Below are 1,063,930 nucleotides of genomic sequence, written 5' to 3' on the forward strand. Positions count from 1 at the left end.
TCTCTTCTTTTTCTGAAGCCTGAAATGGATGACTTTCAGAAGCTCAGGTGTGTCCTCTCCAAGCACGTGCAGGTAATTTTCTCATATCTAGCTGGCCTCATCTCTTGATGTGCTGCAGCCCTACCAGGGTTAAATGTACTGCTGGGAGGTCTCAAGGACGCTGCTGCATGTTCTGCCTAGCAACAACACTGAATGTGATGCAACCAGAGCTCTACCCAGAATTCTGCACGCTGCAGTGGGGTGCAGGGGAGGGCATGGTTGGGTGGCCTGCTGCCAAGAGGAGAACGTGGCTCTGGAGGCACAGGTAGACTCAGTTACATAGAGATGAGAACCTGTCCAGACATGGGAAGGACATAGTGCAATGGGGTCAGTGGGTTTATCCTGCTATTGCTATGCCCTTCTCTTCTCCCTGCACGACTCCAGTCCTTATCTGGACAGTCCCATGTCATACAGCCCTCCCCATCACCTTCTGCCCACAAAGCCTCCCAGGAACAAAGCATGAGCACACAGCTCAGCACTTCAAGTTTTCCAAATACAGTGATGCCAATCCACATATAATGTAGCAAAAGAGGTGTCCATACTCTGCAGTACATGTTTCTGCAGTAAGGCAGCTAGCTGGTGGTACTCTGTACTCCACCAGCCCTCACACACCATCTATTTCTCTTCCTTAGCATTTCCTCCTTATGGGTTTCTTGTTTTGTCCCTTTTCAGCTCCCTTTTTCTTTTGTAGCATCAGCAATGAAGAAGAAACTGATGATGCTTTGATGGTTCCTTGGCGCTGCCTTGCTCTTGTACAACAACTGCTCCGAATACAGTTTCTGTGAACAGAGGTCAAACCTACAAAACCAAGCAGTTCCCTCTTCCAAGACGAGCCACAGTTATAAAGGAGGACTGACAAATGGCTGCTTGAGTGGAGCACGAATGCAACCATTGCTACACTGGCAAATCTATGCCTTCAGTTAGGCTGCAGGCAGGACATGCTCCAATAGAGTTTTGCACATATGCTCTGCACTACCATTCAGGATATGCTGATCCAGGGACAAACACTCAGCTGCTCTGCACAAAAATCTAGTAGGATCAATTACAGGTCAGGTCACCTCAGTAATTACCTCCCTGCGTTCTGCTTATCTTTCCAGCAGTTTCTGTCTGCTTCTTTCTGACACTGGCACAGTGTCAGAAACAACAAGGTCAGGAGTGCTCCACTAAATGTCTGTTGCCTAATTGATGTTTAGACCTTTCTAGCAGTATCAGTCTTTAATAACTAAGCATTTAATTTTTCCCTTTATTTTTTATTTTTAATCAATTTCTTATCAATCTTTCCTATAGATGAACAAATGGCTGTGAAGACGCCTTGGCTCCAGTGAATTTTGTGACTAATTACTGGCTCTCAGGACATTTCTAACTGAGCAAACCAGCAAGTATCCCAGGCTCATGGAGTCAGCAGCACTGGTGACTACAGGCCCAGCAGCCACAGTGAAGGATTAACAGGCCCTCCTAGAGCTGCAGCAAAGAATGCTCCACACTAGCGGCCACGTGAGTGGCTCCTGGGTGCAAGCACCGGGAAGACAAGTACTTTGCCAAGCCTTGTTCTTTGCTTACATCCAGACAAGTGTTGCGTAAGTGCATTCCCATGTTTGAGGTATGACTTCAGATACTTGTGCTGTTGCATTGTTTATTGAGGCAACTGCCCCATGGATGGCCTTGAAGCCATGCGGGCAAAGACCAGCCAATGGGAATGAGATGGAAAGGAACACAATGGCTCTGTAGGACAAGGGGACAACATGAGCTGGTGGTGAGTGGCGTAGGCACACTGAGGCACTTTTCTTTCAGAGCACAGAGAGGTCAGCCACTCCCCTGACTGAATATGAGCTCCAGTGATAGAGACCTACAACATGCCCTGCTTAACTGCTCCAGCAACTCCCCTCCAACTTAGGAGTTGCTGGAAGTCGGGCATGTGTCTTTTTTTCTTCTTTTTTTTTTTTTTTTTTTTGAGGATGCCTAAATCACATCTCTTTTGCTTCAAATTAAGATCACTGCTTCCTGATCATGCCAATGACAGACAGGGAGAACAACATCTTACCCTTCTCTTGACAGTGTTTTTTTTTTTACAAGTTTGCAGGTTGTTAAAATCCCTCCTTTTTGACCAGCTTGCGAGTTGTTAGCAGGCACTTTACAGGCAAATGAGAGGACCGGGCTATGTCTTGTTTTGTAGGTTGTATTTCTAGAGCTTTCTTTTGCTGTAGAGAAGAGCAAAAGGGGGAGGAGAGAGCAGAATTTCTTCACATGTCCTACATGTGACATTTATGTTTATACACCCTAGTGATGTTAGCTTTTTTCGCAACAGAATGACACTGTGGACTTGAGTTCAGTTTGTGATTCACAAAAACCTCCCGTTCTTTCCCGCAGCATAGATGCTTTGTCATTGTGCTGCATTCACTGTTTCCATGACTATTTGTGTGAGATGGTAAATCTGTTTGTGGTGTTCAGCAGGGATTGTGCTGCAGCTCCCGGATGCCTCATGCTGGAGAAGTATGAAGCAGTCGGTGACTCGTTGTTCCTACTTCACCCTGCAAGGTCTCAGGGGGAGCACTGAACCAGGTCAGAGCTCCTGGCCCATGGTAGCCAGGCCTGGCCCTTCCCTCCCCATCACGAGGCAGTAACATCAGGAGCAGCCAGAAACAGAAGAGGAAAAAAAAAAGAAGAAAAAAAAAAAGAGAAGCCAAAGCAAAGGTAAACAGAGCTTATTGCTCTCTTCTCTTGAGTGCCACTTCCTGCTTCTTGTTGCTGAGGATAGTAACCCAAAAGGTGTCATTGACCACGTTCAGCTGGTTTACCAGCTGTGATAATTGAGTACAAGTGATATAAAACATTTTGATAACAGTCAGAGAAACTGAATACGATTGAATCAGATTAGCAATGACCTGAAGTTTGTACCCAGCAGCAAACATTCTAGTAGAACATTGATGTGTCACCAAATCAACAGCACTTCCCAGCTCTGTCTTTTTTTTAAAATAACTAATTTCAGCACATCACAAAATCCAAAGACAGTTTTGGCTCAGGTTGCTGAAGGACCACCAGCAACACTGCATTAGAAACAACTATTAGTACTCACAGTTATTCAGTTTGGTTGTTCTCATACCTTTCACAGCGATTAACAGCTCTACTAGGCAAAATGGTATTGCCCATGATCCTAAAATTAAATGAGGAGTTGCTGACAACTTTTACCCGCATCCTCTTCCCAGCAGCAAGGTCTTAGTTCTAACATATGAACATGAGCCTGTCTTTGTAGGGCAGGTGCTCCAGTCCCCTGATCATCTTTGTGGCCTCCTCTGGACCCTCTCCAACAGCTCTCTGTCTTTCTCATACTGGGGGCTCCAGACCTGGACACAGTACTGCAGATGGGGCCTCACAAGAGCAGAGTAGAGGGGGACAATCACCTCCCTGTCCCTGCTGGCCACCTCTGCTGATGGAGCCCAGGACACCATTTGCTTTCCGAGCTGCAGGAGCACACTGCTGGCTCATATTAAGCTTTTCATCCATCAGGACCCCCAGGTCCTTCTCCGCAGGGCTGCTCTCAAGGGCTGCTCCTTGCAGTCTGTATGGATGCCTGGGATTCCTCCAGCCCAGGTGCAAAACTGCACTTTGCCGTGCTGAACCTCATCAGGTTCACCTGGGCCCACCTTGCAAGACTGTTGAGGACCCCCTGAATGGCATCCCTTCCTTCCACCGTGTCAACCGCACCGCTCAGCTTGGTGTCATTAGCAAACTTTTCTAACATCACATTGTCCTACAGCTCCTACCCCCTCTACCTGAACTGGAGAAAAACAAGAATTCATTTTGTTTTGCTTCTGTCTTATCTGCAAACAAGACAGATTTTAAGGCAAGTTTGCAGAGCCCCACTTCATGCAGCAGTGTGAAGTGGGCTGGAGGCTGTTGGCCTGCAGTGCTGAGGCTGCAGCACAGCCCTCTCAGTGTGAGCCTCTCAGTGCTCCAAGCTGCAGATCTGTTGCTGTTTTTCCTGCAAGGACAGAAGTGTAGTTATCTCACTTCTTACAGATGGAGGAAATGCATTTCTGCACCTTTGTGCTGAAACTGGACTTCTCATCATGCATTCAGATACTGAGACCTCCTGGAGTACTGTTTCCTTGAAATTTTCCTAAATACAACAAAAGCACTTCTTTGCAATGCAAACGCTTTTCCAGGCAGCAGCTGGGCGAACCCTGGGAGAAGAGCATTCTCCCTGGCTGTGTTCTGTTCCCCTCTGTGTTTCCCTGTTGCGCCACGTTTATTTTTTTCCCACATACACTCACTTGCCTTCATTCCAGCAACTACCAGCAGACAATGGATCAGTCAGTTTCCTCCCGGCTGCACGGTGTCAGCTGCTCTCAGCAGACTCCGGGACAGAGGCAGTCAGTCCCGCTGGGCAGCCAGACATTGTTCTGCATGGAAATCGGGCAGCTTGTGAAAATGTCACATTGCACCGCCTGGGGTGGCCTCCAGCAAATAGACACTAATGAGGCCTCTGTGGTTCTGTGTTCATAGATACAAGGTAATGGGTCTGAAGAAAATTGCGGGAACACCTCCTGTGGAGTGATGAACCGGAATCCGACAGCAGCACTTAAGGACACATCGCAAGTGCCGAAGACAGGCCCCGTAAAAAAGTGCTTTTGTACGACAGGTGGAGAACTTCAGGACCACGCGGAGTTTCGGCGGAACGTAGCGGGTAAAATCCTGGGCCTCGCGCACCGAAGAACAGCGCTCAAGGGAAGGCGGCGCTGCGCGCGGCCCTCGCAGAGGAGCAGGACGACCCCAGGCGGAGGAGCGGAGACGTCCAGCCGCGGCACCGGGAACCGCCCCGCGGTCCTCCGCTCCTCCCCCAGCGCTCGGCGCCGCGCGGGGCCATGGCGGACGGGAGTTGCTCTCGAGCCCCGCGGGCGGGCGGGCGGTGAGCGGCCGCAAGGGGATGGGGACGGCCGGGGCTGGGCTCGGCACGGTAGTGCGGGCGGCGGACGTGAGGGACGCAGGAGGGAGAGGAGGGGTTGTGCGGAGGGGTTGCGCGGCTCCCGCCGCTGCCGCTCACGCCGTTGTCTGCCGGCAGCGCCGTGCCCGGAGCGGAGCCGCCACGGGGCCGCGTCGACACGTCGGGGCTGCTGGAGTGCCGCCGCTGCCGCTACCTGCGCACGGGCCGGGGTGAGCGGGGCCGGGGGGAGGCGGGAACCTCTCCTTCTGTCGTAGTGCGGCAGGCGGCCCAACCCGGCCCTGCCTCTGTGCCGGCGCATGGCGGCAGCAGCCCGGCACGCCTCTCCTTGCAGCCTGCTGCCAGCTGGTGGGAGCGCTGCTCGCTGCGCTGATCCTCGTCTGCAGCTCCGTATCCTACGGCTCGGCAGGCGGCTACACGGGCGTCCCCGGCCAGGGCGGCATCTACTACTACATGTACGGCGGGGCGTACAGCGGCTTCAGCGGAGCGGACGGGGAGAAAGCCCAGCAGCTGGACCGGCGTTTCACCCAGCTCAAGATGCCAATAGCCAGGGCGGCGATGGCCGTGGGAGGAGCCCTCCTGGTCTTCTCTTCTGCGCTGATTTTGGTTGGAGTTGTACGGCTACCGTGGCGTTTTCCTGCATGGCTCCTACTGGAAGGCATCCTGGACACAGTGGTTGCAGTGGGTTTGCTGTTTGCTCTGTACTGTTTCTTCCATCATCTGCTGGAGGTTTATGATTCATCAGTGTGCAAAGACAGAGCACACCTTTACCAAAGCAAAGGCTATCAGGGCTTTAGCTGCAGCGTGCATGGGGCAGAGATTGCTGCTGGCCTCCTGGGCTGTGCGGCTGTCGTGACATTCCTGCTTGGTGCAGGCCTGGCCGTCAGAGGGTACAGAATAGTTCACAAACTGAAACAGAAGCCAGAACACACGTATGAACAGTAGAATTACTCCTCTGCTCCAGTAGTAGTCCTGATTTTTGCCAGCCTTGTGGCATGCTTTTACTTGCTTGGGGACAGTGCCTTCTTATTACTATAACAAAGCATTCACCAAAAGCCTAGCTCCAAATACAGTGAAACCAAGCTGTTCAAACTTAAATTTGCACTGTTGAATTATTAGCGGACACATACAGATTGTCTTCACCTGGTGGCTGTTCTGCCTCTCCAGCACATATCTGAGAGAGAATGCATTGCTAACTGCTGTTCTTATAAACACAGTAATGCACAGGCTTTGCCTAAACAGCAAAACTAGTTTTGAATGCTTGCAGCCTGGGAAGATAATTCAGCTTTGGAGAAGCCCTTGTTTCTGAATGTCAGTGACTGAAAAGAGAGATCACATACCTGAGCTCTGGGTTTCCAACATCATACCCACATACCCTCCTAGCAGTAGGGTAATTAATGTCAGTAGTCACTCACAGCACATCAAGTAGCACGGCTAGGACGTGTTGCAGACACATGCTGGTGAACAGCTTCCTAGAGCTGAATCTTTTACAAAGGGCCTGTGACTGTCCACTGAGAATGGAACTCTTAAAAGTGAGCAATGAAGCTGATGGTTGCCAATTCCTTCTTTGTAAAGGTCTCTTGGTGCTAAAGGGGCAGCTTTAACATGGCATTTATATTGCCATCAGAGACTCCTGAAATAAACTTGTAGGGTGGTCAGCTTAATTTGTGCCTTCTTTTTGCTCCCCTCTGGTGAGGGCACCTTTCTGGATGGAGCACTCTGTTGTGTATACCTGTATACAACCATTTTGCCTAAGAAGAGCCCAGAGTTTGACTCATCAGATGTAAGTTTTAAGAGCTCACAGAGGTGATTTAAGAAGAAGGTGTGTTGTTTGCAAAACATTTTTAGTGTACAAGGTAGGGAAACGAGACTGATTCTGTGTTGTTTATGAACAAATAAAGGTGAATTTTCTCTTCAGAACTTTGTTGGTTTTGTCTTTGTAGACTCATCAAAGAAGAGAGGACTAGCACCAGATTCAGGTATCATGCTCAGAATGAAAAGCCATTTCAGAGCAGTGCCCACAGAGTGCATTAACCTCCTGAGAATTAATCTCCACTGGTTTAACAGGCCAACTCCATCTCTAGAGGAGAAAAAAAAAATAAAAATCCCCAAAGCAGCATATTAAAAGCATGCTTTGTCATAGATTTACCTCCAGTTTCACCAGTGACTAAATCTTCACAATTTCTGAAGTCATAGAACACTACTGCAACCAAAAACACAAAAGTAAATTCTACACTGTAACACCTCAGGTGACTGCTGCTTCCTTGTAGCAGCCATATGCACTCAGCATCTGAATGCATGGATTTATGTGGACAGGCAGCTGTGGCCCTATTTCTTCTACTGATTCCATACTGCTTGCTTGCTGCACTTACTTCTAAAGCGCTGTGTTATTCACAAGTTCGCAGGGACTCCTCTGGTAGGGTACAGAGAGCTGCCCAATATTTGGTACTGCTAACTCTACTCTCAGTGATCTGCATATACGTTTTGTATGGAAGGCTGACTGAGTAGAAGTAGCACAGAGCTCAAGGAGAGGGACCTTACAGCACAACTATGGCTACCTCTATGTGTGATTGGGATATTGCACACACTCCCTCCAGTGCAGTAACAGACTCAGAATATATAGTTAGACAAAAGTAAAAATCTTTATTGCTACGTCATCTGAAAAGTTGATGCAAAAATATTCTTCCTTCCTGAACTACTCTATACAACTGAGTAAAGAATCATCAAAATAGTGTTTTCCAGCAATGGTATTTGCCTCTCCAATGCAGTATACACAAAGGCTACATTGCCGAAGGTGCATTCATGGAACGGTCTGTTCCTGTATACTGTAAAAGAGGAATTATTACCACTGCATGCTAGAGTGGGATACATGAAGTGTTTTCCTTTTTAAAACAGAAAGCGTGAAAAAATGTTGTAAGTGGAGTGCTGCAATAATTCTTTAACATGCACTGGGTCATGAGTCAGAACAGTAACTGTTTTAAAATGAAAAGAAAAAAAAAGAGGAGAAAAATATACCGAAGTCTTCAGACTGCAATGGAACAGCAGACAATGACTGCCAAAATGCAAGAGGTGAACCCACTGTCCAGGAATGCCCTCTGGCCAGTGACACGAAAGACATCGGCATCCAGCAGGAGCGCAGAAACGTCTGGAAGTCCCAGGGCTTTAACTGTGTCTTCAAATCCCAGGCACTAGAAATACTTCAGGTCTCACAGCAGACCTTCCCACAGAGAGGGAAATACCCACTTCATGGAACTGGATTTTTCCGTCCTGTCTGGTTGAGGACTCTAATCAGATTTCAGCAGTCTGCAGCACCTCCCCCAGGTCTGTTCCAGGCACTGGGCACAACTTTGATGGTACGCTTTATCCTCAATACTCAAGCCCAAACCAGGCACCAACTGCTTTACTGGCTCTTTTTGGTAGCTTCTGGTCAGACCAGGGCACGCAGGTCAGTGCCTCCGGCAAGCCTGTTCTCAATGAGCTTGCTTAGCAATAGGGCCAGAACTGCTAAAGGGATGGAAAGACAAGTTCCACAGCCTAACCTTATTGTGGCCACCTGGAGCACAACAGCTCTGGCAACACTCAGACAATGACCCCACACTGAGAACCTCCAACAGTAAAAAAGAATGGAACATGCTTAGTGGGGTGGCTCTATGGAAATGATGTCATCTGCAAGAGCCACAGAGAATTCAGGGAAGACAGCAGAAGAGAACAGGAGAACTGTGAGGTAACACACCTTCTATCCTCTGTTATGAGCCCCCCTGCTAAACTTTCCCATCCACATGTGTTCCCACATATAGCAGTGCCAATCAGAAGCCTGAGATGTATGTCCAGTGTTAATAAGGAAGACAAAGGAAGTTTGCTGCCTTCAGAGAGGCCAAAAAACAAAAGGAGGTGCTACCCAGAATAAGAGCAGCAGTTCACAGTATCAATCTAATTGGAAGCAGTGATGGACTCCACAATTTTACAGAACAAGCCATATTCTGCCACAAATGTTCACACCTGTATAAAAAGAGATCCCTTTCTGCTGCAAAATCAGAAACAGAGCTGGAGAAAAGGCTGAGTAGTGGTTCTATGCATTCCATTTGGAGAAGCAGATCAAAAACTTGCACGCTGTCCTGTGGAGCTTCACTTAATCCTTCCTACTGAACTAGGAGTGACATGTCATGTCACGTCACTCAGGACAAGCTCCCCACGAGACATACCTGTCTCACACAATGCTAACGGTTCAGGCTGGCAAGGACACACTGGATTTTACACATCAGTGCAAGGAGTCCTGATTTGCACTGACATTTACCATTCTCCTACTGCCAGGTTCACCACAATCTTATTCAGAAAGCAGCTTACATTCCTGTATCAATCCCACACTGAGCAGAGCAGGTAGCAGACACTATTGGCCTCGACACAGATACTTGGTGACACTGTCGCCAGCAAATGAACTGAAAGTTACTGTCAAATACACTGAGGTGAGCCATTTCTGCATACTTAACATGAGGAGAACCTTAAGAAGAACTGAGTTTTATTCTCTGAAACTTTTCTTTCCTCTGCCTGAGGAATTTAAAATGCTGCTTCTGTGATCCTAAGAGCGAGCATTTCTCTCCAAGTAAAACAGACAATTAAACATGGCCAGAACTCACGAGTTTGGAAAAAAGATGGGTTGTTTCATGATTACACCATAACCAGTACAAGGTACATCCCAAAAGGTTGCTCTCAAGTATGGTAAAAATACACACCGAGTGAGAAATTCAAGCAGCTCTGAAGTTTAAGCATAACTCCTGTAGATTTTGTCAAAAGATCTATATTATTGGAATCCCACAGGTTGTCTGCACAGCATCCTTTCAATTCAAAGCTTGAACTTGATCCAAAAATACACAACTCAAGCTCCTCAGAGACCTTGAGAAGAAACTTTCACATTTTCTTCATAAATATAATTAATAAAGAAGAAAAGGCACTAGCCCACATTATAGTCCGAATTATTGCACCAACGCTGTGATGGGGCAGCTGCTGTTCAGCCCTCTGCCAAACAGGGAAGACATCTGCATGCTTTGGAGGCCATAGACTTTTCACAAGATTATTACATAGAGAATCCATTTACCCCTTGCACCAAAAACCTTAGTGGAACCGTGTGGCAGCTGCAGGCTGGGCATTTCATCATTAGTGGGACTGTTTTAAAAACCTCTTCCCCAGTGCTGATAAAGATGTTTTTCAGGTGAAAAGTTGTTTTGTTTTTTTCTCTTTTTTTTCCCCTCCTTTTCCATTGAAGATGAAGTAGAAACAGAGATATACTAACAAAGATACACCTCGTTGGTGGCCAAATTTGGCACACATCACAAAATACAGGTTGCTCTGGATTTGGACCATGACTCCTATTTACAGATGCAAGCAAAGACTGTCATGGCTGACAATGCAGTTAATGTTGGTGGAAAAGAGTACTGAAAGCTTCCTCAGCATACAAAGAGCAGCCCAACTGCTTGCTAGCCTTAGGGCAACGTACCACTTACACCTCAATTTCCTCTTAGACTGAAACCAGCAGCAACTCATGGTCTCATGTCACGTCTTATGGATACAGGAAGCCTCTACTATGAGGCACACGTGACAAAGGTTGACAAGGTGCTGAGCTGGGTCTGTGATCTGCAGCTAGAAGCAGTAGCTCTATATGTTTCTCAGCCACTAAGTCCAGAGCTGATCCTTCCCATGTTCCATGTAAAATGCAGCAGTAAACACCCACTTATAATCCAGCTGAGTTTTCTCATCCTGCATAGGCTGATCCCATTATAATTCTCACTCTACCCTGCACCAGTGCTCATCAGAACATCTGTACCCTGAATCCTCAAAAGCCCTAACAATACTTACTGGGAAAATCAGCTTCCCCACTCCCTCCCACCTGCTTTGTGGACAGGGTACTGGAGTGCTCTCTCCCCTGGCCCTAATAATAAAGTGCTGTGCTGAAGGGGAAGAGAACAGCTTAAGTGCAATCAATAAAAGTGCTTGCAATTCATGTAGGAAACCATTCTTGGGTCAGCTTCATTCCAACTGGCTGTATTCTTTCAAGAAACAATGAAATCAGGAATTGCCAGGAGGGCCTGTGTCAGAAATATTCAGACTCCAAACACTGCATATTGGCCCCTCAACAGCCTTCCCTTTCCCCCTCCCGCAATACACCAGCCCCTTTCCTGCAGAGCTGGCAGAACCTCAGGCTTTAAGGAGTAAGAGGGAGGCACTGGAATACCTGCCTTCTTTCTAGTGCTTGCATAATTTCCAGACAGTTCTGAACAGAACACAGCTCATCTGGGCACTCATAGAACAGACTACAGCAAAAAGTAGACAGCCCAGACCGTAGCACTCCCAGTTTTTTCTCCGCTTGATTAAGGAAGCAACAGATGCCTGTATGCCTTGCAGAGCCCAGGTCCCCTTAGGGGCATGACAGCCCTTGCATGATAGAGCTTCCTGGGACAGACAAAGTGGGAGTAGTACTTGTAGGATTACAAAGCTGTGTCAAACTCCTCTGTCAGAGCCACTGCAGGCTCTTCTTTCTGCTCCTCATCTGCTTCATTCTCCTGGTGCTGCTTCATTTGTTCTTTCACTTCCTCCTCCAGATCAGGTGGCACCACAAATTGATCCTCTGGCTCCATCTGAGATGGAGCAGCAAAATAACCTGTCTTCTTCTTGGGTGCCTCTGTAGCTACTTCAATGAGGTTAAGGCTCTCCTCCAAGGGCACTATGGAGCCATTGGAAAGCTTCTTTCCATAGAGACAGCACGTGGAAGGAGATTTCTGCAGTTCACTCTTTTCCTTGACCCCTCCATGTGCAGCTATGCTGTTTATGCTGTTCTGTCTCTGAATGATGAGGACAAGTCCAGAGTCATCCTCTACCCCTGCAGCAGAGGAGCTGTACTCTAAAGCAAGAGGTTCAAACTCCAGACCCTTGCCTTTACAGCAGTGGATGTCCACCTCTACCTCCACTTTACTGCCATTTGACATCACACCTTCCACAGGCTGCTCATCGTCACTATCCAGGCCATTGTCAGACTGGTTACTGGAGAAGGTGGCACTGGAAGGTTGGCGCTGAAAGATGCTTGAGGGGAGCAGAGGATGTAGGCTGCAACGTCGCTCTTGTCGTGGTAGCAAACTGCCATCAAGACCAACAGCATTGTGTTCATCTGAAGCAGTAGAGCCCACCTCACTGCTAACCTCAGAAGCAGACAGTTCACTACCGAACTCTGAAGCGATTCCGCTGCTAGAGGAAGGCGTTGCTGTCTTGGCAGTGGTGGAACTAAATCCCCCAGGGCCTGGTAAAGAGAGACCATGCATCTCACAGGTGCAGTTGTCCTCACTGATGTTCAGATACACCACCATTGCACCTACATTGTCCTGGCAACCGTAGCTTTGGGCTAACGTGCAAAGTTTCTTTGCAGCAGCTAGAGGGTCATGTAGATGGCGCACAGCTGAGACAGCCTCCGTGTAAGAAAGGTGTTCCCACAGTGCCTTGTTCCCTAGAAGCAGCAGCTCATCTTGTACAGTCAGTGGAATGGAACTGACATGTGGCTTGGGCAGGATCCAAGGGTGCAAGTATGTGCAGCCTAGCATCCGAGTACAGCAAGTCACACCGTTTACCTTATTGTCCTGCAGACAAGAGAAACAAAGCAGTACAATTAGATCTGGTATTAAATCATTTGGAAGGCACTCTCAACCTGCCCGGGAACTACTTTGGAGCCTTGAGAAATGCCAGTACACAGGTAACATCAGCTACAGTACAGGAGAAAGGGATCCAGGTCCAGGATTCAGTCTAAGTGCTACAGAGTGTAACAGAACACATGGACAGGTTATCCCTGTCAGAATCCCTTCCAGCAGAGAGCCTCTAACCTTTTTAAAGACCTGCAGTGCATAAAGCCAATACGAATGGCACTGATTTCTCAGTTCTTTACCGACTACGTATTTTCCAGTTCTTCTGAACTTCCCTCTTCCTAGTTTTTAGAAAGTTAACCTTTAAAATGGTTCCCGGAGAACTCTCCAACGTTTTTGCATAAAAAACACTGAACATCTCAGCTTTTTTGTTGTGCAAAACTTCCACCTGTGGCTACCTGATATCCACTTTCATATGGCTCAACAGGCACTAAGCCCATAGATGGTCCACCAAGAACAACAAAGTATGAACAACAGATCACAGATACGTAAAAAACTAATGAAAAGAGAAACAATTTGACCACAGATACGTTAAATGTGACCATGAGCTGGTGTCAACAGAAGAGGAAGGGAAAGTGCCCTATAAGTAACCTTTAGGCTCAGTAAGGACTATCAATATATAATTAACAAGATAGTAATGAGATTGCAGCTACTCCTTCTCAAACCTAGAATCTTCTAGCTCCATCATACACATGTTCAGCAAAGATGAAATAGAGTAACTAATTAGAAACTATAATGATAAATAGTTTTGTAAACAGCTATGCATAAATAACAATGCTTCTACTTTATGCTTGCTTTACAGAAGACTGTCAAACACTTAATTCTGTGCAGAATTAAAACAGAGACGTTCACGTGAATTTTGACTGTGTGCTTACTGTCTATGCACACCAGGCACAAAATCACTCTCTAATGGGAATAACACCTTCAGTGAGTAAAACACGGAAGACATCCACAGAAAGATACGTGAGTCATGGTTTTCCTGACATAGGATAGATCAGATACTTTGAGTTTTGAGAGAAGATGATTTCTCAGGCCCCGTTCTGTTCCTCAGTGGATCTTCTCCACACTTACCTACGTCATGAACAGTATTACGTACCAACCTCCACATCCCCATTTATGTTTTCTTTTTTCTCCCCCCTCATCCATGGCATTCTGTACCTGTAATTTTCAGGCTATGATGGGTATTTAAGGAACATGCAATTCTGAACAGCTAATGCGCAAGAGAAACAGAGCATGAAGCAAAGGATAAGTCGTCTGAAGACCTTCACACCACCCTTTCCTGCAGTGTTATGCAGACAGTGAAGCTCAGAATGGCAAGTACTTGAAACAAGCTTTTCATAGAGGGTGGAAATTGAAGTGAGGGGGCTCCAAACCAACCTCTGTTATAATTGCTTTTTGCTCCTTGATTCTCTTGGCCTCTTCAGTACACTGCTCAAGACTGAAGACTTTGGAGAGGAGCAGCGGTTTTCCACTTCGGCACAGAACAGCTTGGCATGTTCCCACATTGGCCACAGTCAGAGAAAAGGTGCTCGCTGGATCAGCCGTATCATGATGAATATAGCAAAGGACAGCAGAGGAACCCAGCTTCTGCCCAGCCATGCCCAGCTTCCTGTTGAAGGAGAAGACATAGGAAGGCTCCAGACTTCACTACAGGTATTTGGGAGGGCTGCCTCACCCCACCTAGCACATTATCTGATGCACCTATACAGGTCCAAACCAGGACCAGCTTGCTCACAGTCATACCTGTGAGAGACCAAGAAGGTGTTGGACATGAACAGTGTGTCTGACTGCTGAACCTCCTCCAGGAGCACATCAGCCATAGTGCACTGCAGCAGGCGTGGCAGCTCCTCGTTCTTGTCACCATCAAACATGCCATACACAGCCTCCATCCCTTCTGCAAAGCTCCCCAGTGCCAGGGACGACACACACAGCCTGTTAGAAAAGCATACAGGCAAAATTAGTCTGCCTCAGAGGACTGTATGGTCTCCAAAACCACAGCCATCAGTATCTTGCCACGAGTACTGTTCTCACAAAGCAACAAAGCCACTGCCTTGACATCCACCGCCCCACAACGTGTTCAGCTGTTGTTTACTACCGGAACACCTGAATTCTCTTTGATCACACTAAGAGAAAAACGGATGTAGTATGCATGCAATAGCAAAAGCATCTGCTAGAGTGGAAAGCCTTGCCCAAGGGTCCTAAGACAGGCATGACAAACGAGGGTAAGCAATGTTGACACTAAGCAAGAGATACAGAGAGATTAGAATGGATGAGCTACTCAGCAAAACATGTCTGCTTGGATGCTTAGCAATGCACTTCACCTAGCACCTCAGAGACAAAGTGTCAGGGTTCAGCAGACCATGATACTCACTTATTTCTTTGCCCTGCCATCTCAGCTACTCCATGACTCCAAAAAGTAGAAGTGAGAGCTGAGTCTGCTGTGAGGGAGGGCTTAGCATCAATCTTCAGTGTGGTAATGTGACTATGGAGAGAGAAGAAAAAAAAATTAATTCTTCTCTCCTAGACGCCATGGTGAACAGCTTGTTCCAAAGGGCCATGTCCCCTCCAGAATTTTGGACAGCAGCAAAGAGAGGAATTTAAAGTCTTGGCATTCTGAAGATGTCAGAATAAACATGCCAGACACAGCTGGGAGAACTTCCATTTGAGAAGTTTTTTGCCCTGATGATTTGAACCCGGCCCTTTCCCTTACTACAGGATAGAAAGCTTCAGCTGCCTGAGGCAGGGCACACTAAAATTACACAATGTTGTGTAATATACATTGCTATCCCTTTTCCTCTCCTGGAAGACTTCCCCTTTCCCATACCTGTCTCTACTGGCTTTGCAACTCCATGACTCTCACCTGAAGATATCCAGTGTCTTGTGCTCTAGCACCAGGTTTGCATTTCCAGTCAGGTCTAGCTCTTGCAAAGTAGCTGGCAGTGCCTCAGGGATTAGGATTTCATTTAATTCATTGCAACTCAAGTCCACAATCTGAAGTAGAAAAAAAAAAAAAATGCATGATGGCAAAGAACATATTCTCTGTTTTTTCATGTGATCAGTTACCAGGTATTCCAGTGCTCTGTGCTAACATCAGATGATCCCACTAGCAATTGTATCCCACAAACAGCTCATGAAAATGATGACGACCTATGAGCCAAGGTCACAGCAGTGACGATGAACGAGAATTGAGTAATCTTCAGTCAGTTAAAAAAGGCAACAGATCTTGTATGTGTTTTTTGTGCCCTCTTCATGAGTGCGCAAAACATTGAGATCTTCAGTTGCTCTTTTAGCAGTTACTTTTAATTCTCCTACCCAAGCTTCCTCCTGATATCTCATTACCTTTTAGGTAAGAATACCTGTATATGAGGTAAATGCAGGATCTCTGGAAAGATGCTGATGTCATTAGAGTGTGCAATAAGTGTATGAAGTAGCTTGCAGTTTGCCACAGTTGTGGGAATTGTTTTCAGTTTGTTGCCACTCAGATTCAGCTCTTCCAAGCGTTCTAGCTTACTGAGTTTGCTGAAAGGGAACAATAGAATATTGTGTCTTAGAGGCCAGAATTTATCACTTTCTGGACCTGCAGATACAGCATCCACAGAGACATTTCTAATTCATTGGTATGAGACCAAAAGTCATGTGTTTACCTCGCAGGGAAAGCCTGAAGGTTGTTGTTTGCCAGATGCAAGATCCGTAGGTTCGGGTGTCCCACCAAGACAGGGATGCATTGATCTGTGAGGTTGTTATTGGTCAAGTAAAGCAGCTGCAGCATGCTCAGACTCTCCTCCCCTGTACATGCAGAGGGCAAGGACTCCAGGCTATTTGCAGATGCATTCAGGCACCTGAGACTAACCACAGCAAATGCAAAACAAAACAAAACAAAAAAAACCACTTCATCTAAACCACTCCACTAACAGCAGGAAAAGTAGCTATACAGCTATAAAATTGCTTATGCAGATGGAGAAAGAGCAGTAGGCAGGCAGGTCAGACAACAGCGTAACATCCCTAATCACATTAAGATTTATGAGTCCACAAATGACCATTAGCTACATGTCACTGCAGATGCAGTTTTACAGTAAACAGTGGGTACTGTAAAATAGATGGAGGAAGTGGGTAATAGAGGTGGAAGAAGACTACACAAACTTTTACTCTGAGTCCTTTAAGAAGGGTTGACTCAAGTCTGAATAGACCAACAGCACGGGTCTCTGTTGCTGTTTTTCTGAGACCTGTTGTATTTCTGCAGTAACATCTGAAAATCTGTACAGCTTTTCTTTGCTAAAGACAAAACTTGCCAAGCAGTAATGTGACCTTAGAAGCAGTTGCAACTGAAGTTAATACCATGGCTGGCTGTTAGGTTAGGCACATATCTATTTTCCTGTAATTAAATATTAACATGGACTGATTCTCTCACACCAACTGGGTGATTTCTCATAGGACCTGAGTTACCTCATCATAATCTTTCATGCAAATGCCAATAAAGCCCACAGCACCTCACAAGGAAAGTCACGCAAATCTCTCTACTAGCCTTCACAGCTTCAAAGGCTAACACAGAATACCCATGATACTGCCACTCACTTCAGAGCCTTTGTAAAGAGCATCTCGGGGAGTTTAGTCAACAGGTTGTGTTGAAGGTCCAGCACCTCCATTGGAATGTGCTCTAGAAGAGGTGGAAGGCTCTGAAGATTATTGTGCCCCACTGTCAGTTTCCGAAGGCTCAAGCTGCTGAGGATCCTAGAAAGAGAGGGTATGCTAGTTCAGCTTGGTTCAGTCCTCTTCCCCATCCGCAGAATGGGAAAAGGGAATATTTAGTCACATATTTGACTGTACGGCAGAGAAAAATTGAAGTACGCCAATCCATAAAATACAAACAATGACAAAGCAGAAAAATGTGGTAGGATGCTTCAGTCACTCTATGCTCAGAAGTGTATCTGCACTTCCCTTTGTGCTACTGCAGATAGACTCGAGTCTGTGTGCACATACCCAGCATTCTTTCAGACAGACAAAGAAGAGATGAAAGCCACAAAGTATAGGTTTAAATGCCTCTTTAAACTTGTAGGCAGAAAGAAGTGCTTCCCCTGTGCCAGCTTAGATTCAGAACTTTAATGTACTACTTAGCACTTCTGTAATATTTCTGATGCTGTTACATTTTTCAGAATTATAGTGCTTATTGAAAAGGCCTCAATCCCCATTAACTAATAACTGATGTTTTCAGAAAGGGCACCTGAACACAATTGGATGCAGCCTAGAACTACCCTGCCTTTTTCAGGGAGGTGATAACTTGGAATTACAACCTGATAGTCCTGTATAGAACAGCTCTGAATCATGCAGCCAAAGCTGCATTAGTGCACTGCTCCACATAGGTCAATGAATTCAGCTGCTTTCTGATTTCATAGAATGGTTTGGGTTGGAAGAGACCTCTGAAGCTCACCTAGTCAAATTTCAACGCAGCTAACTACATTGGGCAAAAAGCTATTCAAATGTAAATACACCAATTCCCACACTCAAGCTGACTCATCCAGATCTGGCTTCTCCGTTCACACTGATTGACACCACTTTGGTACAGTTCTATTTTCAGATGATTAAAAGACATCTTTATGGTGATCTATAATCTGTTGTGCAAGGCTTTTTTTATGCTTTAATCTGCTGGATAACCCTGATAGCTCAAAGTCCATGTTAGTGAAGTTGTAACTTGAAACAAGATATACCTACAGTGTTGATGGCAGACACACAAGGAAGAAATCCCCACTGGACACAGTAAATTCCAGCACTTAAAAATCTCTAAAAATATTTGAATTTTTAAAAATATGTATTTTGAGTCTGATTTCCACATATTCGTTATGTGTACCACACTTCAAATGTGATCTTTTTTATACAACACGGGAAGGAGCAGCACCTATTAGCGCAGGTCCAAAGGAGGGCCATAGAATCATAGAATCACTCAGGTTGGAAAAGACCTTAAAGATTATAGAGTCCAAACAGAACTAACCAGACCACCCTAACTTGAACAACCCTCCTCTAAATCATGTCACTGAGCACCACATCCAAATGGTTTTTGAACACATTCATGGATGGTGACTCAACCACCTTCCTGGGCAGCCTATTCTAGTGCCTTCAACCAATTCCAACCCTTTATGTACAGAAGTGTTTCCTAATATCTGACTTAAACTTACCCTGGTGCAACTTAAGGCCATTTCCCCCATCCTGTTACCTGTCACCAGTGAGAAGAGACCCTCACTGTAAGCACCTTTCAGGTATTGGAAGAGAGCAGCAAGGTCGCCCCTCAGCCTCCTTTTCCACAGATTATACAGCCCCAGTTCCTTCAGTCTCTCCTCATAGAGCATATTCTTCAAGCCCTTCACAAACCTTGCTGCCCTTCTTTGGACCTGCTCCAGCACCTCAATGTCCTTTTTGTACTGAGGTGCCCAGAACTGAACACCGTACTCAAGGTGAGGCCTCATCCATGCTGAGTACAGGTCAGGATTACTTCCCTAGTCCTGCTCACCACACCATTCCTGACACAAGCCAGGATGCCTTTGGCCTTGGCCACCTGGGCACACGGCTGGCTCATATTCAGCCAACTGTCCATCAGTACACCAAGGTCCCTTTCCATCAGGCAGCCTTCCAGCCGCTTCTCCCCAAGCCTGTAGGGCTGCCTGAGGGGTTGTTGTGAGGACCCAACACTTGATCCTATCAAAATCACCAGGGACTGGTGCATTCTCCTATGAAGGCAGGCTGAGAGAGTTGGGGTTGTTCAGTATGCAGAAGAGAAGGCTCCAGGGAGACCTTACACAGGTCTTCCAGTATTTACAGGAGCCAACAGAAAAGATGGGGAAAGACTCCATCAGGGATTGTAGTGACAGGACAAGTGGTAACTGTTAAACTAAAAGAGGGCAGTTTTAGGTTACATACTAGGAAGAAATTCTTCACTACAAGAGTGGTGAGACTGGAACAGGCTGTCCAGATATGTGAATTCAGTATTCCTGGAAGTGCTCAAGGTGAGACTGGATAGAGCTTTGGCCAACCTGATCTAGTGGGCGATGTCTCCTACCATGTCACGGAAGTGTGGTAGCACTGGATTATCTCTAAGGTTCCATCTAATCCAAACCATTCTACGGTTCTATCATCCATCAGTAAGGGTAAATTTATACGTTCTCTTACCTTTGATGCACATAGTCTTGTCTCTTACAACCACTACAGCGTCACTGCTAAGAACATTTCCTATGCCTGCTGCTTTAACTACTTCAACCGTCTGCATTTCTTCGCTGTAATCTAGCATCGCGTTCACATTTCAACATAGCTGACAAAGACACTCTCATTCATTACAACCACACTCTCTACTAAACACGTGTTCAGCCAAGAACATCTGGGCTTTGGTTCTCCCCACAATATCCCTTGTACCTCGAAGAAGTCACTATAAACACAAAACAATAAAATAAACAAAATACTACAAAATCATATTCGTTCTTGGCTCCCAGTTACTACTTTGCTGCAGAAGCTGAAATGGGAGCAGGCAGAAAGGAGTTGGCTTATGATGTTTGTGAAAGCTGCCTTTGCTATAAACTACATAGTATCTCTGGGATATCTTCTTATTTAACTAGTGAAAACTCTGGAGTGATATAAGGTATGTTAGGGCTTCATCTGTAAGTTGAGCTTCACAGATGCTACTGTAACACAAAGTTAATTCATAGCAGTGTGTTTTACTTCAGGTGCAAACTTCTGGCAAAGGATAGAACTATTTGGTCTTTGCTAATCAAAATTTGCAAGTCAGTTCTTTCAGCACATGAATGCAAAGTACTTTGGAAACTTCACAGAAAAGTTAAGTAGATTCTCTATCTGCACAACAAGGAATAAAGAGGAATAGCACTGCTTCTCTTTTTCCACTCAGCTCCCCATAAAAGGATGTTCAGATATGTACAATAAAATAGTCTGCTGACCTTGATGGGAGCTCCACAAGGAGGTTGTAGCTCATATCCAAAATTTCCAGTTTCTTTGCTTCACAGGCCCAATCTGGAACACACTGCAGCTGATTGCTGAGAAGAACAAAGGGAAAAAGCTAGATACCAACACCTGATAAGGCATATGCCCTGTCTGAACAGTGCACTGCACTGTTGACAGCTAAATGAAAAATAATAGGCAAAAAATGCACCACAGTATCTGAGCTACTCACAAGGCATTTATCTCTTAGCCAGCTGCATAATGCAATATGATTGGTAGGAATTACTGTTGCAAGGCTCTGATGATCATACTTTTGTTTTCTTTCAAGCACCAATATAGCAGAATCAGCCACCTTATGCTACCCAGCTAACATGCTTCAAATCCAAACTGAGGTGGCAGGTGATCAGATTCCCTATTTTACAGGTCTGACAATCCTGTTACTATAGGGCAGACATAGGAAATGAAGACAGCAGTCATGATCACCAGCACAGTCTAAATATTTGCCCTGCACATTCTCACCATTCAGCCTAGTAAGTTCTTGCAGGTTCAGTGGTCTTTATTTGGTCTGTCTTGCTGATTATAGCCTACAGCTGACGGACAGCCAATCACCTAGATAGGTGAAAACAATTCAGAGGAGCTTCTGATCTGCAACAATTTCATCATTGTTCAGTACTGGGCTTTCCAATTCTACTGTGAAGATGAAATGCCTTTTCTCAATTGCTCTCAACTCTTTCAAAAGCATAACAGTTCCAGGAAATGTCTGCAGAAAATACCAAAATTGTTCAGATATTTGCTTTATATTCTGTGGTGTATAGTCACTTACTGAGCAAGTTCTAGACATGTCAGTTGACCAGGAACCGGATAAACACTGACAGATGTGAGACCTGATGAAATAAAGCAAATAAATATTACTGCAGAGCTCAGAAGGAAAACAGCAAAGCAGCACACAGATTAGCTAGTAAGTGACACTGATAGTCTTTACTCTGCAGACACAATGTTTCTACTCATCTTTTCTAAGAGTTCAAACTTCATACATCCATCATATATCAGCACAGCTTCTCGCTGTCCAGCTCTGTCTGCCACACGAACACCAGAATAAAGGAGAACAGTACTTCTACGTGTGGACTCCCAAACAATTCTCACTGGAAGGCAAATACCTTGGTGGGCAACTCAGCACTATACTCTCTTGCTGTTACACAGCCTGTGTGCATATATCCATAATACGATCCCTATGAGTAGACCTCAGAAGCCCCATCACCTATGCTCTCAGTAATATCAGTAAACATTAGCGTTTTTTGTGAGAGGAGATGTTGTTTCCTTTGTTCCCAGGGCTTGAAGGAAGAAGGCATATGTGGAACATAAGGACACGTACAGTTGTTGCTGGCATACAGAGCCCGAAGGGAGAAGCCACTCAGTGTCAACTCTTTCAGCTTATTCCGCTCGCAGTGCAGCTGCTCCAGGCTACCCAATGAGCTCACATCCAGATATGTCAGTTGATTGTCTCGCAAATCCATGTAAATCACAGAATTGTTCCCCTCCAGAGTGTCAGCTGCTGCTCTCTTCAGGTTGTTCAGCCTAAACACTCAGAAATGAGAGGTAGAGTCAGAAATCAGAACACTGAACACCGTACATGAGTAAGAAAAGAGAAAGGAAGAGCTCCAGCACAGGCTTTCTTCCAAGTGCAGCGAGGTGTATGAGTAGCAACAGTGGATTTCAGTCTCTAAGCGTGAAAACAACCAGTTCCTGTCCGCATGGCGAGGTGAAGCAGTTCTACTCACTTCCCAGTGTTCAAGAAATTCTGAAGACCACAGTCTATAAAGTTCGAGTCAGATCAACGGATGCTTTCTTAACACTGAGAACATGCAAATGCAGAGACTAGATAATACACTGCCTTGTTACAGACAAAAAATTCTTTGTCCCTTTCTGAGAACTCTGCAACTGGCAACCTGGAGGATCTGGAACATACCTCTAGAGAGGAAAAAAAGCAACAGAAGGCTAAGAGAGATCAAAGAGCTACTGAGCTCACAATAACAATATTAAAAGAGGAACTTAGAGTACTAAGTGACATTCTCAAATTCCCACAACAGGGAATTGGAAACTAGGTGATCTTCATGGTCTCTTCCAACCAAAACAATTCTATCATTCAGTAGTTTCGTGCACTGCTCAGCTGACCTTGTTTCTCTAAACAAATCCTGCACATCCTCAGAAATAGAACTCCCTTGAAGTAAAAAGAATCACTAAGTGGGAAAAAAACCAACATGGGAAAATGTACTACAATACACACAGTTCTGTACAGTAAATAGAAAGTGCTGTTCCGTTTCTTTTGTGTACGTGTACCTACACACACTCACTCCTAAATAGATACACATGTACACACACACCCCTACATGGATACAGATGCACACACACACGTTTACTCTTACCTCAGGTCCACGCTTTTGATGTGATTCATGCGGTTCAGCACTGTAAGGTCCAGGTTCTCTAGCAAGTTCCCTGCCATGGCTATTTTGTCTAAAACTGTGAGTTTCTCACAAATCGCTGGCAGCTCACAGAAGTTATTGAAGGAAAGTCCAAGACAGCTGAGCTGCTGTAGACTTCCAAGCTCTTCTGGTAAGGACGTGAGGAAATTCCCATCAAGCCAGAAGCTTTGGAGACTACAGAAGTGAAAGCCAAAACAAAAACCAACCAATCAACAAAAAACAACAACAAATAAGAAAAAATACATTAAGTAACTCAGTGAAGAATAGTGACTGTCACATTTCATGTTTTCAGTGAGTGGTGTGTGGTTATTTTTTAATGGTACCTAACAGTTAACTTTATTATTGTATACATAAAGTTACTGGAGTGCTTTTATCACTGATATTTCATAGTCATGGAACTGTGTGTATACAATGGCAAATAATTCCTAAATTATAAAAGAGGCAAACTTCTGATTGTGCCAAAATTCAAAAGTTATTTTAAGCAAAATACAAATCTCCACTTGCTTTGTAAACAAAGGATATTTACATAATCATTTGTTTTCTACAAATTAAGAAGAACCCATTTAGCATGCTGTAACAGAACAGGCCTACATGATTGCCCATCCCACAGTAACAACAGAAACATTAAGTCATGGACATCTTCATCACACCACCACTGCAGTTTAATATCACTATTACAGCACGCATTTACAGCAACTGCACCTACAGCACAGCTAAATCACAACTCCTACCACCCTAAAGCTATGCTAACACATTTCTTATACACATTTCCAGCCATTTAGAGAGGAGTATTTTCCAGGGTAGCAAAATAAATTGTTTTGAAATTTGCATAGCTTTTGAGACTCCAATCTCTAAAGTGCAATCCTTTTCTTATGACCATGTTCTAACAAAGAACTTTCTCAAGAGTGATAGAAAAGCACTCTGAGAATATGATGCATCCCTATAAAGGATGAGGACTCAAGAGATGTGATGCACATCAAGAAATCATAAGTCACCCCACAACAAAGACAAACCCACAAAGAACTAACGCCACAGAGAGCAGAAAAAGCTTCAACGGAAATATATTCATAGGCTTAGAAGCCTTCAAGTCTATTCTAGTTTGGCAAAGTAGCACCTATGATTCAAGACACAGTAACTAATCTAAGTGTCTTCCTAGGCCACTCCACACAGGCAAAATCCATCAGTCATTGTTACAAATCTGGCTTACCCCAGCTATTTTAAAATACTAATAGAATAGACAGGAAGTCACAAGTGATGACTTGCTATATACCAGTGACTTTTCAAATGACAATCATGTAAACATCTTAACTTTGAAAGAAAAACTTTTCTGTACCTCTTGGGTCTCAGCCTTCCACCCAAGTCAAAACTAGCACTCAGTCTCTGGAACTAACAGGTTGATGAGCACTTAAACTTCTGTAATTGGCCCCTTTACATCAGCTGTGCTACACCAAAACACCAAGGTTTATAACCACAGGAAAAAAAAGGAAAGAAAAAAACACTCACTTCAGCAGCTTGCCAATCTGGGTTGGCAAGTGATGAAGTCCATTACAGGACATGTTGAGTTCGGTCAGAGTAGAGATCTCACACAGCGATACAGGAAATTCCCCCAGTCTGTTATGAGACAGATTCAAGCTCTTCAACTGAGAAAACCTAGAGGCAAGAATTTCAGTTGATTATCAAATATCCATAGTCTCAAAGCAAACAATCACAAAGGCTTTTGAAGCCTTTGTACACAACAATATGGTCAGCTGAATCGTTACGGCAGTTTTTACACAAATACTATTTTAAGCCACTGATATTTCATATCTCAGTGGTAATGCTGAGAGTGATCAAATACCATGCTTTTACTGCAGAAACAGACAAGAACCTTTAAACCTGATCCCTGACAGACTCTCTCTGTGTGACTCTGATTAACTAAAAGGAAGCTCTCAGTTCAATAAATTTACCTTCCAATAATTATTTGGAGTAACACTCTAAATTTTGAAGTTGCATAATAATACATTAACTGGAATGACTCTAAGAATGGATTAAAAGAGAGGAACACCCATTTAAGGGAAGTACAGCAGAAGGCCTGGCAGACCTGTGAAATCGAATGGCAAAGAAGTGCCGACTCCACACTGAGCAGCCTCAGGATCAGCACCCAGAGGTCCTTGAAAGGATTTCCACACTGAAGTGCCATGTGCTTGGCAGACAAACCATGAGCACAGCTGTGTGCAAGTACTGGGGTGGCTCTCACAATCACTACAGTCCCACACTTGTGCTTAACAAGGTGTTGCCCTCCTATAACTGCCAGGTCCAAATTCGTGAAAGAAACTGAGCACAGGCTGGGGCAATATGGAAGAAATTCCCCTCAAAGAGATCCTCCCTCTTTCTAAGAAACACAAAAGCAGTTTTCCTTGAGTAACAACCTTGCCATCCCAAACATAATCCATCAAAAAAGAATTCATTTAGGAAATTTATAATGTACTCTTCCAAGACAACTGCAAATCTACCACATTGTTGACAGAGAAACACATACCTCGTTCATAATGTACTTTTTGATGAGGCAAGGTTGGAGCTAAATGACCTTTAAGGATCCTTCCATTTTCACTTATTATTTTTAAGTGTTTTTATATAATTAAATAAAACAAGTTTAATTCACCTTCCTTCTTGGGTTGGGGGCTCCAGAACTGGACGCAGTGCTCCAGGTGGGGTCTCATGAGAGCTGAGCAGAGGGGTGGAATCACCTCCCTCAACCTGCTGGTCACACTTCTCTTGATGCAACCCAGGATATGGTTGGCCTTCTGGGCTGCAGGCACACACTGCCAGCTCACGTTGAGTCTCTCATCAAACAACACTCTCAAATCCTTCTCCTCAGAGCCGCCCTCCAGCCATTCTCCACCCAACCTGTATCTGTGCTTGAAAGTGCCCCAGCCCAGATGCAGGACCTTGCACTTGGCCTTGTTGGACTCCACGAGGTCGGCGTGGGCCCACCTCTCAAGCCCATCCGGGTCCCTCTGGATGGCATCCCTTCCCTCTGGCAGGTCAGCTGCATCATTCAGCTTGGTATCATCTGCAAACTTGCTGAGGGTGCACTTGATCCATTTCGGCTACAAAGATATTAACACCAGGCCCAGCACTGATCCCTGAGGAATGCCGCTCATCACCGTCTGCTCTTGGACATTGAGCCACTGACCACAGTGTGATCATCCAGATAATAAACACACTCAATACGTTCTCGTTAAATCACAGTTTCCTTAGATGATTTCGAACCTGATCTTCAATTACAGCAGGCAGATATTCCTTCTCCCAGTTCTTACCTTTGCTACCTTTCATACAAATTGGTTCCATTTTAAGAGATCTAGAGCAGTTCTCAGGTTTTGGAATCAGCAAATACTGGAACTGCTTTCTCAGGAATTCAACGATAGCTTTTTACATGGTACCTATTCCTAAAATTAAGCAGCTCTTTTTTCCGAGATAAGCAGACTGGTGAGAAATTGCCCTTAAGAGGTAAGGCATTAAATGCAACATCTTAACCAGGTTTTAGAATTCATCCTCCCGCAGTGATATCAAAGCAAACGCAAAGGGGGGCATAAAATTTTCAAAGCTTCCTACCTCTCCTTTTCACCAACATTCTTCACCAGTAAGAGACAGAGGAATGGACTGCTAACCTCTCATTCAAGCTGTATACGTGAGTTATTTAGGTGGTAAGAATCCTGAAATCGTGTTCACTGGTTCCTTTCCCCCCCCCCTACAGCAGCATAAGAATCAATAATTTCATTTACTGCAGTCATGTTTTCCTTTTATTATGGCTCCTCAGTTCTGGTTTGCGCTCTCGCAGAGCATACTGAGATAACAACAAAGAGATACTGAAACACAGCAACCAAGTCACAATGGGATCTAGCCTCTTTTACAACAGCCCAAACAGGAGCCAGTCTGGGGACAGAAATAGTCCATATATTGCTTTTGCTTGTTTGTAGATTTCAGCTCTATCACCTGACAGAGTCAATGCCAGGGAGAACTGGGTTTCTAACATACCAAATCTATTGTTGACTTACATGCAAGGTCAAGCCCCTTTGCTGATCCTGTGAACTAACAATGCTACATTTTATAAAAAAAGTTCTAGCTCTGTTTTTAACATCATCCAATGTACTTGGAGAAATAGAAAACAAAAGCTAGAATTATTTTCAACAGCTTTTCCAGTAACAATGCATTACAATATATTGAGTATACTTAAGCAAGCTCAGAATTAAAACAAAATTGGACTCTTCTTGGTTCTCAAAGAAATTGCAAAGAATTCCCATAAACAAGCAACTTTTTTCTTACTCATGGATACTTCTTCCTACTCTGTAGGAAGAAAAATGAAATATCCTAGTAACAGGCATTTAGAGATTCAAAATAATATTTTAAAAATTAAAAAAAAAAAAAATAAATCAGACCTGCAGCTCTGCCAAGCTTCTCCAAATATATTTTCCCTAAAGCACAATAGGATCCAAAGCAGCACCATTTGACAGTATTACTACAGGCTTCCTAATGGTTTTAGAAATTCATTCAGTGACTCTCTTAAATCTTTTTTAAAATGGGCAGTATATAGACATCAAACTAATCTTCCTCTGAATTGAGTTTCTCCAGAATTCATTTAAAGCCATTTTAGTAATACTTTTTCACTTACACAATTACAATACACTTCCATACCATTACATGTTGCCCACTCTCTTAAGAGTCTATTTCAAGTTGCCAAACTAAAACTGGAGCATCGCAGACCCTCTGCCAATTCCAAACGCACTTTAACAATCAGAACTGAAGTTGGATCTTACAGATCTTCCACAAACTCTTACCAGCAACAGCAGCATTATGCTTTTCCTCACCTTTATTTTGTATCCCTAAATGCTCTCTATTTATCAAGCAGTTTATCAGTTTTTCACCTTACCAGCAGAAATAGAATACCACTCCACAAGGCTCACCTCAGGCAAAACTTAGCATAAATAATTTGTAAAAAGAAATTCACAAATACTGTAAATTGCTGGAAGCTTATACCTGCCTGCACTGCTCAGTCTTGCTTCCTAGTTCCCTCATTTGTTAGAGTTCGCTTCAGATCAATCTTTTACGGTCCCACAACAACAGGCAGTACATTCCCTTCTCTTCAGCCCTGGATGCTCGCATCCAGAACTCGAGATGTAAATAAATAAATAAAAATTCTTTACATACCTGCAAAGAGAGCCAAGACTGCCTGCTCCGCTTGATCTCATAAAATTGTGTCGTAGGTTGAGGTAGGTGATGTCTTGACTGTAGAAGAGATGCTCAGGTACTTCCTCCAGACTGTAGCATGAAAGATCAACCATGTTAAGTCGCATAGACACAACCTGAAAGGAAGGAGCAAGAGTTGCAGCTGTGCAACAATTCTTATATGGAAGTTCAATGGAAAACCAAAGACTGCAAGCAGTAAATAATCCACGAAATGGAAGAATCCCCATATACCCTCCAAACATAGCAGGAAACCAAGTCCAGGGAGTTTGAGTTTATGGCACTTGCTACTCCATGACAAGATGACTAAAAAACTGTATCTCTGGATAAGGAAACTGCTGAGAAAGCAGTCTGACTGCCTTCCAAAGATGTAAACAGCAAAATGAAGCAGCTTTGCAGTTGTGCTCTTTATGGTCTACAGAACCTTTCTTTGGCCTACCTATTACTCTGACTTTCTTTTGTTTGCTTGTTCAGAGTATAATATCAGAAATATTAAAAATGAAAAAAGCTTCACATGGTTTTGCAACATTTCACAGTCTCTGCAAACATCAGGTCTCCTTTAATTAAATACACTGTCTCAAGGTCTTACTTGTTTCATTTAAGAGTTTACGACCAACTTCAACTTGTACCATATTTCATGGTATATCTTTGAGGTCAAAGAGTAGTTCAGCGTTGAGCTATCACCAGCTAATTGTACTTTAATCTGGAATAAGGAAGCAGCTCTGAACAAACTACACTTACCTTGCTGACCTACGATCTCTTGCTTTACTTAACTCAACCCTATGAAGGTAGCCCCAAGTAAGTCTAGGCCACAGGTAACACGGGTATGGTAGTAGAAGCAATTAACAGATCTCTATGGCTGCAGAGCCAGCCAGTCCCTGGGGATTGTTCTAATGAGCTGTGATTAACTACCCTCACTAGGTGCAGCGGGGGTGAAAAGAACGCAGAACTGCTACTCAACACTGCTGTACAGCCAGAGCCCCAGGAGAAAGCTCAAAGAAAGCTTCTGTAATCTCAAGCATATGAGAACTGAAGAAAGCTGGAAAGCATCCCAGGTACTTTCTCCAGCATCACAGTTTAAACCTCTGCCTGCAGACTCAGCCCGTACAACAAATCCCTTCATTCCCTTGGCACCCACCACCCCAACTGCTGCAGTCCCCAGTGCCTCACCGTGGATGCCTGTCGGTGCCACCGCTGGCACTCTGCCAGTGTTTCGAAGGAGACGTGGTATGTTTGGGCTTGTGCTCCAGCAGATGTGAAAGCAAGTGTGCACTGCCGACGTTTCATTTCTTCAACCTGCAACGGGAGGAATGAAAACAAAAGAGTCTACCTAAATTCCAGCAATTACAATGGATCCGAAATCTAGCCTGAAATATTACAACCAGTAACGCTATATTTCAAACAAAACTCTGATATAAGGTTATTTGAGACAAATGCAATGTAGTAAAACCTTCTTAACATCTTTCTGCTGAAGTAGATCCTTTAAGTAATCATCTCCAGGATGCCTGGTCACGCTGGCTAACACTGTGAAAACAGAAGCAAGTGCCTCTGCAAGCATTTTATTAGCCTTAAGACTACCTAGTAGTAGGAAAGGATCATGCAATTCTCCCTGCGCCTGCTGATACAGCCTGGATGAACCCCGTGTGGATAAAACCCATCACTGTAACCCCCTTCTTCCTTTCTACGTTACAGGAAGCTTTAATAAAAAGTCTTACCTTCCCTCCAACAAGAGGCAAGATATGCATCTTCCCTGCATGGCTATCTTTAACAGAGGACACAATGAGACAGGTACCACAGAGAATTACTAAGCGTTCTGCCCATTTGTGCAACTGAGTCTTCCCTTTGCGTACATTATAGATTCCAGAGAGCAGGATGCGATCTAACTGTTCCATCTGGCAAGGCTTTTCTGAAGAAAAAAGGAACATGAGTGCTTACTCTCCATTTATTCTTTATTTTCAGGTACAAGCACAAACAGCAGCACAGCTGTAACATGCAACAGCAGTTACTGCAAGCAATACATTAAGACAAAACGTATAGTAGCACATAAAACAAAAATCTCATGCAGAAAACAAGAGATGTACCTGGGGCAGAAGTGTCTGACAAGCAACCACTGTATGACTTTCACTAAAGTGTTACCACAGTTGCCATGTAGAGCATTTTTAATTTTCAAGTAATTACAGACTGTGGCAAACCTACGCACTCGCTGAGCGTCTGTCCTTTGGATGCGGTAGAAAAGCAATTACAAACTTACTGTTATCTTCAGGGAGGCTGTGTGAAATGCTTTATCTAGACTGTACTGCAGTATGTTTCTCATCTCGTTTGGACTTATAAGACATTTGCCATAACATTAAGCAGAGCAATTGCATGTTCTCCATCGAGCTGTCTTCTCTCTAAACCACAAAAAGGGTCAAGAGAACTACAAAACTGCTTTTCCTATGATTCTGAAAACTCTTTATTTCAAGGAATGCTTTCTGATATTGTGTGTATGATTTAGCCATCTATGAAGCCAATGACTTGCGCTTCACCTGAGCTCCATCAGATATTTAAAACTATGGGTACAGCAACAGCATATGTGCACACAAATTCTTACCGCTGTAAAAGCGAATCATACAGCTGAGGTCAGAGTTTGCTGCCTCCTCCTGCATTCTGACAGGGTCATCAAAACCCAACCCAGCCAAGTAGTCATACACCATCTGAAGGGGCTTTTCGGTGGGTTCCAGCCTCCTAGCAAAACACACAAGAAAACAGCTTTACAACTTGAAAAAGATTAAACATGGCTCATTGCAACTGAAGTGCAAGGGATACTGACACACTGCTCTCAAAAAGGCCTGGCAAACACACACCCCTGGGTCTGCGCTTCATGCTTGTTAGGCATCAGTTAAAAACTGCAACATCTGAAGAACTTTATTGCAGAAGGGAAATGGAGAGGAAAAAACTTAAGCCATGAAATCCATGGTTTCCTTTTTGTGACTTGAAAAATATCAAGAGGAAACAATGACAAGAAACAGTATCAGAAATAATGCACAAAAATCAGACTCCCAATAATTTAAAAGAAACCCCTATTTTTAGTGACCTAAATATCTAGGAAAACTCTACTTAAATTTCTAAACAAACAAACAAACAAACGTTTCCTGATGTTCAAACAAAAATTTCTGCTTTTGAGTTTGTGCCCACTGCCTCTTTTTCTGTCAGCCCAAACACAAGTTGCTCTCAGTCTTTTTCAGGACCTCTCTTGGGGATCCAGAGGCGTACTTAGAGAGCCAAGCAGTTCTGTAAATATTTAACTGAGGTCTAAGTTATCACAACTTTTTTTTTTTTTTCTCCCCAGAAACAGCAGTGAACACAACATAAAACATTAAAAAGAGCTTTCCAGTGTGTTACTGTAAATGAAAAATCTGTGTATCTGTTACCTACAACAGCCAAGCCATTAGAAACTGGAATAAACAACAGATTGCACCAAACAGTGCAGACTTCCAATACAGCAAACCCTGATGTATTCTATAGCCTTCCAAACAGAATTCAAGAGGAATATGAGAGACATGCCTGGATCTTCAAACACCTGGCCTGAGTCTCCTGTGACTACACGCAAACTTTAGTACTTCTGCTACTGAAGCCTCGTGCTTGACAGAAAATGGCTTTTCCAGCATGTGACCTGCGGCCAAGCAGCCACAAATCCTTGAGTATCACTAACAAAAAAAAACAAACAAACAAATAACCAAAACCACTTGAAGCTAGCTTTACACTAAAACAAAACAAAAAAACATCACTAAAAAAAATATATTCAGACACTACATTTTGGTTGCCGAATGAATTGATGTGTTTAGAAGCGTGCACTGAATAATGTAATTCTTGCACATCAAAATTCAGAAGGAACCTTAACTCGTTAAAGGGTAAGTGCTTTTCAATAAGCACAGTAATACCATACAGTCACAGAATGGTGTGGTTTGGAAGAGACTTTTAAAGATCATTTAGTCTCAACCCCCTGCTGTTGGCAGGGACACCTCCCGCCAGATCAGGCTGCTCACAGCCCCATCCAGGCTGCCTTTGAGTGCTTCCAAGGAGAGGGCAACCGCAACCTCTCTGTGCAACCTGTTCCTCTGTCTCACCACCCTCATGGTCAAGAATTTCTTTCCAGCATCTAGTCTAAATCTATCCTCTTCCAGTTTAAAACTATCTCCCCTCATCCTGTTGCAACCTGTCCTGATAAAAAGTTCCTCCTCAGCTTTCCTGTAGGCCCTTCAGGTACTGGAAGGCTGCTATAAGGTCACCTCAAAGCCTTCTCTTCTCCTGTGGTTGGCCTTTGGCCTTCTGGGCTGCAGGCACACACTGCCAGCTCACGTTGAGTCTCTCATCAAACAACACTCTCAAATCCTTCTCCTCAGAGCTGCCCTCCAGCCATTCTCCACCCAACCTGTATCTGTGCTTGAAAGTGCCCCAGCCCAGATGCAGGACCTTGCACTTGGCCTTGTTGGACTCCACGAGGTCGGCGTGGGCCCACCTCTCAAGCCCATCCGGGTCCCTCTGGATGGCATCCCTTCCCTCTGGCAGGTCAGCTGCATCATTCAGCTTGGTATCATCTGCAAACTTGCTGAGGGTGCACTTGATCCATTTCGGCTACAAAGATATTAACACCAGGCCCAGCACAGATCCCTGAGGAATGCCGCTCATCACCGTCTGCTCTTGGACATTGAGCCACTGACCACAGTGTGATCATCCAGATAATAAACACACTCAATACGTTCTCGTTAAATCACAGTTTTGCAGTACTGAAAACTGTATAGTACAGTAGTATGGTTTACCTTCTTGAAGCAGTAGAATACTCTATCGTGACACACTTATCCCTTTCTCAAGATAAGATTTAACTCTATTTTTATCCTTTGCATCTTTAAGACCAGGAAGAATTAGTGCTGCAGTGCTGCTGCAGAACTTTAAATGTTAATTTGAAAAAACTAGTATTTTCATTCTTGTCCACTCAAATCAAACTGCAGTGCTCCCTGAAACACCCTTATTTTTGTTACTCAGTTTACATGAAAAAATAACGACCAGGTACAAAAAGATCATTTGTAGTAGTATCTATTCAAGCCTAATCCCTGGACCAACATGTCTCTTTCCATTAAAACCTAACTACCTGAAAACAAATCACAAGAGTGTGCTGCATTCCTGCACCACCTAGCTTTGGTTGCTGGTGGCTGGAAGGCAAGAGCCTCCCAAAAAATTACGCCTTCAGAATTCTTCAAGTTGACTGCAGAAATGCAGACGCTGTTCCAGTTTTGTTACCTGGCAGAAGTATGTGAGGTCACAGCAGAACCTACAGTTCAGCAGCAAGTCCCTGGGCTGCAACACCTCGCTCCTCAGGAGACAAAGTGCAGCTCAGTGACATATCCAAGCAAAGGCCTGGTGGGAAGGCTGACGCCTCCCTGCCCACCACAGCAGCTCTCCAGTACCAGGCACAGGAGGAGTGTGCCCAAGGAAACAGAGCTGCACAGCCCAGATCTCTCCTGATCACACTCACATGTCCAAAGGGCTTTGACAATAAAGCAATGAGCAGAAGGGCTTGTTGCCTTCTGATAGTATTCACATCAGGATACAGAGCACTTGATCGTGTGCCTCTGGGGACACTCTGGAGTTGTCACTGGAAAGACTGCCTGTCCTGTCCTATCAAGGGCAGTGTGATTTACCAATAAAATCTAAAAGTAGTCTGAAAGCAGGAAAAGGAAAACCAAAACCTGTGTATGGAACAAAGGGCCACAATGGCAATTTCTATAACAAATTTCTCTGCTAGCATAATCAGAGCTGACAGGTGTGGATGGAGTTTGATGTAGAGAATTACACTTCCACTGTGGAAACCTCAGCTGGCATGTGATCACATTAGAAATGTACAAAATTTACCTTGTACGAAGTGCAATAAATGCTGAGTACTACCACACACAGAGAAAACCACAGCAGGCAAAGCAGCTGCTACCTGGCACAAACAGCCCATGGCATCCACACCAGTATCACACAGTAGGTACTGCCACCTCCACTAAATCAGAGAAGCTGCTCCACTAAGTGAAGGGTGCAAGGATTAACAGAAAGAGAAGCAAACAAAAAATCAGCAAGTTTCACAGACTGCTGCAGCTCTTCTTCCTGAGCAACAATCACATTTCCATATCTTCTTAGTTCAAAGTTTTGTTGTCAGGTGTGAGCATCCTAAAGAAAGTAATGAAATTATTTTTATTTAATCTTCTCTTCTGCAATAAGGTATAGTTTCTAAAAAGAAAAAGGTGTTCAGAAAGAAAAGCTCTAGCTGGATTACTTAAAGATTCTTAAGGCAATGCTGCACAGGGAAAAGAATGTTCTGACAGAAACTGATTCCCAGTATACATACCTCAAAGAGAAATGCAGAAATATCACAGGAATCCAACAGTATTGAAAGTTAAAAGGTTTTCTATTATTCTTCTACCTACCGACCAGTTCGTCCAGTCTTCTGAGTCAGGTACCACATCAACTTTTGCCACGTTCAGGTTTAGAAAGAAAATCACCCACTAGTATTTAGAAGTGAATTCAGTCTTTTGAGAGACAAACATATCAAGTGTAAGATACAATCAGATGCTTCGCTGAGTAATTTGTAGTCACAGACTCACTATTAAAGCAGTCAGTAAACTTTTTTTCAAGGAAATTATTGTCTCAAGAGGGCGTAGGGATATCTTGAGCGTTCTGTCACCTTCCTGGGGAAATGGAAGCAGATACTACTTGCGATTGCCTCCTACTCCTAACAGAGATGGATACCAAAGCAATACCAACAGGAATTTTTTTCATGGACAGACATCAGAACAGGCTGCGCGGGGAGGTGGAGGAGATGCCATCCCAGCAGGTATCTAAGAAACTTGCAGATACTGTGCTTAGGAATGTGGTATAACAGCAGATTTGCAGTGTTAGGTGGATGATTGGACCTGATGATCTTAAAGGCCTTTTCTAACCTAGATGATTCTATTGAGAACACCCTCACTGGTGATTCATGAATTTGTTACGTGGCAAAGACATCCCAAGAATTACAAAGGCAACAGATGCACAGCAATCAAGAGCTCTCCATAAAATTCAACAGAAGACTTGATTAAGAGTCTAATATAGCAGGAGACAACGAGTTTAAGGAGCAAATCACAGAATTGCAAAGACTGGAAGAGACCTCAAGATATCATGGAGTCCAAACCCCCATTAAAGCAGGTAAAGTAAATGTTCGCAACACAATATTCACTTCCAGGACCTGGGCTGCAGGACAAATCTGCTATCTTTGCAAAGACTGCCACAAATGAAAGACAGGCTCTTCTCATAGTGTGAGAAGAGAAATTCAGAATTCAAACATAGAAGTCACTTCAAAAACTCAAAAAAAAACCTCACAAAAAAAAAAATAAAAAGAAAAAATCAAAGCTTCCCGAACACACCTACAAGACTTACCTGGTCTTTTTTTTTTTTTTTTTTTTTTTTTTGATGCCTGCAGTAAACGTAAAGACTTGTTCTTTTCTCTAAACATTAGAAAATCTGTTCTCTGTTATAGTAGCAACAAGCCAGTTGTCTTATAAATACTTCAAGCAACAAATGGAGATATTAGGCTGCCTTCATAAACAAGTGTTAACCTATTCTCCTTTTTTTTAATAATAAATCTATCGTAGTTCCTATAATCCAGGTCAGGGAAAGCAAAAAGTTCTGGATAACTTCTTGAAACTGTCATTTTTAACCACGTCACAGAATCACAAAATGGTTGGATTAGGGTAAGGAAACTACCTTAAAGATCACCCAGTTCCAACCCCCCCCTGCTATGGCTGAGACACCTTCCCAGACCAGGTTGCCCAGGGCCCCATCCATGGCCTCAAGCACCTCCAGGGATGTGATAGCATCCACAGCTTCACTGGGTAGCATAGGCCAAGGCTTCACCAACCTCTGAGTAAAGAATTCCTTCCTGATATCTAAAGCTACCTCCTAACAGTTTGAAGCCATTACCCTGTGTCCTACCAGTACTCTCCCTGTCCCTTCCCAGTTCTCTTGTAGGCCCCCTTTCCCGATCCTATTCTTCATATCTCTTGCCCGTTAGTGCTCCTGTCTTCAACCCCATTAAACCTACACTATGTCCTTCTAAACTTGAGATGCATACAATTTAATATTTGCATTTCACTAACAAGAAACTATTGCTGCTGTTCAGCTCATAATGTTTCAGTTGCTTAGGCTTCTGAAGAAAGACCACAGTGATGCCCTTTTCCCTAGCAACTGGAGCCACAACTTCATAATCAAATGTGAAATCCAGAAGCATCGCTACACAGACTTAATGGGAGCTTGTAAAGCTAGAGGAGTCCATAATATATCAGCATAAAATCCATGCACCTTAAACTCTGATCTGAGGTCTGTTTTCAGCCTTAATCGACTGCAGACATAACGCATGCGATACAACACCCACACCCTATGCTTATCTTTATTTACCTCAGAAACTCACACAAAAAAAAAAAATTACTAATACAAAAGTACTGTGAAATAACTGTTGAACTACTTCTGACTCAGAGAAAACTGCTTACAGCTCCACAATTGTTTAGATTTTCTTAAGATTATAACATCCCTAAAACAGAATACAATGAAGAAGTATATGAAGAATAACCCTTACTTACAAAACAAGGCTGTATTTCTGGTTGGAGCAGCCACAAAACCCTCCCAGCTATGCCTTGACTAAGTACAAAAGGCTCAGAACTACTTCATTTTCATGCATTAGGTGACTGGAAGCTGCATCCAGCTGGCACCTCCTGCCTCTATCTGCTCTGCACACCAATGCGAGTAGGTATGAGAAGAGCGCTACACGACTAAAGCGAACCCAGCTCCACGCAAACCTCAGCCCTCACCTGATCAGGTCTCCATGAAGCTGCACGAAGAGGTTTTTCCTCTCTTCCCCATCACAGATCTCAGACGCTGGGGTATCCACCGTACAGAGGACCAAGCGCAGGTCAGACAAAGCAGCAGCAGAATCTCCTCCATAAACGTACACGCAGCCTCGTCCAACATCCTCTCTCAGCCAGTCCCTCTCACGGGAACCGAACCGGCTCCTGTTCGGACAGCTCCTGCTTCCGTTGCGCTTCGCGTTTCTCTGCAAAACGGCCAAAACCGGAGCGTCAGCGGCAGTCTCGTCAACGGCGCCCGCAGTCGGGCTGTGCGAAGGCCCCAGGAGCGGCGGGGCACGGGGGAGCGGAGCGGGGCACGGCGAGACCGCCGCTCCGCGCCACCGGGCGCCTCCTCGAGGCCATTCGCGACGAACGAGTCGGAGCTACCGCGCCCGGGGGGCACGGAGCCGGCACGGAAGGGTCCCAGCCAAGGTCGAGGCGGGCACTGCCCAGACGCGGCGCGCAGTTACTGCCGCGGCCGCCCCCCGCGCCGAGCTGCCGGGAAGGGCCGGCGCGGAGACGCGGCGCAGAACGGCCCCGCTCGGCCCAGGCGCCCTCCTCACCTTCAGCACCCGGACGACGCCGCGAGGCCCGGCCCGCCCGCCCCGCGCTCCGACCGCCGCCGCCTCATCCTCCTCGGCTTCCGGCGCCTCCTTGGGCCCCGGACCGGCTTCCCCCATGGCCGGCCGGACCGCGAAACCGCCGGCAGCGGCGGCTGCCGCCCCAGCTCCGCACGCGCCCCGCCCCGGAAGCGCGGGAACTTCCGTCGGCAGCGGCGCCGCAGCGGCAGCGCGAAGTCGCGGCGTGAAACCGAGGAGCTCCGCGAGCGGTTCGGCGAGTCGGTCCTGACGGCAGCACGGCCTGCGGGCACGAGGCCGCCAGAGCTTTTACCGACCTGCTGTCATCCGTGCAGCGCTTACGAGGAAGGCGGCTGTGTAAATTGGGATCACTTACCCTTCGAAGAAGGAAAACAGCTCTGTACTCCGAAGCCGCCCGTCCCAGAACTGCTTTCTCTTGCTTCTGCAGCGTCTCACCAGGAGCCGCCCGAGGCTGCAGCTGCACACGGCGGCTCTGAGCAGCGCTTCGTCCCGCTGGGCGTAGCGCCACCGCGCCGCTTCGCGAGCGCCTGAGACAGCAACCATCAACGGCAGCCTCGGTCACCTTCATGACCAAAGCCTCGCGCCCGCCCTCAGTCAGCAACGATTCTGGACTTCACACACACCGGCCTGCGGCCCCAGCACAGTTCTCACGCGCTAATTCCTGGCCTTGCTGCTTCCAAACTCTCACCGCCAGCATTCTTTCGTAGCTTAATCCTATTTCACGTTACCTTCAGAAGTCTCCCACCTTCCTCCTGGTTTATCTCAGACTGCAGCGCTCTCCATAGTCAGGACCCGTTCCAAGAAGGGACAAGGGGCTCAGCACCGCCCAGCACAGCAACGCGAGGTGCCTCCGTGCTCTGTCCTGCTCCACGACTTCTGCCTGCAGCCACACACCATCCGCTGACACACAGACAGACACGTTTCTGAATTGCCAAGGAGAGGACCTGGAGAGCTCTCCTATCTAATGAGGAGCTGACTGACGATCAGGCTTACTGTGAAGGTTCCGTGTGTTCCCAGCACGCACCTTCACTGTGCATGGAATTGTATTGGAAAACATACAGTATCTAAAGTTCCTGTGACTACCTTATAGCAGGCAACTATACTGCTTTAACAGATGAGATTGTAACAGTCCTTGTCTCAGTGGCACACAGCATACAAAAGAGACTTCTGAAGATCAGCAAGGGAACCATAACCAACTGCACCTGCAGCCAGCAGGGAAAAACATCTGTTCAGATCTCATCCTATCTGTGTAGCACCTGGACATGTACTGCTGGCAGCAGCCGACAAGCTGTCCCTCAGGGTGGTGTTTGACCTGACCTTTTTTAGGGTTTTTAAACTGCCTGCTCATTTTACTCTCCAAAATTTCCCAAAAGCTTTTCAAACTCTGCCCTTGATAATTTCATATCACTTCCTTTAGCACTGCCAACAAGAACTGATAAAGGCTGTTCCACTCTACTTGCAAAAAGCAACAAGGCGCAGTTTTAAATCATGGAATATTGACTCATTTTATTAGTCACTTCATAATTTGTTTCAACCAAAAGACAGTACACACAGAAGTCTAATGCATTCCATGTAAGTGTTTACATCGGTTATGTAGCTCCTCACTCACCTAAGACTTAGCATTTAAGTTTTTCACATCTCAAAAATAGATTTGCAGAAGTTAGAATGCCACCAGGCTCCCTGCTCAATGGGCATATTTTTATGTTTAATTTGGTCAGGAGTTGCTGCTCATTTGATCTTGTGGGTTTTTTTGTTTCTTTTCTGTTCACATTGTCAAGGAGGTGGGACGGTACTCTACCTAAGGGCAGTATTACAACGTAGGAAAAGGAACAAATAGGATCAGAGTAAAAGTCCAGAAGAAAGAAGCGCAGCAGGTCCTTCCACTACAGTCCCCAAACAGAAAACAAACATAGAAAGTACACAACCAGATCCACCCCCCAAAACCCACCCTAAAGGAAGGCCATCTTTGCTGCCCCATCTTGCAGCCAGTATCAGCGCTGTGGAAGGATGAAGGAAGTCACCTTTCCCAGCTGCTTCAGAGCCTATCCAACATACTGTATGGGTGGCAGTTCCCTCACTGCTATTGCTTCAAAATGCTGCTCAAGGCCACCTATCAAAAAAAGTGGACTAAATTTAAACCTTAGGATCTTCCCATGCCTCCTCTCCCTTCTGGATCACTACAGCCCACTTTGTCCTTTCCTCAAAATTTGCTTGGAAAATAAACAAACCAAAGGAGACAATTTCTCCAAGCTCCAGCCTGCAGAGCCCACATTATGAAGGTTAGCCACAAATTCTGTATCTTGCTCCTCTTATATCCTCTTTACACTGAAAGAAGAAAGCCATTGACCAGACCTAAATTGTTGCATTCCAATGGAATAAAGGCTCACCTCGTCCCCAGAGTGCTTTCTGAGGCATTAAGTGAGTATTCTCCAGCATGACAAAGCAGCAGCATGAAGGTTGAAAGTACCTAGGGAAAGAAGCAATAGTATCTAGCATCGCAAATAAGGAAAAATGTAACCTGGCCTTCTTTCTAGAGATAATGTTAGTACTCAATCTCTTAAGAAAGGAAGGTAGAGAGCTCCAAGGACAACAGGAACATTCAGCTGCAAAGTACTTTATGGCCAAGAGACGGTTTCAAGCTGAATGCCTTTCAGGTACACACACCATCTCCCTGAGCTTGACCCAGAAATACGACAGAGTATACTTTCCAAAACACAAAACACATATGTGTACAGGTGGCTGAAGGATCCAAGCATAGAGAAGGAATCTACCCTGAAAGCTTTCCAGAGACCAACAACAAAATCCACCTGCTCTATAGTACAAAAAACAAATGTAAGAGGGACAAGGTCAGTTGTTTCCAGCCACACTGCAATGAACTGGCCAGGTGAGGGACCATGTACTTCTTTCTCCCCATCTAATCCTCTGGCAACAGTGCTCTTCTCAGCAAAAAGGAATGGAAAGCTGGAGGTGCACCACCTTTCAATACCACACACAGTTCTGAGAAGAATGACACCTTAAGGGTTTTAAGGAACTAAGGCAAAAAACTTCCTGTTAGCTTGATACCTGGGACACCCTCAGAGCCCACTGGGGACTACATTCAAACACACTCACCACTATGGAGTTTGAGCCAGTTGTGTCAAGTAGTCACAGCTGCAGTAAAAAGCAACAAAAGTAAATGCTCAGCATCCAGAAAAGGGCTTTGATTCAGCTGTTTACTCCAAGACTGCCTGTATCATTATGGTTCCATCTGAGGCACTGCTAGCCCAACCAAGACACTGCAGTAACTCAGAATCAGCTTCAAAGAAGTCACACATCACTCTTGCTCGTTTTTAATAACTCTATAATGATGCCAGTCCCAACAGAATAATGAAACTCTTTGGTGAAGGCTCAACCCGGTCCTCTCAATAACGCAGCAAAAAAGCCTTCCAAGAGAAACTAAACTTATTCCACTGGACATATCAAAAATTAAAGTCAGTCCTACTTTATATCATCTACCATGGTTAAAACCAAAGCAGACAGAACAACCTCTAGTGACCTTCCTTGCTATGGAAAATACACTGTACACCATGCCTGCAATATTGCCAGCAATGATTGGAACTTAGTGTTAGTACTTTTGCAGACACAAAGGGCTGCCAGAGCACAAAATGATCACCACGTATTTACAGTCCTGCAACAGAAACAGAGCAGATGTGCCATTTGTTTCTTTTGAGAAAGCTTTGCAGCTGGGAGCTGGGGTACCTTCAATTCACCAGCACGCTAACGAATGAAGACTTAAGGCCTTTCCCTCTTTCTCTCTGAAGGGTGCTGAACACCTGAACAGTTTTGTCACTGTGCTTTATATATCCTATACATCACCTCCATGAAAATTCATGGAACTCTACTACCTCAACAACAGTTGACACTAGCAAGCACAACTGGATACAACTTTAAGCTCAGAAGAGTACCAAACCTAACATCTTTGGATTCAAATACTCCAATAATTGGCTTTTGTTCAAAAAACAGTTTAGTTCCACTCTCAGTCTGCACCTTAACGAACAGATTTTTCTACAAGGATGAATTAAGTAACAAAATGGGAGAAGGTCTCTTTAAACCGCATGGTCTTTATTTCAGTGCCAATGTTACAGATACAACACAAATATCCCAGTCAGAAGTAAATCAAATGGAACCCAGGGAGTCTACAACAGGCTCTGGAAATTAAACCGGGGAGAAAGTCTGGAATAACTAAGAACAACTCTGCAGCATAGTCTCCGGTGCATCTCCCAGCAGGCAACAGAGCTTTTGCTCAAAGACTCATCTACAAAATTGAATGTGTCTTTTCTTGCCATAAACCACAACTAAAGGCTTTGAAATCAACTGTGGTAGAAAACCAGCTGCTTCTTAGATCGCTACATCTCATACATCACCATACCTTCTGGGGAAGCTACAGAAGACTGAATCTCTATGGCTGCAGCCACTGATGGAAAGAAAGAAAATTCAAGTGTAAGGTCTTCATTTCCAAGTACAGCACCAACGCAATTTTAATCAGCCTCACCAGCACCTCTTTCCTGCACTGTCCCAGGTCTGCAGATGAAGTCCCAAGGCCTGACTTGCTCTTGGTAAGTATCACATAACTAAGAGGTGTGTGTATACAGTAATGCACTGAACAGGCCAAAAAAAGCCTCCAGTCCCTTTAGACATGGGGGATACAGTAAGAAAGAGGCAAGGTGACCTAAAATTCTCCAAGTTCCCATTCTGAGCCCCAGATGAAAGTGCCTGAAAATAATCCAGCTAGTAACAATTGAAAACACAACTTGACCATCCCAGGGGAAAAAAAAAAAAAAGACAGCAGAAAGAAGGGGCAGTTGTTCACTTGCTGCAGAGACAAAGTTTCCCTGCAAGAAATTCCAGACTTCTCTTCCAACACCAGGCTGTTTTTTCTTTGGGGGTAGAGAGGCAGGGAAGGGAGGGAATGTTGCTTCTGGCTGTGAATGCATGTGTGAGGGAGTGCAGAGTAGCCTCCACAAGCCACCAGCCTCATCAGCAGAGGAGAGGAGATTAGTCTCAACAGATATGCTTCAAAGTCAGCAATCACTTCAGGAAAATTCCTCCTCATCAGCAGGTCTCATCTGTTCCCCATGCCCATGGTGCAGTTTAGGGGACTGCCAAGGATCACAACCTTCTTCCCAGAGTTCTTTTGATTGGGTGGGGTGAGAATAAGAATAGTGCCAGAGCCTCACTGCCAAGACTGAGGGGGGAAGTTGTTGACTTCTGCTAGATCCTGCATTGCTGAGCCCTTGTGATTATATGTCAACTTGATCCGCATACGTAGTTGTTGCTACAAGAGAAAAGGAAACAAACACAAATTCAGGTCTTCAACAAAGGTCAGCATATTTTCCAGCTTCCTGTCCCACATCCCCTGAGAAAACACAACACAGACCCTTCCTCACCACAAAAGCTTGCAGGAATTATGTGCAGAGCAAGCTATGACAACGCAGATAAATGCTTAATCTAGTAGGATGCTGCTTGCCCACTGTACTTCTCAGGTCAAGTAAAAATTTTCTCAGAAAAACTATAGCACAGCTTCTATTCATCTTTCTCTGGGCACTGGCCCTGCTCTCATCAACACCGAGGTCCTTAGATATAACAGTAACTGTCTTGCAATCACAGTTAACCACGGAAGAAAGCAGGAGGCAGATCTGACTTTGCTACGCGGCACTTAGGCTTACAGAGAAAGGTATTATTTCCTGTGCAGCTGACTCAGAAAAGCAGCAGTCTGGAAACTTGCATATATCAGTAGCACTGGACAAAATAGCCCAAGAAAGACTAGAGATATCATCTCTAACAGTACTTCCTCCTTCTGTGGCTAAATGGCAGAACAGCTCAGACTGCCTTGCACTGTTGCTTGGCTGCCACCCAGACACTAGGATGATCTTAATAATAGCCAGAGCACAGCATGCTTCACATTTTCTGTTCTCTTCACTGCTGCCCCCTTTTCGCCCCCTCCAAAGTCTACAGCAAAATGTGTAGAAAGGGTAATGAAAGAGAGGAAAGGAGGACAGACAGCTCCAACCAGCCTCTCACTAAAGAAGTTGTATTTGGTACTGTTCTGGGTAACCAGCCATTGTACAGAGTGCACTGGCCACTGTCAGAGTATAACCTTGTTCACCTACTCTGAAGAGTTACACTCTAAGATCTCTCAGTCTGCTCACCATAACTCTCCCCATTTAGTTTCAATCCAGCGAGACAACAGACCTCAACCACATGAACAGTTTTTACAACACTGAAAAAACACAGAGCTACCTCCTAAACAATAAAGTTGAGGTTGTTTCCTTCAGAATATTTGAGGTAACTTCAACTACCTCATGCATGGGACCCTCGCAAAGCTGAATCTGAGGTCAACAGCAATCTAAAGGACACTAAGCACTAAACACATGAAGAGACATAAAACAGTGGGAAACAGCAGAGGGCAGCAAAATACTAAGAGCTTGCAGCTCTTAATTCTCAAGGATTCACAGGAGATGGAAGTCCCAACAAGGATGCACATTTCAGCTTATGAGGCCCATATGAGAAGGATACATTCCAACTTCCTGCACTCCACAGGAAAGCTTCTAAATCCCTTATGTTTATAACTTTTAGAACCCACATGGAAATTTATATCAGATTTGTATGAGACAGAGTAATTACCCGCATGTCTTATAGAGCCTGAGAGGAGTACATTGTATAGAGACAAGGGGAGATCAGGGCAACTGTGCACAGGAAGACAGTTATTTTGATGAAATCTTTGGCTAAGACTTAAGAATTTCATTTTTTAAACTTGCACACCAGTCTACTTAATGTCCAGAACAGTGAGTGATAAAGAAATAAACACATCAGAAAAATGTCAATACTGTCCCAAAAATTGATAAAATTATTTGCACTTTTCTATCTGATTCCACCTCACTGTTAAACCTCTTAAGGAGGACATGTGGGCCATATCCCTCTCTCCTCTCAAGTTTATTTTTATCCTCAGTCTCAGAAACTTACCTATGAAAGCTATAAAACAAACAGAATTATGATAAATAACAGCAAAATACTCTTCCCCTCAACTATTTGTAAATACACTCACAACATATTAAACAACATCACTTAAGAAAATGGACAATCTGGTTAAGATTATGGATTAAGCTATTTTTTATCAACTTTCAAGAAATGCCCCCTGCAGACAGCAAGAAGTAACTTCAAATATATTGAAATCCAAAAAGCAAGCATCTTTCCATTTCACTCCTACACCAAAAAACACCAGGTTCTGCTCCTCTAGAAAGATCTAGAAACTTGTTTAACAACTATACTGATGCAACAAATATCCACAAAGTCAAGGCTTTTTTAGAGTCTGCTTAGGAAGTACAAACAAACAGAAAGCCAAATCTTTGCCCAGAACCTCCTGTCTTTTACAAATTTTTCTTCAGAATATTTTCATAGCCCTAAACAAAAACCTTCTCACTACAACACATAATTTCCCAATGCACAACTTCCAGGCAGTTCTCAGGATCACTCACCTTTTGTGGATTCAGGACTTTAATGACCTGTGTAATGGTCCCCGAGTTAAATGCAGGGATGACACTGCTGCTAGGAGACAGAAGCTGCAGCTGGAATGTCTGAAGAACAAAACGAAAGCGAGTAGGTGCTTAATCAAGTACAAATATAAACTAATTGATTTGTTTGCACTAAAAAAAAGTCCTGCCAGTACACAGACACAAGGAGGCAACAAGTTTTTCAGTTCATGATCTGCAAAGAACAAAATATTTGCTGGCCCACCATCTTTCCACACAGAGAACCAGAAGGCACAAGTATGAGAGATGAGGGCTTACTGCGGTCTATCAAAATTAGCAGTGATGCACTGTTTCAATTTTGACTCTCAGGTGGAACAGCCAACACTGCTCAGCACATCTCTAACTTCAGGAGGCCCATTCTCTCCCTCATTCCTTCCTGTGGCAGGTAGGAAAATTCCAAACTAAAGGAAGAGCATTAGTAAATTCCAGAAGTGAAACTCTGGAAAGTGAATATTTCCCAAATTTCAACGCTTCAATCAAGTCCTGCTCCACTACAAACTAGTAGTCCCCACCTTCATGTTTCGAGCTGCAGCTAACTCCAACAGGAGACAACTAAATGCTTTAAGGAGAATAGTTAATGATCGCTGTGTGGGAGCTCACTTAAGTTTTACAAGCAGCTAATAGTTCCAAAGGGTTTTCTTTTTTCCATGTATTTATAGCTACAAAGAGTACAGTACATTTCTTAGAAACTAAGAACAAAGAGAAAGGTTTGTTGTGCTTGTTGGTGTGGTGGTGGTTTTTTTTTTTTAACCAACATTTTCCTGGGCATAGTTTAGCAACCTTCTAAAATGGTGATTTTAAAATAAGATTTGATCAGCGCAGATCATTTTAGCCTATCCTCCATTCCATTTATGACTAAACTGAGCATGATGAGAACCTGTTAACAGCTCACCCATGCTGCATGTGTCTGTCTACATTAAAGCACCAATCAGGAAGTACTTGCAGCTGGCCCTCTACCTGTCACTGTAGTTGCCCTAAGTTGTTCTACCTTTGGTACCGCAGCTTGGAAAACAAAATCTGTCATATCCAGCTCTGTGCTGTTGGAGGCTTGTATTGTGATTACAGTGACACTGGGGTTGGTGTTTGACCTCTCAAAACTGAAGTCAATCTTCAGCCCGTTCTTGTTGTAAGCAGTAATTGAAGGGATTCCTGTAGAAAGCAAAAAAGTAGCAGACTTGAGAATCTAGACATCGTTCTCAGCATCACAGAACTCATTTCCTTTACCCCAGAACACAAATTCTTCTGTAGATTAAACAACCTCCCCTCCTGCTCCAATGTGTGTGTCACACTTCACAATGAAATCTCCTTTCCGTTACTACCCCTTGTTTCCTCTTCTGCTGTGGCACCTTCAGCTAAGGTTTCAGATGTCCCTAACCTGCAGCAATATCATTGAAGAGAGGCTGTGATGACAGTCCATCAAGCAGGAATGGAGGCTGTGATATCTGGGGTGCAGGGGCAGATACTGGGGAACCTACAAGAAACGTTGGATAATTATTAGATTTTGCTGTCACAGAATGAAGGGTAATTACTCCTCCAACTCAACTGCTCAAATATCAATACATACTATTTCTATATATGAAGCTCTACACATAGCTATTTATGTTACGCCTCTTCTCAGCTTTTATTCAACAAGGTCTGGCTCCTCTTGAGCTAGCAGGCATTCAAACACAGTAATTTCTTGTATCTTATTCTCTCCGGAAATGCTGTGTTCCCAGCATGGAATGGGAAAATACTTAAGTCCCACTGTCTAAACATTGTCAATCTCTGATGCCATCCCCTGATGTCCACCTGTGTGCTAATACAGAGCCTGACAAGAACAGTCATGAAGACAGGGACTTAATAGTGATGAACAAGCCAGCCCTCTCATCTTCAGCGCTCAACCTGACCCATCCCAGGAATGAGGTTACGTAGACTTTCAAGAGATGAAGCCTACTCACCTGTTAGGTTGAGGTCTCCCAGTAGGTCAAGGAGCTCCCCACCAGCAGAGGCTGGCTTGCTTGTAGGTGCAGTGGGGATTACAGGTGTTATATCATTCCCCCCCAGCAAGTCCAACAAATCATTTGCCTAATGAGAAAATAAAAGTTACATATTCATATTTCTGCTGATTCCCCCTTATATACAGGATGAATTTCACTTGCCCTCAGATTAAAGGCCAGAGCTGCTGACTAATTAGAAAGGTTCTTAGTTTGGCTATGGTTCCAAGAGATCAAGCCACCGCTTTCTTGGAACCACAGTGATAAGAGTGGGATGGAGCCTGAAGATACAAACAGGCTGGGGAACACATGGATTTATCCCATCATGCTCTTACATTCCCTACAATAACCTCTTCCACACATCTGTCCTTGGCACTAGAACCATCAGAGCAGAAATGTGACACAATTGATCACCAGGCCACAACTTACAACAAGGCAGGGACAGGAAGGAAGGCTGCCTCAGTTTACTGTTGAAAAGTCAGTGGCTAGCACTCTGAGCTGACAGGCAATGGAAACTTATGCTAGATTAGTTTCCATTACCTGGCTACCAGGCTGCAATCCAGAGTGTGGAGGTTTGGTTTCCAGTACCGCTGTTTCTGTCTCTCCATTGGTCTGTACAATCTCTGTAGGGCCATTGGTGGTGACTTTCTCCATTACAGGCATTCTCTCAAGCAGGGCTGGCCTGAAAGAAGCTGACATAGTTATACTGTGCCATCTTCTTGGATCCCAATCCAAGCATTCAAAACATTCAAGAGAAGATATACACAGCGCAACCTGCCTCTTCCTTTCAGCTCCATTGCAGGGGCACTGTAAGACTATATGACAGCTGCAGGTGGTCAAAAATGATCCCTGACATATTGTGCCAGTGTATATATATTAAATATCAGCTGACAGTCAAACAATACACCCTTATTTTCTTCTAGTACTGGACAGTTTTCACAGTGAAGCTAGGATAACAAAGCAGATTAAATGACCGAGCAAACGTGGATTAACTGCAGATGCAGGACATCTGACTGCTCTGCTCCATACTCAGTTGGATCAGAAGGTCAGCTGATTGGCTGAAACAGGTAACAAAGTTGGAAAAACAAACCACCATGCTCTCATAAGTCAAATTTAAGTTTCCAGAAAGCGTAAGCTTGGTCCTCAAGAGCACCCTCCTGAAAGCATCCAGAAACTGAAGGAGAAGAGGCACAGGACACAGAATCCTGACTTCAACACAACAAAGAAAAAGTCATACAGAGAACACCAGTGTATAATGCAAGAAAAGCCATTACCCGCAAGGACCAGGCCTCAAAGCACTGCATGTAATGTGAATAAGTTACACTGTCAACATCTTTCAGGCTGAATGAGATTTGCAGTGACAATAACCCCAACAATGGGCTTTCGGACTCTGTGATAGAATTACCTCAAGTTCAGAGCATAGCTTTGGAAAAAAAAGGTCAGTGGATCTCTGCACATTTATTCCAAAAGTGTTATAAGATCAGCTTGAACCTAACAACTGGTAAGGTTAGCACGGCAAAAGCTACCTGCAGGCACTTGCTCAGCTAGCACATTTAAGATTCAACACACCTAAATCACAGAATTGCTCATGTTGGGAAAGATCATCAAGTCCTACCACAAAGTGAAACAGCCAACTTCAAGCTCAAAATGCGAAAAGCGTTTTGTAAGGGCAAGCCTGTGATCTCAGAACACTTCTCACAGGATATACTAAGTTCTTAAAACACTTCATAATAGATCAGGAAGGGATTGCAGTTCTTGTGTAATTTTACCAGAATATCCAGATTAAGCTCTCTGTATGTACTACGTAGGAGATCAGGGTAGGTTATCAGCCTTTTCGAACACCAAAACTCATCAGTACTTACCTCATGTGATCGTATTTCTTGAATAGTGCATTATATTCCACTGCCCTCTGTTGTAGCTCCACATCAATGCTACTGCCGTAAATGGAAACTACCTTCTTAATGCGACTGGGGGGAAAATGAAAGGACAAAAAGAGAAAGAGCACATTGGGATTAGGAGCAAAGAGCAAGAAATTAGCACGCGTCATCCAGAAGACACTGACCTACGATGAAGAGGCACGCTGTGTAACTGATTTGAAATGGTAGTCACTGCTGCTTTCCTCGATTATCTGTGCAACATCACTTTTTCAACTGCTCCTGTTTCTCCTCAGCAGTCAGCAGGTGATCAATATATCACCACAAGTTATACCACACCAAAGCTCAATGACCCACAATCAAGCCATAAAACAAAATAAGGCTATTTTTCTTCCCAACAAAACAAATAAAAACGGAAGGAATCCACTGAAAGTAAGGGTTTTCCCTCCCATTAATAAGTTTTCAAGCAAGGACATCATGACATAAATTGCCCACACAGCAGAGGACATCCAAAAACAGTATGAACTGGTGGAAGTCTTTCAGCCTGCAAGCAACGAACTGTAAAAGCCAATAAGATGACTTGACAACAGAAACAAAATATGTCCACAGAGTAGTTCTACTGAGGCAAACTGATGCCAGCATATTTGTAACAAAATCCTACGCAGAACATCAAGGAGAACTCACTTGACAGTGCAGGTGAACCTTGTGGAAAGCTTCATGATGGCAGTAAGAGCGTAGCCCCGTGTAACAGATGCAGACATATTAGATATCAGAACGCTTTCTAAAATATCAAGAACTTCATCCTCTGTTACCTGAAAAGGTACAGAAAGGTTAGGCTTAGAGAGAAGCTCTGCAGCAAGCCTTCCATGGTATACTGTAAAAAAACCTATCTTGCTTAATGGGCGCTTCCTACCTCCCCAGTAACTGTGAACATGCAGCACATATGCAGTATATGAAACAGATACAGATGGGTGTCTTGCGATATTTTACTTTAAAATAAAGCTCCTGCTCCACATATTTAAAAAAAAAGGTTATCAAAATATAGAGTTAAAACCCCAGTTGACACTGTGCAAGCTGGCTTAGAACCAAAAATCACATTACTCTGACTAGCATAGCTGCATTCTTCAGAGACAAAGCTGGATATATTTATGTAGTCCATGCCAGTAGCATGGACTCACATAGGAGCTCACATTCCCAGGTCCACCTCTATCACAGAGGCCACTAACTGTTGCAAGCAATCTGCTCACATAGCCATCAAACAGATCCAGCCTCAGCCAAGTATACACTTGCACCTTCTCAGGCTGTACCTGTATTGGCTCCTCTTCTTCACACTGACCAGACACCAGAAGATCTCCATACTCCCCTATGCACCAGGAGGCCACTTGAACCAGTGGCTGCTGTTGGAAGAATCAATAAACAAAAATCAGACACCTCAGAGATAAATGCATTCCTGTACAAAAGCCATAAACCACTATTTTCCAGAGCCAGCGTACTCAAATTCTCTATAGCAAAAGAAACAGAGGTATTTCATTTGATCAAGAATTCCTTAAGAGAAAATTAAAAGAACAAGTCCATAAAGAATACATGTTCACACTGCAATCTGTCACTGGAACTAGATAGCATGATACTGACTTACCTTGATATGTTTAGCAAATATGTTTATTACAGTGTAGTAAGGAAACTTATATTAGGTATTACCTGAGAGTAATCACCAAGGATGGCTTTGTAGAGTCTCTGCACAGTGTAGGCATGCATCTCTACACTGTTAGTTATCAGCTGGATCAGGTTGGGAACAGCATCATCACGAACATAACTTCCTGCCTGCAAGAACATTTATGTATTTGAGAAAAAACCCAAACTGTTAGGTTTCATTATACAACTTCTCAGTAACACCTGACAACTGCTGACATCCTTCAAAGCCACATGATTCATACAGGTTTAAAAGGATAAAAAAAAAAAAAAAAAAAAACAAAAAAAATCAACCTTATCATCCTCAAGTACTTTGTGACTGACTGAGCAAACTCAGATTTGCTGAAGTACAAAACAGCACATTCTCCCAAAGCACTCAGCTATATCCACAGAAAGTCACACTGTAGATAAAAAGAGGATAGGATATACACATAAAAACAGTTTTCTATTTCTATGCCACGTAAGAATGAGAACACTATAGGAAAAGTGATCTGTTAAATGGAAGACTAAGACAAACTCTGAGGGTACAGAGCAGCTTTTTCATCACTTCTTCAAAACTAGGCTCTATGCCACATCCGCACAGAAATTAGCACTAGCACTAAAGGAAAGATGTACGCTGCTCAACATTTTGTTTTGTTTGGATGCTCCCTCCAGCACTGAAAACATAACCACTCAAAAGAGAAATTAAATGAGCCCAACTAAGTCAATTAAGTGAAAATTCAGCAAGCCAAAACCAGGAGCTGACGCCATATAATTCTCCTAAGTCTGGTAAACTGGATCGGCTACTTACCTGTAAGAGTCTGCAACAGGCAGCCTTGTGAATGTAACTTTATAAATGGTTCTCCCTAGCAGTCGAAGGAATGAAGTTAACTTTAATAAAAGTGAGTCATATGAGAGCAACTCTCAAGGCTTACCAACTTCATATAGAAATCAATTCTATGTTCAGAGGAATGCAGGTTTCTCAGTTTCAAGTGCCACGACAGCACAGAAAACAAGACTCACTTTTTAACTTTGCAAATGTAAACACTCATCCAAATAATGTACATCTCCTCCCATTGCCCTGCATCAGAGAACACACTGCCTACCCAAGTAACTAAGCCTTCTCTCATTTGCTGAAACGCTACTCCAGTTCCAACCTCAACTGTGATGTCTGCAAAGAAATTCAGGTAGTAAAAAAGTAACAGTCAGGTAGTAAAAAAAAAACAATCAGAAAGCTGCTGTACAGCTGTTACAACGTCACACACAAAAGAGCCAATTTTACTTACCGTTGTTAAGACTCTCATGATCGTGTCTATGTGCCAGCGTTTGGAAGGAGCGTATCTGACAAAAATAAGAAAAGATTTAGAACAAGAACTACTAGCCTCAACACCAGCAAAAAACCCAACAAAGCCAACAGAACCTCCTCCTGGCCCACCTTTTCCTAGAATAAAAAAAAACTTAATCTTTGACCTTTTGTTATTAACATTGACAGTGAAATGCTGAATGAATATACAAGCACAGCCATACACCTTACACGTACTTAAAAATCAGGCTGTTAATTGTAATGACTCAACTTTAATGAGATCATCTCATTTGCATGCGTAATCAGGGAGAACACAAGCGGGCATGTGGAATGGGCAAGGGACCAAGGTATCAACACAAAACCTGTTCCAAAGAACAGCAAAAATCAATAAACTAGATGGGCTTAACGATATGAGGACTGCCTACAAGGGAACATTAGTGCGCCACAACGCACTGGTGTTTCCTGTCCCTCAGCAGGGGTAAAACAATAACCTCAAAATTAACCCATTCTCCCTTAGGTGTTCAGGAAGGGAGGGGGGCAGACAAGGCAGAAATGCTCACAATTTTGATAACTGAAAAAAAGTAAATCGGCAAATTGATTCCATACTTCTCTGCTGCAAGAAATATTCCTGATGCACAGTCTGCCTTGAACTCCGGCTCACACGAATCTAGGAAATACAGCAACTCCTTCATCATTCCACGAACATTGTTCCCATTAACAAGAGCAAAGCTCAGTTCCATCGCACGCCTAGAGTAATGGACAGAAAACAAAGTATATTCTCCTGGTGAAGTAAAATAAATTTGAAGTAAAATAAACAAGTCCAGTTACACTCAAATACACTTACCTTCGGGTTAAAAGAGCGATTTTATTATGGAAGGCTCTTCCCACAGGATTAATGGCATTTTCTTGTTCAGGACAAGAAGCAGCCACCCCAGAAACCATAAACTAGAGTGCAGCTGGGCGAAAGTCCTTAGATACCCTAAGGCTAGAAATATCTTTCAACAACCAGAGTCCGTCAGTGTTAAGGTCCCAGTATTTACAGTTACACGTTGGTCATGTCTGACACAACTACTCTAAGAAACTTGTACCAGCTACAAGAAGATTTCTTCAGTTTCAGAATTCTTTAAATCCATTTTGTTCTCCATGCATTAAAGTTCTGAACACATCAGAGTTGATAAGCTTTATTATGTCCTGGCAGATGGGCTATGTATCGTTTCCGGAACTCAGGATGGTAATGCCCTTTCCAGATTTCAATTCCTTCCCTGTCACAAGTTGACATCACAATTAGACAAAGTCTTAGCTATCTGACATTACTTTTTGTATATAAACAAAGATCAGAGGCCAGTCCTTGTTCCTCCTATTTGAAGCTTCTGCAGTTGATTGTAGCACAACTCTCCCATCCATTCCACGTTTCCTGAATGAAAACTACTGTCTACAAATACTACACTACAAAAACTACAAATATTATTTATTCCTGGGCAACCATAACAATTTGCTATGTTAAAATGCATTAAAGCAGCCTCACTAAACAACCTGACTATTGTTTACAATTGAGTAGTCGGTGTAATCCAGAATACAAACTCATCAAATATGGAAGGGAGGGAACAACTTTATCAGGAACTTCATTCTCTGCCCATCACTGAGATAGGCTAATAGAATAAGATCCCTGAAGAGCATCAAAAACTTCCAGCCATATATTGCTCACATTCAATCATATTACAGGCCTCACTTCTGTTACAAAGTTCCTAATAATGCAATTTGATCATATTAAGCTGACAGGTAGCCTTGAAGTAAATGGCAAAGCTATTCTGAATTACACTATGCTGACCAAAGTTGCACTTCAATGTTTAAGATGACAAAAACAGGCCATACTTCACATGTCAACCATAACCAGGTATGTCTATCTCTCAAGTTCCAGACTGCAAAACTTGCTGTTTGGGGACTCCGATATCCAGTCAGTACATCGCTTCAATGAGAACAGTGCATTGTCAGCAGCACGAGTGTCAGCACAGCAACATCGAGCTCTGCCGATGGATCACTCAAAGGCTTCATCCTCCAACAGCACTCAGACATGAAGCTCTGTTGTTTGCAGCAAGTTTTTCTCAACAGGCATCAGCAAAATGCTTTTGCGGCCTTCCATCCAAAGCCCAGATATGCCTTTGCTGTTCCATAGCCTAACCTCACACTGACTCTGGCACTGAACTATGACAGCCTGACTTGAACATGTAAGATAAAAATTTACCTTTTAGGATAGCATAACATTGTAAAATGGAATTACATTACACCCATTTCATAGCTGTTAGAACTAACCTTCAGAAGAAAGACAGTTTCAAATTGTTTCCTACTCTACATGTTAGAGTATGTAGTACTGTTGAAAAACCTAGATCTGATTCAGAGACAAATCTGAAGAATGCCTTCTAGCACAAATACTTGCAGCATATCTGATTGATTAGACAAGGTCAGTATAAGAGGATAAGCAATTCTAAAATAAATAAAATGTGTTCATGATGTAACAAGTTGAATGAAATCCCGGCATGCAGTGGTTCCACGTAGTGCAAAAGGGACGCAGCAGCCCCTATCACTGACACGCTTGTTTTCTGTTGCACTGGGGTCACCCAGTTACAGAATGAATACTGATAAGGAAGAGGGTATTGAATCAAACATGAGTCTGAAAGACTTGATTTAGACAGTTAAGTGTAGTACTTCACACAGGCCACTAGAATTGTGATCAACTGATTCAATACTATGAGTAACTGATGGAAACAAGATGCTATGATGAGTGAAAAGAACACAACTGAAGTGATTAAAAGTAATCAGAGGAAGAACTTTATACTGAGGTTTTTTGTTTGTTTGTTTGTGGTTTTTTTTTTTGTTTGTTATTTTGTTTTGTTTTTTTTTTAAAGAAAGTCTTCCTATAGAAAGATGAATAATGCTGCAAGCTCTCCTATTGTCCAGAGAAGGAATGCAAAACAGGACACAGTTTATAAGCAAATCATCCGAACAATCTAATAAAATTAAATTCTACCACTGTCTAAATGTAATCTAGAATCATTTATTGGAGATTTTAACATTGCTTCAGGATAACGTGACAATACCTGTTTGTCTGGGAAAGAAAAGTAAGACCAAGCATGTTGGAGTAGTTTTGATTAGGACCTTAATTTATGAAGGCTGATACTTCTGAGCACACCAGCTCATTTCTGGGTGACTCCGTTTTGGAAATGTTCAGGCAAACGGAAAAATTCTTTCCCCATCAATCCAAGAGGCAGAAAATGTAAAAGCAGCTTCTCAAAGAAAGTGGCTGCATGCTTTCATTACCTTTATTACCTTACATGAAGTAGAAATCAAATGCTGCATTAATGCTAGTCTCATTTTCAGCTCTCCAGTACTCCTGTCATTTTCCCATATGTTCTTGTCCTGCTCACTCTTCATAGGCTGTCTCTTTCACTGATATTTCAGTTACCTTTTAATGGAGACATCCAAATCTTTCAGGCAGTCCACAATTGTGCTTCTATGTCTCTGTACTGCATTATGGTCTGTCTGCACAGTTTTCAACAGTGATGTCAAAGCCACATATCTGGGATAAGAATATATAAGAAAATACTTAAAGGTAAGCACTCGACTTCTTTGCACAAATACACCTACCCACATTTAATCTTCTTTTGCAACAAAATAGAGCTCTCTTGTACTCCTCAGCAACAAGTGAGGATCTTCCACGAGGCTACCTGGCCTAGCTCCAGTAGGGTTACCATACAAAAGAGTAACACATTTAATGATATCCTGCTGCTCAGACAAGCACCCACCTGAGTTCCTGGGCTCATGCCAGGTGTCTGCAGAATCACAGGAGTTGGAAGGGCCTCGTGGAGACCGAGTCCAACATCCCCTCCCCCCCCACTAGAGAAGTTTTGTTACAGTAGGTTGTACAAGAAAGCATCCAGGTAGATTTGAATATCTGCAGAGAAGGAGATTCCACCACTTCTCCAGGCAGCTTGCCCCAGTGCCCTGTCATCCAAAAGGAAAGTTTTTTCTCCTGTCCTGTCTTCATTTTGAAAAATCAAGGCAAAGTTTAGGCCTCCATATATCACACACAAACTACTAAGCGAGTTAAAACTCCCAAAGTTAGAGCCTTCCACCCATATGATGATCTGTAATACTAATGCCTACAGATGTGACTTAATTCTGGCAGTTGCAGCAATTCTACGTTCAGATTAAAGAAGTAATGGTTGTGCATTAATTTCTTTGATGACAGCAATACGCAGACAGAAAAAAAACAAAACAACTCCTTGTCTAATTTGTAAAGTCACCACTGTGCACTCTGATTTGAATGTCATCACTGACCAGATGAAACAAGACAGAATATACACAGAAAACTGAAAAAAGAAAAAAAAAAAAACAAAACCAACCACTCACCCAGATTAAGAAATCACATTAAGAATTAACTTTGCACTCCTAGATTTGACTACCATGAAGGGCAGAGCCATAGTTAAGGTTTTGACAGAGAGAGCGCCAAGAAAAGAAGAAAGCCTGTCACGTTCACCCCACTAACAACAATTCCCAGAACACTCTCCTGGAAAGTTCTACTTAGTACAGTCTTAGTGTCATTGCTGCTTAGACATTTTAAGCTGGGCGTAGATGGAGCACAGTTCATGCAACTTACCTAATATTTTTGTCATTGTTTAATAAGAAACGGCCTAGGATGTTAATGGCTAACACCTGCAGAAAAAGTTACAAAAGGTCAGTGACCAAGAAGTCCTCCATCATTGCTTTAAGGTGACTTTAAAGGCAATGTTACTACTGTGCTTTTTGGCCAAAAGCATAACAAAGAACTCTGGAGCCTGACTAAGCAAAGGAAAAACTAAGACAAACATGGTACAGGCTCTCTCCTGTACTCAAGAACAAACAGTCTTCAGGAAGGTTTTGCCCCTCCCCCAGCCTCTCCTTCCCCTTTTTCTCTCTCATTTTCTTTTTTCTCTTTTTTACCCTTTTCTCCCCCACCTCCACCCCGTAACACTATAATGCGATGGAAAGCACAGCAGTAACACCAGGGTAGCAAAGTTCTAGGCTGCAGCAAGTGAGGACAAGCCTAAATTAAATAGTCAGACACAGAAACAATGGAAGAAAAAGCTGCTTACTCTTGGAAGGCCTCAGGTAGGCAGGAACCTTCAGTGAGACACCCTCACCACCACTGCTGACCCTTTAATGAGGACTGGGAAGGGGCTCCAGCCCTTCTGACCATTCAGGTACACTGCATGCACCTGAGCTCCCCTGGGCTGGCCCTGCCTTCCCACCAGGTGCTCAATCACTGCTTCAGGCCAGGACACAGCATTTCTGCTACACCCCTTACGTACACCTTCCAAAGAGGCTACAAGTCTTATCTAGAAGCAACCACAGAGCTTTTTTGCCTCACGTGTCTTCTACAGAAACTGCTCTCACACAAAAAAAGTCACAGCAAAGACAACTTACTCTCAGTCCACTCTCAGATTTTATGTCCATAATAGTCAGCACAGTTTCATAGAGAATGGCATTTCCCACATTTTTACTTGTTTCTGTATTAGTAGCGACCTAGAGGAAAGAAACAAAGTGACTCCATTACCTCTAAAGTGGATCCCCTTTGTGCTGTTCTGCAGAAGAAGCAATGAAACTCAGCAATCCTTAGTGTACCACATCTATAAATACACGCCCCAAGCAACAAAACTCACCCCAGCGTGGCAAGCAGCCACACTGCATATCTTCATCAGTGCTGAATCCAAATAATTAACAAATGAAAAGAGAAAATGTAAGCTGATTAACTTTGCAGGTCTCACCTGTGCAAGTATGTCATTCATTGCTTCACTAGAATCATCATCATTTCGCCCTAGAATCCTTAGTAACCGCAGGATTCGCACCTATCACAGAAATAGAAAAACCTCACTCAATGGAAATCTTTTACAGAAGGGCCATGAAATTCACTGCTTGAGCAGCAACAAAGAAGAAAACAAAAGACTAATTTTCTATTTCAAAGCATAATGCAGATTTGGTTCTATTCTCAGGCGAACACTGTGCTCTTCCTCTCTTCATAGGCCAAACTTGTTACCAGTACATCGAGTGTCAAACCAGGCACATTCCTGCAAGACCAACATTCACCGTTTCTTCTCGTTTTGCCACAACTCAGCACAGTACCATAGGGCACGGCAACTTCTTTTTAAACCAGGTGGCTTTCACTAAGGTAGATGAATAGCATTTACCCAGCCTACTCTAACACAATCTTCAAATCAACACTGCTGCCTTATGGTAACTATCTTGTCATACTTATGTCTCATAACACAGTGCACAAATTAAAACTATCAACGACGACTAGCATCATTTCTTACCTGCAAAAAGGGGTCACTGATCCCAGACACATCATGCTCTGGTGAATATCCAGACATGATAAGGTTCTTCAGAATACGAACTAGTTGGGGAACAAGCTGTGAAGAAGAGAGTTATCAGAAAATGTACCTATTAGCTTGTTGTTCCTTCTGCCCAAGTACAGGTCCAAAAGCAAATCTCGCATTTGAAAGCAAGTTGTCCTACAGATTCCTCCTTGAAGTTCAGCCTGATCATCTAGAGACTATTATACAAATATCTACAGCTTACATGTTTCTAGTCAGTTCCTATCTAAGCTGGAGTCTGAGCACCATATTCCATCTTCAAAGTACTAAATACACCACAACTTGATAAGCAATACCTAAAAGGAAATATCAATTTAAAAAAAAACCTCCCATCTTCATGAAAAAGGAGGCTAGGACTGTTGAAGTAGCATTCTTCCAAAACTTTGTTTGGGAGCTTTACCAGGTTAGCTCCAAGTTGATTTTCAGCATACATTCCCATGTAGTATATATCACCTGCTTTCACAGAGCATCAGGCATAAGAGATTTAATCTTTTCAGGTACTTATAGGATTACAACAAGTTATTAAAGGTTCCTTTAAGATTGATACTCCATTCACATCAGCCTCTCAAGAGAAAAGCTTTGTAATCTGCAACACATTCCCCCACAAGAGAGTAACATGCAAGTGTACTGATCTGCAAAAATGTTCCTGGAGCCCTGATTAACATTTGCTTTGCCTTCTAACATGCAAGAATATTATCAGGACTCAGGACAAGGCAAACAAAGGAAAACATTACAGCCATGGAGATTGGTTGAGGGCCCCTTACCAATCTTCTGTACTCAAATTTCACTGACAAAAAACACCAGCAATGGAATTGCACCCAGTAGTTCTTTGGCAGTGTCGTAAGAACACATACAGGTGGCCATACAATTCTCCTGCTTCCTTCCATGTAAAGGAATTACTCACAGCTGCCCTACATTTAAGGCAAGGCACAAAGCCACCAGTGGTAAAGAGCAGTCATAGCTACAGTGTGCATATACAGAAAAAAAATCCTTCAAAATCCCAAGATGAGGGCTTGAGCAAAGAAAGTTTGTGTTTTGAGAAGGCCACAACAGAGATCCAGGGCTGATATGGGTAAAGCAGCTTATTGATAAGACCAGCACACAAAAAGCACTGAACAAGACAAGTGATCTAAGCACACGGCATTAATCACAAACATGGCATTATCTGGTACTGCATCACGAGAGGCAAAAATCACAGACTCAGTGTAAGCATGCACCATGTACAAGAATTAAACCTTACCTTTTCGTTCTAACACAGAGCAGGATTCCAAACAGACAAAAGAGACAAAACAGATGAAGCAGGCATTAGGGACAGATCAATGTTATATCATTCATAGCATAAACAACCAAAGACACTGCTAGAAAAGCAAGTACCTAGTACTTACATTTTGCAGAGGCAGTTTTTGTTTTTTAAACCAGTAAGACTATCACCTATAAGAGAGCAATGGCTCACTCCCACGTGTCCCTAGTCTTTCTTTCATTTTCATTCCTGCTTTGCTGTACACAACCAGGGCAAGAGATGTATGTTGAAGTGGTAAAATGCATCAAGAGGACAAACTGTTTGAAATCCCTAGTGATATACACAAGTCAGTGAAGAACAGTAAACTGGGCATGAAAATAGACAAACCTCTTTGAAACACATGAGAGGAGCAAATGGCCAGTTCTGTTGATCAGCTTTGATCAATTTCTCCCTTGACCAAAAAATCAGATTAATTAAAAAAATAAACAACGATGTTTTCACAGTCTGGTAGTCTTTAATATGGCAATAACACTGCACAGCAAATTACAGCAATAAATGTTAGGAAATGTGTGTTAAGGTGGAAAATAAGCAAACACTCCTACGAGAGGGGGAATGATGTTGCCACTGAAACCTCTAAGTTAGAAAGGAAAATCATGTACTATAGCATCCATCATGACAAGCTTCCATTGAACATGATAAGGTTCAGAGAACAGAGAACATTCCACATATTTCTTATATGAGCTTATACAGTTGTGACAGTGGTTACAGAATTCAAGTGCATGTGCAAGCTTTTTCTGCTTCTTTACAATTAATATACATGCACTTCCTGATGACACTGTGTCATTAGCTATAAAAAGCAAAAAAGCCGAAAGGGAACACCAGCCAAAGGGGGCGCTTATTCTTAACTGTAAAGAAAGATTCATACAAACTACACAGTCTTCAAGAGTAATTTTTGTAACTTACCCCTTCTTTGAGAGGGCTAGGCACTCAGCACTCCCTTTTTTTTTTTTCTTTGTTTTGATAACAAGCAGGTAGCACAATTACATTCTTCAGTTGTAAGGATTTTATTTTAAGAAGGTGCACACTGCTTTCACTTCAGAAATCAAGAAGCAGCAAAACCAAAACAAGACCACGAAAATTAATTCTGCAGTGTTACCAAATTCACACTTACCTTTCTAAAGTGTGCAAGCATGTCTGGGCTTCTCTCACACATCTCCGTGAGGAGAACTACTGATGTGTGTAGAACACCTAAAAGCCACAGGAAAAAGCCTCTTAATTTCATTAGCTCTAGGCAAATAACAAAAATTACAATTAAATGAAAACAAATTATACAAAACAATCTCCCCTTCAATCTAACACATGCTTCAAAAAAGATGCTTTCAGCTGTGCCCAAGGTAAAGTTGATGACAAAGTGCATGTGCCTTAGATCAACAACTAAAAGTCAAAAATGGAGACAAACTGGACTTGTATATTGCTTAAAGAAACTTGCATACTAAATACACTGTTAGACAGAAACAAACATGTAAATAAGATTTGAGAAGGACAAACTGCTAAATGTTTTGTACGCATTGAGTTTCTTATGCTCCCCAATTTTCTCTTCTGATTTGGATACCCTACCAGCCTTACGTGGTCTGCACTACGCCTTCCTTAGGAGGTCTCAAACCTCAAGTTTGGAGAAAGACTACAGCAGACAGCTTGCTAAAGCCAAACTGTCTATTTGGCAGTCAATTGCCGTGTTCTGACTTAGTTAAGTTAAAACACCTCTGAAAAGCAGTTAGAAAAGCCACGTCAGTTACAAAGCATTTAATTAGATTACAACAGTTGAAAATTAACCACTGGATGCACCTTCAGCAAATCTGCAGACAACACCATGCTGCGTGGTGGGGTCAAGATGCTGGAAGGGATACCACCTAGAGGCACCCAAGACAGGCTCAGGAGGTGGGCCTGTGCAAACCTCATGAAGTTCAATGTGGCCAAGTGTAAGGTCCTACCACTGGGGTTAGAGCAATCCCAAACCTGAATACAGGCTGGGTGATGAGTGGGACCTGCAGTGGTGGACCTGGAGGCATTGGCAAAGGAAAAAATATATATATATCACACATGGCCTGCTAGTAACGTTTCACTTAACTACTCTGCGTGGAGACAAACTTGCTGTAACATCTACTGTAGGACTCCTAGCACAACCAACTCTTAAGGCACATAATCACTGAAGATAAGCAAAAGGACTAAGCCTGTAAGAGTGAGCACTGCTTGATACAAAATTAACCAAGTATTTTTTGTATTTCTCTTTAAACAATCTTCTGAAGTACTTGAAAAAAAAAAAAAGCATTAAAACAATAACCTAGCAAAAAAGGCAAAATTAACATGAGAATCTATATAATGATCTAAAACAGCACTGAAGACAGACTCTTTCCTGACAGAGAACATCTCCACTCTGGTAATGCCCGCTAAGCAAGTGTCAGATAATCCTATAGCACTGTGTTAACTGAAATCACCCAAAAAGCTGAGAAGCACACTGAACTTCATTTAGGCAGCGTACTGGACAGAAGTGACAAAACTTTCCCATTGCACCCACTCTGAAATAGGTAAACATTGAGAGTTCCTTTTATCACCTATGCCATATAGGTGCTGCTAATCTGTAGCCATACACGCCTGCCTTCTCAATTACATTTGTTCTCACTGCATAGCAATGGGAAGAAACAAATAATAAAAATATAACTCAGTAAATCCCTCCAAATAAAAGGCTTGTGTGCCATACGCAAAAAACAGTACAGTCTTGCTAAGCACGCTCACACATTACCATGGTTCTTTTCATTCAGCAAGTTTTTGGTGGCTGGCAGGAACATCTCCATGAGTTCAGGCACCTTTCTAATAACGTGAACAGCACACAGTGCTGCCTATACAGGAAAAACATTTGATTAGTATGTAGTGCAATGACAAGACATTGAACACCTAGCACAGCAGGAACTACCACAAATTTCATGATATACAGAGGCTTGAAATGTTTGTAGCACATTTTTCCACTCTCTGCTACAAGTAATACTAAATAGCACCACAGAAGAGTTTAACAAAACTTCCACAGTTGAAAAGTAAAAAAGGCATTGAGTTGCAAAGTAACATTTGCACTAAGGGCAGTTCATTTGAAAGTTATTCACTTCAGAGCCATGTTAATTGCTACGTGGCTCTGCATTTAATAGGGCTACTTCAACCTGTCTCATTGTTAGGAAGGGTGGGGAATGATAATGCACTGGAAGTGAAAAGTAAAATTTATGTCAAATGCATGGCTTGTTTTCCTTCCTTTGAATATGATCACATTCCCACAAAACAGTTCCCCTTCAGGTGACAGGTCCTATGAAAAACAGAAGTACACTTCAAAAAGTTTGCCCATCTTCTCCAGAGAACAGAAGCAGGAGAAGACCCTACTCATTGTAGCTGCCTGAGAATCAAGTGCGCTGCCTCTTCCCAGAACACAGCAATAAGTCTCAGCACTGCTGTCTTGCCTAAAATCCCATTATTTCCCCCAACCTTTTCAAGACATAACAACAAAATATATTTAAAAAGAACAAAAGTATTTATACTTGACTGATGCTCTTTCATACTGGCTAACAATTAGAAGCTTGGAGCTAGAGCCTGTGAACAGGCAGGTGCTGGTAATACAATCAGTAGCCTTAAGGTACAAAGTACCTTAGAAATTACATACAGATCATCTGTAGAAGGCTGGCCTTTTAGAGGATTACACACGCATCCTTGCTCTGCAGACATGGGCTTTGGCCTCAACTTGTCTTGCACGCTTGCAAATATTCAGTCAGCATTCCAAACTGTCTAGCATTCCAGTTATTAGCAAGATATCCCAACCTCAAGTTTTAACACTTAGCAAAACATTAAGAAGTACCTTCTTCCTAAGATAGGAGTTGGATGTTTTGAGGAGCTTTTCAACCTCTCCTGCAAGGTCTCTGCACATTTCTGAAGAGCCCATGCAGCCAAGAGTGCAGAGTGCCAGCCCCTGCACATATTGCGTGCTGTGGTTAAGGTCACTGCAAAGAAGAGGGGAAAAAAAAAAAGGACAGTCAGTATGTGAACAAATCCCAAATATGGAAAAAAAAGTGCATCTGTGTATGGCCATCCAGCCATCTGTACACATAGCCAGAAGAAATCTCCAAATTCTAAGCTATTTGGGAATAAACAATATCAGCTTTGAGTTTTCTATTACTTTTATATAGAATCCTCAAAGAAAAAGATTTCAGCAAAACCACCAGGTGAATATCCAGTGCTTGAGCTGATAGGAGGGAAGACCACAGAGAACTCCATTAAAGCTTACTGTAGTAAATACTAAACTCTGTATTTTGGAATTTGCAAGCAGGAAAGAAATTAACATCAAGTACAGCCTTGCAGAGACTCTGCAAGTTGTCCCAGCATAAACAAGTTGTAGAATAGGCTTTAGCTTCTGGTTTATATGAACTCTGATTTGCAGTTTCTGAATCTTAAGATTTTCACATAGTTTGACTTGCATATTTTTACAATGGCTTTTAATTCTAGTTACCTCCCCTTCCTTCCATTTGACTATTAGGATTAATGAGTGGTGAATTGTAAAACTTCATCTGGACTTGATCGTGAAATAAAACCTTAAAAGGGTAACAGACAATACACATGCTTAATACATTAACCTTAGTATAATGGAAAAGAAGAATTTTTGCTAAGACTTACAGACTGAACAAAAATATTGAATCGGAAGTGGGATTCATACTTACAAACTGAACAGCATTAAAAACAAAATCTATGCAAGATATTTTGGCTCAAGATGGAGAATAACAAAATCAACGTACAAAATAAACAAAACTCACTACTCACAGAGCTTGCAAGTAATCCATACGGAAATGCTGTCAGCCTCTGGAAATTGCAAAGTGCAATACCCATAAGCAGACACTACTTCTGAGGCCACCCACCAACCATCAGCCACTAAGTATGAGACAATACAGCTTCCATACAGCAATTACAACAGCTTTTAAAAACTGACTTCAACCAATTTTCCATCAGAACACCTGGTACTCCTGTCACCACAGCATCCAGGATTCATTCACAAATGTGAAGAACATAAAAATACGGCTCCTGTTTGGGGGGTGAGTTGGTGACTGCATGACGGGAGGACAGGGGAAGCAAGCAGTATGCAACCAGATTCATACAACATGCAGAAAAGAGAGCATTCTGATGTAATATATAGAAGTTATGGCAACATGCAAATAAAATAACAGAGTACACCTGCCATTAAAATGGGTTGATTTTTGTTTCCTTATTTCAGCAAGTTTTGGGCAGCAATACGTAACAGTGAATATAGCAAGTACATGCTGCTCCACAAGGGTGTCCACTTGTTTTTATGGAAGATCTAGGTTGTGGTGATAAGACACTGATGAAAGCAGACAAAGTGGCAGGCAAGGAAGCAATAAGCTTCCCACCACCTAAGTGGGTTGCTATCTCCCAGTTTTGTTTAGCTTCAGCCCAGCTCATGTCAAATTCATCCCACCCTTATCACACAAATTTGTTTTAGCATAAGCAATCAAAAAAAGATGTTAATATAGCAGCCTAGTTCTAATGGAAGAGTCTCACAGGTATGACAACTCAATAAAAGAATACTTGACCAAACACTTGTAGATCCCAAGGCCCACAGTCTTGTCAAGACTTCCCAAGCACTTTGAGGACACAGTCCAAGCAATCAATCTTACTAATACTTCATTTGCTATTACTCAAGAGGCTTATGTTCAAAAATAAATAAAACCAGACATACCACATACAAGCAGGAACAAGGATAAAACAACCAGACCCCAGTTGTTTCACTCCTTCTCCCACCCATGTTGAAAAAAGACTGCCCATCATTAGAAACAGACCAATCATCCTTCACTTAACTATAATATGAAACAGTGCTGGTTTAGCAGCACTTCACTAGAAAGATTTTAAAAGTAAAGAAACTGAGGAAAAAAACAATCCTTATTTCTCATCCTTTCTTGACCAATTTCAGGAAGGTACCAAGCAGACAGCACATTCCAAGTTGCTGCCTTGCTTCTGAGGAAAATCATACATCAGTACTGTTTGGTCAACCTTAAAAAGAAGGCAGCATACAGTCTTGACTCCCAAGGTCAAAAACTTCAGAGCTCATCAGCACAAGTAAACAAATAGAACCAGAGATACAGTACAGAGATACAGTATTGTAACAGAGGATAATCTGACCTACAGTGTTTTAGCAGTGTTATGAAAATATCCTCATTTATTACTATTTAAAAGGTATGTGGACCTTCAGCAATGCTGCATTACTAACTGCATGCCTGTCTCTTTCCTACTTTGTAAGCAGGGAGATCATTTAGTTCTTGAATGTGGAATTATACTTGGCACTGGTGAGGTCACACCTCAAGCACTGTGTTCAGTTTTGGGACCCTCACTACAAGAAGGACATTGATGCCCTGCAGCACGTCCAGAGAGAGGCAAGGAAGCCACAAAGGGCCTTACTGAAGAGCAGCTGAGAGAACTGGGATTCTTTAGTCTGGAGAAGAGGAGGTGAGGGAGGAATGGAGGTGGATCTCATTAGTCTCTGCAACTACCTGGAAGGAGTTGTAGAGAGCTGGGGGTTGGCCTCTTTCCAGATAACAGCAATAGGAAAAAAGGTAATGGCTTTAAGTTGCACCAAGGGAGATTCATATTGGATATCAGGAAAAATTTACTCTCAGAGTGGTCAGGCATTGGATCTGACTGCCCACAGACATGGTGGACTCACCATCCCTGAAGGTTCTCAAGAAAAGAGTAGATGTTGCCCTGAGTGACATGGTCTACCGGGCATAGTGATGATCACAGAATGGCCTGGGTTGGAAGGGACCTCAAGTTCCAACCCCCATCAATGCAGGCAGGGCTGCCAGCCAGTAGATTGAACACTACATCAGGCTGCCCAGGGCCTGATCCAATCTGGTCTTGAACACCTCCGTGGACAACCTGCTCCAGCATCTCATCACCCTCCCAGTGAAAAACTTCCCCCAACATCTAATCTCAACTTTCACTCCTTTAATTCACAAGCATTCCCCCTTGTCTTGTCACTATCTACCCATGTAATAAGCTAAGGGTTGGACTAGATGATCTTACTAGTATTTTCCAACCTGAATGATTCAATGAATGGAAGTTGTTTTTTGGTTTTTTGATTTTTTTTTTTTTGTTTTGTTTTTTAAACACAAATGTTTTCTGGTACCCTTACTTCTTGATGCAATTGGTCATAAGAAGATGGACATCCTGTCTCTCATCCAGCAGCAACATGGCACCTAAATACCCAATGCGCTTGTCTGTGAATTTCTGAGAGGCAATGAGCTTGAGGCACTCCAACTGGGGAAAAAAAAAAAGAAAGAAGAATTAGCTTAAACTGCTTCTCAACTAGAAGAGAAAGAGTTTGAACTCTGATATTAACTAATTTAGGTCTCTCTCATAATATATTTTTAAAAGTATATTCTATTTCCATTTTGATGATACGGAAAACAAAGGCTGAATGACCAGCCTAAAGATTCCAGCAAGGAAGCAGCAAAATCAATAGTAAGTCTGCTGCCCTGAAATAACAATCCTCTGCTGATCTTCCATTACCTCATACATACCAGATAAGCAGGAGCAGAGCACGAAAGAGAAAAATAACACAGATAAGAATTATCAGTTAAAAAAGAAAAAAAAAATCCAGAAATCCAGAAAAAAAATCCAAAGATATGCCATGTTTGATAGACCTTGGAATTTTATTATTTTTATTTATTTATTTTGCACTGTAATGGATACATCTACCCACCAGGGAGAGAATCAGTGCTCTGTTAAGATGTCAACAACAATTTTGATGATTACGATCTGTAACTAAGTAACTTGCTAGGTAAATCTTATACAGTCATATATGTCAGTTCCCGCTGTCCTGCAATCCTGTAACTTCTGTATGAACTTCAGAATCTAAAATCACATGCACTGCAGCCACTACAAACATCACATCCCTTCTATCATGTAAAAACGTACCAGCTGTATTCAAAAATGTAAAGGAAATTCCTTGATAACATGCCTAGCTACCACTTACACTCAGATAACTTCAGAGTTTAGCTGCTAGCTAATTCTTAAACATGTTCTTAGTTCAAAAATACAAACAGTAACATTACTATGCACTGAAGTATCTCACTCTAACTGATAATCAATTACATATAAGCATATCTCTACTTTCCAGCATGTAACACTATAACACGATGGAAAGTATAATGCTTATAGCAGGGTGGCAAAGTCTCTGACTGCTGCAAATGAGGACAGGCCCAAATGCAGCAGCCTAGACACAGAAACAAAGGAAGAAGATTTACTTACCTTTGAAAGGCCTCAGGTGCACAGGGATCTGCAGAAAGATACCCTCACCTCCACTGCCAACCCTTAAATGAGGTCTGGGAAGGGGTGGATCCCGGCCCCAGCCCTTCTCATCACCTGGGTGCATCACCGCATGCACTTGAACTCCCCTGGGCTGGCCCTGCCTTCCCACCTGTTGCTCCATCACTGTTTCAAGCTGTGACTTCATTTCCGCTACACAGACAAAGCAGCAAAAATGGCTTCTCAAAACAGGTAAAAGATTCATCTTCTCACAAGCACATGCCTTAAGTTCGTTCTGCAAGTTAGCTAGGGCAGCAAGTAAGCACACAGTGGATGTATGGAGGGGATGAGACAAAGCTTCCAATAGATCTACTTTAAAGGACACAAAAAAGGCCCGCATAGGCAAAAATAAAGGGTAGCATGAAAAGGTTTTCAGTCCTTCACTATAAGGAAGTTTGAACATAATTGTTTTTGAACAGGGAGATGCGAGAAGTGCACGCGCATCAAGAGAGCAAAGCTATACTGGCTGCTGAAAAACTTGTAAGAAAATTAAATTTAATGTGACAGAGAAAATAAATGCTATGGCCCAGCTACTAACAAGTTCTCACAACTGCACAGAATCAGAATATATAACACTGCCGTGCAAGAAGTTGCCACATAATCATCTAGCTTGAGCTGAGTGACCAACTGACAAGGAAAAGATTGAATGAAAGCAAATTCAGTTATCTAAGATTAACCTGGATGAAGAAATACCTCTAAGCAGTCAGATCAGTCATCCAAAGAGATAACTGAACACGCACGAGTGGGCAAGATCAACCAAGAGATAAGGTACATAACACTGCGTATTTACCTCTTATCTTTACAATGACTGACCCATTTTTTCCCCAGAAAAGTTTAAAAGGTGCTTTCTTATATAATGCTCTGCAGAAGTGCAGTGTGGAACCAATGGCCTCACAGCTACAGCATAAGAGCTAAAGAGGGCAAGACAAACAACTAAAAGAAAAACCAGAAGGAAACTAATGACTGATATTTCCAGCACTTTTAAATTTGTATGATATTACTGAAATTTACCCCGCAAAAAGCTGAGCAGTTTGCTTCACATGTATACAAATACATGCAAAGTAGCTTAGTGCACAGCACTGCTGAGCAACACAACGAAGTGAAGCTCTGCTTAATTAGTAGAAGAATTCTTGATGTCACTATATCCATTTCATTCAAAGGAACAGCAATTAAGATCTGCTGCCTCAGTGCTGTAACAGATGCATCAACAAAGCCTGATAATACAGGTGTATCGCCAGATTACAACTCAAAGTTTTTACTGACACAGACACCTTTCTGACTGGCATTCTTTTGCAGGGGAAATAAAACTTAAAAGTGGATGCCCAATACCTTCTAATCATAACCCGATTTTAACACGTGCTCAAGACAGCTTGCCATGCACTGCATCTCAGCATGCACTGGCTAAATGTAACACAAGATTTCCTGACTCAAAGTGTAGGAATTCTGTCTTGGAAAGAAGCAGATCAGCCATTTGCTTCTTCTGACACCTTCTCTGAACACTTATTAATGGTTACCCCATTCATAACACTAGCTGAAGTCAAATGTCTGTCTTAAGGATAAAACCAGACATGGGATCTAACAGCCTGTGGCTCTCCAGTTTTTCATCAAAATGAATTTCCTACTCATTCATGCTGCCACTCTCTGAAACTTCTTGTTTATCATGCTGCCTATCTTAAAAATTCTACTACTGCTGGAATGGCATCTGCCTTCAACAGTCTCCCAGCACATTGTTTTGGAGAAAGAACGAGGATCATATAAAATCACCTATATAACACCAGTATCTTGAAAGATTCCTTCCAGTCACAAAAGATTTCAACTTAAATAATAATTGCTAAAATCTCTTCTTAGCCTTGGCCAGAAATAAAACTGACAAATTATATGAGAACCAAGGCCAGAGGATGGTATGCTACAGTCAGCATAGTTGTTTTCCTGTTAAATCAGAATTGCTACATCTCGAACAAGTCTTTTCTCTGGGAGAAGAACCCAACGACGTAGAAAGAAGTTGATCCCCCCTAAATTGAAAGTACAGTCCAAACTCAAAGACAATTTGAGGCCCTGGTTACATTATGACTGCAGCAATTGGACAAATCGGCACAATGGAAAAGGCATTACAACAGAGGTGTGATGATGACAGGACTGGCACAATAGAGAGGTGCTATGAAGGGAAGAAGATTGCTCACCATTATCAGAAGATTCCAGGTTTGCAGAGGAGAGCTTCACCAAGGAGGCATCTCCAGCCAGAGCCCCTTCCCCAGTGGCAGTCAGCCCTTCAATGAGGTCTAAGAGCTGCAGCCAGGCTCCGTCCCTTCTGGCCCCACAGCTGAACTGCTTCACCTGTGCTCCCAGGGCTGACCGGGTCCTTTCCCCAGCTGCTCAATCCGTGCTTCAGGCTGTGACTCAGTTACCGTACAATGACTAATGGGATGTTTACTAACAAAAAAATGAACTGTGCCTCAAACGCTAAGCAAAGCTCAACCTGAAGAACATTTTGTAGATCAAGACCCCATCATCTTATCTCTCTTTTCCACAATTTGACTGAGGAACACTACATGGAAAATAAGTCAAAACTCACATCAGCATTCTCCAAATCTCTTCACTAAAATGGGGACAAGAAACACCAATCCTTTATTGTTGGGAACAGGCCAACTATTACCTGCCTAGAATAAATTACTTCAGAATAAGGAAACTCTTAAATAAGAAACACCTTTAAAACATCTGGCAGTTTCTATCAGGTACACAACTTCAAGATGCCATCCAGAAATACTCATACTTACCAGATTGTAGTTTAACTACTGCTCTGCAAGACACACCTGCAGCAAGGAGCAGACAGCCTGGGTAAAGCAGACTAACTGCAAGTTTCATAACAAAATACATAAGAACAGGTTTCAGACAGGAAGTGTCTTTGTCATAACCAAAACTAACTAATGCAGGTTCTGAACATGCGCGAGGACAAAACCTCAAAACATCTCAAAGCAAAACTGCTCTAGTTCTGCTCCAAAGCAGCCCACGCACTCAAAACACATGAAGCATACTGGTATACACACACACACACACATACACACACATACACACACACACTGTAGCAGCAATGAAGACCAACCTACCTGTCCAAAATGTGCAGGGTATCCCAGCATGTGCATGTACAGCAGCTTTGCCACATTTCTGCATCTGTATGTGTTATCTTCCTCTCGGAAGGATGACCGGATAGCAGCACATTCCTTCTGAATCATCTCACGCTCTTCTGCCTGGGTTCTTGCTGTCCGGATGGTCCGGATCAGCTCCCGCAGTCTGATGGGGGCTGGCATCCTCTGGGAGAAGAAAGAGATCCATAAGCCTTCTACTGTACCTGAGAACTTCATAATTGTCTCAGTTCAACATATTCTTCTTTTTTCCCTTATAATTATATAAATGGAAGAATTTTAAAAAGGCAAACAGCTAGCATGGTTAAAAGCATACCCAAAGGCCACAGGAATTCATTGTACCTTCCAGGAACAGAAGTTCTCACAACTGCTTTTCTAGAAGCAGAAACTGCTATGCTTTGAACAAGCTGCCAAGTGAACGTAACGTGATTCCCAGTCCGAAATAGATAAGAGCCATACATTCTGCCTCTCACCGAAGAGGTTTGATCCTTGAAATCTCAACAATGTGGGACACAAATCTCCTTTACAAAAAACAATGCTGTTAAATAACTAGCAGAAGTTTTCAGACAGGTATTTCAGAGAGCCACGCTTCATAAATCTCACATACTTGTGCCGTGCATCCTTCTTCCTTTGAGGGGGGAAAGACATCTTCCATCAGCATTTTCTGATAGTATGAACGGCGTGGTTGCACTTCAGAATCAAGGAGACACCGTATGTTTATTAAATACCAGCCAGAACAATCATTTCTTCAGAGGCAATGTGACAAAGCTTCTCACAGAACTGCATGAAGATGACTTTTTTTATTTAAAAAAAGCACATGCTACTTGAACTTCAGGTAGTTTCATTTTGCCAGGCGATGGGTACTACCTGACCTAGAGAGCATTGCATTCTCCTGAATGTATTTCAAGAGAAAAATGGCTCCCGTCCAAAAAAAGTTTAGGAAGTTCAACTGCAAAACCTAACTGTAGTTTATGCTCAGCAAAGCAGACTTTTGACCTTCATGAGGATAAATCTATGCAAACTTATCTACAGAATTCTTCCATCCACGTTAAACTGCAAGATTAGCTAAGTCATTTTTAAATCACAAAATCACACCAATGAGTAAAGTTACTCAACACAGCAGCCGGTCACAGATCATCTGTGTGTCACCATCCTCCTAAATCAGTGCCATAAATTTTAAGTGCTACCATATCACAGAGACACATTCAGACATGGTGCTGACTGGCTGGCATGGCACAACGGGTTTGACTGCACACTGAATGGGCAGCTGGGAAGCTCACATTCAGCAGGGCAACCCGCGTGCTGCACCAGAAAAACAGACAGACATGTTACAATGAGCAAAGGTGGCCTCGCAGACAAGCAGCTGAACGTTGCTCTATGGATCTGAATTATAAACTCAGACTGTTACAGAACTCAATCTCAACACTGCATCTCCTTGGTCAGTCCAACCAAACAGCCCCTCACATTCCAATTGCCCATCTTCATGTCTCAAGAGCTCAAATTCGCAGAGACACAAAGTATCACATTTTGAAAAGTATATGGAGAGATATTTTATCTTCCTCAAAGTACTGTGAAGGATCAAGATAACTGGACTCCCCAATCCTCAGCCTTGCCTCTCCACAAGCTGTAAGATTTCCTCATGTTACTGTGATACAAAACAAATCTATGCTGCCCAAACATTCAGATGCCACACTAATAAGGGTAGGAATGGTGAAAGGGAAGTAGGAAAGCTGCCTCCAGAACAGCATTTGAACATGAGACACAAAAGGCCTTTGAATACTGTAATAACATTCTTTTAATAAGGGCTGTGATGTCTCAAAGGTTTTGAAAATCCTCTGAAAGGATCTTCCTCACACAGCATCACATCCATACAACACAGAGAAATCTTTAATTAGATGGGAACGTTTAAACCCTTAGAACAGAGCGCTGCACTGAACTAACAGAGCTCTGATAGTGGTAGAGCCACGATCTTTCAACAGTAAAGTAAGGCTGTAGGAACATGACAAACAGAATACGAAAACCCTGCTAAGCACCAAGAGCTGCACCTTGGTGCACACCTACTGTAACGCCACCTCTGGAGACTGCGGATGCTAAGCGTCATCTTCAAGGAACAGCCACAAATAATTATCCTTGAAAATTGGGAAAAATTGGCAAGAGATTTTCAATACTGCAACAAAATATATATCCTCGAAACAAACAAACTGCCAGCACTCACAAGCCCCAAAGCTTCTCAAACTAAAGGAAACTTGGTTCTATGCATTTGCCACATCATTTCCTCCTGTTTACACCCACAATAAAATACTTGTTCTATCCGAGTTAAATATTTTTTAACTACTGTGCAAAAAACCTCTGCCCAGTAACTTGCATGGAAAATTTCAGAATGAGAAACTAAGATTGAACAATTAAAAAAAGGAAAATACTAAGAAAAGAAACAGTTTTAAAGGTCTTGTAAAATTAGGTAACTATGCAAGAGTTACTGCAAAGTAAGCTGACGTTCCTACTTAGCATGCGCTACATTGCTGGCAGCTGTTGTCAGGATGCACTGCTTTACTCTGGTGTAATTTAGCAAAAAGCAGTAAACATAAGTGCACGATGGCACTGCAGACTGGGCAACTGACAGCCACAGCCCACTATACAGCCCACCACCTGTCTTTAGGAGCTTATCTTTGGAGGTGAACGTAAATAAAAGCTATGGGATGAGATCTGTCTACCTCAGAACTATTTTGAAGTCAGGTAGGATACCACCTCTCAAGATTCTATTAAATCTTATAACAACATCTGTTTAGGTTTAGTTTTTTATTTGATGTGTTGTGTTGGTAGAGATCTCTGAGGCTCCTAAAAAGTTCCCCTAATTAAAGTTGGCCCCTCACTTCTATAGCAGTCTTTAACTCAGATTGCTCTTTGACAAGAACACCATCTACCAACTCTTCAGCGCCCTAAAAGGGCACAGACAGAAAGCAGATCAGAAAAGCAGTAGCCCCACCAAGTCTGATCAAAGCTCACTCCATTTGATATCCTGTTTCTCACAGCAGCAGGAGCCCGTGGAAGACTGGAAGAGCCAGGTCAGCACACATACATACAAATCTGTTCTACTGCAGACTTCAGCAACTTGCAGTATAAGAATTTCTAAAGCAAAAAAATGTCAAGGCCTACAAAGATAAAAATAAAAAGGTAGATCTATTTCTATTTTGAATCCAGGTGAACTTCTAGAACTTCTAGAATCAACAGTATTCTGCAAGTCACTACTTAAGTTCCAAGCATAACACACGGAAAGACAGTTCATTCATTTGTTCTGCAGATTCAAGTCCTTATTGCAGTCGATGCTCCCAATAATCCTATGGAGATGATAACAAATTACCTAGTTAGCAATACTAAGGAGCTCATCATCTTACACACTTCACACTCCTACCTCATCTTTTCAGTCTGAGACCTGCAGCCCAAAACCGGAGTCATTCCATGACTGGTTATGTTTACTGCTTGTCTGCATGCTCCACGATTCTCCTGGGTGCAAAGAAAGCGCCGCGCCCAGCATTTGAACCATGGCTGCACCACAGCGCGTCCTTGTGAAAAAAGGGAAGTCCCTCCTCTCATTTCCCCAGGGACTTTTAACAGCCTCTCTGGGTAGGCGGTCACTGCAAAGTGCTTTGTTTATGTAACAGTCTGACAAACCCCAAAACAGCCCACTTGAAGCCCCACCACATCCCATACCCCTTCCCCTTCAAACACCCTTTCAAACTGCTTTTGATAAGCCATGCTTTTGTTGGAAAACAGGGAAGGAACTGAAAATAAAAACAGCACTGCAGGCTGTTACAATGGGAAAAATTAACACAGTGGAAGGGCAACACAGGACCGTAACAAAGGGACGAGCACAGATAGGATGGTATTTCAAAGGGAAAGCAGAAGTGCTCATCCACCTCCAAAGATCGAGGCTCACAGGAAGGACTCCACCAAGGAGGGATCCCCAGCCAGAGCCCCTTCCCCAGTGGCAGTCAGCCCTTCAATGAGGTCTAAGAGCTGCAGCCAGGCTCCGTCCCTTCTGGCCCCACAGCTGAACTGCTTCACCTGTGCTCCCAGTGCTGACCGGGTCCTTTCCCCAGCTGCTCCATCAGTGCTTCAGGACGTGACTCAACAGTTCCCATAAACAGGTATACATCTCTGCAGCCTTTGGCAATAACTTAATCATCATTAATAACGTCTCATTAATAATAATCACAGGCTCACTCTGACAGAGGAGACTGATTCCACTCCTTCCACTGCTCTACAGACAGCATGCCTGGGACCCAGCATGCCACATGAGGCCATCTGTACATCTGAAAACCAGTGGCGTTACTTTCCTCTACAAATGAGAAGCCTTCAAACAGAATAGTTGAGCTTACGTGACACAAGGCAGTGTGAGCAGACAGCTCTGGGAGAACCAAGATGGAGCTGGAAAGACGTGGAGCAGGTATCAAGAGTTAACAAACCCAAGATTCACATTTCCCACTCCAGACCCCAAGAACTCCTGCAGCATGCTGAGGATGGCACACTTCAGTACTCAGAAAGGTGACCCACGACGCCATCAACAAAATCCTGTACAATCTCATCCAGTTCCTCTGGATGCCCCCATCCATTAATTTACTATCAAACCCACAATGCGTTGCTTTGCAGGTAGTAAGACACGAGACTGCATACAATTAGCCTTGGTAGAAAAAATCCATAACAGTAAAGCAATCAGAAGAGCTTGAATGGAGGCAATAAGGTTGCATGGATATTCCTCCAGGATGTGAGACATCCAATTCACACAAGATAGCAACTACCTCACCAGATACACACCTGACCGGCACGCATTTGCAGATGCACAGCTAAGAAAAAAAAACCAAACAACTTCTACTAAATGAAAAAGACTCCAGTGATTCCTTTTCTCGCTTCTTTCAAGAAACACACCTAAGCATCCTCCCCCCTGTAACCAAATCAACACAGAACAACAGGAAACAAACATTTTCCCACATTCACACTGCCAAGCACTCCATACCTCGAACCTATACCCACTGAGAACAACGACAAGCAACAACAGCAAGACAGGCACAAGGTCTCATGGACTCCATGGATATGCAGTCGGCACTTTTATTAAGCTGCAGCATGACAAAAGGCACAAAGAGAATGAAAGACGACCCCAACAAGCTCCAGAAGATGATTTACTGACAAATACTTTGGATTCCCCCGATAGCGTGAATGAAGGATGGACAACTTGCAGCACAAATGTGCCACGGCCCGTCAAGGCAGCAAAACCTTACGGTGCCAGAACTGTACTGGGATTCGACATGCAAGCATTCAGACTTTGCTGAAGGAAGGAACTGAGGCCATGGATGAGTTGTGTTTACTGACAAGCGCTAGTGAAGAACCATACAATCAAAATACGAATAGGATTAAGAATTCAGAACTGTAAGACATAGTAAGCAATGTGCTATAAAATCTGTCTCAATATCAGGAAGGATCTTGAAATTAACACTATGAACCATTTAAAATATTTAGAAAATCAGTCTCAGGTAATCATGAAACTATTGCAAAGTGCCACTAACAGTAAAGTTGGACAGAACTCTGCATTTCAGAGGTGCTTCATTGCACAAGACGACGAACACAGAGGACATCCATACCATCTAGGAATAGCACACCTGAAATTTAACTTTATCTGGCTTAGAACCTCTTTCAAAGTAGCAAGCCTTGTTTTCCAGGGTTAATTAACGCTTTTCCTTCCATACAGAACATACATATGTTCTTGCTCCTTCCACGCCAACACAAATAGCAATGCAAATTATAAAAGCAATCGCCTCCGTAGCAATCGCACAGGTCAACATGACAGCAAAAGGTGTTTCACCAGAGGTGTAATGACAGTAGGATCGGCACAATAGAGAGGTGCTATGAAGGGAAGAAGATTGCTCACCATTATCAGAAGATTCCAGGTTTGCAGAGGAGAGCTTCACCAAGGAGGCATCTCCAGCCAGAGCCCCTTCCCCAGTGGCAGTCAGCCCTTCAATGAGGTCTAAGAGCTGCAGCCAGGCTCCGTCCCTTCTGGCCCCACAGCTGAACTGCTTCACCTGTGCTCCCAGGGCTGACCGGGTCCTTTCCACAGCTGCTCAATCCGTGCTTCAGGCTGTGACTCAGTTACCGTACAATGACTAATGGGATGTTTACTAACAAAAAAATGAACTGTGCCTCAAACGCTAAGCAAAGCTCAACCTGAAGAACATTTTGTAGATCAAGACCCCACCATCTTATCTCTCTTTTCCACAATTTGACTGAGGAACACAGCTGAACTGCCTTCACCTGCGCCTCCAGGTGCTCAATCAGCAGTGCAGGCCCTGACTTCACAGCTCCCATTCAACCTCTTTCCTCATTTTGTTTACAGCAGAAGCACTCCATGCCATTTGTTTGCTACCCACACAGTCCAGAAATCAGGGATTATCCCTGAATACCTGACAAGAACCTAACAGTAGGAACAACAGATTTTTTTTCATACTTTATCAGTTTGAAGGCCTTATTCTTTAAGGCCTTCTCTACCTGATAGCCAGTTATATAAGAAAAGAGTTAGATATCTAACTCAGATTAGCTCCTGTGGCTGGACAATTGGTGCCTAAATTCCTCCCTCTCCAACTCAGTTAATTCTTCACCAAACCAACCAGGAAGGTATTCCTCCTTCATGCAACTCATTCTTGGTAAACTACCCAAACAAAACAAAACAAAACAAACACATCAACCAGCAAAACAAAAATCATAACACATTAAAATCATTTTATTATACATTATGTTTCCAAACAGGTACTTTCTCCTCCCTTGCAGCCCTTTATTAGGTATGTTTGTACTGTCTTAAGTTTGAAGAGTTTACTATCCCCAAAGTATTTAAGTATAGAACCTTACTACAAACCTACTTGAGAATACCACAGTATTCAAAGGCAGCTGTTCAGCAATTAACATCTTATGTCTGCAAGCAGCACAAGACCCATGCAAAATACTCAAGTGCTTCAGTCAACCTACATTCAGCTATCAGGAAATTAAGTCTCAAGACCCACGAGCCTTGAACATGCAGCCAACTTGAGCTCTACCCCTCTGGAATCTCTTCAGACATGTTAGCCTATGCCTTACTACTAATAGAACCAAGGATTTTTTTTTAATTACTCTTTCACTACATTAATGAACACTCAAAAACAAGCGGTCAGAAAGTCACTGCTTAAGAACTTCTTCAGGACAGAACATCAGTTTTCAATTCCTTAAGGTCTGGCAATGGACAAAGCCCACTGAGGCTCACAGAACTGCCCAGAGCACAGCGTGGCTGTCCAGGGGACACAGCCTACGCCTTCTCTTCCAATAGGATACAATCCTGCTTACAGATTCTCCTGTAGGTTGCATTTCCGAACCCAGCTCGTCCTACAAAGCAGCCAATGAATGTACAAGCATACATTTTCAAACAGATCTACAGTACACAGATTAAGCTGCCCTACCCCCAACTCATGCAATCACACTCCTTAAAAAACAAAATGCCCCATACCCCAGCTTTTGGGAAGTTACATAATTCAAACCTGACCCAACTCCAACTGCAATCAGTAACAGAATTACCCTACTTGCTTCATTAGAACTGATCGATCCTAACACAAAAAGACAGCAGAAGAAATGTCTGGATAGACTGTGTGAAAGGAAAATCAGCAGTGGTTGACCAGAACAGATCGCAGGCCTCATCTCTGCAATGCTGCCAGGGGTCTCCACACTACCATCAGACAACTGAAAAGAAATAGAAAGTGGCAAATTGGCAGTAAAAAGAGAAATAAAACACTACAAATAGAGATCAGACTGGCACACTGTTTAGCACTATCAATATTTATACAGAAAACAGCACACTCCTAACCAAGCAGCACCACCATCATCACTAAGGGCAAAGGCAACACACAACAGTTCCTAAAAAGCAACCAACCATACAACATTCAAAGGAGAACGTAATTTCCCTTAAGAAAGAACTATTTCCTACAACACAGGGAACTATAAGTGGAAAATACGGAACATTGGGATAGCAGAAAGAAATTAAAGGGGGGGGGGAAGGGAGGGTGCCAAGACAGAATGATAATACAAGGCATTAGAATTACTTTGCATTATACAAAGACCAGCAGGGCCTGGGAGAGAAGTATGGATAAACATGCCTAAAAACAGGAGCTGAAAAACAACCCAGAGGTTGTGATGGTCCCACGTCCAGCTACACTGAGAAAAACAAGAAAGGCAGCACAAGCACCGTGCAGGCAAGGCAGCATGCGTGCCACTGCTTTGTGACTAAACCACACACCTTCCCCCACACTGCATCAAAACAAAGGGCTGTACCGACAGGTAACTGCCACCTAGCAATGCAGACTTTATCTACAGCACCTCCAAAGTGTCAGATGAAAGCAAATGCTACCAACAGCAGTAATATTAGCAGATATTCACTTGCACTACTCTTTTCAGAGTAACGCTATCATATGTTTGTTTATTAACACCAAAACAACCGATAAAGGAACACAGCTATGTGAGACTGTTTTCCCCAAAGAACATCTCAGTATGATCTAGGACAAATTAACATCACTTTCAGTCAGAAGAGTTTGCCCTCTTATTAAACAAAACAGCTTATCTCTGGAACAGTCTAAAGATGCACAACTCCGATTCAAAAACAAGAGCAAACATTCACGTAAAAGAGGCACGAGGTGTATAAGGAGCCCTTATACTTTGAAAGTCCACTTTCCAAATCTTAACCCATGCAGTCTGTCTGCGTGTCAAAGAACGGACAAATTCAGCTCCTTTCTGCTGCTCACAGCCTTTTTATTCCATAAATGAACTTACTGATCTCATCAGGTTACAACGATGCTAATTCAAAACTCCTGTCTGCAAAGAGGCTATCAGGATTGGGAAGGTTTACCTTTCACCCTCACTCATCGGCCAGGACACTGCCAACAAAAGTATGGAAGAACTCCGCTTCAATTACAGCACCTTTTGGAAAAAAAAAGGTCAGATCAAAAGTCACAGGGACTTGAGAAAAGAAAGGGAAGAGAACATCCTTCTATTAAAAAAAAAAAAAAAAAAAATAGGGAACCTGAAGGTTATCCCGTGCACCAGGGCCAGGAAAGCTGAATGCCCTCACAACCAGACTTTCCTTCCTGTTGTCAGGTCACAGGAATTTAAGTATGTTCCTCTCCTCTTCTCAGGCAGAAGTGAGGGCTCACTGCAAGCTGCCTGCGAGGAACAAAGCCTTCTGCCTCCATTCAGCTCTCGGGTATCCACTGAAATGCACTGTTTGAACACCGAGTATGAGCAGGAAAAAAGAAAAGTTTGGTGGTAGAAAGGGAGTGTGCAAATAAACAGAGGAAAAACAGTTTACAGAAAGGGGAGGAAGAGCATATAAAAGACCGAGATTTAAGCTACTGCACAGAATCAGAGCAGAAAAAAAAAATCTTCAATCTGTCATTTTAAACGCTAGGTGAAAGGAGCACTACACAGTGAGAAGCACGTTCTGTTTTGCTTAAGCTGCCGAGTCCCAAATGCCCCTTCGGGTCCTGCACGTGAAACGCCCTTCCGAAGCACTTTCACTTCACTCCGTATTTTTCCGCTCAGACTTCAAGCCTTCAAAACCGAACGCACCACGAAGCACCCGAAAGCGCCGCGGAACAAGCAGCCGTCCCACCATCCCAGCTTCCAAACCAACGCCTACCGGTAAAACAACCACGGTTTGCCTCGGGGCTTCTGAGGAGGAACACAGAAGGCTCCAAGAAGGATCCGAGCACCGCGCCGCCTTCCAGCCGCCGAGCTGAGGCCGTTCCTCGCTAGCGGAACTACCGCAGCGCCGCCGCGTCCTCCGCGAAGCGCCGCGCGGCGTCACCGAGCCCAGCAACGGGGCCGCACGACACGGCGGCCCGCGCCCGCCACTGAAACCCGAAGGCCGCAAAAAGCGCTGCCCCCGGCCTCCTGAAGTCCCGAGACCGCGCGGGCCGACGGCCCGGAGCACCGAGCGGAGGCCGCAGGACCGGCCGCGAGCGAGCGAGGGCGGAGCACGAGGAGCCGCGGGAGGCGGCCGGCGGGAGGCTGGGGGGTTCGGCGGGCAGCGCCCCGAGAGCGGCGCGGCGGCACTCGTGGTCCCGGGCCGCGAGATCCTGCGGGCCGCGAGCGACGCCGACTGAGAGCCCGGCCGGCCGCCCCCGGAAGGAGAGAAGGAACCGGGGAGAGGAGGGGAGCGGAGCGGCAGCGGGAGGACGGGCGGGGGAACGGGCGCAGCGGCCCCACTCACCGGGCCGGTCCCTGGAGCGGAGGCGGCAGCAGGAGCCAGGCATTCAAAATGGCGGCGGATCGGCCTCAGCACCGATACCGCAGGCGGAGGGATCCGCGCGCCGGACCGCTCCTCTCGACCTCCCGGCCTTTGCCGGCGTCGGTTCCGAAAAACGGTCAGGCAGCCCCAGCCGCGGGGGCGCCAAGCGAGCGCGAGACTAGCGGCGGCGAGGCAGAAAAGGCCCCGCGCACTATTTTTCCCGGCGGAAGCACACACGGCGTCGGCTCTCGAAGAGAAGCGCGAGCCCCGTGGCAGTCGCTGATGACGTCAGGCGCGGGGCGGTCCCGCGGAGCGCTGCCCCGTGGCGCGGCCCTGTGGGCGGTGCGGCGGAAAGGAGGCGGCGGCCCAGGGGCGGGGCTTCGGGCGGGCGCTGCCGCAGAGTGGAATGCTTGGAAGGTGCGAACTTTACGTACGGGCGGATCGTTCCGAGAGGACGGGACGCGGCGGGACCCGCGTCGGCCCTCCTTATGGTGGCGGTCACGTTAAGAGCACGCTCCGGCATTGCCGATGTACCGCGGGCAAATCGCTGTGCCGCCCGTTCTGCCAACAGGAGGGGCCGCGCGACAGCCGAACGTCCCGGGTCGTTTTTGTTTAACGGTTTCGGGGAGAAGGAAATAAAACGCAACGACTGCACAGCGCGCACCGGGGGCCGCCGGGAGCGGAGCGCTGCGGAGCCGGAGGGGCTCAGCGCACGGCAACGAGAGGGGGATGTCGGGGGACGCTGCGCTCGGCCCGGCTCTCCCCCACGCAGCCTCGGACCTTTTGTCGCCACAAAGATCAATGAACGCCACGAAACGAAGAACGGGAGCCGAGGCAGCACCGGAAGCGGCGCCCGCCGGAGCGCGGGGCGAGAAAGGGCCGGGGGGACAGCGACGAATCCCGGAACGGCGATCGGGGCGCGAACCACCCGGGGCCGCGCTCCCGGGACGGTGTTTCTCCTCCGAACCGGCGCCTCACCCGCCCCCGGGCCGCTCGGAGCCGGCCGCGCTCTCTCCCGGCGGCGGTCCGCCCCCGTTCTCTCGGTCGGCACCCTGTGCTCGCCTCCTGTCGCCGCGGCAACCGGCGCTACGGGCGCCCCTCGGCGTCACCGCCACTCCCTCCGGCAGCCCATGAAGCGCTTCCGGCGCGCGGGGCCGTGACGTCATCACTGCGCGCGGCGGCGCGGGGAGGGGCCGGGCCGGAGGCGGCCGCGGGCGGCGGTGGGGCCGATGGGGGTCGCGGAGGAGGAGCCGGGCGATGGCGGGTGAGCCGCGGGCCGCGGCGGGCGCCGGGCGGGCCTGCGGAGGTGGGGCGTGGCTGCGGCGCCTCGAGCGCGGCCGGGCGGGGCGGGGCGGGGCGCGGCTGGGCTCGGGCGCCCTCTGTTCCCGGGGCCGGAGCTCCGGAGCGGGGCGGGGTTCGGCCCGACCCGGCCGGGCCCGGCGGTTCTCGCTGTCTCGGCGCGAGGCTCGTTCCGTGCTGGCGGCTCGGTTCAGGATTCGGCGTCGGGTCCGGGGCTTACGGCTCCCTCTGTTCCCGGTGCAGGTGAGGCGGCGGCCGGCGGCGGGGATCCGGGAGCCGGCGTGCGGCAGCCCCTTCGGGTGCCCCCATGAACGAGCGTCGTGGCCGGGGCTGCCGGGACACCGTGGGGCACCATGAGAGCGGGCCACGAGCGGAGCCAGGAGTGCCTCCCGCCAAAGAAGCGGGACCTTCCCGCCGCCAGCGCCGGCCCGGAGGCGGGACGGGCGGGGGGTGCCCAGGCTTCGACTGAGGGCCCCGAGTGGGCTCGGACAGTCGGGTCGAGCGCTGTGGCCCTACGCTATGGCCCCGGGGAGGCGGCGGAGGCGGTAGCAGGGCTGACGGTGGACCAGTACGGGATGCTCTATAAAGTGGCAATGCCGCCTGCCACCTTCTCCCCCACGGGCCTGCATCCCGTGGTGAATGTGAGCCCCCTGACCCCCACCTTCAATGTGACCTCGCCAATAATCCAGCACGCGGGGGTGCCATACCCTCCCATCCATTATGCGCAGATCCCTCCGACGTCCTTGCAGTTCATCGGCTCGCACTACACGGTGCCCTATGCTGTCCCTCCTGGCTTCCTGCCTAGTCCTCTCCTGTCTCCTTCTAGCAACCTCACCGCCTCTCACGTCCCCCACTTTGTGCCATATGCCTCTCTCTTCACCGAAGAAGCTGCTCCTTCCCCCCAGACTACCTCTCCTACCCACAGCTTCAACAAATCTGCTTCTGCAGTCTCTCCTGGCCAGATGCAGCACCATGCTGGGACCCAGCCACTAGATACTGCACCAGGTAGGATTCCTGTTTATTATCAGATGTCTCGCCTCCCACCTGGGTATTCAGGATATGAGACACCTGCAGCAGGTGGAAACCCAGATTCTTCTCAGCAAGACAGTCAGCTGAGTTCAGAGGTAGCTGCCGCCAATGGTGAACAGAGACATCTGGAGCACAATGTGGTGAGGAGGACCAGCGAGGCTGTGGACTCTGCCAGCAGTAAAGCTGAAGACTGTCTGCCAGGGTCTGCAGCGAGATGTGTGGTTGATGGACAGTTTCTTTCAGGTTACCAGACGTTCAGAACAGAGGTTTCTGTGCCAGCACATAGAAGCACGCCAGACGCTGATCTGGAGGTTCAGAGGGTGGTGGGAGTGTTGACCTCTCAGGATTATCATGTTCTGGCAGCCCAGAGGAAAGATGACCTGAGCCCTTTAAACCTTTGCCATAATATCCCTGATCAGCAGGGGGAGTCGAAGGACATTTTGAGGAACACAGTGGAAAGGGGTGCTGCTGAGAAGAGCCAGTGCAGGAGTCCATACGTTGTGTCCCCTGAAGAGACGGTTAGACAAAGACAGTTAACCAAAGGAATGGTGATAGCTAACGGCAAGCCACTCCTGGTTCCAGCTGGCTCTGAGCCCATCAGGTCTTCCATTTCAGAAGCCCTGGTGAGGCAGAGCCCAATTGTACAGGCTCAAGGAGGCATGCTTGAAAAGGACCTGGCCCAGTTGCAGCCATCTGGCTCCTCTCGCTTGCCTTCTCACTTCATGAAAGGAGCCATCATCCAGCTGGCTACTGGAGAGCTGAAGCGGGTGGAGGACTTGCAGACTCAAGACTTTGTTCGCAGCGCAGAGGTGAGCGGAGGCCTGAAGATTGACTCGAGCACTGTGGTGGATATTCAGGACAGCCAGTGGCCTGGGCTTGTCACATTGCATTTTGTGGTTGGGGAGCAACAAAGTAAAGTAAGCATTGATGTGCCCCCAGAGCATCCCTTCTTTGTGTATGGCCAAGGCTGGTCCTCCTGTAGCCCGGGGCGGACTGCTCAGCTCTTTGCTTTGACCTGTCACAGACTGCAGGTGGGTGATGTCTGCATATCGATCAGTTTACAGAGCATAAATGGCAACTCTGCTTCTCAGGCTAACTACCCTTTCACAGATCAGTTGATATCTACTAGTGAGAGATCTGAAATAACTGCTCAGGGGTCCAGAGAACCATCTGACAGAGCTGCTGAAAGGAAGACGCAGGCAGAAAGGGAAAATGCAGCTCAGAGCTCTAGCGAAGAACCTTCTCAGCCTGAGACTGGCAGTCAGCACAGCTGGACAGCCCCTGGCTTCCAAAGATACAGCGTGCAGGCAGAGGAGCCGCGTCACTCTCTGCTCCGTCCCTCTTTCATTCCCCAGGAGGTCAAGCTGTCTATCGAAGGGCGTTCTAATGCAGGGAAATGATCCCTTTATGGTTGTGAGCTAGAGCATCCCCTGTGGGTGAGCCTTGCCTACATCGGGTGGAGAAATTGCACAGACTTTGTGACAGGTTCACCAGCAAGACTGCTTTCTGCCCCGCAGGACTGGATTTATTCCGGTTCAGTGGCTGACCAGTTCCTCTTGGAGAGTACGGGGGGGCTCCAGTGCCTCAGGAAGCAGCAACAGGCCAGCTGGGGTAGAGAACAGGGATGTGCTCATGAGCTTGCAATGAGAGCATCCAGAGGCTGGGCTTTCTTGCACCTCTCTGAATAACTGATTCCCTGCAGGGCAGGGTCTAAGCATTCAGGGAAGGTAGAGAGATGGGAAAGGCAGACATGGCTTAAGGTAGCAGATAAAATTGCTGAAGATTTTATTCCTCCTTTCTCTTGATGGGGAGAGATGGGTCTCCTTTGGAGTTTAGGGGGCTCTACTCCCACTATCCCCTTTCTTCACACATGCACTTTAAAAGGACCGTTCACCAATGGAGCTCTTGAGGGCAGGACACAGATGCTTCTCTGATGGTTCTGTTTAACGTCTCTTCCACTGAATCCAACTGCTCTTTTTGCAAAGAATGTACAGAGATTTTCCACGAATCACAGAAATCAAGAGGAAGGACCAAAAGGATAGATTTGGGTGCAGGTGGATAGAGAACATGAGCACTTGAGATGGGACACAGAATGGGAGACTTCAGTTTCCTGATATGGAATATTTTTATTGTCACCAAAATTATTTAAGTATTTCTCACCAAATCTAATCTTCCTTCCTGTGTTAATAACCTTAAAAACAAAAACCTCTTGGGTGTAAGGCTTTTGTGCTTAGTCTACAGGTGAATGGGGTTAGGTTTTTTTTATGTTGTTCTTGTTTTTGGAAAGCTAGAGTAAAACATTTAGCATTCTCTAATGAAAATGAAAATGCATCCTTCTACTGTAAGAAGACCGAGACCATTGTGTGATTAAATCAGAAGCAGAACTTTACAGATGGCTAGTTCTTCCCTGCAGGCAGTCTTCTGAATAAACTGTAGACAACGGACAAGTGTTTCTGCATGTGCAGGCAAAGTACAGATCTGTTAGGGACTCTAAAAATACCACCGCGTCGTAAGGCGTATTTGGGTGTTTTTCTGTTTGTTGTTCTGATGCTGTGGAACTCAGAACAGTCTTTTTCACAGTGAGATTTAACGGAAGTGTTTATTAATACTTTGTCACGGTAATGACACTCCGTTCAGGTGAAGGCTCCTGTAATTACACTAATTTAACCTCTCTGGTGCTGTGATATGACACCGGCTGTAACTGCTTACATAGAATTAGAAAGTCACTATTTTGTTGAGAATAAGTCTTCACCGGCTTAGCTTGGGTTTAAGTATTCCTTGTAATACGGTGCCCACGGCTGTGTTAGGTCCAGCTTTTGAGGGTTTCTTTCAGCATGTGGATCCCTGGAGAGCTGCTCCGGATGTCAGAGTACCATTTTCTGTCTCCCTGTTCTCATCGTGCTGAAGGTTCCTGCCGATGGCAGCGCGCTGCTCCTCTCACCATCTTTCCGCTCAGCTCGCTTGCAGTGTTGGTCCAAATTCCGTCCAGAAAGGTGTCCTCTAAACATCTGGCTTCGGTTGGCTGCATGATGAGGATGCTCTGCACAGGTGCTAGGCAAGCTAGAGAGTCTCCTGAATGGTTCTTCCACCAGTGTGTTTTCCTAGTACATTGCTAGCTGTTTCTATTGCCTTTGAAATGCCTGCATGAGGAAAACAATTTATTTTCAGGCCTTAGTTGAGATATGCTCTGTTCACGCCTTCAGTGTTTGTGCCTCACAGGGTTTCTCCAGAGTGAGGACGCTGCCTGTGTCACGCGTAGCTTTCCCCCAATGACACACAGCTCGTGATCTCGTCAGCTGCATTTGAAAATGTACAAAGTCATAGTGATGCTGTCACATGGAGGTTCTGATTCCTTTGCCTGTGGGAAGGATGTTGTCTTCATGGCACTGTTTATAAGTGAAATGTCTTGTCTGGGCCCTGATGCCTGGCTGCCACTTTGTGTGATTCACCATTGCTATTCCTTGAAGTCTTAGACGATGGCCTTGGTTAATGCTGGTTAGTATCTCATACTCAGGAAATCCAGGGTGTCTGTGCCAAGACCAGGAGGCAGAGCAGCCCGAGTTCTCTTGCCCTTCTTTGCATGGTGTGTGCAGAGCAACTCAGAACTGTGGTAGGCAGCTGAGGAAGGGATCTTGCATCAAGTACAGCCAATGAATGTACAAGGGATGTTGCATACTCAGAGTGTTTGCACAGCGGAATGGTGCAGAACCTCTCGTTCAAAGGTTTGGTGAGCCTGCCTTGTTTTTTGTATGTCACTGTACCTACTGCTTGTAGACCTCTAGCTCTGGGCAGCGGTCTGAAAGAGCTGGTGTATGAGGCAAGATGCTGCCGAGCAAGAACAGCTCTGTACTTCGGGCAACTGGAGGGTGGTGCCTGTGTTCACCCTGGTGTTTTCCTGCCACCAGTCTGTTTCTGAGAACCAGTATGGTTCTGAGCTCTTCAGAGAGGACTGAGGTGCGTTAGACCTTGGAGTTTCTATCCAAATTCCCTGCAAGTCCCACTGAATCACACTGCTGTGTGTTTCAGCTGCCAGGTCTTCTATTCTCTGGGAGCAACAGCTGGGGGTGTCTCATGGATGGATGTTAAGATGAGGGATTCTGTCATCTCGGCTGCTTGCCTCAGGGGCTGTTGTCAGGATGGGAATACTAGAGGCCCTCTAGCCCTTCTAAACAGTAGTTGCAATCACTGGAATCTTTCCTTACTGGATTGGGCTGCAACGCTCACCTCCTGCAGTGGTGGTTGTGTCATGTTCAGGCTCTCCCAGGACAGGGAGTGTGAGACAGGCTCTGCTGTGGGCAGAAAGACTGTGAACGAACCCATGGAGGAAGCTTCAGGTTTTTTTAGGTTTACAGGGGTAGTAGAGAGAAAGCCAGGAAGAGATTGTGGAATCAGCTGGTTTTCCAGGCCTTTCTGCAGGCAAAGATGTGACAGGCTTATTAGAGAAATAAACCGTTTTCCTGCTGCTGTTGTGAAGGGAGGGAGAGCTGTGGTCTGTCCTACCTGGAGGAGGAGATGCCCTGGCCTTGGTCTTACCCAGCTTGCACGGAGGTTGTGGGAAGAGTCTGAAGGATGCAATAATGGATGTCTGTAGCCATCTGTTCCATCTCATGAAACATTCCTTGGGCCGGCTGCCCAGCAGAGGCCGGGGCTGCTTCCAGGCCACGCTTACGTTGTTCCTCCAGGAACGCGAGATTTGCTCCAGGTGACGAGCGCTCATCACTACCAGACTATGCAGAGGAAGCTCTGTCTGGAAAGGAGGAAGGCTGCAGAGGTCCCTCTGCCTCTCCTTTCCAGCAGGTGCACAAGTATAATGCACTTTTCACATTGTGTCCCTGACCCTCCTGTCCCCACCCCACACTTGAAGTCACTTTCCCCAGTAGAAAACTAACAAACAAACTTAGAAAATATTTTAAATGGAAACCACAGCAGCTTGAGTAGCCGAAATGCTAGTTCCTGCCCATAGCAGTCCACGTGCCTTTCCCTAGCATCACTCACAACTGCTCTTTGCCTTTCAGGCTGTCTTGGGCCTGAAACTTTGCAGAAGCTGCTCAGATGGCTACGAATGCATATTCTGTACAGAGTTTGGCCCAGGGTGTATTCCATGTAGGGCTTAACATGCTGGTGGTCGAGACTCCTCCGTGATCTTCACGTGTCCACACAGGACAGGACTTTCCCAACATCCCAGGCTGCTGCTGCTCCACTCTGCCAACGCGCCACGCGCATTTGGGTTGCTTTCTGCCTTTGTGGCACCTCGGAGCCAGGGAAGGGTCTGCCCACACAGATGTGTGGCACTGGGGGACCAGCTGGGCTGCCCTGACAAAGGAGGTCTTTGTAGATAAGTGCTGATCCCTCAACTATAATCCCAGTTATGTAATGGCTGTATTAACATGTAACCAACCGCATTGTATCTAAAGCCTTAGAACTAGTCAGGTGCTCCTCTCCAAACTTGCTCCCACCCCTTTTCTCCTACCTGGTCTTTAACAAAGCATTAATAATTCTAAGGATAATCTCTATTTTGTTGTGCTTTTTTTGTAACTGTTTTAAATAAATCAATTTGTACTGTATATTTGTACTTTTGGTGAGATCCTTTTTCCTGTTTTACCATTTTAAGTCTGTACTTGGCTACACACAGATTGTATTTTTATTGTTAACGCTCTTATGAATATTCCATTTAACTTGTTGACTCTGTAAACACAGTATATATCTATCTATCTATATATATCTATATATAAACCAATAGCTTTTTCTTTGGTGTTTGAGACTTTTTGCTTGTCTGTGGCATCAGCAATCACTTGGATGTGGGTTCTGTGTTCTTACGTAGTGATCTGGGATCTATAGCTTCAGCTATGGTTTGCACAGCATAACAACACTTCTGCTGGCCAAGCAGAACACACATCACAGAGCAATAGCAACTGCTGCAAAGAGCAGATGGTCAGCTTGGTATAAAAATGGAGGCAAGAAAAAAAGTGAGAGATCAGCTCAAAAAACAAGAGGATAGGAAGAGGGTAAGATGGAGCCAAACAGATTCTTGCCAGATCTGGTGGCTTTTTCCAAAGAGTGAGGCCAGACTGGCCTGCAGAAGTCATTTCTTTGTGGAGAATGAGAAGTCAAAACAACTTCTGCACGTAGATAAAAATGTAAGCTTCAATAAAATTAAAAGCTTTTTGTAGCAATCGCCCACAAGACTGCCTATAAGGTTAGTTTTGTGTCAAGAGAAAAGGAGCACTGTGTACTCCAAATGCAGTTACTGTAAGCACTTAAGTGTGGCCTTCAAAGCGTTCCATCAAAAGTTTTTGAAAAACCAAGTTGTTTCTGACTAGTCTGCCTGAAAGTTTTTGTTCCTTGTTTTACCTTGGATCCCAGGTGAGATTCTTGGGGCCATTTCTGACTTAATGCAGAGACAGCAACTCCCCACTACACATATGTACAGTAGGCTGTGGCTGGAAATGTCGTCTCCAGGGCACCACATGCAGCTGTGTATCACACCAGTGGTGGGCTGAAGTTTGAAAAGCTACAGCATAAAATTTTAGATGCTCACTCTTAAACCACCATTGTCTTAAATGGAGAATGTATGACCTCTCTGCTCCTTCACTTCCGGTTCTGCGCTACTGTTTTGCCTTTTACAGTTTAAACATACTTAAGTTTAATTTCCATAGTTGCATAGTTTTATAGTTGTAGTAGAAAGGGGAACATTTCCATAGAGGTACAAACCACTATTATGCTCTGCACTGGCTGCTTCTGGGCTTAAATTCACTGCTCTCCAGCAGATTTTCCCAGCTCCTCCCCAGTTCAGGACTTCTCTGCATTACTCTCATGGGTTCTGTTACAGCGTAAAAGCAAAAGCAGCTTTCTGTTTACTAACATTTTCCCCAACTGTTCCCATGTGTTACTTGCGGTGATGGCTGAAAGTCATTGTTGGTCACACAAGAATTTTCAACAGGAATGAATTGCTCCATGTGTGACCCATGATCCCAGATGAGCAGCATTACATTTGGCTGTATTAAAACGGAATAAGCTCGTTTAATTTTGAAGTCCCAGAATGGCTGAGGTGGGAAGGGACCTCTGGGTCCATCTGGTCCAACCTCTGCTCCAGCAGGGACACCCAGAGCAGCCTAGCCAGGCGGTTTTTGAACACCTCCATGGATGGAGCGTCCACAGCCTCTCTGGGCAATCTCTGCCAGCGTTCTGGCACCTGAAGTACAGAAGTGCTTTCTGATGTTGAGGCAGAGCTTCTTGTGCTTCAGCTTGTGCCCACTGCCTCTTTTCACTGTCACTGGGCAGCACTGACAAGAGCCTGCTCTGACCTCACTGCATCCTCCTTTCAGGTATTCATATTCATCGAATTCCCAAACCTTCTTCAGGTTAAACAGTCCCAGCTCGCTCAGCCTTTCATCACAGGAGAGATGTTCCAGTCTCTTAACCACCTTTCTGGCCCTTCGCTGGACTTGCTCCAGTATGTCCATGTCTCTCGCTTGCAAATCTGAAATGCTGTTTGAATGAAAATTGCCTTGTTTGTAAACTATTAAACTGTTCCCTGCTCACTTTGTCAGCCCTTCCATTACTGAGGTTTCTTAGAATGGGAACTCAGTTTCCTGTTAGCTTTTCCATGCGTGTTACTACAAGGAAGCACATAACAAAGAAAAGGGTGTGCGCAGCTACTTCCAGGGAGATTACTTTTTTTTTTCCCCTTGCTTGTTATGGACACAGAATAGTATTTATTCCTGGAAGAATGGTGGACCATCTAAGTCCTTATCTCCATAACTTATGCTGCAGTAAACAAGTCTGAGGCAGACTTCTTACCTACAGCAGAACTGCAACAGCCTCAACCCATTTAACGGTGCGAGGGTCCAAGAATAATACAAAGCACAGGAGGTAAAGAAGGGGGCTAAATAAGCATGAAACATTAATTTATTTTCCCACTGTCCGAATGCGGTGGCTGACCCTCAGACCGTAGCCCCAGACAGACATCAATCAGCTCCATTCTCCTCCTGTTTCAGGAGGAAGCCAGAACTACCCATGCAGGAGTGACGTCTGGGGAGCTACAGCAGCCCCCTGAACACAGAAGCCTGTTGGTTTGCCTGTGACAGACACAGCAGAGATGGCAGTCTCTGCCTGCAGCTCAATGCAGAGTACTGTTGCTCTGCTCCTCAAAAGTCATTTTGCTCAGCAGTTGGCTCTCCAGCTCCACATTGCCCACTGGCAGCTGGAAGAAGTTCATTTCAGCTGCCAAAGCTGCCATTGCAGAGGGGTCCTGGCCAAACTGCGCCCGCAGCATCATGTCCATTTTCTCCAGGCGCCGCTTCAACCTCTTGGCCTCACGCTCCCGGATGAGCCGGGCCTGTCGCTTCTCTGGAGTTTCGTTGGCACGTTTCAGTCGCATGGCCTCTCGGTCTCGCTGCAGCCGCCGCGCCCGCTGTTCATCCGTCTCCTGCATGCGCTGCAGGCGCTTTGCCTCTCGATCCCGCATACGTCGCACCTCCCGCTCCTCGGGGGTCTCATTGTCCCGCCGGCTCTTCTTGGCGGTGCGCTCCCGCTCCAGGCGCTGCAGACGCACTTCCAAGGGCTCGTTCTGCCGACGAAGCGCCCACTTTCGCATGCCAGGTGTCTGTGCCTCCAGCAGCTTACGATAAGCAGCACAGTTGTTGCACACTAGGAGGATGCCTGCAGGATACACAGGGCTGTGAAAGGTAATGTCCTTCCCTCTGACACTGGAGGGGCCCTCGCTCTGTGGCACAGGCAGGCGATCTGCACTGAGCACCTCTGTCAGCTTCTCGCTGGAAAGCAGAAAGAGCGGTGTCAGACTCGGTACTGACAGAAGAGTCCTCATCTCAGACTACAGGGTGGCTCCTACCAGAGCTTATGACAGAGGCCTTTGCCCCAGAATGTGTCTGAATATCTAAAAATCAAGCAACATTGTATACAGAGGTAGGAATGGGATTTGCCCAGAGCAGAATTTGGATTAGAAGAATGCAAATGCAGGGATTAACCAGCAAGCTGTTCCCCACTTTCATTTCTGTATTTCTTCTTCCAGCTCTATTTGCCTAGTCAGCGTCCTTCCACCAGGCAGGACGTAAATGAAGAACATTTTTGTTTCTGTATGTAGTCCTGCTTTGGAAAAGAGAAGCTGTCTGGGCAGCACAGACCCAGTGTGATGGATTGCTGGGCAAGGGAAATAATGACTGTTCTCTCCTGTGACTAGTGACCCCAGTGCTCTCTGAACAGTGTTACATTTCACACAGCTAAGAAACACCCTTCAAGCAGCAATGATCACAGAGGTTTTAGCAGGTGATGTGGAGCTGCAGGGATGAAGAGATCAAAGGAATCTCAGCCACTGGGGGTGATCACAAATGGTCGCAAGTCGGGCCGAGATATGATTCCTCTGTCATTTAAGGCAATGCACCTAAGCTTTTCTGTGGGTACCCTCACTCACTCACTCACCAGCCAGGATGACCCTGACCTGTTGAATGTGGCGTGGCTGGTGAAGCGTGCTCCACACACTGCACAGTTTGACAGCTGGTCCTCTGAGTGGATCAGGAGGTGTCGCCCAAGGGAACCTGGTGAGCTGAGGGCTCTTCCACACACAGGACACATATAGCTCTTGGCGCTCACCACAGCTGCGGTATGCTGCAAAACAACCAGAGTTGTTAGTTACAAATTGCCCAGCTTCCTGCCCAGTCTGAGGTGTGCTCAACGAATATGGGAAACTAGCTAACTCAACCTCCTGGAACAGGATCACTTATCCAGTAAATCCTCCTGCTGATGGCTCCTAGACTAGCTCAAGACATTCGGGATGTCACAGATCAATCAGCAAGACCTTTCTACACCTCCACTGCAGTGCAACAGAAACAAGTAGGGCCAAAAGAGATCATAAGATCTGACTCTTGTTTTCAGAAATGCATCTGAGGAGCTGCTGCTTTTAGACAAAGCATGACTGCACTAACACTACGCAGCCTCCTGGTGAGGAAAAGTTCACTATGATGGTAGCTAGAAACGATCAGCTTGTACAGTTAAGTTGCCAATTCAGCTCTGCTTCATTCCTTCTTTCGCAGACACAGACGTGCTGTGAAGACTACTAACAACAAAACCTGAGTTCCCACCACAGACTTACTGCAATACTGGAATCATTTCAGAGGAAGAACAGCTGTTCCCACAGGTAGGAACTATGATAAAGGGACATAATAAGGAGCTGAATGATCAGCTGATCACACTGAATGGTGTAAGAATTGCTTCCATGTTTAATCTGAAGGAACTGCCTGGTCTCAGTTTGCAATTGCTTGCGTAGATTGCCTTGGGATGGAGCTGTATTCTCCAGATCTGCAGACTGCTGCTTTGCTTATTTTTTCCCCAGAACTTTTTCTGGACTATCTGCTATAAACTTCAATCACATCCTAGATAGAAGCTCAATTCTGTGACTGCAAAGATCAGAACAAAGTCAAGCCATGCTCCTTGCCCAGGGTTGTTTCTGACTTTGGGACGGCTGAGGTGCTTAAGGCACAGACATCGCACTACTCAGAACCACCCCCTACCTGGTATACATGAGCAATGAGCTGCTCTCTGCTTTCATACTCCAGCTGGCAGAGGGGACACTTTGACAGTCCCAGAATGGAGTCAGCATTCAAGCTCTCAGGAACCTACAGGAAAGGAAAGCCATTTTGGTGTAAGGCACACTGATCTCCACACAGCCACCCACCCTCCCTTAGCATCTAGCGAGGGACTGCACAATGGCCCAGCCCAGATCGAGTGCAGTGCTCAGTCTTGTTGGGGCTGGTTTGCAGTTCTCACAGTCCAAAACTTCCTTTATTCAGCCTCTTAGCAAAGCTCTTGCTGCCTCAGGAGGAAGAAGCAGAAGTTTCATGCCCTCCACTTGAACCCATTATCTTGCCAGCATGGTGGCTCTAGTGGGCAAGGCCTGCTCTGTAGCAGAAAGGAAAGGTACAAGAACTGAAGTCCAGGCAGGGGAATAGCAGTTTATCCTGCTATCTCCTGTTCCTGGCAGCTCATGAACATCAAAACCATCTCCCTTCAACAGGAGATGCTGTTTGGAGGAGATGATTATGGGAACAAGGTATGAAATTAAGGTTACAGAGAGATGTCTAGACAGTGCCCACCCCTTCTCCCTTGGACACTGATGAGACTGCAGTGCCAGTACACACTTGCCTCATTTTCTCTCATCAGCAGGGTTCCAGCTGCAGGTTGGTCTCCATTCTCCAGTTCTTTCTTCACCTTTAGCATTGAGCCATCCTCCTCTGAAGTATGGGAAGAAACTTCATCATGGGTGGTTTCCTCATCATCACTGCCACCTTGAACATAGAAAGCAGTTACTCCAAGTGTCAGGACCCTGACAGCACTAACAGACCTTAATTGCCCTGACCAGCCTCACCTAGGGCCTCCACTCACACTCAAGATCGGGGCCCCATTTAAACTCAGGAGGTACTTCAATCCCCAAAGAACCACGTTAAGTCCCTGGATCTGGCCTGTTACCTGGCTTTGCTCCATGATCACTAGATTGTCAACAGAGCCTGGTGCCGTCACCATTCTGCTCCAGTGCTGTGGGACTGCACTCTAGTGGTGAGGTTACTGTTCAACCTGCATTGTGGCCATTGGCTCTGGGCTTGTCTTCTCTTAGTGAGCAGTTCTGCTCTTACTGTTGGCTGATAAAGAGCCGTCAGCACAAGAATCAAGGGCTAACTCAGAAGAGAAGATGGGTAAAATGGTCCTCAGAGAATTCCCACCAGCTCCGTAGCAACTAGCCTCACCCTATCAGTTTCTCCAATCCACTACCTTGCAATTACTGGAAGGGGCAGAACTCACTGCTGCTGAAATCACGGTCTTGCAGTGGATGAATAGCTGGCCTTTGGTCCCCAAGAGCTCCAGGAAAGCTGTTTTTCATCATGGCTTGGCGGGCTTGCTCCTCCAGCCCTGCAAAGACTTGCTCCCCTGGCAGCCACAAGGACAAAAAGTCAGATTGGTGCTGTTCCATTATTTCACAAAAGCTTGCCAGAAATGCAACAAGTGTGGGGTTGCTCACCTGCAATGCGCAGACCCTCTGAAGTCACCTCTCTGAAAGCATTTAAATAACCTCTGTGCTTCCCTGCCCTGTAACTCCAGCCTCCTGTATCTGCTAACACAAGTCCAGTCCCCACGTCTCGCTAGTGGATGTGTATGGTGTCAGGCTGCTCTCTGCACACCCTTTATACACCACTCCAGTTGCATGTAAAAAACCTGCAAGGCTCCACATCTGCCATGCGTGCTCACATGGCTTCCACTTTTACCAGAGGACCACCAATCTGCCAACAGCGATAGCACAGCTGTAGGTGAGGAAAAGCCACGCAGGGGTGATGACTGTATCCCAAATTGGACGTGTTGCTACATGGCTCTTGTAAATCATTCAGAAGCTATTACAAGCAGCACAACAGTACTGCGACAGGACATTCATACTAATTGCATCAGGGTCAACCAATCACATTAGGGTCTGGAAAGGCACAGACGTCAGTGCTTGCACGATTCCCACATTAGGTTAAACTAAATTCTACATACAGTCTGTTTTTCTCTTTGTAACGATTTGTATCTCGACTCAACATGAGAACAGACAACAAAAAACCTATTAGAAGGCAATTATTTGAGTTCCTCTGAAAGAAAAATTCCTACAACAGTCTCTGCAAGGCTTCCAGTTCCAGGGAATAACTACAGAAGTCAACCACCAATTTTCACATTAAAACAAACAAACGACTTTGTTCTACAGGTAGCGAAGACTTGCTTTTAGCAGTAGATGAGTTACGAGCACCTGGGGCAAGGAGCTAGTTCCCAAACAGCTATAGCTTGTGGATCAACATTTCTAAGTTCACAGGAACTACTCAAAGCGTAAATGCAGAAATACAATTTAAGATGCAGTGCAAAGAAGGTCAGAGTGCAGCTTTCAAAGAAGCATTGCCCCTTCTAGGATAGGGCCACAACTGCATCAATACAGGGAACTGCACTCATAACCCATGGAGACAGCACCAGTCCTGCTACAGGGACAGGTGCATCTCACATGCTGAACTGCTTCAGCCAGCTTTGCCCCATATTTATACACATACTGCCTTTCTTGTGCTCAGCTCAAAATTCCCAACATTGCTTTAATTTTTGGAAGACTGTAAAGCCCTTCAGAGGCTTCCAAAGTTGTCCAGAGGGGCTTTGGATGCCCCGTCCTTGGAGGAGCTCAAGGCCAGGCTGGATGGGGCCCTGGGCAACCTGACCTCATGCTTATCTAACAGCTGGCAGCCCAGCCTGCAGCAGGGGTTGGAACTTGATCATCACTGAGGTCCTTTCCAACCCAAATCATTCTGAGATTGAGTGATTCTACTTCTAACACCAATCACAACAACCAGCAGAGCAATCACGTCTGCCAGAAGCCTTTCATTATAACATACACACAACCACATGAGCACTGATTTAGAGCAGTGTGGAGAACCATCCATCAGCTTACAGCCAGAAATGCAAACCGTTAACCAAACCACTAGCTTGTATCCAAAAGGAATCACGGGAGTGGAAAAAACTTTCAAAAGCTCTGTATTTTGCTTATACCAAATTTCTTATTCTACTAATAGCATTTCTGAAAGAACTTGGAAAAGAGTGCTCAGTTCATCTACTGACAGACCAGGTCCTACATCACTAAAGCTTTGGAATTTTAATGTTTGATAGGTACAGGGTTATGTTCTTATTGTCTACACACATGCTCACGTACAAACACACCCCCACCTCCACCCCATTTTGAATACATTTGCATTTCTGTGGAAAGGGAGTAAGACAGGCAACAGCTTTAGGATCACCACTGTCAGAAAGGACATTATGCTCAATATTGAATTCGCAGACTCTTCTCCAGAAGTTTCTTCATTAAATACAGAAAGGGCTGTAGGCTGACCACAACACCAAAACAAGTCACTGTATTTGTTTCACAAGCAGCTAGAGATGTAGAACAGCGAGAGTCAAACAACTGCCTCTGTTTTGCTTTCCAGTTCTCCTCTCCATAATCTTGCAAATGAGTGGGATGCCAGGAGAGCAGCTGTGGAGGTAGGGGCCAGCCCTGTGGTACTGTGCAACAGGGGCAGTTATGAGTGCTACGATCTGATGGTGTATCAGCTTGGCAGCCAGAAATGATTATTTTCCTTAGCCCTTCCCTTCTTGAACTGTATGAATGCAGGATAACTCTCAGGTGTTCTGGAAAATAAACACATAAACAAACAACCTCACTCCAAAATCCACAAAACAAAAATCAGAATAAACTGCATAATTCCCCTGTCTTCCTTCCTAAACAGAAAAGCCTCTCAGAGATGAGCCACTTTACTCCCTCCTTGCACATCAATTTAACATCCCTGTTCATGTAGGTCTTCTCTGTGTTCCTTTCCTGGACCTGAAATTTGCAAGTCTGTCCACCACTGTGGATCTAATCCACCTGCCCCATCGCTATTCTGGGTTGTCCACACTGCTGTAGCGGTTACTGAAATGAAAAACAACAATTGAAAGCGTTAATAACCGCAGCCCACGGAGCCCTTTAAGAATCGAGGATTTTGATGCAAATAACAATTGTTGCTCAGTTTGATTGCTGGCTGCTATTCTTGAAAGATACTTTCTTTTCAAACTGGGAGTATTACAAGCAGCAGAATTCAAGAAATGCTGAAGAGCACAAAGAGAGAGAGAGAGAAAGTGTGTGTGTGTGTGTGTGTGTGTGTACATATATATATCAGAGGGAAAAGGAGGGAAACCAAGGATTAATGGGATACCGGGACAACACAGAATAGAGCTAGGAAGTGGTTATTAATTTGATTAACAAATACTGTTCTCAAGAGGTCTAAGCATCACTTGCAAAAGGTAGAAGCCGTAGAAAGAAAAGCAGCTCATGGGATAGCGGAGAGAGGAAACAAAAGCAAACTCTAATACCTGCAGCAGAATTCCTGGCAAGCTCAAGAACAGTGGAATGACCTATAGCTGATGAGTGACATTGCAGCAAAGGACAGGCTTGAAGCAAGATCAGAAGATTAACTGCTTAGAGAGAAGACACTTTTATACTTTAGAGTCTGGAAGACAATAAAATAAATGAAGATACTTCCACAGGAACAATACAACTGCGTGGCATTTTTCAATTCAGTGAGGAATGAGCAATGCAATAAGTATACTTCAGTATTACAAATATGTTTCTTACCATACTGTCAGATGAAAGCATTTTTTATGCAGCACATGACAATACAAAAATCAGTTATTAAAAGCCAATTATGTGCTGCACTCTGCCACATGGAAATGACTACAGTGGAAACTATAAGTGGACTGGCAATCACACACAATGACATGCTTATGATAACAGTATTTTTTACTGCTGTTTCAGTAGAATTATGAGTTTCCTTACACATCAAATTGTTTGAAGTGGTCTGACTTGTAACAGCACAATTCTGCATGCCAAAGTACTACTGTGCTAAGTGGAGACAGCAACTGCTGCTGTGAGAGCAAGGTTAAACGGGGGCCATGCTGAGCCTGGAAAGTAACTCTGGAAAGAGGCAGCATTGAACAAGCCAGGGACAGGAGAATGCAGCTGTTGCTTGCAAAAGTGAATCTGAGAAGGAAGATAACATAGAGCAGCAAGAAAGGAAGAAGTAGGCATCATCCTCTCATGAATTCGTCCTGTTAGATAATCACAGTGGCATTTATGCAAATCCACAAAGCACTTCCCAAGCCCCACAGCCTGCAGATCTGATCCCAATTGCAGACGTACCTGCTGTCCCTTTTATTCCTCTCCTCCCAACAATTTCAGTCCCAAGAAGTTTCAGTAACGTGCCTGCTATGTCTCAGCCTGATTCCTCATTCTGCTGGCTCACCCAGATCTTGGAGATGATGCTCTCTCCGATTTTCCTCGTCATTCACCAGTGCACTGCATGGCAATTCTGGGCCCTCCAGATACACAGCAGGCTAGGTAGACAGAGAAGTCCCAACGATTTGGTGGTGTTCATCATAAGACAGACAAGATTTCCATCCCAAGGAGGAGACATCACCATTGCAATTTTTCATGTATCTGTCAGTCCCCCATTTTCTTCCAATCCTATTTTGCTGCTCTTCATGCCTCCTATCAAATAGTTTATCTGCAGCTAAATATTGTGTGTAAGGTGGTGAACAAGTCCCATGCTTCCTTTCTCTATGGCATACCAGATGCCATACCTCAGCCTTGTGCCAGCTGGTAGCATCTTTGTCGGGTACCTTCTCCAAGACCCAAACTGGTGATACAATCACTTGCATTGCAGATAAAAAAGCAATGATGTGAAAATACCTTGACGACCAAACTCCAAAGCATGTATAGTTCATGTATATAACAATACAAGCTTCTATAGAACACAACTGTTTGCAGTGGAGTGGAGAAGAGAAATTAGCCCACCTAAACACCACGAAAACTCGACATGAACTTTTAAAGCTGTTGTACTCTTTGGTGTCCATAGATGAGAGCCCGTAACCCTACACCAGGGCTGACAGAGTAAGTACATGCTTTATATACATCTATTCTAAACAGCAGAAGCAGTATCTGGGTGCTCTCAAAAGCAAATGTGTGTGGAAAGAAGACGTGTTACTGGCATTGCAGGAGAAAACACAGGATGCATCAAGTTTATCTAATAAAGACAATTCCAAGCAGACAAATCTGTACAAAGCTGTATTCCACCAACTGCTGAACTCAGCACACAGGAAGCAGGAGTGGGAAAGCACAAGTCAGAGCAGCTGCCAAAGTCAGCCCTCAATACTCTGACACTGGCCATCAAGGAAAGCTTTGTCTGCTCTCCCATGCCTAGCATTTGCAGGCTATAAGGCTTTCAAATCAGAAAGAGGTAATTCTCACCAGTACACTCACAAAGGGTGCAGAGCATTAGGTTATGTCAGGATGTATTTTCCCCTAACACAGAGAACAGCATGCATAGATTTCTGTTGCCGTATCCATACAAAAAGGCAGCACAGGGAAACACATAGAGACAGGCAAGCCAGCAGCATCAGCAAAGTGAGGCAGTTGCTACGGCCGCAGCAGTCAGCTCTCCATTCCACAGACCTGAAAGTTACCATAGCGGAGCATTTCTTAGGCCTCTCATCTCAATCAGCCTTGATTTCACATGTCTACAGAAGTGGAGATTTGGTTTTTTTGTTCAAGCCCAGATTTCAAGCATCTATCCATCCACAAAGCTGAATATACATACAAGGGCGTAGCTTCGGACTCCCAACTCCCCTCTGTAACCAGCCAAACAAAACCCATGCAGATGCCCCTCTGTAGCTGAACATCCACACAGCTGTCTCCCAGCTACACTAATACCTCACTACAGCCTACCCACAAGAAGCACTGATGTACAGCACCTTCAGTCCTTTTGCTATCCAACAAATGTTAGGGTCTTGACAATGCTGGAGAAAGACACCTGTCTTCTCAGCTCAGCTCAGAAATGGCCTGACAAATCATATCTGTGCATTATTTGACATAGCCATTGTCCATTCCCTGCCAGGAAAAGGCAAATGGCTTTATTACATTATCTGGTGGAAAACTGAGGTGCAGTGAGCTTAAGTGACGCATCCAAGCCAGTCTCTTGAGTCTGCTGCAAAGCAAAGATCAGAAGCCAGGGCTCCCAGACTTCAGTTGTACACTCAGACCACCCTACCTCGAACTTTCTTTGCTATCCAAGAACTGGCCAGAACCTAACTTATGCTTGTGACAGTGTGAACACATAGCAGAGCTGCAGGCCCTGTGCACACAAACCTACCTTTACAGAGTTTGTTCAAGCCTATCCCTGTCCTACCTTGTCAGGACACTGCCAGCTCCCCTGGCATACAGAGTTCTTATTACAAGCCCTAGGACAAAACATAGGTAACCATTCCCCCACAAATGGTACCTTTTCATCACTGCCCTCCTCCCCTTCCTCTCCACAACTATCCATCTATGACAAGGATCCCATGGTGCTATGTAACATAATACTCACAGTGAACTTTGTTAGGAGTGGTCTGTTTCCGACGGGACATGTTTCCCTGACCTGGGAGCACAGTGTGTTCGTTCCCTCAGCAGAGGGCTCACCTGAGAAGAGAAGAGCCTGTCACACACACCACTGGGACCTTCTCAGCCACCAGACAAACGCAGCTGAGCATCTCAGGGTCGCTCCCCATCCTCTTGGTTACAGGGCTAAAGCCAGAGCCACATTCAGAGCCAGCATCCAACGCAATCCGCAATCATTTTACCACGCACGGGCAGCCCCACCCAATTCAAACTAAGTAATAAGCAATTCTGCACCCGTAATACAAAAAGCTCAGAATGCCCCGCTTCACGAGCGTCTGGGCTCAGCCCAAGTACCCTCCTCCCTCCCATTTGCTTCTACGGCGAACAAGGCACCAGCCTAATGACCTCCACCACCGAGCCGACCCACAGAGGGGCAGAGGAGACGCCGGCCCGGGAGGCCGAGCACCGGGAACCGTCAGCCCCACGATGGGCACACGAGGGAACCACCGCCCCGGTGTGAGCGGGCCCGAGCAGCACAGGGACGGGGTACGGCCCTGCAGGCAGCGCGTGCACGCCAGCGAGGCCGCCCGGACCCCCGCCAGCATCGTCCCTCCGGTGCAGCGCCCGTGCGCCGGGGCACACGCCGACACGCCGCCCGGACCCCCCTCGAGCACCACAAAGGGGAATCGTCGGCCCTCACCCTCTGACCGACAGAGGAGAGAATCGATCCCCACCGCTCCGTCGGACGCGGACAAAAAGAGGAACGGAGCACATCGCCTGCGGCCGTACAAACGAACGCCGGACACCGCCGGCCTCCCTCGACAATCGGACGCCGGCCCGCTGGCACCCCGGCCGGACAGGGCGCAGGCCCAGCCCCAGGCGCACGGACCCCGCTCCCCGACGGAGAGACGAACGGCGGCACGCGCCCGCCCGCCCCGCCTCACCCGGTGCCGCCGCCCGCGCCGGGAGCCGCGGACAGACAAAGGGCCGCCGGACAGACAGACGGCAAAATGGCGGCGCCGCCAGAGCGCGCGGCGCGGGCACGGCCCGGCTGAGCCCCCCTCGCCGCCGCCCGGAGCCGCTCACCTGCGTGCCATGGACGCGCGGCAGGTGCGGCCGGCAGAGCCTCGCTCCGCTCCCCGCGCCTCGGGCGGCGGCCGTCCGAGCCCGCCGGGCCTCGCTCCCCTGCAAGGGCAGGAACCGATGTCACGCCGGTCGGAGCGGCGCCGCCCGCGTTCCGAGCTCACGGCCCGCCCGGGGGCGAAGCGCTCCGCAGCGGGGGATCTCAGCCCGCGTCCATTCGCGAAGGCCCCGGGGAGCCCCGATCGGCGCGCGGCGGGGCGCGGCCGCGCCGCCCCGGGACGGAGGGATCCGCGGCTGCCAGGGCCTCCCCGATGGCAGCGCGCTGCGCTCCGCCGGGGCCGATGTCGGCGGTGCTTCTCCCGAGGGCTCTCCTCTCTCGCGGACGCCCCGCGAGTACGGCCGCTTAGCGCGGTGCAGTCGGCGTGCGGGGCTCGCGGGGCGGGGCGAGGAGGCGGAACGCGACGCTGCCGGAACCTCCGCGCCGGGGCCGGGCGGCGGCGGGAGTTCAGCGAGACGTGCGGCGGAGGGGTACGAAGTGTTCCTCCGCCGAGTAACGTAGTCCCTCTGCGCCGCTCTCTCGCGGCCGTCGCCACGTCGCTTTTCCCGGACGCTGCCGCGTCGGTGCGTCGTTCAGCTCCGTTCGGTCTCGGTGGCGGCTGCTGCAGGCCGGCCGTGCCCGCAGCGGGTAGCCGTCGGCCCGGCAGATCCCTCCGCGCGCAGTGAGACGGTGCTGCGCGCGCCGCCATTTTAGGAGTCTGCAGCCGGCGGGGCAGCGGTGAGTTGGGATGGGGGCGGCGGAGGGGATGGTTGGCGGGTCTGGCTGTGCTGTTCCCACCGCCTCACAGCCGGGGGGAGCCGAGCGGGGCCTCCTGCACTGCTCTGTGTTCCTTCAGGCGGAGCACCTCTCATGGGGCCGCCCCGGCGGTGCTCAGCCCTGCCCAAGGAAGGTTCACGTCGGCGGGGCGAGGTGTTCCCTTAGACGGGGCAGGCGGTGGTGGGAACGGTGTACTCGGGAGCGAGGACTGGTAGGGCAGCGTGCGGCTCGCGCTGAGGCTTTCTTGCAGCTCTGTAAAGTTATATATAGTATTATATATATATATACTTTATACTATATATATAGTATGTACTTTATATTATATATAAAGTTATATAATATAAGCTGTATATTCAGGTTATGGAAGGGCAGAACTTTTCATGGTGTCAGGTGAATATAAAGCAAATTTTTATGTACTGGTGTTTATTTGACTTTAGTGGGCACTGTACGTTGTTGATAATTGCACTGATGTTTGGACAGATTGGCTCAAAGATCTGTATGTACTCTAAATAGCAGTAAATTTATGCAAACTGCTGTCTGTGTGCTTAAAATTACCATGATCCAACAGTCTGTTCCCAGTCCATTGGTACAAGCCAGATCTTTCAGTGTTAGTGCTGGGGAAGATTTTTCTTACAAATGTTTCTTGTCGTTGTGAAGTACTGTAATTCTGCTTTTTTTTCCTAAGTAAAACAGGGACCAGTGTCTTTCTGGTTACTGGTGCCAATGATCTTCCTCTCTCTTCCCCTAGAAACTTCATCATGTTGGGCTCTGGATTCAAGGCTGAGCGCCTGCGTGTCAACCTACGCCTTGTCATCAATCGCCTCAAACTGCTGGAAAAAAAGAAGAGTGAGTATTTGAGGGGGTAGGTGTGACCCCGGATACTTTTGGGGCCCAGGAAACTTGAGGAGAAGATTTATTTTTTTATTTTTTTCCTCCTGGAGTCAGGGAAGTTTTTTTTGCTGGCCAAGTATGAAATAGCCTTTGCTATTTGTTGCTGGATCCCAGCCTTGCACTGTGCCTGGGTATGTTGACCCCAGAGGCGTAGGCTGGCCCTAGTGTGGTCTCCATACAGCTTTCTGGCAGGTGTCAGAATATGGCTGACAAGGTGATGTCACAGCTATGTGCTATATGTGGAAGGACATCTAAGTTTGCCCAGAAGGTTGTTTCCTGGGCCTTCTGTGCCTACACAGCGAGGAAATTGTGCTGTGGGTGACTCACCTCGCTTGGCTGTTCTGCCCTGATTAGACACGGGTAAGATTTACCCCGTGGTTCTGGTTGACTCTACAAGGAAATTGAAGGTGTGGGAGACTTTCTAGCAGCTAAAAACCTGTTCTCCTTTCTCCTATGAGTTTCCGTGATAGGACTAAGACACAGTTGCTCCACTAAGGTGCTACTCAGCTTGATGGGGAGAGAGAAGTTGGTGATGGGTGTATGTGTGGTAGGGGCAGTAGCTCTTGCCAGCACAGTAACTGGCCTTGGGGATATGTGCTGCAGCTGAATTGGCCCAGAAGGCAAGGAAGGAGATTGCAGATTATCTGGCAGCTGGAAAAGATGAGCGTGCTAGGATTCGTGTGGAGCACATCATCCGTGAAGATTACCTTGTGGAGGCCATGGAGATCCTGGAGCTGTACTGCGATCTACTGCTAGCCCGCTTTGGCTTGATTCAGTCCATGAAGTAAGCGCTGTCCTCAGGGGTATTATGTGGGAGAGGGTCCAGGCCCCCCTGGGTTGAGGGAGGGAGACTGCTGAGATCAGGCTGGGAATACAGAAGGGCACCTGTTTTTATTTTGGTGTCCTAGGACCTCCAGAGACCTCTCCTTTCCTGGCAGGGAGTAATCTGAAGCCTAACATGAAGGACTGGGGACATTAGGGCTAAATAGCTGGAGGGCTACAAAAGTGAAGTATGTGGTGTGGAGATAGGACTTCCTTCTATTATCCTTAGGGAGCTGGACTCTGGCCTGGCAGAAGCAGTGTCTACACTGATTTGGGCTGCACCACGACTCCAGTCTGAAGTGGCCGAGTTGAAGATTGTGAGTAGGGTTGTTTGAGGGTTGTTGTGTGTGGAGGGTGGGGGTAGCACTGCCAGCAACCATTGGAAGATTTAGCATTGGACTCTGTCACTGAGGCAGAGGACATTTTTAGGGGCTCTGCAGATGGAGACCTCATACCAGGTTTCACTAGTGCAAGCAATCCTGAAGCCTTGGGAGTGGCTAAGGCTGCTCAGCTGAGTGCACTTGGTGGCAGAAATTTGGGCAAATGGAGGTGAAGAGGGCTGTGGGAACTGCAGATAATGTGGGATATGTGGTCGGGGGAAAGCAAGGATGTATATGATCACAGAGTTTTTCTCCTGCTGCAGGTTGCTGACCAGCTGTGCGCCAAATACAGCAAGGAGTATGGGAAGCTGTGTCGCACAAACCAGATTGGAACAGTTAATGACAGGGTAATGAACTGGTAGAATGGCTAAAGCTGGAAGAACAGATAATCTGCCGTGGATTTCTGCCCCTTGTTCATGTGGCCGGTGGCTGATGTTTGTGGCTGACTGTGGAGTTGGGTGGGACAGTTGTGGGGACTGGCTTGCCTCTAAATACAGAAATATGGTGTTGATGTCCCTGTCAGGTGGGAACAAGCTGTCTTGCCTGTGGGTGTAGAGGAGCAGAGCGCTTAGAACCCTGCCTTGTGGCTGCCAAAAGCCTCTACCGTTGCAGTGCTGTGCTGGGTGGAAAGGGCTCCTGAAGACTGTGCTGTGCTCCCCACAGCAGGTGACCCTGGCTGTGACTGAGCCCTGCCATTCTGCACTATTCTTGATGAGCACCTCTGCACCCTTGTATTTCAGCTGATGCACAAGCTGAGTGTGGAGGCACCTCCCAAGATTCTGGTAGAGAGATACCTCATTGAAATTGCCAAGAACTACAATGTTCCCTATGAACCTGACTCGGTGGTGATGGTGAGTGAGATGAAATTGCCAAGAACTACAATGTTCCCTATGAACCTGACTCGGTGGTGATGGTGAGTGAGATGAAATTGCCAAGAACTACAATGTTCCCTATGAACCTGACTCGGTGGTGATGGTGAGTGAGATGAAATTGCCAAGAACTACAATGTTCCCTATGAACCTGACTCGGTGGTGATGGTGAGTGAGATGAAATTGCCAAGAACTACAATGTTCCCTATGAACCTGACTCGGTGGTGATGGTGAGTGAGATGCATGCAAGTCTGTGGTCCCCTTCTGTGTTACAGTGAAATTTCCTGTTAGTGCTGTGGAGCACAAGATGATGGTGTAGCACCAGAGTTTATGGTAATTTCACTTGGATGTCTTCTAGACAGCCTTAGCATAGCAGGATCCCTTCTGCTTCCCAAAGTCCTACAGTTGCTATTGTCTGGTCTCCTTTCTGACTCTCGTTAATAAGGTTATTATCTGTTCTGTCCTTCTGTTCCTGTCCCATCTTTTCCAGTGACAAATGTTGCAGCTAATGCTGTTCAGAAGGTTGTGATCTGAAAAGTTTCCTCTTTCCTTTCCAGGCTGAAGCCCCTGCAGGCATTGAGGCAGATCTGATTGATGTGGGGTTCACAGATGATGTGAAGAAAGGTGGCCATGGAGGGGGAGGAGGTGGTGGATTTACAGCCCCGCTGGTTGGTCTTGATGGTTTACTGCCTGTGCCGATGCCTATGCCCATGCCGTCAACAAATCCTCCTTTCTCCTATCCACCTCCAAAGGGACTGGTAAGAGCCTTTGTTTTCAGCAGGCCCTTTTTCTCTGGACAGCTTTGACTGCGATGCCCCACACCTGCTGATAGGAAAGCGTCTGTGCCTTGTAGCTTTATGTGACAGAAGGCCATCTTGTTACTGTGAGACTAAATGGGATAGAAGTTCTTGGCAGCTGAATTTTAAGCTTCTGGCCTGTCGCTTATAATGCTGTGAGACGTGAAGTGTTAGTTTTGCTGTTCTTTAGAATAACTAATAGTCCTGTTAGCTGGTTGCAAGTGACTGTGTCTGACTAATGCCTGAGAATCTTCTCTTAGCGAGCATAAACCATACCAAGTTGGATACTTGTCTGCATGTATATCTGACTCCTAGCAGCTGTAGGTGTATTGTGTCCTGTGGAGCCTCTCCCAGACAAATTGGCTGGTATTTGACTGTTTAATTTTTCTGTGTACAGGAGAACTTCAACGGCCTGCCAGTGGGAACCTACCAGCCTTTTACTAACATTCATCCACCACCAATTCCAGCAAACCCACCAACATATGAATCTGTAAGTGCCTGAGGTGAATCACTGCTGTAGGCAGCAGAGGGAAACTCTAGAACAGGGCAGTGGTAGCTACAGAAAATACAAGGGTTAAGCACACTGTTCAACTTCTTTGGAGCTTTTGGGGTGGTGCTTGGTATTGATTTTGGCTGAATAGCTGAGTACATGTGATGAGAGGAACTTGTGAAAAGTTCTTTCCTCTGCAACTAAAATTTGTGAAAGCCAAGACTGTTTTTTTTAACGGCATTATTAATATGATAAGCATTTGACAAGCAGAGTCCACACATCCCATTTTTTGTAACGTGATGGGATTACCACCTTCAGTCTTTTTAGGCAGACTTTTCTCAGTCCTTGGGGATAAGAATGGAGATTCTGGAGTGTTGATTATTTTCTGTATTTTTGTTTCCTGGAGTTTGTGATCATGCCTCTCATTTTGCTGTTGGTGATGCACTTGTTTCTGCAAACCTTGAATAGGAATGAGCATAGCTCAGTATCTGTGTGCACTAGCTGCACAGAAGCCTTTGAGTCCAGGGGATGCAGGCACAGGAGCTGTTAGCTTGGTAGAGATAGGTGGCACTGACAGCCCACCAGGAAGGGAGAGTTCTCCCAGCAAAACCGACCGTGCTTTGGGCCTTTTTCCCACCAATCCAAGACCCAAGATGCCTTTATTTCATCACTGCTGGTCACAAGGGCTTATCTATTGCTTGTGAAAGTAAGCAGTAGCTGTATTATTGTGGGGGAAGAGAACAGTCTTCTCTTGCTCTTGTCCTTGAGAAATATTTTTAAATCTGCTATTGGATATAGTCCATTCATCTGGTTCCGGAATGTTGCCAGTGAAGCTGCTTTGATTGACAAAGAGGGAGGGAAATGGAAGCACTGCCTCCTTGGAAGGAGAGTCAGATTCTTCTGAGTGTCCTGGAAATCAGGGTTTGGTTTTTTTTTTTTTTCCTTTGGGGCGGGGGGGAATATCATGTGCATGACTGTAGCTGCTGTTGCCTATGAGCTTTGCCTGTATGACTCTGGCATTCTGTGCCTCTGGATGGGAGAGCTATAGTAACAGAGAGCCTTTTTCAGATTGATGAGCCTGATGCTGACAAGGATGCTGCTTCTGCATCGGTGGCAGGTGAGTATGGCGAGGTGTGGGAAACTGGAGGTGGTTTGGAGCTGTGGTTAGCTTGGGGTCTTAGTGTCCTTGTGAGTAGGCTTTCCCTACTCGTGGAACAATGTGTACAACTTGACATATCTTGAGAGCAGGATTTGAGTTTGGAGAGGGTGCTGGTCGCAATGAAGAGTATTTTCTCACACAGGGAGGATCTGAGGAACTTAAGAATTAGTTCAGCTTTGAAGTTAAACTAGGTTTCTAGCTTAAGCTAACTTGTCAGACCAAATTCAGAAGTTTGCAGAAGAAAATGGGAAAGCAATGGATTTAAATAATACATTTTTGTAGAACATAAGCAATATATTCTTCAGGAGCAGAAAGAAAAAAGCAGGCACTAAGAGGTAGATAAGTTCATATTAATGCAGCCGAGCATAGCTGGTGAGAGAGTTATTCTCTCTCTATCCATCTACTTGAATGTTTGTGATGTGCTTCAGGCACTGTAATTGGATCACAGTTAATCTCTCCAGTCTTGCACAGTGTACTTCTTCTCTGTAAGTTTTGAAAGCATCTGTTACCTCTAGCATTTGATCAGGTCAGAGCAGGTTTTGAACTCAGTTGCCACTTGCTATCTCCAGCAAGGATTCCTGACAATCCTTTGGGAAGTGGTGCTGGTATGTGATGGAGATATGGTTGCAGTGGAATTGCTACATCTCTGTTTAACATCTGGGTGATAGGAGCATAAGATACCTTGGTACCTATGGGTCTGTAGGAGGTGGAATTGGAATGGAGTAAATTGGGATGTGCAGTGCAGCTGATAAAGGTGTGCAGGAGCTGCAGCTGCGCTGCCCCGCAGCTCACCTGGGGCAGCAGAGTGGAAGTCTGCAGTACGTTGTAGGATGGGGTGACCTTGCAGCTCCTTGCAGCCATGTGAACTTTTTCCCCCCACTGAGTCTTTAACAGAGATGAAGCTGTGTTAATGCTGATCACTGGTACTGCCTTATTGTAGAGCAGTGTTCTGTGTGCCTCTGTCTTTTGGCCTGATTAATGTGATGGTGAGTGGGGTAAAATTGGTTTTTTGTTTTTTGTTTTTTTTCTTTCTTATTCTAAACAGGGCCTGGACCTAAGCCTGAAGCTTCTCCAAAACCAAGAGTTGGACCTCCTAATACCATTGATAATTTTGTGTTGCCTGAATTACCTTCTGTGCCAGATACACTACCAACAGCATCTGCTGGTGCCAATTCTTCTGCCTCTGAAGACATTGACTTTGATGATCTTTCTCGGAGATTTGAGGAGCTAAAGAAGAAAACATAAGACTGATTGGGCTATAGCTCCAGTGAAAAGGGCAGGAGCTGTGACTTCTCTCTGAAACACTCTCCCTTCAAATGGTTTCCTGTATTAACCTCAAATGAACACTTCTTTTTGAGCTCTCTTCCTGCTGTACTTAAACCAAATGCTGATGCTTTCCCAGTCCTTTTGCTCCAGGAGTTGAACTGTGGAGACTCTTAAGAGATGAAAGCAGGGAACAGCTCCAACCAATCTAGGTAGCTATAGAGAAAGGCCTTGCTTGATTGACATTCCTGGCTGTTTCTGTGGCAGCTCTGTGCTCTCTTCCACAGAGAAGGGTGATAAAGGTTGAAAGGGCTTTCTCTCATGTTTCTCGTCTCAAAAGGAGTGTTATGTACCAGCTGCCCTGCTCTGCTTTATGGTATGTATGGTCAGGGTGATATATATATATATATTTCTCTCTGTGGTAAGATTTTTTTTTAACTAATTGGGGCAGAGGCAGGAATTACTGTTGTGAGTGGACACGGGTTTTGTGCTACCCTAGCGCCATCCTTCGGCTGGCACTGGTTGCAGTTTGTGTTGGAAACCCCTCCTTCAGACTGGGTGAACACTCAGGGAGCCCACTGCGGCTGTTGCTGCGTTGTGTGCGGGGGGCTGCTCCCCTTTGACACGGGAGCAGCACGGTACTGTTTGCTGCTCCAGCAGTGCGTTCACACAACCTGCTGGAAGTATGTGTGGAGAGAGCAGAGGGTGGACCTGCGGGGCGCTGCAGCGTGGGCTGTATCTGCTCCATTGTTGCAGGGTCTCCCAAAGCTGTGGAGAGCTGGTCTTTGGGCATCCGGCAGTGGCACAGGAGGGTGGCAGGAAGCCTCTGGCGGGATGCAGGCAGAGCTGTTTGTAGAGCGGTGGTTGGTTTCTGTCAGGCGGTGCTGTTCAGGGGCAGGTGCTGCTGAATGCGGTGTACGCTCTTCTGTACGTATCTGTACATAACACACTATTTTTCTTTGAAGTTTTTTTGGTTGATTTGTATCTTAAGATTAGTTCCTAATAAAGATGGGCTGTGAGCAGCTGTAGCTGCGGGCTCCGGCTGCCTTTGGTTGCTGCGGTGCGGCCCTTCTGAGCATGTGCGCGTCGGAGGGCCCCGGGGGGGAGGCGGGGGCAGGGTTGAGTACGTGCGTGTGCGGGAGAGAAGGGTCGGTACCGGCGCGTTACGTCCCGTGGCCGAAGATCCGCCGCCGGATTCGTGCCTTCCCGTTCTTTCACCTGCCCGGTCTCACCGCCGCTGACCCACGCGAGCCGTTCCCGCGGGCCCCGCCCCTTGCTGGCGCCGCTTCCGTTCGCTTTCCGGCCGCCCGCCCGGCGTCCTGCTGTGTTTCCATTGGCCGCACGGGCCGTCCTCCGCCAACCGCGCGCTCTGACTGCAGGAAGCGGCTCTGCCGGGGCGGGGTGGCGCCGCGCGCGAGGGGACGCGTGGCAGAGGGCGCGGGTCGGGTGCGGGGCCGCCGAGCTCATGCGGCGGCGCCTGCGGCTGTTGACGGCGGCGCTGGGAGGCTGCGGGCTGCTGCTGCTGGGCTCGGCGCTGGCGGCGGGCGACGAGCGGCTCTACGCCGCGGCGGTGATGCCCGCGCTCCGTGCCGTCCCCCCGGAGGCCGCCCACGGCTTGGCCCTGCGCGCCGCCGCTCTCGGGCTTCTGCCGCCCGCCCGTCCCGACAGCCCCATGCTGGTACGGCTCCGCGGCCGGGAGGGCGAGGCGTGGGGGGGAGCGGGCGGCCGGGGGAGGCGGCCGAGTCGTGCCCGACGGCGGAGGGTCCTGGCGGGGCTCGTGGGGTGGCCCCGGGTGGCAGGCAGTGAGGGTATCGCGGGGCCGCTACGTGCGGGAGAAACATCCGGGGCTGCTGCCGCTGCCGTACTGGCGCTTCCCCGCAGGAGGTGCGCGTCCTCGGGCTCCGGTTCCGCAACCCGCTGGGACTGGCGGCTGGCTTTGACAAACACGGCGAGGCTGTGGACGGGCTGTACAGGATGGGCTTCGGCTTTGTGGAGGTGGGAACGGTCACGCCCGAGCCTCAGGAGGGCAACCCCAAGCCCAGAGTCTTTCGGCTGGTGGAAGATGAGGCAGTCATTAACAGGTGGGGTTTTTACAAATCGCTGGGAGGGGCTGCTGGTGGTGCGGGAGGCTGAGGGTACCATGGGTGCTCCCGACTGTCACCTGAATGCTGGACTGAGTGTGCTGAGCTCCCCTTGTTGCTCTCTTTTCCTGCCTAGGCCTGCTAAGCACTGGCCTGGCCCTGAGCCTCATTTTTTCTGGTGCAGATATGGATTCAACAGCCATGGCCATGCTGTGGTGGAGCGCAGGCTGCGGGCCCGCCAGGAGGCACAGCTCAAGCTCACAACTGGTGAGACAAGTTTGTAAGGGTTTGCTCTAGGGATTGGCGGAATGGATTTGGGGGACATCAAGCTAGCTGCAGGCCAAAGGAGGTATGCAAAGCCAATAGGGCTCCAGCTGGGCGGTTTCCAAGGGCACTCTCTCTGAGTGGTCTGTATGGAGACAGTGGTGCTGGGAAATGCTGACTGGGCCAGCTGCTGCAGCAACGCTCCTGTGGCTGGAGGATGGTCTGAGCTCCAGCTCTAGGAAACTCATCCTCACACCTCGGTTTTTAGCTGGTCTAGGACCTTTCTTTGTCCAGTGCTCTGGCCTCTTGGGTGGTGGTTGGTCCCTCTGTACTGGCTGAGGCATGTCTGCATTCCAGTGGGAATGCCTCTTGGAGTCAACCTGGGCAAGAACAAGAGTTCTACAGATGCTGCAGCTGACTACGTGGCTGGAGTCCAGAAGCTGGGCCCCTTGGCTGACTACTTGGTTGTGAATGTGTCAAGCCCAAATACTCCGGGGCTGCGGGACCTTCAGGGCAAGGCTGAGCTGCGGGACCTGCTGACCAAGGTGGGTGAGGAGCACCTGCAGTGCAGGGAGGAGAGAGGCTTCCTGGGTTGGTGTGCAAAGCCACCAAGATGTCCTCTGGCCAACTACTGAATCTGTGAGCCAGTGTTGTGTGCTGGATTGCTCTTCTCCAGGAAGAGGCAGGTGAACAGTGACGCACTGCTCTGTGTTCTGCTCCTGCAAGCCACCTACATCATGGCATCACAAGTAACCACAGTTCTGCCTGGGCCCTCAACTCGTGTGTGTTGTACACCCCAGGCCCTGTGCTTTTGGGACAAAAGGGCCTGACACTGTGCTGCCTGTGGCTGTGGGTACAGGTGGTGCCCAAAAAACACTGTTCCTTTGTGTCCTGCTGCAGGTGCTGGCAGAGAGGGACATGCTGCCATGTGAGCGTAAGCCAGCCGTGCTGGTGAAGATTGCCCCGGATCTCACAGAGCAGGACAAGCAGGACATAGCTGGTGTTGTGTGTGAGGTGAGGGGATGGGGGCCCAGCACAGTGGTGGTAAGAAGGGGAGGCTGCTGAGAAGCTGAGTCTTCTCTGCTCCTGTTGCTCTGCGTGAGCATGGTGCCAGACAGCAGTGGTCCTGGTCCCTCTGAAGGGACAGCAGACCTGCAGTTCTGGCTGGCTGGAGGGACAACATTCAGTTTAGCTGTAAGGCTGAGGGTCTGTGTGCATCCCACCAGACTTCTGGGACTGCAGGTAGTGCGAGACAACTGCTGGGTATGTTGCTGGGGAACATCCAGCCTGGCTTGTTTGTTGACCCAGCTGTTCACAGCAGCTGGGGCCTTACATTACTGCCTCCTCCAGGTTGGTGTGGATGGACTGATTGTCAGCAATACCACCATCAGTCGCCCCAGTGGCCTCCAGAGCACACAGCGCCTGGAGTCTGGGGGTCTCAGTGGGAAGCCCCTGCGGGAGCTCTCCACACAGACAGTGCGGGAGATGTATGCCCTCACCCACGGTAGGGGCAGGGCAGGGCTCGGGGTGCATCCTGTCCTCACCCCTACTGTCCTGATTCTGTACTTGCCCACAGGCCGGGTGCCCATCATTGGGGTGGGTGGGGTGAGCAGTGGCCGTGATGCTTTGGAGAAGATCCGTGCTGGAGCTTCGCTTGTACAGATGTACACAGCATTAGTGTACCTTGGGCCCTCAGTGGTGGGGGCCGTGAAACGGGAGCTGGAGGAGCTGCTGAGGTGAGCAAGGGGCCCAGGAAAGGCTGTGGCAGCTGGATGCCTGCACATGAGCACTGGCACTTTGGGGCTGAGCAGCAGTGCTGGGGCTGCTAGGCTGTCATGCACTGTTTCTGACTAGGGAACAAGGGTTCAAGAGCGTCATGGAAGCAGTTGGAGCAGATCACCGGCGCTGACAGATTGCAGGATCGAGACCTAGCTAAGAGGAGCCATGGCAAACCAGGAATGGCTGTGATGTTTCCAGAGTAGTTAGGTTGGGACCGAGCCAATGCCCTGGTCCTGGCTCTTGAGAAGGGTCAGTAAGAGGAACTGGGGCTGTACTGGTGGGGAGCTGGGGAAGGGGTCTCTGTACTAATGCGACTGCCCAGGGCTATGCTTTTGGCTTTCCTGTGGGCTGTGTTCCCCAGCAGAAGCAAGTGGTGGTCAGGTTCCCCTGGGGCCAAAAAAGGCCCTTGAGGAAGGCCGGTTGTGGAGTGATAGAACAGTCTTGTGCCTGCCTTCCCTACAGTACTGACCAGAGCCCAAGCACTGTGTTGGGTATCCCTTCTGCCCTTCAGTTCTGGAACCTCTTCAGCTCACTCTGGCTAGTGCTGGGTCACGCACTACAGCCTTTGGAGTGGCATCTCTCCTCACTTGTCCTCATCTGCTGTCTGTACAGTGCTTTAATAACCTGTGGGTCCTGATCCTGACCTAGAGTTAATAAACATTTCTCTTACCTTGTCTTGTGTGTTGCTCTGCTGCCCCCCCTTCAGCTGCCCAGACTTGAGGGACATGGTTAGCTGTCAGCCAAGGGATCTGTGTGCTGTATTGTATTGTATCCTGGTCCGTGTCTGGCTTCATTGTGATGTTCCCAGCTGTACCTGGAGCCCTCACCTCCAGGAGATGTCAGGAGCTGTTTTTCCCCCTTGCTCAGACAGCTGTGGTTTTGCTCTATCATTTGTTACGGAAAGGCCCCATTTTCTCACTCCTTTGGAAGCTGACAGTTATGTCTCTGGGGCTTTTTGGCAGCAACTGCTGATTCACCCTGGACCTCCAGCAGTCTCTTGCCTGTCCTTTAGTGAGGATGTAGTGTTCCCTCTGCAGCAGTACCCCACCATCCTGTGCCGTGGGATTGTATGACAGTGCTGAGCTCCACCAAACCTGTTCATGGTCCTGAGGAGCAGCCTTTCACAAGAGTGGGTATGAGTGCTGACCCATGGCTGTCTATAACCTTTGCTCTCTTTGGTGCTGTGTACCCTGAACCATTCCCTTTATTTCTCAGATGCCTTGGTTCTGACACAGTGCTGTCTGCAGTTCTAACAGGGATATCTTACCATTGGCTTTCATATGCTGGATCTGGACACAATCCTGGGATGCACTTGTTCGCCTGGACTGAAGTTGGTTCTTCTGACCGTGGGGAAGTTGTGTGTCCTACAGTGCTTTTGCCTGTGCTCTGCTGCTGATCTGTGAGAAATGTTCTATGGCTGTGGAGATGTTCTATGCCTTCCAGCTGTGCATTTACCCTGAGGATGGTGGTGCTTGACTATACCAGGGTGTGGGCTGTGATCTGTGCACCCGCAAGCAGACCAGGGCTGCAGCCCATCCTCCGGCCTGTGCTTTCGGCCAAGCCAGCCTCGAAGCAGCCAGACTGGCTCCAGGGCACAGTCAGAAGTCGCTTTGCACCCAGCCGGGATGGCTGCAGAGGGAAGGTGGGACAGCGCTGTCTATTGCTATAATGAAGTTGCACGGCACCTCTCGAAGTACTGTTGAGGCTCACGGCTCCGAGCCATTAGGCCGCGCCGTGCCCCGCACTGCGTTTGGGCCCAGTCAGAAGGTTCTCCTGGTTCCTGGTTCACCTGCCCCGGAAGGACACCTGCGAGCCGGGGACAGCTGGGCGGCGTCCTGGGCTGGGGCCGCGGCGCCGCCTTTACCTCTCCGAGACGCCGAGGGACAAAGCGCTGCCGGTGGCACAACGAACGGTCGCCGCCCTGGGCCCTTTCCGCCCCTTCCGCTCCGGCCCCGCGTTCTTCCGGTCGCGCCCTCGTGGTGTCGTAGGATTACCGTGCCGGAAGTCCGCCGAGGGAGCCGCGGGCCGCCCGTGTAGTGGCGGTTGGACTCTATGGTCTCTGGGACGCCTGCAAGTTCCGCCCGTTCTGTCTATGGTGCACGAGGCCTAGAGCGGTTCTCGCGGAGCGCTGTGGGGCGGCCGTGGCGGCGCTCTCGGGGTTGGGTTGCGGTCGCTGAGGCGACTGCTGGCAGGAGGGGGTCGGGTCGGCCCTGCGTGGCGCGCAGCGGCTCCCCGTAGGCCTCATGCGTCCCCGCCGCGGCCCGGCAGCCCGTTCTTCCGCAGCGTGGTAGCGACCGGCACCGATGGCCGAGGCCGGCGAGGCGTCGCTGCACCGGCTGGCCGGGACCGGCCCCGAAGCCGAGGCGGGCGGGCTGGTCCCGCGGGCGCGCAGCGCCGCCGCCGAGCAGCACATCTTCAAGGCGCCGGCGCCGCGGGCCTCGCTGCTGGGCCTGGACGTGCTGGCAGCCCAGAAGCGGCGCGAGCGTGAGGAGGAAGGGACGAGCGGAAAACGGTCCCGGGTGTCCTCCTACAGGGACTGGGAGGAGGGCCGCGACGAGGCGGGCAGCCCCGATGAGGAGGAGGACGAGGAGGATGATCGGAGACGTCGCGGCGCCCGCAAGGACAGGTGGGCTCTCTGCGGGCCGCCGCGCGCTGCTGGTGCCTGGCGTGAGCGTGGCGGCAGCTGCGTGCCGTGTGCTGTGGGAATCTCTACCCCCGGCCCCGGAGAGGGGCTGTGGGATTCAAGTCTCTGGATTTGAGGACGTCTGGGAACTATCTGATTGGTGCCCACCCTGAGTTGTTACGCTAGGAATGTTCTGAGATGCTACCGGGCCTGCAAACGCCTGTCGCCCTGTGCACGTCACCTCTGCCTCCAGATCTTTGGAAACAGCAGTTTGCTTAGAAGTGCTTATGTCTGAAAGCCGGGATATTGTGCGAGAGAGAGCAGTCTCAACCACATGCTTCTACTGTAGCAGAGATCAGGACTAGAACTGCAGGAGACGAGTTAGAAACCAGCTATTCCTCAGCATTATGGAATGTTTTTAACTTCTGTTCTACCTCTCTAGGCATTACCGTTCTGTCCATGTGGAAACACCGTCCTACACAGGTGGTGTCAGTGAGGAGTTTTGGGAACGCAGCCGACAGCGGGAAAGGGAGCGTCGTGAACACGGTGTCTTTGCCTCCTCAAAGGAGAAGGAACGGAAGAAGGAGCACAGTAGGGATCGAGACCACGATCGTAAACGGGACCGTGGTAACTTCTTGAGGCTTTTGTTACTTTCTGCTTAGGTTTCAGTCTTTATTCTCTTTGTTGCCCTTGACTAATGTTCAGTATATTTTTTAGGGCAGATTTGGGAAGTTTGTTTGTACACAGGGCGCCTGAGCTTGTTTTCTGTCCACAGAGGACTGGGACAAAAGTCGTCACAGTAGCAGATCAGAAAGAGATGGCTCATTGGAGCGGAACAGCAGGAGGAGTGAACCAGAGAGTCCCAAGCATCGTCCCAAAGGTAGGAGCAGGACTTGATAGAGACCTCAGAAGAGATCTAACAAGAAAAGGTTTTTAATTTGAGGGGGGGGTTCTGCTGTTTTTGTTTGTATGAGTGCAAGTGAAGAAGTCCATGTTTTTTAAGACTTGTGGTTAGAACACACATAAAACTCCATGCTCTTCTAAGATTTTGGGACTGGGAGTGATCTGCCAGGTCTGTGTGAAAATCTGGCCAGTCTTTGCCCAGCGGGGTCTGTTCCGAGTCTGTGTGATAAGAGATGTGGTCCTCTGGCAATTTTCCTTGGAGTTGATGTGTGCAAACACCTTTAGAAGGAGAGCCGATGGGTACCCTCTCTGTGCTCCCTGTTAGGAGGTGTAAAGTGGCCTTAGGTTCTTAGGATCACTGTGTGAACACTGTGTCAAACTCAATCTCCTCTGCTAGATGCAGCCACGCCATCTCGCTCCAGCTGGGAGGAGGATGATAGCAGTTACAGCAGTTCTCGCCGCTCACAGTGGGAATCTCCTTCACCCACACCTTCCTGTCGAGACTCAGAGCGCAGCCACCGGGCATCGCGGGACACAGATCGGAGAGACCGGGACAGGTATCATAGCCGGGTGTGCAATCTGTGATCTGGTGATCTGCAAGAAAGGGAAGGGTACATGTAAGATGAATATCTGTCTTCGTGCACTGATTTCTGTCTTCTGCTGTTTTCTCAGGTCTGTAAGGAGCAGGTATTCAGATAAGACACCATTGCCCACCCCATCCTACAAATATAATGAGTGGGCCGACGACCGGAAACACCTGGGGTCCACACCACGACTGTCCAGAGGTAGAGGTGAGGAGCCTAGAGTGGGCTGCTGAGGCTGGACAGTGACAGAATCCCTGTGTAGCAGAAGGACAGGTTTTGTGAGATTTGCTCCACATGCAACAGCCTGGTGGGGCTGGTGGCCTGTTCTCACCATCTCACCTTCTTTAGGGCGGCGTGAGGATGGAGAGGAGGGCATTGCCTTTGAGACGGAGGAAGAACGCCAGCAGTGGGAGGATGACCAACGGGTAAGAAGCCCGAACAGGGAGCAGGGTGTTCAGTAGATAGCAGGCTCTTGGCTGCTGCCACTTAGATCAAAGCATCGGCAGGGCCTGGGTCTGCCGCTGGTGTTGCACCTGGTCACTGGTGCTAGTCAGCTTTCTCCCAGTGGCTGGGTGAGGACCAGAGTCTACCCAGCTGGGCAAGCAACGCAGCTCAGTGCTGCATCTCTCTCCTCCTAGCAAGCGGACCGGGACTGGTATATGATGGATGAAGGTTATGATGAGTTTCACAACCCCTTGGCCTACTCCTCTGATGAGTATGTGAAGAAGCGGGAGCAGCACTTACACAAGCAGAAGCAGAAGCGTATCTCTGCACAGCGGCGGCAGATCAATGAGGTAGGGGCAAGATGTGGAGCTGGCTGCTCTGAAAGTGTGGAGGTTGCTTGTTTTGCTGCCTCGAGTGACCCATTTGTTGGTGGGTTTGGCTAAGAGATAGAAGAAGGTTGTTTTTGTCCTGGTCTGTGCCAAATGATAGGCTCATTAAAAAAAACATTGTTATTATGTTCCTTTGGAAAGTGCAGTCCTGCATCTCCTGCACGAGTCAGAATTTATAGTTAGAGAGACTGCAGTAGATGGGTGTTCAGGGCTGCAGGAATTTGGAGGGCTATGCTATATAGGGTGCAGATGCTACGTTATTAGGACTGTCTGCTGTTCCTCCGGTGGACTCTGAGAGCTGCTTCCCTCAGCATAAGAGTAGGTTTGTCTCCAGGCTTTCTAGCATATTCAGCGTATGGTAGGGATGTAGATTGTTTGCCTTCCATTTCCTTTGAGACAGTTGTGTTGACTGTGTTGACAGTTCTGTGGCCAGTCTCCATTTCCCATACTTGTCTTCAGTTATTTTGTTATTTTAGTTATGTTTCTTTCCTAATGCTTATTTGTGGGCTCTGTAGCCTAAAACCTTCAATGTTCTCCACATTCCTGGCTTGCTTATTTTTCTCTTTGGGTGTCCCAGCTCTTTCCCTTTTGGGGAAGGAAGACAGCAGATGCGGCATTGGATCGTTTCAGTGCTTAAAGCTATGTGCCGTAACTGCGGAGTGTATTGTAGTCAGTTACAGATTTGCCTTCAGTAGCTAGGCACTTTTAACTTTCTCTTCTAAGAGTAAGTTAAGCCATCCTCAGTTGGTCACGGTCCTGTAGAGCTTTGCAGCTAGCTGTGTTGCTTGATTTATTGCCTCGGAATTGGTCTGGGTAATGTGTGGTTCCTGGGTTTTGGATAACGGAGGTAATAGTTAAAATCTTCTGATACGTTCTTTCCTGCAGGATAACGAGCGCTGGGAGACAAACCGCATGCTGACCAGTGGAGTGGTTCATCGGATTGAAGTGGACGAAGATTTCGAAGAGGATAACTCAGCCAAAGTGCATCTGCTGGTGCATAATCTGGTGCCTCCTTTCCTAGATGGGAGGATAGTCTTCACAAAACAGGTAGAAGCTGTGGCTAATGGTGCCGACGATGGGGAGCCTTGCAGATGTGAGCTCTGTGCTGAAGCACTGCCTCTTTCCTCTAGCCAGAGCCAGTCATCCCGGTAAAGGATGCCACTTCTGACTTGGCCATCATAGCCCGAAAGGGCAGCCAATTGGTGCGCAAGCACAGGGAGCAAAAGGAGCGTAAAAGGGTATGCTGAGACCTCACTATCTGTGTTATATAATGCCTCACTGCTTTTGTTTGGGCTTTGTAGAATACAAGCTTTGGTGGTAGTAGTAAGGTGTTCCCCATATTTGTGTGATCTGATATATGCTGTTAGTCCAGTTCATTCCATTGTCTCACAAGTAGCTGTTGTGACTTCCTTACTCACTGCCTGGGATGTTAATCACTGTGCATTTGCACAGGGGAGTTTGATCCGAAGGGCATTTGGACTGGGGAGAGAAGAGCAAGTGGGAGAATACAGTGTAGCTCAGGCACGGTCATCATTCAGTGTGGTAGCAGGACAGATCTTATCGTGTCTCAGCAAAAGAGTTCTGAGGAAGAATATACAGGAAAGTAGTATATTAGTCTTTGTGGGTGTTTCCCTAGTAGAGGGATTTTCTCTAAAGCTTACATGGTAGTGGTTAGGAAAGCATAGATATGTTCATAGTAAACTGAATGTGAAACTGTGAGTGGAAAGGAGGAAGTCCTGATATCAAATGTGAGAGAAAACAGAATGGTGAGAGTACCTGTCAAGAGCAGGAAGATTAGCTCTGGTTCAGATTTTTGTGTATTTAAGTGTAAATTTAATGGAAGGGTCAGCAGCTGAAACAATTGTCTTAGAGGGCTGTTGATCATCCTGTGCATGTTGTGTCTTTATCCAGACCAATGCCTAAAAAAAGTTCTGCCCCAGTTTGCTTGGAAGAAGGAGACTTGACATAGGGAATGGAGTGTGTGTTCTCTCCTTTAGCACTAGGGGATTGAGGCAAACATGCTTATCTAGCCTTAGAAGTAGGACAGGAGGAGAATGATTTTTCAGTCCCCACTGTGGTACTTACACTGCTCTTTGCGCTTTCAGGCTCAGCATAAACACTGGGAGCTGGCAGGCACAAAATTGGGAGACATTATGGGGATCAAGAAGGAGGAGGAGAAGGATGAAATGGTGACAGAAGATGGCAAAGTGGATTACAGGTAGGAGCTTTTGGTCTGCCTAGCTAGTGGCGTTGTGCCTATGCTGTAGGCAAGGTGTGTGAGGAGACAGCTTCAAGACTTCTCACGTTTCCTTAGGACTGAGCAGAAGTTTGCTGAACACATGAAAGAAAAAAGTGAAGCGAGGAGCGAGTTTGCCAAGAAGAAGTCAATTCTGGAGCAAAGACAATATCTGCCCATCTTTGCTGTGCAGCAGGAACTGCTTTCCATCCTCAGGTATGACTGATAGGAGACTGGTCACAGTGCAACCCTGGGGCTTTGGCTTACGTCTCTGGATCCCAAGTGAGAAATTCACTTAGGTATGTGTTCTGTTTGGAAGCTGTACCCTCAGAAAACGGCCTATTGCTTTATATGATTGATAGCAGCTTTCCTGCCAAAGTAGGACAGCTTTTGGGTGGCCATCCAGAGCTATGAACGCAGAAGCCTGTCTCTGTGGTATATGAATACATATTGTTTCCCATTCTTCAGGGACAACAGCATTGTGATTGTGGTAGGGGAAACGGGGAGTGGTAAGACAACTCAGCTGACGCAGTACCTCCATGAGGATGGCTACACAGACTATGGCATGATTGGCTGCACGCAGCCCCGCAGAGTGGCAGCCATGTCAGTTGCCAAGCGGGTCAGTGAGGAGATGGGAGTGCGCCTGGGAGAGGAGGTGAGAGTGGCAGCATGTGGAGGCGTGCAGCCTCTCGGCAGTGCGTGTGCAGGGCTGTTGAAGACTTGCTGATATCTCTGCCCCCCCAGGTGGGTTATGCCATCCGCTTTGAAGACTGCACGTCAGAGAACACAATAATCAAATACATGACAGATGGGATCCTCCTTCGTGAGTCGCTACGAGAGGCTGACTTGGACAACTACAGTGCTATCATCATGGATGAGGCACACGAGCGCTCGCTCAATACTGATGTGCTCTTTGGCCTGCTTCGGGAGGTGTGTGTGAGCCCGGACAACAGGAAGACAGCAACATAGGGCATTTGAGCTGGTATTAGGGCAGAATATTGGCAGGGACAGTGCTTTTCTCCCAGGTCAGAGCAGAGATGATGAACAGAGACTGCCACATCTCTGACTGCGCTTGCTGCTTAGACATCTTGTCCGTTTCTTAAATCTCCCCCTTAGTGTGCTGCCAAAGGTTTGCTGGTATAAAGTAGCTCTAGATACAGAGGTGTTTGCCAGTGTAAGACTTTCTCAGCTGGGGACAGCCTGTCTTTTTAACTGAACAGTGTGTGTTGGTGTACCATGGCATTAGTGGTTAGTGTTTCTAGAGTACAGTGGAAGCTCAGCCCTTTGCTGTTTTTTTTTCAGAAGTGATGGAAGAAGCCTAGACCCATGTACAAATACCACTTGCTTATTGTCCTTTTCATCTGTTTTCTAGGTGGTAGCACGACGCTCAGATCTGAAGCTTGTTGTCACCTCTGCCACCATGGATGCTGATAAATTTGCCTCTTTTTTTGGGAATGTTCCCATTTTCCACATTCCTGGGCGCACCTTTCCTGTTGATATTCTTTTCAGCAAGGTATGGTCAATACAGTAGGGTTTGTGTTGTGAAGGGGTTGTAAGGGTTGTAACTTAGGTATGTCCCGCTCTACAGTGATCAGAGAGGAAAGACAAGGGATAGCTATGTTATGATGCAGTCCTATACACAAAGTGGGGCAGGTGAGATTACTGGTGTCTAATGTGAACTGTGTCTTTCAGACACCTCAAGAGGATTATGTGGAGGCTGCGGTGAAACAAGCTCTGCAGGTCCATTTGTCTGGTGCACCTGGAGATATCCTTGTCTTCATGCCTGGTCAGGAGGATATTGAGGTGAGTTGTTTGGCCATGAGCAAGCAGTGTGCCCTTGTTGCCAATAAAGCTGATGTTATCCTGGGGCACCTTTAAAAAACGATGGCCAGCAGGTCATGGGAGGTGATCCTCCCTCTCTACTCTGACCTGGTGAGGCCACATTTAGATTACTGTGTCCAGTTCTGGGCTCTCCAGGTCAAAAAAGACAGGGATCTCCTAGAAGTCCAGCAGGGGGCCACAAGGATGATAAAGGGCCTTTGGGGCATCTCATGGATGAGGAAAGGCTGAGTAACCTGGGTCTTTTCAGCCTGTGGAAAAGGGTTGGACTTGATCTCTTGAGGTCCATCCCAACCCCTGCAATTCTGCGATTCTGAGTCCTATTTTCTTAATTGTATGTTAACACTCCTCTTTGTGTCTAGGTGACTTCAGAACAAATTGTGGAGCACCTTGAGGAGCTGGAGAAGGCACCTGCACTTGCTGTACTGCCCATCTATTCTCAGCTGCCATCGGACTTACAAGCCAAGATATTCCAGAAGGTGCTGATGTGTACTCTGATGGGACTGGGCAGAGGTGAAACTAGCACAGGGAAGGCTACTGGGCATGAGGGAGAGGTGCAGAGATGTCTTTTGTGTGGTACTTATAGAGCAAGGGAAAGCATGTGCCCACTTTAACTTCCTAAGAAGTCACCCATGTTGTTCTAAGTTCTTTATGGCTGCTCTGCAGTCTTCCTCAGTGGTGCAGAGGCTGTTGCCCAAGGAATTTGACTGATGTGTGGTATGTTTGCAGGCTCCAGATGGGGTCAGGAAGTGCATTGTTGCCACTAACATTGCAGAGACCTCACTGACAGTGGATGGTATCATGTTTGTTATTGACTCTGGATACTGCAAGCTGAAGGTAAGCAAAGGTTTCCTATACTGTCCATGGATCTCTGGCATTGGGTTGATTGAGCTCTGTGACAGTGACCCAGCCTTTCTCTTTCTTCAGTCTGCTCTCCTTGCGCCCTCCAGGTTTTCAATCCCCGTATAGGCATGGATGCACTGCAGATCTACCCCATCAGTCAAGCCAATGCCAATCAGAGAGCTGGCCGAGCTGGCCGAACAGGCCCAGGTCACTGCTTCAGGTAGGCTCATACTGGTGTTTCTATTCTTATCATAATTCATGTCTGGACATCTGGCTACGTATTTTTTTCCTCACTGAAGAGCTAGCTGTTCACTGTCTTGAGCCTACTGTGGGTATGAGGTTTCTGGACAGGCCTTGAGGCTTTGGTTTGGACCCAGCGTCTCTGCAGAGTATGCTCTCATTTCTTCCCTTGCCAGTTTTCACTTGTGACTCTTTCCATCTTTGCTGAACCAGATGCTTTAATGCTCTCAGGTTAATAGCCAAGCCAAAGGCAGCTTTCTCAAGGCTTTTCTTTGAGGCTGGTTTGTACCCAGGGAAAGACTGTGTTTGAGAGAGGTGTACCTTTGCACTGCAGCCCAGGTGCTCTTATGTGCTGGGGAGGCTGCATGGTGGCCTGAGGAAGAACTTCCTTAGGGTCCTGCTTGTCGGCATGGGTGAGTGCAGAGCTGCTGCTTTGTGCTGTGCCTGCTGGAGTTGGGAATGGATGGTCATTCAGTGAGGAACACAGTGGCCTGAAGGGGAGGGGAAGGCTCTTGGCATCTTTCCCCCAGGCTCTACACCCAGAGCGCCTACAAGAATGAGCTGCTGACAACCACGGTGCCTGAGATCCAGCGCACCAACCTCGCCAATGTAGTGCTTCTGCTCAAATCCCTGGGGGTACAAGACCTGCTGCAGTTCCACTTCATGGATCCGCCCCCTGAGGACAACATGCTCAACTCCATGTACCAGTTGTGGATTCTGGGGGCCCTGGATAACACAGGTACTGGCTACAGGGGTGGGCTGTCAGCTCACACACAACTGCTAGGACCTGCCCACCTGCTGATTATTACAGTATTCCTCCAGGTGGTCTGACCTCTACAGGACGTCTGATGGTGGAGTTCCCACTGGATCCTGCACTCTCCAAAATGCTCATTGTGTCATGTGACATGGGTTGCAGCTCTGAGATATTGCTCATTGTTTCCATGTTGTCTGTGCCTGCCATCTTTTATCGGCCTAAGGTACTTGTTTGATCTTTCAGCAGCTTGGCGCCTTCATCTGCACTCTTGACTGACGTGTTCTTTGCTTATTCTTCAGGGCCGAGAAGAAGAGAGCGACCAAGTGCGGGAGAAATTTGCTGTCCCAGAGAGTGATCACTTAACTTACCTGAACGTTTACCTGCAGTGGAAGAACAACAACTACTCTACTCTGTGGTGCAACCAGCACTTCATTCATGCCAAGGCCATGCGGAAAGTGAGGCTGTGGCAATGAGGTTTGGAGAAGGAGCCTTACATGGGAGAGGGACCTGACTGTTGTGTTTCTGTGCAGGTGCGAGAGGTGCGTGCCCAGCTCAAGGACATTATGGTGCAGCAGCGCATGAGCCTTGCATCCTGTGGTACTGACTGGGATGTTGTCAGGAAGTGTATCTGTGCTGCGTACTTCCATCAAGCTGCAAAGCTGAAAGTGAGAGGGGTCTCTGCTCATCTGGGTGATAAGAGACCCTCTCCACTGGGAATGGGTGTGCTAACCTCACTTCTCCTGTGCAGGGCATTGGGGAGTACGTCAATATCCGTACAGGCATGCCTTGCCACCTGCACCCCACCAGCTCCCTCTTTGGAATGGGCTACACGCCAGACTACATTGTATATCATGAGCTGGTCATGACCACCAAGGTAAACTTGAGCTGAGGGCTAGCATGAAGGGTGAGCTGTGCTCCAAGGGACCTGAGAAGCTTTGCCTTGATAGTAGAATCTAGGAAGGTCCCGTTTTCAGCCTTTCTCATCTCTAGCAACTGGATGTATCTGTGTAGTCTGCAGTGTCTTGTCCCTTTTGTGATATCTTCCTGGCTTATGTGGGATGTCTTTTAGTCTCACTAACTTCAGGTTGTAGCTTTTGAAGTCAGGAGGAATTGTCCGGAAAGGACAACTGCCATCAAGAAGTGGAGGAGGGAGGGAGCTGCCATGGCTCTGTCAGTGATGCCCAGGCCCTTGTCATCTTGCTAACTGGATCTTCTGTTACCGCAGGAATACATGCAGTGTGTCACTGCTGTGGATGGAGAGTGGCTGGCAGAGTTGGGCCCCATGTTCTACAGTATCAAACATGCTGGCAAGTCACGTCAGGTGAATTCTCCTTTCCAGGAGCTAATGGGAGACAAACAGCGGGCTACTACACTGGAAGGGAGAGTGTGTGCCTGGGTGGAGTTCCTGCTGCATACAGCCCCGCTGCACACCTGTTACGGTGGAGGAAGTTCGAGCTAGTTTTTTGTTTTGTTTTTACATAGAGAGATCAGGGTTGTGGGCCTGTGGAAAGTCTGCTGCTGTGCGGGTCTCTACCTGTTCCTGATTTGCTGCTCCTTTACTGCAGGAAAACCGCCGACGTGCAAAGGAGGAAGCATCTGCCATGGAGGAGGAGATGGCTCTGGCTGAGGAGCAGCTGCGTGCCCGCCGGGAGGAGCAGGAGCGCCGTAACCCATTAGGCAGCGCAAGGTGAGTGCTGACACTGTGGGTTTCCTGCTTAAGAGCTGCACGGAGGATCCCAACTTTCCCACAGGTGTTCCTAGCGCAAGAGTTGTTTTCATCTTACACTGATCACCATTGTCCTTTCCTGGCAGATGTACTAAAATCTATACGCCTGGACGGAAGGAGCAGGGGGAGCCCCTGACGCCACGACGCACCCCGGCCCGCTTTGGCCTCTGAGAAGGGAGTGCTCACTGCTTCGAGGCATAAAGACTTCCCAGGAGCTGCTGAGTTTTAGGGCTCAGTTCCTCTGACTGCTATGAGGCTCTCTACAGCCCGTGGCCCAAGAAGGCTTTGATGCTGCGTATTATTTTTGCTACAGAAGAGAAATAATTTTATTTGTTTAAAGGTTGTCAGTCTTTAACCCTTCTGTTGTTTTGTGTCACTTCTTGTCCTGGAGGTGAGTTCCAGGCAGAGACAGCCCTGCCAAGTTCTGCAGGGCTCGTGCAGTCAGGTCGTTGCCCTGTAGAGCCCGGGACAAGGCAAAGAATTACATTGACATGAAGGACAAAAACAACCTGTGCCTGACCCAGCTCTGGCCTGGACTACTGCAAAGGCAAGTCTTCTATGACCTGTATCCTGGGCAGGCAGCTAGTGCCTAGCTGTCCCTGTACACAAATGAGCATCAGCTTAGCACTGTTTTGGGCCAGGTTGACTGTTACTCTCCTCACCTTCATCTGCTCATGATTGTGGTACTGTACGTGTGTTCTAGCTCTGAAGTATGTGTTTTCCACATGCAAGCTGTCCGGTGTGTCTTGAAGATGTCTGGAGGACAAACAGAGGAAATGAGATAAGGTGAGGTGAGGTACTGGTGCAGAGAGACAGCCTTGCTCTGCTGGCCTTGCAGGAACTTGGGTAATCCAGCAGTTCATCTGTCCCATGCACCCCTGTGGGTGGCAGTAAGTGCTCAGACCCGCTCCCCGTGTTCATTACTTACTGGTTTTCGCCTGTGAACTCTGCAGTCTGTTTGACTTGCTGCTGGATCTTGTGGTGGTGTTTCTCATTTGACTGCCTGAAAATGAGATGTAGGCTGAATTAGTTGTGAGAAGGCAGCCATCGGCTCCCCTCTACTTGTGTAAGGCTTCTTACATCTGCTCTTTCACACTCTGGCTGTTATTGATCAGCATCAGATTCCTGTCCTGGTGCAGCCTACTGCTATTAGAACAGGCTGGGGTGTGGGAAGCATGCAGGGCTTTTACCTAAAAAAAACAATACTCTGTGCTGTGTGTGAACTCGTGTGCTCTACTCAGCCTCTACATGCCCAGGGCAGAAGGAAGGTGCATGAACAGAGCTGTGTGGAGGCAGCAGCCTTTGGGGCTGAGCTGTGTCTGCAGTTGCCTATGTCTTGGTATAGCTGTTCTGGAATGAAGGAACCATTACCTCAGCAGTCTGGACAGAAACTTAGTGTCATACTGAGGGCACCTTTCTAGCAACAGAGGAAAGTGGACTACTTAAAGAAGAACAAGATGTTGGCATGCTGCTGCTTACAGACCCACTGCCACCGCCTCCTCCCTTGGTGTTGGCTCTGCAGTCAGCCCACTTGTGGCTTGGCCTTTCCACCTCTGCCCTGCCTGTAGGCCAGCATCTGTCCTTCAGCGGTGCCTGGGGCTCAGGTTGCAATCCTCCTGCCCTTAGGCCGTGGTTCCGTCTGTTCTTGGCCTGAGCCTGTCTCATGGCCTTGATGAATTCTTCCTTGAAATCCATCTCTGCGTTGCAGACAGACAATTCATCTTCCCGTCTAGCCAGAGCTTGCTGAGTGTCCTGGTGTAACTCCTGCCAGTACTGAACTTGGCTCCTCAGCTTTTGCAGTTGCTCCTGGAAGGAGCGGGCCTGCAGTGGCACAGAGGGGTGACGAGACATGCAGGCTTAGCACAGGTGCCTAGTGGGAAGGCTCAGGTCATGCTTACCTCCTGCTGGCTCTGCGCCTGGGCCCTCTGTTGCTTCTTGAGTTCCCTGTGGAGCTGTTGCCTCTCTTCCTCATAACGACCAAGGAGTGGAAGATTGTGGCCTATCTTTCTCTGGGCTTGGGCCAGCTCTGCCTTCAGGGATGCCACTTCCTCCACCTGCATGAAAAAGGGTGGGTCTGGGAGTGGCCAGACAGGAAGATGGAGCTGCACCCCGGGCCAGCGCTCAGGGCTCTGTCCTGCTGCTGAGGCAGAGGGAGCTGCATGGCAGCCAGCTGCATCGTGTGGTTGCCCTGTTCCTGCCATCACCTGCTCTAGCAGCTCTGACATCTTCTTTCTGCTCGAGGCTGCTTTCTGCTGTAGGTCGTGGATTGTCTGCTTCTGTCTACTGAGCTGCTGCAAGCTTTGCATCTCCCTGGCCTTGGTGGCTGTCAGCACCTCTTGCTGCTTTTCCAGGCTTTCCTGCAGGGTCCGGTTCTGCTCCTTCTGAGCCTTCAGCTGCAGAAAGGTTCCACATGGGTGGAAGCCACAGTGCTGTGTCACTGCTGCTTCCTGTGCCCTCTCCCTGTGGATTCCAGCTCTGTGCTGCATGGGCTTTGTTGCAGATGCTGGGGTGCCTGGTGCACCAGGCTGAGCCCCCTAGTGCCTGAAACTTGGCTTGCTGCCCTACCTGCTTCTTCAGGGCTTGGAGTTGTTCTTGGCTCTTCTGTAGTTCCTGTTTGGCATGGGCAGCAGCATGCATGTGTTGCAGTGACTGCTCCAGAGTCACCTGCTGCTTCTGCTGCCACCGGCTCAGCTCCATCTGGAGCCACACTGCCATCTCCCTGCAAGCATGGCCACAACTGGAGCAGCCCTGGGTCCCCTCCCTCTACAGCGAGGACGCAGGGCAGGGCTCTGCCTGTGCTGGGGCATGGGATCAGGGCCCACATACCTGCTTTCTCCTACCTCCTGCGGCGCTCGCAGCTCCACTATGCTGCTGTCAGCTGTGTGCTGCATGCTACTCCTTGCACAAGAGCATGGCTGTTCCTCTGTGCACTGCATGGTGCTCCCTGCACTCGCCTGCAGCTGTTCCTCCTCGTGCTGTAGGTGGCTTTGGTCTGCCAGTGACTGTGCTGGGACCTGGGCTGCTTGAGACAGGGCTGCTCGCTGGCACTGCCTCCTTCTGCCCTGAGCTTCTGAGAGAAGAGGAGCAGGACTCAACCCAGCAGTGCAGATCAGGGACACTGAATATCCTCAGAACTCCTGGGCTGCTTCCTGCAGTGCTCAGGGCACTGTGTGCCATGGGCCATGTGCTACCTGCTCACCACTCCAGAACTGCCTGGGGTAACACTGCCCTGTAAGTGCAACCAGTGATGCCCCAAATGCACATAGACCCTTCTTACCCTTTCCCTTACATTGCACCAGGATATGCAGAGTGCTGCTATAGTATATGAGCATGGCAGCCCTGGGCTCCGTGCTGAAGCTGCCAGAGCAGCAGGCTGCAGGCTTCACTTGTCCTGGCCTCATTAGCATAGATGTCTCTCTCCATGCCCTCCTACCTTCCTTAGCAGTACTGTGCCCTGTTGATGTTGTGTCCCGTGCCCAGCACTGATGCTCCTGGGCTTCCCACCTCTGTCTGCAGTGCTCTGTGCCTGCTTGCACGGCCACCTGTGGGAGCAGCACAGTGTTGGGGCATTGCCTGCCAGCTCCTGGCAGTCCGCACGCTGGCACTGTGCCCGAGGCACAGACCTGCTCGAGTTGCTCTGTGTACTTCTCCAGGAGATCATCACTTGCACTGGAACTACTACAGGAATCTGCAGAAGTTGCCTCTATCTGAGCTGTGTCCTTCTGGTCCTGTGGAGAGGTGCAGAGCTGTTTGTGGGCCCCCAGCAGAGTGCACTGCGCCATGCTCTGCCCATGGAGGGGCCGGGACTCGAGATGGAGAAAGGTAAGCTGGGACAGCCTGATGGTAGTGGGCTTTAGAACGGGTTTTTGGTAAAGGGACACGGCCAGCCCCATGGGGCTGCAGCTCCTGGCCCCTGGTCCCTGCCACAGTGCCCTTCCCATGGTGGCAGTATCTCCTGTCTCCCCGCAGCCCTGTGCAGCAGCCCCTAACCCATGTTGGGGTGCAGAGGAGAGCTGCGAGCCCAGCTCCATGGATCCCAGGCTGCAGATGCCACATAGGGGCTGCAATCACCCAGCTCTGCTCTGTTGAGCAGACAGGCCTACTACAATTGTGCCTGCTTGGAGTGGGAGTGTGGTGCTGTGTTCTCACCCTGTGCATGGCAGCTAGAATGTGCCCTGTGCTCTGTGGGCTGGTCACTGCTCTCTGCAGTGCTGTTGGGCAGCAGTGGTGCCTCACTAGGTCTGAGATGGCTGCAGGGGACCCGTGGCTGAGGGTGGGGAATTTATACAGCCCAGCCTGTGGCCTTTGCGCTGGGCAGCGGTACCTGCTCCATTACTGCCCGGTAATGATGCTTCTGAGAGATCAAGTCCTGGTGCTTCTGCTCCACCATATGCTGCTGCAGATGCAGCTGGGCCAACCGTATGTTGTTCAGGTCCCTGCAGATGTCCAAGTCCACCTGCAGCATCTGTAGGAAGGCTCGTGTGTCCTGCTGCTGTGATTCCTGGTGTGTCTGTGCCCCTCCATACTGTGGCTCCAGCACTACTGCTTCTCTCTGGCCCTAGGACACAGCGTGAGCAGCAGCTTGTCTGTCTCATGTCTGTGAGTGGTACTCAGTGTCAGCCCACTCTGTAGCCCCTGACAGACACTGGGGGCTGGACAGATGTGCTGCGGGGCCAGGTTTTGGTCAGCAAGCAGCACCAGACTGCTGGGTGCAGACCTCTCCCCAAGTGTGTGTTCAGCCATCTCCTAGAGGTCTCAGGCACTATTGCTGCCCAGCTCTGCAGCATGCTGGTGTAACCTGTGGCAACTGTGAAAAATGGTGGCAGTTGCACCAGTGCAGCTGCTGCAGAGCCGGATGCTCCTCCCCAAGCCCTCGCACTGTTCCCAAGCCCCAGGGGTGGGCTCTCTGTTGGCACAGGTGATGGCTGCCAGGGCCTCCCCACTGCCTGCCCACCAACCTGCAAATGCACACCCACTGCCTGACACTGCTTACCTGAGACTGAGAGGACTCCATCTCCTGCTGCTGCTGCTGGATGTGGCTGCTCTGCTCTGCCATGGTCACCTCTGCCCCTCGCAGTACTCCCTGGGTCTCCTTAGACTGGCATCTCACTTCAGGAACCTCCCTGCATGTGCCATATTCTGGTCACATTCTCTCTGCTGCAGAGACCAGAGCATGGAATAAGACAACACAGACAGCCCTGGGTCCCGTGGAAGGGGGCAGCCAGGGACATCACCCAGGCCTGCTCACACCATTGGTGCTGCAGCTTCCAGGAGCACCTGCTGCCTGTGAAGGGAAGGCACACGGGGCTCACCCAACCCCAGCAGGATCAGTCCCTCCTCTCCAGGGTGCAGGGCCCCAGCGGTGCCTGCAGTTCTCACCTCCCCGCACCACTCTCCTTCCCCTTGCCCATGCTGCATCCCAGGCATGGCATGGCACTCTTCCCACTACAGCCCAGCCCTGGTCTTGTTCTGAGGACAATGCCTAGAACCAGAACCCGGTGACACTGCGCCTGGCCCAGGTTGTTGCACAGCAAACCATCACTGTGCCCAGTGCTGGCAGGGGCTGAATCTTCTGGCAGCCTTGTACCAATCTCAGGTATTCACACCCTCACGTCTCTGTGCCATCCTTGTGCCGCACTCCAGCCACGCTGCCGAGGTGCAGAGTGGAGCTGTGCTTGGTGCCATAGGTGCTGTACCCTGGGCTGCATCCCGGCGGGGCTCACAGAGCTGCACAGTGCTGCCAGAGGAGGGATTGACTGCATCGACGGCGGCTGCTGCTCCGTGCTTCTGTCCAAAAAGGTAAAAGTAACAGGAACAAGTTGTCGGAAATTAAATTTCAATTTCTCCACGCCCTTCCCTGTCTGTGCGGCTTCCCAGCACGGATCAATAGTGTTTAGACAGCCAGGAAGATTTTTTTCCCCTTTTAAAGCACCAGATCAATAGTGGGAAAAAACACAGCACTGATCCCTCTGCTGCATGAGCTGTGGTACCCAAACAGCTTGGCCCTGGCAGCCCCGGCAGCACAATGCCCACAGCACGGGGGTCTGGCACAGCTGCTGGAGAAAATGAGGTCCAAGGGTGCTGAGTGCAGCCCTAACACTACTTGGAGGCTCAGGGGTAGGTGTTGTAGCCATGGGTGTGGGAAGGCCTGGAGGAGCTGACCTGATACAGATGAGCTCCCAGCTCCATCTGCCATGCCCTCACCACACTCCGCAGTTCCATGAGTGCTGTTTTAGCTAGGAATTGGCACTGCTGTGCAGAACTGCTGTGCTGAATTTAGCCTTAGTTTCTGCCAGTGCAAGAGAACAGCATTTCCCAGCAGCACCGTACTGTGCCGAGCCATGCCAAACTGTGCCAGGCTGCTTGCCCTCCCTGCCTGCTGCTGGGAGAACGTGGGGTTGAAGCAGTTGCTCTGTTGGGTGAGCCGGCACCACATGCCGAGCAGCACTGGGGTTGGAGCCGTCTCTCTTTAATTACTGCCGCAATGTTATTCTTTTCAGTGCCACGTTAATTGAAATTAAACAGCTGCCACATTCTGGCTGGGACAAAAGTGAATCCATTTTCATTCCTCTCTGGTGTAATGAAGACTGACATGCTGTGAGGAAACAAAGGCGATCCAGCTGCTGCCTCCAGCCACACACACACGACAATTACCAGGGTGCCGTGCAGCCCAGCCTGCGCCACTGATGGGCACAGCAGGGAATGCAGTGCCCATGTTCTGGGGGAACCACAGGAACACCGCAGTGAGCCCAGATGCTGAGCCCAGGCCCTGGTTCCGTTTGTTGAGATGAGTTCCAGCCACAGGGCTGGCACTGCCCTTCTGCTTGCCCTTGCTGTCGGGTTCACCATCTCTGCAGGGTTACCCGTCTCGGTGGGTTCACTGCTGGCAGCCCCACATGGCCCCAAAGCCTGAACAAGGTAGGAGCTGAGCAAGATGTCTCCACCCTGTCCTATTCCTTCTTCTTTTTTAGGACCAAGTGTGTGTTCGTGATGCCATTCAGTACTTTAAGATATGCAAAATGAGGCACTGGTGCAAACCTCATTAACACTCGCCTCCAACATCATTAAGATGTTTCCAAGAAAATTAATTGAGAGACTCATTAAAAATAAATTAAGAAAAATGCGTTGCAGAGCGCCTGCTCCGAGCTCGTAAATCACGGCCCAAAGCTCCCGGCTGCAGCGCAGGCAATTAACGGCGGCCGATTTGTTTTATCCTGACTGCGAAAATTAGAAAGCAGACGTGGAGATTAGATTAGGGACGTCTGTCAAGCGGAACTCGGAGTGAATATTTTAGGATACTAAATAGAAATCGGTAAAACAAAGCCAAGACTCCATTCATAGCAGGCAGGCAGAGGTGCAGAAGGAGGAAGGAGTGCAGCACAGCATCCCAGGAGTGGCACTGCGGTGCTTCAGTGTGCACACACTGCTGTGTGTAGCCACAGCCTGGAGAGCAGCACCCACTGCTCCTCTGTGCCAGCATGCACAGCCTGCTCTGGAGCTGCTGCACTGCACAGCCGGAGCCAACGCGGCACCTCTGTGCACACAGCCGTCCCCAAAGCCTGGACCTGCGGGTCCCACAGCACTGCTGGACGGTGTGGGGCTGAACGTGGTTCCTCACAGCCATCCTGAGAGAGCGATGTTTAGAACAGTGTCCCTGTTTTTGCTGCACTCTGAAAATCAGGAAAAATCTCTGGATATAGAGGGCATTAAATCATTACATCCTTTGTTGTCTGGTCCCCTTTGTTCAGCCAGGCACAGCGCCCGTGTCCTGAGGTGCAGGTCCAGCTCCCTGCGCACCCTGCGGCTCCGGGCAGTGCTTTAGAAGGATGTCTGTCCATGTATGCAGGACATTTCAGAGCTTAGAAGTCCCCTGCACTTTAACTGCCTTTCTGTGGCAGCTCCTTCCTTGCTGCACCTGCCCCAGCATGGAGGGAATCCTGCCTCTGAGCCATCGCTACTTGTGATTTCAGTTCAATTTCAGTATTTATTGCCTATGCTAATAATGCAATGTCCTGAGAACCCTGTCTGGTTGGGTAACCAACTTACTGGCACCAGCGCAGCACACGCACACTGCTGGAAGCACCTTTCCCAGCTGCTGCCTTCCCACCCCTGATCATTGGTACACGGTGCCTTTCCCAGCCCATCCCAGTGCTGCTGCTGGCTCTGCTGGCTCCATTCTCTCCAGAACGTCTGTTTTGCAGCTAAAATTTTCCATGCTGAGCCTTTGCCTGAAGATGCACTTAATTCAAATGTTTGATTAACCTCCTTTCAACTATTTCTGAGTTATGGAATGAGTGGAAAAATACTCGCATGTAAGAACTTACTGGTGTTAAAAATAACTCTGACCGCAAGAAAAATTGCTGCATTTTTTTCAGCTTAACCAGGCTTCGTCCCCACAGGGCTTCACGCTTCCCCCGGAAACAAACAGCAGCAACGCCTTTGGGTGTGCTCAGATGGCAAAGCCTCGGCCTGGAAGGGGATGGAGAGAAAAAGGGAAATGGGAAGGGGAAGAGGAAGGCTTACGAGAAAGGGAAAGGAGAAAGGAAGGGGAAAAGGGAGGGAAGGACTCCCACTTTTTCTCATCCTCCATCCCATTTTTTTGGCTCCACTTCATTGCTTGCCTTTCCACCTGTTTTACACCTTCCCATCCTTTTTCGGTCTCCACTTTCAAGCTGGTGAAAAAGGGTGGGGCCAAACTAAAAAGTGGAGGCCAAAATGGGTGGAAGTCCACAGAAGCGCAGACACCGTAAAAGGGTGAGCAGGTGGCAAGAGGCTGGAAGTCAGGAAAAGGAGGGAGGATGAACGCGTGGGAGGCCCGAGGCCAGGAGAGGTCTGGGTGAGAGGCGAATGCCGAACAGGACCGGGAGGCCGGAGGGCTTAAGGGCAACCAAAGGAGCCGACGGGGCGCGGTCAGATCCCCCCGCCCGTCTGTCTGTTCGGCAGCGCCCGGCAGGGGTCGCCCTCGCCCCGCGCTCCCCGCGTTGGCCGCGGTGTTGGAGGCGGCTCCTCCCGCCGGGGCGCGGCGCTGCGGAGGGGAGCGCGGAACCTTTGTTCTCCGGAGCCCTCCGGCAGCCCCGCCCCGCGCTCCGCCCGCGCCGCAGCGCCCCCTCCTGGGCCCGGCGGGAGTTGCCGTCTCGATTCGCCGCTCGCGGAGACGGGGCGCTGCCTCGGTCACGGAAAATGCCCGGCGGGAGCGCGGCGCGGCTCAGAGGCGGCTCGCGGCGGGGCTGCACGCTGCGGTAGAGCGCGACGGCGCAGATTCCCTCAACGTTCCCCGACCGTATGCGGCTCCGAGCCGGACTCCGTCCTTCGGATCCACGGGGCGCCCGGTGGGGCCCCGGCCCCTTCACCGGCACACGGCCCGGGCGGGAGCGGCGGTCGCGCGATGTCACATCACATCCCGGGCCGAAGCCGACGGGTGGATGGGAAGGGAATCGCGTTCCACCCGCAGTGCCCGTTGGGTTCGGAAGGGAAAAGAGAGCAGAGTCTCTGGAATCTTAATGAACTGTAAAGGTTATTCCTCTGCCGCTGTAGTGATAATTTGCAATTCTCTGTTAGCAGAAGAGGGTATCGGCTCCAATCACATCTGGGTACCGTCTGGAGCACACTGTGTGTTCGGCTGCTGAGGAATATCAACAAATACAAATTATCAGCAGCGTGGCCAGAGTCTGCAGGGGAGAAATAACAAACGGGGAAGGCTTGCATGGATTTGCATTCTGCAATGAAAATGATCTCATTATTCTTTCCAGAGACTCAGCCAGCTACTTGAAAAATAGGAAAAAAACACCGCAACTCTGGGGAATGAGCCCCTCCAGAGCAGGGAGAGAAAACTGAGCAGGAGGAAACAGCATCAGTGGCAGAAATAGGTGGGAGGCTGGCCTGCAGCATGCCCAGCACCTGCTGGCAGCCAGCACCACTGTGGGAGCAGGCAGAAGCACTGAGAGGCATAGGAGTGTGAGAGCAGGTCCTGGTCAGCCCCAGCCCTGCACAACTGGAGGTGCTCGGCAGCCCAGCCTGGAGCTCCTTGGCAGTGCCCATGTCCCAGCAGTGCCTCTCACAGCTGTATGCCATCACAGCGACCACCCCCACCGCTGTTACTGCACTGTGCTGCCGTCTGCCTGTAGGCAGAGAACATAGATAGCTGCACAGGAGCTGCCATGTGTTTCTGTAAGATCCGCATGCTGGAAATAAGCAGAAAGCAGAAATACTGTAGGAAGGGAAAGGAGCAAAGAAAAAGCAGCACTGCTTAGGTCTGGTCACAGAATGCGATGCTTCCTGCAGCTGTAGCCCACAGAGAGAGGAATGATGCTCCTGGACAGCTACTTCAGTGTCAGCTTTGGGGATTTCCTCCTGCATCAGCAGCAACGAAACAAAAGAGGAACAGGGGTTGAGGGGGACTGCATAAATGGAAAAGACTCCTGTGACGGGGACCAGAGGGAGAGCTCAAACATGAAAGGGGGAGGCAGGTACAGGACTGTAAAAAGAGCCGGAGAGGGATCCTCATGCCTTTCCTTTCTGTAAGGTTAAGTTTCACTCTGACCCTATAGCAGAAATGCTGAGTCACAGCCTGTGATTGAGCACCTGGTGGGAAGGCAGAGCCAGCCCAGGGGAGCTCAGGTGCATGCAATGTACCTGAGTGATGGAAGAGGTGGGGCCAGGATCCTCCCTTGCCCAGACCTCATTTAAGGGTTGGCAGTGGGAGTAAGGTTATTCCTCTGCTGATTTCTGGCTACTGATGGCTTTTCAAAGGTAAGCTGTCTGTGGTTGCTGTGTTTGGGCTTGTTCTTGTTTGCTGTAGCATAAGACTGTGCTACTCTGCTATTAATGTTGTACTTTCCATTGTATTATAGCACTGCACTTGCTGGCCCAGGCAGATGATTATTCACAGTGGGTTACCTTAAAAAAAGAATTATGTATTGGATAGTCACTGAGACCCTGAGTACACTGAAAGAGGAACTTCTGGGGAAAACCCTGGGGTTCCCTGGTTTCTCCTGGCTCAGTACTGCTTGGGTTATTAAAGAATGGGGACCTATAAGAGACAATGGTTCTGTTATAACTGGTAACTGCTCAGCTACTTGTGTGGCAGGGGATGCTGGCCCCTCTGTAGTAAGGGCCTCCAGACAGGACCCGGGGCCCTGTGTTAGACTGTTTTTTTGGTCCTGAAAGAATATACAGTGAGTTATGGCAGTAGTTGAGAGGGGTGCAGAAGCATCAATTATTTGTGGTGATCCAATCACATTCTGGGGAGACAGGGTGGTGATTGGTGGGTTTGGGTGACAGACCATAGAATCATAGAATCACCAAGGTTGGAAAAGATCACCCAGTCCAACCGTTCACCTATTCCCAACAGCTCCCACTAAACCACGTCCCTCAACACAACATCCAGCCTTCCTTGCCTCAATGCAACATCCAGCCTTTCCTTGAACACCCCCAGGGTCGGTGACCCCCCACCACCTCCCTGGGCATCCATTGCAGTGCCTGACCACCCTTTCTGAAAAGTAATACTTCCTCATGTCCAGCCTGAATCTCCCCTGCCGTAGCTTGAAGCCATTCCCCCTGGTCCTATCACTGATGACACGAGAGCAGAGGCCGACCCCCAGCTCACTACAGCCTCCCTTCAGGAAGTTATAGAGAGCAATGAGGTCTCCCCTGAGCCTCCTCTTCTCCAGGCTGAACATTCCCAGCTCCTTCAGCCTCTCCTCATCAGCCCTGTGTTCCAGACCCCTCACCAGCTTTGTTGCCCTCCTTTGAACACGTTCCAGGGCCTCAATATCTTTCTTGCAGTGAGGGGCCCAAAACTGGACACAGTACTCAAGGTGCGGCCTCAAGTACCATCCTTCTAACCCAGATATGGTTGAGGTTGGGTGTCCCCCCAGCCTGGGAGTATAAGGTGTCTATTGCCCCAGTCCTGGAGTACTGGGCATAGACATCCTTTAGGGTCTGACTCTCCAGATGACTGTAGGAGAGCTCAGAAAGAGAGATGTGTTAGTATCCTGGCACTGCAGGTGATATTAAGAGGCTGTGCAAAACATGAGCCTATTTGCTTGCCCACTCTGTGCTGGGTTACTAAACCAGTATAGACTTCCAGGGAACCAAGGGGAAATCTCTAGAACAGTGCAGGAACTAGGAAAAGTAGGAATCACAGGATCTGCACGTAGCCTGTATAATTTCCCTGTATGGCCAGTATGGAAGTCAGATGGCACATGGGGAATGATAGTGAATTACAGAGAATTAAATGAGGTCACACCACCCATTTGTATGCTATACTCAATATTGCCTTCCTGATGGACACAATGAGTAGGGAGATAGAAATCTACCATTCTGTCCTAGACTTGATCAATGCATTCTTCAGCGTTCCCATTCAGGAAGAATCACAAGTTTGCATTTATGTGAGGAAGCAGGCAGTGGACCTTTCAGGTCCGGCTGCAGGGGTATGTGCATTCACCACCCTACTGTCATAACTTAGTGGCACGTGACCTAGCAGAGTGTAATAATCCTACTAACATCAAACTGTACCATTAGACTGATGATCTCATGTTAATGTCTGACTCTGTAGTTTGGTCATGGGAAATTATGAAGCTGACACAGTGGCCCGAGTCCGATGGATTGAGAATTCACCACCTGGAAACGCTGCCTGTGGGTTTCATCAGAAGCTGCAGCATGGAGGACAAAAGGCAATGTGGGCAGCTGCTAAAGCATGGGGACTGCCCTGCCCGTACAGCTGCCTGGCATCGTCCAGGTATGCTGAGAATGCAGTGCTTGCTCCAGGAGGAGACCAAGACCGTTGCCTGGAACAACAGCCCATCTTGCTAGAGGACACAGTCCCCTTACACTGGGCCCTTCCCTCAGTCTGAGGGAGTGAGATATGCTCTGACTTCACTGACACCTGAAGTGGGCTAGTGCAATCCTATCCAGTGCTGAGAGTGAGCCAGGCATATACCATCAAGGCCAAACTTACCAAATTGATGGCTGCCTATGGAACACCTCAAGTCATCGAGAGCGATCAAGGCACTTGTTGCACGAGCACAATGGTACAGTGCTGGGCAAAGGGAAACAACATTGATTGGAGATTCTACCTGCCGTATAATCTGACAGGGGCAGGCCTTACTGAATGCTGTAATGGTATTCTTAAGGCTGCCCTGAGGACACTACAGACAATGTAGGCATCCCTGCTTAGGATCCGAATTATGGGCACTGATAATTAGGTAAGACCCCAGATTGGTGATGAAAATAATCTGCTCCCTGCTCCTGAAGACCTAGAAACTGTTACCCATAGAATAAAGTGGCACAAAGGAAGGACTGCAAGAACATGTCATGATTGTGTTCACCAACAGTGACTTAACTGCAGCATTCATCTGCATTCACTGTTGGGTGTGCTTGTGCTGAATGCTAAAAGGTGGGTAAGAGCCACCAGGCTGAGGTCTGCAGGGATGAATCAGCCTCTCAGCACTTTGGTCATCTGAAGCACAGATGCTGGGTTTCAGTATTCCACATCAAAACATAATACCCCGACACTACATGATGTTTTGATGTGGAATACTGAAACCCAAAATAATAACAAACAAAAAACATAGAACCATGACAAAGGGTGACTACAGGAGATGCAGGCGGAGCTGTTTTAGGAGGCTCACTGCCCAAATGCAGGACTGATGTGGGCAGCTCCCCTGCCTGACCTGCACCTGAGCTTTGCTTCAGCAAGGAGAAGGCTCCTGTGCTCCCCTGCAGTGCTGTGTGGCCTCCAGGGTACAGTGGGTACCAGAGAGCAGATATGCCTGGCAGGGGATGGGGCTGCAGCATTGTGAGGCTGATCTTAATTCATAATGCCTTGTTTTTCAGATATTTAGTAGTTGTCCTTGATTTTGAAGACATGCGATGCTGCCAGGTGGTCTTAACCCTGCAAAAGTTCTGGGACATTTGCACTTTCTTTCTTGTGAGGTTTTGCTTGCAGCTCCAGGTACTGTAGCTGTTCCCTCTTCAGGACGAAGTGATTGGGGAGAAAGGAAATAAAACCAGATAGAACTGTCCCTGTCAGTCTGTATGGAAATATTTTCTCAGTGTCCAGGAGCATTCCAAAAGGCAAACTGACTGTTCAAAATTATTAGGAAAATAACGGAGAGCAGATCAGATACATGCCACTGAACAGAGCCATAGTGGAGACTGCATTGTGATTACCATATGGAACTCTGGTTGGCTTCTCTCAAGAAAAACAGAGTTGGAAGGGTTTCAGAGAAGAGTAACAAGGCAGATCAAATACAAAGAATATCTTCCATATGAGGAAAAGTAGAAAGTCTCTTTAGCCCAGAGAAGAGATGGCTGAAGTGTGACAGGATTATAAAATCAAGTTTGGCATACAGAGTTTGACTGCAGTATGATTTCTCATTGTCCCTTTGATATAAGAACCATCAGTGCCTCCATAAATAAGCAGGTAGTGACTACAAAACAAAAAGCAGATTTTTTTTTTAATAAATATGCCCTATGCTGTGTCAAACTGCTTAGCAGAGGATGCGGTGGGTCATCGAGGTTTATGTGCATTCAAAAAGAGGTTAAGTATCATCATGGGAGAAAAAAATCCCCCTGCAGTACTTCTATGTAGAAGACCTTGTTTTTGCTTCTGAGGCCTCGGAGCTGCACGTCGCAGCGTTCTGGGCGGTGTGCAGTAGCTGTGTCTTCTCGCGCCGTCCGAGATGACAGCTCTTGGCCGCTGTCAGAGATGAGGTGGGGAGCAATGCATGCTTGCAGCTAATTGCAAACACTTGTTCATACTTCAGTACTCCAGGGTCATGTGCAAGGACTCATCCTGACACATCCTGCACTGTCTCTGTATCAGTTTGCTCTCTGCTTCCAAGCGTCTCTATCCAGAAAGTCAGGATTAGGGACTTGCAGTGTTGTGCTACTGACCCCTCTGCGCCGCCACATCAGGATTCAGTTCAGCCATAGTGCTAGTCCTTTTTCAGAGGGCACAATCAGCAGTGGCTGAACTGTCTGCAGTGACAACAGTGTGCGGGGCGGACATAAAGCAGGAGAAACCATGCTGGACTGCGTGGTTCCCTGGGGAGAAGGCGGGGACCAGAGGCACCATGTTCTGTACAGCTAAGGGGGTTGTGCAGCACTGAGCGAGGGCCATCTGAGCCAGCACGCTCCTGAGTTCTGCCCATTGGAGCAGCTCAGAGCAAGGCACAATGCTTAAGCAAGGGTGAGGAAGGCTGAAGTGTAAAGAAACATACAGCAATGGGAAAGCTGCAGTGGCTCTCCATAGCCATTCCCACTCCTGGGCTGGTGGCTTCAATGGACTCTTACGCCCAGTCCTATTCTGACAGCATCATTTGTCAAGTCCTATTATGACACTAGAAACTGCTCTGTTTTTTTCCGCAGCACTCTGATTTCTGTCACGTTTCCCATCTTCATGGAGAATTTGTCTGGGCAGCTACCATTCCCACAAGGGAAGTTCAAATGAATGACTGCTTTTCATATTCCATAATCTGATTCCAAATACTCCAGTGCATACTCCAGGAATGAATTACCAAATTGCTCTGTCTCATTCTGGAGCAATCCACCATAGGAGAAACTGAAAACAAGATTTTTTTTGTAGTTGTACTGAAGCTTCACAGTCAATTTTAAGCCTCTTAGACAGTATAATACTGAATGCAAGTTCCTGCTGAGGGCTATCAACTGCAGTATGTGCCAGGCAGCAGGGACCACCCTGTGCCATGCCTGCATGTGTCAGAGACTTCCCTCTGCCAGCAGCATGACTTAGATCAGAGAGCAGCTTCCTGGGATTTCCCATCAGCATCCTCTAAGATTGCCATCCAGCAGAAGGGATCTGTGCAGTCCCAAGGTGAAAGGCAATAGGAAACACATCATCTTCAAAACACGATGGGATTAGCACAGTCTGAAAACAGCACCATGCTGTCTTCCGCTCAGGTGTGCAGACATGCCACCTGCTGGGACCACGGGGAGGGAGCAGGCTGGGCCTTCAGATGTCACTGTTCCATGTCAGGTGTGCTTGTAAGTGCGCCCTGGGTAAATCTAAGCGCACATCCTTGCAGCTTCAGTCATTACGTGCCTTCTCACACAGCACCTTCTCTGATGCTGCCGTGGTGCTTCAGAACATCTGCATGACAGAATGGAAGGATATACCTTAAATACTTGTAGTTAAAGAAAAGCAGTGGTGTTTTTGTACTCCAAGACCGCAACAAGCCAGGAGTTATTCACAGTCTGTTTGGTGCTGTGGCCGTGTTGTGGCAACATGCCTGATGCATGCCATGCAATGTCTGAATAAAAAGAATGATTTCCATCCTCATCCTGACCTGTGCTTTTGTCTCATCTCCTACTTGTCTTCCACAACTGCTTGCCTCGTGTCAGAGTTGTGGGAAACCTCGCAGTGTATGAATGGATGGTTGCACCATAGGTCTTAAGGCATCCAGATGAGTACCCCTTCCATCAGTACAGCTCTTTCTTAAGCTTACCCATCTGCCAACACAAGGCATAGGAGAGCCCAAGCTGATTTGCCCTGGCACCATGCAGAAGAGCTGATCAGCTGGGAGTACAGTGGGGTAAGCTTTTGGTGCTGTCCCTTTTGTCAACTAGAGCAGTACCTCTGCTTGGCCACACACTTCCTACTCTGCTGCATACAGTTCTCTACAGGGGTCTTACACTCACAAATCCTCCATTTTCTTTGCGTGCAGTGATACCCTGACACATTTTTCTATCTTGTGCTGGAAAAAAAATGGCCAATAATGAGCTTCAATGAACATTTATCCAGCATTTTCTGCTTCTTCCTCTGTTAGACTGTCTTGTTTAATGGCAGAGCCTGGTGATCATTCAAATGTCATATTAGGAGCATGATTTTAACAAGGGCAGCTCTGTCCAGGCCTCTTGCACGTGGTAACCTCAGGCTCAGCAAGTGGAAAGTGGGGGGAGCATCTCCACTCTAGCTTGGAAATGCTCCCTTATTTCCAGTTTGTCAGTGCAACATCAGAATCATGGACTATAACACTTCCTATTTCTTTCCCTCTGATTTGAAGACCATCTACTGAAAACTCTCACTTAAAAAAACAAACAAACAAACAAGGAACTTTAATATCAAGCAAAAGGCCCAAAGAATGAATTGCTTGTATCAGAAATAAAGCATGTTAGTTCTGTCACAAGCAGGATGTCTCTCCAAAGGCAGCTCTGCGACTCCATCATTTCTGCTTTCCTCTCATTTTCTTTTAATACACAAAGACTGCATGCTGCAGTGATGTGATTGGATTCCACTTTGGAGCAGTGTAATTGTAAATATTCATTGGAATCCAAGCTAGTTTCCCCAAGTCTCTCTTAAAGGCTCTGCAGCTATACAAACAGCCGTGGCTCTGTATTAACCTCATAGCCTGGGGGTTGCCCATTTCTCCACAGCCCCAAAGACTTCTCCTTCTCCTGGAGAGAAACCAGCCTTGTAGACCAGTTGATCCTCTGTCATTTCCTTTATTCCCTCTAACATCTGTGTTGTGGAGCCAGCTCTCAAGCCCAGGTGCCTGGTGGGGTTCCTCCTCAGTGTCTGCACACATCATACATTTCATCTTGCCCTGTCACTTTCAGATCCCACTGGCTGTTGTGACTGTGTTTCTAGCCCCCTTGAAGCTACTGGCAGTGCTGGGGTGTCTGTGTGGGAGCTGCTTTGTGTCCTGGTGTATGGTATGCATGCACCAATTCCTCCCTCCTGCTGAGGACCTATGATCCAAGTGGCTGCTGCCCCACAGACAGGTGTAGGGCTCCGTGAGCGAGCAGCATCTGAGAAAACTGCACCACTTTTGGTTACTGAGACCAGGTAGGTCAACTGTTGATAGCCAGGCAATTCTACTTCCCCAGCACCACAATTACACTCAAACACCAAGCAGGCAAAGAGCAATAGGTTCATACAGCCATCAGGGAGCATAGATGAGACCTTTCCACGGGTCCGACCCACACCTTCACCTGGCCTGGATTCACCACTGCGCAGCAGAACTAAGTGGCATCAAGCTGACCTTGTTTCTAGGTGGTCTTTGATAGCTATTGTGCAACTCATTTGCAAAGCAGCACATATAGGAAATTGCACACAGCTAAGAATGGAAATTAAATCCAAAGTTTCTGATAGCAAATCTATACTCCCATCTCTGCTTCATCTACTCATATGTTTATTACCAAGGGTGGAACTGCAATGCTCAGACCAAAGCCCGAGGCACAGCAGCACATGTCTTACAGATGTATGTATCAGAGATTTTGTCATCCATCAACATCCTCCAGGCTCTGCTTGCTCTCTTCAGCATGTGTTAAGGCATGCATTCTGACTACTGGGTAACCTATGGCCAGATAAGGAGGTAGTAAAAAGGAGAAAATCCAGCTTTCTTCCCACGTGCAAGTTCCTGAGAGCGACTCGAGGAACAAGGCACCCACCAGCCCCAGCTAAAGTGTCTCAGATAGCTAGATGTATTGCTGACGAGCAGCTCAGAGACTGTCAGCTGTGCAGTTTTGTTGAGCAGCACAATTGCCTGATCCTTGCTTAGTTCAGTTAAGGCCCTGGCACCAAGTCTCAAGCCCACTGCACTGAGACCCCTGCTCATCCTATGAAACATATGTCTACCTTGGACCATCCCAGGCAGCGGCATGTTGTGGAACAGAGGAAGGAGCACCAAGTCATCAACCCAGTATACGTAGGTGAGCGCTAAGGCTTCTGGACAAGGAATCAGGCAGCCCTGTTTGTCCTTCCAGAGAGCCAGAAGAGGACAGACTCTGTGCATTCCTCCAATCCATAGCATCAGTACAAAGAGAACCCTGTACCCTGAGGAGAGAGCTGAAGGAACACCAGTAGTGAGGAAGACAAGCAAGGCTGAATTTACCTGGGAAAACAGCAGTGAGCGTGCTCCTCAGCCAGTCTCCTATGAACAAGCCTGCAGAAGCATAAGAATGAGGTTCCAAGGAAGAGGGAAGAATACTCCCACAGATCAATGTTACTATCCAGCACAGGAAGTGGGCAATGCATCTCAAGATGGGACACCATTTACAACACAAAGCAGGCATTGAGTCTCATGGAGGTCAGGTGAACCACAGTAGAAAGCAAGCATCCATCCAAGACTCAAGCGCAGTCACTTTCCTAGGAAGAACAATCACCCTGGCAAGTTGATAGCACATAAGTGCTAAAGGAGACTATGGTGGGGCTTTGAAGAAGACAGATGAGTATCAGGGTATGAACAAAGCTGGGTTTAGAAACTGAGCAAGGCTGGCACGAATCTCAAGAGCTTGATGGCCCATCTTGCAGTTCTATGACAAGGGAACCTATAGGTGCCTTTTCTTCTGTTTGTCTCTCCTTGAAGATCCCCTGTGATGCAGAATCCTTGGGCCCCTGGCAGTCTGTTTGCCTGCTTTGTTCTCCTCTCCATTAGAAGCTGTTCCTAACCTGAATCTTTCTCGATGTAGGATACACCCATTAGTTCTTGGGCATGCCTTCGTGGACATGGAGAACAGTTGGCTTTGTTCTTCTTTCCAGGAATTTCTTATGTGCAGCTGGTGTTGTGATTTTTCACAGTCACGCTGGAGAGAAAAAGAAAATTCAGCCAGATTAGAAACAAGAGAAAACCTGTCTGGTGGAACTCACTGCCACACAATGAAACAGCAGCTATGAGTGCCCTCTGAGATAAAGTAATGAGGCCTCTGCACAGATAACAGCTCCCAGAGTCAAAACAGCTCTTTGCAGAGAGAAGTGCCTTGTGCTGAGAATGAGCCAATCTCCAAATCAGCCTTTGGAGCGAGCTGCTCTGAACCACCTGCTGTAAATTTCCTGCACCTTTCTCTACAGCTGCTGATGTTGGCTCTGATAAAGACACACTGGCCTAGACAGACACTGTAGCAGATCTTCTTAACCCTTCACAAGAACCTGGCATTGCTTTGGCAAGGAGAAACTTGGACCACAGTTTAAGCAGTCAGTGTGACACATGAAAGCAGGGTGTTCTTCTGAGAGCAGCATGTGATGTGGTGCTCCTGCTGCACAAAACTACCCCAGAGCATGTGATGGCCCAGAACAGCACTGTCTCCTCTTGGAGAAACTGTCCTTTCTGTATCCTTCTCCACCACAAAGAAGGACAGCTCAGAGGTAGAGACTGCTTTGGAGAAAGCCCAGCCTTCAACTAAAAAGAATGTACCTGGAAGCCTGGTGCTGCACCAGCGCCCACATGGTCATAAGCTGGGGCTAGATGATGAGACATCCCAGCAGCTTCTTGGAAACTCACCCACTCCCAGGTACAGCAAATTGCCTCTCTACAAGCCACAGTACAATCCATAACGCCTTTAATGGCTCTCAGGGAAGGGAATGGACCTCTCTAAGACCTGATGCCCAGCCTGGAGCACCAGCAGGGCTCTTGGCATGCTCTAATGCAATGGAAAGCACAGCAGCAACACCAGGGTAGCAAAATCCTAGACTGCAACAAATGAGGAAAAGCCCAAACATAGCAGCCATGGACACACAAAGGAAGAAAAAGCTGCTTACCTGTGGAAGACCTCAGATAGACAGGAATCTTCAGTAAGACACCCTCACTGCCAACCCTTAAATGAGGTCTGGGAAGGGGTGGAGGCTGGCTCCAGCCCTTCCTTCAATCAGGTACATTGCATGCACCTGAGCTCCCCTGGGCTGCCCTGCTCCCCACCAGGTGCTCAATCACTGCTTCAAGCCATGGCTTAGCACTTCTGCTACATATGGCAATACACCAGTCTTTTGCTGTACAATCCTGGGAAGGAAGGCAGGGAACCCTTCCTTGCACCTATAAACTGAAATCACAGTCCTTTCCCTGCAGCTCCATTTTCCAGAGCAATGAGAGCCATGTTCTTTGGAGCTCTGCTATGATGATTTATCCAGGTCACGGTGAGGACAACTGGCTAACTGAGGTTAACAGCCCTCTCAGTTTCACTTCAAAAAGACATTAGCATGGAGGCTGTTTTAAACAATGACATGCCAAATCCTGATTCATTCACCAGGAGAGCTCATGACCAGGTGGGTGTCTCAGCTGACAGGCAGAGCTGCACTGCCAGCCTTTCCTTAAAGAGCAGGGCTATAATTCACGTTCCTAGTGCTGAATGACAGGTTGCAAACTCCTGGTATGTTTGCCCTGCTACAGGCATCCTGGGACTGCCAGCCCTGGAGCACAAAGTCCCCCATGTGAACAGATCAATCAGCAGCCGTGTTTGGCTCAAACCAGCACATGCAGAAGGGCAGCCCTTCCTGTACAGCCAGATGGAGACAGAGATGGGACAAGAGCTTTAAGCAGAACTGGATAGAGGCAGAGCAAGATGTAAGCTGGTGTGGTGGGAAGGACTGCCCTGTTTCTAGTCAAAATCTAGCACTCACTGAAACTACATAAATAATAGAACTGAAAGCAACAGGACAAATGAAAGTATGGTAAAGGCTGACAGAGATGATTTAATGATGGGATTGTTTCCCTAATTAAAAAAAAAAAAAAAAAGACAAAAAAGACTGGAGCCCTTCTGTGCAGAAGGAGGACAATGGAAAGAAAGCATAAAATTGCAGGTGTCACATAAAAGGTGATTAAAGAATGATTGGTCACAGTCTTTCAATAAAATAACAGTAAACAAAAAGAAATGACTCTGCATCCCGTGTATGGCTAAACAGTGGAACTTGCTGCTGTGAGACACTGCAGAAGCCACATAATGTCTGGGTTACAAAAATAGTTTGACAAATTATTGATGAGAATTCCTCGAGGGTTGTTAAACACAAAGATTCCAGCTTGGAATCAAGAATCCCTGTAACCACGGAGATAGGAGAGCATCTTTGGGCAACAGTACAGCTTCTCCTTTTTTTCCTCTTTCCAAGGCATGGGCATAAGCTGCTGTCACAGAGCACTGCAGAGCACTGTTCTGACCCAGAAGAATGTTAGACTTTTATGTAACAGAGCTGGATGTGCTTTGATTAGGAATTTTGTAGGAGAAAGGTTAGAACTGTGTTGTTGTATCTGTCACTTTCACACCAAAAGCAAGCAGTTAGACTCACCTGACATCAGCATCAACGCATGGAAGGGATAGGATGGGAAGGGAGTAAGACAGAGTAACTGTAAGAAGAAACAGAAGCATGATTCCTCCCTGCTGTGCTCTCACTGCACAAATCAGTGTATGGATACCCATATACATATGGAGAAAAAATGTAGGCACACAATGACACACTCACAGATTCATTCATCCTTCACCATTCATGCACACAAGCAGACAAAAGCATGCAAACTGCCAGCAGCAGCCTTCTCCAGCGGACAGTCTGAAAACAGGCTTGCAACATGCAGTTCTGCCCACACGCTGTGCTGTCTCTTCACACACACATACACACAGTGAGAACAAAGGATGACATGGCAGTAAAAGGAACAATATCTAGCTACGTTCCTTCCCATGAAGTGAACGTACCTCACTATCACCAAATCAAGTGAAACAAGCCATTTCCACTTTGAGTAACAAGGAGAAAAGTACCACTCAGATTCTACAATGCTGCTCTCCCTCTGGACAAGCCAGCTGTGCGGAGCTCATTCTGCTGCCCAGCACACAGACCTGATACTCCAGCACCAGTAGCACGTGGCTGATTTAGTCTTCCAGTACACCGAGAATATTGTGCTATCAAGTTTTAAAAATAGACATAATTCTTCTGGTTTAAGGGGTGCTGAAAGAGATTAGAAGCAGGTGTTGTGGAGGAACAATGCAGACTAAGCAAGTAATCCTGCACAGATTTTTAGGATCCACTCTCTCCATGTCCCAGAATCTGTTTGCCATCTGGATCTGATCACAGACTGTGGTCAAAATCCATTAACGACTAAAGGTGCCTGAATGGACATCAGGCAGACACACGGCTGAGCCGACATGTGAGTAGCATGCTCTCCCAAGCCAGATTTGCATGCAGAAGGAATGTGCAGTCCGAGCAGTGTGACTCCTGGCAGCTCTGAAATACAGGGGTTGGAGGAGAGGAGCTGTATGAGGGCAGGGGACCAAGCAGACAATGGCACAGAGATGACAGACACAAACACTGCCCTGCAGGCCTTCTGTCAGGTCTGCAGAGCAGCTCCCATTGCAAATGTCTGCTTGTCCTGGAGCAAACTCAGGATTTCAGCTACCCAAGCCTCTGTCCTGGCTCACACACATCACTGTTACATAGCTGGGCAGCATGTCCTGCGAGGTGTGGTCTTCCTCCAGCTTCCTACCAGCTGCCCTCTCCCCTTCTCTCTCAGGAGGTGAGCAGCAGGATTAGCATGCAGGACATCTGTGCATTACAGCAGTCACATCTCCAGTCAAGTGCAGCCCAAGCACCTATTCACAGACAGCAGAGCTGCAGCCGTCTCCCCAGTTCCCAGGACTTTCCCTCCTCACTGTGAGTTGACAGACTCCACTTTTGCATCTTTAGCCCTTTGTTATGCTGTCATTTAGACAGGAGCAGCAGATTATTACCACTGCTGTGAATGTATTAAATAGAGTTCCAATACTGGCCTGCCGAGCCAGACCATGCTGGCATCTTCTCCTACCTGCATCCAAGCTTCCTCCTGCAGCTGGTGGTGGCCTCCAGCTCCTGGCTGAGCTGCTGGATCTGGCTGCATTACTGCTCCGGTTCTGCCTGCCTCTGCCTCTGCCTCTGCTTGGTCTGCAGTTGATAGATCCTCTGCTCTTGAGCATCCAGCTATTGACCCGCCCAGGGAAAGAAAGAAAAAATGGAAAAAAAAATCAATTAATACTAAACGGCTTAACAAAACCCTGAACAGCACAGGCCTGATGCTGCTGGGGGTGGGGATTGTCGGGAGGAGACACCCCCCCCCCCCGCACACCAGCTGCAAAAACCTGATGTTCTGGGGACAGGAAGCCAATATGGTAGTTATGATCCGGGTGCACGCCTGTGGCAGCAGGGATATGGCCCAGGAAGGCTGGGAGACAGCTACACAGGGTGCCTCCTCCTTGGACATGGGGGGTTGTGTCCGGTGCTCCGGGCCAGGAAGGCACAGAGCAACTGAGCACACCCAAAGTTATAACTGATGGCTTAATAACCAGTGCCTGGTCCAGCCCTGTGCTTCGACTCCAGGCTCTGCCCTGTGCTGAAGGCCCCTCCAGGCATTTCCTGTGTGATCAAAGAAGAAGGGAGTGCAGTGCCTGTGGCTGGCCTGGCCCTCCTGTCCTGCTGCAATAGCAGTGGGCTCAGAGGGCTTGGTGTTCTCATTTCTTGGCATTCCCAATTCTCGGCATTCTAGCTGCAGAGAGTTCACACCAGGAGGGAGAGGGAAAGAATCAGGAGTGTCAAGCAAAATGCAATTAGCATGACAAGATGCAGATATTGATCCTCCAGAGCTGGCGGTGCTGCTGTGGCCCTGTGGCAGAGCAGCTCCCCGGACACTGACCGCTGCCTCCGAGGCACTGCTCCTCTCCACACATGGTGGTGCACGGAGCACAGCAAGGGCACCGCATGGCTCCTGCCCTGCTCACAGCAGGGAGGCAAGAGAAAACAGTGCCCACGTGGCCTGAGAACTGGTTTGCTTGGTGCTGCTGGTGGAGGCTATGCCACGCCTGGCCATGAAAAAGGGCCCCAACATGCTGCAGAGCTGTTGCTGCAGGTGAAAAGCACGCTGCTTTCACTTCTCATGGGCTGCAGGAAGCAGCTGAGCTTTCTGGGGAAAAAGACACTGCATCTACAGGATCATGAGGATGAGGTAATGTGCGAGGCACAGCACCACATCTTCTTGCCAAGCCTGGTCTGCAAGCAGCCTGGGCAGGAGGAGCACCCCGAGCTCTGCGGGCCCATTGTACTGCACTGAGCCGCGCTGCCTCAGCTCTCCGTGCCTTCTGCTGGCCCTGCTGCCTGTGCCCTCATTGCTGCCGGGCAAGGGGGGCTCTGCCAGCACCGAGGGTACCCCACAACAGACACAGCCACTGAGGGCCCTAATTATTGTTCACTAAACCTAGAAAGAATTTCAATATTAATTAAATGCTAACTGATCAGTAAAATATATTTATTGAAGACTGTCACGTAGCTGTCAGCATTCAGTAAATATATTAGTAATCAGTTTGCATTTAATTAACATTAAATGATTTTAATGTCTACATTAAAGTCATATTGGAGACTGTTATCAGCGCAGTCGCCCGCATTCCTCCAAGCCATACTTTGTATGCGTGTAAACCACTCAGCCCCACAGTGAGAAAGGTTACAGCTGTCCAGCATGATGCGCACCAACAAAACAAAGGAAGCATTTAAATTCTGAGTGGATTTAAGTGTGTGCACATGTGTTTCTGTGCCTGTACTCTGCAACAGTAAAGGACACCTTTGTGTTGAACATGGGATGCTTTCCATAGCTGCTCACAGTCCTAAAGCTTTACCCACACAGCCAATGTTAGATGGGCTGGAGACGGAGAGGAGCTGACAAGTACTGGGGCCTGACCTGAGGAGTCCTTGACTCCTCATTCTGTTCTCACTTTTGTTTTTCGCATGCACTTCTGCATGAGCACCAGCAAAGCCAGGGGACATTTTAATGTACAGCATAGCATGCAGGAGAAACAGCCCCTGCCAGCTGCAAGGCAGGTGAGCGTGTTCAGGAGGCAGAATAATTCCTGGATGCTCAATGTCATGAGGCTCTCTATCAGCCTTCAAGGAGCAGAAATGACTGCAACAACAGATGTCACACAACTACATGAAGCAGCATCCACCTATGGGTCTGAGGTAACTGAAGGGATGCATCCAGCTCAAAGCAATGCTGCCTGTGTGAGCTCACCTCCCTCACCCACTCCCCTTGGAGCCAAGCTCACCCTTCCTTCGGCCCCACACAGACCCACAGAGGGCTGTGCTTGCAGCAGGCAGGAGGTGGCATGGGTAGGGAGAACGTCTCCCGCCCCCACTCCTTCTCCTCTCATTTAAGTGGAATCAGTTGTGCCATTTCTGCTTTGCTTTTCAAAAGCAATTACTTTCATGTCATTTCTACAGACATTCACAGAGAGCAAGAGAGTGAGGGCTTGATTATCCCCCCTCCCATCCCCATCCTGTGGCTTCCGCAGTGGCGGTGAAGTATTAAATTAAATGAGGTGTCTATGGAGCAGCGATGGTTTCAGGTCAGAGGCACTATGGAAAGCTGTATGCTGCACTGCTCCTGTATATGTAAATGGATATATTAAAACCACTGATGTCAACTTGCAGCACTCATCTCCCCTGCTCTCGGGTGATCAAAGCTGATTGCAGAGGCAATTACTGCAAAGGAAAAGAAAATCACGGCCTCCTGCTCATCCCTGAGCTACCGGAGTTTAATTGCTTAGCGTAGCTGAAGCTGCCTCTCCATCTCCCTGGTGTGCACACACACACATGTGGGAGCAGCGCGTGCCTTGAAACACAGACAGGAATGGACGTTTTTGGGGATGGGCGATGAGAGGCACCCCAAGCAAGGGGAGACCACAACATGAAAAATAATGATGCTTAAAAATGAATTAAACCACTACAGCAGGCAAGGCTGTATCTTAGCAAGAAGCTCGATCGATAACACCAAAAGAAAGTCAGAGCAGCATAATACATGCCCATAAGCCAGCCTCCCATTTTCTCTGCTCTTTGGTCCTAGATTCATGGTAAGACTTCTTCAGCCTTTTACAAATGGTAGCTAATCAGGCTCCCAAAGCCTTGGGACACTGACCAGCATCAAGTCCCCTGTATTATGGATAGGATGACCCAAACAACCAGGTATTGGGGCCTGACCTGAGGAGTCCTTGACCCCTCATTCTGTTCTCACTTTTGTTTTTTGCATGCACTTCTGCATGAACAGCAGCAAAGCCAGAGGACATTTTAATGTATGGCACAGCGCTGGACCAACTCACAGCCCACACGGTTTTGGGAGCCAGCACAAGCAATCCAGGTGTACCTCAGGTGTCAGTGCTGGTCAGATGTCAGCTCTGGGGGCTGATCTCCTCTGCATTCATCTAAAGGGCTTTTGCAGTGTGGAGAGCGGGGCCAGCTGGCTGTCTCCTTCCATGTGCCCTCCCTGCTGCTGCATACCAGCACCCATCTGTATGCTGGTCCACCACTGAGCAGTGTGCGCAGCTGCCCCAGCACCAGCAGACCTATTGCTACCTCCCGTTATTGCCACAGACCAGTTCCTGACATTGTGCTGTATTCCTGTGGGACTCCCAGGCAGGTATTCGTGCACCCCACGCAGCAGAGGCTCGCAGTGGGTGAGGTGAAGCTAACAAAGGCTGCATCGCGCTGACCTGCAGCGAGTTGTGGCTCACGAGCACCTGAGGCCATTCAGGACTGTCATCTTGCTCACATGCCGTGTCCATAGCTGGTAACAGGAGAGCTTAGGACACGTTAGTAAGAACATACTAGTAAACACATGTTAAAGCTCTGCCTTGTGCCTGAATAGGTACTGACAGCTGTGCTGCTGCTGCGTAAGCATTTATAAAACCGCCGTGCTGGCCTGGCCAGATGGAGGTTTTCTGTATATTGGATTAAATCACTGCAGCACCTGATGAAACAAAAAGGCAGCACCCTCACAGAAGCCTTGCTCCCCATATAGCTAACATGACGCTTACTGGAGGATGGGAGTGACAGCCAGAGCTGGCTGCTTTGGAGTGCCTGGCTTGTACCTGCAGAGCCTAGCAGGCTGTCTGGGTGGAGCAGGATGCCTGAGCAGGGAAAAAAAACCACCAAAGAGACCTTGCTGAGAAGGAGCACAAACTGAAACAAAGCCTGGGCAGTGCGGAGAAGCACGGCTGGTCCTCCCCTGCTGTGGAGCAGCCCTTCCCTCCCAGCTGGGCAGCTGGAGGCATGCAGCTGGTGCAAGGGCTGTGTCTGGCAGCAAAACCACATCTCTGCCTGAGGGGCACGCATCCCTGCAGCTGGGAGACATCTGGAAAGCTGCAGCAAAGAGGGGTGCAGCCAGCAGTGGGCTGTGCTGCCAGCAGAGCATCACAGTTCAATGCCACTGATATTGAGAGGCAAGTTTACAGAGCAGCCCGGAGACACTGCTGCTTCCTTGTGAATTAAGAAATTGGAATCAGCACCATCAAAGCAGCGTAATCATACTCTCACAAGGCAGACCCCCCAGCAGCTGATTTTTTGCTGTATTTTTATTCTTCCAAATACATGCACACTGCTCCCAGCCTCACTGGGTTCAGTGGCTGTGTGAAATAGCCCTCAACTGAGCCTGGGGAAGGACAGGCAGAACCAGAGAAACAAATGCTGCAATGCATGCCCAGAAATGAAAGCCAGCCACAGCTCCCTTTGCAAAGGCAATGAACTGGAATAGCTAACGCTGAGGGCAGAGCAGTCATCCAATGGCATCATTTGGGAACTCTCAGTAGCTCCTAAAACATCAGTGTAAGTGCTATGTTACTTTGTCTTTTGAATTTTAATCCTTTTTCAGGTTTTCACTTTCACAATTTTCTCCTGCAGCACTACAAGGTGAATTAGATTTTATTTACCTTTTGAACAACAAATGAACCCTCTTCTTCCTGCTCGATTCCATGGCTGGAGCTTCCAGACGCTCTCAGAAAATCCCCAAATCCAGGAGTAAACCCCTCGAGCTGCTCAGGATCAGTGGGAGTTGCCCGCAGTGCCAGCCCAGGGCCTTCCCTGTCTGCCCAGTGGGTTCTGCCACGTGTCTTCCTCCCTTCCTTCCTTCCTTGTGGACCTGTGTTTTCAGCCCAAGGATGCAATTCTGTTTTTGTTTTGTTTTGTTTTGTTTTTTACGAGCTGTCTCTTTTTGTTTAGCTGGGAGTGCTCAGAGCCCTTCCCCCACCTCCTCTTCCACTGCTGTTGCTGGTTTTATTCAATTCAACACTTGAGGGAACTGCAGATGAAATGTCTCTGAATCTAAATTGCCCGCAATAGATCTAACAGCCTTTTTCCCACTCCCCCCACCCAAACTCTCCTCAGACAGAACGCCTGAGCTCATTGTCTCTGCCTTACAGCTCTTACTGCTGCAAAACACCAGCACCAGCAGAGGAACTATATGACAGGAGCTCAGCACCCACAATCCTTCCTCGTCCAAGCAAAAACCAGTGTGCACCAAGAGCACTGCCCTACCAGGAAAAGCACAGTAACAAATGGGGCAGAGGTGAACAGTTTCCAAAAAAGCAGCTCGAGTCCAGAAGATCCCTGCGTGTGCCTGTTCTATCCTGCTCACTGCCATGTGTGCACAGCACTGTTGACAGTGCATTTTGCTGAGCACAGGAACTTGAAACGGCCTCTGGGGTCTTCTGCATGTAGACAACTGACACTCCAAGTTAAGCACAGGCTACTACCGGCTGTCTCAACGCTGCACACAGACATCCAAAATAAACCTGTGCCCACTGTGCCTGGGGGCCGCAGGCAGGTAGCACACATTTCTGTAGAAGGCACCACCCAAAGCGTGGAGCAGCAAATCCTGGTTGTACCTCTGCAGTCACAGGCAAGGGAGTGCTGTGGCAGCGGCCGAAGGGCGAGGAGGTCATCTAGGCTTAGCAGATAATAGCTCTGGTATCTGGCTGATGAGACAGAAAACATGCTTCTTTAAAATAGAGAACTCTCTTGCTATTGGTTGTACCTTTATGCCAAGCATTGATGTGCTTTGAGCGGGGCAAATGATGCCATGCAGCCAAATGGCATGTGAAAGGACAGGAAGCACACACACTCTTTGTTATGGAGGAATTTAGTACAGTTCTTGCAAAAGAACTATACTGCCTCTGCAGTAAACAGAGCACATCTGCCCCAGCCTTCCCTGAGCTCCTGCAACCTCTGGACATGTCACAAACTGTGCTGGTATTGAAAAGCAACTGCTGCTTGCTTCTACTGTTGCCCCACTGCTGTCCACCTCCCAGGCTTCACCCTCAACCTCTGCAGTAATGAGTGTGGCACGTGGGATGGTGGAAATGGCACCAGATCCTTTGTTAAGGGAGTTCTGTGGGCCCCTTCCATTCCCATCTGAATGGCCTTTCATTTTCTCCAGTTCGATGTTTGCTGATTGTTCATGCTGTCTGGAGAAGCTTTGATTAAACCTCTTAATTTTCAGCTAAGCTTTTTCTTTCCAAAGGGCAAACCCTTGACCTAAGAGCATAGAAAAGTGGTCAAAAGGAAAAATAACAAGGCAAAGAGGAAGGAGGAGTAAAAGCTGAGAAACGCAGAGGCATTACAAGCTTGTCACTACACATAGAGAGATTCCTGCAGCGGTTCTGGCAAGCAGCAGCCTCTGCAGAGCTCTGGCCACCGCAGGACCAAACAGTGCAGCTGCCCACACTGCTGGCGCTGCTCTGCTTGGTTTCCAGGTGCCCCTAAGTCTGCCCCATAGCAGAGAGCTGGTGGATAGCAGTTTCCTTGAAAGGGTGCAGAGGCACTGAGTTCTTCCACCACTGTGTGCTATCAGTGGACACTTTAGGGCTTGCTTCTGACACACTCGGCAGTAAAGTGCACACAGGATGCTTTGTCGTTTCAAACCATGCCAAGAGGTCAGGCAGTGCAAAGCAAAGACCAGAGAGAGTAACAGCCCTTCAGTCAAGGGCAGATCTGGGTAACTGTGACAGCCACGCTTTGACAAGTTCCTTTCTTGTTTCCTTGACATCCACAAAGCTCTGCCTGGTGATACCTAATCCATTCCCTGAGACTTGGACATAGACTGAATGCAGAACTGCAGTTACAGTCACACGCACAAATGCCATCACCTTCAGTGCTGGGAAAATTAGACGTTTTTTGCCCTTTGGCTGCAGAGAGAAAAGTTGAGATATAGGCAGAATATTACTGAACAATAAATATTTTCTGCGTGTAAAAACAGAAAATGCAATGATAACTAAACAAGTATAACTAAACTAATCTCAAAAGCCTGTTAATCCTGAAACCTAAAGACAACAGTTAAAAAGTGTCAACTTTGCAATTTCAGTGTTATTTGAAAAAAAAGTTTAGACTCTGTTCATTCCACATCTGTGGAAGACACCCATTTGCATGCAGATATTAAAAAACACAACCGACCTCTGTCCTGCTCCCCACATCCTCCAGTTTTAACTGAAATTCATTCATAATGCACAGATGGTCAGTATAAAAGTCTCCCTCATGATGAAAGCATATGTTGAGAACAAAAGCAAATAAATGGGGTATAAAAATAAACAAGAGGCACCATGCTGACTGCATTATAGATTTTCATATTTAATTAAAAGAAAATCTGCCTTTGGGTATCTGTCATAAGAACAGAGTCCTGCTTTGGAAGCCACAGCCTATCTCAGATCTGCAGCAGAGCTTGTCGCTGCGGCATCTGCACCCCCAGATGGGCCTGGGTCACTCGGCCAGTCAAGATGTCACTGCTGTTTGGCCTCTGTGGAGACCTGTGCCTCTCCCCCATGGCAAAGGGGCTGTGGCAGTGTGCAGTCAGTCCACGCGTTGGGGACTCTGAAGCATGACTTCCTACACAAAGTCATGTCATGTAGGAAGACACAACATGAGGTTCAACCAACAGAGGAAATGAAAAGTAGCGTGGATGTTTTCACCGGAAAAACTAAGAAAAGCGTTGGCTTTCCCCTCAACAGAAGGGTACAGCTATTGAAATGTGATGCCAAGAAGACAGGTCCTTCATAGCGTTTTGTTCCTGTTGATCTTTTAAGGTTAACAGCATGCAGAGGGCTATCATAGTTGCTACCAAGTACAGAGATGCAGGATTTCAGACTCAAACAGGAGCAGAATACAGTTTGATACTTTCGAAGTATCTGGATCTAAGGAGTCCCAGTATAGAGTATGTAAAGAATTGCCTAAAGCAGTTTCAATGCATTTAAGACCTCATGAGCTATTGGAAGACTGACAAACAGCAAACAGTGCCTGGCTATGATGAAGAAGTAGAGGAAAACAAGTCAGAAAATTATAGATCAGCCAGCTAAGTTCCAACTTTTGGAAAACCAGTAACTAAACAATTTCTAAGTACCTGAAAACAACAAGGAGACAGTTAACAACTAACATACTCTCCTGGCTTTCTACAGGCTGCAAGCACAAATAGCTATGGTCTTAAATTACATTAGGTAGGAGGTTAAGAAAAACTTTTTAGTGGAAAGGATAGTTAGAACTAGAATTCATCGTCTCAGGCTGCAGATTTGTGAGGCCTCCATCCTTGGATGCCCCCACTATGACCGCACCTGTCAGGAATGGCATACCTGAGGACAGCAGGATCGACAGCTAACAGGTTCTCATGTGCCTCTTCTAGCCATGCTTTTCTGTCACCCAATAGCCATTTAAAAATGCTCAGAACAGTTCTGCTGAGGATGCTGAGGGTTATTCTTCCATGAGAGCTTTCAGACTGGAAAGAGGAGCTGCAAGATAAGAAATACAATTGCAGCTCTCTATAAGGAGCCTGCTATGGGACAGTTACATCACAGGTAATATTTGCAATATTACACTGTCTATCTACACTGTCTGCTGCAAGCTCAAGAAATGCATGCAAACTTAACCAATAATGCAAAAGCAAAGCTAGCGTGCTGCAGTGGAAACTATAGCACAGGGATGGACAAAGAGCTGGGCTTCATACCTGGACAGCAAGTTTGAGTGCAAAACACAGAATAGTAGAGAGCTCACTAGCTTCTAGGGCTTCCTTCTGCATTTCAAAAGGATGCCCTGGGCTGTTTCAAACCTGGATGATGCAATTATAGAATTTGTCTTGCTCAAAGATTTGCAGAAATTTAGATGTCTCATTTTGCCTGTCTTTAGGATCTTGCAGCTTGGTGTTTGTTACTCAGGAAGGCTAGGAAATGTGTCCAGCAGTAAGCTCTCAGTTTGAAACAGAAGCTTTAGATTTTGAAGACAGAAAACTTCTTGGCCTTTTTTTCTTCTCCTCCAACAACAACAACAAAAACAACAACAAACTAGTACTTATTTCATCTTTCAGATAAAGGTTTGGAAAAAGCAGTCAACAGGAAACTGATGCAAATCGAAAAGGAATGCATGATTTTAGTGGGCTGAGATGCCTATCACACATCAGTCAGTCTAGCTTTGGCAAAGAACTTAGGAAATTTGGGTTTATGAAGTCTATGTATTTTGCACTGAAATGCTGTATCATTTCCCTTTCACTTCAAGCAAAGACCTGAGGAAAAGTACTGCCATTGTCCTGGCAGCTATGGCCATGTCACTATTGAGCTCTAAGCCAGCATGATTTCTGCTGGAAAACAAAAAGATTGACTAAAATCAACTCATTTGGCTAAGTGTCTTGGTTAAGAACACCAGTGAAAAAGATCTCCATAAAAGATCTCCATAAACCAGCTGCTTTTCATATCATTACCAGTGCCATAAGACAATCCTGATTATACAACTGTGTCTCCACGGAAGCAGCTGTGAACTCGTCTGCTGCACTGAGTGGCTGTGACTGCAGGCAAGTCGTTCTGTAACCCTGTGCTGAGAGAATGAATAACAAGCAGAAACATCACTGGAAAACCTTCAAGAAAATTGTTATCAGTCTATCTTGAGATTTCCTGAGGAAACAAATTCCCATCTCTTCTCCAAGGAAGCATTTGAGACACAAACATGAGGGAAGGGGAAGATTTGATACACATGGCTGTATCATCCACACAGTTCCTGGAGAGGCCTGTGAAGGCTGATTTACGCTCACTGGAGACCGTGAGTATGCAGGAAAAAAATGAAGGTGGGGTCCGTGGCTTTTGAAATTAGTGACAGTGTATTGATGGCTCGCTCTAGGGACAACTGGGGCGTACCTGTCCACACTGAAGACTTCAGGGTACCTGGATGAAAAGGTGCAAAGTGTTGCTGACCACAAACACGGTTTCAGACCCCACTTCTCCATTTCCATGGCTATTGCTTTAGCAAGAGAACAAAGCTCGGCTCAGTCTCGGGCCAGGCCTAGAGCTGCTCTCAGACACTGCCCACAGAGCCCAGCGCTCGGTCGTGCCGCTGGCCCTGCAGCTCAGCCCTCGTGATGACAGTGCTTCTGAGCAGACAGCACCCCAGCACAAACTGCCACTTATTAAATGCTGCTCTGAGTCTTGCTTGTGCACCTGAGAGAAATCACTTGTCTGGAGAATGACTTGCTGCTGAGATAACATGACTCGAGTGAAAGGAAACAGAGGGGACCCGGAGAACATGAAGACAGATCACAGGAAAAAAAGCTGCAGGGAAACACATTGCAGCAACAAAAGATGCCAGTCTTACCAACACGTTATCAGACCCCCGGGCCAAGCTGAGTGCCCAGGATGAGGAGCTGGGTCCTGCTGCGGCAGCGCCCCCGGCAGCCCTGCATCGTGAGGGAGCAGCTGTGGGCAGCAGCAGCTCTGCAGGCTGCAGGCAGCACCCCGTGCCCAAATGCCCACCCCACTCCTGGGAAGGGCCCAGTAAGGCCCAGCGCTGCGCAGCTGCTCCAGCGCAAGTGGCTGAAGGAGCGGGAGATGGCGGCAAGGCCACGAGTCCCAGCCCACTCCCAGAGCGCCAACGGCGGGGGGGGGGGGGGGGGGGGGTGGTTTAGAGGTGAGATGAGAAAATATCGCACCGACAAAATGAGAAGATCGGAGGAAAACCTTAACCTCACTCTGCAAGTCATAACGGCTTTGTCAAAATAAAAGTCAGAGCAAATCCTCCTCCCGCACACCTTCCCACTCTCAGAGCTGTTCAAGCACAGACATTTTCTATTAGCTGCAGACTCTGCATGCATAAGGGAGAGACTCCAGCATAATATCTGCACAATAGCACCTCCATACAAACACTGTGCCAGTAATGGGAAATTTTAATGATGTAAAGCAGCAAGGTCACACGATGTGTCCAGGCAGCCCTTGGAAAGGCGCAGTCTCTCCAGATACTGTGGAGGAAAGCTCAGAATTGCTCTTGGTTCATTAGGCTTTGCCTGAGGGGTTTTCTTCCACTATTAACTACAAACAAGGTTCAGGTTCTTGTTACTCAGTTTCGTGCATGCAATGCAAAAAGGTGAAGGGGAAGGTTTACCAAGAGCCATTTGTAAATATGCTAAAGCAATTCAGAGGCATTGTTTAAATCCATCAGACATCTGCGTAGTAAGTCACCTTAAACAAGAACACGGAGAAAGCTCTGTCAATACAGCAACATCTTTTTCAGCACGGAACTTTCACATAACGTTGCCAAAGAGTCTGTGCATAAATTACGCACAGCAGAACATTTCTTTCCCTCCAGGCGCTGACACTGTGTTCCCCTGCAGCCTGCCTATCCCTCCCAGCTTTATGACCCCAATGAGATGAGCTCTCACTGTTTTTTTTCCTCGTTAGATTTTGATATTTCAAAGCATGGCCTGCTTCTCACTCCCATCTCCCTGCTCCACATTATTAATGAATTGGAAAGCAGACATCATTAGTTTTTGGAGACCATTTCTTTTAAAATTTACAGAACCCTTCATCTGAATCCCTAGAGCCAGTCTGCTGTTCTCATCTTAGAATCTTATTAGCATCATATCTCCTGGATCCTGCCATGCAAACTGCATTGCTATGCACTTTCTAGCACTTGACCCTTTTGCGGACGGAATTAATTTCCTCTTTGAAGATAGAGCAGCATGCTGTTGTGCTTGTTAAAGAATGAAAACTCAAACTGGAAGATGAGAAACAAGCAGATATTCTCAGTTAAATTGTAAGATTTTCTATAGGGGGTTGAGAAAGACTGGTCAAGAGAAATCATAGACTGATGATGCTTTATTACCAGAAACATCTCCTAAAAGATCATGCAAATAAACTGACAATACTCACTGGGAATTTTTTTTTATGGTGTGCTCTTTTTTTTTTCCAGCATCATTGTTTTTCTCTGCAACCTTTCACATCCTCCACCTATTTCTGTGTGCAAAATACTGAGATCTTGTTGTTAATGTGAATATTACAAAGAACCAGAATTCACTTCCTGCTTGGGGCAACGAAAAGGTGCTCAAGCTGTATTAAAATGCACAAACAAAAAGAGCCCTTGCAAAAACAGGTCATTCTTTACAAGAATAAAATACCTAGCACCACGAATACACTGATACAATGCAGCTAACCCCTCAAAATACCCAACATTCCTACATGTGGAATAAATTAGAAAATTTAAATTGCTTCTTGCTCAGTTTGCTATTTTTAGTTCTGTAGCTTTCTGTCTATTCAACAATTTTCCCTTCACAATTTTGTTTCTGATGTGCAGTTTTCAGCAGCGATGTTTACTATGACAGCTGTAGAGGAAATTCTTTAGGTTGAAGGCTTAATCCCTTCCATAAGTTCATTAGGAATATGCTAATAAAGAATTGTAAGTTTATTTTTAAATAATAAGCAAAAGCACAAAACAAAAGAGCACAGAATGTCATAGTAAGGCCTAAGCCTTTACCACCAAAGCTACCAGACTGGACTCAGGAAGCAGAAAGAGTCCTGGATAGCACAAACACGTGCAAGCAGGCTGGGTCACCAGACCACGCTGGGGGCTGAGTGGATTTCTATTTCCCATGGCTGTGCTGTGGTCCAAGTGAAAGGAGCTGGGAGGGATCCACCTTGACTCAGCCGCAGCTCCTGGGCAGTAAACCAGGAGTCCCATCAGTATGGTGAAGTAGAAAGAAGAAAACTTTCAAAGTGTGGTGGGAACTGCAGGAAGGTCAACTTATTCATAAGACTTCTGCACGTATCTGCTCTGTCCACCAAAGCCAGACCAGAAGCCAGCCCAAGAGATGCTCTTCGCTCTGAAGCTGGGACCTCATTTAGCTCACACAACTGTGAAGCCTTGATAACTACATCTAGGCACAACAGTGCAAAAACCCTACGTGTTTTTTCATGTGCCACAGTCTGAGTAATGCTGAGTGAATGAGTATCATGTTCATCACCTTACCCACCTCCTCCAAAGGAGCATGAGAACTTCTGGAGAAATGTCACTCTGTGCTTTTGTTTACTACTCGTGTTCTGAAAATGCAGGGGATGTTCATGCAGAGTTCATCAGGCGAATGGCATTAGCAGCAGTAGCACAAGGACCAGACACAGACTGGCAGAGCTTATGAATGCTACGATGAATGATCTGTAGCAAAAGCCATGGGCAAGAGCTAGCCATTAGTCTAGGGCTTAGTAATGCACACTTCAAGTACATTACTCACCAATCCATCAGGCAACCTGCTAAAGAGCTGAGAGATTCCAGCACTTTTAAATTTGTAACACAGTGGCTGGCAGCCTGCACTACATGCCCTAGGTTACAAGGGCATGGAGAAAGACAATTCATTTTGTGTCATAGCCAGTATTTCTTCTTCTCCTTTTCTGTGTGTACTTAAGAAATGGGCCTTCTATTACCTGCAGATTAATAGCAGAATAATCCTTTGGTATCTCTGTTAACATCAACTACTGAGGAAGGCTTTCAAAGAACTATCAGCCCTTACGGTTTTCATTAGCAGGACTAAGTGTGGAGATGTGTGTGAGAATGGATTTGATTTCTTAATTCAAAAATAGTGCCTTAAAGTAGAACAATTACAAAGTACTTTTAGAAAATTGGATGTGACAGAGTTTAGGTTGCCAGCATAATTTGGGTCTTACTATATAAGCATGTAAGATGGACTCCAGTTAATGATCATACAGTGCCCTGGATTCAGACAGTCATAAGGTGGATAACGTACACAGAAGAAATAATCAGTCAGTATTTCTTTTTCCCTCACACAAAGTGTGTGGCTGAGCTTGTGTTTACTGCACCCTTTTAAAACCTCATACAGAATACTGTTAGCAATTTCCTTGGGGGAATGTCTATGATATTCATCACAACCTAAATAGGACCATTACCAAATCTCAGCACATTCATGAGGAAAGAGTTTTATCACCGACACTTTAAAAATGCAAAATGAATGCGGAAATTCAAGTATTAGATGTGTCCTCTAATTTTAGCTGCTTGAATTCAGGTGTCTACTTCTGATCTGTGAAACGCTTAACAACATTACAACACTACAGCATGGACATATTTTGGTTTGTTTTCCTTCGCTGGAGTTAGTCTGGCAGGAAGGAGGAGAGGGGAGAGGACCTGACAGCATGTGCTGCTGACAACCAGCAAATGGAAATCAGGAGATGAAGAGCAAGTTGCCAGTGACAGTGCAGAAAAAGGGAGAAGCTATGAAGAGAAAAAGGGATCCGCAACACTGGGGGATGAGAGCAGAGAGTGGGAGACAGAAAAATGGAAGAATGAATGAGAAATGAGAAAAGGACACAAGGAAAAGCACGTAGGCAAGGCAGAACTGAAATCAAAGCCCTGTCCAAAGTAAAAACAGCGTCATTTGCAAATCAGTTTAAAATTATTTAACCCAGCTGTTGCAACATCTAGAGCAAAATCTTAATTTGGGTTCAGAGTAACTTAATTTGGTAATTAATCAATGTGTGCCTCTTTTAAATGACAATAAGAATCTTTAGACAGGATTTCTCACCAGTTAAATATTTCAGTTTTAAAGACAATTCAAGTTTTAAATGGAAGGGTGCTTCAAAAAGAAACAACAGCAAAGACAAAGAACAAAGCACAGAGAAAACAGAAAATTCTTAGTTATAGTAATACAATCAGAAAATCAAAGCTAAAACACTGCAAAAATCCATAAGATTTCTTTCCATCTATTCTAAAGGGTCTGTTGGCCTACAGAGTGGGAGGTCTGGGCAGCCCCTCTGCCTGTGACTTGGTTCCTTGCACCCGCAGAACATGCTGATATTGGCACCTTCTGGGTGTTCGCATGCATGGCAGAGCAGCATACGCATTCACACCCTGTGCTTCAATGTATAGTTAGCAGCCTACGGCCTTCTTTGCAAGGCCTTAAAATATTCTTATTTAGGACAATTCCAGTAGGTACGTCCACATTTTGTGGGGGCAAATCCCACAGACGTGTCTGTGTTTGTTCTGCAGCTCCGTGCTGCGCTTGGCTGGCTGTGTGCAGGCAGAGCTGCCAAGTAAACCTGAGCAGTGCCTGAGTGCCTGCCAAGCTGTGCCAGACACCTCGCCCTGCCCACGCTGCTCTCTCTTGTCTGAGTTCAGCGCATTTCCTGGTCACTTCCTGTATTTAAAACACCCATCAGTATTTCACCAATTGCTTCTGCATGTTCTCAGTGAAAGAGAAACTGAGGGTGCAAATGGCCACGATCCATCTAATACAATAATCTGCATAGACCTGCATGCTATAGAAAGAAACACCTCAGTCTCGCTTGCAGGACAGATGTGCTTCTGTTGGCTACTGCCAAAGTATAAATTCCTCCAGCCACTTCAAACGAAGGTACCACATTCCTACCTGTAGAGGCACAGCACTCTGCTTCCTCCTGGTCCCAGGCTCTCACTGCCAGAGCTCCTGCATCCCCCACACCACCTTGTTACAGCCAAGGCTGCCCACAGCTGGGCTCCTATCAGAGCAGCTCACCTGCAGCTCCACCACCACCATTTCAGCCATGTCACTGCTGGGGGGCTGCAGTGTGCACCGTGTGTCATCACCTGGGTTCATCCAGGACTGGGCTTCCGTGCACCAATCAAGCAGCTGAGCACAGGAACAGCTATGCTAAGCTCAGTTCACCTGGGGCAGAGACTTGGCACTTCTTTTGCCTTTTTCTGATTGTGATCTGCTTACCTGAATTGAGTATTTGACCAACAAGTAAGTTGCTCTTTAAGAAACAACCTGAAACCTCATTTCTTCTTGCTCGATCATTTGCCCTTGTGAGGCTGAAGTAAAAAATAAACCAACCTACTGTTGAAAAAGTACAATGGTAACCTGAATGTGGCCTTGGTGACTGAGCCAGGTCTTGAGCAGCTACAGAGAAAGTATGTGAGAGTCAGGTTCTGCAGTAGAGCCTTTCTCTGCCCTCTGGCTTATGCACACAACAGAACACAGACTTGAGTCTTTGGTCACAGACCATCCTGGGATCTGCAGAGAACAGCCTACTATCATCAGACACAAGACTCTCCTGACTGAACCTGTTTGAAATATTCACCACACTACCATCTTGAGGAAAACTTCAGTCCTGCTTCGCCATACTGATCTGGCAGAGAGCTGAATCCAGGCTGCAAGACACGCGCTAAGGAGATACTCACGTGTTCTGGAGCACCAATACCAGGGCTGCAGCTGTCCCTACAAAAGTTAGATCACTGCAGCTTGCTTTGATCTGAGCTATGGTCTTCAAAGCACCAAAGATGCCATTGGCTTTTTTGTCTCTCTTCAATGAGACACTCAGCTGCCTGCAGCTTGTGCCCCAGATTCTGAGACCAGAGAATAAGAAATGAATTTAACACATGGGCTGCACGCTGGAAATACGAGTCAAAGCAATAGTCCTATCTCCATGTTATAATATATTAATGTTTGCAGTGTGCAAATCGGACCTAGAGATGTAATTTCCACCTTTAAAATTTATTCTGTTTCTCTGTTGTCCCTTGCACTTTCTACTTGCTCTCAAACAAGGGAGTCAAAACTGTAAAGAATGACTCAAGATATCAGTAAAGATAGAATTAACAGAAAAAGCAGACCTGGTTTTGTAGAGGACCATTCCCTAATCAGCCACAGGGTTATGCAGGTTTCCTCCGCTGTGGCAGAAATGAGAAGGGAAGGGCACACAACAAGGAAGCAGGAGCGGTAGGGATTCACCTTGAAGGCTTTCATGCGCATGAACTCACACACACACAGAACAAAAGCAACTCTGCTGTGCCTATGGGGAACTCTCACCCTCAGGCTAACCCTAAAGCGAGCATTAACCTACTTATTGCACCTCTAGGCAATTTGCTGGGTGAGGAAGCTGACAATTTGGGGAGGAAGGCGAGCAGATCTCAGATACTCTCAGCACAATATTCCCATCTACTGCTGAAGTACAGCACAGTGAAGGCCTGGTCTGGATCACCTGTATCAGGTCTGTTCTGCCCACCTCACATGTGAGGCAGAGAACAGGGATGTGACCACCTGCCCCGTACAGGAAGCATCCTCAGACTGAAAGAGCAGCACGCCGCCTGTTATGTGGGAGAAGTGCCAAGGGTTCTGCTGTGGAGCTCAGACTCACTCAGGCTTTGCTGGTCAAGCAGCATTTGTCCTTTCTTAAGATTTACGCTCTGCCTCTGTACTCAGAAAACCTGCCATTGGCCTGATTGTCACTTTGCATCTTCAGAAACTGCCATTAGTGCTTCCAAGCAGACAAACAACTCCAGATTCAGTAGGTATTGCTGTCAGTTTTAGCACCAGTCATCGTGCTGTTGCCCTTGAAACACACATACGTGGATACTGGAGCAGACCATCCCTGTCGTTGTCGCTCCGGGGACAGCACCAGGACTAGTCAAAGGCAATGACAACACCAAACCACTGAGCTGGCAAGGCAAGTAAGTGCACTGAAACAGGGCACCAGGGCAGACGAAATGTGCGAAAGAGCGACAGATGGCATGTGGCCCTGGGCAAGCAGGAGCCAGGGCGCAATGCGAGCAGGAAATAGAGTGGGCAGGCAGGTGAGAAGGGAGAGGGCACCAGCTGAGAGCAAGTCCCCAAGCTACAGCAGGAATGCACAACTAAGCTAAGGCTGGCCTTCCCTGGGAGCTTTCTTTCAGCAGTGCTTGTGGCACTGATAGCCAGCACTGTTTATGTACTTTGCACTTGGGATTCCGTGTTTAGAAAAGGAATACTAGGTTCCAAGGAAGACAAACCACAAATAATTCCAGCTAAGAGTGTAATCCTAGTCAATCTGCTCCTTCGGTTACTGAAACATAATGTAAATACTCAGTTGAATTTTATTCCTCTAAGATATTTAACCATTTCATTGCCAACCAGAGTAATGTCTAAACATACAGACCAGTTCCAGTGAACATTGCCTGACAAAGTTTGTAAACAGCACCTTCTGATGTTCAGCACCCATCAGGTTGAACACTGAGAAAGATCCTGATGTTGTTGTCAGACTTCAGCACCTTGCCTTGTTTCTCTCATGACGCCATTCATATAAAACTGCTCAATTTCCTGTCTGCAGTGCATAGACAGTAACTGCCTGTAGCATCTTTGATATTTTTAATCGTGCTGTACAGTGTCATCTCGCCGAAAATTGGTCTCCATTTGAACCCAAGCCCAGTGCCCTGGCTGCCATCCTCACTTCATCTAGGCCACGAACAAAGGAACTGCATGCTGCAGCCTGTCTCTCTGATCATGTTTTGTTGTACATATTTTCTCTGTCCTAGAAGTGATCAGCTTGCTACCATTTAAAGCCCACAGTCAGCTTTAATCTACTTAGCTGGGATTAATGAGAGATTTGTTAAAGATTTAAAGATTTTACACATTTTGCTTACAACTGTTGCTATCTACAAACATTAGGCAATAAGCCCCATGCAGACAAACTGTTCTTAAAGTCAGGCACATCCATCAGGTGTGTCCAGGCTGGCAAAGCAATGCTGATGGCTTACCTGCTGTTGGCAGACAGGTGCCATTGTGGGACTGTTCAGAAAGCAGTGTTCACACCTCTGCCTGCACCTCATCCTTCCTGTGAAAAAGTGGACAAAGCTGGGATGAAGCTGGCGACTCAGAACATGGGTTACTCCGTTGGCTCAAGTTGTCATGGAACTAAAGAAGTGCAGCTGCGGAAAATGAGAAGCGTGTCCAGTGCAGAAAGGTGGAGAATTGTCACTGAAGTCCCTTCCCATTAACAAACATGCAGTAAAGAACGTTAAAGCTTTGCTTAGACTTGGCCTTCTGCAGACAAGACGAGTATAGCAGTCTCTTCCCTTATGATGAGTCTTAAGTATACAAGTCAAGAGGAAAATGATAAGATGGGCTGTTAAGTGGAGAACTGCGTACCACTCATCCAACTGTTACTTTCAGTGCAGATGTAAGAGCAGATAATTTAGAAACCCACGGTTAGGGATACATGTTCACCATATCCTTCATCTTTCGCACTGGAAACGCGTTCCTCCATGACTAGCTGAGTTTTGCATCGACGCCAACAATAACCATTAATTGTAAAGTAAAAGTATGGTTTTAATTATCATGATGCAGATGAGGTTGTATAAATAAATTCCTCTTAATGAAGAATAGATGCCTTTGATGCACACTCCAGAAGCATTGCACTCATATTTATGTGCTAAAAACCAAATTGCCTAAATGATGCCATGTCAGGAACACATTTCAATAGCAAAATAGATGCCATTTCACCGCCAGCTTGGATCGGTGTGTCAGATGGCATAACTCTATCAAGGTACAGAAAGTAGAACCTGCAGAGAAAGGCCAGTGAAATTCAGTGAAAGCTGCAGTGAGAGGGAGTCCTTCAAATGCAGCAGGTGGAGAACCAGAGATAAGTACTGGAAGGCATGGGAAGAAAACAAGAGTTTGCCAGGTGCACTCTGTTCAGCTGGCAAAAGTCACCACCTCTCCTCACTATGCACCCCTACCCCTGCTGCCCCCACAAACACTCCAGGTATTCCTGGTGGCCCTGAGCCAGCGCTTTGCACAAGCTCCATGCCAGTCTCAGCTGCCCAGCTAATTGCAGCAGTGTGAACCAATGCTTCTTCAGTGCAAGAGAAAGGAACCAAAGTGCAGCTGCCATAAGCAGAACAGGCTTTGAAGTCTAGATGTGCTGCTGCCTCTCACTTTGCATGTCAGGATAGAAGACGTGCCAGTTTTGCCCTCTCTGTACCTGGTGCTGAGACTCCTTTTGTATCCCCACTCCAGGAATCCCACAGTCGCAGATAAGCACACAGTTTATGAAATCATTTCATTATACTGGAGAAGTTCATTATGACACCCACTGTTGGAGTCAAGACCTGTACTCTCCAGGCATACATATCTATTATATAAACCACACAGAAACACATCTTGTGTTGAAACAGATTGCAAATCAGACAAGCATCAGTTTAGATGGTAACTAAGACACACAAGCACTTTGAAACCAGGGAGATAAACGTGTTGTTTTTACGACTGAAATGCATATTCTCAGGAAAATCAAATCACACTTCTTTGCCCACAAGTCGTTTCAGGGGCCTCCCAGAGCTGGGATTCACAACTGAGGACACCTGCCACGGAGTTGCCCCAGCCCCACAGCTCACCCTCTGCACCACGTCCCCACAGAGACTGCCCCTGACTTGCCGCAGCTGCAGTCACAGTGGGGCTTTCCACGTGCAAGTGTTATTATTGACCCTCTCCCTGTGCAGATGGCTCAGAGCTGCAGCATCCCTGTATGAAGCGACAGCTTACCTGTGTTCTCCTGATGCTCCTGAGATCTCCAAATATGCAGAACGAACGTAAGCCAGACCGGTCTTGGCACCTGTCCTGCATTTCCAGCGTGTTCCAGGGACCCTTTCAGCGCTGAAATAGCCTGCTCAGTGCACGAAGCTCGAGGTCGCTCTCCAGGGCACTGCCAGCCCTGCGCAGACCTTGCTGCTCTTTGCAGGGTCAAGATGGGTTTCTCATCACAGGTTGCCGTGCATTATGGACGAGCAGCAGTTCCACCGCACTGTGGGAAGCAAACACCTACAACCACTCCCTGCACACACTGCGCCCGTGCAGCCGTGCCTGAAAGGCACAGCCTCCCTGCCGGAAAGTGCCAGAGCGCCCAGACAGAGGCAGGGATGGAGCAGACTGCTCAGAGCTGCGTGGCCTTAGAGTCCTGGTAAGCGAGCGGGTCCATCGCCTCCTGGAGAAGTTCAGGGCGAGCGGGTCCAGGCTTGGCAGAGGGAGAAACAGAAAAGAAAACGAGGGGGACGGTGTGGAAGGGTGGGCTGGCTTCTCAGTAAGGAGCATTTCAGCTGCAGGTCTTAAGGAAGACTTTGAAAAGAAAGCGCAGAGCCCTCCTGGCAGGGCAGCTAGCCCAGCTGCCCTCCCCACGTCTCACTTTTTATAAATTCTGGGAAACACTTTTAGACAGACACTGGCACTCATAAATTATACAACTCATTTGCATATTCCAGTCATGAGACATTATGCAAATGTGACCTGATTTGCATAATGGATTCCTCTTGTCGCTTCACTTGCTTCATGCTTTTAAAAAACAAAATGAAATAAAATGAAAGCACAAGAAGGTGGAAGCGATGAGTTCCCAGCCCCGCCGCGTCTCCTCCCAACCGCACCGTCATTCACCGGCAGAGATCGGGGCAAGGGAGAGAGAAAGTGAATAAACAAAGCCCTCACATGGTGCATTTCGCCTGTAATTACGACCATCCAACTTTCCCCCGGTTGAGATTCTTCCCCCCAAGTGACATATCGGAGCCAATTGAGGAAACAAAAACTGCCCTGGAAAACAGCATGAGTAGAAAAGGGAAGCGTTCCCCAGGCTCCCCGCCCCAGCACCTCCAGCTCACGCAAATGGGAGCCCCGCCATGCGGCCGAGCTGCCCTCCTGCTGCCCCTCCAGCAGAGCCTGCATCGAGCGCAGAGGGGAGGGAGCGCCGGGACTGTTTGTCGCAAAACACGATGGTGACATCTTGGGAAGGATGAGACGGGCGCACATCGGCTTCCCTCCGCCGCGCTCCAAAGACAGAACCTCTGCAGCCACCCAGCTCTGCTGCGGGCGCATCCCTGCCCCCCTGCACCGCACGAGCAGCAGCGCCGTGCCAGGCGGCAGTACCCTGTGGGAAAAGTTAACTGTAATTCTTCAGCTTTTAAAATCAATTAACCCGTGTGTTAATTAACGTCAAGTCGACGGGAGGAGGAGGAGGAGGGGAGAGAGGGAGGGAGGAGGGAAGAAAAAAAAGCTGCAAGGGCGGATGGCAGAAGAGTTGGCACAGTGCCATCCATTCAGTGGCAACGCCACAGTTCCGTGCGATAACGGCAGCGGGTATATGTTACGGGGGCCCTGTGCGCGGGCCAGACAGTGCGGTAACGCTAAGGGAGATTATCCAGACCCCCAGGAGCAAGCGGCGCGCAGCGAGCGGAGGCGCGAGTGCCAGGATTACAGACGAGGCTCTCCGCCGCCAGCCCTGCCTCGGACACGCTCGGCTATGGGCACAGCGCGCCGACTTCCAGCACGTTTCCCCCTCGAACGTCATTCTGCCGCAGTGGAGCCAGCACAACGGATGCTTTCACACCCCGCGAGACAAAGGCCGTCGTCTCCGCCATGACACCGCGCCGCTCCATGCCGAGGCCGGCATCTTGGAGGCTTCAAAAATAAAGGGAAAACGGCAACGCGGACAATAAGAACAGCAAAAGAAAAAAGCTCGGCAGCAACCCCCTCGTGCCCGTTCTCCGTGCCAGGGGCAACATGGGCATCTGTCACAGCAGAAGGCGTTTGTGAGGGGCTTTTTTTTTTTTTTTTTTTTTCCTCTCTTTTTTTCGCAAGCTGTTGATGTGTTTGCCATTCAGGTTCATTTACAATTAACTCCAAAAAAAGCCCCACCACACCCAGCCCGGGCAACAACAAACAAAAGGGAGCAGCCGACATCCAGAGAGAAGTGCCATCTGAGGCTGCACCAACGCGGGCGACGGACGGTGCCATTCGCCATTCGGACAAGCTGAGGGAGCGGTGCCAGCCCTGCGACTTGGGAGGGACCCGAGAGTGGAGCACGAAGGTTTCCAAACAACACACCGAGGGAAGGAAGGAATACCGCTCTCATAGGGCAGGATCACAGCTGCACACAGCCTCTGCTGGGAGGAGAGGGAATGTTTGTAGATAGCGAGATGCCTGTGTATGCACACACACACACACACACACACACACAGAGCAGTGTGCGTATGGACACACATACACATACACACACAGTGCCTCAGATAATTGCAGATAGACGTGTGAGTGTGTGTGTGTGTGTGTGTGCAGAGATGTGTGTGTGCTGCATGCACACATACATGTGCGGGGATATATATTTGTGTGCATGCGTGTAATATACCTACACACATGTGAGGAGATGTACGTTTGTGTGCTTGGGAGAGACATTCTCACACACACACACACACACACACAATGTGAGCATACATCCCACTTTTTGACCTAGGTATACACGGAAGACAAAATAAAAATCATACTCCAGCAGCAAGCAGGCAGTCAGAGATTTATCTACATTCACTGCTATCACCAGGGAGATGAATGGGGCCGATCTGAAGCCCTTTGCAAGATCCACTATAGGAGTGAAGGAGGAGGAGGGATGCCACACAGACATGCACAAACTTGAAGACAGAGAGATTTGGAAGGTGCTACTTGTGAAACCCAGGTGGCACTCCGGAGGGTGAGCGAGGGAAAGAGCTGCACACACTCCGCAGGGGCCGGAGGGCTTTTGGAAAAGGGCGTCAAGGGACAGCTGGCTACTTACGTTGTGTTGTCTGCGCTGCTGAGGATCCTGCAAGGTGTTCTGTTGGCACCGGGCGCTGAGCCAGGGAAGGGCACTGGAAACAAAAGGGAGAGACAAAAAATAAAGTCACACAGCGGGAATATTAATTGCCTCTCTTGCGGATTTTACAAAACACACAAAATGTTTTCTTTTTGCTGTTGTTTTTTTTTTTTTGGTGGATTGGCGCGGTTCCCCTCTGCATGGAAAATACTAGCATGGGATTTACAGCCCAGCTACAGGGCTCAGGATTAACAGTGCTGGCATCTTTTGGGCATATTTTTTCTGTTAATGAATGAGCTTTCGCTGTTAATGAGGAATAATCGTTTGGCTAATGAGCTTTGAAACATTAAGAGAAAAGAGGTTTTTTTTCCCCGTTAATCGCCCTGGTGCGACCGCATGGATGGATTACAAAAGACAGCAGTAGGAATGCAGTACAAAGGGGGGGAAACGTCTCTTGGAGTGGGATAAATGCAGAGATGGGTGATGCGTCCCCGCATCCCTCCTTCCTTCCCTTCCCTCTCTCTGCCAACTGCTATGGGTTTCCATAACTCCGCAATCAAAGTGGATGTTCGGGAAAGATTATTATAGTCAAACAGCGGAGTGTCGGCTGTTAATGTCTCCAGTGTTTAATCATCATACAGTAGAATGGTTTTATGCATATTTCATTTGCATATCATTAAACTGCGTTAGCACGGGACGTTCAGAGCTGGAGAGGTACAAAGTTGGGGGGAGAGAGAGAGAGCGAGAAAGAGACAGAGGGAGGAAGGTCCCTGTGATGCCTATCTTCAAAAGCAGGGACTTTTTCCATGGTCTGTCTTCTGCTTTTCCTAAAATCATGGTGACTCGGAAACCTTTGAAGTTGGATATAACCTTGGATTCTTCTAATTTCAGCAGAGTGATGTATTAGAAAGGGGTAAACGATGCTGCGTTAGACATTTAAAGGAATACAAGCTCCAGTGGAATGGAAATAGGAGCTCTTTGGGGAACGGACTGGCAGAGCCAGCTGCGGCTTCGACAAACACCACACTTCTTGGTTAATACTAGTGAAGGATACCAGAGTAAAACAAAAGAAATGAAGACAACATATACATTAAGATGGGAATTATATTTCTCTTTCTCTTGCTTTTCTGTTTCTTTTAGAAGACGAAAAGAAGGATGGAACCAGCGGTAATTTACACATTAATTAGCAAGCAGTTGCTTCTTGTGTTTGTTTTCCTTCTCTCTTTATTTTGGAGAGGAGTGTTGTCACCGCCGAAGAGATTAATCAATTATTTGGTAGCTCAGATCCTTCTCCACTGGCACCAATTGGGACGAGGTGGTGGTGGTTGCGGGGGGAGGAACACAGTGGGCTCTTTGTAGATCTTATACATGCACAACATATTAATTGGGGTCTTTATAAAGCTCCCTCAATAGACTGTTTCTTTCGTGGTAAAACAGCAGCTGGTTCGCCACCGTTGGCGACTCTTCAAATATCATTTTTGCTGGGGGCATTTCTATCGCTGTTTGTTGTTTTGCTTTATTTTCTTTCCCAATGGAGGGGGGCTGCACACACGATGCTTCTGCTGCCCGCTGGTCTTGAATGGCAGACAGACAGACAGTATCGATATCAAGACGATCTCTTGAGCTGAACGCGGAACTTTGCTTCAAAACGAAATGCTGTTTTATATTTAAATTTTCCTCCTCCCTCCCCCATGTTTCTTCTCTTCCAAGTCTTTGTCTCGGTTATGAATATTCAGATGAGCCGTGATGTGATTACACTGTACAATTACTTTCGTCCATGGTAGTAGCTAAGGCACCGAGGAAAGACAGAGCCAGACAAGCTCAGAGCTCATTCGGGGTTTGTTTTCTCTATTTTTGCCCATCTCTGTAGCGCTGTGGCACATGCAGATGTCGCTGTTGTTCTTTATAATTCTTTATAATGATATGCGAAAGCATAACGACCCCATTTGGGTGCACAGCATCAACGATATATTTCTGGGGGGGGCAATCCTGACTGAAGGAATGTCCACATAAATTATTTTTATTTAAATCAGTTGAAGGAGGTGGTGGTGAAGCAGAGGAAGTCACATGAATACATGCATAATGTTAATACGCAGAAAGGTTATTGCCAAGGAGAAGAGTGTTTTCTGCACAGCGCTTGGGACAAACAGGCTCATTAGGGAATAGCGCAGCCCACTGCGTGATTTACTTATTTATCATTACTCATACTTAAGCTGGGGCACCAGGCACGCTCGCTGCCTGGAGACTCTTGAGGACCAGTAGCTCTCTGCCTACACCCTTTCCAGCTTCCATTCAGAAATTTCAGCGACATACACGATGGGAGGGGGGCAGGAAAAGAGAAATCAGAGGGAGAATGCGTTAAGTGCCATGCTTCAGTAACAAAGGAGGAGCCCAATGACAGCCTTGCGGGTGGAGTGACAACACGGCAGCGCGTGTTGGTGTTCAGATGCTGCTGCTGGCTCGTGGCAGGCTGCTGTGCATTGCTCCAGGGACAGCAGCAGTGATGCAGCGCCCATGCCCTGCCACTCTGTGTTCTCAGAGGAGCCATCCTCTCCCCCCATCCCGCAGGCACACACCGATGTTGCCAGTATCTAGAAACACTGCTGAGCAGATCCCCAACTGCCAGACTGAGGTTTCTCTGTCTCTTAATAGTACCTGACAAGGATACGGTAGGAGTATCTGTTCAAAGCAGGCTGCAGAGTCCTGAACAAACAGCTACCAGGTCTTCAGGCAGACTCTATCACTAACGGAGCACCGAGAGCCTCGAACAGAAGGGGAAGGCTCTCATCTAAGGACTTAACAGGCAGAGGATGCAGCGACCCATAGCAAAGGGGGACTGCTGCCCAATACCGCTTGGAGATTCGTAACTGTGATCTCATCTATTAGTTCTCTGAATCAAGTTCCTTCCTGCATCTCCACAGATGTGTTTGTAAAGCACACGCAAAAAAACACCCTTCTGTAAAGCCACCTGGGAATCTGAGCACAAGGCAAGTCTGCCAGCTCTGATTAAAAATATGACACCAGTACCACCTCTAGGCAAGAATCCTAAATCCAGCCTCTCTGTGCTCACAGTTGAAAACGTGCAAAAATTCAAGGCACAAGGGAAAGTCTGACCATCAGCCTGACTTCGGGTTAGATATGAATATCCTGTCTGTAACCACACAATACTCTTGAAGGCCCTGCTGAGACACGTTACCATCCTGACAAAATGAAACTGGTATGGCAGCCAGTCAGACCTCAGAGAGCAGCCCAGCACCTGTGTGCTGCAAGGCACTGAGCTGCTGCCATGAGCCACAGTGACCTGAGCAGGAGCTCCACCCCATCCACCCGTACCAACGGCTTCCTGACCCCAGCGCAGCGGATCTCATCAGACACTCTTTCTATAGATTCTCTCATTATGTAGCAGGAAGGAGACTACCGATGAGAAAAGCATAGCTTGTACCATATAAGCAACATGTGTGAAGCACAGTGGTGATGCAGCAAGAGGCATTGATACTCCGAGATGCCCACACTGCTCTGCATACACTACCAAGGATGCTCTCACACAGCTTCTGCAGGGCTGTTCTGGCCGTGCAGGCTGCTGCTGCTCTTTAACATGCACAGCTGTGAAACAGGACTACTGCTGTCCCAATCTACTCCTGATTGCAAATCTGCGACCACTGTGAAGTGAATGTCCCCATGGAGACTTCAGAAAGGGGCAGCTGTTATAATACCACAGGAACCATTGCTCTGCTTGTCACTGTACCGAGCACCCTGAAGAAACTGCTGTTTAGAAAAGGAAATTCAAGAATTTATGAAAGATATTGATATTCAAAAAGAAAGAAAAAAAGATTGTTTTGCAAATAGTAGCACTGCTGAAGAGAGGAAAGAAGTGCATCATTCATTTGATATTACACATAAGCAGTTTATTAAAGAATTAAATATTTATAGACTATAAAGCAAGCAGGGCGATGAGTCGCAAACAGCTGCTGAGAAGTATGTTATAAACAATGAGTCTGTCAGTGACTAATAAAGTATGGAGAACACAAATGTTTCATGAGGCCAGCTATCAATCCCCAAAGCTGAGAGGCTGCAAGAGGCACCGAGGTTCCTGCTGCAGTGCAAGCCTGGAGCCAGCACAGGAGGGACAATGACTGACGAGAGATGTGGAACAGACACATGCTGAGCACTCGTGGGAACACACGTGATTCAATGCCTCAGAGAGATTTAATTTTTCACATTACTTTAAACACTGTTCTATTAATAGGAAATGCAGGAATTTGGGAGTTCAAGGCACTTCCCTCTTCAGTTTTTCCTCTGCATCTACTCTTGCATTTCCAACAAAACTCCAGGCTGTGATTCAGACTGAAATTCCTCTCTGCACAAAGCTCTTTCCTTCCCTCGCAGACATAAAAGGTGCAGATACTTCAGGCACCAGCTTGCCTGTTCTGAGTGATGGCGGACAACTCACATTTATAAAGGCTTTTTAAAGGAAGAAATAGTTTATAGCCTGGAAAGCCTTTTTCATTATTATTATCACTTATTTATTTTTTTTTTAGAAGAAGCTGACAAAGTGTGCACTTCATACAATTTGAGGACATCCCTCATTTCTCAATAGCACACGGACATCAGTCATATTAATTTGGGGGAAAATGCTGCTTTATTACAAGTGGAGACGTAATTGAAGTCTCTTCAGATTATTTTTATTTTTCTGGGCCCAGTCCAAGAAATTATTTCTAATGTAGGACAAGCTGACACCTTTGGTCTCTTCAAGGCTGATTCCTATAGCTGTTCTCACAGTTGCAAGTCTGGTAAGATGGCTGAAGCTCCCAAGTGGCCTCAGCATTTGTGACCCTTTAGAATTTACTCTCTTTGCAAGCCAGCAGGATTTAGACCTGCTTCAAGAATCTCAGTCACCACAAATCCCACTCCTCTGACAATCACTGTGCTGAATATCATCCTTCAAGGCTGCAAGCCAAAGTGCTGTGTGCCGAGACAGCGAGGGGAGAATCCATACAGAGAAAGGAGACAGAATGTAACTGCTGCCTCCTTGCTCTCAAATGCAGTCCCACTGAAGAACCATATTAAATTAACACAGGAGTACGCAGGCTGAGAACCAACTGGGCTTGGAGAGGACAGATTCTGTTTACATTATTGAAAGAAACTTCATTTTGCCAGCTGTTCTTTCTGTTTTTAGATAAGGTTGTAGATTTTAATCCTCTGAATCATAAGTTACATCTTTTTACTGTTAAAAACCAGTAATTATTCAAGTGTATTTGGTACATCAGACAAAATTTTAGTTTAAAGAGCAACCTTTGCTTTTGTGTGTGAAAATAACTACAGCATGGTTTGGATCTCAGCAGACATTTAGGCTGACAAAGGAGGTATACAGAAAAGCACAGTCCAGTCAAAGGCACAAAACCCATTAGTTCCAGATGACTCGTTCGCAACGAGTCCCTCTCTGGAGAGCACAGAGCGAGAGCACCGTCACCAGTCTGATGGAGGACTCAGCCTGCTCCACCTGCCCCAGCACCGTCCTGTGCTGGTGGGGCCCTTCCTATCTTCCCCATCTTCACCAGTTACAGAGCACGGCAAGAATCCGTAAGCGTGTGCTCAAACTACAGCAACACCTGAGCTGGTAAAGGAAAACTCCATTCTACGTTCTCCTTTCTCGCAATCCAGCTCTCATACCTCTCCATACCAGCCTACCGTGACACCATTTACCCCTCAGAGTTTTCTTAACCTCAGTGATCTTAGCTACTGTCTATCGCTCTTCTTACCCACAATTCTAAAACCATGGAACACACTTGGCTTACACGTACCAAGGAGCTTGCCTCCTTTCCATAGACAAGTCTGTTAGTAGGATACAGAGGTCTGTTCCTGTTCCGTCCTCACCTCTTTTGCTGAAGAGTACAGTGCAGGGCTCATCTCCAACTAGCTCAACTCCACCGTGTCACCAAAACGCACCACATAACTCGCTGACCCAGGCTTCGATGCACTTTTCTATTCCATATTCCCTCTGCATTTCTTTGCTCCTCCAGCTGTGTTTAACCCCTGCCTCCAGGCGCCCGTCAGCACTCATAACTCCAGATCTTTTCCTTTCCCAACTCTTCTCCTTCCACCCAGGCATTTTGGTGGATTTTGAGTTGATTGCAAAACAAGCACTGTTGAAAGCTCCTTACTTCCACTTATTTGCTGTGGCCATGTAACTCCCAAAGGCTGTGGAGTCGCAGGTGGGATGATGGTCAGAGAACAGACAACCTCTGAAATGCGAAGCTTTCTCAAATGTCTTTGGGATTAAAAGCACTGTCTAGTCTCAAGTAGCATGAAGTGCATTACCAAAGGCTCAGCGGCCAGCTGGGCCACATCTCCATGAAAACACGTGCTTTGCTGTCCAGTATCTGACATACATCGCTCAGAATAAGAACATATTTCAGTGGACAACAAATTGTCTCAAAACACATCATCTCCCATTCTACAGCTCGGAAAGTACCTTATCCCCTGTTCTCATGGATTTGGGTATCAAATGCAGAACATACACAGACGCTTCATATATTTTGTTATATACGTTCCCTATGTACATCAAGAGGGCTTTATTTTACTTTAACGGACTCCTTTAAGGAATATTCATCATTCCAGAAGTCTTTGAGTGAGGCTACTGCTGAGCACGTTCCTTCTGTCTGCCCTGCCAGATATATGGCTACAGGATGCTCTTGAAGCACTTGGCACGTGTACCACGCAATCATTGCCTCCCAGCAGAGCACACGGAAGTAAGAGTTCCTTTGCTAACGTGAAGTATGGCTGCCACGTCGCCTGTTGGTTTTAACACTGCAATCTTTGATCACTGAGAACAGTTTGAGTCCACCCTGCAGCCCCTGCATCCCAAAGCAGTGCATCCTGAACATCCTGCCCTCTTCACCAAACGCCAGGCTGAGGTTTTACAGTGGCTTTAATCTAATCTGTCTGGATAACAACCGAGGATGGGAAGAGGGATGTCCTGCCTTCCTCCAGCACTGGCATTCCTGCCATCTCCCACATGACATTGCCACATGTCAGTTCTCACCCAGATACATCATTGATGTAGCTGGTGTGTGCAGCACTGGTACCAGGATGAAGGAGGTGAAAGATCACAAGTTAAAGGCTAGGAAGGGAAGATGACAGGGTTGGAACTTCTCTTTAAACATGGGAGGTCATCTATTTTAAAACAATAGATATTTATTTTAATTTTAACAAGAACATTAGAAAGATCGTTTAGCAGTGGAGAGGCTGCTAATAACTGCCCACGGAGGAACTTTTCTGTATCTGGTTGAAAAGATAACAATTAAGTCTAGTTCATTCCAACCCATCATTTCCCTGTATTCCTATCGTCTGAGACATTTTTGCCTTGCTGGGGTCTTTGAGAAACTCTGAGCAGAGCTTCAGATGTCACATTTGGAAAGAGAACCCCAACGGGTTTGGGGGAGCAGAGGGGTTCATGTGCAGTGGGACAGGCTCTGTGCTCCTGTTACCACGGAGAACATCTGAGACCCTATTCTGGCAGATGGTGACTCAATAAACATCCCTGAGCTTGTCTTCAGTGACAGAGTGTTATTATATAAAAGCTTCCAAATAGAAAATGATCAACGTGCTCTGAGGAGACACTGGAGATGTATCACCTGTACTTGCTAGAAAGAAGAAAGCCAATTTCAGAAGCTGCTGTTAAAGCCCGTTGTCCCCTCCACCCTTTTAAACCAAAGAAAAGAACACAAAGGACCGACAGGAGAAAAAAGGTAGCTCAGTTAATCAATGGCTTCAGTCCCTTATAAAATCGTTTCAAACTTATGCTGTAGTTTGGTATGCTATGGTTTCACCTTGCCATTGAAGTGCTCATGAGATACAAAGCAAAGGAACATCAAGGATAAACCAAAGTAAGGTGGGGGGAAATGCTTAATGCTTCAGCTGCTCCTGGTTCTGACAGTGGCTTCCTCTTCCTTGTGGGTACAGAGAAAGGGAATGGTGATGCAACAGGAGATGTGGGGTTCCAGTCAAGGACTACAGATGGCTGTGTAATAAATAACTCTTCCTCCTCTTCCTCACCAAGCTGCCAGAGAATAAATTCCTAGAAAACAGTGCAAATATCTTCCCGCAACACTCACATTCAAGCCTTTTCTTTGGAGCTGGAATTGTATCTGTGCCTGGTATAAAAGTATTCCAGGTCCTCAACTGCCCTTTCTTGGCTCAGATAATTCTTTCAACTTTAAGACACTCACATTTCACTGGTTTGTCTTCAGCCTTCATTTCTTTCATATGCATTCCTATTACAAGGTCAAGCTGGGCTTGTGGTACTGTGCCCCATCACAGAACAAAGGAAGAGATGAGCCCAATTAACGTGCCTCAGCTTACGGAGATCCAAGCAGTCACTAGAAGTCAGCGCAACTTGTGTAGGACTGCACAGACTCACACCAGGAGCCACACAATCCCAGCATCACTGGGGAAATCGTACAAAGAAGGCCTAAAATTGGTTTCTCCCCTCTTACAAAATGACACCTCTGAGCTCTCAGAAAACACATAATACAAAATCACTGATAATTTAGGGTGGAAGGGACCTCCAGAGGTCATCAAGTTCAGCCTTCCCCTCAAAGCAAGCCTACTCAGATCAGGTTACTCAGGAACTTGTCTGCATACATTCAGCTTTTCCATGGAGATAACAACAAAAATCTACGTATAAAAATATCACAAAATGAACGATTACTCTGGACTGGTTAAAAGCCCCTGTCTGCTAACACTTAGAGCCAGATGGACCAGAGAGCCTTCGAAAGATCCCCAAGGCTTTACAAACTCCAGGCTCAGGGCAACTGATCTAACCTAGCTGCAATTTAAGCCATAACTTCTTAAACAGAGAAAAGAGATTATTCCCTTCCCCTTGGCAGCAGCTTCTTCATATTTGAAAACTGTTGTCACATCAGCCTTCTCTACTGCTATTATGAAACTTGCACATAAGAGCCAACAGAAGACAGGAAACATTTTGGCATGCTGCCTTTTGTGCTTCTGCTGATTCATCTTGTTAGAAGTATCACACAAGTAACCATTCTAGAAACAATGCTGCATTAGCACCAAAAGCTTTCCCAGGTTGATTCCTAGCCTCCATTTACTTTCATAAGTAAATGCAGAAAATCAGGTTGCTATATTATTACAAAACTCCAGGAAAGACCGGTCCAAAATAGCACTTGCCATCTAGCAAAGGGCTCCCGCAGTTTCATTCACGCCTGAGAAATAATCAGTTCTGTTTGCAGAAGGACGCTGAAATGACTTGCTCTCAAGAGGTGAGGTGGATTCCTAAAGAGTTCGACCCTTTGTGATTCATAGTCAACAGATGCTCCTGAACAAGAGCGGGTCAGGTGGTAATCCCCTGTATTTTGTCTGCAGCAGAAAAGCAGCATAAGGTACATCAAGAGTTTGTGTTGAATTCCTGTAGCAAGTGTTTAATTACATCCAGTCAGATGGCAGCTTGTGAAGTTGAGCATAGGTTTATAGCTGCGAATGGTGAAAGCAGACACACGCAGACACAGTACAGTTATGTCTGGCCTGGTTTTAACGGCATGCAATAAAGTATTTTCCTCCAGTACCTCGTAAGTAAGCAAGCAGCACATTGCCTTCAAAAAGTCTTGTATGTCCACTGAAGGTCAAAAGGCTTTTGGCTCCTACTGACAGCTCTGTCATATGCTTCCTCTATGACCTGGAACTATCATGGGAGGGTTAAAGGAAGAGCCAGGAAAGTCAGTAACATTGGGGCATTTCTCAGTCGCTTACTAGAAATACTTAGAGGACCTGACTATATGCTACATTAAAAATACATACATCAAAGGAAAGGCAGAAAAGTTACGAATTAGTGAAAAAACACATAATCAAAATCTCAGAACAGGTGGCTAGCCAGTAGAGCACAAGTGTCAGGGACTCAGCAAGTACAAGGCAACACCAAAGATACACCTTCCAACGTCCAGAACCTTCTGGCTGTGACCCCCACAGGGGCAGCTGCTGCCCACAGCTGCAGTGCCTGCAGGCTCCCCCTGGGCAGCATCTCAGCTGCCATGGCTGGAGGTGGAGCCCTGCACTTCACAGGGCATTCATGGCACTGTTTGACCCCGTGTGTCTCCTATATTTACTGTCAGCATCTTTAGTTGGCAAATTATAAATGTTAACATTATTTTTTGTTGTTCCCAATTCTTTATTTTATAAAATACGTGCATATTCTTTGCAGCTTTTTCTGCTCCTTTTTCATAATAGCTTTAGTATCGCAGTAGGTGGACGTGTCCTGAAAATCAGCAGGTAGAGAAGGAATTGACATTCAGGTGCAATCTCTCAGGGTTCAGCCAGGGCAGAAGGATAAACTGCAATTTCAGTTTGTGCAGATAGAGAGAAGGGTGCCTTTAAACAGATACACTTCTTTCATATTCTAATAGGAAGCAGATCGCATAGAACGTCCCAACTGGGTGTAAAGACCTTGTCTGCTGCGTGTGTCACAAACCTCCATAGGAAGCTGGGACACTAAACGGGGGAGAGCTGCAAAATAGTATTTAAAACACTGAGCGCTTTAAAAACATGCAGCTCCATGAAGATCTGCCGCCTGGTCTCTGTGCTCCCCACAGCTGCACGTTTGGTGTACGTGCTCTCACTGATGGCCACTCTCTTCCAGACCAGGGTAGAATGCAGAAAGCAATTCCTCTTCTTAAGATCCACCAATAAAAACAGCCAACCACAGAAATACCAACAGAATTAATATTAAAGCAGGGAAGACAGATACTCAAAGCTCAGAAATGAAGACAAGCTGTTTGCATGCACTGCTGTCCCTGCAGGTAAGTCTCAGCTGTTTCCTCAGGTCTCAGCCTTATTCCCTGCGCATGCTGGATGGCTGACAAGGAACAAGCCCACACGCCCAGGCTGAGTGCCAGTTCTGCCCACAACGAGGCGAGGCAGCTGTAGGACAGGACAACAGAAGAGGCAAGGAGCGCAGTGCCGCACCCCAGGTGTCAACGAGATTTTTGCCAGGAAAAATAATAGGGAGCACAACTGGTCCTAGATGGGACCTGCAAGCATGTAATCAGATTCTCACTGGTTGAGAATTTCTCCATATTTAGGCGCTTCTTTAACTTCAGACAGTTAACAGCAACCCCGATATTTTTTAGCATGTCTTCCACTATACCTCAACAAAACAAAGGTAACTGAAAGGTCGATGCGCTGGCCTAACTCTCCATGCCTTTTCAGCTGCTTCCTCTGCACTTTGACCAACAGTTACTGCAATATGCCAATACTTCAGGAACATAAAGAAAGCCATGATTATGTTTTTCACGTTCATGAAACGACGAGGAAAATGTTATGATCTTTTTCAGTAGCTGGCCTACATATACCAAAAAATGGATGTCTTCATGTAATAAAAATAGAAGTAATCTGGACTGGAATCTGAAGGTTTGAGGATTAAATCTTGATGATAGTGTAAGGGTGAAAGACTTAACAGGTTTACACTGGAAATCCAGTGTCCATTTCTGGATCAGAAACAAGCAAGTGAAGACATATTTTCTACAAGCAATTTTTACAGTGAAACCTTCATCAAAGCTAGCAGGTGTGGCCAATGGGCAAAAAGTAATGCCAGGCTTCAGACAGCTGCTGACAATCCCAGCTTGTGCTGCACAGGTGTGAATTTGATTGCTGAGAGCTCTGTCAAAAAGATGAACACCTTTTGGCATCGGCTTCACTGCAGTCAATGGCAAACTGCAAATCTCGTTACATGGAGGCATGGTAACTCCAAGTAGACTGAAACCACCTCACTGAAGACACAAACTGGTTTGAATGCCCTAGTTCACAAGAGCTTTGAGGGGTCCTATCAGAAAGAATAGCCATTTCAAACTTAAAGAAAGAAGAATCTGTTAGGAAAGATGAAGAATTAATTATTAATAGCTTTCTTTGATTACAAGTCTTTAATGTATATTTCAAAACACTAGCAGATATGTTCCTGCTGTACGGAAAGTTAGAAGCATAAATAACAATCTAACAATGTACAAGCAGAAACAGGGGAACCACCCTTACCTTTTCCGCAAGCCAGACATCGGAAATGTCATAATCATATCCTACTCTCATCTTGCTAAATTATTGTAAAATAATCTCCAGGGGATATAAGCATCTCCCTGTAGGCTTCATTCTGTAAGTGCAGTTCTCTGCAAGTCCAGTCATTAACTTAATACATATATTACAAATGTGATTCATCTTTGCCTCTTCTCACTTCCAGAAGTCTTCTTGCCATCCAGATTGTAAATTGGGTGTCATACTCAAAGAGCTGCACAGTTTTCCCAAATCCGTACAATTGCTGGATTTTTTTTGTTCTTTCTCTTTACTATCTCCAAAAGGCATTTGTTCTGTAGGTTTACTTTGCAGTCTTAGATCTCAAACATTGGTTGAATGACCTCCACACCTGTAGCTTTCCCAGGAATCACCCTATTTCTTGGGGTCTGCAGTGGAACTCCCCCACCTGCCAAATGTGCCATCCATGCTGTGACCGTGACCGTCGGTCCCTCTCTGAAGCAGTGCTGAGCTCTGCTGGCCGCATCTCCCCTTCCCCAGGACCACAGGCCATGTGTCAGAGGGAGCAGCATCCCTATGCTGCGTATCCCACTGTGCTGGGGGTGCTGGACACCTGCTGAGGGCATTTGCCAGCCCCAAAGTGAAGCTCTGGGGCTTCGTTCTGCAGTGTCCTGAAGTCAGCCCGTCCGGGCAGTGCCACCAGCAGTGCTGCTATTGGGGCAGGCTGCATGCCGTGCTGGGCCATGCTTGGGTGCCACGCAGCTCCAGGCCTGCGTCCTACACAGCTCCTCTGTCCACCCAGAGCCAGCGCTGGGCCTAGTTCATCTGTGCCCATCTCAGTCGCAGACTGTGAGGAGCCCAGCCACGGCCCCGGGTCAGGACAGTTTCATGCTGCTGACCATCAGATGCTGTGGCCACAGTCTCCACCCGCTGCTGTGCTCTGTGCCTCAGCTCCCCCCTCCTCTCCATTAAGCAGCACCACCTGCCCCATCTGCCAGCAGTCTGCCTTGGCTTCCCCCATTCAGGTGTCTCCAGCTGCCCACGGCGCCTTCTTGCGGTCCATTAGACAACAGACTTCCACAGAACACAAGCACCTCATACACCCACAGAGCCCAGTACAGCCAGTGGGCAGCATAGTGAACACTGTATTTCATCTGCACACCGCTTCAGCTTGTCCTCTCTCACAAAATTCCCTCTGCTTACCATTTTCCTCAGTCCTACTGATCACTGTTTTAATTTAAAAGGTTTTTTAAAGGATGTGATTTTAATGAGCGCAAGGCTTAGACCAGAAATACTGTATTTCTTTTTCCTGAATGATGAAGTAGGCACTTGGTCTCTCTGCATTGATTTCTAATCTGCCATTTCATACTCTGCCAGTGAGCCCTGTAAACCAGGCTCATTCAGCTGTCCCATGAAGGCTTCCATAAATAAGAATGGCTGAGGCTGGTTGAGGTGAAAGGAAGGAACTGATGATCAGAGTCACAACCCTTAATCACCTACGGCTCTTCGCCACAGCAGAGCAGTAATGATGATAACAGCAGTAATAATGAGAGAAGATGTGCGTGGACTTAGGGAAAAAAAACAAAGCGGAGTTCTGTTCCTCAGAAGCACACACCTCCCCCTTCCCAGGGAGGGCAGAGTGATGGAGAGGCAGGAAATTAAAATGGCAAGGATCTTCTGATAAGAAATGCAAATCCATGGAGCCTTTGCAAGTAGGTTCATACACGACTCATACACAGAAGCACTCCGAAGTGCACATGGATTTTGTCTCATTCACCACGTGCTCCAGACCCAGGGCTGCAGCACAGCCCATTCCTGCTTCCCGAGAACCCGCACTGTCCAAACAGCACGGCAATTGTGCTCCCTTCAATGGAAGCTTCAGATTTCTGGTGAGAAATGTCTATTATTAAAGTGACAAACAGCCTTCCTTCCCCAGATGTAAACGAGACATTTATTCCTTGCTACTCTGAAGCAAAATCTGGGTTTTTCATTCCAGGTACCTTTGGTTCAGAGACCATTGTTTAGAATTGTTATCATTATGTTACTAGAATTCCAAGAATTGTTATTTTCCTTTTCCTCAATGCAGACATGTCAGAGATTTAATTTGCCTGTATTCTGATGAGCCACGTCACACGCACACACCACCCATCTGGGTCTGGCTGTCTGCAGTGCCATCAGAGCAGATCCCCCTGCTCGGCTCTCAGCCACCCTCGCGCCCAACGCGATCATTTTTGCGGAGCCAGAAATGTTCTTTAGATTCATCCACTGCTGTAAAGTCAGAGCTGTAAAGTCAGATCTTTCCCTCCTTTAAATGTGACTAGCTATTTACTCCCTAACAATTCTGCTTCAGAGCTGATTTAGCATTTTTATTGGAATGTGAAAGCTCTTAAAAGAAGAAAAAAATCTAATCAGGCAGAAGAGATAGAAAACTTGCTGAATTTTTTCTCCCCCCTTCGCACCCCTTCAATCCTATCAAAAGCACATCTTCCATTCATTGCTTCCCGATGTCATTATGACAAGCGGCTACAAATCAATAGCAGAAGCAAAGGCAGGCCTCGCCCGCACTCACCAAGTGATAAAGATTCACTCTCAACCCCGATTTGCTAATAGCACATAATAGCAGCCATTGGCGCCCCGCATTAAATCATACATTTCACTCTGCGTTTATTATGGGATTTTTAAAACTCCTCACCAAATTGGATTTTCTCGACGGTCTCTAATTTCCACATTTATCATTTAAAATTAAACTCCTCAGTGGGGAGGGGGTTGGGAAAAGGGGAAGGAAAAGAGAAGCTGTGCAGTTCTGTATTTTCCTCTTTCTTTTTATGAAAGCCCATAAATAATCCCAGGTATCATTGCCACCAGCCCTGAAGTGTTACATATATAAAATACCAGAAGTTAGGGCTGAACAGCTTTAGGACTCTGCTTACCTTTGAGCGGCTCTGCAAAAGAAGAGGAAATTAAAGAGAAGCCAATAAGGAAACAGATTTTAAGTAAGAAATCCAATAAACAAAATAGTCAGCAAAGCAAGCTGGTATGAAAAGCATTATGGAAAATTACTGCGGGCTTCCTCTGCTGACAGAGCTGAGTAGCAGGGACAGGACGGACCAAAAGATTTAATAACAAACCAACAAAGAGACCAACAGAACCTCAAGTCTCTCTTCCAGTTCACAGAAAATTAATCCAGCAAACGAAGCAAAAACTTCAGAAAGTTTCAGCTCAGCGTAGGAAAGGAGCACAGGCTCCACGAACAGCGTGCAGCCCCAGAGAACTTCCTGCTGCACGAGGGGTGTGGATGGCACACCCTGGGTTTCAGTGATCACACACACGTCGGTAGCACAACACAAGCGGCCAGGGAACTTTCTCTGTTCCCCCTGCCGTGCTCAGTGGATGTGTGGGACATCCGCTGCTCCCACAGCACGCAGAGCAGCGACGCCTGCGTTCCTCTGTTGGGGCTGCCCTGAAAGACACGTTTGGACCGCAAGGGAATTGAAGCACTGCACGCCGAGACATGAATTTGAATCTAACGTGAACAAAGGAAAGTGACATCTGAAACAGAAGGCAGCCTGACGATGGCATGCTGAATTAAGCTATCGCTGCTTGCGACACCCAGCCCTGAGACACGAACTCAGTGGCCCTGCTGTTAGATGTCCAGTTAGCATCACCACCACAATTCACACTGCAGTTTTACCAGGACTCTGCTTAAAAGGAGCTGAAGAGTTTTATTTTGGTAAGTTTGGGTTTCCACTGAAGAGCTCCAGAAATAAAATTCCTGATAAGACATTACCAGTTCAACCATTACAAACCACATCACACAACAACCAACACTCCCAACAACCTCTGGCCAGTTTGTGACTGCACCGCTGCTGTTCTGAATCCCAGCTGAATGTGGGAACAGCTTCTATCTACTCTGAAATTATTCTGCCTTAAAAATATCCCTAATAGTCACAAAATACCAGAGCCTCTCCTTTGAACTGTTACCTGAGAGCCTCACCACCAGCTGTTGTAGCCAAGGCTGGCAGTGCAAGCGCTCCCAAGCACAGTTCACCTCTTACAACACAAAGGAACATCCTTGCATGAATTTTCTCTCCTCAAAAATGTTGAAAGCTTTCAACGGATGCAGCGGTTACAGATTTAGAACCTGAGTATTGGCCACCACTCAGCGCAATGTGTCATAGATTGGATCTTCTGCACCTCTATAGAAAGCAATGTCAGAACATGAGCCCCCCCAATGCAAAAATCAAATCACAACTTTCTGTCTCAAAAGACATCTGTTTAAAATAAGAACACCTGTGAGAGTTAACGTAGGCACAGAGCAGAGGGAAAGAATGGACTATTTCAGGTTAAAAGTTTCTTTAACTTCAGCTGTCCCATAGAGTACACAGCAAAGACAGGCACTTCCAGTAATTTTAAGGATGTGCTGGGGCCTCATCTCTTTTTTTCCCCGTCTGCTTTTTCTATGGCCTTGCCCAATTCGGTTTGAGGTTTTCCATCACCATTTCATTACTTTTCAGTTGTGTCTACATTCTGGTGTACAAACACCCCAGGTGTTGGGCTCTCTGAACACTCACCCTTCCCATGCCACCCACATATAGCCATACTGTTTCTTACTGCTCCAGAATCTGAAGTATCCCGTGCTTTATTGATTCATCTAACCATGCTTTGTCACTGATCTTTATCTTTTGCATTCTTCCCGACTAGTGCATCAAAACTGGAAGCGTGCAACACGTTACTCTCCAACAAATCTGCAAGGTTTTAAGACCACACAAATTTCTCTCCCAGCCATCATCCCTCTTTCAGTTGCAGTGGATGAAATAGCATCCTGAATTCTGTGTTCTGAATTATTACAGTAATGCTGCAGCTCTCGAATACCCTGCGCATGGTGACTTCAGAAAATGGTTGCTTCATTCCTAAGCAAAAAAGAGATCAGCTTCTTGTGTGGGAAACTGCTCAACGAGGAACAGTGAACCAACAGTTACTCTGCATAGTCTGACCTCCATCACTGTAGGAACACAGATCAGCCATCACCTGTGAACACTTTGTGTGAGGAGGAGTTCTTTGAAATGGAAGCAAAGTCCAGGGTACCGGGGGCCAAACGGTTCAGAAAAAGAATGCCACAGAAACACGTTTTCCACAGCTCTGATAGGAAATCGCATCCTGGGTTTGCACTTCTGTGATAAAAATATGACAAAAGAAAGGTGGAACTCACCATGTTATTATAATCAGCAAGAGTTGGAAATTCATCTACAGAAAGGCTAAGCGGATCCATCTCTGCACGTGTAAAGAAAAGCACGGACACAGCTTTTGGCCCAAAGAGCACTGCTGTCAGCCGGGGCCAACCATTACCTGGCCCACCTCAGCACAGAGCTGCACTTCCAGCTGGAATGAGCTTTGAGCACTAAAACCTTTTCTCTTCAGGAATCATTCTCCCCAGGAAACTTCCCACTTACAGTCCGTGCTTGTTTGAACTCCGTTCTCAGACACCTCTCACTTAGAAAAGATGATACACACTACAGTATTTCGTACATGTTTTGTGGCAATGAAACCAAACAGATCTGGCTATACAAATATGAACATTAAAAACAAACAAACCCAACCAAAGGTGATAACATTAACTGGTATTTCAGAACCTCCAGTATTATTAAACCAGTCACAGCTACCATGGGATAGCAAGTGATCTACGCCCAAGCACTGCACTGCCATGCTCAGACATCCCAGATGAGCACTCTGAACATCAGGCCGCACAGGGATGCTTGTGCTCTTTCCTGTTGGCACTCAGGCACTTCATAAAAGAAACTGAATAATCACTGGGCTGATATTATAGCCCAAGGGTCAAAGTAGTACTTGGAACATAAAGCAGCCAAGTTCAAGCCATTACTGCAATGAACACTGAATGACTTACAGAAACGACACGGCTGCCACCAAGCAGACTGCAGGAGGGCATTGAGGGCAGCAGCTCCCCGACAGCCACGTGCAGGATGTGAGGGGCAGCAGCACCGGCCCCGGCCTCAATCAGTCACGTGTGGGTTCTGGCATCTCAGAGAGACTGGGGCAGCCCTCTAGTTCTTTCACATCTCTGCACTGTGTTTCCACCAGCTGGAACATCTTCTCCATCCACCACTGCCCAAAATCAGTTCCCTCCCTTCACTCCTCATGTGTTCATCTGTCACTCCATAGGTTGCTCCAAAGCCCACATACTGTGTGCAGCACAGCATTCCAGCTGCCCACTGTCAGCAGGTCTTGCTCAGGATTTGGGTCCTGGAAAAGCACATGAAAGGCAATCGTGCCACGTAGACACATGTTTTGAGGTGTACAACAGAAAGAACACAGAACTGAACATATCAGAACCTTAGAGCTTTCAAATTCAAAAGGCAAACAGCCTTTCCAAAACACTTAATGACTGCAAAACTTAGGGTCAGCAAACACATAAAATGGTGAAATCTCCCCAAAGTTTGCTTTTATACCTATTTTAAAGTAGCAAGTAAAGGGTTAGAACAGATAAAGCCGAATTCCCATCAGTCACCTTCTTACACTGCTGTTTACGGTATCAGTGGGACAAGGCACGGCAGTCAGCTCTGCCCGTCTCCTTTGGAAGAAACAGAAAAGATAGCAGAAAGTGGAAATTGTAAAACGTTTTTCCTTTTCCTACCTCAGGCACCTGAGGCAGTGCCAACAAAGAATTTGCTTGTAACTTACAAAGAGACAAATTTTAAAGCAACCCAGCAACAGCCACGTGTCTTGAGTCCTGATGTCTCAGAACATGACGGTTCTGCACCAGGCCTGCGAGGCCAGCAAGCAGACCACCAACAAACGCAACATCAGCGACACGGAGCACTGAGTTTAATGGGGCACAGCCCGTGATATTCATTAGTGTTTAACATTTCCATGCGTGACCTCAAGGACTGAAGTTTAACACACAAGTAATCAGCTAGCCAGAGGCTGAGATGCTGAGATCCTGCTTGCACTTCCATGGATCTGAGACAGCCCAGAGACCTGAGCCAGCACACCTTGGCTCCAGCTCAGCCAAGAATTAGACACAGGGCATTTCAGCAACATGTCCTCGCTGCTATAATTTGTTTCTTTCATTCTGTCAGTGCTCAAACTTGTTGACCTTCCAATCATACTTGCCCTTTCTATCCTCATCTTCGCTTTCAGGGAGGATAGCGGTTTTATTGCAGGGCAATTGGGAGTGTTCTCAGTATAGTCATTTGTCTGAGGCAGTTACTGCATTACTGTTACTGATCAAACAGTAACAGGGAGCCAGGACTCAGGTTAAGTGGCATTCCTACTTTTGGAATGCTGAAGGCCAAACAGAAGCACATTATCAGAGCAATGAAAAAACGTCTGCAAATTGAAAGCAACACTGTGCGCCGACTGCCTGCAGGTTCTGGGCAGGGCAAACCTCAATATTAAACACATTTATTGTAAAATGCAAAGAAACCAAAGCAACGGTTGTGCTTTCTGAGAAAGATGAGAAGGCAATCAGGGTAAGGAACGGGGATAATGTTTATGACTATCTGCCAAAGCAATAGCTTCTGCCATGCCTAAATTTAAACGGATCCACCGCTGTCTTCTCAATACAAAACTATATACAGACCTCCCAGAAAGCTACAAGATCATCTTCAAAACATTAATCCAGATGAGCTGGTACGAAACTTAGATTCTGGCTAATTGAGAGCATTTTGACGCTTTTAATGGTATGAAAGTTTCCTAGGCAATAAGGATTACTTGCATTTTCACATCGTGTATTGCAAACAAAAAGGTACGGAAGAGCTCATCCAAAAGCGGCATCGCTGCGCTGATGCTGTGCCCCAGGAGAGGCAGCGGAGCAGAGCAGGGTGGGCGCTGCCGCTGCTGAGCGGCTCCCACCCGGCAGAGCGCCGCTGCCGGCACGGCTCCTCCTGCAGCGCCCCTGGGGGCACGAGAGCTGCTCCCACGGCGAAACAGTAACAGAAATGAAGACCTGTGCCTTTAAAGTTCTAGCGTTAAATCTCTGATGCAGAACTGCAATTATATCAACTTATTCTGCCAACACGGATCCTGGAGATGCATATCCAAACCAGCAAAGCTGATTAGTAGTGCGGGAGCTCCCTGCACGCCGCTTCAGAACACAATTAAACAGAGTTTTATTCAGAGTAACACAGGGGTTACAGGGTCAGAAGAGTTTCCATTTCAGAAGGCAGCAGGATACAAACTAGCAGGAAGGGGAAAGTAAATTACCCAGATTTCGTGCTAGAAATATCACGGGTATTTAAGCAGCTGGGCTTCAATTTCTTACCAAAATTTTATCCTACTGTTTCTAAGGGAAGTAGAATCCAGTGAATCAGTGCAAAGACAAACCTCTCTATGCCTGAGATGGTGAATAACTACTGCTCCACCTGCAAGTGCAGATTTTTGCCATCTCACTTCATACTTTGGGCTTCCTGGCTGCTTCTCACAAAGAAGAGATAACAATCCTTTTGATTTTCTAAATTTTCAAACTTGGCAAGATTAACACAGACAGAATACATTAAAAATTTGTAGAAGAAGCTTCAGCAAATTGATTTCTTGTTTGGCACGGCCTTAAGATACACAGAATGCAGCCTCCTAAACCTACAACCAAGAGCTCATCCCGTTCAGCACCTGGCGTTACTCCACCCCACATCCCGGTCCAGGCTGCCCTTCTGTGGGCTGCAGAGAAGAGCAACGCTCTGTTAGATTTTATATGCATACGAAATGCAGCAACGTGCAAAGTTTCTGTGAAAAGCGGTTCTGCAAGGATTACCAAAATCATTTAAAATCTCCTTGGATAAACTTAGGAGATCAGAGCTGCTGGATCCCACAGAAGCTGTCCAACACCAAAACAACAAACAAAGAACTGCTGCTCTCAAAGAAGAGCCACATTCTTCTCAAAGCAGTTTGCAACAATTCTGACACCTCAGACTAGGTTTCACCACCCACGAAATTACATTCAAAAGGAACATCCCACACCCAGAGTGACTCAGTAGATGCTAAGAGAGAAACTTATATTTTGCAGGAAGTAATCACGTAGTGAAAGTGTTCCCCGGCAAATTCCCTGCACATATTAATTACTGCATGATATGCAGAATGCATAAATCTCCGCAGTAGTTTTTAAAGAACGGGCCTCATAACGAATGGTTTCCTTTCAGCAGCATCGGCCAGAGCACAGAAAGCAGGATTCCCTCAGGTAGGGCTGCAGAACAGCGCTGCTTTCCTCTGCCCCACATTGCCTCGCACCAGAGCCGTGCTCCGACGCCCTGCTGGCCAGGCTGCAGCACAGAAGCTGCCTGAGCTGAAGGGACGCCCTTTGTTCTTTGGTCCTTGAAATTTGTCAGCTGCATGGAGACAAACTGGATTTTGCCTTTAATTTCACAGACTCTTCCCTCCCACCTCCTCTCCACAGACCACAACTGCTTTTCCCACGCTTCCTTCCTGAGCTCCAGCCCTTGGGAAAGAGGACAAGAGGCAAAATGTTTACAAGCTGCAGACCATCTCAAGCTGCGCCTTCCCTGAGGTTGGGTACCGACATTCCTGCTCTTTGTTGTACCAACACTGAAGGTCTTCTAAAGTTTGTGGTTTCGAGCGTATTAGCTCAGTTCATGTCCATCCGACTGACCGAGACACCCACACCAGAGGCACATCAGTAGGGCTGACGCTGCTTTCCACCCCAAGAGCAGAGCCCATTATAAATAACACTACAACCTTTGTGAAGATGACCGTCCTCTCCACAGCTTGCAGCCTGGAGGCTTCATTATTGCATTGACCATAATTCAATTCATCCCTCGCTAAAAGGTCTATTTCTGCAGCCAACCCCCACCCTGGAAAATACGTCCAACTAATAATTTCCGATTAATGCAGTCAATTACTAACTCTCCCCCAGCCCCTCACTACCACCTGATTGGGCCGTAACGGAAAAGACGCAGCGACTAACCAGGGAGGAATGGAAACAGGGGTAAAATAGCAATAAAAAGTAATTACATAAAAATGCTAAACATATTACATCTGTTAGTTTGCTTAGCCCGGTGGACTCGACAATTCCAGGTTTTGCTATTGTCCGCCCTCAGACAGACAAGAATAAGAGAAACGGGGAAAGGATCTTTCAATAAGATTATTAAATCAGTGCATGAAAAATAAGTCGTCATTACATTGCAAAAAAGGCAGAGAGAAACTCGCTGAAATTTCTTTCTGCAGATTTGCCTTTGTGATCTGCAAGGTGCTGTTCTCCTGCTTACACTCTGTTACCCTGGCAACGTACTCCTGTAAAATAAAGATTATTAAAGCGCATATGATTATTTGGCTGCACAGTGAATGAGGCAGCCGCTTCTGAAATTCCTTATCAGAGAAATTCAATTTTAGGCCAAATTGTGTTTTCACTGCCTCTCAGCTTCTCCCTCCCCCTGCAATACCAATAAAACCATCATCTCCCCAGCCGTACATGATATTTTGTCACTAACTCTTTCATGCCTTTCCTCTCCCGTTCCAGGTTTTATTTTTATTCTGTCGAAGCAGAATGCTTTCCCTAATTTCTAGACTTTTTTTTTTCCCCACACTGTTTTTTTCCTGGCAGCTTCAGCCCTCCTCGCACGCAGCCAGCATCGCTCCCACCCGCCCGCACAGCAGCAGGAAGGCGTCGCGTCCTTCCCGTCCGCGTGGGCGCGCGGTGTCGGAGCCGAGGGCAGGGATGGGTGGACGGGTCTCGGAGGGGCTGCCGGCCCTCCGTGATTTGTGTTTGATCGCGTTCGATCTCGTCTGACCGTTTCCTCACGGCCCGCTCTGGAGGTCCCGGAGGCCTCCGCTCGCGGCTCATCCCAAGAGCGCCTTTGGAGAGCCGGGCTCAGCCGGCGGGAACCCCTCCTAGCTACTAACTCCTAACTGCGCCGTCCCACCGGCAGCCGGCACGGAGCTCCGTTCCGGGCTGAAGGAACCCCCAGCCCCACGCGCGACGCCTCCGAAAGCGCCGCGCCGGCAAGGCGGCGCCCAGCGACCCGCGCAGCGCAGGGTCAAACGAGACGGAAGGACGAAGGGCGCTGCGAGACAGCGGCGGGGCGCGGGCACTGCGGGGTCTCACTGCTACCATTGCACAAACAGGCTGCAAAGCGCGACGAAGGTCTGAAACGCGCTCTCCCCTCCAATCTCCCACTACCGTTTTCTCCAGCATCGGCCGGGGCCCCGCGCGGTCCGCTCCGCACGCAAACGTCTGAGCGGCCCTCCCCCCCCCGCGGCTGCGGGGCTCAGCGGGCGCTCACGAACGGACGCCCGGGGCACGCGGCCGCCCCTTTCCCCGCCGCCGCCAACGGCCGCCGCCCGCCCGCAGTGCCGCGCGGCGCAGCAGGGGGCGCTGCCGGCCCGCCGGGTGAGCGCAGGGCGGGCCCGGCCGAGCGCCCCGAGCAGCGCCCCGAGCACCGCGCGCCGAGGCCGGGCCCAAAGAGGGGCGGCGGGGCGGCGCGAGGAGCCGAGCGCGATCTGCCAAGTGCGGCCAGAGGCGAGAAAGGAGCGGTGCGGGAAGGCGCGGGACTCGGCGCCTTGCTCCTCTCGCTCTGGTGCGGCGCCTCTCCCGGAGCGCCTCTCGAAAGCCGGCTGCTTGCACGGCATCGCAGCTCGCAGGATCTTTTATTTCCCTTCTGCCGTTTAATTCAAAAACAACAACGAAAAACAACGAACCGTTAGGGCAGATGAATGGAAAATGGGAGAGCGCGCTCCTCCCGCAGAGCCCCGCTCTGCACAGAACGGCCCGGGTCCTCCGAGGATTCCAGGTGGTGCTACAAAATCACAGCGACTTCAGAAAGGAAATGAAATCGCTTCTTTTAGTACCGAAGTTGTAATTGTTCCTATTTCTCCCCTCAGTCTTTAATAACTGATCCAACCAATAGCCTCTGTGCAGTGATTGCTGGGCAGCTGCAGCGCAGCCAGAAGGACGGAAGGCTTCTGAAGGAAGCACAGGGAAGATAAAAGCGATTCTCAGAGCTAACGCGCTTTACTTTTTAAAAAAAAAAAACAACACAGAACGGAGGAGGAACGACGACCCCGGATTCAGAAGATCTGCTGAAGCCCCGGCCTACTGAAGCTTCCCACACCTCCGCTTCTCCTCCCCACCTTAAGATGAGGGCAATAGCCAGCGCCTACCTTGCTAACAATTGTAAGGATGGATACCTCGGGCTGAGAGTTAGTTGATATAACAGAAAAATGCCCAATATTGTCAACACTACGTACCCCGCATCAAGTCTCCAGTTTTGGCACACTCTGCAGAAGATAACTACGGCTAATCAATTAATAACGAGGATGGAATAGGAAAGGAGATCAAAAGGCAACAAGTAGAATTCAACAGATAGAGAACACAAAGTTCCCAGCTTTATAAAGCCAGCGGTTTAGAATAAGTAGCACCGATGGGGAGAGGGAGCTTAAGAAGGGCTATGAGGCAGAGCAGAGTCCCACATCTAATCTATATTAAAATAAATGACAGTGAAATTCAGCACCCAAATCTAATATCCCTGTGAGGAGCTGACAAGGGTATTCTAGACAGGTGCAATGGACAAAGGGTGCACAGAGCACCAGCAGGACCCCCAGTCTCTCTGAAAGACAGCAGTCTGAAAACTGAACACCCTGCACGTGCAAGGTTGCCGAGTTGCACTTCTTTTGGCCTTCTCAGGTTGTTTTCTGCTGTCAGTGACACACAACACTATTTCCTTGGTTAGCATTGTTCCAAAGAGCCAATAAAAGACCCTCCCTGACACAGGTTTCCCAATACACCACACTCCAGAATGAGTGACAGTTAAACAGCTTGCAGTCTAGAAAACCAGTCATGACAGGAGATTCAGAACACAAACTGTACACTTGTATTTCTCAGATGAAATAAAATGAGCTTGTAGTTAAAACTAAATCAGGACTGATACAGTGATACAGAGCACATGTTTTGGTGCTACACTACCTGTCTTGGGCCACCTCTTATTCACCTGGATTCAGTGACAGTCATGGTCATAGTTTCAAGGAGCCAGTATTACAAAACAAACCCCACAGCTCTACAGGTGATGAACATACCACAGGAGTAAGACAATCCATACAGGATTTAGGGAAAAGGGACAAACAGGTGACTGTAAATCCCCCAGCTGCCCATGTTTCTGGGCCTGAACTTTTAAAAGGACACTGGAAAATTGGAGATGGTGCAGAGAAGAGTCATAAAAATTATTTCAGAACTGGAATAACTGCCTCAGAATGAGAGACTTAAGGAGCTCAATCTGTTTAGTTTATTAAAAAGATCAAGAGATGGCTTGATTACGATGTATAAGTACCTTCAAAGGGAGAAAATACCAGGTCCTAAAGGGCTCTTTAATCTAGCTGAGAAAGGCATAACAAGAACCAATTGCTAGAAGCTCAAGCCAGACCAGTTTAAATTAGACATAAGGCACAGAGTTTTATAGTGAGAATGATTAGATATTAAAAAAGCTACCCTATCAAAGGAAGGAGGATTCTTCATCTTTTAATATCTTCAAATCAAGACAGGATGCCTTTCAGTAAAGTAAGCTTGAGTTAAAAAAAAAAAAAAAATACAACGGGGGGGAGGGGCTTAAAATGAGAGTAATTGAACGATTTTTAATGACTTATCACAGGTAAGGAAAGCCTTAACATCTTAATTTGGAATGAAAGCTTGAAATTTGACAGCATACAGCTTTGGCAACAGGTATGCTCCGTTTGCTCTGTGCAAAAACAGCTGCCTACATCTGGCTATGTTATTAGCCTCAGAGAAATATCAGATTATGTATGCCAATCAGAGATCTGATGGTTTAAAAACTGGTATAACTCCTTATTATTCAGTACATTCCATCTCCTATTAGGCCACGTGCTGACCAGACCCATGGCAATGTCACTCCAAACAAACCTGCTGGAGCCCAGAGCCACAAGCATGAAGCCACACTTCGGGCTTGTAAATTAACATTCTGCACAATCAAACAGAATATGGCTGCAGCTGCCATCTATGGCCAAAAACACAGCACCAGCCGTGGGATGAAGTGCTGCCTGCATTTTGTCCCCTCTGCTGGAGCTGGATGTTGCAGTTGCCCAAACACTCAGACCAGTTCTAAGACCGAGCTGCTCGCGAGCAGCATTCCCTTCTTTGCAGAAACAGAGCACAGTGAAATGGTTTTTGGACTTAGAGCTTTCAACAACTCATCTTCCCAAGAATGCTTATCGTTACCCTTGACGGGGCACTCGCATTGCTGCGGCAGCCCAAAGCGTTTAACCCATCCTAGTGTGAGCTGGCAAGGTAAGCAGATACTCTGTGCCACCCCTGGAGGACAACAAGGCATTTGCCCAGACCTGCCTCGTGCAGCTCGCTCTGGAGGGCAGTCAGGAACATCCTCAAGTCTCCGATGTGGTTTGGGAAACCTTAAAAAAGTAACCTGTCATCTCATCCCAGGCCTTGCTGAGAAAACCAATCGAAAGTGGGATCTGTCACAACAGATTGTGTCCCCGAACACCTGAGCCAAGATGGGACTTCTATAGGTAGCAGTGCTAAAGGTAAGGGGGCTGCTTGAGAACGGCCCATGGAGATCTTCTAAGGATCCAAGTTATGGAGAGAAAATACTGATGATTACATCCACATTTTGTGATAGAAATAGTGTGAGATTATCAAAATCTTTTGCTCCCCAGTACTTAGTCACAGGATCTTTGGTGGAAGCTCTAGATTGCCTCAACCGTATGTATAATTGCACTGCAAAAGTCAACTGGAATTTAAAGTCCTTGTCAACTAGCTGTTGTACTTCACCTATTCCCAGTATTCTCATAGAAGGATGCTGGCCTGGGCACTGCCAGAAAGTTTTAATGAGACTCACAACTTTCTGCTCACTTTGGCTGCATTTGGAAGCGCTGTTTGGTCTGAGATACCTAAGATAAAACAACTGCATCTTCTCCAGAAGAGCATGCAGAGAGAGACCACTGAAAAAATAAGCACCATTACAGACAACGGAAGGTACGTTACGACCACTGCAGCACAAAGCAGCAGCACCAATGTTCCTACTGAGGTCTGTATCAGGGCATGTACTGTTCCAGGCTCATTTCCTTGTGGAGATGAAACTCCTTCGAGAATCACGGAGGAGTTGCCTCCAGGAATGGTAAAAAGAAATTCTTTGCTGGTACTAGTGAGCACAGGGATCCAGGGAAATGCATCTGTAGCCACGTTCTCTGATAAAATCTAAATAAAACCTGCTGTCATGACAATACTACTGACCCAAGAGCTGCGGTGAAGCCAGCTGTGGAGAGAGAGGCTCAATAAATACTCAGTTCTTTTGTGCTGAGCATGATATAAGATATGGAATCGAGCCAAAGAAACACTTGGTGCTAGATGCCAAACCATCAGTCTGTTTCAGCTCTGGCAGCAACCGACTCCTGAAAGCAAGTTGCTGAAGGTGAAAAAGAATGGGACCGATTCCAAGTCTACCACTTAGGCTTTATCACTAGACAATCAGAGCCAGAGTTTTCTGAAGCTGTGCCAGGCACCCAGACTCAACACTTGGGCTTCTGAAGAAAGACTCAGAATCTGGGAGGTCTCTGAGAAAGTAACTGGGAACTACAAGGTGAAATAGCATCGAGATCGTCCTGCCCCAATTTCTCCTCAGGTTGGTTCTGGGGACGGTAACTGGAAGGACAAGCAGATGGGCGTAGAATTTGTGCCACGGGATTCACACACGACCTCATCTGAGAGCTCTGGTGGTTCTCAGCTGGTCAGTGCAACAAAGGACACTCACTGAGGGACTCAGGGACCGCAATCTGAATTCTCACACCAAGACAGAACCTGGGCATTAATGAAGTCAAGATAAAACTACAACAAATTCTCATTGTGCTGTGGTTTCACCATAGTGTGAAACATCAGGCATATTACAGCCTCTTTTTCAGGGCTGATCTGTTCTACATGCTGTAATGCAATTTCAGTTGACTCAGTGAATGGACTTTTCACCATTTACTTCGTACTCCTGTCATGGTGTGCCTAATAAATCTCAATAATGGAGGACATTACCTGATACCTGAGACACATTTTCCTTCTTGTATCATGATCACAATACATTTTATTGGCATTATTTAGGCCTTGTCCCAAGCAACTCTTCTCCATGGTTTCTGTTTATGCTCCTCAAACGCTTGTGGACAAGTGTAACACTCTTCATTTATTTTGCCAAGATAAACTTATCTAATTATTTCCACATTTCTTCATAAATCATTACTTCCAGCCCTTAAAAGCATCTTTACTCAGAAAAAAATGATTCTAGAAATGATATTGCAGGGTTCCATTTTTACTAATCTCACACCAAGTACTCCATCATTTTTTCCTTTGTATTGGCTTTTTTTTTCTTAACCTGCAGATTTTCCCCACATGGCTACTTATACTGGTAGTTATCAACCTTACACATTTTCTGTCTTCACATTGCTCAGCGCTACCTGAATTCACTTTTGTCATCTCGAATGCAAGAACTAATACCACTTACACTTTGTAGGTACGTATACAAAATCATTTAATAGCTCACCCAATTTAGCTTACCAGTTGACTCTTTCCTGGTTTGTTACTCTGTCTCTTTTCCCCACTCAAATATATAAGCCATTTCTTCTTTCTTTTTGGCTTTCTGAAGAACTTTTTTATTTATTTACTTATTATTACTGCCCCTCTCCTCTACACTATAAACCTGAATATTCTGGTTTTTGCCCTAATTCCTGGCATGGTTGCAAGTAAATGTCCCTTTGCACCATCAAATCTTGGAGCTACATCAATCACTTCTCCTGTCCTACATCTCCCTCACTACAATAAGGATTACTGAGATGCTCAATCAAACGCAGAGAAGAGAAACAAAATCAGTAAAGAAGCTATAAAACAAGACCTATGAAGGGTGACTAAGGGAACTGGGCTTAGTCTGGAAGAGAAGGCTGAGGGCCAGAGCCCGCCACTGTTTAACTACCTGAAATGAGGCTGTAGGGAGGTGGATGTCAGCCTCTTTTCTCACCTGGTAAGCAAAAGGAAACAATAGAACCACCTCACATTCTGCCAGGGTGCAGCTGTTTAGGAAGCATTGGAACAGGCTGCCCAGGAAAGTGGAGTCCCCATCCCAGGACAGACTGAAGAGATTGGCTGTAGCACTAGGGGATGTGGTTTAGTAATGGGACTCAGTAGGTCAGGTTGAAGGTCTGTTCCAACCTAAGTTCCTCTACCTCCTTGCATCAAACAAAACAGCTGTAACGTGCTTACGACATTTCCTGCCTGTTGCAATGCTGTAAGGTTACAATGTGATGGAAAGCACAGCAGTAACAGCAGAGTGGCACAATCCTACACTACAGCAAACCAGAACAAGGCCAAACACAGCAGCCACCACCACAAAGGAAGAAAAACTGCCTACCTTGGGAAGGCTTCAAGCACACAGGGATCTCCAGGGAAATACCCACGCCTCCACTGCCAGCCCTTAAATGAGGTCTGGGAAGAGGTGGATCCTGGCTCCAGCCCTTCCATCACTTTGGGTACATTGCACGCACCTGAGCTTCCCCGCCTCCACACCAGGTGCTCCATCACTGCTTCAGGCTGTGGCTCAGCATTTCTGCCACACCTGTTTTCTTTATATGAGCATTTGTTTCCTTCTAAAATATTTCTTGCACCTAATTCTGTTTCAGTAGTTGCTGCATTCCTAAAAATGTATTGCAACATTCAGCACAGTGAATTCAAGAATTGTTCATATTCAGAACAAATCCAGAGGCGCTTTTCCTCTGCTCAAACCCCACATTACTTGCGAAGAGCTGCAGTTTCCTCCCTTTTCACTCATCCTTTGCAAATATTCCAAAGTAGATTAATTGTAATGTTCTACCTTCATTTTATTCTTCTGAGAAATTACCCAAAGGATCCTACCAATACAAACTTGGAAGAGAAAAAAAAATCATTTTAATTACCAAGGACAAGATGAATACCAGCACTTAACCTTAAACTTGGATAAAAAGTTACTGTCACATCTTCCATCTCAAATTCCTTATCAGACATTTAAGTGTTCACTAAATTCCAATGAAATCAGGGCTGGGAAGGGTCTGCACTGCTTAAGATCATCTTAAGCGTGGTTTGTCCATTTCTATACAATGAAATGTGTGCAGTGTGCTTTCAGGGATTCTTCAAGAATGTGCTATCATGTTTTATCAACACACAGTACTTACCAAGTGTTGATGCAAAAAGCCCAAAGGAACATGTGTAAACTGACTTCTTCAGAGGAAATCACAAAGGAGACCGGAGGGAGTTCGATATGGACACCGGGAGAAAAATTTGGTCATCAGAAACACTTCCAGTGCTGAACACAGCCAAGTGACTGACATGAATCCGATATGCGCTTGAAAAAGAACGAAAGAACACGAAAGAAATGCAGTGCAGATTCAGCAATTCAGATGAATATCAAGTTGTGCATCTCCATTGCAGCTGAGCAAGGATCAGGGATGGTTTGGAGGCTTCACCAGGCTTCAAACCGGCAGTGCTGATGTGCAAGAAGGCACTGAGAATTAGTTAAGGGCTCCTCCTGAGAGATACATCTTTTTATGTTTTTATTTTAGAGAAGTTTAGTCAAAGACGAATGTAAATAAAACCAAAAAAATCAGCAAGCAAAGCTGAGAGATGTGTGCCAAAAATAGAGAATGGAGTCCTCCAAGAAGCGCCTGTGTTATTTCCCCTCAATAAGATTTGTACATTGAAATCAATGCTGCAATGAAAAACATCACAGCTGTGGTTCATTTTGCCTCAAGGATCTCCAGAGTAAATTTGCTTCACCTACAAACAGAAAGAGGATTTTCTCGCCTTCTACCTATGAAATTCTGAAACAAATCCAGTGTTTTCTGGCCACTTGTAATGCAGTCTCTGCAATCAAAATGCAATTAACAACATTGCTGCTGCTAATGAATAAGCTATGAAAGAATCTACCTCACTCTTACCTAATGTTAATTTTGCAAGGAGAAAAGTGAGAGAGAAAGGCAAGAACAAAAGTTACTGTTTTGAGGTCAAAGCAAGCAGTTGCAATACCAACCAGTACGGTAGTTGCTTTCTAAGTGTAATTAGCTGTGGTTAGAAAGAAAATCTCACTAAAGAGAAACTGAGGTCTGCCCAACTTTCAAACTTTCCCTGATTTTAAATTTGACAAACAGATGTCCGTTCTCACTTGCCATTACCACAGTCTTGTTCTGAAAGGCAAGCATTACAATTGTGACAAGGAGCAGAGCTTCTGCAGCATTAATGGCACAGAAAACACTTCAAACACGGGGTGGAGGCAGAGGGGCCTGACAGTGCTGTTACCAACACCTGTGGGTCGACTACAGACCTTACACAGCTGTGTCTGTGAGGAAACAAGCAACAAAGGCAGGCCAACATGAAGAAACAGCTTAGGAAATATTTTCTATTTGCACTCAGACATTTTTGTTTGTTTGTTAGTAGCAGCTACAGAATTACAGAATCTTTCCCCATTTTATTCCCAGTATTTTTCCTCAGTTTTGTCTATTAATGCAATCTCTTCCGTCCTCCCAAAATTTGGAAAACAAAGCACAAACATCCAAAGCAAAATACATCATCTTCTCCTCTCCTCTAGAATAGCACAGGCTGTTCTCAGCATCAGGTCAATAACAACAAAACTAAAAGAGCTTTTCAATATTAATTTTTTAAGTTAGTCCAATTAATGATAACACCTTCAATCTCCATTAAGCTGTATTTTCCAAACATTTTAAAACATTGGATGCAAAATGCTGATGATGAAAGAAGCTGAAAGCTTGCTGCTAAGCCCTGCCAGGAGTGAAAACTTTGTCCCCAGGGAATTGGCTCGCAATTGGCCACGTGATCCAATGTTACATCAACCTTTGTCCTCTTCCAAGGGCTTCCTTTAATCCAATTGTTTAGATACAGCTTGACATTATTATCCCAGATCTCATTACCACATTGCAAAAGAACAGACTGTAAGTCCTGAATCAAGAAAGAAGTGCAGACTGCAAAACATAGAGTCAGTTCTGATATTGGCCAAACTGAAAAAACGGTCTGCTAGCAAAAGCACATCGTTGCTTGGAGCCAAGGGTGGGCAAGAGCAGTGGGAAGAAAGCACCAATATGCTGTCAAGAAATCATAAAGGAAACAAAGTTCGAAGCACATCTCTGGCTCCAATGTTTTAGATACAATTTGCACTTACTAAAAGTGAAGAAACCAATTCTAGAAGAAAGAAGAGAGCTTCTGGCTGTGAATGTTCCAGGACTGCAAATGATGCGTTTGGAAAGTGACCTAGGAGACATTCCAGTATGGGAATTTCAAGCTGAAGGCCCTTGGAAAGCAAGGAGCAGTGTCCGTGCTGTCTCCCAGCACACTCAAAATCTGCGGCCCGATAGCCAGCGTAAGTGGGACGACGTGCAGAACAACAGCGTGCTCTTCCATGGCTGCTAAGCAGAAGAGTCGTTGCACAACGTTGGTCATTGTCCCTGAAAAGAAGCCTGGGTCCAAATTTTCAGGTCTTCCCAGCAGTGCAGAGAAGGAAAGGAGGCAGACTGACAAAATCTTTGTAAGATCAAAGATAAGGATGCCCAATGAATCACAGAACAGCTAAGAATAGAAGGGGCCTCTCAAGCTCAGTCCTATCTGCTCTCACTCCCGAGGATCTCAGGACACAAATGATTTCTGGGAAAGATGTGAAGCCAGAGTGAAGATTTTTAGATCTTGCTGGCCTGAAGCCAAGGAGAAAAACACCTAACCTTAAATTTTCCACGCACACATTGTTCTGTTTTCACTGTGTTGGTGCCTAAGTGGTAACTTCAAAAGGCAGCAGTACCTGTCAGTAGCCATCACAGCAGTGCAACCAAACCATTGCTGTGCTACAACTCCTACAGCCCTTTGGAAGTCAAAACACCAGGTCTTCCAAATCATACCCCTGTTTTGACCATGCTCAAATAGCGCAGTATGGATTTTCACAGATGCTCAGAAAAGCTATGGATCAGAAGTGCTACAAACCTGGAACTTTCCACACCAGCAGTGTCATGCAAGGCTAGATGGAAGATTTACATTAGCAAAGATCAAATGGGGATGCCTCCCTCACAGCTGAAATTGTGCTGTGGACCAGATTATCCCATTAGCCCTCCCATGCGAGAAAAACGTACAATTCCCCACCCCTCCTCCAATGAAAAGAACAAAGACCATTGATTTTTCTGTTTATAGAGAAGGAAAAAAACAACCCAGGCAAAGCCCTCAGTCTCTAGCACTTGTTTTAAATAAGGTGTTGGGTTTTTTTTTTTATTACTGAAACAATTGCATCTCAAACTCTGAAGGCTGAGTGTTCTCTAACTCATACCTGTGTCAGCAGTGACTCCAGGGGACATCTCAGAGTTACAGAAACTTTTCTGGAGGAGGAGGATGTCTGGCATCTGACACAACAGCCTTCTTGAAAGAAAGAGAGGCTGCAAAACTTCACTGCATTAACTGATTTATACTACTGTTCTTGTCTACTCAACTATTTGCAGTAAGGGAAAAGTATCAGTTTCTAGGATGCACACAGAGCCGCTGTAGCACCCTGACAACGACTGTATTTTACCATCTTTGAAGCAGTTCTCAGTGCAAATTCTTTACATGAACTGCTGAACAGTTCTTGGTCACTGTGTGAGAGACCTGGCAAAGTACCAGATGGTTTTGTGGAGGTAGAGAGCCTGCAGAAAAGTACAGTTTCAGCTGAACAACTTTCCTTTCAGCAGCACGCACAGCGCTATGAGATGCACCGTCAGAAGTCCCTGCAGTCCCGTTAGAGACTGTAGGATCATCCCTGGAGGTGGACAGCATCAGGTGACCACGAGGCAGCATTCTATACCTCTGCAAAAGAAAAAACTCACCAATGTTTCCCAACAGTTGTTTCAAGATGAGGAGAACCATATTGCAAAACACTTCTCTGCTGAAGCAGTTGGGTAAGCAGCGTATTTAAAGCTACACTCAGTTTATGCTTAGTTTTACACTTACGCTTAGCCTTGATTTATGCTAATCTAATTTCTCACTGATTTGCAGAACTTGCTCCATTTGTAAATGGAGGCACGAACACTTCACAGGCGTTTCCTCCAGGTTGAGTTTTGTTTCAGTGTTGCAGACCTTCTGGATATTTTCATATTCAGTCTGATGCATCTCAGCATTGTGCCACCACAAAGGAGCAAGGTTTGGCCCATCAAGCAAAACTGCCTTCAGCCCATAACAAAGGACCTGAGGTGTTGGGGTTGGGTGTTTTTCTTTTTTTTTGGAACTAAGTCAAAACAAATAGAAAAAATTATTGGCAAGTGATTTTCTTGTGGACATCTGAAGTACAGGACAGCAGTTGTGCAACCAGTATTTTGCAATTGCAGAAGTAAATTTGAGCTGTTATTTGTATTTGGCTAAAATTAAACTCTATACTTAAAACAAACAGCTGAAGGACCAACACGAGCGTTGATCTACATTGCAACACAATAAAGACCAGAGTTACCTCAATAAATAACTCAGTGAAATTCAAAAGTAAGTGAAGTTCAACAAAAAGACCACAGGAAATAAAGGAGTAGTGAGTCAGAACTGCTTTTCTGCAGGAGATACAGGAGAAAACTTCATCTGTTCCACAAATCTGCTGGTATTGAAATCAAGAAAAAGAAAAGTTTTGGTCAGTTTTAAGAAATTGGCTGCCTCTTTCACGCCCTCCAGTAAATTAGGAACCAAAGCCCAAGGCAGAAGCTAAACAAGTTTGTGTCTGTCTCCATCAACACTTTAAACACAAGATGTGAGAAACCTGCAGGTGGTCGAGGCAGTGGGCAAGGCCTCGTGCACAGATACGGGCTTCTCCTTGGAGCCATCAGCAGCACCAGCCATGGGAGGTTCTGTTCTGCAAACAGAGCACACCACAACTCAACATGCCGTCACACGCTGGGTGCAATCGGTGTGGCATGGCTGATCAAGTCTCATCTCCCTCATTTCTGTTGCCATATCACCCAATGGGAACTTACAAACATGTGGAGGGGGGGGGGCATAGGCGTCCCTGCCCATGATCCCAGAGATTTCACTTCATATAGATATCCATGATGAAAACGAGTGGCCTTGAGATTCAGCCCTGAGCTGCTTCTGCACGTTAATGCCTTTCTGCACACCACACCCCATACTTACAGTTACTGACTGTAACAGCTATAAGAGCACCAAAAATATCTGTCCAGGTTAGGAGCCTCGTGGAAATCATTCATGGTTTCACCACCAAGAACTGGAGGCAGCAATGATGCCCCAGTGCACGTGGACAAAGTTACAGGCAGGAAAGCCCAAGAGGTAAACGAACAAACGCAGCCCTCTGGGTACCTGGGATAAGCGCTGACCGTCGCATTTAAGGCTCCGTACTCAGCACTATTGCATGCAGTCCTCTGCAGTTCAACGGATATTCCTAGATTTGCTTCAGTATTAACTGAATTGCCTGAATTTTAAATTATGGGATACCACTCGTTTCCCATTATTTTGGTGGAGAATTTGGGAATGCAGAGCTGTGCTGTTTGATTCCATCTGCTGGTGTTTCTTTTCTTGCCACTTTACCAAACCAAGCGCGCTCAGCACAAGTGCACACATCACAAGCCTCTCCGCCATCCCACACGTCCCCAGTGAAGAAGGAAGAAATGGGTTGTTGTTTATCTGAGCAAGAGAGACTCTTCTGTTTCTGGATGCAACCAAGACTGAATAGCAGTCTCTTTATATTTTTGTGCACAAACAATATTTCAAAAAAGCTGCAACTGTTTCTAGCAGATTGCACACACCATTCATCCATGTGCAATACTCTCCCATTAGGTGGGACATAAATAGGTTCTACTGTGAATTCCTTCCAAGGAATTGCAGATTAAGCATTCGTGCCATACTCACAATGGCAGATAAGTATCTGATCTGAAATTTCAGCACTGTGGTGGTTAAAACAGTGAGAGAAAAACAACATTGTTTTGCACTTAGAAACCTGTTTCTAATCAGCTGAGCTACTCCTATGGGGTCAAATAAAAATGATTAGCTTATTAAAAGCATAGCTTTACTATTTAATAAGCAAAAATGATTGAAAATTCTGTTCCAGATCCTGATAATTTTAGTGTTTCTAGTTAAGCCTGCAAAATTGCATTCATTATTAGTGTCTAGATTCATTAACAATTCAATTTATAGATATTAATGCTTATAATGCATGCTTCGCTTGCCAAAACTTGAAGAGAAATTGTTTCAATTAGCTTTCATGGATCATGAATCCTACCGGCTGGGTATTTTTAGACAAAAGATACAAACACATCCCCAAGCAATGCTAATGCACAGCTGGGATTCGTATGTAAGGTCAGCTAGCAGTTTAAAAGGAAAAACAGTAAATGAGTTTTACACAGAAGAGTTGGACAAGAAGAGAACCAATCAAATATTTGCAAGTTGCACTGCTCCTCTAATAAGAGCCAGGATTCCCTGTATTTTCTGCTGTATTTTTAAAAAGTCAGACCAGCAATATATAAACTGACGAGTAGGTTTAAGGATGTTTTCAGCATGTGACTAAGACATAATGGAGACATGTACAGGCCCAAGGCAAATTGTTCCATTCTCATTTTCATTCAGACCAAATAATTAAAATCAGTAAAGATGCACAGAAATAACAGAGAACATGATTTTGCTCACTCCTTTTTTCTTTCCTTAGGTCAGTTATAGTCAGGCAGAGGAAACTCAAATCTACACATTTTTGCACTGTGCATGCAACACAAAGGAGCCACAGGGTGACAATAAGGCACTGGGTTGAGCTGACCAGGTTGCTGGTTCAAGCATATTATGGCCGGTGCTGTGACCTGCACACGACCAGAAGGACTGGAAGAAGCCCAAACTGCTCCCAGTTACACTGCACAAGGAAGAGCTGAACTCTGCCAAACACTGAGCACTTGCTCAATTCACTGAAGCACTGTGCATGAACCAAGGAAAGTATGCAGCCCCAGGACAGAGATCAGCGATTTTATCTGAGCACTTAAAGGAAAAGCACCCAGAATGCTTACATCCACATGCTGACCTTATTAATTTAAAAATAAGTTACTATAAGAAGTTTGCTTTTACCATTGCCATAATCCATTAACCTTCATTCTCTTACAACTCTGTAAACACCTACAGAAAAAGAGTGAGATTTTAAATGCAGGTACTCCTAGAAGGTATAACAGGGCACACCGAATGTCTCTGAACTCAGAGCAAACCCCTGGAGATGAGAGCAGACCTGCTGTTCCTTCCCCCTAGATACTTGGGGATGTGTTGCAAGGACCTCTGCCAAGCAAAAGGCGACAGTCTGTGCCTGCTGCACAGCGCCGAGCTTCTGAAATGGACCATCTGCCAATCCTCAAATGTTGAGCCCTCCGTGATCGCTCATATTGCTGAACACCTGAACACGATGCAAAGATGCTGGCTTTGCTTTGATTTTTCCATTTTGGTGGTCCATATCCATTTCCATGGGCGTTGTCTCTAAAAATGGTGTTGGAATTTCCAGTTAACTCCTTTAGTAATGGAAGCAAAAAAGAGCATAAACCCACAAACCTTAACTTGTACTACCTGTGACCCCAAGTTCATTATTTGACAGCTCTAGCTTGAACAGTATGTAAAAAGAAGTCAACTAATTTAATAAGCAAAGCGCTTCAAAAATATATCAGAAATGAAATGATAGAGCCAGCCTTACTGCCAACAGCTGTGGTCAGCAATGAAATCATTAGCAATACCGCATTACTATTCGAGACCATAACTCATTTGGTTTAGAAAGTCCACAGAGGGCCGACTTGCTTTGCCATAAAAAACAGAGCAGATTCCGACTGCGTGAAGATCAGTTCTTTACGTCCCCTGCTTCCTACACACAGACTTCTGTTTGTTCTTCACCAGCCTCGGAGCAGCCTGACTGTTCCTTTGACCATGTGCCCAATCTGAAACCCACAGACCTCTCTCCTGTGTTCATCCTAATCTTGGCGATCTCTTTGAAGGTATTTTCAGATTACCAGATTTGCCATAGCTAAGAACCTAAAGTAATCCCAGATAGTAAACATTTTCACTGCAGGCCCAAATTCTGCTATTTTTGAAAATAATTTGTTTCCAATTTATTTCCCAGGTTCATTTCCGATCTCCATTCCTAAGCGCACCCATATCTGAATTGTGATGTTCAGCAAATTCTGTCTGAAACCGAACATCTGATATTGATGTCTCCTATTTAGAGTTTCGTATAACACCACTCTGCAGCCCACCTGGAAACTAATGGATAAAGATACTCCGAAAGGAAAAGAAGTCTGTATTGTTAGGATTATGGAAAGGCATTGACCAAAAAAAATCAAAACATTTTTGTTGCTGTTTTGTGTTTCAAAACCATCTCTTTCCCTGCGCAAGCCAAGGTGAGATGGTTAAACACAAGGGGGCATGCAAATGATCTCAAATGCTCTAAAGAGGAGTACGGAGTTTTCCCTTCAGCCCTGGTTGAGGAAAAGCAGGGCACGTCAAATTCTGCTCTTATGTAATTGGGCCATCGTGTTCTGACTTCACCTGCGTTTCCAGATGGTCTCAAGATGTTGGTCAATCTACAGCTCCATTCCAGCTGCCTAGCCCTGAAGTGACTAACTGAACTGAGGTCTACATACGAAAGCAACATATGCAATACAATTGCATTTCTTTTATTCCGTGCAGATGGGAAAGCAGCACACATGCCATAGCTGTTAAGTACCCAGAAGCAGAATAAAAACTAACAAAACTAAATTAGAAAGTTATGTTACAAGCAACTTGTCCCGCTCCCTTAGAAATCTTTGCATAAACAACTTCCAATCTATCAGCATTATCCCAGGCTTGTCTATTTCCCATACAATCTCACTGTCGTCAGGTGAGCAATTCCTTTTCAGCAGCCAGCTTGCAGCAATGAGGAGGTACAGCTAAGAGCTACTGGCACGTAAAACACAGTGACTGATGCAGGAAAGAAAAAAAGAAGATTCAGCCCCAACGGGCCAGTGCTCCCAACTGTTCTGTCCTACCGAGTACTCACTGGGGAACGGCTCCATCTACTGCAAGCACTTCAATGCAACTAAGCTGTCCATCCACCCACAGAAGACCTGAGAAGTGATACATGTGCTGTCCGATTTATCTTCCCCCATGGCAGGGAGTTGGTCACTTAGCAGAACAGCCATCCTACATAGCTGAGACAGCCAGAATCTTCACATGAAAACAAAACAAGTCATGCACACTGACTGGAGGACATAGAACTTGTGAACCGTGGCCTGGAAATGGTCCAGTGTCTGCAAGACATCAACAAACTGAAGTATCGTGACACACGAGGGGAGTGGATTGGATCCGGAAGGTGTTTCTCTGAAGCCTGCCTCACACAGAAAGGGGGCCAATCTGTGTCCTGCAATACCAGCCTCAGCAGCATCAGAGTTCGGATGGATTTCTGCATGTCTCAAGTGATGCATCCCCAGTATTGCAGGATGCAAGTTTCTGCTTGGGGTGTCTACAAATTTACTTGGATTTATTATCCCCAGAATAACAAATGACCATTTCAGACCACAAGTGTTTAAAGCTGGCTTGAAGGAGCAACAAACCCTGCCCTCTCAATCCCAGCAAATTGTTTTCTCATGCTCATTTTAAATATAGTTTCCCTGTTTCCTTTCTTAATCCAGCAAGAATGCAGCTTCCATGATTTACTTCTCTTTATACCACAATTGTTTTTCTGTTATTTTTTCAACTAAAACAAATAGTAAGTGTGACATTCAAGACACAGATGCAATTCCTTACCTTTGGTGAGAACATTCCTTGGTGCTGACTTCCTCCTCCCAGCTCACTTTCTAAAGGAAGGCTGCTGTATGCAGCTTTAATCTTTTCTTCCTCATGCACGATAGGACAGTTTGAAATACATATTAGACTTAAATTTTTCACATGAATTTAATATTTTTCCTGTTTTGCCTTCTTTGGAAAGCAGGAACAAGTTTTAGGCAGAACAATAACACAGATGGAGTTATTAATGAGAAATTATGCTCATAGCTTTTCCGTTTCCAAAGCTACCTCTGTCAACTTCAGATGCTTCTGAAATCAAACACCATGTTTCGTTGTGCTCACAGTCCTCCCTTGCAGCTGCTGTATCAACCTACTGCTGCTCACTGCGGGGAACACAGAGGGGTCACTTCCACACATTCCCAAGATCTGTAACCATAACTATTTAAAAAGTATTAAAGTCTTTTACATTCCCTTCCTTGGCTTTATCTCACTGTGACTGGTTTGCAGCGAAGATAAGCTGTGCAGAAATTAGAGTGGAATAAACCAAATCTCTCTGCAGAAATGCTCCAAATATCTCTCAAAGTGTTGATTTTAGAATTACAAAGCAACTCAAAATTAAGCCTATTTTTAATACTTTGTTGTTGTTTTTTTTTTTTATTATTATTTTAAATCAAAGAAAAACGTACTTTGAAAGATTCCCATCACACAAAATCATTGATTTTAACATGATCAGAAATTCCATTTTTACCTTGTCTCAAAGATAGGAAATGGACATCTTGCAGGAAAAAATAATGATAAAAGTTACTTGTGTTCAGGAATTGCTGCTTAGTTTAAAACAATGACAAACACAACAGAACAGCCACCTTCTGCCCTTCTGCTCCCCCCAGCCCAAACCCATGCTGGGGATGCAGGCTCCTTGCTGGTATCTGAGCTCCGGAAAAGGAAGCCACTTCCTCATTAAGACATACCCAACTATGGTCATAACACGGAGAGCCAAAAGTAGTAACAGATTTATTATTACCACAGTTTGGGAATAAAATGGCTTTTTTTTTTTTTTTTTTTTTTTTCCTGTTACTCAATCCAGTTAATTATCCATGCAAAGTAAAGTTATTCCTGGCAGCTACAGAGACAAAACCAACTTCAATACTGCCGTGGGTGGAGTGGTTGTTATGCAGGAGAAGAAACAAACTAGTTCAGTAAATTAGCCCAAACAAGATACGCACTGGGATTGGTCTCTAGAGATTCAAAATACTGAATTCAATGCTTTTAGGCTTATGGTACCTTTTATTTAAGAGAGAAATGCCTGATCTGGGACTGCTGCACATCCCAGAGATGGTACAAAGAGGTGATTTTCTTCAGAGAGTGCCCTGAGGGTAACAGGAAGAATTACAGAAAGCTTCAAACCATTCCGCTTCCCCAAATGTCCCCGTGCTGTGGATTCTCACTTCGGCAACAAAGCTCAACCAGTGAGGAATTTGTGGTGGCTGCTGTCACAAAGCACGGCGCCAGCTCCACACCAGCCCTGCGTTTGCTGGGAGAGCACGGTCCGGCTTTGGTGAGAGGAGGTCCACGCTCAGACCATGCAGCACCTTTGGGCTCAGCACAGCTCAGTGCTGTGTACCCAATCCACAGCCGGGGCCCTCCGGACAGCCCTGCGACCGCAGTGGAAAATTATCTGTCCTAGCAAGTGTCCCCACGGTCAGCTTTCACCTCAAAGAGACGTACTGACAACAACCGGAGGATGGAGAGGTGACACCAAAATCCCACACCTCCAAAAGGCGCACACCGAGCAGGGACTGAAAGCACAGGAAACCACAGAACCCAATGGAAGCACCCGGTCCAGCGGTCCGTGGGCACTGTGATCCCATAAACAACGAACAACGGGAACACAGATGAATACTATGGGAAAAGAAACCTCTCGCATTTTTTTTACTGCAGTAAAGTACAGACCACCAAGAACAGCTTGACTCAAATACCCAGCATTAGTTCCCACACGAGAGTTGTTATTGTTGGCTTCGACACCACGTCCAACAAGAACAGTAAGAACATGCATTCTGCTAATGTTTGAATAACCCCTGCCAACAAATTGATCCCACAGCAGCAAGGAAGTAGGAGATGGTTGCAAAAGATTAAGTGAGAGGTGGAGAGGGGAGACACACGTAGCACTATTCTTTTAGTATAACTGTTCAGTTATAGGAGCTCTTTTATTTGCTTATTTTAAGTGGTTTGTTTCTTCTCCCTTCTTAAAAACAAAACAAAACAAAAACAACAAAAACAGGGCATTGGTGAGCATCTGTAATTTTACATCCAAGGGAGATGCAACTGCCAGGGAAACAGAGATTCCACAGATGTTAACCCATAGCACAGCCCACATTAAGTAAATCTCTAAATAAGGGCTGGAAGGCACTTTCCAAAGAAAAACAACATTTTTCCAAAGTAGGCAATGACAGCTGTCAGCTTAGCCCCAGTCCAGCAGACAGGCTTCTATATTCAAACGGTTACCCTACAATAAATCCATCCCTTCCATAGGTAAAAAAGATAAGCAGGTCACTGAAATAGAGGAAAATCCAGAGTGTCCTCTGTGTGTTACTTCAGTTTTCTTTTCTGAGAGAATGTTTTGACGTATCTGAGTGGTCTTGTAAATGGACCAGTAAACCCAGCTCCTCAGTAGCCCACAGAACCAAGTCGTTGTGGCACTTGAGCATTCGGGGCTCTGATCCTCAGCAGGGTGTGAGGCTGAGCTGACAGCACCCAGCTACCCAAGGGCTCGAGTCTGTGCTCCTGCACAGCACCACACGTAACTGCTGTCCCAGCGCCACTGAACGGAGCTGGAGCCTACGCATCCAAACCTGGTCTGCTGTCTCTTTTCAGTCTGACAAGGAAGCAGATGTGCTAAAAACATAAATTGAACTGTAATTTTATTCTTACACGAACGTTTCTTCCCTAGGAAATAGATAAGCTTCCTTCTCCAGGAACAGGTCACAGCACCGAGGATACTACTGGCTTTTGATTGCTCTCTTCAGGTACCTCCATTCTGCTCCACCCCTCGAGCACATTCATCAGGTTGGCATATGAGCTCCTGAGATGTGTGTGAGTATATACTGTGCCATGAATGTGAAGAAAACAGAGCAGAGTGAATGATTACAATTACAGTAAGTTTGTAATCATTGTTTTAAACTGGTATGTCCCGATGGCAGCCTGTCGCTAAAGAGATTTCACCTTCTCAGTCTTTTACAAACTCTTAACATTAAATGGAGCTCTGTATCTTTAATCGTTGGAGTGATTTTCCAACTCACACAAGTAAACCTTTTCCATAGTACAGTCTCTTTTTAAGTTAAAAATAAAACGCCCAACTATTTTCTTTTTCCCACAGACGAGAACATTAAAACATTGACATTTTAATCTGTTCTATACAAGAGTGAGTTGTGTCAGCACACTGCTTCCAGCTACAACAACAGAAAAACCCAAGTTTAATTAAAGACAGAGTGGAGAAGCTGCCTTATGGTGTCTGAACCACAAAGCTGCAATGCACATTCTTTGTGCACTCACCATCTTCGGGCTGAGCTTCCCTGCGGATAACTGCCTGGCAGAGAAGAAATGATGGCAAAGAAAGGGGAGATGAGAAAAAAGCATCTTTCTCTGAGGAAATCAGAAAGGTGAGAACCATAACTTTCACAAATTTTACCCAGAAAATAGCAATAGCAGAGCACAAACACCCTTATCACCAAAACACACTGAAGTTAATCATGCTTCTGTCAGCCCCACCACTTCAGTGCTAGGACTCCTACTGACCCGCGCCTTGACACTGAACGAACGCACATCTCTGCTGACAAGTTCATTTCCCCAGCATGTTCCACTGACGTTCTGTTTCTAAGACTGGAACCACAAAATCCTGGGTTTCTACTTCCAGGTAAGCAGCAGAACTCCAGGAGACACTGCAAGCAGAACCTGACCCTTCTGCAGGGATCCTCTGGCAGCTCCTGCAGGCTGGAGGCCCTGGGGCTGCAGCAGGAGTTCAGTGGGGCAGCAATGGAGGAGGAAGCCTGAGGAGAGAAGTAATTCCCTTCCCATCTCCTGCCCGTGAGCGGAAAGACAAAATGTTGGCAAATCTCCAGTTATGTCTACCAGTGCTTCCTCACTACAAACAGGAACACCAAGAGTAAGTTTGCAACATCATCCTTCACTTGCTGGAGAGGATGCAGGGCCCAGCACCATGCTCAAGAAGATGCTTCTTGATGCTGCTCCCAGAACTTAGGCTCTGAAGCAGGACAGTGGCTCCCTGAAGTAGGAGACAAATCAAAATGAGAAGGAGTTGTGTGAACAGCAACAAAACGGAAAGTGGAGACGGAAAACAAGCAAAACCAGGAGAAAAAAGCATAGGAACGCTCTTCTTTACTGAGAGGGTCCACATCTAATATTGTTGGCAAAACTCTGTAAGAGACTAATTTCAATTAAAGGAAGATATATCCTGAAAGTGAACCTGGAGGGGCACATATATAAATAAATTGTACAACTTGGCTGTGGCGTGTAGTATGTTATCCTCCAAACTTTGGTTTTTCAGCTGAATAAACAAAATTATAGATGGAAGAGGACAAAAATATATACCAAATTACCTCAAAATTTTATAGATTGCTTTGTGAAATTGTTTCCTGCCCTATCTGTCACAAAGAATAGGAAAGATACGTATATCAAGGAAAATATATTCACATTCTCAGCCAGTTCCTTGAAAACCAAGCCAAACCACACCGCCCAAAATCCAAGCAGTCAAACCCCATTATCACCCAGCTCTCACTCAGACACCTTCAGCATTGCCCAATTTCCAAATGGTGATGGGTACATGCAGGCTGCCAGGCCTAGCTTCGCTCCCGGGCCGGTGAGGACATCCCTCTGAACAACGTGGAGCCTCTTCTGCCCACGCACACCTTGGCGGACAGAACAGCTCCTGCTGGAATCCCTCCCTGAGGAAAAGATGTTTGCAGTCTCTGCTGGTGGCAGATCTGATGAGTGTGGAAGCTGGCTTACACACATACTTTCCACAGCTGGGCATGCTCCTCTGTGTTTACATTTCCAAGCGTGTCTATACTGCATGTCAGTCCTGCAATTTTTACTGTGCAGCATCACCATTACCTTAAATCGAGATCTGTGAATGTTGGATTACAAAGAAGAATGTTTTCCCTGTCCTCTTCTTAAGAAAAACAAAATCCTAAGAAAGTCAATGAATCCAAGCAGAGACTTCAGAAGTCTCCTTTCAGGCAATCAAAGGCAGGATTTTCCAACCAGGCAGCTGTAGTTCATTAGATCCGCCATGGACCGTGAAAGCCACTTGCCAATAGTGTCGAAAGACTATTACTCATTTCAATCTCTCTGAAGAGGACAGCTCTCTGACAAAGCATTAGTGAAAAACAGAGTTTGGGGCTCTGACTGAACAGCTAAGCACACAGAAGGAAGCTCTACACTGAACACGATGCCGAATTTCAAAGGCAGATTGACGTCCCAGCTTTTCGCTGGCAGAGATCAGATCTTCCACGTAGATTATAGAGGGAATAAAAATAAGCATGCCATGCGATAATCATCCTATACAACCTGACAGAAGCATATTCCTGAACAGTTTTCTGTACCCCTTGCTAATACCTGCAAGTGGCAGGAGGAGAAAAAAGTCAAATCTGCTAAGAACTTCTCATAATCCATAGAAATATGGATTTTATATATACATATAAAATAAAAAATAATTAAGAAATCTCTGCAAAATTAATAAAAAATTACAGCAAAAAATAATGAGGAAGACTGGAAGACACCCATTTTTTCACTTCCCCAAATTAAATTTCTGCAGAAACAATCAGAAGAATAAGATCTCAAAATGGCATGAATCTGTAGCACATGGCTTTGCCCCCCCTCACACTTGGCAACGTCTTCCCCTTTGGTTCTTGCAACGATCTCAGCCCTTACAACTTCCGCTCTTCTGCCTGCAGCTTCCCATTGCTCCTGCAGTGCCGGCAGCAGCACTACTGACATTTTCAGAACGGCCTCCCCGGTTCCAGGCAGTCTTTCGCTGTGGCCGCCACGTGCAAGTGATAGATCTTGCACAGAAGACAAGTGCATTTGGTGTCCGGCTGTTACCACAGACACCACTCCTGTGAATGTTCCAATTGCCACGGCTGAGCACATGAACTCCCATACCTTGTGTGTGATAGCGGCCAGGAAGGGGTGTCAGAAATCCAGCATCTGAACTAGAGGTAAGATGATCTCTCCGTGTTTGTTAATCAAGACAGCAAACGCCCCACCCAAAGCCTCTCCATGTCAGTACAAAATCTGAAGCATTGGGAAGGGCTGAACAAAAATGCTCTCTCCTCATCCCCGAGGAATCAATAACCCACTTTGTGCAGTTCCCTCAGATTCAGTTTTTACAACTCTCTTTTTACAGACCACCAGAGAGAACTCAAATCCCTCTCATTCCTAACATACACCTTACTTCAAAGAAGAAAGTTTACCAAAAAGTGTAATCAGCCATTATGCATACTCAGCAAATAGCAAAATCTAATCAAATTACGTGGGGGAATGTTTTGTTAGGATTCCAGAGAAGTGCGGGTTACACCTCACAGGAGAGATGTGCTGCGACACAAGCGATATCGCACACAGAATGAAGTTGGCCTTTTCATAATGTTTTTCCCCAACTTAAATACGTTCTCTGAGGAGGACTGGCAGTGTGGCCAGCAAGCCAGTAACTGCCCTGCCCAGATAAGCATTGGTGTCCTCTCTGCCTTGGAAAATATTTTAGGAAAAGCCTGTAAGAATCTGATGTCACAACAGCTACCTTACATGACCTCGTATACACTTTAATAAAGTCGAAATGTATTGTACAGCAGCAAGTAGCAAACAATGATTGCTATTATTGTATGACTGGGCATCAGAGAGAATCCTTTCCAAGAGAGTGCCAGGAAAACTGCATTCGTGGTAAATTTTATGAGAGAAGGATAAAAAACAGGTAGTTCAACAGATTCCTGAAATCCCAGAAGTGGTCAATAAATTGACTTCTGCTTCGCATTATATGAAGAGGCTGTACTTAGCAAATCACTGTGTAAGCTGCCTCAATAACAGCACTCCTGCTATCAAGTTTACTTGCGATGATTCCAACAAAGAAATTAATTTCTTAGATGACAAGAAAAGGTTATCTAGAATGGGGAAGACACACGAGGCAAAAATTTCCACTAATAAAACAAATATCAGACTCTGAACTGAATGTAAAGCTACCTTTTCTTTCTGCTGAAAGCTGTGAAATCCCTATAGCCTCAACACCAGAGCTACAAAGAAAACATCCCTCAAACTGCATTTCTAAAAATAGAAGGGAAGCAGAATGAACCGTCTCTTTCTCAATATGTGGTTCACTGGAGCATCCCCTACCCTCAGGAAAGGCCCATAACAAGAAAATATACACCCACCTGCAATCAAAGCTCTAGACTTAAAAGCAAACGTAACTCAGAGCTACTGTTTAATTTACTCCTTCTCAGTAACATTAGTGCCAGGTAAGGAAAACTCTACACTAAGAACCTTACAGATTTCAGAATACGCCTCTACCACAAGTTATGGCATAAAGGTGTTTCCTAAGACTACAGCCAGTAATAAAGCAGACCCCTTCCCAGTCTCACGTTACTGATTTTGCTCATCTGCTTATTCCCTGGAGATACTCAACAGGTATCCATCACACATCTGATTTTCCATCTGAGTTACTGCATTTATTTTTCATAAATCTTTTCACAAAGGGACACCATTTTACACCAGGGTCCTCTGTGTTCCTCTTACTGAAACAGTTCACCTTCAGTTGCTGCTCTCTTCAGGTTTGTCTTATGCGTAAGAACTCAGCAAAATTTTGATCAATGAGCAAAGTCGTGTGTGTTTCTAATGCATCTCACCAGGAAGTCAGCTATCAGCACATGAAAACAGGTGTTGACACAGATTTGTAAGGTCCTGCAAAGAAGAGCTCTGCCCTCCTGCGCTGCCCAGAAGCGTACTCGCACCACTTCCCTAACGCTATTCAATCAATCTGAAGGCTAAGAACTGTGAGATCTGGATATCGGTATCTAACAACTAGCCTCAGTGCTAGATGGGTTGCATTACATTTTACTGGAATGATCAACTTCTACAGAGTTGGTTTTAGTGGTAAAATTTGTATTTCTGTATTTCACAGCTGTAAAAACTTACATCAAAATATTAATCAAATATAAACCAGTAACATTTTTTTTAATTTAAAGGAGATACGGTGACTCCATTAACTATACTTAATATATAGTTAATCTGGTCGGTCTGACAATGTTCTCAGAGCCACAGAACGGCCAACACAGGGCTCCAGATAAGAAAAAACTGAAGAGAGTAATGTAATGCTAATTACATAAATTTTCGGGAGATATGTTCCTAGATTAGCTTAATTTTTAATCATAACTTTATTGCTAATTAATAGCACAGATATAGTAGATTTTCATAAGGCAGTTGACTTGATGAAAAATGACATTTGATTAGGAAACTCAAAATCAACATGACACATCAAGTGGGTTAGGGACAGATAGGCCTCAAAACTTATTTGTAGATGAGGCTAAACACTAAGTAAATGTTTCCAGCTTATACCAATTAAATATCAAAACAAAAGAGAATGGGTTATTTTATCCCACCTCTGAGAGCCTGACCATCTCTGTCTGTGCATCAGGGAAAAAGGATCTTGCCTGAAGATGATTACTGAACAAATTTACAGACTACGGAATGATGAAAACAAGGATGATGGATAGAAAGGCATTTAGTTTGCCTGGTAAAGAAGAGTCAAGCAAAGATCATAGTTTTTAATATGGCAAAATGTAAGCAAGCATGTCTAAGCTACACTTAGAGCCTGTCGGCTGTCCTGAAAACAGGGATTCTAAAAGGTCATTGTAGAAGAACATTCAAAAGGAGCTTCAGGGAGATATTGTCAGCGAACAGGACTATGGTGATAACTTCACTTTCAAATTTGCTCCAAAGCTAAAATTACACAAGCAAGGCTTAGTCAGAAAAATAGCACACAACAGATGGCAGCAGATAGGGCCTGATGCAGCACAGAAGACAACAGAGGGCTGGGGGTGGCACAGGGAATAATCCAGAATGTGAGCCACAGAGGTCTCTGCCCTCACTCCCTCTTGGCTTTAAAACAAACATTGGAGGTTCCAGTTCCCTGCACTTTTCCCTACAGTACACATATACAAATGGAAACAGAAAGCGTTTAAAAACAAAAACAAAACCCACAACAACAACAAAGTCCATATCAGCTCTTCACAGGAGATGCGCAGCTGAAGAACATGCTGTTCTGTGTGGGCTGGGACCTAAACCAAAGGAGAATGAGGCAGCACGGATGGGATGACTGGGCTGAAGTCGTGGACACACAGCACATCTGAGCAAAGGCAAGTCTTCAGAAATAACCAAGACAGTGCTCTAATGAGGTACTACCAATAGCATAAGCAGCACATTTCCCTTTAAAATACAAAAGCTTCTAAAATGCCAGTTGCTGCAGTGTCCGCCCAGTCTGGGAAAAGAAGTGGAACTGGCATGGGAAGGAAACATCACAAGACACAATAGCCAAAGAAGAACAACCTTTGTGTGCTTTGATACATTGCAAGTTACTGTCACCCAGCCACTGCCACTGGCAAGTTCCCTGCCACACACAGCCTTTGATCCCCACTCTGTTAAAGCAACAACCCTCTGCCCCAGAGCTACCAAGACGTTCATTGGTACAGAAGGAAGGAAGCAGTTGTGCTCCTCCACACAAGCAGGCTGTTCCATGGGGTGAAATTCAGACACCCGAGAGACAGGGAGGAAGCAGCACGACGGTATGCCTCTTCGGTCTCATCACACATACACACCCAAGCTCTCCTGCTTCTTCCCTTTGTACAATGCTTTGCAGATAATGCACACTATTAACATTTCCTTTTTCTGAAAGAAATCTTAAAAAGCCCTATTTAAGAGGAGCAGCTCACATATGGTACAACAAGATGTTCTGCTGTCATCAAAGGAACAAAATTCCACCATAAGTTACACAGCTTTTTTCATCTGATTTATTGAAGTATCATTCAGCACTCCACTGTTCTTCACTGTTACAAACCCACCCGGCTGCTGACAGCCCCACGGCAGGACATGAGACACACCAGAGCGTGTATTGCTTTGGTGTGGCCATAAATGTATGAAAAGGGAAAGAATAACGAAGCCTTAGACGACTTGTCTGAAATCTCGTTATATCAACAGCACAGCTCCACGGCGCTCTTTCACCCAAACCATCCACCTTTATCCATTACAGAAAGCATTTAATACACCTCGCATCAGCTAAACAATGGAAGGCCCGAAGCGGTGACCGAGGGAACGCTTGAGATGCACACAGACGTGACAAAGCTGAGAGCTGTACGTGAGCCTGCAGGTGCCGGGACTGTAACCCTTCTGTTTGAGCCAGGGGAGCTACACAGCCCTGGGATGGATGGAGCTGCAGAGTGCTGGGCCAGGAGGGGATTCCTCGGGTCCCACCCTGCGACCATTCTCAGCAGCGGCTACAGCCAAACCACATCCAACAGTTCATTGCAATTTCAGCCATTTTCAAACAAACATTATGTCTGCAGCTGTGCTTAACCAGCAGTTCCAACACTTTCCGTATCAGAAATCACCCTTCTGTTAGGAAGAATTGTACACCATGACCGAGCCACCTAGAACCTCCAACCCAGGTTTGTCTTAATGCAGCCAACCCGCCCATGAGCAGGGCTCCAGATGCAGCGATGTTGTGGTTTTCCTGTTACCACCTGCCTCCCTCCAACATCAATATGCTTCAGAGTCCGAAGGGACACTCAAACAAAGCCAGAGGGACAGGCAGGAATCAATGGCAAAACAAAAACAAACAGCTTTCAAATGGTTTCAGACTCTTTAAAAGCATGGAGTTCTTATTTTTAGACTGCATACAAGTCTAGCTCAAGGTGCTTTTTCCTTCATCCCCATGACAGTAGTTAAGTGAATACACCTGCCTCGCCTCCCTCCGTTCTGATGGTAAACAGAAGGTCTTGCATTTAGGGCACAACGTGGAATACTTCAGAGCAGCCCTGTGCCAAAATGGCACATTTCTGAGAGATGCAAAGGTATTCAATAAAAAGCTTTTAAAGGCATATTTTTAAACTTGCAGCAGGAAAGCTTTTCTGTGTCAAGACAGTAATTCTTTTAACAGCATTGATCAAAATGTCATTCTTTTATGAGTGTACAATACCTTTTAATGGCATACAACAAGCCATTAGGGTTATACACCTCCGCATGGCAGACAGCTTACTGGAAAAATGGGAACACCAGCCAAGAGACAGCCACCGGCCTTCATGCTTCTAAGAAGGCAGCTTCCTTCATTTACCCCAGCTCTATTTCACTCCACAAATGAAACGATCCCCAAATTAAGTCGAACTTCTCATTCCTTCCACCAAACAGTTATTTTCACTGTAACCTACTTACTTTCTCCTAAGAAATACCTTCTAAAAATACAATGAATATTCTGGCTTTCTGAAATGGAATTTTATCACCAAGGTCACATCCACTTCTTTCTTCTCTCTGGCAATCGTACTTATCCCCAGATCAGCACTGACTGAGGAATCAAAGGTGGTTGAATTGCACATAATGGCTTTGATTCTCAGCAACAGGAAAAAGAAACCACACGCCCTTTCCTTACACTGAGACTTGGGACAGAATCTGTCTACAAATCATCCAATTCTTTTCAAGTGCACCAACCCTTCAGAAAGGGTAAGAGTGCTGGTGATTGCATTTGCTCTGCTTCAATGGAAGGCAAGCGTGGGCTCACCAGATGCATTCAGCAGTGCTTTACAGCCTTATTTTAGTTACCAGGAAGAAAGGGAATGATTTTTTATCAATCCACCTTCAAGGGTTTTTACTGTAAGGTGGGAAAATACGTATGGGATTTAATCATCTATGCTAATTGGGCTGTGGCCACACCAAAGAAACTTTATTTCACTCTTGGAAATATGTATGGATGGTAGCACTACTCAGCTGTTCTTGAGAGCGCACACCTGAGGCACTGGTATAGGCAAATGAAGAACAGTTTCTGACTAAAACTTGGAGAAAGCTGATGAGAAACAGAAAACAGAAGAAATATGAGGCTATGTAAAGCAAAAGCTGGAGCGAATTTAATTTAACCTCAATTAAGAAAAGTTTACCTGGCTGCTGGTTTCTCTTTCATCTCTTCGGTTCAGAAATACGAAGTGCTGCTGTGCCCTGCTGCCACCACACAGCCCTCACCGCCATCGCGTGTAGAGTTTAATACGAGAGTTGGATTTTTCACACCATCTTCAAACATACATAAAGTCAGCTGAAAACAATTTACGCTTCGTAAGATGCCGTCATCTCAAAAGTACCACAAAGCTGACTGCGCTTATATCGGCTCCGCATCCATTAATAAGCAGAGCCGAATACAAAGAGGCGTCTCCAGGGGGCTCCCGGGTCACCTAGAAAGAGCGTGACTGTGCAATGGTAACCGGGACCAAAACCCGACCAGAACCACACGAGAGCTGCACGCACACAGCACGCGTGTAACAACGCTGCGATCAGACAGCAGACGGGTCGCGTTCTGGTGAAGCCGAGCTGCAAAACCGCCATCACAGCGTGTGGATGAGGACGGCAGAAGATGGCTGGGATGGGGGGCTGTGCTGCCCATAAGCAGCGCTGAGCACCGCGTGCTCTTACCGCTCTATTTATTGCCTCTGTCCAACCCTTCCCCGCCAGATTCCTCACGTAGTCAGCGACGTGACTTGTAAAAGTGAAATAAAGCTTAGAATGTTTTCTGGAAGGCAATATCACCAGGAATATACAGGACGTCTCAAGCAAGCTGCACGCGCTTTGTGCTTAGCAGGGAATCGGTTTCTCGCTACCACGTGCCGTTAATTAGAGCTGCTCTTTCAGCTGCGGTCCAGACAGCGAACGCGTGTCCTGAGCGCGTTTAAAACAAAGCGCGCTGGGTCATTAGATGGGCATGAACTCCTGCACGGCACCTTGGGGTGAAAATTAATTCCTTGTGGAATTACACAAAATTCTATGCAATAAGCACTGCGGCGGGGTAAAGTAACCGCCATCCCGGTCACCAACACGAGGGACCTGTCCCTCCTCTCGCTCCCGACGCCGCGAGCGCGGCCCCAGCAGCTGAAGGAGCCGCTACCGTTTGGCGGCGCCCGCCCAATCCCGAAGAGGGCGACGCGAAGCCCCGCCCCGCGGCACCAGGAAACCAATCAGCACTCAACAAGGGCAGGGGCTTCCCGCCCGCAAATCCTCACGAACCTACTGGTTCCGAACGTGTTGATTGACGTGAGTGTCGCCCAACAGAAGCGCGGCCGCTGGCTCTCGTGCGTCGACGATTGGGCATCGAAGCGAAGGGCTGGCGGCGAAGCTCTCGGGACGCGGACGGAGCGCCGGTTGTCATGGCGACGGGCTGCTCGCGCTTGGCGTCCCGCTGCCGTTGGCCGCAGCTCCCGGCTCGGTGGGCGCGGGGCCTTTGGGAGCTTTTGTAAATGCTGACCTTCTAAACGGCGCGTTGTCGCGATGGCGGAGAGCAACACAACCGCGGCCCTCGGGGCGGCTCCTCCCACGGCCGGCAGCGCAGCGCCGCGCGGCCGGGCTCGTGGCGGGCGGGGCGACCCGGGGCCGCGAGGGCGGCTGAGGCCAAACGCAGGTCTGACCTCAGCCGGGGGCACGCGGCTGTAGGAGGGCCAGGCTGGCTCTGTAGCGCCTGGTTTCAGTGATGGGAAGGCGGAGGAGATGGCACGAACGTAGCTGAGGTTCGGGGCTGGGAAACCTGCATGGCTCTATTTATGAGGCCACGTAGAAAACCCAATTACCAGAGGGGAACAAAAATGTAACTTACAGACAAATGCTAAATCGTAGGAAACGAATGAGCTCCCTACAAGGCTGCCCCAGCACTCCTGGTAGAGAAGCAGGTATGAATTGAGCTTAGTGGAATCCTAAAGGTGTGAATAATGATGCTGCAGCTGCAGTTCCTTCTGGCCGTAGCTCCTCGTTAGCTGGAAGCTCGACTGGGCTGGGGTGTGCTTGTAGTGATGGAGCTAGGAAACAAAGAGAGAGAAAAGCACTGCGGTCTGAAGAAGAAAAGTGATGGAAATTCACTTTCTTTTCCTTCTTCAGAACTGAAGCATGACAGCAAACCATGAGAATGCCTGGAACTTTGTATTTTCTTTGTAGAGAAATGAAGAACAATTTTGTAATAAAAACGTAATATCCTTTTTGGGGTTTCATAATCAAAGCAGCTTTATAAACTATTTGTGCATGCATACTAACCCCGTGCTAAGCCCACTGGCCTCAAGCACATGAGATGCTTATGAAATAACAGGACAGTTCCTACTGCATGATATATCTGTTTATTTAGCTCATCAGAAGGCCAAGCAAAAGAATCGTACTTGGTGGATCATCACCAGCACTGCAAGAAAAGAATCCAACAAAAACATTAATAAAGAAAAGAAAAAAAAACTCACCTGAAAAATATTGCTATAAAATGAGTACATCAGTGAAATACAAGATACTGTATGCATAGGATAATATCGTGGTTCAGTACTGGGAATAAGTTCCTGATTATTTTTCCATCTAGGATATCACTTTAATGCGTGAAGTCCAGCAATACAGGAAGAAAATAGGAGTACAGTGGGGATTAGAGTACAGTTATGGCCACTGCTGAGCATTAGTCATTACAATAAAACTGCAGAATAATTGCTACTGCACGCAATTGTTTTCCTATTGCTCATAACTTTTCAAAAACTTTCCTACCAGAAACTTTCATATCTTGAAAATGTATTTAGAAAGTTTTGATATTCTTTCAGCTGAATTGTTCAAGGGTCAAAAACTTGAAATGAGGCACAGCAGTGATCCACCCCAAAAAGCAAAACCTTCCTCTGTATAGTTTGGCTTTAATTTGCCATTCATGAGCGCATGAAGTTCAGGCTGTCTTTAATAAGCTGACTAAGTCAGGGACATCTGCTGCTATTTGTAGTTGATGTAACTAATGCCTCAGTCAGGAAAAATTCTTTTCTTTCTCTTTCAAGGACACATTGATTTGACCAAGTCTGCAGAAATGCACCATGGGCACATCCTGCTCTGGTCACCCACTGCCTGATGTCAAACCTTTGGTGGCCAACCGGTGTAAGGAAGTTTGCTAGAGAGCAGCTCCCAGTTTATTTGATTGTGACTAATAGACTAAGTCCCATCACAGTTTGGAATTGAGCCAAGGCCTGAAACTGAAATTGCTGCCTAGCAAGTGATTTGCTCTAGTCAGTGAATCCACAGACTTCCTCCATTCTCCTCCTAGACCTACAGTCTTGACGATGTTAATAAAATAGACCCTTACCAAGGAGAAGTGGCAGGAGGCCAGGACGATACATCAAGCTATCTTTCCTGGAGAGAGTCATCCAGCAGCTTCCCACAGGCACTGCTCCTCTGCCTTTTTGCCAGTCCCTCCTCAGCAGAACCTCAGTGGTTCTGCAGTAACCACAGCAACCTGCCATATGAGCTGGTGATACAGACCCACCTGCCAGCAATCATCAGGTGATGCACAATGCTGGCTTTTTACCACGTGCACATGACTCCACTGCCACTCACTGAGGCATAACGAGCTCGCAGGTGTGGGAAGACCAGCTAGCCTGACTTCAAGCAAAGTGCTGACAGGTGGCAAAAAGCACACTGAAGCAGGTCTGCCCCCCTTCTGCTCCCCCACGTTGGGAGCAGACAGTGCAGAGCCGTACCTGAGGTGTATGCTAGGAATTGCTGCTTGCCAAGAGCAGCTCAAGCAGCAAAACTCCTCCTGGTCTTGGTGCCAAAGGAGCTTCATCCATTATGATGCGTTTGAACCCTGTGGTCAGACTATAGGTGGAGGGCTCCCTGCTGTGACAGCTTCACACACACGGGCCATAATAATGTGGGCCCACAGCAGGAAAGGTGCAGGACTGCACAGTGTGCAAGGCTCGACTCACATGGCGGCCAGGAGAGCACTGAATCTGCAGGCTGGCAGCATGCATGAAGGGGGGCGAGGGACTGGGTTGTGCAGGATAAGCAGGTCTGACAGAGCTTAGATCAGGAGGGGCCATATTTGGAACACTTCTCCCCCACACCATCTATCTTTAGCGTTCCAGAATCTTGATGGTTTCCATTTTGAACAAAATCCCCTCAAACTCCATTAGAAAAATACTCCATTACATGAGTAACAGAGTTGCATGGTTAAACACTCACAATGAGAAATGCTATGAAGTCAAGACTGTACACATAGCCCTTAACTCTACCCCTTGCATGTCTGCATAGTTACAAGAGGAGTGATTCCTCACACACAATAGTTTGTAGTCTTTTCAATCTTTTCTGTAACCTTGCTCACGTGACGCCTTGTAGCACACTCTGTCACGGCAATGCAGCCCAGACAAAGAGTCCATTACAGTAATTTATATGAGAAATATGCAGTAAATCACAATTAGACAACATGCAACTTGTGAAGTAAAATAACAGAATAATAGTGAGGGTAGGCTTATACAGCCATGATTTTAGAATTAGACTACCACATTAACTACTTCAATGCCAATAACACCAGCACTTACATTTCAAGACGTTTTGAAAGCACTGGCCCTAGAGAAGAAGGGAAGTGCTCCTCTTGCTTGGGGTGAGCCCTTGGGCACTGCAGATGGGCAATGGCTGCTGGAGCAGCCTGGGGGGAGCAGTGAGGTGCCACACTTCACACTTCACAACAGAGTGAAGAGCACCTGGATCACAGGATGCACCCGTGTGGAGAGAGAACCAGGTCTAAGCACGGCTGAGCCCTGTGAATTGTACACGAGACCTGTGCAACATCCCCTGTCAGGCTTTCTCAAAGGTCTACTTCCACCCTGCTATCTACAGTGAACTAGCTCTTTTTTGTTTGAAAGATTCCACATATTTTCTCTCCTAGCCTGCCACCTGTTTGTTCTCAGGCTGAAATCTGCTTTCCAGAGCACCCAAAAAGCTGCTGAAGCACTACAAATGCCTTCACGGGGGACAGAGAAATGCTTCTGCAGCACTGGGGCTCCTCAAGGCTCAGTCTGAGCTCTCATGACAGCGTGACCTTGGGGCAGCTTTCTACAGAGGTAGCCAGAAGCAACTCCATCACCTTCTGTGCTCTAGTGTTTGGAGTAAGATAGAAAGTTGTAATTTCAAGCATTGAAATGATTTTTTTATTTCCCTTCCGCTTCCCGGGGAGCAGTGGCACGAGGAAGAGCATTTGCTGTGATTCCTATGAGGTGTGAGACAGTAACTAATTACTGGAGAAGATGAGATACAGCTCTGTGATTCTCTGGAATATCTGCTAAGCCTCAGGACAGTTTGTATATGTTTGAGCCCCTCCTTGCAAAGAAAAGATAAACACAACGAAAGGCAGCAAGCAAGCAAGCAGCGGCTCTGAGTAGTAACCGCTCTCAGAGTTAATCCAGAACCTGGTAAATAAAGCTGCAGACAGTTAATAAATTGGTCAAATAAAGCCTAGAAATAATATTTTACAGTAGGATTGGTTCATCTAGAGGGTACCTGGTGAACTCATAGGAAACGTGTGGAGAGAGGTAAAAAAGACACTAAATTACCTTCCGCTCTTTAAATTATTTCTACAGATCCTATTGCAGGAGAGAAAGGAGAAATGGCTGCAGAACAAATCATATGAATTCCTGTATCTAACAGTCTGACAGCCCCTTTAAAAAAAAAAAAAAGAAAGGGAGAGAGAAAATGTTAGCATGTGGGGGAAGCAATAAAAGACACATTTCTGTCCCATCCATCAGCATGTCATCTTCAGATGCACACAAATATTGCTCAGCAGTGGTGCAGAGGACAGGTGAGGATTACCACAGCCCTGCACCAAGGCACCCCAGCAGAGTCGGCAGCAGCCTCGGCTGGCTGGGGCCAGCTGGGTGTGCAGGTGGTGCTCCTGTATGCTGATTGATTTTTGTTTGAGCACAAAGATTTCTAAGTCCTGAGCTGCAATGTCTCCTCGTCTCCTCAGTGTCTCATCTGCTTGATCTGCCATTGCAGAGAATGGCTTAGTAAGAACCCTTGCTGCAGACATGCTGTGTGCAGGCAAACACTGGTAACCAACAGCAGGACCTAGGTGTGTACATAATGTCCTCAGCACTAATTGCTTTGGCAAATGAAGCAGAGCTTGGAGACCCTCCTCCTGCTTTTCATCACCGCTGAGTTGAGTGGCAGCACCTGGCACTGCTCTGCACACCTGGACCTGTGATGAGTGGCCAGCAAGACCCCCTGCAGTGTGAGTGGGCACTGCATGCAATTAACGTAACCTACAGACCTAAATGAGGGTGCTTGAAAATGAACACATTCTTAGGAGTCAGTAGCCGTTACCTGGGCTCAGCCAAGGAATGAGAGCAGCTTGAGCAGTAGCTGGTCTGATGTGATGGTTCTGGGTACTGAGACTGGGCTGCATATGGTTACGGTCAGCACACTAGCCTCAAAGTGTACAAGAGGACAGTGCATGTGCCTAAACTGTTGGCTAACATATAGCTACTCTGACCCAGAAGCATCCAATTACTGTATTTTAATCCCAAAATACCAGACATGAATATTCAGCCACTGTGGGTTCAAAGCTGCCTGCAGGACATCTCTGTCCCCTGGAAAGCCATGGCCATGGGTGAGAAGTGCAAAGGCACAGCGATAGCAGCCAGAAGAAGGATCCTCTCTGTCGCACCAGCTCTTCCAGCGCCTGCGTTTCCAGTCAGGAGCTGTGCATATCTCCAGGTTGTACTGGTGCCTCTGTAAATTTTTTATGAGAGTGATTTACAGCTCCTTGGAATTATATTGCTTCTCAATGTCATGTCCTGCTTCACGGGACACTGATGCTCCTACCTTGTTCCTACGGTGATCTCTCAGGTCTTCAGCAGTTTAACTGTATGTCCAGTGCAATACACAAAGTGATCCACCTTCACCTGCATCTCTCACACTCACATGCTCGTGCAATTGCCTTTGGAAAATAATTACAGCGCAGAAGCGGATCCTGTTAGATTAAGACAAATTAAGAATCTAATATATAGGTTTGCTGTCAGGTTGCCAGGGTCAGGGGTCGATACAGTATATTGCAATGAGGCTATAGGTTACCTCTGCCCCAATATTTTATCATAATAAACCAAATGGGGATGAAACACCCAGCAGTAGCCCATAAATCTATTAGCTGTGAACTGTCAATGTCCCATATACCAGGGTAATTTGTTAATTCAGAGCTGGGTCTCTTTTTTCACTAGACCTTGTAAACTCCTTTCTGAAACATCAATAAACCATCTGCTTTGACTTGTTAATCAAACGACTTTATTCAGTCCAAAGCAATTTTTTCCTAATAAAAACAGAGTATTTATCTCCATGGCTATAAAAGAGGATTGTTTTCAACTGTTCACTTATAGTTAAGAAGCACATTTAGTTTGGATTGATTTCCAATGCTTCGGTCATATCTTGTCACTTCCCATCTCTTACACACAGCATCTCAGTTTAGCTCCTCAGCAGGGAAAGCACAGCCTGACCCAGTGCTGCAAGTGGCACTAGAGGAACATGAGCAAGCAGCAAAAAAGGTCATGGAAATCAAACTTTAAAAAGCGAAACGCGCGCGGCAGCCCATAGCGATGCTATCCACAGTGTTCCTTGTCCCCTCTGGCTTTTGGGTTGCCCCCAGCTTTCTCCTAGTCTCCAAGCAGACTTTCCTGTGACTGTACCCCTCTGGGCAGTGATGTTTTCATCTCCCCAGTTAGCCCAGACCCTTTTGGTGCCATTCTTGCCAACAAAAATGGGGCGAGAGCCCCTTTGGCCACATCTCTGCCTGGGCTGATGGGGAGCAGTGCTGCACAAGGGCTGAGGTTGGTGCTGGTCTCTTACCATACTGACAGCAGATCGAGGAGCACTGACTGCTCAACTGCGGACCGCACTCATATATGAATCCACCCCTTCATTCTCCTCTCAGAAGAGTGGGAATAGATGGAGTCCATTAGGACACTGTTAGTGAAGCATGCAATTCCCCCATGCAGCTCAGAGGGGGAGATAATGGGCAGAAGACCTGGGAATGGGGAGTGGATGCATCAGGGAAGGAGGCTCATGTGAGGTTGTTCTCTCCTCCAGCAGTGTCACAGCTGCAGCACTTACTGAGGTGTTCACAGACCTCCGGCACGATGCTGCAGTCAGAGCCATTCACACAGCCCTGAGCCCCCTGCTATCACTTCTTTGAGCCCTTGCTCATGGCTCTGGAAGCCTTTGCAAAGCTTTTAGAGGCCACCACAACTCAAAAAGAAGGTGTTTTGCTTCTCTTTGTGCTCAGCACAAGCGAGATGTCTCTGTCCTCATCCCCCTCTCTGTGCCACCTGCTCACCTGTCTGCCAGTCGTGCTCCATCCCACACCGGGTCAGTGCCAGGAGCAGAGGAGGCCGGGGAGCACCCAGAGGCTCCTTGTGGCCACAATAGAGCCCTTCCCCACCACCAGCCCCATCCTGTCTGCTTGGCACCAGCAGCATCCTGCACTTCTCGTAAGGGCTGCTGCACACAAGAGCAGCATGCAGCTCAGGGAAGCAAGGGCTGAGATTTCTCCTGGGCAGAAAACACGCATGTTTGCAGATGATTTTCAGAGTTTTTATAGTTTCTGGTGTTCTACCTCCAGCAAGTCCCACAGAAGGGCCTCATGGTGCTCTGCCGCCCTTGCTGAGGAGCTCTGCGCTCCCTGCAGCTGTCCTCCTCTCCCAGCAACGTTGAGGAACCGATGGAAGCCCCTGCCCAATCCATCCTGAGCCTAACCAGAGCCTCCTGTCAAGTGCCTTCCGCTGCAGACTGAGAAGTCCCAGATCCTCCTAATGCTCCCCACGAGCATCTCGCACTGAGCGCAGAGGCGGTTTCTGTGAGTGAAGCTCTGAGCAGCAGCCCTGCTCTGGGTGCAGGCCCTCCATCAGTGTTGTGCAGCTTCCTCCCCTTGCCCAGCCAGGCAGCGCCGTCGAGGCCTCAGGTCTGATCCTGGGGCGGTAAGCAGCCCTGAATGCACGCTGCAAGAACCACAGCCGCCTCAGCACAGCTCCGCTCCTTCGTGTGCCACCAAACGTGTGAGGAATGTCCCCTTGAGGCGCCTGGGCCGCCGTGCTCTGCTGCGGGCTCAGCCACCGCCTTGGCCCCCATGCTATGCAATGAGCCCCCGTGCCACAGCCCTCAGAGCCCTGTGTGGCCCCACATGTGGCTGCGGGTCAACACCGGCAGGGGCACAGCCGGCGGCCTGCAGGCATCACCCGGTGCTGCTGGGAGCACGCAGGCTGCAGCCAACTTGCCCAGGGTGGGGGTGGCTGCAGTGCTGGGTCCCTGTGGTGCTGGGGGGTTTGCAGCAGCCACGTGCCCTCCTCAGAATGTACAAATCAGGAGCCCCCCAGCCCGGATCGGAGCACCCCGTAGGGGGGAAGGGGCAGAGAAACAAAGTTATTTATATAATGTGTCTCCCTGCTGAGCCCCTAATGGCTGGCGCTTTTGTTCTGCAGTGGCTGGCTGGCTGTGATGGGCAGGAAGCCGCAGACTCCCTTTGTTCCACGGCCTTATTCAGCAATTTAGATCCATCATAAAAATCAAATATGCATGTTGCAATCGCCTTGCATACAACAGCTTCAATTTTCGCCTTTCTTTAATTTGAACTCCACGGGAGAAAGAGGCAGGGCCAGGAAGCAAGGGGTAGCAGGAGCAGCACTTTGTGTTTTTGTTCAGCAGACTGTGAAAACAGGGAGTAATGAAAATGCAGAATTTTTATCTTTTCCTCGTTACTTAAAAAACGGTGCAGAAATTTTTAATAAAGCTCCTCATGAGGAGGACAGCCTGAGTGGGGAGCTACCTGGATGGCCAGGTAATCCCAGTGCAATGCACAGCCCGGAGGCTGCGTCACCATGGCCAGGCTGGCCATGAGCTGCCAGGGCATGCGCCATGGTTCCTATTTGCGGGGCTGCTTTCTCCTTCCAGAATGCTGATAATTTTCTGTCCATTCTGATTTGGCTTTGGTCTCCCTGTGACCCAAAGTACCCGCTCTGCAGCCAGGAGGGCGCAGCGGTGCAGACGCTGTGGCTGCAGCAGGTTTGTTTTTCTCCTTGCACATCCAGCACCACAGGGAAAGAAAGGTGGTGACACACTCACCCTGTTGCATGTGTGCTACAGTGAAAATGAGAGATGAAGACCGAACCAGCTGAAGGTCAGTAAACACTAACATCTCCCCAACCTCTGAATCAAAATGCTGTCCAGTGGTGGTGTGGGGCCTGGGTTGGCCCTGGTGGCTCAGGGACCAGGTGCAGGAGGGGCTGAGCTCTGTGTACATGCCCATGTCTGCTTGAGCACGTGTGCGCCCGGCTGGGCCGGCAGCGGCTGGCAGAGAACCTCCTCCTTCATGCTGAGAAAAGGCCCTTTTTTGCTGTGACAATTCAATATAATTGAAAGTTTGCTTAGGAAAGAGAGTCTTTTTAACTGAACATGCTCACAGCTGAATCGATATGAATTATACGGCACAGAAGATGCCTAGGGTATTAAAACATTAATTAAGTAACATCATGCTACCATCTAACCAACAGCACAATACCATTTATAGGTACCGCTCTCTTTTCTCTGGGGCACAGTGTGAAGCCTCTTCCATCACCACTGAGGCTGCGGGAGACCCACAGCTCCACCGGTTGCAGCCCCTCCGCCGCCTCCCGGGGGCACGGCTGCGCACAGCACGGCGCTGGCTGCTGCGGGTAGGTGAGGACAGCCTTGGGTTGTGCAGCCCGGAGCTCAGCCGTGTGCTGGGGCCAGGATGGTGGCAGCGCCCGGCTCTGAGCTGCCCCTGCGGAGCGCAGCCGTCTCTGGATTAACTCACCGCATCAGCCCAGGGAACTAATGCACCGATTCTGCAATATACCAAAATAGAAAGTCATTGGAGTGAAATCAGTGTCTTCACCACATCCCCTCTGGCAGAGCGTTAATTAAAATGACTCTCTAGTGCTTTAGATCATCAGGTGTACATTGTTAACGAGCTTGGAGGAGAGAATGGGATCCATATTTGTAGTTTAAGTACTGATGGAGTTAACCCTTCACCACTGCTGGCACAGCCCGCGCCTGGTGGCAGTTTCTCAGAGCATCCATCTGCGTTAGACGAGGCAGCTTTCTTAGAGGACTTCAGATGCCATTTAGCAAAGCTGTTAACACAGGGCCCTACTCAGTTCAGCGGCTGCATCTGCTGCTCTCAGGAGAGGGCCGCTGTCCCTCCAGGCCCAGTGGGCTCTTGCTGCACTCCTGGGCACACGGCAGCCCACGGTGCACAGCAGAACTTCTGCACAGCCTCACTGGCAGCTGGTGGCGGGCAAGATTTGTGGGACCTTTTGGCTTTGCCTTAGTCCCTGGGATCAACCTATCTGTGGCCAAGTCTCCTTCACAAAGATCCTCTTTGGTTCCTGCACCCAGGGCCAGCCCTGTGCCCTTGCTGCTGGGGGTTCGCGCATGAGATTCAGCTCCGTGGCAGAGCCCGCGTGGGATCCCGTGGGGAAAACCAGAGGTGAAAGCAGGGACACCCGAGGCGTCACTGTGAACCAGATGGCCCTGTGCTGGGCTGTGATGTGGGGACTGCCTGGGCCACCTCTGCAGCACAGTGAGCCCTGCACAGAGCCGCTCTCCTGCATGAACAACAGCAAAGCACCAGTTCTGGGAGGGCGAAGAGGCGTCTTCCGGGTGGCAGCTGCTGAAAGCCTGTCTGTGACATTGGTGTCTTCAGTGGCCCAGCGATCCTTGCTTCGTTCCTTCTCTGAATCTCCTCCTTGCCTTTTAGGCGATGGCAGTGAAAGGTTATTTGAAAAATCACTCTCGCTCTCCTCTTAACAGAATCGCTGCATGGAAAAACCTTTTTGTTTGTGTCAGAGGTTTGCACGATTCCAGCTGATGCACTGCTCTAAGTTGATCGGCACTCACAGCGGTTTTAGTTTGCAGCTACCAGAAGCCATTTACACCTTTCTGAGCATTAGAGAGGTGCTTCCTCAAGCGTAGCTGTTTTAAACTGGAATTCAACCCAGGAATAAATATCAGTTTTACATAATAAACTTACAAAGCTGCAGGTCTGCGAACAACACTGAAGTCATTAACATGGCACAGTGCAAACACCCACACTGGTGACCCCATTCCTGCTGCAGTCCCATCCTTCTGTAGAAGCTGCAGAATGGATTTTTCCGATTAATGAAAAGGCACGGATCAGCTGAGGCAAGCCAGATCCCCACCTGCACAGGCTCAGGGCAGAGAGGAAACACAACGCCTATGCCTGGGATGGGAGGAGGGGGCTGGAGGGTCCTGCAGATGGAGGGTGAGGAGGAACTGCTCACCAACCTCTGCACTGTTCTGTTGGCAGCCGCAGTGCTCCAAAAGCCTGGGCTCAGCACCATCAGCAGAGAGGTGCTCTGTGCCTGGTGACAGACAGCAGTGAGCACAGCCTTTGGTGTTTCTTTATCAAGAGCCAAATCCGTTCTTCTCTAAATGTATTTAGTTTTGTCCAGATTTGTGCACCCATGAGCTTTTCTGCCTCTTGTCCCAGCCCCCAGCACGTGCCTGTGTCCACCCGAGGCAGCACTCAGCCTCAGCCACGCTGCTCCCACGAACTCACCGATGCGCAGAAGCCCCTTCCTGCTGTCTGCACCGCTGCATGCCGTGCCAGTCCCTAACGGCGCAGAAGGCAGATGTCCATCTTCTGACGTGGGGAAAAAATCTGGATTTGGTGTGATCTGGGAAGAACAGTGCAGGGCAGAAGGTGCTGAGCACGGTCCCTCCGTGGGCATGGGCAGTGTACTGCTGGGAGCTGCCCATCTTGGAGGAGACGTGTCTCATGTGTGGTTTGCAACTAAAGCTGCAGTGCAGTATTTCTGGCATGTGCTGGAACATTTAAAATGGTGTCTGACCTACGTCAGCCATTAAAGTTATTGATAACAATTTCCAGTTGTCCTGGAAAAATCTGTCATGTTTCAACATGAAAATGACATTAAAAAACACCCTCCTCCTGGCAACCCCCCCCCAACTGATTTTTTTTAGCACGTATAAAGCTGACAAATACGCACCCTCTGTAACTGAACTGACTCATGGAGGGGATGTGTGGTGGGTAGGCTGCACCTCCTGAAATGTCACTGCTCCATGTACCGGAAAAATGGGCCATCCTCAAAAAGCCCCATGCACCCAGCGGTGGAAAAGAGAGCCAAGCTCTTTTGGAAATCTCTGGAAAGGAAATTATTCAACAAGGAAAAACACACCATCAATGCTGAGCCATTACAGCGCTGCTTGAGCCCACCAAGCTGCCCTTTGCACAGCTGGGGCCTTTGTCGATGTGTTTGGGTGCGTCTTTCGCTGCCTCGATGGCTGCAGGAGGATCCCCTCCTCGGCCCAGTCCAGGGCCGGGTTTGGGTGACTTCATTGTGTTGGCACCAGGAGTCATCGGGAGTCAATTTCAACTTGCTTTACTCCGTAATTCATGCACTGTTGGAGCCTGAATCCATACAAGTGTTAGTCTCTCTTTTTTTGGCATGAAGGTGCTTCAGCAAGCCTATAATAGGCCTCACTGGCTGGCAAGGCGACGTTCTGCCACACGCACTGCAGTGCCCTCGTGTCCCTGTGGGCTGAGTGAGCCCTGATCTGCGTGCTGGGCTCTGTTTCCCCATGGACCAAGGAAGCCCCATGCAGCCCATCCAAGGACACCTGCGTGAAACGAAGTTCCCATCCCACTTGCATTTTTCTTATGTTATTCATTGCTGTAGTTATAAATTAGAGATGAATGGTAGCCCCCAGGGCTCTCTGTTGGATGTGGTCCTTATTAACAAATTTCAAATGTTGTCTGCTGCAAGGGGCAATTTTTGGCAAGGAAACTGCAGATTTAACACTCACAGTTTGATGAGTTCCTCCCTGACAGCAAAAGGATGAGCAGGGAATCAGCTACTCACCTGCCTTACCTTTGCCACCTTTTGCTTTCATAGCGGAAGGAAACAGCTGGCGACTCTAGTTCACTTCTAGCTTACAGGTTTCAAGATGACCCCTACTCATGAAGGCATCGTGCTTTCCCTGTAACTGTTAATTACAGCAGTGCACCCAGAGTTCTTACACAACCATCCAGTAAAATTAAACGCACTTCCACAACGTCTTTTTCATACACAAAGCATCCCGTCGTAGGAACCGCCCTGTTTGGCTCATCACTCCCACTTCCAATTAGCGCAGCCCAGCCGTGCCGCCGACCCGCAGTCTGGGTGCTGGCAGGGGAGCGGCTGCACCATCGCGCCCGCCCTGCGCACACCGCCTGCCCCCGACACAGACCCTGCACCGCACCAGCGGGACATTGACACGAGAGCTTTTGCCCATTTTTTTTTTTTTTTTAATGTATCACAATGAGCAGGAAACATACGTGATGAAATATTTCCAAAGGAGTATATTCAATTACCATCTACAGTCAACTCAACTATGACAACAAAGTCTTTTGTGACAAATTTTTTCCAAGTTTTGAAAGTTCCATGTGGTTTCTGTTTCTGTTCGTCTCCATGAATTTTGGTACAGTTCGAGATCAGCATTGTTACAGTAACAAAAAAAGCTAACAAGACTACATTATAGAAAAACATCAAGAACATCATTTTTGGTTTCACTTGCTCTATTTTTTGTACATTGCAAAGGCTGTTCATACCCCTTTTCACCTCATTTACGCTTTCCGTTCTACCCAAACTCACCCCCCAAAATAAAACCAAAATAAAATATTCAAAGCTTTGTGTTTCACAGTGGGCAGTATCTCAGTGCCAACCAACCAACCGATCAACCAACCAGCCAGCCAACCAACCGCCAACCAACCAGTCAAGCATCCACCAAGTAACCGACTGACCAACCAGCCGACAGCCAACCGACCGACCGACCCCATTTCTGCTTCTATTTAAAGGTTTTTTGTTTTCTAAAGCAAAATATATTTCCACGAATGCCGGGTGCGCTGGCGGTGCCGGCGCCTCCTCGCCTGCTCCCGCCCCACCTGCCCCGTGGGCGCGGGCGGCCCCAGCGCGCGCCTTTCACCTTACTGTATTCTCAGTTGCATGAAACTTTGGCCATCTTCACCACTTAAAAAAAAGCTTTTTATTAAAAATAAAACAGAAACCCGCTCAATGCTATGTTTAAAACCGTCTCCTCGCTCCTCGCCCTCCCCGCTCCCGGGCAGATGCAGGGTGTGCTCGGGGCAGAAGGACGCGGCCCTGCCACACGGCTGCCCAAGCGTCCCGTGGGCAGCGGCCGCGGTGCGTGGGGCCGCAGTCCGATCCCCCGCCGCGCCGTGTGAGGGGAGGAGGCAGCCTCGCACCGAAAGTCTCTGGAAACATTTACAGAAAATACAAGGAAATGAATTTATAAAACCTTTTAGTGGGTGGGAAGGAGGAGGGGGAAGGAGGAAAGGGAAATTGCACTATGACCAAGCAATATAATTAATAAAAAACAACAACGAAAACCAACAAAAAAACCAACAGAAACCAAAGGGTTTCAAAGAGACCTCGCAGAACTTGACAGATAAACCTAGTGTTCAACTGTTATCTCGTATCACAGAATCAAAACAAACGAAAAATTTCTATATGGTACAGACAGAGTAACATACAACAGTTAAATGGCAAAAAATATATATATATATATTTCATAGAATTACAAACAAGATAAAATAATGGAAAACCAAAACTGTACAACTTTAGAATTTAAAAAATGTTCATCTCAAACACAGGGAGAAATACAAGAACTTCTGTTAAAAGAAAACAGTTTGTTAAAACAGCGATCGCGTTTCGTGTTCTTGCTTCCGTTTTGACACCTTATGCTACAGCTGATCCTGGCGGGAACGTCGATGTACTCTCTTTAGTATCGTCTACTTAAAAAACAATTAAAAAAAGAATTTGCACTGTGCATTAGCCTAGTTAGAAATATGTACAGCAGTTCGGGATCTGGTCTTTCGTCAAACTAAAACCAAAACTCCGTAAAAACAAAAGAGTCCCGCTAAGAAATGAAAGCCACGTTCGTCTCTCGGGCGCTCCGGGCTCTCGTGGCGGCGATGCACGGCCTGAGCCCGGGGGCGGCGGAGGAGCCCACGTTCACAGTTATCCAAGTTCCCTTTGAAGCAGGAGGAGGAGGAGGATGGCAGGGAGAAGGCTCTCACGCTGTCGGGGCAGAAGACACGGGGGGAAGGACGTCGTTCCTGTTGACGTTTGGCTACACAAGTGGAGCAGTGAGCATCTCTTTACCTCCAGGCTCTGCGTGGTAGCAGCACCGAGTTTAAGTTTCCAAGTCCGGACCGCAGGAGGTGGGAGCGCAGGCGGCCCAGCACAGCGCCCGCACGCGGCCCCCTGCCGCCCCGGGGCCAACAGCACGGCCGGGGCTGCTGGCGTGCGCTGCGAGTTGTCTCTCTGCTTGCAGAAGAAGCACAGATAACAACCTGGGTACTTTTTTTTATTCTTTATTTAAACTTAGACTTGTTTGTTTAATCAGAAACAAATTCTCAAGTAAAAAGAATCCTTTTTGCTCATTCTGCACCAGTGGTGAAAGGGTATGTCTTTGGATTTTATTTAAAGCATGAATCTTCTTTAGAGAAAAGAATGTAACAAAACCTTGGTTTTTTTTGTGTTTTTTTTTTTTTCTTTTTAAAGGAGGAACAGAGTGCAGCCTAATTACACAAACGGAAACAAATGCGTATAGTTCAGGAACAGAGTCTTTGAAGCATTTACAAATGAGGAAAAGAAGAGGAAAAAAAAAACAACAACAAAAACCCAACAAGAAGAATGGAAAATAAGAAAGAGATAAGTGCACAAGGGTAACAGACATAGGTAAATCGTATGTTTTCGCCTTAAAAAGTTTCAAACCCCCAACAAAAAATATTCTGCAAGGGATCCTACTGACCCCCAAAACCCTTTGAACTTCTTTCTTTAGTTTTTATAAAATAATTATGCAACCACCCTCTAAGAAATGAAGGTAGCAACCATAAGTGGAAGATTACAGGATGGGGGAAGTGGGGATAAAGGTACAAAGGGAGAAAAGCTTGGGCGAGTCAATGGATTGCAATCTATCTGGCTAGGAATGAACAAGACAACATCAAATGAGAAGCCGTCAGCTGGACCATACAAAAGCTAAATGTACACAAAAGGGTTTTTTCTTTTAAATCTACCATACTGCTTCAGTTCATTTCCAATGCAACAATCTACTCAACACCAAAAATGGTCATATCTATCATAAATACAGAAAGTCAGTTGTTTTAAAACTTATTTTTTAAGCTCCGAGTCCTCAACACTCTTTGTGGTTTTTTTTCTGAAAAGTGGGAGTGCTTAACTTTTCCCCTTGAAATTGGCTTCAGCAGAAAAGCTACCCTTAGAATCCCCGAAAAGCTAAAGCAGTTCACATTGTTTTTCTCTTGAATACTTTCTGCCCATTTTAAATTAACAAAAAAAAAAAAAGAAGAAGAAAGAAAAAAAAAAGAAGAAAGAAAGGAAAAAAATCCTTTTCTGGAACAAAAACAAAACAAAACAAAAAACCCCCAAACAAACAAAAAGAAATTATATATATATATATATATATATATAAAAACAATGATTCTGAAAACAGAACAAAGTGTGAGCGATTGACCTGAGAATAAAAAGACATTACATTTCTTTTTTCTTTTAGCAAGCCATTGGTATCTGAATGCTAAGATAGCAAGAAATTTAAAACTGTAACAAGGTGGGCTGCTTTCCCATACAGTGCATGCCGGCCTCTGCTGTGCTATTGACGTGGGGCGTACTCAGAAGGGGCAATGTACAAGGGGCTTCCGCTCCGAGGACACGACGGAGGCAGCGCGGGCTCTCATCTCCCAGACCAACAGTACCTTCGAAAGGACAAATGTAACAGGTTTGTCTTTTTTTTTTTTCTTTTTTTTTTTTTTTTTCAGTTTTATTTTATTAAAAGGAAAGGAAAAAAGAAATGTAAAACCCACCGGCATCGTTATATGGGAAAACAACCCACACTTTTTCTTTTTTTCTTTTTTCTTTTTTTGGTTAGAAGCTTTGGAATTGCAGTTAGTCTATTTTTGAAATTGGTTTGTTATTAACTTTTTTTTTTATTTAAATTCATTTTCATTGTTCATCTTCAAAGCTTACAATCTGAAGGTGTCCATTCCTACACTAGCTAGACCACTGTCCTTAGGGCAGCCGGGCTCCCGGGGCCCCTCCGCCGGGCTCACCGGTCCATCTGACTTTTGGCTAAGATCCGTGTCAGACTCCTCCGAATAGTCGTCTGTTGGCATCGAGGGCTGAACCCCTGAGGTGCTGCATGAACTTGAGGTAACCGTTGAAGATGAGGAGAGAGGAGGGAAGGGCGGCGGCGGCGGCTTCCCCGGCGGGGCGCGGGGGGCGGCCGGGGGCCAGGGCTTTCTGGAGGCGTGGGGGGAAGCCGGGGGGGGCCGGGGGGGCGGGGGGCTGTCGTTTGAGTGAGCGGCCGACTGCGAGGTAGATGCGGTGCTGGGGTCGGGGGGGCAGGCAGAGTGAGGTAATAGACTGGGGTGCTCTTTGGCGTTTCTTGCTGCTCTTGTGATTGTTCGGTGTTTGTGCGGGGCTGACTCGAGATGCTGACTGAGGGCTTCGTCCCCACACACCGTGCTCTCGCACGCCACGCACTGGTACGAGCCGCTGCCCTGGCCGCTGCCGGTGGGCACGTGAAGCACCATCTCCTGCAGGTTCGCCACAGACTGGCCGAAGAAGCAGAGGGACTTCAGGTGGTCGCTGGCCGCCTCCTGGTCGCCGAAGCCCGCCTGGCACTTGCGGCAGACCAGTTTGTACTGCACCTTCGGGACGATGAAGGGGTCGCAGAGGGAGTCCGCACCCTTGCCTTCTGCTTCGGGCTCCTCAGGGGGGTTGGGCAGGAGGGGGGACACCTCGCGGGGTGCGTTCTTCTGCTCTTCTTGCTTGGGGGGTTCTTTGGCAGGGTCTTTGTCCGGGGTGGCGGCCCCCGCGGGGACGGGGGTTTGGCTTCCTTTGGGCTGCTGCGCTTTCTGCTGCTGCTGCTGCTGCTGCTGCTGCTGCTGCTGCTGCTGCTGCGCCTGCCGCTGCTGCTGCTGCAATGCCTCCTGCAGACTCTGCTGGTATTGCTGGTACTGCTGCAGCAGGGAGCCGGGGGACAGCCCCAGCAGTGCCTGCGACAGCGCGGGGCTGTAGGGAAAGAGCCCCTCCATCCCGTACATGGGCTGCAGGTACCCGCTCTGCAGGGCACCGGGGATCTGCGGGGCGTAGTAGGGGGAGAACCCAGGGACGAAGTAGGGCAGGAACTGGCTGGTCAGCAGCGTGGCAGGGTCGGAGCTCAGGGCGGCCTGCAGTGCCTGGAGCTGCGCCGGTTCTACCGCGTACTCCATGGCAGGCAGCGGGGCTGCAAGGGCACCCGCCGGTGCCTCCCCCTTCTCCTTCTTGGGCCCTGGCAGGGGGTCCCCCTTCCCCTTGGGCACCTTCTCCTTCTCTTTCGCCTTCTCGCCCTCCTTCTCCTTGCGTGGTGGCGGGGGCTGCTGCTGCGGCTGCGGCTGCGGTGTTGTCGCCGGAGGCTGCTGCGGGGCGATGGCCGTGCCCTGTGCCGGGGTGGGTGAGGTGAGCGCTGCCGGGGGCTGCTTATTTGGTAATCCAGAGGTGGGAAGGCCGGGCGAAGGGACGCTTGTGCTGGGCAGGCCCATCAGGTTGGGTTTGGGAGAAGTTAAAGCTGCAAGAGGGAGGAGAGAGAGGTGAGGAGCCAATGAGCACAGGCGGGCAGCAAGCAGCAAGCCGATGGTCCTGGGCCACAGGCACAGCCCCTTCCCCACATGGGGCAGTGATAGCTGGGCCCTGCAGTGAGCTCGTAATGCCGTGTGTCCCCACTGCCCCACATGCTCTTGGCCTCGCACCTGCCACCATGTTATGCACTGCCATGGACACCCGACAGCTGCCCGGCATTGGGCCCAGCAAAGGGTCACTAGCGCTGGAGTAAGAAAGTACTTAAAATGTAGGCTGCCCACTCCTCTGTTGCGCTCCATGGTGCTTCTCACTCTGCTGCTGGACAAAATGGAGTGCTCTGCAACTGGAAATGGTGTTAAGGAGCCCTTGTCCCAGGAAGGGCAGTCACACTCAGCACTCTGACCCCCAGACCGCCTCTCGGGAGAGAATGGAAGGATAGACGGACGGACAGACATCTGCCACCACCCATCAGAGTGGAGTGCCCATGCTCAGATTCATCCTTCAGGAGCTGACTATGCACCCCTCCTGACCTGCAGCTCACCCCACTTCCACAATCCTGCTTTCCCGAAGGGACAAAAGGCAGAGGCACATCCCAGTGGGTTCAGTCTGGGGCAGCTGAGCACATCTGATGAGGGAACAATGCAGACGCATAGGAGGGCTGAAGAGAAGCATGGGGCAGCAAAGAGCTTTGGAGAAGGGCTGTGGGATGAGAGCTGGTGCTGAGCCCTGGGCAGCCAGGGCAAGGCACTGGGAGCAGACTGCGGATGCAGCTGGGATGTCCCCAGGATGCCTCTCGCTGCTCCCTGAGTGCTCAACTTTCCCTTCCTGGAAGGTGGCCAGGTGGAGGGCAGCCCATCGTGTCACAACAGGAGCAGCCATACAGAGAATGCCACCTTTGCAAACACGGGTCAGTCATTCACAGCCTGTTCTAGGTGGCCCTGCCTGAGCACAGTGTCTGGACCAGATGACCGCCAGAAGTCCCTTCCAACCCAAACTGTTCTGTGGTTCTGTAAACACAGGGAAGAAAATCTCCTTATTCCCTACTTCTGAGCAGAGGCACAAGCCCTGCAGAAAGAACTCAGCACACACAATGCACCTGGCCTTCTTGTGTAAACTTCTTCAGCCAAACTTTCTGAGCTGTTGTCTCCTATACAATGGAGCTGTTCCAGTTCCCTGGGTTCATTCTCTTCAGATGAAAACTTTGTTCCTTTTGTGGAATGTAGCTTGCAACTATGGGTGCCACAGAAGGAATTAAACAACTTTGCAAGGATCATTTTCCAAAGCAAATTAGAAGCTGCTTGACTTTAGCTTAGGGGTTTTATTTTCTTTTTTTTTTTTCTAAACGATGCAGACATAGGAAGGTCTTGATTAGAGAGGATCCAGTGAGGATGGACTTCTTAGTAAACTGAACCAAGTTCTTGTTCTCCTCCACACTTTTCCTTTCAGCTTCCAGCAAAAGCAACTCTAAGTGCTGTCACACCAGCAAAATGCAGACACAGAAGAAGGTGCATCATTACCATGAAAGAACAGACACACAGGCTGATAGCAGCAGATAAACGTCACAAGGTAAGGATGGCTTCAAAGGAAACCTATATCTCTAGATTTTCTCTTACTTGAACACTTCCCTGTTCACTCAGACCAGCATTAGCTGGTCTGGCAGAAAAAGCCAGAGACAGCAGAAGGAAACAGAACTGGACCATTTACTGTAAGTGAGACTACAGTTTCCAATTCCTCAAAAATATCTGAAAAACAGTTATTTTGGTACTGATCCCTCTGAAACTCCACAAGGATTAACAGCAGATGTCATGGACAGGTCCTTTTCTCACACCTGCCCTAAATGGGTGTTCCTCTGGCCACGCGTGCAAACAGATGCTGTATTGAGACAACAGTGATTTGTAAAGGTATAAGTGGGCCTCCACGCAGCAGCCTCACCGATTTCAGATAAGGGTGCATTATGGAGAGGTGCCATTGAAACGGACGTTCCCTAACTGAACAGCCCCGCGAGCCTCGAGCACAGGAGCAGCGGCTAATTCGTAACATTCCTGGATGCACAGCCTTATCTGCTGCGACAGGCTTTGAGCGGACATGGCCTGACCTTTGGAGCTTTATCTAAAGGCCACAAATAGTCTGTTTGACTTTCTAAATAGCTCAGTCCTGTCTAGGCAGTCACTGATTGCTTTTAACATTCATAGTATGTAGCCCCATCTCCCCAGGACGCATCCTGGTCTTTGGAGAAAAATAAAGGCAACAATACATATTGAAGCGCAAAAAAGTAATTTTAGATCTTGTTACAAATTTGGGGTACTAAGTAAACAGTGCAGAGATGATGTGAGATAGCCTGATAATATAATCTGCCCAAGAGATTGTCTTGGCCTATTTCTGGCCACTGAACCAAAACCCTCTGTAAGAACAACAGCACAGAAATATCCTGGCACACCACGATCCCTTCAGGCACACACCTAAGACTAGGACTGAGGAGCAGTAATGGGCAGCAGCCCCAGACAGAACAGCTCACACAAACTCTTTTCAACACGGCTCAATTACAGTGGACAGTCCTACACCCACAGTGAAGAACTATTTTATCTCTTCATGGGGATGGAGGGAGTTCTTTAACTGTGCAAAAAGCCTGTGGAGAACCTAGCTCCTAACAAAGCCCTTCCAGCTAAATTCACTCTGATCTCTTCTGTTTCTGACATGAACATCAGGAACCATTCTACAATGTAATGCCCCCTACTGCTGAAGTAGAGGGAAGGATCATGGCTCCAGGAGAGTGGATCATCTTTGGAAAAGCCAGAAGCTGACAAATGCAGTGACTGGACATTTTCCATTTGCCTACAGAAGATATTTTGGAGATAAACTGCGGTGGAGGTAAAAGTGAACACAACCACTTCCAAGGGGAGAGAAGGATGCCTATTTTACACCATGGGTCACTGGTGCTCTCTTTAGGATATTACACCCAATGTCAGTGTAACAACACAGTAACTGCAGGCTCTGGTGATGTTACTTACAGTGAGCAGCTCTGCAGCATAACTAGTCATATCAGCTATTATCCTTTAGTCCAAGGCTTTGATTTGCCTATCCAAAGATTTACCTCCTGGATGACAAAGAAGACTATTTCATTAAAGTGACACCGTTGTTTTATTCAGCAGCATCAGCATTCGGTTCCTCAATCTGTTGAAAGAGGAACTTAAGAGATGGCCTGCTGACAAAAAGCATCAGAAAGTCTTCTTGGAGAATGATATCACTCCAGTTTCCAATTAAGAAGCCAGGAAGATGCTTAGATCGTATTCAGACTTTACAGCATGAACTATAACCCATCATTAGCCTCATCATTAGTACAGTAAGAGAAAGTTATTGTTTCTGGATGCTGTCTAATGGCATTCGATCTGTACCACTACAATACAGAAAACTAAGGTACATGCTGGTATATGTGGTGTAACAGCCCTTCCAGCCTGAGACAGATCAGCCTGTTGCTGAGACAAGACACGGGAATCACTTCCTTGGACATCTCTGCAAACTGAGCAGACCTGGTGAAAGACAACTTGAATAGGGATCATCAGAAGTATGCAGAGAAGTCTGCCATGGGAAAGCAGGTCTGCTAGAGAACATCAACCACTCTGTCACGAGTTGCAGTTCAGATGCGGGCACATCCTTGGGATGACACCGATGAAGCAGGGGTAGAAGGCAGCCCCTGGATCAAGTTTTCAAAGTCTACTGTACTGAACATTACTTCCCACTTCCGATATTTGCTACGTATCACATACTTTCCACCCCTCCACCAGGTACAAGGGAAAACTGCATCCTGAAAAAAATGAAGAAACAAAGTCCAACAACTGCAATTAGGCCATCTGAACAATTAGGCCACATTTCATTGCTATGCACTCCTGTTAAGAGAAATCTTATTGAAATACAAAGCAGATTTATCATATGACTACATCATGTTTGGCTGAGAGAGTATTTGCAGGCAGTGCTCAGCTCGTAGCTCAGAAAACAAGCCACCACCCATTAGGATTTGTCCTGGAGATCACTACGAGGACACTACATCAAGACACTCCAGATTCTGTTGCCACTACTGCCAGGTACATAACATTTTCCCAATAAACAGTTCAGAATTACTGAAAGCTTGGGATAGCATTACATAAACTGAATTTAATATCAAAAGGAAAGATGTAATGAACAATGCATTCAGCGCTTTTGTCCTTTTCACGTTCTATTTGGTAAATCAGCTATTTTCAATTTCCTTGAAGACGCATCAGAATTTTTAGTCTTTGCTAATGAAACAGATATGCAGCATGTCTGGATTTTGCTCTACTTCAGATTTTGCTAACAAAACTGAATTCAGGAATTAAAGATGAAATACCCGTTGCTTATTTGCTGTCATGTAAACATGCCTGACTAAGGGGCCACGCACCCTATTATCAGTCATTCTGAAAGGAACATCCGACTGTGCTAAAGATGCATCAAGTTCATGTGCATCTCTGAGCAGTGTGACAATATCCATACCCACCTGTGTTGGATGGAGTGAAGCCTGGTAAGGATGGGCTGTTGAGGCCTGGGAGCAAGACTGGAGGGATGCCCTGTAGTGCTGGATATGCAGCAGGAAGGTTAAGAGCTTGCAGAGGGGTGTTATCGAACATGCCCTGCTGTTGAGCTGCCAGACCAAGAACCTCATTGGCTTTTTTGATCCGGTCCAGCTCCTGCTGAGCCATCAACTGACGTACAGTAGCTGGGTCAAAATACTCCTTTTCCTTATCCAACTGGCTTCCAATGGTTTCTTTAACTTTGGAGATATGCTGTTGAGAGAAGATATGGTCACGTACAGACAGTCGAGCGCTGTACTTGATGCCACACAAAGTGCACTCTGTTTTGGGTCCCTCATAACTTGTTTGGTTTATACCAAAATGCTTGGCCATGCTGAGTTTGGACTTCTTCTCCTTTGCCCTAGCATTCTGGAACCAGACCTGAACAACTCTCTTTGGCAGTCCAATGTCATTGCCCAGGACCTCACACTCCAGCATGGTAGGTGTCCTGTAGTCATTAAAGCACGACTTCAGAACTTTTAGCTGGAGATTAGTCATCTGAGTGCGAAAGCGTTTCTGCCCGGGCCGATCCCCGCTCTCCCCAGATTTGCTGGCCGAACCACTTGCACCAGGGCTGGGTGAGCAGGGATCCGCAAGGCTGGATGTTTCACTATAGTCCACAGTACCTTCATTATCATACTCTTTGCTGTAAAAGCTGGGAGCTGGGCTGACCAGGCCAGAAGACAGCCGATCTTCATATTCAGACATTGCTATCATGGCAGCTTTTGTCAGACCTTCGCTGGGTCCTGATGTCGATTTGGTTTCAGTTGCGATCCCTGTTGCGCTGTCGTTGTCTGCGTTCCCTTCGTCTCCTGTTGTAGTGTCTGTGATAGCAGTGTTGACAGAAGAGCAGTCGTCATTGTCCAGTTTTGTTTGGTCAAAGCTCAGGTTGACCGAGGACATGGAGGGACTCTCAAAGTCCTCTATCCCTTCCACCTTGATGGAGGACGGGCTCAGCAGAGTTCGAGGTGACAGTTCCATGCTCTTGTTCACGGGGGAGAGAGGAACGCTCTGACCATCACTGCTAGTTGGTGGCACGTGGGAAAAACTCGTTCCATCGAAGATGTCTCCCTTCATCTGGAGTCCCCCGTCGCAATCTAAGAGCATAGCAGACAACGTCAAGTTGTACCCAGCTCTCTTGGCCTCGTGCCAGTGGCGAGATCGGATGTGAGCTTCAAGAGCCGTCTTTGCTTTAAAGAGAGCTCGGCAGAACGGACACCGCCTGTGGGCTTGGGCAGGCCCCACAGCTCTGAACTGCCCCTTCCTTTCCCGCGCACGGGTGTTCTGAAACCAAACTTGCACCACACGTTTCTTCAAGCCCACTTCATGTGCAATGTGATCCAACATTTTCCGTGTTGGGTTGGAGTCGAGCAAGTATTTCTGATAAAGAATTTCCAGCTGCTCTGGGGTAATCGTTGTTCTTAGACGCTTATCCCTTTGTGGCTCTTCTCCTCCAGTCCCACTGTCATTTTCTCCGGGGCTCGCACTGGCCTTCTCCTCCAGCTTTCTCTTCAGCGTGTTCATTGTGGATGTTGGTGTTGATGGTGAAGTAGCTGAAGTTGCTGAAATCTGTGGTAACGTTCCAGACAGCAGCTGGCTCGCAAGTAGTGGATTACTGGGATCAAAAAGCATGAAAGGCATATCCAGCGTTCTGTCCAGGAATGGAGGATGGATAAACTGGTTTTGTGCACTCAGAAAATGAAGCTGCTGATGCTCCTGCCAGTGCTCAAAGGAAGGAAATGCCAGCTTACACTGGTCGCACTGGTACGGGATTAGCTGCGGAGGTAGGTTTGCCAGCTGTTGAGGGGTGGATGTGTGAATGGGTTTGAGGGAGAGATGTGACAACTGAGATGGACTTGGGCTTGACTGTGACAAGGAACACTGAGGGGGCTGAGGAGGTGGAGGTGGCTGCTGCAGTGAAGAGGGGGAGGATAACTGTGAAATCTTTTGGTGTGCCGAACTTGTCTTCTGTTCTCCTTGGTCCTGTTGCTGCTGAGACTCTTGCTTTGGTTGTACTTGCTTCTCTTGAGTTTGGTTTTGCTGTGTACTTGGAGGTTCAGACTGCTTTGGTTTCTCATCTGTAGCTTCTACTTTAGAACTATAGGTGGAGGAATCATCTGCCTCTGCTGTGAGCTGCAGAAAAGCTGAGGAGGTTGCATTAGCTGAAGATGTAGGCGTGCTGTAAGCTTGTGAGGGCATTGGTGTGCTGCAGGAGGAACTGGCTGGAGTCAAAAGCTCCATTGCATCCATAGAGTCTTCATTCTGGCTATCATCCTGTCCATCCTCATCCTCATCTTTGTAACAAAGCTTTTTCTGGTGTTTAATGAGATCGAAAATGCGCTGAAAGACTAGGCTGCACTTTTTGCACTGGTAATTCAAGTTGCTTGTTCTAATGTATCTGTCATTTGTAAGCTCGCGCCGTTCCCCATCTTTGCCTTCTCCCTGATTCTCATAGTTTTTCCTAGCTTTCTGACGGGCATTCTGAAACCACACCACTATGACGCGTGTTGGGAGGTTCAGCAAGTTAGACAGCTGCTCAAATTCATCATCCTTTGGATAAGCATTGGCATCAAAGAAGTCTTGCAGGACTCTGAGCTGGTAGTCAGTAAAGCGTGTCCGGGAGGACCGTTTGCTTCCCCAGTACTCCTGCTTTTGAGGTTCTGGAGAAGGAGGCCGTGAGTCTATCTTCAGTTCTTCCAGGCTGGTAATGGGGGGATTACTGAAGTTGTATGGGGAATCCTTGTTGCGCTGGCGTTCTTTGAAAAGAGTATTTCTGAACCAGTGCTTGATCACCTTCTGGGGCAATCCAGACTTGTCTGCCATCTCTTTGATCTGTTCCTCACTTGGGGAATTGTTAATATCAAAATACTGCCGAAGGACTCTGAGTTGGTCATCGGTGATTCGTGTCCGTGGCCTCTTGTTCTGCTGCTGCTGGAGAAGGCTTGGGTTGAGCTGATGCTGGTATAATTGGGCCAAGTCGGTAGGCAGAGGGTCTACAGGACCAAGCTGGGGTGGCAGCTGAGCAGGTAATGTTTGTAGTGGCATGGTTTGCATCATCAGTGGTGAAAAGATGGGGAGCTCCATCGGCATAGAGAGCTGGGTGAGTGGCACAGATGGCTGGGCTGGTGCAATTGTAGGAGAGGTAATTGGTGGGGCAGAAGTAGGAATGGTAGGAGTAGAAGCTGGCTGAGGAGGTGCTGGAGGCAGTGGAGGTGGGGGTGGTGGAGGCGGTGGCGGCGGCTCTGGGGTCTGAGGCCGTAGTGGGTACATTTTGTCATAGTGTTCTCGGTACTGTTTGGCAAATTTCTCCAACTGCTTAAAAGGAAAGTAATGTTGGTGAACATGCTCTTGGTGGCTCTTCAGGATGAGGATGTTTGAAAAGAATTTTCCACATGTATCACACTCCAGCTTTTCCAAGTTCTCACCTTGCTCTGTCTTGCCGTTTTTCTTCTGCACTTTCTGCTTGTTCTCGTTATACTGAATGACAAGCTCAAAGCCAAAGTTTTCCAGCAAGGCTTTTGTGGCATTCCCCCTTGCATCAGATGCAATACGTGGGGGCAGTAAGGAGGGCTCTGAACTGCTGCCTGGTACAAAGTCCTTCTTGTCTTTGGGCTTTAAGTTATCAGGCAGAGACTCCTTAGATGCTGCATTAGCGTCTCCCCTCTCTGCACTTTCCCGTGGGGTTTCTTTTTCCTTCTCCTTCACTATGGGTTTATTCTTCTTCTCTGAGTGCTGACTCTGCTGTATAAGGACAGAGTGAGGTTGTGACAAGGATAGCTGACCTTGCTGCTGCTGAAGGAGCTGTGGATGGCTCTGTTGAGGGAGCTGAACCTGGGCCTTCAGGTCCTCCAGCAAAGTTGGACCTGTACCAGTCAGTGTCAGTGCACCACTGGTGACAGGCAAACTAACTTCTGGGTTGAGCTGGAACTCAGCGCTGGGAATGTAGAAAGGAAACAAAAGATGCTGCTGTTGTTGAAGCTGCAGAAGGGTCTCAGTGGTCATTGGAAAGTGTGGCAAAAGCGCTGGATTGAAGAGCTGAGACTGCAGGAGAGCAGCTTGTTGCTGCAGTTCCTGCTGCAGGTGGGCCTGGACTTGGGCCTGTGCCTGTGCTAAGGTCTGAGCTTGCTGTTGCTGCTGCTGCTGCTGCTGCTGCTGCTGCTGCTGCTGCTGCCTGGATGCAATCATGTCTGCCAGCTTCTTCCGGTTTACCTCTTTGGGCTCAGAAGGGGAGGAGATATTAGTGCTAACAGGATTACCTATGGGAGGAATTCCCACGGTGTCACTGGGCACCTGACTGAGCAGGCTGGGAATAGGAGCGGTGCCCGAATTGCTTGTGTTGGTGGTTGTAAAAGCATTACTGTTGCTAGTGCTCACTGGGCTTGGTGTAGATGAACCCAAGGAGAGACTGCTGTTGCTGCTATTGCCAGCTCCATTACTACTGCTGCTGCCCCCCGCTGCCTCTAGCTTGGCCGCGCGAGCCTTTGTTTGATGTAGGACAGACCTCATATGGATCTCCAAGGTAGAGCTCTGGCTGTAGGCAACGTTGCATGTGTTACACTTAAAGGGTTTGTTGTCGGGGCTACTGGTAGGTTCAGGTTGCCCAGTAGCAGATTCTTGGAGGGCTCGTTTCAGTTTATGCAGATGAGAAACTGAATTGTAATGAACCAGGAGAATGTTCTTTTGCGTGAAAGACTCCTTGCAGACTGTGCATTTGTAAGGGCGAGATGGATCTAGGAATTTCTCCATAGTGAAGTTAGGGCCCTTCCTGAAGGGTAAGGCCCTTTTTGGTTCAGAGCCAGAATCCTCTTGTACCGACCCCGAATCACTCCCTGTCGGGCTCTGCTTATCTTCCAAGTCGCTCTCTTCCTCCTTATCTTCCTCAACTATGATAGTGTGGTCTTCTGCAAGTGAAGGATCACCCATAGCAAGGAGGTCTCCATTGACCAAAAGGCCACCGTACAGCTGCTGAATGTCGGCCTCACTCAGCTCCAGATGGCTGGTTTCCAGGTGCTTCTTCAAGGCCTGAAAGGTTCGGAAGCTGCGCTGGCAGAGGCAGCACATGGTGGCTGCTCGGATCACGTGGTATTGGGAATGGAGCTGCAGCTTCTCGATGGTTTTGAATGCCAAGCTGCACTGGTTACAGCGGTACTTGTAGACATGGCGATCAGACACTGGGAGCTGGGGCCGCTTGGCGTGAACTTCATTGAAATGCGTCTGCAGGGCTGCTGAGCTTTTGAACATCTGGTTGCATCCCTTCTTCCAGCAGAGGAAACCGGAGTCCTCCCTGGCAGAGCTCTGATCAGCTGGAGCGGGCTTGGGTTCACCGCTGTGCTCCGTACCTTCCGATGGTAAAAGACTCTTTCCTGAGTCCTCAGAGAGCTCTGTGAAAACAAAATCACAACAAAACTGGAAATTACACTAACGCACAAGGACTGTTTTTTCCCCCCTCTGCAAGACAGGAAGGTATTTCCAACTCTTCACCTCTACCTTCATTCCTTTTAACACCAGCCCATTATCCTCATCACGGCCCAATGCATAAGTTTACAAAATTTACTTTCTTCCCACTTTGAATATCTGAAAATATTCACACATATACGTCTCCTTAGTGCATTTATCACCTTTAATTCTCCCTTTTAAGTGAAGGCCATCCAGCCACCAATCTGTTTTTGCTTTTATTTCTTTGATGTCCTGTCTAACTTCTAGTAAGAAGGTTTCCCCAGCTGAGCATGGTATTTGAATCCTGGTCCCATCAAAGCTAAAATAGGAATGAAATTCATGTACCACTGGTAGCATCTCAAAAGGTGTTGTTTGATGGAGGGAGAAGAAAGAACAAGCACTCGGTTCTCTCTCCAGAGAGAAAATGCACCGAGTGCTTTTCTCCTAGTACATTTCTGCCAGAAAAGGCAGTGAGATATTGGCAGAAGCTGAAGAGGGGATCCTACTGCCCAGCGTAGCGTTAGCTGTCCTGCCCACATGAGCGCTTCTCCAAGTGGTGCCAACTTCCTGAAAGGGAGCAGTGGCTGTCTTAGTTCCCAGATTCCTCATGACTTGCCAGGAGGGCACAGAAAGTAGACTGACACTGCTTTCCTGCCAACTTCAAGATGAGACGCTTCTGCCCATGCAAAATGTTGTTCTTGGGATGCTCTAATGTCACACTGCAAAGCCACGACTAAACTGCCATTGATTTACAGCCACGTCTTCAAAACACAGCATGGCAATGAGGCAGGTGGGAGAGATCTGAGCTGGACAAGCACTGCAGCAGCTCAGAGCTCCCTGAGAGCAGATGCACTCGAGCTACGGCAGCAGCAGAGGTGTTAGTACAGTCTGCGCCAGCTGCAACACTTGTGGTTTCCCAACCAGCTCTTTAAGCCCTCTTACCACCTCCTTCCCACTGCTCCCATCTGGTCTCCTTCACAAGGATTTAATACAATTTCCAAGTGAATCGCCACGGTGTGTGAGCTGTGCAGCTCTGAGCTGCCCTGCCTGTCCTGCGCAGGGGCACCCGGGTGCTGGCACAGAAAGGAGACAGCCCCACTGTGCACCAGCCAACTGCAGTCCCTGCGAGACGTCCAGGTACTGGAGATCACCGAGAGGAGATGACCCCAGCCACAGTCCCCAGCGGGTGACAGGAGCCCAGGGACTGGGGGACACGTGGGCCTCAGCGGCCGCACTCACCAGGCTGCTTCCCTGGCTCCTCGGCGGTGGAGCTCCCGTCCTTCTCCGGAGCGGCTGCTGGCAGAAACATGCTGCTGGGCATCATCACCTCCGGTGTTGTCACCTGCAGACAGGGAGGTGGGGACAAAGGGAGAAGAAAAGCACAGGAAAATATTTTTAACATTTTCAGCGGCAAAATTAGATACCAGCATTGTACAGTCAGAGCATCACTTTGCATAGCTCACTGAAGACTCATGTTTATTAGACAAAGCTCACATCAGTCAAAAGTGTTTCTACAGTTACATTCTGGACATAATTAGCAGTGCACACTTGAAGAATAATCTTATTATTAATATTTTTCCTTTATGTAGAATTCAGACTTTGATCACTGACAATGTTTTGTCATGGGCTGTGAAACTTCTTGTGCAACCAATTAGGTAGATAAGTTGAAAGGCCCACCTTAAGCTGCTGAAAACATAATAAGGCCCCTAATTAAATCATACCTCGTAAAGTACACTGTAATCTTGAACTAGGGAGCATTGCAGCACTGTTTTCAAAGTGTATCGATGCAGGAAAGGGAGGGGCATGAGAAAGAAAAGTACAAATAAGGAGAGAGGTGACAAAGGAAAGGATGAATAAGGAAAGACTAAAAAGACAGCAAATTGTCTGTGGAATAAGAAGCTGCTGGTAACCCTTTCCTTGCTCTGACTGATGTGCTCCCTTTGCTTCTCTCCAAGCGCTGGCCCAGAACGTGCATCATCATTGCTGAACCCTAACCTGAGCACCAACATTTGTGCAGAGCTGGAGACATTGTGGATCTTTGGAAGTCCCAAATGCTTACACTCGTTTTTTTCTGGAAAACCCCCTTTCTTCAGGTCTTCTATCTGGTCACACACGCACAGCACAAGGCACCCAGCTGGTGGGGCTGTACCTGCACAGGTGGGGATCAGGAGGCCCTGATTCAACTGCACTGGGTACTGACAAACCATGGTGAAACTGCACCTGAAACACTTTACCCCTCTATGCAGGATAGGAAGCCTCCTTTATTGATGTCAGCAACCACCAGCCTACGCCAGACCTTGGTTCCATTGAGTGAATAGAAGCAAAAGTGGTCTGTGAAAGCCCTCAGAAGGTTCATGAGTGTCTGCAGCCATCCAAACTGTGCAATGAGGGATGTGGAGCCACTGCCGCTGCTCACAGGGCAGCATCCCATGCCTATAGCAGCATTATGCCTATAGCAGCACTACGGCTACAGCACTGCACCAATGGCAACAAAGTGTCTGCAAATGTCTGCAGGGGGGATGGCACTGAGAAATGGCACCAAGGGATACTGGGCACACCAAATCCATTCCATTTTACTGTAACCATGAGCATTGATGGCTGCAGGTGGTGGGTCAGGAGATGCCTGAGGTCCCTGTCCATTTGTGGGGCTCTGAGGATGGGGAGAGCCAAGATGCCGAGGAATAAAGGCCCTGACCCTCTCAGCTTTGTCAGCAGGGAGAGTGCTTTCCTCGGATCTTCAGGAATTACAAAAAATAGATGATGAGAAATTAAAAAAAAAAAAACAACCAAAAAACCAACAGAGTAGAAAAAGAATAAAATTATCTAACACCTCAGCTGCACATCATTATAGAGAACTGCGGGCTTTTTACACACATTACAGTAAGGCAGCCATCCCCACCACCAGACTCAGTACGACGGATCAGTAATTGTTTTCATACACTTTAATTAGAAAAACTCAGATGGCTATGAATAATAATGGAAAAGAGAGACTTTTGCACTTGAAAGGTTGAAGTCAATCAAGTGTGAATGACGGCAAAAAAGAAAAAAAAAAAGACACCAATTCATCAGGCCTCTGTTGTCTCGCCGCGTCTTTAATCATAATTCCTGATTGGGATTCAAGAAGGCAGTAAGCAGCGGTTCTTTGTCTGCCTTCACCTTCCGTCAATTAACTCTCCCCGAAATATAATCATCAACCTCACATGCTCCTCTGCATCTTAATCTGGGTCTCCAAACCAATAAGTCCTGCCCTATATGTGTTTAAGTAATTACCTTTATCTACCTGCATCTCTGCAGCCACAGTTCTCACCCTGCTCCCGCCCCTCCCTCCGCACGCACACAAAAAGGCAGAAATAAAAAGGCTGCGGTACATTAAGTGCGCTGCAGGCACAAAAGCCAAAAAGGCGTAGAGGAAAAAGCTCGGAGAGCAGCACAGGGCCCAGAGATGCTGGGTGTGGATGTGGGCACAGTGGTGCGGACAGCGGCGGAGGGCTGCCCTGGGAAGCATCAGCACTGCTTGTTCTTCTGCGGCTGACCCGACTCGACCTGCTGCCATCCTCGGCCCACAGAGCAGCACCAGCCTTGGCAGCCACACAGCTGCACACCTCCAGCACTTCTGCACTGACAACGAGCTCCAGCCTCCCAGGTTTGAACCATCTGTCTGTCCGGACTGCAAATATCATGTCCTGTTTGTGCACGTTGTTGCTGCTTTCAATATAAACAAATAACAAGGGTAGGCAGGGGGCAGGAAGGCACAGTGGGCCACGGTCACCTGGCAGGTAAGAGGGGGAGAGGTGTTCCAAAACACTGCTGTGGCTCAGGGGTACTGAAATCACACCGATGGTTCTGGTGACAGCAAAAGGAGCTCCGTGCTGGGGGCCCTCCTGCCCCTTCCCCCGAGAGGCACTGCCAGGGCTGCTCTGAGTGCCCACCCATGGCTGCACTCCGCACCTGCATCCCCAGGCTGAGATTTCCCTCAGCACCAACTGCTCCACCACAGCAGCACATCAGTCCATTTGGACTGCTGTTAAAAGAACAGCCCTGCAGATCTAAGTCAGGCAAACGTGATTTGTCTCCTTCCTTTCCTTCCATACATACGCCTTCTGCTCTGCTCAGCATTAAGCTGTGCTGCTCCTACACAGCTGCAGCCATGCACTGTAGCCCCTGAGCCACCAGCAAAGCCCTCAGTGCTGACACCACTCTCACACCGCCTTTTCTTTTCAAATGAATCTGAAGGATGGGGAAGGATCTGTGGCTCACTCTTATCTGCTCCTTCCGATGGCCCAATGGCTGGGTGTGAATATAACCGTCAGGTTCTGTCCATCAGCGCTCCAGTGATACGCGTCAGCAGCTTCAGAAATGCATACGAGCTGAGGCCCTGCTGCCCCATTCTGCTCCTGCTGCCCTGCAGCCCATGCCAGGCATGGAGCGCTGCTGAAGAACGGTGCTGCCTCTGGTGGGACAAATCTCCACCTCCAAGAACGCCATCAGAAATTCAATCTCCTCAAGGAAAAAAGTTCCCTTATGACCACCTACGCACTTGGGTACCCCTGTGGTCACTTCTTTGACCAACACAACCCAATGACTTTTTGCCACAAACACCTGGACACACGCACTGTGTTTCCCTCCCTGTTCTACAAGCACCTCCAGCACACAGTGCTCTGACACACAGCAGACCTGCCAGGCCATGGCTTTGGGAACTACCTGTGAGCCTGCAGATGACACTGTGGCAGTGATGCCCCATCAGCACAGGGCTGCTGAGCAGCGCCACGTCAGCCCCAGGGGCACACAGGCATATTTGTGCCACGTCCAGAAATTTATCTTTGGGTACATGAACAACCAGCTCCATTCACACACCGCATCAGCCTTCTGCTTTCCTCAGTGCGAGCAACCACACAAGTGGCCCAGGAACACCAAAATGGTGCAGCTTTGAAAAGAAAACCTCCAGAAGGGGTCTGAGGAGATACATTACGATCCCCATGTCCGCACAACCTAGGGGGAAACGCGCCATGCAAGGTTCCCAAACCAGACAAAGGAGGTAATTTCCATTACAAAGAGAGAGAGAGGGTGCTGGAGTGAAAAGCTTCATTAGACTCAGAGAGGCAAAGCGATGGCAGTATACCAAGGTCACTTCTAATTTAGACCATCTAATTGGCAAACATGGCTCCAAATGGCTATCATCTCACAGGGCTCAGAATTAATGAAGCCCGATTATTTTCATTACCTTCATCCGAGATGGAGAATGAGACACAGAGTGAGAGGGAAAGGGGGGAGCGCAAGGGGGCGAGAAGGAGGGAGAGAGAAAAATTGAATGACAACGAAGGGAGAGAGTAATGAGAAAAGACAATAGGAAAAGGGAAAAAATGTGAAGAGGGAGAAGTGCGGACGGCAAGGATGGGAAAGAATCACTGGTGGAGCACGAGAGAAAAGAAAACGATGAAAAGGAAACGCTGGAAACACCGGGAGAGGACTGAGAACAGCAAGGAGAGGAGCGTGCCACAGGCCGAGCCGGGGGGAGGGAGCTCTGGGAAGCCGTCCCTTCTCCCGCTTCAAGCCCATCAGTCTTGTCAATCGACTGAGCCGACGAACTGCACTTCACCCTCATTAAGGGGCTCTCTGCTGGAGCGGTGTGGGCCTGAGCCTGGCGGCGCGGCTGCTGGGTGGGAAGATGGCGATCAGAGCCCAGCGCGGCCGAGACGCCACGCGCTGTAAACCCAGCCACGTCTGTGTGCAGCTGGAGGGGATGAGGGCTCCCGGCCCCCTCTGCACCGCTACGCTGCCCCTGGAGCCCTGCCCGGAGCTGCCGGCCGCAGGACAGCCCCCGGGCTGCGCGCCGCTATGAAAGGACAGGGCACGAGCCACAGATATGAGATGCTGAGCATAAGCAAGTAGCTGTTTCCATGGCAACAGACATATTAGACACTGCAGGTTCCTGAAAGGCGTCTGATAAGGTATTATTAACTGGAGCCTCCTCCAAATGCCAAATGCAAAGACACTGTGTCGAAAGGGACCTTGCTGCCATAGACTGGGCTGCAGTTCACTTGGCAGCACCGAGGCCTGATCCGCACATCAGAGTATGACAGGAACCCACAAGGCAACGCTACGAATGTCACATGCTGCCAGGTTCTGCACAAGACATACGCATCTCACCAACTATTTGCCGTATGAACCCAGAAAGAGACACACACAAGTTGGATGAGAAGGAGAATTAGTCCTTCTACCCAGACATATCTCTGGGTACAAAGTGAACGGCCAACCAGGGCCACCATGGCAGAACAAAGAAGGAAGACGATGATCTTCACATTTCTCAGCAGAAGTGCTGCACAATGCAGCAGAAGAATGATGTCCTACCGTAGCACAGAAGATGTGATGACCTAAAAGAGCTGTCACAGCACAGCAGTTGCTCTGGCCGTGTCCCCTGGGCACTGCCCTGAGCTCCCAAACAAGAGGCTTCTGTCAGTCTTTGTGTACCTTGGAGGGCAAACACCTGTGCAAGCACTAATGCACCAAATCAATGGGTTTGTAGACTGCGTGCTCTGCAGACAGCCCAGCCCAAACAAACCACACTCACAATAGCAGAGAAGACACCCTTAGCAAACCAGTTAGGTTTACTGGCCTAAGAAAGAGGCTCAGCTTCTGTTTACTTATCTCGCTGGGTCAAAACATCTTCCTTAAATTTAGTTAGAGGCTAACCAGACTTGTTTACATCCTCAGAAGGTATTTGCACAATTGAGCATGAACAATTAAAATGGATGTAGGTCCCAGATGTCTTTGTGATGGGGCAGTTCCTTTATTTAGATGTATGCAGTGTCCACCAGGGCAGAGCAACCCTTGCTTGAGCCTGTGGGTACTTAGCTTAGTGAACTGCTCTTGGTCTGTCTTCCTAAGTCTCTTTACATTTTGCTACTCAGAGGATGCTGGGTGGGACCTGTCACCTTGGCTGGGTTTTTAATGGGTTTTCAGACATGGTGCCTGCTTGGGTATGTGGGTTTTTCCAGGCAGTTGCAAGCACCTGGTCCCAAGAATGGTCACTGTGAGCCTTCACTGCACCATGACTCCCACAGAGCCTGGCAGGCAGAGGGCAGAAAAATGAGAGGATGGGTGGCTCACAGAGCAAAGAGGGAAGATGAGCAGCACAACAGCCTGTGAGGAGACACATGAGGATCGGAATAGTGCTAGAAAGGGAAGACCAAAGAATGGCAAGAGAAAAGCTGGGTAGCGCTGCATTTGCTTGCTTAGTTGATGCCACAGGAAGTGAATTGATAAAAGAATATGAGTATTATGACAAACGTTGTTATTGCCCTTCGTTATCAGCAATCAGCAAAGAAGTGAGAAACAGAGCTGGAGTGCGGGAAAGAAATCACTAAACTGTCAGGAATTGAAGCAAACGCTTGTGTACTTGGTAACAAGTTCTTAAGTGCAGCTACAACCTTGCCTTGAAGACTGCATAAAAAAAATGCAGAAATCTGATTTGTAAGTTCAGAGCGGGTTTTGAAAATGTGCGTTATTAATTCTACCTGTATCTTAACCTGACTAAACACACTAACAAGTGGAAAGGCAAACTCGTGTGCAACCCAAGAAAAGAGAACTCACAGAAGAACACACTGGGCGCCCAAGTGACATTTATAGGAGCAAGCAGACGAGTGCTGTGAATGCAGCCAGGCTCTGCTCAGTGTGTCTGCATTGAGGCGGCGCAGCCACTCGAGGTCAGGCACACAGTGCCCACGGGAGAGACCTGCAGCCAACAGCGTTGCTAGGGCAGAGCACAACACCACCCCTCACAGACGGCAACTTGATCGCCGCTGCTGATTTGCTATTCCTCACCGAGCGCTGGCTCTTGGGATATTCAAACCTCGGCCCCAAGGCAGCACCTGGAGAAGGGTTCCCACCCACGATGCTGAACCACAATCTGCTGTCTGAAGTTTCTGTTGCCATTAGAAGTAGCACGAGCAGTAACAACTACAGCACAGACACGGGCACAACACTGACAATGTGCTCCAGAAGTGCAGCCCGGGTTCCACCTCCCTTGGGCTAATGACAATGTATCCCTTCCTTGTTACTCTGAAAAAAGTGAACTGTTACACACAAAAGAAAACACACGTTGCCACTTTGCATGGAGTGATTTCTGACTAAAGTAACAGGTCCATCCTACTTCACAAAATCTTGACAATGATCTTCATTGAGTGAATGAAGTGCAGACCATGGGCTGCTCAACTGGACAGGTTCTCCTCCTGCAGGCGAGGCTGCCAAGCAAAGCCACTCTACTGGTTCTTAAAATCACATTCTAAGTAGGAACTCGATACCTAATTTCCGTAACGTTACTTTAATCGCCCTGGCTGTTCTTCCCAGGAATCGCTAACCAACTCCTGAGTATCTTCCCTCTGCAACACAACCAGCACAGCACATCAGCTGCTGCATCTCCCAGAAGGATCTGTGCAAAATGTGGTCCCATGCAATGACTTCAGCAGTTAAAGGAAATCTGATTTGTTCCAATCTCTTCACAATGAGATTACTCACTCAGCACTGAAATATTGCCATTTGCCGCAACGCCCAAGCATGGACAAGCTGGTCTCTGCAAAGGAAACATGCAAGGATGGGAGAAACCTCAGTGACAGAGCGCAGGGATGCCAGGCAGCTGCCCCTGAGCCTACACTGCAGTGAGCACAGCCCACGCAGGTCAGGTCACCCCTTCACTCCTCGCAGTCCCTACGCAGACAGCAGACACACCTGGCTATGCTGTGACTCACCGTCATGATGAGCTTCTCAACGCAGTCAGGGGACACACTGTGCAGGTGAGTGAGGTGCAGCTGCAGGTGGATCTTGTTGTTGAGCATGTCCTGGCAGAGCGGGCAGCGGAGCATGGGCTGCACCGAGTGCTGGGTCATGGCGTGCACCCGCAGCCGATTCACGTCTGTGTTACTGTACTTGCAGTATGGACACTGGTACATCTGCAGAGCAGAAAACGAATTGTGCAATTGTTACAGCTTTCTTTTTTCCTTACAGCTAGACTTTAGTAATTTGATGTCTTCTGTAGTCAGTTACCACCTTTCACCCTCTTTCATTTATTTTACTCTTTACTTTTGTCACAGATGAAACAGTTACCCACAGATGTGCAAAATGCCGAGTGCTTGTCCTTACCTGCTCCGATTTGGTCTCTTCTGAAGTTTTTGACCATTTAAAGGAGAGAGGCGACTCAGAGCTGCCGGGAAACGGTACTCGTTTAGAGGATGCTGGAGGCTCCATCAGCTCCTTCTCTGCCTGGCTGGCCGGCGCTGCAACAAGAACAGATTCACATCAGGACATTCCCAAAGAGGCTGACGTTGGATGAAGATGGTGTTACCCTCTACCTTGCTGTTTTTTCTTGAAACATGCACTGCCTAGTTGCGTGAGGATGAGCACACGGACTAACTCACAACCTACAAAGCCTACCTAGACACAGGAAGTTTGTTCTTAATTATCTTCCATAGAAGGGGAATTGTGTCACTTACAGCCAGAAGAGGAGAAAACGCAGCTGCTTATGCGTGCTGCCTACAGGAATCCTGTTAGGTGCAGGATTCCTTCCCCGTGCTTGCCTCTGACTCACAAACACTGGGTCAGATGTGAAGGCCAACGCACCATTCCTGCGAGCAGCTGGGCAGGTGCGGCAGAGCAGGATGCAAACCCCTGGCTCTGAGCACCCAAAGCTCTGCATGCGAACAGCCTGGAGAGCGTCTGCCCCAGGGATGGCTGGAAGCTGTGCAGACTGGGTGCAGGGTGCCACGAGGCCCCAGGAGGATGGCACTGAACTGCTGGGCCCACCCCTGGGAACAGTGCACACTGCAGATGCTTCCCAGCAGCGGTCCCACAGAGCCCCAGCAGTGGGACCCAACCTGCAGGGCGCAGGATGAGCACATCCTGCTGTTTCAGCAATGCAGGAGAGGAACCCAGAAGCCACAGCGAGGCTCTGTGCAAGTTAAGGCTCTCAGAGAAGGCGCATACCCTGACCTTTCCCCCTCCCCCGAACCCTGGCAGCCTGGAGTACATAAATTTGTGGGACATCTATTATTTAAAAACTGTAAGGACAAGTATATTATACACAACCCCCGTCTCCTCCTCCCTGAACACACATTCATAACAGTACTTTAATCTGTCTCGAATCGACTTCAAACCCATTTCGCCCTTAATGGGAGTTATTCATTTTCACTTGAAAGGTAATGTATGACAGCTGGATATTTAATATGATGGATCGGCTGCCGATTAACAAGGCACGGCAGCATTCTCAGACCGGTCCCCCCATACTCTTCCCCCTTCCTCTTCTTCTCTGGGTGAGCTCACTGGTGTCTGTGCCTTGTTCAGAGGATGCAGTCAGAGCAAAACCCAGGTAAACCGCTTCCTTCTCACAGACCCTTCACTTACAGACACGAGACGTGTTTCAGAGGCACCACATCACAGTAAGGACAGTGATCTGTGTTTCTGTCTTTCCCTGCCAGGCCTCAGCCCCGAGCTCCAGTCATGAAGGAACAAACTAACTTTGTGGAATCATAGAGTCACTCAGGTTGGAAAAGACCCATGGAGCCGCCGAGTTCAGTGACCCAACTGCAGACACATTGTCCCATGGTGCTGAACGCTTCGTACAACCTCTGAAATCCCAACTATGTTTCCAATTTCTTTCCTATGGGAAGCAGCCAACGCACAATTCGGGAGAAGTGAAAAGCAGTTAAAATTTAATTCTACTTAACATTTTCCAAACTGCCCATTTTTCTAAATGCATTTGATCCATCCCTAACTTTTATCCTTCGGAATCAGAACTATTAATGACTGTCCAGCTCCCAGAGAAACTGCTTTGTTGCAGTGAACTGAAAAACACACACTGAATATTTCTTCTAAGTGTCATTTTTTTGTGCTGACAGCTCAGATGGGAATTTTAACTCAAGACCCAAGTTTATTGTTGATCAACAGCCAAATTCACTAAGTGACACATTCAGTCCACATCACAGATCAGAAGAATTAAAAGCTCTTTTCTGCCTGGGGAAATGAGGACGCGCTGCTCCTGCAGCTGCAATTCAGCACCAGGCTTGGGGCAAAGGCATGGCAGGACAGAAGGATATGGGCTTACAGTACGATGTATGACAAGTTACCTATTAGCACTTGCATTATTTTGACCCTCTAAGCGGATTATTACAGATTACCTGGCCTCAGAGATCTGTGTTAACTCCACAAATGCACCTGGAAGCCCCATGCACCAGGACGGTGCTGCCCTACTGGGGCCTTGAGGAGACTTCTCGCACATCCTTGGCACCTCCTGCATTTCAGAGGATGAAAGGAAATCTCCCCGGGTGGAATGGGACACTTTCTCGAGTGCAGGTCCTTCCTTCTGCCAGCTCTGTCCCAAGAAACAGATGACTCCTGGTCTGGGTGGGCAGGAGCTGCCTCCTCTACTGCCATCAGCTCTTCTAGCTAACGCACCGCTGACAGCCCCTTCATCTAAACTTCTATCTCCCGACCCAGCAACATAATGGAGAAGCCAATTAAATGATTATTAATTCATGCTGTTTTCCGTAAGCCAGAGGTTCTCATCTCCCTGCATTCCGTAAACCAGCTTGCCACTTGCCCTAGAAATTTACAGTGGGGTTTCTGCTATCTCCATTGATTTAGAGAACGGAACGACCCCTCCCCCACACCCAGTCTCTTCCCACCAAGTTCAGCCGTCAGCCTGGGAAAAAGTTTTCCAGCGGGTTGCGGAGCTGTTTTCATCGCACGATGGAAAATAAAATTCCTTATTTGGCGGTGCCTCCCTCTGCTCAGCTCTCCCTGACGTTTCCTTGAAGCTCCCCCCAGCACCACGAGCCCACAGCTGGACGGGGCCGCCCGCCCGCGACAGCCCTGCGCCGAATGCCCGCCAACGCAGCAGCATCCTTCAGCAGCCCTTGCTTTCCTCTGGAAATGCTGAGGAGTGGGAGGACGGTTCTGCTGCCCCACGCTCACACAGCCCCCGCCCCCTGTGTGCGCAGGGCCAGGCCACCCCGCACCACCACGCGTGGGGCTGCAGCGAGCCGCTCACTCAGTGCCGGCCAACAGCACGGCATGAATGGACGTGGGAGAGGAACTTCACCAAGAGACCCCGGCCACGCAGCAGCTGTGTGAGCATGGCCTGGGCCTTCCAGAAATGGCACCTGGGTGTAGAGCTCCATTACAGTGCTGCTGGTTGTTACTTCTCGTGTTAATAATATATGGTTGGATGTTTCTTCCTGAAATGCTGTCTGTTTACATTCCCTATTCCCTGAAGGTACCATTCGTTCTAATAAGATCTTGTAGCCACACTAACAGGACTCTACACCGCCTGTTGCTCTGCGGTACTTTTTCAAATCTGTATTTGATAAGTAACGCGACTGTATGATAGACAGATGTGAATACATGAGGATCTGCAAGCACACCTTTGTACCCAGACCGTTATCACTATCTTTCAAAAATACGGCTCTGAAGACGGTCAGACAATTCGTTTTTCTAATGCTGTGTCACACCTGCAGCCCGCAGTGTGTTCCAACCACTGAATTATCACTAAACGTCCACACGACAGCACCCAAAAGGCCCAACCAAGTGCCACGAGGCTGCTCTGCACCACCACAAGCGCTGGGACACTGCACAGGGCACAGCAGCAGCGCCTGCACCAACACACAGACCTCCCACTGCCCCCCAGCATTGGCACCGTGCCGGGGCTCCACAGGGTGCTGCCTGCGGACAGAGCTGTGCAATGGGGAGAGAAATGGTCCAAGCCAGCTGGGCAAGGCAGGGCCACACAGAGACATGAGGAAAACGATTCTGACCAGGCCCAGGGAAGACCTGGTTGGCACAATCTCACCCCACCTCGAGCACAGCAACGCCCCATGCCTGCAAAGTGGTGCACTGAAACCTTTCCTCCCAGCAATGATACCTAAGATTATGGGTTTAGAACCATGGGATATCATTTGTTTGTTTTACATTACAGAGGAAACAAGACGTAATCTTTTATATTTACCTATTCCATATGGTTCTTGAACCAGTCATCAATCTGGGTGAATATTACTGTCCAATTCAATTGAATAAATATTTCAACTAACCTACATGAGAGTCTATATCATCTCATTTACTGAAATCAATGTGCAGAGCTTGGGAATGGTATCAACAACAGTACTCCTACCAACTCCTTGAGAAGAGCACAGGGGGGATGGGCAGTGCCAGGCAGCGCTGCAGATGGGGGAGCTCCCGGCCAGAAAGGGCACGAGCTCAGCAGAGATGCAGGCAACATGGACTCCATGTGCTGGGGGCATACAGCACAGAAGTGCCAGAGAACAGCAGGGCTGACACAGCCACCAGCCTGCAGAGCACCGCACACCCCGTGCAGCAGCTGGGCCTTGGGGTGCTCCTGGCTCCAGCACGGCCAGCGGCCAGCTGGGAACACGGAGCCCTGCTGGAGCCGGGGAGAGGGCCGTCGCCTCCCTTCACTTCCTGGAAACATCAGAACGCATCTGCTGGCACTGTGCGAGCTGAGGGCAGCCCAGCTCTGAACATCAGGCAGCTTCCAGGCAGTCCCAGCACCCCGAGTCCTGCCCCAGCGCTCCTCCTTGGCTGGAGCTGGTGCCCAGAAACCTTTGGTGCTTTGTAAATCCTCTGGAAAGCCACAATGGCACCAAAGCTCCCGCCTCATCCCCATCCCATTGCAAGTCTCCTGCACACACACTCCAGGGTCAAGAGATGCTCCATCACGGCCCCCTGCTCTGCTCCCTGCCAGCTCTCTCCTTTTCTTTGCTCTGGCACCACTGAGCATTCTGGCCATTAAGTGCTCAACAAATGCCATATATTAAAAAAACAGAAAAAAAAGCAGCAGGGGGTGGGGGGACAGTAATAGATTTCCGTCAGGATGTGCCTGACCTGTTTTTTTCAATTTCAGTAATTAGAAAGGCAGTGGGCCTGTAGGAATTATTCATAAACTGCAGGAGCTGTGCAGTATACATTTATGTTAAACATGTCAAATCCGATTGAAATCATGCCTGCCAGCACCATACTCCATAAACACACTTTTCTGCAACAATTTCCCAGCTCTCGGCAGCCCATTAATACCTCCTTTAATAGCAATCTACCACGGATTCGAATCAGGGACGCTCCATTGCACTAATTGCTCTGTGTTAGGTGAGCATCATGGATTTAAAAAAAAAAAAATCATTAAAAAAAATAAAAGCCCTTCAGGCTACTCCTCCAGAAATATTTCATTTCAATCCATATTTTAAATAGAGTTTGTTTCTTGTTTTTTGGGGAAAAAAATCTGATATTCTACATCTACACGACTGACAGTGCATTAAGAAAGTCTCTTTCACAGCTGGGTCACCGCATACCGAAGTGCTTCTCTCCAGCTAAAAAACACACGCAAACATACTCCAAATCTTGCAAGCTTCACACAGAGCTACACGGCTGGGGTCCAGGCTCCAGCTGGAAATCAGTGTGTGGATGTAATCATTTACATCCTGACTTAAAAATGGAGTCAAGAAATGGCCACATTTCTTCTCTCTCTGCTTGTAAGAAGTCGTGTGTTAATCACAGTGACCTCATCTCTAATGCTCAGACACTGGGCAGAGCATCCCTTTGCAGCACTGCAGAAGGCAGGATGGCGGGCAGGATGGAGGGCAGGATGGAGGGCAGGATGGCGGGCAGGATGGAGGGCAGGACCCCTGCACAGAAGGGATGGCAGCTCTGGCAGCTCTGGCCGCACTGCACTATGCTCAGCAGCTGCCACATCCCACTGCTGTGAGAGACAGCAAGCAGGTCTGCACAGACATGGGCCCTGCAGCCATCCCTCTGCATGGAATGCTCTCGGAGACACACAACAGCTTTGCCTTCCACGCAGCACTGCTGCCTGTGACAAATGCACAGAGGCAGCGTGTGCCCTGCAGAGAGCAAACCACGCTGCACTTGTACACACCTCGCAGGAGGGATGAAGAGATGTATGAGAACTTAACTGAGGTAACAGGAATTCTTGCTTGGAATGGAGCTCTCCTCTTGTGTACTTTAATGGAAAACGTTACTTTAAAAATTTTTTTGGTTAGGAATATTCTCTTCTAAAATAAGTACAAAAACGAATCGATAAATTTATTCTGCAGCTGAAAACATTTTGGCAAACTTTCAGTGAAAGCAGCGAAGTTTCTCCTTTCAGCAAATAGCTGACCCAGCACTGCCTGCCACAGCTGTGCCATAAAGAAGACTCACAAACCTGACTCACTCCGGGCAGCCACACGAGGCCTTTTTTTTTAGAAATGTGACAAAAATGATCGCGCCGTCTGCAGTTAAGGAAGCGAGGTACAGACGGTGAGTAAATCGCTAAGGAACGTGATGAGCAAACTGCAGCACAGCACACAGAGGACAGGTCCCGCAGCCTGCAGCACAGCACTCTGCTGCACTCCTGCACCTATCTCCTGCCTTCACAGACCTGCAGCATTCGCAGCCGCTCCGCAGGGCTCCCAGCATAGGGCAGACTGTGCCGCTCTGCTTGCGGCCGCAGCTCTTCTGACCTCCAGGCAACACTTCTGAGGTACCTTCCCAGAAATTCTGCTCCAGTGTTTCACCAACTGTATCAGGAGACCTCTTTTTTTTTACTATTATCTAACCCCAACCTTCCTCCTTTCCATTTAGGGCCATTATTTCTTGTTGTCTATATCCTGAATAGAGAGATCAAATTATTTTCTTCCATTCAGAAGCACTTTATGCACAAGAAGACTTATTTTGTCCTCCCCTCTTTTTGGGTCAGGTAAGCTCCTTTATTCCACTTTCTCCTTAGAGCTGACATTATACTGACCACGGTCCTTATTTGTGCTGTTCAGCTTTTCTGAAATTGCTCTACTTTCCTGACACCCAGAGCTCTGAAGCAGACACGATCCTCCAGGGGAGGCTTTCCAGAGCTGAAGAAATGCATCTCTATCTTATAGTATTTTTATCTACATCACGATTAGTCGAGCTTCATTTTGAGAACGTCCTGAACAGCACCACCAGAAGCCTTTCTAAGGAGAAGACACAAGATGCTGCCTGCAATGAGGCCTTCCTCACACGGAAGGAAATTGGGTCGTGTTGACATGATTTGTTCTTGACAAATCCATGTCGACTGTTCCTCATCTCATTATCTTCCAGTCAGTACTTACAAACAGTTGTTTGGTCAATTCCCAGGAAAATCTGGGGCAAACGAAGCTGGCAGGTGTGCGGTTCCCCAGCCACTCCTCTGCTTACAGATAAATACCAAGTCTGTCCCCCCGCAGCTCCATCTCTCATTTTCTGGGACTCACAAGAGAGCAGCTGACAGGTTGGACAGCTGAGGTGGTCGCCTCCTCAAAATGCCCAAGGATGAAGCAGTGGACACAGACCTGAACACAGGTGGCTGAACTGAGCCCTTGGCAACCTGTTCCTGCGGCTGGACCACGAGCCTTCGTGCAGTGCAGCCAGCAGGGCTGCTGCTCTCTCATGCTGTCGGCACATTTAGTCAAGATAAAAGCAGAGAACGTGACCACTCTTCAGTTTTGCTGACATCAGGGTTGAGCTGCAGACCAGCTCATGCCCTCCAGTCTTCTTACACCAAGGCACTGTTTGAGTGCCTCTTGGTGCTCCCTATATCCTGAGATATCCCCATATCCTTCCCTGGCTGCATCTCAACTTCCACTGCTGCATTTTGATAACCTGCATAGGTGGACAATGCAGCTCTATTTTGTCAAGACTAACATAACCCAGTTTCTATTCCCTTCCATGTCTGGGGTCCACAAGGACACAGTGACACAGCCACGCTCTTCAAGGGAGCTTGAAAGCAGAAACAACGCAAGACTGAGGGTGGTACGTGTCGAGCAAATCCACTGTACATAAATGAATTCAGAACTTCTTTTGCTTTCAAGTTCAAGGCTAGTGTTGCTACGCATTTGAAAGCAGGCCTCAAATTCAACAGCACACATGCAGAAACCTTGCTGGGGCTTTATGCTTCAGGCTGGCAGTGGCCCTGGGTGCTGTATGTCCAGATACACACACACAGCAGCCTAGCTGCATTTTCCACTGTGTGTTTTCCTGTGAAGACTTAATGAAGCTGTGAAATCTACCCATGGATTTTGCAAAGAGAAACCTGAGATTCTTACTCAGCAACGTAAAGATTGTTACACACCTACAGTTTGTTTCAGGATGTCACAGATCCAGCAGAAAGCAAGCAGTTAACAGAGCACGAGCACAGGGTCTGCCTCTCTGCTCTTCTGTGTAAAAACCAGAGTAATGGTAAAAACCAGACCATAATGGAAAAGTAGGTTAGCAATCTCTCTAGTCTTAACTACAGGGTGGGGTTTCATGATATGCTTAATCCAGCCTAAGCGCTGTCAGCTGCCAACAAGGGCAGTCCCTTTCCTCTCCTCCAATCCCAGCTGCACATTTCCACTGCCCGTGTCAGGCCCAGCACCACGTGAGAACAGACGAGCTCTGACCTGCGGCCATGCGGCTGGCAGGGAATGCATGAGTGACCACAGCTTGTACTACGTGAGCCTGTTGCAAAGCTACACCCGGAGACTTCACAGCGCCTACATCACACCAACAGCACTGTGCAGCATGGTTCTTTAAGGAAAGAATTTTGCAGAGTAGTGTTCTGCAACTCCCCGCTTTCCTTTCTCAGATTGAAAGATAAAGAGGGACCAAAACCCACCTGTCCATTTGCTCTGGTCCTTGTCCCCTGCACTCTCTTGCTCCTTGGCAGGCTCTTCAGCATCAACAGCTGTTTCATTGGGCCCTTCTGCATCTTCAGTGGCTTCGTCTGAAAAACAAGAAGCAGAAAGAATAACATAAAAATGAAAGTCAAGTCAGAAGATCAAATAACTGCCACTGAGGAACAGAGCGCAACCGCTGGGTGTTGATGCCACCCAGCATTATCCGGTGACCACCTACTAGCTGGTAAAGAAAGGCTTTGGAAGATACTGAGGGGAGGAAGTGAATCTGGCCTATGACTGCCACTTACAGCCCCTGCAGTGTAACAAGCAGAAAAACGATTGCCTGGAACGAGAAGGGTCTATTCAACCATGCCATAGATCAGAGAAGTGCTGGGGCCTGATCAGAGCCCTCAGCACCGTCAGCCTCTACTCTTCCCTCATCCCCAGCTCAAGCTCCTAGGAATGGACGGCACTGCACAGCGTGGCCCTGACCACTGAGACCCCCAGACCACCTCAGAGCAACACAACTCACTGCTCAAAGCAGGGGGCAGAGGGCACGGCCCTGACACAGGACATGGGAGGAGGCTGCTGAGGGGCCTTATTTTCATCCCGGCCACGGGAAAAGCTCGAGCACACAGGCAGCAGCAGTGCAAAAGCACGAAGGAAGAACATGAAATGGCACTGCCCAAGCATGAACAAAAGCAGCGGAGTGCGGTGGCCGCGGCTGCACGGGGCACATCGACACGGCTGAGCGCCGCTCCATGTGCAGGCACCCTCGTTAGGAGGGACACAGGGAGAGAGACAGCTGTAGCTGCCAGGCCTCCAACACCAGGATGTAACAGCCACATTATCATCTAGCATCGCGGGTATGTATGTGTAGTGCAGGCAGCTCAGCAGCCACCACGTAATTGACGGGGGCTACATCAACGGTGGGAGGAAAGGGTACTTTTAAGCCATTATATCCTCTTTCAGGCAGGAGAGTTCATAATTTTAACTTGCATTATGGTCATGGAAAATCCAAGGCTATCCTGAGGCTTTATCTGAACTACCTAACTAGTTAAATCATCTCCCTTCACACATCCTCCTCCTAACAATGACAGGGCAAGAAATTGGGATTAAAAATATATATATATTAGGAGACTGCAGATACTCAGCACTGCCCTTTGAGAACGTGGCAACTTAAATCAAGGAGGAACTTGCAGAAGCATCCAGAGATCCGCAGTGATATTCAGAGGAAGCGTTGCGATTTATACTCCACCACTCTTTCACTTTTTTTTTACAAGCTAAAGATGCTTGAGAACTGCAGGGATCCCAGGAGTCTTATCCCGAGAGAACAGATCCCAGAGCAAGAGGCACCTCTGGGGAAAGCGCCTACTGCACAAAGCCACGTGCTACTGACGCAGAGGTGAGACGAGCGGTCTGCTTTGTGAGATGCGTGGTCAAGTTTGCTGGAGAAAAGGCTGTGGCATCAGCAGTCGGGTTCCCATTTCAGAAAATACTCCATTTTTTCCCCCCCACTTCTCCCCCTCCCCCCCCAAACCCACTCCCTCGCTGCCTTCCAAAGGCTGTGGTGCAGGGTGAGAGAGCGTCTATTTAACAGAGGCAGCTGGCGTGAAGAGCAGATTTATGCCGGCCTGATCAAACCCCTTCATTAAGAGTTGTCTATTGCCGCGTTAAACCCTCGCTAAGGACACCCAGGGGCTCCCAGCTCCCCGCCCCGGCTGCCCGCGGGCGCTGCGGGCACAACAAAGGTGCCCGGCGCGGCGGCACTCCCGGCTACGACCCGGAGGTGTCAGCATCGGCATGGCAGCAGGACGGCTGCTGGCTGCCCGCTCAGACGCTGTCTGGGCTCTAACCTGAGCATGTGGAAATAATAGACGTCTTCAAGTGCACTGTCTGGTTTGAGGGAAATAAAATAGGACATTCATAAGCAGTTACACCATCTGTCTTTATACCATCATCATCATCAACAAGGGGAAAAAATAGCTCCTTAAAATGGATGAAAGCCCAGGCTGACAGTAACCGGAAAAATGTGAGCTATGAATACCAATAAAGGTAGAAAATGATTAAAAAACAAGGCTACAAATGGCAACTCCTTCTGCCCTGCTCAGCGTGCAGCCCCTCATTCAAGGCACAGCCTGTCTCACTGGGCAGCCCTTAACAAAGCCACCAGACAGACTCTCGTACCAAGCGCTTGCTGAGCCCTGTTCCTGGAAGCAGCTCCTCTCTGAGGATAAAATCTGCTTCCTTGGCTCAAACACCCCTGTGCTGGACAGGCAGGCAGCAGAAAAGCACACCCATGCTCCAAAACCTCCTCCTCCTCTCTCAACTCTGTGCAATTTTTTTTCTGAAAAGCAATTTCTAAAGCAGGATGAGAAGGGAAGAGAGCACAAGATGCATGTGCCCCGGGAGGCCCAGCTGGGCTGCAGGTCAGCAGCAGAAGCTCCGCGCACTGCTGCTGCTTGGCTATGAGTTCAGGCTGTCCGTGGCCGCCCCAGTGCTGCTCTGGGGCTGTGCTGCAGCCGCGCCGCTGCTCCTGGGGGGCTCTTGCAGCTGAGGGTTCTTGTGCTACTGCAGCCTGCACGAGGATGTGGGGCAGGGAAGCGTTAACTCCAGCTGCCTCGTGACGCTCTTCCAACAGATTTTTGGATGGCTGGATTCAACTTTGCTTGCTGTGCTCAACCCAACTTGTCCTGCAGCCATTGGTGCGTAAAACTGACTCCAGGGATGGCTGGGGGCACATCCTCTGCCACGCCAGCCCTCAGTTGGCCAATGGCACCCAACCACCTGTGCTCTTGCATTTCTTTGGGGCTTCTTTCAGACAGAACAATGCCAGTAGCACATCTGGTGAGGAAAGGTCCAATTTTCTACTTGATCCGTTGCACATGCATCATGGAGTTGTTAAGCTCCAGTTTTCTTCCATCTTAATTGTCTACAAATCCCAATGGCACGCTGCTCCCATGCTGTACTCTCAGAGCGACTTTTGCCTTTACCTAAAGCCTGACAGCCAAGACAGGAGTAGGAAGAACACCTCATGGTCAGCTCCTGAAGGCCAAATGGTCAGTAAGATATGGGAAATTTATTTCCAAATAACGATTCTTTGAGGCTGCAAACACTGCCTGTTAGGATTGTTTCACCTTACAGCTGGAGTGTATTTTCATTATGGCGATTGATAAAAACTCTCCCAGTTAGGTGCTCAACTCAAAGTTGTTCATCTTAAGAAGTGCCCCAGTCAGGACTGACATCCAGGGGGTGTGATGACCCCGCAGTATCTCAGCTGTATACTGGAGTGTCTGCAGGTCAAGGGCAGACACTGAACACAGAGGCATGGAAGTCCTTCACAAAAGATGTTTCATAGGAGGCACTGGGGGCTCCGGACAGGCAGAGATGCTGCTTTGCCTCACACACAGAGGATGTAGGAGCCAGACTGGTACCCTCAGCTTCCCAGCTAAGCATGGTTTATGGGTCTGTGAAGGGTAAGCGGACTTCATCTGCGAGAAGCTCACCAGAGCAAGTCAAAAGCTGTTGCTACAGGATCTGCATGAGGGGGATCACGTCCCATTGAAACAAATGTTACAGCCTGCCCACGGGTCCCCATGCCAGAGTGTCGCCCACGAGGCACGAGACGTTGCGTTAATAAATTCTTAAAGGAATTTTCCAGCCCTAGGGCATCAGGTCAACAATAAGAGTGCGCAGCTGTAACTGTGGGCAGGCAGAGGGCTGAGGAGTCTGCTCCTCCATCACACAGAACCGCCCCATGCAAATTCCTAGGAAAAGTCTTTTCTTCCTTCGTGAATAAATCATTTTAGACAGTGGCATTTCCTTTTAATTTAAAATTAAAGCAGTCACTATGGGAGGGAGGGAGGGTGAAGAAGAGGGGGAGAGGAGTCTGGAAAATCATGGGCATCTCCTGACATCTGCAGATGTCGGAGTCTCTGAGCTCAGTTACGCACTGAAAATGCGCCCGAGTCCCCGCACACAGCACTTCCACCCCCCTCCGAGCCGATGAAGTTCGTGGGTGTGGAGAACTCAGCAAATGACGACTGGATTCAGACCAGGCTGAGCAGCCAAGACCTCCCCCCTCCTCCCTGCTGTATTTTCCTTAACAAACCCAGATCCCATATCTGAGGGGGTAAGGGGCATTTCAGGGGTGGTGGAATTGTAGCGACGGGAGAGAAAGGGCACGCATTTGCCTCCCCACCCTCCGGCAGGCTCAAGAGCTGAGAAACATTAGCTGTCATGAACCACAATCAAATCAGGTTTGAAATATTTAGCAGTGGCTTGGAAAATGCGGCGGTGCAGCTCTGACAGGCGAGATGTGCAGACACCCATTTTCCATTATAATGGAAATATCAAGCCTGTTCTGAATATGTATAACCTAGAAAAATGTATTGATTTTTCATTCGGCATTAAAAAAATGAAATACCCTGCAGCTGTCAAAAGCCTTTTGTTAAAAGCTCATCTTTCCTGGAATGAGGTTTACCAGAAACAAGTTTTAATTGTACACAGGGTCTTTCCTTTGAAACAAAAAGAATCACTGATGCTCCCCCATTTCAGGGTAAGTAGCCAAAAAACCCCGCAGACAGGCAGCACAGAGACCCGGCTGACTTTTAAGCCAGTGCTGCAGGGAGCGCTGACAGCAGGGCCACGCACAGCCGGCTGCACGGGGAGGGGAGAACACCCCAGCAGGGCTTCACCTGAACCCACCTAACACACGCCTGTGCGCCGGGGGCAGAGAGCACACACAGAGCGTGGCAGGAAGCTGAGCCGAGCCAGCAGGACACGCTGCCCAGAGCCTGGCCAACTGGCCGTCCCGGCACCATGCGAGACAGGCAGCAGCTCCCTGCTTACAGGGAAATCGGTGCCAGCTATCGGCCGTGCTGCACGCTGCTCCACGCCACGTGAGACCCACCGCAGCCACAGCACACGCGGCCACCTCCGCTCCCACTGGGTGACCCAAAAGGCAGTGAGCTTCTGAACTTGGGTACTGCTGCAATCCCACGGCCTTGGCACTGCTCCTGCATGGGGGACGCCCATGCATACAGGGGAATGGAGCATCCTGCCTTCTGTTTCTCTCCCATTGTTTCTGCAAACCCACTGTGCTGGGACTTGTTAGGCGCGCACCGCTGCAGGTGGGTGGGTGTGGAAGCTGCTGGTGGCCTGAGGTGGCAACTTGGAGATGGTGAGCCCCTCTGCCTCTGAATGCCTACTGCCTCAGAGTGGTTTTGTGAAAGAAAGATGAAACGGCGCAGGTTAGGTCACAGAGCATCACCCCGAGAACAATTAGGCCATTTCTTTGTAACCAAGTAACCTGCCCCCCCCCAAAAAGCTCTCCTCTTCCTAACTTGCAGACTGTTTCATGTGAGGATGAGACAATCCATTCACATGGAATTATTTTTCTGCTCTCCCATATTTCTCACTGTGATCAACTTGTCTGGGGCTCATCTGCAAGGTGCATACGTATATATTCTAATACATTCTATACTATCTCCTAACTGCATCGTTCTACAGAAACTTGTTTACTTCCTGAAACAGACAGCAGAACGCCAAGCAGTGAAAGCACAAGGTACAGATCAAGAGAAGAACACCACGGAGATCTGGCCCTGATGTAAGAAGCTGGTAGGTGAGTCCCAGCACCTGACATCGGGCAGCAGGAAAACAGTAATAATCCTACATGCACACCCTGGATTAACAGCGCTTCCCTGTTTGAGAGCACGGTCAGAGTGCACCTATGCTGCTTTCATGGCGAAAAGGAAAAGGCCACCTATGAACGTGTCCCAGACTGGCAGAGTCATCCCCATATCCCGTATTTTCAAGGAGGAAAGCTCAGCTGGCTCCTGTGCAGTTACTGAGAAGGATAAATGTTCAGGTGAGCAAAACAAGAAGTTCGGCAGCAAAAAACAAAACAACAAGTTCGCAACAACGTAAGTTCGCAAACTTATGGCTTCTGTTCCTTCATTTCCTGCTCCAATTGAAAAGTTCAGAATTTTCGGCCAATACAATAGCATCTGTATCACTGAGTATCTCCAGAACAAGCTCCTCGCTCAAAAGAAATAGAAGATCTTCAGCCAGATGCTGACATCTCCTTAAGTACAAATGCTTTTACTAATATGGTTACTATTTTGCATTCAGGCTCTTTATCTGATTTACCAGCTCCGCCAGAGGCCTCGCTTCCGAGCACTCCGTGGGCTTGCGGTGCCCACAGTCAGCATGCAGCGGGGAGGGCTGAAAAAGCCCCACAACCCTTTGCTTTGTAATTTTGGCAACAAGATGTAGCAGCGGTAAGGAAGAGAATAATCCACTCCTGCAGTGCCATTACTGTGGTCAGTGTGTGCGTGTGGGAGCGCCAGGGAACCTGGATCTGACAGGCAGGGGATGAGCTCAGGAAAGGCCCCGACTGCTCTGGAACTCTTCATCTGCCGGGCAAAGCGGGTAAGCACGGTCCTGCAGTAAACATCGCCTGGGAAAACAGCTCTGCACAAACAAGGTCAGCTTCCTGATGGGAGCAGAGCACGAGTTGCTCCCAACCCCTGCAGCCCAGGGGCTGTGTTTATCCAGCAAGGAACGGCTGACCTGGGGCTGGGGCACGGTGCTGTGCTGCCAGGTGCGCTCCCAGCTCTCCCCACAGGTCTGGCAGCACAGTGACCAGCACAGAGCACCTCTGGAAGACGTGCGCTCAGCTCCACGTGCACAGCCTGAAAGCACGAACCCGCTGCTCAGCCAGCACCGACTTCACTCTGTGCATTTGGGTTGTCTGGGTGTTTCTGTAAACCAGGCTGGATTTTAAGTCAGTGGAGCCCAACAGGGATTTGCCCCCTTTAATTTCAGCAAAACTAGAAAGGTTGCTGCTATTTTCACACATGAAATGTAAAAAAATGGCAAATTCCTTGAGCATGTTTGTAGTGGAGCGTGATGTGATTGTGTTGTCATTTATGGGAAATAATCGCAAGCCCATCTCTCCCTTTCCCCCCATTTTCCAGTCCAAATAACCATGAAAAATTACACTTCAATGTCAGGAGGACAACAAAGGAGGGGCTTTCTCCTGCCGCTTGACGGCTTTCCAGCACCCCCCACTCCTTTGGACAAAAACTACCTTGAATTCTATTTCATTTTAAATGTGATCTAACAAATTCATCTTGACAAGTTCCTCTCTTTTTTTCTTTTAAACAGCATTCTGCAGTTTAACCTAGCTCCAAATCGGAATCAGCTGGAAAGGAGACTCATGCAAATACACAAACACAGATCAAACAGCAAAACAAAAGAAAACACATCTCCAGCTCCAGGTCTGCAGGAAGGGCAGCTCGGCCTCTGAGATGGAGGCAGGCGGGAGGAGGGCCAGGGAACAAAGGGAAGGGACAGTGGGGAGGGCGAGCTGGGAGCAGGTGGGGCAGCGGTGGGGTGACGAGGCAGGACGGCAGCAGAAGGGGTTTGAGGACAGGGGGGTGCAGAGCCCAGAGCATCTTTGGAAACGAAGGGACCACATCCCTGGCTGGCACTGCCCACTGCCAACCCCCCATCAGCACAGGGCCACCAGCACTGGGCTGCTCCCATCAGCCGGCCAGACGCCTGCAGCCGCCCTGCCTCCCCACAGCATTGCTCCTCAGCACCCGTGTGCCGGCAAGGCGCCGTGCTGCACAGACACAACGACATGATGCTGACGCTTCACAACTGCTGCAGGCTTGCTGGGCTCTCAGATTTTTAATAATAAAAAAGCCATCCTTGCTACCACATACAACATCCACGTTGTTCTTCCTCACGCTCGAGACGAGGCCGTATGCTCAGAGAAATTCATCTCACACCCATGGGCTCACTGCGGTCGCCCTGGAGATGGCCTGCAGAACCAGCGACGTGGAACGCAGTGGAGACAGCCTGCGTCAAAGGCGTGAAACTCCGGCGGTGCCGCCCTCATTCACAGCAGTTGTGGCTGTGTCATGGAACCCAGCTTCAGGAGCTAATTTCCAGGGACTAACGCTACTGGACACAGACAGTCGCAAATGCCATGAATTGTGTGTATATGGGGTCCTTCTGGATCAAAAGAGGATCAGTCTCTATGATTCTATGATTCAGTCTTGCATTTTTCTTCATGAACTGCCTGCAGGAAAGGCTCATGGATAGGATTTGCAGGTGGAGTGCGATGAAGCAAGGTGAGACGTTCAGCTGGGTTCTGCTTCATCTCAGCCAAGAGATCGACATCAGAGTGTGACACCATCCAGGGATGGACCCTGGCCCCAGGAAACAAGTAAAGCCCAGCTCCTCAGCTCTAAAATGGAAACAGCATTTGTCTGTCCCTCAGAGGTGCCAAAAAGACAAACAGTGGCAGTGTTTGAGGACCCGACACTTCAGTAAAGGCGGCACAGCACATGCAAATACAACCACGGAACATCCATGCTTTCATCTGGGAGAAAATAATCCCCACACAGAGCTGTTGGGGCAGGAGAAGGCCAGAAAGGGCAGCAGGCAGGGAAGGGGCAGAGCAGTGCTCTGGGAGCGGGGCTGTGGCCAAAGCAAGGGCACTGCGGGCCTCGGGTCAGGCCTGGCCCTCCTCAGCCACTCCTGGCTGTGCCAGTGACTGCAGACAGCCAACAGGAACCGCAGCCAAGAGAGCGTGCTGGCAGAGGGAAGTATCTGTGTCCTGATATGTGTGTGTCCACGTGGGTCCGGCAGGCCGCCCCCCCACAAGAAGCCCAGAACAGAGAGCTGCTCTTGTGACCCGTACCATAATTCACTGTATTCTTCTCTCTTGCATGCACTGGCTACGCTCAGCACAATCCCAGTGTATTTCTGGTGACTCCTGACCTTGCTGTCATGTTGACAGCTTCCCATGAAGCCGGACCAAATCATTTGGATTGGTGCAAAAAAGAGAGAAAACTAGGCACACTACACACCTTGTGACACAGAAGATGGCAGAGATGCTCACGGCATGCAGTTACGCAGCCCTGGAGCTGCCTGTGAGGACACACTTGAGGAACACCACATCACACTGCAGCAGAGATGACCACGTCCGAAGGCTGAGCTGCCCCTTCCCCAGGTCTGGGTTACTAACACAAACAGAATGTCATTGATTGCTTTTCCACTCTTACTAATAAGCTTTCAGCAGAAGAAGATTTCAGCTTCCTGCAGCCAGCAGACCCTTTTTCTCCACCTCTCCTGGCTCTGAGTAATTGAAAGCGACTGCAATCTCGGCCCAGGCTCTCCAGTATTCAGCTGTACGGGGAGGTCACGGGGTGTCAAGTGAAGCCTTTCCATTCACCTCCATACCACCAGTACTGCATTAACAGCAGCAGCCTGATCCACAGCCCAGAGGAATGTGCAAAATTACAGGGGCTGCTAACAGCCTCGGAAATCCTAACACAGCTTATCTGCAGCAGGGAGGGAGGGGTGCCAGCTGTGTCTCTGCAGAGAGGCCAGCAAGCTGCATCCAAGCAGAGCCCCAGCAAACCCCTGAATTTTTTCAATTTATGCACGTATATACAAGAAACTACATATTCACCCTTAATATTTTTGTGGCAAGTGAAACACATTCTCTATTCCCATATCCTCTTTCATACAGCAGGGAAGGATTTCAACTCACCATCAAATCTAAGACAAGATGGGCTGTTATGTGGCTGTTTTACCTTGGAAGTGAAAGGGAAGAGCTTGGGAATGCCCCCACGGAGGCCCTGAAGGTGCTTGCAGCTCACAAGCAGCCCAGCCTGCGGAGCAGTGCCCACTGCGGCCGGGAGGAAGGAGTGCTTCCGCCACCCCGGGACGCTCCTCACCCCTGCCATCCCTGAGCTCGGCTCTCTGGGAACAGTAATGAGGGAGCACCAGGTGCTCCAGGGATTCAAAATGTTCCTGGAACCTGGACGAAGACGCACGTACAGGTGGTGGCTCCAGCAGAGGCCTGTGATAAGAATTTATTTCTTTCAATTATGAGCTCTTGTCCCCAGTCTCAGTTCATCAGCACAGCGCAGCCGAGTCAATGAAAGCTCTGTAATGCAGTAATCAGATGCACAGCGACTTCCTGGAACCGCCGGCTGTGCAAAGCGGCCGGCAGAGCTCTGGAAACAAGCAGCAACTTTGGAGGCAGGTTCCCAACCCAACCCATCTTTCTGCTCCCAGGCCACATGGAGCTCCTGTTTCTATGGCCAAGGCAAATGCAGCTTTATCATGAGATCTGCGACTGTCCTGCTTCATCGGGAGTGGTCGAATGAAGCAATGAATCCTTACGCTTTGCTTCTACTGCCCACGCACATCCTTCTTTAAAGGAAGGCTTCCAGGGGCACTTGATGAATTTCCAGATGAAGCTTTTGGTTTTGTTTTTTAATGGAATTTGATGTGAAAGATTTGATCCCATCAACCCAACAGTGTTCAGAAATACCCTATTTCAGTCAGAGCGGGAATCAATCCATTGCCATCAAAAAGCAAACATAGGAGAAAAAAGCCAGAACAATCACTGATGAGATCATTTCTGTCCCTAGAAAAAACAAAGCGCTGCTTTGGAGGCCTCTATTTAGGGTAAATGCAGCAGGCAGTACGTCGCAGGAGGAGTGATGAAGCTGAGCATGGGCTGTGACGTCTCCCAGGTCCAGGTGCCAGGAGGCACAGCAGCTTCGCCATTACTGCGTGATGCTGCTGTGCCTCGGGGCTTCACTTGGTCGGTTTAAAATCAACAAACAAAAACATTTCCTCTAATTCTCCTTTCAAAGTGAACTCCAGAAACAGGTCCTGACTTCAAACACCACTCCGACTCCAGCCTGCCACGAGCTCCCCATCCCCAGTGTCGCAGCCGCTGCACAGACCCATTCCCAACCTCCCCAGGCATTCACCTCTCCCACAGAGCAGCGCGGGAATGCTCACCTACTGCAGCCTGCTCAAGAGCTCTATTGATCCAACATACACTTGGTGCCTTCAAAGTTGTTTATGATCAATATGCAAATTGCCCATGGCATTGATCTGATATTAATTTTCAATTAGGGAATCCACAAGGGGTCTCCCAGGGTCAATATCTAACAACGCAAAGTAACTCCATGGTGGAATAGTGGGAATGACGTTGCCAAGAGCCAGAGCTGCTCCTGCACCGTCAACCCCAGACCTCCCAGATGCTCCTCACACTGCAACTGCCTGGCTGGGGATGGCAGCCCGGAGGCCTCCTGGCAGCTCCACTCTAACTGCACTGGAGGACAGTCGTGGTCGTACACAGGGAGGCACCGTGCAGCACACAGCCTGCATGCAAGTGTTTTGTCACCCCGAAGCCAAACCACAACCTCCGGGCTGTCAAAGACAGTGCCACAGGCAGAGGGCAGCCCTCAAAACCCCACACAGGGGGCTCTGTTCGACAGCAATTCATGCCCTTTCACAGATAAGCCCTGGCCATGTGCGCTCCCAGTGCACTGCTGTCCCTCACAGTGGAGGAAGGGGGGACCCAAGCAACACACAGCAGTCCTGCTCACACCCACTGCAGTTCTGCAGGGACCCTCCCACAAATCGGGTCACTTCCACATGTGCTGGTGACACGAGCAGCAATGCAGATTAACAGCTGGTGGTTACCAAGTTAAGGCAGCCCCACTGCAAGTGTTTTTAGACAACAGCCGTCAATATACACGTTGTGCTTTCTGCACGAATGCAATTATTCATATGGAATGTGCAGAGAAAGTATAACACAACAGTGCTCAGAACAGCTCCCACAAAGCTAGACAGAAGGGGTCAGGGTCCAGGCAGAGCACACACGCAGCTTTCCCATGAAACAGAGGAGGTACACAAACACTGTGCTCTGCCATCAGGACAAGCTAAGTGATCCTGCGCTCCTCCAGAGAACACGCTCGAAATAGAAAAGATCCGCATGTGCACCACACAGAGGTTAAAGAAAGGGACGGCAAAAATCACTGAAATTGCCTTGTAAATGCGGAGAGGTGTGGCCCTTCCCAGCAGACAGACCCATCTCACCAGCCATGCTCCCAACTCTTCCTCTCAAGGGGAAGCCATCTGTTTCGCTAAATCCCGCCAGCGGCATCGAGGAGGTGATGCCCCCCTCGCACCGGACGGCCGGTCTGCACACACCCACTGCTCTGCCACTCACTGTGCTAACCGGCACATTAGCTACCCAGGCTAATTGGTTTATGGATAACATTAATTACCATGTTGCTCATTAATGGATGAAATCTTTATTGGTTCCATTGATCAGCGGGACTTGTTAGCCGGCCTCCTAACCAATGGCGGATGTAACAAGCTCTCTTATTGGCATATCAATTAATGCAATCAATTTCTGGCCAGCGGCTGCCATTCGCTTCCCTGCTTGTTAGACTGTGGAAGACAGAGTCATGTCAAGTAAGCATTTATTTAAAGGGTTTCTAATTCTTCTTGAGCTGACTTCCCAGCAGGCTTTCTGCCACACTAGGGTTTTCTGCCTCCAGAGACCTTCCCCTTTCCTCTCACTGCAGAACCAGATCTATAACAGTCACTGCAAACTAAATCATTTCTGTAAAAGTATTTATCCAGTTATGCAAGTAGGACAGCAAAAGGTGTCAGATTAAGAAATCAGACCTGTGCAACTGACCTAATTTATCACATTGGAGAGATGGGTAGGAGCATGAGCCCATTCCCAGAAGACACGCAGGGGTTCAAGAGCCATGCCAGAAAGCGTCCCTGCACACAGCCCAGTTTTAATTACAGGGTCAGTTCCTCAAATTACCACGGTTTGCCGAAGAACAATAAGCTCTCAATGTTTCTGCCCCATTCCACCTTCCAGAGCGAAGATGGGGTCTTAGTATCCTCACAAAGCCTTGTCACATGGATCTACAGACCCCAGCACCTGAACTGGTGCCTGCCACAGTGCTGTTTGGCAGCCTCAGCTCCAGTGTACAAGCCCTACAAGACTGCGGAGCACAAACGGAGTTCTGACAAAGAGCATTAACCAAGGTCAAACTCTAGGGAATCCTCTTGGCTACAGCTAATCCCGAACAACTGGCTACAAGAGACTCACTCAGTCGTCTTGTATTTTCCGTACTGAACGTGAATCTGAACGGAATGATCCAAAACAGCTGAAGTACATCAGGAATTCAGAGCAGTGAATGTTCACCCATTTACCAAAGACCTGAAAAGGCTCTGATAACAAAGACTGTCCATAAGCCGCTCTGCTTAGGCTCAAGAGTCCTTAAATCCTCTAAGACTTTAGAAGCAGCTCTACTCTACTGAAGTCCAAAAATTAGCGGCATCCGATGCTAGTGAACAGACGGAGAACATGATGACATTGGCAGTGCTGGTGCACTACCTGCAACACAGGATCATACAGCACCTCCCCACATCATCTCTAGGGCAACAAAAGCAGATGAAGAACACTAGACCGAAACCTTCCCCAGCCAGAAACTGAAGAGATTGGTTCTGCTCCCCTGAGAAAGGTGACAAAGGGACAATTTGGTAAAAGAACATAAAATGGGTAGCAGTCTGAAGAACACCAAGTGAGATTTTCAGACCCATTTCTCCCAGAGCAAGAAGGGACTTCAGTTAATTTGACATGAACCAAATGATGTTCCCGTAAGAGCCTCTGCTCTCACTTACAGAGACTTTGTGCTCTCCATCTTCCCAGGCCTCTTGGCCTACCAGATTTCAAGAGCGGAACAAATTCACAAAGATCTCACATACCATCCTGCTCGGGTTTATTTCCCTCTGCCTGTGGGTGGCCATGCTTTGTAATGATCTTAGCTACTTTCAGCATCTGGCTGCTGAATTTCTAGCTGACATGACGAGACAGCCAGGGGTCATCTTGTATGCCCCAGCACGTGATGAGATCCTGCAGCCCAGGAGGCTGATGCTGCTCTCAGACGTGGGCTCGCTGCCAAAGGAGATAACAGCGGGCTCGAAGATGTGCCACATCAACTGTCTCAATGCAGGAGGCTCTGTTTTCCTTTGGAGTAGGCGTTTGCACTACAGCAGTACGTCTGGTAAACGTTCCAGCAGCCAGATCATGCTGGAAATGTCAGCAGGCTGCCCAGCACTCCTGGCCTTCATCCCCCTCTTCACTGCTGACCTTGGGTCTGCCTATGCAGCTCCATACATGCAGGAAACCCAGCAGTTAGAGCATCTCAAGGACCTCACAGGTGAAACGAGCACATTTTCCCTGTAGAGTTAGACTTGGTAATTAGGCTGTGGAAATCAGTGTCCCAGAATGCTGCTGTGGCCAGGATTTCAGCAGTACTCACAAACAAGACCAGATAATTAAAGTTAGTATCAAAAGATATAACTGCTAAATCTAACAGAAGAGCTTGAAAAAAACATAAGCATACAAGCTTTAGTATGAACTGCCTTCTCACCACCAGAGTTTACACTCTCGTGGCAGCAGGTGAACTTGCAGCTCTTTCCTCACCCTGTGGTTCTCCAGCACTCTGTCACTTCCCAGCCCGTTCCAGGCATGCTCTGAGCACCGCTGGGTGACAGCTCATGACTGAGGGGCTCTGCATCCAGCCATGCTCAGGCGGCACCCTGGGGATCGCGACAGGGGGCTGATGAGCAGCGAGATGAGACATCTTTGTCCATGCTGCACCTCCAGGACTGAGATGTGGGGCAGTGTCTGCGAGCCCAGCCCAGAAGACCACCTCTCGCCCCAGTTGCTTTTATAGCAAGTTAATTCAGACTTCAAAATCATCTCTTATATGCAACAACTGCACACAGGTGTTGAAATGAAAAAACAATTGTCACCATGGAAAGACGAACCTAAGCAGAGAACTGTATGTATGCAGGTGTTCTGGAGCTGCTCACCACAGCCCATGGTGAATGTCATTCTGCCACCAGCCTCCTGCTATCCCACCACCATCCCCCTGCCATCCCACCGCCATCTCGCCACGCTGTCCTGGAGCAGCACAGCAGGTCAGAGTGCGACACGTGGGCCCACGGCAGCTGCCAGAGCAGAGCCAAGTTGGCCCTGCAGCCCCAGTGAGCAACAGCCCTCCCCGGCCACGCTGCTCCCTCCTCACCCAGGTGGCTCTGCAGGATCTTCCATGCCAAACACGGTAATAAATCAAACCTTATCAGAGCTGAACTATAAATCTGTGAAGACTCCGATAATTTCCAGCCCTGGGAATAACACCACAAAAGTACTTTTTAAACTAATTACTCAGATTCCGAAGTGCTGCCCTAATGAGCCTTCCTTCTGCCCAGAACTTACTAAGAGAAAAAAAAAACCTACCTTCAGCACAGTAATTACTGCTTTCCCCTTCAAACTTCTAACTGGAGATCAATGCTGCATTTTAAGACTCATTGATTTACAATTAGCCTGGCTTTCCTGCTAAAGTGTTTTTAAAGCAGAGTTTACTTTTATTTTATTTTGAAATCTCAAAGATCTGGTTCTTGGATTTTACATCCTCATGAGAGGTGTGCTGGAAGCTAAAAGAGGAAGGCACACATCTGAGCAGAGGAAGGAAAACAGGATTTTAGTTAGGCTGGGACAGAAGGAAAGAAAAGAGACATTTAGATAGCTAAGGGATAAACACGAAAAGAAACTGAGAGGGAGAGAACCAAAGCTAAAAGGAAGGAAGGGAAAGTGGAAAAAGAAATGCAAATGCAAGGAGGAGAAATGAACTGTGGGCTGGGATAGCCAAGTCACCGTCAGGCAGATGGAGGCACTCACTGCCTCTGCTGTTTATTAGCATCCTTGAGAGAAAAAAAAGCAGCAGCTTTGTGCATCTCTGCAAAACAAAGCGCCAGTTAAAAATAGTGTGTGCAGCAGGGACAGAGCGCCAACGCGAGGGTCCTGGCAGCCCTTGCATTTGTACAATCTGTCCCACGAGGAGAGCAGAAGAAAGTGAAGCAATTAAGAATTTCATGCTGATTGCTTCAAACATGCTTCTCTACGCCACAAAGATAATAGCATCACGGATACATTCGCCTCCTCTCTCCCTGCCTCTTCTTATCCCAGCAGCAACTACTCCTCACCCCCCTGCTGCTCTCCTGGTGGAGAGCAGAGGCTGCACGGAGCACACTGCACGGCAGCCAGCCCAGCTCCGAGCAGAGCTCAGCCTGCCAACCACCTGCCAACCTCGCCACGCTTGGTGCAGGGCTGCTCCGTGCCTTCTTGGCAGGAAATGAGCTACGCTGGACACACTGCTTCAGCACTCCCCGTCCTTCCTTCACCTCCTGGTTCTTCTTCCAAGACAAACATTTGGAAGGTCTGCTAGGATTAGCAGAAGAAGCAACACGACAGGAGCCAAACTGGGAAGCGGAGAAGCAAGGAAAATTGCCTACGACCGTTTATAAATTTTGGAGCTGCCTCAGCCTGCCATTTCATCCACTGCTCTCATAACTTTTGTTCTTTACTACTGTCGGGTCCCAGGAGTCAGTGGCAGACGATGATCCCAGAGTGATGAAAGTGAAAAAAAGAAAACAGAAAAGCCAGTAACATCTCTCCTTTTTTTATATCATTTTACAGAAAGCTGCTTAGCCCCATTTCAAAGACTAATATGAAAAAAGTGCAATTAAATCCTCGAAAAACTGACAGATCAGCAAAACAAAACCACCCGGAGGAGAGCACGATTGAGCCTCATTAAGAAAGAGTTCAGTCTGTTTTTAAAACCTTTCTTAACACTTAGCTGGGTACCTCTCAGCAGCAACCGCTCCCAATGCGCCCGGCATAATTAGTGTCAGAACGGAAAGGAAAAAATCAACCTAGGAAACAGAAATTAAAACACCAGATTTAAGTGAGAGAAAAGGGTTCAGCTGCAGCAAAACCATCTAAATTCTAACAATAACCTCTCCTTTCTGTCTGCAGCAAAGAGCTACAGCCCCACTGTATGCATAGACAAATACGTGCCAATTAAAAAGAAAAGTGGCCGGAGCAAATCTGCGCTGTAAAATTTCTATCACTAACCACTCCCAGTCCCCAAACAATATCTGCATGGCAGTCACATCCACCCATGAGGTCAGGTTAATGACAGATGGACAGTAAATTACACTGACCTCGACAGCAATTATAACTATCACAGTTGACAATAAGGAAATTAAGATACAGGGACAAATTCTGTGCGCTCTCAGCAGCTGGATCCTGTGCAGGCTGTGCATGCAGACACACTGCCATATCCCACCGCTACATCGCAGCCTATAACAAGAGCTATACAGCTGAGATCTATTATTTCACAGTGGGGGTGGGGAAGAAACGCATGGGAGATAGAAAAGATGGCAGAGAGATGAAGCCATTTTATTAAATCAGGCAAATTCTAATTTATTCTGGGGAGATGGAGGAGAGAAAATGGATTCACTCTCAGCATGCTCCCTCTGTACCGTCTGATCCAATCCCCACCGCCTTGCCAGAGGGGGAGGGGGTGGTGGAGTTCTGCAATTCTCCCACAACTGGGGAAAAAGACTACAAAATAAGGTGATTTTCTGTTTGGGGTTTGAAGCTGCCGTGGGGACAAAGCCTGACTGGGGAGCGTGGGGCTTGAGGGCTTTGCTGCTCAGCTCCTGCGGGGCACAAGCGCTGCCAGGGAAGCACGCCCTGCAGTCCTGCACTCTGCCATGCTTGGCGCACACCAAAGCATGCACCTCAACAAGTTCCAGAACTGTCACCATCGCTTTCCTTTGCCGGGTAAGGGATGCTGGGGTCAAAGCACCACGTGGGCAATGCTGCTAAGGTCAGCAGAGCTCCACAGTGCTCCACATTGTGCTACGGCACTGGCAGCGCTCCTCCACAGCTCTCAGCAGCAACTGCTCAAGAATGGCACCAGGAGCCGGGCCCTCCTGCTGCAGCCGGCACCTCAGGACGCTCACGGGCAAGGCTGTGTGGCTCTGGCTGTGAGCCATGGGCATCTGCTCTCCTCACCACCCGTGGCTGAGGTTATCTGAAGTGACACCGGGACCTGGAGGCCATCAAGGAGCTCCCACGCCAGGAGATCATGGTGACAGCCAGGTGCAAACGCGGCTCATTGCAGGCGGAGCAGCCAGCTGAGCTCCCTGCCTTATGGACAGGGTGACACGCACAGCTGCCCATGAAAGCAGAATAAGACCAGCAATCTCCTCCCTGAAACCACCATTGTTCGTCTAGCTCAGAACAGAGTAAATACTGCATGAGCACATGGTCCCAATGTCCAACAGAACAGGCAAGACAGCCATGAGAACACTGCAAGTGCCTGAGAAGACACCCACTGTCCTCCCGAGTTCCCTAGGCCGGTCAGACAAACGTCAGGGTTTGTCTGCTTAGGAATGACAGGCGACTGCACAGCTGCCAGTTCCTCCCAGCTGCGAGCAGCCCTTTCCTCCTCTGCCACTGCCCCTGCCCAGCCCCAGTGCTGCAGCTTCCCAGCCCGGCGCAACAAAGCGTCCCCAGCCCCGCTCCCCAGCGCCGGGCAGTGTGAAAGCAGAGGCACTGGGGCAGAACTAAGCCCTGCGCTGGGAGCAAATCCCCCTCCCTGTGCTCCCAGAGAGGCCCTGTCAGCGCCGTGGGGCAGCCCCGGCTCCCTGCGAGGGGGCAGCGCAGAGGGGACGGAGCGCAGGGCGGGAGGTCAGGGACGGCGGCCTGGCAGGAGGCCGAGTGGGTTTGTTGGGTGCAAATTCCTAACTGAAGAAATTCCTGTTTTGCATCCAACTCTGGTGTGGGCGATGAAGCTGATTTTATGACTTATTTATTTATTTCATCTTTGATGAACAGAAGGTTAATATAAGAACAACTCCTTGGCAAACCTTTAAGGGTAACTCAAGCGACACTGATGTGAATCAATGTTCCCTTTGTGAACGCATTACTTGGCAGAAACTGGCTTTTTGTAACCCCCTTAAACCTAGCTGGCAAAACAAAAAGAGAAAAAAAAAACGTCCTTCAAACAAAAGGATGAGGTGAAAATAAAGAGAGAGTCGACTGCACTTTATTCTCTTTCATAGAAGCAAATGGATTTGGTGCTTTTTATACATTAATCAATCAATATCACTGACTGTACATCAGCAGCACAGCCAAGTTATGAATGACCTTTCTGGCAAAGAGGACACTTTTAATGCTCATAAGACTGCTCATAGCTTAGCAACTTTCCGAATTTATGCCTGCATGATTACCCCTTGGAGGCAGGCGCCCGTTAGCACTGCACTACATATGACAAGGTTAGTCCTTTCCAATTTGTGCAGAAGAAAGGAAACTGTTGACTGTGTGCGCTCCACTTATGCAGTTGGCTGCTGCCTTCTGGAAGGCAAGGACGAGCGCTGGGTGCCAGGTCGCACCTGGCCTGCCACATTCCTTCAGAGCTGAAGAAACCTCAAGGGCTCCAGACCTGGTGCCAGACTCACAGGCGAGAGTCCCCTTGTGCAAAAACCTCAGGGAATAGAGGGAGAGAGCCGAGCCCTGAACCAGCTCTTCCAAAGGCAGCCAAGGGACCTGCAGAGCATTCCTGTCGCTGCACTAACGTGAGCACAGCGTGTGCCGGGGCCGGGCTGTGCACAAAGTCCCCCTGTTCTCACTGGAGCTGGTACCGCTGCCCCATGGAGCCAGGAGCACAGCTGCAAGTCATCCTAACAACAGACTCTGGGCAACTTCCAACCCCTGTATTCCCTCTTACATTATTTAACAGAAAACAAAAAGGGATTCAGACCTCATTGCCAAGGGGTCACCATGTGCCTGTAAGCTACGGCCCAGCCCCAGCAGGAGCCCAGGAGTTGGGGTACTGCCACGCATGAGGTCCCTGTTCCACAGTGCTGACTTTGAGGCATTCTCAGAAGCGAGCGCAGCCCCACAGGCCCAGTGCTCTGCAGCTGCTCCAGCCCCTCTGCCCAGCACCAGATTCCTCCTCCCAGCACGGGGCCCTGGCAAGCCCACTGCGAGGAGCCCATCAGCTTGGTCCTTCCAGGACCATCCTTTTTTTTTTTTTTTTTTTTAAATCACTGTATTCTTCCACTCAATTTCTAACACTGCTTTTCCTTTCATGCAATATTACAGAGGGGAAAAAAAAACAAACAATGGCACGTGGCACCATTAAGAGTAACATTCCCTCTGACAGTGCCCAACACGCGTCTTACTGGCTATGAGTTCCCTGCAGGGGCTACAAGTGGATGTCCTCAGCCCTGGCTCTCAGTGTTTCTCCCCAGCAGCACCCAGCTCTGCAGGACATGAAGCACTGTGTCCAATGAGGGACGCTACAAAGCCTCACAGTGCCATTCAGAAAGCACCTATGAGATGTGCAGGTGCTTCCTGCCTCTTCAGCATTTTCCTGCTCCTGGTGCTCTGCAGAGACCCTGGCCATCCTGGTGAAATTTCCTCCGTCCTCTTTCAGCACCGCGGCCCATTGGCGCAGGATGGCCTCAGCCCGGCACGCAGCTCCCTCAGCTGCAACCTCCAACCCCACCAGGACTGGAGCAGAATAAACCCTGAGCGATCCTCCGCACCACACACACAAAAGGGGAGGGAGGAAAAGAAAGGAGAAAAGTGAGTAGGTGATGTGGAAAGGAGAGGTGGCTGCACAAGTGAAGTGGAACGGACAGGCACTGTGCGCTGCCAGATTGCCCGCCTGCTGCAAAAGCCAAAATTAATGCCATTGTTTTGCCACAAAGGAGGCAGCAAAGTAGCAGCGGAGGCCAGAGAACAATCCTAAACACCAAGCCCTAATTCACCCTTCCTAACAATAAAAAGGAGGATGGAAAAGGCCAAAATGCTCCAGCTTAATTGGTAACCAAATGAGAGAGAGTAGTTCCCAGAAAAGGAGCGGCAGCTCCCACTCCGCATGAATGCCGGCAATCAGAAAAGCAAAGAAAGACGCTCTGAAGTCACGTTGAGTCCATCCCCACTTTCTGTCCAGGGCCACTCTGTCATCTGTGCCCAGCACTGCACAACAGCAGGGCCCCACACACTGTGGCAGGCAAAATTTGGTGGCTCAGAGCTTTAAGGCAAGGAGTCCCACCGCGGGCCTGGCTCAGGCATTTGGGGGGTCTCAGCAGCACACTATGCACAGGAAGGGGCCAGGGAACCCTGCAAGCAGAGTGAAGGAGCCCACACCTGAAACAGCATGTGTGTAAGAAACACGTTAGGACACATGGAATGGGACAGAAACACTGAATGTTTACTTCATGAAGTGGCTTCTGATGAATGAAAGGAGGAGAGGGTATGAAGCGCTGTCTACACAGAAAAGAAGATTAGAGCTGCTTGGTCTGCAAAGAAAATCAGACAGCCTTGACAACAGCGACCAAGGTTCAAAGGAACGGAACCAATACTGTTCTTCTCATCCTCCAGCCTCTGGAGAACTGACAATGAACAGAAAAAAAAATTCAAATTTGGAGCAAATACAGATAATGCTTTCTCATACAACTTCCAATTAACCTTTGAAACGCATAGCCTAAGCAATCATGGAGATCAAAACCAAGAATGCATGGCAGCAGCATCAAGATGGTGCCGACAGGAATAAGTAAGAGACCCTTCTCTGAGGGAGCTTCTTACTTGTTTACAGGTCCCCAGACTCCCTTCTGAATCAGCTGCAGCTTGACACTGGTGTTGCCACACATGTTATTAAGCAATTTCAAGCTCTTGGTGGAAAAAAAACAATCACAGTAGCTCCAGTTTGGGGGACTTTTTAACCAGAGGTTCAACAGGCCTTACAGAAGGATAAGAAAGCAAATGAAAGGCTGCTAGCAAGTGCATAGGAGACTGTGCCTCTGACATGCAAGTCAAAGTATGTGTAACAGCGCTGGGTACGTTGGAGCAGTTTGGGCCAGTCATTACTTCCAGACGTGTGCTGGCTGCTGTGAAACCTCCATTCACAAATCACCCCGCTGATAAGGTACACAATCTCATTTTGCCTATGGCTCTTAAAGAAGAACAAAATCAATTTCAGAAAGCAAACTCCGTATCTCTTGCAATTAAATCTATACTCCTAATAAATGAGCTGCAGCATGAGAGTATCTTCCATGTTCACGATGCTTCATACGAACAAAGATCTCAAAGCACTTCTTCATTTTTATCAGGCACTCTCTGGCGTCTTGTCAGCTAGATAAAGACCACCAGACCTGTTGCTTTCAGAAGGCAGAAGGGAGAGGAATTGATGCTCTGCAGGAATACTCCTTGTTAGGAGGGAAAAAGCGGAGGATGTTCTCTTCCAGTGCTCACCATGACACAGTGGACTTGTGTTGGCCTTCATAGATGATTCTTTTGTATAGAAAAATGAAACCTATGCCGCAATCCACAGCCTCATGTGTAATAGCAACAAGTTTAAAGTTCACCTTCCAAACAGGGTGGCACATGAGCGTGTCGATGCCATGGGTCTAGGACTGCAAGGACTGGAAAAGCTCCTTACCACCTCTTTCTGCCTGGGAAAGGCTTTGCCTGACCAGCTGCGACAGAAGCCTGCTGGTTAAAAGTAGAAACGGTTGGACTGGGAGGACTTTCCTCGCATATTGGGCACTTAAAGGACACTTGTGTGTCCCTGAAGATCTAAAGGACAGTCCAGTAAAAAAGACTCAACCTCTCTCTTCTAACAACCAAGTTGAAGGAATTCACTTTCTCAACCACATCAAAGAGTATGCAGATACTCTTCTTGTTCCATCAGTGAAAGTCTGAATGTGGAAGCGATGTACTTCTACCAGTTCATGTCAGCACTGTGCTGCTGTGCAGCTTTCTGGAGTCTCAGTTCCAGCTTTTTAGAACTGAGAACTGCTAAAACAAATCAGCAATATCTTTTTAGTTTCTTAGCAAAAAATCTTTAAAACATCACAATACTAATGCAGTGCTAATGGCTGCTTAGTACCCTTGCCAATCCAAGGCCCAGAGGTCACTGGTGACCTGTCTGTCACTGTTTGCATTGAACATCTGGACACGAGTTCCCTCTGCAGCAAGAAGCCAATGCAACTCTGTCTTGTGAAAAACCCATAGGAAGGTTCTGTTCCAAGCAGTGGTGTAAATGCACTACAGGAAGAGGAATGAAGGGATCCTGCCCTGTAGTTTCCACTGTGATGAAAAGATGGAGCTGGAGACCAGAAATCCAGTGCAGCTCTACTGTGTGATGAACAGAAACAATGCCATGAAAGCACCCTGTGCACCCATCCTAATCACACAGTTTTATCTTCTGCAGGAAGCATAGATTTGCTTTCTCCAACACGCGCTGTCATGGGCCAGCAAAACCTGGTAGTGCCCCAGTCAGACTCAGAGACAGCTCTGTTTACATTGGTTCAGGTGATCTTTTCTATATAAAAGACGTCAGTTTATTTTAAAAGTGCACATTTTTTTCAAGAAAAAGGACTTATGAAAAGATACAGAATTACAGCTATACTGAGGGAGATTGCAGCCAGCCTTGTGTACACAGCTCTGAAGAAACACCAACCATCACATCCTCTTTCCCTGTTCTTCCTACATCTCAATGAAAATGGAGAAGGAACACAACTTGGCGTTTCTGCCTAGCAGCATCCTGCCAAACCGGTCCCTATGAGCTACCAGTTACTGAGGGAGACTTCCAGAATCAGGTCCAGCCCCCCTGAGCTGGCAAGCTCCTGCCCATCGCTTCCCAGCGCCCTGTGAATGCTTCCTCCAACAAGGAAACTGCAGTATGTTGCTGGCACTGGCAATGTTTTTGGGTGCCATCACAAAAGTTCCAGTCCTGTTCCTGATCCTGAAGAGCAAAGAACAGCAGCAGTCTCAGAACACGGTTACAAGTCTGGACACAGTGTCTGGCTTCAAGAACAACTTCCATTTTTATGGCCCATCGCAGCGCTCAGCCAGAAAGGCTCACTGCTGACAGTGCGTGCAGATGGGCAGGAAACAGCTGAGCGGTGGAAAGTGCCACCTTCACGGGGTGCTGCTGTGACACAAACCGTGAGCATGCAGCCAAGGCAAACCTCATCCAGGGGAAACAGCCTCTGACTCTCCTTTGGTGAGAGCCTGTACGACTGAGAGCAGATGAGACAGCACAGCACCGTGCTCCCACGCCTGCCAGCAGTCATTCAGCGAGACTCCATGCTGTCAGCTGCAGCAAACCCTGGGGCACCACCTGCCACGTGGGGGTCCTGCTCCCATTTCCCACCTTCCTTGGTGCAGCCCAGCACACCCCTGCATGGCACTGCATGGCTGTGAGGCAGCAGGGAGCCTGGCCCAGCCACTGCCGTGGGCACAGCTGTGCCATCAGGGGAGCGGAGCACTGCCTCTCCTCACTCCCATCCACCGTTTGCTTGTGGGCGAGTTCCTTGTTCTCCTGAGCACGAAGCCTCTGTCCAGCTGAACATGACTAAGATTTTTTCTTTCTGCCACCATCCCCACCTAACGTGTCACCAGGCAAATTAGCAGCAAAGAAGGAATCAAGGAATCAGCACTTTTCTGGTCTGGATCTCCGGCCCCCGCGGCTCAGGTCAACAGCAGAACAGGAGGAAAGGCTCAGAGTTAATGCACCAACAAAAGCATCCAAGTGAGGTAACCCCGAACTCATTAATCTGTTAACACAGAAGAAGGCTTGTTCACCTCAGGTGTATTTAATTTGGAGCCTGGTGATGTAGGCAGACAACAGCAAGTGCAACAACGGCTACAAGCAGCCAAACCTCTAGGAAAGGCACTGGAGAAGAATTGCTCCCATGCAATATTGTGGAAAGGATAGTCGTGAATTAGGGTTGACAGGAGAACACAGTCTGCTGGAACAGTTCCTATCTGTATCCAAACTTTTGCAACTTTTCTCCTTGCAATGAGAACATAGTAGCAGCAGCTCAGGCGCCCTGCTGGGTGAAGTGAGGGGCAGAACAGAACCAGCACGGATGTGTGGAGCAGACTTCAAACATGAGCTGAATACGCTGCTAAGATGAACCTTGTGCTGCCCATGCTGACATCTAACCCTTCTCCAATACATCCAGAGACTCAGCAGCATATCTACCACCATTCAGCATTCAGCAGTGCTTCCATGGCCTCACAGAGGTCCTTCGGTCTTGAATTCAAGACTGCACCACTGCAAGAACCACCTGAAGTCCTCTGGAAGTTCCCTATTCTGAAAGTGAGAGTAAGAAGAGAGAAAAAGGGGACAGGAGCAGAAAGTGCAGCTGGCACCAGCAGCAGAGATTTTGATGACCAAAATCAGTACCAAGAGTGAGGGATAGGTACAGCACACAACTTTCCTGTCCCAAAGGAAAGAGCAGTGGGTCTGAATGCAGCGGGGAGGCTGCTGACAACTCGGTTCAGTCTGACTCCAGACTTTGTTTTGATGGGGATAAAAACATAGAGTAGGAGAGGGACCAAGATCTTCCCAGTGCTTTGCTATGGCATCTGGTGTTTTTCCCTGTACTTTTTTGAAGTGGAAAGAGCTTTAAGATGCAACCGAACAAGAAAAACATTCTGGAACAAGTCGGCCATCAGAGCTTCCTCTCTTTCTGCTTAATGAAAGCCATGAGCTCCCAATGACAAGTGTCTGCTGGAGCTAGATGGGGAGTTTATGAGATTCCTGCCACGTTTCAGTGATATTACAGCATGCCTTTGGTCTGCCTTCCCCAGCCCTGCTATCTAACCACTTCCTTCCCACCAGGCGCCTCCCATTAGAGTTTCATTAAGCGAATGCTCGGGGCTTTGTGTGGATCTCTGTCACCCCCCCGCCACGCATTACCAGGGGCACATGAAAAAGTCACGATAAACTTTAATAAAAACAAAATTAAAATGATTAAACCTTTCATATCCTTTAGAGATTATCTATACGCTGCTGGTTGGCCAAAACAGAGCTAGGACACAACCACTTTCTACTGCAAACTCAAAACCAACCCAAAAAATAAGTAACAAAGGAAATATGTTTCAGCCAGATATTAAAGGGGAACAAACTTTATCCCTGAGTTCTTTGAAGCCAGACCAGAGCTCGACTGTCCCATGGTGTCCTATAAGCACAAAGACAGAAAGATGCCACTGAGACAGGGATAGTGTTCTGCAAAGTTTGGACAAGGGAACACACGCAAGGAAGAATAGCTGCAAACAACGCTAGGGAATGACTCCAAGACAGAGAAGTCCCTCCAGCTTCCGAAGAGACGGACCTTCTTAAATTATGTGGCTTTATCTTCTCATCAGCAGCCTTCCAAAAGAACCATCAACGGCAACCCCAACCTCTTGATGCAAGTGGTTTATCTTTTTAATCTTGAGAACCGTGAAAAAAACGTGAAACTAAAACAGAAGTTTCCACCTGCCTCTGCATCCGTCTGTAAAGAAGAGAGCTTGCTACCTACTCAGGCTCTGAACACATCCTCCAGAGGAGAGACCTAGGGCAGAAACACTGCAGCTCCCATTAGGAACTTGCTGGAAAGGTAGAAGTTCCTTAAGGCATTCAATCCACACGAAAAATGAAAAAATTCCAGGGTTCAGCAGAACAACAGAGGAAAGCAACAAGCTGCCCTCCTGTTTTAAATGAGCACACATGACATGAAATCTTGGAAAACAAGATGATAATCCTGCATGTGGGGGCATTTGGTGGGGTTGGCGCAGAGATCAGAAATGCTTCAGCAAAAGGGACCTGCAAGTTTAATCAGCTTAACCCACATATCGCCATGAGCTGTTTTCCCTCTTTGTTGCTATTTCACGTATGTTATTGCACGGCGGGTGAATGTTTTCTCAAAACAGGACAACAGCTCATCTCACTCCCTACGTCTGAGGACCAGACGACAGGCACGGATTTCCTCTTCAGACAACAAAGCTGCTGCACACCCTGCGCCGCAGGACAGAGCCCGCAGAGCTGCGCGCACAACGCTGGGCCCGCGGCCCTTCTGGCCCACTCCCAAGGACCTGCTGAGAGCGGGCTGCTGCACCGCGCCTCTCTGACAATTTACACACCGATGATTTGGTTGCATTTACATGCAACACTTCAGAAACAACTAAGCAGGCTGCTGCCTTCAGGGGTTTGCAGATAACATATTGGAAAAACACAATATTGGGTTGCAGGAAGAGAGGGAGAGGCAAAAAGCCCTGGAGAAGCTAATGAAGCTGGGCAGCATTTGATGTTTGCACACGGGAGCTCAGATTGTCATTCTGGTTGGTAGATTATTAAATGTGTCAATCAAGGACACGCCTGGAAATGGCAAGGGGAAGCCTGTGAAACGAGGTTAGCTGTTCAACACCAGAGGAAGGAATCCAGTTTGGAGGAGGAGGGGACAACCAGCAGCAGCATGAGGCAGAGGACCATCTGATTATCAGAGACAAAAGTAGTGGGAAGAGGTGGCATGCAAAGATTCTTTTGGGGATCTTCTTGTAGCAGGTGGGAAATCTTCTGCTTATTCCTCAAAATACACCTTGTATCTTCCCTCGGCGAGGGCTGCTTCCCTGTCTTGAAGAGCTGCACCACGCAGGTGTTCCAACCTGACAGGAGCTGCTCCTCTCTGTGCGGGCTCTGCAGTACAAATCCTGCACACTGTACTTTGGCACTGTACAAGTAATCTGCTTTGGGAAGTTTTTAATTGCTGTGTGCAATTATGTCCCATGAAAAAGTAGAGAGAGCCTTATAAAAATCTTATTGCTTTGTGAAACCCTCCATTACCTCAATCAGAAGGAGCAGTAACATGCATTTCTCCAGCATTAGCAATGACTGAGTAGAGGGCATCACATATTAATAAACTTGAGTTATTTCAAGCAGAGAGGAATATTATTTGGCATTACCAATCTTAATTTTAAAAGTTTTTAAGTTCACTGGAAGTATGGAGACTGCAATCATGTAACATACACTCCAAAGGAGCTTCTGGCATCCCTGTTGAAACAACACATTAATAATTACTTCGTGCTTGATGACTGTGAATGAGAAGTGCCTTCATGGCTGCCACTCTGCAAGGCTGAAAAGTAACAGGACAGCTCCTCTCCCTGAAAGTTTCCTTCCCCTTTCTACACCATTTGCGTCACTTAATTTTACAGATGTCCTGATCACCATTCCTAAGTCCAGAGCACAGCCACCACAGGAAGGGACGAACTGGAGAGGTTGGATTGGAGAGAAGGAAACTGAGAGTGCAGCACCTCTGGCCTCAAGGGAAGGGTAACCCACTGTGAGACTTGCAAAGTCACAGATTTATATTGACAAATGTGTCCAACGTCAAGATTCCCTTCTACTAAATAGATCTAAGAGAAGCCTCTTCATACTGCAAACTGCATCCTGAGTATTTCACAAACAGATCTGCTCCAGATCCCATGGGAATTTGCTTGCATTCTCATTTACCATCACTTTTCCCTAGCAGTGATGCCTCCATTGCCCTGGTGCAGCTACGGAAACTGCTTTTAGGAAAGAGGAACAATAGCAAAGTGTTTCATATGACTCAGAGTGAAAACAGAGGTGCAAGCAACATAAGCACGCAGCTGTCTGCAGCCACCACAGATGAAACCAAGCTGAGTTTGGTAACCACTATTTTAAACCACAAGGGATTTTCTCATCTGGCAACAGTTTTAGCTATATTTGTTTACATACTTGGTTTCATTAGAAACTCACATCCTGATTTCAGGCTCGCAGTCCTTCAGAAGGCTGAACATGTGAGCAACACGTGGAGGGACAGCGCGCTCACCTCTGCTCACAGGGCAAAAGGGGGAGAGCTGCTGCAATGGAGTACTCCGTTCTTCCAGGAGCTCTGGGAACAGAGCAGATTTCTACCAGAACAGTTTTACAGTAAAGGTATTCATGCAGATAGCTTATTCAATCTGATCAGAGCAGCCAGTCCTCACTGTGCGCTGCACAGTGCTGGATGCTCCGCTGAGGCCAGGATGGGCAAGGGAGGACGCAAAGGCAGCGATCCTCCTGCTGACACTGAGCTCCGGCTCCTTCCCTGCCCAAACAAAGCGTTCTTTGACTGCACTTGGCTGAGTTCAGCAACTGCTTCCAGAGAGCCTGCCCTCAGACTTCACATGCAAGGACCCCTAACAATGACCTTGTGTGTTGGAAGAGGATGGCTGCTCAGGATTTGGCAGAGATTAGGAGAACTGCTGAAATAGTACATCAAGCACAGGGGGCTGGTTCTCAGCAGAGCATCCCTTTGCTCTACAAAACACATAAAAATTTTTTCAGAACAAGAAGTGGTATTACTGGCTGGCTTAGTTTGGTCATAGGGGAACACTCCTGTGTCCGGCAGGACAAAGGGGCTCTCCAGAAGTACACAGAGCTAGGAAAAAGCAACTAAAGCCCCACTGAAGAGAAGTTATTCTTTCGTTTGCTAGCTATGCAAGATAGTCTATAGGATGACTCACATTGCTGAGCTGAGATGGCAGCTTTTCCACTGGAATATAACATGACTTCAGAAGCTCTGCACTGGCCTCAAGCACAACCCTAAGATCACCACGCTTGACTTTTTTTTTCCTAAGTATTCTCAGCAATCACATAGATTATGTCCATATTACGGTACTCAGACTTCCTCGGAAAAGAAGAAAGGAGCGCACCTGAAGGTCAGGAGCAATAGGTAAAGGAGGAAACATTAATTACAATCGCCACTCACCCTAAGAGAAACAGGCTCAGCTACTGTGTCCGTAACAAACGCACATCCCACAGCAAAGAGCAATGCTACAGGCAAGCAGTGGGCTGCGTCCCACGGCATCCCGCTCCCACAGCCTGCGTTACAGAACGGGCTGCCTGCACTCACTGCCTTCTAGAAGGAAACTCCTGCATAGCCTCATTGAAAATTTGGTGTGGGTTCCCTTCATTCTTTCATTTCTATCATTATCTAATGAGTCCTAAGTGCATCCATCCCAACATCTTGAGAAGCTTTCGGTTTTTATTACTGTTTTTTCCTAACCCCCCATCATTAAAAATCAATTAGCTTATGGGTAACATTATACAGATGCCTCTGCAGCAAGAGGCTGACATCTGCAGTGGCAGCATCCTGGATACTACAGCAACAGTCCAAAAATACCCCACAGAAGAAAATAAACTCCCTCCTCCTAAAGCTGTGCTCTCTGATCAACAAAAGCACTGAACGTCCAGGCTGGGCCCACCTCCCTCCTCCTGTGCAATTAGCACACTTCTCAGAGCAAGCAGAAAAGTTTAATTGTCTTTAATTATCCAGCTCAAGGAGGACTGAATTTCTTGCTTGATGTCCATATAATTTCCCCGACAATGACTTCACCATCCCTTTACTGGAAGTTGAGTGTAGCTTCTTTGCCATAAAAGACACAAAAGTTTCAGTGAGGGCTGTGCTGCTGGCACAAGCAGACACAAAGGTCCTTGTATCTGCAGGCTGCTCTTAGGCTGCTGCATGTGTTTTCTGAGGGGTGGGAGGGAATGAGTTGCAACTAATGTGCAATCAAGAATCATCACAATTACAAATGTAAATGAACAGGCAATTGGCACTGACCTTTGTAGATTGTTAGAGGACTAATTAAGGTATGATCAGACATTCTCTTCCAACAGATTGAGATGCTTCTACACAAGCAAATATCTACATACCACCCCAGAGACAGCAATGCTTTTTCCCACATGCTTGCACACAGCAGCGAGTTAAGTACACACGGACACACACTGAACCCTGGCACCTTCTCCCTGCTACAAAGCACTGGAGGACAGAGGGGAACAACGTGACTCCATGTACATGGTGCACACATCCTGTTTAACAAAGGTACAGCAAAAGGGCTGAGCTATCTTTTATTGCTCTAACCAACAGATTTATGCAAAGTTAAGAGATGAAAACACTAGCAAAAGCTGGAAGAGTTTAGGGAACAAAAAAAAAAAAAAAAAAAAAAGAGGTAAAGAACCTTGAAGCAATTCTAGCAAAGTCACAGAAGTCTCCAGATCAGAAAGTGCAACTGTGGCTGCAGCAGGAGGGCAGCTCCTCACCTTGACACACACTGTGCCAGGGCTGTACCTCATTAGCAGCACTGGACCCCCACCACCCACACACCCCCACTCCTCCAGGCACAGTGGGGCAGTGTGGTTGCAGGAGTGGGGTGAGGAGTGGTGCCGGCACTGAGATGGAGCTGCTCCTGCCTGAGCACGCAGCTCTGCAGGAAGGGACGCTGCAGAGCCTCGGTGGCATGGGCTGGGACTGGGCTCCCTCCTGAATTTTTGCCGAAGGTGGAAGAGGGTGAGGATTAAAAAAGGTTTTAAGAGTCTGCAGAAAGAGCAGTGGTAACAAAAGGGGACTCACTCTGGAGAAAATGAAAGCCAATATTGTATTTGTAAGGAAACCGAATTCTAAACAAATATAATTAACCAGAAGAGGAGAGAGAATCACAGCAATGATTACCAGGGAGTAATAGCAGGCATCAAAACAAACCAGTGCACTTGTAATGCAGCACATCAGCAAAAAGTCACTGTCCCTGTGGGCCCCGCTGCCAGAGAAGTGTCACAGATCAGAAAAGCACTTTCTACTCAAGGCGTCTGAAACACAGGAAAGATTTTCTCGTGTTATCAGTTATCACAAGAGACTTCTCATCACAGAGCAGCAAGGAAGGTCTGCCTAGCTCACAGAAAGGAGGACAAACAACATGAGAGGGATACAGCAGAGACAGCACCACGCCGTACAACAGGCAGAACCGTAAAGTGCGCGGTAAGCAGAACCACGGCACTGGGCCCAGGGCTGCACAGAACCCATGCATGGAACCCATGCGGGAGCACGGCGGATGAGGGCAGGTGGATCTCGGACCCGAGACAAAGCAGAGGCCTCAGTGGGCCCTGGGACACACCTGGCCCTGCCACACAGCACTGTAGCACAGAGCTGCAGCAGAGCAGCAGGCAGCGAAATGTGCAACAGCAGCACCTCACAGCACCGAGAGTCTGAAAGTTTGGAGAACAAAGGAGAGGTTGTCCTGCTCAGAGCAGAGCCTTTGTGCACAAAGAGGGAGCATGGGACGAGGCAGCTCTGGGAAGCCAGGTGCTGCACCGCACGGGGCCGGCCTCACCCGTGAGATTTCCCCTCAGCGATTAATTAAGATTTTTAGTTTTAAGGAATTACCTTTTTTTAAGTGGTTGACAAAACCTTTTCCTTTGTAGCTGGTGAGTTTCTGTACTTGCTACCTGCAATACCATAATCCTGGCAGATGCGCAAAGAGATACTTCTGAAGTAAAAAGCAAACAAAGTTTCAAGACTGTTCTGTGTGTCACAGATGTTGCTCTTTTTGCTTTTAAGAAAACTCACAAACCGTACAACTGTGGTCAACACGTCCTTTCAGAATCGGAATGTTATTTCAGAGCGGAGCATCATGGAGAGGAGAGGCAGAATTGCTCTCAGAGCTCCTGTCCCCTCCAGGACAGCACGCTGTCCCTGTCACTGTGACCTTTGGGAAGGCACAGTGCACGCCTGCGACTCTGCTGGGCCTCCACAGTCACTGATGGGGCACTTTTTTCCAGACAATGTGGTTTAATTCCTAATAAAAAATTTCCTGGTTTACTTTGTGTCTGTTTTGCAATTGTTTCAGATCATTCCTACCAACAGGCTTACCAGCAAAGCAACCCAAGTGTTAATTCAAGGGGCATTTCTAAGACCCGCAGGTGTTCTCCTCCAGCTGCTTTCCTTTCTCAGCAGCTTTAAGCTCCAATCACTCTTCCCTGCCTCTCCCTATGGCTGTTCATTGCAGAAAATCAGCTCCGCAGAGCATTGCTCTGGGAGACTCAGCTACTTCCACAGCAGCCGTGGATGAAAGCTCTGGCTGCAGCTCAGAGGTTGGCATGATGACCTCCACCCATGTGCGTGCCTGCAGCTCAGGCATCACACCTGGCAGCACACACAGCAGCCTTCTTGGGTGAGCTCTCCTCCTCCCTTCAAACAGGCCTTCACGAGATTTCATTTTTTTCCTAACATAAAAAAAGCTTTCAAAACTTTTAAATGATTAAATAAAGTACAATTTTTGTTTTGGTCACACTTGCTGGCTCCTTTAGGGAATTTCTGTTGCAAGATTCATGGTTGCAATCCCTTCCCTTCACCTTTTGCACAAGGAAATGCTTGCCCCGTGCCATTCGCTTTGCTCACTTGTCAAGAGGAGATGTGGATAACTGGCAAGCACATCTTTCCATTCTCCTGCCTAATCCTCAGCCACATCTTTCTCCAGGTCTGAAGTGACTGCCATGCTAAAATCAACAAACCAGTCAGACAAGAAGAAGGCAGTGGTGCTCAAGACATCATTTGACACGAGAAACATCTACAGAAAGTAGAGTAGGCTGATCTGCTACAGTTGCCCAAACGTTTAGACAATCAAAACTTCACCGCTTAAGACTCTAACCCGAACATACACAGCTCTCTACATCAAAGCTGCATTTAGTCCTACTGGAACTGAGAGAATCACTTATGAGTATGAAAGGAAGCACATGCATAACTTTAGGGCCACAACCATAAGCCCTGTGAGGCAGAGCTATCTGTGACACCACGAGTACAACAGCGGTCCTGTCACATTCCATACTTATTATTCACAAACAACAGGCATCATCCCCACAGCAGGAAAGAAAAAGAAGGGAATCACCGCACTTGCCAAGAAACACCGCAGTTGGCCCTAATGCTGCAAGTCAAACCGCGCTGCACACAAGCAACAGCCTGAGGCTGCTCATGCAAGAGAAGCAGCACTCACCCACATCGGCAGCCGGACACTTGCGGATGGTGAAGATCTGTCCCAGGTCTTCCTCTTCTTCAGGGAGACCCTTCTGCAGACGCTGCAGCTTGCGGAGGCTCTCACTCCGCTGGTGCTTCATGGAGCGCACGTGCTGGATGAGGTTCAGCTTGGCCTTGGTGGAGTAGTTACAGAGGACACAGTGGTAATAGCAGCTTTCACCCTCAACCCCGCTCTCGTGATGCTGAAGGTGCTGTGAAGAACAAAGCAGAGAGATGTGAATTCTGTGCACCATCTCCATTCTCTTCACTGCAAACTGCTAAAAGAGCCACATGGGAATTAGGTAAGAATCCACTTTTTCAGAAAGAAACACAACGACCAGGACTGTTCACTCTCAAGATACCACATGCTCTTCAGATTAAAAAGTGAGGAAAACATAGCACGATGAAATGAAAAAGATGGGTAGGATCAACTTCAGTGAAAGAAAATACCAGATCCAACATTAAGAACTATTTACAACACAAACATAACTAACTCCTTCACATTTAAAGCTGGGGGGCACCCAATTTCACGTCAAACAGATACACCCTCATGAGAACACCGTCCCCCCAGCACACCGTGCTCTGCTCAGGTGCCACCCCAGGGCCCTGGAAGCAGTGCTGGCAGAGGGGCAGCACGCCGCTGGCTGTCAGCAGCAGGGCTGGCAAAGGAGAACACCTGTCAGCCCCTGATGCTGTGCTGTCACACAATGCAGCCAATCTGAAAGTATACTTTGATTGCTTGGCAAAAATCCATCAATTGCTTAGCAGAGACGTCCGCACTGGGACCGTACTAGAGGAGGGAATGCCTATTCCACGTTGCAGACCCCGGGGAGGCAGCAATTGTCTCTTACAACCATAGAGGAGCTCCCTGCCTGCAGGCATGCCGGTGTGCAGCGCGGCCTCCCTCACTCGGTTGGGGCAGCGGCCATCCCCAGAGATTCTGTAATATTCCCCGCTCCTGCAGCAAGGGCTCGTCACAAGCATAGGAAAAACAGCTACCGAAGGCACGGGAGGCTCTGGCTGAAGGCTGCTTGGTGCTTCCAGCACAGACCTACGTTACAGCTAAGCGGCAATCCACGCCAGCTCTGACCGTCCAGCCCCAAGAGCCCATGTTTGGCTTCTGTGTCACCTCATGGAACCTTTCCTCACCACATGCCCATAAGCTGGTCAACCTGGATATGATCAATCAAAATTTTTTTTGTCAATCAAAAATATTGTCTACGTGCAGCCAGGACCTTCTGGTAAAAATTCTGACTGGCATTATCTCAGTTACAGCTCAGATAAGATTAAAGACATATTACCCAGCTCTGTGTGCTTAGCTAACACGGAGGAAGGAGAGCCCTCTGAGTCTAGGAATGATTAAAAATAGGATAGGAGCTGATGCTGAGGCTTCTTATTGGGAGTGCAAGAGAAGAGAATAAATGTATTCTAGATCTGGCTAATTAGACTAGCCTCTTTTGGGATCACGATGTATTTAATTAAATTCACTGTAATATTTGAAGAATCCACCAGGGCACTAATCCCACTGGTGCCCTCAGAAGATTTTTTTGCTGTTTTCCCTCATAAGAACTTATTCCTCCCCTTATTCCTATTGTTTGCATGCATTACCCTCTTCCTGAGCCAGAAAAAGAGCAACGGCTTAAGACATGAAAAACGAAGGTTAGTGAAGCAGCCACCAAAGCCGTGCACAGCCCTGCTCAACCAGCCCCGCTCTGCTCTGCTTCCATCCCATTTCTGCAGTAAAACCTCCTCCTGCCCTCCTGCACTGAGCTGAAGGAGGAAGCTGAGGCAGAAATGCATCAGGGACACAACCTGTCCTACAAACACCTCATTTGGGGCCAGCAGGTGTCAAAGAGCTCAGAAATGGATCTTCGGCAAGATGGCACAGAAATCCCAAGTAAGCAATCACAGAACCATCTGGTCATGGGTTCAAGGACGCATCAAGGATGTGGCTCTGTGGGAACCAGGAGCGCAGCCTGAACTGCCAAAATCCCTGCAGTGTGAAGATGCCCCAACCACCACCACCACCACCTTGTGATATCTTCCTCTGTGGTTCGCATCTGTCTTGCAGCAGAGGCCAGAATGAGACAAGGCACAAAAGGAAGGAGCTGAGTTACTGGAAATGATGGGACACCAGATGTTAAGTGCAGTTACTGCCCATCATAACGTGAATCTTTCTCATCTATTCGTATCACAGAAAACACTGAAAATATTAAACTAGAACTCTGTAAGAAGACAAATCAACTTGAAAATCAAAGAAATACATCGTTCCTAGGAAAACCAACTGACTTCTGTCAGAGAACATTGATTTCTGCAAGTCTGAGCAGGGTGTTCACCTCCCTCCCTTTCAACGATAGGAAACTTCCAACATCTGGTTCTTCATGCATGGCATGCAAAATATTGATCAGCTTTAGTCAAAGCTCCACTTTAAATCAGAGACAGACAGAGGAACGCTCTGATGGAAACCATACGACTCACAAGTAACGTTTCCCCAGGGGACAGGAGCTGTTTCTGTACGTACACAAACCACTGCACACCACCATACAGCTCATAACACCTTTCCCTGCACACAGATCACACCAAACCTGGCCCATCTTCCATATGAGGAACGCTTGTTCTCTCACGGCAAAGGATGTTGTTCAAATATCCCATCAATCTCACCGGCCATCACAGCTTCCCCCTGAGCTTTACCACAGATCTTGCTCTCTGGAGTACCCACTCCCCACCAGTTATGGAAAGAAAGATCGGTAATTTCCTGCCAACATCAACTACCTCCTCGGACACACTGCTGTGAAGGCCTGCGTGCAGTGAGAGCCAGGACGATCCCTGCCTGGCAGAGCTGCATCGCACAGCCTAAGCTGAGCTCCCAGCACACGGTGGGAATGCTGGCACCCAGCAGCGCCCAGAACATCTCATTCTGTTTCTCACCTGGGTAGCAGTATTTGGGTTAATTCCATGGCAGAGCCACTCACCAGCTGCCATGCCTATGCCAGCCAGGATGGCTCCAGCCCTGCCCCAAAAAAGCACCAGGTCAGTGTTTCAGACCAGGTAAGGAAATACCATAGAACCACTCCACCCTTGTTACGTTCTGCGTTTAGCTTGAAAGAATCAGCACAATTAGGAGGATCTGAGTGTAGAAACAGTTTGAATTGGCAGCAGAGAAAGGCAGCGTGCCCACGGGCCAACACAGCCATCCCTGCAGGGCTCCGCAGGGCACACAGCCCCCAGCAGTGCTCCTCACACAGGGGAGCATGCGGTGGGATGGCACAGACAGGGATCAGAGCACGGCCACGAGCTGGGCACCGAGCAGTGCTGTGTGGGACTGCCGCGCCTCCCCTGACCCAGCCTGGCTGGGAGATGGTTTCTGCTAATAAGTAACAGCACAGTACACCATATGACTGTGGAAATGTAACTTTTAAACAAACTAAGGAATGACGTTATACCCATTTTTCTCTCTCTCCACCCCCATCCCACACGTCTCCAAACTGTTTATTTTATCATCCGTCTTTTCCCCATCCAGCACTGCCGCACCCACCATATTTTTCAATAATCGTGGAACTTAATTAAACAGCTGTATTAATCTGTCTGGCTGCAGGCAGTGCTGCTCATCCCCATGCCATGTATGTGGCCTAATTTTTCAGAGATTAGACTGTTTTAATAAAAACAGAGAATTCATGCGGCCACCGCAACACCAGCGATACACTCTCTGCCCAGCAACTTCACTGGTGTTTTGGTAGGCAATGTTTAACATTTCATGCAATCTCTAAAAACTTTCATATTTTAAACAGAAATCAAACCTCGGTCTGCTCGAGACCTCTTGGTGTTAGGTTCCATACAGCACGAGCTCAATCCCCGCAGTAATGTCGCTTGTTACAGTGCTCTGTTGGTGGAAGGGATGAAAGGTGTTTCCCAAAATCTATTTGCTATGTTCAGTGGGTCAGACATATATCTGAACTGCACCCCTAGTTCACTGAGGATGTGCAATAACCACTTTGAACCATCTTATGCTTGAAAGGAGCACCACCCTGACCTCCTCCTGTGCACAGCGCAGTCCCTGGCCAGCACGGCCCTGCTGACCCACAGCAGCCTCGAGGCATACAGACTCATGGCAGCACAGCAGGGATGGCGCCCAGCATCAAACCACATCTGGTTCTCTGAAAGCCAATGCCAGAACACAGCCATGCCCAGGAGGAGCTGCTGGAGGCACATCAGCACATCCTCAGAAGAGGAGGATGCCAAGGGGCAGACTTCCTCAGTGTGAAGACAGACACAGGTAATTAGCAGGGCTCGGAATGAAGTGCCTCATGCCAGCAAGAGCTGTGCCCAGGATGACATGGTCCCAGAGAGCTGGAGGTGAGGCTGCAAGTTCTCATGGAGAGGAACCAGACCCGCAGCAGACCTCAGCAGTGTCTGCTGCCTCCCCACGCCTCCAATCTGCCACATGAGATAAATCACGCATTCCTAGAAGAGAGGAATTTGAATATTTAATGAAAGTCAGGTGGAAGCAGCTGCCTGATCCTGATCCGTTCCAAGTACTCCGTAAAAGTCAGGGCTACCCATCCATCTTGCTCTCCTTTCACACCTGTGGGCCTGGTTGGAATTTCCTGCAGCCGCTGGGAGGACGCGCGGGTGCTGGAAGGGCTGCAGTACCGCAACCGCCCCAGCCCAGATGTTGTGAAAGGAGGAGAAAATCGATTGTCCATACGGCAGGTTCAAAAGACGAACTTCTGCTCCTCTGTATTCCAATGTCCTGCAGTTGTTTACTGCTTCTGAAGAAGTAATGTTACAAAACCTTTGGCTCCTTGCAGCCTCCTCAGCTCCTTACGTAACAGCCCCCCCCAGCAGCCTGCCGATGGCCACATGCCTCTGCACTGCAGCTGAGGCAACCTGGATGGCCTCACAGCGAGCATCGCCACCCACCACAAAGGCTCCTTGGTATCATCCAAGCCCCTATAAACACCACTACCAGATGAAAACAAGGAGATTCTGCGCAACAAATCTGGATGTTGATTTGATTTTTGGTTTCTTTCTTTGTTTTTCTTCTCAGAAGGCTGGAAATGCAGAACTCTCTCCTGCCAAAGAAGCTGACATACTTGACGCAAGGCCCTGAATCACACAGCAAGGCTCTAGGGGCACTGCTATGAGCCCCGGGTAAGAGCCAGTCCCTACACTCCACCCTCTGAATACGTATTTTCACATTCAGAAACATCAAGCCCCTTTCCTCGCAGAGGATCCCAGCAGCAGTGCGCAGGGCAGCTCAGCAGAGACCTGGCACACTTAGGGCAAAGTCAGACGTATTGTGCAAGGCAGAACAACTGTCAGTATCCCCCAGAGACAGCTGAGCACCCCCGAAGGACAGGAGCTACGCCCTGGGTCTGGGCAGGGACACAGGCACGAGGCTGGCACCAGCTACCTCACAACACTGTGGGGTTCCCCCAGCAGCCCCAAGGCCAGCCAGCAGCACCCTGCGTTTGCTCCGCCAGCCCTTGAAGCCTCATTAAAAGCCAAATATTGCTCAGCCTAAAGATGGAGAGCTCAGCATGGATTTTACTGAACGTTAAATCAACCAGCAAGCGTAGCCAGCAAACTCTGTGGCACTTTAACTTTAAATAATGCAATAATTATTGAATTTCCTTTTTATAACCGAAGTGCTGGAATGTAAACAATGGGGCTGTAATTGCAGGAAGGGGGGATCAATAGAGGCAATCGTTTTCAGCCATGTTAATTGTAAATACAATTGCTCCAAGATGTCAGCCTCGTTCTTCTCGCTCCCAGAATCATCCTAACGGATGACAGAGTCCAACTTCCCCATTACAGCTGTTCGTTCCTTTAAGAGGTTCTCAATCAGGTCTGATCAATCTGTCAAGATAATGCATGGAGTAAGTAAGACTCTTCCAAACACAAGCTCCCAATCAATAGGCCGGACTTGCTTAATGAGGAGGGGCTAAAGCCCAGAGGGAGGCACAGCCCCCGCTTCGCTCTGCTCCGGCAGCCAACTTCTGCACAGGGCCCTGCTGAGCCCACCAGCTCTTAACAAGGACATTGTTAATGCGGGCTGTGATGAGCAGGTCTCCTCATATTCACAGTCCCCCAGGGTCGGTAGACAAAAAATGACACAGATTAGCAGAAAACAAGCGCCAGAAAAGGTTGAAAGTAAGCTCTCTGCCACACACACACACCTTTTTAATTGTGCAACAGACTTGAAAGCGCTAATTAATCATTCCTTCGCAGATCCCAGAAGATGAAAATCTGCGAAGGACCGGTGGAAGCCCAACAGCTTTGCTAAGAAATTCCCTGCACGCCTGAAGAACAGGTCTGCAGGTTGAGCTGTGCTCACAGCACTGCATGTCAGCCATAAAGCTGCTGGGAGGAGAGGAGACTGGAGGGCAGCGGGGTCACAAAGACGCCATTCTGCATCTGTGTTACTTTGTTCTGGTAGCACATGTATCCATCCCTGTACAGCTGGACAGCACACCACACACCCACTGGGCTCAAAAGGGAGAATAGAGAGCAGCCCATCGGCTGCTCACTGCCATGGAACTTCCTTTCCTCCGCTGTTGCACTGCTGGAGCAGCAACCACCACATCTCTCGGACAGCTGCAACTTTTGAGAATTTTCCAGACCCCTGAAATCTTCACAGCTCTCCCCAGGGAGGCACCAGCAAAAGCACTGCTATATGTGGAGATGAGCAGAGGAGTGCACGTATCGATCTCACTAATTATAGTGATAAAAAACAAAGCACAGCTGAGAGTACATTTCCTATCAGCTGTTCTGGAAAGTGCTGCCCTCAACCTGCGCTCCTGCTCTGGCCCAGCCCTGCTGCTCCCAGGGGGCTGCACAGGGATTTGCTGCTGCTCACTGCGTCCCTCTGACAAACAAGAACCCCAAAACCTTCCCATGAAGTCTACTCTGCTACAAATGAGGGAAATGACATCAGCTACACATCACTTGGCTCTTCCTGCATAGCAGTGCAGTGGTTTGGAGATAGTAGGATAGAAACAGCAACAAAATGTTCGGCGCGACAGAATCCTATCACTAAAGGCAGGCCAGTCTTCTCGTCAGAGCTTTTCTAACTCTGAGCTCTTGGACAGCCAAGAGCAGAGGAACTCCGGAAGCTGCTCCTCTCCAGGCCTCAGGAAAAGCAGCAGCAGAACAGCTGAACACGAAGACAAGGCGCTAACCAAACACAGCCTCAAAGATCCCACTACCAACAGCTTTTCTGTAACATACTTTGTATGCGTACTTTAAAATAATGACTTCAGGGCAAGTTGTTAAGCTGTGAACACACAGGTGAACTAGAGCAGCCTGTGAATATGGAAAAGCACTGAAAATGGCAAATTACATAATAAAAAGGGCTGGGAGGAAATTGAATAGTCAGCAGGATAAAAATCTGTTGCCCACATTGCAATTACGTGGCTGCTGAGCGAATGAAGAAGGCTTTCCTTAACACAGAACAAGTGGGACAATCCACACAGGTGATGCATTACTTCCTCCTGCAGCACCAGGCCCGGCCACGCGTTACCCTCAGCGGGATGGCAGAGGAGGTCCTGCAGCACAGCAAACACAGCACTGGGCTGGGAGAGCTGCCACAGAGACGGAACTACTGAATGAATCCCCTTCTGTGTGTGCGGAGACTGCTTTGAGATAAGAAATAAACTAATGCCTGTGAAAATGCCATTTTACACCTTTTGGAAGTGAAGCCATCACTTAAATTGAAATAACATTAATTGAATGTGGAACTTACGCTTTAACTTCACTTGGCACTTCAGATTTCTCTCTAAGCCAAAAACCACATCACTCCTGCATCAGCTCTTGCTCTGATGCTGCTTGCTCCAGTTGTGTACCTGATTTTTCAACGAAAACTCTGAAGTCAATACATTTTCATAATTCATTACTTCTTTACTTTGAGGTATAATTAGTTATTAAAAGGAATTCCAGAACAAATCAGAGCCCACACGTTATTCTTAAGAACAAGCTGCAGCTTACACGTCCCCTTTCAGTCCCAGCCCCTCCTGCAGCAGGTGCACTCTTCTTCCTCCTTACTTTCTGCACTCAATACTCCTTTAGTAGCAGGAACACTCCTCGCTCCCCCGCAGGGCTCAGACCCCACCTTCACCACGGATAGCACAGCTCCAGGTATTCCTCCCTCAGGGCTGCGATCCACCACCTCAACTCCTCTGACAACTCCATACAGTTCTGCCATCTCAGCTGTGTTTCTCTGAAGGAAGAGGCCACAGAGCATTCAGTGCCCTGCACCGCTGCCCACAGCCGAGGCACAGCGCGCCAGGCAGCTGTGAGGGACTCGTGCCGAGGACAAAGCCATGCTGACAACTTGCTCCCTTCACTGAGCAGCCGGGCATCAGCATGCAGGAGGGTGGAGGTGGGACAGTCCCCAGGCAGTCCTCCACGGCCCTTTCAAGTTGTGGTTCAGCTCCTGTTGCCCACAGTGCATCACGACCACCGTGTGCTCACACTGCTGCAGGGCTGCCCCACAGGGAAGGCGATGCTGGCAGCATGCAGTGCTCCTGTGGACCTAAACACAGCAAAGGGACCATTGTAATAATGCTCCAAAAACCATGTGGGAAATTGAACCAGCCACAGAAAACCACACTAACTTAACGTTATTTAATAAAATACTACAGACATAGATCAGCTCCCCTCGCCCTGTATTTATTGTTTCATTTATCTCTAGAGAAGTTAGAAGCGTTATGATAGACTGAAGATTTCCTTGTTTTCATATAGTTTCTTTATAACTTCCTACAGCAACATACCACACTGAATCCCAACAGATAACCATACAATAACAACAACAACACACTAGACAATTTTTTAATCCTCTCCATAAATCAAAGAATATCAATACCAAAGATGGGTGACACGAGCTCCCTTAACACAGGCCAGCCAGGATGCACGTAGGAACAGACCAAGCTCACCCTTTACTGCCAGCGCTCCCAGAGAAACACTTCCCACTTTTTTCCAACTAACCGGAGCTCTAAGTGCAACCCGGGCCGGCGAACGCCCATCCTTCTGCCTCGTCACAGCATCCCCAGCACAGCAACACATAAGCCTGGGACACAGAGCCATCAGCCCTTCCCAAACACCATCTGCTCAAAGTCGTGAGGATCATTACCACCTCCTGCTTAATTCTCTCCTCCAGCATCCCACACAGCGTACACCTCCTTTCTCAGCGCCCCAGTCACAATGGCCACACAGATCAGCTCAGGACAGTCCTGGACAACGCACTGCCTGCACTCTGGGGCACACTGGAAGTTAGTATGGTGAAAGGAAAGCTGGTGGCAATGCAGGTGTGTAACTGCGATGGTGTAAAGGCACGTGCCCAAAGGAAAGCGCACCAAATGAGTCCAACAAAATGGAAGCAGGAAGAGGAAACGTATTGTAATTCCAAGAGATTGGAGCTGGGCCTTGGATGGGAAGTGAAAACTGGTAGGGAGAGATTAAAAATAAAAAAATCAGTGAAGACACCCCAGTAGAGCAGCCCTTCTTCTGAGGTACAGCCTGCATGGCTGGGCACCAAGCTGGGCATCTAAAATCACAGCCTTTGATGCAGATCCAGCGCTTCTGTATATCCAACACAAGGATAGGAGCATCATTTGATTTCAGACAAGCACTGTGAAGGTAAGTTCATTAAGTGGCTGTGAAACACACAAACAGAACACAGAACACCACAGAAATGCCCATGAGAAAATAAATAATTCTTCATTCAGCGAAAGCTTTGGATTGTATTAGACAAAGCCTGGGGCAATGCAATGAAAGACGAAGATAAAAAGAAATGGAATAATTACTCATTCACAGAATAAGGCAAGAATCCTACTGGAAAAATATGTATGGAAGTACTTATAATTAAGAACTAGCATAATGCCTGCACACAAAGGAAGGGCTGAACTAAGGCAACCTGATGTATGATACATTCTATGTTAAAGATGGTTGTGAGAACTTCCATGAACTGAATGGACACTAAATGTGCCTTAAGAATTGTGTAAATAAATTGAGGCAATTGCTCCATACCCCACACCACCAAGCAATCACTCTGCAAGGAAGGCCCCCAGGGGCTGCTGGCGCCCAGCCTCCCAGCTGCAGCCTCTCCCACATTTAACTGGAAGAGCTCTTCAGCCTTGAACAGGCAATGGTTCCTGACACACATTCTCAGGCCCAGATTCCACAGAAAGGACATGTCAGTGGCCCACAATTCACAGCAGCAGATCTGCTTAGCTTGTGTTATACACACATCCCCAAAGCAGCCTGGATCTATGCATGGGTTGATTTTGCCATATCAGGCTGTCAGCCTGTAGGATTGCCAAGAACAGAGGTAATTTCTTTCCATAACCCACAGATGCTGGTACAGTAAGTGCAAATGTGGCCTCAGACATCCTGGGAAGCTGGGGCTGGCCCAGCCTCACTTCCTTGCTGCAGACTTTTTCAAGCCCCTCAGTGGAAAACATCAGCAAAGATTGTCTGGTTTTTGATCCCTCCATCTGACACCCATGCAAGACATCATCCTTAATAGAACGGCAGAAACTAAATTTGTACAGCAAGGGCAGTGAGGCTCTGGAACAGGTTCCCTAGTATTGAGATTGACACCTCATCCCTGAAGACTTTCGAGGCGAGGCTGGATCAGACCCTGGGCAACCTGAGGTGGCTGTGGTGTCCCTGTTCATAGCACACGAGTTGGAATAGATGGCCTTCAGAGGTCCCTTCCAACTCCAAGGATTCTAAGTGACCTGCACTTCACTATCAGAAAAATCACAGTGAGTGTGATTGTACAGAGCTTGAGAGCTGCCTGTGGATGCTGATGGACTCAGCTGCACTGCCAGCACAACCCTCTGAGCACCACGCAAATGGGAAACTGCACCTGAAATAGAAGAGACAGCCTGAAATACTTCCTGCCCCCCCCTTCCTGTCACCCTCCATTGAGAATCACTTTGAGGCCAAGGAGAGCACAGAAAAAAAAAAAAAAAAAGAAATCTCTATGCTAGAGCATATTTACAGTTGAGCTGTAAGCTTCCTGAGTTTGTATACAGTGCTTTCTTTCAGTGCAACAATAACGCTGATTCGTGTATTAAAGTCCTATGTGTATCTAAAGATTAATTCAATTGTCATATACTTCTACAGGGGGACCTAGAGGAGACCAGAATTGCTCTATTAGTTCCCAACTATTCCCTACAGGAGAGACTACACGGAAAAAAAAGGAAAATACAGATTTCGTGGAAGGCCACTGAAGAATAACAACCATGATGACAAATGCCTCTGCTGTTTGGTGCCTCTTTGAGAGCATCCACACCCACTTGGATTTGCTGTATACAGGTAAAGAAGCTCCTGGGGAAAGCCTGGTGCACTATTTACTGGTTTTAACAATTCTGGATCTGCAATCCACAATGTCAAGTCTCTGCAGACATACACGGGGTAAATGACAAATACTGTGAAGCAGCATTAAGAGTACTTGCTGACTACTGCAATTCAGAAATAAAATGGAAGCAGCAAAACCTTTTGGGGAACAGTGCCCACTCACTGCATAGAAGTGTAAAGAGATGGTAGATGTCTAAATTCTTTTTATTAAATTGCAAGTGTAACTGCATCTTCTTTAGTGACCTTAAGATTCTCATTTCTGGTAGCACGTGTGACGAGCTTTTTTGCAAAAACACATGCTCAGAGCTGGTGCCTGTTACTGAAGAGGATTTCTTGTCCTAATAATTCACTTGCCCAGCCCAAAGACAGACATTTTAACAGGTCCTCCTGGGCAATACAGTGAATATACCAGAAAATCCAGGTAAGTCAAAAACAAACAATAAAAATAGTTTCGTGAGAACGTATGCCAACAATAAAAGCAGGTGTGCTCCTCTGGGGGACCGCAGGAAACATGCGCAGCAGACAGCCTGTAACCTGGACCTCGTAACCTGAAATACACCATCTGCAAGACTCCAAAATCTCTGTTCTCCCTCCACCTATGTCAAATACACACTCAAGAACTAGCTCCGACACCCCTGTCTCCCCAAAATGACTTCCAGCAGTACACAAGCATCATCATCAGCTCAACTGCTAAGAATCCAGCTGGTGGATTCTTAGTGGTCAAGGGCCAAAACCACTCGGAGTGCTGACTCTCTTCGTGCCTCCTCTGGCACCGCTCTCTGGTTGCTTAACACGCAGCACAAGAGGCATACCTGCAGCCACCCATGGAAGTAAAGTGACCCCAGCGGTGGGCACTGAGAAGCCAACTGCCCTCGCAGGGCTAGGGAGGCCCTGGTCCAGGGCTGGCAGCATGCAGTAGAGCCCAGCTCCAGCAAAGGGGCTGCCTGTGCCCACAGTGCCCCCCAGCCCCAGGGCAGCTGCTGCCGCGCGTGCCCCGAGCAGAGCACGGCTGTGGAGCCGCAGAGCCAGCACCCAGCTGTGAGACAAACGCTGCGCTCCTTCCCCACCAAAAAGCCCGAGGCCTCCTGCATGTACGCTAACCACAAGCCTTTGAGAGGCTCGTGTATTTACAAACCAAGGCATGTTGAAATCAAAGGGGATACCAGATGACATAATTCACATTAAAATGTCAACGGGCTGACAATTTATAGAGCCGATCCACCAAAGGTGGGGGAACTAAGACGCGGTAATTGTTTAATTCCCGCTTAAACCAGCAGCAGCTCTACCTTCAAAGGCTGCGAGGCGCTGGCCCCAGTCATGATGCCAGCAGCTGGTGCCTGGCCAGGCATCGGGGAACAGCGTTAACTACTGATAGGCACTCCTGCAGCAGGGCACCAGGCTGGATGTGGCCCTGAGAAACACTGCCCACAGCACAGCAAGCATCTGCCTCTGTGGCAAGGACAACCTGCTGTCAAGGGCAGAGACTGGTGTGACAGCAGCTGGCAGCGCCTGGCCACGCTGCCCCTACCCAGCACGCAGCACAGGGCAGCCCTGACCTGGCCCGTGCTACGGCACATGCAGTGCTCCAGTCACATTGCTGCAAGGCAATCATTGACTTTCTAACCCACGTAGATCTCACAGCTTTGCCTCATCCCATTGTGAGATGCAGCACCTGAGCCATCCTGTGTGGCTCAGCCCATCCTACAGGGCTGCTGGTGACACGGCTGGCAGCCTGCAACGGCATGGAAGGAAGGCACGAGAGAAATATGCACTTGTGGGAAGAATGTTACCTGAACAAACCACAGCCAATAAATTTTCTATAAATGCTGGCTAATGCTGTCCCTTTGAGAGCAATGGGAAGGGACTGCGCGGGCTCCAGAGCCCTCTGCACAGACTTGCTGTCTGTACATAAACAGTAACACCTCATTCTCTCTTCTACCTCATTAACTGAAACGCATTAAAACAAGTGTGCACTGGGAGCAGAAAATGAGACTGTTAAACCAAGCTGATATAATCCTCATCAGCTGTGGGAAATGAGAACACATCCATTACACTGAATCAAGTACGCCAACTGTGATTTACCGATAATGTTAAGACCCCGAGAAAGATGCTCTTTCCCTGGACTGCACCTTTGCTGCTTCTTTCACACACACCGTTCTATCGGGCATCTTTGGGACCACATCACCTGTGGTACCCAAAGCAGTGTCAGCGTGTTCTGATTCCACGCTTTGAGAGCAATGCTGTGGGCCTTTGACCCACACCGCAGACAGCTCTGCATGGCTTCTGTTCCCAGAAGAGATTTTCACTAAGCTGTATAAAAGCAGAATAAAATGCTGAACTAGAAGGGCATACACCCAGAAAACATCCCAGAAATCGGGGTATTTAAGGATCAGAGTCTCAAATTGGGATGTTCAGATGCAGCATGACAGTATTTGACAACAGCATCAGTTACCTAGGGTCAGATACACAGCTTAAGCCTTCACTCCGAGCCTCAGTGATACCAGCCTTCACAATAGCGTTCAGGGAGACAAAACACTGCATCACACAAAGTCACCATCAGCATTGGGTTTTCCGAAAGCCCCAGATTCTCCAGTTTCGTACCAAACACAGCAGATCAAATCGCAGACTGAGCCTCAGAGCGGTGACAGGAGATGTCACAAAGACCACTGACTTTCAGCTCCACATGAGGATAACAAACATGACCTCCTGGACGAGATGCGACTTGCTCAAGATGAGAGAAACCTTCATGCATTCATTTTTTCTTACCCTGGGGAGACACAGTAAGGGAACCTGCCTGATGGCACAGGAGCTGCTGGCTGGAACCAGACGGACCACATTTCACAGACAGCAGCTTCAGGCACCGCAGGAGTGCACTGGATTTGAACTGCTGACCTTAAAGGAGAGGCTCAGGTTTCCAAATTGTGCTCTCCTCGAGCCAGAGTGCGCTCCTGGGGAAGCAGGCAGCAGCCTCCTCTCCCCGACACCTCCACCTCTCTTCAGTGCTTCCACAGCAAGAATGTAAACAATCCCTCTAATACTTGCCACTGCTGTATCAGATGTTTCAAACCAACGGTACACACGAAGCAGTGTTTCTCTGCACGCAGCTTGTTTTGAGCCAAGTCTAGACTGAACTCCAAGGCTTTGCTTCCTGATACAATCCTTGAGAAACTAACAACACAAGCCAGGGTCTCAAACAGCAATTTCCAACAGCCTGTGCAGGCATTCTGAACAGCGTCCACAAAGTCTGTTTAACCAGCGTGATGTGTGCAACAGAATCACAAAGAAACAGGCATTTAAAGTGACATCTGTTGGATTAATTAGCTGTGTAATTAGCCTCCCCTCTGTGGAAATAGGCTTTGTTACTGCTGCCTGAAACTTCCCCAGGTGATTTTCTTTGTAACTATCGTTCTCCAAGCATGAGAAAGAAGTGGGTGGGACAGGGCTGTAATGCATATTCAGGAAAAGAGGCAGAAATAGTCTGGAGGCCATTATGCATCTGAAGAGAAGGGACAGCAGGTCAGAGGACCAAACAGACCATGTGCATCAATCTTCGCAGGTTCTGTAGCCTCAGGATGAAAGGAATGGATAAAAATGCAAGTGTGTTTTTTTTTTTTTTTTTTTAATACATTCTCTCAAATTAGATCAGAGCATCCTGGCCTCCATCTCCTGCCTCAGCTTTCTGCTCTTCCCACTTCCCCTGCCTGAGATCTGACTTCCAGCCAGCTGCACAACAACAGCAGCCATGCTTCTGCCCAAGCCACAGCACCCTGCTCCACAGGGCACATTCTGTTTGAGGCAGCAAAGCAATCAGGATCCTGGGATTAACTGCACTTCACAGGTGATTCAAATGGCCAAGTAAAGGGACTCCTTAGAAATCCATGCCTCTATTTCAACCACAGAGCAAAAGAGGGTCAGAAGGGATCAAGACACGCATTTTTAGTGTCAAGACAAAAGCAGTGTAACAGCTGAGATGTAAGACAACTCCTACATAAATCAAGCCAGTACCGAAGCAAATATTTTTACTGCAAATTGATCCCAGCAGCCTTACCATATTGTGCCACAACATTGACTGTTAATTCCTTGCAGCTTGCGGCAAGGGGAAGAATTCAAAGTGCAGTTGAGGGAAGGAGTGCTGGAGAATTTTGATACAAGTGCAAAAAAAAAAATAAATAAATCAACCTACTCCAATGCCTGCTAATTACCTGTGCACAGACACGCTAAGTGCCCCCCAGAGCCACACAGGACAGAGTCCACTCCTCACCAGGAATCACCAACACACTGCCTTGCCACATCTTGGCAGAGAGACCTGCAAACACGCTAAAGACAGCAAGGCACAAAATAAGCATTCACTTATGAGATGGCAGCAGCGTTCTGGGTGCTGCTGTCCCTCCCCAGCCCACACAGCCACACATCAGCACCACGCTTGCCCTCTGCAGTGCAGCTGCTGCCTTGGCAGAGAGGCAAGGTAACCTGGAGACAGGTATCTTCAAACAGCTGCAGCACTGCTTAGCGAGCTCATCCAACTGCACCTGAAGGCACAGCTTTCGGAGAACCTGTTGCACAAGTGTAACTTATTGCCTAATTCAAATTGCAGAACTTGACTGCACACAATGCAGCCCAAGACCAGAAGTTTTAAGGACCGGCAGGTATAAGAACACAAAGCACTACAGTAATGAGTTATGTATCACACACACATTGCTTATTTCATCGATTTCTTAGGAGACTGAAAAACTAGAACTTCCCATGCTACTTTCACAGTAATTTTTAGAAGTTCAGCTGTTAGGAAATTTTACTCAGAAACAGCTTAGTTATCTAGGAGGAGAGAAGATAACAGCTCTTGTAATCTGGCAGCACTAGCACAGCCCAACAGAAAGCAGGAGTCCTTTCCTTGTCACACTGTACAGGTTGGGAAAGCACCCAATGGCATCCTTCCCAGCTTACCCATCAACCCACCGTGAGAAATGAACGTTTCCAGACAGCCATTATTTAATGCAGCATGCCATCAGAGCCTGCAGCTGCACTCAGTCACCTAGCAAGGGCTGCTGCCCAGCACTCTGAAAGCCTGGTGCCCACAGCAGAAACCTGCTGTCCAGGCAGGACCATGGCACTGAAGACACTCTGCATTGAATGCAGATTTGCAGCAGACACCACCAAGCGTGAGCATACAGCCTGAAGTGCCACTCTGCTGCCAACTGCAGCCTGGAACAAAGATCTCCTCCACCTGCTTGCTCCAGCCCTCCCACCCAGGCCGCTCCAGTCCCAGCTGCTGGTCCACACGAACAACAGGCTCCTGTCCTACCACCTTTTTGTGGCCTTGTTACCTGCCACAAAACCTCCAATCAGCTCTTCTGGCTGGAGCTCCTCTTTACAGTGCTATGTCTGCAGGCAGGAGGGTATGTGGGCACACATTTCTGCATCAGCCTTCACTCACAGAGGCTGACTGTCTGAAAAACAAAATGCAGGTCTTTGGGATCCCAACTGGAATCTCTGGCACAGGTTCACCCTCCACACTCTCCTCTGCAGAGCAACAACTTCCCCCAGCAGTACAGGAGGGACCCACGCCCCTGACTTCATTATGGCCTTCAAATATTTAAAGGAAGACTATAAACAGGAAGAAAATCAACTTTTTACATAGGTAGATAGTGGTAGGACAAGGGGAAAGGTTTTGAAACTAAAAGAGGGGAGCTTTAGATTAGATGCCAGGGGGAACACTGGGAGGGCAGGTAGCACAGCTGCCCAGAGGGGCTGTGGATGCCCAGTCCCTGGAGGTGCTCAAGGCCAGGCTGGATGGGGCCCCGGGCAACGTGGCCGTGCTTTGATCTGGCAGCTGGCAGCCCTGCCCACAGCAGGGGTTGAAACTCGATGATCCCTGAATGCCAAACAATTCTGTTATTCTGTGAAGGTCTGCTAGAGATTCTGTCACCAGCCCTAAATCAGAGCAATGACCACAGCCAACTTGTCCTCATTTCCACCACCATCGGAGGCTCCACACTGTCAAGCCCCTGCTTAAACTACTTGGCTTTTATTTTTCTTCTCTGTTTGAGCAATTCTAAATCTCAATTTTAAACCTTGCTTTACAGCAAGCTGTGGCTATGTGTTGGGCTAACTGCTGACACCTGATGCCGGACACTGGCTGCTGCTCCAGCTGCAGTCTCTGATTTGTTGCTCAGGTTGCTTTTACACCAGGCTGCTGGCTGCTCGTGGCACAGTACTTACCAGAGAACTGTTGACAGAACAGTCTAAGTGCCTAAAGGCCATAAATAAAACATTCAGCAGGCAGTACTGAGTATTCTCCATAGTTTTGATTTCAAAATGAAGTATATAGAGAAAGTATGAATTTTTTGAATTCTGTACTACTTCACTATTAAACACCTGAAGGAAGGTCAAAAAACCCCAAAACACACACACCACCACCACCTCCTTCAGTGGCAGAATAACGTGAAGGAGCAGCCTGGCAATCAAAAATTGCAGTCCTACGAGGGAGGCTTCTGAAAGGGTTAAATGGACAGCGAGTGGCTTTTGTCTTAAAATACTCTGCTGTCCCAGCAGGGCATTAAGGCAGAACCTGACAACAGGGATTCAGTCCTCCTGTAAGTTGCTTTATGGTAAACAGCAGCTTTGCTCTCTGTGCTGCTGAGCCTGCAGTGCTCTGGGAGCAGCGCTGGCCAAGGAAGGGCGCCTGGCCCCAGCAAAGCCCCACGGCCCTCTCAGCCCCGGGACCACAGTGCGCAGCTCAGAGAACTTCTGGGGCTGCGAGTCCAGCAGCGCCTCGTGCCCAGCCCACATTTACACACTGTGGTCCTCAGAGTGCTTTTAGTTCATAAGCTCATCCTCCATTATGAGTTCATCCAAGGCCAGAGGATGGCAGAATGAAAGGTTTTAAAACAATTTGGAGGGGAGACTTTTAATGGATCTTTGCTTGTGAAGATGCCATAGGAATGTTAAGTGTAGGCCTTGTAGGAAAGCAGTTATAAGCCCCCTTAATCTGCAATTTAAATGGGCTTCCAGCAAAATCCACGTTCTCAATTCAGAGCTCAGATGCTGCATCTGCAGTTTAAAATATAAACTTACAAAAAGAAACAGTCTGTAAATTAAAGGTTAATACGGCTCTAAATCCTCTGGAATATGCATGACAGACTCTGTGGGCACCCTGACCCTACAAGCCCTAAAACACAAACACCGAGGGAAATTTTTGTTGCAAATCAAACCTCAACCACACTTCCCTCTGCCTCTGTCACACCATACAGGCACTTCAGAGCGGGGTGACACCGACTGCACGGCCCTGGCAGTCCCCAATGCTCCCAGAGGGTCCCCGTCTGGTCCCAGCACCTGGGGGCACAGCAGCACCAAACAGACCCCCCTGCAGCATTCTGTGTGTTCAGCAGATGGAGAGATGTGGAGCATCTCCTACACTTCTGGTAGGCTGATTAAATTTAAAAATAAAAAGAAACAAAAAAGTTTCCACTTCAGTTTCCTGTATCATTAAAAGACAAGAACTTTTTTTTTGCATCTCAGTGATGCCAATAATTCTCCGATTTTCTTTTCCTCTCTCTGAAACTTGAAAACCCAAGATATCTTCTTCAATGTCCTTGCCTGGAAAAATGTTGCGCTTTCATACACTGATGCCCCACAGAAACACCAACTGCCAGCCAAGCAGAGGGGTGAGATCTCAGCTTTGCCATATTACAGAATTCTGGCCCTGTTATCTCACATTAATGCAAAAATAGTGGCCAGATGTTAATGAAGTGGCAATTTGTCATGCTTATCTCAAAGCATCTTATGCATATTAAAGCCAACCAACCCCTGAAGATGACAAACAATACCACAACAGAGTCAGGGACAAGCAGCGTGCTGTCCAGTGTGGATGCCAGCAGATGGGAGTACTGGTAAGGCAGCAGCCATAATGGGTGCTATCAAGGATTGATCCCCTTCAAATTCATGCAGAAAGCAGCCACTTCCAGTGGAGTTTGTAAGAGGAAAAAGGGCAGATGCATAACAAATCTTCCCCAGTTCATAATCAAAGCTTCCAGCTACCAGCTATTTGAGAACCTATGGAGCCAGAGTTTGCATCTCAATTACCATTTAATGAGCACCGATGTACCAGCTCCTCACGTATCTGTCCCGCTCCTTTTTCAATCCATCTGCATGTCTGCTCTCTATAACAACCCACACCTGCAATGAGTTCACAGACAAACGATGTGCCACACAAAAGTGTATTTTGCTAATCATACCAGGTGCTCCTTATTTTTCTTTCAGAGTAAGGTGAACAACTGCTGCCCATTCCTCTGCCCTGCAGCAGCTTGGACCTGTGCATTAAGCTAATTCCAAAGTGTTTTTACTGCCTTCACATAAGTCACTCTATTCAGCTATCTGCCACTTCCCTGGACTTTTGCTAGATGTTCCATTTTTAATCTTACCCAAGATTAATCTCTCTTGTTCAGCCTCGGCTCTCAAAGGACACAAGTGCATTCCCACAGGGTGGGCTGTAGGAGGCAAGAGCTGCCTGGTGGTGGAAAGGGACTGCCACCACCTCCAGCTGGGTTTGCAGCTGCCCTTCCATTCTGGTCATCTTTGCTCCTTTCCACAACAGCACAAACCCAGGAAGTTTCATTGTTGCTAGTTCCTCCAGTACAGACATTAAGGAGCCTTCTTCCCTTTTGCTCCACTTGCTAAGAACCCCTCTGCATCCTGCAGCCCAAATCCCATCCCACCCCACCTTCTCCAGATCTCATTCTCTGAGTTAACTTAGCACTCGGAAAGGCAGAAAAGAAAGACACCAAATGAACTTGAATGCATGCACTCGGCAGTCTGGCCAGCAATGTCTTTCTTCAGTTGTTCTTTGTTTACACCTCTTCTGATGGAGCTGCAGGTTCTGAACTAGAGGTTTGAACGTCTTCTACAGCTTCCTGAAAACTTGGCTCTTGCTCTCGCATTGATCCCTTCTGGAAATTCCACCTGTGCAATAGCTGTTGGGAACTCACGCCTGACCTCTTGCTGCAAGTCTGCATCAGACTTTTGTGCTCAGGAGGACACAAGACTCGCTTCTGCTGCACTACGCCTGCATTGGTGAGGAGTCCGCACAATCCCCACCAGTCTGCTCAAACCACTGGCACAACTCAACCCCAGTGGTGTGCCGCACTCTCAGGCTGTCCTAACTGGGACAAGAGGAGCCCTCCCTGCTGCCATCTATCCCAAATCCTCACAGCCACCTCCTGCCACCACGCGTTTGCAGCGGCACTCCTGCTTCCCAGGAAATTCCTCCGAGAAAATAAATATCACCAGTCTCACAAAAGAGATGAAACAACATGGCCAGAGGTACAGGTGTAGCATTCTCCCAGCAAAAGACAGATAAATAACAGAATTTCCAATTTAGCCCCAGGACTTTAGCGGGACAGTGGGGACTCCGGGGAACAAGAGGACAAAGGATCACCAGACCCCGCTGGTTCCTCAGGCCTCACAGCTGTGCTACTGACATGGGAAGAGGGCGGATGAGAACCATTATGACGTGCAGGACAAAGATGGCAGCAGAATACCAAACCTCCTCCAACACAGGAAGCAGTGCAGGAGATGCCCGAAAGATTCACTGGACCACGGGTAACAGCATCTCCACATTTCTGGCAATAGGTAGCAGCAACAGAAGAGGCTCATGGGCAACGCAAGCAGCCAAAACCAGGTAATTTAAGATGAAAATGGCAAAAAAGCAGAATAAGGAGGATTGTGTGTGATAAGCCTAGCATGTACTCTCACCCAGCAGCATCTGGAGAGGATTTTCTCCAGCAGGCAGGGAAGAACTCGATTACATCCAGTTAACTGTGCTCTAAACTGATTATGCATGTGCCAGGCTAATGGATTACATTAGCAAGAGGAAAAATAACATCCAATCAATCTCAATTTACTGCAGACCACACCAAGGCCTGAGAGAAGAGAAACCATTCTGTGAACTACCCCCACTACCACTGCACCTTTTCAGCTATCAAAAGAGACACAGCATTACAACCACTCTGATGATGGCAAGCACTGCATGGAGGACTCAGAAAACAGCCTGCTTTATCCACAGAGGTCAAGCACCGACTCCCCTAAAAATCCCAAGCAGTGAATCCTGCCTTCTGCTGTCCTCTACCATTGCAGGCAGGTGAGCTGTTGGGCAGAGCAACACGAGCTACGTTTTATCATAATCTGAGGTTTATCAAAACAAAGAAAATCCCATACTGTGCATTTCAAGACTTTATACAGACACACGAGTAAGCACACTGTAATGCAATGGAAAGAACAGCACTGGCAGCACAGTAGCTAAATCCTAGGGTGCAGCAGGTGAGGATATGCTTGAATGCTACAGCTATGGGCACAGAAACAAATGAAAGAGTCTGCTTACCCTCAGAAGGCCTCAGGTAGGCAGGGATCTCCAGCAACATGCACCCTCACCTCCTCTGCTAACCCTTAAACAAGCTCTGGGAGGGGTGGATCCTGGCTCCAGCCCTTCTCATCACTTGGGTACACTGCATGCACCTGAGCTCTCCAAGGCTGGCTCTGCTTTCTCCCCAGGTGCTCCATTACTGCTTCAAGCTGTGATTCAAAATTTTTATTACACTCGTGTATGGACCACACAACAGGTTTCACTATTCTGTGTGTGTTATTCTTTGGTGTTCCACTGCTTTCACATCAGAAACAAAGCAGGACTGTAGCAACTCTGAGCACTGCCAGGCCTCTTAAGATCTTCAAAAAACAACGTTTCCTCTTCACCCAGCAGAGCATTACAGGAACCTTAGTGCATGAGGTACAGGAGTTTGCGCACGCCCTCCAATCTTTTCCTTTCTCCAGCTGCAGTGTGTCTACAGCCCTAGTGCTCCAGTTGGTTCTTCTCCAGCAAAAACCACTACCAATGAAGAGTCTGGACATTTCAGTAATTTAAGAGAACAACGTTAAGTGTCAAAACTCAGAGCTTTCAAATATATCTTTTGGTTTGAATTCCACACTGTTACAATGGGAAAGATTAACGCAGTGGAAGGGCGACACAGGAGTGTAACAACAAAGGGACGAGCACAGATAGGATGGTATTTCAAAGGGAAAGCAGAAGTGCTCATCCACCTCCAAAGATCGAGGCTCACAGGAAGGACTCCACCAAGGAGGGATCCCCAGCCAGAGCCCCTTCCCCAGTGGCAGTCAGCCCTTCAATGAGGTCTAAGAGCTGCAGCCAGGCTCCGTCCCTTCTGGCCCCACAGCTGAACTGCTTCACCTGTGCTCCCAGGGCTGACCAGGTCCTTTCCCCAGCTGCTCAATCCGTGCTTCAGGACGTGACTCAACACTTAGACACACACACAAGATTTGATTCCTCAGCTGGTGTTAGAAAGTGTCGGTGCAACACTTACAACCCCAGCTTCCAAGGTGATTTTATTGTCTCAGTCCCTTGCATATCTGAGCAGAGGCACGAGGGAAGACCCAATTGCTTCAGAGCTAGACTCCTGTGTTATGCTGGTTCCCATCACAGACACTTTGGTCTTGCTGGCAAGCTCAGCAGAATTGTATTCTGCTCTTCAACTGACCACTTCCCTGTCAATTTCAGAGAAGTCCAACAATCACATTTCTAGGCAAGCCTTCTGAAATGGTCCTGCTGACATTCTTCCTCCCTGAACAATGCTGGAGCTGCTCACTCCTAGGAAAATCCCGGGAGTTTTGGAAGATAATGTATCTGCACCATGACGTGGGTGGGATACTGTAGCGCTCAATGCCAGGTTTTAAAGTGCATAAATAAAAATAACTGAGAAACAGTCAAAAAGCAAAAAATATCATCTGCTTAGACATGTCTTTCGATATAAAAAAATCTCACTGCATTTGAAGAAAAGTGGGGAAAAGGACAGATGAAAAACAAAAAAAGTGAAAGAAAGAAGGCAATCAGCAGCATAGCATGTGTGAATGGAAGGTATGCAGCTGCTTAGATTTATGGCAATTCGTACCTGATTGATCATACTAAAGCCATTATGGGATGATTAGAGAAAAAGGTGAAGCTTTAAGTCCAGTGAAAATCAATAGAAACGTCTGGAGCAATTCTGCTGCACAAGTGAAAGGACTATTTACTGTATCCGGAGCTCCTCTTGGGTTACAGCCCACAGGGTTCAGGCCAGCAAGGGGAGGGGGTTGTGAGCCAGAGAAATAAGTCAGGGAGAGGAAGATGGCTATAAAGACACAAAATGAGGCCAAAACAAACAAACACACAAAGGGAGAAAGGAAAACAAGATGGCAGTCCCAGGCCAAGTATTACCAGGGATGAAATCCTGCAGTGCCTCCAAACTGTCTGCTCATACGCACAATCATATGTGCACGCACACAAGGTTTCTCTTCCCAGCTTCTCCCTTTTCCAGCGTCAAGCAACACTTTCCTTACAGATTAACATATACAGAGCATAAATACACAGTGATGGCAGCCCTCTTCCACCCTTTCTTCCCTCCTTGCTCACTCCACTCAGCACTCTCCATGCCAGAATAACCCATTTCTTTCAGAAGAGCAAAAGCCTTCAGGTTCTCCTGAAGCATCTCAAATGGGTTAACAATCTACCTTACAGAAGGGAGTAAACCATGGCTAATAACATCTTGCACATTTTCAAAAATGAATGTCATTTGTTGCACATAAAAGTGTCATCTGACACACGTGCAATACTAAGACACTGGAGACCCCAATAAAGCATTCTGAAATCAATGCTTGCTGGCCAAAGGCTTTAAAGTCTGCAGGTGCTGCGATAACAAAAGCCAAAAGCCTGCATTGCACAAGTGAGACTGGGTCCTGCTGGAGAGAGCTGAGCAGCTTGTCTCCAAAGGATCACAATCCACTGAGGTTCAAAGGAGATCTTCCTTTGTTCCAGCACTCGGGCAGTGAAGGAAGACAAAGCAAAGCCACCCCTTACCTTATAGAGCTTCAAGCTGGCCTCATGCCTCGAGTTTACTGTGTGAAGACGCAGCTTCTCTAGACTGTTGGTGTAGTAGTCACAAGCATTGCATTTCAGATGTACCGGATTCCCAATGGCCACACACTTCAGCCTCCACTCGTTGGCCTTCCCACCCTCCTTGATGTGTGCTACCAGCTGGTATTTCTGTACATGCTTGTCCGTCTTACAGTGGAGCTGGAAGTTTGCCTTGAGCTGCGTGTTGTAGCGGCACAGCTTGCACTGGTATGAGTCTCCCATCACTGCCTTCCACTCATCTTCAGGGAGGCTGCGCTCCACGTTCATGTGAAGGCCCAGCATGTCCAAATTATCTGTAGTGAACTTGTTGCACACAGCACACTGGAAGAGCTTCAGTGATGGGTCATTTGTCTGCGTGAAACTTTCACCCAAGTTCATTAGCTCCTCAGACACCAGCTGTCCACCGCCTAACCGCATGTCCAGGGGGATCTCTCCACCCACTGCACGAAGGAAAAAGGGGAGAAAGAGGTCAGAAAAGCTCAATCCTTCACTTGCCAGAAGAACAGCACAGAGCGGAACATATGCTCCCAGTGCAACTCTTGCACTCACCAAAATCATAGCAAAAGCAAAGCACTGCTGTCCCTTCATTTATCCCTCAGTTCTGTACTACATCTGCGGGGAAAAAAAAGAGCAGCCAGCATGTAAGGCTGGGACAGGACTGCAGCAGCTCTTGCTACCTACCTTGTAGACACCAAGCTCCGAATTTTGTCCTACCCTCTGCTCATGAAAGGTGACAAGAAAAGCTCTACTTCTTACAGTGCTTCTGAGAAGGAAAAGTTCCTTGGTGCTGCACTGAAATTCTGTGTTCGTATCAGGAACAGGACAATACTTTATCCTATTTTTAATTGCTTACCTGAAGAAGCAAGAAACGTTGCCTTGTGCAGTACCTGAGCACGGTCTCAAAAAGGAAAAACAAGCAAAGAACAGACCTTGGCCACAAGTATGAGTATTACACACTTACAGCCACGTGAGCACTGCAGTTAGGTCACCACACTGCAGTCAGAAGCACGCAACATGCAGAACATGGCACGTACAAAACCCAGTCTGAACAGAGCCACTCAGATCCGCTCTCTCGTCCAACAGTTTAAAATGGCAGCCTTCTAAAAACAGTGTTTATAGATGCTTTGTACATACAACCATTATTACTAATGGGAGTGCATTAACACGTCAAGGAAAACCAGCAAGATGCTTGCTGTCTTTAAGTATCATAGATCTACCCTTCAAACTGAGAGATGAACTCTGTTCACTTACAGTAAGTGAATACAGCAAGCTCTTATTTACATCAGAGTTATCTGAAGTTAGGAACAGAGACTTTTTTCTAACATTAACTTTTTATGTGAAAGCACAGGGACCCACCACAAGCCTCTTCTTAGGACCTTTGCTCCACCTTGCTCTCTTTTTCCATTTTGAAGACACTTATGCAGCTTTTCGGTATTCTACTTTGATCTTATGTCACAGCTTGGCTTAAAAATCTGATTTTATCAAAGAAACCTTTAGGCCAGCAGTTACCCGGCCCACCAAAACGTTTCTTATGCTGAGAAACAGCCACCACTGCGAGGCTGCTCTGCACTGGGGCGGGTACCAGAACTGCATGCCAACCTTCCTGAAGGCACGCAGCCACAGCTGGCGCAGGCACTGCATGGGACGAGCCGAGTGCCAGCACTCTGCCCTTCTGCCAGCGCAGCCGCGCTCCTCTTTCTCAAATCATTTCATCTTGCCGTGCCACAGCACAATTCCACAGCTACTCCTGCACAGCTGCTCACCGCACACAGAGAGCCATCACTTGCCTTCCACAGCCCGCAGCTCCTAATCACAGTAATTTTTCTAAGCATTCCTCTTAGGACACATCTTGAAATCCTCTCTTCGAATCCATCTATCCTTAAAGCGTCGTGCAGTAAAAACCTGTAAGCAATATCTTCTGATTTATTAATATTCCTCTCAAGCTCAGTTTTGGACTGAAGAGTAAAAATGGGAAAAATGTGCTTGATTTCTAACAAAGTTCACAGCGTGCGTATGAGTTTAATGAGCTAAACTTGTGTCAAGTGCTTATTGACATGGGAAGGGCCTCCCTCCGTGATCCTCAGCTTGAGATTTATAACCATCAAGTGTACTGCTCACAAATCACTTTCCAGGCAAGCTCACAGATGCTCAAGGCCTCGTAATGCACCTCAAGAGGTTTCAGCTAAAGTACTCCCAACTTCTCTCATGCCAGCCTCCCTTACTTCAGCAAGGAGGCTCCAAGTCCCAAAAGGGGTGCATCTCAAGAAACCACCCACAGATGACTGCATAAGATTACATGCTGCTGTCAGCTATCTTACAAGCAATCGTCAGTTACAGCGGGTGGCAACTTGGAGCTACTGAAAATGTACCAGACAAGCTCATGTCCTTGACCTCCCAAAGATGCAAGCTGGGAAATGCAATAAAAAAAAAAAAGAAAAAAAAAAAAAAAGAAGATAATCACTTTAAGTTATAATCACTTGAGTTCCTCCATTTTCTTTTTCATTTTTTTTAGTATCTTGTGTTGTTGTTCTCTCATATGACTTTCACGTCCTTCTGGACTAATAATAAACTGTACTATGAATAGCTGAAGGAAAGGAGAACATGCATGAGACCAATGAACCAGCAATGTAGTGCATCAGTAATAATAGCATCAATGGATGGACAAGGGCAGAGAGGGCAGAGAGCAGCACAAATAAATTAGTTCAAAGGAAGGCAGGTAAGTGGCACATCTCTTTTCACATACTTTCTCAAGGCGCTGTGAAAAACCCTCAGCAACACCAAAAACAATGCAGAAATAAGTCACTTCCATCTGGCATGCCCTAAGTGCTGTGTGGGACTCCAGCATGAAAGCAGAGCTATTACAGAGCGCTGCAGTGGCTGCTGTCAGTCTCAGGGGACATAAAAGCAGCTTGGTGGAGGAACCTTGACAGAAACTTATTCCTTACCCTATTCTAATTCTTGGGCTAAACTTTGTGGGGATAACAGTGTGCCCCCCAGAGTGCCAACACAAACATGATGAATGCTTGCTGTCAGGAAAAATGCATTTGGTAATTTATTTCAAAGTGCTTTTGTCAGTTGATGAGAGAAATAATCTTCCCTCCCTATAGCCATTCTTCTTCGGTTTAATGACTCCCCTTCCTCTGTTCAGGCCTCAAATCTTATCTATTGTGCTGGTGTCACAGGGGTGGTTTCAGCTGAGTTTCTTCAGCAGAGGAACATCTACCGAACTCATCGCAGCTCTCAGAACACACTTACCTTTTCTCCTCAAGGCAACACAATATGCAGTGCACCACCTCAGCCTCCAGCTCTGGGAGCACTAGCAGCTCACAGAGCCACCTGGACAGTGCCTACGTCCCTTACCAAAGCAAGCCCAATCCATCAGGAAATGCAGGGAAGCATCCTGACTGCAGTAATAAGGAACACTCAGTGCATGTCAGCTACAACTACTGTTCTATTACTTTCCTTCTGGAACTTTTAGAAAATGAACCAAAAAAAGTGACATACTTTCTTAGGATGACAAAATGTTGTGGAAGAATGCAGAAGAGAATTCTCTGCTCCATCCCTACAGCACAGGCTCCATCCTTGGTCAACACACACGGGCAGTCCACTGCACTGCAGCTGCACTTCACCGTGAGTTGCAGGGACAGAACAAAGCCCGCGACACAAACACAACTCTCCCCTTACACACAGGAACAGTGGAAAACCCTTCAATCTCACCTAGAGATGGAGCCATTGCTGCCATGGGATTGGCAGGATCAAGCTGGAATCCACTCATCATGAACTGTGCATCTGAGGAAGTGCTATCCATCTTCAGGTTGGGAAGGTTCATGTTCTGTGCCAGGTAGTACTGGTAGAGCTCGGCCTCGGCAGGGGACGGCAGGCTCCCGAGGCCCAGGTGCCGGTTGTGTTGGATCTGGGACATGTTTTGCTGAAGCAGCATCATGTTGTGCATGTGCTTCTCACTGGTCATGTGAATACGAAGGTTTCTGGCTACATTGGTCTCATAGTCGCACACCTCACACCGCCACGTGGGTTTGGTTTTTGGTTTGGTGGGGGAGGGGGCCCCACAGGTGCTGCCAATGTTTGCTGCTGCAGCGGCTGCGGCTGCTGCAGCCGCTGCTGCCGCCCCGGCGGTGTGGCTGAAGACTTGCTCTCCCCCTCCGTTCTGCAGGTTTTGCATGTTGTTGAGATGCTTGTCAGACTGCATATGAATACTGAGGTTGCCTTTGGTAGTAGTGGAGTAGTTACAGACCTCGCAGCGGAAGGGCTTGTAACCACAGGTGTAACTTTCACCCCGTGCCAGCCGTGGGTGCGGCTGCCCACTTTTGCAGTAGACACAGGAGCCCCCTGGCTCAGGATGTTTCTCCTTCATGTGCGCCTCAAGCGTCTGCTGGTACTTGTAGTGCCAATTGCACTTGGGACACTTGAGTGTCTTACATGAGTTGCGAGAATGCATCATAGTCATGTGGCCACCCAGCGACCGTGAGGAGCCCAGGACCGTGTCACACTTTGGGCACTCCACGCCACTCCCCGAGGGGCACTCCCCACCCCCAAGTTCACAGAGGGGGCCAGCATGCTGGTGATGGGAGATGTAGCTCCCGTCCTCGCCCTCTGTGCTCTCATTTGGTTCTGGTGCTGTGGCATTGTCTTTATTGGCACTTTCATCGATAAAGTCCAGCCTCCTGCTGCCCTCTGCCACATTGGCTCCGCCGCCCTCATTGTTAAAGCTTAAGTGATTCCTCCTGTTTGCACCATCAAAGACAAAGGAAGAAGCAGAATTAGAACTAGTAGAAGCTGTGCCCCGTGACAGGGTCTGGAGCACGTTAGGCATTAAGGGAGAGTTAGAAATGCTTTGGTTTGAGAGAGCAAGGTCCTTTTTGCTGCTGCTGCTGCTGCTGCCGCCTGCCACGGCCCCAGGGTCCTCCTGGGGCCTGTCCTCCAGTTCATCCTCCAACTCACTTGGAAACAGTCCTTTGCAACCCTCATCATCCTCATCTTCTTCCTCTTCCTCCTCCTCCTCTTCCTCCTCCTCCTCCTCCACCTCCTCTTCTTCCTCTTCCTCCACCTCTTCCACAGGCTCTGCCTTCTCTGAGAGGCTGTCCTGGTCGCCCCCCTCTTGCTTTTCCCCCTCTGCCACCCCAGGGTCCTTCCCCTCGGAGGATTTGGTGGGACTGGAAGCCAGCGGGCCCAGGGGGACTGAGGTAATTGGAGTCTTCAGAGCCGAGCTGGTCAGCCCACCCAGGTTGAGGAGCGCACCGGGGGCCAGGACGCCTGAAGGTGGCGGCTCCGCTCCGCCAGCTGGCCCAGCCTGCAGGGCCTGCTCGCCTTCCATGCGAATGCCACTGAATTTGCCATAAAAACTGTGTCCAGGGCCTATGAGGTTAGCTGTGGAAACAAGAGGGTGCTGAAAGGTTTTGTTTTTTGGTTCCAGAAAGCTGACGAGAGGTTCCTTGTCTTTGCCTATCCCTTGGATGATAGCGGAGATGTTCTTATTGCTAAGAATTTTCCGCTCCTCCTCACTCAGAGTCATTCGGTGGTCGTGCACCGCGTGGGTCACGAACGAGCGGACATACCCAAAGGAAAGCTTGCACAAGAAACACATCAGGATGGGCTTCCTCTTCCCGTAGAGCACAAAGCCATCGAATTTGGACAGGTCCACATTGTTGGGAACATCTTTGGATACGCAGGAGCTTTTGGCAGAACCATCGCTGTTCAGGTAATCCTTGTTGCTTTTGTGTCGCACATCGAAGACGCGGAAGCTGTGCAGGACGGGGCTGATGCCCGCCAGGGCTGAGGTATTCGGGAAGGTCTGGTCTGAGCCCTCAAACCACTTCCCGAAGGATGAGGCTATGTGGAAGGTGTTGATGATCTGCGGGTAGACAGGGGCGGTGCCGGAAGGCTCCCCCTGCTTGGAGAGAGAGTTCGGGAGCAGTGAGGGGAGAGCCCCGCTGCCACAGGCGGCCCCGCTCTGCACCAGCTGGCTGAGGCTCTCCACGATGTAGGCCGAGCCGTCCGGCTGGTAGACGATCTCGCCGGCCAGGTTCTCCACATCGCTCTCCTCGTCCCCATCCTCGCTGCTCTCGCTCCCGCTCTCCCCCCTCAGTGGTGGGGGTGGGCGGGCGCTGGCGCAGCGGTGTTCCATGTAGCTCTGCAGGCCGGCAAAGGAGGCCGCGCACTGCCCGCAGCTCACCTCCTTGCTGGCGGGCTCGGCGCCAGGGCCGGCCGCGGTGCTGCTCTCGGAGACGCGCTCGGGGAAAGGGACCCTCAGGCTGTCCAGGGGGCCGCGGCTCTCCACCGCAGGCTGCTCCATGCTGCCGGCCGTGTCGGGGAGGTGGGCGCTGTTGAGATCAGTCCATTGCTGGTGCTGAGAGATGCCGCACCCATTGTCCTTCCCGGGGATGACGGGCGAGTCACAGCCTTCCATGGCAGGGCCGGCACGGAGCGCTCATTGCACCCGGTACGGCTGGGACCTGCAGGCGGGGAGAGAGGAAGAGAGGCGGGTGAGTCAGAGAGCAGGCAGTTCCCTAAAGACCATGCACCACAAACGCCATGGGCATCCTGCTCTTCGGGATCGCGGGTGATGGCACGAGAACCGGTGCCCCAGGTGAGCTCTGGGGACAGAAGGCCTGGTGTAAGACGCTAATGCAGCACTGGGTGTGCAGCCACAGGAAACGAGCGATAGAAACTAACAGGTGCTTGCCCCTGCCACGCTTCCGTAATCTCGGATGGGAGCAGGAAAGGCAAGAGGCTGGTCAAAGCGACCTGGAGGTGTGGAGAAACCCTCGGTCCTTCTCTGGGGGGGATGGGTAGACTGCAGGAGCTGCACTGCCATCCCCAACACTTTCAACCTCAGAGAGATCTTCAAAACAATTTACAGAAAAGTGTCTGAGAAAAATTGAGTTAGGATGCTACAAAAGAACAGTGTTGAAGCTTTAAAGCTTTGCAAAAATTGTTCTCCCTTATCCATGGCTTCCTAACTCGGACACTACAGTTTTGGGGCTATTCCCCTCTGTTAGCAGCTCTGGGAGCACAGCTAACATCTTCAGCTCAGCTGCACACACGGAGCTCTGAGGCAGATCATGAGACCCAGAGAAACTCTCAAGAATTTCAGAGTCACAGCATTTAGTATGCACAGGAGATTTAATTGCTATGCTCTGGACAGAGTTTAAAAGGAGAGACGTCAGGAGAGAAACCAAACAGGAAATTCCAGATCTGACAAGGGTCCATCCTGAGGACTGGAAAGTGGTCAGCCCCACACGCTCCAGGAAGCTCCCAGAGATCCTGCAGGACACAGTGGGTGCACAGACCGCCTCTCCCAGCCCCCAGACACAAAGAGATGATGTGAGTCCTTGAGAAGGACGGCCACCTTCCCGCTATTGCTCCTCCACCAAATATGTGACCTGCAGAACTACCTGCAGCCAGGAGCTGCTGAGCACAGGCTGCACTCCAATGTCACAGCTTCACTTGCTGCATCCCAACATGACCTCCTGCACTGCAATCCTAACTGAGCCTGGGCAGAATGGCTTCCTAGAGATAACAGACCTGTGAGAATAGCTCCCCAAAAATGCTACTGATGTGAGCTGGAGCATGGTAATGCAGACCACAGATCAGCATGAGGTTGCACTGAATTGGGAAGAGGAACACTGTAATTCTGTTGCCAAAAAGCTCAGTTGTCTCAGATGCTGTTTTGCTTACCTTAGCTAACACAACGCTCTGACACTGCCTTGTGACAGCTTTTGCCCTCCCACTGAAAATTTGTCCTTCACTGCATGCTTGCCTTAAATCGATCCCAGATTCTTCTGCACTGAGGCTGCGTATTAATGTTCCTACGACATGACACATTCTCTCCACCTCACTGCTACCTTCTGCCTTGAGGACAGTGATCCAAATCAAACAAAAACAAATTCATATTGGGTGAAAAACCGTGTAAAGCCAAACTCCATAAGCCTCATGTTTCTGCTGAGAACACTGATGGGAGTATCTATGCAGACTTCAAAACAATGTAGAAAAAGAGTGCCTCACTTTCAAAACACCCAGACAAAACAACATGCAGTTTACCAGCCTGGACAAACAAGTCTCTTAGGAAAGTAGAAATTAAAAAAGATAAAATAGAAATCATCATTAAGCAGACAGTAGAACTGCAAAGCACAGCAAGCTCCCTGGGAACACGTGCAGATGTGACACAACATGAACCTGAGCATCTGCAGTACCAAGAACTCCCGATTGGCAGAAGACGCCTGACTGACAGCGGGGCCAAAAGGGCCAGCAGGGCTGGTGGGGCGGGAGGGTTAACAGCCTGATTGCAAAATCAATGTCATAAATGCTTGGTAAGTTACAGGAACATGCGGGAAGAGGAGGCCGCGATTGATAAAGGACTGCGGCTTTGATGCTGCACTGGGGACTTGTTTATTGACAAGAAAGCCGATCTCTTCTCCCAGCCAGGCCAGGCCAGGCAAACCTGCAAGCATTTACCAATTAATTGGTGGGCTTTGCTGCCGCGGGTGGCTTTAACGTGTCTCCCCCACTGCAAGCTAACCAGCACTGGAGGTGCGGCTGTGGGGGATCGGCACACAGACCTCAGCAGGTGCAGCATGGCCCCGCACACGGCCCCGCACCTTCTGCCCATCACTGCATCTCCAGTGCTACTTCCAGAAAGCGGTGCCGTAGGAGAAGGCACAGATTCATTTCCATTCACTCATGAACCCTAGCTATTTGTTTCTGTGAACTAAAAAGAACAACTCAGCTTGTAAGCAAACCCAGCTTTGAGCAGCAGTACAGTGCCTGCAGCTCGCTGTCATGGGCTCTGCCTCCCGCCCGTCCCCAGGCCATCCCCAGGTGACCCGGACAGAGTGCTGAGGACAGCCCCGACCCACACACTGCGCGCCCCCCACCCGCTCACGCTGTTTATCAGCCAGTCAATAAGAAAAGGTAGTTCTTACTTAAGGAGGCAGAAGTCAACTCGTCAGGTCGATCAGCACTCTGTCTGTAAACACGGCTTCCCGTAAAATCAATGAACTCCAGTTACGGAGAGAGCAGCCTGAGCGCCACAGACTCCCCGTGCTCCCGCGCCGGGCAGTGGGGAGGGCTCTCCCTCGGTCCCTGCTCAGCCCCACACCCCATGGCTGCCCCTGGTCCCACACCACTCCACGGGCCGCAGGCAGCACACCGGGCCGCTCCGTCCCTGCAGCTCCCCCGGCAGGCCGGAGTCTGGCAGATGGCTCTCCCAAGGCAGGCCGCTGCGGGCCACGGCCGCAGGGCAGGGCAGCAGACGCGGCGCTGCAGTGTCCCGCGGCCGGCCGGCCCTGTGTCCCGACGCCCCGTGCTGTCACCAGGTGCTGCTTTCAACCACGGCCGCTTCGCTGGCAGCCGCGCTCTGACGGGAGGCAGGCAGAGTGACCCCGCGCTGTCCTCGGCCCCCCCAGCCCCATCTCCCTGCACACAACCACAAATGCCATCTTTCAGCCACGCTGCTCCCAGCAGCGGCCGCAGCTCGGGGTGGCCCTGCGCTCCCCCCGGGCGGTGGCGGAGGGAGACGGCGGGAGGAGGGGTTCCTGCTGTTGCCCAGGCTTCCCGAGAATTAAATATGAACAGCCGTGCTGTGTAATTTTAAATTGTTAATTAGCACAGGGTTAATTAGGCGGCCCTTTCACAAGAGGCTGTTTGGCAGTAAACCAAGACTGGAAGCAATGAGGAAGGAGGAAAACAAAAGGAGAAAGAGACAGTGAGAAACTGTTCCCTCTGCTAATGACCCACATGGCACCATGAAAAAAGGGTGCTGAGGACAGGGAAAAGATACAAGCAGATGCATTACATCCACGGCCATTACCCTGGAAGACACCCAGGCGGCCCCCCCTGCTCTTCCCGCAGCACACAGCGCTGCCACGAGCGGGGTCTGCTCCTCGCGACCCGTCTGCAGCACACAGCTGGCTCTCTGATCCCAGGCTTTGTGCCGGGGCTGCACAGAAGACGTGGCTCACACGAGCACAGCCAGTGACTGGGCCTGAGCACCGCCTGCTCTACAAAGCTGCACAGTGGCCTCTAAACTTTGTAAATACACGCCTACCTGTTGTGCCAACAGCCACCCCATAAATCAATACCATACACACAGGCTGAGACTGCCCTTGATTAGCTCTAGCGCAGGTGCTGCTAGTTTGCAGGAGAAGAGGAAAAAGGCAGAGAGGACAAAGAAAGCACAAGGGTGAACGTGGGCTTGGAAGCCCTGCACACCCCTCCTTGGCACACTGCTCTCGGCCGGTGGAAATGTCCTCAGAGGGACACAGTACAGCGAGGTGCTCATGTCACAGCATCATTAAGGTTGGAAAAGACCTGTACAATCACCAGGTCCAACCGTCAGCTCATCACCACCATGCCCACTGACTCAACCACGTCTCGCTGAGATGCACCAGGCTCAGGAATGGAGAACAGAACCTTGGGTTGCCCCTTGGGCAGGAGCAAGGCAGTCATCCAATACATCTGGAGTGGCGACATGAACCCGGAGCACCAAAGCCTCCCGTGTCACTTCCCAGCACCTGGCATGCCACAAAGCACTCTTGGAACACGCAGAAAACTGTATATGGAAAAGCACAACAAAAATCATTACTTAGGATCAAGAATTCAGAAGTTAAGGAAGAACAGAATGTATGTTGCTGCCAAAGCAACTTTAATTTTGCTCCACTATGCATATGGATTATGATACTGTCTTTAATTACACGATCACACATTGCCTCACTTAGCAAGCAGTATGGTCACATATGAGGGTAAGACAAAGTTGCACGAGCATGTTGTCACTGTATGAGATTCATACAGTAGCTGTTATCACATAAATATGTGGAAAGTCACTTCCTAGAATAGAAAGATCTTCTGAAATTTCCCAAGCAACACGAGCTGGATACTCAAGCTTTGCAGAACACAGAGATTGCTTCAATTCCTAGTTTCACAAAATGCTTTATCTTCTAACAAACACAAGATATGCGTTTCAGCTCTTTCCCATTCATTAAGGTGCCAGAAAGATTGGCAGATGTTATTACTACAGCAAGAAATGCTGAGGATTCTGTAACAGGACATGAATTATTAGGATAAAATGGTACATATGAGCCAGAATTTATACATAATAGTGAATGTAGATGCACAGCACGAGTGGTCTCTAGTTACAGCTTTCCACCCACCATATCTGCATTCTGAGATTCTTCTTATGCAACTTCTAACAAGAAGACTGAAAATAACGATATTTATTTGCAGAGTTCAATAATTTAAAAATAACTTCTACAGTAATTTTCTTTTTTCACATAGTAGGTTGCATCTTGCACCTTTCCAAGCAAGGCAGAGTTGTGTTTTGGCACACACCTGATCACAGGGGAGCTGCCTCATCAACAAATGTGGTTTGCTGAGTATCCACAACCAGGTGCCCATGCTGCCAAGTCCTGAACAAGCTCTTTATCCGGCCTTCTTCCTCTTCTGAGCTTTAGCTCTACCTACTCAAATGCTTTAAGCCCAGCTTCAAAACTCCTGAAGTTTCTCTGCAGACACTGCTCAGTGCCAGACTGTTGTGTGCAGGGGAGATGTGCCAACTCCATTGCAGCAGGAGGGGAACGAGGAAGCCAGGCATGCCTGCTGCAGGACAAAGGATCCAACCAGCAGTGACCCACAGGCTGCATCACACACTGACAAGAGTCCAGGGGCTGCAAGTCCTCACCAATCAGTTCGCTACTGCACTGATGCCAAGAATTCAGTGGCTTCTGAGGGATTCAGGCAGGCCTGGATGGGACAAGGGTCCTGAAGAGGCTGAGGTAGGACACAGCGGTCACCAGGAAGGGAAACTGCATCAGGCACCTCTGACGGTCAGGATGGCCCTCGGCCTGCAGGATGGTCGCACGGAGGGCTCGTGGCCAGCAGCCAGCGGCTCTGAGGCCGGAGCTGACAGCACGACCAGCGCTGCACTGCGCACGCTCATTAAGAGGGCACAAAGCACAAGCAGTCTTACACCACGCTCACACGCATAGGCACAGCAAGTTCCTCAGATCCTCACAGGATCATTAGCATAAACAGCTTTTCAAGCAGCGGGAAGCAAAGGAAGCGTTGAACAAAACAGGGCTGAAAGCTGTAGGGCTCAAGCACTTGGCATGAAACTAAGAGAAAGGGTCTCCTTGAGAAGGTGAACCTTCCACATTATCCGCATTTTTTTCTGTCCTTCACACCAGCTGAAGTTGAGCCAACGAGTGCACTGCAAGATGGAGGCTGCTTTTCAGAAGGCATTTTGTTATGAACTATTATTCCGAGTTTGCTGATCCCTTTGAGCCAGCTACTGTACTACACACAAAAATATTTATGTAATTGTCAACCCACTGCTATTGAGAACAGAGTAAATCCAGAGAAGTGCCAGAGTGCTTCAAGCAAACAGCTGGGGAAAAGCTCGCTCATTCCTCCAGAGATGCTCTTTGGAGTGAAAGTATTTCATAGCAGAGGTGAACTAGCTGAGGTCGCAGTACTCTCTACAAAACAAAGCAAACCACTGCTATCAGTGGCATGTCATTCACATGCTCCTAGGACAGGCAGCTTGTTTTCACATCCTGCAGAAACCTCCCTCCTCTGTGTCAGACAGCAGAAGCTTCAGATTTTGTTTCAAAACATTGCATATTCCTTGATTCTTCAGTTTGCGCAATTCACTCCTTTGCTCTAAAACCCCGATGTTTCTTGTCAAACCTGGCTTCCAGCCTCTGCTGCAGCATAAAGAACTACACTCGCATCTGGTACCCATTTTCAGTGCAGTGTTACTGACCAAACTTCAAAAGCAAGCAAACAGCACTTGGGCCAAGCCGCTCCGCTCAGCTGTTCTCTCCACAGTTACTCTGGTCCCACACCTTGGGGAAATGGTCCCACTCTTTCTCTCCCTTGTGCCAGTCTGAAGCCTGCCATTCCTCCCCCTCCATTTTTTACCATCGTAGCATGTTCAATGAGAGCTACCACAGCTCCATGGAGCCACTTCTGCCTAACCACGAATGGCAGCAACATCCAACAGGGTCATGTGCTAGGCGACATCTAACCCACAGAGATGCCCTGAATTGTTTGTAGTTTCAAACACCACGACGACACCATCTTTGATACATTTGTCTGTACTTACACCACCAGATCACTGTTCCCTGTTCCAAGAAAGTGTAGCATTTGTAGCGAGACTACAGGATGCAAACCACAGCAATGAGTCCTGAAAGTGAGAAATTCCAGCTGGCTTTTGCGGCTTTGCTGATGGTTCATCCATTCCTTCTTCCAGTTACTGGACGTGCTGAGCAGTCCCACCCAATGAGAAACACATGGCACATTTGCACTGCTACAGAGAGCTAGCTCCTACAAACCACAGCAGCCAAGCCTCAACCAGCCCTGCAACAAGACTCCAAAAGCAGACGCAGCCAACCTTAGATGGCCCCACTCGGAAGCGAACGCGGTGCCGTCAGGCAGCGCTCCCCAAGCGGTGCTCCTCAGCACAGTCTGCAGACTCGCATGCCTAGGGAAGAAGTCTTGCCAACGCTCCTTCCTTTCTGCTGATTTACCCAAACAACACGTGTTCCAGAGCAGTGTCAAGGGCCAAAGAGAGGGTAAGAGTTTGATTCATATGTCATGCAGACCTCCTCTGCCAGGGCTCAGATCCAGTCCTTGTTAGGAAACAGACACCGCCTGGTCCCAGGCACAGCCACTCCTTCCCACCCTCTGGGAAAGCCTGTGGTGCTGCACAAGCAGAGCACGCTCAGAGACAGGATCTCATCAGCATGAGGTCATTTGGTAACCATTCTGCTCACTACTGAGACAAACACCACGATCTGCTAGTTCAGAATTACACACCGGTGGTGCAAAGCCACGCTGCAGAAGTCACAAGCACATGTGCTCCAATTCACTACCAGTGAATTCACCACCAGTGTCTGGCACGGAGTTACATTGCTGGAAGGGAATCTTCAAAAATAAATAAACGAAGAGAACCCTGAAACAGGTAGAAAAATTTGCCAGATGCTTGGGAAACCTTCCCAAGAAGGCTACACAACTGAGTAGAACTGAGAGGATTTCCACAAACAGAGCACCTGCAAACTCATCCACTTACAAAACACAGCCCTGCTATAAACTCCAGACACCTTACTTTGTTATTTATGTATTTTCTTTACCTGGGCAAAATAAACCCTTCTGATTGCAGCAACCAGGAGCCAATAACTACACGCCACTCAACAGGCTCAAAGTCTCAAGTTCATGCTCTCTGGGTTCACAGCAGGCAGCTGCTGCATCCCTGTAGCACTTCAGAGCAAACAGATCTCTCGTGGAAGTTTAACCATCTCACAAAGGAGAACTGACACCAATTCAGATAAATACAGGTTTCAAAGCACATGCCCAGTGGGCCTGTACAGACTCCCATACCCAGATACAACTGCATCCCAGCACACCTGCATGCAGCATCAGGCATCGTCAGAGCTGTCACTTCAGAGGTGGGGAAGGGACTTCCTACTCGTGCTTCTTGGGACCTCTAGGACTGCAAGCTGCTTGCCCTCTTGCTAATTATGGGGTTTTCTTTTTATTTCCTATTACCCTCCTGCTCTCCTGATGAGATTATCTTACCGGAACTGACACAGTTGTAGACTGTAGCCATACATGGAGCCTCTCAGGAGGCAATGCAATTTTATTTTCATTGATCAGAAATCAGCAGGGCAGTAAATGATGGGAAATTCCATTAGGAGAAATAGTGGGCCACGAGACTGAAAAATCTAGGTATGCCCAAATCCCACAAAGTCCTATCTCAGAGTCCCATCTGGATCCAGTCATCTTTTTTCCTCCCAAACGGATAAGCTACTACTGACTTGCTGTTCTGAATCGCCAACCGCTCTGCTGGAAGTTGAGGCAATGCTGTCAAAACAGCCCCAAGGGTTCACTTAGTTGAAACGAAAGACTTTGGTACACACAACAATGTTTAGCTCTCCCAGCTCAGCCTCACTGGCTGCTGTGGGATCAATGGGGTTTTATGAGCAAATGTCCTATTCCACAGCCAGCAGGCAGCACCCCTCGCTCAGGTCAGGCAGGTGTGAGACGTGCCCACTCTCCAGTGTTACTCAGCTCTCAGGTGGTCCCAGAGGAGCCAGGGAAAGCCAAGGAGAAGGCCTGGCCTCCAGCAAAGCATTACACCTGCACTACAGAAAGAACATTTCCTTTTCTTTAGGGGCAGAAACCTCGGGGCGTGCACTACTCCAGTGAAACCCCTTCTGACGAAGCACTACCAGATACTGTCACGAGCCCACATGGACTGGACCCAAACTGAGAACCACATCGCAATCCTACCTGAAAATACAATGCACACAGAGTTTTCGCACTCAATTCACATTCCTGGATTAAAATCCTGCCATTACGCATCTCCCAGCAAAAACCCTCTCTGACCTCGCCAGCTGTTTCCTTCCTGCTGACGGCCGCGTGGTGCCTGCGCCGCTCCCTCCTGCAGCACAATGGCCCCACCAGCACAGCACGGGTTAACAGGAGCTGACCGCAGCACAGTTGTTAAAGTAATCAATACCAGTGAGATACTAAAGCAGCATAAGCCACATTATTGATTGCCAAGCAGATGATAAAACTGTTTATTATGATAATTGCACGGTGCCTGCAAGATGCTTCTAGTGCTGTCTTGAGCTTTTTACAAAAATAAGCATTGCCAGGGGATAGGCTGCTGTCTGAAGACCTCCTGAACCCTGCTTAAAGTCCTCTACTCTGCTGTGCCACAGCAGAAATGCTGAGATACCTGCAGCTCCAAGCTTGGATGCAGGTCTCATTTCTAGAGACAGCCCCTGAGCATGGTGCATGCACTCAAAGCCTGCTCGTGCTCCTACACGCACAGACCTGCTCTTGCTGCTCTCTCGGGCAATGTCTTCCACGGAAGGAGAGCGGGACCAAAACTGTAAGTTCAGTTTTCAGGTCTCCTGATCAGATAAAAATCAAAACTCTTCTATTTCCCACTCCAAAACATTTTCTTCAGTACTTCAATTGCTTTTTCTCTCTACTCTACACTTTCTCCAGTTTGTTTACATCCTTGCTAAGAAGTTAAACAGAATTCCTCTCTCTGAGGCCAAAATTATTGTGCAACACATTGAAAACTACTTTTCAGATGACTGAAATCCAGATATACCTGGCTTAGGAGATTCACCTCTGCAAAGCTGGGCCTATGCATGCTGGCTGCACCTCAAGGAGGATGACACAGCAGCTCGTCACCGTGCCTCCAGGTGTCCGCATGATGAGCAGCTGATCTGCCAGGATAAAGTGAGACAACATTCTGACTATGAAGCTACCACGAATACCGAAAGTTCCTCCTGAGCTAAACACAGCAGCAGGCATTAACTGGCCTTCAGCAGACAAGCAAAATGCAAACTGCCAGATGGCATCCGCTCTAGCAAAAGCAACTCTTGCTTCAGGAACAGGAATGGAAACTAGAACATAAACTGGGCTCCACATTAACACTACTGTCAAATCACAGCTGAAAATGACTTCTAACAAGGCCGGAAGCTCCAGGGTTCTGTCAGCAGCTCTACGGGAACTAATTATGAAGTACAGGTCCCATTATCTCCCAGTACAGACAAGGCTGTGACAGCTATGTTGTAGTATGAACCCGAAGGACCATATGCTGTGGACTGCACACAGTCCTTGGTGCAGAACTCTACTATTCTGGCTGGGTGCTTTCAGGCCACTTGGGTCATGTTGTCCAGGTAATTATGGCCTACATTTACAAAATAAACTTTACGCCAGTCAAGGCAGTCCTATTGGCCTCAACCTGCATCATGCCAAGAACGGTGCTTCTGGCTGATGCTCTAGCCCCTCTTCCTCTTACCTTCTCCCAAGGGCACTGGGATGACCTCCCTGTTCCCCACCACCCCCCTCATTCCCTGTGCCCCCACACCAGCCCTCTTCCTGCATTCCCTCCTTTTTAAAGACTGATGAAAGATTTTACTTCTCCACCTTGCTCGCAGAGTAGATAAAAGGTTAATGGCAGAATTGGCAGTGTGATCAAAACTGCCACTTGGAGAGCAAGCAGCTCAAAAGCATGCAGCTGCTGCTCCAGAGATAGGAGATGTGGCCAAGAGCTGCTGAAAACTGTCCCACATCACCCCAAAATACCACTGACAGGCCATAAAGCTCACACCAAGGGCTAGGAGGACCAGGGCTACTCCCTCAGACTCCTGTCAGTAATTCTGAAGTTAAAGCAAGACCAAAACAAACCTTTGTATTTAGAATCTAAAGATAGGGAGGAGATATTCCTCCCCACCACTCTTTGAAGGACCAGCCACCGCCATTCCCTTCCTTTCAGGCCCAGGAGGAGCAGAACAGCTGATGAGCAGCCAGCACCCAGCATGGGTGTCAGGTTCTCCAAGACAATGCACTCTTTGTTCTGCTTAGGAAATCTACCACTATTTACAGCCAACTCCTGCTTCACACCTGCCCACGGTTACAAGCCCTTTGAAAGCCACTTCTCCATCCTAAGCACAACATGCAGCTTGCAGCTCAACTCCCTGTGTCACACATCTTGGTCTATGGCCACTCCTCAGCCACAGAGTGAACACAACTCCAGCTGCATGCAACAGCTGGCCGATTCGAGGCCCTGCAGGCCCTTCCCAGGCAGGGAGCCACGCAGCAGCAACTGTACTCATCAGGACAAGGGGTGGATTTCTGTTCAACAGCAGCATCTTTCCAGTTCTTCATAAACCACAGCTGACAAGAAACAAAGCAGCTCCAAGCAACGGGGCTTTTATCAGTGCAAAGCACGCTGCTCCCAGCACGGCTGCAGCACCGATACAGGAACCCACTGAGATCAGGGCTGCGGAGCATTCAGCTCAGCTCTGCTGTGCACCAACCACTGCTTGCCCTTCTCTGCAGGCCCTGGCAAAGCAGCCCCCTCCCAGCTTCCCCCCACCCACACTGTTCCCCAGGAGTGACCCCTGTGTGGCACAGCAGCAGCCGCCGTGTGAGCGCCGTGCTGCACGCCCTCCCAGACCCAGCACGTGGGCTGCGCTCTGCCTGCAGAGGAGCCAGGGACAGCAGCAGAGCGGTGTCCCAGCACCACTCACTTTTCTTGAAAACATCTGTTTTCATTATCAGTATTGCTTTTAATTAGCACTTAATTAATTAGCCTTAAGCCCTCACACAGCTGGAGGAAAATTCTGCTCCTAAACGAACAATTAATAGGTGCACTACGGGAATTTTTTCTCATCTTCAGCAGTGCGTTCCTCAGCAGAGCTGCAGGGTGAACTGCCCAGTGCGTGGCTCATCCCTGGGGCACCTCCAGCCTGCACAGCACGTACAGCCTGCACGGCACACACAGCCTGCACGGCACACACAGCCTGCACAACCCATGCAGCCCGCTGTCACCCAGTGCCTGCTCAGCACAAACGGCTCTGCGGCCCGAGCCTGAAGGGCAGAACTGTGGCAGGTCCATGCATTGCACTGAGCCGCCCCTATTCCTCCCCCGGTCACTGAGGAGGTCAGACAGCCTAATGCCCACCTCACATGTGGAAGACCCCCGATAATTTAGTTTGTTCAAGAGTTTGGGCAAAGCACAGTCCAAAAAGATAGAGCCCTAGGAGATACATAAGCAAACAGGTCTGTCTGTGGCGCAAGGACCAGAAATAGGGTCTCTGGATCAGGTGTTTGTTCACACAACCAGAACCAAGAGTGCTCATAGGAGCAGCTCCAGCACACCGCCTCAGCCACTTCTGAGAAAGCAAAGAAAAGGGGAAGGTGAAGGAAGCGAACACTTGCAGTGTCCAATGAGCTCAGATACCAATCAGACCACAAAGCACCTAGGGGGAAAAAAGGAAACACACAGCAATTAATTCTTGGCTTCCTGTTCTAGCTGTAGGCAAGGGAAGGTGCACGGTGGAGGAGCCTGCAACACGCGGAGCTGGGACCTGCTCCAACAGCCCAGGGCGACAGCGCTGGCTCCCAACATGGGAAACCCAGGGCGGCTCTCCAGCAGGTGAGGGCTGGGGCGGCTCCCTGGGGGAGGGAGCAATGTCAGCATCGTTTCTTCTGGCTGTCCTGAGGCAGGCCACAGGGCAACAAGTCCCTTAAAGAGAGAATGGGGGCAGGCTATAAAATACACCCAACTCCTGCTACTGATCTTCAGCTGGAAACTGAAATAGAAGCAAAGCGTCAACAAAGTACAAATAATTTCTCACTCTTTAAAGAATTTCTCAAAGAATAAAAGTAAAAGAAAGCAGGTGGAGAGGAAATAAACCCGTTCAACAACTGAACTAATGTATACACTGGTATAAACAAAGGAAGGAGCTGGAAGAGAAGGACGTGAGAAATCTCTCACTTCTATGTAGGCATTCAACAGGAGGCTTAAAATCCAGTTTCTCTTTCCAAAGATAGCTTGTTTCTCTCTCTTTGCAAGGTTCAAACAGAGAAGATACACGAAGAGTAAATCATACTCAACTGCTAGCTGTGCTGCAGGGAGAATGTCAGATTGTTGTGTATATACAATCACCACGATCAACATTTGCAAAGATGGCAGAAGTCAAACAAGTCACCTTTACGAAACAGAAAGTTAAAACAACACAACAAACCTCTGTCACAAAATAGTCGGGAACAATGCACACCTTCAAGACTTGTAACTTCATTATTACACCTCAACAAACTTCCAGTTTCTTTCCAACGGCTCCTCATAAAACATTTGTAACGGCAGGAACTCACTCAGCCTAGAGAAGCCCTGCCCCAAGCTGAAGCCTGCCAGCTGCCCCTTGGGAGCCAGCCAAGCAAGGGAAGAATAAATTTGCCACATCTTTTCCCTTCTTTCAGTTTTCTTCCCCTAGCAGGAAGGCAGTCACAGCATTTATTGGGAGCCAAAGCAGCCCTGTAACACCACAACCGAGAGGACAAGACTTTGGTGAGAGCCTTCAGAGATGGGCAGAAGTGCAAAAGCATCCAGCAATATGCCACTGACCTTGCAGGCAAGAAGTTCCAGACCCCAAACCTAGAGACTGCTAAGAACCCTCAGCCCATTGCACAGGGCATCTCCTTCCAGCTTCCTCCTGCTTGCTCTGCCCAGCCACAAGGCAGAAGCACCAGCTTCACAAGTTAGACAAAGAATGAACTGATTTACAAAACAACTCTCTAATTTACAAACTCTCCTTCTCACCCCACGCATCCCTTCCCTGCCAGGCAGGGAGAACCAGCAGGCAACCTGCCACGTTCTTGCAGGCCAGGTTTTAACTACTTGGATAAGTAAGGATAGAGAGAGAGCCTTCAGGAAGCTGAGCGAGAGAAAGCAAGGCCTGAAGGAACCATCAGATCATTCTGTCTGGCGCCCTGCATGTCAAGAGCTAAAAGGCTGCGGCTCCTCGTCAGCTATCCGCCGAGATGATCAGTTTGGGAGGCTGGAAAGTAGTTTGCACACCTGTTCATACACTTGTGGGGTCCATTTATCAATGAAAATAGGAAATATACACTTTTCAAAAGTCACATAATTACGCATAATTTTAAAATGCTGAGGACTTTATTGATTAGTTTCTCATTACAAAGAAGGATTAAAATAATACTACTTGAGGAGGTGTGTTTACATCATTTATATGAATGAAAGTGACGAGTCTGCACAAGCCAATCCCAGGCCCAGAAGCCGTGGTCTGAACACCCATCTCTAACTCTGTAAAGTCAACTCCACGGGAATTGAGTCACGACAGCAGTAACAAAGGTTCCTTGAGATTTCAGCCAAGAAGAACGTGCAGGTACAACCAAGCTGGGACCTCCATGAACTCTCCCCTCATACTTCTGTGCATGTCCATGCCAGGAGTTGCACACAAAGAAAGTGCTCAGAGATGACAAAAGAAATAGCAGCACTCATCTTTCACCTTCGCAGCATTATTCCTGCTTTGCAGAAAGCACCACTCGCAGGGAAAACGACATCCTCTGCCTGGTTAGAAAACAATTTATTTCTTGAATATTTCTGATAAAGATAACTTCATGGGTCACTTCCCGAGTTCCAGCATTTCTTCAGGCTGTATATTTCTGCCGGAGGCCATTTTCCACTACAGGAGGTAAATAGCTGAGCAGATCACAGGTCTAAGAGCAGGGAAATGGGCGCTCACCCCACCTGCAGCACAGTCCACATGTGTCACCGAACGACTTGGACAGCCCTGAACACGGCACTGTTCAGAGGAACACGTCACCGAGCTCTGCTGGAGCAGGAGCTCTCCGCTCCGGAGAAACGCAGTAAGCAAAGGCCAATGGCTTACAAAGTCAGTAGGAACACAAACATCAGTGAAACTGAACACAAGCCTCCAGCACCAAAACTACACAACAGTTTCCCTCTCCACTGAGCTTCTTTCCTCAAGGATACATGCTCTGGTAACAGCAATACGCTGGCTGCTTGGAAACAATGTCTCCAGGAAAGCTGAACCCTGCGTGTTCTCTGCATAGTGGTAACCTTTTGCTCACATAAAGACCAGCAGAACCATCCCGATCACCCTGCCTCAATGTCCTTCTGTCTATCCTCAGCTTGATTCAGGTCCTTCCTTTTCAGTGAAGCCGAGAGCCAAATCATAGCAAGAGTCATCTGGAGCCCAGCCAGCCTTGTATTTGATCTTTCAGCTCCAAGGGGACATAAAAACAGCATTCAAGTCTTTGGAACCAGTCCAACCCGTGACAGCAGCATCTGGTGGAACTGCTCCGCCCATCCTTTGCCTCGGATGACGCAAAACCCTTTCCTGGGTCTCTGCAATCTGGGTCTCCGCACCACCCAATACACCATCTTCTCCGACCTCGACTGAATCTCTTCCTTACCCATAACTCTTACAGGGATGTGATTGAGTTTAAGATATTTTACCAACAACATTTCCTAAAGTCCATTACTTAATTCCTCTCCTGGACCATATCTTGCAACAGGTAATTCTATGGATGATTCTCCAACCTACTTTAAAATATCTCTTGTAGAAATAGCATAGGATAGCATTGAAAAATACAGCTGGGAACAAGAAATTCAATTAAAATTGAATTTTAACAGACCACAAAGTGGGAATGAGAAGGAAGACGAAAACTAACAATGCATGACTACCTTTTCCTCCCCAAGGACTACAATTCTTGAAAAAAATGAATCAGTGTTTCAGTATTTTGCATTCTGAGATGCACAGAACCTGTAAAATGCACGCACATCGGAGGCTGTTGGGCATCTCTGGCCAGCTAGGCATTGGGATGCAGGAGCAGACGCTTCTCCTCCTGCTGCTCGCATCATGCGCAGCTCACGCCAGCAGTGCCTCCAGGGCTGGAGGAGGCTCTGTGAGTTTGCACAACAGGAAGCCGTGAGCATCACCAGAGGACCTCTACAAACAGTGGAACTGCTTCTCTTCAAAGCAGCCACAGTAAATGCGAAGCTGGATGCTCTGAAAGCTGAGCTGCAAACAGTTTCCCTTTTCTAAGCAGGGGAGATGATCTTGCTGGCAGCTGCTACCCTCAAGTTGAACTGTGAGATCCACAAGGCCTCTGAGCACTGCCCAAAAGCTGATGTGATGGCTCCGAATTCCCCACAGGACCAAAGACAGAAGGGAATTTCCTGGGTGTGATCATAAAGCAACAGTAATTGCAATTCTTACCCTCTGGTCTTCTTTAGAAGCTACACGCTGACGCACTGGAAGAACAATGAAAAACTGGAATCCAAGGATCTCCTGGGTCTCACCTTCATGTCTTCAGGCAGTGAAGTCTCGTGGCTGGATGAATGTACCAGCCATGAAACAAGACAAGCTTTCTGGCAGCAGCCTGAGTCAGAGTCATCCTTGTGCTCATCCTGAACGAGATCCTCTGATGAGTAAGAAGCTGATGTATTGTGGACTGTGGTACAAGGCGACAGTGATTGATTTTCTTTTTAATCACAAACTGCAACTGCCACAGCACAGCACAGCTTGGGCTACTGATCGAGCGCTGCTGGTGCTCAGAACTTCTTGCAGAATTCAGATACGGTACAAGTCAGAGGCTGGCACACACTCACTGCAGGTAAACCCTGGCACAACAGCCCGGATTAAAGGAGCAAGGTCTGGACACGAGGCAGCTGCTCTGATGAAAGCTCTGAAAGGCATGGGGGAGCAGACACCAGGCGACACATTGGGACCAGCACCCGATGCTGCTGTGAATCAGAGCACGTGGACTGCTGCCCAACCACCGTGAAACCCACTGCATTTGTGGGCACACAAGTCATGAGTCATGTACCTGCACTTACCTCTGGTCACCTGGTGGCTGCACGGAGCTGGAACATCACCCAGAGACCTGAGCTCCCTCCACACACACTGCCCCTTCCAGGGGACAGAACCGGGCGACGGGAGCCACTGCCACCCGCAGGAAGTGTTCCATTGCAGAACAGCCTTGGCCAGCCAGGCTCGGCGCCTGGCTCTGGGTCGGAGCCCTTCTCCCACAGCAGGCGGCCAGAGCTGTCCCCAGGCTTTGCTCCATGGGCCAGGCCTGCTGACCAACTCCTGGAGACAGCTGTGACTATCCTCTCTGTCACCCTCACTCTGGGGTAGAGACTGCTCACTCTGTTTCAGCGTACTTTCCCCCCTTGTTCTTTCTTTAAATGCAGTATAAGAATACTATTTCTTTAAAAACGGTAATAGAGCTGGTATAACTAAGACGTAAAACTTGAAATGTATTGCACAAATAGAAAAAACAGCAATTCATTCACAGACAGGAATGGCCAAGTACACCTGAGGCAGGTTCAACATCAAGTGCTCCTACCTACCCATCAGCTCACGGGCTGTGCTGCTGCGTGAGTGCAGAATAACAAATGCAGCACCTGCATGGAAAGGGCTGCGAGGAGCGGGACAGACTGCTGCGGTCTCATTAGCTTTATCTCAGTAACAAAGCTATGAGTGTTAAGAAAGGAAGAATAACTGAAGAGGCAGCAATGAGAGGAACCCAAGTTTACCCAAGATGCGCTGTGCACACAGACTCTGTATCTTTCCTTACTAACATAACCATCCCTTCCTCAACACCGCGTACACAGGGAATTCAGGAAGAGATGGGAGCCAGCCAAGATTTAAGAAAGACATGAAAACAGATCTAGAGAAGATGATTCAAAGAAAATGCTGCGCTGGACGGAAGTTATCTGAATGGTGTTACAGACCGTGGTGCTCACTAACCTCACTGGCAGAGTGGGATCTGCTGACAGCATCACATGGGAACACAACCAATGCAGCAGAAGTCCAAAACATTGCACAAGACAGCTGTGACTCGAGGACCGGAACATTGAAAAAGGATCTAAACTCAGGAGCGTAACATGAAAAATAGGAATTTCTGCACAAAATTCAGGATTTACCAATAAGGAATTACAAAGGAGGAGACAGACTGTCGTGCTTGGCAGGACTGCAGAACCAGCAACACAGCTCTGAAAAAGACACAAAGTGATCCTATGATACCGCTCTGGGTGTTCCTAAAGATAATGGCTAAGGCCACTGCAGGACCTCCATTGGAATTGCCTGGACAGCTGCGACCACATCACACAACTTCAGCTGGAGCAGGTGCAGAGGGCAGTCTGCAGAATGGCACAGGGACGGCTTCAGCACTGGAGCACAAAGCTGTATGATGCGACTGAGCCAGGCACTGGCTGAGAGCAGCTGTGTGCAGATGTGCACACGTGTGCATGAGATTGTGCACAGCGAGGTGGCAGAAGTCAGGAACTCCACCGGTGGAAGCAGCATGGCTGCAAGCCACGTCCGAGCAAGGAAGCCACGACATCAATATTTAGAGACAAACGCCTGCTCCAGCAGTGGCAGGAGGGAGTCTTAATGACCCAGCATTAGTGTTTCCAAGAAGAGGTAACTGAGGCAACCCTGAATACACAGAAGATCTGTTCTGGCAGATCTATATTTCCACTCTAGGTAGTTCTCACTGACAGAGCAGCCTTCAGACCGGAACGCTTCTGCTCCAGCAAACCGCTCGGCTCCCATGGACACAGCAGCCCAGGTTTAAAATTGCTCCAAAAGAGTGTTCTGAGGAAACCACGCAGTGAGGAGATGCAGAAGATGCATAGCGCTGGACGTGCAGCGTGAGCCCTGGTACAGCAACCACAGTGTCCCATGGAATTAACAGTCAGTACTTCCCTGCTTTCTCTAAGTTGGGTCTCCGGGTGACATAAGTGCTGCAGCCATGGTGCAGGCCTTGGGCCACACTACTGCAATTGCAATAACAGTTTATTGGTTTATAAGTTAACTTTCCTACTTTTCTTTGTTTATTTCTTTTGCTGGGAGATAAGTCAACAGGCCAAAGCGATTGTGTTGTTTATTATGCAATTGTTTGTCAGTTAATATTTGTGTTCCAGCGAGGCAAGGACCAGATAACAGCCCGCGTGGTTCTGCTCTCCATTGCAGACCTAGGGCTGTGCCCCACTCGCTGCCATACGCCCCTGGCTGCTGTCCCGCACGACACACAAACGACCACAAACGACCACAGGCCTTCAGGTTGAGCTCTGCTTCTTCTGGCTCCAACTTCTCCCACTGCAACATGAGAATAATGGTGGCAATTTCTTCTGGCAGCAGCCAGAACTAAAAGGATTAATCTGTTACATCTCTGTAAAAGTACTTCAATAATTAAGAGGAGCAACTGCTGAACAAGATTAGCAACAGACTAGAACAAAATATAACAAGCAACAGGGGCCTCTGCAGAAGCACTGCAGTGCCACACCTCCCGTGGCTGCGCAGCATCCCGCAGCGCTCCTGCCCCTTCACCCCACTGCTGACATGCAGAGGGCATCCGATGCTGATGTCTCCTTTACATTCTGCTCTGCCCTCCACCATTACCACTGCAGCTCTTCTCCATTTGACACCGAGGCCAGTTTGGCGCTGCTTTTTGCTGGACTGATTCAAGCTGAAGGAAGGAAGCACTGCTGGAGTGCTTTACTGGTGCTCAGGTCCCAAAGGCTCCCCAACTGGGCTCCCGGCCCCCTGGATGGGCACTTGCTGCAGGACACTGGGATGTGGTAAGGCCGTGCAGGCATGAGGGGCGGCAGGGGCAGCGTGCACAGATCAGGCGGCAGGTCAATGCCTGAGCAGCAGCTGGCAGAATGATGTGATTCACCAAGGGCAGTACGGATGCAGGGCAATGCACAGAGCCCATCCTACCAGCACTGCCCACCTGGGCCCTGTCCTTAACACGTTGGCGCTGCATCCTGCACACTGCCCCTATCTGCCCCCCCACAGAGGGCCCTGTGCTTTGCAGACAGTTCCAAGCCCTCAGGAGCAGCCCCAGCAGCAGCACTGCCCTCCCGCAGGGCTGGGCACAGCCTGCAGCCCTGAGCAGCCACGCATACTCACTGCATGCTGCTGAGTATATTTAAAACATGACCTGCAATATGACCTAAATTTTGCTTCTGCAAAATGGAAATCGTAGCTCTGAGCGTCCTCCTCAGGCATCACAGTTGCTTTGTTGCCTGCTCTATGTAGGACACTCCTACTTCTACTCCTACTTTCTACTCCTCCCAGGTTTGGGCAAACAAATGGAATACTAAGGGAATGGTGCCCCAAAGGGCAACGCCATGGCTGAACAGGAAGAAACTTGTTTGGCAGCAAACAATTGTAGGAGCTCCTTGCAAGGTCTGTATGGATGCAAGAAGGGCCAACACATCCCACCTGTGCCAGTCCCATAAAAAGAGAAAAGCAGAACAGGAAGGATCCATCCTAAAGGCCTTACGTGCTTCAAGTTTTCAGGATATGGAACAGAAGGACCACAATCCCCATGTTCTCTCCTCTTCACTGACTATGTGCAAGAAAATGAAGTGCTTTTGCACAGAGTTAATTCCATCAGCTTCCCAGAGGAATAGTCTGCAGGACTGCTCTGCAGGAAGGCCTGTACCTGATGGTACAGCACAGCAAGGCACGATCAGGTTCTCCTCTCCCCACCGCTGAGTGCGCTGGGAGAACCAGCACCGCTCATTCCCTCACACCTGCATCTCTGCAGCCCGGGGAAGGAGCAGGTGTTAAGGAGAGCCCAACAGTGGTTTAGCAGGAGCTGCACCTCTGGGAATGGATTCGATGTCAAGTGTCAGCAAGTAAATTGCTATTGGCTTCTCAATAAGCAGCAGTAGTGAGCTAAGTGTTTCCCTGTGTTGTGCAGGCTCTCTCCGACTCAATACAGTGGTATTGACAGCACAATCACAGAGTAATCCAGGCTCCACTAATATCTCAGCACTTCCTCATTGAAAATACACTTTCCACTTGGACATCAGCCCATTAGCACAGGCTGAGCCACAAGCGTCTCCCCCGGCCCGTGAGGATGTGCAGCACATGGCCCCAGCTGCTGCCCGGAGCGCAGCCGAGATCACAGAGAAGGGCCTCTTGTTCCAATGAGAAGTCACCAATGGAAACAGGATGAAAGGTAATCAGAAAGTCTTTACAACTCAAATCTCTGTAGATTCTGAAAAATTGGTATTTCCTTGCTAGACAACAGAAGTTCATTCAGGGAATTAACTCTCCTCTTGCCCCTTACCCTCCACCTGTCATCCTTCCTCACTATCTTATCTCTAAACTCAGACCATAGATTCCTCCAGGCAGAAGCCTCTCCTTTCATCCACTGAAAGCCAGAGACCTGCTCCCACACCACGGAAATCCCGACATTCAGCTCCCACCTGCAGGGCACAGTAATGCTCCTCTGCTGGCAGAGACACCACGTGCGGGATGTGATGCTGTAAGTCCTTTGGATGCCGTCACCTGGAGAAAGACCCTTGTGCTCTCCCACAGCTGCTGTCACACCACAGAGCATGCATTATCCCTATAACAGCTGCACTAGAGATCTAAGTAACGCCCAGGAAGGTTCCCCAGGAAGCTCTCAGCACATTCTGCACTAGCAGCCACTGCCCTGCATGGGGACGTCCCAGTGCCTTTGCTGGGGAACAAGAACCTTCACATCGCTTTGAGCCACGGTACTAAAAATCACCTAAGTTATTTGGGTATAGAGAAGAGAGAGAGAGAGGAAAATATGTGAAGAACATCAGGCCAAGTTAAACACGTGTATGTCACGAACATGCAAGAGATCTTAACTGTCTGAGCTGCATGCTTCTCGGTTAACTTATTACTAACTTCCCAGCAATGCAGACCACCTTTAACTAAATAGCAGAAACGACAGTGCCCACTTCCAAAAACCAACAACACAAAGATGAGAGCAGGAAACGAAAAGCAGGAGAACTGCCTGCAGAGGGGCCCTCTCCGGCTGTGCCGATGGCCCCAGGAGCTGTGGGCAGCATCAGCACGCAGAGCCCGATGGCACGCAGAGCCCAGGGCAGCAGCACACGCAGCGCTCACCGCTCGCAGTGCGGCTGGCGCAGGCACGCGGCCCCGCGTTCTCCACATTCAGAAGTTGCATTCATGTGGAAAGCTGGTGCCCCACAGCAAACAGCAAAGAGAGCGGCCTGCAGAATGGGCTGATACATTCGCTTCTGCTTTAATCTATTTTGGTAACAATAACAGTGAACCCAGTAGGACGGGCCGTGGGGAAGGCCAGCACACAGCACAGCCGCTGCCTCCCACTGCCCCACATAGCCTCCCCTGGGGACTCCCCAGGGACTTCACAACCACCACTGCTGTAAAAACCAGGTTAATGCAAGTGTGCCTTCCTGTTCTGCAGCGCATTCTGAGGTGCTCGGCACGGTGCCAGACCTTTAACCCAAACGATTCCCTGCTCCCCTGTGAGGAGCATCTTCCATCTCACCAAGCCTGCCGAGCATCAGCACTGCAGGCGAGCTCCAAATCACAGCACTCTGCACTTGGAGCTTCCGCTGCTGGCAGGAAGGCTGTGCTGTTTGCAACCCGACGGGGAGCAGATTTCTGGCGAGGAAACGGTTAATGCTGCTCCAGACAGCGATCTGATAAATGGCTCTGCAGAAAGCAGGTTCTCTCACTTTGAGATATGATGTCACTAACCTTTATTGATCCACAATCAGAGAACTTTGCTTATCTCTCTCCTGTGATATGCTGCCCTCCTGTACTCAACTAGTGTTTAATACACTGCTGGGCATCTTGCACTCTTTACAGCTCACACCACCCCTCCACCAGGGACAGGATTTTACGGCTGTGCCAGCATGGCCAACCTGTGGGATGCGGCACCACGTGCACAGTGAGCCCCAACCTACTGCAGCCAGGGCCAGGAGCACAGTCCTCAGCCAGCACCCAAGGGAGCACCATGCCTTCAGAAGGTGCTGCTCCTGCCTTTTGCCCTGCATGGCAGCACAGCATTTACCACAGGCCTGCATGCACCAGGCCCAGTGTTTTGCTGCATACACACGAGCAGCTCCTGGAGAACGGCTGAACAGTCAGGTGGCAAAACCTGTAAGTGGAACAATTACATCAGCCATGTGCAGTGATGGGTGGAGAGGAGCCTCGGAGATCCCCGCAGCGTGGGGGCATGTACAGCATGTTCCTGCAAGGTAACACACAAATGTCTATGAGCTACTGATGCGTGCTTTTGGTTTTTATTCTTCCAGGAGAAAAGTCTGCGCCTCAGTGGGGACGAACCAATGAAAACCCCACACAACCAGAGCTGTGCAGGACAGCAAAGAGACACTGAGCCACCACCGCAAGCGGTGGGAGACTGGGAACCCTGAGAGGGTGAGCAGAAAGCAAAGAGACGGACCAGACGATGACAGAGGTATTTAAATGCAGCAAGGGATACAAAGTGCATCGGCTGCTCCTACCCACAGCACCCAAAGCAAAGCAACGCCGCCCACGTTCGTGATGCGGTGCCACCAGCCGTCGCCGAATGCAAGAGATGGCACAGGCAGATGTGAGATGCAGTGAAACGCTCCAAGGTTTGCTTTGAAGGTTACATGAACCTTTTGTTTCGGTGGATAATTGCTTGAGTAAAGCTTTAGAAAAGAAGTGACAGATTAATATGTTTTCCAATAAGCTATGGCTTATTTTACTCTTTACTCATCACCGCCCCCCCGAAGAACCCAACCATTTTGTATTGATGCCGTGCAGGTTTCAGGTCAGGAGTCGGGGCATGTGATGAAGCAGTGCACTGGCACAGGACAGGCAGCTGTGCTCTGAGCAAAAGCATTCCTTTGGTACTGCCAGAGTTCTGCTCTAGGCCTTTATTTTGGGGACTATAAATAAACTGCTACACAGACAGGTCAGAAAAGAAGAAAATTAGGAAGAAATATCTACTTTGCAGTCAAATTACCACAAATTACTGTTCTGATCCAGTCTGGTGATTCTTATAGATTCAGACACACACTGAACTTTCTTTTTTTAATTAAAGGTCTCTTTTGAACTACATGCTTCTTAAAATAGTAAATTACACCCTTCTTCAATTCATGAAAATAAATTAGGAATGCTGTCCGAATTACCAACCTGGACAGAAAGCACAGAAATCCCAAACTTAGATTTCCTGCAAGTCAAGAGACATTTGGATTAGGAGTTTTGGGCTGTGACCTGTTAATATTCCTGCTCAGTCGTTAAGCTCTCACACAGAACTCCAAGCATTTCAGGATTCAAAGCAGCAGCAGCAGCTGCTGAATCACACTCTGTTACTTCAACAGCTGAAATCAACACAGACCAACCAGAAAAATGCTTTGGCAGACAGTGATCCTAAAAGCAAACCCCAATAAACACGGAGACGCTATTAATCAATGCTCTTCATCCCTGTGCCACCTCTCCCTGTCAGCCACGCAATATTTACGACAAAAGTCACCCTGGGTAACTCCTCTGCTTCACAGAGAGGTGCAGGAAGCAGCTACCAGCCTTCATGAACAGAAACACAGAAAAACGTGCTGAATTCCCAGCCAGTTACTGGCTTACAAAGAGCCAGGACTGATCTGCCACCCACAGGTGCTCACGAAGCGCCTTCCCCAGCAGCACAGCATGGCATGCAGGCAGAAGCTCCTGCAGACCAGACGCTGTGCCATGGGGCACGGGTAGCCTGGGCTCCAGTCACAACCACCCCAGGGCCAGGCCAGCCTTGGCACCCTGCACAGCATTGGCTCCTACATGGCCTTCCCTGCACCTCCAGGATCAGTACCTGCTGAGACAGCAGTCTGATGCCCTAAACAGCAGAGAAACCCAGTACCAATATGCCCCAACTCAGGACACTGCCATCATCAGGGTGAGCAGGATTCAAGTATGACAAATAACAAGGAACAGTCAGCTGCAACCCTCGAGCATCTTTTAGCTGAGGTTGTTCTCCTCAGTACCAAAGATTTTCTTCAGCTTTCCCATTGTGACTACTCCAGTAATTCACACATCTCTTCAAACAGGGGAGACAACCTCAGGCCTAAAAGCCTGGGACTTGTTCTTCACAGCCGCTGCTCATCTTCTGGTGTTAAGTCACCAGAAGTTTAAAGAAAGAATTCAGCCGGTCCAATTGCTCAGATGTTTCCTCCACAGGAGGGAAAAAAAAAAAAAAAAAAAAAAAAGCCTATGGTGTAAATATATCCCACTGCAGCTCAGCATCTCCCCTCCATTAGGGATAGATCATGAGTCGCAGCAGATCCCTGCCAAAACAGCAGTATTTGGAATAGTTACAATTGTTAATGTACATCCTCTGCAATAACTTCACAACATCAGGAAAACACAATTCAGCACAGCTGGCACAGAGGGGGCCAGCAAAGGAACTTCATTCCTGGAGGACACGACTTTTAAACAGAAGCTGTTCCAAGAGGCCGCCATCCCAGCCTCACCTACTGTTCCCCATCTCCACACCGCTGGAAAGTGAGAACACGAAGCAGCAGCGCGGGGTGTGCTGAAGGCAAAGCACGGAGCAAAGCGCCCCGCACAAAGCGAACAGCACTCACAGCACCGCGCCTCCGCGCTGCAGCCCCACAGCGGTGAGCACCTCCCTGTCCTACGGGGATGCTGCGGCAGGAGCAAGGCTCTGCCCCAAAAGGCAGAGCTTTTTCTTTTCTTTATTTAAAAGGTGCTGCTGGAGGTAGAAACACATGAAAGTCTGTGTAGGACAAGGGAAGGAATTATCCCTCCCATTGATTTTCGCTCTGGGGTATTAGAAAGAACACAGCATTTATCTGGAGATTTCTTCCCAAAGCTAACTACGGACTTTCAAACGTAAATGAGACTTGAAAGGGGCTTATCGGGCGAGCGATCTGCCGCAACCATCATCGGCGAAAGTGGGAGCCCCGGCGGGGAGCTCTGTGATGCCATTGTTCCTCTCCGGACATCTGAAAGCTGCCATTATTGTCCCCGACTTCAAACAGCAGCCAAGAGGGCACGGCCGAGGGACGACGACCGGGCAGGAGCTGCAGGACAGGGCGCTTTCCCGCACACCTTCTTCCCCTCCCGAAACCGTCGCTCCCGTCTCCCCGCCCTCGGCGGATCCCCTCGGCTCGCCCCGCGCCGGGCCGCCACGGGAGCGGGAGGAGACGGGCGGGGAACCCGGAGGTGGCGACGCCCGGCGCGGGCTGGCCGTGACCCCACAGCACCTCCGTGGCTCCGCCCCGGGCACAAAGCGCAGCGCCCCGTGCCGCGCAGCGCGAGGCCCCGGAGCCGGGCTGCCCCCGGCGGCAGGTAGGTGGGAGCCTGTAATTGGTGAGGCAGCAGATTAGAAATATCGGCAGCCTCTAAGTAAGACTTTAATTTACTGGCAGATCAATAGCGCTAGGGTTATATTGGCAAAGTGTCTACAACTCTATTGACTCACGCAATTCCTCTTATCAATTTATCAGAAATCTGGAAGCCAGAAGATATTGTTCGAAGAAAAAAGGCAGCAGGAGTTTGAACGCTTAGCATGGGCTGCCCAATCAGACTCTCAGCGCTAAGCATTTTACAGCAGATGTATCTGCTGCAAAGGAGGCTAATATATGATATGATTAAGAGCTAACTTGCCTCCCCACATGCCACGCAGCCTTTTCAAGCTGCTCCTCACCTCAGACCTTTGCACTGCACACATCACTACAACACAAGCAGTGCCAGCAGCCCCGATGGAATGTGGAAAACGGCACTCTGCATCACAAGGTCCTAAATTCGGACCAGCCGTCCAACCGCAGCCAGTCTGAACTCTGTTTCCCATAAAAGGAGCCTTACGGGACTTTCTCCAGCACTGAGCATCTGCTCACAGGGATTCCAGAAAAATCACTCCTTCCACACTTACGCAGAAAATGAGGAGAGGGCAGGTATACCCTCAAACCTTACTTCCCACCCTCAGACGAAGAACCTCGACGCACAGGGCCCATTCTTTTACCCCACAGGCTGCCTCAGCAGGAGTGTGGCTGAGTCAAGGATGCGGGCCAGGCTGCTCTGCTGGGGAGCAGAGAAGGAGCCGGGGGAAAGACCACACACCTCCTCTAGCTGCTGTGCCCCTCTGCATCCCCCAAACATCCTGTGCAGTCACCAGAGTGAGGCAGGGTACTCTGCTGCATCACATTTAGAAACCAACCCAAACGAACCCCCAAGCTCTGTCACCAGGAGAGCAGCACGCCCCAGCCCATCCCCGTGCTGAGAGCACGCAGGGGCACTCCCTGGAGCAGGGTCACACAGCCACCCCTGCAGGGCAGCCCCGTTCCTGGCAAGTTACAGACCGGGTGTTTAGCATCAGAACGAGCCCCTGGTGGCCTCCTTCATCCTATTCACAGCCACACTTGGTCTTTAACCGGGGCAACCCGATGCCAGAAAGAGAGCAGCAGAACTGTTTGCATTTGCTCAGTGTCACCACGAGCAAACTCAGGCACCAGGCACTGCTCCGGGCCCTGTGCACAGCTCACTGCTGCCCTGTGCCCTAACAACGGTGCCTGCCGCTGGGGCAGGAAACACGAATCTTCCCTTGGCCACATCCAGCCATGCCACAGCACATCTGTGAACATGGAGGAAGGATGGGGGCTGTCCTCGCAACCTCACAGGCCACAGCACTGCAGAGCATCCATTCTCCAGGGGGATGCCCAGGTCCTGCTGCCAGGGCCCACGCGGAGGGCAGGGAGCCCCCGGCACGACAGTGCTGCGTCCGCACGGCACCCGCGCAGGACAGTGCCTCGGCCACATCTCCATCATCACGGAGAGAGGAAACAGGTTGAGCTGCCCTGGAAAGCGGCTCACATAGCAGGTCCTGGGGCGTGGCCCGCAGCTCCTGCCTGCGCACTGCCCGGATGCATCCCGCAAGAGACCGGTTCAGCTGTAAATAAAGCTTCAACTTGATTGGAGACCGTCCCAATTGCTTAATGGCCCTCCTCTATTTAAATGCAGATTTGAACTTTTCACCCAGGGTCAGGCAGATGGGAGCCCGCCCGGCCCCAGCAGGGTCCAGGCGCCAGGCCCGCTCTGCCGCAGCGGGCAGCCCGACTCCCACCGCAAGGTGCAGCGGGGCCTGGGCGGCCGCCGCCTCTATGGGGAACCGCATCCGGAGGGCAACGGCGACTGCCCCAATGGAGTGCGGTCAGCGCTCAGCAGAAAGCAGAGCTGAGGCAAACCCCTCCGGAGCAGAAATAGGACCGTCGACGCAGGCCCCACAGCCACAGTTCAGCCAGGATATCGCAACCCACGGCATCGCCCGGACCTTTCTCCTCCAGCTCTGTGACAGGTGAGGCTGCCCGGCACGACACCGGCACAGGCTGCTGCCAGCCCCGTCTCGCTGTGCTGCTGCGTGCCAGCACACCCATCCTCACACCGACCAGGATGCAAAGAAATGAAACCCATGGAAATGCCAACCAGGGGGAGAAGAGCAGGGTAAAGTCAGCGCGTTCCGGAAGTACACACATGTACCATTCATTACAGATGCTGAGTAACAACATTCCGATCTGTACTTTCCAGGGAAAACACCTCTGAGCTGGACTGCAGGATGAGCTCCGGTGCCGTGGAGCCCTTCCCAAGAAGGCCTCCACTAAGTTGCTGCTTTCCTTACTCCTGACACAAAGCTCTTCCATGCAGGTCCTCTGAGCACCAAAGCTGGCAGATGGGTGGGACACAGATGTGGCCCTGCAGCCCAGGGTGGGCACAGTGAGCACCAGGATTGCTCAACTCCTCTTGTTAAGCTCACAACTCATGGGTGCTGTCTTAGCTATCACCCAGTGCACGCCTCTGCTGTCCTCTGCTCTCACCCAGCCAACCAGAGGCAGGCAGCCACCAGACCTGCCCAAGGACACAGCAAAGCCACCAGCACAGCACAAAACCAAGCACTGCCCTGCATTCCCTTAGCCATGTCAGCAGGGTTTACCCCATTCTGGAGTGAACGCCAGAGCTACCTGTGCTCCTGTAGGAAGAGAGCATACTGCACAGAAAAAGCAAGAGGAGTAGGGAGAAGGCCTCCACAAGTGCTGCTATGAAAAGAAGCAGTGACTTGCACAGTGGATGAGCTTTAAAAAACCACCCATGACAAGTGTGGTAAGAGAGCTTCATACACCAGGAATAACTGCCTCTCCTAGAGCTGTAATCATCGAGGTTGCTATGAGAAACTGACTTTCTCCCCCTGGACTAATCAAGACCATGTTATTCAGCATGGCATCAGGACAGGTCTACAATTCCACATCCCTTTGTCTTGCAGGATATGAAATGGAAAAGTGGAAGTCAGGGCAGGGGAAAAACATCTTCAGGGTCTAGAATCCAACCGATGGTAAACCACTGGGTATAAGAGATGCTTCAATGCAGAAGGGCATTAGAATCAAAAGCAAAGGTAAAATACAGTACCTCTTTATTTGGTAGTCATAACGTGATAGTGCAAATAGTAATAAGGGCTTTAGTCTCTACTAAAAGTCCCTTGAGCAGCAACCCACTGCTTTCAGCAGCTTTCCTGTAAGGCTTGGAGCGCCATGCCCACTTAAGTACATTTTTCTCTTGTTGCTGGATCCAGTGCTGCACCACTCACTTCACTGCACCATGAATTCACTCTTCCACAATCCCACTGACTCAGTTCGGAGTGAAGGCGGCTTGGCCTCAAGGCAGGAAGGAGGAAGGGGAAGCCCCATGCTCCTCAGTGGGAGCTCTGAGATGCAGCTCAATCCCCACCTCTGGCCCCAAGCACGGCAAGCAGCTCACCTGCACGCGACTCAACCCCAGAAGAAGCAAACACCTGCACAGACTGCAAGAAGTGGGAGGGAACACAAGATTAAAAGGAGCAAAATCCTCAAGTACAAGCTACACAGACACACGGTTCCCAGGAAGAGGAAATGCCTGCCTTCCCCTCCCCAAAAGCAAAATTCAAACTCCAAGCTGACGTCAAAGGCCAACAAATTCCACTCCATCCTTGTCATGCCCAGGTCACCAGAGAGTCTCTGGAGCCTCCTGTCTGGGGAGAGCCATTCATCCCCTTGCAGCTAACACTCCCCACTTCAACATTAGAAAGCAAACATCACCTGTTTGGTGAGCTTCGGTTGGTTTTCCTCATCTGCCAAAATGCAAGAGCCTGAGCCTGGTAGCAAAGCACTCACAGCACACTGCCAGCACATCGCAGCCAACCATGGGGAGCAGCCCGTGGGGCCAGGCCTCGCCTGCACGGCAGGGACAGCCCAGCGCCTGCATGCAGGCAGTGCTGCTGCGGGGGGGTGGGCAGGTCAGATGCCTGAATTGGGGAGAATAGAGACCTTTTGCTGAAGCTCCAGGAAGCAATGGGAAAAAACGCTAATTAACTCAGCAGCAAGTTGTTAGTATTTGCATATAAATGCCGCCACAAATCATTATAAACAAGCTAGGACAAGCTGGGTCCATTAGCATACACAAATCCAGCCCGGCCCGGGTGGGTCGAATGGAGGCCCGCTGCCAACTTCCAGGAGGGCAGCGGACAGCAGCCTTCTCTCTGCCAGCACTCCCCTTACCAGCATCAACAGAAGCCGCAGGGATAAGTTCTCTGCCCTTGTTAAAAAAACAAAACACAACCACATGCACAAAAACAGAGCAGAACAATAAAGGAGTAGGATAAATTCCTAGGCCTCACTTAACAGCAACGCAACAGCTGGAAGGTGGCGATGTCCCTGCAGCAGCTGCGCTCCCCACAGGGCAGCTGTGCTCCATGCAGTATCAGGGCAGTGCTGTAGGGATGGAGCTGCCCGCAGTCCAGCTGTGCACCGGGCCCAGGCAGGCTGACACCAAGCAGCGAGGAAACCTGGTGGTTTGGCAGTCTGAGACCGAGAGACACTGTGCACTGCGAAGTTCTTCCTCCAGTGGGATGAAGAAGGAGGCACAAGCTGTAGGGAATACCTCCCACAACTGGCACACCAAAAGAAGGTGCCCCAATGCCAAAAAAGTAACAGCCCAAGCAGGACAAGCCCCAGGAATGTTATTACAGCTTAACAAGTTCACTCTTCCAAACTTCCAAACGTCAGAGTAGTTTGCTTTATCACACTGCGTTTCATCGGAGCTGGCCTCCCTGCTCTCCATGCCCAATGGGCTGCTACGCAGAGAAAAGGGATAGGTGTTACAAGGAATGGACTACTTTTCCTCCCACAAAAAGCCAAAATTTGCAGTTTCACTGCTGTAGGGTTCTGCTGTTTTTTCCCCTCTCCAACTGGCATCTTAGGATTTAAAAGAAGACTCAAGCAATTACCAGTTTACATTTAGACTTAAGTAAAAAAAAAATCCACCGTCTAATTTTAAACAGGAAACTCTTCCTGGCACGATCCCAAGATCCCTTCCACAGTGACTTTTATGAAACACAAGTTTCTCATCCCCAGCTCCAAGCGCTGCTGGCTCCAGCAGAGCTCAGGCACAGCCCTGGCTGCCGGCTGTCCTGGGACTGCCCCCACCAGAAGCACGGAGCCCCTTCACAAATGGAAAGCATCCATTAAACCATGCCCAGGCAGGCGTTTTCAAAACAGTGTTTAGAAATTCATTACCTCTTATCTGCAGTCAATGAGCATGCCTGGCTTCTTAGAGAGGCTGCAGCATGACACATCTAAATGGGAGCCAAGTTTGAACGATCAAGTAAGATAGAAAGGACGGGCTGCTCCACCACAACAGATAATGCATACCTAAATGGTTTTACAAGAGTATTAAAGTTGAAATATTATAAACTAGATTTCTCTTTCACCTAAGCACAAAGAAATCACAAAAGCTGCTAAGAGCGTCTCCTAGTCTCATGTCCTTCACCACCTTTTTTAGAAGCTATCCTCCTTGTTGAGGCTCTTGAGTGTGTTTGCAGGTGTAATGAGTTTTATTTGTCCGGGCTGGGAAGTCAGTTGTTAAGCTCACATTTTCACTCTGGGTATGAAGTTTTTCTTCACTAATGACTTAGTACAGAACAAACCACTAAGAAATCTTCAATCTGTAGTAACAATCAGAATCTGATGGCTTTATACAGGAATTGCTCTTTAACGACCAGGAAAATGGGCAGCTATACAAAGACATCCATTACTGTTGGAGGACAAAGCTGAAGTGATGCGAAACTGAGCTGAACGTTGTACAGATGTAGCTAAATCACTATAGCAACTGATGGAGGCAAATTAGTGTAACACCCTACACGGACAATCAAGTCTCAGCCCAGGGAGGACGCGACAAAGCACTGCACACAACAAGCAGGGCCACAAGATGGGGATGCACCGTTTTATTCCCACTTGAAATATTTCAACAAATCCAGTAAAATTTTCTCACTTGGTGAGTCTTGAGTCAGTAAGAGTAGCTCTTAGCTACTATGGGCAGCAGGATCCCGCACAGGCAGCATCCAATGCAGTCGTGCAGGTCAGAACCCAGCGCAGCCACACAGCACTACAGTCAGAACGCGACGCAGCCGCGTGGCACCACTGCTGCGGCGGGCGGCTCCAGCGAGCTCCCTGCCAGCCTCTGGCACTCAGATGTGTGTGCAGACTGAGCCAGCATCTTCCTGCACATCCTCAACATGCCTGACTTACAAAGACAATAAGAATAGTATGCCAGCACAGCTGACATCCAGGAGCAACATCCAGCCCCAACACAACCTGCCAGGGAGAAGAACACGACACGCGCACAGGCAGCCCTCAGCCTTCACGGCAGCTGTGCATCTCCCCGTTACCCCTCCACTACAGACAATGAAACTCCAGAGCACTACAGCATTAGTAGGAATGTGAAGGACTGCTTCTAAATACTATCTTAAATTGCTTAAATACTAACAAAATTGGTTTTGAAACCTGCAGCAAGAATTTGTTTTGTAACTGCACAAAACGCTAAACAGGAAAGCAAAGGGTTTAAAACTGACTGGGACTATTGGGGTTCCAAATAAGACTACGCATATAGAATCATCGAATAGCCTGGGTTGAAAATGACCACAATGATCATCTAGCTTCACTCCCCCAGCTGTGTGCAGGTCACCAACCAGCAGATGAGGCTGCCCAGAGCCACATCCAGCCTGGCCTTCAATGCCTCCAGGGATGGGGCATCCACAGCCTCCTTGGGCAACCTGTTCCAGTGCCTCACCACTCCCTGGGGAAAGATGTCCCCCTAACATCTAACCTAAGCCTTCCCTGTCTCAGTTTAAAACCATCCCCTTCTGTCCTATCACTATTCACCCACATGAACAGGCGTTAAGCATCTCCAAGTCATTCTGGCTGCAGAGGAAGAGGACATGGAGATAGGCAGGGCAGACACGGCCTGGACAACAGGCAGAGGCTTCTTCACAGCGATGCTGACCACAGCTACTGTAGAGAGGCAGAGGGAAGCCAAGGGTTTTGTTTGTTTATTTATTGTTGGGACAAAACTAGACGTGACCCAGGCTAAGCAGCTGCTCAGCCATGCCTGCCTCTGGCAGGCGGAGGCAGCAGCAGGCAGCAGGTGGGCACCAAACCTGCAGCAGAAAGCAGCGCACCGCACAGGTGCAGGAACAGCCCAGCTCAGCCTGCTGCTGCACACAGCTCCGCGGGGAAAGCTGCAGGAGAAACTCGTGATCAGAGGCAGGAAACCCCACACAGCTGAGTGTAGAAGAACTGCCACTGCAGATTTCAGCAGTTTCAGTCTGCAGCCACAAACCAAAATGCTTTTTTTTTTTTTTTTTTTTTTTTTTTTTTTTTTTTTTTTTTCCTTTTTTTCCCCTCCTTTGGCAAAGTTTTTCTAACCCAGGTCTCTTCCCTAAACTATTTCCCCATGCCTCTGCATCAAAGACCCGTGCAAGCAAAAAGAAAAAGAAAGCATCCAAAGCAAGGCTGCTCTGAGCAGCAACTGGCTTCAAGCACATGCAACCACGGCCTTTTTAACACCACCTGCTTCTGACTGCTCTCAGTCCTGTGCACAACAAGGCATCACTAAGCTCTGCACAAGACCCACTTGCCAAGTCTCTGTGTACAGCAGTAAATGACAAATTCACGCACGCAAATGCCATATGGGTTTCTTATCATGGCATAAACCTGCATGTGGACGTTCTTATTTTAGTTTGGAATCAACCAGCTTTGGTACAGTCTATAACTGCTTCCAATTCAATTAAGCCAAACTAAAATAAACCATTCCTGAACTGAAAATAATGTCCACAGGGCATTCTAATGCGTAAGTAAATCCTTTGAAAAAATAATAATAAATCAATGCAAACTTCTCTAAGTAGGAAGGTTTGCTGGTAAGAAGAGCATATTTGTAACGAAAATCTTTGAAACAGTCAGAATTAGAAACCCAGCGTGGCTTTTACAAGACACTTCTCAGAGCTGAACTGCATTGTTTACTTAAGACAGTTAAAAGGATATCATCAGCGTGAAATGAAGTCAACTTCAAAGTCACACAGTTTCAAGTCCTAAACATGCCACAGCAATCTCATTTTAAGAAAACACATGCTCTATTTTTGTTAAAAGCGTTTCTCTTCCTCTGCTGTGCAAGAGGCTCATACGAGGAAGACGGAACCTTAAAACAAAACAAAAAACCTTTTACAATCAACACAATGAAAACGTTGAAAGTACAAAATCTGTCCCTTCCATGGCAGGATCCAAAGCAGCCATTTCCACCCAGAGGCCCCATTTGACTATTCTCTGCTCCTCCTGTGAAGGACCCATCCCACCATGCTCCCAGTCCTCTCTGTTGGCCCAGAGACACAAGCAGTCCCAGGAGCCACCATCAGCTGCCTGGCGCCCCATGTTCCACCCATTGTGCCTCTGCCCACTGCTGCCATGCCCTCCAGCTCCTGGGCCCACTGCTGGGAAGCTTTTCCAGGGCTACGCAGCCACCAAACCCATCCAGAGCCTACTGCTTGCTCTGGGGCCCCAAATCCAATGCTGGCAGCCCCCTGCAGAAGCCAGGAAAACCAGAGGCCAAAGGCAGAGAACAAATCCCGCAATGGAGCGCTACTCCCAGGCACCTCAGGCAGTTCCTTCTCGTCCCGGTGGTACGTCCCACATGGACAGGTCTGCACAACCTGCTCACTGTGCTCTGCAGAACAGCTCCCTCTGCACAGCACGAGGCAGCCCTGCTTATGCCCTCTGTCTTCTGCTAAGCACTGCGTGCTTGGGTGTTCCTTCCTCAGCCACTCAGCACTGTGCGACCACGCTGTCCCTCCCCTGGCACACCAGAAGGGGCCTGAATGCACTTCTGACAGACGGAGAACACAGCAGACAGCCTATCAGTGCTGAAGGCCAGCAACAGAGAAACCACAAAATCCACAAACTCCACAGGACAGCCATGGCTTCTTGCAGAACCTCATCAAACACATCTCACTGGTCACCACGTCCCACCCAGCAGCACAACAGAGCTGTGACAGAGATGGCCAAAAGAACAGCAGCGACCTCACACCTGCGAAAAGCAGCCAGACCACAGTCTGTGGGACAGAGATCCCAGCTGCAGGCAGCATACACCCCTGCTGAAATGCAAAGCAACACTACGCAGAAATGTACTGGGGAGCAAGCAGCTGCTCAGGGCTCTCCTAGTGGCACTGCCAGCAGCTCCCCACAGGAGCTTCAGGCACAGCCAGGAGCTCCGGAGGAACACCGAGTCCTGACCCCGTGAGGCTGAGCCTTCCTCTGCAAAGCGCTGGGAGCACTTCCTTGGGCACCTTCAGAATTTGGCTCTGTTGCTTAAACATCTGCAGTCTCAGGTGGAATCACAACAGGCCTGCCATGAAGGGCGCTTTTCATGCAGGGCTGTGCTGGAAGCAGACCCATCTGGTGAAATGCCAGGATCCCGTGCAAACCTCCAGGAAGAGGACGCAGGGAGGGGGCTGGTCAGAACAAGCAGCCAAGGAGAAAGCTCTTCAGACAGTCACCGCTGTTGGTCAAGCAACCACGCTGGGGATGGGCAACAGGGTGCGAGGCACTGGGATCCTCTCTGGGGCCAGGCCACACAGTATACATTCAAGCAGGGGTACAGCGCCCGGCAGTGGAACAGGGACTGGTATGGCTCCCAACGAGCCTGTCCTGAGGAGCAGGACGGGGCACAGTGGTGCACCTGCTGTGTCTGCATGTGGCTCTGTTGAGGCTCAGACCTCCAGAGCAAGAAGCCAACGTGGGCAGGTGCTGTCACCAGCACAGCGCATAGCCCTCCTCCCCCAAAGCACCCAGAGAAAATCCCTCTGCACAGTGCTGGGAAGACAAATGGGTCTGCAGCATGACTTGATTCTCCTGTGCCAGGAGGAGGAAGGCCCTCCTTCTCCACTGTCTGCAGTGTAACCATGGTTGGAACAGTGCAGCTCCAGGCAAGAGGATATTTACATACCCACCTGGAAGCAGTGGGAGCAACGCATAACAGCTTGTGAACTGTCTGGAGGGAAAGAAAAAAAAAAAAGAAGGAGAAAGGAACAAAGAACAAAATGTAAGAATGCAATGATGCTTTGGGAATTTAAGACACGCTATGATTTTTCATAACAAACCCCCACTTCAGTCTCTGCATGTGAACTGAGAATTATCCCACTGCACACTCCAACTGAGGCAAACATTTGGTGCTGTGCCCAAAGTCAGCGTCAGCCCTAACACGGATCCCTTGACTTCCAAACAAGCTCACAGTGTTAAGCTGCTTCCAACTGTCAGTACGGAGATGAAAAACAGCATAAAGAAAGGAACTCGGGGAGGAAGTATGCAAAACTGAGAGAACTACAATTAATGGGAAAAAACAAAAGAGGAAAAATTTGTGTCCAGACATCAGCAGGAGCTCTCGAGGAGCAAACGCCACAATGCTGCAGGCCCGTATCCCCTGGGGAAGGCTGGGATTCCCTTTCCTTGGTGCCGATGGTGCAGGCGCTGATTGTGGCACCCCGGGGAGCTGCAGGTCTGTGGGGCTCCTTTCTTGAGCACAGCAGGGCAGGAGCGCAGCCGAGCGCCCCCAGGGAGTGCAGGTCCCTGGCCCTGCCCCAGCACTGCCCAACAGCACGGGCACCGCAGCTCCCAGGGGCACGGCCGCTGCTCCTGCTGCCGCCCGTTCCTAATGGCTTTATGTAAATTGCACCCAGCTCCTGCAATTTGCTGCGCGCATTGCGCTGGGGGGGCTGGGGAGTGCTTGGCGTTCGGCATCAACAAAGCAGAAGGTTAATTTGAAACTCGCAGCCTCGCTGCCGCACGCTGGGCTCTCCCTCGCCCTCCCTCCCACTCTCCTTTCTGTGCAAAGCCTGACATCTACAGTTCTGTCTGGCACAGTCAGGGGCTGCTCGGCACGGCGCACGCGGGGACGCGGGCACAGCAGGGCAGGCGCACGGTGACCCTGGAGCCCAGGCCCTGCTGCTAAGGGCGCTGAGGATGGCAGCTGCCACTCACTGGCCCAGCACACCTTACACAGCCACTACTGCCATCACACACTGTCAGATGGAAAACACCCAAAGAGAACACCCACGTCATTCCACACAGCAGCAGCGCGCAGGAACTTACTACACGTAGGGCAGCCTTGCTGTGATGCTCTGTTTACCTCCCAGGGGCTGCGCATAGCGCTCTGCAACACAAGGTACAGGTGAGATGAGCTGTTACGAGCGTGCAGTCTGAACCACCCACAGAAATGGTTCTATAACACCAAGGAGCTGGGCTGCCACCATTGCCCTCCCATTGCTCTGAGCCGAGCCCAGTCCAGCCAACAGCATCCCAGCAAACCAGCAACAAGATGCACATGGCACAGCTCTCATCCCAACGATGTGCACCTGACCTAAAACCTAAGCTCTCACTCCAAACAACACACATTCGATCTCAGCTCTCTCCCTAATATTAACATGACCACAACGCTCATCCAAACGAGATGCACCTGGCCAAAGCTCTCTCCTCTATCAGGTGCACCTGGCTGCATTCGCACTCCCACTCCTCTCCTGCTGTGCCAGGAAGGCCAGACCCAGACCAGGAGCCATCTCCAGCCAGCTGGGACCCAGCCTGTCATCAGATGCACACTCCGAATTTTCCACCAAGCACCATGGTTTGCAGGAGGTTGTTGGTGGTGCCATGGGGTGAGGAAGGTTAAGGCTGCTGCCATCCAGCCGGGCCAGCTGCCCTCTTGGAGCCAGCCAAGTGGGGTTGCAGGGCCCAAGGTGCTGCAGGCCCACACAGGTCAGCTTCTCTGGTATAGGAGCAAGAGCCAACCTCTTAGTGCAGGATGCTGCCTCCACTGGTGCTCCTTCATCACCTGCATCAGAGGACCCAGCACAGCTCAGCGTAGGCGGTCTTATAACTCAAAGCCAGGAGACCATGGGGCTCATCTTCCCACTCCCCAGAAGCACGAGCTGTGCAATTCAGAGCACAACAAAATGTTTTTTTGCCCAAACATTACAGCTGCTCCGCTTTGACTGTTATTATCAAGAGGCACATTTGACACTTGTGACATAATGAAACTGCAATCGCCAGCTGACCACCCTCCTTCCTCACCGCAGCAAAGCTGAGGATGAAGCAAGGCCATCTGCAGCCACCTGGACAGAACCAACTTTTGTAGCAATGCTGACACTCTGCCCCTGAGGACATGCAGAGCTCACACCTGGTGCAGCCACGGCCACTCGCCGGCCCTGCTGTCAGCAGCGGTTGCTGTGGCGATGGATGGCTGCCGCCTGCCTGGCCCAGCGATGTGCCTGGCACTGCTCGCAGCCGGGCCCGGTGCAGCACACGGCAGCGGAGCATGAGGTGCCCGCAGGCGGTGGGAGCACACCCATCAAGGAGCCTGCTGCCAGGGAAGCCCTCGTCCACTTTTGTTTTCTAAAAAAAAATGCAACAACTGCCTAGGATGTATCTGTTTCTCCAATCCCTGCCTACATAAGAGCCCACCTCAGGAGCAGCCCGACGCGTTGAATCGTGGAGCAGACAAAGCAGGAGGCGGGCCGGGCAGCTGTTCCTGCCCTCACCTCACCCCCGGCATGAGGCGGTTATATTTAGGTACACCACAGCCTGCGGTGCGCAGCCCCCTCGGGCACAGGCAGGACGCACATTTTCCAGATGACAGACCGCAGCTCTGCCAGCGCCGCATGGAGCTCCGCACCCAGGCCTGCGCACAGCTGTCCCGCTTCCCGCTCATCGCCCCGACAGCGCGGCCACCACGCGTGGGCCTGGGCTGAGCTGAGGGCAGGGCCACGGGGCACCGAGCCGCAGGGAACAAAGCGCGGTGCAAGGAGCAGCCTGTGGCCCGGCCGCATGCAGCCCTGCGGCACAGCTACGGCGCGGGCACGCGGGAGCCCATGAGGCGCTGCCCTTGCCCAGCCCTTCCCAAGCGTGCCCATAGCTCCCGTGCAGAAATTCCGTGGCTCTGAGCAGCGCTCCCGGCCCAGCGCTGGCCAAAGGGCCGAGCGGCTCTCCAGCACTGAGCCCGGCACCGGCGGAGTGCGAGTTGCAGCACGGCCGTGCCAGAGAAAAGTCTGTGAAAAAGGCTGGTGCTCGGTTCTCAGCTTCTCCACGCAACAACGGTATTACTGCCGTCACTGCTGTCATTTTGGAAACCGGAATAAAGTGCGCGCAGGCTGACCTGCGCGGCTGTACACCCATCGGTGAGGTCACCGGTCCTTGTAAGGCCACCCGCAGCCCCGCAGCACAGCCCGGCCCCGTTCCACAGCCGCAGGCCGGTGCTGCCGGTGGGTGCCACGATGTCCCGGCGCCGCTGCCGCTCGGCGAGAGGGGAACCGCGGCGCAGCAGCATCCCGAGCGCGCTGCCTTCGCTCTGCCTTTTGTTTGCTTTTGTCAGCCGAAGGCCGCCTGCCGAGCGGGACACGGTTGGGGCAGCCCGGGGCCGGCGGCACGCTGCCCTCGCCCCGCGGGAGCCGGCCCGGCCCTGCCCGCCGCACTCCCCACCGAGGCGGCCCCGCACCGCTCCGCACCCCGTGGACGGCGGCGGCCCCGCACCGCAGGTGTCGGCCCCGAGCGGCTCCCCGGGACGCGGCCGCTCCCCGCGCCGAGCGTTTGCAGCACTCCTCGTGCGGCCGTGCGGGCTGCGCCGCGCCGTAATGCCCCGCGACTGTAAATCTATAACCGCTGCAATGATTTAGTGATTAAAAACATGATAACATATTGTGTAACTGCAAACCACAGAATCCCTGCCAACTCTCCTCCGAGATACAGGAACAAAAATACTGAAAATGCGTTGCTCGCAGCGGTCTTCCCAAACTCAACTGGAAGATTTTAATAATAATAACAACAATGAAAAAAGAAACCCCGACACCCTGACAGCAGAACGGGGCTGTGCACCACGCAAGGCTGGAAAATAAAATTAAGGGCAGAGTTTTAAATAAGGGTTCTGGCTGTAACAAATTGCGATCTCGACGTGCCTCTCTTTTTTCTCTTTTTAAGTTTGTCGTAACTGGAATAACTGGTCCTGTGTGATGTCTTGCATATTCAAAGTGCTTTGTAATAGGATACGGAGACCGAACCTTATTTGCCTAAACTCAATGGGTTTATTTTTTCCCCTCTTCCCCCCCCCCAATTTCTTCTTTCTTTTATTTTTCCCTTCCCCCCCTCTCCCCTAAAAGGCGGGGGGGAGCAGATGGGGGGGAGGCAAAGGGAGAGCTGTAAGCGGGGAGGAAAATACCTGGGAGCGGGGCTGCGGCGGAGCACAGAGAGGAGAGGCCAGAACTGTCCATGGATCGCTAAAGGCGGCGGTGGGAGCTCTGCCCTTTACGCGGCCGCCGTGACCCTACTCCGTCCCGCGTTTCCCGGCGCAGATCCCCGCAGCTCTGCGCGGAGCCGAACTCGCCGTGACCCCGTGGAGCTGCGGGCCGCTCCACTCCGTTCTGCTCCGCGCGGGGCCGCGGGAGTGCGGCGCTGCGGCGCCCGGAGCGCCCCGAGCAGCGCGGGTCGGGCACGGCCTCGGGGCGCAGGGCAGTGCAGGGCAGCGCAGCGTGTGCGGGGGGGCAGTGGAACAATTGCAAAAAAATTTAAAAAATTATAACCAAATACAACAGAACAACCCCAAGTGATAAATAATTCACACTTCCCAAAGCCCTGTGTGCGTGCACACGCACGGCGGCCCCGACCCGCGGACGGGCGGCGCTCCGGGCTCGGGGAAGGCGCCGGGGCTGCGCGGGGCGGCGGTGCGGAGCGGTCCCGGCGAAGGAGCGTTCGCAAATATTTAGATAAGCGCCGTGCCGTTCGGCATTAAGTAATTAAGAACTGAAACTGAGCACGGGGCGATCGGCCTACGGCGGCCGCTGCCCTCACCTCTCCCATCCCCCTCGGCCGCATTCTTTCCCAAACGGAGCGTGCCCGCGGAAAATAAAAATCGCCGCCGCTCTCCTTCGCAGTTCCGTCCCGGCGCACATTCCGGGGCCGAAGCTCGGCGGGCGGCGCGGCCCCGGCACCCGGCTCGGCCCGGAACGATTTTAAGTACTTCTTCGCCCCTTTGTTTTGAGAGCGGGGGCTGCGCGGAGCTGAGCGCTGTTCCCGCGGGCGGCCCCGCGCCGGGGCGGGCTGAGAGCTGCGGGCGGCGGCGCGGCCCCATCGCTGCGGAGCGCGCTCCCCGCGGGCCGCCCGCGCTGCGCGGCCGCGGGCCGGGCCCTCCGCCCGCCGCCCATCGATTATGCAGATGGCGCGGGTCGATGTCCGCCGCCGGCCCTCCGCTCCGCGCCGCTCCGCGCCCCCCGCCCGCCCCGCCGGCGGCGCACAAAGCCGGGCAGCGCCGCTCCGCGCCCCGCGGTAAGGCGGGCGGGGCGGGGGCTCCGCGGGCGCGCAGCGGCCCCCGCGGCGCCGACACCTGCGCGTCCCCGGCGGCGGCGGCGCGGGGCTCCGGGCCGGAGAGCGGCACAAAGTTTGCCGGGGGATCCGGGGCGGTGGGTGGGAGCGCGAGGGAGGGGGGGCCGGACCAGCCCCATGCAAAGCAGCCCGGGCGCCCCGAGCAGGAGGAGCCCGAGCGGGGGGACAGGGCAGAAAAGTTGCCACTTACGCGGTCGCTGCTCCGGCGGCGGCGGCGCTTTTAATCCCGGGCGGCGGCGCGGGGGCTACAGATCCCATGCAGGCTGCGGCGGCTGCGGCAGGAGCGCGCTCCGCGGAGGGGGCCGGGGCAGCAGCAGCGGGAGCCGGGGGCAGCGGCCGGAGCCGAGCGGGAGCCGCCGCCGCCGCCGCCGCTGCCCAGCAGCAGCATCGTCGTCGGGGAGTTTGCAGCCCCCCGGAGAGAGGGGGCCGCGGGCGGCGGCAGCAGCAGCGGCGGCGGCGGTCGGGTCGGGGCGGAGCGGCGCGGAGCGGAGCGGGCGGCGGGGCTGGCGGTCGCCGGAGCAGGAAGCGCCCGGACTCAGATCTGATGATTGGGAAGAAAAAAAACTCTTTGGATCTTTATTCTGCTAATTAGTTTCCTGCAAAAAATGGCTGATTAGTGCAGTGCGCATGTGCCTCATTACCCAGGCACGACGGGAAGGGCTAATTAGCCACCTTCTGGATCAATAAGATTCAGCCCAGGCGGCGGGGGAGGGAGCGAGCGAGCAGGAGCGGGCGGGGGGAGCGCAGCGGCGGCGGCGGCGCCGCACCGAAACTTGGGGCAGCGGCCGGCCCCCAGCCCGCGGCGGGGGGGCCCCGCTCCGCGCCGCGCCGGGAGGGGGCTGGCGGCCGCCGAGAGGCTCGGCTCCGCTCCGCGTCGTTCCGCGCCGTTCCGCGCCCCGCGGCCACCTGCCCCCGGCCCCGGGCGGGGCCGCGCCTCCCCGCGCAGGGCAGGGCGAGGACGACCCCCGCCGCCGAAGTTCCCCGGGAGGAGCCGGGAAAGTTGCGGGCGGCAGAGAGAGCACCTCGGGGCGGGCGCCCCGCGCGGCGCGGAGCGGAGCGGCCCCGCGGCATCGCATCCCCGCGGCGCTGGGCGCTGCCCGGCCCGGCCCGGCCCGTGCAAACTTTGCGGCCGCCTCCGCGCGGGACAGCTGATGGATGCGGGCGCGCCGGGAGCCGGGCTACAGGTTTCACCAGCCAGCGCTGGCAACAGCTTTGTCATTTTCTAAAAATAAGAAGCTAAAAGTTATTGTAGAAGAAGGGGCTTTTTTTGTCCCCTGCACAATATGCCTTTTGTGAGTTTAATGCCATTCTGGGGCTCTCTATAGCCCTGGACAATGGGGAACTCCAGGAGGCGGCTGTGCCTCTGCCTTTTTTCTTTCTTGCTTTCTCTTCCCCCCCCCCACCCCCTCCTCATTTCCCCCCCTTTTTTTCTTTTTCTTTTTTTTTTTTTTTTCCTTAGGCATGGATGCAACATTCCTGCAGTTCCAGCAGAACCTCTGGTTTGATTAAATAAATACTTCTCTGGTGTTACGGTAACATTTTTCATGTTGTGTTTGCATCCATTTGTGATTATTATTTAATTTTTCTATTTCGAGCAGCTTTTCCTTCCTAACCCAACCTTGGCAAAAAATATAGGTGGATGCTGGGAAGGGGGGAATCTCAATTTCAGGAGATGAACCAGCAAAGAATCTCTGTCCAGGATTCAGGAATATGTTTTCTTCATCCTCCTCTAAGAGACTGTTTTGGTTTTTTTTTTTACTGGCAGAAATGCAGCTGAATTAAATCATCTCTTGAAAATCTAAGGAAGCTTTTCAAATGTTTTTTTCTTTTTTGTTTTTTGTTTTTTTCCCCTCTCTTTTAAACAGTAACCCAAATAATTAACTTCCCGGTATGTTTCATAGCACTGAACAAGGAATGCAGTTGCGGTCAGTTTTTCCATTTGAGAGAACCTTAATGTAGATGTATTTTATAGCGAAGGTAATAAGCTGCATGTTTGTTGGTATTTCACTGAAATGTATCAAGCTTTCTGTATTTCTTAGCGTGGCGGCTGTCGCTGGGATTTTGACACAACCCTTTGGTGGGGTGGGGGGGGAAACAGCGCACGAACGGTTCCTAGAAATTGCGGGAGGCTGTGCTGGGTGCTACTGGAAGCGTCGTATGTTTGGGAGATATTCCCAGAGCTCGGGTTGAGGTTCAGCGTGCACCACAGTTGTCTGAATATTATAAATGCAGCACTGAGTGTGTACGGTTGAATTGTGCATGCTGTGGGTTCTTTGCTTTGTGAAATGGACGGACCCAGCACAGTGCTGGCTCCAATCTGGCAGCCGCTGCTCCAGATGTTTGCCTGGTTCTGTGGGGCAGGAACTTCAAAAAAAAAAAAAAAAAAAATCAACACAAAAATACCCAAAGCAAGAAGCCCTCCAGCAGGCAGAATTGTTCAGGGCTGCTCGGTGCATATGGAGGTGCATGTAATGTCTAACTGCTGTTCTGAGTGTGAGATGAAGGTGTTCTGGCAATGCCATCCCAGCGTTCGGTGTGACGCGCAGGGAGGCTGAGGGCAGTGGGGACTGGGTGCTGCCTGATATGGTTCTGTGGAGTAAAGAAAAAGTAAACAAGCGGGGAAGGTAGCGTGTGGACCTGTAAGAGATGCTGTGGGAACAGGCACCTGAGCCCAAGCACGCAGATGCAGTCTGGTAGTCTTGTGCATTTTCTTTGCATTTGTGTTGTGCCTTCCAGTTCTGCGTTGCCGTCCTTTAATTTCCCATGACAACATATGGATTCCATAAAGGCAAACATGCCGAAGTGCATCTGTCTGGGTCGCTAACACAAACCAAACCTCCCTCCCCTCGCAGCGCTGCTCCGGCCGCGCGCCGTGCCCTCCCGTGACAGCCGCTCCTGCATTCCTGTCCTTTTATGCTCCCACGGCGATCCCGAGCGCCCCAAAGGGAGGAGGGCAGCGGTCGCGGGGTCAGCGCCGGGAGCGGAAGGGTTAAGCGGGAGCGGGGGCAGCCCGTGGCTGCGGCCCCCAGGAGCAGCCCGGCTGGGGTCAAGGCCGAGGGCACTGCTGTCCCCTGGCGCGGGCAGAGCCGGCAGCGGCTGGGAGGGGAGCGCGGGCTGAGAGCGGGGCAAAGCTTTGCCCTCGTTCTGAGCACAGAGAAAGGCAGAGATCCCGTTTTCCCATTTCTGCCAGGGTGGCAGAAGCAGCAAGGTGTGCGTGTGTCCAGGTGTGCAAAGAAGGGTGAGAGCGAGGAATGCCCAGAGAGGCAAGCAGCCCCACGCAGCACCAAAACACATCCACGGAATCAAAAAGCAATTTGTACAGTAATGGTTGGGTACAGCCTTCAAACACACGTGTGTGCACGTTTCTCCTCTAGCAAATTTACTTCCATTAGGACTTCTTTGTGCTGGGTGAAAAGACAACCCAGTTCCAAAAATACAGGGAGAGCCCACCCTGCGCTGAGTGGAAACCCTGGCGGCCCTGCCTGCTGTGGACGCGCCTTGGTTCTGTCTGTGTGGCTCCATAGATTGGATTTCTGGTTCAAATATCTCTCACTGAGCTCAGTAAAGAGAACCTCTCGGTATCAGAGCTGCAGGAAAAATAAGATTTTTCCCATAAGAAACTTTTTAAAGGCACTTGAATTATGAGATGAACCCCCTCTTTTGTCTTGCAGCACGCCTAATGTATTTGCGCACAGAATCGTTTTGTTCATTTATATGTTATTTTGAACAAATGCAACTAAATACCTGTGCCATAAAAGAAAAATATGTGAGGATTAAGAGGAACAATGTCAATGCAGTGTTTGGCTTCTGTGGCAGTGCACGTGGCTTTCTGGACATTACTTTTCACAAAGATGCTTGGTGTTTTTGAGATGCACCATAGGGGTGAGCCGCTGCCCCGGCCCCACAAGGAGCTGTGCAGCGATCCTGCAGCAGTGCTGCTCAGCTCGAGGCTCATCCCGAAGCACGAGTGGGCAGACCTGTACGGGTGGCAGTGATTTCTGGGGAGCCTCGGCTGTGCCGCATTGTTCCTGAGGTAGCGTGTGGGGCTGGGATGGAGCCTGTGGGGCACGGGAGGCTGCAGGCTGCCCTGTGTGGTGCTGGGGAGAGCACGTGGCAGTAGGGAGGAGAAGGTTCCAGGCTGGCTTTTAAAATTCAGGCTTTAAAAATTATTGTGGGGAAGAAAATCTCCATAATATCATCCACTTACACAGCCTTGTGCTTCTTGGAAATACGTCTGAAGCATTAGAACAAAGCGCAGAGGGCTGGAGTCCTTGAAGGAGCTCCAAATGATAAAGTCTGCCATTCATTTTAAACACAGCGTGCATTGTGAAAACACAGGTCAATTTGAAGGCATTTGTCAGATTTCCAGTTCCCTCTCCTCCTTTGCAATGGAAATTTGCAATCAAATCCCTGCACTGGAGTTGGGATGTCTGCTCTATCGGTTACTACCTTAATGCTCAAAGCACTGCCCAGGTATGCTGCCTTTTTATTCAGGAAGTTTGTTTGCGTGAAGTTGCACACCAGAAGGGGGGAAGGCTGACATGAATTGGGCTGGAGCAGAAGCATTTATTTAGGAGTGGGGAAAGGGGGGAAAGTGCAGCTGATGAGAAGCGACTGATTGCAAAGGGCTGCATGAGCCGCAGAAGCGATCTGATACCATTTAAAGACGCCCAGCAAGAGGCAGGGATGGGGATATTCCAGCAGCAGCACGTTCATTGTTGGGATGCAGAAATGCATCAGGGCTTAGAACGGGGCTGGAGAGACGCACTGCTGAGCAATCCTGGCAGAGACGTGTGTTCCTTCTGGCAGCACGTCTGTATTGTTGTGGGCACGGGAGAGAGATGGGGGGAACGCACGTATTTAGAACAAATGCGTGCAGGAGGATCTGCGAGAGATTTGGAATGGGGGGGAATGTTCAGGGCAATTCAGAGCACCATTTCCTCTCTTCTTTTGTCTTCAGTAGTTTTGTACTCAGATATTAAGATAAACTCGCACATCCACTTTGTAGCCAAAGGGCTCAGTGCAGCCCTGGGGGCAGTGGGGCGCAGTGGGCGCTTTGCACCTCCGCTGTGGCTGCGGTCAGGCTCAGCAATAGCCCCGAGTCACCGAGCACATCTTCAATGGGACCGTGCTTTTTTGGCAGGCCCTATCACAAGACGAGCAGACGTGTCTGCGATAGAAATAAACACTTGGCATACATCTGTATGTTTTCTTGCTTTTTTGGAAAGAAACGAAGAAAAAAGTCTTGACATTTAATTAGGATACACTAACCTGATAAATATTGAACGTCATTTCTTTGTGAGCTGCTCTGTATGCTCAGTGTACTCTGTGGATGTATTCCACAATTGCACTTGTTTAATGCCTATATCACCTCATGCCTATTGTATTTATGTTGTCATCAATGTCAGATTTTAATTAAACAATTAAATCACTGTCACAGTAATTTCCCTAGAAAACTATTTTAAATGAAAAATCCCACAATAAATGTTTGGGGACCATCTCAAAAGGAAAGAGAGGAAAATAAGTTACAAAATAAAATTACAATTTGCACTAAGCTAGAAAGAAAAAAAAAAAAGGGTTTTCAGCACCGAGAAGGATCCTGTTTTACAGGGCCGTGTCCGCAGAACCCAGAGCGCAGCAATGGGGCACCGAACCAACGCGCTGCCCTGCGGTGCTGGGGTGCTCCCTGCAGGGCTGGGCAGGGACCCCATCGCCCCGGGGTCCGGGCTCCCCTCAGGGAACATCCCCACTGCCTCTCCTCTTCAAATTATTTTAGATTTAAAATGGAGATTTGCAGCAAGGCCTGCATCAAATTGTTCGATACGTTAAGCACCAATACCAGCTGCACTTATTGTATAGTAACTGTGTGCTCAGAGTCTATGCTGTAAGCAGTGGGAAATCTGATCCGATATAGCATCTTTGCTGCACTTAATCAAATAGTTCATCTTTGCCTCTTATACACGCATGTTTTTGTTCCTCTAAAACCTGAGCTTATACAAAAGGTGAAAACGAGAAGGGAGTGTGTACTTCGTATAAAATAAATCACAAATACGAGATGCAAAATTCATCAGACAAGGTATCTGAAATAATCATGCTCTCAAACGCACATTCAGAATATTACCTGTATTTAACATAAGCACATCTGACATTTGCAGCACAGCCTCAGACGTGAGGCGTACTTATTGAAATTCGGATGCCGGCATGTGATTTCAGGCAGCAACGTACCCTGCAGCTAACCCTGACCCTCCCCTATTAGCCCATGTGGCTGCTTTGATTCATGCCCTCTGAGGGCTGGAGCTGGGAGCCAAGGAGCTGGGAGCCAAGCACCAGGGAGCGGCGGCGGTGGAGGCTGCAAGGGCCCGAGCCTGGCCTTACAGAGCAGCAAGGAGGGACGGGGCTGCCTCCCTGCCCCCAGAGCCGGACAGGAATCCCAGGCAGCATTTCTTTTATGTCTGTACTGCATTTTTATTGGAATGCAGCTTTGCAGATCGGTTCAGCCTGGGATGCGTGTGGTTTCTATCAGCCCTGAAGTGTTTTACAGCTGGAGATGATTTGGGGGGCACATCGAGCCTGTCCGTCTGCAGCCAGGTCTGACATTTGTCTGCTGCTGTCTCTCTAATTCTTTTCTATGTTGCCTCCATCAAGAGGTGAGATTAACTGTATTGCACCGGGGGGGCAGGGGGATGGACGGGCGCGATGACACCAGGCCCATCCCTCCCTCCTCTTCATTTTAGCTTGCTTCTTGCAAAAGCAATCCACTAGCAGAGCCTCCTCCTTCTTGCAGCCAGAACGCATCAAGAGCTGCAGAGGTACCTGGTGAGTCCAGAACAAAGGGGCAACTGCAGAGCACTGCCTGCGGGAGTCCCCACCACAGCCCTTGTGCTTCGTTACGAGGCTGGGGCGCACAACCGGCCCCGTATGCAGCCAGCGAGTGCTGGGCTGGTGGTGGCAGGGAACTCCACCTATGGGGCACGAGCTGCACCAGAGCCTCCCTGAGCACTCGGAGCAGCTCCTGCTAGGAGCCAGCCAGCGGCATCCTGCTTTTGTCACGTACGGGGCTGCCATCACAAGTAACTTCACTGAACACAAGCACACAAATACGTATTTTTGTACACTGTAAAGGAAAGGGGAAAACAGATGGGGTTGCACAGAACCTCCTCCAGGCAGGAGTGGCTGTGCTGGAGGAAAGCATTGCTCATAATGACACTTAAGCCCAGACACTTGAATGCTAAAGGTTAAACTTACATTCTTCAAGAAAGGGCTCCTTGCCAGCTTGAACTGTGCTGTGTGTTCACTATTGCCTCCTCCTCCTCTTCATCCACTCTCAATCCACTTTTGGTATTTGTTGAAATAACTGAGGTTATTTTTGTGTTTTTTTTTCCCCTAAGACATGTTCTCTACACCAGTCCTCAGCCTTGTGTCTGTCACAGGGTTAAAAAAAAAAAAAAGGATCTGTCTAATGCCAGTGAGAAAGCTATGCATGCTTTCTGAGCTGAAAGTTACTGCAGCTTCAACCCAGAGCAGGGTAGTACGAGTATGATTCTCTCCTCCACTGACAGTCCATAGAATTTCATCCTCTAATTCCTGTGCCGAGCTTAATAAGCAGAACATATATTCCAAAAGGCCAAAAAGTTTATATGGATTTAAAATACAAACTGAAAGGCCCATATAAATACAATAAACAAGAGAGTGGAGAAAGAACTTTCGGAGACAACAGTGACTGTGGCTGGAGATGAAACTACTGGCGATGAATGACTCCAAATGCTCGAGTAAGAAAAGGACAGGCAGGGAAATGCCCACAGAGTAACATCACTGTAAGACAGATTACAGCGTAATATGAAGAAGCACAGATGCTGCGTGGATGCTGCATTTAGATCCTAATGATCAGAGAGCACCCTCCCCATATACTTTCATGCTTTTCCCCAGGGATGTTTCCCATTAAAAAAAAAAAAAAAAAAAGAACGGCAGAAGCATTATGGCTGCCTTTGGAAGCAGCCCCTTCCTCAGCACCACGTCAGTGCTGGAGGAGAACTGCTGGGCTGTGAACGGGGCTCCCCACGTCCTGTGGGCAGCTGGGGTGGCAGGTGGGGGTTTTGGGAGGGATGGGCTGCGGCCCTGAGGAGCGTGGAAAGGAACCACTGTGTGCTTGAGCACTGGAGTGCAATTTTATTCGGGTTCCTGATACAGGCAGTGACACTCATTTTCCTACTTCCTGCAGCAGGGAACGGGGTGCACAGAACTCAGCATCCCTCTTAAACAGCCGCTTGCTGCAGTGTATTTCTTGGCACAGCCCCGACTGTATCTTTTGGTCCCAGTGGAAGTTCACACTTTTTAATATCTCTTATTGCTTTGCAACTGCTGCCACCAGTCAGCAATCACAAACAGGAAGCGGTGACTCAGCAGAGCCACAACCGCGCACGGACAGCGGCCGGAGAGACGGCCAAACCCTGCCCAGCCCAGCGGGGGCTGAGGGCCAGGCGGCTGTGGGCTGCGATCCCCAGCCCGTAGCCTGGCTGCAGGGGCAACAGGACCAAGATCCTAATGCTGTGTGCCCACTGACAGCCAGCATGGGGAGAAGGGAGGGAAGGGAAGGGAAGGGAAGGGAAGGGAAGGGAAGGGAAGGGAAGGGAAGGGAAGGGAAGGGAAGGGAAGGGAAGGGAAGGGAAGGGAAGGGAAGGGAAGGGAAGGGAAGGGAAGGGAAGGGAAGGGAAGGGAAGGGAAGGGAAGGGAAGGGAAGGGAAGGGAAGGGAAGGGAAGGGAAGGGAAGGGAAGGGAAGGGAAGGGAAGGGAAGGGAAGGGAAGGGAAGGGAAGGGAAGGATCCCGGTGTCACTCAGGGCCTGGAGCAGTGCCTGGGACCAGCCCCGGGAACCACGAGCTCTGGTTTGTGCCCACCCTGGGGAAACAGGACGCTGGTGGCATTGCATGTGGTCCTCTAAGGACCGAGGCAGTGGCTGGGGGAAGCTCCACAGCGGCAGTGGTCTGTTTGCAGCCTGCTCCATTCGTGCTCTAACTGCACTTAGCAGCGAGTTTACTCCAGACTGAGTCTGCGTGAGTGTGTATGAGAGGGCTGAGGATTGGCTGCGGCAGGCGGAGGGCTCGCTGAAAGGCTCGTTAAGGAAGCACTACTGACCACGCAATCCAATTACATAATGCTTCAAAAAATAACTGTGCTGGGAGCCTTGCCTGGGCAGCGTGTTTCGGCAACAGAAAGAGGTATCAGATATCCACCTCCCAACCCAAGGCCGATAGGATATTTGTGCCACAATCTGACACTGTGCTTCAGCTGCAAACTGCTCGAAAGAGGAAACTTACTTCCAGGGGAAATGTCTGCTGTTCCCTTTCAAGGCAGTGCTGCACCCTGCAGACTGACGTTATTTGAGTCCTTGTAAAATTACCACTAATCTCTGCACTTGGAATGCCGTGCATTTTATGGGTCCTTGCTATGATGGCAGCTTTGTTTTGTGGGGTAAAGGAAAGTGCTGAGCTGGCACCTGGCTGTCAGCAGTAGCTGTGACCGCTCTCCCAGCTCAACTCTTGCAGCGTCTCCCTGCTGCTCCAGAAAGGGCACACATAGGGAGGATTAATGGGACCATCCTGTCACACCTGGAAAATGCCTGAAGAAACACTCCATCCAGCCTGAAAGCACACAGCCCCGTCCTGGACAGCCACGAGAGCGCTGTGCTGCCACTGGAGCTGCAGGAGCAGTGCTCCAGGCCCTTCCCGTGGCTCAGCTCATGCACTGTGCTTGGTGAGCAGCGACTGACAGAACCCTGTCTCCAAGCAGCGCTGTAGTTCTTACTGCAGTTACTAATTTTTACTGTTACGAATTCTATTTTTATTCTTACTGATTTTTATTTTTACTAATTCATTTGCAGTTACTAACTGCCAGGCTGCTCTGAGAGGCAACAGAGTAAAGGCACATTTCTAGTGAATGAGGAAAGAGGCAACTAAGAATATTCCTGCACTTACAGAGCTTCTATACCTGAACTTTGGTTGTTCAATTGCATGATGTAAGTGAGCCTCTATGCACACCATAAGCCCCCAGTATAATCTGTTCCCAGCTCAGGGCACAGCGGGGCTCTGTGCACCCCACTCAGTGCCCTGTGCTTTCACAGGTCCACAGCCTCCTCCAGGCCCTGAAAGAAGCAGGGACACAGCTGTCTGGGGGAACAACTGCCTGCAGGCCAGCAGCCTCTGCCTGTGCTGTCAGTGCCATCTTGACGGCTAAACTGCACTTTACAACAGATCTCAGCATGATCTCAGCCCCTGCATTTGGCACTTCTGCCCCTCACACCCTCACAGCCAGCTCCAAGTTGGGAGAGCTGCCCATGAGAACAACCATGGCAAGGAAAGGGTGGAGGCCACGCTCCAGCTCAGCGGCGCTCCATCAGCTGCCTTCCTCCCAGCTATTTCGAGACTGTTTACCTGGCAGGCGCACATGACCGGCCCTGAAGGAAGCGCTGACATCACCCCGTGCTGTGCCCACACTGCCTACAGCTCAACCCCTCCTGCACAGCCCGGGGCTTCGCCCTCTGTGCAGGCCGGGGTCAGCTGGGCACTGCTCCCCATGGGCATGCTGTGCCCGGCCTGGCAACACCACTTGGCACTGCCAGGTCCTCCACTTTTGGACCACCCTGAACCCACACTGACAGCCGGCTGAAATGCTGCGACGGTGGGCAGAGAACGCAGCTTTCAAACACCAACACACCTTTCATCTGCTGCAACGGCCTTAAAAGCATCACTGCTTTTCCTTTCAGCTCCAGCAGCTCTACAAAACCCTTCCCACACTGACGCCAGGCCTGCACACCAGCAGCCCCGTGCAGCCATGCCATGCTCGCCATCACCTCCCCACACAGCACGGCCACATGGCCGCGTTGCGGAGCACAGCCACACTGCCTGCCGCAGGTGCTGGGCCCTGCCAGGGCTGCTGGTCGTGGCAGCCGGGCTCTGGCCTCAAGCTGCTCTGTGGAAGCTTTCTCGGTGCATTTGGGCACGCGGCCAAAGTATGCAGCTTGAAGGAAATGTTTAATAAAGACGCAGGAGCCTCAAACTGTTTATTTTTCCTTGCAGAAAGGTGGAGGGATGATGTCCCTGGAAACCAACTCCTGAGGCAGGCAGAGGCCAGAGCGGCTGTGGAGCCTGTGGGACCAGGCAGCCTCGGCCTCTCCCTCCCCTCACAGCTCCGGCCTGTGGGGTCATAAACAGTGGGGGAAAAGGCAGCCTGTTAGGAACTCTATTAAGTCTCCATTAGTTAGGTGTGAACTCATTATCCTAATACACTCTGAGGCAGGATTCCACCGGCAGGACATTAGCAGTCTAATAAGCACGTTTGGTGCTGGGAGGGACGCACCTCGATGTCTGCAGCACATGTGCAGCCCTCACAGCACTCCAGCACTCCTCTGCGTGCACTGCCTGACCGCGCGCAGCACAGCCCCGACCCCACACACTCCTCAGCCTCTTCCTTCCTGTAAACCAACAGCATGCTGTCCCTCATATCTGCTCAGCTTAGAGACTGTGCAGAGGGGTAAGGGCACACCAGGTGGCCACGATGTGGGATGGGAGGAACAGAAAATGGCTGTGGGCGACCGCAGGGACTGGGGACAGAAGATGTACAGCCATCGCTGAAAGGAATTTGAGGTGTTTAACCAAAAAGAAAGAGATAACCGTGGCACGAGCGTGCCATGGCCTGCCTGCTCATCTGCCTTCTCCTAGGAGTGATCTTTCACTTGTGTCTGCGTGGGCATTTTCTGCTCTCTGTGACGGGAACTGCCTTCCATTGCCTGCACACTGTGAGGAAGTTACAGCCATCGAAATAACGAGCTTATAGGAAATCGATTAATTAATAATAGATAGGATGCAGGAGCAGGGCTTGAACTGATTGCTGAGTTAGCATAGTAAAAACCTGACCATATGTAGGAAATGGGCGTACTTCTGCAGGGCGCTGTGAGCTCTCTGGGAAGGGCTGAGCTCTGCAGCTGCATGATGCAGGCTGGCTGCCAGCACTTCTGGAAGCCTCTCATTTGTTAGCATCGTTTTCATCAACATACTCGTAAGCCGGTGTACAGCAATGGTCTCATTGTATTTAAATCTGCAAGGTTTTGTACCTGAAGATACAAAAGCACAGCATTTTGCCTGCTGGAGATTCCAAAAGAGGAATCTGACGCTCATGGCCATTACAGGAAGCCTTCCACCGCTCTCTCTCTTGGTACCCAATGGCCGCGTCCTTCTGCCAAAGCCCTGCTCAGAGCCCACAGAAGACAGAGCCTGCACTATCCTCTCTGTACATTTAATCACACCTCAAGGCTGCACAAAAGCGCAGTCCCCATGCAACTCTTCCCAAATCTAATTTTGAAGCCCATTTGTTCCTAAACAGGGCCAAACTTATACTGTTCCCTGAAAAAAACTGTCCAAGATCACAGAAGTATAATTTCAAAAATTATTTCAGGAGGAAGCATGATCTTGTTTCACAGAACTTTGCCCAAAAAAAGTATGAAATTAATGGTATTAGATGCCTAAAAATACTCTTGAGGCTCTGGGACTTGGAAGAAAGGCCTGGCTGCTATTCCTAGCTGCGCCACAGACTCTCTGTCTGCTCTGAAGGACCGGCACAGCAGTAACATGGGGCATGCTAAAAGTGCCCTGAGACAAAGACATAATGAGGACGGTCTCTCCTCCACTTTTTGTCCCATTTGCCCAGCCTGCAGAATGGGAATCACACTGATTTGACTTGAGGAAGCAGAGCATGTATGATGCTTCAGTAAATTCTCCTCATGCACACATAACACCCACATGGAGTACCATGAAACCATAGAGATTCACAGTGGTCTCTGATCATTCTCACTTGCTCTTCTCTCCCTTTCCTACTTCCATGGAATTAACTCAAAAGAATCTACTGCTCAGTACCTACTGCTGAGCAGCAACTACAGTTAGTAGGAAGGATTTCAAAGTCCAGCATCCTGCAACATTCAGGATTAGAAGTGTACCTTCAGCCCATGGGGCAGGACAGCAGTGCATCCCCCAATGGGATGCTACAGTTGCTTTTAACTCTGGAAAATTTTGACACATCCATGTTTTTTTCCATTATGTTTTATCCAAGAAAACCATTTTGTCATTTCAAGACGGTTTTAGGAGTATCTCCTCTCACATTGTTTTACTGTTCTCCTGTAAACCAGGGTACCTGTTTCTATGTGAAATGCAATGCAAAAACAGATTAAAAAAAACATCTGTGAAAGTTTCAACAACTTACAGTTGTAGGACACGCAATGATACAGCAGGAGTTCATTATCAAACATCTGAGCTGAACTTACTGCTGGCTTTTGTGCTTACAAAAAAGGGACATCCCAAAGCTTATTTGACAGGATCTCATATCCCTGTAATCCCCTATGTGTTTCAGCCCTGAAATAACTTTTGGCATAGTCATTTAAATTGCAAAATAGAAGATTTGAAATAGCACACTTCAGTGACAAATGGTAAAGTTCATGCCCCAGAGTCGCTCCTTCAGACTGATGGGTTTGTAATCTCACCCTGTCTCTCGAAAGTCTTTAGATCAAAGGCTAATGGCTACTTTGGTACGGGGAGGGGGAAGATGAGGAAGAAAGATGGCAGGGGCAATGGTGGGGCAAAATACGGCGGAAGTTCTGAAAAGATCCCAGATCCTGCTAGTCTTTTTTCATCAGTAACAGCGCTCCAAGATAAATAAAAAGGCAACAAAAATCTCCACTCATTCTGCAGAAGGAAGACATTGATGTTTCTATGTGGGACTCTGTCTGATGAAATGAAGTATTTAAATGACTTCTATTTACATAGTATTTTGAGAAATAATGCTAATTTGCAGAATTGGCATCTGGGGTACAAGTATACATACCCTGGGAGAGCACTTACGGAGCCTTTGTGAAGCTAAGTAATAAACACTTTGTCTTCACCACACTATTTATGGGTTGCTTGGGGGCATCCTGCTCTCTCTCTTTCTGCCCCTACCTGGGCATAAAATTATTGTAGAACTAGGCTTTAATAAGGCCAACAGTAAATCTGAATGACCACACATGCACAGCTATTCCCACTTCCCTGATCTCCAGCATTAATTATAAAGTGGAACTGTTTATACAAGTACATACCGCTTTCCTGACTTCTTTCTTGTTTATGTCTAAACCTTTATGGACATAAAACTTTGGAATTTGCTTTTGGAATAAAAGTGCAATTGAAACTGTAGTAACTGTGCTAGAAAACAACTTTGCTATTGCTGCCTCGATTCTGTGGTTTGCTTCTCCCCTGGAATCTCTCCTGCTCAGCAGTGTTGTTTCAGGTCACCTCCTCGCTGTCCTGTCTGGACGGCTCATTAGAAACTTGAGCTCTGGATGGCTCAAAGCAAATGCTCCAGTTTTTCCTCCTGTCTCCTCTGCTTTTCTCTTTACTCTGCACCACTTCTCAGCCCGCTATGAGCTCCCTTGTAGGCTGGCCAGGGGGTGATTTGCAGCGCTCCCTCATGCCTCTGCTGTAAAGCTGTGGTTAAATTCGTCACTCCTTCTACAATGTATTAAAATGGCAGTCTCTTTGTTCCTCTAGATTAGAACACTTGTCTGCGCCCTCAGACACTCTCTCTCTCACTCAGAACTTTCCTAAGAGAAACATTTTTCTTCTACACTAACTTATTACACAAACAAGAGACTTCCATCTGATGGCATACACATGTGTGGATACCAAACCGAAGTAACTCATGCTCCATAAGCGCTGAATTATTCCTTGTCACCCTGGCCTGACCGCTTGTTTAGCTGGGCTGTCAGATTATAAATTAATATGTTTGCTGTTTGGGGCTGAGAACTCTTTTTTTTTCCTATTTGTTCACCAGAACAGATTCCGTATACCCTGGGCGCCATACAAAAATAATAAATAATTATAGTACATAGGTAAGGTATTATTCTTGTCTTTCTTTCCCTTTGTTTTATCCCCTCCATCCTTTGCCCTTCCTCTGATCAATTCATCTTCCATTTATTTTCTATTTCTGTCTGCAGGTTTTACTCTATTATGTATTACTCTGATATTCCAGCCATGCCACGTGCTTCAAAAGTAAAAGTACAGAGGATTTACCAAGTGAAGACAGGGAATCAGCAAAAAACTCCAGGGGATAAGAAGAAACAATTTCTGTAAAGAAATTAAGAAAGGAATTGAGGTCCTACCTGATGTCGCCTCGTATGCTGAGCTGGATGCCTCGTAACTTCTGTCACATTTCTGTCACTCTTCACATACAGCACAGAAGCACGGAGACTTCATAGCCAGCACAACCACACAGACCTCTTCACGTAGGCAAGTCCTGGTGAATCAGGGTTTGACCCAGTCTCTCTGACAGGTTAGAACAGCTTTTAATTCTGGTGGGCCATGTCGCGATTGGCATGAATCAACTCTCTCTTCATTTCAGTGTCCAGCCAGTGGGAGCTGCACAGGCTGTGCATTAAGTCCGTTCAAATTCCTTTCCTCCTCGGCGAGGTATTCCTACCTAGAAAAAGAAGAATTAAAAATAAGACTGTGTTTGGCCTCTAACAGCCTCGAAATCTCCCAGGGTGTTTGTGCATTCCACTTTTGAGGGCACACTTCTGACCCCAGGTTTAACATCTAACCCCCCAGAAGCGCCTTTATAATAATGATGAATAATTAATCAAGGTAATACGTTGTGTTTTAAAAGTCACAGCATCTTAGCTAATAAAAAAAATGAAACACTTATTTACTTTTCTCCTTCTTAAAAAAACAAGCAAATAAGTATTTATGGAAAAGCAAAACATCACAGCCTCACACCACTACAGGAAGGGAGCTGTACCGCAGGCCATCCCCCGCCTGCCCCCGCCGGCAGAACACCTTGCTGACCCAGCGCCCCTCCACAGCACTGCCCTGCCTGTGTCTGCTGCAGCTCCAGACCAGCTCTAGAAAAGCTCCTATAGCACATGCACTGCTCAGGTGCAGGCTGGGCTCTCATCTTTCTTCCTTTTCCCCTCACGGCAAACACTATGATGTAACCAAAACACAACTGGATACAACTCTAATTAGAATTTGCAAACATTAATCAGACGTTTTGCCAAGAAAGCTGGTCCCAAGGATTCAGGAGAAAACAAGCCATGTATTCTTTTTGTGGATTTCCTCGCACCCCTGAGCTCTGTGCAACAAACAGGGCCGTTCGGAGCTCAGGGATCAGCTTGGTTGTCACAGGCAGGACTCAGAGCCACGGGGCCGAGCGCCCAGCCCTGCCAGTGCTGGAGCACGGCCACCCCAGGCAGCTCCCAGGGCGCTCAGGGCAGCGGCGGCGGGACATGTCCTGCTCCCAGCACCCTGCCCCTGACCTTCCTATTCCACATGGCTGTACGTTAGTGATGGGCAGTGCTAGCAGATGGCGAAGTTTGAGCCGGGCTAATTAAACATACTGAGCTAATAACCTTCCATTTTGGGACCGGTATAATTCATAATTCAATGTATTGCTGCTGAGACATTAACCTTTCAACAGCTGGCACCGTGCCCACTGCAGCCTTAGTGCTGACCATCTTTCAGGAAAATGAGTATTATTGTTAAAACAGGTCTAAATCATTCACGGCTTCAGCTTCTGTGTCAAACTGTACATGAAAATAAGTAGTAGGCTGGGTAATTTATTTACCTTTTGGTGGTTATTCTTATGATTTCATATCATATTCTGTGATTAATAAACATTGGCCAAGTGCCATTTTGTTGTCACTTTACCTTTCCATACTGCAGTGGTTATTCTGACTTTCATCTTTAACAGGTTCAAGACTGATGCAGGATTGTTTGGCACAGGCACAAACACTCATTTCAAGGAGGAAGAACTTACTGTAACCTAACTCCACAGCATTCAGCACAATTATTGTGACTACCAACCTGCCACAGTTCTGCATTTTGCTGTAACAAGTGCATCTCTGTGTAAATACTCAGATTAAAACACTTAATAAAAACAATGCACATAGTATATGCAGCTATATGAACAGGTTCTGGCTCAAAATACTGGATAGAAATACTGGATACTGGAAAGAAAGGTAGAAAGTTGAAATCTCAGCAGCCCCTTGTTGGGAACACGACAGACTGAGGGCACCCTTAGCTCTGACTGCTGGGGCCTGGCTGACTGACCATGTCACGTGAAAACAAAACACAACACTCAGCCCAACCGTCTGCATTATAGCTGGCAGTAACATCTATATGGCCGTAGGAAAATCTAGCAATATAAACCTGGCCTTTCTCCAGGCTCCACTCAGCAGGCGACACGGCAGCCCAGCCCTCACTTTCCCCAGGAGCTGACCAACAAAAGCTGAGGTTTTTATCCGTAGGGTGAAACGTCAACACCTGTTTGCCAAGTCTGTCTGCTGTTTATGCAGAGCCAGAAGAGGACAGGGCTCTACAGCTGGAATTTCATCTCATTTTTAGCCAGACTTTGATTGCTCATAGGAATGTAACAGTTTGCCACCTCTTATTCCAACATCCACTGTGAATTAGAACAGCAGCTCAGTCTGTGGATTTCCTATGCTTTTGCTATGCTGTGCTCTGAGCTCTGCGTGGATACAGAAGCAGAAGCCGGGCTGCTCACACGCACTGGGATCTGAGAACAGAGTTGTGCTACTCAACTCACAGTCTGTGCTGGAGCAACAAGCACAGCTCTTTGTGAACCCACAGCTGGAGGTTTCACATTTTATTCTATTGCGATTCAGAGATTCCAGACTGAGTAAAAAGTATTAACACAACCCGTGTTGTTGATGATGATGCAGATAGATATGTAACCTTGATTACATGAACGGTGCATAACTTGATGTCTGCTGGAGTCTGGGCAGGCCTTGGAGGAGTCACGACAAGAGTGTTCTACCTCTCAGTCCAGGTCCCACAGGGTCTCTGACCACCACAGCTGGCAACAGAACCCACCCCTCACAGCCCCTTACAGAACTATATGAAAAGTGAACGTTCTTCTGCATACCTCCTTTATACTGTACAGACGCAGCATCAGTCACAAAAAATATCTATTTATAAGGAGACAGCAGACAGCCTCTCACTCCTGTGAGTGCTAACCTGTCCCTGTTGCTCCATTCCCACAACACTGGCAGCCCTGCCCTGAGCCACTGCACCCGCTTTGTGTTTTGAGAAGCGTGGCTGAACCACAGCAACTGGACCAAAACCCCTTCAGCTCCTCGCTCCACTGGCAGCACAGCGTCCCTGCATTTCACTCCCTCTACTGGCTCCATTTTATACACTGATGATTTGCAAGACCTTAAATGTGTGTAAGCCTGGGACACCTCTGTGTCCAGCTCAGCCGTGGCAGCCTGCTCAGTGCTCCTCCGCATCAGTGCTGTGGCCACAGGGATGGAGCACGCCCTGCTTCCCCTGAGTGCTGGGACATGGGGCACTGCCTGCTCCCAAGCTGAGCTGAGCTCTGGGCCGGCTCTGCTGTCCCAAAAGGGAGCGGGGTTTCACCTCAACAGCTCCGTAATGACTGGCTGCAGAAACACTTGGGTACACACATGTAGAGTCATGACCTGTCATGTGAATGCTGCCCAGGTCTGTTCGCTTTGTCTATCTTCCAGAGAAAAACACGGTATATTAAGATATGTGCCCTGGGCGCCACGCTGCTGGAGGGTCCCACTGCACTGTCACCGGCACTGCCTGCAGCACGGCACAGCCAGTGGAGGGCCATGCTTCTCGGCGGAGCAGTTACACAGGAATCCCACTCAGTCCTTACGGCAGCATCGCTCCTGCTTCTCTTTAGTATCACTCAGTACTATTTTTACTTCTGCAGCGATGACTGCACAGCAGAAGGACTCTCATTTTGAGCTGCTCAGGAGAGCACTGTGGGACACGTGCACTGTGCCGCGGAGCACAGCCCCTGCCGCTGCCTGCACCGGCTCCCACACGGCCTGGGCCGCGCTTCCGCCATGAGCTGGGAACCTCCTGAGGCTGCCGAGGCTTCAGAACCCACAAACAATCCTTGAGGGCATGCAGTTTTTTTCTCCCTGGCTCCCTGCATGGGAATAGCATTTGCTTTCCTGCTGTAGTTCCTGTTGAAAAGGAAATTCATGGCAGCTCTCTTCTGTACCTATATTCTGTGAAGGGAAATGGCTTTCATAGGTAATATTTGAAACAGAAAAGAAGAAGGAAAGAAACAAATCAACTTTAACTCTGTAACGCCTTCTAGAGATACACTTACGTTTCAAAGAATACCAGCGCAGAGGCCTGCAGAGCTGGGTGCTTTGCCGGGCAGTCAGAAATATCAGCCTTCTTAGGCAATAATCCCTGGCGCATCTAAGCCAGAGCTGTATTCTTGAGCAAGTTCTTGCCTTCCAGTAGCCATGTGATTTTTTGTGGCAAGAATTACTCAATGTAGCTCCTCTCTGAAACGTCCTATCCAAAACATTCAAAACAAGCTTCAAACTGAGCATCTCCACCTTCTGCCAATACTACTTAGGCCAATATTATTGACACTTTACAAGTGGGAGAAATGAGATACTTTTCTTCTAGGGGAGGCAAAAGCTGCCAGTACGCTGGCACCTCACATCTTCAGTGACTGCCCACCACCAGAGAGAGCACCAAACAAACCAACGTCAAAGCAAAAGCTACCTTCTGCACCACGGTTCTATGCAATTTGAAAGTTCAGGTTTCTAATTGCTCTCTTGAGGCCTTATTACTTGTTGATGAGGTCCTTTTGGGAACAGCATCAAACCTATAATAATAAACACTCATTTCACTGGAAAGTTTGTAACAGCCATGCAGCTCTGCGTCTGCAAACCGGTGCTGTGATGGCATCCCAGAGCAGCCTGCTGCTGTTCCGCTGATGCGTCTGCTCTGCAGCCTGATTAAGGGTTGCGTGTTTCACCTTTGGCAAGGCCCTCGCTTTTCTGCATGTTCCGCTCTGCTTTCCAAGCCCACACAAAAAGGGACTCTCGTCCAGGGTTTGTCTCACGGAGCAGAAGTTGCGTGTGCACCATGTGTGCAGGCAGAGCTGTGGTTGGGCCCACGCACTGCAGCCACCTGACGGCTCTCCAGCTTCAGGGTGGGCTCCTCTCCCCAATGGCTGGTGGAGACCCAGCGAACATTTTTTGAGGCAAAAAACAGCCTCAATGTAGATGGATCACTTCATAGTCGACATTTACATTTGCTGAGCAGAACGTGTCAGCACCGCTGCCTCTCCCAGGCTGCAGCTCTCTGCTGAGGCTCCTACAGAATGTTTGCTGGTTCCTGAACCATGGCCAGCCTGAGGCCAGAGGCTGTGGTGTCCCCCCGGGGCCGCTCCCTGCCCATGGCATCCTGTTCCCATTGCCAATCAGCACTTGCCTCCTTAATTTTCAGAGGCACAAGGTTCTCCTAACTAATTAGTCTGAAGTGTAATTTTGTGTATAGGTATTTTGAAAGCATTTGGAAATAAATGCAGCCCACCATTTTATGGGCTGAGTTTCAGAAGAAGAGGGGAGATGCCGAGCTGCGGCAGTCTCAGGCGGCAGACGCTGTCAGGTCTCCGATCTTGGCCAGCCTTTGCAGCAGGGCGCCAGGTCTCCTTGAAGGCCTCCGTGATGAATCGGCCCGGAGCGAAGCCGGTGTTTATCTCGGCCCTGCCGCGGGGGATGGCTACCTGTTGGAAGGGCTGCGGTCGATGCGGACGAGGGCAGCCGTGCGTGAGCTGCTACACAGGGCTCGGTATCGATCAGAGCTAACGGCTGCCGATAGGAACGTGGGGCGGGCTGACAGCCGAAGAGAGGGAAGGAGGAAACGGCCTTCGCTGGTGGCAGCCGTACAGAGGAAAGCCGATAAAAAGTCAATTCCACTTAACAGAATGGCTGCTAACTAAATATTTTGGGGCTGGAGCTCAGCTTCCCAGACAGTGTCTGTGTGCCAGAACTGAGACATCAGGTGAGCGCAGTGCAGGATAAAGGATGCGGTGACAGCACGGCCTGCCAGCGCAACAGGGAACGCCGCCTCCTGGGGAGAAGACTGGGGGTATCTCAGCTCCCTGCAACCAAGGAGGCATGGAGCTCCCAGCCCCTTCCAGCTGAGACACATCTTGCAACAGCCTGATTCCACCAAGGCCCATTTCCATGCCAGGAGCAGATTAAGGAGCCCGCCACAGCCACCTTCTGCCTTCCTCAGCCTCAGTGCTGCTTTGGGCTCCACTACATTGTATGGCCATATCTTGTAAGACAGCACAAAGCAATGGAGAGCTGTTTTTCCTGGGCCCAACATTCAACATTTAGACAGCGTTTCAGGCCAACTTTTAGGCTGGCTCAGTGCTCAAGGCACCTAATATCAAGCAATTCTCCAACAGTTTGATTAATAGTGTCACAGTCATAGCTTCAGTTCAGGTTCAACCTTTTTAATGTTTCATTATTTTACAAAGTAATAAATCAGGACAGCAGGAAAAGACAGATGTAGGAATGTCCCTGCCTATCCATCTCCTCACGAAGACAATGGGTCAGAGGATAATTGTTTCCAGGGTTGGGGTAGCTGATATTAGAAAGCCCGCATTGAAGGAGTTTGTAACAGAGCTGGCTATAAAGGAGGGAAAAAGGAAGCTGGAAGGTGTCGGCGTGTCCTGCAGGGCTGGGCTGCGGGTATGGGAAGGAGCCGGTGGGGGCTCCCAGGAGCTGAGCAGGACAAGAAGTCCCATGGCAGAATGCAGGAAGGGCGGCTGCGCCAACGCTGCCCACGTCCCGGAGCAGAGCGGGATGCCGTGCACCTCTTCCACAGATCCCACCCAACCAGAGCCAGAGCAGCCGAGCCAGGATCACCACACAGCTCCCTGCTGAGCTCAGTACTGTGATGATGGAATTAAGGAACAACACATCCTAAAGGAAAAAAAGCCAAGTTGTGCACATTTGTGCAGATTCTAAAGAGTGGAAGGCAGAACTCACAGTTGAGACTGTGGAAAGTAATGTGGATGATGCAGAATGGAATAAAATATTGACATGTTTTTGTGAGACTAAAAAGTTATAGAGTGAAGCACAGAAGGGCTTGGGTTGGAGAGGATCTCAAGAATCATCAGGCTCCAGCCCCTGCCACAGGCAGGGTTAAAAATATAGGAGAAATCCGATTTGTGATGAAGGAGACGGGAAGAGCACAGGAATATGCAGTGAAACAGGAAGGATAAGACTGAAAGTGGTGAATGTCAAGCTTGCTTTGTTAGAAGGAGGAATGGAGAAAGAATAAGAGATCTGAATGAATACGGTGTAAAAATAAAAGGCTACAAAGTTCGTTACGGCACTGTGTTTTATAGGGGATGAAACGTGTGACAACAAAAAGAAGCGGCTGCAGGAATGTGAGTAAGAGGAGATGGCATCTTGGAAAGGATTTTTTGAGTTTAAACAGAGAATAATCATTCAAAAATGGTGAACAGTGAGGAATCTGTAGGGAGGGTGGCATTCTGGTTTGGTCATTTTAAATTGAAAGCTTCACAGAAAAGTAACAAAAATCCAATGAATGCACTTTGCTTTTCTTATCAACTGATTCGTTAAGTGCAGTGCAAATTCTGGGATGGCACACACAGATGAAAAGAAATTCATGTGCAGCACTGTGAGAACAAGCCAGACAGATGTTTGGAATTTTGGCCCCACTTTGCTTCTTACATCACAGAGCAAAGCAACTGTTATATAGAACAAACATTTTGCCACTTTGCAATTTACTTCAATTTAAATTTGCTTTTAAATTCCAGTTAGTTCAGTGAAGGGACCTGACAGCCCCAGTGCAGAGGCATCTACAAATTATCTGCTATTATAACTTAACCACTGTTAAAAGAGGTGTTAAGTCCTGATTATCAAAACGGTCCTTAGAACGCACGTACCGCGCTCTGGACAAACAGACACTTCATACAGTGAAGAAATCAGTTCTGTATTTCCATATGTTTTCCTGCAAAATATATGCAGTTCAAAACTGGACTGAAATCCACACATTAGAGCTAAAGCCTACTTCATTCTGCTTGCTTATCAAGACGCATCTCTATAGGATGTTATATTGTTATGTTTTAAAGCTGGCACAGTACAGGAAAAACTAATGAAATCTATTAGACTTACAGTACAAAAGAGGAGAGATTTCTAAGAAATACTGCACAAAAAGCACAGATTAAAAAAATGGAAGCAGCAGAGAACAGCAACTATGTGCCACAAAAGACAAATACAAAAAGCTCTGCTCTCTCTTACAAGACACCCACAGTCCTCCATCTGTCATCTCAGCCCTTCCTCTCCCAACTGTTCTTAAATTAAATGAATGCTTCTAATGGGAGATTTTCTCATGAAAGCTTATGAGAATTCATCCAAAGACAAATTAAAACAATGCTGCAGCAATCATGCAATCCACCTCTCTAACAAGTTACCTGGCTTCCATGTTTGCATTTAGAGGAGGGGAAAAAAAAGCAACAATACACACCCAAATAAGGAAAAAAACATGTAAAGAGCAAATCTTCCACAGGCTGCTCCCTGTCACCCTGCTTACAGTTGTGCAGCTGACACTGAAGGTTATACTGCATATGAGCCCACTGTACATCTGATGGGACGACTTCACTCTGCGGGCCTTGCAGTTTGAACATTTATAAAGGGACAACTGGCATTAAAACAACGTATTATTTTCTCTTTGTGTAAATAAAACTAGTTCATGCCACTGAGTTCAAAGTGCTTTCAAATCTACTTCCCTACTCTTCAGTGATCATTTCAGTTGCTTTTAGCATCTTATCTAAGTTGAATAATAAGCTGAGACTAACATTTTCACTTTTGTTTCTTGTTAGCTTAATTTTGGTGTCGCTGTGCAGTATTATAATGTTCTGTGTTGGGCTGAATGCATTTAATACCCACCAGCTGCATTCCAGATAGCCACAGTAGCAAAACTGTAATGAAATATTTCTATCAAAACCAGGTATAAAAGAGCACAGTTGCAAAGGAAATGTATCTTAAATTTGGACATAATCATCTGACAGCACCTCTTTAGTAACAGGTCTTCGTTTCCTCTACATTTCACCGTTTTGCTGTCTGAATTCCCAGCAGGTAGGTTCATACCACATGGGTTATTTTCCTAGCTAATAGTCACTCTAAATTTAGGTCTAGCAGCACAAAGAACTCAGAAGACAGACTGTCTCTGCCCCCGCAGCTCTCAGCTCAGCCAAGGCCGAGGCTGGCAGCTGCTGGCTGATGGACACGCGGCCGGGGCTCCGCAGCGGGCGGCCATCGGGCCCACGGCAGCACGGTGAGCGGCTCTCAGGCCAGCACAGCACTCCGCAGTGACCTCGCCGCCAGCCGGCCCTGAGTGGCCGCTGCAGTCACCTCCGCTCCAGCCCTCCATTTCACTACCTTTATTTTGCTTTTCCTGCTCCCTCTCAGCACCTGATTGCAATGCTCAGCCGAATTAAGAGTCTCCTTGGACTTCCTTCACTGTTCAGTTTAATCTCTTCTACTCCTTTCTTGTTCTCTCACTCTTTGCATGATTTCTGCACTCACCATCTTCATTACCAAAGTCACTCGGACCTTAAGAGTTCATCCTGAAAGGTAACAAAGATCCTCCCCAGGCTCTCCTGCCTCTGTTCCTTTCTGCAAGTGCTCTTTAGCAGTTCCTTCTGCTGCAGTTCCTCGCTGTTGTACTTAACCACCATGAGTGACAGAAATCCAATGCTGACCACTTCATTATCCGCCGACCTTGTCCCCCGGCCTCCTGCCCCTCCATCTCTCCTGGGCAGCCCGCCCTACGTCACAAGGCCTTGTTAAAGGTCAGGACCCCAAACCATCAGCATCGGTCGTGTTGTTTTACTGTATCACCAGAGAAATCAGGCCTGTCGGATCTCATTAAGCCCTATTTGTGGGTGGAACACCACTCCTGGAGCGGGATGAGCTGCTACCTTTGAAACGCAATCTTCACCAGATCAGATCAGTACAGCACAGGGATTATATTCCACCAGTCAATCTCTCATAATCACTCCCACTCTTATTGGCACGGCTACCGCTGTCCCTGCATGAGAAAGGAAATCCTCTTAAACAAATACTCTCCGCAGGAATAAGGCTTCCCCTCACATCAGGGCCGGGGCTCTCGCAGGACAGGTGCCTGCAGGGGCTGCGTGAAGGCTGACGGTGGGCTGGGCGCCACGCGCTGCGACTCCCTGCAGCCAAGCACGGAGCTGTGTCACACAGCACAGCACAGCACTGATGATGGAAACGCGTTAAGCGGTCCTCTCAACGCTCCTGTGAAATAAAGCAGGAACCATCACCGCCGCTCCGCAGCAGGGAAGTGACGCGACTTCCTGAGTGTGACTGAGCAAGCGAACGCCCGCGCTGACATGGTGATCGTTGCCAGCCTTAGAAGGACCCTTTAAATCACAGCTATTAGTGTCTTATCTGACACAAATGTAACAGGGAGAGAACTGTCCTCTCCAGGCTTATCCACAGTGCTAAGGCAGGAATGATGGTAACGTAGGTGGTGCCCTAAGGAATCTCCTGGGAACACAGTTATGTGCAGAGATACAAAGTTAGGTGGTAAGTAACACTGCGCTTCCTACATCAACTGCGTGTTCCAGAGTGGCTACATGTTGCAGAAGGCAAAAAATGATACAAACTTGCATGGATTCTGAAGACACTCAGAAATCTGTGTCCTATATGAGAGTAAATCAGAAAATAAACGGAGAAAAGAAACCAGCAAAATCCTTAAGAGTAGCATTTAGAACCAGGTCATGTCTGGTCAGGGCAAAGCAACCTCTGCACAATAGCACAGGATGAGGAAAGGCAGCATATTCAGTTCCAGAACTGTACATGCTTCAATTATTTAAGTGACTTGTAACGGCTGCCTCCTCTACCATGTTGTGGGACCACATCTATATCCTACAATGCATCTGTAAAATTACAGCTTTCTTAGCCTGAAAACTACCTTGTGAGCTGGTGGTTCTCCTGCTCAGGAAGGGTTTGCCACGGCCAGCTGACACCAGTGCTGCTAAAACCAACGGAATACAGATGGGAAAGGAACAATGATTTGAGGAAGGAGAGGCTAGACTTCTCTGGTCTGAGGAACTATATGGGAGCCAAGCCTCAAGATGAGATCTGGATGAGTTTTTATGTCATCTTACTTAGTTTTTGGTATTCAATATAATGTCCAGAAAGATGAACTTAGATGTTGCCCAGTGAGTGAATTACTTTTGTACAGACATTGTCCACATGTGGGGCACGGCAAATTCTAAAAAATTCTTAGAACAAAAAAATCATTAAAAATGAAGAAATCCTAAGAAATCCTCCTAGACAGAAAAATGAGAAAGATCTTGGCAGGTTTAACAGAGAGACCTCAACACACAGCATGTAGCTTCAGAATAATTTATTCAGAGTCCCGTGAGAAGTAGTAACTGCACAGGAACAGCACAGAGGTCAACAAGGAGATACACTGCGACCTCGAAAACCTGAGGGTAGGGCCCAAACCACAATGAAACACTACACCGACTTTGTGTAGTTCTCAGCCAGGCAGGTGCAGCTGCCTTTTTAAGGGACACAGTATGTACGAGAGGTGCAACAGCAAACAGCCTTCACGAAAACCAGCATACATTTTACTCCAGATTCTCAGGCAGGCTCTGGGAACAGACAAAAAAAGCCTGAAGTTCTGTTTTTTACATAGGCCACTAATTCTGATATTTTTGCATCAGTTTGGGTCACCTGGGTCATAAGATATGAGCTTTCAATTTTGCAAAGTTTCTTCCAAGTCATTCTCCTAAGAGCTCCTTTAATCTGTTCTTAACCAGAAACAGTGGGGCTATCTCAGCTGGCTGCCTTTTAAATTCTCGTGCCCATTTACAGACACTTACCAGAAAGAGGTACGGTTTTCAATAGGAAAAGAAAAGCTGAATTAAGCTAAAGCATGTTTTAATTTAATTTAATTTTTCCTAATACTAAGAATAAACATATATTATATCTGTCATTGCTTAAGATTTCAATATTTGCTTAATTAGCAATGCCAATGAGAATAGGTTGTACCTAATGATGGTGAGCATGCTCCTTTGGAAGGTTACAGAAGAGGCATCTTTCTACCCCAGAAGAAAAGCAGCACGGGATGCTCACTGAGGCGCCTTTCTCTGTGAAGCTGCAGTGAATTTGCTGCTTGACTGCAGCACTGAAACTATCTGTCAAGTCTAAAACAGAAAGAGAGTTTGAAAGGCAAACGCAATCTGTGATCAATACCCTAACAAATCCAAAGGAAGCCCCAGCTCCCGAAGGGTTAATCCAGAGAAGAAAAGGCATCCGAATGTTTAGCGAGCTAATGTGTTTATTGACAGGCAGGCCTTTAAGTCCTCAACAGGGAAAAGCGCGGACAAGTGAATGAAGTGAGAGTCAGACAAGCAGCTTTGCTGGAACGCGGTTGGCTTTGTGGCTCTGCTGCGTTTCGGATTCCCCCTGTGCCTTCACCACGGTGCCAGGCCAGTTCAGAGCCCACCGAGAGCAGCCCAGCACCTCACAGACAGACCCAGTGGCTCTGGGCACACCTCTGCAGGCCATTCTGCGTGAACATGGCACCCTCGGCATGCGCTGGTGCATCCAGCATCTCGTCTCTAAGACAGCGTCCAAACTGCTGATCCAAATTCTGCACTCAGAACCAGGACCCCAGCGCTTTGGTTGTATGGGGACGGCTGAGCACGGAGCACCGCTGCTCTGGCCAGAGCCTCAGCATGACAGCCGTGTGCTGCACTGCAGCTTGGTGCTGGTGGAGCGGCTGCAGACCACCTTAACTCCCCTACACCCAACCATGGGCCGCGGGTCAATGCCAGGGTCAGGGGTCGGTGTCCCGCCTGCTAATGGAGTGTAAGCTAACATTGTCCTCAAATTGCTGGAGTAAAAAGACAATGCCCACCTCCCGCTGATGGCCTTACCCTGGGGGGGGTATCGGCTTTATTGGAAAACTGCCAGGCTCAGAGGTGATAGAAGTGGCTGATAGCAGCTAAAGACTGTTTGATTGTTGCTGGAGAACTGGGCGGAAGCCGTCTGCAAGGCAGTTCATTGACTGATCCCACAGAGCTGTTTATTGACACCGGGTTTTCCTCACTCAATGGATCTCTTAGGCCCCGCGTGCCTCACAGCCTCGCTCTACAGGACAGCAGCTCCGGCCCAGCAATGCACCGCCAGCCCTGGGCTGAGCCTCCCACCACGGCACACTCCCAGCATGGGCTCACAGGGCCAAACAGCGGCATTCACCCCAACCGCATGGCCTCATGCCAGGGAACCATGGGATGAAATGGCACCTTCTGCAGAGGCACCACCTGAAACTGCACTGAAAAAACAAGAGAAATTGCAAAGGGAGGAGGGGAAAGACGCTACCAGAATTGGGGATAACAGTACTATGAGAATTTTGGTCTGTCCTAGGCTACAGCGCGCATTCAGTTCAACACGAGGCTGAAGGGAAGACTTGTCCTTTGGATGACAAACACCTGGCTGCCGGTACCACAGCTGCTATCATAAAGACACGACGACAGTATACTCCTTACGGATTTCCAAGCCCTACCACGTTGTTCTGCAACTGAACTAGACGTATCAATTAAGAGATGGTAAGAAGAAAAAACAAATTCATGCCCCATCCAGGTGACAACCTATCCACAACACTGATAGCAACAGAGCCCCATCAGCAAGAGAATGACTCAGCGAGCAGTGCTTCCCCAAAGCCTCAACAGCCTGTGATTAAAGGACTTTAATGATCTTTATGCTTTTTTTCTCTACTTCTTTCCTAATGATCCCTGACAATGTTTGATCATTTGATTACTGCTAAGCACTGAAATGATGCTAGAGAAAACTACTCACTGTAGCCCCAAGATCTCTCACCTGAGTGGTGACAGCTAGCTCCACGCTGTATGATGCCATGCCATTTTTTAATAGACAATTCCAAATTTTGCATCTGCTATAGAACATATCTTAGCTAATTTTCACATTTTAGTTTCACTGCAGAAATACTGCGTTGTACTGCATTTCAGAAGCTCTCGTAGTTCTGTTCTTGTGTGCAGAGATTATCAAGAGATGCCTGTGTCCCAAGTGCCTATTCAGGAAACAAATAAATACACTGGAAAATTGTTCCCTATAGGCTTGGCAATCTGGTTTAGAATAGACGTGGAGAGGCATGTGAGGAGGAACACCACAGTGGAGAGAAGAATGGGCAAACTGTATATTGGCACCTCTACAGATAAAAGGCGCAAATTGGAAATATCTGCATTTGAGAACTATTTTCTCAAACACCAATGCCACATCAGTGTGAAGCTGTTTCAAACAGTTTTTCCACAAATCACAGCTGAACTGAGAGGCAGGTGGGCTGCAGCAGAGCTCAGCCACAGGCAGAACAGTGCTGCGCTGCTCTGGGGCGAGAGGGAGCTGCTTCTGGTGCAAGGAGCTCTGGGCACCACGGCCTCCAGTGAGCATGGATCTCGGCAGCAAGGAAGTTTCTAACACAGCTGTTTCTGCTGCAATTTCCCAATGGCCACACTGGAAGCAAGAGGACTGTTTTGCAATGGCCTTCATCAGTCTGAGATCATCTGCAAGAGCTGGGGACAGCCTGTGCTTCAGACTGCACAGTGCTGAGCCCAGAAGAGCACTTCCCTTCTGCAAAACCCAGAGTCAGGGAGAGGCAGGGTGTGGGCAGAAGCAATGGAATCACAGAGCCATCGGGGTTAGAAGGGACTTCTGAAGCTCCCCCAGTCCAATCCCACTCCTCCCCCCCCTCCCCCAAAGCAGATCCCTACAGCAGCTTGCAATGTATCCAGTTGAGTTCCCAACATCTCCAGAAAAAGAGACTCCCCGCCTCTCTGGGCAGCTCTGCCAGTGCTCTGCCACCTTCACAGCAAAGTTCTATCTCATGCCCATATGGAACTCCTTGGGCTCCAGTCTGTGCCAGTGCCCCTTGTCCTGCTGCTGGGCACCACCAAACAAAGCCTGGCCCCATCCCCCTGACCCCTGCTCTTCAAATACTGATCGGCACTGACAGGATCCCCCTCAGCCTGTCCCTGTCTGGAGACACCCCAGGCAGAGCATCTCTGCAGCCCCCACTGGGCTCTCTCCAGCAGCTCCCTGTCTGCCTGGAATCCAGGAGCCCAGAACTGGACACGGAAGTCTGAGGGCCATGCTGGGGGTCAGCAGTGAGCTCAGTGATGGGACTCGGCAGCTCCAGCAGCGCAGCTCCATCCGTCCAAGGGTGGCACTGAGGCCCGGCTGTCAGAGATGGTGACAGTTGTGGGGTTTTTTTAGCTTTATCAAGGGGGATTATTTTTAACCCAAATTATTTTGCATTGTAAATGTTTAAATCCACATCAAATCCAGATTAATGCATAAAATAGTCCAAGAGGGTATTTACTGGAAAAAAATATCAATAAGTCACATTATTATGGTTAGCTCCCATACGAGTGTTTTAAAAATGGGAAAGTCTGAGATTTTGGCTAACACGTCACTTTAGGGAGAAGATTCAAATAAACCTCTCTCCAAAAGAGCCAAAGTTTAAATGCAAACTGGAACCCTCAGTACTTTTTCACAACACGCCTGGAATTAATAATGCAGATAAATCCTAAATAAATCAGGATTAGTGTTCACTGCATCTTGAGGTTTAATGCTCCATCTGAGGGTGGCAGGGCCGTGCTGGAGCTCATCGTGGGGCACGACGGGGGCACTGGGGACGCTGCAGGGCCGTCGGTGGCACACAGCCGTGGGATGGGGCCGGGGGCTCTGCAGCCTGGTGGTTTGGATCCGTGTTCAGAGGTCAGTGGGACTGCAGTATTTCACTGTCTTATCAGCAAAAAGATTACATTTCTCCTCACGGTTAAAGAGCTCAGCCCCACTCTGAAGGAAAACACAACCACGGCCGCCAGCACGCGGGCCAGGAGGAGCCACAGCTACAGGCGCAGAGCTGTGCCGGGCAGCCGCCCCACTCTGTCACGGCCCCACAGTGTCACGGTCTGCTCAGAGCCACACCAAGTGGGTTCTGCTGCCTTGCCATGCCCATGGCCACCCCTTACCTGGGCCCATCTGTCCCTGCTGCGCACAGTGCCCCACACTCAGGTGCTGGACCAGCCGGGAGCCTCACAGTGCTGCAGGCTTCCAAGAAATCTTCTCTCCCATCTGTTTCCTGTTCCTTTTTTCAACACTTCCTCGACTCTCATACCAGCCCTGCGCTCCTTGGAGACAGAAGGCAGAGCATTGCCTTCAGCCCCAGCAAATGGCTCACACCTGCACACAGCAGCCCATAGGCAGTGGGTGCTGCACACAGACGCAGGCAGCACACAGATCAATGCCCACTGGGCTGGGCCAGCAGCCACGGACCTGCAGCCAGGGTGACTGCTTTAAAAGAAACTTGGAAACGTGACCTTTGGGTGTAATATCTGCCCCCCGTGTCATCCTTTGCATGCGATGTGGGAGGTCATTAAGACATGAACGTAGAGCACAAAATGGCACAGCAACACGGTGTCAGAGCCCAGCAGGCAAAACCAAGAGAACGAAACGCCTCAGCGGCCGACGCGCTAACAGCCAAGCCTGGCTGTGCTTCCGAGAGAAGTACTGCTCACGTGTCTTTAAAAGGAGCAACTTCCAACACTGAAGACACTTGTGTGCAGCATGGATAGGAGCAAACCGTGTAACCTGAAAGCTCTCAGTAGTTCAGAGTGGTTCGCATTTCAGAGCAGCTCACTTGGCACCCCCAGAGCTTCCAATGTTACTCACGTCCTTGCTAAAAGAGGATATGAAAGCGGTTATAAAAAACAGGACTCAAACCATAACAAATTAGAAAGGGAAACATCTGTGACAATTAGTATAAGCCAGAAACTAATCTATATGGCCGACTTGTAGGAAAGCCGATGGCATCAAGCCCTATCACTGCTCCACTCACACATCACCGGGAGTTTTGAAGTTTGCCTTTGATTTAAGAAATTCTTGTAATTGATTATTACATACAGTAATTAGCCGTTCCTAAACAGAGGCTGTTAAAATGTCAATAATTGTGGAAAAACAAGTTCCATCCAATAGAACATATCTGGTGCACATTTGTAATCCAGCTTGTTGGCATAAAGAAGGTTACTTAACAGTAGAGATGTAGGCTAAACAGCACCTGTTAAATCTAAAGCTTTTTAAGCTAGCACTCGTATCCAATAGTTTTAGAGGAACCGTTTGGAAACCCATCAGTGCCTTGCGGGTAATGCTGAGACGTCTTCAAAACCAAGAGCGCCTCAGGAGATGGGGGCAGCCAGGCTGTGTGTTCACAAAATACCCAGCCCTGGCCTGTGCACCGACAGACAGCACTTCACATGGCAGCAGAGAGACGAAGGACGGAAATTCGCTTAGGGCTAATTAGCACGACTGTACTGAAAGCACCGTACTATTAATCGCCTCGGCAGCATTCACTGAAAACGCCTACATCTCCCAGTGCAACTTGTGGAAACGCTGTAAGCCTGCACTGAGCCCTGGCTTCCCAGAGTCCCTCCGAGACATGTCAGGACCCCAGACCGTGTGGGGACACCACTGTGGGGCCGGGTGACAGCTGGGGCTGGTGGAACATGGGGCGGCTCCATTGGCACTGCGGGGCTCGGCACCCCGTCCTCACCTGGGATGGCATGAGCCACCAGTGCGGCTGTGTGACTCTGGCAGGACGGGAAGCCACGCAGCCCTGCACAGCTCAAAGCAAAGCTTTCGACAGTGACGCAACACACAGGTGACGTACATGAAACACGTCCCTGCTGAACCCGAGAGGCAGAGCAGTGAGCAGCTTTGCTTTGGGAGCCGCCTCTGCAGCGCACTCCCACAGCGGCCAAGAGCGGCCTTTGCTTTTCTGCCTTTTTCTGAGGTACACATAACTGTAAAGGCCCAACTGGGATAAGGGAAGCTGGGAAACAAGGATCGTCATTCAGTCAGATTTTTAAACAGTGTAAAAATTAACCTTAATAAGTGAATAACAATTATACTCAATTTCGGCAAAGCAAATAAGGAATGGGAGAAGCACTGGCCAGAATGGAGTATAATGAAGCAATAAAAGTTTTACAAAGCAAAATGACAATGGACCTATTTCAGCAACCTGATTAATTGTGATTTTCATGGGTTTTACGTATATACTTAATATCTTTCCTGAAAGGATATGGATTTTTAATGCAAGTATATGTGCTTCAATGAATTGGGGCGTCTGTCTTCCACTGGATAATCATGAAATTAAACACAAAATGAACAGAGAAGGAAGAGGAATCTGATTTGACCAAGGCGTGAACACAGCCAGCCTATGGAAACAATACAATTTTAAAATTAAAATTTTACACTGAACACATATAGATTAAATGTTTTAATTTACATAAAGAAAAAAGATAAATAAGGATTTCTGAAAGCTCTTAATGCAAAATTCCCTAATAGATCAGTTAGGCATTAAAATTACATCTGATTTTTATTTGACTTTTCACAAAGAGTTTCTTTTCTTCGGCAGAAAAGAAATATGAATATTAAAAGGAACTACAGTTATGCTTTTATGAGAAAATTGCTTTCTTATTTGAAATTTTGACTTCTCTGGAGAGATGTCTGTACCAAAACCCCAAAACCGAACGCTGCGTTACCTACGGGCTGCAGCTCCACACACCTTCCAGGCCCTACATGACAAAACCCTACGGAGCGGAGCCATACAGCACGCCAGCAAACCACGAGCCCTGACCCACATGTGAGGACACACAGCCCGACCGGTGCTCTGAGCCTGGACTCATTGCGTGCGTTTGGAAACAAGCTCTTCCTCCCAGTGCTGAGAATGATTCTGCTCAGCAGCTGCTTCTCACTGCGGACCGAACCTGCGCACCTGCTTCTCTCCACTGCTGCCCCAGGGCCGGTTCCTGCCGCAGCCACCCAGCCCTGCTGGAGGAAGGCAGCTCCCTGCGGGCCTCGGCGCCCTGCGGCCAGAGCACGGCGGCAGGGCAGCAGGCAGAGAGCCCCAGCCCAGCCTTGGCTGCTGGGTGAGTGGCCTCCCCTCAAACACAAGGCCGGAAGGACATCGCCGCAACCCTGCACTGATGGAACCAGTGAGCGCCCGACCTCCCGGCCTGCGGAGCTGCCTCCCTGGTTTCTCTCTTGTGAACGCCCTGCTACGATTGTCTATGAGCTTTCCTAGGTGTCAAACCTCTTATGAAGGAATTTGGCCTTTTTAAGAAAAAAAAACATTTATGAAAAATCTGTATGTCTCTGGAAGTTGCAGATTCTGCACGGACACCAGACGTGTTCCTGTAAGTGCCACCCACATCAGATGATCACACTGCGGAAAGCAGAGGAGCTGCCATTCCCTGGGAGCTCTCGGCAGCGCCGGCTGGAGGCCCATCCAGAAGAGGTGCTCGGATGGGAGATGGTCAGTTTTGCTCAGCGTCAAAAAAGAGCTACTTTCAGAAAAACTGAAACGAGTTACATTTCAACATTTCTGATCTCTGTTTGTCTGCATTGAATTTGTCTTCCTTAGTTGTTCCCTAAGGATTTTACAGCCCAGCACTGTGCAGTCCATGCACAGTGCTACAAAACAACCCTGTTCACACCAATTGGTTTTTGGTGTAATAAACCACACAAAACGGAGTGAGCTCATTTTCAGCATCTGATATCATTAAAATATTTGCATGTAGAAAATAAGCTGCACTGGAGGTAGCTGCCTAATTTGACCAAACAGAAATTGCTGCATGTTTAAAAAGTAGTGCCTGAGGAGCTGATGGGGCTGTAAGTCAGAAGGATCCTGTTACGAAGATGTAACTCATAGACTGACCTGAAAATTACAGAAGCAGTTCAAGTAGTAAGTTCCAGATTTGTTGCAATTTTTTTACCATGTAGAAGTTACATTTCATTGGGTTTCCACACAACAAACAGCTACAACAGATGCCTCGTTCACGCAGTACAGAGAAGGCATTATATCCTGTGATTTTTTTTTCATTTTTTTGCAGACATTTTCAGCTCTGCCATCTCTTACTTTCTGTTCTCTAGTCAGACTATGCAGCAGATTATGTCTGTGAGTTCAAAAAAAGTATACAGTATATGTATCAATGTATCGGAGTGATAACAACGTTACAAAGATCAGTACCATCTTCTGGCTCATCTTTCTCCTTACATCCAAGCCCATCTGAAAGATCAGCGCAAGCAGCGATTTCTTGCAAAGCGCGCTGTTAAAATCAGCATAACAGAGTCTTCCCCACACCTCCTCCTATGGGTCTTTCAGCTCTTAACCAACTAATGATTTCTCTTTCCTCTTTCCTTTTTCTCCTCTGGAAAGAACTGGTTCTTGCACTTAGGGTCTCCCTCTCGGAATCCGTAATAGAGCAATAGATTTTTATGTCAGAAGAGATAACACAAGATTTAAGTTCAGTAGCTCACGGTGCAAAGGTCCCTGAATGAGGGCTGACAAGCTCCTGATCTGGAGCTGGGAGCCATGCAGGCTCCTACATTGAACCTCAACCAGGTTGGGGCTGTCCATGTCACCAAGTGCCGCTGTGCTGCCACTCCTGCACACAGCTGTCCTGTGCCAGAATGCATGGGACGATGCAGACACATTCCACGTTGGCTGGCTCTGCCACCCTGCACGCACAAATGCCATTCTGCTCATCTTGCATGCACAACTGGAGCTCTTCAGTTCAGTCCTGCATCATTTCTCACGACAACAGCACTCAATCTTCATTTAAAAGTGTTGTGGCATAGATTCCTTTGTCCCCCTACAGAATTTGTGCAGACTTTGGTTTCATCGGGTAAGAGATCAAGGTAAGCTTGTCACTGACAAGTAGACTGCTCAGACCGCCACTCCTTGTTGTAGCTCTTCTCTAAACTCTGTGCAGTTTGATCTTTGAGGAACAGTCGCCAAAACTAAACTCACTGATGCTAGCCAGAATTCTGACCACAGTGGTGTAACACTGTGTGTTCTGTCCCTCTGGCACACAGCCCACAGCCCCCCTAGCTCTTACAGTCACAGCCCTGCACTCTGCATCCCCCATCCCACTGACCGCTGCCCTGGGAAGGCAACAACTTGTAGTGGGGTGCAGCAATCGGGAACCGAAACGAGAGAGAGAAGAGCAGCTGGAAATGCAGAGGATTGGGAAAATAAATAAATATTAAATAAATTAATGCATGCATAATAACTGACTCTAGAGGCAGCATTTAGAGGGAAGGAGAGAAGCGCTAAGGAGCATGGAAAGTTAATGTTTTCCTATGGCGTTTAAAATGCAGTATTTTGCTTGGGACTATTTTCTGTGCTCATTCCTTGTGAGTATGTCATCTTCATCTTCATCACCTCCTCACCTCCATATTTTTGCTGCTGTCCCTTTTACTACACAGACAGCAGTATTTTCAGAGCATTTTCTTGTGATCCTACACAGCAACGCCCTCTCTAAAACCTGAATCCCTATTTAGATGCTATTGTCATCAAAGCCGTATACATTAACAATTATTATTAATAATAATTAATAATAACAGAATAAAGGCCTTCAACTGAGATCCCATTACCGTTGTAAAACACAACTTACACCAAGTGAATGATAAAGGGCACCACGTAGTTATAGGTAGAACTGAGAGGTGCAGTATTCTTGCCAGGGTTTGACAATGGAACAAGTAATAATGAGGTCAACCCGATGAACGGGTCCAATGATAATTCTGTAATAATCTGTGGTCACCCAACAGGTGTCTCTATGGCATCTACCTAAAAATCGCCTGCACAGGCATATACTATACAGATGCACGTATTTCATAGGGAGTACAAAAAGAAATCCAGGGTGATGCCTGATGTTAATGCTCTTTGAAGGGGCTAAAACAACGCTTAATTAACCTGTGCAGTGTTAATAACAGAGACAACACTGAACAATAAAATAAACAGGAAAGACTTGTATCCTCCATCCTGGGCCCGGCTCGCGTTATCTGGCTGGATTCTCCATATGGCCAGAAGGAAAAGCCATCTCCCTTTTGCCCACCAAACCACATATTTAATCCATGTGCTTATGTCAAACTTAATTACAGCACATTTGGCATAAAATAACAATCCACATCCTTGGAGAGGGGAATCTAAGTAGTTAATACATGTGATTGAATGAAATTGCTTTGCTGAATGTTTATGAGAAACCCAAGAGGAGTGAAATGTGGCAGCGATTTAACCCTTCGAATACCAGCTGCCCCTGGGGCACAGGACCCCTCGCCCTGCAGCATCAGCCTGCTGCACCGTCCTGCCCAAGGGCTGCAACCGACCCGTGCACAGCAAGAGACCGTCCTCTGAGCAGAAGGCCCGGGATGCCTGCTGGTGTCCCCAGTTCAGAAGGCACAGAACCAATGCTCGCAGCATGGCCGGCACGTCGGGCGGGGGAGCTCTGCTGCAAACCCCGAGGAACAGGGGCTGCATGGTAATGACATGAAAGGCAGAGCAGACATGATGGGGGCGCACAGGGAAAGGACGAGTGGCCACGGACAGGATTTCGAACACAGAAATTTCCAAGCAGACGGCAGGAAATGTATTTCATGGAAGCAGGAGGAATGTGTAACAGGTGTCCAGAGAGGCTGCGGGGATTTTAACGCCTGACTGGAGAAGGCCCTCAGCAACTTGATTTCTGTTGGCCTTGCTTTCAGCAGGGCTTTGGGCAAAGTGACCTCCCGAGGTCCCCTCTAACCTAAATTACACAGCAATAACCAGGAAGGCTAGAGATGTGGAGGTCATGCAGTCAACACCTGAGATCACAGAATGCGGAGTAAAGTTTCTGTATAAGAAATGGTTTCTGTAGATAGTGCAGGGGAAGAATAAAAAGCGTTCAGCAATGACCTTGATAGAAGGAGCAGGAACAAAGAGGAAATAGCTGAATGTGGCAAGAAGGTTATGAGCTCTGGTAATGGTCTGCTCCCGCTCTCATACAATGAGAATGGAAAATCTCCTATTAACTTCAGTGACACTAGACCAAGCTCTAAAAGAGCAGACACTAAAGTGGATGACAGCGTCAGAAAATAGGGGAGGAAAGAAGGAAAAATTTAAGTTTCACTTTCATCATGCTGAGCATGAGTTGACTGCTGAAATTCTACTGTTCAGTATTTTAAAAATGAAAATAAATAGTTTGCAACAAATACTGAGGAGTAACCGCGCTGAAATTAATTGGCTCTGCCTCTTTACAACGATTCCATGACGTTCATGTTGCCAGAGACTAACTCCTGGTGATTTATCAGAGTTATCCCTCCCCCTGCCCCGGCTGTAAGGAGGATGACAATAGCCTAACAACTGTCAGATGGCGTGAGCAATCCTCAGCAGTGCACACTATGGACCAACCCAACCGAGGAACAAGGCCGGATTTTACATCCCCATCCTTACACTTCTCACTGTGCTGGTAAGAAACACAATTCGTTTGGGCACTGAGAATGCACACATGTATATGTGAGCGTGTGTGCGTATGTCTTAGTGGCAGCAGGTTTATGGAGCACAGATCATTTCCAGAGCCTTCGATTTGTAAATATAGATGTTACACAACCACATACTTCCATGTCTTACAACAACAGTACGTGTTTTTGAAGTTAAAGAGTTTCTAAAAGACAGAGTTTCAGCTCAGGTGGCTGAAACACTGCCTGGCCTAAAGCGCGGATGATATTTTTCGGTATGGGGAAGGTTATAAGAGGAAAATACCAAGATTCATCAAAACCCCTTTGGAGCAAAGTTCTTTCATAGCCTGGGGTTACTGCTAGCTGCTATCGCTTGTTCTGTTTGTTGTGGTGTTCTCAGTTATTTATGCCTGGTGAAAAACCAGCAGCCTCTTCCTTTAGATCCACGGGCTGCGCTCCCTTCGCCAGCACGAAGCTGAACGACAAATATTGCGTGTCAACGTGTAACAGCAACTGAGCACTTCAGAACCAACCGAAGCTACGCAACAAAACCAACGACAGCCACCGACGGCTCTGTCCTACGCACCGCTGTCAGCAATACTGCACAGGGCGAGGTACTCGAGCACAGCCCAAACCAGCACCCGGATTTTGCCCAGGCCACACAGAAGTGCAGACCTGGAGCCAAAGCTCTGGCTCCCAGCTCTCAGATCAGCACGACACCCCGCAGAAGGTGCTCCCAATGCTTGTCGTAATTACCCACTGCCCCCACCCCTTACTGACTGCAAACAGAATAGTAACTGTCCTGGCATCTCACAGCCCCTGTGAGTTACATTCTGGTGTCTGCCAAGCCTGATGCCCTCTGTGCTGCAGTGCTGTTCCTCTTCCCATGTCTCTGGGAAGCCCCGTCTGATCTGACAGATCCCAGATTCCAGGCAGAGTTTTCCCATGCCATCGTCCCTCAGAATAGCTGTGCTCTTCGTATTTTTAGCAAGACTCTGCTGGGCCAATATGTTTGATTTTCCACTGATCCTACTCTAGTTCACGTCTCGCGCCCAGGCAGTTCTCCTGCATTTCTGCTGATATGTTTGGCAGGGGTGGAAGGGAAGAGGGACACAGGGTGGAGTCTTGAAGATGGTAGCTCTGAAAGCAAGAGCTGCTTTGCATATTTGGAGGTCTATAAAGCTGATTCTGAGAGAGAGAAAGACAGAGAAAGAGGTTTCTGTAAGTAGCTGAGACAATGAGAACAAGGCAGGCACTATGCCAAGCACGGGATGGCTGCCAAAACACATATCATTAGCTTGGACCAGCTATAAGCAAGGAAATGAGAAACATATGTTGGAGAGCAAGGTTAGGAGCGAGGGACTATGGGTCAGTGACAGTCGTCCGAAAACTTTTCCCTTGTTCTTCAGCTGTGGCCCGATGGTGTCAAATGTCACTGTGACAGCCCTCATTTCTCATGACGGTCAGGCTTATTTTGGCCTGGTTGGTTTTTGTTGTGTTTTTTTTTCCCCTCCCCTAATGGGAGTTATTGAGAGGAAGAAGAGAACAGACAAGTACGCCTTTGCTGTTTTTTTCCACGGTTATGGGAAAATAACCTTGTTTGCTGTGATGTTCTCTGAAATCCTCACCTCTTTGTAAAATAACGGTGTCTCAGGATTGGAATTCTGTCTGGCCCTTGTGAAAAGAAAAGGGTGGGTAGTGTATTCCTAAGTAGTTCTTGCTGTTCTTTCTTAAATATAATTAGATGCACCTCATTACCTCAAACTAAAGGCCTTTTGTAGTTCTTCAGGGCTGTATTTCCTGAAAGCCATGGCATGCCATGGCTTGCAGCATCCAGTCTTACTTTATCACATTAACAGCCTATTTTTAACATTTTTACCCTTTATCCAGGCTGTTTTCAAGTGATTTCATTCTTCTCCAAAGACTACACCCAGATGATGTGTTACTCACTGACATTTAATGAAGTGTCTGAAGTTCCTGCTCCCTTTCCCAGCACCATTATGTCTCTCCTTCCTTTGAAGGAGCTTCCACCAGGCAGTACCAGTTGGGCTCCACGATCTTTGTAGGTCCCCTACAACTGAACCTCCCCATATATTCTGCATTTAAGGCCGTTGCTGCTTTCCTCCCAACACTTAAATATTCCCAGATAGGCCAGCATAACAGGACTCTTAGACAGCATCTCCCAAGAGACTTTGTGTGACTGCTGTTCTGAAGCAGACTGCACTTCAGCTTGATAGATCCCCCCCAGTTCCCCAGGGCAGCGCCGTGGGATGGGCACACCGTAAAGGCCCAGATGGCCTCAGGTCCAAAATGCAGAAGAGGTTCACGCTGCTCGTGCGCTTGGAGATGTGTGAGTGTGGAAAGAAATGTGATGAAGCAAGGTTAACCAGATATAAAACACGAGCACCATTCTCCCACCAATGGAGACTCAAGATAAATGGTTTGAAACCCATTACTTACATTTAAAGACAATGACTTCAGCATAACTCCTTTTCAAACTCACAATCTAATTCCACTTTCTCTGCTGCTTAAAAAGGTCCAAACGTTTCTGCACACCCTCTATTTCTGGAGATGAGAGGGAAGGCTTCGTTTGGCTGCTTTCTATAAACCTCAGCCGACTCACTCGTGGTTTACAGTGTGGCTGCACAAACAGCTGCCTCAGCACAACTGCAAAGAAGGCACACTGCAGCCTGGGAATGGCAGAACGTAAGAACAGGCAGGGAGGCCAACGGCCCTAATGCTGAACATCAGCCTCAACACCTGGAGACGGCTGGACAGAGAGGGCGATGAGCAGTGCGTGCCTCGTGGCTCTGGGTGCTCAGCCCCGATTCTCGATGGCACGCGAGGCTGGGCAGCCTGCTGGTCGTCTGCTGCCACTTAGGGACACTGTGGGATGCTGCCCTCCCTCGCCACGTGGAGATTCCCTGCTCTGTGAGCAGCATCTTGACAGCTTGTCACCCACAGTGCCCAGCACAACAGCAGGGGCAAGAGAATGAACGTTCTCTTGTGTGAGCAGGGGGCAAAAATGAACAGAAAAGAGGGATGAGAGCCATGAAATCCAAAGAAGCCTTATTTTCCTCTCATCGTATAAATAATTGCTGTGAGATTCTGAGTGATCAAAAATACATTCTCCAGTTAGAAAACACCTAAGTAAAATTAAGTGTGGACTAAGAAGACTGAGGGAAACAATACTGGGTTAGCTCCACTCTGGAATGCATATTTAAGTTTTGCTACATTCCGAATAACAGTTGCAAAGAATTTCAATGTGCAGATGGATGCAGAAGGACTTCCACATTCACTTGGACTTATTTAAAAGATAAACTGGATGCCCCTGTTCACAGAGTGTGAACCATTCACCTCAAACATCACTTCTATGACACAAAGCTGGGGCCTTTGGCACTCCATGAAGCTGCTGTGCATGGCTGAACATCATATTCAGGCTTTTCCTTGAGCGCAGATAACAAACTGTCTCTTACCTGAAAAGAGAAGGGCTGTAGTGACAACCACGCTAATGCCCTAAGAGTGGGAGCTCCATCTCCTCCCCTGCCCCAGGGCACTGGAAGCGATCCCTCTGCTCAGCAGGCAGAGACATCCCTGGGGGGGGAACAACAACCACCCCTTCCACACAAACAGCCCCACACCTCCGGAGTTCTGCAGTGTGTGAAACACCCAGCTTAGGCACCGCTGCTACTCCCGGCCCCGAGCATCCTCAGGAACCCACCTGCAAGAAACCTGCCATGAGACCACCGGTCCCGATCGATTCTCTTGATCTACAGATGCTGCTTTCCAATTTGTCATTAGAAATAATACAACTGAGTCAGGCACTTTGAAAACACCACAGCTTGCACAATTCAACAATGCCACGCATAGTTAAACCAATCCATTTAGATTTTTGTTTTTGATATTGCCATAGAAGTCAGACTCATAACTACAGAAGATGGACGTGGACTGTAAATCAATACTTGAAAATCATTACATCAAACTATGAAGCCAGGAAGATGAAGGCATGACAGCTGAGTAGCGAAACAGTCCTGAGCCTACTCCCATACACAGCAGGTCCAAAAACAGAACCTATGAACAATTTTTAATTATAATGTATCAAAAATAGGTGTACTCTGTTGACCCCAGGGTCACCTCTGTCACCAGTTTAAATACAAACCCCTGAACCAGGAGAGCGGGCTGATGAAGGCAACAATGCAGGCTAAGGACAGTCGTTCCTTAGGTACCAATTTTAGCAGGGCATGGTGGCCCATGTCTTGGAGCCAGAAGCACAGCTCAAGAAAGGCTACCCACCATTTTGATTATTGCAGGGCAATTTAGAGTATTTGGAGCATATTTACGGACTTACAGTGATCTCAGGAGCTGCTCTCAAGGGCACACAAAAATCAGCTACATACATTCACTCCAGGACAGGAGCAAGTGGGCACAGTCTGTCATGTTGACCCCTGCACAACACAGGTATTCCCTAACCAAACTGCAGCCACCCAGCAGCTGGCTGCAGTCGATCTGTGTAGAAGCAGCCTGGCAAGGCCAAGAGCACATCCCAAATGTGCAGGACTTGCTTGGAAAAAATGGAGAAGATGGGCTTCATTCTGCCAGAAGCTCATTGCTTTGGGTAATGGTTTTCAGGCAAGAAATACAGATGGCATCGGTAGCATGTGAAAGCCAGAAAAACCCAGCAGTTAAAAGGAGCAAAGAGGAGACTGTCGAAAGGACTTAAATCAGTATTATTTCAGCATTCATGCAAATGGAATTGCTTGTGAATTGCATTGGACAACTATTCGGAAGATAAATAGGGCTCAGGGCACTTCAAGTCTGTTTTACCACTTTCTACTTTGCTGGGAAATTTCTCTTCTAGAAACCTCTGAATCTATCACTCAACAAGGAAGCCACTTGAAAGTTAGCAGTTGAGCCTTTCCAGGTAAAATAAAAGGTTGAGGAAAACTAATTGGCGGAGCAGGACACGGACATATCACCAGCCTTTCGTACAGCAGGGAAGCCATCAAGGCTGGAATCTCACCGCTGCTGTAGCTGTTGGCTGAGCAGATGTCACTGAGCACCATGTCACAGACTGAAGTGCTGCCACGTCGGCCCCTGAGAACACGGCCAGGGCACGGCGCGTGCCGCACAGCTCTGCTGAGCGCAGCAGCGGATACGGGAAAATGACATGCAGAAACCTGATGATGATTACAATTAAACCCTATTTTAGACTTTAAAAATGAAATAATGACTAGGTTTACAAACAGTTCACAACACAGTTATAAGCAGTAGTGGCTTAATTCTTTATTCCATTCAGTACGTTCATAGAAAGTTATATAGAGCAATATTGGGTCCCACGGGAAAAATCACCTTGGTAATTTAATTGTTATTGTGGGCAAGCTATAGGAGAAGTGATTGTTGCAAAAAATAACCACTACTGTCTGGAAAAACTGGTAGTTTTGAGATTGCGACAACGGGGTTTTTTCAATAGGTGTCTTGATGTTTATAGGAAAGAGCTATCAAAAAGAAGGGGGACAAAGGAAGAACACCCTGTACAATTCCAACACCAGGCACAGGGAGAACACACAGCTGATAAAGGTGCGCTGCTCAAACTGAAGTGGGCTGGATCCTGGCTACTCTGGGAACAGCGCTGCGATGTCCGCACAGCAGCGGCGGAGGGGCTGGGCACCAACCTGAGCTGCTGCCACACCTCCTACCACAGACACAAATGGAAAAGGTCTGAAGTTTGAAATAAATCTGTCTTTCACTGTGCACAGCACGGTCACGTGGAGCAATCATGTTTCATATGCAGCTCCTCCTCCCCCTCTGCAGTGCCATGTTTTGCGTTAGTGATTCTGCATCACCAGAGGAAGCACAGCGAGCACCGGGACGGCAACAGCGAAAGAAGGAACACGATCGGATTCCTTTTGCTGGGATTTGGCAGATAAATGGGAAAGCTGAGTCTGAGAAACTGAAGAAACTGCCAGTAGCCCAGAGAACATAATTTGATGACGTTTTATTCTTAATCAGGTTATAAAAAAAAATTGAATTAAGTTGATTTATTTTGCCTTTCCTTCAGGCTGTCCCACTACAAAGCTACATAGGAAGGTGGATTAAAAGAAAAAAAAAAAAAAAAAAGAAAAAAAGAAAAAAAAAGACTGTTTTACAGAAGCTCAGTGTCTCACCAGTGCTGATGTGCAACCTGAGAGCCGGGGGCTCCCAGCAGCCCCTGCGAGCTGACAGGAGCCGGTCCTCCCTGAGAGGTGAAGGGCAGGTGGGCCGCGAAGGAAAGGCGCCCCGTAGGGCTGCTCCTCCTCCTCTGACTGCATCATTCACTCACTGATTTAAAACACAAACGGCCTCCAAGGCTTTGAAAGCTGTAATGCCCTCCATAAGCCAAACAACTGTGCTCCGGGAAATCGTAATGGAATATCTTCGCAAAAAGAGCACTTCAATAAAATACATTTCTCATACAGAAAGAGCATCTTTTGGGCAGAGGTGAGGAAGTGGATGAGACTCCAAGCCCGGTTTGAACAATACCTTGAGTAAGTTTTCTCTACTCTCAAATTCACAGCAAAGGCACGGAAACATTAAAAAAAACATTATTAACACAGCCGTGATTGATAAAGTAGGTATAGAAACTTCAAAAACACTTTCATCTAAATGCTTTGTTTCCATCCTGTCAGATGAACCCTGAGAACTCAGACGGAGTTGGTAACTCCAGGGAAAGCACCGATACTTGGGGGAGTGGGAACCGCTTCCACGCTCACAAATGGTCCTGTGGGCGCGAAGGCCTCTGCAGCTTCCAGGCCAGGCAAGATGACCTTTCCAGAACTTGTAAAATCAGATCAAATAAAAATAGATTCAGACTTTCTTAAAATGAAACCGCTTGAAAAAGGAGCCCAACAACTGAAACGCTGGAGGAAAACAGAACGTGCCTTAGCAAATATACTTCAAAATGAAATCTTAAACTTGGAGTAATGACAGTAGTTACGTCTCCATCTCTCTTCTCTCTTGCTCCCTGCCATTTCCAGATCACTCTTATCAGAGCTCTGTCAGCCCCTAAACTGACATTTTCCCATCCTGATCATTCCTAGGATAGAGAAGAAGGATTTTTTTTTCGCTTGGCTGATGCAAACAGCAGATCATCCTACAGAGAAACGTCAAGGACAGTTCGGAGTCCTAATCCCTGACCTGGCGGCCCTTTCCTAACTAGCTATTGACATTGAACTTAAAAAGCTGCAAAGCTGAGATGAGATAATGAATTCTGTTTGCTTTTAGCGTGCGGGAGGAGGAGGGTGAGAGAGGAGGAGGAAGGGCTCCGCATGTGAAGGTTCTGCTATGCTGCTGAGTGACTTTCATCTCTTAATATCTGAAATTTATTTAAGGAAAATAACTTGAGAAATAAAAGCTTTTTCCCCTGGAGTGCAGGTGAGTGGAAAGGACGATACTGGCTAACAGCATTCCTTCTGTTTTCAGAGGCTCTAACAAAGCTACCAGGGAATGAAGCCTGGCCAGCTCACGAGATGAAGAGCTTGCTAAATGTGCGCAGAATTCCTTGTGCTAACTCCACCTTTTGTTGCTGGTTTTCTTTCATTTTCCTTGCTCTGCTTCCTGTTGTTATCCAGCTCCCATGAGCCAAAGGGTCTGCCTGCCCTCTGTAACCGCGCAGCCACCCACAGCCCACAGCCACCCTTCTTCACTTCCACGCCTCAGTGCCCACCGGCTCACAGCCAGGACTCTGGGCTCCTCTGTTCCAACGCCTCCCAGCACCTCCTGTCCTGCGGCTCTGAGTTCTGTTCTTTACCCCTTTGGATTTGCAAACAATTATGTGTTGGTTTGGGAAGATTTAAGACAGGGCACTTATTATATTTAAATTCAGAGAGTTGCTCACCTTCTGCTCCAGCATCTCCTACCCCAAAACACTCCGCTTTACTCTAAGGTGGGAAACAACTCTGTTTTGCTACCATGATCCCAGGAACATCCAACTCTGAATGTCTGCCACCCACATTTTCAGAAAACTGACTCAGAACAGCTGAATGTCACGATGCACATTCCAAGACTTTGTATCTGAAAACAGTGTTTGCTGCTTGCTTTTGATACTTTGTTGCACCTTGATATTTTTACAAAGTTTTCTATTACGGGCTCATTAATCACACCCCACCGATAATGATTCCTGTATCTGGAGTATTTCCCAACATGGTATTTTTAGAGCTATGTATTCACAATTAATGTAATAATCCTAAGTTGCTGAGTGAAAGCAACACAATTACTGTTACTGTTATCAGAAATAGCAACAAAACCATACCTCTAAATCAGCCCAAATTCTGAGAATGCCATGAAAATGCATCTCCTTTAGATACAGCCAGAAGTGAGCACAGAGCAAAACGAAGCCAGTTCTGGGATGGCTCATTAAGGAAAGTGAACGGCTGCACTGAATTACATGGTGTCGTGTGAATATACTGACTTTCTTCTAAGGCACACAGGATATGCATAGAAAAAAATATTAAACTCCTTTACTTCTTCTGCATCCTTAAGTCATTTTGAAAAGGAGGTACTTGGAGAAATCAAATGACTTTTGGTTGCATTCGTCGAAGGATTACTTTACCAGTTTGTAAAAGTTATTCACCACTGTGAACTATAACAAAAATTTTAGCTATTTTCTCCCCAAGTGCTACCACAGAACAATGAGGCTTGGTCTCATCTTGGTCTGAAATGCCATAATAGAAAGTCAGAAACCGTGCACGAAATGCTGGCTCTTGCAAAGTCAATAGGACTTGACTACAAGTTAAAATTCATCTTAAAAGTTTAAATTCTTGCCTTCCGCTGACTATACCTACACAGGAATACTGATCAGGCAAGCATTAACCTCTATGCAACAGAGGGATTAGCTATAAAGGATTATCTACTTGCCCACAAATGCATAAATCAGATCAAAACTTGACAAATTTTGAGATGTAGCATTTTATCAGTCCCGCAACTGACCCTCCTCAAGGAGGAAAGCACAAACTCAAGCTGACAAGTGGGTCTGAAGTAGTCAGTTTCTTCACTTGTTGGATATGCCCACCCATTCTTTGGCAAACAGAAAAACAAAACAAAAAAAGAACAGTTGCTGAAACAGAGCTTTTCTATCATCTCTTCTCAGACATGCTAATCAACATAATTCATGGTAAGAAGGGAGGAAAATGAACATCCTCGCATGGATATTTCATCGAGATTCTGGTGAGCCTCATAAAGCAGCCTCTTTTAAAAACCATAAAATGAAACAAGACATATTTCTGGGGTTGTCAGCAGGTAGATCCACTGGTTTTGTGGTAAGTAATCTCTTTGGGAGGAAGTCTTTGCTCTGATGTCTGTGTTGAACGTTCCGCGGCTCCCCCAGCCGCACCAGCGCAGGGCGCTCGCTGGCGGAGGAGGCGGTGATGATATTGCTTCTAACAACCAGACTGAAGTATAGCCCGAGGCGATCTTCCAAAGCCCCCTCCAAACAGCCTCTAATTAATTTTAATCCTGCCACTCCAATGAGTCCCAAGAGTGCAGCAACCAAAACAAAAAAAAACCTTCATCAAGTCATTCAGAAAAGCTTTGACGGCGATGCTTCAAGATTTCAGAGCTCCAAGCAGAAAGTGCTACAGAAGCTTTTAAATCCGTTTTCCCTTCAGTTTCCTTATTTGCTGTCCTGCACACTGCGGGTAGCAGCACATCCCCACATGCTCCCCCAGATTTGGTCTCACCGCTGTGCTCTGCAGGTCTGCACCCCACGTCCTTCTGCAGCCCCCAGGCAGACGGGCTGTCGCAGCAGTGGAAGCAGAACCAAAACGCAGCAGACCAGCAGCAGTCTGACAGCAGACACCCAGCACTACGGCCTGAACGCTCTGTGCAGCTCCCGGCTTTAACCCAGGTGAACTATCTGCACGGGGCAGGAAGAAATGCTCTGAGCTTGTAAGCAGCCCCATCTATTTTGTCATTCTTTTGTAAGAAAACACAAACCCTCGTTCTACTGTTGCCTAGCAGGGTTGTTCAGATCATTGCTCACACAATCAGGTGAATATGAAATTTTGGGAATACTCTTGAAACTCAGCAATAAAAATACCTTGCACCACCTTTCCTCCAAGAAGAAATATAGAAAATAAATTACAACATTGCTACAGAAGATCTCCAAAACTTTGAGTTTTGGGTTTACAGATGCATGAGAATACTGGTAACAGAAAATGTTTGTAAACAGAACTGAAGTTCATGGAAAGGGAAGCTCAGGTAGGCGGCACAAGCAATTACATTGTGACTGGGATATGTGGAGAATACCTCCTTTTGAGTCGCTTTCCCAAAACACGTATTCCACTGTTGGTTTATTAGATCTGGATGCTTCATGGAAGAATTAAGCTATAAAGGTTTCTTGGCAGAAGGACGTGGGTTGGCTGGAGACGTGGGTGTGAGGAGACAGAGGCGTGCACAGTGGCCTGTTAATGACTTAATGGTGAAAGGAATGTGAAGAGGACTGGATCCGAAGCGCAGACCCGCATCCCACCATACGGGTTACAAACATACACTAAGGTCACTTGTTTTTTTTTTCCCCACGATTCCCACAGTTTTTGCTTCCTGCACAGAGCAGATGCACACATTTCTTCCCCCACTGCCCAACGCACAGACTCCTGTATTCACTTCATGCATTGAACACCACGTGTATGTGTGTGCAGCCAAGTTCCAGACAGGCTTCCCTTCCAGGCACTGTCGTTACTCTGCTGGGACCCGCAGCATGGAAGAAGAGCCTTTTGCCCACGACGGCAATCAGGAGAGGCCTATTGCATGATTGCTCAGAACGCTGCCCGTGTCCAAAGGGCTCAGAGCAGTTGCGAGTACAAATTCAGCCCCCTGCATCTCAAGCGAACCATGAAGAGAACGAAGAATGCCCAATTAGTAACAGTCTGTGAAGTCAGGCTGCAGCGAATTAACCAGTGTCACAAAGGGAAAAGGTGGCGAAGGAAGGGAAAGCGATCGCTTTTCCAAGGCGGCGCTCAACCATCCCGGCCATCCCGCACCTTCCCTCCTCCCGCCCCACCGCCCCCGGGCCGGCAAAGGGGTCCCGCGGCCCGGCCCGGCCTTCCCCGTCCTCTGCCGGGCCCCAGCAGGGGTCACTCGGCGCCCAGGAACGAGGAGGGCCCAACGGCCGGGGCCGGGCCCATCCGGCCGGGCCGCGCCGCCGCCCCGGTGCCGGCGCTGCGCCCGCAGCTCTGCGGCTCGGCCCCGCACGGAGCTCCTCAGCGCCGCGAGCCGCCGGCGGCGCCCCGCACGCGGAACGGCTCCCGCCCGAGCACCGCGGCTGGGGGTCCCGGTCGGCTGCGCGGAGGAAACTCCTCGCCCGGAGGCGGTGAAGCTCCGGCTCCGCCCGGAGCGGTGGGCGCCCATCCCTGGAGGTGCCCGAGGCCCTGGGCAGCCCGAACTGGGGAGCACTGGCCGGCAGCAGGGTGGGCTGGGGGCCCTTCCGACCCCACCGCGCCGCGCTTCTGTCGTCGGACCTCTGCAGAAATTGCTGGCCTGCCGCCGTGAGTCTAGGCGACATGGAAGCAGAAGGGCCGGTGCCTGACAACGTCAGCGCGGGAAGCTTACTAAGGAAGAAACACGAGTTTACTCCAGTGCTTCCAATGTGGGGTGAACACGCCACAGAGAACACCGAGGTGATGGACGCTGCCACAAACACAGGCACCACCAGGACAAATGCCACATGTGAATGTGGCACTGCTGATGATGGAGCCGTGGGGGCACATAGGAAAAAACCAAATCTGATGCCACGGGAGAACTTCAGAGTATTTAGGCTTTCTAAAGCCTACAATTTGAGTGAACGTGCACAGAAACTGTGAAAGGTACACACCTACAAAGGCCACGCAATGCTAATCTTAAAGTTTCAAATTTGGACTGGAGATTTTTGGAAAAAAACTTTGATGGAATTCCTCAATGAAAAGAAAGAAGTATTCCTAACCGAGTTCTCAGAAATGAATCAATTGCTTTGCCTGGGAAAAAGAAATAAATACAAAGGTCTGTGGCAGACACAAGGACTTCTCAGTCCAAATGGTTCCTGTCCAACGAGGGCAGAAGCAGCTGAGAACAGGTTCATGGTGGGAAGTGCGGAGGACTGTGCTGCTCCGCAGCGTGGGGGCAGAGGCTGAGCCCCCCAGCACAGCGGGGCAGGAGGAGCTCACAGCATGAAGGGCCAAACGCTGCCTCAGGAATGGCTCTGCAGTTCTTCCAAGGAACAGAAATACGGGATATTCTGTATTTACACCGATGTGATCCTCATGTACAGCAATGTCTTCTGCTTCCAAGGTCTACATATTCTATCCCATTGAATTCCTGGAGACCTTTTCAGTATTTACACGCTACCTCACTGCAAACAAATCTGTAGTATCTGGAACATTACAAAGTGTCCCTGCCAAATACAGTGATTCATTGCACTGCCTTAATAATGGGCAAGAAAAGAGGCTTTTGAGTTCCGTAACCCATAACAACTTTGAATAGAACAAAGGGCTCTCTCCAAAGTCAGCGAAGTTAATAGAGCTCTTTTCACCACAGCCCAACCTGAGTTTGTTGAACAACTAAATATAAGCTCCCTGCCTTCTCATTCGAGACACTCTCTAGCTGTGGCGATAGTAGCTGCTCATTTTCTGCATACTGCCATAATGAAACAAAATCATAGGAGGTTAAACAAAGGCGCTGACGGTCTATAGAGGTGATTGGAACCAATGAAACGGAACCGGTATCGCCTAACCGCCCGCTCCTCCAAATGCAGCCAGCGCTACCCCGGATATTCCTGAAGGATTTTTCAATCCTGTATCTGCTTAAAGAGCAACCATTAATCTATATCAAACAGTTCACTCAAGCACATTAAGGAAGCCATTTTCTCTCCCCCTTTTCCAAGGGCTGCCCAGCACAGCACCCTGCCTCTCTCAGCAGCATGGAGAGCAGCACAGGCAAAATCGCCAAGAGAAAAGCAGCCACAGACCATTCTTTGAACCCAGCTTTCAGGTCCTTCAGGACCCAACAGCAGTTCGCTGTTTTTTATAACTTTTTATTTTTCTCCTTACAGACAGATGCATGGAGAGGTCAATTTGCCCAAAGTGGTCAAAGTGAGGGACCCTCCCTTAACACCTGAACGCAAGCCGTTCTACTTATAACAAGAGTGATTTAATTTATTGGTATTTGTGTTGAAATAAAGCATTTTAATTATCTTAAATATCCACGTGGAAAAACCTCATCAACACTAAGAACTCACTCTGAAGATTCACTGTTCATGAATCTTTCAGCACACAGCTTGTGACAACTTGCTGCAGCTCAACATTCCTCTCCTTTCAGAATCACTTGCTCTCCCTGAGCAGAGGAAACAGGGTCCCTAGGAAACGTGACTGCGCGTTGGTTCCCACCTCACCCCCAGTTTCCATAATTTCAACAAAAATGGAAAGAACAGTAGAAGTCTCAGAGACATGCTGTGTTCCTACAGATGCTGAGAACTGCTTGTTGCCATAGGCAGCCTGGCAGCCGATCAGCCACCCACCTCTGCCAGCCGAGCCCAGCTCTGCAGGGCCAAAGGGAGGGACGAGCTGCTGTTACTGCTGTGGGAGAGACCTGGGGGCAGAGTGCAGCCTGCACGAATGCTGAGTGCTGTGGATATGTCTGCCCACAGACAAATAGGGGCTCTTGTTCAATAACATATTTCAGAAATGCACAGTAGATTAAGAAGGAGCTTCTGACACTAACAACTGAAGACCAAATTCAAACATCTCATAAAACCTTCAGTCTGCTTCTCTCCACATTTTGTGAAAGCATTATGAAGGACTGGGTTTCCCTGGCACAAGGAGATGCATTCTGCTGGTTTCTCCTCCTGCCAATAGGAGATAACCCGCTCAGCATGGGCAGTGCGAGATTACTGGGACTGCCAAGCAGGCTTAAGCAGCACTGGATGAGGTTGACTGCAGTCCATAGCATACAAAGGCAGAACAACTACACCTCCTTCTTCATTAGAAGGGTAAATGAGCGCCTAAATCTCCACAGCAGAATGCTCTGCACTCTGATGGGTGGGGGGAGAGACTCAGAATTGAGGAGGAAGCGCATCCGGAACCTCTATACTGCTCTTTTGTATTTCAATTTTCTTTGGCCAGTGGGGATGATTTTATAGCATCACAGTAGAACATTATCTTTTATACTTTGACAAAATGAAACCGAGTCCTTGGGATTTTTTCACCCATTGCTCTCTTGGCTACTTCACTGCAGTACTATTTCATTACTTATTGATTTTTCAGCATGCTGTCTGCATCGCTGTAATTTACACAAGTTCTGATAGCCCTCAGCGATTCTTAACACCTCAGGGTGAGATCATGGAGTTCACTCGAGATACCAAACGTAGGCAACAAGTTCTTCAGAGAAGATGACAAATTGACAAACTTTACAGTCAAAGAGGAAATTTGAGCAGCTGAAGGTATATCACACACTACATTATCACAATATTTTTGTCTAGCTTCACTGAATTACAGCAAATTTGCACCCTAGAAATACTCTCTTGCATATAACTAATAAAAGATTGCAAAGTCTATGGCTAAAACCCAAGAAATTAATAATGCATGTCCTTTATATGGCAGTGAAACTAACGCTATTTCTGTAGTAACTAGAGATAACCCCTGGTCTACAGATACGTTTGTTACCACAGAAAGACATCAAGGACAAGGACAGTGAACAACAAAGCGCTTCTCTTACACTGAGGTAAGCGAGTGTTTCTTCCTTGAGCACTTCTCCACACTTCTGCCCCTATCAGTAACTCTGAGGCACTCACATATGGCAAGAGAGGGGCTTCCTCTGAACAAAAAGGACAGCCCACCTTCATGTCCACCTCACAAAGCCATGCTGCAAGGATGTGTGTGCCCATCCCATGTTGCTTTGAACAGGGCTTCTTTTGCAGGAAAACTGGGTACTGCTTAATGACATGAGCTCGGATCTTATCAGGGGGTCTGACCCTACCATCGGCAGCCCTTCAAATCATCTTAGGAGGTCTGACTTGGTACTGACTCAGTCCTTCATCACTCTGAGTAAGCAACAAAATGCCTGAGACATTTCAGAAAGGTCCATTCCTGTGCAGTTGGAATAACACCACCAAGAGCGATTTTGACTTTTTACCTTGGCTTCCCTCTCATTGAAATACAACTTAAGGGAAAGAATGTTTTATGTGGAAGTCTGAGATGGCTTTTGGGTAAGGTCTGAAGGTCTCACAAACCTTATGCTATGGAGCGATGTTCCTACAGATGCAACAAGTATTTTATTCTGTAGTAAAATAGGAGACTGAATACAGTGATGGTGAAGTACATCCAACATCTACTAGGCCACCGATGCTCTCAACACACCAAAATCCCAAGAGAAGTAAGTTTAATTGCAAAAAAAAACCAAACATAAGACTTCATGTAATGAAAGACGAGAAGATTTTGATGGAATCTTTATGGGCGGCCATTTAGTGTACTCTGCCTGCAGCTGCACAGTAAAGGAATGACAAAAGCAATACAAATACCAGCACAGGGACCTTCCATGGCTTAACTAATGGGCTGGACAATTCAATCTCTTTCTTACGGCACCATACGGAAATACGGCCGAAGCTCTCTATGGTACAAAGCAGGAAGATCAGAAATTCCAAGGACAATCTGTCCCCAAGGTGACCAGCTAGGGAGCACCTTCCAGGCACGGAGCAGCTGGGCATGGCTCTGTGGATGGGCCGAGACGCCCCACCTGCACGGAGGGGCAGTGCCCTGTGGGACAGCTGGGAACGCTTGCAGGCTGCTGCTTCCAGAGGTCTGCCAGGGCTGTCTGTAATGGGGAGCCTGCCCTAAGGAGGCCTTAGAAAAGACCTTGGATATAAAGCAACACCTGTGAAATTCAGTTCAGAGGCTGCACAGAACCACCTGCCTCTTTGGTTGGGAAGCTCCATGCGGCTCTCCCTTCTCAACAGTACTTCGTTCACTCTAAAATGCTAAGCTGGAATTTAGCGGTTTGTTATTTACATCATTCCAGTGCTTTGGGCACTCCTGCAGGCTGCCACCAGCGCTGGGCCCTGTGATCCCAGCCCGCATGCCATGCAGCTCCTCCTGCAGCCCCTGGGCTTCCCTGCAGCACAGCAGGGCCAGCAGGGCAGCCTGTGTGTGAAGGCTGCCTGGGTTCGAGGAAACCGCCGTGATTAGGACACAAAAGCATTCTGGAATGCTAGAAACCAGACTTACAAACTGTGCTTCAGCCTCATTCGAACTGTTCAGAATACTGGAATTCTGCATGAATCCCCACAATTCTAGAAACTATATTCATTATACGTACGCAGAGTGATTTACTGAATAACTCAGAAAATCGAATAACACATCATAGCTTTCATTCCAGGAACATCAGTGTTTCATAAAACCCAGCTCAACTCTTCAGAAGAGATTTAATTTTGATGTAAATATTTTAAGTGATAAATAATCTATTTTTCTTGATAATTTGTCCCAGTGCTTAACCAGCCAACCCGTAACATCTCCACACCGTATCTCTCAAACTGATCTACAAACTTTCACTGCCTGGTTAAAACCTCTCTGATACAAATCTACACCCTCATTTTTTAAAATCTCTCATTACAAGAAGATCACAAGCATTCTTGCATTTAACCTCAGAAACTTCCCTGGTTCCTAAACGTCCTTTTGAAAGCGCGGATGGCTCTTAACACAGGGATCCCTCTGCCAGTGGAGGCTGTCCCCAGATGCAGAAGGGATGACCATGATGGCTTCTCAAAATGAGAGCACTAAAAACCCACAGATCAGGGGCAGGGAGTGCCATGAATGGCTGCAGGTAACAGGTAGCAGGGCACGGCGGCACTGGGCACACTGACAGCCATCAGCACGAAGCATAAGGAGCTGATCTCTGTTTCGACGTTTTTGACGTCAGGGAGAATGAACCAAATCAAACAGCCTTCTTTTTCTTTAATTGCAATTACTGTGGGGGTATAATCCTCAAATACGAGATACTTGCCTTTCCAGGATGGAAACAGACGGCAGCCTGCTCCCCGGCACTCCTGCAGGGGGGGGTGGCAGTGGGTGCTCCGGCACCTGGAGACCTTTTCTGAAGCTTCAAATGTTTCTTGCAAACCCTCTGTAGGTGTCTGTTAAGTGCAGAGTCCTTAAGGGTTTGAGTATGATCAAAATAAAGAGCAGCAAATCTGATCCCAGGGTGAATAAACAGGAGCTGTTCTTTCCTTCTACTTTTCTTTGGGAAACCTGAGCATAACATTAAAGATGGAAAAAACCTTTCCGACAGAATGTGGAAGTTGTGGAGTTAAATAAAAAGTTTTGAAACTCTAAAACCAGACAGCTGTGTAGTTCCTGGAAGGGCCAGAATGGCCTTGTTTTGCATGTGTCTTTCTGGGCTCACTTAGATTTTATTGTTTTTAATCAAACAAATACTTTAAGCTACTGCTCTTAATAGTGTCCAGAATTTACATAGCACCGTAGCTGCACGTGAGGCCAAGTGAATGATATTAGTATTTACTGACTCACAGTACGTTTTATTCCTTTACTTTAAAGTAGAACATGAATAAACTTTATAACTGCATCACTTCCTGACTTTGCTTTCATTATGATTCCAAAACTGTATTACATGCTCTCTGTGCTTTGCAGACGTGCACTTGTGCACTTGCATGTGCGTGCACACCCATACTTATTTACAATTTTGATTGCATGAAACTGCTTATCAACGTTGTGCGAATAATGCCAGGAAAAGATACTCTCCAGAAATCAATATGTTGAAAGTGCTGTTTTAGGGTTGCAGTAGTTGTTGGTTGTGTTTCTGAGTTATTCCTATTGACCTGAGTTCAAAAACAAGGTATTGATTTATAAAGTACCTTCAGTAAATAAATGCACATTCTTTCTGCTAACCCTAATAACCTGTAGCATACAGAGCAGGGTTTCAGCTCAGCTTAGAAAGGCGCTGCACAGTGTGGCAAGAGTTGTCCAAAAGCTGGCAGACCTTTTTGACAAAAGGGATAATGGAGACAATGTTAAGAAAGCAACGCAACTGACCGGGCTGTGAGCAGAAATTAAAAGAAGGAAAAAGAGGAAACTGATACGGTTATGACTCGCTTAAAAGGAAATCCTGTAAATTATTAATTTAGATTTGTTGTGCATTTGCAAATCACACATAGGAACAAAAGCACCCGGTGGTATAATCCAACAGCACACAATGATTTGCACTCACTTATGACCAGCTAGGAAGCGTTTTTAAACTTTCATGTTAAATGTAGAAATTAACTTCCCTGTCTGAAAGATAAAGCCTATAATAATTTGTAGAAATAGGCTGTAACTAAAACTCAAACACCCAGCAGGTTTTAGAACAATACTGTTACATCTAAATCGCCAGCACTTTGTATGTGAGGGAGAGAGCCATACAATGCAAACTGAGCACCACGGCACAGACCTGCACCGACTGCACTGCCAGCACTGACCCTGGGAGCACCACCATGGAGCTGCTCCAGCAGAGCAGGAGCAGACATCCCAGCACCACACCCCCGAACCACAGCACCTCCATCAGACTCACAAACTCTGCTTCAGCTGCTCTCTGGTTTGGGACTGTCATAACAGACGTGTTTGTCACCAGCACTGTGCTCCTCTACCACACAGCATGTTTTCAAGAGAAACATTTCCCAAGATTTCTCTTCGCCTTATGATGTCACGTGAAGCCAGTTACAGGAAATGAGGCAAATGGGAAGGATAACACAATACTCATGTCAACTTACCTCGCCTTTTTTGATAATCCATTCTGTAAGTCTTCCCTGATATTTACTGTCCCTGGAGTCAACATAAAGCTCTCCCAACACGAGAACATGGCTACTCACTGGGATTATAAATTCCTATTATGGTTGCACTCTTGCCATGAATTGCCACTGCTCTCAGAAGCTGTCGGTTTGGCTGCAAATCTCATGCCAGCACTTCATGGTGCCAGCAGCCCAAGCACAGCCAGCCCAGAGAATCTGAGCGACCAGGCAGGGTGACCTGCATCCAACGCATGCAGCCTGATTCACACAGCACTACTTCTGGCATCGCTTTCCAAACTGAGCCCTTACTGGGAGGTTCTTTCCTTCAAGACCAAGTTTGCATTGCCAGGAAACTGACAACGTGACAACAATAAGGAAGATCGTTATTAAAGTAAGAGAAACAGAATTATCAACAAAGCTCCACTCTCACTGTGTTTCAAAGGATAGTTTCTATTTAGCTCTTCCATAGCATCTTTCATCTTATTTCCCGCTGCAGACTTAAAGGAATTAGACAGTTCAAGAAGGCAAGTTGTAAAAACAACGCAGAGTGCTTTGCTCTGGAGCTCTTGCTTTGCTGCTGCTTAGAAATCAAATTGTTTAGAAGGCACCAATGCTCATTTGAATTTCCATATATTCAGAAAGATTATGCTGTCTATATATTGTCCTCATTTTTATTGCTACGGAATGATCTTGTCAAAAATCAATCGCTGTTTTACTACCGATCTTTATCTCTCATTACCATGAGGCAAACCCGTACCTGGTGCACAGCTCCAACCTACAAGCTTCTCAGCATGCTGCTTTCCCATGAGATCTGTGGGGCGCAGTCTGCCATGCAGGGAGGTGTTCCTTCAGTGCTGGGGGGTTCTGGCAGCCCCTGCACACCTTGTGCCGCCTGCACTCCTTGCACCCAGCCCAGCCCCGGCCCGCTGTGCTCAGTCACTGGCACACAACAGATAGGGCTGTTAGCAGGTGTGGGCCTGGCAGAACAGAGCACTAACAGAACCCTGCACAAACACAAAGCTTTTCAGAATGCTGCTCATTAGAGTCTTCTGATGCAGCTCATTATGAAGAGAAAGAAAAATGCATCCAGAATTAATGGAATATTTCAGTCAACAGACTTTTAGAACTGCATGTTCATTTTAACAGCATATGAATGTGAAATGACCCACCTACTCCTATTCCTTTCTTACTCCCCAGCCCTTGTATTACAAAATTTATGATCCTGCTACAAAGGACACATACAAACAAGTGTAAGTCCTCCAAGATCTGTTCTTCAGTGGTTTAATTGATGCTGTGGAAGCAGCAGTGTTTGTAACTCCTGGGAACCAGGACACTTCACAGACTGGCAAACTTTCCAGGGCATAAAATAAATATTCTTATATTCTTTTTTCACTGTGTATACAATCAGCACATAGTTACAGCAACACCACACTTACAAGAGTAAGGCCTTACTACCCCTTCTTAAAGATCTAAATGATTGCATTTCACAGACCGCAAGGCACAGACAAACCAACACAACGCCCAGTTCACCTCCCTGGTCTCAAGCTGTACTTAGCATAGGATCCAAACTGCAGCTGAGGACCCAAAGCAACACCTAAAGAGGAGGGCAGGACCCTACATCCCATATGGGGCAGCCATGACCCACTCCCACACCACGCATGGGAGTTCTCACACAGAAAGACCCATATGTGTGCGACAGGAGTGTGAGTTCTGCATGTGATAAAATGAAGGGACTGCACTTCCTTTCCAACAGGACTACAGGAAGGTGAAGAAGTTCTGAGTTCTTCACAACAAGGCTCCTTAAAGTCATGCTTGGGACTGCAGCATGAGGACATCCCGGATAGCTCAGAACACCTCTGGAGGATTCCTGAGAAGGGACTGATTCCCCCCCTGGCAGAAAAGATTTGGCTGCACAGAGGACTGTTAACTCGAGTGATGGAATGCTTCCTGCGTGAGGAGGCAATTTAGAGCCTCACCAGAAGCACCAAATTAAAAAGTTCAGTTGATGCTACAGTTTCAGAACAGGAAACTAATTACACATGCTTCATAAAGCGTTACAGATGCAACCATAATCACAACAGGGCCGACGACAGCACACACATGACAGGAGGAAGGCCAGCAGCCCGTCAGAAGCCTCCTGCACGCCTTTCCCTCCTGGCTGCCCCCACGCTGCCCTGGCTCTGCCTCGCAGCAGGACTGACTGCGTTCGGAGCTGCAGCACATGTGAGTCACACTCAGCTCAGGGCAGCGCGTGTCCCCACGGCCCCGGGGCGACTCCTCATGCTGGAGCTGCTGGGGATGGGCAGAGGCTGAGGCGCAGCGAGGAGCTCCAGCTGCAGCATGGGCTGTCCTTGGCTGCTGGGGGACAGCGTGGTGGGCAGCACGTGGCTGCGCCTGTCCACGGCCCACGCCTGCAGCCTGCCTGTGGCCCACAGGCCTCCGTGAGACCTTCGTGCTGCTCGGGGCACAGAGGCACTCCACAAAAGTAGCCCATCTCCCCAGAAGCTTTTCTATGGGTCACACTGATAATAATGTTAGGGCTTCCCTTGCGCTGAGAGCGGCTGGCAGTCGGCTGAGAAGCCTGCAGCTCCTGGACGGATCGATCCTATCGATCCCAGAGGCTCCATGTCATTTCCAGGGGATTTGCTAAAGAAGCTACTTACATCCCTTTTTCATTTTCACCAACTCATTACCAGCTGCGGCTGCTCCGTGCATCCAGCAGCACCTGCAGGAATGACGCCGCCCGCCCCTCTCCATTCTCGTTTCCATACCTTTTCTACAGCAGAACGCGACTGCTCAGTCCAACTGGGCCAGGTCACGCCGAGCCCATCTCCCCCTTCCCATCCCTGCAGACACACACAGACACACACACACCGTTTTTTCTTTTTTAAAGGGCAGCCCAGCACCAGACTAAGCAACTGATCCCCCGGCTTAACTTTTAAATTAAGACCATTGTAAATTTGGGAACTTGAGAAGAGATAGAGAGGACACCCATAATCCTTTGCAAATGTCAAGTGGCTCTCAATATTGGTTACTTTTCAAAGGTAGCTAGGCTACAACGTGCGACGGTAATGAAAAAGCCGTGTCAGGCCCACTCCATAGGGCTTCAGTCAATATACATAATATTATTGAGCTTTGAAGGGATTACGGATTGTTTCTCTTGCTTCCTGCTATACGGCATCTCCCTGCTCCCAGCCCCGGCGGGTCCTGCTGCCCGCACGGATGGCAGAGCCCAGGACCAGACCCTGATCCCCAACATGGGCACCTCACAGCCTCACTGAGCCCAGCATGCGCTGAGCTTCCGTGGAAACAAAAGGTGAACACTCTTAGAGCCTCCTGTCGTTACCGAGACACAAGGGCAGACTGAAAAATGTTTATATAGTTGCAAAAAGACCATACTTCTCAACATACTGCTCCACAGAGTTAATCGATGTGCGTTCGGGCAAGAATTCTGTTACACAAATACCCATTAAATATGAGAAATGGTGCTAATCAGTGCTCACCTGGATCTCCCGGGGCTGCTCCCCAGGGCCCTGGCAGCTTTGGCCGCGGGCAGCGCAGTGCCAGACCCCATAGCAAGGCAGCTGCTCCCTGCGCCTGCTGCTCAGGATCTGCTCTTGCAGGACCAGCCCAACACAGGGAACATCACAGTCCGGCTTGGCAGCTGAGGCAGGGGACCAAAGTGCTTAACAACTGCCGACACTGACATATGGCAGGGACAAAGTCAGATTCCATAGAATCACGGAATCGATATTTACTCCAGAAAGCAGCACGAGCAGCAGTGGTACCACTCCACTCCAGCAGAAGTCCTGGCACAAGGCAATGCCCGGCAGGACCTCAAGCTCACTGCTCTGACTATGCTTGTCCCACTGGGGCCCTGCTGGCAGATTCACATTGAAAATCACCCGATGAGTAACTTTCCATTTCGTGAGAAGGCACAAAAAAGGGCAAGAAGAGACAAAAGAAATGAAACCACAACAAAAGTGCTTCTGCAGGTTCTAAGCCATTCATCCTAACCACGGCTTCCCCACTTTAGGGGCTGATTCAACGTCTGCTGAATTCAAAGAAAAACCATACAGATATGTCAGCAAATAAAGCCTTTGATTTCAAAGACTTATTTCGAAAAGAAAATGTTATATGAAATGCAACAATAAATAATAATCCAGCAATAATTTTGATAATCCTGCTATCTCACCAGAATTGAAGCAATCCCCACAAAAAACAGTTTTGCCTTATTATAGTACAAATTCCTTTGGATAAAAATGTAGTAAGATATGAGGATCCAAAACCCGAGACAGTCTGAATTCTTGGACTTGACTGCTCAGAGCAGCACGAAACCCAACAACCAATCTACGTGTTCTAAGTTTCTCTTGTGTCTGATGCCTGTGGAGACAGACACAGAGACAGCAACACAGAGCACTTTAGCTGCTGATATCCCTTATGTGGTACCCAGAGATATCAGACAGTTTTCTAACATCTTCTAAGTATTGTCATGGAAAACCCATGCAGACTTTACAGTACCCATAAAAGCACACCGGTGTGGCTGTGCTGCAGGAATCTACTGCCAAGAAACCATGTGAGAAATGGGAGGAGAAAGAACAGAGTTAGGAGAGCAGAGAAACCAATCCAAAGACTGGTGATAGGGACACTGCATGGAGAGAACGGGGGAAAAAGGTAACAAGGAGTGAAAAGGCATCTACATACTGACCAGGAGAACTTTTCACTGATAAAACCTCCTTCTAGACCTGCCACTGCAGCTTTCCCCTTGTGCTCCTTGCCCAGTGACGCAGGGACTCAAGACTAACCTGCACAGCCTGCAGCTCTCTCAGCACGGGGCTCTTAAGCAAGGTTTTAAAGACCCAGCACAAATAACCCAGATTCACTGGAATAAGTGAATAAAGTAAAATATCGACATTTTCCAGAATGACTGTGTAACAGATTAAAGTTTGAACACCCAGCTGTTGTACGTGCACCACTTTGGGGATTGTTTTCATTTTAATGGTAATTTTGATTTGAATGTTCAGGCCAAGCTGAACGTTCTTCAGAAATGATCTGTGTCACTCTCCTAACAGTTTCCATAAATAACTGACGGATCTTCACAATCTGACCTCTGAGTTGAAAGACCTGTAAGAAAAACCCCATCTCAATGAAAGGGAATGCAGCTTAAGCTTTTCAAGCCAGTGATTAAAAAAAAGCAGCAAGTCTCTGTCAGTTAAGACCAGTTAACAGATTGCTGGTAGTGCCCCTGCCCCAATACAGACACCTCTTCCTCGTAAGTAAAGATGGAGCTTTCAGTTCTGGAGAAGCGCAGGACGGGGATGAGGAGGGAGAGGTGTGTGCAGACCTTCACCGACAGAGCTTCAACTGCACCAGGCCGTGGGATGCAGCAGAATGGTGAAGTCATTCATCACATGTATTTAAAGTTGAATTTGCCGATATTTTATGGTATTGGATTTTATTTCTATTAACATTTTATGCTGAAATTACAGAATGATTCGTGAGTACTGAATTTTTGATTGCTTTTACACTTGCTGGGACACTATTAACGTTGATTTACGTTAATAGCACTGTAAGAAGATATTAACAATGAAATTTCCAAAAGCACTTAGCATCCCATAATTGGAGTTAAATGACAAAAAAAATGAGGTGATAGTAAAGCAGAAAGAGAGACAGAATTTTTGACAATACTCCCTCTAAACTGCAATCTTCAGGAACAATCCACACAGGACAATCTTATGAAAGGGTAAAGTCACCTACCAAGGAAGAGAGCACTTCCCTTACTGACTAAGCAACGCGACAGCAAACGGAGATGTGGGTCAGGTCCCACCTCACGCGGGCACTGGAGACGAACTGCAGAGAACAACACCAACATTACGTCTTCACACCAGATGGGTGCCACCGCACCACGTCTGCAGAGCACCTTTCTGGGCTGAAATGTAGGAAACAGCAGTGGGCGGCTGACGGAGGAACAGCACTAAGCAGAGCATCAATCAGCCACGCTCCATCATCAAGGCCGAGAGCATGACGTCTCTCAAAAGCAGCTGGGGGGAAACAGAGAGAGGTGGGGCAGCGAGCAGCAGAAGGAAGGTCTGCTCAACCTCGATGCTACATTGATCTCAGAACCCTGAGAGAACGCATCCGGAGAACCGAGGGAGGCCCCCAACGCAGCAGCTTCTCGCTGCCACTGCTGCGCACACAGCCCTGCGCTCGGCCGGCGGCGGCAGCGGAGCCCTTTGGGCGCAGGGAGAGGCGGCCGAAGGACAGACGGCTCTCGCTCCGCACTCTGGATTTTCCTTCATCTCAAACAATGCTACAACACCCTATTTTTTTTATTTTTTCATAAACAGAATTTCCAAAGATTCCACTTTGATATCATTCGTGTATTGTTTTAAAATCTTCTCCTTCCATTAAAAAAGCATCAAAGTGTCTTTTGTTAAAAAGTGCTGCAATGCACTTCTCTACTTCCAACACCTGCAGTTAAACTGCTCGTTTAGTCAAAGCACATGTAGGGCAATGTGACAAACTACATGAAAACTTGCAACAAAAGTAAACTTGAAACAAAAATATTAAAATAGACGAGAGGAACAAAACAAACACTTGATCTGTTTTGAGCTAATCTGGAAAAATGCAGAAAGTCTTTTGTTTAAGTGACAATGTTGTGAGGGGGTGAAGATCGCAACACATTTTCAGCCAGTTTTAATCAAGAAAATACCTACAAAAATGTTATGCTGGACGGAGATCACTGCGCAGATTTACTCCAACCAGGAAGAAGAGTTTGTCAGAGTTTTGCTAAAAAGAAATCAGACCAGCAACGTTTTACGGTCCGCTAAAACGTGGAGAACAGTCACATCAGAGCCAAACCGCACAGCAGCGAAATGCAAAGTGCTGACTGACCTTAGGAAGCAAGCATGGAGCGACAGCAGCTGATCAAAGCGATGACGCATTGGGAATGTCATTCAGAAATGACAAAAGTCAAGGAAATCTAAAACAGGATCAAACTCAGCTCCACTTCAGAACTACGGACTTACTGGTTTTATGCTCAGAGGGAATGCAGGGACCTTGCAGCCTAATGACCTCATTCCAAAATTTACGCCTGAAGCTTCTCTTACTTCCCCCTCCCCCCCCAAGAACAAATAATGCATAAAGAAAAACATTACTCTTCAAGTAAAGACCTCAGCTGACTGCTGGTGGGGGTGTAAGCTGGCTAAGTACCCCCTCCTGAATGGGAACAACCCGTACCCACCTGCATCTGCACAGCGCCAGGTTCCAGCCGTCGGTATGAGGAACCAGCTGAGTAACAAGGGCTTTGGTCTGACAACAGACAATACCTGTACTGGTCAGGGAATGCAGGATTTACTGTCATACTAAAGCAAAAGATGCTTCTGTTTTGAAAAATTAGAAAGGATGTCCCTTTACTAGAAAAATAACTATTTCATTCATAGAGCTCAATTTGGGCAATATCTATCTTCACCCACTTAAAAACAAAATAAGACAAACGAACCAACTAACCAACCCCACACAGCTCTACCAGCAGGAGCCATCTTTGATGATCTGTCAGCTAACCAAGGAAACAGACCAAAAGGAGCTGACGCGCTATGAAGTTTAATACACATCCTCCTTTCTCTAAAATCCAAACTACTCATGCAATTACAAGGTAGTTTTGTGGACTTCATACTCAACCCTATTTCAGTAAGAGAGAAAAGCATAAACGCACAGAAACAGCAAACTTTGGTGGCACCAGCTGATGCCTGTGCTCAGAATGGAGCGGTGGGCAGGCGGCTCAGCTGAGCTGTGCACTGGTATGTGGCTGGAACAAGACAGCAGGTCTGGTACGGTGCAGTGTCACTGTCAGAAGGCTGTGACAGACACACGGCCAAAGCAGCAGCGGAGCAGACTATGAACGGACGTTGAGTAATACGTAAGTAGCTGATACACAAATGGACAGCCAGGTGACAGTGTCAGGGAAACAAACAGAGGGGTGCCAAAGCTTAGAGCCACACAGAACCACGCAACCAGACAACGGCGGGTAAACATGAACGCACCAAGTGCTCCCGCTCCCTTTGTTCTCCTAGGTGCTCTCCTCCTGCTGCTCCCACCCCCTGCAGTTGAATGGCACTGCAGCTGGAGGGAACCCACCCACAAGGATGGGAGAACAGCTTTACGAAAGTGGTATTTTTGAAGCAGAAGTACCAAAAAAGGTGGAGCAGGTGCTAGTGAGGTACAGCGAGCACGAACGTTCCCTGTGCACACACACCCCCCTTTGCGGGCTGTGCCCTCCCAGCACACAATACCTGTGCTGCTGTCTACAGCCTGCAACATCTCACCTGGCAAAGCAGAGCCTATTACAGCCCTCCTTGCTTTGCTCAGTCTCTGCTCTGCAGCACACAAGGGAGATATCATGACCGGTTTCTCATGATGGACATGGTGCAGGGTTTGCAGCATGCCCCGGCCAGCCCACCTGCCTCACTCAGACTTGGGGTGCACAGAGCTGTGGCCCTCAGTGGAGCTGAGCTGCAGGGTCTGCTCTCAACTCCTGCTTCTGTGTGTACCGTCCTCTGCAAACCCGCTTCAGAGGCCCAGAGCCGTAATTAATCCACGTCACAGCAAAGATGTGGTGTCGGTAGAATTTATGACTGGCTCTGAGCCGCCGTGATGAGCAGGGGTACCTCAGCCCCTTGTGATATAAATGCCTCTGCTAATTGGACTGCAGGAGCTAATCAGAAGCGGGAGGGAGAACAAGCGCCATCGGCCTCCCGGCGGCTGCTGCGGGCTGATAACAGCAGCGGCGCTGCAGGGAAGGACGGCAGGGCTCGGCCGCCATGGCTGTGGCAGGGGTCAGCAATGGGCGGCCCCACAATGGTGGCACAGGGCTGTTCGGATGCTCTGCTCTACTGGCAGCAGCCTGAGGGACTGAGCAGCGCCCTTTGCACCGCCAGCCTCCCTGGGGCCCACGCTGTCAGCCCCCAGCCTGATAGAGGGGGCCAAGTCCTAGGTGGACCCACAGCTGTGTCCTCCACCACCTCCAGCACACGCCCTTCCCTGTAATCGCAGGAAAGCCGAGGAGGGAGGGACGATGCTGGGTGAGCTGCCACTGCCCGCTGGCGGGGCAGGGCTCTGTGGCCATGCAGGCCAGCCCGAAGGCAGCAGAGGGGCCATGCTGCTGCTGGGCCCTGGCTGCAGTCCCAGGCCCCAACCTTTGCCACCTCAGCCTCGCCTCACGTGCAGAGTGGGGCCCCAGCTGGAGGGCTTCAGCCCTGCTCCGTACCCGTATGGAACAGCACCTGCAAGAGAACACACCGCACAGCCTAGCGCTTTTCCACATTTAAGCATTTTCAGCCTTCTCCACGTCCTTCTCATCGCCCCTTATTTTCCTTTCGACCTTTCTTTCTTTCAAACGTGTTAATTTGAAAGCAAATCCCAGAAACGATGACCAGAGACAGCGATCCCTCCTCATGTAAACACTTTTCCATCTTTTTAAATCTTTCAGGAGACGCAACAGAAAATAACCCTTGTATTTATGCAAATTCTGAAGTGGCGTGCGATGATGGAAACAAAACAGAGCTGGACCGCAGCCAAGGCATGGCACTGGCGGGGCCTCTCAGCTGCTCGCCTCCCGATTCTTCGGAGGAAGCAGCTGTAGAGAAATGAAAATACAGAAGCCCCCGCGCCCGCCCGCCCGCGCATGCATTCCAGCACCCGTCACCTCGGAGGCGGCAGGACGCGGGCTCTGGACCCGGCTCTGCAGCAGCCGCTGCCCGGAACACCCTGTCGTCCCCCACAAGCCTCCCTTGTCCCGCGCTCCCGATTCCCCTTTCAGGAATTTACAAACATTTTCCGCAGATCAATATCTGTATTGATTATTCATTGTGTGCGAGTCGTGTGTCTTTGGTGATCCAACCTGGCAGAGTGAGCAGCCAAAGGCTGCTGCAGTTGCACACAAAAAAAATCCACAGAAGGCGAGAGGGACCCAGACCTCACCGGGCTTACCGCTGCCAGCCACGGAGACGGATGGAGAGGAAGGAAGAAAGAAAATGGGGAAGGCGGAAGGAGGAATGAGGGAACGAGGGAGCTGGGGAGAGGAAGCAAGAGCAGGAAAACAAAGTCACCGGTGGAGAACTGATGCCGGGGCATGCTGGCAGCCTGGAGAAATTTCCAGCCTTGTGCTCGCCGTTCTGCACGCAGATGTGGTGGACTTATTGCTCTGGGAGCGAAAAGTGACTCACAGTTTTGGTATCTGCTACGTAAGAGCATTGGGGGGATTCCTTGGCTGGCTGACAGAAAAGGAAGAAAGCAGCAGCAGAGGTAAAAAACGATTTCTTCCTCCTGTCTTCCTGGGAACGCGGCTCATCCGGGCTGACTGGAGCAGCTCCCTGCTCTCTTATGATATGCAAAAGGAGAATAATTAAAAGCACCAGCATCACTTGCAAAGTGAGTAAACACAAAGCCTTTCAAAACATGCTCTTCAGCTAATGAGAAGCTGTAATTTCTTATACTTAAAGGCAAAAAAGACACTGATGAGACTCAGTGGAGTGTGTGTGCATGCGCGTCTGCCTGTGTGTGCATGTGTTTGCAGATATGAGAGAATCGGTTAATTGTTGATGATGTTTAGAAAGGGGATTATGAGAAAAGACACTGAAATGATGACAGGAAACATCCTGGATCAGAGCCAAAGAAATAAAATAATCAAGGACAATCATGCCTGCAGCTCCGGAAAGCGCCGACTGCTCTGCCAGGGACTTGGAAGGAATTTCCCCGTGCTGCTGAGCTGCAGCTGGAATACACGCTTGGCACCAGGAGGGAGAACTGCAAAAAGCAGTTTGCTTAGAGCATGAAACAACAGAAGACACAAGTATGGAGCTGTGCTATAATTCAGAGGTTAAACAGCTTTGTCTGCTTCTGTATCGGACGGAGACTCATTTTTACCCACATCTGACCTGGTCTCTGAAAATGCAACTTCCAAAGCCCTCCGAAAGGAAGCAGAAGCTAATGATTCTCCATCCATATGCCTTTCCAGAACTGCTGTGACATTACAAAAACAAAGAAAAGGCAGCTTGAGGAATTAAGTTCTCTTGTGGCTGCAGGATCTGTGGGACCTTACCATGTGAACTGACTCTGCAAACAATTCCTTCCTTAATTCTGGAAACTGGAAACCACTTGCGCCAGGTAGGGGATTGCAACTCCCTGCCTCCAGGCTCACAGGAAAGGCAACAATCATCTGCAGTAACAGGAGCAAGCTTTACTTCCCACCTGGGCAACTGATTGCTGCCCTAAACGAATGGATTGTAATGTTTTCTTTCTCTTGGGCTGAGGTTGGGTGGGGAGAGAGGACAGAGGGAATTTTAAGCCTTCTGGTGACTGTTACGTTGTATGTGAGCTACAAAAATGCCATCCCTGTGCTTTGGATGTTAAACTTCGTCTTGCTTTGTTATTACTGAATTCTGGCGAATTACATTCTGGGCTTCTCCAGCAGCAGAAACACATGATCTATTAAAGTGGGAATCTTTGGGGACAAGGAGGCAGAGAAATGAGCCAATCATACATGGCTTTTCCACATTTCCTATTTTTCAGCATCTGCGGGAAGCTTTTTGGATGGTATGTATGCGTGTGCACCAGGGAGGGCAGGAGGGGAGGAGAGGGAAGAGGACGTGCAAGAGGGAGAAAGCGCATGGCAGCAGAGCCACTGGGTTTGGGCGTGTGTGCGATCGCTGCAGCGCGGTCTGGGCTCCATGCAGCCACCCCTTCCCGGCGCCGCGCTCTGCGCAGACCTGATCTGAATGTTAAATGCGAGAGGCTGGATTAGCATACTAACCAAGCCATGTCAACCCCAGGCAATCAGCAAATGGCCATCTCACTGCCACCGGTGCGGTGGAGCCTGCCAGAGCTGTAACTGTGTCCTTTGTCAGATCGCCTGCCATGCCTGCATTTGCCTTTTGTTTTCCAATCAGACTGCAGACGTTCATGAACAAGAATGAAAGGCAGAGACGCAAAACCTATAATGAAAACAAATGATACATTTAAACGGTGTTCAGGCTGAAAGGTGAGGTCTTGAGGCGCTGGGGCCAGAAGAGACGAAAATCCTTGCAGGCTGCAGAACGCCCGGAAACACGCAGCGTCCCTCCAGTGCCAGGCTCACGTGAGAGCGCTCCGTGCCAGCGGTCTGTGACAGGATGCTGAGCGTTGGCTGTGCGGAGATTCAAAGAGATGCCAGTAATTGGCCAGAAGAGAAGCCTTAATTGTTCCTGCTCTGGCTGCTGCTAATGTTATAATTACTACTATCACTACTAATGAACTTTAATTAGAAAAAAGCGTCAGCGCCTGTAAGCATAAACTTCTAAAATCCTTTGAGTCCCCTTCTGGCGTCCCTCACCCTTGTGAGCAGGGCTGGCCGTGCTGTGGGGCCGTGGTGTGGATGGGGCAGTGGGTGCTCACACGGCTTCCCCTGGCACGGCGCTGGTTACACCAACAGCTGCACAGATGCTGAGCCGTCACGCGGCTCTGGAGAATAAAGCGATTTAACCCAAACACGGCCTTTTCATCAGCATCTATGGAACAAGGGAAGTTCTGAAATAACCTCTACTGCATGATAGGTCTGTTTGGGCTTTTTTTAGGGTATTTGTGGGTGCGTTACACGCCACAAAGGCATATGTCAGCAGGATTTTTATGCGAATATGAATGCAGAAAGGAGGAGCCTGTGATCAAGCCCAGATCTCCCCGGGTAGCCTGAGCACACATCAGCCTGAGCCTTACTGATCTCTGCTCTGGAATTCAGGAACTGGGGCCCAGAGACACTCTCCCTGCTGCTCACCTCTAACTGTAGGAACCCAATCCCAGCACCACAGAAAAAGTGCTGCAGCCACAGGAATTTCCTGAGCACTGGAAACCTGTGCAATACATACTACTGGAAAGCAGGAATGTTAACAGAGAGAAATGAAAACGTATTTCAGACTCCTTTGTCATTTTTCCCATATTCATAGTGAAGGCTGAATGATACAGGCAAAGCCTCTTAGGCTGTGTGGCTAACAAGCTATCTCCACTAATTTCAGTGGAGTCATGCTGGTTTACACCAGCCAAGAGCCCACAGCCTGAATATTTTGAAGACACACAACTTAAAGATGTTATCTGTTGAAGAATTTGAAAGAAAACCTCTCATTACCTGCCACATGCCTGTTATCTCCCAGTAAGGGAAACAATAAGAGAATGAGCTAGTGTCTAAGGAAACCTCTCTAATTTATGCATGGTAGAGACATCTGTGTAGTTTCATCTGCGTTGACAAGTAGAAAAACACATCAAAATCATCAAGCATCTTCAAAATTTATCCTCATCCACAGCAAATCCTTACAATTAAACTTTTAACTGTAAACATTGCAAACAGTGATGAAATGCTTGCTGCTTACCATGGGCCCTACTGCTGGACTACTTATGCTGTGGGACCAGAGAGTTCTGGAGCCACTGGAATAAAATCCAACTTTCACTATAGTTTCTCAAAGAGCCTCTGTGCCAGTTAAAAGAGTATTCTGGGAGATCCCATGAGAACTGCCTGTCATATGCCAGCACATCGCCCAGATGATGAGCTGCAAGTATGTTCCCACTCTATTTTCAGTATTGAAATAAAATACAGGGAAGCTACCATAAAAAACACATTATAGTCTTATGCCAGAAGATCAAGACATACTTAAATTGAAGAACAATCCTCAGAAAATATTAGTAAATAGAAAGGATATGGCTTTGGGGAGCAGGATCTTACACGTGACGTTCCTTAAGGATGCTTCTTGCACACCCCATGACAGAGCCAACTGCAGGCCAAACATGCCAAGCCCAGAAACAAACAAGGGTTTTCCAACCCCTTTCTTGCCATCAGTAAAACCCACAATGTGCTTCACTGCCTGATTACAAAACAGAACTGCCTCACTCGAAGACAAAGCTGCAGCACAGACGTTTTTTGCCCTCTCCTATGGAAGCATGAATTTCTCTGGATGCAGCGGTTGCCATGGCCACGAACCAAACCAGCCCAGCCGCGGTGAAGCGCCGCCGGGCAGCACCTGTCCTCTCTCTGGGCGGGGGCTGCTGCTCGTGTTCTGCTTTTCCCAGGATGCCCAACAAGAGCTCTGAGCACACCGGGAGCGATGCCCAGCAGCAACGCCGCGTGCTCAGAGTGGGCCCTGACAGGCCTGCCCTGGGCTGCGTGGTGCCCTGGGAGGCAGAAGCACTCCTGCTGAGCCCTGCTCTGAGGCCAGGCTCCCTGTTGCCCCTTGGGATGCGGGAGGTGATGCCGGAGGGTGCGAACCACAAGTTCTGTGTCCCCTGAAATGCAGCAGTGCTCCTCGCTCCTCCCTCCTCCGTTTCTTAGCACTCACTGAAGAACAGGTGGTCAATAAACAGATAAATGCAATAGCAATAATAAAGTCTATGACAAATAGAGCAGCAGTATAAACAACAGCAGTCTTCTCACCACTGCACACTGAAATCAAAGCCTTCAGTACCAAGACCAAGGCTCTTTGAGATCCAAAGCGAAAAATAACAACACGCAGAAGTGAAGGTCACAGATGCTTACTCAATTCAGATACAGCCTTGTCTTCGCAGAACCAACACTGCTGGTTTTCCTGAAGCTGGTCAGGGATTTGGGCCTTTTCTTGAGGCAAGCGAGCCTTCAAATCTCTCAGCATTTGCCCACATAAAGCTGCACCTGCCTGTGCCAACCAGTTCTACAATTTTAAAGCATTACAGTTCATCTAAACAAAAGCCAGTTCTTGCCCGGATGTTTAGAAACACTTTTTGTCTCTTTCCCAAACTCCAGCCCGAGTGTTAAGTGTTACTGGAGCTCAGAAATATCTCCTACTGACAGAAACTACTACATTGGTATCATCCTTAATGCAGCATCGTTTTGCTTAAACCGAAAACACATCTGAGGAGGGCAGTCACATTTTGAGAATGAAAGTTTCTAAAAATTAAAGCTCAAAACAGCAGATGTGATGGAAATGGATACATGCCCTGGTTTCCAGCAACTGTATCACTTCTACATGTTTGCCACACAAATTATTTGGATACAATGTTCTGATCACCAGTAACACCCCAGGCACAGCTACCTGCTCACCATTTGTGCATAGCCACACGCCATAAATCAAACAGGCTTCTGCCTCATTCCCCCTCGCAGTGAGGAACTGCCCATCTAATCCCTCACAGCTTGTTTCTCGCCATTTCTATTTACAGATGCTTGAACCAAACACCCACAAAGTGTCCCAGCCTGGCCACTGGCTGCCCTCAGTCTGCTCCACTCACACACTGCCCTCCTGTCTCGCCCTCTCACAACCCAACCTTCTCGTGTGCAGGGCTGTGGGTCCCTCCGCACCTTCCTGCTTCCTCTGCTGCAGTCATTAAGGAAAACTGTAATAGGTGCGTCCCAAAATTTATTCCATTTGTAGATGTTTTTAAAGAATACAACAATTTAGAATACAACAAAATTAGTATGATAGCATATAAATGGCACAAAAAGTCACACAGCGTAATCTCCCTGAAATGTTTGAAACATTCTGCATTTCAGCCTCTTTTATCTTTCCCTTCCATCTCTCACCTTCTGCCTGCTTGTCTGTACCTTCTCTGTTTCATCAATCTTTCCTTCTCATTCTCAGATCAAAGTCGAGAACATTCGTTCAAGCTCAAGGAAGGTGGGTTTGCAGTGTTAATATTCCTCACTCAAATCTCTGGATTCAGTTTACAAAGTCTAAAGACCATCACACACCACACACAAAAGATACAAACCTTTGAAAAGGTTCCTGACTAAACAGGAAAAAGCAGAGACTTTACTTGGGATCTTCTGAGTAAGGACACAAGGCGAATGCTCGTCTTTGCCCATTGCAGAATTTCCCAGGGCTTCAATTTAATTTGTAAAGCTGATGATTCTCAAGAAATTGAAGCATGCACTTACGTTGTAAACAAAATACTTCAGTTAAAAACATGAAGAAATCAAGAGAGGAAGCTTCCATAAGGGATAAAAAAATAAATCAAGAAAAGAATCCAAACCCAAACTTGCACCTTTCATTTCTCAATCTAGACAGGTGTTGTGTGAATCCTACCATTAATCTTCCTACTGCTATCAATACTATACAAACACAGCTGTGGTATTATACAGTATCCCAGCTTTTATGAATGACTCTACAATTATTCAAGATGCACAGATAAATTAAGATCAGGTGATTCACAGACCCATTTGGACAACGGGTACATTTTCAGTGCCAAATCTAATGGAGAAAGTAGAGAGAGACTTCCAGACTAGTCAGAAGAGAAGGCTGATTTTTAACTCTGTTTCTTCTGCCAGCACATCATTTACTGTAAGTGTTGGAACCCGAATACTTAAGATCTGAAACAGATCATCGGAATATGATTTACTTTCAGCAATCCACATCCAATATGAAACAAGCCAGAAATCTTATTTTCTCATCTTTCCTTATGCCTGTTTGATTAGAGCAGAAATTAGGGACAACTTTCTTGCTGAGATTAAGCCAAGGACACTGATCATTTGGCCTGTCCTCTAATGACAGAAACTAAGAATTAGGGCTGAGACAAATAATTAAGCAATGGAGTGCCTAAGGTAACTCACTCGCCCACACAGAGCTATAACCTGACAAGGCATTGGCTTGAAGACACCCAGAAAAAAAATAGCACATTATAAATGGTCTTATTCAAAAAACACCTCTTCATTCATCTCACTACGTGGAAAACGAGAGGAGCTAAGACTACCACCCAGCAAACCATGTGCTAGGAAATACCTCATGCAGATGGCATGTATCAAAAAACAGTCATTTAAGAAATGACTGCCATTTGAGAAATACAGCCATTTAAGAAAGAGCAAGCAAATATTGCTGCTCCCCAGAACGGCAGAGGATGAAGGACGCAAAGAACTCTAAAATCTGTTTGAGACAGCAGCATGGTTGCATTACATGTAATCGCATCTCTTTTAATCCATGTTATTTGTATTACACTTTCCAGGAGGGCTACCAACACAAAACCTGCTTCTTCAAGGCTTAAGAAAATGAGGTCACAGAAGATCTCCCTACCTGAGGATGGGAATGCGAAGATCATGTACCAAGATCCAGCACCAATGAGTGGGGATGGAGCGATGGTTCTTACTCAGCCTGGGAATATTTGGTACAAATTCTCCAGATCAGCGCCTGCCAACAAAAGAATATGAAGTACATGAGGAATCCAGAAGACTTTGAATATCACACAAAAGAATCAAAAACTCTGATCATTGTTAGAGTAAACAATAATCTTAATCTGTGGTCAGCTCAAATTCAATCAACATTCCCAAACGTTCCAACTCTTGCAACTGCAACCCGACACACAGCACATCTGTACGACAGGTCCGTTCTGCGCAGAGCTGCACTTCCCAGTGCATTCTCCAGCTGTCTGCCTTCACACTGGAAAGACTGTACCAGTTTCACACAGGGACTTTGCCAATGAACAACCTGCAAGTTTATCAGTGTCACGGCCTCACTCTGACTTGTCTATCAGCAAAGAAGTTCTGCAGTCTCACTTTTCTGCTTAACCACTGCAGCCCAGCACTGCTTCCATGTAATAAGCAGGGGAGTGGATAACAAAAACAAATACAATGCAGAGTTAGAACACAGACGGAAGGAAGATACTGGAAATAAAAGTTACTTTCAGAAAAATGGATGTTTGTTGTTTCCAGACAATGAAAATGGAACAGGACGTAAATCTAGCAAGTGAAATGCAGAACCATGATAAGGCAAGCTAAGGATCCTGAAGAACAATTGCTAGAGTTAGAAGAGCTAATAAAAACTTCCCAAACACAAAAGCAGGAAGCCTGTCAGTCACCCAGCACAGCTGATGGACGATCAAGGCGCAAAGGGAGGAATTAAGAAAGATAAGGACACAGTAGCAAAATTAAATTAATTCTTTGCACTGACATTCGCTATGGAGGAGGTTGGGAAGGTTGGCACACCGGAGTGACACATCACCAAGAGCAGACAGTCCTCCTGCAAGAGTTCCAAAACAGCTCAAATATGAAACTGCCAAATTTTCTTTCTTTCTTTATATCAGAGAACTGGAAGGTGACAGATCTTTAAAAAGAGTCTTAGGACCAACCACTGGAACTGTAAAACAGAAAAATCAGATTGTCAGAAGGGGCAAATTAGTAGGAAACAGTGGGGCCTGAATTAGCACACGGGTACACGCTGTGTTCTGGCGGAGCCCCTGCGCTGAGGCTCCTGCACACAGATGCATGTCCTCCCAGAGAGCTGCACTCAGACAGGATTTGGTCGGACACCATGGAAGCAGATCTTCTACAAGCTTTTCTAGCACTAAATGTTCTTAAGGAAACTAAACTGTCATGGAGCACAGGATTAATGCTCCTGAAAATTCCTGCTAAAAAGATAGGGAAAAAAGGGAATGAACAAAGCATAGTAAGGGAGAGGAACAGAAGATTCTGCACTGTTCCAGCATACTCATAAATACACCAGAAACAGAAGACAGTGAGGTGGAACACAGATAAGGCAGCTAACACACAGTTTTTCAGAAAAGTCACATTTAAAACTGTCAGAGAGCAGCTCCTAAAAAACTCCCAGAAATTGGTGACTGGGAGATAAGATGCAGGCGTGCAGCCCTGATTAAACAGGAACCTGATTCCCAGTCCAAGGAAAGCTTTCACTTGCTGCAGTAAAGGAGATGGGTCAGAGAACAGCAATACTGGCATCACTGGGGTAAAGGGAGAGGGAAGGTTAAGCCCTACGCCTGCACGTCTGTTTTTCTGCACACAGAACAGCATCCCCAGTCCTTAGGGGACCCTTTGAGGAACAGCAGAGAAAGAGAAAGCTCAGACTTCTCATTTTGGCCATGTAACAGGATTAATTACTGAGACTCTGGCAGGTATGCGGATAGATTCCCTCAGTCACTGCCGCCGTGCTGGAGATGAGAGAACAGCCCCATAGCTGCCTGCAGATTAGTTACAGGAGAATACATTACTGCGTCCTCTGGCAGATCAGATGAAAGAAGCAGCGTTCCTTTCCCTGCAGGCTTTGCCACACATAGGAGAACCCCCCCCATCTCTGGCTGGCGGCAGGGCGGGCAGCACAGCCCTCCTGCCTATGGGAATCGCTCCCCGGAGCGGGATGCCAGCAGTAGAAACCCCTCAGCAGCCCGGGGTGCTCCGAGCAGGCAGGGCTGGGCCAGCGCTGGGCAGCCCTGGGGCCTCCTGCATGCTTGGGGAGACGCAGCAGGGGCACACGGGGAGGCAGCCCTGACCCCATCACCCCCCCCCACACACACATGGGTTTGCAGGAAGGGGCTTCGGTGGGACCGGGGCTGTTCCCCGCACACAGAGCTGCCCACCGCTGCCCTGGGTTCGAGCTGCACACAGGAGCCGGTGCCCAGCCCCGACGTGACACGGGCCAGGCTCCAGGCCCAGGCCTCTCGCCACGTGGCACAGAGCAGCGGGCGGACGGCGGTTGCCTGGCCACCTGCCCAAGGCCGGCAGCAATGCGAGCAGCCCCCGCTCCGTGCGGGTACGGCTCCGGCAGCGCCTGCTCACGCTTTGTCCCGCCGCGTGCCCACACACTGGGCTGCCTGTGTTCGGCTGATGGCAATTAGCAGCGCGCTAAGCGCCGCGTGCCCCGCACTAATTCGGGCGGACGGGCATGTCGAACCCTGCCAGGAGTCACAGCCAGCCACGGGCCAGCGAGCCCCGGACGCTCCTAGAGCTGGCAGGCCCCGCGCAGTGCCCAGGGGCAGGCAGACCTGTGGCCTGTCTGTGCGTCGCTACCCCTCCTGGCCTGCGGAGCTCAACCAAAACATTACGGAAAATTCACTAAATGGAGGGTGCTGAAAATGGAGAGGAGCTCAGCCTGCTGCAGGAACAGAGTGGGGAGCGGCCCCTGGCTGTGCCCCAGGGCGAGGGCTCCGCTGCACTGCACAGCTCTGCCCGCACTGCGACAGACGGCAACTGCTGGAGGAAAGCCACCCACCAGTGCGGCATCTCAACAGGACACCTAATTATTACACCTAATTATGACAAGGCTGAGAGCTGCGGGTGCTCAGTCTGGAGAGAAGCTCTGGGAGGCCTCGCTGCAGCCCACCGGTGCCTGAAGGGGCTGAACCCTAGTGGAAGAAGGCTCAGGGTAAGCATGAGGGCTGTATGGGCTTTAAGGTCCCTCCCAACACAAACCACACTGCGGTTCTCTTATTTCTAATCCCAGTTTGTAGCTCTTACTGTGCCCAGCCAATGGGGCCTGGCCCAAGGGGTGCGCTGGGTGTGCAGCTGACTTCAAGCAGTGGGCATTTGATCTGTAATTGTTTTTCAATGATTGTATCTTTCCCGTGTTATTGCTTTACAAGACTAGGTTTTGTACAATATTGAAAATCAATGAAAATGCATGAAAAAATGTTTTTCCTCCCCTTCAGAACCTCAATAGCCTTGTTTGGATACCAGCACTGCTGCTGTACACCTGCACCCCCCCCAGCTGCAGGTTACCTGCTCCCACCCAGCCCAGCCCAGTGCTTCTTTCTTGTTTCCTTAGGTACATGAAAACCCAGGTAGAATAAAAGTGGAGGAAAAAAAACCAAACCATTACTACTGACTATCAGCTCCAGATTAGGATTGGGATATAGATGCTACATGAGGTAAAGAGCATGATGAGCTGAGACTAGGGTAGCTACTTAAAGAGATTAAGGGATTCACTTCAGTGTAATTGAAAGGACCAGCAGCCTCACCGCGGCCACTAATAGCTGAAGGAAAAGGAGCCCAGCACCACGCACTCCCCCAGAGGCAGTGCAGCTCCGGCCCATGGGTAGAGCTGACCTCCCATGGAACAGAGGTTAATGGCCATCGGTGCTTCAGGACAGCTGTGTGAATGCCTGCCCAAGCCCAGGTGCACCACTGATGGAAGCCCTGCTCTGCAGGAGCTTTCTGCAGTGAGGCACTAACAGTCAGCACAGCTGTACCACTGTGCATGTTTTGCCAAAGCCTCTTCTGGTATCAACCCACACACATCCTCCAGAGCTAACATAATTTTGTCACTCTGGACCACTGATAGGTCTGGCTACACAGTTTGTAATTCTTCAAGAATTAAAGTCTTATCTAAACATATCATTTAACTTTCCTACGGTAAAATAACAACTTTTAAGTAACTCTGTAACATGTTCTATAATCTTTTCTCAAGTGCGTATTATCTTACTGTCACAGTCCCACTTGCCCTGCAACAGCCCAGTCAAAGCAACAGATACGAAGGTAAACACAACTAGGAAGGATGGAGTGCCAGTGGCCCCTTTTCCAGCTCCACAACTTGTTTTTCCAAGCAGCCAGCTGCTCTGAAGACAGGCCATGCTAATTGTGAGATAGTTTGTGTGTTCTTACATGAAAATATTTTTCAGTCAAAGCAATGCATAAATTATTTATTCATTTGTATTTGCGTTTAAATAGTTGAAAAACGTCCAAATTAACCGCTTTGAAAATCGTTCCAAAATTCCCCCCTAGGCTATGACCTTGTGGCCAAGTTTAATCTCAACACAAATTGAAAGGAGGGTTTTGAGTTAAAACGTCAAATGGCTCTGAATGTGTTTTGCTTCAGAGAACGGAGTTATTCTTCTGCAAACTCAGCTAAGCACGCACCTCGAGGACTCAAGTTTGGTTTGCAAACACGACAGTTTTATCAGAGCTTTAATCTGACGCAGTGAGGTGGGTTCCCTGATGCTGCTGCTTCTGGACTCACCCAATAACGCACGAAGCTCATCCTTCCTTTTACAAAATGTTTCTAATTCTCACAGTTGTGTTGAAAAGAATTACATGTTAAAAACCAGGATCCAAACAAAAGCAGGAACCCCATCAGTTGCACTGATCAGTTCGTGTGTCAGAGCCGAAGCCGGGGAGCTCAGCTCACAACCACACAGTGCCTTTCTGCCCCCAGCACCCAGGGCAGAGCTCAGGGCTGATGTCTCAGTTCTGACCCAGCTGCCAACACCATGGGGGAAGCAGTGGGAGTGCTGTGCACTGCGCGACGGCTGCTCCCTTTATGTGCTTCTAAGGGCAGTGATTCTGACACATCCCACAGAGAAAATATCCCAGATCCTCCCCTCCACAAACACGGCAGTTTATACAGAAGAAAACCAAATTTCTAACAAACGCAAAAAAATTAAAATAGAAATCAGAAGAGCACAACAGGCACCGCAGCTACCTGTAGAAAAGGAACCTTCAAAAATGGAAGATGCAAAAATACATTCAAGGCCAACCGGAAATGCTCCCCAGTGCCAGGACCTGGGCAGGAGCCCCACACAGCCCCAGCCCCTCCCCGGGTGTGTGCTGAGCCCCAGGGCCTTGCAGTGCCCAGCCTGGGGGCCGGCACCACCTCCCCATCCCCAGAGCACTGCCCTCCTGCCTCCCTCCCCCGCCAAAGTCCCACGGAGCTCTCATTTCACTATTCCCAAATTCCCAGATGTCTCTCACCCTCCCAGCTCCCCACAGCCACGCACTGGCTCGCAGACTATATGCATCTTTACACCAACAGCAGCAGCAGGGGTACTGCTGTACAAAAGCAGGCACCAAGAGCAAAGATTATGTCTTCAGTATCTCGCAAGCTCATGCAGTGCATATATATCTTCTGTAAATAACCCGGTGTTTTCACATGGATTATTTAGACTTTCTGATGAAACTGCAGAAATGTCAATGCGGAGTGCGAGCGCCCAATCAGGCAGCAGCTCGCTGACCCCTGCCCTCCTCTTCTGCTGCGTGACTGCTATTATCTTCAAGGGGAAAAACCCTCCTTCTCTCTTGTTATGCCTTTTTTATGATCTAGGATTCTGTTAATAATGACCCCGTGTTACATAAAACAGATACATTAATGTCACCGAGTCCCAAAAGTACTGAATCAAGCTGACTCCTTCAGAAAGGAAGAAAGTGATGAATACGGGCGAGGGAAGCCTTAATAAGAGCACAGATCCGAAAGATGGGAAGGGCTCCACCAGATCACTTTCTCATTCCCACTTGAAATGGGATATTTAAAGGGCCACACAGGTAACAAAGATCAGAGCGACAGCGAAATTCTGTGAGCGTGCCATCAAAGAGAGCGAATCGCACCCGTGGTTCTGGGCGGCGCTGGAGGGCTGCGGCCCCTCACACCGCTGCTAATGGGGACGGCTGCTGGGGGCCGGGCCCCCGCCTCCATCGCACAGCAGCAGCGCGGCTCAGGCCGTGTCCCCACCATAGCATGGCTGGGGTCAGCCTGGCAGAGGAGCGGCCGCCCCCGACCCGGGCACATGGCCGGGGCTGATCTCATGTAGCTGGAGCAGATGTGACAATTAAAAGGCATTGTTAGTAGTGGAGAAATCTTAAAAAAGAACAATAATCTCTAATCAGAGGTATGACGATATTTAGTGGCAAAGCTATTAATATCTGAAAGCTTCAGATCTTGAAAAGAAAGTGCAGGACAGCCTGTAGAGGCCATCTGCTATAGAACGCAGTGCGGAACAGCACTGTGATCAGACAGCGGTGCTCAGACGTGCGGTACACAGCCGAGCATCAAAGAACTGCAAATTATATCCAGGGAACACAGGAATGGATTAACGAATTTGTGAGCACTCTCAAGTAGTTTAAAGGAAAAAAACAACGTGGGAAACCACAGACTGGTCACATCCTTCTGGCCAGGCACCAGAGCTCCTTCTATCAGCTGCCATTCGTATTCCCACCTCACTGAATTGGAGAAAAGGTAAAATCTCAAGGCCGAGATGAGGCATGTGAAGAGACAAGGCACCTGACATGGAGTCTTACAGAGATAAGGCTCAATCTGACCCAGCAGAAATGAAGGAGAGGAGGAGGGTCCTGCAGAGCCACAGCTCATTTTTGGGCTGGTTTTATTGTATATTACATTTAACGTGATCAGACATGGAGCCCTTGGCAGCCTCCCACCTCCTGCTCAGGGTCAGCATGGAGCATGTTTAAAATTAGCAGCATCTCCTCATTAATGTAGGTAGGTCAGAAGGCAGCGGTGCTGCTCACAACTTAGGCAGGCTGGTCACCTACCTGACAGGCTGGAGGAATGCCCGCTGCCCTCCAAAAAGCTGGGGGGTGTCGGGAAATCTGTTCTTAATGGCAGAAGAGGAAGTGGGATCAAGGCAGGGAACTCGCCATGGTACGGTACGGCTTCCAGAACAATGTAGGAGTTACCTCGTGGATGTGTGTAACAAACAGGAAAAGCCTGAAGCAAAGGGAAAGGTCTGACCGAGGGCTGTGTGCCCTTCCCCTGCCCTGGGAGCCGCAGAGCACACCGCAGCACAGCCAGAGCGCAGAGCAGCGCTGCAGCAGCTCGAGTGCCATTCAGTCCCATCTGTACAAACAAACCCAAACCTTGCTCCCCTGACACAGATCCTCCAGAGCATTAGCTCTATTAAAATTTGTATTTTGCAATTACTTCAGTTTGCTTTGCTTCCTTTCTAGGTTTTATGCTAAATTACATGGATGGAGAATCAAGCTGCACTTATGAAATCTGTTCTGCTGGGCCATGCCACTGTTAGAACAAATTTCCAATCGTGCGATACAATCCCCACCGCTTTGACTGACGGCTTCACCTCAGCCGAGTCAGCACATGTAACAGAGCAACATCCAACACTACCCACCGAATGAACCAATTCCTCAACTAACACAAAACACTGCGTGCCGGCCGTCCTTCTGAACCACTGCTGCAGGACACGCAGCAACGGTGAGCGCTCTGCCACACAGAATGCCGTCACCCAGCAGCTATCGCCAACTCCTTCCATCAATTTGGGCAAAGAAGTGGTGTTTCTGGGCCTCCATTCCTGGTTCACCAACAACATACAAAGCGGACACACCAACAGCGACCCCGGAAGCGGCAGAATTAATCTGTGAACAACTCTCAGCATTACGGACATGCTAAGCACAACTATTTTAAGTACCAAATGTCTCACATGATGGCAGGTAGCAGAAAGACAGCAGCACAACCACACTTCTGCTTTCTCTCATTACTGCGTGGACAATGCCAGCCCTCAAAGTATGCCAGGCCTCTTCCAGATCAGAAGAAAACGTGATCCCTACTCCAAGAGTGCCTAATCTAAGAAGTCAGAGATGAAAAGAGGGAAAGGAACTCAGGATACAAAGGAATCTATGTAGTGACATGCCCCAGCTTGTTATTTTAATTAAAAATATGCTAAGTCCTTCCTTTTGCCTCTTTCAGCCCTCTCGGCCGAGCTCTAAGCCTCAGTCCCAGGGTCTGCCTTGTGTCCTAGGGCTCTGTGCAGGAAGGGGCCCTGCAGCCATGCCGAACACACTGCACACGGCCCAAGCCCTGCGGTGCCTGACAGCAGCAGCGCCTCTCTCACCCACACACACATTCCTGCATAGCTCCATGAGTACATGGCTGCTCCAAAAGTAATGCCTCCTGTCCTATGGTACTGGCCCACAATACTAGAGGTGGATGCGGGTGGTCTGGCAGCGCAGGCTGAATATCCCTGCCAATACACTGCTACATTTTGGTGCCATGTGATAGATGGCAGCAGAGGGTGGTCTGACATAACGGCACCTAATGGGAAGTGCATATGAACAAAGATGTGTCACTGAATTCCTCCATGCAAAAACACAGCATCTAATGATATTCACTGACGCTTGTGAACACTAAAGAGACCAAAGAGTGGGTGTCAGCACAGTGAATGTCAGACTGCATGGGCAACACTTTCTTAACAAGTACGCCATCTTAGCAGCTGTGAAATAGAAGTCACCTCCACTGGTACAGATTGTTACAAGCACTGTGCGCAAGCTCTTGTTCATCACTGTAAAAATGTGCAGCTAACAAAGGTGACAACGCCAAAAAACAATGTAGCTGATAATCTGCTCCATCAAATAGCACTACTGTCTCCTCTGTATCTGTCGTAACATCCACGTAAAACAACAGGAGGCATTACTTTTGGAGCAACCTAGATTTTAACCATGAGAGTGAGCAGCAACTGCCGTGCCACTTACACCTTCCACAGCCCCCTTGGCTGAGGATCCCACCCCCCCAGCTCACACCTCCGCCCGTCCGCCAGCCCTGCATCTGGGAACGCTGCTGCAGAGGTCTGACAAGTGGCACACACAGCCGAGGTTCAGAGAGACACGGATCAATACTGCGCCCGCAGCCCTGCACGGAGGGATTAGCCATCCCAGGGAGAGCGCAGACGGCTGAACGTGGGAATCATGACTCCGAATACCACCAGGGGTTTATGAAGCTGGAAAGCAGCCTCCGACCTCCTGCCTCCAGCTGCCCTGGGGCAGCGTAGATTGTCCTCCTGAGGGGGCCAGGCAGACAGCGAGCAGCACGCCCAGTGCCTGGCAGTGAGGGACAACAACAGCAAGGGCAGGGAAAGGTGCTGGAGTGCAGACAGGAAAGGCGAGAGCTGAGTCCTGCGATGCTGAGCGAGAGAGCAGGGGACACAGGGCCAAATGCTGGTGACACCAAAGGAAGAAACAAACCGCGGCAATGGGGGAGACACTGCATCCTGTGCTGCCGCTGACATGAGCCTCTGCCTTATACATCCAAACACCACAGGAAAAAACACTCCTGCAGGCAGATACACAGTCAGGACAAGCCACTGAGCAGCAAGCTCACTGCCCCTGGCTTAGCTGAGCTCCTGCATTGTATCAGCCTTGTCGCTCCCTACTGCCCTCACCATGTGGTTGTAGTTGCTCTGCTGGAACTGCAGACGTGTTCTTATTTCTCATTACACTGTCATAGATGGGAAATAGGGACTGCAGAGGAGAAGAAGGGGAAGTAACTTTCCAAGAGCCCTTGAGGTGCAATGAACCCTACGGAACACATTCACATCATCAGAGAGAGAGACAGAGCTCCTTAACGATCTCCGCAGTTTTTGTGCAGCTTAAAGTCAATATGGGTTTTGCTTCCTGGACAGCTCAGCAAATGGTGACTCTGTGGCTGGGGCTGAGCAGTGTGTTTGGAGTGTGTCTTCACCCCGTGTTCCAGCAGCCCCGTGCTGGCTGTAAGCCAATCTGTGCATTGATTGTCCATGCAACTAGCAATGTCACTCTGCGAACGCAAATGAATTCCTTACAATCCAAATTTCACCCAAGGTGAAAGAAGAGCAATGAGACAACAGAGGAGCAGGAGAGCAAAGCTCAAACAATGCACCGAAAAATGCCTCCAGGTAATTCCAGGTCACACACCTCCATCAAGCGCTGCTTCTTTCTATTTCGCAGCCTGGCTTTTCTCAAGTGAGTTAGCACAGGAGGAAAAGAAGGTGTCGATGCTTCTCAGCACAGCAGCTGAACACAAAGCACAATAGAAAATTAGTGAAATGCCCTCTTACACTTATCTTCCTTAAACTCAGTCTCATTTATGACCGGAACACTCGCATTATTTCATCTTCCACAACTACTGATACTCGTCAGTTCTGGTACGGCCAACAGCTAAAGCTAAAGGCGAGGCGGAACCCCGAACCACGGCAGCACATCCACACGTATTGACGCGCTGTGCCCCAGCAGCGCTGCAGCTCAGTTCCACCCAGCACGGGGAGCGCGTTGCTCCCCACGGGGCCATCAATCTGTCCCTCCCCGCCCCCACCGCTCCTTCTCAGCATTAACCTAAAATATGGGCCACGCGCCTGCCCCACGCAGCTCCAGGAAGCAGGCCGTCCCCTCCTCCAGCACTGCCATGCAGGCAGTGTGTCACTGCAATTTTATGGCCGGCATTACGGCTCACGCCCCGCGCTGCCCAATCGCGCCGCGCCCAGCAGCACAGCCAGGCTCCCGCCTCCGCCAGCACCGCGACCCCTCCGCCAGCTCCGCCATAAATCTGCCCCACCTGATGGGAGATGGGCTTTTTAGGATCTCTCCGGGTGCTCGGAGGTAGCACTTCTATGAACTCCGTGCCACAATAAATAACGCTGCCCGCAATATGTCTTTGGGAACGTGTCAGTGGCGGCTGTCCTGCCATGAATTTTTATTCTTTCGCCGTCTGGAAGATAGATTCCAGATACAGCGTTTCCCCGCACTTAGTGTCAAATCTCTTTACCCCTTTGCCCCGGCAGAATGACAGGGACCACAAATAAAATAAAATAATAAAAAAGAAGCATAGAAAAAATGGCCTGAGAGCAGAGCAAGCACTAACCTCCCCCTGCATCTGAGCAGCTCTGGGATGACGGCTCTGGGTGGCTACAGACAGGCAGTGCGGAGAGCTGGGAGGCAGTCTGGGTGCACGACGGATGAGATTTCTTCACACGGATTCTACGCAAAGAAGCGTGAAGATAAAACTGCCACAAAGAGCACGATGCACACAGGGCAGGAGATGTGGCACACAGGTACCGGTGCCATCCGACTGCTGTGCCACAAATGGGGGAATGCAGAGCTGATCCCAACACAGGAGGGGATTTTGCAGTGAAAACAAACCTTACTGTGGACAAAAAATGCCACATGGAAAGTCCAACAAAATGCCTGCAAGATACCTGCAGATTTGGCACCACAGATGTGGTGTTGAGGTTAGATATGAAAGGAAGGATGTGTAACAGTTGCCAGAGGGAATTCAATGCAGAAAGAAATAGCCACTGGCACAAAAAAACGTTACACCGTTCATTTCGACTGCTGAAAACTAAAGGCAGTGCACAGCAAGGCTCAGCACTACGGCCAGCAGGGTTTGGTGCCTTCACTTCCACAAAGCACAGAGCCACAAACCACAGAGCGGCCCTGCAGGCAGTGCTGGGGACCAAGGGAACACTGCCTCCTGCACTGGGAAGGAGCACTGCGTGGCCCAGCACAGCACAGCGGCTGCCTGCCAGGGAGCAGCTCTGCAGAACTGGCCTACGGGCTCCAGGGTGCATCAAGGCCGTCTGTCAGCTGTCCTCTTCCAACTCAATGCCTTATACCCAAACAATGACTCTCTTCCACTTCAGGTTACTGTCTGGGCTGCCATCTGTGGTACGATACTATCTTAATTTGAAGACACTATTTAACTTCATTCACTGTGACGTAAGTGCATTTCACACCCCTTACATCTAAAGGACATGAGGACGAATTCTCCGGTACGCTCACATCAACACACGTGGCAGCTATGACACAAGACACCGGAGGCAGCACCATTCCACCACAGACACACAGCACAGAGCCGCATGACACCTTTGGAATGTCCCTCCCTGAGTTTCCCAATTCACATCAGAAATGGTGACACCACCGTTGGAACACAAGTACAGGATCTCCTCAGCATCTGTCCTCTTATTTCCACCCTGGGGGCCTCAGGGGCACTTCTGGCACCACCATCACACAGTGCTGGGCAGAGCTTGGAGCCACAGCAGCACTGAACAAAGCACCTGGAGCCCACGTTCCCCCAAGTGCTCAGCGACAGCCGCTGCCACGCAGCAGAGTTACTGGAGGAGATTTACAAGGTCACTGACAAATGCAAGTATTGATTGAGTATTAAAGTGTCTTGTGATTAATACAGCCTTCGAAGTAATTAGTGCAGAAGATCTCTTATATCTCACCATGTTTAAATAATGTATCTGTGCACACGCAGGCCCCCTGTCAATCACTGGCTGAGGCCAAACACCATCTCACCTGATCGCACGTTTGGAAGCTGGGCTTCCTGCCTGCTGAATATCTTTCAAAAACAGCAGCTCTTCCCTAATTGCCTGGGGTGACCTATATCTAGAGCCTCGCAGTTCACCATAGGGGTAGAAAGGAGAAGAAAGCTGGAATAGAGCTGCAGCATGCTATTCCTGAAAAGGGAATAAAACCTGGGAGAAATCAGCGGTGCTGCACAGAACTGGTGTGGGGACCATGGCAGGAACAAGCAAACAGCACTGCTCAGCCCAGATGCACAATTTTCATGTCTGATATCACCATACCATATCATCTTCATTTTCACCAAGGTAAGGGTTCTTCATACAGCAGTCAATGGTACAACTGGCAATAGTGAAATTGCAGTACTTTCTGTATTCAAAGAAAAAGCTAAGCCAAAATAGATGTGATTTCTCCCGAGTCTCCTAAGTTTTACCCAAGGGAAAAAGGTACTCGACTGACATCACTCCAGCTATTGCTGCGTTGGGCTCCCTAACAGATCCCAGAGATCTATAATTAGAATTTCTATTATTAGAATAATAGAAAGCAGGGCTGAAAAGGACCTCGGAAAGTCACTACATTGATCTTGCTACCCGCAGGCAGAATCAATTAAACCTAAGCAATCCCATATTCTGGCATCTCAGACTGGAAGGAGGGGTTGTGCTTCCCTGACAGCAAACTGGGCATAAGTCTTGGTCAATCTGCACTCCCTTGCAACCTCACTGCTGCAGTCAAAAGCCCCACTGTGCTCTGCTGGAGTGCATTTAGTGGCCACCAGGACCTGGGACGGAAACGACCTCCAGCAAGGGTCGCTTCGGTACAATCTGCAGCTCCACACCTCCCCATTCTTTTTGGCATACCAGGCACTCACCTCACGTCTTCTAATCTCTTCCTCATCATCTTCCTTACACACCTGCAGTCTCAGGGTTTCTCTGAAGCCCACTTAGAGATCGTTAAACATTTACCAGTTATTGGGTAAATAAGGTTGTCGGAAACAACTTTCCTTCAAACTCACTCCTTTTCGAACGCACGCTGATTCCAGCCCCAACAAAGAGAAGAGCTGCACTGCCAGCACTGCCCTACGCCCAAGGTGCTGCTCCCCTCATCCTCAGATGCGGTGTGTGGAGGCACAGGGCAGGAAGCATAAATTCAGAATTTGGAGAACGTGATCAACAGAACTTCTAAAAAACTGTAGTAACTGTAGCACAGAGGCACGAGGTAGCAGCACAGAGCTGCGTTGCAGACAAGAGTACGGATGGCGAAGACGCTTCCTGCAGGCCTCAGCCCCCAGCACAGGACCTGGCAACCCTGACCCTCAGCACCAGCCCGCTTCCTCCAGCACTGCCCAGCTGTGGGCACCCGGCTCCACCCATGCCAGCCATGGTACTGCTGTTAACAGGGCTCTTTCCAGAAAGCTGTCACAGAGAATGTGCATGCAGAAGGCTGAGGCAACTGACAAGAATGGCCTGTTCCTTCCTGAAGCACACATGGCATGGCTCAGGCTGAATACACAGAAATCAGAGGAGAAGTTCAAATTTGGTGTTTGCTGCATAATCATTTTTTTGTTGCCATTTCATTGCTGGCTATTTGCTTCAGCAGCTTCAATGCCAAGCTAACTTTAGGAGGACAATGCCGCAAAGGGCCCCAGGATACGCAGAACCCTCCAGTTTTGACTGAAATCAGAAGGGCATCAAACCAAAGAGCTTCCTGATCCGAGTTCTGTGTTCAAAACAAAGAGCCTAAAGCACTTACCCCAAAAGCAGGTACCAAGGGTAAAGCCTGGCCACGATTGAAACCCCACTGTAAATCTGGAAGGCGGTCTCACCACCGGCACGGAGCCACCCAAACCCAGCAGCACTCCTGCACAGAGCTCCCAGGTCACAGCGCAGGGCACAAAGCCCCCAGCACCCCCAGCTCACTGCTGCCACGCCGTGACCCCACCCAGGGGGGCTATGAGCAGTGAGCTGGGTGCTGCACTCCGGTTATTATTTATTTTCTGCTAATAATACATCTGAGGTTTGGGTAAGTAAGTAAGAGGAAGGAGAGCTCCTTCTTGGCCATCCTGCTGCCGACAATTAAGAAACCTCAAAGTAATTTTTGAAAATGTCAGCGTCTCATTTAGCAAACGGATAAATAATGAATGAAGCATAATCACTGTCCTGTGCTGGTGGTACAGCTTCGCGGTGTCATTAGTAAACTAACGGTATAATATCTTCATGTCACAGTTTAATTATATCTTGTAATTAGTTTCAGCAATGGATTGCACAGAGTCAGGCCCCCTGAGCTAAACAAAAGGTAATAGAACTTTCAGAGTCCTCGCATAAATCAATTATGAAGTGTCCTGTGCAACCGGAGGCTTGTTTGCTGTGATTTTATGTACAACGCAGAGGTGATCCCCGCAGCCAGTGGAGGCTGACAGCCTCCCTGCATGGCACTGGAGGGGAACCCACACACACACTGCAGGCACAGGGTGAGCTGGCACTACCATCCCCCCGTCATGAGGGAGCTGTGGGTGATGGAGCCGCACCGAGCAGAGCCCCTCGTGCAGCTCCTACAGCACTGCCTCGTGCAGAGCCCCTCGTGCTGCACAGAAGCGCGTGCATACATACCACAGGTACAGATGTCCCTGGGCAGTGGTGCTGTGCCACCCTAGCCTACAACCTGTCACAGCTCCAGGGATAAAGAGCCACCTCACTGGAATTAAATGAACAAAACGGTGTTTCACAGTTCAGCCCTAACAGCTGCCCTCACACTGCTGCTCCCCGCCTGGTGCATACATTCCACACTCCTCCTCTGCTCCGGCTGCGTGGTGCTGGAAGTTGCCCACATTACATGGGATGGAGGACAAGGCAAAAATAAATTCAAACCACTCCAAAAGCCTAATTTCAGTTCACTGCCACCTGCAAATAGCAGAGGCCCCAGCCGCAGTCACCCCACGCACAGCAAAGCACTGGGGACACACAAAGGCCCCACCAGGTGCCCGGCCCTGACTCAGCCCGTTGCGGTGCTCCTGGCAGTGAGAGCCACACACACACTGCCCACAGTTGTGCCACAGCGCACAGGTCGACGTGCAGAGCTGCTCAATAAGGCAGCCAGAATCCTCCTATTGTGAGCCCTTCAGCAAATTTAACAAAAGGAAAAGCACTGCCTGGAAAAAAGGGAAAAAAGTCCACTCCTCAGAGCGGTGCTGCAATCCGGCTGGTTGCCATGGAGATGTGATGACTTGTTCACATGGCAACATCCCTTCGGTCCAGCACTCGGTGATGGGAGCACGGCAGCGAGCGCAGCTCCACAGCAGCCGGGCAGGGAAGTGGGGCTGAGCAGAGCCACAGGCCGGGGACAACACACTGCATTGGCTGTGGCACAGAGCTGCCTTCCTGAGGCACAGGATGCCTCACTGCTACAGGAATGTGCTGCAGAGAGCACCGAGCTCTGTAAGAAGTGACCTCCGGAAAGCACTGCCAAAAACAGATGTGGGTGAGCGTGGGGGAACCACCAGACATCCCACACAACACCTAATGTGTTGGAAAGAAACCTGAAGAAATCGCTGCTACAGCAGTTACATGCAATCACATAATTTGTCACTCTCATTAAAATCCCAAGCCAGTAGCAAGTGGGAAATTGGGCAACATCTATCGAGTCGGAATAAATACCCACGACTGCAAAAACATACCAAGACTACACCTCCTGCCGTCCTTCCAAGAGATTCAAATGCTGTCTGCTGAGAGCACAGAGTGGTGACACTGCGGGGAGCACGGCGCCTGCTGCCCCACGGTGGGACAGAGGACAGCAAGGACGGGATGGGGCTCTGCCTTAAGCAGCATGAGCATGACACAACTGACAGGAGAAAGTCTCCTGAAATACAGAATTTGAGAAGAAATATCTTTAATATAAATTCTACTTTAACTTTGCTGCCTGTTTGTATTAGTGGTATCTTCCCCGTTCACCAACTTCAACAGGAATGTTTCGCTTAAAACCATATTTAGATGATGCCGTGACTCAGAGCAGCAGCAGCCCCATGCTTCACAACTCCTGACTATCTCACTCTCAGCAGCCAAACACAAACCCAGAAGAGCAGCCCACCCACACAAGGACCCTCACTTCCCCCAATCCCACAGCAGCCTCAGCCCACGGCCTCCCCCTGCTCACAGCTCCTTCTATCTCCTCCAGACCCACCCCTATGGCTGACAGCCATGCAGCCGCTGCCCCCAACCCCAGCACGGCTGCGCTGCTCCCTGCGAGGTAACGCGGGCATGGCAGGGTTGGCCGCTTTCATCTCTACTGCTGATGAAACAATAGCTTTGTCCTGCTCTCCAAAACATGGAGCAGTGCTTGCCTCCTTGGATGGCACACTGCATGTGGTGGAAAGGAAGACAAACATTCCAGTCTGTCAAGCTATCCTGACAGCCACACACTTGTTTCCTCCTGAGGACCAAAATAAACACAAAGGGCGTGAAGTCAGTAAGCACATGAAATCCCAGAGCTTGGCATAGTCTGCATTTCCCAACCAGAAGGCATCCAAGAGCAATCCTTCAGAGCCATCTTGCCATCCCCCTCTGCCCTGCACACAATGTACCTGCTCCATTCTGAGCACCACTCCCTGCCTGCTCTGCGGGCACAGCCAGGCCCAGGGGAAGTGCTCAGCACACGGCACAGCCACACCAGCATGCTGCCAGCTTGCAGGAGCTTTTCCAGAGCAGTAAACGTGTGCCCGCTGCAGCCAGCTGCAGAACAGAGCTGTAGCTGTATCTGACCAGAAAAAGCCAAAAGCACAGAGCAGGCTTCGTGTTGCCATTTTGCAAAGCCTGCTACATAACTGCAGGAAATACACAAGCAGTGTTTTTTTCTTCAATTTGTATCATGCACAGACTTTCAAACTGGGCACAGAAAGCCCTTTGTAACGTGCTTTCCTCACCTCCTCCTGCTCCACCCCTGCACATTCAGAGCACACCGCCAGTCCCCAGTGGCTCAGCACACACCCACCTGATCTCTCCTTGTTGCTTTTATAAATTGCAATATTACTATTAAAAAAATATCAATGTCAATGAAGAGCCGAGTAAAGGGAAAGGTTCACCTTTTAATGGCAACTCTCACTTTATATCGACACCTTACCGGAGGAATTTCAGCCCAGTTCTTGTAAGAACTCCAATACTGGAAAAGGAGCTCGGAGGCTCAACAGTAACACAACAGGTGTTTAAACAATTCCTTCTACCTACACTCTCATGTCGACTTTATTTTCAAGTTTCACTCAATGATGGAGTTGTTTCTTAGCTCCTTGTGTGCTTAGCCATTTAATTAAAGCAATCCATATTGAATTCATGTCCAGATGCCTTGACCAGCAGAGCCAGATCCTCATTGGCATGCCAGCTGCTCAAAGAAGAGCATGGCCCCGTGCATACTAATCAGAGGAGGCAGTGATTCATCAGCCTGCGATACTGCTTCAGCATCTACAAGCACTTATGACATGTAATTGGTGGTGCATAAGCAAGCCAGGCCACATTAAGAAGCCTACAGATAGTCAGAGATAAAAATTAATGACTTTTGCTTTGTGTAATCCTGTGTGCATCGGGGGGGGAGGGGAGATCGGGATTAATGGACAAATGTAAGTAGGCACAAAGGAACAAAGAGTTTCTCGGCCTTGTTTACATATTGAACAACAATAATAAAAGAAAAGTGACAAGTTATAGAAAAGGCGAGTGTGAATTTTCGGCACGAGTGAGTTGGAAGACTGCTTGCAGTTCATTATGGATGCAGAATTTCCATACTCATTATTCCGAAACAAACCTCCTCAGAAGGCCCTTCTGGGACCAATGGCAGCCGGTTTATTATTCATCTTCTGCTGGTATTAAGGATGTCGTTAGAAGAGCTGCACGGAGCCCTTGCTGCATGGCACACTGCAAGAGAGGGCTGTAACCACCCCGGGAGGAGCAGCCTATTTTTCATGAGACCACGGCAAGCACAGAGCCGGGGTCACAGTGGGGCACGGCTGTAAAATCAAGAGAGAAGAGGGAGGTAAATCAAGGACAGCAGACAAAGACATTACGTTATGTGCCCGTGACAGCAGCTCCTGTAGATCAAGTTCTCTTCAAAATATTCACTCATCAACATTGGCATTTGAGTCTCCCCCTTCCTGCCATAAATCCCCTTTCCCCCCCAACATCGGGAGCACATCCTCCCTAAAACAGTTTTGAAGAAACATGCAACACCTCTATTTTCATTTTTCCTTAACCACTGCTTTCTCTTTTGCTCAATAAAGCCTCAGCGAAACGCGTCCATCATGGAGAACAATGCAGCTGGAGTCACTTGAGCCGCCCTTATGCTCAAGGTGACAGAAGTGGGTACAGACAGCAGTGTGGCAGCGAGAGCAGGGACAGCCGCAGGTGCTGCCCAGCCCCACGCACAGGCAGAGCCCAGCAGACCCGTGCTCAGGTGCCACGGCTGAGGGCTGGCAGCAGGGCTTCCCCAGGGACAGCCGGCCCCGGTTTCGTGGCCGTGCTCATTCCCCAGCATGGAGACCAACACCACCCACTGTGCTCTTCAAAGATACGCTTCCGTGGGATTCCCATTTTGGTTCTGTTCTGCCACCGCACTCACCCAAGAGCAGCAGCTCAGTACCTGTTGAATGGAAGTTTCCACTCTGAAGCAGGGAAAAAATATTTTAGGAACTATTGATTTACCCCAATTGCATCTCTCCTAGTGCTATGAAAAACTGCCATTGCCATGGCAATACTGCAAAAAAATGGAAAACCCACTATTCTTCAGTGAAGTGCGCCGTTGATTTTAATACAGCAGACAGCAAACCTTTCCCACAGAAGTCAGCTCTGACTGCAGCACGATGCAGAAGCAGTGCTGCAGGAGCAAGTCCTGCTCGGGTGCTCAGCCAGGCGCTGCACGTTCCACCCCAGCGCTGTGTGCTGCTGGCAGTAAGCCTTCCTCCATGAGCTCTGTGCCTTGGAGGAGACGGGGATGCCCTGGGGATGCCCACAAACAGGGGCAGCCTGCACCAACTCCCACTCCCCACTGCCGTTCCATGACTACAGACAGTTCCTGCGCAGCTGGAGCACGGGGCCCTCCCAGACCTCCTCGGCCATAAGAGAGGGCAAAGCACTGCGATGTACAGAAAGTGAGAACCACTGCTCTGGGCAGGCAGCTGAGCAGAGCCTCAGAGCTGTCACCGTGTTTAAGGTCTGCGCCATGCACCTCTTGTTCTGCAAACCTTGCTCTTTGTTTATTTGTTATACCAGCTAACTTCATCTGTTGTGCAGAAATGTTTACTGAGGTGGCTGCATCCACAGCCACCAGCGCTCTGTTTACAGCTGGGGCTCTGCGGTGCAGCCAGCTAAGAGAGGATTAAATTACACTCTGTAGATTAAGAGTCTGAACACTATAAAACTCATAAGCCTTTGTATGCTAAGCAAGAACTTTGACTCCCATAGGAGCACGCAGCAGAGATTCTGCATACACACAGAATACTTGAGGTTTTTGATATTTCAGTGTATCCTTCACAAACAGAGATACGATCAAACTATTTTGAAATCTTTTATCGGTACAAGAAAGTTAAAGTGAACTGTGATGTCCAGCAATTTCCTCCTGGTTCCCCCACACAGCCGTGCAAGCAGCCTCACTGCAGTGCTGCTGCCCCAGATCCAGGGGCAGGGCTGCCAAACTGGGCAAACACACGCACACATATGGACACACACAGACACCTTTACCCATTCCCTTTCCTCCCTCCCCGGTCACCTCATACAATTTACAACACGCATGCAATCACTTCTCTCAAAAGAACTTTCACTTGAATCTTTTTCTGGATACTTCAATGGTATTCTGCTTAAACCCAAGACAAACAGCAAATATTTGGAGATGCAGGAAGTTAAAGAAGCTCAGAACTATAGTTAGAAATGTACGTATGGATCAGGTACAAAACAGAAAAGATTCAGTGTACGTTTGTGTGTTTGTGTCTGCGCGTGTGTATTTTCAGCTCAGATGGAAGCAGCTCTCCAAGGTTCCACATCATTCCTTATTCAACCTTACTTCCCATTTTCCCTCCATACCTTCAGGAGAAAAGCACCACATCATGTCAGTGTGTTGTGTACACAGATGCCTCCTGCAGCCTGACAGACTCAGCTGCTAACCTGTTCCAGGGACCACTGGGACCAGATGCCTTGACAGACCACTAACAGCTGTTCCCGGATTTAAAAATGCAAAATGAAAGCATTCTATGCAAAGCCATTCAAGAAATGTGTGATTTTCTTTATACACGACAGGTTGGACACTTTATGGAATCACAGAATCATGCAGGTTGGAAAAGACCTTTGAGATCCCCAGCCCACCCATCCCACCGTGCCCACTGACCATGCGCCCACACCCCCATGGCTCTGGGACACCTCTAGGGACAGTGACCCCACCGCCCCTGGGCAGTCCAGGCCGGTGCATCACCACTCCTGGGAGAAGAAACTGTTAATATCCCAAGCTGACCCTGCCCTGGCGCGCCGCGAGGCCATCCCCTCATCCTACTGCTGTTAGCTGGGAGCAGAGGCCGACCCCCACCTCGCCACAACCTCCTGTCAGGGAAGCGCAGGGAGCAACGATCACTGGGTAACTGCCTCAGACAGACAGAAAACGACGGGAAGAGAACCCGAAGTCACTATCTTTAAAGACAACAAGCAGATCTGAGTAATCTAATTTAGGGGAGATAAGAGCCTGCTGGTAGCACCACCCTTAGCTGGACAACCGCCTCCGCTCCAGCGCCAGCCCCACGCCGGCAGGTCAGCACACCGGCCCGCAGCTGACGCGCTTCTGAATTGCCTGAGTGCATTTCCCAACAAACCCAGCCTGCAGAATTGATTTCCAGCCGGCCGCGCTGTCCCTAACGCAATTACCCATCTGCAAGCTGGGGCACAGCAGCCCCCACGCTCAGAGCCGCGCAGCCGGGGGGCACCGCCGCAGCCTCCCCGCACACCTCGCTTTTAATTGTTTAAACAGCACAGGCTTCTTTTTTTTTTTTCTTTTTTCCTTTTTTTGGCTCTTTCTCAGCAGAGAATCATTATATCCCTGTTTAAAGAAGTCTAGAGGGACCGCAGAAGAAACTTTCCCTTCAAGCTTTGTGTGCTAATGAAAAAAATCAAGTCACGGCTCTCTAATAGGTGAATTCAATTTATAAGAAGCAAACACGATCATCTCGCCACCGTGCTGCAGCACAACACACCTCAGCAGGCCGTGCTGCACAAAGGCTCCTGGTGAACACAGCCCAGCACCGAGCCTGGGCAGCCCCCCAGAGATACCCCACAAGGCTGCCCAATGCTACACTCCCCTCTGCCCGCACCTCACAGCCACAGCATCACAGCCCACTGCAGCACTGCGCAGCAGCCAACGCTGCCTGTGCTCCGCCGGAACTGAGAACTCATTTCAATGCACTCCAACACACGGCCGTGTTCCTTAACGATGCTCACGCAGCTCCATCCCCGCACACAGCTCCCTCCTTGCAGCCGCTGACATGAGCTGCGTCTCATCCGAGGATCTCTTGGCTCACACGGCCAGACCTGAATTTCTCAATGATAACGTAACCCCAGACTTGTGTGCCAACAGAGAACAGCAACACAGACTTCACAATGCTTGCTGCAATTCACACTTTTTTCCTTCTCAGTGAGGGTTTGGATGAGCTCTGGACACCTGGAGGGAACCCCTGAGGTGTGTAATTCTGGGGCACATACAAAACCATACTGGGCCCATGGAAACACTCTGATGTGGGGCAGTGCTGATGAGCCAAGGGGACGTTCTCCTGCTTGGTTCTGGGTAAGGCCAACACCCCACGTCCTGCCAGCGCTGCAGCACCCACTGCCGGCACAGCAGCTCCCCCTATCCCTTCCCACCTCCACTAAGGAGCACCGAAGAAATACAAATACACCTTCAACTTTTCACAAAGTCCCTAATTCATCTGTGGCGCTAAAAACATCTTTGTAAACGAAAGCTCTATGCAGACAAAGCCGCCCGACAGGTTTTGTACTGAAGAACCAGTGCATGTGGGAGCTGCGCTGGGCTGTGCAGCCCAGCTCTGAGCAGCAGCATCGCAGGATGGGCAGAGCAGCAGCCGAGCACACAGCAGCACAGCACCAGGCAGGCACGGAGCACAGAGCAGCACAGCACCGTGCTGCTGCATGCTGCTGCCACTGCAGCTGTGGGCGGCCATCTGTCAGAGCCACGGCCTCATTTCCCTTTTCCTGTCTTTCCCCAAAGTAGGAGCAAGAGGGGCCAGATTCCAGATGTATTTTTCATCCTCCAATTAGCGGGCTCCAATTCATCACCCTGAGTATCTCCTGGCATCAGTGCCGAGATTCCCTCCTCACGCCTGGTAAATCGGTCTTCATTTAAAACCCTCTCTCTTAGCCCTAAATGGAAATCAATTCTGCAAGTTTAGCAAATAGTTAATTACTCCACAAAGAGGATTGATTGGCCTTTGATCACCAGAAAGCTCTGTAGTGCTATTAGTCTTTTTCATCTGTGATTAAACCACAGAGAAAAAGAAACAAAAACTAAATTAGGCTTCCCCTGTTATCCTACAAATATTTAATGACGGGATAATCTCCTGAAGGTGCGGCCAGGGGTGGAGGGGGGGATGCTCCATTCTGAGCAGCCCCAGGCCCTGGTGCTCACTGCACTGAGCGTGGCAGCAAACTTTGCAGGAGATGGGACTGAGCTCAGAGGGACACTTTGGAGCACACGCTCCTCTTGGCCTTTTCTTCTTTTCTCTTTGTAGCATATGTTTTAATGAAGATAAAGATTTTCCCAATGGAGACCTGATGTGAATAACAATAATGAAAGCTTTTTTTAAAGTCAGTTTGGGCTCTGCTGTCTCTCCCAACAGAATGAGATGGCGTCCCATTGCTTTGCAGCACTGTGCAGAGCTGTTCCACCCAGCGATAGGATCCTCCCACTCAGACAAATTTCTGACAGCCTCCCAGTACTCACCTTCTCCCAGTCGCAGCCTCAAGCACTGCACACTACTCGGTGGGGTCAGGGCTGGGCACAGGTTTAGCTGTGCTACTCACCTCCCAGTCCAGAGGATGGGCTGGGAATCTCTCTTATGCACTACTGGTGCAAACCTCAGCAAGCATGGGCAGCAGTGGGTGCGGAGCGGAGCCTTGGGCAGGTGAGAGGCAGCCTGAGCAGGGACAGGGCTGCGAGAAAGGGGATGCAGCATGTGAAGCCAGGGCTCGAGAAGTCTCCTAGCTCACTATGGAAAGTAGGGAAATTCTTGTAACTTTTTTTTAGCACCAAAATGTCACCATGGTCTTCACGTGGGGGAAAAGAGGCGCCTCCTGACAGGTTTTCAGCTCCCGAACGGCAAAGAGTCCTTGAGGGCCATGCTACATAATTGTTGTGCATGTGCACACGATGTGTTTTCCTTTCCCAAAGTGTCTCATTTGCAGAATGTCCCATCATCCCCTGTTGCTCTGGTCCCACAGCCACACACTCACACCTGTCAGGCAGCACCGCAGCACGTGGAGCTGGTGAGAGTGGGACGCCCGCTGCCCCTGCATGCAGAGCCCTGCACAGGGACCCAAAAACCCACTGCACCCACAGCAGTGCGCCGCGGGCTGACACAGCACACCCAGCTCCATGCGGAGGGAAGGATTTAAATCAACACCATGTGAACACCGTGTCTGCACACTGCCAGAACACGGGCTTGTGCTTTTGCTCCCTGCTGCACCGGGAGCCGAGGAGGCCGGGAAGAAGGGAAGCGTGCGGGCGGCAGAGCTGCGCCATGAAAAGCCGCTGCGGCACCACACAAAGGAAAGGTTTGTTTACACTGTGCCCATCGCAGGAGATGTGGTTACAGAAAACCCTGCCAACAAAACCCCCCCACCAGGGTGTGTTCCTGACATCCCCCTGGCTCCAGGCCCTCACCTAGCGTGGAGGTGGGGGGCTGTTTTGTTTTTTTAAAACAACGGCTCTGGAACAAAGGGCCGATTTGTGCGGCGCGCTGCAGGGACCACCTATTGCACGGGGCTGCAGACACATATGGTGCGGCACAATAACAAATAACAACTACAATACAGAAAGCTGCACCCACTTTGCTTGATGCGGTGTTCTCAAAGTTACACAGTAAGAAGCAATTATCCCAAAGTGGCAATTTTATTTGAAAATAACATTTAAATTAAAATGGGCATTTCAGGGCCTCCTGCTGAAGAGTGACACGGGCTGTTCGGGGGCCCACTGTCACTTTGTCAGCTGTCACACGCCGCCTCCTGCTAAATGGGCGCAGTTTGCCTTTACCCTTTATCCAGACTCTTAAAAATGCCGCACGCATTTTCTGACCAAGCAAGTGGGACCGCATCGCTGACAGCTGTTCCGGCCCGCACCCCGCAGAAGCGCTCTGCGTAAATCCATCCTTCCCACAAACAATTCACAGAGATAAAAGCCGAGCGGAGCAACAAAGAGCCCCTCTCACCTGCGTGCGCCCAGGGCCGGGCAGCACCATCAGGACGCAGCCCTGCGAGCCGCCTCAGGGCTTCAAACAGCACCTTGGTTCCCACAGCCCAGTGCAGCACAGGCACGCACTGGCAGATGCCACTGCAAGGCAGAAGCAAACCGTGAACTTTCCATAGCGTGCAGCTTGTCTGAACTGATTCATGAAAGTCATTGGTGGCATTGGGCAAGTAATTACAGAGTTCAACAGCCAAATATTCAAATATATAAGTATTTTAAAAATGAATGTCTTTCCACAAAACAGTAAAATACAAAGCCAGACCGAAAAGCTGAATTTGACACCACCACAATACTACACAACTGCTATTAGTCATTACTTGATGCAACAGCGCTGGCAGACCCTGGGATCAGGGACCCTTTGTGCAGCACTGCGGGCCAACAAACCAAAGCCAGGGCACAAGAATGAAACAAGAACAACGCTGTCTGAGCAGCACCTGTCCCACTGCGGCCATCCCTGCACCGCACGCAGCTCTGGGTGACCCCACAAGCGGTGCTGGTGAAGGATGGGTTTCCCAGCACAGGGCTCTGCTCAGCGCTGTACCTCGACTCCCTTCTGCAATCTGAACATGCGCTTCTGTGCTGGATTACGTTTCAAAGACTTTCAGAGCTGTGAGATTTTCACATGTATGGTAATGAAGACTACTTTAATACACAGAGAAGATGGAACATGTGCAGGAGAGCTACTGATAGGAAGTAAATTCTAATTTCTTCCTGCTTTTATTGCTGATTAAAGTCTGGAAATGTCTGTAGTTTGCTCAATTCTGTGTTGTGAGATCTCACAGAAACACTGACAATAGTTTAAGGCATTATCTGATCTGTGAAAGCACCTGTATTTAAAGAGAGGTAAAAGTCTTAACACCAACACATTAAACATGAAAGGGGTGTCTGGTTTACTTGTTCAAAGCAAGAGATTTGCTCCCAAGAGTGACACATCTATTACTAATTAAACAATTAATTTATTATGCAGCGCTTGCAGAAAACAACATATTTGAAGTCTGAAAACATCTGTTAAAGAATGGAAAATAATTTGGATACAAATAATTATCTTCACTATTTTCTTTACACTACAATATGCTTAATTCAATTCAAATGTTTTCCCAGAGCTAAATAACAGTGGCTGCCTCACTGCACGCACAAAGCAGAGCAGTGACGCGCAGTCCTGCTCCTGATCACACCTGTTTGAGTCACCGCAGTGCGTGCAGAAGGGACAGACAGATGTGTGCCCACAGCTTAACCTCCCACCTGCAGAACTGGCCGCAGCAGAAGAGGTTCTCCATCAGAAACTCCTACTACCCGTGTCCCCGGCCCCGCGCCATGCAGGGCACTGAGCTCCTGCAGTCCTCCAGCCCCAGCAGTGAGCTCCAAGGCACGCTGCCGTTAGAAGAGGAGCCAGCAAGACTTTAACCAAATGCTGCAGAAAACAGCTGACTGCACTGAACACGAGGGTCACGTTCACTGCCGTGCAAGATCAATCGTGCTGGGAGTTTGAAGCCCAACTATTTACTCAAAATATTCAGTGAAAATGAGACCCACACAACGGCTCCAAGTACTACGATGCAGGAACACCTCCCCCAGGTTCAGTTCCCCAGAGCCCCCCCCAGCCTGGCCTTGAAGTCCCACACTGCTGAGTCCCACCTTCTGGGGCAAATGATGCAGCTGCATGAACCCCATGTGCAGCACAGCCCTTCAGATAAAACTTGTCAATTTCCCTCTACCAGATCCCTGCAAATCCCAAAATTCAGTCCATTTTTCTCTTCCACATAACCAAAAATCTCTTGCAAGAAAATCCACCACACATAATATACATCACTGAACCAGAAGAACCAACCTGGAGACCCTTGCCTTCAATTCCAAGCTGGTTCTCCAGGTTACATGCCCTCCAGCCCATCAGCTGGACGTGCTGCAGGAGCCACCTTCCACCTGCATCCCTTTGACAGACAATTCCAATACAGTAACCACTGCTCTTCCCAGGACACCGCTCTTCGGCGTTCTGTAGCCATGCTTCCCCTTTCCTCCCGCCCTTCTCAGTCTTTAGAGAATGCTCTCTTCCTTTCTGTCTCTCTGGGGAGATCTGTCACAGCTCAGCTCTTGGCTCTTCTCGCTTCCCACAGTACCTCTGGGCACTCTCAACCAAAACACAACCTCAGTCATCTCCACGCCGTGCGTTCAGAGGTCCATCGCTCCATCTGAAGGTGTAACCCAGAGCGGCACCCAACACCTCGTCTGTGCCATCGCAGAGCTGCACCAGGCTCTTGCTGAGCTCTCCACCTCCCCTCCAAAGCTTCTTTTGCCATCAGCTTTCTCACCTCACATTTTGTTCCAGTCCTTCTCTAAGTCATCATATTTTTCCACATTCTGCTTTCCTTCTCCACAAGAACTCTAAACATTTTTTTACTAAATATCTGCAGTGCAAAAATTCCTGTCCAGGCACCCATCATTTCCCACACACAAAATGGGAAGATGCCCTCTCTGCTCTCAGCATCTCCGGATTCTTGAGAGCTGAGACAAAGATAATCTTCTGAGTTTATCATTCTGACACTGCAACCGTCTACAGGTGCTTCAGTTTTTAGTGCATACATAATGTATTTATCTCCTTTCTTTATAGCTCCTTATGATCTGTTCTCTCCTACTTCTCATTTGGTATCTGGAGGCCAATTTTGCCTCTGCATTCTTCTTATCATTCTCCATTACAGCTTTTTAAACAAGTCTTCAAGTTCTCATCTATCAAAAGGAGCAGAAATAAAATGCCTAAGAAGGTAAGGTGCTCCTTCATATTTGGGCAGAGGACAAACAACGACTCCGTAAAATTTTTTAACTAAAAGGCACATCACCACCTTTGCATTTTTACAAATCACTGTTTGCATTTAAGCAGTTATCTACAGAAACGTTGCCACACATGTGCGCTGACCTGCATCCACCGCGAGAGTTTGCCAATAAAGTACTTCATGTTTTAAGAATGCAACAGGAGAATTATTTTATGTACCAGAAACCCCTCCTACGGCAGCCCTGTGTCCTGACTAAAGGCCGTCTCCCAGAAGAATGGCAGCAGGCCCAGTGAAAGCAGCAGTGATTTCTGTAACGCCACACACAGGGAGATGCCCGGTTCCCACAAGGGCAGCTGCACGCATCAGGAGCACAGCGGTGGGACCCACACTGGTGTCTGAGCTGCGCAGTACCGCACAGAAAGCGGAGACACTGTCAGAAAGCAGAGCTCTCCTGACCCAGCAGCATCCCACCCTACCTCAAACTGCACCATTTACACAGGGAATGAAGCTGTCTATGGCTCAACAAGCAGTTCCCAGTCGCTTGCGGCACCGCAAGGTATCCTGCAAGAACAGGGGCGGAGAAGGAAAATAAGCCTGAACAAGGAAATTCACTCCTTACTCATTTTTTCACTTCCAGCTTTTAAAGATGCTGTGTATATTTTAAGTGAAATCAAAATCACAGTATGGAAACGGCCCAGAGCAGCAGGCGTGGAGGTAAGCACAGCAGCACAGTGACTGCGCTGCAGCTCGGCGAGGATCTGCAGCCCTGTGGCACAAGAAAAACAACCACGCAGAGCACAGCGAGAACTCAAAGAGTGATAAATCGATCTCAGTGCCGGAGAGGAGGGAACGAGGGGGGGGAGAGGCAGAGCCATGTGGGGCGGCTCACAGAGCACACGGGTCCAAGGAGCACGTCTGGGAGGAACAAACCGCCTCTGTCAGGGCTCTGGGAGGGAACCCCTGGGCAGAGCCATAAAGAGAAGACGCTTCCAGAAGAAGGATGGAAAAGGACCAGAAAACTTTTCTTCCCCTGCAGACGCGCCCTACCGAGAGCGGCTGCTGCTGGACTGACGCGGGGCGGCTCTGCCCACGGCCAACGCAGCGGGCTGCAAGGTGTGTGGGGCCGGCCTGGCACGGGCAGCTCCAGCTTCCTGCTGCAGCTCCACCCGCACCAAGAGCTGCTCACGCCGCCGTGTCACAGGAGGCAGCCTCGGTACTTCTGAGCGTGATTAGAAAAAGCCTGGAAAATGGGATCCTCGTGTTCATTATGAGGAAAGTAGTGCTTGAAATAAAGTCCCAAATATGTTTTGTAGCTGCCTTAGATATAATCATTATTAACGGCCTTAAGAGGTGCAAGAAATTTCTATAACTGGAATGTAACAAAGGAACAGAGTACTTGGGGAGAACAGTAGAAAAATCAAGCCCTTTTTTAAAAATATATTTTAAAGGTATACATTTCTTGCAATTTAAATTTACCACCAAACCTCCCAGCTTCTCCCCCAGTGTACCAATTCAGAGCTACTTAGAAGGAAAAAAAAGAAGAGAAAAAGGAAAATCATTAAACAACCCCCCAAAAAGAGGGCTCAATGAGGTCTCATTTCGTTGTAATGAGCTCCAATTTAACATGATCATTATTTCTGACATTAAAGGCCTGTGAATAGTGTCACATGCCCAGAAGCTATTTTTTTTTTACCCTCTAATGCCAGAAATAACAAGCTGCAGTTAAGGGACAGTGAATCAGGGTCTGTAAAATTACATTAAAATAGGAATTTCACTACTGATAGAATGACTCTTATCTAGCCAGCCCTTTCTGAAGGAGGTTTCTGAAGCACACGGTTATCGGATGCTGGGCTGGTACCTGCCATACAGCAACAGAGTGCTTCTGCAAAAAGACGACAAAACGCCAACGTCCTCCTGCCCAGTGCGGAGCTGCCCTCACGTGTCCCACGGTGAGCACAGGAGAGCAGCACTGGGTCAGAGCACGGGCTGAAGCTCAGCACCTGCCTGGATGCAGCCAGCAGGGCACGCTGAGGGAAACATCTGCAGGAACAAAAGGGAAATCCCTTCTGCTGGCAGCACACACCAGTTCCCAGCAACACGAAGGCTGCAGAACCCTAACATGTGAACCATGAACCTACTAGAATAAAAAAAGACATGCAAATCCAGAAGACTGAAATACCTTTCAAACGTCTCAGCCTGTTGCCCACCACTGTTTGCTTGATTAGTTTTTACCACAGTATTACTGAAGCAGGTCAGAAGAAGCCACACTCTGGATGCAGATTCTGGTGTGGGAGTGTTTTCTGTATCCATCATCCTCCCTCCCATGACTGTTCCTGATACTGTTTGCCTTTTCAACCAACACCAGGTAAGTGTCTGCTCCCAAAAGGTTAACTATCTTTTTCAAAACTTCTTTCTTGGTAAGCATTCATTTATTTCAAAAAAAGCACCAAAACACAACCACAGCACAGTACTGAAAGCACATAACTACCTTTTCCCCCTCACAGGCACACGTCTCCAGTTACAGACACCTCGCTCCCATTCTTACCATGCCAACCTCCTGCCATTCTCCACGCACACTCACACGGTGCCACGCAGTGCCTGCACAGCGCCCAGCACCCCCAGCTCTGCAGGGCTGTGCTGTGCTGCTCAGCACTTTTTGGGGATCCAACACGCTGTGTCGTTCACTGCTCCACAACCCACAGTCCTGAGAACGGCGTCACGGGAGCCCAACAGATCTGTGATGATCAACTTCCACCTGCAAACCGGGCTGATTCCCTCCATCACACTGAGCTTATTTGTGCATCCACGCATTCCATTTCATATATCCTTATTTCTCCACAACAGAAATAAGGTTTACTAGTCTAAAATACTTTACATCACCCTAGAGGCTTTTTAAAGAACTGTAATCACAATCAATTCCTTCAGCGCTGGGCCAATTTAAGCTACAGGTTACACAATACAGTAATTTGGCTATTTTGAATTTGAGTTCATTAACTCTTGGCATCTTGTCCTGACAATTTGTTAGAGTTGTTTTTATTGATTTGTTTGAAAACCTGCTCCCGACATTTTAATTTGAGACAGTTCTTCATACCTATTCCTACTCAAAATAAAAGCTGACACAGAAGCTCTCACAGCTGCTCCGCGGCTCCCAGCCACACAGGCAGTGCTGCAGAGCCGCTCACACTGCAGCTCAGGCACTCGGCACCCCTCAGCCCCGGCAGCCTCCAGTGCCCATGCATTTCAGTCAGAGTTTAGTGCGACCTTCGCCTTCTCTGCAATTTGCTCTTCTTTTTGTTTTTTTGGCTCCCGTTGCAAATTTATGTTTATTTGCCAAAGCTCACATCTCCTTTTCTTTAAATCTGATGCCCACTTAGTTTCTTTTTTACTTAAACTCTTGCCCTTACTCAGCTGTCTTAAGAGCCAGCTTGTTCCCCAGCATGGGCTTTTCACCCCAACCTCTGACACGGTGTATCTGAATTTCCACCATTCTACACAAAACATTTTAATCTTCTAGATGTTTTGTTTTCTAAAGAAATGCGGAAATAAAGAAGTCCTGTCTTCTGCAGTTCCCCTCTCAAAGTTGGACTTTGCTGCAGTTTTGGTGGTTTCTTTAGTTATTAGATCACTACATCAGCTATCGCCCACACTACGTCCTCTGCACCACAAGAAAAAATAAATCAGCAACAGTCTCTCCTATTCTCTCCAAGATGTTATGTCACACAAAAGCCATTTACAGTGTAAAATAAGTGCCATCTCTGCACTAGTCTGTTGCACAACATTCACACGCAGTCACTGCCTTGCCATGATGGGTCCAGAACTCCAGCTTGCCGTGAACCCTGGGCAGCCACAGGGGCTCACATTATGTGAAGTTGCATTTTTGCCTTAATTAATCCTACTGTTCCCTCAAGGTGAGGCTCTATTCTGTCTCAGCACACAGGGACAGCCCCACAGGAAGGGCCCTGCAGCTGTGTCCCACCTGGTCGGAGAGATCCCTTCTCAGACAGCCAACACCTTGGCAAAGCCCTGCAAATTTCACAGTCTCTTCTTTCTGCTGTTCAAGGTTTTTGCTTTGCTACGAGCAGCCTCCTGCTTTCTGCCATCTTACATTTTCCAAATTGTTCTTCATGGACCTGCTGAATGACCGAAGGGCCAAACCATCAGCAATCCTACAGTGGTGAACAGGAACACATCCAAAACCACCTAGCAATACAGGGCTTCAAGAGATGTCTCATTTCTGAGCTCATCTTCATCTTTTCCCTTCCACAGAGCAAAAATGGTTAAATACACAGCAGACACCAGGGCTATGCGCAAAGCAGATCTCTGGGAAGGCACTGTGTTTAGACCCAGAGCCATTATTTAAAAAAATAGCACAAGTGGAGCTGCCACGTGTCCAAATTCCACACATCCAGGAGGAACAGGCTTAATGGGAGAGTATGAGTTAGGACCTATTATTTGCAATCACCACTGAATATGCTGAGAGAACTAGGGATGGAAAGGCTACAGATGCACTTAGGGCAGATTTGGTGCTTTTCACTTCCCTATATCAAGTACACGTGGCATCAGATTTCCACACACAGAGTACAGATCCAAACAGAAGGGGATGGCTCCAGAATCAGCCAGAGAAAGGTACCAGCTGGTCACAGCAGCCATCTCTCTCTCTCTCTCTCTGCGTGAAATACTCTGGGTTATTTTCAACGCAACAATGGAAATGCATGCATCCTCACAGAACGTATCTGGTTGTGCACGCCACACAACGCAGGTGCGTTCATAACATCTGTCTCATCTGCAATCCATGCAGTACATGATAGCCTGCCTGGTAAAAACTGGAGATGGGACAGATTATTTCAGGGGGCTTTTTTGTCCAAGACACACTCAAGTGAGGCGATTTCCACGTGAAAAAAAATTATCAAATTAATGAATGACCCCAACTCTTCATCCCATGCATTTCTAACAGCAAATGCAAGTTGATAAGCAAGTTCCTGTATGACATGAAGATGTGTGCTCGTCATGCATAGGGAGGCAAGGGGCAGAAGAAAGTGCAAGTTGGTGCGCACCAGGGAAAGTCTCAGGTAGGTGCAAAACTGAAGGAGCTTTCAAGGGAAGGGGACCCAATTTGTGTCTTCATCGATAATTGGTTTGCTCGCATGGAGTGAGCAGGCGGCTCAGGCAGAAAAGGCACTGGAAGAAAGTGATGGAGTGAAACAGCAAGGGCTGTGATTCCCTGCCTGATGAGTTGGAGAGAAATTGTTAGTAACGGAGGTAGGTCCCAGAGGGATTCATTAAGTGACTGGCCCTTCACAATACCCTGCCACATCTGACCTGGAAACATTAACACTCGGCCAGTTTTACAACATCCAAGTGTGAGCATGTGGGAAGAAAAGAGCACGCATCAGCGAGCAGCGCATTCTGCACGTATGTGAGTGCACACATGGCCACAAGTCCTGCAGAGCACGGCTGTCCTGCACGCAAAGGAATCCCCGTTCTGCCTGGGGTGGAACATCCAGCACCCATCTGTCAGCAGCCGTGCCCCTGCTACGGCAGGGAAACCCTTCCAGCACCACGCAGCCACAGCTGGGAGCCAGAGGTGGCTCTCGGCAGCCAGGGAAGGATAGGATCAGAGAATCAGGAAGGTTGAAAAAGACCACTAAGATCACCTGGTCCAACCGCCCGCCAACCACCAATACTGACCACTAAACCATGTCCTAAATACTACATCTACCCCTTCCTCAAACACAGCCCAAAATAAAGAGCTCTGATGAGTCAAGATTCCAGCACCAGAAAGCTACCTGCTGCAGGAAGCTGTGACACAGGGACAGAGGCAGGTAGGTGCAGAAGGGGAATTACAACAGTTACATGAAGCTTAGCGAGATGCCCTCAATTTCTGTCATTTCATATATAATTCAAAACCGCTCAGCAGAGCTTCATTCTTTAGCTATCCCTGAAATGTGGAGTTTTAGAAATATAGCCAGAAAGAGCCGAGTCAGTGCACCAACAGTTATCCAGGAGAAAACAGCGTTCAAGTCTCCATCAGTGATCAGAGCCCACATGAATGGCACTGGCAGAGTCCAGCAGCAGGAGCCACACAGGAGGGAACCAAGAGACATGGCCAGTGCGCTCAGTTTAGCCCACATTAGCCAAATGATTCCTACAAATAAGACAGAGTCACCTCTCCAGAACTACATTCCTATCATCCCTATGACTATCGCTATCTTAGTTCTCCTGGAATCAGAGACATTTCACACCCTTCATTCACTTTCTACTGGAATGGAATCACAGGATTTCAAGCATTATCATTCAATCCAAAAGTGTTTTTAAAGGCTTAACAAAAACTTGAAGGCAGAAGAAAAACAAACAAACAAAAAAAAAAACAACAGAACCAAACAACTGGCACTACTGTGCAGGAAAAGGGAAAAACACTGCAACTAAGATGCAAAACAGTGGGGAAGAGACAAAGCAGAGAGATACTGGATGAAACTGGCAAGGTGCAGAGGAGAATTCTCTCATGTGCAGAGATAGCTGGCTGCCTGAGAGGGACAGTGCCAGCACGCAGAGATCGGACAGGCACAGGGCTGAGAGGGGAGCAGTAACTTTTACATTTTGAAACAGCAAAACAAAGGCAACAACACAAACATCAACTGAAATAAGGCACTAAACTTGCACAAGGAGAACAGCTGTCCTTCAGTAGTACTGTGCTGGAAGGCAGTCAGTTATTCATAGCCAGGCCAAACTGCTGGGGTCTAGGCACAGACAGGTTGAGCACACAATACAAAGTCTTGAAAACTTGTTAACATGCAGATAAAGGCGCTGCCCTTCCTATCCATAGCTTTCTTAGGTTTTCTCTTCAGGGCACAATTCAGGACACAAACAGTGCAGCACTCTGCACCCACACCTATGGCAGTGCAGGGCTGGCCATCGCCCTCTGACCTCTGCGCTGTTTTCTTTTTTACCTATTAGTGCATAACATCAGATTCATACAGGAAGCTTTTGACTTCAACAGTGTTTATCAAACGTGTTTTTGTTTTTGTGTCCGTCCCTGTCCCCCCCAATGGTTCAGCACAGTAACTCTCATTTTGTCACTGGGAGAGAATTCCCACTGAGCAGAGCCACCTACTCTGTCCCAGGTCAGCATTTTCTAACTTAAGCATGTGCCTGATCTAACAAGAGTCTCCTGAATTAACTTGCTTTTATGTTCAAAAAATAAAATAAAATAAAATAAAAAGCAAACTCTGCTTTGGGAAAACTCTGCCAACAAACAGCTTTTATTGTTTATGTATGACCGCTCTTCTTCTCCCAAAAGCTAAGCTCTCTGTAAGTATTTTTAATGGGCTGCTCTGTACCAGCAGACAATTTGCTAAAAGACAGAGATCAGGAGGACTTGGTAATCACATATTAGTATTTTTAAAAATAAAAACTGACTCGAAGTTTTTTGTCAATTAAATGCATCCAGCACATCATGTATGTGATGTAATGACAGCTCGAGACTAGAAATGCTTTTGATGCATTATTAACCATAAAAAAGGCATTAAATACCAAAGCTTGAATGCCATAGGGATGCATATTTCAATAGGAATTATTTTTCAATATATGCTTAAAGTTTATTTTGGTAAACAGATGACTGTGGGCTGTCACAGATGGAGACAGATTTACATTTAGTTGAAGGCTTTTTAAAAAGAAGGGCAATAGCTGGACTTGGTGAGCACACAGACAGGAACATAATTCCTTCTTCTGGCTCAAAGAAGGCTGAGCAGTAGCTCAGACACTGCCCCACTTTGGAATATTCATTTCAGGGTGATGGTTGGGAATCCAAGCAGGAAGCTACGGTAGAGAAACATGCGATGCCATCACCCAATCTGAAGGTGTTACAGCCATACATTCACCCGCTGAATGTGTGACTGGAACCCAGACCAAAGTTCAGAAGCGCTGTAAATGGAGCTGGCCCTTCTGCTGCTGCATCCAGCGAATCCTTGCAGAACGCCCTGCCCTGCACGGACAGCATTACAGCCACCTATGGCCATTTATACAAAGCCAAACAAGACAAGGGAAAGAAAAACCATGCAGGAGGACATCTGCCAGCAAATTTCTGCTCTCAGCTCACAAGCATTCTTGACTCTGATTCACAGAATCATTTCAGCTAACAGAATTAAAACCCACTGGAGGAAGGCAACACTTCTGCTGATGCACAGCCCCGTTCTTCACCCTGCCAGGCTGAGCAATTTGGTACCTTCCATTCCAGGAGAAGTGTCATTTCTGCATACCAGCATTAGCTATTTACTTCTGATATTCAAATTATGTCATCTGTTTCCACATATATGAACACATCCCTATGTAAAATACTATTAGATGCACATATATTAACGTAACTGATTTTCACTTGCCATTGGAGTTCAGTCCTAAAATATCAAACCCAGCCCTATCGGTTTTACAGGGACGTCACGAAAGTGAGGTCTGTGGGATCAGCCCCTTTATGTTTACATCTTCAAACATTTGTAGGCTGTTATCATGCCTTCTGGTACTCATCTCCTTGCCAAGCTACACATATTTAGCTCTTTTAATCTCTCCTCATAAATCAATCCCCTCAGCCCCTTAATCCTTTTTGTTGCTCTTCCCTAATCCCCTCTGCTTTGTTGATATCTCTCAGTGCCGCAGTGCCCAGAACCGAGCTCCATCCCCAGGTGCAGCTGCAGGGCCCGCACTGCAGTGCATCCCCCCACCCTGCAGCCCACCAGGAGCCCAGCTCCAGCCCACAGAAGCGCAGCAAGGCCGGCAGCCCCCGAGCCCCCCCAGGCCCCTCTCTGCTGGCTCAGGCCCGAGGCCCAGCACCATCACATGGAACGCCAAAGGCCCAGAGTAACACACGGTGTGAGCCCCACGCGCAGAGCCCTGCCTCAATGCTAACAATTATTCCAGGCCTGCAAGGCCTTTACCCGCTGCAGAGCTGTGGTGAAGTGGCAACTCTGATCTCACAGCTATGTAAACTGTCGTTTCTTTCCCAAAGCGCTCACGCACACGCACTGTTTTGATCAGAAGTGCCAGTTCACCATTTTGCTACCAAAGAATGTTGCAAAAAAGAAAAACATAGGTTAAGTTGCCTTTAATGTTTAATTCATATACAAGAACATATTGCACGTGGCAAAATATAAAGGAAGAGCCAATGTCAGCGGGTTATGCAGACTCTGCCAGACCTCCACTTTCAAAGAGACACAGCCTGGGGAATTACACAAATGGCCTCCCACTGCCCTCTTAGTTTCTTTTTATGGCAAAATGCTTTGCTTTTATCAATTCCTCCCCCTCCTAAGAGTCCCAGAGGCTCAGGCAAAACAAAAGGCAGATGCGCAAAATGCACCCTTCTCTGAATGGAGTGGGAGACTCAATCCGCAGGAAAGCAATCGACGGGTGGAAAGTGCTCTCAAAAAGTAAAAGCTGGTAAGCGTAGCCCATTTCTGCCTGGGTGAAGGAATTCGGCTTAGGCCAAAAGAAAAAACATACAGAAAAAATAGGGGACTGCTCTTTTCAAGCCCCCGCAGGCACTGCTGCATTAAACTGTGTCACCCTGGAGCAGGCAGAGAAGGAGCATGACTCTATTGTTGCAGATAACCAGCTGAACCAGACACGAGAAGGAAGCGATCCTGCAGCAGGATCCAGCAGCTCCTCGCAGGGAAAGGAGCTGAGCCAAGCGCAGGCACAGTGCCTGCCAGCTCTGACCCTGCTGCAGGCACCAGAAGGGCACAGCCCCGCGGAGCAGCAGCACAGACACCGCACCAAAGCTCTGGCAAAGCAGCTTCCTTCTGGAAAGGCAATTCCTCCATTCGGGCAAAACTTGCTAAGGTTTCCTCTTGGCAAAAACAGGCATAAAAACAGGAACATTTCTTTCCAGAGAAAACATTTCAGTTTTACATTTCAAAATGATTTTTCCCTTTCTTTCATTAGTAGACAGTATCACAGTCAATACTAAACATGTTTACTTGTTTTCATACAAAGAATTTATTTCTAATGCAATAGTGCCAGCCTCATGCTAATCCAAGACAAGCAGATTCGTAGCAGTCTCTCTCACCTGGCTAATTCAGGTGCCTCATATCCCCGCTCTGGCTCAATTCAGGGTTATGCTCTTGTAAGTTTGTAAGAATTTAAGCCAAGCTGAATGTCAGGAAAGAAAAAAAAAATCCCTCAGCTGTAGGTACTGTACATTTCTAGCTGTGGTTTATTTTATTACTGTTATTGTTATATTTAGATCAGAAGAAATCTCTTCAGCTGCTTTTAGACTGAAAATGGAAGGAATAAAAATAGGAAGTATTTTAATCTATAAAATCTTCATTTCAAAATAAAGTGGCTGTGCTCTGCCAGTGCCAACTCCCAGAGGCCGGCTGCTGCCTTGCTCAGGGCAGGGTAAGACGGTGCAGCGGCACTCCGGCTGGGACAGCCCCCGTGTGCAGCTCAGACACCACCTCACACCGCCCCGGTACTGAAAACCAAACGAAACCATCCCAGCACTCCCTCAGTCGCAGTGCTGGGGCACCAACGCCCTACCAACACCGTGGCAGCAGCTCCAGGGCAGCGTGCTCAGCGCCAGGCCACGCTCCCAGCACCCACAACCACAGCTGCCACCACAAACTCAGCGTGATCAGCAATTCCACGCAATGTCTGTAGAAGCCTCAGAACAGATTATGAAAAAGGCTGTGCCACATGCTACGTTCCCCCACCCCCAAACAGCTGGGTGGGAAAAAAGCAACAGAAGAATGGCTCCTATGGGCAGACCAAAGCACTCCCTTCTTGTCCGAGGAGCACAGTGCCACCTCCCCCCCACCCCGTCTCCTTTCCTCTCCTTGTAACACAGCTCTCACAAGAAGCACGCCGTGTTTCAGAGCACCGGCAGAACTGCGTGGTGGGAACCTGCGCTGCAACTGCACCCACAGAGGGACCCAGCAGAGCGGTGCAGGAAGGGCTGCGCAGTGCCACACCGCACACAGCTCAGCTCCTGCACACTAAGCAGGAAACTAAGCCAGATTTGGGAACATTCATTTTCTGTCTTAGATTGTTAGATGCTCTTATGTAATTTTTGATGGTAGAGAATGAAATATCAGTAATTGGCAGAGAAAGACATACAGAGTGATTAAGGAGCAAGAGAATTTTCCTGCCTGCCACCTTCTCAATCTCAAGATGTCACCAACTCACACACAAAAACCTAACTTAAGATTAAATCTATAATAATTTGCTCAAAATCAGATGACTGCACAGTCTGTCTGAAGCATTACCTACATAATTCAGTGTGAAACATTATCTTCAACTACGATGTCAACTAATGGTAATGACCAGCATCTCGAGTTTTCCACAAGGAAGAATGTTTGAATTCTGGATTCAAATTGCACACACACACCAAAAGCCTCTTTGGCTGAAGTACATCTACAACACATTCACCTATTGTGCAGACTGAGTCAAAACTGGCAATCCCAGCCACCATCACTGCCTTGTTATTCCCCACAAAGCCCCTCATCTCCCAGAGGTTCCTGCACTTCCCAGGAATGAACAGAGCTGCCACCTCCAAGCACTGCACAAAGCAAGGAGAAGCTGCTGGCACCCCCACTGCAGGCAGCTTCACATGAAGGAATTTGCTAAGCTGTGGGAAAAGTCTATTTTAAACTCTGGATTCTACTTTTTACAAACATAACCTACAGTCATAGGCCAATAGATACGGTTCCCATTAAAGTTTATTTATACTATGGAATTAATCTGTTTACAAGTTGTATTGGGAAGATGCGACTGAGCAGCAATTCATCGCACTTCTGGTTTAATACTCATCATTTAGCGCCAAGTAGAGGAACGTGGTTGAACAGAAGGACGTGGAAGCCTCCAGCCAGGCTGGAAGCATGCTGAGCAGCCCAACGGTGAGCATGTGGCTGTTGTCCTGCCCTGGAGCAGGCCCTGCACCCACCTTCAGCACACAGCACCGCATGGGTGCGCTGCCAAAGGTGCTCCCAATGCTCACCCAAGTCCCCTTGTCTGTTCTGCAGCTTTCATGCATACATACAACTAACAAAACTGACTGAGAACTGAGATGGTTCCTCTCTAAATCAGCATTTCAGAGAGCCTGCTCGCACATCCTCACAAAGCTTCTTTTTTTCACTGTGGTACTCCACAGAAAAGTATTAAAAGGTTCTACGCTAATAAGAATCAACAGGAAAAAAAATCTAAGTACAAGCACTTAAAAAAGTTATCATCTTTTTTTTGCCATAAATCCCCCAGTTGGGAAATGATAACTTACCATTTGCTGATCGGGCCTTAATCCAATTGCCTTCAGTTTCTCAGTGGATGAAGTACTGCCTTCTGACCTGGCTCACCTTCACTCAGAGGTGACACGAGCCAGCCGCTCTCTGCCCCTCGGCACACAGCTGCCCCCACATCGCAGCAGCCCCGCACACGGCGCCAGGCCGCCACGGAGGCACCGGCTCACATCACCCCGAGAGAGGAGTGCGGGGGACAGATGGCCACACTCCCAGCACCACGGGCACCTACTGTGCAGAAACATCTCTGATGGACAAATACCACCTCTGGTGACGGCAAGCAGCACGATGGGTCAGGGGGACACTGCACACCCGCACAGCCTCAGAGTCTGGGGGCACAGCTGCAGCACCCGCCTGCTGCCTCGCGCTGCTCTGTGGCTACAGAGGGCCCAGCACTCGCCAGGAGGTGAAAAGAACCCAAATGTGTGAAGATGGGAGGGCAGCCCACAGGCTGGCTGGGCACCCACTGCTCACCTTGCTCTCTCCCTGCCACATTAATTACCATCCCATCCACCTGGGCCAGAACGCAACCCTCACTGCATTAGTACTAATTAAGAAGAGTAAGCTTCCTGCTTCAGCTGCTTAAATCACTCTCCTCTACTCAGTCAGAGTAGGGGAATGCTGACAATCTCAGCAAGAGCGGACAGCAATGTTCCACAGAGCTCCAGACTGACAGGAGCTGCCTGGCCCAAGCCTTAGGGAGTACAGTACTGCAGGTAAGCAGACCTCGTACACACTAAGTATCGTTCTTAAGAATAACACTGAGTACCTATCTGGATACTAATATCCAATGGAATACAGAAATTCTTCTGAGCCATCCATGGTTAAGGACTGGGAAAGACAGGACTCTGTCCAGCCAAAACAGGAGAGAAGTCTGGCTGCTGAAGGGATCTGCACGGTATCTGCTAAGCAGTTCTGAGATAACCCAGCATCCCTGGGTTTTGCTGACAGCAGACAGGAGAGCTCTTTGCCCTGTCTCTTACTAGTGGCCAGCACAGGTGATCTTGTTGTGTGCTTTGTTAGCGCACACAGAAGCAGCTCAGGCTGTGAAGTAAGAAGTTCTCACTCTCAACTATTAGATTGTGTTTTAAAGTCTCTGGATTTTTTTCAAATGCTTTTTAAAAGCCAGGAAAAATGACAACGTATAAAAAGAGCGTTATTCATACTGCAAAGCAGGAGAAAAAGGCATCTCTCCCTTCTGCCTATCACTGGGATACCACCTTCAATTATCTCACGGCATTACCTCTCTGTAGGACCAGCTCTCCTCACCACGCAGACCAGACTGTGCTCAGCTGTACCTGCAGTCCCATACTCATATCCACAGCCCCGGGATGGGGGAAAAGGCTGTGACACCTGCACTGACTGCTGCTGTACAAGGAACAACAGTTTCTGCAAGACGTGGGATTGTCTCTACCTCAAGTACTCGTTACATCTGAGTGGTGGAGGCCTAGAGAGCAGTAAGGAGCTTCAGCTGCCCCAGTTCAGCAATATCCAAACCTTTGGCATTTGGTGTATAGTCCTCTGGAATGACAGATGTGCGCTAATCACTTGCTATTATTTTAATTTTTATTGCTGAACAACTTTCAGAATCAATAGAAAACCATGTTCTGCTCCAAAAAGGATGCAGCATGAAGAAAGCACACTCACGAGCAGTGGAAAACCCAAGATGTGCAAACCCAGAATGGCCAGGGGCCAACGTCCAGTGCTCACACAATGCTGATTTCTCCTTGCACCAGAGGGCTAAATCACATTAAGTCATCCACAGAAGCATTAAATAGTTTCCTGACATTACATTTCTATGTAAGCAGTTAAAGCTGTTGCCATAGGAACATTAACAAATATAGCAATGTGTATAATTGAGAATAAAAATGGACTGGAAAAACAGGACAAAAATGACCCACACGGCCACAAGGTTTGCGCTCCACACCCGCACGACACGATGTGTGCAGCTGGCACGTGGCAGGGCAGCACCAGGCTCCCACCCACCAGGCACACAGCCTGCCGAACCCCCAGCTCCCAGCCTCATAAATAGCAGGAACACATGTTCCCATTAGTCACTTGCTGGAGGGGAGCTGTGGGGTATGTGCTGACAGTCTAAGCACTGAGATCTAATTTGAATAGTATTTGCATATTCCAGGTAGACAAAGTGTAACTGTATTAAGAAACACAGGCACGGAGGATGTACAAAGTGAGACAGCAGTCTGACGACATTTACCTGAAATCAAACCTTTCCCCAGCACATTTCCTAATGCGTGTGCCAGGGCCCTCACAGCTGCTGCTGCCCGGCCCAGCCGGTCTCAGCGAGGCTCTTAATTAAACTTCCACTTGCCAGGAATGGTTTGTGTTTGCAGAAGTGAGGACACAGCTTTCCTCATGGGAACATCAGAGGGCTGCTCCCTCTGGATAACACCATTTCCTGGCTCCAGCAAGGAGGAGGTATTTCAAGGTAATCCAAATGCAATAAGTGTCCCTCACTGCTGTTGACTGAGCTGAAATTCTGCATGCTATCTCCAAGCATTCAGTTAGGACTAATGAGTGTCTAAAGCTGATGATAGGTCTGAATACAAGCCATCCCTCCTCACCAGCTTCCTCTTGATCTTTAGAAGCTCAGTGATCTCTGGCTGGAGAGTAACCTCTGGGAGCTCAAAGGTTAAGTTTTGGGAACGCAACAAGGGTCTGAGCAAGGCAGAGGAGAACTGTGCTGAGGTTATGTCAAGGCACTGCTGAGGTGGGAGAAAGCCCTGGCATTGCACAGGTGGCTGTGGCTGATGCTCCACTTCTGACAGCAGAGAGTGCCAGGAAGGTGCTGTGCCAGGGGCAGGACATCCCCGGTGCTCAGCATCACCCCTGCAGCTCCCTGTGGTCAACAGTTAGCAATTATCAGAACGTGGGCAAATACCAAATCCAACGCATTGCCATCTACCCACTGATCTACCGTGAATCTCCAATGCAAGAAAACAAAAGGCTGTACACACTATCCGCAAATCAATGCTACTTCATGCATTAGAGAAAAAAACAGTCCAGCCATTGTTTTCCCCATAGTTAGTGAGATAACGGTGAAAAAGGTTTTTCATATCCTCACATTCCCTCGTAGAGATAGTTTTATCCTCCCCTTCAGCCAACTGAGGGAACACTAGCTAGGCTATAATCTCCACACCAAAGTGCAAGACCTAGAAACAAAGTACAGTCACCTGGTAACATCGTAGCAAAACCCATCTAAAACAAAACAAAAAAACTTAGAAGAAAGAACCCAGAGCTTCAACTCAGCCATTCAGCTCTGGAACAACATTGTAATTCATCACTAATTGATACAAAAAGACTCAAAAATAGCCATCTCAGTTCCTAACACTTCCTCAGATCTTAAAGGTTTGCTGTTATCTGTAACATTACCCCAGGCACTTCTGTGCTATAAACATGCTGAGTTGTAACACCATGATGTGATGGGAAGTACACCAGCAATGGCAGGGTGGCAAAGTCTCCAGCTACCGCAGAGGATGAGCCCAAACGCAGAAGCCTAAAAGTAGGGATGAAGGAAAAACACTACTTACCTTGGAAGGCCTCAGGTAGGCAAGGATCTGCCGCAAGATATACCTCAATCCTTAAATGAGGTCTGGGAAGGAGTGGATCCTGGCTCCAGCCCTTCCATCACTTGGGTACTTTACATGTACCTGAGCTCACCTGGGCTGGCCCTGCCTCCCCACCAGGTGCTCCATCATTGCTTCAAGTTGTGACAGCATTTCTGCTACACAAGCCTTGCATTTCATTCCTACCCCCACTCAACTATGTGCAAAACACATCCTCTTCTATTCCGCTTAAATCAAACTGTCCACCATAAAATGGTACCTGAGTGCTCCCAGTTCAGAAAAAACTGAGTTCACTAAGCAGTGTGACCAGCTCCTACCTTCTCCCTCTTCCTGGGCAGGAAGCTGCCTCAGATGGACTCTCAGGCGCTGTGCCAGGTGTGCTCACGTCGCATGGGAGAGAGGTGAGTGCTCTGCCCTCCCACGTGGGGCTGCAGTCCTTTTCCCTCGGAGCTCTGCAGGTCACGTGGAGCACAAAATATTGCTGAAACCTTCACCGAAAATGTACTAACAAAATACCCCAAACCACGCACCATAAGTACACTGCTGCAGGACAGTGAGAGCACTGGATGCTGCTGCACTGCTAGGGTAATATGCAAGATGGACATCAGACCCTACACAGTATGAACCTTCTCTTATTCCCCATTTAGGGGGATCACCCTCCCTATGTTGTTTGTTCCACATTCATCCACAAGGACAAGGATATTTTCCCCACCCCACGGAGCACTTCTGCAGGACTTTCACAGAACGCCATTCCTCCCACCAGGAGCTCTGAGCAGAGCCAGCACAGAAGTCCAGGCAGGCTGTGCTGTTAGTAATCTGATCACAATATATTTAAAATAATCTTTTGTACAAGTTCAAAGGGAAGAGCTAAACACTGCTCTCAGCTCTTGGCAATGACTTTTGCAACACTGCAATGAGTTATCACATTTTGACCTTTACATCTAACTCACCTTCTGCGATTTGCTGAAAAATCTTCGACCACCACATAAGCAAAAATAGCACGAAGACTACTAGAAGACAAGTGCAGGTTGTGCTGCCAGCATATGGCAGCAGAACAAATGCAAACATCAGGTATCTGTACAGGAAGCAACTCAACTACTTCCTAGTGTTGGATTTAATAGCAAATTACCAGAGACACTACACATTACTACAATCTGCACATCAAACCAGGCAGAAAGCAACCTGCAATTATACAATTAGATTGATACACAAGCTTCCCGCCAGTGTTTATTTCTGCTGCCAATCACGCTGCTTACTGGAAAACAAGGGCTCTCAGCATCTGCCGTGCCTCGCACTTTTTCTCCTCTATTCTTTTCCATTTCGAGGGGAAATCACACTGCACTCCTCCAGCAGCCCGGTGAAGCTGCCTTTGTGATCCCCTCACGCTGAGGCGCGTTCTGGCTGCGCAGGAGCACAGCTCTGCCTGCAGTGAGTGCTCCATCCCAGCAGCAGCAAGCTGCGTGAGACACGGCAATGGGATGGAGAGACAAACTGATTTTATTAGCTGATGAAGGCAGCTCATTGGAAGCCAACAAAATCCTTGATTCCAAATGAAAAACATTAAATTTCAATCATACTCTCATGCTCTGCCCTGCCAAAAAAAAAAAAAACCAAGAGAAGTGAATACAGTTGAAGTTGTTATATCAAGGTTGGTTTCCTCATAATACAGTGCCTGGAGACGAATGAATATCGAATGCATCTCAGATAATTCACAAAAGGTCTGCTAGCTTAAGTTCAAGGCACTTGTGATCTTTAGGTCTCTCTGATAGCTTATTTTCCCCACCCAGCCTTTAATGCCACCCTGTTCAAATGGTTCTGTTTTCTGTCTCACAAGCATCGCTCAACTTGCAGACACCTATCAGAGCCTGATGCTATGGCCATACACCTCTTCTTACTTCCCTGACATATGCTGGGAGTACAGCACAGCACAGAGGAAGCAGTCTAGGAGGTTTCTGGAATGCGTAGAGGACAACTTCCTGATACAGCTGGTCAGAGAGCCCACGAGAGGAACTGCCCCACTAGACCTGCTGTTCACAAACAGGGAAGGTTTGGTGGGAGATGTGGAGGTTGGAGGCTGTCTTGGGCAGAGTGACCATGAAATGATAGACTTCGTGATTCATGGTGGAGCCTGGAGGGGGAATAGTAAAATTGCTACCTTGGACTTCAGGAGGGCGGACTTTGAATTGTTCAGGGGACTAATAAGGGGAGTCCCCTGGCATTCAGTCTTAGCGAGTAAGGGGGTCCGAGAGAGCTGGTTGCTCTTCAAGAAGGAAGTCTTAAGGGCGCAGGAGCAGGCAATCCCCCTGAGCTGCAAAATGAGCCGGCGGGGAAGAAGACCGGCGTGGATGAATAGGGATCTGTTCCTGAGGCTCCGGGAGAAAAAGAGAACCTACCGCCTGTGGAAAGAGGGACAGGCCACTCAAAATGAATACAAGGAAGTTGTTAGGATATGTAGAGGTGAAATCAGAAAGGCAAAAGCCCAGCTTGAATTTAACCTAGCCGCTGGGGTGAAAAGGAATAAGAAACTCTTTTATAAATACATTAACAGTAAGAGGAGGACAAAGGAGAATATCCACTCTTTGCTGGATGAGGCTGGGAATGTGACTACTGAGGATAAGGAAAAGGCAGAGGTTCTGAATGCCTTCTTTACGTCTGTCTTTAAAAGTCAGACCAGTTATCCTCAGGATACTCCTCTCTCTGACCTGGTAATCTCGGCTGGGGAGCGCACTAACCCCCCCGTGATTCTGGAGGAAACAGTCAGAGACCTACTGCTCCAACTGGACTGCCACAAGTCGATGGGACCAGATGAGATCCACCCAAGAGTGCTGAGGGAACTGGCGGAGGTGAGAGCCGAGCCGCTTTCCATCATCTGTCAGCGCTCCTTGTTGACTGGTGAGGTCCCAGAAGACTGGAGGCTTGCCGATGTGACTCCCATTTATAAGAAAGGTCGTAAGGAGGATCCGGGGAACTACAGGCCTGTTAGCCTGACCTCGGTGCCAGGGAAGGTTATGGAGCAGATTGTCTTGAGGGAGATCATGCGGCATGTGCAGGGTGACCGGGGGATCAGGCCTAGCCAGCATGGGTTCATGAAGGGCAGGTCCTGTTTGACCAACCTGATCTCCTTCTATGATCTAGTGACCCATCTGGTGGATGAGGGAAAGGCTGTTGATGTGGTCTACCTAGACTTCAGCAAAGCCTTTGACACTGTCTCCCACAGCATTCTCCTGCAGAAGCTGGCAGCCAGAGGCTTGGATGGATACACTCTTGGCTGGGTAAGAAGCTGGTTGGAGGGCCGGGCACAGAGAGTGGTGGTAAATGGAGTCAAATCCAGCTGGCGACCGGTTGTGAGTGGTGTTCCCCAGGGGTCGGTGCTGGGGCCTGTCCTCTTCAATATCTTTATTGATGACCTCGATGAGGGCATCGAGTGCACCCTCAGTAAATTCGCAGATGACACCAAATTGGCTGGAAGTGTGGATCTGCCTGGGGGTAGCGAGGCCCTACAGAGGGATCTGGACAGGCTGGAGAGTTGGGCTGAAGCCAATAGGATGAGTTTCAACAAGGCCAAATGCCGGGTCCTGCACTTCGGCCACAACAACCCCAGGCGACCCTACAGGCTTGGGGCGGTGTGGCTGGAGGACTGCGTAGAGGAAATGGACCTGGGGGTATTGATTGATGCTCGGCTGAACATGAGCCGACAGTGTGCCCAGGTGGCCAAGAAGGCCAATGGCATCCTGGCTTGCATCAGAAACAGTGTTGCAAGCAGGAGCAGAGAGGTGATTGTTCCCCTGTATTCAGCACTGGTGAGGCCGCACCTCGAGTACTGTGTCCAGTTTTGGGCCCCTCACTGCAAGAAAGATATTGAGGCCCTGGAACGTGTTCAAAGGAGGGCAACAAAGCTGGTGAGGGTTCTGGAACACAGGCCATATGAGGAGAGGCTGAAGGAGCTGGGAATGTTCAGCCTGGAGAAGAGGAGGCTCAGGGGAGACCTCATTGCTCTCTATAACTTCCTGAAGGGAGGCTGTAGTGAGCTGGGGGTCGGCCTCTTCTCTCGTGTCATTAGTGATAGGACCAGGGGGAATGGCTTCAAGCTACGGCAGGGGAGATTCAGGCTGGACATTAGGAAGTATTACTTTTCAGAAAGGGTGGTCAGGCACTGGAACGGACTGCCCAGGGAGGTGGTGGAGTCACCGACCCTGGGGGTGTTCAAGGAAAGACTGGATGTTGTATTGAGGGACATGGTTTAGTAGGAGCTATTGGGAATAGGTGAACGGTTGGACTGGATGATCTTTTAGGTCTTTTCCAACCTTGGTGATTCTATGATTCTATGATTCTATGATTCGTAAAGCAAGTCCGTGCCCCACACTGATTACAGATACAGCAGCAGCTGTATTTGTACTGCACACCCAGTCAGCACAGCCCACAGACACGCACTGACCTGCTTGAGCAGAGCCACCCTAAAGAGCCGCTGGACCCCACATGCAGCCCAACACAACCAGGCAGCAGAGGCAGTGTGGGTGCAGCCCCATGGGGAGAACAGCTTCACGCTGTGAAGGCAATGGACGCAAACCTGCAGGAGTGTAGTGTGCACAGGAACCAGCCCCATTCCTCAGCTCCACAGTGGGCCAGCTGCATATCAGATCTGTGACTTTCAGCATTTATGCATGCACAGACACAGACGATAATTATTACATGTACTTTGCACATAGATGCAAATAACATTTCAGTCAATATCCCTCTTTTCACTAATTATTTTTAGATTTCTGGATTTTATTTAGCTTTCCTTTTACCAAATGTAGCCACAAAACAGAGCCTTTCATTCCACAGTAGATGCTCAGAGGTGGCTCTCAAGGCCATGTGCAGCACTGAGCAGTTCAAAGCACAGGCTTTGGGGAGGGCTTCGGCACAGCCCAGCCCCACGGGCAGCACAAACCAGGCACTCCCACTGCAACCCACTCACTCCTTCCTACCTCCAGCTCCTTCCCCTCTCACTCCTTATTCCTTAGGGCCAACCACTATGCTGGGGGATCCCCTGCTCCCACGCACACCTGCAGACCAGCTGACCCTACTATCGACAACTGGAAATTCCTTCCGCTCCTCTCCTTCAAGCATACACACGCTGACTTCATAACAGCTGGTCCTCCTTCTGTACATGTGTCAGAGTTCCCATTTCTGACCATTTCTTGTGACCATGAAAACATCTTTGTCAGACACTACTGTAGCTTCTGCAAGCAGACTGATGGATTCCGATGGAACAGCTCACCAGAGGACAAGCTCCCCAGTTCTCCTACACACGAGCCAGTCCGTGTAACAACAGCCACGTGTCTGCTTACAGGAACACACATATGCAGCTTTCCTATCAACAGCAACCTCAGAGTTCTGCTAACACGAGTGCAGGCAGATTCAGAAGGCCCAAAGGTACCCAACAGGCAGTGACACACGACACAAGCCAGCCTGGACGGGTGGGGGTTATTTTACTGAGGTGGAAAATTTATACTTGAATTATGTCACACAGAAATTGCACCAAGTTATTAAAACAGAGGATCTTCACACCAGCGAGCTGCTTTTTCAGACAATAACATTGGGCAACCAAAATGATGCAGCTTTGTGTACCGGTGGGTGCAGCTGTGTAACCCAACAAGGAGGCAGGTCTGGCCTGCAGGCATTCCGATGGGCAGCAGGCCCCTGTAAGAACAAGAGTGTTCTGAAAGACAAATTCTTTCCTTTTGAGCTGAGCCATACAAGGTACTTTAGAACTGTTCTTCGGAATTGAGCTCAAGAGCTTTTCTCCAAAGAAACAAGAACAGTAGAAATCTCCTACATCACCATTTCAACATGAAAAAAATACTCTGGATGTCATTATACACGGGTTTAGGAAAAAAGTCAAATTCAGACCCAATCTAACAGACAACACTTCACAGCATTTTAGAGTCAAGATGGTAATTTGAAATGATACGTAATTTATCTGACTGAAGAAACACTTTAATCACTGAGTAGCATTTGAGCAGTATCTAGACTCTTTAAACCTGAAGCATCTGCACAGCAAAAGTTTGCACTCTCTTGCTTTCCCAGAAACCGCGTGATGTACGTGAAATATGAAGCTTGCATTTAGCACAACGTGGACCCTGTACCTGACAAAATACAGTAAAACAATTCAAGCAGGATTGCTCTTCGGCATCACTGGTGAGTCAGGAAGTCTTGATGATGTTGGAGTCATCACCACCATGATCCTTAGGTAAGACATTAACCGTGTCTTGCAATCTGTCTCACCAAAACATCTTTTAAATGAGACACAGCATTTGGATTTACAGAGGAAGGTGCACTACCTGTCACTTTTGTATCACAGCAAAGCCTCTTCTGTCGGGGATCAGAAGGCCAGCAAGACTCACATCTGCATTTTCAAAACGCGCAGCGATTCAGCCATGCCTGCTGCTTGCTGAAAGAAATCCGGGACTACAACCAAATGCTGGAGCTTGGGAAGACGTGGGAAGGCACAGGGCTGCAGTGCCACAGCAGGGCTGCAGTGCCATAGCAGGGCTGCAGGGCCATAGCAGGGCTGCAGGGCCACAGCAGGGCTGCCCGCCTCGGCGCAGTGACGCCCGCACAGCCTCACACTGCTCCCATTTGGAACCACTCAAATCACCTCACGCTCCTTTCCCTTTCTCACCAGGCAAAGAAAATTTTATGTATTTAACAGACATTTAGTAGGCTGCAAACAAACGGATCAAATTGTACTCTTCCATTTTTATCGTAATCTAAGAAGAAAGCACTTACCATCAATGCACAAAGGGCTCAGCCATGCTAGGGAAGAACAGCACGGCAGTAAGAGCAAAGGTAGAAAATGGAGGATGCAGATTATAAAATTCAGTCACATTTTAAAATTTTCTGCTACAATAATTCACTTTATGTAGAATTAATGTGGCTGATTGAACGTTTGTGCTGTAATTTACTTATAATTAACATTTTATGGTGAACAGATTTCACCATCTCCTTCATGCTGTGAACTCTGAGCCATAGGTCAAAAATAAAGATGAAACAGATAAGCACAAAATATTCTCACTGAAATATTAATGAGATTTTAATTTACTACTTTAAAAATACATCTTTCATCAATGCCTGTATATCAAATCATTATTTTAATTTTTTTACATTATATTAAAAATATAATGAACTTTCCTAACTGGTTGAAAGACCCTGAAATGTCTATTGTGAAGAGACAGCTCAGGGGAACAAAAAGGTCCAAACACTCACAGCTATCAAATATCTCAGATGGTGGCTGGATGAGAGTTGGCTTAAACTCCCGATAATGCCTTCACTGTTAGCCATCAGCAAAATGGGGGCTCTTCCATGGTGCAGCCAGGCAATGCTATTTGTCCTGCCACGACAGAACCGTATCCCAGAGTGTAAGGCCAGTCTCTAATAACATTTAGCTGCCACAAACTTCTCCATGTTTTTCAACACAAATTCCTACATTCACTACAGATGTAAAAGAAACACAAAGCGATGCTTCAAGCAGCCATTCTTATCTTCTAAGGCCAGTTTGGGCTAAATTTAAAGCCCAACAGAACAATGTTTTGCTATTAGGAAAGACACCACAAGTCACAGGAAAAATACTCTTCTTCATGGTCTAGAAAGAAGAAAACTTGTGTGATATCTCAAATCCACTAAAACGTGTGTTAAAGCTGTCTTTGTTATTACCCAAGGATGACAGACCACATCTGAATAAATCACCAGGCCATCTGCAATTCATATGATTTCCTATACTACGATGTGCTACCAAACAGGCAACTGAGGACATTCCCGGAACGGCCTGGTGACAGAGAATGAAGATACGGGATGACAATGAAAAAGTCAGCAGAAAATCATAAGTCAATGGAACTATTTTATGCTTTTTACTTCCTAGCCTGCACCAGTCCATTCAAAAGGCTCATTACAATTTCAAATGAAAAGCTGAATAACACAAGCATTATAAATCTCTTACAAACAAATACATCAAGAAAAATATACATGTAATTTTCCTTCTTAAATTGCACTGCTTTTTTTGCTAAAGGTTTGTTTGCTGAGAACCAGCAACATTTGTTTTTAGGCTAACACTGCCTTTTTTGTTAATTTATTTAAGTGAAGGCCGGCGTTTTCCTCCCTGGTCCCTCTGCAGCTGGAAGAATGCAGAGCAGGTACCCCTCAGTGCTCTCCACACAGCATTAGGCCCTTTCTTTTCATTCCTCCCCACCTTTAAAGGCACGAGGAGCACACAAGCGAGTTATCTACCACCACGAGGAATCTCAGGAGAACTCAGCCCCAGCTTCCTGCAGCACCCCACCACCGAAGGCCTCCCAGGGGTCGAACAGAGTCAGGAAGGGCTCTGGTGGACTCAGAAGGTCCTGCAAGACCCCCCCAGCCCTCTGTTGGTATCAGGGCCGTTAAAAATAAAGCTTCAGTTTTAAACATTTCCTTGATGTTTCTTTTAGACTGATAAAAACAATTAGTCTAGCTGCAGTAATAGCAGAAAAAAAAGGTAACATGCGAACGGCTACCCCGGTGTGAGCAGGGTGAACGCAGTGCTCCGAGCACAGCAAGTAAAACAGACAGAAGTTGTGCAAACACACAGTACAGCCGCAGCCACACCTGTGTCAGAGCCCCAGCAGCACCTCCGCACCACGACGCACTGCCCAGCAGCCACCGGCGCCACGTGCCCTGACAGCTGGGCCTGGCCGGGGCCCATGGGGCACAGCAGACCAGGCTGACCCAGTAGGTCAGGCCGGGCCCAGCACATCGGGTCAGGCTGCAGGGTGAGGAGCTGCAGAGTGGAGCCGCCTGAGGACTGCAGCCGGAGCCGTGTCCCAGCCATGACAGGCCGTGGAGCGCCACCGTCTCATCCCTACATGTGCTACTAACAGGGGGAACCACCCTGATGGACGGCACTGCGTCTCCCAGCATCTCTGCTACCATTTTCTAGCACGGGTTTTTCCAGCACACAGCTGTGCTTCCGCTCCAATACTGGGCTAAGGAGTTGGAGTGGCTTTCACGGTCATCTGCCTGAAGAGCTGAACGCAAAATCTGTATAAATATCTTAAGTTCTAATTGCTGGATCCCAGAAACAGTATTTGTTAAGTGCCAAAGGAATCCTTTGCACTTGCCAGAACCATTTCAGTCCATGTTCATCATTTGAACTTTCAATAACTGAAGTGTTTGTGGTGGTTTGGGGATTTTTTAACTTATTTTCTGGCACATCCAATACGGAGACCACGCAATAGCTCATGCACCATCCACAGTTAAGCAAGAAATGTTGACAAAATTCACAGAAAATGGCAGCATTCAAGACCCAACTCAATGTAAATAATTCACGGCAATAAAAGCAAATGCCACGTTCACCTGCAGAGACACAGAGGTGCGTCTGCTCCTACGGCCTCAGAGCCAGCAGCTGTCCCTGCCACAAGGAAGCGGCAGTGGCACAAATACATAAACACACACACACTTCAAAACAACAAGGAAATCTCACCAGATGTAGCACATGTCCACTCAGTCCCTTATTTTTTCCTAAGTGCCTTTCCTTAGTGAAAGCCATCAAATATCATTGTGAATTAGTAATAATTTTTTTAGCACTGCTGAAGAATTAAAGCGGGAGAGAAAGGGAAGGCATGCGAGGGAGAGAAAAGAAGGAGAGAAAGAGAGAGGTTAAGCTCAAAGGCAGGGAGAGCGAAATGGACCAGATTATACAAAATTAAAAAGCAAATACGCGCAGACAATTTGTGCCGAGTGATTGCAAGCAATTACAGTCCGGCTTTTCTGGAGGGAAAATTGGGGAGGGGGGGGGAAGGTTATTTCAGCTTAAAAGGAGACTTTATTCATTCCTGATCAGCTTCTCCTACTATTCTCTCTTTTATTCTTGGATATCAATTTAAAAAAAAATCACCCTTCAGATGTTACATGCCTAACCCTGGGAATCCCACCCCTGGGCAGAGAGGGAGGATTTCAGCTTCCAATCGGCTCTTTCTATAGCCCTGAAAAAGCAATTTCCTCATAAAGGATAAAAAAAAAAAAAAAGAAAATGAAAAAAGAAAATGAAAAGAGAGAAAGAGAAAGAGAAAGAGAAAGAGAAAGAGAAAGAGAAAGAGAAAGAGAAAGAGAAAGAGAAAGAGAGAATGAGAAAGAGAAAGAGAGAAAAAGAGAAAGAGAAAGAGAAAGAGAAAGAGAAAGAGAAAGAAAAAGAAAAAGAAAAAGAAAAAGAAAAAGAAAAAGAAAAAGAAAAAGAAAAAGAAAAAGAAAAAGAAAAAGAAAAAGAAAAAGAAAAAGAAAAAGAAAAAGAAAAAGAAAAAGAAAAAGAAAAAGAAAAAGAAAAAGAAAAAGGGAAAGAAGAAAAAGGGGGGGGAAGGGGTAAAGAAGGGAAGAATGAAAGAAAAGGAGTGCATAAAAAAGGAAAACCACAACAAGGGCACACATTTCTCTTGGAGGAGAGCTTCAATTTTACTGTAATTGTCTGAAGAAGAGCTGCTTTGATCTGCAGAATTACTACTATGCTTCAGATGCCCTGCTAGTGTCACAGCTGTGCTTGGCATGGCGCGCTGCAGCAATGAGGCAACGCAGGCTGTACCCAGCCATGCCCCTCCAGCAGCCCCAGCAGCCCCACGGCTGCACCGTGCCCAGAGCCCCACTCTGCCAAAGCAAAGGGAAAGGCTTTCAGGCCTTCGTTATATCTCCTGTATTGCATCATTGCCCATTGCTCCAAATTATTTTTCTCTATTATCTGGAACTATACAATCAAACTATACAATGTTCATTTAACCCAAAGAGGATGAAACACTCCGGGGCTGAGCACGGTGATGGTGCTGCACCATCATGCCCCAGTACGGCACACACAGCCCCAGTACGGCACACACAGCCCCAATACGGCACACACAGACCCACCACAGCACACACAGTCCCCGCTGTGGATCCCCGACCCGATCTTGGTGTACCCCTGGCTGCTGTAAGAGGCCCACAGCCATACCAACACTCCCTGCTGCCTGCAGGTGATGGCTGTTGGTGGGCCCAGAGTCCCACAGGCACAACAAAGTCCATCTGCTTTCCTGTTCTCCTGCCTACGTGCATCTCCGTACTTGTACGAAAATATCCTCCATGAACACAGCCCGTGATACTTGGTCTACTATTTTTTTCTCCATTTTTACAAATCCAAATAAGCTGAGGGTAAACGAGATAACCTGTACAGCAGGGAACTACGTGTTGTTTCAGTTCCCTCGCCTGTTTCTTGTGTGCCTCAGCCATTCCGAAAAAAACTTTTAGAAAATGTCCATTTAAGATTACTGAAATTATTTGAAACATCCACAGTTAACGATGGCTCCCCCTGCCCGTCCCGCAGGGCCCCACTGCTACACCACCAGTGGGGTGAGGAGCAGAGCAGCCACAGCCACACCGTGCTGGAAGGAAGCAGAGGTAAGCGGCACCAACACACTGCTCCTACATCAGCATGCCAGCCACATACAGCTCAGTATCTTAGGAACCAAGCAGACTGAAAGCGAGTTTGGGATCCAAGAAATTCAGGATTTTCTTGGGGTTTGGTGCACACGTGTCACACTGGAAGAAATCCTGCTCTGTACTCTCATCTTGCTGCTTACAGTTTACTCTAAATGTCCCAGGCTCTGTGAAGAGCTGCTATTTCTGTTTGAAGAATAATTTTTTAACCAAACACAGAGAGGAGTTCATCTTCTAATGCAAGAATTTTTGACCACGAGGCCCAGTGCTGAGGTCCATCACAGACAGCAGGCAGTCGCTGCTGGCAGGATGCTGGTGACCATGGACGCTCAGTGAGCGGCGGCACTTGGAGATCACACAGCTTTCCAGTTTGTAAAGCACTCTGCCTACAAAGTTTTCAAGATCTTGACATCTCCCCACTATTATACAGAGAAAGACTACTTTGTGTGAATAAAGGTTTCTAAAATCCTATTTGTGCAATTTTTCTCTGCTTGTATTCAGTCAGATTCCTGGTAACTGGCAGTCCGCCTTCGCGTGAAGTCTGTGAGAAATGGCACAAATAATTTCTTAAAAAACCTCTAACATCCATCTGAAATAGTTTGCCTGTAAAATATGTAGCGTGCACAAATACACCACGATGCGGAGCGGCGCAGGGGATTTATCGGCATTAGTCTGCGATCAGCCACATAAGTCATGCAGGGCTTCACTACTCGTAAGGACTGCAGCCATCTCAAACTCATCAATAACACCTTTAGGCCGCTGCATCCTAGCATGAACGGCACAGCTATCTAAGCCATAAACAGACACGATTTTTCAGTCAAAGAGTAATAGGCAAATAGCTGGATTTAACTCATTTTGTGTTCTTCAGGTAGTAAAATAAGCACATATTTAATGTACATACCAAAAAGTACAGTCCTAATAAGGAAAGAGTCATATCTCCCAGTTAGCCATAGATGGCTGTATTTTGTGTCTGTACAGCTAAAACTGTATGTGCATGCATAAAATACAGATAAATATCTGTAAAGAGAGATCTGCATATCTTCAGTGGCCAATGAAGTAGAGGACTGGATAAGAGTAAGACAAAGTACATGATAAAAATAATCCTAATTTCCACACACAGTGATGAACTGAAGTAAAATTACTGCTTAAAAATGAGATCTTGAGGCTGTACCACGTCCTCTCGCAGTGCTCCTAGAGGTTGCCGTTGGTCACTGTTCTTTTGCTTTATTATTTCACTAATTGGTCGTTAAGAAGTCTGTGTTTCTAATTCTGCCTTTACCAGCAACACACTGTGGGTCAGCAAGTAAATTAATCTATCTCTACACCTCAGTTTCTCCAAAAGCGAGACATGGAAACACATATCCATCACTGGGTCCTGTAGGAGCTAATCTGTTAATGTTTGTATCAATCAAGTTGTCAAGAGCTATTTAAGTGCTTATTATTACTCATACAATAATTCTCTCCTTCAGGGCTCTGTAAGTTTGTAAATGCCTCTCTCATCACATAAGCGAAGTTCTTTGGGGGACAAGTGTGCTGATCTGGATTACAGCTGACCGAGCAGATCTCTGTTCGTGGGTTCCTCACATCAAGCTCCCACGAGCAAGGCAAAGCATTCCCTTTTTGCCCCCGTGCTACAAAACACTTCACCCTCCCTCATTTCACCATACCACATTCCTTGGCTGCACCAGACCAGGGAATCAGCACAACTGAAGGCTGTACTCATGCCCTACATGAAGTGCTACCAAGGGCACAGCCTTCAGCAAGCATCTTCTCCTAAAGGACAAGTGTTACACAAGGGCCTGTGCTACTGCAATCCTCTGCCCAGACCCATCCTCCTGTTAGTCCTAAGAATTGCGGGAGAGCTCCTTTTGCCCACAGCAACCTTTGCTCTGCCCACTGCAGCGAGAAGCCCTTCATTCAGGCCATGCAGCACTCAGGCACCTCAGTGAGAGGTTCCACTCTGCCCTGCTCCTCCAGCCAGGTGGCAGAGGGATGAGGCTTTGAGGAACAGCTGTGGTGCTGCCAGAAGCCCAGTGCCGGGAGCTCGCAGCCACCAGTGAGCGCTGCAGCAGCTCTGCGCTGCCTTGCACAGCAGTGGGAGCCTGCAGGTTTCTCATCCCTTCTTGGTCGTGATGCACCACATTCATGGCAACATCCACCAGTGTACCAGGTCTGACAGAAGAGCTGGTGCTCTTATCCATACGATTCAGCCAGCCCTGAAGACTTGCACAGGAAAGCACAAGCCAGCGGGACTGCAGAGCCTGCCTGCGCCGGGGCTGTGCTGGCAGCAGGAGCTGCCCCTACGTCTTCTCACACAATTAATTCTTTCTGCTGGCACCACTGGAACCAAACACAACTTATAAAACACAAACCAGATCTCCATAAGAAACACAACTAAAAAAGTGACACTTTAATTATTATCTTTATGCTCCAGCAATATCCCATCAGAACGAGGAGCAGATAACTCAGTGCTGGCTCAGCCCCTCCACAGCACCAGGAGACGTTGGTGTCATTCGCACCGGGCGCTCATGTGAGTGCAATGCATGTGTATGCAGCCCACAGTTATTTATCAACCGTTTGTGCATGTGCTTTCTTGCCAATTTATTTAATTTATAAACACTTATGTTGCAGAGCCTGAGTTGATAGATTCCCAAAGACAAGCAGCGATGCGCTGCTGAGCACCATCCCCACAGCCCGGCCGGCCCCAGGCCTTCCCACACCGCTGCCCACAGAGCTGGGAATCCGGGAAGGGAGAATTTCAGGCAAATCTCCTTTGTGTGATTTTCTCCACAGTGGTCTCAAACAGACCAGATCTTCCAGCCTCCAGAGATCAGCGTAATGAGCCTTTTGCCCACAACAATTGATCCTTGGGATATTAGTGAGATTCTGTTCTGAAACATGTGGCTGCTAATATGTCAGCAAATTATGTAACTTCCAATTTTTTTGTAGTTCCAACAGAAGCTGTGCTACGTGCACAATTACAAATCTCTCAGTAAATTGTGTAATAAATAAATAAATGACTCTGCATAATTACCTGTTAAACAGCTAATTTTCCCACTGCTCCAGCTCTGACAGCCAGCTGTGTGAGCTCCAAGTCCAGCCGTTGTGCTGCAGAACACTGCAGGGTTCTTTTCACACTAACCCCAGCAATGACCCTCTTCATTGCAGAGTAACTGGACTAGGTGGCCTTCAAAGGTCCCTTCCCACCCGAACCACTCCAGGACTTTAAGCAGAATGTATGTTTCAAGTGCGTATCTGTTTATATTTACTCTATGCACCAGGCACAATGCAGGCAAATGGCATGAGCTAACCACATGGCTGGATGTGCTGGCTATACATATTACTGACATTTCACTCTTTCTATTACCTTCAAGTACCTTCGGCTACGTGATACATGAGCAGAACAGCAGAACAAACGTGCCCGTGTATTCTGTGAGGTCCAACTGTCCTTTCCCTTCCCTACACCACATACATGCTTTAAACAGCACTTTAACTATATGTGAAATCAACGTTTGTAATGATTTTGATCTCTCTTTCATGTTCCTGAATAGAGCAGACCCAAACCTCAGGTCCGAGATTTCTGCTCCCTACTTTCTAAAATGGTTTGAGTCTTTCTCTGCCAGGAGCTCAATGTCTGTTCTTCACTTTCAAGGGTATTTTATTTATTTTTGTGACTTTCAGATACAAAATTGGCAAGTACAAATTTAGATAATGAGCCTTAATAACAGTTTCTCCCATAAAGTTACCTATTTATCTCCTATTGCAGTGGTTAAGAAGGCAGGAAAATGATGGATAAATACAGGAGCGGTGATAACTCGGGCCTGATAGCGAACAATTTAGAACAGTCTTTACCCGTGGGGGGGATGACTGGAACCCACTCACTCCCTGCAAACCCTTCCCAGGCTCTCAGACTCCTCCCTCCCCATGGCAGCAATGTTCTCTGCAGACAGATCCACGTGCTCTCATCTGAACCTCTTGCCCAGACCATCCCAGCCCACACCGCTCACCCGCAGCCTCCACCTCCCCCTGCCTGCTGCCCTGCTCACTCTGGCGGCTGTGCCCTGTAGGAACGGGGCTTCAAGTTAGCAGCAGCAAGGACAGTTCTGCCAGCGATTCCCACATAAACATTCTTCACGCCGATCAAAACCACCAGCGGAGAGGAAACCAGAGTCCCGTTCCCTCACTGCTCTCTCACCCTGTCCCAGAGAGCTGTGGGCAGTCGAGGAACAGCCTCATGAAGTACGGGCACCCTCAGCACCGACAGCAGCAACGTCAGCATTCACTCCTTAATTATTTATCTGTTCTTAATGGCAGTAAGAAACATATAGCGAGTGCTTTCTTTGCTCAGAAGATGCTGATGCAGAAAATTCTGAAAACCACTCGTTATTTCCCTCTGGTTTGTTATTTACAGAGTCATCCGTGTGCAGTCACGGCGTCCGGAGGAGCCCTGCCTGCATCCCTGCATCCCTGCAGCACTAATTAGTAATGCAATCCCACAAAGAGTGAAGTTGCCCGAAACCTCCCCTCACTCACAATGATTTATGTTCAATTTGTACAAATGGAGAAAATGAGATTTCAAATTTCAATGCCATTTCTGCAATGAGGTGATTAAAAGAGAGAGAGGTATTGCGTTCTACTGTATAGAATATTGATCCCAGTGCTATTTTCCTTAGCAATAACCATTAGCTCACTATTATTTGCAAACCTCTAATGCGAACCTGGAGATGTAATTTACATTTGTGCTTTACTTATTTGCTTTAACAAAACAACACAAAAGCTTTGGGTCTTTCAATCTATCCTCATTGTCAATAAAATTAGCAGTTCATAAAAAAATTAATGTATATGCAAAACCATCACTTCCGTGTAAACTACGCGAAGACTGTAAATGTTGCTCAGAACAAAAGGGAGATAAACTATTAAAAGCCTCTGGCCATTTAACAAATTGAATACCAAGCGAATTAAGATGGAGTTCTCCTTTGTCCCCTTCTTTAATTTCTGGGCCCCTGGGAGCCTGCAGAAGTTTCAGAGCAGCGCGAGCGTCTCCCTGGAGCTGCGCAGGGTGGGCAGCCGGGGGGCACAGCTCTGCTCACACCCTGCCCCCAGCCCGACTGGCACGGGGGCAGCCTGCACTACATGCAATGGGCACGTGTGGGACCACGGGCACACACAGGGCCACGGCACGCAGATGCTCCCCGGGGGGGCCAAGAGGAGCCACCCAGGGCTCTGCAGGCGGGCGGAGGGCCCACATCGGGCATCAGCTGCTCCTGGCCTGGTGCAGCCCAGGAGATGAGAACAAGAGAAGGAGAGGGAGAAAGGGGGGGAAAGAAAAAGCTAATGACCCATAATTGCCATGATAGTGGAATAGGGCCCAGGCAGCTGTTTTACATTCCTGGTATGTATAGTATGCAAATATCTACAAAGGGCCGACACAGTTTCTCTATTGTGGATCCTGAGGGTAACCAAATTAGCCTTTGGCAACCATGGTAATTGGGAGGTGCTGTTCCCATTAGGAGTCCTGCAAATTATGAAGAAAAATGGACCAAAGGCTTTGTCACAAATAATAATACCAAGAAGAAAAGAGCAGGCGGCCGTCTTTGCTTTTCTTTCTTTTTCTTTTTGCTTTTATTTCTACATTGTGTTGTTAATATCTCCCTGTTTAGCACTAACAGAACAGCGGCCAGCGTCCCGCGGGACAGTCTGGGGCACGGCAGTGCTGGGGGCAGCAGCCGGCAGGGAGCTCCCAGCACGCAGCAGGCAGTGTCCAGCGAGGAGCCCCAGCGGGCAGCAGCTGGCAGCCCTGCCGTGCCCACACTGCCAGGCCCAGCGGCACTGCTTCTTCCACAGCACACAGAAGCATGCTGTCTGGCAGCCGAGCTTCTTCTCCCCGACTCCGACTCACACAGCTCAATACAGATTTGTTCTACGAATCGCGCATCTTTGCTGCACAAGAGGCTACATTTTCCACTAATGGTTTGAATTTGTCTTTCACTCTTCCCACCTTCTTTGATCACTCCATACTTCTGAATGCCAGCACGCAGAACAGTTTGATTGTTATCATCTATTAAAAAACTCTTATCTGCCAACCTTCAAGTGGATCTCTGAACTCAGAAGCCATAGTGGGTGCCAAGGACAAGCAGTGTCAGTCCCCCCCGCCCCGCGCTGCCTGCCGTGCCCAGCAGCTCTTTGGCACAAGGATGCCCAGCAGCTCTTTGGCCCAGGGGATGTTAACTTTTACTCCAACTTTTGCTCCTGTCAAGATTTGAGAAAGCACAGCAATTACAGTTAACGTAACTCTCAAACAGAAAAGAATGAAACACGTTTCTGATTTACAGCCCAGAGAACAGAATGAACAGGAGCTGAGACAGAACGAAAAAATCAAATGTTTGACCACAACATAAAAAATAGGTGAGAAAAAACATGCTGGTAGGAAGGCTAGCAGGGGCATCTCCCATGGCACGGCAGAGCCACGGTCATATGCCGACCAACAGCCTGAGCACAGCCATGTGCTGCTCTGGTTTCTCGACGTCAATTCAAAGGACAAAACTAAAGGCAGTATCAGGTGAGCAAACAATCATTTTCAGGATTCATCTGAATTGCAGAACATGGCATTTCTCAGCAGAGAAGCTAATGCTGTCTGATGCAGGAACACAGCGGGAGACCTCCAGGGTCTCACCTGAGGCTTCAGAGAGCCTTTCCCTGAACAAAACCTCTACTTTCTCCATACAAAGCTCAGTCAAAACACACCTCTTCAGGTAAGGTGAAAGCTGGGAATAGCCCAGTGCACACAAGGATTAACTGGCAGTTCTAAAGACACATTTGAGACTGAATCAACTACCACTCTATGTAGTGGCTTCAGGAATCTGTACCTTCTGTACACAGACCTGAACCCCACACAGCCCAGCTCACAACTCAGCTCACAGCCTTGGACAAGGAGCACAGCAAGCTCTGAACCACAGTCAGCGCCAGCGGCACGGGGACAGCTGTGAGACCCCATGGCCGAGCCTTATCCAATCCACCAGAGAAAGTACAAAATGAGTCCCACATAGAGCGCTGGCTTTAATTTTTCACACACAGATTGATTCTTCATCTTAAAACCACACTAGGAAGTGCCTTAACCCCAGATCTTTATTTTTTCATCGTTTCCCCTCAGGGCCTCTTTAAATAGCCGGCAGAAGAGTCACTTCCCCGGTAGGTGCAGTTGGCACGCCTGCAAGTGTACTTAAAGTTTGTGTCTGATCAAGTTATGTGTATTGGATCTGAAACCAGTTAGTCAATTCCTTCAGGTCCCTAAGTGGCGATTTGTGGTAATGTCTACATCAATACTAACAGAGCGGTTTGCTAGCTGGTTTACGTAAAGCAAATGTCTGAGGGATGGTAGGGCTGCCTCCACTGTCGGGAACAGAGACGTGGCTGAGACGAGCAGGGCACAGAGGCAGCTCCGGCAGGAGCTGGGTTCTGCCCAACATACGGCCCACAGTCACCTGCCCTGGGCAGCCCCACCATGTCTCAATCCCACTCTGCTGCACTGCTGTACATTCACACCTGTCTGCTTTCATTGCAACTGCAGTCCTCGTCGCCCCCAGCTCTGCTAACTGCTGGCTTCCAAAGGGTGCAGAGAGGCTGTGAATTCAGACTTTACAAGAAAGGAGTATAGGCAGGATCACAGGAGAAAAAGGGGAAAGAAAGAAAGAGATGTTTATTCAAGAGAAGGTTGTGAGAGTATTTGTTTATGGTAAATACATTTTTTAAACTACCAGTACTTTTTGCAGGCATATTAACATATAGCATGCATTATGTTATTGCTTTTTGGGCTAGCTCTTATTTTTATATTCATTTTAGCTGTTCTTTTTAGATCAAATAGCAAGTGATTGGCAGGCATCCTGTAAATCTGAAGGAATGCTTATTTGTTTTCCACCTTTTTCTCTTATATCTTCAGAGATTAGTGCACGTAATATCTTAATGTTACGGCATAAATATGAATGAGAGTGAGAGCGATTATATTTATATACTTGCAGTGCATGCGACAGTGATATCTCTGTGATTAGATGCAAGAGCATGAGGGAAATGCATTTAACATGCAAGGGGCTCCGGGGGCAGGAGGAGGCAGCCTCACGCCGCTGGGACCTGGCTGCGTGTCAGCGCTGGAGCCAGGTCTGAGAGCAGTGAGGGCAGCACTGCCAGTCCAGCTGTGACCAGTGCCTCCGAAAAACAACACTGGGACTGAGGATTACCTGCGGTCAAAAAGTATTGTTTTAGAAGCGTCACAGAAAACTGAAATTTCCGTCTTATATCTGAGTTGGATTTACCGTAGGTTATGCAATTCTTTTACAAGCCAAAAAGCTACGTTATAAAAAACTTTCAATACACAGTAAAAGAGGAAAAACACTGAACTGTAATACTCAAATTGCACAAATTAAGATCCAAAGACCATCTCGATAATCGTCTTCACAAAGACTATGCAGACACCTGCTTGTGCAAATCACACAAATAAGCAGACGTTTTTATGTAGAAAAAGAAGTAGCAGTGGGATGGACGCACACAGAGCAAACACAGATGGCATTACTGCAAAAAGTAACGTATGCGCGGAGCCAGGCCTGGGCCCACCACTCCAATGCAGTTGGTTCAGCGTGCGGCCCCCGGAACGCTGCCCACCCCAGGCTGGGGCTGTGAACCCCTCACCAGGGCACCCCAGAGCCCAGCACGGCACCTCCAAGCTCCTAGCGGTGCTGCCGCCCCGTGCCACCGCGTTCCAGAGCCCCTGCGTTATGCAGGTGGAGCACACGCTGGCTGTGTGCTTGTGGGATCAACCCAGCCGCAGAGAGCTGATGTCATTCACTGCTCAAACACACTGCTTCGTGTGCTCCAGAAAGTCGGGTTTTCTCCAGGACACGCCACCACAGAATGGAAAAGCCATCTCTTTGCCAATCAAGAAAAGCACCTCTACGTCCTGCTCTCCAACTGTACAGCCCCAAATGCTCCCAAAGTTTTCTGGTTTGAGTTGCTCACCATGTGTGCACTCCCGGGATTTTGATCTGTTCACAGCAGTGTGCTCTCACTGCAGCATGCAGTACTGCAGCAATGACCTGCACTGGAGGTGGAAAGGTGGAAAGGACCGTGCTCTGAGTAACAACTGCACCGGACCAACTATCTGGACACTGCTCAGGCAGGGCCTCAGTTCCTTCCCAAATTTCAGTCCCTGCAGCCAGCAGGAGAGCCACAGCCCCGTGCCCGACCCCTGGGCCACGTGTGGTGGGTGAGGGCTGTGTGAGGGCCATCAGTACGGGAGCAGCCGGAGGCACACAGCCACACTGCCAGAGGCGGGAAAGGGAAAAGCACTCGTCTAACTAAGCTGCAGTGAGGATCCTTCTGTCTCCCGAGTGCCTCACATTAAAAGAAAATAAAAATCACAAATATTCTTCGATTAACTTCAGAGGTGGATTACAATGAACCCGACAGACAACGGGAAAGGCGGAATTTCATTCGCAGAGCCCAGGTGATGCGGTTCTGAGGGCCCCATCTCCTGGCTCCCTCCCGGACCCCACACCATGAGTCCCTGTGTACCAGATGGGGACAGTGGGAGGAGGGCCGGCACTGACCCACACCGCTCCCAGCACAGCTCACGAAGCCCCGGGTAAGCAAACACTCTCCTTCCTTCAGAGAAGCTGAGGCTGCCCGGGGGCATGAGCATGGCCACGTCCTTCCCCAGAGCCAATCCATGAGCACAGGTGTGAAAAAAAAGCAGCCGTGATTTAATAATAAAAAAAAAAAATCAAGCAGGAAGACAGCATGAAAGCAGATAAAGAGAGGAAGTGGGCCAAAGGGAGACAAAGCGAGGCGCCGAACCCACCTGGCGAGCAGGGCAGGCCATCCCATCCCTGAGCCCTGCGGCGGGAGGGAGAGCGTTGGCTGGAGAGCGTCTCCTGCGCCGGTGCGGCTCTGAGCGCTCCGAGCCTTCCCTCGCCCCGCCGTGCGGTGCAGATTGGCTGCTGAGTGGCGGGGAGGGGGCGAACGGGCGGATGGTGGGGAGCTGGCTGGGGGGGCAGAGTTTGTGTTTGGGTGGTTTTTTTTTTAAGCTACATACATTGAATGAAAAACGCTCGGTTTATTCCTTTTGGGTCATACGAGAGAGCCACTGGCAAAGATAATAATGTACGAAGCAAAAGAACGAGAAAGAGACGGAGAGGGAGGGAGGAGAGAAGGAGGGAGAAAGGGAAGGAGAGAAGCAAAAGGCTTTCTATTATTCGGGACACTGGTGATGCACACTGAGGCAGTTGGAAGATTAAATTAAGTATTATATCTGCTGACCCCATTGCCATGGTTACCGGACAGCGGAAAATATTAATCAAGCCAAGCCTTTACAGCTGAACATACCAGAAAAAATGCTAAATATAAGTGTATATGTACGTACTTGCCGCTCTGCCATGCTAATGGGGAGCGCCAGCGACCAAACCACTCGGTACCATCGAGATAAACAAATTTAAAACCTCCTTTACCGCACGGAGAGGGCTGACGTCACCATGCGAGCGCAGCGCAGGAGTGGAGCCTGCAGCACATTGCTCCTCTGACCGATGGAGAAAGGCCAGCATGTGTGTGTGTGCCTGCAGGATGCACACACCACGCACCTGTGCTAAGGGACAGCACTGGGCACCTGTGGGGTACAGTGGTGCTGCACAGGGACCGCGGCCGTGAGGCACTGCAGCACAGAGCTCAGCACAGCTCCCGCTGCGTGAGACGCACAGACACCGAGCCTGCAACCCCAAGGTGTGCTGGGCAGCTGCGAGGCAGGCATCGGCCTCCCACTGCTCTTCACATTCAGGCTTATGCCCAGAAGTGGGAGCAGCAGCACAAAGTAAACCATCTCCTTCAATGCAGGGAGTCACTGCCATCACTACAGAAGGAGCCTCAACCTCTCATTCTCTGCTTTAACTTCTTACTCCAAGGAAGTGCCCGTATGAAGTCTTCCTCCCTGTCAACATGTCCACTTCTGCTTTGTTGTCTGTTTCTGTCTTTATTTTACAGACAAGTTAGATGAAACTACTGCTGACTTCCATAATTTTCCCTAAAGTATTCAAAATACATACAACAGCAAGGTGACATCCTTTGCTGTGATCTATTGACATATTGAGGTGCTAGGGAAGAGATACAAGAACAAATTGGAAAACAGAAGAACGAGAAGTCACCAGACCCAATGTAAAAGATGAGCATTTTAAAGGAGGTTAAGATTGAAGCAGTTATTACACAAATAAACGTGTTTCATTTCAGCTGCCTGCACTTGGCATCTGGCGCTGACCGAGGGCAGCATGATGCTGCAGCAGCAGAAGGCCCAGGAAATCCCTCTGGGCAGAAATGCACACACTCATTGGAATTGCTCTAGCACATTCAAGAACGCTGACAAGCCTGACACCTACACCCGATCCGTGTGTGCAGCTCCACACCTCGCATGGCACACAGCAGAGCTCCCAGCACAGGTAGGCATAGGGCAGAGCACACTTAGGCACCCACAGCCTGCAGCCGCCCCACAGCCACCCCACAGGCTGCCACTCCATGCTGCCCACAACGCAGCAGATTGAGATCGTGGATACAAATATGCATAGAAAGTATTTTTTAGATTATCCAAAACAAACGTTCTGGTTCATTTACAGTTCCGTAAAGACAGAGCCACATTTACTGAAGGCATAAGCAAGCACATCTTCTTCATTTTTAAAATGCTAATGAAGAATGAGATTGTTATTTGTTCTTGGTCTATTTTGTGATTTTAGCCAATAGCTTTAGTGATAATTATCAACTGTTTATGTTTAGATAAAAGCAGCCCATATGGCAACAGCAGAACAATCTGATGTTTAGATCCTCGGCTACATGTTTTCTCTAAATAATATGATTCAATAACTGTAACAAATTATTTCATCAGCCTAAAAGCAGATACCAATATATAACAAGCGAGAGTGCCATTTATTCATTATCTACAAATAATAAATACCTTCCCAAGTACATTTAACGCTCAGGAAAATATAGAAATATAAAAACACAGATATTAACCCGTAAACATTTACGCAAGCGCATTTTAACCTTTACTTCCTATTTTCCATGCACACACACCCAGTGTCGGGCGGGTTGCACCAATCGAGGGCCCCGCGCAGCTCCGCCTGCACCAACACCAGCCTGCGGCTCCTCTCACTGCGCACCGCCCCCCAAACTCCTCCACGACGCTGCACATCTTCAGGGCTCAGGAAGGCCCCTCCTGGGAAGGACCCGGTCGCCGGGCCTCGCTCAGCTGTTCCATTCTGAAAACATTCGCAAGGCTCACACGAATGGCACGCTCAACACTACGGCCAAGTGGAACGTACCCGCAGAGAAAGGCGTCAGCAAAGCCCTGCCTGGGATTTCCTGCCCCCTTCGAAAGGTCCTCCTGGGGCACGGCCGTCCTGCTCGAACAAAGGAGCAGGCCTGACACAACGCCAGGCAGGAGACAGCTCAGGCGCCCGCTGCCCGGCCGGCAGCCCCTGCCCGAGGGGGAATGATTACCCCAGGCTGGCCAGCACGGCCGGCTTAGGGCAGCTGTGTCATATAAATTGTCAGCAATGACCATAAGCACTCAGAGAAACAATTTAATTCCTCACTCCCGCCATCATGGGCTGATATATTCTTTCAAGGTCATTACCCAAGGCTAGGAGGGTCGCATGATTAACGAGAGACATGTCCAATGAGGGCTGCTGTGCCTGAGCAGGCCTTATATTAATTAGACAGAAGGGGTGAAAAATAAGCGGTGCCTCGTAAGGAGGGGCCAAACCCAAACCTCCATGTCTGCTGTATCTTCCAAAGCTGCACCCCACCCTGCTCTCTCTCTGCGTAGCAGCTCACAGGTCGGATGCACAAAATAACCTTCTCTCCTCAGCTAAAGGACCTGGGCTCTCACCCCTTTGTTTTGCGCTTCTCCTCCTCCTCCCCTCATTCACTGACTTGCCCCATGAGAGGACAAAAGATACCGCTCACAATTAACTATGCCCCTCAGGAGCAAAGAAAAAGACTGTCCCACAGGCTCCAGAACCCGTTTGTTCCAAGCAGTCAGAGAAAATACCAGAACACGTGCTGACCCATCACTCAAACTTTGAGCAATCCAATCCTGTTCACAACGACACAAAACCAGCCCTTCAGATCTCGCTTTGCAAGCTGAAGCCAGCAAAACTGACAACCACCTTCAAAGTGCAAAAAAAATCAAAATTAAAAAAAATGCCCAAACTGAAACCTGGGCTGCTGCTAACAATGCTGTCACCACGGAACGTGTGCCTGGGTCAGCTGCAGATGGAAGCTGCCCATCCCTCTGTCATCACCTCTTTTAGGAGGAACAGAAGGAATGATCATACATTGAGATTCCAACGAATAGGGGAGAAATTGAATCCTCAGTAAGCATCCTCAGAGCTTTCTGAATTGTGAGCACATACGCAAACATGAACTGAGGGTAGCCGGATACAAGTAAGAATCCTTCAAACAACTTGGTACCGTTATTTTCTCCGCATTCATTCAGCACCAACAGCAACTTCCAGGCAAGCAGACCTTTGCACAGCTGTAGCAGCTCAGCAGGGGCAGCCCTGCAGCTCACCTCCATCCCACGCACTGTGCCAGGGGAAGCCCCTTGCCCCTGCACTATCAACATGGAGGGAAGACCCCCACCCTACCCTTGCCAGAGTACACCATTGCAATGAGGGTGATTGTACTATAGTGCCATACAACTCTGCTGTTCACGTTTTCTCTAACAAAAAATACATTTTGAACATTTGTCACACTCCTCTTAGATTGTCTTTAGATGTTCTATAAAAAATAGACAAAGATTTTGCCATACTATAGAATGAGAAATAAACAACTGAAGAATAACTAGCATGCTGATGAAAAGCAAATAACAATGCTAACAACAATAAATTAGGGCCCTGCAGCCAAGCAGCTCCATAACCTTTATATGTAGGCAGCGAGGGCCCCTCCGATGGCTGTGGCTGTGTCCCAGCCCCGCTACCACAAAGCCCCTCCAAGGAAACACCACAAAAAGCATGCCTGCACACACAGCTTACGGTCCTTCCCTGCCAGCTTGATGGTCCACGTTTCACAACCCTGCTTTCCTCTGAACGTACCAGATGGATTTCTGCCACTCTGCCTCCCAGGCAGTGCGTCCCGTCGGCTCCCCTCCCTCCTGCCGTGTCACAGGCTTTCGGCACGCCCTGGCCATACCAAACCGAGTCCGTGCCACCAAGCCAGGGAGATGTGCTGTCAGCAAAGACAGCCCAGGACTGGTTACATTGCTTGGAGAAGTCTTTGGACATCATCTCAAACTCAGATTTTCCCATAAAGATCTGGAGATCAGTCTACTTGCTCTGGATTACAACACATGGAACTTAGCTTGGTTTATCCGTTCACAGAGGAGGATCCTCCACCCAATGTTCTCCATGCTCAGGCTCTGCTGGCAGCTCTGTCTGATGTTTATGAGTAAGGATAAAAGTACCTTAAAAGACAACAATGATCTCTGGATTCGCCAGAACAAGAAGGCCCAATTTTCCAAAATCTGTGTCATTCGAATGTGCTCAATGAAATTACCTCAACAGTTCGGCGAAGTTACATTCAAGTGCTGCTGGCAGCCCTGAGTGATGTCACCCCGCCAACCCTCGCTGTTCTTGCTGCTCCAGTGCAACAGCCACAGTGCATGCGCACACACACACACAGAGTACCTGGTAACTGCAAGCCCACAGCACCAATGAGTGACACCACGGAAGGGATCCCTATGGGGCAGCCTCCCGCACTCCACTACAGTTTTCTTCTTCCCAAGGGTGTCCAACAGCAATTTGCCTTTAAAAATTCTTCTGATTTCCTTTAAATACCTCTGGTTTATCAGAAACGCAAAAATTTGGCCATCATCTCATTCTCCAGTCATCTATCTCTACAGTTACTGTCCCTGTGAAAATGCTGATCATGGATAAATGCTACATTAGCCCCAAATTCTTTTTATTACACGGGTTTGTATTAGTGATAACGAGAAACTTCCCTGTTTGGTAACTAACGCAGCTTAGGCCTTTCCAAGGAAGATCTCTCTTCATATCCATCTACTGCCTTTGAAATCTAGTGGGAAGATCTGCAGATAAATCCCACTGCTTTACGTAGGTACAGGTAGGAACGGCGGTCATGGTGAAGGCAGAGCAGCTTGCACTACACACTGTGCTGCGCGCAGCTGCACATCCACATTCACATGCAGAACCCACGCACCATGCACTTGCCGCGCAGCCACAACACACAGCTCACACCCTGAGCAATTCTACAGCACACACAGGATTTGTGTAACCAAATGCAACAGAAGTGGTTTGGAGGGATTTACCAGGTGCCTGTATGCTGAACATCTGCAGACGCACTCTGTGAGAGCCGTTCTAAGAGAGGGTGGAATTCGCCGTGTGAAGGGCATCCTTCAGCACCAGGACTGCCATAGCAGAGCTCCCCGAGCTGACAGCAGAGGTGCCAGGACAGGAAGGATCCTCCCAGCCCAGCCCAGCCCTGCCCTGCCTCCCAGCAGCACCCACATAACAGGAATGTCACCGGGCACGGCCAGGAAGGCAGCCTGGGGGAGAGGCTGAATCTCGTCCTACTTGTCATGTGCCCCTTGTGTATTAGAGCAGGATTTGCGTTCCATCTATTTAAGTGACTGTGAGTGTTACTGCCTGCTCGCATACAGTATGAAAATACACAGAACGGTCAAAGACATGTAAATACAGACAGAATCCTGTTTATCTGGCAGACCACATAAAGGCTAAGAAATGGAAAATGCACTCACGCCCATCTGACACCCTGGCTGAGCGCACGCACAGAGCTCTCAGCAGCAGGGGCTGCAGGCTGCCTTCGGGCTCCCTCTCTCCCTCTGAGCGCAGGACTGCGCAGCCCGGCCGCGCTCGGCTCAGAAGCTGCAGTGTGCCTCTCTGCCTCCCCGTGCCTCCCCCACTCCATCTCTCTCAGCCTCATGTTCAGCAGTTATTTTAGCTTAATGTGGTGACATCACAGCTCTCTTAGCGAGATAAAGCCCTCACCGTGAATACAGAATATGGCTCTGGTGATCGCTTTCAAATGACGGGATTTAGGGAGGTCTGATATCTCCTGTTCATCGCTATAGCACTAGATGCCGTGTTCTGGTACAGCCCAACGCAGCGTTGCTGTGCGTCTGCTCGGCTCTGCTGCAGTGTGTGGGTGCTGTGCAGTGTCGCGTTCTGTGTGGGGAGTGAGATGCGAGAGAGACTCTTCCAGTAAGTTTGCTCCTTTTCAAATAGCAGACACCTGTCTGCTGCAGCCACCTGCATGTGGCAGGGGCTGCACCAGGAGCGGATGGTTCTTGGCTGGGGAGAGGCAAATGCTGGAAGATACCTCATTTCTTAGCACCACAGAGCAGCCAAAAAAGCCTTAGTATTTTAAAATGAAAACACGTTTTTAAAGTTACCTAAAAACCCCTAAGAAACAACCTTTATCTGTAATTCCTCCACCCTCTTTATCAGATTTGTAATAGCCTCAAAGGTTTTCATCATTTTGTTCTGCATTCCTCTAAAATGAGAAACAAACAAATAGCATATGATATTATAAAAACTTAACAATGGACCAGATAAGGAATGTAACAGGAGAAAAATAATGCAGTCAAATCAGCTTTCCGTTATTAACAACTGTGCCCCGAGGTCTGTGGGCAGAGTCCCAAAACCGAAATTACCTTACGTCGTGAGGTTACCAATAAAGACAGCTTGGGACAGCAGAAGCGCTCCGTGTTTTCAAGGGGGTTTTAGACCAACATCTATATGATTAACACTTCCATCCGAAGGTTTATTACTTCATTATAATATTTTCCATCATAATTGAATAGGTAAGGCACCTGGCTATTAAATATAAACCCATCCCTCTGGATGATCAGATTATCACTTGAATTTAAAATCTCTCTGAACCATTAATAACACCTCACGAATACAAGGATGTATGCGGTCCCCTTGCTGAGGACTCGCATGCCGGGCCCACGCTGACCCTGTCCTCACACCATGGGGCCAGCACCCAGCTCGCAGCCACTCCACATGGGGGCTGGGAACCCCACCCACCACCAGGCCTCGCAGGTGGCTTCAACATCAGGACGGGGGGAGCTGGGGCGTGCTTGGCCACGGCAATGCATCCCCGGCCTCCAGTGCCAGCACTGTGACCCCACACCGGGATGGCAGGGAATGAAGGAATGAAGTCGGAGAAAGGGGGAGAAGGGCCCCGGCTTCCTCACAGGTAATTAAAGGCACCGCTTTCAAGGTTGCATGGGCAAAAGACAGTAGGGCCTAATGAAGCATCGATCGGCCAGCACTGAGGTAGAGAGGCACTGACATTCATCCAGAGGTAGTCTGGCTGGTGTGAAGCACCACGCCGGGAACTGTCCCCGCGCTGTCTGCCCCTCCCTGCCCGCGCTGCGCGGGGGACACCCGGTGCTGAGGGCGGGCGCCTGGCCTCGCTCCCTCTGCTCGACCCAGCACCCACAAGGGCACGCGGCCGTGGCAGCTCCATTCCCCGGGAGCCTCCACCAATCAGCGCAACGGGGAGCGCGCGAGGTCAGCCTGGGGACGGGAACCGCAGGGATTGGTGGCGGCGCTCGGGGCCATTTGTAAGCAAAACCTGTGTTATTGCCAGGTTCTCATCCTTCCATCGCTGTCGGTTTGTGCCGGCACCGGGTATCTGCAAACAGCACAGCCCTCGGAGGCTGCTGGAAAATTAACGGGGAGAACTGCACGTATATTTACAGCATTTCTGTGCAAAACAAAACGAAGAGGGTACTTACATGGACACAATTAAGGCAATTAAGGCCCTGGAGGTGCTGACACAAGGCTCGCCGCTTGCCCAGCCGGGCGCTGCGCTCCCATTCAGCGCGGCTGCGCTCCCTGTGCCTGCCAGCACTGCCCTCGCCTCACCCGGCCCTTTTTGTGTCCCCAGTGTTTGCATTTGTGGAACGTCTGAATGGCCATAAAGGAGCAGGAAATGATAGTGGTGCCAAGGAGCTAGGGGGGCCGGGGGGAGGGCGCGCATCGATCGCCGACAACTCGGGCATTATCCGGAGGGGATTTGCTCGCGGTCCTGCGCTCCTCGGTGCTACGAGAGGCCCCGCGCTAACAATAGCGTGTCCCCTCGGAGCAGAAAACACAAAGGGAATTTGCTCTGATTCAATCCACACAGTGAGGCCCCTCTGGGGCTAAAGAGGGTCACTTTTACCCTGGCTAAAATAAAGAAAAAAGGCTTTTCCCTCTCGCACACACAGGCATGCACGGCACACACGATCCAAGGGAGAAGGCGGCCTGCCTCCACTCGACGAGGTGCTCGGAAATCACCAGCTTCCGCCCTCGTTTCTTCCACTCGGACTTTAGAATTTGTCAGAATTTGCTAGAAAAAAAAAATTAAATAAGATACGCAGAATGTGATCAAAGCTCAGCAGAGCGGCCCCCTCCTTTGATTCTATTTACTCCCGTAACGAGCGCCTCTGCGAGGGGACCTCTGCAACGCTGCCCTAATAACAAAGGAGGTGACACCGTTAAGGGCAGGATTATAAACGGGATTTTAAAAGACCTGCGAGCGCCCGGCTACGGGGCGGCTGCTGTGTTGCAGGCAGATTTGTTTCCTCATACTTTGCCTTTTCTGTGCAAAACAGCAGTGCACGTTCTACTTCTAAACCCAACAGCTTTCGTCGAGAACAGGTCCGCAAAGAATGGCAGTAATTGTGTGCAACACCTGCCAAAATTAAAAAAAAGTTTTCCCTAAAAATGGCTAAAATGCAGCCGAGCAGATTCCATCTGCATTAATTTGGCCGAACAACAAGATATTGCTGGGGACAAACTCGGAATAAAGCAGCCCGGGTTCCCCGAATTGGCACAGCTCAGCCCAAACAATGGCTGCTTCCTATTCACCTTAACCCAGCTTTTCAAAAGAACATCCCCAGAAACACAAAGCATCAGCGGGAAATGGCAATTTTATGAATCCTAATCAATCAAAGGGCTTATTAACTCAATGTGAAGCAAGATTAAAATCTTTAATTATAAATCGTGCTAAAAGGAAAAACAAAATGTACTTATGGTACATTGAAAATTCCGGATATTAACATAGTTGCCATTATCTCTCTCAATATTAAATTTCCCCTCCCTGCCCTGCAACATGCTCACCTTTTTCTGTTCCTAAAGAACAGAACTGCGGAGCAAACTCATTTTTCTCCTTTCCAGGCTTATTAAAACGTGCTCCTTCTCCCCACACCCCCTGGGTTGCGCTGAGCGGGGTGGGGTACAGGGGGGTCAGGAAACCCCATTACAGCCACTAGGGCAGAGGCGGGGGGCGGCTGTTTATTAAGTGGGCCGAGCCAGAGTTACAGATTATTTTTTTGGGGCCACAATCAAACGTGAAGCATTTCTGCTAATGAAAACGGCATGCATGTCTGTGCAAGTGCGCGTGATTGGCAGGGCTGCAGATTGCTAGCCACAGGAAGGGTCCTTGCTTTAAGCTACGGTGTGAGAAAGGCTATGGGTGCTTTTCTATCAGGCAGACATTTGGGAAATGACCACAGCAAATGTAATCACAGTTGGAAGGGGGATGGGGGCGGCGGCGAGGCAGAGCGGAGAATGAGATCCGCATGTTTTATTTATTTGTTCAAAGTCACGGCCATCCCATTGTGTGCCCCTCTGGTTCTGTCATGCCTGGCCCCGCAGCCCACCCCCTGCGCTGCCCCATTGTTAGCGCGGCAGGCAGAGCCCAGCAGCACACCTAACTTCCCCGGGCAGGGCAGGACGGAGAGCCCCGTCCATGTGAAAATGAGCCGGGAACTGCACGGTCTGTTTTGTTTGGAGATGTGCCTCCTGGGTAGGAACGGAGCTACCTATTGGCAGCCGTCACAATGCTTTGGCCTCACACATTCGCCCCTCTATGGAAGAAAAAAAAAAAATATATATATATATAATATAATATATATATTACACTTGAAATTAAAGATTTTTGCGCTTTTTTTTTTTTTTTTTTTTTTTTTTTCTCCAAAGGAGAAAGAAATTTCCTTTGGAACAACAAATGCCAGGACGTGCTCAGATCAGGATTCTGGGTTGCGTCCATTTTTTTTTGCACAGAATTCCTGCTTCCCTTCTCACTCCGTTCCTCTCAATACATTGTTTCCTGGGGTTTATTTCTCCCACTCTCCCACAACTAAGAGCAGCTTTTCTCGAATTGGGGTTTTTCAGATTTGCCGTCAGTTTTGCGACCGCATTTGAAACCCCGTAACACGGCTCCCTTCTGCGAAGCTTAAGGATAAACAGAGCCGGTTAATCTGAAATACGCTTTTCATTTGAAAAGAGAGGCAATTCTCATCGCACGTTTCAGAACCGACCAGCGAGCTGCGGAGCGCTCGGAGCGGCGAGCCGCACGGCACCCCTTACGGACGGGAAGGAAGGCACGCGCCCGCCCCGCTGCCGGCGCCGCCCGCCCGCATCCCCAGCTCCGCCGCGGCTCCGGCGGTTCGGCGCGGCGCTCCGCTCCGCTCCCCGCGAGGCCGAACGCGCACGGCGCCCGCCGCCCGAGGACGGGGAAGCCGCGACACGCCGGCACCCGGCTGAGGCCGGCACGCGGCGGAAGGCTCCCGGCCGCGGGAAAGAGAACTTTGATCACGGAACCGAGCCGGAGCAGAAGCCCTTTTTGCTGAGCACGCGTTTCTCAGACTTTCCTTTCTTCCCACAAACGCACGCCCGCACCTACGTACACTTTGCATATCTGCTCCCGTGCTGAATATTTATGCTACATACGGTACACACGGAATACGGGAGACCAGATTATTTTCCGCAGATAAATGCTACGTGTGCTTCCCGGCTCCCACACCGACGTTCGGAGAATTCTTTTAAAACCTTAAATGCCACGTAACTGTGATACTCCTTTGAAGATGATCATTAGACCTAATAAACAGGATTCTGGAGGCACAGATCTCTTCCTCTTCAGCTCTCACAACCGCCTTTCAGTAAATTCAGAAAAGATCCTTTGTGCCTAACTGGGTTTTCATTTCATCACCCTTAAATTTGTTAAGCTTGACTTCTGACACTTTAGAGGCTCAGCCTTTTTTAAGTACGATAATATAATAAATATTTGTGTTGCCGAAGAAGTGACTCTGTCGTGTTATATAAAGCACCGTCCCTTTTTCATTCGTTTGTTATAAATAATTCACACAACTATGTGCATTTTATAAACAACATCTTTAGGAAACTGATATTATCGAACATTTTTGAGGCAATGCTCAGAAACACACACATATGTGCAGAGTATTTATTGGAGGGTATTTGAATCTGTAAACAAAAAATTAACAAAAGCAGAAAAATTAAGATACCCTATGTAGATACTTCTGTTAATACAACGTGTTTTCAGGCTTCCTTATACAAATTAGTCATCCAAATGACAAAAAGATTTCACAGACTGCAACCACCTATCTAAAATCATATTATTTGCCTCATTTTCCCCTGCAATTTCCATGCTCAGCTCGCCTGGAAGAAAGCAGACAGGTTCAGGAGGTGCGGTGCTGCGTGTCAGTGCAGCAGGAACAGCCCAGCCAACAGCATTTCTCCTCGCATGTTCCAAAGGAGTTTCAAGTCCTTTCCATAATGTATTTGAAGAAAATAGTTTTGTTTTGTTGTTTAAATTAGAAATCACATAAAGTAAGTGCATTACAATCCAAAATTACTTCCCTTAAAATACTGATGTGCAGCATGATTGGTTCACTTAGAAGAAATTAATATTTTCAAGTTAAATCTAGTATATGGAAACCTCTTCTTATTTTCCAACACAAAACACACTAAAATCACTCAGCAGAGAAATCACACACCTGAGACAAACACGGACATCGCAGAACCACCAAAAGACACACGTGCATTTCCGCACATTTTGCTGCCAATGTGACTTTCACAAGTACACCATTCCTATTCCATTCCTCAGTCCTCCTGAAACAATATCTAAAGTTAACGAAACGAGCTTTTCTTGTATTGTTAGAAATTGCAGTTTGGAAAAACTTTTCATAAATTCAGTCTGCAACATCCCTCAGAAGCTCTTTTTAACTCTTCCAGATGCCGGGAGTTCCCTGCAGTTTGGCTTTGCAGCACCGAAGCGACCGTAAAATGCCATTATTGTGGAGAACAACAAAACCCCACTTCTGTTAGCAGACGCCTCCGCACACGGTCGCGCGGCCGGGCACAAAAAGGCAGCGCGGCGTAAGCGGTTCCCGCTCGGTTAATCCGGACTCACGCCGCCCCGCGCTCGCCGCGCAGCCCTGCCTCTGGGCCGCCACAGGCCTGGCCGGACCCCGGGCCCCGGCTGCCGCCCGCGTCCCGCTGTCAGGGGCCATCGATCGGCCCTCCCGCGGCCGCCCCGAGGCGAGGGCAGCTCCCGCAGGAGGGGCCCGGCCGTGTCAGGGCAGCGGTATTGAGTCGTGAGCCGAATGACTGCTCATTGAGGGAAACGGGTATTGGCGTCCAAATCATCCCGAGACACCCTCGGTAACGCTTAAACAAGTCCGCTGTGCTAATGTCAGGTCGCAGGGGACGCATTTAGCCTCTCTGCTGACCATTAGCCCCTTTGATGGAGTGGCCGATAAACCCGACAGGACAGGCCGGGCAGCACTGGTGGCCGCGCGGGGCTGACGGCACTGCAGGGCCATCCGCGGGCGCCGGGGCGGATGCAGAGGGAGCGCGGGGCCTCGCACTGAGCTGCGTCAGGGGCAGCCTGAGCCACCGAAGGAGGCCCAGCAGTCACCACGCCTGCCTGCCTGCCATGGGAAAATCAGCAACTCCAAGTCTTCGCTTTCATCTCTTTCCTCCACGCGCCTGCTCTACCAGCAGGCCATTTGGGAACCCATTTCCTAACGTCCTTCTATGAGGAAGGACAAAGAGTTTGTCGCTGCTCAGAACGAAGAGCTTGCTACGTCACTGACAGCACTGTGGATGCAATACTGGGAAGGCAGCTCCTAGGAGTGGTTTATCTCATGCCGTGCTCTTAAAGGCAATCTAAGAAGAATAAAACCAACCCAAGTCCTCCACAAGGAGAACGATTCCTGGGGAAACGAATCACCTTCCAAAACATGCATTTTGTATTCATCAATAAATACAAAAAAAACGACTAATAAATTCAACCTTAGCTGTTTTCAGAGAAAGTGTTAATAATTGCATTTATACTATTTGAGGAAATTATATTTAAATCTTTCACTACATGTGAGCTTACCAGTATTTACTTTCTTAAGTTTCTGCCAGTAAAAAGGGCCCCGGGTTTGACAGAGCAAATTTCCCAGCATTTGGAAGCTTTTATCCCAATTTTAACACCTTATCTCTTTTCCTCTAGAGAATTAACTGATATTGCATTAAAACAGAAAATGATATAGAATTTTAAACAGTCCGCACAACTGGAAAACTGACAGAACCTTCAAATGCTCCACTGGCAGGAAACTTCAGCCCCAACATTCACGTTCCAATACACGGTATATGAGCACATACCTACATTTACACACATCTATATGCTCACATGAACAGCAACTGTACAGTAGCTAAATTTGTCCACGTTTTTTAAATAAAGCCTCTTAACATTAAGTACTGCATCAATTAGAAAAAAAAAGCAAACCCAAACAAACATTAAAACCACTGCTACTTTCCCCTGATAGCCCAAAAAAGGTGACGCAGCCGAGGAATGTCAGCACGACCCACACCATTCCGACACCATTTGTATATTCAGCCCAGCCTTAAAAGCTTTTAATAAAAGCTACATTTTTGTCACTAATGTGTTTTCTAATATTCATAACTTGCTCAAATGTAAAGATATTTTTTAAAAGCCATTTAAAAAGACACAACAGTTTTGTAATACATTTCTTACTAACTTCGTTACCGCTGCACTCATACCAACCAGAAAACAAAAGAAAGCTCTGCTATCCATGCAATGCCATTTGTTGAATGATTCTTGCTGTATTCAGGCCGAGCCCATCTCACACCTGGAGCCTGAAAGCTGCCCCCTGACCATCACTGGTGAAATTATTCCTGCATTTTATTTTTCACAATGATTAAAAAAAATATCTAAAATTAATGGCAATGCCATTATATTTTTCCCTGCAGGTCCTGTTACTTTAAGATAATAAAAACTGTCTGATATCTTCCACGAGTGCGTGCTCTCGGGGCACGAGGGCACACAGATAAGTAATAATTCAGTATACTAAAGGTGAAAATAAAATGCGGAGGAAAAAATCTCCTCCTGCTGCAGGAAGCACAGCCCAGCGGTGCAGCACAGACACTGGACATGGACACCCCTGGGAGCAGCCCTGGGAGCAGCCCTGGGAGCAGCTCCGCACCTCCCACAGCACTTCCCGGCAGCACCCCTCCCTTCTGACATCCAGTGGCAATACAGCGTACCGATATTTTAGATTAATATCTGTGTCAGAACTACACTCCGCAGGAGCAGCACTGCCTCTCTAAAAGAGAAACTGCAAAGCTCCAAAATGTCAAGGTCCCAACCAGATTCTTACCACCTTGCTCACAAAGTTTCCCCAAAGCCATTGTGAGTTTTCCACGCACAGCTCAGGTGGGTCCCTGCCTTCTCCACCAACTGACCCCTGACCGCACATCACCACGAGCGCTGCAAGTCGTCACAGCCCACCCCGTGTCCCCCCCGGTAGCCACGGCCAGGCCCTGCTCCTCCACAGGGCTCGGTGCTGCAGAACACAGCCCCCCCAGAATCTTCCTCAGGTACATCTGGATAGGCACAGGTGGCAGCTGAGAGACACAAACACAGAGAAGAGGTCTGAATCCAGCCCTGATTGCCAGTTGTTAATTTAACAGAACGGTTTTGTATTATTAGAGATTGTCCACAGCAAAATTGTGCCTTCTGTGTGTATACAGATTTACACAGACACTGGACTCCATGGAGAAGGAATTGCTTTCCTACCGCTCACACAGCACTCAGCTCAATGCAGCCAGCTTCCACAGGAGCTGCTCTGTAGCACAGACAGCAACATCAGTAACATCAGGGCTCTGGGCATCAGCCTCAGGAGCCCAAAGCACTGTCTGAATAGCACCAGCCCTAAAGTATCCGCACCATATCCACAGCCTAATGATGAAATTTTCAAATAGAACTGGAAGTAACTGAACTTCCACCTTTGAATCTGCACAGAAATTGCATTACAGCAATCATTTAGCTCTCCCTGTGATAGATAACGTACGTATAATACAGTAGATTCTACCTCAAAAAAAAAAAAAAAAAAAAAAAAAAAAAAAAAAAGAGATCTCTTGAAAAAATTCAAAAATTTCTAACCCCTTATCGCAGAAGGAGCACAAAGGAAAATTGTTTTTAAACACATAATAAAATCCTAGAAGCTGCATCAACACAATCGCTCCTTTTATGACAGCCGACCACGGCACATCTCCCAGAGGGAAGCCCTTCTTCCCTGTGCCCTGGGACGCGCCCTGCCCACAAGGAGGGCTGGTGAGCAGTGACCCCCGGGCACGAGGCGCTGGCTGAAGCTCGGGGCCACATCTCCAGGCCCCTCCCTCCACCTCCCGCCCCAGCGGAGCAGCGGCGCTGAGCCGCAGCCACGGAGTCGCGCACCGCGCACCCCTCGCCCCTCTGCCACGTGCTGCCCACGCAGCGCCCGCACGTCGCTCCCTGTGAGCCCACCTCTGCTGCGCCACAGCTGCACGCTGCTAATAATTAACTTGTTAATACTTCAAAGTACATTCATTTCCTTCTTCTTTTCTTCCCCCCCTCTATCTTTTCATCTGATGTCCAAAATCCTATATAACCACTCCACTGTTTTTAATTGCTCATTTCGCTCAACATATTAAACATGCTTACATTCGTGCTTTTTGATTTCATCTTTTGCAAATCACCTGCATGGTCATCTGTTCTCATTTCTGCAGGATGCTTTCATGCTAACCAGCAAGGTCACTGTGAAACTTGTATTGATTTTCTTCCTAAATATCCCACTGTACAAATACATATTTTACCAGCGGTCCTGAAGCCATCCCTGAGACCTAACGCAAACACGAGGCGACGCAGCCGCAAGAGCCTTCAGAACACAGAGTCGCAAATGGACTTCTGCAGATTCCTACTGGAAAAAACTGGCTGCTTAACCCTTTTTTGGCTGAGCGGGGAAATTGATTTTCCAAGGGAGCAGCCACGGATATGAACTGGGCACAGACACTCATCGTCGGGTAATAGACTGCCCGCCCTGGAGAGTGGTCACTGCAGCCCGAGCAGCAGCGTGACATTTATCTTGCAAACGTGCTCAAATACGGTATATTTTGTTTGGTTGATTGATTTTAGCATTCCTTTCATTATTTCAATCCAGAGATATTCAGTATCTTTACTCAGAAATATATCAAATGTAGATTTTCTGAACTTATCACAAAAAAAATAGAATCTTTTAGCCATCGAGATAAATATCGGACGGGGAGCGCAGCGGGGCTCGGAGCCCAGCCTCATCTCTCTCATGCTCACCACAGTTGAAATACCAGGCCTGGAACGCAACAGAAGAATGCACTGCTAACTCAGGAATTTCACATTGCTAAATGATTTCATTTTTGCCAGAAACAACAACGTTCTTCCTGTGGCTGAGTAAGGCTGAGTAAGGACCAGCTCCCTCCCTAAGGCCAGGATCCTCAGGTAAAACCAGACTTCCCTTTTCTCCCAGCTCAGCCATCTATGCACCAAAACACTTAAATCCAGATTACAAAAAACCACACGACAAACAAACAGTGTGGATGGCCAGAAAACATGATTACGTGTGAGACGGTGCTTCGGGCACACATTTATGGGAAACGACCGCTGAGTCGCTGTGCCAGACACAGTCCAAGGCAAAAATGTATGCAGGCAACAGGGAGTTAAGTAAATAATTTTTTTCTTTTCTTTGTCGATGTGTTTAGTTCTCTTCCTGCCAAGACTCATTTCACTCTGCTATCTTGTGAGAGACACATATGGTGCAGTGAAATTGCCATCCAAGAAAGCATGTCCCAGCCTGTTGAGACATCATCAAATAAGATTAAAGCAAAGTAAAAATAAAAAGATAGAACGATTTTTTTTTCTTTTTCTTGTACAGAGAACATCTGATGAAAGTCACCAAGGTACTTGAATGCTTCTAAAGGTTTTGCAACCATTTCTTTACTTTGTCTGGTTAAGAAAAAGGCAGAAATAACAACCCAATATCTCCTTTTTCTTCAAGTCAGTGAAAAAATGTGTTTCATAATAAACCTGATGTATATGAATAAAATACAATATTGCTTTCTGTGCATCTGAGGAAGCAACGCGCGCGCACACACACACACACACACACACACACACACAAATTCCACAGGCTTTCGTTCTGGTTACCTCTCTACAACCATCTCTGACCCTGCATGCCATTTCTGGGCTGGGACAAAAAGCAGTTCTGTTAATCCAGCCCCCAGAAGGGCACACACTGCTGCCCCCACAGTTGGCTCCGGTGTCACCCTGGCTACCAGCTTTTACACCAAAAAATAACATTCATCATTTGAGAAATACAGACATTCATGCTGCAGCATTAAAGAAGAGAGAAAGAAACTGAAAATTGTTTCCCATTTCCGTAATGCTTGTGAGGGCCTCGGGATGCCAAGTGGACGAAGGAGACGTAATGGGCTCTTCACCTCCAGGGTCTCCTCAGTTTCTACGTTCAAAAAAAAGCATGGGGCAAACAAACCCCAGCCAACCTCACCAGCTCCTGCTGGGGCACCTGGGACAGGACCCAGGCTGGGGCAGCTCACAGGGCACAGCAGCACGAGCTGCTGAGAAGCAACTTGTCAGCTACTCTTCACTGCCTCGAACTCATGCTCTGCAAAGACTCCTGAACCACCGTCTGTCCAGCACCACAAAAGCACAACAAACACAGTGCAGGCGGCGTGCTCCACACCACACGGGAACAATGTGGAGTACAGCAGCCTGCTCAAGGCAAAAATGAAGTCGCAAGGGATAAGACGAAGCCAAAAATCAAATTAGCATTGTCAATCACCATAAAACTAAACTGAGGGGGAGCATCTTAAACATGGAAAACAATCAGCAAAAAATGGAGCTCGACTCTGGGAACCGGAACTGCTCTATGCATCTCTTTGCCACCTGTTCCAGCCCGACCCATGCATCTTCAGGCTCTGGTTTCCAACGCGGTCAGAGCTGGACTGCAGGAAAGCAACAATGCATCAGTAGCAGAGATTATCCCTGGCCTTAATAAGCTGTTGTTGGCTTTCATAACAACTGCAGCCTAGGACGAGTCACACCGAGCTCAAAGACAATCTTACCAATAGCCTGGAGCAAGGATTATAGAAACAAGAATCCAAGGGGGGGCGGGAGGCAGCAAAAATCCCAAGGAACAGGGGCTAATGTAAAATCGTTTACATATTAACCTTCTTCCCTTCTGACAGTGGTCAAGTTCTGATTCAAAATACAAATTATCTCCAATTACTTCAAAAGAGGCAGTCGCAGAGCTGTCACTTAACCTTCACCATCTGTTTGGCTCAAAAGCAAGCTGTACAGCCTGCCACTTTGACCTCGCCTCTCTCTCCGCACTGGACAGGCAGCAAAGGAGGAGCCGAGGCCCCATTGTTCTCGGAGCAGCCCCACGGCAGGGCCGGGCGAGGCGCGGGCCATGGGGAAGATGAGCTGCAGGCAGCTCGGGGCGCTGTGAGCCCGCCAGCACCCGGCCCGCCTCAGCAACGGGGGGTGAAAAGGCGAAGGCTGACTCACAATGCAGGCTGGCTTACAGATTTGTGTACACTTTTCCATCTAGCATCTAGATATACATAGAAAAGCATCAGCTCTTTGAAATGTCTAAGGGAAAACAAGTCCAGGAAATGAAATCGCTTTCTAGGAAAGAGTGTAGCACAAAATGATTGGGTAAACAAAACAAAACAAGGTAGATGCTGTGGGAAAGTAAAACTTCCAAGTTCCAGCTGCAGAGATCAGACCAAGGCTGCCCCCCACCACTGCCCGCTGCATGTTCCAGTCTCGGCCACGGCTTGGAGGGAAGGCCGGGGCCGAGGGCTCAAGCAAAGCCCAGGGAAGGGGCAGAGGAAAGCCAGGAGCGCCCGCCCTGGCAGCAGGCAGGGGCAGAGCGTCAGAACCCAGCTCACAGCCCAACCTCAAAGACCAGAGGTGTTGGAGTAAAGAGATGTGTCAGGGAAAGAGATTCCAAAGGGCTGCAGCGCACAGTAATAGGGTGCAAATTTTTGAATACTTCAGGGTCTGTGGGCCATTTCTAATGCTTCTGCTGAGAAACATTACAGCATTTCCACTGGCTCTGATCTTTATTTTCAGTTTTATTACCCGCTGCATAACAGCTCTCTCCAAGAGAGAAAGAAAGAAAGCAGATCCCCCTGTAAACAGGAGCAACTCCAACTCCTGAGCGTTTCACACAACGCAGTTCAGCGTGAGGACATCTCTGTTCATGAAAGCAGCTCTGAAACGACCATCTTGTAGCCACGCACACTGCGCGACGTTTGACATCACTCGATGCGTGCGGGCAGAGCTGCCCCCTTGCCTCCCCGTCCCGAACCCAAGAGCAGCACACTGCAGCGCACCGCCGGGTGACAAGGGCCACAAACCTTCCATTTCCATAGCAGATGGGAACAAATCAATTAAGTACACAGCACTGCAGTGCCACTCGTAACGAGTACCCGACACACAGCACCGAGTACTTTGCTCGGGGGGAGCAAGGAAAGCCTGCTGCAGAGGGTGCAGGATCAGATCACCATCCCCAGCAAGTAGCCTTCCACTCTGCAGGATCTGAATTCCTTTGCTGCTGTTTTTAAAACACAAACGGAAGGCTGAGCTCCACACGCAGCACACAGGGGGCAGAGAGCTCCCTGTGCTCTGTGCTGGAACAGCCTGACAACAGCTGCAGCCACAGTGAAATGTTTAATTTTACTTAAAACATTCTCTCAGGCCTATGTATTATTTGAAGTATAATGTACAGAATTATCTAATGAATTCTCAAATCAAATACTCTCATTTTGCTGCAGGCCATTTCCCGAGAACAAACTAAAGGCACACAAGCTTCTTTCTGTGCCTGAACGTTGAATTTAAACATATGTCCAGTGGACACCAGCTTCTTACAGACTGCCTCTCCCATTCATTCTTCTGTATCTCTGGCCAGCGCAAACCCCCTTAAATTAAAAACAAACAGAGGATCGAGATAACAAAAAAATACGGCAGGACTGCCAAACACAAAAGCACAGAAAGGTCCCTGGGCTGCAGACAGAGATGTGGTGGCAGTGAGCGCGTCGCCTCAGAGCAGCATCTGGCTCTGATTAGGTAACGAGCTGCAGCATCTGCAAACTTGTCAGTGCTCAGCCCACAACAAAGTCCGGCCGCAATCTGTGCTTAAAAGGGAACTAGCTGTTACATTCTGTAAGACAAACATTATCTGTTCCATCGCAGGGTGCCTTTTCATTAAAAGCTGGCTGTAAGAGGAGAAATTAAACGTGCCTGTTACATGTTACTTTTCATCGCAAAGAAAAAACTCTCTGGCTTTGTCAGAAGGCTTTTTATTTGTCTTTCCTCTGTGAAAGGGCTGTAAGATAACAGGAGTGATTCCACAGCCTTCAACAAGCAGCCACTGTGAACCCTGGGTGCTGCTATAATATAAAACTTTGCTGCATTTCTCTCATATGAGAACCAAAACAACGCTGCTGTGCACCAAACTGCAGGGCAGGGCTCCGGCCGCTGCCACACCAACGGCTCTGCGAACACACGGCTCTCAGCTGGCATTTACCTCTTTGCTCCATTTCGTAACTGCTGAACTAAAATTGAACCCTCTCTTAAGTATGTATTTACTTTGGCTGTGCATCTGACTAAGACAGCTTCCCTATCTTACTGTTTTTCCTTCCTTTTCTCTCTTGGTGCATTGGAATTATCCTCTTCTACACTCCCTGTGTTACTGAATAACAGCTGCAGTCCCCAGCGCCTGTGCTGTAACCAGGCACGTATTTATACAGCTCCTTTAGAAAATGGCACCGCGTGCCCTGTGCAAGACCAAAGTCCAACATAACTGAGGAAGAACCGAATTACTGAATCCAAAAAGTTCAATTTCTATCCAAACTCACAGATATTTTCAAACATCTAATGAAACACACCTCTGAGTACTTCCAAAAAATAGTCTCTCATAAAACGAAGCATTAGTCCAGCAATACCAGAGACACCGATAGAGACACGTCCCTTTGCACCACACTTGGAAACCATCAGAAACCACGGAACGTGCACACACTGCACTGCGAACAGTTTGCATCTGCAAATATCCGGACAGCCCCTGCGCGGGGCAGCGCGAGCTGCGGGCAGCCTGAGCGCGAGCCACAGCAACTGCGCTGGGCGGGAGGGAGAACAGCGAGCAGCCACGAAGTCCCAGCAGAACAGGAAAACTCCACTTTCCCCAGCACAGCGCCAAAACGAGGACGCGAGGTGGAAAGCAGAAGTGTTACAAGAACTGCCCTTTTTTTTCAACCTCGCCATGAAATCTGGCCTATTTATTAGTTGTGAAATACAAACCCCGTTATCAACAATCTGAAGGAAATGGATTGATGTTAAGTGATACTTCAGAATCCGCCCCGTAGCAAAGCCGCCGCGCCATTACAGACAGATAAGCAGAAAATCCTTCCTGCAAATAAAGGACCTCCCCGATGTTCGATAAACCGCGCTGCCGCGCACAGCACGCACCGCGCCGAACCCCCGGCCGGCACCCCGCCTCCACACGCGGCCGGACGAAGCAGGGGCGCCGAAGGAGGGCGGCCGGCCCGAGCGGAGCTGCCAGGCCGCAACTCGCACTCCTATGAATGCCATCGGCGGGCCCCGAGATCGCGTGCGCCACGATGGGCGCCACGGCCGCCCGCCGCCTCCTCAGAACTTCGTAAATCAAGAGTGGGAGAGGCTCGATGCCGAGCGCCACCGACCTGAACTCCGCGTGAGCAGCAGCAACCGCACAGGAAACATTTCTCACAGAAATCGAGCTCTGGGCGACCGGGACGCGGAATGGCGGCGGCCTCGAGGTGCCGGGCGGCCGCTGAGGGAACGCCGCGCCGTGCCACGTGCCCGCGCAGCCTGCCGCGCGCCCGGCCGGCCCCGCCGAGCCGAACCGAGCCGAGCCGAGCCGAGCCGAGCCGAGCCGAGCCCCGCGAGCGGCCCCTCGGCCGGCCCCCCAACACGTGCAACGGCACGTGAGCGGCCGGCGGTTTGGAAGGATGAAATGCAAGTTTGCAGCCGTTGATAAAATCTTTTACTTTCGACATTATAATTGTTTTTCTCCTCTCCAAATGCGCTCTTTATCCAAAAAGGATGGGGGTTGCACAGCTCTGCGCGATCGCTGCCCGGATGGAGGTGCGACGAGAACCGAAGCGCAACTCGCACAAAGCGCACGTGAGCGGAGCCCAGGCCGCGTGGAAGCGCTCCCGCCCCGGCTGCGTCCCGGCCTCGCGCCCCTCTGCACCGAGGCGGCCCGCGGGAGCGGCGGCAGCGCCACGCGGCTCCGGCACGGCGCTGCTCCGGCGGCTCCCCGTACTCTTCGGCTCTGCCCGCGTCGCAGCTTTCTTCAGATGGCCGCGATTGCCATTAAGGCCCGGCAGAGCCGGCGCTGCCCTCAGACCGCATTCAGTCCTCGACAAAGGGCCGCGCATTTTAAAAGCGACGCGGTTCGTCCGTTGCCGTGATTTATTATTATTTGTATTACAGCGGTAGCCGGAGGCCCCGCCAGGGTTCCTTTGTCCTGGGCATTGTACAGAAACACCGCGACGCGCTGCTCGGAGAAAGTTAAATCTAGCCTAAAAGGCTCCAGCCCCGGGCTCTGCCGGTATTTCCTCGCTCCGTGCGTTAACCATTTTCACCGTTCTAAGGGGCATCTCCCAAACCCCAGCATTTCTTTTCCCCGCTTGCAGGGACATCCCTGTAACACAGCGACAGGCCGCAAGCCCTTCCTGCACAACCTGCTGGGGTTTTAGAAAGTATCTGGGATTCAATTACATGCAAGAGGAATTAAAAGTGTGGAGATGCTATTAACCAAACAAGCAGAGCTGATCGCTTATGTTATGTGATTCTCACCTCTTTAACTGAAAGAAGAAAAAAAAAAAAAAAAAGCAAAAAACAGCGGCTCTAAATGAGGGAAAAAAAAATTCAGAAATGCAGTAAAACAAGAAACGTGGTATGGATAGGGACACAGTGTTAGGGTAGGCACAAAGGAAAGGTGCGTAGATGGCATACATCATCCTTGAAAGCAAGAGTGGAAAAGCAGCTGGGGATGATTCACAGTAGATTTTTCTGTAATAACATTCTCCTACGTTTCTTTAGTTGGAAAACTCAGTTTATAGGTCAGTTAACAAGTATTAAAACCACAAGAGAACATGAAACGCACCACCTTTTCCTTTTGATCCTTTTCCCTTTTGGATGAAAGTTTTGAAGTTCGGAATATAAAATCCCTGAATTTTAGTTATGTTTTATGCCCCCGTGAAGGCATTAAAACAAAAGTTTGTGGGCTGAAGAAATATCCCCTAACTAGCAGAGAATTGAAGAAAGCTGTCGTGCCCCACACACCTGTGCGCCAGGTGTGCTTCTGCCCAAATGGAACACCTCATTTACAAAACAAATCTGCCCAGAAAATTACCTGCCCCTCTTGATTGCTGCAAATGGTTTTCATCAACCTGCATTGAACTGTACTGCGTTCCCTCCAAATTTACAGCATCGGGTATAAGAGTCATTGTAGGAGGGGAAGGCATAGAAGCAATGTTTAAAAGCCATTAAATAAATAAAGGGTCCCCGTTGCGCATGGTCAGTGCCTTGGGTGTCCATTCGTTAAGGTAGTTCCCTGCTGAGCGCGCTGCATAACCCACCACCAAGCACAGAATTGGCTTGGCTTAAAGGTTTTAAAGGCCCCGTTCTCTTGCAGGATGCTTCGGTTTTGAAATCTATCAAAGGAATCTCAAAACAAATTACATGGTAAATTATTATCTCTGTTCTGGCCTCCTCTCTACACCCCACTGTTCAGCATGAATGACGATGGGAGAGCTGCCTGTGAAAGCCTGGAGATAAGCAGATTACAGAATGTCAGGTGCCTCGGGCTACTCGAAATTTCACAGCCAAACTTCGCCGGCCGAATCAGTTCATCTCACTAATATGGGTCACAGGCTATTTCAATTAATGCACCTCTAATGACTAACATTTGTTCCTTAATGTGAAAGGAATAAATACAGAGATGCACAAAGCAGCAGCATCCAGCAGAACTCCCTCCCTGTCCTTCTGTGCTTCAGTAACGCTGTGTTTACTTTCTCCAACCAAGTAACCGATATGGAGGAAACAGGCTGGCAAAGCATAGGATTTCTTTCAGAGAGAAACCTTTTATGTAGCTTTCCTATCATCACCAATGCGTTTCTGGCAGCTTTCAGTGTCCTCTAGATCCCTGTGTACTGAATAACAAGACCTGATATGAAAACAGAATGCAGAAAACAAATTAGCATTTTGAAAATAAAAGGCATGGCTTTTAATCCTATTAAGATCACGGATTTTTTTTTCCTAAAGTTCCCTGAAAGATACACCGATGTTTCCATTAACATAAATGCTGAAATCAGCATTTCCTTTGAAAGAAGTTGTTAATATTTGGAAATGGTAGGATTTCCAATCCTAGATTTGATTGTTATTCTATGCTACCCTGTGAGTGCCAAGGTCATGGGGAGATTCACCTGCACACTGAGCTAAATGAATGCACTCGGCCACAATACATGTATAATTTAACATTCTCCTCTCAAGTACCACCATGCATTCCTAAAAATATTTTATTACAATAACAAATTGGTTTCAAAATCATGCATTATGTATTCTGAAATTAGGTCTGCCAATGAAACCCGTGTATACAAACATACAAGCAACCATGCAGGACAGAACGCAGAAATTATAGGTTCTAGAAGAGCTGACAGGAACAATTAATTCTTCCCGTAACTCCAAAAAGTCCTTTCCTTTAATCTGCAACTTAAAAAGAACAAAACAGCCAATTGCTGTGAAATGCATGTAGGAATCGAACAGCGCGTCCATTTCCAGATGTCTTTATCAAAAGAAAATGTTGAACTGCAAAGTGCTCCGCCTATGAAAGCCCCCGCCTGGGAGCTCCTTTCTCACGGGCTTGGGGACACAGCACAGGGCTTCTCCAGTGTTTATGAGAGCACTAATTGCGTTTCAAAACTTTACCATTAGAACATTTTTAATATTGTTTTTTCTTCAGATCGAGCTCCTCCCAATCTTTAATATGAATTTATTAAAAACAAAAAACAACAACAACAAAAAACCCTTCTGGTAAATTCTTGATAAATGAAAGTCATCCTCTGCGATTTCTTTTTTAGTTATTTAGCCAGAGAGCTAAAAAATTCATAATATTGCTGAACTTTCAGGAGGAAATGCTGTAACGTTAATGCACTTTCATGATAGATGGTTGCTTCTGATTTGCAAGCTTCATTTTAAGTTAAGTATACATTGATAAAGCATCCTTTTACAGCCCAAATATTCTTTTTTTCTCATGCAAAATAAGCATGTTTCTTGGTCAAGTGACATTTTGTTAAAATGGACTTGAGGTAGCTAGTTATGAATAATTGAGGTTAAAATGTTTCTGTGATTCCCTCAATGCCTTTTTTTATTTTAAAACATTTATATCACGTCAAAAAGGACTTATTCTTCCAAAGGTAACTTTCCATTAAAATAATGGAGAAAAATGACATTTCTAATTGCGATAGCAGCCCCGAGTCCCTAACTAAAGCCAAAGGCTCTTCCCACAGAAGCACGGCGTTTGTGATGGTGAGTTCATTGCTGTGGTGTAAAAATACACGATGTGAACTGTTCAGACCAGGGCAAATAAGATGGATTGGATGCCCATTGGAGAGCAGCAGCCCTGGCTACGCCTCCCGGCCTCTGTTTGCTGCTGTGCATTTCGCTCTTAATAAACACTGCTATGTTTATTTGTTTTTCTGTTATTTCCTAAAAACAGAGGCTGGCAGATATTCCCATTCATTATACTTTGTTCCACTGCAAACTTCAGGAAATCTCAATAACAACTTGCAAATGCACGTTCGATTGTTATTTTTGTTCCAAGAGGAAACGATGCGCACTATTTGCAGCACGGCGCCCGGTGAGGCCAAAGGCTCTGCGTCACCTCTGGAGCTTCTGATCCAGCCAACATTTCATAGCATTAAAACCTTCACGCTCTCCTTTTCAGACACGAGTGCAAACGTCGCTCCCCAATTGTTTTGCTGTGATTTCGTTTAGATGTTCTGCTGTGATGAGACGTGCAGCTTTTTCAGCAGCAAAATTATGATAAATAATTTTCTCTAATCTAATCAGCAGTATCTGAAAATGGTAAACGTTAGCAGCTTCATCTGTGATTTCTTAAAAAGCCTTTTGTATCACTATGCAGACTGACACACTGAAGCTTTGCTTTTAAAGCAATAATTAAGAAATTGTTGACAAATTAAATGTCAGTGACAATTTTAAACAATTGTAAATGTTCTTCCCCCTTTCTTTTCCGAGGGTGAGAATGACAAAAAGGGAAATCCAAACTGCCATTTAGAGAGGGGACGAGACTTTGAGAATGTTGTTTTTGTACCAAAGAGATGTGATTCATGTAAGAAGCAAACCCCACACTATGGGTTTTTAACCGCTCTGCCTTGTAATCCAGAGGTTAAATGATTAAACCCATTCCTGCACTTTTCAGTTCAGCTGCAGATACGTTTCCTTGCATTTAGCTGTGGGCAATTTTAAGCTGCGTGTGAAGCGCTTTTTTATTTGTTATTGAAGTCCGTTGCCATCTTTCAAAATTGTTTGTTACACGTATCTGAAGGCATACACGCATTACGACAGCACGCCAAAATAAAAACAAGATTATAAAAATTAGATATTCTGTTCTAAAATCCGCGTTCGTTTTCACAAGGTGTTTTACTCAACGAAAATTACAAATGGCACTGCGTTAAATCATTAAATACAACCATTATTTTTCTCGTTGCGGCTTAAGGAGGGAACGAAACAAAAATATTTCCCAAATGTTGCTGCACGGCCCCATCGAAAGCCTGGAGCTGCAGGGCTGTGCGGGTTGTGCCTGCAGTGGGGCAGTGCTGGAGGGCCGGGAGCAGCAGCACGCTGCCTCACAGACACACGTGGGAAGTTTGGGAGGCACGCAGGAGACGCGCGGTGTTGAGCGGCTTTTCTCCTCGCTCACTAATTATGCCTCACAAGAAAGGCAGGGCTGCCCGGGCTGGAGTATCACCATTGCGCGCTGCCGCGCTGTTGGCTGTGAGTGTTTTGTGATTTTGCATTCTGTAGCTTAGGTTAAAAGGCGGCAGGTACTGCATCAGCTCACAGAGCCTCTGAACAGCTGCTGGCTGGCAAGGAAACATCTGAAAGCTCAAATGAAAGAGGTTTCTACTTGTTTTTCCCACTCAGGCTCCTGGAACTGGCTGGTGAGCTGCCTGACACTGGGAAAAGCATGCGGGCTCTGAGGGGATGAAAGACAGAAGAAGAAAGCACAAACCCACAGCGCCCCAGTGCCTTCCAGCCAGTTCTGCAGCCTGGCTCCAGCCGTGCCCATGGTGCCCAGCCCCATCCTGGGGAGTTACTGCCTGTGGGGCCCATCCCCAGCTTCTCCTTCCAATTCGCCTTCTATTGAATTTTTCATCTGGGCTGCTGGAAGTAACTGACAAACGCGTGGTTTGGATGGAAGTGTGCCACAAGCCCTGACGCATCACTCTTCCATCCTCATTGCGCATTTGGTCCACGGAAGCTCTCCCTGCACGGAGCTCCCAGCCCGGCTGTTTCACACCCGCGTTGCACAGCAAAGCGCTTGGCTACACCATGCCAGTGCCACCACTGCGTCTGTCTGCCACCAGACCCACACGGCCATCGCCGACACCGCTTCAGCTGGGGAGCAGCGCCAGCCGCCCAGCGCTCCGGCCATGGAGAGCAGCAGCTCAAGCTGTGGGGAGCAGCTCCTTCCGTGCGAATCCAGATGTGAGCGCCGCCGGGTCGGGTGGCACAAGGAGAGTTTTGGCAGTGAGGGCGCAGCTGTGCCTGCAGTGCTGAGCGCCCCGCGCGCGTCACAGAAACGATACTGAGGGGAGCTTTGGTAGCCTGAACACTAGGAAAATAAAAAAGCAAATCCATTGATTTGATACAAATCTGGTTTTGTAGCAGCATGTGAAAATAAATTTAAAAAGACTTAAAGCATGTTTTCAAGAGATAAGACACGCTCAGATAAGAGTGTGAAAATGTGCCACCTGAAGAAGTTCTAGGACAGCATCCAGGAAAAAAGGCTGCGTCTTACGTTTAAAATGTGGTTGTCTGCAATTTCCTTGAAATTCAGTAGATGACTTGTATCTTCCTTTCTTCTCCTCCATGTCAGTTCTGCTGCACCTTCCCCACTCCCCTACCACTGGAAAATCTTTTCTTTGAGACATGGCAACTTATTAGGGTTTTGCTAATTTTTCTTCACAGCTACGTGGTCTTCTAGAAATATTGCTTCCGTGAATGTTCTTCCAGGATGCCCAATAGGAAAGCAAGATGTATCATTTGCATACTAGCAGCAGTGAGGAAGCAGAAAGGTTCCCTGTCATCCAGCATTTTTGCTCAGTCCTCACACGTAGGACAGCACGGCCTGAAGGCTGAAGCCCTGCACAGCCACACTGCAGGAGTTGCCTGGGGTTCTTATCTCCAGATTGTCTCCAGAAACTCCTTCCTCAAGATATCAGTTGAGGAAAGTTTTTGCTTCCTTCTTTTTCTCTCAGAACCACCAGCTCTTCTATTTGATGTGTTTTAGGTGAAATGTCAGGCAATTATGGTGATGTACTTGCTTTTATATTACCCTCTCTCTTCCCTTGATGGCTTTTAAAAACACACGTATCCCTTATTTTCTCCCCTGCCCTTGTGTGAGCAGGAGATCACCTCTGGCACAGGTGAATGGAGGGCAGCTGCAGCCATACCTCATTCTCCCAAAGAGACTCCATGGCTACAGTAAATCTAAAGTGCTGTAATTCTCAAAATGATCACATGCATTTTAAATAGCAATTTAGAGTGATTCTGCTGCACATCCCTCCATAGGACCCACACCAAATTGCTTCTGTTTTACTGTTTCTTTTATATGTTTATTGGGGTTGATTAATTATGTAGCACAGAGTCTATAGGAACGAGCCATTTTTCAGCATAACAGGTTTACAGTAAAATTAGATTATAGTTTTATAAATCCCCAGGACAAAAAAATCATATATCCCATATGTGCAGGAAGGGGATATATTGCCCACAGCGTCCTTCTTTACAAGCAGTAGCAGCTCTTTCAGCCCTCCCTTTCTCAAATGGTCCAGTTAAAGAGCCTTCTGTCTGACAAACTATTGGCATGTGCTTGCCACTACATCTCCCTTTATCCTCTTTAGTGTATTTATGTAGCCCCCCGAGGTCCTTTCCTCTTCTGGAAAGGAAGGCCTCTGAGACTTGATAGATGGCACTGCTGTTGTTCAGAGAAATTTGTGGGCTAACAGAGGGTTCAGTGAGTTGTGAGCTCTGTCATCTCTGAACCTGGAACCTAGACATCCCTATTCCTATGGCCAAGACGTTTCCTTCGCTCCAGCCACGCTGTCCTGCATGAATGCAGACTGAAAAGTGTAATTTTAGATGGAATGAAATGCACCACTCCCAAAGACGGGGAGAGCAAGGCCTTGGAAAACCACAGGACTTCTTTTTCCTCTGTTTTAAAGAAAGACAGTGTTTTCTCTTGGCGTTGTTAAAAAACAATTCCCATTTAGGTGGTGACAGGCAGGACTCTGTAATCTGTACATACAATTTAATCCTTTAAAGAATCAGCAGAACCCACATCAATCAAGCCTTCATCAACTTGTAAAAACAATATTTTGATTCAATCAGATTCAAAGCCCCGAAATTCCCAACTAATTAATGCAGGGTCACTCGGAGACTGCGAAGCAATGGCTAGCAGAGTGGTCAAATATTTACCCCCAGACACAGTAGACATTAGGACAACCAAAGGACCTGAAGAGTGGGCAAGAATAGGTAATGTGACTCTCGCTGCAGCAGGTTTCATTCACTACAACTATTTGGATAAAGAATTATTACCGAGCAGAGGAAAAAAAGACAAAAAAAAAGAAACTAAAGCCTCTGCCATAAGCAGCATTCTCACATCCCGCTTAAGGGCTGTTAAATGGTCAGTGACCCAGGCAACATCCTTCTCATTTTTTGGATTTTAACATGCATGTCTCCAGACAGTTGAGTTGTTTTGCTTACAGTCCTTCCTTATAGCACTCACAATAAATTACATTATGAGAACACAGACAGCAAAGAATTACTGAAGAGTCCGAGCCACCAAGACCTCTCGGCCTACTTTGTGTTCCTAGAAATGCATCTTGAATTCAGCTCATTCCTCCGAGCACTGCTGAACACACTCGTGCCGCGCAGTACGGCTGCACACACAGCAGGTGCCCGCGCTGCTGAGCCCCACATTTCGGGGGCAGCTGCAGTTCGTTTGTGCAGCTTTCAGCTCTGTCTCAGGAAAAAGATATTTTGTGTGTTCCACTCCAAAGCTAAAATTTCACTGATTCTTTTAAAATGCATTCGTTAAAACAGTCATAATTTGTTAATGCGTAATATCTATAATCATGCACATATGCGCACATGGGGCCTGCATGCAGCTGAGTGCATTCTTTGACCCTGCGTGCGTGTGTAAAGACACATAATGTACACCTACTGTGCGTGCGTGACAGCGGCGGGCAGGCTGTGTGTCAGGGAGAAATAAGAACACATCAGTGCAGGTCTTCACAACACCCTAGCACTAAAACTCACAAATCCATCATGAGAGAACTTCTGACGTCTCCTGGCAGAGGGGGGTTCTGAAACGCAGCCCAAGCGAGCTGCTCCAGCTCATGGCCGTGCGCTGCGCCGCACCGCCGGCAGAGCCTGCATCGCGGGCCCCATCGGCCCCTGCTACAGATCCTCCAGCAGGTGAGGATGTCACTTACTGCACAAAACAATGAAGCGGTTTCCACTTCTCCTTCAAGATTCCTTTTCAGTCTTGTGCTTTTTCATATTTCGGTATTTTTGCTATTTGCACTCCAGAGCTACGCAAGGGACAGAACCCGATTATACTTTGTATTACGTTTATATAATTATATATAAACGTATAATTATAGCTTTTGCTTCTCTGCTTAAATTCATCATACTGAGATATGTATTCTGGATAGATATGACTTCAGATTAATGACTCTGCAATTAATTCCTCCTCACATAAGAAAGTTTTTGAAAAGTTTCAGAGCAGCTATGTAATAATTCACCATTTTTACGTTGCCCGTGTTTTGAGACAGCCTGGGAAGGCATTCCAGACTCTGATGAATTTTTTGGAAGCCATTCAGCAGAACCCATGCTGATGGAACTTCTCTGGAATGCCCATCAGTGGCTGGGAATACCAAATATATGCCGGAAGGGAGCCCTCTCCAACACTACTGTAATGCTAGGAGTGGTAATAATAGCAGAGATAATTATAAAGGAAAGGACAGAGATCTAGGCAATTCCTCTTGAAAAGAATGTGTCAGGGACTCGTCACTAATCTGTCTCCACATGCATAGGAAGGAGCAGACCAGTGGCCCTGGGCTGAAGGAGCAGTTACCTGTTCTCATCTCTCATATCTCTCATAAGAGAGATGTCTTACAACAGAGAGGCAAAAATTACCGCACCTACTTAAAACGTGAGGCACAACAGCCACCATTAAGGCATCTCCTCTTTAACGTACATTATTAGTACTACTCAGCATCATAAAACAATATCAGAAATCCTGTTTACTTTCCTGAACTGCTGTGATTTCCTTCGATTTTCGCACCTCACAAACCACCAAGGAAGCAGGCTCAGGCTGTTCTGAGGCAGTTTCCCATTCTGCTCTCAGGCATTACTGCAGTCCTGGTGCGTGGGGATCCTGAATTTATTCAGACCTTAGAAATTGCAGCCACATATGTCATTTTTGCACCAGGTTGACCTTTTCAGCAGACAGGCCATTCTGGCACAGGCAAGGAAAAAGCAGCAGGGCCACCTGCTCCATCCATCCCAGGAGCTGGGGGCTGCACGCAGAAAGGAGCGCAGTGCTACAGAACTGCATTGTTCCCAGCTTCCCGAACAGCCAACCCAGAAAAACGTGCAAACTGCTCGAATCACTGCAGGCTGAGAAATTCTGGGATGGCAGCAGTATCCCTTCTGTTTTTCTTTTTTTTTAAAACGAAGGATCACACTGTGGAATCCTTCCGATCCCCAACAGTTTCTGTCAGTGTTCTCCCTGCAGGGTCAGGCTGGGCGCTGCCTCTGTTCCCTGCCCACCTTCCCAGGCTCAAAGGCCAGTGGGAGCTTTCGGAGCAGATGCTGCAGCTGGAGATTCAAGTGCTGACAGGCAGGCACTGATGAACATACCTGCCATATATCCACCTTTGGAATCCACAGGCTACAGGTTCCCATAAATATTTCAATCAGAAAATGACAAAAACGTTTTCAAAATCTGAGCCACTGAGGAGAGACAAGAAACTGACAAAAACTACTCTGAAAGGTTTCTAGATGACTACAGAGACCTTTCCTTCTCCTTTAATTTGCCATATTGCGGCTGGTAAAGGAAGAAAGAGCTGATAAACACAACAGGGCCCATTCCCACACCACTGATCCATTCTGTTTGGAGAAAGAACTGATAAACATACTGACACACAGAAAGCTCATTACTTGTATGGACAAAAAACTGAGTTATTTTATCTGCTTATGGCCACAGTATGCACAAACCTACAGAACTGCTCAGCTCACTGGAAAGGCTCAGGACAGTACATCGCTGTGCACAGGGCTACTCTGAAACAGCCCATAAAATGTCAGGAATATCGTGTATGTTTTTCTTTCATCATTCTTCTCTTTGGATTTTACTTACACTCCATTCTGCCCTCAGACTGAGGGTAATACACTGAGGATGAAAAAGAGCACATTTCGCGGTGTCTCTTGGAAAGCACTTGAATAAATATTAATATATATTAATATATATATCTATATTAATATATTAATGCGCCCTACATTGGAATAGGTACAAAGCAGTGGGGACGTCATCGGAAAGAAACATCTGTCCTGGAGCTGTTAGCACCAACGCAGTCAATGTTCTAAACAACGATTTTCACGTTGAAAGCAAATTTTCATACTGAAACTCAATTCTTTTACAAAGCTGTTTCACCTCGGATCTTAACCCGGCATCCGATCCATAGCTGTTTTTCAATACGAACATTTTGGGAATTATTCTTAGACGTATTCAAAGAACTTTCTTTCCCTTGGCATCATTCCTGCAGCGCTTCTGCAAACCAGAACAGCCCCATGCAGTGGGATGAAGCTATTTTTAAACTGTAGAATACAATAAATGTTAACAATCACCGATAATTTACAAGGTGTCCCGGATGTTCGTGATCAAATCAGCTCACAGAGGGAAGTTCTTTCTTCCAACATTTTTGCCACTGGTATTTACAAAAATAACAGAAATTAAGGAAGTTCCAAACTCCTGCTGGTGAAATACTTTACCAGAAGACAAATCTTTCACATCTTATTTCAAAGCAAAGCGTGTTGCTGATATCACTCCTCCTACTTTTCTGCCTCAGAGCTCCTCCAGAAGAGCGGGTGACCAATACTGTACCAGAAGAAACTCATCCTCACGTCTCTGAGCTCCGTCCACTCCCTCTCTTTTCAGCATCACTGTGCACTTGCAGCCTCTGCCTTTGGGTCGTCCCAATTACTTTGCTAGCTTTCTCCCCCAGAATCCTGCAAGGCCATCAGGTTTGTCACCTGCTTGCCTCTGGATGCCGCATCACGCCGACACACTGCCCTACTTCCTCTGCCCAGCACAGGGGTTGCCTCGTGCTTCTGCCTGGGGTCAACGTTTCTGCCCTCCTGCCCTGTGCCACTGCTCCCACCATTACCTTCCCTTTAAGACAGTCCTCACACCTCTCCATGTACCTTCAGTCCCCACTTACTGCCTCTACAGTCAGCATGTCCTCAGCAGCTTTATTTCTAGTGACCTCCATCATGAGTTTTGTATCAAGAATTGCCCTGGAAATTAGTTTTTATCTCACTGTCTAGAAGACTTGATTATTTTCACCCCCCATCAGGAAATAAAGAGCTCAAAGGAACAGAAGACAGGCACGTGCCAAGACCAAGGAGCTCATTTCTGTATAGGCTTGCTCGTTTTTTTCTTTATGATCCTCTCCATATATCTAAAACTGGACCATAAGCTCTCTGGAGTAGGGCTTGGCTTTTCTATATGCTCCAGTGAAACGAATTACATAATAAAAATAACTGATGTTTGAAATGTAATTGGTCACAAGAATTTGCAAATCAGTAAGATAAAACCAGAACAGCTCCGTAAATCAGGAGATGATGAATTGGCCCAGAGTAAAATAAGCTGAGCAGCCCCTGTCAATATGTCACAAGAGCGTATATTTACAATTCAGAGGCACTCTGCCTTAGTGCAATTTGCAGATTTCTGATTCTAATCTCCAAAAGCAAAAGACTCATCATAGAACAACAGCTGGATTATGAGCACAGGGGATCTAGAAAGCACTCGCACACCTGCTCAGAGGTTAACATTTGATTTCTCTATTGCACGGTCATCTTGGATGGAAATAACCAATATACAAAATTAATTCCTACTTCTCAACAGTGGCCGCAACTATGAAAAACTACATGCTGCCAAAAAGCAAGTAAGGAAACAAGCCAAATATTGCTTCTGCCATGACTAAAATCTGACAATGAAATCACATGACTGTAGGAAAAGAACACCCCCCAAATTAAAAAAAAAAAAAAAAAAACGCATTAAAAATTAACCTTTCCCTCCAGGTGCAGCGTACCCCCTTTTAGATGTTGGGCATAAAGAGGTTTTGCTGTACACCAGGTGTCTGTGGCACTTTGGCCACAAGGCGCTGATGACTGCATGACCGAAAGAAGCGCACAGCCGAGGCCGCGAGGCCCTGCAGGCGCAGCCAGGCGGCAGGGATGAGCAGCGCTCCTTTCGGCCCCCGCCTCGCGACTCAGAGCTGCCAAGTTCTCCAGCCAGACTGCGGTGCTGAGCAGAAGAACGCGGGGAGAGAGCGCTGACCCGGAACTCCACCACACTCGTTTCTTAAGACTCGCTTCAGCAGATCAGAAACGCCGTCTTCCCAGTCCGGTTAAAAAAGGTGGTGGTGTCACACTGAGAAGTGGGACCTGCATGGCGTCTGCATCGCCGTCTTGGACGTAGCTGCATCAAAACCATCCACATACCAACAGCAGTGGTTTCAGATGCAGAAAAGGCACTTGGGATTTCTCAGGATGTACAGATTTCTGCAATGCTGGGGGAGGAGATGGAGGGAAGAGGTGCTCACAGCCAGCATCAGCGATGCCCCACAGCTCTGCCTTCCTTACCTGCTGCCAACCTCACTAGCAGTGACCTAACACTGTCAGTTCTTTGTTTCTCGTACCTGTATTGACATCTGTAATGGAGAAAAAGAAGTATTTTCCCTGGCGAGCTGTAAACCCAACCGCCTTACAGAGAACCAAAACTCTAATCCTATCTACATGACTGTCTGCTGTGCAAAGAAAAGCGAGCCCGTTTGTGAGATGCTTATTTACCTAATAGACTATAAAAGGTATCGAGGGAGTCATTCCATTCAATTGGGTCAATCTTAGGTATGTAAATATGTATTTAAATTTGGTAAATATGTACAGTATTTAGAGCCTGTGAAGAACGATTCTTTTGTGGAATGAGGCACCTATTTCAAAAAGGTTTACACTGCTCCAGGTAAATTAAACTCCTTCACATGCCAATAATGAAAGCTGAAGTCTGCTGGAAAAAAAGAGATGCCCTCTTTTGTTAACTGACGTGAGCAAACATTGCAGAGCTTTGCAGCATTCTAATTGTGGTTATTAATTAAATGTATTTCAATAAGATTAACTTAGGGGATTTGATATAATATCTAATTTTAAAGGTACAAATAAACATTAGTTTCACATGGGAAATCATTCATTCCTGAAAACAATTTCATTATTTAACACACGTTGGTCTTCTTGCATGAATCCTAACTATGGAAAAAAAGCCATTACAGACACACGTATGCATTTCCTCCCCTTAGCCTCAAAATGTGAAAAATTCCCAAAAATAAAATTATTGGTAACCTTTTCTTGTTTGTTCATAGGGAAAAAATATAATTATGATCTTGGTGCCTTCATCAGCCTCCAGCTGGAGCGCCTCACCGGAGAATAAATCTGTTGGTACCAAATTGCTGCTCCCACTGCAGTCTGGCCCTCAGTGTGCTGTGCAACGATGTTAAGTGGATCTTTGTTAAAGAAATCGCTTTCTTAAAGAGTTCCCCAGCAAAAGCATCAGACTGCTTGAAACGCATCTGTTAGGACTCCGCACAGAACAGCTGTGCATAAGGACTTCAATTGGAGGCACATCTACCTGCGCTCAGTTTTGCAGGAGCCCTTCCAGCAGCAGGAGAGCAGGGATGGGGTTCTGGGAGGCTTCAAAGGGACGCCGGCAGGCACACCTGCCTTTTGCTCATGCAACTTACCAACGTGCAAATGGCATTTCAGAACTTCCCTTTTCACAGCAGGAAAGCAGCACATCAGAAATGCCCATCCTCTTTGGAATTTCCAGACACGGTGTTTATAAACAGATTTTATCTACGTTTTCTATAGCATGTTTATAAACACACATTGATAAAAGTAGGAGTTTAAAAACACACATGAAATCAAACAGTAAGTTTACATTTTATTAAACGTAAACTATACCAAGGTATTTCTAAATACAGTAATTGGAAATTCTTAATTTCTGTCTCCCAATGGGCTTGTGACAACCAGGTAACGGCACAACTGCATTTTCGTATGCCTGCCCCAGCCGCATTCAGCAGTGCTGGTGTGGGGAGCACGGTGTGTGAGACGGCCCACGTGGCTCAGGGGATGGACCTAACGACTGAAACTGCCCAAATGCATCCATAATTTTCTTTTCCTTTCCATCATTTCCTTTGCTCCTCTTAATGGAACAATGGAAAGCACACCGGCCATATCCAAACCCAGAAAGGACGTCTTCCTAAGTTCTTATTTTAACTGGGACTCAGCCCTAAGCAAACAGGAACGGCTGAGGAGAAACTCACTGTCTGTCTGAGGCCTCGTGTGCATTCAGGAGGTTCATACAATATATGGAGGCAGAGCTGAGCTTCCCCACGGCACGGAGTGGTCCTTCCCCACTCAGAGGTGATCCCCAACAAGTGGGGTCCCCACTCCCACTGCAGTCCCTGTGTCAGAACGCAGGGCTGTGGTCCGGTGCTGGTGGCCACGTGTGCCCTGCAGTGAGCAGCACTGCTCATTCCCTGCATAGTTTCATGCTCTGTCAGTGTGGAGAGAATGTGGGACACCTAATATTAGTATCATAATAAATCAGCTTTTGCAATCAGTCCCGACACCTTCAGCTGACTGCTGTTTTCCATTAGAATCTTCTCTTAGATCAAGTTATACAATGAAATTCAGCTTTCTGCTGCCTCCATTTTCAACAGATTATAATGAACAACACCTTCCATTTGCATAATACCTTTAGTAGCGTGTCAGGGAAGAATAAAGTACTCTTTCTAACAAAAGCCTGCTAAGAGTGGAAGACAGAGAAATCAAGCAAAAAAAATCTTATGAACTACTATTGAATTTCAACATTCTGCTTGCTTATCATATCGTATAAATAATTCAGACTCAGAAATCTTATTTTCAGAACTGTTTACTGACACAGCAGAAACCCACATGAGGGGTTGTTGCTGTGTGTGAGCGCACCCCTGCACAGACCCGGGAGCTGAGCGAGGGGGACATCAGCTCTGAAAAGCTGGTCGTGAATTAACTGCCCTGTAATCAACAGGCACTGAAGTCTTTGTTTCAAACAGTTAAATCCATCGTGTTTAATTTTTCATGCTAAAATGGCTGCTTATTGCAAAAAAAAAGAAGGATTGCACTTTCAGAAATGTAGCTGTGTTACCTCACAGCTCTCCCACAGCCAAGCACTGCATGGAAGGGACCTGCAGTGTGGGGCTCACCAGAGGCTGGAAAATGGGAGGTGAGGGCAAAGCTCCTGTGGAGAAACATATCTGAAATCCCCACAACTGCTCCTCAAAGCGCCTCTCACACCTCCACACCACGCAGCCACTGCTTTCCTCAGCGCTCAGCAGAGTATGACAGACATCCCTGGCCTTTCTTCCCTGCGTACCTTAAATACTGCTAGCAACCATTACACCTCTTACAGTGAGAAAAAGCGTTGAGTGGAAAGTTTTGTTACTTAATGTAAGAACGGTTCGGGGAAAGACATAAAAGCTATAAGAAATTTTAAATGCAATTATCTTGGATTAGAATATTTGGCTTGAGAGATCTGCAGGGTATTGTTTCTGATAAGACAGCCCCACTTGACAAAGGCTGTCACCACTCCAGGTCTCTCTGCTGTCAACTAAAGATGAAAGGACATCACAAAGAATTAACTTCAGCTTTTAAACATTTTGAAATGTCAAAGAGGTCATAGCTGATCTATTTCCTCATACAGCATATTCACTTGATGAAATTTGTGGTAACAATGTGTTTTTACTTTTCATTCAAATTGGTCTAAAATCCCAGTAATTGATCACAGCCTAATGAGAGCTGACACGGCCCGGCGCGATTGGCCGAGCTTTGTATCAATCACAGCTGCTGCAGGTCCATGCTGTGCATATTAGACTTTCTAATAGCACTAATTGGTGACTGCGGAAAAAAACCTGCTAAATCTCCCAGTTTAGTTTCCAGAACCATTTATTTGGTTTCCAGTTACACCAAAGCCAATTTAAGCCCTTTTACAACGAACACCTTCCCACATACAGGACCCATTGTTTGTGCTTCTCGGCAGCCGTCTAAACAGTCCTTAAAATATTCAGTGAGATGGCTCCAAATTATGAAGTGCTCCACCCTGGGAGATGGCAGAAGTAAAAGTGGATGCGAAATGTTTGTATTGACCTTTTCGAAGCGCTAGCCAAGGAGGTGGAACACCTTACAGCCATCTTATGCGAGGAGAGGTGAAAATTTTAAACCTTACTAAAAAAACCCACGTGACCACGTTTGCTAGAAAGTGATTTTATATTTTCAGAACATACTGGCATTGCTAAATATGAAAGTCGTCGGTGAAAGCAAGTCAAAACACTGCGGTATCATGCTAATTCTGTCCCCCCACCCCCTACGATTTGGAGAGAAAGGTCAACGGGGCTGTCACTTCCCTCTAACTGATGCTCAGAGGCCGTGTGCACTGAGCATGATGCATTTAAAAGAAACCAAGCAATCGGCCATTTTCTGCATCAACTGTATTAATCATAAACCCTCCATCTTGAGCTAAACCAGACATTAGGTGTGCAGGAAGGAAGGCAAAGTTTTCTCCCTGCTTGAAACTGAAGATGCATTTCCCATTTTGGACACGTTCCTTACACTACGGAAAAGGGTAATAATATTAACTGCAATTTGTGAGATAGACTGCCGAGGAAACAGGCATTTAGCTCCAGATAAAACTGAAGGAGTGAAACCTCTGCTCATGATAAACAACAGGTTGACACATATAAGAAACCAGGTGCAGCAAGCACCGGAGTGAGGCTACGGGCTGGGAGTGCGGCTGCACACCTCATTTCTTCCTGCATTCCACATCATTCCTGCACAAACTGGAGCCCTTAACCACAATATATGACTTCGGGACACATATCCGTACGTACAGAGGAGAGAATATCTGACATATATATATAGATATACATATATATAGATATACATATATAGAAGATGGAAAGTGGCACTGAGCAGTCTGGGATATTTTGTATTTCAAATCATCGTAATAAAAAGAACAAGAGGAGATAAAGCTGAGAACTAAAAATGCTGAGGTTTGGAACAGACCTTCCTAAGTATGGTGTTTGTTCCAGCCTGAGACAAAAATAATCCTGAGCGTATTACCAGGACTCTTCAGCACTACTTCATATATTCCACTGAGCCATTTTTATTTGCTTAGTGGAAATAGCTCAGGAGAAACACCCATCACCATGTTTCTCTCATACATTTAAAACAGACGGAACACGCAGGAAAACATATTTTAATAAAGCTACAGTCTGCATTTGCAATTATATGCTAAAAATGAAATAATTTACTGTACAATTACTTAAATATATTTCTTTAAAGTCACTGTTACACCCCAGGTAAATTTGATCCCAATTCAATTAGTCATTGGCATCAGTGGCACTTAAGCCTCTAATTATACTGAGTGTCATCTCACTGCTTTGCCAAACACAGACATCTGAACCACACATTTTATCACTTTGGTCACCCTGTTAACCAACAAGTTCCTTACACAAATTACAAAGCAATCTATGCAACTGTATTTTCATAGCCTATTTGTGAGGTATGCATTCCCCATTCTCACCCTTATTTAATTGATATGCAAATGTGGCTCTCGGAAGCCACTGAGTCCAGGAGGAGCGAATGGTGGAGCAGTGTGGTGTAAGATTTTCAGTGCAGCAAAACCAAATTGCACCAACACTCCAACCTCCTTCAGACCGCAAGATAAGAACAGGAGTGCATGAATGCACGATTTATCTCACAGGTACCGACCCGTATTTCTCTTAAACACGCACAAGACTTAGTTGACCGCTTTGCATACACCAAGAGTTTAGATCGATGGGCAATGCCGCAACCCCCCAAAACCTCGCTCATCAGAGCTAGGCGTCTACAACAAAATACAGCAGAGGTGCTCCACATCCCTCTCTCTCCCTGGGCAGTTCTTGTATGGAGAGAAGCAGAACAATAAGTGTTGGTATTTGGTCAGTCGTTACCTGCTTAGAGCTTACTGGTGAGCTGCGCACTGATCCTGCCTGCGCACAGAAGCAGATTTTATGACGAGGAAGGAGCAGCCATTCCCCAAGGCAGCCTCAAGGAGCAAGGAGCTCCTGAACTACCAGAAACGTTTTGAGTGATTCTTTCAAAATTTCTACCAGGGTCTCAGGAAAAGAAAAGAAAGAAAGATCAAAATTCTTAACACTGAAAGCATTTTGGATAAAACCAAGCCCCTGCAAGAAGCAGGGAGGTCCCTAAGCTTTCTCACTTTCTTTTGGGGGCTAAAATGTATTGCTCTGAACTTGCAAGCATTTTGAAATAGAGATTTCTAAAAAAGGAGGAGGAAAGTCTTTGAAAAATACAATTTCCTCATCATGTTAGATTTAATGGTAATAATACACATTTTTTATTTTCAGTCCTATGATAAAAAGCCAAATAAATTAGTGTAGAGGGGTTTCACATACGGCAGGTGAACTCCAAAGCCTCTATTTGCTAATTAAAGGGGTTTGAGGTTAATCAGTTTAGAATTTCTTTGATTTACATAACCATTTTTTATTCAGTGAGGGAACACACTGAAATTAATGATGAGGCATATCTTAACTGTAAGTTTTATGTTCTGTTTTTCCACTTGCCCAAGATTTGGGTACCACAGTAGCAGGCATCCCAGTATTAGGGAAAAGTAACACACATCCAGTGGAATTCTCATGAGTCCACAGCACTCCCTGAGCCAAACAGGCAGAGCAGATTCTCTGCCACAAAACGTAAGCACAGAAAACCTGAATTTACCAACAGCTAATAAACAGAGCCTAAAAAACATTCACAATGGGTACGATTTGTGTTAGTAGCTGCTAATCCTGCAGTGTTCAGTTCTGCAACAGAATCACCACGGTGCTAACAGCAAGCACGCAGCTGCTGCCTCACAGTCCTGAGCCGCTGCCCTCTCTGCTGCTCTGCTCACGCTCGCTCTTCACCAGGACCTTCTCAAAGCCCAGCCTGTGACTGCAGACCCTTCCTGTGGCAGTGTGCAGATATGAGCACACACACCTGGTTACACTGCGCGCTCCTTGCAGTTGCATACCTTTAGAACACGTGGGCATGCATGCACTTGCTTAGCAGAGAGTATGACAGGGCTCCAGTCCCTGGGCTTGAGGTTCCACCAGCACAAACAGCAAAATAGTGGTGAGATAATCCAGCCACTTACACATGGAGTAGACATGCTGGTTTAATTACATTTCCACTATCATCTTCCTTCCACAATCTTGATATTCAGAGATCCTCCCTTTTTCTTTTTAGAGTACAAGTTATCTCGAGGTAACCAAAGTCCCATTTAAAGGCTGATTTTTATCAAATGCTTTGCGAAGTTGAGAGGAATTTAATTAAAGCATTCAAATCTGCTTTACGTTATCAGCCGCCATAATCATTTTTCACCTCCAAGTTTTCCGGACGAAGCAACTCCCAGGAATCCCAACCGCTGGAAGTCTGACATGGGCTTTGTTATTATCGATATGATCCTTTCTTGTTTACAACGTATAACACCCAGAGGGCTATAACAAACCCTGGTCCACAAGGCAGTGAACGATACACAAATAAATAAAGCCACAGGGCAGATTATTTGCTGGTATACAGCACCATTGCTTCCCTGGCTTCAGTAGGGTTGCTCGTACCGGTTTAGTAGCCAAGCCCCCCTCCCAGAGCAGTAACACGGCGATGGCAGCGCTCGTACAGCTCTATCCATCTCAATCCTCATGAAAGTTTCTAGGCACTCATTAATTAGATCTTCTAAAACTTCTGCTGAGTTAGCGATGTGGAACTGTAATAACCGCTCACGTCCAACACCTCCACTACCAGGAATCTCAGGGAACAAAACACCATCCTGCTCTCTACCCACTGTTATTTCCTGAAGCACCAAAGTGTTCCCCAGAAATCTTGGAGCAGCGCTGCACTGCAGCCAGGTGCTTCTTTCAGACCGAGCAGGACGCAGCACGAGGCGCACGCTGCTGCAGGTCCATCTCACAGCCCTGGTTTCCACGGGCCTCAGAGCTGTGCTCCCTTACACACGGCAACCAAAGTTCAAAGTGCTTTAGTTGATTTCGGCTCTCAGTTTGACGTTTTCTCCTGCTTTTATTTTGTATCAGACCAGAAGGATTCTTGAATGGACACAACCACAGGTAAAACCGCTTCTTCCCCAAACCAGACAGACGCGCCAGCAGAGCTCAAGTCCCCTCCTGGTGCCAACCCCTGGTCAGCCCTTCTGTGTTAACAAACCAGTGTCTCCTTGGAACGTGCTGTGCTCAAAATTGGGTTTACTCTTTCAAAAAGGAGACAGTTGGCATTAAAATGACTTGTCGGAAAAGCATATTATATTTTTGAAGTGCAACATATTTTTTTCTCTAATTCAAAACTGCAAATGTTAAACTTAAAGACTCTTCATAGCACACGGCAGTGACAGGCAAAGCTCCCAGAGGGGTGACTGCCTTCAAAGACAGGTAAATGAGGGCCCATATAAAACAGCCAAGTATTGATGTTGTAGTAAAATTCAAGAAAAACACATTGGCAGACAAGTAAATTTGTCACTAATAATTTAATGTAATTTCCCTAAAATGGAGGTAATAGGTACTCAGGGAATACACCTCCAGGGTTTACATCAAATGTGCACGTGGAAAATTGTGAAATAATATATTTTTTTTAAATGTAGATGCTTTGGCTGACATGTTAGTTTATGATGAAAATTGTTCTCCTGAAATGATAAAGGGGAGGGAAAAATATAAGCCTCCAAACATGTACAACTTGTATCTTCTAAAACCATCCCCAAAATGACAACTCAGATACAGAGACTGCTGAACACCGAGATCGTTTGTTTGTGTTTTAGTTTCCCCTTTAAAATGATGGACTGCAATTACCAAATAGTAATGAACCAATCATGTTGCAAACACTATTTCCTGTGTCATTTTGAGTTATAGAATCTAATATCAAGCTCATTTAAAATATTCCAAAATTGCATATTTTTCTCTGCAGTGAAGTGACAGCTCAAATTGTGTTTAGTTGCAACCATATGACCATGAGCAAATCAAGTATAAAAATTTCATTTTCTCTAAGTGCTAATGCAGTATTTTTAGCTCAGCTCCTACGACGGTTTGCTTTGCCCTGCACAGGATGGTGCTGGATGCTGCTGCAGCACCATTATCAATTATAACGCGCTTCCTGTAAATTTTAAATAATGCTTATGCATGGCTCACGTAGGTAAGATTCAGAGGGAGAAAGCAGAGCAAAAATACTCTCTGCTTCTTCAAACAGATAGTGCTATTTTCAGCTATAAATTGAAATTTCACCGTGCAGCCTTAATATGAAAAAGGTCTGCGTTTTTTTCTAGGGCAATAAGAAAACAGGAAAAAAAAGGAAAACAAGAAAGAAAAGCTGCAGCTGCCAGAGTTTGGATACCGAGCAGAAGAGGAAATGGAATCCAGAAAAAGTAGTACGAGTTGATATGAAAAACAGAGCCCTAGAATCCCCATCATAATGTAGGAAATGGATGAAGATAAATAGCCCCCAATAAAGAAGGCATTATCTGCAGCTACTGCAGCCTGACTTCGCACCGCTGCTGCGGGAAGGCGGCCCGTCCCCAGCGCTGCGCTGTGTGCGGGACTCCGTCCTGCTGCTGCTCTGAGTGCACGCCTGTGAAGGAGCCGATCAGCCATGAAACCTCTCCCGCATTGCCGGGCCCGTATGAAGACGTTATGCGAAACAAGAGTGCAAAACAATATTTGCCAAAACCTCGTCACCATCAGGGCCTCATGCCGCAACCCGGGCACGCGGACCACAAAAGAAAACTGACATGGGAAATCAAGATATACTAAAATCTTTCTGTCCCGTTTGCCGTCAGTGAACATCGTGTCCACTGCCTTTTTCTCTGCAAGCACACGAGGTACTCAGACACCTACACAGAGACAGAGAGCCCACAACTAAGAACAACACGTTAAGCTTCCTCTGCTCCTTTCCTGACCATCTCTGTGCTGTTATAACCACAGGGTATGGAAAAACCTTACCAGTGCAGCTGGTCAGAGCAGGTAAGCAACACACCCGGATTCCAGGTGTTTTCTTCTTAAATGAGAAAGCCTCTTTAATGCTGCATTCCTGGTGTTTATGGCTCCTACAAATAGTAGGACATCTGAAATTTTTGTAATACATTTTGAGTTTAATAAGAATAAAGGCACCCCATTTTTCAAAAGCAATAAAGAAAGGTGTGCTGGCCACAAAGCCAACCACTGAACCAAATGGGAAGAACCAGCTCAGGTTAAAAAAAAAGGGGCAAAGTATGAATATTTATGAATATATGAACAAGGTAGACAAAAAAGATCGTTCACGTGTCACGTTGAAGTGAAGATGCACATAAGACAATAATTTTTAAATGACAGTTAAAAAATGAAAATAAAGCTGTCATTTTTCTTCCTCTGCTGGATTGGAGGAATCTGGGAAAGAGGAACAGAGCAGAGATTTGGTGGAGTCAAATAGAAACCAAAGTGTGTGGCTGAAGAGTCAGCTGGCCCCACCAAGGCTACATGGAGTAGAAAAGGACACCTGGTGTGTTTTGTGAGCTGTCATAAAACATTTTAGGTTCGTTTTTGCAACGTCCAACTAACAAGTCTTAGACCTGAGCATATCCTTGTGCCTCCCACTTGCTACTTTCTCCTGCAATTCCAGTTCCCCTTTCAGACGTTGCCCTGAGCACATTTTAGCCCTGGATCCTCCCCAGCTCCTTCATACCTCTTCCTCCCGCAGCACCAACAGGGGAATGCAGCATCACACTGCAACTAATAGAAGGCAATGATATCCAGACAAAAGACATTTTAAGCTATAATTTTAAATAAATCCATCGCAAGCAATGAGCATTTTGCTAATAATGCTTTAGAATCCAATTTTTGTCACTTGCTCAAAAAACACTGAGGTAATCGTAGATCAGTATGGGCCTCTGCAAAATATTTAATATCTGGCCCTGGTTATTCCTTTCCTTCCTATAATATATTGTGTACGAATCCTTTCCAGAAAGCAAATGGTACAATGGTAGCGCTGTGAAACAAGCTGACAACAGCCAGGAAATTGAAAGTTCAGGCAGAGGATTCCTCCTTAATTTACACCACTGCTGAGAGGGGTAAGCAGGGACCGAGTTAAGGACAGTGGAGGGCTTAACTTTTAATTTCCTGGATGTTATCATTTTAAATAGAAGCCCTGCTGTTATTTAAATCTATCTGTGAAGGAAAAGGAAGGTAAGAAAAAGAAATTAAGATTATTTCTTTGAGCAACAGAAGCTGAATGGTATAAGCAAAATAACCACCACAAACCAAGCTGAGCAGCCAAGGCGTGCGAGTCTCTCTGATGATGTTGGATGCCAGATGGCAGCTGTGGCCATGCAAAGTGCAGCCAAGCCCCAGGTCCCACACATTCACACTCACTTTGCAGTACAGGGCTGTGACCTCCGTGCAGCCCAGATCCTGCTCAGCACAGACGTGGGCAGCGGCGCTGCTATGGGGACCTGATGGCTCCTCTGCTCTAGCCCAGCTCGTGGCAGCTCCTGGTGCTCTGCCAGAGGCCATGTGTTGCTGACTCTCAGTCAAGGCAGTTTTCCTCCAGATCTATGCTGAAAATCCACATTTTGTCACCAAAGGTAAACAGGCCATTATCTTGGCATATGTTTTGCAAAGAGACATGGGAAAATTCACAAAAGATGCTGCACTGTGCTCAAGCAAGTTCTCGACCTGCCTGAGGCCAGGTTCTGGAGCTTGTGCTGGTACTGAATCCCCAGCTGAGATCCTCTGTGCTTCTACTAAGTTTATACATTAAAAAAAAAAACCCACAGCAAATTGATGCCCAGCAATTTACAGTAACAACTGCCTGGAACAGAGATAAAAGCAGTCTCATGAAAATGAAATTAATAGGAAGGGTATTTTTAAAGTTTGATGAGTTCTTATATACTGAGTATTTCAATACCTGTGTCTCACACGAGAATGAATGACATTCATTTTCATAGGAAAATGTTATGAAAATTGATTCTGAAAAAGGTATAAAAGATTAAGGGAAAATTTTCAATTTGATTACTTCATTAAAAACGTTAAATAACAAAAGTAGAAAAATGGGAGCAGAAAGCCCTCACAATTTTTCACAAACTTCACAGTAACTGCAGCAGATGAAATGGGACTTCAGAAGTGCCAGCACAGGGAGAGTGGTTCAGGCACGCCTCTGATTTATTTCCCTCTCCTGCACAAAAGTGCTGACATACATCTTGAAGCGCATTTTGACATATCATTGTATACTACACCATTTACTCCATAGGTAATTGTACAATTTCCACTGGAAGAAAATTCTCAGGTCTCATTGAAAGAATACTCCTAGTAATGGATGACACTTGAATAATTAATTATACCTCCCCATTCTTCTGGGCCCAGACTCAGGAGTTAGCTTCTATGCTTCTCCTTACACTGCTTGGTATTTTTCAATGTTCATCTCTGTTATAAAGTTGACTTTTTAAGTCCTAAGGCTTAAATTTCATCTTTCAAAAGCCAAGAACATTTCTTGTCCTAAATCACGGTAACGTGGAACAGCCTGCAGTTCCTACATTGCATCAACTTTTGGAAATGTCATTGCTTTATACTATTTGAAACAACATGGTTTGAATGCTGAAATGATCCCAAGATCCACCAAGAATGCTGAAGAATGCTTCCCTTGTCAGTAAGGTTTCAATTCCCATTTTATCACGCTAATCGTTAATGTACAATCAATAAGATAAACTATTTAATCCATAATATCACCAACATCAAAGCTTTTACTTACAGGTTTGTAAGCCTTACGTCAGCCCCACCTATAAAGAAAGCTCACAAGTTATGTATGTCATTGCTGAAGTACTGGGATCAGCAGGGCCACCAGTTAAAGCACCATTACACGGCAGGCCACTTAAACAGTGATCATTCTTTACTCAGCCATCTTCCCATTGCTCAGATATCAATGTCACTGCTCTGCACGCACAGAGAAGGGCAGAGAGGCAGGTAGGCAGGAGCATTTGCCATGACAAGCCGAGTGCACTGACTCCTTTAGGAGCGCAGCAAGCTAGAATCCATTACTTTCCACACTGTGAACCAAAGCTGGGAGTAGTTACACATAGCTTACTTACAGAAAGTCCTGTCATCGTGCCCTGCAGGAGATCACTAGCAATGAATTGCTGTGGACTGTTAACCAGTCACATTTGAACTACCTGCAACTGATGGGACAGTTAAAATTTCCCTCTGAACTCTTGGGCTACAACACATTGCAACACACAAGGCTCTTTACTTACAACTGGTGGGTTAGAACGCTTCCCTACTGGTAGGTCTGAGTCTCCTTGGGGCGAGGAAACATTACAAAAATACAAAGGGCCACTCCCAGCCCCCCATAAAAATGCTGAAAAACAAACAACAAAACCAGGTCTGCAACCAGCTGGGAAAATATTCCAAGCTCTCTTTAAAGTTTGGCACTGAATGAAAATAGCCAAGCACCAGGATACGGAGAGATGAGCAGATACATTTTAGCTAGCATCGCTTACTCTGTAGCTGCAGGTAAATACCTACATCCAGGACTTCAGAGCTATCCTTTACTTTGCAGCATGCTGGCAAGGGTAGATCGCATTGAGATACTCTCTCCCTTCCAGCTGTGCAGGAAACAGAGCTGTTCTGCTCAGGTATGTGAACCGAGGTCTGGCTGCCTGGCACAGGGCATAACGATGCCTCAGCCATTCTGTAGATCATTTAAAAATCCCATGGTACCACTCTGCTGAATATAGATAAAAACCTTCCCTTTCATCTACAAGAAAGAAGGTGATATCAAAACAGCCCTCTCCTCTGTGCTCAGTTTCCAAAGTACCTTGGTGCTACTGGCTGTGCACCAAGTCACCATCAGAACTGCAGGGGTACACTATAAATCATGAAGCGATATCACACCACGTAAAAAATGTCAGCTGTTGCTTTCCATGTCACAGCCGTGCATTGGTATGTTTGTCAAGAGTATGCTTCAAGAACGACGCGTCCATTGTATTTTTAGCATTTAAGTACCTACTTCTGCAGAAATGCTAATGGCAAAAGCTTTGACAACACTTCTGCCCCATGCCACTTGTCGTTTTGCATCATTTAAGGTCATGGCCTTTTATGTAAGGGTGGAGAGGCTTTCAGGCATTCTTTCATTTTGGAAAAAAATACACTTCATACATACAAACTGGATACAAACATTCATGCAAACAATGGATAAAGGTAGGTCTTCAGTAGGGAGAGTTGTTAGCGGTGGGAGAGAACAACAGCAGTACCACCTATTGAAAGTGACATCTTGGAGGACGATGCAGAAAGGGAAGGAAGAGGAATCCAAGGCAGAGCCGAGGTCTGGGCAACAGAAGAGTCTCCAAGAACACACAGCCTAGCTCTTACCATTAGAACTTATTCCAGCATTTCTTCCTTCCTTCGGGAAGCTGACATTAAACAATGGGTTTATCAATACAATATTAGGATCTCCATTAGGAATCAGAAGTACCATTTCTAACAATTTCTAACTGACCAAATACAGGAGCAATGCAAGAGCTTATTCCAAATCAAGAATATAAATTAGTTCATTAACAGAAGGCAAAAGCTGTGCCCACACCACATGATTATTTTTACCAAGGTAATTATAACCAGCACTTCAAGTAGCAGAGTCATATTTCGTTTCTGGCTTTGAACTAAGAAAACATACTGTAAAAAGTAATTGGCTTCTATATCCAGCAGGAAAGTAAAGACAAACTGTAGAGTATGTTCAAAACCACAACATCTGGTTATAGTAATAACCTAATAAAGAGAGAATTCTAACTGACTGATTTCCTTCTGTCATTCCAAATGCCAACAGAAGAGACGTGTCATCAAATATTTTTTAGTCCTTCAACATCTGAGCGATGAACTTAACAGATCAATTTATAGTCACAGCCTGCTGAAGTGAAAGGGTCTGCATCTGAGGAGATCCCCATTGGAAAAGGAAGGACAGTACCATGAAGGGCTGTGTGAGCGTCCTGAATTCTGAAACAGAAGGACTCCCCCGTCCTGGTAACCTGCACCACTTGAGGTAAACTTTGTAAACTGACAGGCTGCAGCATCCAGCAGCAACTGGGACAGTTACACGTCAGTGGAAAAGCAGCAGAACAGCAGAGCCAACTCTACTTCAGTTACATGTCCTGAGAGCAGGGGCAGAAATAAGGGCTGCACTACCCGGCTGCCCAGGACTGGCACAGCAAACACTCATCTACAAAATCCTTAAAAAAAACACTGTGTAAAACAGCATAAAAACCCAGGTCCATAGAAATTATAGCAATAAAGTGGGCAACTTTTATTTTCAATTTGCTAATAATTTCTTAAGAAACTTTGAGTGGTTTTCCCAGTTAGAGAGCAGCTTTGCTATGAAAAGAACAGGTATACATGAGAGGAACTGAGGAGCAGCCAACTGACGGTACTTCATGTTTAATTTTCCCAAAGTATCTTTCTAAGAAAGCTGCATAAACAGATGTTAGGATAAGAGACACCACATACTGGTGGAAGGGAGCAAACGACATCTTAGCCAGACATTCTCCAAATTATCTGTGAACTTCAGGAACAAAGAACTAGTTTCAAAGTTAAAGGTGGCAATTTAGAGCGTGCTATTAAGGAAAGCATCCAAATCAGAGAACGAGCAAAACAAAAAGGATCACAAGATAAAATTCTCATCCACTCAAAATTATTTCTATTCACTCCTTTTCTACCACAGCCTCTCCCCCAGAATACCCTCCTTCCATTCCCTTCAGCTGGATGACAGTGTCACTGGAATACCCTGAAGGACAGTGCTGTGAGCCCTGCCTTCCTGCTCGCAGGGACCAGGACCAGGCAGTGCAGCTGCAGGGGCTCACAGGAACACAGCTGCCCCCCAGCATGGCTAAAATCTGTTCAGGTGGAACTGTGAATACTGAAGCGATTTCCACTTCTCCGTCCTTATCAGTGAAACAGTTTGTCCTGTGTGAGGAGTAAGTTCATCCTCGACTGTAGAAGTCCAGCTCTTGCTGCCTGCATTGGTGCTTTAAATTGATTTCCACATTTTAAGACAAAAAAACTCCCTTTGTGTTTATTTTTGGAGGAAAGCTTTCCTCCAGCACGAGAAGAAAACTCCTTTGCACCAAATAAATGTACATCCCACGCTCAGAGAAAATGCTGTGACAAAGGGCGTGAAATGTTCCTGCTATACAACGAGTTTGCAAAAATACATCACAAAGAAGATTGTTTTGCAGCCATAAATTAACAGATGTGATCATTTTTGCTTTTTGAAAGAACAACGTTAATCTTCACAGATTATCTGTGAGCAAAATAATACCTTTTCACAAGGTAGGACAGGTCTTCAAGATTGCTCTCACACACTTGATCACAGAGAAGAAAATACGAGGGTACGTCCATGCTGGGATATTATCACCAGCAAATTCTTGAGATACCTGAACAGGTCTCCCACAAATGAGAAACGTGCATGAATTTTACAGGACTTTGTGTGCACGTTCATCAAACAGCACGCCTACCTCCAAGTGCTCTCATGTACAAAAGAAGAACTGCTTAAAAAAAAAAAAGGGCTGTTTTTTTTTCTTTCTGACAAACGGGCATGAAATAACAGGCTGACATCTGCCTCTGCGGGTCATTCCAGTCAGGCTGCTGCATGTCAGAATTCAAACTGCTCCATCCATCAATGGCAGACCAAAAATTAACGTAGCTTGGAAACTCTGCAGCGAGACAGTAACAGCCCAATTTAAAGTCTGACCTTCGGAGAATGGTGGGGTAAGATGGAAAAATTATTTCATGCCCTGTACCAAAGCCAACAACACAGTTCAGAGGGATTTTCAGTTAAGTTTTTTTTAATATATGAAATAAAGTTTGCCAGAATATAGCCATTAAACTGTGATGTCGGATAAAAGAAACATTACAAAGATTTCTAATTTGTAAGGTAATATCAATTACGTTTGCAGAGTTGCAGTTTTACAGCATTTAGAATTTTAATTTCTCTGAATTACTGATTAACACGCAAAAGAAAATCAAAAGAAAACCAAAATCCAGCTTGCATTCAGCTTATAAACGAGGCTCTTTTCTTCCTGATTGGCTGTCTAGAAACTATAGCTCATCAACATGAAAACAACTGATGGAAATAGGCTGCAGGTTCTGCCAGATGTAGAACTTCTCATCAAACTAAACAAGAAGGCTGCAGAAATAAGCACCACATCAGCACGAGACAACTGCTCGTGCTTTCTCAACATTCCAGCATTGAAGGATTTTGTAAAGCAATCGATCCATAAGTTGTCTAAGAATCAGAGGCGTGCAGAGCAATGCACAGCAGTGCAGATCCGAGGCTCCGTCAGCCTCCCAGCTCTGTGCTCTTGTGTAACAGTGACTGACCCCCTGGAAAAGCACCTGCCACGACTGCTAATTGCTCAATTTGCTCCTTTCAGTGGAAGCTTAATAACACGTATCTCATATTTCTATTTACTGTTGTAAATAGCAGAGCTACAGTTGGATTTTATCAAACTAGTTGAAGTTTCAAACTATTTCACAGTAAAATTCCCTAAAACTGCCAGATGACCTCCACACGTACACCCAAACTTGAGAAACATTATTTTTTATACTTCAACATCTGTGTCTCCCAAGCTTTTATCTGGAGGTGATCTAAAAAGTCCCTTTGTTGTTTTCCTCACAACGTGTTTTTCTAACATCACAAACCACTTCCCCTTGGTAAGCGCTGTTCAACTTTGCAATAGAATCAAAAGATGTCATTAGCTAATTAGAAGAGAATAGAATGGTTTGGTACAAGAGGTTGACAAAATGACAATCAGCAGGATTTACTGTAACAAGTAAATACGATCCTGCTGCACCGCACAGCTTTTCAAACCTGCAAGTCAGCTTTCCTCATCACGTACATTAAAATTCCACCTAAGCAGAGAACTTCTCACCTAATCCATAGCGTTTCCCAAAAGTACACAAAAACTGGAGTTTGCAACAAAATCATTCCATTATATTTTTTACTGCATGACTTCAGAGCCAGTGAGATACCAAAGCTGTGACCCACAACCGTTACCATCTCTTTTGGAAGAGCTGCAGCTGGCAGCAAGGAAAACTGAACAATTGGCTTAGATCTAAACGTATGCTTTAATGGAATTGTGCAGCCATCAAAGAGTGAATGGAAGGAGCTGATTTCCTTACGGGACAGTGACAAAGGGATCAGTGAAATTCCAGGTTCCTGAGAGACTGCCTCAGAACCACTCTGATTTCACACTTGGTAAACTGGGACAGCAATGGAAAAGAGTCCTATCTTAACTTTCAGTACAATAAAAAAAAATCAAATTATCAAATTTGCACAATAATCTGCCAGCAAGCCACAGACAGAATCTGTCAAGAAGGAGCTGAGTACATCTAAAAGTACACTGGCCGAGTAATCAGCGTGGGGATGGTGTGGGCTGGGAGCCAGCAGGAGTCAGCTCCACACCAAACGCCTCCCAGTGTGTGGGATGCTGGCAGCACCCGGGGGGACACAAAGGCCAAAAAAGAACAACAGCCCCATCGACCAGCAGGGCAGGAGCCACTTGGAAACCAGGAGCAGTTTGGATATTACTGGTTGTATAATACCTAAATACAAAATAATCACACTAAGGAATGAAGAGACAAACTATTTCAGAACTACGAAAACAAGAAGTTCAGAAGATCTCTTTGTAACGCAGAGAATCGAATGCTCTTTGTCAGAAAAAAGAACAGGAAACTGGTTTTGTGTTACTGCTGATGAGACCAATATAGGAAAACTGCACAGCTCTGATGTCCAGCACCAAAAACTGGAGAAAAATCCTTACAGAGAAAGAAAAAAAGAGCCATATTTAGCTTATCAAAAAGCAAGGATAAAGGTACAAAAGTACCTCCACGTACTGGATAGTAAAAGATTGTGTCTCACCAAAGAACCCAGAACAAGGGCCAGCACCCAGGGGCTGAAGCTGAGGGAAGCCAAACAAAAAGGCATATGCTTTTTATATCTGCCTGAAAAGCAAGGAATGGCAGAACCTTCCTGTCTCAATGTGGGTATCTTCAGACAAGTTTAAACAGTACAAGAGATACTCTGTTTAAATGCAAGTTTATAGGTTTAATATAGAATTAACAAGACTAATTTTGCCAGCGTATGTTGTACAGGATGTCATTAGCTGATTTAATACTCCCTTCTGGCCTTAAAATCTATAATCAATGAAATAATCCATTAGTTGCCCTTTATGGGTTTCTCTCCTGTTCCTGTGAAGAACCCGGAGGAGCGCAGCCAAGGAAGCGTTCGCAGAAGGTGCTTCTGGGTCTGGAGCAGTAGGGAGCTGAACGACTGCGCTCTAATTATCACTGAGAGAATATATTGGGCTGCTGAGCAGAGCCGTAATGATGTTATGACCAAATACGCTGGCAAAGGTTTTGCAAGCTATTAAGAACTCTGAAAATTTCAAGTTATTACAGGCCGTCTGACCGGGACAAGGAATTATTTTCTACATTTTATCTTCTGCAAATGACCTTGTTTTAAGCTTATAGAAACAAACAAAAGTCCTCAATTCTTGCAAGAATATTAACATTAATTATAATTACTGGCGACTAGTTACATCTGAAAAACACGTTTAATAAACCTGATGGTTAGCGCTGGCAGTAAGCACGTGCAGCTCTTTACAGTATCCTTGTATTTTATTCTCCAAATAAAACGTAATTATTACAAACTGGAGAAATGGTGCCATTATCCCATTATACTAATGGAAATTATTTACTTTTTTGTTTGTTTTCCACAGAATGCACGTGGTACATGGAAACAGATGAATTATTTCTAACTAGTCCCAGGACTCAACAGCACACAATCAGTCCACAGCTTTCTCGCCAATGAATTGGATTTAATGAATTGCAATTATTTTAAGAGGAAAAAAGTGTTTATTTATTAACATTAATCACCACACTAAGTTAAATTATACGGAATATCTCCCACTTCTCTCAAAGTAATCACAGCTGTAGTCAGTATCCTCCTAAAGGAAACTGTCAAAACGAACAGATCTCTAAGTACAGCTCTGAAATAGCTGAACTGCTTTGCCTCGTTGGAAGGGTCACACCTGAGAGGAAGGTATGCTCAAGGAAGTGGGAAAAAATCATACGTACGAGATGTACTTTATTTTACTTACAGAATTGTTTGGAGAATAAGAAGCAAATTGAAACTCCACCCTTCATTCTCATGCATTGCTGAAGGACGTGGGAGCAGGGGGTGCTGACAGAACGGGATGAAGCCGCACACACGGCACGCAGCGCTCACTCACTGCACGCGGCTCGACAGCACAGCGCCTCGGGGCGGCTGACGCTGCTGCCATCCCTCACCGACTTTCCCCATTTCTGCCTTCCCTTCTCTCTGTGCCGCAGCACAACTAAGGGCACCCCTGGCCCTGTCCCGGTGTCTGCGGGTGGGATATACCAGAAATGAAGACAACCGCTGCCACAGGCTCACTGTGCCATGTACCTGCTCACCCCCACCACTGCAATCTGCAGACCTCTCTTACAGCCTGCCAAAAACAAGTCTCATTCATTTACAAAATAGCATTTCCTAACGCAGCTAACAAATTAACCTATAAATATTTTGATTGCAACTATTTAGAAGCAAACCTCAATTCACAGCATCCCCCCATATGAAGACCCTGTGTGGCTGTGCAGCATCTCAACACCTCCATGTACACCAACAGCAGAGAGCAGTTCTGGATGCCGCATAAAGGATCCATATTTTGGAATATGTTGTTCAGTCCAAATTATTTTCTCTCTCATCCTTTAAATTATTCATGTAATACCAAGGTTCTGTTTTTAAGAGCAAGTCTACTCCTCAACAACAAAGGCAAAATTAGCCACAGAAAAGAGCAGGAAACAATTTAAAAAAAAAAAAAAAAACAAAACATTAAATAAAACTGTTAAATATAAACTAAATTTATATTCCACTTCCCTAGCATTTATGACCATGGACACTCAGAGTTAGGAGTATTGTCACTAGAAACATTCTACAAATTTCCCTCTATATATACATACAGATACACATACATACATGCACACTCGTATAGGGGTTGGTTTTTGTTTAAGTTGAAGCTTAGAAATAGGGTGGGGGGAGGGAGAACTGAGGCCGTTATTCACTAAATAACATAGGAGATTTTCAACACTACATTATGGGGAAAACCAGTGACAGAATACCTGCAAAGATATAAAAGAATAGAAGGAGAGTGGTACAACAGTTATCTTTACACAGCTGCGATACTAATTAAGATCACGAGTGCCTTTGCTGGATCAGCAGCAGCAGTTTTGTACCAGAAGTGAAGGGGAGGAACAGAACAATCAGATCTTGTTCAGATGTAGCAGCAATGTGTGAAGTTGCCCACCTTGTATGAGGGATAGGAACCCAGAAATCCCATTTCTCACGCAGAAAGTTATGCATGTCTGTAACAGAGCCCTTTTTCTTTTCTTTTTCACTCTCTTCCTACCTTTCCTTGTCTCCAGAAAATTTCATACTCTATTAGAGAGGAAACAGCCCGGTCTGCTGACTGGGGAAGTTTTTGTAACACAGACAGAACAGCGAGTGCGGTATCTCTAGAAGCACTCAGAACACGAATTGCTTGCTGCTTGGGAAGCCCAAGGAAATCAGGTTAGGACAACCAAGCCTTCCAGACCGGCGCTACAGGAGGAAGCTCCCAGGACACGCTGCACAGAGCTGCTCCGCTCCGTTCTTCCATGGGACTGAGGATGGCACTATGAGAATCTGTTGCAGTTCCAACCAAGCACGTGAGCGTGTGCAGACAACCTATGGAATGGGGACCTACATGCATTTATGATGTACGGGCTGCTTCTCAGCTGCTACTTTTACCTACGTGAAATGGCCACGTTTGTGCGTGTTTGCATTTCTATTGCCGTGGAGCAGCCATGCATGATGCATGTGATGTGCAAACCGGATTTATGCAGGTTGAAATACTTCAGTATTTGATTCTTGCTCTTGACAGAGAGCAGGGCCTCCATTGAAAGCTCGTTTAATAAAAATAATGCAATGCAAATGAACCCAAATCAGAAAAATTAGATTGATGGAAGTAGCTCGGTCGCTGTAATTACACAAGGTGTATTATTTCCTAAATTCTCTTTGCATTAAATATATACCATACATTTATCAAGCATAATTAGCAGTTTAGGTGACAAGGATTTGATTTTCCTCCTGCAATAAAAATCCCTCTACACAGGTACGTACTTCAGAAAGGCAATACAAACATTTTCTCACTATCACTGTTTACTTCTCTAAGAAAAATGTCATAGGATCAAAGAATCAGAGGGGGAACGCTATTTAGGACTTTAAAAGCAGAAGATGAGGAAGATGGCGAGGTCAACCTTCTGCGGATTTCATAGGCATAAAATAGAATTAAATCAGTCAAAGCTTTTAAGGTTGTTAGTCAAATAAATCGTATTTGAAAGCAAAATAATTGATGATTCCCTAGTACAGCTTTGTTCCTTCATAATCAGCATTTCATTTTTTCAAATAAAGAAATAAACTGACGAACAAACAGCAACAGAAACAGAAATTAAAAAAGAAGCTGTGACAAAGCCAGATGTGGTCTATAGGCATTCCAGTGAAAGCAATGGGTTTGCAGGAAGGCAGACGGAGCACGCTCAACAAAAATCTCTAAAAGCTCTTTCTTTTTTCTTTTTTCCTTTTGATAATTTACCTCTGTCTAAACCTAATTTAAGAACATTCTGGAGAATATTTTAAACCACAAAAACTTAAAGCGATGCTACATGGAGTTGAAGTGTAAGGCGAATATTAACACGCTATTCTCAGATCTTTACTGATACTCTTCAAGCTGGCTTTCTGATTGACAGACTGTTTTCAATCTGAATTTTCTGCCTTCGGTTTCCATTTCTACTTATCTTTCTTACGTTTTCTAGGCAAGCTCCATCCTTTAGAGCAGCAGAAGTTCCCTTTCTTTGCCCAGGACTGTACCAGCCAGTAGAGAAGGTCGTATCTTCCCAACTGTTCCAAAGATGAGCTAAACACCTGACACTTCTTATTCCCATATAAACTGTGTTGGTTTTTAAGTCTGGTGAACACCCAGATCAAAGTTGTGGCGACTGACGTTAACTGCGCACAAAGCAGCCCCTTAAATTGTAGGCACACTGGAAAAGAGGCAAAAGGTCTGAGACAGGGTGCACTGCTGGCTATTTCCACAAGTAACATTTACAATAACGTTAAGTTACTGAACAGCCGACGCTTTCCAGGTCTATTTAAAATACCACAGTGTTGATTATCTCACACCTTGCACTGAGGCACGCAGCCCTTTGTGGCAGCAGCCAACGAAAGCCAGGCTGGGCAGCACACACTCATCTGCCTCCATAGCACCAGCACTGCCCTCCTGCTTCCTTCTCCACCAGCAGTTTTCAGCAGAACCAAGAGCCAAAAACAAGTGCTCTACCCTTAACCGCAGGTCTGCCTCTCTCTGTGTTAGCACTTGGTTTCATTTATCTCTGCTGTACGCCACAGGGCAATTCAATGGTTATTTTATACACTCTAATCTTAATGTTCCTAGATTCCTTCACTTTCTGAAAATAAATTTAACCAGAAATGTGTTTGTTTTTAAAGATATATGAAAAAGCAAAGCATGTTTCCAAAGCATTAGCAAGCTGTAAACTCTGGATCTGTACAGAACTCGAGGTTTTCCAGGTTGTGTGTTTCAGGTTGGTTAGCATCATGTCCACCTTGACTGAGAAGGGGAGAGAGAAAAGAGTTCTTGCAGGTTGCATAGCTCAGGTACATCTCTATCTATTTACAAATAATGTATTTATTGCACATGCCTCATGTATATTATTATTATTACAAAAACACAGCTGGCTTCCCACAAATGCCATCAGCCATCAGGACAAGGGGCATCTTTGTTTATTTCAATGAATTTCCATCTATGTTTCATGGACTCAGGAGTGCCATTTTTCGCAAAGAAAATAGCAAAATATTGAACACACAAGCTACAAAACCTGCCTGGCTCCACCAGAACGTACCTGGCCAGACTTCAACCGTCAGTAAGGAGGCGCAGGTACCAGCCCCAGAGAGCAAATATTTGCAGGACAGGACACAATTTACTAAGCAGAGGCACATTACGAGCTATTAATTACATTTAAGAATTTCATTAGCCCATGCAGACACTTACGAAACACTTCTGCTGCCTTCTCACTGAAATGAAATGTGATGACACCAGCCACACCGAGCTCTCACACCAACATGAAAACATTTCCAATACAACAGAGATAAGGGAGCTTCATGCTGGGTTGGGGGGGGGAGGACACGTGGGGTTTTGTTTGTTTTTCAGGCTGTGGATTTTTTTGTTTGTTGTGGTTTTTTATAGCTTCCAAGATAATATAAAAATAATGGCAGAAAGCACTTTCAGTTTTTCCTCTCAAAATCCCCCAGGATTATATGGGGGACCTCAAGTCAAAAACCTTCACTTTAGAACAATAAATAAATAAACCCGCTAAAGCCTTCCCAAGGCTGGCCAACTGTAGCATAAGTAATGCAGGAGGCTGAGAGATGCCAGATAAATTTGATTACTATAAAAGATGGGAATATGTTTCTTTCCTCAGAGAATTCACAAAAAGGGGTCAAAAACAAAGCAGCACTGAAAGAGAACAACTTCACTGCACCGGAGCTCAAGGCGACAATACGGAACATTCGGTGGGAAGGTTTTAACACGGGGGTGCAGATGCCTCCTACTCTTCTATTTCTGAAAAGGGAAAATAGGAAAGAGCCCAAACAAAATGGGATTCTCTCCCCCTTTTAGGAAAGTTGTTCTGATCATTGTGTCATCAATTTAGTAAACAGTTCAAGAGCTGCTTTCTTCTTGCCCATTCGCCCAATCTCACAGTACCTCAAGCATGTTTCATTAGGAAAGTAAACCTTTCACTTTATGCTATTCTTCCTATTTGCCAGATTGCCAAGTCATTTATATCGAACACATTCAGAGAACATCATTAGGAGATTAGACCTCCCAGATTTTCCTCATTAAGGGAAGTGACTCGCTGCTAATTGTTACAGCCCTGTGTAACGATGAGATGCAGAGATCACCTGAGCGCACTTCTCCAGCTAAACGATAGTCCCAGTTTCACACTGCTACAGTTTCCCCCATAAATACCCAAGCTCTTACAACAGCTAACCTCTCTGGAGTCACCTCTTCCTTCATCCACCCTAGCCTTGCACTCAGCTTCTTCCCTTACACGTGGTGCCTGTCATGCTGTGCTCAGCCAACACACCCACACCCCAGCTAAGGGCACCCTTGCAGCTAACAGGAAAAGATACTCTTACTAGATACTATTAGATTTCACCTATTTTCATTACTTTTTCAAAGCCCTCCAGTTCTTTCTATTTAATATCCCAAACTTTACTCCTAAGAGCATCCCTCAGTCCTGTTTCAGTAAATCTGTTAGCCACTTTTACAGAAGGCTTACAAGAACAAAAAGTTGATCTCTGAGGAAAAATTAATTTCCACCCAGCCCGATAAATTCCTTTTCAGCACACAAAACCTCCTTATTCATACCACACTTCATGTACAAGCTTCATCATCTGCATCTCAAATAAATACTTTCCATCATGGCATTGTACTCGACAGGACACTTTCCGTTAGTAATATATTCTTAGTAGTAAAGGAAGAAAAAGTTTTTATGAAACAGTTTATGGCAAGTTCATTACTGTAAAATAACGATACTTAAGCTCAAGTAAATGTACAAACACCCAGGAAACTTCCATGGGATACTGACTGATACGGCATCTGAAGAGATTTTCCTAACACACCATTGTTAAAGACTTATTGCTTTCAAAGACAAGCACAGGAGCGTTCCTCATTAAGGACTGGCACGTGTCTGAGATGGTGTGAGAACAAAGAGCCTCTCGCAGCAGCGACTGCAGACCACAGCAACGGTGCTCACCGCGCGTCAGCTGGGAAGTTCTCATTTCATACATCATTTACAGCGTGCTGCAGTGATCCCTGAAATCTGCCTGTGCTATTACATAAAGACCTCTTCCCCACCCAGAACATTCATCCGGGAGTGCAAATTGTTAGCTGTTTTGGTCAGAGTTATTGCTGCCGAAATTTGAATGTGCCACCACGGCATGGATGTCAGAGAAGCAAAGCATGCTCAGTAGTACATGATGAAGACAAAAGCTTATATTCTCATCAACAATATGGCATATTGTGTTTGAATACAGCAAAATTAAATTATACAGTCTACATCATAAGTGAATCTACTGTAGAAAAAATACACAATAGCAAGAAATGAGCTAATGCACATGCTTGCCTCAATATTTTTAAGCACAGATTTGCATTCGTATCCCCTATTTTCAGAAATTACCTTCCCAGGACAGTGACAGACCCACAACAAAGCCCCTCCTTTCAAGAACATATTTGTGCAGAACACACTCACATATTCTGCAGCCATTAACACAGGTAGATCACTTGTTTTTGCCACTGTCCCAGATAAATTATGAAGATTATCATTGATTATAAAGCCATTGCTGTTGGCATAGTCTCTAAAATAACTGAACTCCATCATTCACCAACCTAGGTACTGAACACTTAAATTCACACCACGGCCACAATTCACACAACTTCAGACTGAAAGCTGATAAACAAACAACTTTTGCATAGAACTCATTTAAGTGTTCCTAAATACTTGCACTCAGAGCTCAGCTTGGAAACAAAGAAGAGAGGCTTTCTTACCGTGTGCAAAGGCCTTCTGGGCTGGAGGGTGTAGCAGAGGGGAGAAGGGCTGCTTCCTGGGCATTAACTCAACAATTGCACTTCTTGTTCAGGATAAATCCAGAAAGTATCTAGCACAAATAAACAAAAACACAATTTTAGCTCAGTCTGGGTGGGAACAGACAGGTATTTTTCTTGCTACTTGACAGATAAATTCTTCCTGGTCTCCTTTCCAGCCTAGAAGTAAAGGTGTGCTCTGTGAAAGCAGCCACAGCACCAGTCTGGCACTGCACTGCAGCCAGCACAGGGAGAGCAACAGCGAGGCACCCAGCAAACACAGCCCGTCCTGCTGCTCCCTAACGCATGGATGCAGGCATTGAAAACGAAATACCAAGTTGTAACAAAAGCTGCAGAAGGAAGAATATGTTTGAAAAAAGCACCAGTTAATATTTTCAGAAAGATAAGGCCCCGGAGCCAATCATTATGGAACATACGAGAGAAGTACTAAATATAGATTATATCATTCTCCTCCTTTTGTGTGTCAAAGCCATATCTTAATTTTGTTTTCAAATCTGCCAATCAGGGCATAACTAATCACACAAAAAACATTTCAGCTTTCAAACGTCTGTCACACGTCAGGATCACCCACACCACACTGGCGTTTCCAGGGGAAAGTCGAGGGGCGCGTGGACCACCTCCCATGGATCCCTCACATCTCTGCCCTCCAAACTTCATTATTCAAATATTCAGATACTATTAAGAGTGAATGCATCCAGCCAGCAAACTCCTTCTCTCTGGAAAATGATTTTGCTGAGGAAAAGCAGCTTCACACAATAGTGGACTCTTATATTTCCTTCTAGAAGAGTGGGGAAGAGACTGCAGGGTTTGCAAAACAGAGGAGACCAGAACAGGTCCTGGAGTCAACCATACAATTTTAAACGGCCCAAACACACCCCCGTCATCTCCAAACACTGACCTATATCAGGTTTTAATTTCAAGTCACATCCCAAATTATTTCTAACAGCGAGAAGTGATGTCATCTGCAAGTGACATGATAGGTCTCTGCCCTTGGGCTGCATGCCTGGGGTTCCCCTGCTCCTCTGACCTTAGCTGTAAATCCATTCTTATTCTCTCCTGATGTTTCCTGAACTGAAGGAGAGAAAAATCTAGTGGGAGAAAGCGGTCCCTTGTAATGAGAGGCATTTCTGCCATGACACGAGGAGGGGGCCTCAGTGGTGCCCCAGAGTTAGCTGTGCACACAGCAGTTCCACCTCGGTACTGCTGCCCATCAGTGGGCACCTGAAGGGAAGAATACTTTCTGGAGTGTAAATTTTTCTCATAGTAATAGATACTCATTAGTACCTATTAGATTGAATAAAGAGCTTTTCACCACATCTACAGCCACATCACTGCAATGATGTGGAAATCGTCTTCAAAAATCATTGTTTGGACGCAGTGAGGAAAGGTATCAGCTCCCTGCTATCAACGCTTATAGTTCAATATGAACTATGAATATTCAATATGAACATAGCATTGCCCCAAGTTCATTATGTATTGCCAGGGTCTGCAGCAAGGAAGTCTTATCACTCCTGAAACGTGCCTTCACAAAGTGCCAGTAATTGCCCACGTTATGCACTCATACACCCTCCTTCTGTTATGCCAGAATACTTCTGCATTTGTTGCATCCCTGAAAAAAATAATTTTAAGGAAATGAAATGTCAATCTACCATTACTTCAATATTCCTATTATTTGTAACATGTCAAAACACATGTAATATATCAAAATATGGTAAGGCATACGAACCAAATGGCTTTGAGTTCAGACAATTTCTGACGGTAGCACAGCACAAGAACATAAGAAAGGCTCTGAAATCTCAGGTCATTCAATGAAAGTTTGCAGAAAGCTCCCTAAGTTCCTGCCCAGCTGCGGTGAAACAGCCAGGCACAGGAGGAAATCTTTTAGTAAACATTACATAAATACAAGTGGCTATCTAGTTACAGTTACACAGTAAGTACCTAAATCTGCTCCTCTGCATTCACAGCACAGTGCCTTGAAAAACAGTCTCAGATACAAGCTATTGACATTGCAGTATCGTTAGCTGAAAACCTAAAGGGAACTACATGTACCAGCATCACTGTAACAAAAAATGCAGGGAAAGAGGAGACGGTGCTTCTGTACAGTCCTCTGGTGCAGGCTCCACGGCCTCCGCCACATCACAGAAGTGAAGGCTCTACAGTCAGCACATCGTGCTTCACAAAATGAGTTCACCCAAAGAACATCCAGCACTGCGTGTGCCAGCACATGGACAGCCAGCAACAAGATCTGTCTTAACATCTAAGAGCTACAGAACCAGCAGAGCTGATACACAGAGTGCGATAGAAGTGATCTGTGATGAGAACCCCGCAGTCACCTTTGGCACTTCTGCCCTGGAATCTTCTGCATAACCCTGAGTTGCAAATGCTTACCTGAATGGAGCAAGCAGGTGTGGCAGGGCAGATCCCACGGTAAAGATCTACAGCCCTAAACTGTTCCACCTTCACTGCAAACCTCTCAACTCAAAAATCAATAACATACTGAGTAACAAACTATAAGCCAGAAAAATTCTCTGGAAAAAAAAACAATTCGGAATTGTGAGTCATGGAGCTGCACATTTCTGACACAAGTTCACGAAATGAAAACCTCATTAAAGCTTTAGCCAAAATTTCTAACTCATCAAAGGCCCACATTCTGAATAGCAATGAGTTTCATGAAAAAGAAGCAATTTTTCCTTGTCTGCATGTCTGTAAAACATCTCTTGGGTTACAAAACCAAATCTGATGACACTGAAAAGTCTTTCAGGAACAAAGACAGACAAGTAAAACAACTACCAGATCTCTTTAATTCCATGCAAAAGTGTCAACAGCAAAATCACTGCATCTCTTCTGTAGCGGAATATTAAACAGTTCATTAATATCCATTTTCCCTTCTTCTCTTTTCAGAGGCTACTAAAATTGTTTCTGTTTGATTTTACATGAGTGAAACTCCTCCCAAATGAAACAGGTACAAGTGTCTTGAAAGAACATTCAAGTGTACATCATTCAAGACCTTGGCAGTCCCTATCTCCGAGAAACAACAATAGCATCCCACTAACAATGACTTGCTTAACTATTCATTTTTGTAAATAATGGAACTGAAAATTATCTAGTGATGGATTTACACTTTTACAATGCATCTCAGGGATGAAAATGAATAGGGATGCAGAAATTATGTATATTACAATGGGTGACACACGGAACTTAAGATTCCAGCTAGCTCCACAGAAGAACACAAGCTGGAAAACAGCACTACCATTTTTAGCGTTTACCTTTGTCTAATATTACTCTGAGATATCCTATACATATTGTTTGTGTTATGCTAGCACTTAAAGACTCCAATTAAAATCCAAACACAGTTATATTAGGCCACAGTGGTATGAAAATCACAATAGGTGTCACAGCCATTTTCATCCACAACAACCACAATAATTTGCCTCTTTCTCAGACACGCCTTCCTTCCCATTGCAGCTGCCCACGGAATCTAACGTATCAGGTCTTATGGTGAGGAGGAGTGCTAAAAGGATGGCCCAGGCTGTCTCTTCGGACTTGGCTTTATTGGGAAACCACATTACTGTTCCCAGTGGAGGCACACGGCCGCGGAGCACAAAGCCGCTGACACGAGGCTTGCTTCCTCACCACCTTTCCTGAGCAGAAGCCCACGGAACCACAACAGCCTGCAGTCCTTCAGCTGAGAAACCCCGCTCCCCTGGGGTGCAGGGCTGCAGTTTTACAGAAAATTGATACATTTTCATTTTCTTCTCATTGCTCCTCCTTCTTAAGATTTTTTTTTCTTTTCTTTCAGCATAAGTACTGATTTTACTAAATAGCCCAATTTACCTTACTGTAGGCTATCATTTTGCTATTAGTATGCTTGTACAATGAACAGTTTAGCCTGGGAACCAGGTATGATCTGTTAGAAAGATAATCTAAGTTACAGGTGCATCTTTCACATGCGCCTTGCCAGTTGGATAATTCAGCACCCGTTTGTTTTGACTTGCAGACGAGGATCCCTCAAATTAACAGTTATCGAAAAATAAGGTCATTCTGAGGCAAGAAATTGACAAAGCTGACAACTTCTCTCACAGCAGCACCAATAAGCTTCCATTCAAAGGGAGTTGATAAAGATTATTATAAGCAGTTTTCCAGACACAGGACTTTAGGAGACAATATATAAATATTTTAAATGGTAAAATATAGGTGCTGGCTTTTTCTGTACCGTGTCCAGAAAATCTGCACAAACACATCAAATTCTCCACCTAGGGAATTTACTTTATTGTTACGTTTGCATTTAAAACAAATGTACGTGACCTATTTGGGGCTAATATAACTAAAAGGAACCTATTTGTTGTTTATTATTTATAGAAGATTCACTTCAGATTAGGCCTTCTGCAGACGTGTGTATCTGTGTGGCACCATAAAGTGTCTCCAGATATCTCCCAGCACTAAAACAGACGAGGCAATGACAAGTTAGGATGTATCCCAGTACGCACAGTATTTTATAAAAGCTAAGATTAAAAGCTGTTTTTTCCTCTTCAGAAAGGCCACATGAAAGAGCTAGCACCATGGCTAATGCATTGACCTTCTGTGTCTGATAATGACAAGTTCAAGTTCCAAGAGTTGGATAAGACGTGGAACTAAAGTAAGTGCACTCAAGCAACGAGTTCCTGCTCTGACAGAATCCCACTCACAAAACCAGCCTTCCAGAAAGAACGAGCAAAACAAATATTATTTTTTTATATATTTAACCATGGACTTCTTCTACACCAGCATATCTCAGAACTGTTCAGTCTAAGGCACCGATGGTCCCTTTTACTTTTTCATAGCAGATTTGAAATTATTTCACACAAGTAAGAGATGGTAAATTTCTAAAAGAGAGGTGTAAAATTGCTGCTCGTGTGTACAGATTCTTATTTTCAGCTTTTTTTTCTTGTAAACAGAGAGAAAAACATAGAAAATCATGTGTACCACACAAGAGAGGCAGCGTCTATTCACAGCCAACCAGGAAATCAGAACTGCATTTTCACATGACAAGCAGACCTCCTGAAGTGAACTGCTCTGGAGATCTAGCATGTTTTTGTTTTTAGAGGGGGATATGTGTCTGTGTTTAGCACATTATATTGTAAATAAATATTCAGAATTACACATGGATACCGTAACACCGCTCCGCTTAATTTTTGAGGGAAACAGTAAAAGCTAGAAGACATGCTGGGGCTCAGCTTGGTATAAATCAACATACCTGTCAGTTCTTAAGCATCAAATCATACCCAGAGCTGTGCAGGGAGTGATCCTCACCTCAGCCAGCACATAGGACAGAACATGAGTGCAAAAACAACACCGTTCCAAAAGGAGCTCCTTCAAACATGGCTCTTGAACCGGCATTTTAATTTTCTTCCCCTGGCCAGTCTGAGCTCACCTCAGAAACAGACAGTTATTTAGAAAGAACAATTCACCTTATGCACATCCAAAGCTTTGGTGCCTTTCATTCCAGGAAATTCATGCACACAAATTTTTTTTCTTCCTTGGAAAAAAAAATCAAATTAAAAAAAAAAAATAACAATACAATGGTACTGAGTTAAAAAAAAAAAAAAAGAAGCGCATTAAAAGAACACTAACATTTCTAAAACAAGAGCTCACGCTGAAGTTAAGAAATGGCCACAATTAAACTTGTCCAGGAAGACAGATTAAGGTCAAACATGTCTATTAATTTTGGGTATCCACTTTAAACCACCTTAGACCTACGTTTTATATTTTACTTTTTCATCAGCACAGCATTCCATAACTGCAGTGACTTCAGCCCAGCACAGCCCAGGCTGCACAGTGCCACAGGGACAGGCAGCCGAGGGTTGCCAGCTCTGTGCAAGCAGTCTCTTGCACAGGCAGAAAAAAAAAATCTGAATTTCAAAGAGGCCTTCAGTTTATGTACTTGCAGCCCCTACTCCTTTCCCTGTTTGCTACACTGATTTCAGCTTCCACTGCTCTGCTAGCCAGACCTCCACAGCAGCCAAATCCAGACCACCAGCCGTCACCCCCATGACTTTTTCGCACCCAGGGACAGCCCCTCAGCAGCACGCCGTCCCCACACCCCACGGCTGTCCCAACGGGCCCGTGAGCACAGCCGGGCCGGCCCCTATCTGGAAGCCGGGCACCCAGCCGTGGCCTTCTGCAGTGCTCAGAGCACCGGCACGAGCGGCACGGCGCGGCTGCACAGACGAGAGCGTCCCGCCCTCGCACCTTCGCTCCGCCGCAGTCACCTCCCTCGGCGGTACGGGCCAAAACACGACGAGCGGTGCCGCTTAACGCTGGCACCACGTGCCGGTTGAGGCCATCAGGACAGGGCACCGTAGCAGCCCACGGCCTGCTGGGGCGCCCACAGCCCGCCCAGGGAAAACAGCCTGCCCCGTGGGGCCGCGGCCCGCCCCAGGCCGTGCTGCGAGCTGCCGCCTCACGCAGGGGCGCGGGCTGAGCGTGGCACCGCCTGCAGCCACACCTGGGGATTCTGCCATAGGGCTGTCAAAATAAAGGATGTATTCGCACTTTGTAGCACGTTTTCTTTGGGTTTTGATACATCTCTCACTAATTCTAATTATCAAAGAGACTTTCTTCCTAAACAAAGGCTGCTGCTTCCTCATCCAAGAGCGACGTTAGGATGCTAAATGAGGAATGCGATCAGAGCGCCTTGCCAAACAAAGGGAGAAGTCAAACACAGACACTTGTGATTCCCCCGCTGGATCAAGCAGAGGGAGAGGAGCTGCAGAGAAAAAAAGCCGACGTTTCAAACACGTTTCTGTAATCAACAGTTCCTGCAAGCAAGGTTCAGAAAATTACAGGAAAAATGATCTTTTTCTGTAAATATCCCTTGTTGTTTTCTTGTTTAAGATGACTTTTTTCTGTTTTTTTGTTTTGTTTTGTTTTGTTTTGTTTTTTGTTTGGTTTGGTTTGGTTTCTTTTTTACACATCAGTCTTTGGCTTTTTTTCTTCCTCTTAGCTTAGAAAAAGGAAAAGCTATCCTGAAGTTTTAAAAAATTTGGCACAGTAAATTACAGTCTGTCATGTAACTTCTTCATTCAGATAAATTCTGAAGTGTCTGTTATGCACCCAAGACAGAACGATTTCTGCTACTAAGAAAATACATTTTTCCTAAGACATAAGTTATTTGTTAATAGGTCTACACACTCATTATGTGAAAACACAGTCTTCTAAAAGCTTATTATTTTCTTAATAAATTGGATATTAAATAGTTATTTGGACAATTTTAAAGTTAATGTTTATAATACAAACAATAACAATCCTTATAAAAACAGCTACTTCCTAACACCAGCACCGCTTTCTGCTTCCACTAAATGAATGCACCTTTGCCATCCCAGTCTACTCTGATCTGTGCAGCGAGTTTGAGTCCTCAACATCCGTTAGGAGAGACGAGAGAGAACTCTGCTACTCTTTATCTTGCTGTTCTTCATGCTTAAACTTACAAGGCAGTGTTTGCCAACCAACATCAGTGTTTTTCTTTCTTTCCTCCTTCCTTTATCTACTTGGCTCTTAGTGCCATCACAGTTATTTGGAGGTGTACAGAACTCCCATCACGTATATTCTGTTTACAAATAAGCATCTGCAGAAGGTGAAGCTAAAATCATGTCAGCAGAACACAGTTAAAGCTAATGCTTTAAGGCAGATAGCATGGAAACAAGGCAAATAATGTCATCTTTGTTTATTAATAGCCATTTCCCTCCCAGTGCAAGAGGGTTACCTTTCTTACTTCCTCTTATTCCTTTATTTGGTAGAGATGCCAGACAAAGTCTCTACTTTTAAGTCTATAAAGTATATGTTCAGGTTGCTTATTCCTTCTCATCTTTCTGTAAGATGAGAAACGTCACATTTTGCTTAGACTCAATGTTGCTAGTTTCATTTCTTTCAGAATATGCTTAAATCTTCTATTTTGGATCAGGTTCTTCTTTGCATTCAAAGTTATTCTAAAAAATTATAAGTATTGTAATGTTTGATACATTGTTTTAAACCAAGCATGGTAAAATTCAGGAGGTGATCTTCAAACCTGCACACGAAACTCGCACTTCTTCTTCCTATGAGCGTACACAAGACAGGAAACTGCAGAAGAAAGAAGCGTGGAGTTTTTTGTTTGTGGGTTGGTTTTTGTGTTGTTTCCATTTTTAATAACTCAGGCAGTAAGCATTTGATAGCAACAGCTGCCAAAAGTGCATAAGCAAATCAGGTTTAAAAGGCAGTGTCCAAAGGTGTATCAGTTTCTTACAGCCATCTTTCATGAAAATTAATTCGTTCCAGCCTGAAACGTGGCTCTGACACACCTATGAGCTACTGCTGGCCATCCACACACACTGGCTCACCACCAGTTTTACTGCCAGAGGAGATCAGGTCAGAGATGGCTTGTGTTGTCAGATCAGTCACTGACTTACCTCAATTGCCTTTGGCAAATCATTTAACCTCTCTGGATTACAGTTTTTATACCAGTAGAATAGATCTTCATCAAGGTAGGAGGAGTTTAGCCCATTAATTAATTAATGTAACTATTAAAACGCTCATACTTTAATACCAATCTCCATCTACTCTAATTATAATTCTAATACAATATTAAAAGTAACCAAAACAAAAACCAAAAAAGCCACTGCCTAGTAGATAGAACCGAGCTGTTTCTCTATAGGTGAGAGCTATTTCAAAGCAGCTTTCTGCCCGTTGCACCTTAATGACGACAAATTAAGGAGCACGAGGCTTTCCGTTTGCAGCTCGTGAGAGGTAACAAAAAGCACAGCAGCCTTTGTCTGGATGTGACAACTTGCATGCTTTGGAATACTGCTGTAAGTTTTAATGAGCTAAATTATTTAAAAATATATATTATGAAAATTCTCGTGACCTGAAACCTGACAGACTGTGTTTGAGCCTCAAACGGAATGTTCCTGCCTAGATCTAACCCTGGAAAGCAGAGTATATCACAGAAATGCTGACAGAACATTAGCTACACTGAAGTGTGCTAACGGGTACCACTATAATACACTCTATTCCAGAATAATTTTTCTTTTTATTATTTCATTAAGTTGTATCTCACTAAAGTTCCTCCTAGGATCTCTCTACAGCACCAAATTTTTCATTGAGAAAACTATAAATCATGGGCCTAAATTACAATTTAATTATAAACGCCTTCCCTTCTAATGCTGCCTGGGACCTTTTACCCTCCTACATAATTCTAAAAAATGACCCCTGTCATAATTTCCTTCACTAGAATAATATGCAGAGATCTAATCCTGAATCCTGCTGTCTTATAATTTAATATAAGAGGTAATTATTATTCAAAAGATAATGTTGCAGATATTGAAAATATTCTGAAGTTTAAGTCTAAAAAAACCTTGACTTGGTATGTAAAAGCCTCTTATTTGACTCCCGTAGAAAAGGAAGTAAATAAAAAGGTTTTAAGATTGCCTGCAAAATGCTAGCAGTATTATTTGTAGCCGGAATTTGTCTACTATAAATTCCATAACCTTTGAACTACAGAGAAGACACTCACACACACAGCAAAACCAGGAAGGCACCAGATCATTTATTATTGATTTCTGCTTTTTGCCATAGGTTAGACAAAAATTCTTCGACTGCTGCTCTCGAGCTGAAAAAAATATTTGAGGTGGCTCTGCATTGCTGGGTGCAAGGAGGTGCACATCAGCCGGAGCAAACAAAGAAAAAACCTCCTTCTTACAATTCAGAAATTTATCACAGCAAGGCACAGCCATGCTTGTCCAAAGCATCCCTGCAGAGGAGAAATTTAATACTATTAAAACTTTAAGGAATTCACGCTTCCTTTTTTTTTAAGTCAGAAAAGCAAAGCCTCAACGTCAATTCATCCTGCACACGAGGCAGTGAATTTAACCACGTTCGCAGAACACAGCTATTACTGCCTGTCTCCATTCCCTTCACAAAGACCTTGACCTTAAAATCTTGTTTTTCCTTTTTCCTAAAACTGAGATTTCATCAATTAAGAAGTGTTTTCTCTTTAGCCAACTCTTAGGTTATGCAAGAACATCTGCCAAAGATGCGAGCTGATCGTACGGATGGAGAAAAGAGGTCAGGATGTGCATAAGGAAAAGGACTTGGCAGAAGGAATTCCAGAACATCCTAAGAATGAAATTCAGAGAACAACTGCAATCCTTTTTCAGTCACAAATTCAGGGAGCGCGCCCCATTTTTTTCAAGCAAATGAGATACGAGATGAGCTTCCTTGCTCCTAACTGTGTGCAGCACCATCAGTAAGACCAAATAAAACACCGCAACTGACAGATTCAACATCCTGAAGAGGTTCAGGCCAGTGAGGTGGGCAGGAAATGGGGTTCACAAGAGGTAATTATCGCCCATGTTCACCCTTCCTAGGTGAGGCAGAACATCACTATTCGGCTCAATAAAAAAATCAAACTATATATTGTAGAGCACCAGTTTACTACCCTCTTTGTTTTTGCTTGGGGAGCAGTTCATTTAAGATGTAATAAATTGAAGGTTTTTTCCTGTCCTTCCATAAATCTAGGGACAGTGCAAATGAGGTGTTCCTCATTACGAAAGAAGAAAAGGGGCTCCCTAGGTAGTGACATGGACTGGTAGCATTAAAGCACTCATTAAAAGGAGCTCTGTTCTTTTTTGTAATAAGGAATATTACTTAATAGCACTACAAGCATGGTTCACTTCATATTGCTGAAGTGAGCTTTTGGGGTGCAGTGAAGAGTAAAAAAGGAGAAAGTACCACAAACATAATAAAATAAAGAGATGGAATTTTGCCTGTAACAAATTAATAATAAGTAAGGAAGTGTCATTGTCTGCCTGCATGTAACAGCATTGCTTCGTGCAACAGAAAGATGTAAGGATCTCAGGGGATTTGTGGAAGATGCTAGACTATACTTTCAAATGAACAAACAAAACCAGAGTAGATGGGCACAGGTAGACAGACAGAGATTGCCAGCAGATGATTTTCTAACGTGGGGATCCAAGAAAACACAAAGCTGAAGCAATTTGGAAGGAGAAGTGCTACTAGCAAACCAGGATGGGTTACTGTGATGGGGGATGTACAGCACCGAAAAGAACAGAGTGGAGCAACAAGAACAGTAATTTTATATTTCCACTTCCAACAAAAGTCTCTCCACAACAGCAGAGGTAAAGGTTTGGACATTTAGAGAATCTGAATTTCATCTCTCTGGGGATCAGAAGTGAAATTTCAGTTGTGGAATACCTCTGTTTGCTTTTCTCTGTGCACAACAGGAAATCTCTATCAAACACACATATTAGATACGAAGCTCATACGTAAGATACGAAGCACACGAAGAAAGAATGATGCTTCCCCACTGCTGGCATCCTGTCTCACGTGGGTTCACCTCAGATGCTTTGGAAGAAGACAAAAAAAAGGTCTGGTGATTATCTTTGCATTTGCATTCTACTCTGTAATGCCATTTGCTTCAGAACCTACAAGGCTGCGTCTGCAAGTAAGCACACCATGGCTTCCCATTGGACACAGCATTTCACAAGAGGGTTCTGTAGGAAGCTGTGGTTTGTACTGCATCAAATCCTCCCTACCAACCTCAGGATTGAGTGTGCAAAACAACACTTAGAGATGAAGGTCAGAAAACAAAGGCACTGTGCAGAGGGAACAACTGGAGATCTTGAATTAACTTTTTTTTTAAAAAAACTTTTGCAATCCTTGTGCCATTCAGAAAGGAGAATAAGGAGCGTTAATTGAGCAGGTATTATAGCTGTTGGAAGTGTTTTTGTTATAAGTCAATCACGTTGTCAAAACCATGATTAATCTGAGTAAGAGCTTTGCCTGAATTAGAAATGAAAAAACTGAGTTTACGTATTCCATTTACATTACATGTACATTAAGTTTACTTTAGAAATTATATTTTCAAAAAGCTATTGAAATCAGTAGGAAAGCATAGATTTTGTTTCTGACAAAACTTTCCTTTTGCTGCTCCTGCTCAACGCAGCCATCAGTGTGAGCAGCGTCCAGGCTGCAGTACCACAGCACAGCTTAGCAATGACTTCTGGAACTCTCCTCTCTCTTGCTTTTGTTGTCAGCAGGTCTGTTTTGCATAGAGAATGTTACTAAAGCACTGCAAAGCACCTAGACGTAAGTTCTTTACAGAAACAAACTTATTTCACACAAATGAATTTTCTTATATCTGCGCCTCGAGCAATTTCTCTCTTCTTCTTTTTCACCAAATCTGTTTTAATATTCATTCACAAAAGCACACTGAGGTCACATCGCTTCTCAGAGCAGAAGGATGACGAGGTCTGAAACCAACAGCAGGGCAGCTGGCTGAGAAACTACGCACAGATAACACGGCACCTCCGTGCCCATCTAAAGCTGTCCTGCACAACCTCATACAGTTTTCCTGGTCACCTCCCTCCTCTGTCAGATTACTGTGAACTGCACTGCCACCATGGAACCCAACGTCTCACAGGTTTCTGTTGCCTGAAAGTTCAGATAGCACAGTCTTTGCTTTACGATTCAGCACAGTACTTCAAACACTGTAAAGAGCCTGGGTTGGGGCAGGCCCCTGCCAAACCTCCTTTCACATCTCCCTCCGTTTTGGCTCCAATCAGTATGCCCTAAATACGATTCTTCACATATACACCTACACTCACCTAAACCACACTTCCTTGGCCTGCTTTTAAACAAAGCAGCCATGTGAGACTGGCAGAAACCTCCCTAAAAATCAGGATATGTGGCATCTGCTGCTTTGTCCCTGGCCGCAGCTGTTACTCTGCCACAGAAGTTGGTGCTTTGGAGAGACAATGCTTCTTCTGACAAATCTGTACAGTTTGTTAGTCATTCATTTCCTTGTCATCCTCCAGGCGCTTGCAAATAGTTTGGCTATTTCTTCCAGAATTTTTGCAGGAAGTGGAGCTGAGATGACTGATCTGCAACTGCTGTCCAAACTCCTCAGCTCCTGTTTAAGTCAATGACACTGCATTGCCTTCCAGTATTCTAACTCCCTTGCACAAGTTTTCAAAGACAGCCACTGCCTGTTCTGAGTTTAATCCAGCTTCACACATTCCTTTAATGAGGTTTGGAAGTGACGGTTGTAACAGCATCTATCTTGTACACTTTAGCCTGTTTTTAGTCTATTCAGAACTGAGATCTTATCCATTTGGCAAGTGCATCAATTATGGTAGCTGTTGTCCTATAGATGACCTTTAATAGAGAGGGATACGAAAACATTTGGCTGTCTGAAAATTATCATTTGCTCTCCACTGAATGGAGATCCCACACTTTTCTTTATTTTCCTATTCCTGCTATTGTTCTTAGTACCATTATCTTTGCTTTTTTAATGCATCTTGCTGGCTGGCTCCCATTTCATGAGTTGGCCTCTCTGATTTTATCAGAGCATTTTTCTGCTGTACTTTAACACTCACTCAGCAAGGTGGTTTCTTACACCTTGCATCCTCCCTCTGCTCTGGGATATTTTGCAATTGATAAAAAGATTTCATTTATATAATTATTCAGACTTCAGATCTGAATAACCCCCTGTAATTTTCATGTTAGATATCTGAGATATTCATGGTTGCTAATTATCCTTGTCTTTTAATTGCGTACTGAACTAAAAAACCTGCTAGCCTTTTGCCTATGATGTCTTCTGCATTCCTTTTGCATATTCCTTCTCCAGACACAGTGGTAAATGCTGCAACAAGAATTTGGTTTCTTACAACAACAGTTTTCACTGTTTTCCTGTCTGTAACTAGAGGCCACACCAAAAAAGAGAAAAAAGGACAAACAAAAGCTCAGGCTCCCAGCTGATAGCAGCACCCTTTGGCAGGGGTCCGAGAACACCCATCCTTCCAACTTTACAAGAACAGTTTTGCACAGGGAGCCCGGCCCCAGCACGTTTCTCTCACATTTAATAGGCCACTTTAGTAGCACGTTTACTTACTCCTCATCAAACAAGGATAATTGACAGCTTTCCACCCCTAGCATCCCACTCCGAGAAGGCAGTTTCCCCAGGAGCCGCCTCGTACAACCTCAAACACTTTATTACTGGTCAATTTGGGTTTCCTGCCCGCTTTAAGTGGCAGTGCTGAGGGTCTCTAACTCTCTCGTGTCTCGCTAATCAATATAAGCAGTCACTTCCACGGCATTTCCCTGCTACTCAGCAAGAGGGGCAACGGACTGCCATGGGCTGTAAATGACTGGATAGCTTTACTGTTGCATCAGGAAGTAACTCAAATTTCAGAAACAGGAGGAAGATCTGACTTTCTGGCTTCTTTTGAGCTTCTCTCTGCTTCTTGCTGTGAGAGCACCGAACGCCGTTGGCCGGGCTCCATGGCCGGGACCCGCTGTGCCCCTCGGCCGCAGCACTGGCCTGGCCCCACCGCCAGAGCTCAGGCACTGCCCTCAGAGGAGAGTGGCAGAACATTCTATCAAGTGTCGACCACAGCTTTACAGCCCCAGCACTACAGGTATGAGAAAGTTAGGATTAAACAATTATTGCCTCAAACTCACACAGTAAAATTTGTTTATGAGGTAAATTTTAACAAGAAACAAACAGCTAGTGTTGTTTATAAGCAAACTCAAGCTGTAAAAACCAGGGAATGCTTTGTAAATGCCAGCCCACGGGCCAGATGAGGTCCTGGGGGGAGCTCCCTGCTGTCTGCAGCTGGCTCTCACACGCACTCAGATCTGACCGGTTCCAGCAGCCAGGTGCAATCAAAGCCAGGCGCAGTGGTGAAAGGCATCTTCATTTGCTGCTAGTAAAGAGCTCTTCTCATGGGTCTTCCATTGCACGGAATGACCTCTCGGTAACATCCATATGGCAAACAGCCACATTGGCTACTAAAAGATACATCTATTATTTAGTGACAAATAACATCAAAAAGACCGCGCTGAACACAACACCGGTGTGCACGAGGCTGTGCCAGGCTCCACCAGTTGAGCCGAGTGGTGACCAAACACCTGAAACCCATCGCCAAAGCTGATGGGCACTGGATGTGTCAGGGCTCCTGGGCTGGCTCACGTGGGAGCCGTCCCTTCGCCTCTGGGACCTCTGCAGTGTGCAGGACCTGAGGAGCACCAGTGAACACTGCTGCTCTCGCTGAAGTCCTCACGCTTGGTGTACTCTGAGAAGGAAATGCTCCTTTTAGCTGATCCAACTTTACTAACCCTTAACAACAAAGAAACAAAAATCAGGGTAGGGGGAGAGAAAGAAGGAGGAGGACGGAGGATGTAACATTCTTTTTGACCGCGTGCTAAAAAAGTATAAATCCTTTACAAAGCGAATATACGCCTACTGCAAAGCACTGAGGTGAAAAGGGAGGTCTGAACATCCCTGCTCCCCCAGGATCTCTTCAAGCGAGCGTGTTTCTGTGGTGGTTGCCTTGTGGTTTCGTTGTTCACTACAGTTTCCCAGAGCCCTATATTTTACTGAAACATAAGTACAGGCCCACCAATTCGCTGACAAGCTGATCTATTGGCTCTAGGACACTGAGGGGAATTATGCTCCTGCCGCCCTGATGCTCTCCTTTGTTTAGAAAAAGAAGAGAGAAAGAGAGAGAGTGGAAAAAAAAAATCCTCAATCGTTTAGTACAAGTCATTTTACATGCTGGGATAATGAAGTATAAAAATGCCTTCAAAGGACTGATTTCCTACTTTTAACTCACTACCAGCCGAGCTCTTTGTGAGGCCCTCTGGAACATGCATTCCCAGCCCCACTCAAACAAAAGAGCTGCGAATTCATTAAACTATTTAATTATGCCTTTTTATTTTTCTCCATTAGCAAGCCCTGCCAGTACAAAGTAAATAAAGCCACCATGGTCTTTCCCCAGCAGACACACTGACTGTTTTTATTCTTTATTCAGTTTACAATATAAAGGGCTATTTTTTTCCCCCTCCTCCTATTCTTGGCTAGTTTCCTAATACAAGCCCTACAAACAGAAGCATCCAACTGTACATGCAATGCATGGAACTAGAGAGCAGCAGCAGCACTCAGCATTGCAAGCACATACCCTAGACAGCTTTCAAAGTACCAGCAGCCAGCGGCAGCCAAACAGCACTTTACAGCCAGGCGCGGAAAAGATATTAGCTTTTTTTTTTTATACTCTAGTAAATTTGCTTTTTACATCTATTTCTTTTCAGAAGGGCTTGTTATTGAGCTTACTGTCCACAAATTCCATTGATCTCAGGCTGTGACTCAATCCATATGCTCACGCTTTGACACCAGCACAGCAAGCAAGCGATACAAATCCTGTTCAGGCTACAAACTTATTGATTTTATAGATTTCCCCCAAAGTTGTGATAATGATATATCATTGTTAAATTTGGTAGAACAAACTGCTTTCCCAATCTGTCAATGCGAGCATGAAAACCAATTCACAGCCTTGTTTAGAAGGCTTTCCCTTCAGAAGAATAACTACTGCTAGCGGAAGCAGATCACCAATACCAGCCGCTGGCACAGGCGTGATGGATGTTACCCTTCCTGCTGCCCTTTGCTGACCTACAGCAGCCTGGGCTCCCACCTCACCTCCTGGTTATGAGAACCACCCTCGGTTTTCAGCAGCATTTTTCAAATTCATTATTTAAAACTTGCAGTATATGTAAACCACAGTAATAGCTTTTAAACATATTTCCTCTAAATATTTTAGATGCATTAAGACAACAAGAAAATTGATTTCTAACAAATCATTTTTGTTTGCTCTACTCCAACGCTCACACAAATGACAAAGCTATGCTTTTCCCTTCCATGGGAGGGAGACAGAATACTGACTCAGAGGAGCATCTTCACTTCCTGCATCATCACAGCTTCTCCATCTGACAGTGGTGGGAACAATGAAACATTCCACTTCATAACAAATGGCCTCCGCTGTGAAACACAGTTGGGCATTTTCCTCATGGCTTCTTTCTGCCAAAGCAGAAACTTGATCCGACGTTCGTCTCCTCACCAAGAGGCTTCCATTCCAGAGGTATTAGAACAAGGAAACTCAAGCTGTTTCTCAGGTTCTGAGAACACAGCATAAGCAGTACATCCATCCTTATGTGCTTATCATACCACAGAAAGGCAGTCATCAAAAAAGTCTGCACGGTGCAGAAGATGCACAAAAACTGTAAACAGCTGTTGTGTTTTTAACAAACCATGAAACAGCTCTAACAAAATGGGTTAGTGGAATTACAATGCATGCTTTCATTCACACATTCTCCTCAACTCTGAAGCAATTATTGGCACTCCAAAAAGAGAATTCAGGAACAAAAAAAAACTTACCAAAGAAACTGAAACCAATCAAGAGTCAAGAATTACAGTGTTAGAAAACAAAGATTAGGAAATCAATGTGAATAAGTAGTGCCTCTGTTGCATACCTTCTCTTTCCTACCCCAGCCTTTCTATCGGCTATTTCTCCCCATTCTCCCAGCACACTCCTGCTCAGCACAGAAACAGCAGTTGGTCTCATCTGACATCGTGCCATTAGCTCAGCACACAGCACTGTGAGAGTTCTCACAGGTTCTCCCAGGACTTGCTGGTGATGGCTCCACACACATCTGCCCTCACATCCCCGAGCAGTTAGCCGTGCTCCCGGGACGACGCCTCCGAGAGACATTCATGTCTCCTTTTCCTTTGATTTAATTCAAGCTGATAGATGCTGAGCTCTTTTACCTGCTGCGGCTTTTTTGAACTTTCTGCATGCCCTTTCCAAATATGCCTTTCTGAACTTCAGGGCGCTTTACATTTGAGCATGTGCCCGCAGTCTCTGTTGCCTAACTTCCAACTACAGTAAGGAATGGTTCCAACACACTCCTCACCTGTCTATGGTATTTCTGCTGTTTTTCTCACTACAGCAGAAATGCCGGGCTGACAGGTGATAGAGAAGAGCCCAACGCCAGTTCTTCTGTCTTTGTGTTGCTGAGGAGCTGTGCTTCGTGCTCACCCACCAGCCCGTGGGCAGGAAGCGGTATCACAACACGTCTGCACAGAAACAAATTATTTGTTGGACAGAGAAAGTACTGCCAGTAACACACGAGGCATTCAGATATCCTTTGTGTGAAGAAAGTGAAGACCTTAACAAAGACAAGTGTTATTACTAATCTCGCTTTTATGATGGGAAAGCTGAGACCCGGTGAAATTGCAGGATTTGCCCAAGGTCCCATGAGAGCAGTGATAATGTAATGCACCGTAATGATCTCACTATCAGATAACAAACTTTATTTTCCTCTTCTTAAAAACGTTCACAAAAGGAATGCCTTTGTGATGAAAGGCAAACAACGCCACAGGATCTACCAGTGGTCATCCTACATCTTCCAGAGGAAGCACGGGTGCTCATAAGAAAACCATTCTATTCAGCTATCTCCTTCCTCCCCATTCCTTCTGTTCAAGCGCTGCCTCTTTGTGGAGCAGCTATGACTCTCATATCCTCTATTGTTCCTTGCTTACAAGACAAATAATGGCATTTCCCCAATCAATCGGAGCAACAGTAAAGGCATCACGTGCTCCTCTAGCATATTTCAGATTACCTTTCACACTACGTGATATATAATTTATATGCCTCCACAACAGGAAAAATCCGATGGTGATACTCGGTGGAATTCCCACTCCGGGTAACGCAGCATTTGAGAGGATTCCCAGAACCACACGCTGCAGGTGATTAGAGGAGAGAACTGCTGCCTGCCAGAAGGGAACTAAATAGGCAACTCCGAATGCGGAATCAGAGTGTAAAGTTATCTGAAGAATATGAGATCATCCTGAAAACTATCTTAATTCATTCTTGGCCCCCCAAAAGCAATGGATTTGGACAAATCACAGAACCTTAGCCTTCAATTAATGTTTCTTGAAAAATAGGTCTATCCTTCCTTGCATCCCACTCTCTCACTTTCCTCCCCTCCCCCCCTTCCCCCCCTCCCCCCCCCCATGAAAAAAAAAAGGAAAAAGAAGAAAGTCCTTCCTGATAATTGCACTGGTCCAAATGTGCAGGGGCTTTCATACAGAATGATGGCTTCCCTTGTCTCCTGCATTTGTTCATCTCCTTTGGGAGGAGCAATTTACAGAAAGCATTATCGATTTTTGCCATAATAGGTACAGAGATGCCTCACTGTCCCTGCTCAGCCAGCTCACTCTCTGCATCACAACTGTCAGGCCAGTTTGTGAAGCCCGTCATTATTTTTTTTCAAGTAAATCCATCATGGGAGTGGGGGAAAGTGATGAAAATAAAATTATTTTCACCTTGCCATAAAAAAGAATGGCCATGTTCCCTAACAGAAATAAGTGCAAATGCTGTCAACTAAGAGAGCGGAAGGGAAATTCAAAGCAACTAAAAGCAGGCTGGGGGAGGAAGGGAAGGGAGGAGGGAGTGCGAGGAGGCATGGCAGTAGCTAATTTACTTTGAACACATTCTGGAATTTTCCTGTTAAAGCCACTATTTACAACTCTTCCAGTTGTTCTCCATGTTCACATTTTTCTGGAAGCACTGAAATCCATCCTTTCTGCAGGTATTTTCTTGGGCTTTTAAGGTGTTGAGGAGATTGTGGGTTTTGCAACGCCATTATTAAATATTATTGGTCTGCGGGATGAAATCTGCCTGTAAACCTCCCTCTGAATACAGACCACCCACCTGCTGCAGAGATTACCAGTTGCACTCTGCTCCTTTGTGTACAGAAACGTTTGGGGTTTCTCTCCCTCTCCCCGTTCACTGGGGCAGGCCAGGGCCACTAAACTCATTTTGTCCCTGATCAGCATGTGAATGTTGAGGGACACTTACTCCAAATGCTTCTGAAACTCAGAAAGCCTTTTAGAAATTGCATCTAAAAACAAACAGTCCCCCCGCCCCTCGGCTGCATTACTGACTCCCAGACAAGTCCTTTGGTATTCATCCCTCCTCCTTGATTAGTTTTTGCTGTACTCTTCATGTCGGTCACTTATCTCACATCTTTAAGGTCACAGGCTGCAGTACCCTATTCCAGCGCCCCGGCTTGTTTTTTATTCCTGAAGACAGCCTTGTTTTGGGCTCAGAGGGTTTAATCCAAGAATTGGCCCTGGATCTAATTCCCAGATCCTCAGTTCATTAGCCATGAAAAGTGATAGCTGCTTAAGATTTTTATGAGACATTGTTCCAAAAGCGGACCACAGAAACTGCACAATTGCCTGACACATTGTACAAAGCCCTGGCTGCTTTGGTACTGACAACAAGGAGCTTGATAGCAATCAAACAGCTTAATGAGAAGCAGCAAGTTTGCTCTTGGTAAGGAGCAGGGAAGCTGTGAAGTTTGTTTCCAAGTGGTGCTCCCTGTAAGGATGCTTTGGATAAGATTTAAATGGCCAGAGCCCTACTTCAGGAGGTTGGCAGAGAGGTACACAGTGGCCTGACCTCTCCCTACCCGCACTTGCAAACATTCCCTCATCCAGAGCTCATCTGTCCCATCCCTCCAGGCTCTTCAGCACACCCAGATATGGATGCTGAAGTTAGCTGTACCATTTCTGGCAATTGGGCCAGGAACACTGGCAGAAAGCTGCCAGACAGCTGCACGGAAATGTCAAAGGATTTCCTTCAGTCAGGCTGTAGCATAACCCCAGTCACCAGTCCCATACCCACGCAATGACAGGGACACAACAGCAGTCAACACAAGGCGAGATGTTTATAAGCAAAGCGGACACTCCGCTGAGTGCTGCATTAATACCACTCGCAGCTGTATTGCTGAGTGGCTTGGGAACCATGAAGGGCCAGCAGCAGGGCTTCATACCACACTGCTTATTCACTTCTTGTCTTTGGACCCACAGCCATTGCGCCAACTGCCTTCAGTGCTCTGCAAACATCTCTGAGCAGATCCTCATCAGACAGATTTATGTAGAAAGCTATATACCAAAGTGTAAGTTGTACAGGAAGCAGTTGGCTGCTTCTTAGAACGTGCCTACTGACATACAGTAACGCTGCTGCTTACAGTACACAGCAACCTTCATGAGAAAGCTGTTAAAGAAGGTCAGAGCTGGGGCAGCATTGGTACAGGGCTCGTGGTCTGTGCCACCCGTCCCCCACCACCGAGCCCACTGCAGACAGCACGAGCTGCATGCGCCTGGAGTTGCTACAGAAAATCAAAGACATCCTTGGCTTCTCACTAGAAAGCAAAAAATAAGCTTTGTAATATAGATCAAGCGTATCAAGAAATTTTAGCTCATTTATTAAATGTAGAGAACGGCTATTACCGCTATTTATCTAATACGCTCTGCTGTGCAAACAACAGGCCCAATTTCAATAGCAGGGTAATTCTGTCAATGAATTACCATCCTAAGGGAAAAATTACTTTAAATTAGTTTAGTTTGTTCTTTTGCTCTAACAAGTACATTCTAGATTGTAATTGTTTTTAAATCTCTGCTCTCTGGTGCGGACGCGCTGCCGGAGCAGGTGGCTGCCTTATGGCTCTCACCCCGCCAGCATCGCGCTGCGCTTAATTCATACATATGTTCAGACACATGCATCCGCGCCCACAACAGATGTATGCACAAAAGCACACAGACACATATGTGGCTGCTGTTTCATATAACAAGTACAGTAAAAACATTAGGATGAGGAAAATTTGGAAAACAGCCTGCAGAAAAATAACTTTCACTTTAGCTTTTAATTTTAAATACATTAAATTAGCCACGATCACAGGAGAAGTATGTGGTGAAACCAGATGAGTTCAAGTGTTTGCCGACCTCACGTTTACATTTTGGAATAAATGTTTTCCCATTCCACGAGTAATACAGGCAAACTACCCTCTGCCTTTGGAACATGCTAATAGCATCGAGTGTGGCTGCAGCCAAAAATGCTGAAGAAATGGCAACTTCCTACCCAAAGATTCTCTCATGCGTAAATGGGTTCAAATGCATTGATTTCAGTAACAGAACAGCTATTTACCAATTCTTGGCCAGTCAAGGCCAATACAGACGTCAGTAAGCGCGCAGCGCCGCATTACGTCGCATCTGACCCCACAGCACACTGAGCTCTGAGCAGCATCGATCCGCCGGAACCAGCGCCATGCAAGAGTCCGTCAGCATCTGCAAAGCAACAGCACTCAGGCTGCTGAACAAAGCAAACCAGAAATGAAGTCTGATCCTGAGCACAAGCCTCAGCTAGTTCACAAGTGAGTTCACTCAGCTCACAAGCACAAGCACAAGCTAGTTTGAGAACTAGCACGGACAGAACCAGTGGTGATCTACCTGCTCCTGTGTGAACTGCTAGAGATGCAAGGACGCAGCTCCCAGCGTTCCACCAACGCACACAGGACATTGGCTATAGCAGTGTCAAGTGCCGGCAGCTGTCTGACAGGACAGATTCCTCTAGGCAGAAGATCTCCCCACCACAGAGCAGCCAGGAAGCACACAGTGCACATCCCCGCGTGTTCCTCCCTGTGCTTCACGCCGTGGCACTGGACCTGGCTGGATGTTAGCTGTTGCAATCACCCACACTTATCTTAAGAGCAGGAAGCAGGATTTGTTTCCTGCATATTTTTCTACACTCTGGTCTTGTGAGAGACATGAACCCCACTGCTGGTCAGCGTGCACTTTAGCAGATCCTTTTGCTCTCACGTTTATTGAAGCCTGACAAGATGACGCTACAGTTCAAAGCTAGCCTTTAAGCACGCTGTTAACATTAAGAAAACATAATGTAACAAGGAATGAAGAGAACTGCTCGCCTTAGAAGAGTTAAATAGAATTGGAAGTGTAATTTAAAGGAATATTTAAACATACACGTAAGGCGAGCAATGCACTCTCCTCTCAGATAAACATCTACGGATTGAATTTCTTTGGTTTTGGTGGAGCAAACTCTGGAGAACTAGTGAAAGATTTTATTTTTTTTTAATGGAATTAAAATAGGAAGGGAGTATACAAGAAAGTGGATTATTTGTGGAAAAACACTCTCTGGCCTGAATGCTGGGGTAGAAATGAAGCCCGCTGCGCTTTCTCTGCATTCAGCCTCTGGCTGTCCAGCTGGTAACCAGATCATGTGGAACACAGCCCTCTGAAAGGTGGAAAAAGATCTGAAATATGAAGCACTGCTGTTTTTACTGCTAATTCTATAGAAAAAAACTATAAAATATTAAAGAAAGTATTTAAAAATATATTAAACAAAATTTGTACCATAATAGCTTGACCTGACATCAAAATGCAGCTTACAGCTTGTCTGTCCTGAGTTTCATAGTGTGGATAACAGAGGAACAGGCAGAACGTTCCACACAGCCTCCAGCATTCAGCAAAATAGGATTTGGGCTTCGTTAAAACAAATTCCAGGTGGAAAATCGGGCATGCTGATAAAAGCAGTGCAGGAAAGAGTGTTAGCTCTGATAGGGTAGGATGGGTATTGAATTCACTCTTTACATTACAAGACTTAATTAAAGAGGTTGACCTGAGGACCCCAAACAGTGACAAGCTAAGATTGCCATTTCTGGTACAATGTGGTATTACTAAATTCTTTTTAATATGACTCCAACTGGGATGTATATAGAATATCCTAATTCAGGGCAGAAGCACAGACCACATTCTGCATTGAGGCTCACAGATGAAACGAAGCGTGCTCAGATTCTGCGCACAAGCACTAACATGTATGAGCAGAGACCAGCTACTGCATCCATTCTATATGAATTTTTTAATTAATCTGAATGCTTTTAAGTGGCTTCCTGTAGTCATGAACATCATAATCTCTCCAATTCTGCTTCTTAACCAGAAGAAGCCCCCATGACAGGATAGGTGCTTGGGAACATCCCTAATGCATCCCTCGAACCAGCATGCGCATGGTCTGTGGTACAGCGTCAACACACCCTGTCAGCAGTTACGCTTGCAACAATTTCACTTATGAAGGAAACAAAAAAGGGCTTAATTCAATAGACATTCCAAAGACAAGCTCTTCTATCATTAATTTTGTGGCCTGAATCACACTCCTGTGCCCACTCTGCTACCTATGTTCAGAGCCAGCGCCCATCACTGTGCTCCTGTAAGCCTCCAAGAAGCTGCACAGAGCCAGTTCCAAACTGAAGATGAAACGTTCCTTAATTAGGATTCAAGGAGAGGAAACCATGGAGAGAAGGAGGAGTGGTGATGAGCACAGGTGGTCACTGTCAGCATGGCAGTGTGCTGCGCTTCTTTCAAAGTGCAACGGAAAATCAGTTTTCCAAACCAACTGCAATGTGTTCCCTCACCTTCACCAATGCCTTCTGCACCCCCACTGTCTCTGAAGGAGTCTGTTGTGCCTCAGGAAATGTTACTTAACCAAAATAAAGCAAAGATGTAGAGAAAACCTTGGAAATCATAGAACTGACAAGATATGCAAAAGTTAGGGTGTAAAAAAAATACTAAAATGCCATCTTTGCCCTATGGTAGCCTTCCTTCAGCAAGGCAGGCCCCAGTCAAAACTGTGGAAAAGGATTTTTGAACACAAACATATTAAGACTAAAAACATCTGGTCAATCAAATTTACAACTAAAGAAAAAGCATAGTAAAATTTTACTTTGTTTGAAGAATAAAGATGCATTTTTAAACACTTTATATACAGCACTGAAATTAAGGTATGGGTCTATACTCAGTCTTGCTTCAAATGCGAGACTGAACAGGGACAAGCAGCAAATGAAAGTGAGCCTCTTAGCTGTACACGTCCCTCGTCACTGAAGAGATCTAAAGTGCCTAAAGTCACTAAAGTGCCAAGTCACCCTAAGCCTGGGCTCACGCTTTCATTTCAGTGAGAATCACTCACTGGCACACACCTTGTCATTCCTGAAGGGATTGCCTGCTGCGGCCTCATTTTCCAGGGGTTTGTTCTCTCTTTGGTGAATTTTCTGCATAGTTCAACACTTTGAGTTTTCCAGTGCCTTTCTTCAGGAATCTGGTGTCATGTTAGCCAGAATTCTTCTTTAACTCAATGATTTCCCTTCCCTGTTATTATGCCATTATTTATATTGTGGCACCATCTGCAAGTTCTGTGCCAACAGAAGAAATGCCTTGAAGACCTACGCTACAGCAGGGTTGACATACAGACAGCGTTTTTGTCAAATTGGAGTAGTTCTGTTTTAAAGGACAGCAAACAAGTCCACTGCCTGACCACTCCAGAGCTGACCAGAAGTTACAGCACATTACTGAGGCCACTGTCCAAATACCTCCTGGACTTTGACAGGCATGAGACACCGACCACCTCTCCAGGAAGCCTGCTTCCCATGTCAGACCTCCCACACAGTGAGGACATTTTCCCTAACATCCCACCTGCCCCTCCTTGGCACAGCTTTGCACTGGGGCACAGGCTGCTGGCGTGGGCATGGCATTGTTCCCAATACCCAGCAGGCAAAGCTCGCAGCTGTGATGCCAGCCGAGGGAGAGTCCACCTCCAAGCTGAGGCTTCTGAAAGTAGAAACAACAACATAACATTCACAGAGCACGAGGCTCGAGGTGGTATGAAAGTACTCTGCTTTATCAAAGCATGGCCTCCCCATCACTTGTGCATCGAGCCCTTGATCACTTTGTTCTCTGCGGCAATACACCGCATATGTTAAATTTAGCAGGGGTACCAGATCATCTGCCTTTCATGTAGATTTGGGTCATCTTGCATGCATACATGAGGGTTTAAGGACCAAGATTCCTCAGAAAAATTCTCACTTGGCTGCCTAATTCTGAGACGCAGCTCCTAATGGAAAAGACCTTACATTCTGTACCGTAAGTGTAGTTGGATTTACAGGAGGTTCATACCATGGATTCTATAATATACACTTTTGGTCTTCTGCTTCTTCCGTCTGACCATCTGTGCAAGGTTTTCTGAACTATACAGTTGACAATCCTTCTCCAAAATCATGTGAAAACATCTGCAGATCCCAAACTCCCCCACAGAAGTCACACGACATGCAGCGCAGTGGTCCACATCTCGTAGAAGTATGAGCTGTCTGCCTTAGGGCATTATGGATTCTCCTAATCTCATCTGAGACAAGTACAAAATGCACATCTGACTTTTCCCTCCTTTAAATTAACCGACTGATGCAAAGAGAAGGATTCACAGCACTGGCTGAGCCTTCATAGCTGCTGCTTCATCTCCTGCTAGGTTTTGGTCCTGCTTTTCAAAAGGGCAGGATGAAGCTAAGGATGGGCTATTTCCTGTTGCTTGTACATCTCACATGCAAACCCCTGATGCTGAAGGGTATAAACTTCTATTTAATGTGACTTTGAAGCCAATTTCCAGAAATAACAAGCACGTTCTCTGACCAGCAATTCTGAGTTACTGCCTGCGCTGTATGACAGAGACAACAGGCACATTGCAACCCCGCTCTCAGCTCCCCAGCGCTGTCTTTCTCCCAGCCCTGTGCTAAGCTGCAGAGAGAAACCCAGGCTCTGCCACCCCCCACAGCAGGGCAGCACCAGTGTTGGCCCATCACAGCCAACAAACCACCCCAAGCCCAACCCTCTGCCTGCAGTTGCTATTCATTCATATTTAAGGTGTTTTCTTCTCATCAGAGGAAGATAGCAGTACATGTCTCATCCCTAGACAGGGACAAAAGGTTGCTAATCTGTGCTACAAAGACTTCATTCTCAGGACTGTGCCTCAGAACAACTGAAAATGCAGGAAAGTCTGTACAAATGCTCCACTCATTGTCCTACAAGATAACGGAGCCAGAGGACGATTCTACCTGAACACGGCCATGCAGATGGGGAGCGCTGGGAACAACAGAGGGCTGCTCCCAGATCCAGTAACCCACGCAGCAGCAAAGGGCCACCAAACGGCACGCAGGGATATTCCCACAACCGCTTCAGGGAGCACCCAGGACAGACTAGAACAGCTTGGCCTTGTAGGCTTTGGGCGAGAGAGAGCCCTGCACACCCTCAGCACGAGCCGAGCGGAGCCCACTGCATACACTGCCAGGTCAGCCTTCTGGGGGAGCAACACAGAACCCCGAGTCGGGTGCCGGGGGGCACGGGGCAGGAGCGAGCAGAGCCCCCCTGCGGGCACAGCCCCCCACCCGCTATAGGTGTCGCTGTGGGCCCATGCAGCGCACCTGGCGCAGCGCGGCTGTGCGGCACGAGCGCCTGCAAATTAATGATGTCAGCCTGTCTTCATATATCAAGCTAATTTGAAAGGGCTTTAATTTTCTTAAAGGATAAAAAAAGGTTTCTTTGCTAGATTAAACTTACGATTGTCATTCATATATTGTTTATAAGGTACTCATCTCCTCACTCTGTATTTTTTTGTTTTTGATTTTGTATACTAGTTAGCAGTGAAGACTTGTCTGCGTGTATCAGAAGGAATAAAGAGAGAAATGTCCTTAACTGTCAGTTTTAATAAGAGGAGTCAACATGCCTCTATTCAGGTTAAATATTGCCCTGTCACATTTCAATAGAGTCAACAGATTTTTTAAAGAAAAGTCAAAAGCACTGTGTTTGCAAAAAATAATAATAAAAATCCCTACCCCCCACCTCCTTGTCATAGAGTGTCAAAGCCTTTCTTTATTTGGGGGGGGTGGGGGGGCGTGGAGGCAGGACAGAAAATTCTTTTGTAAAATGTGAAAAATTACTACTCATAATTGGCACTGACATGAAAAAGGTTGGGTTTTTTTGTTAGAAAAACAAAGAAAATCTCTAATTTAATAATCACCTGCAAAGTGTTATTGTGATGGGAACAAAAAACACACAATCAAAGTCATCTCTTTTAAGTAACTATAGTGTTTTTAAGCAATCACTGCACTTTACTGCAGCTCATACACATAAACCAATGATGTGCAAAGTATAACAAGACACTCCAAATGACTGAAGTAAAGTTCCTCAAATAACAAGTGACAGGCTACACAGAAGAAGAGCAAGAAAGGCTGTGCCACGTAAAAAGCAGTCACAGAAAGGAAGTCAAGGCAGGAGACTCCGCAACAACCAATACACCAAAATCAGACGAGGATGGCAGGGCTCGAGCTGCCAGCACCCCTCACGGACTGCACAGGGCCTGTCCTGTGTGCGGCACTGCGGTGGTGCTGGGAGGAGGCGGGGGATGATCCTACGAAAAAGAAGCCCCACCACTGCCCCACAGTTTGAAGTTCTTCATCCATCTCCCGTTTCAAGTTGGAGGCCATTATTTGAATTACTTCTGCTCCACTCCCACTGGTGAAGGGAAACACGGACTGGAAGCTGCCTCCCAGTTCACGCTGCATAAATACCCAATCACAGTGGAACACAAAGACACCAGAAAGGAACACAGAGGTGGAGACCTTGCACAGTGCTGGAATGCGGCCCTCTGCAGTTCTGCCCTGGGACGAGCTTTGGGGACTGCATAAATCCCTAGGCTGGACGAGGGAGCAGGGCAACAGCCGGGCAGCACCGTGCCTCGCATTTGGCACACAGATGGGGTTTGGCAGAAATCCCACCACCTGCATTACTGCTTACGTGCAAAGGTCCCAAAGCAAAGCTCACATAGGTCAGTGACGCCAAAAGCACCTCTCCCAGTCAGGTAACTCAGATCCCTGAAACTCAGGTGGTTCCCAAGATTCTGTTTTACAAGCCATCTGCCAGATGCTTACATTTCATTTTGCAGACAGTCTAAATTTCATGAAATGGCTCCAAGATTTATTTGGTGAAACCAAACCCTGCTGCACATAAAGCAGGGCCTGAGTGAAAAAGCAGAGCAGTGTCTGTCCGTCCTTGCAAAGGAACGCAGTAATGCAGACACATCGGGATGGTTTTTCCATCCTGCTGAGAGTACGCTCCCTTTGGAGCCTGCCTCATTATTTACAAATTTGATAACCAGCAGGCTCGCTCCACACGGGCAGCCTGCCAACTGCCTGCCAGGAAGCACAGCTGGTAAGCACTGCTGGCACACACAGTACTCTTCCTCCCAGCTGGCACCGCAACACCAGAGCCCCATGTGGCTCAGAGCAGCAGCAACTGTTCTGCACCGTGCTGCAAGTCTGGCACTCAGAAACCCCAACCCGGCCACAAGCAGCAGCACTGAGGGCAGAAGGGGGCTGCTAGGGACCGGCTGCACGGACGCCAGGCGGCTCTCTGCCCCGAGGCCCACAGCACTGCTCTGCAGCAGGTACACATCTTTGCTTGGCAATACATTCTACTCAACCCTGTTCATTTCTAAGCTCACATTCAAGTAAAAAAATGTTTTCAGCACTGTATCTTCTGTACATGAAGGTGGGTAAAAAAATGGAGCTGGTTGGTCCCTCCCACCCAGTGCTGGGCTCCTGCATCTCACAGCTGAGCATTTCCTGTCATTACAGCCACGGGGACCTGCTCTCCTGGGAAGTTAATTTTCCTTGGCAGTTTTCTCAAATTCAACCCCTCGTATGCTTTTCTAAAGCAGACACTGCTAGTGTGACTTCATATAAACAGACAACAAGTATTTCAGAAATTAATCTTCGTCAGACAGGCTTCATTAATCTGTAAATTACTCCAGTTGTACATTAACCCAAAGGGCATAGCACTGAAATCCTGTGATGTCTTCTGACGTACAAAAGTAGTTCCAAATTTGCAGTCATTATCCAAATGAGCCTCTTGATAAGTCAAAAGCAATCACGTACTTGGTTTGTGAAGAAATCAGCAAAGAAATTTCACTAAATCCTTATCTTCACATGTAACATACGTTTAATTGCACAGCTCCATACGAAGCGATGCTCAGTCACGACTTCAGTACACTGAGGCATTATGAAATACTGGCAATGCCCACACTGACAACTGCTGAATCCAAAAATATTCAGCAGTTTGTTCAGAAAATCCCCCCAAAATGACTACATCAGCAGCGGGACTGAAGTGCCCTGGTGGCACGCACCACTCACTAAGGCTTTCTCCTCGGTCCTTCCTTTTCTATCATGTTTACTACTTTTCTTCTTCAATTTTTTTCCTTAACTTAAACCATTTCCATCTTTCTCACGATGATACATACAAAATGCTTTTCGCAGTGTGCCCAGAGCTGAGTTGTTTGAGTTCAGGGGTGCTTTTTCAGTACTAAGATGAAAAATGGCAGAAAATAACCCGGAATTTCTCTCAGTGGCTATGGGAACATAGCTGCATGCTTGAGCACACAGGCAGTTTACAAGCAGAGGTAGTTTCCCCATTGGCATCCACAGCCACAACATTCTGGCGTGCAGCTGAGCGCTGCCATTCTTGGTTGGGTGCAGTTACAAAGTCTCATAAAAACCAACACGTGCATGGTGGTGACTTTTCTGTCTCCAGCAAAGCTTGGAGAGCTTTGCTTTCAGTGCCAGCACTGTTCTCATAAAGCACAACCACTTTTCCATTTTTTTTCCTCCCCAGGTATGTAATATTTTCAACTTTGGAACAGCCCATTTGACTCTAGCAGGAATCCAAAATGCTTTAGCAGGAACAAAACTCTTAAGAGATTACTGCCCAGCACACCCTGGATTAAATCTCACAATTAGGAACTCAATTTGCATTCTCAAAGTGAAATTCATTGTTACAACCACAACTGCGGTTGACACAGTACAATAAGCTATTGTTGAAGTCATTCCTGCAAAAGGTCACACACTTAAACCCTTCCATTTCTCCTGACAACCCCTCAGGAAGGAGCCCGACGCTGCTCCACGCCAGTAGCCGCGCTGACCGCCTGCGTGGCCACAGCTCCCCCAGCGACAATCGCAGCTCTGGGACGAGGCAGAGGCCTCCAGCCCGGCACAGTCCTGACGTTTGGTGGGAATAGTTCCCACCTCCACCAGAGCATCTGCTGGCCAGGATCTAGAATTTCACCTGGCTAAGATGCGCTGACCTACAGCTCTCCTCTATGGATCGTCTCTGCTTGAGCAGCTTGCCACACACCTGCTGCTGCATCCCACCTCCTCCCAGCAGGTTCCAGGGAGGGTTCCTGGCACAGCCTCACCATGGGCTCACAGCATCCCACCTCCGAGGACCACACATCTCCTCTCACTGCACCGACCCGTGCTGTGGTACAGAGCCCAATAAACTTGGAGCACGTTGTTACTCAGCTGCACGTGATGTCAGTCTTAAAGTTATCCAGAGGTAGGATTGTCATGTTCATAAATCATTCTATCGCTGAGCAGTGAAAGAGGGGAACCTCCTGGTTACGGTTTTACTATAAATATCTCCTGTGGAGAAGATGCAGGCTCAACAGAATTCAGCTTTTAAACTGCTGCTAAGAATTACCTATAATTCTCCCCCCCACCCTTTTTAATCACACTAAATATGGTCACAGAGCAGGGTGGGAAGCGTGCGGTCCATACAGCATCAGCAATAACTCCTTTCTGTTCTGCCAGGCTTTGTGTCACACAGAAGGCATAATGTCTTATTGATGAGCTGATATTAAGCTATTTCTACAGTGTCAGAGCACAGTGACTCCTTTTCAGAGAATTTTTCAGAGAATTTTCCATGCAGCTTTGTCCAAGAAAAAGCACTTGGAGGAAATCAGCTACATTGCACAGCTGCTGCACGCAGACTGGTGACGCACAGCTCTGCGATGGAGCGGTGCAGGGCTTTGTCCAAAGCCCATCAGATCCAAGGAAGCGCTGCATGTGCTGCCACAGCCCCCCGCCTGTCTCCAAAAAGGAATTATGGCCTTTAGCATTTCTAAAATTACGTATACTGCATTTTACATGCATTTTCAGGCTATCAATTAGAGATTGCTGCTCTGTCTTTTCCTGATAGGTTGATATAAAATTCACTTTGGTGGCAAACATGATACCTTTGTGGATACTGCTGTGACTGATACGACTGAGTACAATTAGTGCTGCTGCCACGAGTGAATGTCATCCCAGTGTCTTTTGGCCCTGGAACATGGAAGTATGTTTACAAACATTTTCTCTCTCCTTCCCAAAACATTCTGGCTTGCCCCCCAAACCTGGTGATCTGATGAAGCCGTTGCTAGTTCTCGGGTAAGACAAAAGGTCCCCCTGGACCTCGACACAGCAGCAGTTGCCCTTGCACTGCACAGTGCCTCTGCAAGTCAGTGAGTAGAGGTTCAGAACTGGACCCCTCCCTGCAGACTCTGTTGAGACTAGGTTTGCTCTCTGGTGAGTAGGAAGTTGAAAATCCCTCCTAGTATCTCACCTAAGAGCACACAGGGGAACTCTGCTGCCACGTACCCAGGAACAGGAGAGAAACCAGCACACAACTGCTCCTGAGCTTTTCACTGGAGGGATGGAAACATGAAGTCTTGTTATACGATGCTGTGTTACTAAAAATGTTCCTCATAGATTTGCTCACGCTGACAATTTCTAAATGTTCCTTAAAAGCAGAATCAAAATAGCATGAAAAAATTCTCATTTCTTCTGTATGTATCTATTTATTCATTAAAAAAATATATACATATATTCCTGGTCCCTTACCTCCAGCACAGATCAGAAACCAGAGGGGTGGGCCAGAGCTCAGCGTTGTGAGCCAGTTCCTGCTGTGGTGAAATTTGGGGATGGTAGGGTGGCAAGAGACAAAGCTCCCTGATGGCTTCAGAGAGCTATAATCCACCTAACGAACCCAGTTATCGTTACAGCTAGAAGCAGATGGGAGACTAGGACTATTTTTTAAACAACATCTAGAAATTGTCAGCGTGAGCAAACCTATGAAGAACATTTTTAATAACATCATCACACAGTGAGATTTCGTTTCCACCCCTGCTGAGCAGCACAGGGCAGTGGCACACAGCACGCCGTGCAGCCGCAGCACACAGCCCAGCCTCACTTCCTGAAAGCAAAGGGTATCCTGAACTGCAGAAGTATTATTTAAAATTAGTTTTGTTTCTTGAGCTTCTATTGTACGTAACTAAAATTTAATAGGGAAAACCCAAAGAAAACCTGATTGGTGCTTAATTTTTAAATTAATCTCGTTCTGGTTTCAGAGCATGGTTGCAATTTGCAACAAAATCAAACTCTGTAACATTTCTTAGAAAAAGCATTTCCATTCCTTGTTTAGCTTTATCATTTGCACGTGCAAAACTAAAGAGGAAGAGAAATGGTAAAAGGAAAAAAGGTAATCTGTAAATAAATTCTGTATTTCTTCTTTTCCAAGGGTTTTGCACAGATCTGAAGTTCCACCCCGTGTTTCAGCCTGTAAGTACTTAAAGCACAGCATTTAATTTTTGTCAATTTCCCCACTTGCAAAATTTCACTGTATTGGAATTTAATATATGTTTCTCTGGATAAACCTCACAGAATGTTTAAATTAAATGCTATCATTTTTTAAAGTCTGAAGAAATCCACAAAATGAAAGCAATTAAAAACAGATAGTGTAACTAATAGGTTCAAGTTAGGTGTGTAATTATAAATATATTTTAATTAATTTCCTGCTGCATCCTAGTTATTATCCACATCTCACGGGAACCCATTTGTGCTCATTTGCCAACGGGGGAAACAAAGGCGATGGTGCCCAGGAAGGAGTGTGTTTCACCACCCGACGTGGGCAGCCACCACTGCTCTGCTGCACCCAGCAGGGCCAGCAGTGCCCAGCGCTGCTCTGCAGCTCCGCTCTCACTCCCATTCTTCGGCCTCTGTGAAACTTCAAAGCAAGTTTCCTTTGTGCCCCATAAGCCTTTCAATATTCCAGAAATTAGCTACGTACGCCTTCCTCGAGGACTTAAAGCAACCAGAACTCAACAGAATCTTCGAGATTTGAAGTGCACTGAGTGCATTAAGCAGCACCACAAAATTTCATTTCTGCTGCACAGCATAAAAGAACACGCACACACTCACCTCCCGGCATCGATTCCAGCGAGTTCTTCCCACACCTGCAAGAAGTGCCAACCCCTCCCGTGTGGGGCTGGGCACCCCACTGCTGGCACAGGCCGTGCTGCCCACCGGCACAGCCAGCACACCTGAGCGCGGGCAAAAGCAGCAGCAGCACAGCAGGCTGCAGAGCGCCAGGCTGCACCACGAGCCAGCAGCGAGCGGAGCATCTGCAGCACCAACTGCCTTCCCAACCCTCCAAGTTGTAGGGATTCTCCCTTTTATTTATAGCACAGAAAATACAGATTTTTAAAGCCTCCACGGACTGTATACATCTGGTTTTGCCATGACATTTTGCAGAATTACTACAAGTGATCTGGAGAACACACTGCACTTCCCCCAGCCGCACCACGCACGCTCATGCCACCAACTCCCTCAGCTTCAGCTGGAACCACTGCACATCCCCACATGGGAGAGGCACAACACCTTCACAGCAACACAGTGCTTCCATTAAACCATCTGCACGTCCTTTCCTGGCTTAGTCCCTCCACATCTTCTCTCCTGCTCTATGCTGCTTTCCCTTCTGCACTCCTTTATGCAGGGTATCATCCTGGTACCCAACACACAGATTTCTATGTTCTTCAGGTTCCTAAAGTTGTTTTCTGTTGCATGTGCTCTTGTCCCTCCTGACTTTGAGTTTACCCCGGTCAGCCATGTCCTGCCTACGTACCTTCTCCTTGATCCTTAAGGAAAATATAAAACCCAGCTTAAAAGTCTCATGGTGATTGCCATACGTTGCCAACCTGCTAGTTTTATCTTTTTCTTGTCCTATATTTTAATAGAAAATATAAAAAAAGATAAGTTTGTTATTTATCACCTACATTATATATTTGATATGCAGCTCAAGACAATTCCTCTTCTCTCACCTTATCCCGTTCTCATGAACCTTTAGAAGGTACCTGGCTGCTATTAGGAAAACTACTGCAGGAATTGCTCTGTGCCTCTGTGCTGCACCAGCAGCCTTTACACTGGAAACAGGGAAAGTAAGCAAAAATAATAGGACCGAATTGCTTGTATAGAATATTAAGCCCAAAATCCAAGCATATGGACTATCTACATTTGATCTCAGTACTTCCATCACACACGGAGAACACCGAGCACCACTCAGCAGCTCTGTGAGCACAGGACAGGTCTCCAGTGCGATTCATGGTCAGGAAAATCAGATCTGCTGCCTGCAAACAAAATAAATAATTGCACTGCAAGCAGTACCATCACTCCTCTGCTACCCAGAGTTTTGAGATAAAAGCACTCAGACTAAAAAAAAATAAGGGAAAAAAAAAAAAGGGTAAGCATTCCTACCAAGGACACCCATAACCTGTTCTGGATCTTAGGAGGGGGGAAAAAAAAAAATCTATAAATACAACAGAGACTTCTTTATTGCTGTCAAGAGCCAGGAAGGAGGCTTTTTGGACTGGAATATCATAAAGATAAAGAGCACCTTAGAACAAAAGCTTTCTGCAGAAAAGGGCAGTGTTTACTCTTCCAGTTTGAGAGCGTTTGAGGCAATCTCCCTTCTCACATTAACACTTGTTTGCACCACAAAAAGGTGTTTTTAAGGACACTGCAGCCAGTCTATCAGACACCCAGGTGCCACGGGAGCAGTGCCAGCCAGCACCTGGCCAGGCAGAACGGGCACAGGGCACCTCCAGCCCACTGCCGCCCATGGGCTATTACTGCATTACTGCTTTTTTGTAAGCTGGACAGGAAAATAACGCTGCACGGGGCGAGATGAGTGGGAGGCACAGACACTGCCCGCAGTTTGGTCTGGGCTCAGGTTGGAGACAGCACCGCTGCCTCCACCACCTGGCCTGTGCACCGAGCCCCTATTGTATTCAGGCAGCAGAGGAGAAAAATAGGGATATTAACCTCTAACACTGATGAAAATAATAGCCACAATAAAACAGGGATGAAGAACACAGCGGCAGTAATTATTCTGCTCTAGTTTACCCTGGAGTACATAGAGGAGGCAGGAGCTGGCCGAGCCCCTGCCCAGAGCCGCGCAGGAGGGCACAGCAGCGCGCAGGGGCAGCCTGCAGCCCAGCTCCCGCATGGGGAATTCCTGCAGAGCCGCCTGAGCAGATGAGAGGGGGCTGGAAAAGCAAACCTGTGACACAGAAATGGACCTCTGGGGAGTCCTGCACGCACCACAGGGATTCCAAATACTTCCATTTGTCCCTGCTGCACGCTGAGCAGTGTGCCTATGCGGGCAGATGGCATAACCGCATCTGGTTGATGTATAAGCACACACTGCCGAACATCAGGGCTACGACGTGCAAAGAGAGGAGTCAGTGGATGGTTTTTACACGTGGAAGAGTCGTGATCACTGCTACCAAAAATCAACTGCTTCTTTTCTCCTCCCCTTTTTATTTTCTACCCCCCCTCCCTTTTTTCTTCTTTCTTTTTTCCAAGATTCTTCACATCTGTAATTAATTTTTGACATATATGGCACAATTTCCTTCCATGAGTTATCTTAGTTCTTCTCAGGTTTAAATGTCACTCTTCTTTGAAATCTCCTCATTCAAAAATCAAGTTGGATCTAATAAAAAATTCAAAAGGTGCATCTAATAATAATGATATAATAGCAGCAAAAAACATGCACCTGCATTCATGCCAAAGAACAAGGGATGTGAGAGACAAAAATGTAGGGAAAAAAGAAATTAGAGGGAAAAAAAAAAAATCATGATATTGCTGAAGTGCTGCTCTCACACTAAGACCAGGGGGATTGGGATAAGGCTAAAGTTAATTGCATTTCCAGATGACAAACCTCTCACCTCTGAACTGAATGGCTCTTTATAAAAGCTATCAGTAATAAACTGTAAATCTCAGCTATGATTGCAAATAAAGGTCATCCCTTTCATGCTGCCACTTTCCCAGGCCTTATTATATTCCTGTCTGAACCTTTCTTACTTCTTAAGGTACGCTAGCCGCCCGTATAAGCAATCAGCAAGGCTTTTTGATTTTATTTTGAAAGACACAAGGCGATCGGATTTACATCCTGGCACCTCGCTTATCCAAAATAGAAAACCACTGAATTCTGACAAGAAGACACAATCCTGCTAGCAGAATTAATCTTCATCTTATATTAATGCAAAGAAAGGCAATCCCCTTCCTCCTCTTCTCTCCACTTCTGAAATTCACGTTCCCTTCTCCGCTGGCACAGATGGGTGCCCCCAGCTCTGCTCCCTCCCCACACAGTGCTGCTGTGGCCGCAGCGTGGGGCAGCCAGGCGCCGCTCCAGACACCGAGAGCACAGTGGGGACCCCCCAGATGTCCAGGACTGCACAGAGCTCCACAGGGACACACAGTGCTGGCACCCAGTCTGCCCAGGAAGCAAATCTCCCAATGCAAAAAAAAATAGAATATGGCATCAGCTCAAAGAATCACAGAAGCATTAAGGCTGGAAAAGACCTCAGAATCACTGAGTCCAACCACCCACCAACCCACCACCACCATGCCCACTCACTCAGTCCCTCGCTGTCTCACATGTGACCGTCAAGAACTTAAAGTCTTTGCTTCCCAATGTGATGCTGAGAGAAGATGGACCCTTCAGTGCCAACATACACTGAGCACTGAACAAACAGCTCAGGGAACAGTAGGAAGTCCATTCACACGGCTGTCCCACCAAGCCCCCGCACAATCGCTTTCTTTTCAGGAAGTCTTCTACATTTTTTTAGTGCACAATTTCAACCAAAGAAATGCCAAGACTGACAAAAAGGAGAGCAGACAGCATGTAGAAAGGTAAAAACAGCCCTTCTTCTGCAGTTTCTGAAGAATGCCAGAATCAGAATCGAGTACCCAGCCTGGGAACGGTGCTCACAGGCCCCAGGTTCATGAATCACAGAATGGCCAGGGTTGGAAGGGACCTCAAGGATCATGAATCTCCAGCCCCCCACCAGTAGCCCTAAACTCCCTCACTGCCAGCTGGAGCCAAGGAGCAGCTGCATTTGCACCCACAGCCAGGGCCAGGCCTGCTTCAACATCTGCCAAAGTTCCACAGCATTTATCTTTACAGACAAGATCTACTTACAGGCTGACAGCCACGACAGACTTGTTAATTGAAGAGGCATAATGAAACACAACCCGCAGGTTTATAAGGTGAACTGGGAATGGGAGAGTCCAGACCAACTTTACAGAATGCTTTTGCTTGCGGCACATGCGAGCAGGAGATGTGGGGAGAGCAGCAGCCTGATAAGCCTGCTGTACCCTTAAACGGGAGGAAAGAGGCTCAGATTGCACAGCCATAGAAGTGACTGGTGTAAGGAACAAATAGACTTGTCTATGGGATGGGATAATTATCTTCCATATCTTCAGGCTCTTGGAAAACGTGACAATGGCAGATCTGAATGAGGCTTCTGACAAGTCCCAGATGCAGTCAGGTCTTTTTTAGTTTAGCTTTTAATTTAAACTGCTCATTTTGAAAGTGATATACTGATAGCTCTAGTTGGAGGCAGGAAGTAAGCACTTGCTGAGAGCTTGAACAATGTCCCTCACTCATACATTGCACTAGCCCCAATACATCACTCTCCCAGCCCTGTGCAATCCTGCCAATACTCCACACTCCTATCTCCCCCATCCCTGAGCTTCTGTCTCAAGCACAGCACAAAGGCAAGTTGCCAGCCCAGGAGGTGCTGCCAGGTACAGCGATCTTCTCAGCACTTTGTTTCCCCAGATACTTTGTTTTCACAGACACCAACACAGCACGTGCTCCCTTCTCACTGCAAACACCTTTGTGAATGAGACTGCGAGGGCACACCAGTACTGCTTCATGCACACAGGCTTACCTCACCTGGGCACACTTACACATCTAAGCATCGCTGCTGCACAAGAGTAAGGAACAGTGAGATGATGCATGGGCCATGGGATTCATTGCTGCTCATGGGTTTCAGTTCCTTTCATTCTCAGCCAAATAATTTGATATAGGACAGTTAGTGGAGCAAGCTGAAGCCTGCGCACTGCAGAAGGCCTCACTTCACTGGAAGCAAACATCTTCCCCAGCTCCACAGGCCCAGAGCACACTCACCCACATTTCACCTCCCATTCCTTCTCACATCGAGAAACTCACATCTCGTTCCACACTTCTCTTTCAATGCTCTGTTGAAATGCCTGGAAAAATCAGGTAAGCCTTGTAAAGTAGTTGCAGGCATCTGCTGGCTGCAGCACAGGATAACCAAGAGCTTCCTTAGACCAGAGCATCCCTACTTCAGGCACACTCACCAGACATAAACCTAAGAAAGCACCTCATGTTGGGTACACTTCCTTTCTGTTGTGCCTCTAGCACCGGCCCCATGCTTGCAGTAGATCTCATTTAGCACTCATGAAGGTATGTGCTCACCCCCAGGGAATAAGGGAAGTATGTTCGGGGGTATTTCTACATCAAAAACGTGAGGGATCACAGCTTAATGGAGCTCTGGGGGAAGCTGGACAGATAGGAGTCCCAGTTCATCTCCTAAAGCTATCCCAGCACATGCCAGCTGACCCTGCTGTGTGCTCCCACTTCCTCTTTCACCTCAGCACAGCCCTCCCTGCACACAGCACCCGCTGGGAGCCCCCACGAGCCAGGGGTCAGCAGGGACAGCTGAGATCAGCCCTCCAGGCTCCGGGGAGCGCTCAGCACAGGCATGCAAGGGTTTATTTCTGGTTTGCTCTGCGCAGAGTTGCCCGAGGTTCTTCTGCCGAGGACAACTGAACAAGCACCTGGGCAAACAGGCTTTAAAACCTGACTTTGCAATGAAATGTGACTGTCTCTGTTGCGTCTAAGGCCAAATGCTCTTGACATGGAGGAGAATTAATTTGAGGTCTTACTGTAAGAGCCACAGCCTGAGAGGCTGCTCCTGACAATCCCTGTCTTTCTGCGAGTTCTCATCTCGGGGATTAGCGTGGCTCCCAGTTAGCACATTAACTGCAGCACAAAGAACAAAGTCTTCCCCAGCAAGGGGCAGCCATGGACCATGGCACACCTACTGCAACGAGCAAGAGCACGGTGCAGTTATTTGGGAGGGTCACATCACCTCACACCACCCCCTGAACAGTAAGAGCAGGGAGCCTTACCCTGGACTGCAAAGGCTGCAATAAATACTTGGAACAAAAATTGCTGACAAGATGGCACACACACACCCACAGGCTTCCCTCCATGCAGGCTGCAGCAGCCCTGCAGGGCTGGCAGAGGGACCTCAGGTGCATGAGGAGCCCGAGATGCCACTGTCACCCCATGGCATCAGCAGCCAAAGGGCGACGAGGTGTGCCTGGACACAGACCGCACGCTGCCGTGTGAACCGGCACTGCTGGACAAAGTAGCTACAGATCACAGAGCAAGCTTGGAACACAGAACAATTACTTTAAATAAAAGTTACACTGTATATGAAACATCCACGCATTCCTGAACCCTCACAATCCATGGGACCACCGAGAATGAATTTAAACCTCTGCTACCAGTATATCTCAAGGCAGCGGCACCCAAATAAAATACTGAAACGTAATCAGTCAAGAGAATACTTCAAGCTTAAAAATACCTCCTTTCTCGAAAATGGACAGTAAAGCCCTAGGCAACATAGCCACCGAGGTTTTATTACAAAGTACATTCCAGAATAATGGCTGAAAGTCTTGGGAATGCAGTGGATGAAAGAAGTAAACAAGCCTTTTTCTATCCCTTAATGATAAATTAAAAAGCAGTTCTTTGCTGTTCTGCCTCATCTTTTAATCACGCTGCATTCACACCCCTATAGTTAAGGTTTCGTAGGTATTCCCATCAAAAACACCTACTGCCAAAGGTTTTCTATTTCAGAGCAGTAGACATCCATGCCAGCCAACACAATCAGGCGAAAATCTCACTCCAAATCAAAATTCGAATTAAATGTTGAGAAAAAGCACTGCCTGATGTTACAGCTGTGCTTGCTGAGACCTGCACCCCTCACACTGCCTGTTCAGAAATTTAAGTAATTTCAAAATGCGGCCTTTTGGGATTTTAAGAATAATAGTGGAAATACTGTATGTGCTGTTGCTGCAGTCAGATAAGGAGCCAAATCTTAATCCTGCCATGCTATCTTGCCTCGGTGCAGATTATGTCTCACCACATCTGTGTACAAACGCTAGAACAAATAACAAACAGACACTTGCCTGAGAAAAGAGGAGATTTACAGGCTGCAGTGGGAAACGGTATCAGCTTAACAGTCTCTTAAGAATTTCTTGATTAAGAATACAGTTTTGTTTCTACTGTCAAGCAGGTAACACTGAAATATCAATAAGCATGCACAGCTGTTAATCCATTCTTTTTAATGAGATAATTTTGATCTTTCAGTTTTGTCTCCTAAACTTATTTTCAGAGGCAGATATAATTTCCAGGCTCTGAAACCAATTACCCACTTGCACTTATTTTCTTTTTCTCCCCCCAAAAACATGCTTGCCATATTAGAGAAGACATCAGAAAGTAAAAAATAATAATCTCACTTCCTCCTCTCAAAATGAAGGAAAAAAGGTGCTATGGATGCATACATCAGCTGGGGAGCTACAGAGAGGCCAGCCAGTGCCTCTGCACAAATGTCCTCCCTCAGATCAGCATTTGTTAACACAAAATCATACCCAGAGCCGAGCAGCACTGCAGCAGCGCTCAGTGGCTCTGGAGACATGGGCACGGCTGCCCTGCCCTCCCAGTGCCACCCCTGCTCCCACCCCACGACTCCCCTCCAGCAGCCCCACCTCAAGCCCCCCCGTCCTCCTGGGAACAGCCGCGCTTTGGGGCACAGCCTCAAGTTCCTTCTGACCATTAAAGCAGGGGAGAGCCATGCTAGCAGAGTACGCGGCACAGCCCAACACCTGCATCCCACAGCTGGTCCAGACTGGTGTATTCAAATGCAGTTTGAGGCAAACTGACAGCAATGACAATAGGAGATACTTACAACTAGTGTGCGACACAGCATCCCTATCCCGGGCATTATTTAATCGTAAGGAGCTCTCTATTCAATATTTTTCACAACCTTTCCTCATGTCAGAGCGCATCTTTAACCAGATGCAGTGCAGAAACCCACCCCACCCTCGTGGCAGTCACAAAAGCCCTCTCACCCTCACCTCCACCCAGACAAGTCAGTGACGTTAAATCAACAGAATACCGCAAGGTGGAAAAGGAAGAAACAACTAGGGACAAAATAAAACAAAGTTCTATTAATGCTAACTACACGTTTCCTTTTGCGTTTATACTGCTGCTCCCCTTAACCATCTCCAGCTGGGGACAGAGCAGCAGCTCACCACCTCTGCTACAGTGGGGCAAAACCCCGACACAGAGGGGACTGCTGGTCCTGATAAGCTGAAAACGAGGTAAGAGAAGAGCAGGAAGAGAACCAAAAAAGGATTTTAAGTAACAGCTGGCAGCTGAAGAGTTAACCACAACCTTCTTTCTTTTAACACAGCCTTCTGTAGTAGCTAATGAAGGTAATGAAATATGACATGTAGTTTGGCCCTTGACCACGGAGCGCACCTCCCTCCCCTCCGCCTCGTGAACAAAGCCAGAACAGATGGAGCTGTGGCTGCGGGGTCGGGCTGGCGGCCGCTGCCCCACACGGGTCGGGTGGCCTTGCCCCAGGGCGGGAGTCAGTGGGAGAAGGGTGCTCACAGCAAGGTGGGGCACAGGGAGCAAACCACATCCATCCACAGGGCAAGAGCAGCACCAAGGTCTGCTCCTTTGGACATACAGCCCCATGAGCATCACCAAAGGACACGTGGAAATCAGTTTTATGTGCCGGCCCAGTTATCTGCTGCTGGCCTAAACATAACAAAACACGCTCACCAAACAAAATGATGGTGAGCTATTGCACGAGCAGAGGAGAGGCTGCACACTGATAAAAACCACTCCTCCACCTCATGGCAGCAACCCACCACAAACAGCCAGTCCCTCCTCAGCAGAGCTGGAGGTGGGAAAGCCTTCTGAAGGGAAACATCCACCAAAAAAGGCTTCCAAGTTCTCAGCTGTTACAGAAGCAACTAAAAAGTTCCTCACCCAACCCTTGTGACCAACCAGACCTCTGGAGAGGAGTGGGCAGCTCCTGGCCCACACGGCCCCCAGAAAGGCTCCATTTGTCTCTGCCAGCCCAGTCCAGAGCCCCAGAGCACACAGCTGTGCCCCAGGCTCACCACAGCCACATAGGTGACACAGCAGCCACAGCTGGCGCCTGTTTCCTAAGCCCTCCCAGAGGTGCTCACCTGCTGGCCCATCTGCATGCAACACTGATCATTAAAGGAAAATCAGTTTGCCTTCTGCTTTCTCACTTAGTTGCCCATGGACTGCTCAAATTGCCAGAGATCTAAGAAACAAAACCTGAAATTAAGAATAATCCTGGAGAAGAGCCATTCAAGAAACTGCTAAATCAATAGATGCAGCCAAAGCGTCCTCCAGGCGAGCTGCAGGCTCAGCACAGTGAGCAGGGTGCCCATCCCACCGAGGTGAGGCAGAAGTCGCTTGGCTGAGGCATCCCCACAGCCAACCCAGCCCTCCTGCAGCAGCTCCTCTGCAAGCTCCCCAGCAATATAATTTGAGGGATTTTTTTTTTTTTTAAAGTACCTATAAAATAGTAAGGTATCAAAAAAATCTAGAAAACACTATAATTAAATTTAGTTTTTCAACCTTAATCTGTCCCTCTGTTGCATATGCATTGTTATATATGCTTGAATTATATGCTAATTCCCTATTCCTCTACAGGAGGCTGAACCCATTTAGTGAACACAGCGGAGCATGCGATGGGTTGGTGCTGAATAACAAAATCATCTGCTGGTTATGGAAGCACAGCCTTGTCTGAAGCCAAATTTGGATACATAACTTATGTGTGTGACCTTACCCACGGTGCCTTTGTTGCTTGCACGAAAAGAGGGGTTAATTGTGATTTATGGTGGCTTTACACCACACAAACAACACTGTATTTCACAAGGAAGATGTGAGGGTGTTTTCCCAGCTGTGCCTCAAGCACCTTAAGGATGGATCCAGCATGGGCTCAGCCTCACATCCAGCACTGCTCGGCGGCCAGGTGGTAATGCAGAGCTGGAGAGAGGGGATGGGGGTACAGCCAGTGCCAGGAGCACCACAGCCAGGCCAGAACCCTCCAGAGGATGCTGCAGAGGACACGGGCCAGGGCCAACACAGTCACAATGAGAGCACACACTGGGGCTGTCTCTGCACACCAGCACATCCAAAGCTGCTGGGTTTGGCCACTTGGCTTTACGCTCTGGTAGCCTAAAGGTGTGTGAAGCCACAGTGCCCAGATGTGACACGGGGCACACTGGTGAGCCAGGCCTTCAGCCTCACTAGCACAGCAATGGAGCAGGGCTGCAGCGGGCAGGAGAAATCCCCACGGCCCCGGCAGCACAGAGCCACGGGGAGGCCTGGAAATTGATAGCCAGCTTCAAACGTTATTTATCATTCGCAGCACAGACACTGACACGGGCCTTTTGAAAGGGGATACTGTACCTTTAACCTTGGCTCTGCACACACGGTAATTTGGGATGCGGGCCCCAGTTCATGGGGTGACCTTTCAGCGGGCGCAGGGGGAGGGGCCGTGCTGCACTTATTTATGAGGCGGTTGGCAATTTTTGACATCACATGCTAGCCCCATTATTCACATGCTACATGACACGAGATTGGCCCTTTTAATGCAACAACAATGCATCAAAAAATTTTATTTTCTGCTCTGACAGCAGGCTTGTCCTCCTTACCTCCCCAAAACATCATCTTTCCAGGTTAAAGGCCAAGGAACGTGATTTAAAAGCACACTGCTTCCACCAAACGTGGAGCACAGCACCAAAGCAGCCAGGTGCTGAGGCTGGAGTCCTCTCCATCCCCACAGACAGCTGCTGTGACCCCAGCACAGCGTTCAGCAGGAGGAATTTCTCCTCCCCACATGTAAGAAATGCACCACGAACTTATGAAGTCTACAGTCATCATTCCATCTGAAAGCAATTCCCTACGTGCAGCCTGAAGACTCTGCTCTGGGGTCTGCTGTGCTGTACACACACCCCACTGAGATCAGCACTGTTTGTGCATGCAGCCGGTGGCACTGCCAGCTCAGTGACCACGCAGTGACCACGCGCACAGCCACACCACACAAGGAACTGGCCCACGGAACTGAGCTCTCCTTCTATAGAACTTGAAATATCCGCTAATGCACTTAAAGATAATAAAATACAGTTCACAAAAATGCACTGCAACGCATGTATATTAAATCACTCATCAGCTAATTCCACAGAGAAAAGAAAACGGTCTGTATGTTTAACTTTTCCAAATATCCTTTGTTGTGGGCTGGCAAAGAGTCATTTTAAGGCAGTTGATTTATATTTATAAAAGCATTTCTAAAATCACTACAATTCCTTTACAAATCTATCACATGATGATATGAATGACACTGATCCCAAAATATCATTACAAGTCAATAAGTGAGGCTAATTTTATCAGTATTTTTAATCAACTCCAACAGTGTTTCCTAAATGCACTGTCAAAAGCAGACATAATAAGTATTAGAGAAAAAGCATCTTGCTAGCAATGAGTAACTTCACAGGTCCCGAGGATGTTTATTTGATTTTTAGGGCAGAATCGTAGGCATGCTGCTCCTTCACCCAAGAAAGAAGATCTATAGAAGCATTTCCACATTCACCACCACTCAGTGTGCAAACAAAACAAAAACCAAACCCTCCGTGCCCTGCCAGCCCTGTCCCCTTCCCCTCACTGACTGGGACTTGAGCACTTCCCAAGCCAGACACCACTGCAGACTGGAAAGCTGTGACCTAAATCGCCTCATAGCTATGGGGGACGCCCACAAGGACGTGCATCTGCTGTGCTCGGGGACCCAGCCCAGACCCGGGGAACGGCACAGAACCCCCCGAGATCCATCTCTGGAGCTCCGCACAGAGGCGGTACAGCTACCAAAACCTGAAAGTCCACGTCCATCTTTGGATTAAGCTGTGGGGGCATGCAGGGCCTTAGTTCAACACACAGCAAAGTTGCTGTTGCGGCAGAAGACTGAGGAAACTTGTGCTGTCTCCTGTAGTCACACCATGCCTCACTCCAAGCTCTTTCCCCACAGCGCCAACTGCATTCTCCATCTGGCTCACTGCTCTCCACTGCAGAAGTGCTCACATCTCAGGAACACCTCATTAATGGCTGATGGAGCACTGTGCAATTCTCAATGACAAATGATGGACCATCAGCATTATTTACACTTCAGTATTGTTACTGTTACTTCAGAAAGTTTTAAACACATGTACTTCTCATGCTCCATGGGCTATTCATCAGCCTGTTCTGCCTTTTTTGCAGATCACCAGCCTTCACACACCCAGCACGGAGCCCAGCACACACAGCCCTGAGCCATGCAGGTACTGCTGCGCTGGTGGAGCAGGCAGGGAAGGGAGCAGCCAGGTTTATGAGCCAGAGCAGAGAGAAACATCTTCAGGAAAATCCTCCTCCAGGAGCGGGATGCAGAAAATCCTAAAGCGGTATTACATTTTTACAGATTTATGTGGGTTTTGAAGCCAAGTTCCAAGACTGGCAGAACACAGAGGGGGAATTATTTTCTTCTTATTAAAAGAATGAGAAGGCCCAACATTGATTTTGTCCTTCATCACCACACAGAAGAACTCCCAACTACCACACGGATGACGGTATGGATAATCACAACACCGTAAATCAAAGCGAATGTATTTATTAGAGTGACTCTCTTTGTTGTCCATGTGTGTGCTGTTTGTTGGCCCATACTGTTATTATTTTAATTTATGGGTTGCTTTTCTCCACTCCTTCCTGCCCCCACAGTACCAGAGCCTGTCCACAAGTTTTACTCACGCCGGTTAAAATCAGCATAATGAAATGTCACAGCAGCCCGACAGCTCTGTGAGGACACTGGGGCAGCACACCGTGGGACGCTGCCCGCAGGCGCCCTGCCGACCCGGCCTCACCCCGCAGCGCTGCCCACCGTGGTGGGGACCCAGCAGAGGCAGCTAACGAGAGCAGCCATGCGCAGGAGAGGAGCCTTTCCCAGCTTAACAGGTCTCAGTGTAATTAAGTGCAATAATTTTAACCAATTTGCAAATCCCACCTCATCTCCCATTTGGTTATAATCACATTCTCATTATTAATAATGCCATACTTCCGTATACTCAGTGCAACGCACAGTGGGATGATGGGCACGAGGAGCAGCACAGAGCTTCTCTCAGATCCCATCTGCCCCAGTGTAATTTAGGCCAGCCTTGACAACCTCATCTGCAGCCGCTAATGACAGCACGGACCCCAGGGAGTTCCCAGGCACAGGGATCCCACTCTGCCACCCAGAGCATGCAAACCTATGACTTGGGTGCTTGGAAAGCATGACACCTCCCCAGAATTCCTGCTTTGGGTTTCTCCGTTTGCTCTCTGCTCTGGTTTCTACCCTTCTGGGCTTCATTGCTTTAACTCTCTTTAAAAATAATGACATTTGGGGTTTCTCCTCTTTCAAAAGCTGGCTGTGCATGGCAGGGCCTGAGCAGCACAGTGAAAGGCTGGCAGGGGCAAGTCCCCAACCCCTTCCTCCAGTGATTTGAAAATGTACACCTGCAAGCCGCCAGGACAAGCTGCAGCATAAGCCTCATTCAGTAACAAAATATTTGCTGTAACACATGTATTTAAGGAGGACAGCACTCAGTCACCAATGACCAAAATCCTGACACCTGAAGTTCTCTTTTCTGAAGCCCCTCAGAGCGCTTCCAGCTGACCACAGCCCATCGGCAAACAAACACACGGAGCAGCACCACCATCCTCACGCTGCAGCCATACAAGCACTGTTCTTTGCTCTTTTGAGAGGAGAAGCAAGCAGCACTACATGAACACCCGTCCCTGCTGTGGGCAGCCACGATGCAAAAAACAAACAGCCCTCTGACAAGAGGCGGCCCTGACACATGGCAGGAGCCAAAGGAACAACTCGTACCCACCTCAGGAGCAGGGGAACGCACAGTAAAGAGAGGACATCAGAGAGCAGTATGGTTTGAGTTCACATCTGTTGTTCTGCAGATAAGTAAGGGCAAACACCAACAGCAAACCTCGCGCGTCTTGGCACCTCGAACAGTGCAATATTTACCTGTGTTGAGGTCACAGCTTGCTCCCAGACACGTTGTTCTCTCCTTAATGAGAATCCTCCCTCAGATGTGAGCAGCACACCTCGAGGCGCCGCAGCCCCACGCGGCAGCCTGTGGCTGTGCACCCCCTGAGGATGCAGCCCCACACATCGGCCTGAGGGGAATAGGCCTCCACACGGAGAGATGCCAACGTCCCCTGGGAATCTCAGACATTGCTGACAGATCCTCACAGGAGAACAGAAGAAAACAGAAAATCGGGAGAAAAAACAGCATCTCATCAGATCAGATTGGCCCCAGCCCTGTGAGAGGCCCGGCCAGAGCAGCGGCCCAGCAGGGCCCTGCACACAATGCTGAGGGGCCACAGCGAGGCCTTAAGGAGCAGCTGGAGCCGTGGCCTGGCACAGGCTGTGGGAGCCCAGCTCAGCTCCTTCACAGGGCAGCACAGAACCGAGGCTGGCAGTGTGCACTGCAGGGCGTGCTGCTGGTGAGGTTCTGACCAACGAGACCTGAATTGAGGGCACCTGCCTGGGGAACCAGAGCATCTGCACAGTGCTCAGTGCTGCTAGGAGTGCCAGCACAACAGCTGATCCTTCTAAGACTCACAGAATGTATTTTTATCAATATTATGATTAACTCACCACAAACCAATAGAACAGGCTTGCTTTTAAAAAAAGAATCCCCTCCCCCCTCCCTCCAATAATTGCCTCAGTCTTGGCTACAATGCAGAAAAGGACTTATGAGGAAGAGTCCACAGGAAAGCCATGAAGTGTACAAAAATGGATAAAGAAAACTTGTAATTACCCAGAGCATACTTATGCAAGAACACATTTGGACAAAAAACACATGGGTGAGGCGAAAGGGGAAGAAGGTGGAAATCAAGAGATCCTCCCACTTGTCATCTTTTAATACTAAATACAGGGGACAACTAAAGAAACTGATGGTTTGACTTACATAATGATCCTAAAGATCTCTTCCAACCTAAGTGACTGTATGAAATCTCTACACATCACTCTTAAGAAGGTAAATGGAAATAAGAACACTAAATTTCCACAATATCTCTGAGTGTCCCTGCATCCCTTCTCCAGGAGCAGTAACCTGTGTGTTCCATAGTGCTGCTGTCTCCGTGAGACTTCATAATGCCACGCAGGTGCCATTAATAGCTGTTATAAGAATTCTCAGCTCTTCTGGTCCTAACCAGAACCCCTCAACTCCCAACACTCACTCAGAAGCAATTAAAAGATCTGGTTTTGCTGCCTCTGTTAATTCTGACCTCAACAGATGGAGGAGCTCAACACCAACCCTTTTTCCCTCTTTATCAAGCACATACATGGCACAACAGCACTGCTGGGATACTTTCTACAGACAGTTCAGCTGAGGCACACAGGAAGGGTAAGCACGTTTTATTACAGCACACAGGCAAACACATGCAGTTGTAAGAACTGAGTCCAGGAGCTCCTGGCTCTGGCCAGGCTTCAGTCAGACTCCCCTGATTTGGGAACAGGGGGTGGTAGCAATTGGAATTTAGAGTGCCAGGTCGCATAACCAAAAGACTTGCTCTATCCCTGTACTCCACAGCTATGGCGAACGCAAAACTGAACAGAGGGGCCTGTATGTGAATACAGGGAAAAGCAGCATAGCTAGGAAACAGAATTTGCTCAAAATAGCAGACTCACAACAAAACTGGAAAAGCAATGCAGGAACAAAACCGCACATTCTGACAACTTCTACTATTACTGAGTTTACTTTGCTGTTTGATTTCAGTGGGTTTGATTTTGTTTTTTAACGAGGTCAAAGGCTTGGGTTCACAGAGCTCCTCTGCTGCCCAATGGCCGCCTGTGCCTCCGCTCACAGCAGGGCCTCCCATGTAGCTGCTAATCCACTCGGATGCTCAACAGCAGAGCCTCGAGTTTTCACGGATTTATGCCCTACGCTGCACACGGTTCCGTCTGTTTCACGGTTATTGTTCTCACCAAGTCTACTTCATCATTTAAATTATTAACAGCAGAATTACACTGACTGAGATCTCCTGGAATAGACAGCTTTAAAATACCAAGGCTTGTACTGTATTGATACAACTGAGTGGAACAGAAAAATCGGAAGAAATTTAGATTTAAGGGTCATTAAGCAATCTGTGCTTTTTCCAATTATTTTTTTTTCTTTGCATAAGAAAAACAGACAAAAAAAGTTGGAAAAGCTTCTGTAGATGGCCATCTGCAGACTGCCATACATACGTTCAAATACCTTCACGCAAACAGTAGCCTGGAGCTGCCTGACTGATGTGCCACACATCAGAGCACACACCATCTTCAATGCTTCCTGGCTCACCTCACTGCTCTCTGGCATGGCTCAGGGCAGCAGTGCATCACATGCGGCAGAACCCAGCAATTCCTCCATAAGCTGCAGCCACAGAGCCTCTGCAGCCAGGGCACTTCTCTTTTACCAAAGGGGACTACAGCATCTGCAAAGCATGGACCTTGTAGCAACACGTATTGCAAAGATGTAAATTTCACACCACTGTAAATCAAACCCAGTGACACAGGTGGGTGAAGGAGGAAGAGGAGGACAGGAGCACAGAGGAACTTCCAAGGCCCTAGTTCATTGATTCCTTCACTGTCACTTTCTCATTAGGAAGAGAAAGTTTCCCACCAGCCTGTTATACACCTACTGCTGCCAAATCATTCAGAATACTAAAAAGAAAAGTGTTAGAATGACAAATTCTCTGTAATTCACAGAGTTGCAAGCCAATTCCCCTCCCTTCTTTGATTATATTTTTCGAAGACAGAAAAGTGACTATGAAAAACCAGTTCTGTTTGAAAAAGGAGCAGAAAGCCACCTGCTGTCAGGGACAAGCCCTGTGTTGCCCCAAGCAGCTCTCCCCAGCCCCAAACACTGCCAGCAGAGGCAACTGAGCTGGTCCCAGAGGTAACAAAATTCATTAATAACAGACTAGAGAGTGCCCACATTCAGATCACACATATGGTTTGAATACAGGGAATTTGCTTTTCCCATGCACTGCATTACACGTTTATACTGAAATAAAAGCCATTTTTTCACCGAACTTCGTCTAGCATAATTGACAGATGGCTCTGATTCAGAAAAAAAGCAATCAGTGTATTCAAATAGTTCCTACCCAGGCCATGTTGCCTAGTCTTCAAATATTTTGTTACAGACACACTTTTTTAAGATAAGTTCCATGCAGCTTTTCATGGGAGATTTTCTTTTAAAAATAAGACCTAGCCTCCTAAAGCAACAGTTTCTCCTCAATTAAGTCAACATCCAACAGTGGTTCCACTATGCTAACAATGAAAGCTTCATGTACAACAAGAAGTTCTTTTCAAGCCAAAGGAAACTATGTTTCAATCACATCACTTACCCAAAACCACGCCACTCCACTGCTCGCTCAGCTTGGAGAGGTCCAGGTTACAGCTGGTTCAAGGCAGCTCCTCACAGCCACCAGGTGTTAGCAGCACCTGAGCACACAAGTTTAATTGCAGGCAGCACACATTGAATCCATAATAGAAAAAAAAATTCTTACTTGCACGGTGGGGTAGAGGAGGAGACAAATTGATTGTTTTACAGGGACTTTGTATCATCATTCATCAAGCAGTAAAGACTGAGGTATGCTCTTTCACTAGTGCAAGGCATAAGAAATCTCAAGTCACAGCTACAGGCCCCCCTAAGAAGCCTTCCACAACTGCCACAGGCACCAACTGCCCATAAGGCGATGCTTCCAGCACTCCAGAGCACAGGTCCCAAAGCAACCAGGCTGAGAATGAACCACTTTACACAACTTAAGAACAGCAACACCTTTAACGTTTAAATGACTTGTGTTGCACAAAGGTATTTCGTGAGAGAGAACTGTGGGGAGCAACAAGAGATAAAATATCCAAACATACTTTGCTCATGCCAGCATGGCTCACCCTCGCTGCTGGTTCACTACTACTCATGCTAAGCACTTACAACTGCTCTATCCTTACTTTTATTCCCTCCCTCTTATCCAAATAACCTTCCTGATAAATTGCTTCAGGACCTGCTCCTGTGTAGCATCAGGTAATATTGATCCCATCAACTGTTGTGCTCCAGCAGCTGATGCTTGTCTCATCAGCCAGCAGGCAAAGGAGCTGCATGTGGGCCTCTGTTCCAACAGACCTAGCAGCAGCAGGAGCAGCAATAAGGCCAAAGGAATCACTGAACTCCAGAAATGCAAAATCCAAAATGAGCTCTTTTATGGATAGCATTCAAACATCAGAAGCGCACAACAGAAATGTAAAGTGTGATTCTTCTTTACTTCCTGAGAAATAGCAAGCTATTCTTGTCTTTACCACTTTTCTCTTTCCTCATCTCTCATAATTAGACATATTACATCAATGGCCAACCGTCAGCTCTCAGAAGATCTAGCAGAGAGTGGGTTGCTCTATGCGTCACTCATCTGCTGCTGAATAAAGCATTTTTTCTCCTCCCGTCGTAATGACACTTCCAGTTGGAAATAGCTGTATTTTCTTGGAATAAATCAATCCAACAGAAAACACCCTGTAGAGGTTCATTACAGAAGCACAGAGCTGAGGCCGGAAGGTATGTCTGGAGGTTGTCTGGTCCAAGACCCCTGCTCAAGCTGGGCCACCTGCAGCAGGTTGCCCAAGGTCGTGCTCAGCTGGGTTGGAATGTCCCTAAGGATGGAGACTCCTCCACCTCTCCAAGCAACTTTGCCAGTGCCTGGCCACCTTCACAGCAAAAGAGGTTCTCCTTTTTGAAGTGGGATGTCCCATGTTTCAGACTACGTCCATTGTCCCATGCCTTTCATCTCACATAACGCATGGCCCTGATGGTTCCCAGGCACCTCGTGGCCTCGTGGCAGCAGGGCACGGGCACTGCAGGGAGTGGGGGGTAGACACTGATGTGTAAGTAGCTTGTTCTGCTCCTAGGGGTGCCCTTCCAGGCACACAGGTTCCTCAGTTTGCTTAAATTTGGTACTAACTTTGAAGAGCAGAATCTGAACAATTCCTTTCTTTTACTGTTATCTATGCAGGGAACAGTGGCTACTCTGTAAGAAGCCAGTAAGGAGCAAGGGCCAGCCAAGCTCAGAAGCTGTCTGTGGGGAGTTCTGCCGCTATTTGCTTTTTCCGTCTGTGCCAGAATACGTGCACTTTCAATTCAAACGAGGATCAGCACACAGCTCCTCCCTGAGCACACAGCTATGTACAGAACAGGTTCTGGAACGACAGTGGGCAGTGCCAGGAATGCTGAGAGTTCCAGCAGCAGCACTGGTGCTAAAGCCAGCAACAGAGATCACCGTGGAAAGTAACCTGAAGTGTATCTGTGCCTTGTTCTCTTGCACATCAACTTTTCCTGACTGTATCTGTAACAAGAGGGGCAATAATTACTTCACACGGTCCATTCTATCAGCATTCCCTGCACTGCCCACGAGCTCAGCATTAGCTCCGCACCGCACGCAGGAGGCAGAGGGCCACCAGGAGGCTGTGTGCCCACCTCCCTCTGCCCCTGGGGCCGCTGCAGCCGGGAGCACACGCAGGATCACAGCACAAAGCATTAGACATGCTCTGGAAACCCTTTGCCCAGCTGCTCATTAGTACTGCATTAGTCTGTAAACTCGAGCGCAAAGCGCCTAGTTCAAGTTGCTCTTTCTTGATGTACTTGAAAGGTCCTGTGAATTTATGGCAGGATAATGTGGAGCACAGCACCTATTTATGAGTTGATCATTTGTACGAAACCCCCCTCAAAGCGCCGAAGGTTACCATTCGACCACGAGCTGCACTTAGCTGCGCAGAGGGCAAGGAAGCCAAGTATATGAAAGTTAAAAGCATTAATAAAAGTGTGACTTATAAATTACTTCATCTTTGTCACCCTTTTTGAAATGGGGTGAGAGAGGCCAGGGTAAATTTATTTTTTAAGTGCTTTCTGAGACCTGCAAGGGTCAGCCCTGAAATGCTGTACTCTATAAATCATTCCATGCCTATCTGATAGATGTGAGTGCATCATAACATTAACAAATATTGATTTGTTTATCATTTGCAATGGTTTATAGCTAAATGCAGACTTTGTAACATTTTTAGGGAGAAAAAACTTTAATCTGAGAGAATGCAGAACAGAAGATGCATCGGCCACAGGAGGACAGAGCTGCCTGTTGGTTCTGCTGCCCGACCGTCACTCCATGCACACTGCACTCCTATTACAAAACCAGTTATTTCACCAGATGGCTAAAATTTTCAGGCATTTCACAAAACAGCTTGTATCGCTGCTCAGAACAACAGTGAAACCCTGCATTAGGGGCGCTCTGCTGAATCACAGCCACGAGAAGCAGAAAGTGGCAACTGCAGCAGGCAGCGGTGCAGGGATGCCAGCTCTGAAAGCTGAGATGGGGGAGCAGGCAGCACAGCGTCACCCAGCCTGGATCCCACCACCTGGTGGTCGTGAAGGTCAGAAGCCATCTACAGCCACTCCACACAACATCGCCTTCTGGTTTCCACCCATTTCATGAAATTACCAAAACCGAAGTGCGGGATGTGTAACTCACGTGCACCATGGAGCGCTGCACGTAACGCCCTGGAGGCACAACACGGACACGCTCTGCAGCGCCTCTGACCTGCTGCCAGCCCTGACCAGGGCCACCCCCACAGCCAGCCCCAGATTTCTGCCCAAAATCGGGGACCCAGGTGCAAGAATCGGCCCAGACACCCTGCAGGCAGCCTGGTGGGTAAGGGGCAGTGCTGGTGTCACTGGCTACCAGTGGCCACCGCTGGCCAGCACCATCCAGCAGCACAAGGGAGCTGCTCTTCCAGCACCCAGCCTGTGAGACTGCAGACCTGATAAAACACGGCAGCACCCACGTTTTTGTTTTCCACTTAGTTTAATATTATGCAGCAGGTTGTAAAGGCAGGGAAGACACCTGGAGCAACAGAAGCAAGTTGGGAAAAACTGCAATAAAAATCTCATTAACCTAATGAGGGAGACAAACCGTACGGCGAGTCTCCTCCTGATGCTTTGCATCATTAGGCATTAGGGTAAAAACAAACTTTTTCATTAAGCAGCCACAATAAAAACTGGGTTATTTTCTCTCCCTACCCCCTTTTTGTTTTTAATAGCACAACTCTTTGCTTTTATTTATTTTTGGAACTTGACAGGCTTGATATCCAATTTCTATGCAGAACCACCCACTATTCACATCTCAGAGAGCTAATGAAGTGTAATAAAATTGCCCCAGGAGACATGTATATGGAGACATGCACAAACTTTTCACGAGAATACTAACTGCAATTTCTTCAGGTGGGAAAGTAAAATTATGTAAGATAAATGAAAACAAAATCAAATAAACACCAACCATCAGCAGTGAAACTCCATTTGCAAAGGAGGAGCACCTCCTCTCCTGTGCCGCCGTCAGCATCGCTCCCGATTCCACTCCGCTTTTCTGTGAGCAGCCTCTGCTACGACACGCACGATTCAGGATGTCGTTAGGAAAAGCGGAGCACAGCAGGGCCGGGTGAAACGGCGCTGTGCCAAAGCAGCAACCAAGCGCTGGTAACACGCGTGCCAGATCGCCAGGCGCGGCTGCGGCGCAGGGAGGTGGCACCAAGCACTGTGCCATGCTGTGCCGTGCTGTGGGCACCGGGGCTGCGGCAGCGCCCACACCGAGCGGCTCTCAGCCACAAGACCCTCTCCTACCAATTACAGGTCGTCAATATTGACTATCTGAGGGATTTCCATGCTCGGGAAGCAAATTAGAAACTCAATACCTGAACTATTCCTAAATGCAGTTATCAACCTCAGAGTTTTATCTCATAAAACCAATTCAGCTTAGAGTTTAATTCTATTAAATTAGGGCTTAGAAATAAGATTTGCTCTGAGAACGAATGCATCATTAGTTTTAAAATGCAATATACTGAATCCCAAAATGTGCAGCACTACAGTTTGAAGAACAAATGAGTAGAGATGGCACCCACATGCACTTCTCCCGGAAAATATTTACCGGCCTTGGAGGAATCTGCCAGCTCGTTAGGCCAGCCGGGCTTTTGGTATACGGGACGTCCCCCTTCTTTAGGGAGCGATAATCCTCTTGTGCCTCTCCTTGGCACAAGTTTTTCCTTTGTTCTTAAAACCTTCTTATTTCAGCAGCTGACAGAGAAAAAAGAATCAGCATCCTCTTTCTTAATAAAAATGCCACAATGAGATCCTGTCGGGCTGGTGCCAGGCGTGTCAAAGGAGCAGGTACTAATGCAGGAGACCTCAAGAACTACCCGTTTGTGTAAGTTCCAGCCTATGGAAGAGTCACGTAGGGCTGTTTTTTTCAAATCAGACTTCCAGTACATGAAAAGTACCCTTCCATGGGGTGCATGTAATCTTTGAATAGGGCCCTTAGTTTCCTGTGGTATTGTATTAAAACGCATGTTTGATACAATAATACAGGGATAGAATATGTTCAGAGAGGACGAGGTAGCCCAACGGTGCCTGTCCCCTTGCATTATGAACCGCTGCGCACACTTTCATGCCGTAGCAGTCGAGCAGAGCGAGCCCAGCGCATGCCTGCAGCGTTAGCATTACGTGACTGAGACCTGGGAAAAATAGAAGGAAAAAGGCAAGCAGCAGCCCAGCGGCATGGGAAGTCCTCACCAGGAGTAGGATATTCTGGTGACACGTTTCACTGCAGATTTTAATCCAGATGTGGTATTTGAGACGAGCTAATGGAAGCGGGAGGTTCCTGCCCAAGCCTGGCCATCTCCCTCTGCATTTAAAACGTGCTGTTTCAAAAGGAAATAATGATGTCTCCAAACAGCACTGTGTTGTGAGTGAGCAATCTGCACTGTGCTGCTGTACCATCATAAAGTAATTGGTGGCCCATTGTCTCACATGTAGGCTGGGTTAAAGCTTTTAGAGATGTACTTTAATACATGTTAATTTGCTGGTTTTATTCAAGTGGACTATAACAGCTCCGTCCTAATAAGAAGTACAAAAATAAAACTAACTCAAATGATCTAATTATGATTTTTGGTAGCAGAAGATTCACGTGAAACATGATCAACGCTATACAGCCTGAAATACCTTCCAGTAAGCATTTAATGTAGCAATTAATTCAAAAATGCATGGCAGAGCTGTGGAAGTACAAAGGCAAAACTATCCACGTCCACCTGGCCGGTTAGCTCAGCAGCAGCTCTGGGGTGCTGCCCACACCATCATCCTCCCTCCAGTTGGGATCTGGTCTTACAATACTGAGCAAATGGTCAGGTAATAACATTTGTACTTTTCCATACGATTTTCCTCTTTCTTAATTTTAAAATTATATTTAGATCAAAACAACTCCTGTATTTTATGTGATTAGAAGCCTTTCTTTATCATATTCCATCTTCAGCAGCAGCAGCAAGCAGCTTCCCACGTGCCAGCAGCATTCCACCAAACAGTGCATAGCTGCACTCCAACCTGCATCTGCTGTGCTCGCTTTGCATTCAGTAGCACAGTCTACTCCAAACAGCCAAACAGAGCAGCTAGCTGAGATGCTACAGGGCTGCTGACATTTAGAAGTCTATTTTCAGTCCTATTTTACATAAGCTTCCAAAATGTAGCTTATGAGAACACAAAAATTGGAGAGAAGACGGGCTCACCAGTGTCTCTGGAAATGCCCATGACCTATTTGCAGCCATAAAGAACAGGAAAATTGTATGGCTTTGGCAGCAAAGTTACAGGAAGAAAAGAGCCGACCCCAGTACCAGCATAGGAACCCAGAGGGACAGCCACCATGAGTGTGGCCTTGGGAAGGGAGCTGCAGCCTGGAGCCACCAAACCGTGCACCGCTGCTGTGTTCTGGTAATGCGCCACGTCTGCTTGATTCCCTGGCCCCAGCAGATGCCCAGGGAAAATCCTCCGGGCTGAAGTGCAATTCCTTTTCCTGACTGCTCCTAACATGCAGCAAAACAGCCAGGAAACAAAGTGGTGTGATAAGTGTAGCACAGGGTAAATATTAACTTATGCATCTCTTAATGATGTGCTGTGCAAAAATCTGTAACGAGAGAATCAGAAGAGCGGGGGAAACAGCCCCAAAGTTTTTAAAAAACACCTTAAAACGAACTGGGATTAATCGAGGCATTACCTAAGTGGAGGGATTAAAGGAGAAAAAAAAGCACCTGAGTGAATTCAAGGCTATTAAAACTGACCGTGTTTGTGGATAAGCCACAGCCATAAACTGCCCATTGATACTTTACATTTGGTGCGGCTCTTTCAGCCTATAAACAAATTGTAAAAGATGGCAACAGCTAATTTAAAAAATAAAAAGCGAAGTGTTGTGGCAGAGCCTGAATTGAGTCTGACAGTCAAGGTCACGTAACTTTTCACTTTTATTTAAAGACATTGCTTTGATTACTGAAAAATATTGCACGATGCACACGCAAGTCCGAGGTCAGGACAGCCGCCTGTGCAGGCAGCAGCGACGGCTTACTGTCCGCTGCTTTAAAAGGAAAAACACCAATAATTGCTTAAATTGCCAAACATTGCGTAATTACTGAGCTACAGAAAATCGTCAGAAATCAGTGGTATAATTTTTTGAAATATTCTTTGAGTGTCACCCTTATGCCCCAAGCAGCCCTGTTACGGCTGTCAGTGATTCCCAGAAATGTTAGGGAAACGCTTGCTGCTTTATTTCGCGCACATGAAAAAAGCCTTCGCTGCATTATTTTTAATTACTTAATGGCATTTGTATTGTCCCGAGCCTTTTACCACAAACTTTGGGAAAAACCCTTAAAGGCAGCTCTGAAATTCACTACCTGTCAGGAAATTAGTTGAGGCTGCAATGCATGTCCTGTGCGGAAGTACTGCACGCACAGAAAGGATCTCCCATCCGCCGCAGCCCTCCCGGGCCCATTAAAGCCTTCGTAGGTGGATCTCACTTACATCTTTGTTTAAAAGAAAGAAATACGGGTTCTGAACAGAGCTGGAGACTATTTGATGTTCAGCCTCTATTGTCTTCAAGGCAGACCGGCACGAAAGCTCAGAATTAAACAGCCTTTGAATATAGTTTTCATGGAGATCATTGGAAGTGATACGAAATGCAGCAGCCCAGCACACGGGTCCAAGCTTCCCACATCCATCCGCTTTCGAAGTTTATAAAATGATGATAACCATTTGTCACGGACTTTTTATAAATTATGGGCAACAATCAGCCCTTTTCTTTATCAGGACCTGCAGCTTTCCTGGCTCCTTCCTTACTGCTGCACACAAACAAGTTCAAATGCTCACATTTTCCCAAAGAAACAGCTCCTGGAGTCACCAGCACTGCTTTAACCAACACAAAGACGAGGAGCCAGTATTCTAATGGTACAGAAAGGTGATCAGTGGGGAGCGGTGGGAGGTGATACATCACACTGGGGAGCAGAGGGCAATCCCCCCAGCTGGCCACAGCTCCAACAGCATTCCTCAGGGCTTTCCTGGATGCCTCCTATGGGTTATGAAGCACAAGGACTGGGATACAGCCAACGAACTTTCTGGCCTAGTAGCAGATCTCCATGCAGGCATCTTGGCTTGAATCTTTAAACTTAATGCTTTTTTCAATATAAATAGCAAACAGTTTCAAAACGTATTCTTTCACCATTTACTGACCTTCTCATTTTACACCCTTGTTCAGGATGTGTGAGCTTTGCCACTCTTTGTTACAGAAATGAGCTGTAGAAACCCATCACATTGCTCTGCATGCTCCCATCTCACCATGTGAAGCCATGCCCAAGGACGGGGAGCAGGAGCACAGGGCTCCTTCACACCACAGATGGGAAAACAAAGTGTGAAGGAACAAAAAAAGCTTTTTCCAGCACAGAAAGTACCTGAGGTGTATTTAGACCAAGTGTAGTTACTATGGGCTCTTCTGTCACTACGTCCTGTGGTCACAGAATCATAGAATCATTCAGGTAGGAAAATACCTCTGCAATCCCCAAGCCCAACCCATCCCATAATGCCCATAACCACATCCCTCAGTGCCCATCTCTGCGATCCCTGAACACCTCCATGTCCAGAGCACAGCTCTGCTCCACTCACTGGTTCATCCCAAGGCTGGAGCTGCCCCACTCCCTCCAGGTGCCATCTCTGTGCCCAGCATATCACCCACGGCACTGCTGAGCCCCAGGGAGGGGACATGCAGCACGAGGGCTGTGCGGAGCACTGGGGATGGGTGCTGAGCATCACTGCTGCAAATCCACCCTGTGTTCCCCACCTCCCACACGGTCTGACTTTGGAACCCACGCTGGGTTCAGATAAAATTCAGATAAAATTCCTACCCTATATGGCAGATGAACATTAAGAACTACGCCAATATTTTAGTTCAGACCAGCGATACTACTGTTATTAGAAAAAAATAATTACTATCTAAAAAATAATTGCTTATTGGCAGCAATAGTTTGGAAGGCACAGGAAACAGACACCCCACAAACACTGCAGATGCGCGTCTCCTCTTTCCACCTGCAGTTGCATGGCCTGTACTGAAATTTGGAGCAGTATCGTTTGAGGAGGTGCATTTAACACTTTTTGTAACTGCATTTAGGCAGAGCTGTCACTTGAGAAGATTATTTTAAAAGGGGATCATGAAAAAACCACTCAGATAAAATAGCGCGTCATGCCAGACTCATTGTGCTAAATATATTTCCTGCACACTTCGCGTTTTTGCTTCACTGTTCTCACACCGGGGCGTGCGGTGCTTCCTCGCTCGGCAGCACTCCCTGCTGAGCCTGTGGCAAATTCCAGAACACAAAGCACAAGTGGAGCCAGGGCAGCACTGCAGGAGGAAACACCCCAAGCACCACCAACCACTGCAGAAAATCAGCTAAAGGCGCCTGAAGTGCCAGCACCTGATGTGGCAGCCCTGCAGGCAAGGGTGAGCGCAGCACCTGCACCCACAGTCCCAACAGCACCCCGAGCTGTCACCTGGGGACACCCGGCTGTCTCATGGGGACACTGAGCAGCCACGTGGGGACACCGAAATGCCACATGGAGACAATGAGCTGCCATGTGGGGACATCGAAATTCCATGTGGGGACACTGAGCTGCCACATGGAGAGACTGAGCTGTCACATGGGACACTGAGCAGCCACGTGGAGACAGTGAAATTTATGTGGAGACACTGAGCTGCCACACAGGGACACCAAAATGCCACATGGGGACACTGAAATGCCACGTGGGGACACACTGTCAGCATGCAGGCACAGCGGTGCTCCCCGACCGCGGGCATGGAGCGCGCTGAGCCGGCAGCAGTGGGGCCCAGGGCACCTCCAACAAAGCAGCGCCTGCAGCCAGCCCTGCAGCCGGCCGTGCACTATTCATCTCCTTGTTCAGATGAAGGCAGGATGCATAAAGAGGAGCGAGAGAGAAAAGGAGCAAAGTTATAAAAGGAAAAAGGAGAAATCATAAATTAAAAGAGAGACAAAAAGCTCTTCTGGACATTTTTTTCTGCGCGAAGCAATATGGGAGGAGAAGCGTTGAGCATCGCTGTGTTTCTTCATCTAATGACACAGAAAATCTTTCCTGCAAGTAATTCAAGAAAACGATCTCCACAAAACATGAACAGCAACGCCAAATTTCTGGCATTAGCTGAGCTCCCAGAAGTGCCGCTGCTGGAGGCTGGCGCTCCCAAGGCACATTGAGGCAATCTGTGCGAGGGGAAAATCAGGAATGGGCAGAGAACGCAGCACTGTCCTCCCCAGCGCCGCTCACCTGGGGCTCAGCTCACCGCAAACCTCATTTCTGAGAGAAAAGTCCCTGCGACAAACCCAGCGCTGCCAAAGGCCGTTTGCCGACTGGGAACAAAGATCCGATCCACTTTAACTCGCCAAACACTTTGCCACTGTTTTGTATGCACTGCATCCGAGGAAGGAAGAAATAAAGGAGAGATTTTTAGGTCAAACGATTAAGGAGAAAAGGGATTTAAACCACCAATTTTTTAAAGTTCTAATTGTTTGCTTATTGACACCAATTTACGTGGAGCCTCTTAGCGAATAAAGGTTTTCACAGTACATGGCACTTCTTTATGTCAGTTTTTAGCCATCATGTCACAGCCTGGCTTGAAAAGAAGAAATGCTGAAAACTCGTAGGCCAGAAATGAACAGCCTATTAAGATCTGAAAAGCTGTCATCCCCACTGAAAAGACTTGCGTCAGCCACCGAGGATATATTTTAAACCGCCTGTCCGCAAGAAAACTTTAATAATGCAGCCTTGCTCTAATGTCTTGTGAGAGGAGAGGCAATTTTACTTCTTCTATTAACCCAACGTGATTACAATGGCTTATTTCATGGAATATTAAGTTCAAATTCTGCTCCCTGGGAGGACAATAAAAAAAAGAGTGTGCTTATGACATTGCCCGAAATAGCCACAAGGACCGCAACTCCTTGGTGCTTTTAATGCATCCAAGCAGTAATCCACCTTAATTTGCTAATGGTTAAGTAAATTAGCAACAAAATAATAAAATACAAAAAGGTATCAGCACAGAGGTAAAGTGCTTTCCTCTAAAAATATTAAAATAACAAAATGATGTTTGTGTGGAGATGGCAGTGGCCGTCAGCCCCTTCTCTCCCCCCACCAGGTCAGGGGCAGAAATAAACTCCGTTTGTCGGCCGGGCTGAGCCATGTGGCAACGGGATGTGCTGCGACCACAGCTGGAGGCTTCGTGCCAAGGGAAGTGTCTGTAACAGCCAGAGCTACCTGCAGGCTGGGGCTGCTCTGTGTGCCATGGGCTCAGCGCTGCGGGTGTTGGCCCTGGGGCAGCACACTGTGGGCATCCAACTGGCAGTGCTATGGGCATCGAACTGCAGGCATCATATAGTGGGCAGCATGCTATGGGCTGCATGCTATGGGCTTTGTGTTATGGGCTGTGTGCTATGGGCTACATGTTATGGGCTGTGTGCTATGGGCTGCATGCTATGGGCTGTGTGCTATGGGCTGCGTGTTATGGGCTGCATGCTATGGGCTGTGTGCTATGGGCTGCGTGTTATGGGCTGCATGCTATGGGCTGCAATCTATGGGCTGCGTGTTATGGGCTGCATGCTATGAGCTGCATGCTATGGGCACCACACTGCGGGCATCGCACTCTGGGAATTGCACTGCAGGAAGGCACTGCCCACCCAAAGGGCCACGGCCGCCCACCGCACACCAGGTGCAGGAGCCCCGCACACCATCCTGATGTGACTGGGGCACTCCTGCCCTCGCAGCCGGTGCTTCACCCGCACTGCCGCTCTGACCAAACACGCAGTGCTGTGGGTGCAGGTGTTCCCTTGCTGCCCCATCCTGCCATGCGGGGCTGAGGCCGGGCACAGGGCAGCAGTGGGATCCCCACCCAGCACGCTGCGCTTCGCCTCCTGTCCTTTCTTTCTCATGCTTTCTACCTATAACTTTTTCTTTTTTTTTCCCAAAGGTAGAAAAAGAAATCATTTTTTCATTAAAAAACAATTAAGTATACATGAATGTATGCAAATAGCTGGTGCAATTCTAAACAGCCACCGTTTATTTTTTCTACCTACCGCAACAATTTCAAAGCAAGAAGGCGAACTTAAAGAAATACATTCGACATTGCCTGCTGTGTAACATGAGGAGACTCCATAAAAGCAGAACAATATTTATTCCTCCTTTCCCTAACAGCTCCCTGCTTTATTGGGCCTGTGTTCCAAAGCGATCTGATAAGAAGGAGCGAGGCTAAATGGCAAATGGCAAACATCCCAAATCGCAACCTGATGTATTTCCCCAGCCCTGACCTTCAGATAAAAATCACAGAAATCTGCAAACCCACCAAATATGCAGCGCCGCACGCTTCCAGCGTTTTCAGACACAACATTCAGGGGCAAAAAAAAAAAAAAAAAAAAAAAAAAAGGAAGAAAAAAGAAAGAAGGGCGTTGCTATTTGGAAGCGCCCGGCCTTCCCTCCCTTAGAATTTAAGGCTTACGGTGGTGTGCAGCACATGCGGGGTGTGCAGAGCCTCCGTCGAGCCGAAGGGTTTCCTCCATCTGCGGGCACACAGCTGCCTGTCTGCAGCCATCAGAGAAATGCGCTGCGTGCAAAGAATTTATCCCACTGCTATATTATAGGTATATTTAGGGAAATACTTCAAACAGCAAAAAAATTTTGCACTGTGAAATTAGCTAAAATCATGACAACTGTAAGAAAAAAATTATACGGACAAAATTTGGGTCTGGTGGAAGAATTCTTTGATGTCTGGATTCCAATTTAACCCCGACTGAGTTCTAAGAATCAAACGACCAGAATATCTCCCACACCCCAAGCCTCCCTGTCACTGCTCGTCACTGTTTCATTCCGTTCCTCCCAGCCCCGCGCCCGTGCAGGACCCGCTCCCACATCTCCTCTCTGGGCACGGCTGCTGCCAACTCCCCATTCAGACATTCATTTAAACACGCGTGATAGCAGCAGAAAATACACCTAACAATATTTTCTTCACCGTGCACCTGCATTGTTCCACGGCACACGTGTAGGTCAGGCGCCGAGCGCTGAATGCACAGCAACATGTGCACATGTGAAATCTAAAAAATATTTTTCGTGGCGAGAAATGCCGCGTCGGTGCCCACACAGCAATGCAGTGAGCGTGGAAGCAGCACGGCTCCTAAATCAGAGCGCAGGCAGAGAACAAAACCTGCTGCCATGCACTCAGACGTTTCGGTGTCACTGCGCTGCCCACGGCAGGGGGACCACGCAGCACGGACCGTCACCTTCGTTTTACACAGGGACAGCAGCACGGAGCCTCCACCAGCCGTACACATTGTGTGCTGGATAAATAGCGTCAGCCCCTCCACTGCTGTGTTTTGCATAGAAATTCACTTTTTCTTCAGGTACTGAAGCGCTTCGTCCTATAAAGTGAACCGAGCTGCAGGATTTCTAAAGCGGTTCTAAAACATTAATAATATATCTGGGTTGTTTAAAGAATATTTCCAAATAACATGAAATATTCAGGCTGCCCCCCCCCGTCCCCACCCTCAGCACCATAAAAAGATAAGATTTATCATGAAATGTTTGAGGGATAATCAGCCATTTTTGGCCAATATATTTTAATATTTATATACCTGACATAGCTGAATATAAATGATACATCAGGATTTTCCATAGTGCGTGGAATTTATACAATTAACCGAGCGATCCCATGGCTTTAGGGCACGCAAGGTGCAAACAACGCTGCAGCGCTCTGCTGATTATTGTTATAAATCTTACAAACCACGCAGACGTTCAGGTGCGTTTTGTTTACACCGTTTCTTTTCAAATATTATATAAAACAGTTATTTATCATTAAAGGAGTTTCGCTTTCCCACTGCATTTATCTCATGAGCTCCAATTATATCACTATTTTAAAATACACTTGGCAAAATACATGTCTGAAATTTGCAGCAAAATTTGACCATTTTCAAGTTATTTCTAAGGATTTTTCAATCTAGCAACAAGGAAAGGTTTAAGCATTATCCGTACCCGAAATGTCTGATCAGAAAGAAGTTGGAGCAAGAAAAGCATTTGGCTGAGCCGCAGCGGCAGCTCGCAGAGCCGAGCAGTGCTGTCAGCACCCACAGCCCCGCTGCTGCTCGGACAGCAGTTCTCAGCCATATCTCAACAATCAAAAATACCGACTCTGAAAAGCTTAATCTGCAATTTTGCAGAAGAGAAAGCACGAGCAAATAAGCAGGTTTGGATTCTATAATGCGAATGCATTTTTCCTTGGAAATAGCTACATGCTCTGTGTTTTTATTCCTCTTCCATATAAATGTAGGATCACTGAGGGTCTGGACTTACAAATAAAAATTCCTAAAAACGTGCCTAACCGCTTGCAATGCTACAGTATTGTTTCAATTATTTTCATTGGGCCGTGCCCGTTTGTTGAGGTGCTGGAGCCGCCGAATGTGAAATCCGAAGCACGAACGGCTCTGAGCTGAGCTCTGAAAATCACGGGGTTGTCCACCCGTTAGTAAAAGGGAACGGAGCGCTGCAGCTGCTTATCAAATCAGTTTTATGTTTCTGAAATGAGTTCCTGCTGCTGAGCCTGAATTCAGAGCCGGTCAGAAAAAACAGATTGATGGAGCCCCAAACAACCCCTCGGAAAGCACACCAAGGTGCTCCCCGCACACACGCAGCCGCACGTGGCAGAGGGGTACCTTTGTTTGATACCTACAGAATCAGAGCGCGCTGCCTGCCTGGCTCTGTGTGTCCACGGGCAGAAAATCCTGCCCCAAAAAATTATAACTGTGTACATTTTTTTCTGCAGATTTTGTTTGCTTTGCCTCAAGTAAACAAGCAGCGTCCCTCCTGCTCGCTCGGCAATATCGGCACTCGGGTGTCTTGCTGCTATTGTTTTTCATTCAGAAAGCACACGTATTGCTTGCTGAGCACAATTCCATTTCTTCTGAAATTTACATTTTTTTCTGCAGTTAAAACAACTGAAGAAATAAACAGAAAAGGACAGTGTTGCTATTTACCATCCTTTTCCACATTGATACAAAAGCAGCCCAGCGAGAGACCCACAATTTTTTTTCGTTTTAGTACTTATTGACCTGTCCAATGGTTTCTTTTAAATGCACCTAAAATATAGCAATCTGGCACAGAAATGCAGAACTGTCTGCTGCCTTCAGACATCGGCAGTGTTTTGTTGCAAATCTGAAGGTGTTAAAATCGTATCGGCGGTGCCAAACAGCGCTAAACAGGAGCTGCAACTTTATTTTTAATGACGACTTTAAGGATCGGGGATCAGCGAGGTGAATGTAAAGACTGTTAATCTTAAATTTCTACAACCCCCAGTGTCAGGGCAGGCATGTATGGTGCATCAAGCATAACAAGACGAAAACGAGGAGGTGTTGGCGAGGAGGGGGTCCGCGACACTTGCTTTTCTTGAATCCCTCTGAATACATTTCACAATTCATCAGTTTTTGTCTTTCCTGCCACGAGTGAGGACAATCAGACCAGACACCCATTAGATTTTTCATGCAATTTTTTTTTTCCTTGTTCGTGACATGTTGGCAGGGAGGATGGCAATTCTGAAATCTTACCAAATGAGAAAAATGTCAGAAACGGAACTGACAGCTCGTGGTTACTATGGTGATAGGTGATATTGAAAAAAAATAAAATAAGACTCAGTTAATTCAAAAGGAATCAAGTTCAGTATTTTTAAGCCAGCTGATACAGATGAAAACTTAATCCCGACACCGGGATGTTATCTCGTTTTAGCTAAGAGGCAAAGAAACCATTTACTTGATTAAACAATTAACCGGCTCCAACTAAAAATATACAAAGGATATTATATTGGAAGCAAAAACTAAAAATATCTGCATTACGGATACGCTTTTCAAAATGAAACAGAAAGAGCAGATTAGGAAAAACAGCCTGCCCATGGGAGCTCTGCAGATTTCTCCTCCATAATCACCGTTACCTACACAGGGCCGGTGCTCCCGTGTCACTTTTAGAGAGAAAGAAGTGGTTTCATTCACTGACAAAGAGCAGCGCGGGGGGAAGCGGAGCTGCTGACGGATGTCCTCCGCAGATGGGCGGCCGTGCAGGTTCTGCAGGAACCTGGATGTCTCCATATTTGTGTTTATGTATTTTATGGGCTTTTTAAAAATTCCCCGGGGAGCTCTTTACCGGGCCAAAATAACGCGAGATCTGGTGCTCTCCTGGTACTTCCAGCTAGGAGCTGAAATACTGAAATACCAGGAGAACATCAGATCTCGTGTTATTTCAGCTGCATTAATGGCTCCCTGAGGAATTAACAAAGCCCGTGAAAAACAAACACAAATATTTGAGGCAGAAATATAAATGCTGGAGTATCCGCCGCTCCCACAGACTCACCGCACGCCTGCCCTGCCCTGCTGCATCTCACATCTCAAAGGGTTGTGTCACCAGCCACGTGGACAATTAATACCAGATTGCTTTTTTTTTGCCAGCCACCTCTGTGTTTTGGTGCAAATCCAACTGCTTTCCTCACAGTCCTCGAGGAAAATAATTTTAAAGCAAATGCTTGTGAAGTTTTAGGGACGTTGTCGCAAAAAAAACAACTTTCCGATTGCCAAAACCTCCACAGTAAATTGAATTTTGAACGTGGTCCATGGGTGGATGTGTGAAGAGCCGTGTCGGGAAGTGCGCTGAGACAAAAGGCAGCTCGGGTTTTGGAAGTTTATTGTATTTCCATATATGTGTGTTTAAGCTGAATCACAATGCCATCCCACATTTGAAAGGGACATTTAACCAGGCTAGAGGAAAGCACTGTAAGAAATCAGGTCTTTCCAGATCAGCAAATATGGAGAAAAAGCAGCATTCTTATTTATAACCATCAGTTGGTATTTAATGATGGAGAAAAAAAAAAGAAGAAAAAAAAAAAAGGAGGAAAATACCCTGGAAAAATGCAGCAGCTCCTGACAGGTTAGCAGCTCAGTGCGCACTGGGCAGACTGCATTGCCATCTACTGGGAGAGGGAAGGCAAAATCCCACTAAAACAGCTTGTGTTTCAAACGGCTGAAAATTAACTGGAAAAAAGCCTAATCCAACATTCGGCACCGAACAAAAAGCAAAAAATTGTCGCTGAAACATCAGATCCTTTTATAGCTCATTATGTGCCACTTCTGCCATCTCCTCCGGCGCTCCCTTGCTTCCCAGGCAGATCCTGTCCCCGCTCCGTCCTGCTGCTCTGCGGAGCACCTCAGTGGTGCCGGGAGACCCCCGGACCACCAGGACGGGCAGGTGGGATGCAGGCCCTGCCTGGGGCTGTGCAGGGGAGAAGACACAGCCTGGCCAGGCCCAGTGCTGGGACTGCAGCCGGGCTGAGCAGCGTGTCGTCGTAGTGCAGCCTGGTCCCAGCAGCACTGACGCAGCTCGCACCCACTGAAGCCAAGCAGCTCCACGCTCCTAAGTCACATCAGTGCCTCTTCATCTCCTGTCTTATCATCCACATTTTGGAGCCACCCCAGGGCTTGCCATGCAGAGCAGCAGATGCTCACACAGGGCAGACTGCCTCCTGAACACGCACCAATACACTGCACCAGGTAAAGAGCAACAACGGGGAGAATCCGCCACTGCCTTACAGACAGCACACTGTAAGGGCAGCTGCTCCCCGCAGCCCCCAGCTCAGCCCACCCGTCGCCCTGCAGATTGGTGCCCACTCCCTGTGCCTGGACCGTCGCTGCCCCCAGACCTGCAGCGTTCTCCTCAAGGACGCACAGAAGCTTTCAGAACAGCGGTGGCCTATAAATATCAATTGTTTCTGAAAGAGTTTCAGCCTACACCCACAATGCGGATCCTTCCCTGCTCACCGCAAGGAATGGAAACGATGCCACCCTGCTCCCAGCCCTGAACACAGGAGCAGAGAACGCTGGAACGGTGCTGGGTTGGATGAGCCCCTTGTCCCCTCGCCGCCAAACAAACGGAGTCACAAAGGCCGGATGCTCCCAGACCATGCTGAACTCTGTCCCCGTAGCTCAGTCCATTGGAATCAGCAGTTCCTAATGAGAGCTCTGTGTTTCCAATGCAAATAGGGTTTCTATCAGGACACATTTTCATCCCGGGTGTTTGCAGACAAAACATCTCCCCCACTATCAATGACGGCTCCCACATCTGATCGCATGTGTTACTGCATAAAAGTGGTTTGGGGGGAACATCAAAACAAGTTCTTTTATACTTGCACTAAAAAAACCTTGTCTAAACAACAGAATTATGCTAAGAGTAAAAAAATGCCATTTTAAAATAAATGCAATTGCAAAAAAAAAAAAAAAAGGGAAGGGAAGGGATCTGGGAGATAAGAGAATGATAAGGTAAATAAACCAAAAAGACAAGATATCACAAACCTCATTTTCAAGATAAAAACCAGTATAAATAACTGCTTGAGACTGTTTGAAACTGTTCATTATATATGAAAAGCAGAGTCTGTTTAGAATTGGAAGCCTATGGAAAAATACAGAGCAAAACTACTTAAAATTTTGTATCATGTGCCGACTGAGAACATGGCAAATCCAGTGCAAGGAGGTCTGTCATCCAAGCGTCAGCCCAGGATCTGCAAAATGGCCACGTGTACATACATACACATTGAAATGGAACCTATTTTTACATAAATTTCAAAAATGCTTTTTTTAATGTGGTCTACAGCATCGCCGGACATGGAGACAGAGGTGCAGATCACAGCAGACAGCTGATGTTAAGCATTATTAAAAGAAAATGAAAGCATTTTATTCTCATCTCCTTTTCCCTTTACAAAATTACGGCAAGGATAACACTGCCATAAAACTTCCACTGGCGTGGGGGGTTGTTGGTTATCCCTCAACATTTTTAATTTAAAGCCAGACGTTGCTTTTTTTCACACAGAAAATACGATTCGGAATTCTGGAGAAACAGGAGCCATGGCAATCTATTGTTTTGACGTATACATATGTATGTGTACGCACACACACACGTGTCACAACATGAAGCACTGCAGACGGGCAGGCACTGCTCAGACAGACCCACGGCATCGCTCAGACCGAGGGAGAAGCAGAGGTCACAGGAAAAGTGGGAGATAATACGGAAAGAATAAAACCACGATTAGAAACATGTAATCACATAAACCAACTGCACGTGGAAATAATGGCTTCAAACTGTTTTCAGAGATGTGTGAAGACAACAAAAGGAGAGCCCCGTCCCAGCCATGCCTCCGACGTCTCCCGCCGGCCCCGCGCCGCCGTGGGGCACCACGCAGCTCCTGTCACCCACGCGCAGCTCACGGCGCAGCGCGGCTCTCGCCGGACCACACAAACTCGCTCATTCAGAATAAATCTGCACAAACCCCAGCAGTTTCAAGGGACGCCGCCTGTGCGGTCCGCTGATATCTCAAAGAAACGAGCAACTATTTTCACATCTCATTCACGTAATGGATGAGCTGCAGAGCCGACGAATACTCTGGAAACCGTTCAGTTTGTCACATCTACATGAAAATTCTTTGATACTTCTACATTAAGCTTTCAAAGCAGAGCTATTTTGCCAGCCCACTGTATATACATTAGAGACCACGATGGTCGCAGAAGGTCTTTGTTGTTGTTTTTTTTTGTGGCAAAAAGCATACATGAATAATCCCGAATGAGCGGGCCGGGTCAGCGGCTGCGGGGTCAGAGCGGGGCTCTGTGCCACACGGACATCTCGGAGCAGCCCTGGGGCAGGCGGGCAGGAGGGGCTGCTGTTCTGCTCAGCTTCTGCACGTGGAGCTTAACCAGCCCTCCAGAAACGCACACACGTTGGGGTCTACTTCTTATCTTGTTTATACCATTTCAATACAGCCGAGTTCAATGAAATTAATCCTGATTTACAGCGGTGAGAGAGCAAAATAATGGTTCTAAGTGGTGTAACCTTTTACCATCTTTCAGTTGCCAAAGTCTACCAGCTGTTAAGTCTATCAATTTTGCTCTTTTCATTTTTTCAGGCACGTTCTACCTCCAATTTCTGCTCAAAACTCAATTCACTTCAATGGGATTTCTGTGCAAGGAGCACGGCTCGAGCGCGGGCGCTGCCACAAATCTGCTGCGGCTCTCAGCAGGCGTGAGGCCGAGCTGCAGCCCCAGGACGGGATGGGGAGGGGAGGAGGTGTCCGTGCAGAGCCCCCGTGCAGCAGTAACACATGGCAAGGTCTCATTTAGCACAGCTCCTTCGTTTAACAACGTGCACAGCTCTCTGCGTTCTCGTGCCGTTCACTTCCAACGTCCATCGCAGAGCAACCTGAGTTATTAGTGCTGCTGGCTATGCTTGAAAACCCGTACTGACCCCATTTCAAGGAAAGCGGGGGTAAATTAGTGATGTCATCAGTGGAAAGCACAATATTTTTGCTGTCAAAGATGCTTAAAAAGCTATTTAAACAAAGGCAAGAAAAACACCTAACTGTGAAAGTTATACAGAAACATGATCACCGAACTTTACATTTAGGAAGAATTAAGCTTTTAAAGAGTTTTTTTTCCACTGAAAAAGCCTCTAATGGTAGTTATCCAGGTGGCCCCTGGATTTATTGTTGGATTTCGCTTTGACTGCTATGGAGTTCCCAAGGGGACCATCACGTCAATAATTTCTAAGGCAACATTTTACTCCAGGTAACTGAAATTCCTCAGAAGATGAGAGCTTCAGCTTGGAGAATCTCGGATCTCGGATCTGAAATCACTCATACTGACTACACTAGAAATTCAAAAATAAATTACTATATAGCCTTCTGCTTTCAGCCATGTCAGAGGTCTCTCTCTATACATTTATAAACATTCTTTATACAACAATCCAGAAGTTAATTCCCCTTCAAGCTATTAAAACAATACATTTAATTATGTTCATAAAGGAGTGGCCCAGGACACAGCCAAAACCCACCACAACTTCAACGTGTATTTCATATTAACACACTTTTCTATTCTGAAAAATTAGTAATGTAGGTCAGACCCTGTCTTCATTCTGGAACTCCCTTCAGAGCGGTCAACAGCCCCTATTTATAAGGTCTGGGCTTTTGTGGAGAAGTCTATAATGTCTATTTTTGGTCAAGCTTAAAGGAAAAAGAAAAGGCACAAAGGTCTCCTGGTTTCCAGCACACAAAGCACATTTTGCTGTGAGGAAAAGCCGAGTTGGGCTTCTATCTAGACTAAACAAATTTCAGTATAAAATGATAAATGAATCGAGGAACTTACACTCTCAGATCCTAAATTATATTAAGTCACTGATTTTATGAAGCCAGAAAAAGGTCATTTCATGATACTTACAGCTACGCTAAATAACCAAAATTTATGCGATGATTTTAATTGTTAGCGTACTCAAAACCTTGAGAATCAATACAACTGGTAGCAGATCAGAGAAGTTGAACTAAGATGCAATTGTTCCCTGTAAGACCTATTACGTTTAATATCCATTGGCCGTGTTTGTTCCGCAGGTCACATAGAAAAATAAATGTGCTGTATTTCTTGCATTTGGTTAAAGGAAAGCGCCTAATGACACGTGTCCACATCCCCAGTGCTGTCCCCGTGCCGGAGTCTATATGGGCTGCCTTGCATAAACCAAAAGCCATCTGTCATAAATAATAAACACATACCGCGTGTAAACCCACCACCCCTCCTGCTCCCCAAAAGGGAGCCGTGCGAAGCAGGGTCTGTCCCAAAATATTCCTGCGAGTTGCTAAGTAGATATAAAAGAACACAGACCTAAAATAATCTGCAAATAACTGTAACATAAGCCCTGAAAAATGCTTTTGGAGCCGGAGAGAGGGGGAAGGAATGCTTCCAGCGCCCGGAGTCAGCCCAGGCGCCGAGCAGGGGCGCAGGGCTGGGGGATGCCGCTGGTCCTGAGTTTATTTTGTAAATTTGAGAGACGATTGCTACAAATCTTATTTAAATCAAGCTTCCTTGTGAGTATTTTCTTGTAATTGAACAAGTGTTGAACTGCACCGGGCTGTCACAGCTGTTACAATACATGAACCACACGTACAGTAACAGCTTTCGTTCCACATTTTTGCGGAGCAGTTTCCATAGCACTATGATCAGGGCGCGCATATTGTTACACCCCTCGCAGACTGGAAATAAACTCTGATGTTTAGGTCGCTTTCTCCAAGTGCATCTGGTACTTAAATTTCCTGAAAAAACATCAGCGGGCGACTGCGATGTAGGACCAAAAACTGCCGGGGTACAATGCCTCGTTTCGCTTCTTATAAATTGCATTTAGCCTTCACTCTCTTAAAATCCTAACTAAGCAGCATGCTGGTCGGGAACGCATTGTGCAGTATGCATCTGTGTTAACTGCCATCCCGAATTAAACACTATGGCAAACTTCCTATGCACAACAACATGCAATGTAACCAGGCTTCCCTTTGCACCATCACAGTGCCAAGCAGTGCTCCCACGTCGCTGTTGCTCAGCACAGCACCTCCGCACGCCCAAACCGTGCTGCTGGGAGCGGGCAGAGCACAGCCACTGTGCTGCTGGGAGAATAAGCACGGCTTTGCCCACTGTGATGGAGAAGACCTCACGAGCACTTGCTGGCACGGCCAAGGCGGGCTGTGGCTCACACCCTGCTGCCTCCACGGACCCGGCGTGCTCCCACCCATCCCTCGGAGGCAGCAGGTTGGGAATTAGCGACATCCAGCAATGCTGTTCACTTTAAATTTTAATAAGAAACAGAGACATCTTCTCTCTCTTTCTTTCGCTGTTCCTCCCTCTCTTCTGAGAACAGAAGGCTGCCGGTGAAAGGAATGGAAATCTGGAAAGAATTTGGGGTGGACTGGCCAACCCCCTTTCATTTCCTTCAGATGTTTACAATCTAGCACCTTTCTGAAGACAAAGATGGGAAAAAAGCTATTTTTCCTTTTGACTGAAGGGTGAGACAGGGGGGTATTAAAAACTGATCAATGTAATTTTTTTCACAGAAGTATTTGCACATCTGCGAAATAATGTAATTTATGAAAAAACTCTTTTTATATGACATTCATGATTACAGCCTGATCTGGAGAATTATTCAAATATAAAATTAAATACTCAAAAACTAGCTGTGCTGTGGATGACTGAGACTTTCCCAGCTGTGCATCGCACTTCTGTAATTCTATTCACAGTGCAGAAGTGGGGCTCTCCAGCTCTGCCCTCGTAAGAGGAATGCTGCATTTCCAAACAGCTCTGCGATCGGACGCTTCGTGTTTTGTCCTCATTACCATCCCAGTTGTTGGGTACGTTTTATCAGACTGTTCCCCCCTCCAAAAAAAAGAAAAAGAGGAATGTGTACGCACGGAAAGCGCTCTATAAATTATAGCGTATTTTATTATCACAGGGCTTAGGGAAAAATTGGCTCTTAAGAAAGGTTAGAAACCTTTAAAGTGAATTCTTCTGTTTGGCTGAACTGGCTCTGGTTAATGGGCTCCACCTGGGCCGGCACCGCTCCCAGGTGTCACTGCGGGGAAGGGAACGGCTCTGCTCCCTTCCATCCGTCCCCTTCCCGTCCGCGGGGCTCCGCTCACTTCCAGCCGCCCTGGGCAGCACCGCAGCGCAGGCTCAGCTCCACACCAAAGGGCACCGCTGCTCCCTCACCTGAACCAAACCCTCGCTACAGGTGCTTGGTGGCTTTCCTATAATCTACAGGCTACAGATAGCCTAATCTTGAAGCTACGTGTTCTTTCCCATGTATTGAGCCAATACTTTGATTAAAAGGGAAAATACCACCCTCAAACCAACCGAAACGCCACGGTGTAAACTGGCCGTTAAAATGAAGCACCAACAAACGGCCACGTCAGTACCAGGAGGATCTGCAGCTGGAGTTGAGCGGGGAGAGAGGAAAATAAGGGATAAGATATTGTTTCTGCTCCCTAAGACAGACGGACTTTAATAACACTTAACAGAATGATGCACATTAACGATCTCAGAAAGCACTTCTTATGCCTCATCCATCATGCGGAGGAGAAAATGAAGCCTTCGACAGCATTAGGAATTATTCTAGATCTTGTCAGTAATTCGCAGCTTCTCTGTAGTATCGTAACACAAATTTGTGTGTATGAGACACTGACCATTAATCTAAGGGCTTTTTTTCCCTCTCCACAGCGTGCCGAGAATGTATCAATTGTTTTGTGAGGAAATCTCACAGATGAAGCCTTACTAAATAAAACACGGAAGAGGAAAGAGATATAGACAGAAACATAAACAAGGGGAACTCGGAGACAAATTATTGTCCTTAAAACAAAAAAAAAAACAACACAATAAAATCTCCATATATGTGTTTTCTGAATGAGCGCAGCAGAAAGCAGCCAGAATGTGCATGACTATAAAGTTGTGCTCACACACACACAGACACACTGAATTTTCTGGGAGGCTTTTTCCCCCTTTTACCAGAGTGCAGGAAAACCCTCATCTCCTCCCAGGAGAGCCGTGGATTTTTACACATAGCAGCAAAACAAATTTCAATACAAAGTGCCACACTGTAAATAAACGAGGGCTTTTGGCAAAGCCTCTCCTGCAGCCAAAGCCGCTGATCGCAGAGCTGTTCCACCACAGCCTGCACTACAAAGGGAAAAGTCCATAAATATCTGTACAGCAAACTCCTCAAAAAACCCCTGTGAGTACACTCCAAATTCATTCCTATACACGCGGCGTAAAGATGAAAGCTAATGAGTTATATGAAGTTTATGATAAATTAAAACTGCTCTGCTTGCAGAGCCCATACAGCGAGCAGATGGATGTTTACACGGCCGTGATGGAGCGCTGCGCAGCACAACACTTGTCAGCCGGAATGAGGCGACTCTCCTCTGCTGTGCAGGAGCTGAATCGTCTCAGGAAAATAAAAGGACGGGATTTGATCAAATACTAATCAGGCAGCAATAATCAGCGGCGCAGCAGCCTAAAACGTACACTATTTTATCTCTATTGAATACTGACATACATCCAAAAAGTCCTCAAAGAAACTTGGATTTAGATAATGCATTGTGATTGCAGCAGATCTGCGGGATTAACGCCGTTCTCGATCTTCAAACAGAATAAGGACGAGCAGTTCTGGTTACTGCACGTATATTTGTATGTGAAAGACGTGACAAATATTTTTGGTTACTTAGAAGCCCACGTTTCTGTATTTTCAATTTTTCCAGACCAAAGACTGGGAAAGTGATTTGACAGTCACAGGTAATTACAGATTAAACTCATTAGAAATTATAAACGCTCATACAGTCTGCTAAAGCCCCGGACAAAACCTGGAGATCAGAAATCCAATAACGGAGCATCGATGTCTCTAACGGCCGGACAGATGCTCAGCGCACGGCGCTCGTGTTGGGAGCGGAACGCTGGAGATCACAGTCTGCATTAAATAACGAGGCACTGCTGTCAGATCACATCATTCGTATGAGCTGGTTTAATCCATCTTTGCCATTAAATTACATTCTTCGATAATTGTATAATTTTGTTGTTTATTCATCTTGCATAACACGGAAAAACATTGAAAATAAAGATAATATTCAGATGAGAGAGGCTGCTGCGAGCCGCTCGGTACAGCCCTCAGAAAGGATCACTGTCCAATTGATACATATAAGCAGCCAGGGCTGCTGCCACAGAATATAAATGTAAACAATGCTTTCAAATAAAATATTATCAGCAAGCTTTAATTTGGGGCTTATTTAACTAAATCACAAAGGAAAATACTGCAGAATGGTCACCTCAGAGACGGCACCCAGAGAAATGCCCTGTCCAGAATGGCAAAAGGACAGCCTGCGTTCCCCCGCTCCGTCTGACCCGGGAGGACAACAAAGAATCTGGCATGAATATGGATTTTTATAGAGAGTGCTGCTGGTAAACATACCAAATAAAATAGAGTGGATTATTCTAAAATAGTTTCTCCCTGACTCTCCATATGTTTAATACAACGTTATGAAAACCTGTATATAAATCAGAAACACGCTCAGCCCGTACAAAATTCTTTCTGGCACAGTAAAAGGCAGGCAGGTTCCAGCAGCAGCACACAGACAAACACTGCACTCCTCCAAGCTGCCCTGCCTGCCTGCAGCCCGCACTCGCCAGCACCGAGATAAAGACCCAATCTGCTCATCAAACACCTCCGGGCTCGGCCATCTAATAGGAACAAATTGGCAATGACTGCCCAAGCAAGTAACACAGGCCCACTGATTTGTAGATTGATACTGATGCCTAATGATCCCCTTGGGCAGATCAATAGCAACAATCCTCATCCCTGCCTTTCTTCTTTATTGGCACAGAGGACCCGGGGAGCGGCAGCCGCGTGCTCCCCAGCACAGCCACAGGGCAGCGGCCGCTCCTCTGACGGTGGTGGAGGCCACACACACCCGGGGGGGCAACCGTGCAGCGCCTTCCCCGCTCCCAGCCCTTAAGCCCCAGCCCTGCTCCTGGCTGCCCCAGCCCAGGACCCGCTGGCAAGGCCAGTCCTGAGCAAGGCCACCACCACCACAGTGCTGCTGGGACCGGCCCAGGCCACACGTGCCGCCTGGCAGCACCCGAACACCACAGGTAAGGGGAAAACCGGCGCCGCCAGCAGCACTTCTTAGAGACTGGGACTACTGAGGACATGAGGGACGCGAGGCGCTTCAGTGGCATGGAATGAGGCCACGGCCTGGTTGTTGGTTAGGAAACCAGGGCGCAGGGCAGGAGTGTCTGCCCTGCACACTGCTGTGCTGGGGTCACACTGCACCTCTCCCCACGGGGCGCACTGCAGCCACTGGGCAGTGTCAGCACAAGGCTGCCGGCCGGGCACCGCGAGCCGCTTCCATCCTCTCCTTCCCACTGCACCCCTTACAAGAATTAGGGTTTCTCTGTTTATTTATTCATCTAGTGAGTACAGCTAGCCCATTTGCAGATCCTTTTAAAGTCCCTGGTAATATCCAAGAAAAACGAATCGGGTTGATTTGCCTTCCTTTCTGCAGTGAATTAACAGTGGTGATGCTGTGCAGCTGTGGAAGCGGCCACTCACAGCTTGGGCTGCAGCACAGCTGTGTGGCAAACCGCCGTCGCGAGAGCCGTGGGCAAACCAGGCTGTCAGGGTACCCAGCCAGTGGGTAAGCAAGCAGCACAAAAAGCCATCCAAAAGTTTGCATCTGCCAAAGATGAAATACCAATCTCACAATTAGGGCTGCGATGTCACCCGAGGGCCTTCAGCCCTCTGCACACCCCAGGCTCAAACCCGGCCCTGCTCAGCACAATGCGGCCGCCCCGCGCTGCTTTGTTCAGGTGCGTTGTCCTTAAAACGTGGGAAAGCAAAAGGCAAAGGGCAAAGCTAAATTCTGCCTACTGCAAATTTCCAAAACATCTCTGCAAGGGACGATTTTCTTTTAATACCAAAACCGTCTTTCCCATCTCTTCTCCCACCTCGCCGCACATCGGCAGGTCACTGGGACCACGCTCCGCTCCCTGCGGCTCACGCAGCCACCGAGCCCCGCGCCGCGCCGCCGAACGCGCGGAGCCGCTGCGGGGGATCGCGGCACCGCGCCGAGCGCTGCGCGTTTAACATTTAAATTTCCCACTCGGAGCGGCGCGAACCCGCAATCAGCGCCGCTAACGAGGCGCGTCCCGCCGCCCTCGGCTCCCCCGGCCCCGCACCTCGGCGCCTCCACGCGCAGACGAGGGGGAACCGCCCCGCACCCCGCACCCCGAACCCCGCGCGGAGCAGAGCGAGGACGGAACGGAGCGCGGCGGCGCGGGGCCGCGCGAAGCCGGGAGGTGGGCAGGGAGCGCGCACGTGGCACGGAGCGGCCCGCGCCCATTTGCATATTCACATGAGCGGCGCTCGGAGCGCTTAAGCGGCGCCGAGTTCAGGTGCGCTCCCGCCGCCCCCGCCCCGCTCCGCGGCCCCGACGCGGCGGGAGGGACGCGCCGAGGGCTGCGCTTACCTCCGCCCGGCTGCCGCTCGCCCGAGGACCCGCCCGGAGCCGCCGGGGTTTTTGAGAGCCATCCTTCGGGGTTCGGTTTCCCTTCCTCTCCTCTCCTTCCTCCTCCTCCTCTCTCGGTGTTGTGGCTTATAAAAAAAATAGCGAAGACAACTCCATGTTGAGCGAGCAGTCAGGGCACGGCGAAGTCTGGGGCTACGGGGGGAGGGAGGAGAGGAGGGAGGGTCACAGCTCCATGCCTTACAAAAGGGAGCCAAAAGCCCGACATTTTTTTAATATCCGACACGAACGCTGCCGTGCACATGCACGGAACACACGTGCGTGGGGCGATGCGTGCGGCGCTAATTAGATTTTTGCCAAAAACCAGCGAGGTTTGGGAGGAACGCAATTAACGCCACGGCACAGAGGTAATGGGGGGACCCCGTCCCCGGGCTGTCCCCGCAGCTCCGCGCAGCCCTGTGCCACGCTCAGCATCACCCACACCACAGTGCCCTGGACCCGCTCAAAGCAACCACGCTGGAAGCCGAGGAGCGCAAATTAATTGCCATAGTTCCTAGTTGTGACGATGGCAGGGACAGAGAACCAGGCTCCCAGTGCAGCCGTCACCCCACAACGTCCCCAGAGCCCTGCACTGGGTGCCCATGGTGCAGGCCGGCACTGGGCACCAGCGCCCCGCACAGCCTGCTGCCAGCGGCCTGCCAGGAGGGTCTGCCTGCACGCACAGCACACACGTGCAGCACTTCTCCGACAGCCATCGCTGTTCCCAGGAGCGATGCAGGGTTGCGCTGCTGCCCAGCACGAGGTCTGGACCAGCACTGCACACCTCGCACCGTAATTGTAGTGAGGGCGTGAATTAAAGTTGGTTTCCTTATACTTTTTTTTTTCTTTTTTTTTTTTTTCATGGAGAATATTTAGGAAGGATTACATTTATTTTTGCAATTAGCAAAGGCAAATTTGCCTCCAAGCAGAACCATCACACACCACGCTCTGGCCCAGAGGATGTTTTGATGGAGAAGTCACAAAGCCCTGACAGTGGGACCCCGCGGCCAGGCAGCACCCAGGGCTGCGCAGGGCTGCAGTGGGGGCACCCAGCAGGGTCAGCGCTCAGCACAGCCCAGACAAAGGGCGCTCCCTGCTCTGACGAGATCGGGGCAGACACGCTCCGTACGAAAAATAATTTCTCTGCCTTCGTTTTTCTTCTTCTCCTTCAAAGGCAGCAGGGAAGCAGCCTTTTGTGCTCAGCTTGGCTGTCAGGGAAGGAAGGGGATTTAAGGACCTGACCACCGAGCTGAGCTGTCCTCCACCCAAAACATTTTTAAAAAAGAAAAGAAAAAAAAAAAAGAAAGAAAAAAAAAAAAACAGAAAGAAAAACAGAAAAAAAAAACCAGAATAATTCTTTGAGGAGACTCAAAGAGTCCCTGAAATAAAGAAGAAAGGGAAAAAACATCCAAAACATTAGACACAGAAACATTATATTTCAATATTATCATATGAATTAAATGTAATCCTTGAAGCGACTACTCCCAGGGGTCACATATTAGGCCATTTTTTTCTTTTTTTTTTTTATTTAATAGAGGTCATCCAGGCTGAAAAGCAGAACCCAAATGAAAAGCATCTTCAATGTGGTTATAACATGAGCTGCGCGAGGTCAGGCAGTGTCTTGTATGGCCTCATAAAAAATACATAACCAGACAGCCTAATAGTATTTCTTTGCATTCATTTTGGGATGGGAACTGGCGGCTGGGGGAGGGGCGGCGCGGGGCTGGCGGAGATAGGAACATATAAAACCCACATATACATTTCCATAATGCACAGCTTTTAATACATTTCAGTTAGGACGAAATGAACATTCGTTTTAGCAGATGCCTCGGTGAGCTTTTTTTAAAGGAACAACCGCAGGTGCCGTTGCTGCGGCCCTCAAAGCAGAGCTGGCACTCAGCGTAACCCCACGCACGGCTCGTGCACACGCAGGGCACACGTGGGGCACAGCGCTGCGGCCTTCCTCCCATCAGACATTTCTAAGGCACTCTGTCGTTTGTCCACGCGCAAACACCGCCCGATTAATTTGAATTATTTCTCTTCCGAAGAGAAATACAGACGGAAGAACCCCACCGCACGGCGCTGCTTTAATTCGCGCTCGCAGGGAGGGCTCTGCCGGCACGGAGCGATGCGGGCTGTGGAGATGTGCGGGGTGGGAGAGGGCGGCAGAAAGCAGAGGGCGGCGAGGGGCTGCGCAGCATCGCAGGGCGCTGTGCTGAGCGCTGCCCCGGAGCCGAGCGGAGCCGCCGGTGCTGGGAGCGCTGTGCTGCGCAGGTGCGCCCCAGTCCGGCACTGCGGAAACAGCTCTCCTGGTTACGGCCCATCCCCGGCCTGAAATTTACTGCTCCTCTGCATTATTAAAGAGACAGCTCGTGTGCGCGATGGGGGAGAGGAGCCGGGCGGGATAAATAACTGCGCACGGCTTTTTTAGTGCTATGTTTGTGTTCTCCGTAGTCTTTGTATTAAGATTCTGAGCATTAAAGCATGCTGGGTTAATAGGTTGTTATTCATTATTTGAATTATTTTCAAAAATAAAATCTGGTTTAGAGAAAGAGGATTTTTTTCCCCCCATGCTGACAGGCAGGAAGGGTGGGGGGCAGCGACTGCCCCATGGCATGGACCCCCCCAGCAGCTCCAGCAACAGTGCTGCACACTCACACGGATGCTGAGCAGGGTGGGAGCAGGGATCCGCTGCAGGGACAACCTGGGGGCTGTGGGACAGCACACAGGGGTTAAGATCCCACAGCAATTGCAGAGAAATGTACAACTCGGAGATCAGTGTGGGTAGAAATGAGCAGTGTTTGTCCCTGCTCCCCAGACCCGGCCGCCTGCTGCTCATCCCAAACCAAACCCAGGTGGGGTGCAGCTCTGTGGGCACTGCAAACATCCTGCAGCCATAGGGTCAGCACCCAGCTGCACCACCCGCACTTCCATTGGCACAAGGCAGACCTGAGGCTGTGCAAACCAGCTGAGCTGCTCATCTGGGTCACTGCCATCTCTGAACCAGGGTGCACCGGATGGCTTACGTGAGTCCCGAGCCATGGAGCGAGGCCCTGATCCCAGCCTGGACCCAGCAGCGTCAGTCAGTTAAAGCTCAAACATTATTAATTCTGTGCAGCAAACCAGCTGACTGCTCATCGGAGATGTCTCTGTGAATAGTGATCAATGATAAGAGAACCCTCCAGGTAAACCCAGAGCAGCACAGAGCTGCTGGGTTTACCTGGGTTGCACCTGGGTTGCAGAAGCACATGTTTCTGAAGGCGGGAAGTGGGCAGGGTTTGCTGTGTCCCAGTATTTTATTATCAGAGATTCCATGCAATCAGTCACTGGAGGGGTTTGAGGGCACTCTGAGGAGAACATGAGAGCACAGCAATGCTTCCACTGCCCATACCGACTGCTTTCTCCCCCAAGTTCAGAGACAGGCACTCCCTGGAAAGGTCTGTGTGTTCAGGTGCTGGCAGACCCAGCATGGCAGTGGGAGCCAAAGCACAGCAGTGCAATGGAACACACAGAGCAGCTGCATCGCTCCGAAGCGGCGCATCGTGCCCATCCTGCTCAGCGGGGGATGAGGGGCAGTCCAGAAAATACTTTGCATCTGTATACAGTGATCACCCAGAGCTGCATCCCAGACAGCATCTGAGCACTGTTTGTAACTCCTCGAACCACGCTGTGCTTATCACAAACCGACCACAGTGAGTTTTTACCATAGGTGCACAGAGTGGGTTTCAATACAGAATATGCAGGTACGTTTACAGTAGTGGACAGCAAAGTAAAATCATTGCGTCAGAGCAGAGGGACAGCCACCAGCCAATGCAGGAGAATGAAATCCAGATTTCTGTTAGTGCCAAATAAACAAGGAATTAACATGGAGCCATGGACAAGCAGCAAAGCAGGAGCCTCGCTGACCCTGCTCAGGTATTCTCGTCTGGCATCTTAATTTCCCAAATCATCAAAGCAGCCAGTGAGGCCTATCAGCACCTGAACATGCAGATACCTGTAACCACGGTACATCTATGTATGACCAAAGTATAAAGTTGCTGTTATCAAAGTACAGCTGGCCTGGCCTGCAGTGTACGTGACCGTTTTTGCATATACGTAATGTTAATCAAATGTCCCTCCTGTAAGCCATGATAATAGCAACAACTGTGACACTCCACGTTCTGGTTGGAATATCCAAAAGTTTTCGGGTAAATCCGAGGTGTGGAGGCTCCCGGGGCCGTGTTAAGCAGCTCTTGTGCTCAGCCTTCAGGTGGCAGAGCTTAAGTAACGAGAGTGTTAGAACCGTGACAACACTCTACTGGATTTAAAAATACAATTTTCAAAACTGATTGCCAAACTCTGATCTCAATAGCATGCCAATTTTGTCAGCTCTGCCAGCTGATCCCATAAAAAGTGTTATTTCTCTGTATAAACCCAGGTGAAGTTCGGCATCCAGAGAGGAGCGGTTTGACTCAAGGGTCCCTAATCCCCACAGCTCCCGTGCTAACACTGAGTGTTCTCTTGAAACAGCATCAAAAACGCAATTATAGAAACAACAGCCAAAATTATTTCTTGCATAACAGGATTGTATCAGCTCCAATGTGCCACATTACACACAGCGGTGGTGAACCTGCTCCATGTTTAGCTCTGTATCTCCTGTTCAGACTGCTGCAAGCAGCATGTGGGCAGCAGGGACAGGGACGTGCCAGGTAACACTGCCTGCAGGCAGCAATAACCCAGCCCAAATGTCACCCAGGTACGGCTGGAGGAGGCGAAGGTAACTGTGGGACTCCTCTGCTCCCACAGAGACCAACTTGGGGCAGTGAATGAGTGAGAGACTGAAGATGTGGCGAGGAAGGAGGTTGGTGACACACACCTCTCGCCTGGGAACAAAGGGCAGGACAGGCCAAGAGCAGCAACCAACTCCACACCCCAAAACCCGAGAGGCTCTAAAGCCACTGTGTGGCACAGAGCAGGCCCTGACAGCACGTCACTGCCGTGCCCCTGCTGTAGTTCCTGCACTGCAACTGACAAACAGAACTTCTTACAAAAAGTAAAATAAAACCAGTAACTAAGATATCCACAATAAACGTATGGGTGCATTTTAAGGTGTTCTTCTGGGAGTCAGAACACTGGATTGCTTTGTTCAACACAGGACTTACCCGATAAATTTTCTAAGTAATACCATTCTCAATTATTAAAGCACAGCTCGGGAGGCTTTTAGCTTCCAGAAAAGTACCTAAATTTTTAAGTCTCCATTAGTGTCCTAATGAAAGCTGTGAAGGGGCTTCGGGCTCTTGTTGGCTCCTCATTCCTACCACAGAGCTGTCAGAGGGATGGGTGCCCTATGGCGAAGGCACCAGCTGCCCCATCTGCCCCGACCCCATTGCCTGATACTCCGGTGGGATGAGGACAGTAATTCACGTCTCTCAGGACTCCTCTACCTCAGCTATTTAAAACAAAACTCTGCAAGACAGGGAGAAAAATTTTAGGTCCTCTCAAACCAGTGGGTTTTGGCACCAACTTCAAAAGGAGAATTGTAGGCTAAACAAGTTCAGGTATCTGAATAGTGAAACACAGATCTTGGCTGTGGTCTCTAAATGCTGTTACCGTGCTAATAATGTGGTGGCATATCCAAGACTACACTGCAGCCACAAAAATGTAAGGCCTTTGTTTCCAAACATCTGAATGCTTCCAGACCCATCTACATGGAAAAATGTGCCAGCAGCTCTCCAGGTCTGGTGTCACAGAAGCACTTCCTCCTCACTTCAACCAGAGGTGCTCAGTGGTGCGTGGAGGATGAGCAGAAGGAAAGCAAAGATCACCACTGGGGTTCAGGCCCCAAAGTACTGAAATTGGAAGCAAGAAATGCGGAGAGCAGGAGCCCAGACATCAGTGCCCCAGGGAAAGCTGTGCTGCGCAGTCACCTGGGTGCCAAAGCATCTGCAGGAGCAGCCCGGCTGGCATGAATCCACAGCACGTGTTGAGCACGGCTCTGTGCAGAACAGAGAGGTTCCTGGAAAAGATCCTGGGCCCCAGCCAGGCACGTGTGTGATGCGCTCAGTGTTCGTCCTGCCGGAAGAACCAACCATCCCAATCCCTGTGTGTCCCTACTGCGGCGCCCTGCTTCCACACAAGGAAGCCTGCAGATGGCCAAACAGAGAGCTAGGCCATCACTGCTTCCAACCAATGCACTAAAAAAACACCTCAAGCTCTGCAAATGGTGAACTGGCAGAATCATAGCACCGTTTTTTTGTTGCTGTTGCTTAAGTAGTTTAAAATTAAATAATCAAAATTGCAATTCTACAATTAGGAGATGGAATAATTGTGCTCATTTTTCAAAACCACTTTCAAATCTAAAATATTCCACTTCAGCTAATACAACAGCACTACTGCTGTCCTCCTGTCTTCATAAAGGATGCGGGTGTTGTTCTGCTCTGTAAATGACACAGAGTAATTCCGGTTGGATTTTGAAAACATTTGCAAGCTGAGGATTACCTTAAAAACACAAAGGCAAGGACATGAGACATCCACAGCTGCGACTCCCCAGATGACCTTAACTTGGAATAAGAAGCCTTTGTTTGATGGAGTGCAGTGGTTCCCTCGGTTCAGGCCAGCAGACCACTATACCCCGTGGCGGATTTCTCTGAGTCACCTTGTGGAACCACGCAGAACTGACTCATTCATAAATTTTACTGTTTCACGTAATTCTATAGCGTACAGTTTGGGAGCCAGCGGTTTGGTTTACAGCATTTTGAAGAAGTTGAAACAAAAAAGCCAATTATTCCAGATGAAGTGATTCATCCGTAGAACTGCGCTGGTGTAGGAGGTGTAACTTTCCTACATAAACAAGCCCCAAACAGCACAAGTCCTCCTGAAACTCAATGGTACTTGTGTTCTCAAGTCACGCAGATGCTTTGGAAAACATACGCATGCGTCTTGTTCTTGCAACTTCTGAGGCTGTTGAAAGATACAGGGAAATAAAAAACAGTGGGGCACCCTGGAGGACAGCATCAGCTTTCTGCTGTGCTTGGTGGTCCCCCGCTCCCTCCCCAGTGCCACCCAGAAGTGCCGGGTGAAGCAGAGCGGCTTTATGGGAGGTGCCTGAAAGCTTGGAATGAGAAAACTTCTGCAGTGAGTGCTGTCTTGTGGTGTCATGTCCCAAGCCAAATATATCCCCAGTAAAAGTCAAGCAAAAAAGCATCGTTTCCAACCGCAACAGTGGTGGGGATGGGGATGCCACAGGCCACAAACCGCTCCCATGCTTGCATTTATGTCAGTCAACAGTCAGCAAAAACTGCACTACTCCAGATGCAGAGCACAGCACCCCGGCACTCAGCCTGCTGCTGTCTGCCTTCCCCGCCTCCCACTGCCCGGCCCTGCCTTGATATATAACCTATAGGAAATAAACATACAATCTCTCAGAGGGGAACCAAGAAGGGCATTCCAAGAACAAATAGTCAGTTAAGCATTATCTGCAACTGCTGCGCTTACATCTTCAAACAGGAAAGCACAAAACTTTCCCTTCAAACAAAACAGCAGCTTACTGGTGTAGGTGCTGGCAGACAAGTCTCATGCACCACCGAACACATGTTCTAACCAACCAGATGATCGGTCCTGGAACTGTAAATACTGGAGGGTGTTGGCACTGCATCTTTGAAGAAAGTTACAAAATATACACATAGCACATACGTTCTGCTACACAGTTTATATAAGCTAGAAAGTCATGGCATTTGATGAGGTCAGTTTTTAAACAATGACATGGAAATGTATACAAGGAAAAATATTCTCAAAAATAATGTAAAGCTAGATATGGTTAAACAAAAAGCAAACCCCAGTATATTAAAAAACTATTGAAGACCACTGACCATTTACATCTCAGCGATCTGCTCTAGATGACAGAGGTGATAATGCGACCTCAGTCACACCAGGCTTCTCAACTTCTGAATGCACTGAAGTAACAAAAGAACGTTTATTAAAAAAGATACTCTGTGTAAAAATGATTGTTTAAATGATACTAAATACATCTGTGCAGTTCTTTAAACCTTATATCAAATACGATTGTACTTGCTTTCCATATCTTTGATTTTTAAATGCCTGGGGAGACCAAGAGCATGCTGGATAAGAGTTCCCTATCAGTGGCAAATGCTTTATGTTCATTAAACTGAAATACAATTAGCAGAGCTCAGCTGCACATCGCTGAGCTCCCGCTTCCACAAAGCTGAGAACTGCAGAGACTCGGACAGGACTCCCAGCAGCACGTCCCCATGGGCTGTTGGCTGCAAAGCCAAGCACGGCACCCGCAGCCGGCGATGGCGGAGGAAGAGCCCACGAGAACCAGTGCTGGCTGGCTATGCAGGTAACCTTGTGCCACGCTTTTTTCTTTCAGAAGAATTAAGGCCGTCCCTTGGTTTTCAAAGGAACTGAACAGTTTGCTGGGTGAACTGCGCTCTCCCCGATCATTAACCATGTCTGCATTTCCAACTCCATCACCACTACTTTCTTCAGCATTCCCTGCAATACCCCTGGGAAGGGATTATCACAAACGTTACCAATCTTCTCCTTTTCATCATCAACAAGATTGCCTTTGCAGGAGTCAAAAATAGCTGGGCTCTCAAAAAAGATTTTAAGCAAAATTTGAATTAAAATCATTCTCTTAGCATTCTTCTACTTCTGCATTTCACTGCTAAACTTGCATTTGAAATTCGGTAGCTTTGAGGTAATTAATCTGAATTGGTTAGATACTATATTTACACCTTGAAGTATTACTTACCAGCTACTCAAGATTCAAAACCCTCCCTCTCTCCTGCCAGGCTCTGCAGACCCCTCTTGCACAGCACTGCGAGGGCTGGGGAACGCCAGCAGCTCCCAGGGCCCTGAGCCGCAGCCGCACTGCCCACGAGTTGCTCCGCGCGTGGGCACCTCGACAGCAGCACAGCAGCTTTGAAAGCAGCTCGAGACCACTTTGCTTTATTGTTTCTTTGTGCGTGGTTGGATCATTAGCGTTTGTGATCTCAGATGGTAAACCAAATACGAGTTTTATCTCTGACAAAATCTTTTCTAATTAATTTGTCATGAAAGCAGGAAAGATTACCAAGAGCCAAACTTTGCTTTGTGTTTTTCAGAAAGGCTTCCCATGCCTGCATCAAGAGTAATACAATATAGAGTTGAGTTTTTCATTAGTGTTTGTTTTGTCTATCTGACAACCTACAGAAAAGCAAATAAACTCACAGGTACGCACTGCTTATGTTTTCCTAACGGTAATAATGTACTCGAAGTCCCTTCCCGCTCAGACTGCTGGTTGTCACCTCTCCTTCTTTCATTCTATTAAGCAAATCCTGTGATACTGTAGAAGGCCATTCCCATCAGCCAAAAAGTTCAACTAATCCCTAATTTCCTCTGTTAGCTTTGTACCCTTCCTTCCTGCGTTGGATTTGGGATGGGCCTTTTGGCTGTGAAAGGAGAACACATTTATACTCAAGGCACTGAAAGTAGAGAATATGTGGATTTAGCACCAAATAACTCACATCTGGAAACATGAAGCCAGGACTTCAGGAACTTTCGCTTTACACCTGACCTGACTACACACATCAAAATTCCCAACGTACATATGGTGGCATTTCCCAGAGCTACAGTTATTATTTAAAAACTGATCAGAAGTAAGGATTTAAGAGCAAATCAACAAAACCCACCAAAGTAACATACTGAACATGCGAAAAGGCAGTTCAACAAAATGAAAGGCGACAACTTAGGCCAAAAGGTGTCTTGGTTTATCAGCAACATACAGCCAGCCTGCAAGCCCCACGCACAGCCCTGTGCCCCCAGCCTGCATGTTGCCCCCCGCCCCTTTGGGAGCTCGCAGGTTGGCAGAGGACACAGATAACAGAGATGCTGAAAGGTCTCCTTCCACATGCAGGGAGCAGTGGGGGCCGTACAGCAGATATCGCGGTCCCAGCGAGCGCAGGACGGCACCAACCTGTGGCTGCCCCCCCCCGGCCTCCATTTGCCGGCAGCTGGCCCTGAGCTGACACAAAATGGAGGCGAGCGGAGCAAGGAAGAGGAAGGAAGGGAGGAAGAACGGCGCCGTGATTGGGAGGGCAGCAGAAAGAGAGATTGAGCGAGACAGGGAGAATGTCAGAGCTCAAGTCTGGCATTTGCCTATTTAAATTCAATCATGCAGCCCTCGCGGAGCTGGAAATGGATGGCCTGCGTTATGAATTTCTGATCAGACGGCTGATAGGTTATGAGCGGGGACGTAATCCCATTGAGGAAGCCTTTTTTCCCAAGCGAGGGCAAGCAATAACTGCCCTTCAGAGATGGCTCTTTGCTTTGCCCTTTTTATAATTTTTTCCTTTTCTTAAAAAAAAAAAAAAAAAAATCCAAATAAGCATTTTTATGATGATAAATGTGTAATAATGATTCATTCTGCCTGCATCTGAAATGGGATATGCCTTAGCAAATCAGACATGCGCTCAAAATAAACTGCCATATTTTTTCTTTTTTAAACCTAATTAGAATTCTCTCCTTCTCTAAGCTCATTTTGTACCAACACTAGTGATCTAAAAAGAAAGTGAAAAGAGCAACACATGTGTTGGGGCTGGTATTTTTAATACCCTGTAGGGTTTTCAACGTTCTATAGTTTACCTTTTTTAACATGATGTGTTTACATAAAAGGATAAAAAAAAATGTCCTCAATTGGCAAGAATTGCCAACGTACAATAGGATGAGACAGAAATCATTGCACAAGCCAGCGTTTTCCTACATCTGCCCCTATGACGTCTTTCAACACTGCTTTGTGTTAAGGTGAACGAATCAAACCAGCTGAGGACACAGACTTACAGCAGCCACGTTTCCGGCGAAGGGAGGATGCGCAGTGAGCTCAGCATCACACAGCAACACCCGGCAGAGCTGTGCTGAGCCCCAGCCATCACCAGCCCTGTGCTGCCGGGCGCTAAGTCCAGCGGGCATGGGGAGATGGACATCCTTGAGGAGGGTGAGTGTAGGGAAATAACATCTATGGGACCAGGAGGGCTGAGCAGTATCACGGCATCAGTGCTAAACAGAAAGTTGCTCTTGGGACTGAATCTTTAACATACTGGATACAGAAAGAAAATCTGTGAAATAGTTTGCATGTCTCCTGATACAAGAGACATGCTGCAATTCAGTAATGCTGTGGTGTCCCACGCTCAGCCCAAGGAGAGCAAATAATCACAGAATCATTCAGGCTGGAAAGGACAGCTGGGACCCCCAAACCCAACCCATCCCTCCCCCCACCATGCCCACTGACCGCGTCCCCAGGTGCCACATCTCCACGTCCCTCCAGGCACTGTGACTCCAGCACGCCCTGCACAGCCCATGCCACTGCCTGACCACTCTTCAGAGAAGAACCCGAACCTCCCCTGATGCAACATGAGGCCATCATTACTTGGGGCAAAGCCCTCCTGAGCCCATAAACCATGGGACTGCAGGACTACAACTCACAACCTCTGAATTTCAGACCATTTCGTTCACATTTTTCCCTGCTAATGCACTGCACAGAGCTGCCCCCGATGCCAGCACAGAGCAGCTCGGTCGCTTGCTGCCCCAGTGGTGGCTGCAGTGAGCCAGAAGTTACAGCGTGCAGAAATAAAGAAGGTATAAAGTGATTTTCCACCCATCTGATGACATGTCATAACTGCAAAGACTTTTTGAAATCCTGCATGCACAACACGAGGCTCTGACAGAACTCCCACACTGCAAGCGTATGGTATGTTTGTCCTGAGGAATGCAAAAGGCTGAAAAAGCAGTGCTTCGCCCATCTCATGTGCTCCAAACAGTTAATTTTGCTCGGTATCCTCACACCGAAATGGGCAAGAAACCTCAGAGCTGATAATTATGAAATAACATGGCCACAGGGGAGTTCCCTCCCCATTACCATTGGTTAGGGATTGTCTTATGTCCTGGAGCGGTAGAATGTTGATTATTTAATTGAAATTATATATATTAGCATGGATGTTCTTGTTAGCCATAAAATAAAACATCTAATATTTTCAATCTTGTTGCATCAACATCTTGTGGCAATGAATTTTGAGGGCTAAAAGCACATTATGTGAAAACATCATTGTTTAAATGTTCCTCCTCTCAGTGTCACTGCCTGGATTCCAGTGTTAGAGTAAGAAAAGGAACGTGAGAGGCAACAAATAACTGCCCACTGACCTTCTTTCTCTCTTTTTATTTTGTGTTGATTTAAAAAAAAATGCATTACCTGAGCATTACGCAGCACATCCCCAAACTTCTTTCATCCAGCTGCTCAGAAAGACTCTGTGCTCCAACAGAGCTTCAAGCCAAGCACGGCTGGTCTCCTTGAGGGGACAGGACAGATCAGTTCCCAGCGACCAAGTAAAGTTCCACAAAGACGTCTGTTTAATTACCCATGTCCTAATCAAACACAGGGCTCCCTGAGCTGGTGATTACAAACACTGCCACTTGTATTTGCAGTATCTGCTTTCCATATTTATTTGGTAAATCAAAAATAGAGGTTAGCAGAAGAAGTAAACCTGCAATAATAAAGGGTCTTCTTGTAAAAAGCTTTTAGTGTTTTTGTTAACTTACTATTAAATTTAAGCTCAGTGTTGCTAACTTTCACTTCTGCAGCTAATAACATTTATATTGCAATCCTATAATTACATTAACAAAAAAGGCGAATTTCCCCCATTTCTCACACTATTACCAATATTACCACATTAATGGTATATTAGCCAGCAAAACTGCAAATTGGGTCAACTCATCTTCCACTGATAGGGCACAAGTTTGTAAATTAGGCATCTTTGAAGTTTTCCAGTGCTTTCTGTGCAGCTGGAGGAGCAGCTGCCCATCAAACTGAGGGCGGGCAGGAGCACACGCTGCTGAGCCTCCCTTGTGGCTGCGGGGCCGGGACGCAGCAGCCGGAGCCCCACATCCCAGTGCAAAGGGAGAGGGACAGGAATCAGGGCGAAGGGGATCCCAACAGCAGCTCCAACATCAGACACACATCTTTGGAACATTCGATTTATGCAGCGGGAAGGAGCCATCAAAAATGTTCCATTTAAGAACTGTAAAGGCTTCCTGAGCTAGTGGAGCACAACAGAAACACTCAGTGATAAAGGACATCACAGCCCTTTATAAACTGAACCGGTGGTTTCCCAAATTTAATATGCATGAACAGTGCATGCGAGTCCTCTTAAATCCAAGTACCAAACCCTGCCTGTTTAATAAATCTCGCCAGTACTCCACTATTAGACAGGGGATTAAAACTAATCTATCAATCCCAAAACCAAGCACAGAGTGGATTAAAATGCAAAACACATGAGAGTATGAAGATGCTTAATGCTAAATAACAAACATTTCAATCACAGAAATCATTTTTATCTTCTTGTTTATGCTAAGTAGATACTATTAGGCTTAATATCTGTATTAACACAAGTGGGGGAAGAAACAGTTTTAAGGAGACCTAAATACTTGCACGCGCCTGTATTGCTTGCAGCAGACGCTCTCTTGTTGAAAGAGTGCAGCACGGCGTTTAAAATAATTGTTTACTCTGCAGGCCGGCTCAATGGTGCTTGACCTGCTTCTATTTTTTTAACCCAAAGCAACGCACCCATAGGGTCTTAAGAAAGACAGAACTCAAACCTGTTATTTGCATCATAATATCTGAATATCGCATTACCACCAACGCTGGTGATGTCACAGATGTGAGACTGCCATCCTGATGTTCAGTTCAGCTTCCTGATGGACTGTGGGCTGGGGTGCTTTGTATCTTTTTTTTTTTTTTAAAGAGTAAATGAAAAAGACCTCATCCAGCCATGGCATAAATATGAGATGCAAAATGAAGGGAGCCAAGCACAATTCCACCCCTTTATCTGAAACAGAGGAATGACCCGATGCAGTTTACCTGGTGCTTCACACCTCATCCAGTAATTCACCATTGTCACCCCCAGTTCACAACCACAGGCTGAGCTCCCATTTCCTAAAAAGAGCCAAATGCCTGCCCAAATCCACCCACAGCCAGAAACATCCCAAACCTGCAGAACCAGACCTTCAACCTCCATATCTGAGCAAAACTCCCCCCAAACCAATGAGAAATCACATGATTTGATAAGAAATAATGACCATCAGGGATTTGTTTGAGGTCACCATCACACGCCTCTCACTCGCAGGCTTGAGGGTTGAGAACTGATGTCTGCAGATGTGGAAGTGGCGCATCAACCCGGTGCTATTATGGCCAGCAGAATGTCTAACCAGGGGAGGCGAGCGGCCGGCGCGTGTGCAGGGCCGGATAATGTCTGGAGGGCTCAGGCTATAGCTGGAGAGGGAAATTTGGTGACAGGAGAGAAATCAAGAAAAGCCACCCGACCCCGACCTCCACACACTGACCGGTGCTGGCGGTGACTTGTCCGTGTGTTGCAGCAAGGGGCGATGGTGCTATTCAGCTGAACAACACAGGGAGGCTGCATGGTTCATGTTTATCCTTGCATCAGGAGGTAAACAGTTTTCTTTCTGAAGTGCCATCTCTCAGTGGTCCCCAGAATTCTTTGGCAACAGCACGCATCCTAGGGATGCAGGAGCTGACTGCAGGGGCATTCAGCCCACACCTTCACAATGCCCCATGCCAGCAGCACGGCCCAGCCAGCGGCGCTTTCCAAAGCACAGAATGGTTCGGTTCTGCTCTTTAAAGGCATTTTCGTTTTTCCCACTTAATGTAGTGCTCAATACTGAAGCTGCCAAGAGCGAGGTGAGAAGTCAGCATCATTACAAATAAACAGCTCACGGTTGTTAGCAAAGGCTGTACAAAATGAGCTAATGACATTATCATCAGTAATTGTGGAAGCGCTCATCAAAACACCATTTGGAGAGAGGAAATACCCTTGGCCATAGTAACACAGCTGGGAAAAGAGCTGCTGGGTGGGCAGGCAGCCTGTGGGCAGCAGAGGGGCTCAGGGCAGAAGAGAAGCAAAGCAGTGCAGTCACCTCCGAGCACGGAACGCCTTGGAACATATTGAACAGCCCCGCATTGAGGCAGGTCACCCAACGTGCCATTCAGCTCATCCCAGTCAGTTCCCAGCAGCAAGCTGGGCAGGAGCTGTTTTCTCCAGGAAAGCACCTTGTGGCAGACAAGCTGTCAAATGCAACCGAAGGGACTGCTGCAGGCGTGCCCACGTGCATCCAGGCGCAGCACGGAGCCACTCGCCGGGCGGCAGCACCCGCACTGCCGTGTGCCCACAGGTGTGGGTCTGCAGCTGTCAGCGGTGCATTTCCTACGCATTGTGTGGAGCTGCACGAGGACAGGCAGAGATCCCACAGCACCTGAAGCTGGCTTTTTTCACAACCGGCTGCACAGCCCCCGTGCTTTGGGAGCAGCACATGGCACCCAAAACAAGGCGCAGCACGTGCTGACCTCGCACAGCGCGGCCCCAGGGATGGCCCTGTCTGTCCCTGCACCGCGGCCCCGGAACAAAGGGGCACGTGGGACCCTGCTGCGCTGCCGGAGGAGCAGAGCAAGTGTGGCAAAGGTTTATGAGATTAATTCTTATCTCTCCGGGCAGTGGGTCAAGTCAGAACCGTCATTCAACCAACTCTATGGATAATCTCCCTTTATTACTTTCAATCAAACTAAGTGTCTGCAATCTGCAGTATGGTTACTAATTTATTGAAAGAAATTACTTGTAGGGCTTGATTATATAATAGACGAAATAGAAAATAGTCTGGGGTGCAGCCACAGAGTTTCTCTGTCTCTGCAGAGCGGAGCGCTGTGAGCACCAGGCAGTGCTCTGTGAGCCACTGCACAGACAGGAGCGGACATTGTGCCTGTCCACTTCCTAATTAAAATAAGAGAAAGAAAGAAATGCGATTAAGGCTACACTTGGTACTGAATCTAAAAAATTGCCATTTGCAAATATTTAACAAATGCTTTTTGTGGAAAATCAGATTTCCAGCCTATTCTTGCTAATGGAATTCTGCGGCAGCCCCTGGACAAAACAACGTAAAGCTGCCGGGATTGCGGAAATCATTCTCCTCCAGTGATGGATAATATAGCATGAGGTTTTGCTTGGTTTGATTAATTTCAGAATATTGCAGAGAAGCTGCATAATCCCTCAGATAGCACAGAAAAGAAGGAAGACATGATGAAGGAGGATAAAAGCGCGTCGTAATGAAGCGCAGGCTGTTTCATATATTACAGAGAAGCTCAAAACTAATGTTATTTTGTTGAGCAGTGGCCACAATAAGGGCCAACACTGGGATGCACTTTGCTGATGCAACTACACGATGTGAGCGGTTTGGGTCTGAAAGCAGAGAAACCTGCTCAGCACCTCCACAGCTGCAAGCAGAGACAGAGCAGAAACAGAAAATGCACGTTTCCTTTTCTCTGCTCACAACGGCCATTATTTATACAAGTACTGAATATGGAAAAGGCTCTGACAAATTTACAGTGCTGCAAATGGATGAGGAATGGATGAGGATGACAAACGATTCTGTGAGGGAGGCAGAGGATTCCCTTATTAAAGCATCAAATCTTCCCCTAAATATCACACGGACATCTTCGCCTCAGTCGCTCCACTCACACCAAAAATTACCCAAACCAATAAAGTCAAATTTTGCTCACGGATAAAAACTGGAAATTTGTCTGCTGTTATACTGTTAATTTCCACCGCGTAACTCGGCTTTGTTGTTTTGTTGTTGTAGTCGTTCTTTAATTCTGTGCTTGAAACCCATTTGAAATCTTTGTTTATAACAAATAAGAAGAAAAAGAAAAGCTGAAATGCAACAACAAAACCCAGAACCGCCTGCGGCCCCGCAGCGCAGCGCGGCCCCGCAGCCCCCACTAGCGGCCGCGCGTCCCCACGGCTGCGGCACCGCACGGCAACCGGCCCCGAGGGCTCGTCGGCCGCCCTGCTCACAGTCCATCCCTTCCTCCCGCACCCGACCCAGGAGAAACGGAGAGCGAACAGTTCTCCTGGCTGCGCCCCGGAACCGGGCACGCGGCAGCGGACAAAGCGTGGCCCATCATCGCCGCAAGGCAGCGCGGGCAGCCAGGAGGCGGCGGCTCCAGCGCAGCGGTGTGCTCTGACAGCACTGAGCAACTGAACCCCTCTGCTTTGGCCCACGATGGAAAACGAGAGTAAAAATTATTTTAATGCTAGAAAAAGAAAGTCAGAAGTAGTTATTAGTGGGTTTTTCTGAAAGTTTTACCGCTCAGCGTCAGGTCTGCAGATGAGTCATTTTGGTTTCAAAATGTTTCATCCAAGGAAGCACGAATCATTACAAGAACATCACAAACGGCCATCGGGACTTTCTACTGTTCAAATAAAGCAGGAGAGCCTCAAAGCTGCAGAGAACAAGGCCAGGCCTCGTTCCTTTCACTGTGTCCTCGCAGCCCACCTTGGGGAGTTTCATAGGCACAGACAGAATTAGAAAGGTGCCTACATTTAAAGCGTATTCTTTACATCACGAGGATCTGCACAGCTGGAAAACTCAGATGAACAGGAGGGCATTCTGTGTGGGTGGAAAAGCCCTGTTCTTGGGGCTCCTCTCATTTCCTGCTACCACCTCCTGTCCTGGTTTGGTGGTGCTCACTCAAGCAAACTGCAAGCTGTTCATTTCAACCTCTCTATTTCTATGAAGGATTAATGTCAATCCTTCACCTTTCAAGATGGACAAACAGACAAAAAAAAAAAGAGAGAGAAACTGGCCATGTCCCCATTGCAGTGCGTGAAGGAATCAAAGCCAAGCAAACCAAGGGCAATCCTAACTGATGCTCTCTAAAGGTCTCCAAAGAGATCAGCACAGCTTTTAGGAACTAAGGACACAACTGAGGACTCAACTGGCTTCCCTCATCAACACCTTTAACGGTGACAACGCACATCTGCAGCCACTGGAACTGAGAGCAGAGCAGGGAAGAAAGGCACCACGTTCTCCTATGGTTTCAGCTCACCGGTGAGGCAGCGCTCACCCAATGGGCTCCTCCTCGGGTCACAGGGCTGTCTGGCTTTTGGAAATGGATTGGAGAGACAGGCATGCCCTCAGCTGTAGTTGGAGCATCCAAGGATCCCTCCTGGCTTCAAGTTGCAATGAACAGTTACTTGTTGGGGCACAGAATTCTGTTCTGCGCTGCTAGAAAAAAAAAAAACCTAAGCCGAAGGAAATTTTGTTACTGAAAGTATCTCAATTCATGACTTTACTCATGTGAGCAGCTCCTTTGAAGTCAACATGATGACTCGCATGTGTAACTGTTTGCGGGATCAGACACCCAGTTTATCATTTCTCAGTTCTGCTTCAGCACTGAAGGATGATGAAAGTCTTTCGGTGGCACCGATTGGAGCCCGCGAGGCCCACAGAAGGAACTGACTTTGTGCGAGGGGTGCATCAAGGAGGGCAAAGCCATCCCAGCCATGGAGCAAAGGGAATCTTCCAGGAGCAACATGTGGGGCCAGGACTGCAGCAAGGAAAGTTACCAAGGTGGGATGTTAGAGAGAGTGAGGCTGAAGCTCCGTGGCCAGAAAAGTCCTGTTAGTCACACACAGTGACTGCATCATGAATGCTATAGGTGGCCTGAGATAATTCCTCTCCACTCAGCGCAGCACGGGCAAGCCAAAAAGTTGGACAGCCATGATGTGTAGTATGAGCAACGAATTTCAAACATAATAATGTATAATTAGAGGTGATTCAGAGCAAACCATCAAGAACGATTAGGGGTATGGACACATGACAAAAGACTGAAAGACTTCTTTAAAAAACCTTAAATAGCCAATAAGTAAGAGGAGGCAAAATAACAGCGTAGAAGACAACGAATAACCTACAGGGGTAGATCTGCACCTGGGCTATCTCATGGCATGAGTACCTGGGCATCCTCCTCAAAATTAAAGGTGACGCATTTGAGACCAATAAAGGGAATTTCTTTCCACAAATTCAAATTAAATTTGGGAACTCCTCAACTCCAAACACACTGAGCAGAGAAACACGTGAGGAAATGGAGTAGGCGTTTACACTAATATGAAAAACATACAGAATTACAGCAGTCAGAGGTGGGGGGGTTGTTTGTTTGCTGTTGTTTTGGTTGGTTTGCTTTTAAAGAAATATTACTGCCCTCAAGTCCTTAATTCACTTTCTGGTCACGGGGAATCCACAGGAAAAAGCAGCCCATGGCCAATGTGGGATCCGTTCCTTTTCTGCTGCATTCACTGCAGTCATGGAGGACGAGGTCGGGGCTGAGGGCCACGCATGGCTCTGCAGACCCAATGATTTTGGCACCCGTTTCTCCCCACAGCCCCTGAGCTTCCCATCCCCTTCCTGCTTCACCTCCAGCGCCGGGTGCCGGCGCAGCAACGCGCACTGCAGACAGCGCTCGGAATCCCAGGAAATGGGATCCACATGAGAAAACATCCCCCTCGCTGCCTTTTTATTAAAGCTTGTCAGAAAGCATTTTCTCCCCTTACTTGTATGGAAAATAAACCCCTGTCCACTTAGAATTGTTTTGCTCAGCTTAATCAAAAACGCAAAAAGAAAATCCGCTTTCAAAAATTAGTTGTTGTTTTTCATGTTTTTGTGTTAAAGGTCAAAGATTTTCCATCAAGACAGATTTTTAGGCAAAAAACACCATTTTCTCATAACACCATTTGTAGCCTGGAACGAACCACAAGCAAAGACTTTTTTCCAACCATTTCTTGCTCCTCAGCTTAATTAGCTCCCAGGTCTTCCATTGCACTCAGCACACAGCACAGGACACAGAAGCCTTTTCTGCAGCCCTGAGGTCGATCCCACTGCACTTTGGCAGGGTTTGCTCCAGCATCTCTGCCACCAACACACACGGTGCCCAGTCCTCGGTAAGCAGAGCAGGAGGTGGTGCTTTCCCAGGGCCACACACCACAGCCCCGCCGCCGCCACACGTTAGTGGGGATATGGAAGTTTGGGAAGGACCCGTGCCTGGCACTCAGCCTTACTTCCACTCTCCCAGGACCAATGTGACTTGCCTGCAGCTCTAAGGGAGATCAGAGTATTTTCAACTTATCACAGCTGTGTGTTGCTTCCCAGTCGCTTCCCATCCAAACACATCACACGCTCTGTATACCTGCAGCACTTCTGCAAAGACCAAGTGCTGCCAGCAGAACCCCAGCAGCAGCAGCCAGCTGCTGCACCATGCCACGCGTGGCACATACAGCACACAGCACACAGCACACAGCACACAGCACACAGCACACCATGTGCAGCACCTGGCTCTCATTCCAACAAGAGCTCCGTGTGCTGTGGCAATGCCTGCAGGCCGCTGCCATTTGTTTGGTTTTGCTTTTGTTGGGAGTGCTGTCAGCCCACAAAATGAACCCTGGCAGAAATAAATACATAAGGAGAGCTAGATGAGACACAAGCCTGACTTCCATCAGTTTCTTGATGGTCTGAAGTTATATTTTTGCATGGAAGTCAATAGAATTCCATGCAGTATGCGTATTTCCAGTGGATGCAATATTTCCAAAAAAAAAAGCTATAAATAAATTATTAGTTGGGTAAAGCTGCATTTGTTCTTAAAGGAGAAGAGGATCAAAGTGAGGCAGTGCGAGAGAGAAAGCAGTGGATGTGACTGGATTAGGCTGCAAACACCTTTAACTCTCCTTTTATTACTGCACCTGTTAGATTCATTTTTAATGATTTTTAACCTCATAATTTTGTATTTTAAGTCTTTATTAAATCCCATCCACCTCCCTTGGGTAATGCATTTTGATATCTGTTTGTATATTCACTTTGGCACCTGGATGGTTGTGGTAAAAAAATCCTTCCGTAGCGCATTTAACAAGGCAGAGTCTGGAAAGAAAAAAGGCTCTCTGCAAGTCAGATGGAAATCCCTCGGGTTCGGCCTCAGAGCCGCGGCGCAGCGCCCGCTCCAGGTGAGCCCCAGGCACACAGGGCTGCCAGCATCGGAGCCCTGCGCTGCGCAGCCCCATCTAACACAGGCTGACGCACAACAGCCAGAGCAGCCCTGACCCCAGGCTGCAGGGCAGCGCCTTGCCTGGTTCATAGAGTCACCAAGGCTGGAAAAGACCTCTCTGGTCACCGAGAGGTGATCACCAAGAATTTGGAGAAGTGGCACTGGGAGACACGGTCAGCAGACATGGTGGGGGGCTGGGATCGGACCATGCGATCTCAGAGGTCTTTTCCAACCTGAACGGTCCCATGACTTCTTGTGCCCAGGCGGGCAGACGGCTCAGCACGCAGGCCAGCCCCAACACGCTGAGCCCACTGCCAAGGGCTGGGAGCGACAGAGGGGGCCAGGACTGCAGAGCTGTGCTGCGAAGGCTGGAGAAGCCCCAAGCAGTGAGTGGAAGGGAGCCATTTGAGTGCTGCTTTTCAGGCACACGGCAGTTTTCTAGTCTGCTACTAAAGGTGCCGCACTGCCCACGGAGGTGGCTGGGGACACGCAATGGCAGCAGCAGCAGCACAGGACCGAATTCCTGGTGCCACATTTCACCTACTTTGTTTTCTAGAATTAGCGGGGAGAGATGAGCTGAAGTCTCCTCATCCCCCCCAGCCCCACTGTGTGCAGAGGCACTCAGCTCTCAGCAGGCAGAGCTCCGGGAGCCCTCAGAGCCCACCTGCAGGGCTGGGAGCCCTGGCTGCAGCTCGGCGCTCAGCCCTGGGTCTGCTCCGAGAACACAGGGAAGTAATTCCCCTCAGCCCTACAGCTTTTCTATAGGCGACGCATCCAAAAAGGTTTCTAAATGTAAGAAAACAAGTATATAATTACATAATTAAGCAGATGCACTGCAATTTTTCTTTTATGTTACCCTTTATATTTTTAAAAGGCAACAGGACAGAGCTGTGCTAAAAAGCAATAAAGCACGGGTAATTTAATACCAAATTACATCCATATTGAAAAGTTTACATGAAGTTGAGAGCAGACAGAGGTCAGGTTTTCAGCAGGACTGCCTTTAATTGCGGCCATCAGTTTTAGCAATCCAGATCTCCGGATCAAAGAAAATATAATGCTTTTCCTCAACGCTGAATAGTGAAAGCAGACAGTAAGCATGGCACTATCTTGCACCAAAAGGTCATAAAAAAGATTATCAGAGGGGGAACATGTCTTGTATTCAGCACACATGCACCATACTGTATATTTTTAATAGTTACATTTTTCTAGCAGGTTTTTTTTAGCAACCAGGAACGTAAATTACAAATTTTACTACTAGTTCTCAAACACGCAGGGTTTCTCCTGTCCTCTAATAAATGTGCCATCTTTGTCTGTGTCTTTTTAATTTTTTTCTGTTGCTCTCAATCATAACTCAGCCCTGCAAAACAATCCCTCCTTCCTTAGGGAGGAGATGGGAGCTGAGACGCTGCCTTCCTTTCAAGGGGGGAGGAAAAAAAAAAAAAACACAAGGAAGAAAAAATCAAATGAGGAGTAAATTATCGGCAAATCAGATAGAAACAAGTTTCCTAGATCTGCAGATCCATTGTACAAATGAAGCAATTTCATCTCCGCTGGCTCTGGGGGGTGGGATTTAAGTGGCCAAGGGGGACCAGCGCGGGACGCGAGCAGACAGAGCATCACAACATTTGCATGCATAGACCACTCCAATCTGCACCAGGAGACTACTTGTGAGAATCCATCTTTTTTCACTTAACAAGATACAAAATATAAAACACATTTGCCTCTTATTAAGCCTTTCTCATAAGTGGTTCCAGGTCCACCATTTTTACAGAGGGGGAGAGGGAAGCTGGGTGCTCCCCCGGGAGTTTCACTGGAGTGACTGAGATGAGGTGCAGGCTGGGAGCCTTTATTGCTTTTTTTTTTAAATTCCCTTTTTTCCCCTCTTCTAAAAGCACAGAAGGAATAACATTTTAGATCATTAGCATGTACTTGGTCCCCCTGCTTCCCTCCCCGGCCCCATCCCACCGCTCTGCGCTCACCCCAGGGCTGTGCTCCCCTTCTGAGGAGCTGCCAGGACTGCCTTCCGAACCCCAAAAGGACCTGGGCCCACCGTTGTGTTTCACATACACAGAGAATTCTGCTCGTGTTTATGAGCACACGGGCCCGCAAACACGCAGCACGCTGAAGTTACTTTCTGCTGTGTAAGTGGTTTCTGTTTTGCTTTTTTAAAATATATTTTTTTTTTTAAATCTGATCTGTTAAAGAAAAAAACAAAAGGGTTCGTAGCAGCCTCCACTCACAGCTCTGTCACACAATCAGTAGTATTTTCATCGTCTCTACACTTGTTAAATATTAGATACAATATTAAAATATTGAAGGGAGAAAAGAAGGCTCGGCTCAGCCAACATTTACTGCACAGAGAGGAGGTGAGCCAGGGGTGTGCTCTGCAGCAAGCAGTGGTGAGATGCTGCTCAGATGCTGCTCACTCAGCCCAAAAAGAAAGAACCAAGCTGCTCCTCCACCTGGAGATGAGGTGTCAACAAGAACCCTTCAGAAATAAACCCAAACAATTCCCACTGCAAAGGAGAGCTGTGTCCTCCCTCCCAGCCTGCCCGAAGGAAACCTGGGGCACTGGTGCTGCTTGGGAGCCCAGGCTGAGAAACCAATCAGCCTGTGCTTCTATGCCAGAGCAGCACTGAAAGCATGAGGCAGAATGCTGTTATCCTCCTCAGTAATAGTCAGAGGGATGGAAAACAGAGCATGTTTTGGAGAGAGGGAAAACAAGGAAAGAAAGAAAGCAACCATTGCCTCTGCTACGTTCGGCACCAAAGGCTCTCAGGTATTTCCAACGCGTCTTTCACAAATCAGATAATAGCACCATCAGGGTTTGTTGGGCAATAGAGCCACAGCGCTACCTGGCCAATCACACCAGGCTCCAGCACAGACCCTGCTCATCTCTGCATTAAAGGGGGAGAAGAATTGGGGCACACAGGGACGTCACATCCCACCCACCAAACACAGCGCCCTCACCGCCCACAAGCACACCTCATCTGCTGTGCCGTCCTCCACCACCATCAGCTTCCTTCCAGCAGCCATTCTCAGCTCTGAGAGGAGGGAAGCAGAACTCTGCCCTGCAGCTCAGTCGCCCTGCCAGGCACCCAGCACAGCTGCAGGAGTCCAGAGCCGATAGCCAGCACAGCCCCACCTGCTCCAATGGCAGCAGGAGCACTCAGGTGCTGGTCCCCCACAGCCTCACCAGCTCACAGGAGTTAAAGATGAAGGCAATTTCTAATCCTGGAGAAACTCTCACACAAAGTGGCAGTGATGGTGCTGTTGCAGACTCTTACTCAAGTCTTCAGCTGCATCGTTATTTTGTTTTGCAGAAGTACACTCTTTTTGTCTATTAAGCTTCCTCTATTCAGTATCTTAGTATCATTAAATTGTTCAGCATGACTTCAAAACTGGGATTTGCTCCAAACGTTCGGAGAAACCAGGCTAAAACAGATGAAGATAACAACGGAGGGATACAAGCGCAAACCTCAGTCAGGGGGGCTTCCCTCTGACCCCTCACGTTCCCTTCTGTCACCCGACAGATGCTTCAGAATCCACTCCCACGGCTTGTTGTGTGCAGGCATTCACGTGATGCTCAGGAGGGTTTGGGGCAGGAGCAGGGACAGAATAACCTGGGCAGGATACAGGGCTGGGAGTTTAATCCCTTTGTGCCTCAGCCACGTAATCCATAAAACAGGGTAATAATACCCACTAATCTCAGTCGGCTTTAATTGATTATTTGTTAAGATCATCAAGAACCTTAGCAGGAAGACTTTAAAGACCTGTGAAGTCTACTAATTGTTTTATCATTATAATTGCTGACATATTATCTGACTTTTTCCCTTCTCCTTCCTGCCTCATACACCAGGGATGTTGCAAGGCACGCTTTCTGCCTTCCTCCATCTCCCAGCGCCAACACCACGGGGCCACATCCAGGCTGAAGTCTGGGGGTGCAAGGAATACGCATAGTTTTAGCAGTAGATCCATCAGGGTTGTGTCCTTCTGTTTAACTCATTATAGAGAAACAACAGTGAAAACAATACGGCACAGTCCTCTGCTGCAGCTAATGACAGCAAGCAAGGAAGTGCTGTATTAAAATGAATACAGCAAAGAGGAGATGATAACGTCGCTAACAGGAGGATTCTATCTGTAGCTTTTCATCATCAGATCTCAGAAGCCCTGCAGCAGAGTGCGAGCTTTTCTGCGTTCACTTTAACATACAGGTAAAGGCAATGGTGCAAAGTCAAGTGGCGGAGATCCAAGCAAGTCCCCAGGTCAACCTTAATGAGGCATTACTATAAAAAGCTACGACTGTTTATCACCGTTAACACAATAACAATTCCATGTTTATTAATATAATGCATATTATCATATTCAAACCATATGTTTGTCCACACATGGATTCATAGATGTTTTTAAATCACTTGATCCAAACTTTGCTGTAACCACACTCTAATAATATTCATCCTCTGAGCTCTAAGGCTTGTCACAGCCCTGAGCAGGGATGTTTCCTGCCCAGGTTACAGATAGCCTGAGATGAAGAATTTACCAGCTCCTCTGGTAACATCTCAGTGGAACGGATACCATTAAAATACCCGTGCTGTGTTCCTCACCTGAACACGGGGGTAGGAAGCTGAGCTTGCTCCATGCACACATACATGTCCCTACACAGGGAGGAGTTTCATGCAAACTTCTGCAAAAAGAAAATTAAAAGACACTTCCTGCACAGCGCTTTTGGGCAGCTCTTCGTGGATGGCATTTTAGTGCTTTTAGACCCAGAGAACAAACGACCGCAGTTTGTCACCAAAGCCCACCCAGAGCAGGATGCCCTGGAACTCTAGGGTGAAGGAGTTTGCATGGTCACGGCAGCACGCGGTCACCGCTTTGCTTGTCCAATATCAGAGGGAAGGTGTTTCGTGGCTGGTGCATTCGGAGGAAGCACAACCGAGATGACTTCTATTCCCATTCAGTCTTCTCAGCTCGCAGAGCCAAAGCCCTCCATGCAATGGCCAACACGAGCACCAACGGCCGAGCGCCGTGACTGCAGGTCTGCACGCAGTGCTGGGCCGTTCCATTCACACCGCGCACGCGGGCGGGCTGTGGAAGATCTCATTTTATTATGGCCTCAGGACACTGAGCTAGAATTGGTCTAGCAGGAAGGGAAACGTTATTGAGCCACAAGCTTTCTCTCAGATGGTTTTCTCTTCAGAAGTTTACTTTACCTCCCAAATTAAATTTTTTAGTAATATTCAGTACTTTTTTTTCTGAAAAACCTTAAGTTGTAGCAGTGTGTCCGCAGTTATTTATTACCTGCCTTGTGGTCAGAACAAATATGATTTTGTTATTCCATGTTGTCAATAGAAAAAGCACATATGGTTTTGGTTGACAAAATTATGATAAAATTCACTGTATCCTAAAAAATGATTGAAAAGTTTGCAGATGGTTTCTGGGCATAGTAGGGAGGGAGAGGATTGAGTTTCAACAAAAGACGTGCCAAATTTTTTTTCTCTTCTTACTGTTCACCCTGTTTCCACATCCCAGATTTTTTCTTATTAGATACTAGGGTAAAGCAGGTATTCAATCCAGAAGTCATATGTTTCTCCTTAGCTTTTGGCATTCCATCACACTTTGTCATGTTCACATTATGTTTTACCCAGGTTCATTCACAGATAAACAAGAAATGACATCATAAGCCTCAAGTCACAAACAGCAAAACACAAAGAACGGCAACCTAAAGAGCGACAAAATTGCACTCCAAAATTTTCATATTTGAGGAATGCCAGTTTGAGGCACTTGCTGAAGGCTTAAAATCAGTCTAAACTTTGTCTTCTTTTTTTTTTTTCCCTTAAAAACCAACCCCTGTTCTGCCACTTCCCAGGGGACAAAAAGGCAGAGAAAGGGCCAGGCGCTGCCCGCCCAGGCGAGACATTCGGTTATTTCTTGATAGCACTGGTAAGCCCCTTCCCATCAGCTCTGCTCAGACAGTAAAGCCAATCCCTTCTGTGGGCTCCCAGTAGCTGCTCGCAGCACTTTATGCATCTGTAAAAAAAAGACCCACGTAAACTGTGCTGTTTGTGTTTCATCTCCAAAACATCGTACAGAATCACCTGTCATTTGTAACACGCGTTTTTTGTCCTCATCTTTCTGGAGAAAACATTTGCTTAGCTTTCTGCTCGCACCTGAGCCCTGCAGTGATGGTCTGCAGGCTGGGACGGCCCTTTGGGTGTTTATGGGAATGGGGGGATTTTGATTTCACCACTCTACAGCAGGAACCGAGCCGGTTACTAAAACAGCTCCTATGTGTGAGGTTACGACTCACCTCACGCTCTCCATTAATTTGGGAACAGACTTCCACCTGTCGTGGCCATTTTTCTCTCCCTGACACTTATGGCAGTTGATGATCTGCTACATCACCACTTCCACAAGCTGCTTGTGCCGCCGTGCACACGTGTGCCTGGAGGTCCATGCCTGCACCGTGGCCTGGAGAAGGGAACCGTTTTTGCCGTATAATGATGGATAACACAAGCTGCTCAGCACCTGTCTCAGCTGGCAGCATGTCGCCACCTCTGTTGAGCCCAACGGTGCCCACCTGCTGCTGCCCTGCTGCCCGGCGACCTCTGCGCAGTGGCAGCAGCCCTGACAGCTCTGACCATTGTGAAGAACATCTGGAAGGTGTCATCTGAGTGTTAGCAATGCTCCCTGCCATGAGCTATGCCTGAACATGTTGATAACTTTTCCAACGTGGAATTCATTTTTTATAACAGGATACACGTGGAAGTTCATGTTTCAGTGGTGGACAGAAGTGGCTCTTTTCTTCTTCAAAAAGATTTGTGACCTCTTCTCCAGGCTACTGTAACATGATTTATTTGGGTCTCCTTTCACCGGCCACGGCATTACCAGAGAGCGCGCTGGCTTTCAGCTGCGAGTTAACGAGGGCTGTGCTCCATGACCAGCTCTGAGAGCTGCCAGAACGGCTGCAGGGCTCCAGGCTGCGGCGGGGCCATTGGAACTTGGCTGCTGGGCTGGGCAGCGGGGGGCACGCAGTGCTGCCCACTGGGTAATGCTCCACAGTGCAGGGCGAGGGCGCTTTGTACCAAAGTGCACAGAGGAATTGCTGGAAAACAGAGCAGCTGATGGACAGCTGGAAACAAGATGGGAAAGAACAGGGAGCCTGGGGAGCAGAGGAGCAAGCAGAACTGAAGCAGGAATGTGGCAAATGAGAATAAAACTGCACCAAATCTTGTAAAAAAGTTTTTGGTTTACTTTGAGATGGAGTGGTGAGAATACGCTTTGCTCCCGTGCTGCTCCCATCCTCGTTGCTCCAGGAAGCCACCACGTGGCCCAGTGCTGGAGACGTGAATCAGGCTCACCCAGCTACCCTGCCCCATCCCAAGGATCCCAGGTACACACAGTGAGGCACCTTTTGTGCACAGCTGTTGATTGCACAAAGGAAGAAGTTTCCGAGGCCTTTGCTGTGCAAATCCCTGAAGTGATCACAAAGCAGCACGCTCCACATTTCCATGCTTATTTCCAACACAGAACGTGACCTATGTGGGTTTTATCTCAATCTATTTTCTCATTCGAGCACTTATTAAAATAATCAGTTTAAATGTCACAGTGGTTCCAGACACATGCAGCAGCTGGAAGATGTTCAGCAAGAACTCGGAGAAGTCCTCATGCAACCCCACGTATTGGACACATCTCCAACACCGCGCACGCAGAGAAGCTGTGAGCCCTTCATTCTGAGCCCTTCAGCTTCCCAGGGCAGAGCCGTTCGTCCCTGCTGCCACCCAGACCTGGATCGGTGCCCGGCATCAGCACAGTTCCTCAGGGTGATGCTGAAGCCAAGGGCCTGCAGTTCAGAGGGAAGAATTCTACCCAATAAACCTTTCTGACATGCAATAAAATAACACATTTATTTACTTGCTTGAACCCACCAATGTGCTGTTCATTTCGGTGATTGATAGAATTGGGTTATAATAAGCATACTTTATTATTGAAAAATTTAATTTAAGGTTTAAACATAAAACAAATGGTATTTTGAAATCTATTTTAATGAAGACTATCAAAACCATTCCATTGCCATAAGGGAAAAATTCTGTCTCCATATCTGTTATGTATATATGCATGAAATCTTCAGCCTACAACTCTGAGTCGCCTGTCCTTCTATCAATCCATCATTCTGAAAATAGAATACAGAAAGCCTTATTTTTTCACTTAATTTTCATTAAATTCTTGAGGGAATTAAAATAACACAATAATGGGCAAATTCTGCCACTACAAATCCAAATGACAGCAATGAATCTACTTATGGGCAGAATTTGGCCAAAACTGCAGCTAGCATTGCCAAAAACAGAGCAGATACCAATAAAAGAGTACTTAGAGTTCAAGTATGTCAGGCAGGTAAATAATATACTGTGAGTTCATACAGGAAAAGGAGCGCCTTCAACCCATTGCACAGAGCAGCAGGCTGCCAGCAGCACCTGATGCCATCCTCCTGCCAACAGCCCCAAGAGGTTCTCCTTGTAGAGGAGACACGGGACGGCTGGTGGGCCTCAAGAAGGTCCAACAGCAAAACATCCTGTACTCAGAGGGCAGTGAGGCACTGGCACAGGATGCCGGAGAACTGTTGGTCCCAGCTGTCGGCTGGGCCCTAGGCAGCCTGATCTCATGGTTGGCATTGCCTACGGCACGGGGGTGGGAGCTCTACGATCACCAAGGTGGCTTCCAATCTCAGCCATTCTGTGGTTCTGTGATAGAATGTCCGGCCCAGTGCTCACCGCTGCGTTCTTTGGAATACAAACTCTTCCTGCTACACAATTAAGGAGCAGCCCTCTCTCAGGAGCGGGCCCAGCCGTACCACCGCGCTGTACACCGGGTTACTGGCCCGTTGCTGAGGCCAGGTGCATTTGGGCAGTGCCCAGCGTACACTCGGAAAGAATGTGCTGGAGGATGCACAGAGAAGAGCACTTGATGCAGCTTCCCCTGGCGCTTCCCAGAGACCTGCCAGCAGGCAGTGCAGACACCGCTTCCCCACCTCTAAAAGGTGACACAACGAGACCCGGCTCCAGGAGGGCCCTGCTGTGGGCACACGGCCCTGCAGTCCTGTCCTGGGCAGTGACCCCAGCACAAGGTGAAGCCTCTCCGCCCTGCACTGCCGGAGCTGCCCGCTCCCCTCTGCCTCCTCCTTGTTCTCAGATGTTTGGTGACAGGTGATACCTTTTTTACCTTGAATTCATTTAAAAAAAATAATTTGGGTCTGCCTGCTCGTTATAATTCCGTGTGTCAGCCAGGCGGTAGCCATGCGCTGAAGTTCAGGGGGTGGGAATAATAGAACTGCATTAAGGATGCTGGGAATGCTCTCATTCACATTTTCCTTAAATTTTTTAAATCACCTCAAACCATGGCAGAACACTGAAAGCGGAAGGTGCTGGCCGGATTCCTGCCTGATAATTTTTAAGTGATTGTCTGAATTCTAATTGGAAGCACTCGGCACCCGGTAAACCAACAGCGTCGTGGCTCGGCGGGTCAGACCTGCAGCGCATTCTGCCTTTTTGCGGAAAGGAAATTTATCTTTCGAAATGACTTATTCTTCCCTGGATGTTCCTTTGATGCAGGTCTATTGTTTCAGTGTAAAGAAAACGTATTCCTTTAACAGGTTTATGCCTTCAATGGAATTTGTGTAAGTAGGTTCCACTGCACAAACACAAAAAGCCCTAATACATGCAGGCTGGGTCTACATCACGCCGTCAGATGTCAAGTTTGATGGCTGATGGTACTTACACAGATTTACACAACAAAAAGTACATTAAAAGGACGTTAAGATTGTGAGTCAAAGTCACAAAAGCATGGAAATTCACATTTCAGGATTTAAACATCCAATATTGACATGGAATGCTGAATATTAAAATGGTGTCCCATTAGAGTTAAGGTACTGAATAATTTTTAATCTAGACTATTAATTTCCTGAAATTTGTTGTTCTCTCTGCCTCTTACGGCTTTCACGCTTTTAATTAAGTTTTTGTTGTGTGTATGTCCTTGTCTTGTAATTTCAGAGTTGCTCCTTCTGCGTCGAGTATAATTACATAATATATGCTGCATGTGTGATAGCTTAATTAGAAATGTTAACCGCTATATGTATTGAAATCATAAAAAGCTTCATGAAACTTTAAGAGTAAATGTTTCTACATATTTACTGAGGCTTACAAATGGTTGTTTCCAGTATTATTCTCTAATAAAAACAATTACACCCAACATCAGCTCAACTCGGAGTCAAATTATGAATAATAACGATAATTAGTACTTACAGAATGCTTATCACCACGGTGTTACCGTTCCCAGATGGAACAGACAGATTTGGGGTTAGGTAACGTGCACAAGGGCTCGCTTCTAGGCAGCGGAAAGGGGGGGAAGCCCCGCTCAGAACGGCGCGCTCCAAGCAGGCTCAGGCAGCAATATTAAACTGCTCGCTTTGATCGTTTGACCCCCCTCCCCCATGTGTCTGGCATTATTCTTACAAAACCCTGCAAGGATCCAAACCTTTCAGGCGCTGAATTGCTCTTAGGAGATGGTGGGCACTAAAATAAACGGGAATGGAAGGTGCTTAGGAACACGCGCGGCCAGAACGACGTCAAGTTAAAAATAATACAGTAAATTGTGTTTTGAAAATTTTTTGTGACATGAAAAAAAAATGATTCCCAAGTTTACATCTCTATGCCAGTCCTCACCCCGGCGTGAATTCTGCTCAGAGATTTTATAAGCCTTCGGAGCAGAAGCATGCAGCAGAACAGCAGCGTGCTGTAACTGCAACCAGCAGCCTCACAGCCCTGCGATGGCAGCAGAAATGTGCAAGAGAAGCCAGTGGATAAAAGCCCCAACGTGATGACTGCTCGCTGTGCTCAAAGGGGCTGGAATAGCTCACGAGGAGAGGAGCACCCAGAGAATGGCGCAGCGCAGTGAGATAAAGCAGGAACCACCGCCTGGAGTACAATTTACGTTTGCTAATTCCATTTCTATCTCACAGAAGGAGGCTCCATCTTACACAGCGGCGCAGCCATTTTGAGCTCACCAGGAGCAAACGAGGCAGCACAGAGCACCTTCCTCCAGTAAACCATGATGCTGACTCAGATGCTCAGTATTGGCCAGTAGATAATTATGGCCAACATCAATTAAAAGAGGCGTTTTCTTAATATCTCACAACCACTCTGCAATGCCTGGACCAAAGGCATTGCCGCCCTCCAAGAGTGCCCCCAGGCCAACATGTTGGCGTGCGAGCACTATGAGCAGCTCTGGGAGGAGTTTCTGTGGGGCTCCTCATAGCCATGAGCTGACATCCCCCACACCTCTCTGGTCATTTCTCAAATATTGTCTTTGGAGGCTAGGAGATGTTGATTAATACTTAAAAATAAGTTTTCTAAGGTGTGTTACATATAATCACAGAAGCATTCAGGTTGGAAAAGACCCCTGCAATCCCCAAGTCCAACCCCACCCCATCCCACCATACCCACTGACCATGTCCTTCAGTGCCCTCGAACACCCCCACAGACAGTGACCCCACCACATCCCAGGGCAGTCCATGCCAATACCTGACCAGTCTTTCTGAGAAGAAAGTGTTCCTAATATTGGAGGGCACTTTATTCCTTCCAGGTGTCCCTCCCTGTCTTATTTATGGTCTCACTTTTCTCCTCCGCGTGAGAAATCCTTGCTAGCTTTTAGCCAGCTGTAAGAGATCGGTAAGAAGCATTTGTAAAGGGAAAAAAAAAAAAAAAAAAGTGAGTCTTTTTTCTGACCATCCTTTGCCAACCATATTAGGGGGAGCGTTTCCTGGCTTGGAACAGCTTTGCAGCACCTCGCAGCTGACCTGTGGGCAGTATGCCGTGTGTTGTTACACAAACAACCAAAATACGGTCATGTCTGATAAACCTGCACTGCTGCCTGAGCCTTTCCATCAGGGACCTTCCCATAAGGGAAAAAAGAAAAAAAGAAAAAAACAAGGCAGAAGAATGTGAATCTCTGTTCCCAGGGGCTTTGGGAGAATCGCAGCAGAAAGCCCAGAACCAGCAGATCCCTCATCATCCCCGTGCTGGGGGTGTCGAGGCGGTGCACCACGGGGTCCCCCCACATGGCACCGTGCAGCTGCTGCAGCGCTCCCATCCCTCCAGCTGTGTGCAGCTGCCTCGTGTCGAGCTGCTGGCGCAGGGTGCAGCCCCCAGAAGCACAAGGCCTCGCAAAAGTTGCTTGAAAGAAAAAGACCCTCGGGTTGATCACAGCGCGGTGTCAGCCGGCAGCGTGTGCGCTGGAAGCTCTGCCCTGCCTGCCTAACGGCAGCTTATTCCTTTCCTTACACTGTCAACCATTGTTACTGATTGTTAATAGCATTAATATTTCCATCACTTAATTTATTTTATTAATCCCATTCAGGTTTACCATTACAGCATATGAACTGTAAATAGCAATAACAATGCCATCAAGGTTAATATCGCCGATGCTGAAGGGTATTATGCAAAGCGCCGCGCTGCAGACCCGCGAGCTGGGGGGGTTAAACAAAGGTCTTGTGCAGATTTACAGAGCGGCGCTATCTGGGGAAGAGGTGAAGATTTAATACCAGGAGCCTCCTTTAAATTTCCCATAATGTCCCTTTCTATCCCCCGACTGTAAAAATATCGCCAGAGAACGTTCTTAAGGAACGGCGTTTTTATCTTAAATTATTAAAAGTCTAATGGTGGCTCCAGCTCCCTCCTAACAGCACAGGCACTGCAAACAGGCAATTTGTCAGCGCTCAGAGCACAGCACAGGGGTGGGGGGAAGTCACACAAAGGAGGAGGTAAAGGTCTGTCCGGGGCGAGCAGAGTCCCCTCTGGTCCCAGTGGCACAGAGCACAGCCACCTCCCGCAGAAACCGAGGCTGAAAGTTTTCCAGCAAGAAAAAGGTCAAAATACCTCCATGTGAAAGTGGCACCAGCACTGGTGGATCCCAATGGGGAAGTGAGGGGATGTGGCACTGTAGTGGGCTGGGATGGCACGGGTGCCTGCCTTGCAAATATCACTGGGGAATAAGGCGGGGGGGGGAAGAAATCAGAATGAAAGTGGAAATCCTACAGAAACGCAGGGAGAATGCAGGAGGCCCTCATACAGAGGGCACTGAAAGCAGCACTTTGGGGAATTCTGCAGTAAGGCTCCATTTGCACCTCGGGGATGGATTTCTTAAGGCTACGGCCTGCGTCAGCTTCCTACGCCTGGACAGGGTGATTTAGCATTCACACCACTTTATTTGGGAGAAATCTGTAAAAGAGTTGGAGCTGTAAAATACCTTTCTGCTCATTTTTCATTGCTGCAGCGGCTGTTAAAGCACCGCTCACAGGGAGAAGGCTTCGTCCTGCGGTGGGAAGCGGCCCGCTGGCACGGCCCTCCTTCCTTTGTTACATCTGCCTCGCCTTCCTCCAGGAATTAAATTAGATATACAGGGGAAAAAAAAGAGAGGAGAGGGGGGAGAGGGAGGGCAAGAGCGGGAGGGAGAGAGGGAGGAAAAAAACGGTGCAGGCAGGCAGGAATATATTTCCTATGTCTGGGTAAGGGGAAGGATCCGAGGTAATTGCTTGCTTTTCTCATTGTTCTCAGCTGCCAAGCCGAGATTCATAGAGTGTCTGCAAAGATCGCTCTCTTTTTTCTTCTCCTTCTAATTCTTCACTCCCCCCCTCCTCACCACCAGACCCCCAGCCCCGATCCCTCCCTTCCCGGTGCTTATTCCACCCCAGGAAAAAAAAAGGAAAAAAAAAAAAGTAATTTGTCTGCTTTATTTATGATGCAATGAAGGTATGCTGAACGCATCGGGATAACCTGACACTGGTCAAACTATCTGTCAGCAGAGAAGAACTGCCTTCATACTCCAGCGAGTGCATAATTTAACCATTGCTCCTCCGCGGGGCAGCGCAGGGCCATCCATTCACGGCAGCGCTTCTGTCACCGCGCTGCGCACAATAAAAATCCGTTCTGTTGCACCCAGGCAAAAACTGGAATTTGACATGTTTTCAATCAAGCCTTTATCTTCTCATTTTCGCCAGTCATATACAGATTGTCTGCATGTAATAAAACTTCTGCTTGGAAAAATATAAAATGATTGGAGATATTCATAGGAAAGCCGGGTCCCAAAACAAGATGGAACGCACAAATCTGCCAGCAATGAAACCAATTCGGGATGGATTTAGGACCCTGAGAGACGCAGACAATTGGAGGAAGCAGCAGTGCTGTGGGTCGGGTAATCCTGCACCGCTCCGGGAAACGCAGCCCATGGAGCGCGGGGAGACCTGGAGGAGGAGGGAGTGGGAAAACTGCAGCAGAAATATTGGCCGTGCAAACCACAGATTGAAATAAAATAATGACATTAACCACAGCGGGGCTTAAAAACAATAACAGATAAACAATCTATTGGAGCCCCGCTGAAACAGGATGGAGCAAACAGGGAAGGCAGCAGTGGCTACACTCCCCCATTTTACAACAGCCACGACACTGCGGTGCCCGTTGCCACATCCACCAGGTCCTGCAGCCCCCACAGCCCCGCTGGCTGCTCCAGACCCAGATCTGGGACCAACCGAGTTTGAACAACTCAATTTTTTCTTTTGCCATCAAAAACAGTGGTGAGGATTAGGCCCTGAGCCACAAGCTCCTGTGCCACGAAGCCCCGCCGGGCAGGATTTCCTGAATATGGTGGATTTGAGCACACTGAAAATATTCCAATGGTTAATAGATGACAGAACAAAATATGGAAAAAAAGATTTTGACATATAATGCACTGCATGCAAAAGGGATCAGAAAAGGAACTCCAGGAAATAAGGAGCTTGATGAATAGGTTCTGCCTATGATCCTGTTTCTTTCTGATGCACACCAGCGTTTGCCTTTGCAATGTAAGGAAGCAGAAAGAGATTTTATGAATGGGAACAGCTACAGCACGGGGTGGCCACGCTGTGCCCTGCACCCAGGGACGGCAGCCCAGAGCCCCAGTTCAGCCTGCTGGGCCCATCTGCATTGGAATGGGCATTCAGAACTGATCGCCGTTTTTCATTTTATGATTATTTAGAAGTCAGCCCTTGCAGTCACGTTGTATACTCTCTCATGACTAAAATGCATGTTAAGATAAGAACAATGTATTTGGCAGAACAGAAAAACAAAGATATATATTGCATACGAGGAATCCATTTATGAAAGAACAGATCCTGCAGCAGATCTATCTAACGAGACACAGCGCTGTTTTGCCGTGGTTCCGGGAATCCCACTGCTGCACAGACAGACGAGTGTGCACGCATTTGTTACACCAAAATTGCTCTCCAGAAAGCAGTACAGTTGGAAACAACCCCCTTTGGTTTCCTGCTCACCTCTATTTTTTCCCTACACAACAAAGAAACAACACAAAATTGCAATTTGCCCACATCTCTTGTTAATCCACAACCACTTCAAAACATGACACCACAGATATGGACAAATTCAGCAAGCTTTAACATTACTGTAAAATTGCAACTCAAAATTAGTTAAAACAATTTAAATTTGTTATGTAAAAGCCACAATGAGACTGAACAGTTCTGAGTCCGCTTTTAACTTGAGCCGAATTCTTAAGGCTGCCAAAAACCTGCAAACAGACAGTAATACCTGAGACACTCATGTTGATTTAAAGCAGAAGCCCTAACACCACCATCACAGTTCTAGGCAGGTTGTTGCATCTCCTCAAACCCAGAGTGAAAGCCAGCCCAAATAAAACTGCAGGCCTTCCCTGCAAGCAGTGCAACACCAGTGAGTGCTGCTGATGGCAGAGTGCTGTGGCTGCCGTTGTGGCTGTGCACAAGGCTGACCCCAGAGTGCTCTGGCTGCAGCCGTGGCCCCACCTGGCCCAGCCCCAGAGCGCTGCCCACATTAAAACAAAGCAGTGTCCCAGATGTGCTGTCACCATAACCCTCCCATCCCTCCTCATCACGGAGTGAAGGCACCTTGCGCTGATGTAAGGGGACTGGCTGCAAATCATTTTACTTTAATAAGTGACATACAGCAAATGGAAACCTGCTCTACAGAATAAAAGAATTTCTGTTCCCATTTTGAAATGCTTGGGTTTTAAAAGAAAATGTGAACGCATTCTCAAAGAAAAAATAAATGAAAAGAGAGAACAGAGCAAATAGCAAAGGGAAACTTGAAGATCAGCGTCACAGCCCTCATTAGCGACGGAGAACGGCTTAAGTCGCCGTTCCGGCAGCACCCCGGGAGGTGACCGCGTGCGCGGCGTCGGCGTCGCCAAACCCAACGGCACAACGAGGACGGACCGCACCGCGGGACGCTTTCAGCCTTCCATGCCCTACGGACGGGGAAAGGCGCACGGTGACCCCGCGGTGGCTCCGACGCGAATCCGACGCGGCCGCGGGCCGCTCCCCCGGGGACACCGCGGCACCCCGGGACCCCCCGTCCCGCCCCCTCCCCCTTTCCCTCCCCCTCCCGCCGGGTCCAGCGGGGCGCAGCGCGGCGGCGGTCCGTGGTGAGCGAGCGCCCCCTGCGGGCAGCGCTCCGCGGCGCTGACCCCGAGCACGGCCTGACCCCCGGCGCGGCGCCCGGCACGCTCGGCCTTGAGATGGCGCACCGAGCAGCGGGGGGCGAGGAAGCGCGGGGCGTTTTTTTCCTACGTTACCGATAAATTACTCTCCCCGTTAATGGCTCGTGAGGGGAGCCTGAAAAATTTGGTATGGGATTCTCAAAAACGTGCAGGAGGCGGCTGGGGGGAGCGGGTGCCCACAGATGCCCCCAGAAATATCTCTCCCAAGTCCAACAGAAGGCGCTGCCAGCCCTTGTGCCCAAACTGAACCCAGACCGCATCCAGGATCTGAAATATTAAACGACCAGGGAAAAAATGCAACAAAGGGCAACTTCAGATTACGTGCAAGCACGGCGGAGGATTCCCAAACACCTCCCAGCAAAACACAGCCACGAGAGCGTGACCGAATAACAACCCTGAATGTCACCGCCCCAACCAATAATGGAAGCATGAGCGGCCCCTGATCGCCCTGCAGAGCTCCAGCGGCTCCGCGCTCCTCACTGAGCTGCACGCTGCTGCCAGCACAGCACACACACTCACACACTCACACTCACCCCTTTCCCCACTCTCCCAGGGCCTGGGAGGATCTTTCTTCTAGTTTTTTTTTTCCCTTTTCCCAGAAGGGAAAGTGTTTGTATTACAGGGTATGAAAGCAGTCCAACATGCAAGCATATTTAATTTGGAAAATGTGTGCCTAAATGCCACTTGTTATGGGATTAGTTAACAGCTGCACGGCTGCTACTGTGGAAAGAATTTTTTCCAGAAGTTAAAAAAAAAAAAAAAAAAAGGAAAAGAAAGAGAAGAATTTAACTGAGAATTGATATGCACCATGTCCCAACTTTCCCTGAGCATTTCCAAGTGACATCCATCTCTCAGCTCTCTATGGGGCTGTCCTCACTTCACTGTCAGCTGAAGCTCTCTGCACTTCCATAACTCCTCTTGAGTTGGTCGGCATAGAGCAGGAGCCGTCAGCGCTGGAAGGCAACAACCAGCTGCCAGGCATGCAACAGGCAGCACAGCACAGCACAGCACAGCACTGCACAGCACTGCAGAGCACAGCACAGCACAGCACTGCACAGCACAGCACTGCAGAGCACTGCACTGCAGAGCACAGCACAGCACAGCACAGCCCTGCCATTGTGAACAGCCGCGGTGTTCCACGGTATGCCAACAGCACGGCACAGATACACTCTAGATGAGTCATTAAAAACACCACCCTGTCCTGAGTGCCCTACCGTGTCCCCCAGTGATAAGTGCTATTCGTGAAGGAGAATCTCACTGTTGACAAATCAGGCAATGAGGCACACCCACAAGTCTTCCATGTCTGTTCGTACAGCCACAACCTCCCTACACAACAGCTGAGACGTTTCCATGCAGGTGCCAAGCAGCAGTGCCAGGGCTGCAGCACGCCTCCTCCAGCCCGAAGTGCCTCCCATGGACATCACACCCTGGGTCCTCCCAAGAGCAGCCCCTCTCCTCCTGGCCAGGAGACCCAAGACAGCAGGCTGCCCTAAGTCTTTGGGATTGAGCCCAAAGCCAGGCTGTCAAGATGGGGCCCAGCGCAGGAGCGACTCTGGAGTGAGCGGTCCCAGGGCCACCCTGGAGAAGCCTCCACCAGCTGTGGTTGGGGGAGGCCCAGCAGGAAGCTCCGGGCATTCGGATTTTTGGCCCAGCGTGGTTCTAGTCCTGCTGCAGCTGCCCTGGTTCCATGACAAACATGGTGACGAAGGACAGTGCCACCTAACGCTGCGGGTATTCCCATGATGTGTCTATCAGCAATGAGACAGAGACATACCATATGGCAGAAAATCTCTCTGTGGCTGTTCCTTTTGGATACCGTACACTGATTGCTTTCGTGTCATACGCACAAATATGATCATGCTGTGCTGACAGATACTCTGCAATTACAGGGACAAAGATGGACGCTGTGCAGAGGTTTTCTGCAGGAAATGATACCCTGCAATGGAGTGGGGGGTCATTAGGAGCGAGCTCCTCCAAGCCCAATTCCTGCTGCACCACTCTGCCACCCACAGCAACATCCCCTGTCCGAGCCCTGCTCTCCCTTCCTCACAGGCCCAAAGGACCCCGTGGTGTCACTGCAGAGCCCAAACATGGGGAAGGGACCACATTGTCATGCACATCCCCTGCAAGGATCCCCAGCACCAGAAGTCATGTACAGCTGTGCCAACACTTCAGGTGGGGAGCAATGTGCAGAAGCAAACTGCAACCCCCTTAATTGCGTCTTAAAAGAGTCTGAGGTGGGTGTGCTCAATTTTTCTCAACGCTACAACAGAATGCTCCCTTTCCAGCATTCTCTGCTAAAATTGACCATAGAAAAACACTGTTTCCAAAGCACGAGCACTGAATCTCCAGCATGGTGTGAGGAAGCCTTCTTACATTTGCAGACATTTAAAATCAGGGCCACTTTAAGAGAAACACATTACATGTATGCTCTGTCAGCTCAGAAATGAGAGGCATTTACCCTTGAGACAATAAAAAGGATCTGTTAAACCATGCCAAGAGGAGCACGGAGTTCCCAGTGCCAACCTCCAGTCTGGCAGACGCTGCCGGGACGCCTCCTGCACAGCTCACACAGCGCTCACAGGGCACAGTTATTTCCACACCTGAATCTGACATTAAAACTAAAGTCGCATTAAATAAATAAATTCTTCACAACAAATTCAAAAGTTTGTGCAGTTAAAAAATTGTGTATGGGTTGTATTTGTGCCAATATTCTTATTAAATGGTGAAACTCACGCATACATTTAAGAAAAGCCCCCCGGGCTGAGCCACAGCTGTGTCCCAAAGCAGCACTGAGCTCATCACTGTGCACGGCACTGCAAAGGGGTGAGGAGGCAACAGGGACTGCAGGGAAAGGGCACGCAGGGCACAGCATGGGGGGGCTCAGGGGGGACGGGGTCACCTCCCCTCCTGCCTGCACAAAGCAAACCCCAGCTGCTAACCATGCGGAGTGAGAGCTGTGTGCTGAGATCTGGGGATGTTTAAAATATATCCTCAAACATCTTGCTGAGCGAAGGCAAGGCAAAGCAGAGTCCACCTCATACACCAACCTTCAAGGTAAAATTAATTATTAAATGGTAAAGCCAGGACGCGGAATGATTGCTATCAATATTTTAATACTTTCACTGCTAATTTCATTCTCCCTTCATAATCTGCTTTCTGAAAAGGCAACAGAGCAACCGGAGCATTGGCAACGAGCGCCCAGCCTCCGTGGGGTCAGTGTCTGCAGCAGAGCACAGAAGTTTTGTTACATACATTAACTACATTGCATATTTTATAGGCCCGCACCCTGCAGACACTCAGGGTCCAGCAGGGGGGCTCTGAGCACTGGCGGAGCTGTGAGTGTCCCTGTTCATGGCCACGAGTGGGGCCAGGTGGCCTTTAGAGGTCTCTTCCAATGCAAACCATTCCGTGCTTCTATAATTCTCTTTGCTCGGTGCAGCCTGAGCAAGCCAAAAGGTTGGGCACCCATAAACTCTGAGGCTGAAAAGCGCCTGCATTTGGGGTTTGGCTTCCAGCAACACGGCAGGCAACGTCACCCCCCCGAGGCAGCACGAAGCACAGCAGGGGCTCTGCTTTGCACCAACGCCAAAACTTGGACGCACCTCCCTGAGCATCCGCACAGCCAAGCACAGATGCACACCTGGCAGCAGCTGAGCGCTGCGGGGCCGAACCCACACGGAGCGGGCACCGGGCATCCCCACTGCCAGGCAAGGAATAGCGCTGCCACTGTATTTACTCATTATTAGTCTAATGAGGCTGTTTCCCGGGAGTTTAATTACCATAATAGAGACAATTCCTTTCTTAACCCTCTTTACAGCTTGGAACAGAAAGAGCCCGTGAAAGGGCAGTGAGGAACACGAGCGCCGGCCGGGAGGTGTCATGTTGGAAGCTGCTGGAGCAGAAAGGCAGCGGGGCCACGGCACGGGCTGCCAGCCCTGCGCCACCGCCCGGGGCAGTGCGGGACGGGCTGCGGGAGCGCGGGGCATTCGCGGCCCTTTGAAACCCAACTCCTCGTCATTTTCCATTTACTGTTTACTAATGGAACCAGATATGGCAACGGATTTCATTCTTTCTTACTTCCCCCCCCCCCCCCCCCACGCCGATTGTGCATTTTTTTAGACTTAAATCAACATATTTTCCATTCCATATTCAGCAAGAAATCAGAAAATTAAATGCTTTTCTTTCTTTCCTGGTATTGCTAAGAAATGTTTCCACACTGTTGCCACAACACACGCAGGGATTCACTGTGCAGCTTTACGGGTCTCCTGCCCCACAAAGACAAACCAGATGGCATTAAGGCAGCTCTGCTCGGCAGTGCCAGCCCTCACCAACATCTCGCAGCAGGTCAGCTCCCCCTTGCAGGCAGGGATCCCTGCACTACAGGGCAGACAGCAACACAAGCCTCCCTCGCACGTGGATGAAAACATAAACAAAAGTCGCTCTTCAAAACAGCGTTCTGGAATAGTGACAGATTTCTGAGGGCAGTGCCGGGTCGGCTGTGTGATCCCAGCAGGGCTGTGGGTCCAGACCCAGAGATCTGCTGTGTAGCATTGCGGAAATGAGAATCGTTAAAAGGTGGAGGCAAAGGGACAGCAAGGATGAAAAGCAGCAGATCTAAAAGGAGAAGAGAGGCAGTCAATGGAGGAAACAGCACAGAGCTGGACCGAGCAAACCAGAAGTCTCTCTTAGCCTGCTTCATTCATCCTTAGGTTCCACAGCCAACATACTACAAAACCAATTTCTACAAAGGGGACCTATAGGAAAGCGCAGAACGGCCTTGAGCCGGGGCCCAGGTTCCAAAACAACACAAGTCCGTGCCTGATTGTCCTCTAATCCACCACCTCACGACCAACCCTCATCCCAGCGCCAATACCTGCGCACTGCCCGGCCCCGAGCCGGAGACGTCCCAGTGCCGCCGGCGACACTCGGGCACACGGTGGCGCGCCAAGGGAAGCGCGGGGCTCTGCGGTGCCCCACGGTGCGGAACGAACTCAACACCTCCCCTGCAGGGCTCGGCACCCGGCAGCCCGAGGACTGCGCCGGCTGAGCACGTGCCGACAGAACTCCCGCAGCCCTCAGCAAACCCAGCCATAAAATAAACGCGCCGGTAACACGCAGCACGCCTGGCTCCACGTGCGCTCTCCTCCCTCGGTAACGGCTGCCGAGCGCACAGACCGCACTGCCCCGAGCGGAGCGCTCCGCGACCCCGCACCGCCCGCACAGCGCCAGGGGGCAGCCGCGTCCCGCAGCGAGGGGCGGAGCGGGGCGGCACGGAGCCGCAGAGCTGGGCTGCCCGCATCGCTGCCCGCGGGCGCTGGGAGCTGGGGCTCGCGAGTGTTTATCGATTGCCTTGGCGGGGAAACGTTGTTTGGTTTGGGGCTCGGTTGGGCTTTTTTCACTTTTTCATTCAGCCGCAGAGCTGCATAAGAAAGATGCGTTCAGTCCATATGTAACGCTTCAGAAAATGAAAGGCGGCACAAACGGGGCAGGTGTCAGCAGAGGGAAGGTCTGATGCTCTCCCCTGTAAATTTTACCTACTTCTCTCGCACCATCAATATTAGGAAGAAAGTAAAAGAACTTTTTAAAGCCCAGCCTCCCCCAGACCCTCGCATGGCGCCCAGCAGCAATGCCACATTCCCACAGAGCGGCGGCCCTCGGTCAGGGGACGCTCCTTTGCCACCAAGCGGACACAGCAGCGGTCACAAAGCAACATCTAGAAAGTCACAGCCCAAGTGCAGCCTCGAGCTGAACAGCACGCTGCGTGCCGAGCTTTCTAAAGCTATCTCCGAGGTAAACAACCTAAAACTGGCCTCCAAGCTGCCGTGTGCCTGCTTGGCTCCACGGGCACTCTGCCTTCATCCCAGTTCCTCACCCCCTGCCCTCACCACGGGCACGGCCCTGCTGGTCCCTGCACGCTCTTTGCCCTTCTCCTGCCCTCTGCGGGGCCACCAAACCCACCCCCACTGCCTCAGGGCAGCACCACCACATCGCACAGAGGGGGAAAGGGGACTCGATCATTGAGTCCGATTTTAAAAAGGGGAAAAAACACACAAAAACAAGAAGGAGGAAACTGACAAAGAGACTCAATCAAACCAGAAGCGGCAAAGGAGGGAAAACAGGCGGAAGACAGCAGTTGTTTCCTGAACCCTGGCTAAGCAGGGGGATCAAAATGGAGGAGGCACCAAGAGAGGAGCAGGGATGAAAGGGAGCGGCGGTGAGAAACAGAAGGGTACGTGAGTCTGAAAACGGCGAGAAAGAACAAGGAGAGAAGGGGAGAATGGAAACCTCTGATATCAGCAGGAAATGTTGTGATTCTGAAGATGAAACAACTCGCGGGGAAAGAAATTGGGAAAAAATCCCCGTGTGTATTCACACAGTGAACCCGAGCAGCGGCGGCCGGACGGCACGGATGGCACAGTGCCCTGTGAAGGATTCGCTGCGGGAAATGACACCCCTCCATCGCACCTCGCTGTTCAATGACTGCTCCTGCTCCAGCTGCAGACGTGGCTTAAAAACCCGAGGCGGAGGCCCACTCCCCCACGGGCAGACGATATATTCTGTGGCCGCAGTATTATTGCCATAAAGGGAATAGGAGAGATGGGGCACGAGGGATACTTAAAACTTCCAAACTCATTTGAGACAAATAACTGGGGACACGCTAGGAGTTTAAGAAAAGAAACACGACGGCCTTCTTACTTATCTCTGAAATGATGACAGCAGTGTTTATCGTGCGCATTTCCCCTGTCCCCTGGCAGGCTGTGGGCCGCATTCCTTTGGCCCGCCGCCAGCGCATTAGGAAGAAACGCCGGGGAGAGGGAAGGAATACATTTAGCAGAAAAAAGCTGCATTCCTTCCAACCTTTCTGCAGCTTCTTAAAAAAATACAAAAAGCCTCCTTCAAACTGCTCAGTGCCATACCAATTTCCTGTGTAGACCTGAATATTAGTGTATGTTTTTCTGTGTCTCCTAAGTTTCCCAAGTTACCTAATGCACGCTCAGCATGGAGCATTTTAAAATGAGTTAGTCTTTATTGAATTATGATTTCCAGCAGTCACTAATAACAAAATTCAAATTGCTCCAGCAGACGAGGATTTTGAGAATGCTGAGAAGAAACTGAGTTTTTAAGAGAATCTCGAAGAGCCACCCACTGCTTGTGTATAGTAACCGTGAGCCTCTTGATGGAATACTTCAAATAGTTAATTAGATTTACTCAAAAAAAGAAAAAAAAAGAAGAAAAAACCCTCAGTCATTAAGAGTTACCACTCTGGGAGACACTTGATAAAGGATTGTTATTGCTGTACCTACGGCTTAGTCAAAAGTGAAGCTAAAAAAAAAAACCTTCTTTTTTTTTTAATATAGTTTCAGGTTTTCCTCACACTGGCCCTGCAGTCGGTGTGATGCAATTAGCAACACATCCAAAGGGGAACAGGGAACTTTTATTCCATTAGGACTTTTTTTTTTTTTTTTTTTTTAACCTCAGGAATTCCTCCAGGCTGCTAAAAAGGTGTTTTTTCAAGCAAGGAATAATAGGGACACTTAGAGACCATGCGCAGTCACCATCCGTGAGGCTGAGAACCACAGATCACCTGCAAACTGAATTTGTTCTATTTTGTTAACCATTTATTTTGTCTTTACTGGCTGTTCAAAGGGAAGTGCGATAATCCCACTGTTCCTCACTTGCTCAGCAGGGAGTTTAATCTAATAAAGCTATTACAGCAGAATGGATTAAAGCAACGTGAAGCATTAGTAATTTGAGGAGCAGTTAAAGAATGTTAACGCTGAGACACTGCGCGTATTCTCCTAAAAACATTATCGCAGAGATGAAAGTAGGGCTTCTACTCAACGTGTCATTTTTCAGGCTCAGAATTCAATTCTTTCAGTCTCCTCAACCAGATGTTTATAGTGCAGAGCAAGATGCTGCCCATTACTTCAGAACTGCTGAAACCACAGGCCGACCAGAGCGTCGCCTTAGCCCAACTTTTGATTAATCCCTCTATTATAACAATGTCTTTGTTAGGAGACACGTGTGACCAGACCGTCCGGCGGGGCAGGCAGAGCCCTGTGCTGTGCTGGGCCGGCCGTGGCACGGACCTGACAGGCAGCAGCCAGCCCACAGCAGGTGTCAGGACTGATGATCTTTAAGGTCCCTTCCAACCAAAGCCCTTCTATGATTCTGTGATCTGCTGCTCTATCACAGCAGATCTGTATTCCTGATCTGTATCTACATTCCTGACCAGCACGGCCAGAGGATGTCAGTCCCAAGGGTCTGTGTGGGATTGCCCCAGAGACCCGCAGTGGGACTCGGCCGTGGCTCATGGGAAGGATCGGGCCCACGTGCCTCATCTCAGACTGGAAACTGCTGCCCCGAGGGCACAGGGCACATCTGGAGAGACCTCACAACGTGGCCGCACCAGGACACAGGGCAGCCTGAAGCAATGGAATCCCCAGCACAGTCACCGGCACTGCATCAACCAGCACTCATTCAGCACTCACAATTCCCCTTCTGATTTTCTTCACCAGACTTCCTGTAAAATAAGTATTTAACCCAGCTACACAGCAGCACAAGTAACGGCACTGGCAGCGGGATTTTTTTCTAGGAACTTTTGGAGAAACACAAGAACTGGACCTGAAGCAAGAAAACAGCTGGCAGCTTAAATACAGAAGAAAGAAAAAAAAAAAAAAAATCTATTGCCTGTCCATAATGCAAGTTCCTCCACTTAATTTGGTCACTGGTTAATTTGTTTCTTTGTTTAATATGATAGAAACCCCAGGGATCAAATCATTCACATTGAAATTATATTAGTACTTTATTTTCGTCATTTCTGATTGCTCTGAGCAAGCACTACAGGATAGTTTGATCACTGGATACAGAAAGTTACCATTTAATTAATATGAAAGGTGCCTAAATTTTGAATAATATTGAAGAAAAAAGCCTTAGGATGTGGCAGGAGACTCACATATATTATTAACTCCTACTGCTGCATTGACTGTCAGCTTTTAGGGGGCACTTTGAGACGTCAGCTTCAATCTGCAAAGCCTTACATTGTTCAGAACACTGGTCAGAAACGCCCATTTCTCACCAGGCACAGCCACGATGGAGATGCTCTGTGTGTCACCAGGGATGCTGTGTGACAGGGCTGCCAGAGGCTTTGTGCCCACTGGGATGGCACCACTCTTCGCAGGCATGGTCTTGGCTTCAAGGGCCAATCATCAATGTCAATTAAACAGTAAGTTTAAATCACATCATTCCATGAAGGTGTATTGATAGTCCGAGAATCATAGAATCATTCAGCTTGGAGAAGACCTCTACAACCTCTAAGTCCCACCCAAAACCATCCCACCATGCCCACAGCCACGTCCCTCAGTGTCACAGCCCTGCAGTTCTGGGACACCCCCAGGGACGGTGACCCCACCACCACCACGCAGCCTGTGCCGCTGCCTGACCGCTCTCCGGGAGGAGAAATTGTTCCTAATATGCAACCTGGTACAACATGAGGCCATCACCCCTCATCCTATCAGTTACCTGGGAAGAGAGAACAACCCACCTCACCGCAACTTCCCACAGCCCTGGGGCAGCACGGCCACCCTCGTACACAACACCACTGCCAGAGCTCCCTGCCCCGCTCCCAGCAGCGGGTTTCCATGCAACACTGAGCCCAGGCTGCCCTCGTCACAAGAGGAGTGATGCTGTGCTGTACAGTTGGTACAAGAGACAAAAGCGTGAGGGTAATTAGCACGAGAGGATAGAGAGGAGAGCAAGCAAACTGGGGCAACTGGCAACAGGATTGGAAATGAAAAAAAAACGATGTTAATAAGTAAAAATAAATTCACTTTAGAGGCAAAAAGTTAAAGCACTGTGGATTGACAGTATTCTAAACGAATAAAACTGGAAAGCAAAGCACGCTGTCGGACTGTCCTGCAGCATGCACAAAAGCAGAGGCTAAAAACAGCGTGTTTTTCTAATTAATTTAATAGGTTTAGAAAAGGTATTAATCTTCGCACCCTAGGATTCATGCCAGCCTCTAACCATCTGAGAGCAAAAGATGCACATCTGAGGAAGAGATCGTGCCGCACCAGTGCTCCCCCCGGACCAAGAGCAGCCGGCTCCAGGCCAAGCGCGTGCCTTGCAGAGTGCGGAGCCCAGCAGCCCCGGGGACGAGGCCAGCAGGCACCGCCTTCTCCCGCGGCACAGGCAGGTCCTCACTGAGACTCTGTGCATTTGCTGCAAGCAGGAGCAGCCCTGGCACCGCAAGGCAGCCTGCTGTGCCTCAGCAGGAAGGCACGTTATTTGTGATCCCAGGGCTCTGCCTCGGGAGGGTTGTTGCAGCGGGGTCCCAGCCAAGGGCTGCTTCTGCTCTGCTGCTCGTGCTGCTTCATGACGCCCCACAGAGCAGTGCACTCGCGATGGCACCGTCCCTGAGCTCCTGGCGTGGGCGCTTAATCCTCGGTGCAGCAGCACAGGGAAAGTACCCAGGTATTTCAAACGAACCTGCAAAGTATTTTTACCTAACCCGGATGCCTTTCATTTTGCCATACACTATTTGTGAATGCCTTGTACCATCTGTGCGCTTCTACCTGCTTCCATCATCCTTCATGGCTTACAGGCATTGTTTACTTGGCACGTGCCCTCTGCAGCTTGCACACACAAAACAAAAACCAACCGAACAGCCTGCTCTGACAGCAAACAGAATTTGATTCTATCTGTCCATTTTATTTTTTTCTTTTGTTTTGTGATATATTCACAGCAGTGATATGTTTGGCTTCCTTGTATGAATGGTTCCTTTCATTAAAAACATTAATTATTTCAACTTTAACGCCTACTGAGGCTTTCAAAGTCTAAAATGCCGCGAGCTATGAGGGACAAAAAATAAGGATACTGTTAAAAACATATATTATAAACGGTTCCTTAAACCCTGGTGTGGGATCCTTTTATCATCCCCTGTGCCGAGGTTAGCAGGTTATTAACCTGCACCCCGGGGGAGATGGGATGCACATCAATTATATCAATTGAATAGACAAATGAAAATCAAATTAAAAATTTAACACACGCAACCATAATTACAGCACAGCGCTTCCAACAGGAATTCCATCTGAGGAATGAAATGTAGAAATGCTTTCTCAATTTTAGCTGAAATCCACAGCAACAGGAGAAAGTACCCAGAGGTTGGTGACCTGATGGCACAGGAGGTTTCGGGGCGGCCCGTTCCCAGCGGTGTGACACCGTGCCACAGCCTGCCTGCAGCCCTGCACCTCCGAGCGGCGCATTCCCAGCACAGAACCAAGGCTCCCCCTGCTCCCCTTGCTGTGCAGAGCTCACGGTGAGAACCGCAACTGGGTTTGCACTGACTTGCAGAACATTAAGGGTTGCAAAGCCCTAAGCACCTGCCCCATTGCTGCCTGCAACATCCACGAAGGAGAGCAGCATCTCCTGAATTTCATCTGCCACACAGCAAGTCTCAAGATCACCATTACAACCTGAGACAAGGAAACCTACGCTTAGATTTTAAACTGTACAGTTCTGCTCCTCCGGGTGCCATACCCTGCGCCGCCTCTGTGCCTAAGGGAAAAGAGCATTCAGAGGCATCCTTTGGAAGAAGTCTTTCCTATGTCTGCCCCCCCCAAGAATTTCTGATTGCAATTTTAGACTGAGACACAAAAATATTTAGCTCATTTAAGTAATTGCGCTTATATTGTGTAATTACATGTATAAAAACAGTTGCAACCTGCCTTCCATGCTATTTGCACACCACAGCAGTGTTCCCAGTGAGGTTCCCCAGTGACTGCTAGGCTGAGTCCTCCCCTGCCACCGCAATGGGAGTCAGGCATGAGAGGTGTGATGGGCACAGACAGGAGACTTCAGTGCCTGCAGGAAAGGGCAGGGAGCAGAGAGCGGGCTGCAAAGAGCAAGGAGAAGACAGCCAGGACCTTAAGAGAGCTGCAGCCATGCAAACAGGTTTGTTCCTTGTTTGCCTGAATAAAAGAAAGCAAGAACAGCCCTTTCCCAAAAGGCTTGTGTCCTGAGACTAACAGCAGGCAGCTACAGACAGTTGAACATCTGTCTTTGAACAAGTGATCCATTTTGAGGTTGCAGAAACCAAAACCTCACCAGAAGCTGCACCAACGAGCACCTCTAGGACTCCCACAGAGGCTCAAGGAATACAACAGAAATCGTGTGGCTCCTGCAGATGCCAATCAGGGCTTTGCCTGACAGGGCAGAACCTCAGCTACGCCTGAGCAGCTCACTGCTCAGCAACACAGCAAGCAAGGCCAAGCATGAGATAGCAAGTCGGGAAGCAACCACGGCACAGGGACGGAAAGGGATTTGGACGGATCTCCTCATTGCCAACAAACATCATGTATGATGTTCTTTTCTTGCATTTGGTTTCAACACTTGTGAGACCAAACACTTGTCCCTTTCACATTTCCACACATCATCATCCACCTGAGCACCACGCAGTTGCTGTTGATGACAGAAAGTATCAGCGTGAGCCAAGGGAAAACGTGTGTTTTTAGCACAAAAAAATAGAGCGAGAGAAAAACACGACAGAACCAAAGCCTCCCCTTCCCTGCACAGACATGGCAAAGCCTCTGCCAGCAACGTTCCGTGGTCTGGCAGCAGCAGGACCCACAGCAGTGCCAGCCCACAGGCACGGTGCTGCCTGCACAGCTCAGCACAGGGCCAGCTGCATGGCAATGGCTCCAGTTATCTTAAAGCAAAGTTCGGGAGGAAGCAGAAGGCTCCGCTGCTCCCTGCGGGTTTGCCTGCACCTTTAGCACTTCATCATTTGGAAGCAGAGGACAATTACTCAGAAACAAACACGGAAGGAAAGCAGCACAGCGACAGAGCTGTGCCATTTTAATGCTATTTCTGTCTATATAAAATCTTCTGTAATTTGTTTACGACTCCCAGATTCAACAATAGTGTGCAAATGCAAACCCATTTATGTTAATGTCCCCTCTCTCTCAGATCAGATTCTGAATAAAAATTAGGTAAATACTCTGTTTGAAAATACACAAGATGAGAACTAGTTGGGAGGGAGCAAGAGAACCTCCAAATGCACCATCCTATCAACCACATTATTTTTTTTTTTTTACTTAATAACTTAAGTGTACTGTTAGTGAAATTACAACCTGCTTGTGACACAATAAATTTACAACAAAATTCATTCCATAAATTATTCAATTTGCTGACTGCAACTACACTGAGAAATATCACCACGAGCAGATGATTAGCATGTGAAAGGAAAGCCATCTCTAGACTGAAACAATCACTGTCACACCTCCATTTGAAGATGCCTGGTGGAGTTTTGTAAAATTACCATTAAGAATACACATTTAAGGCTTTGTAGTTTCTATAAAAGTGTTAAGTATTTGATTTACATTAGATTCATTTGTTCTTTCTTCAACTGTCTCTTTTTCCTACAAACTATAAACGTTTCAATAAATGCTGGCTCAATCAAGTGTGCATTAAAACAAAAGAATTTAAGCTCAATAAAAGTGATGAATCAGAACTAGAAGTGAACCTTCCCCTCCCTGCCCTCCCCTCGCACACAGTTGCTGCAGCAGGAGGAACAGACAGATTCATAGCAGAGATGTGCAAAAGTGGCATGTCCCACATGGCCATGCACTCATCAAGAGAGAGACCAGGGCCTGAACCATCGGCATGGAGGCTTGAAGCCCACAGGAAAGAGGAATACTTTCTCACCTTGATAAAGAGAGAGCTGGTGAGGAACGCTCCCATGCAGCACCATATCTTCAACCAGATAAACAGCAGAGCTCTCAACGGACAGAACTTGGCATCTCACAAATTAACCTGGGCCCATTTCTTCTGACTATCCACTGAATTAAAGTTTCAGCAACTAGACCAGCAGTCTTCCCAACAACGAACAGGAGGATAACACCACCAAATGCAAACAGAGATGCCGAAGCTCCGACAGCACGCACTGCAAGCACGAGCAAAACCAATGGAAATGCTTTCCCAGGCTGCTGAGATAGTTTTCCCAGCATTTGTAGCTCTTTCCGAGCCAAACAACCACTAGCAAGTAACCAGGTTTTAAATATCAGTAGGTGAACTCGCCACAGCCAAATATCCAAATATCCCATACACCATTACAGCATAACACTAACATCAATTCTTCACAGCAACCCCTTAAAAGTATTGCAACACAGTAAGAAAAAGAGTCAATCTTCCCCTATTACTCTCCTTATATGCTAATTGTCTTTCATCCCAAGATGGGGGAGTAACTGAAGGCATCCCTTACCTCTCTGCCAAGCAGCCCACGTCACAGCCAGCTGGGAGCTGATGGATGAGTTGTAAGCAGCATGCTCAGGTGATCTGGATGAGTTTATCAAAGTGCCTCCATGCTATGCCTCCATCCAGCCCTGTGAAATGTAGACATCTTGTTGTTAGAAGCATTTAAATGGCTCCCAGCATCTTTACCTCCTGCTGGGTTTCCCAGCTAGAAAAATTCAAGTTTATGTAAAGAATTTGTTTTCCTGGAAGGGAGGAGGAAGAATTCTTCTTGCATCTAGGCATCAAAAATTAAATTTTTAGACAGTAATTTTTAAAATAAATCCAACAGCAGTTCCCAGGTGAATCAAAACTCACTGCCATGACAAAATTTCACTTCTACAGATAGGAGTGTTTAAAAATAATAGCCACAATTTTAAAGCCAAATAGTGACATTAATCACTTCCTCATCAACTGTTCAGTCAGAACTAATGAAAGGAGAAAAAAAAAAAAGTGTTCTAGAAGCAGTGACCACAGGGGTAAAAAAAAAAAAAAGGCTTTTTGTTCCTTTACCCAGAAACTTTATTGGCTCTAGGTAAGACTGCACTTCTCTGTCCATTGACAGATGGCTTTATCTTCTCTTACACCGAGTTCATTATCAGCACTCAGACATGTTCCCTAACTCCTTCTCAAAGTCTCTCCCATCTGAAAGCAGTAACTTACATTATTCATAAGGATAATCGCAAATATGCAGAGAGCTACAGACATGTAATGGAGAGGCTGGCTTGTATCTGATCCAAATTCCATGTGCTCCATGGAGCTCACGACTCTCCCATAAATTCTGCTGCACAGGCATGCCTCCATCCCAGCCACTCCAGTCCCAGAGCAGTGGCAACCTGGGAGAAGGTTGTCATGCTCCCTCTCACATTTTATTTCTTCTGAAAGGTGGAAGCCCAATAGATGTATTCTGCCACCTTCCCAAGGATTCTCCAGTTGTCCTTGCACGCTGCCTCCTTCCTGTACACAAGGCACAAGGGGCATTTGCACCCCTAAAGGGATTCTGGAAGTTATGTGAAATACAACACTTTTAAGAGCACAAGGAAACAAAACCAAGTGACTGTGGTTGGCAGTGGCTCTGTGAAAAGGCCAAGGAAAGTCAGCACCCTGCTTAGCACTGACTACTGGACTGCTTCTCTGCAGTTCCTTCAGGTCCAGCGGTGAAAAGAAACCTCTTCTCATCTGTGCTGCAAGGAGCAGCCGGGCCAGCAGAGCCCCGTGCCCATTGCTGCAGGCTCTGATTGCTGGGCAGACCTGGGGGTGAAACCAGCTGAACGCACCTGGAACAGCCAGGGCCCAGGGCAGCGCCAGCAGGGCGGTGTTAAAGGGCAACAGGTAGGAGGGCAGGGACCCTGAAGGTCACGAGCTCTCCCACGGCAGGGGCTGTGCACTCCTGCATGACTGGAAACATCCCATCCTTGGGATATCATTGTTAAATAACAGTAATAAAGCAACAGATTAAGAAGATAGAGACATTTCTAAATCCCTCAAACTCGAGACCGAAAAACATTCCTTCTATTAAAATTCAAACCCACCCTGAGCAGATTCTTGTCATCAGATGCGTTCTAATAAGAAAGAAAGAGATGACACATTCATAGCCACAGTAACCAGTAATAACTGTGTAACTTCAGCAGAAGACAGAATCATGGAGACATTAATAACTGATGAGATCACAAAACATCTGGAGAAATGCGAGCTGATATAAAAGTAGCCAGCAGAGTCTTACAAAAGGGTAAATCTCGTTTGACAAATCTGCTGGAATTTTTTAAAGAGGTAATGCAGACTTCAGACAGGAAGAAAACATTGGACATAATCTATTTGGATTTTAAAAGGCTATTTGACACACTGCAGCCCACAGGCTGGTGAATTAAAGCACCGCCAGTCAAAAAATGCACCAACTCAGAGCACACAAATAAAATGAAGGCAGTTAACAGCTTGGTAGCATTAGGAGTGAAAAACTGGGGGGGGGGGGCTAGGGAGGCAATTGGGGCATCTTTTGTTCTATGTGTGAGATGGAGAGAAAGACATCACAGCACAACCAACCAACCAGATGGATCACATCACAGCATCATCGTGTGGAGAACACAGAGCAACGTACTGCATAATGGTCGCAATACTCATTTTGATTATACAGTGAGGAGTTTTAATATCAGAATCTTATGAACAACGATGCCTTTGGAAGAGACAGCAGTAGTAACTGGGGTGGGCTCTATGAATGGCAGCAATGCATTCCATAGCACACAGAAGAAGAAGCGCACAGGAGAAAAAGACCCATCATAAGATCTGCCTAGATGCTCTGGTCCCTGCTCCAGGTAACAGCCACAGCTGTGCAACGTCAGCAGGCGGGCGACCCACCATCATGGGCAGACCTGAGAGCGGCTGCTGCCCCGCAGGCACGTCTCACCTGGCTGGGTGTGCAGCACGGCCTGGGGCTGGGGGAGCTGCAGGGGAAAGCTAATGCAGAATTCATCCTTGGACACAACGCACAAGTCTTGATCCCGTTTTCTGCTTCTCGGCCGCAACACACTGATCTGATTATTCTTTGGGACAAAACATGGAAAAAAGACAAGTTCTTCCTATATGAAAATAAATTATCCCATGTAGATGTCCAAACAAATATATGAATATAGAACAATCATTCTGCAAAGCATTTTGCCATCTCTAGAGATAAGGAACAAGTATGAAATCAAGCCTCTATTTCCCACACTAATCCATGTTAATATTGCCATTAATAGCACTGATCTCAGCTCAGCTGCCCTCATGGGCTGGGATCTGGTGGCTGGCCCTGCCAGGAGGATGCTGTGAGGGCATCCTCACAGCAGGTGCTGTCAGAGCATTCTGGGACAAGATTCTCCTGAGATGAGACTTTAGGTGCAGCCACAGTGCAGGGGAGCAGAGGATCTGCACAAATAAAGAAATAAATGTACCAAGGCTTGTTTTCAAACACAGCCCACAGTGCAGCAGGCTGCTGAGGCAGCAGCGCAGGCTTGAATTTCAATTTTTATTTATTATTTTGTTGTGCTCCCTGTATTTTTCTTACAGCTCAGAGAAGGAAAAAAGCAATTTTCAAAAGTTTATAACTCAGCTCCACTGCAATGAAATGTCATTTGGGAGACCAAAAACTGGGGAAAGAAGGACATTTATGGCAAACCTCCATCGCTGGTGCTTTTTCTTCTCTTTACAAATGTCTGTAAATAACACCAAGAGAATTAATGCTTACAGAAAAAAAAAGCCACCAAAAAGCCACAGTGGAATACGTTAAGAAATCTCAATACTTTACACATCTCTCTATTTAAGTGCACAAATATACAGATGCTTGCTCCTGGGATGGAAGGAGGTGCAGAGTTTGGGGCCAGGAGATGAGGCAGTCCCAGCCCTCATTGCAGCATAGCATTGCACTGCAGCAGGCTCCATGTTGGCTGGCAGCATCCCAGCCACATGCACTGGTGGCAGCAAGAAAGAGAGGAACCACTGAGGTAAGCAGAAATTGTAATCTAACAGCCATGAGCAAAGCCATCCCAACTCTGCGCTGTTGAAATAAATGCTGAGCTGCCAGCAAAGCACAGAGTGGGATGCACGAGTCACTGCCCTGACCATGACAGCGAGTTTGCACAGATGAAAGAGCCGAGAAGCAGCACCTGCACCTTGGCTCAGCACTTTTGGGTCACACTGGATCTCAAACACAGCTCAGAAGCACTGAGCTCCAGGACACTCAGAGCAAGGCAGAGTTGTACCCGCACGCATTTGGACATCGTGTCGTTGTTCCTAGCAGTGAGCCCAGAAGCCCCTGTCCTGTCACTGAGCAGCACCCCCCTGAAAGATGAAAATCTGCAGCAGCCGGGCCCACGAACAGCCACACTGGCTCCAGCCCTGTTCCCACCCTCACACCCATCCCAACCCCATCCGCATCCCCAGCTACGTCCAAAACCATCCAGCACCATCCCCACACCACAGCTGCTGCACAGAAGTCACCAGTGCTGCGCAAGAATGGCCCAGAGGCACCATCAAGCATGGTGTGAAGCAGGAAGCAAGACACCAAAACAAGGATGTGCATGGTGACACATGAAGCAGGAGGTGCATGTGGAGTGTGGCATCCTTCCCAGCCACAATAGGGTCTTAAAATAACTCCTACAGAGGCTTTCCCTGTAAAAAGCAGTCAGTGAAAAGTTACACTAATTTAAACAAAATTAATAAAGAAATGTTCTGCTTCTTTTTATCATCTTTCTACCTCTCATCATTTATCATGCAAATTAAATTGCAGTAATAGGAAACGTAAAGAAAACAAACTCCGTAGTATATTGAAACCTCTATCCAGCAAGAGATAAGGGTGAATATTAGAAGGAAAGGTGCAGAAAATTAGCTGTCCATACAATAACTGGGAGGGAAACTGTTTTATTTAGCCTGGAGGGATTTTTGTTGCCAACTGACTAAATTAAAATCCAGTCTATTATACCCAGTATCATACCAGAAAACGCCTTTTCCTTGCACTTTTAGATAAATTTTCATTGATCTCATTTTATGCATGATTACATTTTTAATGAGATGTACAATATTTCCAAGCTCATTCTCAATGCCTTCCCTCTCTGCTGCCTGTGTTCCCCGTGCCCCCTCCCACCGTGCACGCTCCCTGCCTGTTGGATTAACACTTCTGATAAATTGCTAGACCAGAGAGGAGCATTACCGAGATGAAATAAATTACTTCCATCTTTTGCAGCTCCAAAGTCGTAAAGTAACCTTAAAAATGCCCGATGTCTAATTATGCCACCTTGCAATTCCTTCCCAAAGCAATCATTTTATCTCGTGTAATGATTTTATTTGTTATCGGTAACCCCGCGCTGCACACACACTGCTGCTAGGAGTCACCTTCCTCGCAGCAGCACCGACCACAGCAACCAGTGCTCTCCTGGAACCCGGAGCTCTGCGGCAAATAAAGGAGCTTTTACAGGCAAAGAACAAAGCAGGTGACCAGCCATGAGCTGGCCTGCTGCCAGAGCACGGGGATCTTGACTTTAAAATATTAGGCAATAATTGATTTTCAGCGTTGAAAACTTGGCTCATTCCCAAAAGTCTTAAACTTTATTTTCTTCCTTTGACTATTTTTGGTAAAGTCATTCCCCTTAAAACAAAGGGGGAAATTGCAGGAGCAAAACACATGAAAACGCTCTGCTTCCAGCCCACCATTAACTCCTGGCATTTTATTTCCAATCTGGTTTGAGGGTAAATTTGCTGTGGATGGGATTATTTGTCCAGCAGCAGGCAGAGGTCAGAAGCGCTGTATGGCCACAGGCGATGCCTGAGAACACAGCAAGAAGAGAAGAGCAGGGTGGATAGTAGGGAAAACTCTGAAAGAACAGTCAGGCAGGAGCTGAGGTTGTGGAGTCACCCCCTGGGGTGTCCCAGATCCGTGCAGACGTCCTATGAGGGACGTGGCTGAGGGCACGGTGGGGTGGGGTGGATCTGATAATCGCAGAGGTCTTGTCCAGTCTTTCTTTTCCAACCTTAATGTTTCTGGGATCCTATGAGAGGAAGGGACAACGGAGCAGCTTCAGCTCAAAGTGAAGCATCAAGAGGGCATTAGGGGCTCAGACCTGGGCTGGCGGATGTGAGGATGAGTAAAACATCCTGCAAACAATCAGAGGAAAGAAACTTCGATGTAAATCCACATTTCATGAAGAATTTACCATTATCCAGCACTGCTTTAAGGATTATTTCTATCAGAAGGCTCCCGGCACACGGACAAGATGGGCAATGCAAATCCTGCCAGATGTGTAAGGCCATGAAGAAAAATGCTTTCCTGCCCTCCCAAACAGATGAATGGGACCATTGCATTACCCATGAAAAATTATTGCTACCAAACCAGCATCATTATAGGCATCAGAAAATGGGAGTCTGAAATAAGAGCCAGAGTGTGAGAATAAAGGAAAACGTTCTAGAAAGGCTTGGAGAGGAAATACGCATCAGAGGGCAACATCTGACTGTCCAGATGTACCCCAGTTTCTATTAAGCTGTAGCTGTGAAGTACAGACAAGGTGTTTTCAGGCATAAGTGACAGGTCTTTGTGATGGGCTGAAATTCAAAAACTGTAGAACTTCCACAGCTGAACTCTACCAGGGAACCATTATAACAAAGCACCGCAGCTCAGCTGCTGCAACACACAAGCATGCAGAGATACACACAGCCACGCACTGGGATGCTCTGTAGATGAAGCAGATGGTGGACAGGGATCAGACTGACAAAGAACCATCCTGTGCAGCCTGAACGGGCTGCACATCCATGGGTAACTTTAGAGATGTGCTTCTTATAGGCAAGGCAGCTCAAACCCATCACAAAGCAGTAAGGGCAGACCAACAGAGCTAACATTTTAAATACAAAAATCTGCACATTCATGTGGCTTCCACATGTGCCCAACATGTCCATACACTGCTTACACTCGTTCTGGCTGCCTGCATTTCATACGTGGCTTTTTAAGCAAAATGTCGTAAAACCTAAACACAATTTCTCCGCGTTAGCTGCTACATGTGGTCCTGTATGAAATTTAAATCACTGAACCGCCACCGCTTCTTCAAAACATTGAGGTTTGTGACAAGATTTAGTATGGGAGTAACGTGCCGTTGGGTTAAATGGCAGCACATCGGTCCCAGGCACCTCTGGCAGAGGCCAGCAGCGGCGCCCAGGGACGTGAGCCCTGTGCCAGTGTCCAGGTGGGACCCTGCACAGGGAGCACTGCAAGGTGGGCTCTACCCAGAAACGCATCTGTGGGCACCGCTGCTCGCAGCAAACGTCCAGGTGCGATCCACACCAGCGCCTGCTGGGACCAGGGCTGTTTTAAAAATAATCCCAGACATTTGGCAGGAAAACTAGCAGAACTGCTGGTGGACTGCGTGCACCTTTTAACACACAAAAGCAATTACTGCCTCCATTTAAATGGGTCTCCAAATGGACCCCGTCCATCGGCAGGGAAGTCAGAGGGCTTGAGGAAGTTTATGTGTAGGGATGCAAATGTCGGGGCGGGTTGGGGCGAGCACAGTGCTGCACAGCCATGCCAGCTTGCGTCTCCTTTGACACAGGCACGACCAATCCCACACCCTATTATTGCTGCTACTGCTTTATTAAAATGCATAAAGCAGCCAGAAGCAAAGACACCAATAAATTCTTCTGTAAAAGCAGAAATGTTTTTTTCAAATGGCTCCCTTAACACTAATAATCACAGCTCTCTTATGTGTACTTGACTCTGGTTAACCTTTTTCTGGCACTTTTTAACTTCTCCGAGTCAGGTACTAATATGGAACTAATGTGGGGTTTATTTTCCCTATAGGAATAGCAGAAAGAGCACTGCACATTATCGTAATCACGCAAGCTCCTTCCAGAAACTGCAGGACTTTAGATCAAAGCATCTGCATTATGGCACAGGAAAAGAATTTAATAACAATTGTGGGACTAAGCATTTTTTTAATGTTAAGGGGTTTTTATTGAATATTAATCCTATAAAATGCTCCTGAAAGTTGGCAGAAGGAAAACTGATGTCCCAAATAGTTCCCGTGACTGTCCCCATTGTGGGGATGCAATTGCAGTGTAATCAAAATTCATCATGCCATTAGCAGAAGGACAACAGGAAAGGAGACACTTTCTCCCATATCATGCTGCTTGAAACAATACGAACTGCGAAAACAGAATTGAGCACATAATTGTCAGCCCTAGCTGAGCTCTTACAGTTTGCATGGCTTTTTAGTTCATAGCTTGCAATTTCTTTCAGTACAAGTCATACTCAATATTTGCACTTTCAATTGTACCTTCTATTAACGATTTTCACGGTGAGGATATCAAAGGGTGAGAACATCTCAACAAAATACAGCATGTTACCAGACCATATATTCTACTGTCACCTCATCTGGCTTTAAAACTCCCAAGCAATTGAGTTTTCTCCCACATCTCTGAGGGATACTTGCATAGTCACATGGAATTCACGACCGGTTGCTTACTTCCCTATTATGACATACAAATTTCTTTTGTTAAATTCAGCCCTCACCTCTGGATTACGAGATGGGCATCCTGCAAGATAACACCACTCCATTGCTGTGCACAGCCTCTGGCACTCCTGGCACTGATGCGTCCGCTCAGCCCCTGCGCGGCCAAGCTGCAAGAATTTAACTTTCATACCCTCTCTTCATAAGTCACCTTCTCAGGTCCCCACTCCTCACTGCTGCTCACAGAAAAGCACTGAGTTGGTGCTGCAGCACAGCACAACCCCAGCTGCAGCCCAGGACAGGGACACCATTGTTTTCCTGCTCCTTAGTGTGACTGTAGCTGCACTGCTCATTTTTCTTGTAGGACACCTTAAACTTGTACCAAACTTGCTGTCTGTTGTTACCCTGCAATGTCTGTCAGCACTGCTGCAGCTCAGGCCCCTTCCTATTGAATGTACCTATGATGGATTATTACTTTCATACACAGGCAGCAATACCATCTGTATTTTTCAAGGCTGAATTTCATTTTTCTCCTTCCCACTTTTATGAACAATTTGACATCATACCTGTATGAACCTCCTCCTCGCTACTCCTCATTCTGCAAGATCAGTCCAACGACGTTTACTTCATCACTCGAGCTATTAAAATATATTAAAGAAAATGCATAGAATTAATTTAGGATCAGTACATGGCTGTGCGCCAAATCTCATTATAAAAATAAACATTTTGCCTTTACTGTTCTCAGCCTTCATCATTTATTGAGTCTTCCACCATGGTGCACAGAACTTCCACCTATACCCCCAGAACCAGCGCTCACCAGCACTCAGAGAGGAACCCTTCCTTCTAGGTTGGGCAACTGGGGAAGTGTCTGAAGATGGGGAAGGTTCATGCAGGAAATATTACTTTTCCTCCCCTGCCAGACCTGTTGCAAGCATTTAACAATTTCTGTATCAGTATCACCACAAATACTGGGATAGGACTCGTCAGGTCCAAGCTCCTTACCACAAGACCCACATCTACAGGGCAACCTTGAGCCCCTGCACATCACTTTCGTAGCACCAACATTTTTTTCCTACTAAAGAGCACTCAGGAAACTTCAAGACTGCTGGTGGGAAGCTGGCCGTGTAACAGCCCTCTACTCAAGGCCAAGGCAGCCAGTTTTCAGGAGATGAACACACAGCAGTCCCTGCCTTTCCTGCAGGTTTTGTGTGGCTCAGAAGGAAGTGAATGCATTTAACCCTCCAGTACCAGACTGCAATATTTCTTTATTACCTTATCCATAAATCTCCTGAGCATTTCTCTTTTAAACATTCAAAGAGAAAACTTCAGAGCAACATAAAGGTAGGCATCTTATTGTAGTACGAGAACAAATAAAACAAAAGATTACCATCCTGACAATCTGTTAAAAAAATCAAACCAAAAATGCAAGGAGAAGTCTTGCCTGCATACCTGTTTTAATGTAGCATGCAGGCCATCCGAGATATATAAACAACAAAACCTCAAACACTGTCGACATCTGAGCGTTTTAAAGTTGCTGCAAGGCAATTTTTTTGCAAAAAGTCATATGATTATTTGTTATTGAGACTCTGAATCAACTTCAATCAACTGATAATTCAATGTCTGTTTCCAGAGAGCAAACCTCACGCTTTCAGTTTTAATGCTAATGAGTGCTGCTAGTGAGATGCTGCCCAGCTGGCCTGAAAGAGGCTGGAGTGGAATCCCTCGCAGAAGTGGAGGAAGATGCTCACATCCAGGTGGCCAAACATAGGAGAGGACAGAAAAGTTGGGCACATCAGCACCAAAAGGAATTCCAAAGACTGAACAGATTACTGTTAGAGTGAGATGGCCGTGTTACAAATAAGGGTACAAACAGAACAGAAGCACTCCATGAACACTGTTAGGAAACACCCAGACAGCACTCCCACACGGGATGAAGGCAGCGAACCAGCCTGGTGTACTTCTAGCCTAGGGGAGCATCAAGCTAAAACCTGACAGCCCCTGGACGCCTCGTGCTGCCACATGGTAAAAGAGTTGCCAGGAGAGTTCTCTGATCTGCCAACGTGAACTGAAAAAGTTAACAAGGGTCATTGCAGAACAGTGGAAGAATGTGAGATTATACCCATGCTCACAGAGAGCAGGCGAGACGACTTGTAACGACAGATTACTTAACCTGACATCAATCCTCACCAGAAAGTAATGAAAGTTAATAGAGAGTTTGATCAATAAAATATTAGAAGATGGGAATAAAATTAACTCAAGTCACAAATGTTTTGTACAGAGTCTTGTCGAACAAACATTGATTTTTAGCTTTTGCAGCACTGTCGGAGTCTGAGCCAGAGCCTCGGGTGCGGGTGGCTGCCCCAGGGCAGTGGGTGGGGGCACCGAGCCCCCCGAGCAGCTGGTCCCAAGCAGAGCCTCACTGCTGGACAGAGGTGAGAAGGCAACAAGCCCTGCCTTCCATAGGTAGATCTTGGAGAATTGGGTCACACCATCAATAGAAACACACACAAGACCCATTATAACACACAGTGCATGGGCCTGCTGTACCCTATCAGCTCTCCCCGCCCAACCAGGTGGGCACAACCACCATGGGCTGCAGCACCCCGACACACAGACAAAACCAGAAAACAAAACAGAAGTTTGGCCTCCATCTCCCAAAAGCAGAAGATCATCTGTAAGTCTTAGAAGGTGCTTCAATCCTGTACTGGGGCCTGGCTCCAAGCTGTGCAGAAGCAAAAAATAATGGCTTTTATTAGAGAGGATTGAGGCTGGCCTTTGGCAAGCCTTAGCAGGAGCTTCTGAGGAACAGAACCCTGTGCTGGGCAGGGGGACTGGAGCCTGTGAATACAGAGTTCAGTGCCCAGCTGCTCAGGTACACACAATTTCAGGCTAATTTTTATCAGTTAAATAAATTCTCCACAAGCAGATTTGCAACACGTGTGACTGACTCAACGTTGTAATTAGAAGCAGAGAATGATGAAGCTGGTTACTGACAAGAAAGCCAGGGCCAGTCTTGGGACCTTCTGGTCACACTCTGTAACCATCATGGGGAGGCCTGGCCTGGCACGTGGACCCCCAGCAGCCCACCAAGGGGTGCAGCCACGTCCTGGGAGGGCCCCAGTACCCCCATGGCAAGCAAGTGGTGACACCTGGGTGCAGCCAGGTCCCCACAGGCACCACAGCCTGCTGCAGCACTCCTACCCACAGCCGTGTCCAAAAGCACAAGGAAACAGGATCCGGCAGCTGCAAGAGTCAACTTCAAAGACAATGAAAGACATAACATTTTATTTGCCTACTGCTTTTTAACTTCTCAGGTCCGCTCAGGTAAGACTTTCAAATTTTTAATTAAAAATGAAAGCACAGCAGCTTCTGCAGTCATTTCTCTTTGAAGTTGGACATTTAAGCACAATATCTGCTACCTGTAGACTTTGCTACAGTTGTCAGTTTTGGAAAACTCTGCCCACCACACGTCTCAGCAGATCTGGATGTGTATTTGGTTTAAATCTAGTTTCATTTTAGCTAAAATTATTCACACATATTCTTCCAGCAATTTAAAAACCATCCTGAACTCCACAATGAATTCTTTTCGCATTTGACATTTCAGCCCGACGGATGTTTTTCCCATCACTGTGACAACGGTCTCCTTCCAGCTCAGTCACGGCCACTGCAGCTCAGTGCCTCCTCCCTCGCACACTGCTGCCCAGATGTGCACTGGGGGAGAGGGGCAGACAGCCCCCCACACACATCTCTAATGGCCGTGTTCCTTCTTAACCATGAAAGAGTACTTACACCCTGTGTCATTCAGCGTAATGGGATCCATCATCAACATACTATTTCTGCTGGAGGACTGCTATAATTCATAGCTGAAAGAGCTGGAACTTTTGAAGCCTCTCCTTAATTTTCAACAAAAGGCATTTGGTTCCAGGGAGACAGACGGGGCTCTTAAGAGCTGTTACCACCTCCAGTAATTATAAAAGGACAGAGGGGGAAACAAGAGAGAGGGATATGAACAAACTGGGTGTTTGTGCAGCGCGCAAAGCAGCTCCTCAGGTGCCGGCGTGGGGAGCTCAGCCGTAACCACTTCCAGTTGGAAAGAAAATTGAAGGAAGACGGAAGCGAGGAAAGGAGAAAATGCAATTAGAAACAGGAAAGAAGTCCACAGTAATGCGTTGACTGGAACACTGCAAAATGCAGGAGAAGAAAAAATAAAGATAGAAAACGTGGCCTCTTGTGAAAACAGCCCCAATTTGAACGAGTCAAACTCTTAAGCAAGCGTGGGAGCTGCTGACACGCTGGAAGCAGGAGCTTGGTCCTGCTCCTGGGAAGTGGATAAACAGCAGCCAATCTGCATTTCCTCATCTGGTGTGCTTTAAGTATTACTGGAAAAACAAAAATACTTAAAACAAGAGAAATGGGCTGAGCAGAGCCCAAAGAAATTAAATTATTCCAGCAGCAATTATTAGTTCTTAGTTATGGTTACCCTGAGTAGTGTAGTAAACACATGGACCGTACACACAGACTAGGAGCAGGCAAAAGCATTTTGCCTCGGAGAGAAAATTTAAGCTACGATTTGATGATGACAACTGAGCACCAAGGTGAGAACTGGGCAACCCACAATTAAACACGGCCCCAGCACAAGGCCAGGGGATCAGCAAGGCACAACCGCCTTCAACCTCCAGCACCCTGCCCCTAACCCTGAGCTGGGCAGGACAAAACACGACCACCGGCCTGTGTGCCCACACAGCAAGTTACCCCAGGCTGCCTGGTGCCAGCAGTGCTGTGGGAGCAGCACAGCAGCCTCTGCTCAGAGCCCCGCAGGGCCGTGCAGCACACAAGGGGTGCTGCAGTAACACAGCACAGGGCTCCGTCTTTATTTTTTAATAGAAGCCTTCACGATATGGAACTAATTATCGCCATCTGCCGTCCCATACTTATATTTCCTCCCTCACAGCTCATTCTTCAAAAACTCAGTAGCTTCCTCCCTTTACATTTGTAAATGCTGTTGACTATGGATAAAATCCATGTTTACTTTGTATTCAGGGCCCATAGGAAAGCTTGTTTTAATCATCAGCAGATGTTACATTCTGCTCTGCTGTGCTTGGCACACAACTTCAGAGAAAAATAAGAAAAAATCTTTATTTTAAATTTAAATTGTAGATTGTTACAGACGAAATAAAATGCCAAATTGTTATTGGAAACAATATGGCCACTGTAATAACTATAACTGACATTTACTTTTTACAATTATAATTTTTTTTCTGGTGCCGTTTAGCACAAGATGGTTTCCACATTTTGAGAAGGACTTTTTCCCCCTTTCCTCTGAAATGATTTGCAATCAAGCCACAGACATTTGTAATTTATTTTTATTTAATACTTTCCTACGAGTTTATGAAATACCAGGATTATTATGCTATATACAGTAGATAGTTTTTGAATACATACCCTCCCTCCGGACTCATATTTCCATACACATTATCCCTCTGAACTCATTTATAAACACCCATGATTCCTGCAGAGCCCGCTATAAACATGCAATATCTCTGCAGGCTGTTCCAGCCCTGCGGCCCTTTCATCTCCAGCTTTCCTCCGCTTCTGGTGAACCCACTTCATGAATTGGTGCTGTGCTCACTGCTGCTCAGAAGTAGAAAGGATTCACGTGTTTGCGCAGAGAAAAAGCTGCAACATCAGCCATGACCATACCTGGCTGCAGAGCGTTTTGCCCAGCTCAGCACCAAACCTTTCAACATCCACAGCAGCAAACAGCACCCGTCCGCTTTCCTCCTATGGAACCAAGACGCACAGACCCAAAATCCACCACGTGAGCCTGCAGAAGGCCACAGCATTACGGCCTGAACAGCACGAGGATGTCACAGAGGTAAATGAAAGGCTCGTAATGGAATTCAGTGTTCTTTTACAATTAAAAATCACATTTTTTTATGGGAGAAAAGCCGAGCACCGAAAGTAATGGGCATCTCATATGGTCAAATCGAACTGCCAGGGGACTGCTGCTGAACTCCCAGGCTTTAGAGGAGAGATGCAGCATTCTCTTCTCCACCCTTGACAAATGCACCCTTGCTCTGTTCGCAGCCTATCTGAAGCGTTACAGCCAAGGTAATTTTCTTCATCCATCACCCACAGCACATCACACGTCCCCATAAGAGCCACAGCCTCTCCTCCCAGGCAGCTCACTGCTCCTCCTCATGGCCACGAGCACACAGCACCCAGCTCCCAACCTCTAGCTTCCATCCCAGTGGGTAACCAGGCAGAAAACAATCCCAATGCTGCAGCAGAAAGGTATTCCTGTTTCCATCTATGTCATGCTCAACGCAGGCACATCGCCGTACCACTAAGGTATTATTCTGTGACGTTATAATTCCAGGTAGCTGCACGCTTCACACCACAAGACAGTCCCTAAGCATGCTGCCCAGCTCTGTGAACCTGTGCATCATTGTCTGTGGGTTTCTAGAGAAAGCTGAGCTCACAGCAGGGGGAGGTTGTGCTGCACCTGCCTGGTTCAGTGTCAGCGCAGCTTCTGAAGGTGCAGTTGTGGGGCTTTATATATGAGATAACGCATTTTACAGAAGTGCAGAAGTGCACACACAACTGTTCAGATGTTGTACATATTTGTGTAAATATTAACCAGAAGCAAGTTTTAACAGATTCACAAGAAAGTCTGAGATCTAAAAACAAAATCTCATGAGGAAATAAATCCTTTTCTCCTAAAAATTGCAAACTCCAGCACAATGCAAACCAGCTTGGAAGGCAGCAGACTTCTATTTTACATCACTAGCAGATACTGTTATGAATTAACAGCTCATTAAGAGAAAACCTTTGCAAACCATGAATCTAAAAAGAAAGTCAGAGAAACTGTCATCTGCAATTTCCAGTGCGCGAATAAATCTCCTGAGATGTCAGCAGACCGAGTCCTCAGCCAGAGCCAAACAAACAGGTGTCCCCCGGCCTCCTGACCTGTGACATCAGCAGTGCAATAAAACTCCTTCCACTCAGGAACAAAACCATTTGGTACTCGTGCATGGAGTAATACCTGCTTCTTAAGGTACGGAAACACACATAACAAATGCCTCCTTACATCCCAGAAGAAACAGAGACCCACGCTGTGAAGTATTCCCCCTTGGAATCCCGTAAATCATGCAGAAATTTTACTTGCCCTGGAACAGCTTTGAAAATCTGTTTGTGGTTCCTTGCACATTTTTTTAATGTATCTGGTCCATTCATAAATGAAATCCCAATGGAACAGTCTCTGTACATGTTATTTTAGAATAGATTTAAATTGCAGGCAGATTTGCTCTGAAAATTAAATTATTTTTGCACTTGAAAAAACTCTTCATATTGCCATCTCCGGCAGTAGGTCTGGAAGTTCAGGTGTCACCAGCTCTGTGCCATGGGGCCAGGCTGCGCCACCACCACACAGCACTGTGCCGTGCCCTTGGATGCTCTCCGCACTCAGCAGAGCAAAGCTCAGACTCACCTGCACTTCCCATGGAGCAGGGAAATCACTGAAAATCTTTCCTCTTTTTGAAATCTTAACCAATAAAGGAGAACCTTGCGGAGCCAAGTGAGGGCGCTGTCTCTGTGTGTCACACACACCGCCTCTGCCCTGGGCCTGGGGGAGCTGCCAGCCTGCAGCTTCTTGTGGAGAACCGTGCTTACGAGACACCACCGATGGAGGTCATGCACAGAAGAGGCAAAGCCCCGTGGTGCTTATTCTCATTCCAGAACTTAGAGCACAACGTGGAACCACATCACAGTAACCATTAAATGGCTGCGTGATGCCCTGCATAAAAAGCCCTGCTCGTGCAGTCAGCTGCTCACATTTAATGTCATTGACTGCCTCTCCGTCCATCCATCAATTCTTCTGCACTTGAAAAGCGAAGTCAATTTGGAAAGCTCTTCCAAGATAACCTTCAAAGTCATTTCCAAAAGGAACGCCTGTGATGTAGGCTGACAGCCCAGCCGCTGACGGCGCTGTGTCTTTGTGATGGGAGCTCATTGTTCTCATGCTGCCTTGCACCACTCCTGTGAGAGGAGCAGCTTCCTGGCGGCACGCGGTGCTGCGCCGTTCATTGAAACCAAGAAGCCTTTATTTCCTTTGTCACCTCCCTCAGCTCCTCGCAGTTCATCCCATCGCTGCGCTTTCATTAAGCTAATACAGTGTACACACATTGACACGGTAAATACCAACTAATAAAACAGACCACATTAATGTTGTGACATTCTCAAAAGGCAGCAAAATTAAAGCTGGGTTCATCGTTCCAGCCTTGCATAACACCTTGTGTGACACGGAGTGCCACAGGCGCATAAAGCACTGCAGATGGAAGGGAAGAGCGGACAGGGATACGCAAAAAGGCAGAACTGTACAGGATTTTTTTTTTTTTAATATATTTTTTCTGACAGCTCATTCCATTATCATTTATTTTCTGTACTTTGGATCATCACTGAAGAAATCCCATGTTCAGACAATTCGCAGTGATGGAATAAAACATATCAAAAACAGCGAACTGCAGGACTGCTGAATTATTCAAGAAACAGAAAATTATTAGAGGTCATGTTTATTCAGAAACAAAAGTGCCTTGTTAATTCACAGGACCCTCGACATTGCGATGATGTGATCTGACACTCTGCATAATACAGGCCACAGGAATTTTCTGTATTACTTCCAGTTTGAAGCTCAGTAGTCGCACTTCAACTGGAGCTTTTAGAAAATCATTCTTTCTTGATTTTAAAATATCCACCATAATGGCCATTAGGCTGTTCCAATGATTAATCACCTTGCCTGATTAACACATGCATTATTTCTAGACAAATTTTTGTCTACCTTTAATCTTATTCACTGAATCTCATTATCCATTTTGTTGCTAGTTTTTAGAGCTCTCTGCTCTCAGATTTCCCTCTCCTATGTAAGCACTTAGTGACCACGTTCAAGTCACCCCATGTCTTTCTGATAACATAAGAAGCTCAGAGTTTGGTTTTGGTTCGTTTTGGGTTTTTTGATCTGTCACCATAAGACACATTTTACACTTGTTTAATCATCTTCCTGAATTTTCAGTGTGTCCTTTTCAGCACCCTTCAAGTGTTGACACAGGAAAGGGACAGCATTCCAGAGGCATTTGCAGTGGCACAGAGAGAGAATCTCACAAACCTAAATCCTGCATGGCCAAACTCAGATCCTACACAGCATCCTTCAGGTCATGCACAGAAGGACTGCAGCAGTCCCCGAGCACTGGTATTACTGCAGAACTCTCCTTGGTGTGTTGCAGCAGCTGCCAGACCCTGTCCCAGTCACTTCTCCTGGGCAGCCCATAGCGCTGCAGCTGCTGAGGCAATGGGAGAGCCAGAGGGATGGGAAAGGATGCAAACTGTGGCTTCCAGCTGGAACTGGACTCCTCTAGAGCTTCATTTCAGTCCACACATATATTTCTTTCCGATCAGCCATAAAGCAACAAATAACAAGAAAATAGTCTACAGAATACATGTCATAATGCCTCAAAAGCACTGATCACACAACTATTTCTAACTCTTATTAAGGTCTCAAAAAGGAAGCATGCTTCTATTAATCCACGGATCAGCAAGATGACCTCTTATGGCAGCTTTTGAAACCAGCAGCATTTCTCAAACCCAATACATCACAGTTGGATTGGGTGATGGAAGCCTACTGGGCTGCAGACTGGCTGTGCTGGGGGAGCTGGTGGCACGAGGCTGGCAGCTGCTCATTGTACAGCCCTGCCCCACATTCCCATGTTAAGGGCAATGCCATTTCACAGAGCATTGAGACTAAGACCACAAAAACACAACAAGCTATATTCTACACTTACAGTATTTGAGTTGCTTTGATTGGAAGGAAGCAGACTGAAATTCCTATTAAATTATCTCCTACGTAACCCTGTGGTTTTGAGACCTTTATGTCTCCTATTTGAAGCAGAAGAAGAACCAAATGAAAATAGAAGTCATAACCACCAGAAGGAAATTGGTGAGCACCTCAGGAACTTCCACTATAGAAAAGCCCTGCTCTATCCACCACTCCTGCCACAGGCACCAATGCTGCAGCCGGGCACACCTGCAGCAGTGCCAGAGCCACGTCCCACTCCTGGGTCAGCCCCAGCAAGCAACAGAACTGCCCAGAGATGGCTGCCAGTTCTTCAGAGGAAGCAGCATTCTCCTACAGAGAGCCTGACCAAAGGCACCACCTTTCATTTCTTACAAATAGACAACTTTGAAATGGATTCTCTAAAATTATAACATTTCTTCACATCTTAATTAATGCCAAAAGCTTTGTTTTCTTTCTAGTAATGCATTAGAAAGCAGCTATTAATGTAATTTAAGTTTTGTATGGAACAGCATTTGTTTTCTATTTAAAAAAAAAAAAAAAAGTAGTTCTGAAATCCTGGCCTGTCAACATCGCTTAAAACATTCCCATTCCATGCCTCTACCTAATAAATTAAACCAGAGTTTTAATTGTGCCCATGCTTTGTGGTTCCTGGCAGTACAAAACGATCTTCTGTGAACGCACGTCCCAAAAAATCCTACTGAGTGATTAATTACTGGTCTGGAAGATATAAATATGCCTTTCAGCAAAGACAGTATGGACTGCTGGAAGCATCAGCCCTACGTTTCTCCATAGATCTCCTTCACCCAGCACACACCTTTTTAATTCAAACAAGATTCCACCTTCAGTATTTATTGGCAGCACAAAAAAAAACCCTTCTCTGCCCACTTGCCTCACTTAATAATACAAAGTACATTTGTTTGAAACTGAGGAACATGGGATGCATTTATTGGTATCTTTAAATTTCTCCAAGCTCTCCTCCTAAATGAGCCGCCCAACACGGCACACGCAGCCGGCGCCCAGTGCTGAGCCGGGCCCAGCCTGCTCCCCACCTCCTGCTGCTGTCCCTGCTCGCACCGCTGCTCTCTCACTGACCTTCTCCTGCACCAAACCAGCACGGAGGGAATCCTGCACTCTCCACAATCCGCCCCGTTTGCTGTGCAATAAACGTGCATTTGCCGTCCCACAGGAGGCCACTCCAGCGGCCCCAGGATGCTCCCAGCAGGCGAGGCAGCGAGCGGCGCCCTCTGCCACAGGAGGAGAAGAGCGAACGCCCATCTCCGTGGCATCAGGGCTGTGGCACAGGGTGACGCTGCAGGAGGGGAGATCACTGCTGAACTGCCCCAAGAGGGGAAGCGAGGGATGGCGATGCAGCGCAGCATTCTAAGAAACACCATTTATTTCAGTACAAGAAGGAACGAGGCCAAGACTAATTCAGCTCTTAATGCTTTGAAAAGACTTTTCCATAGTCGAGGAACAGACTGAAATATGAAAGGGAAACACGAGCCTGTTTTCAGAATAGAAGACCAGAGTTTTGCAACTCTGAGCGCCAAAATTCACTGAAATCACCGTTACCGTTGTGATTGCTCATTAACAATACACATCTTTCAGCTGACGTTTTTCATTTGGACCTTGTGAAAATCACAAATCAAACATATGTAAGGAGGCAGCTAACTTCAACAGAGGAAAGGTCTTTAAAAAACAAGAAAGAAAATAAACCTTTGATAAAATAATTGCTTCTACTGTTATTATTATTTTTTTTCTTTTGCTATTGCTTCAAAAACAATTTCTCTTTCTTTCTTGTTCATCTATCTGGTGTCCTGCTGGTGTGCAGATGAAAGGTCCGGCCTCTTTAAAATTTCATGCAGGGCTCTTTAGAACATCTCGGTCTTAAATGCCCATGGCAAAGACAACAAAATGTAACAGTAAATGGAGCACAGATGAAAAACCCTGTTTATGTACTTTATAAAGGTAGCTTGTGTGGCATAAGGTGTATTTTTACACCAAGCACAGGGGCAACAACCATTTTTAAAAGCACTGAACCACACAACTCATATTGACAAAGCACTGACCACAATTCAGCCTCACACACAAAAAAAACTTTAACTTATCAATCCTAGGTGCTGTACAGCTACGTTAGCTGAGAGGAATATCACTTCCTCCAGCTCCCTGAATGGAAATTGTAGCGAGGCGGTGGTCAGCCTCTGCTCCCTGGTTACAGTGACAGGCCGGGAGGGGATGGCCTCAGGGCAGGGGCAGGTTGGATATTAGGAAAACATTCTCCTCCCAGAGAGCAGTCAGGCAGCGGAACAGGGAGTGATGGGGTCCCCGTCCCTGGGGTGCTCAAGGACTGCGGAGATGTGGCACCGCAGGGTGCGCTTATGGGCACGGTGGGGTGGGTTGGTGTTCTCAGAGGTCCTTTACGACCTTAATGATGCCACGATTCTAAGAAGCTTTCTTCTACCCTCAGAGCAGAGGCTCTTCCAACACTGCAGCAAGCAGACCTGAAGAACAGAGGACACACACTTGTGGGTACTTCACAGGGTGCAAAGTGATGACCGATGGGGACGACAGCTGCGACGGGGACACGGCCCGCACGGCACACACAGCTCTGAACAACCCGCATCACGGGCGACCACCAGTGGTGCTCCAGCTCCCTCCTGGCCTCGTGGGTCTGATTCTGCACACCAGTCTTGCTTTCCCACAAATTCTGGAGCTAAGGCAAAGTAATCTCTAAGTGCATTCATTCATTAAAGTTTACCATATTAAATTCTCTGAGAATTTGAAAATATTTCTCAATAGCTGTGAGCATGTAGAGATCTACACTCATTGGCACAGGTGGTCCAGACTCATACATGGATCACTCAAACAAGGTGCTTCCAAACTTCCCAAAAAAGGTCCCATTTCCTTTTCTGGAAACAGGGCCTATTCCTGTTAACATGACTGGACTTCAGGAATTCTGCCACTCACAAATAACAAAGTTTCACTAAAATCAAGACCACAAGGCATCACAACCTGTTTCAGAGCCCAGCACCCCTGCATGGAACAACGTTGCAGACAAAGGACGACATCAGCGTGGGTGAGTCATGGATGCTCAGAGCTGAGTCACGGTTTATAATAAGAGGCTCTCTGTGGCCACGGGCCTTCTTCACACAGTGCTAATAAGACCAGAATGGCCCCTAATTGCATGAGCCACAATAGAGAAAACGATTGGCTCCTTGAGTCAAAACCGAGTGCGCACATCCAGAGCAAAAGCTCATGTGACTCTGCAGCCATTTTTTGTGAAGGTATCAATGGGAATACAAAGCATCAAATGTGTGCATTCCCAAACAACTAAAGAGCTGGAGAAGCCGCTTTGAGTAGAGATGAAGTTGAAAGGAACGTTATTTTCACACTAAGATACAGAAATTCAACAGTCTTTGAACTGTTTAAAGAAACATTTGAACAGATAGCAGACAAGGAAAAAAAATCAGCTTTAAGGAACTAAAGAAAGCTTAAAGGAACTGAAACAATGAAAGACATTAAACCAATTATGGTTTTGTATCAACTCGTAAAAAATTCTTCATGTTTTAAAGCAAGAAATAACACATCTGCTTGGAAAGTTCTATTACTTCATTATGACACACACGGAGACTTTCAAAAGATCTCTGGGTGTGCTGCTGTGGAAGGGATTAACTGAAGATCAATTGCCAATACTTTCAATTTGCATTCATTTTGCAATTTCCCAAAGCCCCGACTTCCTGCTTTCCTGCTCACATGCAAAAATCTGGCTGGCCAGGGAGCAGGACGCTCCCAGCCACCAGCAGCTCTCCAAACATGAAAAGCCCATCAAGTATGTCTTAACACGAGATGTGCTCCTCACGTCCAGGCACCGCCCCATCCCACAGCGAGGGCCGCACTGATGAGGAAACACGGGGTGGGCAGTTAGGCAGAATTTACCTATTTCCCATAGGCGCTTCAGGCCTTCCACTGGGTCTGCCAATACTTGGAGGAGAAAAATAACTGGAAAATACTGCAAGAAATAGGCAGGACACAGACTGCGCTTGGATACGAGGTAACCTCTCCACAGCCCGCGCACAGCTGAGCCCTTCAGGAATGGCGGACACCCTTAAGGAGCGATCTTAAGGCAGACAAAAGGCACTGCCGCAAGCGCCAGCCCCGGCACGAGAGCTGTGCTCCGCGTTGGCTGTGAGCGCAGCCTTACTTCTGAGCACGTGGATTGCGGGCACGTGAACGAGTTTTCTGTCAAAGCGAATTCAGTGGCTCTGCAACGAGCTTCCCATCAGCTCGTCCACCACAGCCCAGCCGCCAGGCTTCTCGAAACAAAAGAATACATTTTTCTTCTCAGACACATAAGGAAAAATTTTATTATGCTTTAGTGTACATCTATGATTAGAATAACAGAAGGAACAATTTATTTGTGAAGAAAAAGGCATAAGAAAACAACACCCAAGTCTTCATAGGCTGGGATAAAAGCATTTTAGCAAGGAGCATTTTAAGAAGTCATTAAACTCATATCCATCACTTCCTGAACCTAATGTCTTTCTGCTTCTTCTCTAGTATCTTCAAAAAAAAACAACACAGAAGCAGATCAGTAGTATTTGGCCTGTCACAGACTCATAATGAATTAAAGCCTTGCATGTTTAATCCCATCAGAAACATTCCCACACGCCCTGGTGACAAAGCGCACGCAAAGCACAACGCCGAGAGATAAAGCATGTTGAGAAGTCCACACAAACAGATTTTTAAAGTGTTTTAATGCAAGTTGGATGGCAGTGCTCCATTTTCCTGCACCATGCAGCAGCAAATTAAAACTGAGCATCCCGGGATTTGTAAAATCCAAAGGTACTCAGCATCTCCCAGCAGTCCCACAGCAATACTGCACACATCCCTGCTAGGGCAGGCTTCAGCAGCCCCAGCTGAGCAGCCACCCCCAGGCACAGAGCTCTGCAGGCACAGCACAACTCCCACCACGTCCCCACAGCAGCACAGACAGCACTGGTGGATCAGGAGGTGCTGGGGCTCACAAGGAGAAACTCAGCAGCGCCCAGCCCTGATTGTGAAAGGTGGAGCAGAGCTCTTGAGGACACTGCTTTGGAATGCATTCCTTTTTTGGAATGATAACACCAAAAAAGGAGCCCAATTTTTTTTTTTTTTTTTTTCCCCAGATCTTCTGCTAGATTAATACTCACACGAGATACCCAGTCTCAAATCATTTCATAAACATTAGGAGAAGAAGAATGCACTGATTGCATTGACTTAAACTTCCACTGGGCAGAAGTACCTCACGCCCTCCCAGCCTCCACTCGCTGTGCACCACCAGTCAGGCCAAGCCCACACTGCAGACCTGAGTTCCAATACAGTACAACAAGCACAAAGAGACAAACAAGTGAGCCTTCTCCTTCGTATTTTTCCCTGCTTAGACTGGATTCACCACTAGGAAAAAGACAGTTATCCCTGCTCCCAGCAGTACTTAGATAAGCACACATAGAATGCCCACAGGCTACAGTTTTTCATTTTCCTCTTGGCCGATCTACAACTAAGCTGCCAAAATAAACAAACTTGCCTTCTAGTCAGGCTCAAAATGAACCAGCAAACTGAATTTTTATGTCATAAAAGGAAGCAAAAAAATAAGCAGCAGCAGCTAAAATGCTTAAAATATCAACACGTTTTTTTTCCAAGAAGGAGGAAAAATAAATGCATGAAGACAAGTTATTAAGCAGTGCTTACAGATGGTAATTACTCAATCCTCAATGCATCTGACACAGTATTACAATTACAGACTTCATTCTAAAATCACCGGAGAAAGTTTGGCCCTGTGACACCAGGGAACAAAAAATAGATTTTTTAGGTCAGAAGAGGAAGCAGCACATATTTCGGAAGCCACCTCATCCAACTCATTCTTTGCAGAGCACCAGCTTCAATTAGCAACACATTTTGGAGTAGCATTTTTGCTTCAACACAGACAGGACAGCAGAGCCAGAGCCCAAAATCCTTTGGTTGCAGGTGACCATTAAAAGATACCTGTGCTCTCCTCCCCTGAGCCTCGTCTGGAAGAAAGCACAGAATTCAAATATTTCCATTTGTGGCCAACCCTGTGGCAAATAGTAAGATAAAAGATGAGGGAAAAAGTACAGTTTGCTCATTCTTGGCAGTGAGAATCACGAACAGCTGCTGGATCTCAGAATACAGTAGTGAGCTCTTCTGCACATCTCTTGCAGCAGCCAAGTCCTGCCTCAGCTTACCAACACCTGCGGCATCCCACAAGCTGTGTGCAACCAAGAGCCTCCCAGGCAGCAGCTGCAGGGACCACCTTGCACCAGAAACCCAGGGGGAGAACCCTGACCTGCAGCCACAGCCTCAGTCCTGCAGAGGACTTCTCATCACCCTACCGCCGTCACAGAACCACAGAACTGCAGGGGTTGGGAGGGATCTCTGGAGGTAATCGAGTCCAACCCACTGCTAAAGCAGGCTCCCAGATGGGCCTTCTGTGCACGTTGGAAGGCTGAGGGCAGGGGATTTGGTGTCACACAAAGAACATCATCACTGCTTGAGCTGCGAGGCCAGGATAATTTCCCATTTAATCTCAGAGAGATTTTGGCTGAACCCTACTTCTGACATTTCCACAACTAGAGGTGTTTGACACTGCATACCTAATAACATTCTTTTTACTTAGCGTTTTTGTGTGCAACCAATAACCTAGACTAAAAAGTAACATTGATGTATAGATAATGCACTACCAAACCCAAGATTTTTCTGCTATAGTATTTCATTTGCACACTGAGGTCATGTGGAGTATCTTTCCCTTTATAGGATAACTAAAGGCAAAGAGGAATCTGTTGCGATAACATGCAAATAAGTATGGTGCATTCATACGAGACCAAACCGCCGAGTAATAAAAAGGAAGGAAAACTACACAGCAGGACAGATATTTCCAGCATTAATGTAACATTTACACCTGCTGTGCAAACGCAAATTCTGTGTATGTGAATTAACACTTGTTCTTATTTTTCTCACCTTTTTTTTTATAGAGCAGAAGCCCTATGTGCATCTTTACTTGAACTGATATTAAGAAGTACCCTTAACTGCAAAGATTATTTCTATTTCTATCCACATGTGGAAAATGGGGTTGTTACAAACAGTTCCTGGGGGGCACTTTAAAAACTTGTGCCAAAAAATAAGAAACGTCAGTTTGCTTCTCATCCTTTTATCATTACAATACCTTAAAAAAAAAATAATAAATCACTTCCTCTAAATGCTCATCTAAACACAGGTAAGAAGGACTAAATCAATTTAATACTAGCTTGTCCATCTGCTTTTCCAGCAAAGCTCAACAAAGAGCTCTTGGACATTATGTGGATGGAGACTGCTCTCTTACTTCTTACCTTGGTTTCTTGCACCAACATTCTCTTAAGGCTGATCCTCCTTAAAGCAGCCCTGCACGTGCCATTGGTTCACGCGTTTATTTCCACAATTAGTCCTCCCACAATCTTTAACTAGTTTCCTGTAGGTAAAAATTTTAGCCTTTATATTTTACCTTGTCGGTAAAAATATACCTTTTTCATGATAACCTGATACGTTTTAATGTCCAAATGGACACTACGAAAGCAGACTGTTCTGGAAAAAAAACCACCACCATAGAGGCAGAGTATCGCCAAGCATACAACTATCACAGCAAACCTCAAGCAGATGACTGCACGACAGGTCGCAGGCTGACCCACTGCCCTCCTTTGCTTAATGTGTGTCACTCAACAACAAAAGGAAGGCGTTCTGCACCCTGAAGGTCCCCTCAGGAAATGCATCACTAAGCTCTCCGTCCCGGATGACAAAGGGAAACCAGTGCTCAGCTGCTTGTCAGCCGTGCTGGGATGGTCTCACGGAAAATCAGAGCTGCAACCACACTGGCAGCATTTCTTGATGCACGAGGTGAATGGACTTCAGACACAGCTGAGAACCCGCCAGCATTCACAAGTGCTGTGATGTTTCAACGACACACCTTCTCCTTTGAGCTGGGCTTTAGGGTGGTATGCATGTGCCCAACCATGAGACAACGCTTTCAGTTTGTGCCTTGAGGCATTCCTTGTTTCTTCTGATGCACCTTCACAAAGTATGATCGCCATCTTCTATTGTTCAGACTTATAACATGGCCATTACCCAAGTCTCATTTCTTTTTCTCTTCCATCAAATCTAACTTGTTCCTTTTTCCTGCCTGACATCATTAGGACACAACTTTGCCTTTTCATCCAACTAGATGCCTTGACCATGTCTTCATCCTATAGCTTCACAACTCCCACAGCCTTCTTCTCTCATTTAAAAAACAGCAACTAATCATTATCTTGACTCATTTATGATAATGTAAGAAATCCATCTTGTGGGAATCAAATGTGGTTTCTGCATTAGAAACATATTTTTTTAATTTCATGATCTCCGCTATCATAGTTCTTTTTGGGAGTCCTTCTACTTCACTTGGGGAAGATCTCTGATAGCTTACATCACTGATCCTCTAGATGAACCTTCCCAGGAAGGCACACTCTGTATATAGGTGTATAGATGTATATTTTGTCACACACACTGCAAAAAATATCCTGCACGAGAGCAAACCAGAGAACAAGTGATGGCCTCCCCCAAGAAGCGCCTGAAGAGACATGGGAAGGCCTGGCATCATCCCCCAGTGCTCTTTGTTCAACGAAGACTTCAAAGAAAATCACAGTATCAATACAAGGAGAGTACCAAGACATCTTGGAAACAACAGGACGGCTGCTGACTGACCAGATAACAAATAAAGTAACTCGCAAATAACAAATGCAAACCTTCTGATAAGATTGTGAACCTGGAGTACGCAGCCAGTGGGGAAACAGGGGAGGTGGGGGAGGCAAGGGGGAGAAAGCAGGGTATAAAGGCTGTCATGTTGTGTCCATAGGCGCTCCTGCTTGCGGGACGCCGCCATTGCAATCGGAATAAAATCTGCTTTTATCAGAGATACCGTCCTGACAAAATTACTTGGGTATTTCCAACAATCTTCACAGCTCTATTGTTTATCCTCTTCAATATACAAAAAAAAAAAAAAAAAAAAAAAAAGGATGCATCTTTATTTTCAAGCTGTTTCGCCATTTTCTGAGTTTGGAGTTAGCAGAAGGCCCCACTGTTTTGCTGCTGTTCCACCACTGAAATCCTCACCTTAACTTCACCGAAGCTGTTTGCCAACTCATTTCAAAGTATTTTCACCTTCTCCTATCACACAGTTGTTACACAGGAGCATCTCAACAAACAGATGCTCACTGCTCCCATGGAACCAAGCCCTTCTCAGGATGCCTGTCACAAGCCCACAGCAGACACAGCCATTGCTCCTGGGCCTGCTGACAGCGTCCCACCATCTCCCTTCTGTCCATCGTCTCTACCTGCTGCCAGGAGGGTGTCTGCAGGGCAAGCACTGCTGAGGAGCCACCAGCTGGGCAGCAGCTCTTGTGCATCCCACAGCACATCTGGCACTCACTCATCCTCATAGGTAATTTTTACTGAATTCAAGAGAGGTCAGACACAATACAGCTCACTTGTTTACACTGCACCGCTTGCTATGACGCATACGTAAATCATACTTCAGTCGGCTCAGTAAGTAGAATCCAGATGCTTTCAAATTTCTGGTAATCTGACAGAAGCAGTGATAGAGGAGACTTCATTACCTTTGTTCAGCTAATTAGAATGAAAAGAAACTTGCAATACTTCTTTGCCAGCGTGAGCATTAGTGAACATACAGTAAGGCAACACAGTACCACCAGAAACTTCTCTGACAGATAATTTTGTCTTTTTGAAGTCTGACACAAAGCAGGAATAATTAGGGTGATAAAGTCAAAGCAGCCCCAGTAAATTCAGCTAAATCTGGTATCAACACAGCTGGGATACTTATTTGCATGTTTAAATTACTCAAGTGACTAATCTTATAATTTCTTTTTCAATTGCTGAATGCCTCACTTTTAACATTAGCCCCCTGAGAAGAAGAGACACAGTGCATGGTGCTGGTAAAGTTTAAAACTTGTTATTTTAGAAGATTGTCATAATATTGCATACATTATCTCTCATTTAATAAAAAATTAATTGTGCATATAATTTGATGTCAATAATTTGTTATATATATCTAGAATGCATTAATTTGTTGGGTATTTTTCTTTTTTCCCTGGAAAATAAGTTACATTCTTCAAGGTTCCTGGAATAAATACTCTAATTATCGGAGCTCTAAGTTTTGCAACATTTTGTCTGCAGTCTTCCTGTCCAGGACAGCACCTATAACCACCAAATCATACCTTTTCACTGCTCTCAATGTGTGCCTCAGTGTGTCTCAAACGTGGCCTCCTGTTCTTGTCACAGGAGATGAGGACCGAGCTTCATTAACAGAGTTCTGATGATGGCACCCATCCAATAAAGAGACGAGAAACAACCGTGGAAAGCCACGACCAGAATAAACAGCTTTTAGCTGGCATGGAAGGCAAAGCTCTGATTCTTTTCTGTTGGGGTGCAGCTTCTAGAAGAAAGCCAGATTTCTGGAAACCATTATAAACAGTGATCACAGTAGAACAGGACTCATTTTCTGCAAAAGCTGACTCATTATGACCTTCTAAAATGTCAGAGTCCATGCACTATGCCAAAAAGCCAAGCTCAACATTCTCAGTACATTTCCTTACACCAGGGCAAGCATTCAGCAGTAGGCAGCACCCAGCAGACCACACAGCTAACGCTGATTTGCTCGCTGCTCACAAATCAGGTGAGGACAGGGTCCCACTGGTGAGGGCACCATCAGCATAGTCCTGTTTCTGAGGCCTCCACAATACATGGGTTTCAGAAAAGAAGAGATCTGGCAGGTTTTACTAATAACCTGGATAGATCCTTTTGTCACTGTGAGTTTCGTACATTCACCTCCTTGCAGCAGAACCAAGCTTGCAATCCTGCCCCAGCTTAGCATACCCTTCCACAGACACAGATGCTATGCGTCGACTTCAATAACAGACAGCAGATGGGCATGGAAAACATCTTTGAAAATATTTGGGGAAGAAAACCCAACATTTTGTGACATCACTGCCAATTACTGTCCCTGGCAAGGCAGCCTCTCAACCGTTTATTGGTGTGCCATCTGGTTTTCCATCTCCTGAGGGGAAACAGTGATCTCAGGAACTTCCTGATGAAAGCAAAACTCACTCCCTGGGATCACAGGAATGACAAATTATTTCTGAGGAAATCAGAAGAAAATATTTTCTAATGTATTCTTCTGACACGTTCTTTCTTTCCTGTTTTCTAACGTGATTCTCTGCGGATCTCATCAAAACCTCCAAAGAGAACAGAAAGATCACTGGTAACACTGTAACTGATCACTGGTAACAGTTCTCAGTCCTTTCTCTGGTGTGCTCCACAGCACCTGGAGACCTCAAGCACTCAGTGCCACTGGTGGTGGTGCTTCACAGCTGCAGGATGCACCTGGAGACCCCAGCAGGAATTCATGGCTTCTTTCCCCTTCTCACACACAGTCGTGCTGCTCGGATAAATAAAGCAGCCACAGAGCCATAGGCCACACAAAGCCAAAATGCTAGAACTAGTCTTCCATAAGTTCTGCTCTGCTGTGATTGCACATTCTTTACTTCTGATTTACTTATTTTACTTCCCCTAGTCAAATACAATAGCAAGACTTTCAAGAAGCCTGTTTCTGCTCAATTCCTTGTTACCCTGCTCCTCTATGGCACAGCAGACAGGGACTTACACGAACATGACAGAGACATAACAACCCAAAGCCCTGGCTGTTTCATGGTGCTGACACTCACTCCTTCCCTTCAAACACCAAACAAAGCAGGGCCCAACTCCTCCTCAACCACAGAAACAATTCCCTCTCCAATACATCCAAAAACATGTTGCGTTATTTTATCAAAGGTTCCATCAGGAGTCATTCTTGCACCAAAGGAAGCATACCAGGTGGCAAATTTTTCCACTGCAAATAAAAAACAACCTCTTTAAATGCCAATAAATATACAGCTTCAAACGGGTGTTAAAACCACCAAAACACATACATAACTGACATTAGCTTTCTGCATTCCGAGCATAAAGGATTATTCTCTTTACACGAGAACAGAGCAGGCTGCACAGAACTGCACTGAGTTCCTTGTGCAAAGCTGTGATGTGAACTGCCAGCACCTAACGCTGCTTCTACGAGAACTGCACTGAAATCTGGTGAGCCTCTACGCAGTCCTAATGTAACATACAGATGACCTTACTAAGCTTCTCTGCCTTCTATACATTACAATTAACTGTGTCATTTTAGTTAAGTTCCCAACTTGCTGTGGTGTATTAGCATATTAAAATTAACTCTGTGGGCTGCAATCACTTTACCTTAATAAGCTGACTTACCAAGACAAATTTGATAAAATTATAGTACCCCCTCGTGGTGTTACCTTCATACCCCAGAAGAACATTTCTTATTATTATATTCTTAAAAAAAAGAAAAAAATCTTCTATCAAAAGCTCAGTGGATAACTAATTAACCTTTTCCAGAATCCAATAAGAGCAAAGGGAAATTAAAAGGTCTATCACCAGAATCTGAGAATGGATGAGTTAGAACAACATTTTTCCATAAGCCAAGAAAGTAACCTTTAATAAACCCTCGTGCATGTCACATCAACAAAGATAGCATGCAATGCTTTAATAAGAAAAGCACATCTGAGTAATTGTCTCCATGATGCACCTCCAGTAAAGGGTTTTTAGGTGTTCTGAGGTATTTTTTTCTTTTTTGTTTTTTTAAATGAAAAGCAATCAGCTTATTGATTAGATAAACAATCTCAGATGCTGCCATTCAGTGATTTTATGTCACCTTGTACAGTGCTTTCCTCACTACACTTAACTATGGCATTTCGTTGAAGAGCCCCCATCTGCAGAACTCTTCAGTCTCCCACCTCCTAACAACTATTACACATACACACAAACTGATCACATTTTCATTCAATAGTCCTAAGAAAATAAAGTAATGACAGATTTTCAAAATGGGACATTGGGACAAAGGAAAAGTACGTTTCATATTCTCTATTCTTTCTGTTTTGATTCTGGAGGGATTACAATTTCATTCTTAAAATCATTACGTAAATCAGTCTCCTTTACATATTCTGTTAAACACCTGCAGGCTAACACAGCCACACAGCCGATCAGAAGCACCTTTTGAGAAGAGCCCCTGGTACCTACGGGCTCCCATTTCCCACTCCGTACCAGTAATAAAAATGGCAGGCTAATTCCAAAACATTAAGTGTAAAGACGTTCTTTAGACTCCGTATATTGTGGGGGTTTTTTTATACTTTTACAAACAAAAAACCCACACTTGTAAAAGCAGAGTTAGCCTGGGATGGGTTTTGTTCCCCAGAGCTGGGACAGGTTGGACCCAGCAGCAGAGCCGGGTGCGTGCAGGCAGGGCTGGGCTGGGGGAGCAGTGGAGAGGGGAACCCGAGGAGGCGAGCAGTGGGACGGCGCAGCCAGGCTCAGTGCCTCAGCACGAGTTGTCATCCTGCTTCAGACAGTGCGGGAAACAGGCACGTGTCCCTGTCATAGATGCTCCAGTGCAACATAATCCATGCAGCACAGCATCGAGAACAGCAGTAAATTTGGTCTATAAAACGCAGGTCTGTGCTGCGTGGGATTTACAACTGCCTAAGCGTGGAAATAAAGTAAATACATTTTAAGTTCCTGTTAGTTATGGAAAAAGCTTTGAAAGACTGTAATGCAGTACCAATAAAGTTTCTGTAAATGCTATTCTAAAATGTGCTTTCTCTAAAAGAAAATAGTTGCCATCAGAGATTCATTTTATTTGTTTCCATATTTTTCCCCTCTCAGGCTTCCAGCAAAACAGCAGATGAAGTTTGTTCTTCAGAAAGAATGCATGTTTCCCCGATTCTCAAATTGTGACAGTAGGGCGTTGGGACAACAGGGGAGGAAAAGGGTCCCACTAATAAGTGTTGGTACCCCTAAAAAGGAGAGGAACCAACCCACCTGAACACAAAGGAGCACTTCATGCTTCTGCAGTCCTGGCTTGGCTGGCACGGTGCTTCCCTGACATTTTATTGTAGGAGAGTCTGCCGCTAAAATCAACTGCCCAAGTGCCTGGCAGATAGGCCTTCAATTGGGTTTGACCTGAGGTAAAATATGGAGGGGTGTCTTCAGTGCAATTGTATGTCATGGTTAGGGCAGAAGGGTCCTGACAGAACTGTATCAAATCTGAGTAACTGAGTATTTAGGCCTGAAAGTTTTCTCATCAGCACCACTGTAACTGAAGTACCGCTTCCTACCGCTCAGACCCGCTCACCACGTCCCGGTGCAGCTCTCACAGCCCCGCAGGGCCCGTGGCACCATGGGCACAGCTGCCCTCTGCAGCCCGGGCACGAGGGGGCCGGGAGCTCCGGGGAGCCGCTGCAGCAGCACCGCCTGCAGGGAGCACTGCTGGGTCGGCGTCTGATGTGGGCAGGACAGACGCGGCTGATAACGGCCAGCGATCTTCATCTCATCGTCTACCGAGCGCAAGGCGCCATCTTCCATTATGATGGACGCAAGCAGAACAATGAATTACCTCCATGCTCCGTGAGAAATGAAGCTTTGCATAGACAAAATTGCATACACTTTTGGTATTTAACTACAGGTTAAGGGCAGAAAAAAAGAGGAAGCCTGAATGAAATATGCTGCAAGATTTTATCCAGGCAAGGGAGGCCCCTCTGCTTAACATACACAGCTATTAAAAATTTTTCGAGCAAATCACACGGAACTGCATCTGCGGTACACATTAATTCCTCCTTCAAACAGAAGCAATGATGATAATATCCTGGCTTCAGAACGGACTGCTTTAATTCCACTTCAGCTCTCAATTCTGCCTCTCATTTTCCTACCGACTCTTAGAAATTCTATGGAAAGACACTGTTGTTAAACAGCAGCGAGTGTTATTCTCACAGCAGTGCACACTAATCATAATTCAGGTGGTGTCACGGAAGGCTGTAAGCTCTTAGCTGAACGTATTCGAAAAATGAAGTTTGTTTTTTTTTCCTCAGAGATCTTTACTTAAGTCAGCATGGAACTCTTGTAAAAGGTAACTACCGATAAGTCACAACTACCCAAGGAACAGCCTTTTTATTTTACTTTTTTTTATTTGTTGCTCACCATGACAACATAATAAATGAGCCCTGAGAGACCAGAAGTGCATAACTATTTAAAATGTTCTATTTTATCTTTTATTGTATGCTTCCAGACATAACAGTCATGGATCTATTTTTTTTTTTTTAATCGCCTTCAGTTTCTCCAAGTAAAATATTCCATTTTCAACTGCAGCATGCAATAATCAGAAATACACCTTCACCACTATTCTAAATGACAGTTTACAAAACTAGTCTTAATTTTGTGACTCGTTAATAATTACTTGCTCCTGTAAAAGGAAACCAACAGGCCAACAGTTTCAACATCTGCTTTTTCAATTTTTGTTTGGAGTTCTGTTGGATGTCTCTGTATTCTTTCATACATGACTAATAGGAAAGATACAAGACTAATAGGAAACATAACTGCAACTTCACTTATGGTTGGTTTCGGTTAACAGATGGTCTTTAAACTATCCAACATAAAAGCATTCATTTTAGAAAAACTGACCCCACAACTGCTTCATAAAATAAAAAGTATTTCAGTGGGGTTTTTTTCCAAAGCTTTAGGCTCTTTCAAGACACTACAGCATAAAGAGGCCCCAGGGTTTAAAAAAAAAAAAAAAAAAAAAAAAAAAAAAAAAAAACCAAAAAAACCAACTATGAAACCTTGTAATTCCCAACTTTAAATATCAGAGACTAAAAGCTTTACAATGCAGCAAGTATCAGAAGTGCACAGCTATACGTGAAGGTGTGCCTCCTTGACAAAGCCTGTTCTTGCTAAATTTCAAATACCAACATAAAACTACAGCAGATCCCTCTGCTACAGATTGCTACGATAGGGCAACCAAAGCCACCTTCTTCCACCCATTAGCACAGCACTTGTGGTGGGGCCTTTGCTGTAACACAGCTGCTCCCTCCTGGATAAGGCATCACGGAAAGTCAGCCACCAACAAATACTGACTGAACGATGTGCTTTCAGGGACGTACAAGCTGGAGCAGCATCATACCACAAGTGCTACTTCCACGCTGTGTATTGTAGAATACAGAGAAGACTTGTCCCACACCCACTTAGCACGCCTGAAGACTTCACTTTGGATCACAGAACCATAGCATGGCTTGGGTCAGAAGGAACATCAAGGACTATCAAGTTCCAACCCCCACCACAGGCAGGACCACCAACCTCCAGGCAGATGTGCCTGTGGTCCTTTGCTCAGGGTTTTCATTCGGACAACATCGTGTTAGAGAGCAATGCACGGCTGTGGTACGAGACCAGCCTGCTTGCAGCATGCTTTTTCTTAAAAACCCTCTGTCGACAAAGGGAACCGAGAATAAAACCAAAGAAAAAGCTATTGTCCAAAGTGCCTTGCAAGCCCATCCATCACACCCTGAGTACCTGGGGACAAAAGGGTTCTGCTGCACTACTGCAGCTCTATGGGCATCACAGTGGTGCTGGTAAATACAAACAAGGTTTGATGCTGCTGCCTTTTTTCAAACTCATTCTTCCTTATGTTCCGACAGTGTCGCGACCGAAGCCAAAGCATTAAACAAAACCTTACCTAGTTTTAAGCTAAGAATCAGGATCATATTACTCAAAGCTACATTAAAAAGTACTTTTTGCAAACCTGCTCTCCTACACTTGTTCTGAAGATTCCTGCACAACAGCACCAGACAGCTGAGCACAATTGGATTTGCTGCTTTTGCCAGTCAGCTGCCCAGCATCCAGCAGTGCTTCTCACATCTGGAAGAGACCAGAGGTGGCAGCACTTACATGGAGCAGACAAAACTGGCTTTATTTATATGCATACACAGTCAGACTCCGAGCCCTCGCTCACATTTACTTTTGCAAGGCGTTCCTCCCACACCGCTACGTCTATTAATGAAGTACCAATACAAGTCATTGATTTTTTTTTTTGTATAAACAAGAGCACTTTCCCTCCTATTTGCTTATATTAAAGAACAGCCTCCAAAAAGTCACCCAAACAAGTTTAGAAACAGATGAAGTAACAAAAACTCGTGAAGTAGCACCACGCCTCCAGAGCATGGCTCTTCATTGTCAGGAGAGGACTTTTAATTCCTTTCTAATCGCAATTTCGCAAGCTTTGCAGAGGTCTGTGATCACATCAGTTTGAAAAACAAAACAAAAAAATCCCGTTACGCTAAAAGGTGCTGTGAAAAAATAAATAATACAAGAGTTTGCACTGGAAAAAGAGCTGGCAAATAAACCTAAGTCGACTTTCAGAAAGTCTGTTTTTTTTCCAGATGCATCATCAACATCTGCATGTTCGCCATTTTTCATTTACAAACGGAGAATCAGAGGAACTCAGCCAAACTACAAGCCAAGAAGTCCAACGCACATTTTTAAAAACAGGGAATGTGTCTTGGTTATAGAACAAAAGAACTCATTTTATCACTTGGCTTTACCGCTTGAGAAAATGGCTCCTGGTGTGCTGAGCGCCATGATAAATGTGCCCCCTCCAGATCTTTATTGCCCTTGTAAATCAAAGGACTGACAGCAGTTAATAAGAAAGCTTTTGAGTGGTTTTGAAGTTTTGCTTTGTACAAATAAAATCTCATATTAAAGAATTTGCTGGTCCTCAAGGTGTGGAAAAATGAGTAGGACCAGAACTGTTCTGCTTTTTTTTTTTTTTTTTTTTTTTTTTTAAACTATTTGTTTCCACAATTAAAAAAAAAAAAAAAAAAAAAAAAAAAAAAAGCACATACTTAGCAAAAATAGAAGAATAAAGTACTGAAACACAGAAATCAGAGTCAGTGGTTTAGTTGTTAAAAACATCTCTGGCATTTCTATACCCTCTGATTTCTGGACAGAACCACAGAAATTCTAAGTGCACAGCATCAAATCCGGAGGATTTTCCCCACAAATTTGCACTAGATGTCGACAATTCTTCTACGAGCATTTGAACTGCAGGAAATGCCAATTCTACATGCAAAAGTAACTGGCCCAAATTCCACTGTGATACTATTTGTGGAAGGATAGGATTGTAAGTGGATAACACACAGATATGGCCAAAAGGTCTTAAATTCAACAACAGCAACTACTGGGATACTTGCAGCTGATCAACCACAGTAAGCAGCACAAGTGTTCCTTCTAGATGTACTTCTGTAGATGCTCCACAAGGAGCCAAATAAATGACTGCAACACAAATATTTAAAGATCAGATTGCAAAGAATTGTACAGATCACTTTACAGTTACAGATTAAAAGTTTATTTTAAGGCATTTGGCTCTAGAACAGACACTTGGAATAAGTGGTCATTGCTTCTGAAGACCTCCAAATCGGAGCAAACTGATACTTATTCTGAAGTTTGGGTAAGTCCACGCTCCATGGCATCATGCTTTGAGCCTACAGCATCAGCATTTCGTTGAATTATAGTTTAACCAAAGCAAATTAGAACTAATAATATTGTGGCAGCTTTCCGTTTTCCTTCAGTGGCTCGCGTTACCCGTTCCATTCCAGGCAGCATCACTCCTCCCAAAGCCTGGTCATGGAAATCTTTGCAGGAAACTACAGTGACGTGGATAAAGCTAAACTTATAAGGAAATAAATATTGCCCGTTTGAGCTGGTAGCATGAAGACATTACACAACGAACTACTGACGGGTCTACAGAAAGCTTCACTTCTCAAGTGGATTTTAAACACATTTTAAACGGCATCTCAATAAAAATACATTCTCATGGATGCACTGCTTTTCCCTCCTCCCCCAATCCTTCTGTCTTGAGAGAACAACATCAGGATTTTCTTTACAACCAAACAAAGCCGGAATTAAAGGCACACATTAAGAAGCGTCATTTAGGACGAGACTCCAAAGCATCAGGCACCAATACTTCCCAGCTGTGAGGATCCTTTGTAGCCGCAGTCCCAAGGACATCCCTTAGCACTGGCAGGTTCTGGAAAGCCACAGAGGAAAAGCAGGTTGGGCAGAAGCGTCACTGCCTCCTGCACAGCCCGCCCTGACCTGCCCACACCCCCCAGCTGCACTCTTCCCTTCAGGTATGCAGAGAACCCTCTGCTTGGGGAAGGTTCAGCCAAACTTTTCCCAGGGTGAGGCTCCTGATGGACCAGCAGCAGCGCCTGGCCCTTCTCAGACAAGATGGAAACACTCACAAAGCAGACAGCAAGTTGGGAGGGCACAGCCATCCAAGGCTTCGCTCCTGGGCCTGATGAGCTGCAGCTAACTGCAGCATGCTGGTATTTTCATTTAAAGCACAGTAGTGTTTTTAACTCTCACAGCTGGAAAGAACACCTAGAAACACAAAGCAAATGCATTCTGTAAACACGTGCCTTCCCCAGCCTATATGTGGCCATCAGGCACTTTTGTGATTCTATAGCAGTCATCTCCATTTATTTTTTCTCCTTGCTGTTACAAATTCACGCTGCCCTCTGGCACCAAAAGCTGCAGGTGGAAAGGACCAGGAGAGAAATAAGGCCACTGCAAGTGTCCCTTAGCCACATTACTGGGGCTTTGTTAAGACAGCATTAGTCAAATTAGAAAACAGCTGGCAAGCATGGACTCCATAAAGCCATGGCTGACAGATGCCCAGAGAACATACCAGCATGCCCCTATGCTAACAAGCACCTAGGCCCAAATGTGACACAGGGCATTTTACAGAATTAAAAAGCACATTTGAAGACACATTTCACAGCTTAGAAAAGCCTGCAGAGATGTCCTTCTGTGTCACCAATAAGCATAAACCTGCACGTACAGAATGCCAACAACATCTCGCAAACCACAAGGAAGAGAGAAGAGCAAAAGGTGAGCTCTGAATGAAGTGAATTAAGAACTCTTGTACCATTCAAGACTGCAAGATTTTCTGCCAATTAACTTTATTCTGAAACGCGGTCATAAGCAGCAGTAACTTACACAAGCAGTGGTGGGATTGCTGCTGAAACACGGCACATGCCCACCTCCACCAGCAGCACCAGGTTTCTCTGCCACTGACGTTTCCCTTCAGGTTATTAAGGTCTTTACTACAGGAAGACCAGAGGTTCCTTCAACATTTCTAATCATTGATCTTACTTTTGAACTATTTTTCGGCAATTCTCTGAAAAGTTATATTTGAAAAGAAGAAAAAAGCCCAACAACAGACGTGCGATCGCGTGTCCCATTCCAGGAGCCTCCCCTCGCCAGGCGCTCGCTTACAGCAGGACCTCTCCAAACTCCGAATTTCAGATCAGCAATCATGAATCAAAACATAAATAAGTATTGATGTTTGCCACTCTACAGTTAAATTACATCAAGCATCGATGCAATCAACTCATTAGCTTTTTTTTATTGAGCACCAACATTCATTACTTACTTTTCAATTCTTCAGTTAAGCAACATATTGCCTGTATTCCCAGCCTCCATCTACCATCTGATTAGCTCAATAATACTGATAATCTTCTCAAGTCAAAAGAGCTGGGAAGGGAAGTAACTGAAATCCCCATGAGCAGACTCAATTTAGTCTTTTGTGTATAACATCAATACGCTAAACTACCAGCAATGCAATCCGGCAAATGAAACTTCAAATGCGCTAAGTTAGAGAGTAATTTTAACAAAAAGTCACAGCAGGTCATTAAAACACCCCTTAATTGTCTCTAGATCGTACTCCGTTATCCTTCAACAACCTTCCTGGCATGCTGAGATTTTAAATCTCTTCTGACTGATGTAGGAATCAAGAACAGAATTGAAGTGCGATTGTCGCATACAGTCTGAATGCCAAAGGTCGGAGCAGCTCACTGGTACGCCGGCCCACCGCTCCAAATTTTATATCTTTTCTGTCCCTCGGTTATTGCCCGACATGATTTAACAACTAATTCCTTATTTAACGATGTCAAAGGTTTTTAGGAAATTGACTGTATTTCACCAACGATATATTTCTTCTTGATTACAGAGCGGTTAAAATGATTTTAAACCAAGGCAGCAAAATAAAGCAGTAATAAAATCAATAGAAGGAATGTTTTAAGCACCTTTTATTAGGTAATGGCATTTAAAATATCCGTAGCTTGTAACGGCACTTAGGATATGCCCAAAAATCAATGAGCTAAATTACTTATTGAACTAGTTAATTTGAACAGTGAGTTTTATATGTATATTGATAAAACAAGCTACAGGAACGCCGGCCGCGTTGGAATTCCGCGGTCAGAGCTCTCCCTCTGCTGGAAGAAAGCTCCGCCAGCTCCGCCGGAATTCCGCCCGAATCGCCAAGTCGGCGCCGGGCCGCGTAACGCCGGGCAGCGCCACGAGAGGGCCGGGCTCGGGCTGCGCCTGGCGGGGAGCGGCCGGGGCGGCGGAGCGCCCCGAGATCCGAACGGCAGCGCGGGCTGCACGGCGCCACGTGGGCAGGGCGGGGAAACGCGCCGAGCAGCAGCACGTGGGGAAAGCGTAGAAATAGGGACCGTCACCGAACGCGTCCTCGGGGGTGCGACGCGGAACCCTGGCGGCTCGGGGCAGCGCCGGCGCAGGCCGTGCCGAGCTGCGAGCGGAACGGCGCCGGGACCGGGACGGAATCGGGGCCGAACGGGAAGGAACGCCGCCACGGCAGTGGGGAACGGCGCGGAGTGCCGCGGGCAGCGCCCGCCCGATGAGAGCCGCCTTCCAGTAAAAGCGGCCCGCTTGGCGGGAAAGGCGGGAGCCCAGCCCGCGTCTCGCGGTGCCCGCGGGAGGTGCCGCCACGGCTCCGGGCCAAACCGCCCCCCCGACTGAGCCGCCGAGAGCTGGCCCTAAGGCCCCCCCGCCTCCACCGGAGACCCCCTCAGAGCCTCCCCGAGACAAAGCCCGCCCGCTCCGCCCATCTTCCTCCCCTCCGGCCCGCCCCTTACCTCACGCCGAACGACGCCACTTCCCCAAGATGGCGCCTCGCCGCTCGTCACGCGCACCTCCTCAAGATGGCGGCGCCCTCACAGAGCGGGCCCGCCTCCCGCCGACCTCTTCAAGATGGCGGCCCGGCCCCGCCCCGCCGCGGGGCAGGCTGGGAGCGGGGCCTGGCGGCGGGGAGCGGCCTGCGGCGGGCTGGGAGTGGGCTGACGGCGGAGCGGGGCCGGAGCGGGCCGGGCGGGGGACGCCATGCCGGAGCTGGCGGTGGACCGCGTGGTGGTGCACCCGCTGGTGCTGCTCAGCGTCGTCGATCACTTCAACAGGTGGGGCCCGGCCGGCGGTGGGGCCGCGGCGCTGAGTCACGGGCCCGAGCCGCGCCGCAGTGTGAGGAACGCGGGGCTGCGGGGGGCAGGGGCCGGGCGATCGCTCGGGTCGAGACCCCGAGGCGAAGGGAGCGCAGCCCGCAGCGCGCTGGGGTGGGCTCCGTCCTCGGGAGGAGGAAGAAGGGTGCTCGGACGGCAGCGGGCCGCGGGCGGGCCCTCACGGTGCGGGGAGCTCTGCGGACGCGGTGGGGGGAAGGGGAGCCCGGAGCCCGCTGCAGTTCGTGCCTTAGCTGCCGAGCGCGACCCTCTGAGCGGCGGCGTCGTGCCGCCGGTAGCTGTGCTGCAGCCGCTCACGCGGGCACGGCGCAACTCGGAGCCGCGCTGCTTGCATCCCCGCTTTGCGGCACAGCGCCCTGCTCAGCCTCGCGCCGAGCGCCGCCGCGTTCCGAGGTTTGGTGACGAGGGCACCGGGATACCTTTCTTTTAAGAGTAAAGCAACAGTCGGCGACCAGAAATCACGGTGCCCCTAATTCTGTTCTGCCCGTGCGCCGGGTGCTTGGCGTGCCCGTGGCAGAAGCAGCCGCCGCTGCCCGGCTGTCTGTGCGGGCTGCCGTGTGGGCGCTGACGGCGTTTTCCCTTCAGAATAGGAAAGGTTGGGAACCAGAAGCGCGTGGTGGGCGTGCTGCTGGGCTCCTGGCAGAAGAAGATCCTGGACGTGTCCAACAGCTTTGCAGGTGAGTTGCGTGTCCACCCCCATTAGGACGTGATTTAAAGGCTGTGCTGTATGTTTGTCCCTAAGCTGCTGTGCCAGCTTACAGGTCCTCCTCTTGTACGGATCGGCCTGTATCAAAGTCTAGGGATCCTCTGCTTTAGGAGGGGCTGGACTGGGCGATCTCCAGAGGTCCCTTCCAGCACCCGTGACTTTGTGATTCTGTGAAACAGCTGCCTGCTGTTGAAGTGCCCCATTGGAGCCTGTCTCGCCCGGCAGCCTCCCTGCGGCACTGCAGTGTGCCATGCTCCAGCAGCAGGAGTAAACTTTTTTTGAAGCACTGCTGAATGTTTTGCTGCACTGGACACACTGACCTCTGCTGAGTGCTCGTGTCTCAGCTTGTGGAACACCTCTCTGCCCAGTGCTCGTGTGGCCGTAACCGCTTATGGGAAGATGTCACTCTCAGATTTTGTCCAGTTAAAGCACTCCTTCCTCCTTAAAGCATGTTCTCAGTGGTGTTGAAACCATTTCCTCTTACGTACCTTCATGTGATATCAGGAGTAATTTTTGGGTGCACGGCTCTCACTAACCCACTTGTGTTAGTTATATCATTTCCTCCCCGGTGGGACTGCTCTGACAAAGCAGAAATATCTCAGTTTATTTATGGAGTTTCACAGTTGTAAGGAGTTCTCCCTTGTGATGACTTTTTTTTTTCTTCTGTTTTTCTTTGCCAATTTTGGAAGATCTTTTTTTCCCTTTGAGTTGAAAAGAAGTTTGGGATTTTTTTGCTACTATGACGGCCTTTCAACTTTGAAGCTTTAGTATTTCTGTAAATCAAAATGCTGAGAGCACTCTGTTCTCAAAACCAGCAGTGCGCCCTGTATGCATGCTAGCGGATAAAACCACTCATCCTTTACCACTCAGGGGTAACCGGTCCTTCCCTGAAGTGCCTCTTTATGTTCTACTAGTCTGTAAAAGCGTTGATGAAATGTGTCCTATGGCGAAAGCTCCTTTTGCTCTTTGTTGATCAACAAACTGCAAAGTCTGCTGGGATCCTATTTATCATATCAAATGTGTATGCATACCATGCAGTTACTGTTGTGCAGGGGAGAGTTTCCCTCTGATGCTTTGATGTTGGCCACCGAGGATAACTTTTAGAACACTTTGCATTTTATTCCTCTGTTTTAAAACTGCTGGCAGTTAGGAGAAAGAATTGCACTGTAGTTTTGCACTCACAGCACAACATTGCAGAGCAGTTGAAACTGATTAAGATCCAATTGCCCCTAGCAGCCAGAGCGATCTTAAAACATGGTGCTTCTACAAATACTTTTAGTCAGAAAATTGGTTTCTTAAATATTGGCATTTTATTTCCAGTACCTTTTGATGAAGACGACAAGGATGATACTGTGTGGTTTCTGGACCACGACTATCTGGAGAACATGTATGGAATGTTTAAGAAGGTCAACGGTAAGTTTAGGTTGCCTTGCATGGATACACTCCTAGAAACTTTTAACTTTGTCCACGTGAGAAGGTGCATTCATAGCTAAGCAGGAGATGATGTGCCCAGGTAAGAAGCCTCTCCATGCTAATTCCTTATGTAGCTTCACTTTGCTAATGGTTTTCCAAGGGTTAATTTGTTTAAGTAGTTTGTGTTCCTAACACATTCGTTCATACCGTATTAATTTTCCTACGTCTGATAGCTTTGTATCTTCAGAATTAGTTAGATTTCATACATGCTGCTGTTTCTAAAGAATTACATATGTTTCTCTTCTATAACTTCTGTGCAGATTTGCCCTGAAACTGTTTTTATGAACAAAAGAACATATTTGGGGATTATGTAATATTTACAAATATTACAAACTCATGTTTTCGACAGTAATTCTATTGCTCTTCATTACTTCATTTGAGACATTAAAGCTCAGTTTATATATGACATTCAGTCATAACTTCAGTTCCCATGAATTTTCTTTGCTCTAGCAACAATTCAAAATGATTGAGACATTTGTGAAACAGTTCCTGTTTCTAGAGTTTTTGTATCTTTAGATGTCAGAGTTGCAAGTTGACAGATGGCTGTTATGTGAATTACTGCATTATATGAAATAGACTCATTTAATTAAGAACCTTGGAGTAGTTATTTCTGTAAAATGTCTTCATTGCTAGCCATGCAATTGTTTTGCCTCCTCTGATTCATTTTCTCCTGCCTTACATTCATTTTCTGCATGCGTCAGATTGCTTGTTTGCTAATTCAGTCTCCACCCAAATACTTTTGTTGTTGTCTTGCTACACAATTCTGATTTTAGAATCCTTTCTGGTTTTGCTCAGCTAGAGAAAGAATAGTTGGTTGGTACCACACAGGCCCTAAACTGCACAAGAATGACATTGCTATCAATGAACTGATGAAAAGATACTGTCCAAACTCTGTAAGTGCTGCGCTTTGTTTGTTTTTCTTTTTCTAAATGTGGACATGGGAATCCTTGGCCCCTACTTTTGTAATAGTTGATAAAACTTGTGAAAAAAACTCACAGCAAAGTATTTTAAACAGCCGTAGATGTCTTATTTCAACGCTTGGAGTTAACACCTCTGCATAGCCTGTAGTGTGAAGGTGTTTTGTTCCAGTCCTTGAGTAAAACCTGGTATTCTATGTTTTGTTCTGTTTTTCCATAAGGTGTTGGTGATTATTGATGTGAAACCAAAGGACCTGGGACTGCCCACAGAAGCTTATATTTCAGTTGAAGAGGTTCATGATGTGAGCACCTAATGCTTTTCTGTGCCTTCCTAGGAAAAGGTTTCCATTGAAAGATGAGTGTTGGGATGTTTGTATGTTCAAAAGGACATACGTCCCGTGGCACTCATTTGCCCTCTGCATAGGTGATGTTACATTCCCTGCTGAGGGCCTGTGTGCTTCATCCTGACACTTTTCTGCCCTCATTTGTCCCATTGCCTCTTCCTGGTTCTGTCGCGCAAATGAGACTCAGTTCATCTTACGCTGCTTTGGCACAGTTCACATTGCCCCCTGTTTGTGGCTGAGCCATTTGTGCTGGCCAGTCCGTCTCTTTGTGCCCGTAGTCAGCTGTGTGCTCAGCCTAACCCTGTGTCCTTGTGTTTGTGCACCTCCAAGGATGGCACTCCAACCTCCAAGACGTTTGAGCACGTGACTAGTGAGATCGGAGCGGAGGAGGCAGAGGAAGTTGGTGTTGAACACTTGTTACGGTAAACACCTTTAAGATGAGAGCTTTCTTGTGAGACTCGCACAGCAGGGAACGTGGTCCATCTGGCATCTCCCAGTGCCAGCTTCCTGGAGGAAATGCAGAGCTTGTGAAACACGCTGCTTATGTTCTCTTAGCAGTCTCGCTCGGCACGTTCAGCCATTGCTAGTGGAAGGTGTAACTGCCCGCTGAAACTCCATCAAATGATGACAGCTACATTGTCATCAGTTCAGAGCTTTGAAATATCGTGGTCTGGAACCATCTCAGCCCCTGCATACATCGCAGAGCAGGACTGAGTGGGACCATGGCTGCCGGAGCTGCAGCTGGCAAACTGGCAAAGCTTGCCAGCCAGGAAAAGAGCAGCCACCTCATACAAACTGCACAGCCTTTTCACCTGTTGGAAATCCTGTTGGCTTCTTTCTTTCTATCCCTCTAACTGGTGGTATCACTACTATTTCCAAAGACAGCATTTCTGCACAAAAGCGTGCAACAATGACCTATTTTATACACGTTTTCTAATGTAAATCAGTTTGATCTCATTCTTGGACTTGAAGTGCTCTGTTTAGTTGTACTTCATCTGTTCTTGCAAATGCTGTTCTTTATAAACAGGAAAGACCTCTTAGTGAATGCTCACAGCTTGTTGATGAGTATGCAGCAAACATTCTAATGTCCAATCTTTGTTACCATGTTTCAGAGACATCAAGGACACCACGGTGGGCACTCTGTCCCAGCGGATCACAAATCAGGTCCATGGCTTGAAGGGACTGAACTCCAAGCTTCTGGACATCAGGAGCTACCTTGAGAAAGTAGCCATGGGCAAGCTACCCATCAACCACCAGATCATTTACCACCTTCAGGATGTCTTCAACCTGCTACCAGATGTCAATCTGCAAGAATTTGTCAAGGCCTTTTACCTGAAGACCAATGACCAGATGGTGGTAGTTTACCTGGCTTCTCTTATCCGCTCGGTGGTTGCCCTGCACAACCTTATCAACAACAAGATTGCCAACAGGGATGCAGAGAAGAAGGAAGGACAGGAAAAAGAAGAGAGTAAAAAGGAGAGGAAAGATGAGAAAGAGAAAGATAAGGAGAAGAGCGATGTCAAGAAAGAAGAGAAAAAAGAGAAAAAGTAAAATGTGTAGTTTTTTTATTTGTAAATTAAAAAATCTTGTAAACTAAGTCACTTTGCTGCTGGGTTCTTTTCCTTTGTAATGAGAAGTGCTCTGCTTTTTGGGGCTTTGATACTCATTGCATTCATTGTAACACGGCTGTATGGATGGACACAATGTGGCAGAAGCCGCCACAAGAATAGTTGCTGTAGGTGGGTGCTGAGCTGTACCAGTGCCTGTGGCCAGGAGGCAGCAATGCAGCCAGGGGAGGCCCCTAGCAAATGAATTTCTGGGGGTGGGCTGTGCCATGCTGGCAGCAGTTTCCCACAGTGCAGCACAAGTATGGTCTATTAAGGAAATAATAACCCATTGCAAGTGCTGCTGAAGGCAAAATGATGGGATGCTAGCTGGCCCCTGGTGGTGTGAATAGCAGGCTTATTTAGTTCTGCTGTGTTGGATTTTTTCTTTTTTGAACCAAAAGCTGTAATTCCCAGGGATGCTGTTCTCATGTGCCTGATTTCCATTGCTGCCTCACAGCTGTCAGCATGGTACCCCAGCACCACACACAGCATGACAGCATCCAATCCCCCGTGGTACCACATCCCCATCAGGGTGGTGCCACCATGCTGTGCCAATCATATCCACCCCTCCCGCCCTGCCTGCAGCCCACTAATTACAGAGGACACGTTCATCATGGCACCCAAACGTAGGCACACAGCACCACAGCCAGCCAGCCATCCCAGAGCCATTTTTAACTACGCATGATTACAGGCTAAGAGAGGCAGGCAGGCGCTGTGCCCAGCCAGACCCTCAACACAAGGAAGGTGCCTCCATGTGTGCACAGAAAAACAGATGGAATGTACGTATGTATTCATGGAAACAAACCTAGAGGCCAACTCTGAGCAGAGCCGTCCCTGCTCCTGAAATGGGAGCATGTAGGGTACCCCATGCAGTCGCCAGACCAGCATTGCTGAAATCCTGCACCCAAACCTCCAGCCCCATCACGGGGAGCAGGGGGCTGTCCCTGCACTGTGACACCAGCCAGGGACGCACCACGAGAGCTGCTTGTCTTTTATTGCACAAGAAATCGGCATCACTGAGGCAGGATGGTGCAGTACAAAACGCTCCAGTTACCGGTCAGAAGCTATTGCAGAGCTTTGTGTCCACGATTTCATTTATGTACAGATATACACACACCAGTGCTTGCTCACCAGGGCCCTGTCCTAGAGCTACGGCCAGGACACCACGGCCCTTCACCCCGGGTTGTGGGCAGGGCCTGATCCTGCCCTTATCACAGCTCTGGAAACTCCTGGCACAGCACACAGGGGTGGTCGAGCCTCACACAAGCTGCAGAGCACCAGCTCCCAGCACTTGCTCTAAATACCAAACAGCACAGGTCTGCACTGCACACTGGCACCTCAAAACATAGTAGCAAGGTGGAGCATGGTGCCAGGCCCAGCCCTGCCTGCACCCTACAGCCCCCATTGCAGACACCCAAGTATCTTGCTGGGAGCAAGATATGGCCCAAACACAAATATATCTTTATGAGCACCTGAGTCAGCTCAAGAGCCACTTCTCATCCTTAATTATCTACTGAAACGCCACAGGAAGGCTGAAAAAATAACAGGAGGGATAGCCTACACCTAAACCAGATCTCCTTTAACTATGCCTGGGAAAAGCCCCAGCCTGGCTCCTTAAGTCAGGGCTGGAGTCCATCAGTGGCTCTGTGCCACATGGGGAAGAGCTGAGTACTGCTTCAGGGAGAGGGGCAAAATAAACTGCAGAGAACCTTGGGGCTTGGCTTCAGCACCTCAGTCAGAAGCTGCTTGTGTCCATTTCCAGGTGCACAGCCATTTCCCACAAGCAGGGACAACCCCACTAACATGGAGCAGCCTCTGGGACAGGGAGTGTAGCCCACAGCCCCACGCAGCACCCATGTCCCCGTGTCCAGGCGAAGGGACAGGAGCTGTGGTGCACACTGTGTGCACAAGGCTGGGTTTGGCCCTTCCTCAGCCCCAGGCTGAGCAGGGCTGGGCTTTCGCTCCCACTTTCCCCTCCCAACTTCAGTTTGGGTTGGGAAGGACACGTGGATACTGCCCCAGGGCTGTGTGTGCAGACCTCACACAGGAACAAGAGAACAGAATCAGCACCACCCGCACCATCCCACAGGCAGCAGTGCTGCGAGCACCGCCTGGGAGAGCAGCAGGGCTCCATCACTCCTGGCCAAAGCCTTCCGTCTCCTCAATGGCATACAGCAGCTTCTCCTTCAGCTGTTCATAGCTCTTGTATGGAGGCAGATCCAAGCGGTTAAAGCTGGTGAGACAGGGTGCTGTGAGCGGGGAGGGAGCCCAGTGCTGCTGCCACCCTGCTCCCCACCAGAGGGTCCCCTCCCACGGGTCCCCCCAGCAGCTTCATCCCACGGGAGAAGGGCATACAGGCAGCTAGACCCCCACGCAGCCCCACAGGGACACCAGGAGCTGTCCCCATGAGCCCCACACAGCAGCCACTCACCACGTATGGCTCCGAGGCAGCCACGTCTCTTTGCCAACTTTATCGATGCAGAATTTCTGAGGCCCGTTGCTGCCTGTTAATGAGGAGCAGAGCCGATCTCATTACATGTCAGGAGTTGGAAAAGAACTCTGACCTGGCCCTACAGCCAGCAGAATGCCTCAGCCCTACGATGCTACAGCCCACGGGGTCACAAACCCAGAGCTGTACTCAGAGCCTGCTCTGAGCCCTTTACAGAGAGCATCCAAAGGGAAAGCAGAACAGTGTTTTCCAGAGCATGCAGTGACACAGCACAGAGTGCAAGGTGGGTGGCTCAGCAGTGAGCACTGAAACGCACATCCTCTGCAGAGCCACAGGACCAAGCAGTCTGTCTGCACACTTCCAGGGACCTGGCTCAGGAGGTCTGAGTCACTGAGGCTGCTTTTAACAAATGGTTAGCCCTGGACAGGCTTCAGGGGGCTGGGAAAAGGCTGATATGGCAGTAAGAACAACCGAATGGGTTAAGTGAGCTGGTACACATCAGTTCCAAGAAAACAGTGGGCAGGCTGTGAGGGGGCCTAAAAAGCAGCAAATTAAAGGGCAGACACAGAGTAATGCCACGCTATGGTTTTCCAAAAAAGGGGTTTCATAGCACAAAAAAAAAAAAAATTAAAAAACAGAATCACAGAATCATAGGGGTTGGAAGGGACCTCAAGAGATCGTACAGTCCAACCCCCTGCTAAAGCAGGATACCCACAATAGATGACGCAGGTAGGCATCCAGACAGGTCTTGAATATCTCCATAGAAGGAGACTCTACAACCTCTCTGAGCAATCTACTCCAGTGCTCCATCACCCTTACCATAAAGATACTCAAAAAAAAGAACAAAAAAACCACTCAAATCTCATTCAAAATGAGATTACAAACTGGGCTGACAAAGTTAAGTGGCACAGTTCATGCTAAAGGAATTTCTCAGTACAGCACCAACGAAGCAACAAAGCACACTGCCTCACTCAGATGTTGCTGCAGCTTCATCGCTACCCTACTGGAATGGGAACACGAACACTCGGCCCCAGCAACCAGAGCCAGGCATGGCCACCATCCCCCTCCCTGCCCAACCTTAGCACGGCCACACACCGATGAGCTCTGCGAAGCCCCCGACAGGCAGGCGGCACGTTCCAGTCACAAACTGCAGCAGGCGGATCCTCTTCTCGTTGTCCATCTCCTTCACCACCTGCAAGCACAGGGAGGAGGATCCCCATCACCCCACAGCCTCAGGCAGTGCCTGGCCCTGAGCATGGCACATGAAGGCTCTGGGGCTCACCTGCCAGAACCACTGGATCTGTTTGCTGTTCTTGGTGTAGTGCCGGTAGATGGTGTTCTTCTGCCAGTCGTTCATGTCGATCTCCTGCATGCCGCACAGCATCAGCTGGGGATGGACGACAGTCAGGGGGATGGAAATACAGCCTCATGTTCACGCTTCACAGCACTGACTCCTTTGGGGCTGTGCAAGGCACAAGCTCGAGCAACAGAAGCGAGCAAGGGAATTCCTCGCCTCAGATGAAAAGTGTTCACCAAGAGACCCAACATGCAGCCCTGCAGCCCCTGCTGCCTCAGGCGGGCTCACCTCTGAACCAATGGGTGAAATCAGAGGTCAGGGCTGAGTAGAGCTCACACAGCCCACGGGCACCACAATGGCCTGCCTGGGGCAGGGCCTGCTCACCTCCAGCTCCTTCTCATCAAAGTACCGCAGCCACTCGAGTGGCACCACTTCGTTGAAGCCGTCCAGGAATGCCTTGGTTTGCTCCTCCACACCCCGTGTGAACCTCCAGTCCGTCAGCAGCCTGCGAAAGCAGGCAGGGGTCTGTGTGTGGCACCGGGGCTCTCATCATCTTTTTCACCCTTTGTGATTCCACGACTCCCTCCCACTGCTTCCCAGCCCAGGAGCAGCAGAAGGCTCTGAGGATGAAGCAGTCACCATAGGGTGATCACCAGCAGCACCACGGTGGCCCCAGCAGCCCCCCAATACACAGGCTGGCGAGCAGCGTGGGACGAGGCGAGGAGTTGCACCCTCTCTCCCCTCTCCTCTTCCTGAGAGTCCTGGCAGCCACCCAGACCACAGGCAGCCAGACCGCAGTGCAGTGCAGCGCCAGCTCGGGCTCGTCAAAGCCACGTAGCCAAGAAGGGGCCACGTCCCCAGCCCCACGCTCCCACCCAGTGCTGCTCCGAAGCCAGGTGCCCAAGGGGGCATCAGGACCAGACTCACATGATGTATTCCTCCTTGTTCTCCTCTGTCACCCGGATGCTCTCGCCGCCCTCTTTCAGCTCATGGGTGGTCACCTTGCCCAAGATCTCCATGTCCTGGATGAAGTAGAGCTCCAGGCCACACTCCTCCAGGCTGTTCTCCCTGCAAAGGGCACCAGGACGTGAGGGGCCACAGGGGGAGCACTGTCACGCCCCCACACAGCCCCCAAGCGTGAGGCACTGACTTGGTCCAGATGATGGAGTTGTAGAACTCTGGATCAATGGATTCCAGGTCCTTCAGAGTGGGTCGCTTGTTCAGCATCCGTTTGTAGAAGGGCAGTGTGAAGCCGGTGTCAATGAATTTCCCGTGGTACAGAGCCTACAGGGCGTGGGAATGGAGGGTCAGGGGGACCAGGATGGCTCCTTGCAGATCATGGCTGAAACCACAGCATGGGGCTTGCAACCCCTTCCCCTCCCCACCATGAATTCCACTGCAGCTCCTTCTCCCCTCACAGCTCTATTAAGAGCACTTGTTTAAACAGAGCTCTGCCGTGGCTTCCCTGAATCCCTGGCTTCCAGGAGCCTAAGGCAAAGGCAGCCAAAAATAATGCAGACGCTTGTCTAGAACAGCCCAGCGGTGAGTAATAGTCTGGAGTTTTATTGGGATCCTGCGAGGCGCGGGGCAGGGCAGGGGGATCTGGGCAGGGCGCAGCATTTTGGGCAGACCCTGCCCCATCTGGTACCACTGCAGCCCTATGCCCACCAGGCCCTGGGGAGGGTGAGAACACAGGAGGAGCCAAGCAGGGGCAGCTGGAAAACCTCACACTGCAGGGGCTAAAAACAGCCCCGGGAGCTGCAGAGCCGACAGCACCAGATGGCAGCCAAGGGCCTGGAGGCACGGCCTCAGGAAACTGCGACCCCAGCCTCATGGCCCAGCCCCAGCCCTGCAACATGTCACCTCATGCTGCCGTGGCCACTCTCCTCTGGGCACAGACTAAGCAAGAAAACACTCAGAGGGGGTGACCCTGCCAAGCAGATTCCCCGGCCCCAGGCTCTTACCATGGCAATGAAACGGCCGATGAAGCGGAAGTATGTGAGGTGGTCAGGGTTGATGGAGGAGGCAGGGTTGATCTGCAGGCAGTAGTTGTTCTTGCCGGCATACTCAAAGAGGCAGTACATGGGGTTGAGCACCTCGTGGGACAGGAGGAAGAACCACTCCCTGGGCAAGAGGAAGTGGACAGTGGTGAGCAGACATCAGCACGTGGGGATGCCATGGGAGGCTTTGCCCCAGCAGTGGGGACAGCCCCATGACCATGGAGCACAGCTGCACAGACAGTGCCCGGCTCCTTGGAGTGTGGGGCAAGCACTGAGCCCTGGTCTGAGTATTGGGCAGCCCAGGACCTGGCCACAAAGTGCCTTTGGAGACATCAGTAAGAAAAATGTAGCTGCATGAATCCAGCCTGTCAAACGTGCACACATGCCTGTGCACATACATACAGTGCCCACAAACATCAGCTATCCTTCTCTACAAACCTCTCCCCTACCTCCCAATTTCCCACTCCAAGCAGTGGGGAACAGGCACAGCCCCTCACTCTGCTCCCCCACCGCTGGCAGTCCTCAGACGCAGAGGCAGCCCCGGCATCCCGTCCGTGGTTCTACCCTGTGGTAGAACAGCATGACGTAACCTACCATAGGGTAAAACCACTGGCAGGACACAGAGAGATGCAGGCAGCAGGAGCCCTGCCCACAGCCAGCAGCAGCATCCCTGGGAAGTAGAAGGTGGGGAGCAAACTGCAGCACAGGTTCTGGGACAGCAGAGGCAGTGCAAGCCCACCACTGAGCTGGACATCCAGGCAAGCTGGCCAGGGGACAACAGACAGTCCCTCTGGCTGGAGGCGCAGCCCAGTGCCACACAGCACCATCCACTGGGTAGATGGTAGAAGCCAGCAGCACATTTGCCCTGGCACACACCGCCATCTCAAGAAACACCAGTGCCTATCTGCAGGCTGCAGGGAGCAGAGGCAGCTCAGCCCAGTGGCCGGTCTGCACTGGGGGTTGTAGGAGAGCCCAGCTGGACCTGCAGCCCTCCCTGTACAAGGGATAGGGGAGGGCAATGCCTTCCCAGAATTTACACTGTTCTCACCTCCTCTGCCTGAGCAGGCATTGCAGGAGGGCCAGGAACCCTGAGACTCCTAGAAGGCCTCATGCCACGGGGGGCTCACCCTGCCCCACAGCAGACATGTGGCCCCATGCTCACCTGGCGATGCCGCCGTAGTCCAGGCCCTCCTCACCACGCATGATGATGTAGAGGCGGCGCCGCAGGTCATAGGGCTTCATGTTCATGATCTGTGGGGGGAGCAAGGAGCAGGTCACTGTGGGACGCTCAAAGGGGGACACCCCCACAACTCCCAGGGCCTCCACACATCTTCACCTGCTGGAAGGAGTCCTCAAAGAGAGTCTGTCGCGAAACACTGATCTTCACGTGGCTGGGCAAGGCATTGGACTGCAAGGCACAGACACGAGGCCATACGTGGGCTGGCACGACAGTCCTACATCACCAGCCCACTCATGAGCACCCCCCCATCCTGGGGGCTCAGCAGCCCTCAGCTGCAATACTCACGTGGCAAAGGAAGCGGAACTGGTGGTACTTCCAGCGAAAGCTCCGGTCGTAGGCACCCGGTGATCCACCCTGCTTGCTCCTGCAAAAGCAGCACCAGCATGGACTCAGGGCACGGCTCCAGCACACACTGCCATGCCCACAGGTGGGAGATGACCCCCACTGCATGCAGGGAGCTCTCCTCCATGCAGTGCAAAGCCCTACACTTACCTACACCCAATGTTGAGCGTCCCTGCCACAAAGCAGGCGGATGAGCTGTGAACGAGCGACCCCCAGCCCCAGCTGCAAGCACATACCCAGACTCAAATCCTGGCCGTGGGTCCTTGAAGGTGGTGGTGCGCGTATTGTGGTCCACAAAGTAGCGCACGCCCTCATTGGTGTACTTCATCTCCCAGCCAGGAGGCAGGGGTGGCTCCTGGATCATCCTGTAGGCAGAGATGGGGTCACCACACTGCCACCTGGGAGGTGTCTCCCTGCTTCATGCCGCTCCTCCTGGAGACTGCCTTGGACTTTCGCACCTCCAGCACCACGCTTTTGATTCTGGCTCCCCAGCCTAAGAGGCTCAGCACCCTCACAGCCACGTTTCAGTGCTCGGTGTCCCACCACAACCATCAGCCCCTGCTCTTCCCACCTACCCCTGTGTGCGAGGGTCTTCCCACTGCGTGGTCCGCGTGTTGTGGTTCACGTAATACACCCGCGCGTTGTCCTGTCTCTTCTCTAGGAGGAAACAGAGGAATAGCCATAGTTGGAGCGCTGCAGGCACCGGTGTCCCAGGAACAGCCCTCCCTTCCCACCTCTCCACTTGCTCTGCTACAGTACATATGGAGAAGGCAGAATTAAAAAAGCAGAAGTAATGATTTGATTTTCTCCACGTGCAGAAGCTGCAGTGCCTCTGGGGAAGGCCCAGGGTCCACAGGGGCACCCTGTTGGGGCCATGACCCCAGGGATGCTTTCTCGCAGCCCCGCTGTCAGCACGCACGCATGCACACACCCCTCTCTGTTGCGCACAGCCACAAAACAAACACTGCTCACACCAGCACCACTGCTGCCCACTGCTCTGCGCCTGCTCCGCTTGCCGTGTCCCCATCACCACATGTGCTCCCAGCATAGCCCCACTCCATGCTGGCAGGGACGCTCTGCACGCACTCCCTGTCCCCTCCCTGTCCCCCCCTGCTCGCTCTCAGGCTGTGGGAGGGAACATGGCGATGGCACATTCCTGCCCCCAGCCCTGCGGATGCACCAGGCATGGTGATCGGGTGCTCCAGCACTTCTGCTCTTGGCTCCAGCTGCCCCAGGGACCCCATCCATCTGCCTGGGTGAAGGCACTGGGACAGGGCAGCCCCCCACACCCCAGTCCACCCTCCTACTGAGATGCCTCCCTCAGGATAGGGGCCATCTGCACTCTGCAGATGGCACTGGGGCCCTTTTAAAACATCCTGGCACCCCACATCCCTCAGCTCCCATTAACGCCACCTCCATGTCACCAGACCCTTGCTGCTCCGACCACCAGCCCTCTCTAGCTCAGTTTCACCAAGGTACCCCCACATTTTTGGATGAGGCACAAGGACAACAGCAGCACTTGGGGACACAGCTGCCATCCTGCTGTGCCTGGGGGTAGGGCACCCAGGGGCACTGCGTGGCAGCAGGGAGAGCACTGAAGGTCTCCAGGGCCGAGCAAGGAGTTGGATCCCTGTTCTCTGCCCCAGTCCAAAGAACAACCACAAACACTTCTGCATTCAGTAGCTGAGAGAGAGAGAGCTGGGAAATTCTCCAGGAAAAGAGAAAAAAGGTGGAAAGAAATGGGAAAAAAGCTGGATTTCAAATCAGAGATGGAGCTAACCGTAGGCAGACAGCCCCACATACAGCAGAGTACAGGGAGCGTTGTGTCCCCAGATGGGGCACACACCGAGGCACACACAGATGCATGGAGCATCTTGAATGCAGCAGGGCAGGCAGGTAAGGGGCTCTGTACTTACCCCAGCCAGGAGGAAGGGGACCGAGAGGATCATTGTCAGATGGGGCACCGGACGGCTAGAGATGAGAGAGGGCAAAACACAAAATAAAAAGCAGGGCCAGGACAGGCAGGAACAGCAAGGCGCAGATGGAGGGGAGTCAACAGCCCTGCTCCCCACTCGCCTCCTATTGGCCCACAGCTCCCAAAATACTTCAAAAAAAAAAAAAAAAAAAAATCCAAAAAAAAAAAAAAAAACCAACAACAAAACAAAACAAAACAATTGCACGTTCAGGGGTGTTAAAAAAAAAAAAAAAAGGAAAAAAAGCACAACCTAAACAGAGGTTGGGGGCAGCACAGAGAGCAGCAGGACCATGTTGCAGCTCCAGATGTGCACGGCCGCTCAGCTCCCGCTGGCCCGAGCGGCTCTCCCCAGCAGATACACCTCCAGCCTCCTCCAAGAACCACACACAAGAGGGAAAAAATATCGCAGGCCTTTCCAATGAAATCATTCCCACAAGCCCTGTCCACGCCCAGCGCTTCCTGGCGGGGCCCGCACCCCCCTCCTCCCGGGCGGCACGCAGGGCCGGGATGCGCTCGCACTGAGGGCACATTCATGGCCGCGCAGACAGGCGGCTCCCGGCCCCCCCCAGCAGGTCGGGGCCACACAAAGCACCTTTCTTGTGCCGGGCGGGCGGCCTCACCCAGCCGAAGGCGGGGGGTGCCCCAGGCGCTGCGCCCTGGTTTGTGTTAGCCCACAGCTCCAGGGACGGAGGCGCAGCCCCGGCAGCCGCGATTGAGTGCAGGAGTACGGAAATGACTTTGGGGTTCAATAAGAAACGTGTTGTAACACAAAAGGCCTTTTCATCACACCTCTTGAAGCCCAGACTCAAGAGAGGGATCAGCATCCCAGCCCACCTCCATGGGGATGGGGCACGACCACCATTGGGGCAACAGGGTCTCCTGCTCGCCTAGAATGGGTGCCAGTACTCAGGGGCCAGCCCAGCACCCTAGGGATGCTCTGGGGTGCACTGGGGCTGAGCAGCCCACACCTCTTGGCTTCTCCTCTTGCAGCAGGATGAGGAGAGGAGAGGCCTCAGCACAGCACAGTGCATCTCAGGTAGCTCCCTCACTCCCTGCCCAGAGAAGAAGCTGAGGAACGTCCAGGGCTACCACCTCACTGCGACTTAAAAACAAACAATTCAGACCAACAGAGCAGAGAAACAAGAGCTCGGCGCAGGGCCCCGGGGAGATGGCAATCAGCAGCTCCATGATCCACAGCCTCCAAGCACGGCCCTGCGCCATGAGACCCCTGGGTGCACGCAGTGCTGCTCCCAGGCAGTCTGCTGTGGAGGGACCCTGATGCAGCACCGCCCAGAGGGGGCTCTGCACCGTCAGGAAGGGAGGCAGCCACCACTGGGACCAAGAGGGCAAAGCAAAGCACAGAATCCCAGTGGAGAGGAAGGCAGAGCAGGAGCCATCGCTGCTGAGAGCAGAAAGCTCAAAATGAGAAGTACAATCGTTTCATCAGGCTAAATTTGGAGTGCGAGTCCCTCCCTCTGCACTTCACAGAACACAGCCAGGGTGACTCGCGCAGCACTGGAGTGGCTCCAAAGGCGCCTGGCAGAGAAGTCAGTGCCAGATCACAGCCCAGCCTCAGCAGGAGCCCCCTCCTCTGCCCCCTCTACTGCCCCCTCCAGCTCCATCCACAGGGCCTGGAGAGACTGCCCAGCTGCGTGGGCAGCAATACCCATCCGTGGGCAGCAATACCCATCCGTGGGCAGCAATACCCATCCGTGGGCACCCCGGGCACCCAGCCCCCGGCTCTCACCTGGTACAGGAATCTTTGGCTGAACTGCTGCATGGCTCCCTGCAGCTGGCTGCGCTGGGACTGCCACTGCTCGTAGTTGCGGACGTACTCGGCCGTGGGGCGCTGCCACGTGGTGGTGCGGGTGTTGTGGTCCACGTAGTAATAGCGGCCCCTGGGGTCCACGCGCTTTTCCCACCTGGAGGCACCATGGCAAGATGTCACTACCTGTCATTGGAAAAAGGGCTCCCTGGGCACTTGCCGCCCTGTTCCAGTGCTCTTTGAGCTGGATGCCCTCTTCTCCAAGGATTCCACACCCTACTGTGAGCAGACCACCGTCCCACCTCCTCCAGCACTCCTCCTGCTGCTGCTCAGAGCTCAGCGCATGGCGCCACGCTGCCGAACAGCCCTTCAGGAGACAGAGGGTCTGGCACACCCCTGCTGAGAGCACTGCAGCACCAAAGGACAGTGGTGACAACCAGCACAGATCAAGGTTGCACCTCATGCTCAGCTCACACGCCACATAGCTACTCAGTGCTATCACTGTGTGAAGGAGCATGGGGACTCGGAAACGCTCCATGGCATCAACACCCTCCAGAAACACAGGTGAGAAAAGCAGCCTCCAAGGGAGGAATACTGAGTGCTGCTGAGGCTGAGGTCCCCTCTGGGGACTGATTTCTCCTCTCACACTGACAGCAGGGGCTGACTTCCCACAGATTAAGCACTGCCCTCCAACGCAGGGGCTCCACTCCCAGCCCCAGCACAACCAAGTTCATGCTGAAAGGGTTCCTCAGCACAAAGTGAGCCCTGCCACGAGGGCACACAGAAGCTCTGCTCCAAGTGAAGTGAGGCACCATGGTTGAGATGTAGTACATGTTCTTCCAGGAAGGCTGGCACCTGGCAGAGGCAAGGCACCAAGCAAACACCTGCACTGGCACAGGCTGCCCAGAGAGCTATGGGTGCCTCTCCCTCGAGGTGTTCAAGGCCATGGATGGGGTCCTGGGCAGTGTGAGCTGGAAGGGGCACTGAGCCCACAGCACAGGGTAGGACTGTGGGAGCTGTGAGGTCCCTTCCAACCCAACCATGCTGCAACTCTGTGATTCTAGGATAGGAGAGAAGGAGCACATCTGCAGCCCTCCCAAACCCGTCGTTTCCTGGGAATAGCTTCCTTCTGAATACTAGGCAGCTTTTAAGCTGTTAGAGGACCAGCAAGAGGCAGGGAAGGCTGCAGGAATCACGGCTCAACTGAGGGCAGCATGTGAGCATGGGGACCCAGAGCTCCCAGGACTGGTTTGTGTTTCAGGCTCGCTGCTATGCTGGCTGTGAAGCACTGTGCTCCTTCCAGCTGTGAGCTAACCCAGCTAACAGCAGTTTGGCTGTACTGACTTCTCCGCTTCTGGGGAACAGAGAAGAGGTGAGAACTCAACAAGCTTCTGGAAAATGCATGGGCCCTGAGGGCTACATGCAGCCCGTGTGACCCAAGGACTGTGTAAATCCTGCAAACAAAAGGCTGACCCTCCCCCACCAATACAAGTTCTGCAGAGATCTCTCCGCAGGTTTCACAGAGCTGTGCAGCATCATATGTGTGAGAACAAGCACACCCCAGGGCAGTAAGAACAGAGTTCCCTCTGAGAAGATGCAGTCCAGCTCCAGGCTTGGGGCACGTGGTGTGTGTCTGTGTGTGCCCACCCAGAGCTCAGCTCTCCCACCTCACCCCACCTCACACCTGCCCCAAGGCCCTTACCCCGGCGGCAGCGGTCGTTCCCACGTGGTGGTCTTGTTGTTGTGGTCTACATAGTAGACTCTACCATTTGGCAGCTCCCGCTGCTCCCACCTGAAAGAGACGATCACAGTTGGTACAGGCAGGCAGCGAGCCCAAACCCCAGCATGGCAGAGCATGGATCCTGGCAGCAACCAGAGCCTGCTGCTCTCCACGCCTGCCCCACAGAGGTCCAGCACCGGGCAGAGCAGGTCCAACAGGAGACATGCAGGAACCTGTGCTAAGCCAGGGCAGCAGAGGGGCTGGGCTGGAATGAGCATCAGGGACCCAGAACTATCCAGACAACGCGTTAACCTGTAAGGGCTCCCCAGGGACCAGTGGGCCAATCGTAATTAACAGTCAGCTTATTAGAGAGTTGCATCTGGTGGGTTAGTAACCTGTCTCCTTGCACTGCTTAGCTACAGAAGTTTAAGCTTTCTTTAAAGCACAGTATGACAGCAGCTCTTTGGCTCACTATATACAGAGCAGGGCAGAGGTGCTGCAGTAGGCTGTGTGCTGATGACAGGTGTCTTTGGGAGCACAGATCCCTGACTTCCTGCAGAAAGTAGGAGAATCAGTCACTTCATTCAGGTGAAGCTTTACGTCCATGTGTTTTTGTTTTGTTTCTTTTCATACATTTTTAAAGTAGAACTTCCAAGTTTGGGCTGAGGCTGTGTTCCCCTGCCCCACTGCTGCCAGACACCATGAGGATGCAGTCCTCCAGGGAACCAAGAGCCATGGGGTGGCCCAGTCCTGCACAGCACTGCAGCCATTCCTCAACTCCATTCACTCATTCATGGAAGTTTACGCTCTGGCAAACACAGAGTCCCCGTGCAGCACCACGCTTTGTCAGCTCTTACTCTGCAGCACATAGCTGCCAACAGATCAAGTGTTCTCCTGCCACGCTTCTGCTCCCACAGGTCTCCCTCCCAATTCAATCTTCGGTCTCAATTAATCACTACTAAAAGCCCTGGGAAATTAACCTACTCACTTCTGTTGTGCTGGCAGCTGAATGGATGAGGGCTGGCAGGCCCACACAGCGCTCTGCGAAGGTGCTCCAAGCACCAGTGCCCATCATCTGCAGCACTCCCACTTTCCCCAAGCCCCCAGGGTAAGACATAAGCCCAGAGCCACGCACACCATGACTGCAGGCCCATGCATGGCACAGCTGTGCCACCGCTCTGAGAAAGGCTGGGAGCTCTCAGCCCCAGTGAGCACCATGTGCACCGCGGGAGAGGCTGTGGGGCAGTCCTGCAGTCCAAACAGAACACCTTCCTTGTGTAAGAAACCACAGCAGTGTGCCTGCTGCCAGGCACATAATGCAGCTCTTTGTGCGTGCAGATGAGGCTGTGTGTGCAGAATGGCAGCGAGCGCCCGTCCCTGCATGGGATCACTGCTGATAGGAACCAGATGCGGGGCCAGTCGCTCTCGTGGCCCTGCTGTCCCTTGGGCACCCAGGCAGGAGGGCCAGGGCCCCACGCTGAGGCTTTGGGCTGCTCCCACAGCACAGCCGCTCCTCAGCAGCCGGGGTGAGGGAGGGCTCCACGCACAGCTGGGGCTGGAACGATCCAGGACACCTTCCAGAACCCTCCAGCCCCAAACAGACCACTAGTTGTATGTTGCCTCTGTGCTCAGCACATCTGGTGCAGATGTTCAGAGAGAGCTCTCTGGGCCACATAAAGAGGTACGGATCCCCACATGAACCCAACATGCTGGCACTCCACACGCAGCCCAGACAGCAAGGAGGAATGGGCTTGGAGCTGCTCCTGCTCTGCACAGCGTGAGTGCTCTCCCTGCTCCTGGGATGAAAGAAGATGCTCAGAGGAGCCCAGGGAACAGGCAGCTTTCTGGTGACTTCTTAGGGGCAGTGACACGATGGCTCCCAGCAGCTCTGCAAGGGACCTAGTGATCTCCAGGGCTGGTGAGGACTGCACAGTGCCAGAACAGTCTGGTTTGGTCCACATGCCTCCTGCCTGAGGCATCACTGTCTCCTGCAAGCCAGCTGCATCCTCATCCCATACTGGGCCCCAAACCACGAATCACAGCAATCCCCCAGTGCAGTGAGCCACCCAGAGGCAGCTTCCTCATGTTGGGAGAGATCCCCCAGAGCTCACTTATACCATTCTCAAAGCCATGCACATTCCTGCAATCCCTGCTTAGCAGAGGCAGCAGCCTCCAGCTGCCCTCACACAGGGCTCACGGCCTGGCTGGATCCAGTGCTCCACTCTGGATTCACCTGGGAGCACCTCAACACTCAGAACCCACCTGAGCAGAGCAGCCACTACAGCTCAGGCAATGCATGCAAGATGCTGCTGTTCTCCTCTCCCACTACAAATCCTGTGGTAAGAAGTAGGGAGGGAAAATGAAGGCCCCTCTCTACACCCGGGGGAGGAGTATCCACATCTCTGCACCTCAGGCAGGCAGAGGTGGGGAGGAGAGCTCCCATTTGCCCAGTAAGCACAGGAAGGGGCATGGGTTGGAATAAAGACCTTTTTCAGAGTCCTGGACTTTTCCAGCTGCCTGGAAACAGGAAGCGCTCAGGCTGGAGAACAGTAACCCTCACACACCCCACATAAAGGCACACTGAGCCGTTAACCCTAATTACCTGTGACTGACACATCAGCGAGGCCCTGACCTTCCAGGCATCAGCTTAGCCAGAGGAAAATAAACAGCTCCCTTCATATGAATTCGAGGCACTGCAACCCCCCTGTGCTGCTCTGCATTTGCAGTCCAGAGCAAAGGTGGAGGATGAGGCTCAGCTTGCCCCAGCCCCAGTCCCACTTCTTTCCAACGCCCAGCAAGACACAAAGCAGCCAGAGAGGAACCCCAGTCCCAGGCCTTCCCACAGCACCACAGGGCTGGCACAGCAAAAGACCGGGTTTTACCTTCCCGGTGATGACTCTCTCCCTCTCTCCCAGTAATGCCAGAAGAGTCCAGGATCCAGTAGCACCAGACCTACAAACTGAGGGAGGATCCCTCCCAGCTCCCCACAGTGCCCATTTCTGTCATGTTCCACTCTTTAATATCCATGCCCCCCTTTCAGGAGCTCTCTGCAGATGCACAGTCTCTCTCTATCCTGTTTTCTTCCCACTGAACCCTTGAGCAGCTACAGGAGCTCTGAGGACGTCGCTGCTCCAGGCCCCAGCCTTGGGAGGCCACTTAGAGTGGAGATGCGATTCACTGTTCACTTCCCCAGGGCCCCACAATGGATACAGATCAGAGTCCTGGCCCAAAGGAGGAGAGAGCAGTCCAGCAACACAGACAGACCCAGCTCTGGCTGGACAGGACAAGCTGTGTCAGAGATGGAAGACACAGATCCCCATTCAGCAGAACGAGACAGAGACAGCAGGTCTTCTTGGATGCTTCTGCACTCTCAGCATCATCCCCTCTCTGCTCTAGGCTCCCTTCCCAGGCTGTCCTCACAGCTCCTTGCAGGGCTTCCCATGCCCTGAGGCTCTGCTGAGCAGGAAGGTCATTGCTGCTGAGCCCTGCTGCATGGCCCCAGCTTCCAACACCCAACCCCTCTCGCAGCATAGAGCAGTGTCCCAGCAGCTCTCACGCTGCTTCCAGGGCTGTGCTTCCTCCTCCAGTACCCCAGGACACTCAGCCACACTGCCCCATTAGGGAACAAGAGCCTCCAGCAGGAGGAGGCAGAGCTGCTTACCCGGGGGGCAGAGAGTCCTGAGCCTGCACTGCTGTCCGTGCCTGCGGGGTGCTGGGTGCTGCCTCCTCAGCTTCTGTGGAGCCAGGCAGGGCAGGAAGGGTGGATGCAGCAACAGAGCCCTCAGCTGTGCTCAACGTCGCCGCAGCCAGCGTGGCTGTCCCCACAGCTGGCCTTTCCTCTTCCATGTCCGCAGCTCCCACCACATCGCCGTTCACTGGGAAGGCAGAGGGCAGAGATATTAGCACCAAGAACAGCACTGGCTCTTCCACCACCCTGGGGCAGCCCCACAGCCATGGTAGTGGTGGTGGCGACAGGGAGCACACAGTTCCAGGCCAGGCCAGGTCCCACAGAGCCCCTGCCTCCATCTTTACTCTTGAGATAAAAGCAGACACAACTGCATTTGTGCTCAGCATCCCTTCTGCTGCCTGCAGGTGTGCTGCGGGCCTGACATGGAGGCCAGAGACGAGGAGCTCAGGGGCAGCCTCACAGCATCCCCACAACAGGCACTGCTGGGAGCTGAGTGGTGCTGGTTCCACTGTGTTTGTGGAGAGAGGAAGGGACTGAGCAAGGGAAAACCGCAATGAAAACTGATCAGGAGGAAAACGTAGCCCAAAAGAATGAAAGGAAATTTGCTTGATGAATATTTATCAGCTAGCAAAAAAAACCAGAGCTTGACAGCACAGCAGAGGATAACTTCTGCCACAGCGAAATTAAAGAATTAAAAATAAAACAAAAAGGGATGCACATAGAGCTCCATAAATCAGAATTAAGAAATGTAAAAAGCTGCAAGCCCAAGTTTTGTAATAAACACTGCACAGTAGTCAGGTGTTTACTGCTAACAAGCACTAGGAAGAGGATTGAGGAGCTTCAAGCAAACTGTGCCAATGTTCTGAGGGAACCTGACTCAGGTGACCGCACTGCAATTGCATTGATCTCAGTCCTGGACAGAACAGGGGAAAAGATTATTCAAAGTCCACTGATAAGGACTCAGGGAGGAGTAGGGCTGGGGCTAAGCTACGCCATGGAGAACGCATGCCACACAGTAACTTCCTTTTCTTCTCAGAAGAAATTACAGCTTATGGGCTACAAACATAACTGGCAAATTCTTGCAGCAGTCTGCTCCCAAACTGCACGCACTGACATCAACAGAATGTACTGAGCGGGGAGGAAGAGGAAGGCTTCTGGAGGCATGCTGAGCGTGACACAGCATCCAGCACCACCCCCAGGCAGCACCTCCCATCCCGAGGCGTAACGCCCCAGCTGGCACGCTGCTGAGAGATAAACAGCAATAAGGACAGCACAGCCATAAAGTCACTGGGAAGGCTGGGGCCGGGCCAGCACAACGTGTTGCGAAGCGAGCAGAGCCCAGGAACAGCGCCGTGCCTGCGGGTGCGTCCCAGTGGAGCATGGGCCAGGCAGGCAGCAGCACCGAGCAGCACTGGTGCAAGCCAGGAGCGCAGGTTGAACTGCTGTGTCCCACTGCAGCCCTCAGCATCCTCACTTCCCTCCCAGAATGGATTTTGGCAAAATGGAAATCACAGTGCTCCAGGCTTTTCCAAAGTAATGAAAAAAAAAAAAGAAAAAAAAAAGGAAAAAAGTCCTCCTGGGTTGAACCAAACATTTCCTTCTATCCGAAACAAAGCATGCTGCTTTTCCTTCAGGTCTCTGACAAAAGCAAAAGTAAGGACAGAACTGGCTGCAAAATAACAGCGCAGGGGAGTAGGAAATACCTGTGGTACTGGTGTCACCCTGCTGCCACCTCCCACCCTACTCGCCCAGGATGTGGGACATGGGACCCTTACTAAGCCCACAGTGCCAGACACCATCCTACCATCACGTCCCTGGGCTGCTGCAGGCTTCCTGCACTACTGGGCAGCTCCAGTACACCAGCAAAGAAAAGCTGGTGAGCTGCTTATGGCTTCGTAGTCACACACTCACCAGGTCCAGTCCCCACTCCACGGGGTATTCATGGCTTTGCAGACAAGCCTAAGAAAAGATAAGGAAAACTCTTCCCGAAGGTATTGCTGGCATAAGACTGAGTGCCCCTCTGGGGCTGGGTTTGTGCCCTCTCTGAGAAGAGCCACAGAAATCATTACAGAGAGAACAGGTCCCACCAGTGAGCCTTAAGGAGCTGCCCGGCTTATCAAAGTGAAATCAGCAGTTCTTTTTTGGGAAGGAATCCCTCAGCATTACAGGACCCTTTCTCACAGTAGGAAACTCCTTTCCCCCTCAGACCTCACCCCCACCTCTGCCCACCCCATTCCCGTCGCAGCAGCAGATCCCCGCCGCGCTCACCGGTGCTGCTGGCGGTGCCGTTGGCCATGCTGCTGGCTGTCGGGCTCTTGGGCGGCTGCCGGTGCCGGCTCCGTGCGTTAGGACTTTGCTCCCCGCTGCCCGCACCCTGCCTGGAGGCCCCAGCGGCGAGGCGGTGCGTCCTACAGGGGAAGAACCAGGAGGTGAGGCGCAGCTGGGCCTCAAGAGAGCTGCCTGCCCCGACTCCGTGCTGCTGCTCCCCAGGCACAGACGTCTGCCTGCCTGCTGGGATACAGCAGCACATACCTGCCCCAAACCTCAGCTCTCTGAACCTACACGCGGGTCCTGGCATCCCACCCCCCACGTCAGAGCCCACAGGAGACAACTGCTTGTGTGCCCAGGGACGATCACACCCTGTTGCTTTCTGCTCCAGGAGACCCCCAAGGAAACACTCACAGCAGCCACGAGCCCCGCGCAGAGACAGGTGGGGATGCTGAAAGCTTCTGCCTGTGGTGCCAGGAAGGAACAGCTGGGAAAAGGCAGCACTGAAACAACTGCAGCCAGAGCCCAACTTCTCACAGGGATGCTCAGTGAGGGTAAGGGGAACATCCAGCAGCGGGGCACCTCATCATGCACAAACACCAAGGTGAGAGAACCGCTGACCGAGGGAACACTCTGACAGACCCCTCGGTGTTCACTCTGTAATGTGGGGCAGTGAGAGCTCTGCACCACTGGGAAGAGCCTTCTTCCCACCTCAAGGCCTGGGGAGTGCAGGCAGAGTGGGGCCACTCCTGCCCAGCGCAGTGCAGCGCTCACAGCCACCGCACCAGGACGCGGGGATTAGGGCTTGCTTTGTTCCAGCCAACTTCTCCCCTTAAAAGGGCAAAACCTGCAGACTGTCCCCACTTCCCAGGGCCAGGCCGAGCTGGGAGGGGACAGCAGCTTGGCAAGGGCAGGGCACAGCATCGCTCATGCCACCCACGCCAGCTCCAGCAAGCCCTTGGATCCTCCCCGTGCTCCTCAGGGAGCAGCTCGCAGCAACGCCAGGCAGAGGAAGGGCTGGGGCTGGGAAGAGACACGGGAAAGCAGAAAGCAGCTCAGAGCCAGTCGGGCTGCAGGACCCAGATCTCTGTGCCCATCCTTAGTTGAAGCAATGGATGGATGAATCCTGTCCTCACCCTTCTTGCTGCAGATGAGCTAAGCGCTGCCCGCAGTTTTTAGCAACCAAAACAGGATGTTTCCCTGCTGCCAGCTGGCCACACAGGGTTATCAGGCCTGAATTAGCCCGCGGGCCGCCCAGCCCAGCCCTCCTACGAGCGCTCCCATCTGGGCATTGTCTTTTAATAGATGCATGGAAACAAACCCAGTGAGGCCACGTGACGGAGGCTAGACTGGGAACAAACTCTTAAAATAGGAATGGGGGAAAAAACAGCAGCATGCAGATGGGAACAGGCAGCAGTGCCGCTGGGAAGGAGCAGGCAGGGACAGCCCCTTGCCCTGATGGTAAGCATAAGCCTCACCATCCCCTTCCATCACCCACCCCAGGCCAAGACAGCCAAGACAGAGGGAACAGGTGCAGCCAAAAAGGGCAGTGGTGTCAGCCATCAAGGCACAGCCCTTCTGCACAGGCTGATGCAGGGCACGCAGAGCAAGGCACATCACCCACGCTCACCTCCAGCCCAGGTGTGAAATGCTGGAATGGATTCCATCCCCACGACTCAAGCACAAGATGCCAGGAGCCACTGAAGTGCCAGGCATCCTCATTCAGGATGCAATCTGGCAAATGGCAGCTGGAGAGGAATTCTCCCTGTCCGTGAGAGAGATGGCTGCCTTCTCCCCACCACATCCCATGTCACACGCGGTGCTGGGAATGGGGACGGAACAGGTACCAGCACCTGGAGGAGCACCTGTCACCCCACACCAACCAGCAGCACTGATGCCTGGTTCTGAAACCCCAAATCAGTGTGAGCCCAGCCCAGTTTATCCTCATTACCCAGCACTGTGCTTTGTGGATCAGCCAGAGAATTGGGCCCTCACAGGGGGATGGGGCTCACGGAGCCAGAGGTGCTGCTTGTCCTCAGGGCTACTCATGCCCATCACCAGCTAAGCTGTAGGCTTTGGATGTGATTAGGTAGTAAAAGTTAACACAGCAGTGCACCGTAGGAATAACTGGGGTCTGCACTGTTTGCAGCAGGTGACAGCAAAGTCAGGGGGCAGCACCCAGCAGAGCTCAGCCCACCAGCCCAAACCCAGAGCAGACTACTCCATTCCATGCTGTCAGGAGGGGCCTCTTAGGCCCCCACAAAACAAATGGAGATTGTGGCAACCCTCTGGGCACCCACAGCACCAAACTTCAGCTGGGGGCCTCTGGGCTGTTTTCTCTTCATGCAGAGGGCTGTGGAATTTCACACCCCGTCACCAAGATTAGCAGCAAACCCCAAGATGACATTTGCTCAGAAGAAAAAAGAGAAGCCCTGAGCAAGCAGTTTCCCTTGGGGGGACAGTGTAGAAATAGTTGAGGAGCAAAGAATGAAACTTTTCTTTCCATCCTGACTGCGAGCAAGTTTGCCAGCATCCATCACCAAGCCCATGAAAATAAACACTGCTCTGCATATAAACAGAGTTAACATCAAACAGCATTCTCACGTGCAAAGGACCTGGGGAAGGCAGCTGACTGTGCAGGGTACACACAGCCATGCTTTGCCCCATACAGCAGTGCTACACTAAAATGTTGAATTGTTCAGAACAACCTACATTCAGATGAGCCCAGAATGAAGCAAAAACAAGTGATAACGTTTCCCATGCAGTGATTTGTAACAACTTCAGGCTGCCACAGCTGGAAGGTCTCCGGAGGTCCTTTCCTGGCACCAGCCAGGACTTAGCACACTCATCTTGCATGCTCAGAGCTCAGGACAACAAGAGCAGAAACTATTCACTACTCACAGGCGGAAAGCAATGGGGAATGTGAAGCACCCCGTCTCCAGGTTGAGCATCCCAACCAGTTCTTCTGTTCCAGGCTCTCCAGCACCAGCTGAGAACTGCTGCAAAGAGCAGCTTTTGCTAGGACAGAGATCCATCTCATCTCTGAGACGGCGTTAATACCCAGATAGCAGGAACCAAGAGGAGAGCAACAGGGCACAAACTGCGGTCAGCGATGCGTCACCACTCCCCTACCCCAAACAAGTGCTGTACGAAGAATGGGATCACTTTTTAGGGCTAAAAAGCATTTCTCTCCTTCACTCCTCTCTTGTATGCGCCTGGTAGATAAAGAGGAGAAGAGGAGCTCCAAGCACAGAGCTCCTTACCATGCTCCTGCACCTGAAGCCTGCAGGACACACGGAGCCCCTTACTGTGCAGGCTGCAGGCTCATCACTACAGGCACGCTTTAGCCAGAATATCTGTATGGGCTGCTGGGCCACTGCCACACCGTAGAAATATAAATAGGCATTAAATTCAACTCCATGTTGACAGTGTGACACGTCCCTCAATAACCACAGCTCCAAAAAGGAGTAGCTCTGCGCCACTCCATGCCAGCAAGAAGGCAGGGACAGGCACTGTGCCAGGCAGGGTGGCTGCTGCCCAAGCATCTCATTTCCTTTGGAAGTAGCTGTTATTTCCCTATAGCTAGGCTTGCTTTGCTTCTCTTGCTCTCCCTGGACCTTCTGAAGCATTCTCCTGGGACCATCACTATGGATATGGTGCCTCCCAGTCTGGCCCAGGGCCATGCTGCAGGCAGAGGTACAGCACCCACCACTGAGCAGCCACTCAGTGAGAGCCCCATTGCCAGGACCAGGCTCCTTGCTCTGAGTGCCAGTCTTCCCCACACACCCTGATGCACCATTCCCATGCCTGCCAGCAGAGCAGTTGGGAGAAACTGCCTGGGCAATCACAAAAAACTGCCTGATATGCCTTAAGAAACAAATATGTAGGGAGACACCGGCCATCTGCACTCCAGCTGCATGGCCACCGTGCCCAACTCTGCTGTCTGCACCCAGCCCTGCCCCAAGTCTCCTGTGTGCTGCTTTGCTGGGAGATCTGGAGGAGTTACCATGTCCTTGAGCCACAAGGACACTGCTCGAGTGCCCCCAGGGGCTCAGTAACTGCCCAGTGATGGACTGGCAGGTGCTGCTCTTACCTTGATCTGCTCCCAAAGCAGTTTGTGGTGGCAGACTGATGTCTGCTCTCCGTGGCTGCAGCCATGCTGCCGGGGTCCCGTCCAGGCATCTGGGACCCTGGATGGGTGAAGAAGCGGGTAAAGAAAACAACTATAGCACCGATTAGTTCTACCTTCATTTCTTTCCTGCCATAAAGGAAACCTAAAAGCACAACCACTCTCTCCCCCTTATCCACCTCGACCCCATGCATCAGGAGTTCTGCTCCCTTCTGCAAGCCTGGGCTGTGGCTCTGCCCATCCCACTGGAACCCACAGCTCTAAGTATGACTGTGGGCTCTGTCAGCATCATCAGGGCCCCAGGTTTTAGGACCTGGATGACCCAGCAAGGCAGAGAAGGAACAGAGAGAATGCAAAGCAGTGCACTTCCCAGCACGGGCTCTGCTTACTCCCTAGGCAGCCTCGAGCAGTCAGACATCTGTCCATGCCCCTGCACATGCTCCCTCCCCACGCAGAGCCCTTTTTCGAGTGGTTCACCAAATAGAGAATGTGTTTGCACAGCCCAACATGGGAAAGCTATGGAAGGGGCTGGACTGCTTGAACATTGAGAGGAGGCAGGCACGATGCCATCGACACTCCTGTTCCTGTGTCCCACCACACATCAGCTCCCACAGGAGCCTGGAGCAAGGCCAGGGCCTTACCTGGGGGAGCAGGTGGCTGTCGGCACTCAGATGTTTGCTCAGGGGTGCTGGGGGCCGTGCTGCCAGCCCTGCTGCTCACTGCCTCGTGCACAGAGCTGCTGCATGCACGCGGAGCCGGGCGGCACTCACCCTCTGTCACAGCACTGCCATTCGGCAGGCTTCCCAGATCAACAGCCGGCCCATCCAGGAAAATCGTCAGCTCTCCACCGGAGACAACGCTGCCTTTGTTCTCCGTCTGCAGGTTCAGGGTCAGCTGCCTGTTCTCCACTGGGGAAGACGAGGAGACATAGAGAAAGAGACCACCGGTCATCACCTGGGACCTGACCACGATGAAGACATCACGTCCCAGTCCCCTGCAGGACCAAGCTCCCCATGACCCCAAAGGACCCCCAGGGTCAGCTGTCCTTCCAAGCACCGGCAGCGGCCCCACACCTACAGGCACCCCACAGTGCCCATGAAGGACTGTCAGTCTTACAGCCTGCTCCTCAGGAAGCCCCCCTTCCTCCCCTCACCATTTTCCAGCCGCTGGGGGCAAGGCCAGGCCTCTCCGTCCCCTCACATGGGGACATGGCTGTGACAACCCAGACCACAACAGCTCACAGACTCAGATCTGAGGCTGTAGAGAGAGACGGGGCTGGATTCATGCATGAGGCAGGAAGAGATCCATGCCAGCACAGCCATCAGATGCCTGCGGCACAGAGTGGATCAGCAACTACGTGCTGAGATGCCTGAAGTCCTGCTCTGCTGTGGAGGAGCAGGAGCATTCTCCAGACTTGGGTTACTCTTCTTCCCACATAGAAAAGCAGCAAAAGAAAATCCTAGGACCATCACTCTATCCACATCCCCATGTATCTGTTCTACTGAGCCCAGAGCTGCCCCATGACATACAGAAATGCTCAGCCCCAGCACTGGGCCACCTCTGCACCACCTCAGGCCAGGAGGCAGCTGCCAGCTCCACTCCATATTGAGCCAGCCTGGCTCCCAGTGCTCAGCAAGACTTTCACCAGCTGCTGTCGCTTCACCCACAAGTAATCCACCTGGGGCACTGCCTGTCACGGCTGCAGCCACAGAGAAGGCAGCAGATGAGCCACAGGTACCATGCCTGAAGCAGGGGCTCCACAGCTGCAACAAGAAGCAGAGCCTGCCCCAAATCACTGACTGCTCCCTGTCTCAGTGTGGGCACATGCTGCATGCCCAGCTCTCCAGGGGCCAACCAGACAGCAGTGAACCACATCCTCAGTGCCACTGGGGGAGCCACCAGCTCCCAGGCTGGTAGAGAACAGCACAGAGGCTGCCTGCACGCCTTCCATGTTCCCCCCGAAACAGAAGCACAATGGGACCATCAGTACCACAACTCACACAAGTGCGGCTGTGCCCCAATTGAGCCAGTAGGACCAAAACACCCAGCTCCGCCACACAGGGCCAGAAAAATTTGGCTGCCCCAGTGCGGGACGCCAGCCCAGACACTTCCTGACTCATTGCTCAAATAATATTTTTATTATACACGGATTGCTCATGACACAACGGCACCATTTTTAAGCAACCTGCTTCACCCTGTCTCGCCGTGAGGATGAGATGCAGTACCCACCCATGGGAGCAGGAAGGGAGCATGTTCCCCACAGACCCCTTGTCCTGTCCCCAGCTCAGGGCGAGGGCCTGGCAGGGGCTGCAGGAAGTATCTCCCACACTGCACCCGCAGCCCAGTCAGCACAATGTAGTGCTCAGGGCTGGAAACGCTCCCCAAGCCCAAGTCCCCAGAACCCATCAGCCACACACAGCCAGGAAGGGACACAAGCAGGCAGAGGAGGAGTCACTGCACTGCGGGGGCACTGGTCAGGGACAGGAACCCTCTCCACTGCCTTGCCTGGATGCAAGGCCTGGAGACAAGCGAGCGTGGAGCTGCCTGGAACCTGTTGTGCACACCTGCTGTGCCATGCTGGGTGTCTGACATCCAACCCCAAACCTGGTGCCTGGGACTTGTGGTGAACAGAGGGTTGCAAGACAAGTCGTTCGTGAGCATCACAGATTCTAGTCCCAAGGAGGCAGATGCCCTCGGTGCCCAGGGCCCTCACCTCAGGGCACGGCATGGATGTCGGTCAGAGCTGATGCTGCTGCTCGTTTCCCACCTGCCATCACATAGGGCTCTTGGTTAAGCCCGGTCTCAGCCATCTGCATAAAGGTGTTATTCTCCAAATCTGCAAGGGGAACGGATCTCACGGATCCTTCTGAGAACGTGAGACAGAAGACCGAGAGCCAGCCTGCTACCGAGCACAGCCAGAAAGCAGAACAAATCCAGACCCTGTTTCTCCCTGCCTGCTCCGAGCCATAGGAACGCGCCCTTCCCCCGAGCCGTGCGGAAGTCACGCCCGCACACCGGGGGTCTCCTGCGCCCCTCCTGCGAGAGCCCCGCAGCCGCACAGACCCTCATTGTGCAGCGCCCGGCCCGGGGGGACGGCAGCACGGGAGCAAAGACGAGGTGTCTCCGAGTAGAGGATGTGAACACGAACCTCCCAGCCGGCCGCCTTCTCCCCCTCTCCACCCCCTTCAGCTTTTTTAAAGAAAATAAACACCGGCAGAACCTTCCATTCACTGTCCCCGTCCAGCACGCGGGACGCACAAAGGGACATTGCTGCTGCACCAACAGAGGGTCCCCTGAACGGCCAAGCACAAAGGCTGCCTGTGTCCTACCGGCTGCCAGAATGTCAGAGGGATTATTATTATTTTGGGAGGGGGTCGGGGGTGATTTGGTCCTGAATGAGGTCTCAGTTCAGCTACTTCCAGTGCCCTGCGTGCGGCATCAGAGCCGCCATTTAGTGGCGGCGAGCTGGAATTCCCTCCCAGCCCATTAAGCGGATTTACAGTTCCACCCTGGTAGCAGCAAGCACAACTCCGGGCTGAGCCCGAGCCCCCCGGCACCCCGGGAGCCGCCTGAGCTGCACAAGCACTGAGGAAAGGAGACCCGCTGCCTCTCACCTCACAGGGACGGCTCCTTTCTCCCACAGGCAGACAAAAAAGTTTGCTCACCTCTCACCTCCTACAGCCCTCTTCGCACCATTCCTCTGCATGCGAATCCCAGTTTTCCCTCAAACAGTTCCACATGACCAAAGCTGCACCCTCCACCACCTGAAAAAAGCCCCACACAGAGCCACTGACACAAAGATAAGCAGCTCCTCCAGGCTGACCCAACAGCCACTGCCACACACTCTACTCAGCAACCTATGTGCCCCCAGTTAGCGTAGGGCAGCAACACCACCATCCCACGGCACACGCAGGGTCCCTGCGGCCATGGTCCTCTGGGAGGAACCTGAGGGGAGCAGGACATTCTCCAGCTATCCCACAGAGCAGGGAGGAAGCAGAGTTTAGGAGAAGTGATCATCTTTAGTCCTATAGGAAAACCAGTCTTCCCAGGCAGTGGAAGATTAGTCCTTGCTGCTGACACAGCCTCAGATGCCCAAGAATCACTGACAACTGTGCCCACTCCACTGCCACGCAGCACAACCAGGAGGACCTCAGACCTCTTTTCCCCTCCTTTTCTCTGACCAGGACCACCGCCCCAGCAGAGGCAGTGCATTAAGCATTCACTGCAGCCCATCTGACTGCCTGCTTTCACCACTCCTTGGTGAAAGAGCCTTTGCTTTCTGGCCACGCAGAATTCCTGTGGCAGCATATTCAAGCAGTGGGGTCAGCTGCAGCTTTCCAGAGGTTGGGGGTTTGGCCAGAGGTGCAGAAGAATGGAAAGAAAGGGCTCTGCAGGATCTGTCAAGTCCTGGCATATGGTGCCACTTGAGAAACAGGAGCCTGTTGATGTAACTTGCAACCCGAGCAGTAAGCAATAAAAGCAAGCACTTTCATCCATGAGCTGCAGCCCAGCTTACTGGTGTCCCTCCAAAGCCTGCACAGACATTCACCACTCGGCTGCCAGGGACCAGCAAACAGCAGCACCAAGATCAGCTTCCACCCAGACCGCGTCGGGGGCCGCCCAGGGACACTGCTCCAGCCACACCAAGGAGCTGCTGGCACCTGGGAACAGCGTTACTGCTGGGGGGCCCAAGGCAGGGCTGTGCCACCGAGCACAGGAGGCTGTGCCTTGCTTTCTGTCCTTAATCCCAGCCGAAGACAGGAGCATGCTCTCCCCTGAGCCCCAGCAGCGGCCACATCCTGGTGGAACAGCCTGGGTCCAGCTCCCCGTAGGCTCTCCTCATCACCCAGCCTCACTGCAGAGCTCTTTTTCCAGGCTGCAGGCCTCAGAGCTGAGGCTGTTCCACCTGGAGTGACGCGTGCTTGGCAGAAGGTTCGACAGCGAGAACAGAGGGAGCCACGGCTGCTCCTGGCAGTACGAGCCCTGCAGACACTGCCACGAACGTCACTGGAGATGAGAACACCACCCCTGCTGGAAAACACCCATCTGCCCAAAAGCTGAGCCACGAGAACAATCCTTCCACACCAAGTAAAGCTACAGGAATACAAACAAAAGATTGCAATTATGCTCACACAGCGGTAACTTACAGAAAACCTCACTAAAACCATAGCGAAAAAAACCCAAAACTAACAACAACAAAAAAAGGTCAGACAGCAGCAAGCTGCCAGCCAAGAGCTGCCCTGGGGAGGACACGTCCCTGCTCAGCACCTCCCAGGAGCAAAGAATGAGCTTGGGGGCTTCCAAGAAGCAGACAGCACTCAATACAGTGTCTCCCTCAGCAGGGGGACTTAGGCTGGATTAAGGCATCCCTTGTCCAGCTCAGGAGGGTTTAATCCCAGCTTACTTGTGCAACCTGGCCAACTCCCTGGTCACCACAATGCTACACTCTGGAAACGGCTTCATCTCCTCAGCAGGCAAGGCAGGAGCCAGCAGCCAGGCCACAGAGCACACCAGGACCAGGGCAGGGTCCCTGCGATGCAGCCTTCCCTCCAGAGGAGCAGCAGCAGCCTGAGGCCCACACAGAGCTGGAGCAGAGCCATGAAGGCTGAGCAACAAGGAGCAGGGCCCAGACTTGGTGAGACAGGCAGCATGCAGGAGTGTCCACCCTGTGGCAGCACCTCCCCAGCAAAGCAGCACTCTGCAGCTTTAAGAGTCCTCCCTCCTGGCCCACGGTGTCAAGGAAAAATCTGACACATTTTTTCTGCCACACGTTAACGAATGAACTAGAACAGCCAGTTGCCTTTTCCATTCAATTTCCACACAGCCCCCTGGGACACCCACTAATGAAAGGGCTGATTGTGCCCTGCCACAGGAGCAGGCAGGTAGGGCGGGAGCAGTGGCACGACTCTGGGAGAAAGTAGGAGGGAGCACCACGGGGCTGAGCCCCCAGCACAGGCAGATCCAGCAGCCCAGCCCTGTGCCTCCAGGCACCAGCCAGGTCCTCACGGGCTTTACAGCACGACTGCAGCAAACGAGCTCCCCATGTGTGCCCAGCAAGGATGCAGCGATGCCAAGGCCCCAGGGGCACGGGGCAAGCCTGCCCCAAGGAGCACTGTGGGGACACTGCTGGGACTTTGTCACCCGCAGTAGCAGTGCCAAGGAACAGCCACATGTAGGCCCGGCAGAGGCCAAGCACACCCCATTCCCCGCTGGGCAGAGGCCCCTCTCTCCCTCCCTCCCCATACCAGCTCTGTGTTCTGTGAGAAGCAGAGCTTTGCTTGGAAAAGACAGAGTAAGCCTTTTCCAGCCCCGCGCAGCAGCTTCCATGGCTGAGCCTTGAATGGGTGTCTTTATGCAGAAGCTGCTGCCACAGCCACACTCCAGTGACCACAAATGGCAGCAAATAGCAGCAAATAGCTGAGGGTTTGTGTTTCCACACAGCTCTGGCACCCCGGCTAACGCAAATCTGGCTGCTGTCACCCAGCACACAACAGTGCCTTGTTCCCTGCTGGGGCCACTCCTGTGGCGTGGGGAGACCCCGGCCCTCAGCAGGGACACAGACTCCGCACAGAGGCCAAGGGACCCACAGCAGCTCTGGCCGGGCCATACAGACAGACATACATTTCCCACCACTCTTGAGCAGGTTCCATAGGCTGACGGAGGCGGTGCCCAGCAGCTCGTTCCTCAACGTATGGCAGCTCCACACCTTCAGGTCCAGGTGACTCTGAGCCGTGACATTCCTGGAGAGAGAACAGGAGAGGGGCCATCACCATGGCCTCGTCCCTTCTCTCTGCTCGAGAGCAGGTAGTGCCAGGCCTGCCAAGCCAAGGAGCAGAAGGGATGAGGGAAAGCTGCAGGGTGACAGGAGACCGTATCCCCTTCCTGGTGACACTCACAGCATCCTCAGCAGGGGCAAAGCCCTCTGACATCCAAACAGCCCTAGCTGATGGAGCTGCATGAATCCCCCCTAAGGGCAAGGTGTGGGGGCAGGGGACAGCCCCAGCCCACGGCACAGGGTTAGAGGGACTTACAAGATGAGGATCTCATTCCACAGCAGCTCAGAGCTCCCCATCTGCTTTCCCGTCTTCTTGGTCTCGCTGGGCAGCCCATCGCCCGCCACCTCCACGTAGCAGTTCATCCGTGACTGTCGGCTGTGGGCCTTGGGCTTCACGGACACCACTGAGTGGGACAGGCAGGGGTCAAGCAGCAGCCCCACAGCCACAGCCCCTGCCCCAGCCCGAGGACACTGCCTCACATGTGCACACCCATCTCTGCCACTGATGCTCTGGGGAGGGGACAGCACTGGGCCAAGACGGCCCTGGTCACGCTTCATCCGCTCCCATTTCACCCCACAGACACCTACCATCCCTGCTCAGCTGCTCCCAGCCCCAGGAGCCTGATGAGAAAACCCATGCTCTATGACAAGCCAGGGACACGGGATCTGCAGGAGCCAAGGGAAGGAGGCAGTTGGCTGGGGAGAACTGCTACGCTCTAGATAGCTGTGCCTGGACCAGAGGGCTGCAGACAGTGCTGGGACACAGCTCCCGGCATCTGGAGCCATCTCGTGGCCACTGCAGCACAAACACCGCCGTGACAGCGCTATGGAGCCACATCCCAGCAGAGGAGGCAGAGCCCCCCACAGGCAGCGCTCTGCTTCCAGAGGCCTCCAGCACGAAGGCCTGGTAAAGACTGCATGCACCACGGAGCCTGGAACACGGCCCCTTCCCACCAAGGTACCCCAAGGCCTCCTACCTCGGTGCATCCACAGCTCAGCTCCCAGCCCTGCACGGGACTCACCTTTCACAGAGAGCTGGGACTTCTCGCAGGGTGGCCCTGCCCTGGCCCTGCTGGAGCTCGCAGAGGCCATGTCATCACCCCTGGCCTGGAAGGGAGAGAGAGATGGGGACTCAGCACCAAGGCTGAGCTGGCGCCCAAAAATATACTGTGTCCAGCACTCCACACAGCACAAAGAGCACGCAGCCACTTGGGGCAGCAGCCTGCAGGCAGTCTTGTGAGCAACTCCACCTCACCCCGACCCCAAGGCCGCTGCTGTTCCTGGCCATAGGGACAGAGCAGCCTCCAGCACAACCGAGCACTAAAGCCTGCAAGTGAGGGCAAGGCATGGCACATAGCATCCCTTGGAAAGGATGAGACAGCAGCATCATGAGCTGGGTCTGCTCACAGCACAGCGAAGCTGCATGTCCCCCAAGGATAGCTCACCGGGCTGCTGGGCACCAAAATACCACGGAAAAGATCGGTCCCTTCTATTCCAAGACACTGCAGAGCTGCAGCTCAGTGGGCAGGGGAACCACAGCCGCTCCAACCGCAGGGCCGGACCCCAGCACAGCCTGCACCTTCCCAGGCACTCACCACTTCCTCACTCTGGGGCACTGCATCATTGACAGCGACCACAGCACTTCCCTCTCCCCTCTCTTCTCCAGGAGGAGAGGCTGAGGGAGCTGGGATTGTTCAGTCTGGAGAAGAGGAGGCTGAGGGGAGACCTCATTGCACTCTACAACTTCCTGAAGGGAGTTTGTGGTAAAGAGGGATTTGGGTTCTTCTCCCAGGCAATGAGCAGGACACGGGGTAATGGCTGCAAGTTGTATTAGGAGGTTTAGATTGGACAGAAGGAAGAACTACTTCTCTCAGAGAGTCAGGCACTGCAATGGCTGCCCAGGGCGGTGGTGGAGCTGCCGTCCCTGGCAGTGTTCAAGAGGCGTCTGGATGACGTGCTGTGCGATATGGTTTAGTGCTTGTGGTGGCAATGGTGCTGAGGAGATGGTTGGACTCGATGATTCCAACCTTGTGATTCTATGATTCTATGGCAGAGGCAGCAGTTTTTCTACTGAAATGCCTGACTCTGAAGGAAAATCCCAGGGTCAGGGATCACGCAGGAGCACGAGGTGCTCAGTCTGGCCCCAGCAGTCAGCCATGGTATCACGCTGCTCTCACGGGGCCCTGTCTCAACCTCTGCTAGCTCCTTTTTAACCCCTCCCACAACACAGGCTCCCCACACCCCTCCTGGTACCAGCCTGGCACAAGGCTGAGCCTAGGAGCCTAACACAGCCTTGCTGGGAACTTACTGCTGGGCTACACGAGACCAGGTGGGGGCCTGGCAAGATGCCCCTCCATCCTCCCTGGCAGCTGGGAGCCAGCTTACAGACTGAGGTCATATCCAAGACAGACTGCCTTGCTATTACAAGCTATTCCAACTCCGGTGGGAATTCCAACTCCAATTCAACAGATCACCCTCCAGGATATTGCTGGTTGACCCCCCCAGTTCCACATCACCACTCACTTCATTAGAAACATCAGCAAGTCCCACAGAACGCAGCCAGCCCGCAACCAAGCCCTGTGCTGGACGGAGCAGTGAGCTCTTCCCCAGGGCACTTCCTGTGCCACCGGCAGCGACCCACACCCCAGAACTGCCGTGCCGGGACCTGGGGATTCCTGATCCTTCCTCAACTTCAGGCACCGTTTCAGACCTCTGCAGCCATCCCACACAGACACAGCCCCAGGCTTTGCTGGGGAAGCTGACCCGGCAGGGATTCATAGTTCGCTGCACTCATTCCAAACCCTCACCACACGCAGCCCTCGCGCTTTCCCGCCACGACCTACAAAGCCGCAGCGCCAGTCAGCCGAGCGCAGTCACGGAGCGTCCCGCACTGCGGAGCGCCAGCACCGCCCGACACGGGACGGCGGGAACACGGCCACGTTAGCGCAGCTCCTCGCTGGTGGCGGCTACGAACCCTGCCCCCTTCTGCCCGCTTTCTCATCCTCCGATTCTCACTTCACCTCACTGCACAGCAGCGTAGGGGCACCCCAGGCCCTCTGCTTCCCCCGCGCCCCGGTAGAGCTGCAACGCTGCGCTCAGCCCGAGGCCAGAGGGGTCGGGATCCTCACAGAACGCGCACAGTCTCTGGGTGCCGAACCAGCGCCAGGAGCCCCTCGCCCAGCGGTGCCGCCGAGGGCAGGGGCAGTTCCTGGACTCCGGGTTGAGCCCCGGCGCCGCCTCCTCAGCCAACGCTGCCGCCGCCGCCGCAGCTCCCACAGGCCCGTCGCTCCTTCCCACCCAGGCCTCGGCCCTCTGCCCGGCCAGCCCCACAGCCGGTGCCCCGGGTCGCCCCAACGGGCTTCCCCTCTGGAGGCCAGCAGCCGCCGCAGGTAAAGCTGAGCGGAACGGCTCCCCACGCTCAGCGACCGCCAGAAACGACCGCCAGACCCCGCCGCTTCGCGCCGCCCGGCCCTCACCCGCCTCACCGGCAGCCGCTGCGTTCCCGCTTCCGGCTGCGGCGCCGCCGTCACGTGACCCCGCGCGCACCTGACCGCACCGCCCGGAAGTGCTCCAGCAGCGCAACTCCCGTCGGGCTCCGCGCGGCGCTACGGGGTGCGGGGAGGGACGCAACAGACATGGCGCGGGTACCGCATGTCGTGGCCGACGCCGGCGCGTTTCTGAGCGGCGCCGCGCTGCAGGTACGGACCGGGGGCTCCGGGATGGGGGGAGGCTCCGGGCCGGGCTGAGCTGACCCGCGGCCCACCCGCAGGACGTGGCGCAGAGCGTGTACACCGTGCCCGAAGTGCTGGCCGAGATCCGGGACCGGCGGGCGCGGCGCCGCCTGGCCGCGTTGCCCTACGAGCTGCATCTCCGTCGCCCGCGGGCCGACTTCGTGCGGACGGGTGAGTGCGCGTGGAGGCGGCGGGGCCGCGTGCGGCTGTGCGGGTAACGAGCTCCTCTCCCCCGTGCCCGCAGTCACCGAATTCGCCAAGCGCACCGGGGACTTCCCCAGCCTGTCGGCCGCCGACCTGCAGGTGTTGGCGCTCACCTGCCAGCTGCAGGCCGAGACCGCGGGGCCGGGCAGCGTCCGTCTGCAGCCCCCGGACAAGGTAAGGAGTGGGCTGGGGAGTGGGGATGGGCTGCGGGCACTGCTGAGCCTGGCGCTGCCCACAGGTGCGGCTCAGCTCCAGCCCGCGGCACCCCGAGGCCACGCTGCACCTCGCCGGCTTCCACCTGCCTGCCAAGGTATGGGGTGTGACGGGGACAAAGAGGGGGTGTGGGGGGTGAGAGGAATGGGGATGTGAAGCCTTGGGCTGCTGTGTGTCCTCCAGCACAAGCGCCTGCGGAAGGGCCAGCAGCAGCAGCACAGCCCCAACAGCAGCACGGAGCTGCCCGACAACGCCGAGTTTGGCTCCTTCCTCTTCTGGAGGCCGCCCCTGCCCAGCATCGAGGATGAGCTCCAGGAGATGTTGGTGAGGCTGCTGTGCTTACTGCCCTGCATCCCGGCTCCTTGGTGTACACAGCACCAACTGCCCATCTCTGCAGAAAACACACAGCATCTCCAGCAGCTCAGTGGCCACCGATGAGTGCCAGAGCTCGGAGGATGGGGATGGTGCCGAGGAGGAAGAGGATGAGGAGAGTGATGATGACAGTGAGGGCTGGATAACACCAAGCAACCTCAAGCAGGTCCAGCAGGACACGGGGCACTGTGACACTGTGCCTGCCGACGTGCAGGTCGGCTGTGTCACCACAGACTTCTCCATGCAGGTGAGTGCTGCCTCATGGCACTGGCTCCAGCCCCCAGCTCAGTTGATCCCACACACGGACCATACAAAAGTCACCCTGCGGTGCCTTCTTTTGTGTTCAAAGCTGCCAGTTCTCCCCACAGCAGAGGCCTGCACAGAGCCCATTGGCTTTGCTGCCTTTGGCCTCTTGCTGCCCAGGCAGGCAAACCTGGGTGGAGCTGCTGGGCTCATGGCATCTTGCTTTCTCCCCCTCTTGGCAGAATGTGCTGCTGCAGATGGGCCTCCACGTGCTGGCAGTGAATGGCATGCTGATCCGCCAGGCCCGGAGCCACATCCTGCGCTGCCATGGCTGCTTCAGGTGCAGACACAGCACCACCAGGGCAAGGGGCAGTCTCTGGGGATGGGCAGTAATCTCACTCCTGGGCTGGGCCTCTGCTCTGCAGCCCAGGGAGTAGTAAACCTCCTCCATCTCTGTCTACCACAGAACAACTTCAGACATGACCAAGGTCTTCTGCCCTCACTGCGGTAACAAGACATTGAAGAAAGTTGCAGTGAGCGTCAGTGAGGATGGGAGCCTCCACATGCACTTCTCCCGCAACCCCAAGGTGCTGAACCCACGGGGACTCAGGGTGAGTTGCTGCATGGGCTGGGCTAGGTAGAGCTGTGGTTGCCTTCTGGGTGTTCACTTACTGCAGGGACTCTCAAGCTTCTTTTGCTGAGTTCTCTATAAACCAGCAGTCACTGTGAAGGTCCTCTAACCAGGAGTTACCCCAGAGGTTTAACAGTCTGTTCTTTGGGCAGTATCCGCTGCCAGCGCCGCAGGGAGGGAAGCATGCCAACAACCCGCACCTGGTGGAGGACCAGCCCTTCCCACAGCAGCGGCTATCCCGCAAGGCCAGGCAGAAGACCAACGTCTTCGACCCCGACTACATTGCAGGGGTCTCTCCTTTTGCAGAAAACGATATCTACAGTCGCGCAGCCAACCTGCAAATCCGGGACATGGCACTGGGCGCTGGTAGGAGGCGCCTGAACCCCAACGCTGTGACAAAGAAATTTGTGAAGAGAAGATGAAGGGCAGTTCGGGGCCTTTGGCGGTGCAGTTGTGAGGGAAAGGTGGGCTGCCTGGGCACTGCATGGCACCTAGTGACAGCAGGAGGGTGAGACGCCTGCAGCGCCGGCACCCAGCCTTTCCTTCTGGGCTTCTTCAGGTGTCAGCGGGGCAGGCAGCAGCAGGGGCAAGGCTCTGGGTGTGTGACGTACTGACCCTGACTGCCTGCCAGACCCAGCACACATGGAAGGTGCTGGCTACACTGCTAGTGGGGTATAGGCATTCCTGTTTATTTCCAAGGACGCCATGTTGAATGACAGCGTAGTGAATAAACACGAAATGCTACACCACCATGACTCAGTCTTTTTTCCACTGAAGGGAAAGCAGGGCTGTTGGGCTGCTGCCCACCAGCAGCACCCTGGGACGATTTCTATCAGGGCACTCCCTGACAAGCAGATATGAACTGCAGATTTTACAGCCAACCTTTCTTGGGCTCTGTGCCCATCTGCACCTGCACAGCAACCCAAACCACCCCACCTGCACTGCACAGCTGCTCCTGCAGCTACACGCTGCTGGACGTGAGGCAGGGTACCTGCCCACAGGGGGAAGGGGAGGTCAGGGGTCTGGGTGCACGACCCTGTGCGGATGACAGCCCTTGGTTCTCCCTAGGGCAGACCCATGATGTAACACGGGGGGCTGGTGGCTCCCAGGGGGATGAAAACAGCACGGGGAGGGGGGCGTGTCTCCCCGAGGGCAGTGGGTGATGTCCCAGGCAATGGGTGCTGGCAGGGACACGGCTGGAGACGCGCAACGGGACTGGAATCTCGCCTGCGAGCAGCGGGGCGGCACGAGTGAGTCTCAGTACCGCACGCCCCGCCTCTCGGCCGGCCCCCCGGGCCTCAGCAAGCCCTGCCCGAGCGAAGTTCAGCCAGCGTTTGTACTGGCCGCGAGCGGTGTTACGGCCTCGCTCCAGTTCCGCTCCTGGGAGCCGAACCGCCCCGGCAATGGCAGGTAGGTCAGCACTGGTACCGCTACAGGCGAATCTTGCCCGGGGCTACTGGCTCCAGCTGTGCTTCCCTCTCTGCAGCACCGATCTGCAGCAGACAATAACTGCGCCACTAACTGCTGCCTTCGTGGGTTCACGTGGCCGTGGAGTTGCAGCTCCCGGCACGGATTGCCCTGGGGCAGCGGCGGGGTGCTGGTGGGGATTGGTTGGGGGACAACTGTAAGGGGGTCCGTGCAGCATCCACGGGGCTCAGAAGGGCAGTGTGGACTCCCAGGTTCAGCCACGTGGGTCCGTCGGCCCCGATGCTGAGCAGCACCCTCCCCACAGGCCGCAAGGCGCTCATCGTGCTGGCGCACCCCGAGAAAACCTCTTTCAACCACGCCATGGCAGCAGCAGCCAGCAGCGCGCTGCGGGACAAGGGCTGGGAAGTCACCATCTCAGACCTCTACGCCATCGGGTTCAATGCTGTGCTCTCACGGCGCGACATCACCGGTACGAGTGCAGCCATCGTCCCCACCAGCCCCCAGCTTGTTCCTCCCTGAGCCCCCAACCTCCCTGCAGGGCCCCCCAAGAACCCCGAGCACTTTGTCTACGAGATGGAGACGGGGCATGCATGGAAGGAGGGACGCCTCAGCAGCGACATCGTCACCGAGCAGAAGAAGATTGAAGCGGCCGACCTGGTCATCTTCCAGGCAAGACTGCAGTGCAGTCTTCATTGCAAGGGCTGAGGGGGAATTTGTGGGGGGTGGCTGGTTTTGGAGGGGCTGTTTCAGGGGGGAAAAGAGCAGCAGCGCTCGCTGCCTGACCCACCCGTGCCCGCAGTTCCCATTGCAGTGGTTTGGGATGCCAGCCATCCTCAAGGGCTGGTTCGACCGCGTTTTCGTCGACGGCTTCGCCTATTCCTTGGCCAGCATGTACGACCAGGGGCCCTTCCAGGTAGGCCTCGGGGCTGTGGGGGAACACGTGCTGGCCCTGCAGCCCCTGCCTTTCCCCTTCCCGTCCTCAGAAGAAAAAAGCCATGCTGTCACTCACCACCGGCGGGATGGGCTCCATGTACAGCCCCAGCGGCATCAACGGCGACATGAACGTGCTGCTGTGGCCCATGCAGGTAGTACGGTCGGGGCTGGGGACAGCGTGGTACCAGGGCACCGTGCTGACAGCTCTTCCCACCCCGGCCGCAGCGGGGGACTCTGCACTTCTGCGGCTTCCAGGTTCTGGCGCCCCAGATTTTCTACAGCGTGCGCTACGCGAGTCCTGAGGCGCGGGCACAGATGCTGAGTGCATGGAAGAGCCGCCTGGCAGCCGTGGAGCAGGAGAAGCCCCTCAGCTTCGTCCCCAACAGCTGCTTCGAGATGAGCCCGGCCGGCGGCTTCGTTCTGAAGCGCGAGGTGCTGGCGCAGCAGGAGGGGCAGCAGCACGGCCTGTCGGTGGGGCAGCACCTGGGCAAGGCCGTGCCCCTCAACGAGCAGCTCCAGGCCCAGAAGTAGCAGCCAGGCCCTGCGCCCGCACTGAGACCCAGGCCTGGCCTCACAGCACCGTGGCAGGGGGCCGCAAGGGCAGTCCCCACACCTGCATGCACTTGTTTTTCTGTGTTCTCTTTCCTGACATTTTTCTGTACAATTTTATTCAAAATCAAGGCTTCGGGGCTCAAGGGAAGGGCCCGCGGTTGAGGCCTGCGTGAATACAACAATAAATTGAGGTCCAGAACCTGGAGGTGGTGTGCTGTTCTCTGCCCCCATCAGGCAGTGCAGACTCAGGCCCAGCTCTGCTGTGCAGCTGGGGGGCTGCCCGCTGCCCACCCCTGGAGCTGGGCAGGAACCCTGGGGACCACTGACACCGGGCGGCCCCACTGCAGCCAAGGCCACAGCCTCAGGGACTGACACAGCCCTGATTTCCAGCTCCCTGATCTCCAGGTCCCGTCGTGTCCTGGGAAGCCTCAGCACCCCATCCCTCACCTCCTGCACATGCATCCACAGAATGAGCCATGTAGTGGGGCAGTATTTGAGCTGAGGAGTCTGGATTGAAATTCAAAGAAAGGGGGCTGAAGGCCCCTCCGAGGCAGCAGCTGTTACTGTAAAGAAGCACGGTGCTGGCTAAGCCATGTAGGGCAGGGGGTGGGAGGCCTGAGCTGGGGGGCTCCATCCATAGCAGCGGGCATCAGATTATCAGCGTGGGCAGCGAACACTGCATGGGACTGAGCCCAGAGGGAGAGTGAGGCTGTGCCAGGCTGCGGGAAGGATCTCCTCTGCTCCCTTTTCTCACCCACTCGGAAGCTGAAGGACCATGATGGTGACGCAGCTCTCTGGAGGCGGGCTCTGGGACGCTGAGGACGTAGCAAGGAGCTCAGACTTGGATGCATCATTGAAAAGAAATGCTAACAGGAAACAACACCCACACAGCAATGCACACCAACACACGCCCCTTCCTCCCACAGCAAGCAAACCGGTGCCACGTTTCCTCCTGTGCTACAACAGAGTTCAAGGCTCTGATGTCTGCTCCAGTATCGTACAGCAGTGCATTCTGTCAGAACTCAGGGTACGTTTAACGTTTTTGTTTCTTACCTATGTTGTAGCTTTTCCCATCCTGGAGATGCACAAAGCCCATATTGCCACGCACCGCAGCGCTTTCTGCACAAGCTGTCTTCTGCCAAGTTGTATCTCCATTATTTTTCCAGCTTGCGCATCCATCTGAAAATTCCAAGAAGGAACTACCTCAGATCATGCACTGTTTCCCACAAAGCATCATCTTGATCAAGCTGACCCCTCAGAACACAGCCACATTTACCAAGGCATACTTCCAGTTACATTAATTGATTGTATTCGCTCATCTATTCATTCCATCTCTTTGCATCCAGCTGAGCACAAGGCAGATCCCAGGTCTCGGCCTTGCTGCCAGCTCTGCCTGAGCTGAGCGGGGTGAAGCCACTGCTGGCCCCACAGGAGAGCCCAGGGATGGGACTGTGAGAGACCGCAGAGGGAATCCCCACCTCAGGCACATCATGAATTACCTCCTTGAAATCTCTGTAACTCAAAGCTGGTGTTTGGGCAGTAAGCAACTTTGGACCTAAGACCACATAACAACAAAGAAACATTGGAATTGTTCCCCCCCCTGCAGAGTGTGTGCATGACACACTGCCTCTTCCTATGCAACAGCATAAGGCATGCACCAAGGGCACAAACCCATGCACTCATGCACTTTTGTCTTTCCAGACAGCCTTTTTTTTTCCCCAGCAGGGAGGTGTCCTTGAAAAGAACCACAACAGGACTTTACACTGCAAAATGAAAACTTTCATTGTTTTATTCTTGACTGCAGCTGTTTACAGAAATATAGTTGCGAGTATACAAATGTCCCAATAGAAGCAAAATATTTTTATTTTTTAATATTCAACATGTTATCACAGGATAGCTAAAAACATAGATGCAAATGAAATATCCCCCTCATAGAACAAACCGAAAGCACTGGGGATCAGTGCTTTGAAAATCCCATCTACGAAAGCCATATACACAGAAATGCACAGGGAATATCTGGTGCTACTTTCACACTGCAGGACAAGGGAAAAGGCAGCTCAGCGGTTGATCAGTGCACTGCAGGACAACATGGCAGAAAAGGCGGCGCGCCACAAGACAGACGCGGGTGTTAACAGAGGTAGAATGCTCTGATCTGAATGACTGCGGAGCTCACTCATCATCAATGAGCTCCAGTAAAAATGCGGAGTTGTCTCATTTCAAACAGCGTTCAAAATTAAAAAGCTTCAGCAATGCTGTGGGCTTTTATGCGGGACACTGGAACTTGCCTCCAGTTCTATGATTCCTGGGGGGAGGCAGTGCCTGGGGGCTGCAGGGCACAGCAATGCTGCCTGGCAGCCTGGGCCAGGGGCACGGGGCAGATCCTCACCAGCTTACAGGGGGCAGCTTTGCAGACTAAGGGAAGATAAGGCAATTTTCATCGTCTGAACACAGGACCCTTTCCTCACCTGAATTACAACTAACACACACAAAGCCTTCAGTGGGCTAGGTGCTGAAATTTTGGAGGCTAAACTGAGCACTTGCAAAGAATTTCGGTGAGTATCCCTCAAGAGGCAGTGAAATCCTCTTGTTCCTCACCTCGTCCCAGCACACTGATATGTTATGAGCAATTTCATCAATTGTGATAGCAAAAGCTACAGATCTCCATCTCCAGAAGCGGTGGAAATCATCTCAGAGAAAAGAAACGAGGACGCTACCTTCAGTTTAGCAGAGATGCTTTGACAACACCTGCACCAGGACAACAATATCTACAGATCAGCTTCATGCCAAACTGAAGTGGGGTCGATCAGATTTGGCCTGAGGAGTCATGGTGGACAAAGCACACGCTGCTGAGCTTACAATCTGGGTTTCCTTTTAGGGAGCTCAACTCCTCAGACAACCTGCAGGAAACTGGTGTGGGTTGGGACAGTGTTTCCCATAGGGCGGAACTGGGGAGAGCTTTCACAAGGCTCCTATGAGACAGTGCTCCAGATAGCAACTACTTCAAAAATAAAAACAAATTGAGAGATGCTCCCCTTGCATGCAAGCATCGGGGCAAAGAGAAGAGGAATGCCTACAGACTAAGCCTCAGCATCATCACCCAACTGCAGCCCACGCTGAGCAGCCGCCAACATCCCTTGCTAGGCAAAGATCCGTAAGCCCACGGTAAGAGCACTGCTGGTGTCAGCTCAGCTGAGCACAACACCACCGCTCCGTGCCTGCAGGAGCTGCTCGGAGGCGCAGGCAGGAAGCAGTGCTGCTCTAGGAGAGCGCTCAGAGGACACGTGGGTGCGGGCTGACCCGGCACTGCTGTCGGTTCACACCGCATTTGCAACTATTAATAAAAATATACAAAAATACAAAACTGTATAGCTGACTTCAACAGCCACTTTAACCCCACGGACATGAGTGACCTTCAGAAGCAGAGACGGCTTCTAAAGCAACGCTACCAACAGTGCCACACGTACAGTACTGAAAGGTGTCCTGCAGCTACCAAGGAGCTGCTGCAAAACCTCAGAAATACGAAAAAATGGATATAATTCAAGGTAATAAAAATGTAAATACAGCAGTACTCTACACGTGTCTACTGACTATTTATAATAGATATACGACTCCTCTATATACATATATACAATCCCCAATATACAGGCATTGCCTATTTACACACCTACACTGACTGTACGAAAGGAAAGGCCTCTCCTCTCCTGTGTAACCCCTCAGCTGGCTGCTGCCACACACAGCCAGCAGAATCCACCCGAATGGGAAGATGAAGCTCTCTCAATCTATCCCAAAAGACTACTCCAAATTAGAGACAGCCCCCGAAACAAATGAACACCTTCCACCTCCAACTCACGGTTGAGCGCATGCAAAGCAGTTCCTTCTCCTCCCTCTCGCTTCCATCGCTCAGGTAGGCCTGCAATCCTTAGCACTGCTCTCCTGTAATAACTCTGAAAAAATAAACCAACATCACACGGAGACGTGAGACTGAAAAACAGGCAGGAAAGTCCTCACCAACTCTTACTGAACGCGCGCTGCACGCCTGCACACGCGTTGGGCAGGAGCTGTGCTTAGCTTTAGTCCGATAAAAGCTTCTGATTTTGATTTGAAATAAGCCAAAATCCCACTCAACCTGCGATTTCAAATTTCCTTCAAGTCAAACACAAGTTTCCCACTTGTTTGGTATTCTTTCTGAAGACTCTAGACATGAACGAAGAACTGTTCAGATGAGTTTAATTCTAGAAACTACACCATCAATTCTACCAATCTTTCCTTCTGATCCCATTACCTGAACCAGGGCAAAACCCGTCAGTGCAGCTGCCAGGTGCTCAATGTTTCCAGATTAAAGAAAGCCTGCTCAATTTACAGAAGTTTATTGATGTTTCATTCTATCTTAAAACTGAATTACTCTCCATGATTTAAAAAAGTAATATACATACATATGTACACACACATAATGGAACAGCTGGTGATTAAACCTCTACTTGGAAGCTGTAAGGTTGGAATTGTTTCTTGAGCTATTCTGATGTTAAATATCAAAGCACTGGGCTTCATAAGCTGCTGGAAGAGTAAGCAGCAAAGGAGCAATTTTAATTAAAAAAAGGTGGAGTTGCTGATGGAGCACAAAGCACCAATAACTTCCTGCCAGGAGATGTTAGCTCATTACTTTGTGTATTATGCTATTCATACAACGTTTTGTTTGCTGTTTCTTTTTACTTGTCAAACAAGGTGCAGGCAGACATGAACCCAAGGCTGGTGGTTAGCAGATACACCTCTGTAGCTTTTTATCTGTGCCAATAAATCTCTGTTCCATCAACCATCAGGTACATAGGCACTGGGCAGACAGCAGAGCATCTACAACTGGAGGAACAGCCCACGTTTAGGACGGAGGCTCAGATGGCTTCAGAGAGAGCTCAAGCAGCAAACAAACACAGAAAACCCATCAGAGAAACAGCTCTGTTTTTTCACTTTCCACCTAGTAACATTTCTCGCATTTAACTGCTGCCTTGTGTGTGATAGTGGGTTGTTGTTTTGTTTTTTTTTTTTACAATAATGCTAGGAACTTCAAATGTTCAGATTAAATGTCTCAGTATCTCCCAACTTTCTGCAGCAAAAAGGATTGGATGTGATACCACTTCTCAGCTCCATGCCAGCCAGCGTCCACCCGCCCTCCGTCCAACAGGCACACCAGCATCAACGTGCAGAGGAGTGAACAAAGAGGTTAAAAACACAGAATAAGCTCCAATTATCAGCATCAACTGGTTGTCACGAATGCTCAGGACTCTGATAGCAAACCGATGCAGCTGATGCTGCTCTTGTCTCTTTCTGCCATGAAATCCTGCAGGCTGCCCTTACGCTCGTTGTTGGCTTATCAAAGCCCTCGTTACAGCTGCTTGCAAGCAGCATTTCCAGCACTAATCAACCACTGAGCAATCTTTTCCTTCATAAGACAAATAGCTTTTGTAACCAAATCACGTGTCCAAAGTGTTGTACATTTAAACATTGACCTAAAATGAAACGAGATAAATTTCAACACAATAAATGAAAGGTGTTATCCAAAAGTGAAAAATGTGATAGCACAGCCCTTTTTTTTTTTTTTTTCCTCTTTTTCTTTTTTCTTTTTAAATAAGCCACCTAACACACGCACACCGTTCAAACACACCCTTCCCTGGAGCTGTAGCAGTCTTGGTATAAAGTTCTCTTTTGGACACCCAACTTCTGAATTGGAAAATTGGTCCCTGGTGACTTGGCACTGACCAACAACACTTCAGCAAAAGGACACACCTTCAGAACAACGGAACAAACTGAAGCAGCATACAGGTGAACGTGTCATTCCTATTACTTCTTCTGTGTATGAAGGCCCCAGATGACACCCGACAGTTTGTCCTGGGACTGGGATCCTGCAAAGCCACCAGCTCATCTGTAGGTAACTGGCTATCGACTTTCACAGCCATCTGGAAGCTGTTTCGGTCCACAATTCTCAGTCTTCTACGCATCCTCAACTAGCATTTAGTCCTGCGAGGTTGCTATTTTCGTGTCATGAACCATAACAGGGTTTTATTAATATTTGCTCTTAGCAGAAAAATATATATATATAAATCACAGGAAGAAAAAGTATGGTTCAGGGTTACAAAGCAGCTCTGGGCAGTACGAAGCAGGGAATTCTTTTTATCGTGATTAAAATTTTAAACATTTTAGCATAATCATAAATTAAAAGTTAAAACATAGAGGCACTAATAATAAAATATTAAATAGACAATGATAGAGGATAAAAGCTGAATGGCTCATTCTGAACGAAACCCCGTCCTCCGCTCCGCGCCTAACTGCTACGGGGCTCTGCACTACACTGAACTGCTGAGCGGCAGACAGCACCGCGCGGTGAAGCTTCTCATGGCCAGCTGGAACAAACCACTGCCTGATGGAATGGCGAGAGATGAACAAGTCATTTATGCTGCAAAAAGGACTTAAATACTCAATAAAGACATAACAAACCCCACCCCACCCACTGTTATCAGACGCCACGTTGTGGTAGAACATCAGACAAACTCACAAATTTACCACAAAAATGTGTGGCAAAAAGAATATTTTATATATATGTATATATATAAATTTTTATATTTATGCCAATGTACTCACTCAGTACAAATAGCAAAATAGTATACCATTTCCTAAATACAAAATATAGCTTTCCAAAAAAATGAAACACACATTAGATATAAACCATCCAAAACTTGAACGATTGAAAACTGTATTCAAAATTAAATGACCCAGAGCAGGTCTCTTTCTGAAAAGTTCCCTTCATATCGGCAAGAAGCCTTACTACTGAAAACGTAATTCAATGCCTCTCAATGAGAGAGAGAAAGAGAGACAGAAAGAGAAAATGAACGCTGTGACAGACCGACAAACAGGAAGAACCATTAAAACAAAAACTCTACACGGCTCAACTAAGCACACGAGTTAGGGAAGAAACACAGTAAACAGACGAGAGTAACTTAAAAACCATTTACAGACTATCCTTTGTTATTCAAAATAACAAAAATGAAATATGACATGATATCAACTACACTATACCGAGGCATAATAGCCATACATGACAGCTGTTGGGCTCTAACTGCGTTAACAGCTTTCTAACAGCTTTCTACGTGCAGAAGGAGGAGAAACAAATATCCGAACAAGGCTGTAGTGAGATCTCACAAAACCTACTGGACAGTTGGAGCACCCAAAAGTTCACATGCCTCACAACACACCTGCATGGTTTGGAGTGGGTTGGCTTTACATTCTGTAACGAGTCAATGTCTGACAATCTAGAAGCTGTGCCTAGGGGACTGTCAGGAGGAAAATAACACTTCAAATTTGCAACGAGCTACAAAATGCAGCAGCTCAGGATAAACTGAAATTTTCGAGAACGTGTAAAAATGATTTAATTTCCCCCCATTTGGAGTAAAGTCAAACAGAAGATTTACAACAGCAACAGCTGGAAAGCAAGTGGTGAAGGGGGATTCCCACATTTGAAGGGATGCAGAAAAATTGCTCCCTCTTTCCTTAACCTTTATTTCTCAGAGCCTGTTTGACCAAGCATTTTAACAGCACAAGAGTTGGTGCCATGGACTCCTAAAAGCTGCTTCTGATCTTGAAAGGGAGCAGGATATTTCTAACACTTCCAACAACATAACACAAAACTGAGGAAGAGAGAAGGGAAAGCATAAAGAAGAACAAAAAGGAAAAAACGAGTTTGAGAGTGAGAAATGCAGCTTCAACTCGTTCTGACCCATCCAGTCAGCATGGGAGACCAAAAGGAGTTGTTTCGTCAGCCAGGCAGAATGTGCTTTTCAAGTTGAAGGTGTTTAAGAGGTTAAGATTTTTAGAGCATAATTTAACTGAAAGCTCCCCTCTGTTTCTTCAGTTAGAGCCACCAACCCCTTGCTCTGCGTACAGCTACATGTAAGAGACACGGACAACCGTTAATCACGTTCTTAGATGGGAAGCACGCACCTCTGTCAGGCCAACTACAGCAGCAAGCAATTCTCTGCTCATTTGTTACGTGTGTCAATATTTTCATTGCCCCTACTGCAGTTAATAAATCAGAGTATTAGCTCTCCCACTTAACTGTAGAACACCCAGTCCCTTCACTTACTGACAGCTACGAGTCACGATTTAGGTCACGGGTATTTGATGTTTCTGCTTCGCTAGCTTTTCAAAAGAGTCAAAAGAGGGGATGTGAAGAAGGAAGAGAAGGGGAAAAAATAAAGTAAACACGGTAGTATGTATTACCTTCTAACAACAATAATAACTGACCAGATATGCTTTAAATTCAGAGAGCATGCCACTCTCGGCGGGCAGTAGGAGTCAGGTAACAGCACAGTCCTACGCCCCCGTAGAACAAAGCATAGCTTTTCAGCATTATTGGCACTACGAATCTTGAATCTCAAATAGTACAGTCATAGCCTTAGGTGCTAGACACTGCAACTGGCCACGTGTGCTCTTAGAAAAGAGGGCCACTTTTTGACAGAAGCAATCAGTTCCACGCTGCCTAATCCAGAGTCACAAGGTCTGAGAGGATCCAGGAAGTCATCGCCTCTTTCTTCTCAGAATTTCTGCAGAAAAAATAAGCAAGCAAAAAAAAGTTAGACCTAACAGAAATCATCTTCCTACTTCTGCACAGTTCCTTCCTCTCATCTTGAAAACGTCCTTTACAAGCAGACATCAAACTATGAGCAAAGATCAGAACTGCACACTCTTTCATAGGGCAGGATTGCCTTTTTTCAAATCAAGTTCATAATTTCACCCAAAACAATTTCACTTCAGTGAAAACAGGTGGAATTTAGGATGGCAACTCAATTTTCTAAAGCCAGGTAACATACTGTGGATAATGCTATATTCTGGAGTCTTTCTGTTCTCGGCGCAGCCAAAGGCTCTTTCACCTCTCTAGAAAAGGCACCTTCTAAGAGCAGAACGTTTCCTGCTCGCTGCTAATCCTGTGATCTCGTTGTTAACAGACTCACCATGAGACACACTCAACACCCATCATAGTCCTCAGAAACTTGATGTCAAGTTACATTATTGTAACTCAGAGGCCCAACCTCAGAACAGTACAGACTTGAACTGCGTTATTTACCCAGGAAGCCATATGCTTTTAGCTACAGCCATATTCCTTAATGTTTGTCTGCCAAGCTGTCAGTGATCCACTCACTCCTTCCTACTGAAGAACTACACTATAAAAACAGATGACAAAATATACAGCAATCTAACAACAAAACTTAGCCAACTGTTTCACAGAAATACTGACCTTGGACTATTTTAAATAACTCTTTCTTCTACCTGCTGATACGATACTCTCAATTCATCATTACTGATATCTTAGCTGACCCCCTGAAGAATGGGGATACACTGCAACGAAAAACTTGTGAACAGAAGTATGTACAGCAGGAAAGAACCCAGAAACACAAACACTCTACTTACTTGCCTTTCTAAAATGAGCCAGTCATGTTGTTCCCCTGGTTTTGCAGTGAAACAAGCAGATCATCTATTTTCTCAATATTCTGACTGGGTGCCATAGCTGAAGGTAGTGGAGAAGTCTCAGGTATCTGCTGGGAGAGAAGCGCTGGCACTGCTGCTTGTCCCTCGCTCTGCGGCTGACCTGGCTGACTGATAGCCATCAACTCATCAGGCAGTGCAGCCGGGCCAGAAGGCAGCAGCTGGCTACAGTCTGTTAAGTGAAGAACAGCAAGGCAATTTCAGTTTGATTAATGCATATAATGAATTAGCCAACTTCTTTCTACCTATCCCTACTGACTCTGTAGGATGTTGCAGGCAGTTTTCACGTCACCACCTTTTCTCACTGCTCCCTACAATTATATGCACGGGCTCAAGGTACGCACACTGAATTATGGGCTCTGTATTTTGACCAAACGCTGTGAATATGACAGAGAAAAGTATTTTGCTAGAAGAAAAAGAAGATGTGTGACATAAGAGAAGCACTAAGTGTGCCCACTCTCTGCCTCTGTAAGCTACAGATGTCTCTTTTTCAGGTCAGTCAAGGTATCCTCCAGCTCTTCCTACAAGTCTGCAAGAGTTCACACAGCAAGACACATCCTTAGGTACAGCCCCGCAACTGCTCTGTGGTTACCACTTTCTCCCCAGGTGTTTCATAAGATGTTACAATCACTGCATCTGTTGCTTTTAGAGCTTCATAGGTATTCATACTCTTGATGGACAGGTGAAAGGATCTGTATCCCAAAGAACTTACAATAGAGGCTAAATTCAGAGAGGAGATACAGAAAATTGCAAGCTTATAAACTCAAAGGGGTTTCAAATATACATCAATGGAAGCTTTTCTGAACTAAGCAGCTTCAAACATCTTTCCTTTTCAACAGTGTGTGGAAACTCATTGCAGAAATCACAGAAACCAAATGCAGCATGAAGATTAGTGGAGCTGTCTTTAAGAGAACAACCATATTTCTTTCTCTCAGTGTGTGTGTATATATATATATATATATATAAAGAACGTTTGTATACACCTTCTTAATAATATATATTTTATAACCATATATCTAGATGCACACAGTGTTGTAGGCTGTTTCTGTCATATGCTAATTCTAAGGGTAGGAAAACCAACAGACAGTGAAGCTAAGAGTACTCTTGCATTGCTAAAAGTAACGTCTGTGCTCAGAGCAACAGGAATAAATACGTATACTCAGCTATACTGCCACACTACTTTTTGTTTTTTAATTAAACATAATAAAAGTGCATAAAAGTCTTGCAGACTCCCATCAGTAGCTCTTCTAAACTCCCAGTCAGGCATCTACCACTTACTGTTTTGAATGCCAAACAGGAATATTCCTGAAGTCTGCTGAGATGAAGCAGGAGAATTCTGCAGCTGGTTGATAGCACCCCCTGCTGTGTTATGAAATAAAGAAGCTTGCTGCTGTGGAGGAGAAGCAGTTCCTTGCATTCCTGCCATGCTGTTTTGAGAAGAGTACATTGGAGACTGCTGCAGATCTTGCTGGCTCATGCTGTTCTGCAAGGCAGACATGGAAGCTGAAGAGATGAAGAGGGTGACCTGTTGCTCTTGAGAACTCGGTGACCCTTGGACCAGCTGAATCTGGGGTGAGTTATGGAAGATGGCTGGCTGCTGTGCTTCGGCCTGGCTGGATCCAGGATTCTGCAGAGAAGACACTGTAGTTTGACTCTGAAATTGCATGGGCTGCTGTTCCTGGTTTATTGGCGCCATGTTAGTCTGTGGATGAAAAATGGACTGGCCCTGTTGTTCCTGATTAGTAACAGGGTTTTGGTTTGGGTTAAAAATCATGTTCTGCTTTTGAGAAGCAATTGTACTCATTGCATTTTGATTACTGAACATCATGTTCTGTTGCTGCTGCTGTGGCTGTTCTTGAGACGGAGGACTGCTCTGAATAGCAACTATTGAATGCTGAGGCTGGAAGATAGCTCCTTGTTGGTTCTGGGGAATTGAACTGGACTGGATGGAGCCTAATGGTACTTGAGGCTGAAACAAACCTTGCTGAGCAGGCTGAGCCTGTGGCTGCTCCTGGGGAAGCATAGAACTCTGGATGTGAGATATCTGTGTCTGCTGTTGGAAAGAAGTTGGTTGCTCAGTGTTTGCTGCTGCCTGAAGAGGAGAAATGGAACTTGGGTTTGTAAAGAATGACATCTGCTCCTCTTGAGTTGCTGGGTTGCTAATTGAAGTCTGGGAAAGGAACATGTTGGCAGACTGCTGATCTTGAGGAACTGAAGAGCTCTGTAATACACCCATGGTGCTCTGTGAATGGAACATTGGACGCTGCAGTTGATCTGACGAATTAGTATTGGTCTGGTTGTGGACAATGGAATTTGGACTGTGAAAAATGGAGCCTTGTGCCTCCTGTGATATATTCTGAGTATCACCAATAGGATTCTGAGAGTGAAAAAGCTGAGCCTGTGAGTGTGGAGATTGCTGCATAAAGTTTGCAGGCTGAATAGACATGATTTCTCCGCCCTGCTGGAACAGACCGCCTGCTTGCTGCTGAGCTCCACTCGGCTGAACAGTCATCATGTTTTTGGTAGATGAAAAGAGATTAACTTGAGACTGACTTTCTCCACTGTGCTGCATTTGAACCATGGTCTGAAATACAGAACTTTGCATCTGTTTACTCTGTCCTGAAGCTTCCTCTCCATCTGCAGAACTTGATGCCTGAAATAGAGCAGGTCCGTTGTTGTTGACCTGCTGCTGAGCTGTAGAATTAGTCTCACTCCCAGAAACACCAGGAGACGAAGAGAATAATTCGCACTGCATTTGCATGTCTTCGCTCGTCGATAACCCACTCATTAGATGAGAAGCCTGCTGGTAAACAGGTGACTGCTGGAGGGCTCCATTCCCTGAAGTTGTTGAAGAGAACAAATCGGACTGCATCTGTGTAGCAGCCTGGCAAATGTTTTGCTGGATTCCTATCACCATTGCTGCAGAAGTCTCCATTGCCTGCTGCTGCTGCTGTTGCTGTTGTTGCTGTTGCTGATTGGACAATGTATTTTCGGGCTGTGAATGAACATTTTCACCTCTTCCAGGCAAAAGGTTCTCTGGTCTGGAATGGACAGCTGTATCTGACGAGGAAAATATCCCAGGATTTACACTATTTTGTATCTGACTAACTTGCTGAAAGATATCTGCATTTAGCTGATCTTGAACATCCTCATTACTGTCAGACCCAGAAAATAAAACAGAAGATAACTGTTGTTGAGCTTCCAGTACCTGCTGCACCAAGTCTACATTTCTACTGCTGCCTGTGGCAGTGTTAGTTGGAAAATTTCCAGCCTGCAATTGCTGTATAGTGTTCTGCAACTGACTCACACCACTCGCTGACGAGAAAATACTTGATGAAATCTGTTGCTGTAACGCCTGTGCTGGTTCTGGTAGTGTAGATTGTTGCTGCTGTGAAGCATCAGCTAATTGTGACAAAGTGACTACCGTGCCATCTGACTGCAAGACTTCTCTGGTTTGGGAATCTCTTGTTTGGAACTGTGCAGCTTGCTGCAATAATGTGTCACTGTTCTGCAGCTGACCTGGAGTAGAGACAGATGAAAAGCTACCAGGCTGGGTAATGTCCTGCGTTTGGATAGTAGTTAGAGTCTCTGGATTATAAACCTTAGGCTGTATTTGTTGCTGCTTTTCATTTTCAGAAGGTAAATGGGAAGCAGAAGTTGGTATGCCAGGCATACTGCTTTCTAAAGTTTGCTGAGTTGGTCCAACTACTTTCGAAGCCTGAAAAGAGCAGTGATACATTAAGCAATTCACATGCTTTATCAAGTTGCATTGATACTATTTCCACCAACTGATAATGCTCAGGAAAGACAATAAAGTATTTGATGGCTGTGCATCTCTACACACATAATAGTTATGCAAGCAAATGAGTGAGAGAATGGGGAAATGCTATCTCAAGACGAGTCAAGTGAGAATTCAATGAAAGCAATACAAAGCAGTGATTAACATCCTTGCAATATTTTACTTATTTTGTGTCACAGGACAAAAAGAACATTCATCACAGGAGCACTAATCAGCCAAGGCAGGAATGTAGGAACAAGAGAGAGTTACTTTCAAAGGAAATTGTCTACTGCTGCAATAGTGCCCGGAGATCCTACGGCCAGACTGATCTTGGACACTGCCATTTTCTCTGTGCATCCTCTCCTCCACTTTGCACTATTAGCTGATGGTCAGGCATACGATTATCTTCAGATCACAGTCCAACTTACCTTGAAAACAGGGGGAGATCTTTTTTCTGCGCTTACTTCCATTGGAGACACATCTTCATTCTTAATCATACTGCTTGGCATGAGCGGAGTTATCAAGGCACTAGGAAGAATATTTACCTTCTCCAGATTACAACTGGTGGCTTTCATAAATAAAAAGGAGAACGAAATGTAAACATTCACTCTACAAAGCACAAAGGGTTTCTAGCACTGGCCTGCTTCCCATTTAACTTCTCAGCACCATTGTAAGAGCTCAAATCCCCATAAAAGATGCCAAAATGCAGAGATCACTACAAATATACATCAAATAATCCTAAGAAACAGTAAAACTGTTCACGTTTTCTTTCTCTTGTTCTTTCTGGACCAGGAAAAATAGCCACCAATTGTCTTAAACTGCAAATATAAAAGCTTACCATATCTTTCCACAAAAAATTTAAACCATACTGTACTTTAACTGTACTCCATTTCAATTTTAAAATGTCTTTTTTTTCCAGATAAATGCGTCTCACTTCAAGGCACTCAAAACACTCAAAGCACTCAAACTGTGTTTTTGCTCTGTTAAAGAACTAACCAAGTGAAAACTTGATAAATCTGCACGCCAGCTGACTAGGAAGAGCAAGTTGTTATTTTGCCTTTGCAGTGCCTTTCTTTCTTTCTGAAATAGAAAGGTGGCTTCTTGACATGAATCAGATCTCCTTACATTCATTATTCCTGATCCAGATTTTAAAAATATATATACATATATATTACATAGGCCAAGATCTTTGCAGTAAATAAAATGAGCTTTCCCGACTTAAAATATTGCTGAAATTATTTGAGCTTAAAGCAAACCAATGGGAAAATCTGTGAAGACCACAGACCTGTAAGTAGTTTGTAAGTAGATTAAAGAATTAATCTTCAACATAAAAAACCTGCATACTCTGAACAAACTCAAATCTTGCAATAACACGGCAGTCAAGTTTTTGCATATCCGTACCGCCAGAACGCCACGTCCTACGTCACAGTTCTCACATGTTTGTTCTGCATATAAGCAAATATTCTCCCCTGAAGTGTTATCGTCTATCTTTGGTAATAAATCCTCAGTCATCAGCATACCAGCAGCCAAGCAAACTCCTCCCCTCCTGTTCACCCACACCTTTGGGATGGCTCCAGGAGCACAGGCCACGTGGCCCGGGGAGTTGGGCTGTGCTGCTGGCAGGGAGTGCAATCTGAGCAGCAGAATCCCACCCCACGCCTGCCTCAGGACAGCCACTCATACACAGCACTCACAGTTATCAAGTTTTCCACTCTTACGTGTTTAATCATGCAGTATTAACTGGAAACAATAAAAACTTTACACTTCAGTAATTAAAATTCCAGTGCCACACAGGTTAGGTACTAGCAGTAGCGTGCTGCTTCACAGTGACGTACTTGGTTGGGAAAATGAAAAAAAGAAACGAGATTAAAAATGAAAAATAGTTTTCAAAAGCAGAAAACTGTTGTTGGTCTTGGTTTGTACGTCTTTGTGATTGACTTATTTTAGAACTTCTGAACTGCTGCCATGTTTTCAAGGCAAATGCACCCCTTCCCTTTTCTCCCAGTGAAACTGGAACCTGTAACCATCTTTAACCGTTCACAAACAATGCTGGATGACTACTCCTCTGTTGGAAGGACGTGCATTTCCTTAGGCAGAGACTTGAACTACATGGTTAGCCATACTCACTCCTCTTTCCCAAGTTTACAATTCTAAACGTTGCCCTGAAACATAACTTGCTCTTGAAATCTTCCAGATCTACAAACAGTCTTAGAACTAAAAATCTGAAATTGTTTTGGGAAGCAATGTGTTGCTTTTTTTCATTTACACAGGTGCAATAATTTTATAAGGAATCTGAGACAAAGTTTGAATTTGCCCATGATAAGAACAGAAAGGCCCTTAAAGTTCAGGATGTAACTGTAGGCAGCAACCGATTATTTGTCTGAGGCTGCAGTCATGATGGCACCTGTATTGTGAGTTTTATCATATTGTTCCCAGTGAAAGCAAACAGGAAGGAAGCAGTGTTCACTGGATCCCCACTCGCTCTGTATCATTTCAGAACAGAGATGAAGGATAAGCTGGGACATGTAGAGACAAAGTACATAAAGCAGACAAAACTGTCTGACCTAAGGTTCACCTCCAGCCTAAAACAGATTGAGTAGGTGCAGGAATGAACAGTCAGAAAAAAAAAAGGCTAGAGGAAAATCCACACAAGGGTAGGACAAGTTCTCTCATGAACAAAGGGATGAGCCAATAGGAACCACACGTGAACAGCAGTGTTCCCCTGATGCAGTTGCTATCTCATCTTGGCTAAGCCTCCGTACTAGATCAGATAGATGTCAGGCTTGCCCTGATACATTGGCTATTATTATCCTTATCTTTTTAATCTAGCTACTAAGAAGTCTTACCAATCCTTTGATCAGCTTGTTTCACTGCCCTAAACCCTTCTGCAAATTTCTCCCCTATTACGCTCTGCAGGTTTAAACTCATCATATCTTGCATTATCCTACCTAACAAGTTGTAAAGTCGACTTGTAAATACATCCCCTGTCAAGGCCAAATGTACAGCTATTAACTTTAAACATGAGCTTCATGATTTTAACCTGAAGCTATGGATTCCTATCAAACTTGTGATCACATTGTTAATTTGCTTACCTTTCAATCTGCTTCCACCAGAGCAGGCTATGGAAATTTCCATTGACCTTTGTACACTGCCATAGTCTTAACAACCAAGAAATATTTCCTTCCTTTATTTCAATATAGAAAGGATCAATTCAGTTAAAAGCCAGGCAAGCCTACAAGATTCTCCCTTGGAACAAAACAACAAACCTCGCATGGACAGAATGACAAGAAAGAAAACACCACTGAAGGAAGTAAGCTGAAAATGCCAGACTTTGCTTTCTTACTAGAGCCATTGCAAGCAGCCATAAAAATCACTGGACAGCTTCAGTCTCTAATATTACCACACCATTATAACCGTAAGGAAAAGTACCAATTTAGTACGTGAGGGCTTTTCAGTGCTCTGTTCTTCTAACCTCCCCCCCGCCTTTCTTCCTTTTAAACTTCAACTGACACCACATAGCTTCTAAATCCTTTGTACCCACTGTCCTCTTAGGTTTCTCTCCTCTTCTTTGTAAAAGTATTACATGAAGATTGGAATGTTGGTTCCGAGGCCCAAAAACAATTCTTTAAAAATTATTTTTGCTGAGGTTTTTGCTCTGCTCTCTCTCATGTTACAAAATACTTCAAGGAATACAGCCACTAAGTGAAATACTCAGGATTAGAAATCAAGCCCCACTGTAAGAACACTGCCAGATTTTGTAAGTGCAGACACAGCTTCTCAGGATAGCTGATTCATTCCTGCAAAATTCGGGTGGGAATTTATAGTTAAATTATTAACAACAATGATAAGAATCAATTTAGTACCTTTTATAGCCTCTTCAAAAGAACAATGTTGGGCTGGGCTGGAGATTTCCTTCTTCACATTAACATTCAGAGTACCAGCTGCTGAGGCAAAACACATTGAAAACTTCCTTATATTAAAACAGCAAACAAACAAAAAAAAATCCTCAAAGCAAACTCAGCCACTTCGACCTTAAAGTAACTCAGCTTTTTTTGAAACTCATGGAAGTGCTTTGCAGCGAACGCACAGCTCACCGACTGGGAACCGCAGCGCCCACAGCATCACTTCCAAAAGTGAAGAAGCCAAAAGTGATGCCAGCAATTGCACTGCACACTGCCATGGATAAAGTAACAAAAAACACGTCACGAATCTTCACTCCATGCAGTAAGAACTGGTGCTGGTTTTTCTGTTGCGTTCTGTATGTAGGATGCCTGTATTTTTCCTACTCACCTTCATTTTGAAGCTCATAGAAGAAATGCTTAAAAGCAGCTGCTACTGATACCTGTCAATGGATTTTGGTGACAGCACCATGCAGATGAATAATGAAATCTAAGGGCTTGGCTTTCCTCGCAGAGTAAATCTTAACCACAAGAGGAGTTTGAAAAGATCCTCAATATCTAACGTTTGTTATATGGACCGTGAGATCAGGAAAGAAAGGCTGAGCAGCTCACTGCCCACTCCTGCCCCGCTGTCCCATTTCACATACATGTATCTGGAGTGTAGGTAAACTGCTGCACGTCGTGCGATCGCCCAGCGTTGGTCACCACGTAAATTCCCACAGAAACAGCTGAGGTTATTCGCTGGTCGTGATACGGCGGCACTTTCACAATAAGGTGATTCTGTAATGCCAAAAACAGCAAAATCATATCAGGAACCTCACTTCGTTACTATTACGACTATCTACCTCCCTCAAAGCAAAGAAACAGACTAATGAAACACCAGAAAGAACGGGGGAAAATGTTCAGTGAAGTCAGTTGGAAACAGTTTTGATTTCATTTTGCAAAGTCAGAACTAGTCCTCAGAGTACATCAGGAAGCCAGGAAGCTTGTAATACCACTTTTACTTTTCATTTTCACAATAGAACTGCAGGTTGTATTGTGTAACAGCTTTCATACAGCCACTATTTCATAGACAACGCTTCCTGCACATCAGATTTTTAAGTGCTTTCTATCCAGAAGCACGGGAGCTGCAGCACAATCAAGCTGTGCCTTGCTCCAATTGACACAAAGTTGCACGAGAAGTATTTCTGCACACCAACTGCTCGGCGTCACTTCAGACAGATTTTAATTGGGATCTGTGCATTTCAGCTCCTCATTTTCACACTGATGGGTCGCACACAGAACGTCACTCATCCAAGAAGCTCGCAGTCAGGCTGGTTGCCAGCTGCCTTCTACCACTTCTCCTCCACGGAGCAGCTCTGTACCAGGTTACAGGCACGTAATTAACTTTATTTTAAACTGCAGTACCAAGGAAAAAAAAGCAGATCCATCAGAATGAACATCTCATCTTTGGAGAAAAGCAACAGACTGCCAAATCACAATCCCAAAAGAGAAGCTTGTTACTAGAGCACAGAGGCAGCCCTCCTAGAGAAGAAATGTAATTATGTATTTGTTACAGCTCTTCTGTCTTTTGGGCTCGCTACAAATTCCTTTTTCAACGAAGGAAAGTAAAATCCTTCTACATTTTAAATCTTTTGCTGTTAGGTTTGGGTTTTTTTGTTTGTTTTTCTAGTGTAAGAACTGTCCAACTGCTTGTGGAGTGGCAAAGGTGAGAGACAGAACAGTGTCACAGATTACTTAATTGTTTTAAAGTTATTAGTCAGTTTAGTACAGAAAATATAGAAAGTCAAATCAGCAAAATTTAAGAAATTAAAGGTAGCACTAAAAATACTATCTGCTCTGTCTTTTAAAATTCTATTTCTCTTCCAAATGAGGAAAGCTCTGTCTGCCTTTCCCTTATTCAACAGCACTGACTGAAAACAAAACCACTGCGTACATTTCCAGCTTTCATCAACGTGAGCCACACACAACACCTTCAGCAAAAGTGAAATCTTCCTAAGCTCCATTTCCCTGATTCTATACTTTGCTTTTTATTTGTAATAAGCCACTGATCCTGGAGCATATTTGCCAAGACAGTGACTTAAAACCTAAGAATCAATGATTTGATCATGCTAAAAGGGAGTCTGCAGGTCATAATAAAAAGAAAAATATTAAGTAAAAAAAAAAGCAAAACAGTAGTAAGTACCTGATGAAACAATTCCATGTCTATTTCAGCTTCTGCCTTCCAAGAATTTTCATCTAAATGAAAGTTAAAAAGCATAATTTATTGCTCATCCATATAAAGCGATTTATTTCAGTGCCCTTGATTCAGTTTGTCAATTTGTTCTCTACAGCTACTCTGTATGAAACGACGTAAACCCGAGCATGCTCTCTCCCACGAGTTGTTGCTTTCACACTAACCAGAAACATTCTCTTGGAAAATCACTTTCGTTCCTTTTAGAAAGTTCTTGCCAATTAGAAAAACTTCCTCTTCACCCTTCACCGAACAGCTGTGCAGGCTTTTCTTTAGGATCTCGGGAACTCCTGCTGGTTGAGCTGCAATTGACAAAACACGGATCCTGAAGTCCAAGAAACATCAATATCCAGAAAAACGAGCTTTCACTGACAGGATTATAACTTTCTCATTTCACTTACGGGAAAGAACAAAACCAATCCTAAATATGTCTACTATTTCTTTTCTAAACGTAACGACTCTAAAAACAACACGTAGGTAAATGACCCACAAGTCATCTTTTCCCCTTTCTACTGCATTTTTTAAACCTTTCAAACAAAATTTTCAGCGTTTGAGCTATTTTCAAGGCTATATATGCCTGCTAATATAAATCCTTGCTGCAGCCACATCTCTTTCTTTGAGGACTACAGCAATCCGTATCCCCGGAGCCAGCAAAGGGGATGCAGCTTACCAATGCACACCCCTAGGAACCTCTGCCTCTCTGAAGTCATCAGCCGAATCGTGGGCTGTAAGGTTACAGATGGGTTGTGCTGCAAACTACTTCTGTGCTTCTTAAAGCACAAACCCAATAAAACCACCTGTGCCAAAGGAAAATGACCACCAAAAATAGCTGAAATACAGAAGCACACTTGAGTGCATAAGCACATTTTTGGAACCCTCCTGGCAAAGAATCTAAACTTCCCTCTGGGCTCTTGAACAAAGAAACAGATTTTTAAAATAATGCGTTTTGACTTTGTCACATTTAATATGCAACAAAATAAATCCAGCTCCTAGCAGAGGTTGTTCAGCCAGCTTTTCTATTCTCCATAAAATCCTAGTGGTGTAAGACTGTACTTGTGTTTTGCATTCATGTGGCCCACTTTCAGTGTTTAATAATAGTATTCTCTTAGCTTATTGCACAGCAGAGCATACATACCACAACGGTCCACATTATTTAATGACCTTTCAGAAAGGATTTTTCTACAACTGCTGAAGCAGGCTCCTAGGCAACCGTTACGCAGCTACTAAATATGCTCAGTACACATGAACTTCTCAATAGAGAAACCAGATTTAGGTTTGCTATCAAATTAGTAAGGCCTACACTTTAAGCAGGCTTCGTTAAAGAGCCTGCATCTCACGACTGTAGCTCTGGGAACACTATGAATACTGCTGTCAGTGGCACGGAATCATAGAGCCATAGGGGCTGGAAGGGAACTCTGAACCCCCCCCAGACCAGCCCTCCAAAGCAGTTCCCTGCAGCAGTTTGCACAGGGAAGTGTCCAGGTGGGTTCCAAGTATCTCCAAGAAGGAGGCTCTCCTGTCTCTCTGGGCAGCAGTGCCAGGGCTCTGCCACCTTCACAGTTTTTTTTCCTGTTCAGACGGAACGCCTCGGGCTCCAATCTGTGCTCACTGCCCCTTGTCCTGCTGCAGTGCTCACATGAGGCTTCCCCAGGGCACAGCAGAGGGGAGGAGAACCTCCCTCGCACTGCTGGACACTCTCTTTCTAATGCACTTGCATAATCATACTAAATTCCAAGTACAGAGAAAAAGCTCTCCTATCCTCTTGTTCATCAAGAAATACAAAGAATTTAAAACAGCAAATGATGCATTATTTTTCCTATCTTTTCTCCGACAGAGGAGCAAAATTTCCTGTAACTGAAGCAGCAGCTCTACTCCGATTTCATTTTCCACACTGGTCAGCATAACCTGAACTGTCAATGCAACCATCTGTTCTCAGTGCTAAACAGAGCATTTTAATAAACAGCTGTAACAAGTTTAATTCTTGCACTGAACCAGAACAGATTCCCCCTCTGGCTCAATGAACTCCCACATCTGTACAGAGCCATGCTTAGCAACTTATGACAAGTCATCTCCATCACTGAACGCTGGCAGATGGAAGTGACACTACAAAGAGATTAAAACCTGTTTTAAAGTCATACGATCCCTTCAAAGAAAGCCTGACAGAATTTCTCATCTTTTAAAAGGCAAAAATGAATTTAATAACAGATTAGCCATTTTGTAACTACTTTTAAATATTGGTCAGTCATTTAACTAACACCCTGCTCCAAATTAAGATCATCCCATTTGATTTAAGCCATAGCAATTCTGAAATAATCACAGATTAACACAGCTTTCATTTTGTTCTTGGTTTGTTGTTTTTTTTCCTTACTCCTTCAATCACACCAAAACCCAGAGTCCTCTAACACCAACATTTTGCTTTGATACTCACTGCACAGAATTGGGGAAGAAGGTGTCTGCAGAGTCAATGTGGAACCATCTTTGCGAGTGATGTTAACACGAAATACCAGCCTGGCACGTGTGCTTTTTTTCTTGGAACCAGCAATCCCAATTCTAGCTTCGACATCAGCATTTCTCAGCTTCAGTATTCCCACGCAATCAACCCTGACAATAAGAAGCAGTTGAGAGTTTAATAAATTCAGCATCTTTTAAAATCCTTTCACTTGTTATGCAAGCCATAGAAAGTCACAATTATTGAAGTAACTACTGAAATATTATTAATTATTCACATGGAAATTTCTGTATAACCTTTCTCATTATATACTGGTTTTCAATTCATCCCTACCTAAGCTAGATGCCAAATCATGGGAGGAAGGAACATGAAAATACTATGAATAGAAAAGAAAATGCCATACGAGAAAGTAATTCTGGTAAGCATTCAATTTATCATCGGAGATCTTTATACTTTTATTCCCTGGACCAGATCTGGGCTTGCAGGGTTATTAATGAAAAATACTCTGGATAGTAGTAAAACAAAAAGTTTAGGGCAGTAACTGTGGGCCTGGGATAAATAGATAGAAAGTGTGAGGGTGAGAGAGAGCAATGCCATGCAGCTTCTATAAAGACATGACAGGTGCAAAATGATTTAGAGGAAAAGATAAGCAAATAAAAAAACAGAGAAACCCCATAGCCTGATGTGCTTTAAGGAAAAGAAAACTGACTCTACCAGGATCTCAGGCCTTACATCCAAAAAGTACACAGGGCATCTGATACCAAATTTGAGTACAGCAAATCTTTGCACTGCATGTCACTCAAGGAGGAACAGCTTGGGAGTAGAGAGAAGGGGAGAAGAGACAGCAATTGCCAAGTGGCAACTGCCACTGCCTCAGCAACAACTACAGCATCACCACTGACACAGCAGGAAGATTCCTGAGGCATTCAGGTATCCTGTGGGAAAACAGCTAGACAAAACTTGTCTTCCTTGATAACTCATTTCTTCCAGTATCTCTATGCTTACAGGGTTTTATATTACCACTTGAGGGCAATCACTAATTATTTTAAGGGGTAGTTTTCACTTATGGGAAAATGTTATACAAAACAAAAAAGCCAAGCGATTCATCAGACTGAGTTCATTCCTCCTGAGCAGCAGCACACACAGCTTAAACGCATCATTCATCTATGTCCAAGATTTTGCCTGTATCTGACCAGACAAGGTCTGTAAAGACAGGAACGCATTCAATTTTAACAGCTTTCATGATAAAGAACCACCTGACAGGAACGACTGAAATGGAACAAGCACAGAGGAGAGAAAACTCAGTTTAACCTCCTTGTCTAAATGCCCCAGCCCTTCTGAGGACTAAAGATCCTGCTATTCTCCTTTCCTCTTCTGATAACCAGTTTCATAGTTGCTAACTGAAGATGTATCAGTGGAGCCAGTGACAGCTTCATGGTTCACGTGAAACTTCAATGTGCAGGTTATTCTTTAAACAGCCCACGAAATTCTAATATAACAAAGTCCACAGAAAAATTCCTACAAAAAGATGAAACATTAAGCATAATAAGCAGAGAACAGGATTTAAATGTTTCTCTTATGCTTGTAGCTTTAACTAAGTGCCTGACGTGTGCTGAGATGCTCATACTTCTAACTGCTAAGCAATCCAATGGAGAAAGGAAAATCAGTCTCTGAAAACAAACAAGTTAAACGTATATCTATTTTTTAATAGGAACTACTCACGCCAGTGTCATATTGTTGCTAGGGTCCAGTCCCACCTCAATAACAGTGGTGCCCTCGATATCCACCTCCTTACAGGGAGTGGTGTTTCTCCCAGTAACTCGGCAGGCCTGGTAGAAGCCATGCGGTTTCACTCGGCCGGAGTCATTGCCCACGAACACCTGCAGCACCACCGGCTCGTTGTGACCTTCCAGCTGAAACACAGCAGCACAGATCCGATAGTTCAACTGACCAGCAAGGTCTTAATCAAAACAGGGAACGTTTCATGCAGCTGAACTTGAAGTGAACCTACTCCCAGCATTGCTGGAAACAAACCAAAGGTAAGCATGATTTTATTTTAAATCTAGTTCATAAATGAAATCACAGAACTGCAGGGGTTGGAAGGGACCTCAAGAAATTGAGTCCAACCCCCTTGCTAAAGCAGGTTCCCAAAAATAGGTGGTTAATGTCCTTAGTTCTGCTGTTAGAACACACGGGTGAAATGAATATAAATGTATATAAACCGGCTTGAATCCTATACGCCTTCACATGGAATTAAACCAACTCCAACTCTTACATCTCTAATGATCCCTCACTCCCACCTGATCTTTAACAATTTCCTCGTCTCCTCCCCACCAGCACTGACATGATTCTATGACATCCACCAGTTAACTAAGAAGAAACTTGCTGTGGCTGACTGTGAGGTATATGGTAACGTGTTGGTCAGTACATGCACGCAGATCAACCAGCTAGCAGCTTACATTCTCATGATTCAACTGATCAATTAGTGTTGTTGTAATTGTTGCTACAGGATTTCTGGTTGACAACATTACATTTTGTTCTAGGTCTGGAAACACAGTCGATACTTGCAGAGGGGAATAAAGCTCAATCTGCAGTAGTAAGGTGTATGGGAACTGCTGAGTCACAGCCTGAACCCTGATGGATCACCTGAGGCGAGCATTGGATCAGCCACAGGAGCACAGGCGAAGGCAATGCAGCTGTGCTGCTGGAAGGCGTGCAGCCAGGCTCCATCCCTCCTAGAGCTGTTTAAGAGCTGGCTGCCAGTGGGGAAGGATCTCTGCTGGAGTTTTGTGGGTGAGCCCAGCGTAAGGGTAAGCCTTCTATTTATTCTCTTTTGTTATCGTAGTCTACTTTGCCTAACTCTCTTGTTTATTTTGTGATTATAACATCCTAATATTCTTTGACTACGCATAAGGTGACAGCAAAGGAGCGCAGAGTGCCCTGGAGGATCTCTCAGAGTAGTTCCTGACAGACTCAGAAAACTTAAGTCTTGGAGTTCTTAGCTGGCTTGTAAAACTATTAGCAAACACTTGTAAGATCACAGTATGCCTCCCACGTCCAAATGGAGCCTCGAGTTTAAAGCAGGTAGCTTGGTTCTATGCTACAGATGGGCCAAGCCAAAAGACTTCTGGAGGTGGCCCATCACAGGCTCACATGTATGCAATGAGGCTAACAGCAAAGGGCTCAAAAGCCCATGGCTTCCATGAAGTACTTTAGCAAGAACTTTACTAAAAGGTGATGTTTTCTAACAGAAGCAAGTTTCTCGAGAATACAACAAATGCAGTTTTTAGACTAAGTCACTGATGGATTTTTTTGCTTCATTGTTCAAAGTAATTTTGTGTGCAGAGTATGAACTAGTTTGCCTGCTGGTAAATCAGCTTGAGCTTCCAAGGAATTCTGTAATGTGAGACTCTTCCAAACAGAAAATTTTCACTGACGGGTGCTAAAGAGTAACTGGGAAAGGAATTAAGAGGAAATTCAGACAAACAAAGGCCTATTAAGAAAGTCCACATAAACGAACACTGAATCGCCATAGCAACAGGAGTATATGAATGGATTCTTTTCTTATGAAACTTTACTGGACTTCCATATTACCAAAGAGGATGGAGCAAAGTGTTGGAGATGATTGCAATGCTGAACTGATCTTTAAAGACAAGTGCATTTTAATACCCTGTAAACAGCACAAATTTGTTTTCCAGGCAGGCCTTACAAACTTTTTTTTTGTGGACCTAACAAACTAGCTTGTATAGAGAACTGCATTGCTGCTTTCCTAAACTGGAATAACTAAAGAAAAGTATCAGAGGAGACAGCTTTCATTTTTCTTGTCATTATGTGTAACAATCAGAAAGGTCAGCGGGGTGAAAGGACATACAGGAATGCAGCAGCAAAGGGATTAATCTGAACAGAATGGTGTTACAAAGGAAAATCGCTCACCTGCCCATGAACATCTCAGCTCACAGGAAGGAGGGGGAAAAACAAACAAACAAACAAACAAACAAACAAACAAACAAACAAACAAACCTACAGAGGACAGACCTCCAACCAGAGCTCCTTCCCCAGCGGCAGTCGGTCCTTAAATGAGGTCTAAGAGAGATGCAGCCAGGCTCCACCTCTTCCAATCACTTAAGTGAACTGCCTTCACCTGTGCTCCCAGGGCTGACCAGGTCCTTTCCCCAGGTGCTCAACCAAGTGCTCAGGATGTGACTCCACAGTTACCATGCTGTATGGTAACAGCTATGGTTACTTGCTGAGCCTGCTGCCCACGCTTCTCCCACGGATGCATGGAGGCCATGTACCATATTTCCCATTTTCCATATTTGCCCACACTGACAATCATCCTGCGATCACTGCAACTCTTTGATGACCTCTAACAGATCCTTATGTGGATCCTGATACTTATTAAAAAAACACACAACCTTTAAGTGTTTTTTGGAATGAAGCTTTGTTTTACATTCTTAACAGTAAGACATAATGATGACCCAGCAGCAGCGACTGAACAGTTATGGAATTTTGCTGTCCTACTTTTGAATTTTTCAACTTTCTGCTATTTGTATGCAGTTCATTTGATTGTAGCCTAACAGCATGCATTAGAGATGAGGCATCGTTGCCTTGACGTGAAATTTCCCACCTCTTGTAATGCTGTGATGCAAGGAGATGTCCTTTCAATTCAGCCTTTGTACCCTCAAGAATAGACCACGCCTTATCTGAACTGAACCAGCTCCCACCTACTCAAGTATCCCTTGAAAAGGAACTTTCTTATCACCTAATCCTGAACAGCCTACCTTCACAGTTGGAAAACCTTGTTGTGTTCGGTCTTTCACTGAGCCTCGGCTGCCTTCAGTCAGATAACGAGCCCTGTGCTGGGTTTCCGGCTGCACCACTATCTTCAGCTCCTTCCCCTCACTTTTGGTTGGATACTGACCACACAACATTGGGGTCTTCTTCCCTCCAGCTCCTTTCTGGCTCTCCGACGCTCTGAGAAGTCAAAGCAGACCGTTAAAAAGATGTTAAAAGCAGCTCCAAAAGATCACAGAAAAGCTATAAAGGTAAGATGTGTACATTAATGGACGGAGGATTCATAGTTGAGAGATTTCTCCTTCTGACAGAGAAGGAAACCTGCAGGATGAAGAGCAATGGTGCTTCCCTGCCTCTTCCATCCAGTGCAAATAGGAACTGCTTTTTCAAAGAGTAAACATAAAGGAAGGGAAAAGCAATTAGCATTAAACTATATTAACAAATAGGCTTATAACCTGCTGTTTTCATAGTACTTGATACAGCCTATTATTACTGGAATAAGCCATTTAACTCCTGTTAAAAATATGCATAGGTACACACACACACTAAATGGATTTAAGGTTAAATGATACTTGAAATAGGAAAACAGCCTCATGCCTGTCTCCTCCTGACCTTGTATATCCATGCAAACTCAAATGCTAGTTTCTGTTAAAACACCTTGATAAATTTATGTTTAAAACAAATTAGTTGTAGTAAAAGGCTCCAACGTAATGGCACAAATTGTAAAGCTGCAGTATATGCAAAAGAGTGTTTCTTTGCAGGTGTGCATGTTAAGATGTACTGTATTGGCTGAGATCAGTTCCATAATTAAAACCTGAATGAAGAAGCCCTCCAAAGCATAACTTTTTGGGATCCAATTCTTTGTTCACTTTAAAGCATAAGGAAAGGTAACTCTTGATTTTACACAGAGGAGGTTTTTATAATTATCAAGTCCAATAAACCTATTGAACATTAACAAATGTAAATGCGCCAGAGCAAATGGGACAGAACAGAAAAAGAGCTCAATGAGGTTATGCAGAATGCAATTCTGTCATTATTTTTTCTTTAAACTACCAGAAAGGCATTTTTAAGTGCTAATCAATCGGAAGAAAGCAGAACCTTGTTTAAGTCAGAAACCAGAACCTTGTTTCAAAGAACAACATACAAGTAACTTAACAAGGACTTTTTTTCTGAGGGAGAAGGGTGAGAGAAACGCCTTCTCTTCAACAGTACTGAGAGCTTTGCTGCTGTCTTCACCCACTGTTTGAGCTTGCCATGGACCTGACTCCAAAGCAGCCTGTAGTGCTCTCTTCCCAGCTGCTGGGTGACTCATGCTAACGAACATCACAGCTTTCCTACAGCTGGTGCACAATGAGGCCTCGCACTGAGCACAGCTCCTGCAGCAGGACCTCCTGTGTGTGCAGGGAGGGAGGCTCTGTCCCCTGAGCCCCCACAGCCCTCACTGCCACGCTGCAACTTCCACTAAACTTCCAAAGGTCTGCAATGCACGTCACAGAGCGCTAAGTGCACCTCGGGGAGCTGCTAGGTTTGTGCTGGGCCTGAACCTCACTTTTTCTGTTCCTGAGGTTAACTGTGCTCGAGGCAGGGTCCCAGACCTACTGCTCCTTCTTCCTCAGCTGCCCCGACCCCATCAGGCCTGCGCCAGCAGCTCACAGCAGGCAGCCACAGCCGGAGGGAAGGAGGCCCACATGGCAGCATCCTTCTGCCATGAGTCCTGCGCACAGCTAGAGGCAAGTCAGGCTGCTGGGAAGTGCTGTGTGAAAACAGTCCTTACTGTAGGAACATAAAAGGGACAAAGTGTCTTCAGTGTAGTGTATACAAAAGTTGTGGTACGCTGAGAACGCTGTAGTTAACAGCACTGTGCTCTTTGCTTTTGTACAAGCCAGGATAAATAGTAATTGAATTCAAGCTTGTTAGATTATCATTTATCTGTACTTCCTGTCAGGACATTGCTCCAACGCACAGTCATTAAAAGGAATACATTTAGTAACTGTCACTCAATGTCTTTTTTCTCATTCAGAACTTCAAATTACACAGCTGAAGTTCAGCTCCCATAGGGGATGTGAAAAGGAGCACAAAGGGTGCTGCCTTGGCCTCCGCCTGGACCCGCTTCACTGCAGTGAATGCAGCACACAGATTGCTTATGCTGACCTTGTTGCACTTCAGAATTCCAGGTAAATAAATTAATGCAGAAGACTGTACAGAGAATTTTGAAGGGAAGAGTCAGAGAGGCAGCCATTAAAATGAAATTCACTTTTCATATCAAAAATACAAGGTTCTACCAGTGTGACATTGACTCATTGGCAACTCCAGCACATCATCAGGTTTTCCTGGAAGCACTTTGCTCTTAAAACCAAGTTACCTTCGTTGTCAGCATACTAACATTTCACACCTTGCAGCATTTACACGAAGGGATGCTGCCTAAAAATTACTTGGAAAGTCTTCCCTCAAGAAGCTTTAGGAGAGAATTATTTTCAGTAAGATTAGATGATGAACATGGAAGTAATTTTAAAGATTTCACCAGAATTTCTCAGTGCTCTTACTTGTCAAATTATCAGGATATATCATTTACACATCCTTTTAATTTAGTTGACTTATAATACTAGTAGCCATGCATAGACAAGTAGTAAAAATAATATTTCACACACACACACCTTTATTTATTAGCTTAATTGTTACCAGACAATGTCTCCTCAAAGCTAGCACTTCTTTTCTAAAATACAAATGGCAAAACCCATGATTCTATTAAAATAGATTTCAGGAGTTAACGTTTGTCTGGTCCTGCACTTGCATCATGGTTGTTCCAAGTGAAGACCTGAAAGTGAAAGCGAGACCAAGCATGACTGAAATCTGAGAGTCTTTGTGCTAAATCACTCTTAACTTATCTATTTTCAAAAGGCTTTCAGAAATTCTAAGAGTTTCCATAGGAATAAATTCTTTTTTCTACATCTGAAAGGCAAACTGAAGTCTCTTTTGAGACAAACTCTATTTCCACTTCACAAATCAGCAAATGTTCTTTCCTGGCTTTTTTCTTCAGGCCCAACGTAAATGACCTTCTTTGGCTGAACCCCATCAGGATGGAAAGTTTTACAGACAGTTTTAAGAGCCACTTCTGTGACCTACATTTGTCATGCTAAAACTGCATTCTCTAACTACAGAATTAACTTTCTCAGTATCGTAGCTATTACTTATTGCAAAGCTCTTGTTTAAAAGGAGAGTTCTGTTACGTGAGATTTTTGCTTGTTTAATCTAGCCTGTGTGAGGCACTGAAGATTTATGCTTGTCCAACCCCTTGTTCACAGGATACTGATGCAAGTACTGAAATGCTCACTGCTTAGCCCCTAACGTTTTAGGGAATACTATACTCTTGTGATGCTTTGGATTGAAATCTCACATATTGTTCCTGAGTTTACCACGTCTCCTCTTTTTGCCACGAGTCACACAGTTTTTGCCTCCTGATAGTTTCTTCCCTTTGTAACTGACTGAATGACCTCCTTTGTGCTCGGTGGCAGCAGCTTCCTTGTTCCAAGTAACCACGCTAATTTGCTTCCTAGGTTCTAGCAAGAACTAATGTTTTATTTCATTATAATTTTCAGTTGCCAAAATAAGAGATGCTGAGCAGCATGAGACAAGCTTAAAGCATTTGTCACAGGCACCGAAATGATCTCTGCACAGCTGCTGTGCCAAAGGTTTGAGGAGAGCAGCGGCTGACAGCAGCAGCTCCTGGTTACGGCTGGCTCCTGTGCCCAATGATGCCCCTAGCGCGGGAAGCAGCAGCAGCGCACTCTGGAGAGTTTCTCAGACTCACTTTCTCACAGTGAAATTTTAAGTATGGAACTGCAGTGACCCTGGGAATACAGACTCCAGGCTCTTTCCCTTTGGAATATGAGAAGATCATAATCTTTCCCATCAGTCAAACTTTAATATTCACCATGACTGTGATGAACATTAGAACACACTGCAAGCACACACATAAGAACAGAAACAAAATAAATAACTCCTCCCCCAAAAAAACAAAAGAAAATAATCAAATCTTTCCACCCGACCATCTTAAGAGTACTAAAAAAAGCCACAAGATAAAAAAATATATATATATAATCAACACACTAAGCTGATGGATATTTCTTCTTTAAGCAACTACTGAAATGCACTTAATGAACAGTGTGAAGTGGGAGAGATGAGAGACCACCACCCAGGCGTGCCCACATACAGACACACACATGCACACAACCCAGAAGCACAGAGAGAAACAGGATTAGAGATTTATTTCTGAAAAATCAAATACAGAAGTGAATTCACAAGTAAAAAAAATTGAGTTCACCATAGAATCTTAACATTTTAATTAAAAAAGGCTATGCTAATTCAAATGATGAGAAGTCTTTACAAGCCATTCACTTCTATCACTCTCTCTCTTTGAAAATAGAGAAAGAGACGAACAAGAAGGTAAAGTGCACAGGCTGAAATCCTCACATAAAATACTGCAGAAGCAGTAATGTTTAGGGTGCGTCCGGTCCACTTCTGCCTTTGTTTTTACACACAATAACATTTTCATGGTCATTTTATAAATGGGATTGTGCAAACTTTTAGGAATCTTGCGTAAACAACAATACAGACGAGTGCATCAGTGCTCCTCCAATTGTTGTGACAAACTTTAGCTTTACCTTTATTTAAAGATTGTTAATCTTTAATGTTTAAGCAGCTAAAGTCTAGTGAGACTTTATCACGGGCTAGGATGCCAAAGGGAATGGCAGAGAAGGGAAGGAATTTATGTGAGAACCTGCGTAGAAGGTTGATGGGAAGGGAGTTTTATTAGTTTGGTTTTGCATATGGTGATAGAACTTTAAAAAAAAAATGCAGATACCAACCCATTTCCTGCTTTTGAGTTGCCTTTGCTGTCCGTGCTGAGCTGAGAAAGGACATAGTGAGGCGCTTTGGCACTGTCGGCATCAAAGATATCCATGTTGGACTCTTCGCAATCTCGGCGTTTGATCCCTGGCCTCTGCTTTGGATTTCGTTTGCGTGATTTACGTGGCACCTCAGTGTTATCATTGTAGGAACTGGTACTCATGTTACTGAAGTTGGAGGGTGAATCCTCCATCCACATACTGCAGCTCTGTTCTGATTCCAATCCACACCCCTCATCCTGGCAGGACATCCGACTGTTGTCCAGCAAGTCCTCAGGTGGTGGCGAGATGTACAGCACTGTGTGTCTCTTCGGCGTTGACTGCTGCTGCTGGACCGTGTTACTGGTTAACTGCTTTTCACTTACCCCTCGGTTACTTACCCCCACGGCTGAGGAGCAGCTCTCCACTTGCATAGCCTTGCTGTCGGTGACTGAGGTAGAGTAAATGGTAGGACTGGAAGAGGTGGTAAAGGAGCTGCAAGCACCGCCCATGGAGGAAGAGGAAGGAGCTGAAGAAGCATCTGCGGTGTACAATTCAGAAGTAAATACAAGACACATGGTTCTGTGTGTGTGCTGGCTATAGCAGTCCCATTGAAGTAAAGTGATTTATGAACGGATTTCTTTCCCCCAACAAATATTTGGAATTTGGTAAGCTTTGGACTGTAAGCGTTCAAAGCGGTGAAGCCTCGCCAATACGGTACTTTGGAAATGTCCAAATCAGACTTAACGCATTGTGCCGCAGTCGACTTCTCTTAAAACTTACAGTTAATTCAGAAAAAATGGCTGCAAGTAAACAGAGCTTTCATTGCCTCAGCTGGACTGATTATTTGTGTATAAGCCATTTCATCTAAAATAATGGAAGCCCCAATGCAAAATGCTTATAATCCACATTCGATGCCAATTAAACCATTTATCGATGGATTTTATTTTATTTTTTGAAAAAGACGGGACTGTGCTTAGCCACAAAATATTAAAATAAGTTTCTAACCTATGAAGCAGAGAACTACAGGTCATTTTTAATGCAGACACTCCCTGCTTCAGAGGCAAATCCTGGAATAAAAATATGAGAAAATAAATGAGAAAAGAGCTGCTGATTATTCCATCATAAATGAGAAATAAAATATAAAATCAACTGAGTTGGTAGGCAAAATGGAACTGGTATCAGTCGCTACGACAGCTGTTCATTTTGCAGGTTCAAAGCAGGGATGAGGGATCTGGACCAGTGCCATATTGACTTAAGACAATGTGAAATTTCTGTAGTTTGACTCCTTCAGTCTCAAGTCCCGCATTAGACTTCTATCAGACTTCATTAGGTGAATTCCCTACATACAGAGACAGCTTGGGAGAGTCCTCCAACAAATTCACGTTCAGCAGGGCACTTTAAGCAGCATGATCGTGACTCCTCCGGATGCCCCACAAATGGAGCAGTTGTAGAAATACGAAGGGCAGCAAATAGATCAGAACAGAACCCTGAAGGTGTCTGGAGAGCAGTGCAATCATTTCCACTGAAGAACGTTAATGGGCAGATCAGCTGAGAATGCAAGCTGACATCTTTGAGAGGAGGCAGCAGGAAGGACACAGGTACTGATTTCAGCCAGCTGTAGCTCACTAAGGAACAACTGGATTTTTTATCCAGATTTTAAGTCCCTAGGGAGGAGATGCTGTTTTCTTTATTTCTGCCCTGCTAACTACACCTCACACAGTGAACACAGACTTTAGAAATCATCAATTTTGCAATCAGTTGTTGCTAAAACAGTGTGTTTGGTCAGCCAGGTACTGCTGCAGCACAGGCGATGCCTGTTATGATGGGACATTAGACTTTTTCTCGAGACTTTTTTTAAATCCAAATTATTTCTGAAAAGGCTTAAACGTAATTGAACTATTTTATCCAGGGTAAGCCATTTAAGAGTAGCATACAAATTACATTCAACTACAATATATACTTCATTAGCAGCAGAAGTCAGAAAATCTTCCTACAGTCTCCTTGTTATTTACATGGGCCATCCATGATTGATGAGGAAGTCTTTTTAAAAAGGCATTGGTTTCTTACAGCTTCTCTGTGCTAAATAAAATTGAAAGTAAATCGAAGGTATTTCACATTGGAGTCAAGTGAAATGCAGTGGTTGTTACGGAGCACAACAAATCAATTCTGCTTTTATTCACACAGGGAGTCCCTTCCTCAAATCTCCCAGAGAAGCAGGAGCGGATGAATGATACCAGTTCCATTTCCCAGTTTGTTCTTTGGCAAATATAGCGGCTGAAATTGGAGAATTCAGTCACTTTGAACTGCATTCCAATTTAAAGGCAAATTTATCCTTTATATATCATGCATTAATGCAATGCTTTTTTTCAAAAACATTTATAGGATTGGCAAGAACTATTAAATCCAGATATTAATTTCAGTGACAATATTTAGAAGCTGATTTGCAGCCACTTTGAGTTGAGATTGTTGCTATTTGTGATGCTTCCTTTGTTTTGTTAAAATAGAATTAGTTTCTATTCATCCTTTATGCACTCAAGGAAACAGAAATACGTGCTGTGTTTGCAAACAGAACACGCGGAGCGCAGCGATGCTGGGCCGGGCTGCTGAACAGCAGCATCTCCCCTATGTAAAAAATGGCTTCTGCTCTTTTTAAACAGCTGAAGCTGAGCACAGCGTGTTACGATGCAGCGTATGCAGAGCTCAGGCTTTCCTGCCCCTCACAAAGACTTTGACAAATGCTTTTGGAAACGTGGTTTGATTTCCAGGTGCTGCTGTGCGGAGCCAGGAATTGGGCTCAGTGTTCCCCGTGGGTCCCTTCCAACTCAGGACATTCCATGGTTCCACGGATTAAATAATTAGAGCACTGAACCAGGCAGCAGGGCTCTAGGATCAAAAGGCTTTTGCTCCTCTATACGGAGCTTGATACCAAGGATGGCTTCTTTTGCAATAAGTACTGGAGAAGTTCTGGAAGGGCCTTTTTGGAAGGCCTGTGGGGACATCTGTCACACTTCACTCACAGCCCTGCGTTGCGCTGAGCCCCTCACTGTAAATCCAGAAATGCAAGCTGCATTTTGCCTTCAGTTTCTTAAAGAATTTTTTTTAAATCACTAAACGAAATACTTTTCACTATGAAGCTAAACTAGCTGCTAACACTTTCATTACTTTAGGATGCAGCAGTTAGAAACATTTAAGTTACTACAGTTATTCCTGCCAAGTTCCCAATGCAGTTTCTTCTCCATCTTTTTTTCCTAAAGTTAAAAAACATGTATGTGTTTGAGTGCATGTGTTTCGCCCTGAGGAAGGAAGGAAAGAAACAAAATGTCCTTCACACATTGGTTATATTCTCCTCCATGTGTCAGACACATCCCAGTGCACCAATAAAATTAAATTATGTACACATAAGCATCGAGATGAAAAATAATGGCAAGAAAACCTCTGTCTTCAGCCATCCATATTCTCAAATGAATGCCACTACCATCCAGAAACATGCACGTGTAAAAGCATGTACAGGCCAGCGCTGTCCCTACTGGAACAGCTAAAACATGTCAGAAGGAATGACAAATACCGAAGCCAATTAAACAAGCCAGCTATGTTAGAATAGCCAAAATTTAAAATACGTTTGGGGGATGAATTAGTAATTCTATGAACATTTTAAGTTATACAAACTGTGTTCAGTTGTCAGTATTTGCTTTTTCTCACAGGCAGGCCTTTAGCCGACTCATTTTCCTTTGAGCCAGTAAACAAATAAATGAGATCAACCAACTAAGAATCCACAAAAGTTACTACAACAAACACAATATTGCATCTTTCACGTGGCTCCCTCTGTTACATTAGTTTATTCTGAAGCCTGTGACTACACATGCGTATCTGACACCCACGGGGGTCTCTTGGTTGAATATGCTACATTCAGAAAACAACTTCTCCTACAGTTTGTGGTCATTCAGTCTCGCCTGGCACTGCTTGGTGAGGTGTGAACATTTTGCACTTCCACTTTTTAAGGAAGGAAGCTTTCCCCAGTATGCAGAGAACAAACAAAATACAACCATCAGGCACTCAGTCTGACAGCTATACCTGGTCAGCGGTCGCTCAGGTGACAGTGGAAACAAACACGCCTTGCCCAGTTCAAGCATTTCTTTTATTTGAGCTTTACTTTCCTTGGACACAGTAGGAAATAGTTACAGGAGGCTCTTTCACTTGCAGTTTAACAGTGCTTGCAATGACAAACATGTAGTTTCAACGAGCATGCACATCTGGAAATTTAAGACTGAGTATAATATTTTAACATACTTTCAAAGTAAAAATTGCTTTCAGAGCAACAACACGGAATAGAAGCCAAGTGCACATTATGGCAAGTACGAGGCCACAGTACTGTAAATGAAACATGCACCAGCTTCACAAGGCTTGGTCTTGAATTAATAGAGTGTGAGAGAGAACTACTGCCACGTTAGAGCAACCTCGAGCACTGCTGGCACTAAACCTCCTGAAGCTACTGACTGCCATCTCCATGCCACGTGAGACAGCTGAAATAGTCCAGAATTTGTCTTACATGTTTGTTTTTTTTCTCTCAGGTAAAGTGATATCAAACAGTTCAACGGAAGGAGCTTGAGCTTCTGTTCTGGACAGCAGAACTTGTACACCAATCAATAATTCTGAAACATGTAAATGAAAGGCAGAAAGGAATCAAGAGCTACTAAACTGATTAGTGCCAGAGCTCAGAATGCAAGTAAAGACAACCCGTAACTCTGCACTGCTCCTAGAAGGACTAAATTTCAAAGCAATTTGAGTTGTTCCATTTTGCATCTGCTTTCCAGAAAGCCTAAAATAGGGGCCTACTGGTCCCAAACATTTACCTGACTTTGGGGAAGCCAACAAAATCATATTCACAACCAAGAGACTGAATAATTCAAGTTCTGTCTGAAATCAAAAAGCAGGCAGTGAAAGAAGGGATGCAACACGCATGTGGCACAAATGCATGCTGCTAAAAATCACAGGCTTGTTAAATATCAGAGAGTAAGGGAACATGTAGCAAAGAGCATCCCCATGAGCAGATCAGCGCAGTCTTTTTCTTTTCCATAACAAGCTATTGTAAAAGAAAATGTATTACCTCCTGAATTGCCAGCTAAGGCAATGGCATATATTTCTATATCTTATTATCTTGGGAAGTCAAACAAGGCATTCAGCCTTTTAAAAAATGTCTGAAAGGGAGAAAAAAATAAAAAAAAATCACTTCTTGGCATTGAGGAGACTTGTCTTTGGATAAAATTCACGTGGAGCCAGAAGCCAACCCTGAAATCCTTGTTCAGCCCAATCTACAGATAGCATCCAATACAAGGGTTACCAAACCTTCCAGAACGAAGTGCCTTAATGACACCTTTTCCTTCCATCATGGTTAGAGTGCAACGCAAATCATTTCTCAGCCTGGAAGCTCCAGAGGAGATATTTTTGTTTCTAGAAGTGTTTCTGCCACCTGTACGTGAACAGCCAGGACAAGCACAGAGCCATTAAAGGACCCACCTTTTTCTAGCCTGCATCCCATGTGATCCACTATTGTATTCCAGAAAACAATTAAGCACAGACATGAAAACTCCTCACATAGAATGAGGTTAGGGTCACGTCTAAGTTTAATGTGCAAAGTATACTCTTTTATTAAATTTGTTAATTTATCTAACATGTCATGTTTTTGTAAGGCTTGTTTATTCATAGAACTACCTAACACTGGAGGAAGTGTCAGTCCAAAAACAAGGATACTATGTGCAAAATTTCCAGCATCAACCCTTTTGTTGCCAAAGGCTTTCAGGTAAAAAACAGAACTTGCAAAGTGGCTGCAAACCTGCTTTCGATACCTCGCATGCCAAACTTGGGTTTCTACTTTTCTTGTTCTTGTATTACTGATGTAAAGTCAACAACTTTTCCAAAAAGAGTTTAGTTTCAAATCAGTATTAACCCACTATTTAGAAACAAAAACAAAAAAAAAAAAAAAAAGGAAAATAAAAAAAGGAAAAAAAGGAAAAAAGAAGAAAAGGAAAGAAAGAAAAGAGACTTATGAAGAAGTCTGAAAACAAGACCGACCTATACCCTGGGTGAGATTGGATGGGTTAAGTGTCTCTGGCACTATTTGTCTTCACTATTGACAGACACTGTCACACAACCCACCACTCGATGCCTGTCTCTGAATGGCGAAGCTAGAATGCAAGTTAAGTGTATTAATAGAGAAAAAAAACTAGCATCCCAGCAAATATAATAAAGCAATCCAATTCACCAGTTATTAAAAAACACTCAGATTCAAGATAAGTAGGTTAATTTAATTTACGTTAAGCCCAACAGTGTAAATTCCCCTTACATTCACATGCTGAACCAAGCAGTGCATTATACTTTGGGTAAATACATCAATCAATCAGCTTTCATTATCAGTGACATCCACCATTACATTCACACTCCAGTTTGGGCATCCCAGCAGCACTGTTGTTAGTGGCTCAGGCCCAGCTCAGCTCCTGCCAGGCAAGGCAGAACTCCAGGCCCTCAGCTGCTCTCCAAGCTCCCCTCAACTCCCTGTGGCCCGAAGACAGGCCTGCACAGCACATCGTGGGTCCCACAAAGCGCCTCTCAAGTTAAGAATCTGCCTCTTTCGTTCTTTAGGTCCACGGTTGGTTTTTTCCCAACGAATTAGGAATTCCTCTTGGCCTTCAGGAAGTCTTCAAGGCTCTTACAGCAAGTGCCTGAATTAGAGTACACTGAGGATGCTCTCTTTTTACCTTCTCTGACTCGGTTATCCATTATTAATTGAGGAACAAGCGATCCTCAAGCTTTTTTGATGTAAGAACGAGAGCCATTTAATGCAAGAGTTTGTCGTCAAAAATCTCTCAGAATGGTAGAAGCAGTTTGTGTCTGACTGGGCAGCACTGGAAAAGTGGGATTTGTTGGCTGTGTAAGATTTGGGAAAACTGAAAACAAAGCAAATTTAGAAAAAAAGATCTAGAACAAGTCTCCGTGATCCTTTACATGCAGTTATCAGAGAGCTCTGCTCCACGCGGTGTGGCAGACGTGCGCTCAGTGCACTGACCAGCCCACACAGCTACACTGCTGTCACTGAAGCTAGAGAGCACCCAACTGGTTTCCATAAGGCAAGAATCTTCTCCTTTGGCGTCTCCTGGGCACAGACACTCAGCAGTCTGCCCTGAGGGACCCACAGCCCGCAGGGCACAGCTCAAAGCCTCAGTGCTGCCAAGTGAGCGTCCTGTGCTGCTCTGCTACCGCAGCAAAGATGTGTTTCTAGAGCACCTGCCTTGGTCTCATCCTGCAAGAAAGAAGTGCTTGCCACAACTGAAAGAAGCACAGCGTGGACAGACATCCCTGAAGGCATCCTCCTGGGGGCTACAGGAAGGCACCTCAGCTGGGAGCGGTGGGAAGGGAAGGGAAAAGCCTACAAAGAAATGGAAGTTTTTACAGACGTTGGAGATCAACTACAAAGAAGCAGCTTTCTTTTTCTGATAATTTGTTTACAGCGTGCAGTCATAAGCCCAGTAGTGGCACTGATCTCTTTGAAATTCTTTGAAATTTCTGGCAATTATTTCTGAATCAACAGGAAAAACTGACTACTGACACCAGGAAGGATGACAAAGTGAGAAAACATTTTCAATAAAAATCTAAATTAAGAAGCTCGACTGACTATTCAAAAATAAAACAAATCTTCATTTTGAAGTATTAGAATCTCCAGTTTGGAAATGATGCAAAAAGCCTTATCTTTGCAGGGGAAAATGACCCATATCCTTAGCACTCAGTGTCTGCCCACAGGTAATCCAAATATTTATCTATTTTGCTACAGTAGCATCTGAGAAGCAAAGCTTTATTTTCATAATTAAAATGACCAGAAATGCTTAAAGCAAGATAACAGCTCTTTGATCCAAAAAGCTGAATTACTCCTGTTGGGGACAAGTAGCTTCTCCCTTTATTTAAAGAGGAGTATAAGATTGACACAGAAAGGTAAAATTTTGTCATTCCGAACATAAACCTCTAGGATGTAAGCATAAGAAACATGGGAGGCAGAAAAATTCAATAGGTAACAGATAAACTGTATCTAAACATGAAGATACAAAAGAGTTCAGTACACACATCTCAATGGCAAAACAAAAATCCGTTCCTCTTCTTACACCACCACCACTCCTTGTGGGGAATTCAGTTTCAGATGAGAACTCAAACCTGCCACAGTGACACGATGCAGGAAAGAAAACACTACCCTGAGGAGCAGTACGAAAATACAGAAGGATATATTGGCCTCCGTGGTAAATGCACAGCAGCATAAGAGAGCATCAAGTAGCTGAAGAAGCTCCTTCCGAACTCCATTACAGCAAGAAGGAGCAGATGATAAGAAGATGGAACAGTTTTCTCAACGAGGGCTGTGAAGGTTTGAACATTCCTGTCTCTGGAAATAAAGAATGAATATGCAGTGCTTGTTTAAAGTACACGGCTGGAAATACTTGAACCAAACCCAAAAGACAAGAACAAGGAACTGATCTACTAACGAGAAAGACACCTTTGAGGAAGGACTGAAATTAGCAGTTGGTATTTTAAGCACTGAAGCACTTCCTCAGTACATCTTGACCAACAGGAAAAAACTGGTCAACCTCTACAAGCAAGTGAAAAGAATCAAGCATCCCTCCTTACAGCCTGAGCCTAACACTGTGCAGAAGGCATTGGTAAAGCTTCAGCCACGCTTCTTTCATGCAAGACATCTCCAGGCACAGCTTACAGTAACATCTCTCAGCATGACACCTTCATGTACTTCAAGAGACTGCACAATGATTCACATTCAATGTATTTATGGTACTGCATACCAGGCAAAATCCTATGCCCTGAACAAAGACACCTGCGATGCAAATAACAAGCCAGAGAATGCTTTATAGGGGTAAAAATCAGATCCCTTCTCTCCTTTCTGCTTTCCAGAGGTCTAACAGACTTAGAAGCTTGAGATAGCAGCTAAGGTTGTGAACATAGCAGCTCAAAATCCTAGAGTTCTATTAAATTATACTTGCCTGATCGTTATTGAGAGAGTGGGTAATAGCACTTTTGTCTAGATTAACGAATATCAGATACACATTTATTAACAAGTTAATGAATCCAATCAGCAACATTCCATTTTAGTACTTGTAAAGCTGTTCTGTAAATTGCAAGACAAATTTCAAAATGGAAAAACTAGAAGTCTGTCCCTGAAAGGTCATCGCAGCTAAAACCATCCTGCTCCTCCAAAAAAACCAAGTTGTTCACTGCAGCAACAGATCTACCTCCATCACAATACTTTCATGGAACAAAATCCCCCAGAATAGTGCCTGACAGAAAAGCCTTGAGCAAGCTGAGTTTCAGGCATGTACTGCCTTGCTGTGTTTTGTGAAGCAGAGAACAAACTATATTACCTACTACAGGAGTAGTAAAAAACTTTCATCCCATAGGACCGTTCCTGACGGCACAATCCTCTCATTATCAAAAGGACATCTGTGATAGATTTCCACACAGTGTGCTAGCAGGACTTCTTAAAAGAAGGCCTGGTTTGAAAAGAGATAAATGAGAATAACCTACAGCACTATGGAGACTAATCATCATTCCTCTGTCACTTCCAAAAAACAGCGAAGTTTTCGAACAAGGGCTGACAAAAATGACAACAGAGAGGCACTAAGCAGGGAAAGATTTCAGAACAAACAGGTCTATGCTACAAGCCGAAGACATTTCTCCTCCTCATCCTATCATCTGTACAGTGGCAACTACCTGAAAATGCTATTAAGGACATGAAATACACAAACGAGAGCCAATTGTGGTGTTTAACAGTAAATTTTAGACTCATGCTTTCCTGTACAGACAGACATATATAAAGCCCAGGCTGATTTCCTTCTTCTTTCCTGTTAAGAAATTAAAGCCCAGCTAGACTTCTCATTATAACAAGAGGCAGGGCTTGGTAATGCAGTAGTAATTCAAAGACACTATAGCAGTCATAAAGCAATTAGTGAAAGCAGCAGGACCCAATATACCCATGTATGTAGAAACGTGGCACACCTATGGCAAGAGTGCAGCTGAAACACCTGTGCTCGATTCTGCTGAGAAAGATGAGGTTTGGCTGCAGAAGAAACACACAGATGACCCCACCGAAAAGCAAAAGCACTCCTGGCATTCCAAAGGCAGCTGAACGCTGGGCAGTGCACGGCTCCAGGGCAGCTACAGGCCCCAGCGCTGCCTCAGAAGAGCTGAGCTCAAAGCAGCTTGGAGGAGGAACCAAAGCCAGGCAGCACCAGCAGGAATCTGGGGGAGGGGGGACTGACTGTGATGTGACTGAGGAAAGTGTAAGCTCCCCTTTCTTACTTCTTCCTTCACCTACAACTTTGGCACACGTGCTTTCTCTGTTCCTAAAATTTGTCCCCAGCTTCAAAGAGGAATGAGACTTGGCATCAGACTTACAGCAATTACCAAGCACCACTCCATCCATGATGCACATGGAGCACTTTCCCCTTCCTCCTGACAGGAGGAGAAGGAGCTAGGGCCGTCCTTTCAGCTCGGTGCTGTGCCTATATTTTGGATCATCGTCCACAGACCCGCCTCCAAGTAAACAGCTATCTAAGATGCACTTATCACGACACGGTGGAGGACAGAAAACACATTAACACCTTAAAAATATCCGGTAACATTCAGTGGCCAGAATTCTGAGGCTGAGTGTGCGCGGAGGCCTTTAAAGGCAGCAGCCACGCTGCTTTGGGCTGGGGCTTATCTCTGCTCACATGTGCACGCAGCACAACCGGCTGTGGAATTATCCTGGTCATCACAATCATATGTTTAGAAAAGAGCAAGATTCAATTGTTCTTGTCCTCACTGTGGTGGAAAGTGACATAACCAATGAAAACAAAACCAGTCTCTGCTCTGTTTTCTTAATTTTTTTTCCCAGCAACGAGGAGGACTGTAGTTTCTTGTACTTGGTGCTTCCGATCCAAAGCTGAATGGCACTCAGATACTTAACTGTCTCGTCACAACACTGATGGAAGGCCTCCAGAGCCAGAGCTCAGCAAACAGTGTAAACTACCACAAAGCGACAGCCACCTTTTCTCTCTGCTCCTTCCTCCTCATCTTACTCCTCCCCTCGTGCCACCAAAGGCACTGTGCAGCCCCGGCTCTTGGCTGAAGCAGGTCCCTCAGCAGCACTCGGATGAAAACCTCTTCTGTGTGGGATCAGCTCAAAGTCTTTGTGAAACTTCTATACCTCTGACATTGAGAAGTGTTCTTAATTGAATGAGTAAATGTCCTCCTTTCAGTGTTTGCAAATAAATCTCCACAGTATTCTTTGCAGTTTTTCATTGAATAAAATCTTGCTGCAGTTTAACCCCAAGATAGCTAACACGTTCTTGGCTTTTTTAGAGGAGCTGGACTGGCTGTTAGCAGACACTAAATACCTGAAGGAAACAGACCTTTAGTTCCATTCACCTCAAGTGTTTAAGATTTCTCTGTTAGAAACAGAATTAATTAGCAGTTTGTGTCTGTCTGTGGATTTAGAGTGTAACAGGGTTCGTGGGTTTTTTGTTAAGATCTGTGTCGCTACAGGATTTGGTCGCTGCTGTATCTTTGAACAAAACTGATCTTTAAGCACCTTGATTTTAGAAATATATGCCCAGATTATTTTTGAATAACTGCTACAAAAATAACAAATTCGTTCAAGATAATTAATAAAAACATATTTTTCTTCAATGCGATTACTGCAGTTCCACTGTGCACAGTTAAATCCACAGGTTCTCTCTGAAGAAGTCTGGCGAAACATGACAGGTGAGCAGTGCTGTAAAGTTTTTCCAACAAGTCTACAATCACTTTAATTTCTCATCAAGATTCCCGTGCCATGCAAATGTGGTAAACGTTATCATATAAATACTTAATGCATATGAACTTGTAGAGAGAAAAAAGACTAAAGCAGCTATCAGAATCCTCATCTTACACACACACATTTTTCCTCAGGTAACTTAAGGCCAAACAGGAAATTGGAACATGACTCTGTAATGGATGTGGGGATCAAATTATGAAAAACAAACAACCAGCCCTCATCCAGTGATGAAATTTATCATTTTCCCCCTTTTTCCTCATTGCACAGATGTTCAGTAATCTATAGCGGTTACTGACAAGAATTCCAGATGCAAACCAGCACTAAGACTAACCTCACAAATGAGAACTTTGCCCTTAAATGCTGACCTTATTTTTAATGAAGACCAATGACAGAGTCTTTAGATTGAAGTCTAAAACATGGGAGTAGCTAGAGAAGAAAAAGATAAAAAGGTCGTGCCTCATTTTTACGTGCTGACAGTTAGAAAAAGAAGTAACCTATCAGTGCTATAAATGTGCTGTCCTAATATTTCACGTTCTCATGCATTTGGGCATTTTATAATACGTTACACTAGAGAGCTATGTCAGAATGGAGTTCAAATACTAAGCTTCCTCATCAGGCCTCTGAAAAGAAAACACAACCTTTCTTCCTCCCTATAGCCTGAGAACTCCCATGGCCCCAAACAATCTCCATTCCTTTTTTTTTTTAATCCTCACCAGAATTCATAGCTGTCAGCATTTGGACTCAAACAGGTAGGAATACCTCTAAGGACAGAGTGCATGCCAGGAGCTGAGGGCTGTTCTGAGTAATAGCAGAATAGGAAAATCAATAACATCGCCTATAGATAAACTGTATGTGAAATACAGCAACTACTGACATAGCACACTTCATTACTTAAATCACCTCGTTTGTTAGATTATATTTTCTACGTTTTCACAAAACTTCTCCACAAGCCTTTTACAACCAAAACTTTGCCAGCACTGTTCATGTTGGCCAGAACGTTACAAACCTTAACAAAGCAACAGAATAAATGAGAATGCTTACCAGCAGCAACTACAGCTGGAGGAGGCGAACCTGCCTCACCACCACTTGTTTGGCTCATGGATGCTACAGATGTTTCTCTGGAAGGTGGTAACTGCAGCTCCTTTGGGAGAAGATCATAGACAGATTCTGTTGGACAGAGAAAAGGAAAAAGTTTTAATAAAAAATGTATTCCTGATCAGTAAGAGAGAAGATAATGTATTTGTGTAAGAGATATGAACAATGACTCGACATTTTCAGAACCTCCCTAAGAAGTTACATTAAGTACATAGAGATCTCAGCGTCGCAGAATGAAGTTACTTTGGAAAACAAACCAACCATGGGAACACGAAGACACACATTCTCAAGTCCAAGACAAAAAGATAAAAATTTGTTCCAACAAAGAAATAATTCATCAACTTCCACTGAAGCTGTTCTGGTTTAGAATGAAAGAGATGACAGCATATATCAAGAAATTCACGAGCATTGAAGGCAAACACGCACTCAGTGCAAACTGTGCAAATGACTTTCAAAGAAAGAGACTAATTCAGTATCACCATCTCCAGAATATCCTGCAAGGTCTTCCCATGTAATAAGTGTCAGTTCCTGTTATCTAAGATCCCTTACTTCCATTTATTTTCAGCATTTTTCTTGCCTCAGACTTCTCAGTAAACTGCTGCAGATACTGCAAAGAAAGCAAGCTCTACCAAGAACGCTGGTGGTGACCCTGCATCGCACCCAGCACCCCGACCTGTGCAGGAGCACCACCTCAACACCACTGCATGTACACCTTTCCAGGAGGACACAACGCGCTCAGCGTGGACATGGATGGATGTCTTTACATTCCCTGGCTTGCAAAGGGAGCACGCGTGGCCCTGGGGCTCTGTGCTCCTGTTTCCCAGCCTGTCTGAGTGGGGCAGACTGGTGAAGCCCAGGCAGGACAGCCAGGAGTCGGTTACTGCTGCAAGCTGTCGCTGGCACTCAGCTTCTGAACATAAGGCACTAAAACTTATCAGGAAGGTTCATTACACCTTCAAATCAGCTTGCATACAGGAAGGAGTTAGCAGCGCACTTACAACTGATGTCAGGGCTTTTCACCCTCTGTTCTCCTTCTTGACCTGCAAGGTCAGTCCTGATGCACAGAAGCGAAGTTCCAGCAGAGGACAGACATGCCTTCACACCTTTTAAAACCCAGCTGGCGTAACTCAAGCTCCCAAGGCTACCTCGAGCTCTGCAGGCACAAAAAGGCAGCCAGCAGTGCATATTTGTAGGAGGTGGTTGGTTGTCATGCCACATTCTGAGAAAGCTTCCGTGAACCACAAATCCCAAGCAGTTTTCAAAGAAAACGTTTACTTATTTCCATGTTGAACACCTCCTATAAGCTTGGCCAGTGCAATAGCTGTCAATATGACAAAAACATCTCCAAATAAAATGTGGCATTTGGAAGCCATGAGATGCGCGTGGGTCCATTTCCTGCTGAACCACAGACTGTCTTCAGGATGAGGATCTCGACCCAAAGGCAGAGATTGCTGCCACAGCAACAGAGGCCCCGCAGCAGCGGCTGCCCCCGGTGCACAGCAGCCCCCAGCAGGGGAGCAGCAGCAGCCCCACAGCCGGGTATATTTTTATCTGCATGTAGAATACATGCATACATTTTCACTTCTCACTGTTTCCTCCCAAGACATCCTCCTTGAGAGGACCGCTCATCGTTATGAGTCCAACATGACTCATAAGATATTGGTGTTAGTTACAAAGCCTCGTTCCAGCTAAGTAATTAGGTGGGATCGAGCTTTCATCTTATTTAAAATATGTATTTTTAATTCTCAGAAGTGACAAAGGCATGTCAAATCCGCTGCTCTAAAGGGATGCTCAGAGCCAAAAGCCCCAAAGCAGTTTCTCACGGAACAGATAATTTTAGCACAAATATGACCCACAACAAGCACAAATACCATCTTTGTGAATAATTCTAACAATATGATAGAGAGCGCGGGGAGGAAAAGCAGGCATTCAAACTGAAGCACATTCCCGAAGATCACAAGACCATTAAGAACAAACCTTTAATTTCATGCTTCATTGCTAAAAGACCAAGCCACTCAAAACGGCCTCACCCACAGCAGCCGACTGCTATCCCCACACCTGAACCCTGCGCCAACAAGTCCAACGTCACATCTAAGCTAAGGGGAACCTCCTGGCTTTTCCTCAGCACAGCTACAGCTTTGTGAGCTAACGCACATCTCTCAGGAGCTGCATTATTGAGAACCACCCTGCAGAACTTCCCTTGGGAATCTGAAAGGGTTTGGGTACCTTTAAGGAAACCTGCCACATCAAACCTGCTCCTGACACATCAGACTTCAAATGAAACTTTGTGTTTTCACCTAAACACAGGCCAGTGTTTATATATGCTGCACTATAAATAGCATTAAAGCAGAAACTGACAAATGCCAGAAAGATTAGCCTTACTGCAAGGAAACCGATTCTTCCCGGGGGGATGCAGCTTCTCCCCATGCTCTGCCATACTTAAACAGCTCAGGCTCCTTTCTTACTGATCAGCTCGTTGCTGCTGCTGTTTGGTTTTCCTTTGGTTGTTTCTTTGGTAGTGGAGTGGGGGTTTTTATTTGTTTTTTTAACACACACACGCTCCTTCTGCCAGAATTTTGCACTTATTCACACGGAAAACATCAACAAGAACAAGCAGTTATCTAAATGTAGCATTGCATTTGAAAGCAAAAATAATTTTTAAAAAATTAACATGAAAAATACGTAAACAGAATTGCTGTTTTCAGCAGGCACTGTGCTGAATGAAGGAGTCAGGCTGCAGTCAGCTGGCAGCCCCAGTGCCTCCTCATTTACTGCTGGTTTTAAATCCCCTTGGAGAACGCACCCATTGATCTCGAGTTTCTGTTCTTCCCTACCAGCAGCTCCATGTACACCCAGCATTTTCCCTGAATACGTTTTTTTTAATGCCAGATAGGAAAAGAGGAACCTGCATTTCAGGACTGTTCTTGCTGTGAAGCAAAAACAAGACGGACACACCAGCCCAGCTCAGCAGCAGCCCTGAGCCACTCACATCCATCCCCACACAGCCACGCTGCCAGCTATCCCACCCCACCCCTCAGAATATCTCCCAGGACCCACCAGGTGAGCCCACAAATTCTAGTACTGAAATCAAGGACACACAGGGACAGGCAGATTTACACCAAGTACTTTAAGCGTCGAGTTTCTTCACCCGCCCTTTATCCAATTATCCCAGCACTGTAATCTCTCTGCAATCAGCTGCCCATAACTTTGATGTTGCTGCCAATAACATTGCCACCTCAGAAAACTGCACTTCACGTGGCCATCCTGCCAGAACAACAGCCCAGATCCCGAGTCCATAACCAACCCTGCAAAATTTCAGATCCTCTGCGAGCATACAGCTAGAGGTGGCCTAAGCCCCTCAGAACTGAACGTTCCTCTCCCGGCTTTGGATACGTCCCACAGAAAAATCACTGGTGTGCTCACCTCCCAGTGACACAAGACAATTCCCCTTTTGGGCAGGCCCCCATTGTCAGAAAATAAACGACTGCCAGGTAAAAGCTCTCTCATTAAATATGAGCCTAATGCTGACACGGGGACAGATGCTCCTGCTTCAAGTAAGTGGAAGGTGGGAAGAGGAAAGAAGCAGTTTCCTCAAAACAGTTCATGAAAGGAGCTGAAAACAATCGGCGCAGCTGTAGCCCAGCAAACCCAGCACACCCAGAGCCAGCACTGCCTCACATGCAGCAACTGCAAGCCTTCTCTGTAGCTACTCACGTGGAATGAGCCTTGAATGACTCCTCAGTTACATCCCCATAGAAGTTCCAGCTATACAGATGAAGAGTTGTGATCCCAGCAATTCAGCGCCTCGCTGGCTCTCACTGTGCCAGAACTGGTTCATGACGCTGCACGAGGACTCATCTCCTCCCCAGGCTCTGTGAGGTGGCTCGTTGGGTGCAGCTGAACCACCACAACTCCCAAAGCACAGCCAGGCCATCCCCAAAACCCTCAGCCCCATCCCAAAGTGACAGCAGTGCCCTGCGTGCAGAGCAGCCATGCAGGACAGCACGGGGCACAGCCGGTGCACTGGGGGCACACACAGCATTCCCACAGGCTTTTTGCCTTTAAGGGTATGTACTGGAAATCTCTTACCACTTCCTTGGCCTTCTGAGCAAAGACAGTCCTTGTGTTTAATAAGCTGCCTGCACCAAACGGCTATCCACTTCATCCCCACCAGTACAGTTCTCCTCAACATGGTTTAATACCCATGCAGATTTGGCTGCTTCTCCCGAAGCCACTTCCTTGCTGTAGCACATGACAGTCACACCAGAGATTAGACAAACCTTGGTGCTCTCTTCTAATCAGCTGGCAGCACGCTAGCAGAAATCTCTTCTAATGAGGTACTCCGAGCTGATCAAAAAACAAGCAAGCAAACAGGCAAAGAGATGTTTACATGGAACTAAATTAAAAAACAATTAGAAGTACACAAACATGCAAGTAGCTCCAGCTGTAGAGGCTGCAAGTGAGGAAAGTACAGTGGAGCACACATGCTCTGCAAATGAAGGACACTGGAGAGAAAGAGAAAAAAATTAAACCATCAAAAGCAGTGTCCGTGCCGCATACATCCCCAGGCAGCATAACGAATCAGGTTCAAAGTGCCCGTGCACATACAGATTTTGTGATGCTCATCAACTCATGCTGAAGTGTAGGGTTTGGAGCTAAACCTGTATTGCAAGGTCTCTGCTGTCACACCCCACTCCAAAGTCAGCTGCTGTTTAATGAAGCTCTGTGCGCAATTGAGGTCTTTCAGAAATGTTTGTAGAAGGCACTAAAACCAAAATCTACGCTATATCTGAAAAGTCAAAGCTTCTGATCCTTTCAGAAGAACCCACATGTTTTTGTTGGTTGTTTTTGGTTTGTTTATTTTTAACTTGAAGTCTGGTTCTACCCACAAATCCAGTCTATGACAAACAATATAGTTGCATACAATAAACCCAGTCACTAAACAACACCACAATAGCTCAGTTCACAAAGGGTTCTGAAAGGGAGGTGGGAGTGTTACGTCAGCTCTAAATACTCAACACACAAGCAAAGCCTTGCTTTGTAACAACATGTTAGCGTCAGGAGACCCTGGTGGATTTTTCTGTAACAAAAGCCTGGGTGTGGGAACACTTTCAAGCAAACTATTTCACATCAGGAAGAGCCTGCAGGAGCCGATCAGCTCCCTCCATACATACACCAGGGGAAACTAGGTCTTCCCACATACCCCACGTATGGTTTAATTGAACAAGTTCGGTTCTTACAGTACAGAATGATGTGCGCTGCTGCAGGGATCGTCTGCACCCAGCCCATCTGAGCTCAGGTCTGCAGGGAGGCAGCCTGAGGCTTTGTGCCCCTAAGTCAGCAAGGAGAAGCGCTACAGCCACGCTGAGTGCACACCTCCACACACGTACAAACGGCACAGGATTTGTGCACAACCAGCAGAAGGTGCAAGCCATCAAGCTGACAGGCTGGGGCAGGGAACTCCTTCACAGCCTTGATGCATACATCCCAAAGCACATTACGAGGCTGTCAGCACGGTTTCTCCTGTCTGCACAAGCAGAAACTGAGCCACAGGCAGGCAGCAGCTGATGAGGCTGCGCAGCCACCAGCACGCAGCGGGACACGGCTGTGTCCATGCAGGCCGGTGCTCAGTCTGCTGGGCAACACTACAGCAGTGCGTACACGACACCTCTGGGGGTGTCTCAGAATAACGTGATTAAACACAGGGCTCAGCTCAAACCAACGCTTAACCAGGTGACAAACACATCTGGGTTATGTCCTTCCCCGTGCACGTACTGTGAGGAACGCATCCTTCTGAAAGGAAGGCATGCCAGCTGTGCTCCAGGCACTCGCGCCGCTGCCTTCCTTCAGCTGCACCTCCAAGCAGACAGCAGTGAAAACAAGCGATAGAACTTGCTGCCTCCCTTGCGTTGCATCATCCACGCCACGAGCAGTGGCTCTGTGGATGGCAGCACAGCCAAACGCCGGGAGCGAGTCCTGCCACCAGAGCTCCCATTACTGCCAATACTGCAGAGCTGTACTGCCGCTACAGCAACAGTGGCAGGTTTTCAAAGAAACTGCAGTGTATACAGGGCCGTTTTACACAACCAAACATCAAATCTTCCTTCCAGTTCCCTCCGGCTTCAGACAAAAGCAGCGAACCCTAAATCAACACGACTTGTGAGCACACAGGGAAAGGCAGATGCCGTCGTCCTGCCCACAGCAGAAAACTTTGATTAAGAAGTTGATGTTGGTGAAAGTCCCCTGTGAGCAGCAGCAGAGGAGCTGCACTGTGCTGCTGACACGCGGCACAACGCACGGCACACGCTGCTGAGCGGGAGGAGCTGACGCACAGCCCCTCTGCTTTGCACAGCTCCGTCAGCAGCGTATGATGAACCAAGTCACTGAAGTTTTACCGCAACTCCTCTATCGCTGCCTCTCGTATTGAAAAATAAATACGTGAAATCCAAAAGGATTTTTCCTCCTTTTTTAAAGCTGCAAGCGTTGAGACCAAAAATGCTCGTATTAGAAGGGTAACTGTGCCAATAATTTCTACCTGAACAGAAGTCACTTACTGCAGCGTTCCACCAACCTTCAGAAAAGCTGTTAATCTCAGCATTCAGGGTTCTGCTCAGCAGGGTAGGGTTGAGAAATTAATCCTTTTAAAGTTGAATTTCAACAACTGACAAAGGCATGTGTTAGCTGAACTCTATTCATGGCACACGTCCAAATATCAAATAAAGCTTTCCTGGCTGTGTTTCAGTCATCCTCATTCACAGCTCAAAGAGTACTTTTATAAATGCAGACAGACAGTATAAATCCTGGGTCTTGTTTGCATCCAATTTTACAAATCTCAGAAAGACAACAACTTTATTTAGCGAGTGTCACTTCAAGAAACGGACCGGCACTGACTTACTAAAAAGTCTGTCCTGTGCCATTGTAAATTCCAGACTAAACTCCCAGAACTCAAAAGAAACAAATAGAACACAGCGGACAAAGCAGCACAGCTAAAGAATGACAGCAGCACAGAGGCACGGACCCAGGCGGGCACCGCTCAGCTCCACAGCCAACCAGCCCATCACCTCTGACTTTGCTACGTCTGAGGAGCAGCAGTGTTTGAGGAGGCACGTTGCTCTTAAACAACCCAAAATTGAGAAGAATGAAAAGAAAACAACCCAAAGCTGCCATATTTTAATTTTCCAGCATGCAGGAAACTGAACTAAGTTTGCCCTTTGGAAAGAGTCCAAATATGATAGGTATGAAAATTAAGGAATTCAAACAACCCTATTTTTCCAGGTGACAACAGTAAATAACAATGTTATAACAGCAGCAACACTTTGTGATTCCAAGCAAAACGGAATGGAAAGCATACTTGGTTTCCTCCCCACCTTCATTCTGCCACTAAAAAGCTTCAACTTCATTTCCCAAATGCCCACATATTGAATGTCCAAAGCACAAGTAATAGCAATATCTGCTTACCCACCACTTTACAACATTGATATTGTGCCAAAATCAAAATCCACCAGAAACAAAGGTAACCAGGTGCTCCGGCCGGATACATCAGTTCTGTAGGTGCAAAGCACCACAGACAGAAGTCCATCTGACACTCCACACACTCTCGTATCAGGACAGTTTCTCAGTCTTTTCAGGTTAGCACAATTTTTTCCAGTGGGCTTATTTTTGCCATCTCTTACATTTGCTGTAGAACAGCTGTAACAGCACCCACTGCTGTGCCAGCAGCAACAAAAAGACAGATGCACCTTTTCCTTTTGAGCCATACCACGGTATCTGACCTCAAAGAACGACAGCGTGCAAGAATTCAGACTTTAAATACATTGCAATCAGCTCTCAGATGCAGCATTTCATAGTGAAGACAGTCCTGGAGGCCACATTCATGAGACTTGGCCTGTTGCAGCGTTTCCTCCCACAGCACCATCCGGAGCCCACAGGCCATCAGCACGGCCCCTGGCTCACTTCAGTAAGCTGCTGACATTAAAGGGTGCTTTCATGCACCTTCCCCAAACTGAAGAGCACTTATGCTCCCTTACCATCACTTTGGTTCCTAACTACAATTCAAGTACTGTGTTTGATGATAAAGTGGGAAGCCAAGCCAAACATTCAACAGCAAAACGTGGATAAAAAGTTCTTTTCTGTATTGCGGAGCTAAAACCCCCAATGGAATCAGAGGAAGAGGAGCAGTGAAAGAATGAGTGGTGTAACTAGTCTGGAATTGCCAAGTGGTAGAAAACATAGGGATGGTAATGCCAAATCAAACTAAACAGAGATAGCTTTTCTCTGATAGCAGCAGACTACAAGGAAAGGTTTACAAGAAGCACTAAGCTTTGCACAGAATCCCCTCCAGGCTCTACGAGCAGCTGCAGACTGGCTCCCTTCCTTTGTGCTTTGCTGAGCAGGTGCATCCCTACAGATCCAACACCTCGACTCATTGATCCTTTTACCACCCAAAACATCCATCAGCCATTTCTGAAATTAAACAGCGTTCCAAAAAAAAAAAAAAAACAACCAAAAGAACCCAACCAAATAAATCTTGCTTTACATCACTGCCTGCTCATTGCACTGGGCGTCTCTAACTCTGAAGCCATGAAAACTAACTAAAACAGCAAGGCCTGTTTATCTGTGCTTTATCATCCATGAGCCCCTCCACTTGATTCCTTGGTTTTGCATGTGCAACACTTTGTATGTGCTAAAGCTCGATGAGGATCCATGGAAAGATAATTTAACAGCAGATAAGCCCGCTGGGGGTTAGAGTTCATGGGGGTAATCAGCTGGCGTGCAGATAACGATGTTTGATGGACACCCCAGCAAAAGCTTCCGGGGACTCAGACGTGCCTCACTGAGGGCCACCCGCTGGAAGGGAGCAGGGCATCACAGCCTCCCTGCTGCTATACTGAAGACCTCTCCAGCTCCATTAAATTGCCTTTCCCTACTGAACTTTTAAGGGAGGAGCCTCGTTCCCAGAGTTCCTTCAGCAGGTACTGGCATCCACTGCATCAGGCACCTGCTGCCACTTCCCAGGGCTTCAGCTTTCTTTCCTTTACATGTTAAAGCTTAATTCAGCAAACATAAAAGCCTGCAGATTCCCTGGCTCAGGGGTAGAAAGGTAATCTTCTGAAATGAATTCTTTTGCTATTGCATTAATGTATTGGAATACCTGCACAGCAAGCAGTACTTAATTTTACTCTAAACAATATAATCCCTTCCTTGCTGCCACACCTCTGAAAGCACCTTTTCTACTGAATTGGCAGCACGCAACTTAAACAAAGTGCTGAAGATTAAACTGAATCTTTTCAGGCCACAAAATAAGAAACCAAATGATTTCCCCATCAGATTGAGGAGCAGCTCCATCCCAGGTACAGCTCAGGTTTCAAGGTGAGGCAGAAGGCCCCATCTAGAATACAGATGCCCTAAAAGAAAAACAAAGCCAGACTTATACAAAGGAAATCTGCATGTAGGCAAAGGAAGGACACATGCTCACTCAAACATACTTACAGCCAAGAGCTGATGGAAGTTCTAGCGGTAGCAAACACAGAGAAGAGTTTAAAACTGCTGAATGGGGGCACCAAACCCCACAACACAGAGAAGTCAATTGCAAAGGAACACGCTTCTGCTGAACACGCGTAAGCGCTCTGCTGAGGGAGCAGCAGGGCTCCAGCTTCCAGTAGGGTCCGAACCTGTCAGATACCTTCAAGACAAGAGGCAATAGGATACAAAACCCACACATTTCCTACAACTTCTGGGAAAACAAACTGCTACGTTCAAGAGGCATAACTCACCCCAATAAGAAGAGCAGGTGCAAATTGACACTGGATGTGAACTGCTGATGTGAGAGCTCACAGAAGTCCCAAGAGCAACAAGAACACTTCAGAATTCACAGCCTGACATGCACGTGGGCCCTGAGGACAACCAAAGGGCTGAAGCAGCCCACACAAGCAAGGCTGAGGATGCTGGCCATGGCAGCCTGGGGTCAGGACAGCTCTGGGAGTCACTCCTGCCTGCCCCACTGCACACAGCATCTTGCACAGCCACCACCAGTGAATGGTGTATGAGCAGATCGTGTTCCTCTATGCACAAGGAAATACAAACTGCCATCGGTTCATGGAAACTACTGAACTCTGCAGCTTATTATTTTCCAATCACTCTGTAATGCTGCTATCAAAACTTACAGATTCTTCTGCTCAGCAAAGCCATAGAAAATACCAGGGCTCCAGACAATGCGACCGAAACAAGTGGTGTGTAAGTGGTTGTTTGTCTGAACTGGAGCGCAACTCCAACAAGCAAAAACTCTTTTTATTGTTGCCTATGAATCTTTCTTTCCTACATGCCTCATCTTGCCAAGCACTGGCATTGATTGCTATCTGTCTGCCTTCTGTTTGCCAAACAAACTTCACCACAACTCAGACCTGCCTTTATTAACAAACCTCTGCATTATTTGGTACATTGCACCAGTTTCATAAACTTTGCAAGGTGACCCCAAATCCTTTCCAATTATTTACAAAGCAACTGCAAAAGCTCTCCGGCTGCTGCTGGGACAGCTGGCAGATGGGACTGGGAGGGCAACTCCTCAGCACATGCACCCCAATGGGAAAGCATTCCCTTCACTGCTGCTACTCAGACCAAGAGCCACAGGGTGAATACAGAAAGTAACTAAGAATACCATACAGTGTAGCAGAGAATAACCATCACGTTCAGGAGCCCGACCCCACGGCCCTACGGGTCCCTTTCAACCTGGGATTTGATTCTGTGAACAGATGCTGATCGTTTACATTTCAAGCCCTGCTGAAGCGCCGCAGCTCCTTTGGATTTTACCACGTGTCCAGCAGTCTGCTATGATACAGTTCAAAGTTAGACCCACGAGTTCATTGCAGTCAGTCTTCAAATCAGCTGCTGTACTTACTGATGAGAAGGCCAAATCTTATCCAAAGAATATCCACCCTCATCAGTTTACTCTTAACATAAACACAGGGAAGATAACACACGTGATAAAGCACAGAGGGACGAGCACGTACCTTACTTCACCTGCACTTTGGCCACTCACCAATTCCTGCTAAGATTAGCAGCATATCTGAACTTCAGAATGAGGTCAGGCCACTATCTTTTGTGTGAAAGAAATTACTACTCCTTCAGAGTCTATTGGAGTCTATGAGCAATCAAAAATGTAAGAAAAACAAAGCAAAAACAAAGTTTCTCGAGCAAAACTTAGTACGAGGAATGCAAAGAGGCAAAACCTCGTGTCCACAAAGTACATAGTGGACTAAAAAAGCTAAAGATGAAGGCGAGAGGAAAGGAAAGCATTGAGAAAGACTTGCAGCATATCAGCAACCAGGAAAATCTGCACAGCGGATGCATGTAGTTTTCCAACTTCTGGATCCCGAGAAACCTGTGAGGCAGAACGCAGAGCGCAGCAGGGAGCAGGCAGGGAACAAGGAGCACCTCATCCTGACACACAGCCACATGGCTGGCAGCTCCGCCCCAAGGCCTGCCTCCCCGGCACCCAACCCCAGCCCTCAGTCGCCCCGTCTTCTCTGGATGCACCACAGTGTAGCTGCACAGATGAGGGGCAGAACGTCAGAAAACCTGACTCAAAGCACAGTGTACTCCGAGACTGGTTTCCCAATCCCATTCGTTTGGAGACATAAGAAAACACTGCGTTGGCACAGTGTGTGGAACTGGGTAGGAACACGCAGCAGAGCGAGGGGCTGTTCCAACAGAATTTTCTAATTCTGGTGAGAAAAGCTGGGAATTCAAAACCCTGCCCCAAATCCAGACAATTGTTTTGCAGCAACGTGCTCCATAGCTCTGATTTTGAAGCCAATAAGACAGATGGACTCGAAGGAGAGTCAGACATGTCCAAGGCTGGCAGAACTGACAGGGCTTTGGAAGAACTGTGCTCTGGTCACCATCAGCCTGCAGAAAGAACCACTCAGCCCAGCCTGTCTGCTGCAGCACCTTCTTGGAGCTCCTCAAAGAAGCTAAAACACGTTATTTCTACTCCTGAAAACTGCTCGTATTTGTTCTGAAGTTCAGAAGTAAAAGCAGGCTCTTGCTGCTTTCATAAGGCGCCTGTTCCACTCTTCTTTGATCATCCATTGCCTTGCTAGAGTTACTTCTTGCATCATGGAAAGAAAAAAAAATTCTAGTAAAAAAAAAAATTGCTACAAAGCGTATGGAGTGTGCCAATAAATCCCAGTGGGCACAAGTAGATCACAGTCACATAAGCATGGAAGGAAACCGAGTTCTGACTACATGACATATTCAGGGCAAAGGAGCTATTCAGGAGACCGCTCACATTTTTCTTGGTGCTTCCAAGCTCCAAAAAGCCCTGCATTTTTACAGGTATTCAGATATGAAAAACAAAACGGGGAAAAAAAAGAGTAAGGAGCTCTGACCTTACCTGCTCCAGTGAAAAGATGCAATTTTTACTATGCATTACTTTTTAGCTGTTCAGAATGAAAGCATTAGCTAAATTAGCACATTTAATCAGTTCAGAGTTAGTGCTTGACATTGAATGAACTGCTTTGATTGCAATTTTGTACCTCTGCCTGTTCATAATGAATAGTTAACTTTGTTATACTTGAATGCTGCATATGATATTCAACCACAGAACAACCAGCCTCAAGGTTTTTGGTTTTACACTTCAGTGATTTTTCTACTGCGTTACCAATCTGTGTGCATTTTGGGTTGATTTATTTCAAAAAGGACAGTATGTTACATAAAGAGCAGAAGACTAAAATTGATCACTATCTCTATTACCAATTAGCAGACACCATCCTTTGACAACGGTCACAAAGGATCTACTTTCAGAAGTACTGGTGATGTATGCACACCAAAAGCCAGCTTTCCAGTCCTCAGCACTGCAGGGATGAGCTCCAGAGCCACTGCTCAGCACTCACAGCCCTGGCAGCCGTGTCCCCAAGGCCGGGGATCCCACAGCCCAGGGATCCCAGCTGCTTGCTGGGCACGCTGAGCCAGACGTGGGCCCACCCTTCCCACAGCTAGTTTCCACACGTCCCTTCCTTGAGTCAGAGTAAGTCATTCAAGGAGACCCACAGCAAACTCCATCCACGGTCATAAAATCATAATTTCTCTTTCTCTTTTTTTTTTTTTTTTAAAAAAAAGAGAATGAAGAAGGGAAAAACTGAGTTTGTTTTAACATGATTGTTCCCCAAGCCAGAAGTTCAATGCAGGGCTACAGAAACATCGGTGTGAACAGAGCAGTGAGGAAGAGAGAGGGAGGAGACTGTCTGAACTCAGCAAGTGCGGATGCATGCGAGCTGCAAGTACAGAAGTACAAACTGGAAGATAAAGCTCTTGGGACACTCAAAGGAAAATGCTCTCTTTCCCAAGCTAAACATGAATGGGAAAAAGCACCCTGAAAAGAATAATCGGAGCAAATTTTAAATCGATGACTCTCTCTTTCAATTGCCTCTCGGCTGTGTGGGTTCAGAAGTTATGTTGGACATTGTGACAGAAACACGAGGACAAGAATCGGCACTGAAGTGGCCACGCAGAGAGAACGCTAACGCGCAGCGACAGCGTGCCAGGTGACGTAAGAGCCGCGGGGAGCAGGCCGGGCCTAACGACCACAGCAGCCTCATCCCAACTCTCCGCACACTCAAATATAACCTCTCTTCTTCCCTAAGAGCAGACGGCATGATTTAATCCGAGCGCTAATACTCTTCTGCTCCCCTTTCAACCAAGCAAAGCACAAACACTACGAAGCTTCATTGACCCCCTGGAAGACCCCAGTCCTCCTGCTTCTCTCCTGCCCAAAACACCTCCGTGACCGCAGCTGGCACTCATACGCAGGCACCAAGCAATGTAGCCACATTCACAACCCAGGGCATGGAGGAAAAGCCACAGGGCAGCCTGTGAGCAGGATCCCAGCCGTGGGGCAGCACTGCCCTGCTCCCCACCAGCACACAGCTCTGTGCGGACCTCCTTTATCTCATCAGTTGTACTTACACTCTCATCCAGGATAAGTTTATCCAGAGCATAAGTGAGCGGGATAAGTTTATCTGTACCCATCTATAAGATAAAATGGCAACCAAGCGTGTCCCAATTAATCAGATAGCCACTAATATCTTTTCCAAAATCCTGCTAAGATAATGCCAGCAAACCATGCAGCAAAGAGGAGAGATTAATTATTTATTCTGCGTAAGTATGCCATCCATTCTAACTTCCAATTTAGATCAAAACGCATTCCAAACTAACATCTCCTTGATCGTTCACTACTACAAGATACAGAATGCAAATCTTGTTTTAGGGTCTCCCCCACCGCTCTGTCCAGCTCTCCACACACAGCTCCTAGGGGCACTCCCAGCACGAGCCGTCCCTCTGCAGGCTGTGACCCCACAGCAGTGCCCCCAGAAGAATGTGCTCCTGATGAACCAGTTTGAGAGGCTCTTCCTACCTGAAGCTGACGCTCAATCGTCCCATTAAACCGAAACAAATCGAAGATGTTGACAATTCACAGCAAGGTGAGTGAGCCCACAAGTTCTGCGCAGTTAAGCACGAGCCCTTGAGGAAACCTCATTCTTAGAGAGAACACCTTTATGCCGTGACGCTTTACAGACTGTTCTAGTGATGCGCTTCTCAAATGCTCAAGACAACCATTCAAATGATTATTTAAATTGACTTCCTCACCAGCTGTATTTTTATTTTCTTTCTTTGTTAGAGCCGCCTGCTTCTACTGCTGTGGACACGTGTACGTCAGGCCACAGAACCATAAAATACACCAAGCTGGGGAGGACCCATCGGGACCACGGAGTCCGACAGGGCAGCTCCAGAGCCCTGCAGCAATAGGGCTGTAAGGAGCACAGAGCGCCGCCCGGCAACGGCAGCTGAACGGCCCTGGGCAGCGAGAGCTCTGAAGTTGTACTTTATTCGTGAAAGTGTTTTTATTTCTTTTAGTTCCAGCGTTACCGACACGTGCCTCACAGTTAACGAGCACATTAACGTCAGCTCCAAAATTCCTCAATCGAAATAAATCGGAAAAAAAATCCCACTTCAATCCTTCCTCCAACGTGCGGCACCGCACAGCCGCCCCCCGTGCCACACAACGCCGTCTGTCCGGCCGTGCATCCCCGCACCGCCGCCCCTCCGATCATTTCACCCAGCCCAGCGACGTTACGGCCTTTTCAATGACCGGAGCGGCGGTCGCAGCCTTCGTCCCGCCGCACACGCCGGACGCCGCCGCTCCCCCGGCCCCGCCGCCCCGCTCCGCTCCCCCCGCAGCGCCGTTCCCCGCCGCAGGCCCCGCGAGGCCCATCCGCATTCCCGGGCGGGCCGCGAGCCCCCCGCCGCCCCCGCGGGCAGAACCTGTCGGGACGCATTCTTGAGGCGGCCGCGGCCGGGCCAGGAATGCGGGCGGGCCGAGCGGGCCCGGAGCCGGAGCCGAGCATCCCCGCGGCGGGCTGCAACGGAGCTCAGCGCGGCCCGCCATAACCCCCCCCCAAACCGGCCCCCACGGCCCCGCTCACCCTTGGAGTAGAGGGACTTGGGGGACTCGAGGTCGAGGTCGGCGCTGAGCAGAGAGATGAAGTCCGAGGGCATCGCAGCTCCGCGGCCCGGCTGGGGCGAGGGGGGCGGCGGCGGGAGGGGGCCGGCCCGGGGGGGGGGCGCTGCTGCTGCCTCCGCCGCCCCGGGGAGGGGAGGGCGGGCACCGGCGGGGGAGAGCGCGGCGCTCCGCTCGCCGCGGGGCGGACCGGGTCGGGCCAGGCCGGGGGCTCCGCTCGCCGTCGGGACCGGGCGCCGCCGCCGCCGCCCGCCGCTGACAGGAACCGGCCGCCGCCAACGGAACGAGCCACCCGCCCCCTCCGGCACCTCTCTGCGCCTGCGCGGGGCCGCGGGGAGGGGGCGCGCGCCAGGAACGCCGGCGCCGCCGGTCCGCGCATGCGTCGCGGAGGGCGGGGAGACAAGGAGACGGAACGGCACAGAGGCCCAGCCTTCTGCGCCTGCGCGGAGCGACCCGTGAGGGCCGTCTCGGAACCGCGCGGCGAGGGGAGAGGTGTCGCGGGAGCGAGCGGCGCGAGGGAGGTCGTGCGCATGCGCGAGGAGGGCGGGGGGGCGGCAGGCGGAAGAGCCGCGGCGGCGGCGGGGGGCGCGGAAGCGTCTAGAAGGGGGGGGGAGATGGGGCCGAGGGGCCTCGCGCGGAGGCTGTGAGGGGAGGCGGCCGGCTGCGAGTTGTGCGGCCGGATCCGGGCCTTCAGAACCGCGGAGATACGGGTGCGCTCTGGAGAAGCCAACGCAGGGCCGCCGAAGTGCTAAAGGGACCGGGAACCCCTCCTGCGAGGAGAGGCTGAGGGAGCCGCGCCTGGCCTGGCCTGCCTGAAGGAGGCCCGGGGTCTCGTCGCTGTGTAAAAGTACTGGAAAGAACGTGAAGGAAGGGAGAGCCTCGCTCTTGTTTGTGCCAGCCGGAGCCAGGAGCGGAGGCAGTCTGTGTAAATGAACACGGGAGGTTTCCCCTTGCCCATCGGCAGCACTGCTGTGCTGCGCAGGGACGTGGCTGTGTGGACTGCATGCAGATCTCCACGGCTGGGGACCGGCACGGTGACCCCGAGCAGAGCGCCGAGAGCTGTTCTGTGCGGAGCAGAGCAGGACAGCGCTGTGAGCAGGCACCGTGCGCCCAGCCTGCCAGGGGCTCTGGCGTCCTGGGGTGCTGCAGCTCCTTCATGCCAGCAATTAACAAACTGCCTGGAAGCCAGCACCTCTGCTCTGCTGTCCTGAGAAGGTGCTGCCAGCAGGTGGTCTGCAGTTAGAGGTGAAGTGCATCAAGACATGCCTAGGGATAGAGCACAGATGACAGCACAGAATGAGGCTAAAAGTGGGAGAAAGAGAGTTAGAATCCTGCAAGACCCCAGCTTCACCCCAGACCCAGACGAGCTTTAAGCTGTAAGGGCAGCTACAGGGTTTAATCAAATCTGGCCCTGTGTGTTCCCACCAGTTGCAGGCTCCCCGCTGTCTGTGGTCTGTGTGACCAGCAAGTGAAACCCAGTCTGTGTTCCTTGCCGAAACAATTGGGACAGCATAGGAGGAATTCAGACAGTTCCTCTTGGAGGCTGGAGAGCACCACTGGCTGGCACAGCCCAGCAGACTTAGCACCAAATCCCTGAACGTGCCTGGCTTTCGGGGACTGGTAAGATTTGGGGGTTGCCTGATGACCCAAGTACACACACAACAGAGTGAGCTCACTGATGTGCAGGTTGATGTAAGTGTTGCCCTATCTGTGTCAGTGGAATCCGGAACAGAGGTTTTCTGATCCTGTGTGGCATCTCATGGCCCATGCAGTGCTGGGTACTGTTGGTGACAAATCCAGATGTGGGAAAGGCTGGAATGCCAAAGGGTGTTGTACATTAAGTAGTATTGATCTGCGTTTTCCTGTACTTTTTTTTTGACTTTTGAGCATTTTGTGTGCTTAGCTTTGGAGCACACCTAGCTTGAGCCTGGACTTGCAGCTCCAGGCAGATTTGCTGTGGGCTCTTGGTGTTTTGCAGGTTCTTTTCAAATGGTAGTTTGGCTGATGGGGAAGATACTTAGTATCCCAGAAGGGGGAACTGCAGGGGGTGACTGTAGTGGAAACAGTGAGTGCTGCTGTAGCTCTGCAAACTGCACAAACAAGGGAAGTTTAAATAACAAAGAAAAGGAAACCTGCAACCTGTTCGGAGCAAAAGGGCCCACAGTTGAGTGAACACACTGATGCATTTTTTCCCCAGTCGTCACAGCAGAGATTTACAGAATGACAGGTTCTGGTCAGGGATGCTGCCCTTGGCATGTGGAGATGCTTGGCTCCATCCTTCCCCACTCCACTCCACTCAAAAGCCCTTGTTGGACTTGAACTTAAAGGTCTTTTCCAATCTTAGTGATTCTGTATGGAGTAACATAGACGAAACACAAGAAAATCTCAGCCAGTTAACTGCCAGGCACTGAAACACGAGACTCCTGTTAAAATTTATGTATTGTGTAATTAAGGTATTTTCTTGTTTTATAAGTAAGCTCTTCTCCCCGTGTAAGCAGTGGATAGCAGCAGGTGTGAGCGGGAAGCAGTCTGCACAGGGCTTGTGTGTGTACATTGGCAGGTGCATGCGTAGTCACTAGCCCTGCTTGCAGTGTCTAACCCTGTGTAGGTGTTGTATTTTTCATCTGCATTAGAGAACTGTCAGAAAATAATTAGGCTCTTTCAACAGCTGCCCTACTCCCAGATTACTGCTTCCTGACTCATTAGAGCTGCTGAGGTTGGCAGGAAACTTGTTCTGTAGTAATTTCTGCCAGCAGCGTCCCTGGAGATGGGGCAGCCTTGTGTGTGACACCAGATCCACTTCAGCCTCGTGATGGAGGCACTGGGCCGCTGGAGGCCAGTGGGCGGGCTGCTATTTACCAGATCGTCAGTGCTGTCATTAGCAACAATCAGGAGTTTCCCGTTGCTCTGATGGCTGCATCAGCTGGGCACATCAGCTGGGCACTTGAGCGGTGTGTGCCATTTATGGACTTCCCAACTATTTGGCTAATCGGGGTTTTGGAAGGAGTAAAGAGTGGGACTATGTGACCCTAAGGATGGACATTCTGTCCCCGAAGAGCTTCAGAGCCACATGGCAGCTTCATCTCATAGGTGACCGGTGCTACCAGTTCCATCGGTCCCCAGATTGTGTCAGCTAACATCCAGGACCACAGCAGCCAGTTCTCACTGATTTTCCTTGCCCACTTACTGCATCAGCAGCTGTTGTTTTGTGCTCCCTGCTGTTCTGCTCATGTCTGGGATGCCCCAGCCAGGTACTGCTTCCCATGCAGCTGCTGCAGCTCCCATGAAAGCTGCAATTAGATAAATTCTAGATCTAGATTCTGCTGACAGCTGTGGGAGTGGGGAGACATATCCTTTGTAAGTATTCATGTAAATAAATGCTGTGTTTTTGTGTCCCTTCCATCTCCCTGTTGAAAACCCTTCTCCCACATACATGGCCATGATGGTTTGTGTTGTCATGCGCTGCTGGAATGTTGGCAAGCACGTGGTGGCACGAGGCAATGCTCTGCTGCCCAGAGCTCATCCCCGAGCACACAGCCATGCTGTCACAGGAGCAGACCTTTCGGCACTTCTCTGACAACTTCTTTGCTGCTTGCTTGTCACATTTCCTGAGCAGGTGACTGGAATTTATCAGGGCCTTTCACTACACCTCTTCTGTGATTATAAAAAGTCAAATTATTGTTATTACAGCGTTAAATACTGGGCAGAATCAGCAGCTGCTGACCAGAGAGCAGGCATTTATGAAACCGGAAAGACAAGACGGTACTCAGCCACATAAGTGCACCGCCTGGCCACGGAGATCTGCCTTACAAATAAGTTTAGGACAGAAGGAGAGTGATTGCACAATGTTTGTGAACTGGAAGCTTGAGTATCATCCATGTTTAGACCACGATGGAATGAACGCTGCAGAAAACCCCACTGGCTCCCCCCCACCAGATCTGGTCAGCATTGCTCACACATTGTTTGTCCAGAAATTGTCACTTTCCTGGCGCAGTGCAGGAACAATCGTGCTGCTTGGTCACAATGCTCTGAACAAGATCTTTGGCAGAGGCTCACTTTTAACTGATGCCATCTGAAGGATTTTTTCCTCTGACAGGAAGACAAATCCTGCGTCTGCAAAAGCTCGACACTTTCTCAGCTTTAACTCATTATTAGTTTTAAGCAGTCATGGAACTGTCATGGCCAAATATTCCCTGCTCAAACCACTCTACATCTATACCCAGCCATTTTCAAGAATCTAAGTCACAGCTCCACAGCTCAGGTTCCTTCTCAGTGATGTAGCTCAGCTGATGCTGGCTCCCCTTCCCACAAAGCTTGGTGCTCCAGGAGACCACGGCAGGAAGCATCAAACAGCTGTTGTGCTTCCCCTGTCCTTTGGGCTGGCTCTGTTCATCCTGGGGGCATATGGAAACCCCAGGCCTTAAATGCAGAGGATGAGAGCTGCTCAGATTTATAACATGTAACAAATACTTGAAATTCAGAAGCAGTAACAATAGGTGGATGCATTAAAGTTTAATGCTGAACACCAATGGACTCATTCTGCACTTGGTGTCTGCTGTAGACAGCATTATACACTTGCTCACTGCACACTTATTTAAGGAGGCACAGCCCAGCTCACCATACATCCTTCACAGTGGCTGGTGCTGCAACACCATGACAAACTGCACCTCCTCTCCACGTTGTTCCATTCCATTTCAGCTAATTGCAACACATCTGGAGCTCTCAGCCCTCCCTTCCCCCATATGCCTCAAGTCTGTGTACGGCAGCGTTCTGTGCTAATAAGGAACTGGGGCTCACAGAGAGGCAGGAGCTGCCAGCGTTCAGCTCTGAGGTGCTCCCAAGGCAGCTTCAGCACTGTGCTGCTGACTGCACACGCTGCTTCCATGCCCATCTGCAGTTCTTCACCTCGTAGCCTCTTCTCCTTCACCTGCAAGGTTTAACAAGGCCAAGTGTCGGGTCCTGCACTTTGGCCACAACAACCCCATGCAGCGTTACAGGCTTGGGGATGAGTGGTTGGATGACTGTGAAGAGGAAAGGGACCTGGGGGTGTTGGTTGATGCTCGGCTGAACATGAGCCCACAGGGTGCCCAGGTGGCCAAGAGGGCCAAGGGCATCCTGGCCTGCATTAGGAATGGTGTGGCCAGCAGGAGCAGGGAGGTGATCATCCCCTGTGCTCAGCACTGGTGAGGCCGCACCTCGAGTGCTGTGTTCAGTTTTGGGCCCCTCACTACAAGTAAGACATTGAGGCCCTGGAACGTGTCCAGAGAAGGGCAATGAAACTGGTGAGGGGTCTGGAGCACAAGGCTTATGAGGAGCGGCTGAGGGAGCTGGGATGGTTCAGTGTGAGAAGAGGAGGCTCAGGGGAGACCTCACTGCACTGTACAACTTCCTGAAGGGAGGTTGTGGTGCAAAAGGGTCTGGCCTCTTCTCCCAGGCAAATAGCAGGACCCGAGGAAACGGCCAGAAGTTGTACCAGAGGAGGTTTAGGTTGGATATTAGGAGAAACTTTTTCTCTCAAAGGGTGGTCAGGCACTGGAATGGCTGCCCAGGGAGGTGGTGGAGTCTCCATCCCTGGCAGTGTTCAAGAGGCGTCTGGTTGAGGAGCTACGAGAGATGGTTTATTGCTTGTGGTACTGATAGGAATGGGAGGGTGGTTGGACTAGATGATCTTGCAGGTCGTTTCCAACCTTGTGATTCTGTGTCTGCAGGAAGCCTGCAGCACGTGCCCTCCCTTTCAGGGAGTTTTCTGACAGGACAAGAGCTGAGGCAGCACCCGCATGCTGCAGCTGCACTAAAGCCAGCCCCAGCAACACAGGAGAGTTAAGCACCAGTGCAAAGACTTGGGATCCTTTTTTAATCCTCATATAAAATAGGTAAACAACTTTGTTAATGCCTCCTTCATGTGCTGAGCGCTTCCAGGCCTGCTGGCCCCATCGCTTGGTGAGCCACAGGAGATGGGGGCTGTGCCCAGCAGGCAGCATCCAGCATCTGAGGTCAGCAGAGCCAGTGCCCTTCAGAGGAACACTGATGGCTGCTGCTCCTAGCAGGTGAATTTGGAGAAGGCTTCGATGCAGTTCCTGCGGTTGAAGCTCGAGCCCCTTCAGCTCTGATGGGTCAGCTTGCCTGCAGAAAAGGGGCAGCTGTTTGGCAGAGGTTGCTTTTGCTTTCCACAAGACATTCAGAAAGGCACTTAAAAACACAAAGGTGCCACACAACAGGCCTGGAGGCCTTTCATGGGTAGTTAAAGGATTTGAAAGGAAGCAACAATAGAAAAAAAGCAACGTGGCAAATGGGAATTCGGCAGAAGTAGCAGCAGGACAAGATCTGGTAAGGGCAAAATTTACTCAGAGCAGTCAAAATGCAGCTGGATGCAAAGCGCATCAGGAAAACTATATTTTAAAAATGAAACGGTGTCAAAATGCAGGTAAAATTATGCCTGTGGAGAAGACAAATTTGTTACCATCACACCAGCCAGCAGCTCCTTTCCTTGGTTCCTAAAACCAATCCCTCTGACTGCTGCAGAGGGCTCAGGACTCTCCTGAACTAATTCTCGTCTCAATAAGATGTTTGAAAAGCATGCCTTCCAGCTTTGAAACTTCAGCTTTATAGAGAATCCATTATAAATCTAGCTAAGCTGTTTCCACAGTTAATGACCTAATGATAAATGTGCAGAAATAGCTGCTTCCAGTCTGAACTGCTCTTGCTTTTAACTTCAGCTTCATCCTCCAGATCAAAAAGCCCTTTGACAAAGTTTCTATTCCCCGTGCAACAACTTCTGCACTGCAATTTTGTAACCTTTTCTTCGATAAACTACACTGAGCTCAACTGTCTCACCATAAATAATGTTTTCCAAGCTTTTAATCATTTACGTGTTTTTAAAAGCCAGAGGCACAGCCGTGGCATTCATTCCCTGAAGCAGCAGTGCCAAAAGCAGGCAAGGGCTCCCACTGCTGCAGGAGAGGAACGCACTCAACCTTCACCCCGCCGTCACGCTCTGCCACCTCCTCGCTGCGATGCACCGCGCGCCGCTCAGGACGCGGCCTGGCGTTTCCCAGCACCAGCAGCTCTGGCGGCCCGGTGCCAGCAGCTCCGCTCAGCCAGCAGCCCGCTTTGCTGGGGAGCTCCGCCTCCTTCCAGGCGGCTCCGAACAGCTCAGCTCACAAACTGCTCCTTGAGGAAATCTGCAGCGCGCTCACCGAGCAGCTCTGCCCTTCCACTCCTAAATCAAATCCTTCCCTTTTTATTTTGACCTGGTGGTTTTTGTTTTAATTCCATTAAACCATGCAATATACCTTGCACTATCAATTCAACCAGAAGCCCAAGCAGTTCAGCTCAAATATAAAAATATCAAGTTAGACTGATAGGTCTATTTTCCATGAATTCAGGTTGACTTACCCACTGTAAGACCTGTAAGACACTATGGCCTGTTACCTTTAGCAATACACCTAAATAGAACTACCCAGATCTTTCCTACTAAATATTCCTTGGCACATTTTTATCTTTTTGCTATATTCTCATTAAAACGAATAAACAGAAACCAGACAACCAAACCAGCTAGAACAAAATGAGGGACAAACACGGAACATTCAAGAGCCACTTAGGCAAGCTTTGGGCTCCCCTGTGCTGCACACAAGGTAGGCCAGATAATTCACTGTGTAAGACAAAGCAATCAATGGAATAACATCCTGAAGAGGGAAAAAAAAAACTCCTGGGGAGGTTTTGCTGCAGCTCTGCTAAAACAGCATTTGAGGAACATGACCTGCTGCAGCTGGGAGCAACCAGGCCAAGCCCACCAGAGGAGCAGAGGGAGCCCCAGCAGCACGCTCCATTCCCAATAGCTATGCAGTTCCTTAGCCTTCATTTTTAAAGAGGTGGACTGTAATTCTAAGTGTAGGAGACTTCTAAACAAACTTCTGAGGAGCACAGTGATTTCATGGGAAAGGAAAAAACAACACAACCTACAGGAGGTTCTCATAAACAGAACATTATACGGCTTCTCTTTTGCTGCAGTTCAGAAAGGTGAATTGCTCTGCTGCAACATTTGGATTAGGAACAAGCGTCAAACCATTAAAGGATGTAAGACCCTGGAACACGAATTCCTTTCTGATAACAGATCCTGAAACCACCTCTCCAGCTGGAAGAGCTGGAAAGCTTCGTGCCTCATGTTGCAGAGGCACACCCGCCTCTGTGCTGCTGGAGGCTGGCTGCAAGGCAAAGGATCCTCCCATACTTCTTCCAAGATAAAAACAGCATTATGCACAAATCCCAGATGGATTTCTTTTCCCTTTTTATTTAGGAAGGAGAGGCAGGATTATTTGTGGGTTGCCCCCCATCTGGTACAGATTCACAGGCAGTAAGAATGAGTTTTGTTTCCAATACACACGTTGGATCAAAAGCCCAGGGAGAAAAAACTCCATCTCAAGAAGCCGCATCAGTTCCCGTTTCTGGCGTTGCCACACGCAGCACAAAAGCACCCGAACAAACAAGGATCCAAGGCATACATTGTTTCACAGAATATACATGTTAAAAGGACAAGTAGAAACATTACAAAATCAACGGGATCACTTCTAAAATATTTATATTTGTTGAACCGTTAAAAACAGACACAGAAAGAGGTAGCAAAGCTAACAACTTCCTGCTGCTCCAATTAGTGTTGCCTGCATGCACTGAGAAAGTTACTGTGGAATTGAATCTCTCAAAATCTCTTCTGGACAGGGTAACAGATAATTTGCAGTTTATTTCTGACAATGCTGTGGGAAGTACTGAGGCAAATCCACAGGCTCACTAGCAGCTGTTTCACGTTGTCTGGCTTAACAAAAAGGCATTGAAAGGAAAAGGTTATCTGTGTTTTACTTTAGCGAGCAAGAGAGAGAGAGTGCAAGCACGCACGCACCAGGGAGACCACACACAGATGTAACAGTAACAGGATGCTTCACTTGCTCTGCCACGGCAAAACTCAAGTATGACAGATCCCTGGGTGGCAGAATTAAGACAGTTTGATATGACCTTGGTCCCATGGATATGAACATCACTCAACACGGCTAAAAGCAAGGCATCAAAGGTGAAGGGAACCGGGATTCCATGTGCTGCGTGCATGCACTCTCTCTCATACCTGCTTCTTCAGGCTTTCTGAGGTCCTATCAAGGTCAGTTCAAGATGATCTCCCATCCAATATGTAATAGCGATACATTAAGCCTATGACTAGTGCTCCAAAGATGGGGATTAGCCACGTTGACCAGAAGCTACGGGGAGGAAAAAACAAGAACAAAGAACACACACCCAAACACACACAAAAAAAGAAGAAAGTATGAAGTTAATGACACATTCAATACATTCACTACTTGCTACGTCTGTTTTCACCCATCTCCCACCAGCTCACAGACCGACTTCTCAGGACAGAGGACAGAACAGCTCCAGCTGTCCCATGCTCAGGGCTCCCCTGCCCCTGTGAGAGGCCCCTGTGACTGCAGGGATGGCTTGGCTGCTTATAAAACAACAGCTGGGTTGCTGAACGTTCCAGCCTGGCACACACAGAAACCAATTTGAGTTTTTTGTTGTTTTCTTTTCTTAAATAAGCCAGACTGTCAATTTGGGCTATACAAACAGCTGAGTTGACTCAAGGATGGAAATTACTACAGCTACCCCACAATAAATCATCCTTACTCATAAACCTGAGACCACAGGCATAGGCTCACTTTCAGCAGCCTCCTTAAAAAAAAAAAACCTAATAGAAAAGACTGAATTTGCGTTCTGGTTGCAAGCACTCCTGAATTCTCAACTAAATTGCACTGGTCGCCATAAAGATCCTTCAAAAAAAGGACACTGCTGTGAGTACCCACAAGAGGAGTGCAACCACGCTTGTGCAGTGTCAACACATGGACAGAGAATTGAAACTAAAACATCCCAGGCTGCCTGCTGTGCTCAGCGTGAGCTGATGTCTCACCACTGGCTGCACCTCCATCTCCAACAAGAGAGGTGCACAGCAAATCCACTGTGATGCAGTTTGGCAGCTTGTTGGAAGGACAGCACAGTAACAGCCCACTGATTGCTTTCCTGCCTGCTAGAGCTAATCTGCAGTTCTACAAATGGAGAGTCCCATTCTCCCAGTTTCTTACTCTTAAGAAGATACTATACCTTGCTTGTCCTGAGGATGTCCTGTTTTGATCCTGAAAGAAGGAAGAGGGAGTTAGCAGGGAAAAAAAAATACCCTAAGTCACACTAACAAGACTGCAAGATTGGACATGAATTGCAAACACAGAGGAAAAATAACCCTCCTCTTCCTTTTCTAAACATTCTCTCTCTCAGAAGTGTAGATGCTTCTGGGGATGTTTGCCCTCCTCCCCACCTCCACATTCTATTAGTCTAAACCTTCCCACCCAGCTCTCAATTTTATACTGGAACTATCAAAAAAAAAAAAAGCCTTGAAACCACTCTGATCATTTTATGTGACACAGAGAGATGATCATCGATACATAGCATGGTTTGGGTTGGAAGGGACCTTTAGGGTCACCTAATTCCAAGTCCCCTGCTATAGGCAGGGACACCTCCCTCACAGCCCCATCCAGCCTGGCCTTGAATGCTTCCAAGACCAAGCATACACAACCTCACTGAGCAACCTGTTCCAGTGTCTCAGCACTCTCACAGTTAATAATTTCTTCCCAATATCTAGTCTAAATCTACTTTCTTCCAGTTTAAAACCATTTCCCCTCATCCTGTCACTACCTGCCCTGATAAAAAGTCCCCCCCAGTTTTCCTACAGGTCCCTTCAGGTACTGGAAAGCCACTATAAGGTCTCCTTGGAGCCTTTTCTTTACTGGGCTGAAGAGCCCAACTCTCCCAGCCTGTCCTCATAGGGGAGGTGCTCCAGCCCCCTGATCATCTTCATGGCCCTCCTCTGGACCTGCTCCAACAGCTCCATGTCCTTCTTGTGCTGGGGGCTCCAGAACTGGACGCAGTGCTCCAGGTGGGGTCTCATGAGAGCTGAGCAGAGGGGTGGAATCACCTCCCTCAACCTGCTGGTCACACTTCTCTTGATGCAACCCAGGATACGGTTGGCCTTCTGGGCTGCAAGTGCACGTTGCCAGCAATACAGAAAATCATCTCACCATGATTCCTTTTCCAAACTTCTGTCTGCATCCCTACCTGCTATCTTACTGCTTGGCCACTGACACATACAGCTGCAAAGTTCTCTTCGTACCTTCCTTCATATGCAACCTGCCTCCATACTATTCATACTATTTTCAAAAAAACCTGAGAATTAAGTACTTCTTCCAGTCAGCTGAAAATTACTTTATCAATTCTACAACCTCTCAGTGGCTGTTGCTGTTCTCCTGTATCTAGCAGCCAAAAATCACCTTACTTGTCCATTCTGAACAGTATCACCTCCACTTCTTGAGAATCACAGTGCTTTCTTTTCTGCCACAACACCCCATCAGTGGACGCTAAACGTTAACATTTAACTGTGGGGAGTTACCTCTGACCCGAGTCATAAGAGTATGCAGTCACTATTTTTTTCCTGGTAAAAAATAAATAGGTGGGATCCACATTACTTCCATCTGTTCAAATTATACTTGGATCCACTTTTAAAGCAGATGTTGCACACTACAGAAAGACCCACTGGACTTTGTTTAGAATAGAAAAATATCTGCAAAAATATTTAACTCATATCCAGCAGCACTGCTCAGATTAATTTCTATGCACATGTTAAGCACATCGTTCTGTTAATGAAAGAGTTGAACCAAACAAAGTAACGTTAAGGTGAATGCATAATCATGCAGCCCGCTTTATAACTAAGAGTAGGCTTTGCCTAGCCTGAATCACTCTTCCTATGGCTGGCTGTAATAACCAAGTTCTCCCAAGGGCTTCACTTGCTGCTCTCTGTTGATATTATTGATTCCTGGTACTCCGCAAGCGGCCCTGCTTCGAACAACACCCAATGAAAGCGCTGTTGAAAACAGAGCTGTGCCTGCTCCAAGCTTTCAAGCCAAGCAAGAAGAGAAGCCAGCTGCAGGACACGTTTACCTTCCAGACGGCATTCTATTTGTTACCATTTCCCTCTCCCTATCCCTTTTGAAGGCATTTTTGCAACACTGTCTCCCATCCTAATCCAGGAGTACCTAAGTTTTAACCAACACCTATGATTTCTTGGGCAGTTAACAGAGAATTCTTGTTTTGCAGCCAATCCCGTGGTGGCTGTGCCTGCCTCCTGCCTTGAATGTAACACTAACAGTTCAGTCATCAGGACACGGTCAGTTCTGCAAAAATACAGTCTGTGGCTCAAGGTGTAGAAATAGCTTTGCTGATGTCAGAGGAGAGAAGGCACAAAAAAACCACTCCCATTTTCACACTGAAGTGCTTGCTGAGCTTCTGAACAAAAAGAAAGGAATCATTTGCTTAGGAGATTTATTCATTTCTGTAGCTGTAAGCATAAAGCACAAACTCCACAGAGAGGAAAAAGATAAAAAGAGAGCAAAATAAAAGGTGTGTGGTGACTTCTTTGTTCATTTTGTAAGCGTAATATAGTTTCCTCAGCATTAAATAAAATGGAACAGTAAAACACCAATGCTTACCTTGGAACCTCCCTTTTTACGGTCATCCTGTCATAGAAAAGAAAAAAAAAAGAAGGAAAAAAGTGATAAGCAACGACTTCAAGAGAACCTGCAGTCATTACAGTCACAATGAGGGAATTGCTCTGTACACAGTCCACATCACAGCAGCAATTGCCTGGACTCCAGTTGTCAAAGCAGACGTATCTACAGTGCCCAAAGGCACCGTCTTTGTAGCAGGCAGGAAGCTGGTGTTTGTGTCATGCCTGTCATCTCTCATCCTCCTGAATCCTAAACTACAGTTAGATAGTACTATCAGCTAAGGAGCTACTGATACAGTTAGCTCCTTTAAGTGCCACCAATTTAACTGAAGGGAGAAACCTGCTCTGAACAGTGGGAAAAGAAGACTAATTTGGTTTTATTTTCAGCAGCGATCCCCCTTCCTCAGCAGAAATCCTGGGTGACACTGTCTGAAAACTTAACTTCTTACTGTGCAAGACTCATCTTGGTGTACATTCACTGGGTTACATAAAGGAAAGGCACACTTCTACAGCATCCTACCCTGTGTTTGAAAGAGGGCTGGTCCTTACCGGGTGGATCTCCCCTATGTAGTACTGCTTGAGCATCTCCCTGGCATCTGTGGAATGACCAACATCTTCAAAGCTCTCTGTGGCATCTCTTCCAGCTTGTTCAAGCAAAACTTCTTCTCCACCTGGATGCTGGAAGAGAAGACTTAAGGTGAGCAAAAGCACGAGTGCAAAAGAGGTGTCCAGAGTCTCAGCAGCCTTTCTGGCCCTTTTCATTCCATATGAATGAAACCAACATCAGCGGTATCTACCAAAGATTCAGTCATCCAGCCTCTCCTTCAGGAAGTCACAAAGAACAATGCATGCTGCACAGCTGGGAAATACCTTGCATAAAATAAAAATCTTTTCAAAGAGGCAAATCTCCAATGTACACAGAGAAGCACAGCTTATCCCCCTGCAGCAAAACCAACCCTTCTGCAATTCTGCAACTGGTTTAGGCAAGAAAATAATACAGAAGAAAGCATATCCTCATGTACCTTTTCATTGGCCTCACTGCACAAACCAGACTCCCTTGCAGAGGAGCCTCTGCTGCATTATTTTTTCTGAAGAACTTTCCAGAGACAACTCAAGTCCCAGTGAAGCACAAGACAACGCTGCATTCACAAGCATCAGTGGAGGAAATGATGTTCTACTTCTTCAGATCTGACAAAAAAAACCAACAGCCTCTGCATGTAGCTGTACAGTGAAAAGTGGAGAAGAACAAAGGGAAAGTGCAGTGACATAAGAAGCTGCAGCTCTAGCATAGCTGCACCAGTACTGATCCAGCATACAGCTACTCAGTACCGGGCGGAGAAAGAAAAGTATTGTTTAAGAAAATCCACCATTTGACATCACATACTGATTTCAGAAACTCAGGAGCTGCAACACCAGAAGCACCATATGCACAGGACACCCCCAGCAGCACTGGCATTGCTGGTGGTGGCAGACAGTCACAGCGAGACCAGCAGCACAGACCGAAAAATCCCTATGCAGTGCTATTTGCCTTGATGGGTTGGGCTCTCAACACTGTCAGTACCAGAATTCCAGGAACAGATTGGCAATAGAAAGCAGTAACTACAAGGCCAGCAGTGTACAATCTATTTACAGTGCGTATATGGGAAGAAATACTTCTGTTTAAACTACCAGCTAATCCAGTTAAACCAATAAAGTGATCAGACTGCTGAGTCCACACACAAGGACTAACCCAGTTTCGTTTCGCACAGCGCTAGGCAACAGGCACCAAATGGCTGCATGAGAAGATGAGACTGGCTCAGCGCTCAGAAATTCCTCTAACAGCTAGAAGCCTGGAACTGAACAATTTAGAGTAAATTTCACATCAAAGGACTCAAAGACCCGGTTTTCCTCTGTAATACCCTTTTCCTTCCCACAGACACAGAACAGTTGTTATTGCCCTTCTTTCTTCGGCTTGTTTGGTTTTTCTCCCAAAAGCCTAAATATTCTCACTTGGCTATCCCACCTCATACCAAACATACTCCGTGTGGACACAAAAACAGTACAGTTGTTTACTCCAGGGAGCTGCTGCAGCCAACTCTCCAATCCCCATATCAGAGCTCTTTATTCTGAATAAATCCCTTTATTGGGCAGGTACGTAACACAATCAACACAGAGCTCCCTCAGCAGCCACGAAGGGCAAAGTCTGCAGGCCTGGGAGGCAGCCGGGCAGCAATCAGGTATCAGCTCTCCTCAACTGTAAAACCAAGGAAGGCTCCGCTCTGCTGCTCCCCTTCGAGCCCAGCCACATCCCACTGCCCTGCTCCTGCACCGAGGCTCACCTGATCTCAAAGGCAGCCAGGTCAGGGGCTGCCATAGCAGAAAACCAGCCCACCAAAAAAAGGAAAGGAAATGACTGTCTGCCGTTCGTTGTGAATGAACTCTCTACAGACCTGGGTGCATGAGAGTCGCCAGGAGCAGGGGCTGCAGCAGGACCACTTCAGGTCACCACAGCACTCCTCAGCTCACCCTGCCAGACATGGTTGTAGTGTGGGATGCTGCACCTCGTTCTGCACCATGTGTGCAGCTGTCCAGTTTACAGAACACTCTTGTAAAGATCCATTTGCAAAGGAATGAGGGGATGAAGGGCCAACCATTAAGATCTCTACAAGAACCCTTTGGGGATATCTTGATAGAAACCTCATTTCAGAACTGAGATGAGTTTTTTTTTAAATATTACCCTCCTTTCCTAGTCATCCATCCCAGATGAGCAGACAAAACCCCCAGTAAGACAGGACATGGAGTGGCTGCCTGCTTTCAGTGGGAACCAGTGCAAAAGAGAAGAATGGCAAAGCTTACTCCTCTTCACGTTTGGTTCTGAAGCCTTCCTATGCACTTGCAAAGTCTCCAATAATTACTTGCTCATGCACATCTGTCCATCATCATCACCAAGCCAAAGAAAAAAAAAAAAATCAAGAATTTTTGGCATATCTTATTTCTGACAGAACTCTCTAGTCTAGACACCCACAACTGCAGCCAGACAGCTCTTACCTTGTCATACCCAAGCACATATAAAACCAGACTATTTATACAAGTCATCTGCTCTGCCACAAAACTTCCCAAAGCTACAGCTCCTGCAGAAAAACACAGACACTTTGAGAAGCATGGCAAACTCTGAAAACAAAATGTACTTTCAGAAGAAACAATGACAAAAATAAAGCTTTCCTCCTTGTGAAAATGAGCAGACAAAAGCCAACGAGAATAAGAGATGGGCCCAAGTGCCAGCCCTCCAAATTCTTCCTTAGCAACAATAATGTAACCAGGACCTCCCTCTCTCTGGAGTCTCTCACATACATAATGCACTGAGTACCTGATGACAGCAGCAGAAACAGTCTTGAGGCACTGGTTCTGGCAGGACATACCCAGTGCCACCGAGCAGAGAAAACAGCTTTAAGAGGGAACCCTGCAGCCTGGGAGCAAAAGCAGCAGCCCCCACGAGCACAAGGCATCCACAGTCCCACAGCACGGTGGCTGCCTGTGTCGCAGCCAGGAGGATAAGGTGGAATAAAACCCAGGATTTGCAGAGTATGCATAAATGCTTGGAGATACAGCAGATCTCAAACGAATCATTTCCACGTGACCTTTGAGTCAAGTTCTCCAAATCCAAGGCCGGTTCCCACAAGGCAGAGAACAGCAGCAGGACACTGAGTAACCCCACATGCAATCCGAACTGAAATACACACTGATGCTCTAAGGCAGCAGGTAAAATAAGACTCTCCCTCTAATTAGTATTTAGGAGCAGCTCACGTATTTCTCATGTTCTGTGTTCAGCCACAAGGTTTTATTGGTGAAAGCCAAGGAGATGCTCTCTCTGCAAAGCCTTCAGAAGGGACGTGTAGCACAGCAGTCAGAACTGCCTGCACTGCTGACAGCACATGGCAAAGGCTTCAAAGAGTGCAACACAACGTCGATGCAGAAGGTGAGAACCTGGAGCTGTCTCTCCACAAATGCCAAGGGCCTGTCCACGTTTGGCAGCCACCCTTACAGCCCTGGGGCAAACTACCAGCGAGTTCAGAAGCAACACCAAACAGTGGTCAATTAGGTTGCTGAATCAGATGAGACAAAATCATCACACTGAAGAGAGATGCAAAAGCTTTAATTTCCAGCCACCATTATTAGAGAAATATGCCATGAAAGGAAAGAGTATTTCTGTGCCATAGCAATGTGTCAGTACCGTGCAGGCCAAAAAACACCTACACAAATGGTGCTCGTCAGCCACACGCCCTTCACAACTTGTTCTAAGACACGAAGCAGGTTGGTTCCCCTAAGTCTGTCTCCATAGCACTAGAACAAGTCAGCATAAGGCAAAACAGATCCCTGACATTCCTCCTTCTCCCTCACAGTTTTGGTTTCAAACACATCTGAGTGTGCAGGAATTATGTGCAGAAAAACAAAGATATTCAGTATTGTTCTTTCACTACTAGCACACAGATTTGGTGCTGGCTAGTTAACAGCTGACCTGCTGCACCTAGGCTGCAGAAATCATGAAGCAATATTCAACAACCTTCTAGCAAGGAGGCTTCTTAGAGATAACAAATTGCTCCGAGGCAACGCTCCAGCAGAATTCAGCAATCTTGTTCAAATAATCTATGGCCAAAGGCCAGAAAAGGCAACAATTAGACACTGCTTCAGTGACTACACAAGATCAAGGGAAAATATTACCCACTGAAACTCTGATAGCTGCAGTTACAACAGCTTGGAGCTTTAAAGCAGAACAGTTTATCAGACAACTGTAACCTTTAAACAAGACAAACATTCCTGGTTCTGATCAGTTACACATTGTTCTCCTGTCACTGGACTGATTACAGTGGGATAACAGATACAAAGTGTATTTTTACCAATAAATTAGCTGTGATTTATGTTTACAAGCTTTAGATAGCAGAGAGCATTTGCTAGCCATGCTACTACACTTACAAGAGTAGCCTTACTCTTCTTCCTTCCCTAATCAAGTAAAGTTTTATGTCAGAAAAACACAAATGAGAGAAAGGGCTTGGGAAGGGCAGCACAAAAATTTCTTCTGTAGGAAACATCTAGGGCACTCCACCCAAATTGCTGGGGTAGAACAAAGGAATTTTCTGGGCTCATTTACACATACTGAAGGCGCTCCAGAGAGCAGAATCCAGGTGCCATCTTAGCAGAAAGAGCCAAGATGAAGACTGACCGCTGCACAGCACCCACGCTGCAAAAGCGTCATACGCACACATGGGTCTGCAGGTAAATACCTTGGAAATTGTGATTCTGAAAAAAATTCTTCCAAGATTTATTTTTTTCCTATCTCTTAATTCTGAAAGCAATAAGCAACAACCGTAACCATACACTGAGTCACACATAAGACAGGGCAGTGCTTCCTGCAAGTACCTCCCCAGCTTCCAGCTGGTTTTGGCTCTTCCTAAGCCCCAGGTGCTTTGTTATTTAGAAACAAACAGTGAATTGCTTTTCCACATTTTTGTCCTGTCTTCCCCCAAAGCTGCCTAAGCTTCTTGCATCCTTAATGTTCTTTGGCAAGAATGGTCTGCTCCCTGCTGTGTGAAGAAACATTGTTAGTTTTGAAACAGGCTCCAGCCAGCTTCCGCGATGCCCCCTGCTCCTTGTACTAAGCGTTTAGAGGCAGGCAAACATGAATGCTTTCAGAAACCCACGTAATAACAAATGTTCAAAATCTGCCCTGCCACCCTGTCCACTTCATTTGGTTAGCAGAGCTGCTGAGCCCAGTGTTGTGCTCTGCTCTCAGGAACACGACAGGTGCCAGATGACAGGTTGGCCTAATACCAGAGAATACAAACATGAGGGGGCCACACGTAAAGGAGGCAGTCGCTGCCCAAACTGCTCACAGACCTTCATTCTGCTCATAGCTCCACTGTTCAGTGGCTTCCTGAGCTAGAGCCACACTTAGTAAGACTGTCTTCCCTTCCCACCCTGACAGCATGTATACTTTTGTGCATACACCCAGCTAGGTGTACAACCAGTCCTGCATCTCAGATAGATCTGTGGGCTCTCCTGTACAACAAACAGCTGAGTGTCAGCTGATGATTTGCTGTGCCTCTGCCGTGCCCAGCACCCTGCAGCCACACTTCCACAACTCACCATCCCACTGTCCTACATCTTTTCTTCCAGCCTTCCTATGGACTGGGTGCCTGGAGCCCCCACACATATTAAATGCCCAAGAACAACGGTTGCTCATCAGGCTGCTTTTCAGATCCTCACCTGACAAAGACACCTGAAAACACTGCTTGAGTACTGACTGCATGCAGAGCTGAGCAAAGGAGCTAGAAGCCAGGACTCATTCACAGCCCTGAAAGGAAAAACAGTAATTCCTGGTTTAAAAGCTGCAAGCAGTGAAAATCTAACTATAGCAAAGGCCATGTCAAGCCACCATGGTAAGAGACACTGAAATTCCTCATATGTACACTGACACATCTTCGAAGCTCTCTTGAAGTAAGTGCCAGGAGGAAGACTCAAAGCACAAACAAGATTCAGATTGAAGCATTACGATGCTGGATTCTAAGAACAAAATAAATCACATGCAACTTTATATCCTCTCTATAAACACTGGAAAGCTACACAGAAAGCCACTGCTTCCAGCTCCCACATTATCAACCTCCTCCTATCTGGAAAACCTCTTACACCTCAGCAAAGGAGTTTGTCGCTACATGTGATGTGATGAGTACATAGCGGACATGCTGTAATCATACACGCCTGGGGGAAAACAGAAGTTTAATTTACACAAGCAAAACCAGCAAGCAGGAACTTGAAGATTTGTAACAAAGTGCTCTCCTCCAGCCAGCTCAAACCAACTCTCATTGTTACCCTACGGACACCACAGGGCTTGGCATTACTTTCAGCTGAGACAAAAAAGCTTCAGAAACGTTGATAGCATTTCATCATGCTCTGATTTTAGCTCCAAACAGCAAGGACACAGCTTTCAACTTGCTTAGAAGCAATAGTTGAAGGCATCGAGTCCTGGACAATTTTTGCCCCTGCAACCAGGGGAACTGGAGATGTCACAACGCACTGCGGCCCTTCTGAGCCGCTTTGTCACGGCCGAGGAGGCGCACGCCGGCCCGGTGCCGCTCCGCTGGGCTCCGACCGCAGGCCGCGGCGCCTCCGTTACAGCGCGGGGCTCCCGGCTGGCCCGGCCTTCCTCTCCTTCCTCCTTCTCCTCGCCTTCTCCGGGCCGGTCTGGGGACACGAAGGGGCCCGGCGCACCCCGCACCTCCGACCCGACCCCCCGGCCCGGCCCTTCCCCTGGCCCGGCCCGCCGGACCCCGCCCCGCCTCACCTCCTCCAGGAAGCGGGTGACATCGTAGACGCGCCCGTGGATGACCAGCCAGGCCTCGCGGTTGGAGTTCCGCTTCCCCACCTCCTCCAACGTGAACACGGGCCCGGCCGCCTCCTCCGCGCAGTCCCTGGCCTCCGTCCGCTTCCCAGTCTCCATGCTGGCCACCGGCAGCTTCGCGGAACGCGCGGTTGGGCCCGCGGCGGCCACCGTAGCGACGTCGGGAGGAGCCGCCCCCTTCCGGCTCCGACGCTAACGGCTGGCTGCCGCGCCGAGCGCACCGGCCAATGAGGAGCGATCGGCCCCGGCGGTGGAGCGACTCCCGGCACCGGTCGCAACCAATGGGCGAGCGCCGCGCCGGGCGAGAGCCAATGGCGAACGGCCAGAGCGGGAGGGCGGGAAGGCGCAGAGTCTCACCTCGCGCAGCCTGACCCCGCCGCCCAGCTCTGAGGCACAGCGCCGCGGGGCGCTTTGGGTTCCAGAGCCTGGCAGAACGGCTGCTCCTTTTGTCAATAAAGCAAGCCTTAATCTCGTGCATCTTAACAACGAGCCAGTGCTGTAACATTCCCGGAGCGCTGCCTTGCTACCCATTCCTAAAGGTCCGCTCCCTCCCAGGCAGGGTTAGGGACAGACGGGCAGTTTGTGAAGTCACTGCTTTTCACGTGTGAACTCACAGCTGTGCTTTGTTTGCTCTAATGCAACTGCTGAGGCAGCAGACATGCCCTGTGTGGAAAGAAGTGCTGATACCATCGCTGACACTGGCTAAAGGTTAAAGGTCTATGCAGCGCTCTGCACACCTGCAGCTGGGGTTCCACTCCGATGAGGTACCACAGGGCACCGTGTGCCTCCGCCACACGGGAGGGCACAGCATTGCTCGGGGAGTGAAGTCTCACTATTCTTGAAATCCTTAGCCTCTCTCTAGCTCCGTCGGTGTCTGAAGGGCACAGATCTCACAGCATCCTCTCCATCTACTTTCAGAGTAACACAGATTCTTTACCCATAACTGACAAGTCAGATATATTCTCTATTTCAGCATGTTATACATTTCTTCAACCAGATTTTGTATGCATTGACATCTTTACCTGTTATGAAACTTCTTCACAATTACTTAATCAATAGCCATGCTCCAAATTAGCTTATACCTTAAGTTTATTTTTCCTCTTTCAATCCTTTTTAGTGTAGCTCTTTTCAGTCCTTAAGGATGCATTTCTGGTTTCGCCTGTAATCCAAGCATCCTCTCTGGCAGAGAGGATATCAACATGACACGCAGCCTTTCAGTTTCCTTTCTAAGGAACATTTCTAAGGGGGAAGGTCTCCTCAGGTTATGTCTGATAAACTCATGTTAGGATTTTACCTTGCATCATTGTTGCCACAACATCCTTCTGCCTAGCCTTGGCAGTTGCAGCCCTGCCCCATTTCACATGGAAGGCTGTTGTAAAGGTTGTTCTACCCTCGCTTCAGCCAGGCTACCTATCTCTGCATTCATCTGCTGGGCCCATCCAGAGTGCAATACCATAACATGATAACATGATGGAAAGAATAGCAATAATAGCAGAGTGGCACAATCCCACATCACAGAAAACAACAAGCCTAAATACAACAACTAGGGGGACAGAAACAAAGAAAGGAAAACCGCTTACCTTTAGAAGGCCTCTAGTAAGCAGAATCACAGAATCACAGAATTGTAGGGGTTGGAAGGGACCTCCAGAGATCATGGAGTCCAACTCCCCGCCAAAGCAGGTTCCCTACAGCAGGTCGCACAGGTCGGCATCCAGGCAGGTCTTGAACATCTCCAGAGAAGGAGACTCCACCACCTCCCTGGGCAGCCTGTTCCAGTGCTCTGTCACCTCTCTGTAAAGAAGTTCTTGCACATGTTTGTGCGCAGGAGATTTCCAGCAAGAAAGCCTCACCCCCTCCTGCCAACCCTTAAATGAGATCTGGAAAGGGATGGATCCTGCCTCCACTCCTTCCTATCACTCAGGTGCGTTGCTCGCACCTGAGCTCTGCTGGGTTGGCCCTGCCTGCCCACCAGGTGTTCAATCACTGTTTCAGGCCAGGACTCAGCATTTCCACTACGCGTGGGTTGCATCAAAAACAATGTCCCTTTCCCTAGATCTGTTCAGCACATTGCTGCCTGTCTTAATTTTATTAGGAAGCATTTGCCTTTTGTCTCTAGATGGTTTACAGCATCATTTTCTGCAACGTGATACATTTTCGAATAAGTGCCTTTGTACTTTTGTCTTTGCAGCTTGCGTGCTTGGAGGGTTTCTCCATATATTCAAGACAACCTCATTACACTCCTCAGTATTTCCTGTTTCTATTCTGACAACAGTTTTGTTGCTATTTTTCTGTACCTGTCCACTATCTTTCCATGACTACACGGCAGAGTATCTTTGTGGGATATACAGTACAGTGGGATCCTGATCCAGGACAAGGCTTTCAGGGCACATTAGCAATACAAATTCTGATTGTGGTGTGTATTTATTTGAAGAGCGACAGGATTCAATTACTGCTCCCCACGATCATTATCCAACAGAAGTCAGAAATCTACTGCGTGTCTGTTCAGGGCGCAGGCCCTTGGGGGCAGATGCTGTCTTCTGCTTGGTGCAACACCAAGCACACAGTGGGTGCACAAATGCACAGGAGAGAAAGAACTGTGCGGTGACCAGAATGCCCCCAGTAATTTTCCTATTTTGTTTTCCACTATAAATCGAACAGAAGGACAGACACGAGACCTCAGCAACGTGTAGATCTCGTTCCCTGGAATGTTTTCTTTCATCTGTAATCGCTTCATCAAAATCCATAAATCAGCTAGTTAAGACTAAAAAGCACAAGCATGACTGTAATTTGTGTCTTCCTGCCCAGTGTTTCTTTTGGCACACAAAGCACCAAACCTTTTCCTGAAAGGGAATTTATGGTGACACTGGGAAAGGATTCGGTGAAAGTCGACAGAAAGGTCCACAGCATTCCTGATCTCACTTCCATAATCCCTGCTTCCTCTTCATTCGTCACAGAAGATTGAGAGAGCATAACAATGGTTTGTAGTGCTGTGGCTACTCTGGAAATCACAAATATAGAATTATTTTCCAGTGCTGGATGCTGCTAGCTCATAGTTGGCACAGGCAGGCCAGGAGACCTCATGAGAGAAAAGACTTACTTGAGATGCCAGCACTGCAGCCCCTGCCACGTGCCCTGCTAGCAGCAGAGCTGCAGGGATTAGCATTCTCTCAACCCTGTGCCACAGTGACTGCTGACACCTGTCAGCACGACTGTGCTACAGCGCCTTCAGCTGCTGTTGTCAGAGAGATCACAGGGGCTGCAAAAATCCCATCCATCGGCCCTAACCTGGAGCAGCTTGATTTTCCAGGATAGGGGGGAGCTACCGAGCTGTGCTGAGCCCCTGGTGGAATGGCAGGGAGGTGCTGGTCGGTACCACAGAGGGGGGCACTGCCAGAAGCAGGGGAGTCAAAAGGCTTGGCCTGGTGAGCCATACCTCTGCTGCTTTCCTTGAATTCCACAGGGCTGGAGGGGACAGGCAGACCCTGCATGGCTCTGCCCGTGTGGCTCCAGGAGAAGGCTTTCATTGTTTCGTGGGAGAGCGGGCTCCAAGGACTCTTTTCTGTCTCATAGCAGAAGTAAATGCAATTGCTCAAAATCCTCAGATCAGGGAGAGAGGTGAGGTTCAGGAGTCCTGGCCGTGTCCCATGTCCTTACATGCTGTGACACAGAAAGAGCTCGATCACATTGCTCGTGAAATCCTAATGAAATGAGTATCTTAATCAAAGCGTGTTGCTCTGTCAACTCGTCTCAGCCCAGGAAGCAGCCGTCCCTATCTCCCTCTGCAGCCTTCCTACTGCAGCCGTGCTCACGGCGCTGGCCGCATGACACCGTTCCCTTGCACAGCTCCCTCTGACCCGTGCTGCCTGGGGCGAGCTGCTGCCGCTGGGCCTCACACGATTATTTTTATCTCCCTTTGTTTGCCAATAAAATCCCCTCCCAGTTTTACTGTTTTCCACTTGACACACGGATTTTTCTCATGTGCGTTTCCTTCTCTTCTGGCCAGGGGTGGAGGGCAGGGAGTATCCTGGATAACCTCACGTGAGAGGAATTTCCACGTGCTTTTCCACCTGAGGTGAAGCAGCCTCTAAGATGAGGCACGGTTTGGCTGCAGAGCCCCATGGCCCCAGGGCCAGCTTGCAGCACCAAGGCTGGCACCGGCAGGGTGCTCGTGCTGCTCGCTCACTGGATCACCTGTGGGATTCCCTGTGGCAGGGAGCATTGCCCGTGGGGCTGGGATATGCCATCCACACAGAACTAGAGAGGCTGGAGCAGTATGCCCAGGAGAACCTCATGAGGTTCAAGCCAAATGTCGTGCTATCAGTACAAGCTGGGGGGTGAAAGGATAGAGCACAGCCTGCCCAAAAGGACTTGGGTGCAGGGATGGATGGCAGCTGGACACGAGCCAGCGCTGTGCCCTCAGCCCAGAAGGACAACCGCATCCTGAGCTGCATGAAAAGCAATCGGGCTGGCAGGACGAGGGAGGGATCTGTTCCAAGTCAGGCTGGAGGAGCTATGAGAACCAGATTGAGCTATGGGTGTCCCTGTTCAGTGTAGGGAGTTGAGCCCATCTAATTCCACGATTCTGTGACCTCTCCTGTGACACAGAACAGCAAGGGGCTTGCGAGTAGCTGGGGCACGAGGGGTTCATAAAGGTCTCCTGCCGTAAAGAAGGGCGCCTTTGGGCCCTGGCGTTCCTCCGGCCCGCCAGGGGGCAGCAGCGCGGCGGGGCTGGCGCGGGGCAAGCCGCTGATGGCGGGATCTCTTCTCGCGATAAAAGCTGCAGCGCCGATGGGGGTGGGGTGGGCGGGCAGTGTTGTCGTCACTTCCTCCTGCGCCGCGCGTTACTTCCTGGCGGGATGGCGGCGAAGCGATCGCGGGCCGCAATGGAGGAGCAGGAGAAGGCGTCGACGCGGAGCGACGACCGCGAGCAGGCGGTGAACCGCTGGGTGCTGCAGTTCTACTTCCACCAGGCCGTGGCGGCCTACCGCGCCGGGCGGAACCGCGACTTCCGGCAGCTCCGCGATGTGATGCAGGGTGCGGGGCGGCGGGCGCTGGGCGGGGCGGGGCGGCGCTGGGGGTACCGGGCCCTCCGTAACCCACCTCCATAACCCACCTCCATAACCCACCTTGTCCTGCAGCGCTGCTCGTGCGGCCCTTGGAGCGGGAGCCGGCGGTGGCCCAGATGCTGCGCGTCATGCAATTCCTGTCGCGGATCGAGGAAGGCGAGAACCTAGGTGGGTCCCCGCGGGGTCGGTCACCCGAGGTCGGGCGCTGCCTCTGTGGGTTTATGCCCTCCTGGAGGGACTTTTCCCGCTGTAGGTGCCCCGCCCGTTGTTGTTATCGGTAGTTCTAGAATTTGTGATTGAACAGAACGCTTCTGTGTCTGTTTCTGAAGCCGTGGGCTGTGAATTTTTGCAGATTGCACCTTTGATAAAGAGACAGAGCTCACTCCTCTTGAGTCAGCAATTGGAATCCTGCAGCTGATTGCAAAAGAATTCAGCGTGCCTGAAAAGAAGATAGAATTCATCCACAAAGTACTGAAGGAAGCTGTAAGACCTTTTCTAATAAATACCCTGCTTGTGTCTTGTTCGTGTAGTTTTCTGTGAGCAGCAGTAATTGTGTAACGTGAGAACTGTCATCATTAGCAGTGTGTTGGCTGCAAATGCATATCTTCAGTGTGTGTGTGCCTTCTTACTGCTTACCCTAGAACTGAATGCTAGGTTGCACTGAGAGCCAGGGGGTTTACCTCTGTGCCATGGTGATTATTGCTTGTGCTTTCTAGTTGGAAGTAGAGTTAACCAGTATCGACAGATAAATGGGTCTTTTTTTCTCTCATAGGCTGTTATTGTCTGCATAAAAAACAAAGAGTTCAGTAAAGCTTTGGCAGTTTTGAAGAGACATATGGAGAAGGATACTGGAAACCAGGTGAGTTGGCACCTGAACGAAAGATGGATGAGGGCTGTGACAGCTCACGGGTTTTTATGGGGTATCTGTGACTTCTACCACAGCCATAAGTTTCACTGCGAGGCAAGAACCTTGGGTAGATCTGAGAAAGAAGAAAAAGTAGAGGTGGTGAAATGAAATGAGCTCTTGAAAGATGAATTCTTAGCACTGAGCATTCTCCAGTCTGTTGGTTGTCACTCCATAGTGACACGTTCCCTCATTCATTTTTTGCCCCACGACAAAATCAAGCTTACATGCTAGAGCAGGAGCTGGCAAGGAGGCCCCACTCCTGTTTGTATGCAGTGTACTGCCTGGGGCACTGGAAGCAAACAGGATTGCTGAACCAGTTAGATCTCCTGTTCCAACTTTTTCCTTAACTTAAGTCAGTGTAAATTAGTTGTGCTTACACAGCATCCAGCAGGAAAGGCACTCACAGCCACTTCCTCAGGTTATCACCTACAGGCCCAATGACTATTCAGAGCATTTTTGCCTCTTCCAGAAGAAGAGGACTGAGTTGCAGACTATCATCCGGGAGAAGAATCGTGCTCATCCAATAATCAGAGACTTCTCATACGTGAACTTCCAGCAGTATATGTTTCAGTTCCTGAAGGCCTACGTGGATACCTCAGAGCCGCTGCTGGTAACGGTGTGTGTCTGCCCTGCTCACCTGCTTCCAGCCCTGGGCTGGCTTCTGCCCTCACGTGCAGTAGGACGGGGCATGAGATGGAATCCTGGGGAGAATGCTCACCTTTCCACAACACAGTCCAATACAGTAATTTGGCTCGTACGTGTGAAATTGTTGCAGAGTTCAAGTAATTAATAGTGGATGAAATCTGCAGTACTACAGATCTGTTTCTGTAAGGTTTAAGCAGTTGGAGATGCTTTTCAGCTGTTACAGGCTTTAGTTGGTAGGCATGAGCTCTGTACGTAGCGCTCGGTGAACTGCAGGTAACAGCTAAAAATGCCCTTAGAGCATAAAGTTGAAAGGTGTTGCAGTGAATTATCAGGGTAATGGTTACATGCTTTTTTTTTCCTATTAAAGATGATGAAGAGTCTGAATTCGGAACGTGCTGAAGAGCCAAAGCGCTCATCAGTGATTCCTGAGCCTCCAAGTAGGACAGAAGACCAGGAAGAAGCTTACGAGCCCTTAAGGAGGGTAAAACACTCAGTGGGAACTCTGAGGCGTGCAGAAACTGCAAGAGATGTGGCGAGAGCTCCAAGCCACCCTGAAATGGCAAAGGACCCGACTGGAGCTCCAGAGCATGTAGAAACAGGGAAAGATGTGGTGAGAGCTCCATGCCATGCTGAAAGTACAGAGGATTCACTAGGAGCTCCAAGATGTGCAGAAACTGCAGGAGATGTAGTGGGAGCTCCAAGTCCCCCTGAAATGACAGAGGACCTGCGAGGAGCTCCAAAGCGTGCAGAAACAGCCAGAGATGTGGTGAGAGCACCCAGCCCTGCTGAGAGTGCAAAGGACCCAGCGGGTGCTGCAGAGCATGCGGACACAGCGAGAGATGGGAGAGCTCCCAGCCCTGCTGAAACTGCAAAGAACCCGTCAGGAGCTCCAGAGTGTGCGGACACAGTGAGAGCACCCAGCCCTGCTGAAAGGGGAAAGGACTCTGTAAAAGCTCCACAGCACCCAGAAACAGCCAGAGATGTGGTGAGAGCACCCAGCCCTGCTGAAAGGGCAGAGGACACAGCAGGAGCTTCCGAGCCTGTGAAAAGTGCCAGTTACCCAGCGGTTCCTCAGCCTCAAATAGCAGCTGTTAAGAGCTCGAGAGCTTTTTCAGTGCCTATGGAAGTATCTGAACAACCAGCAGCCGCAGCTCCAGTGCATGCAGGAGTGTCCTCCAGGGATTTGGAAAGGTGGGCGGAGAAAGCTGGCCCTGTGTTGTAGATAAAAGTGGGCTGTGCTGGGTGGCCTTGGCAGTGTCCTTAAGGAGGGTGGGCGGAGGGGTTGGGATTGACTTCTTCAGTAGCTTCTGTTTGCACCATAGAGTCATAGGGAATTGGTGAGGGGCAAGGCATGGGGAAAAGGCTGATATCAGTGAGGTGGAACCATGTAGGTGAAATACTTACAAGCTGCTTAGTTTTGTCTATTTTGTAGGAGGCCCTTTAGAACTGTAACCACCTACGGGATTTCTGTTCTGAGAGAAGCTTTCAAGATGCTGACCAGCTCCCCGGATTCAGATGCACTCTTCAACAAACTGGATGAAACAGACTTACCTTCCCCCCAGCAAATGTCTCCTTCTGTATCCCACAGAACCAAGAGACGGAAAGAAGAGAAGAATCAAGGTTCTGAGACCATAGACTCTCCTGAAATACCCCATAAGAGCAAACGCTTGTTTACCATAAGCAAAATGGTCATGGACCAAAGCAGCCAGTGCAGCAAGTCAAGTGAAAGCCCAGACTCTTCCCAGGAACGAGTTGTATCTTCTGCCTATAGACCTGTTCAAGAGTTGTCTGACCAGCCTGTATCTGCTGAAAGGTTGAGTATGAAGCCTGTCTCTTGTGCTATGATCAAACCTGCAGCCAGTATTTTCACGTAGAATTACTTTACCAGTGTGAATGACAAGAAACCTTTCTTTAATTCAGTACGAGTGTATTGGCCTTCCTTCTCCACCAGCATGTGTAGTAAACTGTTGTTATAACTTGCTGTTTGGTACTAGAGGTGGCAGTGCTGCAGCAGCAGTCGCTCAGCCAGTGCCATTAATGTTGACAGGTGTTTCTGACAGCCTCGTGGTGGGGGTGGCCTTTGTGCCCCTTGAGAAGTAGAATCTCAAACTTTTTTTTTTCTGAAACACATCTGGCTAAAGCTCTCAGTTGCAGCTTTCTGACTGTTTCTGGAATTTGTTACTGCTTACCTTATAGCTGAAATTATAGCTGTGAAGGAGGTAGAGGGATTTTAGATTTTTAATTTTTGTATTTCCTATGGAAAACAGCGAAGTGTGCTCACTGGAAGAAGTCTGAGATTAATACTGGTGTGAGACTCCTAAGTCAAGTCTCAAGAGTATCTCCTGCAAGCCATAGCAAGGGTGTGACAGCTTCCTGCTTCAGTTGCTGTTCTTCAGTTAGCAGACAGCAGTAATACTTTGGACCTCCAGGAGTGAAACTGGAAAGATTGTTTGAGGACGACTTTGTGTTCAGGAGGAGAAATAAATCAGTTTCTCATGGTTTCCTGGCTGAAGACTGCTAAGAACCTAAGGTTTAGTTTTTGAAGGTAGACAGTACAGATCTTTGTATAGCATTTGGAGACATGTTGTCTTGCTCTGAAACACCAGGGTGGCCTCAAGCATCACGTGCTATGATGCAGTGTGCATTAGTGTGAGAGGTGGTGAAACCTCTCAAGTGCCTTGCCCAAGGCTAAGCTTAATGAGCAGAGGTGACACTGAGACTCTATTTCCATCCAGCTATATGGGATGTGACAGCCATGCATGAGCTTCAGGAAGTATTCCTAAAGTGCCTAACTTAATTTCACTTGTTTGTGCTTGAACCATGGCAGCAGGTAACAGCACTGAGGCACGTTTCCTCACAAAGGCTCTTCTGGTTTAGCTGCCCTCAGTGTTAGTAGTGGAAACTTCCAAGCGATGCCTAGAAATACTACAGGCTTCCTGCCCTGAGCTGTTGTTGAGTTAGTGCTGTATGTGGTGGCCTGCAAAGCTCAGTGCTTGTTGGTTTACTGGTGCTGTTAATGTGAGGTTGTTGGGCTTTGCAAGTGCAGATTACAAAATACAACATGCCACTTCTTGAGATAGAGCTGGTGGCTTCCAGCAGGGGCTCTGAAGGACTTAACCCCACTTTGGGGGGAGGGATGCAGGGGGGCTTGTTCACACATTGCTTTGTGATGCATTTTTCTGCATTACTTGCTGTGCTCTAGCTGGCTCTGCCCTCGCCATTAGCTGAAGTAAGTGCTTGCCTGCTTTCAGGTCCTCTAGACCAAGGTGGAACAGTTCATATTGTGAAGAAAGAAAAGACAGCTGGAGTGATGAAGATGAGCTCTTTGCAGATGCAGGTATGAATTTTCTGGTCTAGCTACCTCTGTGGCTACGTGCATGGCTTGGCTGGCACTGCTAGTTAGAAGGAGGGGATGAGGGTCCAGAATGCCTAATTCCAGCACAGAGTACAGCCTCATTGTGGGTACATGCCCCTGCTCTTGATATACTGACTAGTGTAAAACAAAGCCAATAAGCCAGTCTTATTGGGAAGCTTTCCAGAAAGTAGACAGAGTTTAGAAGAGAGATACTGTAGAAAAGAGAGGGATAAATTGATGTAGTTTCATTGTGTGTCGTGGGGTTTTTGCACTGTGAGCAGCTGCAGAGCTCGGCGGTTAACAAGGCCGTCTCTTAGGAATGTCTGCCCTGGCACTGCTTTGATACCCAATGTAATGCCCTTGTTTTGCTTTTCAGCATTAACTGAGACGAGCAGCAACAACTCTACAGTCTATGGTTCCAAGAAACAGGTAATGAGTTATTGCAGCCTTTCTGTAAGGTTTGAAATCAGAACACGTCTGCAGAGAAAAGCAGTTATGAAATGGTTGGAAATGTTGGTGAGGACACTGGTGCAGTGCCCTGCAGCAGGCTGAGCTGCTGCCATGCACACAGGCTGGGCTGGAGAGTGGTTCTTGCTGAGACCTTGCAGCCCTGAGGCATGGTTAGCTGTCTGGGTCTTTGTGTTTGCAGAGCTGGTGTGAGTCTGTCCTTCAAAAACAGATTTGGTAGCTGGTTGTGGTTCTGTGCCTCCTGCATGTCAGGTGTTGGGTATTTGAGTAAAGCTGCTCTTCCCTGGTGCACAGCATACAGAAGGTTTGTGAGCACTGGAGAGGTTCAGCATCTTGTTCAGGTGAGGGACACATGTGAGGCAGCCGATTCCTTCCAGCAGCTCCAAATAACTGTCAGCCTTACGTGTGGGTGAATGGCTGCTGGCTCTTGTGCAGCTGTACACAGGGCAGTGCTTTTGTGCTTATGATTGCTTTCTGCAGTTCTGTTTTATTTGCCTCCCATGCAAAAATTCAGCTGACTTGACCTTGCAGTTTTAACTGCCTCTGTGCAGCTGTGTGGGAGGTAAGCACTGAGCGCTCTGTATCTCTGCTTGCTGCTGCATCAGTGGACAATTCCTCTTCTGTGATTAGTGTTGTATTTTGGAGGCAGAACCACTGGAGTTTGTGCTGGAGCTTGGCGTTATTCTTATCTTAGTTATGAGAGCTCTTCTACAATGAAGGGATTTCTTGGGTGTTTGTGTGCTTTTGACAGAACAGTTCTGCCTTTCCTCCATGTCCCTGGCACAGACGATAAAGGAAAGCTAATTAGGAAGGAGATGCTCTGCAGCGAGCTGTGCTGTGCAGCTCCCTTGTGAAGCTGTGCTCTGAACTCACAGAATGCTGCTTACCTGCTTTTTTTAGAAATGGACAGTGCAGGAAAGCGAGTGGATCAAAGACGGCGTGAGGAAGTATGGAGAAGGGAGGTGGAAAACCATCTCTGAGAAATACCCCTTCCAGAACCGCACCTCGGTGCAGATCAAGGATCGCTACCGGACCATGAAGAAGCTGGGCATCGCCTAAAGCTGCGGCCGTCCTTAGTGTCAGTGTTCTTGTTCTTTAAGGTTGACCATAGCAATACTAGCAGCAAAGCTGCGGGGCGCTTCCCTGATGTGTGTGGTGAGCCCCTCTGCACTGCTGTACCACAGGCTGCTGCAGGTGGTTCTTGTTGGATGTGGTTTCTAAGGAGCCTTGTGTCTCGAGCTGTAGCTGCAAGGTTTACGTCTTCTGCAGCTGGCAGAAGCTGCAGTTTGAATGCATGTGCTAGGAAATGGCCTGGATTGGGACTTCTTCCTACCTGACAACTGCAGCCAACCCGATGGGCTGCTGAGATGTCTTCTGTTCTGCCATTTGACAATATCTGCATAACTGTCAGTGGCTGTTTTTATGTTTAACTTGTCTGAACTATTTGAGTTTTGTTTCGTCTATTTGTACTCTCTCCTTTGGAGAGGCAACACAGTCCCACAGTTTCTGGGAAGAGCTTTAGCTAAGGCAGTTTTTCTCCCAGAAGTATTTTTCTAGCCTGCAGGTGGGACTTTCCCTCCCTTCTGAAACTTAAGCAACTGGTTTTTTGGTTTTTTTTGTTTGTTTGTTTTTTTAGTAAAAATTGGTCCCATGTTAAACAATCTAGTGCTTAATGATGTTGATTGTGACATTGTCTCCTTCCTGGTAACAGCATCCTGTATGCAATCTGCAAGCATGTGAACCCTGAGGGCACTGTTTCTTGCCTTCAAATGACTGAGTGGTGTCTTCTATAAAATAAAGTTCTTTGCTGATGAGTTTCAAGAGTTGCAATATATGAATTTGTGCCTCCTTGGTAGCAGTGAGGCAGTTTGGAGCGCTGGCTGTGTGGTGACCAGTTTGTTTGCTGCCTGAACCTGCTGTGATGTCAGCAGCAGGGGGGGGGAGTGGAACAGGGGTGCTCTGAAGGTGTGAAGTGCCTCCTCACAGGCACTGAAGTCTCATGGCTCTGAAGCCAAAGGGGCATTTCCTAAAAGCTGTGGGGTGAGAGTAACTGCTGTAGAAACCCTAGAAATAATGGGAAGCCCAGCCAGGCTTCTTGCTTTTTTCAGTTGTTCTGTAGCCTCTGGACTTACAGCTGGGGGCTTCGTGTGTGCTGTGAGCCAACGCACAACAGCTAGGCAGTGTGCAGATGTACCCTACACCAGCACTGTGGGGTTGGATCTGGAGGGTTGCTGGAATAGCATGTACTTCCACCCTCTGATCTGTTCACTTCTCCAGTTTCTTTTTTTGGAAGAGGTTTTGTTTCCTTTTTGATCGATGCTCTGGGCTCACTGAAGCAGCTGTAGAGTTAGTGCTGTGTAGCAGACTGTTTGGAAACACCTGCTTTCCCCTCTGCCCTTCAGCACTGATGGAACGAGCTTCCCCTGCCACCTGCTTGTGGCTGTGCATTTCCCTCTGCTGCTGTAACACTGCTTGTGCTGGAACAGCTGCAGGTAGATGGGAGCACTCTGAGCTTGCAGGGGCCAGTTCTGGACTTGGTGAGAATCATGCAGTGGGGCAGGAATCACCAGTGTAATTAATTGCCTTGCTCACAAGTACTGGCATCATTTGTCTGCAAGCAGAGTGAGTCTGCCTGGGACCTGGACCAGTGCTGTGCAGACAGGAGATGCTGCTGGTGATTGTGGCGCTTTGCAGCAGCCTTGGCCCTTAGCAGAGGGGTTTGGGTGGATGGGAAAATGAACAAAGCAGACCAAGTCTGGCCGTGCACCAATATCACCTTGAGTGGAGCCGGCTCCTGCCGAGCAACACCGTGCAGCAGCACAGTTAATGATTGATAACGCCGCTGCCTCGGCTCGGTGCTGCTGCCCAGCTGGAAGCAGCATGCTGCTGCTGGTGCTCCTGGTGCTGGGGCTGCCAGGTCCTGCTGGGTGCCCCAGGACTGAGCCCCTGAGCGGGACCAGCGATGAGCCCCTGTTCCGCGGTGCTGACCGCTATGACTTCGCCATCGTCGTCCATGCTGGCACCACTGAGTGCTTCTGGCAGTTTGCACGCCAGAGTGGCAATTTCTTCTTCAGCTTTGAGGTGAGTGCTGTGGGACCCATCCTGCTGTGAGCTGGTGCTTCTGCCAATGGGTTTGGCATTGGGGAAATGGCTGCCTAGCTGTCCTCGGGGTGGAGGGGAGGGGAACATCCTTGGTTGTACCAGGGAATGGCTGCAGTAACTTCAATGCCTGGTCCTAGGGCCTGAGCTTTTTTTTTTTTTTTTTTTTAAGGCAGTTTGCCTTCTCTTCATCAATCCCATCTACTATTTTCAAACACGCTGAAAACGAGGAGTACGTTCAGAGTGAGGAGGTGCAGGGTGCTCTGGCTGTGGTGGCCCTGTACCCAGATGGAGCTCGCTGGGGCAAGCTCAGCGCTGCAGGAGTGCTGGGCTGGCTGGAGGCCATTGCAGGACCTCAGCTTCCCTCTGAGCTGTGGCTGGGAGGAGTGCTGAAGGTCTCAGGTGCAGCCGTATCAGTTTGTCCCTGTGCTCAGTCCCCTTCCCACGAGGGGGATCGGAGCCCTTTAATCTCCTGTTTACACTGCTGGCTGAAGGAGCGTGGGGACACAGCTGCCACCACCTCGTGCTTGGCAGAGCAGCCACACAGTGCTCGTGTGGGAACAGCCCCAGCACGTAGCACAAGCCCAGCCGACCCCAAACATGCTCTTGCTCAGCCCCAAAGCCAGCAGACAGCTGGGAGCTGCTCTGCAGGGCTGAGAACATGCTTGGAGCCTTCTCTCCCCTCCGGGGACCCCTGATAGTGACCCAACCCAGTCCCCTACCTCTCTGTGAGTGCCAGCAGCACCATGGGCAAGGACAAAGAACTGAGAGGTGACCCTTCTCAAGGCTGTGGGTTTTGTTTTCCTTTCATGTGTAGCTGGCAGTGGCAGGAGGCATTTAATGCTTGGGTGCAGCCAGCACCCTCAGCTCCTGCTCACGACCAAGCAGAAGGAAACTTACTGGACTCCTGTTTTCCCAAGAATGGGGCACAAAAGACCCTTAGGTGATGCCTCCCTAAGGACAGGGGTCCCCTTTGGGCTGCGTCCCAGCCCTGCTGATGGGTGTCTCCCACCTCCAGGTGCAGCGGGCGACAGGCATTGCCAACAGCAGGCACATCCTGGCCACAGCAAAAGACCCCAATGGCTTCCAGCTCGGCACCTCCCAGGATGTGCGAGGACAGATCAACTTCCTGACCAAGGAGACAGGTCCCTGCTGCCCGTGTCCCCCGGGGCTGGGTGGGCTCTGTGGGTCCCCATAGTGCTGATGTGTGCTGTGTGGTCATGGTGCCCCCCCTGCCAGCACACATCAGCATTAAGTGCTCGAAGCAGCGCTGCCAGCTTAGGGAACAAAAACCTCTCCTTCCCTCTGCAGGTTTCTATCAGCTCTGCCTGGACAATGGGCAAAATCACTTTGGCTTTATGCAGGTGTATCTCAACTTTGGTGTCTACTATGATGGCTTCAACATGGAAAAGGAGCAGACAGAAGAGAGGAAACAGCTGAATGACACGTTGGATGCCATTGAGGTAAGTGCTGCTTCTGCCACAGAGTGCTTCAAAGCAGCGCACGGATCAGGCTGATGCAAAAACAGGCCAGAACTGAATGCAACAGTGTGGCCTCCAGCAGCACCCCGTGGCAGGGATGGGCAAGTTCCTCCTCAGGGACCAAGGAAGGACATTTGTCCCTGCTTGATGTGCTGCTGCCTAACTTGGTGTTGAACCAAGCTGGTGGCTCAGTGGATGTTCCTGCAAGGGTTCTGCCAGTGCTCTGCCAGCTCCTCAGCAGCACAACCTGCCTGAGCACGGCTGGTAAGCACCATTCTCTTCTCCTCCTGGGCTATGTCTGCAGGACAGCATTCAGAAACTGTACATCCGCATCTTCCACATGTGGAGGTTCTACAACTTTGCCCGGATGAGGAAAAGGGCCGACTCCTTCCTCCTCGAGTCCAACTACCACTACGTCAACTGGTGGTCGATGGCTCAGAGCTGCCTAATTGTCCTCTCTGGGGTCCTGCAGCTTTACTTCTTGAAGCGTCTCTTCAACGTGCAGAGCTCTGGGAAGCCGAGGTGCTGACAGCTCCCTGGCACAGCACAGCCCACAGGAGCAGAGCCCCACCTGCACTCACCCGCAGCAGTGACTGCTTGCCTGCTCCTCTGCATCAGCCCCCCTGCTTTCCACAGAGCAAGAGGAGAAAGCCCAGGTCCTGCCCTGGGGAGGGGGTGGTGTAGCTGGAAGCAGAGCTCACTCACCTCCCACCTTTAACTGAAATTACCTTTAGGAAAAAAATACAAAAACCTCGATTTTGTGTTAGTGTGTCTTTGCCAGCTTTTAGTGTTTCAATCTGCCCCTTTTGCCTAGAACCCCGTTTTATGAAATACCCATGGATGGTACCCATCCTTCTTGTGCCTGCCTGGATGGGATGACAGCAGCCCTGCCTCCCTCCTGTGTGTCGCTGCCTGCTGCACCAATCCCAGGCTCCCAAATGTGCAGCCAGGCCTCAGGACTGACGCCCTAAGGTGCTGCATGAGACAAGAGGCAGTTAAAAAGAAGGAACAGGCTTTATACAATCACAACAGCACAGCTGGTGCCTTCTTGTGCTCCCAGCAGCAGAAACTGCTCCCAGCTCCTGCTCTCTCCTTGGGGTGTGCTCCCTGCAGCTCCGTGTGCTGCTACCACCCATGATGCAGGACAAGTCCATTCTGCCCAGGCGTGCTTGTGGCTCCTGAGCAGTTGTGCTGCCCTAAGTCAGTGTGTCCTCACTGCGCACGTACTCCCCGACATCCGCCTGGTGAAACACCACAATGGCCATGGGATCCACCTTCCGGCAGTCCTGGGTGGATTTTGCAGCTACTCCAAACCCCTGGGGAAGAAGGGAGAGGGAGTGTTTTGCAGCCCAGTACCCATTCCCTTAGAGTGGGAAGTGTTGGGGAGGCCACTCACCAGTGGGATGTCAGCCATGGAGTACACCACCACGCCCTGGTACTGTGCTGTGTTCTCCGTGATGCGGCCCAGGCCAGACTTCAGCACATGGTTGCCATAGAGGAAGGACTGCTCTGAGTCTGGCTTCACCCACACTTTATACTAAGAGAGAGGCAGGAGTCGGTGAGCTGCCAAAAGGGTGGCACTGGGAACAAGCAGGTGCTGGGGGGGTGTGAAACATCCCACCTTGGCATAAGGTGCAAGGAAGTCCAGGGCAGTGACGCTGAGCCGGAACTTCTGTGTCTTGGTGAACTTGCCAAAGCAGGTGCCCAGTGCCACCAGGCTGTCCCGTGGGATGCTTGCAGCACCCTTCAGCAGCTTCTCGCTGTGGGGAGATGGATGGAGAGGCTGCAGGCTGGGAGGGCTGCATGGGCTCATCCTGGGTCCCACAGCCCCAACCCCAGCTCACCTCACATAGTAGACACGGTCACGGTGCAGACGGAAGCAGTAGGTGCCATCGGGCCGGTCCACCAGCAACTGGATGTTCTCGCCAATGCTGCAGGGAAAAGCTACATCAGATCCGTCCCTGGTGTTCTCCCAGAGTCCTCTGGTCCTCCTGGCTCCTTCTGACCCATCTCTCTCTTTCACACCTCATGAGGTTCATCAAGGCCAAATGCAAGGTGTTGCATTTGGGTTGGGGCCATCCCAGATACATACATAGAGTGAGGGAAAAAATGTGTAGAAAGGAGCCCTGCATAGAAGGACCTGGGGGTCCTGGTAGACGGAGTGCTTAACACAAGCCAGCGGCGTGCACTTGCAGCCCGGAGAACCAATAGTATCTTGGGCTGCATCAACAGCCCAAGACGGGTGGTGCCCATCCCTGGAGGTGTCCGGGGCCGTGGGTGGGCTCCCGGCAGCCCGAGCTGGGGGGCACCCGGCGGCAGGGGAGGAGCAGGAGGTCCGTTCCAACCCGATCACGCTGCGATTCCCTCGGCTCCCCTTGTGCCACCACTGCCTGCACCCGTCCTTCGCCCCATCCATTCCCCGTCAGCCCCGCCGTTCCCACACACGGCACGTGCCGCGCCTCCGCTGCAGCCCCGGGCCCTCGTTCCCCCGTCGGTCCCACCGCTCCCCCGCGCCGCTCCCGCACTCCCAGCCGCTCACTATCTCCCGAGCTTCTCGAACACCGCGCGCGTCTCCGCCTCCGTCAGCGGCCGCATCACCGCACTCCCCACACGCGCTGCAGCGCCGGAAGCGGAAGTGGCGGTATTGCGCCGGAAGTGCCTGCGCCGGGGCCGGAAGTGGCGTGGGCCCGTGCCGGCGGAGCGACTGCGATGGCGGCGGAGGAGGAGCGGCTGCTGGCCTGGCTGCGCGGACCGGCTGTGGCGGGACCCGGCGGCGCTGAGCTCGCCGCTTATGTGGCCGAGCTGGCGGCGCTGGGGCTGGCGGAGCTGGGCCGGGAGCCGGCGCGGCTGGCGGCAGAGCGGGAGCGGGTCGGGGCTGAGACGCGGCGCTTGGCCTTCGAGCACTACCGCGCCTTCATTCGCTCCGCGGAGTGCACCGGCCGCGCCGGCCGCGGCTTCGGTGGCATCGAGAGCCGTCTGAGCAGCCTGCTGGAGCGCCTGCCCGCCCTGCAGGATGCCTGCCGGTGAGCGGGATGGGCCAGGCTCGGGGGCGCTGGGGACAGAGCTGACAAGACGCGGGAAGGACTGGAGGTGGGTGAGGCTGGGGGCAGTTGGTGCCCCGGGGCCAGTACCAGCCCGGTGTTGGGATCGGGGTCAGTAGCAGAGCAGGAGAGTAGCTAAGGGGGTCCCAGGGTGTCCCCCTCCACCCTCCCGGTACTGATCCTTCCTGGCCCCGCAGGAACTTCATGCGTGATGCTGAGGCCATTGCCTGCAGCCGGCGGATGAACAGCCTGACACTGAACCGGCACACAGAGATCCTAGAGATCCTGGAGATCCCGCAGCTCATGGACACCTGTGTGCGTAACCGCTACTATGAGGAGGCGCTGGAGCTGGCGGCCTACGTGCGCCGGCTGGAGAAGAAGTACAGCAGCATCCCCGTCATCCAGGTAGGGCCGTGCTGCCCCTGCTGCATGGCTGTCCCACAGTCAAAGGTCAAAAAGGTCATTAAGGTCAGAAAAGATCTGTGATCACCGAGTCTAACTGTCAACCCACCTTGCCATGCTTGCTTAGACCCAAATGCCACAGCTCCATGTTTCTTGATGCATGGGGTGTTGTGACCCCGAAGTGTGGGACCTTGTTCTTGTTGAGGCTCGTGCAGTTGGCCTCAGCCCACTGAGGCTCTCTCCTCACAGGGAATTGTGGCCGAGGTGCGGCAGTCCACTCAGCTGATGCTGAACGAGCTCATCCAGCAGCTCCGCACCAACATCCCTCTGCCCACTTGCCTGCGGGTCATTGGCTATCTGCGGCGCATGGATGTCTTCACAGAGGCCGAGTTGCGCATCAAGTTCCTGCAGGCACGGGACGCCTGGCTGCGCTCCATCCAGGCCTCCATCCCCGAGGATGACCCCTACTTCCACCTCACCAAGACAGTCGAGGCCTGCCGTGTCCACCTCTTTGACATCATCACGCAGTACCGTGCCATCTTCTCTGATGAGGAGCCGCTCCTGGCCCCCGAGCAGCCCTCCCTCAACGAGGGAGCCATCTTCCATGGTTGGGTGCTGCAGAAGGTCTCTGAGTTCCTGCAGGTGCTGGAGCGTGACCTGCAGCGAGGGGTGGGTGGCCGCTTGGACTCGCTGCTGGGGCAGTGCATGTACTTTGGCCTCTCCTTTAGTAGGGTGGGGGCTGATTTCCGTGGGCAGCTGGCCCCCATCTTCCAGCGTGTCGCTGCCACCACCTTCAGCAAGGCAGTGGATGAGGCGGTGGAGAAGTTCCAGGAGGAGATGAATTCCTACACGCTCATCTCTGCCCCAGCTGTGCTGGGCAGTGCCGCAGCGGTGCCGGTGCCCTCAGCCCAGCCAGGGACACTGCAGCCACCCATGGTGCTGCTGGACTTTCCGCCCCTTGCCTGCTTCCTCAATGGCCTCCTTGTTGCCTTCAACGACCTGCGGCTCTGCTGCCCCATCGCCCTGGCACAGGATGTGGCTGCCTGCCTGAAGGATGCCCTTGGCAAGGTGAGGTGCTGGGGCTGTACTTGGGCTCGTACTTTGTAGGAGAAACAGAACAGCTGCAAATAAGGATGGTTTCTGTGCCCAAAATGCTGCCTTGGGCCTGGTGCTATGAAAGAGAAGTGGCTGTTTCATGTGTCAGGTTCTCCAGGCCCTTGGGTTTGCCTGGGGATTGTGATCTGGAAATTAATGACTCTGTTCTCTGCACCAGGTGACCAAAATAATCCTGGCCTTCCACCGGGCAGAGGAGGCGGCATTCAGCGGGCGCGAGCAGGAGCTCTTTGTCCACTTCTGCACAGCATTCCTGGAGGATCTGCTTCCTTACCTGAATCGCTGCCTCCAGGTTCTCTTCCCCCCGGCTCAGATCGCACAGGTGCTGGGTAAGACTCCACTGTGGGGAGGAATAAAGTGGGAGATGCTGTTGTCACCATGGGATGCAGTGTTAGCTGCACTGCGCTGGAGGGCTGTGCCCACCCCTCTCTGTGTCCCATAGGTATCCCTCCGGCCCATCTGCAGCGCTACAGCCACCTGGGCTGCATTGATGTGAACGCTTTCAGGGAGCTTCTGGCCCCTGTCCTGCCAACACAGGAGGCAGAGCTGCCGCCCAGTGAGGAAGAGCCATCCCCACAAAGCCCTGTGCTCGCACTGCATCGCACGCAGACAGAGGAGACTGGGCCAGGGGGGCCCGCGCTAGAGCAGGGCCGAGACGAGCCCGCGGACCCTGCACTGGGGGCTGTGCTGCTGGACGAGAGCGGGCACGGAGGGGAGCATCCTGCATCGTGACCCGGGGGCTGCAGAGACGGGAGAGCCGTGCTGCGGGAGGGGAACACTTGTTCTGCGGGCACAGGGGTCCCCACGCGTCCCCTCGGTGGGGCCGGGCCGTGCCTGCAGCAATAAAGCCGTGCCACCCGCGTGGCCGCCCGGTCCCCGCCGTGTCTTTCCCGTTTGAAGCCGCGGAGCCGTCGCTCCTCCCCGCCGGCAGGGGGCGCCAGTCCTCGCCCTCCCCGCCCCCAGCGCCCCTCCAGCCGTCGCGTCACATCCGCCGGGATGGCGGCGGTGCTGTGCCGGCGGCTACTGCCGGGCCGGGCTCCGGGTCAGGCTCGCGGCTGCGGGGCCGAGGCGGGGTCGGGCTGGGCCGCGGTGCGGGAGCGCTCTTACTGGCAGGCGCTGCGGCGGCGGCTGCGGGGCCCTTCCAAGCCGCCGTTCTCCGCGCCGTGCCAGGTGGGCGCTCCGGTGCTGCGCGCCGCCGCCGCCGCCGTGGCCCCTGAGCGGTTGGGCGGCCCCGAGCTGCGGGCGCTGGCGGCGGCGCTGGCGGCCGGGCTGCGGGGCGAGCCGTGCCTGGGGCTGAGCGCCCCGCAGCTCGGTGTGCCCCTGCGCGTCTTCGCCGCCGCGCTGCCCCCAGAGCGCTGCCGGCAGTACCCCGCCGCGCTCCGCCGCGCGCACCGCATCGAGCCCTTCCCGCTGCGGCTTCTCGTGAACCCCGCGCTGCGCGTTCTGGACGCCCGCCTCGTCACCGCGCCCGAGGGCTGCGCCAGCATCCGTGGCTTCTCCGCCTGCGTCCCGCGGCACTGGGCCGTGCACGTCTCCGGTACGGCCTCGTCCCCACCCCGTCCCCCCCGCCTCTCTTCCCGTCCCCTCTCCCCGCTGCCCGGCTCCGGCCCTACTGGCGCCGTCCTGCCGCAGGCGTAGATGAGAACGGGGACCCGGTGAGCTGGGAGGCGACGGGCTGGGCTGCCCGCATCGTGCAGCACGAGATGGACCATCTGGACGGCGTGCTCTTCATCGACCGCATGGACAGCCGCACCTTCGCCAACACCGCCTGGAGCCAGCTCCTCGACTGAGACGGAGCCCCGGCAGCGGTACGGCACTCTGGGATGTGGCCGCGGCCCCCACCTGCCCCTTGGAGCCGGCCTCGGAGCTTCCTTTCTCGGTCTAGGAAAGGGGGCTGTGCAGGAGGGGACCACCCCTCTCTCCTGCAGCACCTGGTCCACGGGAGGGGAAGGGGCTGGGAGCTGTGGGCTGTGGACCTGGAGAGAAACGAGGAGGGACTCGGCTCCAAGCGGCCATTATAGAACGTGCTCCTTGTGTGGCAGGCAAAGGACCGTGGGAATGGAGAGGAGACAGTATCCCCAGCGCTGGGTCCCTTTATGGCCCCAAAGCCTTGCTGTGGGGCAGCTGTGCCTCAGGGAGGGGCTAGGCACTGGCGGAAGCTTTCAGATTGTTTTTATTTTCATATAAACAAGACAGAACCCAAAGCAGCATTAATTTAAAAAATAAAAAAGGAGCAGGAAGAAGAGTGAGGAGCAGAGGAGCGCTGGGACGCCTCTGTTAATGTCGGCCCTGCCAGGGCAGCGTGCCCCCTTCCCTGCCTGGTGCTGAAGTGAGATGGGTTGGGTTGTGAGCTGCAGATGAACCTGTTTGGCACAGCCGCCTGCCTGGGAGCAGCGGGGCCCCATCATCCACCACGGCCCTTAACCTTCCTGCCCAAAGTCCTCTGTGAACTTCTTCACCTTCAGGAGGTCCTCAGTGTTCACGGTGGGACGGGTGGTGGCCAGAGAACGCAGCATGTCCGACTGCAATACAGAGCAGGGGGCAGCTCAGACGTGGAGGCTGGGGGGATGGTAACATGCTGGGGACACGCTCACGCTTAGGGTGCTGCTGCCGGGCAGGCACTGCCACCGCAGGGGCTCGGGAGGGCACCAGTACCCAGCTGCCATGTGCCTGCACCAGGCCCTGAGGCAAATGGCAGCTCTGGAGGAGGCAGGGGAACCGGTAGGGCTGGGGCGGCAGCATTGCTGTGCTGGGGATGGGCCCAAACGCAGCAGGATCTGACTGCTGTTGGCAGCCCCACTCACCATGCAGACGATGGGCTCCATCAGCTTGTCACTGGGCACCTCCATCCAGGTCATCTCGGTGGCACCCGGGTCCCCAGGCGAGCACGGCATCAGGAGGTCATCCACCAGAAGGTTGGGGTTGGTGCGGGAGGGACCGCGGACCTGGGAGAGGCGGGCAGTGCTGCAACACAGCCTCAGTGCCCCCCCTGCAGCAGCACAGCTCCTGGCACCCAACTCACCTTCTTGAAGTGCGTAGCTGACTGCACCTTGCGGACAGGCTGCATCAGGGCATCCCGCACAATGATGCTGATATCAGCCCCAGAGTAGCCATCTGTCTTCCGTGCCAGCTCGTGGATGTCAGCATCCGTCAGAGAGTGTGGGGTGTTGCCCAGGTGCAGTTTGAACATCTGGGCCCGGGCTGCCTCCTCAGGTAATGGGATGTAAATGCGCTTCTCGAACCTGAGTGTGGCACAGGCAGGCGTGGGTGAGCGGCTGTGTTCCCCACCAGGCTGGCCCTGCGCTGCCAAATCTCGCAGCCATATCCTGTGCAGTGCAGCACTGTGCTTTTGGGCACTGCAGAGGGATCGTGTCCTGCTTACCTCCTCCTGATGGCCGAGTCCAGCACCCAGGGGATGTTGGTGGCACCGAGCACCAGGATCCCATCACTACTGTTGCCCACACCTGCCCAGAGAAACAGCAGGGGGGACGCTTGAGAGCCATACCTAAAGGAGATCGCTGCTTCATCCAAACCCACCCCATCCCACATTCCCTACCCAACAGGTGTGCATGCCCCGGGCAGCTCATCGTGCCAGGGGAAGCCCCACTCACCCTGCATCTGCACCAGGAACTCTGTCTTGATGCGCCGGGCTGCCTCACTCTCATTCTCATTGCGGGAGCCACACAGTGAGTCCACCTCATCGATGAAGATGATGGAGGGCTTGTGCTGCCTTGCCAGCTCAAAGAGGTTCTTCACTAGCCTGGACACAAAGGCAAGGGGTGGGTGCCCCCACCCAGAGCCCCAGGAGAGGACCCACAGCCCCACCGCCCACCCACTGCAGAGGGGCACGAGCCCTACACACCACTGCTTCCTCCTGCCCCTGCCTACTCCAGAGCCCTGTGATGGTACCAAGGAGGGGAACGCAGTGCACAGAGAGCAGCCACCCCCTGGACAACCATCCCTTGGCCAGCCCGCAGCCCTGGTGACACCTTACTTCTCACTCTCTCCCAGCCACTTTGACATCAGGTCCGAGGACGACACGGAGAAGAAAGTGGAGTTGTTGGCCTCAGTGGCCACAGCCTTGGCCAAGTAGGACTTCCCAGTGCCAGGAGGCCCGAAGAGCAGGATCCCTCGCCAGGGTGTGCGCTTCCCTGCGACAGAGCCCAGCGTCAAAGCTTCTCCTGCACTGCACAAACTGCATCTGCACAGGGACCTCGGGCCAGCAGGGACAGACATCCCTTCTGCTCTGGGTCACCTCCCTGCATGCACACCTCTACCACAGCTGCCACCCTTCGTCATGGGGCATGAGGCCCCTCTCCATAGCCAAGCAGCAGTTTTGGAGCTGCCAGTGAGCCTCACCAGTAAACAAATGTGGGAACTTGATGGGCAGGATCACGGCTTCCTTCAGGGCCTCCTTGGCTCCCTCCAGGCCAGCCACGTCGCTCCACCGCACATTGGGCTTCTCCATCATGATGGCACCTGCGGGGCAGAGACGAGAGCTGGAGCCCACGGCTCCACCCCGCCAAACCCCCACCCTGCCAGGCTGACCAGACCCCTTGGCACATAGCACAGCTCCGAATTCCAGCAGTGCCCCCACGGCACCGCTCTCTGTGAGACCTCCCTCCAGCCGAGCACCGCCATGCCCACCACAGCCCCTCACCCATCAGCTGCTCCTGCAGTTTCTTCTTCTCCGGGTTCTCGCCCTCGCTGTCGCTGTCGCTCCTGGAGAGGTAGGACAGGGATGCGGTCACACGGCCGTACCGTGCCCCGCCGGTAGGGGAGCAGCCCCCACGCACCCCTTGGCGTCATTCTGTGCCTCCTTGACGGGCTTCTTGCCCTGCTTCTCCTTGCTGCGCAGGTACTCCTTCAGCTTCTCGGCCCGGTCCAGGTACTGCACGCACTTGGCACGGATGCTCTCCTTGGCTTTGTCGCTGTGCGCCTCATCTGCACGGAGAGCCCCGGCCGTCACCGCGGGCCCCGCAGCCCCGCACCCCCCGCGCCCCCCCGCTCACATTTGATGGCGTGCAGGAAGTACTCCACGGCGTGCTGGTACAGCCGCAGCGCCTCCTCGTAGTTCTTGGCCTTGTCCTCCTCGGTGGCTTTGGTCACCAGATCGATGGCTTTCTGCGGGGGAAGCGGCGACCTGAGCTCTGAGCCCGGCGCCGGGCCCGGCCCCACCGCGCGCCACCCGCCCCGCCCCGCAGCCAGGCCCGCTCGGAAGGACGGGCCGGGTCTTCCCGGAGCGGCCCGGCGGGGCGGTCGGAGGCCGGACCCGGGCGGCGGGCACGGCGCGGTACCTGCAGGGTGGTCGTTGTCATCTCATCGCCCGGTGGCGGCCGCAGCTGGCGCGACCCGGCCCGGCGGCGGCGGCGGCGGCGGCGGCGGGGGCCCGCGGGACCGCCCCAACTGCGGCTGTGCGCGGCGGCTACAGCGCCCCCCGGCGGCGCCCGCCGGTACGGCAGAGCAGGGGCGGGGCCTCCGCTGGACGCGTCCCGCCCGCACGTCTCGCGCATGCGTACACTACGCATGGCCGGCGCTTAGCGTGGTGTGTCGGTGTGAGCGGCTGCCGAGAGGCACGGTTGTCTGCTCTTGGTGAAGTCAGCAAAGGCGCTCGCTGGACTTCAGGAGGCAGAACTTGGGCTGTTTGGGACATCTGATGGGAGAATCCCTTGGGAGTCAGTGCCGGAGGGCAAAGTGCTTACATAGCATACATACACAGTGGTCCACAGCACGGACAGACACACGGTGCACATAGCCAATATGCTCTGTGTATACACCTCATAAATAGCGTGTGCATACATATCTGTGTGTGATATATATGTTCACTGTGTGTGTGGTATGGAGAGCATGTATGTGTGTCCATACTGTACTGCATGCACAGTATGTGTGTATACATGTACATGTGTATACAAACATGTACACACTACGCCTCAGGCAGTGCAGCCCCTCATACACACACACAGCACAGCATCTACACAGCACACACGCGTGTATATCTGCACACCCCTATACAGAAACACACACAGCACACACACACTGCACGTGCAGGGGCACACAGCACACCCCCATCCACACAGCACATCCACGCATGTGCAGCACCATGCACAGCTGCTCTTGCTGCGGTGCCGATCACAAACCCCATACAAGGCCAGTTTGTATAAATAGCGATTTACAAAGAGTACAAAAATAGAATGGGCTGAGCGGGGTGGGGGGCTCTGCACCCCTCAGGCCCCCTGGCACAGCTCATGGGAAGCAGAAACGTTTGCAGAGGAGTTGGGCTGGGGCACAGCGGGGACCCCCAGCACCGAGCACCCGTCCCCGCACCAGGGGCGGAGGTAAAGTACAAAAAGCAAAAGTGCATTGATCTATGTGTCCCTCCCCAAAACCACGGGGCCTACAGGGGTCCCACTGTGCTCCCAGCCCAGGCAGGGAACAGCGTTTGTTTGCAGACTCTGAGAGTTTGAGGAGCACCTGCCTTGTGATCACAGCATGGCAGGGACTGAGCCCCCTGCCCATACCAGCATCACAGGGCCAGGTCCCAGCGTCCTCCCGAGTGCCCACATTTTTAAGACGAGACCCCCCCCCAGGGGATACAAACAGTGCCCAACACAGTCCCACTTGGGGGAGGAACACAAGGTGAAGCTCCCCGGGGGGGGGAGGGGGGGAGTGGCCCCGCTGCAAGGCACAGGTGGTGAGATCAGAGATGGCTTTTGGGGGCAGGGGATAACACTGAGCTCCCCGAGTCGCAGAAGGGGAGCCCCCTCCCCAAGGCACCGGTGTGGCAGGCAGCGGTGGGGCTCCATGTTTCCCAGGCTGCTTTGCATTGTGGAGGCAGCTGGGGTGGTCAGGGTGGTCACCTACACCAGCAGCCCCATGCGGGTGACTTTGGCCGAGAGGAAGGTGTGCAGCACGAAGACGATGGGCTTGGGGCAGGAGTGCAGGTCCAGCGCCTGTGGAAGGAAAGGGAGAATGGTGTCAAAGCACAAGGGCAACCCAAGTCCTAGGGTATGTCTCGGATGGGGTTAGGGGTCCCTCCTCACCAGTTCCCCCTCTGGGCCTCCAAAGTCTAGATAGAGGGTCCTGATGCCATCATCCGCCGACATCTTCAGCTTTTCATAGGGGTAGCGGTAGAGGACGCTGCCGCCTGCCTCATCGCGGCAGATGGTGAAGCCGCCCTCGTAGTGAATGCAGAGCTTCACCTCCTGGCCACCCAGAGTGCAGCCTGCAGGCACAGGCATGGCTTTGGTTCTGTCCCCACCACCTGGCTACAGTCACCCCCAGACACCCCAAAACTGCCCCAAGCAGTGGAGAAGGTAGAGAAGCCATCATGCAGCACAGCACCATCACTGCCAGGGACTCCCTGTCCCATGGGCAGAGCCCTGGTGCCGGTGTGCACTCACCCACGGACACCTCTTTGATGAGCTCAGCAGCAGCATGGCAGCCCTGCACCAGCACTCGCGTCCAGCAGGACAGGTCACGGTGCGTCTCCACACGGAAGACGTGCATCTCAATGCCCTGCCGTGAGCCCGTTCGCGTGGCAAAGGTCAGCTCAGAGCCCAGCGAGGGCGAGCGGCGGCCCGAGCCTGAATGCACCAACCTGGGGACGGGAGGAGATGTCGGTGCTGCATCCCACGTGTGGGGATGGCTCCTACGGGAGTCCCCATCCCAGTACCTGGTGGCCACCAACGGGTAGCTGTGGCATGGCGAGGCCCACGCGTCGCGTGTCCAAGGCATGGCGTCGTACAGCAGCAGATCCTTCTCCGTCACCGCCATCAGGACTGGCCGCCACTGCTGCCGCCCGCCGTCCAGCCGTGCCTGATGGACAAGCAGCACAACGATAGGGCAGCTTCAGCTGTCATGGTGCCACCCAGCGATGGCATCCCCCGGTACACAGACCCGTACCTGCTCTGCCAGCCACGCGACATGCTTCACCTCCCGGCCCCCAGCGCTGCCACCCAGCGCAGCATTGAGCTCCGCCAGCACCTGCGGCAGCAGCGCCGTGATGTTGGCATGCAGCGCTGTGAACCAGGAATGTGCGGTGGCAGTGTCCTTGCAGCGCAGGATCAGCGTGTTCCTGCTGTCCGGCGAGTGCAGCTCGATCAGCCTGCGGGGATACGGGGCTCTGGGACGGGGCCAGCCTGGCTGCAGGCGTGCTGCCAGCAGTGGGGCCGGAACGGGGGCACGGCGCAGCCTGGGCCATGTGCCAAGCGCTTCCCAAACACCGCCGCCTGCTCACCGGTTCTCCAGGTCGGGCATGCTGAGGTTCCGTGCAGCGAAGCACATCTTCAGAGGGATGACCTTGTGGTCACGGGCGCCGTGGTGCTGGGGTGATCCTGAGTCCTCGCTGCCGCTCAGGCTGGGCGACTGCGGGGCAGCTCCCTCCCAGGGCAGGTCTGACACCAGCGATGGCTTCTTCATGTAGGGCGTCACCTCTCGCATGAACTTCACTGCGGGCAGACGGCGTCGGTGTTAGGGATGGGGGGAAGAGGGGCCACGGCCAGCGCTGATCCCTGCCAGGAGCCGGAGGCACGCAGGGCCCATCCCAGCACCATCAGGACATGGGGATCGGAAGGGCCCGGCAGCGCGGGACAATGGCGCGGGCAGGAGGTCAGCCTGCAGCCCATCCTGCCCACCCTGCCGCACGCTGTGGCCAAGTTTCCAGCGCCGTGGGTGATAACAGCCCCAGGATGGTGCCTGCAGCCAGGATGTCCCGGCCCTGCACTCCTCTCGGGGCTGAGAGGAAGGAAGGACTCATCGCTCCAGGTCCCCACAGACCATCCCTCCCCAAACACATGGTAGGCGCCAGGATGTCAAAATCCTTCACTTGCTGAGTGCTGTCCCATCACCACGCCGCTCCCCGCTGTCACGCTTGGGGACAGCCAACACAATGTGTTCCAGATGCTGGGAGCGCTGCGTGCCAGAGCACTGAGCAGGGGCTGACGCCGAGCAGCGGGCGTGCGGCCGAGCCAGAGAGCCGAGCCCCCTCAGCAGGGAGGGAACAGCCTCAGGGCAGCGGGGAATTAAAGTGAAAAAAAAACAGCGAGTAAGCTGTAATCTGCTGTGAAACACAGCTGTGAAGCACGGCTCCCCACAGGCAGGGAGACGGTGTGACGCCGTGGTGGGAGCTCTGAGGGGCGCCTGGCGGTGCTGCTGAGCCGACACAGCTGGAGGGGATGCACTGCCCTTGCTGCGGACACCAGGGGATAATATTAGCTCCCGCCGCGCTTATCCCCAGATTACGCCTTCCCTGCGCACCTCTAATCCCCATGGGCAGGCCAGTGCCTGGAGTGGATGGTTGTGAGCTGGAGCTCGGCCAGCGGCAGCCTCCAAGGTGGCTCACAGCTGGCAGCCAGATGTTGGCAGCCTGTGTCTGAGGCTGGAGCACTGGGGCCACTGCTCCCTGCCCGGGAGTGAACCCTTTGTGCTCTGAGCCATGGTGCTGGCACTGAGCAGCAGAGACAACGACATCCCTGAAACCCCCTGGGCAGGCTTTTGAGCCCAAAGTGGGAGCTGCTGGACACACCGTGAGCTTCATGCCCACCTCCCTTGATTTGCACAGGGCACCCTGCAGTGCCTTGCACCCTGTGCAGTACCAGCTAGGCAACCACAGTGTTCCAAATGCTTGGGTGGGTGGCATTGGTTCAACCAACCTGGTGGTTTGCCTGCCTTTGCCGTAGCTGGGACAGTACACGCAGACACTGCCAGGCTGTACAACCCTGGCCAGCACCCTGGCACTGGGGCACGGGCAGCAGCAGCAGAGCCAGAACACAGCTGGGAGATGCTGCTGGGGGCAGTGCCTGAGGCACAACACGAGCATGGAGCTGCTGTACCAACACGGCGCAGCGCAGAGGGCAATGGCACGTGCAGACTCACCAGCTGAGCTCCATCCCAGCACGGCTGTCATGGCATAGCACGCCTACACGCTCACCGCAAAGGAAACCCAGCACTGCTGCACCCTCACAGCTCGCTGCAGGAAGGCGGCTGCACCCTGGGCTCACCTACGGGGCCTCTCACTACAGCCCAGACCCCCCCTCGCAGCCCAGCATTACCAGCCCCCTCCCAGCAGCACCAGAGTGGTTTCCCCACCCATGCATGTGGGTTTCCTCCCACAGCCCTCCTTCCTCTTTCCGACCTTGCTGCCCGGTGCAGAGCTGCCTGTGGGCCCAGAGCTCAGCTCCCAGCTCCCACCCAGGACGGGGTAGGGGTTCCGCTGCGCTGATGGCACCAGAAGGATGGCACCCAGCACAGGTGCCTGCAAGTGAAGTGAAACCCAGGGCTGGAGAGTGGGCACGGGGCACAGTGCCAGTGCTCCTGGCAGCCCCCAGCTGGCTAGGGTACCCCATCCACGTCCATGGAGCAATGCTGTCTGCCCCTGCATGCTCCTTCCAGCCCCAAACATGGCTCGTTCCCTCCTTGTCCCCCGGTGCCCTGGAGCCAGCGTGGGCAGCTGAGCCACACAAATCCGCACACGCCCTCGCACCGACACAGGGCCCCGGTGGACATCAGGACGGGACGTGGGGGTGGGACCGCGCTGACACTGGTGGTACCGGTGGCACCAGCAGCGCTGCACCGGCAGGTCCTGCCCCAGCTTGCCGAGAACAGGTCGGGCAGGAGCCTGTGCTCCGCGGGCACCGAGCCTCGTGCACAGCATCAGGGCGGGCACCGTGGGGAGCACCGCAGGTCCCGGGGCGCCGCTGCCATCCCCGGCGGCACGGGGCACGGCAGTAGGAGTGAGCTCCGACGTGGCCGTCCCCGTTCGCCGCCGGGCTGTGCGGAGACGCCACAGGGAGCGGAGCCGAGGGAAGGCCGGGGACGAGGTGACGGGGGAGGAGGAGACCCCGGGGCGGAGAGCGGGACGGGGCAAAGGGGGGGAGCGGGTCCAGTACCTTCCAGGATCACCTCCCTCCCGGCGCGCTTCAGCGCCTGCACGGCCTGGTCGTGGGTGGCGTCGCGAAGGTCCACGCCGTTCACCGCCAGGATGGCATCGCCGAGCCGCAGCGCGCCGCTCCGCTCCGCCGCCAGCCCCGGGAAGATGCGGGAGATGAGCACGGGCATGCGGTTCTCGCGACCGCCCTTGATGCTGATGCCGAGCCCGCCCGCCTCCGCCTTCACCACCCGCACCCTCCGCACGCAGCCGGGCACGGCCGCCTCCGCGCCGCCCCACTCGCCGCCGCCGTTGGCCACGCCGTTGAGCCCCGGGGTCGGTTCTCCGGGCTCGGCCGTGAGGCTCAGCGCCTCTCCGCTCAGCTCGGCCGCCACCCGCACCCAGCGCTCCCGCAGCAGCAGCTCCAGCAGCCCCGCCTTGGAGGCGCGCGTCCACACGGCCATGCCGCCACCGCCGCGCCGCTCCGCCCCGCCCCGCCACGGGTCCCGCCGCGAGGACACGCCCCACGCCCGCATGGCGAGAGGCTATTGGCTGTGCGCGTCGCGAGAGGCGGGGCGAGGGGCCCTTCCAGCGTTCCGATTGGCGAGGGCTGGAGGCGGCGGCGGGGCAGCGCGCCGCGGACTGGGGGCGGGGGAGGCGGGGGTTCGGTGCTCCGGTAAGGACGAGAGAACAGCGTGAGAACAGCGCGTTTATTGAGGTGGCCGGCGCTAAGTGCCGAACTTCTGCTGCTGCACGGGCGGCGGAAGCTCTGCGTTGATGTCCACGGCAGGCCGCTCCACCGTCACCAGGCAGCGCTCGTCCAGAAGGTCCGCGAACAGCAGCGGCTGTGGGCACAACGGTGTGAGCGCAGGGAACGCGACAGAGCACCGAGGGCAGCGGTGCCAAGGGCGCTCCCGGGTATGAGATGCACGCAGGGACCGCGCCGCCCACCTGGAACTTCTTGCAGATCTTGAAGGCGTGAAGGTGCCGGCGCCGGGCGGGCTCTGAGAGCTGCTTCAGGGTGCTCTGGTTCATCAGCAGGGCGTTGTTGTCGGGCAGGGGCTGCGGGCACGGCCCGTGTCAGTGCTGCAGCTTGGGCACCAAACCCTGTGCCCACCCCCTCAAGTGCCGCACACCACCCGCCCTTCCCTTTGAACCAACACAAGCAACCCCTGCGAAGCTCCAGCAGTGCCCTTGTCAGCTCACCAGGGACTTGTCAAGGACACACAGCATGTAGACATCGTGCAGCAGGACCTGCGAGGTGTTCTTCGGGTTGAAGGTGATGTGGGTGATGGGTGAGTCCCTCTCCAGCCAGAGCCTGTGCAGCCCGCTGTTCTGCACAGCACGGCTCCAGGCCGTGTACTGCTTCTCAGGGATGCTGAACTCAAAGAGCTGTGGCACAGGAGAGAAGATGGGTCCCCATCATGAGCCCAATGCCAACACACAACCGATCCCAAGCAGCACACGGCTGCCGCAGGCACAGCTCCCACCTGCTGGTCCGAGTAGGAGATAAAAAGGTTGTTGGTTGCTGGGTGGATGGCGAGGGCTGTCACCGCACAGCTGTAGGTGGGCACCGTGCAGTGGTGCTGAAAGGCAGAAGGACAACACTGTCCCACGTGTCCTCGGCCACCCGCCGGTACCTCCCCCAATGCCCGGCTCCAGGGACACCTCAGAGGGCCCCACACAGAGCCCTGCCTGTACCTTGAAGTGTTTCAGGCTGTAGACATGCACCTCCCAGTCCCCGCTGACCGCAGCCAGCCAGTTCCCATCAGCACTCGATGCCAGCAGGTAGACAGCTTCCCGGCTCCCTGAACAACACACACACAATTGCTACACAGACACAAGAAAATGCTACACAGTCACAGTCAGGACAAACAAGTACCCAGAAATGCTCTCCATCTTCACCCCCATGCTCTCAGACGCCTTAAATTACTCCAAGGTGTCCCAGATCTAGGGCAGCACCCACAGGGGCCACAGTGCCTGCTCCCTACCTGCGGGTGGGCGCAGCGTGTGCAGGTGTTTGCAGCCTCCCAGTTCCAACAGCTGCACCACATGGACAGAGCCTCTGTCAGAGGCGATGAAGAGTCTGCCTGAGTCGGAAGCACACTGCAGCTGGTAGGCTGGGAGCAGCAGCTTGGGCACGCCGGGGACCTTGCAGGTGGAGAAGGCAGCACTGGCAGTCACACTGCTGACAAGCAGCCCCACTGCTGCTGACCCACACGCTGTGCCACCAGCAGCCCCAGCTCCCTGCGAGACCCCCCAGCCCTCACCTTCTTGACACTGATGCTGTCGCCCTCATGCTGCACACGGTAGAGGTGGAAGCGAGACGCAGTGCTGTAGGCAATCCAGCTGCCACAGGGTGAGACGCAGCTGCAGTAGATGTGCTCAGGACCCTGGAGATGTGGAGGTGCTGAGTGGGGTCCGCAGAGCACCCTGGCACTCGCAACTTGGCCATCGGAGGAAGCAAAGCTGCCAACTCCAGTTCAGTCTTACCTTGCTCTTGAGCTGCAGGAGGTGCTCCGGCATGCGGCTCACGGGAAGGACCTCTCCATCCTTTCCTGGAATGACAAACAAACATCAGTAACAACAGAAACTATGCAGGCCCTGGTGAGAATAGCAGGGGACCCAGAGGGCGTGGTCCAGACACCAGGATGGATCCAGACCCTTCCCTGGCCGCCTCGAGGCCTCAGGGCACCACCCAGCTCAGCAAGAAGAGTACGTTGCCAGCAGCACCACGGTCCTGCACAGCACTGGGTAACACAGCCGTAAGCAAAGCTGGGCTGCACCATTCCTCCACTGCCCTGGCAGATTGCGCCCTGCAGTCCTCCAGACACTGCCCTGGAGTTAAACTCAGAGGTCTGTACCCAACAGACACCAGCAGACGTACCAGTTTTATTAGTAGAGCCAAGTCTCCAGAGCTCCAGGTGCTGGGAGAACTGGAAGAGGAGGAGCCGGGCTTTCCTGGCACAGGAGACAAGGCGTCGCTGCAGGCAGAAACGGGCACATTATCATGGACCACAGCCTGGCAGAAAGGGTTGGTCCAAAGCTGCAATGGCTTGGGCTGCCAGCAAGCAACAACTCAGGTTCTATGGGATGAGAACCAGGAGAGGGAGCCGCAGCAGGACCAGTAGGACAGGCTCATCAACTCTACTCTCCATCTCACTGCATCACAGGAGCCCACAGGCGTGCCAGGGCCAGGAGGGGACCCAGCGGGGCAGGCAGAGCCTGGCTGCTCCCACAGAGCTCACCTCATGGCCCCAGGAGCCACCACAGGACCCTGCTTAGAGCCACACTCACGTGGGGAAGGGTGAATTTCCTTAGCGCTGTGTCGTAGCCCTTCTTCTGTACCTTCTCCATGAGCGGGCGGATCACCAGCTGGGCATCCAGGCCTGGAAACCAAGTGGAGCTCATACAAGCAACTATTGGAGGGGGGTGAGAGGGGGGAAGGGAGGACGGGGGGGAGGGAAGAGAAGAGGGGGAGGGGGGGACAGGAGGGAAGGGAGAGAAGCCATCGAGCTTCCCCACACAGCGCTCACCTCCAGAGATGAGAGCTGTCGGGGTGTGCACCACAGCTCGCACGTCGTGGGTGTGATGTTGGAATGGCTTCGTCTTCACCCAGCGCTTCTCCTGGCCGCCTGCCTTCACTGGCAGCAGCTGGAACTGGTAAGTGGCCCCCGCCGAGGTGCCCACCACAATGCTGTCCTCTTCCTGGGAGAAAGAGAGGGCTGTTGATCACAGGGCACAGCGATGGATACCACCTGGGTGCTGGCACTGCTGTCCCGGCCCAGGGTGACCTCACCTCTGACACAGCCAGCGAGAGTGCAGCTGAGGTGCTGACAGTGTGGGAGTCCTGCAGAGTCCCTCGCTCCCAGTCCCAAAACTGCACTCTCCCAAATGAATCTGAGCTGACGACGGTGCCACTCGACAGGAAGGCGATGCTCCACACGACGCACTCGCGCTTCTTGGACTTTGGCACATGATAGTTCACCATGATCCTCTGGGCTGTTCGGCCTGAGGTAGGGAAGGGTTGTTCAAGATGGGGAGAGAGTGGGATGACCTCAGGCTCCTCACTTTGTCCTTTCCCTGCGTCCTGTGCGCTGCAGGACTCCCAGGCTGGGAGCTGTGGCAGTGTCAGGCAGACATCCCAAAGCACAGACTTGTGGCTGCTGATGGTGCCCCAGGACAGGGGACACCGCAGGCTCCCCCTGAAGGCTGCTCCAAGGAGCGATGCCCCAGTCTGGGGCAGTTCATTACCTGAGCGGACATCAAGCACACGGATGAAGTTGATGGAGCCAGCTGCCAGGTGGGTCCCCGAGGGATGCCAGGAGAGGCACAGCACACGTCCTGTAGAGATGGAAGCTCCAGGTGTGCTCCAGGGCACAGCAGCCTTTTGGTGACCAGAATGGCACAAGGAGTAGACAAGGGGATGGCCCTGCAGAGCCCCCCACACTCACCTTTCTGCCGGTCCAGGTTCTTCTCAAACTGAACACCCCCAGGCACCACCTGGAAGAGCTTCACCGAGCCGTCCTCACAGCCAATCTAGGGATTGGGGGGTGTAAGGATCAGCTCCTGGGGGTGGCAGCTCCTCGGCCATTGTGAGCCCCATCCCTGCTGCTCACCGCCAGCCGTGTGCCATCGTTGTTGGCAGCCATGCTCCAGATGGGTCCCCCGAAGCCATCGACAGCGCGGGCCGGGTGCAGCCGCTCCAGGTCATACTCAGTGATGTCCCCACTCAGGCCGGCCCCAAAGAGCCGCTCCCCTGCTGCCCAGCACAGCGCTTCCACTGAGCGTGCCTGGTGCCCGGGGATGGCCTAGGGAAGCAGGCCCCATCACCACGGCTCTGTTCCACCCGTATCCCCACCGCCCTCAACCCCGTGGCCCCTGGTTCCCTGCTGCTTCTCCCCTGCCACCCCACACCCGGTTCCTCCCGAGTTCCTGTTAACACCCCAGCCGTGCTCTTCTCAATAACCCCCGGTTCCACACTGTCACATGACCAGGTTCCCCCGCCGGTCCTCCACCATCAGCCTCCACTCACCATCCCCACCATTCACCCCCGGTTTCCCATCTATCACCCCGCCCAGTCCTCCCCTTCGTTACCCTCAGCCCCCAGCCCAGTTCTCCCCGCTCTCCCTCCGTCTCCCTTCCATCACCCAGCCCCGCTCCCACCTCCTGCCTCCCCACACAGACTCCCCACCACCACCACCCGGCCTGGTCCTCCCCGTTCTCCCCGCATTCCCCGCCCACCTTCTCCATGTAGTAATTAGCGGCGAAGTTGTACACCTCGACGGCGCCGTCGGTGCGGGCGAGCGCCAGGCGGCAGCCGCGGTGCCGGTAGGCCATGCAGCGCACGCCGGCGGGCACCAGGTCGAAGAACCGGACGCGGTGCACCTCAAACTCCCCCATCGCGGCTCCCGGCCCCGCTCCGCTCCGCCCTGCCGGGCCCCACGTGCGGCGCCGCGCTCCCGGAAGCGGAAGTGATCCCCAGTACCTGGAAGCGGAAGAGCAGAGCAGAACGGCGGGAGATTCGGGTGTGCCGGGCGGTGGGAGCGGAGCCGGGGGTGCGGAGCGAGGCGGGCGGCACCCAGCCGGGACGGAACAGCGGGGAGGGCAAAGGGCTGCGCGCACGGGGGGGCACGGAAGGTGCTGGGGGTGTGAATGGGACACGGGACTCCAGGAGGCACGGGGGGGGCGGTGCGATTTTGGGGTACAGGGCTCTGGGCGTAGAGGACTCGGTGGGGTGTGGGCATGGGGAGGAATTTAGAGCATGGGGAGGGCATCAAGGCATAGGGAGCAGCTGGATATGATGGGAGGTATGGTGCTCGGGGCGCTGCGGGTTTGGTGGGGTGTGGGGTTATGGGGGAGCTCGGGGCATGGGGGGCAAAGCAAGGCACAGGGGGCAGCTGAATATAGTGGGGCTTTGAATGGAGTTGGTATGGGAACGTTGGCTTAGTAGATTCATTGGGACATAGGAAAGGATCATGGCACAGGGGACGTGGGACGGTTCAGGGTATGGGTTTGAGGAGATGGGGGTCCCAGTATCACGCAGCAGCCTGAGGGCTCTTCCCATCCCATCCCCTTGCAGTGACAGCAGCTCTGCAGAGCCCGCATTATGGTGCAGCTCATCATCTCCAGGTGAGTGAGGGCCTGGGCCTGCCACGCTCGGGTGCCCTGTGCCCGGTGGGCGACACCACTCCTCTCCCTGGCAGTGCTGGTGCAGGCAGCCTGGAGCGCTGGGTGCTGGTGGAGCTGCAGGGAGAGGTGGAGCCGCGTGGTGGCGGTGCGCTGCCTGGGAGTCTGCTGGGAGACCTGCACTACACACGGGAGGTGAGCAGCGCTCTGTGAGCCCGGGCTGTGGGGTGGCGATGCCCACAGGCCGTCCTCACCCCACTTCTCCCACGCAGGGCATCCCCGTGCTCATCGTGGGTCACCACATCCTCTATGGGAAGGTGGTGCAGCTGGAGAAGCCCTTTGCTGTCCTGATGAAGCAGGCGGCCGACCCTGCAGGGACGCGCTACGCTGTTACCGCCCTCATCAAGACCAAGCTGCTCTTCAAAACGCGGCCCAAGCCCATCATCACCAACGTGCCCAAGAAGGTGTGAGGACACAGATCTGCTGCCACAGGAGCAATGCTTTTCCTTTGTGATGCTGCCGAGGACAGCTGGGGCATGAACGCAGCGCCCACCTTAGGCAAGGGGCATCCTGCAGGGCCAGGCTGTGCCCCTAATGGGGGCTGCACATGACGTGCCACCAGCACTGCCTCAAGTACCAGAACTCAGCTCTGCAGCCATGCACATCGTGCTGCCAGCTCTGCCCATCCTCCTGCCTGTGCCGGGTATGGCTTGGGCACACTCTCAAGCTGGCTGCCTCCTCATGTGCCCTTCTAAAGTCACTCCTGCAGCCAGCAGAGCTGCAGACAAGGTCTATCACTTCTGTTTTAGCACCTTCCCCCCTTGAGTCTCCCCAGACTGGGAGCCCACGTGGAGTCGGGCAGGGGGAGCAGGGATGACACACCATGTTTTCTCTGTGCAAGTCTTTATTGTGTCAAATCCACCAGGATATAAAAAACAGACCTCTCAAAATATGAAAAAAATAGGAGTTAAAAAATAAATAGATTTACAAACAATCAGCAATAAAGTGTAAATACGAAAAGAGCTACAAAAGTCTCCTAAAAAATCCCATCTTAAATAAAAAGCCTGACTTGTACAAAGGTTTTAGCCCTGAAAAGAGGGCCCAGAGGAGATGGCCGTGGGTAAATACCCAGGGGGACACAGTGGGCAGGGAAAGGCTGGGAACTGGCTCTCCCCGCCCTCCTCTGCATGCCCAGACCTAAAACCCAGCGCCTCCCCGCTGTCTAGACGGATGCCAGGTTCCCTCCTCGCTTCCAGAGCTAGGGGGCAGAGGAGGGGCGGTGGAGAAGGCAGCTGGCAGGAAGCCGGGACGAGGTTGGCTTCTTTATGGTGCCGTGGGCTGGCCGGACCATCAGCAACCCATGCTCCAGCTGACCCACGGCCCGGGTTTTTCTGCTTCTGCCCAGGCTGCGGGCACAAAAATGGGGTGCCAGTGCCCCCTCCATATGCTCTTTGGCAAAGCACAACAGAGGAGCTGCCCTCCTGGGGCAGCCAGATCCCCAGAATGGAGTTGGAGGGAGCTGTGGGTACATGCCTGCACATACACAGCCATGGGGATGGGGGTGGGTGGCTCTTGGGGACATTCAGAGCTCCATGGAGACAGAGCAGGGGATGCTGAGCCCCCGTGGGTGGGCCCAGCTGGCAGCACCAGCCAGCGGTGCCTGGCATTGGCACAGCACCTGAGCGACGTGGTGCCAACGTTGGGATGAAATCCGATTTCTGTCCCTAAATCATGGCAGAGAGGGGGCTGAGCCTGCAGCCGGCTCCCGCCCATGCAGGGGCTGCACAGGGATGGTGGGGAAAAAATCCTGGGGCGCAGCAACTCCAGCAGCATTGAGCATCACAGCTCAGCACCTGGCTGGACACGTGGGGTCCATCCTCCACAGTGCCACGGGGGGAACATCGGGGGTCCCAGGAAAGCACCAAAGGATGGGGCCCAGCAGGGCAGGGGGAGCCCAACCAGCGGAGCTCCCGCTGTGCCCTCGCACCAAGGCAGCGAAATGCTCAGCGTGGCACAAGGAAGGACCCTGCAGCACCAAGGCTGTGCCAAGCACAGCTCCAGACAGCCCCGGCGCGGCCGCTAGCACCCTTGGGGCTGAGTTTTACAGAAAACAACAACAAAAAAAATTAAAAATAATTAAAAAGGAAAAAAAAGAAAACAACCGCAATTAAAAAAAAAAAAAAGCAAGACTTGATCACAAATGCTGACCTTGGGGTGCGCTCAGCGCTGCCGCACGCAGGGAGCAGCAGCCGGGTGGCCACCGGTGGGTCAGCGCCAACCGCGAGGGGACCCACGGCGTCCTCACACCTCGGCAAAGACCAACCCGCACTGCTCCTGCCGCTTCCCGCAGCGCCGCGCCACCATGGCCAAGTAGAGCGTCAGCAGGGCCACCCAGTAGCAGGCGTAGAGGACGGCACCCGAGACGAGGAAGGCAACCTCGGTGTCGCTGAGCAGGTCCTGGCTGTAGGCTGTGTAGGCCAGGCCGCCCAGCAGCACGGCCGCCCACACCGACACCGGCAGCAGCCCCACAAAGTTGACCACGATGGTGCGGCGGCCCGACGTGCCCCAGCCCGACTTGTTGATGGTGGCGATGGCAAACATCTTGGCGGGCAGCAGGCTGGACATGTAGAGCAGGGCGTAGAGGGAGACGAAGATCATCTCAGCGCTGCCGCGCAGGAAGCAGGCGTAGGTGGCCTTGATGATGCCCACCAGCTGCACCGTCAGCAGGAAGAGGAGGATGTTCCAGATGCGCCCGCGGTAGAAGAGCTGGATGACGGTGGCGATGAGGAAGAAGGGGAAGAAGCCGGTCACCACCGACTCGTAGGTCATCCAGAGGTGGTGCTTGTGGAACCACAGCGCGTTGTAGAGCCACTCACGGAAGTAGGACTTGCTCCAGCGGGTCTGTTGGTTGAGCCAGCGCAGGTAGCGTGTCGGCGTCTCCGTCAGGCAGCGGGAGCGTGCTGTGTACTTGGTCTGGTAGCCCAGGCTGAGCACGCGGTTGGTGAGATGCCGGTCGTCCCCAAAGCTGCACTTGGTGCCCAGGAAGGTCTGGTGGTACCAGTCCTCCAGGAACTGCTGCAGCAGCGCGTTGCGGTACATGCCCAGCGGGCCGCTGATGCACTGCACGCAGCCGAAGTAGGACTGGCAGGCACGCTCCACATTGAAGGCCATCCAGTACCGCACGCTGCTCAGGAAGGAGATCCACGAGTCGTACTTGTTCAGGATCTGCGGAGGAGACGGGGTCAGTGCCACCAATGCAAGAGCGGCGCCCCGTGCGCCCCCTCTCTGTCCCACCACCGTACCTGGACATCGCCACCGACGCCACCGACACGGGGGTCGGCCTCCAGGATGCGGAGCATCTCGGCGGTGCAGGCGGGGTCCAGCACCGTGTCTGAGTCACACACCTGGGGGCAGAGGCAACGTCGAGCCCCGCTCCGCCGCCCACACGCGCCCGGCAGACGGCCCAGCCCCAGCCGGGCAAGCCTGAGCCACGGCCGGCGAGACGAGGCAGAGCCCGCAGAGCAGCGGGCGGTGAGGGGAGCGGAGCGCTCCATGCTGCCGGACACCGCTGCCCCAGGACACCCAGTTCTGGTCAATGGCATAGCAGTGGGACACACCGGCTGACCCCAACCCACGCATGGGGGTCCGGGCCCCATGCGGTGCTGCACGGTGTCCCCCGGGTGACACCGGCACGCAGCAGGGGATGCACCAAGGAAGCAACGCTGAGCTCTCCCACGCGGCGCCGCACCCCGTGAGTCCCCAGATCACCCCGCATGTCCCCCCCCCACCCGCCTGGACCCCACATCCACCTGGATGTAGTCCACGGAGTCTCCGAGCGCCCGGAAGGCCGTGTACATCACCTCGCGCTTCCCGCCCCACTTCTGCAGGATGCAGGAGTACGTGGTGCCGCGCACCAGAGCCTGCACGTGGGCCAGTCCTTCCTGCAGCCCAGCCTCTGTTTCGCCCTCGCCCCGTGCGTGGAAGTTACTCCTCCAGACGTAGCTGCCCACGCGCTCGGAGCCCATCACATCGTGGAAGATGTCCAGCATGTAGGTGTCATCCGGGCCGTTGCCGTCCACCACCATCACCACTTTGAGGTCAGGGAAGGCGATGCGCTTGACAGAGTGCAGGCACTTCTTCAGGTAATCGGGATCCTCCTGGTAGGCGGCGATGCAGAGGGCCACGGAGCGGCCCAACCGCACCGGCTGTCCCTCAGCCCTCATGCGTCGGTGCTCCAGGAAAGCAAAAAGGCTCTGGATGAAGAGGTGCAGCCCCAGGATGGCCCCGTAGAGCCCAAAGGAGAGGTAATGCTTCTCCGTGTGGATGAACTGGTACCCGGTGACATAGGCGGCCAGGATGCCCCCCAGCACCGCCAGCGCGAAGAGGCTGGTCCCGACGACACGCAGCGCCGTGGAGAGGCTCACTGGCATCTGGGTGGGATGGGACAGTCAGGGCACGGCCACCACCCAGGGGGCAGCGCGATGCAGGCACAGTGACCGGGTGGTCTCCCAGCCCACGTGAACCTCATCCCCACGCAGACATCGCTTTTGGGATTTCCCCACCCGCAGCCCTGTGGGGCTGGGCTGGAGGACAGGGAAGGGCACGGGAACAACGGGCAGCGGGCTGACCCCGGGGGGCAGGGACGGCCCCGGGACCCCTGGTCCTCGTACTGCGGGACCCGGCTCGGCCCCTCCCTGGTCCTCGACCCCAACTGCGGGACGGGGACTGCGCCGCGGGGCCGGGGGAGCCCGGGGCTGAGGGAGGGGGCGGGGGCGGGAAGCGCTTCCCGGGGGCTCCGCAGCGCCCCGCCGCTCCCGGTCCTCCCCCGCCCCGCGGCCCCCGGTGCCGCTCCGCGCTGTGGGGGGGCCGCGGGCGGTCCTGCAGAGCCGCGGGGGCGGAGGAGCCCCGGGCTGGCACCGGCGGGGCTGGGAGGGAGGGAGGAAGGAGGAGGGGAGGGACCGTACCGGGACTCACCGTGCTGCTACCGGTGCGGGTACCGGTGCCGGTGGTGCCGCTCGCCCCGGCCGCCGCCGCCGCCGCTGTGCGCCCGGCCCGGCCCGCGCGGCCGCTTTATACCGCGGCGGGGCCGGCACCGCCCGCAGCCCGCGGGGTCTCCGCCCGACACCGGGACCGGCACCCCCGGCACCAGCACCCCCGGCACCACCCCCGGCCCCGCCCGCAGCCCCCGGGACCCGCCCGGCACCGGCCCCGCACTGCGGGATGCACCGGGCGCCGGGTCCGTCCCCACCCGTCAGCCGGGGACAGCTGGGAAACCCGGGGACACGGATCTAGCAGCCCCGTGCCATCCTCCAGGACCCTCCCCACCTCCCCGCGTCCCCTCCGTAGCCATCAGCCACCGCCTCCCGGGGACACACGGGGACACCTCGTGGCTGTCATTCTGTCCCTGTGCCCCCTCAAGAACGGGAGACCTGCGCCCATCACACGCGATGTCCCCGTGCCAGGCTGACGGCAAGGCACCGCCAGCCCCGGAATGGACCCCGCCGAGCCGCAGCCTTTCTTCTTTGGGCTCAGATCCCGCACTTTTGGGTTCCTCCCCGGCTGGGTGCAGGGCTCGGTGCCGCCCTCCAAGGGGACACTCCCTGGGCGGACCCCGGGGGTCCCCCGCGCACGGTGGGACGAGCTGGGACCCCCGCACTGCTGTCGGGCTCCCACGTGGCACCAAACGGTCGCATCTGTGTCCCTGCTGCTGGGGCACGGGGTGTCCCGGCACTGCAGGGAAGGGACGGGGACAGGAGGGTGCACACCGCGCCCCGCTGCAGGTGCCCAGCGCTGGGGTTACGCTGCGGCCCCGTTACCTTTCAGTGTGATCGCAGCTCCCGGGTGCTCTCCCCGCACGAGTGCTTCCCAAGGTATAAATAAAATTTCCTCCTCCTCCGGCACAGAAATCTCCTTGTTCGCAGCGGCAGAATTGCAGTCAGACGCCCAGGGAGCTGCATTAATACAGACTTCTCATTCAAACCCTTCCTCTGGCCGTCTGCTCCAGGCCCTGGCAAAGCACAGCCGGTACGGCTGCATCCCGGCGTGCGCCCGCAGCCCAACGCCGGCAGCGGCTGGCGGCGGTGACAGCGCAGTGGAGCGCCGGTCCGCCAACGAGGACAATGCGCTCCTGGCCACACACACAGCACGGCACGGCACAGCACGGCGCTGGTGGCTTTGCTGGGGGTGGGGATGCAGCCCGGTACCCCAACCTTGTGGGGCTGTGGTGCAGCAGCACTGTGCAGCCCCTGGCTGGGGGTGGCTGAACACTGGTTTGCCACAGGGTGCCGGAGCCCCGGGTACCCTGCTGTGATCCTGCAGCCCCCTGCCCTGTTCACCCACTCTGCTCAGGATGCGCAGTGATGCTGCAGGGTTGGGATGTCCCCCTTGCTGGGGTACCCCTGGGGGCTGCCCTGAAAGAGGGAGAGGGATGACCCCAGTGCTAGAATGCCCCCAAACAGTGGTTTACTGTGAGGGCCTGCAGCCCCCTGAGCACAGAGGAGCTCCAGTGCAGGTCCACAGCGCTGTCAAATAGGCAGAAGGGCTCCAGTACTGGTGGGGTACAGGAGGTTGGCAATACCATCTCCATTTCCTTATTTTCTCCTGGGAAAATCACTCAAATATGGATAAAATTACATTTTGAATCTGATTTGGCTGCTGCTTCCAGATATCTTTTCCCTTGGCCCATAAATGCCTCTTGATGCCCACAGGAACCCCAGGGACTGAAGGGCTGAACACCCCTGGCCATTCCAGGGTCCTGACACCCCAAATCCCCCAGTACCCAGGGGCTCTCCACGTGTCTCACGGCTGAGATGGCACCAGGGCACTGCGTGGCTCCCAGAAACAGACAACACACAGCAGAGGATTTCTCCTTTTAATCTCACCCCCCCACGCTGCCCCGGACGAGGGGCACTGGAGATGCCACGTGCCCCCAGCACCGCTGTGGCTACACCACGGCTGACACCTGCTGAAGGCAGCCCGGGGGCACAGCAAACACGTCTCCTCCAGGGAGCAAATTGACACAGCACCGGAGCAGGAAAAGTGGCTTTCTGGCTCCCGGCACCCGCTATGGCAGCACCACGATTTTCTTTTCCAGCACCTGAGGAGGGAAGAGGACGCTCCTCATGGCCGTGTCCAGCTCCTCCAGTGCCAGCTGGGCGTGCAGCACGGCCGCACCGTCGGGCTCAGCTGCCACCACGTGCTTCAGCAGGCGGTACAGGTCCCGCAGCACGTCCTGCAGCACCTGGGGAGAGCGGGCAGCAGTCAGAACCCGCCGGGGCCTCCTCAGCACCCGGGGTGAGCCCCAAACACAGCGCATGGCGTGTCCCGGCAGGTGCCCCATCCACCTGGCCAGCAGCGGGACGTGGCCCCGCCGCACTGCTGATTCACAGCCCTCCCCTCCCGTGACTCAGTTTCCCCACACGCAGGCAGCACTGCATGATCTCCCCAAGCCCCTTGATCCTTGGGGGACACGGGTGCAAGCCGGGCAGCCCCGGCAGCAAACCCTGTGGACACAGCAGTTGAGGACAGCCACCAGACTGCAGCACCAAGCCCTGGGAGGGAGCAGCACCCTCAGCCCCTCCCTAGGATGAGGCCCCGTGAGCAGCCCCAGTGACAGCATGGGGCACAGAGTCACTGCCTGCACAGGGACACAGCAGGAAGCAGAGCTGCTGGGGATTCCAATTGGGAACCAGCTGCTTCCTTCCTAGGAACTGAGTCCCAACACACTCATTGCTGGGAAGGAGGGAGGAAGGCAACGATGACCTTAGGAAACCTGGTCCTTTCCAGGTCAAAGTATCCATCACCAGGGCTCCAAGGGCAACTTCCCAGAGCTTCTCAGGATATTGTTTGTCATCATGGCCCCTCTGCCCCAGGAAGGAGGATGATGTGCTGGTTACTCTTCAGTGGTTGAGCACAAGGACATGGACACTGGCACCAAGCACCCATAGGCAGCACCTGGGAGAGGTTCTGAGGCAGTTGGTTTGCTGAGACAAGCAGACATGGGCTCAGGAGGAGCCGTGAGTGGAAGATGAAGCACATCAAGACTGTGACACAAAAACATCACTGCGCCACACGCCTGTGTCCTTACTGCACCCAACTTGGGTCCTGCAATCGGAGGGGCTATCAGAGTCCCCAACCCACTCGTGCCCCATGGTGGACTGGCAGAATAATGCACCAGGGACTGGTGTGCCCCCAGATGGCTGCACGCTGATCTTGAGCTGCTCTTGCCTCTCCCAGTGTGCTCCTCTGCTCGCTCCTTCTACAGGGAGGGCAAGAATGGAGGGAATAGATGAGAAGGGCCGTTTTGGTGCAAAGAAACAGAAACAATTGCAATTAGGACTTAGAAGGGCTTTGTCCAACTGGGCTCTTCCTGACACTGGCTGTGCTGGTGCTGAGAGCACTGTTTATAAGAGGATGAGTTGGTGCACCCAGCCCAGCCCTCTCCAGGCTGTTCCCACCAGGAACATGGTACACGCTGCTGCTCACACCAGAATCAGCAATAACGCAGGCAGAGAGCCTGCAGCTGTTCAGGTAATTATAGCTCAGTTAATTTTCTCCTAACTCACTGCAGCTGCTCCACACACTGCTGCCAGGAAACTGGGAGGCACTGTGGAGCAGGAGGGAGCCCTCAGGGTGAGCACAGCCACCACCAGCACGGGGACATGTTGAGGTGGTGCTGGATGCAACAGCCCCTAAGAGTAGGGGGGCATCCCCAGCTCGAGGGGAACTGCCTGGAACAGAAAGTTCCCCCACATGCACACCCAGCCCCGTCCCTGCTGCCCTCCTTGTCACTGGGGTGGGGGACACTCCCGAGGGGCACCATGCAGTGGGAAGGGACCCACCTCAGTTGCCTTCTTGCTGAGCCCCCGCAGCAGCAGCACCACCACATGCACAGCTGCTCTCCGCACCTCTGCCTCAGGGTCCGTCTTGGCGATGGCCGTCAAACAGGAGGACACCTGTGAGGATGGCACAGGGAGATCAGCACAAGCACACAGGGTGACCTGGTGGGGACAATGTGTGGCTCTGGTACTTGGCTTGTGGTCCGAGTCTGGTGGATGGGGATGGAAAAACCCTCCCAGCACCTCCATCCTTCAGCAACACTGCTCTGGATGCTCTGCAGATCTGTCGCTGGGCAGCAGCATCACACTAAGAATTGGGGCAGTTTGCTCGGGGCTGGGACAGGCTCTGCTTATGGTCAGTGGCTGCAGAACAAAGCAGTGGTGAGCCACACACTCAGGATGGGATTTCATCATCGGTACTGAAGCACAGAGACTTTTCCTGAGCCCAGAAGAGGATGCAGCCCTGCGTTCTTCTCCTTCCAGCTGCAGAGCTGCAGGCAAGCCGTCTGCCTCACTGCAACAGTGCAGAGCACTGAAACAGGGGGCTGGACTTCTGCAGTAAAAATCAGAACTGCTGCAAGTCCTGCAGAGCGTCTGGCATTATGAGTGCCAGGGTGAGCAGTCCAGCTGATGCTGGCACTGTGCTGGCTGTCAGCTGTCACCCTGAGCGTGGCAGCAGGTGAGAAGGCAGCGCCGGTCCCTCTGCAAAGCTCACCCACGTCAGAGGGCACCGAGCCCAGCAGGACTGCAGCGTGCTCCTAGGTGACACGCAGTGTCCTTAAAAGCCCGCACGGAAACCCTGCTGCCCAGGGGCTGTGCTGTCCTCAAAGCACTGAGCTGCAGGGCACTGAGCACTGCCTCTGCCAGGGGCCGAGCGTAGTGCAGACATCTCTGAGAGCTTTAAGAAAAAGCGGAGTTGAAAGAACCTCATCAAACAGCCAGTGACAGGAGGGAGAATTAGCAGAGTGAGTGCGTTCCTGAAATAGCTGCATGTGTGGTGCATTGGCATCTCATCAGATGCTGTCATTACCCAACTGATGCGCGAGCAGCAAGAGGGAACCCAGGGAAAAAAGCCAGAGCTCAGTGCCGGTGCTTTGCCTGCCCTCCAGCCCTGTGCACTGGCTCTGCTGCTGAGCCCTCATGGCAGCTGCTGGGCACGGGGGCGCAGCTCTCAAGATGCACAGATGCAGACTGGCTCCACTCGAGCCCTGCAGCACACCTCACCCCATGGCACCTCTCTTAGCAAGGGCTGGGAGCCGCTGCCATCGCACTCCTGTGGGCACAGAGCTCTCCCCATCAGTAGTGAGGAATAATGAGGCTTCATTAAAGGGGAGGAGGTGCCTCTCGCAGGTACAAAGCCTTGAGGACTGTAGTGAGATGGCTATGGGAGGAGCAGAAACTGCTGTGTTTCCTTGGGGCTGTCTATCATTTCTTATCACAAGGGACATTTTAAGCTATTTATAAAGCTTTCAGTGCTAGAATTTCCCAAGCGTTTGCTTCAGAATGAATGACTTTCACACTCTAATAGCAGCAAACATCATTCACTTCCTCTCCCACAGTAAGCAGTGAACAAAACCGTGCTGCCATGCCCCCAGCAATGACCCTGCCAGCAGCTGACAAACCACCCTCATTAACATCCCCCAGCAGGATGCCCCTAGGGCTGACAGGGCTTCCGTGCTGCCCCCAGCCTCTGTCCCCACTAGACCTCAGGCTGCACCCAGCACAGCCCCTGCCCAGATGGAGCATCTCTGTCCCAAGACAGTGGGAAGAGGGAAATGACAGAGGCTGCTGGAGAGGGAGCTGATACCTCGTGGATGACAGAGCCCAGCTGGAAGCCGAGTCTCTGGCACAGCTCCCCCAGGTTGGAGAGGCTGCTGGCACGCAGTGTGCTGTCCGGGTTCCGCGCTCCCCGCAGGAAGGCGTGGATCAGGGGCTCCCGGTGCTTGATGACCAAATCCCCTGCAAGAGAGAGCAGAACTGTGGGTCATGGCAATGCCAGATGGTGCAGTGTTCAGACCGCAAGGAGATGCAAGAGCCCCATCCTGCACTAGAGCTCGCTCCCAGCACCGCTCAGAGCAGCGCCAGCCCCTTGGCTCCCAGGGCAGCAGCTCTGCATTGCACAGAACGGATGGATGCAACATCCAGAGCAATGCTTCTGCCCAGCAGAATCGTGCTCAGGGCACGCTGCAGACAAACCCCTGATGGTGACCTACTGTGCTGCTGGGGACTCACAGATCATTGTCTGGGGCTGCTCAGGGCATCACAAACTCCCTCAGTCTGCTGTTGAGCCTTTCAAATAGGTGACATGCTACAAATAAACAAAAATGGAGCGTGAAGGCCCAAATTCTCACATCATTCAGTGCGCAGAGCCCACACCCAATTAGCACATGCAGACACCGGGAGGTGTGAGCCAGCTAATTAGGAACACCGAGCGTGCAGCCAGTGATCTGCATGCACAATTTCCCAGTGCAGAAAGATGCTTGGAACAGCAGCCCGACATGCTCCCAAATGCGAGGGCACCTTCCTGCAAGAGCAGTTCCCATTGAGCAGGGACTGCTTTGATAAGGATTAACCCGAGGTGGTATTTGGGATAAATGAGAAAGCAATGCTCTGCACATGGGGATATAACCTATGCTTATGGCTACGCTGCCTTGATGCCCCCAGTCCTTGGGAGCCATCAACACCACGCAGGCACCACTCCAGGAGCACAGCAGACAGCAGCAGACAGGGATGGGGACAGAGGGACGTATGGCGGTCCCCAGGCACAAGGCAGCAGGAAAGCTCTGAATCATCATCCTGCCAGAAAGCAAAGCACTTCTGGAAACACCAGATAAATTCTCCATCTCAAACACTTGAAGCTTTGCAACAAAAACAACTCGGTGCAATTTGTTCTATAAATACACAGGCGTGCCAGGACACAGCGCAGCCCACAGCAAAGGCGCCGCTGCAGGGAGGAGAGCCCCGCAGTGCCGCACCGGCCGCCCGCCGCCAGCGCTTCAGGCTGTGCCCACGCTCAGTGCCCAAGAGGAGGCTGCTCGGGGCCGTGCTGGCACTGCTGGGCCCTGGCACAAAGGGCTGGGGCTGTGCTGGGGACAGCAGTGCAGAAGTGCTCCTGCACTGGCCGTGCCAAGGCTCAGCCTTGCCACGCGCACACCCCAAGCGCACCCCTCGCCCTGCCCTCCCCGGGGGGCCTTGGCTGTGGGCTGTGCGGCCCTCTGTCCGATCCTCCTCGCACCTCCACACCCGAGATCCTGGCTGGGATCCTGGCTGAGCTCTCCGTACCTGCAAGCATAGCTCCCACCCTGCTGGTAGGTGAGGAGGCATCTTTAAAGGATAAAGTATCTTTGAAGGATCCAAACGAGCTATGAGTGGAATAAAACCCTGACACACTGCAGCACAATTATGTTATTATCTTAAAAGAAAAGGCCCTTTGCCAATTGCTGCTCATGCCTAGAGCCAAGAGATGGCTCCGTAGCGAGGAGGGAGGATGGAGGAGCTGCTGGCAGCAATGAGACAACCCAGGAGTTGTGATACTTTCTGCTCTATCAGCCCTCCCCTGCACTGCGCAGATGTACACAGATGTTTCCCCATCTGGCACAGCTGCTGGCTTAATGCATGGCTAAGCTCAGTGCACCTTGAGCACAACCAAAGCCAGGAGGCATTGGGCTGGAAGTGCAGGTTGCTGTCACTCAGAGAGCACAGCAGCACATGCCCCGTCCAGCTCCACCATCACATTTCAAACCCACACCACCTCAGCACATGGCAACAGTTCCTCACATGGGAAGATTTCTCTTCCTTTTTTATTGCAGCAGGACTCCAGGGCATACAGTCACTGTTCTGCCTGAACAAGCCACTGCTGTCCCGTGCAGCCATGCTGGGCAAGGCAGTGTGCATCACGCTGTGTGCTTTGAGAACGGAAGCCAGTAGGGGATACCTGAGGTGGGGGAGCAGAGCAGGGAGGGCTCAGGGCACAGCACAGAGATTTGTTGTGGTCTCAGAGTCCTGGAGAGGAGCATTTCCTCACGGTGTGACCATTACGGATAACAACAGACTGGACTGATCAGCATGGAGGCTGGGCAGGTTGTGCCTTGCCCCTACGTTCCCAGGAAGAAAGGTGGCACAGAGCTGCCACCATGCTGGCAGATACCAGTGGGAATGGTGTGAGGACTGGCTGCCAAGCTGGGAGCTGGCTGTGGCCCCAGTGTTGGCTACACTCCTCTCCAGCATGAGCAGGATCAGACCTTGACAGGAAGGCATGTGGGACCAGGAGAGCTCAACTCATCCCGTGTAGGACAGGGCTGTCGGCAGCCCCACAGCAGCAGGGACAGCAGCTTCCTCCTTCCCTTCGTGCCCTGGGAACACCAACAGCCTGCTCTCATCAGCCTTGTCTCCACCAGAGAAGCACAAGGCGTTTTAGGACATGTCCCAACAACAGCTGCCAGGAAGGCCTCATCCAGCTTTCATCCTTCAGCCCTACATGTCCAGGCGCTTCCCAGCGTCCTCCGATCCCGGCGTCGGCTGCTGAGGGTGAGGGGGAACGGCTGTGGGATCTGCACCCCCGCTCCTGCCCTTGGGGTTCAGCTGGGAAGCTCCCAGTGCCGGGGCAGGATCCCAGCTCCTGTCAGGCCATGTCCCCCAGGCAGGGCGAAGTCTGGGAGGCCCCAGGGACTGGCTCCATCTGCCCCATACGCGGGCGGATGGGGTTTTCCAAAGAATCCCAGGCCTTTGTGCAACACACCAAAGCCTTGGACTTATTTTCCCAGTGGTGCTCCCCAGATTGCTCCTCTGCCCCCATTACTGCATGGGTCCCTCCATCCTCACCACGCCCACAGTGGGTTCAGCCCCATTTGCTAATACCCTCCATGGTCCTGAGTGATACCACACACAGCAAGAACCCATAGTCTGACACAGCCTGGGCTTTATCTCGCCTTTATCTTCAAAATGCCCCAGTCCAACCCTGCACCCACTTCTAGACAACAAAAAGCTCCATGTGCTTTAGGTGGGGGAAGCACAGGAGAGCAGCACCCGGCAGCACCCTGCAAGAGCTTTGCAATGTCCCAGTGGGAGAAGAGAGCAGCCAAGGACTCACCCAGCGCCCGAGTGACGCGCATCAGCACCTCGCCCAGCTTCATCCTGGTCACAGCAGCTGTGCTGTCCTCTGTGCCCTGGACAGGATGCCCATAGCGGGCCAGCAGGATGGGCAGCATCTGCTCTGGGTACTCACTGGACAGCAAGGCAGCACCTGGAAGTCAAAGGGATTGGGAAAGATGGTCCAGGGTTGAGCAGGAAGATGGCATGCATACGGGTGGTACTGTACTCTGCACGTGTGGCCAGGTACCCACGATGTGTGCTGGTCTCCTGCCTCCACTGCAACAGGAATGGCTAATGCAGGCTGATAGCCACAGCTGACCCAGCAGAACCCTGGCAGCAGCTCCCACTATGGCTCTGCATAACGGTGAGCACCAACTCATGCTGCCATCAGGCCCAGCCCCGTGGCCAGGCCAGTAACAGAGCTCCTGAGCAGGCAGGAAGGAGGAAAAAAGCAGGATTTCACTCTCAAAAAGGCACAGACCCAAAATCCATTAGAGGTGAGACAGCGATGGCCAGGGAAGGGGTGAAGCGTTCCAAAAAAGGCAGGAAGCCAAGCAGTGCCTTTGTGCTGTGTGAGCCCAGGTGACAGCCTGCTCCTCAGGGATGCCACTCCTGGGCAGAGGCAGCAGCTGCACTGGGGCTGCACAATGCTCCAGATGATAAAACCAAACTCATGGGGCCGCGTTGGAGGGAACCAGTGTGGGACGGGCCCTACTGCCCCTCTGGCTCCCAAGATGTGCTTTGGAAGATGCGAAGGACATCGTGGCACATCTCAGGCTCCTTGCAGGAATCCCTCCTGCATAACTAGGGGAACGAGCCCCCGGTCTCTCACTGCTTGCTCAGCATTGCTGCGTTTTGGCCTGCAGGTATGCCCAGGCTGAACATGAGAATTCACTGCACAGATGAACACGTTGTACCCTGCCAGCTCAGCAAAGCGTATCACGTAGCCCCCTCTGCACAAAGCCAAACCACCAAGAGTCTAGCGTGGAATGAGCTGGATGCCAAACTGAAAGATACATAACAGTTGGCAGCAGGTGTCCACTAATTACTGCTGGTTAATATTCATTGACCTAGTGTCTACATAACAAGCCAGACATCACTGGCTGCAAGACAGTGCCACAGCAAGCACCGGGCTGGGCATGCTTCTGGGCACCACTTGGCTGTGACTCCTGGAGCCCAGTCTGGCCTCTGCCCTCTCCTCCTGTGCAGCCCAGAGGCTGACTTTGTGCAGAGCTCCTCCAGTGCAGAGGCTCCTGCATGCAGGCACTTTTATGGCCACGGCACTGGGATGGGGAAAGGCAGCTGCTCTCCAGGGAAACACGAATGGCAGAATTTGGCTGTGCCAAAAACTGAGTCAGAGCGAGGGCTAAGAGCGAGCCCAGATCCAGCTCTCCTGCCCTCCAGGAACCTTCACCTCCAACCCAGTTCCCCAGTTATCACAAAGCACTCAGCACAAGTTACCACCCACAAGCCCAGGCACATCCCGAGGGGCAGCGACCTCTCCTCCAGCATCAACCACGCGTGCACCCGGTGCCGTGGTTCCCATCTGAGCCGCTGCAGCAGCCAGCTCCCAGCAGCAGCACTGTGTGCCCAGAGCCGAGCCCTGCAGGCACAGCGGGAGCCCTGAGCAGCACTGGTGTCTCTCCTGCTGCCCTCTGGCCCCACGTGTGGCACAGCGAGGCACGGCAGAGCACAGCACAGCACGGTGCAGGTGCCAGCACAGCACGCAGCGTGAGTCACCACCACAGGGAACTGCGTCAGGGTTAATCACAGCCATAGCCAGGCTGTGAAACACAGAGGCAGCTGCACACCATATATTAATCACTTAGGGAATATTTCAGCCTTCATTTCTATTTCACCTGCAGGGTAAGGACAAACCCATCGCACTCAAGACCATACAGGCATGGAGAGGAAAGTATATTGATAAGATCGCTTTCCAACTAGGTTTGAAGGTTACCTACAAGTGCAGAGGAGACGCAGGGGCAGTGCACCCTCTTCCTTTCTCCAGCTCCCTTAGCCTCAGTGAGCTGCCTGCCCACCAGCTCTGCCTGCCTCCAGGGAAACCTGGCCCTGCAAACAGTTTCCTCTCCCATTTCAGCCATGCCAAGCTTGTAGCTTGCTTCACAGGGGTCTCCCAAGGCTCTGGTTACATTCATGGAACAACTTCTCTTCAAATTACCTCTGCTACTTCACATACACACAAGAGACAGCAATTTGAAACGGCAGCCCGTTGCACAGACACCTAAACCACGTCTGGGTTTGGAAGCTCCTGCATGCAAATCACTGCAGTCAGCCTGGTGCCACCGCATCAGAACAGCAGGACAGGGAATAGCTGAACGATGAGCAGGCCAAGTCCCAAGGGTCTGCAGGAAAAGCAGCAGGGCTGGGGGCCCAGCAGAAGGGAAGACCCAGGCATGCAGAGCTGGGCTGTGTCCTTCCAGCTTCCTTCTCCAAGCCTCTGCTACCATGCAGCTTAGGCTCTAAAAGAGCCGCAGTGCAATGCCAGCACCAAGTATTCCCAGCCCCCAGTTCCTGCCTGCATAGATTAGGTGCCAGAAGCACAGACCCAGTGCAGGGACAGTGCTCAGCTCCTGCTTGTCCTCAGCTGGAGGACACCCCGAGCAGTAAAACAGTGCAGGGCACCCTCACCTCTGCACTTACAGCTCCACTGAGGATGCACACTTGTGGTCTGTGCACATTAGCAGTTAAACCAGGCAGTAAATTAACTAATTACCCATTGACGAAGCACAAGGAGAGCTCCAACTAGACAAGGCCAAGGAGATGGCACTCACCAGCTTCAGGAAATAGGAGCCGAGCCCAAGCTCCAGCTGTCCCACTCCTAGTGACACTGCAGGTCCCTGGGAACATGTGGCACAGGGGGCACTGCTCCTAAGCTCCCAGCCCAGCCGTGCAGCCACTGCCATACAGACCACGGCTGTTGCAGCAGGTCAGCTAAACACGCAGGAGCATCACTGCTGCCTGCTCAGGGCACGGCACTTAGAGGGGCATAGCAGCACCACCTGCTACTGGTCTTGAGGCTGCAGGCATGAAAAGAGGTGGCTGTGCCTCCTGGCATCACAACCTTTGCAGGGAAACAGGAGGAAGGAAGCAGGGGCTGGCACAGACAGGTTGGCATTTGCTTCCCCCACATCCGTTCAACCTCCCCTACAACCAGGTGTCTTCCAGGGAACAGCTCCCAAGCGGGTTAGAAATCTCAGGAGTGGTTACTTAAGTCTTTGTCACCGTTCCCCTCGGCAGGCCTATTTCCACAGCACCAAGACAGAGGAGGGCTACAGCTGGAGCACCACAGCTCACTCACTGCTTCCCCGCCCCTTCACGGTGGGAAACTTCAACCTTCTGCTGCAGGAAGAGCTCAGCCACAGTCTCAGCGGGGTGAGACTGAAGCCACAACACCTCCAAAGGCCACATTCCCCCGGCTCCAAAAACTCATCTGTTGGTGATGTTGGTGACGCTCCCACCACCAAGACAACCCAGCTCAGAAAAGCCATGGCAAGGGGCTGTAGCAGGCTCAAAGCCCTGAGTGCAGCACAGTGCCGCTGCTTGGCTTGGCTCCTACGCAGCCCTCCTTGGTGCTACCACCCCCAAGCCCCTCGGTGGGCTCTTCTCCAGCCTGTGCCCTTGTAGCAGTGTCCAGGGACCCTGCACAGCCCAACCACTCTACCACACAAAGCACAGTACCACGTACAGATGTGGCACTGCCACTTGCACACAGTGTGTCACTCCCTACTGCTACACAGCTGCCCTCCCCCAGGTCATGAGTTTGCTCACCTTGAATGGCAGAAAGGTACACAAAGGAGTCCTCATGCTGCAGGTTTTCTAGGAAGACCTGTAAAAATCAAGGAACAGATTTGTTACCAGCAGTCTGGAGCCCTGTGGCACTGGCACTGACATGAGGTGGGCACTGACACGAGGTGGGCATTGCCAGATGTTCTGCCCCACAAGCTTCACCACCCACCCCATGATTTTGTCACAGGGGATGGTGATGGTGTGGAGATCCTGTACCTGGAGGATTTTCTCTTGAATCTGGAGTGCCTCTGGGTCCCGCTGCATTATCAGGCTGGAAAGACTGCGCAGGGCAGCTGCCCGGACGGGAACTTGGGGGTCATAGGCTGACAGAAGCAGCTCATGGAGCTGAGCTGGGGCCGAGCTCTCAGCACTTGGAGCTGCAGCAGGACCCACAGCAGAAGGCTCCCCATGCACAGTCTGCTCTTCACTCTCCCTGGGAGCTGAGGGGTGGCCGCAGCTGTGGCTGTGCTGTGGCAGTGCCCCAGCAGCCCCTGGGCTTTGGCAGGGGGCTGTGCAGGCTTCTGTCCTGCCTGGCCCCAGCTTTTTCCCCAGCACACTCTCAGCTGCAGTGCCAACCATCTCAGTGGAGAAGGCGCCACGAGTGCAGATGGTGATGCGTAGGTCTGCAGCCAGCTCCTGGATGACGGGGTCAGGATGAGTGCAGGACACCTCTTCCAGCAAGGGCAGCAGTCGCTTCAGGACAGCAAAGTCACTTGATTTCAGCTGCAGGGAAGGGAGAAGCAGCATTGGCACCATTGCAACAAGGGGCTCATGCTGGCACGGGGCTGCTCCCTTGTGACGCTAGCGAGGGGTGAGCTGGGGGCAGGAGATGTACTCTGGGGTTAAATCTGTCGTGAGACTTTGGCAGGGGGAACCGTATGGTGCTGATGGCCTCCTTGCAGCCCTGCAGAAGAACGGGGCTGCTGAACATTGAGGGCTGCCCCATCCCAAGTTCTGGTCACTGGAGCATCACATCTCATGGCTGGATCTGTTGCACTGCCCTAGCTAGATGAGCCTGCAAAGTGAAATCCCAGGTTAGCAGCAAACGTATCGATTGCAGCACCCTCCCTCTCTGATACCACCTCAATAGGCTCATTGTACAGAGCTCCAACAATGCAGACTTCACTGTTGGGAAATAAAACACTCTGTGCACTACAAAGTAACACGGTAGCTTTCTGGGTTGAGAACGAACAGCATGTCATGGGAGAAGGTGAGAAAGCAGCAGGCATTGCAGGAGCTCCCAAGGACGCCTCCTTGTCCCTGCACCAAGCAGCATCCCAAACACTGGGAGCCACAAGCACCCCACAAAGATAGGTGCTTGGCCCTGATGCTAAGCCCAGGGCTGGCACAGCATCAGATCCAGGCACTGATCACTCTGCTCATCCCACAGCACTCTTGCTGCCCTGCCAGATCCCCAGAAGGAAGCGGCACGCAGGTGGTTGGAACGTGCCAGGCAGCCCGGCAGGGTTTGCTGGCACAGCACACAGCCCTGGGGGCTGGGGAGAAGTTCCTGCCCTAACCTGGATTTAGGATTTAATTGCTAGATCCCAGGAGGAAAAGCTGGGCTGCTAAGGCCTGAAAAGCAAAGCTTTACCGGAGGTTTCAGGGGAGCATTTGGATGATTGTGTAAAGACAAAAAAAAAAAAGCAACAAAAAAAAAAAACACACCCACTTGGCCATTCAAAAACAAACAGCTTTGCAGCCACTCCTGCTGCTTCCAGCACCAGCTGCCCTGGGAAACCTTTTTCATTCAATTTGCTGGCCAAGTTAAGTTGCTTCCATTAAGAAGAGAGAGCAGGGCCTGGCCTGGGAGGGGGCCCATTAAAGCTGCTCCGGGACCACCAGCGAGGTGGGGGCTGCCTGGACCAGGACCAGTTCCAGGCTTTGCATTTCTGCAGCCAGACCAATAGAGTACGGGGGTGCTGGGGGGGCCACAAAAGCCTCAGGCAAACCCTCCAGCCCCACGCTGAGCACCCAATTTAGCCCCAGGGCTGCACATGAAAATGCAAGCTAGGGGCCAGGCAAAGGCAAGGCCCCAGGCCAGCACCCGATGGGTGGCTTTGCACCTCCTTTTCCTGCACATCAATTGCCACAATATGCTCGTTAATTACATGAGAACTGCCGTTTGCTCTTGCTCTAATTGAAGGACACTGCTTGTTCTTCCCTTGTTTGTGAACATGTCATCCTTTTTAATTAAATGTCCCTTTTTTCAATTCCAGGAATGTTGCTAATAAGACAATAAATTATCTTCTTCCATTAATGTCTGAATTTTCCTTTGGGCAAGCCCAGGGATAAAGCAGCTGACTGTTCAGTGAAGTAAATACGACGACTTTGCAGTGCTAATGACCATTACCACTCTGCAGTGCTGTTTGACTGACACTGTGAAACTCACAGCTTTGACAGAGGGTTTTCCAGAATGGTGCAGCCCACATGCAGAAGTTCACCGTGCACAGGCAGAGCACACAGATGCGTAGGGATACAAAAGATGATAACGTAAGGAGACTGTGATGGCAGGGCTCTAACAGAACATTCTAGGAAGCAGATTTCGGATGATCAATGAATTAACCAACATTTTGTGACCAATGAGCATAGATCTGCAGAGCTTTTCTGGGCCTCTTTTTGCACTGAAACAGCATGATGTCCGGGACCCTGCAGCCAGTGGCACACGAAGACAGGCCTCATCCTCCAAGCACACAGAGCCTGCAGGCACACCCGCAGGGCTCATGAGGTTCCACCCCCCAGCCTTGCTGGAAGCACACAACCTTTTGTTTGTCTGCTTTCTCATAAGGAACACACGGCATTGTAAAGAGAGCTTGGTTAAATGAATAAAGCAAATAGTAGGAAGTGGCTCGTGAATGCCAGCAAGACCCAAAGCAGCGCACGCGTGTGCAGGCAGGCCGGTGCTTCCGAAAGAGATAACAAGGACCATAAAGAGTGTGGCAAGGATCCCAGGGCTCACGCCAGCTGCGCTCTGAGTGACCTGCTGGGAAGGGACCCTTGGCTTTGCTCCCAGGAAACAGACAATGCGTGCACATGAACACACCAGTATTCAGGAAACCCAAACCTAACCCAGTGTGTGTCACCTCCATCGGTACCAAACTGTGCCTGAACCCAGGGCTTGCCCCACATCTGCTCACCTGCATGGCTCCGCTGAGCACGGCAGCCACCAGCCCCATGGCCATGCTCAGAGTCTGTGCCTCCACTGCTGTGCCGTGGCCCCGGGCCAGGCTGATGCAAGCCCGCTGAAGTGTGACAGCCACAAACTCCTCCACCTGCCAACGGATGGGAGAACGGTTAGGAAGGAAGGAGGTGGCCCCAGCAGTTCCACTGCTGCTTCTTCAGCTCCAGCAAGGAGCTGCTGTAATGCCAGCCCCACCAGGGAGCCCTGGAGATCTGGGGGACAGCCAGGATCTAAGTGAAGTCTATCTGCACCAGGAATGCAGCATGCTGGGGCTCTGCTGGTGGATGTGTTTGAGTTCCTAAACCATTGCCATTCCCCAAACCCAGACAGCAGCACAGCCCTGCCTCTCGCCCTCTAAACCAGCAGATGAAATTCACAGGGAGCAGCACCACAGCAGCCAGGCTGGGAGCTCTTCTCCTCTCCCTACACAGCCCTCCCTTGAAGGGAGGAAACCAGTATTTGTGAAACATGAGACCTAAAATCCAACGCTACCATCCATTTCCTGAGCCATAGCAAACAAAGCTGTAGCAGAAAGGTGCTGACAGCCTAGCCCATAAACAGTTCACAGCAGACTGGCTGCCACAGGGCTGGATGCCTCTGCCCAAACTGGGAAAACAAGGCTGTGGAAGATGCTGGGGAGCAAAGCAAGGCTAACAGGGAGCAAAGGGGATAGAGACAAGTAGGGGGAAATATGAGAGGCCCCTACAAGATTGTGCTAGAGAAAAGTTTGAGTTCTGCAGACTGCAAACAGCAACCCCAATTTGTTGGCTTAAAGGGGTGGGGGGGGGTGTCACACTTGGTGATTTTCTCACAGTATTTTCTCTCCAAGCCAGTGATGATCTCACTTGGCTGACTTTGGCCTTCTCAGCACTTGGCACCAAGATCTTTGATCCCACAGGCTTCCTGCATTTCTAATGGAGCTTGAAATTAATACTTCTTTTCCTTTGTCTGCTCCGGGTGAACTTGTTGACTGCAACGGGAGCCGGCTGCTCATTCATGGTGGGAAAAGCATGGATTAGTGGTCACTACTGCTCAACACACTTGTTGCAAAATGAAACGAACCCTTTGGAGTAGCTCCTCCTTTAGAAACAAAGCAAGAGAGCAACAAGGCACTACTACAGCAGCTCCCCATGTTACCAGCCTCCTGCCAGCGCAGCAGGCACCGTGGGTAAAACACATTCCTCATCAGCAGGGCTCAAAGAGCTGATCAATGCCATCTTCACTACATATCCCCTATTGCAGCAGAGAGTAGGAGGTTGGCTCTGAGGGTCTGCAGGTAAGGCACAGGTATGTCCTGGACTAAGAGGACCAAGAAATGTGCTGTTAAACAGCAAGAATGCAGAGCAAAGACGCATTAGTGACTGCTCTCATAAAATAGTAACACACAAACTGAACGAATTGAAACTACACTCAATTGCAAAGAGAGCAATGTCACATACAAGTAGTCTATCAGCAGTGATTGACACCAATAATTAAAGAAACACTACCGTCTAGAAAGGAAAAATAAAAGCTTGGAAGATGAAACACTGGGTGACGTTTCTGTCTCGTGCAGGAGGAGACATGCTGCATCACCAGTGGCCACCGAGGAAATAAAATCAAATCAACCTCATCAAACTCAACTGTGAGGGGGAAAATGTAGAATAAATGTGCAGCTGAGGAGGTCCACAGCTGCCTCCAATCTCCATCCCTGGGCTCAGGCCCCACATGGAGTGATCCTACTTGCTCCCACTCTGTTCTACACAAACACATGCTGCAAAGCAGCTGCAGCAAGAACAAAACCCCCTAAGGAACCATGTACTGCAGAAAATGCTTAAGAACACAGCTATGCAGCTGCCTGTTTGAACCTGAGGGACTGGTCCTTGAAATATGACCCCTAGTGTTTACTTGCAGGTTGAAGTATAGTGGCTTTTTTGTCTGAATTTTTTTTTCTTGGGTTGTTTCTTTTTACACCAGACATGCTGGATCCAGAAACTCAGTGAAACCCTCTCCCATTTCCCACTCCCAAGTTTTGACTTGGACAGCACAGCTGAATGTGCTCAGGTCTGTGGGTTAAGGAGGGCAGAGGCACACTGCTGGTGCTCAGGCTGAGCTGGATGCTGCAGCAACCACCGCTGTCACTGCTCTGCCACCGCAGGGCACAGCATGAGAAATGCCATTGTTCCAAAAAGAAAACTGAGAAAAACTGTGCAAGAAGTGACCTGCTCTGCTTCAGGAAGTCATAGGAAACCAGTGTAATCAGATCATTGAGTTTAAAAAGAACTGGATGAGGAAGTTAAACATGCAAAGCAGCTGGTTAAGCATTGCCCTGGTGAGCAACAAAGCCCCGGCAGCCAGGTGCAGGACAAGAATCACCTTCGGTGCCACTGCAGTGTGGGCTGGGGGGTGACAAAACACCACGTGCTAACAATTCTTTGAACTTACAGTAATTAATACATTTTGCAGCTACTTGTTCAGGAAGACATCTGCAAGAGCATTACCATGGTTATACCAGCCTTGACAGTAGGGCACCCCACTCAGTACAGGTGCTCAGCAGCAGAAACCAGAGCAGCCTACATGCTGACAAGGGAGAGGGGACACGATATGATGGCTGTACCATGCTGCACAGCCAGAGCCTCAGTGCTCTTGCCAGGTTGGGGCACAGCTGCAGCAACAGCTAGAGGTTGTTGCAGAGATGTGCCAAAAGAACTGGCACCACTGCATGGATGCACAGCAAGCACTCGCTGGAAAAGTCTGCCTGGTGCAGATGTCTTCAAGCTTTGCAAAATGTTGGGAAGTGAATTTTGCTCAAAAAAATATGAAAAATTGGAGTTTTGATGACTTACTCTCTTGGTTTTCAAAACACAGCCATAAAGACATCTGCTGGCTGCTCCCTCCTACATCTGCAGCTCTCCCCCCTCCCTGTTGATACAGCACAGGTTGGAGTCTTGTTCAGACACTCACAACTGACTCAATAAACTGCTTTTCCTGGGGACATCCTAGTTTTCTCCCGCTGTTTCTTAGCAATTATGTACCTAAACCCAGGGGCACAGACAGCAGTGCCATGCTCCCCCAGGGCTTTACCATCACCCACCTGAGCAATGTTGGTGAACACAGTGTCCGAGACGCTCTCGCACAGCGCAGCCACGAGCTGGAGGACCAGCAGCTTCCTCCTCTGCTCAGCACTGTGCTGCTCCAGCTCCAGGAGGCTACGTCCAGCCATGGCATCACAGCTTGCCACTGCTTCGTCCTCTGCAGCCACATTTCTCAGCGCCTGATGGGAAGAGGCAAAGGAAGGTTGGACACTGCAAACCACCTCCAGGTGCATCACAGCCTCTTTGCTACCTGTCCCAGGGAAACCATCCCAGGGATGCTCCCCTAGCAAAGCTCTCACCTTCAGGCAGTGGATGAAAAAGTCTCCAGCCAGGCCGCTCTGCTGGCAGTGAGACAGCAGCTCCACTAAACTCTCCACATGGCACTGCTCCGAGGAAACCTTCTGGTAAAGGGCCTCGTCTTCATCACTGAAACAGATTTCTATTCTTGTGAAAGCCAGTAACGGCACAAGCTGAGTTTGTTGTGTCCCCAGTCACAGGGGGCAGAGAGAATAAGTCTCACAGACACCACCCAAGGGGCCCCCTGTAGGCCACATCACCCTCAGCACCCTTCCACGGACAGCCCCTGGGTTTTGGGGCACAACCAGAAAGTGAGTGCCTGGAAGCAGCAAACCCAACTGCTGCTGAGTTCATTTGGTCTGCATGATCAAGCACTCAGCTTATTAATTAACCTACATTCATTCAAAGAATAACATTAACAGAAACCATCCTATTCTAGCGCTAGTTAATTCATGCAGCGCTCATAGCAGTCGCAGTCAGGACAGACAGAGGCATAGTCATTAAGAAATAATTTAAATTATATTCAGTTTAAACAGTGCAAATCCCAGGGCAGACTTTCTACTAATTCAGGTCAGGAAAAGATTGAAATGCAACCAGAATGAGCACATTTCTATGGGGTTTTGTTACACTCGTAGTGAAATGAGTGCCTGCAGCTGCTGACACACCCATGCAGCAGACACTGCTGGCAGGAGCTGTGTGCTCCATGTGTACTGCTTCTCTGTGCTCACATGTGCCACATGACATCGCTGCCTCTCTTTGAAGTGAACATCATGCTGCTCAGCAGTCCTCAGTTGCATAGCTGGAGTCTAATGGCTGTCGTTTATTCACCACATGGCCACGCTCTGACTCTACATGCAGAGGCCACCTGCCAGAGCAGGAGGGGGTCTGGTTCCTGGCTCAGGTACTCTGGCATCACCAAGTCCTTGCTGTGACAGCGCCACCTGCGCCTGAGGAATTCCACCAGCTCCAGGCAGACACGGTTGGCCACAGGCAGACCCTGGCTGGAAGTGGAATGGGCATCTGCAGAGTGCTGGGACTGATGCTGGATGTCCTCCACCCAGAAACCCAACAGCCCAGTCCCAGGACTTGGAGAGGCACGCAGCGAGCGCATGCTAACACTCAGATCGTGCTGGGCTCTGCACTGCGGAACCACTGAGCTGGTGCATACAGCCCACCCACCCGCCGGGGGAACGAGACCAGTGAGGACAGCATTGCCAGCCTCACATCCCCACAGAAGGCCCCAGGTGCTGGGTGACGCAGGGCTCTGACCCCTGCAGCCCTCACCTGACGGGCTCCTCCGCCGCGATGGCCGCACCGCCCTCGCTGCCCACGCGGAAGCGGCACTGCGGGTGCAGGCGGTGCACGCTGCTGGCCAACCCCACGCAGCCCTCCAGCACCCACAGTGAAGTCTGCCTCTCTGACTTCTCCAGGAACCACAGCAGCACCTCCTGGCACGGGGAGCTGCAGGGACAGACAAAGAGCAATGGTGACCTTCTGCCGCCCGCTGCGCGCAGCAGCACTGCAATGTGAGAGTGTGTGGAAGGACAAAGAGAAAAGTGTGAATGCTCTGCAGTGAGCACAGACCCTCCTTGGGATGCTCTGGCAGGAGAGCTCTGCCTAGCTGAAAGCATTTGCTTCCATTTAGGAGGAGCTCGGCGGTACATTCTGTCATTCTAGCATTCACAGATGGAAGAATGTAGGCCCTCCAAGATTTCAGCCCAGCCAAGCAGAGAGCACTCTGTCTGAACAGCGTGTTTGTACAAGGACAGCCACTCACACGCAGCCTCAGTATGCTGCGCGCGATGCTTCATGCCAATCTGACAAAGCACAGAGCTGTCAGCCATGCCAAGAAAGAGGAAGGAGACGGGGAGCACTGTAAGGTGGCACGGAAATCCCTGCCAAGTGAAGATGCAGGTTAATGAGATTGAATAGCAGTGCTGTGCCAGGGGTCTGGAAACTTGAACGCTTCCAGGCAGCTGTGGTTTTTATCACCCCTGCCAAATTCCTGTGTAAAGAGAGAAGCTAACAGTGACTGTGCTCACCCAGCAGCAGCATTCACTTGGCTTGTTCTGAGAACTTGCCACAGCACTCACTACTCTTTGAAGTGATTAATGAAGTCTTTAATAATAGCACAGACCTTATAGGGGAAACCTCCAGTACCCACGTGCCGGTACCACCAAGGCATCAATGTAAACCCACCAGGAGCATAGGTACTAGAATGGCCCAAAGCAAAGCAGCCCAGGAAAAGCCTGGGAGGAGAACAGGGAGAGGACAGCCAGCACCTGGTGACCACTATCATTCCCACCACAACTGACATATGTAATGTTCATCATCATACATCAGTCGTGGGGGAGCTGGGCACAGTGCAAGAGACAGCTGCCAAGAGGCAGATCCCACATGCACTGGAAAAAATGATCCCATCTAGCAAAAAGATGATCTTTTACTTTCTAATCCACCCCCACAGAACCCTCCAACACCCAGCCTAGTCGTGGCATTAGCAGCCCTGGCCTGGAGTTGGGCTGCCCTTGCTGCACACTGCAGTGAGGTGAGCAGGGCTCCCGCAGGGCACGCCTGCCCAAACACCTGGCCTTCGGGGAAGACAAAAGTGAAGACAAGAACTGACTCCCTGGGCACAGTAAGGTCACGCACCATGCCTAGGCCTGTGGTTACTGCCTGCTTTTAATAAGCTTTTCAGGGTAAGAAAATTGGTCTCCACTTCTATACGTGTCCATATAGAGCATGTACTCTAGGGCCAGGCGGTAAAGAAACAAAACCCCAAAGAAGCTGTGCACAACCCTCCCTTACCGTAAGTATGACACATTCTGCTTGGCAAAGGAATAGAGGGAGAAAACCACTCCCAGGACTGACTGCAAGGATCTCAGAAGCAAGCTGGAGCTGTCATTCCCAACCACGTATACCTACGGAGAGAAGGGCACACAGAGTGTCTAACTCTTGAGTGGAACAGAGGGATGCCAAGGGAGAACAGAAGGTACTTCTGACACCAGAGAGCATGGCACAGTGTTTACAGCCTCCACCCTTTCAGCCCATTCTCCCTGATTATGTATATCCTGCATTAAAAGCAGCCTTCAGCACCATCTTTCTCCCAGCATTTGCTTAAACACAGCAGGGCTCCAAGCTGCAGGAACACTGCAGCAAACTCAGGAAAGCTGCTGCTTAGGGGTCAGGTCATAAGCTATAGAGAGATGCAATGGACACCTTTGAGTCAGCAGATCTTAAGGAAACTGCACTCAGAGCCAAATCCCAAATACGAAAATCAGTCTCTAGTAGGAGCTGAGGTGTGCTGAACTGATCAGGCTTGGAGGAGGCAGCAGGACCACATTCCTGCCCTCTGCCTCAAGCAGTGCCTTCCTGAACTACTAGAAGCACCCTCAGCCCACTGTTACCAGAGCACTGCACACAGGTCCTGCTGCTGCCCACAGAGCAGTAAAAAACAGCCTCTTCTCATTCTCCATACGACATCCAGCTCAGAAGATGCTGCCCCTGTAACAGAGCAATCCCCACACCTCCCATCAGCTGGAGACACAGCAATAGGGCTCTGGCCCACCAGAGGCACTGTGACAGCCCAGGTACAGCACTAGGAAGGACATTGTCTGGATAATTCTTGGCCTGCTGCACTGAAGCAAACCAATGTTTTGCCTTCTCTAATCCCCATGGAGCCACTCTTCCTAACCAGAACCTTTTGTACACAAAGGCTCCCTGATGAAACCTAAAGGATGGTTTCCCACTCCGCATCAAATGACATTTGCTAGGGAAGAAACCCCCACAAACGGCAGGCTGGATCTTCCATCGCTAATCTCACCGCTGTCAGGCCTAAAGCACTATGCCATTAAGCAGGGATCCACCCCAAACTCCAAAAGCATTCTCATTGTGAGCAGCAGCCACAGAGCAGCCCTCCAGACTGGTCTCTGCCTGCCAGCTAGTTGCAACAGATCATTAGTACACAAAATACTACAACAATCACACAGCATTTAAGAGCTTAGGCTGCCTAGGGGCATGCCAGTAAGTCAGTCACCCCCTTCTTGAATTCCTGGGCTTGAGATGTCCTTCTCTGCTGGAAAGTGTTCAGCTGCTGCCAGGCAGCACAGTACTGGTGACACTGATGGGAGAAGGAGGCACCAGTAGAGGTTTTGGAAGAGGTCCTCATCTAACAGCCCTGGTCTTTCACGGGACACCACCTCTCCCTCCAACACCAGAGCTCAGATCTGTGCTGCTGAGCACAGCGCTGCAAGGGGCCCCTTCTACATGGACAGGAAAATTTCCCAGTTGGGAACAGATCAGTGCCACAGAGGTGGAGGTGCTCCCTACTAAAATCATCATAATCCTAATTATCTTTGCTGGAAGGAGCTACAGGTGTTACACATACACTGCCCGGCCCATAAGACATGGAAGGTGATCTGTTACCAATGAAATCAGACTGCAACTAGCCTTTCAGCAACAAGGCCCACCTTTCTGTCAATTCTGTTGCGCCCTCCCCATGCCCCAGAACCTGACTAGAGCCCAAGCACCAGGCAGACAGCTGCCAAGCTCCAACAGCCCATCGTGCTGCACAGAGCAGCACTGAGGCCAGACCACCACCCCCAGTCTCGGTCCTGTCCATGAGCAGCTCCCAATGGCAGATCAGCAAATGAGGCTGCAGGACACCCAGCAGCTGCTGACGGATTACACACCTACAGGTTTTAAAATTAACATCAGAAAACACATGTCACGAGGTCAGGCTCTGAAAGGTCCCTGCAAAGCAGGCTGCTCGTTTTCCCTTACTTAACCCTCATCACTTCACCTCGCCCAGTGGGAGGAGATGCACTGTAATTCCCTGAGCCACCAGACGTACCAGCAGGAGACAGACCGCTGAGGACCCCCAGTGGCACCAGCTGTGATGTCCTGCACGGATCTGGGACACCTGAGGATGTCAGGCTCTGACGCTGGTAGGACAGACACGTTGGTTTTGCCAGGGACTGACAGCAACGTGTGCCAGGCCAGCGGCACTCCCAGCCAGCTCCTGTGTCTCACTGCCTGTTCAGATATTACAGATCCACAATCATATCCTGAGGCCTGATGCTGTTCTGACAGAACACTCGAGCACAGCCATCCTACTGGAAACAGCATGACCTAGCAAGGCTCAGGTCCTGCTGCAGCTCAAAGAGGATGAGATCGTGACAACATCGTGGGGACTGCTGGCCTCCAGCCCACCACCCCAACTCCTTTCTTCCTTTCACTGACACACCAGAAAGATGCTGGGGGAAAAAAAAAACAAAAACAAACAAAACAACCAACCAGCAAGAGCTCACTGCTACTTCACAGAATTTGGGGTGAGAATGCTTGGAAGCAGCACCTCTGGTACCCACCAAGAAGTTGCAGTCCCTCCAGTGCAGAACTTCATTCAAAGTTATTCTGCACAACTCCAGGCCTTGCTTCAGCACCATCACTGCCTGAGCTGCTCGTTTTGCTGTGGCCTAACACACACCCTCAACAGCTCAGGAAGTCACCAGCCAGCTCCTTCCTAGAGCAGCATTCTCATCTCCTCAAAGATCAGATCATAGTCTACCTTGAACACATCTTCCACACAGCTGCTGAGTTCTGCCTCTGTCACCAGCACTGTCCCAGCTGACAAATCTTCCTCTGCTATTTCTGAAACAAAGAGGAGAAAAATAAGCACCTTCATATACTGCAGTCTTTAACAAAATGTCAGCCCCTTGATGCCCTGTACCAAAAAGCCCACAGATAATCCAGAAGAAAACAGTTAAAAGCATGGGAAAAAATAAGCCCTGTTAGCTGTGCTAAAATATCACTGTGCTGTTGTAAACTCTGCAAGGTTACAATCAAATCAAAACAGACCAAAAAATCCTGATGGACTATTCCTTAGAGAACTGCTTGGCCAGTGTGGGGAACTGATGGCTTCCATCCAGAAGACCAGAATGACACTGCCAGAATGGAAGAGGCTCTCAGAGAGATGGTAGAAGCCCCACTGTTTGACCTTACACTAACATGAGTTAAGTGCTAGTGAATGTGGTGCACACAGCCACCTAAACATATCCATAACCAACAGACCTGGGCCTGCACCCTCAGTAGCCAAGTCACCAACACGGAAAAACAAAGACCAGTGGAAAGAGAAATCCGATTCTTCCCTGTTCCAGGGCTCAACGTGTCCCCCTGCCAGCTGTTACCTGCTGCGTCCGAGCAGCGGAGAAGTGGTGTCAGCAGAGGCTGGAGCAAATGCTTCTCTGCCAGCTGAGGGTGCTCTTTCACCATGGTGAGCAGTGTCGTGGTGGCCACTCTCTGGAACTGCCGCGCTGTCAGTTTGTCCTGGATGTGCAGTAAGTCCAGAATCTGAAAGGAAAGCCCGCAGTACCAGAACAAAACTTAGCAGTTGATTCCATGCAGCTAACGGCAGAGACTGAGGAGCCCCTGCAGTGCTGCTTTACTGGACACTGGGCACAACACCCCCCACACAGAGGAGCAGCTCTCTGTCCTATGCACAGGAGGGTGACCTGAGCCTGCACCACACCCACAGCCAAAGCTCCCCAGCAGAAAGCTCCTTGAAATGCAATGCTGAATAGCTCATGTGATCAGGCAAGGTTGCTCAGTATTTCAGTAATATATAGAAAACTCATGAGCAGGGTAAAAACGCATCCCACTGGGAGAGCAGTAGGAAAACAGCTCTGCACTGGGGCAGCCAGGCTCAAGTCAGGTGATGTTCAAGTATTGACAGCACAGATACTGTGCTGAGAGCGCTCCCACTTTACATTCACAGGCAGTCAGCATGCTGTGTGGAGAGCAGAGGGCAGCGCCTACCTGGGGGCACACGTGTTTGTAGTAATCCTCCAGGGAAAGGCACTGCTGAGGGCAGGAAGCCAGGATCTTTGCAACCGCATCACATTTTCTCCAGTCCACAGCTGCTGTTTCAGCATCAGTGCCACCTGCCCCACTCACAGAAAGACAAGATCAGCTCAGCCCGACTGCAAACAGCAGGGCCATTTTTGGCTGAAGTCAAACGTTTCTGGCCAAAAAATGGCCTTTTAGTTTTTATTAACCTCCTCAAACCATCCTTCAGGAAACACCTGGGCTGAATGAGGGAAAAGGGAAAACTATTGTCCAAGGCCTTTGACACTGGAAAACAATGTCCATAAATGTCCAGGTGTATGAGAAAGAAAACAGAGGGAGGCTGTGCTTACATAGTTCATGCTGCAGGAGTTCAACAGAATAGCCACATTTAGAAGCAGAATCTGAGCATTACAGAAGCCAGTTTGGCCTAACAAAAGCATTCCCCATTTCAGTACATCCCATGGGAGGAATTGTCTCAGAGACATCTTTTAAGAGTCTTTTAATCTGCAACCCCAGAAACGAAGAGCAGCACCCAAGCACCCAACTCACCGCCAGTGCCCTCCATGATACCCCGAACCACAGCCTGAAGCCCATTGGGTCTCATCAGCCGTTCTGAGAGCAGCTGGCCACAAAGGCGACGCAGCCATGCTGGAGACCGAGCAAAGGCTGGCTTTGTTTCTTCCCCAGCAGGGCGACTCTGAAAGGAAACAAAGGAGCAAGCTAAAGAGTGAATTCTCTCCAGTACACAACTGTGGGCAAACCCTCACTAACAAGCAAAGCAGCCTGCATCCTGCCCCAGAGGACTTGATACCATGTAGAAGCAGAGGTTGGAGAAACATTTAAAATCACTTCATCCAGGGGCACAAAGTAAATTAAGGCTTAATGAGAGAGACCAACCTTCCTGGGAGCATCCTGTCATGGAGAGCTTCCCTCCTTTAATTAAAATCTCTCAGGATCAGGCAGCAGCTCTGTCTCATTACTGACGCAGGGGCTCAGGGGATGAGTCACATTCAATGTACATAAGGGGACAGAAGTGGTGAGTCCCTCTCCTTGGCTGCCCTGGCTGCAACCCAGCTAACATGGCCCATATTCTACTCCCCACTGCTAAGAGGCAGTCTCTGAAAGGGCCACAGACAGCAGCAGGAGCCAAGGCAGCAGACAGCTCTGCTTCACCAGAACTGCTGCAAACCTTCCAGGTGCAGGTGTGCCTAAATTGACCCCGCACCTTGCTATCTGCAGGTAGCAGCTTGCTGCATCCTAGCACAAGGTTGAGCAGCTGCCCCAAACAGAACAAGAGATAACAGCCATAAGTTGCACCAGGAGATGGTTCTGCTGCCTGGTACCTGCTTGGGGCCGCCCTGCAGGATGAGCAGCTCCCGCACGGCCAGAGGCTGATAGACACGGTCCAGAATGTGCTGCAGGGCCTCCCGGCTCTCTGCTCGCTCTGCTTCTGAAAGGCCCTGGAAAAACACAAACCCTGAAGCGGTGAGGGCAGCCTGGCCATGAGACTGCACCTCCACACACTCAGCACCCAGCTCCCACGTTGTACGTGCAACAGCTTTGATCTGTTCTTTCACACTGAGACACACACGGCTCACAAGCAGCTGCCAGGAGCAGCACTGCACAGGGACTCTGGGCATCCCCAAACCCCGACTGCTCCAGAACCACAATCCCAGGCCCGCGGGGACACACCCGCACGAAGGAGCGGAAGGACGGGGACCACCGACCTCGCAGTGCACGGCGGGGCCGTGGCCAAGCAGGCAGAGGCCGGCGAGGAGCGGGCCGAGGTGCTGAGCGAGCAGCGGGGCGCCGAGCGCGGGGTGCCGGGCCAGCTCCACCAGCGCGGCGGTGGCGGCACGGAGCCGGGCCCCTCGGGCGGCCCCCGGCGACAGTGGCGGTGCGGGGAGCCCCGGCCGCCGCCCCACGCCCGGCGGCAGGTACGGGGCCAACCCCAGCCCCACCGCGGCCCGCAGCGCCCGCCGCACCGCCTGGCCCTGCGCCGCGCTCAGCGTGTCGGCGGCAGGCGGCGGGGCGGCCCCGGGAGCGGACGCGGGGGCGACGGGGGCGGCGGACAGCGCCTCGAGCCGTTCCTTCAGACACAGCAGCAGCGCCAGCACCGCGCACGCCACGGCCCACGCCGGCTCGGCCTCGTCCTCTGCCCCGGCTGCCAGCGCGGGGGCCCGGCCCAGCACAGCGGCCCGCAAGCCGCGCAGCGCGGCCCAGCCGGGCTCCCCCCGCAGCCGCTCCTCCAACGCCGCCGCGTTGTCGCGCAGCGCCTCCAGCCGCAGGGGAACGCCGTCCGGCCCGGGCCCCGCGGGCCGCCCCAGCAGCAGCTCCAGGGCCTCCACCACCCGGCTCGGCTCCACTGCGCCACCCGCCATCTTAGAATAGACGCCGAGGGGCGGAGCGCGGCCTGCCGCCGCCATCTTGGGGAGGTCGGGCGGGGGGGCGGGGCTATGCCGCACGCCGCCATCTTGGAGGGCAACGGGAGGGAGAGAGGTGTCGCCTGCCGCCATCTTGGGCAGGTCGGGGTGGGCGGCGCCATCTTGGGTCCAGGCTGCCTCCTGCTATCCACGTGCGGGCTTCCCCAGCGCGGGTACCGCCACCGCTGGTGGTTTGCTGCGGAGAAGCAGGTTGGGCACGGGATGCCGCCGTCCCCCAGCCCTACACAGCCTCCTTCCACCTAGCCCAGCACCACCCTGAGGCTCGGGTGAGGGCTGGCAGTTCGTTGTCTGTTCCTGCTTTCCAGTCCCGCGTTGCACAGGTCCAATAGCGCTCAGCACTGCGGCAAAGCAGGTGTTTCAGGAAAGCTCCCGCCTGTCAGGTGTTACCTGCGGGTACGGGAGAGGGATAACCCACACTGGAGCTGCCCCATCTCAGCAGCAGCCTTGTTGTGGTCAGCGTGTGGAGGAGGAGGACTGCGAGGTGAGCAGTGTTCCCACGGCTGCAGCCAAACGCTCGCTGCCTTTGAAGTAAACAGATAAGGCGTACATTGCAGAGCACACAGTTCAGCCTGGATAGGGCTGTAACCAGGATGGCTGTGAATCCTCAGCTTGCCTCCTGGGTGGCTGTGTGGCTAAAGGCATGCAGGCCCTGTGGGCCACGGTGTTCTGCTTTGTGTTTCCTTACAGGGCAGCGAGCAGAGCCGTTACAGGCTTGGGCAAACATCAGAGATAGCATCCTTGGCTGTGCTGCAGTCCCACGTGGGTCAGTGGGGCACAGCGTTATGCACAGGGTGCAGCTCCTGTGATAAAGCACTTTGGTGCAAGTCCAGTTTTCACACAGTCTGCTGCTCCTCCCTTCCCTGGGACCTGTTCAGGCAGCAGAGTAAAACCTTGACTGCTATTAGATACTGCTGTGCTTCTCAGCTCTGTGCTAGGAAAACATCTGCTCTGATACGAATCCGTCGCCTCCTGAGCAGGGTTGCTATAAAGAGCGGGGCTGCAGAAAGCATTTCATTTCTCTTTGGCACTTTGAAGGCAGCAGCAGCCACAGCCACTCCAAGGAAGCGCCATGGGGCAGCGCTGCCGGCAGAGGTACGCACAGAGAACAGAGCTGCTGGTTTTCTTACAATTTATTCTTTCAATTTTATATAAAAATCATTCCATCAATTAACACTTAGACAATCGCTGGCCTTCCAGCGTGCATCGGGCCCTTTTCCCATATTAAAAATACAAAACAACAGCTAGACATGGAGTTCAGAGTTTAAGTAAAGCCACTTGATTTCAGAAAGCACCTCTCATTAACAGAACAATAATTACAAACGACACAGATGGAAATAACATCATCACCTGTTATACAAAAAAATAGAAATCTGACCGTAAGTACTCTTATCAAATATAATTCTCTCGTGTATGATGCAAAGGGAATGGCACGTCATTGGTCTGTGTGATTGATCACCCACCCTGCACTGCACACGCACGAGCAGCTCCACACAAAGGCCATCCCAAACCCTGAGCGTGGCGGTGACATCGGGGTTGGGAGCACGAGGTATTACAGAGAGTGCTGGAGGAACCCCTTCCTCTGTAACAAAGGGAGAGAGGCAGCGGGGGCCTCTTTCCTTGCAGGGGGAGGGATGCTGAGCACCAGCCGTGCGGTGAGGGCTGTGGGATTCAGGCACTGGGAGCTGACCCAGGAGCACCGCTCCTCCAGGCCAGGGAGCGCCTGCCACCAGCCTGTTCCCAAGGAGCTCTAAATGGGACTGTGTGGGGCTGAGGGGGCAGGAAAAGCGTGGGCTCCCCAAAAGCCTCCAGCCCCGGTGACCCTGAGCTTTCCCTGCACCGAAGGAGAGGGATGCGAGTGACGGATCCAATGCTGTTGGAGGGGGCTTTGGCTGCAAGAGCCAGTGCATGTCCGAGGGGGTGAAATGGCAAGAGCCATGCGGCGGGCCAGCCAAGGGGACGAGGTCTGCCTAGTCGTCGTCCTCCCCGCCGCCATAGAGCTCCGCCAGCTTCTTGAAGCGGTTGCCCCACTCGTTGAGGTAGTCGTAGTCCTGGTCCTGGTCGGAGGCGGAGGAGTTGAGGGAGCTGAGCGAGGTGGCCTCCGAGCCGCCGCCCTCGTAGTCGAACACCAGCAGCGAGTCGTAGGGGGGGGCCGTGGGGTCCGTGTCGGCCGCCTTCAGGTTCTGGGGGGGGTCAGAGGAAGGGCTCACCCACTGCTCCCCCCGGCCTCAGCCCTACGGGATGGCAGCGCTGCGGGGCAGCCCAGCAGAGCAGCTCGGCCGGCTGGGGCTCACCTCGTCGATGAAGTTTCCGATCTCATCGGGGTTGGCGGGCCGGGGCCGGTACTGGGGGGCGGCCATCAGCGGGGGGGCCACATCATTGCGGATCACCTCGGGACGGGCGTCCAGGCCGCGGTGCAGCTGGCTCAGATCGTAGTCCTGTGTGGGGACGGAGCAGAGAGCATGAGAGGACAGCAACGTGACGCTTGAGGGATGGCCGTAGGCACTGCTGCTGTGGGGCAGAATGAACCAGGGGCTCTGCAGGGGATTGAGAGCTCTGTGCATGGCAAACATCCCTCATGGCTACGGCAGGACCCTGGAGGGCCATCTGCCATAGGGCAGTGCTGCAAGGATCCCATGGGCAGCGCTGTGACCCGGCACCCCGGTCCCACCTGGTCCTCCTCACCGCCACCCTCCTCATCGTAATTGTAGACATTGTCCCGCATGTCATCCTCGGGTGGCAGCAGCGGCTCCTTCTCCACTTTGCGTCGCCGGGCAAAGAGCAGCAACAGCAGCAGCAGAACTGCGAGCAGAGGGCATGACATCAGGGCCGCGAGGGGAAAGCAGCACCATCCACATCCCCATCACACCATACTCACTCAGCAGGGCAAGGATGCCCCCCAGGATGCCCAGGATGGCAGGGACACCCAGCCCACCGACGATGTACGACCTCCGCTCGCAGTTCTTCGCTGTCCCTTCACACTCACACACCTGGGCTTTGACCTGCGTCACCTGTGCCTTGCCCTGGCTGTCCATCAGCTTCAGGAAGATGTTGTACTCACCCGGCTCCAGCTCCTTTTTCAGGCTTAGGGCCAGCTCATCTTGTGCAAGAGAGAGGAGATTGGGCTCAGAGATGTCCCCAGGTGTGAAGACACTATCAGGGCTCTGCCCCATGGCAGCTCCCCATTCATGCAAGCCAGCAGAAGCTTGCATGTGCTGGTGGCATTCAGAGTAGCACAGAAAGAAGTGGCTGGGATCTGCCCTAGCTCAGTGTTCCCTCATTGCCCTGCACCCCACAGCACCTACCTTGGCCCCTTATTGCAACAGTCCAGTTGTTGCCGGAACCATGCTCCAGTGCTGCCTTGAAAGGGTAGGTATGTGGGGGCAGGTCCTTGTCAACAATGCTCAGCATCTGCTGCTCAGGCTGCCGGTTGCAGATCTCAAAGGACCGGGGCTCTGGTGTGGGGCCGTTGTCATTCACGTCCTGGAGGAGCAGCAGCAGCGTCCCCGTCCCGGTGGCATCCGGTATCCCTACAAAGCCAGACATTAGCGAGGTGGAGAGCCCACATCCCCAGAGCTTCCAGCTCTGCAGTGGGGGCACAGCCTCACCATTGTCCACAGCCAGGATGATAGCCTTGTATGTGCTGTTGATGGCATGCACCGACTCGCGGTCCAGTGGCTGGGCAGCCGTGACGATGCCGTTCTCGGAGTCAATAGTCAGCCAGCCTGCCGGGTCGCTGCCCATGCGGTACCTGGGCAGAGGGAGCTGTCAGGGGGGTTCATGCCCACCCCATGCTCTCTCTCTGACAGCCAAGCCCCCACTTACGTGATTTTCTGCCTCACGTCCCTGTCAGGATCTTGGGCTGTGTAGGATGTAACCTCGTGCCCCACTGGTAGGTCCTCTGATACCCCCACCCTCTTGATAGGGGGCACAAAGACAGGGGGCTCATTCACGTCCAAGACGGTCACCAGGACGCTGGCCGTGGACAGTGTGATGGGCACGGACAGGGCCACTTTGTTCTCCACCGTCACCACCAGGTCGTAGCGGTTCTTGGTCTCATAATCCAGGCCCTGCAGGTTGGAGAGAGGGGTTAAGGTGGCAGTGGATTGGTGGAGACATGGCCCACATTGGAGCCATCGACAGTGAGGTGACCCACCTTGGCTGTCTTCAGGATGCCATTGTTGGTGCTGGGGTCAGTGATAATGCTGAAGGCACCATCCTGGTCTCCACTCTTGATGTGGTAAACAGCTTGCCAGGCTGGGGAGCCTGGTGTGTCTTGGTCCGTCACGGTCAGCCTGGCCACCTCTATACCCGGCTTGTTCTCTTCCACCACCCCTTCGTACTGCAGAGAGGGCACAGGGATGGTCACATGTGGGCAGCCTGGGGAGGGCAGCAGCTGGCGAGAGCCAGCTAGGGTGAGGGAACACATACCATGGTAGGGTCGAAGATGGGAATGTTGTCGTTGGCATCCGTGACCTCAATGACGGCCGTGGCGGTGTTGGACAGGCCCTTGCCCTCCTGGTCCGTGGCCTGGACAATCAGCGTGTAGTTGGGAGTGGTCTGCAAGATGAGGTCACACCATCAGAGGCCCCGCGTCCCCACAGCGCGTCCCGCTCCCGCCGCCCCTCTGTGTGTGGGCTCTGTGCCTGCCGTGGGGCACGAGGAGAGCGCCCACCTCCCGGTCCAGCCCCGTGCCCAGCACGCTGATGATGCCCTTGGCCGGGTCGATGGTGAACATCTGGGGGTGCGGGCTGGGCGGCTGCTGGCTGACGATGGAGTAGCTGACGATGCCGTTGTCAGTGTTCACCGCGTCGTCCGCGTCCGTGGCGCTCACGGTCATCACGGAGGTGCCTGGGCAGAGCGAAGAGCCGGGCAGACGTCACTCGTGGGACGCGGCGCCGCCGCCTCCAGCGTCGCTGCATCCCAGGGCTCCCGGCCCTCCGCCCGCCCGCCGGCCCCCGCACCCGGCTTTGCGTTCTCCTCGATGTAGCCGACGAAGACCTCCTTGATGAACACGGGTCTGTTGTCGTTCTGGTCCATCACCGTGATGATGATCTCCATGGGGTCCTCCACAGGCTGCCCGCTGGCCGACACGGCGTGGGAGAAGAGCTGCGGGGGCACCGTCAGCCCGCACGGCCCCGCACTGCCTGCCCACCCCGCAGCCCCCACGGCCCCCACTCACGGTGTAGCGATCGATCTTCTCCCGGTCCAGCTGCTCGGTCACCTCCAGCCACCCCGTCTCGCGCTCGATGACGAAGATGCCCACGGGCGGGCTGTCCGCGCCCTGCCCTGTGATGCTGTAGTACACCTTGGACTCCTTGTCCTTGTTGGATTTGATCTGACGGCGAGGCGGGGTGGTGAGAGGGGACAGCCAGGGCCAGTGCCCATCCCGGTGATGCTGCGCTCAGCCCGGCCCGGGGCGGCTCAGCCCTCAGCCCCTTACCTGCACCAGCCTCATGGGGTAGGGCCCGCGGTGGTTCTCGAGGCAGCTGATGGGGGGGATGACCCAATCCCTCTTCTGCCTCCGGAGGAAGCTGGAGTTGTGCTTGGGGAAGCTCAACACAGCCGGCGTCATGTCCTGCAGGAACAGCAGCTGGTTCTGGTGCCTGCTCAGCACAGAGCAGCCCAGAGGAACGTGCTGCTCTCAGCCCCAGAGGGCTGCACTGACTATGGGGATTTCACTTCACCTGCAGGTGGTGGCTGTGGTGGTGGTGGTTCCTCTGCCTGCCCACGGTCACCTGGGCTGAGTGCCTCTGGCCCGTGGCGTCCCGTGCGTAGATGATGAAGCTGATCTCCCTCCCATGGAGCGTCAGTGGCCGTTTCGTTGAGACGACGCCATCCACGTTCACCTTGAAGCGTGTATCAGCCGGGACATACACGGCCCATGGCTGGCCGCCGCAGGCTGCAAAGCTCACTGCAGGCAGAGGGAGAGCGTGGGCACCCACCGTGCACAGCGCATCCCCGTGCACACTGCATGCACAGGAAAGCCCGGGCACAGAGCTTCCCTTCACACTGCACCGTGAGCAGTGCAGCCTATGTGTGGCATGTTGTACGATCATAGAACTGTTCTGGTTGAGAAACACCACTGGGATCCTCAACCCATCCCACCACAACCATTAACTGCATCCCTGAGTGCCACATCTCCACAGTCCTTGAACACCTCCAGGGATGGTGACTCCACCACTCCCCGGGGAGCCGATGCCAACACATCACTGCTCTTCCAAAGAAATTTCTCCTAATACCCAACCTCAGCGTTATCCATCCTTGCCACATGGCATGGTGTGTCCATGCAGCACGTGTCCCCATGGCACCTCTGCTGCCCTGCCTGTGGCAGTGGGAGAGGGTGCTGTGCTGCTGCTCCGGTTGCTTTTCAAATCAAAACAAAGGCTTTGTCTGGCTCTGATACGCTGGCTCACGGCCACATCAGCAACCGACTGGAGCGTGAATCTGTGCGGTGGGGAAGGTGCACCCAAAGGCGTGTGGCAGCAGTTGGAGCACCCCTGCTGCCCCGGCATCTGTGCAGAATCCATCCCCTCTGCCGTTTGGGGTTCTTTTGGGACAGATGGCACCCCGGTGTCACCCTGCTGGGTCACGGTGTGAGCTCCAGCACTGGCCACGCAGGTCTGGCACTGCTCAAGCAGGGACCGGCATGCCAGGGCTGAGGACAGCCTGAGGGGGGGACGATGCAGCTCGGCGGCAAGCATCAGCATCACATGAGCCGTGGCCGCATGGCTGGAGCTGCCAGAACAAACGCTCCTTTGTCTGGGATGTTTTGTTTGAGCCAGCAGCACCCAGCCTGGGTCCCCTTGACCTGCGCACCCACGGCTCCTGCACGGCTGTACAGCACACGGGGTACCGCCACGGCACAGCAGTGTGCCCAGGGTGGGAAGCACGGAGGTGGGCTCCCCAGGGGCGGCCGTCACTGCCGGGACCTGTCCCAGCGTCCCGTGTTACATCAGCCTGCAGGCAGCCCAGGAATTCAGAGACAACAGCAAGGGGGAGGTGATGGAAGAGCCGGGCTGGGGGCTGCTCGCTCACCTCCGAGCGCCGCTCCCCGCGGGGCGATGCCAATCCAGGCAGGACCCCCGGCCAGGCCGGGACAGCCGGTGGTGCCGGCTGTGCAGGGCTGTGCTGGGGCATGCCGGGCGCTCCCGCACCGTGGGCTCGCAGTGGGGAGGTGCCCCATCCCCGCGGGCACCTGGCACCCGGCCGGCGGGGCGCACCGTGCTCAGCACCCGGCCCCGCACCGACGCGGTGCAGCGAGCACACCGTGCTCAGCACCCGGCCCCGCACCACCGCTCAGCTCCCGCTCTCCCCCTCTGCGCCCGGCCGTGCACAACCTGTTTTTCCAGCTCCACACTTGAAAGCCAACCCCTCCCAGCCCCACTCTCCCCAGGGCACAGAGCCAGTGGGGCCTCGGCGGGGCGTGGGGTCGAGCTCAGGGGCTCCTGCTTTCATGGACCCTCAAATGCGTTTGGCCAAAATCAGTGAACTACTGGCTCAAAGCTGGGGCCGGGAGGTGAGCCTTCCACACTGGGCTGGGACCTGGTGACACTAAGCTACCTCCATTCTGCTGTGACACAGGAAAGTGTCTCACCCGGGCTGGGCGCAGGGTGAGTCACAGGCACAGCCAAGTGCCACCATCCCAAGACTCTTCCCTGTCCCCATGCAGGTTGTGCAAGTGGCTGTGCCGGGGCGGAAGCTGGTGGCAGGGGGAGGCACACGTCAGCCCGTGAGCAGCAGGGGTGAAAGTACTGTGAGAACGCTGTGAGCCACACGTCCCGCCAGGGACTGACATCACCGAGTTTCACCGTGACTTCAGACTCTCGAGGTTTCTCCCATTTGGGGCTGATCCGGGACCTATGCAACTGGGGAGTGTCACATCTGGCTGCAAACCTGTGTTCCTCCCATAAAGTGCCATATCCACACAGCCGAGGGCTCCTTGAGAGCTCCTTCCTGCGATCTGCCATCCCATCCCATCCCCTACCTTTGTGCACTTACTGAACACAGCCCAGGGATGCAGGGCAGGTGCTGTCCATCCTTCCCTTGTGGTGTGGGGCAGCAGCAGCCCCAGCACCCACTGGAAAGCATCATGCTGTGCAGCTTTTACAGCCTGCATTAACATGGAGGAAATTGCTCCTTCCTCCACTGAGCCCTTTCATCAGCCGGGCAGTTGCAGCGCCGCCGGGAAGCCCAGAGCTGCACCCAACCCGGCCCCTGGAGCACCCACTGATGTTCACCACCCCAGCGCCACTCGGGGCCAATCCAGACCTGTCTGACTGCAAACACAGTGCTCAGCTCATCGGATAATTACAGGGCAGCTCATCAGCCTGCCCGTGCTGTACCACAAATGGGGCTTTTCAAGGGCCGCGCGGCACGGAGGGCACGGCACGATGCTCTGGGGCCGGGCATTGCGGCAGCAGCACTGGCACGCGTGGGCAGACTCAGACACCCTCCTCCCACACACGTCCTCTGTCACCGGCCCCAGACGGGAAGCGCTGGTGCTCAGCAGCCGGGGATTTCCAGCTGGGAGCCGACGCTGTGTGCTGGGGAAGTGCCGCTTGGCACGCAGCTGCTCGTCACCCTGGTGTCAGGCGCTGCCCCAATGGGCACAGCACTGGTAAATGATTAACCGACAGAAAGCTCAAACACAGAATGCATTCAGTACAGTGCAGGGTTCAGCTCCCAGCCCCGATACTCCCCAGCGTGGGCGAAACTCAGACTGGAGCACCTCAGCCACCCTTTCCAAGAACCACCGCGCACCCACGCACGGCTCCGCACCAGGGCAGGCGCTTGGTGCTGGGATGCGGGCTCAGTGCTGATGTGTGCTCGGTGCTGATGTGTGCTCGGTGCTGATGTGCGCTCGGTGCTGGGATGTGGGCTTGGTGCAGGCTCAGGGCCGGGCTCCATGCCCCACACCCAGCCTGCCGGCCCGAACAAGCCTGCTCTGCCTGAGTCAGCGCCGCCCGCCTCGGTGCTGCTGGGAGAGGCACCCGCTGCCCCCGCGCACCCTCGCCCCGGCACCTGCACCACCTGGCTGCTCGGGGAGCTGGGACACATAAGCACAGCTCTGTGTGCCCACAGCCACCAGCACTGAACTGGGCAGAGTGCAGCCAGCCCTGACACCACGCAGGGCACACTTAACCATGGCTTTATTCCTCATGGCTACCCTCGGTGCCACGCACCCAGCCCACCCCCACAATCATATTTCGATGCCAACTTGCCACGCATTGAGCCTGTCCCATCAGGAACACCTTTGTCCTTGGTACCAGCCACCCTTGGTACCACGCACTGAGCTTGTCCCCACGTATCTCACCACCATCAGCATCGCACACCCAACCCATCCTCACAACCACAGCTCTGTTGCACCTCGTGGGCGCACAGCTCCGTACCCACAGCCCCAGCTGCCCCGCAGGGTCCTACCTCGTCCCAGCTCCTTGCCCGCCGCCACGCTGTCCCGGGGCACACTGAAGGTGAAGGTCTCTGCAGCAAAGCCGGGCTGGCAGGGGGCTGCCTCATCACACCGCCAGCCGCACACCTGCCCGAGAGAGGCGTCAGCCCTTTCCCTTTCTGTCCCCTCCTGCCCCCTCCGTCCCGCCCGGCGGCCCCGCACCTGGAGCAGCAGCAGCAGCACCAACACGGGGAAACGCTGCGGGGCGGTGGAACCCCACCGCCGCCCCATGGCTCAGGGACCGGGCCGGTACCGCTGCGGACGGAGCTGCCGAGCTCTGCCTCCACCGAGCGCAGGTGGGAGCGCCCCGCCCGCAGGTGTTGGCCCGCCGGGCCCGTCCCCGCCCCGCTCCGCCTCACCGGGGCCGCCCCGTCCCGCCCGCCCCGTCCCACGGCGCCTTCCACGGGCACGAGGCCCACGGGGGGATGAGGGGGCGGCGGGTTCGGTCCCCTTCCTCTTTCCTCCCTCCCTCCAGCTGTCGCCCCTTCTGCGAACTGCGGCGCTCCTTTCCGGCCCGGGACGAGCAGCGCCCTTCGGTGCCACCGTCGCCCCCGCGGCTGTAGGGGGGCAAAGTCCGCACAGCGGACGCCGGGGCTGCTCCTACCGAGCTGGGACAGCGGCTGAGCCCCGGCCGTGGCGCGGCAGCAGCTCTGCTCACTTCCCCCTAGGCACAGTGCTCAGCCGGCGTGGTTAATGCAGTGAAGTTGTTTAATGCACTTATTGCTGAGCGCCAAGCAGGCAGAGATCCCTGGGGACGGGCAGCCCTGCTCCCTGTGCTCCCCATCCCTGCACACAGGGGATCGGGCTGTGCCAGCCTGTGCTGCCATGGTACCCGGCTGAGGGGGGTCTGGCTCTGAGCCCCTGGAGCGCACGTTCCCCAGAATCACAGCACAGGAGAGAGGAAGATCTTAAAAAAGAAAAAAAAGGAAAGCCACGTCCTTTATTAAAACTTCTTTAAAACTTCTACAGATCCCAGCTCAGCCCACCAGTACCGTCTCACTACATTAAATTCATGTTTTCTTTAAAAAAAAAAAAATAATAATAATTGAAACACACAGGAGGAAGCCAAGGCTGCTTTGGGCAGCACAGGGAGTGCAGGAGAGGGGAGCATGGCCCCAAGGCACGGGCAGGGTAAGGCTTTGGGCAGCAGCAGCACTGGGGAGGGGGGGGGGGGGCTACTCGTCGTCCTCCCCGCCGCCATAGAGCTCCGCCAGCTTCTTGAAGCGGTTGCCCCACTCGTTGAGGTAGTCGTAGTCCTGGTCCTGGTCGGAGGCGGAGGAGTTGAGGGAGCTGAGCGAGGTGGCCTCCGAGCCGCCGCCCTCGTAGTCGAACACCAGCAGCGAGTCGTAGGGGGGGGCCGTGGGGTCCGTGTCGGCCGCCTTCAGGTTCTGGGGGGGGTCAGAGGAAGGGCTCACCCACTGCTCCCCCCGGCCTCAGCCCTACGGGATGGCAGCGCTGCGGGGCAGCCCAGCAGAGCAGCTCGGCCGGCTGGGGCTCACCTCGTCAATGAAGTTTCCGATCTCATCGGGGTTGGCGGGCCGGGGCCGGTACTGGGGGGCGGCCATCAGCGGGGGGGCCACATCATTGCGGATCACCTCGGGACGGGCGTCCAGGCCGCGGTGCAGCTGGCTCAGATCGTAGTCCTGTGTGGGGACGGAGCAGGATGAGGCTGACGCCCGGGGAGCACTGCAACTCCTCCCCACGACCTCGGGCCCAGCCCTCACCTGGTCCTCCTCACCCCCACCTTCCTCCCCGTAGTAGAAGATGTTGTCCCTCGTGTCGTCCTCAGGCAGCAGCAGCGGCTCCTTCACCACCTTCCTCCTCCTCACCAGGAGAAGCAGCAGCAGTAACACGACTGCAGGAGAGGAGCTGCATCAGTGCTTCATCCCCATGCCACATCCTTGGGTCCCTCCCACACCCCAGAGCAGGAGAGCACTCACGCAGCAGAGCCAGCACGGCGCCCAGCACGGCGAGCACGATGGGCACTCCGGTATCCACCCGTGGCTTCTGGGCACAGCTCTCCACCCGGCCCTGGCAGTCGCACACTTGTGCCCTGATGACGGTGACCTGGTCCTTGCCCTGGCGGTCAAAGAGCCGCAGGTAGACGCTGTACAGGTTCTGCTCCAGGGGCTCCGTCAGCCACAAGGCAACGGTGTCACCTGCATGGGATAGGTGACAAGTTTCACTTCAACACATTGGTTCATGTGGGACCAGGTGCACCACCACCTCGAGTCCCCACGTTACCTCCACTGCCAACCTCCACCGCCCAGCTGTCCCCAGAACCATGGCTCAGCTCAGCACGGAATGGCCCTGTGTTGGGGGGCAGGTCCCGGTCGGTGATGGTCAGCACCTGGGGCACGGGGCTGCGGTTACAGATGACGATGTCACGGGGCTCGGGCTCAGGGCCATGGTCATTGACATCCAGCAGGGTGAGGAGCAGCGTGCCGGTGCCTGTGGCAGGTGGCAATCCTGCAGGGAGAAGCGGGGCCGGTAAGGGACACTGCAGTGGGACTCCTATGCTGGCAGAAGGCTTTATGGGCAACACAGGCACCATTCCCTGCCCTGGGGCTGAGCGGGACGCAGCCTCCCGTGACACCAGCAGCACATGTCCCTCATGTGGGCCTGCAGCCTGATGGGAACGTGGGAACAAGGGCCCCTTTCACAGCCGCCACACTCACCGTCATCTACAGCCAGCAGCACGGCCATGTAGGTGCTGTTCTTGGTGAACGGGGACTCACGGTCCAGCTGCTCCCGTGCTGTGATGATGCCGTTCTCGGGGTGCACAGCCAGCCAGCCCGCGGGGTCACTGCCCATCACGTACCTGTGGGCACAGCGGGTTGGTCCTGCGGGGCATGGCAACAGGGATCCATCTCTGACCCCAACCCAGCCCTGCTCACTTGATGCGCTGCTGCTGGGCTCTGTCAGGATCCTGGGCTGTATAGGAGGCGAGGGGCTGCCCCAGAGGCACATCCTCCGGCACCTGGGCCAGCCGCAGCGGCGGGTCAAAGGCGGGCGCCTCGTTCACATCCTCCACACTGACCGTCACTGTGGCCGTGGCTGTGGGCAGCTTGATGGCGAAGGGAGCTTCATTGACCACGGCCACATGGAGCACGAACTGCCGCTTGGCCTCATAGTCCAGACCCTGTGGGAGGCGACAGGATAGGCAGCACCACCCAGGGCTGGTGGCTGTGGTACAGGGACAAGCAGGGGACACGCACCTTGGCCGTGCGCAGGACACCCTCATTGCTGGCAGGGTCAGTGGTGATGGTGAAGGCACCGCCCTCATTGCCACGCACGATGGAGTAGACTGCACGCCACGCTGCTGTCTGTGGCTCATCCAGGTCCGTGGTGGCCAACCGGGCCACCTCCAGCTCGGCCTCATTCTCTGGCACAGCCGCCACATACTGTGGATTAGGAATGGTCAGCAAGGAGCCCACAGCACCCGGCACACCCTGCCCACGTCACAGCCATGGTACCATTTTGGGCTCAAACTCAGGGGCGTTGTCATTGACATCCGTGATCTCAATCACAGCCAGCGCCGTCGTGGTCAGCCCCTGCCCGTCCAGGTCGGCCGCCTGCATGGTCAGCGTGTATTCCCGCACGCGCTGCGATGGACAGACAGACATCAGCACCCAGAGCCACACTGCCAGGACTGCCCTGTGGGCACGGCTCCCACCTCCCGGTCGAGGCCGCTGGCGATGACGCTGAGGGTGCCGGTGGCGCGGTTGACGGTGAACATGTGGGGATGGGGCTCTCGCGGCTCCTGGCTGAGGATGGAGTAGGCGATAACACCGTTGTAGGTCTCCACATCATCGTCAGCATCCGTGGCGTTCACCTGCATCACTGAAGTGCCTGGGGGACAACAGGGGGTCTGTGTGAGCGGGGGGGGTGCAGAGGACGGGGCAGCCTCATCCCCCAGGACGCATCCTGCAGGACGCAGAGCTTCTCCCTGCAGCACAGCCCTACCTGGCAGCGCGCCTTCGGGCACGGAGCCTCGGAACACCTCCTGTGTGAACTGAGGCTTGTTGTCATTTTGGTCCGTCACCGTCACTATGATCTCCATCGGCTCCTCCACGGGTTTGCCATTCTCAGACACGGCATGGGAGTAGAGCTGCAGGGCAGAGGGGTGAGTGTGGAGACAGCACGGCACTGGTGTGAACCCAGCGCCCCGCAGCAGGGACCCACATGGTACTTGTCGATGTGCTCCCGGTCCAGCGGCTGCGTCACCTTCATCCAGCCCGTCTCCTTCTCAATGGTGAAGATGCCCTCGGGGGGAGCATCCGCTCCCTGCCCAGTGATGCTGTAGAAAATCTTTGCCTCCCGGTCCCGGTTGGATTTGATCTGGGAGGAGATGCGGCGGTGCAGGGCTGTGCCTCCCCACTGCAGGGTGAGCAGCCCCCCACGCACCCCTCAGCCACGTTACCCCAGTCTGGGTTTCAGATCCGTGCCCATGGCTGGCATTCCGCTGCCTTCAGTGCGCACAGCCATGGCCAGCCCTGAAATCCCACCCAGACACAGCATCACTGAAACCTCGGGGGCTCCTCCATACCTGAACCAAGTTTTTAGGGAAGGGACCCCTCTCATTCTCAGGAACTTTGATGGGAGGGATCACCCAATCCCTCTTCTGCCTCCTCAGAGCGGTTTGAGCATGAAGGACATCAGGGACCTCCTGCAGGAAGGGGAGCAGTGATGGAGCGGCCGCACGCGGTGGGTTCGGGGACGGGGCTGCCGAGAGCGTTACCTGCAGGGAGCGCCTGCTGCGCATGGGGACCCACGGGCTGCTGGCATCCCGGGGAGCCACGGGCAGCGCCCCGACGTGGGGCTCCTCGATGTCATCCAGCACCACGCCGCGTCCTAAGGTCGCTGCAAGAGGCAAAGGGTCAGGGGGGCGGGAGGGGACGCAGCCCCCAGGAGCCGTCCTCAGGCCCACACGCCATCCGAACACCCGCAGGGCTCCACGTGCTCGCAGCCCAGCTCCAGGGAGAGGGATTTGGGAAGGTCAGGGCCGCTCCCAGCACGGGGGCGGGCAGCAGCAGGAGCGCGCCTCGGCTTTGTTGCGGAGATTACGGGAAATTCCTGGGCACGCAGCGCCCTGCCCCGCGCCTCCCACCTCAGCGTGTCCCCGCCTCGGGGCTCCCGGCTCCGACCCACCCCCCCCGGGCAGCGACTCCACCATCGCAGGGTCCCACACCTGCGGCCACACTGCAGCCCCGACCCCCAGCCCGGTAGAGCTGCGGGTTTAGGGGATTAGCAGCGCTAAGCCGCTCCGAGCACACTGCTGAGAGGCTGCCGGGGGCCGGGGGAGATGGGAGTGGACGAGGAGAGCTGTGCCCGCGGGTCTCTGGGTGGGGGGAAATCGCTGGAGAGTTCCCTCATCCCCATACGGAGCTGGAGCCTGGAGAGGAGCGCCGGCGGCCCTTTATGGTGGGCGATAAGGAAGATGCTGGGGCCGGAAAGGCCGCAACCACATCATGGCTGAGACACGAGCCTCCGTGCCACGGGCAGCCTCCAGCCCTGGCTTTGGAGCTGAGCTGTGCTCCAGTAGCAGCTCAGGGGAGAGAACCCCCCATTCTCGTACCCTCAGTGTTCTGGGACACTGTGCCCTCCGGCCGCGGGGCTGCACCCCCAGCCCAGCCCTGCCCTGGTGCCAGTCCCGCTGCCGACAGGAGCTGGGCCGTGGGCAGCGGCACGCAGCATCCGAGCGGGCTGAGGTCAGGGCCTGGCACGGAGAGAGCACTTACAGCGAAGTGCTTTGAGTGCTCCGCAGCCATTAGGCAGCACTGGCTGCGGCCGCGGTTCCCGAGCAGCTTCACTCCCCGGGGACGCCGACGAGTAAACACCGTGAGTGGCCCCACCGGCATCGGGACGAGTCGCTGCCCCTCCCCACCCGGATCAGTGAACGGACCCCCGGGGCAGCCGCCTCCCATCGCCCGTCCGCCGCCGACCACCGACCCGAGGGGTACCGGTGCCGTCCAGGAGCTCCCGGCCTCTACCCTCCCCACGGCCGAACTGGAGGCAACGAGGGGACCCGAACGGCACCAGCAGCCCCCTCCCACGGCCCGGGGGATGCAGCCACCAAAAGCCCGCCGAGGGCCGCCGCTCGGAGCAGAGAGCAGCCAGGAAAGGACCGCTCCCACTCCCCGGTGCGCGCGAGCAGCCCCCGCCACGCGTCCCGACGGCATCGCCGGGCCCCCTTCCCCCATACCGGTGGGGGGGCAAGATGGGAACCGCACATCGCACCAAGAGGAACTCCGTCGCTCCTGGGGCAGCCCGCCCTACCCACACGCGAGGTCCCGCACGGCGCGGCGGCACCTCCGGCCCAACGATGCTCCCCGCGCCCCGACGGCACCGCTTACCGGGAGCCGGGAGCGATCCGCGGCGCGGCCCCGGGGGGGAACACGGCCGAGCCGGGGCGGCGGCGAGCAAGAGGAGGAGGAGGAGCGGGCAGAGCCCGGAGCGCGACCCGCACATGGCCCCGCCGCCACCGAGCGCCGCGCCGCGAACCCGCCCGTTTCAACGCGCCGCTCCAGGTGAGGCCGCGGCCGCGCAGGTACCGCCCGCTCCGCCCCGCCCCGACCCCGCCCCGCACCCGCCCCGCATCTCCGGGAGCTCCGCCCGCTGCCGCCGCGCGCCCCCCGGTGCTTCCGTGCGGCCCCGTGAGAAGCGCCCCGGGACCAAGGGTGCCTTTGGCAGTGCCCGTTTCTGGCACCCCCAGATCCTTTTCCACGGAGCCGCGTGCGGTCGGTATGACCGGCAGGACCCGGCTCTTGGCCGCGTTGGACCTCATCCCGTCGGTCTCTGCCCAGCGTTGTCCTCCAGCGGTGGTGCTCCTGCAGCCCCGTGCCTGTGTCCCAACCCCGGGCTGAGTGAGCGGCTCTGGCTGGTAAAGACAGACGCAAAGAAGGCACGGAGACCCTCACCCTTTCCTCAGTAACATCGTTCCCTGGTGCACCCAGTGAAGGATGAGGGTTCACCTTGGCCCTTTTGCTGCCCAGTGCCCACGTGAGCCGAGCAGGGGAAGCACTGCCAAGGTGAAAGTCCACAATGAGGGCCGTGTCGGGTCAGCACTCAAACGAGCGCCCAGCAGGGCTAAAGCCACGTCACCCATGTCTGCCCGGCTCTTCGCTCTGCCCAGGCACCTCCGTGATGACCGTGAGCGCCACGGACGCGGACGACGCGGTGAACACCGACAACGGCATCGTCAGCTACTCCATCGTCAGCCAGCAGCCGCCCAGCCCGCACCCCCAGATGTTCACCATCGACCCGGCCAAGGGCATCATCAGCGTGCTGGGCACGGGGCTGGACCGGGAGGTGGGCGCTCTCCTCGTGCCCCACGGCAGGCACAGAGCCCACACACAGAGGGGCGGCGGGAGCGGGACGCGCTGTGGGGACGCGGGGCTCTGATGGCGTGACCTCATCTTGCAGACCACTCCCAACTACACGCTGATTGTCCAGGCCACGGACCAGGAGGGCAAGGGCCTGTCCAACACCGCCACGGCCGTCATTGAGGTCACGGATGCCAACACCCCCAGCACCGACGACATCCTGAAGACCAACAAGGTGACTTGCAGCCCTCGTGGGCAGCCCTAGTGCGGATGAGGCTCTGGGCTGTTCCCCACGGCCCAGGAGGGAGCTGGGCTCCATCACGCGGGCAGCCACACCTCAGCACTCTGCAGGAGACAGGCAGGTTGAACAAGCACAGCTCGTCCAGGTGAGACCCCAGGGGCTCAGCCCTGCTCTGGCACACCAACATTCATCTGGGCTTGGGTCCACCAGCCCTGGGGCCGCAGTGCCGGGTGCTGTGGAGGCACCTGGGAGCACTGCCCAGTGCAGAGCCGCCTGCGCGGGCCGGCCCAGCCGGGGAGGAGCGTGCTGGGATAGCGGCACTCGGCCCGGCAGCTCCGTGGGGAGGGCGGCTGGGGCAGGGGATGGCATTCTGAGTGGCAGCATCGGACGTGGGGAGCTGGAAGAGCAGAATGGAGGTAAGGCAGGTAAGCCACCGGGTGCCCTCACGTGCCTCCGGCACTCCCAGCTCAGCCAGCAGCCAAGGCCCACAGCCGGTGCTGGGCTGGAAGCAGGCACCCCCCGACTCCAGCACCCTCAGGTCAGTGTCTCTCAGCCGTCCCACCCCCTAGAGGGCAGGTGCGTTGCTCTGACCCTGCTCTGGCTGCCCGCCCCAAGCAGCCCGGGAGCACTTGCAGGGTTAATATTCACTGCACGTGACACAGTGACACTGCAGATCAGCGCAGGCTGGGTAGGCAACGGGGACATGGCTGCTTCCAGACAGCCAGCAGCATGCAGACGCGAGGCTGAGCAGGAAGCCTGGCAGGCAACCCTCCTTCCCAGCAGAACGCCCACACCGGAGGTAGCAGCGGTGCCCACAGCATGCAGGCAGCTGTTGGGCTGCAGCACGGCCCTGTGCCCCAACAGCTGGCCTCACAGTGTGGGAGGGTGGTGGGCATCTGTGTCCTGCGGGCACAGCAGGGTGGTGGGGAGGGAGAAGTGCCAGGAGGGACCCAGCTGCACAGACACCAGCTTGGGGTGCTTGGGGCACTGCCAGAAGGCTGGGGCCACTCAGGGATGGAGGGGTGCCCAGCTGTGGCAGTGCCTACCCTGGGCTCCCCACCGCCCCCACTATCCATGCTCGTGGGGCCAGTAGGCACAGCGTGGTACTAAGGGGAGATGGATGGCATAGGCACAGCCCAGCGCTGCTCCCTTCCTGTGCCATAGGCTCCAGACAAGCCCGAGATGCTGAGCGGTTCCCTGACCATCCACGTGCTGAACACAGCCACAGGGCTGCCTGCTGCCGGCCTCGCTCTGCGCCTGGCACAGCTGGCAGAGCCAGGGGGACAGTGGACAGAGCTGGCACAGAGGTAGGAGAGTCAGCAGCAAGCAGGCAGTGCAGACTGCTGCCCACATCACCAACAGCAACTACTGGAGCCAGCCACGTTCTGCTTCCTTCTGCTCTCAGGTGGACGGATGCAGATGGACGCTGTTTGCCCCTCCTGCCCCCTGGACAGGCTGAGGCTGGCACCTATAAACTGCACTTCGAGACGGCAGCTTACTGGCAGAGCCTGGGGTACAGCAGCTTCTACCCCTTTGTGGAGGTACCACGGGCTGAGCACGGGGTCTGGGGTGCTGCTAGGAGCCAGCTCTGCTCAGAGCAGGAATGCAGGGGCCCGGGTGCTGCGTCCATGCTTGCAGGAGCTCACAACCCTCCACCATGCTCCTGCTGCACTGCCAGCACTGCTTGCAGGGATGCCCAGGCTACAGGTAGAGGAAGGGGCTGCTTTTGGCCGTGACTTGAACCTACCCACCGCCTCCCTGCTCTCCCCTAGGTTGTCTTCACCATCACTGACCCAGCCCAGAAGCTGCACGTCCCGCTGCTGATCAGCCCCTACTCCTACACAACGTACCGGGGCAGTTAGGGCAAGGCTCCAGTGCCACAGGGAACCACTTGATTGATACCATTAAAGGACTCAAACAGCACCATCAGCCTCAAAAAATTCACTTTTCTTCGGGTCAGATGCTGGGAGCACGAGGCAGACACAGCCCTGCTCCCTGCCCCAGGAGCACCCGAGCACAGGAGCACCCACAGGTGCTACATGGTGTCACGTGGGCATCGCCACAAGTCCCGCGGGGCCCTGCCCCACTGCCTGTCCCACCACAGGGCTCTCCAGGGGCTTGAATCCCAGGTTGTCCAGCGGGATCCCAAAGGACGTCAGCTTTGCCTCCATTGTCTGCAGCATGTCGTTGTGTGCCTGGAAGAAAAATGCTCCATGCTCTGGGCTGCCATCCTGAAACCCAGCCTGGCCCCTCCTTGCCCGAGACACAGGCACGGTGCAGACTCCTGAATGGTGGGGGCCCCTCAGACCTTGTTTCACAGGGAAATAAGGGAATGGGGAAAACTGAAGCCTGAGCCAGTATTCCAGGGCACAAAACAGAGCAGCCAGCCCCTGATCAAGGCCTGGAGGGAAAGTTTCTGCTCTTCCTTCTGCTCCCCCAGCCCCAGGAACACAGCATAACCCAAGCCCCTTCCTCACCTTGCAGGCTCGCGCCAGCTGAAATTGCAGGTCCTCAATAGTGGCGTTCTTGGAATTGAGCACATCCTGCAAGCGGGGACAACTGTGTTAGACTTGAGTTGCTGGCACCAAGGGCACATCAGCCTGGGGCCATGCTGCAGGCCAGAGCATGTGGCACAGCATGCTGAGCAGATGCCTGCACTGGGACATGGCCGGGCAGACAGTCACCACCCTGGAGCCAGCACTGCCAGGGACAGCCAGCCCCAGGCAGAGGCAAGGCGCAGGGACCTCCCAGACCATGAGCAGTAATGCCAGCAGAGCCCCACCATCAGCATCACCTGCCTCGCTGCAAGGGGGGGCGGATGGCAGCACCTGCTGCTGCAGCACCTCCCTGCCACCACAGCACCGGGGGAATTACAGGGAGAGTCTCCCCACGATGACGCCGGTGATTGGAGGCAGCTGAGCAAAGGAATTCAGGGACCCCAGCAGCTGGGGGAGAGCGCGACGCCTCGACGCCTTCCCAGGAATGTGTTTCCTAGTCTGCTGCTGTGGCACCTGCTTGTAGGTGACAAATCCACCGTCTTGTCACACAGACTGAAAGCCTGGGGCTGTTGTTGTGTTCATCGCTAGAGCTCCATGGCAAGGGGGATTCCACGAGCATCGCTGTCACCACCACTGAGGGGACCAGGAACAGAGCAGTACAAGCAGGAGGACAGAAGGCAAGCAGCAAAGCCGAGCAGGGAACCTGCATCCCTTTTGTCTGAAGCCACTGTGAAGCAAATGCTGCTTCTCCAGTTACTGCTGTTGCATGCCCTAGGAATGCGGGTCTCTGAGCCGCCGCACCGCGCCAACGCTCTCTGCATATGTATTTTTAGCATGCCAGACATTGCAGAGCCACTGGGAACCTGTCTGTGCTGCCTCTGCAGCCAGCGAGGCCAGGAGAGAGGCATGGTGAGGTTCACCAGCAGTGGCTCCCTGCACACAGAGTGCCAGGCTCGCAGAGAAAGGCCCTTCATACAGCCCACTGCTCAGCAGCACATCCAAATGCCACCTGTCAGCACAGAGACCTGAGCAGTGCTGCCTGGGGCCACTCTCCTTGAAACAGACTCCACCTGAGCTACAGATCAGTGCCAAACGCCCACATGCCACTCTCGAGGGAGAGCCGGAGCGCCCTGCGGCACCGCAGTCATGGGTGTGCTGGGAACAACTGCCACAACAATCACAGCCCAGCTTCCTACGTGGTGCAGCCAACAGCAGAGCAGGCTGAGGTGCTTTCTGCAGTGTTCTGAGGCTGGGGACTGGCCATACAGGCAGGTATGCAACAGTGCAGAGAAGACAGGGACTGTTTCCTGCCACACAGCCAGGCTCTGCCCTTCTGCTGCCCATGCACCTCAGGACCATGCTCACACCTCTAAGGTCTGCGTTTGTCTCAGAGCGATCAGCAGAGCAGCCTCTGCCCTTCAAGAGGAGGGAAGGACAGCTTCCACAGGGCCCTGCAGCAGTGCACAGTACCTCCAGCTTGTGTGAGACCAAGGAGAGGGCGCCTGGATCCAGGTTGGAGGTTGCAAAGACCTCACTGAGCTCCACCTCCTTTTTCTCCAGGACATCGAGGAGTCCTTTCAGCTTGCGTTCCAGGAGCAAGTTCTTGAACCCAGTCTTCTGCTGCACTTCGTTAATGGCTTTGGTGAACTTCTGGTAGAGCTCATCTCGCTCTGCCTGCACCTGCTCCAAAACAGCACAGCTTCACACCATCCTCAGGACCCTTGGGGATACCTCGGCTTGCTGCAAGCCTCCCCCCGCCCTTCCTGAGCTCCTGAAGGGAGCAAAAGGGCCTTTGCTGTCCTCACACAGCAGCAGAGACACCGCGCTTTGCTCAGCCTGGCCCTGACTCCAAGCTGCTCTCCGCTGTGCCCCAAGGCACTATTTTGGATCACAGAGGGGCCCCAGCATGCAGGGGTCTCTCCTCCCCTCCTTGCAGCTGGCAAGAGTCCCTGGCTTACAGCTAGTTAATAAGTGTCCTAATTAGAATCTCTCCTCCAAAGCCTATTTCTGACTGCACTGAATATGTTGCTGCCTTAATGATGGATTGTTAACGAGGCCTCAGATCAGTGTTCATATTCCTGGGGATTTCTACGAATTGCAAATGAGCTCCGTTCTGCCTCAATAAATTTATCTGGGTTAGCTGTAAGGGAGAGGCTCAGTCTGGGAGAACTCAGTCAACAGAACATTCCTTGCAGAGGCTGCACGACAAGCAAGGAAGTGACATCCACACACTAGCAGAACGAGGGAAAGACTGTCCCCATATTTCTCCCTGTAGCGGGAGCCTCTCTATGCAGCTCCACTCCTGACCCAGTGCCACAGCCTCCCACCAGCAGGCCAGGAGGGAACCATCAGCACACGCATGATTGCTCAGTGAAGTACAAGGCTGAGCCTGTCTGCTGAGCACGGGAGACGCCAAAACTGTGATAAGCTTTGTTGGAAGCAGCAGCTAATGCGCCGCTCGGGATTAGAGATTTGGAAAGCTTTCAGCTAGGCACAGCACAGGCAGCCTCTGCTAAGTCCTGGTGCCTAAACCTCTGCATGGGGACAGGGTTTGGAGAGAGAAACAGCATGGCCAGACCCACCTGCAGTTCTCACCTTACTGAACCGCTGCTCCAGCACTTCGTGCTCCCATTGAAGGTCTTTCAGTTCCTTCTGGGTGACTTTCAGATGGGCTTTTGTGTTCTGCAAGTAGGAAGCAACAGTTACAAGAGCATGGAGGTCTCTGGGAGATGGGTGTTCTGTGTTCTGGCAAATGGGGGAGCAACCAGCAGAAGACGAGGGTTGAGAGAACACAAACAACAGCCACACCAACACCTTCCCCTCTCTGCAGCAGGGTCTGCTCTTCTTTCTTGCTGCCAGAGTCCTGGAGTCCCACCTGAGATCCTACACACACCCAACTAAGCTGAAAGGGACTCAAGGGCGTTTGCTCAGCAGTCTGGCCGAAGAACTCTTAGCTGAGCGGCAGAGGTCACTGCTGAGCAATGCCAGGAAACAGCCACGGTGAATCAGAGAAGAAAGCAAAAGGGCTCAGCAGAGCTGGCAGCTCACCATCAGAGCTTCCTTGTCCTTATTGTAGTGGGCCAACTTCTTCTGCAGCTCAAACACCTGCTCCTGGGCCTGCTGCAGGGGTTCCTTCAGTTGCTTGTTCTGGAGCAGGACATCTGCCTTCTCCTTTTCCAAGTGAGTCTCTCTCTTCTTCATCTCCTCCATCTGTTCCTGTTCTTGGGAACACAATCGCTAGCTTCTAGAGGCAGAATCTGCCCAGCTTCTCAGGTCAGGACACCCTCCCAGTGCTGGCCCAGCAAGCCACGTCTCCCTATGCACAAAAACTTTGCTTGTGTAATGGTGTACAACTCCCAGGAAAACAGAAATGCCAGGACTTCCACCAGGGAACTGGCCAGATCCAGGGCAAGTCACTGGACCAGGTCCCTGGTGACACTACACACCAGGGCTGCAGCAGCAGGATCAGAGAGCAGGCAGGCAGTACCTTCAGCAAGCTGATGAGTGCCAGGTTTTGGAAGGTGACATCGTCGTGGTAGTTCTTGAAGTCATGGAAGGCTTTCTCGTGGTTCTTCATCAGCTCATTGATCTGGCTGTTCTTCCTCTCCTCGACTTCATGGATCTCAGTCTTTCGGCGCAAGTCAAGCTCCTCCCGCAGCGCTTGCATCTTCTTGTTGTACTTGGCCTCCATCTCTGGGGAAGTGCACAGGGGGCTGAGTGAGACCCTCCCACAGAACCTACGCCTATGCACCTGGGCTCTGTTAGCAAGCAGCAGCCCAACACGTGCCACTGCAGCATTGCTTGAGGACAAGATGCTCATTAATAGCCCCGCAGCAGCTGCCACCAGCACACGGAGCAGTTATGTTGGGACCATGGAGAGCAGAGCCCAGAAATAGCATCCTGGAAACAGGGCATGGAAACGCTCCAAGGCAGCCCGTGAGAACCTGATGCATCCCCTGAGGAGGGCACTGGAGCCAGGATTTAGATCTGCAAGGACTCCTCCAGCCACCCAGCCAGCTGTGCTCAGCAGCACGGGCTGGCAGCAGCGAGAGCCCTGCCTCCACCCAGCAGCTCACACAACAGACGCCTGTCCAGGCTCCATTTTCACAGCACATTCAAGCCAGGCTGAGAGCTCAGCATGGACACCACTGTTAGCCATGCAGCCCAGCAGCTGTGAGCATAGAGAGCAAGAATCGGGGGGGGGGAAGTGGCCTCTTTCTGCTCCAGGAAGGCTAACAGCACAGAGGAGCTCCAAGGAGACTTCCTTAGCATGCAGACACAGAGGCTTCGAGCACATTCTGACCTTTCACTTGTCTCTCGAAGTCATTGCATAGCTGTGTGATCTCCTCCTCTTGTTTCTGTTAGGGAAAAGTTTAATGTTAGAGGCAGACAACTCAATCCTGAGGTGACTGCATCACTACACAGTGCAGGCTAGGAGCAGTCATTCTCCAGTTTCCGATGCCCACACAGGCCATGCCCAGCCACAGGGCTGGAGTCCAGCAGTCAGGTGCAGTCCCAGCAAGCAGATAAAACCTATGGTCAGCCACATTCCCACGGGAGCCTTTCCTGCTCCCTGGGAAAGGCTGCCACCACAGCATGAAGCTATTACCTAAGCCAGCAGTGGTGTATTAGGTTCTCCAGCTGTCCTCATGGCTTTGAGCCGTGAGGCTGACTCCTTCCTGCATGAGAATTTTCACAGGACTTGCCCCAGGAACCCATCCTCCCTGTTTGTGCACTCTTTCCAGTGCCTCTCAAGTACATCTGACACTGGCATCTGCGGGAAACCCCACTCCCCCCTCACCAAGACACCAGAGGACGCAGTCTCCTGCTCGCACACCAGGGACCCACCACTTTCCTCTGCAGCAAAGGCACTTGTCCAGTCCCTGCTGCCCTGCCAGACACCTACCAGGCGCAGGTTTTTCACCACCACCTCGTTGGCCAGCTCTTGCTCCTTCAGGTCCACCTTCAAGGAACGCATCTCTTTGCGCAGCTCTGTCTCCTGAGCCCAGTGATCCTTCTGGGCCCGTTTCATGGACAAGGTACCCTCTGCTTTCAGCTCGGTCAGGTTTTCCTGGTGTTCATACAACAAGTGCTTCACCTTCTGCTTGTAAACCTGAAAACAAGCCAGAGAACAGGTGAGAGACATCAGCAGGAGCCAACAGGAAAACATCCAGAGTCTGGATATGAACTGAGACACTCCTGACTTGAACCCAGCCCAGCTGCTCCCCCTCTGTCTCCTTCCCTCGTCTCCTCAGACCTGCTGACTCTCTCCCAGGGCACGAGGAAAGGATCTCGCCCTCCCACCTTGATCTCCACTTGGTGCCGCTCCTCCGCCTCCTCCATCTCCCTGTCCTTGTTACGCAGCTCCGCTTTCTTCTCCTCCAGCTGCCTTCGGGTGATCTCCCAGAAGGTGTGAATCTTGTCACGCTCCAGCTGGAAGTAGTTGCGCTCTTCCCGTTCCCGGTCCAGCTCCTTCCGGAGACGCGTGATGTGCTCCTGCAGCTGCAAAGCAAAGAAGATAAGAGATGTAGGGGGAGAAGGGGCGCAGCTCCCTTGAAAAGAGCCAGAGATATCAATCGTGAGCTCTGTTGCAAGGCTGGAGGACACGGTAGTCTTTATTGAGACAGAAAAGGGAGAATAGAAGGAGGGAAGTGCTCAGGATTTGACAAATGACCCCCGAAAAAGAGTGACAAGATCTCTTCCTATCATAAGCAGACAGGGTTCAGGCATTCCATCTCACATTCTCAGATGCTAAATAACACTGAGACATGCAAGATCTTATCTGCAGAGCAAGGTGCCCCAGAACAGTGCCATCTCTTCCTGTGTTTGTAGGACATCCAGGGCAGCAGGCCCATGTTGGGCAGCTATGGCCTCTGCCTGTCCTCACTGACCCTGGGGGAGCCTCCCACTCCCAAAGCAGCACTATTTGGGATATGTTGAGAGTTCAGCAGGCTGCAAAGCAGAGCTGTAGACTCAGAGATCAGAGGGTTGAGCACAATAGCCTGCAGAGAAGAAGCTGCTCATACCAGAAAGGTAAAGGAACTCCAGTTACATGAGGGAACAGCCAGATGGAAGCAGAAAATGCAGGAAGAAACATGGATTCTAACAGAACTGGTCAGCTTACTTCCTACAGGAAAACACCATAAAACATAAAGCACTTATCAAATAATATTCTCACCAGAGGTACTTTGCCAAAACATTTCCACACTTAGGAGGAGACAGCACAAGAAAACAGGATTATGGGATGAGGGGAAACGGATGAGGGCACAAGGCAGGAGAGCAGAGTGCCACAGGACAGCAGAAGCAGGGCAGGATGAGGTAGCCACTCTGTCCAGGGAAAGCTCTGAGCAGCCTTTGTGGGGCCACACACCCAGCCCTGATGTCAGCAATGAAATGAACACCGCCTGCTGTCCCCAGATCCCACTGCCACCTGTCATCCCTGGGGCCTCAGCCAGGCACCATGGTGCAAGGGAACCACTCACCTGCTCCTTGCTCATCTCTTCCAGGGACACAGCATCCACCGCTGCTGGGGCTTTGCCCCCCTTCCCCTTTTTTCCAGCTTGCTTTTTGGGTGCCTGCAAAAAGAGAAGAAAACACGAGAGTTGTGAGCACTCGACTAGAAGCTGTGCTGCACAATGCCCACAGCCCGGCTGCACAGCATACCTGCTGCCATGGCGGGGTGAAACGGGTGCTGCATTCTGCCCAGGACCGGGATCAGGATCGGGACCGGGACCCCTCCCCAAGGCACGCCCCACAGAGGGAAGGCCCAGGCACAACGCAACCAACGCTTCCCTCAGCACCGAGCCACAGGGCATCGCTCCCACCACCCAACCCAGGCCGGCTCCGGTTCCCAGACTTCCCACGCCCGGCTCCGGCCGCCAGGCTAAGGGCTGAAGCCCCCGCGGCCCCGCCACGCCCAGCCCGGCCCCTCACCATGGCGGCGACAGCAGCTGCGCGGTCTCCCAGGCAACGCTCGGGCAGATCTCGCGAGAGTTGCGCGGGAGCAGACACGCCCCCTAGCAACGCGGGGCCCGGCCTTAGCAACGGGCGGTGGGGCCCGCTCCAGCCCGGCCTTCCAGCGAGCCCGGCCCTCCGCCACCCGGGGTCCCGGGCCGTCCCGCAGTCACGCAGCGCCGCTCCGTCACCTCTCGGCCCGTGCTGTCCCGCTTACCCCCACCGGGGGCTCTCGAGGGGCCGCAGCGCAGCGGGCCGTGCCCCCGGCCCCACAGCGCCCGGCTCGTGCCCTCCGCGTCCCGCGGCCCCGATGCCGCTCTGCACCCCCGGACCACTTGCGAGCCTCCCCGCACCCCGGCATCCAGCCGCACCCCCGGCTCTACCCACGCCGCGGCCCCCAACGCACCCCCGGTGCCTCCCGCCCCGCTGAGCCCCCCCCGAGCTCCCCCCCGGCTCCGGCCTCCGCCCCCGGCCCGCCCTCGGCCCCACCTCCGCCGCGGCGGGCAGGAGCGTGCGGGCTGCGGGCTGGCACCGGGCCCGCCCCGCCCCGCCCAGCACCGGCACCGGCACCGGCACCGGCTCGGCCCATGGAGGCTCCGGGAGCGGGCGGTACCGCAGGTGAGCGGGGATGGGATGGGTTGGAGTGAGGTGGCCGTCATCGCGACATCGGGCCGGGCAGGGCACGGGGGAATTTCGTGAGGGGGGGGGGGGGGGGGGGGGGGTAGGTGTGCAAGGGGTGTGTGTGTGTGTGTGCAGGGGGTGTGTCCGAGCGGGGTGCATACGTGCGCAACGGGAGCATGAAGGTGGCTGTGAGGTGGGGACGTGGAGCGGGGCACATCTCACCCCCCTGCCCTTTCTGAACCCCCCCCCTCCCCCTCGCGCTGAGCGGTTTAGGAGGGCTGAGATGTGCCCCAGGGAGTGAGAGAGATGGGGCTGCCACCTGCCTGCAGGCAGCGGTGTGACGCTTGTGGACACTGGCGGTGGCCGTAATGCTGCACCCGGGGGTTCGTAGCGTCGCGGTGGTGCTCGAGTGGCATCGTGCGTCTCCTGCACACGCCCATCCCTCCTGCGTGTGCCCTGCGCGTGGCTGTGCCACCGCCGTGCTGACAGTCCCGGCCATGCCCTCCCACCTCACTTGGTCTTTGAGGTGGGTTGGGGACCCTGGTGGGGTGACCGGAGCCCCCCGCTGGGGTGACCGGAGCCCGCTGCTGTCTCACTCTGCGGTTGACGTGAGTCAGCAGCGCACTGAGCCCTGATGCTGGCCCTGCTCCTCGCCAGGAGACAGCCGGTGAGCCCGAGCGGAGCGGCACGGAGACGACATGCAGACGGGGGCCAGAGGGGATTGCTGCGGCAGGGACCGGCACCCCGGTGGGTGGGGGCTCCGCCGGAGGGAGCAGGGATGGGATGATGGAGGGGGGGACGTGCTCTGGATGGTGGTTACCCACCCTGAGGATGAGGTTGGGGAAAAGGAACGTGCATGGCAATTCCTGGCCAAAGAGCAGGGTGGGGATCTGGTTTCCCAGATAGAGGGTAGGTGGTGATAGTGATGGGTGTCCTGTCCTACCTTGCAGGGCTGGGACATGGTGTTGGGACAGTTGCATGGGCATCGTACTGCTTCCTTGTCAAATGCCATTGTAATTTCTCTTTCCCTCTGCTGGTTTGCCTTTGGGCAGCGGGATTTCTGTCCCCTGCCCACCACAGTGTCAGCTGCCTGGGGAAAGGAGGTGATGCCCTGTCCCCTGTGAGCCTGTTCCCGTACCATCTCACCCACCATCTCACCTGGTGGCAGGGCCCAGTGGTGTGTAGCTGGCTTCAGCTGTGACACCAAGTGGACCAGGAGCCACAGTGCCCGGTGCTGCCCTCCCCCTTTCCCCCAACCCCCCCCACACAGGGTCTCTTGCCCTGCTCGGTGCCAGCTCAGCCCCGGCTGTCCCTGAAGAGGGGCTTCCCAGGCACAGATCGTGCTGCCTCTGCCCAGCCCCGCCAGCTCTTCCCAGGAGACAAAACGCCACTTGTCTGGGCTCCGGTCTCTGAACAGGCTGTGCTTTTGTCTCGCCGACACAAAGGGGCTGTGAGGGGCGGGGGGCTGCCGGCTGCGGGGAATGGGGCTGATGGGGCCCATGGCAGCTGCCCCAGAAAGCATCGCCTGTCCTGCAGGGGGCACAGGGCTGGGGAGCTGCTGCCCCTTCCACCGGAGGGGCACCCAGAGTGGTGGCATCAGGGCCACAGAAGGGAGCTGCCTTTGCTGCCCCAGCCCTGCACCTACACAGCAGGTGCCGGTTCTGCAGAGCTGGGCAAAGAGGCACTGGCCCCAGAGCGAACAGCAGGGACCCCCACCCCTGGGACAGCTGAGGAGACCACCGACGCCACCACAGAGGAACAGGGTGGCATCCCCATTCCCACTGCCAGCCTGCTGCAGGTCACCGAAAGGAGACGTGAGTGCAGCCCCTGCACACCCACTGCCTTCCCCTGTGTCCCCTCTTGCCCCTACGGTCCCTGCCCGCCCCGAGCCAGTCACTGTCATCTCCCCTCCCCACCTCCCCACCCCTTGTCCCTCCCTGGATCACTACCCAGCCCTCTCAGATCCCACGGGGCCCCCATCTCAGCACCAGGGGCTCTGTCTGGCAGCTGCCCACCCGCAGTCCTGCTCCCCACAGAGCCACTGAGCAGCGTGTCCTCGCTGGAGGTGCACTTTGACCTGCTGGACCTCACAGAGCTGACCGACATGTCGGACCAGGAGCTGGCCGAGGTCTTCGCCGATTCTGATGAGGAGAACGTGGCCAGCGAGTCGCCTAGCGGTGAGTGAACGTCCTCCTGCACCCTGCTCCTCTGCTGTAGCCAGGAGGCACGGGCTGAGCTGACTGTCCCCATAGGGCTGCACCCGCAGGCTATGCCACGGGCAGGGTACCTGCGCTCCCCCTCCTGGACCCGTGCACGCGAGCATGGCCGGGAGAAGAAGCACCTCAGCGACTCAGAGCTGCAACCAGGCACCCTGGACACTTTCCTGGCAGTGGAGCAGCCTCAGCAGGAGTAGGAGCTGCCCCGGCTGGTGGGGACAGACACGGGGACACGCAGAGATGTGTGCTTTGCCTTGTCCCCAGCTCCTTCTGACCACGTTCCCCACTCCCTGCCCCAGGAAAAGCCGTGCAGGACAAAGGACTCGCTATGGAACATGTTGTGTGACCGGGCGCTGCGGGGTGGCAGCTTCAGACTGTGGGTACCAAGCAATGCCAAAGCTGGTGGCTCAGTGGGGAGGGGGAACTGGCCTCCTCAGCCCTGTAGCACAATGGGGGCTGCACTACCCGGCCCCCACCTCCTTTCCACCACGGTCCCAGCATGGCAGGACCAGGAGCTGTGCAGTGTCTGCACTGTACGGCCCAGAGCCATGTAGCAGTTGTGTGTACTGGTAAAACCAACCAACCCATGGCCACTGCTCTGCCCCGTGTCCATTGCTGCAGGGAAGGGGAGATGCAACCCCTGTATGGGGTGGGGGCTGCCAGGAGCAGCAGGTTACAGGGAGGGGGGATGTGGGGAGCCTCTGCAGGAGCAGAACTGAGCATAGGGAAAGCTAGGAGGAGGGATGCAGGGGAGCTGGCACTGGGGCAGAGCCAGACCTCATCCATGAGGGCCCATCCCACTGCTTCCACAGTGCCCACCAAAGCTCCCTCAGCCCTGCCCCCCTTCTTCCAGGAGCGGCCCCAGGGCAGAATTGTGACTGGCGCTGTGCAAAGAGGCGACGCAGCTGCGACAGACCGGGCAAGTGTTGCAGGAGTGGTGTTGGGGGACAGCATGTGCAGTAGGGGCTCCCGCGAGCAGCACTGAGCAATTGCAAAAGCAGAGGCAGTGGCGTGCCCCACCCCTGACGTAGTGTCACACACCAGCACTGCCCTTAAACCCCCCCTCAGCATCCCTCAGCCCCGGCCTTCAGTGTTCTAATGTGTCCCGTAATGCAGGGGAGGAAGAAGAGATGCTTCCCCCCCCCGACCAGCAGCATCCAACCAGGCAGCGTTCACCCAGAGCACGTGGCTGCACGTGGTGGCTGCCGGCAGCCCCACCAGGGTAGGACGCCCCGGTTCTCCCCCAGACGCCATGCCCAGCCCTTTGGGAGCACGTGGAAACCTCAGCCCCATCCAGGCACCCTCGCCCTTCCTGGAAGAGCCCGTTCTTCCGGCTCTGCCAGCACGCTCGCCCACACAACGTGGCTGCAAAGTGCAGGACCCCCACCCAGCACAAGTCCTGGCCCCACGTGAGTGGCAGAAGTGAAGTTTGCAGGGCAGCCTCTGCGGCCATCTGTCCATCGCGGGGCCCCGGTGGCCGTGGAGACGGGCCCTCGCTTAGGGCTCTGCCTCGGCCACAGAGTCCTGGAAGAGGGACTGCTTGCGCAGGCTCAGCCGGGCGCACTTGGGGCACGTGGTGGAGTTGTCGTAGTAGCAGTCCCTGCGGGGAAGGGATGCTCTGGGGAATGCTAGGAAGCACGAAGGTCCTGGAACCACCCGTCCCTCCCCCCCTGCAGCACCCAAAGGGATGTAGGTGGCTCCAGACAAGGCACCCACCATACCTGTGGAAGACGGCGGAGCAGTCAGTGCACACTGAGGTGTGGCTGTCAAAGGGGAAAAGCACATCGCCCTCCTTGCAAAGCTCACACACAAAGCCTTTTGCCTGGCAACGCTGGGGTGAGAAAAAACAGATGAGCCCCTGGTACCTGGGTGCTGACAAGGACCTCCAGGTCTTCGCCAGTGCCCTCCTTACGGCTCCAGTCCAGATCTCAGCCCAGGTTGCCCTGCAGCACCGCCCCACTCACCTCGCAGTCCAGCTTGATGTGCTTGGCGAAGAGGGTGTGGATCTCAGTTAGGGAGCAGCTCAGGCGCCCAGCCTCGATGTCAATGAGGTCCTGCAGCGAGTACATCTCGTCGTTCTCTACAAAGTGCTGTCGGTCCTGCAGCTGCACAGGCAGGCAGATGTCACTGCTGTGCCCACATACCCAGGGCCTCCCCCCTGCCCGCCACCGGGCCTGACCTGCAGCAGCAGCCGTGCCTCCATTGCCTCCTTGCAGGTGATGAAGTATGGCTTCATAAGCAGGATGTCCTGGCGCAGCTTCTGTGGGGGCGCCAGGGCCGGGGATGCGATGGGAGTGGGGAGAGAGACAGGGAGAAGGTGGTGGCAGGGTCAGGATGGAGACAGGGACAGGGATGAGAGGTGTTTTGTGGGAACGGGACAGGATAAGGGTGGGCATCGGGGGAGGACGGCACCAGGACAAGGCTGGGTCAGTCCCAGCCCTGCAGTTCAGGCACCCTCCCAGCTTATCCTTCATGTTGCCACTACCCCGTGTCACCCTCCCACCCGCGGCCACACCACGCTCACCCGGATCTCCACCAGCTCCTCCACGTAGTTGAAGAGCAGAGGGTTGATCTCCCGCAGCTTCAGCACAGGCCGTGACACCATCAGCGCCAGGTACCGCATGCTGCAGCGGGACACCTGCACATACACTGCTGTCACACTGCGTGCAGGGCACAGCTTGAGCCCTCTACCCCTGGCCCAACGGACTTGGCTCTGAGAGACCCCACAGCCAGAGCACAGCCTTGCAAGTGTCTTCCAGCCAGCGACACAGTCCCCAGGGACCCCTGCCTGCGGACACAGCCTCCCAAGTGATCCCTGAGTCCCCTGTGCCCCCCACCAGCACCGCAGGCACCTTGCGGGGCTCGAAGTCCCAGTTGTGGATGGCGCGGGCGGGGACGACAGCCAGGTCATTCCAGTGACAGCTGCTGCAGTAGTAGAGGCCGGTGTAGTCGCACTGTCGGGCCTCGCTGGGCACCCCCCCTGCAGTGAGGCACACATCGGTACCAGCACCCACACTGCCACCACCACCCCAAAAACATCCCCCAGCCCCAGCCTCCAGCTTCCCCCAGCCCCACACGCCTCCCAGATTGCCCCACAGCCACAGCCCTCGGTGCCTTACTGAGGGCGATGGGGGCCCGGCACTCGGCACAGCGGTAGTCCTGGCTGTCCAGCCCGCTCTCAGGGCAGATGCTGAGCTGGTACTCGGCCTGGTGGCTCACCTTGGACCTGACGCAGGGCTTGGTGACCAGGGGCAGGCACTTGCTGTGGCACCGATAGTAGCACCCTGCGGGCAGGTGGTTGTCAGCTCAGAGCTGCGGGGGGACTGCAGGGAGGTGTCAGTGCCCCCAACCCACCTGTACAGGTATACCAGGTCTGGATGAGGCCCCAGATGATGGTGCTGCACTTGTCACACATCTGCTTGACGCTCTTGCTCTTCTCCTTGTAGAATCGGTGCTCCAGCACCACGCGGATGTTGGGCTCCTCTTCATCAGGGTCCTTTGGGAGGGGGGAGGTGTCAACACAGCCCTCTGGTGCCCTCTGGACCCTCAGAGTCCTCCCAGGACCCTCACCTCCCTCCCAAGACATTCAGAGCCCCATTCCCTCAGGGTCTTCCCTTGAAACATCAGAACAACCCCAGGACTCTCAGATCCCTTCCCTAAGATCCTTGTCCCTATCCTCCTGGACCCCCAGCTCCCTGCCCCCAAAACCCCCTCTCAACCCTCACAGTCCCCTCCATGACCTTCAGAGATCTGCCAGGATGCTCAGATCCACACTCTTGCACTCCCATCCTCCACCCCAGGACCCTCAGCCTCCTCAGGCCCTCCCTCAGACCCTCCTCAGGACCCTCAGGGTCCTGACCTTCAGAACCCCTCCCTGGACCCTCGGTACCCTTCCCCACCACTTATCCCTCTCCAGAACACCCCCCAGCATCCCTAGGGCTCCCCGCAGGTCCTTCAGAGCCCTTCCCAAGGACACTCATCCCACCCAGGACCCCCGCAGGATCTTCAGACCCCCCCCCCCCCCCGTGACCCTCGGCGTTCACACCGCCTTCAGAGCTGCCCCGGGACCCCCGCAGCCCCACCTGCAGCTCCTGCAGTTTGAGGCGGAGGTGGATGAGCCGCACCACCGCGTCCTTCTGCCGCTCCGAGTGTTCGGGCAGCGCCAGGATGGCGCGGCGGCACTCCTCGATGGCGCGGCGCAGCTGCTGCACGTCGGGCGCCAGGATGAGACCCTGCGGCGGGGGCGACCGGGAGGAGAACGGGAGGAAGGTGAACCGCAGCCCCCGGCGGCGCCGCCGCATCCCCCGGCCCTACCGCCCCCACTCACCACGGGCCGAGAGAAGTGGTCCTCCGCCAGGCCCAGGTCCATGGGCCGCTCCGAGCCCTCCCCGTCTCCCTGGCCCGGTTCGTGCCGCCGGGCCGCATCCAGCGGGGGAGCACCGGGAGGCAGCGGATCGTCCTCGCCCGCCCCGCCGCCACCACCACCACCACCACCACCGGGAGGCTCCGGGCCCTTGTTGAAGGGGTTGAGGTGCGCCTGCCGGAACCGCGCCAGCCTCTCGTCGTACGCCATCGCCCTGCGGGACGCGGCACCGGCACCCCGGGGCACCGCCCGCACCGGCACCGGCACCGGGCCGCCAGGGGGCGGGGACAGCGCCGAGCCACGCCCACCGCTCGGCCCGCCTCTCCCTCTAGCGCCCCCTGTCGGCCGGCGGAGCGCACAGCGCTGGGTGGGGCTGCGGACGGCCTCGGGTCCCGTGGATCCCGTGCCCCCCCCACCTCGCAGCCCATTGTCTGCGCAGCACCGCCGTCCTGCAGCCCCCGCCGCACGCCCAGAGGAAGGTGGGCCTCACCAGCACCAAAAAGAGACTAGGGGAGACGCTTTAGCACCGAAGAAGGAGCAGGGAATCTCCCATAGAAAGAGTAGGAAACCCGTATTGCTCAGGCTCTGTGTGTCAGGGTGCCCCTGGCTCCCTTAGAGCCTAAGACGGCCCTACATGGTCCAGGGACACTGCTGGGCCCGTGCAGAGTGCTTGGGGCAGGAGACAGGGACAGAGCCCACATGGAAGGGGGCACAGTGCAGCCTGGGGGAGCTTTGCAGCAGTGCATGGGGTGGCACTCAGCATTACGTGAGCAGAATTTGGGCATGGCCCCAGTGGGATCTCGTGGTCCCCAATTTCCCTTCCATTATGGGTTTAAAAGGAAATATTACACCCTCCTCCCGCTGCCCCTTTACTCACCCTCCCCGTATGAGCCCCCTCCTCCCCATACCAGAAACCAGAGCCAGGAGTAACCGGACAGCCATAAATTTATTGAGTATTCAAAAAAAATATGAGACACAAACAGTAAAAAACAAAAAAAGGGGAAAAGGGGAGGCCATAGGGAAGGGGCACAGGAGGGGTTGAGCTAACATGGGGCTGAGGGGAGCAGACACCAAGGGGCGAGGCCAGGGCCCCCCCGAAGCAGCGAGTGCGGGGCCGTCACTTGGCACCCTGTGCCTCCGACTCCTCCTCATCATCCTCGTACATCTCGCCCTCCTCCTCGGCCGTGGCATCCTGGTACTGCTGGTACTCTGACACCAGGTCATTCATGTTGCTCTCCGCCTCGGTGAACTCCATCTCGTCCATTCCCTCCCCTGTGTACCAATGCAGGAAGGCCTTGCGGCGGAACATGGCGGTGAACTGCTCCGAGATGCGCTTGAAGAGCTCCTGGATGGCCGTGCTGTTGCCGATGAAGGTGGAGGACATCTTGAGGCCGCGGGGTGGGATGTCACACACTGCAACTTTGACGTTGTTGGGGATCCACTCCACGAAGTAGGAGCTGTTCTTGCTCTGGATGGCCAGCATCTGCTCGTCCACCTCCTTCATGGACATGCGGCCGCGGAAGACGGTGGCCACGGTGAGGTAGCGGCCGTGGCGCGGGTCGCAGGCGGCCATCATGTTCTTGGCATCAAACATCTGCTGGGTGAGCTCGGGGACGGTGAGGGCACGGTACTGCTGGCTGCCACGTGCTGTCAGCGGGGCGAAGCCAGGCATGAAGAAGTGAAGGCGTGGGAAGGGCACCATGTTGACGGCCAGCTTGCGCAGGTCAGCATTGAGCTGCCCGGGGAAGCGCAGCGAGGTGGTGACGCCGCTCATGGTGGCCGAGACGAGGTGGTTGAGGTCTCCATAGGTTGGGGTGGCCAACTTGAGCGTGCGGAAGCAGATGTCGTACAGCGCCTCGTTGTCGATGCAGTAGGTCTCATCTGTGTTCTCCACCAGTTGATGGATGGAGAGCGTGGCGTTGTAGGGTTCCACCACCGTATCCGACACCTTGGGGGACGGCACCACGCTGAAAGTGTTCATGATGCGGTCGGGGTACTCCTCACGCACCTTGCTGATCAGCAGCGTGCCCATGCCTGAGCCCGTGCCCCCACCCAGGGAGTGGGTCAGCTGGAAGCCCTGCAGGCAGTCGCAGTTCTCACACTCCTTCCGCACCACGTCCAGCACCGAGTCCACCAGCTCGGCCCCCTCCGTGTAATGCCCCTTGGCCCAGTTGTTGCCGGCCCCGCTCTGACCTGGGGATGGGGACACACAAAGGGTGCATTGGGCGGAGGGCACGGTGCCAGGATTTGGGGTTGGGTTGGAGCCGCGAGGATGCGCCCGCAGGCAGCCCCAGGGGTGTCCCCTCCCGGTGTGGGGTGCGGCCACCTACCGAAAATGAAGTTGTCGGGGCGGAAGAGGTGCCCGAAGGCACCCGAGCGCACGCTGTCCATCGTGCCCGGCTCCAGATCCACCAGGATGGCGCGAGGCACGTACTTGTGAGCTGCAGAGAGACCGCGTGGCGTGCCAGAGGGAACAGGCACCACCCAACACCGCCACGGGGAAGGGGGTGCACATCCGTGCCCCAAAACACAGGGACCTCTGAGGCTGGGTCCTTTCACTGTGTCCTCTCCTCCTCTAAACAAAGGAGTTCCCATTGGGTTCAGTGGCAATTTCCACTTCCCCCTTCTCACCCCCCAAACTACAGAGTCCCGTGGGGTCGGTCCATTCATTTCGTGTCCCCCTCATCCCCCTCAAAAAAGAAAACAACAATAAAAAACCAAACACCTCTAACGAGCTTCATGGGATCTATTCATGTACCACAGTGCTCAGTGCATTGACGCTTCCCTCCCTTTCGTCCCCACAGCATAGGATCCCCATGGGGCTGGGTGCATTCCCCCCTGCTCTCAAAACCATCGGTTCCCATAGGACTGAGGGCAGGCGTCTGTCCCAGCGTGGACCATGGCCATGGGAGGGAGCGTGGGGACAGGAGGTGGTGGGGTCCATGCGGAGGGGGGGTGTGCCACTTACAGGAGGCCTCATTGTAATAGACGCTGATTCGCTCCAGCTGCAGGTCCGAGTCGCCCACGTAGTTGCCGCTGGGGTCTATGCCATGCTCATCGCTGATCACCTCCCAGAACTGGGGGGGTGGGGGGGAGAGGGCGGGGGTACGGGGTCAGCATCTCCTGGTGTCGTCCTCCCCCCCCCCCCCCCGGACCCCCGCGCCGGTAAAGCCGCAACCCAAGGCCGGGATAGGAGGAGGGGAGGATGGGGGGGCAGCCGCACCCGGGTTCCCCACCCCAGGCTGGGTGCGAATCCCGCACCGGGCGGGGGGGCGCAGCGAGTCCCGCATCCCGGGGGGGCGCAGCCCCACCCCGCAGCCGCAGCTCCGTCCTCAGGGCGGGCGCTGTCCGCGGTGCTGAAGGGCGACGGCGGCGCCGGAACCCGCGGGCGGCGGCGGCGGACAAAGGAGCGGGGCGGGGCCCTTTGTCCTCCCGGTGCGGCGGGGACGGAGGCGATGCGGGGGGGGGAGGGGGGGCCTTTGTCCGCCCCGCCGTTACCTTGGCGCCGATCTGGTTGCCGCATTGCCCCGCTTGGATGTGGACGATCTCCCTCATGGTGCGGCCGGACCGGAGCGGGTCTGGAGCGGAGCGGCACCGAGAGCGGAGCGGCACCGGGAGCGCGGGGGGCGGTTCCGCCGCCGCCGCCGCCTTTATAGCCGCCCCGCGCCGCACCGGGCCGGGCGCTGACGTCACCGTCGCTCCGCCGCCAATCATCGGCCTCCGCCGCAGCGCTGCAACTGCCCCTGCGGCACCGGCGCCGCCGCCGCCCCGCCCAGCCCCGCCCGTCCCGACCCGACCCGGCCCGGTCCGATTCGCTCCTGCCGGGTTCGACCCCGCTGCACTGCGCGGCCCCGGCAGCGGCCCGAGCCGACCCGGCGGCACCGCGCTGCTGGAGCATCCCCGGGGACGCGGGCACGGCCAGGGGGACACACGGAGAGGGGAGGGGGACGCGAGGTGGGGGAGGGGTGTCTGCAGCCATTGTGGGGGAAGGGAGGGGACCCGCCCACTCGGACACGCGTGCGGGACCCCGCATCGGAGCTTGGGTGCCGGCACGGCGATGGGGTGCCCCCCGGACTCGCCCGAGCATCGCTTAGGGTGGGATCACGATCCGCTCCGTGTCCCGGGGAAAAAGGAGCCAACGCCCACCGGGGGCTGTGCGCGGGGGGGCCGTACCGGGGGAGGGCGCGGTGTCCCGGAGTCCCGCGGACCGCAGCGTGCGCTGCCGTAGAACAAAGGCGATGGCATTCGCCAAAGGAGCCGCCTTTGTCCCCAGGTGGTCGCGCTCCGCAGCCCCCACCCCCCGGTGTTGCCCCTCGGGGGCCGCCGGATTCCCCCATGGCGCTGGTGCCGGAACCGGTGCTTGCATTGCTGCTGTCGGGCAGCGATCTGTCTGCGAGTGAACGTGGGGCACAGGCTGGTGAGAAGCATCCAGGTGCCGGTGCTCAGCGCTGCCCCACACCCAGCACCCACGGCCACGCGTGGTGCCAGGCACACATCACTGCAAAGAGGCTTTATTTGGGAGTGCGAGGTCAGGCAGCCCAACCCCGGCTGCATTGGGCCACCCAGGGGAAACCCAACGGTGCGTCCATCTGTCCATCCACCCATCAGTCCGTCCGTCCATCCATCCATCCATCCATCCATCCTCCTGTCTGTGCCGCCGCTTACCAGGAGCACAGCACCACCTCCCTCAGCGTCCGCCGGAGCTCCTGGCTCCGGAAGGCGTAGATCAGGGGATCAACCACTGAATTGCAGATGATGAGGATGAGGAAGAGGTTGAAATAGCTGAAGAAGCAGGTGCAGAAGGGGTTGGTGGGGCAGGTGACGATGAGGATGAGGTGGAAGAAGAAGGGCCCCCAGCAGATGAAGAAGACTCCCAGCAGGATGGTGAGCGTGACGGCTCCCTTCAGACTGCTGGTGCGGTAGATGGTGGGCTGCTTCTGCTGGCTGGAGATGTTGCGCACGTGATGGCGAGCCAGCGCGAACATGTGAATGTAGAGCACCAGCATGAGGACCAGCATGAAGAGGAAGAAGCCGATGAGGCAGAGCAGGATGGCGTTGTTGCGGTAGTAGGTGATGAAGACGGTGCTGGAGACGGTGCTGGCCAGCCAGACGCTGGCCATGGTGACCACGGCGCGCTGCAGCGTCATGATGCTGTGGTAGCGCAGTGCATAGAAGATGGTGATGTAGCGGTCCACGGCGATGACCCCCAGGAAGGAGAGGGAGGACACGACGGAGCTGCAGATGAGCATGTCGATGACGTTGTCCATGTGGCGGACGATGCTGGCGCGGATCACCAGCACGCCGTGCTCCATCAGCAGCATGAAGAGCGTCTCGGCCAGGTTGCTGACGCTCACCAGCATGTCGGAGACGGCCAGGCAGCAGATGAAGTAGTACATGGGAGAGTGCAGATTCCTGTTCTTGAGGATGGCGGCCACCACCAGCAGGTTCTCCACCAGGCTCACCAGCCCCAGTGTCAGGAAGAGTTCATTGGGGATGTCCAGCCCCTGGCACCAGGCGCCGCCGGCCCCAGCTGTGGCGTTGCTCTGGTTGCCTTCACTGGCGTTCCAGGGCTCGCGCAGCAGGCGCAGGGGGGCCAGCGTCGACATGGCCCCGGCCTCAGCCCCAGGGACCCCCTGGCTGGGGGCCGTGGCCCTGAGCACAACCGCAGCGCCCGCAGAGTCGCTGTGCTCCCAATCGGCCCCACCAGCGCTCACACAGTGCCCGACCACGAGGCAGAAGGGATGTGGGCACCTCTGTGCCCCAGACACAAGGATGGGGAAGGAGTCCCCCACCCAGGAGCCCACTGGGCAGCAGCGCAGGGACTCTGCTGTCTCAGCCGCCTCCCCACCAGCACTGCCTGGCGTATCCGGAGCTCAGCGATGGTGATGGGGAAGAAAGGGCCCTTTCTCTGTCCTAATTTAAAGCTGGCTCCCTCGGCTCCTCCTCCTGAGAAGGGTGGGCACGCACATGACGGCCTGTGCCCGGGTAGCTGGGGGCTGAGCCGTGTTGGGGCACTGTGCACAACGGGGTCTCTGTGCGCCTTGGGGTCCCGCATGCCCCAGGGCTGGGCATGCCATCTGGGGGCCGTGCAACACAGCGGGGTTTCCCTGAACCCTTTGGGAACCTGATGCGCTGGGGCTGTGCACATTGGAGCTCCCACACACCATGGGGTTTTGCATGCCCTGGGGACCCCACAACAAGGGCAGCGTGAGGGGGCAGAGCCCATATGCGGCCACAGCCACGTTCCCCCAAGTGTCCCTGGGAGGGTGCCGTGCTGTGGGCTGCGATGCACCCCCTGGGGATTGTCAAAGGAGCAATTGAGTGCGGTCCCGTGTTGTGGCCGTTCGCGGTCTCTCGCGCAGCACGGTGCCCCTGGGAGTTTGGGCGGGCTGGGGATGCGGGACCCATCTGACCATCATGTGCCTTCGGCTCACGGTTGATGCCTGGAGCTGCTCAGCCACCAAAGAGCCATTCAGGGCTCCATCCACTGGCTGTTTCCACCGGATGCTTCCACCCCATTCTCGTGGGGGCCGGGGCCTCCCCAGGGCTCAGAGTTGCTCCTGGCCCCACATGGATGAAGGCAGCTGTGTGCAGGCTGGGTGCCCTGTGCCAGGCATGGCTTTACACCCTGCAAATGAGAGCGGCACGCAGAGTTGAGGCCAGCTCAAAAGAGCACACATCTCCACTGCCACGCTGGGAGCGGTGAGGCCATGGTTGGAAGCTGCAGCACGGGGATGTCCTCAAACGTGCAAGCACGATGCCTGGCCCTGATCTCCAGCACAGCTCATAGGGCCAGGCGCCCACAGCCAAATGCTGGCGGCACAGCCCAGCTGGATGGAGCAGCCCTGCTCGGCGCCATCCACCTGGGCAGACGGCGTCCCCAGAGCCTCCCGTTCCCCCCAGGCAGGACCAGCCCAGGCCAAGGGGGAAACGTGAGCAGGAGGAATCCAGCCTAGCAGACATCAGCTTCCCCACCCGGCTCAGTAGCGAATTTCAGCTTTATCAGCAGGGGTTTGGGGACAGAGCTGCAAAACGTCGAGTCTGCAGCTCCCAACAGCATGAGCGTGGATGGGTCTTGGCTCCCACATGGATGCAGGAGGGCAGAACGGAGTCAGCCCCAGCTGGGGAGCTCAGCTGCAGCACAGGGGGGGAGTGGTTGTTCCGGGCAGCGCAGCCTGGCTCAGCATTAGAGCCTCACACACCGTTACACAGCAGAAATGGAAAAGCTTTGTGAGCAGGAACGATGAGCTAAGGGCTTTAATGCAGCTGACCTCATTCTGGGCGCTGCACCACACTGCACCCTGCTTGAAGGTGGCAAAACAAGGGAAGGGAGAGGAAAGCAAAAAGAGGGGAGGGGTATCCTTTCTGTTTCAAGCACCATCAGAGGCTGCAGCACAACTCGAGCTACTCCCCCCACCACACAGCAACAGAGCTGCTCCGTGCAGCCTGGTCCATCCCTGCCCCCGCACTCAGCAGCAGGGAGGAGAAAAGGAGCCTTCACCCGAAGGAGGCACAAAGGACAGGAGGAGCACAAGGAAGAGATCTCCCATGATTAAGCACAGGACACAGCTCAGGAGAGCAGCTGGGGGAATCAGGCAACGAATGCATCTGTAAGGGGCCAGAAGGGGCCTAAGCTGCCAAGGGACAGCTGCTGTAATTAGCTCTCCCATTTTAAGACAGTGCTCAGCCCCTGCTGCAGCCTCCTCTGGCCGCAGCCTCTTCCCCCCAACGACAGCCAGCCCCTCTGCTTTGTAGGACTTTATTGGAGCGCGGGGGGGGCGGGCTGCAATCACCCAGGGTTAGGGGCAGGCGTGAGCTCTCAGCTCAGTCCCAGTCCCCATCGCCTTCAGGATTGTCATCTCGGGGGGGTTCCTGGAACTGGATGTTGGCCAGCATGTCCCGCATGGCCGCCATGAGCCGGTTCACCCCCTGGTTCAGGTCCTGCCCCGCTCCCGCCTCTTCGTCTCCGTCGTGCCTGATGTCACCCTGCAACAGAGAGGAGCTGCAGGGCCCAGGCTCGGAGCTGGCTGCAGCAGGCAGACACAGACAATGCCACATGCCAAAAAGCATCAGGCTGCTCTGCAACCTGACGTTTACACATTGCATATGCCAAGAGCCACTCCCTTTGCAGAAGCCCTGTGCAGTAAAAACTTCTGCGGACTGAAAGCAAAAACATGCTCTGATTTGCCAGGCAGCTGCTTTGTTGTTTGCTACATACCTGCAAGTTAAAATTTGGCAACAGTGATCGGAAGAAAAGAGATAAAGTGCTTTCATTGGATGGATGATTCGTTCTGAAAGACAGAAATCACACACCACACTTAAAGGGAAGCTTCTACTCCACCTGACTGTGCTTGTTTGGGCCAAGACAGGGCAGAGGAGCTGGTGAGAACCACGCCGTCTCACAACGCACAGCCCCTTCCGTGAGCCAGCTGGGCTCCCCCTCTACCTCCCTTTGGGAATTCATAGGGGTTTCTTATCCAGGCTTCATTTACTACAAACCACATCAGTTAAGAAGCAACCCAAGCTCTTCAGCAGCCTTTGCCTCCACAGCTGTGACTAGCTGCTGTCTGACAGCCACCAGCAGCCCCAGGCAGAAGCAGCAGGACCAGTCCTGCCTGTACGCTCTGCCTGTCGGCAAGCACCACCAGCCAGGGCCGCTCTTCCTCCCAGGTGGAGGAGGACAGCAGCACAGAGCAGCTGCGTGCAGCCCAGCCCGAGGCTGAGGGCATCGTCACTGGGAGGAGAGCTGTGCCAGCAGGCCCAAGGTGAGGGTACCTTTCTGGTCTCGTGTAGGAGATGATGGAGTCTAAAGGAGGAAGGGGGTCAAACCCCATCACAGGCTGCGATGTCACCTCCTGCAGAGAGGAAGAAGAGAGGGGAGGTGAAGGCTGTGCATCTCCAGGCACAGAGACAGTCGGACCAGCTGGGCAGGCCTCGGTCTTGGGGAAATCATCAGCCACAGCCCAGCCTGCCCACACAACACTGTGTGTTCATCCCGAGGACACCCTGGAAGCTGGGCACACTGGGTGGAAGCTTCGAGGCCATGCGGATGTTTCCTTCTGGTGGCTCTGGCCTGAGATGCGCCCAACGTCTGCACGTGTAGCAGGGTCTGGAATGCCACCACGCTGCACACAGCAGTGCTACCTGTGCCCTATCAGGGCCCCTCACCAGAGGCAGAGCTGCCGTGGCCTCCTTCATCTCTGAAAGGATGACATGCCGGTAGATATTCCTGGGTGCACTCTGGTACCGCATTTTCCTCCTAAAGCAGGGAGGGGGGGACAGCAGTTAGCAAGGAGCACAGCTCAGTACAACCAGCATTTCATTTCTGCTTCTCTGTGTGCAGCCTCAGCTCCACGCCTGGCTCTGCTGTCACTCGCAGAATCAGACAGAGCTGGCTGAAGGCAAAGCCAAAGTCACTTGGCAGCTGCTGACCTTCAAATGGAAGAGCAGAACAGCTCACTCTCACTGGCCTCCTTACGCTGCAGGTCAGCAGAGCAAACTAAGCTTAGTTTAGGACAAAAAAAACCGAATGCCACCCTCCTCAACTTCTCAGAGCTTGAAAACGATTTTAGCTGCTCTTAGCAAACCCCAGCATCACTGCTGCTCAACAGAGAGCTCCTCCCTTGTCTGAAAAGCCCCCAGCTTGATGTGTCCCTGTTTGTCAGCACTGAGGTCCAGCAACAGAGCTGATCACCTCTGCCTGCCGCACTCACTTGCGCTCAGACTCCTCCACCAGCGGGTCCCTGGCATCCACCATGCGTAAGACCTCGTGGACGTTCGTCTCCAGCCAAGCCATGACAGCAGGGTCCTTCCACAGGGAATGAGTCCTTCCCACGTAGAGGGACGTCAACTGGTTCAAGGCAGGAGGCTGGCTGAGGAGACAGGCGTTATTCAGCGCACTCTCCTCTTGCCTGCAGCTCTCTGTGCTCTCTGGAAAGGGCTCGTCGTCTCCACGCTGTGCTTCGGTGTGAGAACATGCAGGGAGGAATCGCAGGCTCCCAGCCCTGCTGCCTACATCTACCTTCACCAGTTTTTCTGCCTCTTTCTATTTCTGGGATAGACACAGCCACGAAATGAAAGTTACTCTGCCTTTACCTCAGGGGGAGACCGTTCACGTGTTTGGGAGGACCACATGTCAGGGAAACCCAGACTCACAGGAGACAGTCTGCCCTGAAAGCATGCACACATCGTTCCAACTACACGCACCAACAGGCTGCAGGATGAACTTCTGACCCAGCCACACTAAGGTGAAGCAGGTCTATGAGAGTTATCTGATAGCCTTTATGGGAATCCATTATAAATGCATCTAAGAGCCTCTCAGAAAAGTAAGTATTCTCTGCAGCTTTTAAACTCCATTAGCTGCCTGAGCAAGCAAAAACCCCACAACCAGCAAAATCGATTCCTTCTCTTCACTGAGAGCATCTCCAAGCCTTACCTTATCTGAGCATTCAGCCCAAAAAAGGAATGGGAGGCGACCCTGGCATCAGGCTGCACACTGCAGTGGTCCAACAGCGGCATAAGAACTGCAGGAGAAATTCACACAGCTCGTGTTCAGCAGAAGTGCCATGGGAGCAGGCAGACACCACTGCCAGGGCTGCAGAAAGAGTCCCACCCCTGGGGCAGCTTTGCAGCTGGAAGATATGCTGTGTTTTAGCCTCTGGATGATGGAAACAGAGCCAGAGTAAATAAACAAGAACACTTTTTCTTTTTTTTTTTTTGCCAGTTAAATAAGGTGCAACTTTATGCACTTAGTTTTGCTAGCCTTTGAAATTAAATAAGGGTTTTATGTCAGTCATCATGACATACTGTACAAAAAAGACTGTTTCAACCAACACAAACTAAAGCTCTGTTCAAAAGCTGTTTATCATGGGCTCTAAAGACACATCCTCCCTGGCATTCTGTGCCCCTCTGGGCTTGGAAAGGCATGTGTCTTTCTTCAGGGACAGCAGGGATAAAAGCAAGAGCGATGGACAACCATAGAGAGAACATCTAAAGCACAACAGTGCCTAAGAGAGAAAGTCAAGAGAGACCCACTGTCTATTCTGGGCACCCTCAGGGTACAAAGTTTTCCTGCTCTAAGAATTCAGTTCTCACTCTCCACCAGCTTGCACGCCCATGACTCTCTCCACTAAAGGGGCATCAGCCGCTCAGAGAGGAGGGTGAGCAGCAGGGAGAACAGCTGCTGACCTCTTCCCAGCACATGGAGGACTCTTGGTGCGTGTGCCCAGCCTGACCCCATTGCTCTCTCACTGCCCTTCCCACAGAGCTGGGCAGGATGAACCCCGGCGATGGGTTCTGCCAGTGGGCTGAGCAGCATCACCCTTCTGAGTCAAGGCTCCCGTCACACATGGACAGAGGCCAACATCATTTGCAACCCGCAGGCAAAACGCTGCTCCTGCATTTGACTGCCTGGAATCCAGCGTTGGTTCTCACATACGAAGAAAAGCCTGCGGGGATGGACTTACCGGTGGGGACAGACTTACCGCTTGGGAACATGATCAGCGCCTGCTGGATGAGCCGGGCAGCCCTCTCTCGAGCTTGGCTCAGCTCCAGCTCCGAGTGCTCCTCCTGCTGGCTCAGGAAGAAATACGCCAGTGGCACCGAGAAGGCAAAATTGGGGAGCTGGGACAAATTCCGGTGACTCTGCAGGATCAGAGGGAGAGAATTACCGAGAAATGATGCTATGCAGTAATCTCAGTACGGCTTCCCAGCTACTGGCTTGGTGCCCCCACGTCTGAGTAAGCAATCTTCAATTTATACAACTGATTGTAAGATACCAGGATTACAACAGAAACTAACACTGACACGACAGCCTTCGTGGTTGTTCCAATGACCTCCAGCTGACAGCCTGCCCACAAGACAGCCCCCAAAGGGGTAAGGGCTTACAGAAGGCCCGTGCTCTTCAGCCCCAGAGCAAGCTGTCCCCTAGCCCTGCCTCGTTCCTCACAAGGCTGTTGGCAACTCACCTCCCACTCCTGGAACATGCGTGTCAGGAAGGCGTACTCTCTGGCTCGGAGGGACAGGAAATCGATCAGCAGCAGCACACACAGGGGGTCACTCTCAGGATCAAGGCTTCAGAGGGAAGCAATCACAACAAGAATCAAAAAGTAAGCGTCACAAAAGCTGAAGCGCCTGCCCCAATTTCTGAGTCAAATGAGACTTCCCCACTAGCACTCAGAGTCATTTCGTAACGCAGCAAGTGCAGATAATGGGGATACAAACGTCCCTGCACAGCTGGGAGGACAGCGATGTCTCATCCACACTGTGCCCTACAAAGAGGAGACAGGCCTGCCACAGCACCAGATGGGAGGAAGGCTGAAGCCACTGTTGTGCAGCAGCTTTGCAGAGACTGCAGGCTCTGCTGTAATTATAAGCCAGGCCCAGAGCTCGGTAACCAAAAGTAAGGGACTGCGAGGCTCCGTATTATTAAGCCTCCATCCAAACAACCACCTATCTCAGCAGTACAGATAAGAGCACAAGCTCAAAACTAACCTGTGGGACTACATCCTTAAGGAGTGACAAGCCCTCGCTGAGGCTGGGGACAGTATTACAGCTCCATCTGCTCTGTCCAGCCTGGGCAGATGAGGGTCAAGTGTGTTGCTCAAAGCATATTTCCTCACGAGCACCACAGCTCCTGGCACTGGCTGCAGGGATGGGGCACAGGAGGGCCACCTACCTCAGAATCAGCTTGCAGAACTCCAGGGCTGTCCGGGGACAGCCCCTCTTCTCCAGGAACATCAGGTGTTTGAACAGAGCCAGGAAGAAAGCCCTGTGTGGAGAATAGGTTTTAGAAGCCTGATTTGAGAGAAGCAGCGTTTTTCATTCAAGAACAGGGACTAAAAATGAACCCAAATCAATCTTTTTTTTTTTTTTTTCCTTCTTCAAATTTTGATATCTTAGTGAAAGCATTGGGACTACAAACCCATAGCTGGCCTTGTGCATGCACACCCACACCCCAGAGCCAGCTACTGAGGACAACAGAAACAAGGCAATCTCTGAAGTCTGCCTGCTAGGGCTCTGCACGGTCACACCTCTGCTGCTGTCCCTGCACTGCGCAGGGATGGTGACACAGCACATGAGACATGCATGGGGGGAGATGAACACCCAAATTGGGTGAGATACAGATCACAGCACTGAGGTCGCAGGCAGCACGGTCTGTCAGCCAGCGGGTGCTGGAAACCTGAGCAATCTCCAGGTAGAGCAATTTGGGAGAGATTACTTAGGTCAGCTGACTGGAAAATTCCCAGAATAAAGTCACCTTCCTCTGCAGCTGCAGAACTATCAGTGTTACATAAACAACCAGGCCTTGAGGAGTGCAAGTGCCAGGAACAGCGGCCGAGCAGACAGCACAGGAGTGACCAAAGACAGACCTCATCACACCACGAGGAGTTTTAGGACAAAAGTAAGTGCTGCTTCAGGCTAATGGGTACTAATTGTACATCAGGGATGTGACAGGGAGGAACAGCTAATGCTCCAATACGAAATCCCCTGGGAAAGAAGATGCTTGGCAGAAAAAGCCTCAGCCTGTCTCAGTGCAAGTGACCCGGCAGCACAAGAGCTGCTGGCAGCCTTCTCTCAGGCACTGCCTGCTCCTGCCTCACCAAGGGAGGCTGCTGTTGACTGCAGAGAGGCAAATTCTATTCTGACAGAAAGGGACATTTGAGGTCCCTTGAAGCTGCCAGCACCACAGCACGGATGCGGCAGCAGGGGTGGTGAATCTGGGTGTGTGTGCCCAAAGCAGGCCGTGGGGATGATGCCACGGGTGCCCTCAGGCTGGTACAGAGGCAGGTGGCTGCCTACCTGTTCTCCGGCCGCCGGTAGTCCAACCTGCAGCTCCCACTGGTGAGACTGAAGACAGGGTGGAAGGCGCACTCCAGGCTGTACAGCGCCCGCTCTGCAGACAGCACAGACACCATCAGGACACACCAGCAGCCCTGCATAGCACGCTAACCCAGCTCAGCATGGCCAAGAAGACACTGCTGAGTGAGATGAGCCACAGGCGAGGAGATAAGCTTGTTCACACCTCAGCAAAGTGCAAAGCAACTTCATGGTCCCAGCAGATAGCAATGCAATCAAATCCTCCTCCTTTCTGCAGGCATTAGATCAAACTGTCGTTGTGCAAAGTAACTCATCTGGAGGGGATCTGGGATTGAGGCTACTACAGCTGCCTCCTCCACAACTGTTTTCACATGTAGAAGCCAAAGATCCCGTTCTCACTTAATCTCTGACCCCTCCTTTCATGCTAAAAAGCACGTGTTCCTGTTACCAAACAGCTCACCTCTCTGCAGCACAGCAGTCTGAGGGACAGCTATCCCCCAGAATGCCTCCTACTCGCTTGCAATGCTTGAAGAAGCTGAGTCTGACACACAGTGTGCTGGTCACTGTGGCCTGGAGGGTCATGTACACTCCCCATGGGCAGGGTGGGCTTCTCAGACTATCCCTTACACTGCAGCATTTGGTAGCAGCTGCATCTGAGTCTCCTCCTGCAAAGGACTTCCTACAGGTGACACCACTCCATCATGTCCAGACAATCCTTTCATTCCTTTTAAAGGTGAAAGGCAACGTGCTTTGTCACAGACAAGCATGTCCAGCTCTACTCATAAGCCTCCAGCAAAAGTCAGAAGTCTGAAAGGCAGCATGAGTGCTCAGGGCCAGACTCAGAAAGAGAGCCAAACCCTTCTGGTTTGCTGCTCCTTTGCTGAAAGGAAAACAAAACAAAACAAAATCAAAAGCCTTTGATGGCTATAATTCATAGCAACCGCTCAGCTGTGACTTCTAGGAAGGACTTGCTCAGTGCTGTGTGCACGTGTCTACAGAGCTAAGTCACAGCAGTGCCTCTTCCTTCCTTCCTCTCCCTTTCCATGCTGTACCTGCAGCAAAAGCCTGTCCCCAGCAGCACAGAATCACAGGGGTTGGAAGGGACCTCCAGAGATCATCGAGCCCAACCCCCCTGCCAAAGCAGGTTCCCTACACCAGAACGCTGTGCTGCCAAGTACTCTGGCCGGTGTTTTCCTTAGTAAGCTTTCATCAACTCCAGCTAGCCCCAGAGGGAAGGTTCCCTTTGCTGCTCCCTAGCCCACAGAGTGGGTTACACTGCAGGGAATCGCTGCAGCCTCACAACCTCTGCCAGCATCCACTCCACACCTCCGCTCTCACCTACGAGGTCACGGGCCATCTCCTGATCCTCTTGCATCCGGCAGACATCACTGAGCTGCAGAAGGGAGTCCACGTGGTAGGGGTTCATCTGAAGCAGCAGCTACACAAGAACATGAGCTCGATCAGGAGATGGCACCAATCACCAATCTGCACTTTGCCTGCAAGGCGAGCTCTGTGACACTGGCATGAAGACGAATGCCCTGACACAGCACATGAGAGGAAGGGGCTGCTCTCGCCCCTGGGTCTGAACCTGAGGGCACATCCCACCCAGCATCATCCCAGACAACAAAGCTATTCTGGCACAAAGGCCGTGCCAGGCCACTGATCATCTCTGCTGTCCTCCAAATAATGCCCGACTCCACTGTGTCCTTTCGAAGGCGGAGGGCCCAGAACTGCACACGCTATTCAGGATAGCAGAAGGCAATGTTGCGTTTTTGTTTCATTCCCTAACCCTTTTTAAAGAAGCCTGAATATTTTATCAGGCTTTTGCTTCTTCTGGGCACTGAGGACATTTTCATGCACCTATCACAACCCCAGAATCTGGCTCCTGAGTGGACAGGAAGAAAGGATTTCCAGGCTGCTGAATGCAGGCCTAAGTATCATCATGCTTCAGAGAACTCTTCATTCACTACTTATATTATAAACGGGCTACAGAGGCTCAGGAAGTTGTACATCTGCAGGGTGGCAGCCAACATTCCCAACTACATTAAAAGCTTTTGCATTCTAGGCTGACCAGCTCAGTGCCTTTGCCTTGGTGCCTTCTGTATGATGTTTCACCTCTCCTTGCCCTCTTTAAGTTCCTTCCCAGTCCCTCATTTTGGAAGGTGTGGAGCACCTGAGGTCATAACAATAAAGGAAAATGCTTTTATTCCACCACAACTTGACCAACAAGACTCATTTAATCCATCAGGCGAGAGCAGAAGAGAGTTCACTGAGCAGGGCTCCCAGAAAAACATGTTTTGCATGCTGAAACCACAGCAGCAAGGCAGACAGACGCTGTGGCTACACACACTGTGGCTGTCACAGGTACATTGGCTGGGGCTCTGAAGCACTTTGAGCATCAGCAAATCCTGGACTGTTAGGTTTTCCCATAACAGAAAAATGAGGCTAGAGCTGTAGGGCTGTCTTCAAATGCAGTCAGGCCATTCAACAAAGATAAAGACCAAAATGCATGGTGGAAAATCTGCCCTGCTCTGCACGGCATGTGAAAGCACATCTGAACTGGCTGGTTAGAATTTCCTTGCAACTTCCAAGGTGAACCCCTCAGCCTAGTTAGCAAGAAGAACTGACGAGCTCTAGAGAGCACTGGCTGAGAGCAGAGGGTGGGAAATCAGAAGGAACTACACTCTGGCCTCTTTAAGGGCCTTTTGTCTTTAGGAGACAGTGGCCTCTTTAAGAAATGTCTCTGGGGCATGTTTCCACACTCACGTGGCCAGAGTTTTCAGAGCAAAAATACTTCAGTTATGGTTCAGCAGGGTCCAGAGCAATTTCTCTGTTGCTTATCATCACAATCCACAAACGTTACCATACACTTTAATGAGCTTGAACATGCATGAAGAGCTTTCAACAAAAGAACTGTTTTGCTGCAATACCAGGAAAACACTTTTTTCCCAACCATGCAAGAATTTATAAATAGAATAACTGTTGGTTTAGAGTCCCATTTAAAGATGCATTTGTATAACATTTTTACTTTCCCAGCTGAAGAGTCGAGACAAGGGAGCTTTATTCCCATTCCTTCAGCAAAACAGCCAGTTGCTGAAGGCTCCTCTGCCAGAGGACCACCTGGCATCCTCCAGCAGTGCCACAAGGGTGGGCCACCAGGGATGGGGCCTTATTTGCACCACTTTGGCCCCCTGTCTCAGTTACAAGGCAAACGCTGCCTCGCAGCGCTACAGGCCACTCGTGCTCAGAATGTGAGAGCAATTTCACAACGTACCACGATGTTGTTGGGGTCCATGGACTCCACAGCATCCAGAAACTTGAACTGCACTTGCTGGTACTCGCGGTGGTGCTCGAATGTGAAATACTGCACGCCCCTCCTGGTCTCCACCAGCTGCATGGCAATACCTAGAGAGCACACAGATGTGGGCACTGCTGATGCCAACCTGTGAGCACAAGCAGCTGAAACTCCTCTGCTTTCTTCTAATATAGAAAGCTTGTGGGCATTGCAGGCTCTACAACCACACGTGTTTTCAGAAACTCCCACAAGATTTCATTACTTCCTTCCACAAGCCAACCTCTGAAACCCACTTGAGAAGCCCAGACAGCTTGCTCTCCCTGTGGATGTTTTCTCACAGTTGTGTAAGACTACTGCAAGAAGGGAAGCACACATCACCTGCTACCTCCAGTAAAGGGTGGGGGGGGGAAAAGTCAAATGCTAAGATAGAATGTGAAGAGTCCTCCTTGGTGAGAAAGGAAGTATTCTCTAGCATTAGCTGAGGAGCAGTTCCCTGTTCATATCAGGCAGTGCAGAAGCCAGGACCTGGCAGCTGATGGAAGCAGCTCCAGTTTCTGTGCACTGAGGCTCCAGGAAAGCACAACTGGCAGGAGCAGCCACATGGATGTGGGACCATCGGCCAGAGGCATTCTGAAGCAACACTGAAAGCCTCACCTGTTTTGCTGTAGCGTGGCCAGGTGTTCTTGGGAGCTGTCAGCCACGTGCTGCGGACATACTGGCGCTGCCTTTGCCTCGGCCTGAGGAAATAAACATGACAGGTCACATTTTCCCTGCACTAACAGAATGCAGAGATCTAAAACCAGCCAGAAAAAGGATGATTCAGGGAAAAGGATCCAATTTATTCCCCAGCTGCAGCCCTGCCACATGGAGCTTTTGCCCAGAGCTTTAACATGCTTGCCTTTGAGACACAACATACCTTCGCACTCCGGCTCTTCCTTGCTTTACCATTGCTCTTTGGGCTTGTCAGTGTCTCAAGCATTTCAATGGCTTCTTTCCCTTGTTTTTACTCCTGCCAAGTTCTCAGCTGCCTCTTGCTTCAAAAAGCTTCCCAAGCCCAATTAAGAGAGCCCCATATCCCTCTGACTCATATCCTCCCAGCAGGGCCTTCAAGCGTTGACTGATGCGGTTTAAGATGTACTCAGAAGTGCAACTGATGGACTGGTTCAGAGCAAGAGGAATTCAGAAATCAAGGCAATTCTAAGAAAGTCACATCTCCTTAGTCAGGGATGTTTCTTTTTCCTCGAGTGCTAGATGCCACCTTTTGATTTAATCTCTCCTTGAAAGAGTTTAATTCACCTACAGACCCTCTCACAGCTTCCCTTTCCACCACCACCATCCTGAGCCTACCTTTCTTATGTGCACATTTACCAACCAGCCCCTGAAACCAAGGGTTTTCTGAATACCATCAATGATAGAGCAGTGGATAACTCACAGAAATCTTACACTACACAGCAGTTGATACCCTGGGCATATGTGAGCAACTTCAGGAGACTACCTGGAAAGTACTCAGGGTCCACCTAAGACAGAGACTTTGGAATACTAACAGGAAACAAATGCTGGAACAAGACTAAGAACCTAGCAGACTATGAGTCTGAACAAGAAGATTTTATAAGGGCACTTGACAGTAGATGGGAGAGGGAAAAAACATAAACATCAAAAGAAAAAGGAACTACTAGCTAAAGTCCGAAGGAACCTTACACCTTCCTCACACACAGCCAAAAGATTTTCTTCTGATCCAAAATCTGACTACTAAATAAGACTACTTGAACATATTGGGGTGCCCTGGGCTCCTGGCACAGGTGTAGCACCAAGGACTCAGTAAGCAATGCCAAGGCAAGGACAGACACAGCAACTCAAACATCAGAAGTGTTTAATATCACATTTTGGACTAACCTCTGATCACCAAGAACAGCACGAGCCCCAAAGTATCTCTTCAACTCGTTCTCTGGATTCAAGTTCCTGAGAATGTTGAAACAAGAAAGAAAAGTTAAACAGACAAAAATCTTGCAAACTTTTCCTTTTGAACAAAGTCAGACGTATTGTACCATAACCATTCCTGGCCAAGCTTCTGAACTGCCACACACACACACACACACACACAGCCCAGTGGTGTGACACAGCACACCAGAAGGAGAACAGCTAATGGTCAGAGCAGAAGGCATCCAAATGCCCGTTCAATCAGGTGCACAGCTCCTTGCACTCTGCTCTGTGAGCTAGGGAATACTTTTGCTGCCCTCTCCAGGACAGCTGGGGCCAGGCATGCTCTCAGGGACAGCCTCAGTTCAGGGAAGCATGCCTGGGATGTCTGCATCTGGAAAACGTGAGATACCCACTGCCAAGTCTAGTGGTGGTGGACTGCAACCCAGGGCAAGCACCCTAACCACTGTATGAAGGCTGGCAAGGCTTAAAATACATTCTTTTAATACAAAGATCTTACATCAAAGCATGGTAACACCTACAGTCTTCTTAGTCTAACATTTGGCCCAGAGAAGGGAGGCACATTTAAGGGGGGTTTCCTCTTTACCATCCAGTAAGAAAAGCTCAAAGAGAGGGAGTGGGAAGGTGGAGCTCCAGCACTGCCAACTCACACCCACTCTGACATTATCCACTTTTCAAAGGTTTCTGAATAACGTTCACCTCACCAGAGAATTCACTGAAGTCTAAAACATCTCAGCAAGCAAATATCCCTTCCTTTACTAAAATGAAAACTAACTAAACTAGCAAAAAAAGCCCACCAGCCTAGATTGCTTTGATGCAGTGTGTTTGGAGGTTTCAAATCCTCATGTGGTAAATTGTTCAGTCCTTCAAGTTTAAATGTTTTTGCTTTTGTTTTCCCAGAAAAGAAAAAGAGCTGCCAGTATCCACACTAACCCAGAGACAGGCTGGACAGAGAAGCTGGCTGATCCAGGCTGTGATGTTACAGATGTCTAGTGAGGCTAACAGCTTTCTCAGCTGGTGGACATGCCCAGCACTTAGTCCACTTTGCTGATGGCCAGATATTGGAAAGGTTAGACCAGTCTAACAAGCACTCCTGGTGAAATTAGTTGCTGGTACTGCTTAGCCTTCCTTGAAGGGTAGCATATATTGGCATATTGGCCAGGTTAGTCTGGTTTCAAAGCTCTGTTCACTGAGGCACAGAGTCACCAACAGCTTTAGCCTGGAAGGCACTTCTGGAGGTCATCCTGGTCCAGTCACTCACTCAGAGCAGATGGGACAGCAAAGAATTCTCACTGCTGCTTAAAGCTGAGCACACCTTTAGGAGCAACAGTTAGAGATGGGGCTGTGTGCAAACACCTACCATAACCCCTTTCACATAAGGTCCTGGATTTATGGCCAGCTTACATATGTAGGCTCCCACCTCCTCTCCTCGGCATACAAGTACTGTCACACCACAGCCAGGAAGGAAAGTGAGCGCTACCTGTGCTCTATGTAGAGCAGAGGCTTGCTGTCAGCAATTATTCCACCCTGGCTCTCTTGTGATAGTCCATTAGTATCCTCAATCTTCTCCAGCAAGCTGTCGATGTCTTCCAGGTCATCATCTTCCTTAAGACATGCACATGCAAAGACAAGGCAGTGATTACAGGATGAGACACGGAGGCACACAGGTCACCCAGCTGCCTCCAGGCCCTGTGGCTCTCCCCAATCTCACCCCACAGACCCCCCCATTGCTCACCCTGCTTCAGCCCCACTCTGGGAGCCCACATACTCTCTTGTATCGAGGCTTCTCACTTTCCACCCAGCACCCTGCATTTCCCTCAGGAATCCCACTCCTGTGCTTGCCATCCCTGCCCAACTGCCCCCAGAAGGCTGGCTGCTCTCCCTCCTTCCTCAAGGCATCACAGGACACTTCTCCTCATACTATCACAAGCCTGAGTGTGTCAACTGAATAAAGCCAGCATGGCAGGCTTGCTGCTGGCCTCGTGCTCTGAGCCCAAACCAACAAGACACTGGTCCTTCCCACACAACACAGCTCACAAGTATGCGCATGCCTGATCTCTGGTCTCCCCTCTCCTACAAAGCTCTGCTTTGTCTTGTTTACTTATACGATGACCTAACTTCCTAAAATACCATGAAAAGTTGGGGGGCTGATTTTAATGGCAAAATAAATCAACCCTCCCTGCCTGCTTTCCACGGAAACATTGAATTACTGCTGTGACCGTTGTAACACAAAATTAGACACTAGCACGTTTGTAATCCAGTTTTAACATACTGCATGGTCACTTCCCACTCTTCAAACAGCCAGAAGAACACATCCAGCAGAACCCATTCAACAGCTGCACAGCACTTTCACCTCAATTTCCCTCTATTTTGCCCACGGACAGCAAGTGACGCATTTCTCATGCGGCCCTTCATATCCTCCTCGGGATGCACATGGGCAGAAGGTGGAATTCCATTCGTGACACTCAGACAGCACTCTGAAGTTGCCTTTTCCAGCTAAATATACTGTGTGCAGTGAGTACATGAAAAGCTTATATTGTTTTGCATTTCAGTGACAGAACAAAGGCAGCTTTATCTCTAGTTTGCAAATCAAACTTCCTATTTCTGGGGATTAAATCTCCCCAGAGCTCAGGGCTGGCAGATGTCACCCTTCTGCTCGTCACTCTCACAGCAGGAGAGGAAGCAGGCTTTCTAAGGGGTTTTCTCCCTTGGTGACTGACCCCTGAGCCCCCACATGCATTCCCAGGGAGGCAGCTGCCAGCCCACACCTACCTGGGGCAGCCCTCCCAGCACCAAAGCATGCTGCAGCCCACTGTGTATTGCCAAGGACCTCTCCCAAATTGAGGCTCTTGGCTTTTAGAAAAAAAAACACAACAACTTGAACTGCATTTATATTATATGCACTACTCTTCTAAATTCAGTTTCCTAAACTGGCTCATGCAGTTAAAGCATTCAAGCATAACAGAGTGATAATAAAGGAAGATTCAAGTATAAACATGTGTCTGTTTTATCCACAACACACAGATGTGGGATAAAGCTCTTTCTCCTCTTCAAGCACTCTTACTTAGGAGTGGACAATTAAGAGAACGAGAATCACCATCCTCTTATTGCCTTCATCACAAGGAGACAGAAGCACATCCTCCTGGAAGGACACTTAGCCATGCATGTCTGATAATGCACTCGGGATGAGCACACACTTGTCAGCATTTAGCTCTATGATGCCAAACAACAAGGAGGAGCATGGCTGAGCACAGAGAAACAGGCAAAGGCAACAGGAATCACTGCCAGCAGTGTGAGCTTTGTAGAGCTGTGCAGTGCTGGAAGAGCTCTCGAAGTAGGGCAACGTCAGTATCGTGAAAATGCAAAACCCTTGAAAGTCCCCTCCTGTGCAGAGCCTCAAAGATGAAAGGAAAAAGCTGCTGTGAGGATTTCAGCTCTAAACCACCTGCAGCAGAGCTGTGCGAGTCCCACTGCTTCGAGGACCACAATGTTGTTGCCACTTCATACATTTAAATGAGCACAGTGCAAGGAGGAGCACTTTGGCTTCAAAATCTTTTCTGCAACTGCCAGTGTCATCGCTTTGTCATCCCATCCCAAGGGGGACATCAGCACAGCCACCAACCCTCACAACAAACACACACATACCAGAGCCTCGCCTGCTGAAGTTTTCTTTGTTTTCCTTTTCTTTTTTTTCTTTCGTGGCTTGTTATTCAACACAGGCTGCAAAAAGAAATGAAACAGCTGTCAGAGCAAACCCAAACACTGCTGGAAAAGAACGCTCCATGGAGGAGAAGAATATTTTCCACAGGGATCAGCATACCAGAAGGTCCCTTGAATGAAACCAATATTCATCTGTACAATACTCACCTTGTCAGCAAATGAAACTTGAGATGCAAGGAGAAAATAGAAGAAAGCACCACGGGTTTGCAAATGTGAGGGATGAATCTCAGGTTACTTTCACTTCTACGCTTGAGACCATAAAATCAGGCAAGAAACAGTTTAGACATGCCAGGGTTTGGAAGAAGTGTTTCATCCCTGCATTACTTCCTAGAACAAACTTCATTTCTGTGTTTCCAGTGAGCACGACAGCTTCATCAGTCACACCACTTAACAGAAACCAACAGCTGCCTGAGAGCACCGTGTGATACAAACTCGTCTTGCTGCAGATGCAGCTGCTTCAGCTCACCATGCTGCAAAACATTTCCCAACCCAAGATGCGTGCTGCTGTCTGTGCTGGTGCTTCCCCAGGGCACACAGAACTAATGACACTTTTCCAGGATCACCAGCTCTCCACAGCACTGCACCTGAGTAACAGAGTCCCAACAACAGCTCCACAACTCCCAGGCAGATTTCAGAGCCAGGAACCCAGCTCCAATCTGGTTCCACACATGCTGACAGCACCCATGTTTCTACCCAGGAAATCCACAGAGCAGCAGCAGGTGCGTTCTGCTGTGTTTAACAGCAAATTTGGGGTCAGGGCCACATCTGAGCCACTGCTCACGTGAGGTCTGACTGAGCAAAGCTCACCCTGCGTATCTGAAGCACTCCCAAGCACACACAGAGGGCAGCCCCTCCTCCTCCAGCCACACTGCCACCACACCAAATACTGCCTTCTATTGGATGAGGCCAAGGGGATAATTCTTTTCACTGCCCCTACCCTCACCACCAATATTGTATGGGCTAGATTTGCAGTGTCCAGCTGTTACTTAAAAAGCCCATTTCTTCACATGCTTTTGCAACTGTCATGTCAAGGAGATGTTTTCGAGCTGAAACAGATTAGAGAAGGGACTCTAACAGAAAATGACAACAACAAATATAAGTGAAACAGGAAAGAAGCAAGTCCAATCTTCAGCTTATATTGTTGGGAGCATTTACACCATTCACTCCACAACACATGCTTGCTGAGCACTGACCCAGCAGCCCAGCCTGCCTATAGCACAGCGCTGTATTAACTGTGCAGTGAATGGAGCAGAGAAGCAGCCTCTTTTTCTGAACCACTTTCTGTGCTTTGCATGGCAGCAGCTGTCACTACCAGGCAGCTGCAGCTGTGTTACCGTTTGGACTGGCTGGTTTGTCCCTTTCCCATCTCTCTGCCCATTGTGTTCTGCCTCTTCAGGTGTAGGCTCCTCATTGCTTCCCTCTGCAACATTGTGCTCTTTGAGCCTGGCATCTGCTCGCCCTTCTTTGGATGACAGGTCATCCTCCAGTTCTTCACTGGTGATCTGTGCAAACAAAAGAACAAGCTGCAGCAGCAGGTACACGGCTGCATCACGCTCTCCCTACAGCCACGAGGACAGGGTTGTGCAACCTTGTTCTGTTCACACCTGCAAATGATAAAGCGCTGCAGAAGCAGTGCAGGGCTCGGCTTCTCAGTTGCCTTCTCCAGAACATGGGCTGGGGGTGATTGCTCATTGAAAGCACAGTGTCTGCTGGGCACCAGGGTGTCTTTGCATTTGCTTACTGGTTGCAGACCCACGACTACAGGTCTGCTATGACACAGTGAACATAAATCAATCACACAGCCCTATCTGGATTCCACTCTTCCTTGGGAAGAGTCTCTGCAACCAACGTTGTTCACAGCCTCACGGTTAAGATGGGAACAGTTGAGGCTGGCCAAGGGGCCCAGAGATGAGGGGCTGGGATCTGTCCCTCCAGAGACCCACGTGTGCCCTCAGCGCCCATGTGATCCCACACCAGCAGCACCAGGATCGCACACACTGGGAAGGCAGCAGCAATGATTCCCAGCTCTGACAACACCCCCAGCCCCCGCTCCGCCATGCCCCGCGCTTCCAACACTGACATCCCGGCCACCCTCGGGTGCCACACAGCCCCAGGCGCCTCTCCGTGCACCCTGCTGCCTGCGTCCCTCACCAGCTTTCCCTCCCCATCCCCACAGCCCCCTCCAGCTCCCATCCCCACACTTATCCTTCCCTTCGGACCTCCCTGCCACCGCACGCCCCAACCCCACCGCTGACACCGCCCCTAAAGCACGACCCTCCCCAGGCCCCGCCGCCCCTCACCAGCTCGAAGCGGTTGCTGACACCGGGGCGACCCCTGGCTTTGGCAGCTGCCTGCGGCCACTCCCCGCCACGCTCGGGGCCGGAGGCCAGGCCCAACTCGCCCAGGCCCGGCTCCTCCTGGCCCCGCTGCTCGCCCCGCAGCCGCCGCAGGGCCCTCCGCGACATGGAGCCCCGCGCCGCACTGCGCCTGCGCGGCCCGCCTCCCTCCCGCCTGCGCAGTCTGACCCACGCACCGCGCCTGCGCGCGAGGCTCCAGCGCGCACGCGCAACTTTGATGCCCGTCCCCTCGCACGGCTCCTTCATGAGCCGGCAGGGACGCAGGCGCGGTACCCGCAGTGTAGGACCTATTTCGCGCCCCCCTGCTATCGCTGCGTGAAATATGTCTCGGGGAGGGAGCGTGGGGATGCGGGTTTTCCCACGGTCCCCGCACGGGGTCACGGCGGGACATAACCCGGAGGTGGGGGGTGCACAGCGGGACACGGGGGCAGCTCGGGGGCCCTGAGCGGTTGGGTGGGCGTGGGAACTGTTGGTGGGGGGTTTTCCCACGGTGCCAGTGGGGCACAGCCTGAGATGGGGTGGCAAACATCTCAAGGACACCCCGTTCCTGCAGTACTGCCAAAGAGATTGCAGCAGTGTGATGCGGGGCCCGGCCGATAGCCCACCACAGGGTCACTTGGGGTGTCCCCTCTGTCCCCACGCACCCTCCTGCGCAACCCTGTGCCCGACTCCATCCAGCGCAGGAACAGCCCCGGGAGGGCAGCCCAGAATGGTTTATTGGCAGGGGGTCATTATGTACAGTGTGACTGTGGCACCCGAGGGGCCGTGACATCAGCGTGGGGCCGTGCCACCTGCAGGGCCGTGACACCAACATGGGGCAATAAGGCGTCCCAGTCCCTGCAGGGCTTGGCACAGAAATGGGACCGAGAGGATGGGGGACAAAGGGTGCCCCAGAGAGACCCCCTCCCTGTCTCCGGGGCCGTGCCAGCGCCCCATCAGCAGCAGAGACAGGAGGGCATCACGGGGATGTGAGCTGGGAGCCGCGGAGCTCCGCATCCCCTGGTCCATAACGTCCGTAAGGTATATAAATATAGAGGCTGTATGTATACATCCTATGTATATATGTACATCTGGGCAGGGTGGGCGCCGGGCCCTCACTCGTGCCAGGAGCTGCAGCGCAGGGAGCGCGGGGCAGCGGGGCGGCGCGGAGCAGCATTGAGGACGGCCACACTGCGGCGACTGGAGCAGATGACGTCGGCCACGAAGCCGGTGCAGTCGCTGCAGACATCGCGGAGCACGGAGCCCTGAGCATAGATGTGGGGGAACTCCTCCTCCACCCGGCGCCAGCCTGGACCTGGCAGCGAGCTGTGGGTGCAGTGCGTGCCATCAGCCCCGGCGTGGGGAGGAGGAGGGTGGGAGGAAGACATTTGAGGACGCGGGACCCTTGTAGGGTGCTGGACTCACTGGAAGGTTTCCCTCTTGCGCAGCGGCAGAGCTTTGGCCAGCAGTGAGCCTGGGAGGCTCTCGAAGCCCAGTGCGTAGACAGGGATGTGAGCCAGCTTCTTGGAAGGCATCTTCATCTGTCAGGGCAGTGGGCATCAGGGGCAGCACCCAGGGGCATCCCCTTCACCCCAGGTCCATGCGGGGTCAGCGCAGCCCAGATAGTCAGACAGGGACTGGGACTGGGATTGGTGACAGTGACCTGAGCAGGTCCCTTACCTTCAGGCTGCAGGAGGAGCAGACAGACCTGGGGATACGGGGAGAAGCAGGTGAGCAGGGCCACCACCGAGGCACCTTCCCACCAGCCCCAGCACCATGGCCTGGCACAGTGCAGCACAGCACGACACAGCATGGCGTGGCATGGCACAGTGCTCACCGCTTGCAGAAGAGACAGGCTGCAGGCCAGGAGAAGAGGGGAAATTTGGCGCGGCAGCAGCAGCAGACCTGTGGGCACAGGCAGGGTGAGCACCAGGTGCAAATGGCATGGGAGCAGCTCAGCCCCCCCAGTCCGAGTCCCCACCTTGCCCTTCTTCAGGCTGTTGTAGAGCTCCTTGCTCTGTAGGAACTTCTCCATCTCGGCCTTGACCAGCACCCTACGCACATTGATCATCTCCTCCACCGTGAGGGCCAAGCTCTCCACGGGGTGGCTGAACTCCTGGGGGAGACAGGAGCCATCACTCCCACATGTGGCATGACCCGACCCCACAAATCCTGCACTGTGAGCCCTCACTCCGGGCCATGCCCGCAGCTCCAGTCTCACACTCACCAGCCAGAGGTGCTTGGAGCTGCTGCTGGGCGCAGTGCTGGAGCCATCCTCTGGCCTCTCCTCCACTGAGCCCAGTGCAGCGCGGGGCGCAGAGCCGTATGGCACTGGGTGGTAGCTGGCGGGAACAGAGCCTGCATGGTGGGACACCAGGAGGACACAGTGAGGACACACTGCCACACACAACTCCTCCAGCAAGCGTTGGCTGGAGAGCACAGCAAAGTGACCCTTGGGGATAGGGTGTGAGGGACATGGGGTGGGCTGTGCTGAGGGCAGGGACACTGAGTGTTTGTGGGATGGGGATCCCAACACAGGACTGGGCTTGGGGCAGCACAGGAGTACCTGATCGGGGCCGGGGCTCAGGATCCAGCGATTCCAGCACCTTGGGTGCTGCGTGGCCACCACCAAGCTCACTCTGGAACTGGGCTAGGTCCTGCTCCGAGAAGGAGCGGTCCCGCTTCATAGGCAGCCCGGAGACAGACTCTGTGCTTGGTGAGTCCTCCTCCTGCAAGGCCGCACGGACAGCATCACCCAGTGACCCACGCACCCCTATCCTGTGCCCCCCTGGCATCCCCACCACAGCCCCTTTTTCACCTCAGAGATGCTCATCTCCTCCATCTCTGCCAGTGTGGGTGCCTTGAGCAGGACGCGGGGCCGTGGCCGTGCAGGCACTGTGCTGGCCTCGGGCACAGAGAGATCGATGCAGGAGCTGGACGTGAGGTGGCTGGAGCAGGCGTGCGGGATGCAGGGCAGTGAGCTGTACCCTGGGAAGGGGATGGGGTTTGGCACTGGGTCCTGCCATGACACCATGGTGCAGAGGAGGCAACGCCAGTACCTTTCTGACCCCGGTATGATGTCTCCACGGGTCGGAGCTTCCTCTCCTGCTTGATCTCCTCCAAGATCTTCTCATGCAGTGTCCTCTGTTTCTGGGGCAGTGGCCGTAGCCTCCGCTCTGATGCCTGCAGGAAACAGAGCCGGGATGCTGCAGCTCAGGGCTCACAGTGAGCTCAGCTCAGGGGCTGCAGCCATGGGGACCCTGCAGGGTCAGCACCCACCTGCTTGAGTGGGGGCCGGGAGCGGATGAAGTCCAGGATGAGCTCGTGGGCATCCTTCTTCACTCGTGGTGGGATGTCCCCGTCCACCTGGTAGAGAACAGTGTCAGCACCAGCTGGTTGATGGCAGCACATCCCAGTGCGGGGTCACCTGTCCGAGCTCACCATGACCTTGCGCAGCTTGTAGTTGCGCGCGCGGATGTCCTGCATGAGCATCTCGAAGGGGGTCAGCTGGTACTCGGTGGGCAGTGGGTTGAACTGCTTCTCCTGCACCTTCTTCAGCTTGACGCCGTGCCGCAGCTCCCGCATCAGCTGCACCCACAGCCGGGCCTGCCGGGGGCGTGGGGTCAGCGCCGGCCCTCCCACAGCCCCAACCCCCTGCATGGCCGCGCCGTGCTGCCGTACCCAGTCTGTGTTGCGCAGGCTGCCCAGCTCTGCTGCTGGCCTCTCCTCTGCCTCCTCATCCTCCTTCAGCTTCTGCAGCATCTGTGATGACACGGGGGACACTGTTATCCCACTGCGGTCACTGCAGCATTTTAAGATCCCAAGGATCTCCCCACACGGGCAAGCTTCTCACCTCCTTGGCATCGCGGATCTTGGCCAGGAAGGCTTTGAGTTCCACAGTTTCAGCAAAGAGCGCCCGGCACACGGCCTGGTAATGAGCCTGGGCTTCGTTGGGATCGGCAAGGCGTGCAGCGCAGCACCGCATGGCCTGCCCGAAAGTGCGCACAGCTCGCAGCGGCCCCTCGCCACTCTCCTCCTCCTCCTCCTGCCCCCCATAGCCCTCGTCGGCCGTGCCACAGCCACTGTCCTCTGAGTCACTGTTGGTCATCAGGTCGATGAGCTGCTCCAGCTGTGGGCTCAGCTCCCGCTCCTCGTTCTCATCCAGCCCCCAGTCCAGCGCCCGGTAGATGGCAAAACCCAAGGACTGCACCATCTGCAAGGAAACGGCACCGCTGTGCCACCAAAAGCCCTGGCACTGCCCGTGCCATATCTGCGTGCAGAGCCCCATCCGTTGAGTCTGGGCCTCACCACCCAGAGCACACCAGGACCCCATTGCCTCACAGCAAGAGGAGCAGGAGGAGATGCACAGGGGTGATGAGGAGCAGGAGGAGATGCACCATGCCGTGGTGCTGTGACATTGCCTGCCCAGAGGCCCCCATGATGTGCAGCCAGCAGACATCCAGCTCAGAGATGAGGGTCCCCACATACCTGTGCTTCAGCAGCAGGCGTCAGCAGCAGAGGCAGCTCTGGGGGAGAGAAAGGTACAGTCACTGAGGCCCCAAGGCTGGGGGTCAGCCTTACCTCACTTTGTGCCCCCCACCCTGGGACTGCTGCACCCGAGCCAGGACTCCCATCCCCAGCCGGTCTCATCCTGAGCTGGCACAGCCCCGTGTTGTTTGCAGGGACTGACAGCACAGCCCTGCATGTGGTGCAGAGACGGGCAGCACTCAGCTGACAGCGATACTGATGCTCCTTTCACTGCAGAGGTGGCACAGCTGGAGCACTGTGCACACACACAAGCACCATGCACACACACAGGCACCACGCCAATACACACAAGCACTGCACACACACACAAGCTCAGGCCAAAGGCTCTCAGGCAGCTCAGCCCCTTCTGGGGGAGCACTGCAGCCATAGGATGATGAGCAACTGTGTCTTTCGCATGGGACCCAAGGGAAGTGCCCTTGCTCCACTTTGCCCAGCAGCAGCTGCAGAGCAGAGCAGTGCCCTGGGCCCAGGAGAGTGCAGGTCATTACCCCGCCATCATCTGTGCATCCATTACACGCTGTGCCCATCTCCCCATTTAGCTAATCAATGCAGCAGCCCATGGCAGGGACAGCTGAGGCTGCGTGCTGGCTGCAGTCAGGAGCCCAATCTGGGACCCTCTGAGCAGGATGAGGCCAGGCAGAACAGGATTGCAGCCCCCTCCCACTGACTACAAGAGCCTGTGACCCTGCAGCCATGTCAGTCCCTGAGCCCTGCAGGCAGCCCAGGGGAATGGCACCGGCATCACATCCCATATGGTGGTGGAGCAGCCAGCAGATCCAGCTGGGAGGAGGAAGCAGAAAAGCTTTTCCTGGATGCAAACCAGGGACGGAGGAGCAGCCATGGCTGCAACAGGACAGGATGCACCGGGAACAGCAGTGCCTGCAGCCGTGGTGCCAAATGAGGCCACGGTGCTGGTGGCTGTGCAGCACTCACCTGCTGGCTGCTTCCTTCTGGGTGGGAGACGCTGTGGGATGGGGACATGGAGTACACCCCCTGTGGGTTCACCCTGTGCCCCGTTCCACTGCAGAGCTATGTGCTGGTGCTGGGACCCATGCTATACCCATGGCTGTGCTGGGAGCTTCCCACAGCCCCCATGCGCTGCAGCAGCAAAGAGCCTGGATACATCCCTATGCCCTGCTCCCAGGTGCATCGCTACAGCCAGCAGCAAGGACACACAGCCACGCCGCAGCACCCTGCTCGCTGCCAGCCGTGGGGACATGCAGCAATGCCGCAGCCTCGCTGAGCAGTCGGAGACACCGCAGCGTCCTCGCTCGGCCCGAGCACCCCGAGCCATTTTGGGGCACGCAGGAGCCGGCGGGCACCAGTCGGGGCTGTCCCCACGCGGGGCGAGGCGTGGGCTCAGCTCTGTCATTAGGCTCAGGCTGCTCATTGCTGCTGGCACCCGGCCGTGCCTAATTACAGACCATAAACACAGCGGGCTCTGCCCGACAGCACCGCCCGCCCGCACGGAAGGCACGACCGAGAGTGCAAAGGTCGGGGTCGGGGCTGCCCCGCGATGCCCCCTGAGGGAGGGGGGTGCGGGGTCTGTGCCCGTGGGTGCGGGTGCGCTGCGGCCGTCGCTGCGTGCCGCTGTGTGTCCCTGCGCGTCCGTCCATCCGTCCCTGCCTGTCCTGCGTGGCTCCGCCGTCCCCAGCCCCACGCACAGCCCCGCCCGGCTCCATCCTCGCGGTCCCGCAGTGCCGGTCCCATCGCTGCCACCACCTCCGGTCCCCCCCGCTGCCAGTCCCGCCTTCCAGTCCCGCCTTCCCGCCCCCCCGCTGCCGCTGCCCGCATTGCCGACCCCACACCGACGCCCACGGCCTCCCGTCCTTTTTCTCTCCGGTATCGACTCTCTCTATCCCTCCTTCAGTTCCCGTCCTTCCTTCCCGGTGCCGGTGTCCTCCACCCGTAATCCCAGGGCCGCTGCGGCGTCGGTAACCCGAGCAGCGCCGGTGGGCAGCGCGGTGCAGCACTCCCCGCAGGTCCCGGTACCCCACTGTTCCGATAACCCGGTACCCCCGGCGCCGGTACACCCCCCCACCGGTGGCTGTACCCCCCGCTGCCGGCCCCTCCCCTCCTTCTCCGAGCTCCTTACCGGGCGGCGGGGGTGGAAGCGCTACGCTGCCGTCGCCGCGGAGGCGGATGTCGGCGGTGCGGAGCGGAGCGGCGGAGGGGGCGGCGGCGGCGGCGGCGGCACGGCAGCCCTGAAAGCAGAGCGCCCACGCCTGCTCCTCGTTCAGCGGCTGCTCGTAGCACTTCAGCACCTCCTCCAGGGACAGCTCCCGCGGGCCCCCGCCGCCCGCCCGCGCCATCGCCCCATCCCCGCGCACCGCCGCCGCCGACCTCCGCCGCGGCCGCCGCACGGGCGGGCGGGGCGGGAGGGGCGGAGGGCCGGCTCCGCTCGGCTCGGCACAACTCGGCCCGCCCCGCCCCGGCCCCGCCCGCTCCGCCTCCCGCCACCACCGGGGGCGCACGGTGGGTACGGAGCGGCGCGGCGCGGCGCGGCCGGGTTCGGTTCGGCGCTCTAAGGCTCCGTTTGGCACGGCACGGCTCGGTACAACGCGGCTCTGCACGGCTCGACTAGGAAGAGAGTGCGCGGGCTGGCGGGATGCAGGCACGGAGCACGGCGTGGGGGACATCGGGCTGGGTGCGGGGTGCGTGCTGTGGTGCTCAGTGCAAGGCACGCAGCTGCGTGCAGGGTGCGGGACACGACGGGGTGCAGGCTGCGGGGTGTAGGGTGTGTGACATGTGGCGTGGCTCCTGTCACCTGCACCGTTCAGCCCCTGACCGGAGGCGTAAGAATCTATCAGCTCCCGGGGCCAACCCGCCTGAGGATGTGCTGTGAGCCAGGTGAACGGTCACAAGGACACAGCAGCCCTGGTGGCTCTCAGAGGCAGGCAGGCTGGGGGCCATCCCTGCGGACTCACGGAGTGCTGTGAGCAAAGTGTTTCCTCACGTTCATCCCTCGGCTCTGTGCCTGCAGCACCTGGCCCTGTGCATTCCCACATCACCCGTGGCGAAGGAGCTGAGACCTCGCCGCTGGTGTATGGGATTGGGGCCAGCAGAAGGCACCAAGATGGGGCATTTCACAGGGCCCATGTTCTACGGGAGTGTGACATAGAGGCACCAGCTAGGGTCAGTATAGAATCATTGCATTCAGGTTGGAGAAGACCTCTACAATCCCCAAGCCCAAGCCCACCCCACCATGCCCGTAACCACATCCCTCTGTGCCACATCTCCACAGTCCTTGAACACCCCCAGGGCCGGTGACCCCACCTCTCCCTGGGCAGCCTGTGCCACTGCCCAACTGCTCCTAATATCCAGTCCAAACCTCTCCAGATGCTCAAGTCTCCATCTCACCTTCTGCACACAAACTGCTGAGATTTGAATGAGACATTTGCCCTGCCGTCAGCTGGCTTTACAGCCTACTTTGGAACAGCAGAGGGAAGAAAGCTGGGCACACTGCCCAGCGTGGTGCTGAGCCCAACACACAGCCAGGAAGGCACAGTGGGTTGGTGCAGGGCAGTGGGGCAGTGGTAATTCAGCCCGCAGGACACAGGGGAGGGCATTTGAATTATAAAGTGCAGAGCCCTTTGCTTTGGGTACAACTGTAATTAATGTGTAATCAAGATATAATTAAAAGTTACTGCCTTGGAAAAAAATCAAACAGAGCCAAGTGTGTATGTGTATAGGGGAAATTTAATTAAAAATGAAAGAAATGGGGGGAGGGGGGGAGAGGAAGAGGGGAAGAAAGGGAAAAAAGAACAGGTTGGGAGAAGGTTGCAAAGTGCTGCAGGAGCATCAGATTTCTGCACTTCCCAGCACCTCACGCAGTGATGCAGCAGCGTGGCAGGGCTGGGCCATGGCAGTGCTGTGCCCAGAAGCCTGCAGCAGGCAGTGCTTGTTTGCAGGTAATACATTCTTCAAGGTGCCCTTTGTCCTATGCAATAATTCATTCCAAAGCCACAGGAAGCCAACATCATAGAACCACAGAATGCTTTGAGTTGGAAGTGAGCTCTAAAGGCCACCTGGCCCCACTGCCCGCAATGAACCGGGACACCCACAGCTCCATCAGTGCTCAGAGGCCCCCTGGCTGGACCCTGGGTGTCTGCAGGGAGGGGACACCCACAGCATCTCCTGGCAACCCTTCTGGGGGGCCTCATCACTACGGCCATCGCAGAGACGGCTTTGCCCAATTTGCTGCTCTCTGAAATGCCTCTCATCGAGTCCCCACAGAGCAGCTCATTGAGTTGTGGAGTGTCTGTTCAAGCTCCATTTCCTTTCTAGATTCTTCTTCATTAATATTTTAATTAACACCAATTCCCTGAGCAGACTGCATTAACTCAGGATACCTCCCAGATAGAGCACGGAGGGATTAAATATAGCAAGCACTGCTCTCTGCGAGCTGGTAAACCAGCAAGGCAGCAACCTGCTGGTGATGTTAATAACAGAGGGATTTGCTCAGACTGGCACATGGTGGGGGATGACTTCCCTGTCCTGGAGCATGGCAGTGGGCAAACACATCCCTAACGTCTGCAAACGGCCTCCCAGTGGGAAATCCCCTGCGGTTGTTCATTGTTCCCCGTGTAACGAGCTGCCGCCGCCCTGTGTCACCTGGCACGTGTCACCTGGGGACAGTCACAGGCACAGCAGGTGCAGTAGGAGCAGGGCAGGAGCACGCCGCTGTCCTGGCGTTGCCTGTAGCGGTGCTGGATCCTGGCTGGTGCCAACTGCCTCCCAGGAAGAATCAGCCCAAAATTCCTATTGGAAGGCATTTGAGAGACGCTGCTCCCTCTGAAACCCCTACCACCTCCGTAGCATCACAGAATCGTTCAGGCTGGAAAAGATCTCTATGACCCTCAAGCCTAAGCCCAACCCACCCCCCACCCCTCCCCATGGCCTCTGACCACGTCGCTCAGTCCCACATCCCCACGTTTCTGGAACACCCCAACGTGTCTCGCTTTGCCCTTCTCAACATGGCGGCCTCCTGCCCCCGCCACTCCTAAGATGGCGGAGCGATGACAGATCCACGCCCACTATTCTCTCAGCCAATAGGCGGAGACGCGCTCTTCCGGCGGCAGCCAATGGCGGCGCATGGCGGGGGGGTTGGTTTGGCGGGCGCGCCGTGATGGCGGGTGTGGGTGGCAGCGCGCTGCGGGAGCTGCTGGGTAGGTGCGGGGTTGGGGGAGTGGGTGGGTGCGGGGTTCTTGATGCTCCTGGTGCTCCCTGCAGCACGGCAGAGATGAAAGGAGGGATGGATGTCCCATCTCTGCTCTCAGCTCCCCTCCCCTCGGACCTGCGCCATGCTCCATGCTCACCCCGGCGCAGAGCCCCGTCTTCACGCACCCGCTCCCAGGCCTGATGCTCTTCCTGTGTCCTTGATGCAGCACTGGGGTCGGTTTGGGTCTTAGGGCCGGCCTGCAACAACATCAACGGCGTGGGCTGAGGGCCCTGCGCTGTACAGCGATGCCCCGCGGTGCTGCCGGGCGATGGGCTCAAACCTCGGCATCAGCAGAGCTGTCCTTTGGGGGCGCCGGGGCACAGAGCCTCGGCTCCTAAACAAACCCAAACTTCTCAGCAGGAAGAGCCAGGAAACGGAAAAGCAGCTTTGGGAGCACTGCAGAGCTCCGGGCAGCGGCTCTGCGCCTCCTGGATCGTCACCAGAAGCTGAGCGAGCTCCTGCTGGAGGTAGGAGCAGGCAGGGCAAACCCAGCGCCTCTCTGTTGTCATCAGGTTTGGCTTTCTGTGCAGATGGGGGCAAAATCTGGAGAGGTGATTCGATGTTCTCTGAATTACCAAGCGCTTCTGACTTCTGTGGCTGTCGTTAGGATAGCCTGTGTCATTTGTCTATGCACAGACTTCAGCCAAGATCCTGTCTTGGCTGTGCTCTGCCTCTTCCCCACACACACTACAGAATGTTTTTGATTTTGCATGGACAGTTCCAATACTTCCCATGGCTCAGCAGCAGGATTGCTTTTTCCTCTGCAGAATGTCTCTTTGTATCAGAAAAAAAAAAGAGCAAAAACAAACAAACCAGAAAAGGAAACAATTCTTTGCTGTTTTAGGTATTTATGGCACTGTGGCTGCACTGCTGAGACTTGAAAGACAGGAATCCTGGTGCTGCTGCTGAGCTGTTGGGAGCTATGGATGAATCACTTTGACCTGTATCTCTTTTTCTCTGCTTAAAATGAAGATAACTGTACTTCAGTCTCTTGCATGATGGCCTGAAATCTCAGGTTTACCGTGGCCATGTAATGATTTAATTTCATTTCAATTGCTCCTTCTGCATAGAACACCAGAGCTGCTAAATATGCTGTAGAAGGAACAGATTGATGCATGTGTGTGTAAAAGACATGTAAGGCTGCTAGGTTTTTGTTTTGCTTCCAGGTAGAAGGTTCAGTCGAGCCAGCTGGAGAGGGTGGCATAGAGCACCAGCAGTCATCATCAGAATCACTGATCGGTGAGTGACAGAGCAGTGATGGGAGATGACGTGGAATGGAATCGTTCTTTACACACCAGATTTCTGACTGTTAAATGCAATTCCAATTTTGTATTCTTCCCAGTGTTCCTGGTCTGCCATTCAGCTACTCGTTTCTTACTTCTCCAGTGAATGGTGTCCCTGACAAGATTTGATTTTTCTGTGTTTTGATCTGGAATTTCTCTTCACAGTCACGTGCTTGCACCTTTTTTTTTTTTCCTCCCACGATGTCAAGTTTCTGTTTATTTTCTTTTCTTTTTCTTTAAGTCTCTGTTCTGCAGGAACAGGCCTCAAGGTTGGGTGTACCTGCTGCAGTTTTGGCAGCCAAAAATGCTGTTACCAAAATCGAGCAGATCTGCCAGTCTTCTGCAAGCCCATCTCAAGCACCTCTGCTGAACTTGGACCAGAGAGTAAGCAAAGCAGCTTATATTTTGCTTATCAAGAAAACAGTATTGGTGGTTTTGACTTTAAATCCTAGACTGATAAAGACTGATAAGCCCTCTGTTCTGATAATGATCCAGGCACACAGGAGCCAAGAGGCTGATCACTCATTCACATATCTGATCTGCTCACTGATACGTGGCACTCTTCTCCCCTATGGAAAGCTGCTAATTTTTGATAGCTTTCCTGCTGTTGCCAGAGCATCTCTCCACAACAAGATGCAATCACCACTGGTGTGCTCCAGCCTTCCCTGGTGTGGCTCAGTGTCTGTTATTGTTGTCCCATCTTTATCAGTCTTAGATTGCAGTGGTGATGGCCTTCTCCCCAGAACCTGGGCCATGGCTGCTGGCTCACGTCCCCCCTGAGGAGCTGTCAGGTGCCAGTGCTGTCAGCTTCTAACTCAGCCTTAAGGTGAAAGGCTTGGGCCTTTCATCAGCAATTCTCTTCGCTATTCAAGTCTTTAAAACCACAAAGTGGGGGAAAAAAAAACCCAGCAAATTGTTTTTGGAAGAATGTGTTATTTATAAAGGAAATGATTTCTGCTTCATTTTTGGGGTGATTCCAGGAAAAGTTGTCTTGCTTGCTTCGAACAGCCAAGGATTTGTTGGAGAACAACGTGTTCAGTCGCTCACACTTCTGTCAGGAAATCTGGAAAATGAAGGTGAGAGTTCACAAAGGAATGTTTGCCATTTAGATTTCAACTGTGGGATCAGAGAGCGTGCTTTTAACCCTCTTGACCTATGCAGGACAGAGAGAACTCTAAGCTGGACTACTGAAATGCTGCCATCTACATTCCACTCATTTTGGTGTCTTTTTGTGATCTGCAGCAGTTTTTTCCATTGCTCACCCCTGAGATTTTAAACTCTTTCTGCATGTAGTGAGCGTGGCTGGTTCTAGGAAAGGCACAGAAAACACAGGATCTGGAGATACAGCATGGAATTAAGCTTGCCTGGGGTGCTGCTGCAGTTAATACAAGCTTTGGAGGGTATTGTCTTTTCTGCTTAGCTTCACTGACCTGCTGTTATCAATGAAATATGTTAATAACTGCCCATCTGGGCACAGGTTCCCAGATCAGCACAGGATCTCCCAGTTGGCTGTGGGTCCCCATGGTCCCAGTAGCCCTTCGTGTGCTTTGCCAGTAGCACTCAGTGGGCCTTTTGGCATTCTGGCTCCCTGCTTTATTTATCTGGGAATTGTGATAAGCCAGAGCGAGTTCATGCAGCAAATGGCATGAGAGAAATAGGATGGCTGATAACAAGTCGGATTGTTTCACAAATGTGTTGTCTTCATTTCATTTGGGTGGTTTGTTCTGTGAAGATAAGTGGAGCTCTGGGCAGAGCTGAATACTTGTTGTGAACCAGACAAATTTGGTTGCTTGCTGCTGTGGTGGGAAAGAGAGAGGAGACTGACCCATGTGGATAAGAAGGTGCTCTCTAGTCTCAAATGTCCATTCATGGGCTGAAAATAGAATTCCGTGTGTTTTAAGGGCTGATTAAAATCTTGTTCCCAGGTAGACAGGGAGATCAAGTGCTGCTGTACAAGTGAGACTGATAGAGTAAAGGATTAAGCTGTTGAAAACGAAGTACTGGGCGAGGCTGGGGTCATGCTGAAAAGCAGCAGTGAGTCAGTGCAGAGGGCTGCTGCTGCCTGCTTTGCTCCCAGAACTTCCCCTGCAAGGAGTGGAAAGCATTTTGTTTCTGGGTCAGAGTTTCTGTACTGGGACTGGAAGGAGCAGAAGCTGCTGCTGCACCATTTTCCCTGCCTGGTGCCTCCTGGAGCTTTGCTGGCACAGGATGCTCTCCAGGACATGCTCTTCTGTTGGGAGCTGCAGGCGATGTTACAGGGAGGTGGAAAAGGTTTAATCCATACCAAAGCAGTGCCTGGTGCTGACCGTGGCAATGGCTGGCCTGGTGTTCAGGAGCAGCTCAGGTGGTGGTTGCTGCTCCCCTATGCCCATAGGCCTGTCTTGTACAGCTGCAGCATCTCTGTAGGCTCCTCTAGGGAAACGGGTTTGAGAGAGCAAAACTGAATCACAGAAGCTAATAAGGAGATAATTCTCCAATCTGTTATTGGTTCTGAGTGAACAAGGCTCTAAATGTTCTCTGGGATACCACAGCTCCTTTGTCTATTCAGAATTAGGATTCAGCCAGGGGATGAAGGCTGGCATATTTATGACTTAACGTGGAAATGTAGAACGATGCGCCTAGCCCTCAGTGTTTGTAGGGAGGGGAAACCAAACACAACTTTTCCTCACCTGGTATTGATATGTTAGTTTTTAAATTTCCATAGATCCTAGGCTGGGTGACCAACGAAATTTGGTTTCATTTCTTTAGTACATTGTTATCAAAACATTAAGTGTGAATTATGTGCTGTGACCAAATCTTGGTAGGACCTTCCAGTGCTGGAGGCTGTGTGGCACCTGCACAGAAATGGCATCACTGGGCTGGCAGAGCTGCTGGAGAGGTGAGTGGAGGTTTGGAGGTTTACACACATATTTAAATCTCTTAAAGCCTATTGAAATGTAATCGGGGATTAGTCGTGAGTATTCTGGACTAAGAATACAGTCAGATGCTTGCAGGTGATCAGATTAGCAGGATTTAAGAAGTTAGCCGGGGTTTGAGAGGTTACTCTGTGTTAATTAGCACGGTTCAGGGCATGGCGACTGCTTGTTCCAGGGCTGCTGAATCACTTGTGATGTGGGACAGGACGGTTGGGTGGGAACTGCCACTAAAGACCATTCTAGTTAATGTTCAACCTGATTCTTTGTTCCACTGCCCAGGGATAAATCCCAGGCGGTGTGGGGAAGGTTCCTAACCCAGCCCCCTTGGTTCACCTGGCTGTGCCTTGAGATCTGCCTGGAAACTCAGTGAGAATTGGGGCTGGTCTTGGCGAGAAGTCTTGCTTCTGTCCTGTAAAACCACTGTGTCAGTGAGGTGTGGCAGAGGTCATCTCCAGAGGATGGTAATTCTAAGGGTTGGTTTGTTTTTTCCCAATATGGAGCTAACCAGGAGGATCAGTTACTCCTTCTGAAGTTCACATTGTTATTTTATGGCATTGAAAGAATATTACTGCAATCTTTGGTGCAGCCTTTGATGTTGGTTTACTTGTCTGTTCATGGGACAGGAAAGAAACCTTTCAGAGCTCACTGTACTTCAAGGAAACCGAAGAGAGATTGATTTTTTAATGTTTTGGAAAGCATTTTTATGCAAATGACTTAGAAATCAGAACGAAAAATCTGAAAAGATTTTAAATTGGAAGACCTCAAAAATGATGGAACTCGGACACGCGGTTTCACATGTATTGCTTTTCACTGTTTGTGTTTGTTTGGGAATCTTCTTAGGAGGCAATTCAAGCTCTTGCTGGACCAGCTTACAGCAGTCTGACATACAGAGTCTCACACGGTCGTCTCCTTGCTGACACCAAGGGGATGGCAGAATGAAAAACCAAGCAAGGAAACACGGAAGGGATGGAACTGAATGTGCTTCTGTTTGTTCCCAGCAGTGTGGATGGCCGCGCCGCGGAGGAGTGGCTGTGCAGCAGCCTTTGTGCTCTGTGTGAGCGGGCAGAGGGGCCCCCCCAGGACACAGAGAATGTGGGGCTCATTCTCTCAGGCAAGGAGAGGGTCTGGCTGCAGCCAGCGCTGTGCTGGTGGGACGCTGGGAGCTGAAGGACAGGGGCCTTGCAGGGTGTTTTCTGATGTTGCTTCAGAAAAGGTGCTACATTTAATCCTTAGTGAGTGCTTCCCCTTGAGAGATGCTTGGTTTGAATTCCTGGATCTCTTTCCCATGTGGTACTGAAAGAAAGTAGAGCTGCAAGATGCGCGGGGCCAGCAGTGACAGCGCATCAGATAAAGAACACGATGCTATTGCAAAGTGCCCAAAATATCTCTAATGAGAAATATTGAGCAGCTGATACTTTTTTCCCCCCATCTTTTTTTTCCTTTTCTATTTGGAAACGTACTTTCTGTTTTGATTTAGAAAAAAATGACGGCACAGTTTCCTCGAAGGGCTGTGGTCAGACCTTTGGCTCAGTTGAGCAGGTGAAACTCACACGTGTTCTGCAGTGGTAAAAGAGAGAGAGACCTACAAACTGCTTGCTCTGAATAATCCTTTCAGTTCCTTTGCTTCTTGGCACTGATTGCTCCAAGCTCTTTTTGCCCAGGAGTAATTTTACTCCATGAAAGAAAAAAAGCAAAGCACTGAGCAGTCTTGCTGACTGTGCTGTGTAGCCAGCGAAGCTTTTCAGACTGCAGTCCCGTTGGGAGGGGAAAGAGCAAGAGGTTTTAATGAGAGGGGATGCTGTAACACGGATTCCTTCTTGATTTGCAGACTTTGCGATCGTGTTCCTTCAGAATGGCTTTCAGCCTTCAGAGCTGGGGAGAAAGCTGGAATTGAAGAAGGTCCCCCATGTAAGGACAAAAGGAAACTGATGAAAATGGTTGGTTAAAGAAGTAGAAACCTCGTATGGCGCTGCCTTTCAGGCTGTAAATCAATATGAGTTAGAGCAACAAAGAGATTTCGGGCGGTGCTCCAGTTAGGAGGAGTGGGTGAGGAGGAGATGCTGAAACCAGAGAAGAGACCTTTCTAGAGAGAATTTCTCCAAGGCGACTTGTCAAGGACTTTTTAGCTTCTTTGGTTTCACCTTGACTGCTCTTTCTTTTCTGTTTGTATACGAGGCATGGAATGCTGGTAAGCATGGAAAATGCTTGCCCCTCTGCCTCTCTGTATGTGTTCTACACCAGAACCCGAGGTAGATGTTATGCTTTAAATCAAGTGGGACAAAACCTTTTCGTCGAGTCAGTTTGCCTTTTCTGCATGAAATTCAGCTGTTCTCAACACTAAATGGTCTTAATTTGTCCCTTCTGAACAGATCTGCCATGCTGTTTTACAAAGAATGCTGACATGTAAGTGTTCTTGTGCTTTGTAACTTTTAGCAGTTGCTGCTGTTTGCTAACTTAATTTCCTTCCTCAATACTAAATCTCTAAGAAGTTCTCTTTCTGGGATGCTTTCTGTACACATTTATGTCACTGACGTTGTGTGTCTCCATTTTCCTCTTTACTTTTGTGAAGTGAGTTTCTTCTATCACCACAAATAACTTCTTGTTTCTCATGCTACTTCTTTTTGATCCTCCCAGCTGCAAAATTGGGTAAAGATATCTGAGCTGGCTTTCAACAAGCTCTGTTGGAAGCAGTCCAACCGTCAGCAGCACAGAGGGTTGGTTAACTTATCCTACTCGTTAAATTAAACGTTGAATTTACAAAGCTATGTGCCAGTAGGCCATTCTGCTGTCTCACATTTTGGATTTGCAAACTTGTGTTTTGTGAGACCTCATTTTTTTTATGTAGAGCAAAGACCTCTGATGTATGTGTGCAGCCTGCAAACAGGCAGTGTTCAGCTGTCCCATGCATAACGTGCCTGTCGTGCTGCTGCTGAGAGCTCAGGGGTGGCAGTGCCTCATTTGCAGTGCAGATCCTGATGCAGAAAGACTGAACACACTCCAGGATTTTGTGTCGTGTGTCACTGGTGATATCGTGGCAGGTTGCTGTTTCCACTGCACTGCTTTGCCTGCAGAAATGTTCACTTACAGGCTCCAGACCACGGCGTTAGCCTGATCTGACTGTGTGCTGCTGTTATTTTTACTGACATCACTTTGCCCCTTTCCTTGCTGTCACGCTTCAGCAACGAGCTCAGTGCTGTTGCGAAGATGAGCACTTCTTGTCTGTTGCAAAATGACCAAAAGCCAGGATGCAACACAAAGATTGCTCCCAAACATCCCTCCTGCATCTCTGCGTGGGTATTGCCAGCCTGATCCCTCACCCTGTGTCTTGCAGACAGCACTGCCTGTAGACAGATGCCTTGCAGACCTTGCTGAGCAGTTCTAAAAAGGGAAAGCTGCAAGGGAAGTGCTTCATTATTTAATATGTATGAGTTCCATCTCAGGTGACCCTTTAATAGCGCTGGCACTTGAAAAATAACCCTCATAAGCTCAGGACTAGAGGGATGTGGGGGGAAGCAAGGCAGGCTGCTGGCAGGCAGGGTGGAGTCTGCGCTAACCTGCTCTTCATTTGACCTTCACATTTCTGCAGCCTGCGCTGCCACCAGTTGCCTTGCAGTCTATCTGAAAATACATTACATGTTTTCTATGAAATGCTTTTGTTTGTGTGTGCTGTCGGGTCATCTTTGAGGAGTTTCACTTAACTCATCAGCTGCTTTGAAGAACATGAGGATGCTTTATGTAAAATAATGCTTGATGAATGAAGCTGCTCACAGGGGGAGCAGAGGCTGACAGTAGCCTGGAAGCACTGTTCTTCACAGCACTGAGCTTGCTGCACTGAACTCCTGTGCCTAAGGATAAGTAGAGCTTATCTCCTTTCCTCTATTCGCCCCTGCTTAACCTGAGAGCATTCCTCTGCAGGGGAAGCAGTGTTACTTGCTAGCCCTGTGGACTGCCCTACAAAAGGCACGTGAGGGATGCCAGTATTGGTGCCTCGATTTGGTAGATTTCCTTCTCAGAGTGCATCACTGAAATGATCCTAATGAACAATTCCTAATGAACAAAGCAAACGTTTTTACTGTTGAAAGAGGAGGCTTTTGAAGGTGGGCTGGGACCAGAAACAGAATTACTGCAGCAGCAGCCTGTGAAGTTTGGGATGTCAGCATGTGGGCTTTGAGTTGTGCAGTCTTACAGTCTGGACCACGTGCTGTGTGAGCTGCTGCCTGTTTGACCTCCACTGGTCACCCTAGGACAGGCCTTGCTTTAAAGGAGCGCTGCTGAAGAAAGGCATCATGTGTGGCATTCACAGCAGTGCCCTCTTTGTTTGCTGAGGATGGTGAAGATCATTGTCTCAAGGCACAAATGTGCAAATCTCTGCCTCCAGGCTTCTCCCAGCACAGCTTTGCAGTGTTTGCACTCGTGTGTGCACTGCACAGTGAGGATTAGTTTTGGAAATTAAATATTAATACCTGTCCATTTTTAGATGGCTTAATTATTAGCACATTCGTGGGAATGCTTTTAAAGTGGTTCAAGGTTAATGTTAATAGTTTTTGAGCCTCAGTGTTACTTTTGAGACATTTTGGTAAGATTTTAATGCTGAGGAATGGTGTGTTTCCCTAATGGGGTCACCTTAACTGTTAGTGTAGTGTCACAAATCTTTCTGCTTTTCTCACTGCCTTTTTTGTGTTTTTACTTTGGGGAACCAGGGGTCCTCGATGCTGTTGGTAAAGAGAAGGAGGAAGATGTCTCCACATTGCAAGCGATGAGGTTCTGGTAAGAAACACTGTTGCTCTGAATAAGGGAGGACTGACTGTAGTGCTGTGCATCGTTTCTGAATGTTTTCTTGTCATTTGCAGGCTGAATGTATTTGATGTGTCCATCTATAAAAGCGCAGTTCATCCGGATTCCTTGCAGCAGTTTTTTAGACACACCCTGACTGAGATTCTTACCTACAACCCACTGCTGAAAGGTAGGAATAACTGGGGAGCAGAAGTGTCTCTGGGTTTGTCGTGGGTCAGGAGCTTTATCCCAGCCAGTGGCTGAGTGGAGTCCAGCCTGGAGAGCAGAGCGCAGAGATGCCATCTCACTCGTGGTTCTTCCCCACCCTCACAGTGCCAAAGGAGATGAAAGGTTCATCTGGACTCTGGGCTTCAGAGAGCTGGAGTTCAGGAGGAAGCTTTAAGGTGGAAAATCAGCAGCTCCAGGCAGAGCTTCAGCCAAAAGCTCACGTGAAGTGCCGGGAGAAACATCTGCCACAGCCTTTGTGGAGCAGCATGGGAGAGCTGTGGCCTCTGGGAATAGTTTTGGCCAAAGGAGAAACTGGATGGGAGAGCTGGCACTGCAGAGAGCTTGGGGCTGAAATCCTGCGTCCCTGTAGGCCTTGCTTGAAGCACCAACCATAGCCTTCCTCTGCTCACTGGGTGTCTGTCATTCACTTCATTTCGGTAGATCAGTTATGACTACAGGAAGGCTTCTGTCCATGACTGCTAATTGTAAAGTTAGATGTCTTTAGGAAGAAATTACTTTGGGGCTGCACAATCTATGGTGAAGTATTATCACTCCAAGCTACAATCTAGAGCTCCTCACAGGTAGTATGGAAGAGCTGGTCACTCTTGCTGGCTTCCAGTTGAAAGAGATCTTTGAGGAAAAAGATGGTTCCTTGCTGATTCTCTCTGCATGCATTATGCTGGCTGGTGAATGCATGATCCCAAGAAGAGCTCTGAGATGAGAATGCTGTAGTAAAATGACAGAGTCCATCTTCATGTAGTTTGTATTCCAAAGATGAATGGGAGAGAAAGGGTTTCACCAGGTAGCTTTAGCTTTTAGTGCTTGTGGCTGTGAAAGCTAAAGGGAAATCTTATGTAGTGAAGTTCTGTGTCGTAGACATTCTTTTTAAATCTGTTGCTGAGGAGACAACTATTAACGTGCTCCTTTCTTTTGAGTACAGTGTCTGATGCCATCCACAAGCAGAGAGAGTGGAGCTTTACAAGGACGTGTTCGCTGCTCACTACCTTGTACTGCAAAGTAGGTCTTCCAGGTTTTGCAGAGTGAACATCACTGTGTTGATCTTGTATTCATTAAAATATCTGGAATGGGATTATTTAAAAACAGTGCATTGCAGAATCTGAAGCAGCTGCCAGGAGCTGCAAGCAGGACGAAGCTTGAAGGGAAAGTACGACTGGAATTTTTGTTTGTGCAGCAATCCAAATGAGTACAAAGATAATAACTGAAGATGTAAATTTTTGCTATTACACAATATGACATTGCTTCTGAAAGAGCTGGGGGACACCTGTGTGTTTTAGCCATTGCTGGTTCCAAGCCAGAATAATATCTGGCCCTGCAAAGCTGATGCAAAAGGTGCACGCAAGAGAGCTTGTGCCAAGAGCATCCACGTGTTAATCTTGACAGAGTTGCTTTCATTCCCTCCCAGCTGTTTGTGGCATTCAGTGCAAAAGAGTCGATCTGCCAGCTGCAGCGAGTCCTGGAGACACATGAAGTGAATTGGCAGCATGTCCTGTCCTGTGTTTCCACACTGGTGGTCTGTCAGGCTGAGGCTGAGCAGTTGTTCAAAGGTAGGTGGGTGCTGGCAAGCCTGCAGGCTGGCACGTGCCTCTTGCTCCTCAGGTACTGAATGAGGAAACCATCCAAGTGCAGCAGCAAGTTCATAACTTCTGCTCTGACATTTCTGTAGGGGAAAGAACCACAGGAACTCACCCTCTCCATTCAGGTGTTCTGTGCCAGCTGTGATGTGAATACCAGGCGTTGTGCCTGGTGCTTCCCTAATTTAGTGTACAGCTAAGAATGACTGTTTAATAATTGCTTTTATGATTATGTGGTGCAGTGATTACTTAATTCTTCTGAATTCTTCTGTCTTTGCTGTTAGGGTGCCTTACTGCTAATGTCACTGCTGGGCTCCCTGTAGTTCCTGCAAGTTGAAATCCCCAATTGTTTGACCACTGAAAAAACATAAATGGGTTTCTAATGTACGATCCTTTGGGGCAGATGTTTCATTAGATGTTTGCCTTCATTTAGTCTACCGTAGCTCAATTGTATACAGCAAAGGTTGAGGTTACTGTTTTATGTTTCTAGATCTCCTGAGCCATCTCCTGATAAAGGCCTTTGAGAATTATGATATGGAAAATATGATCACTGCGTTCCTGATAGCCCGTCAGGCTGCCCTAGAGGGCCCTGCTGTGTTCATGCCTTACTCTGAGTGGTTTAAGGTAAGACTCAATAAGACCTCACTGGTAATCTTTAAGTATGTGAGAAACCTGTGCATAAGGAATGCTTTTCTGCACCCACACACACAAATACATAAAAAGCCTGGTTTCAGACTAGATCACCAGGAATTAAAGCCAAAACAAACAGAAACAAAAACCCAACAAAGTAACAAGTGATTGTATTGGTATTAGGAATAATGTAATATTTATTATTGCCCTTTGTGTCTGCAAATAATATATTCATTTGGCTTTCTCTGGTCCTCCCTCCTTTCATCTCTCAAGTACATCTTGCCTTCTCTAGTTATTTGTCAGGAATGCAGACATGTAAATCCTGTTATAATCATCAGCTTGGATACGTTTCAGTATCTTGATAACCAACAGTGTTATGATTGCATAATTTGTGGGTTGTTGCACATGAAGCATTCCTATTTCCTGGATGTTTGCATGCAGCTGTAATTGGTGTGTTTGACCTTATAGATAATTGGTAATTAGCTTTCAGTTGTAAACACATAGGTATTCTGGGTATGCAAATCTCCACATTCTAAAGTGTTCAGGATGTAACCAGTTTACTTTCTGAAATATTTTGTATAGGCTGACTGGTTTACTTTTCCTGTAGTGCCCAGACTAAACCTCCAACAATGTTTTCCTGATGAATTTCAGTCCTTTGCTGCATTTTGGTGTTGCCTTGTCTCAGTTCTCTCAGCGTTCCTATGGTAGCACACGAGAACAACTTTGAGCTTGACATGGAAACTGGAGAAAGAAACTTCTGTAAACTTTCTTTGGAGTCTTTTCTGCAGAAAGATTCTGTTGATGCAAAGTAGATGTCTGGAAGAGATATGTAGGATTTATGAAGGGTGAGTGCAGCGGATGCTGATTCTTTCCAAACTGAAAGGCTCTGTTGTCACTTTCTATGTTCCAGGCCTCCTTTGGGAATGCTAGCAGCCACCATGGGAGCAGTAAGAAAGCTCTGGTCTTCCTCTTTGAGTTCTTGTCAGAGCTAGTGCCCTTTGAAGTAGCCCCATACTTAAAGGTGAGAAGCTGCTGGTAGAAATGGTTGTCTGAAGACGGCTGCAGAACTGCTCCAGAATAAACATCCTTGTGCTGTGTGCCTTTGAGCACATTCCTCATGCTATTAGTAGCAATTGCATTATTTCCAATGCACTATGCAAAACCTTTTCTCCCTGAAATAAGCAAGATGCTTTTATTTCCTCAAGAAGAAGATAATCCCTTTTGTGAAGTTATATTGAAGAGATTGAGTGCTTGAGTTTACTTGTTGTTGTTGGGGGAAAATTGCACGTCAGTTGTTGTGAAACTGTCTTAAAACAAGCAATAATGTCTTCTTTGGGGATGTTTGAGGTAATTGAGAGGAAAAGTTAACCAGAGTTTTACTGTTGCTGCCTGTAAAAATGGCAAATCTTGTTCTGAATTTTACATTTCAGGTCCATATCATGTACCCACCTTTTGTGCCAACAAAGCATCGCTCTGTTCTCCTGGAGTACATCACTCTGGCTAAAACCAGACTGGCTGACCTCAAGGTTAGTAAAAACTGTCCCTTTGGAAAGAGATCCTTATAGATCTGTCCAAACACGAGCTGTGCAGTGACAGTGCCCATGTCTGTGTAACCTCATGCAGGTTGCTATAGAAGATATGGGACTCTACGAAGACTTGTCTTCCACGCATGAATCCATGCAGGTACTGGTGATCTTCCCAACCATCTTCTCACCTGTTATGCTCTTCTTTTCTGTACAAGTATGAGTTATCAATCTGCCATTCCTACTGAGTTTGAGTATGCTGCTAAATCTTTTCCATCTCAAGACAGAGGAATTAAAGGTCATAAATATGGAAACTTACCCTGGATTTCATGAAAATTAGACCTGCATGGAGGACAGACTGACTGCAGAGGAACTCAGCAATTAGCCAGCTAGTTAGTGGCCAAGCAGTAGCCAAATCAGCCACCTAGTCAGCATGTGCTGTTTGAAGCCAGGGAAGTGCTGGCTAATCCTTGCCCATCCTGTTTGGTGGGATGTGGAAAATAATGGCTCATTCTGTTGGTAGGAATTCAAGGAAAAAAAGAATAATCTAATGGTGCCGTATGGTGTGAGGAAATGAGGTTATTGAGACTGGGAGATACAGAGCCACACGTCTGTGGGATCTGGGTCTGTGTTGGCTGTGCTGGTAGAACAACTTATCAGTTTGGTGGGCAAGAAACTGGCACAGGTTGTTAAGATGTCTCATGGCTTGAGATCTGGGACAACAGTCATCCTGCATGGAATGCAGTTCTAGCAGCAGGGGCTGGAAGTGAAGAATATGAGTCTTAATTCCAGGTGTATGAGTGGAAGAGAAGAACAGTAAAATTTGGAACAGAAAAAGTATCACCCCTGTGAGGGAGTATTGAAGAAAGAACGTGTTGAACAGGAATACCTGCTGCAGTCAGTGCAGGAGTTGGGTACATTGCTGCATGGACCTCTGGGCTGACACAGAAGAGCTGTTATATATAACAGCCTTGTGGCAAGCTGATGGTCCAGGACCAGGTTTCTCTGTCCTGCAGTTTTACACTGCTTATCAAGTAGTGGTAGATATTCAGTTGTGTTTGTTCAGTCATCTCACAGCACAGACAACTGTCAGTAACTCTGAATGAACAAGCAGGGAAGATTATCACCATCCCTGACTTCTCACAGTATCTGTCTCCCTTTGTTTCTTGTGTGAGCCAGCCCCAGGGCCAGGCACTTCGTGACGTTGAAAAAGCCCTTCAGATATTTGAAAACACAAGGAAGATCCCAACATCAGTGATAGAAGCCAGGTATCATAACGCTTCTCAACACTTATCTTCAATAATAATGGGGGAAAAAAAAGCCAGATCCAAATCAAAATAAAAATACAATGAGGAAGTCAGCAATGGAGGATCTGGTAAATTCTTTCACATTACTCATTTCCTCAGCAGTCATCTAAATTGAAGTAATTTCTGCAGAGGATAAAGAGGCGTACGCACGCCAGCAAGAGAAGTCCACAATTACTAGAATGAACAAAAAAATAATTTGGTGACCTGATTTGTTTGTGGCTTTTCATGCCACCATGAACGCTTTTCTGTCTGCGGGAACCAGCTTCGTTTTTGACATCATGAAATGGCACTTCACAGCTCTGGCTGTTGACATTTTGTTTTCTGCCTCAGTATTTTCAGGCGGCCCTATTATACGTCCTGGTTTCTTCCTGCTCTGCTCAGGCCACGTGTGGTTAGTACTTTTTTCTTTCTCTGGATCCTGCTTAGCAGCCTGTTTGTGGAGAGGTGACTTGCACCTAACCTGCCTGCCTTTCTGTTGCAGCTCCCTAAAACCCTGGATGCACGTATGGCCTTCATAGATTCTTTAAAAAGGTATTGAGGCTCCCCAGTGTTGTGTCCTGAGCTTCTGAACATCAGATGGCTGGAAGCTTTACAGCTTGTTTACAAAACGCTGCCTGTTGGCCAACCCTTTTGGCAGAGCTGCATGGCCAGACTTGTTTGTGGCTTGCAGGATGTGGAAGGAATAGCTTTTCTGTGTGGATAAACGTCTTCAGTTCTGTAATTAGCCCAAAGGCTGCTCTAAAACCATGATCTGGAAGGAGTCCCACAAGCCCTTTGCCTGCAGGCCAGGCACATTTTCATGCCAGCTTTGGAGAATGCTGCTGAACATAAAATTTCAATAGGAAGACGAGCCCCCCTGTGAACAGCTCTGCTTTCTTTGGGGAGGGGATATGGGAGAAGGGGAGGATGAAAGCTGAGTGTGTGGTAATGCTTCTTGAGCTGTTCTTCAGAGAAAGCAGGCTCATGTCTCAGGAGATGGCAGCCCCTCTCAGAACTCAAACCCATCTTGTGTGAATGTTTAACAGCACTTTTCTGCCTTGCAGAAAGAGCTTTATTTTACACCCAGTAATTCCTCTGTAACCTAACATGGAGGGAGAATGTTCACAATGCTGCCTACAAATGAAACATTCAGTCCTGCCTTGTAATTCCAGTTTGACAAAAAGAAAAAAAGTTTAATCTTATTAAAAATTAAAGATATAAGAGAAGCTGCAAAGTTATTCTGCCTGCCCAGCAGGTGTTGGAGGTTGGACTTGGATCTCCATCCATCTGAGATGTGTGAATACTTCATGTCACACAACTTAGACTCCTATAGAGTCTAAGTAAGTCCTACAGATCTCAGACATCCACAACATATGAATTAGGTATCAGTGTGTGTGTGCTGTCTGTAGCATTGTTTTTGCATTTTGCTTAATGCAGCCAAAGCCTTGGATACGCATTTCTGGCCCTCGTGTCAGCAGATGATTAAAAGAAATGCTTCAGATGCTTTGGAGCCTCTAATTATGCTTCATAGCAAAGCTGTTCCCTATGCTTGAATTAATAAAGATGAAGGTTGAATGTGATCATATACTAAATGTCTTTTTTTGTTATGATTTCAGAGCTGACAAAATACCCTCCAACTTGTACTCCACATACGTACAAGCCTGTCGTGCTAGGAAGGAGAAAATGTTACAAGGTAAAACAACAAAAAATGTCCTTACAATCGCTTTGCAGAACTGTTAACATTTGTGCTGATGCTCTCACACAAGGGAAAAATGTTCAACACGTGGCTGCTGGTTATGTCTTTCTGTGTAAATGTGTGTGAGCTCTCTGTGTCACTGAGGCACGCAATGGCTGCTGCCTGAGTGGATTCCCCTGCCTGTCCTGCCCAAGTGGGATTTCTGCAGTCTGTCTGCAGCTCTGCGCAGTGCTGAGGCTGCAGATGAGGCCTGAGCTGGCTGATTTGATTCCAGTTCCAGCACACTGCTATGTTTGCAGCTTGCAGGCTTCTCTGCTGTGCCCATCCCTCAGTGGCACTGCTGCTGCCCGACCTCACCGTTGTCCCCCTGGACAGCGTATGGGTGGAAGCCATCTCATCTCAGCTCCCATCCCTGCAGCCCAGTTACTGGCACAGCAGGTGTTTCATGAACAGCCCTATCTTTCAGCAAGGGCCTTTTTCAATCCCTTGCATCTTCTAACGAGCAACATCTCCAGCACAGGCTTACGCCAGATCCTTCCTGGAGCTTAGCGGTGCTGCTGATCTGTGTGACGGGCTGCTGCCCTGCGTGCTCGGCTGTCTGAAGCCTCCTGGAGATGCCGTAGCTCTGAGACGTGACCGAGTCCTGTTCGACCGCAGACGTACGGCGGGCTGCCTGCGGGGGTTGTCCTGGCAACGGCAGAGCTGCGGAATCGCTTCGTGCGGCACCGGCAGCATCCCGCCGGGCTGCGGGTCTCCGTATTGCCAGTGACCCCTAGCGGTACGGCCCGCTCCGTGCCCCGCGTCCCGCACTGCCGGCCCTGCTGCCTCTGCTGCCCCCCGCGTCCCCGTCTGCCTGCGGGGCTCCCGCGCGGACCCAGCGTTGAGCATTCTTAGCTGTAAAGCCGCCCCGTTTGCCGCCGCTCATCCTTGCTCACGGGGCTGATGGCGCTGCTCGCACCTCGTTTTGCAGCTGAGGTTGTAACGATTCAGCGTTAACCTCGTTTTTTCCCCTCGATGCTGGTTCAGCGATCCCTGCCCTGTGCTCCCGTCTGAGCGGCTGCATCGGGTGGTTGTGGCTCTGTTTCTAGTGGGAAAAGGAACTTCTTTCACTGTCTTAAACAAAAGAAAGCGCCGTGGTTCTGTGTGACACCTGAAGATGTGACGTGGTGTTGGGGCTGGGGAGGGAGAAGCTGATGATGTGATATGCAGATATGTTTGCATTGCAGCATTTCCTTCTGTGTTCTGAAACTCCGCTTCCAGGCTTTAGAGAACAGCAAATGTTTCCATGTGGGGCAGAGAGCTAAAGAAAACGGAATGGAAACTGAAAGGAGACATCTTTTGTTGTTTTTATCAAATGAGTTCTGTTCTGAAGTTAGGCGTAAGCTCTTAGATGATTAATTAAGTAGCATACTTTGAATGTGAAAACAAGGCTGTGTGTGTGGCAGGCTGACAGTTTTTTTGGGGGGGGGATCTGTTACAATGTATAGGAAAACGTAAATAATGACTTTTGCAGAAAAGGCATGCAGGACTGCTGAACACATTTCATAAACCAATTCAGTGCACTCAGAATAATGTAAGAACTGTAAAAACATAAGAGTGATGAGTTGCACTTCCCTCTTGTTTCTTCAGATGAATCCAAAGTGGAATCCAGCCATTCCAAAGAGCCTGCAGAGCACCTGAAGGCTGAGCTGGCTGCACTGAGGGTGCTGATTGTGGACCAGGCTAAACACGAAGGTATGGAAGAAGGCAAGTTATAATTACCTCTAACTGACTGCTGTATTCGTAAAACATGGCTAATAGCCAAAGCAGCAGCAATAGTTACTTCCCAGTGGTGCTTGAAGACGTTGTCTTTCAGATCAGTGTAATCCAGCTATGAATATGTATTTTTCATGTTTGAGTTGGGAACTTCAGGTCTGCATCTTTGTGCTGACTGCTCACCTCTGCACACATCTTTGCCGTGATGCAGCTCTGTTCCTGGAGCTTGCCTTGACTCAACCCCCCCCCTTCTGAAGGCTATTTTCCTTTTTTTGTGTGCTTGTAACAGTACTGTGGAAAAAAATAATGTTGTCTTCTAAAACGAAGATGATTGCTGCATTCAAGCTAATATTTTTTGCTCGTTACGGCTTTTCATAGCATACTTTGGGTTCTGATCAATTAGAATATGTGTCTCACTTGTTCTGTTTCATGTAGAGTTAGAAATCTTTCATGCCCTCTGTCCTGCCTCCCCTCTTCTCCTGTTGCTCTCTCACAGATGTGCCAGCACAGATTGCAGTCATTTCTGACAGACTCTCCAGTGCGTTGGGTCACAGCAGTGATGAGAATGAAGCTGCCGCTCTGAATTCCCGAATCCAAGTTCATGTTTCTGACCCCAGTCTGGAACCCTGTCATCAGAGCGTGAGTACCATCCTTCTGAGATGCAGAATGGTACACTGGGTAGGTGCACACCTGCATACAATGTCTGGATGCTATTTGTGCAAGGCTGCTTTAGCTGCAGCAAACAGGAAATACACTTCTCCTTTTGTCTGCTTCATAGTGCCCTGCAAAGACTATGCCTATGTTTTCTCCTCCTGGAAGTCATTGGATGTCTGGTGGAGAGATCCAGAGATATGTTCTATTAGACCAAGCCTGTGATGAGCTAGGTTTTCTTCACCAGACTTGCCTAGATACTTGCTGTATGTTGGGATCATTCCTGGGCTGTGGTGGGCTTAACTTTCCATCTCCTGTTAGAGCCAATGGACCTATGAAACTTGGGGAAACATAATACATACAGAGCACAATTAGATCTAATTATCCAGCTTGAGGAAATAGCAGTGTCTCTTATTCCAGGTCGTTGATCTTCTACTGACATCTTTCTGCCAAAACCTGATTGCTGCTTCCTACTTTAACCCTCCTGACAGGTAAGATGCAAGTAGGAAAATGGAAATTGATTAATACAGTGAAATTCCAGCGTTTGTCCAGAGGCCAGGAGGGGCTTCTGTGTGTTCATATCCACAGTGCTAGCCTGGCGATTGCAAGCTGCTTTATTCTGAGTTGCTGTGAACTAAGAACTAACGAGCTCTGATGTGTAAGAGTAAATAAAATGCGTTTCTCCTCGGTTGTTACTGATCTCTTCAGAAAAGTGGCATTTGCCTCTGCTTCAGCTCCACCACGGTGCATTAAAACACTCCAAACTCTGTGTGCTGAGGTCGCTGCTCTCAGCTCAAAGCTGAGGCACGAAGCACATTCTTTTTCCTTCTGTCCAGGAATTACTTGCTGGCTGACACTAAAGATCAGGAGGAGAATGGTTGTCTGCTGACAGGGTGCTTGGGGGTGTATTTTTGGCACATCCCGTATCTTGCAGATCCAGGCACCTCAGCCTTTGTCTCTAATGCCATATCTAGTATGAAATGTATGAGATATTGGAGCTATGGACAAAGAAAGAGCAGCATGATACACCTTCTCTCTGCCTTAGTTCTTCTTCCCCCTGGAACTGACTGAGTTTGATTCTGCCCTATGTGAGGGAGGAGGGGTGGCACGCATCCTGCACTGCTGCCCTGCTTTGGAAGGACTCTGTTAATGCCATCTCCTTCATGATGTGACAGAAGACTATCAATGTTACAATCAACACCTCAGTGGAAAAACACTCTGGAGAACTCCAGTGTACTGACAGAATGCCTGGGATCCCCACTGCTGGCAGTGCTGGGCTGGGTGGCTGCTTCTGTGCAGCACAGCATGCTTTGGCAACCAGTGCATCTTCACCTCTCTTCTAAGCTGTTTCGCCGTGGTGATGCAGGAGTAGGCAAACCTGTTTGAAAGCCTGTATGAAAAGGAGCTGTGATGAACAAGAGCTTTCCAGAATTCTTTTTCTAAACCCATCCTCCCATCTGATATTCTCTGAAGTTGGTTTGTTTGCTATCAGCTAAGCAGGAATGCCCCATAGGAAAACCCCTCCCTTTGTTTTTTAAAAAGGACTTCATCATATTACTTCTCCTTTACTCTCCTTTTGTGTTATGTTCCTGTTCATTGCTCTGCCTCTGCTCCTCTTATTCTAGCCATCTGAAAAAGGCCTCTGTGCCCCAGGGAGCTTCCTCCTCTCCTTGATGTTGTATCAGAACTCTTCTCTGATTACCTGTGGTCAATTATTTGAGGCAGGGTACTGGTCGAGATCGTGCCTTTGTAGGGGTCCTCAGTTCAGATGCTCTAAAAATGACACTTCCCTTGAGCCTTTAAAAAGAATGGTAATTATCCTGTATTTATGGGCAAGTACGGCTCACATTCATTGTGCTTAACCATCAGAGAACCCCTAACCCCTAACCAAACACTTCCTCTACTGGGGATAAAAAGACAAACAGTAACATGCTGATATGGTTTTTACCTTCTGCAGGCAGGGGCCGTGTCTCTCCTTGTTTGTGAAGATGATGTGTGGACACAGGAGTCTCATACCTGCCCTCCTGGGGAGGCTCTGCCAGCTTATTTATCACCAGGTTAGTTTTCCAGACCAAAATCCTACGGTTATAGAGTGCTAAAGGTATCCTGGCTCCATTTCCAGGGCATCTACCTGTCTGGACTGCACAGTGAAGGAGCCTCACTGGCTTTCAGGCATCCAAAGATTCTCATTTCAGAAAAATAGCCTGGGCTTGCTCTCAGGAATGCAAGAGGAATGTATTCCAGCAGAAGTGCTGCTGTGGTATGGTAATGCATTCTGAGATATGAACATGTTTACTTTAACTGGTGCCTCTCAGCTGCTAAATTGTTATAATAGCAGCGAATTGGTCAGTGGATTTTGCAGTGTTGCCCTACTTGATTCATTGAGATTTTTCTGCAGATAGCTGTTCTGTTGCAAATGGAACACATCTATTTCTCCAGTTCATTATTTCCATTTGTCTTGCAGGGTCCTTCCCTGAACGATGCTCATATTTTAGGACTAGCTGCCCTTATGATCCACTTATGTGAATCCAGATCTTTAATTCCTGAAATAGAAGCAGACTTTGGGATTTCTCAGCCTGTTGCTGAAAAGGTCCTTTCCATTTCTGAGTTCTGGAGCTGCTTGCTGGTGTGCAGGACGGAGGAGTCGCTTTCCTTCTGCACAAGGTGAGCTGATACCTGCCCTGTGTTCCTCACTCCCAGCACAGTGGCTTAGGTTTGGCACAGGAAGGATGCTGGCCAAGCTCCTGTTTCTCTGTGGAGGATTTCCTGAGCATATGTGGGTGTATGCACTGCATGGAGGTGCTGCCCAGACAGGCTGATGGTGGCCCCACAGGACGTGGCATCGTGCTGACTGATGCTTGCCAAAGAAAGGACTGAGTGGATGCTGTCAGAAGCTTCGACTTAGTTGCTGGTTCTAAAATTGGGGCTGCATTTGCATTTGGATGCACACAAACAGAAATGGTCTCAAAAGTAAGCAGGTTTTGAACATGTTGGTTAAAACCATTTTTAACGCTCTGTCTTTGGACTTTCGTGATTGGGAAAAGATACAATTGAACCAACCTGACAGCCAAATTCTTTCTCTTTCTCAATCAGGTTCTGCACAGCAGCAGTATCTTATCTATTGTGCAAGTTTTCATCCTTTTCTTGTGACGATTTGTGTGCCTTGGTGCCTCCTAGTCTTGTTAAAAAGGTAAAAAGTAAAAAGAAACACATTGCTTACGAGAAAAATCAGTTTCAGTTCAGTTTCTCACTGCAGACTCCTATGGAGCTGTAACTTTACACAGAAAACTATAGAAGTACACCTTGGTAGCACGCTGCCTTGCCATTTTGTGCATTTGCTTGTTTGGCAGCTTCACACAGAAGCTTCACACAAAAAGGGGCTCTTTTGGAAACACACGTTGTTTTTCTGCCTGTTTCAGTTGCAGCACGTTGTGCCACGGCTAAGCTTGGAAGCTCGGGGAATCACAAGCAAGGAGGGTAAGGCTGATCTTGGCTGGAGTTCCCTGACGTGCCCATCTCTGAACTACAGAAGAGCCAGCCTCTGTTTATGGAAGCAAGCGCGGTTTCAAGAGCTTGTGAAGGGAAAAGCATTCCAGGTATAAATCTGTCCCACGGCTTAAGGTCACGCTGGGATTCTCACTTTTCAGCTCTGCCCTTTGCAGTTCCCTTATTGCTGATAAAAGCTGCATATCCCAGTGTGGCACCCGAGGAGCTGGATGACGGCTGGGTGACGTTGGTTGTGGTCGGCCACGCGCTCAGTGCTGTTTGTAGGTTTTGATGGTGATGATAAGGCAGAAATAGAAAAGTGGAAGTGAAGATTCTGTGTCTTGTTTACTGGCAAAACCACAAGGTTTGATGCAATATACAGTATCAATAAGAAAATTATCAGGAACAGTAGAGAAAAAGCCTTCCCTTCCCACTGTGTACTGTCTACAAAGTGATCTGATTCTGATCTGTCAGAGGGCTGTGCTGGTGTGTCACTGAGATGCTCTACAGACTTGCTTTCAGGTAACCAATTTTGTAGGTTTTCGTAGGGCTTCGATTTAGATTTTTCTGCAGAGGAAATTGTTCAGGAACTTCCTTGGCTCCGTGCCTCCAGTTTAATGTCTCTCAATCTGTACTGGATTGTGCCTGGCTGTGATCTCTAAATCGCTTTTTTCCCCCAGTTATCTTTCAGAGAGTGGTTGCTGTTGGAGCTAGAGGTGCACCCTGAAAAGGATGTTCTTTCTGCTTCAGAAAGGTAACCACAGAGGTGCTCTCTTAAAGTGGGGCTGCTTCAAGATCCTTCCCCACTCAAATTAGGAGAAAGCATTTAACGTTAGGAGATTAACAACAAAGTAAAGAAGATTCTGTGGGACACAAATGCCTGTTGTTTACTACAGGCTAAAGCAATGAATTACAAAGCTCAAGCAACGCTGGGGTGAGATGTGTTTTAACTTGAGAAGCTCACCAATACATCCCTTAGCCTGCATATACAGTCCTTCCAAGTAATTTCCCAGCAGCAAGAGAGAGTTCACATCTGGTCATGCAGTGTTCTGGTATAGCACTTAACTTGCTGGCTGAGCTTCCTTTTACATTAAGGTTAGGAAAAAAACCAAACCAATCTGTTACAGCATTTAGTTTCCTTACCTTCTTTTCAATATTGCAGGCAGGACTTCCATTACTGGGCTATCTATCAGTGGTATCTTCCAGCACCTTCTGCTTCTGGTGGCTGTGATGGAGACCTGGAAAAGGCATGTGGCATCATTATCGACTGCATTCTGGATTTCTCACAAAGGTATTCTGTATCATGACTTGCATTTCTACAGGAGCAATGGTTCTGCTAATGACCAGGCAAGCTAGGAGCTGTCAGCTTGTGTCTTCATGGGGACATATTTTCCCCATGGTGGAAGCAATTCCCTTCTTACAGGTCTGGCTGCAAATGAAGGCTGGGAGGTGGCTCTGTGACTCACTGGTCTTTGCATAAGAATCTTGCTTTAGGTGACAGAGGTCTGGATCTGAAATCACAGATAGAGTCCGTAGTCTGTGTGTCTCTTTTAAGTTGAGTTTGTATTTGTATTTGTTTGGCCAGACAAGCGTCAGTGCCCTTGGGGAAGTAGCTGAAGCTAGAAAATAAGGAAGGAGGGTTAGAGGAGAGTTGCTGTCTCATCTGCAGCTTACTTAAAGAACATTAATGTCAGAGCTGTGCGCTTGTGTGAAGCCATTTGATGCGACTTGAATTATGTTCTCCTATGGGTGAACAGGGGTGGTTACCTGGTGTCTCTTCATTTCAGGTTCGACCTGGGTAGCTGTGGCCAGTTGAGGTCAGTCAGTCCTGATATTCTTTGCAAGTTGCAGGTGAGTTCAGATTTTGAAGGGCATCAGTGTCCTTGAATTTGGCCTAACATTTTTCTATTATGTCAGCGTACAGAAGACTGACGTTCAGTTCTCAGATGTGAGCAATGGCATGGAAATAGAGATACTGATCTCTGTGTGTTGCTTTGGAGAATCATAGAGGGTTTGAGTGCAAACTGATGTGCAGCCCTGACAAAGGCTGTTTTCCCCCTTGCCCTGCCTTGTTTAGGAGATGGTACTCGAGCTGGGATGTAGGCGAAGGCCACTTTCAGGCTGCTTGGATGCCAAGAGACACTTCTTGTTTGAGATTCTCCAGGGAAGGCTGAAAGACAGACACCATGGTTCTGCTCTGGGTGAGCAGCTGTGGAGGCAGCAGGAGTTGCTGCTGCACAGAAGGTAAATGCAGACCTGAATGGCTGGGAATGCCTTAAACAAATGTGTTGTGTATTTTGTTGTGTATTTGTGCAGCTGGGTAGCCTCCCTTTGGAGCACAAAGCACATGAAAATAAATGACACTGTGCATCCTGGTAGCAAATGTGCAAGAGGTGCTTATTTCCAAGCACCCACATGGTTGAAATGCTTCTGTGTGCCATCTTGGGCCTTCAGTTATCCCTTTAGATGGACTGGATTTCCATGGCCAGCACATATTTGTGGACTCTCTTTATAGCCAGCAACACCCCTAATGCCACCACCTGCACTAATCATCCTTATATTGCTGCTCCAAGATAAGCATGCATTTCCATTTTTGAGCCTTGATAGCACCTTTGGTCTGTGGATCTCAGTGAGATGCAGGTTCTTCTCCGGGCGACTGTAAAAATTCCTTGTATGGGTTCTGTCCAGATGTTTGGGGTGGTTGTGTTTGACATGCTCACAAACTGCCCCAGGTATGGAAGTCGTGCTCTGAGAGCACGGGCTCAGATCTTGGTGACAACTTTGATTTTGTTTTTTCTCTTCCCTGCCCAAGGATTCTGGTGGGGCTCCCTGCATCCGCGCTGATCGCGACTTGTCAAAAAGGAAAGAAAACTCTGCTGGACTGTGAAGACTTTTTTCATTATGTGAACTCCGAGCTGGTACGTGTGGTTAGCCAGATGATTGATTCTTGTTGGTCAGTGCTCTAGCTAGAGACCTTCAGCTCGCGCTTAGGACAGAAGTTAAGATGCAGCCAATTTAACATATATCAGAATGGGGGGAATTTCAGCTTCAAAAACATCTCTGTAGCTTTCTGAGGTCTTGCAGAGCATTGTTCGTGCTCAGGATAGCTAGCATTTCTATTTATTCACCCTGATGGACAGCATTTCCAAGCCCTGAGGCACAGCCAGATACTGCTACTCATTCTGAGACCATTAGTCAAACTGCTGCTGTGCACAGCAAGCAGGGCCACTGATGTGCTGGGACTGCAAAGCTCAATCCAGTGAGTGATGTTGCTTAAGAGAGAAAAGATTTCTGTAACCAGAGCTGATAGCTGGGGTCTCACAGGGTGATTCTGTGCTACTGGAATCTGCTTGAGGAAAATGGTGTTTCAGAAAGGAAGGAATGAAACTTTTTCTTTCCTCATTGTGCTGCAGAAGAACAGCTGTTCCAGGGGGTACGCGCTCTCCTATGACATCACTGCACACTTCTTCAGGGTAAGAGCTGCCTTTGGTATTCTGCTCTATTGTCCCTGCCAGCCAGAACAGTTTCCTTACTGGGCCATACTGACTGTATGCTGTTCTTAACACTGAGATGTGCCACTTGCACGGTTCTGTTGAGAATCACTGGTGTGAACTGCACAAAGAAGTCCAGGGAAGTGAAGTGAATTAACAGGAATTAATGGTGGAGACCAATTTTAATACAGTGCAGCAAAGCAGGTGGAACAAAGAGAAGCTGTTGGGTGTGTGTTTCTTTTGCAGGGCCACGCTGACCCCTACAGTTATCTTTGATTAGTTAACAGATGGGTTTGGGAGGTGCTTCAAAGCAGCAAAGACATCCTGTGATCTGTCCTCACCCAGGGCCTGCTGAACGCCAGCTTGGACTGTGAAGAATCAGCAGAAGGGGTCAACGATGTTCTAACAGCGTGCCAAACCAAGTGTCCCATTGTGCTGTTCTCTGCAGTGGTAACCCTTCATGTTTTGTCCTTATTTTTAACATTAGATGTATATTCCTTGTCTATTTAAAGTGCATCTTTTAGACTTCATTTAAGGCAAACTGTGAAGTAAGGGATGATTGTTAGTGCCTTTGGAAAAATGCAGAGTGTTTCAGCATACCCTCTGCTCCCAGCTCTGGACATGCAGAAGTGGAATGGAGGAACAGACTTTAAGACAGCAGACAGAAGGGTACATGCCAACCCCAAATTCTGTAAAGCACTTTTTTGTTTTCCTCTCCATGTTACCCTTCACACACTGTCTTACTTGGAGGTAGTTGGTTTTTGTTGCATCTTCTAAGTACATCCATCCCCTTTGTGGAACAACTGATTTTTGAGCTCCTTCAGGTCCTGCAAGCGAAACTTCAGGGCCCCGTGGTACAAACCATCATGGATGACCCACCTGGCATTTCCAGGATTGAAACTTCTTTGTGTTTATTATGTGTGTGTGTATTATGTGTGTGGGCTTCTACATTAAGGGGAGGAAAAAACCTGCCTCTCACTACCTGCCTGAGAAAGCTTGCATGCATTACTACAAACATCTGCTAGGCAAGCTGCTGCTAACACTGCTGCTTTCTGGCTTTCTTCCTAGCTCTGGTGGCCACAGTTGGAGCCAGTACTTTGCTCTCAGTGGAAGAGACTCTTTGGTGCTCCGCTTCCAGAAGAACTGGAGAGACTGAGGGAATGCCAGTCCTCAGCAATGGGGTGTGTATGAGGACCTGAACACTGATCTGCAGGCAGGAGACCTGCTCTGATGGACAGGCTTCCTGGATGCCTGATCCCTGAGACAGGCTGGATTTCAGCAGGCAAAAAGAAAGAAATGCTAACGTGGGTTGAGGCTTGTAGGACAGCTGTAAACAGATTCCTTTGTAGAGTTCAAACTCAGAATAGGTCACTATAATCATTTAGCCTGGCCTTCTGCGTAACGTGGGTCAGAGTGTTTCACCATAAGGAAAGGGAATCTTTTTAGAGGAGACTGGAAGGCAGAATCCTTGTTAGACAAACACTGGAAATGGCCTTAGCACACTGTTGAGTCATTTGGTTCATCAGTCACACCCTGCACTCCTGGATGTGGTGAATTTCAGATCTCTTGAAATTGCTGATTGCTTCTCAGCTGTTTCCTTCCCTCTCCATATCATTCCCCCGTGGTAAATCTGGCTGTTCAGCATCCTGCAGCTTTTCCCCTAGAGTTGGACATTCCATGTAAGAATCTTATGCACTACTGCAGGCAATAAGCACGTGATTCTGCAGCATTGTACAGAGGTAATTAATTAGCTGCCCAACCTGTGGTAAGGGAGATTTTGGGAGGCTACTGGCTGTTGCTTCACTGTTTGTTTTTAATTTCTCTGAACAATCTCCACACTGTTCAGCAGCAGGGAGAAAGCTGGGGAGAAAAAATGCTTTTTCTTTGGCCCAATCACAAACTGAAGCACTTTGCCAAAGCCCTTGAATCCCCTCCTCATTTACAGCTATGATTCCTTCTCTCAAACCATGCCATGCTGGTTTTGTTTCCTAGCTTCCTTTCTTCAGGACGGGTTTTCCCTCTCTCTGGCCCTCCTTGGATTTCTGCTGCCTTCCTGCATTGCACTGTTCAACAGCACTCACCACGAGGAAGAGAGAGAAATGCACTGAGGAGACTGGGAACTGACACAGAGCAGGCAAGACTGGACTCATTTTAAATGTCTGCTGTTCTCCACGCTTAAAAAGTGAAAGCAGAATGCCTTTTCCTGGAACACCATTTCTCAGTTAGACCCTGTTGTGAAATCTTGCTGATGGCTTTTGGTAGAATGCAGTGTAAATTACCAGTCACTAAATATTTATCCTGCAGGTAAAGGTGTTTAAACTTCTAACTCAGATACTGACTTCTCTGTGAAGTCACTGAAGATTGTTTGAACAGCTGCTCTGAAAAACAGAGAGAGTGCTGCAGAGGAGGGGAGTTCAGCTCTCCAGGATCACTTCTCCCACTGACAAAGGAGAAATCCTTGTTGATCTTCATTCTGGAAACTTGGCAGAAGGGGTAAAGAGATACAGAAATGGAATTCCCTGAAGCCTTCTGCTGAGAAGGAAGTCGGGCTGCTGTCCTGGCAGCGGTGTGTGTTTATCTAGAGGAGATTGCAGGGACCAAAGCTCAGAGTGGGGAGTGTCTCTATATTGAGAAATTCACAGGTAAATCTTGTTTATGCAGAGCCTGTGCCTTATGACTTACTCTGAAGTTTTAATCCCTGGGGCAGGAGTTGTGGTAGCAGCTCTTCTTGCTGTGGGATCAAATCCACCATTGTTTGTACTGCTCTAGAGCCAAAAGCTATTAATCAGAAGCTGATCTCACCAAGGTGATACGTGCATTTGGTACAGGTGAAATGATGACAACTTTGACCTTAAAAATCTGCCTTAAGATTGGAGGAGGACACTGGGAAGACCTGAAGCAATGCTTCTCTGCTCTTTTCCCTGCCTTACTGCTGTGTGCACCCAGTCCTGCTGTGTGCATAGCTTGCTGTCTGGCTCTGCCCTCTTCCTTCTCAGAGGGCAACAGTCACAGAAAAGGTTTTGTTGTACAACTCAAGGGGTGACACAAATAAAAGCATTACTTTAACTTCCCTGGGTTATAAAACCACTTTGATTGGAGTGGTAGGGATCCAGGGCAGCAGAGATGTGTGGCAGGACAGGATTACAGCGCACTGCTGAGATGGGAAGCTGCACAGCATCTCCTTGTGGCGTGCAGGTTGTTAACTCAGACCAGCTCTCTCCCAGATTTACATCTGTGGTAGCTTGCTTAGTTTTCCCTGTATTTGGAATAACTTGTCTTTTTTTTGGTCTGATTTACTTGCTTTGAATTTTTTATGGGATTTCCCTCGAGAAGCAATGAACCAAGTCAGGTCCCAGACTGCCTTGTTGAAACTGCCTTCACCTGAAAACAGCAGCAGTGCTTGTAGTTCATCTGGGTCCAGCCTGGGAATGCTGAGTTTCACTTGATGAAATGTTATTTCCTGACTGGAAAGTGTTAAGTTCTGAGTCACCACCGCAGATACAACTAACTGCACTCTCTTTTCTTTGCAGTTTCTTGTTTCTCTGCTGTTCTTCTCACTCATGGATCTAATCTCAGCAAAAATAGCACCAAAGGTAAATTCAGACCTCAGGGGATTCTCATGACACCAAATAGATCTGACCAGCTTGGTTTGCTGCCTAAAAATGCTTTGCACAAGTACTCTAAAAGCTGGTAGCTTGCTCTGCCAGAAGGAAAGGATCTGCAACATCCCAGACAGCCTGCTGAAAGCCCTTCTGTTCAGATCAGATTGAAAATGTATTTTCCTGTCTGATATTATCTTCCCTTTCACTACAGTAGCTTTTATTTCTCGTCCTGAGAGTCTTACAGTTTCTAGTCTCCTGCTCATACTTCACTCTTCCCTTGATTCCCATTCTGGAATCTCCTATCTTGGCTTCTGTGCATTTCACTTTTGTTCTAAGACACCTTTCCCCAGTCTGGAAACACACGGCATTTCACAGGAGAGGGGCTCTGCAACAAGGAGGAACACAGATTTCCAAATGATTTAATGCTGTAAAACAGAAGAGCAAAGACAAGAAGGTTCTTTCAGCAGCTCTCTGCCCTAAGCAACGTCCTGCCTACCAATGTGTGTTTCTGTCCCTTTGTCATCTTCTCCATTCTGAAGTGCAGTTGTTTGTGTAATCAGCTGACAGGTCGGATCAGGGAGCAGATTCAAGTTTAAAATAGTCATTTGGTCCCAGCCTTTCTCTGAGGGAGGCAGGAGAGTGACTGAGAAAAGAAATATCTGCAGCAAACAGATCGGGAAGGTTGTTCTGAGTGAAATGAGTGATGCAAAAATCCTCTTAACCGACACTGGAGAGGTCAGAGGGGGGAAGTTGGCTGTGGGGAGCGGGGGGGGGGATGCAGAACTCGAGCATCTCTCTGGAGCAAAGCTGGGAAGCATGCTGGTGGCGAGCTGGCTGCTCATCAGTGCTGCTTCCTCTGCCTTTGCAAATGATGCTCAAGTGAGCAGTGCTGTGACTTGGTTTGGTGATGCAGCCTCCTGCACTGCAGAGTGCCTGACTGCCCAGGGAGGAACTCAGCCCCCGGGTGAGGAGAAAGGCTTGGGCTACATTCCCAGATGTCCTCTGTTAAAGCATTTCACGTGCACGATCTCTGACTGAAACTTTTCTGCTTTGGTACAGTTAAAACCTAAGACAAACTGTCCTTTCTGACACCCAGGAAGGTGTGGATTTTCAGACGTCTCTGGAATGGGCCCTGGAGATCTTGCAGTGCCTGGAAGAGAGGGGCATATCCTGGCCACTGCTCTTCCTGTCAGCAGAAGAAGGTGAGTGAGTCTTCCTCCAAGGGGTGAGAGGGTGAGGTTTGGTGCTGGACAGTAATGCTTTATCTCTTTGATTAATGAGTGTGTTTGTAAGGAGGAACTCTGGTGCTTTTGTGGGCTGCACGGCAAAAAAGAGTTTCATTAAAAGCTGCTTCTACTCTGCAGTATGGTGACCTGGCTGCTAATTAGGAGCGACCAAAACTCAATTATTGTTTCATCTCGTAGGAAAAGCCTAAAAGGAACAGCTTCCTTCTGCCAGGGTCACTGCACCCACCATTAGGGTTTACTGTGTGCTGGGAAGAAGCTGTGCAGACGCTGCATGAGGCAGCAGAGCGAAGGTGAAGGCGCCTAATGATTTTCTGTGCCTGTTGCAGGCTCTAGAAAATACTCTGTCCTGCGCTGCGCAGCCTCGGATCGCCACAGCCGGCTCTTGCCTGTTGCCTTCTACAGGTAACGTCCTGGTTTCAGAAGGAATGCCTGTGGGGAGGATGTGGGTGGTGACTGACAGGCACTGCAGCTGGCCTGGGGATGAGCCGAGCTCTTCTGGTAGCTGTGCACGAGAGAACAGTGCATCCCAGCAGGACTGCTGCTGAAGAATCCCTGTATATATTGCTAGAAGTTTCCCTGCACACAGCAGGGAGCTGTAAGATGAGTGGTAGCAGGAGCTCCAGCTGTATTTGCCCCGTGTGTTTCCCTCTGAACCAGCACTGACCAGGTGGTGCACGCATGATTTCCCACAGCCTTACCTCCGGCTTCCACCACGAGCTGCTCACCAGAGAGCACTTCTTCCTTTACGTGGCGCTCAATCTCTACATCCAGCTGCTTCAGCTCTTTGTGGAAGGGAAAGACCTGCCCCAGCCTGAGCAGGTAGGAAAAGGCCCAGGCCCTGCAGAACACACGGGTGAAGCTCAGTCTCTATTTCTTCTAACTCTGAATCATATCTGTGATCCATTCCCAACGCCGCTTGCAGCATCCTTGTTCTCACTTCCCTGTACAAAGTGGTGGCATGCTGTGGAGCTGCATTTGCAGGCATGCAGCTTGAGGTGGAGAGAACCCTGCAGGTGTTGCTGTCCTGCTGGTGCCTGAAACCTAAGATGCCTCACTGCTGTCTTGTATGGGACCTTAGGATGAACGTAGGCAGTGATGGAGGTACCTGCCCAACCTGTAGCTAGACCGTGGGTACAGCATAATGGTTCTTTCTCCAGTTCAGGAGGTAGGGACTGAGACTTGAGAGAGACACTGCCCTGGGCTTTGATCTACCTTGTCTCTTCTGAGTTCCTCAGGCAGATCCCTTAGAAGTGATCTCTACAGCCCGTCAGTTCCTCCTGGGTGCAATTCCACGCTGCCCTGCCAAAAGCTTTGGAAACATAGGACTGGTGAGTGAGTGTTTCCTCTTCTATCACTCTGAGATGACTGTCTGCTCACTGCGTATCTTTCATGCCACACTCCAACTGCACTGGTGCTGCCTGCTTATCACACGCTCTGCAGTACCTTTCTGTAACACTGGAGCTGTGGAGGACACCTGCTGTTCAACCAGTGCTACAGCCTCAGCCCTCAGCCCTCCTCCTCCTCCCCAGCTGCAGGCTTCATCTTTCTCAGCAACATTAACCACGATTCTCTCATGCAGCCTTGCGCTCACCGCTTGCTTAATGCTCAGTCTTAAGTAAAATAGCAAGCATAGTTAAGTGACAGGTGTTGAAATTCCAGCCCTCCACCGTGCTGTCTGGCAAAGCCCGTTATTTCTGCCTGAGTCAGCGACAGCACCTCTCCCTTCTACTTCTGCACATTGCTGAGAAGCAGCAGAACGATCTGGTGCAGCTGTAACTCGCTTGGAGGAAGCAGGAGCAGGGCTGTTGCCATTTACTCTCTCCCCAGTTACTGGAGGCATGTGAAAAGCTTGACCCAGAGGTGGGAGCCACCCTCCAGCACTTCTCCCGGCCTGCTGCATCCATGGAGGTGGATGAAGAGCTGCTCCTGTTCTGAGTGACAGCGACACTGCTGCAGGGAGCAGGCTGAGCAGAACACGCTGCCTGCAGGTGAAGGGAAAGACACCACGCTACCTTTCCCACTAGCACTGTTTCTTTCCAATTACTTTGTAAATAATTTATTACAAGCATAACCATGAAGCTCTCATTACAATAAAAAGTAGGTTACAAACTTCAGTTTAGACTTGCTTTAGGATTTTTCTTTCTTTCCAAAACAAAACGCCTGCTTTAAGTTGCTCCACTGTCATACGTACCCTTACAGCCACCCGGGGGCAATTCTGAGCAGGCAGCAGCTTGTGCAGGTTGGGAACAGCTGTGGGCCAACTTTGTTTCTACAACTGTGTGCGTAGGGAGAAGGGGGACAACAAAGGGGTGCTGCCAAACATCCACTCCCCTTGGATTAGACAGACTTAGTACAACACTGCTGAATCAGACGTGAGCATGGAGAATCACAGCATAACAAGCTTTTTCTGAGCAAGCTGAAGCTAATTCCATCGAGTTCCTTGGAGACTAAAACGTAGATTAAAAATCTCCACTCTGCCATATAGTTTCTGTGGGGTCAGACTGGGAAAGCTTCCCCGTCCCCCTCAGGTGGGCTCTTGCTGTGCAGTCACTTCTGGCTTTACTGCCTGGCTTTCTGAAGTCCCTGATGTATTTAAGAGGAGAATGGGCTCTGACTCCAGGGGCTTGGTTTTGTCCTGAGTCTGGGTCAGAGGATGCACCATAGACATGTGGACATTAAGGTTATGGGCCTTCTCAAAACGTTTCCCACACTGGTCACAGGCAAACTCCAGCTCCGTCTCCGCTTTGTGTTTGGTCATGTGGTACTTGAGTGATGCTCGCTGCCTGCACTGGAAGCCACAGATTTCACACCTGCAAGGCAAAGCATGGGCTCAGCACCCAGCTCAGAGCCACAGCCCGAGCCCAAGCTGTTTGTCACAGTGACTAAGCCCATGTTTTCCTGCACTGAATAGAAGGAAGGAGCTGCAAGAGAATACTGCAGCCTTCAACAGCTGGCTTAAAGCATCTTCTAGAACCACCCAAGCCAAGGAGCATCATCATTCTCAGGTCTGTGGCTCATTGCTTGTAGCTGAGCACTGAAGAACAGGCATAGGAGGGGCAAGACTTGCTCAGCAAAGGGAAGCTCGAGCTCAGACACACAGTGGGGAAGTGGATGAATATTTAAAGGGTCACAGAATTACACGGCACTGAGGACAGTAAGAGCTCAGCACAACTTCCTGACTCCTCCTGTCCATTTTCTTGGCTACGAAGGCATGATGAGGTACACTTACTGGAGGGGCTTTGCTCCCGAGTGCCGCATCTGATGGACTGAGAGGTGTTTGCGTTGCTTAAAGGTCTGCCCACATTCATCACAGATATAGTTGCGTACCTCTGCAATGGAAATGAGGAAAGACTCACCCACTGTGCTCATTTCTTAGCACACAAAACACACAAGCAGCTGTCCATGGCTCCTAGGGGAGCCTGAATTCCTCCTCCCGCCTCAAGTCCCCTAGATGAAGGCTTGCTGCAGACTTACACACCAGGAAGACAGTTCTACAGCCCCCACAGCCTTGCTACAAGCCTTGTACAGAGGAATTACCCCATGCTGGTAGCACCTGAACTCTGTGATGAGAGGCTGTGGAGACGCACCTGTATGAATGAGCTTCACGTGGCGCTGCAGGTACCGGTCGATCATGAACACCTTGTTGCAGCCTGGATGAGGACAGGGCCTCTCCCGAACTTCTTCATGATGCTCTTTGATGTGTTTCTGAAAAGAAAGGACAGAGCTTCCAACTGCTGGTCGATGGGCACAGAGCGGGGCTGTGTTTTCTCCAGAGAAAAGAATTGGGGTCCCACAATAAGCAGGACACCCATCCTGGCAGCCTCGTGCACCAGCACTGTGCAAAAGCAGGGATGGATTTGGGCGCAAGCGCGGCAGAGGGGATTTCACAGGACACAGCACAACTCATTCCAAGAACTGCTGCTGAGCTGCTGGCTGGCAGCTTTGAGGAAGGAACAAAGCCTGAGCTTACCTTCATGCCATCTGCCCCCCTGTAGACAGCTGTGCAGCCCTGGTAAGGACACTTGTAAATGGTGGGCAGCTCCTCCCTGCAAAGCAGAGGCTCGCTGTCAGCCGAGGGCCTCGAGCTGGGACTGCAGCCTAGCCACAGACTGCTCCTTATTACCTTTCACATTTGATTTTTTTTTTCCAGCCTGGTTTTGGCCCTGGCTTCTTCCTTACTTTGGGCTCTTCTGCCTTCTTCGCTTCTTTGCCGTCACTTTTCTTGCTAGAAACCCTCCAGGAAGGAAAAAGGACATTTGTTTAATAATTGATGTCGATTCCAGATCTCCCACCTAATTGCCCCTGAATGTTACACCGGGCCGGGGGGCTGAGCCTGGCAACACCAGGAGCGTGCTGTCAAATGCAAGCAGGCCACATTGATGTATTCAGTGCAGGGCCATGCAGGAAAAAGCCTGCCCAGCTGAGCCCACCCCGTCCCCAGGAAGCAGAGGCAGCACCAGCCCTCCTGCTCAGCCACCCAGCTGCCCACACTGTGCTGCACAGCAGGGAAAGCCCCTCACTTTTTCTCAGGGTAAGGCTCGAAGGAGTCGTCTGAAGATTGCATGTTTCTCTTCTCCATTTCGTCATCGCTCAAGAAGTCTCTGAGAAAGAGAGAAAATGTCCTTTACCAAAACAGGACTTGGCTGACACTTCAGCACAGCAGCATGTTCTTCGTTCCCAGCATTTACCTTCCCCGTAGAACAGCACTGAGGCTCCACGTGTTCTCCTCCCCCACCATCTCCCAAAACAAATACAGCCCCCAAGCACAGCAAATAGCAGAACTGGTTCCTTTGAGGACTAATCTCTGTAAGAATCACTGAACCACTTTTAGGAGAACAAAAATGGCTGTTTCTGAGAGGGCCTGATGTTGTAACAGCTTCCTATACTAAGAAAAGTCATTTTGTAGAGCAAGAATGTAATATAAATGTCTGGCACAGGTTAATTGAGCTACGGGTCGTTCAGTATTTCCTCATGTGGAGCAGCCACATCTTTCTGTTTGTTTTTAAATCCCAAGCTACACAAGAAGCAATTAATTCTGAAGCCAGGAAACAAGCAGAAGGTTCCCGTGGTGCTTTTAACATGACAGCTGACAGATTTAGCTGACACACCAAAGTCAGGTTGCACTTGGCCCCTCTGAACCTCCACCTAACCAGCAGCTGTTCACACACCTCAGCTGCAGTCCCTGGATTTGGAAGGCTCGGCCAAATCTTGGCTCAGAACAACCACTAAGCAGCCTGCATCCCAACTCGGGCTTCTTTATTCTCCCTGCTCACAAACAGGGTGATTTCAGAGCAGCAGCTCCTGCCTGTGAGCCCACACTGACAGCTCACAGCTGCGGAGGGGGACCAGCACCGGCACGACCAGCACGCAGAGCCCCACGCTGCCCTGCCACGGCCCTGCTGTCCCAAAGCACGGGGCAGAGCACAGCACAGCCAGCCGTGCCCACAGCCAGCGCACGCTGCGCCTGCAGCACGTGGGAGGGAGCCTCCCTGCCCCTCAGTGCCACCTCCCAGGGCCTTCAGAGGACAGGAGAAGCTCTCCGCGCTCATTTCATACTCGCAAAGAAGACATTAAGGCTGTTTTAAACCCACTCTTCTCTCACCCCTCAGAAAGGTCACTGAACTCGTCTTTTACCCGCTCATCCGACGTTGCAGACAGAACCTGCTTCCCACTCAACTGTCCTAGGGAATGAAAGAGAACAAGGTACGTTACTGGGGAAAGCAGTGAAAAGAAGCCAGAGGCAGCTGGTGAGAAGGCACTGACTTAACTCATGGTGGCCCATACTGCAAAAAAGATGCGCTCCAAGACGAGTTAATGATTGTTTAAAATCAAAGCCAGTGCCTCATGAGCTCCGGGAGCATTCCCCCTGCACCCCAGGCAAGGAGCCCCTGCAGGTCCCGCAAGCACCTTTTGGTTTCCCAGTCACTACTGCTCTGCAACCAAAAGCCTCATTCCCTAGTGTGTTACAACCACCTTTTCTCTTTCCAGCAGCAGACATATCGTGTGACTGCCAGAGCTCAACAGATCCCAACTTCTGTAACTCAAAGTCAGCAGTAAGCCCCAAATTTTAAGAGAGAAAAGAACGCAGCAGCAAACCTGTATTAAGGCAGCCCAAGAGCAAGGCTGCCTGCACAGACAGAAGCGCCTCACGCTGCTCACACTGCCCTGCAGTCACAGTGGGATGGGAAGACCCCCCACACAGATAGGGTTTGGATTGACCCCAAACAACCACCTGGCAAACAGACAGGGACCACTCTGCACCACTTGACTGGTGAGAGCAGGACCACGTGGTCCTGGCAGGTACACACAGCCAGCTGGACAGCCACATCTCACCCCCTCATCGAGAGGAAAACGATGCGCAGAGGCCAGGAGAGCAGCTTGGCTGCAGGGCAGCTGGGCCAGCCAAAGCTTCACATCCTCTTTCCCTCTGCAAGAGCAGAGCTGATTCCCTGCACAACTAGCACTTCAGAGCTGCAGTTTGAGGACCTTACCAGTCCCCAAGGAGGGCCACCCAGGCCCAGCAGTGCTCCTTGAGCAGATCTCTGCCTTACCCAGAGTCCTGGGGGGGGCGATCAGAAGGGAAATCCCTTACCTGTGGCACTGCTCAGAGGTGACAGGGGCTGGGGCAGGGCTTTCTCCTGTAACGAGGCTGTGTTGTCCAGCTGAGAATCAGACGAATCCCTGTCCGGCGCTGGCTCGTTCTCCAACTTCAGTGGCACTGATGTGGTCCCTTTGTTCGCGGGCTGCTGACAAGGAGTTGTCCTTACTGGAGCATGCTGGGCTTTGGGAGCAGAAACAGCCTCGGCATTGTCTGCCCCGTTGTCCGTCAGGCGCTGCGCCACGTTCTTGTTCCACTCCCGTTTGACAGCCAAGGCGTTGTCAACAAGCACCGTGCTACAGTCAGAATCCGTGTCCATGATGTAGTCGTGCCCATCCCCGCAGCCCCAGACGGCACGGATGATCCCGCAGTACTCAGAGGACAACACGCTCTGCAGGCTCGGCACCGACTGGCAGCCCCCGGCGTGGGCATGTGCCCACGTCACCAGGCTGTGCAGGCACTGGGGGCTGGAGGTGATCAGGTCAACTGTTGAAAGGGGAGAAGCAGCAGGCGTGGGGTCAGTGCTTGCAGACCCATTCCTTCTGCACGCCCGGACCGAGGCGCGTGGCAGCAGGGCAGGGAGGCACCCTACAGGCTGCTCTTTGCTTCCCGCTGTACGCCAGAACCGCCCTGCCCTCAACACCCCTGAAAATCGACCCTTCCCCGCTGGAGGAGGCAGCTCTGTGAGCAGCTACTCACCCAGACAGGAGGCACCTCCTTCTACGCCAGGCTGGGCCGGGGCCGCACCGCTCCTGCAAAAGCCAGAACAGCACTGGTAGCATTAGAGGGGCCGTGCTGAACACGCAGCGATCCATCGCTCCCAGTAACTACCGGGAGCACAGAGCTGCACGTACTTTCCTTTCGACTTGATGTGGCCTGTGGGAGACGCGTTCACCCTCTGAATAAACGTCCTGAGGACGCTGCGGCACTTGTAGAACTGAGCGTGGCATTTCTTGCAGACGAACTGGGGCAGCGCGGGGTCCTGGCGCACTGCCACCCCGACCAGCCGCTGGAAGTCCGTGAAGAAGACCTGATCCACGCGGCGCTGCTTCTCTGAGTTCTCCCCCATCACAGGAACCTTCCCAAAAGCGTTGCGCAGGCTCCTGGAGGAGAACTTCCCGTGGCAGAGGCGACAGTATCCGGTGCTCAGGGCTCTGCCGATTCCTGCGAGACAAGGACCGGATTGAGCTGCACGGTGCCTGCTGCAGGAGCACGCAGCCAGCTGCGGCCCGAGGGCATTGGCACAAAGGAAGACAACATCCCCATCCCTCGATTCAAGCCAAGGCTGACTTCAAAGTCCTGGCTTCAGCATCACACAGGACAACTGGGAGGAGCGAGACCTCTGTGAGTCAGAGCAGAGCAGGGGCTCCACACCAACACCCACAAACCTACGACATCCCTGCCCAGCACCCCTGGGTGGCTGTTCCAGACCTGACTCCGGTCTTCTCAAAGCTCTCACACATACAAGCTTCCACCAACACAACACTGTCCTCCAGCTGAAGTGCTTCTTTTTCTTCTCTAGTGCTTATCTCCAAAGTATTAACAGCCCTCAGTGAGCCAGAGCCTCACAGATCCCACCCTGCCCAGTGCACTGTTCCTAACACCCTAACGGTCCCACAGCCACGCACAGGGAACCAAGGAGGCTCCCAAGGACGGAGTGGCCACTGCCTCAGAGCAAAGAACGACGCCACAGCTCTGCTCTAAGGGCACTGACCGTGCGCTTCCCCCATGGCTGCCGCTGTGCGGGGACCCCCAGGGCCTTTTCTTGCCGCGTTTCCAACATTTTCTTCCCCATCTACATCCCTGCCCTCACTTGAAGCCACTGACGGCAACCAGATCAAGGCCGCGGCCTGCAGATCAGCGCCCTGGGATGGGGCCGCTCAGGGCGCTGCTCCCCACTGCCCCCCCCCCCCTCCGAGCCCCACGGCCGGAGCAAGGCTGAGGCCTGCAGCTCTGCTCCCTACGGCCCCACGTACGGCAGCAATCGGTGCCTCGCGCCACTCGAGGCCTCGCAGCCTCCCTCACGTCCCCGTGCCCCCGCTGCCCCTTGGCCCCACCCGAAGGCCTTGGCCCGCCCAGCTCTCACCTGCCTCCGCCGCCCCCCCGGGCCGTGCCCAAGCGGAGTCCTCCGCCGCCACCGGGGCCCACCCCGCGGTCGGTTCGGGCCCGGCCTCCCCCTCCGCGGACCCCCTGGCCGCGGGCCGCCTGCGGGACTCGGGGGAGGCCGCAGCGGAGCCGCCCGCGGCCGCCAGGAACCGCCCGCGCCGATCGCGCTTCATCGCCGCTCACCGCGGGCCCGGCGCGCCGCGCCCCGCCTCGCCTCTTATGGCGCCCCCTTGTGGGCCGGAAGACCCAGAGCTGCACTTCCGGTGCATGCCATCCGTTTTAAAGTCCCTCCGGAAACATTCTCCGTCTGCACTTCCGGTTTCATCCCCTCGCTTTTTAAGTTCCCCCTGGGAACGCGCGGCCACTGAGATCTGCGTTCCGGCCGCCATGGCCGCGGCGGGCGGCGTTGGGGATGGAGGGGCCGGGCCTGGCCGAGCCCTACAGACCGCGATGAGGGCGGCGAGCGGGGCTTTGGAGATGGACAGCGCGGGGAGAACGCGGGTGAGCATCACAGCCCTGTGGGGGTGGCCCGCTCTCTTGCCGCACCTCCCGCCCACCCCCCCGCCCCCGGGTCTTGTGGCCATCCCTGCCTCATTCCTATTTAATTTCGCCGCAGGAAGCTTATGTAGAGTACCTGAAGAGCATCACCCTCATCTCACAGGCCCTGCAAGACGAGGCAGCGCTGACAGGTAACCTCCCCCTCGCGGTCCCTCCCCCCTGCCCCACACATGGGAGCGCAGCATGACACTCCCGTATCGCAGAAGACAGCGAAGGGCTCGGCTCCAACACCCCCAAAATGCTGAAGCTGGCAGAGCAGTGCCTGGAGAGAGTCAAGTCCTTGGCAGCCACACTGGGTGAGTAATGCCACCCCCAGGTGGACTGAAGCCCTTAACAGGGACTGATGGACCCGTGTCAACCTCCATAGGGCAAAAAACAAACAAGGCAAAACCGAGCGTGCCGGGGGGGCCTGCACCCATCTCCAGACACCGCAGGGTTTTCTCTGATGAGGGAGGCAAGCTGTCACCCTTCCTGCCGCCAGAGATCTTCCAGAAGCTGCAGATTGCTGAGGCACAGAGTGCACGCAAGTAAGTGGGGCTGAAGGACAGCAATTGCAAAGGGACCAGGGCACAAATCCTATGGGGAGTGGGAAAAGGAGGGTCGGGGGGACCTAAGTGCTCCCCTCAGTGACCTGAAAGCAGAGCAGGGCTGGGCTCGTCTCCCAAGCAACAAGCAGGTAATTGTGGTGCTTAGGGGTGTGGCTTATAGATAGAGTTGGCAGTGCTGTGTTAATGGTTGGTCTTGATGTCCTCCAAAGGACAAGAGATTATGATGCTAATTTACAGCAGAGAAGGTTAAGGTTGGATATCTGGTAAAATTTCTTCTCAAATGGAGTGGTGGTACACCAGCATAGGCTGCCCAGGGAGTGGTTGGGTCACCATCCCTGGGGGTGTCCCAGAATTGCAGAGATGTGGCACTGAGGGATGTGGTTATGGGCATGGTGGGGTTGGGGTGGGCTTAGGGATCACAGAGGTCTTCTTCAACCTGGAAGGGTCCCAGCTGGCCAGGATCCCTGGCTTGCATGCAAGGCCACAGCAGTGTTCACCTCATTCCCTGCAGGGAGCTGACACCACTAGAGGAGGCATCGCTGCAGAACCAGAAGCTGAAAGCTGCCTATGAGGCACGGGTGGCACGGCTCAACCCCAGCCAGGCCCTGCAGAAAACCTCGCTGGTGAGTGGGGAGCTGGGTACGATGGGTCCTATGCTGGGACTTTGAGCAGGTGTCACCCACGTTCATTGCTTGGCAGACGCTGTCTCTACAACGGCAGATGATGGAGAATCTGGTGATCGCCAGGGCACGAGAGGAGACCGTATCCTTTCCACTAAGAGAGCCCAAATCGGGGGTCCTGCAGCTGTGCCTGGCTTCCTGCTGCAGGCCCCTGTTCCTTGCCCCAGGATGCACCAATCCAGCACATGCTCTTGGTTTTGAGTCCTGCCCTGTCCTGGCTGATGTGGGGGTACAGATCGAAGCCACCTGGACAGACTGGATGCTGCTTGTCCAGCTCTGTCCAAGTTACCCATGTGTCCTTGCTCTGGGGGTCCCTGGGAGCTGTGCTTCCCCATGTACCCTGCCAGTGCTTGTAGCTGTTACTTCGTCAGTCACCCCAGGGCTGTGCTGAGTGAGATGCTGGCTCACTGCTGCAGCTCTTCCAGTGCCTTAACTGTGCCCTGGCCCAGCTGCAGAGGAAAATGGAGGAGCGGCGGCTGCGGCTGCAGGAGGCGGCCAACAGGTGAGGGGATCAGGGTGTCCCAGTGGGGACTGTGAGGCTGTGGAGCTCCCTGCACACCCCTCACCTGGCTCTGTGGCACTTGCAGGAGGTTCTCCAGCAGTGTGGCCCTAACCCCTGAGGAGCAGGAGCAGAGAGAGCTCTATGCTGCCATCCTCGAGTATGAACAGGACCACGTGAGTATGGGCTGGAGGCTGCTGCTGTGGGTGCCATGAATGTAGAGGGCTGTGCTGGGAGTCAGGGAGAGGAGGGGCTGTTCCCACATCCCCACTAACCTGCTGCAAGCACTCCCCCAGGACTGGCCACGGCAGTGGAAAGCCAGGCTGAAGAGGAGCCCGTCAGACCTGTCACTGGTGACAGGGCTTTTCTCCTGCCTCCTCAGGTACTGCAGGGCTGGCAGGGTTGCAACCACTTGCCATTGTCCCCTGCTCACCCCTGTCCCTCTGCTTCCAGCTTCCCAGAGCACCCCATAGCTCAGCTCCTGCGCAAGCTGCAGTGTGCGGTGTACACTCGGCTGTACCCAGCCGTCAGCCAGAGCAACCCTGAGGCCACTCCTGCAGCCTCCACCGGCCTTGCTTTCCTCTCACTGGATGCAGGAGGGCTGCTGCCTGCAGAGCCAGGAGGCCGGCAGCTCCGAGCCTCCCGCAGCCTGCACTGCATGTTCTCAGTGCCCGAGCACGGCCCAGCCACGCTGCGGCACAGCATCTCCGGAGCAACCCTGGCTGATGGCAGCCCCGACGCCTCCAGGGCAGAAGGGGACCCCCGGTCTCCCCGGGAGAGCTCCTTTGAGGACCTGGAGCGATTCCTGGCATCGCCTGAGGATTGGCCCCCAGCAGAGCCCATGGCCAAGCCCAGGCCTGCGGCATCGCTGCAGGAGCAGCTGAAGGGCATCGTGCGGGACATCCACAATGCCATTGGTGAGGGGCGGCCATGGCTCTGGGAGGGAGGAGGGGTGATGTGACAGGCCCGGGTCTCTCCGTGCCCAGCCGGGTGAGCTGCGTAACTCCTCCCTTCCCAGACAGGCTGCTGTCCCTGACCCTGCTGGCCTTTGAAGGATTGAGCACTGCTGCTGGCAAGGACCAGTGCTTGGCCTGTATCGAGGATGCTTTCTTCCCTCCACTGTGGGCCCCGCTGCTGGCCCTCTACAGGTACCGTGGCCCCATTGCTGAGCTGCGAGCTGCTGTTACGGCCAGCCCCCATCACCCTTTTGCCCATAGGAACGTGCACCGGCCCCAAGAGGAAGCCCTGGCTCGCAGCATGGAACGGCACCGCCACGCCAGCCCCGCCGACCTGGGGCTGTCCCCTCGGCTCTTCCCCACTGCGCCCGGCCGCCTGGCCTATGGTGCTGCCATCGACGAGTTGTGCCTCATCCCCCTGGAGACTTGTCCCCGCAGGAAGCTGTACTGCATCGGTGCGGGGCCGGGGCGGGCATGGGCTGTGTGCTGTGGTGCCATGGGATGGCCCTGAGTGCTCTGCTCTGTGCTGCAGTGCGAGCCCTGCGCAGCATCTGTGAGTGTGCCGAGGAGTACTGCAGCACCCGCGACAGCCGTGCTCCCACTGCTGGCACCATGTGAGTATGGGGTGAGGAGGGCAGCCCTGCTGCCAGGGGGGTGGGGAGGTGGGCTGGTGGGTCCCTGTGCTCTGGTGCTGCTGGTTCGCACTGGACAGGTTCTTAGAGGGGTGTCTGTCAGCCTGATGGTCCCTGTTGTGGGTGGACAGTGATGCTGGTTGTGCTGGGGCTGATGGCTCCTGCTGCAGCACTCTGACAGTCCTTGTTGTGGTCGTTAACGGTGCCCCACAGGGTTTGCTGTTCCCGTTTTGGGGAACTGATGGTTCTGTTGCCGTGCCAGGGGAGCCAATGGTGCCCAGTGCCATAGCAGTTTGATTGCCCTTTGATTGCCCTTTTGCCGCGGTGTCAGGGCTGATGGTTTCACTGCCGGGCTGATGGGGCGATGGTCCCGGTGCCGTGGTGGTGAGGTCTGAGCGTTCCATTACCACGGAGGTGATGAGCCCGATTGCCCCATCGCCACGGCAGCGGGCCCACGGTCCTTTAGCCACGGCGATGGGGGCCATTGGCCCCGTCGCCACGGTGACGTGCCCGATGTTCCCGTTGCCACGGTGACGGGACCCCTGACGATGCACGTGGCAGCGGGGCGGATGAGCTGCTGCCTCTCCTGTCCTACGCGGTGCTGCGCAGCGCGCTGCCCCAGCTGCAGTCGGAGTGCGCCGCGCTGGAGGAGTTCATCCACGAGGGGTAGGTGCCGGGAGCGGGGCGTGCCGGCCCCCTGCTGCCCCGCGCCCACCGCGTGTGTCGGCGTGCCGCAGGTGCCTGCTGGGCGAGGAGGGATACTGCCTGACGTCGCTGCAGAGCGCGCTGGCCTTCCTGCAGAGCCTGCCCTGAGCTGCCGGCAAGTGCTGCGCTCCTCCCGGCCGCCAGGGGGCGCCGAACGATCAGCGACTCCGAGCGGGCGGAATCACGTGGTGGGCGGGGCGCGGGAAGCGGAAGAACGCGCGTGTGCGGCGCGGGGCTCGGCGGCAGGCGGGGAGCGGGCGGGAAACGAGGCCTGGGGGCGGCGCGGGAGGAGCGGGGCCGGAACCGGGGCGCTCACCCGCCGCAACCGCAGGATGTGCGCGGGCCCGGCGCTGCGGCAGGAGTACCGGCGGGGGCTGGAGCGGGGCCGCGCCCGTCCCGGTCCCGACCCCTCGTTCGGGGAACGGCTGCGGCAGCGGCTGCGGAACGAGGCGGGGCTGCTGCCGGCCCTGCAGGACGACGCCGGCGCTCTCCTGGCCCAGGGGCTGCGGGGCCGCCGCGAGCCGGGCTCGTCGCTGCGGGGTCTGGCCGCCGCCTTCGAGCTGCTGGAGCGGGCGGCCCTCAACCTCTACCTCTTCCCCTGGCGCAAGGAGTTCCGCACCATACAGGTGGGTGCCGGGCCGGGGCTGCGTGCCGGTGCTTCGCAGGTGCCTCGAGTGAGCTCAGCCGCTTTCCTTCTTCTTCCAGACCTTCTCAGGAGCCTACGTACACGTGCTGCGGGCTGCGCTGCCCGACGCCGAGCTGCTGCGGAGCTTGGGGCGGCTGGGCTACGTGCGGTTGGATGAGCGCCGCCTCGCTGTGTCCCGGCCGCCTCCGGCCACCGAGCTGACCGCTGCCGCGTGCGGTTTCTTTGCCTGCCGGCTGGAGTGTGAGATCCTGGCCGAGGTGCTGCTGCGGCTGCAGCCACGCCTGCCGCGTGCCGAGGAGCTGCTGGATGCGCGCCGCGTCGCCGGGGATGTAGAGGCCTGCGTGGAGATGCTGCGGGAAAAGATGCATCTTCCTGGCTGCGAGGATGGCAGGGAGCTCTACGGGGACGTGCCGGACAGCCCTGAGGATCTGTATTTCGAGAGGCCAGACAGTCCTGAGGATGGTGGAGAGGGAGGCACGAATCTCCCCCTGCTGAGCTCCAAGCTGCAGGGCGCACAGGACGTGCTCGGGAGGAATTGGGACGCCTATGAACGCAGTGAGCTCAGGCAGGAGCTGCTCTCCTCTCCAAGCCTCCCCAAGCCAGACCCTTCCTCCTCTCGTTTCTTCCTGCAGCAGGACCGGAGGGAGGTGGGCAGCAGCCCCCCGTTGCTCTGCCCTGCACGGCTGCCCCCTGGGGAGCCCCCACCAAGCAGCCACACCAGGGCTCAGCCCCCTGCTGCCCCGCAGCAACTCCCCGAGCTTCCCTCCTACCAGCTGCACTCGTGCCTGCGGCAGGGCACGCTGCCTGCCTACTGCTGCACCACCTGCCAGCAGCTGCATGCCGGTAGCTGTGCGGCCGGGCTGGCTTGCCGCAGCCGGCACCGTGGGCAGGAGCTGTGCTGCGAGCGGCAGCAGCGCCTCTGGCTGCAGCGCACAGAGGTGGACATGCTGCTGGCTGACGGCACCAGCACCCGGCCCTAGCATGGCACTTCAGCTTGAGGGGACACTGCTGCTGCTGCTTGTCCCTCTGCCTGAGAAACACTGAACTCAGCCCCGTGCTCCTACCGAGCCCTGCAGGGCAGTGCCAGGGAGGTGAGAGCTGGGAGGACTGAGCCCTGTTCTGGTTCCTGCTGTAAGTGGCTCGCTGCATCCCAGTAAAGTGTGGCTGCCTCGTGACTCGGTGGTTTTGTCCTGGCAGGGAGGGAAGGAGGCCCTGGGGGACCTGGTGGATGAAAAACTGAACGTGAGCCAGCTGGGTGCTCATGCAGCTTAGAAGGCTGAGGGTCCATCAGAAGAGGAGAGGCAGCAGGGACAGGGAGGGGATTGTCCCTCTCTACACTGCCATGGTGAGGCCCCATCTGCAGCACCGTGTCCAGGTCTGGAGCCCCCAGTACAGGAAAGATGTGGAGCTGTTGAAAAGGGTCCAGAGGAAGGCCACTAAGATGAACAGAGGCCTGGGCCACCTCCCCTACAAAGACAGGCTGAGGGAGCTGGGCTTCAGCCTGGTGAAGGGCAGGAGGTGAGGAGACCTCATTGCAGCCTTCCAATATTTAAAAGGGGATTATAAAAAGGAAGGGAATTGACTTTTTATCCAGGTAGACAATGACAGGACAAGGGGGAATGGTTTCAAGGTCAAGGAAGGAAGGTTTAGGTTGGATGTCAGGGAAGATCTTTACATAGTGGTGAGGTGTTGGAACAGCTGCCCAGAGAGGCTGTGGATGCCCCATCCCTGGCACTGTTCATCACCACATTGGATGGGGTCCTGGGCAGCCTGGTCTGGTAACAGCTGTAGAGGTTGGTGGCCCTTCCTGTGGCGGGGGGTTGGAACTTGAGGTCCCTTCCAAGCTGTTCTGTGATTCTATGGCCGAGGGAATTTTTCACCACCACTGCCCTTTGCAACTGTTTTTATTGACAGCGAGTCAGGGTTGCACCACGCAGCCAGTACAGGCCAGAGCTGGTCCTGCCAGACGTCCAGCATCTCTGTACCAAACCCCCATCTCCCCCCCTTTCAGTCCCTGCCTCCATCCCACCCCCAGGGGAGGAGGCTGAAACCCACCCCGTGCTGTGCTCGCAGCTCCAGGCTGTTGCCCCCTCACTCCAGGGCAGAAGGAAGCCAGCACTATACAATGCTTGGGCTCTGCTGGGCTGGAAGGCTGTGGATGTTCCCAGCATGAGAAGCTCTGCACGGGGCTGAGCATGGGCATTGGTAACCAAGGCAGTACCCCTAAATGCAACTGCTGAGGGACTGGGGCAACGTGGCCAGGAGCCATCCCATGAGGTGACAGCACCCAGCACTGCATCGCCGAGGAGAGCTGAGTGCCTGGGCAGCAGCGGGGCAGGAGCGAGTGCCCAGCCCTGGCAACGGCGATCCCTGCTTGAGTTCCCTGCACCTCCTCCTCCTGGACGGGGCTCAGGGCTTGGCACGCTTTGCCTGGCTCTCAGTCCCTGTGCTGGCGCTGGCTGCCCGCTTGTTGCGATGGTGGGGGAAGGTGGGCATGAGCTCTGGCTCACAGGCTGGGGAGGCACAGAGACAGGTCAGCAGAGGCCAAGCACTGCGACCCTGGCTGGTGGGGAATGTACTTACGCAGGGGCTTTTCCTTGAAGTATGAACTATCCAGGCTGTCTTTTGCCGTTGCCCTGTGGGGACAAGATGTGGCAAGCTTTGCTCCCAGCTCAAACGTGCTGCCACCTTCCCTCACCCTCACAGCTCTCCCACTCCCCATCCCACCCACGCTCCCCCATGGTCCCAGTTCCCCTCCAGCACCTGCCCACAGCACTGAGCTGACCCCGCCACGAGGGCAGCCCCATCAGCAGGCAGGGGCCTGCCCCGAGCCCTGCCCACACAGTGGCTCTTACCGCTTCTTGGGATCGTACATGAAGAGGAAGTTGAGCAGACGCAGCCCGGCCTCTGAGAGCCAGGGGAACTTGTGCTTGAGGTTGTTGTAAGGCTGTTTCCGCAGCGTGTACTGACTCACCAGGGGCAACTTGGAGAAGCCCTGAGGGAAGAGGTAGGGGGGGGCATCAGGCTGTGGGCAGGAGGGCATCAGGGAAGGGCAGGAAGGCCAGAAGAGCCACAAGGGCTGGCGGGGCTGTGGGATAACTCTCACCGGCCAGATGTTTTCATTGGGTGTCCCCAGGAGCTGCACGATGAGGTCTATTTGGTGGATCTCAGAGGTGCCTGGCAACAGTGGCTTGTGAGCCAACAGCTCAGCAAGGATGCAGCCCACAGCCCTGCAGTGCAGAGGACACACAGGAGTTGGTGGGGGCAGCAGAAATCCCTCTGTCGATGTCCTGGCTTCTACAAACCCCCCAGGCACCACCCGGCCAGCCTCAGCCTCTCCTGTCCCCTGCCCTTACCACATGTCAATGCTGGTGGTCTGTGTTGTCGCTCCTAGCAGCAGCTCGGGTGCTCGGTACCTGTGCAGGGAAGGCACCATCTTTAGTTGCAGCACAGGAAGCTCCCTGCCCCGAGTGGCAGCGCTGCAAAGATGTGCTCCACATCACCCTGAGCCAGCACAGCTCAGCACCCTGCGCTGCACTCACCACAGCGTGACGACTTTGGGGGTCATGGGTTGTGGTGGCATCCCATATGTACGTGCCAGACCAAAATCCGCTGCAAGAAAGAAACGGACCCGAGGTAAGGAAAGAGGCAAGCTCCATGCTTTGCCTGCTTGTGGAGCAGAGGGAGAGCTGCAGGCACACCTGCAGCAGCAGCTGAATTGCCAGAGACAAGGCAGCAGCCAGGGGCTCACCTATCTTCACACAGCCTTTGTCAGTCATGAGCAGGTTGGACACCTTCAGATCCCTATGGGGAACACCGAGCGGCGGTCAGCACTGTCTGCCAGGCACAGCTTCTCCTGTGCATGCACTTCCCCAGGGACTCGGGAGGACAAAGAGCCCCACTGCTGACTGATCACTAAGAGAGGTGAATCTCACCGTCCCTTGCCTTCCCTACCCCGGCTCCCACACTGCACAGCAAAGCTGAGGGTTTGCTGCCAGCCCCTGCCCACAGCTTCTCCACACAGTGCTCCTCGCTCCCAGAGTTGTGTGAGCTGAGCAACCGACACGCAGTTACGGGGCTCATCAGGCTGCCCCCCAGCAATTCCTCGTCCCCACCACACACCCAGCCTCTCCCGTTGCTCTCACCTGTGGATGATGTACCTCTCATGAAGGTACTGCAGACCCTTGAGGACTTGCAAGATGATGCATTTCACCTGAAGAAAGAGGACAGGAGTGTCCCCCAGCACGTGAACAGCACCAGCCAGCCCTGCTGAAGCTACCAGCATAAGGTGGATTGCAAACTGCAAGGAATCCACACTGGTGGCCATAGTGTTGTGGCCCTTTCTCGAGGATGACATTCCTAAAAGCCTGACCCAATCTTTACCTGAGCCTCTGAAAAAGGTGTCTGCATGTTCTCGAGAAGGCTGGCGAGGTCCTGCTCACAGTAGCCCATCACCAGGAAAATACTGGAGAGGAGACACAGGCGTTTCACTGCTCAGCACTGCGAAAGGCACCTGAGAGCACCGAGGCAGCATCTCCTCTGAAGGCTGGAGGGCATGCAGGGAGGCTCTCACCTCTCCAGATGGTTCCCCACAACCACCTCCTTCAGCTCCACGATGTTGGGATGCTGGAGCTCCAGGAGCAGGGTGATTTCCCGCAGGCTGCTGATGGGCATTCCTGAGGGCAGTGAGAACCACACTGCACAACTGCCTCAGGCGGAGGCCAGGAACACTGACACCTGCCACGAGGAGCCATCCCCGTTCCTCATGTACCTTCCTTCTCATTGTCCATCCGCACCTTCTTCAGTGCCACAGTCTCATCTGTCACAGTGTCCCGGGCACGGTCTGGAAGAGCAGCATAGGGCAGTTGCTCAGCATAAGCTTTAGCCAAAGGGACACAGGCACTGCTGAGTGTCACTCCTCTCAGCCTCGGTCCCGCAGTCCCCAGGTGTGGGCAGATGTGCTACAGGCCCACCCTTCCACCCAGGCTCCAGCCAACACCACACTTACACACTATGCCATAGGTGCCTTCTCCGATCCGATTCAGCTTCTCAAACTCCTTCACGCTCCGGCATTTCCCCAGCTGGAACCAAAGAGCCACATCACAGCCAAAGGCTCTCTCTCAGGGGCAGCCCTCAGCAGCTTCTCACCAACATTCCCACAGTGCTACAACCTTGACAGCAGACAGCAATCAAAATAAAGGGCATCACTCTGAGCAACGCCCAATCTGGCACTGCAAGTCTGGTTGTGTTCAACTATCAATTGTGAACTATCACAATTACAGATTCACAAACAACTGCAGGCAAAGCATGTGAGGTCGACCAAGAACAGTGCAAAGCACATACAAGGAACTAGGAGTAATAGAGCCAGGCCAAAAGCTGCTAATTTTTAAAGCTCTGCAGAGACTACAAAGTTTCCCAGGGAAGCCTCTGTGTGTGAGCCTTACCCAGAAGGCGTCCTTATGGGGGTAGGGATAGGAGAGAGGCTCAGTCCATCAACTGATGCCAGGAATCACAGAATGGCCAGGGTTGGAAAGGACCTCAAGGATCATGAATCTCCAACTCCCCTGCCACATGCAGGACCACCAACCTCCCCTTTTAATACTAGACCAGGCTGCCCAGAGAATCAGAGATGGTCTGTATCTGACCTGCCTGCAATGGTATCCTCCCTACTTTTCCCTCTCTTAAGACATCTTTACAGTACCTATTATTCTAGGGGTGGAGCTGACTCCAGTCATTCCACACCTTTGTTCTGATTGCTATAAAACCCCCTCATCTCCCTCACCCGCGTTCAGAACGCGGGGCGCAGCGGTGGGCGCTCCTCACGTTCCCTCAGCACAGGGCCCACCCACCAGCAGGGCCGCCCCACAACCGACGCTCCTCAGAAGCACCCCTTCGGGCGCAGGCCCCTCACCCGCTCGGACGCCGGCACCTCGAAGTAGCCCTCTCCCCACAGCCGCTGGAACCGCAGCGGTTCCACCTCGCTCTCGGCCGGAGCTCCCTCAGCGCGGTCTCCGTCCGCCATAGTTGTGACACGCATGCGCACACCAATTTCCCGCCCACTGTACGCATGCGCTCTGGCAAGCCCCAGTCTCACGCATGCGCCGTTCGGCCCTGCCGCTCACGCTGGGCCCGAGCAACGGTTGCTAGGCAACGCGCGGCCTGCAGGCCGGCGCTCGGCCGGGCGGCCCCCGCTCCCCGAATCGCCGTTCTGTCATCAACCACCTCCTAGTTCCAAGCACTCGCTTTTATTGCCCGGCTCCTCCCCAGCTGGGGAGGGCCAGGCTCAAGGGTGGGCTCTGGTGGTCTCCCTGTCCGTGAGCATGCAGGAGTCATGGTGGGCGATGAGCAGCCTCTGCCTGTGGGTCATGGCTTCTCCTTGTTCACCCCGCTGTCCGGCTCCTGGCTCTGCCCAGCTCCCCCGCTGGTTGCTGCCTTGGTGGGAGGCCCTTCCATTGACATTGCTTCAGTGCATTCATCCAGGGGCGGTGTCACAGAAATGCGGGGTGTAGGAATGGTTTGTTTCTCATTGGTGCAGTCTTGTGCCGAATCTAATGAACAGAGGGAAAAAAAAACAAAACAGACGTGAGAGATCACAATAAATTGCTGTAGAGGAGCTGAGCAGGCTTGAGACACTGCTGCAGCACGCAGCTCCAACACAACAAAGAGCTCCATGACCGCCCTGACAAGAAAGGAGACACATCTAAAACTTCAGAGCTTTTCAAAGCCCCAGTGAGAGCCACTGCCCACCTGTTCCCCCATATCCAGACCCCTTTGCTACTTACAAAGCTGCTTGTTAAAACCTGGCCAGCTGAGAACACAATGGGAAGCACTTCACTTTGTGCTCTCTTTTGTGGGGCAGCGAGGAGGCAGAAGATTGAAACATCACAGATCTGAGAGATTTTACAGCACATTAATAGCAGCGGCCTGTGATGTGTCATTCCTTGATCTCTCCCTGTGCCTGCAAGACCAGGCTGGAAATAAAATTCTGTCTTGAAAGAAATGACTTCAAAATGAGGGCGGGCGACTGAGGTGAGTGGCAGCTCCATGTGTGCCCAGAGAGGCATCCCTGTCCCCGTTCCTTATCCCCATTCCTATCCTCACCCCATCCTCATCTGCCCCCATTCCTACCCCCGTTCCTATCCCT

General features: G+C 49.5%; 39 protein-coding genes, 1 long non-coding RNA gene, 1 other non-coding gene and 1 pseudogene across 121 annotated transcripts; 18 read left to right on the forward strand and 24 right to left on the reverse strand.

Annotated features, from left to right (window-relative positions):
- Positions 1-4,886: 4,886 nt before the first annotated feature.
- MARVELD3 (MARVEL domain containing 3) lies at positions 4,887-6,898 on the forward strand. The gene is made up of 3 exons (XM_052686366.1): positions 4,887-4,945; positions 5,099-5,190; positions 5,313-6,898. Exons 1-3 carry the CDS (start codon positions 4,902-4,904, stop codon positions 5,921-5,923), a joined length of 747 nt encoding a protein of 248 aa, XP_052542326.1. The 5' UTR covers positions 4,887-4,901; the 3' UTR covers positions 5,924-6,898.
- A 703-nt stretch (positions 6,899-7,601) lies between these two features.
- Positions 7,602-38,371, reverse strand: PHLPP2 (PH domain and leucine rich repeat protein phosphatase 2). The gene is made up of 19 exons (XM_052686341.1): positions 38,144-38,371; positions 37,154-37,395; positions 30,883-31,016; positions 30,008-30,198; positions 29,463-29,588; positions 28,257-28,411; positions 24,573-24,719; positions 23,013-23,243; positions 21,962-22,164; positions 21,413-21,473; positions 20,589-20,684; positions 17,230-17,385; positions 16,302-16,502; positions 16,014-16,176; positions 15,518-15,648; positions 15,029-15,139; positions 14,401-14,589; positions 14,035-14,266; positions 7,602-12,597 (listed from the first exon to the last, which is right to left on the reverse strand). The coding sequence occupies exons 1-19, from the start codon at positions 38,354-38,356 to the stop codon at positions 11,458-11,460; spliced, it is 4,122 nt and encodes a 1,373-aa protein (XP_052542301.1). The 5' UTR covers positions 38,357-38,371; the 3' UTR covers positions 7,602-11,457.
- A 3,497-nt stretch (positions 38,372-41,868) lies between these two features.
- On the reverse strand, positions 41,869-82,657 carry AP1G1 (adaptor related protein complex 1 subunit gamma 1). Of its 7 annotated transcripts, none has more exons than XM_052686343.1 (24): positions 82,634-82,657; positions 71,329-71,532; positions 67,050-67,174; positions 63,714-63,855; positions 62,622-62,718; positions 60,993-61,069; positions 59,822-59,830; positions 58,522-58,617; positions 57,976-58,056; positions 57,635-57,733; positions 56,829-56,884; positions 55,635-55,748; positions 52,781-52,921; positions 52,158-52,212; positions 50,902-51,024; positions 50,511-50,600; positions 49,888-50,015; positions 49,192-49,296; positions 47,870-48,011; positions 47,294-47,420; positions 46,732-46,827; positions 46,345-46,505; positions 45,303-45,401; positions 41,869-43,102 (listed from the first exon to the last, which is right to left on the reverse strand). In XM_052686343.1, the coding sequence occupies exons 2-24, from the start codon at positions 71,527-71,529 to the stop codon at positions 43,001-43,003; spliced, it is 2,466 nt and encodes an 821-aa protein (XP_052542303.1). In that variant the 5' UTR covers positions 71,530-71,532; positions 82,634-82,657; the 3' UTR covers positions 41,869-43,000. The 7 variants fall into 7 exon arrangements, with proteins under 7 accessions (XP_052542303.1, XP_052542302.1, XP_052542304.1 ...); XM_052686342.1 differs by lacking the exon at positions 82,634-82,657 and adding an exon at positions 81,638-81,748; XM_052686344.1 differs by lacking the exon at positions 82,634-82,657 and adding an exon at positions 81,065-81,086.
- LOC128082858 (small nucleolar RNA SNORD71) lies at positions 54,154-54,240 on the reverse strand. The gene has a single exon (XR_008207879.1). It is a non-coding gene; the product is annotated as a small nucleolar RNA SNORD71 (small nucleolar RNA).
- A 185-nt stretch (positions 82,658-82,842) lies between the features above and the next one.
- On the forward strand, positions 82,843-89,735 carry ATXN1L (ataxin 1 like). The gene is made up of 2 exons (XM_052687006.1): positions 82,843-82,919; positions 83,198-89,735. The coding sequence occupies exon 2, from the start codon at positions 83,308-83,310 to the stop codon at positions 85,381-85,383; it is 2,076 nt and encodes a 691-aa protein (XP_052542966.1). The 5' UTR covers positions 82,843-82,919; positions 83,198-83,307; the 3' UTR covers positions 85,384-89,735.
- A 2,138-nt stretch (positions 89,736-91,873) lies between these two features.
- On the reverse strand, positions 91,874-103,489 carry ZNF821 (zinc finger protein 821). Of its 14 annotated transcripts, none has more exons than XM_052687046.1 (8): positions 103,047-103,488; positions 101,950-102,041; positions 99,829-99,919; positions 95,795-98,179; positions 95,141-95,283; positions 94,510-94,614; positions 93,441-93,607; positions 91,874-92,757 (listed from the first exon to the last, which is right to left on the reverse strand). In XM_052687046.1, exons 4-8 carry the CDS (start codon positions 95,961-95,963, stop codon positions 92,103-92,105), a joined length of 1,239 nt encoding a protein of 412 aa, XP_052543006.1. In that variant the 5' UTR covers positions 95,964-98,179; positions 99,829-99,919; positions 101,950-102,041; positions 103,047-103,488; the 3' UTR covers positions 91,874-92,102. The 14 variants fall into 14 exon arrangements, with proteins under 14 accessions (XP_052543006.1, XP_052543012.1, XP_052543002.1 ...); XM_052687052.1 differs by having other exon boundaries at positions 95,795-95,920; positions 99,726-99,919; XM_052687042.1 differs by having other exon boundaries at positions 99,726-99,919.
- Positions 103,490-103,581: 92 nt separating this feature from the next.
- Positions 103,582-111,556, forward strand: IST1 (IST1 factor associated with ESCRT-III). 2 transcript variants are annotated; one of them, XM_052687058.1, is made up of 10 exons: positions 103,582-103,818; positions 104,606-104,703; positions 105,352-105,532; positions 105,800-105,887; positions 106,214-106,297; positions 106,691-106,801; positions 107,377-107,577; positions 108,014-108,106; positions 109,175-109,223; positions 110,311-111,556. In XM_052687058.1, the coding sequence occupies exons 2-10, from the start codon at positions 104,616-104,618 to the stop codon at positions 110,508-110,510; spliced, it is 1,095 nt and encodes a 364-aa protein (XP_052543018.1). In that variant the 5' UTR covers positions 103,582-103,818; positions 104,606-104,615; the 3' UTR covers positions 110,511-111,556. The 2 variants fall into 2 exon arrangements, with proteins under 2 accessions (XP_052543018.1, XP_052543021.1); XM_052687061.1 differs by lacking the exon at positions 103,582-103,818 and adding an exon at positions 104,044-104,068.
- A 378-nt stretch (positions 111,557-111,934) lies between these two features.
- Positions 111,935-115,326, forward strand: DHODH (dihydroorotate dehydrogenase (quinone)). The gene is made up of 8 exons (XM_052687057.1): positions 111,935-112,206; positions 112,410-112,609; positions 112,794-112,876; positions 113,231-113,418; positions 113,774-113,887; positions 114,224-114,377; positions 114,450-114,609; positions 114,728-115,326. Exons 1-8 carry the CDS (start codon positions 111,994-111,996, stop codon positions 114,780-114,782), a joined length of 1,167 nt encoding a protein of 388 aa, XP_052543017.1. The 5' UTR covers positions 111,935-111,993; the 3' UTR covers positions 114,783-115,326.
- A 1,299-nt stretch (positions 115,327-116,625) lies between these two features.
- DHX38 (DEAH-box helicase 38) lies at positions 116,626-127,576 on the forward strand. Its single transcript, XM_052687005.1, has 26 exons — positions 116,626-117,278; positions 117,718-117,902; positions 118,051-118,155; positions 118,576-118,735; positions 118,851-118,969; positions 119,111-119,187; positions 119,401-119,556; positions 120,481-120,642; positions 120,726-120,833; positions 121,701-121,813; positions 121,910-122,047; positions 122,300-122,486; positions 122,576-122,761; positions 123,204-123,344; positions 123,524-123,634; positions 124,033-124,149; positions 124,400-124,507; positions 124,621-124,733; positions 125,284-125,492; positions 125,576-125,730; positions 125,807-125,962; positions 126,038-126,172; positions 126,256-126,381; positions 126,733-126,828; positions 127,073-127,194; positions 127,320-127,576. Exons 1-26 carry the CDS (start codon positions 116,956-116,958, stop codon positions 127,402-127,404), a joined length of 3,693 nt encoding a protein of 1,230 aa, XP_052542965.1. The 5' UTR covers positions 116,626-116,955; the 3' UTR covers positions 127,405-127,576.
- A 941-nt stretch (positions 127,577-128,517) lies between these two features.
- Positions 128,518-227,242, reverse strand: LOC128082657 (transcription factor SPT20 homolog). 32 transcript variants are annotated; one of them, XM_052687025.1, is made up of 18 exons: positions 226,309-227,239; positions 174,343-174,415; positions 171,300-173,680; positions 169,517-169,593; positions 159,349-159,504; positions 150,750-150,901; positions 146,088-146,778; positions 135,558-135,702; positions 132,546-133,020; positions 132,227-132,390; positions 131,558-131,791; positions 130,857-130,961; positions 130,667-130,775; positions 130,060-130,303; positions 129,799-129,952; positions 129,438-129,626; positions 129,132-129,287; positions 128,518-129,054 (listed from the first exon to the last, which is right to left on the reverse strand). In XM_052687025.1, the coding sequence occupies exons 10-18, from the start codon at positions 132,287-132,289 to the stop codon at positions 128,632-128,634; spliced, it is 1,677 nt and encodes a 558-aa protein (XP_052542985.1). In that variant the 5' UTR covers positions 132,290-132,390; positions 132,546-133,020; positions 135,558-135,702; positions 146,088-146,778; positions 150,750-150,901; positions 159,349-159,504; positions 169,517-169,593; positions 171,300-173,680; positions 174,343-174,415; positions 226,309-227,239; the 3' UTR covers positions 128,518-128,631. The 32 variants fall into 32 exon arrangements, with proteins under 32 accessions (XP_052542985.1, XP_052542988.1, XP_052542970.1 ...); XM_052687028.1 differs by lacking the exons at positions 159,349-159,504; positions 171,300-173,680 and having other exon boundaries at positions 146,088-146,138; positions 146,645-146,778; XM_052687010.1 differs by lacking the exon at positions 171,300-173,680.
- Positions 227,243-241,768: 14,526 nt separating this feature from the next.
- On the reverse strand, positions 241,769-750,759 carry ZFHX3 (zinc finger homeobox 3). 4 transcript variants are annotated; one of them, XM_052686500.1, is made up of 15 exons: positions 750,668-750,759; positions 719,437-719,508; positions 710,881-711,001; positions 580,027-580,136; positions 453,247-453,360; positions 394,345-394,661; positions 334,986-337,738; positions 331,212-331,708; positions 306,933-307,164; positions 273,547-273,654; positions 265,020-265,153; positions 264,629-264,829; positions 257,124-257,226; positions 250,376-255,829; positions 241,769-245,857 (listed from the first exon to the last, which is right to left on the reverse strand). In XM_052686500.1, the coding sequence occupies exons 7-15, from the start codon at positions 337,690-337,692 to the stop codon at positions 244,272-244,274; spliced, it is 11,022 nt and encodes a 3,673-aa protein (XP_052542460.1). In that variant the 5' UTR covers positions 337,693-337,738; positions 394,345-394,661; positions 453,247-453,360; positions 580,027-580,136; positions 710,881-711,001; positions 719,437-719,508; positions 750,668-750,759; the 3' UTR covers positions 241,769-244,271. The 4 variants fall into 4 exon arrangements, with proteins under 4 accessions (XP_052542460.1, XP_052542461.1, XP_052542462.1 ...); XM_052686501.1 differs by lacking the exon at positions 719,437-719,508 and having other exon boundaries at positions 750,668-750,754; XM_052686502.1 differs by lacking the exons at positions 394,345-394,661; positions 453,247-453,360; positions 580,027-580,136; ... (1 more) ...; positions 719,437-719,508; positions 750,668-750,759 and adding an exon at positions 379,361-379,870.
- Positions 750,760-750,834: 75 nt separating this feature from the next.
- PSMD7 (proteasome 26S subunit, non-ATPase 7) lies at positions 750,835-756,079 on the forward strand. Its single transcript, XM_052686518.1, has 7 exons — positions 750,835-750,985; positions 751,628-751,719; positions 753,069-753,161; positions 754,017-754,114; positions 754,360-754,440; positions 754,813-754,904; positions 755,595-756,079. The coding sequence occupies exons 1-7, from the start codon at positions 750,912-750,914 to the stop codon at positions 756,031-756,033; spliced, it is 969 nt and encodes a 322-aa protein (XP_052542478.1). The 5' UTR covers positions 750,835-750,911; the 3' UTR covers positions 756,034-756,079.
- A 986-nt stretch (positions 756,080-757,065) lies between these two features.
- On the reverse strand, positions 757,066-789,295 carry WWP2 (WW domain containing E3 ubiquitin protein ligase 2). 5 transcript variants are annotated; one of them, XM_052686512.1, is made up of 24 exons: positions 789,214-789,288; positions 786,760-786,844; positions 785,994-786,141; positions 785,584-785,702; positions 779,604-779,870; positions 778,927-779,023; positions 774,834-774,973; positions 772,539-772,752; positions 768,860-768,949; positions 767,140-767,314; positions 765,334-765,388; positions 763,993-764,074; positions 763,654-763,782; positions 763,361-763,439; positions 763,172-763,243; positions 762,998-763,086; positions 761,800-761,959; positions 760,986-761,119; positions 760,763-760,903; positions 760,220-760,340; positions 759,821-759,925; positions 759,634-759,730; positions 758,521-758,593; positions 757,066-758,322 (listed from the first exon to the last, which is right to left on the reverse strand). In XM_052686512.1, the coding sequence occupies exons 2-24, from the start codon at positions 786,827-786,829 to the stop codon at positions 758,223-758,225; spliced, it is 2,757 nt and encodes a 918-aa protein (XP_052542472.1). In that variant the 5' UTR covers positions 786,830-786,844; positions 789,214-789,288; the 3' UTR covers positions 757,066-758,222. The 5 variants fall into 5 exon arrangements, with proteins under 5 accessions (XP_052542472.1, XP_052542474.1, XP_052542473.1 ...); XM_052686514.1 differs by having other exon boundaries at positions 779,733-779,870; positions 789,214-789,286; XM_052686513.1 differs by having other exon boundaries at positions 789,223-789,267.
- NOB1 (NIN1 (RPN12) binding protein 1 homolog) lies at positions 789,295-791,880 on the forward strand. Its single transcript, XM_052686517.1, has 9 exons — positions 789,295-789,435; positions 789,507-789,639; positions 789,713-789,846; positions 789,911-789,982; positions 790,069-790,209; positions 790,283-790,504; positions 790,743-790,840; positions 790,967-791,111; positions 791,284-791,880. Exons 1-9 carry the CDS (start codon positions 789,373-789,375, stop codon positions 791,551-791,553), a joined length of 1,278 nt encoding a protein of 425 aa, XP_052542477.1. The 5' UTR covers positions 789,295-789,372; the 3' UTR covers positions 791,554-791,880.
- A 520-nt stretch (positions 791,881-792,400) lies between these two features.
- On the forward strand, positions 792,401-794,247 carry NQO1 (NAD(P)H quinone dehydrogenase 1). Its single transcript, XM_052686520.1, has 6 exons — positions 792,401-792,541; positions 792,864-793,028; positions 793,098-793,228; positions 793,359-793,472; positions 793,543-793,644; positions 793,718-794,247. Exons 1-6 carry the CDS (start codon positions 792,535-792,537, stop codon positions 794,021-794,023), a joined length of 825 nt encoding a protein of 274 aa, XP_052542480.1. The 5' UTR covers positions 792,401-792,534; the 3' UTR covers positions 794,024-794,247.
- A 1,568-nt stretch (positions 794,248-795,815) lies between these two features.
- Positions 795,816-854,153, reverse strand: NFAT5 (nuclear factor of activated T cells 5). 7 transcript variants are annotated; one of them, XM_052686509.1, is made up of 15 exons: positions 838,495-838,606; positions 830,716-830,806; positions 826,617-826,678; positions 825,591-826,149; positions 820,713-820,905; positions 817,654-817,844; positions 815,911-816,083; positions 813,650-813,784; positions 813,435-813,487; positions 811,897-812,029; positions 811,214-811,294; positions 807,779-807,918; positions 804,851-807,290; positions 803,498-803,744; positions 795,816-802,632 (listed from the first exon to the last, which is right to left on the reverse strand). In XM_052686509.1, exons 4-14 carry the CDS (start codon positions 826,118-826,120, stop codon positions 803,506-803,508), a joined length of 4,308 nt encoding a protein of 1,435 aa, XP_052542469.1. In that variant the 5' UTR covers positions 826,121-826,149; positions 826,617-826,678; positions 830,716-830,806; positions 838,495-838,606; the 3' UTR covers positions 795,816-802,632; positions 803,498-803,505. The 7 variants fall into 7 exon arrangements, with proteins under 7 accessions (XP_052542469.1, XP_052542467.1, XP_052542464.1 ...); XM_052686507.1 differs by lacking the exons at positions 826,617-826,678; positions 830,716-830,806 and adding an exon at positions 854,028-854,153 and having other exon boundaries at positions 838,495-838,620; XM_052686504.1 differs by lacking the exons at positions 826,617-826,678; positions 830,716-830,806 and adding an exon at positions 842,638-842,705 and having other exon boundaries at positions 838,495-838,620.
- Positions 854,154-854,701: 548 nt separating this feature from the next.
- Positions 854,702-858,113, forward strand: LOC128082153 (uncharacterized). The gene is made up of 2 exons (XR_008207564.1): positions 854,702-855,370; positions 855,491-858,113. It is a non-coding gene; the product is annotated as an uncharacterized LOC128082153 (long non-coding RNA).
- Positions 858,114-862,332: 4,219 nt separating this feature from the next.
- LOC128082151 (cytochrome b5) lies at positions 862,333-874,180 on the reverse strand. Its single transcript, XM_052686029.1, has 5 exons — positions 873,964-874,180; positions 867,198-867,326; positions 866,632-866,658; positions 864,197-864,228; positions 862,333-863,304 (listed from the first exon to the last, which is right to left on the reverse strand). Exons 1-5 carry the CDS (start codon positions 874,117-874,119, stop codon positions 863,214-863,216), a joined length of 435 nt encoding a protein of 144 aa, XP_052541989.1. The 5' UTR covers positions 874,120-874,180; the 3' UTR covers positions 862,333-863,213.
- Positions 874,181-878,847: 4,667 nt separating this feature from the next.
- TERF2 (telomeric repeat binding factor 2) lies at positions 878,848-886,282 on the forward strand. 2 transcript variants are annotated; one of them, XM_052685771.1, is made up of 10 exons: positions 878,848-879,054; positions 879,159-879,254; positions 879,439-879,569; positions 879,859-879,945; positions 880,463-880,609; positions 881,006-881,829; positions 882,071-882,451; positions 883,890-883,975; positions 884,370-884,422; positions 885,362-886,282. In XM_052685771.1, the coding sequence occupies exons 1-10, from the start codon at positions 878,877-878,879 to the stop codon at positions 885,518-885,520; spliced, it is 2,142 nt and encodes a 713-aa protein (XP_052541731.1). In that variant the 5' UTR covers positions 878,848-878,876; the 3' UTR covers positions 885,521-886,282. The 2 variants fall into 2 exon arrangements, with proteins under 2 accessions (XP_052541731.1, XP_052541733.1); XM_052685773.1 differs by having other exon boundaries at positions 882,227-882,451.
- Positions 886,283-886,397: 115 nt separating this feature from the next.
- TMED6 (transmembrane p24 trafficking protein 6) lies at positions 886,398-889,789 on the forward strand. Its single transcript, XM_052685778.1, has 4 exons — positions 886,398-887,542; positions 888,579-888,705; positions 888,872-889,023; positions 889,346-889,789. The coding sequence occupies exons 1-4, from the start codon at positions 887,288-887,290 to the stop codon at positions 889,568-889,570; spliced, it is 759 nt and encodes a 252-aa protein (XP_052541738.1). The 5' UTR covers positions 886,398-887,287; the 3' UTR covers positions 889,571-889,789.
- A 247-nt stretch (positions 889,790-890,036) lies between these two features.
- On the reverse strand, positions 890,037-891,704 carry NIP7 (nucleolar pre-rRNA processing protein NIP7). Its single transcript, XM_052685779.1, has 5 exons — positions 891,581-891,704; positions 890,886-890,972; positions 890,663-890,801; positions 890,438-890,578; positions 890,037-890,357 (listed from the first exon to the last, which is right to left on the reverse strand). The coding sequence occupies exons 1-5, from the start codon at positions 891,634-891,636 to the stop codon at positions 890,238-890,240; spliced, it is 543 nt and encodes a 180-aa protein (XP_052541739.1). The 5' UTR covers positions 891,637-891,704; the 3' UTR covers positions 890,037-890,237.
- Positions 891,705-891,717: 13 nt separating this feature from the next.
- COG8 (component of oligomeric golgi complex 8) lies at positions 891,718-895,852 on the forward strand. Of its 2 annotated transcripts, none has more exons than XM_052685776.1 (5): positions 891,718-892,064; positions 892,280-892,487; positions 892,734-893,552; positions 893,758-893,926; positions 895,230-895,852. In XM_052685776.1, the coding sequence occupies exons 1-5, from the start codon at positions 891,751-891,753 to the stop codon at positions 895,385-895,387; spliced, it is 1,668 nt and encodes a 555-aa protein (XP_052541736.1). In that variant the 5' UTR covers positions 891,718-891,750; the 3' UTR covers positions 895,388-895,852. The 2 variants fall into 2 exon arrangements, with proteins under 2 accessions (XP_052541736.1, XP_052541735.1); XM_052685775.1 differs by lacking the exon at positions 895,230-895,852 and adding an exon at positions 894,040-894,473.
- Positions 895,753-898,989, reverse strand: VPS4A (vacuolar protein sorting 4 homolog A). Its single transcript, XM_052685777.1, has 11 exons — positions 898,895-898,989; positions 898,610-898,721; positions 898,394-898,541; positions 898,258-898,319; positions 897,957-898,076; positions 897,592-897,748; positions 897,209-897,357; positions 896,980-897,061; positions 896,620-896,839; positions 896,402-896,542; positions 895,753-896,119 (listed from the first exon to the last, which is right to left on the reverse strand). Exons 1-11 carry the CDS (start codon positions 898,913-898,915, stop codon positions 896,018-896,020), a joined length of 1,314 nt encoding a protein of 437 aa, XP_052541737.1. The 5' UTR covers positions 898,916-898,989; the 3' UTR covers positions 895,753-896,017.
- Positions 898,990-899,749: 760 nt separating this feature from the next.
- On the reverse strand, positions 899,750-904,948 carry SNTB2 (syntrophin beta 2). The gene is made up of 7 exons (XM_052685774.1): positions 904,484-904,948; positions 901,834-902,044; positions 901,500-901,701; positions 901,270-901,412; positions 900,998-901,194; positions 900,638-900,819; positions 899,750-900,547 (listed from the first exon to the last, which is right to left on the reverse strand). Exons 1-7 carry the CDS (start codon positions 904,923-904,925, stop codon positions 900,455-900,457), a joined length of 1,470 nt encoding a protein of 489 aa, XP_052541734.1. The 5' UTR covers positions 904,926-904,948; the 3' UTR covers positions 899,750-900,454.
- Positions 904,949-905,157: 209 nt separating this feature from the next.
- UTP4 (UTP4 small subunit processome component) lies at positions 905,158-909,935 on the reverse strand. Its single transcript, XM_052685854.1, has 16 exons — positions 909,706-909,935; positions 909,081-909,272; positions 908,916-909,000; positions 908,716-908,805; positions 908,261-908,472; positions 907,998-908,169; positions 907,759-907,850; positions 907,349-907,445; positions 906,955-907,019; positions 906,732-906,854; positions 906,453-906,612; positions 906,163-906,269; positions 905,952-906,047; positions 905,668-905,853; positions 905,413-905,523; positions 905,158-905,306 (listed from the first exon to the last, which is right to left on the reverse strand). Exons 1-16 carry the CDS (start codon positions 909,862-909,864, stop codon positions 905,190-905,192), a joined length of 2,064 nt encoding a protein of 687 aa, XP_052541814.1. The 5' UTR covers positions 909,865-909,935; the 3' UTR covers positions 905,158-905,189.
- Positions 909,867-911,587, forward strand: CHTF8 (chromosome transmission fidelity factor 8). Of its 2 annotated transcripts, none has more exons than XM_052685857.1 (4): positions 909,867-909,989; positions 910,544-910,593; positions 910,668-910,785; positions 910,863-911,587. In XM_052685857.1, exons 2-4 carry the CDS (start codon positions 910,571-910,573, stop codon positions 911,058-911,060), a joined length of 339 nt encoding a protein of 112 aa, XP_052541817.1. In that variant the 5' UTR covers positions 909,867-909,989; positions 910,544-910,570; the 3' UTR covers positions 911,061-911,587. The 2 variants fall into 2 exon arrangements, with proteins under 2 accessions (XP_052541817.1, XP_052541816.1); XM_052685856.1 differs by having other exon boundaries at positions 909,951-910,019.
- Positions 911,588-911,807: 220 nt separating this feature from the next.
- Positions 911,808-915,623, reverse strand: HAS3 (hyaluronan synthase 3). Its single transcript, XM_052685855.1, has 4 exons — positions 915,565-915,623; positions 914,400-915,020; positions 913,893-913,994; positions 911,808-913,815 (listed from the first exon to the last, which is right to left on the reverse strand). The coding sequence occupies exons 2-4, from the start codon at positions 915,018-915,020 to the stop codon at positions 912,892-912,894; spliced, it is 1,647 nt and encodes a 548-aa protein (XP_052541815.1). The 5' UTR covers positions 915,565-915,623; the 3' UTR covers positions 911,808-912,891.
- A 1,824-nt stretch (positions 915,624-917,447) lies between these two features.
- On the reverse strand, positions 917,448-944,230 carry TANGO6 (transport and golgi organization 6 homolog). 5 transcript variants are annotated; one of them, XR_008207515.1, is made up of 18 exons: positions 943,442-944,121; positions 943,058-943,174; positions 942,264-942,411; positions 941,685-941,809; positions 941,057-941,219; positions 940,438-940,520; positions 937,680-937,792; positions 936,159-936,335; positions 934,877-935,003; positions 934,577-934,756; positions 931,463-931,597; positions 928,542-929,048; positions 928,308-928,365; positions 924,517-924,669; positions 921,235-921,386; positions 919,431-919,544; positions 918,352-918,543; positions 917,721-917,830 (listed from the first exon to the last, which is right to left on the reverse strand). XR_008207515.1 is itself a non-coding variant. In XM_052685851.1 (17 exons), the coding sequence occupies exons 1-17, from the start codon at positions 944,228-944,230 to the stop codon at positions 917,654-917,656; spliced, it is 3,318 nt and encodes a 1,105-aa protein (XP_052541811.1). In that variant the 3' UTR covers positions 917,448-917,653. The 5 variants fall into 5 exon arrangements, 4 of the variants coding, with proteins under 4 accessions (XP_052541811.1, XP_052541812.1, XP_052541810.1 ...); XM_052685851.1 differs by lacking the exon at positions 918,352-918,543 and having other exon boundaries at positions 917,448-917,830; positions 943,442-944,230; XM_052685850.1 differs by lacking the exon at positions 917,721-917,830 and having other exon boundaries at positions 917,848-918,847.
- A 1,043-nt stretch (positions 944,231-945,273) lies between these two features.
- On the reverse strand, positions 945,274-960,155 carry LOC128082086 (uncharacterized). Its single transcript, XM_052685919.1, is given in 31 exon segments — positions 945,274-946,338; positions 946,450-946,593; positions 946,827-946,957; positions 947,034-947,255; positions 947,461-947,685; positions 947,764-947,906; positions 947,981-948,225; positions 948,312-948,497; positions 948,587-948,715; positions 948,831-949,006; positions 949,120-949,264; positions 949,338-949,493; positions 949,599-949,733; positions 949,843-950,069; positions 953,579-953,768; positions 954,004-954,163; positions 954,786-954,994; positions 955,106-955,249; positions 955,331-955,461; positions 955,547-955,765; positions 955,851-956,075; positions 956,285-956,427; positions 956,504-956,821; positions 956,823-957,010; positions 957,083-957,211; positions 957,283-957,458; positions 957,573-957,717; positions 957,792-957,947; positions 958,156-958,275; positions 958,348-958,469; positions 959,963-960,155. Coding segments are annotated over 31 exon segments (5,367 nt in total). The 5' UTR covers positions 960,078-960,155; the 3' UTR covers positions 945,274-946,125.
- A 98-nt stretch (positions 960,156-960,253) lies between these two features.
- LOC128081998 (5-hydroxyisourate hydrolase-like) lies at positions 960,254-963,766 on the forward strand. 3 transcript variants are annotated; one of them, XM_052685814.1, is made up of 5 exons: positions 960,254-960,917; positions 961,032-961,166; positions 962,337-962,479; positions 962,578-962,713; positions 963,657-963,766. In XM_052685814.1, the coding sequence occupies exons 1-5, from the start codon at positions 960,651-960,653 to the stop codon at positions 963,669-963,671; spliced, it is 696 nt and encodes a 231-aa protein (XP_052541774.1). In that variant the 5' UTR covers positions 960,254-960,650; the 3' UTR covers positions 963,672-963,766. The 3 variants fall into 3 exon arrangements, with proteins under 3 accessions (XP_052541774.1, XP_052541773.1, XP_052541772.1); XM_052685813.1 differs by lacking the exon at positions 963,657-963,766 and adding an exon at positions 962,945-963,095 and having other exon boundaries at positions 962,578-962,685; XM_052685812.1 differs by lacking the exon at positions 963,657-963,766 and adding an exon at positions 962,945-963,095 and having other exon boundaries at positions 960,257-960,917.
- GAS8 (growth arrest specific 8) lies at positions 963,099-971,028 on the reverse strand. 3 transcript variants are annotated; one of them, XM_052685811.1, is made up of 11 exons: positions 970,604-971,013; positions 970,153-970,245; positions 968,975-969,172; positions 968,577-968,783; positions 967,974-968,028; positions 967,158-967,363; positions 966,719-966,886; positions 966,266-966,352; positions 965,141-965,350; positions 963,650-963,715; positions 963,099-963,367 (listed from the first exon to the last, which is right to left on the reverse strand). In XM_052685811.1, the coding sequence occupies exons 1-11, from the start codon at positions 970,604-970,606 to the stop codon at positions 963,218-963,220; spliced, it is 1,443 nt and encodes a 480-aa protein (XP_052541771.1). In that variant the 5' UTR covers positions 970,607-971,013; the 3' UTR covers positions 963,099-963,217. The 3 variants fall into 3 exon arrangements, with proteins under 3 accessions (XP_052541771.1, XP_052541769.1, XP_052541770.1); XM_052685809.1 differs by lacking the exons at positions 963,099-963,367; positions 963,650-963,715 and having other exon boundaries at positions 964,435-965,350; positions 970,604-971,028; XM_052685810.1 differs by lacking the exons at positions 963,099-963,367; positions 963,650-963,715; positions 970,604-971,013 and adding an exon at positions 970,334-970,588 and having other exon boundaries at positions 964,435-965,350.
- Positions 971,029-971,128: 100 nt separating this feature from the next.
- DBNDD1 (dysbindin domain containing 1) lies at positions 971,129-974,054 on the forward strand. 2 transcript variants are annotated; one of them, XM_052686369.1, is made up of 5 exons: positions 971,129-971,242; positions 971,903-971,992; positions 972,895-973,059; positions 973,282-973,422; positions 973,498-974,054. In XM_052686369.1, exons 2-5 carry the CDS (start codon positions 971,944-971,946, stop codon positions 973,656-973,658), a joined length of 516 nt encoding a protein of 171 aa, XP_052542329.1. In that variant the 5' UTR covers positions 971,129-971,242; positions 971,903-971,943; the 3' UTR covers positions 973,659-974,054. The 2 variants fall into 2 exon arrangements, with proteins under 2 accessions (XP_052542329.1, XP_052542330.1); XM_052686370.1 differs by having other exon boundaries at positions 972,913-973,059.
- Positions 974,055-974,367: 313 nt separating this feature from the next.
- Positions 974,368-978,115, reverse strand: DEF8 (differentially expressed in FDCP 8 homolog). The gene is made up of 10 exons (XM_052686368.1): positions 977,789-978,115; positions 977,544-977,693; positions 976,816-976,957; positions 976,581-976,745; positions 976,314-976,441; positions 975,986-976,099; positions 975,641-975,721; positions 975,426-975,566; positions 975,183-975,292; positions 974,368-975,061 (listed from the first exon to the last, which is right to left on the reverse strand). Exons 1-10 carry the CDS (start codon positions 978,032-978,034, stop codon positions 974,959-974,961), a joined length of 1,380 nt encoding a protein of 459 aa, XP_052542328.1. The 5' UTR covers positions 978,035-978,115; the 3' UTR covers positions 974,368-974,958.
- Positions 978,116-978,751: 636 nt separating this feature from the next.
- Positions 978,752-983,445, reverse strand: TUBB3 (tubulin beta 3 class III). Its single transcript, XM_052685922.1, has 6 exons — positions 982,488-983,445; positions 981,998-982,214; positions 981,323-981,713; positions 980,793-980,901; positions 980,155-980,265; positions 978,752-980,017 (listed from the first exon to the last, which is right to left on the reverse strand). Exons 1-6 carry the CDS (start codon positions 983,428-983,430, stop codon positions 978,942-978,944), a joined length of 2,847 nt encoding a protein of 948 aa, XP_052541882.1. The 5' UTR covers positions 983,431-983,445; the 3' UTR covers positions 978,752-978,941.
- A 2,124-nt stretch (positions 983,446-985,569) lies between these two features.
- On the reverse strand, positions 985,570-1,003,091 carry TCF25 (transcription factor 25). Of its 2 annotated transcripts, XM_052685937.1 has the most exons (19): positions 1,002,896-1,003,091; positions 1,001,930-1,002,097; positions 1,000,521-1,000,595; positions 998,356-998,480; positions 996,831-996,896; positions 995,592-995,674; positions 994,917-995,047; positions 992,981-993,080; positions 991,625-991,718; positions 990,551-990,593; positions 990,501-990,520; positions 989,791-989,896; positions 989,308-989,467; positions 988,260-988,347; positions 987,538-987,696; positions 986,993-987,083; positions 986,600-986,679; positions 986,043-986,115; positions 985,570-985,810 (listed from the first exon to the last, which is right to left on the reverse strand). In XM_052685937.1, the coding sequence occupies exons 1-19, from the start codon at positions 1,003,058-1,003,060 to the stop codon at positions 985,649-985,651; spliced, it is 1,989 nt and encodes a 662-aa protein (XP_052541897.1). In that variant the 5' UTR covers positions 1,003,061-1,003,091; the 3' UTR covers positions 985,570-985,648. The 2 variants fall into 2 exon arrangements, with proteins under 2 accessions (XP_052541897.1, XP_052541896.1); XM_052685936.1 differs by having other exon boundaries at positions 990,501-990,593.
- Positions 1,003,092-1,003,646: 555 nt separating this feature from the next.
- On the reverse strand, positions 1,003,647-1,009,813 carry SPIRE2 (spire type actin nucleation factor 2). The gene is made up of 15 exons (XM_052686461.1): positions 1,009,575-1,009,813; positions 1,007,420-1,007,457; positions 1,006,785-1,007,144; positions 1,006,613-1,006,693; positions 1,006,373-1,006,537; positions 1,006,211-1,006,297; positions 1,005,991-1,006,114; positions 1,005,750-1,005,919; positions 1,005,498-1,005,660; positions 1,005,159-1,005,289; positions 1,004,913-1,005,047; positions 1,004,769-1,004,836; positions 1,004,612-1,004,639; positions 1,004,357-1,004,472; positions 1,003,647-1,004,257 (listed from the first exon to the last, which is right to left on the reverse strand). Exons 1-15 carry the CDS (start codon positions 1,009,789-1,009,791, stop codon positions 1,004,047-1,004,049), a joined length of 2,094 nt encoding a protein of 697 aa, XP_052542421.1. The 5' UTR covers positions 1,009,792-1,009,813; the 3' UTR covers positions 1,003,647-1,004,046.
- On the reverse strand, positions 1,007,464-1,009,161 carry LOC128082379 (uncharacterized; annotated as a pseudogene).
- Positions 1,009,814-1,012,607: 2,794 nt separating the features above from the next.
- FANCA (FA complementation group A) lies at positions 1,012,608-1,044,972 on the forward strand. Of its 2 annotated transcripts, XM_052685629.1 has the most exons (43): positions 1,012,608-1,012,647; positions 1,013,058-1,013,167; positions 1,013,867-1,013,939; positions 1,014,225-1,014,367; positions 1,014,964-1,015,059; positions 1,016,788-1,016,861; positions 1,017,900-1,018,009; positions 1,018,727-1,018,806; positions 1,019,268-1,019,301; positions 1,021,599-1,021,665; positions 1,021,749-1,021,861; positions 1,022,840-1,022,916; positions 1,023,323-1,023,464; positions 1,023,982-1,024,115; positions 1,025,032-1,025,142; positions 1,025,552-1,025,647; positions 1,025,745-1,025,804; positions 1,026,824-1,026,912; positions 1,027,282-1,027,342; positions 1,027,433-1,027,482; positions 1,028,547-1,028,623; positions 1,030,256-1,030,360; positions 1,030,878-1,031,020; positions 1,031,453-1,031,523; positions 1,032,990-1,033,089; positions 1,033,497-1,033,696; positions 1,034,126-1,034,222; positions 1,034,452-1,034,628; positions 1,035,199-1,035,272; positions 1,035,681-1,035,809; positions 1,036,306-1,036,369; positions 1,036,596-1,036,762; positions 1,037,331-1,037,436; positions 1,037,932-1,037,991; positions 1,038,355-1,038,459; positions 1,039,078-1,039,190; positions 1,040,002-1,040,143; positions 1,041,540-1,041,602; positions 1,042,708-1,042,813; positions 1,043,185-1,043,260; positions 1,043,551-1,043,677; positions 1,044,094-1,044,186; positions 1,044,686-1,044,972. In XM_052685629.1, the coding sequence occupies exons 1-43, from the start codon at positions 1,012,608-1,012,610 to the stop codon at positions 1,044,791-1,044,793; spliced, it is 4,263 nt and encodes a 1,420-aa protein (XP_052541589.1). In that variant the 3' UTR covers positions 1,044,794-1,044,972. The 2 variants fall into 2 exon arrangements, with proteins under 2 accessions (XP_052541589.1, XP_052541588.1); XM_052685628.1 differs by lacking the exons at positions 1,012,608-1,012,647; positions 1,013,058-1,013,167; positions 1,013,867-1,013,939; ... (3 more) ...; positions 1,017,900-1,018,009; positions 1,044,686-1,044,972 and having other exon boundaries at positions 1,018,705-1,018,806; positions 1,042,708-1,042,817; positions 1,043,192-1,043,260; positions 1,044,094-1,044,675.
- Positions 1,044,883-1,051,750, reverse strand: ZNF276 (zinc finger protein 276). The gene is made up of 11 exons (XM_052685631.1): positions 1,051,543-1,051,750; positions 1,050,311-1,050,620; positions 1,050,156-1,050,208; positions 1,049,451-1,049,942; positions 1,048,461-1,048,539; positions 1,047,379-1,047,459; positions 1,046,982-1,047,092; positions 1,046,829-1,046,904; positions 1,046,446-1,046,563; positions 1,046,088-1,046,187; positions 1,044,883-1,045,668 (listed from the first exon to the last, which is right to left on the reverse strand). Exons 1-11 carry the CDS (start codon positions 1,051,733-1,051,735, stop codon positions 1,045,383-1,045,385), a joined length of 1,899 nt encoding a protein of 632 aa, XP_052541591.1. The 5' UTR covers positions 1,051,736-1,051,750; the 3' UTR covers positions 1,044,883-1,045,382.
- A 153-nt stretch (positions 1,051,751-1,051,903) lies between these two features.
- VPS9D1 (VPS9 domain containing 1) lies at positions 1,051,904-1,056,285 on the forward strand. 2 transcript variants are annotated; one of them, XM_052685632.1, is made up of 15 exons: positions 1,051,904-1,052,063; positions 1,052,179-1,052,251; positions 1,052,324-1,052,416; positions 1,052,488-1,052,647; positions 1,053,180-1,053,291; positions 1,053,368-1,053,430; positions 1,053,798-1,053,850; positions 1,053,936-1,054,023; positions 1,054,144-1,054,229; positions 1,054,301-1,054,764; positions 1,054,866-1,054,995; positions 1,055,065-1,055,258; positions 1,055,336-1,055,417; positions 1,055,997-1,056,101; positions 1,056,173-1,056,285. In XM_052685632.1, the coding sequence occupies exons 1-15, from the start codon at positions 1,051,950-1,051,952 to the stop codon at positions 1,056,246-1,056,248; spliced, it is 1,893 nt and encodes a 630-aa protein (XP_052541592.1). In that variant the 5' UTR covers positions 1,051,904-1,051,949; the 3' UTR covers positions 1,056,249-1,056,285. The 2 variants fall into 2 exon arrangements, with proteins under 2 accessions (XP_052541592.1, XP_052541593.1); XM_052685633.1 differs by having other exon boundaries at positions 1,052,327-1,052,416.
- Positions 1,056,286-1,056,329: 44 nt separating this feature from the next.
- On the forward strand, positions 1,056,330-1,057,961 carry SPATA2L (spermatogenesis associated 2 like). Its single transcript, XM_052685636.1, has 2 exons — positions 1,056,330-1,056,766; positions 1,056,846-1,057,961. Exons 1-2 carry the CDS (start codon positions 1,056,473-1,056,475, stop codon positions 1,057,764-1,057,766), a joined length of 1,215 nt encoding a protein of 404 aa, XP_052541596.1. The 5' UTR covers positions 1,056,330-1,056,472; the 3' UTR covers positions 1,057,767-1,057,961.
- Positions 1,057,847-1,062,857, reverse strand: CDK10 (cyclin dependent kinase 10). 2 transcript variants are annotated; one of them, XM_052685638.1, is made up of 13 exons: positions 1,062,698-1,062,857; positions 1,061,795-1,061,867; positions 1,061,558-1,061,629; positions 1,061,360-1,061,462; positions 1,061,170-1,061,251; positions 1,060,932-1,060,999; positions 1,060,538-1,060,590; positions 1,060,329-1,060,398; positions 1,060,143-1,060,202; positions 1,059,893-1,060,016; positions 1,059,642-1,059,781; positions 1,059,370-1,059,422; positions 1,057,847-1,058,007 (listed from the first exon to the last, which is right to left on the reverse strand). In XM_052685638.1, the coding sequence occupies exons 1-13, from the start codon at positions 1,062,821-1,062,823 to the stop codon at positions 1,057,847-1,057,849; spliced, it is 1,185 nt and encodes a 394-aa protein (XP_052541598.1). In that variant the 5' UTR covers positions 1,062,824-1,062,857. The 2 variants fall into 2 exon arrangements, with proteins under 2 accessions (XP_052541598.1, XP_052541597.1); XM_052685637.1 differs by lacking the exon at positions 1,057,847-1,058,007 and adding an exon at positions 1,058,180-1,059,299 and having other exon boundaries at positions 1,062,698-1,062,850.
- Positions 1,062,858-1,063,930: the final 1,073 nt, after the last annotated feature.

The sequence above is a fragment of the Tympanuchus pallidicinctus genome, unplaced genomic scaffold (genome assembly GCF_026119805.1).
Source record: "Tympanuchus pallidicinctus isolate F22 unplaced genomic scaffold, pur_lepc_1.0 scaffold22, whole genome shotgun sequence".
Taxonomy (NCBI): domain Eukaryota; kingdom Metazoa; phylum Chordata; class Aves; order Galliformes; family Phasianidae; genus Tympanuchus; species Tympanuchus pallidicinctus.

Bases quoted from the DNA above. Each gene is read 5' to 3' on its own strand.
- MARVELD3 (XM_052686366.1), top strand. From the start codon at position 4,902: ATGGCGGACGGGAGTTGCTCTCGAGCCCCGCGGGCGGGCGGGCG. The intron at 4,946-5,098 runs GTGAGCGGCCGC...GTCTGCCGGCAG, and splicing joins GCCCCGCGGGCGGGCGGGCG to CGCCGTGCCCGGAGCGGAGC. The intron at 5,191-5,312 runs GTGAGCGGGGCC...CTCTCCTTGCAG, and splicing joins CTACCTGCGCACGGGCCGGG to CCTGCTGCCAGCTGGTGGGA.
- PHLPP2 (XM_052686341.1), bottom strand. From the start codon at position 38,356: ATGAAGGTGACCGAGGCTGCCGTTGATGGTTGCTGTCTCAGGCGCTCG. The intron at 17,386-20,588 runs GTCAGCAGACTA...CTCTCTTTCTAG, and splicing joins CTTGTGGAGCTCCCATCAAG to GATCCTCAGCAGCTTGAGCC. The intron at 14,267-14,400 runs GTATGACTGTGA...CTCCTTCAACAG, and splicing joins ACCTTCTTGGTCTCTCACAG to GAAGCTGGGCATGGCTGGGC.
- AP1G1 (XM_052686343.1), bottom strand. From the start codon at position 71,529: ATGCCAGCCCCCATCAGACTGCGGGAGCTGATCCGGACCATCCGGACA. The intron at 52,922-55,634 runs GTAACTGAAATA...CCATTACTCTAG, and splicing joins TTGGATGTCTCCATTAAAAG to GCGTGCGATGGAACTGAGCT. The intron at 43,103-45,302 runs GTGAGTGATCCT...TTTCTCTTGTAG, and splicing joins AAGTCCTGAATCCACAAAAG to CAACAACTACGTATGCGGAT.
- ATXN1L (XM_052687006.1), top strand. From the start codon at position 83,308: ATGAGAGCGGGCCACGAGCGGAGCCAGGAGTGCCTCCCGCCAAAGAAG.
- ZNF821 (XM_052687046.1), bottom strand. From the start codon at position 95,963: ATGGAACAGCACCAATCTGACTTTTTGTCCTTGTGGCTGCCAGGGGAG. The intron at 95,284-95,794 runs GTGAGTTCTGCC...TCTATGTTCAAG, and splicing joins AGACCGTGATTTCAGCAGCA to GTGGCAGTGATGATGAGGAA. The intron at 92,758-93,440 runs GTCAGGGTCATC...TCTGCTTTCCAG, and splicing joins AGCCACGCCACATTCAACAG to CGAGAAGCTGACAGAGGTGC.
- IST1 (XM_052687058.1), top strand. From the start codon at position 104,616: ATGTTGGGCTCTGGATTCAAGGCTGAGCGCCTGCGTGTCAACCTACGC. The intron at 106,802-107,376 runs GTGAGTGAGATG...TTTCCTTTCCAG, and splicing joins AACCTGACTCGGTGGTGATG to GCTGAAGCCCCTGCAGGCAT. The intron at 108,107-109,174 runs GTAAGTGCCTGA...AGCCTTTTTCAG, and splicing joins ACCCACCAACATATGAATCT to ATTGATGAGCCTGATGCTGA.
- DHODH (XM_052687057.1), top strand. From the start codon at position 111,994: ATGCGGCGGCGCCTGCGGCTGTTGACGGCGGCGCTGGGAGGCTGCGGG. The intron at 114,378-114,449 runs GTAGGGGCAGGG...ACTTGCCCACAG, and splicing joins GATGTATGCCCTCACCCACG to GCCGGGTGCCCATCATTGGG. The intron at 114,610-114,727 runs GTGAGCAAGGGG...GTTTCTGACTAG, and splicing joins GAGCTGGAGGAGCTGCTGAG to GGAACAAGGGTTCAAGAGCG.
- DHX38 (XM_052687005.1), top strand. From the start codon at position 116,956: ATGGCCGAGGCCGGCGAGGCGTCGCTGCACCGGCTGGCCGGGACCGGC. The intron at 120,834-121,700 runs GTATGCTGAGAC...TTGCGCTTTCAG, and splicing joins AGCAAAAGGAGCGTAAAAGG to GCTCAGCATAAACACTGGGA. The intron at 123,635-124,032 runs GTGAGTTGTTTG...CTTTGTGTCTAG, and splicing joins CTGGTCAGGAGGATATTGAG to GTGACTTCAGAACAAATTGT.
- LOC128082657 (XM_052687037.1), bottom strand. From the start codon at position 132,289: ATGGCAGAGCAGAGCAGCCACATCCAGCAGCAGCAGCAGGAGATGGAG. The intron at 129,953-130,059 runs GTATGTGGGCCC...CCATGCTTGCAG, and splicing joins CAGGAGGTAGGAGAAAGCAG to GGAGATGGCAGTGTGGCTCC. The intron at 129,288-129,437 runs GTGATGGCAGGA...TTTTTCATGCAG, and splicing joins TGTCAGAGCTGCTAGAGCAG to GTGGAGGAAGTGGCATCCCT.
- ZFHX3 (XM_052686500.1), bottom strand. From the start codon at position 337,692: ATGGAAGGCTGTGACTCGCCCGTCATCCCCGGGAAGGACAATGGGTGC. The intron at 273,655-306,932 runs GTGAGTGCTGCT...CTTGTTTTTCAG, and splicing joins GTGTCCGGCTGCCGATGTGG to ACGAAGCCACTGAAGATGCA. The intron at 245,858-250,375 runs GTGGGTATGGAT...TCCCTCTTGCAG, and splicing joins CTTCACTCCATCCAACACAG to CTTTAACTTCTCCCAAACCC.
- PSMD7 (XM_052686518.1), top strand. From the start codon at position 750,912: ATGCCGGAGCTGGCGGTGGACCGCGTGGTGGTGCACCCGCTGGTGCTG. The intron at 750,986-751,627 runs GTGGGGCCCGGC...TTTTCCCTTCAG, and splicing joins GTCGTCGATCACTTCAACAG to AATAGGAAAGGTTGGGAACC. The intron at 751,720-753,068 runs GTGAGTTGCGTG...TTTTATTTCCAG, and splicing joins CGTGTCCAACAGCTTTGCAG to TACCTTTTGATGAAGACGAC.
- WWP2 (XM_052686512.1), bottom strand. From the start codon at position 786,829: ATGGCCTCTGCGAGCTCCAGCAGGGCCAGGGCAGGGCCACCCTGCGAG. The intron at 779,871-785,583 runs GTATGTCTGTCT...CGTCTTCCCCAG, and splicing joins GCTCAAGAGTGGTGGGAAAT to TGGAGAACAGGCAGCTGACC. The intron at 763,783-763,992 runs GTAGGTGGGAAG...CTCTGCCTACAG, and splicing joins GAAGACCCTCGCACACAGGG to GATGATCCAGGAGCCACCCC.
- NOB1 (XM_052686517.1), top strand. From the start codon at position 789,373: ATGGCGCGGGTACCGCATGTCGTGGCCGACGCCGGCGCGTTTCTGAGC. The intron at 789,847-789,910 runs GTAAGGAGTGGG...CGCTGCCCACAG, and splicing joins GTCTGCAGCCCCCGGACAAG to GTGCGGCTCAGCTCCAGCCC. The intron at 789,983-790,068 runs GTATGGGGTGTG...TGTGTCCTCCAG, and splicing joins GCTTCCACCTGCCTGCCAAG to CACAAGCGCCTGCGGAAGGG.
- NQO1 (XM_052686520.1), top strand. The intron at 793,029-793,097 runs GTACGAGTGCAG...ACCTCCCTGCAG, and splicing joins CTCACGGCGCGACATCACCG to GGCCCCCCAAGAACCCCGAG. The intron at 793,473-793,542 runs GTAGGCCTCGGG...TCCCGTCCTCAG, and splicing joins ACGACCAGGGGCCCTTCCAG to AAGAAAAAAGCCATGCTGTC.
- NFAT5 (XM_052686507.1), bottom strand. From the start codon at position 854,100: ATGCCCTCGGACTTCATCTCTCTGCTCAGCGCCGACCTCGACCTCGAG. The intron at 817,845-820,712 runs GTAGGCTGTTCA...GCTGTGTTTCAG, and splicing joins AAGGTTTTCCAACTGTGAAG to CTGGAAGGTCACAACGAGCC. The intron at 816,084-817,653 runs GTGAGTAGTTCC...TCTTATTGTCAG, and splicing joins AGCAACAATATGACACTGGC to GGTTGATTGCGTGGGAATAC.
- LOC128082151 (XM_052686029.1), bottom strand. From the start codon at position 874,119: ATGGAGACTGGGAAGCGGACGGAGGCCAGGGACTGCGCGGAGGAGGCG. The intron at 867,327-873,963 runs GTGAGGCGGGGC...CTTCTCTTCCAG, and splicing joins TCACCCGCTTCCTGGAGGAG to CATCCAGGTGGAGAAGAAGT. The intron at 866,659-867,197 runs GTAAGGACCAGC...TTTCTATGACAG, and splicing joins ACATAGGGGAGATCCACCCG to GATGACCGTAAAAAGGGAGG.
- TERF2 (XM_052685771.1), top strand. From the start codon at position 878,877: ATGGCGGCGAAGCGATCGCGGGCCGCAATGGAGGAGCAGGAGAAGGCG. The intron at 879,946-880,462 runs GTGAGTTGGCAC...TGCCTCTTCCAG, and splicing joins AGAAGGATACTGGAAACCAG to AAGAAGAGGACTGAGTTGCA. The intron at 883,976-884,369 runs GTATGAATTTTC...TTTGCTTTTCAG, and splicing joins TGAGCTCTTTGCAGATGCAG to CATTAACTGAGACGAGCAGC.
- TMED6 (XM_052685778.1), top strand. From the start codon at position 887,288: ATGATTGATAACGCCGCTGCCTCGGCTCGGTGCTGCTGCCCAGCTGGA. The intron at 888,706-888,871 runs GTCCCTGCTGCC...TTCCCTCTGCAG, and splicing joins CTTCCTGACCAAGGAGACAG to GTTTCTATCAGCTCTGCCTG. The intron at 889,024-889,345 runs GTAAGTGCTGCT...CTATGTCTGCAG, and splicing joins ACACGTTGGATGCCATTGAG to GACAGCATTCAGAAACTGTA.
- NIP7 (XM_052685779.1), bottom strand. From the start codon at position 891,636: ATGCGGCCGCTGACGGAGGCGGAGACGCGCGCGGTGTTCGAGAAGCTC. The intron at 890,802-890,885 runs GTGAGCTGGGGT...ATCTCCCCACAG, and splicing joins GACCGTGTCTACTATGTGAG to CGAGAAGCTGCTGAAGGGTG. The intron at 890,358-890,437 runs GTGAGTGGCCTC...CTTCTTCCCCAG, and splicing joins CCATGGCTGACATCCCACTG to GGGTTTGGAGTAGCTGCAAA.
- COG8 (XM_052685775.1), top strand. From the start codon at position 891,751: ATGGCGGCGGAGGAGGAGCGGCTGCTGGCCTGGCTGCGCGGACCGGCT. The intron at 892,065-892,279 runs GTGAGCGGGATG...CTGGCCCCGCAG, and splicing joins GCCCTGCAGGATGCCTGCCG to GAACTTCATGCGTGATGCTG. The intron at 893,927-894,039 runs GTAAGACTCCAC...TGTGTCCCATAG, and splicing joins TCAGATCGCACAGGTGCTGG to GTATCCCTCCGGCCCATCTG.
- VPS4A (XM_052685777.1), bottom strand. From the start codon at position 898,915: ATGACAACGACCACCCTGCAG. The intron at 898,320-898,393 runs GTGCGTGGGGGC...CTACCTCTCCAG, and splicing joins GCACAGAATGACGCCAAGGG to GAGCGACAGCGACAGCGAGG. The intron at 898,077-898,257 runs GTGAGGGGCTGT...TCTGCCCCGCAG, and splicing joins ACTGCAGGAGCAGCTGATGG to GTGCCATCATGATGGAGAAG.
- SNTB2 (XM_052685774.1), bottom strand. From the start codon at position 904,925: ATGGCCGTGTGGACGCGCGCCTCCAAGGCGGGGCTGCTGGAGCTGCTG. The intron at 901,702-901,833 runs GTGAGCAGGCGG...GTATCCCCGCAG, and splicing joins ATGCCCGACCTGGAGAACCG to GCTGATCGAGCTGCACTCGC. The intron at 900,548-900,637 runs GTGAGGAGGGAC...TTCCTTCCACAG, and splicing joins GAGGCCCAGAGGGGGAACTG to GCGCTGGACCTGCACTCCTG.
- UTP4 (XM_052685854.1), bottom strand. From the start codon at position 909,864: ATGGGGGAGTTTGAGGTGCACCGCGTCCGGTTCTTCGACCTGGTGCCC. The intron at 908,170-908,260 runs GTGAGGTCACCC...TCTTTCTCCCAG, and splicing joins TCTCGCTGGCTGTGTCAGAG to GAAGAGGACAGCATTGTGGT. The intron at 906,855-906,954 runs GTAAGACTGAAC...CCACATCTCCAG, and splicing joins TCCTGCAGCTCAAGAGCAAG to GGTCCTGAGCACATCTACTG.
- CHTF8 (XM_052685857.1), top strand. From the start codon at position 910,571: ATGGTGCAGCTCATCATCTCCAG. The intron at 910,594-910,667 runs GTGAGTGAGGGC...TCTCCCTGGCAG, and splicing joins GTGCAGCTCATCATCTCCAG to TGCTGGTGCAGGCAGCCTGG. The intron at 910,786-910,862 runs GTGAGCAGCGCT...TCTCCCACGCAG, and splicing joins ACCTGCACTACACACGGGAG to GGCATCCCCGTGCTCATCGT.
- HAS3 (XM_052685855.1), bottom strand. From the start codon at position 915,020: ATGCCAGTGAGCCTCTCCACGGCGCTGCGTGTCGTCGGGACCAGCCTC. The intron at 913,995-914,399 runs GTGGATGTGGGG...CTCTGCCCCCAG, and splicing joins ACTCCGTGGACTACATCCAG to GTGTGTGACTCAGACACGGT. The intron at 913,816-913,892 runs GTACGGTGGTGG...TCTCCTCCGCAG, and splicing joins GCGTCGGTGGCGATGTCCAG to ATCCTGAACAAGTACGACTC.
- TANGO6 (XM_052685850.1), bottom strand. From the start codon at position 944,095: ATGGCGGGTGGCGCAGTGGAGCCGAGCCGGGTGGTGGAGGCCCTGGAG. The intron at 934,757-934,876 runs GTGAGAGCTTTG...TCTTCCCATCAG, and splicing joins TTTTCATCCACTGCCTGAAG to GCGCTGAGAAATGTGGCTGC. The intron at 924,670-928,307 runs GTGAGCAAACTC...TTTGACTTCCAG, and splicing joins GTACCTTTCTGCCATTCAAG to GTGCTGCCTTGCTGTCCAGT.
- LOC128081998 (XM_052685812.1), top strand. From the start codon at position 960,651: ATGAGGGCCGTGTCGGGTCAGCACTCAAACGAGCGCCCAGCAGGGCTA. The intron at 961,167-962,336 runs GTGACTTGCAGC...CCTGTGCCATAG, and splicing joins ACATCCTGAAGACCAACAAG to GCTCCAGACAAGCCCGAGAT. The intron at 962,480-962,577 runs GTAGGAGAGTCA...TTCTGCTCTCAG, and splicing joins TGGACAGAGCTGGCACAGAG to GTGGACGGATGCAGATGGAC.
- GAS8 (XM_052685809.1), bottom strand. The intron at 969,173-970,152 runs GTGAGTGGTTCC...TTTGCTTTGCAG, and splicing joins AAGAGATGAGCAAGGAGCAG to CTGCAGGAGCACATCACGCG. The intron at 968,029-968,576 runs GTAGGTGTCTGG...TTTCCCTAACAG, and splicing joins TGGTGAAAAACCTGCGCCTG to AAACAAGAGGAGGAGATCAC.
- DBNDD1 (XM_052686369.1), top strand. From the start codon at position 971,944: ATGCAGACGGGGGCCAGAGGGGATTGCTGCGGCAGGGACCGGCACCCC. The intron at 971,993-972,894 runs GTGGGTGGGGGC...GCACCTACACAG, and splicing joins CGGCAGGGACCGGCACCCCG to CAGGTGCCGGTTCTGCAGAG. The intron at 973,060-973,281 runs GTGAGTGCAGCC...TGCTCCCCACAG, and splicing joins GCAGGTCACCGAAAGGAGAC to AGCCACTGAGCAGCGTGTCC.
- DEF8 (XM_052686368.1), bottom strand. From the start codon at position 978,034: ATGGCGTACGACGAGAGGCTGGCGCGGTTCCGGCAGGCGCACCTCAAC. The intron at 976,746-976,815 runs GTGGGTTGGGGG...ACCTGCCCGCAG, and splicing joins GACCTGGTATACCTGTACAG to GGTGCTACTATCGGTGCCAC. The intron at 975,293-975,425 runs GTGAGTGGGGCG...TTCTCACCCCAG, and splicing joins ACATCAAGCTGGACTGCGAG to CGTTGCCAGGCAAAAGGCTT.
- TUBB3 (XM_052685922.1), bottom strand. From the start codon at position 983,430: ATGTCGACGCTGGCCCCCCTGCGCCTGCTGCGCGAGCCCTGGAACGCC. The intron at 982,215-982,487 runs AAGCGGCGGCAC...GTTCACTCGCAG, and splicing joins GGTGGTGCTGTGCTCCTGGT to ACAGATCGCTGCCCGACAGC. The intron at 980,266-980,792 runs GTAAGTGGCACA...GTCTCTCTGCAG, and splicing joins CTATTACAATGAGGCCTCCT to CTCACAAGTACGTGCCTCGC.
- TCF25 (XM_052685936.1), bottom strand. From the start codon at position 1,003,060: ATGTCGCGGAGGGCCCTGCGGCGGCTGCGGGGCGAGCAGCGGGGCCAG. The intron at 987,697-988,259 runs GTAAGGCTTGGA...CTGTCTCCTCAG, and splicing joins GGGCTGAATGCTCAGATAAG to CCAGCCTCCTGCCTTGAACC. The intron at 987,084-987,537 runs GTGAGTGCGGCA...TCCCTGCTTTAG, and splicing joins GTGGAGGAGTCTGAGCGCAA to GAGGAAAATGCGGTACCAGA.
- SPIRE2 (XM_052686461.1), bottom strand. From the start codon at position 1,009,791: ATGGCGCGGGCGGGCGGCGGGGGCCCGCGGGAGCTGTCCCTGGAGGAG. The intron at 1,006,115-1,006,210 runs GTGGGTGCTGAC...TGTTTCCTGCAG, and splicing joins CCCGGCCCCCACTCAAGCAG to GCATCAGAGCGGAGGCTACG. The intron at 1,005,290-1,005,497 runs GTACTCCTGTGC...CCCACCATGCAG, and splicing joins TGAGCCCCGGCCCCGATCAG to GCTCTGTTCCCGCCAGCTAC.
- FANCA (XM_052685629.1), top strand. From the start codon at position 1,012,608: ATGGCGGGTGTGGGTGGCAGCGCGCTGCGGGAGCTGCTGG. The intron at 1,021,666-1,021,748 runs GTAAGAAACACT...TGTCATTTGCAG, and splicing joins TTGCAAGCGATGAGGTTCTG to GCTGAATGTATTTGATGTGT. The intron at 1,036,763-1,037,330 runs GTAAATGCAGAC...TCCCTGCCCAAG, and splicing joins GAGTTGCTGCTGCACAGAAG to GATTCTGGTGGGGCTCCCTG.
- ZNF276 (XM_052685631.1), bottom strand. From the start codon at position 1,051,735: ATGAAGCGCGATCGGCGCGGGCGGTTCCTGGCGGCCGCGGGCGGCTCC. The intron at 1,050,209-1,050,310 runs GTACGTGCAGCT...TGGCTTTTGCAG, and splicing joins CACATCAAGTCGAAAGGAAA to GAGCGGTGCGGCCCCGGCCC. The intron at 1,045,669-1,046,087 runs GTAAGTGTACCT...TTTGCCTTGCAG, and splicing joins TCGGGAGCAAAGCCCCTCCA to GTGTGAAATCTGTGGCTTCC.
- VPS9D1 (XM_052685632.1), top strand. From the start codon at position 1,051,950: ATGGCCGCGGCGGGCGGCGTTGGGGATGGAGGGGCCGGGCCTGGCCGA. The intron at 1,053,431-1,053,797 runs GTATCCTTTCCA...GCCCTGGCCCAG, and splicing joins CCAGGGCACGAGAGGAGACC to CTGCAGAGGAAAATGGAGGA. The intron at 1,054,996-1,055,064 runs GTACCGTGGCCC...TTTTGCCCATAG, and splicing joins CCGCTGCTGGCCCTCTACAG to GAACGTGCACCGGCCCCAAG.
- SPATA2L (XM_052685636.1), top strand. From the start codon at position 1,056,473: ATGTGCGCGGGCCCGGCGCTGCGGCAGGAGTACCGGCGGGGGCTGGAG. The intron at 1,056,767-1,056,845 runs GTGGGTGCCGGG...TTCTTCTTCCAG, and splicing joins AGGAGTTCCGCACCATACAG to ACCTTCTCAGGAGCCTACGT.
- CDK10 (XM_052685638.1), bottom strand. From the start codon at position 1,062,823: ATGCGTGTCACAACTATGGCGGACGGAGACCGCGCTGAGGGAGCTCCG. The intron at 1,061,868-1,062,697 runs GTGAGGGGCCTG...CTTTGGTTCCAG, and splicing joins AGGTGCCGGCGTCCGAGCGG to CTGGGGAAATGCCGGAGCGT. The intron at 1,058,008-1,059,369 runs GTAAGTACATTC...TTCATCCACCAG, and splicing joins CTTCAAGGAAAAGCCCCTGC to GTCCCCCAGGGCCTCCTTCC.